The 1088729-nt window shown below is 45.8% G+C and overlaps 1 protein-coding gene across 1 annotated transcript; it reads left to right on the top strand.

Moving 5' to 3' along the window:
- Positions 1 to 157922: 157922 nt before the first annotated feature.
- On the top strand, positions 157923 to 916858 carry PRKCG (protein kinase C gamma). The gene is made up of 18 exons (XM_069200667.1): positions 157923 to 158471; positions 243385 to 243416; positions 491212 to 491294; positions 663943 to 664054; positions 683492 to 683623; positions 777414 to 777570; positions 795956 to 796090; positions 797331 to 797421; positions 799085 to 799114; positions 850185 to 850334; positions 859619 to 859792; positions 866776 to 866867; positions 867697 to 867759; positions 868034 to 868172; positions 879452 to 879532; positions 883137 to 883244; positions 885719 to 885859; positions 912420 to 916858. Exons 1-18 carry the CDS (start codon positions 158302 to 158304, stop codon positions 912606 to 912608), a joined length of 2079 nt encoding a protein of 692 aa, XP_069056768.1. The 5' UTR covers positions 157923 to 158301; the 3' UTR covers positions 912609 to 916858.
- Positions 916859 to 1088729: the final 171871 nt, after the last annotated feature.

Genomic DNA, 1088729 nt, shown 5'->3' with positions numbered 1-1088729 from the left:
GGCGACCCTTCACCTGCCCTAATGACGTTTCATAGACTCCATCCTCTCAGGACAGCTCCTCAGGACACTTAGGGGCTCATTCTGAGCCCGGCGGGCGGCGGGAGCCGCCCGCCTGGAGGGAGCCGCCAAATGGCCGCTCCGCGGTCGAAAGACCGCGAAGGCCATTCTGGCTTTCCCGCTGGGCTGGCGGGCGACCGCCAGAGGGCCGCCCGCCAGCCCAGCGGGAAACCCCTCCCCACGAGGAAGCCGGCTCCGAATGGAGCCGGCGGAGTGGGTATGTGCGACGGGTGCAGTGGCACCCGTCGCGTATTTCAGTGTCTGCACAGCAGACACTGAAATACAAAGTGGGGCCCTCTTACGGGGGCCCCTGCAGTGCCCATGCCATTGGCATGGGCACTGCAGGGGCCCCACGACACCCCTCACCGCCATCCTGTTCCTGGCGGTCGGAGCCGCCAGGAACAGGATGGCGGTGAGGGGGTCGGAATCCCCCATGGCGGCGCAGCAAGCTGCGCCGCCATGGGGGATTCCCAGGGCAGCGGAAAACCGGCGGGAGACCGCCGGTTTTCCTTGTCTGACCGCGGCCAAACCGCCGTGGTCAGAATGCCCTGCTGGGCACCGCCAGCCTGTTGGCGGTGCTCCCGCATCCCCGGTCGGAATGACCCCCTTAGTATAGTTTTATCAGCGGGCATGCTGTGTGTTTCACAGCCTTTCATTTTTGTTCACCAACTAAGAGAGCAGTGGCATTAAATGGACCATGCAAAGGAATCTGTCCTTTCCAAAGCAGGCATGCACCGGAACTGCTCATGACATGCGTGTGAGCACGAGAGCTTTCTGGACACTGTGGCACCAGTCGCTGCACGCTCCATGTCTAATGGAGAGTGTTAGTAGTAAAAGTCAATCAGCCGCCGTGAAGTGGTGCAGGCAAAGGGTGTGTGTAGGAGCTCCCCGTACCTCCCTTTATTGTGTTTTCATTATAGACAAACACGTGTTGTGTATAGCGCTTCATGCCACATTTCTGCACTTTCTAATCAGTGTAAGTAGCCATGCAATAGTACGCAATACGTCAGCAAAGGAAGAATTAAGGACCTGATTTATACTCTTTTGAGCCGCATTAGCGTCATGTTTTGACGCAAAACCGGCGCAAACTTACAAAATACAATTGTATTTTGTAAGTTTACGCCGCTTTTGCATCGAAAAATGATGGCAATGCGGCGCAAAAAAAAGTATAAATCAAGGCCTAAATGCTGAGTTTGCCATTCTGGGAGTTTTGATCTTCTAATCACAACAGCAAGTGTGTAAACTATTGAACTATTTTGCATAGACTCTGTGTATGTTCCTAGAAAGAGGCAACTTGGAGTGTGCTGGTGAAGCCCTTTTTCTGTAGTGTATTGAAATGGCATTTTAACTCTATCTGCAATGTTTTCTTATTAAAGAGGCGGTCACAGTGCTCCAAGACCGCCCTGAACTAGCTTCACCCCATTTGCCACAGAGGAGGTCGCTTCGGCAATGGTGAGGAATACATTCTTACGTTAGAACTGGCTGAGTCAAATAGCACCTAATAGTGGTAAAGAGCCCCGATGGGCAAACACGGGCTGGGCTGCTCTGCTCAGGAAGCAATGTTGTGAACGGATTTCACAGTACAGGTAAGGAGGAGGCAGGTGGAACAGGCTTCCACTAAGGATTTAATAGAGATTTACAGAGTGTAGGTTCTTCTTAGATGTCAAATAGGGGCACCTCCAGGGTAGTAACTGCCTTCACCTTTGGTACCCGAAGCACTGCCCTTGGAAATCCTCTGCTAAGTAGTCATGACTGCAGATGGGGTAATTAGAGAAAGACAGGATGTCTTAGAGTCAGTGGTAGCTCCAACATGGCTGATGCGTTACTATTATGCAGAAAGTATCAGAGTGAGTGCCCACAGTAGGCCATGATTAGACCACTTTTATACAGGGATAGCCTGCATATCAGCAAGAATAACCTTACTATTTCACTGATGGGCCACCATTAATTCAGTGATAGAAAGTGTCGTACCTAGAATGCACAAAATTTGCAGAAGAGGTCTTTTTAACATATGTCTGACTTTTGTTTTACCATGTCTCAATCTTTCCATAACGCACATGGGCATACTCTCATACATGCTCATTCATCGCATGCACACATGCTCAGTCAGTCACACTGTCCCTACAAAACCATAAGTGGTAGCACTGTCGTCATGGCTCTTGGCCCCAGGAATGGTTCCGCCCAATGGCACATGATCACAAGTGCCTTCTGGTGGGTGGTAAAAAGGGTTGCGGTCCTCTAGCATGTAACAGGAGAAGGCCGAGGGGAGGCAGGGATGATTGCAGCACCTCGCTTCTCCAGTCTCCTTCCTCTGGCAGCCCCTCGAAATGGTTGGAGGATGTTTACCTGGTTGCTTGACTTCTTACATCAAAGCTCAGAGAAGCCAGTTGTTCAAGAGCGTTGACCACATAAAAAACTGTGAAAATGAAGGAGGCTATCTTCGGATACCCAATGTCTGCCTTTACGCTGCGCTACAGCACCTCTTTTTCTAGGTAGGCAGCGGGAATGCAATATACCAACACCCGCCTTCACAAATGTTGGATAAACCACTCAAAAGCTCCTATTGTGGAGTTTGCACTGAAAATCATAATTATACCTCCTGAAATCCTTTGTGATGTTTTGTCCTTGATTTAAGTTAATTTACCCTAAAAAACAGAGTTAGATGAATTTCTAAATATGAGTAATCTTTCACACGTCACTCACATACCATAGACATTAGCATTTCATCCAGCTTCCTAAACACCATGTTCTTGACAATTTATAGTCAAGTTATTGTGTGTTACGCCTCCAAAGATGATATCAGTTTCTGCAGCTCAAAGGCGGTCAGCCAGTGTAGGTGGAAAGCTATCAGTGAGGGTCATGTATCTCAGTGTCTCAGTGTAAATTGATAAAGGAGCAAAGAGACCTCTCATTCCCTGCTTTCTATGTGATTAATTTGAACCACAGCAGAATGAGGTAATTTTGGTTCATTGTGTTTTTTAAATGTGCAGATACTGTGAGTTACTAAATGTCTGTATTTCATTAATTCGAAAGGAAGAGTACAACATTTCTCAGTAGCGCGAAGTGCTTAATGGAAGAGTGCTGGCACTTCTCGGTAGTAAACAGGCACTCCGTGATGGTAAGTACCTGCCCTTCTCTATTTCCACTAATGGCTTTCATTCGATCAAATGGCGAGCTATGGAGGACAAAGCATCCCCAAAGGTTAGTGTTGTTTTGTTTCTTGTTGACCGATCAACATACATACAGACAGAATCTGATCTGTGGTTCTCAAGTCCTGCTGCAACTACGGATGTTACTGCCATGCATGGACAATTCTTTGAAATGTTTCTACAGCTGGCATGCAAATATTTCGCCTTCAGCACAGAGCCATGCAATCAAGCGATAATATCCAGGTTTATGACCATCATCTTTCCTAAAAATTGCCTGGAGAAAACCCACTTCTGGAAAAGAGAATCACTCGCAATAAATCGATTTGATTAAATGAGGGCGCAGGAGATTAAGCATTTGGACCCACAGGCACAAAAACTATTAAAATTCAAAATTAAAATCTCACACCAGTCAATGTTATAGTTAATCTGACAAGTTTATGGGACTCAGTTTCGCGGGCTGCCTACTTTTGTATGGCATACCGAGGCATATTTATGAAAAGTTTGTGCTGCAGTTGCACAATTTCTTTTTTACGCAAAAACAGTGCTTACCCAGTGTCATATCTATAAAGTGGCGCTAGACCTGTTTAGTGCCACTTTTCCTTGGCTTGCGTCATTTTTTAAGAGCGTTGCTTTACCTTGCATCGTTAATCAACAAAGATATGCAAGGTCTGAAAAATGACTCACACCTAGGAAAAATGGTGCAAATTCTGATTTGCATCACAATTTTAATGCCTGGTCAGAACAGGCATTAAAATGATGCACAGCCATAAGTATATAGGGAAAACTCACAGAAGGCACTCTGGCAAACAATAGGACAATAATGGACCTACTACTGTTACAACTCGGCACCCAGAGACGACAGCGATGACGCCAAGCGCCACCAGCACCACCGCACCACCCTCAACAACTACACCAACACTGACAAAGGCAGCACAGAAGGCCATCCATCCTTGGCCTCAGGGAACAAAAGGGCATCAGACACTACCGTCTGAAGTGGGAGTCCATAGTATGCCTGCTCCACCACATTGCTCCCGACATCATGGCAATGTCCAACAACCATACCACCCATGCCAAAGCTTCTGTCCGTTCTCCACATGCTGGCCTCTGGCTCATTTCAGACCACTGCAGCATGAGTGGGTAGTGTCTCTCAACCATCCTTTTCTGCCTTCCTCCCTAAGGTACTGGACGCCATCATCTGCCTCACACCCCACCACATCCTGTTCCCCAACACTCAGCAACTGCAGCAGGAGACAAAACAAGGATTCTACCAGATTGCTGTGTTCCCGCATGTGCAGGATGCAATGGATTGTACACATGTCCCACTTGTTCCTCCTGCTGCAACTGAACACCTTTTATAGGAACATGAAGCACACAAACTCTGTAAACGTGCAGGCCATTGTGGACCATCGCAGGATATTCACCAACGTCTTAGCTAAATGTCATGGCAGCGTGCATGATGCTTACATCTTTAGGCACTTAACAATAAACCAACACTTCCAGAATGGACGATATGGCAATGGCCAGCTCGTAGGTAAGCAAGCAGCAACTACATAACACACACAACATACAAAACATATGGGGCAAACAACACACACCACACTCCACACTCATAGACAGGGAAGCATGGATGACTGTTGAGCAACACATATGCAGCATGCATCACTCCACACATCCAATGCACATCACCATCACACACGGCCACATGTACAAGCCCGTTGCACCATCACTTTCAATGATGCTCTGGTGGAGCAATGCCCTCTCTACATTTAAAAGATAGTATCAAGACACTTCTTGTGTTTTAATACTGCCTTGAAAATACGGCCCCTTCACACTTATCACTTAGGTGGTCATTCTGACCCTGGCGGTCTTTGACCGCCAGGGCGGAGGACCGCGGGAGCACCGCCGACAGGCCGGCGGTGCTCCAATGGGGATTCCGACCGCGGCGGTAAAGCCGCGGTCGGACCGGCACCACTGGCGGGGTCCCGCCAGTGTACCGCGGCCCCATTGAATCCTCAGCGGCGGCGCAGCTTGCTGCACCGCCGCGGGGATTCCGACCCCCCCTACCGCCATCCAGATCCCGGCGGTCGGACCGCCGAGATCCGGATGGCGGTAGGGGGGGTCGCGGGGCCCCTGGGGGCCCCTGCAGTGCCCATGCCACTGGCATGGGCATTGCAGGGGCCCCCGTAAGAGGGCCCCTACATGTATTTCACTGTCTGCTGCGCAGACAGTGAAATACGCGACGGGTGCAACTGCACCCGTCGCACAGCTTCCACTCCGCCGGCTCGATTACGAGCCGGCTTCATCGTGGAAGCCTCTTTCCCGCTGGGCTGGCTGGCGGTCTGAAGGCGACCGCCCGCCAGCCCAGCGGGAAAGTCAGAATTACCGCCGCGGTCTTTCGACCGCGGAACGGTAACCTGACGGCGGGACTTTGGCGGGCGGCCTCCGCCGCCCGCGAAGGTCAGAATGAGGGCCTTAGTGTGGAAGTGGTCTGCAATGCAATGCGTTTTGCTGTGGGCATGCCACCGCAACACAGGTTGCATTTTGGCACTGCCTCACATTTATGACAATCTGTAAACCTGAGGCAGCACCAACAAATAATGCCACCCTAGGGGTGGCAGTACCATTGTCCAGTGAACACAAATACTTGATATTCTCATTATGTATACTTCTCCTGTGTGTGGTGCATACTGCAGCACACATAGGAAGAGGAAATTGCCACCATTGATTGGTTATGTGAAGGAAGGGATGCCTTACTGCACAGAAACAATAAACCCCGCAAAGCAGGCATCTTTCTATCTTGCTGCAAGGGTGCCTACAATGAAACACCTCATGCCCTGTCCTGTGCCACTGGGGTTTGTAAAATAGTCACATACATGGCAATGTATCTCAAGCTACTATGCCACACTTAGCATGATGTCTACATACAAACATGCATGCTAGCCAGGAAATATCGATAACAGCTCTGTGTGCAAGGGAGGTGTACCATGTCCGGGGGATGGAGGGTTTACATGCAACACACAAGACACAACACCCATCTCAGGGCACACACCATACAAAATAGGTTCAAACTCACACATGGCCCTTTTGCAGTCATAAGTTCTAGGACAAATGTACAATAATCTGCAACATCACACATATCCCGCATGGGTGAACTATCATGCCACACAATCCATGCCCGAGGCTGCACCCTTGACTGGACAAACAGGAACCCATACAATGCCAGATGCAAGTCTGATTCTCAATTCCATTGACAAATACTGTGCCAGGCCAGTTAGAAAGAAACACAAGTGCAAGTCTGATACTGTCTCTCCTCTTCCATTGCAGCGGAGCAAGGTTACGGCATCCAGCCATGGGTCATGACTCCATATGGAAACCCAGAGAAGGCTTACAATGACGCAGACAAAAGGACCAGAAATGTGGTGGAGAGGACATTCGGCATCCTGAAATCCAGATTCAGGTGCCTTGATGTATCTGGAGGATGACTATTATGTGCACCACCCCTTGTGTGCAAAATAATACTAGTCTGTGCAATTTTGCACAACATCTGTGTTCAACACCAATGTCCCCTGCAAGGGAGAGGTGGAAGTCCATGGGGAGGAGGATGCGGACAACGATGCAAGACAAGAGGTTGGGGAAGTATACAATTCTGCTGCTGGAGCACACAGAAGGAACAATATTGTGCACAACTTCTTCACTTAGAGACTGTACTTTATTCCTCACTGAGTGCTAATTATTAAATTAATCACTTGAACACAGATTTTTCTTGTAGTATTTTTGTCACATTCACATGCCTTATCAACTCACCCACATCTTGGAAAGCATGATTAGGCCACAACAGTTGGAAATCAATTAGAAACACTCTCAGGAAGACCAAACAACTACACACAATGCACATCAATGTGCAGGAGTAATGCATGCATTGCCTGTTGAACATATACTTTACATAGCAACTCACATATCACACATGTATGTCTGGTTGAGATTTGAAAACAGACAAATTGAAAAAACATGTGATGACTGCTGTTCAGATGTCTGGTCTAGGTAGGACAAGAGTAGTCAGTACCTACAACAGTAGGTCAGTGTCTGCTATGTAACAACTGATCTGAATGTCACAATCACCGGTGACAACTTACAAGATACCCACCAGACCTGTAAGTCCCTAGTACATAATGGGGCAAGGCTGACATCAGCAATCTGTAAATCACTAGTAGATAATAGGGCAGTTGTGCAGTTGGATTCCTGCACTTGACTGTGCACTGCAGTGGCATAACAAAACTTGAGGGTGCCTCCCCGCGAAGGCCCCTGAGGGGGCTCCATCCACTCTGTACACAGTCAGGGGCCTGCCGCCTGTGCGCAGTATACTGTCCTGAGAGGGGCCCCTTGAGCTCGGTGCCACACCAGCACCAAGGGGGCTGCGGGGGCGCTTATTATGCCACTGGTGCACTGATGTGCAGCCTGCCATCCCTGTCTGACAGCCATGCAGAGTGTGTGATTACATGGACGTCTTTGCAACACTACATGCAGATAACATATACAGTCAAAATGTATGTGCATAGAAAATTGTTACAAGTTGCAGCCTCGCTGTTCCCCCTATGTCCCTCAGGCTTCATGTGGCCCATAACTCAGAGCATGGAAAAATGCAAAGATGCATCATGGGGAATTACAAATTCATGCAGTACAGATGTATCTACAGAGGGTAACATGTTCCACACTGATATGAGCGGAATATTGGGCAGAAGAAGCACTATGACCCATGAAAGGATACCACAGAATCACACATGAAGAACATATATCACACACTGCATGTCATGGCAAACACATCCATGTTACATAGCTGTCCACCACATCCCAACACTTACCTGCACATGGTACCAGAAGCAACCCATGTTATGTGACAGCCTGATGTATGCCCCTTGGGAAACACATCAAATTGTCACACTAATGAACTGCCATAAGGGTGGAAAATATGGCTACATTCCAGGGAAAGTCATCAGCATCCCTGGTTACATATTTCACACCGGTATCCAGTGTATAAACTTGTTGAGCACATGGGCCAGCTATCCTAAGCTGTGTGGCTATGCAAACTGTTGGATTTTGACACCAGCATAGTGTGAGCCCATAATGCATGTACCTTCACATCTGTGCATTCACAGTAAACATACTGTACACATGGGAAGACAGGAAGGTAACAAATACTGATGCTCCTGCGGTGCTCGTGTTTGTAAATGAAACCCTAAGTATCACAACACTTGCCTGCAACACACATTGTAAGCTCCCCCTCCCGCCCTTGCGTGATAGCCTGCTCTCTGCATATTGGAACGCACCACATATTGTGTGACATATGCACAGTTCTGCATGTGCGGGAGTACAGGCCACATTCCATGACCAGACCATGGCATCCCTGGGGGTAAGTCAAGCAATGCATTGAGATGCCAAAACATAGTTGGCACATGAGGCAATTCTTGTTTCATGATTCATGTGACATTTGGGATATGCATGTTCTTATCCTTGTAAGCCATGCACCATCACCCATGTATACTTACATACATTGGACGCATGTACTGAGAGGAGTATGTGCAATACCAATGTTCACAGGCAACACAACATTTCACATGAAGGCTAACATGTAAAAATGTTTTGCACATGACACTATACATCATCACACATATACCAGCCATTGCATTAAAAATAATTGTTCATTGTCCCAATGCGTCTTTTTAACCCATTGTGTCTGCCAAAAAAGACGCATACCATTCTACTCTTCCAAACTTTTTCATGTTGGGACTGGAAAAAACAACGCATTACTGCCTAGCATCAGAATAAAGGGCGCATAATCAAAAAAGGGGTGCATCACTACATGAAGTGAAGTAGTGGAGCTGCCCTGCTGCACAATAGGAACTACAAAGTTAGTTTAATTTTCTTTTACAGTCACATCCTTTTTGTCTGTCTTAGAGTGAGGTTGTGTGGATTTGGAGTGCTTTTGGAGTGTTCTTTTGTGCTGCCTTTTGTTACTGTAGTGTCCATGGTGTGTATTTTGTCCTGGTGAATTGTGTATTGTATTGTTTTGTCATAGTTTTGTTGGGTGTCTGCCTTTGGGGAAGTTACATGAGTTGGGTTAGTTGGGGTAGTTTTAAGTTATTTCTTTGTTTGGGAGGGTGTTGTGCTTTGGGTTGTGTGTCATGTCTGGGAAGGGAAGGGCCCACCACCTTAGTCTGGAGGAACTGGGAGGGTTCATCTGTCTGGTGAATGAAGCATTTCCTCCCACATATGGTGGCCATGGGGAGGGGGCGAGTAACACAAGGATACGCTACATAGGCATGCAAGCTGTGGTGGGGCAAGGTCCTGTCCCACATGAACATAGTCTACTCAGTGGATCGCACTGCCCGGCAACTAAAGCATCACTGGGAGACATCATTGCACTGGAACAGGACCTCTTGGACTACCTCGGAATCGAGGTCGGCGGAACTGTGGGTGAGTACTCAATCCACGTGGCTGACTCCTGTTATGCAATTGCAAGTACATGTCTGTTGCCCGTAGGCCCTCCTTTACAAAATACAGAGCAGGGGCAGGGCAGTGAGTATAGTGTCTGCGAAAAACAGCATCCATGGCGACAGCAGAAATGTACCATTACTAAGACAATTGGCATATTCCTGTTCTTGACCCCTGTGTATTGTTTGAAAAGCGTGATCTGCACTAATTCCTACACAAATGTGGCATGCATGAAGGGAACATGGTTACCAGGAAGAGGTGTTTATGTCCACTAAGAGCCTGACGACTGTTGTTGGTTGAATAGTCATGTACATGTGTGAAGAAAAGTGATGCAGGAGTAAGAGGAGTCACAGCTGAGTGTGTCCTGTGACTCATGTATGTCTAGATTGCACTTACTATTAGTTATGCTTGCAAAATGTTGCAATAGGAAGTAATCTGCAAAATGTGAACACTGTAGCTGTGACATGTATGTATGGTTCCTGCACATATGTGTACATGTAAACATGGCCTACTGATGCATGTCACAGAGACATGTAAAATGGTCTATTAGAGTATTCACTAACCTAGGTCTCCTCTGAGCATGAGCAAATCATGTGTAATGTGGAATAGTTGTCCATAGTGTTCACTGTTCAACAGTCACAGTGCTATGTCACATTTTATTTCTTACAGGTGGACCCCTGCCTTTCACCATCGGAGAGGTGGCCACGTTTGCAGACCGTGATGCTACCAGTGAGTGCCAATCTGTATGTGTAATGTATGTTGCAGGTATGGTATGTGATGTGGTATGTTGTGTGCAATGCCATGTACCAAGTGTATGTATGCTAGACATGGTTAGGGATTGTATATTTGCAGGTGTGTGTCCCAAGATGGTTACATGGTTTTGCACAACATTGGCTAACCTTGATAGCTTGGCATGTGCAATGTGGAAATGATGGTTGATGAGTAGATGTGTAGATGTGTAGTAACCTTGCCCTTTAAGATGTCATAATGATTTGTAATGGCAAATACGTGACAACTGCAGATGGTGTTTTAATGCATGCCTCTTGTTCATATACCCAAAACACAAATGCCTGACATGTCCCATTCTTGTTGCAGCTGCCAACATGAGCCAATCGCAGAAGCAGAAGTTCATAAAGTGTGCTGAACGCTGCAGACACACCCTGCAAGTAAACAAGGGCTTCAAGAGGATGGGGCGCCTCTATAAGAGTAAAAAAGCATCAGTGACATGGAAGGCCTTTTCTCACAGGTGTCCACCCAAAGACCCATCTGCCTCCAAAATCGACACCACAGCAAGGTCTAAGGACTCAGAGAGGGCAGGATCGTCAGGGGCAAGACCATCTCCAGCACCTGCAGTACCACTAGTTACACCGCCATCTACAAATGCCCCAAGCATTGTCCAGGAGTTAAGAAACGAGCTAGCTGACCAGAAATACAGGATTTCTAGGTTGGAACATCAGAATGGGCAGATCCTACAAATCCTCTGGAAAATTAAGGCGACCATATCAAAACGTTAAGCCTGACAGTGGTCATTATGGACAATACTTCCCTTCCCCTTGTATATAGTTTGTAAAATGTATGTTGTATTTAGATAGTTAGGGTTAGCTTGGCGTAGTGTAGAGTTGTCCTAGTATATAGCACTTATTTTATTAGGGTGGGTGGGTTCATGGGTATCTATTTTGCTTGGGATGGTTGGGTGGTATTTTAGGCATGTGAATTGGAAAAAAAAAAAAAAAATCTATAAAAATGTTAAAAATACAAAAAAATAGAATTGTTTAGGTATATTTTAGTTAGTCAATGTTTAGCTGTAGTGAATGTTGTCTTTGTCTATGGATGTATTGTAATTGGGTCTGGGGTTTGATGTTTATCAAGTGGCGTCTAATGTATAGGAATAGTTCAGATAAGATAAGTTAGTTGTAGGCATAAGCTAAGATAACATAGTGTAGGTTAAGTTAGTGTAGGTTATGTTAGTATAGGTAGGTTAGTTAGGATATTAATTTTTAGGATTTTATTTGTGTTCGTATTAAATCTTGTTTGTCCAACATATATGGACTCCATCATGTTTTACAGTGTAGGTGATAGCCTGTCTGCACAGGTCATGGTAGGCACATGCCTTTGGCTATTTGTGTATCCCCTATGGTCAAGTACCAGTCAGGTTGGCAATGGTGTCACCTCATCAAATCCAGACATTAATCTGCAATGTACATGGCACTCTGTTGTGCATGGACACACATCCCAAAACTATTCATACAGCATTTCTCTGTGTTGTGAAGTACTGTCACTTACATTGTCATTATGTTGTCACTGCACTGCAACTAAATGTAGAAGAGGTTACTGAGACTTTCATGAGTGCCCCTCACAGTCTTACACATGCATTCAATTATTTGTTGCATCTATGTTGTATTGTTGCTACCATCTTTACTTGGTCCAGGCGCTTGTGTAAGGATTGGTGTCAGCTATTGAAATTCATGCCTGCTAACCGTCACATGCCATGCTTGGGAGCCTCAGGTAGTCCATATAACTATTAGCCAACTCAATTGTTGCTATCAATGTGTGTGGCTTTGTGTCTCTCAGTAATCCACACATATCTCATAGGCAGGTACAAAGGGTCATATTAGAAAGCCCCTAGTGCAAACAGAGCGTAATTTTTTGTGAACCTCCAGTGGTGCCCTGTCCTTACCCATCTTTGGAATGTGGCAAGAAGCCACTTTGCATGGCTACAAACCGCATGTTAAATATGGCCCCCATCACCCCCAACTCTGATGTATGCCGCAGAGGTGCGTGCAATGGGGTTTGATGTGGTCATACCCAAACAACACCCATTGAGTTATGACACTGCATCATATTTACAATGACATGTACACCTGAGGCAATGCCAATCACATTGATGCCACCCCAGGGGTGGGGTTTGGCATGGCACAATATGAGGAAATACTTTTATTTCTCCTCGTTGTTGCTTTTTCTATGTGTGCTGCATTCTTCAGCACACATAGAAAGAGCAAAGAGCCATTATTACTTGTTTATGTGCAGGGAGGGACTCCTTCCCACACATAAACATCCATTCCCTGAAACCCAGGCACCATTGCACTATGATGCAAGGGTGCCTGCATTAACACTAGGCAAGTGATACCGCACCAGCATTAGCATAGACACATGGTTGTGCAGTATTATTTTCCAAACAACGCAACCTGTGTTATTGCATAGACACAGCTCAGCACAACAAAATTGCATGCAAAACCGTGCTGCGCCAGTTTGTTGGAACTAGGGACCTGAGTGTATTGCCTTCACACAATACATATGGTTCAAACAGGTACTGCCTCAGACACACATTAGACATGTTATTCTTAGTGAATTCATTTATAAGTGCAATCTTCTGTTTGACCAACTATACAGTACACAGGAGAATGACTCCATGGCAGATCCCAAGCCATTGGATGATCAGACAGAGTTCGGGGGGGGGAGAGGTATGTCATAGGACATGTATAGGAGAGGAGTGCATCAGTGAGGATGTGATCCCATTGCCATTAGATAGGATTGGCCACAATGTCAGTCCCGATGTGTGATTGGTCAACAGTGGGAAAGTGAAAAGGGGGCGTTGATAGATTTAACACTGGCAGGATTTGAAGCACAGAGCAAAAGAGAAACTGTCCATGTGCCACAGACGGTAGCTACCAGGTGTTTTTTTAGGTGAATGATGTACGTAACACATCTTCATCCTCTGATGTGTGCAGTGCCTCCTGTGCCATGGGTGGTGCTGGTGTTGAAAGTGAGGGAGCACACACACATCAGAGGCTGGAGATGTGGATACAAAGGTCCCGGCATCTGTCATCTGTGGAAAGATGAAAGGCATTACCTCAGCAAGGAGGTACTGCTGGTTTCGCAACACATCAGCAAAGTCACGGTGGTAGGCAGCCACGTTGGCACTGAGGGAGCCCAGCATCCGCTGCATGGACTCCAGGACAGTTTGAATAGGCCCCAGCCTGTTGTCAATCATGCTGATTCCACTTTCGGAGTGCATTTATTTGAGCCTCTGCCTCAGGGCACCAGCTGTGTTGATCAGGGACTGCTGGAGTCCATGTAGCAGAGGTGAGTGCCTCTGATGGCAGCAGAGTTGTCCTTATGCAGACTGAAGCACCTATGGACTCCCACTAGGCTGCCTGCCATGGTCTCCTTCCCCTCCCTTACCTGCTGTGTCAGCTCCCGCTGGACTCCTACCGCTGTTTTTTGGAAGATAATGTTTGGTTCCTGGGAGTCCAGGGCTGTGGCTGAGCTGGCCGGTGGTGTGTATTGTCCATTGGGTGAGTCATATGGAGACCCAGCAATGCTTTGTCCCCTCCCTGCGACTAAAGCTGGTGTCCTCATCGCACCCAGGACATCCTGGTGAGTGTTGGCATTGATGGTCTGCAGCTGGTCTTTCACTTAATCAGAGAAATATAGGACAGGCAACTCAGCAGGAGGTAAGGCATCATCCTCTGCAATGAGATAGAGACATGTCACTGTTGGGCTTTAGTAGCTATTCACATAAGTCATCATGTTCTTGACCCTGGTGCCTTAGTTACATGGTGCAGAGTCATACATCAAGGCCCTCATTTATGGGACATTAGTGGCAAACTGAACGTCATTTTTGTAAAACTGTAAACTTCGTACTTGTATAGCACACTACTCACCCGTTAGGGTCTCAAGGCGCTGTACGCATACCACTGTGGAACCCCTCCTGGCTTTTCCCTGTGAGGTGCCCAATCATGGGCAACCTCCAAGGTGAAGCCAGGCATCCCAGCACTGTTGAGGCCATTGTGGAGATTAAGCAAGCTATTGCCCAGAGTTACAGAGTGGGACTCATGAATTAGACTAGGCACCGATGCGAGAATTATCAGGTCAAGTAAATTGAGCCCAAGACCCACCGAGGTAGGAATTGAACCCTGGTCCTAGGCCAGATTTCTGGATCAGGGTCTGCCACTCTAGCCATTGAACCACACTTCTCCACTAACACTCCATTGGCACAATCTGACAGTCCCCATTTCCTTGTCTGTTAAACCAACCTTGCTTGACTTTTCATGGGCTTCTACATGTGTACCCTTTTCATTAATTAGACTGTATGACATTTGCATGCCATAGGTTTTGCTTGGGATTTTCCCACGCAACACCAATGGAAGCATACAGAATCTGTTGCATTGTCAAATCATTTTTTTTAATTAAGTGCCAGCTTTCTCTGCAAGACCACATGTGTTGTAAGAGTGATGGAAGGGGGTGAGCTGCCAACATGCATCCTCCTTGTCGCCTCAGGTCATATGTTCTCCATCCTGCACCATTGTAAGGATCAACCACGTCTTGTGTATGTGTGCATACAGGAATGTGTGCCTTCCTGCACACCAACACTCATCCTTGCAACGCAGGTCTCCTTGCAGCATGGGTGCAAGGATGCCTGCATTTCAGGGCTAAGTGTTGTTGTGCAGGAAGGGCGATCTTCCTGTTTGAACACATACACAAGAGGTGGTTGATCCTTACAATCAGTGGTGCAGGATTCAGAACACATGACTCAAGGAGGCAAGGAGGGTGCATGTGGACAGCTCACCCCCTTGCATCACTCTTAGAATGCACGTGGGGTGGCATAAGAACCTAACACGTGTCCAAACTTGCTCTTGTGTGGATGCATCAGGTTGTTACACCAACTCAGGGGTGGCATAGTAGTGGTCCTACAAAGGACTGGCATTGTTGTGAGCCTAGTTTTTGCATCTTTCAATGTGTGTTGCAATCATCAGCATACATTGTAAGTGGCAGTCAGCATTCCTGTTAGTTGATGTTGCAGGATGTGTCCCTTCCTACACATGTGCATTGTACCTGCAACCGAGGCACCACTAAACCATGCTGAATGTGTGCCTGTGTTGGTGTTGGGCAGCATTTAGTGGCCTATCACCAAGGGTAGTACAGGGATGCATTGCATTTTAGTCAGTACTTAATTTGTAAATAAAAAGGTACAGGTGCCCAAAGCCCTCCTCTTAAACACGCGGCTCCTGCAATTAAATGTGTGAACATGGAATACTGAGGCGGCGTAATCCTGAAGCCATCTCGGCCTCTTCAATCCATATGAAGCCACTCCCTGCCCCTTCAGCTCACTCTTGCAGCTTTCTACTTTCTCCCTTTGTGACACTTTTTCGTTTTTTCCTTCATCCGTCTTTCCCATCTGTGTCTGTTGCTCACAGTAAATGCTTGAGGCCGAAGAATAAGCTCTGGCCCTCAAAAATAAGTGCCGGTGCTCAGCACCGGAAACAATAAGCACAAATTAAGCACTGATTTTAGTGACAACTACACATCCCTGTACATTTGAAATGACGAAGCACAGCACAGCAATCTGGGCACCTGCACTGCACTGCATCATTTCATGATACATGGGTAACTATGTGCCACACTTCTCAGACGCTGACATCATGGTGCCTACCACTGCATCATTTTTACATTACACTCCAGTGGTGCAGTGTCCTAGCTCATATTTACCAAGCCAAGGGAAGGCACCTTGCATGCCTTATCATGGCCTGGTAATTATGTGCCCCTTTCACACCTGACACTGCATGTAGTTGGTATTCCATGTGTATTGCTCAGGATATTCCCATGAAACACATGTGTAACCCACCCAGCTTCTGATGTCTTCCTAACTTTTCACATCTGGATTTGCTTCAGTTTTGTCCAACAACTCAGTGGTGGTGTAGAAGTGACAAGAGGGTGTGTGAGATCTTTGTATGTCCTGGTAATTTACTGTTTCTATGTGTGTTGCATTCACGCATAGGACCATTTCTATAAGAAAATTATGCATCGGTCCCAATGCGCCACTTTTCTTGCACCACCCCCATTGCCCCACCTAATGACACCATGGTAGCTCCATATTTATAATACGGGGCTCCAAGGCAGCTGTTTCCACTTTAACGTAATAACGTCTGGCACTATTGTAGCACTTTCCTGCAGTAGCAACATAACTTATGGTGCTAGTGCAGCAAAGCACAGGGAGGCCCATTGATTATAATGGATGTGACACTTTAACACTTGCCTTTGGCAGGCGTTTAAAATGTACATAAAAAACCGCACAGTAAAATCTTGTAGATTTCACTGCGCCATTTTTGCAGGTCTCCCTGCATGGGAACGCCCACTTGCGTACATTGTGCCTGACACAGGCAGAATGTGGCACAGGGGTTTACAGAGTGGAACAATGCATGCATTGCGCCACTTGTACAGGTGAAGGGGGCCCCTTAAGGTCACATTAGCATAAAAACAAATCACACTAAGGTGGCGCTAAGGCCGGTAGTGAGACAAAAAGACCACTTGTGGCTGATGTTATGCAGGAAGGTATCCCTTTGTGCACAACACCAACCATACACACTACACAGGCACCCTTGCAGCTTGGGCACATGGCAGCAACTTGTGTGAAAGCGCAGATGGTAATAACAGACATGCCCCATATGTTGTGTGTACATAACATTTGTGCCAATTCCCAATGGTGCAGGGAGTCATATACCAGTTCTTGCTCCCCCACCCTGAGCAACAGGGATCCCTTCCCCCGGGATCAAGCACTTTATTTTTAGGGTAGGGGCACATAGCCCCCCCCCCCAAAAGCCTGTAGTTGCCCCATCACCTCATCCCCAGAGCCAAACACTGATGGTCAGATCTAAGAGCCCCGAGCGCCACCGCAGCGTCACTTTTCGTGATGAGCCAGTGGTGCAAAGCACTGCTCCATATTTACACTTTTGTGGCGTTAGACCTCCTTGTAAATATGAACCCCTCTGATGCAGTTTTCTGCGTCAGAGGGGTTTGCCGTGGGTGTTGCAGTGGCCTTTCCAGCACAACACCCTTTGCTTTTGACGCTGCCTCAGATTTACAAGAAACTGTAAATCTGTGGCTGCACCAAAAACTAATGTCACCCCAGGGTGGTGTTAGCAAGGCAAAACGAGGAGGAATGCTTTTATTCTTCCTTGTCTTTTGCTTTGTCTATGTGTGCTGCAAAATGCCATGGATGATTGTTTATGTGCAGGAAGATATCCCTTCCTGTGCATAAACAATCATACCAAAATGATCCTTTGGTACTTCTATGTGTGTTGCATTTTGCAGCACACATAGAAGTGCCAAATCACCATTATAGATTGTTTATGTGCAGGAAGGTGCACCTTCCTGCACATAGCCAATCTATCCCTTCAACCCAGACACCCTTGCACTATGGTGCAAGGATGCCTGCATTGGCGGAGGCAGCTTAATTCAGCACTAGCGCAGGGGGAAACGCAGGTGTGTGCTGTATTCCTGTAAATACGGTGCATCCCTCCATTTCAAAAGTGCTGCAGGCTGCTATTTTTTGTGCAGCAACGTGCATAGGTTGACATAAATCAGGGCCTTAATTTTTAGAGGAGGTGAGTGCAGGGCCCCATTCTCAGGTGCCAAACAATAAGTAGAGGGGAGGGGGGGGATGTGGCCTCCCTTCCCAAACCTTACAAGACCCCGGGACCCCATTCCTCTGGTGCCGACTCTTTAACTGTGTCTTTAGTACAACCTACGTTTTTGTGGATAATCAACACTTGCCTCACAACTCATAATAGTAAACCAACTGCAAGATGAAAAATGGTGCCAGAGCATCAGTGCAAAATAAAATATCGACTACCCTGTAGGTGAATTAAAAGATATATTTACATGACTCTCTGTAGCAAAGTGTCCATTTAGTGTGATATACTTGGCATACACCCCATCAACAAATAAATGAACCAGTTAATTTCTATTTGGCAGTTCTCAGAGTTCTGGCTGTTAAATACGCTTTTGCCAACATTGTCCAGCTTAACATTCGAGAGCAAGTTATCATTCATTGTTCTAACAAAACAAAATCCAAGATCAACTTTTAACATACCACAGTCCTGCAGTGCAAGAAACAAATTACATCGCCAAAAGTGCAGAGAGATTGATTGCTTCCTTTAAAATCCTAAACGTAGACTCTTTTGTTTTTGAACTGGCTATTCTTTCAACCAACCATTTCCAGAACAAATGCAAACAGGAAAAGTAAAACAAAATTGTTATCAAGACATACATTGTACAATAACAGCTTAAGGAGCACATGTAGATATCCTCATTGTGGGTCTAGGATTCATAGCAAAATAGGGTAATATTCAAATGTGAGCGTGAAATCTGTGCCTAGGAGAGCTTCATCAGTGCAGGAAGAAATTACTTCTGAAGAATACAACAGTACCCATGTGCTGTGTGTTTGGGGTGAATGTTTTAAATTGTCTCAGGATATGTGTGCATCTGCTAATACTCCTGGGGAAGAGTGCAGTGTGCAGTCTGTTGTATTCTTCTTTGATAAGGGATTATCTCAAGTATAAGTGTGCTACTCTACGAATAATTCGCAGGAGGATTCCTCGTCTAATGTTTCCTCAAAGTTAGGGGATGTTGAAACTATTTATAGTGAAAGTTACTGCTCTTGAAGTATATTACTCTGATTGATGTGGCTGAAGGTAAACTAGAGGAATGTGATTTGGCTCTGTTAGGTACTGATGATGAAACAGTTAAGCCATGTACCTGTGAGACAGCAGTAGGTGGTAAGAATGTGGATATTACGGTAAATTCTGGTTTCTCTTTCACTGTTTCATTAGATATGTATTTTTTCACCTTTTGACAAATATGAAACTGTAATCTATTGATGTAATAGCATTTGCATATGGCAAAGCAAAAATTGATATGATAGGGTAGGGTATTTTGTTACCAGTAATTGTTTCCAATGAAGGTGCATCATAGGGAAAGAATACATTGCCACCACAGACAAGATGTTTTGGGGTGGTGACATCAATGCAAGAAGGGAATTTCAATAAATACCAATGCTAAAACCCTTGTGTTTTATGTGGCTATACTTACATACTGTTTGATAGTGGAATATGATAATTTGGAAGGTTTGCTATACAAACAAAAGTCTTTCCTTCACAAAGTATTGGGAAAAGTGTGCTTTCCATTCAGTGTAAGGAGAATTCTGTGCCCATTAAACGTACATTCGGACATGTGCCTAATAGTGCAAGGAAAGAGTTGCCAAAATGGCTTCTAGAAATATGTTCAGAAGGCAAGACGGGGGTTGCTCCTTTATGGGTTTTTCATATAGTACTGGCATTAACAAAATGAAGAAATCTGAGATTATGTGTGGACCTAAAATCTGTTAACATTACTGTTTTTTAGGTCACATGCAAAAACATCTGGAGGAGTTTCCGAAAGTTGACCTAGGGATACATTCTGCCAGTTGATTGATATTGGCAAAGAGGACTGCAGATTGACTTCCCCATGGAGCCTGCTCGTTGCCCTTTTCTAGACACTTTGAGATGGCAATTTAGTTCTCCAACTGCACCAAACATTTGTCTTTCTTTCATGAATGAATGCATGAAGCTCCTGCAGAGGTAGAAGGACGAAGGCATACTTAAGCTCAGCTCGTTTTGGGCTTGATTTATTCGAAACTTAATTTATCTTTTACTACCTTGAAAGATAACGATCTGTTGTTACCACTTTATGCTATTTCTTATAACACACACGTCGATTTGGAGGATCTTTCCACACTTTTTTTCTGCATACAAGACTCGGGCTTTTCGTGGCTAGTTTAACTTATACCAGTACCGTGCCTCTTTCATCTTTGTATGAATTCTTGCAGCGATCACCATGGTTTTTGTGGAATGTCAGAAGCAAAACGTAGCACCAAGAGGACATCCACAAAGGTAAAGCCGTTTATAGGTGCTGAAAAGAGGATCCTAATTTGTATAATATTTAGGGTATTTAAATACAGTGACCAGGCGGGGAGAATTCATTGATGTGCATGATGAAACAGTACAAAAAGTCAGAGGATGCGTGCATGGCGTGGCCCAGAGATGCAAGGTCTGCCAAGGAGGCCTAGACAACCCTCCTATCACCCACCCCACAAACAAATCGCGTTCAAATCTTGTCACTACCAAAGGCCCTTCAGCAGCAGCAAACGGGCTGTGAATGTGCCGTATTCAGAACAAGGGTTCCACATCTATTTCCCAGTACTAATCCATCACTAATTCTTGTTGGGTTCCAGAGTAGCATGCTACTCACCGAAAAGCGCTTCAACGCCTCGTCAGGGGTAGTAAGTGATGAAGCAGAAAATGAAAGTTTTGATTTATTAACGCATAAACGTAGTGCTGAAATAATCATGTGTGACTTTAACCGAACTAATAAAGATTGTACGGGGACAAAATGTGCCCTCAGAGTAGTTTGCCAACATTTATATGCGTGCTTTATATAACGTAGTGTATTAGAATTGCACTAATCCGACATAATCATAAACGTGTGCTACGATTTGCTTGTTTGAAATGCGTTAGCTTAGCATTACTTTAGCGGAGGCTTTGGCCTAGTGGCCTGGTCTCACGGCTTAGATGCTCGTATTTTTCCAATGTGCTATTAAACGTGTATTTCTGCTTGAAGCTGTACTTTTCCACAGAAACTGTTCACATGCTTATCTTAAAGTTTCGTGCCAGCATGGCATATTTTCTCTTTAATTCAAGGTCGACTTGCAGGTGCGGACAATGGAGGCTCTGAAAGTGAGCTAATTGGTAGACAATGTTGCGATTTGCGTACCCATCTCCAAGGATAATGTATGCTTAAGTAAAAGCTTGAGAACTGTCGTTTTTGATTGGACAATTTGAAGCTAACCTATGAACCCTCCAATGGAGACCCTACTGGATTCGAACTGTTGTCTATAAAACCCAGGTGCACGAGGAGAAGATAGCTTTTTATCGGCCATTACCCGGACACTACGCCATTTTGTAGACTTCGTAGCTATTATGGCCCACTTTGCTGCGATGCCATTTTGAGAGACTTTGATGCTTTCTCTAGTCAAGAGAAAGAGACTTTAATGATTCTTGCCCTAGAGACTTTAACTTTGATTTGTCCCTTTGTATGAAGTAGTAGTCTTAACTTGCCGCCGTGAGGCGATTGCCCCGTTTACCCTTGCCCCTTTGTCCCGTCCCATGCTGATCGAGAAACGGTACCTGTGAGACGAAGACTTCCTTGTACGCTGATCGTAATTGGTAAATATGAAAGGAAATTGTAAAATTGCATTGTGTTCCTTTTAGGTAACCAACTGCTGATTTTTTGATAAGATCCGTAGCTAGGAGTTTTTTTTCTAAATTAATGTTGCTAAATTGTTTTGCATGAAGTCCCACATGCTGATGCTAATTTGAGGTTAGATGAGTATTCCATATGTTGCACGATGCAATTTGAGATCTTGTTATGCTGACTAAATGTACGCAATTAGTTAATTACAGATTATCGTATTAGTGCTTTGCATTGCTACTATCGAATGCCTTGTGATTCAAATGCTACATAGATTACACTTGTTTCGACGTTATGGACAGCTATTAATGTTCATTTATGTTTATCATTTGGTGTTGAGACACATCTATATTGTGCTAGCTTTGTTAATATAGGGAAATAAATTCACTAACTTTGCAATAAACTGGTGTGGTTATTCCTGACTGAAAGGTCAGGGTTCGCCGAAATGTATTCTGGATTAATCATTAAGTGTTATGTTGATCAAGGTATTGCTTATGTACGTTATTGATTATTGATTTGATGCGATTGATCGATTAAGAGTACAGAGAGTTCCCACTTAGTCAAAAGATTCATCGGCCTAAAGAGCGTCCGAACACAGGTAAATTGTTACCACGGTTCGCTCTATCAGTAGATGGTAGCAGAGGACGGTTTCGTCTTTTGGGACCCTGTACTATTAGAATACATGGTGTTGGATTAACAGTTACGCATTTTGAGGCATCATTCGAGAAGTTGAATTAGATTTTTCTTGGATAAAATAGATTGACAGAATGATGATGGGCTAGGTCCACCGCGACTTTCCCGGGATCTCGGAGCTTGCGAATGGAGAGAACGGAGGTGTGGAATCAGCGTTGGCGGTACTAGTGATGGTATGAGTGAAGTTAGGGTTTTGCGCTTGCACAGCTTATTGCCGCAGGGTGTGTGAAAAGGTTGCGAGGATTTTTTTTTCTTTTAAGGATAGCGGAGGTGCGACTCCGAGTGTAGAAGTAGAGAAGTCGTCGAACTTCATAGAGATATCGGAGGTGCGGCTCCGAGTGTGAGAGTAGGGAAGTCGTCGAACTTCATGTGCGTGTGGCGCTTTGTGCATAAAAAGGTCCACGTGGTTGTTGTTGTTGAGACGGGCCCTGCGAGGTCAAGAGACTCCGGAGTATGTTGATCCATGTTGTGGTCTGGGCGGTTTAGTAGGTTGATCGGGCGTGGTCAACAAGTCGGTACGTGTGTTAGGGAGTGAAAGAAACTTCGACTTCGGGCTTTGACAAGATTCTAAGTGCACTAGAATAGATCATTGACAAGTTGAGAGTAGGTCTGCAGGTCAGATTTGCTTGCGAAAGTGGGGACTGAGAAAGACGGAATAGCGGCCGAGGCTAGTGAAAGGTCCCTAAGGTCCTGAAGCGATTGTGTTACCCTTCCTGTAGTAAACCGACAGATCTGTTTTAGTTTTTGGTAGCTCGCGATACATGCAAGAAGTTGTTACGAGAGGAGCTGAGTGAAGGAGGACTAGCCGCGAGGCTTTGTCAGCCGCAGTGTGTGTGAGTGTGACGTCACTAGGAGCCGCGCTGGGATAGGTTGGTTGGAGAGAAGGGTCGCGCACGGATTGGACGCAGTCCGTGGGGCTCGATTGGAAAGGGAAAGGCAAGTGAAGAGTATTCCGGGAATTAAAGTCACCTATTGATTACAAATTTTGTGGAATAAAAAGTGACCTATTGATTATAAACTTTGTGAAATAAAAGGCGAGAAAATGAAATTCCTTAAAGCATTTAGGAGTGCGATGAAGGGGGAGTCTTACATTAAAGCGAGCGTAGGAGAGGAGACGCCGCCCGAGGGCACACCAGCTTACATTGTAATGGAGGAAAAAGGGGTAGCTCCGTGTCTTTGGCTAAAGCAATGGCACAAACTGACAGAGAAACATGGGAGCGTAGCATTCCCGATACATGGGACATTCAATATAAGGATCCTAGAGAATTTGAGATTCACGATGTATGACATGAAGGTACCTCCAAGGCCAGCACAGTTTGAGGCTCTAGCAATCTGGGAATTAATGGCTAGACAGCAACAGAAGAATAAGTTTGAAACAAGGATGAGGAAGGTAGAAAAGACACTAGCGGATGCTAGGTGGGATAATGCGCAGAAGGTGTGGAGGTCAGATGTATTGCAGGGAATAAAATTGTTTCCCGCAATTACTAAGGAGGAAGAGGAGACAGGTAAGAAAGCTACCTGTAAGACAGACAGGAGGTGTTCCAAGGATAGAGAGGACGAGGAAAAGTTGAGAAGAGAAGAGGAGTTAGAGGATGAGGAGTTGATAATGCAATTGCTGAACGACCGTCCACCACCTTATGCGGAAAATGGACAAGGTCCAAGTACCAGTTCTGCCCCTCCGGCACTGGTACAGAACAGTGAAACCCAGAGTTCAGGAGCGTCATCGGGATCTAAGGACCCGAGTTTACTGTTCACCCCGCAGATACCGCAGGTTAGGAGAATATATCCAGATGTGCCCATAATGAAACCAGCAGAAAATTACCAACCGCAGATGCCAGGGTACTACAGCAGTGACAATAGTGGAGGAATGGTTCTAGAACAAACAGTGAGGGGCGTACAGAATGGTCACAATCCAACAATGACACAGGCTGAATCAACTCAGTTTATGATGCCTCAAAAGCAGATGCAGGGAGGAAACGCATATGGTCAGATGACGGGGAGTCAGATGGGCATGCCGACAATGATGACCCATAATATGGGGATGAACATGCCTCAGAACATGGGAAATGGACAGAACCCAGACGCGATATCACTACCCATTACTGTAGGTCCACCGGTACCTCTGTATAGCCAGCCTAACTTAGGCATGAACAGTCAGGGATCAATGCTACAGAATGGGACAGAGAGGAGGTGTATAGAGAACACTCCAGGGATAACTCCGATAGCGGCTCAGCCAAGTGGATCTGGATCCTTGATGGAGTTTAGTCCCATATGTGCTCAGTCTACACTGGTGAGGTCGAGCCCCCCACTGATAATACCTTTAACATCGAATACTGAAAAGTTGCCGCAACCATCGATGGCAGTCGATGTGAATGCTACACTGATGGGGGTAAATGCGCAACAGCTGACACAGTGGTTCAACAGTCTGAATTCCACACAAAGTTCAGACAGTGGGAAAGGAGAAGATTACCTGAATAGGATGAGGCTGAACATGGAAGCACAAGAATTGGTGGAAGGGACTATGGGTGTGAATAGGTTAGAGTCCTACACGGAAGAAGAGCTGAGATACCTATGTCCAAAGATTACGAAAGAAGTGAACAAGGTACATAAAAGTTTGCAGGAAGTAGCGGACAGAAACGGGATTGACATAGGCAAGACGAAACACTTGAGCAGGAGCTATAGGTTGGATTTTGGGACCACAGATTTTGAACACATGAGGTCAGCAGGCATGAAGGCACACCTTAGAGAATTGTTGCAGAGTGCCCAAGTGTGGAGGTGCTTAGACAAGTGGGAAAGCAGGTGGGTAAAGAGGAAGGATAAGAGGAGGGACAGTGCTACAGAGCACAATGAGAAAAGACCGCAGAGCAGCGAGACAGTAACCATGTTACCAATGAGGGAGACAGCAGGGGGAAAATTAATACATGTACCATGGCACAGAAGCGACATTCAGTCATTTACGGATGATTTTCCCAAACTGAGAGAGAAGCCGATTGAATGGTATCAACAGACTGATAGGTTTGTGAAGCTTGCAAAATGTCTCTGGGAAGACCTGAATACTCTCTTTGAGATCGTGGTTCCGGCAGATTTGTGGGAGGATTGCAAAAGAGCTGTAGGTTGGCCGACAAGTGAACCAGAAAGAGACAGGGAGACGGGTGCACCATCACCTATGGTGATGAGCTTGTACTATAAGGTGATTGAGCATTTGAAGACGAAGGTTGCCGCTAAAAATGTGGATTGGCAGAAGATTGATCGAACTGCCCAAGAGGCTAAAGAATCGATTCATAGTTACTATGAGAGGTTGTTGAAGGCGTTCAAGAATTACAGTGGCACGGAAACAATTGAGGCGAAGGATATGCTTCATTTTGTGTTTAGATTTGTGGAAGGGTTGAGACCAGAGATAAGTCAGATGATAAAGTCGCATTTGATTTGCTGGCAGTCGAAACCGATTGATGAGGTCTTGACTTATGCGAAATATTGTAGCGACGAAATTGAGGTAAAACAGAAAAGGCTGAAAGAGAAGGTGATGATGATGCAGCTTAAAGCAGCTCAGACAGGTCTGCAAGGTTTGCAAGGGATGCAAGGGTTCCAACAGCAGGTACCGCAGCCGCAGCCGCAGTTGCAAGGAAACATGGCGTTTCAGCCACAGGTGAGAGGCAGAGGCAGAGGAGGTTTTGTGAATAATGGTCCGGATTTAAACACTGTTGTAACGGGCGTGCAGGCAATGAAGAAAGTGATGCCGTGTCACGTGTGCGGAATTGTAGGTCATTGGAAACGCGAGTGCCCGATGGTGGTGCAGGAAGGTGCAGGTGTAGGTGTTGGTCAGCAAAACAATGACGTCAATGCATTTCAGACAATGAGGGGACCGAAAATGAGAGGTCCAAATTTTCAGACCGTAAATCAATTGCAGGGATTACAACCTATGCAGCCGCAGCAGATGCAGATGCCCCGTTTGCAGATGACGCAAATGCAGCCGATGCAACAGCAGTTACCCATGGTACCTAATCAGCAAATGCAAATACCTTTGGCACCAATGAGTCAGCAGCAAGTGATGGTTCCTCCACAGGTCTCGGGTCAGGTAATGAGCACAAATGGCACCGTACAACAGTTCCCATTACACAGTGAGAGTGGAATAAACAATGTATGGGAGAGTGAAAGCTCAGAAGAAGAAGGAGATTGTGTGCTTGCAGCATCCTTAGAAGTTGATCAAAAGGGTCCGTACGTAGAGGGAAGAGTAATGGGTCATCGTGTTTCATTCTTGGTGGACACGGGAGCCACACGTTCAACTGTTAAGAGTAGTGAAGTACCAAATTTGCCACTCTCAGGGAGGACAGTTCAAGTGGTGGGAGTAGCAAACAGGCATCTGACGAACCCAATAACAGATCCGGTACCAGTCAGCATCGGTAACTATCAAGGGGTACATCAGTTTGTGATATGTGACTCAAGCCCAATAGCACTGTTAGGGAGAGACCTATTGTGCAAATTGGGATGTTCGATCATGTGTTCGAACGAAGGAATAACAATCCAGACGAGCAGTGATGGGGAAGAAGAGGACAGTGTAGAGGGGGATGAAATGGAAACGGTAGATGAAGAGTATCCTCTGATTTGTCTTTTCCCGATGATAACTGAAGAAGATATTCCAGCAGAATTACGAGAAACAGTTGGAAAGGAAGTGTGGGACATGACAGGGAAAGAGATGGGATTGATGAAAGGAGTGGAACCAGTGAAAGTGACGGTAAAGCCCAATGCGATCTTTCCCCAGACCCCACAATACCACATGCCACAAGATACCCTCATGAAAGTTGCCCAACTCATTGACGAATTTGTGAAGCAGGGAGTACTGAAAGAAGTGTTAAGCAGTCCATGTAATTCACCAATAATGGGACTAATAAAGCCAAGTGGAAAGGTCCGACTCGTGCAGGACTTGAGGAAAATAAATGACATCATAGTCAAATGCTGCCCTGTTGTACCGAATCCAGCTGTGATAATGTTTCAGATCCCTTGCGATGCTGAGTGGTTCTCAGTCATCGATTTGTCACAAGCATTCTTTTCTGTGCCTCTTCATGAGGACAGCCAATTTCTCTTTTGTTTCAAATTCCTAGACAGAGTGTACAGTTGGTGTCGAATTCCTCAAGGGTTTTCTGAGTCACCGTCAATATTCAATCAGATTCTAAAGAAAGACTTGGAAGAGTTAGAGTTGCCATTCGAGTCAACCCTAGTACAGTACATTGACGACTTACTGGTTGCATCAAAGACAGAAAGTGGCTGCACAGCCGATACCATTGCTCTGTTGAACCATTTGGGAAGGAATGGACACAAGGTGTCTCCTTCCAAATTGCAGTTCTGTCAGAAGAAAGTGAAATACTTGGGTCACCAGATAGAGAAAGGGTCACGGAGAATAATGAAGGAAAGGATTACAAGTGTACTTCAAATGAGTCCGCCTAAGACGAGAAAGGAGGTGAGGAAGTTCTTGGGAATGGTGGGCTACTGTTGCCAGTGGATTCCCAACTTCTCCACTCTAGCGAAGCCTTTACTGAAACTGACCCAGAAGGATGCTTTGGATCAAATTGAGCTGAAAGGAGATGAGATGGATGCTTTTGTTGAATTGAAAGAATGCATGTGTAGGGCTCCAGCTTTAGGTATGCCTGATTACACAAAGCCTTTCACATTGTTTTGTCATGAACGTGATGCATGTTCTTTGTCTGTCTTGACTCAAGCCCATGGTGGCGTAAACAGACCAGTAGCGTATTTTTCAGCTACTTTGGATCCGGTCGCAGCAGCACTCCCAGGGTGTTTGCGCGCCGAAGCAGCAGTTGGTATCAGCCTCACTCAGAGTGAAGGAATAGTGATGGGACACCCAGTAACAGTCATGGTCCCTCACTCAGTTGAGATACTTTTGACCCGCTCCCGAACGCAACACATGACTGGAGCAAGACTCACAAGGTATGAAACGATAATTCTGGGCTCACCGAACGTGCAGCTGAAAAGGTGCACTACGTTGAATCCAGCTACCTTGCTTCCTGGAGAAAATGCTGAAATTGAGAACGCTGAAGACGTCGAGCATGACTGCCTTCAGGTGACTGAATTTTGCACAAAACCTCGACCGGACATCAAGGATACTAAGCTTGATGAAAATGACCAAATTCTTTTTGTTGATGGATCATGTCTAAGAGACGGGATGGGGATTTTGAAAGCAGGATATGCTGTATGTACTGTAACAGGGGTCTTGGAAGCGGGATGGCTCCAAGGAGTCTATTCTGCACAAGTAGCAGAACTTGTAGCCCTTACCAGAGCATGTCAACTGTCTGCATTGATGAAAGTCACCATTTACACTGATAGCCAATACGGGTTTGGGATTGTGCATGACTTTGGACAACTATGGTCACAGAGAGGTTTCCTGACTTCTTCAGGATCCCCAGTGAAAAACGGGGAAAGAATAAGGGAATTGTTACATGCCATTCAAGTGCCAGCTGAAGTTGCAGTGGTAAAGTGCAGTGCTCACACGAAGGGACAGGACTATGTTTCGCTGGGAAATGCATATGCGGATCAAGTCGCAAGATTTTGTGCCTTGAACTGTATATTACTGAGAGATGAATGGAACTCAATAAGTGAGCCAGAACTAGAACCAGCTGAAGCATTTGCCTTGAAGGTCGTAGATACAATAGAGGAACTAAAAGCATTACAAAATAATGTCAGGGAGGATGAAAGAGATTCCTGGATCAAATCACAATGTATAAAGAGACAAGACGAGTTATGGGTTTCACATGAGGGAAAATTTGTTTTGCCAAATGGTCTCTTATCACAGCTTGCGCGGTTCTATCATGGGCAAGCTCACCTAGGGAGAGATGCCATGATAAGATTGTTCAAAACTGATTGGTTTAACCCCAGATTTCGTCAAGCTGCAGAAGCAGTTTGCCATCGATGTGTCACTTGCCAGCAGATGAACCCAGGAAAGGGAACAGTTGTGAACGCGAGTCACATTGGTAGGGCAAGCGGGCCTTTTAGTCGTATGCAGATGGACTTCATTGAGATGCCTGTGCATGGGGGTCTGAAATATGTGTTGGTGATTGTGTGCATTTTTAGTCACTGGATTGAGGCATACCCCACACGTAGAAATGACAGCCTTACAGTTGCCAAGCTATTATTGAGAGAGTTGATACCACGTTTCGGATTCCCGATCTCTTTAGAATCAGATAGGGGAAGTCACTTCAATAACGAGGTGATAAAGTTACTTTGCGAAGCGCTGAACATTGAGCAGAAACTGCATTGTAGCTATCGCCCTGAAGCATCAGGACTGGTGGAGCAGATGAATGGTACACTGAAATCAAGAATGGCGAAAATATGTGCATCAACAAATTTGAAATGGCCTGACGCATTGCCCTTAGTGCTAATGTCAATGAGAAACACTCCTGATAGAAAAACTGGATTGTCTCCGCACGAAATTCTCATGGGCAGGGCTATGAGACTTCCTGCAGTTCCCGCAAACGCGCTTTTGAATATTACAGATGATATGGTGTTAGACTACTGCAAAGGACTGGCTGACGTGGTTCGCTCTTTCTCTCACCAGGTGGAAGCGACCACCTTGCCACCGATCCAAGGTCCAGGACACGCACTGAAAGCAGGTGACTGGGTCGTGGTAAAGAAGCACGTGAGAAAGTCGTGTCTGGAACCCCGTTGGAAAGGCGCTTTCCAAGTGATCCTGACGACAACTACCGCTGTGAAGTGTGCGGGGGTTCCCAACTGGATTCACGCCAGTCACACAAAGAAGGTGTTGTGTCCCACAGATGAGGAAGTTGAAGCGCTGAAATTGCCAGTGCCTGATAAAACAGTGCCGAGTGCTGAGACAGGACAAAAGCGAACTGAAAGCGAACAGGCAGAAGCAGGAGAGAAAGAGATATTGTTGGAGGGCGAAGAGTCCGACTCACTTGGGGAAGACCAAGGAGAAAGTTCAGACAGCGACGAAGAAGCTGCAGGTGACAAAGAGCCTGAAGCAGCTGAGGGTAGCAAAAAGCCTGAAGCAGCTGAAGGTGACAAAGAACCTGAAGCAGCTGAAAGTGATACAGAGCCTGACGAAAGTAACGGTGACGAAGGGCTCGAAAAAGGTGAAAAAGCAGGAGAGCCTGATCAGAAGAGGGCTTTCCCAGAAACAGACGATACAGAAAAGGAAAAAGAGAACGTGATCGATTCCCCTGAAGGAGGGGACAAGGCAGAGCAGAACGAAAAAGTTCAAACCTCTACAGAAAAGGTCGCAGGTCCATCAAATGGACACGGTGCAAAGAGGAGACTAAGTATATCACCAGTAAAACAAAGGTCTGGAGAAGGTTTGAACGACGGAGAAAGGCCAAAAGTAAAAGAGAAAAGAAAAGAAGTGTCTGTCGTGGTACCAACCTCGAGTGAAGAAAAAGACTTGACAAAAGAGGAAAGTACCAGCGAGGCAGAATCGAAAAGAGAAGCAAAATTGAAAAGGAAAAGGATACCGAACAGAAGGTATTCTGGTCCTGAATGGGCATATGCGGTCAATGACGATTGGACTGACGAGTTTGTATCTCTAAGCATCGAGAACGAAGAAGAGGAAGAGATACCAATAGAAAAGAAAAGTTTTATGGACAGTGTTGATTGAAAGGGTGATAAATGACATTGCTTGCTACAATCTAACGTGAAATAAACAACCAGCTGAGACATTGCTAAACCGGATGAGACATTTGCTAAACCGATAAAGACTGAGTTATTGCCGAATTGAGACAAATGCTGCTAACCGATAAGTGACTTGGCCTCTTGAAGAAGACGGTGTGAACATTGCGCTCGCTCAGCTTTGTAACTGAATTGCTAAATAGTTTCATTTATAAGTGCTTCTAGCTCTCTGATTCTATACAGATCATGACGCAAAACAATAGAAAGAAATATTGTAAATATGTGTGTATAGGCTTGGTAGTTACATGTGTACTAATAATAATGGCAATTGTTCTTGGAATACATGGAAAGGGTGAAAATGAGAATATTGAGGCTTCTACTATTGCTCCTGTTACTGTCACTGAACTAACCGCATTGAAAAGGCTAGCACTGGATGAGAGACTCTTGCATGAAAGGAAAGAGCTTTCGTATAATGTTTTCTATCGCTTACTAACAGAATATGTTGAGACAATGGATGCGAAAGATTGTTATGTGTGTACCCAGATACCGACATCAGTGAAGGAAGGGGTGACATATCACCACATGCCTCTTACATACGGGATTACATGTAGTATAGTAATGTCTAGATTTTATGGTCAAACTAACATACAGTATTTTTACTCAAATTATGATGTTACCTTTGCTTATGTTCCTATAATAGCGCAGCTAAGCCAGACTGCAAAAGATTGGGATGCTAAAATTATGAGGGAATTTTTCGAGCCAATGCTACCTTTTGAAACGGCTCACGCTCATAGGGAAAATCTTACTTGCTCACTCTCTGCAGTAGAAATAAGCTTTTTAGATCGTACAGATGATAGAAGGGCACAAATGAAGGCGAAATTAGAAAAGGAGTTACATAAGAGGACTTCAGTAGATAATTATGATTTTGCTGCAATAAAAACACAAGGGAAAATTGCTTTAGATGCTTGGCATGTAGGGAAGTTTTGTATATATCGAGGTGAATCTTATTATGACAACATTTTTGTAGGGGCGAGTGAGTGTAAACACACGTTTATCTTTAAGGCCAAATGGACATTCATGATGGACGGACTTGACCCTGTCATTCCAGGGGTATATTACATTTGTGGGTATAATGCCTATTATCGTCTTCCAAAGGGATGGTGGGGAAGATGTTATTTGGGTATAGTGTTCCCAAAGGTTTATCAACTGGATGACCTATCGATGATTCAAAAGACATCTGGATCCCATCGTATCCAGAAAAGAGAGACCGCAGCTGCTGTGGTAGGTGATATATTTGGAGCCATGATTCCTTCATTGGGAGTTGTGCTGAATTCTATCAAAATAAGAAAGTTGTCTACTATAGTGGATAACATGTTGACAAAGTTTTCAGGTGCTATAATCCTGATAGATGCTGAACTTGCAGCGGAAAGAGCTATGACTCTTCAAAATAGGCTTGCTTTAGACATTCTTTTAGCAAAGGATGGAGGTGTTTGCAAAATGCTTGGTGCAAGACACTGTTGTACCTATATACCTGACAATAGTGTGAAAATTAAAACTATGCTTGCTAATCTAACAAAAGAAAGTGCAGATTTGAAGGAACTGAAAGAACCAGGAGTGTGGGAGAAGGTTGGAAAAGGACTTGCTTCAGTGGGACATTGGATTGGGGGAATTTGGAATGGAATATTGCTAAAAATAATAGAGGGAATTTTAATAGTGATAATTTGTGTAATTGGAATTTGGGGAATAAAAAGGGGAATAATAATAATTATGGAAAGAATTAAAAGAAGAAAGGAGGAGAAAATTATGAAAAGAATGGCAGAAGAATACAAAGCACAAACTAGGGGAACTAAAAGGAAAAGGGAACTGACAGAATTTTAATGGAATAAAATTTGTGGGGTTAATTTGTGTGATGACAAGTAGTCATCAGAGGAGGGATTGATGAAGCAGAAAATGAAAGTTTTAATTTATTAACGCATAAACGTAGTGCTGAAATAATCATGTGTGACTTTAACCGAACTAATAAAGATTGTACGGGGACAAAATGTGCCCTCAGAGTAGTTTGCCAACATTTATATGCGTGCTTTATATAACGTAGTGTATTAGAATTGCACTAATCCGACATAATCATAAACGTGTGCTACGATTTGCTTGTTTGAAATGCGTTAGCTTAGCATTACTTTAGCGGAGGCTTTGGCCTAGTGGCCTGGTCTCACGGCTTAGATGCTCGTATTTTTCCAATGTGCTATTAAACGTGTATTTCTGCTTGAAGCTGTACTTTTCCACAGAAACTGTTCACATGCTTATCTTAAAGTTTCGTGCCAGCATGGCATATTTTCTCTTTAATTCAAGGTCGACTTGCAGGTGCGGACAATGGAGGCTCTGAAAGTGAGCTAATTGGTAGACAATGTTGCGATTTGCGTACCCATCTCCAAGGATAATGTATGCTTAAGTAAAAGCTTGAGAACTGTCGTTTTTGATTGGACAATTTGAAGCTAACCTATGAACCCTCCAATGGAGACCCTACTGGATTCGAACTGTTGTCTATAAAACCCAGGTGCACGAGGAGAAGATAGCTTTTTATCGGCCATTACCCGGACACTACGCCATTTTGTAGACTTCGTAGCTATTATGGCCCACTTTGCTGCGATGCCATTTTGAGAGACTTTGATGCTTTCTCTAGTCAAGAGAAAGAGACTTTAATGATTCTTGCCCTAGAGACTTTAACTTTGATTTGTCCCTTTGTATGAAGTAGTAGTCTTAACTTGCCGCCGTGAGGCGATTGCCCCGTTTACCCTTGCCCCTTTGTCCCGTCCCATGCTGATCGAGAAACGGTACCTGTGAGACGAAGACTTCCTTGTACGCTGATCGTAATTGGTAAATATGAAAGGAAATTGTAAAATTGCATTGTGTTCCTTTTAGGTAACCAACTGCTGATTTTTTTATAAGATCCGTAGCTAGGAGTTTTTTTCTAAATTAATGTTGCTAAATTGTTTTGCATGAAGTCCCACATGCTGATGCTAATTTGAGGTTAGATGAGTATTCCATATGTTGCACGATGCAATTTGAGATCTTGTTATGCTGACTAAATGTACGCAATTAGTTAATTACAGATTATCGTATTAGTGCTTTGCATTGCTACTATCGAATGCCTTGTGATTCAAATGCTACATAGATTACACTTGTTTCGACGTTATGGACAGCTATTAATGTTCATTTATGTTTATCATTTGGTGTTGAGACACATCTATATTGTGCTAGCTTTGTTAATATAGGGAAATAAATTCACTAACTTTGCAATAAACTGGTGTGGTTATTCCTGACTGAAAGGTCAGGGTTCGCCGAAATGTATTCTGGATTAATCATTAAGTGTTATGTTGATCAAGGTATTGCTTATGTACGTTATTGATTATTGATTTGATGCGATTGATCGATTAAGAGTACAGAGAGTTCCCACTTAGTCAAAAGATTCATCGGCCTAAAGAGCGTCCGAACACAGGTAAATTGTTACCACGGTTCGCTCTATCATAAGCGCTATATAAATACTATTACAATACAATACAATACATCTGATGTCTTTCAAGGTGAACGGGTGTGTGATTTCACTTGGTGAATTGATGCCCTTGAGTCCCCATTGCGTTTTCTTTTTAGATGGCTGTGTCTTAATAATGGAGAGATGTGTTTACAACACCACACACCTGGTACATAGTAAGTGGCACTCTGCCCCCAAATATGTTGGAAGAAAACACAAAGCACATCAATAGGTCTACAGAGCTGCAGCAGGCTGGCAATGATAAGGGGTGTCACTGCAAAGCCTGCCTGGGAAACCACACCTGTTGGGCTGTTCTAAAACTGCTAAGAATACCGACAACAACAACGATTGGCAAAACCAATTGGACTCACCTACGTGAGATCTATTAGCTTTGCCACTGTTTTTAGCCATGTTCCAACATGGCTGAATGTAAAGAAAAAAAGCTGTATGACACAGCCAGCATTGACCGCGTCATAGTGCTTTTAAAAAAAACTTTCAGTCATGCTTCTCTGAAGCCAGCGCTGCTGTACAAAATGGCTAAAAAAAACATTGACAAAGCCAATGGATTTCGCATGGGTGAGACCTATTGGCTTTGTCAGTGCTTGTGTTTACTCCTTTTGAATTATTTAAAGAAAAGAGGCCTTGATCAGGTTTAAGTCCACTCTGACTACCGGTCCTTTAAAGTTGATATATCTTGTATACTTGTACAAACAAGATATATTGACTCTCTATAACAAACAAGTGCAACGCTAAATTAAAGATGGATATGCAACATTACGCAACACCACTCATAAATTCCATTTTGTGACTTTGTGAAGGTCAGAAAATGCACAATGTGAAGAAAGTAGGATCAACATTTTTTAGACTTGTTAAAATTGTATGTTTAGGCAAACCATCTCTTGTACTACAAACATCTTTTGTATAACTATGATACCCGGTGGAGGTTGTCCAGCCTTGCCAGGTTTAGAAATTATGTTCAAGATTATTCTTCTCTAGTTTGTGACAAACCTGGCAATGCTGACGCAAGTCACGATTCTGTTAACGCTACCGGTTCGACCAAGTGAATATTCTTCTATTTACTAAAGACTAAATCAACTTTATTCATGAATCTACTCCAGGTTTAACTAGTTCAGAGTCAAACCCCAGATGTACAGATTTTTATTTTATTGTTCAAGGTTATTTTGACTTGCCTTTACCTTGACCTGTTGTAGGAAGCAGTTGAATATGTATTCCTTTTCATGTTATATGCAAGAAGCATAGAACCTACTGCTTTGTCATTTGCAGTCTGTGAGTAGAAGGCTTCCTATTCTAGCTCAACGCCCTGCTACATTCTGTATCCCTATATTCTGTGCTGTTCAATTAATGTTTTTGTACTCTAATCGGTTGGTTCCTACTGCCTGCCTACCCAGGGTGCTGAACTTTACATTAACACACTTACCTGCCATTTGTGCATGCCAGCCTGATTACTACATGCACATTAAAGATTAGATGCTGTTTGATCCCATTCATCACTATCACCTTTAAGTGGAGCACCCCTGGATCCATCTGAAACAGTTAATCAACCCAATTTACTTGATCCGAATGCGGAATGGCAAGGTCACTGAAAGATACCTAACAGAGGAACTCCAATCAATGATAAGTTAGAGATAGTGAATGTGGTGCAGAAGTGCAATGCTTTATGGACCCAATTTTCAGAGACATTTTGTTTGTAAAAGTAAATTTATCCCTGCAAAACATTAATAAAAGATGACCTTGCAGGTGTAGATCAATTTTCTCCCACATACTATTATCCAGGTTGAATAATATTACAATTAAGGTGTTGTTTGCCTTGAAAGTTTGTGGACACCCAATAAGACATCAGTTTGTGAGCTTTCACAAAGACCTATCTAACCTTTACCATCCTGGAGATGATAGGAGATTTGCACCATTCAAGGGCTGCAATAATCCCTTTCCATGGTGGGGAGAAGAATAGAACAGCCCTCCCTAAGAGGGAATGTAGGAAAAGGCTATTCCTCATATGCAAAAAAAACGTATTTCCCTTAGGCAAACATAAAAAATGTACAGTAGCACAGCTCTGCCACCTTCCTCATTGCGGAACTGTACAGTGTATACACTGGGGAAATGACAGCTTCCAGGAGTATGTCCAAAAGCTGGTGCAGCCTTCCAGAGATACTACTGGAATGTGTTGTAATTTGCCAAAGTGGTGCACTTCAACCCATATACAGGTCTTAGATGCACGTCTGACTATTTTTGTAAAGGGGGCCACTGAATTGTAACCATGCAGACGTCTGTAACCAGCTGGTCACTTCAGCAATGTTCCAGCAGACATGCTATTACATAATGACACTGACAACCAGTATATAGCGTACATGATAGGTTTGAGTAGGTAAGGATATTCTACAGATTGTACCAGAGAAAGAGTAAAAGTAAGACATGACTCCATACTCCCATCAACCTGCTTCCTCATCTCTTTCCCATCTCTCTATGGCCTGCCACCATCCAGACAATCCTCATAGTTTTCCTGGAAGTACCTGCCTGGGGAGAAGAAAAGGGCAGCATCAGGTCTCTGTGCTCCACCAACAACCTTGCTCCCCCCTGCCTGCCCTGATTACAAAGACTGCTTTCCTGACACCACCTCCCTGATGGATGTCTCTATTCTGGACTGACCACCCTTCTGTTAGTAGTTGGGTCCTCTGGCTCTTCCTCTTATTTAGGGAGCTCGCTCCTACTCAGTTCTGCAAAGAAAACATGGTGGGTGGTATGGACGCCATAAAAGGAGCAAGCACTGGGATTCGACCCGCTTCCGGGGAGGGTCTGCTGACCTTAGAAAGATCTTCAGTTGACATGCGTGTCATCTGACTACATTCAATGCATTTGTTTCTCGACTCCCTTCCTCCCTAATCGCAACGCTCTTCCGCAGTAGTTGATGAGTAGAGTGGCTGTTTAAAACTATATTGCATGCCTGCAGTGGTTTATTAAACACTGTACATCTTTATGGGTGCACAACACCAGACGTTGCTTTGGCAGACTTTGCTTTTCCTCTGACGCACAATGAGAAAAAAAATACACTCAATCAACACACGACAATAATCAATGTGTGCTGGAATGTGTCAAAAATCCAAATTCTAGCAGCATCGAACAGTTCAAATACATTGTAAAGATTGTACATGCAAAATATTTAGCAGGGTGGTACCATGAGAAAAGGACTCATGGGGATAATTTCAACCTGATATAGCAAGAATCATTTAAAGAGGCACCAGAAAAAGCACATCATAGGTCATCGATTCTGTCTCCGCTCCAATCCAGCTACATCCTTGTTGTAAAACCCATTGTTGCACCCGGGTTGGTTGTCTGTTACAACAAATATTAGGGAAGCAAATGTAGTATGGACAGAATATCATGTCAAAATATTGAGGATCATAATATTAAAAAGATAAGTGCAATGAGGCGCGAAAAGATTTACTATTCTTTATTCGACATCTACCTAACTCAAAGATATGTATATCGTCAAGGGACATATATGTGGGGATATGTATAATTAAAGTTTGCTTACCCATAGAAACTTACCTTCACAATATTTTTGACCTCGATATTCTTGATAGGATGTTTTGCCTACACAATATTTGTTCTCTGATATTTTGTGCCAACACCCCAGGATCCTGTCTCGGCCTCTTGCTGTACCCTGGTTAACTCCCAGCCCTTACTCCTCTTTGAAAACCACATTAGTGGCAACAGCAGCCTACTCTCTCACAGCTGTTCATCCATGTTACTGCTCACATCAGCACAGCGCCCTCACAGAATTGTCACCTAACACCGATGAACTCTTTATTTTCAACAGGAGTATCTACTTCTTTCCTGTGCAAGGAGTGCTGATCTCTACTACTTGAGTGGACTCAAACATCTTTTAAATCATTTCCACCGACCAATGCCTCGGTAAGTAGTCAACATTTGCATGCTCAAGTACAGAATCAATATATATGATTCATAGCCCTCCTTGGAACCACATCAGTGACAATACCCAAATCCTTCTAAGGCCAGGCCACACTGCATTCACACGCCTCTAACCATGAATTCATGCCCCAGCCTGCAATAATATAGACAGTATGGAGCGCCAAGGTGACACTCGTCAAACCAGTGTGGTATGCAAATGCCAAATAGCAATAATATTAAAGATAATTTCTGCACCAAAATTCTAGATTTTGCGCATTGTCCCTTAACAAGGATAGAACAATTTGGAGGTGGGTTTGGTGCATCCTAACCCAGATAAGTACCCCATCCACGTTTCACCAGAATATAGACGATAAAACCTCATAGGGTCAAAATATTGATGCCTACATTTATGTAGTTACTTTACAATATTTTTTCTCGCGATAATTAGGTCTTGACTCCATAATATTTTTTCTTCAATATTTTGACATACAACCACTACTCTGTGATCTCTTTTCCTCCACGCAACGTAAACTGACTCCAGTGCAATGTTAGCTGACGGTGCAGGACACTTGTTTAGAGTAGGTCGATGAGATGGCAGTCCTGGAAACATTGCTTCATCCATCAGTGACAAGAGACTTAAAGCATCTCTGGACACAGTGCAATATACATAATGCCTGATATGTCTCCGTTGACAAGGATAAATGGAAATTGACTACAAATATACACCAACACTAGAAACAGAAATGAACTGAAATTACCAATAAACATGCACAATGACAGCACAAAAGAGACTTTAATTGAAAAAAACAAGAAGAAAATAGAAAGATGGATTTATGGAAATTCACAATAAAGATTAATACAAATTGATAAAAATGCTAAATGGAAATTGATAAGACAGTGAAATGGAAACGCATGATAAAGACACATAGACATATATGTAAGTGTAAGACATCAGGTTATTGGTTGAGGTGGGTGGACCACAATCCTTGTCAGTGTGAGCCGTATAAGTCACTCAGTTAACCTGTGCTTAACCCTCTAGTAGCTTGGCACAGAAGTAGTCAGGCTTAAATGAAAGCACTGTGCTAGATATTTGTGCAGCACACAATAGTAACACAGCGAAAACACAACACAATTTAAAACAATAGAGAAAAAAATAATAATCAAGCAATGATACCAGGACAACAAAAATTCAATCACTTTAACCAGAGAAATAAATTTTTAAAGCTTAAAGTAGATATAGTGCCTAGAAGCACAAAGCACTACTCATAGTCACCTAGTCAAGCTAGACCGGGGGAAAGTCACTAGTTCAGAATGACCATGCTGGAGCGAAGGCCAGTTGCACGGGCCAGGATAGTCCCGTTGGAAAAGTTACCTTTTCAAAGTCCAGTGTGCAGAGTCCAGTTCGCAGGGGAGGACGCCGTGAGGAGCAGAGAGTGCAACAAGGATGGTCGTCGCTGTGGCACGAACAGTAGGCCTGGCATTGCAGATGGTTGTTGCTGTAGCACAAAATCTAAAGTCAGGTGTCAGGGTGCTGCTGGAGCTTCATGTTGGTGGTCTCTGTGGGCTGTCGTTGCACAAAGTGCAGATCTTGTGTTGTCACTTGTCACTGGTGGTCTCTGTAGTGTGAAGTCCACTGGAACTTTGCATTGGTGGTCATCTCGGGTCTCAGCGTGAATGGCCTGTTTGCGTTCATGAAGAGCCCAAAACTTCAGGATTTCTCCTTTTTGTTCAGAGGAGTGCACTCTGGTGATAGACAATGGTTGAGGACCAGGGGAGTGACCTTTTGGGGATCAGGGACTCTCTCTAGTAGGGCTCAGGCAGGTCCATTTGTGGGTCCATTTGCAGCAGGTCATGTGGGCAGTTGCAGAGGGGTCTCTGGAGCTTGTTGTGTACCTGTAACTCAGAACAGAAGGTCAGCTAGTTGACTGTTAGAGTCACTCAGGCTAGCTTGGGTTGAAGGGAGCAGGGCCAGTCTTCCTTCTCGGGGAGCAGGACGGACCCAAGTAGCAGGGCAGTCCTCTGTGGAAAAAGGCAGTCTTCCTTTTCTGATTTCCACAGGTCCAAGAGTGTACTGAAAAGAGTTTCTGGAGGTCCAATATTTATACCGGGTGAGAGCCTTTAAAGTGGGGGATACTCTATACTACCCCCACATCTGGTTCTGGAAAGTTCTTCCCTTGAAAACCCAATGTTATCCAACAGGAGAGATAGGTCTTATAGTAGTGAAAAATATATGTAGGAAAGTTTCACTATCAGGACAGGTAAACCTTAAACCCACATGTCCTACTTTTTAAATACAATGCACACTGCCCTATGAGTCTATAGGGCCTATTTTATGGGTGATCTATGTGTACTAAAAAGGAAGGTTTAGGCCTGGCAAATGGTTTATTTTGCCTGGTCATTTAACATGCAGAGATGGTGCCTCTGAAAGGCTGGTCTAATGCCCGGGTCCCAGCTGCAGGCGGAGACAAAGCAGTAGTGTAAAAAAACGTGAGGGGTCCACCCTGCAAAGTACCTGGAGGATGGGCCCTCCACCCTGGCCCACCACCTGCTAGTTTTGCTGAGGGGGGCCCTTGGAGGTCAGGGTACCACAGGGCCTCAAAGGCTTATTCTACACCACTAAGACAAAGAAGGGTGTACGACCTAGATCAGCGGCTAGCCCACATGCGCCACTGCTAGTGCACTCCGTTCCACCCCCTTACTGCAAGGACGCTATGACCCCCAGCTTACACTTCCGGTTCCATAGCTTCGACGCATGTTGTAGGAGTCGCAGGCCATAAGGACAGAGGGAAAGGTGAGCCTGTGGAGGGAAATGTGGACTCAGATCAAGACGGCCCAAATAAACCCTGTCGAACCCAGCTGCGAATTCCGCTTGGAGCAGGCGGGGTGATGAACTGGTTTGGCAACAGGGTGATGCACTGACTAAGCAGCGCCAAGACTCATCAGAATCAATAAAGGGGTAAGAGCTGACACATTTTGAGAGACCTGTCCTGGCTAAACTTTGTCAGGGACGCGGCTCCCCCCCCCATATTACTGAATCATTGGCTTATCAGGCAGTGGTTCTCATCTACTGACTTTTCACTTATTGACATTTGAACTTTCACAGCTTCATGGGCCTTTTAGGAACTGGTTGACAGCAATAAAATTCCAGTGGGGGATGCAAAGCGTCATGAGGTAGAAACAACTGAGGAGCTCTCACACTACCTCCACGCTGTCTGCACAAAGATAACACGCTGTGCAGTGCAGTCATGCACCCTTGGGACTCAAAGAGAAAAGGGTGACAAAAGTATTATTTCTAGGGATAGCCCACCATGTGCCCAGCAAATGGCAGTGATAATGAGCTCTGAGCCTCCCTCCCTCACCAGCCTCGGAGATGCTCTTTCTGGAGTAGGTGGCCTGGAGGCAACATCGGCCACGTCTGCCTGTGACACTCGGCCGCAATTGATGCTGTTTGAACCAGCTGCACAAGAGAAAAGTGTACAGGAGGAAGGGGATGTTGGTGCTGGATATCTCAAGCCTGTTTGCATAGAGGTCTCACCCTGGCAAAAGAAACTCAAGAAACTGGATAAAGGGTCAAGGGATTAGCTGCTTGCTAAATGTTTGAAAACTGAGGGAGATGGGTAGGGGTTCCACACGGACTGTGGGCCTCAAAATTGACACTTGAGTCAGTGCAAGAAATAGATACATACACTTATTTTTCGACGTCACCCGCTTCCAATCAACGCCAATAGCCAGCAGATGGGGTCTTATCTTCGTTGTCAGGTACTTCATCTTTGGGTGAAGTCCAGTCTTTTGGATAGACGGAACAATGTAATACACCATTACAAACAGGAGGGGAGTGCCAGCTGCCTGAGTTCTGCACCATCTCTGTCTGGCCAATCAGCCAAGCCCTTTGGTGTATTCAGGTTTGATCTAACCTCTGTTCGAGACTATCTTAACTGAGATTTGAGAACTCAAAACTTCACATGCTGCCAAAATCTCGACACTTTATTTGAGACTGGACAAGACTGAACAGTTGTTTTCACAAATCCCTGAGCGATTGTTGGCAGTTGAGTGGAGAGTTTCCGATTTGAAGGACTGCTCACTTTTCTGGTGCAAGGAGCTTGCAAGACAGCAAAAACACCCAACGATTTCACAGAATAAAGTTGACGATTTAGAAAATTATGCATGGAGGTCTAATCTACATTTGATTGGAGTCCCGAAGGCATAGAGGACTCGGGGAAATAGGACAGTACTTTGCACTTGGTCGATTCTTTAATAAGAACGCACATTCTCAAAGATGCTCCTCCCGACCTCCCCATTATGAGGGCATACAGGGTACCAAGCCAACACCTCTCCAACTCGAAATATCCTTGTGCCACTATTGTGAATTTTGTTGACTATTGTATCAAGGAAAGAATTCTTACCAAAGCTATTCAGAAGCTAGGTTTTGTATTACCTGATTGGGGGCAACTCCGCATATTTTTGGATATGTCAGCTTCAGCAGCCCCCAGGAGGAGAGACGTTTTGGGATTAATTAGTCAGTTTAATTATTCTCTTGCCCTGGCCTCACTCATTCAGTAATTAAAGTTGAAAGTGTTGTTGAAAGGCACATTTAATGTTTGTACTACTTTGGAAGAAGCACAACCCCTGCTACACAAGGCTGCTGGTTAAAAGATGTATACATAGTGCAGTTGTATGATGGTTTAGGATGCGCTGTATTCTTAAATTTCTAAACTGACTTACTAGGTCACCAGAATACAGGAAAGGCAGGAGGTTGACGAGATGTCAGAAAGGGCAAGGCATTTCTTCTCTCCAAAGTCTTTTTATTGTTAAAGAAGTATGTAGCTATGTGTGTCTGGCAGTCTTTGGGTTGGGGTGGTGGGTGTTTTTGTGGGTGGGGCAAGGCAGGCTTCGGAGCGCAGTAGGGTGCATTCTCAAGGCACCCAATTTGTGCTGGGAGGGGACAGGGAGCAAGATGGGCACTCCTTCCTGTGGGTGTGGGGTCAGGGATGGTGGCTTTGGGAGGGGGAGAGATTTAGGATGGAAGGGGGTACAGGGGTAGTTTGATAATTAAAAATGAGCAAGGGCAGAGTGGCAAATATGAGTCAAGAAAGGTGTTGTGTAAAGTTCTGCAGACTCAGGCAACTACAGCCAGCCATTGTGTGTGTTTAGTGACATTAGAGGGGGATTTTAGTTGGCCCCTAGAGGATTTAGAAGACTATGTAGGGGTGAAGCCTGATCTCTTTGGGTTAAAATGCTGCAGATAAAAATTATTACCTGTAACGGGAATGGCCTCCTGAACAAACAAAAATGTGATGCTTTCTTAAAATGGATTGCTTCATTCAACCCGGAAGTAATTTTTTTGCAGGAGACTCACTTCACTTCACTCCAAGGGTTTTTATTTCTACCAGGTATACACAGGCATTCTATGCATCAGCAGGAATGACGATGTGGGGGGTGGTGATATTGTTCTCTAACACATTCGATTGGGAGATAAAAGAGGTCCATAGGGAAAATAAAGGGAGGTGGATATGGATAGACGCCAGATTAGCTGGAAGGGTCCTGAATCTCTGCAATTATTGTGGTCCAATTATGGATGAGACCGAGGCCTTGGAGCAAATATATAATCTCTCTCTTCAGGCAGAGGGATAATTAGTTCTTGGTGACGACTTTAACTTCATACAAGACTGAATGAAATATAATAAAGAAGTTTGGTGTAAACATTGGACTATTGGTTGATGCCTCAAGATATGAGTGCTGTGATATAAAGTATACGTCCCGTCTGCAAAGCCAGACATCCAAAATATGTGAATACTTATGGAATCACTTTGTGTTTGAAGACCTTACTTGATGTATTAATAAGAGTAGTTCTGTAGACAAACCCCTGTAATGATTTTGATCAGGCGTTGAAGACAAGTGAGTGCCTCCTCTCAGATGGGCATGTGTTGTTTGATTAGGTTGTTTGATTAGGTGCTAAGGCAACTGAACCTAGGGGAGGTGGAGCACCACTGTATATTGTTCTACTTATGGTATAAGTGTAATGAGTAGATAACCATGGTTGCCTGTCTCTGAGAAGTACCTTCAAAAGGGGCACAGAGAAAAAGAAGGACATTGGGAGAAGCAGGGCCCCTTCTTTTCTTCTTTGCTCCTTCTCTCTCAGTGGCTGCTTACTTTCAGTGCCCATTCTTTCACCAGAGAGTCTCCCTGTCACTAAGGTCACCTGCTGCCACCAGCTTCTGATGCAAACACTTTACATATCACAAGATACAAAACCGATGTGATATTTAGTGGTAACCAGTGACAGGGGTTTATGAGGTCTAAAATGCAAAATCACACTAATTTCATTCTCTTCTAAGCCCCTGCATGCCAGGCTCTTTGTTTTACATTTAGGCTTCAGGCTGAGCTCAGCATTACAATAGCTTGTGGTTAAGAGAGAAAAGCATCAAATGCCTTGGGAAAGGCATGTACGAATGATATACAGCTCTCACCTAGTAGGTCAAGCCTTCTGTGGGATCATACTGCCATAATCTGGACAGCTATTTCTGTAGAGTTCTCTTTCTGGAGGTGAGTGGGTAGGTGTGGCTGGTTTTATAAAGTTTTAAGTGTTGCAAGCCTCATAGGGTTCTTGATAGATTGAACTAAAATTCAGATTCTTGCTATGTCCTTTGCATCTCTTCCAGAGGACCAGGAGAAAAGTGCCAACATTAGAGCCAGGGGTGTGGATTTGGTGCAGCAAAAGCAGGGGATGGCTGAGGGTGTTGTAAGTCAGAGTTGAGGTGCAGTGGTATATCTTAATGTGGATCTCATTGCTGGAATAGCAGGGAGCCTGCAGGTCAGGAATGAAGTGCCCTGGCCAGTCTGTGTGAGAATACTTCAGGGGCTGTATCACACATACAGCACATTTTCCTTGTTTGTGCCATATTAGCATGAATACGCTGTCCCAGGGCAGCTGTGGACTCGAGCTGCCCTGGGGGCAGCGCATTTATGTGAAAAACAGAGCGGCTGCTTCAAAGCCGCTCCATGTTTTAATGTGCAGGCAGCAACCTGCCTGCACTTTTAAGGGGAATTAGAGACCTCCTTGCAGGTAGGTGCAGTGAGTGACTGCACCCGCCTGCAAGTAGATGTCTGGGGGGGGGTCCATGGGACCCCTCCCCCCCCTCCAGAGGGCTGCCATCAGGGAGCAAACTGACAGTGCACCTCCTGACAGCTTCTTTGCCTCTACGTCTGTTAGTGCGTCGGTCCTTATTTGGTCTTTTAAATTTGACATGTAAGGGGAAGAGTTAGAACTGAGGTGCATTAGCAGAGCAGGTGAATAGTATTAGGTGCTTCAAAATGGAGAGTGCGATGAGCCTAGGTCACAAATGAGGGCACCAGCAGAACTGTGCCTCAGTGCTGTAATAGCCAGATTGGAGTATATCAGAAGAGCTGTGCATGTCAAGAGGGAAGTGCAGTAGCAAACCTCTCAAATGGTCTTAGCACTGGATGGCATGCTGTAATGGCTGAGGTGCACTGCCAGAGCTGGGTGTGACTTTCAATGCAGGAAAAGCAGGTTCTGCTGTTGAGCTGGAGTGAGCTGCATTTGCAGATTTGTGGGTGAGGCTATGTGCAAGTTTAGTAGGATGTTCTCCAGGCCAGGATTACAGTGCAATGGGAGAACTGTATGCGATTCTCAGGGCAGGTGTAGCAAGGGTGCTCAGGACTGAACTGCACTGGCAGAGCTGAGGGTCTCAGTTCAGTAACAGTAGGGTTAGTAGTGCAGTGGTAGAGCTGCGTACATCTCAATGCAGGATCCACGTAGTACAGAGTTGAGATGCAGCGTCTGTCATACTGCAGGAATAGGAGGGTTTGCTGCAGAACAGGTTTGATGTGCACTTACAGAGCATTGTTTGTCACACTGCAGGAATAGCAGGTGGACTCGAGGTCGGGACTCCGGTGCTCTAGCAGAGCTTTGTGTGTAGGTCCCAGTTTTGAGTAGCTGGTTGTGCTGTAGGTTATCATTGAGGTACATTGGCAGAACTGTCTGGAGTGAGGAAGTATCAGAGGTGTATCAGGTAAGGTTTGAGGTGCATTGGCAGAGCTGTCTTGGAGTCTCTGTGTATGAGTAGCTGGGTGTGCTGCAGAACGTGTTTGAGGTGCACTAGTAAAGCTGTTGGTGAATATCAATCTATGAGCAGCAGATTATATACGATTGAGGTGCATTGACAGAGTTACGTAGTGTCTCAGAGTAGAATTAGCAGGGTTTGCTGTGGGGGAACGTTGAGGCACTGGCAGAGTGTGATTCAGTGAGGGCATGAGGTGCATCCGAAGTGCTGTCTGTGGTGCATTGCAGGGATACCAGAGATGTTGTCTACAGCACTGGTGTTGATCTATGGGTGTTCTAGTTTTGAACAGATGATTTACTGAAGGTCTTGATTTGGGGGCATTGACAATTCTGTGTATTCTGGAGCGCATGAGTTGCAGGCGGTATAGCAGGCAATGTTTGAGATGCATTAGCAAGGGTGTATATTTCTCTCACTGCATGATAAGGAGGGAGGGACGCAGGACAGGATTGAAGTGCACTGCCAGAGCTGTTCCTTCCTCTCTGCTCTAGCACTCCCTTCCCTCTCCAGTATGTCTCTCAATTGTTCCACATTTCTGCTCCCACTCCTTGCCTCTTCCTTATAGCTCCCCTCTCCCATGCCTCCTCTCCTTTTGCCTTCCTCTGCACTACTGCACATTTCTAATTTCCCTCAGCTTCTGATTAAGTGGGTGTGCTGCTGGACAGGGTAGAGCTGCACTGGCAGGGCTGTGTGTGGGTGCCACTCTTGAACATCAGGTGGTTCTGCAGAACAGATGTGAGATGCACTGGCAGGGGGTGAGCCTCTGTGTTAAATCACCAATGACGCCAGGCATGTGCTGTAGATCAACCTCAAAGTTGTTCATAGGTATACCACCTCCCTATCGCTCATAAGTAGGGTTGCCACCTTTTCCAGAGTAAAATACTGGAACTGTGCTCACATTTTACTATTCTGTAATGGTCCAGACATGATACTTTAAACGATCTTAATATAAAATTGTTTATTTTCAGTTTTGAGATGGATTTTCTGCGTTTGTTTACTCTAATTATCAGTCAGGGATCTTTAAGGCAACTCTAGAACACATTTTAAAGTGCTGTCTACTTATCTTTACTTCTCAAAATATGTACTACCAGACAGGACATTAAAATACTGGTCATGCTAGTAACAAATCGTCTAGGTGTAAACCCTACCTACAACAGCTCTCAGGAGCCTCCAACCTGGCAGGAGCAGCTCAAGGCAACCTCTTGCTGCACAACCACTTGCACCCATCAAACGTGTCTCCTGCCTCAGTCCTGTGCTCAAATATTTGCACCAACATTTCTTCCCTGCTCCCATTCTACTTCTTTTCCTTCTCATCACTCCTTTACTCTTTCTCCTCCTCTTCTCTCCTTCACTCATCCTGCCCTTCTGTTCCTCTCACCCCAACCATGCCCTCATCCATTTTTCTTTCCTTCAGTCCTATCTTTCCCAACCTCCTTTACCTGTAGAATGCAATCCTCCCTCTGTCCCTCACTGCTACCCTCTTCCAGCTCTTCCCTCCATCCCTTCTGCCACATCAGATGTAACCCTTTCCTCATGCACTTCCTTTACACCTCGTTCCTTCTTTGTTCTCTTCCTGCTCTCTCAAGCCACTCTCCCTAAGGCCCAAATTTAAGAAAAAGTGGCACATCAGAGCTGATGCGCCACTTTCTTTTTCTGCGCCCTCCTACTGGCACCTAATGACACCATGGTTGCTCCGTATTCAGAATACGGCACAACATGCCGGTCTATTGTGGCGCTTTGTTACACTAGTGTCAAAAACATTTTTTTGCTTGTGTAGCAAAATGCCAGGAGGCCCATAGGTTTCTATGGGAGCATAATTTTAAAGCCTGCTCTGAGCAGGCGTTAAACATGATGTCAAAATTGGCACATTGAAATCTGTTGAATTTCACTGCGTCATTTTTGCGGGCCTCCTAGCACTGGAACGTCCCCCTTGCATACCTTATGCCTGGTGCAGGAATAATGAGGTGCAAGGGTTTACAAGGTGGCACAATACATGCATTGAACCACTTTGTAAATATAGCGCATGGAAAAAGACACTTTAGAGCCGCCTTAGCGTAAAAAAAACATAATTACGCTATGACGGTGCTAAGGTGGCGCTAGGGGCTCTTAAATATGCCTCCAATTGCTCTACTCTCCCTTCTCTTCTAGTACACTTAGCTCTTCCTCACATTTCTCCCAGAGACACACACCTTTTTCTGCTATCCCCTCTACCAGTTCCTCTTGTACTCCCTTCATTTTTTTCCCTTCTTCAACTCCCTTCATCAACCTTTTCTCTTCCCCTTCTGCACTCAATTTTTGCTCCCACTCCTCTACTGTACAACTCTACTATTTTCTGCCTGTTCTTCCTTCTGCTTTTGCCCTGCCCACCTGCACACACCTTATTCTTCTACACTACACTTTTGTTGCACTCCTCTCCTCTCTTGCTACCACTCATTCCTCTTCAAATTCATGTCTCCTTCCCTGATCTCCCTTCGGAACCCTCTCCTGACCTCATACATAGACCTTACCTCTCTCCCACCTGCTCTCATTCCTTTCCTCAGCCCTCCATATTCCCTTCCTGCTCTCCAAAGCCTGGTTCAAATAACAGCAGGTTGCAGGTACAGGTGCTGTGGGATGGTGATGCACTGTAACCGGTCTAGGAAGAATGTATAATACATGGGAATCTGCAATCCCTGTACAAAAGATGTTTCTAATTTCTTTGTAGTTGGTGACTCGTGACCGACTCAGTCACCGATTATAAGGAAATTATATCAGAACCTAATGGTAATAACTTATTATATTTGTGTTCTGATGTCACAATGCCTGCTGCCAAAGCCAGCAGTCAGGGCAAATGCAAATCAAGGGACCGAGAATAATTAACGCAACAGTTTAAAAAAGGAAAATAAAACATGGCTTTACTTTCTTCTGTTCGTTTTCTAGCTGTATAGTCACAAGATGCAAGATTTTAATTGCAACATGTTTATTTTTCACTCCTTTAGTAGTTACAGAAAAGTTACAATCTTTCTGCATGTTGCTACACATATTTTAAAGAACTGGCTCTAATATCATCTTCCAAAAAATATCTCACAGCTTTTTTGATGTGTTTGATTGAACACTAGAAATTCTATTTTTGTTCTTTATATTTACAAACATGCTCTCTCTTTTCTTATGAAAGAACTATGGGGAAGATTTTTTTTTAAAAGTGGCGCTGCACTCAGTGCAGCGCCACTTTTCTTGTGCCCCTTAGTGCCCCCCTACTGCCACCATGTGTGCGCCGTATTTAAAATATGGCGCAGGGTAGGGGGCAATAGCATCAAAAGGTTTGCGTAACCCTGAACCATTCATTTTGGCCCATTCTAACCAATGGTATGCCCCCTTTTAACTCTTGCTCTGAGCAGGCGCCAAAAATGCAGAAAACAATGTTGCAAACAAATCTTTTAGATATCTTTGCGCTATTTCTTCTGCCCCTAAAGAGGGGACGCCCCCCTTCAATACATTATGCCTGGCAGAGGCATAATGTGGCACAAGAAGTTACAAAGTGGCGCAATGCATGCATTCCCCCACTTTCTAAATCTGGCGTGTTGATTTTGGCCTCTTTGGGCCACATTAGCATAAAAAAGAATTACGCTAATGTGACACAAGGAAGCTGTAGGCCCTCTTAAATATGGGTCTATGTGCCAACGATTTAAGTAGTTTATGGGAGAGGTGATGGTGCGACCATGTATTATATAGTATAAGGTACCCCCCTGCTGTACATAAGGATATTGTAAGCCACTTGGGGTTTCATAATTTTATGAAGGAACTTGACCTTCAGCCATGTTACTCTGTATGATTATGGAGCTCCTCTATGACTTGCAGTATACTTTTAATTTACAGCAGCATAGAGGTTTACGGGTCTCCAGGGATCACAGCTGGTTTGCCCCTTGTGACCCTGGCACTGCATTTGCGACCCCTAGCCTCAGAGGTGGTGAAATCAGTGCTAGGAACACAGGGGAGCTCACCATTATGGACATCGTTGGAGCTCCAGTTTCCTTGTTTTTTTCAATGTTTTTATAATGCTAATAGTGAATAATATTCTCTATTATTATTTTTTTTAAATGGAGTCCAATTAACTGGAATGTCACTCTCCTGGCAGCTGAGGTATGTTTTTAAATGTATGTTGCGTGCATATGTGCAGGTGAGAGCGCATTTATGTGAGAGAGAGTGTGTGTATGTGTGATCGTGTATGTATGTGTAAGCATGTGTGTGTGAGTGAACGTAAAGGTCAACTGGCTTGTGATGTTACTTCCGCTACCCCTGGCCTTTTGGTGAATTGAAGTTCATGTACAGCAGGGACTACTTTATCCCATGTATTAATTAGGGGCAATTACTTTAGGGGGGAAGCAGGAAAGTGTGGGATGGCCGGTCTCCATAAGGCCTCCCCGTGACTATGACCATAACAGAGCTCTCACATACACTGATTCCATTTTTTTCTCGTCTTTTCATCATGGAGCTCGCACTGCTGTTTACATCATACGAAATTCATTTTCAGTGGCACTGGCCTGTTGGGAAAGCTCCCAGTTTTATCATAATTTTGTCCAACATTAAAACTGACTTGTAGTTCCTAAAGTGCTCCCATCTCCTCAGCTTAGAGACAAATTTCCAGAATGTGTGCCTGTTAGAAATGGGGTCTCTAGTTGGCAGTCAGTTTGCACCCTGTCCAAGTAGGAATCCTCACTCTAGTCAGGGTAAAGGAGTCACACTCCTAAGATAACCTCTGCTCACCCCCCTGGTAGCTTGGCACAAGCAGTCAGGCTTATCTCAAAGGCAATGTGTTAAGTATTTGTACCCAAACACAGTAAAACAGTGAAAACACTACAAATGGACACCACACCAGTTTAGAAAAATAGTCAATATTTATCTAAGTAAAAAAAAGACCAAAACCACAAAAATCCAACATACACAAGCAAAGAAATGAATTTTTAAAGATGAAATCCTGATAATGCGCTAAGAAACACAATAGTTGCAAATGGTGCTTATCATGGTGCCATGACAGAGTCGTTCTCAACAGTCCGACGCCACTTGCGAGGGAGTGCGGCGCAAGTCAGGGTGTCGCACAGACTTCAGGTACAGTACCTTAGAAATGAGGCAGAGACAAAGATGTAGCATGGAGTCTGGGAGGTGAGGCCTCGCTGGAGCCGGTGCTGCATCCGTTCCTTGCTGCTTCGCAGGAGGTGAGGCATCCGTTCCTTATGGAGGTGAGGCATTGGTTCCTTGCGAATGCAGTGGAGGTCGACGACGGCGAGGCATCAGTTCCTGACAATACGGCGATGTTGATGAGTCTAGTGGGTCAAGGCACGATGAGGCGACATCACAGGGTCATGGTCATATCACAGGGCCGCAGGCCCCGCAGTGCCGTTTTGTGTCACAGACGTCAGTAACACGGCACTCGAGACTCATTATGTTGCAGGACTTCAGAGGCGCTGAGGCAGAGTCGGGCCTGTGGCAGCATTGGGCCAGCAGTGGCGGGCCTGCGGCATCAGTTGTTGCACTTCAGTGGGTACCGCAGCTTTGTGTGCAGGCAGCGGCACGAAGTCGGGCAGCAGAGCCAGTTCTGGAGTCATCTGGAGTTGATGTGCCTGGTTGTTCTTGTTTTTATGCCAGCTTTCACTCCCAAGGGCCCAAGAATTGGAGTAGGCACCATCTCACGTGTCCGGGTCCTCAGCACAAGAACCCAGAGGGTGGAGGTGAAGTCTTTGCTGTTGTCAACATCAGGACAGTGTGCGCTCTACGGGCGACGTAATGCTAAAAGCCAATCCTTATGTCATGTAATATTTCATGCATTATGTGTTAATGCAGTATGTTAACCTTTTGCATTGCAGACATTCATATTGAAACATCATTAATACTGTTTGCAATGCATTGCTCATTTTCAAGACTTTGCTGCAGGATTACAGGGTGTGGTTAGGGTGTGGTCCCTATTCTAAGCCTTTCTAGAATCCTTTCCTGCAGCCTAACTGGGTGTGGCACGTGGGCGGGGCCTGGGTCTATTTAAGGGACCCAGCCCAGCTCCACGTGCTTACTATTCAGAGGTCCCGGTGCAGAGCAGCAGCATTTTCCTGAGCTCCTGTTCCAAAGGCCTACCTAGGATTTCCAGGCCCTGTCTTCATTTCCTTGGTGATCTTCAATCAGGGCGGCAAGGTGGGGGTCAGGTTAGTTCCCCGACTCAGTTTTCAGAAATACTCGAGTGTTGGGTCTTTTGGTTAAATCGCGTATGCAATGGTTTTCTTGGCATTTAACTCTTGCAGTTCGGATCGGCAGTGTGCGTGATCGTATCTTGGCATTTAAACCTTGATGGTTGAATCGGCAACAGTGTGCACAATTCATTCTTGGCATTTAACTCTTACAGTTCAGATCGGCAGTGTGTGCAATCGTATCTTGGCATTTAAACCTTCATGTTGAATCAACAACAGTGTGTATGATTCATTCTTGGCATTTAACTCTTGCAGTTCGGATCGTCAGTGTGCGCGATCGTATCTTGGCATTTAAACCTTGATGGTTAAATCGGCAGCAGTGTGCACGATTCATTCTTGGCATTTAACTCTTGCAGTTCGGATTGGCAGTGTGCTCAATCATATCCTGGCATTGAAAACTTGATGGTTGAATCAGCAGCAGTGTGCACAATTCATTCTTGTCCTTTAACTCTTGCAGTTCAGATCAGCAGTGTGCGCGATCATATCCTGGCATTTAAACCTTGATGGTTGAATGGCCAACAGTGTGCAAGATTCCTTCTTGGCATTTAACTCTCACCGTTCGGATTGGCAGTGTGCGCGATCATATCCTGACATTTAAACCTTGATGGTTGAATCGGCAGCAGAGTGTGCGATTCATTCTTGGCATTTAACGCTTGTAGTTCAGATCAGCAGTGTGTGCGATCACGTTTTGACATTTGAACTTTGATGGTCGAATCGGCATCAGTGTGCTCGATTCATTCTCGGCAATTAAAACTTGCAACTCAGATCGGCAGAGTGCGCAATCGTATTTTGACATTTAAATCCTGATGATTGAATCAATGATAGAGTGCGTGAGTCATTCTTGGCATTTAACCTTGTGTTTCAGATCGGCAGATAGCGCGATCATTTCTAGACATTGAAATCTTGATGCACAGTTTGATATTTAAAGTGTATAATAATTCATAAGCAATAGAATCTTGAGAGCCTAGACAGAGTGTATCCTTGTAGTATCATTCATGAGCTTATCACAGTTTATTCCTGAAAACCAATGTGTTCGTTGATCACTATTATAGTGTATCCTTACAGTATCATTCATGAGTCTAACACAGTTTATTCCTGAAAACTAATGTGTTTATTGATCACTGTTATTAAGTAATTTCTATTCAAAGAAATAACTCAAGTCAGTTCAAGGTTCAGAGCATAAGATTGAATTCTACAAAAACTCTCATGTGAAAACTTGCATAATCCTTATTTATTTTCCAGGTACTCAGAGTTAATAAGGTCATGATATAGAAAAGCTCTTGATCATTCATGTTATCAGTATATATATGTTATGAACAAAGCTTCTGAAAGTCAATGTGAATAATCTGGCTATTGTGTTCTTAACTTTTACTTTCACAGGTCTCCTTCCCCGCAGTTCCCATCCTAAAACCCCATCCCCCACTTGCCCATTCTTTAACTCTGTGCTATAATGGCTAGTAGAGTTTGGAGCTGCCAAGAGGTGGACATATTGGGAACAAGCGCAAACCCCGAGGTTCCGGACTCTCTGACAGCTGTCCCTGAGACTTCTTAACAGGAAGCAAGCTCAGTCCAAGCCCTTCGAGAAACTTCACAAGTAGGATGCACAGCAAACTCCAGTCTTTGTCCTCTCCAAAGCAGAAGCAGAAACTGCAGGCCAACCCAGCAAAGCACACACAGCAAAGGAGCACAGCTCTTCAGCTATTCTCCTTGGCAGAGTCTCCTCTTCATCCAGAAGTGTTCTAAAAGCCTGGGGTTTTGGGTACAATACTTATACGCATTTCTGCCTTTGAAGTAGGCAAACTTCCAAAGAAAGTCTTTGTAGTGCACAAGACCCTGTCTTTTCTGCCCTGGTCCCAGATACACTCTAGGGGGTTGGAGACTACATCATGTAAGGACAGGCACAGCCCTATTCAGGTGCAAGTGTCAGCTCCTCCCACCACTCTAGCCCAGGCAGACCCATCAGGATATGCAGAGCACACCTCAGCTCCCTTTGTGTGATGTCTAGAGTAAATTCACAACCTGCCCAACTGTCATTCTGACCCAGATGTGTATTCCACAGCCAGACAGAGGCACAGAATGGTTAAGCAAGAAAATGCCCACTTTCTAAGACCTTCACTAAAAGTTGTATTTTTAAATTGTGAATTAGGAGACCCCAAAGTCCACATCTCTCTCTGCTCCAAATGGGAAATGACACTTAAAAAATATTTCAAGGCAATCCCCATGGTGACCTATGGGAGGGATAAGCCTTGCAATAGTAAAAGCCGAATTTGGAAGTATTTCATTATCAGGACATGTAAAACACACCAGTACATGTCCTAATTTTTAACTACTCTGCACCCTGCCCATGCGGCTACCTTGGGCCTACCTTAGGGGTGCCTTACATGTACTAAAGGGGGTGGGCCTGGAAAGTCGGTGCACTTGCCAGGTCGACATGGCAGTTTAAAACTACACACACACACACACACACACACACACACTGCAATGTCAGATCTGAGGCATGTTTAAAGGGCTACTTGTGTGGGTGGCACAATCAGTGCTGCAGGCCCACTAGTTGCATATGGTTTATGGGCCCTGGGCACACATAGTGCACTTTACTAGGGACTTACTGGTAAATCAGATTTGCCAATCATGGATAATCCAATCACCAATACAAATTAGACAGGGAGCATAAGCACTTTAGCACTGGTTAGCAGTGATAAAGTGCCCAGAGTCCTAAAGACAACAAAAACAGGTAAATAAATAGGAGGAAAGAGGCAAAAAGTTTGGGGATGACCTTGCAAAAGGGCCAGGCCCAGCAGTATGTATCTAGAGACTTGAGTGTGTGCTAATGTATCTGCTGCAGACATATGCATGTAACATGCAGCTCACAAGATGAAATCTGTGTGGTACCAACATAACCTTCGACCTTTTGATTGTGTTAGTATGTTATTAAAAAGGATTCACCATACATGCACAATGTAGTACAATATTTCCAGGTACAAGTTAAAAACTAGTATTCAATTTATTAACTATGAAGTACACCTATAAAAAACATTTTATTCCAGTTCCTTGCTTGCAAAGTAAATGACTTTCAGCAAAGCACAATTGATCAAGGATCCCATTGCCTTCGAATAAAATTACCTTGATTGGTGGTGCTGTCTGCTAGGCACTTGTAACCACAATCTGATTGTATCTTACCCTTTTATTTTCCACTCTTGCAGCGGTATGTGAACAGAAGTGGCATCTTGATAGAAAACAGCTCATATTTAAAGGAAAGGTACAACATAATGCCAAGGAATGTGATAGTGCTTAGCAGTTTGCAGAATAAGAATTATATTGAACCTTATTGCTACATGCCTCTCTGATAGTCACACTGCCTAAATGTATTCTGCAAAAGACATTTGTAGTATTATTGTGCATATACTTAAATGAATATATTAGTAATCACAAATGCAATTGTATAGGAGTGTTTACTTATGAGAAGAACTGTTGAGCTGTTTTCGACCTTTAATCCATAATGAAAATCTCTATGAACAGTCTTTATGAGGGAAGGTTTTCTATAGAAATGTGCATGGTAAAAAAAGACTACACAAACAATGGACCATCTCGATTGCACCACGCATCCTCTGTTTACATGAATACAAACCTTTGTGACTTTAGAGTGGTTTGTTGGCTCTGGCTGGAGTGCTGAAGAATAGCCAGTATCCTTCATGTGACTATACTGGAAATCCTTTCAACCTCCAATTGCCCATTAAATGGGCATTAAATGGGTAGGATGAGCTGTGCCACAAAGACCAAAGGCTTGGGCCGTAATCACTGTATAAAAAGCGATACCTTTTTACTGGTATAAAATCAATGCACATTTTTTCCAAGCAACCCTCATGGACTCGCTTGACAGATTTTATTCAGGTTAGGAGCGAGGATGCTGTTATTTCACTGACTCTTGTGCGTAGCAGCCAGTAACTATTGAACTTGCGGTTTCACACTTCTACTTATTCATATGTATCTAGGATTCCTTTGTATGTTTGTTGAAATTGTCATTGTGCTGTTTTTAGCACAGTACTTTTGCCTTGTTCATACATGCCAAGTTCCCCTCACACGATGCAAGGCATCAGCAACAATGTGACTCCAGTAAATTCAAGGTAAACGCCTAAGCTCCATTTGTTAGGCCACCCTCAGTCTCCCATCCTACATTTTGCTATGAATGATCTTGGAGCCTTTTGGGGAGTTGTAACTGCAGGTATTGGCATCATACTTTGTGTACCCTCTGTAGGAAATAGGGGTTGGATCAAAGCAAGATGATGTCTAGGTTTGCTTCTGGGTCAACATGAGTAGACCACTATTTAAGGAATAAATTCTCAAGGAGACTTCGCCTGGCTACTGAGCATATTGGTGAGTTATTTCAGATCCTCACTCTAGTTTGCTGCCAGCTTCCCCCCAGTATGCATGGTTATAGTGGTCCTGCAAGTAGCTTCCTTAGACAGGAATCATTGTGCCATTACTGTTGCAACCTAACCCTGACTCTTCCTCCGTCATTTGCTATTGTGAGCCTGGAATCATGAGATTTAGCCTGTTGATTATCTTGTCCCACAGCCATCAAGTGGCAAATGTGTTAGAGTGGAAAGTTTGGTAATGTTTTAGTGGCACAGAAGTCAGCATTAGGTGACTTTATATTCACATTTAAAAGCCTAACTGAGACACACTAGTATGTTTTTTAAAGTGTACATGTTTTGTCTGATGAGGGACATTGTGCCTACCATTAGCAGACATTGTGCTGACCATGGCAAACGTGTCCAACCATGTTTAATAAAATACTAACCTGATTTATAACAATGTTTGAGAATGAGTAATCATTAGAGTGAATTATTATGAGAAGAAAATAATTAAGATTTATGTTGATTTATGTGGCTTATTAGTTTAAAGTTACATGTGTGCAGAAACATTAATGTACATCTCAATCATATTCAGTGCATTTCGATAACAAAGATTGCAATTAATATAGAAATACTTCACATATTTTATGATATATTATTAATGAGATAAATTCAAGAGTTTTCAAATTTTGCATGTTTTATTAATGGTTATATTAATTCATTGAATTTCTTGTGTTACCATAACTTGGCCTGAAGTTTTGCAGTTGCAACAGTAATGAAAAAGCCGAATCACTTATTTCCCTTTAACCTGATTTTTCTCCTTTAGGTTGTTTCACATGTTTAGCAAAGAGTTCTATTGTATCATGTGTAAGTATTTTTCTTCTGACCTTGGAACTGGAGCTGGTTATTTTAACATTAAGACAGATCCCATTTTTAGTCATTCTGTTCTCATGTAAATCGTTGAAACTGTTGTGAACCATGGGAAGATTTTGGAATGTATCAGATAATGTACAGGGTTGCTAGCTATTGCTGGTGTCACACGGAAGGAGAGATGACTTCACTCAGAAACTGACAGAATCTGGAGATGTTGCAAACCTCATGGGCATTCTAAATTTAATTGGGTATTGTCCTTTCATGAAACATGGCCCTACTCAATAGACCCATCAAATGGCACTGGACATTTATATTTAATTCTTCTGGAATGTATAATGGTATTGATGTTGAATAGATTAAACTTGTTTCACAGATTTGGCCAGCCTATGGTTTCATATACTTATGTAACTTAGTTTTACCCTCTATTTACGTGACTTTGGCTTTGTGGTTATAATAAAGCTTTGAGACTTTTCATTGATTGGATTTTTGTTTCCATGGCCAAATTGGTTATGGTGTTTGAATTTTTTCTGTATTGATAGAGATTTGAGTGAAAGTGCTTGCTTTTACCAAACTCTTCACTGTGTACAAAGATCCCATCGACCTCGGTGGAAGCGTTTTTGAATCCTGACCTGGAGGAAAAATGTGCTCTCAGTTCTTGGTAGCAGAGTTATGGTTTTGTCCCATGAGGAAGGGAGAACCAAAAATTAGTATTAAGAGTTGTGACAAAAATTGGCAGTAGAGAGGGACGGCTATGTTCCTTAGGAGGGGCAGTTGTCATTGTATTCACATTGTGATTTGCTCTATGGGTAGTTTGATAGGTTGATGAGATTTCAGCAATCATGTTACAAATGTACAGTACTTGTATGAGTAGGGTTTTGCACTTGCGGTGCTTCTGCCAAAATTGCAGTGAAATGTTATGTTGTGAGGTGTTTGTGGTGCCGTCGTACTCAAAGTGATTGTGGTGCTTTGTGTCCAAAAATGTCCACGGTGGTTGTTGTTGTTTATGGGTCCATTGAGGCCTAAGTCTACAGAGTAACACACAGTTCTATGGAGACACTTGGTTAATTTATTATCTGCAGTGAGGTATTGGTTATGCGGTACCATTGACAATACCAGTAGTTTTCCTTGAGTGAGTGTGAGTTGTTGGTTGGTAGAAGGTGAATCCTGATTACACATGGAGGATATGAATCAACCAGGATGAGATTTGCTGGTCGAGTTTCACCTCTGTAAATGTGAAAGCCACACTCTGAAGTGTAGCCCATACAGCTTTCAAAGCATTTGAGCCCTACTGGTAGTGAGCAGCTGGTTTTTAGTGCTCGCAATATTTTGCATTTAAAGTGTATATGCGTAGTAGTGTAAGAGACAGTTGGGAAGTGACTTGCAGCTGCTGAGTGAAGTGAGTGTGATGTCATTTGGTCTGTGCTGGGATTGGTTGATTAGTGAGAAAGCCACACACGTGTTGGTGGAAAGGACTGCATTGTTGTTGGTTAAGGTCAACTTCGAAAAGGATTGTGGGATTGAAAATGGCTTCCTGGATTTCTAGGAATTCATAATTGTGAATTGAAATTAGTCCAAAAATGAAAAATTTGAAAGCTTTAAGAAGTGCGTTGAGATGAGATGTGTTTTTCCAGTTAGGGAGGGTGAGCCAACACCGCCTGAGGGAAGTCCAGCATATGAAGTGATAGAAGCGAGAGGAGTTTCAGCATGCATCTGGATCAAGAAATGATGTAAAATTACAGAGAAAGAGGGTTCATTGGCTTTTCCGTGATACAGAACATGTAGCTTGAGGATTTTAGAAAATTTGAGGAGAACATTGTGCGAGTTAAAGCCTCCTCCGAGACCCGCACAATTTGAGGCTCTTGCTATTTGGGAACTAGTGGCAAGACAAAAGGTGTTGTGGAGCCATTTTAATGATGTTTGTGGGCATGTTATTTCAGCAACTTGGCCTGCTGCCTGTGCCCATTAGCCTAGTAACATTTAATTTTATTCTTTTATTTTGTGGTGATGTTGTATTTTCCTTTATCTTGCTATTCTTTTGCCTAGGAAAGCATTTACATTCCTTAGCAGACATTCTTTCATTCTGTGCTTTCTTCAAGGCTACAATGAGAAAGGATTGCCGGCACAAGTGGTACACCGTGTCTCTAACATTTCACAGAAACACACATGGGGACACTTTTCTCAGAACATTAGCTGTTTTATTATATAAACATCTCTCTATTCTCTGCACGTGAGAGGGCAGTTCCAGCCAGATGACCGCTATTGCATGCTGTTTGACTTCGTTACAGCTGCTCGCTGAGACTACTGGTTCCCTGGCCTACATGGGGGTGGTGTCTCTATAGGCAACAGGTTTCTCCACTACTGTCATACTTGGGTATGGAGTGATATCTTCCCAGGGGGGTCCTGAAGGGTGGATTAGTGCTTATCCTGCTGCGCTCTAGCATAGAACATTAGTAGTGTAGCTAGGCATCACACATCTTGCATAGTGACAGTATGGTGGGACTTTTCTTGGGTTTCGCTTTTCTTGTCACCATTTTGCATTTAGTATGTTTCATCATCCTAATTATTGCATTTCATGTTATTTTATTTTACAGACACAGCTGATTCAATTAATCTTATTTAACCATTCCCTACTTCTATTTGCCTTTTCCATGTGTGAGACAAATGTAACTGAGAGAAAAGGATGAAATCTGATCCACTACGATTTTCCTGTGAAGTCGCAATGCCATGCGCCCAGTTACCACAGATCCCCCTTGCTCTTGGGCATAGGTGAGGTGCTGCTGACTGGCCGGAAACAGATTAGGCCGACAGTTGTCTCATGGTGTGGGATCAGACTAAGTTACCCACAGTTCAGGTGATGCTGCCACCCAAATCCAGCAGCCTCTTTTGTACAGTGAGAGCCAACGCGACAAAGGAAATATTGAAATATGACAGTAGAATGAGGAGAGCAGAAAAGACATTGGCAGAAGCTAGATGGGATGAAGAGCAGAAAATTTGAAGATTAGACATGCTAGAGGGAGTAAAACTGTTTCCAGCAATAACAGAAGGTGATGGGAGTACAAGACCTAAAATGAAAAAGAAGCAGACACATAAAACAGAGCAGGAAGCAGATGAGAACAGAAAAACAGCTGCACAAGAGAGTGACTCAGAAGATCAGTTTATAGGTCTGCTTTTGATCAATCGTCCCCCGCCACATAATGTGGTTGAAATGACGGCACAAAACGTAGTCCCAAGTGTGCCCACAGCTCCATTTTCACAAAGTCCAGTTTCAGCAGTTCCAGTTGTTAGTACAGCACAGAATATTACAGCCCCAGTTGCGAGCCAGATGACTCAAATGTAATCAACACCATCTGTACAGAATCTTAACCAGAGACAGACCATGCCTATTCTCCAGTTTCAACAACCCCAAATATAGCCCAGAATCAATCAGGGCAGACGTTTTGCACAGGGCACAAAGTGTAGGGATTATAACTCCGCAGAATCAGATGAAGTTGATGGGACCAAAAGCAGTGACAGTTCCCATAACAAGAGGTCCAGTTATCCCACTGTATTCTTCAGGAAATACTGGGAGTATCCTCCAGAACCCAAATCCTGTGTCTGCAGTAGTTTCACCATACTCAACTAATACAGAAATGGAAAGGTTAGCTACATCTATTCAAGCTATGACACCCATGAAAATTACAGGTCCCAAACAGATGTTAGATCGAACAGGTCCAATAATAGATGTGAGATGTTCTTCATGACCCACAGAACCTGAATCAAAGAAACAATATTAATCTGCAAGTATTTTCAGCACAGCAATTGACTGAGTGGTTGGAAAGTCTGAGTGGAGCAACAGGTGTAATGTAATCAACAATAGTGTCAGAACAGAAGAGACCCCAGAGAGAGAGAGGGCAATGAATGTGCCCAGATTCAAATTAGAATTAAATGAATTAATTGAAGGAACACTTGAGCTGGAAAGACTAGATACTTACACTGAAGATGAATTGCGCTTCATGTGCAAGGACCTCAGACAGAAAGCAGGACAGAATTATGAAAAATTAGCCAAGTTAGCAGAGAAATACGAGATTGAATTAGACAAGTCAAAACCTTTCAAGAGGAGTGACAGTTAGAATTCAGATCAAGGGATATTGCAAACATGAGGTCATGTGGCATGAAAATGCACATTAAAGACTTAATCATGACTATTCAAACATGGATAAATGAGAAGGCAGATGACCAAAGAGAAGAGAGCAGAAGAAAGCCAAGCAGAAATTGCCTCCAGTTGGAGCAAATGAAGCTGAGGCAAGTGTAAAGATGATATCAATGAGAGAGATACCAGGTAGCGCTCATGTCCATGTACCTTGGAGCAGAAGTGACACACTGTCATTCACAAATGATTACCCGAGATTGAAGGAGAAGCCAGTAGAATAGTACAAGCAGACAGAAAGGTCTGTGCAACTTTCAAAATGCCTGTGGGAAGATTTGAATTCCTTGATTGACATTGTGGTTCTAGTTGATTTGTGGGTTGAGTGCAAATGCAGTGTTGATTGGACAACTCATGAACCGCCGAGAGATCCAGTAACAGATGTGCCGTCTGAAGAGGTGATGAAAGGGTATTACAAAGTGATTGAATTCCTGAAGAATATAGTTTCCTCTAAATATGTTGATTGTGATTGGCAAAGGATTGACAGAACATCAAAGGAAACAAAGGAATTGATTCATGCTTACTGTGAGAGACTGTTGCAAGCAATTAAACAGCACAGTGGCTCTGAGGTTATTGAGCCAAAAGACATGAGTCATTTTGTGTTAAGATTTGTGCAGGGATTGAAACCTGAAATTAACAATGTGATACAGAGTCAGAATCAGAATCTAAATACTTTATTGGCTATAAATAAGCCATAAACGTTACATCAGAACAATATACAGCATTTCCTAGCAAAATAAAATCATTCAAATCTTTAAATTGTATTTACATGATACAAAGTTTTCAATTAAATAGAACACATTCTTCAAGTGCTTTGGATAAAATTCAAGACTGCATTGATAACATCTTTATTACCCAGGCCCTTAAGGTAGGCAATAGCAGTTATATGGGATCTAAAACCTTCCCGCAATACTGGTCTCAAGAAATTTCTTCTCTCATGTAAATAAAATGTGCAAAATGGGGTGAGGTGGAGAGTAGATTGATCAGCCGGTGCTTCATAATGACAGAGGGGCAAATAGGAAAACCAAGGGCCTCTGTTAGGGAAGGCCAATAGAAAGTGTATTGCATTAAGTCTAAATCTCGTCAGAAGAAACATATGTCTCTCATTTTCTATAACTTGCAAATAAAGTGCCAGATGAGGTGTGATCCCAATTACAGCTCCCCTTTCCTCACAATCAATTTGCAAGCGTGCCCTATACAGCTGCTCTAAGAAAAGCTCTTTAACTTTGCTCATGAGAATGCTTGATAGACTATCCAGATTATGGTGAAACGCTGAGGTCCCCAACCTACCAAAGCTCTTTCTAACATAATTCAACCAAGGAATCTCTAGAGAGTTATCCATATTCATGCAGTCTGTCAAGATAAGTCTACTCAGGTGGGCCTCAGGGTTTTCCCAAATCTGTGTCCATTGTGAAAGCGGTTGTAATTTAATAAAATTCTCTACAAATGTTAGCCCTACCTCGCTATTACAGAATGATGTTGCTGTGGACTGCGGAACTGCCAACAGCCTTCATATAAACTCATTTTGTACAATCTGCAGAGAAATACAATTTGAATAGCTCCAAATGCCCACGCCAAATGTAGCAATTAACATGCCTTTACTCTTCTAAATGCAGAGTAACTCACTTACTGGTTTGTGGCCCAACCTTTTCGCAAACCTGAAGACTGTGGCCCTCATTCCAACCCTGGCGGTCTCTGACCGCCAGGGCGGAGGGCAGCGGAAGCCCCCCCAACAGGCTGGCGGTGCTTCCTGGGCTATTCTGACCGCGGCGGTAAAGCCACGGTCAGAAAAGGGGAACCGGCGGTTTCCCGCCGGTTTTCCCCTGGCCCAGGGAATCCTCCATGGCGGCGCTGCTTGCAGCGCCGCCATGGGGATTCCGACCCCCTTCCCGCCAGCCTGTTTCTGGCGGTTTTCACCGCCAGAACCAGGATGGCGTGAACGGGTGTCGTGGGTGTCATACAGATTTTCACTGTCTACTTTGCAGACAGTGAAAATCGCGACGGGTGCAACTGCACCCGTCGCACCCCTGCAACTCCGCCGGCTCCATTCGGAGCCGGCTTCCTCGTTGCAGGGGCTTTCCCGCTGGGCCGGCGGGCGGCCTTTTGTCGGTCGCCCGCCGGCCCAGCGGGAAAGTTGGAATGGCCGCCGCGGTCTTCTGACCGCGGGGCGGTCATTCGGCGGTAACTGCATGGCGGGCAGCGACCGCCGCCCGCCGCGGTCAGAATGACCGCCTGTGTCTATTGACTTTTGAAATTGCAGGACTTGCACATTCAATAAGAACCTCCAATTGAAATCAATGTCAAAGAGAATACCTAGATACCTAAAATGAGGGTTTGTCATGACTTCTTCATCTCCAAGAAAAAAACATCCTAGTATTAGTCGATTTGGGTCCTCATTTCATTATAAATGACTTAGTGCAGTTAGTTTTTAGGACTACGTTTTCCATAAAATAATTAAAAGCATTTAGCAGAGACTGTAGACCATTGGCTGTCCACACTAAGGGAACAGCATCATCTGCATAAAGTAAAACTGGTATTTACCGTAAACCGATCTTGGGGATGTCATTCGCCGCCCTACCAAATGATCTCTGAGGGCATTATTATTAATTAAAAAAATAAATGGCACCAGGACACAGCCCTGTCTCACCCCAAAGACTGTTGGAAAATCTTCAGTAAGGTCTCCATGTCTAGTGTAGTGGACTCTAGCTGTAGTATGTGCATGCAGTCTATGGAGCAAGGAGATAATTGCACTATCTATACCTAATTGTAGCATTATCCCACACAGCCTGAGACAGTCCACTGAGCGAAAGGCACATGTCAAGTCGATAAAAGCAAGATGGACACTGCCTTTTTTGGCCTTAGTATACTTTTAGACTATGAGAGACAAATTGAGGGCCTGATCAACTGTGCCTAGGCCTGGCAAAACCCAAACTGCAAGTCTGAGAAACCATGGTTCTCAGAGGCCCAACTTTGTAATTTGACCAACATGACCCGCCCCAGAATCTTGACCACAATGTCTTTTGTCTCCCTTTTTAAAAATGGGGACAATCATGATCTCCTCCCATGTTTGGACCAAAGGACCAATAATTGCAGTTCTCAAGACGTTAGTTACTAGAGGTCCCCAAAACGGAGTCTTAGATTTAAAGACATCCATAGGGATTTGGTCCGGACCAGGAGCTTTCTCTGTGGGACAGTTATCAATTGCTAAAATAACATCAGCAACCTTAATAGAACTGCTCAGTTCCACATTGGCAAAATGGTCCATGATACGTTGAGCCTTGTCAACATGCATATGAGGCTGCTCCTTGGGTTAAAAAATAGCTGAAAAATGTGACACCCAGTCCTCATTTGGAACCACACACTCAGCTTTAGGGATGGACTCCCCAAGGAGTGCCTAGGAGTTCACAACTTCCCAAAACGCACATGAATCTTTTCTCTCGCTGGCAATTCTTAGGTCCTCCCAAGCCTTTTCAGCCTTCCTTCTTAGAGTTGCATTTTTAAATGTTTTTCTGGCCTTCACTATACCAAGCCTATCTTGAAGATGCTTCTTCAGTGTCAATTTTAGTGCTTTAAGAGCTTTAGTACAGGCACTATCAACAACCTTGGGCTGGTCCTCAAATTTCTGGGTGTTCTAGTCAATGTATCTGCCATATACTCTTTAAGGGAGGTAAAAGCCTGACTAACATCATGAGGATCCAGTTAACCTCAAATTGCTTATGTGTAAATAAGTTGTTATAAAATGCCTCCTTGTCTATTTTTCCCCAACAGATACTTATGCCTTTCTTCCTTTTAAAGCTAACGGGAAATTGTTGAATTTTCTGAGCAACACTAGATAAAAATACATTTTTAAGCTCTAACGATAAAGGATTATGGTCATTTTACACGAGACCAACGTTTTACAAGCTACCAATGCCATTAGCAACTCCTTAGAAATTAAAATATGGTCTATAAAAGAACCAGACCTCAATCCAGTGAATGACGGAAGCTGATTTGACCCCCATGCCCCATACTCTTGTGGAAATACAAGGTCATTAGCAAGAGGCACACTATTTAATGTTTCACCATAAGGAGTGTGTTTAAAATGTGTACGCGGGTTATCACATTCATCACAGATGCCACATATTATAGAGGAACTATTGCTACAAAGTTCAATACTAAAATCACCAACCCACATAATAAAAACCACCCTGATAAGGTCATTCATAATCTTATGTAGTGGCCAATTCTGGTACTTTATGCACCGCCAAAGATGTAGCAATATATGTCACCAAGCCCCTCCCCCCCTTGGCACGACCTGACTTGGACGGAGTAGCTGGCACATAATAGGTAATAAAGACATCTAGATGCGGGGAGTCCTGTAACCATGTCTCTTAGCAGAAAATTGCTTGATAGCAGCCCACCAAATTCAACAAATCTGGGGCCTCCAATTTCGTGCGCAGACCTGCCATGTTCCAAGAAATTAATTCAAAAGTCCCCTCTCAGGGTAAATCTATCTTCTCTTAAAGGCTGACAGGGTAAAACGTCCTTCAATGACTGCTGAACAATCGGGTGCGAAATATAGTGGTTATCTTTAATCTCTCGTTGTGCCACTGGAGAATGTAGTCAATCCAATTGCTCTAAAGAGGCAAGAGGAGAAAATCTATTGAAAGTGGGGACGATGATATTAGAGTAATTACCAATCATTTCCTATACTGGCCCTTGATGGACATGTTTACTAACATTGGAACAACATTGGAAACCAGCCTCGGAGCTATAGGGGGTAAAAGGAGCCCAACAGAAGGGCTCTAATGCCCCCTATAGTTGTGGAGTTGTCTAAGTGAGTAAAGTAAAGACCGAACTAAACATAACATTCTAAAATTCATATTTATGCATTCACCCTGTAAAGCTTTCTGTGATGGTCCAGTCCAGGAGACCCTTAGTACAAATAATGTCTTCAGAAAAATCATGAACCCAATCAGAGTGCTTCCGTTAGCAATATGAAACCTTATTTACATGTGACTCTGGAGTAACCAAAGACAAGGCTTTGAACGTTTTCAAATATAATAATATCAGGGTGTGCTCTGGGGGAATATGAGGCTGAATGTCATTTTGCTCAGAGCTTGGGGCCTTATTCCCTGGGCCTGTCTCTTTGCTCAATGGGGCTTTATTTGATTACCTTAACCCATGAGGCCTAACCTCGGCTGCACAGATGCAGATGTTAAGAGCTCATTAGGCGTTTGTTGACTAGAGTCTACGTGAACTTTAATATTAGCACTAAAGGCCCTGCCTTTTGCTTCTGACTGGATACTCCCAGAGGGCAGGCTGGCAACACTACTCTGATTAACTAGCGGGGCCTCAATGGCCACTTCCTGAGTTGAGTATGGGGGTCTAATCATAACATCAGAGCTAGCAGAATACAAGTCATGAGGTTGCAAGCCATCCCCCCGAACATGTTTCAATTCACTGAACGTCTTAAGTTCTAACTCAATTAGTCCCAGGTGCTCAAAGAATGGCTTTAGTTTAGAGTCCAAGGCAGCATTTATCACATCTTTTATCATAACTTTCAAAGTATTCTGGGAGAAAACAGGCACTGTTTCATTTCCCTTTGGTGGAGACTTCTGTTTAGAGGCCTGAATAGTATTAACCCCTTGATGTTCGGAATTCTTAGCGGGCTCCTGTCTCTTTCTCCCCCCCCCATGGATTCCTTTCCAAGCGTGGGAGTAACTATCAAAACTTCAGAATCCAAAGGGACAGAAGGATGGGAAACCCATGAGGATTTACTACATTAGAATGCATCTGACCTTGACCTTCTTGTAGGGAGTCTGAAGTGCCTAAAACTTGCGAGTCTGTCCCATTTTTGGGAGGACTGAATGGCACATCATCAGATGAATTTGGGGAGAGACTAAGAGGCGACGTTCTACCAGCTCACTTTCTTTGTTAATGATGCCAACTTCCCATGATAAGAAACATCCATACTTGTTTTCTGGGGCCCTTGTGTGCCACCAAGGGAAGGCTTGCACTTCCCTACTTGAGCCTTTGGCATGATGTAAATACAATAAACTGATAGCACCAGAGATGAGCAATACAATAAAATCAATACCTCTTTGAAGTCAACCTTGCGATAAGTAATTTACCTCTTTGAAAAAAAGGGGGTCAACTTAAAATTGGCCTGAACAGCTATGATGGTCCCACTCTTGGTCTGGTCTTCACCCGGGCGTGTCCCGCACAGCCTAAACCAGTGAGTTGCTCTTCAGCACCTCCGAGCATGTGTGCTGTGGCGGGGCGGCCCCCCTGCCATGAAGACTGCAGGGGAATGAAGTCTAAGGCTCCCCCGGTCCTGTGAACAAGCAATCCAGAGTCAGTTAATTTGCTGGTAGAATAAACTGATTGATGAAGTACTGCAGTATGCTAGTTACTGTAGTGATGAAATTGAATTGAAGCAAAAACAGTTAAAGGAGAAAGCAATGGTGTTACAAATTAAATCTGCCCAAGCATGAACACAGAGGAATGGTGAATATTAGTTGGATGCATGATATGCAACAGCAGGGTAACAATGTGACTCAGATCAGAGGTAGAGGACGTGGTGTTCGAATAGATCAGAGTGGTAATGTGCTTGACATGCAGTCGATGAATAAAATGCTTCCATGTCATGTTTGCAGAAATCTCAGACATTGGAGAAGGAGTGTCCGTGCAATAATGTGAATAATTTGGTGCAGAATGGTGGTGTTGTAAAGATGCGGACAGTGGTCAAGTTCGAATTCAGATAGTCCAAAGACCCCAAATTCAAAATATGGCTGTTCCTACTGGATTGCCACAGATGAAGGTCCAGCAAAAGATGCAGGTGCCTCAACAAATGCAAGTCCCTCAGCAAATGCAGGTTCCACAAGCCCCGATGCAATGGCAACAAGTGATGGTTCCTCAGCCAAATATGAATCAGAAGGCAACTGCAAATGTGAATCAGTTGATCACGTAATATCCGTTGATGGATTTCAGTGATGATGAAGTTTCAGGAACATATAATAGTAATAGCTCAGATGAGGAAGAATGTGTACTGGTTGCAACCCGTAGAAGTGGATCAGCGTGGTCCCTATGAAAATGCCAATGTGATGGGACATGATGTTTTATTCCTGGTTGACACTGAAACAGCACGTTCCACTGTCACAACCACAAAAGTTCCAGGCATGCCTTTGTAGAAAAGTACAGGTAGTAGGAGTAGCAAATTAGCATTTGACAAACCTGATTATAGAACATATTCCAGTTAAAATAGGGCCCTATGAAGATTTGCAACAATTTGTGTTTTGCGATTCAAGTCCTGTGAGTCTGTTAGGATGTGATCTATTATGAAAATTAAACTCTTACATCAGTAGTAGTCACAATGGATAGCAATCCAAACAAACTGTGATGATCCAGTGCCCAGCAAAATTGATGAGTTGTGTCCTCTCATTTAATTATTTCCAGTGATGACAGTACATGATTTGTCTGAAGAATTGCAGGGAACAGTGATGATGAAGGTTTGAGATTTTTCAAGAAAAGATATCGGACTCATCAGAGGTGTTGGGTCAGTGTTTCCCAAGATCCCTCACTATAATATGGCCCCAGAAGTAATTGCAGGAATTACACTTGTAATTGAAAACGTTGTTGAGCAGGGAGTTCTGAAGGCAATCATGGGAAGTCCATGTAATTCTCCTATTATGGGACTGCAGAAGTCCAAGATTTGAGAAAAGTGAACAAGATTGTCGTTTCATGTTGTCCTGTGGTACCGAATCCTGCTGTGATTTTGTTTCAGATCCTTTGTGAATCGGAATAGTTTACTGTCATTGATTTGTGTCAGGCATTATTTTCAGTTTCGCTCCACGAGGAAAGTCAGTTTTTATTCTCACTTAAATTCAGAAGCCTTGTATATTCCTGGTGTAGCACTCCTCAGGGGTATACTGAGTGTCCATCCATTTTCAATCAGGTCTTGAAAAGAATTGAGAGTCCCTGAGCATGCCATTTCATTCAGTCTTAGTTCAATATATTGATGACTTGATGGTTGCATCAACACACATGAAGCGTTTAGGAGAGATTCTATTGCCTAATTGAAACATTTGGGTGAAAATGGGCATTAAGTTTCCCCGCAAAATTACCGTATTGGCAGAAGAAAGTGAAATATTTGGGTCATCACATAGAGAAGGGAGCAAGGAAGGTGTCCTAAGAGAGAGTTGCAACAATCACGCAGATGAATCCACCTGTGAAACAAAGAGATGCTAGACATTCAACGCAGATGCTAGAATGTTCTTGGGAGTGGTTGGTTACTGCTGCCAATGGATTCCGAATTTTTCAATGATTTCCAAGCCCTTACAAAAATTGACACACAAAGAAGATACTGATCGGGTGACATTCGATGAGGTGCTTGAAAGCCTTCAATGATCTGAGAGAAAGCTTGTGCCGAGCCCAAGCCCTGGGAATGTCAGATTACATAAATGTTTTCCATTGTTTTGCCATGAACGTGGTGGTTGTGCACTTTCTGTTTTGACGCACTTGCATGTAGGGGTCAACGGACCAGTGGTTTATTTTTCTGTTACATTGGATTCTGTAGCTGCTGCTTTGCCCGGCTGTTTAAAATCAGTGGCCCCATTGGTGTCAGCATAGGACAGTGCGCAGGCATTGTCATGGGTCATCCTCTGAATGTTTTTTTCCCCATTCAGTAGAGGTTCTTTTGACCAGAACCAAAACCCAACATTTGACCAATGCATGTTTGACCTGTTATGGAACTCTGATATTAGGCTCTCCCAATGTAAACATTAAAAGGTGCACAGCTCTGAAACCAGCAACACTTTTACCAGTGGTCAGCGATAATGTTAATGATGAATATGAAGTGGACCATGACTGTCTCTATGAGATTGAACTATGCACCAAACCTGGACCTGATATTTAAGATACCCCATTGGATGAAAATGACTATATCATCGTTGTTGATGGCTCCTGTTTGAGAGATAATGAAAGAATTCTGAGAGCTGGTTATGCAGTTCATTTCAACCCAAGTAGCCAAATTGGTGGCTCTTACTTGAGCATGTTGTGCCTCTGAACATCTCAAAGTGACAATTTTAGCTGATAGTCAATATGGGTTTGGTGTAGTTTATGACTTTGGACAGTTGTGGTCCCAGAGAGCTTTTATGACCTCTTCGGGATCACCAATTTAGAAATGTTTAAATAATTTATCAAGTGTTGAAAGAATTACAGTTTCCAGTAAAGACTGCAGTTGTGAAATGTGCAGCACATCAAAAGTCAAGTGATTACATCTCATTGGCAATGACTGCACTGACCAAGTAGCCAGATACTGTGTGCTCCATTGCACGTCCCTTAATTAGGAATGGAGTGATAGAAACAGCACAAATGAGACAAACAAAAGTTTTCTGATGACAGCAATTGACACCTGGTAACCTGGTAAGGTTAAGAGATTACAGGAGGAGGTTTCTGAAGAGGAACATACAGGGTGGAGTAGGGCAGGTTGTGTTCAGAAAGATGATGATGACATTTGGGTTTCAAATGAAGGACAAGCAGGGTTGCCAAATAGTTTGCTGCCTTCAATGGTGAGGTTCTATCATGGGCAGGTGCATCTTGGCAGAGATGCAATGATCAGGACATTTAAACAGACATGGTATATCCCCAGATTCAGACTTGTTGCAGAAGCAGTGTGTCACAGATGAGTAACATGTCAGCAGATGAATGTAGGGAAACGCACTGTGGTTACCTTGTGCCAGATAGGTAGATCAGGTGGACCTTTCAACAGAATGCAGCCAGATTTCATTGAGATGCCTGCATGCAATGGATTGAAGTATGTATTGGTGATTGTGTGTGCCTTCTCACATTAGATAGAATCGCATCCAATAGGCAGGAATGATAGCCTCACAGTTGCAAAGTTGTTGTTGAGAGAGGTGATCCTGAGGTTCAGATTCCTGACTTCTTTGGAATAGGACCAAGGATCTCATCTCAATAAGGAGATTGTCAAATTGATGTGTGCAGCATTTCAAACTGAGCAAATATTGCACTGCAGTTAAAGACCAGAGGCATCTGGATTGGTCGAGCAGATGAATGGAACTTTAAAGTCTTGATTTGCAAAGGTGTGTGCTTCTACAACATTGATATGGCCTGATGCATTGGCACTTATTCTGATGAGCATGCATATCACTCCTGAGAGGAAGACAGGATTGTCTCCACATGAGATTCTCATGGGACGAGCTATGAGACTACCAGCCATGTGTGCAAATGCACTTGTGAACATTACAGATGACTTAGTGCTGGATTGTTGCAAAGGAATAGCTTATGTTGTTTGCTCTTTGTCTCACCAGGTAGAGGAAGCAACAGTTCAACCGCCACAGGAACAGTGTCAAGACTTGAGTCCAGGCGATTGGATTCTCATAAAAAGCACATCAGAATGTCATGCTTAGAGCTGCATTGGAAAAGGCAGTATCAGATTATCCTAGTAACTACAACAGCTGTGAAGTGTGATGGTCTTCTGAACTGGGTAATGTGAGCCACACACATAAAGTTCCATGTCCTCTTGGCAATACAGTGCCTGTTCATCTAGGGTCGGAATCAGTGAGTGAAGGGGTCCAGGTTAGCCAAACTGTGAGGACTGGGCAAGTGGCTGCTGCAGAGCCTGCACAAACTGGTGAGCATCTGAGCACATCAAAGACTGTCGGAGGTGCAGGAGAGCCAAGTCAAAGTCAGCCAGCTCCTGCTAGCTCAGGAAACGTTGCGGTACTAGTAGTGCCTGAAACATAAGCTGTAAGAGGAGTCCAGTGGCCCTCAAAAAGTCCGGGACCCAGTTGCAGATCTGCTTCCGACAAATGCTGAAATAGCTGAAGAATCTGATCAAAGTGACTGTGAAAACAATGCAGCACGGAGATCAAAGAAAAAAAGCATGCCAGGCTGCAGGTACTTTGCACCCGAATGGACTTACCTTGCTGCAAATGAATTGGAGAACAAATTTGGTTTGACCATGCATATTCAGCTGAACATTAGGGACCTTGAAATTGCACTACAACTGTATTTTGAAATAACCCCGCCAATTGATGAACTGAGACTCTATTTGCGTGAAGGGCTAATCAGTGATTACCAAATGGTAATTTATTAGAGACATTTCCATTTGAACTCTTTGAGAGCTCTTGTAAGTGAAAATTTGATGAACTTTCTAAAAGAGCAAGAACTGTTGTAAATAAGTGCAAATAAAACTTTGGAATATTTTTGATTTTGCTTTGCTCATGATAAGAGAAAAAAAATGCATTTTAAAATGATTTGATTTGATTTCTTTTTTTCCTTCATCTGTACAGGAAGGAATTACATGCCATAGTCTGCCTTTGATTTATGGTATTAGCTGTAGCTTATTAACATGTTTGTATAATCAAGAGTATATTCAACATTTCTATTCTAATTATGATCTTGTCTTTTCTTTTGTGCCTGTTAATCAGCATTTGACTAGTACTGCTAAGGCAAAGAATATTGACATTGTGGGAGGCTTCTTTGAATCAACACTAACCTTTGCTGCTGCTTACGCTCACAAAAATAACCTTACGTATTCTCACACAAATAGAAAAAGATTTCATAAATCAAGTAGATGACAGGAGACAGGCAATGAAAAACACAATAGAAAAGGGAATAGTTTTACAGGATTGGCCGAAAGATGCTACACATCTTCCAGGTGGTGATACACAAGGGCACTTAGCTTTAGAATGGCTACATGTAGGGAAGCTATGTATATATATATATATATATATATATATAGGGGACTAGTGAATGTAGACATGTGTTTTTTGTTTAAGAGTACTTTGACTTTTATGCTAAAAGGACAAGACCCAGCCATACCAGGTGTTTATTTCATATGTGGCATATGTGGATGAAATGTCTACTACAAACTGCTGAAAGTCTGGTATGCTACACGCTATTTAAGGGTAGTTTTTCTGAAAATCTACCATGTGGAAAAAGTTGACAATTTAATCTGGAAAGGGACATCTAACTCAAGGGCAAAGGGAGGAGCTAATGCAGCAGAGATTACAGGTCATATTTTTGGTGCAGTGATTCCATCTGTTGGTGTGATTCAGAATTATATCAAGAAAAGAAAGTGTCAACTATTGTAGATAAGATGTCACTTGATTATGCAGGTGCTGTGCTTTTAGTGGAAATGGAAAGGGTTGCTATGAGATCAATGGTTTTGCAAAATCGTCTTTCATTAGACATCTTATTAGCAAAGGAAAGTGAAGTCTGCAAAGTTTTACAGGCCCAACATTTCTGTACATTTATCCCTGATAAAAGTAAGGAGATGAGGAGATCCTGAAACATGACCTGAAAGATCTGGAAGAGACAAATGTCTGGGAATCAATAGGTAAAGGATTTTCAAATGTTGGATCATGGTTTGAAGATTTAGGAAAGGGAATTGTGAGAATGATCCTGAAACCTTTATTGATTGTGACTGTGCATTATTGTTGCACTTGGAAGCGATTTGAGAATTTCAGAAGACCAAGGCCCGTATACTATCAAACAACTAGGCTTTGAGTTGTCCTGTTGTAAATGAGAGTGTCCTTTTTGTGACGGCATGAATTGTAGTCAGAGGAGGGATTGTTAGAGTGGAAATTTTGGAAATGCTTTAGTGGCCCAGAAGTCAGCATTAGGTTATTTTAAAGTGTACACGTTTTGTCTGATGATGGACATTGTGCCTACCATTGGTGGACATTGTGCTTACCATGCAGACGTTGTGCCCAACCATGTTTAATAAAATGCTAACCTCATTTATAACAATGTTTGAGAATAATTAATCATTAGAGTGAATTATTATGAGTAGAAAATAATTATGATTTATGTTGATTTATGTGAGTTATTAGTTTAAAGTTACATGTGTGTAGGAAAAAATCAATGAAATAAATTTCTGAGTTTTCATATTTTGCGTGTTTTATTAATGGTTATAGCAATTCATTGAATTTCTTGTGTTAGAATAACTAGGCCTGAAGTTTTTCAGTTGTAGCAGTAATGAAAAAGCTGAATCATTTCTTTCCCTTTAACCTGAATTTTGTCTATTGGGTCGTTTCACATGTTTAGCAAAGAGTTCTATTGTATTATGTGTGAGTCTTTTTCTACCGACCTTGGCACTGGTACATCGAGAGCTGGAGATTTTAACATTAAGACAGACTCCATTGTTCAATCATTCTGGTCTCATGTGAATCGGTGGAGCTGTTGTGAGCCAATCGAAGATTTTAAAATGTATCATCTAATGTACTGAGTTCCTAGTTATTGCCGGTGACATGGAAGAAAAGAGAACTTCACACCTACCCTGAGAGAATCTAGAGATGTTGCAAACGTAATGGGCATACCAAATGTCATTGGATATTGTCCTTTTACGAAACATGGCCCTACTCAATCAACCAATCAAATTGCATTGGACATTTCTACTTATGGAGACACTTTTGCAAGTTTTAGTCAGTTCCCTTTTTGCCGCTCATGCAATTCAGCATGTCCAGTCCTTCAAATTGCCCGTTAAATTTAATTGTCAACTTATCTCATGCGTGTTCCTGATGTGCAGCTCATGTTCTGCACTTTCCCTTAATGATGTTCCTGCTGAATCTGACGTGTTCTGCTGACAAACCTGAATTGTATGCTGGCCCTGGGAGAGGTATAAACAATTGGAATTTTATTTGTCCCCTTATTTTATTAGTTTAGCATGCTGACACCTGTTTATTTCGATTTTTAGTTAGTCTAATTTAACCCAAGATCCGTGATTTTTCCAAATTATTTTTGTCTTCTTTTTCTTTTTGCATTTGGCACAATGTGTTAGCCATTTCCCACACAGTCTTCTCATAATTTGCAATAGTAATAGGGATAACCATCCTTATAACATTTGGTGCTTTGTTCTTTGAGTTTGGATATTGACTGATGTCACCATCTAATGATTTGAATTCTGTTTCTGTTGCACAAATTATAGCAATGCTTGTGTGTGTGTAATTCTTCTACAATGTTTAATGGCATTGATGTTGAGTAGACTAAACTTGTTTCACAGATTTGGCCAGCCTATGGTTTTGATTTACTTATATAACTTAGTTTTAAGCTCTAGTTACATGACTTTGGCTTTGTGGTTATTATAAAGCTTTGAGACTTTTAATTGATTTCAGTTTTGTTTCCATGGCCAAATTAATTATGGTGTTTAAATTTGTTGTTGTATTGATAGAGATTTGAGTGAAGGTGTTTGCTTCCACCACACTCTTCACTGGGTCCAAAGATCCCATCGACCTCGGTGAAAGCATTTTCTAATCCTGACCTGGAGGAGAAAATGAGCTCTCAAGTGTATGTTGTTGTTTTTTTGCCTTGTTAACTTTCTGATTTTATAGTTGTTCAATACATATATATTTATTTATAGTCAGCGAAAAGGGCTTAATCCAAATGGACATTCCAGTGTTTCTTCTTTATCATCTCTCGCCCCCATTTTACCTCAGAACCTGATTATAAGTGCTTGTGGTTATCTGTTATTTTAATAAGTAAGAAGGGTCTTAGGTTTAAAGGAGTCTTGGGCATACCTGTTGAGATACCAGTTATAGCCTTGATTGTGCTAGGTTTCCTGTCCACCCAAAATGGATGCAGCAGGTTGCACTGAAGCCATTCTGATGCAATTCATAAAAGTCATACAGACAGAACTTATAACTGTTAAGTGTGAAAGGGCTGATTTGATAGGCAGATTGAATCACTTTCAGAGTAGGACTGCTCCTGCTACCTCTACAGCAGTGTACAATTGTTTTGGTACCGCTGTACCGCTGTGCCTCCGGCATCACAAAATAATCTTATTGGTGTCTTAAGTAATCCATGTCTAGTATCCACTCTCCCAGGAGTATTAATGGCTTCTCCTGAAAAGTATGGACAAGACCCAAGACTATTCTCATCCTTTTTAAGACAATGTCAATTGTGTTTTATGCAAAGGCTAGTGCAGTTCACCATGGATGTGGTGAAAGCCTCTTTTATGTTATCCTGCTTATCCAAGGATGCCTTAAATTGGCATGATCCATGTTTATCACATTATAAGAACTTTTAAACCAATATTGTGGCGACTTTGAAAGGCGACAAATGAAAGAAGAAGCCCACTTACGATTTTTAACATTATGGCAAGGTTCTCAGGAGCTGATTTAATATATCACCCAGTTGCAAGGATCTTTCTCTGAGACTTCTGGGGAGAATGATGCAGTTGCTGCATCTTTTTATCACTCTGAGAGTGGATCTTTAAGATGCTGTATCCGCAGTCATAAACAACTCCATGCCTATTGTGGCTATTATTGATTTAGTTTTATAAATTAATCAGAGGTAATGAATCACAGAAAAGAAAGAAGACAACAAATGTAACTTTCCCATGTATTCTTCCATTCCTCTACTCTCTGTCTCCGTAAAATATTGCTGGTTCAGTAGAAGACCAATGCATGTGGATATGTTCAAAGAGAAGCTGACAACTAAGGAGAAGAAATATTGAAGGAAGAATCACCTTTGCCTTTGCTGTGGTCAGTTTAGGCATTTTGTGAAATGTCCTCATTGGCAGGAAAACTATGAAACTCGACCTTAAGAAGCAGGTTAACTAATTGTTTCGCCAGAAATACCTGATGAAAAGTCAGATCACTTTTTCTACAGACACTGCACTTTCATTACCTCAGGGATCATTCACTGTTTCTGCATTCCTCGATTCTTGGACTACTCACTTGCACAGCAAGATTGAATTAAGTTGTTAAAGTAAGATGAAGCGGCACCAACACACCCAATAGAGAGAACATCATTAATGTATGGGATGTTACACAAGAAACTGCTCAATTCGTTATGGTTTCTTTAGCAGGACATCCAGACCCTATTTCCATTGATATCATTGCAGCACCTTCATTAAGTATCATTTTAGGCACCACTTGGCTTTGAAGACACAATCCGGTTATTAACCGGTTAAAAGAAACATCTCCTGTCCTAAACGTCAACAACAATCTTTTACCAAGGTGGTGGGATTGACCAACACAGGAACTACTGATGAGAAATATTCTCAGTTATCTCAATTGTGCCAGGAATTGGCACATGTTTTTGTGAAAGTCGCATTTATAAAGTAATAATATTTAATTCCTTTCCAGACTACTAGAATGAAAATGTACTTTCAATAACATATTTTACATTATGTAATTAATCTTGGCTGTGCACAGTTACTTCTCTATTGGTTGAGGCCCTAAATCACAAAATGCATGTGGTCTCTCAGAGCGCCCTATGTTGCAACAAGAACTCACACCTAAAACAGCTCATAATTTGTATAAATAAGTATTTTGGATCTATATTTTGGGGGAAATGTTTCTTTTAGGTATCCATCGTTTTCTCCACATTACTCTTCTATAAATCAATGTTCTAAACCCTGTTACTTCGAAATGTTATTACACATGCTTACAGATTCTATAATGAGGAAATGATAGGTTTGTGTCATGCATTTCACAGCATTGCTCCTTCATCAGGAATGAAGCAATCAGAACATTGTATTTAACATATGCCAATATAGGTTCAACTGTCCCATTAACCAACATTTGATCAAAATCTACACCAATAAAACTACATTAATAAAAAGTAAGAACAAAAGAAGCCCATGCTTAAACGTTATCTCAGCCAGGATCCAACTGAAGGCAACCTTATGTGAGACTATAAGGAATTTGTCTGAAGTACTGAATGAGTGCACTTTTGGTCTAATGATCATAATCATTAAAATACTCACAAAATATTAAAAAGAGTTATATACGGACAATTAAGAAATTAAGCTGAACTTAAACAAGTTATGAAAAATTAGTCTTTTGATAAATATCAGCAGCACAAAAGTATGATGGACGGAGAGTTGAAACTTTTCATACATTCATCCCCGGTCACAGATCTGGGTTTAATCCATTGTTCTTTTGCTCACCATGCCACCCCAGTTTGGACCCAGACATATGAAAATCAGTCTTGAGCCTTTTCCCCCTCCAAACAGTCCAGTCCGAGCTGCCAGACCAGGTCCTCCCTGGACCGGAACCAAGCATCCTGGGACCGGTTTCAGGGTATCACCCTTCATCAGCCAGGGTAGCTTGAATCCAGTGGCACAGTGAGCAAGGGGCCCTTTTGTGTTACTTTTGATAAATATCTACAGCACATTAAAAACAACTCAATACTTACAAAAGACACCTCTGATTATGAAAAACAGAATGGCTTACACTGGGTCAAAAATAGATCATAAACATACATTTTGTTATTTTGCATACAAAAGACCTTTTCACATGACTGAGGCATCAATCATTAAGGTTTTTAACAAACTACCCTATAAATTAAACATTGAACATCTAAATGAGTTTAGAACATAAATAGATTGCATAAAAATTGGCATTATTATAATACTTTAGCATTTGAACAAGAGGAGCTGCAGTGTAGCCATGGCTTATGCTGGCATTTACAATTCGTTTAATCAACAATACAAGATGGGAAATTAAAGCTGTCCATTGGAAATAATACAGAGATGATGCAATAGAAGTCTGGAAAGGAGGCACTGCAGAGTTTAAAAGGTTTTACAAATGTTTGAATAACATCATGCAATAATATATTTGAAAAATACAGGAGGGAGAATGGAAGAACATTTTTGGACATTTCAATTGCATCAAAGCAAGATGGATTTCAAACAAACATTTATTCACAACCGGCTGGCAGGAAAACTTAGAGTTCAGCAGATTTCATTTGGCAAACCAAATCAAATATATACCTCACAGATAAATGCTAAGTGGCAGGAGAATGATTTCAAACCCTGAGCAATATGAACATATGTTACTCCAATTTGGGCATAGTACAGGAGCATTGGATAAGACTCACATGGAAACAGAAGCACTGCTGACAAAAAAAGACCCCAGTCAGAGAGTGACAGAATATCAACTGTGAGCCAGTGCTCTACACTGTCAAATAGTATGAGAACATTCTACCAAAACATTGGCAAATTATTGAACTCAATGATAATCTTGAGGAATCATTGCTGCAAACCAAAGATCACTTAACTGGAGAGATGCATATATTAAACCACAAAAACACCACGACACAATGAAACATAAAACTGCAGAGATTGTACTAAAATTCGTCATATACTGAAAGTAGGCCGCATTTAGAGGGTCATTCCAACCCTGGCGGTCGGTGTTAAAGCGGCGGCCAACCCGCCAACAGGCAGGCGGTAAAAAAAATGGAATTCTGACCCTGGCGGGAACCGCCAACACAGCCCGCCACTTTAACACTCCGACCGCCACGGAGGGACAAACAAACAGCGCGGCGGTCACCGCCAACAGACAGGCGGCAGACAATGTACCGCCCACCCTATCACGACCCACCAATCCGCCACCTTTTCCGGTGCGGGAGCCCCGCCGATAAAAACAAGGTGGAAACAAACTACTAACGGGAAAACGCTCACCTCTATACACTCCACGAGGAATCTGGACAGCATGGAACCCGAATTAAACATCCTACCAGCTATTGTCTACCTGCTCCTCTACCAGGTGCACGAACGCCGGCGCAGACGACAACGGTGAGTACTACACCTACGACACAGGGGAGGGGGGAGGAGAAAAGGTTACGGGCACACACATACGCGACACACCCACCCCTCCACACCCCCCCCCCAAATCCCTACACACCAATGCAGAGCAACAAGTCAGAGTGACACCCTCCAAACCCCCCGGAAGAATGCAAAGACAAAATAAATTGATCATGAAAATTGAAGTATATTATAGCATATTTGAAGTTAAGTGAAATATGAAATATCTAAATAAAATATATTACAACATGAACAATATATACATAGCCCAAAATTCCGGCACATATTGGCTACCTTCCATTGTTCGTGGGCCAATGTGCATAAACACATGGGCAAAGCCCACACACGAGACCCGATTCCATTGGAGAGAACACTGCTGGGGCATCAGCTAATAAAACTACAGGCACCTCAGGGGGAAGGGAAGGGGGGGCACCTCAGCCACATGAGTCCACAACGCCAGATCCACGAGGGGCCTCCATGCCCACTGTACCATCCTGGGGAGTGCAAAGCCACAGTCTCTCAAGTCTCTACAGTGGGTGGATTGCCCACTGTACCATCCTGGGGAGTGCAAAGCCACAGTCTCTCAAGTCTCTACAGTGGGTGGGTTGACCACTGTCACATCCTGGGAAGTGCAAAGCCACAGTCCATCAGGTGGATTACAGACTCCACTGGTTATGGAGGAGGCATGTTGGCCAGAGTGCTTCGTGAAGCCCTGCCCGACACAGATCCGGCCCTGCCAATGGGCCAGCGGTGCTTGAGATGAAGGGCCCAGCGGAGCGGTGCTTGACAGGAAGGGCTCAGCGGAGCAGTTCAGAGACGGCGGTGCCCAGCGGAGCGGTGATTGACAGGAAGGGCCCTGTTCAGCGGTGCTTGTCACGGCGGGGCCCTGTTCAGCAGTTCTTGAGACGGCGGGGCCCTGTTCAGCGGTGCTTGTCACGGCGGGCCCTGTTCAGCGGTGCTTGTCATGGCGGGGCCCTGTTCAGCGGTTCTTGAGACGGCGGGGCCCTGTTCAGCGGTGCTTGTCACGGCGGGGCCCTGTTCAGCGGTGCTTGTCACGGCGGGGCCCTGTTCAGCGGTTCTTGAGACGGCGGGGCCCTGTTCAGCGGTGCTTGTCACGGCGGGGCCCTGTTCAGCGGTTCTTGAGACGGCGGGGCCCTGTTCAGCGGTGCTTGTCACGGCGGGCCCTGTTCAGCGGTGCTTGTCACGGCGGGGCCCTGTTCAGCGGTTCTTGAGACGGCGGGCCCTGTTCAGCAGTGCTTGTCACGGCGGGGCCCTGTTCAGCGGTGCTTGTCACAGCGGGGCCCTGTTCAGCGGTTCTTGAGACGGCGGAGCCCTGTTCAGCGGTGCTTGTCACGGCGGGGCCCTGTTCAGTGGTTCTTGAGACGGCGGGGCCCTGTTCAGCGGTGCTTGTCACGGCGGGGCCCTGTTCAGCGGTGTTGTCACGGCGGGGCCCTGTTCAGTGGTTCTTGAGACGGCGGGGCCCTGTTCAGCGGTGCTTGTCACGGCGGGGCCCTGTTCAGCGGTGCTTGTCACGGCGGGGCCCTGTTCAGCGGTGCTTGTCATGGCGGGCCCTGTTCAGCAGTTCTTGAGACGGCGGGGCCCTGTTCAGCGGTGCTTGTCACGGCGGGGCCCTGTTCAGCGGTTCTTGAGACGGCGGGCCCTGTTCAGCGGTGCTTGTCACGGCGGGGCCCTGTTCAGCGGTTCTTGAGACGGCGGGGCCCTGTTCAGCGGTGCTTGTCACGGCGGGGCCCTGTTCAGCAGTGCTTGTCTTGTGTTCCTGGGGAACCGGATCTGGCCAATAATTCCCGCTCAGTCGCCATCCGACCTTTCGCTAGCGGGGCCCTCCTGTGCTGGAGTCCTGGGCCCGTGGGTGTCCTCCGTCACACCCGAAATGGGGCTGGTGGGGCCCTCCTGGGCAGCTCGCCTGCTGCCGGACTTGTCCGCCCTGCTGCCCTTGCCCTCCTTCGCCAAATCTCTGGGGCCCTTGCCTCCCTTTGGGGATGTGCCAGGTGACGCTGCAAGGGTAGTGTCCTTGGGGGCAGCCGTCTCAGGCCTGTCGCGCCGGCCCTTCCCTTTTTTGGTTCTTTTCCCAGGGGGTGGGCTGGCTGTCCCCTTGCTGCTGGCCGATGTTCCGGCCCTAGGAGCTGGTGGACTCCAATAGCCCTGAACTATGGTCCTAGTAGGTGCAGGGCTTGTGGTGGCTGAGGTGCTGTTTGGACTCTTACGAGATGGAGGGGGTGGGTCAGGTGATGCAAAGAGGTTAATTTTGGAGAGGAAAAACTTTTTAGGAGCAATGGGAAGGGTAGGTGCAGTGGGTATGGGAGTGGAGGAAGAGGATGTGGTTGTAGGAGAGTCAAGTGTGCAGTCTATGGATGCAGGTGCTTGTGACTGAGGCTGTCGTGAGTTGGATGGCTGTTGGGTGGGTTGCTGCCTGCGTTTGTGTGGTTTGGAAGAGGGGGTGACAGACACACTGGGAGAGGACACAGAGGACGTGTAAATGGCAGTGGGGGTGGTGACTGCACATGTGCGGAGTGTTCTGGTGGGTGTGCTGGTGATGGACGTAGTGGCTGATGATGTTGTGCATGCATGTGTGAGTGGAGACGTCACAGGGAGGGAGGGAGGAGGGAGACGACGAGGAGGGGGACACAGAGGAGGCAGTGGCTGTTGGCATGTCTGCATGTGGATGTTGCTTGGGTGAATGCTTGTGTGATCTGTGGTGCTTATGTCTGGATGAGCTGCCCTTGGGTGTTGATGTGTGTGCAGGCTGGTCTGTAGGTGTGTCTGGGATAGGCAGAGGAACAGGGGAGTGGGACTGGGTGGAGGGAGTTGGAGGAGGGAGGCTGGAGACAGGGACAATGGCTGCCGTCAGTGCTGAGGCCAGAGCGTTGAGCGATCGCTGATGGGCAGCCTGACCCGAATGAATGCCCTACAGGTATGCATTGCTCCGATGCACCTCCCTTTCCACCCCCTGGATGGCATTCAAAAGGGTAGACTGCCCAACAATGAGCGTCTGGAGGAGGTCAATGATCTCCGCACTGAGGGCAGCAGGAGTAACTGGGGCAGGGCCTGAGGTGCCTGGGGCGAAGGAGATGCCCGGCTTCCAGAGCGGGCACGGGGCTAATGCTGAGGGGCTGCTGGGAGCTGGGTGGTGGCTGTACCTGTTGTTGCGGTGGGCACGGATGTTGCCGCCACCACAAGGGAGCTCCCTTTCGAGGACGTGTCGGTGTCGCTGACGTCTCCACGGGTCCCCGTTGTGGTGCTCCCCTCGCCCTCCGTCTCACTGGTGAACTCGGAGTCGGTTGCAGGGCCCTCCGGGGCCATGTGAGATGCAGCTCCCTCGTGCGCCGATGCCACTTCTCCTCCGCCTGATGATGCTAATGCACACATGAACAGGAAAACCAAAAAAAAGGGGGGGATAAGAAAGAAAGACATGTTGAGTGCATGCATTGGCAGCACCGTTGGCGGAGAGGACAGACACAGAATCCCCCTGCACTACGCCGCGCACTCGGGGTACACTACTCAATTATTGTCACTTGGCCTACAAGTCTATGGAGGACAACTGCACACATAGGTGAGCCCGGCCCATGGATAGCTGTACTTAGCACCCTACAGAGGTGGGGGGTGGGGGCACAGGGCCATGCCTAATGGAGGGGCCTAGCCTACAGAAACCGCCCTGGCCTAGAGATAGCCACATCCCTCCTCCACCACCCAGACACCTCCACTGTGCGCTGATATAGCAGTATGTGCTGAGACTCACCCCCTTGTGTCTGCTGTGATGTCCTCACGCGCCCATCCAAATCGGGGTAGGCCACCGCCAGGATCCGGGACATCAGGGGGGTCAATTGCCGTGTAGCACCCCTCCTAGGTTGGGAGGCCATCCCCAGCAGAGCCTCGGCGGTCTTTCTGCTCCCGCGGCGGATGTCCTCCCACCTATTGTGGCAGTGGGTGCCCCGTCTGTTGTGGACCCCCAGGGCCCGGACGTCCTTGGCGATGGCACGCCAAATGTCGATCTTCTGATGGGCGCTGACCTATGTGACATGGACAGGGTGGGAAAAGAAATATCATCACTTTTCTGCATGGTCGATGTGAGTGGCCCCCCCTCCCCAACCTTGCCATGTGGCATATGCTCTCATCTGTCGTGCGTTGCATTCCTCATTCGCTCCCCTCCCCACCATCTTACATCCACCCCACTCAACACAGGCATAGCCCATACAACGTGCTCCCTGTGTACTTACCTGTTGGTCTGGAGGACCGTAGAGAAGTGCATACTGTGGGAGGACCCCATCAACAAGTTTCTCCAATTCCTCAGATGTGAAGGCAGGGGCCCTTTCCCCAGTCGCAGCAGCCATTGTCTCTTCCAGACCGAGGTTACAGCAACACTTGCAGTATAGGTCCTCTCCTGTGGATGATCAGGTCTCGAGTGATTAAGCAGATAGAAAATGGCGGTCACGCCCGCGGTGGTGCGTACCGCGTCCGCCGGCGCACATCGTCATTGGCTCCTGAGACCCATAGGGTTCAATGTTAACCAATGCTGCTTTGCGCCGCGGTCTCCGACCGCCTACCGCCACGGTGTTCCACGCCAGCGCATTCACCTCACATCCCATTGTCACACTTCACAGGTCAGGCAGCCGCCATTTCAAGGGCCCACATGGCTTAATTTCTACAGCGTCACACAGGCCTAGGCCTTGCATTGCCAATCATACAAGCCATTCAATGCATAGCGAATCGTGTACTGTGCAAGCTGTGGTTACGTACCTGTGGGTTGCTTGACTCTGTGCTCCATGTTGTCCTTCCTAGGCACCGTCCGCTGGGACTTGCGAGGAGATGGAGGAATCCTCCCGTGTACAGACCGCTGGTGGACCTGTCGACAATGGAAGAAAGACATGTCATACTGACATACAGGCTTGACAGAGCCACTATACAGGAACTGTGTGCCCAGCTGGAGCCAGACCTGATGTCCCCCATTCGCCAACCCACAGGGATTCCCCCTCTGGTGCAGGTTCTGTCAGTACTCCATTTTTTGGCAAGTGGATAATTCCAAACAACAGTGGCCATATCATCAGGGATGTCTCAGCCTATGTTTTCTAAGGTTTTGTCCAGAGTGTTGTCTGCCCTGATGAAATACATGCGGAGCTACATTGTTTTCCCTGAGGTGGGCGATTTGGCTGCAGTGAAGGGTGATTTCTATGCCCTTGGCCATATCCCCAACATCATTGGTGCCATTGATGGGACCCATGTGGCTTTGGTTCCCCCCAGTGAAAGTGAGCTGGTGTACAGGAACAGAAAAAGTTATCATTCGATGAATGTCCAGGTGGTCTGTTTGGCTGACCAGTACATCTCCCATGTAAATGCCAAGTTCCCTGGGTCAGTGCATGACGCGTACATCATGCGAAATAGCAGCATCCCTTATGTGATGGAACAGCTACAGAGACACTGTGTGTGGCTAATAGGTGACTCTGGTTACCCCAACCTGTCGTGGCTACTTACCCCAGTGAGGAATCCCAGGACAAGGGCAGAGGAACGCTACAATGAGGCCCATGGGCGAACTAGGAGGATTATAGAAAGAACCTTCGGCCTCCTGAAGGCCAGGTTTAGGTGCCTGCATATGACAGGTGGATCCCTAATGTACTCACCAAAGAAGGTGTGCCATATCATCGTGGCCTGCTGTATGCTTCACAACCTGGCTTTGCGACGCCAGGTGCCTTTCCTGCAGGAGGATGGTCCAGATGGTGGTGTTGTAGCAGCTGTGGAGCCTGTGGAGAGTGAAGAGGAGGAAGACGACGGGGACGACACAGACAACAGGGACACTGTGATACAACAGTATTTTCAGTAGCACACAGGTACGAATCAACCACGCCATTTTACATTTACTTAAAGTCTCCTGCCTCTCTACTGTCTGAGTTCCCCCCCAGTTCCTGTTAACTGAGTTGTGACTTTCCCTTCCGTTTTCAGAGCTGCGGGCCCCACTGCGTGACCTCTGCTTTGTTTGCCCATGGACTACAGCTGTGTGACAGTGGTATGTTGTCATCACAATGTGACTGAACATTATTGCACTGTTATGTCTAATACATTTGTTCAAAATACAAGCAGACTCCAGATTTTTTAAGTGCAACAAGTGATTTTAATAAAGTGCTACATTTAGGAACATGATTGTAAAACGGTGATGGGTGATGGTGGAGTAATGTCCATGGCAGAGTCCAGTTTTCAGTCTCACAGGTGCATTGTCCATATGCCGGTGGAAGGATGGAGCAGGGGCAGTTCAAGGTTGGACAGGGTGACAATGTGGGACAGTGGGATGACATCAGGGGGTATCCTTTGCTGGCGGGGGTCTTGGCATCCTACTCTGTCTTCTTGTGAGATCTCAGGTGCCGCTTGCAGGGTGGTTCTTCTTCTGCAGGAGGTGGGGTTCTGGTGGCCTGTCGTTGTGTGGGGGCCTCCTGTCCACTAGCGGAGGTGGTAGGCTGTTCCTGGTCCAGGCTAGTGACAGGGGCCCTTTGTGGTGCCACATGGTCCCGCAATGTGGTGACTATCTGGTTAAGGGCCATGACGATGGTCCCCATTGCGGAACTAATGTTCCTCAGTTCCTCTCTGAACCCCATGTACTGTTCCTCCTGCAGCACCTGGATCTCCTGGAACCTGGCCAGTACCGTAGCCATTGTCTCCTGGGAGCGGTGGTATGCTCCCATGATGGAGGAGAGGGCCTCTTGGAGAGTCGGTTCCCTGGGCCTGTCCCCCCCTGTCTCACAGCAGCCCTCCCAGTTCCCCTGTTTCCCTGGGCCTCTGTCCCCTGGACGGTGTGCCCACTACCACTGCCCCCAGGTCCCTGTTGTTGTTGGGGTGGTGGGTCAACCTGGGTGCCCTGTAGTGGTGGACACACCGCTGATTGACGTGTCCTGGAGAAATAGGCATGGGCCTGCTGGGTGGGAGCTGTGCTGGTGTCCCCAGAGGGGGTTAGGTCGGGTGTAGCCTGTCGCTGTCTGTGGGGAACCGACTGTCCAGAGGTCCCCGATGGGCCGGGCTGGTCATCTGTGTGAGAAAGTAGCCTCTTTCTAGCCTTGTTACCCCCACTTTAGGCCTGTTTGTGAGTGTATGTCAGGGTGTTTTCACTGTCTCACTGGGATCCTGCCAGCCAGGGCCCAGTGCTCATAGTGAAAACCCTATGTTTTCAGTATGTTTGTTATGTATCACTGGGACCCTGCTAGTCAGGACCCCAGTGCTCATAAATTTGTGACCTATAGGTATGTGTTCCCTGTGTGATGCCTAACTGTCTCACTGAGGCTCTGCTAACCAGAACCTCAGTGGTTATGCTCTCTCATTTCTTTCCAAATTGTCACTAACAGGCTAGTGACCAATTTTACCAATTTACATTGGCTTACTGGAACACCCTTATAATTCCCTAGTATATGGTACTGAGGTACCCAGGGTATTGGGGTTCCAGGAGATCCCTATGGGCTGCAGCATTTCTTTTGCCACCCATAGGGAGCTCTGACAATTCTTACACAGGCCTGCCACTGCAGCCTGAGTGAAATAACGTCCACGTTATTTCACAGCCATTTTACACTGCACTTAAGTAACTTATAAGTCACCTATATGTCTAACCTTTACCTGGTAAAGGTTAGGTGCAAAGTTACTTAGTGGAGGGCACCCTGGCACTAGCCAAGGTGCCCCCACATTGTTCAGGGCCAATTCCCCGGACTTTGTGAGTGCGGGGACACCATTACACGCGTGCACTACATATAGGTCACTACCTATATGTAGCTTCACAATGGTAACTCCGAATATGGCCATGTAACATGTCTATGATCATGGAATTGCCCCCTCTATACCATCCTGGCATAGTTGGCACAATCCCATGATCCCAGTGATCTGTAGCACAGACCCTGGTACTGCCAAACTGCCCTTCCTGGGGTTTCGCTGCAGCTGCTGCTGCTGCCAACCCCTCAGACAGGCAGCTGCCCTCCTGGGGTCCAGCCAGGCCTGGCCCGGGATGGCAGAACAAAGGACTTCCTCTGAGAGAGGGTGTTACACCCTCTCCCTTTGGAAAATGGTGTGAAGGCAGGGGAGGAGTAGCCTCCCCCAGCCTCTGGAAATGCTTTCTTGGGCACAGATGTGCCCAATTCTGCATAAGCCAGTCTACACCGGTTCAGGGGACCCCTTAGCCCTGCTCTGGCGCGAAACTGGACAAAGGAAAGGGGAGTGACCACTCCCCTGACCTGCACCTCCCCTGGGAGGTGTCCAGAGCTCCTCCAGTGTGCTCCAGACCTCTGCCATCTTGGAAACAGAGGTGCTGCTGGCACACTGGACTGCTCTGAGTGGCCAGTGCCACCAGGTGACGTCAGAGACTCCTTCTGATAGGCTCCTTCAGGTGTTGCTAGCCTATCCTCTCTCCTAGGTAGCCAAACCCTCTTTTCTGGCTATTTAGGGTCTCTGTCTCTGGGGAAACTTTAGATAACGAATGCAAGAGCTCAGCCGAGTTCCTCTGCATCTCTCTCTTCACCTTCTGCCAAGGAATCGACTGCTGACCGCACTGGAAGCCTGCAAACCTGCAACATAGTAGCAAAGACGACTACTGCAACTCTGTAATGCTGATCCTGCCGCCTTCTCAACTGTTTTCCTGGTGGTGCATGCTGTGGGGGTAGTCTGCCTCCTCTCTGCACTAGAAGCTCCGAAGAAATCTCCCGTGGGTCGACGGAATCTTCCCCCTGCAACCGCAGGCACCAAAAAGCTGCATTACCGGTCCCTTGGGTCTCCTCTCAGCACGAAGAGCGAGGTCCCTCGAATCCAGCAACTCTGTCCAAGTGACTCCCACAGTCCAGTGACTCTTCAGTCCAAGTTTGGTGGAGGTAAGTCCTTGCCTCACCTCGCTAGACTGCATTGCTGGGAACCGTGACTTTTGCAGCTACTCCGGCCCCTGTGCACTTCCGGCGGAAATCCTTTGTGCACAGCCAAGCCTGGTCCACGGCACTCTAACCTGCATTGCACGACTTTCTAAGTTGGTCTCCGGCGACGTGGGACTCCTTTGTGTAACTTCGGGTGAGCACCGTTTCACGCATCCTCATAGTGCCTGTTTCTGGCACTTCTCTGAGTGCTACCTGCTGCTAAGAGGGCTCCTTGTCTTGCTCGACATCCCCTCTACCTCCTGGTCCAATTTGCGACCTCCTGGTCCCTCCTGGGCCACAGCAGCATCCAAAAACGCTAACCGCACGATTTGCAGCTAGCAAGGCTTGTTGGCATTCTTTCGGCGGGAAAATACTTCTGCACGACTCTACAAGGCAAGATGGATCCGTCCTCCAAAGGGGAAGTCTCTAGCCCTTTGCGTTCCTGCAGAACCGCAGCTTCTTCTGTCCAGTAGAAGCTTCTTTGCACCCGCAGCTGGCATTTCCTGGGCATCTGCCCATCTCCGACTTGCTTGTGACTTTTGGACTTGGTCCCCTTGTTCCACAGGTACCCCAGATTGGAAATCCAGCGTTGTTGCATTGTTGGTTTGTGTCTTTCCTGCCTTATTCCCCTATCACGACCTCTTTGTCCTTTGGGGAACTTTAGTGCACTTTGCACTCACTTTTCAGGGTCTTGGGGAGGGTTATTTTTCTAACTCTCACTATTTTCTAATAGTCCCAGCGACCCTCTACAAGGTCACATAGGTTTGGGGTCCATTCGTGGTTTGCATTCCACTTTTGGAGTATATGGTTTGTGTTGCCCCTATCCCTATGTGTCCCCATTGCATCCTATTGTAACTATACATTGTTTGCACTGTTTTCTAAGACTATACTGCATATTTTTGCTATTGTGTATATATATCTTGTGTATATTTCCTATCCTCTCACTGAGGGTACACTCTAAGATACTTTGGCATATTGTCATAAAAATAAAGTACCTTTATTTTTAGTATAACTGTGTATTGTGTTTTCTTATGATATTGTGCATATGACACTAAGTGGTACTGTAGTAGCTTCACACGTCTCCTAGTTCAGCCTAAGCTGCTCTGCTAAGCTACCATTATCTATCAGCCTAAGCTGCTAGACACCCTATACACTAATAAGGGATAACTGGGCCTGGTGCAAGGTGCAAGTACCCCTTGGTACTCACTACGAGCCAGTCCAGCCTCCTTCAATCTGGGTCCAGGAAGACAGAGCTGCTATCATCACTGGGGGCCTCTTCTGGGGGTGGGATGGACATCTCTGGACCCTCCGTGGCGGTGTGGTGGCGTTCGGGTCCTGCAGGGGTATAGGAGTATGGTTATTGCTTCTGTGTGTGGCATTTCGTGTAATGGGTGGGTGGCCGTGTACCCCAGTGCTGGCATTCCCTTGTGGGGGCTTTTGTGACGGTGGCTTGTGGGGGTGATGGGTGTGTGCAGTGGGCATGCTTTGGTGATGGGTGTCCATGCTTTGGGGAGGCATGCAGGGCTAGGTTTTGGGATGGGTGGGTTGTGATGGTGAGCCATTTGCAAGGAGTTGGTGTGATGGGGGTGGGGGTGAGGGTGGGGGTATGATTTGGCATGCAGGTGGGGCGGGGGGAATGAAGTAGTGGAGATTTGCCTTACCAGAGTCCATTCCTCCGCCTACTCCTGCGAGGCCCTCAGGATGCAGGATGTGCAAGACTTCCTCCTCCCATGCTGTGAATTCTGGGGGAGTAGGTGGGGGTCCGCCGCCAGTCCGCTGTACCGCGATGTTGTGCCTTGATACCATGAAACGCACCTTCCCCAGTAGGTCGTTCCACCGCTTCCTGATGTCATCCCGATTGCTTGGATGCTGTCCCACAGCGTTGACCCTGTCCACTATTCTGCTCCATAGCTCCATCTTCCTGGCAATGGTGGTGTGCTGCACCTGTGCACCGAAGAGCTGGGGCTCTACACGAACTATTTCCTCCACCATGACCCTGAGTTCTGCGTCAGAGAACCTGGGGTGTCTTTGGGGTGCCATGGGGTGGTGTGGATGAGGTGAGGGGTGGTGTATGTGTTTTAGTGTGTGGTGAGTGTGGTGGTGTATGGTGTTTTGTGCGTGGAAATTGTGTGGGTGATGTTGTGATTTGCCTCTGTGTGATGGTCTACTCTATGCTGTGCTGTCTCTCTCTGTCCTTCAGTCGCAATTGTGGTCGTAAGGGTTTGTGGGTGATGTGGGTGTGTGTTTTATATTTAATTGGGTGTGTGGGAGTGGTGTGTGTATGTGTCTCAGGTGTGTGTATTTTGATTTGTCCAATGTGGTAGTGTTTTGTAAAGGTGTGTGTATTTTGAGCGCGGCGGTGTGTACCGCCAATGGAATACCGCGGTTGAAAGACCGCTGCGGGGATTTGTGGGTCGGAATGGCATGCTAGTATTTCTGTTGGCGTGACGGTGGAGGTTTGGTCATCGCCTGTTTTGCCCTGCCCGTTGGTGTGGCGGACTTTTGTGGATGTCGGGTTTTTGGCGGTTTGCCAGTTGCGGGTCAGAATGACCGTGGCGGTTTACCGCGACCGCAGCGGTGTTATGGCGGTCTTCTGACCGGCGGTAAGCGCCTTTTACCGCTGAGGTCAGAATGACCCCCTTAGTATGTAAAGGTACAATGGTAGAGAACGTCATCTGGCAATGCTCACAAACATGGGAAAGTCAGTGGCATTTACCGCTAGGACTGGTGTAATAAATGGGAGTTTAGCTTAACTAGCAACTAATAAGATGTGTAAAGTGGTAATGTTATTTTTATTTTGGGAATATCTGAAACTGTTAAATATTTAAACAGGATATCATGCAGCATTCTGCAGACAATGATGTTTACATTGGGGTCGCGATTTATATCGATATTATTCTTTCCGGTGCCTCTAGATTTGATAAACAGGAAGAAGAACGGTTCTTGATGAAGGAGTAGTGCTCTGAAATGCAATATACATATATATAATGTAAGCATCCTGCAAACTGTTAAACATGTTTATGAGGAGGTTGATGCAATATAGGTTGGACACTGATTTATTTATAAGAGTACTGCGGAGCAGTAAGTAAAACTTATAAGAAATATTTTAGAGAAAATATTGTCTGGAAAACATATTTCTGCAAATTGTGATAGTTTCAGCCTTAATAGCTTGTTGCAATTTAGGGTGCTCTTTGTGGCCATTTTGACTATTAGTAGTTATCAAGTACAAGTTCTACTGTTAGTGTTGCCTACGAGGTTACTGAAAGAGTGTTTGTAGCTTGTGGCCTGGGCTCGCTTGTGCTAGTTTACATGCAACTGTTTCAATGGTCGCCCAGCTCGACATTAGCCCTTTTCTCTGGGCTGTGTCTCCACCACAGGCACCCCATTTTGTTGAAGTTATATCTAAGCAAATACTATACATTGTGCGCATCTGTGGTGACACACAGACCATTAAAGGTCATATCTGAAATGTCAACAAGTTGAGGGGCAATAATTGAGACACCTTCTCAGTTATTGAGACACATAGGGCCTCATTACGACCCTGGTGGCCGGCGGTAAGCTGGCGGTAACACCGCCAACAGGCTGGCGGTGTTCCGCCAGCTATTATGACCATGGCCAAATAGCCACGGGCATACCGCCAGCCTTCCACTATACCGCCAGGCTTTTGCCTGGCGATCATAATCCCCAGGGCAGAGGTGCAATCACCGCTGCCCTGGGGATTATGAGTCCCCGACCGCCAGCCTGTCCACGGCGGTAAACACCGCCATGGAAAGGCTGGCGGTAAGGGGGACTTGGGGTGCCCCTGGGGTCCCCTGCACTGCCCAAGCACTTGGCATGGGCAGTGCAAGGGCCCCCAGGCATAGCCCCGTCGCGCATTTCACTGCCTGAATTTTGGGCAGTGAAATGCGCAATGGGTGCTACTGCACCTGCTGCACATCAACATTGCTGCCGGCTCTATTATGAGCTGGCAGCAATGTTGATGTGACTTTTCCACTGGGCCAGCGGGCAGTAACACTGTTACCGTCCGCTGGCCCAGCGGAAAAGTCATAATAGGGAGCCAGGAATACCGCAGGCACTGGCGGTATTCTGGCTCCCGCAGCCTCTGTGGTCTTTTTATAAGACCGCCGAGGTTGTAATGAGGGCCATAGTGATCAAATGGTTTGATTACTTGTCTGTGTCTCCACCTTAGTGTCCGGGTCCCTCTATCGGTGGGCGAATGAAGGCAGGATAGAGTCTGGCATAGAAACAACGAGAAAGGGGTGCAGTAAGTGGGGGAAAAAGGGTGCTCAAGGACAAAAATAGGCCGCAAAATCGCTATATGGTGCCTTCACAAGGGACCACACCCATCCCTCAAACTGTTTACAATGTAAACAAAAACACAAAAATTACCTACGTGAGGCACTCAAATGAGTTACAACGAGATCATGTACATGTACCACAAATAGTATAATGAAGTAATTTCAAAATCCAATTTAGGCAATACAGTCAGTCCATAGATATGTGACCACATTTTTCAAAGTTTTCTTGTAGAGAAAAGTTCTCCCAAGGATGAAATCCCAAAGTGTCCAATCATTGAAGCTTCACATAAATGATTTGAAACGCAATCAAGTCTTGAAACACAATCAAGCCAACACATGTTTAGTCACGGGACCATAATCCCAAACGACTTCTTCAGGGCTGTAAATTGCACAAACACAACATTTGAGTAGAGAACAAAACACTCAGGTATTGAAAAGGGTGAAAACAACCACTATTGGTAAGTATGAACAGAACCAGAGAAGGAGGAGAAAATCAAGAATAACAAATAAGTGACAACAACAGAAACACCTGAACACCACAACGATAAAGAGCCAAATATTCCAAATGTGAGCTAAAAAGCCGAATCTAATGAATCACCAAAAAACCCGTTATATAAGACACATTGGCGGTCATTACAACATTGGCAGTAAAAGCTGCTTACCACCGTGCAGAAGACCGCCAACACACCCCCACAGCCGCGGAAATCCGCCACAGCTATTATGACCCACAGCTCGGAATCCGCCAAAATTCAGACACCCAAACAAATCCGCCACACCAAAGGTCAGTGATAAACTGGCGAAAACAAAACATCCTCGTCACGCCAACAGAAATACGCCCACACTATCACGACACACGAATCCACGTGGTGGTCTTTCAACCGTGGTATTCCATTGGCGGTGCACACCGCCGCGCTCAAAATACACATACATTTACAAAACACAACCACATTGGAATTCGAAATACACACACCTGATACACATACACACACCACTCCCACACACCCAATACAATATAAAACACAAACCCACATCACCCACAAACCCCTATGACCAGAATCACAGAGAGAAGGCCAGAGAGAGACACCACAAACAACTACCAAGCATCCACAGGCACACAATACCATCACCCACATAACTTCCACGCACCTCACACAACACACCACTAAATATCACCACACTTATCAGTACACACACCACCCCACACATCACCCACACCACCCCATGGCACGACAAAGACACCCCAGATTCTCTGAGGAGGAGCTCAGAGTCATGGTGGAGGAAATTGTCCGGGTAGAGCCACAGCTATTCGGAGCACAGGTGCAGCACACCTCCATAGCTAGGAAGATGGAGCTATGGCGAAGAATAGTGGGCAGGTTTAATGCAGTGGGACAGCACCCAAGAAATAGGGATGACATCAGGAAGAGGTGGAAAGACCTACGGGGGAAGGTGCGTTCCGTGGTCTCAAGACACCACCTTGCGGTTCAGAGGACTGGTGGCGGACCCCCACCTCCTCCCCCACAACTAACAACATGGGAGGAACAAGTCTTGGTGATTCTGCATCCTGAGGGCCTCGCAGGAGTAGATGGAGGAATGGACTCTGGTAAGTCAAATCTTAACTATTACATCCCCCACCCTACCTGCATGCTATCACATACTCCCACCCTCACCCTCACCCCCATCACTCCAACTCCTCACAATGTCCCAATATCACAAACCACACATCCCAAAACCAAGCCCTGCATGCAATAACAAAGCATGGACACCCATCACCAATGCACGGCCACTGCACATACCCATACACCCCCTATCACACCATCACACAAGGTCCCACACAGGAATGCAAGCACTGGGGTACACAGTCACCCACCTATTGCACACCATAGCACACAGAGATGTAATAAACATCCCTTTATACCCCTGCAGTACCCCTACCCAACCGGACAGGATGGTCCACACATGTCCACACCACCAACAGAAGAGGCCCACAGTGATGACAGCAGCTCTGTCCAACTGGATCTAGATGACCAGCCTGGCCCGTCTGGGACCTCTGGACAGTCGGTTCCCCTCACACAGTCACAGGCCACCACAGAGCTTCCCCCCTCTGGAAACACCAGCACAGCACCCACCCAGCGGGCCCATACCTCTGTCCCCAGGACACGTCAATCAGCAGTGTGTCCACCACCACAGGGAACCCAGGCTAACCCACCACCCAAACAACAACTGGGACCTAGGGCAGTGGTAGTGGGCACACGGTTCAGGGGACAGAGGCCCAGGAACACAGGGGAACTGGGAGGGCTGCTCTGCGACAGTGAGAGGGCAGGCCAAGGGAACCCACTCTCCACGAGGCCCTCTCCAACATCATGGGAGCCTACCACCACTCCCAGGAGACGATGGCGAAGGTACTGGCCAAGTTTCAGGAGACCCAGCAGCTGGAGGAGGAACAGTATTTGGGCTTCAGGGAGGAACTCAGATCCATCAATTCCACCCTGGGCACCATCGTAGGGGTGCTGAAGGAAGTACTCAACACCAGGAGGGACACTGTGGCACAACAAGGGGCCCCTGACACTAGCCTGGACGATGAACTGCCCACCACCTCCGCCAGCGCTAGTGGACAGGACGCCCCACAACAGGACCACCACACCAGCACCCCACCCCCTGCAGAGGGAGAACCACCTCGCAAACGGTCCCTGAGATCCAGGACAAAGAGAGAGAATAATGCCAAGACCCCCGCCAAGAAATGAGACCACCCTGAATGTCATCCTTCTGTCCCACTTTGTCACCCTCTCCATCCTCAAACTGCCCCAGCTCCGCTTCCTGTGCTCATTTGGGCAATGCACCTGTGAAACTAATAGACTGGATTCTGCCATGGACATTCCTCCACCATCACCCCTCACCATTTTACAACCCCCTCCAATATTGAGCACTTAAATAAACACCCTTGAAGCACAAAACAATTTGGAGTCAGTCTGTGATTTTGAAATTGTGCATTAGCAATTACAGTGACAAAATTCTCTTTCAATTGTAATGTGAACATACCTATGTCACACAGCTCTAGTCCATGAGGAAACACAGCAGATATCACACAGTGGGACCCACATCAGTGAAATCGTATGGGAAAGTGACAACTCAGTGACCATACACTGGGTGAAAACGACAGACAGTAGAGAGGTAGTAGGGTTAAAGTACATGTAGTAGGCAGGTTTGTATTCTTACCTGTGTCTCACTGGACGTATTACAGGATCACAGAGGTCCTGTTATCGAAGTCCTCTTCTTCTGCTTCCTCGTCCTCACTGTCCACAGGCTCCACAGCTGCAACAACACCGCCATCTGGACCATCCTCCTGCAGAAAAGGCACCTGTCGTCGCAAAGCTAAGTTGTGAAGCATACAGCAGGCAACGATGATCTGGCACACTTTCTTTGGTGAGTAGAATAGGGATCCACCTGTCATATGGAGGCACCTGAACCAGGCCTTCAGGAGGATGAAGGTCCGCTCTATTATCCCCCGAGTTCGCCCATGGGCCTCATTGTAGCGTTCCTCTGCTCTTGTCCTGGGATTCCTCACTGGGGTCAGTAGCCATGACAGGTTGGGGTAACCAGAGTCACCTGCAAATGGCGAGGGACAACTGTTAGACACACACTAACCTGTAGGGACATCCCCAGACCCAGACAACCATTCCCACTGACTTGCTTCCAGGTGCTCACCTCATAGCCACACACAATGCCTGTGGAGTTGACCCATCACATAAGGGATGCTGCTATTCCGCAGGATGTAAGCGTCATGCACTGAGCCAGGGAATTTGGCATTCATATGGGAGATGTACTGGTCTGCCAAACACACCATCTGCACATTCATGGAATGATAACTCTTCCGGTTTCTGTACACCTGTTCACTCCTGCGGGGGGTACCAAAGCCACATGTGTCCCATTAATGCTACCTATGATGTTGGGGATATTTCCCAGGGCATAGAAGTCACCTTTCACTGTAGGCAAATCCTCCACCTGAGGGAAAACGATGTAGCTCCGCATGTGTTTCAGCAGAGCAGACAACACTCTGGACAACACGTTGGAAAACTTAGGCTGGGACATCCCTGATGCTATGGCCACTGTTGTTTGAAATGACCCACTTGCAAGGAAATGGAGTACTGACAGCACCTGCACTTGAGGGGGGATTCCTTTGGGATGGCGGATAGCTGACATCAGGTCTGGCTCCAACTGGGCACACAGTTCCAGGATTGTGGCACGATCAAGCCTGTAGGTGATGATCACATGTCTTTCCTCCATTGTCGACAGGTCCACCAGCGGTCTGTACACCGGAGGATGCTGCCATCTCCTCACATGTCCCAGCGGACGGTGCCTATGAAGGACAACAGCAACCACAGAGTCAACCAACTCAGAGGTACGTACCCACAGCTTACACAGAACACAAATCATAATCCGAAATTTGGCCTGTATGAGTGTTGAGGCAAGGCCTAGGTATGTGTGACGCAGTTAAAAATTAAGCCATGTGGGCCCCTGAAATGGCGGATACCTGACCTGTAAAGTGGGACAATGGGATGTGATGTAACTGCGCTGGCATTGTACACCGTCACGGTAGGCGGTCCAAGACCGCTGCGCAATTCTGCATTTGTTAACATTGGACTCTAGGGGTCCCAGGAGCCAATGACGATGTACGCCGGGACGTGACCACCATTTTCTATCTGTTCAATCACTCGATACCTGATCTTCGACAGGAGAGGACCTACACTGCAAGTGCTGCTGTGACCTCAGTCTGGAAGAGACAATGGCTCGTGCGTCTGGGGAAAGGGCCCCTGCCTTCACATCGGAGGAGTTGGAGAAACTCGTAGATGGGGTCCTCCTCCAGTACACGCTACTCTATGCTCCTCCTGACAAACAGGTAAGTACACTGGGAGAATGCTGTATGGGCAATGCCTGTGTGGAGTGGGGTGGATGAAAGATGGGGGGTGAGGGAGATTGAGGCGTGCATGAAACGACGGTGAGTGCATGTGCCACATGGCAAGGGTAGGGATGGGGGCCAATGACTGTGACGGTGCAGTTGGTGATAACTTTTCTTTTCCCCCTGTACAATTCATGTAGGTCAGCGCCCACCAGAAAAAGGATATTTGGCGTGCCATCGCCAAGGAAGTCCAGACCCTGGGTTCCACCACAGACGGAGCACCCACTGCCGTGAGAGATGGGAGGACATTCGCCGCTGGAGCAAGAAGACGGCAGAGGACCAGCTGGGGAAGGCCTCCCAACGTGGGAGGGGTGCCCGTCGCACCATGACCCCCCCGATGTTCAGGATTCTGGCGGTGGCGTACCCGGAGTTGGATGGGTGCTTGAGGGCATCACAGCAGCCCCAAGGGGGTGAGTACACTCTCATTCTGCTGATTTTGCGCGCAGTGGAGGTGTCTGGGTGGGGGAGGTGGGCTGTTGGTTTCCCTAGGCCAGGGCGAGTGTGCTAGTTAGGTCAACTTGTTCTGGCAGACCCTGTGGCACCCCACCCCGCCTGTGTACAGTGCCAAGTTCACCTAGTCAGGCTCCTGTGTCATCCATGTGTGCATATGTCGGCCATAGCCTTGTAGGCCATGTCCCAGGGATTGAACAGTGGACCCCAAGTGCGCAGCGTAGTGCAGGGGGCTTCTGTGTCTGTCGTGTCTGCCAACTGTAGCGGTAGTGCATGCACTCAACATGTCTTTCTTCTGTCCCCCCCCTACATTTTGTGGTTTCCCTGTTCTTGTGTGCATTAGCATCATCAGGCGGAGGAGCAGTGGCACCGGAGAAGGAGGGAGCTGCATCCCACATGGCCCTGGAGGGCGACACTACGGACTCGGAGTTCACCAGTGAGACGGAGGGCGAGGGGAGCTCCACGGTGGGGACAGGAGCTGACACCAGTGACACGGACTTATCCTCTGATGGGAGCTCACTTGTGGTGGAGGCAACATCTGTGCCCCCCTCATCTACAGGTACAGCCGCCAGCCCCCCTACCAGCACCGCCCTCCCAGCAGCCCCTCAGCCTTTGCCCTGTGCCCGCTCACCCAGGAGGGTGGGCATCACCTTCGCCCCAGGCACCTCAGGCCCTGCCCCAGTCACTCCTGCTGCCCTCAGTGAGGAGGCCATTGACCTCCTCTGGTCCCTCACTGTTGGGCAGTCTACCGTTTTGAATGCCATCCAGGGTGTAGAAAGGCAGTTGCAACAAACAAATGCATTCCTGGAGGGCATTCATTCTGGTCAGGCGGCCCTTCAGCGAGCTTTTCAGGCTCTGGCCTCAGCACTGATGGCAGCCATTGTCCCTGTCTCTAGCCTCCCCCTCCACTTCCTCCACCCAGACCCAATCCCCTGTACCTCAGCCTATCCCAAGCACACCTTCAGACCAGCATGCACACACCTCAACACACAAGGGAAGCTCAGACAAACATATGCACCACACATCCCGCAGGCAGTCACGCAAGCATCACACACATGCAGACACACCAACATCCACTGCCTCCACTGTGTCCCCCTCCTCGTCTCCCTCCTCCCTCCCTGTCTCGTCTCCACTCACACCTGCATGCACTACATCTACAGCCAATACTTCCATCACCAGCACACACCCCACCACACCCCGCTCACGTGTAGTCACCACCCCCACTACCATTCACACGTCCCCTGTGTCCTCTCCCAGTGTGTCTGTGCCGCCCCCTCCCAAGATACACAAAGGCAGGCACACACCCACCCAATAGCCATCCATCTCACGACAGCCTCCAGCGCATGCACCTTCGCCCAAAGTCACCAAACGAACACCTCCTTCAACCACAACCTCTTCCTCCACTCCCAAACCCCCTCCAGCTACCCGTCCCAGTGTTCCCAAGAAACTTTTCCTGGCCAACCTTGCCTGCAGTCACCGAAATCTGGAGTGCACTGGCCACCAGGGCAGCCAGTGTGGCATGGAGCCACAGCACGGACAGTCCCCCACCTGCCAAGCATCAAAAGTTGGCCAGTGCCCGGCGGGAAAGAGGGAGACTCCAGCCACCAAAGCTGCTCTCAAGGGTACAGGTGGGAGTGTGGAGTCAGCTGCGACACCTTCCAAGGTGGGGAAGGCCCACAAGAAAGTCGACAAGTCTGGGAAGAGCAGCACGGCGGAGAATACCGCCATCATCCCCGCTGCCCAGGAGGCCACCGCTATCATCCCCGCTGCCCAGGAGGCCACCGCCAGCACCAGCCCTGCTGCCCAGGAGGCCACCGCCCGCACCAGCCCCGCTGCCCAGGAGGCCACCGCCAGCACCAGCCCTGCTGCCCAGGAGGCCACTGCCAGCACCAGCCCTGCTGCCCAGGAGGCCACCGCCAGCACCAGCCCATCTGCCCAAGACAGGACCGCCAGCACCAGCCCTGCTGCCCAGGACAGGACCGCCAGCACCAGCCCTGCTGCCCAGGACACTACCACCAGCACCAGCCCCGCTGGGCCATGAAGGACCGCCAGCCCCGCTGGGCCATGAAGGACCGCCAGCACCAGCCCCGCTGGGCCATGAAGGACCGCAAGCACCAGCCCTGCTGGGCCATAAAGGACCGCCAGCACCAGCCCCGCTGGGCCATGAAGGACCGCAAGCACCAGCCCCGCTGGGCCATGAAGGACTTCCAGCACCAGCCCCGCTGGGCCAGACATGACCGCCAGAAGCTGAGTCACTGCAAAGGACCCCTCCATCACAAGCACTGCTGAACAGGGCACCGCCGCCACAAGCACCGCAGAACAGGGCACAGCCGCCACAAGCACCGCTGAACAGGGCACCGTGGCCACAAGCACCGCTGGCCCATGAGCGCCAAGGGCACTGACGCTACTGTGTCCGCCACGAGCAGGATGAAGCACTCTGGGCACAAAGCCCCCTCCAGAACCAGTGGAGACAAACATCCACTACCTCTTTCCTTGGCAGGATGAAGCACTCTGGGTACAAAGCCCCCTCCAGAACCAGTGGAGACTGTTATCCACTTGAGAGACTGTGGCTTTGCACTCCCCAGGATGGAACAGTGGGCAAACCACCCACTGTAGAGACTTGAGAGACTGTGGCTTTGCACTCCCCAGGATTGCACAGTGGGCAAACCACCCACTGTAGAGACTTGAGAGACTGTGGCTTTGCACTTCCCAGGATGGAACAGTGGGCATGTGGCCCCCTCGTGGATTTGGCGTTGTGCACTCAACCGGCTGAGGTGCCCCCCCTTTCGCTTCCCCCTGAGGTGCCTGTTTTATTGCTATCTGATACCCCTGCAGTGTTCTCTCCGTCATTTCGGGGATTGGGTGTGGGCCTCGCCCATACCGTGTGGGCCCAGTGTTCCAAGGACTTCAATGGAGCACTACCTGGACTACTATTCTTGGTGTATATTTTGTTTATAGTGTATATATATATTTTTGCGTACTGTATTTTAATATATTACAATGGTTACACTCATTTCCTTTTGTCCTTGCATTCTTCCTGTGGGGGTTGGGGGTGTAACTGTAATGTATCATGCTGTATTAGTGTGTGTGATGTCGTGGGTGAGGGTGGGGCTGGGGGTGTTGCGTGTGTGTGTCCCTGTTTTTTCCCTCCCCCCTCCCCTGTGTCGTAGGTGCAGTACTCACCGTGGTCTTCGCTGCCGGCGTTCGTGCTTCTGGTAGAGGAGCAAGAAGATAAGGGCTGGCAGGATGTGGAGTTCGGGTTCCATGGCGTCCGGATTCCTCGTGGGGTGTGTAGAGGTGAGCGTTTTCCCTTCAAAGTCCTGTTTTCGCCGTGTTTTTGTTTGCGGTGAATCCGCCCCGGAAAAGGTGGCGGATTGGTAGGTTGTGATACTGTGGGCGGTACATTGTCTTCAGCCTGTCTGTTGGCGGTGACCGCCAAGCTATTTGTTTGTACTGCCGTGGCGGTCGGAGTGTTAAAGTGGCTGTCTTTGTTGGCGGTTTCGGCCACGGTCGTGATTCCAATTTCTTTTCCGTCGGCCTGTTGGCGGTCTTACCGCCGCTTTAACACCGACCGCCAGGGTTGTAATGACACCATTGTCTTGAAACAAGTGGAAATTGTGCACGGCAGTTTGTGGTCCTAAAAGTTAAGTCTATAATTGAACAAACAGAATGCCTCGAGCAAGATCCAGATGAAACTTGCTGATAGAACATGCAGACAATTGTAATCATGCATAGTGTCCAGTGGTGTATTAGTAACATCATTAAGTCAAAGTGGACTATCTGTAACACTCGCATTTACCTCAAATGTAGAAGCATCGTAATGTGACAAAATTCCATCAAAATCAATAGAGTAACAACGTCACAGTCCAGGTCCAACTAAATAAAGTATAAACACGTGTGTTAAGAGTAGCAACCAACATTCTGCAGGTTAATATGATCATTGCCAGGCCCACCATACAAACCATAAGAGTAATTTGTATACCAAATACCTTAATGGAATCCCTCGTGAATATGCCAAAGTGTCCGTATTAGAATCTCCATATATTCGACTTAACCGCACAACTAAATCCTCAAGAAACTGCAAAGAGAATAATCCCAAATAGCTCGTTGAACAAGACACCCTTTACTCAATTGACTCAAAAGTACGCTAGCTGCGGTCGCTGCAACTGGAAGTTTTATGTGGACCGTGCACACAGTAACAACAGAAAGGGGACTAACACCATGGAAATAGAAAGAAGAGAAGTAAACATCTCGCGTGTAACAATGTCTCCTAAAATAACATTGCAACTGGTAAAATGAAAGAAAATCTGCAACGGATCGATGCCACACATTAGTACCCATGTAACAGAGTCCAGAAGTACAGATAGACCCAACCCGAAGTGTGACATATTTAAAGAAGCAGAAAGGAAATAAATGGGAAATATTGAGTCAAAATAGATAAACACAGATAAATAAACTCAAATAAATAAATAAATAACCGTAACAAAGATTACCTTGAAAGTAAGACACAAATGTACAAATTCAAAGGTCCACATATGTGAGTATCATACATCTATGACTATATGAGAGAATTTTGGTTATCACCTCAAATGTTGTAGAAAATAGTAATCAATCGATGTGTCCTAAAGAACTAATGGAATAACATCCCAAATGATATTGTCAATATGCAAAAAATGAATCATAGTTAACAGCTTAGATGCTTAAACAGGAGGATCAAGTGCAAAGTACAAAATGTGATTCAACAAGACATCAACCAACGTATTATGATGAGTACTGGAGTCGTATGTTAGTCCCCCAAGAAATATTCTAGCTCCCTATCAGAGTTGAGTCCAAGCTCCACCGCTCTCAATCTCACAATCCATTTAGCTTCTTTTCTACGTAGGGCCAATTCCCTATTACCTCCTCTCGGATTCTTGGGAACCTGCTCAAAACCAAAGAATTCAAAGCTTTTATGAGTATCCTGTGAATTACAAGTCATAATGCGTGCCACAACAGGATATCTTCCATCACAGTTTTAAGAGCTCTGACATGTTCACCAATTCTGACTTTCAATGAGCGAATAGTACTTCCTATATATATGCGAAGACATTTGCAACATATCATATAGATAACAAATGAAGTGTTACAGTCAATCATAGAGGTAATCTTGTACGTCCGTTGACTATATGTAGAGAATTCATGAGTATTATGGCAGGCCCAATGGCATACGCCACAATGTTCACATTTGAAGAAACCCACCCGTGGTGAAAGCCATGTTCTGATAGGCGTGGTAACTGTGAAGCTGGGGCTCAGAATATTACTCAGAGTTCTACCTCTGTGATAGGACGTGGGTACTTTCATAGGAACCACATTTTTTAAAGATTCATCTTGGAGTAATATGTCCCAATGTTTCAGCATTGAAACATGTGGTTATCTGGTCACGCCGGACCAGGACAATGTCACAAGTTCGGACCAACCATGATGAAGTGTGGGCTGGATGCAGGGACCATGTTAGCTCCGCTGAAGAAGAGTACCTTAAATCAGGTTGTAGAGAGTTGCGAGATCCCATGTCGAGGATGCGTCATGCAGTGGTGGGTGTGAGTTTGCTACAAAGCTGCGATGCAAGGACCCGAATTGGTGATGTGTTATGCTGCGGCTGCGAGGAGATGCATTGTGCTGTGTCGGTTCTGCTCACAAGACCACAGCTAGGCAGGCAGAGCACCGTCAGGCCCACTTCCAAGGGTTCAGGACTGGGGTAGGACCACTTTGGTGGGGAGGCGGGGGGTTGGTAGGACTCACAGCAGACAGAGTCCACATGATTAGTTCAAGATGGTTGGTGCATTTTTTGTCCCGTTAAGCTCTGATCATGAGGCCAGCCAACTAGCGTTTGGAGTCACTCTGGTTCAAGATGCAGACCCAGTCCATTCACTCAGGCACCAGGGCAACAGAATAAGTCTTTCTTGCAGAGCAGCACAGCAGTCCATCTGAGTCTTCCAGAGGTGTACTGAAGAGTTGGGTCAGAGGGTTCAATATTTATACCTAGTGCCAGTTTTGAAGTAGGAGAAGGTTCTGGAGGTTTCCACCCCCAGAGGTTTTTCAAATTTGTTGCTTCCACATCCTAGCCCCAGTTTGTCTGGGGTCACAACAGACTAGTGTGAAGCCCTTTATGAGTGTACCCAGGCAGAGTGTTTGTGTTGAGCAAGTGTGGTAGGTGACAGTTCCTCCCCCTAATCAAGTCAGAGATGGCCCATCCTGTCAACACCTATGCTTCTTTGTTCCACTGTCCGGGAGCAGTACACAAAGAGCAACTGCATGTCCATCTAGTCATGTGACCCAGGTAACAGGCTGCAAGCATAAAATAACTACAAACAAATTCCAACTTTCTAAAAGTAGCATTTTCAAAGTTGTGACATAAAATCTGACTTTACCAATAAAGAAGGTTTTAAATAAATTCCAATTCTTTAGACACCAAACTCTACATTCCAACCTATTCCCAATTGAAAGTTATCATTAAAAGTAATAAGTAATTCCAATATTAACCTATGTGAGAGGTAGGCCTTGTAGTAGTTAAAAACAAATGTAAGAGTTTTTCACTACTAGGGCATGAAAAAGTTAAAGATACACAGTGGTGCTGGAACAATTTTCAGAGTGGGAGTGCTGCTATTAATGTTATATCATTGACATCACAAGGGTTGTGAAAAATCCAAGTGGCACTTAAAAAATAAGAGTGGCAAATGTGTCATGCCCATTCAGCAGGAGAGTGGTAACTGTGTAGTATACAGCCGGTGGTGCAATTCGGAGCACTGGTGAGGTAGTTCACTGTAATTTAGAGCCTGCACATTTTCCACTGAAATAGTACCTAAATTTGCACAGACCTGTATTTTACTGGTATAACTATTTAATGCACAAATGATACTGTGTGGAAATCCAGTTTCAGCAATTTTTCTTCATTTGCGCTTTACCAAGTGCCTTGATTTGTTTTGATCCTATTAAAATCTTTGTTTCCATCACACTTCAGAATTACAAAAAAAGTACTTTAGTTGTTTTCTAACTGCTGATATATTTTGAAATATGTGTACTGTTCATTTACAGGTATTTACATTATTGTGTGTTACAAAATACAAAAAACTGACAGCATACAGCATTTCCTTTCACTTCCTGTTCCCAAGAAAGATCGTCACCCAGGTCACTTTTACAAAATCATCTCACTTTGCAGTCGGAGGAATAAAAGTAAACACCAATTTCTGAATAAGCAACAATGTGTCAAAAGACATAGCCTGATATTTGACCTCTGTTTTTTAATTCATAAGAAATGTGACAAGATAAACACAAAGTTTAAAAGTATCTCTATGTCTCATTCAACTTCTGAACCCCAGCTTGGTTATTTTTTGGATTGCTGCAGCACCTATGCACCCCTGCTTCCAGCGCCTATGATGGTACATGTCCATCTTTTTAAATACACTGCCCCCTGCTCTATGGGCTGTGTAGAGCCTACCCTAGGGTGACTTACATGTATTAAAAAGGAATGTTTAGGCCTGGCTAAAGGTTTATTTTGCCAGGGCAAAGTGGCTGTTTAAAAATGCACACACACAGCATGCAATGGCAGACCTGAGACATATTTCAAATGCTACTTAAGTGGGTGGCAAAATCAGTGCTGCATGCCAACTAGTACCATTCAATTTACAGGCCATGGGTACATATAGTACCATTTTACTAGGGACTTACAAGTAAATTAAATGTGCCAGTTGGGTGTAATCCCACATTACCATGTTTAAAGGATAGAGTACACACACTTTAGCACAGTTTAGCAGTGGTAAAGTGCACAGAGTGCCAAGGTGAACAAAAACAAGCTCAGCAAAAATGGAGGAGTAAGGCAAAAATTTTGTAACGAAGAAAACCCTATGGCTGGCATGTCTAACATCAGACTTTTAGGCCCTCATTACAACCCTGGCGGTCGGTGTTAAAGTGGCGGTAACACCACCAACAGGCCGGGCGGTAAACAAAATGGAATCATGACCACGGCAAAAACCGCCAACACATACAGCCACTTTAACACTCCGACCGCCACGGCGGTAGCAACAAACACTGCGGCGGTTACTACCAACAGCCAGGTGGAAGACAATGTACTGCCCACAGAATTAGAACCTGCCTATCCGCCAGCTTTTCCGGGGCGGTACCAACGCCATCAAAAGCACGGCGGAAACAGTACTCTGAAGGGAAACCACTCACCTCTCGACACTCAAGGAAGAACCAGGACGCCATGGAGCCTGAACTGCAGGTTTTCCCCATGCTGGTGTATCTTGTTATGCACCAGGAGCATGAACGCCGGCGACGACGACCACAGTGAGTACTGCACCTACCACACAAGGGGGGGAGGAGGAAAAAGAGAGTGACACACACACGCAACATGCAACACCCCCAACACCATACACACAATCACATGCTGCAACATTACATATACACCTCGTAACACTCAGGAATAACGCAAGGACAAAAGGAATGGAGTCAAATGAGTGTCATATTAGTAATACTTAGAAATACGTTCATAAAGCAAAAACAGTATGTACAATATATAAAATATATACAAAATGCGGGACAATGCCCACTCAAAAATTGTCCGTGGCCCACTGGTTCAAAGCACATAGGCCAAGCCCACACTTGACTCCTGCCTCGAAAACACACAGGCACCTCAGGGGGACAGGGAATGTGGGGGCACCTCAGCCGAAAGATGGTACAACGCCACTGACCCTGGTTGGGGCTCCATGCCCACTGCTTGGTCCTGGGGAGTGCAAGGCCACAGTCTCTCAAGTAGGTGGTTTGCCCACTGCTTGGTCCTGGGGAGTGCAAAGCCACAGTCTCTCAAGTGGGTGGTTTGCCCACTGCTTGGTCCTGGGAAGTGCAAAGCCACAGTCTCTCAAGTGGGTGGTTTGTCCACTGCCTGGCTCTGGGGAGTGCAAAGCCACAGTCTCTCTAGTGGGTGGTTTGCCCACTGCTTGGTCCCGGGGAGTGCAAGGCCACAGTCTCTCAAGTGGGTGGTTTGCCCACTGCTTGCTCCTCGGAAGTGCAAGGCCACAGTCTCTGTAGTGGGTGGTTTGCCCACTGCTTGGTCATGGGGAGTGCAAGGCCACAGTCTCTCAAGTGGGTGGTTTGCCCAATGCTTGGTCCTGGGGAGTGCAAAGCCACAGTCTCTCTCTAGTGGGTGGTTTGCCCACTGCTTGGTCCTGAGGAGTGCAAGGCCACATTCTCTCAAGTGAGTGGTTTGCCCACTGCATGGTCCTGGGGAGTGCAAGGCCACAGTCTCTCAAGTGGATGCCTTCTTCCATTGGTTCTGAAGGGGGCCTTGTGCCCACTGTGCTTCATCCTGGCAAGGATGGGCTGAGTGGATGCCTTCTTCCATTGGTTCTGGAGGGGGCCTTGTGCCCAGGGTGCTTCATCCTGGCAAGGATGGGCTGAGTGGATGTCTTCTTCCACTGGTTCTGGAGGGGGCCTTGTGCCCGTGTGCTTCATCCTGGCAAGAATGGGTTGAGTGGATGCCTTCTTCCACTGGTTCTGGAGGGGGCCTTGGGCCCAGTGTGCTTCATCCTGGCAAGGAGGGTCTGAGTGGATGCCTTCTTTCACTGGTTTTGGAGGGGGCTTTGCGCCCTGTGATGCAGATGTTTTGGAGTGCAAGGTCACAGTCTCTCACCTGAGTGTCACAACAACAGCTTTTTGCAGGGGCCAGGATGCACTGCAGCCCATGAAGTCACCACTACACACTTCTCTCCGGCGGTGATGGCTGCTCAGTGAATCGCTGTTGCACTGCAGGTGGAGGTGCTGGCAGTGGTGGTGGTAGCCTCCAGGCCTTCACCTGCAGCCTTGGACGGCTGCCCACTGGGGCTGCTGCTGCTAGCAGTGGTGCTGCTTGGGGTGGGGCAGGTGGCAGTGCTGGCCATGGTGCAGGTGGTGGTGATGGCGGTTGTGATGGTGGCCTTCACCTGCAGCCTCGGACGGCTGCCCACTGGGGCTGCTGCTGCTGGCAGTGGTGCTGCTTGCGGCGGGACAGGTGGCGGTGCTGGCCGCGGTGCAGGTGGTGGTGCTACCCGTGGTGCAGGTGGCGTTGCTGGCGGTTGTGGGGGTAGCCTCCAGGCCTTCACCTGCAGCCTCGGACGGCTGCCCACTGGGGCTGCTGCTGCTGGCAGTGGTGCTGCTTGGTGCGGGGCAGGTGGCAGTGCTGGCCGCGGTGCAGGTGGCGGTGCTGGCCGCAGTGCAGGTGGCGGTGCTGGCGGTTGTAGTGGTAGCCCCCAGGCCTTCACCTGCAGCCTCGGACGGCTTCCCACTGGGGCTGCTGCTGCTGGCAGTGGTGCTGCTTGCGGCGGGGCAGGTGGCAGTGCTGGCCGCGGTGCAGGTGGTGGGGCTGGCCGCGGTGCAGGTGGCGGTGATGGCGGTTGTGATGGTGGCCTGCAGCCTCGGACGGCTGCCCACTGGGGCTGCTGCTGCTGGCAGTGGTGCTGCTTGCGGCAGGGGCAGGTGATGGTGCTGGCCGCGGTGCAGGTGTTGGCGCTGCGGGCGGTGCAGGTGGTGGTGCTGGCAGTTGTGGGGGTAGCCTCCAGGCCTTCACCTGCAGCCTCGGATGGCAGAAGTGCCATGGCTGGTGTTCTGTGCCCCTTACAGCCCTTGCCAGATGGCGGTGCCTCCTCGCTTCTGTCAGCTGGGTTCTTTGACTTGGCCTTGCTGGCTGGTTGTGCCTCCTTTCCCTTGATGGCTGCTGTCCCCTTCTTGCCCTTGCCAGGTGGTGGAACCTTCTTGGGCTTGCCACGTGTTGGTGGCACACTGGCTGGGCTGACGGGTGCCTCCTTGGAGCCTCTCACAGCTGCAAAAACCACAGCGGACGTGGACTGGGTGGCTGAGGTGCTGGGCTGGGTTCTGGACACCCTGGCCTGAGGTTAAGGGTGGGGGGAGGAGTAGGGAATAGGTCAAAGGTGGTGAGGAAAAGCTTCTTAGGGACACTGGAGCAGGAAGAGGGTAAAGGTTTGAGAGTGGAAGAAGAAGGAGTGGTTGCAGAAGGTGTCAGTCTGCTGTGTTTTGGTGCAGGTGCATGAGCTGGATGCTGTTGTGAGGTGGATGGCTGTTGGGTGGGTATGTGCTTGCGGTTGTGAACTTTGGGAGGAGGGGTCACAGACACAGTGAGAGAGGACACATGGGACAGGTGCATGGATGTGGGGTTGGTGACTGCCAGTGAGGGGCGTGTAGTGATAGGTGTGCTGGAAGTAGTGGATGAGGATGTAGTGCATGCAGGTGTGAGTGGAGATGCTACTGGGAGGGAGGAGGAAGAGGAGGAGGAGGGGGACACAGTGGAGGCAGTGGATGTTGGTGTGTCTGCATGGGGATGGTGCTTGTGTGAGTGCCTGTGAGATGAAGTGTGGTGCTTGTGTTTGCCTGAGCCACTTCTGTGTGTTGATTTGGGTGATTGCTGGTTTGAAGGTGTGCGTGGGATAGGTTGAGGTTGAGGGGACTGGGACTAGGTAGAGGAAGTTGGAGGGGGGAGGCTGGAGACAGGGACCATGGCTGCCCTCAGTGCAGAGGCCAGAGCCTGGAATGCTCTCTATTGGGCCACCATGCCAGAGTAAATGTCCTCCGGGTATGCATTTGTTTGTTGCAAATGCCTTTTGACACCCTGGATGGCATTCAGTATGGTTGACTGCCCAACAGTGAGGGATCTCAGAAGGTTAATAGCCTCCTCACTGAGGGCAGCAGGGCTGACGGGGGCAGGGCCTGAGGTGCCTTGGGAGAAGGAGATGCCCACCCTCCTGGGTGAAGGGGCATGGGAAACACACTGAGGGGCTGTTAGGAGGGTGGTGCTGGTACGGGGGTGGCAGCTGTACCTGTTGTTGGGGTGGGCAAAGAGGTGTCCGCCACCGAGAGGGAGCTTCCATCGGAGGAGAAGTCGCTATCGGTAGTGTCGCCTCCTATCTCTGTTGTGGTGCTCCCCTCGCCCTCCGTCTCACTGGTGCCCTCACCATCGGTGGATTCGGCCTCCAGGCCCATGTGGGATGCAGCTCCCTCTGTCGCCGGTGCCTCTGCTCCTCTGCCAGATGATGCTAATGCACACAAGGACAGGGTGACAAAACAAAAAGGGGGGGGGAGACAGAGGATACGCTTGGTCAATGCCAGCAACAACACTACGTTGTCATACACAACACACTGGGATCAGCCCTATGCACTAGGCCATGCACTACCAGTTACAATGCTAGTCACCAGCCCATGGGGTACATTGCCTAATGCCATCAGCTGCACACCTGAAATCAACAGGACCCTGCCCAGTAATAGATGGCCACTAACACTATTGGGGTTGGAGTGCTTCAGAGCCTGCTCAACAAGGGACCTACCCTGCCAGTTCACCCTGGCCTACGGGCACCCACAGCCCACATCCCCCACCCAGGTAAAACCTTAACGCGGGCAAAGTCATGATTCTTAATCTGCACTCCCCCGCTTGTGGCTGCTGTGATGCCTTCAAGTGCCCATCCAACTCTAGATAGGCCATCGCCAGGATGTGGAACATCAGGGGGTCAGGGTACGAGGGGCACCCCTTCCTCGTTGGGAGGTCAGCCCAGCTGGGCCTCCGCCGTCTTCCTTGCCCAGCGGCGCAGGTCCTCCCACCGTTTTGCGGCAGTGGGTGCTCTGCCTGTCAAAACCCCCAGGGTCCACACCTCCTTGGCGACGGCACGCCAAATACCCTTTTTCTGATGGGCGCTGACCTGCAGAAAAAATACAGCAGAAAAGGTATTAGTCATACCATCCGGACTGTTACACTCATGGCCCACAATATCCCTCCCATTCCCTTACGAACATACGTTGACCACCAGACATACAGCACTCTGCCCAGGACCCATCAGCCCCCCCCTACACGAGGCTTACACACACAGCAATCCCTACATTCATGGTCCACGCATCATACTCACAGTGTACTCACCTGTTTGTCTGGAGGACCATAGAGTAAAGTGTACTGAGTTAGGACCCCATCCACCAGTCTCTCCAACTCCTCCAAAGTGAAGGCGGGGGCCCTTTCCCCAGACACTTGAGCCATTGTCGCTTCCAGATACAAGTCACAGCAGCACTTGCAGAGTAGGTCCTCTCCTGTTGAAGGTCAGGTAGCAAGTGAGTGAACAGATAGAAAATGGCGGTCACGTCCGCTGCGTTATGTACCGTCACCGCCGGCGTACATCGCCATTGGCTCCTGGAACCCATAGGCCCCTATGATAACCAATACGAAGTTGCGTGGCAGTCATCGACCACCGACCGCAACGGCGCACAACGCCAGCGGAATTACCTCATTTCCACTTGTCTATCCTCACAGGTCAGGCAGCCGCCATTTCAGGGGGGCACAGGCCATGGCACCTAACTGTGTCACAGCAGACATTGGCAAATCAACTTACTCTCAAATTCACATACTGTTTCTGTAAAGGAAGAAATGCATTTTATTTTAACATATGTGTGAATATGACCCTCTGCTCACCTTTTTTCACCCTAGAGTTCAACCGCTGAGGATGAATAGGAGATGGAGACATCCCCCCGTGTGCAGACCCCTGGACCTGGCGACAATGGAGGACAGACACATTATCCTGACCTACAGACTTGATAGGGCCACATTCCAAGAACTGTGTGCCCAATTGGAGCCAGACCTGATTTCAGCCATCTGCCATCCCACAGGTATCCCCCCTCTAGTGCAGGTCCTGTCAGTGCTCCATTTCCTGGCAAGTGGTTCCTTCCAAGCGACAGTGGCCATGGCATCAGGGATGTCTCAGCCAATGTTCTCCAACGTGCTGACCAGGGTGTTGTCTGCCCTGCTGAAACACACGCACACCTACATTGTATTCCCCCAGGTGGATGATTTGGCCGCAGTGAAGGCGGACTTTTATGCCCTGGGACATATCCCCAATATTGGTGCAATTGATGGTACACATATTGCATTGCCCCTCCCCCCCCTCTCAGAGAAACAAACAAGTGTTCAGGAATAGAAAAAGCTTTCACTCTCTGAATGTGCAGATGGTGTGTTTGGCGGCCAGTACAACTCCCAGGTGAATGCCAAGGATCCTGGCTCTGTGCATAATGCCTTTATCTTGAGGAATAGCAGCATTCCATATGTGATGTCTCAACTCCAGAGACACCGGGTGTGGCTAATTGGTGAGCCCATGGTCCCCATCCAGTCGATGTAGGTATATGGGTGTGGGTTTGGCCCTAAGGGTGAGTGTGTGGCTAACAGGTATCCCTCGATATTTACAGGTGACTCTGGTTACCCCAACCTCTCATGGCTACTGACCCCAGTGTGGAATGCCACGACAAGGGGAGACGAAAGTTACAATGAGGCACATGGGCGAACAAGGAGGATAATTGAAAGAACCTTTGGCCTCCTGAAGGCCAGATTCCGGTGCCTCCATCTGACAGGTGGATCCCTGTACTACTCACCCAAGAAGGTGTGCCAGATCATTGTTGCATGTTGCACAACCTGGCCTTGAGACGCCAGGTGCCTTTTCTGCAGGACGATGAGCCTGGAGATGGTCTTGTGGCAGCGGTGGAGCCTGTGGACAGTGACGAAGAAGAGGCAGAGGAAGAAGATGTGGACAACAGGCGCACACTCATTCATCTCTATTTTCAGATATCTGTGCCCCACTCTGGCTCCTGGTGTGTTTACTGCGGCCCACTACAGGTTGCACCTCTGTTAATATTACAGTAGATTAGAAATGCAATGTTTACAGCTTGTTAAACAATTACATATTTCAATCAATTGACTTTTATTTGTTCCAAGGGTGTTTATTTAGGTGCTAATTAGTGGAGGGGGTGTTGCAATGGGCTGGGTTGCTGATGAAGGAAAGTCAAGGTTAGAGTCCAGTCTATTTGTATCACAGGTGCATTGTCCAAGGGGGCATAGGAAGTGGAGCAATGGCAGTTCAAGGTGGCCAGGGTGACAGAGTAGGACAGAAAGGTGACAATCCTGGTGGGGGTCTTGGCAATGTTCTCTGGCTTCCGCCTGGATTGCAGGGACATTTGCGGGGTGATTCTCCTTCTGCAGGGAGTGGGGTGCTGGTGGCCTGTTGGTCCTGTGGCGGGGCCTCCTGTCCATTAGCGCCAGCGGAGGTGGAGGGCTGTTCTTCGGTGTGGCTAGTTTCAGGGGCCCGTTGGTGTGCCACTGCCTCCCACATGGTGTTGGCCATGTCTGCCAGCACCCCTGCAATGGTGACCAGGTTGGTGTGGAGGTGTTTCAGGTCCTCCCTGATCCCGGGGTACTGTTCCTCCAGGAGCTGCTGGGTCTCCTGCAACTTGTACAGTATCTGGCCCATGGTCTCCTGGGAATGGTGGTATGATCCCAGGATCCCTGCAAGTGCCTCGTGGAGAGTGGGTTCCCTGGGCCTGCCCTCCCCCTGTCACACAGCAGTCCTCCCAGCTTCCCTGTTGTCCTGTGCCTCTGTCCCATGAACTGTGTGCCCACTGCCACTGACCCCAGGCCTCTGATTGTCTTGGGTTTGTGGGGTTGTCTAGGGTCCCTGTAGTGGTGGACACACTGCTGATTGACGTGTCCTGGGGACAGAGGTATGGGCCCGCTGGGTGGGTGCTGTGCTGGTGCTTCCCGAGGGGGGAGGCTCTGTGGTGGGTTGGGACTGTGGCAGGGTAACTGACTGTCCAGAGGTCCCTGATGGGCCAGGTTGGTCATCGGGATCCAGACGTGCAGAGCTGCTGTTATCACTGTGGGCCTCTTCTGGGGGGGGGACTGGATGTTGGTGGCACCTCCTTTCGGCTGACGTTGAGAGTGGGTCCTGTGGGGATGTAAATGCCGTGTTATTATATCTGTATGTGCCATCTTGTGCATAGATATTATTTCCCTCTATGGTTGTTATTAGCAAGGCAGCTTTGGCTTGTGTGAGTTGTAATTGGTTTGGCTAAGTGATTGTCACTAGTGTGCATGCTGTGGTGATGGGTGTCCATGCAGGTCTGTGATGGGTGTCCATGCATTGGTGTTGCATGCAGGGCTTGGTAATGGGATGGGTGGGTTGTGATAGTGGGGTATATGTGAGGTGGTGGAGTGACGGGCGTGAGGGTAGGGGTAGGAGTTTGTGATGGCATGCAGGTACGGTGGGGGAGATAGTGGTAAAGATTTGACTTACCAGAGTTCAGTCCTTCTGCTACTCCTGCAAGGCCCTCATGATGCATGATCGCCAAGACTTGCTCCTCCCATGTTGTTAGTTGTGGGGGAGGAGGTGGGGGTCCACCGCCAGTTCTCCGTACAGCTATCTGGTGTCTTGCAACCACGGAATGCACCTTCCCCTGTAGGGGGTCCCTTGTTCTGGGGTGCTGTCCCATGGCATTGACCCTGTCCACGACTCTCAGCCATAACTCCATCTTCCTAGCAATAGACGTCTGCTGCACCTGTGATCAGAATAGCTGAGGCTCTACCCGGATGATTTCCTCAACCATGACTCTTAGCTCCTCCTCAGAGAACCTGGGGTGTCTTTGGGGTGCCATGGGTGTAGTGTGAGTGGTATGTGTGAGGGTGTGTAGGGTGATGTGTTGGAGTTTGTGCTGTGAGGTGCGTGGATGGTGTATGGGTGATGGTGTTCTGTGGCTCTGAATTACTGGGTGCTCGTGGCTTGTTTCTCTCTCAGTTGTCAAATTCTTTGGGTCGTAAAGGGTTGTTGGTAATGTGGGTGTGTGTTTTATAGTGTTGTGGGTGTGTGGTTGTGGTGTGTGTATGTGTGTCAGGTGTTTGTAGTTTGAACTGTCCAATGTGGTGCTGTTTTGTTAGTGTGTGTGTATTATGAGGGCGGCGGTCTGTACTGCCAATGGTTTACCGCAGTTCAATGTCCGCTGCGGTGATTCTTGGGTCATGATGCTGTGGGCGTATTTCTGTTGGCGTAACAGTGTGGGTTTTGGTACCGCTAGTTTATCACTGACCTTTGGGCTGGCAGACTTGTGTGGGTGTCTGTATAGTGGCAGATTTCTCTGTGTGGGTCATAATATCCGTAGCAGTATACCGCCGCGGTCACAGTATGTTGGCGCCCGCCAGCAAGGCGGTAGGTGGCATTTACCACCAATGTTGTAATGAGGGCCCTAGTCTCCTAATGTGTTGTGTTCTATTTTTCACATATTGTTTTAAAAAGTGAAAGGAAAAAAGCCTTTCAAAATACTGGAAGAAAAGCAAGCACATACATTGTAAGTTCAATTGGTTCAATCTTTATAAATGGCATGGTTTATTTTTGGAATATGCTTCACTCAGGTAAATGAACATAATTTTAAAAGAATAAGGAAGTGTCAGAATGTAAAGCGAAACTCCAGCCAAGGACTAATTTACACTCCATAGGATTTAGCCATTTGGGCATCTGTAGTCACCCACCGAAGAGATTTATGGGCTCCCAGGAGAAGTGTCATGCTAAGTACTCCTTCTGCCTCAGATGATAGGTATTCCCTACCCTCAGCACTATAAAAGTCTATGCGTGCAAAATCTTGTGCGTTCATGCAATATATAGAATTCAGGAGATAAAACAAAAATTAACCCTTGAAGTCTGCTCTTCAGCCATACCCTAATCAAAATATACCTGTTGTTGTGCTTTATCAAACATGCTGAGAAGGTTGAGGAGTAACACAGAGCAGAGGGGGTATTTGAGCAAGGGTAGCAGCACTCTAATAGAATGCTGAATGAAAAAGTAAATATTTGTTATCTAAATGTGATCAGCGGAAGCATACAAATCAACCATTCAAAAGGATTGTAAAGAGGCTACTTCCAAGGGAGGGACAACCACAAGAAGAGGAGGGCAAGCCATTGAATAAGAAGCAAGTAAATGAGAGTGACAATAAGCTAACCAATGGTAAGCAATGAAAGGGCTGCAAGACCAGTATATATTCACAATAGGTCTTTTTTTACCAGACAGCTTGCATTGTCAGGTAGGCTCAGCCTAATAACCAGGACTGTTCAGCAAATTTGGGAGGCCCGGGTCACATTCATTTAGTAAAGAAATTACAAAACAATTAGCACCCTCCTAAATAATGCATGCTTTTGTTAAATTTCATCGAAATTTCAATTTTAAATGAGCATACAAGAAAAAATTAAAATGTGTGTATAAACGGCAGCCAAGCACTGATTGCCTCATTAATATTTTTTTTACTCTGATGAGATTTTTCCTCTGGCAGAATCACAAACTGTAGCTCAAATACTGCCATTCACACTTGGCCAAACAATGGTATTTTTTTTTTTAAACTGTGCCTCATTTCCCTTGAATGATCAATTTTGGAACCCAAGACATTATTCTGTTTATCAAGAGCACTGCACAAAAAGTAATCCTTATTCATACATTTAAACAGGGTATGTCTGCTACATGTATGATAATATCATTAACTATTTAACTCGGACACACCGAGTTCAGTCATTGCAACTTTGTAAGGGCATTGTTCTCTAAATGTTTATGACTTTATTTGGAAACTGCGGGTTTTAATAAATGTCACTAAGTTGGTTATTACAACCCTGGCGGTCGGTGTTAAAGCAGCGATAAGACCGCAAACAGGCCGGCGGTAAAAAAATTTAAATTACGACCGTGGCGGAAACCGCCAACAAAGACAGCCACTTTAACACTCCGACCGCCACAGCGGTACAAACAAACAGCACGGCGGTCACCGCCAACAGACAGGCGGAGGACAATGTACCGCCCACAGTATCACAACCTACCAATCCGCCACCTTTTTTCGGGGCGGATTCACCGCGGATAAAAACACTGCGGAAACAGGATTCCGAAGGGAAAATGCTCACCTCTACACACCCCATGAGGAACAAGGACACCATGGACCCGGAACTCCAAATTCTTCCTGCAATAGTCTTCCTGCTCCTCTACCAGGAGCATGAACGCCGGCGGCGAAGACCACGGTGAGTACTGCACCTATGACACAGGGGAGGGGGGACGGAAAAAACAGGGACACGCACACGCAACACCCCCACCCCCACCCTCACCCACTACAACACACACACTAATACATATTTATACATGATAGTTACACCCCCCCATCTCCCCCGGAAGAATGCAAAGACAATAGAAAATTAGTGTAACCATTGTAATATAATAAAATCAAGTAGGCAAAAATATATATATACACCATTAACAAAATATACACCAAGCATAGTAGTCCAGGTACTGCTCCAATTAAGTCTGTGGAACACTGGGCCCACACGGTATGGGCGAGGCCCACACAAGATCCCCAACCATGACGGAGAGAACACTGCAGGGGCATCAGAGAGCAAGAAAACAGGCACCTCAGGGGGAGGGAAAGGGGTGGAACCTCAGCCGCTTGAGTGCACGACGCCAAATCCACGAGGGGGCCACATGCCCAATGTTCAATCCTGGGGAGTGCAAAGCCACAGTCTCTCAAGTCTCTCCAGTGGGTGGGTTGCCCGCTGTTCAATCCTGGGGAGTGGAAGCCACAGTCTCTCAAGTCTCTACAGTGGGTGGTTTGCCCACTGTTCCATCCTGGGGAGTGCAAAGCCACAGTCTCTCAAGTCTCACAAATGGGTGGTCTGCCCACTGCTTTATCCTGGGGAGTGCAAAGCCACAGTCTCTCAAGTCTCTACAGTGGGTGGTTTGCCACTGTTCAATCGTGGGGAGTGCAAAGCCACAGTCTCTCAAGTCTCTACAGTGGGTGGGTTGCCCACTATTCCATCCTGGGGAGTGCAAAGCCACAGTCTCTCAAGTCTCACAAGTGGGTGGTATGCCCACTGCTTTCTCCTGGGGAGTGCAAAGCCACAGTCTCTCAAGTGGATAACAGTCTCCACTGGTTCTGGAGGGGGTCTTGTGCCCGGAGTGCTTCATCCTGCTAAGGACAGAGGTAGGGGATGGATTTCTCCACTGGTTCTGGAGGGGGCATGGTGCCCAGAGTGCTTCATCCTGCTAAGGACAGAGGTAGTGGATGGATCTCTCCACTGGTTCTGGAGGGGGCCTTGTGCCCAGAGTGCTTCATCCTGCTAAGGACAGAGGTAGTGGATGGATCTCTCCACTGGTTCTGGAGGGGGCATGGTGCCCAGAGTGCTTCATTCTGCCCGTGACGGACTCAGTAGCGTCAGTGCACTTGGCGCTCATGGGCCAGCGGTGCTTGATACGGCGGTGCCCTGTTCAGCGGTGCTTGATACGGCGGTGCCCTATTCAGCAGTGCTTGAGACGGCGGTGCCCTGTTCAGCGGTGCTTGAGACGGCGGTGCCCTGTTCAGCAGTGCTTGAGACGGCGGTGCCCTGTTCAGCGGTGCTTAAGACGGCGGTGCCCTGTTCAGCGCTGCTTGGAGCGGCGGGCTCCTTTGCAGTGACTCAGCTGCTGGCGGTCCTTCATGTCCGAGCGGGGCTTGTGCTGGCGGTCCTTCATGGCCCAGCGGGGCCTGTGCTGGCGGTCCTCTCTGTCCCAGCGGGGCTTGTGCTGGCGGTCCTCTCTGTCCCAGCGGGGATGACAGCTGTGGCTTCCAGGGCAGCAGGGCTGGTGCTGGCGGTGGCCTCCTGGGCAGATGGGCTGGTGCTGGCGGTGGCCTACTGGGCAGATGGGCTGGTGCTGGTGGTGGCCTCCTGGGCAGCAGGGCTGGTGCTGGCGGTGGCCTCCTGGGCAGCAGGGCTGGTGCTGGCGGTGGCCTCCTGGGCAGCAGGGCTGGTGCTGGCGGTGGCATCCTGGGCAGCTGGGCTGGTGCTGGCGGTGGCCTCCTGGGCAGCAGGGCTGGTGCTGGCGGTGGCATCCTGGGCAGCTGGGCTGGTGCTGGCGGTGGCCTCCTGGGCAGCAGGGCTGGTGGCGGTGGCCTCCTGGGCAGCAAGGCTGGTGGCGGTGGCCTACTGGGCAGCGGGGATGATGGCGGTCTTCTCCGCCATGCTGCTCTTCCCAGACTTGCTGAGTTTCTTGTGCCCCTTCCCAACCTTGGAAGGTGTCGCAGCTGACTCCACACTCCCACCTGTGCCCCTGGGAGCGGCTTTGGTGGCTGGAGTCTTCCCCCTCTCCCGCCGGGCACTGGCCAACTTCTGATGCTTGACAGGTGGGGTACTCTCTGTGCTGTGGCTCCGTGCCACACTGGCTGCCCTGGTGGCCGGTGCAATCCAGATTCCGGTGACTACAGGCGCCACTGGTCCCGGAGATGTTGTGGCTGAGGTGCTAGTTCGGGACCTAGGAGATGGACGTGGTGGGGGAGGTGTGGGAAAGAGGTCAAGGTTGGACAGGAAAAGTTTTTTGGAGACATTGGGACGGGTAGCTGGAGGGGGTTTGGGAGTGGAGGAAGAGGTGGTGGTTGTATGAGGTGTGCGTTTGCTGACTTTGGGTGAAGGTGCATGCGCTGGAGGCTGTTGTGAGGTGGATGGCTGTTGGCTGGGTGTGTGCCTGCACTTGTGTATCTTGGGAGGGGGTGTCGCAGACACACTGGGAGAGGACACAGGGGACGTGTGAATGGTAGTGGGGGTGGTGACTGCACATGAGCGGGGTGTGGTGGTGGGTGTGCTGGTGATGGTAGTAGTGGCTGTAGAGGTAGTGCATGCAGGTGTGAGTGTAGACGAGACTGGGAGGGAGGAGGGAGACGACAAGGAGGGGGACACAGTGGAGGCAGTGGATGTTGGTGTGTCTGCATGGGTATGATGCTTGCGTGAGTGCCTGTGGGATGTGTGGTGCTTATGTTTGCCTGAGCTTACCTTGTGTGTCGACATGTGTGCATGCTGGTCTAGAGGTGTGCTTGGGATAGGCTGGTGTACAGGGGATTGGTCTGGGTGGAGGAAGTTGGAGGGGGGAGGCTAGACACAAGGACAATGGCTGCCATCAGTGCTGAGGCCAGAGTCTGAAAAGCTCGCTGAAGGGCCACCTGACCAGAATGAATGCCCTCCAGGAATGCATTTGTTTGTTTCACCTGCCTTTCTACACCCTGGATTGCTTTCAAAATGGTAGACTGCCTAACAGTGAGGGACCTGAGGAGGTCAATGGCCTCCTCACTGAGGGCAGCAGGGGTGACTGGGGCAGGGCCTGAGGTGCCTGGGGCGAAGGTGATGCCCACCCTCCCGGGTGAGCGGGAACGGGGCAAAGGCTGAGGGGCTGCTGGGAGGGCGGTGCTGGAAGGGGGGGGTGGCGGCTGTACCTGTAGATGGGGGTGGCACAGATGTTGCCGCCACCACAAGGAGCCCCCATCAAAGGACAAGTCTGTGTCACTGGTCTCAGCTCCTGTCCCCGCCGCGGAGCTCCCCTCGCCCTCCGTCCCACTAGTGAAGTCTGATTCCGTAGTGTGGCCCTCCATGGCCATGTGGGATGCAGCCCCCTCGTGCTCCGGTGCCACTGCTCCTCCGTCTGATGATGTTAATGCACACAAGAACAGGGAGATCACAAAAAGGGGGGGGGGGACGACAGAAGAAAGACATGTTGAGTGCATGCATTACCGCTACCGTTGGCGGACACGACAGACACAGAAGCCCCCTGCACTACGCCGTGCTGTTGGGCTCCACTGTTCAATTCCTGGGAAATGTCCTGCTAGGCTATGGACGACATCTGCACAGATGGATGACACAGGGGCATGACTAGGTGTAGTTGGCACTCTACAGAGGTGCGGTGGGGTGCCACATGGCCTGCCTTACGGAGGGACCTTGCCTACGGAACGCGCCATGGCCTAGGGAAACCCACAGCCCACCTCCCCCACCCAGACCCCTCCACTGCACGCAAAATCAGCAGAATGAGAGTGTACTCACCCCCTTGTGGCTGCTGTGATGCCCTCAAGCGCCCATCCAACTCCGGGTACGCCACCGCCAGGATCCGGAACATCAGGGGGGTCATGGTGCGATGGGCATCCCTCCCACGTTGGGAGGCCATCCCAGGCTGAGCCTCCGCTGTCTTCTTGCTCCAGCGGCGAATGTCCTCCCATCTTTTCTGGCAGTGGGTGCTCCATCTGTGGTAGATCCCCAGGGTCCGGACGTCCTTGGCGATGGCACGCCAAATATATTTTTTCTGGTGGGCGCTGACCTACATGAGTTGTACAGGGGGAAGAGAAACTTATTACCAACTGCACCGTCAAAGTGATTGGCCCCCATCCCTACCCTTGCCATGTGGCACATGCACTCACCGTCGTTTCATGCATGCCGCACTCTCCCCCCTTCCTTCTTCCATGCACCCCTCTCCACACAGGCATGGCCCATACAGCATGCTCCCAGTGTACTTACCTGTTTGTCTGGATGACCGTAGAGTAGCGTGTACTGGGGGAGGACCCCATCCACGAGTTTCTCCAACTCCTCCGATTTGAAGGCAGGGGCCCTTTCCCCAGACACTCTAGCCATTGTCTCTTCCAGACCGAGGTCGCAGCAGCACTTGCAGTGTAGGTCCTCTCTTGTCGAAGATCAGGTATCGAGTGATTAATATAGAAAATGGCGGTCACGTCTGCGGCGGTGCGTGCCGTCACCGCTGGCGTACATCGTCATTGGCTCCTGGGACCCATAGGGTCCAATGTTAACCAATGCAGCACTGCGCCGCGGTCTTCGACCGCCTAGCGCGACGTGTACAACGCCAGCGCAGTTACCTCACATCCCATTGTCCCACTTTAGAGGTCAGGCAGCCGCCATATCAGGGGCCCACATGGCTTCATTTTCAACTGCGTCACACATACCTAGGCCTAGACTCAACACACATACAGGCCACTTTTTAGATTATGATTGGTGTTCTGTGTAACCTGGGGGTACGTACCTCTGAGTAGTTTGACCCTGTGCTCGCTGTTGTCCTTCATGGGCACCGTCTGCTGGGACATGTGAGGAGATGGCGGCATCCTCCGGTGTACCGACCGTTGGTGGACCTGTCGACAATGGAGGAAAGACATGTGATTATCACATACAGGCTTGACCGTGCCACAATCCAGGAACTGTGTACCCAGTTGGAGCCAGACCTGATGTCAGCTATCTGCCATCCCACAGGAATCCCCCCTCAAGTGCAGTTGCTGTCAGTACTCCATTTCCTTGCAAGTGGGTCATTTCAAACAACAGTGGCCATAGCATCAGGGATGTCCCAGCCCATGTTTTCCAACGTGTTGTCCAGAGTGTTGTCTGCCCTGCTGAAACACATGCGGAGCTACATCGTTTTCCCTCAGGTGGAGGATTTGCCTACAGTGAAAGGAGACTTCTATGCCCTGGGACATATCCCCAACATCATAGGTGCCATTGATGGGACCCATGTGGCTTTGGTACCCCCCCACAGGAGTGAACAGGTGTACAGAAACCGGAAGAGTTATCATTCGATTAATGTACAGATGGTATGTTTGGCCGACCAGTACATCTCCCATGTGAATCCCAAGTTCCCTGGCTCAGAGCATGACGCCTACATCCTGCGGAATAGCAGCATCCTTTATGTGATGGGTCAACTCCAGAGGCACTGTGTGTGGCTATTAGGTGAGCACCTGGAAGCTAGTCAGTGTGAATGTTTGTCTGGGCCTGGGGATATCCCTCCAGGTTAGTGTGTGTCTAACAGTTGTCCCTCGGCATTTGCAGGTGACTCTGGTTACCCCAACCTCTCATGGCTACTGACCCCTGTGAGGAATCCTAGGACAAGGGCAGAGGAACGCTGCAATGAGGCCCATGGGCAAACTAAATGGTTAGAGCGGCAGACCCTGAAGCAGAGATCTGGCTCAAGACCAGGGTTCAAGTCCCGCTTCGGCAGGTCTTGGGCTCAATTCCCCTTGACCAGATAATTCTTGCCTCGGTGCCTAATCTAATTCATGGGTCCCACTCTGCAACTCTGGGCAATAGCTTGCTTAATCTCCACAACGGCCCCAACAGCGCTTGGATGCCTGGCTTCACCCTGGGGGTGCTCAGGAGTGGGCGCCTCACAGGGAAAAGCCAGGAGGGGTTCCATAGCGGTATGAGTACAGCGCCTTCAGACCCTAACGGGTGAGTAGTGCGCTATACAAGTGCTAATTTACATTTACATTTACATCTAGTGGACCTTCGGCCTCCTGAAGGCCAGGTTTAGGTGCCTCCATATGACAGGTGGATCCCTATTCTACTCACCAAAGAAGGTGTGCCAGATCATCGTGGCCTGCTGTATGCCTCACAACTTGGCTTTGCGACAACAGGTGCCTTTTCTGCAGGAGGATGGTCCAGATGGCGGTGTTGTTGCAGCTGTGGAGCCTGTGGATAGTGAAGACGAGGAAGCAGAGGAAGAAGACATGGACAACAGGGACTCGGTGATCCAGCAATATTTCCAGTGAAACACAGGTAAGAATACAAACCTGCGTACTACATGTACTTAAACACTACTACCTCTCTACTGTCTGTCGTTTTCACCCAGTGTATGGTCACTGAGTTGTCACTTTCCCTTACGATTTCCCAGATCTGGGTCCCACTGTGTGACATCTGCTTTGATTCCTCATGGACTAGAGCTGTGTGACATAGGTATGTTGACATTACAAATGAAAGAGCTTTTTGCCACAGTAATTGCTAATACGGTATTCCGAAATCACAGACTGACTCCAGATTGTTTTGTGCTTTAAGAGTGTTTATTTTAGTGCTCAAAATTGGAGGGGGTAGCAAAATGGTGAGGGGTGATGGTGGAGGAATGTCCATGGCAGAGTCCAGTCTATTAGTCTCACAGGTGCATTGCCCAAATGGGCATAGGAAGTGGAGCTGGGGCAGTTTAAGGATAGACAGGGTGACAAAGTGGGACAGTAGGATGACAATCAGGGTGGTCTCATTTCTTGGCGGGGGTCTTGGCATCGTTCTCTGTCTTGTTCCTGGATCTCAGGGACCGTTTGCGAGGTGGTTCTCCCTCTGCAGGGGGTGGGGTGCTGGTGTGGTGGTCCTGTGGCGGTGCCACCTGTCCACTAGAGCCGGCGGAGGTGGTGGGCAGTTCATCGTCCAGGCTAGTGTCAGGGTCCCCTTGTAGTGCCACAGTGTCCCTCCTGGTTTTGAGTACTTCCTTCAGCACCCCTACGATGGTGCCCAGGGTGGAATTGATGGTTCTGAGTTCCTCCCTGAAGCCCATATACTGTTCCTCCTGCAGGCGCTGGGTCTCCTGAAACTTGGCCAGTACCGTTGCCATCGTCTCCTGGGAGTGGTGGTAGGCTCCCATGATGGAGGAGAGGGCCTCGTGGAGAGTGGGTTCCCTGGGCCTGTCCGCCCCCTGTCGCACAGCAGCCCTCCCAGTTCCCCTGTGTACCTGGGCCTCCGTCCCCTGGACCGTGTGCCCACTGCCACTGCCCCCAGGTCCCTGTTGTTGTTGGGGTGGTGGGTTAGCCTGGGTTCCCTGTAGTGGTGGACACACTGCTGATTGATGTGTCCTGGGGATGGAGGTATGGGCCCGCTGGGTGGGTGCTGTGCTGGTGTTTCCAGAGGGGGGAAGCTCTGTGGTGGCCTGCGACTGGGTGTGGGGAACCAACTGTACCGAGGTCCCAGATGGGCCGGGCTGGTCATCTAGATCCAGTTGGACAGAGCTGCTGTCATCACTGTGGACCTCTTCTGTTGGTGGTGTGGACATGTGTTGTCCCTCCTGTTCGGTGACGTTGGGTAGGGGTCCTGCAGGGGTATAAAAGGATGTTTATTACATCTGTGTGTGGCATGGTGTGCAATGGGTAGGTGACCGTGTACCCCAGTGCTTGCATTCTTGTGTGGGACCTTGTGTGTTGATGGTTTAGGGGGGTGTATGGGTATGTGCAGTGGGCATGCTTTAGTGATGGGTGTCCATGCTTTGTTGTTGCATGCAGGGCTTGGGGTTAGGATGTGTGGTTTGTGATGTTGGGACATTTGTGAGGAATAGGAGTGATGGGGTGAGGGTGGGGGTATGTGCTGGCATGCAGGTAGGGTGGGGGATATAATAGTTAAGATTTGACTTACCAGAGTCCATTCCTCCACCTACTCCTGCGAGGCCCTCAGGATGCAGAATCGCCAAGACCTGCTTCTCCCATGTTGTTAGTTGTGGGGGAGGAGGTGGGGGTCCGTCGCCAGTCCGCTGAACTGCCAGGTGGTGTCTTGAGACCACGGAACGCACCTTCCCCCGTAGGTCGTTCCACTTCTTCCTGATGTCCTCCCGATTTCTTGGGTGCTGTCCCACTGCGTTGACCCTGTCCACTATTCTTCGCCATAGCTCCATCTTCCTTCCTTGCAATGGAGGTGTGCTGCACCTGTGCTCCGAATAGCTGTGGCTCTACCCGGACGATTTCCTCCACCATGACTCTGAGCTCCTCCTCCGAAAACCTGGGGTGTCTTTGCCGTGCCAAGGGGTGGTGTAGGTGATGTGTGGGGTGGTGTGTGTGGTGATAAGTGTGCTGATATATAGTGGTGTGTAGTGTGAGGTGCGTGGAAGTTATGTGGGTGATGGTGTTGTGTGCCTGTGGATGCTAGTATTGTTGATGGTGGTGTCTCTCTCTGGCCTTCGTTCGTGATTTTTGGTCTTAGGGGTTTGTGGGTGATGTGGGTGTGTGTTATATATTGTTTTGGGTGTGTGGGAGTGGTGTGTGTATGTGTATCAGGTGTGTGTATTTTGAATTGTCCAATGTGGCAGTGTTTTGTAGATGTGTGTGTATTTTGAGCGCGTCGGTGTGTACCGCCAATGGAATACCGCGGTTGAAATACCGCTGCGTGGATTCATCTGTAGTGATAGTGTGGGCGTATTTCTGTTGGCGTGACGGTGGAGGTTTTGTTTTCTCCAGTTTATCACTGACCTTTGGTGTGGCGGACTTGTGTGGGTGTCTGAATTTTGGCGGATTCCGTGCTGGGGGTCATAATGGCTGTGACGGTTTTCCGCGGCCGCGGCGGTGTGTTGGCGGTCTTCTGCACGGCGATAAGCGGCTTTTACTGCCAATGTTTTCATGACCGCCTAAGTGTGGCAATGGAGTCTAAAATATTTCTCTTAAACACAGATAGCAAGGGAATAATTGAGTATCTATCAATTCTAAATAGGCCTGCCTTATTCTGTTTTCTGTTGTAAGATGTAGGTGATAGTTCTTGGGTGTGGCCCTCTCTGCAGCATCATCCCTAAACTTTCTGCCTTCACCCACCTGTTTCCCAAACATGTTTTTGTTGCATTTTAGAACTCTGTGCACTTTACCACTGCGAACCAGTGGTGAATGACTTGTGCTCTCTCTCCCTTAAGCATGGTGAAACTGGCTTACAACCAATTGGCACATTTAATTGTACACCCCTAGTCAAATGTACCCAGGACCTGTTAATTAAATGCTACTAGTGGTCCTGCAGGACTGAGTGTGCCAACCACTTAGGTCGTCTTTTTAAACATGTCTCAGGTCTGCCATTGCAGCCTCTGTGTGCAGTTTTAAGCTGCTATTTCAACATGACAAAATAAACATTTAGCTAATCCTAAACCTTCCTTTTTTAATACAAACAAGTCACCCCTAGTGTGGGTCTTAAACAGCCCATAGGGGAGGCTGAAATGTATTTAAAAAGTTGGGCATGTAGTTTTAGGCTTTACATGTCCTGGTAGTGAAAAACTCTTACATTTGTTTTTCACTACTACAAGGCCTACCTCTCTCATAGGATAAAATTGGGTTATATTATTACAATTAATAAGTGATCACTTTCAATTGGGAGCAAGTAGGAAGCTTGAGTTTGGTGTCTAAAGAATTGTAATTCTAAACCCCCTGTAATGGTAAAGTTGGGTTTTAACTTACAGTTCTAAAAACGCCACTTTTAGAAAGTTGGCATTTTCTTGTCCCGACCATTTGGTGCTTACAGCCTGTATACTGGGTCACATGACTAGGTGCAGCTGGCATCTGGTATTTGAGTATTGCTCCTAGACAGTTGGCCAAAGTGGGATAGGTGTTGGCAGGAGGGATGACTTGAATGGGGGATGAGCTACCACATTTGCACATCACAAAGACTGCCTGGGCCCACTCACAAAGGGTTTCACACTAGTTGTTTGTGCCCCAGACAAGCTGGGAGCAGGGCAGAGAGGCAGGAAACTCCAAACACTTCTGTAGGGGGAGGATTCTGGAGGTTTCTCCCCTTGAAGTGGGCATGACGTATAACTAGTGAACCCTAAGACTCAACCCTTCTGTACACAGCTGGACCTGTTTAATAATCAGAAGAAGGACTGCTGGGCTGCTCTGCTGCAAGAAATACTGCTACTCTGCTGCCCTGCTGCCTGAGTGAGAAGGACTGGACCTGAATTTTGAACCCAGGACCACCAGAATGACTCCACTGGCTAGTTCGTTGGATTTCTGATCAAAGTCTCAGGGACAGAAAAGGCTGCAACTCTCTTGAACTCTGCACCTGGACTCTGCCAGCTGTGAGTCCAAACTCCCAAAGTGGTGCCCCTCTTGTCCAGGACCCATGGAAGTGGAGATATAGGTGCCTTCCCAGCCCCGCTTCAAACAATTTGGTGAGAAGCAAAGCAAAGCCCCGCAAAGCCTAGCTGCAGAGCTACAAGCTTCATGGGAACCAATGCTGAGTGAAGCGTAGCCCTGCAGAGCCTGGCTGCACAGCTGCCAGCCTCAACAGAATCAATGCTAAGTGACACAAAGCTTAGCTAAGCCTCGCCGCCTGAGGAAGCCCATTAGAACTGAATTGATGCAAAGCCTTGCCACATAGCTTCATCAGAACCAATGCAGCGTGATCAACCCGATGCAGACCTCATACCGCTGACCTCGCAGCTCCTCAGAACCAAAGCCGGATGATGCAAAGCCTTGCAAAACAACACCATGCAGACCACACAACAGAATTTAAGTTACTTTGTTCAGTGGGCCTAACTTGGTCCCTGTAGCCTGCCAACGCTCCATCGAGGTAAGCCTAATGTTGTGACTTTGCCCAGATCTTGTGAATTTGTCCCGGTCCGGCATGACCAGATACTCAGAGTTGGCACATAGGGGGTGATTCTAACCCTGGCGGTCGGTGATAAAGCGGCGGCCAACCCGCCAACAGGCCGGCGGTCCAAAAAATGGAATTCTGACCCTGGCGGGAACTGCCAACACAGCCCGCCACATTAACACTCCGACCGCCAGGGCGGGACCGACAAACAGCGCGGCGGTCACCGCCAACAGACAGGCGGCAGACAATGTACCGCCCACACTATTATGACCGGCCAATCCGCCACCTTTTCCGGGGCGGGAGCACCGCCGATAAAAACACGGCGGAAACAGACTACGAACGGGAAAACGCGCACCTCTACGCACTCCACGAGGAAGGAGGACAGCATGAACCCAAATTAAACATCCTACCTGCTCTCGTCTACCTTCTCATCTACCACGAGTACGAACGCCGGCGCAGACGACAACGGTGAGTACTGCACCTACGACACAGGGGAGGGGGGAGGACGAAAGGTTACGTGCACACACATACGCGATACACCCACCCCCCCAAACCATGTACACACCAATGCAGAGCAACAAGTCACAGTGACACCACCCAAACCCCCGTAAAAAAAGCAAGGACATTATTAAATTGTGACTCGAAATTTATGGGAAATAAAAACCACTGATAAGTCATGGTCAAATAGCAATAACAATTAAAAAAAAACAATTCAATATCCAGTGCATACGATAAACCGAGGCAATAAGTCCTGCACATCTAATGATATTCCAAGTGTCCGTGATCCAAAGTGTATCAACACAAGGGCAAAGCCCACACAGGAGACCTGAGTCCTTTGGAGAGAACACTGCAGGGGCATCTGATGTAAAAACTACAGGCACCTCAGGGGGAAGGGAAGGGGGGGGGGCACCACAGCCACATGAGTCCACGACGCCAGATCCACGAAGGGGCCACCATGCCCACTGTGCCATCCTGGGGAGTGCAAAGCCACAGTCTCTCAAGTCTCTACAGTGGGTGGCTTGCCCACTCGGCCATCCTGGGGAGTGCAAAGCCACAGTCTCTCAAGTCTCTACAGTGGGTGGCTTGCCCACTGTGCCATCCTGGGGAGTGCAAAGCCACAGTCCATCAGGTGGATAACAGTCTCCACCGGTCAAGGAGGAGGCATGGTGGGCACAGTGAACCGTGAACAGTAGCTCAAGACAGATCCGGCACTGTCATTGTGCCAGTGGCGCTTGAGACGGCGGGGCCCAGCGGAGCGGTGCTTGAGACGGCGGGGCCCAGCGGAGCGGTGCTTGAGACGGCGGGGCCCAGCGGAGCGGTGCTTGACAGGAAGGGCCCAGCGGAGCGGTGCTTGAGACGGCGGGGCCCAGCGGAGCGGTGCTTGAGACGTCGGGGCCCAGCGGAGCGGTGCTTGAGACGGGGGGTCCAGCGGAGCGCTGCTTGACAGGAAGGGCCCAGCGGAGCGGTGCTTGAGACGGCGGGGCCCAGCGGAGCGGTGCTTGAGACGGTGGGGCCCAGCGGAGCGGTGCTTGACAAGAAGGGCCCAGCGGAGCGGTGCTTGAGACGGCGGGGCCCAGCGGAGCGGCGCTTGACAGGAAGGGCCCAGTTCAGCGGTGCTTGAGACGGCGGGGCCCAGCGGAGCGGTGCTTGAGACGGCGGGGCCCGGCGGGGCCCAGCGGAGCGGTGCTTGAGACGGCGGGGCCCAGTGGAGCGGTGCTTGACAGGAAGGGCCCAGCGGAGCGGTGCTTGAGACGGCGGGGCCCAGCGGAGCGGTGCTTGAGACGGCGGGGCCCAGCGGAGCGGTGTTGACAGGATGGGCCCAGCGGAGCGGTGCTTGAGATGGCGGGGCCCAGCGGAGCGGTGCTTGAGACGGCGGGGCCCAGCGGAGCGGTGCTTGACAGGAAGGGCCCAGCGGAGCGGTGCTTGAGACGGCGGGGCCCAGCGGAGCGGTGCTTGAGACGGCGGGGCCCAGCGGAGCGGTGCTTGACAGGAAGGGCCTAGTTCAGCGGTGCTTGAGACGGCGGGGCCCAGCGGAGCGGTGCTTGAGACGGCGGGGCCCAGCGGAGCGGTGCTTGACAGGAAGGGCCCAGTTCAGCGGTGCTTGAGACGGCGGGGCCCAGCGGAGCGGTGCTTGAGACGGCGGGGCCCAGCGGAGCGGTTCTTGACAGGAAGGGCCCAGTTCAGCGGTGCTTGAGACGGCGGGGCCCAGCGGAGCGGTGCTTGACAGGAAGGGCCCAGTGGAGCGGTGCTTGAGATGGCGGGGCCCAGCGGAGCGGTGCTTGACAGGAAGGGCCCAGTTCAGCGGTGCTTGAGATGGCGGGGCCCAGCGGAGCGGTGCTTGAGACGGCGGGGCCCAGTGGAGCGGTGCTTGACAGGAAGGGCCCAGCGGAGCGGTGCTTGAGATGGCGGGGCCCAGCGGAGCGGTGCTTGACAGGAAGGGCCCAGCGGAGCCGTGCTTGAGACGGCGGGGCCCAGCGGAGCGGTGCTTGAGACGGTGGGGCCCAGCGGAGCGGTGCTTGACAGGAAGGGCCCAGCGGAGCGGTGCTTGAGACGGCGGGGCCCAGCGGAGCGGTGCTTGACAGGAAGGGCCCAGTTCAGCGGTGCTTGAGACGGCGGGGCCCAGCGGAGCGGTGCTTGACAGGAAGGGCCCAGCGGAGCGGTGCTTGAGACGGCGGGGCCCAGCGGAGCGGTGCTTGAGACGGCGGGGCCCAGCGGAGCGGTGCTTGACAGGAAGGGCCCAGCGGAGCGGTGCTTGAGACGGCGGGGCCCAGCGGAGCGGTGCTTGACAGGAAGGGCCCAGCGGAGTGGTGCTTGAGACGGCGGGGCCCAGCAGAGCGGTGCTTGACAGGAAGGGCCCAGCGGAGCGGTGCTTGAGACGGCGGGGCCCAGCGGAGCGGTGCTTGACAGGAAGGGCCCAGCGGAGCGGTGCTTGAGACGGCAGGGCCCAGCGGAGCGGTGCTTGACAGGAAGGGCCCAGTTCAGCGGTGCTTGAGACGGCGGGGCCCAGCGGAGCGGTGCTTGACAGGAAGGGCCCAGCGGAGCGGTGCTTGAGACGGCGGGCCCAGCGGAGCGGTGCTTGAGACGGCGGGGCCCAGCGGAGCGGTGCTTGACAGGAAGGGCCCAGCGGAGCGGTGCTTGAGACGGCGGGGCCCAGCGGAGCGGTGCTTGACAGGAAGGGCCCAGCGGAGCGGTGCTTGAGATGGCAGGGCCCTGTTCAGCGGTGCTCTTCTGCACGGCGGGGCCCTGTTCAGCGGTGCTCTTCTGCACGGCGGGGCCCTGTTCAGCGGTGCTCTTCTGCACGGCGGGGCCCTGTTCAGCGGTGCTCTTCTGCACGGCGGGGCCCTGTTCAGCGGTGCTCCTCTGCACGGCGGGGCCCTGTTCAGCGGTGCTCTTCTGCACGGCGGGGCCCTGTTCAGCGGTGCTCCTCTGCACGGCGGGGCCCTGTTCAGCGGTGCTCCTGTGCACGGCGGGGCCCTGTTCAACGGTGCTCTTCTGCACGGCGGGGCCCTGTTCAGCGGTGCTCCTCTGCACGGCGGGGCCCTGTTCAGCGGTGCTCTTCTGCACAGCGGGGCCCCGTTCAGCGGTGCTCCTCTGCACGGCGGGGCCCTGTTCAGCGGTGCTCTTCTGCACGGCGGGGCCCTGTTCAGCGGTGCTCGTCCAGTAGGTCAAGGGAGCCAGACCTGGCCTGGACTCCCTGCTCAGTCGCCCTCCGACCGTGCTGTTGCTGGACCCTTCGGTGACGGAGTCCTGGGCCCTTTGGTGTTCTTCCTAACACCCGGGATGGGGCTTGTGGGCCCCTCCTGCTCCGCGCTCCTGCTGGCTGACTTTTCCGCCCTGCTGCCCTTTCGCTCCTTAGATGGGGCTCTCGGGCCCTTGCCTCCCCTAGATGTTGTGGCTGGTGAAGTGGGCGAACTTTGCTCCTTGGGGGCAGCCGTGTCAGTTCTCTCACGGCGGCCCTTTAGCTTCCTGGACCTCTTGCCTGGTGGGGGGCTGGCTGTCCCCTTGCTGCTGATTGAAGTGTCACTGCTGGCAAAGGGTGGGCTCCAGAACCCATGCACCACAGTGACACTCAAAGCTGGGCTGGTGGTGGCTGAGGTGCTCTTGGGACTCTTTGCAGATGGAGGGGGTGGGTCAGTGGAGGGAAAGAGGTCAAGATTAGCAAGGAAAACTTTCTTAGGACCAAGGTAAAAGGTAGGAGAAGTGGTGATGGGAGTGGAGGAAGAGGATGTGGTTGTAGGAGAGTCAGGTGTGCTGTCTTTGGGTGCAGGTGCTTGTGCTGGAGGCTGTCGTGAGGTGGATGGCTGTTGGGTGGGTGTCTGCCTGCATTTGTGTGTCTTGGAAGAGGGGGTGACAGACACAGTGGGAGAGGACACAGGGGACGTGTAAATGGTAGTGGGGGTGGTGACTGCACATGTGCGGACTGGACTGGAGGGTGTGCTGGTGATGGAAGCACTGGCTGATGGTGGTGTGCATGCAGGTGTGAGTGTAGACGTCACAGGGAGGGAGGAGGGAGACGAGGAGGAGGGGGACACAGAGGTGGTAGTGACTGTTGGAATGTCTGCATCTGGGTGTTGCTTGCGTGAATGCTTGTGGGTTCTGTGGTGCTTGTGTCTGGATGAGCTGCCCTTGGGTGTTGAGGTGTGTGCAGGCTGGTCTGATGGTGTGGATGGGATAGGCTGAGGAACAGGAGACAGAGACAGGCTGGAGGCAGTCAGAAGAGGGAGGCTGGAAACAGGGACAATGGCTGCCGTCAGTGCTGAGGCCAGAGCATTGAACGATCGTTGATGGGCAGCCTGACCCGAATGAATGCCCTCCAGGTAGGCATTGCTCCGATGCACCTCCCTTTCTACCCCCTGGATGGCATTCAAAAGGGTAGTCTGCCCAACAATGATGGTCCTCAGGAGGTCAATGACCTCCTCACTGAGGGCAGCAGGGGTAACAGGGGCAGGGGCTGAGGTGCCTGGGGTGAAGGAGACGCCCGCCTTCCTGGGCGAGCGGGCACGGAGCGTAGGCTGAGGGGCTGCTGGGAGGGCGGGGCTGGTGCGCTGGGTGGCGGCTGTACCTGTAGAGGCGGGGGGCCCGGATGTTGCCGCCACCGCTAGGGAGCTCCCATCCGAGGACGTGTCGCTGTCGCTGGTGTCACCACCGGTCCCCGTTGTGGTGCTCCCCTCGCCCTCCGGATCACTGGTGCCCTCGGTGTCTGTTACTGGTCCCACCGGGGCCTTGTGACTTGCAGCTCCCTCGTGCTCCGATGCCAATTCTCCTCCGCCTGATGATGCTAATGCACACATGCACAAGAGGATGAAGAAGAAGGGTGGGGGGAGAAAAATCAAGACCAGGTTGAGTGAATGCAATGTCAACACCGTTGGCAGAGAGGACAGACACAGGAGCCTCATGCACTAAGCCGCGCATTCGGGGTACACTACTCAGTACTTCTGACTAGGACAACAGGTCTAGAGACGACAAAGGCGCACATGTGTGATGCTGGACCATCGATAGCTGTACTTGTCACCCTACAGAGGTGGGGGCCGGGAGCACAGGGCCATGCCTAAAGGAGAGGACTACACTACAGAAAGCGCCCTGGCCTAATGTCACCCACAACCCTCCTCCCCCACCCAGATGCCTCCACTGCGCAGAGAGATAGCAGAATGTGCTGATACTCACCCCCTTGTGTCTGCTGTGATGTCCTCAAGCGCCCATCCAAATCAGGGTAGGCCACCGCCAGGATCCGGGACATCAGGGGGGTCAGGGTACGACTGGCACCCCTCCTAGGTTGGGAGGCCATCCCCAGCAGTGACTCGGCGGTCTTCCTGGTCCCGTGGCGGATGTCCTCCCACCTCTTGCGGCAGTGGGTGCCCCGTCTGACGTGGACCCCCAGGGCCCGGACTTCCTTGGCGATGGCACGCCAAATGTCCACTTTCTGATGGGCGCTGACCTATTTGACATGTACAGGGTGGGAAGGAAAAATCATCAATTTTCTGCATGTTAGATGCGATTGGCCCCCCCTCCCCAACCTTGCCATATGGCACATGCTCTCATCTGTCGTGCGTTGCACTCCTCATTCGCACCCCACCCCACCAACTTACATCCACCCCACTCCACACAGGCATAGCCCATTCAATGTGCACCCAGTGTACTTACCTGTTGGTCTGGAGGACCGTAGAGTAACGCATACTGGGGGAGGACCCCATCCACAAGTTTCTCCAACTCCTCAGATGTGAAGGCAGGGGCCCTTTCCCCAGTCGCAGCAGCCATTGTCACTTCCAGACCGAGGTCACAGCAGCACTTGCAGTATAGGTCCTCTCCTGTGGATGATCAGGTCTCGAGTGATTAAGCAGATAGAAAATGGCGGTCACGCCCGCGGCGGTGCGTACCGCGGCGGTGCGTACCGCGACCGCCGGCGCACCTCGTCATTGGCTCCTGAAACCCATAGGCCTCAATGTTAGCCAATGCGGCTTCGTATAGCGGTCTTCGACCGCCTACCGCCACGGTGTGCCACGCCAGCGCATTGACCTCACATCCCATTGTCCCACTTCACAGGTCAGGCAGCCGCCATTTCAAGGGCCCACATGGCATAATTTGTACTGCGTCACACAGGCCTAGGCCTTGCATTGCCACACATACACGCCTTTCAATACATAGATAATCGTGGCTATGCATGCAGTGGTGAACGTACCTGTGATTTGCTTGACTCTGTGCGCCATGTTGTCCTTCCTAGGCACCGTCCGCTGGGACTTGCGAGGAGAAGGATGAATCCTCGCGTGTACCGACCGCTGGTGGACCTGTCGACAATGGAAGAACGCCACATCATACTACGATACCGACTTGACCGAGCCACTATACATGAACTGTGTGCCCAGCTGGAGCCAGCCCTGATGTCCCCCATCCGCCAACCCACAGGAATTCCCCCTCTAGTGCAGGTTCTGTCAGTCCTCCATTTTTTGGCAAGTGGCTCATTTCAGACAACAGTGGCCATGTCATCTGGAATGTCTCAGCCTATGTTTTCAAAAATCTTGTCTAGAGTGTTGTCTGCCCTGACGAAACACATGCGGCGCTACATTGTATTCCCTGAGGAGGTTGATTTGGCCACTGTGAAGGGTGATTTTTATGCCCTTGGACATATCCCCAACATAATTGGTGCCATTGATGGGACCCATGTGGCTTTAGTACCCCCAAAAGACGATGAGCAGGTGTACAGAAACAGGAAAAGTTACCATTCGATGAACGTACAGGTGGTCTGTTTGGCTGACCAGTACATCTCCCATGTGAATGCCATGTTCCCTGGGTCAGTGCATGACGCGTATGTGATGCGAAATAGCAGCATCCCTTATGTGATGGAACAGCTACAGAGACAACGTGTGTGGCTAATTGGTGACTCTGGTTACCCCAACCTGCCTTGGCTATTGACCCCAGTGAGGAATCCCCGGACCAGGGCAGAGGAACGGTACAATGAGGCCCATGGGCGAACTAGGAGGATCATTGAAAGAACCTTTGGCCTCCTGAAGGCCAGGTTTAGGTGCCTGCATATGACAGGGGGATCCCTGATGTACTCACCAAAGAAGGTGTGCCAGATCATAGTGGCCTGCTGTATGCTTCACAATCTGGCATTGCAACGTCAGGTGCCTTTCCTGCAGGAGGATGGTCCAGATGGTGGTGTTGAAGCAGCTGTGGAGCCTGCAGAGAGTGAAGAGGAGGAAGACGAAGAGGACGACCCAGACAACAGGGACAGATTCATCCAACAGTATTTTCAGTAGCACACAGGTAGGAATCACCCACGCCATTTAACATTTACTGAAAGCCCCCTGCATCTTTACTTTGTGTATTTCCCCCCAGTTCTTTTAAACTGATGTTTGATTTTCCCTTCCCTTTTCAGTGCTGTATGACCCACTGCGTGACTTCTGCTTGGTTAGCCCATGGACTAATGCTTATTGACATCGGTATGTTGTCATCACATAAATAACAGAACATTATTGATAAGTAATGTGTTATACATTTGTAAATAATACAGGCTGACTCCAGAATGATTTCAGTGCAATGAGTGATTTATTTTTAGTGCTAGATATTGGTACATGATATTAAAACGGTGATGGGTGAGGGTTGAGTTATGTCCATGGCAGAGTCCAGTTCTCGGTCGCACAGGTGCATTGTCCATATGCCTGTGGAAGGATGGAGCAGGGGCAGTTCAAGGTTGGACAGGGTGACACTGTGGGACAGTGGAATGACATCCGGGGGGATATTAGGCTGGCGGGGGTCTTGGCATCCTACTCTGTCTTCCTTTGAGATCTCAGGTTCCTCTTGCGGGGTGGTTGTTCTTCAGCAGGAGGTGGGGTTCTGGTGGCCCGTCGTTCTGTGGGGGCCTCCTGACCACTAGCGCCGGCGGAGGTGGTAGGCTGTTCCTGGCTAGTGACAGGGGCCCTTTGCGGTGCCACATGGTCCCGCAATGTGGTTTCTATCCGGTTGAGGGCCTGGACTATGGTCCCCATAGCGGTAGCGATGTTCCTGAGTTCATTGCTGAACCCCATGTACCGTTCCTCCTGCTGTGCCTGGATCTCGGTGAACCTGGCCAGTACCGTCGCCATCGTCTCCTGGGAGTGATGATATGCTCCCATGATGGTGGTGAGGGCCTCTTGGAGAGTCGGTTCCCTGGGCCTGTCCTCCCCCCCCTGTCGCACAGCAGCCCTCCCAGTTGCCCTGTTTCCCCGGGCCTCTGTCCCCTGGACGGTGTGCCCACTACCACTGCCCCCAGGTCCCTGTTGTTGTTGGGGTGTTGGGTCAGCCTGGGTGCCCTGTAGTGGCGGACACACCGCTGATTGATGCGTCCGCGAGACAGAGGCATGGGCCCGCTGGGTGGGAGCTGTGCTGGTGTTCCCAGAGGGGTTTGGGTCTGCTGTGGCCTGTGTCTGTGTGCGGGGAACCGACTGTCCAGAGGTCCCCGATGGTCCGGGCTGGTCGTCAGGTTCTAGGTCGACAGAGCTGCTGTCCTCGCTGGGGGCCTGTTCTGGGGGTGGGATGGACAAATCTGGACCCTCCGTGGCGGTGTGTTGGCGATCGGGCCCTGCAGGGGTAAAGGAGTATGGTTATTGTTTCTGTGTGTGCCATGGCGTGCATTTTGAGTGCCCTTGTCCCCCAGTGCTGGCATTCCCTTGTGGGAGGTGTTGTGAGGGTTTGGGGGGGGGGGGTGTATGGGTATGTGCAATGGTCATGCTTTGGTGGTGGCTGTCTATGGTTTGTGTTGGCATTCAGGGGTTGGTGTTGTTTAGGGTGGGTTGTGCTGGTGAGACATTGGCAGGGAGGTTGTGTGCTGGGGGGTTGAGATTGGGGGTGAGGGGGGGTTGGCATGCTGGTGGTTGGGGGGGGTGAAGTAGTTGAGATTCGACTTACCAGAGTCCATTCCTCCGTGTACTCCAGCGAGGCCATCAGGATGCAGGATGTTTACCACCTCTTGCTCCCATGCTGTGAATTGGGGTGGAGTGGGTGGGGGTCCGCCGCCAGTCTTCTGCACAGTGATGTTGTGCCTGGAGATCATCGAGCGCACCTTCCCCTGTAGGTCGTTCCATCGCTTTCTGATATCTTCCCGATTTCTGGGATGCTGTCCCACAACGTTGACCCTGTCTACGATCCTTTGCCATAGCTCAGCCTTCCTTGCTATGGTGGTGTGCTGCACCTGTGTGCCGAAGAGCTGGGGCTCAACGCTCATGATTTCCTCCACCATGACCCGGAGTTCTTGGTCCGAAAACCTTGGGTGTCTTTGGGGTGCCATGGGGTGGTGTGGATGAGGTGTGGGGTGGTGTTTGTGGTGATGTGCGTGGTGATATGTGGTGATGTGTGCGTAGATGTGGTGTGGGTGATGAAGTTGGGTTCCTGTGTGTGTTGGGGTTTTCTACAGTATTGCTGTGCTCGCTCTCTCTATCTCTATCTCTCTCGCTCTCGCCTTCGCTCCGATTTCCAACTAGTGGGGGTTTGTGGGTGATGTGGGTGTGTGTTTTATAGTTGATTGGATGTGTGGGAGTGTTGTTTGTATGTGTCTCAGGTGTGCGTATTTCAAATTGTCCAATGTGGCTGTGTTTTGGAGCTGTGTGTGTATTTTGAGCGCAGCGGTGTGTACCGCCAATGGAATACCGCCGTTGAAAGACCGCCGCGTGGATTCGTGGGTCAGAATGGCATGGGCGTGTTTGTGTTGGCGTGACGGTGGAGGTTTGGTCATCTCCAGTTTTCCGCGGCCCGCGGATGAGGCGGCCTTCCTTGGATGTCGGATTTTTGGCGGTTTCACAGTTGGTGGTCAGAATGACCTTGGCGGTTTACCGCGGCCGCGGCGGTAGAATGGCGGACTTCTGACCGGCGGTAAGGGCCTTTTACCGCCGAGGTCAGAATGACCCCCATAGTGTTTTTATGCACTATTTTCACTTAAAACTATAACATTGCATATCTCCAGTTCTGCTAATTGGATGTTCGCAGTTTTGGTCTCCAATAATATTTTTGATTTTACCCTATTTTCCTAAGTCGGTGTGGGATTTTTGCTTATGTTGTTTTACTTTATCGCTGTTTGTGTGTTGCATAAATGCTTTACAGATTGCCTCTCAGTTAAGCCTGACTGATTTTGTGCCAAGCTACCAGGGGGTTGACAACAGGTTAATTTAGAGTTTTTTTCGTGTTTCACCCTGGCATGAATTATCGTTGCTGCTTGAATGGGGTTTCACCCCCTCAATTAGTAACACAAATTCCTAGAATAATTCGTTCAAAAGCTTGCCTTGAATTTTGGGTTTGGTTCTTCCTGTGAATTATGTGGCTTGCCCACTTCCTCACAATGCCCGCATCACAATATTTTGCACTTCTATTTCCTTGCACCCATGCCTATCTACTGGCTTGCCCAACTCTACAACACATTTTGGGTAAGGGTAATTTGCACAATGCTATTGCATGCTAGCCAGGCACATCAAACTTGCTGTGGTGGGTAAAAGGGAAGTTCAGGGTCCATTTCGATGCCCATGGCCTCCTTGTTGAGTATATTTCTAAAAGAGCCAATTTTTGTGACATCTGTGATTCCTGAATTATGTGGGTATAGCAGGTGCATATTTTGTAAAAAGGTTTTTAAAAAAGCAACATAAGGACTGTTTTCTTAGAAGCCCGATGCCAGCGTTACCAAATGCTGCGTTCACCAAACAACAAGGCTTGCTTCCACCTTATAACTCTTTTTTCCATCACCCATCACATCCTGGCTCTTTACCTCACTCTTACAGGTTTGTTTTCATCGCTGCTCTTTCCAGTTGTCACTGTTTCACTATCTTTCTCTTCCTCCTTCTTTCTCCCTGTAGGAGGCTAGCCTGGCTTGTAGTGGGTACCAAGGGGTACTTACACTCTATACCAGATCCAGTTATCCCTTATTAGTGTAGAAGAGGTGTATCTAGTAGCTTAGGCTGATAGAAGATAGCTATAGCAGAGCAGCTTAGGCTGAACTAGGAGACATGCAAAGCTCCCACCATACCACTGGTGTCATATGCACAATATCATAAGAAAACACAATACACAGATATACTAAAAATAAAGGTACTTTATTTTTATGACAATATGCCAAAAGTATCTCAGTGAGTACCCTCAGTATGAGGATGCCAAATATACACAAGATATATGTACACAATACCAAAAATGTGCAGTAATAGCAAAAGGAAGTAATGCAAGCAGTGTAAAGTTACAATAGATTGCAATAGGAGCACATAGGTCTAGGGGCAACACAAACCATATACTCCAAAAGTGGAATGCGAACCACAAATGGACCCCAAACCTATGTGAGCTTGTAGAGGGTCGCTGGGACTGTAAGAAAACAGTGAGGGTTAGTAAAATAGCCCACCCCAAGACCCTGTAAGGTAGGTGTAAAGTGCACCTATAACCCCCAGAGAGCGCAGAAGTCGTGATAGGGGGATTCTGCAAGGAAAACCAAAACCAGAAAATCAACAACAGTGGATTTCCGGTCCTGAGTACCTGTAAGATAAGGGGACCAAGTCCAAGAGTCACGACAGTGTCGAGAGTGGGCAGATGCCCAGGAAATGCCTGCTGAGGGTGCAAAGGAGCTGCCGCCGGATGGAAGAAGCTTGGTGTTTTGCAAGAACGAAGAGGACCAGGAACTTCCCCATTGGAGGATGGATGTTCCACGTCGTCAAGAAGCTTGCAGAGGTGTTCCCACACAGAAAGACCGCAAACAAGCCTTGCTAGCTGCAAGGGTCGCGGTTAAGGTTTTTGGATGCTGCTGTGGCCCAGGAGGGACCAGGATGTCGTCACTTGAATGAGGAGACAGAGGGGGCGCCCAGCAAGTCAGGGAGCCCCCACAGAAGCAGGCAGCACCCACAGAAGTACTGGAACAGGCACTTAGAAGAGGAGTGAACCGGAGTCCACCTGAAGTCAGAAAAGGGAGTCCCACGACGCTGGAGGACAACTCAGAAGGTTGTGCACTGCAGGTTAGAGTGTTGGGGACCCAGGCTTGGCTGTGCACGAAGGAAATCCTGGAAGAGTGCACAGGAGCCAGAGCAGCTGCAAATCACGCGTTACCCAGCAATGCAGTCTAGCGTGGGGAGGCAAAGACTTACCTCCACCAAACTTGGACTGAAGAGTCACTGGACTGTGGGAGTCACTTGGACAGAGTTGCTGAGTTCCAGGGACCACGCTCGTTGTGCTGAGAGGGGACCCAGAGGACCGGTGATGCAGTCTTTTGTTGCCTGCGGTTGCAGGGGGAATATTCCGTCGACCCACGGGAGATTTCTTCAGAGCTCCTGGTGCATAAAGGAGGCAGGCTACCCGCAGAGCATGCACCACCAGGAAACAGTTGAGAAAGCCGGCAGGATGAAGCGATACAAGGTTGCAGTAGTCGTCTTTGCTACTTTGTTGCGGTTTTACAGGCGTCCTGAGCAGTCAGCGGTCGATCCTTTGGCAGAAGGTGAAGAGGGAGATGCAGAGGAACTCTGGTGAGCTCTTGCATTCGGTATCTGAAGAATTCCCCAAAGCAGAGACCCTAAATAGCCAGAAAAGGAGGTTTGGCTACCTAGGAAGGAGGATAGGCTAGTAACACAGGTAAGAGCCTATCAGAAGGAGTTTCTGACGTCACCTGCTGGCCCTGGCCACTCACAGCAGTCCAGTGTGCCAGCAACACCTCTGTTTCCAAGATGGCAGAGGTCTGGGGCACACTGGAGGAGCTCTGGGCACCTCCCCTGGGAGGTGCAGGTCAGGGGAGTGGTCACTCCCCTTTCCTTTGTCCAGTTTCGCACCAGAGCAGGGCTGGGGGATCCCTAAACCGGTGTAGACTGGCTTATGCACAGATGGGCAGCATCTGTGCCCATCAAAGCATTTCCAGAGGCTGGGGGAGGCTACTCCTCCCCAGCCTTCACACCTATTTCCAAAGGGAGAGGGTGTCACACCCTCTCTCAGAGGAAATCCTTTGTTCTGCATTCCTGGGCCAGGGCTGCCTGGACCCCAGGGGGGCAGAAACCTGTCTGAGGGGTTGGCAGCAGCAGCAGCTGCAGTGGAGACCCCGGAAAGGCAGTTTGGCAGTAACCGGGTTCTGTGCTAGAGACCCGGGGGATCATGGAATTGTCTCCCCAATGCATGATCTTAGACATGTTACATGGCCATGTTCGGAGTTACCATTGTGACGCTATACATAGGTAGCGACCTATGGATAGTGCACACGTGTAATGGTGTCCCCGCACTCACAAAGTCCGGGGAATTTGCCCTGAACGATATGGGGGCACCTTGGCTAGTGCCAGGGTGCCCACACACTAAGTAACTTTGCACCCAACCTTCACCAGGTGAAGGTTAGACATATGGGTGACTTATAAGTTACTTATGTGCAGTGGTAAATGGCTGTGAAATAACGTGGACGTTATTTCACTCAGGCTGCAGTGGCAGGCATGTGTAAGAATTGTCAGAGCTCCCTATGGATGGCAAAAGAAATGCTGCAGCCCATAGGAATCTCCTGGAACCCCAATACCCTGGGTACCTCAGTACCATATACTAGGCAATTATAAGGGTGTTCCAGTATGCCAATGTGAATTGGTAAAATTGGTCACTAGCCTGTTAGTGACAATTTGTAAAGCAGAGAGAGCATAACCACTGAGGTTCTGGTTAGCAGAGCCTCAATGAGACAGTTAGGCATCACACAGGGAACACATACATAGAGGCCACAAACTTATGAGCACTGGGGTCCTGGCTAGCAGGGTCCCAGTGACACATAACAAACATACTGACAACATAGGGTTTTCACTATGAGCACTGGGCCCTGGCTAGCAGGATCCCAGAGACAGTGATAACACCCTGACATATACTCACAAACAGGCCAAAAGTGGGGGTAACAAGGCTAGAAAGAGGCTACTTTCTCACACTCCCTCATCAGAATTTCTCTCTTTTGCTGTTCGCCAAAGTCTGATGAAAAATAGGTCTGGATCCCCAGAAATGAGTGCTGGTGCCCAACATCTGCAACCACCTACACAAATGAAGCATTGAGAAAAACATGAGAAAGAATGTATGTGATTAAATGACAGAGCCAGAGGGAAAGCAGGAAAGATAAATTAATGTCTGGAAGGATATACCAGAAAGCTCTGCCAGGCACAACTTGGCATCTGACACTCCAACTGCACTGCTAGAAAACTGTTGCAAATAAAGAGGAAAAGAGATACAGAAATCTGATTAGTAACAAACTATCTTGTGAACTGTCTTATGAACACTCCTATCACCATTTTAGGATGAATCTGGTCTGGTAGCACAGTAAATTGAAGAACTGCAGACAATTATGTAACATATAACTGGGCCACAGGAAAAATCCAATGTGCAGCTGCAGTATTTTCAGCATAAATATCAATTTGCTGCACTGCCAGCAAAATCTTTCATTTGTGGGCATTATTATACAATGTACAATGCCACATCAGACACTTTTTGAAAGATAACTGGACACCTTCAGAAGCCGATTGCGCTAGTTAAACTAAAATCCGAAAAAATGTTGCTCGTGTAGTGTAAATATCTCTATTTTATAGACCGGGAGAAAGGCTTTCGTTTCCAATAGGGTGAAGAAAATTATTTCTTATTTTTCATGTTTAGTATTAATTTCACTTTTGACACAAATTCATGATTACATTATAGACACAGCCCTTAAAAATCAAAAATATTTTGCAGCTCTTTTCAAGATCATGGGGGTCATTACAACATTGGCGGTAAAAGCCGCTTACCGCCGTGCAGAAGACCGCCAACACACCGCCATGGCCGTGGAATTGCGCCACAGCTATTACGACCCACTGCTCGGAATCCGCCAAAATTGAGACACCCACACAAGTCCGCCACACCAAAGGTCAGTGATAAACTGGCGAAAACAAAACGTCCACCGTCACGCCAACAGAAATACGGTATTCCATTGGCAGTACACACCGCCGCACTCAAAATACACACACATTGACAAAACACTGCCACATTGGACAATTTGAAATACACACACCTGATAAACATACACACACCACTCCCACACACCCATTACAATATAAAACTCACACCCACATCACCCACAAACCCCTACGACCAAAATACCGAAAGAAGGCCAGAGAGAGACACTACAAACTACTACCAAGCATCCACAGGCACACAATACCATCACCCACATAACTTCCACGCACCTCACACAACACACCACTAAATCTCACCCCACTTATCACTACACACACCACCCCACACATCACCCACACCACCCCATGGCACGGCAAAGACACCCCAGGTTTTCTGAGGAGGAGCTCAGGGTCATGGTGGAGGAAATCGTCCGGGTAGAGCCACAGCTATTCGGATCACAGGTGCAACACACCTCCATAGCTAGGAAGATGGAGCTATGGCGAAGAATAGTGGACAGGGTCAACGCAGTGGGATAGCACCCAAGAAATAGAGATGACATCAGGAAGAGGTGGAACGACCTACGGGGGAAGGTGCGTTCCGTGGTCTCAAGACACCACCTTGCGGTTCAGCGGACTGGCGGCGGACCCCACCTCCTCCCCCACAACTGACAACATGGGAGGAGCAAGTCTTGGCGATTCTGCATCCTGAGGGCCTCGCAGGAGTAGATGGAGGAATAGACTCTGGTAAGGCAATGCGTTACTACTATATCCCCCACCCTACCTGCATGCCATCACATACCCACACCCTCGCCCTCACCCCCATTACTCCAACTCCTCACAAATGTCCCAATATCACAAACCACACATCCCAACACCATGCCCTGCATGCAACAACAAAGCATGGACACCCATCACCAAAGCATGGCCACTGCACATACCCATACACCCCCCTAAACCACCATCACACAAGGCCCCACACAGGAATGCAAGCACTGGGGTACACAGTCACCCACCCATTGCACACCATGGCACACACAGATGCAATAAACATCCTTTTATACCCCTGCAGGACCCCTACCCAACGTCACCGGACAGGAGGGTCCACACATGTCCACAACACCAACAGAAGAGGCCCACAGTGATGACAGCAGCTCTGTCCAACTGGATCTAGATAACCAGCCTGGCCCATCTGGGACCTCGGGACAGTCGGTTCCCCTCACACTGACACAGGCCACCACAGAGCTTCCCCCCTCTAGAAACACCAGCACAGCACCCACCCAGCGGGCCCATACCTCTGTCCCCAGGACACGTCAATCAGCAGTGTGTCCACCACTACAGAGAACCCAGGCTAACCAACCACCCCAACAACAACAGGGACCTGGGGGCAGTGGCAGTGGGCACACGGTCCAGGGGACAGAGGCCCAGGAACACAGGGGAACTGGGTGGGCTGCTGTGCGACAGGGGGAGGACAGGACAAGGGAACCCACTCTCCACGAGGCCCTCTCCAACATCGTGGTAGCCTACCACCATTCCCAGGAGACGATGTCAATGGTACTGGCCAAGTTTCAGGAGACCCAGTGGCTGCAGGAGGAACAGTATTTGGGCTTCAGTGAGGAACTCAGATCCATCAATTCCACCCTGGGCACCATCGTAGGGGTGCTGAAGAAAGTCCTCAACACAAGGAGGGACACTGTGGCACTACAAGGGGCCCCTGACACTAGCCTGGACGATGAGCTGCCCACCATCTATCTCCGCCGGCGCTAGTGGACAGGAGGTACCGCCACAGGACCACCACACCAGCACCCCACCCCCTGCAGAGGGAGAACCACCCCGCAAACGGTCCCTGAGATCCAGGACAAAGACAGAGAACGATGCCAAGACCCCGGCCAAGAAATGGGACCACCCTGATTGTCATCTTTCTGTCCCACCTTGTCACCCTGTCCATCCTCAAACTGCCCCAGCTCCACTTCCTATGCCCATTTGGGCACTGCACCTGTGAGACTAATAGACTGGACTCTACCATGGACATTCCTCCATCATCACCCCTCACCATTTTACTACACCCTCCAATATTGAGCACTTAAATAAACACCCTTAAAGCACAAACAAATCTGGAGTCTGTCTGTGATTTCGAAATAGTGTATTAGCAATTACAGTGTCAAAATGCTCTTTCAATTGTAATGTCAACATACCTATGTCACACAGCTCTAGTTCATGAGGAGACAAAGCAGATGTCACACAGTGGGACCCACATCTGTGAAATCGTAAGGGAAAGTGACAACTCAGTGACCATACACTGGGTGAAAACGACAGACAGTAGAGAGGTAGTAGTGTTAAAGTACATGTAGTAGGTAGGATTGTATTCTTACCTGTGTCTCACTGGAAGTATTGCAGGATCACCGAATTCCTGTTGTCGATGTCCTCTTCTTCTGCTTCCTCGTCTTCACTGCCCACAGGCTCCACAGCTGCCACAACACCTCCATCTGGACCATCCTCCTGCAGAAAAGGCACCTGTCGTCGCAAAGCTAAGTTGTGAAGCATACAGCAGGCCATGATGATCTCGCACACCTTCTTTGGTGAGTAGAATAGGGATCCACCTGTCATATGGAGGCACCTGAACCTGGCCTTCAGGAGGCCAAAGGTCCGCTCTATAATCCTCTGAGTTCGCCCATGGACCACATTGTAGTGTTCCTCTGCCCTTGTCCTGGGATTCCTCACTGGGTCAGTAGCCATGACAGGTTGGGGTAACCAGAGTCACCTGCAAATGGCGAGGGACAACTGTTAGACACACACTAACCTATAGGGATATCCCCAGACCCAGACAACCATTCCCACTGACTTGCTTCCAGGTGCTCACCTAATAGCCACACACGGTGCCTCTGGAGTTGCCCCATCACATAAGGGATGTTGCTATTCCGTAGGCTGTAAGCGTCATGCACTGAGCCAGAGAATTTGGCATTCACACAGGAGATGTACTGGTCGGCCAAACACACCATCTGCACATTCATCGAATGATAACTCTTCCGGTTTCTGTACACCTGTTCACTCCTGCGGGGGTACCAAAGCCACATGTGTCCCATCAATGGCACCTATGATGTTGGGGATATGTCCCAGGGCACAGAAATCACCTTTCACTGTAGGCAAATCCTCCACCTGAGGGAAAACGATGTAGCTCCGCATGTGTTTCAGCAGGGCAGACAACACTCTGGACAACACGTTGGAAAACTTAGGCTGGGACATCCCTGATGCTATGGCCACTGTTGTTTGAAATGACCCACTTGCAAGGAAATGGAGTACTGACAGCACCTGCACTAGAGGGGGGATTCCTGTGGGATGGCGGATAGCTGACATCAGGTCTGGCTCCAACTGGGCACACAGTTCCAGGATTGTGGCACGATCAAGTCTGTAGGTGATGATCACATGTCTTTCCTCCATTGTCGACAGGTCCACCAGCGGTCTGTACACTGGAGGATGCCGCCATCTCCTCACATGTCCCAGCGAACGGTGCCTATGAAGGACAACAGCGAGCACAGAGTCAACCAACTCAGAGGTATGTACCCACAGCTTACACAGAACACGATTCATAATCCGAAATTTGCATGTATGAGTGTTGAGGCAAGGCCTAGGTATGTGTGACGCAGTTCAAAATTAAGCCATGTGGGCCCCTGAAATGGCGGCTGACTGACCTGTAAAGTGGGACAATGGGATGTGAGGTCACTGCGCTGGCGTTGTACACCATCGCGGTAGGCGGTCGAAGACCGCCGCACAATTCTGCATTGGTTAACATTGGTCCCAGGAGCCAATGACGATGTACTCCACGGACGTGACCGCCATTTTCTATCTGTTCAATCACTCGATACCTGATCTTCGACTGGAGAGGACCTACACTGCAAGTGCTGCTGTGGCCTCAGTCTGGAAGAGACAATGGCTCGTGCGTCTGGGGAAAGGGCCCCTGCCTTCACATCGGAGGAGTTGGAGAAACTCGTGGATGGGGTCCTCCCCCAGTACACGCTACTCTACGGTCCTCCAGACAAACAGGTAAGTACACTGGAAGCATGCTGTATGGGCTATGGCTGTGTGGAGTGGGGTGGATGAATGATGGGGGGGAGATTGAGGCGTGCATGAAACGACAGTGAGTGCATGTGCCACATGGCAAGGGTAGGGATGGGGGCCAATGACTGTGACCGTGCAGTTGGTAATAACTTTTCTTTTTCCCCTGTACAATTCCTGTAGGTCAGCGCCCACCAGAAGAAGGATGTTTGGCGTGCCATCGCCAAGGACGTCCGGGCCCTGGGGGTCTATCACAGACGGAGCACCCACTGCCGTAAGAGATGGGAGGACATTCGCCGCTGGAGCAAGAAGACGGTGGAGGCCCAACTGGGGATGGCCTCCCAACGTGGGGGGGTGCCCATCGCACCATGACCCCCCTGATGTTCAGGATCCTGGCGGTGGCGTACCCGGAGTTGGATGGGCGCTTGAGGGCATCACAGCAGCCACAACGGGGTGAGTACACTCTCATTCAGCTGATTCTGCGTGCAGTGGAGGTGTCTTGGTGGGGGAGGTGGGCTGTGGGTTCCCCTAGGCCAGGGCGAGTGTGCTAGTTAGGTCCCCTTCTTCTGGCAGACCCTGTGCCACCCCACCCCACCTGTGTACAGTGCCAACTACACCTAGTCAGGCTCCTGTGACATCCATGTGTGCAGATGTCGGCCATAGCCTTGTAGGCCATGTCCCAGGGATTGAACAGTGGACCCCAAGTGCGCGGCGTAGTGCAGGGGGCTTCTGTGTCTGTCGTATCCGCCAATGGTAGCGGTAATGCATGCACTCTACATGTCTTTCTTCTGTTGTCCCCCCTTTTTCTGGTCTCTCTGTTCTTGTGTACATTAGCATCATCAGGCGGAGGAGCAGTGGCACCGGAGCAGGAGGGAGCTGCATCCCACATGGCCCTGGAGGGCAAGACTACGGACTAGGAATTCGCCAGTGGGACGGAGGGCGAGGGAGCTCCATGGCGGGGACAGGAGCTGAGACCAGTGATACGGAGTCGTCCTCTGATGGGAGCTCCCATGTGGTGGCAGCCACATCTGTGCCCACCGCATCTACAGGTACAGCCGCCACCCCACCTACCAGCACCGCCCTCCCAGCAGCCCCTCAGCCTTTGCCCCGTGCCCGCTCACCTGGGATGGTGGGCATCTCCTTCGCCCCAGGCACCTCAGGCCCTGCCCCAGTCACCCCTGCTGCCCTCAGTGAGGAGGCCATTGACCTCCTCCGGTCCCTCACTGTTGGGCAGTCTACCATTTTGAATGCCATCCAGGGTGTAGAGAGGCAGTTGCAACAAACAAATGCATTCCTGGAGGGCATTCATTCTGGTCAGGCAGCCCTTCAGCGAGCTTTTCAGACTCTGGCCTCAGCACTGATGGCAGCTATTGTCCCTGTCTCTAGCCTCCCCCCTCCAACTTCCTCCACCCAGACCCACACCCCTGTACCTCAGCCTACCCCAAGCACACCTTCAGACCAGCATGCACACACCTCAACACACAAGGGAAGCTCTGGCAAACATAAGCACCACACAACCCACAGGCACTCACGCAAGCATCACACACATGCAGACACACCAACATCCACTGCCTCCACTGTGTCCCCCTCCTCCTCGTCTCCCTCCTCCCTCCCAGTCTTGTCTCCACTCACACCTGCATGCACTACATCTACAGCCACTACTTCCATCACCAGCACACACACCACCACACGCCGCTCGCGTGCAGTCACCACCCCACTACCATTCACATGTCCCCTGTGTCCTCTCCCAGTGTGTCTGTGACGCCACCTCCCAAGATACACAAATGCAGGCACACACCGACCCAACAGTCATCCACCTCACGACAGCCTCCAGCGCATGCACCTTTACCCAAAGTCACCAAACGAACACCTCCTACAACCACAACCTCTTCCTCCACTCCCAAACCCCCTCCAGCTACCCGTCCCAGAGTTCCCAAGAAACTTTTCCTTTCCACCCTTGACCTCTTTCCCTCACCTCCCCCACCCAGTCACTCTCCTAGGGCCCGACTCTCCAGGTCCCAACCTAGCACCTCAGCCACAACATCTCCGGGACCAGTGGTGCCAGTAGTCACCGGATTCTGGAGTTCAGTCCCCCACCTGTCAAGCATCAAAAGTTGGCCAGTGCCCGGCGGGAGATGGGGAAGACTCCAGCCACCAAAGCCGCTCCCAGGGGTACAGGTGGGAGTGTGGAGTCAGCTGCAACACCTTCCAAGGTGGGGAAGGGGCACAAGAAACTCAGCAAGTCTGGGAAGAGCAGCACGGAGGAGAAGACCACCATCAGCCCTGATGCCCAGGAGGCCACCGCCATCAGCCCCGCTGGGCCAGAAAGGACCGCCATCAGCCCCGTTGGGCCAGAAAGGACCACCATCAGCCATGCTGGGCCAAAAAGGACCGCCATCAGCCCCGCTGGGCCAGAAAGGACCGCCAGCACCAGCCCGGCTGGGCCAGACAGGACCACCAGCCCCGCTGGGCCAGAAAGGACCGCCAGCACCAGTCCCGCTGGGCCAGATAGGACTGCCAGCACCAGCCCCGCTGGGCCAGAAAGGACCGCCAGCACCAGCCCCGCTGGGTCAGACAGGAGAGCCAGCAGCTGAGTTGCTGCCAAGGACCTCGCCGCAACAAGCACCGCTGAACACGACACCCCCGCCACAAGCACCGCTGAACAGGACACTGCCGCCACAAGCACCACTGCCAGGGGCACGGCCGCCGCAAGCACCGCTGGCCCATGAGCGCCAAGGGCACTGACGCTACTGTGTCCGCCACGAGCAGGATGAAGCACTCTGGGCACCAAGCCCCCTCTAGAACCAGTGGAGATTTACATCCACTACCTCTGTCCTTGGCAGGATGAAGCACTCTGGGCACAAAGCCCCCTCCAGAACCAGTGGAGAAAGGCATCCACTACCTCTGTCCTTGGCAGGATGAAGCACTCTGGGCACAAAGCCCCTCCAGAACCAGTGGAGATTTACATCCACTACCTCAGTCCTTGGCAGGATGAAGCACTCTGGGCACAAAGCCCCCTCCAGAACCTGTGGAGATTTACATCCACTACCTCTGTCCTTGGCAGGATGAATCACTCTGGGCACAAAGCCACCTCCAGAACCAGTGGAGACTGTTATTCACTTGAGAGACTGTGGCTTTGCACTCCCCAGGATTGAACAGTGGGCAAACCACCCACTGTAGAGACTTGAGAGACTGTGGCTTTGCACTCCCCAGGATTGAACAGTGGGCAAACCACCCACTGTAGAGACTTGAGAGACTGTGGCTTTGCACTCCCCAGGATTGAACAGTGGGCATGGGGCCCCCTCGTGGATTTGGCGTCGTGCACTCAACCGGCTGAGGGGCCCCTCCCTTTCCCTTCCCCTGTTTTATTGCTATCTGATGCTCCTGCAGTGTTCTCTCCGTCATGTTCGGGTATTGAGTGTGGGCCTCGCCCATGCTGTGTGGGCCCAGTGTTCCACGGACTTCAATGGAGCAATACCTGGACTACTATTCTTGGTGTATATATTTGTTAATAGTGTATATATATTTTTGCGTACTGGATTTTAATATATTACAATGGTTACACTCATTTCCTTTTGTCTTTGATTTGTTCCAGGGGGTTTGGGGGGTGTAACTGTAATGTATCATGCTGTATTAGTGTGTGTGTTGTAGTGGGTGAGGGTGGGGGTGTTGCATGTGTGTGTCCCTGTTTTTTCCCTCCCCTGTGTCATAGGTGCAGTACTCACCGTGGTCTTCGCCGCCGGCGTTCGTGCTCCTGGTAGAGAAGCAAGAATATAAGGGCAGTGAAAATGTGCAGCTCTGGTTCCATGGGGTCCTGGTTCCTCGTGGGGTGTGTAGAGGTGAGCGTTTTCCCTTCGAAGTCCTGTTTCCGCCGTGTTTTTGTTTGTGGTGAATCCGCCCCGGAAAAGGTGGCGGATTGGTAGATTGTGATACTGTGGGCGGTACATTGTCCTTCGCCTGTCTGTTGGCGGTGACCACCATGCTGTTTGTTTGTACCGCCGGGCGGTCGGAGTGTGAAAGTGGCTGTCTTTGTTGGCGGGTTCCGCCACGGTCGTAATTCCATTTTTTTTTTCGCGGACCTGTTGGCGGTCTTACCGCCGCTTTAACACCGTCCGCCAGGGTTGTAATGACCACCCATGTGTCTTAATTTCCAAGGTACCTTCTAGTGAAACATATAGATAATAAATATGGAATGTAATATACTGTTCGGTTTAGCTGACTTAATGGAAACAGATGCCCCACACTTCACCTTTTTGCTGCATATTTCATCAACCATGCTAATTTGGACATCCACTGCTGTTTAATTCCAGAGACCCAGCATACCGGCCAAAGGCTCTAGTTTAGCAGAGTCAACACAGCCTCTCAAGCATTCAATATCAAATTAAGCAGCAGTGGCCCGTCCGTTAAGGCTGAGGGGCTTCATCCCCCCCCCACCTTTTTCTTGACTTGAAAAGTGTCTGTCGACTGAACAAAAGTCAGCCTGACTGACACTCTCCTGGTTCAGGCCAGGCAGCCAGGAGCTGGACATGCAATAAATGTGCAGACTCCAGGCTGCCTGAGCTGAATTTTGCTGGGCTGAAGAAGTCACAGCTAGTGTGGGCGTGACCTCTTCAGCCTGGCAAAAGTGCCTCCAGGCCCTCCTCCTCATGATGAGGAGAGGTATCACTGGTTACTTCAGACCTGGGCACTTCAGTTTTAAGGCCTGAAGGGCCCAGGGCCAAGACTCAATCAGTGATACCTCATCACAGAGTAGGGTGAGGTCAGCAGTCTCACTGATCCCATCCCACTTCGTGACAAGTTTGGGATTGCTCCCTTCCCTGAGGTCAGCCAATGGGGGAAGGTAGCAATTCCAACCCTCCTGGGACCACCGAGGCTTAGGACTACTGCCTTCCTTCATTGGCTATTCCCAACCCTCCTGGGACCTCCGAGGCTTTCCTTTAATGTTTGGTGTGTGCATGTGTGAATGTATTTGTATTTGTTAGTGAGTGTTGTAAACGGGTGTGTGTGTGAATGAATGGGTGTGGGTGAGGTGCATAGGAAACCTGCCCCTCATACCCCTCCCTTGTAAAATTTCCAGCAGCCACTGAAAATAACAATGAAGATGGATAATCCTAACACCTATTATATGGCCTTGCAGCGTCAATGGAGTGCAGTTCCTTCCCATCCTCACTATGAGGATTCCAAAAGAGGCAAGGCTCTGCTTTTTATAAGGGTTTATAAGTTGTTTTTTCAAGGCATCAGTGTGTTTGGGTTGCATTAGTTTACCATTGAAGTTTTGCTGTTGATAGTTCAATATGCTAGATGTTTTGTTAGTGTAGCAGTATGCTATTTGTGTGTATTAAATGAATGTATAAATGTATGTATGCAATATTTTTATAGCACATAGCGAAAAGTCAGTGAAATGCTGTACAGAATCATAGACAAAAATGCAGTCCGCCAGTGACTGGACTGGAAGATGTTTCTGAGAGTGGAGGTGGACTGTTACTGCATTGTGATGCAGAGTTCTTTAAAGAGGTGTGTTGTCAGCCTTCTTTTAGATGGAAAAAGAGTTGGGACAGTCATGATGGACACTTCGATGATGTTCCAGGTCCGGAAGCTGGGATGTTGTTGCATAACCGGAAAAGGTCTGTTTCCTTGTGCTTTCATTTTTGTACGTCTTTGTCAGCTGTCTGATGGTGCCATGGCTGCAGATATGCCAGAAGCCACTGGAGGTTGTGAGTTTGCCATCCATATGGACCTGAGTGCTGGTTGTGATGGGTTGCAGATAATTAGGGGTGGGCGGAATATTCCGTTATGCCTGCAGAATTGGTTGAATTATGGGGACAATAGTGACCCAGAGTTCCAGGCAAATTCCACCAATTGCAGTGTGGCAGACCTTTTTTTTTTGCACGCAGCTCCAGAGTGGTAAGTTGGGGAGCTCAAGTGAAATTTGGCATCCTCTAACACAATTTTCAGTTGCTAGGAGGACACCTGGGTAGATTTTTGTAATGTGGGCGGTCGCGACCGTTCGCAGTCAGAAGGCTGCCGCTCAAGTGGAAAATCTCTTCAAGCAGCAGCAAAATTAAGTTAAATTAATTTTTTTTTTAAAAACACTTACCTTTCCCGCGGACTCCTGCCGCCTCGCTTGTCGCTCTTCTTCTTGTGGTGTCCCAGCATTCACTGGGACACCAGCACAGGCTCCCCGGCAATTCTGGCGCTGCTTTCATGCTAAACTTAGCATGAAAGCAGTGCCAGAATTGGTCTGAGAGGCTCGGACTCCTGCTCAGACACAGCCCATGGGTCTGTGCAGTTTCTCCAGCCCGGCTATGTTCACGGCGAAGTTGGAGAAACCTAAGTGTGCATGTGTGTTTGGCCAGCCTAAGACGGCCGGCCAAACACACAAGAGCACTTAGGTGCACTTTCTCCTCATCTCCCTCCCACCTCCCATGGCCCAGTCCCACCCCTCCCTGCACTACTGGCTGAGCCAGCAGATGAAAAATAAAGCGATAATAAGCTATTGTTTTATTTTTCATCTCCTGGCTCTTAGCAAGGGGGGCGACGCCACTCTCCCATTGCGCTGGAGAGGTTGTTGCACTCAGCAGGGACCACAGCTTCGGTGCAGGCAGCGGCACGGAGTCAGTGAGCACCGCCGGTTCCAAAGTCGCTCAAGAGTCGATGTGCTTAGTTGCTCACTTCCAAGGGCCCTGGAACTGGATTTGGCACCACTTGGCAAGTCAGGACTCTCAGCAGGAGAGCCCAGACTCTAGCAGATGAAGTCTTTGATGGCCTGAGACTTCTTAACAGAAGGCAAGCTCAGTTCAAGCCCTTGGAGAACAGGATGTAGAAATCAAAGTCCAGCAGTGGTAAAGTGCCCAGCGTCCTAAAGCCAACAAAATCAGGCCAGGAATAGTAGAAGGAAGAAGGCAAAAGGTTTGGTGATAACCCTGCAGAAATGGCCAGGTCCAACAAATTTGGTCATCTTCACTGTAGAGCATGATTTCCAGTGTAGAGTACGGGGTGTCCAAAAAAAATATGATCTCCAGTTTAGAACACTAAATTGAGATAAAAGTACGCTCTTGGGTCTATAGTATAACCTGTACTGTTATGATATGTTATTTTGTGTCTTGTCATGTTAGGTCATGTCATGTTATGTTATGTTATATTATGTTATAGTATGTTTTTTGCATAGTGCACAACTCACCCAGGTGTGTACCCTGGTGCTAAAGCAGGGTCGGGGAAAGGTGAAGAGCCAGGTCTTCAGTTTCTTGCAGAATTCAAGAACTGAGGAGGAGGCTCTGGTATGCAGGAGCAGGTTGTTTCAGGAGCAAAGCAGGAGAAGTAGGAGAAGGCATGACCTTCAGATATGATTCTGCACGGGGTGAGTGCGAGTAGGAGTCTGGCTGAGCTAAGGTGTTTTCTAGGTTTGTGGAAGTTTATGTGGTTGTTAAAGTACGTGTGGGGTCAATGTTGTGTAGGGCTTTGTATGTGTAGTGAGGAGTTTGAAGAGTGCCTATTTGTGGATTGGGAGCCAGTGGAGCTCTTTGGGTTGTGGAGTGATGTGTGTGTGTGATGGGAGATTCAGGGTGTGCCTGGTCAGTGAGTTTTGAACAGTCTGGGGTCCTCAGGTCAATTGAGTGTTGAGTCCAGCACGGAATATGTTGCTGTAGTCCAGCTTGCTGGTGATGAGGGTTTGGGTGACGGTTCTGCGAGTGTTGATAGGGAGACATTTGAAGATCTTCTTGGGCATCTTGAAAGTGTGGAGGCAGTAAACAGAGACTGTGTTTACTTGGCCAATCGTGGTGAGTTGGTTGTCAATTACTATTCATAGGTTCTTTGCGTTGGTTGCCAGGAAAGGTGTGGGTCCGAGTTTGGCAGGCTACCAGGTGGAATTCCAGAGTGAGGTGTCTTTGCAGAAGGTTACTACTTCAGTCTTGTGTGTAGGTGGAGAAATTGGTCTGGGTGTTTTGTGCCTTGTCGGAGAAGGAGGGCATGAGCTGGGTGGCATCAGTATAGGCTATGTTGTTGATTATGTAGGCACGGATGACGCTGGTGAGTAGGGTCATGGAGGCATTGAAGAGTGGCGCTAAATGAGGTCCTGTGGAACTCTGCAGATGAGGTTGATGGCGTCTGAGATAAAGGGGACCAGGCTGGCCGACTCGGTGCACCTTTCAGGAAGGAGCAGATCCAGAGAAGTGTGAGACTTTGAATTGCGGCTTTGTGCAATTGTTGGATAAGGATGCGGTGAAAGACGGTGTTGAGGTCTCTGTTAAGATCCTGTAGGATGAGGACTGTGGTGTCACCTCTGTCCATGATCATCTGCATGTTGTCCGTGGTGGGGATGAGGGCGGTCTCTGTACTATGGATGAGCCTGAATCCAGATTTAGTGTCCAGGAGGTGGTTGTCAAAGAGGTGGGTGGCCAGGCATTTATCATCTTCTCCATGATGTTTGCTAGGTAGGACAGAGGAAGATAGGCCTGTAGTAGGCCATCGTCTTCTGGTCTGCTGAGGGTTTCTTGAAGAGGGAGAGTACTGTGGTTGTGTTTCCACATGTCAGGGTAATTTGAGACAATAAGTGAGGGCTGCACTGATGAGGTCTAGTCCTTTGATGAAGACATGGTGGGGGTAGGGGTCCGAATGTACTCAAGATTGTATGGACTGCATTGTCTTTGCCGTTTCTTGAGTTGTGATGGTGGGCTTGGTGGTCAGCGTGACCCACTGGGTGTTGGTAGAGATGGGCATGACAGCTGCAAGGGTGGAAGGGTTTGGTTGGGGCTTGAAGTTTTAATAGATGCTGGTGATCTTGTTGCTGAAGAATAGGGAGAACTAAGTGATGAGGCCATGAGAGTGGGTTTCGCTGGCCGAGTTTGCTGCCAGAGAGGCGGGGTTTTTAGTCTGTAGCATTATGAGCTCCAATTTTGGGTACGATCTTTAGTGTAGAGAATAATCAATGACGTAGGTGCGGTATACTGTAACTATGAGCTCTAGAGTAGGGTATCATCTATTACATTATACTGGTATTATACTGTCTAGTGTACAGTATAATATCCATAGATTATGAACTGCAGTGTAGCATGTGATCTCCATGATGAGTATAATTTCCATTTTAGAGTATGAACTGTAGTGTAGGAGTAATATCCCCAGTGTTCGGTAGAATATCAATAGAGTAGGGGCTGCAGTGTAGGAGTATGCTCTGCAGTGTACAGTATAATGTCCACTGTAGTGCGCGATCAATATATTCAGTATGGTATGACTTGCAACATATAGTTCAGTTTTCTTTCTGCCATTGGTTAGGAGCCCGAGGCGGAGGTAGATAAGACGCAGCAGGTGAAGTGGCACTGGGGCTCGGGTCAGTGAGGGGTCGTTTGCATCCCAATTATGGCTATTTTTTACCTACCAGGTGTCCAATCTGCATGCTTGCATTTAGGCCCATAGCACCCTTACTACGCCACTTTTGGGGGCAGTCACAGAATATTTGTGCGCCTCTCTCCTCCTCATCTCCCTCTATCTCTCCTTGTGTCTGTCGACTCCCTCTCTCCCACTCTAGGCGCGCAGGAAACCCCGCGCTCCCGTCCCCGGGGGGCCGGCCCGCGCTGCGCGCAGGTGTCTGTCTTGCGCGTCTGTGGAATGCGCGCTGCAGTGTGGAGCGCCGTCTTCTGGAGCCAGCCTCGTTTTCTGAGCTCTCTCCTTCTCCGCTCGCCTCTCCGCGCCTCCTTCTCTCGTTTTCTCTGAATGTCATCGCTCACTCCTTGGTAGAAACCTAAGCTTCGCCTCACTCTCACTAATTCTAGAGCTCCTTTTCTTCAGTTCCGTTCGGGATCTTGGCTGCGCCGTTCTCCGAGGGGGCGATGGCTCAGGTGTGCACGGGCTCCGACGCCGAGACGCCCTTCGTCAAGCCGCTCTTCTGCCGGAAAGGCGCCTTGAGGCAGAAGCTGGTCCACGAGGTGAAAAGCCACAAGTTCACCGCGCGCTTCTTCAAGCAGCCCACCTTCTGCAGCCACTGCACCGACTTTATCTGGTAGGGGCATCCCTGTGGCTTCACGAGTGTTGGAATGTGAAGGGGGAGGGATTGTCCTGGGTTCGACTTCTGATTGTGTGCATGCCAGGGTTACCAGGTGACACCAAGTCACTGTACAACTGTTTGCAGCCATAAATAGTCTTTGCTTCATCAGTGCATCCGTGGGTCTGAAGACTTAATTCGGTTTCATTAACCAGTTGGACCAAAGCAACCGATAGCAACGCACCCCAAAACTGAGTCACGGGTGAAGGCACGGATTCATTCGGTGACCCCTTGTGTAGATGACAGGTTGACGGGGAAGCTAGTTGTACAGTAATGTGGTTGAATTTTTTGACACACGTATGCTATGGTAAGACATTCGGGATGGGTCGGGGGCAGTTATGCATCAACACGCCGCTGTTGTTGTGGAATGTCGGACCTGTGTCGGTGGACCGTACGTGGCACTAGCATGAGAATGGTATACCGCGGGCAGCATCCCCGTACAGTGCCGGTGGGGTGCCTCCGAACGGGAAGATCCCGAAAGTGCTGCCCACGATGCTGCGCGGCATCCCTGCTCTCCTGCAGCATCATTGCCTCGAGCTCACCAGCGCACGCAGACGAATGGCATGATCACTCGGGAAACCTAAACAATTCCATGGGTTACCTCAGCAACAGCTTGCAGCTCATCATGGCATTCCATCGCTCTGTCACGGCGCCTCATGCCTGGCTTGTACAGTCCACTCGCGTAACAGAACTTCTACACAGCTCTTCCAGGGCATCTCCACCCTCGCTTTCCCTATGCCCTGTTAATTTGTGCGTGGAAACTCCACAAAGCTCTACCAGTGCACCTCAATCCCGAGTTTCAGAGTCCCACAGAAGGTACCTCATTCCTGATTGGAAGCAATGCTCGCTATTCCGTAGCCACTTGCTCTCCTGAATCTGACCAGAAACACCCGAAGAGCTCTGCCAAGGTACCTCATTCATGAGTTACAGCAACTCGTGTTATTTCATAATTAACAGTCAAACACACCGCTCACCCAGTGAACCTCTGTCTTGACAAAGTGAAACCCCGCTGAACCTCGGTACTGACACCACCGACAGCTCCGCCAATGCACCTCACAACGGAGATCTGTTCTAATACTGTAATGCACACGGCCGAACCCCGTGCTTCGCCTGTATTTGTTCTTTAAAACATCTGAGATCCGACCCCACGCTCCCACCATTATTTCATTTTGTAAAACAGCACTCGAAATTGAAAGCTGAGGAAAGAGGCCAGAGCTGTGGTCTCCCTTGGAAACAATTAATTGTTGTTCTTTCTTCTTGTTGCAATCAGTAGAAGAAACATTTTGTAACGAGCTGGTGGAATTGGTGGGAGGAAGGAGGGGGCTTGAAGGGACAAGGTACAGTCAATTATTCGAGACAGTTGTTCGTTCCTTGTGTAGCATAAACGTAGCTTCAGACCAACAGGGCTCCTTCTGGGGCTTGCACCTGGGGCACCAAAGTGGCCACTCCTGTGATCTCATAATAGCTCCTTTTAAGTGATCTTTTTTTAAAAGGGTTGTTCAGCCTTTTGTTAAAGGCGTTCGTAGTGGTGAGATGAATGTTTAGTTTAGGGCTGGCCGGAGGATGGTGGGGGTCACCTTAGCCCCCTGACGCTTCTGTGAAATGCTGCGCCTCCTGAGCGTGGTTTGCAGTGCATGTCCCATTATAGCGACCAGCCACACTGACAACTGGTGTGTATAGTTATGGGCTTGACCATAACTAGTTATATTTCCATGTGATTGTCCTTCAAAGGATGCCAACACATGAAAGAATCACTACCTTCGGATGTCATTGCATTAGCATTGCCCACACCACCACAATACCACTGTTGAGAAACTTGGATCTTAAGGTTTGAGCTCCCCAGAAAAGGAATCAGTAATAAAATAGAAGCAAGTATTCTTGTAATCCTGAACACCCAGATTCCAGAAGACAGTGCAAGCTTTGGCGAGCATCACTGTTCTCAATGCTGCCATCTTGAGGGAATCTTTGGTGACCGGTGCATGGCTAAGGACCTTCCCTCCTCGGTGGGGTGGGTTCTAGATCAGGATGAACATAGGATTAGCCTGTGGTGTGTTTGTTTAGTCTGGCTACAACTAGGGGCTGTGTTCACCTGTTTTGTGTTCACTGTCTGGACAGTTAATGTGCCCCAACTGCGACTGAAGAAGCGATCTTATGTGATTCACCAAGGCGAAGGAAAGGGATCCTTGAAGCAGAGTTTCCAGATTTATAATGGATGATTTGTCAGGAAACAAATTGTGGATGAACCAGCAACATGTCTGACACCGTCAACCACACTCACCTTTATCTTTTTCTTCGTGGTACCAACTCAAGAATACCTCAAATCTGGAACCGTTTTTTATGAAGAAGATCAGGCAGGATCTTTGAAGTTGGTAAATGAAACTTTATTGAAAATTCTCTTGTCATCGGCTATCATGGCTCTCAACTAAGTGCCTTCACTGCCACCAAAGCTTTGTCCTGATCAGTCTGGCAACACTCAATTGGAGGTGAAAGCACTTGATGGTCCTTGACAATGATCACAAATGCCACATTAATTCCCAATTAAAAAAACAACTCTGTGTGCACTTCATTTCCATAAAACCCCAGGATAAGCATGTGTGAAGTTGCGTCAAGTGGACACAATGTCTCAGGCAAGGGATTTTGGGTTTAGTATGGCCATACATTTTTGAGGAATGCCCTTGGATGTGTGAGTGAGGATGGTATCTGATTGCTTTTAGTATGTTGACTGTTATGCAAAACGTTGCTTTCCCTGTGTGATGTCATTGGTTTAGAAAACTGACTGAATGTGTAAATAAAGCATTTTTACCAACTGAAATGCCATCAATGAACTTCCAGGCTGAGGGCGATGGGTGAAGTGAGGCTTGTAGGTTTTTTTGGTGATGTGCGAGCAATAGTCTAAATTTATGCTACTTTGTTATATTGTTGGCATTTGTATAGCACACAGGTTGCATGTTGATATTTTGACTACAGAAAGATGGTGCTACAAAAATATCGAGAAGGTATGTGCGTACAGGTAAGTATAGTTTTACTAACCTAAACTCCATATCTACATAACTTGATTATTTTATATATATAATTATGAAATAACATATATGTTGAATTAAGTCCTATAGTTAAATATACATAGTTATCTTACCTTATCGATATTTTGGGCCTGGATATTGTGAGCACAATATTCTGACAGCGTAATATTCTGGAGTCGATATTAAGTTGGGATGTATAGTGCACAATATAGGATAGAAGAGCTAAACCGTGGCATACCCGTACACCTTTTACTATTTCGTTCTGTACTGCAGTGTGCAGTATTGTGGCATGTTAGAACTTTGCCGACCGTATGACGCTACATTGTGTGCTATGTTTTTTCACGCTACGCTGTGCTACTCCTTTATGTTCTACGTGCGCCGCCGGATCGATCATTTAGTGCACTTATGAATAGCAGTACATTTTCAAAAGCACGTTCTAAAGCACCATGCGAACCTGTTCCCCTCTATAAATACCCCGACACCTGTTCTCCGTTTGAGAGAGTATGGGTGTGGCAATACCGCTCTGTCCCAACGTAACCTCGGGGTCACAGGTCAAGCTGCACACAAGGACATCTCCCACCAGGACACTTTGGTACCCTCTTGCATTGCATTTCGCAGTGCCTGCTCCCGCCCACCTCTTTCCTCCGCTCCTGGCTCACGCGCAGCCTCGGGTTACAGGTCAGGCTGCCCTCGGTAATCTTTCGATGGGGGCCCCTCCTCCTTCCTGCCCCCGCCCACCTCTTTCCTCCACTCCTGGCTAGCGTCTCCCCGCACTTCCCAGTTCCCATCTTTCTTTCAGCGCTCCTGGCTCGCGCGCTGCCTCGGCACGCGCCCCGCTGCTCCTTGGGGACGCCCCGTCCCGGGTCCAGCAGGTACTCCCGCGCTTTAGCGCGGTAACTTTTGCTTTAAGTGCACAGCCAGCAGTTTGTGACTGCGCTATTTCTGGCTCTTCCTCCCCCAGTAGGGGAGAGATTGGAGGGAGGATTGCTGGATCTGACACTGTGTAAACCACTTAACACAATCCTCGGCAAACAAGCGGCAATGGGCTTTTAATTACAGCGTCGACACGGTCCTCTCTTTGGGGTATCGTTCAGACGTGTTATTTTAAAATAGAGCATTCCGGGACCTCAGTGAGCACCACTCCCCCCGACCCCAAGCTGCGCATCCTGCCCCTTGCCAGGGGAAAAGACGCTGAGGGGTGGGCTGAAAGCAACCCACAGCCTTTCCTGCTCAGACGTATGAAATATTGAATTATTAATAATGAAAAACATCTTCAGACAAATCCCTACATGAGGTCAGACTTATAAATGAAATAAACCGATTAAGACAACTCTACGGATAAATGCACCTGCTGCAGAGATCTCTGTGGGACATGCAAGTCACGGGTTTGAAACCTATATACGTGTTCCAGTGATCTGGGCAACATTTTCACATACCTCTATATAGCATGTGAATCAAAGGCTAGATTTCACAGTTCTGTAGTTCAGTGGGTCATTAAATCTGCTGCATAGATCTATGTATCCTCGGGGCTATTGGTTCAAATCACAACAAGGCCGCTTAAGACTTTAATTCTTATAAAGGGTCAGCCAATAACATTACATCTTTTTTTTAACAATCGAAAGTTTAATCTGTGAGAGGGCATTTTTCAACTGTATTTAAGCACAGCTAACTTTGCAATACGTCTTCTGTTTTTAGGTCTGACATCTTCGCCAGCCTAATGTGAAAAACAAAACAAGGAATGCATAGAAATATATTTAAACATAAACACAAGGGGTGTTGGGCAGCCATCTACATTCATTGGAGTGCTGAACTATCATTCTTATTGTGGGCCACCCACCATAGAGCATGGAGCAACGGGGAGCCCACTTCATCCAGTGGCTTCCTGATCACGTGCACAGTAATCTACAAAGGAACGCACATCAGTGCAGGGCTAGCGGGTCAATACTTTACATTACCAACACGATTTGCTTTTCATTATTTTGTTAGTCATCTTCGTGTGCTTAAACTACGGCTTTAGGTTACAGTAATTCATTGTCAATAGCGCCCTTTCAGTGTGCAAAAAGGATACATTTTTTCTCTGATATGCATTAAAATGAAAAAAAGGACGATCAGTACTAGCTGTAAACACGTACCTGGAGAAGCATCCAAACTGTTCTATAGCAATAATATGCAATGGATATTTTATTATTGTTATTATTTTTATTATATTTTTGGGAAGCATATGACCAGCATGTGTACATGGCAAAGTATTTTATTTTTTCTTCTTCATTTTGTGGCATATGCCTGCAAGGAAACAAACAAATCACACCATATTTCTAAAGCCAGATCTCTTGGCTTTGCCATTTCTTGTCATGTCTTGTCGAAGGATGACCAGGACACAGACTGCATTCCTGAGCTCTATGGGGGTCTCTACGAGTTGCAGCTTTTGTCCTTAAGCAGCAGGAATGTGCTCTCAGGAAAACACAAAGGAAAGAGGAGAGGAGGACGGAGGAAAGGAAAGCAAATTATAAAGGAGGACAGAGGACCAGAGAAGTGAAAAATACTAAGAGCAAACCGAACAAGCATTTGCAATGCAATAGGTCTCGCATTTGCAAGAGTTAGGGCTATTGGCATTGCAAATGCATAATTTGACTTTTCTTGCCACATAAATTGATTGGTCAACCCTGCCTCATAATTTTGTCTTTTACTGCCACATAATTCCGCTGACCCTGCATATAACGAAAGCACTTCCATTTACCACCTTCTATCTGCTGCAAAAATGAAAATGTTGCCGTTTACCATCCAATTTAAATCTGCCATGCTAATTCCAGTAGAATACTAGTTTCACCACCCCACCATCAGAGTTGCTGGCTGGCTAACACAACTTCCCCCAAATAAAAGATTCAAGACAGCCACAGAGTAGTAACAAGAGAAATAAGAGAATAATAAAATAGAAGGGTCACCCAAACATATTGGTCTGAATCATGGTCATAATTGCAATAAGGAGAGATTAATAAAACATATACAATCATCATGTAAACCCATAAAAACCCATAAACCCATAAAAACGTTCATCAGAAATAAACTTTTGCCATTAGACTGTAATGCTCAAAACATCCCCTAGAGGGCACCACAACAAAACTAGCTGACCCTCCCGCCCTGAGCCCTTCAACCGACCTGCCCTTGAAACTACCCCTTCTCCTCCCCCAGCCTGAGGCCTAAAACTTTGCCCCTTGCTAAAAACCTTACCGGATCCCAGCGCCCCTGCCCTCAGCCCTAAAACTGACCCCAGCCCCCCAGCCTTGATACTACCCCAAACCCCACCCAAAACCACATCCTGAGCCCAAAAACCTTGCCCCCTGTCAAAAACAACAATCTTGGCCCGCACCTACCCTGAGCGCTAAAACCACTCCACCCCTAAAAACTACCCCCTCAACCCAGCCCCACCCCACTGACCTCTCCCAATCCTTCCTTTTCCTTTTCCTCTCTCCACTCTCTGGTCCCTTGTTAAAAACTACCCAGGCCCAACCCCCCACCCTCAGCCCTAAAAATGCACCTTCCCCCCCCCCCACATATGCATGGTTTAGTCATAGACATGTTCAAGGCACATATCCGGAGGCCTTTGGTTCAAGCAAGTGCTGTTAAACGCTTGTGTTGAAATGGCACACATGGCTTAGCCTTGCAAACCACTATGCGGCTAGTTTCTGTGTGCAGCAAATATTGAAGTATCTTGACTGTAATGCTCAGAACAGCCCCTAGAGGGTGTAGTTCATTACACATTTTCAGGCCTACTACAATAATATAACAAACAGGGCCCTTAAAACACAAACTACCCCCAGGTGTAAAACAAAAGTTCCAGCCACGAGAGACCTTAAAAAGACACTGAATGGTGGGAGGGGGTTATTATTTTGGGGTCCCCACTAACCTAGTATAGGGACCCAGAGATGACCTAGACAGAAAGACTGTGTTGTGCTGAACAGTTTGGTGGTGGTCCCATTGTCTCAGAATCACCACAGGCTGAATAATGAGCAAAAATGTTTTGTAAAAGGAATGATCTGCTAAGCATAATGGGGTGAGTTTCCTGAGTGCAATGAATATTGTAGTATTGGCTCTCCTGCTGTGCCGGGAGACTGGCTTTGAAGTTTTCTGTGCTTTTTTTTCTATTGAAACGGCTGCAGCTTGTATATTTTTCAACTGCTAAACCTGTAAAGCATTTAAGAATGGGTTTGCAATTTAAATGACGCAGATTCGGTAACAATGTGATGTAACTGGTGCTTATGCAAAGCACTCCAATACTTCCCATCGAGTTTGTGCTTCCAACTGCCATGGCCGCCATGAAGCGCAAAGGGGAGAGACAAAAGAAAAATGTAAATGATTTGGTAACAGTGTGACCTAGCCGATACCCATGCAAAGCGCTGCAATACCTCCGATCTAGTTCGTGCTAGATGAAAGTTCAAAGCGCCATGGCTGCCATGGAGCACGAAGGGGAGACAAAAGAAAAAATTAGTGCACACACTTAAGTATATGGCAGATCATGCAATAATCCATGTAGCGGTCAGTCTGCAAGGCATAACAAATCAGCCTTAAGGCAGGACAAACATAACACATTTGCCTAGGAAATCAAGGGAATTTTGAAAGGCAGGCCCAGGAACGACTGAAAGTGAAGGGCATGAGAGGGGCGTGGTTAAAGCCCACAGAATAGATTACAGCACGTCGAGAAGAGCAACGCTTGCACGCTGCTAGGCTCGACCTAAAAACAGAAACAGAGAGATAAAGAGATAAAAGAAGCCATAGCAACTCTCTCTGACAAGGAAACAATTGAGGGAGATATGAAATCAGCACAAACTGATAAAAGGGGAAAAAGAATAAAGGATAGATTATAGATAAAAGAAATCAGAGCTTTCACAAAAGGTCAGAGGAGGAGATACCGACGGAAGAAAGACAACAGTAGTCGCTTGCAGCAGTTTACAGTGTAAACTAGATCTCACAAGATACAGTATATATTACAGAGGACTATGTGTAATCTACAGGCCACTGCTTACAATGCTTGTTCAAGGGTGCTGGAACCATAGTCAGACCCTTGGTGGTTCCCCCAACGTTATGCCACCGAAGTCACATAGATAGTCAAAAATCCAAGCGTTACACAAAGAATAAGTGAAGCAAATGAGCAAGACCAATAGAGCAGGAGCGTGGCAGGGGACTAGCATTTGTTCAGTGGTGCATTTTAAAGCATATTGGGTCAGATGTAAAAAAATGCAATTTTCCATTTCTTAAACAGCAACTTCATATAAATCGCTATTTAGGAAATGGAATATGTTATGTACAGAGATACTGATTTCCTAAAAGCGATTTCCAAAAAGTAGGAATCGCTATTAGGAAATCGACATTAAGAAATCCCATTGCATTTTAGTCAATGGGGCTAGTTAGGAAATGCAAAACCAGGGAAGGCAAAGGGCAAAAGACCTCCATTGGTGCACCCCAAAAGTGGGGTGCACCTGTACAGTACACATATGCCTAAGGGGCATGTGTGTGCTCTATTGCAATTAAAAAAAAAAACACCTTGGGGTGCTTTTTTTAAATTGCACCTGGTTACCACCAACTTGAAGTCGGCGGTAATTACATCTCCTAAATGCCCAAGTACCTATTTGCAATTTCCTATTCTGAAAATCGCAAATTGCGATTTCTACAGGGTATAAATCACAATTTGTGATTTCCCAAAGGCCTTTGTACATTAGAAAAGTCCGTTTTTCATTTCTTAACATCCCGAAATGCTGATTCAGGCCGTTAAGAAATGTAAAAGGGCTTTGTACATCTGGCCCATAGTACCAAATATATGACTAAAGCGTAGTGTGGTAGGGTTCTGCGATTTACAAAGAACACATTTTCCATTGTTATGTCCTCTTGAACTGGCCACTGAATTTATAGTTTTACTGCTAAACATATATATGGCTGACAAACAATAATGTGTGAAACTCTGGGTTCAGTTCATATTGATCATTTGTACAATGTCTGTTTTGATCCTATTGAAATCTTTTTTCTATTACAATTCAGTTACAAAAAAACACATACCTCATTTCTACTTTCCCTGCTGCTGATATATTTTAAAATATCTGTAAAGTTCATGTACAACTATTTAAATGTTGTGTGTTTGCCATCCTACAGCCTTTATGTTCACGATCCTGTACCCCAGCAAGATTGTCACTTGGTTCACATAGCAAATTGTTTCACCATGCATTTAGAAAAGGAGAAGTAAACACAACCTCCATGTTAAAAGAACGGGTACAACAAATGGAACAAGATAAAACAATAATTTAAAGGCCTCTTACTTGCTTATTCTCCATCTGACCCACTTCAAGATTATATTGGGGGTGCTGCTGTACCCCCAACCATACTTCCACCATGTGCCTGTACAAAGATCCACATAATGCCTGTCTGGAACAAGTTATAACCCCAGTTAAAAATCTTAGGGCCTGATTACGACCTTGGTGGAGGGGATTACTCCATCCCAAACGTGACAGATATCCCACCCGCCGTTTTACAAGTTCCATAGGCTATAACAGAACGTGTAATACGGCGGGTGGGATATCCGTCACATTTGGGACGGAGTAATCCCCTCTGCCAAACTCGTAATCAGCCCCTTCGTGGGTAAATGCACCTGCTTGCAGATATCTACATGAGTATGATGGTCACTGGTTCTAGTCATAGTTAAATAGCACCTTCTGGAAATTCATCAAAAATTTGAGTTTTTCCTCATTGAAGCATCCAATTAGCAAGCATTGGCTAAGCTATTAGGTCTGGATTTTAGCAATGGGACTATCTGGATGACTTTGTGTGTTTTGGCTCCAGCTGTCCTCGAAAGAATATCCCTTATTGAAGCAACACCTTGGGCTACAATAACATGGCAGCTGGGAGTAGGGCCTCTTTGCTACAAAGACTGCATTAACAGAATTATGCTGTACTCTCAGATAAGAGTGTGATAAAACAGGAGTCAGAATATTCAATTTATGGTACAATTGGTGAACTTAAAAAGCATGTACAGCAAAATAGTAGGTAGTAGATAATTTTGGCTAAGGGACAGTATTTTGTAGCATCTCTAAGGAAGCCAGTGAGCACACACAGCTTTACTTTGCAAACATAAAAAACAGTAAATCCATCACCTTATAATCATGACAGCAAGGTAAATAAATTGACCCCGTGCAAGCAATTAGTGTATAGCACTATCTTTGACAGATTCAGGCATCAAAACAGCACACCTTTCTTAAACAAAAAGCTGTAAATCCACAATTAAATCGTTGTTGAGTCACCAAAGTACATCAAAGAACAGTCACTGTCTTTTAATTTTGAGATTCAAGTCATATTGCACTTGCAGTCCAACAAAACGACTTCTTGATGCTTCATCACCAAAATCTAATTGGAACAAAAATAGGACAATGTAACCATTCTCAAAAGAACAGAAATACTGCAGGAATTGGGAGAAAAACAGTCCTTTTATAGATTACAGAATAACCTTTCATAAAACTACATATACACAAATAATTCACAACCCCTGAAAATTACTATGGTGCCAATGCTGCAGATACTATAATTAGAACAGATATTAACAATGTTCAGTTGCATCAGGATTCATGACCACAGGTTTTGTGTGTATTTTGACCATTGTGCATCTGGGCTGAACACTTTAATATTTATTATGTAGCAGGGTGATTAATCCCAACATGCATCCTTAAGAAAGCGTTGAGCGTACTCGGCAATAACATAGGCAGAAACATGTTGACCAACTGTAGATAATGAGGATCATAATGAACTCCTTTGTTTTTATAACCTTACCGAACTGGAGGCAGTAGTCTACTGTAATAGCCATAATAGTACAATCGAAAAGTGACAGCCCTATTTGTTTCTAAGGGACAAAACATCTGACAAATTCTGCTAATCTGGGTAGGAGTCTGCCTGTGGCCCGTCTTGGATTTGCATCCTTATCGACGAGAAGCCCAGTAACAAAGCATAGCGCTTAGTGCTGGTGAGAGTTCTTGTCCTTTTAGGATAATATATCAAAAAAACAGTTAGTCTGGCTTCCAAGTGGAGGTATTTCCTACAAAGCATTTTGACCTTCAAGATTTGTAGGTAATTTATGTGTGTCTGCCATCGTTAAAACGCCATGATCTTGATCGATATAAGATAGGGGGTGCGGGGTGGGGCGGGGGATGGACATTTGTAGATCAAGTTCTGAAAGGGGGTGACAAAAAAACCTATTCTTTCTGAACTTTTTCCTGTTGAATATTTTTCGAAGAATTAATTACTTGAGGTCTTCCTGATAGCTAAAGCCGTGAGTGTAGCCATAGCAACAAAGGGGGAAAAAAAAAACACATTGCAACATTTACTCCTAAAATATATCAAAGCCTCACTTTAAATCCTGTTTGCCTCAGCCCTCCCTTGCCACACCCAGTCCCACATGCTGCTGACGATATTGATTTCGTTTTCCTTAGCCTTTTACTATCCTGTAGACACTAGAATGTTCCTCCATTTCCTAGGAACACCTTCCCCTGTAATGCTTCCTCAGGGTAGAATGATGCAGTGCTGACTGCGGCAAATTGTGCTGCTGTGTAAAACACGTAGGTAGACGTACGTCTATGTATTCTCTTTATCTTAATCACTTCTATCGAAATGATACTTTTAATTCTACATTTCATAGTTTTTGTTAGATTCTATTGGGTGAAATCACGTAAACCATGTTTTTGCAAACTAGGTACTCAATAAATATTGGATTCCCATTGTTTTGTCTGAATGCTGGGTGAGATTAGTGATGCTGCCCATGGGTGTGTAAAAAAGAAACCTGGGCATTCTATACATTGAGCTCCCAGGGTATAACATGCACTTGAGGCCACTTTTTGCACCCTCCAGGCACTTTGGTATTACAGAAGGGGCAAAGATGCTTGTATAACCCTGTAATATCGATTGTACCGGTGCAGTACCAAAGTGGTGTGCCATCATTTGCACGCAGGCATTGTGCTATGGAAAAGAGAAATCCGTATGTATTTGCTCCAGTACCATATGCAGATGTGGGCGCAGGGGCAGACATGCATACAGGAGGTGTACTGATTATGCACCACATTTGAGGGCCCATAGTGTTAGTGCACCCCCGAGAGCTCATCTTGGGAGGGGTGTTTGGGGTTTCAGGCAGATATATTCACAGCCTGAGACTTACGTGACTCAAATGAAGGAAGGAGCTATGGCTCCTTCTTTTGATAACATGTTCTCTTCAGCACAGGAGTGAACTAGAACAGTTTAGGCCTGTGCTGATTGTTCACTCAATTAGGGGTACCCTAATGAAAAGTGTACCTGATGTTTAATTTGGCCTCTGGGATCCAGTCTCTAATTGCCTCTTTATAAAAATGGTGTGATCTTGGGCTGATTGCTTTCCCTTATTTCCTTTGTTCTCTTAGCTTCCTAAATTCAGAGTGCTGATCAAAGAAGGCGCATGTAAAAACGAAACCTTTTCCCCTAACGTGTATCTTGTCATTCTAAGATCATTAACTTCCTAGTAACAGTTTTCATTTTATGTAAATTCAATCAATACATTGTTGAGGACCAATTGAATGCCAGGAAGATGATTTCCACTGAAGTGCTGGAATGTTTGCTGCTAATGACCTTTCTGATTGGCTCGTAGTCTCTCTTTGTGGATGGTCTGGTGGGTTCTCCGTAGCTGTCACACATAATGAGGGTTGCGCTGTAGGGGGTCTCATTTTATTTCAATTTCAGAATATTGCTTTGTAATAGATTTTTTTTAGGAGAAACGCACATCATTCATTCGTACAGCCAGGGTGCAACTAACACGCTGTGAATTGGCTACACTGGACAATAGGGTGACGAGGAGTCATGATCACTCTTGTAAATTTATATTATCACACACATGTACCATTCTCTTAAACACATCAGACAGACTAAGGATAGCTTTGCTATTTCAACATACTAAGTGTATTTACAAATCTTCTTCAAAATAAATTAGAACTCAAAAGATTTTCAAATCTGTTCAGCAATTCAGTAGACTGGAAATAAGGTACTTTGAAAGAGGTACCTGGTTCTAGGTGCCTACCACTATCTCAATACTACGCAGCTGTCTGGTTGCAAAATACATTTTGTGGACTTACCAAGAACATACAGGGACTAGCAGCCCACCCATTGATTACCATTGGTTGGCTTTAGTGTCACCTGTCCATCTTGTGCCCAGGAGCACTGCCAATGTACTTGTGTCCTTCCATTACTCACTTTTATGGAGCTACATTTTCCTAAACCACTTAACTAGAGTGCATGTTTTCCGGCTGTCTTCCTAGTGTACTTCCCTTTCCTCCTCAGTGCTGCACTTCTGTCCGTGTGATTCCCTCCACCTGCTCTGTAATGCACTCCCCTCCTGTCTTTCTCCCTCACGTTACATTCTTACCCACGTGCTTCTCCCCACTGACTCCATGTTCCTGTCTCTCACCCCTTTGCCTGTCTCAGCCCCTACCATTGCCCTCAGAGTTGCTTTCTCCCAACTGATTTAAAAAACAGAATGATTTCATGCGTTTTTCTATTTTATTTACTGATCCAACTCCGATGGGTAAATAGAAATAAAAAGAGATGCACACATTCTTTTGTAGGTGTGTGCAATGGTACTGTGCATGCCTACAAAATGATGTAGCCTCAGTGTAATAGCGCCCTTTTTAAATTCTTCTTTAGCCATGCCGCACAGTATCGGGGATGATGTACAGCACCACTAGAAGCCATTGGCAAAACCAGTTGGTTCCAAAGATGAGATCTATTAGTTTTGTACTTTTTATGACTCTTTTAGACTTGGTTCTACGGCACTCCATTCCAGAGACGTTTGAAGGCATCTGCAAAGTGGGCTCTGATAGAGCCAGCTCTGTTCTTGCCCCGATGACCTTGAATAATTCTTAAACAGATTGTTTTAGATATCATTTTCCTTTAATTTATTTTTAATGTGGGTGATGTGTGGGAATCTATTACAGTCAATATGCAGAAAATTGTGTTTGTTTCATGCCGGATCCATTAAAAGAATTGCGTAGATCAAAACATAAGTCAAACCATTTCGAACATAATAATATATAGATAATTACATTTTGTATGAGAACACATTCAAGGTGGTTCGGTAAGTTCCTCAATCTACATTCCAATCATTGCACTTTACAAAAGAATTATACTTTTTTTTTGTTCACAGGCAAACTGGGAAAGCAATATTAGTAGTGAAACCACTGCAAACTCAAATCTCGAAAAAGTTTGTGCAGGAAAAAGATTGGCATATTGTACTGAGGAGGCATGCAACCTTAGGTCAGACCTCTGGCAGGCCCTGGTGGGTGAAAGCCCCAGGCCCTAAGTTCTGCTTTCCAGCCCTCTATGTCCCAAACTGCTTGGGAACTGGGCTCAAAGGCCCGGGAATGCCTCCCCTGCCTGCCCGGTTTAAGAAGCTTTGGGACAGATCTCAGGTAAACCTGGAGGTGGAAGCCCCTGGTCCAGGGCTCCTTTCTTTGACCCAGTGTGACCCAAAGTGCCTGGGATGGGTTCCTGCTAGCTCAGAAAAGTCTTCACTTCCTTCCCAGCTTAAGAAGCTTTGACAAGGCCATGGATTGGAGTGCTGGCAGGCCCGTGGGTGAAAGCCACCAACCCTGGTCTCCCTTCTCCAGCTCGCCATGTCCCAAAGTGCCTGGGACGGGGTCCCGCAAGCCCGGGAAGGTATCCTCTGCCTGATCGGGTTAAGAAAATCTGATCGGGCCCTGGAATGGAAACCTAGGGCTCCTTTCCCCAGCCCGCCATGTCCCAAGGTGCCCAGGACAAGGTCCTACCAGCCAGTGAAGTCATCCTCTGCCTGCTTGGGTTAAGAAGCTCTTAGCAGATCCTGGACCTGAGTACTGGTAGGCCTGTGGGTGCCCCAAAGTGCCTGTGCAGGGTCCCATCAGCTCAGGAAGGCTTCCCCAGCCTGCCTGGGTTAGGATGCTCCAACCGGGCCAACAGATCTGAGCTCCAGCGGGGGCTAAGGTATAAGCTGCTGGCTCCCTTCTCTGGCTCGCCATGTCGCAAAGTGCTGGGATAGGGTACTGCAGCCCATGGGCAGCCCTTCCCTACTTTGCTTGTGTGAAAAGGTGTGTCTGGACTCAGGGTATGCGCTATGAGGCCCCACTAGCAGCTCATGCCTGAGGTCCAGCTCAGGCTCTGAAAACCTGGGTCTCAGAATCCCTTTGCCCTCCAAGGGTAAGCAGAATCTCCTTTCATAGGACAAGGACCCAAATCTGGTCACTTGAAACCCTGGACATATGGTTTAGTGCCATATATTCCTAAGGCGTGCCCAGATGGCCGAGCTGTCCTTGAAGTCCTGATGAGGTCTCATTTGACTCTTCTAGCCGAGCCTGAGGCACAGATTAATTTGTTCTAGTGGTCCTCTCTGTCACTCAGTGTGGATGGATTACAAGAATGGAGAGTAGCCTTTTCCATATTAGTAGGCACAGGCTACTCTGGGCCTCCTTGTGGTCTGCTCATTCTCACCAAGGTGCTGACAGGGCTCAGGCCAGCCCACAAAGAGCTCCTTTCTAGGCCTATCCGATGGGCCTTTTCTCCGAGCCTGCATTCCTGGAGAGCCGGTAGGGATGTGAAGCTGACATTCCCGTGCAGGGCGACTTGCTCAGGGACAGTCCAGCCAGCACTGTACTTTGACCTGTTGGGCAGGCTAGGTCCATTTATAGATGGACTGCTTGCTAGCCTCGGCAGTTGTCTCAAGCAAAAAAACGTGTATCCCGCTAGGAACCATCAGACCCGAGGGCCTGCTTTTGTTAAGGCCCTGCCAACCCAGCAGAGCAAAGGCCTAGAAGCCTGCTAGCTTGTGCCACTCCCGAGTGGTTCAACCAGAGTGGAAGGGGTTGGGTGATGCTAGTCCCAGATGCCGTTGCTGCCCTTCTTCGCCCAGTGCATTTCTGCAGCAGATAGAAACGACTGTTCTGTAGGATGTTCCGCCGCTCACAGCTGCCACCCCTGAGTCTCGCTTGAGCTGTCCTTGGACTGCCCTGTCTACCCCATCCCTTAAAGCCCAAGGCAGTGATTACAGCAGCAGGCTCCTGAGGGGTGTGAAGGTCGGTCTAGGGTGGGCACCCAGCTCCTCCTCCTGTTCGGCAGGTGTGGCTACCTGGTTGATCCTGTCAATAATAAATGCTTTTCTGAAAGATTAAGCCATGCATTTGTAATTACACTTTGCTTGCTCCACCTGCTGCTTGGATAACTTTAGTAATTCTAGAGCTAATACATGCAGACAAACACTGATGTTCCAGGATGTGTTCATTTATCAGACCAAGACCAGTCTGGGTTCTCCCTAACACCCTTGTGGCTCTAGATAACCTCTGGCTGATTGCACATCCCAAGTTGATAGGACAGACATTCAGGTGTCTGCCCCATCAGCTTTCAGTGACACTTTCTTTGCTTGCCATGGTGACCACGGATAACGGTAAATCAGGGCTTGATTCTAGAGAGGAAACTTGAGAAGTGGCTACCACATCCAAGGAAGGCAGCAGCTGTGCAAATTACCCACTCTTGACTCCTGTAGGTAACGAGGAAAAAAATTTGAATGAGTACACTTTAAATCCTTGAATGAGGGTTCATTGGAGGGCACGTTTGGTGCCAGCAGCAATGTGGTAATTCTAATTTCAATAGCATATATTAAAAATGCTGTAGTTAAAAAGCTTGTAGTTTGGTATCACCTGTCCCAGCCCTGGCCTCTTAACACATCTTTGATGCTTGTGAGTGACCTGATGCTCCAAAGTATTTACTTTGAAAATATTAGGGTGTTCAAAGAAGGCTGGCCATCTTAATACTTAAGCCAGGAATAAAAGAATAGGAATCCAGTTCTGTTTTGATGGTTTTCAGAACTGGGGCCATGGACAAAGTGCTGGGATGGCTGGGCATTCGTTTTGTGCTGCTATAGGTGAAATTCCTGGACCAGAGCAAAACAAACCAAAGCAAAAGCATTTGCCAAGAATGTTCTCATTTATCAAGAATGAAATACTAGGTTAGAGGATGATCAGACACTGTCATAGTTATGACCATAAACAATACAGACTAGAAATCCAGCAGCATTATACATGTGACCTGCTGAGCAGCTTTCAGAAAAACAAAGTCTTTGGGTTCTGGGTGGAGTATGGTTGCAAAGCTGAAACTTAAAGGAATTGGTGTAAGGGCATCACCAGAAATGGAGCCTGTGGTTTATTTAGACTCAGCATGGAAATTTGACACATTGATAGCTGATTCTCGATTCTTTGTGTGGTGGTGCATGTCCATTCTTATTTTGTGGATCGCTTTATCTGGTTAATTCTGAAAACAAACACAACTCCATGCTAACTAGTTATGTGACCCTCAGCAATCGGAGTTCAAATTCATAAAAGGACATGTGGCATTCAACCACAGGAGATTAAATAATCACATGTCTATGATTACTGTACATGAGCGGAATTGCATGTGTGCTACATTAAACACATCAGCATGTGTCTACCCTTCATCAACAGGAGTTGGTAACCAACTTAACCCCGTTCATGATAAGGATTGGGAATTTGAATTATTTCCCATAAACAAGGAATTCCCAGTAAGTGCTAGTCATAAGCTCATTTCGATTAAGGCTGTGGCCTTTGTACACACCACCCATCATTTCTATTGATTGGTTGATTTAGTGGGATCCTTGGATCAGCCCTGCTAAGGATCAACAATGGCCGTGGTAGAGTGCAGAGATGATGATCAAACTTGACTATGAAGAGCAAATAAAAGTTGTAACTAAGTTTCCATAGGTGAACCTGCAGAAGATTAATTAATGGCAGGGTGGCTTAAGTGACTGATGGCTCCAGCATGAACCCTCATGTGCCTCCCAAATGTAAACGAAGGCACAAAGCCCAGCCCTCCTCTGAGGAATCCTGGTTGGTGGAGCAGTCTGTGGATACCAAGTGCCTACGTGAGGACCAGGCACGGGTTGGTCTCCTCCACTTGCGAGGACCTAACTGAAGCAGGAGGAACTGGGGTGGGCAACCCACACAGACCCCTACAGGGAGGAGCATGATGCGACAGCTCCGGTAAGAGCGTAATGTTACAGATCCGGGAAGAGCATGATGCAAAAGCTGTTTGGTAGCGGATGACTGACATGCTGATGGGTTTACTTTCCCTTTTTGCCAAGTACCTTGTTTTCCTGGTTCATTCTGGCCAGGAATTATGGTTTCAAAAGTCATGTGGTCCCTCCTTGAGTGTCAGGAAGGCTGGTGGAGGAACTGCCTCTAGAGTTGTGGTAGGTGCTTACTCACTTGATTCTCCTGCTCTGGTGGTGGGCTGGGGGTCCCAGACCAGGGGCTTGGAAATTCTCTTTGAATTGTGGGGGCTGACTCCCAAAGGAAAAGTCTGATGGGGGTACCGGGCTGTCTCGCCTTGCAGGCAGTGGACGAGCATCGCTGCCTTTCTTATGCCTCTTGTGCATGCACAGGTAGGTAAACATTGTGAACGTTTTCAGAGACTCTTAGAGGTGGATCAATGAGCTCATTAAATTATTGTGAATTGCATGACATATTGATCATCCACACTTTGAAGACACCTTATGGCCCCAGGTTCCTCCTGTGGCTATACCCATCAGAGGGTAGCCTGAATATCAGTTGCCCTGGGACACCACCAGGGAAAAGCTGTGGCTATTGGAGGGTGCTCAACTCCCTTCGCCCCTGTCTAAGGTCAGACCTCTGATCACCAGTTGCAGGATCCCCTGGTATTGTTGTGGAGTTACACAGGCGGCATGCCTGGTCTTCTACTACCTCAGTGGAGTAGGGTGGTGACAGGACATCTATGACCTAGGCATCAGACGCAGTCACCTGCTGAATTCAAGCATATTATTAACCCACCCACACACCCTCCCTGGTGCGGGTCACGCCCAGTGGCCGACGCCAAGGAGGATTCTTTTTTTAATTCAAAACTCCCTCGGGAGACACAGAAGAGCTTTTGTGTCTCCCCCACACCCACCCCTCTGTGACATCAGCGTGCCAAAATGCACGCTGAGGTCCCAATTTGTTTTTTCCACCAAAGCAGGAAGCAGCAGGTAAGGCCGCTTTCTTCTCCAGTGGGGAAAACAGGCTCGAAAAGGCCAACCCAGCCTTCAGGAAGGCCTCGGTCGAAAGGGGAGATTCTCCCCTTTAAAACAAGACCTTCCTGAAATAGTTTCCTGCCCGTGGATCGCAGCCACGCTGTGATCCACAGCCAGGAAACCCCAGTAGATACCAGGGACAGCATCTGAGGGATAGGACAATGGAGCAGAGTCTGAGAGTGATTTTTCAGTCAAAGGAGCCCCATCCATAACTCTTCTTCCAGGGATTCTGAGGAAGGTGATAAGGACAGGCATGCTGTCCCTTCGCAAGCACAGTCTGTACAGCAGGACAATAGCAGGTTAGCCCAACCCAGAGAGCAGGTGCATGCAGTGGCAAGCACAGAGAGAGTGCTCACTTGGGACCCCCTCAATTTAGTTCATCCCCAAATTACACCGCCCAAATCATATTGTGGAGGGATCAAAATTATCTATCACGAAACAACTTGGTTTTGTAAGGCAGGCACCTGTGTTTTTGGTCCTGGGCTCGGCAGCCATATAGGGAAACCTACCAAACCCAGACATTTCTGGAAACTAGACACCTGGGGGAGTCCACGGAGGTGTGGTTTGTGTGGATTCCCCAAAGTTTTCGTACCAAGAATACCCTGCAAAGGTGAAATGTTGGATAAAAACTCTATTTTTTCTTGCATTTCTGTCACCCAAACTACAGGAATATGCTGGGATCCACAAAATTCCTGCTATCCAGTGTTTCCCCAGCTGTCCTGATAAAAACGCTACCCCACTTGAGTGCCTGTACCTAGTGTCTGCATCAGGAATGGATCACCTCAGGGTCAAAGGTTGCCCTCATGTAAGGACTAACACTAACCGTTGTTTGATCCATTCCTGTCACAACACTAGGCCTACCCACACAAGTGAGGTACTGTTTTTATCAGGAGACTTTGGGGATTGCTGAGTGCTGGGTGAAAGAACTTTCCATCGCTGAAATGTGCAGAAAACGTGTTTTTTAACCAGATTTTGAGGTTTGCAAGGGATTCTGAGTGACAGAACCTGGTGAGAGCTCCACAAGGCACCCCATTCTGGATTCCCCAAGATGTTTACTTTTCATAAATGTATAAGTTTGGTAGGTTTCCCTAAGTGCCGGCTGAGCTAGAGGCCAAAGTACACAGCTAGACACTTTGCAAAAAAAGTGCCCGTTTTCATTAGAAAAATGTGATGTGTCCATGTTGTGTTTTGGGGCATTTCCTGTCACGGGCACTAGGCCTACCCACACAAATGAGGTAGTATTTTTATCGGGAGACTTAAGGGAATGCTGGGTGAAAGGAAGTTTGTGGCTCCCCTCAGATTCCAGAACTTTGCAGTACAGAAATTTGAGGAAAACATGTTTTTTAGGGCAGTTTTGAGGTTTGCAAAGAATTCTGGGTGACAGAACCCAGTGACAGCCCCAAAAGTCACCCCATTCTGGATTCCCATAAGTATCTAGTTTCCAAAAATGTATAGGTTTACTAGGTTTCCTAGGTGCCGGCTGAGCTAGAGGCCAAAATCCACAGCAAGGCACTGTTCTAGAAACACATCCTTTTTCATTGGAAAACTGTGATGCGTTCACATTATGTTTTGGGGATGTCCTGTCATGGGCACTAGGCCTACCCACACAAGTACCCACACTCCATTTTTGTCGGGAGACTTGGAGGATTGCTGGGGGAAGGACGTTTGTGGCTCTCCTCAGATTCCAGAACTTTGCAGCACCAAAATGTGAGAAAAGAGTGTTTTTTTAGCCCAGTTTTGAGGTTTGCAAAGAATTCTGGGTAACAAGTCACCCCATCCTGGATTCTCCTAGGTGTCTTCTTTCCATAAATGTACAGGTTTAGTAGGTTTCCCAAGGTGCCGGCTGAGCAACAGCCCAAAATCCACAGCCAGACACTTTGTAAAAAACACAGCATTTTTCAATAGAAAAATGTGATGTGTCCACGTTGCATTTTGGGACGTTTCCTGTTGCGGACACTAGGCCTACCCACACAAGTGAGGTACCATTGTTATCGGGAGACTTGGAGCAATGCTAGGTGGAAGGAATTATGTGGCACCCCTCAGATTCCAGAACTTTAAAGCACTTAAATATGAGGAAAGCGTGTTTTTAGCCCAATTTCAAGGTTTGCAAAGGATTCTGGGTGGCATTACCCAGTGAGAACCCCACAAGTCACTCCATCCTGGATTCCCCTAGGCGTCTACCTTCCATAAATGTTTAGGTTTTGTAGGTTTCCCTAGGTGCCGGCTGAGCTACAGCCCAAAACCCACATTCTGGGGCATTTCCTGTCGTGGGCACTAGGCCTAACCACACAAGTGAGGTACCATTTTATTGGAAGACTTGGGGGAACACAGAATAGAAGAACACGTTTTATTGCCAATTGTCTTTCTCTACAGTTTTGCCTTCCAAATGTAAGGCAGTTGGCAAGAAAGAAGTAATTTTGAGAAATGTCCTGTAACTTACATGCTTGTATGGGGGCCACTGAATTCAGAGATGTGCAAATGACCACTGTTTCTAAACTCCTTATCTTGTGACAATTTCGGAAATACACAGGTTTTCTTGATACCTATTTTTCACTCTTTATATTTTACCAAATGAATTGCTGTATACCCGGTATACAATAAAACCCATTGCAAGGTGCAGCTCATTTATTGGCTCTGAGTAGCTTGGGTTCCTGACGTACCTACAAGACCTATATATCCCCACACGAAGGGGGGTCCAGCAAACATAACAGTATATTGCTTTAAAAAATCTATCATAGTTATGAAAAGTTACGGAAGAAAACATAGTCAGAAAGGGCTGTGTTTTTCTACTCAATGTCAATATTTTATTTCAACTGTTACTTTCTGTATGAAATTTTGGTTTTCTGATTCAAGTCTGTCTGTTTCTGAAAGCTGGGAAGATTGTGATTTTATCACCGCAAACCCTTCGTAGATTCCATTTGCAGGGAAAAAACAGATACTTTCTTCTGCAGCACATTTTTTCCATGTTTCCCCCAAAAAACAAATTTTAGCCGTATTTTGGGTATTTTCTCAGTCTCCTCCAGGGGAACCCACAAACTCTGGGTACCTTTAGAATCCCCAGGATGTTGGAATAAAGGATGCAAATTTGGTGTGGATTGCTTATGTGGAGAAAAAGTTATGGGGGCCTAAGCATGCACTACCCCAAATAGGCAAAAAAGAGCTCAGCACCCTTGAGGATAGAGGGGAGAGGCAATAGGTTATAGGTAGAAGTGCTAGTCTTTGGGTAGAGTTGGATGTAGGGGTAGAGGTATTATGAGTAGAGACGACAGGAGCAGAACAATGGAAAAGGCAGGTGCAGAGTTTCTAAGGCATAAATGAGGTACCAATACTAGGGTATAACTAGGCATAGAGATAAAGGTGTGCAAAGTTTTTAAACGTTGCCGCCTACGTGAAATATAAAGGTAAACAAACATTGGCAAAATCAATAGACCTCATCTATGAAAGCGTTAGTTTTTTTCAATTATATTTAGTCATGGCTAAAAACAATATGAAAAAAGTGCTATGATGCTGCCCGCAGTAGTTCATGCTGACAACGGAGGGCAGACAGGAGAGGATAGGGCAGGAAGCTGACAATGGATAGTGTAAGGGAGGGAATGGGAAACTAGGATGACAATGGAGGGCAAGTAAAGGCTAGGGCAACAAGCTGATCAGAGCACATGTGGCGGATGGGGCAGAAAGCTGACAATGGAGGGGAGGCAGGAGGCACTGGGGCAGCATGCTAACAATGGAAGGCAGCCAGGAAACACAGGGGCAGCAACTTGACAACAGAGGAAGCACAGGAGGGGATTGGAAAGCAAAATGGCATTGGAGAGTGGGCAGGAGAGACGTGGGCAACAAGCTGACAATGGAGAGTGGTCAGGAGGAGATGGGAAAGTAAGTTGACAATGAAGCATTGGTGGAGGGGAAGTGCACTGACAATGGAGGGTGGGGGTAGGGTCTGGTGTTGCAAGCTGACAATAGGGGCGGGTGGGAGGTAATGGGGAAGCAAGTTGACTCTGCACAGAAAGCTGGAGGGGCTGGTGAAGCGAGTTGGCACCAGAGGGTCGGTGGTAGAGGCTGGGGAAGCAAACGGACAATGGAGGATGGGCAGGAGGGGGTGGGGATGCAATGTGCATGCACTATTTGTTGTGAGACCTAAAAAGAAAGTGGCCAAAATCATTTAGATCACCTTCCAAGGGACTTGGAATGAGATTCCTTGTCGTAAAGCAAACCAGTTATGTCAGAAACAAGGTGGCACAATGCAGTTGACCCATGAACTGTTGCCTTGCTGCACGCTATCCCATATTAGGACACTTACGAGTCCACTCCTGCCCAGGAGACTCTCTTCATCTGATAAGTTAAATGTTTAATGAAGACAGTGAGAATGAAATAACTTCAGGCTGTCGCTGTCCCTTATCACCTTATATCCTTCCCTGGCCATCACCCATTTCAGTGGGATGTGATTCATGTGGATTGTGAAGGTAGTCCCAAATAATTAGGGATGGAACCTGCTCAATGTCCACATCTTGGCTGAAGTCCCTCTTTCGGTCATCTCCCTCATCTTTTCTCTGGGCAGAAGATGACTTATGAAAGCCTCCAGACACTCCTTTCCTATATTAATGTGCTATGCTTGAAATACACAATCTTCCTTACTGAAGAACTAGATATGTATAATTAAGGACCTACCATAGTGTGGTACCTATAGCAAAGTTACCTCGCTCAGAGCTTTCATACGGCTATAAAGTCCGCTTCATCTTTCACAGTCCAAGTAAAAATACAACTCTTCAAATCAATTAATGAATAAGTGATTTATCCATATGAGACAATAGAATTGATTATGTTGTACTTGCACTTTTTTTATAATCCCAGCAGAGGAGGCACAATGGTTGTATATTTCATGTTCCAGAGGTCCAGCGCATCTGCTCAATACGGAGCCAACTCCATTTATATATGTCTTGAGAGAGGGAGGCATTGACAATGGCAAATAGGGGTTAAGAACGCCCCAAAGGGAGTTTTGATGAAGGATGATGGTAAGGCATCATCTTCAGAAGAAGTGGCTTTGAGGGAGTTGATTATGTCAGCGAGATTTGGGCTTTGAAAGCTCATCATTGCAGGATTCTGTGGTAATGGGTGGGTGTAAGAGATGAAGCAGGTTTGGAGTTGTTGACGTACTCTCAGATATTCAGTATTTTTCACTGAAGAAGAGGTTGATGGCATTGCACATTTCATTAGAGTGATGAGTAGGTGAGCCCGGCTGGGGAGTTAACACAGAGTTGTGGGGAATGCATGAAAGCTGCTAACTACACCTGCGCTGACAAAGGCTGGAATATTTGTCCACTGAGCCAAAACATTGTTCCTATCCTTACTGTGTTATTTTAACCTATGCAGACAGTGAAAAGTGCGACGGGTGCAACTGCACCCGTCGCACGGCCGCAACACCGCCAGCTCCATTTTGAGCCGGCTCCCATGTTGCGGCCCACATCCCCGCTGGGCCGGCGGGCGGAAACTTGGTTTCCGCCCGCCGGCCCAGCTGGGATGTCCAAATGGTCACCGGGGGAGTGCGGCCGCCAAAGTTGTAATGACCCCCTATATTTCTGTGCTTGAATTCCTATGGAAATTCATCTAACATAAATATCTTCATATAAATGAGTCAAATTTATTTATCAGCAAACACTGCAATCAACTGACTCTTTTTTGGCAGGTTTTGCATTTCGGTTATAGTCGAATGAAAAGATTTACCAAAAATTGCTCTTGGTTAAGAGAGGAAGTTAGGAGTAAATACAGCTCTTTTTGTCAAATGTCTGCAACTAAACCACCAGATAATATCTCAACTTAGAGTTTTAATACCTCTAAAATAGAGCTTCAGCACACCCTATCAATTATTAATTGAGACCCTACCATGTATTAGAAAGCAGCTTATGCTTATCTTAATCTATCTTAATTTAATTTATATTTTTAGGAGACATGAAGCTGATCTGGGCAGGCTTCAGTGTATACAAATGCAAAAAGTAAGGTTGTTTTTTTAAACAAATCTGGGTACAGTGCAGTACATTAGATTAACAAGACAGATATAAATAAAGTTTAGAGTGTAAATAAGTCTATAAAATGTCAAACAAATATCGTGATATAATGTTTTTCGACGAGGGATGGATATAAGATTAATTAGTAAGGGGAAACATCCTTTATGCGACTTTTTTATAACGAAGTCCTGGTTAACGAAAGCGGAACAACGCTTTCTTTAACCACGACTTCGTTATTTTGTGCCTTAACCACGCATGTCCTGAACAACGAACATGTATGGTTAAGGTACAAACAAGGGAGTCGGCTGAGGAGGACGACGCAGATGACGAGGCGATGACTCAGGTAAGTGGGGTTTTTAGGTTTTGGGGAGGGGGTGGGGGGTCGGGGGTTTTAGGTTTTGGGGTGGGGTTGGGGGGTGGGGCGTTTTTGGTTTTGGGGAGGGGGTGGGGGGTCAGGGTTTTAGGTTTTGGGGTGGGGTTGGGGGGGTGGGGCGTTTTTGGTTTTGGGGAGGGGGTGGGGGGTCGGGGGTTTTAGGTTTTGGGGTGGGGCGTTTTAGGTTTTGGGGAGGGGTTGGGGGGTCGGGGGTTTTAGGTTTTGGGGTGGGGTTGGGGGGGTGGGGCGTTTTTGGTTTTGGGGAGGGGGTGAGGGGTCGGGTTTTAGGTTTTGGGGTGGGGTTGGGGGGGTGGGGTGATGTGAGGCATGCAGGATCAATGGGTGCCTGTTACTAATGACTTTACCAGGAATGCCTTTACAACGAAATATCGTTGTTAAGGCATTCGTGGTAAAGGCATTAGTAGTAACAACGAGGTCGGTATTCCGATCTCGTTGTTTGGGCACCCGTTGTTTTGTCAGTCGGCATTCCGTCGTACAACCATTAGTAAGGTATAACAATATAATGGACAGCATTCAAATATCGAGATCAAAGAATCTTGATGGATGAGAGTTTGATGTCAGTTGTTGTGTTTTTCACCCAAAATATTTTTGGCAGTTTCTTATGTGGGGATAGAGGCCGCCAGTGCTTATTTTGTAATAGAATAAGTACTGGGGTCCAAAGTTTTGTTCTGAAGCCAGAGCCCAGCGCAGTTGAAGGTCAGTGCAAAATACCAATCCTGCATAGTATTAATTCTACCTCATGCACTCTTTAATTCAGTACCACATACTCCCTGCTACTTTATACATCTCTCTAACAGGTTATTTTTCATCTCAGTTTTCTCCTATTGACACTTTTCCCATCTTTATCTCCCTCCTCCTTTCCCCCTTTTGTATTCTTCTCGCTCTTGCTTGGAACCAAAATTTGCTGTGGATAAATTAAGAGCCAGTCCACAAAAATAAGTGCTGGTGTGCCCACCTACAACCACCAGCTCAAAATAAGCACTGGAGGCATCATTTTTTATATGAACAGAGAGCGCATTCCAAATCCTTGGTAAATTGTCAGAGAAGGACTTAGACAGTGTGTCTGATGGGTATCATCCAAAAGTTTGTTTTTGTGTTGAACAATTCAGTAATCTTTATCCTTTGGGTCAGAGATTTTAGAGTACTTGGTTTTAGAGTTGTGTACATTAGGCAGGTTGTTTGTATAAACGCCGTGCCTCAACAAGAACCCATTTGAGAGCAGAAAGCACTAGTGTGGTGAATTATCAGCAATGGGCTGCTGCATGCAGAACGGCTTTTAGTGGAGAAAGCTAGTTTTGGGGAGCCCAGCAAGAAGAGTATATCTCCATTCCAAACTGAGATGAGAAGGGCCACAGAATCTATTTTGAGATCATGTTATGAAAGTATTTGATTGAGGTTTCTGATTCTCTGTAAATTAAATGTTGCTGATTTTTTCTTTAAAGCCAGGTCTCTTTCCTTTTTCTCCTCCATAGCCCCCTAAGGTTAACATACTGGATCCCCTAATTGCTGAATCCAGAACAAAAAACGGTTTGAAAGGTTGAAAGTTTTCAGTAATCATCGTGCACCTAAAATGGGACCTGCAGAGAAACTTACAACAGCCAACAATCTATAACCAGAGCACTCTCCATCTTTCACTCATTCTCACCCATTATACTGATAAGAACTGCCACCCAAAAACGAGTAGGAGCAGTACTCCTGTCATTCAAGCACCACACCAAAACTATTCCCGCATAGGCCCACTAACAAATACAACAAACTTCCAACCAAGCAGTCCACCACGATGTAGCATGCTATCCAGCCAAACGTGCTTTGACGCCTTGCTATGGGGTATGCAGAGCTATAAAAATCTAATTACATTAGAATACAATGGGAGTTTTGAGTGCCTTTCTGAATTCAAGAGACTTATAGGGAATCAATTGCTAGGGGAATGTTGTTTTATGGATTCTGAGTATAGACTAAGAAAACTGGCTTTGGTGTTTGTGTTTCTTGCATTATGGAAGCTTGGCATGGCAATGTTTTGGTCCTAGCATGGGACTGACCTGCAGGAATGGTTAGTTTCTTAATTAGGTAAGTAATGGGTTTAACATCAGAACTTCGGAGGTGATGTTGTTGGTCTTAACGTTGATGCAAGCTTCAAGGCACACTATATCAAGGTTGATTTCAATTAAACAGACACCTCTTATTCCTTCATCAAGCAGGTGGCTTGTATGTGTCTCTTTGAAGCTGTCTTTGTACTGTCAGGGATGCCAGAGATGAGAGATGTTGACTAGATGTGAGAGGTGCTTCTTGAATTGGGACTCAGATGGGGAGTCTTATTCCTGTAGGTCTGACTCTATTTTACCAAGAAAAGAAAGCAGCTTCCATGCAGGCTCGGTCTTTGTTGTGTTGTGCTCCTTGATGTATGGATGGAAGTCGACAGCTGAAGTACTTATCTTAGGCCGCTGGTCTTAGAGATGACAAGAAATTCAGTTTTTGTTCAATATAATGCTGGACATTACTTCGGATGAGAGAGAGGCCGCATTTGAAGCAGCAGCTGTTGCTAATTGACTGAATCTCTGGGTACAGTTGGGCATGACAGACACACTAGTGCCTCCTCTTTGGTAGCCGGGAGGAACGTGAGAGGTTCCATATAGAGCCTCAGGATCACAGAGAGAGGAAGAACCCTCATGAGATTCTGATGGATCGTTAGGAGCTGAGCTGTTCGATGAGGAGAGCCCTCTGTGGACTTGTGTCTGTTGCTTGACAAGTATGCAAACGTGGTCTGGACTTGGTCTTCAGTGCTCCTGGCAGAAGAGGATGTTTATGAGGACATAGTGATAGATGGCGGTGAAGGCTGCTGACAGGTGTGTAGTAACTGGTAAAGGAATACCTTCTGATGTAAGCTATGCCCTGTAATGAAGCAGGACGTACGGCAGAAGATGAGACTGATGAGTGGTTAGACTGTAAGATCAAGTGATATCCAGCAAAGTCGGTCCGTGCTTACCACTGGTGAGGCGCAAGCTCCAAGTCACAAAAGATGTAGTTTGCAGTGTCCTTCGTCCTGATTCAGCTCACTTTCATAAACGCTTGGGCAGCCCCCTTTGGCATGGACCTGCGGCTGCTTGAGTTTCTCGTCATTGACTAGGCTTTTTCTGCCCCAATTTTATTCCATGCCCTGGGCCAGGAGTCTAGACTTTCTGATTACCGGCTTCAAAGCTCAGGAATTCCCGAGGCCACAGAGGAGGAGCTTGAAGGGGATCTTTACTCACTCACACTGTCTAAGACTTGCTTTTTCCGCTTGGGTTCGATATTCTAGTTAGCCTCACTGCTGTGCCCATTTGCTTAATATTATTTACTGTTTGCTCACAAATAACCATTCTCTGTAATTCTACAGCTACCACATAGTTCACTGCATCCAGGGGTGGAGCTTCCATTGTTGCAGCAGGTGCAGTGGCACTGGGACCCAGAGTCCTGAGGTGCCCATTGACCCCTGATAGTTGCTGTATTTACTATCCCAACAACAGTCAAAGGAACCCTTTTCCGTTGCCTGCCCCAGGCCCCATAGCATCCTTTCTACGCTCCTGCCTGAAGCAATGTATCAACGTTTTTTTTTTTTTTTTTTAACTCGAGTTATGCAGTGTCATAACTGTTGGGTGATGCGGTTGCTACAGATATCTATGTATAAATGCCTGAAACTGCAGAGCCGAGTGCTCTGTTGTTTTGAGATCATTAGCACCTGATTGGGGCTCATGGCCTAGTTGCAGTCACATGTTATTCAGTGAGATGTGTTTAATATGTGTTTAATAGCCACAGACACCTTTCCTCTTCTGGTGTTTGGCTTGTAAATGGACCGTTCCCGAGGTCAGGGGAAAGGAGTGCTTTGTAATTGCATTTGTAACTTCTTCATATTCCACTGCGGGGTGCCCAAGTACATTATTGAATGGGTTGCGCGCGACACCGTGGGGGAGTGGCTGGCTGAAAGGTGTTAAATTTGCCATGAGACTATATGGGGGTTGTTTTGGTGTTGTACATGAGTAACCAGAGTGGTGCCGTCATCATGTTGCAGCGCTCACAGGTGTGATGGAGGAAGAATGAAAGAGCGCACTCTCCGGTTTTACAAGCTAGCTGGCTGTTGTAATTTACTCTGCAGGTCCCATAATGAGTTGGTGGTGATTACCAAGGGTTTTCAAAGCTCCTCCTGTGATGTATATTGCAATAAGGACATACACACAGTGAATGTTGTGGTCTACAGAGAAGAGAGATAGGGCAGAGAAAGAGAGGTCAAGGACAGTGATCCAAGTGGATGGTCTGCATTACTGTCACCCCTTATATGAGAAATGTTTCACCGTGTCCACTTTTGACACATTAATGCACATTAAAAATAACATTTACACACATATATTTCAGAGCGAAAAGTACAAGTTCACAAGGTGCTAGGAACATGCAAATAAATCCAACAGGTCATGCAATAAATAATTTGTTGGTAACAAGAAGGGCAATTCTAGTTCAGGAGATGGGCATGATTTTCTTTTTTTCTCATTCTAATGCATCATAATTAGTAAAGAACATGTTTATATAGATATATTCTCGATCAATGAAGTTGGCAACTATCTATTGTTTGTTAAAAAACAAAACAAAAACACACACACTAAACTCTAAAAAGGGTCTTTTAGCCAGTGCATTACTTACCATTGGTTAGCTTCATTGTCAATCTTATTTTATTCTTTTTCATTGGTGTGCGGGTATCAGCGCATGTGGGGTCATTTGTCTCAGTGTGTTGTTTCCTTCCTGGAGCATGGACCAACTTTGCTTGCGATGATCTATTATTAAAAAAAAAAAAAAAAATCAAGGCCTCTAAAAGGAGTTTTTAGACCCCACCTATACTTACCATGGTTGGCGTCACTGTCAATCTTATTTTCTTCCTTTTCTTTGGTGAGCATGTGTCAGCGTGTGTCAGTTTCAATTCACCTCTGTGTGTTTGTTTTCTTCCCTGGAGAAAGGAAAAAGTACTGATTGATTGCTTGATTATTGTTGTTCTGTGCTGTTTGTGCTGGGATTGTGGTACCTTTTTTGCAAGACAACTTGAAACCATCAGAGTTGAGGCTTGCACCCCCCCAAACCACCCTCACCTCCCTTTGCCTCTAACCACCACTAAACTCTCACATCTCCCTCACCTCTCTTTGCCTCTGCCCACCACTGAGCCCCCAAGTCACCTTCACATCTTTGTCCCTTCCCACAATCTTGACCCCTCAAGTCACCCTCACCTCTCTTTACCTCTACTCACCTCAAACCCTCAAATCATCCTCACCTCCCTTTACATATACCCAACCCTGAATTCTGAAGTCATCCTCATCCCCTTTACCTCTACCCACCCCTGAAACCTAAAGTCACTCTGACCTTCCTTTATCTCTACACATCCATAACCCTATAATCAACTTTTTTTTAAATAACATAACAATTAATGTGGTTTAAAAAACATATACTGGTCTGCCTAGTAAAGTACTGTGTGGGAAATGCCCTGCGTGCTAAAAGCTATGTGGTAAAGTTTGTTTCCCCTTAGGCAGTACACATTCCCACCCCTTTCTTAAACATGCTTCTGCCTTCAGCCTAGAGCCCCGAAATATTTTGGGGGCACAGCTGGTTGCTTTATGCATTCAGTATGTTTGGTGGGCACCTTTGCCTCTTTGACAGTTTGCCCCATTCCAGCTCCCCTCTTACTCTATTCTTTATCCACTGTTGCATGTGAGATATTTTGTTTACTTAAAGGGGTTTAAAGCCTGCTCATTGCTTACCATTCGTTGGCTTCATCATCACACTCATTTACGTACTCATCTAGGGTCAGCGAGAGCGGCTTCACTTCCTCTTCATGTGTTTATCCTTACCCTGGAGCATAACATACATACTACTTCCCTTACCCAGTGTCCTTCCACTGCTCTTCGCTTTTAGAGGTTCTTTTTCCCCTTTTTTTTGCACACCCTTTGTTCCCTTTTATTTGCACCCCTTTGTTCCTTCCAACTCCTACATTGCTGCATGCCCTGTCTTTTCCTCTACATTGTTCTTTGTCTGGTCCGCCTGCCCTCCCCTGCCCCGTTGTTACTTGCGCAATCCATCTCCTAATCTCTTCCCCTTTGTTGCTTGCCCCTTCCCATCCCAAAAGCACCAAAAGTCAAGCCAGCGGGTTTCACAATGCTACAAAGATGCAGATGGCACTGCACTCCTTGCTCAGTCTGGCCTTTTTGGTGCTGTCTTCATATAGGGCCAACAGGGCGAGCTTCAGCTCAAACATAAGATAATTACATTTTTTTGTGAACGCAGAGAATGATCCCATACTAAGAAAACAGATCACTGCCCTTGCAGTCAACAGAGGCCCCGCCGTACTGTTTTTTTTTCTAACTTTCAGCCATGCTGCATAGAGCTGTGCTGGTGTAAACACGGCTAAAAGAAATTAACTAAGTCCATAGCTTTCCCATTGCTGAGACATAGTGGCCTTGCCAATGGTTGTTTGTAAGGCTGATGTGACGACATAGCATAGCCCCTGACTTGGTGAAATAGACGTAGTGGCATGAACCCTATTGAAAGCATGGGAAATGGAGCAGATAATAGGGGTGTCGCTATCCCCTCCTACCAATGGGCGACAGTCCCACTGCACCTGCTACACTAATAATAATGAATTCCATCCCCTTAACGTTTCCAGAGTCCTAAGCCTTTTTTGGAGGCATTGGCCCATTATGAAACCTGACACCATGCCAAAGCTCTGAGCCTTCCAAACACCGTGCCCCCGGGGCCTCTAGGAAAGACCCTCGTTTCCATAGATACCACCGTCCCCACCTGGCGCCAAGAAGACCCGCCGGAGACGCCTGGTTATTGTTTCAGTGGAGCAGAGACTTGAAAATACTCACGTACAAGGGAGCACGTCTGCTTGAAAATGTTCAAAATCTATTACACGCCGAACGTTTACATTTTCTGCAGAGAAATCGCATTTAAACGTCGTTTGTCTCAATCTCATTTGAGAGAAGGGACCGTGTCTGCTAACAATCCAGTTCAAATAAACTAGGACGTTTCCGGCACCACCTGCTCCTTTAGACAAATATAGGCCGTCCTATTTTTTGTTTCTACAGTGGCACTGCCAGCCCCGTCCTCGTGGCGACTGAGAGCTCTCAAAGCCGCCAAACTCCGAGCTCTGCATCCGGGTAAGGGTGAGCAGTGATGTACCCAAAATCCATGAGGCCAGGTATCACATTTACAGAACCTAACACTCTGCCGCCGCTGACCTGGTTTCAGAACCATGACTCGCACCCAGAGAGGCCTCTCTGGTGTGGACGGTGGCAACACACTTCTTCCTGTTGTCTGTGGCTCCCCACTATCCCGTAAACCTAGATTCATGATGGAACAATCTTTGGTACTTTGCGAAGTGGAAATAGAGTGTTAGGTGCTGTAAATGTGACAGCTGGCATCGTGGTTTTCGGTTCTTTTTGGTAACACAAGTGGTGAAGGAGATGTTACAAGTGTTGAAGTGCCTTTGGAAATTTGCATAATCAGAGAGCCAGGTGTTCATTCACCAGAGCTAGTCCTAGATTTAGACCAGTCTATTGTACTTTGGTGCATTTTGTTTGGTTGAGCTTGATGTGGTTGCTTGACTTCAATAGATGTGTTAGCACTTTTCAGGGTGGCAGAATTGGAGACTGTAAAGCACTTCTCTTAGTGCACCTGGAGCAGTGTTAGTCACCTATGGATTTTTAAGCTCCGTCTCTTAAACCTGGTCCATAAAATTATACGTCCAATAATATGTGAAACATATTAGGCTGCACAGAAAGGACCAAGAATAATTGAGTTTCTAACTATGAAGGCTTATTAAAGGTTAGTGGTTTACAGAAGAAAAAAGTCAGGTTAACATCAATTATTAATCAAAATGTATAAGCTTCAATTAATATGCAATTCGAATGAATCAAAATCGTATACAGGAGAGGATGAGCAAACATGGGATTGCCTCAGTGGGAAAGTCAAAGTCAAGTGAATTCTCTCTCTGAGAAAATAATCTTATCTATTACTCGCTCTGCTACATACTCATCATCATCTTCTATCTAATCTGAACTGAAGACAAACTTCTCTGCGTCCTTCAAACGTACACTATCCATAATAAAATAAGATACATGAACTAATCTGCATACTGCAGGTGACTTCTTAAATGCACTATTCAGTCAAACATGCCATGCTAATCACAAGGAAAACATTTCTTCACATGTGAAAAAAGGAAAAAGAACATTGTGTTCGACAATTAGACCTCCAGCTCGCCTAGAAATAAAATATTCACTCGTCACAAAGCAAGATTGCAAACATAATTAGCCATTTTCAGATTCAGACCTATATTAGCCATAGTCAAACCAAATGCAAATTAACTTACTTTCTTGCTTCATATAATATATACAGATCTAGGTGTTAATGTTGTGTTAATGCAAAACATTTAATTGAAAAAAACAGAATTTATCCAAAGAAATAGACATAGATATTGGCTTTCAGATGATTCTGAGTATAGTCTGCATGTTGATACATTTTTGACTCTGTGGTTGGGGAAGGGACTTCTGGGAACACCATGTGGATGCTGAACAACTTAAGTCAGAGCAATGATATCTGGTATATGATGCATGTCAATGGGCATGTTTTGTATCTGGCAGATTGATCGCATTTGAAGAGGAAGGACACAGACCAGTTCATTAAGATACTGTTTGACCCCATTTATGTGGAGAGATTGGTTTTCAGGCAGTGGTGATCAATGATGCTAAAGGCAGCTAAAAAGGATTGCTAAAATATACAGCAACACCACGATGAAAGGGCTTTCTGTGGTAGGTGATCGGTAGGGCATTATCTACTGCTTTCAATTATGTGTTTTAGTGCAGCCTCATGACTTGAAGTCATCCTGCACGTAGACAGATGTTCATGATTGGTTCCTAAAGATGCATGACTACTGCTTTCTAATATATTCTCCAGAGGAATGGAAGCTGAGTAATAGATGTGTGGTTGAGCAATGCTATCATGTTTAAAGTTGTCTTTCATCCGGAGTTGAAGAATCTGTTGTAATTCAAGTGGTCGGAAAATATGCCTTGTGAGAGGGAGAACTTACTTTTTCGATTTCGCCTAAGACAGAGAATGTGTAGTCTGCTGCGAGAAGTATTGTTTTCTAAGAGTGGGTTTAGAGGTTGTCCATTGCTTACTATTGGTTGGCTTCATTTTCACTCATTTGCTTACCTCTTAGTGATCAGCTTACCTCTCATTGGTCAGCTTCCTCTTCATCTGTTTTTCTCTCATTTGGAGCATGGCTGCTTACCTGTGCCCTTCCACTGCTCGGTTTTGTAAATTCTACTTTTTTCTTTGTGTTTAAGCATTCTAACAGAGTGCATCTTTTCAGCTGACTTCCCAGTGCACTCCTCTCCTTCTGCTGTCCATCTGCTTGTCCCCTCCCTCATTTCTTCCCTTCATGTTGCCTCCCTTCCCCCTCCCTCTGAGTTACCGCCCACTCTGCAATAAAAATATTTTTTTTAAATACTGTGATGCGGGCAACGCTGGCAGCATCATAGCATTTTTCCAGACCCTTTGGTTTCCATGTTGCTCCTCCCACATACCTTTCCAACGTGTGGCCTCCCACGTCCTCCTCCTCCTCTTCCTCTTCCTACTCCTCCAACAATAGCACAAACCGGTGAAACGAAGAGTGGAGCGTGTTTCTACTTTCAGTCATACAGTCTCTCTTCCTCTGTGTTGTCTCCCGCACTCCCTCTGGCCCTGCCAGCCCAGTGCTTAATTTGTAAATAAAAAACGTGCCGTTGCACACAGCCCTCCCCTTAAACACATGGCTCCTGCAATTAAATGTGTGAACATGGAATACTGAGGCAGCATAATCCTGAAGCCATCTCGGACCTCTTCAATCCATTTAAAGCCACTCCCTGCCCCTTCAGCTCACTCTTTCAGCTTTCTGCTTTCTCCCATTGTGACACTTAATAATTTTTCTCTTCCTTCCTCTTTCCGATATGACTTTTGCTTACATTAAATGCTTGAGGCAGAAAAATAAGTGCCGGCCCTCAAAAATAAGTGCTGGTGCGCCGCACCGGAAACAACAAGCACAAATTAAGCACTGCGCTAGCCCCGCAGTAACAAAAAGCACAGCCTGCCTCTATCTGCAGAAAGTAAGATCTCATTGAAAGAGGAGGGTGGAGATGCAAAACATATGACGTGGCTGCAAAGTATCACCAGCATATTATTACTTAGTCTCTGGGCATTTCATCACACATCATGTGAGTACATGTAAGTCTAGTGCATTAAGCAGAAGTCACTATACAGCAACAATGAATTTCCGAACATAAACTCAATGAACCAATCACAACGCAATTTTACTGTAGATTAACGGCCTTTATAAAGTGGCTTTATTTATCATATGCATACAAGGAAAAGAGGCAAGAGACATCCAACTGAGAGGGCGTCGAAGTCGCTAAGAAATGGCCCCTCTCCTGTTCACCCCTATCACCCCAACCCAGAGTCACTGGAGCTCACACTAGTGGCTGCTGGGACAAGAAGTGTTTTAACACATACACAGTTGACAAAAACACTATACACCACAGAAAATACGAAGTGACAATTGCATTAGGACAAGCGTGACATCTGGGTTTTTTTTGTTTTTGTTTTGTAAATGGTGCCTGCACCGAAGTATGTACACCTGAAGCACTGTAGTAACCCTCCACTTAACAGCACGGTCTCGATTCAATCTTCGAACTAATGGCATAACTCAGCTTGGGCTAAGAGCTCAGCGCAGAGGCAAAGCTGGGCGGAATTTAAAGCTGACGGTACAAAACTCAAGCTTGCAGCATATGTTTCTGGTGCTTTTCAACTCCACCTTAGGAGAAGCGCGCTCCTATCACTCACGGGAGGGTGTGCAGCAGACGAGAGATGATACGCTCGAGGCGCTTTAACTAAACAGCAGTTACTAATTGCTCGTTCTAGGAATGCAATTAGAGTGAATGCGCCCACCCCCCAAAGCTTCTCCCTGAGAGAAAGAGTAAAGGAAATGCAGGGGTAAATGACCCCTCATGTCTCAGATGACTAGAAAAAAAATGTGTAAATCAGTACTGTATGTAATCCCCGCAGGTTTCTCACGGGTCAAAGGTCACAACCCATCCGAGTCCAACTAGTATTTAGCATATTACCTCCAGCTGCGGTTTCATAGTCAGTACCGTGAACCCGAACAGTAGAAATAAACGAACGATGCTGTGAGACGTAAGTTGAGGTTTAGAAAGGAGACTTAACGGCACTCCAAGCTCTAAGGTTGTTTCTCTGCACCCATGATGGTCTAGAACCACTCGCCGTCATCACTCAGACCACCAGAGATGTTGCCATTAGAGACAGCTAATTCCTTCACACTGTGTCGGAGTGAAAGCAGAAAACCGCTCTAGGTAACAAGCATTGGCAAAACCAAGAGGTCTCTCCTGCTAGGAAGCTGTTGGCTTTGTCACTGTTTTTAGACATGTTGTACACAGCAGTGTGGCTTCTGTGCAGCTTGGCTGAAAGTAAAAAAAAAATGTCAGCTGGCCACGTCATAATCCTTTCTTTCGAGCACAGCAACCCTGCTGTTCCATCCTGAAGAAACTCCAAAAACTGGAACAGATCAACCAGGGGCGGCTCCTCTGCTACGGCGGAGGAGCGTAGCCCTGGTGCTGAAAGGCAGAAAAAAAAATAAAGTGATAATACAACTATTGTATTATTTTATTTTTTGCTTCCCCCTCGTAGGGGAGGGAGGGGCGGGGCAAACGCCTTGAGCAGGGGGAGGAGGAGTAGTGCGCACTCTAAGTGCACATGGTTTGGCCGGCCACCCAAGGCCGCCCAAACCAACATGCGCACTTAGACCAAGACATGGAACACCCTCCCCATCCACCTACAGTAGACCAACGACCTACTGACCTTCAGGAGACTCCTCAAGACCTGGCTGTTCGAGCAGTAGCAGTTCCCCCCCTCAAAAGCACCTTGAGACCCTCACGGGTGAGTAGCGCGCTCTACAAATATTATGATTGATTGATTGATTGATTAGAACTCCCCGGTGAAGAACCAGTGCAGGCTCCCAGAGTCTGGATTGGGTGGGGAGAGAAAACGCAGAGAAGCAGCGAGGGACACCGAGGCGGCATGCGGCAGGTAAGTGTTTTTTTATTTTATTTTACTTTTTTTTTTAATTATCCTTACCCCTAATTTGAAAACCTCCCCCTGCTCAACCCCTCCCTTTGGCCCTTTCCCCACTTAGCATTATTAAAAGAAGCCGAACCTGAGATCAACAGAAGTTGGATCCAGGCTTCTTTTCCCACACCAAGCGCTAAAGTCCCCCCATTGCCTAGTGTAAGTCTTAAGGGTAGAGATTCTCCTAGAAACCCGTGGGGTAGCAGGTAACTCATCAGGCCTATGGTATCGTCACTCACAGTTCAGACAGGAGATGTTATCAGACAGCTTGTTTAAATGCATGTTTGGTGTGAGTGACGATAAGGTAGGTACATCTCCTAAAGGCTTGAGAAACCTACTCATAAAATTGGAGAGACTATGCAAAAAGAAGTCACAAAAATGGTGGGATGTTGGCTGTATTCAACATATGATTTTTAAAAATTTATGAATATTACAAATCGGAATAGTTTTTTGATGTCAGATAGCAACTAATTTAGGAAATTAGGCTTCTACGTTTATATATTTTTATAATGGAAGTTTGAATAAAATAAATTACATAATCACTGCTAAATGAAATGTAAACAGCTCCCTACCAATTGTAATTGATTTACTTACCATTTATTGGTCAGGTTGGGTTGCTGACCTACTAGGTGACAGCCAGCCCAGGGCCAGTGTCATCAGAGTACCCAAGCATGTAAAGGTAGCTAGGATGTCATGAGAAAGAGAGCCCTCCACCTGCTCTAATGTACACCGTTTCTGGAGAAATCTAGGGACTGCAGCCCGATGCAGCAGCTTTACATTCATCCAGATCTAGCTCCTTAACTTTTCTATGAAAAAGCATGATCAACACAGATGGCTGCGCATACGGCGGGAACAGCCCCTCCTCATCAGACGGTAAAGGCAGCACACCCAAATTCTTTGTGATATGAGATAAAATGTCTGTCATTCCTTCCCATCTGACATATTTGTCTGATGACGTTTGTCGGAGTTTCTGAACCAGATGGAGACAAATCTGGAGGCGAATCTGAGACAAATATCTTGGAACTCTTGGCCGACCTGGGTTTATGTGTGGATTTGTCAACCATCTCTTTAGCCACATCTTCCTCAATCACTTCCTGAACTTCAGCAGAAGTCATCAGAGCAGGCATGCTCCTGAGGGAGATTGAAGGTCTATCGACCTGCTCGTTCTAGCCAGGATTGGACTCTCATCTTCAGAAGATGAACTCGGTATATAGTCTCCTAAGAGACTCTTTCACCTTCCGTAGTAACCAGCAAAATGGATGCTAAAACCATCTTCCCCAGGTTAAATGCAAGCTGCTAGCTCTGTGAAGACCAATAACTTTACCACAGATACTACCACCAATAGAAAATGAGGATCTTTTTACCAATCCCCTGTCATCAAATTGCATCAAGTGATTATATATAAATAAAAGTTGTAAGATGTGCCTTAAAGGGTGACTTACCCACATAGAGAGCCCCGCTCTGGCTCCTGAGATGCACTGATCCAGCACGTTGCTGCTGTTCCCTGCTCCTGAAGTGCAGCCCTGGCTACCAAGAGCTGGATGGACTCTGTCACAGTCAGTCTAACCAGTAGCGTGGTGGGGCAGCGTGGTAGCACAACAACAGAAAATAAATAAAAGCACTTAATTCCTCGGTGCTCTTCTGCTGCTAATGTACAGGCTCACAGACTCCCTTACGCCAACCCAGACGCTGCTCTCATGTTGCTAATACTATTACCCAGCATGTGAAAAGCGCCAGGATTGGTCTGAGCCGACTGGTTTCGTGCTCCCACAGGGACTGGGATCCTGTGCCTGCTCTTCCCTACCCGGCAACGCTGCTCGTGTTGGAGAGATCTCAGTGCGCATGCCGGTTTGGCGGTCCTAAGACAGCCGGCCAAACCGACATGCTCACTCACAGCAGTGCCCACTACTCCTCCTCCACGCTTGCTTCAGTGCTGTTGTCACGATGACCCGCCCCTAAGACTCGGCTTGTGAAGAAAAATAAAATGATAATAAAGTTGTTCTATTATCACTTTATTTTTCATGTTGTATGTGCTGGCAGGGGGGGGCGACACTGCTCCGCAATAACGGAGGAACCGCCGCTGACTCTAACAGCTTCGAGAATTTGCTGAGTTGCTGTCAGGATATACCTTATTGCCCCGCTGGGCCAACTCAGAGAAATAATGCCCCCAGCGCCTCACAGAACCACAACGATTCTATATCCAAATGAGAAGGAAGCAGCCAGAGCTCAGCCATTGGCCACCCCGTGGTACGTTTGCAAGACAGACAAACATAGGGGAAGTGATGTGGGGGGACTTTTATTCGGATTTCAGGGTGGTGATTGGTGTCTGAAAGAGGCTGGTCTGCCTCAAGATTATGAATTGAAGTGAGAGGGGAGATGAGGGGAGTAATACATTTGTGGTTTCAAGTATGCAAGGATTAGGCTTATGAAAATAGCATGAATTACTGAGTGCTATGACCCATGTTCTTCAACTTCTTTGCCTTCATGAGATATATTCACGATTTTTTTTCCTGTCCGATTTCGATTTTTGTTTACCATTTTATTTTAATCACTTTGACACACCTATGAGTTGGACAAATGTTATATTTAACAAGGGTAAAGGGTGAAGATAATGCATGTTTTCCTTTGAATGAGTGACAGACATTTTGTAGGAAAATCGTTCCATGTCCTGTAAACTTTCCTCTGTTACTGCCTTAGTACAGTAGCCCACTGCATGCTGGCCTCATCCATAATGTACTCTGGTTCACGGTGGCACCACGGTGGTACCACTCCAAGTTTGAGAAGTTATAGACCTACAAGCCAAAAGATTTAGAATTTTTTTCATTTTGGCTTAATGCAGACAGCTGATAATTCCTAGACCTATTTTCTATTTCTGCTAAGTTAGCTTTCTCTTGATGGGCCTGGTCCACGAAACATTTACCATGGGCAAGAGAGACGTGCTCTGAGATACTACGCCTAATAAAGTATACATGTCTAGTGTCTCTAGGTATATTCAAGCAAGTATATTGGTATATACGTATATTGGGCAAGTGGGGATGTTATTTACTCGAATGCAAATTATAAGACATATGCAGGCATTATGCAGTAAGAAATTCTTCACTGATGTGCTGACATGCGAGTGTTGTCTGTGGGGTGCTGCGAAATGACCAAAGGGAAGCAGTGCAATAGATGAGATTAGATGATGTGGAGAAGTGTGGCTCAATGGTTAGAGCGGCAGACCCTGAAGCAGAGATCTGGCTCAAGACCAGGGTTCAAGTCCCGCTTCAGCAGGTCTTGGGCTCAATTCCCCTTGACCAGATAATTCTCGCCTCGGTGCCTAATCTAATTCATGGGTCCCACTCTGCAACTCTGGGCAATAGTTTGCTTAATCTCCACAACGGCCCCAACAGCGCTTGGATGCCTGGCTTCACCCTGGAGGTGCTCAGGAGTGGGTGCCTCACAGGGAAAAGCCAGGAGGGGTTCCATAGCGGTATGAGTACAGTGCCTTGAGACCCTAACGGGTGAGTAGTGCGCTATACAAGTGCTAATTTACATTTACATTTACATGATCACTACGAGAGTAGTAACTTTGTGGTTGTTTACAAAATCTCTGACATACATCACCTCAACCTATCTGAGCACCCAGATTACAACCAACCCAAGCAAGCATGAGTAGTGCAAATGGTGCAGTAAAACACCAACCTATGCAGCGAAACTGATGGTGTGCACGGGAACATAATGTATTATAGTGTGTAAAGATGAAAATGAATTAATGAGTAAGTATTTTATAAACGTAGACATGTCTGCAGGCACAGTTTATACTGTGCACGCATAATTTTACGAAAAAATGCTTTCTTCTCATATCTTTGTGAATATTATAGAGTTACACATCCAGCCCATGCCATACATGCATAATTTACTAAGAGGTCTGAAAGAAATGTCTGTGAATACCAAAGTAGTGGTAAATAATGTACAAGTCCAGGCCTGAGCATGGTTTGTGAAGCTGCTGTGGTGTATTTAAATCTGTGTTGGATAAAAGAAGCTCAGTATTTAATAAGATAAAGATAGCAGCTGTAATCTGCTTTACATTTCAGACCCCTTCCTTTTGTGTTGATAGGGACTTTGTAAACCACCCTCCTCACACCTGTCATGTGGTGGTGGTAGATAACATTCTAATTCGTACCTCTCCATCTGAGCAGAGGTGTAAATTCTGCAGCCTGGAAGGTTGATAAACCTTCGCCCAGGCTCTAAACCAGAATTCCGAAAACGGATCCTTTGACACCACAGGCATTAGCATGTGAAGAGAAAGTATTTCTCTAAACAAAACCTTCCCTCTCCCAAATACACATGTGGGTTCAAGTGAATCAATTCACCTTATCCACCATGCGCATTCTCAGGCGCTTGTCTGTATGTCATTTAGCTCTAAGTAGGGTGCAGCTGCAGGCCAGCGACTGGCGACCATTTAAATTGCAGAATTAAAAATATATATATTTTTGAGCAAGAAGAGCAATGGGGACAGAGAAATATAACGGTTTCTTTCTAAAAATGTAGAATAGTCTTATTAAACCACAGGGATGCTGAAGCAGGTTAATTATGACAAACCATGCAGAAATTAAGAACACTACATCAGAAAATGGTATATATTTATCCCTTTGCAGTACATTTACAAGGGAACATTGACAATACACAAAGCACTAAAAAGTAAAGTGACAAAGGTGGATAGGGATCATAATGAGCTATACGCTAGAGATGGAAGACCGAGAGAAATTTGCAGCAAAGAAAGAAAGTTGATATATATATATATATATATATATATATATATATATATATATATACATATATATATAAAATAATATATGTATTTATTTTATAACCTGCTGGCGGTCACCAGTAGATAGTTCTAGTTAGGACCATGTTTCCATAAGAAAAGAGTTTTTTGACTTGCCTATATCTTTGGTGTCATTTGACAGATCTTCATGAAATTTGGTAATTCTTGTTATACATGGAAAGTTTCGGGGTGATCCATCAAGCAGGGGCCGAGAAAAAGAGGGAGCCAAAAAAAGTGCACTTCCCATGTTAATTCCCGTAGAAGATTTGAACATGACTACAGCCCGAACTGCTGGGCGGAATTACACCAAATTTGTCAGAAAGCTAGTCTTTGTTCCGTATATTGTGCTTTTTGTTATTTGTTGTAAATCTGTTCAGTAGTTGTTGAGACATTTAAGGTAATCCACATTTGTATATCTAGGGCTGCGGATTCTCCCCAACGACTTCCCAAAGAATAACAAGCTTGTGCAGGGAAATGCAGAGCTCTGATGGGCTGCCAGCACTTCAACCAGGAAGTGTTGGAAGCCATCTTGGGACTCGGCTACAGCTGAGACCCACCCAAAAACTTTCAAAAGTGAAAAAAAAGAAAAGTGGTCATGGAGGAATACCCAGACCCCCAAGTCTTGTTCTTGGGGTCACCGGGGGGACCCAACAGGTCAAAAAAGCATTAAAAAAAAAAAATGTTGTTGAAAATTCATGTATTCCTGGCAAAAAAAAAAAATTAAACAAGCGCGGTCTCCCAAACTTGTTTTTAATTAAGGCCCAGGGTGGGCCAGGTCCCGGGGCCATTCCTCCTTTATTAAATTAAAGGAGGGAGGGGAACGTGCGACCCCCTCCATGAGCATTTTTATGCCCCAGGAACCATCACCTTATGGTATGATGAAATTATGGCAGGGGCACGTGGCCCCCCCCCACCTCCCCGGGGCCATAACTTAAATGAATAGGTGGTGCTGTGTGGACCCCGAGCCCTGGGGACCACCACCTCTCTGGAGCTACAATTAACATTAAAGAAAGTGGCCATGCGGCCCCCCTCCTGGAGCCATTATTGTCCATTGGGACTGTCACTCCCCGGGCCGGCTCCTGCTGTGTCCCGGGGTGCCCACCCCTAGGGAATAGCTGTTTGCTCTGACTTGACGTGAGCTTTGACAGCTCCTGTCAAGTCAGACCAAACACAAACTCTGCTCCCAGGAAGCGAGAGCTGTCAAACCACTCTTGCTTGCTGTGAGCAGAGTTTTTATCTGTTTCTCTGCCTGCAGAGATGCGGGCAGGGAAACATATGAAATTATTGCTCTCACACACACAGAGGTTCATGTTTAGCAGCTCCTTGTGTGTGAGAGCAATGCCGGGTCCCGTTGGAGGTCGGGAGCTGGCGGAGACCGAAGGGGCAGTCAGACTCTCCTGCTGTCCCCAACGCTACTGACTGAGTGCCCTGGGGGGCACACAGCAGACATGGCCGTGCCCCGGAGATGGGGTCCCGGGGCCAAAATTATATCAAGAGGGCGGCTGTGTGGGCCCCTTCCTCTATTCAATGAAGACTGCGCCCCGGGCCGGGATCGGCCCGGGGATGGGGCCGCATGCTCCCCCGCACTAAGTTGTAGCCAGACCCTGGGGGATGAGGTCCATGGGGCAGTTCTGGCCATGATGCTCATTGCACAGAAATTAAACCTCACCAGGTAGCACTTACAAATTTAAATTTAGCAGTTGACCCAGTTGAAGCTCCACTTTTGGAAAGGACAAATGATCCTAACTCCTGGCCTTGGCGAAAGCAAAGTAAGTGTCTTTTTTCTTCATGATTCCATAATGATAAACCATCTGAAAGACTTTGTGGAGGTGAATGCATCTTTGATCTATTGGAGCACAATCTGCATGTGACTGTGATGAGTGGGTTCTTTCTGTCCTCTCCTGGTGAGAGTCCATGGTTCTCCCTTTAAATTGCTACGAGTATGCACATGTGCAATTCACCTGGATGTTCTGCCCACTTGGCCCCACACTGTCCACCTTAATAGTATGCAAAGGTCTTCCCCCTTTTGCCAGGATGATGGACACCTTACCAAAGGGCCGCACAGTGCATTTTCCAATGCTTTTGGTGGTGAGTTTTCAAATCCAAGGAATTTGAGGACGTCTTTACAAAACAAGGAATCACTTACATCATATTGAGAACAAGAAGGACGCTGGTTTAGTGGAGATTTATGTTGTTGTAGTCTAGTTAGCCTCTCTATAGAAGGATTCATGTTCTCACATATTTCTGGATAAAGACGTACCAAGAGCAATCATATTGCCAAAATGCACAAAAGGTCACTAGTGATATTTTCTTGTGTTCCATTACACAGCTGTAGTGCAGTATACATAGTGGACATTTAACAAAGGAGGTAGAAAGAACTTCACTTGGGTAGTTATTTTGTGCAATAATATGGACTCTTGTTGGGTAAAAGGGCAGGTGATTTTCCTTTGTGGCCGAGTCACTCACACAGGCACTGACTCACCCACACAGATACTCACACACCCACTTGATGCTGCACTCACTCATGCACACACTCACAGTCCCACTGAGACATTCATGCACCCACTCACAGACACTCTCGGACAGTCATGCTCCCACTCACAGACCCACTCAGGCTCATGCACCCACTCATAGACCCACTCAGAGACTCATGTACCCACTCCCACACATACTCAGATACTCACACACCCACTGAGAGACCCACTTAGACACACACACCCGCTCACAGACCCACTCAGAGGCTCACACACCCACTCACAGACCCACTCAGTGACACATGCACTCACAGACCCACTCAGAGATTCACGTACCCACTCATAGACCCACTCAGAGACTCACATCCATTCACAGACCCACTCAGAGACTCACACATCCACTCACAAACACACGCAGAGACTCATGCACTCACTCAGAGACCCACTTAGACACTTGTGCGCCTACACACAGACCCTCTCAGACATTCATGCACCCATTCACACATTCATTCACCCACTCAAAGACCTACTGAGGCTCATGCACCCTCTCACAGACCCACTCAGACACTCACTCACCAACTCACAGACCTACTTCTACACTCATGCACCTGCTCGCAGACCCACTCAGAGACTCATGCACCCACTCACAGACCTACTCAGACACTCACACACCCACTCACAGACCCACTTAAACACTCTTGCACCCACTCACAGACCTATTGAGACACTTATGCACTCACTGACACACTCACTGTCAAATGTTAGTGGTTACAGTTAGGAAATAAAATTAAAAAAAACTTAGAGGACCCCGCCATGGGTAAAAAGCATTTTTTTAAATAACTGTTGACTAGAGTCTGCTGCAGAATCAATGACATAGTAAAGAAAATTTGAGTGTGAGTTTTTTAGAATGCCAGGTAAAGACACAACATGTCTTCAAATGATGAACAAAAGAACTGTGATATGTCCAAAGATGAAAATCACAATTTAAGCATGACCATTTTTGGCATCATAATCACCTGGTCCCTGTCACTCAATAATCCACCAAACAATGATTTGTATAATCTTGGAGTTATGAACTCTGGTGAAACAGACGGATCAAACATTACAAATCTTCACTGTGGCCATGGGTCACAAGGATGTGAAGCACCAAAGAGGTCTTCTCATGGTCTGCATTGATCTGGATTAGATAAACATTACATTTGAAACCAATGAAGGTGAGACTGCTACCCATCCAAAACACAAAAAAGTGGATTATGAACATCATATCTTTTATTCTGTGTCTACACCCACATGAAATCAGTGACCCACTTAGTCAAACGCATTAAATAAAATGACTTTTAAAGGTTCTGCAGTGAGAAAGTGTTCAAGTCAGATCAGTTGAGACTGTGAGTAGTCCTCTTTCTGCCATAAACGTGAGAAAACTGGGCTGATTGCAGAAGCCTTCTAACTTTTTGCCCCCTTTTTCACTTTTTGCTGGTGTTTTCCTGACTCTGGTGGTGCCCTGGGTACTGCTAACCAGTTCCAGGGCCTGTGCTCTGTGTAAATGTATGCAAATTAGGCTAATTATAATTGGCTCTGTCAACCTACCTATAAGTCCCTAGTATATGGCAGGGCATGTAGTTTTAGGAACCCCAGCATAGGTAGTGTACCCATAGGTGCACCGCTGAGGTGCCTAAGGTCATTTTAAGGGCAGGCCTGCCTTTGCTGGCTGCTTTTAAATTAAAGTTACATGCAAATTCGACTTTGTAATTAACAGTACTTCCAAAGTCTTAAACTACCTTACTTTTACATATAGGTCACCCCTAAGGTGTGCCCTAGGTGTCTCACTAGTTGAGTGCAGGGACACTATAAGCAGGGACCTTATAAAATATGTTTTACAAGCCCTGGTGAGGAAAAATAGCCAAATGTGTTTTTCCATCATTGTAGTGCATAGGCTCCATAGGCTAAAATGGGGAGACTTTATTTTAATTAAGAAAGTCTCCAAATGAGCTAGATAAGGCAAGCTTGGTCTCAAACCCATTATTACAATAACAACTTGCCATTGTTGGATGTAATATAACTAGTTCAGGCAAAGAGGTTTAGAACTCTTCCTAAACGTTGCCAGTTTCAGCTCTGTAGTGATCTTCTCTGATTGGTCAGCCTCTGGCAGCCAGGTCAGGCTGCCTTGATGAGGTGTGAAGTGGCCTGGGCTGAACACAAAGGAAGTCCCTGAGGGAGGGGATCTGCGTCAGCAGATGGTGAAACAGGATGGAGGGAGAGCAGCCAAACTGGTCTTCAAAGGAGCAAAGGACATTTGGAGCACCTCAGGACCTCCCCCATTTCCTGCAAACTCAGACAACCAGGTGCCCTCTTGATTAGATTAGGGGAGGGCAGGAGAGGAGTGTGTTAAGGATTTTTAGCCACACCAGTGGGTGGGCTCAGCCAGACCCAGCCCTCAAAATTCATTTTCTGCCATTTTGGATTTTTAAGGAATGTTGTTCCCTGGCATTGGTTTTTCTCCATACTTCCCAGGAAGTGGTCTTCCAAGAAGGTAATGGCCTGCCTGTGATTGGACAGCTGCCCTCCCCACTTTTCACCCCAGGAGCAAGGATAAATTTGGCAGAGCTGTAGCCACACCTCAGATTTTTACAAGGAACAACATTGGAAGAAGAAGGACTGCCCTGCTGGACCCCCAACCTTTACCTGGACACTGCACTGTGAAGGACTGCACCAGCTGCACACTTGGGCTTCACCACAAGAAGGACGTTTCCTGGCTTCCACTGGTTCAAGAAAGGACTTCCTGTTTGCTACAGGTGCAATTAGCTAACTAGAGTCCCCTGCATCAAATCCTGAAGAAACCGACCAGCTGACCACTGTCCAGTGGCCATTTTGGAGTTTGAACCAGGTGCATTCTGGGAGTTGGAGTCCTAGCCCTCAAGGAGCAACTCAGAGCTTCTGGAACCTTCGGGTGAGCTGTGGACTCCAAAAGGACCTTCAAAGACCTTCTGGAAAAAGATCCAGTAGTTTGGAGAAGATGGGAGAACTTTTGATAAACAGCTCCATAAAGGGACCGACCTGCCGTCGTGAGTCAAGCTGGCTTACGTCAACCGCGACCCAGCCTGACTTGCAGGTTCGTCCCGCTGAAAAGCTCCAGAGCTCCAGACTTCCAGAATTTCACAGGGGGCTCCTGGAAAGGCAATCCAACAACGTTGACTGGAAATCGGCTTGCTGTGGTGGGTCGTACGACGTCAGAGAGAAAAAGCTCCAAAAAGTTACAAAGTCCGAATGTAAAGAGTTGACCGGAACTTCCCGCGCAGTGTATCCTATGAGAGCTCTAGGGACATCGGATCAAGATTCAGCTTAGGCCCAGACGAAGATTTCCCTCCTGATAAAATCATCTAAGTGCGAAGGTAGAATTCTTCACTGAGGTCTCCTGCAACATGTATCTTAAGAGGGCTCCAGGGAGGTCGGATTGGATTGGTGACTTCGTACCGCTGAAGAAAATCTTCAAGAAAAAGAATAAGTCATAAGGTGACCGAGGCCTCCCGCTTGCTGTAGCCGAGCAGGGCTCCATCGCGGTCGGCCTTAAACTTTGACTTCGCCCCGGATGAGGTGCGACAAGATGTCCCGAGTGGCGCATTTAGTTTCTATGCATAGTAAAACATTAATTCTTTAAAAATTCATATCTCCGGTTCCCCGTATCCGATTTTAATCATTTTGGTGTCATTTTAAAGATAAAGATATAATCTATTTCTATATATATATATATATATATATATATATATTTAGTGTTGGATTTTTATTGTATTTTACCTATTTACTCATTTTTGTTTTTTAAATGCTTTACACACCTGTCTCCTAAGTTAAGCCTTGTCGCTAGTTGCCAAGCTACCAAGGGTTCTGAGCATGGATTAATTTATTCAGACCTAAAAGGACCTAGTTGGGGGTTAGTGGCCTATTGCTAAGTGTAGGCACTGCCCTTACCAATACACCACTTTCCAACTAACGTCTACAAAATCTAAAATGCTGAAGGACATCCTAGACATTTCAGTGAATTTTCTTGACAATTCAAAAATGTAAAAGCTAAGACTATTTTGGGAGTCAAAAACGAATCAACAATCAAGTGGCCACAGGAAATGCAGGAACGCAAGACTCGGTATGGCTTCACTGCCGTAAGCTCCTAACAGCCAACTACGATGATTGTGATAATACGATTTAGGGGCCTTACATTCTTATCTCCCGCTCCATAATCTTACAACACTCTACTGTCCTTACTCGGAGGTTTGGGGTGACCCCGTGTGACGTATTTTTCTCTCGGAATGAGGGCTGGACGGCACATGCTGCAACACTCTACACATGCCGACCTTCTTGCCAGAGACAATGGATCTCCTCAGGAGAGGGGTATGACTTCATTTGGCAGGGCCTCCCCAGTCTAGTATAACTGCTGCATTGGCCACCACAATTGATTTCATGAATACCTTTTCATCTTATTGCGATTGTTAGCAGCTTTTCCTCTCATTGAATTTTTTTATTACATTATATGTTTCTCTCTGACTTATTATATTTTGCCTTGGCAAATCTCATTTTTAAAACTTGTTGTAGAATATTTAAGCCACACTATACTTATATTCTCATTAATTTATCAATGTATTCTACACACTATGCAGAGAAAAATGACCAATTATCATTCTAATAAAAGGAATCAAAATCTATACCTCCAGTCAAATTCAAGGTTGTGGAAGCTGCTGAACTTTCATTGAGTGCTAAATAAGAAAAAAATACAAATATTATTGAGCAGATGCCTCTCGCTACTGCTAAATTCATACCAATGAAAAAACTACTCTTGGATTTCAAAAACTGATATAAAGCATACAATTAAAAAAAATTCAATCTACCAGAAAAACATAGGAGGATCGGTTTGTCAATTAATATTGCAAAATATGCTTACCAAACTGCTCAACATAAAATGTATATAAAAATTCAAAATCGACAAACCTGATTGTGTTCTTTCTCACAATAAACCAAACTAAACAAAACATAGGCAAGTTATCTTCAAAGATTTATGGTATATTTATGTGGCTAAGACCTGCCAACTTAATAAAAAAACTCACAGTGTGAGGACGGGGTGAGGCCTTGGAGGAGGCATGGCCTTGTGCCGAGAAGCGCCTGAGAGGCACTTTTGCCCCAACCTGACCCCAAATCCCCTACTCTTAAAAAAAAAAAAAAAAGCTGGTGCCAATGTCCTTACACCCATTAATGGATTTCAGCAGTTAAAAGCCTCCGAAAACGAGCTGAAACCCACTGCTTTCAGTGGTTTTCAGCTAATTTTTCCTGCCACCGTGTGATATTGGCTCCTCACCAGGTGACCGTGTGATGGGAGACAATAAAGTGTGTCACATGGTCACACCATGTGAGTTGACAGCTCTGCTGGTGATGATTAAAAAAGCAGAGAGCTTCCGTCCATAATGTTTAAAGATAACAAAATCAATTTTATCAAGATTTGCGAAGAGTACTTCTACGAAAAGGGAGTTGACAACTCTAAAGTTCAGACTGAAAGAATGTGGTTATAAATATGGGGCCATATTTAGGAAGGGCGAAGGTCCACCTTGCACCACATTAGCAAAATTTTTTGATGCTAATGTTGCGTTGTGTTGGCAAAAACGCAGTGCCATTTTTAGAAAGTGGTACAACGCATGCATTGCGCCACTTTGCAAACCATTGCACCACATTATGCCTGCGCCAGGCATAATGTATGCAAGGGGGGAGTTATGCCGTTAGGAGGCCCTTATAAATTGAGCAGTGGAATCTATGAGATTCCATTTTGCCATTTTTAATGCCTGTCTGAGGCAGGCGTTAAAATTAGGTCCCCATTGTTTTCAATGGGCCTCCTTTCACTTTACAGGATGTGTCAACATTTTTGGCGCTAATCCTGAAAATCACCAAAGCAGCGTCAAAATTTATGATGCTAGTTCCCTAACGTGCGCCATGGTGCGATGTATCATAAATACAGCGAACACAAGGTGTTGTTAGGCGCCACTTTTTCATAAATAGACCCGGTGTTTTTTTTTGAGCCTTCACTATGAGGATCTGGAAAAATGACCTCTTGTAATGTTCCCACAGTCCATCGAATCATATTCATTTTCCAAACCAATTTCAGCCCTTGTCTATGGTGACATGATTCAGAGGCGCTCTGAATAAATTGTTCAATTTAACTTTAGTTATATGGTTTCATAATGCCCTCTTTAAATATGCATCCATTCAAAGTATAGGTGGTTTATACTGCTGCTGTCCTACACGTGTGTACCTCTGCGTATATTACTCCGTTTGAATGGTTACTCTTTGTTTTACTATGTTTATTTGTTTTTTCTTTACTATTTTTAGGAGATCTACTTTTCACATTTCTCTTTTTGTGTTACATCTTTCTCTATGCTGATTTCTACTCTGATAGCTAGTTTATTTTTTACTAACATATGCCTTTTGGCTAATCCATATACTTTAAGAACTGTTTCTTTACATGTTAAAGGATTAAAATATCCTGTCAAATGTCAGAAGATTTACAAATATCTGTCTAGACAGAAAAACAATATTTGCTTGTCACAAAAACACTTATAGAAGACAATATTCTGGGTTAAATGATTAAAGGGTGGGTAGGGGAAATATTCTCTTCTACGTCCATTGTGAAGAAAAATGATGCAGTAATCTTATTTCCTAAGAGGATATACTTGCAGATATTAGCCAAATTATCAAATGGAATTGGTAGATATGTATGCTAAAGTCAAAATTGGTGATTTTAATTTACGCTTAATCAACATCAATGGTACTACAGGAAATGACCTTTCGTTTTGGAAAAACTTTACTACAGAGATGTTGATCTTGGTAATCTTCCTTTGTTTGCTGGAGGGGATTTTATTTGGGTAGGTGATTATATATTAGATGAATTATCTACTGTCAAAGATAGACCTCCAAAATCTATTCAGATGTTTAAAGCCTTTTTTTAAAACATCAAGCTCCTCAGTCATTGGAGATTTCATTTTCTAATACATAGTTTTTACATTTTTTATGATGCTCATCATTCTTATTCCCAAATGAATTATCTTTTCTCATCTAGAAAATGCTGTTCCTCTAATTCAAAACTTACTATAGGCGATGGAGTATCCTTATGGCCACGAATATAGTCTGCCTGCCAAATATATATGTGGGGAGATTTTGGTTAAATCACAGCTGAGACTACTCCATCTCTGCCATGAATAGACCCCTGTGACGGCACTGTCGAGTAAGGACCATCAGAGGCAGACCTGTACTTCCGCCCACCTGATTTAGATGGGCAGAATTACGTCAGTTTTCACCGCCCCTCACCAGCCGGAAAACCCTGGCGACAATGGAAAGTGAAAACTGCTAAATGTTCTCCTTGTCATGGGAGAGGACTCCCATAGCGAGAGGAGCATTTTCTTTCTTTATTTTAGAAAAAGAAAATCCCACTTTGTGACATATTTTTTTTTTTTTAATGAAAAAGAAAACTGAGTGGTGCAAGGCTCCACCATGTTGACAGAGACCTGCACCAAACAGCAAAATGCATTGACTCGAACAGTCTTGATGGCGGTTCCTGACAATGCTTTATAAATGACTGCCAGTATGGCAATCATTTATAAAACTTGCGGGAGGTACCTCGACTGGAGATAGGGAGTGATTACTCTGTCACCCTGTTGGGACAACGGGCTGTCCACCAGGTTATAAGTCATGCTCTAAGATAAAAACAGAGACCATTCACATCATATAGGTATCTGTATTCAAGTTCCTGTCATCCAGAGGAAGTGTGGCTTTCCTCTGACCAGTACAAAACGAGACAAAAATAATTGCCCCATGCTGCAATCAGTAAATTGGCCAGTTGGCTTAGCTCCAATGATTCCAGCCATAATCAAAATCAACCAATCAGGGTGTAGGCACAGGGAAGGTCGGACAGATCGAAACCGCCTTCAGCTCCCGTTCGAACTTGAGATGTTCTTGCTGATGTCTGAGGGCTGTGGTGAGAATATTACAGACATTTTTACTACTTTATCGCTGAATTTTCTTTCTAGCACCCTTCTTTGTCGAATAGGTTGTTTCCGTTATTATTTACCAATCTCAGGTTACAAGGTGGGGTGACGTTGTGGAATTACTAAATCAGGAATTTTGGACCTCAGGGTACCTTGTGCGTAATTCTTAGCATCTTGGACGTAACCTCCTGTTCTGTGGCAGCTATCGTTAGGCTCGAAGTGAAGGAGTGACATGCTCCAACTTTTTCACGCCTAGAATCAGTTTTTCTGCTCGGTTTGTTTTTTTACCAACTCAATCTGATATCATTTCTTCTTCTGGATACCTCAATACATGCTTTATTATAGTCGAGGCATGACTGAATGTGTGGATGAGAAAGATTAACTTTGGTGTTGCTGTACTTGCATATTGAAGTGGATATTTGCTGTTCTCATCACAGAGCAGGCTTGTGGAGTAAATAAGAGTGTGAGGTTCTGAGGGGCCTCTTAGGTTCCTTATTTGTGAACTGGTTTGGGGGAATGGCCATGGAAAGTCGCAAATATGAAGATAAGCACGTCACCACATTAATAATAGAAGATTATGTCAAAATAAATAAATGCAACCCTATTCAATTTACTAAGAATGATATCATCTTAAAATCATTTACTAAAGAGTCAGATTTTCATATTCCTGCTGTTGACTTTCAGAAACCATTCCTGTATCTCTACCTTGTTCACGGGTAATATATGAATGAATTGTCAAAGAAAACTATAACACTGCAAGAAAGTGGGTTATCAGTAGGGCTGGGCGAAATTCATGTAATTGTCTATAGTGTAATTATGTGAAATTGCAGCAAAATTAGAAGTTACGTGATGAGTGTAGCCCTGCGTTTAGCAGTATTTGCTTAGCACAAAGTGAACCAGAGGATGCATTTTGCCCTAAGAAAATATTGCTAAATGCAACACAACAGAAACAGCAGCAGCCAGCAGCTGCTCAATGCTTTTCCTGTGCTTTTGTGTAGGCATTGTTACCGTAAATCACTGGAAGGGGAATAATCACATAATGTTTGCTAATTTCGTGTTACAAGACTAATGCTAAATTTCCAAAATTCTGATTACTCTGGCATAATTAAATAATTAAACTTTTAAAAGACACTATTACGGGGCCACATCGATGTCTTACCATGTTTAGCTGGACATCCCCGAGCCTCATACACCGGCTTCTCTTGCAGAGCACAGCAGTCCACTCCATGGTGCCACTGAACTATTGTAGGGGGCTCAGACGTTTTCCAGGGGTGTGTGATATCTTTCTTTGCCACCATAGCTGCTGCCCCGAGCAGGATCTGATCCACCAGGGTACCTTCTGCACCCTCAAGGGCTCCTAGCAGAAGTACTGAGAGGGACAGGTCCACCACCCAGCCCAACACAATCAAAAGTTCTGCAATCACTGTTTCCCAGTACTGCCATATAATAGATGAGAACCAGACCATGTGGAAAAAATCTTCAGGTTCATGAGAGCAGTGGAGCATTCAGGACGTGTAACGAGACCTGCCTTGACTAGCCGGTCCGGAGTAAGATATGCACAGTGTACGTGATGTATTTGTAATAACCAAAGTTTGGAGGATATTTTAATAGTTCAAAGGCCACAGTGCGTCTCTTCAGTCGTCATTCTCCAAAGGACCCAGCCAGCTATTCCATCTAAGTCTTAGGTGATCCATCGTGTCAGGGGCTTTAATGCTAAGTGTGCGAGAGGTCTCTGAAACTCCCCCTTTCCCAAGAGCGCCCAGTATTGCCTTTGCCTCGAGAGGGCTGAACACTTGGAGGGATGTGCCTTGCAGTATGTGTGTACTCAGCGCATGCCACAGCTGTAAGTATTGGTCGAACTGGGTCGTCAACAGTGCATACATTTCCCGTAGATCTTAGAAGAAGTGGGTGTTCCGGACCACACATCGCCCATTTGCGTAATGCCAATAGCGTCCCAGTGACCAAAGCCCTGCAACGATTCCACCTCCCTCAGCCATCTGCCCTGCCACAATGGAGTTTGATGGGTGAGCATTGTGTTCAACCCTGTGTGACGCAGTGCCACCTTTCAACCTAGAGAAACCATCTGGCTCACCTCCGGCATGGTAATCAGGATGGTGCCAACATAAAGCATATCCATTATTCTTGGAAACACCATCATAGCAAGTTCAACTCTATAGGTTGGGTCAGACCAACCTCCATTAAGCAAGTCATTTATTACAAGAATCTGGGTCACCAGAAAGTACAAATATAGGTTGGTCATGACAAGGCCACCATCATAGGGGGCACGTTGACACTTAGCATAGCCAAAGCGCAGCCTAGAGTTGTGCCACAGGAAGGCAGCAGCTAGGGAGTCCAGCTCATGAAACAGGTGGTGGGATAGCATTAGGGGGATATTTTGTAACAAATATGAGAACCTAGACAATATCATCTTGTTGTAAACAGCTATTCTGCCCATGACATTCAATAAGACTGCCAGCTCTTAAAGTCCGTTTTGACCTGGCAAGACAGGGGGTTAATGGTAAGTGACCAGGTCAGTTCAGGGTGCAGTGCCACTTGAATGCCTAGATAACGAAAACTTAATCAGTGTAGAACAATAGTAGTCTGCCACTCCACACAACAACATGAGGACGATAACGGCACTAGGATTGATTTGGCAGGATTAATATGTAAATCAGAGACCACTGCAAATAATTGTAGAATTTGAAGACAGCAAACACCTCTGGTATGAGGAGTTGAAAGATGCAGGAGGACATCATCAGCGTATAATGCAATACGATCTTCATGGTTGGTATCCCGTTCCCATCTGCAAATCTGTGTATCGCACCGAATGAGACGAGAAAGAGGTTCAATCGCGAGTGCGAATAGCAGGGGTTAGCACTGCCTGGTCCCCCAGAGTATGAGGAACACGTCCAAGACCACTCTTTTGATTTGCACATGGGTTGTGGAGTTAGAATAGAGGATACAGACAAAAGTGAGAAAGCAGGGCTCAAATCCACCCTTCTAGACATGAGGACGGTACCACCATCAACCGTTCCGAAGGCCTTCTCAAAATCAATAAGAAGTAAGGCCAATGGAGGTGGAAGAAGATGGCACTGAGCCAGAGCCACATGGACCTGTTGCAGACATCGTCTCGCGCTCCTAGCAGGCATAAGATAATGGAACTTCTTAGGAGATGATATGCACTTTTAGTGATACATGGACCACACCATGATTGTGTGAAGGATTAAACATGTCACTTTGTGCTGGGGCAGCGTACTAATTTTATACAACATTCTGAGCAATGATACTTAGTAGTTGATGAAGCTTTAATATTATTTACCATTTTGGTGTTTGCCATCAGTGATATAGAGGAGAAAGCTGAAAAAGTTGGGATGTTGTCATGTAGTTAGGCTACTTGGAATGTGGTGGTTTGGTGGCAATGTTTGCTTGATCTAATCCTCCTTATTGACAAATAATAGTAAGTCATCAACCAATGTTTGTGATGGGATGATTTCTATTTCTTTGAAAATTTTGAATAATTCAAATGTTTGATTAGTAGGCTTGCCTTTGATGCACCACTGCTTTTACAGTATCTTCTTGAGTGGATTTTCACATTGTTGTGCAATTCTCTGCACCAGAGTTTTCCCACTGGAATTCTAAAGCTGCTTGCTGACTTTCCATTCTATCTTCAAAATATCTTCTACAAACCAATATACCGCCATGAATCCATTCTGGACCCTGGAGAATTAGAAGGATCTATAAGTGAAATTACTTTATGATTAGGCCATACACTTAGTACTACAACAGAAAAGAGGAATACAATACAACAGAAAGAAAATAAATAGACAATATGCTCCAGAAGGACAGCACTAAACTAGTGTCTTGACCCATACTTTAAGTTCCATCCTTTAAGTGTTCCTAAATGTTTATGTACCTGACCGAGTGTTAAGATGGCAGATCTGAATCTGTATGAGACCCACCACTGTGGCAATATAAAGAGAGGCATATCTTTCGATGCACACAAAACATGCTCTGTTAATTAGACAGAGGCTGCATAATCTCTAAAGCGTGACATGAACAAAGTGTACCACCAACTGAAGCTGCAAAAGTCCCTCAGATACATCAAAACAATTGTCCCACATCTTATAATGCACAGATTCAAATGTCTAGATTCAGGAATTTCCTCAATGGAAGAAGTATATAATGGAGAATTTGGTAGAATAATTGCATAATACCAAACTGCCCAAATTACAGCTATAATATTCTCGAGGTTTGCAAGAGTTGGCCATATCTTGACGAGGCTTTCATCAAATTATTTTGTGCTGCCGCTGAAGTGAACCAAAGCCTCAAGAAAAAATAGTGCTATTTTCAATGTGCCTTGCACAGCAGCTAACTATCCACAGAAAGTAGGTAAGGGCTGTAAGGTTTGTGATTCTGGTGGTTAGGTGAGGGCTTCTTCTTTGTCTTGACCCAGTTTCATGCCTTCTCTAGAGAATAAACATAATAGACATTAAACCTTCAATGGAAATTCTCTTTTGTGGCAAGCTATCTTGCACTGTAATTCTGCAATTCTGCAGCCCCTGTTTTTTTCATAATTATGGATTTGCCTCATTTGCCACATAATCCTTCACCTGCTGCATAATCTGTAGATTTGAAAAAAATGCTATTTCTAACTCAAAGAATCAAAAGTTACTGAAACATGGCAACTGTGTATTTGGGTGTTAACCTGGTACTAATGAGGGGAAATCTTTGCCCAGTCTGTATTACCACGTGAAAAAATGACAAATTCATACTATCCAAAAATGTGCTGTATTATGCTGCATAATTTGCCTTTACTTGTCCCATACTTTAGTGAACCCTGTCACATAATGCGGTGCTCATCTGCCACATAATTCCAGTGCCCCTGCTTATACTGTTTGGAATGCAAGTGACAGGCAGAGACCTCCTAGGACTGAAAATACACAAGTCACTATTCCCTGCTTCACCAAACAGGATTCAATTCTGCAGGCTCAGGTTGCACGCCATGCCCTTTGCCTCAGTGCTCACTGGCCCCGTCCTGACTGCATTCAGAATCACAGTATCCATGCTTTAAAAAAAAAAAAAAAAAAAGTTCATTGTTTTTTTCCATAAGCAGGTACAGTGAAGGCACTGCAGGATGAAGCAGAGAAATTTTGAAAAACAGTTTTTTCGAACAGCATACATTCTCTGTTCTTGATATTCCCTTCCCACAGGTCAGCTCCCACCTTTCACACAACCGTATAATTTGTCAGCTTAAAGTCAAGCATCCAATCCATAGTATTCCCACCATTTGCCCACAAATTTCTTAGGGAAACCCTGGGCTTTACAAATTGGTTCTTCTTGTTTGGCGCACCAGTCCATCCCCGCTCGCCATTGAGCCATCCCCGGTGGATCTGGAGTCTTGCACAGCCTGGCAGTGTCTCTCTTGGCCATCGGAGTTACAATGCCTACAAAGGTTCTATCCCCCCAAAGACCACCCATGCCCCCCATCCATGCCAACAGCACCAGTTTGGCAGGTCAGCTACACCTGGGTGTCCAGAACAGTCAAAACTGTTTGTTCAATTGTGGACCAACATCTGGTTATAGGGGGACATTGCCATACCATGTGGAAGAAGTCAGCTTGGGTGGTCTTGAGCCTCCCACAGTTGGAGACAGGGAGAAGACCAGCCGTCTGAAGGCACCGAGGGGGCAGGTATGTGTGATGGAGATAGTGTAGCTGTACCAGGTGTAGGTGCACTGATATTACCAGTTTGTGTGGGGCCATGCAAGCCTCCCGACAGTCAACCTTGTCAAGTTTCCCAATCCTGTCCTCCCAAGCCTGGCGAAGTTGTTCTACTGTCTCAATAACCATTGTTAATCAAAGTGCGGTATAGCTAAGAGATCCCACCCGCCCCATCCCCCCATCAACAGTTTTGCTTCAAGAGAATTAAACTGCGGCACGCCCCTGAGTCGCGACAAGTAGCAACCCAAGACATGATGCACTTGAAGATATTTGTGAAATTGTGTGTGAGAGGGGGAGAACTGACCTTGAAGGTCAGCAAACAAGCATATGGTCGAACCGCGCCACAAGTCGGCTAGAGTTGTGACTCCTAGTCGATCCCATTTATGAAAGCCCTCCAGTGTCGATACCTGCAGATGCCAGAGACCTCGCTAGAGAGAGGTTTGGCCCGTCAGGCCGTCCTCCCAGCCCTTAAGGATTTTTTAATGCACTTTTTCCACTGTGTAGAATATGTATGTAAAGTCTAAGAAAGCCACTGATACAAGCTTAGGGTGTTCTGCCTTCATTTAACTTCATTATTAACCTTTTTCACATCTTGTTTCAGATTAATATGATCAGTATTTAATTAACATTGTGTACCATTCATTTGACAGAATTGTACAAAAACTGTCCTCTAGTGTTAAAGGGGACTGAGGAAAATAAATGAATCTAGCCAGTTTCTTGATTGCACTAATTGCATTTTGAGATTAGGTGTAATACCGTCGCCCATACCATCTACTCTGCCACATAATATTTTTAGGTATGATGTTTAGTGGAGGGTCAAATGAATCATATGTTTTTGTTCGACTCGTCAAACGTAGCAGAAAGTGAAAAAGTCATGTACCTTAATGTTTCCCAAACTGTTTGGTCTGGGTTTAAAAAAAGTTCGAAACATAATCAAAATGTTGCTGTTGCTTTCTCTTCAAGAACGATTGGGTTGATTTGGGTAGGAGTGATGCCCTCAATACCATGTTCAAGGGCATCAGTTTAGTACTGAACAAAGACATAATGCACCATCCGATGGTAACACACCTAGAGGCAATCACATGCAGAGCACAGTGAATAAATATTGCAGCATATAAAATAGTAAATATAAAGTAGTGGGGTATGGCCTTGCCTCAGATTTGTTGGTAAAATTGACCATTGCAGAAGGAAGGCTGTCAAGAAGGGCTACTTTGTCAAAGTGTGTTGAGTGTATGTGGGGGGAGTGTAGTGACGGCATGAAATGATATGTGTGGTGTGCAGAGGATGAGCGTAGCAGAAAGGAAACAGGGCAGGAGTATAGGGTCAGGCGTCCAAATATGGGAGAGTTCACTGGACATTGGACTCAGTGTGGAATTGTACAGACTGACATATGTTGTGGAGTTGCGAAGGACTGGTAATCAATATTTTGTGTTATTTGCAGGTACACAAGGGGTATATGCAGGTTGAGGACAGCTAACTGAAGAGAAGATCTGCATATACCAAAAAGGGTACAAGGGGAGTGCAATGCCAACAAGGCGTATACTGGTGAGGGCCAGTGGCATAACGAAATTTGACGCGCCCCCCGCAAAGCTCATGGAGGATCCCCCTATCTGACTCACTCCGGAGCTCTCAGGCCAGATCACTGTGCTGAGGGGGGCCCCAGGAGCTCGGGCCCCCCAAAGTGCAGAGGTTGCGGGGGCCTTTGTTACACCCTCGGTGAGGGCATTTGTGCAAAGAACGAAGTGAGAATGATACTGGAAGACATGCGTAAAAGTGTTTGACCAGTTGAGCTCTTTCAATGCCATTCCCTAACTATAATGCAGGAAAGTAGGACGGGAAGAGGACAATGCACGTGAATATTAGTAATTAAATCTGTGCATTTTGTTAGACAACCTCGCAACACCAAGATGGACTGGACCATGGAAAATGCAAATTTCATCTTGTACGCCTTTTTGAAGTCAGCATATCACCAGGCAAACTTCATAAAAGTTTAAAAAGCACAACCACTTTTAAAACAGTGGCAGCTGATACATAAGGGCATGTGTGACTCAAACTACAAATTTCACCCAGCTAGATTATCACTCATTGGACTTTATTTCGAGTGGTCTGGTAAAACTATCTCACCACGTATTACTAATACCATGCAGTATTGCTGCCCCTTATAAAAGGTATTCTGAGCTCAGCATCTGAAATACCTAACACTGTCTCAATGTATTCCTTGTTTCGCAGTGGAATCACATGCACTGCACATGTGTGTTTTGGACATCTTGAGAGCTACCCCAAAGACACGTTGCAGTGCTACTGCACGTAGCTACAGACAAGGGGAAGATTCATTCAATAGAGCAAGAGCTCGGAGCACTTAATTTCCTCTCTTGGAGCACTAGCAAATAAGCTTAGTTTCAGCCGTCTCGTATTAGCACTGCTTTGCTTATGCATGGCCAATAGCAGTGCTTCACACTGCAGCCAATTGCAGTGATGGACAGAAGAACAGGGATGATGATGACACTGTGATTTTGCTGTGGAAGCTAGGGATAAGTAGGACCTAGGCAGACGACAGAATATAGAGCAATCCTGATGATAGAAAAGTGGGGACAAGCGAAAAGAATGGAAGGGTGGGAACTAGTCAGGCATTAGCAGTGGTCTAAGTGCGTTAAAAAAACAGGAACATGTGATGCTGTGAGCAAAGAGGGCGTGGTAAGCGAGGGGTTAAGATCAAAGGCTTGGCTAAAAGTATTTTATACTTTTTTCATACATTTTTTTTAGTCTTTCACCTTTAGGTAACTATGTATAAACCAAGGCACATCTTAAATGAAAAATAAATTCAAGTTAAGGTCACAAGTGTGAAATGTACTATTGTACATTATGAAACCTCTATTAGATAATGCACTGCAGAGATCTGTGTCTGTAACTAGAGAGCCACCGAATTAGATCCTGGTTGGTGCAGTGGAGAACAGTAACTTGTGTATGTTTACGGCTACCAGGTCCTAGTCTGTGACAGAAAGTACTGTGAATATGTAAGTCATTATTTTAAACTTGCATTACACTCAGTAAAAGATAGGCTGCTACAAAATGCACAAAAATGTTTAGGATAAGAAAGTGTTTCCTAATACAAATTTTAGTAATACCGAGAGTGTACATTGTGCAATTTGTTTATAACTGTCATTTAAATACACACTTCACAGCTTAGCTAGTTACTCTTTTGTAATACCACCCAAAAACAATAAATCTGTGTTATCAGGAAGCTACAAGTGATTCCTTGAATTAAGAACCAATACCGGCTTCCAAGCACCCTTTAAGTTTGCACACTAACCGGTTGCCCACATATACATTTCTTTCAGGTAAGCAGACACCCTGGGAAGAAGGTTTGTTCAGTTGTCTGTTCCTCCCTCTGTCTAACCGCACAGGACTATCCTTGCCTTACATGTCAGATAACGCATTTTAGCTGTCAGAATGAATGATTCAGGGAAGGTTGTCTTTTTTAATAAAAAGTAGCGGAACTGTTTTTCTTAAGTTAAAAAAGTAAGGGCATGCTGTGCCCATACGATCCTACTCACTTCAGCCACTAGGAGATAGCGAACTATAGCTTGCTAGGTGGTGGAAAAGTAGGGGCTCGCAGGTTGTGTGAAGGAACTAGCCCAGTGATTCTAGTGTTTGAATTGGCCAGCTGATAGAAGCAGAAGCTTTAAAGTCAACAGAGAGGTGGATGCTAAATCTATAATGAAATGCTGAGAAGCCTGGTGTTAAGAGGTGGGAGCTAGGAAGTTGGTTCAAAGGAGGGAGTTAGTCTGTTGAAGGATAGGTAGGAGCTAGCCCATGATGGAGGGGGAGGGGACAGAGATAGGTAGGTGGCACAGAGGGAGAAGATAGCCTAGTGATATATGGGTGGTGGGTAGCCTGTTGACAGAAATGGTTATGTTAGCCTGGTGAAAGATATGCCTTAGCAAGCTGGGTAATAAGAATGGTATTTAGGATGGCTGCAGTGTCTAATGTTAGCCCCTGTGATTTCTGTGCACGTGGTCCTATCGTGCTTTCCCTTTCCATTACAACCTCTTTTTATCACCATTTGACGCTGAAGTACAACAATAACACTTAAGGCCAACAAGGGACCTGCAGAGCATACTATTACCATGAGCTAATAACAAATATATTTTGTGTACCTGTCTCTCACCTCCTCCTCCATTGCACTGCTAGGTGCGGCACCTCAATATATGAGAGCAACTCCCTAGTCACTAATGCACAGCACCAAAACACTTCCCACATAAGATCACAAATACATCTCTCTGACAGCTACACATGGTTTAGCATTGCTATGTGTCCAAAAATATGCTTTGACAGCCCACAATGGGGTAAGAAGCCCTACATTAATACTACAATACAATAGAATAGTGATGTAGCATGGGAGGGATAGGTGGGAACTAGCCAGGTAAAGGATAATGCTAGGTAATAAGAATAAGGAATAGCTTGGTAGCTGATTGATTAAAAGAACAGCAGGATGTAGCCTGGTGAGGTAGAGAGTGAACACCACCCTTCTCTCAGCACCTGTGTAAACAAACACACTTGGTGTTATTTCAGTTTAAGCAACCTAGTCAAATCAAAGATAAAAAAAGCTTTCTTGGTAGTGACAGAAGGTGTTCAAAAGTGGGAAAATATGCTCATAATCTGTCTTCTCCAGGGGAAACCCATACGGAATAGATGCAGCATGTGCATATGTGCTGCTGAGGGTGTGGTGGTGGAAGTTTTGAGAACAAGAATTGTGGAGGAGGCAGCAGTGAGTTCATATGTTTTAGAACATATGGAATTGTGTCTGTCTGGTTTGGGTGGCCTAGCTACTTGTGAAAAATTGAGATTTCCTCAAAGTGGTATTCTCCAGAATCTGGTAGGCCTGCAAAAGCTAGTGCCACTGAACTTTCAGTACTACCTTCCTAGGGGTCACTCCACCCTGAGCCAGACTGAGGACTCAAAAGTAACCCTAGCAAATATGTTAAATCAGGTCTGCTCTCTTCCTATCTTTTCTCTACCTCTCTCTTTCCATCCATCCATTCTCTCTCTCCTCTTCTGTTTTTCTTCTCTCTTTCTTCACTTTCTCAGATCGCTTTATCTTTACCTTCTCCCTCTCTTTGTCTCCTTCCCTCTCACTTGAAGCCTCCCTGTGCCTTTTACAAGCTTTCAAAATCGACCTCCAAGAGCTCCAACCCATGGGAAATTATCCAGTGAAGTAAAAGGCCTTTTTGGCCTGGACCCTACATAGATGTACTGGCCAATGCGTAATCATCCTTCATGAAATAGGTGGTGATATGAAGCACAATATTGCACAGGTTGAATGATACAATATTTTGCACATAAATTTTGCGCTACAAAAAATCATTGTCGGAACATGAACTGCCAAAATATCCATACACCTGCTCCCACCACGTGTGCACACACACCCACACGCATCACACAACAACAGTCACTCACATGTATGCTCCTCAACACACTCTCACTCAGCAAGCACTCCACCGAGATTTGGAACCCCATTGACTCCAATGCACCAGACCTCCTCTTCCTCACTGAAACCTGGCTCAGCCCCACACCGGGGCTAGACATCACTACAGCCATCCCTACTGCACCAGGACTGACTCCATTTACTAGGAGGAGGACTTGTCAGCATTCACAGACACCATCAATTACATTCACCCAGAATCAACTTTTATGGAACACATACACTTCAAGCTTGAGATAGACAGTAAACCCGGACACCAGCCTGGCCATGAAATCCCAGGTCAACTCCGTGAACTTCTCATTCTTCCATATCCTCTGCCTATTAAGTAAAATCTTGAAGTGGCTCCCACTAGATACCAGATATACCATCATGCAGTCCCTAATTACAAGCAAATTGAACTACGGCAGTGCACTCCAAGCATACCAACCCATCTTACTCATAGACTTCAAACCATACAAAATGCAGCCAGACTCGTCCTTGATCTCCCGTGCCAAAGCCAACCCGCACCACTACACGGAGAACTCCACTGGCTCCCCATCCAGAAGCACTTCCAGTTCAAACTTCTCAAACAGGCATTCTAGTCACTACACAACGGCAGCGCATTCTACGTATACCAACCCATTTTCTTCACAGACTTCAAACTATCCAAAACACTGCCAGACTTGTCCTCGACCTCCCGTACCAAATCCACACCACACCACTACTCGGAGAACTCCACTGGGTCCCCATCCAGAAGCACTTCCAGTTCAAACTTCTCAAACAGTCATTCTAGTCACTACACAACAGCAGTACATTCTATGCATACCAACCCATCTTCTTCACAGACTTCAAACCATCCAAAACGCTGCCAGACTCGTCCTTAACCTTCCGTGCCAGAGCCACACCACATCACTACTCGGAGAACTCCAATGGCTCCCCATCCAGAAGCACTTCCAGTACAAACTTGTCAAACAGGCATTCTAGTCACTACACAACACAGGAACCGCATACCTGAATCACCAGCTTCACTTCTACCAACCCATAAGATAACTTCACTCAACATCCCTCTCACCTGCACAAATACCGCATCCACAGAAGCAGAATGGGAGGTTGATCATTCTCCTACCAAGCCTCCAAATCCTGAAACAACCCTCCCCAACACATCAGGGTTTTCTCCTCACTTGCTGAATTCTGCAAGAAGCTGAAGACCTGGCTTTTCAATTAGTCTTCTTGCATGACCATCAAGACTGCCGGTACTCAGGCCCAGCCTCACCACATGCTTACTGTCACCTATTTGGTGCCTGGATACCGCTCTACTAATTCATCTTACATTACATCATGGAGTATATATAGGCAAGTAAAGACTTACTTTTCTTAAATACTCATAGATGATGTATAAATATAAAAAAATGCAAAAGTGAAATGAAATGAAAATTAAATTTATAAAGCGCTCTACTACCATTTTGTGCCTAGGCGCTGATGCTCCAGGAAACATAAAAAGAATTATAAGAACAAGGTAAAGCATGATCTAACTACTAACGAGCCAGGCTTTAAGAGCTTTCCATAAAGACAGTAGTTTCTTTTTGTTCTTAAGATCAAGGGGCATCGAGTTCCAGAGCTTGGCAGTGTAAGTAAAAACTCTCATGCCATTCCAACTTGATCTTTTGAACTTAGGTACCACTAGGTTTCAAGCTGAGGATGATCTAAGTACTCTACTGGGAGAGTACCATTGGAAACATTGTTTAAAATACTTAGGTCCCACATCATGCATCGCTTTGAAGGCAATGCAGAGAGCTTTGAAGTCTATGCTTTTTTTTAATAGGAAGTCAGCAAAGTTGGGAGAGGCTGTGAGAGACAGTTTGAAATTTGGGAATTCGCAGTAGTAACTGAGCCACAGAGTTCTGTAAAATTTGGAATTTATGTAGGCATCTTTTCCAGATGTTAGTGATTAGAGCATTGCACTAATCAATTTTAGAGATGAAAAGGGTAGAAACTACATTTTTTGTAGATCACAAGCAATAAAGGGAAGAACTTTCCAGAGTGATTTTAACAGGAAGAAGGCTGGCAAAGTGATTGTGTTAATGTTGCAGTCACAAGAAAGATTACTGTCAAAGAGAAACACCTAAGTTCTTGGCTTTGGAGACAGGAGAGGGGAGCACCAAGTAGGAGATCCATAATGACGTGTTCCTACCGAGCAAAATCACTTTTGTTTTACCAGAGCTTAGTTTTAATTAGTTGCAGGCCATCCAGTTCCCGATCTGAAGCATAGTCATGGAATCTGGAGGTGGTATCATCGGGGTTAGTAGCCATTGATACCACTATCTGGGTGACATTGGCATAGGACACCAAAGAGAAACTGAACGATTTGATCAGCTGTGCCAGCGGGTTCACATATAGACTAAAAAGAGTAGGACTCAACGAAGAGCCCTGTGGGACCCCACCTGGTAAGGAGAATGAGGAAGATTTAAATTCGTCCAAGGCAACTAATTGCTCTTGATATGAGAGAAAGGATTTCAGGAGCTGAAGCACCTTGCTCCTGATACCTACCATAAAGAGACAATCTGTTAGCAGGTCATGATTGACTGTGTTGAATGCTGCTGAGAGATCTAATAGAATCAGGGCATCATCGTTACTAGCATCTAGCAATTGTCTGATTTCCTAAGCTGCAGTAATCAGAGCCAGTTCCATACTGTGCAGGCTTCTAAAGCCAAGTTGGGTGTCATCAAGGAGCCCATTGCTGCAGATGAAAGAGGAGAGTTCCAGATAAATGGCCTTCTCCACGATCTTTGCAAGAAAGGAACGGTGCAATATAGCATGGTAGTTGTTAGGATTATTGACATCCAAAGTAGTTTTTTTTAAATAGGGGAAGGATGGAGGCTATTTTCCACTCTTTTGGAAAGTAGCCAGTTATAAATATACTATTGAAAATATCCGTGAGGTGCTTGGTTACAATATGTGAGGTGAAGGATTCTGGGGGAGGGGGGCAAGAGTCAAGTGGACAGCCTGACTTAGGCCCTCATTATGAACACAGCGGTAACCCCCGCCAACAGACGTGTGGTCCGAACTGCCAAATAATGAACCAACTGAAACACAGGCATCCTGAAAACCACTCACCGCCAGCAGAGGAGTGCCGACAACGATAGCAGTGCCCGCCCACAGGCAGACGGAAAGGCCCTACCCGCCCATCAAATAATGAAGCACTAGACTGCCATCAGTTCCGGGGTGGGAACCACCGCCACGCAAAGCCAGGTGGAAACAAACAAATATAAGCACTCGCCGGATGCTCACACAACATGCCGAAGCAGGCATGGAGAGAGAGTTGCAGATCATGCCAGCCCTGCTCCTTGCCATATACCTCCATGACCGAGACCACCGACGAAGACGACGATGGTAAGTACCGCAACCTACTAAACAAGGGAAGAAAGGACACAGTTACATACCCACCCACTCCACCCACCCCGCAACGCGCCTGCAACCCTTCGCAGCAGCACAAGCCATACACCCCACAGCAAGAGGTACTTACTCGACACAAGGCAAATCCAACCTGCCCAAAGTTCATACATGTGCCCCACACCCCCAAACAATGAAACGAGAGACCACGGATCCAGAGTGTGCCTCAAACAACACAGGCCACACATTAACCTTTATTCTGCTCACTGAGCAACAGAAGTGCATAGAAGGCCAATGGCCAGTCCATAGTGCAAGAAGTCCGATGGGCCACAATGGCCCCAACTTGACTCCCACAAGTGCAACGGTACTCCACCTCATAGAGGCAACAATGGGGCATCCAGGGACCTCAGGGAACAGGGGTAGGGGGTTGTGGGGGTGGGGATTTATGACTGGGGGGGCTTAGATTTCCAATTGGAAGGTGGAGGGGGTTTGAGTTTGCCATTAGAAAGTGGGGGAGTGGGCTTGGACCGGGGGGTGGCAGATGGACCTGGTGCGGGATGGGGCTTCTTCCTCTCTGGGGAAGGGGCCCGGGAATGGGAAGGGCGGACAGGGGCGGCTGTGACATGGGAGGAGTGGACAGGGCAAGGAGGTGAGCACGTTTGGGGACGAGACGGGGTGGGCGAGTGGGTTCAAATAGGTCAACATGAGATAGGAAAAGTTTCTTAGGTGCAAGTGGAGTGGACCTGGAGGAAGGCGTGAGAGTGGAGGTAGAGGGACTGGTCGTGACAGGTGTAGGTGTGCGTGACGTGGCTGCAGGTGACTGAACAGTATGCTGAGGTGTTGTGGATGTGTGATGGGTGTGTGTTCTGGTGCGTTTGAGTGTCTTGGGAGGAGGGAGGGGGGAACAGTGGGACAAGACAGGCTGCCAGTGTAAATGGATGTTGTCTGTGTGTCTGCAAGTCTGGTGAGTGTGCTGCATGTGTCAACTAAAGTAGTTGTGGTGAGTGCAGGTGTGGTGTCTGGGGTGCATGAATGGATGTGTGCTATTGTGGTGACTGCAGGAACAGGGTCAGCAACATGGAATGAGGGTGCAGTGCCTGTGGGTGTGCATGTTCAGGGGACAGACAGGGAGGCGGAAGAGGTGGACACACTGGGGAAAGTGGATGTTGGTGTGTGTGCATGTGTATGTTGGCTGTGTGTATGCTTGTGGTGGGAGGTGTGGTGCTTGTGTTTTGAAGTGTGCTTCTTGTGTGTTGAGGTGTGTGCCTGCATGTCAGAATGTGTGCTTTGGACGGGTGAAGGGACTGGGGTGCTGGAAGGGGTAGAGGTGGTTGGAGGGGGGACGGAATGACCAGGGACACTGGCTGCTGTCCAAGAGGAGGCCAGAGCCTGAAAAGATCTCTGTAGGTCAGACATGGCACCGTGAATGCCATCCAGATAGGCACTGGTCTGCTGCACCTTTGATGCTAGCCCCTGGATGGCATTGACGATGGTTGTCTGCCCTACAGAGATGGTTCTCAGGAGGTCAATAGCCTCCTCTGTGAGGGCAGCAGGGCTGACTGGGGCAGGGGAGGAGGTGCCTGGGGCGAAGGAGACACCCACCCTTCTGGTTGAGCGGGCACAGGCAACTCGGTGGGGAGCGACTGGGAGGGAGGTGATGGAATGTGGGTGGCGGAAGATGACACAGTAGGGGTGGGCCCACTAGGGTCCGCCACCGCCAGGGAGCTCCCATCGGAGGAGGTATCGAAGTCACTACCTCCAGTAGTAGTTGCCTTCCCCCTGGGACTCCCCTTGCCCTCCAACCCACTGGTCCCCTTGGTGTCGGACGACTCTGCCTCTGAGGATCAGTGGGCCGCTGCCTCCCCACTCGCCGGTGCCTTAGCTCCCTTGCCAGATCATGCTGATGTACACAGACAAGACAAGAGAACAGGGATGGGGAGACAAAACAGGAGAGACACTTGTAAATAGCTGAATGGAGGTACATTAGTGGTTCACACATACACCCACCCAGAAAACCTTCAACCAGGCAGTACCTACTGCTATACACATGGCTATGCCACTGACTAGTGGCCAGAACCCTGCTCTACAGCCATTCCCCAACTAACTTAAGGAACTGACGTACTGCAGACTTGACCCAAACAACCCTACTCCCCACGGGGGCCATTATGTAGATGGACATCAGTCATAGTCCCTGCCACTAGACAGCATAAATATGAATGCACACACACACACATCCATCAAGGGGCCAAAATATGGTATATGTACTCACCCCCTTGTGACTGCTGTGCAGCCTATAAGCGCCCATCCATGTCCAGGTACGCCACCTCCAGGATGCGTTACATAAGGGGGGGGTCAGTGCCCGTCGGGCACCCCTTCCTCGTTGGGAGGACTTCCCCAGCTGGGCCTCACAGATCTTCCTCGCCCAGCGCCGCAGGTCCTCTCACCTCTTCCTGCAGTGGGTGCCCTGTCGGTTGTAGACCCCCAGGGTCCACACTTCCTTGGTGATGGCATGCCAAAGTCCCCCCTTCTGGTGGGCGCTTACCTATAAGGGACACACAGAAAAGTAACACTGAGGTCAGACACTGGCCAATCATATACAGCTGGCTATACGTCCACTATGGGACAGACATTTCAAACAGCCTAACAGCACACACACACGCAGCATGTCAGGAACCCTGGACCATACAGTGTCACAAGTGCACACATGTATGCAACCAACACCCACCACTACACACATCCATGACCCTCAATCCTCCTACTCACCTGTACCTCTGGCCGACCGTAGAGCTTGGCGTACAGGGGCAGGACCCCGTCCACGAGCTTCTCCACTTCCTCGTTGGTGAAGGCTGGGGCCCTTTCCCCTGCAACACGTGCCATTTCCATGACCAGAGACAGGACACAGCAGTACACTCAGTGGAGTACCTGCATGCACAAGATCAGGGAGTCAAGTGAAGTTGGGGTGACAAGTTTGCGTACGCACCGCAGCAGTGTGCACCGTCACCGCCGGCAGCGATCATGATACGCTAAGAATGCCCATTGACAACCACGTTAACCAATGAATTTGTGCAAGGCGGTAAACACCGCCTTACGCTATTACGTCAACTGCTAGCGGTATGAGATCTCTTCTACCACGACACTTCTGGATTACAGGAGGCAGACATTTTGGCCTTAACTACGCAGTTGTAAAACCCTCATTAGCACAATGCAGGCCCTATTGTCCCCTAAACAACAATAGGCATGTAACAATATACATTACCTCACCTGACCAGTCCTGATATCTCATTGTGGTCATGTTGCTGTAATGTCACACACACTAAGCATTTGTGTCGTCGACAATCATGCCAGCAGTGCTGAATGAAAAACAATGTGTGCAGATTTATGTGTGTTCCTCACACGTGTTTTCCACTCCTCCTAGGTACAGACCCTTGTGGCGAGGAAGGGCCCTATCGGTGTACAGACCACTTGTTGATTTGTGGACCATGGTGGAGCATCACATCATTATCAATTACAGACTCACTTGTGCAACTATTCATGAACTTTGTGCATTACTGGATCCAGCACTGACACCGGCAAATCGTAATCAGCATGCCATCCCTACTGAAGTGCAGGTGCTCTCTGCACTCCATTTCCTGGCCACAGGCTCATTTCAAGTGACAGTGGACATGGGTGCAGGTTTTTAACAGCCAATGTTTAGCATTATACTGTCAAGATTCCTGAATGCATTTGTACGACACCTACAGTCCTATGTGAGGTTTCCCCAAAGTGCTGACCTCCCTGCCATCAAGTCGGACTTCTATGCCTTTGCCAACATACCCCATGTGATAGGTGCCATCGATGGCACCCACATAGCTATCATCCCCCCAAGAGTCAGTGAACAGGTGTACAGAAACAGGTAGAACTTTCATTCCATGAACATTCAATTGGTGTGTACTGCAGACCAGTACATCTCACATGTGAATGCCATGTTCCCTGGTTCAGTCCATGATTCCTTTGTGCTGAGGAACAGTAGTGTGCCACACAAGATGGAACAACTACAAGAGGACAGAGGGTGGATCATAGGTAGGTGTTTCTGACACTTATTGCCACATAGCAGACAGCCAGGCTGTCTGTCTCTGAGGGTTATCAATGACAGTCCTGTTTTACACCTTTTTCTAGATGATTCTGGCTATCCCGACTTGTGTTGGCTCCTGACACCAGTGAGGAATCCTGAAACAGATGCAGAGAGGAATTACAATGAGGCCCATGGACGTAGTGGGAGGGTGATAGAGCGCACAATAGGTCTCCTGAAGGATAGATTTTGTGGCCTACATATCTCTGGCGGTTCCCTGGCCTATGGGCCTGAAAAGGTGTGTAGGATAGTGGTGGCCTGCTGCATGCTGCACAACATGGCTTTGAGAAATTCTATCCCCCTCTTGGAGGAGGAGGGTGCTGTATATCCAGACCAGCTTCCTCAGAGAGGGGATGAGAGTGATGGTGATGATGAGGAGGGGAAAGATGTGAATACCAGGACCGAACTGATACAACTCTACTTCCAGTAACTTTGTGGGACAATTGGATGAGATTGCTGTCTGTGCATCATACTGTCAGTGTGTGCCTTGTCATCTAGGGGGGTGTTGGGTCAATACTCATTGCCACTTTGACCAGGTCTACATAGGACAGGTTACAATATAGTATAATAGTTCAACACATCTGTAGGCACAACACCATGTAATGCGTGTGGTGCATTTCCTGCTACTCAGATAATAATAAAAGAGTTATCATACAGTTGCATCAATACATCACTTTTTTAAACTTAATGACAGGGGACATTGTAACAGGTGAAAAGATGTTTTATTTGGTGCAGGGATTAAATCGTGCAGATTACAGTGATGGGAGTCGGCTACTGGTGGTTGTACAATATGGCAACATGGTTGCAGCATTGTTGGCAGTAGTGGTAGGTCCATCAATGCTTACAAGAGTTTGTTGTAGTTTTCACACGGTTTGGTTGTTGATTCAGTGGGACACTTGGAGGACAGTTCTTGCCAGAGTCACTTCTTTGAGGGGGCCTTGGTCTTGGCATTTCCTCAAAATGATATTGGCAGGTGTTCCTGTGCAATATCTGGGCCTGAGGGTCCGTTTGGGCACCTGGTGTTGGCCGGTACAAGTTGAGATTGATGTCCCCTGTGTGTCCTGAGAGGGTGGTACATGTGCAGTTGATGCTGATGCTGTTGTTGTCCGGTCTGTTTCCTGGCATGTAGTAGGGGCTTCCTGGTCTGTGTGGGCCTCAGGCTGTGTTGGGACAAGGTGCAGCAGTGCACCTGCTATGCTGACCATTGTGGCATTGTGCAGTTTCCACTGCTCCATTGCCTCTTGGTGGTGTGCTAGCTGCATCCTTTGACTGCTCCAGGGTGGATACTATCTGGGCCAGTCTGTCCTGGGTATGGTGATATGCTCCCAGGGCCTCAGAGATCACTTCCTGGGCTGCAGCATCCATCCTGTGGGCTCCCCCCTGGGCCACTGATGCCCTCCTAGTGGGTCTAGCCACTAGGCTAGACTTGTGTTTCACCAGTCTGTGGCCTGGATACACAGGTGTGGGGACGGTTGCCCTGGGCTGATGTTGTTGGCTGGGTGGTAGGAGTGTCAGTCTTATCCTGGGTGGAGCTGCTGGATGGTGACAGTCCAGGACTGTGTGAGGGGCAAGGGTGATCGTCAGTATCCAGAGTTCCATCCCCAGTGTCCTGGGAGGTGCCTCTGTCTCCCTGTGGGGCACTGCCACTCCTTGTCCTGTCCGTCAGGGTGGCATGGGTGGTGGTGCCTGTTGGGGGGAATGGACATGTCTGTTACATTACCATGATCGGATGGGGTGCACAGGACTGGGTGGTTTTGTGCAGGTTTTCACACTTTGGGGCCATGCAGGTTGCTTTCGTGAGGTTAGCATTGCTTTTTGCTTAGGATGTGGAAGTGCATTGTGGGTGCTGTAGGCCATTGTGATTCCTTTCAGGGGTGGGTGGCTGTGCACAGAGGGAGGGATGTGGGCCTGTTAGTGGGTTTGTGGGCATGCAGGTCGACTGGATATAGTGATTGTGGCCTGGGTGGGGTTATGGTCCTGGTGGTAGTTGGAGGGGTGAGGTGGTACATGCATTCCTGGTGTGATGGATATGGGGTAATTGTAGATGACTTACCCGAATCCATTCCACCAGTGAGTCCAATGAGTCCCTCAGGGTGCAGGATGGCCAGTACCTTTTCCTCCCAGTCAGTGTAGTCGGGTGGTGTTGGTGGAGGTCCTCCCCCAGTCTTTTGGACTGCAATGTGGTGCCTGGATGCCATGGACCTGACCTGACCTTCACACGCAGGTCGTTCCATCTCTTGCAGATGTCATCCCTGGTGTGTGGATGGTGTCCCACTGCATTGACCTTGTTGACTATTGTCTGCCATAGCTCCATCTTCCTGGCGATGGGTGTGTGCTGGACCTGTGCCCCGAATAATTGTGGCTCGACCTTTAGGATCTCGTCACCATGGTCCATAGATCCCTTTCTGTGAAGCGTGGGTGTTTGGGGGGTGCCATGGTGAGTGTTGTGAATGGTGTCTTGTGTGGATCTGGGTGAGGGTGCTCTTGTGTGGTTGGGTGTATGTATCGTGGATTGTGGCATTCGGTGTCTGCTTCTGGGGTTCTCTGTATTGGCCTAGTTTTGTTGCAAAGGATTGTGGGGTGCGTCTGTGAGTGTTTTATAGTGTAGTGGATGTGTGTGTGTCAGGTGTGTGGGTATCAAACTTGCCAATGTATGCATTTCTTGCTGTTGGGTCGACTTGCCGCCCGTGGCAGTCTGTACCGCCAATGGTCGTTTGGCTTCCACTGACCGCTACGGTGATTTGTGCTTCATTATTTAGAAGGTGGGGTGTTTGTGTGCTTGGCGGTGATGGGGTGGGAGGTCCAGCATTTCTGCCGGCAAGGTCCTGGCGGTGACTGGTGGCAGGGAGATTTTTGTCGGTTTCTGATTTTTTCATCATTATATGGCGGGTTTCTGTTCACCGCCAGTGGCGGTCTTCTGTTCGCTGTTGCCACGACGGCCGACGGTGTTTACGGCTGTGTTCAAAATGAGGGCCCTAATCAGGCTAAGTAGAGATTGCACAAAAGTAGCAGATAAAGGAGAGAACGAGGTCAAAACTGCATTGTTTGAGGAAGGAGTTCATGTCGTTGAGGTGGAGAGTGGGGAAGAAAGATTGTCTAGCTGGAAAGTGATACTATCTGAGGTAGCTGCATTTGATTTGTTGTCAAAAGGACAAGTGAACATCGAGCCGGGTGAGAAAGAATTGCAAATAACTTCTACCTTTTCCTTGAAAAATGAGGCTAGGGAGTTACAAAGGCCTGACCAATAGTGCAGTTTTTGGAATCGGGAAGCTTTGTCAGTTGTTTCACTATATCACAGAGTTCTTTTGAAGAGTTAATCGAGGATTGAATTTTGGATGTAAAATAGCTGGACTTTACTTTCACAATCATCTCCTTATATGCTGGGATAGCTGATCGATAGGCTTCCATTTCCAGATGATCATAGTTGATGCACCATTTCCTTTCTAGCCTAGGACAGGCTTTTTTGTAACCTAAGTTCATTGTCAAACCAAGGTTCTGACAGTGAAATTCGAGGCTTTTTATATTCATTTACTGGGGCAAGAAGATTCACGGTGGAATTAATCCACAGATGATAACTGCTGGAACCAATGTCGAGGTCTGTACAGGTCATCAATATGGATTGGGCCAAAGTTGTGTTTAGTACTTCAGAGTTATATTTATGCCAGGGGCAGCCTAACAAAGGAGAAGGCTGGTGGCAGGTGCTCGAGTTATTTGCCAATAGCTTTAAGTGAAACATGGCCGCAAAATGGTCAGACCAACTAAGAGGAATAGAGGTCAGTGGAGTTACAAACAGTACTTCTATGCATACATAAATATACTATCTTTCACAATAGTTTGGTGGTTAAGAAAAAAAAACAAAGAGCGCATATTCAAAATGAGTCATTCGATATTCTGGCTACGATATTTTTGCAGAACGATAGTCAGAATCTGATCATCTGAAAAAATGACTAAAACACATTGTGCCTCTTGGCTCCCAATTTCCCAACAGATCAGAAGGCGCACTAAGTGTATCTGACAACGTGGTATACTGCCACAACACTGATAGTTGTGCATTGTAGCAATGCCAGAAAAGTAATATTCTCTTTTATGACACCTGTTTATGCCATTCTACATAATCATCGACTTTAGCTTGAGGCTTATACTGTTAGTGTAAAATGTGCGAATGTGTGTACAGTGTCTGAGGAAGGGTTGCACAGCAATATCCCTGTTATGGCACTTGGGGCCGGCAGCTGTCTTTTTTAGCTTTGGTGTCTGTTGGTTTGGGATTTCCCTAACAGGTGTAGGTGTGTTACCGGAGTGTTGTTTTTGGCTTTTCATCTTCCCCTTTGTCTCTGTGGATTCAGTTTTGTATTCTGGACCCCGAAGTTAATTGGGTAGTGTGTGCACATGTGTGTGCGGGGATGTGCACCTGTACCTGAATGTGGTTGGGCTGCCCTACAGAAGGAGTCCATCAGTAAGTGCTGGTACCTTTACTAATACCCATAAGTGTTTAGGCAGTAAGCCAGGGGCCTAGGTTTCCCTGTGATGAAAAGTCGGTGGGGGGCTGAGTCCTGGGACCTGCCCCTTCACCCAGGTATGTGCAGCCAGCGTGTCGTACGTTTTTGTCATGTGTTAACTTACAGGGGATCCATAGGAAACTTGGGTCACATGACCGTCCTACCACCCACATGTGTGGGCATATGTACATAGGTGTGTAGTTGGGGGTTTCTGTTACGTACGTCTTGTTTTTTTTTTAAATCTCCCTTAAATCTGGTTAGATTCATCCCGATTAGCCTGTGCATTCTCATTCAGACTGACTCAAGGTCTGTTGAATCAAAATTCTTCTTTTCAGCTCCAGTTCTAAATATAGCAACTTTCATCACGAATATTGAGGTCGGGATATGGATGTGTCTTACAGATGAGATGGTGTACCTACCCCAAGCCCAGACTAGACTACGATACCACAGAGTAGAATGTGGAATTCACCAGTCCCTCCCACATGGTTCACCTGTCTCCTCTCCCTCATCCCCCAATTATTCAGACCTTCTTAACAGCTCCAGAAGCCAGAGTCCGTTCTACGTGGGTAATTATTGGACGGGATTGAAGGGGGAGCCATGTGCTCCCGATCACTGCTTCTTCGTGTTGGAGTCAACAGGAAAATTGCACAGTAATTATGGGGGATTGCAGTACAGAGGCGGACTTAATGCATCAGACCGACGCCTCGCAAAACCTGTCGCCAACAAAAGTACTGGTTGTATTGCAGCTTCACAAAAATGTCAACCCTTTGCTGTCCTTGATGTCCTCCTCCCGCTCAGCCACATTGGCAGCGCCTGTGCTGCGTAATATCTACTAGTGCAATAGGAGGATAGTTCCTGGGCTAAAGTGGCAAGGTCAGCTGACCGCTTACGTTTGGTCATCTTCAAGTTACAAAGTGCCTTCAAAGAACTGTACCACACAAGTACCTTACTTCATATATTCATTCGCTGATTTTGGCTGTGTGTCTTCCCATGTGTCCAGATTCCCTGTTAAGTTATGTGGTATTATAAAGTTCACTATCACCCGTGAGGGTAACCTCGAAAGTGAAAATGTTGCCCGTCTCACAGGAGGTCTTTCCTAGGCTACAATGCACATCCATAAAATGAAATCGTCCCAACCATCCTGTCGCAGGTGAGAGCCTACGTTGCCACCTAGGCTCTTAGCTGTAGCAAAACGATGCACGATGAACCTGGGGACCCTAATAGATTTCTCTTTTAGTTAATACTTTTTATTTCGACAGTGATGAGCTTGCGTTTCCTCAAAGTTGACTGTTTGGAGACCTATCATGTGGTCACTGAGACAATGTATACAGTTTACTGGGTGAATCCTCATCGTCATTGCATTTTTGGAAAAGTGTATATGCATGCACTATGGAATGTTACTGATTTTCTTAGCCCAGGCTACTTTATCCAGCCCACTGTCAATGGACAGATACAGATCTCTCATCCTCCTAACAACAAACTTACAGATTGCCTTCAGAACATTTGGTACATGCCTCTTGAAGCCAACTCCATGGGTTCTTTAATGGACATTAATAGGATGTACCATAGTTGCCACCTCATTGAAGGCAGGCCTGCTTTTGTTTTCTTCGTCCCTTTGCCTGCAGCAGATATTTTGAAGCAGAATCAGTAACAGAAGGCAATCGATGACTGAGGTATAGCTCTATACTCACTTTACCCTGCGCCACCCAGAGGTCACACAGATTAATCACTTGAGGGCTCTGTTGGGCATGGTGTGCATTCATTCTGTTCTGCAACTAGGTCCTGTGACTAGCAGCACAGGTGCAGGCCCACAATGCTGAAGTGACACTGTGTTTTGCAACCCTGTGAAAAAATACAGCAGCTCATGCAGTCTACGTTGGCGAACCAGTGGCACCTGTGGCAGCACTGTAGCGCTTTATCAATCTTATTCAAAGCACTGTGCCATGCAGAGAACTACAGTTCCTACAGTCATTGCTAAGTACAGGTGGACGTGCAGGCAAAGGCTGCAAGGGCTATACTTGGCCATCACCCTTAATCAGGTATTCACAGAGATAAGCCAAAGCCTCTTTGAGATGTCCATGTCCTTCCATTCAGGAGCTCCTGCCACGCACAAGAAGCCACTGCAAGTAGGCTGGTAAGTCAACTAAGCAACGTGAAATAAACAGTTCGAAACAGACAAGAGATCAAGAACATATTGACCTAGACCTTTTGAATTTTTGACTACTAAATAATATAGCATTTCCTTTAATTCTAATAATATTTTTAGGAACCTTGTGAAGCTGTCTTGCCTTACCTCAACATTTCATTTTAATTCTTTATGAAGTTCAGCAGGAATGCACGTGTTTATTCTCATCATCTGCTTATAATGTCAATGCTCATTGATTACATATGTTGTACTTAATATGAATTATTATTTTATGTTAATGTCTATATAATGGAAATGGTACTCTAATAAGTCAATAAATGAGCATAAATTGATGTAGTAATTGGAATCAGAATCAATTCTTAGGGCATCCACTACATCAATTCTATCCATACAAACAGTATCTGGTCCCAGGTCTTACCTTCTTTTTGTAAAGAACCCATGGGAAAGGTCTTCGTTAACAATATGTATGCTGGGATCTATTTGGTCACTTATTTATTTTCTGCCTGGCCACTTTGACCCCTACAAGGTGGATGCGTGCCCCTGTGATGGTTGTTCCCTGCAGACATTGAAACATTTGGTGTTGGTTTGTAAATTTTACGATTTCTTACGATGCAAATATTTAAGATCACTTCTAAGATCTAGGAGATTTCGTTAGATCATGTAACAATACTGGCCGTGTTTTCTTACTTGGAAGGGGCTTTATACTGGAATAAGATCCTGAATGGCTAGTATCTGACTGTCAACCTTGTAGGATTGCTCTTGGGAGGGCATCGGATAAAGGGCAATTGTTGTATATTTATCGTTTGAATTTGGGTGAGCGAGGTGTTTGTGTATTTGGGACATTTTATATGTCTGGCACTTGGAGAGAAGGTGGGTGAAGTGCCCTTTAAAATGTATTGTTTGTATTGTAATTATTATCATGTATAGGTAATTCATAATGTGATTTTATATTTTTATCTTTTATGATTAGGATAAATAATCGAATAAAGATGTATTCATTCATTCATTCAATGTAGCAATTATTTTTCTGTAGGGTATATCCAGTTAAAAACCACGATTAATTCTACTGACCCATTAATGTCTATCAGAATAAAAACATGTTCCTGAAAATGTTTGTGTGGGATAAATATGTTAGTGCTCTTGAGCATGAGGGTGGTCTGAGCTTGGGGGGCGAATCCGGAGCAGCCACTGCAACAACGAGTTGGGCCTTATAAAACCACCCAAGAGTGAACATTGGTACAGGATGAGGAGGCCCAGCAATAAAATTGTGCTCCTGGTTGGTCTTCATAAAGTCTCCTCAATCGGTGTTCATGGTTAATGGTTCTTGCAACAACAAAGTTCTTCATTTATGTGGGTGGTGTCAACTGGTGGGCCCCAGCCCTCATTTCTAGAGGGTGGGCTCTATTTTACATCACTAGACTTTGAGACAGTGAGAGAAAATGGCAGAAAAGGGACAATGATTGGAAAACAGTGTCCAAGGGAGAAAACAGGGTTGAAAAATAACCTGCAAGAGTGACGAGAATAGACAAGAAGTGCAGGGTGGTGGAAGAAAGTTCCCTCTGGTAGACCTCCTACCCCATCCATGAAAAGTCTTGCAAACAGGCATTGTACCCCGAAACGATGTCTGTTTCCCTAGCATGACATACACCGAGCAGTGACTGACCTTGTAAAAGCTTTGCCTCATAAGTCACATGTCAAGTGTGGATCGCCATAGTGCAGTTGGCTGTAGCTGATCCAACTCCAACATAGGACTGAAAATGGTAGCAGGCAATCAAATGTTGCAGGTCAGGGACCAGCATCAGGAGGTGCAAGGCCCTCGCTGAGAAATGCCTCAAGCTCTGTGGGCAGAAAATGAAATGAGCGGTAATGCTGACGCCAGACAGTGGTTTAACAAAACCCGAGGGGGGGGGGCTTAAAAATACTTGGAGCCCCCGCCCACCCACGCGCCAGAGTCAGTCAGGAGTTCTCAGGTCAGGGGCCCTCCACCCGTACAGAGTGCCGTATGGGGGCCCACCTAAGCTCGGGGACCCCCGCACCGCGGGGGCTGCAGGAGCTTTTGTTACGCCACTGACGCCAGACCAATTGAATGACACCACACTGAGTCAACTCAACTAGCACATAGTGGGCCAAGCTCCGTCTGGAACCAGCAACAACCCTTATACACCATATTCTAATTGTATACCCTAAAGCAAATAAAACACAAAAACAAAGATCAGGATCATCGCATAAGCACAAGATGGCAAACAACAGATTATTGGCATGTAATATTTAAATGGACACTCCGGGAGAGATAGTGAGTAATTCAGCAGTGCTTAATTTGTGCCTGTGGTTTCCGTTTGGCTGTACTTATTTTTCTGCATCAGGCAAAAGACACATATGAGAGAGACAGGAAGATAAAAACGAAAAAGCGTCACAAACGGAGGAAGCAGAAAGCTGCAAAGGTGAGCTGAAGGGGCAGGGAGAGGCTGTAAATGGATTAAAGAGGCCCGAGATGACTTTAGGATTACTGTACCTCAGTATTCTGTGCGCGCACATTTAATTGCAGCAGCCTCGTGTTTCAGAGGAGAGCTTTGTGCAAAAGCAAGTTTTTATTTGAAAATTAAGCACTGTGGTAAGGTGATGACACCTAGGGGCATATTTATACTCTGTTTGCGCCGAATGTGCGTCAAAAATTTTGACGCACATTTGGCGCAAATCTTGCCCCATATTTAAACAATAACGCCCGACCCCGCTGACGTAAAGAAACCTCCGTGTGCGTCATTTTTTGGATGCGGGAAACCGCCTTGCGTTAATGACGTGCAAGGTAGGTGTTCCCGTCCCAAAAATGAGTTTAAGGCCTGTACGCCTTATTTATACTCCTGCGTCATTTTGACGCACAGGAGGGGGCGGGCCTTAACAAATGGCGCACAGCCTGATGTGCGCCGTTTTTTAACGCCTGGGTGAGGGCAGGCGTTAAGGGACCTGTGGGCTCACTTCCATGGTCTCAGATCATGGAAGCAGTCCAGAGGTGCCCTTCCCTGCCCCCAGGGACACCCCTTGCCACCCCCACCCACCCCTGGAGGACACCCATGGATGGGGGGACCCATCCCAGGTAATTACAGGTAAGTTGAAGTAAGTACTATTTTTTAATTTTTTTAAGTGGCATACTACATGCCACTGTGCCCAATGGCCATGCCCAGGGGACAGAAGTTCCCTGGGCATGGCCATTGGGCAAGGGGGCATGACTCCTGTCTTTGCTAAGACAGGAGTCATTTCAATGGGGGTTGTGCGTCAAAAAATGGCGCAAGTCCGGTTTGAGCCATGAGTTTTGACTCAAACCTGACTTGCACCATTTTTTGACGCACAACTCCCATTTTCCCCTACGCCGGCGCTGCCTGGTTTGAGACTTTTTTTTTACTCTTACCAGCCCGCAGCGCCAGCTAACGTCAATCCTTAAATAAAGCGCCCGCATGGCGCGTAGGAATGTCGTTAGCCGGCAGCAAATTTTTTGACGCAAACCAGCGCCGGCGCTGGTTTGCGGCAAAAAGTATAAATATGGGCCCTAATTCTGTGGTATAGTGTCATATAGCTCGAAACAGGTACATGATTTCCGTTAAGATCACTATCATAAAATTTTACCTTTTGCAGATATTCTCAAAATCTGGCTTCCAGCACTCTAGGACTTAAATCTGGATGCCCCTGCACTAGGCAAAGGGAACCTTACCGGGAGTCACACCTATGCTAATTATAATATGACCTGCGTAATAAGAAGTATCTGAACTGGACACCGTGTTGATTTAATTTAACAACGGTTCCTGAATAACAAATACCTCCTAAGTACGTTTTTGTCGAAAATGGACTGAGTGCCCAACTTTTTGCAGGATAAAACTGTATTGAGTTAGTAAAAAGATGCTTTGTTATTTGTGTCTGGCATCCTAGATGTTAGAACTGTGACCGCACACTTTACCACCAAACCACAAGAAAACATGGGGCCTGGTTAGTGGCCGTATTAAGTGGTCATATTTAGGATTTACTTGAAGCCCACAATTTTAGCGGTGACCGATATTTCCAAGCCTCCCTTTCTTCTCCTTGCTTGCAACGTATCACGGCTAAATGCTATATTACACTCCTTATAGTACAAGCTACACTGCCATATACCACTTGTTGTTCACCTCTCGTAGAAGAGGAAAACATGCTGATAAAAAGGCCTTTACCGCCTTGTGTTAAATGTTATGTTAGGTTAAGAAAATTTCTAAGCGCAGCAGATGCCCAGAGGCGCCTTGGCGCTAAGTAAATTAACTGAAGACTTGAGAATAGTAATTATATGGATTTGAAAAGCCAGGTCTTTAGTGACTTACGAAACTGTAGGAGGTTTGAAGCATTCTTAATTTCCAAAGGTAGTGCATCCCATTCTTTTGCAGCACAGAGAAAGACGATCCTTCCACCCCAGATGGCTCGATGGAATTTAGAGACCACAATGAGTTTGGCATTCAAAGATCTGAGTGGTCATCTATGGGAATACAGTGCCAGACCTTTCTGTAGGAACTCAGTGCCTGGGCCGAGTAAGTAATACACAGAGATTTAAATATGATTCTCTGGCGTAAAGGTAGGCAGTGAAGATGTTTGATAGCCTTAGCCACTGAACAATCTTTGGGAATCTTTAGAAGGATCTGGGTTGCTGCATTCTGAAGCAATAGAAGTTTATTAAGAGTGTATTGGTGAGCATTAGGGTAAAGATTGTTACAGTAATCCAATTTAGCGAGAACTAAGGTGACAATAGGTGTTTGTTGAAGGTGGAAGGGAATATAGGGGAAGATTTTCTTTAGCAATTTCAGCATTGGAAAGACCGAAGAAGCAGTGGCATTGGCTTGTTCTTGATAGCCAAGTTTATAATCTATCATAAAGCCAAAGTTGCTAGCTTTTTTCACTGGTCTAGGGAGGGGACCCATATTTGAGGGCCAACATGTTGATGACCAGATGGATAGATTAGGGCCAAATACAATGACCTCAGTTTTGTCTGAATTCAATTTCGGACTGTTACTCCCCATCCAATGAAAGACCGCTTTCATACAGTCAGAGTCTAGGGCCGAGGCTAGCGTCGTCCTTAGCTAGGGTGACCACAATCTGGGTGTCATCTGCATATGAGGTCAAAGAAAAGTCAAATTAACCCACTAGCTTGGCCAACAAGGTAACATAAACATTAAGGCCCTCATTTTGAGCCAAACTCTTTAGGACGGCAAACTACCACTCCGGTTTTCTGCCCGCTGACCCTATTATGAGTTTCCTGCTGGGCCAGCGGGAAGCAGGCCACAACATTGACACCAGCCTGTAATCGAGCCGGCGGCAATGTTGCGGTCCATCGGGTGCGTGAGCACCCGTCGCACTTTTCACTGCCTGTAATTCAAGCAGTGAAAAGCGTGATGGGGTTGTCCAGGGGGGCCCTGTACTGCCCATGCTAAGTGCAGTGCAGGAGCCCCCATGGGGTCCCCGGCACCCTGTCTCTGCCAGCCTTTACATGGCAGTGGCACCGCCATGCAAAAGCCGCAGAGAGGGGACTCGTAATCCCCAGGGCAGCACAGCTTGCAGCGCTGCCCTGAAGGAATAAGACCGCCGGCACTGCCAGGCTGTTGAACCGTGGCAACCTAGCGGTGCCGGAGGTCGGACCATGGCGACTCTGCCACGGTCATAATGTGGAGGCCGGACCGCTGCTTTGGCAGTGGTCTGACCGCCACCATAATTCTGGTGGTCCCAGGACCACCAGACTCGTAATAAGGGCCTAAACAAGGTAGGGCTGAGTGAAGAGCCTTGTGGAATGCCACACGGCAAAGTAAATGGAGGAGACATTAGATTGCCTAGTCTGACAGTTTGCTTCTGCTGCTCCAGGAAGGATTTGAGCAATTTCAGCACTAGTCAAGCTATCCAATAGCTTGAGATGACAGACAGTATCGAAAGCCGCTGAGAGATCAAAAAGGAGAAGCACAAAGCTCTTCCCTTAATCTTATAAGGCGCGAAGGTCCTCTGTAGCTTTCAAAAGTGCAGCTTCAGTACTGTTTTTTTGTTGACCCTAGGCTCATCTCTGATACTCACACATCACTGTACAAACCATGCATATCATTTAATTCATGTATAAGGATTTCTCGCTTATAGTGCCCATTTTCACCCTTAAACAGCATACCGCTTAATAAATGGGGTTATTGTGTCTTGTGCATCATAGAAGTTCTATGATCTTCATAGTAGATCTATGCTCTCTCTACATAATACTAGTAGTTGAATTGGTAAAACGAGCACCAAATTAAACCCAAATTATAACAACAAAATATAACAGCATTCTCCAGAATGAAGACTGCGATCAAATTAATAAATAAGTTAAATGACGGAACAAGCAACTAACATGGTTCCTTCCCTTCGGTGTGACTCAAACACTGTGACCCTCACAACAGTGGGTTTAACTATAAAGAGCATTTTGTTTAACTTGCAAAAGTGTCTAAATTGAAGTCTTGACTACTTTGTGAACTGAATTACTTTTGCTTCTTGGTACTGACTTTTTTATTTCTTACTTGTTTCAGGGGCATCGGAAAGCAGGGTTTCCAGTGTCAAGGTGAGACCAGCTGCAAGTTGTACTGATTAGTACATCCTACTGTCCATTTATTAAAAGACCTTTGTCTTTACTCCCAGCTAATCTTTTATTTTTGGTTAACTATTCTGTTAATCTACTGTTTGAACCCACTGATTACCTACATTGTTAAGCAATTAGTCCTCTGGCATTACCAAACTATTAAATCCCTAATGAATAGGTTGATCAATTAAAATAACTCTGCCACCAACTTGTGTGATTTCACAATCCAAATACGTTATCAGGTCACCAGTTCTGATTTCCAATAAAAGCATGTATATTCTCTACTCTTAAATTTATGAAGTCAAATTATTGTTTATAAATGTGAAGTAATAATTCTCATTCAGAGCAGGAGAATGTTCCTTTAGTTAGTCTCTGTCATTCTGACTCACCTTATTTCCAAGGACTTTTCTGTGTCTCTCTTGTTTCTGCACCTGATTCTCTTTCTCGCACTGTGCCCTTATTTCACCATCTTCATTCTTACATAATCCTCTCTTTCGGTGTACTTTTCAGTTTCTCTATCTCCCCCCCTAACTGTCTTCAACCTCTACCAGTGGTATGGCTCTTGGCTGCTCTGTTTCATGATAACCCATTAATTATAATGCATCTTGTCCATCAAAGGCACTTAAAACCACTGGGCCTGTATTATGGATGGCCTCATATAAAAAAAAGGATAAGCATGTAGCTCCACTTGAATTTCCCAGACCCTGCTCCATTAACAGTTGGAATATCTCTGGAAAACACATCAGCAGTTTGTGAAAGTTATGTCATGCAGATTTGTAGAGTGCGCTATCACCTGGAAGAGTATTCTGGCACTGAGCAGGTGTGAGTCTAGCCACCCCTAAGGATTCCAAAAGCCAGGTCTTCAGCTTCTTGTGGAATTTAAGAGGTGAGGAAAGATGCTCTTGTGTGTCGTGGCAGGTCATTCCATTCTTTATGAGTCACAAGAAGTTCTGCAGACTTCTGGCGAGTTTTCTGTTGATCCTGGAATAGAGGCTGTTCCTGTAGTCCAGCTTGCTTGTGACCAGGGTGTGCATGACAGTTTTCTAGGTATTGATTGGGAGCCATCTGAAAATCTTCCTCAGAATCTTCATGGTATGGATGCATGAGGAAGTGACCTCGGGCGATGATCCTGAGGTTCTTAAATTAGGTAGTGGGAGTGGATGTCAGTTCTAGCTCTGTTGGTCACCTGGTGGAGTCCCACAGTAATGTGTTGCTCCTGAAGGTCCCAGTTTTGGCCATTGTTGCTCAGGTTTAAACAGTTGGTCTTCATTCAGTGGGTGATTTAAATCATGAAGGCATTGATCTTGATCCAGGTACTGGGTATCTTGTCTGTGCGGGAGAGAATGATTTGCATGTATTCTCTGTAGGAGCGGACATTGATGTCATGAGAGGGAATGCTGCTGAAAAAGGGCTCATGGATGTGCTGAAGAAGTTGTGCACAGGGAGGATCCTTGCGGAACTCCACAGATGAGGTTGTGGGCATCCAATGTGTACGGTGCTAGGCTAACTGACTGGGCCCTTCCAGTAAGGAAGCAGCAGATCCTTTGGAGTGCATGTCGTTGGATTCTGTTGTGTAGACATTGGATGAGGATGGAGTGGAAGACTGTGTCAAATGCTGTGAAGTGGTCTAGGAAGATGAGGTCCGCCATGCCTCTTCTGTCCAGTCATGCAGATGTCAACTGTGGTGACAATAAGGTCAGTTTCTGAGCTGTGTTTGGATTTGAAACCAGGGTGAGTGGCGTAGAAGAGTTGGTGGTCATTGAGGTATTTGGTGATGTGCCCATTAATAATTTCACTAAGTCCTTGGCTGGGAACAAATGCAGGGAGATTGGTCTGTAGTTGGCGAGCATCAAAGGGTCTGCAGGGGGTTTCTTCAGCAATAGGAGGATGGTTGCGTGTTTCCAAGCATTTGGGAAGGTAACAGAAGAGGTGGAGACATTCAGAATGGGTATGAGCATGGTGCTGATGCATAGCAGTCCTGCAGGGTAGGCGTGGTGGTGGCAGGGGTCCGATAGGGCCCCAGAGTGGATGGATATCACAGTGGCAGCAGTTTCTTCTGCGGTGATGACAGGCCATGTGGTTAGCATTGGTTCTTTGGATAAGATCAGGAGGTGTTTGACGAGGTCTGTCGGGCTGGGTTGTGGGCTGCAGTTGCTGTAAATGAGCGTGATTTTGTTGCTGAAGAATTGAGAGAGACTGTTGCAGATGTCCTGCGAGGGGTGATCGAATTGGAGGCTGCCAATGGTGTGGTGAAATATTTCACAATGATGAAGATTTATTTGCTTCTGTTGGTGCTGGCATCAATGTTGCCCACCAGATTGGCACAGTTGATGGTCTGGATCATTTGGTTGTAGCGTATTATGGCAGATTTGAACAAGTTCTTGTCTGTATTGTTGTGGCTTATTCTTCATTTGCACTCCAGTTGTTTGGAGTGGCGTTTCATCAGTCTGAGTTCCTCTGTGTACCAACTGGCCTGTGGTCTGGATCCTATTGTATTGCTTTGTTTGAGGCGGCCAGGGAATTGATGTAGGAGGTGATCCAATTATTGGACTTCTTGATGGCTTCGGGAAGGCTGTTGTGTTTGAGTTGGTGGGTGTTGATAGCTCTGTTCCAGTCCTTGTCAGTTATCCTGTTCCACTATTGGAAGGTTGGTCTGGTGGTGGTGCTTGTGCGTTGGAAAGGGATGGGGATGCTGAATTTGACGAGGGCGTGGTTTGTCCAGGAGACTGGTGTGGACTTGTTAACTCAAATGTTGTTGAAGCTGGTGAAAATAGGGTCCAGGTGGTGTCCAGTAACGAAGGTAGGTCTGTTCATTCTTTGGGAGAGACACAGGCTTCCAAGGTCTTCTGTCAGTTCTCTTGAGTTGAGGTTGGTGCGGTGGTTGCAGGGTTCTTCTAGGTAGAGGGCAAGTGGTGCAACAAAGTCCGTGATGGTGGAAGTGATGTTGGTGCACGGTCACACTGGTCTGTAGATCAGAGTGCCGCTTAGGGTGAAGTTGGCTGTAGAGGCTGAGTAACAGGTGTTCCATGTTGGAGGATGGCATGCCCGCGAATGTGGTGCAGCTGATGGTGTTCTTGTGGATGATGGCAAATCCGCTTCCTGGCTTGTGAAATCTGTCTTGTCTGGCAATCTTGTAGCAGGGTGAGATGGCTATGATGATGTCAGGTGCTAAAGCAGGGTTCATCCAGGTTTCTGTGAAGAAATGTAGGTCAGAGCATTGTTGTGCAACAGGGACCAGATCTCTGTGGTGTGTTTGATGAGTGAGCAGGTGTTGAGGAGCATGTATGATGTGTGGATGACGTGTGGGTGATTTGAGGACTGTGTGAGTGTGAGTGTGAAAGAGTGGGGTTGTGGGTGCTGTTGGATGTGGGTAAGGACATAAAAACTTGTAGGAAGCATAGGCCAATGCTACCTAAGTGTTGTGTGGCGTGGCAAGGCAGCAGCATGTGGAGCAGTGCTGGGTTCAGGGTGCGGAGAGTCGCAGCATGATAGTGGCGGGAATGGGGGGGACCAGGGTTCCTGGTGCTGGACATGGTCCAGGAAAAGATGGGCACAGATAGGCTCGCCTTTGGCATGCCGGCAGCTCCTCCACTGCACACATCTTCTGTGCATTCATGCTGTGGCAACCATCCACACTGTGGCAGCCATTAAGTAGGTTATGGAAGGGGAAGAAGTGATACCGCTTCTTGTTCAGATGGGTGATGTGAAATCTAATTATGGTATTTCCTGTGCAGATAGATGATGTAAAAAGTAGTGGTGGTTTGGTGTGCACTGATACTTGGCAGCAAGCTCACTCCAAAGGAGTGCCCCCTCAATCTGAATGTTCTTCCCTCAAAACATTTCAGATTGAATCCCACCAGTGCAGTGATCAAGATAGAAATATTCACCAGAACTGCATCAAAGAAGATCCTTATTGCTTTATTACGAATCAGTGGCAGCCGGTGGCTTTTATTGAAATATCTGGCAGGCACAGAAATGACAAGATCATGCATTTTTGTTTATTTTTTTATTGCCTTTATTAAAACAGTATAGGCATATAATATGGAAGCAGCAACATATAATTTCCTGGTAAGTTCAAAGTAAAGGTAAGTGTGAAACTAGCAGGCCATATGCTAAAAGGATAATTACCCAGCCATTTCTCATACTAGATCTGAGTATATTTCTCCTATGTATCCATATTTATATCCCATTAAATCTAACGTGGAACAGTTCTTCCTGAAACATATACTTTTTTTCTTTTTTTGTTCTAAAAAAAGTAAGAGACTGTTCGTATTTCCAGTATTGATCTACCATCGTTCTTGCACCCTGAGTGCCAACAGACTATAAAACCAATGCGGTTTCATGCTTTCGTGTCCTCTCCCTGGTCACTAGGTCAAGTTCAACCATAAAACCTATGCTCATGGTCCCTTTCAAAAGTGTGGTAAATAGGGCACCTGTCACTGGAATGATGGAAAGCCTTCGTATTTTTATGGGTGTCCAGGAGTTGATATTTACAGAAATACCGAATTTGTTTCCGATTGGCCCCAAGTAGAGTCTAGTACATTCCCTGACATATTTCCCCAGAGGCTTCTTGTTGCTAGGCAGATATGGGAAATACTCCTGCTGCACACATTGGAAAAGTACCCCCTTGATCTTGTTTCAAAGCATAGCCCCTTGCGAATCACAGCTTCCATCCAGTCCTTTGTGCACTTTCTCCACCAGCTATGCAGCTGCATATATTTAAAAAGAAGCATTTCTAAGGGGGGAAGTAAACTCAGTTTACTGGTCTGAAAATAATTTAAACTCTACTCCATTTGTCAATTATCCCAGGCACACTGTGCATCTTTCAATCCAAGGTTGGCTTGCTACAGCCATGATCGGCTCTGGAATTGCCTTTGAAAGGTAAGCCGTACTCTGCAGAGCACACGTTGTTCTTAACCACCCTCTCCAGGCTAGTCAAATTGCTATTGATTTATTTTAATGCTGCATTCAAACAAGTGAGTTCCTCTTTCAATGCTTGTTATTGTTGGGAACTTGAGCTTAAATTTATCATTATTCATCGCCCATAGAGTATCCTTTTATATCATCTTCAATCTGAATCACTCTTTCATAACACACATTTCTCACCCACCCATTAACATTGCTGCCCTCAGGATCTCGTCAGCTTCTTTACCTTCCGCATCTCAAAGGAACCTAACCACTCCCAGCCACGCTTTGGTCCTTCACCCTCTGAAGATCATCTCCTCCAGTATTACATTAATGTAACCTGCAAGGACTTAACATCGAAGGTCCAATCTCAAAACTAACAATTCTCCCTGACTTCATCCTATCGTCCCAGGAAATGTCAACTAGATTCCAAACAACCTCTCCAAACTTATGAACTAATAACTAATATAATTGACAGGGCGGTGGTGGGCACCATTGCTGGACATCAGGTAAAGAACCTCACAGGACCTCTGCACCTTACATGAAGTTTATTTTAAAGTTTTCATGAATCACTTTTACACTATTTTTAAGCAGGCCGTGCTTGCCATCTTGAACTGTTAGCTTTAACCTTTTTTTGTCTGTTATGTTTAATTTCCTTGTAATACTCACAGTAGTAATGGAGGATGGTTGGGTGGTATTCCCTGTGCACACCATTTTTTCTTGACATCTAACTCTTATCACCTAATTGAAAAGGATCTTCATTGAGAATATATGTGGCAGTCCTTAGAACAGAAACAGAGTAGACATGTGCAGAGGGTGCTTGTCTGGCATACCAAAGCCAAGCTTGTACTCACCCTTCCTCTCTAAGAACTTGTTCGGAGAAATCCGGCTTATCCAGGCCTCTTCCCTCTCCATGCTTGGATTAAAAATTGTTCAGGTTTTATCAATAGCCTTTGGGTGGTGCACTCTTCCCCCAACCCCCCGCTAAGCATGCTGTGAATAATCACAGATTTAGGTCTCTTCATTAAAGAGCCACTGTTTCGCTCAAAGGAGCATGATACGCCCCTTTTTCGTCAGTGTAAGTACTGTGCTAAATTTGGCACTAATAGTAGATAATTAATTTTATTCTAGATAATGTCTAGGCGTGTTTTTGTAATGAAGAGCTGGCTGCATACAGGTTCAGCACCAAATGTATCCATGGCTAATTGTGAAAGTTGATTGACCATCGCACCATGGGAGAAAATCAAAGTTATTCTCCATGAAATTTTGCTATCTGTCTTCATTCCTTGCCTACAACAGCACCGATATAAGTTTTGTTACAGCTTCGCCTTCTGTCAACATCTTATTTTATCATCAAATTGGATTTAAACCCACATGTGCAGATTTGTTCATCAGTACAACCTTTGCAGAATCTGTAAGCCAAGTAGTATTAAGTGGCTTGTAAGACGTTATGGTGACTGTACCTTCTTTCCATTTTGCAAAACATCTGTTAATTCTTGCTACTCTTGTTGGACTGGAGCAAATTTGTATGCATGCAACTATTAAAGCAGGTCATACCAAGGATTTTAAAGTTTGCGTTGCTACCAAAAATGTTCAAGATCAATGGTATGTACTCCAATTTTTTGTCGAATCATATAGCACTTGTAAGAAATTGAATTTTTAGATGGCAAGGATGTGAGTCCTTCCCAATGATTAAACACAATTTAGACAGGAGGAAGAAGGATATAGGAAACAGCGCTCAACAGTCTATCATCAAATACACCAAATATGTCCTTCAAGAAACAAGGTGCTCCTGGCAGGAGGATCTTCCTCTTTCCTCCAATGTTTCCATAGTAAACTAGAAATCAATTTGATAGGTGTCAGGGCACTCATGAATAGTAATCAGTCCACCATAAGTATGAAGAGTTGATGCATCGTCATCTATACTTCGGACCGGGATGTACGGAGAAAGTTTTGTTTACTCTTGAAATATAACATCCATCAGGAAAATAATGATTGCAGTCCACCAACAGTCAAAGTTCTGTTTAATCTCAAAATATCAAATCCATTGGAATTCAAATTTTACAATCCAACCAACAGCCAACACGTGTTTCGTCAAATGAGAAAGTTTGTTCTCAAAGACTTCATCAGGGCTGCAAAACATAATTGTTCACTATAAATAGTATAATGGGACTCCTCCCATATTACATAAAATGTCCCGACACCTGTGACATTCGTGAAAATTTCTAAAACAAATTATGTGATTCAGTGTGACATAAAGAGAACAATAGCAAACTAAATCCAGAAGGTCTCAAATACTAATATTAAAATTTAAGTCAAATGCCATGCAAAACGCACTAGAAATCAAGTGAAGTAAAATTCAAAACAAAACTTTCACATAAAATATTAAATAACACCTTGTAAGTTGTACATGAGCAAGAAAAATTGTTGTACATGAATTAGGCAGACTAGGGTAGTCATGGCACCCATGTGAAAAGTTAATATATATATAGTGTCAATCATAAGAAAGAAAGATCATGCCTCAAGTGGCCGAAGAAACGAAAATGCAAGAGGTTCCTTAGAAGGAGCCATAAGAGTAACTGCACCCACTATAGTGAAATTAATTAAACAACCGGTGAACAAATATTCACCAAAACACACACATACCTTTACATAGGTTGCGTGGAAACAAATGATTGCCTACTTACTTCCCATTTCAAGTAAAATCTAAAATGTGTCTGGAATGAAGGAAAAGGAAAAAAGAACCAAAATAAGCCTTTCTTGAAGCTATAGTATCTGTAAAGTCCAAATCATTATACCTAACTGGAATTTACATACCTCTACAATAAACTTGCAGAATTAGTGACATCATGTTTGATATAACGTATTCTTGGTTCACTGCAAGAGTAAAAAAGGTAGACACAAAATGTAATCTACTCCTACATACATATCCAAACCTAGTTGTTGCTCCTATGAATAAAATGTGACCCCTTGCTTACCTCCAGCTCCAAAGAGCGGAGAAACGCATTCCAAATCTCCACGCTACGCGTATCGGCGTGTATAGCTAAAAGAAACCGGCATCCGAGGATACCCCATTTAAAGCCGGTCTCATCACCGTTACGTGATTGCAAATGAAAATAGAAAAAGGACTGACGTCCTCAACGTGGGCGCCATCTTTAAGAGGAGAATTACACAATGACAACAATTGGCAACTGAAGGCTCACCATAATACTAGTCTCACCCTATGAATATTATAAAGATTCTCAAATACTATGAAAAAGCCACAAATGAGGTAAGACCTCGCTTGAAATCGGCCACCTCCCCAATTCACGGGTGAACAAGTATAAAGACCAGTGTCCTTAAAATGGGCGCCATCTTAACTATGTGGAATTAACTATAACACATCACAGTATCCGATATACAATCATGAGAATATATGTTCTCGATATTAAAACCGGATTTCTCTAAATCTGGAAGGATTATGTAATTAGAATTGAAATATGTAAAATTCCCTAAAACAGGCGTTATATGCTATGAATATGTTGATACTTAATATATAAATAGTCCCACAAATAACCCTACCAACAACTAAGATTGGTGTAAATGGAGGCAAAGAACAGCCCTCCGTCTGATAAAATGGAAGGAAAAAGAGACAGAGTAGCTAATAATGCTGAGGTTAAAGATCTAAGCCGGGCAGAAATTAATAAATTCATAATTTAGAAACAATTTAAAATGAGAACTTTTCACCTGTGCGTCATGACCACACTATACATATCATGATTGGATGAATCTTAAACACATGTGTAACTTTTATCATTGTAATCCTCATAACAATATTACCAATCAATAGATGGTACAGACAAGTCGATAACATATGTGCTTGTGTTGAATGTTAATGAGTAAATATCAAGAATCAAAATCATACATCAATAAGATATATAATTATTTAATTATAATCACCACATGCCCGCTTTAATCTGATCCATGAGTCAATGTGAATTAGTCTTCTTTGTTGGTCCATCAATTAACATATAGTGATTCTAATTAGCTAAGAAAAGTGAATAATAAGTTAATCACCCAGGTAATATTCCATTTCAAAGTTTGTATTAAAACCCCATTCTACCGCTCTCAGTTTAAGAATCAAGTGGCATTCACGCCTTCTAAGGGCCAATTCCCTGTTACCTCCACTGGGATCCCTAGTTACATGATCAAAACCAAAGAATTCAAATACGTTTGTGTGACCTTGTTTGGGACAAATTCTCATGTGACTGACTATAGGATATCGATCATCATCCTGTCTTAACGCCCTAAAATGTTCACTCACTCTAGTCTTTAACTACCTGATGGTACTCCCTACATAGTAACGATCACATTTGCAAACAATCATGTAAATTACAAAACTGCTATCACAGGTGATGTTGTATCTGATAACAAACTGGTCCCCAATGGAGCTCTTAAATGTAGAAATACCTGACTTGGCCAATCTGCACATGCTGCAACGTCCACACTTATAAAAACCTTTATTTCGACTCGTAAGCCAGTTGTCCTGTTGAGATTCTAAACGAAAACTGGGGCATAATGTGTTCTTCAGAGTTTTGCCCCTACGATATGAGAAAGCCGGAGTATCAGAAATCACTTCCTTAAGAGTCGGATCAGCCATTAATAAGTGCCAATGTCTGTTCATGCATTTGCGCAGTAATGCAGATGTTTTAGTGTAATTCACTATACAATGGATGTTGCTGTTACTTGATCTAGATTTTAGAGTGAGTGTATCAGTTCTTTTCAGGCGCAAAACTCTGTCATGTGCCTTATCAACTATATGACGAGGATAACCTCTGGTTTAAATCTAGTTTGCATATCCTCTATACATCGTACAAAGTCCTCATTTAGACTACAATTCCTCCTTGCTCGTACCATTTCACCATATGGTACAGAGTTTATTTGATGCTTCGGGTGTGCACTCTGCGCGTGTAGAATGGAATTACACACCGTACTCTTTCTATAGAGACGACTCTCAACTTTATTTTCATGAATGAAAAGTTCAACATCTAAAAATGCAATGTTGGTTGAACTATATTCAGAGGTGAATTGAACATTAAACGTATTAGTGTTGAGATAAACTATGAAATCATTTAGTTTTTGTATATCACCCGTCCAAATCATGAGACAGTCATCTATGTACCTGCCCCAAAACAATATGTCAGAATTCCATGTGTTACCTTCTTTGCTCCAAATGACAGTTTGTTCAAAGAAACCCATAAAAAGGTTAGCATAAGCTGGTGAAAATCTAGACCCCATAGCCACGCCCTGTTTCTGGCGATACCAATCTTTTTTGAATAAAAAGACATTATTATTCAAAATCAATTCCACTATTTTTAATAACATCTCAGTATAGTCATACAAACTTGCTGGTCTTTTTTGTAGAAAATGGCGTAGAGCTAACAGTCCTAAATCATGACTGATGCACGTATAGAGGGAGGTAACGTCCAATGTTACTAAGATCATTCCTGTTTCCCAAGTAATGTCTGCCAGGATACTTAGGATATGTTTGGTGTCCTTGATGTAAGAAGGTAGATTCGCCACAAATGGTTGTAAGAAGATGTCCACATATTCTGAAAGCCTCTCTGTAGGGCCACCTATACCTGAGACAATAGGCCTACCTGGTGGGGAAATGGGATTCTTATGTATTTTCGGTAGTGTGTAAATACAAGGATTCCTTGGTTTGAGAACTCGAAGGTACATGTATTCCTCCTCTCTAATTAAAGATTGGTTAAAACATACCTGCAGAAATTTGTTAATCATATTTGAAAGTGCAAGGATGGGGTCACCGACAATCTTTTCATAGCATGTGGCATCATCAAGTTGTCTTTGAAGTTCTTGATCATAATCTAAGGTATTCATAATCACAATGTTTCCACCTTTATCAGCCTCTCTAATTGTGATATCTGTTCGTGTCCGTAGCTGCCTTAAGTTACTGCGTTCCTCATGACTAAGATTGTGACAATTGAAATACCGCCAAATATTTTTCTGCGATTCTATATCATTCAGATCCCGCCAAACTAATTCAAAGAATGTATCAATGCAGTTCCCCCTTGAGAGCGTGGGTGTCCACTTAGATTTAGATTTTAAACCACTATATTGTGTATCTAGAGGAACATCCAAATCTGTTAGAATCTGGGAAATAGTGGTAGAATCCTGTTCACAATCTGTAATAGATAATAACGTGGCTGTATCATGAGTGTCCTTAATAGACAAAGATTGATAGTCCATGTTTATATCTGAAAAGACATTTGTTTCCCTATTATCGGTATGTTGAAAAAAATGTTTTTAAAGTTTTAAACGTCTAATGAATTTGAAAAAGTCAATTTTTGTTTTTTGGAAATCACCAAAGTCATCTGGACAGAAACCAAGACCTCTACCAAGTAGTGTTAAATCATGTGTCGTTAAGTTCCAAATTGGAAAGATTAATAATGTTAATTGAACCATTATTACTATTGACTATTTCCCTTTGTTCCATGATCTGGTCTTCATCCCTTTTCTTCCTTCTACGAGTTCCTCCTCTCCTACCCCTCCTGGTTTTCCAGGGTCTATCTTGCGTCGATTTGTTTTCCATTGCCCTTGTCTTATTCTTTGGACCTCCGCTAAAAAAGAGGGAGTATTTTGTTGTAATGTGATATCCTGTCTAGATACATTAGATACCCCACTTAATTCACTGTTACTAGTAGAGGCACTATTTAAAGATGATGTGGAGCCAAGATCCTGAGCCTGTATATGCTCCACCCTTTTAACCAGCTGATCATATTTACGAGAGAATGTAAATATCCTGCCATTTTTGTAGTCTAATTCATCTCGTCTAAGTTTGCATGTTTTTCTTTGAGTGATGTCATTCTGATGTTGTTCTATAATTTCATTTAGAATCTTGTAGTTTTTAGCAGTTGATTCCTCTGAATTCATATTTTTAATTTCTGTTTCTAAAGCAGATGTCTCTGTTTGTAATTTATTGACTTTCCTCTCTGAATTTTCAATCAAAATGTTCATCAGTCTCAGCGAACTCGAAATCAGTTCTTGTTCCCAACTATTTAATAGATCAGGGTCTAAGTCATCAAATGTAGGGAAAATGTGGGATCTAAGTCCCCTGGGGATTCTGTTCAATTTCACATATTGTTTCAATGTGGCGCCATCCCACCACTTGGAGACCTCCTGTTTTTTTAATTTTTCTAGTCTAAAGAATTTGTCCCGTAAGCTTACTGTGGTTTTAGGAACACCAGATGTATGAGATTTCATGCCCTGGTCAGTGCGTTCAAGATTACCAAAAATGTCTGCTGCCAACTTATCCCGATCCATATTTATAAGAACAGAAATAAACTAATTAAATTATACAATAAAGATGTCCGGAGCAGCTATCCTATATAAAAGAAAAAACACAATTTAGACAAGAGGAAGAAGGATATAGGAAACAGCGCTCAACAGTCTATCATCAAATACACCAAATATGTCCTTCAAGAAACAAGGTGCTCATGGCAGGAGGATCTTCCTCTTTCCTCCAATGTTTCCATAGGAAACTAGAAATCAATTTGATAGGTGTCAGGGCACTCATGAATAGTAATCAGTCCACCATAAGTATAAAGAGTTGATGCATCGTCATCTATACTTCGGACCAGGATGTACGGAGAAAGTTTTGTTTACTCTTGAAATATAACATCCATCAGGAAAATAATGATTGCAGTCCACCAACAGTCAAAGTTCTGTTTAATCTCGAAATATCAAATCCATTGGAATTAAAATTTTACAATCCAATCAACAGCCAACACGTGTTTCGTCATATGAGAAAGTTTGTTCTCAAAGACTTCATCAGGGCTGCAAAACATAATTGTTCACTATAATAAGTATAATGGGACTCCTCCCATATTACATAAAATGTCCCGACACCTGTGACATTCGTGAACATTTCTAAAACAAATTATGTGATTCAGTGTGACATAAAGAGAACAATAGCAAACTAAATCCAGAAGGTCTCAAATACTAATATTAAAATTTAAGTCAAATGCCAAGCAAAACGCACAAGAAATCAAGTGAAGTAAAATTCAAAACAAAACTTTCACATAAAATATTAAATAACACCTTGTAAGTTGTACATGAGCAAGAAAAATTGTTGTACATGAATTAGGCAGACTAGGGTAGTTATGGCACCCATGTGAAAAGTTAATATATATATATATAGTGTCAATCATAAGAATGAAAGATCATGCCTCAAGTGGCCGAAGAAACTAAAATGCAAGAGGTTCCTTAGAAGGAGCCATAAGAGTAACTGCACCCACTATAGTGAAATTAATTAAACAACCGGTGAACAAATATTCACCAAAACACACACATACCTTTATATAGGTTGCATGGAAACAAATGATTGCCTACTTACTTCCCATTTCAAGTAAAATCTAAAATGTGTCTGGAATGAAAGAAAAGGAAAAAAGATCCAAAATAAGCCTTTCTTGAAGCTATAGTATCTGTAAAGTCCAAATCATTAGACCTAACTGGAATTTACATACCTCTACAATAAACTTGCAGAATTAGTGACATCATGTTTGATATAACGTATTCTTGGTTCACTGCAAGAGTAAAAAAGGTAGACACAAAATGTAATCTACTCCTACATACATATCCAAACCTAGTTGTTGCTCCTATGCATAAAATGTGACCCCTTGCTTACCTCCAGCTCCAAAGAGCGGAGAAACGCATTCCAAATCTCCACGTCTCCAAGTCTACAAAAAAGACCAGCAAGTTTGTATGACCATACTGAGATGTTATTAAAAATGGTGGAATTGATTTGGAATAATAATGTCTTTTTATTCAAAAAAGATTGGTATCGCCAGAAACAGGGCGTGGCTATGGGGTCTAGATTTTCACCAGCTTATGCTAACCTTTTTATGGGTTTCTTTGAACAAACTGTCATTTGGAGCAAAGAAGGTAACACATGGAATTCTGACATATTGTTTTGGGGCAGGTACATAGATGACTGTCTCATGATTTGGACGGGTGATACACAAAAACTAAATGATTTCATAGTTTATCTCAACACTAATACGTTTAATGTTCAATTCACCTCTGAATATAGTTCAACCAACATTACATTTTTAGATGTTGAACTTTTCATTCGTGAAAATAAAGTTGAGAGTCGTCTCTATAGAAAGAGTACGGCGTGTAATTCCATTCTACACGCGCAGAGTGCACACCCGAAGCATCAAATAAACTCTATACCATATGGTGAAATGGTACGAGCAAGGAGGAACTGTAGTCTAAATGAGGACTTTGTACGATGTATAGAGGATATGCAAACTAGATTTAAAACCAGAGGTTATCCTCGTCATATAGTTGATAAGGCACATGACAGAGTTTTGCGCCTGAAAAGAACTGATACACTCACTCTAAAATCTAGATCAAGTAACAGCAACATCCATTGTATAGTGAATTACACTAAAACATCTGCATTACTGCGCAAATGCATGAACAGACATTGGCACTAATTAATGGCTGATCCGACTCTTAAGGGAGTGATTTCTGATACTCCGGCTTTATCATATCGTAGGGGCAAAACTCTGAAGAACACATTATGCCCCAGTTTTCGTTTAGAATCTCAACAGGACAACTGGCTTACGAGTCGAAATAAAGGTTTTTATAAGTGTGGACGTTGCAGCATGTGCAGATTGGCCAAGTCAGGTATTTCTACATTTAAGAGCTCCATTGGGGACCAGTTTGTTATCAGATACAACATCACCTGTGATAGCAGTTTTGTAATTTACATGATTGTTTGCAAATGTGATCGTTACTATGTAGGGAGTACCATCAGGTCGTTAAAGTCTAGAGTGAGTGAACATTTTAGGGCGTTAAGACAGGATGATGATCGATATCCCATAGTCAGTCACATGAGAATTTGTCCCAAACAAGGTCACACAAACGTATTTGAATTCTTTGGTTTTGATCATGTAACTAGGGATCCCAGTGGAGGTAACAGGGAATTGGCCCTTAGAAGGCGTGAATGCCACTTGATTCTTAAACTGAGAGCGGTAGAATGGGATTTTAATACAAACTTTGAAATGGAATATTACCTGGGTGATTAACTTATTATTCACTTTTCTTAGCTAATTAGAATCACTATATGTTAATTGATGGACCAACAAAGAAGACTAATTCACATTGACTCATGGATCAGATTAAAGCGGGCATGTGGTGATTATAATTAAATAATTATATATCTTATTGATGTATGATTTTGATTCTTGATATTTACTCATTAACATTGAACACAAGCACATAGGTTATCGACTAGTCTGTACCATCTATTGATTGGTAATATTGTTATGAGGATTACAATGATAAATGTTACACATGTGTTTAAGATTCATCCAATCATGATATGTATAGTGTGGTCATGACGCACAGGTGAAAAGTTCTCATTTTAAATTGTTTCTGAATTATGAATTTATTATTTTCTGCCCGGCTTAGATCTTTAACCTCAGCATTATTAGCTACTCTGTCTCTTTTTCCTTCCATTTTATCAGACGGAGGGCTGTTCTTTGCCTCCATTTACACCAATCTTAGTTGTTGGTAGGGTTATTTGTGGGACTATTTATATATTAAGTATCAACATATTCATAGCATATAACGCCTGTTTTAGGGAATTTTACATATTTCAATTCTAATTACATAATCCTTCCAGATTTAGAGAAATCCGGTTTTAATATCGAGAAAATATATTCTCATGATTGTATATCGGATACTGTGATGTGTTATAGTTAATTCCACATACTTAAGATGGCGCCCTTTTTAAGGACACTGGTCTTTATACTTGTTCACCCGTGAATTGGGGAGGTGGCCGATTTCAAGCGAGGTTTTACCTCGTTTGTGGCTTTTTCATAGTATTTGAGAATCTTTATAATATTCATAGGGTGAGACTAGTATTATGGTGAGCCTTCAGTTGCCAATTGTTGTCATTGTGTAATTTTCCTCTTAAAGATGGCGCCCACGTTGAGGACGTCAGTCCTTTTTCTATTTTCATTTGCAATCACGTAACAGTGATGAGACCGGCTTTAAATGGGGTATCCTCGGATGCCGGTTTCTTTTAGCTATACACGCCGATACGCGTAGCGTGGAGATTTGGAATGCGTTTCTCCGCTCTTTGGAGCTGGAGGTAAGCAAGGGGTCACATTTTATTCATAGGAGCAACAACTAGGTTTGGATATGTATGTAGGAGTAGATTACATTTTGTGTCTAAATTTTTTACTCTTGCAGTGAACCAAGAATACGTTATATCAAACATGATGTCACTAATTCTGCAAGTTTATTGTAGAGGTATGTAAATTCCAGTTAGGTCTAATGATTTGGACTTTACAGATACTATAGCTTCAAGAAAGGCTTATTTTGGTTCTTTTTTCCTTTTCCTTCATTCCAGACACATTTTAGATTTTACTTGAAATGAGAAGTAAGTAGGCAATCGTTTGTTTCCATGCAACCTATAGAAAGGTATGTGTGTGTTTTGGTGAATATTTGTTCACCGGTTGTTTAATTAATTTCACTATAGTGGGTGAAGTTACTCTTCTGGCTCCTTCTAAGGAACCTCTTGCATTTTCGTTTCTTCGGCCACTTGAGGTATGATCTTTCTTTCTTATGATTGACACTATATATATATTAACTTTTCACATGGGTGCCATGACTACCCTAGTCTGCCTAATTCATGTACAACATTTTTTCTTGCTCATGTACAACTTACAAGGTGTTATTTAATATTTTATGTGAAAGTTTTATTTTGAATTTTACTTCACTTGATTTCTAGTGCGTTTTGCATGGCATTTGACTTAAATTTTAATATTAGTATTTGAGACCTTCTGGATTTAGTTTGCTATTGTTCTCTTTATGTCACACTGAATCACATAATTTGTTTTAGAAATTTTCACGAATGTCACAGGTGTCGGGACATTTTATGTAATGTGGGAGGAGTCCCATTATACTTATTATAGTGAACAATTATGTTTTGCAGCCCTGATGAAGTCTTTGAGAACAAAATTTCTCATATGACGAAACACGTGTTGGCTGTTGGTTGGATTGTAAAATTTGAATTCCAATGGATTTGATATTTCGAGATTAAACAGAACTTTGACTGTTGGTGGACTGCAATCATTATTTTCCTGATGGATGTTATATTTCAAGAGTAAACAAAACTTTCTCCGTACATCCCGGTCCGAAGTATAGATGACGATGCATCAACTCTTTATACTTATGGTGGACTGATTACTATTCATGAGTGCCCTGACACCTATCAAATTGCTTCCCAGTGATTAAGTCCAAAAGTACTGTTAGGTCTAACACACAAGTTTAATAAATAAATCAAGGCTCAACCCCTAGTAGCTATGACAGAGAGCAAAAAGGATCACATTATGAAAAAGTCTGTAAAATATTTAGCAGCATCAAACAATTAAAAAGCCAGCACACAGCACATTAAAAATTTGACAACCAATTTTTAAGAATAGAGAAACCTTTATAAGAAAAATGACACCAAAATGACCTAAGTCCAATAAAATGAACAGGAGATATGAGCTCTTAAACCTTTAAGGCAAAAAGTGACAAAAAAAGGAAAGTGACAATCAGAAGTCACTGTTTATGGTTGACTGAGAACGAGGCATCATTTCAGGCCAATGATGAATGAAGGGAGTTCAGATACTTCAAGCGGGTAGTCCAGGTCAAAGGGTTTGCCTTGTGACATAGGGCCAGATGTACCAAACTTTTTGCACGTTGCAAACAGCGAATTTCGCTGTTTGCGACGTGCAAAAAGCACATTGCGATGCCCAATCCCCGTTTTGCGAGTCTGTAACCTAGTTACCGACTCGCAAAACAGGACTGCGAGTCGCAATTAGGAAAGGGTGTTCCATTTCCTAATTGCGAGTCGCAGCGCGATGCTGTATTGCTTTGTGACTGCGAACGCGGTTGCAAAGCAATCGCAGTTACCACCAGTGTCACACTGGTGGTAACCCATTCGCAAAATGGAAGGGGCCCCCACGGGACCCCTTCCCCTTTGTGAATGGCATGGAAAACATTTTTTCAGAGTAGGCAGTGGTCCTATTCTGGTCCTATGGACCACTGCCTGATCTGAAAAAATGAAAAAAAAACCTTTCATTTTTTCGTTTTGTAATGCATCTCGTTTTCCTCTAAGGAAAACGGGCTGCATTACAACAACAAAAAACTGCTTTATTGAAAAGCAGTCACAGATATGGTGGTCTGCTGTCTGCCACTCGCAAGGGGGTCGCAAATTGCGATCCACCTCATTAATATTAATGAGGTGGGCCTTTGCGTCCCCCTCGCGAATAGCAGATGGTGTCAGGGACACCATCCTACATTCAGATTTGCGACTCGCAAATTGCGAGTCGCTCTGACTCGCAATTTGCGGGTTCGCAAATCCGAAATTTCGTACATGTGGCCCTTTGGCTCTTGGTGGACGAGAACCAACGAAACCTACTGAAAAAAGCAAAAAATCCAGGGGAACCACTGTGTTGGGTCTAACAATAAGTAAATTGGACTTGTAATAATTATTAAAAACAGTGGTGGAATCATTCCGGTAGTTTCTCCCAAACCAAAGATATCAATCCACGAAAAATGGGGGTGAACATATAAAAGGAGGCACTTCCAGCAATATTTTAAAATTTCTCCACTTAACTGCTCTGAGAAGAGCCATTTGCGCATCACTAGCATCTGTAAAAACCTTTCACCAAGGAACTGGAATTCTAGCTAAAAGCAGGCCTCATGCTGAGATCTGGAGGTTTCGATGTATAAAGCAGCAGTGAATGGTATTGCAGCATAACAAACCTCTTGATAGTGTTGGCAGAGAAGGGAAGATCATAGTTTGGCATTTTTAGTACTTACATAGACATGAACTCGTTGCTCGAGAAGACACTACCCCTGAAAGAATTGTTACTAATCTCTGTCAGAAGACGAGATTTTATCTGCGGATAATTATTATAAAACCTAGTAGGGCTTATGTCTAGCTTATGTCTGGCATGGTCTGTCTCTATAATGAGTGCCCTGTGTCACTGACAACCATTTCTCTTCGAACTCTCTGTACCTCTTGTCAGTCTATCTCTGAGGATTCAGTCAGTCTTTCTTTTCACTTCTCTGAGTGTGATTCAGTTCATTTATATCGATGTTTGTCTATCTCAGGCAATATCAATCTCTTTAAAGGTGACATCCAATGTGTGTCACATTCCCTTTCTTGAAGGCTCCTTGTGCGTGCCACTCTTTCTTTGCTCAGTTTCAACACTTTCCTTGCATATTCCATGATCACACAACACGCAATTCTGATCCCTGTGCATATTCCTATTTACAGAGAGATTGGAATTCAACTCTGAACTCATATCAGGGTTTTTAAGGTATAGAACCCCCCCCCACCCGATAGTGTAACAGATGTGCCATAGGACCTAATGCAAGTGACGAAAATGTGCTCCTATTTAATGGCAGTAAATGGACTCCATTATTGGGGTGCCGTCCCTCACTGGTCTTGGAGCCACTAAACCTGCTGTATTAATGATGCTTTTAGTCTTTCTTTGTTTGGCGTCCTCTGTGGACAGCTCAGTGTTTCTCTCTCCGTCAGTCTTTCTCTTTCTTTCTCTTTTGTAATGGGTGTTTCAGTGGATCTGTAACTCTCTCTCATCCACTTTTTTACCCTGCCCTCTCTCATTTCGTCTTTTTATCACTTTAACTTTCTCACTCTCGTTCATTTTCTAAGTATGTCTATGGCTCTGTGGCTCTCTCACTCTTTCTTTGTCCAAGTACCTTGCAGCATTCATGTATTCACCCAAACACCTCTGTGCCCCAGTGTCCTCTGATGGAGATAGGTGGTGGGCCTGTGGCCGGCCGGCTACGAGCTCACTCTGGAAGTTAGCACGCTCTCACTTTCTCAGGTTCACTGAGGCCCCGGTTGACCTTCAGTGAGGGAACCAGGCACTCTATAGCCGTCTTTTTGCATGTACCACTTTGTTTCAGCCTGTGTGTACTATTCCCCTCTCTAAGCTGTCCTAGCGTGCCCTCTGCCCCAGCAGATTTGTTGTTTACGAGCTCAACAAAAAAAAACAGATGGCCTGCTTAAGGCTAAAATTCCCAACAACATAAATGAAAACAACAACAAAGAGAAAACAGGCACATTTGGATATTTTATACCACAAAAAACACCGAGCTAACACCTATTCTGTAACCCAGTGTTCATAAAATTCATGCTGTGGAATGCCATCTACCCAGATGATCACCCTTTGCTTTTACATGTCCCAGAAATTGATGTTTTTTCAGATGTTTAATGCTGTCCCTGCAAATAACAGAAACACCATCGAATTATTTTTAGGTCGAGGATAGCAGCGTGCAAATGCTGCTCTTCTCGACATGTTGTAATCTATTCAGTGGGCTTTGACCACACCCATCTCACGCCTACCACTTTCATTGGTTCCTGGACCTGCCTTTCAAAAATCCCTTGATGCCATTAGTAAATGCTTTACGTTTGTCGTGCCTTGAGGCTGTTTGTAACCACCTTGGAGACTGACCCTGTTACATGGATTACTGCAGGATTGGCGAAAACCTTAGAGTGGCAAACTATTTTTTTCTTTTGCCTCGCCACTTTGCACTGTGTGGCAGTATGTTGTTTCTTGCTCTTCCTAGTATTCAGCATCTTGCTGTTTCTTTGCGATGTCTGCGGGTTAATTTTTCATTTATTTATTTTTTGCAGTTTTATGTAGTGCAAACTCGAGGCAAAGGTATTGGAGTGCTTTACATAGGCACCGGTTACACTACACAAGAACACTTTCATTTTTGGTACCAAGGGGAGATTAAGGGGGTCATTCTGACCCTGGCGGCCGGTGGCCGCCAGGGCCACCGACCACGGGAGCACCGCCAACAGGCTGGCGGTGCTCCAACGAGCATTCTGACCGCGGCGGTTCAGCCGCGGTCAGAAGCGGAAAGTCAGCGGTCTCCCGCTGACTTTCCGCTGCTCGTTTGAATCCTCCATGGCTGCGGAGCGCGCTCCGCAGCCATGAGGATTCTGACCCCCCCTACCGCCATCCTGTTCATGGCGGGAAAGCCGCCATGAACAGGATGGCGGTAGGGGGGGTCGCGGGGCCCCTGGGGGCCCCTGCCGTGCCAATGGCATGGGCACGACAGGGCCCCCGTAAGAGGGCCCCGCAAAGTATTTCAGTGTCTGCCTTGCAGACACTGAAATACGCGACGGGTGCCACTGCACCCGTCGCACCTTCCCACTCCGCCGGCTCGATTACGAGCCGGCATCCTCGTGGGAAGGGAGTTTTTCCCTGGGCTGGCGGGCGGTCTTTTGGAGACCGCCCGCCAGCCCAGGGAAAAACTCATAATACCCTCCGCGGTCTTCTGACCGCGGAGCGGTATAATGGGGGCGGAATTCTGGCGGGCGGCCTCCGCCGCCCGCCAGAATCAGAATCACCCCCTAAGTGATTTGCCCAGAATCCCAGGATGTTGAGCCAGTGCGGAGACTCAAACTGTGTTCCCCAGCTCCAAGGCCGTCAGCCCTGGGCCTTATGCCACATCCTCTCTCCTAGGGTTCTTTGTCTGGTGTGTGTTGGGGCAGTCTTCGAATAACTCGTTTTTTAAAATATAGCACATGGTAGTACAGGTTCGGCCATTTCATAGCGCTGCAAAGCAGGTGCCATTCTTAACAAAATTGCTCTAATTCATTTGCATTGACCTTGCGGAGATGAAGTGGTGAAAAAGCTATGTCAGGATTGTAATCCATGACATTCTCGTTCCGTCTAGAACTCTGCAGTGGGTGCATTAACCAACTGACTTGAGTAGAGCTTAAAACTAGGCAATATCACGTACTCTTGATAATCTCCGTAGGGTCACCAACCTAGCACATAGGTTAGTTCTAGGCAAGTTGATTGCGAAATGTGTTGTCTCCTAAATGGTGCAAAAGGAGTTGTGACTCCAGACCCAAACACTTTGCGGCCTGCGGATATAAATTGGGCCTCTTCAAATAGAGTTCAGTTAGTAGAGGCAGCCATTTTCCTAACCCTGTTGCGCAAAGAAGCTAACACCAGGGTGCCACAGTGAGATGAGCAGTGTATCATGGGGCAGAAAAGTGAATCAAATTACATCACTTCCTCCTCTCAGAATTCACTGGTGTCATGACTTTTACCATCCCCTCACAGCTACTACAACCTTGCAGATGCCACTTCTGGAAGCGCTGTCTAAAACAGCACTCGGACATCACTGCTTCGTGTCTGAAGAGGCCCCACCTCGAATACCCACCACAGTCGCTGTCACAGACACAGAAGGCTTCCCCATCACCCTCTGGGCTCCTGTGTATAATATCACAGCCAGTCTGTAGGAATGAGGCAAAAACACTCCCAAGATGGCGGCCTTGTTGTGTCCTCTCTTCTGCAGCGACAGTCCTGTAAGGGTTGCTGTGGCACCTGGCATACATCCACTACACTCAAAACCAAAACACATAAGTAAAAGACAGTGGCCCTCATTACAATCCTGGCGGTCTTGGACCGCCAGGGTTGTTGTGGCAGATTTCACCACCAGCAAGCTGGCGGTGAAATCCACAGTATAATGACCGTGGCGAAAGTGCTGAGGTCGCACCACCGGGACCAGCGGTTTCCCTGGGCAGCGCTGCTTGCAGCGCTGCCCAGGGGATTACGAGTCCCCCTACCGCCAGCCTTTTCCTGATGGTTTGAACCACCAGGAAAAGGCTGGGGGTACGGGGAGTCGCGGGGCCCCCTGACACGGCCCCATGCAGCTTTTCACTGTCTGCATAGCAGACAGTGAAAAGCGTGACGGGTGCAACTGCATCCGTCGCACGGCCGCAACACTGCCGGCACCATTTGGAGCCAGCTCCTGTGTTGCGGCCGAGATCCCCGCTGGGCCGGCGGGCGGAAACCAGGTTTCCGCCTGCCGGCCCATCGGGGATCTCCTGATGGCCGCGGCGGGAGTGCGGCCGCATTGGCGGCCGCCCGGTGGTCCGATCTTGGTGGGCGGCTTCAGCCACCCGCCAAGGTTGTAATGAGGGCCATTGTCATTTACAGCGTCAATAGCTCTAACTCTCACAAATGCGAGACCTATTGCACTGCAAATGCTTGTTTTGTCTTTGTCCCTTTCTGTGCATACCAAGACGTCTGTAAATCAGGCTGCACTCCAGGTAGTCTACTGCCCTCGGGCCTTTGCACATCATTGCTCACTCCCAACTCTCTTCATCCTCACTGTACATTGTATTATATAGTGAGGGTGAAGGCCTTTAGCAGTGCACAGTAAAGGTGAAGCCACATTATGGTGTGCAGTGAGGGTATAGTCCCGTGGCAAAGTTGCTTCAACTGATTGGACACCATCAAGGGTTTCACCCTCTCTGTTCATCGCTAAGGCTCTTCACCATCACTGTGCACAGGGAAGCGGCTTCACCTTTGCTGTACAGCATCTGGTGGTATGACCCTCACTGTACACCTCTAAGGGCCTTTACCCTCACAGTACACCACCAAGGCTCTTCATCCTGACTGTAAACAGACAAGGGGCTTTATCATCACGATACACCACTGAGGGCTTTTTCCATCACTGCATACTTTAAGGGCAGATTGCCTCAGTGTATACCACCAAGTGCCTTCTTCTTCGCTATACGCCATCACGGGTTTTCACCCTCACTGTACAGCACCAGGTGGTTTGACCTTCTCTTAACACCTCCAAGGAACTTTACTCTCACTTTACACTACCAAGGGGTTTTACCATCGCTACACACTTTCAAGGGCCTTTACCCTCAAAGTACACCACCAAGTGATTTCCTCCTCACTAAACAGTGTCAAGAGGCTTCACCCTTACTGCACACGCCCACAGCTCTTACCCTCACTGCACTCCACTAAGCGGCTTTACCCTCACAGCACACCGCCAAAGGCTTCACCCTCACTTGTACATTCCCAAGGGCCTTCACCCTCACTGCACTTCGCCAAACTTCTTCACCCTCACTCGTACACCACCACCCAACTTCAGTCTCGGCTCCAGGGTCTTTACTTTTATGCTGTAGTTCAGAATCGTCTCCTTCACGATGCACCACAGCGTTTTTAGGCTCACTCTACTTCTCTGAAGGTGTTTCCTCTTGCTTTTCCCCTTGCTTTTCACCTTGAGGGTATTCTCTCATTCTGTACTCCGGTAAAGGTTTGGAGCCACACTGTCCATCCCCAAGGTCTTCCCATGCATCACCATTTTCTGCCAAGATTAATATCCCTCACAGTACACAGACTGGTACTTCTGGTCACTATAGAGAAGTTCTCCCTCCTCAGTCCCCCTGAAGTCTTCATTCTTCACTGTCTCTGTGCCATAATTGTTGGTTACCACCACATGCACCACTAGAAGTCCCTTCTCTCGGTTGACACCCAAAAGCCACATACTTTGGGACAAAAACGGGCGAAGACCATTAGGGCCTTCCCATTCTAACTTAACTATAAAACAATTGAGAGCACTGAGTGCTAGTTAGCAAGCAGATCTGTTGGAGAGTTTTTTTCAGTGGTCCAGCCTGTTTGGACATTTCTTTGTCTAGTAACGCCTACAGTCAGGGTGAGTGAGTAGGTGTGCTTTCTTCAGGATGCAGAGCACCAGATTGACTCTTTGGTCCTCATTAAAATTGACCCATAATAAACCCTGTTATTCCCCGTCCAGTAATTATCACCCCCGGAGGTCCTGATGAATCTGGGGGCAGAAAAATAATGGCACTTATGATGTTTTTTCTGGTGAATAACATGGAGAAAATTGATGTCACATGCCAGTTTCCGAGTGTTTTTCACCCGTATCCACTCGAGAGACTTAATGAGGGACTTAGAGGTGACCACCTTTAATTGGCAGAGGTTAGTCTTTTTCTGAGGCCTATCAGTGCTATATTCGGATAACTGTTACGTCTTTTGGTTCTCAGTTCGCCGTTGTGGTGGCCACAGTTACATCATGACAGGCTCATAGGTATACTGGTGTATAGGATTAACCCTTTCCCCGCCAAGGACGCAGTGGTTACGTCCGGTGGCGCGGCGATGAGGTGCCACAGACGTAACCACTACGTCCTGGTACAGGTCCTCGGAGGAAGTGCTGTCGCTCCTCCCGAGGGCCTGCCTCCACCCCCCCAGGGCAGGACTGGAAGGGGAATTGCTTCCGCTTCCACTCCGACCCCCCGACTTCCCCAGTGACATCTGATGATGTCAGCACGCAATTGCGTGCTGACCTCATCAGAGGTCACCTCCCATCACGCTGGAAGCATACTTCCAGCGTGATGTGGAAGAAAAATGCTCAGCATTTCTCTTACAGTTGGGAAGAGGGGGCAGGCAGAGGCATGAAAGGAAAGGAAAGGCCTTTCCTTTCCTTTCATGTCTCTGCAAGCATGTAAGTGATGCGATCGGGCAGCAGAAATGCCCACTAGACACCAGGGAATTTGTTTTTTGATACTTACTCATAAGGGGAGCGGCCCCTTGGGCAAGGGGCGCTCCCCAGGGGGCCAAATTATTTTTAGGCCATTTGTGCTCCCCTTGGGGGCAGATCAGCCTATTTTCATTAGTCCAATCTGCCCCCAAGGGGGCAGAAACCACTAGACACCAGGGATTTTTTTTATATACTTACGCATAAGGGGAGTGGCCTTTTCTGCCCACCCTGGGGGAAGATCGGCCTATTATAATTAGGAAGATCTGCCCCCGGGGGGGCAGAAACCTCCAGACACCAGGAATATACATATTTTTTTATTTACTTTATGTTTTTATGTCTGGGGAGCAACCCCTTAGACAAGGGTCGCTCCCCTGGGGGGCAAATTGTATTTAAGCTATTTCTGTCCCCTTTTGGGGCAGATCAGCCTATTTTTATTAGGCCAGTTTGCCCCTAAGGGGGGCAGAAACCACAAGACACCAAGGAATACATTTTTTTACACTTGCGCATAAGGGGAGTGGCCCCTTGGGCAAGGGTCGCTCCCCATGGGGGCACTTTACTGTTGGCCATATCTGCCCCCCCCAAGGGGGGCAGATCGGCCTATTTTTGGAAGGCCCATCTTCCCCCAAGGGGGGCAGAAAGTCCACCAAAGACCAGGGAAGATTTTTTTTTCAAAATAAGAGGGAAGGGGTATGGTCCGACCCCACCGCAAATAAAATGGGCCAAAGTTGTTCTGCCCACCAGTGGGCAGATGGGGCAATTACCCCTGATCCACACCCCGGGGGTGGCAGAAAGTCTTCTAGATGCCAGGGAATTAAAAAACAACAAAAAATAGTGTGGTGGTGGCTACCAACCAGTATGTGCCTGGTTATGCCCCCCCCCAACTGAAGGGGTTAGCAGTCTTTCAGCTCTCCCCGCACACTAAAGCATCTTATCCCACAGCAAGCAAGAGGGCATTCGATTATTTTGGGTTTTGGTTTTACATTTGGGCCATGAGAGCTTGGCTAACTCTCAAAATCGTCCTGCTTGGAATGGTGAGGGCTGCACTTTTTGGACTTTGGGACACTGCCATGTAGAAAAATCCACAAGACCTAGACACATCAGAAAACAAAACATCTGGGTGATTCCAGGGTGGTGTGCTTCACATGCACCCCACACCATTTTCTTACCCACAATGCCCTGCAAACCTCCAACCTTGCTGGAAATCACACATGTTTCCACATTTTTGTGATGGTACTTTCCCGAATCTGCAGGAATCCACAAAATTCCTCTGACCCAGCATTGTCTCATCTATGCCGCTAAAAATTCTGCTGTACTTTTCAGCCAAAAAATGTTTCAAACTGCCCTTTTGGACCCGCTTTGGTTCCCCCTCAATTTCAACATGTTTGTGTCTCTTCCCTGTCACAGGCACTTGGCCCACCTACACAAGTGAGGTATCATTTTTACCGGGAGACTGAGGGGAACGTTGGGTGGTTGTCCCGGTGCAGTGATTCAACAGAGAAATGTGGGGAAAATGTGATTGTTTTAGCTACATATGAGGTTTGCTGAGGATTCTGGGTAAGAAAACATTGGGGGATCCACGCAAGACACACCTCCCTAGACTCCCTTGGGTGTCTAGTTTTCAGAAATGTCTGGGTTTTGTAGGTTTCCCTAGATGGCTGCTGAGCCCAGGACCAAAAACGCAGGTGGCACCTCAACCATCCCACAAAAAAAAGGTAGTTTTGTATTTGATAATTTTGATGTGTCCACGTTGTGTTTTGGGGCATTTCCTTTTGCGGGCACTAGGCCTCCCCCACAAGTGAGGTACCATTTTCATCGAGAGACTTGGGAAGGTGGGAAGGAAATTTGTGGCTCCTCCAGAACTTTCTGTCACCGAAATGTGAGGAAAAAGTATTTTTTTGGCCAAATTTTGAGGTTTGCAAAAGATTCTGGGTAACAGAACCTGGCAGGAGCCCCACAACTCACCCCATCTTGGATTCCCCTAGGTGTCTAGTTTTTTAAAATGTGCAGGTTTGGTAGGTTTCCCTAGGTGCCGTCTGAGCTAGAGGCCAATATCTACAGCTAGGAACTTTGCAAAAAACACAACAAATTTCAATGTTAAAATGTGATGTGTCCATGTTGCGTTTCCTGTTGCGAGAATTTGGCCTACCCACGCAAATGAGGTACCATTTGTATCGGGAGTCTTGGGGGGAAAACAGAATAGCAAAACAAATGGTATTGCCCATTGTCTTTCTCTACATTTTTTTCTTCCAAATGTAAGCCAGTGTGTAAAAAAAGAAGTCTATTTGTGAAATGCCCTGTAATTCACATGCTAGTATGGACACCTTGGAATTCAGAGCTGTGGAAATAACCACTGCTTCTCAACACCTTATTTTGTGCCCATTTGGGAAATACAAAGGTTTTCTTGATACCTATTTTTCACTCTTTAAATTTCAGCAAATGAATTGCTGTATACCCAGTATAGAATGAAAACCCATTGTAAAGTGCAGCTCATTTATTGACTCTGGGTACCAATGGCGGCCGGCAGCTTTAGAAGGGAGGTGGGCGGGCGGGAAGCACACACTCACACACACACACTCATTATTTCACACACAGACACACACGCACGCACATCCATTAACAACATTCATACCATTCAAACATGCACGCACGCACCAAACATTCATTTTAAAACTTCACACACACTCATTCTTTCACATACGCACACACATCCATTAACACTCATAACATTCAAACATGCACGCATGCACCAAACATTCATTTTAAAAGATCACACACACTCATTCTTTCACAGGCACGCACATCCATTAACAACACTCATAACACTCAAACATGCACGCACGCACCAAACATTCAATTTCAAACATCACACACATACACACACACTTACCTTCAGCCTCCAGGTCCCAGGAGGGTTGGGACTGCTGCCTTCCCTCATTGGTTGACCTTGGGTCAGCCAATGAGGGAAGGCAGCAGTCCCAGCCTTGTCACAGAGAGGGATGGGGTCAGTGATACTGCTGACCCCACCCCACTCTGTGACGAAGTGTCACTGATTGACACTCGTCCTGGGCGCTTCAGGGCTTAAACCTGAAGCGCCCAGGGCCAGTGTCAATGGGTGACGCTTTCCTCGTCACCCAGGGGACGGCCTCGAGGCACCTTTGCTGAGCCAAGGAGGTCACGCCCATAGGAGCTGTGACCTCCTCAGCCCAGCAAAGTTCAGCTCAGGCAGCCAGGAGTCTGCGCAAATCGCGCATGGCTCACTCCTGGCTGTCTGAGCTGAAAATGAAGAGTGTCTGTCAGGCTGGCCTTTGTTCAGCCTGACAGACACTCTTCATGAGGGGCAAAAGGTGGGGGGGGCGTGGCCCCTCCGCCCTAAAGGACGGGCCGCCAATGCTGGGTACCTAGGGTTCTTGATGAACCTACAAGCCCTATATATCCCCACAACCAGAAGAGTCCAGCAGACGTAATGGTATATTGCTTTAAAAAATCTGTCTTCGCAGGAAAAAGTTACAGAATAAAACGTGGCGAAACATGGCTGGTTTTTTTCATCTCAATTTCAGTATTTTTTTATTTCAGCTTTTATTTTCTGTAGGAAACCCTTGTAGGATCTACACAAATTACCCCTTGCCGAATTCAAAATTTTGTCTACATTCCAGAAATGTTTAGCTTTCTGGGTTCCAGCATTGGCTTCACACCCATGGGTACCTCTAGAATTCCTAGGATGTTGGAAAAAAAGGACGCAAATTTGGCGTGGGTAGCTTATGTGGACGAGAAGTTATGAAGGCCTAAGCGCGAACTGCCCCAAACAGCCAAAAAAAGGCTTGGGCCCTGAGGGGGAAAAGGCCTGAGAGCGAAGGGGTTAAATGGCTGAGCTAATCTGTTAAATGCTGTGTGTATTTTTCGTATCCTTCAGAAACCTAATTTTCTCCTTGCTGAGCAGCAATCCTCTTCAGGGTCTTATGAATTCTACGCAGGGCCTGCTGTCATGTCATTTTCAGGTGCCCAGGCTTTGTGGGATTTGAATTAAACATTTTCACAAGGTGCCCCACTCCCCACCAAAGCGCGGCTACAAGTTTGCTGCGCCATGATGGAAGCCCCACCCCCACCCAGAGGTCTCTGACCACGCCAGAACTCCTCCCACATAGTGTCAGGACCACTGGAATTGTACAATTCTACGGCCGGGCTTTTTCCGCATAATGATGGATATATAATCCATCTTCTGCTGCATTATCAGCAGATTTTTTTAAATGTTGTTATCAGCTCAAACGGATGAACACCCATGGTACATAGCAGAATCTAAATCTGCTTAGTATTTATTTTGGCACATGCACATCACTATAAACCAACCTATTCAAATAAAGATAAAAAGAGTCCACTCATGTGGATGTCCTGCTTACCTAAAAGTGGTTCAAGTGCAAATTTAGCAGCAGTTCAAGCATGTGCAACTGCTCAACTTTGGTAATTTGATGAAGCATCCCGATACTAAAAACATGCCACAATCTATTGTTAAGTGATGGTCTATAGCGTCACGTGGCGCCATCACTGGCGAAAAGCGATGGACAAGTGGTGCAGTTTGGAGAAAATGTGTCATTTCTGAACAAAAGACACATTAGCAGGCACAGATGTGTTTTTAAACGAACGTTTGTATTGTTATATTGTGTATTTTATATACATGCATTATGATCAAGGTTATAATTCCTCATGACATGTGATACTGTGCTAAACTGGCAAAGCCCCAGAGCTGTGGGATTGCAGTTGAGTGATTTGCACCCCCCGTCCCTTCCACAGCTTGGAAGAACAGCCTGGCTTTCACTGCCCTTACAGAAAGAAACCGAAGTTGAGCTCCCATCATCCTTGAGAGAGCCCATTCCACAGGTACTGCAGCTTTTCAGGCAGCTGGATCTGTACATGGGAACCGCGGCTGGATTCTTCCCCGATAATCTCAATTGGCTTCTGTGTGTCTATCACAATAACTTTCACATCTGATCCCTTATAGAGCCTTTTGCCTCATGTCCAGTACTTCTAATTGATGTCCCTCCTTTTCTGCATCCGACTTAGCACATATCAGGTGAGCCACCACATATTGGAGTATCTCAATTATCCATTTTTGTTGATAAAATAATAATCCCTTACTCTTGTAGCTCCATTACGGTCATCCTTTCTAAATCCACTGAACCAAAAGAACCTGAAGAAAAGAACAATTTTTGCAGATTTAAATATGATCTGTCCAATTCATTATTTCCCTGGGCTGTTCTGGTTCTTTATCCATTATTTCCACATGTAGAGAGGAGATGTGCTGTAGTGGCCTGGGTTCCAATCCCGACTTTCTCACTTAGCTAACAATTGTGTGATTCTGAGCAGTTTATTAATTCTCCCTGTCCCAAAAGCTGTAAACGTGTGTGTGTGAATTGTGAAACGCAAGGTAGTTGTGCAGTTCCCCCGTTGATGTGTATGAACTTCAGTCGTTTCTCAGCACCCCCATTAATGTATTGTTTAGCCTGTATTATGATGAACTTTGTCGTGAATCAGAGACAGGGGATCGTGATGAGACACAATAGTATAAAGGTAAGACAAGTCCATGTATTGTGAGGTCAATTTAACAATGTAGCTTATGGTTCAATCAATCATGTATTGTTTGAGCGCACTACTCACTCATATGGTCTCTAGGTGCTGAGAGGGGTGTCCTCAAAGATCAGTTGAAGAGCTAGGTGTCAAGGTCATTCCTGAACTGAGGCAGCGATGGCGACTGTCAGAGGAGAGGAAGTAAGGTGTTCCAATCTTTTGCTGGCAGGTATGAAAAAGATCTCCTGCCGAGGACTGCTTTATGCAGGGTACGTTTTGCGAGCGACTGCTGGGGCGAGTGGAGGGGTCTGGAAGGGGCGTACCAGGTGATGCAGTGGGTGAGGTAGCTAGGTCCGCTGTCGTGGAGGACTCTGTAGGTTTGTATGAGGAGTTTGAAGTTGATCCTTTTCTTGACCGTGAAGAAGTGGAGGTTTTTCAGGTGTTCTGTGATGTGTTTTCAGCGAGGGATGTATAGGGCGAGTTTGGCAGTGGCGTTCGGAATTTGTTGCAGCTTGTTCAGGTTCTTCTTGGAAGTTTCAGCATAGAGGGCATTGCCATAGTCTAGTCTGCTTGTGATTGGTGCGTGTGTCACGGTTTTCTGTCCGTTGGTTGGTATCTATCTGAAGATCTTCTGTAGGAGTTGGAGGGTGTGGAAGCAGGCAGAGGCGATGAAGTTGATCTGTCTAGTCATGGTGAACATTGAGTCGAGGATGACGCTGAGGTTTTGTGTGTGGTTAGGAGGGGTGGGGTGCCTGCCGAGTGTTGAGGGCCACCAGTAGTCATCCCAAGCTAATGGGGAGGGTCCCAGGATGAGAATCTCAGTTTTGTCAGAGTTCAGCTTGAGGCAGCTCTCCCTCATCCAGGTGGCAACTGCTTCCATCCCATCCCTGAAATTCTTCTTGGCTGCTGAGGGGTTCTCTGTCAGGAAGATGATCAGTTGGGTATCATCAGCGTAGGAGACGATATCCATACCATAGTTCCTGATGATGAGGGCGAGTGGGATCATGTAGATGTTGAACAGCGTGGGGCTCAGTGATGATCCTAGGGGTACTCCACAGCTGATGTAGGTGGGTTCGGACAGGTGTGGTGGGAGCCTGATTTTCTACGTTATTCTGGTCAGGAAGTAGTTCATCCATCGAAGGGCCTTACTGTGTATGTCAGCTTCGTGGAGTCTGATGCAGAGTGTGTGGTGAGAGGAGGGGCGTGGCCAGCGGCCGATGCAGTAGGACACAAATCGCCAAGCTCCCACCCAGTAACCCCACATCCCTAGCAGTCTGGGACAAACGGAGACCCTAATGAGATCAAGCTCTCTAGTATTACCTCTATAATCAGCCATAGTCCCCGCTGCAAATCCCGAAAATGGCGCGAGTGAACAAAGGATTCCGTTTTAGTCCCCATTCCTTGAGGCCCCGGGCAACTACGAGGGGCCGAGACAAAATGGTGGCACCCAGTGCTGAGGGATAAGGGGACTCCTGCAGAGCAGTGGAAGACTTGCAGGCTGGAACGAAGAACCTGAGAGAACCCAGCTGTCCTGACTGACTGCCCACCGGACTGCCTGGTGGAAGAGGAAACGGAAGAAAACCGAGGCGGTTGCAGAGGCTACTCAACAGACCGCACTCCCGCAGAACAGCAGCAGAAACGAAGGTCAGAGGTGAGGAGGCTGGATCGTTTGGGAGTTTAGGAGGGCAATCACTGTGAAAGCACAGGAGGCAGCAGAGGACCTTCAGCCGATAGACATGCTGCAGATCTAAGAGGGTGCCCTGAAGACAAACAGTAAAGAAATGCAACAGGGAGACAAGCAGCAATACAGTGACTTAGAAGCCTTTGGGGAGGCTGGCCCTGCGCACCCCCAGGCCTAAAACATTGCAGAGCCAGGGCCAAGGTGACCAGAGGTGAATGCAGAAAAATAGCACAAACCCGGTACAAGAACCCCTCATTGAGAGGAGCACACAGCCTAGCTCGACATCGTGGGCTATCGCCCAGAGCATCATGAGGATCTGAAAAGAACAAGGAGAGGGAAGGGTGCTCAACCCCACCGAAGTAGTGCCAGGTGAATTCCCTTGGAGCCCTCAGATAGAGGGGGTTAGGGCGCAAGAAGACAAGAAGTCCTTCCTCAGAACAGAAGTGACTGACTGGAGTAGTGCCTTAGAGGCTACTTGCCCCTAATTGCCATAATGGGAAAGGTGAATAAAAAAATAACAAATCAGGGGGAGCAGCAGAGAGCAGTGGGACACCTTCAACAAGACTGAATATCACAACAGAAGAACCCCAGCAAGACCCCACGCTGATGGACATCCTGCAAGCCATCACAACCATGAGAGAATCATTAGAAACCAAGATAGATGCACTGGGAGTAGACCTTGGCATTCTTAAGGACGACCATCGGCGATTGCCGAAAGAGTAACCGCGGCTGAGAAAACACTAACAGAACTTAACCCTGAGGCAGTCTCCTTGCAGACCAGGCTAACTACGATGGAGGCGAAGGTGCGCACCCTAGTACTCCGAGCGGAGGACAGTGAGAATAGGTCCCGGAGGAATAATATCCACATTGTAGGTATGCCCGAAAGAGTGGAAGGGGGAAATGCATTATCTTACCTGGAGAGATGGCTGTGAGAGGAGATAGTACCAGAAGGATTCTCCGCCTTCTACGTGCTGGAGAGGGCGCATAGGGTAACTGCAAAGCCACCGCAACCTGGAATGCCTCCAAGGCCTATTGTAGCTCGTCTCTTGCAATACAGAGATCACGACCACATCCTGACAAGGGCGCGAGCAAAACATGAGATAATTGTGGAAAATCATAAAGTGATGATCTTCCCGGACTTTATTAAGGCCATACAAAAACAAAGAGCGACGCTCACTGAAGCAAAGGCGAGACTAAGCCATCTAAATGTGAAGTATGCCACGATGTTTCCTGCCCGTCTTAGAGCCTCCATGGCTGAGAGGATGCATTTCTTTCAAGCACCCAAGGAGGTATGGGACTGGCTGGACCACCAAGAGCAACCTGGGCCTAGCTGTTCACATCTGGTAGACGAAAGCGTATGGAAGAAGAAAATTAAAAAGAGAGTACTGAGCCCAAACGGAGGCACACCAACTGAGACGGAGACACGAAAAGGACAGCAAAGAGCGATAGAAACAGTAGCTGAGATGAGCAGGAACAGACGAGAAGGCACCAGCCCGACGGCGACGAAAACAAATAGCGAGGCCTCCATATCTAGCGAAGAGGGTTCCTCGAACCATTCGGAAGATGAGATGCCCAAGATCACCCCCAACACGGCAGATGAATGCTTCTGAGACTGACTGATAAGTACTACGAATAGCCTAACACCTGACGGTGTTTGTAGGATATTCCCTATTACTATCTACCCAAGAGGGGCAATGGTATGAGGGAACTAACTATATAGCTGTTGGGTATGGAGGACCATGTCTTGAGGTGACCGATTGATGTGATATCAGCAATGGATACCTGAACTAACTTGGTCAGAGGCTATAGAACAAAGCCGGGGAACAGCTATAAGATGACAATGCTGGTGGTGGGGGGAAGTTGGGTGGGATGTAAGCTGTTGAATGCAACCACCGCCTCGAAGTTGGTTGATGGACATCTCCACCAATATTAAACTAAGTGTTATAGTTTGGATGAGGAGGGGGGACCCACTTGTCCTGGGGATGGGGAGTTTTGGGGTTTGTTCACAGTTAGCCTGTTTTAGGGAATGGGAAGTCCAGAGTCACATCACCGCACAAATAATACTAATGGAGAGCCAAGAGCTCCCGGAAGGGCACTCGGCACAGGCTGGCAGAACTGAGATAAGGAGAGATAAGATTACACATGGCAGATATCACAACATATAAGATAATTACTTGGAATATTAAATGGATGCATACCATGGCTAAGCGATACAAAGTCTACTCATATCTGCAGCGTAGAGGGGTGAAAATTACCCTCCTACAAGACTGACAGCCAAGGAAAGGCTAGCATTACAGCGCAGATGGAGAGGCCAACCATATTACACCACATACTCTGCATGTGGGCAAGGGGCACTTATCTGGATCCAGGCGGTGGTACTGTTTCAGTTTTCGAGCCAAGTGATAGACCCGAAAGGTCGATATATGGTAATTAAGGATCAATTGGATGGCCGAGATGTAGTGCTGGGTAGCATATATAGCCCGAATGTGGACCAACCACAGTTCTTTGCTGACATATCCAGAGCCTTGGCCCCTCTTCTAATAGGTCCAATAATACTGGGAGGAGATTACAATTGTGTAGTGGATCCCACACTGGGTAGATCACACTCACCCCTTCCAAGCATGCAGACTGAGAGAGTATCCCGAGCCTTTTCAAAGTGGCAACTAGAATGAGGAGTGATAGACTCTTGGAGAAGGCATTGTCCCACGGATAGAGATTATTCATACAATTCCATCATATATGATCTGCACGTCCGATTAGATGCTATATTATGCTCCCCAGAAATACATACTCAGGTGCATACAACAGAATATCTGACTCGCACCCTATCAGATCACAGCCCTCCTTTGCTCTTCCTTAGATGGGGAGAAGAGCGCCCCACCATACCGACGTGGTGATTGCACCCAGGAACCCTGGAGTATCCAGTATTCTGAACTGCAATAGGCAAGGCTATTACTCAATATTTTGAAGAAAACACAGGTACTGACTGTCCCTTAGCAGAATGGGATGCATTTAAAACAGTAATAAGAGGAAGATGTGTCTCAGAAGTGGTAGGAGTCAGGAGAACTTTACTCCAAGAGGTCTTAGCGGTGGAGACATTGCTCCAGGAGAGTGAAAAAAAACACCCCGGCCATCTGGAGCTACACTAAGAGCTCCTCGCTGCAAAGGAAACTGTGGCAGTTACTGTTGAAAAATTATGGGCCTGATTCTAAGCTTGGCGGGCGGCGGGAGCCGCCCGCCAAGCGGGAACCGACAGAAGACCGTTCCACGGTCAAAAGACCGCGGCGGTCATTCTGGGTTTCCCACTGGGCTGGCGGGCGACCGCCAAAAGTCCACCCACCAGCCCAGTGGGAAACACCCTTCCCACGAGGAAGCCGGCTCCGAATGGAGCCGGCGGAGTGGGAAGGTGCGACGGGTGCAGTTGCACCCGTCGCGAATTTCAGTGTCTGCAAAGCAGACACTGAAATTCTTTGTGGGGCCCTCTTACGGGGGACCCTGCAGTGCCCATGCCATTGGCATGGGCACTGCAGGGCCCCACAGGGGCCCCACGACACCCCATACCGCCATCCTGTTCCTGGCGGCCGACCCGCCAGGAACAGGATGGCGGTATGGGGTGTCAGAATCCCCATGGCGCCGCCATGGCGGATTCCCATGGGCAGCGGAAAGTCGGCGGTACACCGCCGGCTTTCCGCTTCTGGCCGCGGCTGTACCGCCGCGGTCAGAATGCCCGGCGGAGCACCGCCAGCCTGTTGGCGGTGCTACCGCCAACCCCCACCCTATGTTCTTTTGATTATCAAAACTATATGATGTGGGCCCACGCTGAAAGAGACCCTACGGGAACACTATTAGTATGGTTGGCGAATCCCAACAAGCGAGGATCACAGAGGATGGCTCGAAACAATGCAGACAAAAAAAGATTAACACAATATTTCTAGAATACTTTGCGCAGCTCTCTAGGGCGATTAAAATCACGGCCCGAAATAAGACGCCGGATACAGATGGAATCCCTAAGTTTTATGGCACCTATAGAGAAACCTTAGCTCCTAGACTGACAGATATGCTCAGTATAGCCAAGACCATTGGTATATCACCACAATCTACCAGAGATGCCCTAATTGTTCCTTTGATAAAGAACCCCATGACAAACGTGCTTTTAGGCTGCTCTCGTTGTTAAATATGGATTATAAAATATGAAGCAGAATCTTAGCAACGCGCCTGCTGCCTCATATGCCTCAATTGATCCACGTAGATCAATAAGGATTTATCCCAGGGAGAAGCACAGCTCATAACATACGGCATCTCTGAGCAGTTCTGAGGGCCACTGCATCCGTTAGACAGACTGCGGCAGTTCTAGCAGTAGACGTAGAGAAGGCCTTTGCCAGCCTGGAATGGCCCTTTCTATATGGAGTGATGAAACGTTTGGGGTTAGGGGAGGCATTTATTTCCTGGGCCCGTTTACTTTATATGGACCCAACGGCTAGAGTCCGAACAGGACAATAGATATCTCAGGATTACAGGGTGGAGAGGGGCACTAGGCAGGGGTGCCCCCTTTCACTTCTGTTATTTGCCTTAGCCCTAGAGCCATTGGCATGTTGGGCCCGAGGAGGGATGATGTATGGGAGATTGGAGGTGGATAATAGAGAGCAATATATTGCACTATATGCAGATGATATGCTCCTTTACCTCCAGAATGTCCAGAGGGATCTCCCAGGAGTTCGAAATATGCAGAAGTAATATGGCTTATTATCAGGACTCCAGGTAAATTGGAACAAATCCTGTCTGTTTCCAGTACAGGCAGATGGAATACCCCCGGATGAGCTAGGACCTCTGCCCTGGCAATCTTGTTCCCTTACTTATCTAGGGGTCCACATTTCACATCGCACAGATGATCTGCAAGATGGCAATCTGGGTAGGGCCATGAGAGACCTTAGGACGAGTATCTCATTCTGGTCCACACTACCGATCTCCGTAGCAGGGAGAGTGGCTCTTCTAAAAATGGTGGCACTCCCCAGGTTGCTATACTATTTTACAACATTGCCCCTATGGGTTCCTAGGGCATACTTTAGGGAAATCAATAAGATAATCACAGGATTCCTATGGCGTTCTGGCCACCTCCGAGTAGCCCAGACCACACTGTAGAGACCGACAATGGAGGGAGGTATAGCAGTCCCAAAGTTTGAGGCTTACTATCTGGCAGCCCAGCTGCATGGCTTACACAGTGGGTAGCAGGAAGCAGAACACTGGGAGGATCACTTCCCATATCGGTTCCTAACCTAACAACTTTGTGTAGAGCGATTCTATGGCTCCCAGATACTGCTAGCGGAAACAAACCTGAATTCCAAGTTACACAATGGTGCTGGGCAAGACACCTCCGAAAAATACCCACAAAGATACCATATTCTACAGACATCCCAATAGAATTTTTGGAGGAACTTCCTCACAGAGGATCTTGGAGAGGGTTGAGGTCATGGAAGGAAGCAGGGGCGACCGAGATGAGAGCACTCTATGATAACGGGGTGCTCCTCCGGTTCGAGGAATTTATGGCCCAGTATGGGCTGCCAAGAGGTCACTTTCTTTTATATTGAGCAGTTACGGAAGCTATTAAACAACATTGGAAGGCTTAGATAGAGGAACCACGCCAATCAATTAGTTGTCAATATCTAGTGATGGCATCAGGGAGGGTCAAAGCAGTGACCTGCATATTTGAGAGATTCAGAAGGGAAGTTATGATGCCACTGGAGGGCCTAAATGATAAATGGGAAGCAGACCTTGGTAAGACGATTGGGGACAAGGACTGGGAAAACAGACAGTTTAATACAATGAAGGCCACAAGAAATGCCCGGTTTAAGCTAATTAACTTCTATAGCTTACATAGAGCATACCTTACACAAGAGAAAATTAATAAGATGTATCACATAAATACAGCTAAATGCGCTTGTTGTAATGAAGTAAGCGCCACATTTTTCACATGCTCTGGGAATGCCCTAGGCTGAGGGGTTTTTGGAGGGGAATCACGAAAATAGTCTTGACTTTTAAAGAAAAAGAGGTCTCATGTTCGACGGACCAATGCTTACTGAGCTGGTCCCCTCACACATCTAAGAATAAGGTCACTAGCTGATTCCAAGACTTAGCCTATGTGCTTGGAAAAAGAGAAATAACCAGAAACTGGAAGAGTGGAGGGGGTCCCCGCATAGCCACTTGGAAGATAGAATTCACCAAATGAGCAGGATACGAATCAAATGTTAAACTCCAAGACTTCACTCGAATGAGCACATGCATGGGAGTCCTTAGCAGATGCCCTCAGAGATTAGAAGATCTGAGGAGAAGAGATCTCTTCTGGGTGGAGTAAGAGATGGACCACAACAGAAAGGATGTTGGGGCCCATCTACGGAGTGAGGAGCATCCCGTAAATAAAGGACAAAGAATTGCCAGAACAGCATGCCACCTACAAATACCACAGATAGCGGAAATCCCTATGCCCTAATGCCAAGAATCAAGTAGAATGGGATGCATGAATGGTGATGTGACTAGAACACTCTCAAAGAAGGGGTGGGGGGAAGGACATGGTTTAACTGTTATGAAGTTTGAGAAATAGGATGCCAACTACAAGATGGAACTATGTAAGGAATCAGGAAGGAGTGATTGCACTATATTGTAGATTAGGCTTATAGGGGGTATCCAGATATAATGGAAGCCATTCTAGAGCCGCTGCTGTTTCTCTGTGGTCGAGGAGGGAGCGGATGTCATCTATTGTGGTGAGCAGGGCGATTTCTGTACTGTGGGTAATTCTGAATCCTGATTAGGAGACGTCCAGGATGTTATTGTACTCGATGTGCTGGCGTAGCTGAGTGTTGAATGCTTTCTCTGCGACCTTGGCTGGGAAGGGCAGCAGCGAGATGGGGCTGTAGTTCTTGCGGTCCATTGTGTCAGCTGCGGGTTTTTTCAGAAGTGGGCAGACCTCGGCATGCTTCCAGTCATCGGGGTAGGTTGCTGATTCTAGGGAGCAGTTGATGGTCTTGCAGAATTTGGGCGCAATCGACGTGCTGGCCTTGTTGAAGACGCAATGTGGGCAGGGGTCAATCGGGGCTCCAGAGTGAATGCTGCTCATGATGGAGACGGTCTTATCCGTCGCAGGGGGGTCCAGGCGTGCATGAGTAGTGGGAGTTTGGTGGATCCTGGTAGGGGTGTTGTTGATGAGCTCAGATCGTCTTGGGGTCCGAAACTGTCGTAGATGTCTTTGATCTTCCATTGGAAGAAGGTGGCCAGTCTGTCCCAGAGCTCCTGAGATGGAGGGATGTTGGTGGTCTCGGCTTGTGGTTTGGCAAATTCTTTGATGACATTGAAAACTTCTTTTGTGTTGTGTATGGTGTAGTTGATGTGGTCTGCAGGGAGGATTTCCTGGTGGTCCTGATGAGGCTGTGGTGGGATCTTGTGGTGGATTTGAAGGTTGCAAGGTCTTGCAGGGATTTGCTGTTTCTCCACTTCTTCTCCAACTTCCTGCATGAACACTTTGATTTCTTGGAGGAGTGTGTCCCTGTGGTCGTCTGAAGAGGGGCTTGGGTGTCAGCGCAGTCAATGATCTATTTGTGGAGGTTGCGAGCGGAGGTCTTGGCATCTGTGTTATCGGGGTGTGGCAAGTTACTGAGGGTGTTTATGAGTTGCTCCTCGGAGGTCTGGTTCTATTTCCTGTAGGCGGGGCGCATTGAGTGAGTGTGCGCTGAGGGAGTGAAGATGGAAAAATTGATGCAGTGGTGGTCGGTCCAGTGTAGCGGGGTCGAGTTGACTATGGTGACGTTGTTGCTGGCAGAGAAGATTGGGTTGAGAGTGTGTCCAGAGGTGTGCGTTGGTGAGGTGACCAGTTGCTTGAGCCCAATAGTGTCCAGGTTCTCGAGTAGTGTTGAAGTGTTGTGGTCACTTAGGGCCAGATGTAGCATTTTCCGATTTTGCGAATCGGAAATTGCGAGTCGGTGCGATTCGCAAAATCGGATGCAGTACGGTGTCTCAGACACCGACTGCGAGTCGCTATGGGGTCGCAAAGACCCACCTCATTATTATTAATGAGGTGGGTCGCATTTTGCGACCCCATAGCGAGTCCCTGCACTCACAGGGATGGTGGCCTGCTGAAGTCAGCAGACCTCCATGTCTGTGACTGCTTTTTAAATAAAGCAGTTTTTTATTTTTATTTTGCAGCCCGTTTTCCTTAAAGGTAAACGAGTTGCAAAATAAAAAAAATAAGGAAACCATTTGGTCCACTGCCTGCTCTGAAAAACCCTTTTTGGCAACATTCACAAAGGGGAAGGGGTCCCCTGGGGACCCCTTCCCTTTTGCGAATGGGTTACCACCAGTGTGACGCTGGTGGTAACTGTGAATTGCTTTGTGACCGCATTCGCCGTCACAAAGCAATTTAGCATAGCGATGCGAGTCGCAAATAGGAAGGGGACACCCCTTCCTATTTGCGAGTCGCATTCACAATTTGCGAGTCGGTACCGACATCTGGCCCTAAGATCTTTGAAATGGAAATTTAGGTCAGTGAGGCGAATGTAGTTGCAGGAGGTGAGTGCGTTGGGGGGCTATGAAGTCGATAATGGCTTTGCTGGATGCTGGGCGTGGGCCAGGTAGTCTGTATATGAGGGCAGCACGGGTGGTGGCCTTATTGGTGGTGTGCACTTCTAAGTGAAGGCGCTCCATGACAGGGGTGAATTCCTGCATGTTTATCATCTGTCAGAGGGTGGTCTTGTGGGCGATGGCTATCCTGCCTCCTGGTCTGAATGGATGGTCCTTGTGTAGTCTCTGGGGATGGCAATGGCCATGTCCGGTCTGCATGTTGTGTTAGTCCATATCTCAGTGAAAAAAGCGATGTCCAGGCGAGTGGTGTCTATCAGGTCCCAAATCTACAGGGTGTGTTTGTACAGGGAGCAAACGTTAAGGAGGATGCACTTGAGGTGGTCTGGAAGTGGTTCTGGCACTGTGAGGTGAGGCGTTTGGTGTGCAGAGAAGGTGAGGTGGCGGCAGGAGAAATGTCCGTGGATGTTCTTGGGGGAAGCCGGGTGACAGGTGCTCTGGCGTCCAGGGTTCAGAGCATGGAGGGTCCTGGCGTCGTACCGGTGGGTGGTGGGAGATCTAGGGTCCGTGACACTGGGTGCAGTCCAACCGCGGACAGGCGCGCATGGGCTTGCCTTTGGCTGCCATTGGCGCGCCCACTGCGCGGCCACCCAACGGCCACCCTTAAGAAGGGGAGGGGGGAATTGGTCAGCTGGGAGGCAGAAGGGCGGGAAGCGATATGAGGGCAGACTGCAGGGGCAACAGCGGCAGGGAGCGGGGAAAGCTCAGGAGCAGAAAGAGGGTGAAAGGAGAGAGAAAGAGACAAAAAAGGCAAACCTACAGAAAAAAAGAATGAAAAGAGATAAAAGGGAGACAGACTTGACAGATGCAGACTGCCAATAGGCCACCAGGGATGAGGTGCAGGCGGGTGCCTGCAGGTGGTGACAGGCCTCAAACACAGAGCCAGCAGACTCTGTGAGGAGACAAGCAGCAGCAGCAGCAGTGGCCACGCAGGAGGGAACGACAGACGCTCTCTAAAAGGTCAGTGAAAGTCACCCCTCACTGAGCAGCGGCCACCCTTCAGAAGGGGAGGGTGTGGTGGGAATTGGCAAGTTATGTATACGGACACGTTGATGACTGCAAATCAAAGAGGGCAACATTCCCTCATCAACACATACAGAAGAATGCACATTCTATGGAACTTTAAATTTGCACCAACGCTCAGTTGAAAGACTTGCTAACTGTGCACAAACTCAGTTGTTTGAGAACCTGCAGGAGCTAGACAGCTACTGTCTCTTTAAGGGATGCATGTTTCGTATAGATACAAAAAGGTGAAAGCATGTTTGCTTTCTGAGACTGTGTGAGTTTTGCTTGCTTACAGGTGCAATACCATAGGCAATGCAATGCCTACAAACCAGGTGAATGTATGTATTTGCTATTTGTATAGTGCAAATCTAGCCAAAAAGGTCAGCGGAGTGCTGTACAGAGCCAAAGATAGGCATACAATCAATGAGTGATCGGAGCGGTATATGGTATTGGATTGTTATTGCAGTATGATGTAGTGTTAATTAGAGAGGTGAGTGTTTAACTCTTTCCTTGAACGGACCTGGAACAGCGATGGGGGCGGCCCTGATGAATAAGGGGATGTTGTTGCATAGATGGGAAATATCTGCTGCCTTGTTTCTTTTTACACTTATTTTTCTTCATTCTGATGTGGCCAGCCTGCTGGTGTGCAAAAAGCAACAACTGATGGTGAGCCTGTCTGCAGGATAAGCCAGTGTGATGGTCTTGATGACTTTGTAAATGTTGCAGGTGATTTTGAAGATGATGTGAGCTGGTAAGGGGATCCAACAAAGTTCCATCTCAATGGGGGTCATGTGATGTTATTTCACCTGGCCCTGGATAAGACATGCTGTATCAAGTAGGAATTCCTTAGGGGTGTCAGTATGGAGTCTGGGAGGCCATGGAGCATAGCCTCCAAGATTCCTCCACCTACTATTATCCAGATGTAAGAGTACAAGGGCTTGTTATGTTAAGTTATATTGTGTTATATTGATTTGTATAATGCACTAATCACCCAAGAGTGTATTCAGGTACTTGGGCATGTATGTAGGTGTGTGGTCCCGAAGGTCCTTATACGACGAGCCAGGTCTTCAGCTTCTTGCAGAACTAAAAAAGTGTGTCGGAGGCTCTGATTTGTTAAGGGAGGTTGTTCCATGTCTTGGGTGCGACGTAGGACAATGAGCGACCTCCAGTTTTGCTTTTGTAGATGCAGGGAGTGTGTGCGAGTGAGGCAGAGCATAGGTGTCTTGTGGGTTGGCAAAAGTGTATGTGGCTGTTCAGGTATTCTGGACCTGTGCTGGGTACAGCTTTGTATGTGGACATAGAAAGTTTGAATTGGCTGTGCTTGTGAACGGGGAACCATTGAAACTTCCTGAGGTGCGGTGTGATGTGAGTGCATCATGGAAGGTTGAGTGTGAGTCTTGCAACGGTGTTCTGGATAGTCTGGAGTCTTGTTTGGCGATTTCAGCACAGAGAGTGTTGCTGTAGTCTAGCCTGCTGGTGATGAGCGCTAGGGTGACGGTCCATCTGGTGTTCTGAGGCAACCATTTGAAGATCATTTGCAGCGTGCATAGGATGTGGAAGCAGGGTGTGCACACTGTGTTGACTTGAGCTGTCATGTTGAGCTTGTCTTCTAGGATGATACCAAGATTTATTGATTGGGCTGTGGGTGTTGGTCCTAGCTCCAATGGCCACTGGGTGGAGTCCCATGGGGAGGTCGTGTAGCCTAAAGCCAGTACTTCTCTCTTGTCAGAGTTGAACTTCAGGCATTTGGTTTGCATCTAGTCTGTTGCCCTGGTCATGCAGTTGGTGAAGTTGGTTCTGGTGGTAGTTGTCTTGCCCATCAGAGAGGGATTGGTTGGGTGTCATTTCCGTAGGAGATAACAGTGATGTCTTGTGATTGGATGATGTGGATGAGTGGTGTTGAAAAGGGTGAGGCTGAGGGAGGATCCCTGCGGGACTCCGCTTATCAGTTTCTGGTGAAGGGTGGCAATCTGACCCTGTAAGTTCTTCCCAAAGATCCATTTGAGAGTGTATCCTTGTATGCCATTCTCATGGAGTCTTTTGATGAACGTCATTAGTGGCCATGATGAGTGATGTTTCAGTGCTTTTGTTGTTTCTGAATCCTGATTGAGTATTGTGTAAAAGATGGTGAAGTTCGAGGTGGGTTGTGAGTTGCTGCTTGTTGATTGCCTTTTCAATCACTTTGTCTGGGTAGGGGAGCAGGGAGATAGGTCAGCAGTTACTCAGTTGTTTAGGGTTAGCTATGGTCTTCTTGAGGAGGGTATTGATTTCTGCAAGTTTCTATTCATCTGGGAAAGTAGCAGTCGTGATGTAGGTGTTGATGATGTGGGTAAGGCTGGTGTTGATTGGTGATATTCTGAGGTTGTAGATGTGGTGGAGGGATGAGCCAGTTGAGTTCCCTGAGTGAATGATACTCATGACTGCCGCTGTGTTTCTTCTGGTGAGGGTTGTTAATTCGGTCAGGTGATAGGTTAGCAATAAATTCTCTGGAGTTGAGTTGGTATGCAAAGTTGCTGTAGATGTATGTGATTTTGCTGTAGAAGAAGTCTGATAAGTTGTTGCAGAGTTGTTGGGAGTAAGTGTTGTTGACAGTGGCTGAGGGTGAGGTGAAATGCTTGATGATCAAGAAGATCTCAGTGGCTGTTGGAGCTTCCTTGATGCGGACCACTAGTGCTTTTTTGTTTGTGTCTCTTATTTGATGGTGATCGCATTTGAGTGCAGCCTTGTATGTAGTTCTGTCAGTGGTGTCATGGCTGGCTCTCCATTTAATTTGTAGCTGTTTACAGCGTTGTTTGGTGTCCCTGAGGTCTTTTGTGCACCAACTGGCCTGCTTGTTTGACCTACTAAGCTTTTTGGGTTTGATGGGTGTTAGGAATAGGGTTTCTGGTTGATTAGGGTATGTACCTAAGCCAGGCAGAACCCACAACTCTAGTCAGGGCAAGTCAGATACACAAACTAAATTAACCTGTGCTCACCCTCTGGTAGCTTGGCACAGAATAGGCAGGCTTAACTTACAAGGTCTCGTGTAAAGTATTTGTTCAATCCCCACACTCAGTAACCCAATATAACCCCCACAAAAAAGACTCCACACAATGTTAGAAAAAAAATAGATAGCCTTTTTTAGGTTTAAAAAAGATCGATATGATAATCATCTAATTATCAGGGCTTAAAATACAGGCCCTCATTCTAAGTCTGGCGGGCGGCGGAGGCCGCCCGCCAGACTTCCTCCCTCCAGAATACCGCACCGCGGTCGTTAGACCGCTGCGGCTATTCTTAGTTTTACACTGGGCTGGCGGGCGACCGCCAAAAGGCCGCCCGCCAGCCCAGTGTAAAACCCCCTTCCCACGAGGAAGCCGGCGGAGTGGGAAGGTGCGACGGGTGCAGTGGCACCCGTCGCGTATTTCAGTGTCTGCAATGCAGACACTGAAATACAAAGTGGGGCCCTCTTACGGGGGCCCCTGCAGTGCCCATGCCATTGGCATGGGCACTGCAGGGGCCCCCAGGGGCCCCACGACAACCCATACCGCCATCCTGTTCCTGGCGGGAGAACCGCCAGGAACAGGATGGCGGTATGGGCTGTCAGAATCCCCCGTGGCGGCGCAGCAAGCTGCGCTGCCACGGGGGATTCCCAGGGCAGTGGAAAACCAGCGGGAGACCGCCGGTTTTCCGCATCTGACCGCGGCCAAACCACCGCGGTCAGAATGCCCTGCGGGGCACCGCCAGCCTGTTGGCGGTGCTCCCGCCGACCCTGGCCCCGGCGGTCAAGGACCGCCGGGGTCAGAATCACCCCCACAGAGTTTTGTAATGTTACCATAAGCAGAGTGCTTTCAGCACAGCCACGTGGTTTGAAATATGTGGAGGCGCTTTGCCTCAGGTTAATATGGTAGTTTCCCGGTCGTGCTCTCCTCAATCGAGCTGCCAGGAATGGTGTCTGTAAAGGGGCTCAACTTCCTTCCCTGCGGGAAGAAATGCTGGTACGGGTGTTGATGCGGGGAGAAGGGAACAGATGAAGGGCTCCTTTGGTTGAGCCTAGTCCTCAGACTCGCAGGACCAGGTAAGTGACCGTCGATGAGGGGGATCACTGCTGCGGAGTCAGCCTACCGATGAGGACGGGGCAGCTTCCTCGATGTAGGCGGCCTCCCAGGGCACCAAGCTGTTGGATTGGGGCGCAAGCTCTGAGAGCTTTTCCACCAGCGGGAGTTGATTTTGTGTGTGGCGCTTGCAGGTTCTAGGACATGGCTGCTACTCTGGTAGCCACTGCCGGGCTTGCGTCGTTGTCCCTGTAGTCTCCTGGCAGCAGGAACCAGACACAGCGGGCCAGAGGGGATGATCTCCTGCAGCAACCTCATCCACAGAATGGTGGGGTGCAAAGCAGAGAGGGTTTTCCACAGAGAGTGATGGCTCTTTGGGCGGGGAAAACAGTGAAAAATGCCAAGTATGCTGATCGAAGGCGAATCTCAGCGGTTCCTGACGCCAGGCGGTTCCTGACGCCAGCCGGTCACAGTCCTTGGGAAAACAGAGCATGCCGGGAAGTCAGGGCATGTCAGCAAGGCCCTGGAGACACTCTGGTGTTGGGTTGGTAGTTAAATATGCGAGGCAGAGGTCAGGAGGCAACAGGACAACTCAGCACGACAGGGCAGCGATTTTGGGAACAGTGAGAACAGAGCACTGGCAATCCTTTTGGCGCAGCAGTATTTACTCCAGGTAGAGTTCCTTCTGAGTCCAGTAGCGATCTGAAGAGTGGATCAAGAGACCCTCTACTTATACAGGAAAGTGCCTTTGCCCGGGGGATGACTGCAAAATAACTCTTATGAAGTGCATAGGTCCCTCTTTCAAGTCAGTCTTGGCTCCAGACAACCAGTGGGAGGTAACCAGCCCCCTTGGTATGAACCCCAGCCCTTACCGTTTGAGATGTAAGTGTGAGCTGAGAAGCCTTTATTGTGTGTGTCTGAAGGGAATGTACAAGTGGAACCATCAACCAACCTAAACCAGACGTGTGTAGGAGAGAGGTTGTGCGTTCATAGGGCAGTGAGTAGAGAGAAATGGCCACTTTCTAAAAGTGGCACATCCAAAATAGTAGTAATAAATCGGACCTTACTAGTATTGAGGGTTTATTGTTACCATTCCAATGGTATTAAACATGACTCAGCCACCTCTCTCAGATCAGGAATTACAACTTAAAGGCATTATAAGGAATTCCTAATGCTGGCTATGAGAGGAGTAGACTCCACAGTGATGAAAAACTACTTGAGGGTTTTTTCATTACCAGGACACGAAAACTGGAAAGTATATGTCCTGCTTTTTTACTTACTTGGCACCCTGCCCTATGGGTTCTCTGGGGCCTACCTGAGGGGTGACTTATATGAAAGAAAAGGGGAGTGGAGTGCTTGGCAATAGGTTTGAAATGCGAGTCGGGTGGCAGTGGAACTGTACACACAGGCTCTGCAGTGGCAGGCCTAAGGCGTGTTTACAGGGCTATTTAAGTGAGTGGCACAATCAGTGCTGCAGACCCACTAGTAGCATTTAATATACAGGCATGGGCATATGACATACCACTCTGCAAGGGACTTATAGGTAAATTAAATATGCCAATTGTGGATACACCAATGTTACTATGTTTTTATGGGAGAAGCCCATGCATGTCAGCACTGGTTAGCAGTGGTAAGGTGTTCAGAGTCCTAAGGCCAACAAGAAGGTACAGCAACACAACAGGAGGCAAAGGCAAAAAGTCTGGGGTAAGACCACCCTAAGGATGCCAAGCCTAATAATGGGTATAAGGGAGTTTGTGCATTTGTTGAGGTTGTTGCGATCGTTGTTGATATTGCCTGTGGGAATTGGCTGATCCATGCCGAGAGTGCTGACCCAGTCTGCTTATGTAATTTTACCCCAGCTGTGGCTTGGAATGCTGGACCTGGTAGGGGTGTTGACTTGAGGTGTGTTGATTTGGAAGTGAATGATAGAGTGGTCGGTCCATATAGGCGTCGTGGTGGAGATGTATTTGATGCTGTTGCTTGTGGTGAAGATTGAGATCTGTGCTGGTTCTGGGTTTGAACATAATTTCTGAAGTTGCTTACTGGAAGCCATAGGTTCTGATGATGTACTTCCTGAATGAGCCCCATAAAATGAAAATGGAATCAAAGTTCTGTGCTTCGCAATGTGGATTCTTACTGTCAGCTTGCAGAGCTGCTCTTGTCACTAGAGTCTAGCTGACCTATTATAGTGCATCTACTGAAGAGCATATTTCTTAAAGAACTGCTTTCTGACATTGCAATCTGGGAGTGATAGGAGAGGTGATCGGATAGGTCAATGCATGGGCCGCTTTTTATTTGCTTGTGGGCCTTTTTTCTGGTCGACTGGGCTAGTTTTGCTGTTGATTTCCATGGCATTACCACAAAAATTGACTGCAACAAGTATAAATGCATGCAGTTTCCCATACCTTGCAGACACCTCTACAGTGTCTCATTACAAGTTCAAAACTGCTAACATTTTTAGCTATCTGATTAGCTAATGGAGGCCACTTTTATTCCCAGGCCTATTTTCTGTCCAAGTACGACCCTCCTTCCTGGGAAGCTGAGGTACCATATTATTGGTTCAGGATTATGTGACTAGCGGCTTCCATTCAATCAAATGCTACAAAGACAAGGCCTTTTTGAAAATTGTTGCACCTGTTGTAGTGATATTTCTTTTTGATTCAACATACTCCATTTGTGTCTTATCAAACTTTGGGACATTGGGACATTTAGAGACTATACCTCAGATGTTGCCTCCAGTTCTAGATGGCCTAACTGGAGATTTGCATCAAATGCCTGATATTTTCTCTGGAGTATTGTGTCCTCTTCTGCATGATCTAGAACATCACAACTACTTGTATCAAACCTAGATGTGGTCTCCTTCCAATTTCTGAGGCCAAATTAAGTGTTTGGTGTGTGGTTCAGGTAGCCACTTGTGGTATATTGTGTCTAGTTCTGATGGCCACATCTGTAGTTTCACATCCAAATCAGGGGGCCACCTCTAGCATACTGTGCTGAGTTCTGGAGGTGTAATTCATAGTAGTTCGTTCATTTGACATCTTTTGGGTAGTTTTTGCTTTTTCAAATACTATCTGTAGTTCAATCGGTTCTGAAAGCCAGCTCTAACAGAGTGTGCCAGGTTCTATAGCCATCTTTTAGAGTAGATGTGTTTTCACATCTGTAAGCCACATTATGGTGTTGCGTCCAGTTCTGGAGGCCTCATCTAGAGTCTTTTGGTATCTTCACTTAAATTATAATAATAATTATAATAAATAGGAATCACTATTATCATCATAATAACTTGCTTCTGCATAGCTCTTCAAACTGCACTTCTGCCACTTCTCAGCAATGTAAATGTCAATTTTATTTAATTTAATGATATTCAGTTTACGAGCCTTGGAACTATAGAGAGGAAGGTTGAGTCTGACTTGCTGAGATCCTTAAATCACTGAAGATAGTAGAGACTCTCAGATGCCCGGCTGGCTTGGAGTAAAGTGTCCACGTCTGAAGGCCTCAATTGTAGCATTGCATCTCATACTGGTGCTCACTTCTTGATATTATCCAGTTCTGGAGCCCCCCCAATTCTTGTCCAGTTCTAGAGGCACACTATAATGCACATTCTCAGTTTGTGTGAGGGGCATACTAAGATATGTTCTAGAAGCTCACAGTATGCATACTTTATACAGTTCTGGCATACTCTCTTTGGCATACCTTATACACTTTTGTAGACTGCATTAATAACCCTAGTACAGTTCTGAAGGAAATATCCATTTTATTGTGTCCAATTCTTGAGACGACATCAAGAATCCTGTTGTGGAGTCCCCATCTTGAGATTTTGTGACCAGGTCTGTGTGCCATCCTCTAAACTAATGTGCTTACCTCTGTAGCTCTCTTCTGGATTATGTCCACTTCTGGAACTCTCTTAGTTATTTTGTTCAATTCTGGACATCTTATTTGAACTATGGTGCCAGCTCTGGAACACTCATCTGTAGTATTGTCAATAACCTGAGCCTTGGCTGGAGTTCTATATGTAGTTCAAGATGTTTTGCCTGGTGTATTGCTACAAATATCAACAGACATCTTTGTCATATTGTGGCCAGCTCTGTAGGACATATAAAGCATGTTAACTGGAATCTGGAGGCCACATAGCATATTGGGCCCTATTCACAAACCCAGGTTTGGTCCTAAACATAAGTTTATAACCAAATGTACCTTTTAACGTCTGGCAGGAATTCAATAAGTATTCCCGACAGGCAAAATCCCACTTAAGTTTCAGGAGATTTCCACCATTAGTGCGGAGCTCTATGTAACTGTAAATCCCACTCAAGGGGTTGGAATATGGACATTTAGGGCATTCCAAGACATGGCTAGATGTGGAGGTTTGGGACCACCCACAAACAATTATGTTTATGGTGATTACAAACTTGTCTTACTCTTCTTTAGCGCTGGAAACTGTTGGATATTTACTCGAGCACAGTGTTGGCATAAATTGCTTTCTTTGGGGTGAGAAGAAGGAGTCACCCACAGCTTAGGCGAGGGTGTAGGGAAAGGGGTTTCTCCATTGGGAAATTTTTTCCCAGTAAAGAAAAAAAAAACGAAATGTGCATTTGATTAGGGTATCATATCCCACTGTGTGGAGATCTCAGCTATGGAGAATTCTGCTTGGTGGAAATTGGATCCTTGATGGCACTGTCATAAGACTTTTCCAGGAATCTCCATGGAAAACTGCGCCTGGCACAGCTTTCCGTGTGGATTCTTGGGTGTTCATGGGAATTTTTGTGATTCCAAGAAATTAGAAAATCTACACAAAAATGTAAATCTGAGTGTATATTGACTACTTTCATTTTGAATTGAGCTCAATGTTTTTAGTTCCTGAGCCCTCAATCGATTATCATGTCTAGTTTTGGAGGCTTCTTCTGGAGTTTGTATCCAGTTCTGGTGCTTTGAGTTGTAGCATTTTATCTAGTTCTGAAAGATTCATGTGGGGTGTTGTATCAAGTTCTGGAAGCCTTCTCTTTACATTGTATTGAGGTATGAGGGCCTAATTTGGACTATTGTGGTCAATTTTAATTCTAGAGGTCATACATTAAATAGTTTCTATTTCTGTAGTACCAATGTTGGGATGTAAAAAACCTTTGCATGGTGATGGACCTGCACCCCGGCACAAAATGCCCCAACTTTAAGGATGTCTGAATCTCTGTTGCTGATATTAGTTGTCATCGGTAAACACGAATCATGCATGTACACCATGACATATGCCCGTCTCATAAGTTGCAGTCTTCTTAGACTGGAAGGGGTGCCCAAAGTGCACTCCTTAAGTGGTGAAAGGCTTCTACCTTTCCCTTGAGATAAGCAGCACAAGTGAGTGGTGGCAGCATACCATGTGGTGTTCAGTGGGAGTTAACAGGTCCTTTTTACCTATGTCATAGGCTCACTTATTTAAAGTTATGCTGCTGTATGCTTAACTCACCCTTGGCCTACATTGGGTTTGTTTGTAGTGCTGTGCAGTACATGTGTAGTATGGATGTGCAGGGTGTATGTGTGCCTGTGAATGGTACAATACAGGGATAATGCAGTTCTGTGCAATGAGTGTATATAATATGTGTCTATGATGTGTGCCTACAAATGGTACAATAAATAAAGGATGTAGTGCTGTGCAGCGTATGAATACAATGTGCATGTGCTGGGTGTATGTGTGCCTGTGAATAGTACAATTCATGGAAGACTCTAGGTTCCATTTTGGGAGACCCAGGGCAGAATGGAGAAACATGGGGACGGGAGGTAGAGGAATCCCCCAGACAGATTTCAGTATTGCTGCATTTCGGTAAGCTGAGTGTAGCACACTGGAGAAAGGGAGAACCAGGCTCTTCAGTACAATTCAGAGGGAGCTTTTTGATGTAGAGAAAGAGGTCACTGGAAAGGGGCGTGAACATATCTCAGTAAGTAGTTGGGTCTGATATGAGAATCATGAAGAGTAGGGCTAAAGCTCTGGGGTAACCTTTTGATACACATAACAGTGTGGCTGACATCCAGGTGTGAACCTTTTGTCACTTCCATGGCCTGTGTCATGGAGTATCAGATTTGGAGTCACTCCTGCTTTGACCAACTGCTTTCAGGACGAAAGGAGAAATGAGGAGAGGCACTCAGAGGTCTGCTACTCTCCCTTCTGAGTTGGGGGATATCACCCAGGGAATCCAAAAACACCTTCCCTTGGAGCTTGGAGCACTGTGCCCTGCTTGCTTGCTTGCTAAGACAAGTGTGCCAAGTGGACCCCCTAGCAAGGTGTGACGAGATAGCTCCTGCACCTATCGGGTCATTAGTCGTATGCTTAGAAAAGTCAGCGGCACCCGTATGCCAGAACAGGGTCACTGTGAAGTGAGCATTGACTGTTGCTGCACCGAATGGGCCATCGCCTATGTGGAGACATCAAGAGGAAAATGCCTCAAGCTGTGCAGTTGAGCCTAGTAGCTCCTGATTACCCTGTGACCCTCTGAATCGGGTTCCAACACCATGTTTGAAATGTTTTGTGTATTTCTGAAAGACACATCTGGATTTTTTTTTAAGTAGCTGTTTATTTACAAATGTGTGTGTGTTCGTGTGCTTGCATGGATCAGTACACCAGGGGATGTGTGAATGAGTGTGTAAGTGGATGGGAAAGTGTGATTGAGTATATGGGAGAGTATGGAAGTGCATATAGGTGAAGAGATTTGTGAGCTGGAGGTTGGATGGAGAGATAGATAGATGGGTGAGTGAGCAAAAAGATTCGTGAGTTAGTGCATGAGGTCAATGGATAAATAGATTTGCAACATATTGAGTGAACCATTCAATGAGTAATCGGATTTTTGCCTAATGGGTGAATCTGTGTGTGTGTTTATGTAGGTAGATATATGGGTGAATGGATGGCTATCAATTAATTGGGTGGATGAATGAGTACACTGGATGGATGAAGCGTGATAGATATATTGGTAGACACATGAGTGAGAGTAAGGGTAATTAAATGGCCTTTATGATTTATTGGAAGACAAAGTGGACAGAAAAGCAGAAAGGTGAACGTGGATGGTAAATGCAGTGGTAAAGTGGTAGATGCCTGCATAAGTGGGAAAATAAAATGTGGATAGATGGATTAATGATTGAGTAGGTGGAGTATTGGGTAAATGGGTGGTTTAAAGGGTCAGTGAATGGATAGGTTTTAGTCTGTTTCCAATTAGAGGAGTGGACTAAAGATCAAATGTGCTGCGGCAGCAGCAGCAGACAGCTATGCTCTGAAATAAAACAGGATCTTCAAGGACAATGAAGCAAATTGGCATGTCAAACCCCTGACACACTGTTGTCTCAATCTATAAATATTTTGTCAGTTTTCTCTTGTTAAGGATTCTTATTCTCAAATATGCTAATTCATTCTAACTGTGGTTTCTGTGTTTTGCCGTTGCGAATCCTATGCTGCACATGGTGGCTGCTGTGAAAGTGGGAGGCAGTCTGTAATCTGCACACAACTGAAGAGAAGCTTGCACATCAAAGGGCACACGTTCAGCTGCCTTGCTCCCAGGCATGACATGCAGGGAGGAAAATCTCTGAGCTACAACCAGCTGTCTACTGCTCACTGCCACAACCCCAGTTGTGTAAGTGTAGCAGTCCATTGCCTCCATTTCTCTGGTGGTACCAGCTGCGCAGAGCAGCACTAAGTCCTGCAGCACCGTCAGCACGCGTGGGCTCCCAGGAGATCCAGTCCGAGCTAGAGCACCAAGTCCTCCAGCACTGTGAGCACGCACAAACTCCCAGCAAATCCAGTGCGACTTAGAGCCCTAAGTCCTGCAGTACCATCAGCAGCATGAGTCCTGCAGCACTGTCAGAAGGCACAAGCGCCCAGATCATGAGTTCCCAGAAGATCAGGTGCGAGTTAGACCAAGTCCCACAATACCATCACATGAGAGCTCCCAACAGATCCAGTGCAAGTTAGACCACCAAGTCCCACAATACCATCACACGAGAGCTCCCAACAGATCCAGTGCAAGTTAGACCACCAAGTCCCGCAGCACCGTCAGCAGGCACAAGCTCCAAGATCATGAGTTCCCAGAAGATCCAGTGCGAGTTAGACCACCAAGTCCCACAATACCATCACACGAGAGCTCCCAACAGATCCAGTGCAAGTTAGACCACCAAGTCCCGCAGCACCGTCAGCAGGCACAAGCTCCAAGATCATGAGTTCCCAGAAGATCCAGTGCGAGTTAGACCACCAAGTCCCACACTACCATCACACGAGAGCTCCCAACAGATCCAGTGCAAGTTAGACCACCAAGTCCCGCAGCACCGTCAGCAGGCACAAGCTCCAAGATCATGAGTTCCCAGAAGATCCAGTGCGAGTTAGAGCACCAAGTCCTGCAGCACTGTCAGCACGCACGAGCTCCCAGCAGATCCAGTGTGAGTTAGAGCACCAAGTCCCCCACACTGCCAGCACGCACAAACTCCCAGCAGATCAAGTGCGACTTAGAGCCCTAAGTCCTGCAGAACCATCATCAGCATGAGCCCTCAGCATCTCCTGTGCTGTTGCCCAATATGCGCACCAAACTTTTCCAGCTACTACCTATTCCTACGGAAAGAACACTAACAAGCATACATGGACATGTACGCAGCATTGGGTGTTTCAGTGGCATGAGAAGGTCGAATCCCTGTAGATGTGTGGAACACTCACACACTGCGATTTCAGGCGGGCCCATTCTTCGCATCAGTGTGCTCCTGACGGTTAAGTTCCGTCCTGGATTCATGAACCAAAACAGCCAACTGCGGGGACTGTGAAATTGACTTAAATCTCTGGAAAAGGGAGCCAGCGATCACGACTCAACAGAAAGCAGAGAAATTGCAATGGAAATGCTGGCGAATAGACCAGGAGACTGTGACATCAGTTGATTTGCACAGAAAGCCCAATAAAGTTTCTCTTGGGGAAATGAATGTAAAGTGAAATTAGTCATTAAACTGTTGAATTCCCTATGTCAAAGGAAAAGTAATGTATGCGTTGCGTTCATTTGTTTTACATATGTTCTGTAGTCCTAGGATTAAGCAAATTGATGTATGGTTCTGATCTAAAAGAATCATTCTACATGGGCCCCGTGAGTATATTGCGCAATAGCCACTGAGATGTACAAAAATTATCTGTATCCATTTTTCCCATGCCTCTGGAAATGGGTCGCTAGGTGTCTGTGTTTGATCTCTCTACAGTTTCTTTGAACAAATCCAAAAGGCCTTAACTGAGCTTCTGCAAACATATCAGCCTCCTCCTTAATGCTTCGGTAAACAAAGGGAAAGGTCTTTCTAACGACCCATAAGCACAGGTTCCTTGTATCTTCAGCAATGCTGCCCATGAGCGTTTCTGTTATAATCATGTCTCATTTTCCTAAAGCTTCTACAAACATTATCCATGAACTTTCTTGTAGCTTTATGACAGAAGTAATCGATCATCCATGACAACGTTTTGTCAGCAATTCTGTTAAAAAGTATACAAGAGGCCTCCCCACTTTTGTAAAAGACGACCCCTGACACTGCAAATAGGAATTTGTATCTGCAACACTGTTAGCACTAATTGTTAACATTAAATGAAGGTTTCCTCTAAGTGGTTTCAAATTTAAGTTAAAAGAGCTCTAACTTTGGAGACGTGCGGCTTACTCAGCACTACATTTATTATTCAAACGCTTCTGCTGATCCTCTTTACACATAACAGAGATACTCTTAGCAATTATAGCTTATTTAGAGTATTTCTGATTTTACTCCATCCCATCATGTCACCACAAGATGTACTCCCCTGTCCCGGGGGGGATACAACCTGCCACATTTCGAGCTCTGGTGCACTGGTAGTTTTTCCAGCACGTGGCTTTAATCCGATTCCCAATTAGTTGCCACCAAGCTTGCCCCTGACAGACCAAAACAGGACGGAAAATGATGTCAGAACCACTGCCCACAATGTGACCGATGGTACAGTGTCATGCGGATTGTGGGGGGAAGCTTTCCAATGGTGGAGCAAGTGGAGGCTCTGTCACTGGAAACATGGCAGCTCCTCTAACTTTAAATAGTGTGGGGGAACAGGGTGTCTGGGTGACAGGGTGTTCCATCACATTTGTGGTGGACCCCATCTGCCAAATTCTCAACGAGCTCCTTGGACTGTAAACGTGTATCGCTTTTTTTTCCTTAGCACACCTATTAAGTATTTGTTTTCTGATCCCTGATAGGAATCTTAACTCTGAGATGTGTTCCAAGTACTGCACCCTGCTGTTCCCCTTGAAAGATGTTGGCAATTCAGACCTGACCAGTTTATTTTGGAAAAGGTTTTAAAATAAGCAGACATTAAGAATGCTGATTCTGCATAATATGCCCAATTTGCAAGTATAAAAACTTAAAAGGTATTTACCACATCCCCAAGGGTTACTGTATTTTAACACGTGAGTTAAATATCTCACCCTATTCGGCACACTGGTAAGCAGGGCCTTTGTCATTTTCTTCTAGCTTTGTAAACATATTAGACCTTTCCCAGCAATACTCTAAATATATATAGCTGAGGTCTACTTAACATTCCTGTAAGCGTACATGGCCTCTACTCTATTTCAGTGCAGTTGTTTGCCTCTTGCAGGGAAATTGGTGCAATCTGCAGGACGGAGTTTCCTCTCCTTCCATCGTTAGTTCATATTTTCAATGTGAACAAGTCTGCTTTAGTTCTCGAGGAGTGACATCTGCTCTCTGCTCTTTGTCGAGTAAGGACTGTATGAAAGATTCATTAAACGTGCTAGCGGCTTGTGCGCCAGTATATCTCATAGCAAGAGGCAGTGTCTTCTCATGGGGCACACAACTGAGCAGACTCCTCCGGAAGTCTTTTCATATCAGAGGATTTTAGTGCTTCTTTAAATCCCCATTTCTTGAGAATATCGCCTTATTTTAACGCGGCCTCTCCTCGGAGAATTCAATAGACACATCACACGTTTCCATAGCCACATAGAAGTATATATTAGATGTTGCTTTGGAGCCTGGACAAACATGATCTATTTATTTCCTTGATGCTCGTACTCACATATACCACGTTCTTTCCGAAAGTATCATTCAGTTTGCACCAAATTTTATTTCTATATTCAAATGTACTTTGCGTAGGATAGACTAACCTTGAAACTGTCAGTAACCATTCCGAGTCTCACAGTCACAATTAAAGCAAAGGGGTGAACAATACAAATTGAAAAGAAAGTGATTTAAATATATCAGCCTTCATTGGATAAGAGGGTTGGCCGACATTTCTAAAGACAAACATGGAAAGCTTTATTGCTATGCAGAATATTTAAAAGTACAAAGTGGGTTTCTCTTTTTCTTGGTCTTTGCCTTTGACTGAGCTGGTCATCTAGGCACTATGCTAGTGCGTGCAATATGGTGACAGCAGCACGGAACAATAATCCCCAATGGCCATATATTAATCAATGCTTTGTTATTAGCGACCACAAGGAATTTACTCAATCTGTTCTTATTTTATTTTTAGGTTATTTGCATCTTACTTATAGTAATAGCACCATCGCAAACACATATGTGACATAACTATTACACAGTTTAGGAAAACAACATAGAAAGAAATCTATGATGTATTTACATATATATATATAGTAGTTAGGGTTACCAGAGACAGAAATTCCTCAGATTTTTCACCATTATTAACTTTGGCCCATTTGACGAATCTCCATGAATTTTGTAGACTTAGGGCCTCATTACGACGCCAGGGTCGTGGTGGCGGTCTGACCGCCACAAAAGCGGTGGTCCTACTGCCACATTATGACCATGGCGGTTGCACCATGGTCGGACCACCAGCACTGCCAATTTACCTCCACAGGAGGGACTGGCTGTGCTGGCAGTCCTAATTCTCCAGGACAGAGCTGCAAGCAGCGCCACCCTGAGGATTACAACCCCCCTCTCCGCCAGCTTTTACATGGCGATAACATTGCATGTAAAGGCTGGTGGAGACAGGGTGCAGGGGGCAGACAGTGAACACCGCGATGGGTGCTTGTGCACCCTACGCACCCTAGCATTGCCACCGGCTCAATTATGAGTTGGCGTCAATGTTGTGGGATTATCCAGCTGGGCCAGCGGTCAGAAACTCTGTCTCCGCCCGTGGACCCAGCAGGAAACTCTTAATGGGGCCCGCGGAAAGTCACCCACACTGGCGGCCATCTGACTGCGGGAATTGGCGGATGGCCTTTTCCGTAAGCCAAACTCATAATGACCCCCAAAGTCTTCCTTCTACCTTGGCGGGTGATGCTAATAATCACGATGATTGGTCAAAGGGGTGCAATGCTGAAAGGGTGCTCCCAAAACGTGTTTTCCCACCAGTGCATTTCCCATAGTTCTTTGTATCTCCGTATAGCGCACAAACGACTGAATGTATTTACATGGAATTTGGCAGGATTAGACATTATGGTGCACAGATGATCCTTTTGAGTACTCAGGTAAGTATTTATTTTAATTGTAAGGCATTTTAACTTAGTGATATAAGAGGCTGTGTTTTTTCCCCATGTTTTGGGGTATATCACAGAGGTACCACAGAACATAGCGAAAAGTCATTATGTGACTGGCTAATGACTACTATAGTAAAAGTTAAAGACAGTCATGTTTTTTTTTAGGTACTTTGCCTGTGTTCTGAGGTTCGCCCTTAGATGCAGGTTAGTATTAGGTCTGATATTTTCCCTTACCTATTACCACTATTACTTTAGTAGTATTAGGTCTGATATTTTCCCCTACCTATTACCACTATTACTTTATTAAAGTGGTAATACATTACATATTTCTAAGTTTCTATATAGTTTTTAAAAAATTATAAAATAAATTAAAAAAATGTTAAACTTAAAAATATACTGTAGTACCCTATATTTTACAAATTTAGGGCCAGATGTATCAAAAAAGCCTTTTGCGATTCGGTAATAGCGATTTTTAAGTAATCGCTATTTCTGAATCGCAAAATGCTATGTATCATATTTGCGATTCGGTAATAGCGATTTCTTAAAAATCTCAAATGCTATTACCGAATCGCAAATTGCGATACCGGCCCCATTCGCACCTATGGGCCTTTAGGCCCATATTTGCAAATTTCTTTCATTTCCCAAATTGCAAATTACTAACTGGAATTCGCAAATTTGGGAAATGCAAAACCCAGGGTGCCTGCTTCACCCCAAGAATGTTTTTAAGGACATGTAAGGCACACACATGCCAAAGGGGCATGTGTGCGTTACATGTCAATTTTAAAAATGCATTTTAAAAATTTTCACATGGTTACCACCAAGTTCAACTTAGTGATAATAGCGATTCCTTAATGCCCAATTCGCATTAAGGAATTGCTTGTTACATGTGGTTTAGAAATCGCAAATAAGGATTCCTTATTTGCGATTTCTTATCTAGAGAATCGCAATTTGCGATTCTCTATATGAGCTCGCAATTTTAAGCAATCGCTATTTTAGCGATTCCTTAAATTTGCATTGCGAATGCCTTTTTCCTAAATACTGAAAGGCATTTTTGCATTTGCAAATGGCCATTTGCACCGTTTGCGAATGCAAAAATGGATGATACATCTGGCCCATAGTGTTTTGCAGTGTATTTTCCATGTTTAACATATTTAAATCTTCAGTAAAATGGTTACTGAGTAGTGCGATAATTCCTACAAATTACTGCACTACTCAACATTTGAAAAAAAAAAAAACAATATGGTTGCCTTTTAATTTTGTAGGGCGAAATATTGGTTAGCCCACACTTGGTCTGTGTTCTGGATTTTCATTGGAAATATAGTGTAGTACACTATTTTTAATTTTGCAGATCTTTATATATTTTTTTAATTTCTGTACATGTCGCAGTACTTTCTAGGTAGTACTGCGGTACTCCGCAAACGTTTTAAAAATATATCAAGTAAAAAAAATACTTTTACCTTCCTTTACATATTTACAGGAAATGACTCATCCCATCCTGTCCACTTATGAAACAGTAGTACACTATATTTACACTTAAAACTCAGAATGCAGGCTAAGGACCTGATTTAGATCTTGGTGGTAACAGTCCAGCCGTCGACTTTTTGACTGGAAACCTCTCTGCCGCTGTGATAGTCTGCTTGCTGTACTTCAGTGTTACCGGTCCTATAGAAGAAATCCCACAGACAAACCACCGTCTCTGCCAAGAAATACTGCTTACTTTGGGGGTGGGAGAGGGAAAAGGGGATGCTGGAAGGAACCCAGACACCCTTCCCACCGTGCATATTTAGGTTGCCTTACCACCAACATGCCTGAGTTGGACTGGGGAGAGAAGGGGTGAAAACTCACCTTTTTCCCCATTCCACTCCCATGTTAGACTACACACGACTGGACAACACCTACCGTCCCTGCTGCCACCTACCCGCAGAGAAAACATGTCCCCAGTTGCTGAATTCGAAGGTAGGGACTCCGCATTGCCAGGGTACGTTGGTTGGATGGGGACTGCACGGGAGTTCGGGACCGCAGCAGGCATATACATGCAACAGTAATTTTTTTAAATCACTGTGACATGCATATGTCGGGGACATGGGTGGGTCAGACACAGATGGGGACACACTGGTACACAACACATATTACACACATACACAAGTGTCATTATGGTGCCAGTATTCATTGCACATTGCCAGGGGACCTGTACTTGTCATGTTGTGCTGCAAGTTGTGTGCGTGAGTCAGTACATATATGTGTGTATGTGATTGGATGGGTGAAGGGTAGGGAGCTGAAGTGGGTGATGTAGTTGTGTCTGTATGTGTATCACTTGCATATGAGGCTGATTTTTTGTGTATATTGTGTTGCCATGTGACACATTAAGGTGAGCGTGGTTGTTGTGGGGCAAATGTTGTTGTGATTTGTGTAGATATGGGGGTGTATGTGTTTGTGTAGCTGAGTGTGTAATTGTGTTGGTTGTGTCATGTGTGGGTGCACTGTCAATGTATGTGAATGTTGTGTCGTAGATGCATGCCAATGTGTGTTTTTGGCATGCACGTGTTGTGTTGCATCAGAATGGCAATGTGTTATTGTGTGAAGGTGGTGTGTTGTGTAGTGTGTAGTGGCTGTACACATATGGCTAAGGTAGAGTGAGTGTGTGTGCGTGACACTTATGTCTCTTCCATAGCCCCTGCCATTGTTCGAAGTCCATTGGGTCCTGCCTCCGTCTCCCTCCGTCAGCAATCCGTCGCTAGTCAATCTGCTTCCAGAGCTGTAACATCTAAATACGGCAGACGGAAGACCATCGACTTGATGTTCTTCTTGGGTCCGCTGTCACCACGGCTTGGTGGTGCGACTGCCAAGATCTATATCAGCCCCTAAGTGTGGTCTAAACTGTATGGATGCTTTTTAATTTGATATAGGTGAAATATTGCTTAGACCACACTTAATCTGCATTCTGGATTTTCAGGATAAATACAGTGTAGTACACTATGGGGGTCATTATGACCCTGGCGGTTGGTGCTAATGTGGCGGTAGTACCGCCAACAGGCTGGTGGTACTTACCTCCACATTATGACAGCCAACCCACCAATGTATCACTCTGACCGCCATGGCGGTAGCAGCCGCCGGGCTGGAGATAAGAATCTCCAGCCTGGCAGCCGCCATTGTGCCGCCAACGGTATTATGTCCCTGCCTACTGCCAGAAACCATGGCGGTAGGCCCTATCAGTGACAGGGAATTCCTTCCCTGTCACTGATAGGAGGCCCCCATCCCCCCAAACCTCCCCAGACACCCCCTCTACATCCACACCCCACCAAAACACACTCCCACGCATGGAGACACACACTCATCCACACATACATACATGCATGCATACATTCATTCACACACACATCCGCACACACATCATAACATACACGCCAACACATTACCATACGTACACGCACTCACGCACATTCATCCACGCACTCACACACATTCATTCATGCACTCACACACATTCATCCACGCATGCAAACAACACTAAGCACACACTTGCATTCACACACACACGCACACATACATGCACACACACACACAACACCCCCCACCCTCCTGTCGGAGACCCGACTTACCTCGATCCAGGGGGTCTTCCAGCAGGGGATGGGACGGGGCGCTGCTACCGCCAGCAGCGCCCGCCAGCAGAACACCGCCAGGTCATATTATTTGTAATAATACCGCTGGCGGCAGTCTACTGGCGTGGTGCTGCTAGTGGTAGCAGCGCCACCTTACCGCCATCTGCCAGTATGGCCATAGCCGGATTTCTGCCCTTCTTGTTGCGGAAATCCAGCTGTGGCCATGTTATGGTGGACGGATGGTAGCCGCGACAACAGTCTTTTGGTGGACGTCGCTGCGGCGGTAGGCAGTTTTTACTGCCAATGTCTAAATGAGGGCCTCTGTTTTTAATTTTGTGCATCTTTCATTTTTTAAATTTTGTTATGTACTGTGGTATTTTCTAAGTAGTACCACTGTACTCCGCAAACTTTTTTCTAAAATAAATAAAGTAATACAACTGCTTTTACCTACTTTTACCCACTTATATAATTTGACTCATCCCTTCCTATCCATTTATAAAACAGTATTATGCTATATTTACACTTAAAATCCAGAATGCAAACTGAGGCCCTGATTTCGATCTCGGTGGATGGGTTAATCCCTCACAAACATGACAGATATCCTGTTCGCCATATTACAAGTTCCATGATAGATTATGGAACTTGTAGTACGGCGGACAGGATATCCGTCACGTTTGTGACTGAGTATCCAATCCGCCAAGATCGTAATCAGACCCTAACTGTAGTCTAAACAATATGGCTACCTTTTAATTTTGTACAGGATTGCATTACCCAATCATATACTGTTTTATTATCGTGTTGTAGCATGGTACACATCTAAGTTACTGTGGTGTACTGTGACACAATATATTACTCAGTTTTTGTGCATTATGGGCCTGATTCACAAAGGTAAACTTACACTTTTGTGTAAGTTTACTATTTTTGATATTCACAAATTAATTTTACTGCAGTATTTTTACGACTGCTGGGTCTGCACACATAAATGATAGGACTGTCCTTTCTTTTATGTGAGGAGACTCCACAGTCGTAAAGATAGTGCTCGTGAAATACCTTTGTGAATGCAAAAAACTTGCACAAATGTGTAAGATTACTTTTGTGAAACAGGCCCTATAACTTTAAAACTACTGACCAATTCAAATCTATTACAAAAAAGGACCCATTACACCCCATAATCTCCTGCACAGTTTCAGTTAAATGCGTTCAGCCATTTTACCACTCCCTGTTTAAGCAGCACTCTACGATACACCACTCCACTCCGTGAAATTTCAATCCTCTGTACCACACATCACTTCACTCAGTGACATGCCACTCCACACTGCCACTCCACTCTAGCACACTCCACTCCATTCTGACATACCATTCTACAACATGCCACTCCACTCTTCGACATCCCACTTAATTCTAAGCCACTCCATTCTACGCCTTCCACTGTAAGACACTGCACCACAAGCCACTCTATCACTTTGACATGACACATAACTCTACTGTACACATGGCACTCCACTCTAAGCCACTCCTCTCTTCTCTCCCACATGCCATTCCACTCTGTCACTCTACTCTATGCTATTGCACTCTTATTCCACTCTAAACACTCTGCTTGACATCACTCCACTCTATACCATTCCACTTTACACCCGTCAACTCTAAGCCACTCCACTGTATGCTATTCAGTTCTACCCCACTCCACTCTACTCTACACCATTCCACTCGATTCCACTAAACTGTACTCAAAAACACCCACTCCACTGTATTCCACTCAACTGTAAGCTATTACACTCTACTGCATTCTATGAAAGTTTCCACACTCTACGTCGTTCCACTCTACCAAACTGTACTCCACTCTACAGCACACCACTGTGTAACACCCTACTCCACTGTGATACTCTACAAAACCCAATGTATGCCGCTCCACCACAATTTGCTCCATTCTACTCTGAAACACTACTCCACTAATCCACTCTATGCCACTTCACTCTAAGCCACTCCACTCCACCCCACCCCACTCTATGCCACTCCACTCTACTCTATGACCCTTTCTGACACTGTACAACTCGCCACACCACTTTGACACTTTACTCCACTCTATGGCACTTTACTCCACTCTGTGCTATGCCACTCCACTGTAAACCACTGCATGCCACTCTACTGTGCAACACACCACAGTTGACACCACTCCACTCTGACACTTTACTCCACTCTATGCTACCGCATTCCACTTGACTCCACTGCACTCTACTCCACTTTACAACAGTTTATCCCACTCCACTCCACTATATGCTGCTCCACTCTGACACTGTACTCCACTTTATTGCACTCTCTGGCCACACTACTCCACTAAGTTACTCTGACACTCTACTCTAACTTACCCCACTCTACTCCACTCCTGCCCATTGTTTGCCAACACACTGTACACCAAGAAACTCTACAAAATAATATTATTCCTACCACTTCACTCAACCCTATTTCAATTTACGCCCCTGCACTGTAATGACACACCACTCTGACATGACTCTACACCACTCTACTCTACACCAGTCCACTTTATGCCACTTGACTTTACTGAACAACACTCCACTCTACTCTTTGCCACTCCATTGTACTCCACTCAACTGTACACTATTCCACTCTGACACTCTGCTATTTGACACTGCACTCTACTCCACTGTACAACAGTTCACTCCACTCTACGAAAAAACACTGAATGCCACTCCGCTGTATGGCACTCTACTGTACTCTACTCTACAATGCTCTACTAAACTCTATGACACTGTTCTCCACTCTGTTCCCCTACACTCTACTGTAGAATACTCTACTCCACGACAGGCTTTGCAACTCCCAGTATGCAACTCTACACCAATTTACTCCACTGACACACTACTCAACTGCTCCACCCTACACGATCCCATCTTTGCTACTCTATGCCACACTATGGCCCTCATTCTAACCCTGGCGGTGTAACACCGCCAGGGCAGAGGGCAGAGGAAGCACCGCCAACAGGCTGGCGGTGCTTCCTGGGCCATTCTGACCGCGGCGGTAACACCGCGGTCAGAAAAGGGGAACCAGCGGTTTCCCGCCGGTTTTCCCCTGGCCCAGGGCATCCTCCATGGCGGCGCTGCTTGCAGCGCCGCCATGGGGATTCTGACCCCCTTACCGCCAGCCTGTTCCTGGCGGTTTTCACCGCCAGGAATAGGCTGGCGGTAACGGGTGTCGTGGGGCCCCTGGGGGCCCCTGCACTGCCCATGCCACAGGCATGGGCAGTGCAGGGGCCCCCTAACAGGGCCCCACCATGATTTTCACTGTCTGCTGAGCAGACAGTGAAAATCGCGACGGGTGCCACTGCACCCGTCGCACCCCTGCAACTCCGCCGGCTCCATTCGGAGCCGGCATCCTCGTTGCAGGAGCATTTCCGCTGGGCCGGCGGGCGCTCTTTTGGAGAGCGCCCACCGGCCCAGCGGAAATGTAAGAATGGCCGCCGCAGTCTTTTGACCGCGGTGCGGTCATTTGTCGGCGGGACTTTGGCGGGCGGCCTCGGCCGCCCGCCAAAGTCTGAATTAGGCCCTATGTCACTTAAGTCTACCACATTCTAGTCTACTGTACGCCACTCTACAATACTCTAGTCCACTGTATTCTATTTTATCACACTTTTCAACCACTTTTCAACCACCTTTAACACACAACACGACTCCACGGTACCACACATCACTCCCCCCTGACACTTTACTCCACATCATGCTGCTTTATTTCACTCCATATTGTGCCACTCAACTCTGCTCTGCTGAACACCACTCTACTGTCCAACATACCACTTTGATACTTTGCTCCACTCTATACTATGGTACTCCATTCAACTCTTTTGCAGTCTATTCCATTTTACGACACTTTAACCCACTCTACACATGCCCCTCCACTCTACGATACTCTACTCCACTCTATGCAACTCCAGTCTACCACACTCTGCTACACTGTAGGCCACTTTATGACACTGCTCCATTCTGTGTCAATCTTTGACACTCTACTCCATGACACTCTAATCAATTTCCTTTATGCCACTCCACCTCACTTTTTTCTATTCTACTCTGACATACTACTCCACTGTACTTCATGCTACTCCAGTACTCCACTCTATGCCACTCCACTGTACGCCATTCTATGCCACTTAACTCTACAAAACTTTATGCCATTCCACTACACCACTCTACAACACTCTAGTGCACTGTATGTTACTATGACATACCACCCCATTCATCTCTACAAAATGCCACACCATTGTTTAACATGACACTCCACTCTGACACTCTCATCTACTCTGTTCTGACACTCTTATCCCCTCTACTCTAACAGTCCACTTGACAACACTTCACTTCACAACATTCTACTCTACCCTACTCCAGTGTATGCTACTCCACTCTGTGCCACTCTACTCCACTCTGCCATTCTACAACACTCCACTCGACAACACTCTACTCAACAGCACTTGACTCAACAACACTCTACTCAGCAACACTCCACTGTACAACACTCCTCTCTACGACACTCAAGTCTGTGACACTCCATTCCACTGTGACACTCCACCGTACTCCACGACAAACCACTTTACTCTGCACCATTCCACTTTGCAAGACTCTACTCCACTGTATGCTCCTTTACTGCATGCCACTCTACCACACTCCACTGTATGGCACTACACTGTACGACTCTCTATCCACTCTACTGTACAATACCCCTCTCAACAACACTCAACTCTGACACTGTACTCCGCTGTACTCCACTTTTTGCCACTCCTCTCTATGCCACTCCACTCTAAACAGTCTAAGGTACTCTACGAGTCTGTGCTTGATGACACTCTACTCAATGACACTCCAGTCCATAACACTCCATTCTACAATACTCTACTCTATGACACTCCACTTGATGCCACTCCACTGTACTCTTTGCCACTCTGAAATACTCCACGGCACTCAACTCTAGAATACTCCACTCCACTGTATGCCCCTCCACTCTACTCCACTGTAATCCACTCAACTACACTGTGCAACACTAAACAACACTCCACTGTACAGCACTCCACTCTATGCCACCCTACTTTATGTCCCTTCACTGTGGCTCACTCTTGGCCACTGTACTCCACTGTCTGAGACTCTGCACAACTACCTCTATGCCACTGCACACTACTTTGCTCCACTGTACTATGTGATGAACTACCCTACTACTCCACTCTATGCCACTCCACTGTAACACAGTGTACAACATGGCACTCTGAGACTCCACTCTGCTTCACTCTATGCCACTCCACTCTACAACACTCTACTCCACTCTAAGGCCCTCCACTCTACACCAATCTACTCCGTATACAACACTGTATGACACTCTACTCTGACACGCCACTCCAATCTACTGTACAACACTCCATTCTACACCACTGCACACTACAACACTCTACTCCATTGTATGCCCTTACCCTACCCTCCATGCCACTGCACTTCACTGTATGACACTGTACAAGATGCCCCTGCACTCCATTCTGCGACACTCCACTCTACAACACTCTATGCAACTCTACTCAACGGCATGCTACTACAGTGTATGCCCTTCCACTCTGCACCCCTCCATTCTAAGATCCTCCTTGACATGCCACTCTGGCATGCCACTTCACTCCCCTCCGACACACCACTCCACTCAATTACACCTAGCTATAACTCTACATTAACTATAACTCACCACTCTACCATGCAAAAAGCTCTCACAAATAATGTAATTTGACATGTCATAAGTGTTGTTATAAATATAATCATTTCACATGATACAAGCAATGTAATATAAAAAGCTCTAAGCAGTGTTATTGTAAAGGTGCCAGTTATAGTTAATGTAGTGTGGCTAGCAAGATGGCAACACTGTGTAAGGAGGTATGTGAGTTATAGTAATTTGAATGTGGTACGTAAATGATAAATTTAACTATAGCTTTAGAATTTCAAATGTTTCTGTAGTTTGTTTGGTTTGTATAGAAAGAATAAATAAAGTTTTCCTTCCTATCTATAAATAAGCTTTAACTTTTTTGTTTTATTTAGATATATATTCACCTAAAAAAACTATAACTCGCACCCCTGCCATGCACAGTTTTTTCCTCAATAGTTTTACTGCAAATATAGCATTCATATCATCAATGATGTTTTATGAAAGATGTTGCAACATGTGGGGTAATAAGCAGTGCACGGCGAGGGTGCAAGTTATAGTTACCGTAGGGCACAAGTTATAGTTACTTGAAATAAATCTTACTATAACTGCTGAATTTCTATGGTTTTGTATGTTTTAAAATGTGAGCCTAACTATAACGTCCCTTTAACCTTTGATTTTTTTAAGTGAATTTCTATGTTTTTTTAATTCTACTTCCTAACTATAACATCCCTGTAACTTTTTTTTGTTTCAGTGTATTTCTATTTTTTTTATGTAAAACAACTTTGATTATTATACGTTAATCCAACCACAGGCTTGCATGGCATTTAACCTCAACTCAAACCAGCACACGTGCACGGTGGGGGTTGTCCTACCCCCTATAACCACCCAACCCCGCACCACACATGTCCTTCGCCCCTGCTTGGCAGCGTTGTACTCAGGGCCTGGCCTGTGGCCAGGCCTTGTAGCCAACCCCTTATAACCACCCAACCCTGTGTCACGCATGGCCCATGGCCATGCGCAACAGGAGTTGGCCGCAGGGCCTGTGGTCAACTTCCTTTAACCACCCAACCCCAAGTCGCTGACGAGTCTCAGCAGCACTTGACAAGAAAGAACTCACTCATCACAATCACTACATGAGACATCACACTCGTAAAAGGCAAGGTTTCCAACACATCCACCATGGATTACAAGTAACTTTTCAAGGATGTAATGCAGAGAAAACACCCTTGCTTTGCCCTGGCCATGTGCACAAAGTTAGAATGATTAGTAGTTTACAGAAGTGGAGCTTCAACATGGACACCTGCTTTCTTGATATCTGTAAGTGCTTCCTATTGAGGTTTAATTACTGTGAAATGACCATTATGCCAGAGAGATTCCTGCGCTGCATATTTTTCCAAGATGAGGCCAGCGTTTCATGCAAAATGTCTACCCAGCTGGAGTACTTTCTACTGGCTAATTAGTAAGTTCTACCTCATTGGGTAATTGTGTAGTGCATGTCCTGCACTACAGCTTCATGAAGGATGTCAAGGAAGTGTCTACGGTGACCTTGTGTGTCTGTAACTTTACCAATGTGATTGTTCCTCGAGTGTCTCCATCAGATCATTTTCAAGGTGAAACTACATATCTGCAGTTCCACCATGAAAATTATTTATTTTTTATTTTAGATTTTTGGCGACTGAAGGTGGAGCCTTAAGGCCCCCAGGGTCCCAACCTGTGGGAGCCAGCATTGCTCTGGCAAGCAGGGAGCTGCTTTAAATAATTTGCATGCAGGGAGAGAGATGAAAACTCAACTTTCAGCAAGCGGGAGCTGTTGGACAGCTCACATTGGCTAAAAGTGGCGTTATGTTTGCTTTTGCTTGGTGGGAGCGAAGAGATCCTACCAAGCGAAAGCAAACTGTTACCTCCCAAGAGTGGGCACTTCGGGAGGTAGCATGAGCCAGCCCTGGAGGGTGGTGGGCCCCAGGGCCATCTATGACTCCACGAGGATGCCACATGGCCCCCCCTCCAGCATGTATTTTAGCCCCAGGAAGGTGGGGTTCCCCAGGGCTGGGGGTCCCCAACAGACCCCCTTCATTATTTTATTTGAGACCCAGGGAAGTAGCAGTCCCCAGAGACGCAGGGAGACTGCACGCCACCCCCATATATTGCATGAATTGCCACAGGAGGTCTCAGTCACTGGGGTGCGGGAGGGCCGTGCGCCCCCCATACATTATACTGATTGCCCCGGGGAGAAGGCAATCCCCGGAGCTGCAGGGAGGCCACACTGCCCATCATTGAGTATATTCATTTCTCCAGGGAGGTGTCAGTCCCCAGGGAGAGGCATTGTGTGCACCCTGCATATTTTAACAACTGTTTGCCTTGGGGAGGTGGTGTTCCCTGGTCTCAGGGGTTGGGGGGGAGGTCATAGGACCTCCCCTATTCTTTATTTATATATGTTGCCCTGGGGAGGTGGTAGTCTCAGGGGCATGGGGTGGGGAGGGGTCATGTGGCACCTCAACTTTATTTGTACTAAAAGCCTCTGGGAGATGGTGGTCCCAGGGGACCCCCCATTATTTAATATTTAGCAAGCCCGGAGAGGTGGTAGTCCCTAGGGCTGCCCCCCAATTGTCAATATTAATGGCCCCAGAGAGGTGGTAGTCCCAGGGCACAGGGATCCCTATTGATTGTATTTTTGCCCTAGGGAGGTGGTGGTCCCTGGGGCTGCGGGGGGTCACATGCACCCTTGCACATTTTAAAACACATGTGGCCCTTGGAGGTGGCAGTCCCTGGAGCTTCATAAAACCTTAAGAGGAGGGCATTGTGTGTCCCCCTTCTTTTATTTCTAATACCCTAATGCCTCTGGAACCTGGCTCGTCCGGGGACCAAATAAATTTACAGTGCAGGAGAGAGCGCTTGTATTTTTTTTTTTTTTAAAGCATGGAAAAATCTGCAGATCCATCTGCATACTTTTCCAAGATTTTTTTTTTTTTAACAAAATGCTTTTTACCCCTGGCGGGCTCCCTGGGAGACCTCTGCACCAAGGCTAAAAGCTCAGGGTATCCCTACCCTGGCCCCTTTTCATTTCTTTAGTTTTTTTCTTTGGGACTCAGCTGAAGCAGGCTCACAAAATAGCTGCCAACACTTCCTGGTTGAAGTGTTGGCAGCCAATCAGATATTAGCATGGGGCCAGTTAGTTGGATCCGCAGAGTATCCGCGTCCCTAGATATCTATATTTATTTTTTCTTTAATATCTTAAAAACTACTGAATGGATTTACACCAAATCACAAAAAACACGCTTTCTGGACAAAGAGCTAGCTTTTTGCCAAATGTGGTGTAGTTCCATCCAGCGGTTCAGGCTGTAGTCATGTTAAAAAACGTATGAGAAAATGCATTTTGGGCCCCCCCGCCCCTTTTCCTCGTCCCCTACTTGATGGATCAGCCCCTGAAACATTCAAGAGAGCAACTGAACTGACTGTTGTGTTTGATTTTGAAAATTTCATGAAGATATGTCAAGCAGTGCCAAAGTTATTGCAAAACAAAAAAAGCTCTTTCTATGGAAACTAGTTTCTAACTATAACTACCTACTGGAGAACGGCAGTGGGTAATATGTGTGATATATATATATTTATTTATTAATTCAAGCAATGCTTCTAGATCAGTATCTTAAAATTCAGGAGTAGTCTTGCTCTAGAAAGATCTCTTTTTGTTATTTGGTGTGATATTTAAAGAAAAAAATATAGATGTCTAGGGACATGGATCCTCCACGGATCCAACAGTCCCATGCTGTTATCCAATTGGCTACCAACACTTCAACCAGGTGTTGGCAGGCATTTTGGGGCTCAAACTCTGCTGAGTCCTAAAACAAAAAGTAAAAAGAAGAGAAGGAAGCATGCTGGGAAAACCCTGAACCCCTAGACCTGTTGGTGGGGTCCCCAAGGACCCAATTAGGGGCAAAAACCATTTTGTTTTTAATTTTTGCTGCTAAAATCACAGCGGATTTGCAATACACAGCAAAAGTAAAAGATTTTTAAGAAACAGGGTCTGTCTCCTGCGCTTTTTTACCCATCAGCCCCTGGGTGAGTCAGGTCCCAGGACAAAACATTATATTTATGTTGAGGAGAGGGATATATGCGGCCATCTTCCCAAGGCCATTTACAGACCCAGGGACAGCCACTCCCCCGTGAGGGGGGCTGTGTGGACCCCCTCCTCAGCCAATTAGGGCCCTGGGGACCACCACCTCCCTTGGGCTTAGCCATATTTACAATGGGGAAGCAGGCACCACTCCTGGGCCGTTTATAGCACCAAGGACCACCACTCCCTCAGGGCACATGGGCCCATCCTACAGCCACTAATGGCCCTGGGGACTGCCACCCTCCAGGGCCGGCTCTCTATGTCCTGAGGTGCCCACCTTTGGGTTCCCAGTGCCAAAATCAGCCCAGGGAGGAGGCCATGTAACCCTCCCCTCTTACACAAATTGGCTGGGTCCTGGGTGATGGGGTCCCCAAAATTGGCCCACAGAGGTCCCTCTTACTAATTAGCCAGGCCTCTGGAGATGGGGTCTCTGGGGGCAAAATTGGCCAAGGTAAGAGGGCCACGGTGCTGCGCCCTGGGGGATGGGGTCCCTAGAGCCACAATCATCCGGGGGGGGGTGCTGCGTGCCCCTACTCTCATTTCAGTAATAGGCTAGGCCCTGGGGCCGAAATCAGCCTGGGGAGAGGCACTGTGCCGCCCCCTCCTCTTTTATTAATTGGGCGGCCCCAGGGGATGGGGTCCTGGAGCTGTAATTGGCCCAGGAAGGGGAGCTGCTTGCCCCCTCCTGGGTTGCCTATATACGGGGGGAGTGGGCCAAAGGCCATTCATGGTGTGGGGAGGGTTTCTGTGGGGGATTGGCTCAAGGGCCTTGAATGGGGTTCGGTGCCTACGGGGTTTGGCCGCAGGTCAGAGTTCTGCCAAATCCGCCACGCATGGCCAATGGTGAAGAAGCGAGTTATAGTTACCTTAGGGCACGAGTTATAGTTACAACTGCTGAATTTCTGTGGTTTTCTATGAGTAAATTCAGAACCAAACTATAAAGTCCCTTTAACCTTTGTTTTTTTCAGTGAATTTCTATGGTTTTTTAACATAAAGTAATTTTAATTCAGCCAAGCCCTTATAAAACCCAACCCCGTGCATGGACTTTACCCGTGTGCAGGGGGGGTTGACCACAAGCCCTGTCCGTCACTGGATCTGTGAGTAGGTGTGTGAGTGTCTGAGTGAGTGCATTAGTATTTGAGTGGGTGTGTGAGTGGGTGAATGAGTCTCTGAGTGCATGTATGAATGAATGAATTAGTGTATGAATGAGTGTGAATGTTCTTTTAAAAAAGGTTTTCTTGCATAATCCTGAATATTTGAGGATTTTCTTGAATATCCTTGAATTTTCGAGGATGTTCAAGGATACTCAAGGATGTTCATGAATATTGTGCATGGTGAAGAAAAATCATTTTGAACCCATCATTTGACCCTTAAACACACTTACATCATACCCCTGGGTTCCTCCACCCTGACCCCTTATACCACTTATCATTTCTATTTTGAGCCCCAGGGGCCCTCTTCCATAACATAAAATGGAGGCCGCAACTTTCTAGTCAGGTTGTGGCTAGTCAATTACAGTACTTCTATTCATGCACGAATTTGGGAAAATCCACAAATATTTGCAGATTATTCACAGTCGGAGATATACTAATTTGGATTTTCCTTAATTTCTCGTAAATTACTGAATAGATTTAACCAAAAGCACAATCTACAAAAGCTAGCATTCTGCCAAATTTGGTGTAATTCTGTCCAATGGTTTGAGCTGTATTCATGTCTAAAGGTCCTATGGGAATTAACATGGGAAATGCAACTTTTTTGACCCCTCCCACCTTTTTATCTCCCCTTTCTCCCCATTGACTGATCCCCCCGAATCTTTCCATGTGCAACAAGAATCACTGGGGCACCTCTCTGGGAAACATTTTGGGAAGATTTGTAAAATGGTGCCAAAGATATAGGCAAGTCAAAAGCGCTTCGGGCTGGAGTCATGTTCAAGACCTCTATGGGAATTAACATGGGAAATGCACTTTTTTTGGCCCCCTCTTTTTCTCGGCCCCTGCTTGATGGACCACCCCGAAACTTTCCATGTATAACAAGAATTACCAAATTTCGTGAAGATCTGTCATACGAAACTAAAGATATAGGCAAGTCAAAAAACGCTTTTCTCATGGAAGCATGGTCCTAACTATAACTACCTGATGGCGACCGCCAGTAGGTTATTTATATATATATAAATATATATATATATATATCTGTATATATATATGTATACCCAGTCATTGTTGGCATATGTATATCTTTCTAGTTTGTTTTCATAAACTGTGTATTGTGTAACTCCTATGTTTTATATATAAATGTAAAATGGCGCCATTATTATAAGTAGGTCAAATAACAATAAAAAATACGATGTAGGAACTCATTGAATACATTTTGTGTGTTTGCTAATAACATAGAACTGATTAATTATGGCCAGTGCGGGTAGTTATTCTGTCCTTATATAATTGATTTCTCTCCTATGGTCATTAACTGTAGTATTGTGTCAGAAAAATGCAAACCCATTTCTTCTTACCCTTCAGTGTTTTGTCGATATATAACAGGAGATGCAGGTCTCTTTCACTCTTACCAATTGCCTGAGACTATGATGACCTGAATCCTTTGAGACCTCCGAAAGGTGATAACATGATTGTGGCAAGTAACCCCTGGATATAAGCAATATTTTATACTTTATAATTTTGTAATTTTAATAGTGTTCTGCCTCCACTTTGCCAACGTCAAGTACAGTTTTAACATTTAGGGGCTGAGTATGAGTTTGGCAGGCGGAAACATCCATCCAGCAAAAACCTGACAGGGAGGTCGGCACAGTCCTGCAACCTCGCCGTGGGCCCCATTCCGACTTTCCCACTGGTCTGACTGGCAGACCAAGGTTTCTGCCGGTCAACCCAGTGGGAAAGGTGTGGCAGCATTTCCGCCGGCTCAAAATAGAGCCAGCAGCAATGCTGCTGCATGCTGGGAGCGCCGGCACACTTGAAATGCGCAGTGTCTGCACAGCAGACACTGCGCATTTCAAGGGTGCTGGGCATGGGGACACCTGCACTGCCCATGGCATGGGCAGTGCAGCCCCCCTCCCCCGCTACCCCCTGCACTTGTTCTCCACCAGCCTTTTCATGACAGTGGAACTGCCATGAAAAGGCTGGCTGCGAATAAGGTTGTAATCAGCAGGGCAGTACTGAGTTCATCGCCACCCTGGCTGATTACAACCAGCCCTGCCATCAGCTTGTCATGATTTAGGATCCTGGTTGGGACGGCGGTAGGTTGGCAGGTCTGCCCGCCAACCTTGTAAAGCGGCGGTCCAACCGCGAGTCTGGCAGTTCAAGGACTTGTAATAAGGCCCTTAGTTCTTATAATCTCTGTGTGGGCAGCAATATCATCACAACTAAATTGTAAAATGCACAGTACTGGCAAGGTAAACCATTGTTCACACCATGTCCTTGAGCGCGATGTCCTTTTGTTTTTTAAGGTTAATGTGGGAACTGGACCTTTTCTGGCCACAGAACCGTGCAATGCTCCAGCTATATTTATATAAACAGTGTCTCGTGGAAACTGTACTGTACAAGTGTCACTATCACACACTTAATTTATGTTTGGCCATTTCGTGATCTCTGTGGAAACTGAGCTCCCACAGCTACCTCCTGTAAGGTTTTGTGTTTATTTGTCAGTGTCAAGGTGAGAACTGATTATATTGATCATTTCCCTTTACCTTTTATAGTGTTACTGCTGTGGTGACCCTGTGCATGAGCTCCTTAATCCTCAAGTTTTCCCACCAGCGCCCTTTATTTTACTTCAAACACTCCCAACACCGTTCTTACACCTACAATAGTCACTCATCTAGCAATCACAGAGTGATCTCTGGCGGTTCATACAAACTGCTAATTAGCTCAGGGTGCTTATTTCATCTGCAACTCTCAGTACTAAAGAAAGGAGATTAGTTCACAGAAACACTTGGGTTGGAAGAACCTGGGGCCAGAGGCTCAGTAGATTAAAAAAAGATGTAACCTAGGAGGCATCCTGTCCAAAGTGTTTTGCTCAGGTTACCTGTGGCTCCTGGCACTCGCCTCTTCCAGTCTATACCTGAACATGTCTCTCCTGCACCTTGGTTTCAACAATCTCTGGATAACATAACAGAAACTAAGCACAACCACAATTATGCTAATAATTCGAAATACAGACAAACATGCAGCAGAAATGCAGGAAATCCCTGATTTGGGAAACGTCCAGTGCTACATAAAGGATGTGTCACTGACAAAACAGTGTAAAAGTACTTTATGCACCAGCAGTACCCCAGTGCTGTCCTGCCAGTGCATATTCGTAATAGTTTATTCTGCTGAAAAATAAAAAATCTATAAATTCACATGAAGACTATTGTTTTTAGATAACGTACGCACACGATATAAACATCCGAATGAACTCTTTGCTTTCTGACACATGCAGCCACCCAGTCATACATATTTTTTTTAATTCTGCTTCCAAAATAAACATAACTGTCTGCACCTCGCAGGTCCAGCCATCGCTCACCCAAACACACTGCAATGCTACTGCTGAAGAATACACTACAGCTCTTTCGCTGAGCATCTGATGCATTTCTGACCCTCAAATGTAGTGTGGGTTTGGTCTTTCGATTAACTCTTTTCTCCTTTATTAGTAGAGATATCCATGCCTTACTTTTATGTGCAAACCCATTTTTGTGACTCACAAACTTCAGTTTACACTCGTAAATTATGCAATATGTGCACCCAAATGTCAATTAGATGCTGAATTGAGCTGAATATTATAAATTGTTATTTTTCCATTTACTGTACAGATTTGTTTCTGTAAAATATATAAAAATGGGGACGTGCACCTCTGTCCCTAGACTGTGATTATGGTTTCATTCTAGGTTATTGTTAGGTGGAGTCGATAGGTCCTGCTGTGATGAATAGCTCTTCCATATGTTTCTTATGTAAGTCTTTTTTAGGTCAAGCGCGCAAGTGCTTTGACCTGTTGTATGTATCTATGTATGTATGAACTGCTCGTTCATGGGCTGGCTTTTCAAAAATCCTTTGTTATCGTTGGTAAATGCTTTACGTTTGACCCTCCTTTGGGCGGTTTTGTTACTGCCCTGCAGACTGCCCCTGTTACATGGATATTTGCATGACTGCCGACACGGCGTCCATGTCGCTTTGAATCGGCTCGCGTATGTTTTACTTTTTATTTTCAATTTAAGTGGCCAGAAAAGTCCAGTTAGGTTAGGAATTTACAACACTAATAGCTCTAACACGAGCAAATGCGAGACCCACTGCATTGCAAATGTTATTAATACCACTTAACCTAGTACTTGTGTTCAATGTGACATGTTCTCAGCAATCTTGGCTCTACTTAGAACAGCCTCCAAAATTAACATGTGCTTTTTGTACATGCAGTTTGATGCTAACTGGTCTGGTATATCATAATTTAAAAAAACTATTTGTCATTTTTAACATAGCATTCCAAATTGAGCACATGTATGAACAAACTGGTGAAAAAATATCGGCATCAAATGTCCCCAAATTAAATGTACACATAAAAACCATACAGCTGTTATCAAGTACGAAGTGTTTTATATTGTCTCTCTGCCGTGATAGACTACAATAGAACCTGCGTGCAGTGCCTGGCAGTGTGCCTTGTCCTGTGCCCAGTATCAGGTAACCCCACACTGTAATGCTGAGGCCGTGCACTGTATGTTCTTGGTACAGAGGTGACCTTTCCCCACACCAAATGCCATATACATAGGATGTTGGGCATGGTCTATGGCCATGCCAAATGGGCTCTTGACAGGTACAATAGCCTTCAGACGTGCCCTTCCCCTTGTTTCCATTGAGCCTTAATCTGTGTTCGGTGGGCTTTGGGTGTGGTGCACAGCATTCGGCCATTGGCTATGCTCTTTGTCCAGTCGCCCAGAGAACATTTGCTTCAGCCACGCCTAGTGACCTCTGTGTGCATGACACATGCTTTCACCACATTCTGTGGCTTGTCATCCGTCCCAGAGCCCAGAAGCTGTACCCATATCCAGTGGGCTGTAGGTGCAGCTTGTGGGATTTTGGCTGTACCCTGCACCTGGCACTCCTCCTCTTTCCACGGATCTATGTAAAACGTTTTAGCTGTTAGCAGGTGGTCTTTGCCTAGGTCGTTGTCTTTGGCTGCACTCTTAACCCATTTTTCCACCAAGTACACCCAGGGTGCCGGGTAAAGCTTTGAGTACATCTGTGCACGACCTCCCTACTGGTATTCCCTTTGCCTTTGCCAGTTGGATGCTGGGAATAGTACCTGAGGCAGTGGCGTAACGAAACATGAGAGGGGCCCCCTTCCGACTTCACTCCGAGGCTCTCAGGCCAGGTTACTGTGTTGAGGAGGCCCCGTGGAGCTCGGGGGTTCATCCCGCACGGTGGGGTCTGCTGGGGTATTTGTTACACTCCTGACCTGAGCTTCAGCTATGCTCTAAACCATTGATACTCAAAGTACAGCCCGGGGGCCGCATGCGGCCCTCCTGACCTTTACATGTGGTCCCCCGGTCAGCAGTAGCACTGTACTGTTAATTTCTCGACTCAGCACAAACACTAAAAAGATGTTAAATAAACAGGCCAACTTTTATTTAAAGACGAATTGTGCAATTCACCCACTAGATGTATATGCTTCACTTACCCTACATCCACCTTAATGGCAAATGCCCCCGCCCGACTGCCACCGTTGGCATCAATGCGGCCCTCGGACACATCACAGACCAAACCTTTTGGCCCGGGGGAACTTTTTCTGAGTACCCACGCTCTAAACCCATTTGGGTTTTGAAGACATTGGGCCTCATTACGAGGCCGGCAGTCATGTGACCGCCAGCCTCGCCGTGGCGGTCCTACCATCACGGAGCCAGCGGTAAGAACCGCCACATTAAGAGTTGTGGGGCTTGGCAGATGCCTAGCCTCCACAAACTTGCCTGGCCCACTGATGCAGTCGCACCACCGTGGCCGGTGGGGAGCACCTCCAACCTGGCGGCAGGCCTCAGTCTGCCAGCCGAATTATGAGACTGCAGACCGCCAAGCTTTTTGTGGCAGTCACCCCGCCACGAAAACCCTGGCAGTCACGCACTGGTCGACAGGAATCTCCATTCCTGTCGCCCGCACACACATGCAAACATGGCCCCACACATGCACACACCCGCCCCACCCATCCACACACTCACAGACACCCTTCACGCACGCATGCATTCACAAACACACGCATACAGCATACGCATACATGCACGCAGACACCCCCACTCACTCACATTCATCAACACAGACACCCCCACTCACTCACATTCATCCACACAGGCACCCCCAAACACGTGCACATACACGCACACACACATCACATTCATTCACATGCAAACACGCATTCACCACCTCTCCTCCCCCCTTTGCAGACACGCAACATACACCCACACACACGGGCATCCTCCCCCCCTTTCAGACACCCACTTACCTTCTCTGTTGAGGAGGAAATCCGGGAGGGGATGGGCCCTGGTGGTCTTGCATCGCCAGCACCACCACGCTAGCAGGACTCCTCCAAGCCGTTTTACGGCTTGTAATGTAGCGGGCGGAGTCCTGCTGCCGTGGCAGTGCTGGGGATGCACCCACCTCTGCACCGCAGATCACCAGCACGAATACGGGTGACTTTCCACCACAAAGATGGCGAACGGCTGTCAGCACTCATAGTATGGTGGTTTGCAGACCACCAGCACTGGCGGTCTGGTGGTGGGTTTGGCTTTGGCAGTCAGGGAAATTGACTGCCAAAGACAAAATGAGAGCCATTGTTTGACCTAGACCACACCTGATGTGGTTGCCTTGGGCCATGCCTATACCTGGTGCACAAGCCTCCAGTGCCCACTGGGCAGAGTCTTTGGCAATTCTCAGTGGTCACAGTCTGTTTTTTAAGCCATTGTCTGACAGCTATAGCCATGTGGTGTGCCATTAGGCCGCACTCTGCAGTCATTCACTCACCCCCACAATTTTTTTTTTTAATTTGCCATGTGCAATACAAACTGGTATTAGTGCGGGCCTGGATTTTAGGCAGTAATGGGGTCAACGTTATAGCATAGAAAACTTTAATCTCGGTGAATGGTAAGGAAGCGTTCATTATCAGTTGGTGCAACTTGTGCTCTTGTGCTGGTATTTCTGTGCATTCCTGGACCCCTATTTGTGGATGATGCCCTTCTTCAGAAGGAAGAAGCTGGTCTCTTTAGGAGGGCTTGAAATGCTGCTTGTATTTCATCAGACCAGTAGAACTACAAAGCTTGCAGGTGCATCCCGAAAAAAGTGTACCTTGTCCCTCATATTATACAGCCATGTTCCCATTTTCATCTGAAGGAAATGTTTTATACCTATCTGAAGATCACTCTATCACTCTAAAGGACTAGATTTTACCACATTGCTTCCCTCACCCACAAAAATCCCAGAAACGTTTTGTATCTAGAAGAAAATTCACAGTAATTCCTTTACAGCAGCAAAATGTTCAGCTCCAAACAACTAATCTGGGTTCACATTCATTTTGATTCTTTCTCCAGGAGTGTAAAGCGGCACCTTCTGGTAACCCAAATTTTCGAAACTATTGACAGCATATTGAACAAAAACATGATTATTCTGAATGAAGTTCTGCCAAGCTCGGTGTAATTTGTCCAGTTATTTGTTACTGCAGTAGAAAGCAAAAATTCCCATCTGACTTCAGAATGGCGAAGGGCAGGGTGGATTTTCTTCGTTGACTATTCGACATCAAACCTAAAATGAAGGCCTCGAGTTGGCAAACCAAATTGCGGCGGCATTTCAAGCCACTTTGGCAAAACGATCCACCGTTATTTACAAAAACAAATGGTACATTTCATTTTTGAAACACTAGCTTGCTCAGCTTATTTCAACCCTGTAAAATAAAAGTACATTTATGTCCATATACGCGTGTGTATGTACTTAAATAGCTGTAGATATATTCACGGAAAAAACACAACAGTTAAAGTGACATTATAGTTATGTGCTGATATGAGACATCACCTAATGTTCAAAAAATCCAAACCATTGAAATATACCATCTATCATTTAGTGAACTAATTATAACTTGCAATCCCATCATGCACTGCTTCTGACTCTCCAGAATTCCTTAAATGAGTAGAACACCACCAATAAATGATTTTATATTGTGGCTAAAATCTGTTATCAACCTATATATGTACTCCTTTTTCTGACCCTCGAAATCTAGCATTAACTGCGATCCATTTCACTGGGGACCAAGGCCCAAAGTCCTGTGATGGCTGCCACAACATGTTGTGGCCAGCCAATCAAGATGTGGTCACTTTGGGACCCCCTCCCTCCACATGCTCTTTGGGGTCAGTAGTTGCTCACCCTGCCTCCTTATATTCTTTTTTATTCATTTTCAGGGCGCAGGGACCATGTCCAGAGACCCGTAATGGCTGCCACAACATACATTACAGCTAATCCGGTTTGACTAGTCCCCTGTAAATTGGCCAGTCAGAACATATCTGGACACAGCGCTCCAGATATAACTAACCTTTTTAACCCTTTTGTGTCCAACCCAAGACCCTCTTTTAACACTATTGTTTTTAAAAAAAAGGCTCATTGGGTTTACACTAAATCACAAAAAGCACACTTTCCGAGTGGAGGTCTAGTTTTTTGTCAAATATTGTTTAATTCTGTTCAGCCATTTTTTCTGTATCGGAGAGCAAAGTTTCCTGTGGGAATGTACATAGGAAATCACACTTTTGGGATCCCACCCTTTTTCTTGACCCCCACTAAGTGGATCAGCTCAAAACGTTCCATTAAGAATGCCAAGATTAATTAACTGTTTTTCTGAAAGGTTTGGGTAGATTAGTCAAATGTCACCAAAGCTATTAGCAAAAAAAACCTCTTCCTATGGAAACTTTTACCTAACTATATCTACACACACATGTATATATATGTACTGTGTAACATATGTCTTACCCAGTGGTGGTCACCACTGGGTAGCTATAGCTGGGACCACATTTTCATAGGAAATTTTTTTTGGGTTTACACATAACTTTGGTGCCATTTGACAAATCTTCACAAAACTTTAAAAAAAAGTCTCAACCTCCTGAGCTTCTTCCTGGGAAGTTTTGGGATGATCTGTTGGGGACTGCGAAAAACAGAGGGGGGGGGGCAAAATGCATTTCCCCCTTTCATTTTTCCATAGGAAAATTGAACAACTGTACCACAAATCAGGAGAATCTGAAGAGCCGACAAATCTAGAAATATGCATTGATTGGCTGCCACCTCATCAACAAACATACGGAGGCAGCCATTTTAGTACTTATGGACTCAGTCAGCTCTCTTACAAAAAAGGTTAAGAAAAGATATAGGAGGGCAGGGCCGGGATAGCCTGCCTCCCTAGGCCTAGTGGGGTGGGGTCCTAGAGGGGCCACCCTTGGGGCCAAAAACAATTTATTTATTTTTTACCACAAGTTTGTGGTGGATGCACAAATCTGCTGTAAAATTTGAAACTAAAGCACAGACTCCAAGCCATTAAAACTACAAACCCTGAGGCCAATACCCCACCATGCACTGTCAAAAGCTGTGCGTGGCAGGGGGTTGGTTTTACGTATGACAATAAAATATTATTTTAAGTAAAAAAAACATAGAAACTCACTGAAAAAACGAAGGTTAAAGTTAGGTTATAGTTAGGTGGAAATGTTCAGTAAGAATGTAACATTTTAAACTAAATCCTTAGAAATCCACCTGTCACCCGCCATGGACTGCTAATTACTCCACAAATTACATCACTCATGACATCTTCAATGATGTCATTGATAACATCACAGAAATATTTGCAATAAAGTTATTGGTGAGGAAACTGTGCATGGCGGAGCATGAGTTATAGTTACCCAGGTCATGAGTTATAGTTACTTGAGATAATTTTAACTATAACTGGCAAATTACTGTGTTTTTATCGTTTAAAACTCTACATTGTTATATTTATATATATATATATCTATACACACACACACATATTACCTAGTGGCAGTCGCCATTAGGTAGTTATAGGTAGGACCATGTTGCTATACAAAAAGCGTTTTTTACTTGCCTATATCTTTGGCACCGCTTGACTAATCTTGACAAAACTTTCCAACATTTTTTGGCAGTTCTGTCAGCTGCTGTCTGGAAAGTTTTGGGGTGACCTGTCTTGGGGGGGGGGGGTCCAAGAAAAAAGGGGGGTCCCAAAACACATTTTTTCCCCATTATTTTTTCCATAGGGACTTTGAACAGTGATAGCACAAAAACTACCAGACGGAATTACAGCAAATTTGGCAGGAGGGTAGGTCCTGGTCCAGAAAGAGTGCTTTATAATTCCATTCAGTAGTTTTGGAGAAATTAAGGGGAAACATATTTTTATATCTAGGGATGCGAAGGACTCGCGACCCCTAACGATCTTCTTCTGAGATCTGATTGGCTGATAACACTTCAACAACAGAAGCTGTTGAAGTGTTGTCCGCCATCTTGGGACTCAGCTTCAGCCGAGTCCAAAAAAAAAAGTAAAAAAAAAAAAAAGGGGCTAGGGTACGAACACTCTTACCCCTTAGCTCTGGTGGTGGGGTCCTAAAAGGACAACCCAGGGCTAAAAAGCATTTTTAGTTTTTAGTTTACAAGCGGAGACACGATGGATCAGCGAATCTGCACGTAACATTAAGAAAAAACACCAAAGCTTGGGCTCCTGCGCTTCATTTTTCTAATACCCCCGGGTGGGCCAAGTGCTGGGGGCTTTTTATTAAAAAAGTGGGGTGCCCTCCTGGCCCCCTACCGCTGCCCCAGGGACCACCACCTCCCAAGGGCTTTATTGTAATATGTAGAAGGGGGCCTCCTGGCCCCCTACAGCTGCCCCTGGGGATCACCACCCACCAGAGCAAGACAGTAGTTGGAGCGGGAAGACCACATGGCCCTCTGCGCCCCAGGGACCACCACCCCCTGGGGCAAATGTTTTTTTTTTTAAGTGGGGTCCCTATGGGACCTCCGGGGACAACCGAACCCCGGGGCTAAGATCTCATTGGCCTTGAGGAGCCTCAGATGGCCCTGATGACCACCACCCCGAAGGCCGGCTCCTGCTATGTCCCGGCATGCCCATCCCTGGGAGATAGCTGTTTGCTGCGGCTTGGCTGCAGCGCTGCTTGGCTACATCACTGATGACATCATCCACACAAACAGTCATACACAATCTCAATTGCGTATACAAACTCTTGTGTACCCACACACACACTTATTCAGAGATGCATAAAAGTAGTGATATACAGACATTCATTCAAACGGCCACTGACACAACCATTCACTCACCCATACACTACTAACTGAGCTATTCACAGAATCATATTGTTACTTACACACATACTCATACACCCACTGACAAAACCACTCACACTCACGCAGCCCAATAATAGATCACTATTCTAGTGACACATCCAGTTAATCAACTGTAGAAACATTGACACAGCCACACACTCACCCATACATTCACTGACACAGTCACTGACTCATTATTACAGTCACTTACACACGCAATCACTCAACTATACAACTATTCGCACACCAACTCACTCACATGAACAGGGACTTACATGCCCACTCAGTTACCCATACAGCCATTCACACAGCCACTCACTGACCAACACAAGTTCTCACACATCCATTCACTATCCTACATAAAAACTGACTCACCAAATCAGTTTACGATACAGCTACTCATATACCCACTGACTCTCGCATATAGTCACTGACACAGCTTCTCAGTTATACTTATAGCCATACAGTAAGTGACTCACCAAGTCACTCACCAAAACAGTGACACCCATTCACATACCCAGACAACCACTCTGACACCCACTCACACATTCAGTCACCCACAGACCCACTCACTAAATGAAAGGCAGCTGCTCACACAGTCACTTGCTCACCTATACAGCAACGTGCACATCCATTCAGTCTCCCATACAGTAAATGATTCACCCATTCATTCACCCTTAGACACACTCACACATCGATACAGTCACTTACACTCACTCGATGATGTCATCAATGATGTCATATGAGATGTCATCTGTGATGCAACTGACCATGTCATGAGTGATGTAATATGTGAGGTCATAAGCAGTGCATTATGGGAGTGGCAGTTATAGTTAGCTCAGGTAACTGTAACTGCTGAATTTCTACGGTTTTGTACGAGTAAATTCAGAACCTAACTATAATGTTCGTGTAACCTTTGTTTTTTTCAGTGGATTTCCAAGGTTTTTTAATGCTTTTTTTTTCAGCTATAACATCCCTGTAATCTTCGTTTTTTTCAGTTAATATATTTGTATATGTATATATATCTCGCTCAGGTATAGATGTACATGTATAAGTTCACACATGCAGTACATATATGTGCAAACGTGGCTATTTGGTTAGTTTCTTTCACAAAAAAGCAGTGAATTTTTTACCATTATTACAGAACTCCTTTAATTTATAGTTGACCTTCTGTAATAATCAATAATTGCTGTCAGTCTGCCTTCCCTTCTTCGCCATTCAGTGAGTCCCCTTTTTCCCCAGTTTTTAGGGTTGAGCCTGCAAGAGCATGCGCTAGCACATGCGTCTCACTTGCAAGACACTTACGTTAACAAAAAAGGGCTTGGAGCCTGCCCATTGCTTACCATTTGTGGGCTTGCCAGGCACTCTTCTTTATAGCCTTGTAATTCGTCACTGCAGGCCTGGCATATTTTTTTTTTCCTCTCTGTGGAGCAGGGACCAAACACTGATTGAGTCAACTTAATCGGTGCCAATCCATTGTTCCTGACGTGACTGAGGTACTATTTTCTTCTTTTTAACTTCTAGTACCCTGCAAACCGTAGGTGTGTAATTGGCAAAAATGTGCCCAGCAAGACAAACAGAATTGTAGTTTTATATTCTATAGTTAACTTTCTTTTATTTTGACAAGTCTTCTTTTCTCACTTTGCGCTCCGGTTTTGTTTTTTTGCTTATGGGCACTGTTCCCAAATGATGGTGATTACCTTGTTCTAAATATTGCACAACTACATTATTTCTTTGTTATTTGTAATTTCCGAGATTAGGTTTTAATACATAGGGCCTGATTTATACTTTTTTAGCGCTGCATTTGCGTAATTTTTTTATGCAAAATCGCCACAAACTTACAAAATATAGTTACATTTTGTAAGTTTGCACCGCTTTTGCATAAAAAAGCGGCGCATATGCGGCGCTAAAAAGTATAAATATGGGCCATAATCGTGAAATAGACCCCAATCCACCCACTCCAATCAGCGCCAATTCACCACACCTCACCCCACAACAATCAACCCCAGTCAATCCAAGCTTCCTCAGTCCAATCTAATTCACCCCACCCCACTTCAACCCAAACCACTCTATGCAATCCATGCCACTCTAATCCGCCCACCCCACCCCACTCCAATCTGCCCCATTTCAGTTAAAAAACATCTGCCCCGCTCTAATCCAAAACAATCTGCCCCACTCCAATCCAAAACAATCTACCCCACTCCAGTCTGCCACACTCCAAACCAGAACAATCTGCCCCACTCCAATACAAAACAATCTGCCAGCTCCAATCCAAAACAATCCACCCCACTCCAATCCAAAACAGTCAGCCCCACTCCAATCAAAAACAGTCTACTCCACTCCAGTCTGCCCCACTCCAATCCAAAACAACCTGCCCCACTCCAATCCAAAACAATCTGCCTCACTCCAATCTGCCCCACTCCAAATCAAAATGATTGGCCCCACTCCAGTATGCCTCACTCCAATCCAAAACAATCTGTCCCACTCCTATTTATCCCACCCCAATCCAAAACAATCTGCCCCACTCCAATCTAAAACAGTATGCCCCACTCCAGTCTGCCATACTCCAAACCAGAACAATCCACCCCACTCCAATCCACCCCATCCACTCCTACCCGAACCTCAATTCAATCATCCCCATCCCACTAAATCCAAGCTGCCCAGCCCACCCTACTCCAATACCCACCCCTAGTCCAATCCACCCCACTCAAACTAATCCATTCCATTCCACTCCAAACTATTCCACCCCACCCCACCCCACTCCAATCCACCCCACTCCAGTCCAATCCACCCCACCCAGTCCAATCCTCCCCACTGCAGTCCACTCCACCGCAGTCCAGTCCAATCCACACCACTCCAATCCACCGAACTCCAATCCAGTCCTCCCGCTCCGGTCCAATCCAATACATCACACTCCAGTCCACCCCACTCCAGTCCATCCACCACATTCCAGTCCAATCCACCCCACTCCAATCCAGTCCTCCCCCTCTAGTCCAACCCAATTGATCACACTTCAGTCCAGTCCACCCCACTCCACCTATTCCAAACCTGCCCACTCTAATCCAATTCACCCCAATCCAATACACCCCCCAGTTCTATCACTGCAATCCAGCCACTCACCCCAGTCTAATCTAATCCACCACACTCCAATCTACCTCACTCCAGTCAACCTCCATCCAATCCACCTCACCCCTTTTCAAACCACCCCACTTGAATCCAATTCACCTCATCCAGTCTACCTCCTCCAACCCACCCCACTCAATCCACCCCACTCTATCCACTCCACTCTACCCCAATCCAGTCCACCCCTCTATACTCCAATCCAATCCAGTCCATTCCAATCCACCCCACTACACTATACGCCACTCCACTCCACTCAACAACACTGCAGTATGCCACACTCCTTGCCACTGAACCACTAACCTCTACTCCCCCTACTCCACTCTATGACACTCTTCACCAACAAAGCCACTCTAAGACACTGCACTCTACAACACTCCATGCCACCAACTTTTAGCCATGCTGAACAGCAACCACACTGGTGTACAACATGGCAAAAGACATTGGCAGAACCAATAGCACTTGTATAGACATGACCTATTGGCTTTGCCAATACTTGTTCATTTTGGTAAAGAAGCAATAAACTGCACATTCAGTTCAAAATTCTCCCTCTTTTCCATTCTACTCACATTATTTGTGGAAACCATTGACTTCTGCAAGCAAAGAATGCCTTCTATAGCACATTTTAATTGTACAAAGAAAATCTCTTCGCAAAAAATGTCATAGCAACTACACTTGACACAAAGTAATTGTCTTTCTATCCACGTAGCATAGTTCTTCTTGCAGTTCAGTAAAGTCTGAAATGGGGCAATACTTTTTTTTATGGCGAGATTGCTCTATAAACAATAACTGATTAATTCATCCGGTTTACAGTCTGTAATGCCATTTCTGGGTTTTGGTCACTCGATCTTTGGTCTGGTGGCCAATGATTTCAACCGATAACCAGTGAAATATATGCTCTTAAATCGGAGCATCTCGTCATTTGTTTTGTCTGTGTATAAAAACCTAAATGCAGAATTTGACTTAGAATCAGTACCACAACTTGGCACGAGGCTGTGACACCACAGGAAAACCTGGAATCTGCCCTGAAATCCATCGCTGCCTTTTCATTCATCTGCAGGGAAGTGGTGATGGAGCTGTTTGTATTGCATGAACTGGTGCCAGCCTGTAATAGTCCTGTGTGTGACTGACGGGTGTGCATCAGCATGTTATGACACCTTCTCAGCACTCACACTAATTTCGGATTTTGGGGCAGAGCGAGGGAGGAGAGAGGACCCTGGTGATCAGGAAAGTGGGCATGCCCCTCCTTCCCCTGCCCTCCCCCACACCCCTCTCCTTAGCTGCACAGGCTAGGGATATTTGGGGAATCGGTCGCCATGGAGACGTACAGCAGCTTCTGAAAGTGCTGGGAAGGCTGCAGCTTCTATTTCTCGCCTACTTCCCACAATTGAAGGGTTGGGGTGAGGGGAAGCGGGCAGCGAGAGTGGGGACAGCGGTACTAAAAATAAATCAGTCAGGTGGCATCAGATGTGTTGTGTGTTTATTGTTGTTTCCACTGAATATGAGGTTAAATTAATAACAAATGAGGGTAGTGCCCCTAAAAATACCCATGCATCGAATTGAAACTTGACAGCGTTACTTGTAACAAAATGTAAAACTGGCAATTAAAAGGAAATTAATCTTCATTTTTCATGGTCCCAATTACTATGCTGCTAATTAAGTGCTTGGGCATTCATTGTGCTTTTGATTGCCTATATTTATTTGTTTTTAAAGAGGGACCAATATCCAGTTTTAATTTATTTCCCCAGGTCCTAGTTATAAGTTTTGGGTGTTCTGTTCGCGTTGCACACATGCATCAAAATGGCCACTTAGTAAGCAACAATGCGTTGGCGCCAAAGGGACCATATAGAGAGCCATGGAGCTCCCCCAAGGTTGACTCAGCACTGTTCCTGGAGTGTCGATTCTCTCTTATTAGTCCATGTACCCGCAACCTTCTGCACATGTGGGGATTTAATTCTGCTCTATTTGCAGCTCTTCATCAGTAATTGCACTGAAAAGCATTCACTCTAATGATGTGTGTGCTTCATGCTCCATAATACACAAATTTGCGGTGTCCAGCATACATGCACAAAGTTTTAATCCATGCAAGAGTTTCTGACTTCATGAATGATTTCCTTTAAGATTCATTGTGTAAATTTACCCTACTTGCATATTATGGAAGTCTGACAGGGATCTGACCGTCCTGGAACTATGCTTTACAGCCCTAAAGTCAACAACTTGGCGTTGCCAGCCAGCTTTCATTAAGATAATTGCAGATCACATTCTGGAACAATACATTCATTTCAAATCTATTCATAGCTTTATATTAAATTAGGTGTGGTTTGACAGTGCAGCTGTTTGCAAGACGAACTGTCACCAACATTTTAAAGTAAACATACAATGGACTTATGCTTCACCCAGAGAAGTGTTTTTTTTCACCGCAGGTTATCGTCTGTTTGGTGTATCATTCCACCTTCTATGATGTGCTTGCCTTGCAATGCATGAGGTACTATTTCACATCAAAAAAGTACTCTGAATATTGGGAGTGAGCTGGCTGTGTCTGAGCATACACCTATATTGATAATGTTCTTGAACAAATTGCCCTTAAGTGTTAACGTAAGGGCATTGTGACCACTATCTGATCTGGGCAAGATTTCAAAATCTAACTCAATATGCCAGAGATCAGTGTCCAAAATAAGATAATCTATTCTACTCTGGCTACCACCTCTTTTCAATATAGGAGTTGGGGATCTGTCTGATTTAAATATCCCATTGCAGGCTTGCAAGAAATGAATCAATGTGATAGACAATAACTGAATTGCGGAGGCTGCCCTGGATTGAAGAGGCTTAGCCTCCAGCTTCATTAAACCAGTACCTGCCTTCAAACTCTACATGGACACAAATTTACCACCTCAGCCCATGCATTGTTCATTAAATTCAGGGTGGATACACTGCAGGATAATACGTATAACTGTAAGTGGGGTTTAACTAAATCAAATCTCTACAGAGTATACTCTCTAACAATTCAATTGAGGGTGTAGAATAATTTTTTTCTTGCCCCGTGTTTGTAAGATCAAGGTGGACCTGAATCAAGATAATTTGTATTGCTTTGGGCATGAGACATTTTAAAGTGACTTACCGAATTTTTCAGACTGACAGCAACCATTTTATAGTTCTTGGTGTTAGCCATTATTTGTAGGCAGTTTGGCTAATAAGAAAGTCATTGGATATTCTGCCATAGTTTCAGAATCAACTGCTGTTTACTGTAATGTTCTTTTTAAACTGCTGTTTAATTTTTTTCTGACTTTATGTGGTAGGGTGCACAATAGTATGGAATTATATCAAATGAATTTAATGTGCACTCCATTATATGGATATCTTCTATAAATTACTTGTCCTACGTATTACTCAGAATGTGATTCTAGCTGTTAGGTTGTAATATATCCTAGTGCTTTTTAATCAAATTTTGTTTGATGAAAATATCTTATCAAAATTGTTTTAGAAACTGTTTTATGTATTTTATTTGTGATTTTTCTTGTCTTGAAGTTTGACGTTTCATGGGCTAGTTCCCAAAATAAACCTAAACCTAAACATAAACATATTCTGAATATTTACACAATAAGGGCCAGATGTACGAAGCCATTTAGTGGTTGCAAACCCCACAATCAACTAAATCACATGTTTTGCATCTGCTAAGTGGCTTATTAGCATCTTCTAAACCCATTTAGCAATTCGGTAATATGTTTTTGAATCTCTAAATGGGTTTGGGAATGCATTATGGATTGTTATTTGGAAGAGACGTGTTTAGAAGATCCCTTCCAAATAGCGTTTTGTAATGCAGTGTATCATTGTTTTGCAACCGAAATCCGGTTGCTAAACATTGAAAAGTTATCAACTCCCAAGGTGGGGTGGTAACCCATTTGCAAAGAGGAAGAGTTCCCCTTGGAGTCTCTGACCCTTTGAGAATGTAAAAAATAAGTTTGTGAGTGGGCAATGTTCCAGGGTAGCACGGTGCACTCTAAAATGAACTTTTTTTTTAAAGTAATTTTCTTTTCTTAAACGCAGACTCCGTTTCATTAAGGAAAATGTGCTACAGTTAAAATTTATTTTATTGAAATGCAATCACAGACATAGCGGTCTGCTTACCCCAGAAGACTGCCATCTTTGTGATGGCACCCAGACATAGTAATAAAGTATACTAAAAAAGCGATGGATAAAGTGCTTGAATTAATCTCAGCCACATTCATAGCCACATCCCAGCCCACTGTTATTTTGCACCCTATGCCACCTCAATATGGACAGGGTCATATGAAAATCAGGCTGATACTGTTCCAATCGGCACAGTCCAGCCTAAACTACCAGGCCATGTCCCGTTGTAGTGAGTAGCAATTTACCATCTACTTCATGTGTATTGATGAATGTGGTCAGATTCCGACCTACTATGATTCAGAGTTTTGTGAACTTATCTATTAGTATACAGGTGGGTTTGCAAAATTCCACATTAGACACAATAATGCTGGTCCTAAATTATTATCTCATACTCGCATTATACATAGAACGCAATCCATTTTTTATTTGCTCTTTCGCTGTAGCAAGCTTTTCTGAATATTTATCAGGACTTGTGTGCATGTTTTCTCACTCTGTCTTCACCAATTTTTCTTTTTCCTCCTTCTTTCCTATTGACATTTCAATGTGCCTGTATTTCCAGTTATTTTTTACCTGCATGAACTTTTATACTTTTTTATCCATTTGACTCTTATACATTGTACTTGCTGATCTGTTTTCATTTTTTTTTAAAAACGTAAGCAAAGCCAATAGGCATGTCATAAATGAGCGAAGACATGCAAATACAGGCACACACTAATTATGTTGCAATGTTTTAGTACAATAAATAAACCCAGACCCATAGGCTTTCCCAATGTTGTTTTAATATAGTTCTCTTTTGGACTGCTCAGCTTACCCAAGATGTTGTCATCACTGAATGTCTGGACCTGAGGATTATACTACGTAGTTGCACACAGTTACAGATTGCTACGTATATGGGATGTTCAAAGTTTGAATAGTGATGAGTAAAATTAAATTGCCCAGGTATTTATTGTTAAAATGCTTGCTCAAAATTTGCTTTGCTGTAAATTGAGATGTAGCCCCACTGCATCCTATATATTTGCCCAGAGAAAAGAGCAAAGAGGAATCTTGAATCGGAATTCTCCACAAAAACACAATAATAGCAATTCTGGACTTCAGATTTGGAAAATAAATGTCCCTTATCCGCCTCGTGATAGAACAGCAACTTGGTCAAATTCTTTACTATAGTTAGAAATTAATTCTTGGTTCTGCTTCAGTGGCCCTTCTGCATCAAAGGTATAGGTGAGTGGACCTTGCCAGAAAGGTGGTAGTTGCAGCACCTTATCCTTAGGAAGATTCAAAAGATAATCTACAGTTTCCTATGCAACAGGCACACTAGCTCATTTCAGTGGCCTGCCTCAACATTGAAAAATTGCCACTTCAAAATTCATCACTTTGAAAGTGACAGAATTCATATTGTTTCAAAATAGTTAAATAAAACTACCTAATTTCTCTTTTCTTGACACATAGGCTCTCATTACCACCCTGGCGGTTGGCTATAAAGCGGCGGTAATACCGCCAACAGGCCGGCGGTAATAAATATGAAATTATGACCACGGCGGAAGCCGCTCAGACAGACACCCTCTTAAACACACTGACCGCCAGGGCGAAATCAACAGGCACCACGGCGGTAACCGCCTACAGCCAGGCGGAAGACAATGTTCCGCCCCTTGAATTATGAGACACAAATCCGCCACCTTTTCCGGGGCGGTACCAACGACATCAAAAGGCTGGCGGAAACAGATTTCAGAAGTCAAAGGACTCACCTGTGGAAACTCATGGAAGAACCACGCCGCCATGGAGCTTGATTTGCATGTGTTCCCCATGATCTTCTACCTTCTGCTCCATTACGAACACCAACGCCAGCGAAGATGACCACGGTGAGTACTACTGCCTAGCACACGGGGGGAGCGGAGGAAAAAGAAAGTGACACACACATGCAACACCCCCACCCCCAACACCATACACATAAGCAGATGCAATAACATTACATATACACCCGTACCCCTCAGGAATAATGCAAGGACAAAAGGAATTGATTAAAGTGAGTGTAATAAGATAAAATACTATAAATACATGTATCAAAATCAACAAGTATATACATATTTACAAATGTAGGGACACTGCCCATTCCTCAATGTCCGTGGGCCACATCACATAGTCGAAGGCTCCACCTTACTCCTGCAACAACACGGAGAGAACACTGCAGGGGCATCAGGTCGAAAATAGACAGGCACCTCAGGAGGACGGGGGATGGGGGGGCACCTCAGCCGAAAGATGGTACAGTGCCACTGGTCCTGGAGGGGCCAACATGCCCTGTGCTTGGTCCTGGGGAGTGCAAGGCTACAGTCTCTCAAGTGGATGATTTGCCCACTGCCTGGTCCTGGGGAGTGCAAGGCCACAGTCTCTCAAGTGGGTGATTTACCCACTGCCTGGTCCTGGGGAGTGCAAGGCCACAGTCTCCCAAGTGGGTGATTTGCCCACTGCCTGGTCCTGGGGAGTGCAAGGCCACAGTATTTCAAGTGGGTGATTTGCCCACTGCTTGGTCCCTGGGAGTGCAAGGCCACAGTCTCTCAAGTGCGTGACTTCTTCCATTAGTTCTGGAGGGGGCATTGTGCCCAGTGAGCTTCATTCTGTGGAGGATGGGGTGAGTGGATGGCTTTTTCCATTGGTTCTGGAGGGGATATTGTGCACAGTGAGCTACTTCCTGTGGAGCATGGGGTGAGTGGATGGCTTCTCCACTGGTTCTGGAGGGGGCATTGTGCCCAGTGAGCTTCTTCCTGTGGAGGATGGGGTGAGTGGTTGGATTCTTCCACTGGTTCTGGAGGGGGCATTGTGCCCAGTGAGCTACTTCCTGTGGAGGATGGGGTGAGTGGATGGCTTCTCCACTGGTTCTGGAGGGGGCATTGTGCCCTGTGATGCAGGTCTTGGGGAGTGCAAGGTCACAGTCTCACACCTGGGTGTCAGACCCACAGGATTTGCTGGGGCCAGGCCGCACAACAGACCATGGAGTCAGGACTGCACACTGTCTTGCGACGTTGACGGCTGCTCAGTGGTGGTAGTGGTGGTGCTGCTGGTGGACCTGGCAGTGCTGGGGGAGGCTCCAGCCCTTCCCCTGCAGCCTCGGACGGCTGCCCACTGGGGCTGCTGCTGCTGGCAGTGGTGCTGGTGGCGGGTGCTGGTGGTGGTGCAGGTGGCGGTGCTGGTGGTAGTGCTGGCAGTGGTGGGGGGAGGCTCCAGCCCAACCCCTGCAGCCTCGGATGGCTGCCCACTGGGGCTGCTGTTGTTGGCAGTGGTGCTGGTGGCGGTGTTGGCAGTGGTGGGGGGAAGCTCCAGCCCTTCCCCTGCAGCCTTGGACGGCTGCCCACTGGGGCTGCTGCTGCTGCCAGTGGTGCTTGTGGCGGTGCTGGTGGTGGTGCAGGTGGCGATGCTGGTGGCGGTGCTGGCAGTGGTGGGGGGAGGCTCCAGCCCTTCCCCTGAAGCCTCCATGGTTGGTGGTGGGGGCTCAGACTGAGTCCCAGCACCAGGCCTCTTGTCCTTTCTGCCTGCTGGTGCAGGCCCCTTGCCCTTCTTTTCAGCAGCCAGGGATTGCTCCTTGCCCTTTCGTTTAGCAGCTGGGGCTGCCTCCTTGCCCTTCCATTTAGCAGCTGGGGGTGCCTCCTTACTCTTCCTTTCAGCAGTTGGGGGTGCCTCCTTGCCCTTCCTTTCAGCAGCTGGGGGTGCCTCCTTACCCTTCCTTTTAGCAGCTCGGGGTGCCTCCTTGCCCTTCCTTGCAGCACTTGGTGCAGGCACCCTTTCCGTGTGGCTTCCTGGTGGTCGGGATCCTCTTCCACTTGGAGTAGCTGTGGACGCTACTGTGCCCGTGGAGTGGGTGGCTGAGGTGCTTGCCTGGGTTTTGACCGCCCTGGCCTGACGTGAGGGATGGGGTAGGGGAGGGGTAGGGAAGAGGTCAATGGTGGAGAGGAAAAGCTTCTTAGGGACATTGGGGCGGGAAGAGGGTGATGGTTTGGGAGTGGAGGAAGTGGGAGTGGTGGTAGGAGGTGTCAGTCTGCTGTGTTTGGGTGCAGGTGCATGGGCTGGATGCTGTTGTGAGGTGGGCGGCTGTTGGGTGTCTGAGTGCTTGCGTTTGTGTACTTTGGGAGGAGGGGGCACAGACACAGGGGGAGAGGACACAAGGGACGTGTGCATTGAAGTTGGGGTGGTGACTGCCAGTGAGGGGCATGTGCTGTTAGGTGAGCTGGTGATGGGGGTAGTGGATGAGGATGTAGTGCATGCAGGTGTGAGTGGAGATGAAACTGGGAGGGAGGTGGACGACGAGGAGGAGGGGGCCACAGTGGAGGCAGTGGATGTTGGTTTGTCTGATTCTGGATGGTGTTTGTGTGAGTGCCTGTGGGATAAAGTGTGGTGATTGTGTTTGCCATGTCCACTCTCATGTGTTGTCCTGGGTACATGCTCGTCTGACTGTGTGCTAGGGATAGGTTGGGGTTGAGGGGAATGGGATTGGGTAGAGGAAGTTGGAGGGGGGAGGCTAGAAACAGGGACAATGGCTGCCATCAGAGAAGAGGTCAGAACCTGGATTGATCTATGTTGGGCCGCCATGCCAGTGTGAATGCCCTCCAGGAATGCATTTGTCTGTTGCATTTGGGCTGCCAGCCCCTGGATGGCATTCACAATGGTTGACTGCCCAACAGAGATAGATCGCAGGAGGTCAATAGCCTCCTCACTCAGGGCAGCAGGGCTAACTGGGGCAGGGCCTGAGGTGCCTGGGGCGAAAGAGATGCCCACCCTCCATGGAAAACTTGTTGAGAGGCTGCTGGGAGGGCTGTGCTGGTACGGGTGGTGGCTGTACCTGTAGATGGGGTGGGCACAGAGGTGTCCGTCACCACCAGGGAGCCTCCATCGGAGGAGGAATCCGTGTCCGAACTGTCCCCTCCTGTCTCCACCGCCGTGCTCCCCTCTCCCTCCATCCCACTGGTGCCCTCACCGTTGGTGGATTCTGCATCCTGGGTCCTGTGGGATGCAGCTCCCTCCATCGCCGGTGCCTCTGCTCCTCCAACAGATTATGCTAATGCACATAAGGACAGGGTGACAAAACAAAAAGGGAGGGGAGACACAAAGGATACACTTGGTCAATGGCGCCAACAACACCACCGTTGGCGTACAAAACATACTCACACACAGGGAACAGCCCTACGCACTAGGCAATGCACTACCAGTCACAATGCTAGTCACCAGGCCATGGATAGGGACACTTAGGGGGTCATTATGACCCTGCCAGGGCCAAAACGACGGGAGCACCGCCAACAGGGTGGCGGTGCCTCCTGGCGTATTTGGACCACGGTATACCGCCATTTCAGCCCCGGCGGTGATAATCCGCCAGGGCAGCGCTGCCCTGGGGATTATGACTCCCCTACCACCAGCCTGTTTCTAGCGGTGTGCACCGCCAGGAAGAGGCTGGCGGTAAGGGGACTCAGGGGGCCCCTGGGGGCCCCTGCACTGCCCATGCACTTGGCATGGGCAGTACAGGGGCCCACAGGCAGAGCCCTGTCGCGCATTTCACTGCCCGAATTTCAGGCAGTGAAATGCGCGACGGGTGCTACTGCACCCGCTGCACATCAGCATTGCCGCCGGCTCAATTACGAGCCGGCGGCAATGTTGATGTGACTTTTCCGCTGGGCCAGCGGACGGTAACTCTGTTACCGTCCGCTGGCCCAGCGGAAAAGTCAAAATAGGGAGCCAGCCATACTGCCAGCAATGGCGGTATTCTGGTGCCCGCAACCTCGGCGGTCTGCATGTAATGACCCCCTTAATGCCAATTGCAGCATACCTGAGACCCACAGACCCCTGCCCAGTAGTGGATGCCTACTACCTTAGTTGGAGTACCTGCTGGCCCTGCATGGGACCAACCCTGCTATAGCAGGCCTGGCCTAGGGGCGCCCACAGGACCCACACCCCTCACCTGGATCCCACCCCACCTTGCAAAAGTTGTATATTGGGGCATTGTACTCACCCCCTTGTGGCTGCTGTGATGCCCCCAAGTGCCCATCCAGCTCCGGATTGGCCACCGCCAGTATGTGGGCCATCAGGGGGTCAGGGTTCGATGGGCACCCCTTCCTCTTTGGGAGGCCATACCCAGCTGGGCCTCCGCGGTCTTCCGTGCCCAGCATCTCAGGTCCTCCCACTGTTTCCGACAGTGGGTGCTCCGCCTGCCGTAGACCCCCAGGTTCCACATGTCCTTGGAGATGGCACGCCATATACCCTTCTTTTGATGGGCGCTGACCTGCAGGGAAATGGACACAGGGAAAGGTATTAGTCCGACCGTCCTGCCTGTTACACTCATGGCCCACCATGCCCCTTCCCATCCCCAGTAGCACAGACATGGCCCACCATATATGCTGCACGCTGCCCAGGGCCCATCCACCACCCACCCCCTACATGAGGCCTTCACACACAGCACTCCATGCATTCATGCACCATGTATCCTACTCACGGTGTACTCACCTGTTGGTCTGAAGGCTCATACAGCATTCAGTACTGGGGTAGGACCCCATCCACCAGTCTCTCCAACTCTGCTGAGGTGAAGGCAGGGGCCCTTTTCCCAGTCACATGAGCCATGGTCAGTTCCAGACACAGGTCACAGCAGTGCTTGCAGTGTAGGTCCTCTCCTGTTGAAGGTCAGGTAGCAAGTGAGGGAACAGATAGAAAATTGCGGTGACATCCTTGGCGGTGCATACCGTCACCGCCGGCGTACATCACCATTGGCCACTGTACCCCATAGGGCCCAATGTTAACCAATGAGGAGTTGCACGGCTGTTTTCAACCGCCTCCCGCAACGGCGCACAACGTTAGCGGAATTACCTCATATCCAGCTGTCCCTCCATACAGGACAGGCGAACGCCATTTCAGGGAGGGGCAGGCCATGGATCCTAACTGCGTCATAGTACACAAATGCACCATTTGGACATCTCGAACAAATTAACGTTACAATCACAACATGCATTGAACTGTGGTGGTTGGAATTAAGAGATAATGACCAGCTGCTCACCATTTTGCCCCCTAGATTGCAAACGCTGCGGATCAATAGGAGAAGGAGACATCCCCCCATGTACAGACCCCTGGTGGACTTGGCAACAATGGAGGACAGGCACATTATCCTCACCTATAGACTGGACAGGGCCACAATCACAGAGCTGTGTGCCCAATTGGAGCCTGACCTAATCTCTGCTATCCGTCACCCCACCGGGATCCCCCCCTCTTGTGCAAGTGCTACCAGAGCTCCATTTCCTGGCAACGGGCTCCTTCCAAGTGACAGTGGGCTTGGCAGCAGGAATGTCTCAGCCAATGTTCTCAAACGTGCTGACCAGAGTGTTGTCTGCCCTGATTAAACACAAGTGCAGCTACATCGTTTTCCCCCAGGTGGAGGATTTGGCCACAGTGAAAGCTGATTTCTATGCAATGGGACATATCCCCAACATTATTGGGACATATGATGGAACACATATTGCATTTGTTCCCCCTGGCAGAATAAACAGGTGTTCAGAAATCGAAAGAGCTTTCACTCCATGAATGTGCAGATGGTGTGCCTGGCGGACCAGTACATCTCCCACGTCAATGCTAAAAATCTTGGGTCTGTGCATGATGCCTTTATCCTGAGGAATAGCAACATCCCAAACGTGATGTCTCAACTCCAGAGGCACAGGGTGTGGCTAATAGGTGAGCCCTGGTTCCCACCCAGTATGTGTTGGTGTATGGGTATGGTGTGGGCCCTAAGGGTTAGTGTGTGGCTAACAGTTGTCCTTCGATATTTGCAGGTGACTCTGGTTACCCCAACCTCTCATGGCTCCTGACCCCTGTGAGGAATCCCAGGACAAGGGCAGAGGAACATTATAATGAGGCACATGGGCGAACAAGAAGAATTGTAGAGAGGACCTTTGGCCTCCTGAAGTCCAGGTTTCGTTGCCTCCATCTAACAGGTGGAACCCTGTGCTACTCACCCAAGAAGGTCTGCCAGATCATCGTGGCATGCTGTATGTTGCACAACCTTGCCTTGCATCACCAGGTGCCTTTTCTGCAGGAGGAGGAGGCTGGAGATGGCCGTGTGGCAGCAGTGGACCCTGTGGACAGTGAAGGTGAGGAGGCAGAGGATGAGGATGAGGACAACAGAAGTGCAATAATTTGTCAATACTTCCAATGACACACAGGTAAGGCAGTGTAAATTCACATTTAATTGATAGTTTTGTGTTTGACATTGTCACTGGCAGTCTGTTTTTCTCACTTCTATGGCCACTCACTGTACCCTTTGGCATCTCTATTTGCAGATATTTGTGCCCCACTATCGCTCCTGGTGTGTTGACTGCAGCCAACTACAGGTCTTTCCTATGTATACCTTACTGTACAGTTGAATTGCAATGTTTAAACCTTGTTAAACAAATCCATACTTAAATCATTTGACATAATCCATACTTGTATTTTTTCAAAGGGTGTTTATTTAAGTGCTAAGAAGTAGAGAGGGTAGTGGAATTGGCTGGGTTGATGATGGAGGAAAGTCTAGGGTAGAGTCCAGTCTATTTGTATCACAGGTGCATTGTCCAAGGGGGCATAGGCAGGGGAGCAATGGCAGTTCAAGGTGGACAGGGTGACAGAGTGGGACACAAGGGTGACAATCAGGAGAGTCTTATTTCATGGCGGGGGTCTTGGCAATAGTCTCTGGCTTCTGCCTGGATCGCAGGGAACGTTTGCGGGGTGGTTCTCCTTCTGCAGGGGGAGGGGTGCTGGTAGCCTGTTGGTCCTGTGGCGGGGCGTCCTGTCCACTAGCCGCAGCAGAGGTGGAGGGCTGTTCATCGGTTTGTCTAGTGTCAGGGGCCCGGTGGTGTGCCACTGCCTCCCTCATAATTTTGGCCATGTCTGCCAGCACCCCTGCAATGGAGACCAGGGTGGTGTTGATGTCCTTCAAGTCCTCCCTGATCCCCAGGTACTGTCCCTCCTGCAGCCGCATGTTCTCCTGCAACTTGTCCAGTATCTGGCCCAGCATATCCTGGGAATGTTGGTATGCTCCCAGGATCGCGATGAGTGTCTCCTGGAGAGTCGGTTCCCTGGGCCTGTCCTCCCCCTGTAGCACAACAGTCCTCTCAGCTTCCCTTTTGTCCTGTGCCCCTGTCCCCTGAACTGTGTGCCCACTGCCACTGACCCCAGGTCCCTGATCGTCCTGTGTTTGTGGGGTGGCCTGGGGTCCCTGTGGAGGTGGACACACTGCTGATTGGCGTGTCCTGGGGACAGAGGTATGGGCCCGCTGGATGGGTGCTGTGGTGGTGTTTCCTGAGGGGGGAGGCTCTGTGGTGGTGTGTGACTGTGCCTGGGTAACCGACTGTTCAGAAATCCCTGATGGGCCAGTTGGTCATCCAGATCCAGGCGAGCAGAGCTGCTGTCATCCCTGTGGGCCTCTTTTGGAGGGGGGGAATGGATGTTGCTGGCACCTCTTCTCCGGGGACATTGGCTGGGATACCTGCGGGATGTGAATGCAGTGTTATTGTTTCTGCATGTGACATATTGTGCATGGGTGTGTTGTCCTCTATGGTTGTTGTTGCCCTGGCAGATTTGCCTTTGTGTGTTATTTGGTGGGCTAGGTGATTCTCTCCAGTGTGCATGCAGTGGTGATATGTGTCCATGCAGGTCTGTGAGGGGTGTCCATGCATTGGTGTTGCATGCAGGGCTTGGTATTGGGATGAGTGGGTTGTGATGGTGGGGTATGTGGGAGGTGGTGAAGTGATGGGAGTGAGGGTGGGGGTTTGTGATGGCATGCAGGTAAGGGGGGTGATAGTAATAGAGATTGGACTTACCAGAGTCCCGTCCTCCTTCTACTCCTGCCAGGCCCTCAGGATGCATGATTGCTAAGACTTGCTCCTCCCATGTCGTTAGTTGTGGGGGAGGAGGTGGGGGTCCACCACCAGTCCTCTGTACAGCTAGTTGGTGTCTTGCTGCCACGGAACGCACCTTCCCCGTAGGTCTTTCCACCTCTTCCTGATGTCATCCATAGTTCTGGGGTGCTGTTCCACAGTGTTGAGCCTGTCCACGATTCTCCTCCATAGCTCCATCTTCCTAGCAATGCATGTCTTCTGCACCTGTTATCCAAATAGCTGTGGCTCTACCCGGATGATTTCCTCCACCATGACCCTTAGCTCCTCCTCAGAGAACCTGGGGTGTTGTTGTGGTGGCATGGGTGTAGTGTGAGTGGTGTGGGTGAGGGTGTGTGGGGTGTGATGTGTTGGGGTGTGTGATTTAAGGTGGTGGATGGTGTATAGGTGATGATGTTATGTGGCTCTGGTTGTGTGGGTGCTCTTGCTGTATGTCTCTCTGGTGGCAATTCTTTCTAGTCGTGAAGGGTTGTGGGTAATGTGGGTGTGTGTTTTATAGTGGTGTGGGTGTGTGGGTGTGGTGTGTGTATGTGTGTCAGGTGTGTGTAGTTTGAATTGTCCAATGTGGTGTAGTTTTGTTTGAGTGTGTGTATTTTGAGTGCGGCGGTATGTACCGCCAATGGTTTACCGCCATTGAATGTCCGCTGCGGTCATTCGTGGGTCATAATGTTGTGGGCGTAGTTCTGTTGGCTTAACGGTGTGAGTTTAGATACTGTCAGTTTATCACTGACCTTTGTGCTGGTGGACTTGTGTGTGTGGCTGTATAGTGACGGATTGGTATGTGTGTGTCATAATATGCTTGGCGGTTATCCGCGGCGGCGGCATTATGTTGGCGGCAGTCAGTATGGCGGTAAGTGGGATTTACCGCCAATGTCATAATGAGGGCCATAATTCCATTAAGACTGTTACATATTTTTCCCCTCCAGTGCTGCATTATCCAGTGGCCATGACAAAATAAGCATAATTTAAACACATGCATTTTAAATCCAGTAAGAAGCATCAACTTATTTATATACATGCAGACTTGTAGGGTTCTTAAAAATGCTGCAAGGCTTTTTTCTTCAATATTCTACAAAGCCTAGAAGGCATGGTTGGGTGGTGTCTCCATCCCATCACAAGAGAACATGTGCACGTCTTTCTATACTAAATCACAAAAACAACATTTTCTGGCGAGAAGATGCTTGCACCATCTGCCTTTTATGTCTAATTGGGAAAATAGGTTAAGCCTCATCTGCATCAGATGCTTTCTATCATTCTAATAATTAAGCTGGCCATGTACTGCAAGTGAGAGTGTCTTTTTAGTAATGAACACTATTTCTTACATTTTTTTGGTAGATATACAGCTCAGGTCGAATTGATGAGCATATATTTTAGTATGACTGTTAATTGTTAGCTTTAATAATGAGCTGGACAATTTTTCCTGACAAAAGCCAGTCTCAAACCTAAATTTCAAACAAATGCCAACACGTTGGCAGTGCCGGAATGGGAACCAAAAGCAGCCCTGGGAAAAATGTTCAGCCCAGCCCCCCTCCCTTCCTGCTCTCTCGTCTCCCTCACTGCTTTTGCCTTTAATCCCTCTCTCTCTCTTTTGTCTCGACTAAAGAACCTGCCATGCCAGATGCAGTTAACCTTGGGGATTTAGAAACTAGCAGAGTTGACAGCAATGGCCCTCTGCTTTCAAAAACAGGTGTCCAAATACTCCGACCCACTGGGGGAATGCCCAACCCAAAAAACTGGCCAATCCGGCGCTACAAACAGGTATACATCAACTATATAAAAACGAATTATCACAGGATGATTCATTGTGAATCTAGTTCACAAGTGGCTCTGTAAGCGATGGACTAATACTAGTTAATGGCCATTGCACAAATCTACTCTTAGTGAAGGTTAGGGAAGGTTAGTGAGGGTTACTCCCCTAAGGTACAAAAGGGTGAAGGACTCGAGGAATCTTAATTGACACGCAGCTTTAAAATTTACAACATATATATTCAAGTTAAAAAAAATAGGGGCGTAAAAAATAAAATTTGAAGTTAAAACTTTTTAATTTGTGGGGTAGATTCTATTTTGCTAGAAAATCTATGACACCTTCACTGTCTCTGCCACATCATAAACCACATAACCTTTCAGGTTATTTCAGTGGCTTGTGACCATCGTAATGGTTTTGTACTTTTGACATGAGGTGAAGAAGGTATGATCTAGTTGTGAAACCGGGATGCCTGGATTCTATCGCTCACCTTTCCTGTTGCTCACTATGAATAATCTTGGGCAAATTATTTCATCAGCTTGTTGTTCGGTTCCTCAACCTGCCAACACTGGGAGGTCGAAGGCACTGGCTAACTACAAATATCACACAGTAAATACAAATTTGATAAGTGACCACATTTACACTAAGCCGTTGAAGACTCGTTCACCACCAGGCAGCTCAGCAGGTTGTTGTGTTTTTTTTTTTTTTTTTTTAATTTCTTTAATTGTCTTTTCTCTTATTTGTTCTGTCTGTCACTTGCATGCCATTAAAGAAAGCCCTAGTTAGGAGATTAAGGGCCAGATGTATGACATTTTGTTTTGTGATTTGCTATTGTCGATCCTTTTGGGAAGTGCAAATTGCGAGTCGCAAAACAAAATGTGCAACAGCGTAAAGCACACTATTTGCGATTCCCAATGGGGTCGCAAATGGCCTACCTCATTAATATTCATGAGGCAGGTAGCAATTTGCGACCCCTTTGGGAATAGCTGCACTCACGGGGATGGGTGGCCTGCTGGGGACTGCAGACCACCATGTCTGTGACTGCTTTTTTTTTAAAAACTGTTTTTTCTTTTTGAAATGCAGCCCGTTTTCCTTAAGGGAAAACAGGATGCATTTCAAAAAGAAACCTGCAAACTTTTCATTTCATTTCATTTTTTGTGAGTAGGCAGTGGTCCACCTGCTCTTAAAGAAATGTTTGCACCCCCATTTACCAAGGGGAAGGGATCCCTTGAAGTTTGTGGTAATTGAGAATGTTTTGCAACCTCATTCACGGTTGCAAAACATTCTTACATGGCCCTGCGACTCGCTATTAGGAAGGACACAATTGGCACGCCCCTTCCTAATAGTGACTCGCAATCCCTATTTTGTGAGTCGGTAACAAGTTACTGACTTGCAAAATAGGGATGGCGCATGGCCTTTTACCAGTCGCAAACGGCCTGATGGGCCATTTGCGACTGGCAAAACTGCTCCATACATCTGGCCCTAAGGCTCATAGGTCATCCTGTGTATAGAGCCACATGTTTCCAAAGGCAGTTGTAATGTGATTTTGGAATAGGAAGAGTAAATATAAACAAAACAAAACTGTAATTGATAACAGGAAGCATATTTACAGCAGGAATTAAGAAGAAAATATTGGAAAGGAAGCCTTGTTATAATTAGTGCCCTGGAACCTGTGAATGTGGCCTGCTTTTCTTTCTATAAATCTTCCTAGCACCAAGAGCCCTCTGATTGTGTATAAGCCATTTACCAAAGCTTTGTTAAATAAGAATCCCTTTGTGAAAAAAGGCGAGTAGAGGTGCACGTGTACTAATGCTTTACTCTAAGCAGGTACCTCCTCAAAGTAGCCTGAGGTCTCTTTGATGGTAGTCTTTGTCACAGAGACAAGATGTCTAATCTTATCTACCCGTAAACTGTCCCAAAATCAAGACCATCTTGTCTGGGTTAGATGACCTGGGCTGCCAATCATCATCTCAGAGTCATTCTCCACCTGTTTTACATCTGACACAGTATCAGTCCAGCAGTCACAGGTACCTCCACACTGCTGTCAAGAAGGAAAAACGGGGCAACTCTTTAATAAAACATTATGGGCCTGATTTAGATCTTGGCGGTAACGGTCCCACTTTTGGTCTTCTGACTTAAAACATGTCTCCTGTCACAAGGGTCTGCTGCTGGATTTAGATGCTGGAGGTCCTATAGGAGAGAGACACATTTGACCCACCATCTCTGCCAAGAAACTTCACCCGTTAATAGGGCTCATAGGGAAAAGTGGCTGCGGGCAGGACTCCAGCCATCATTACCACCATATCAATTTGGATGTGTCCTACCCCCAAGCAAAGGGTGGCAGTTCAATCTCCATACTTGAGTTGGTGGAATGGGGGACAAATGGCACAAAAATGTACCTTTTCTACCGATTTCACTTCTGTTTTCGACTGGAGATGACTCCACAAGACCTGCAGTCACTGCTGCCACTGACCCACAGAGAAAACACGACCCCACCTCCTGTTGCGGGACTCGAAGGTAGGGGCACCGCATGGCCAGGGTATGTTGGGTGGGCACTGCACATGAGTTCAGGACCACTGCAGGTATTTACTGGTCAACTGTGTCCATGATCGTCTAGTGGGAAGCCAGACCCTATGAACCGGAGACCACAAACCACTTGAACAGAACCTCCACGTTTTCATTGCACTCACACAAGTGCACACTGACGCACTCCTACACGCACACATACATAGACACACACCTACTCACCACCATACACACACATGCACACACACACACATGAATACACAAACACTCAGAGACAGATACAGAAATACACACAGAAACATGCCCACATTAATACACAGACACCTACACACAGACGCACCCCCGTTCCCCCACACACACACACAGATAAACATAGACGCAGACACACAAGCACTTCAGAGCTAGACACTGGTAGATATTACTGTATAGAGCTACCTGAAAAGGAAGCTCCCTGTGAAACCCCATGGGCTGCACTCCCAGTCACTCATCTTAGCATTTTAAAAACACAGGCCAGTCTCAGAAATGGACAGGTAGGTAATTAAGGTGCACAGAATCTAACGCTTTATGATTCTCGTTCAAATGTGATCAACATTTATTTAGATAGAGGCCTTGCATCTCATCTGGTGGATATTTCTATCCCGCCTGCGTGTGCTCTTTCCTTGCAGAGTGATTTGTGAGAGCGAGCTATAAATAGCATCCCTGCAAACACCTCTGGAGCAGACTGGGGCTTGTTACACAGATTTCCTGGAATCTTTATAAAGCACTTGTTTCCAGTTGATCATAGGGAAGAGTAGGCCGCTTCATAATCTGCACTCTATAAACATTGGCATGACCTGTGTTGTCCAGTGTTGCACCCCAACTTTTTCAGTACATTTTTGTCTTGATTCAATTTGACAATGGCCATAAATACTTAACACTTGTAATTTTTGGAGCTGCTGGGAAGAGTATGTGGGGTGTCAGTAGCCACAAAGTGTATTGCGGTGTACCGTACCATGGACTGAGTCGTCCTGTTTACACTTAAAAGCAACCAGTGCCAGTAGTGGCCAATGTCAGGGAAAAGTGGTGGCGTGACAATAACAATACAAAAAGAAAGGAAAAGAACGTACCAGCCTCTCAACGCCTAGCGGCTCTTCTGCTCCTCTGGCTCCACTGCAGCACAGGTTCCCAGACTACCCTACGGCCAATCCAAACGCTGCTCTCATGCATTTGGCAGCATGAGAGATGCACCGGGATTGGTCTGAGGGGGATGGATTTGCGCTACCAAGGGGAATGGGAGCTTGTGCCTGCTGCCTCCAACCCGGCAACACAGCTGGGTTGGAAACATCTCAGTGCACTTCCTGGTTTGACCGTCCTAAGATGACCGGCTAAACCCACATGCTCACTAGCAGCAGTGTCCTCCATGCCTCTCATCAGGATGATGAACCTGCCTCCAAGACTTGGCCTGGTGAAGAAAAATAAAGTGATAATAAAACAGGTTTATTATTATTTTATTTTTCAAATTTTGCCTCTGCTGTTGGGGGGGGCGACGCTGCTTCACCTTAACAGAGGAGCCGCCGCTGCCCAGTGCTCATTCCTTTCTCTGATCGATTGTTAGGTTGTTGGGAGGAGACTGAGGCTAGTTCTCATGTTGATCACTTTGTAACCCCATTACTTGGGTTCTAACAAATTCTTCTTGAGATTCTGGACATATCAAATCATTTCCCAGTGCTTCGTGGTGCAAATATGTCTAGAACAAAACAACAAAACATGTATTTGTAAAATGCACATTAAATTTTTGGGGGCATCTTCGTGATGAATGCCATTATTGTTACCCAACTCAAACGACTTCGGAAGGATGAAAGGTTGACTGGTCTCAATGGGGTTCGAACCTGTGACCATGAGGTCAAACGGATATCTCTGTAAGTGTGCAGAAACTATGCACCGTGAAAATTTCACAAAATGCAGTTGTAGAGCATACTGCTTGGTATTGTTTCAGTTACTGTTCTTTGGGCCAGATGTACGTAGCACTGATCGTGAAATACTAATTACAACGGTCGCAGTTTGTGATCAGTATTTCTATGACCAGTTTGATAATTTGCGAATCGACCTATGCACTTACCGATTCCTAGTGGGTTGCAATCCGACCCACCTCATAAATATTAGAGTTACATCACAAATTGTGATCCAGTAAGAATCTCAGCCATCACAGGGATGGTGGCCTGCTGGGTTTGCTTCTTAGTACAGCATTTTTTGAAACACAATCCTTTTTCCTTAAATGAAAACGGGATGCCTTTAAAAAATATGAAAATTTTAATTTTAATTTTTTAAGAGTAGCCGTTGGTCCATGGGACCACTGCCTACTCTTAAAAATGTTGTTGTCAACATTCACAAAGAGGAAAGGGCCCGTTTGTGACTGATATACAACCTCCTTTAAGGACCGGAATTCAGGTTGAAAAACATTAATACATACTAACGCAAATCGATATTTGGAAGGAATGCCCTAAACACCCCACTTCGAAATACTGATTTGGACTTTGGCCGCAAACCCTAATTGAGATTTGGTAACATGTTACTAAATGACAATTTTTGCTTTGTACCTACAGACAATCCTTTTTGCACTCCCAAATGGCCTGATTATATGAATCAGATCTTTCACAGTCAAAAATGGCCTGATTCTGTCGTTCAGACCTTTCAAGACTATCAAAAGGTTACGAACCTCTGACCCTTAATTCATATTCCTCCTTACTCTTGTTTGCTATTTTCTATACTTTAGACCCCTTTGTAGCTCGCACACAATATTCTTCCACGTACAGCACCTGAAGCCGATAATGCAATGCTATAAAAATATTCAGTTTAAAGCCCTAAGGTGGTCTTTGGATCTAGGACTGCGCTTCATTAAGTACCTACAATGATTATTAATGTCTGAGCGCATCATTGTTAGCGTTCAGGATATAGTTGGAGATGTGGTTTCTGCAGTCTTTCTTCCGTCTTCGTTATGCTTCTTCCTGTTTCCACTTGGGGAAGATCAAAGACAGCAGCTATATGGAATGAAAATCTGTCAAAGCCTGTCCGTGAAATCACCACAGGACATTTAATATCCTCCAGCTTGCACCCAGGGGTAAATTGCCTTGCGGCTATAGGAGGATGCGGGAGAAAAAGGCACAAAACATTAGTAGCCATGCTCCTTCATCGATGGTTTTTTATATAGCACTGTATATGAGCACTTTTGGCTTCCACAGTGTGCTTCAGACCCTGGGTCTGTTCAGGGTTTATGTGTTCTCCAGCGGGTAGACTAGATTTGTGTGCAGATGGACTTCTTTTTGATGACCTGGAGTGGAGCCGTGGTTGAATCCCACAGGTTAGATTACAACAGTTTGAAAAGAACAGCACTTACACGCTGCTATGCTTGACCTAAAAAGGCCTCTGGCTAAGCAAAGATGCCCATGAGAGGTGGACATGCTTTACCACAGGGGCTGCATTGCCCGGTGTTCGACCCCTGTTTTGTTAGTGAGCTTTGTCTTAAATACTTTGAAATTGCTTCTACCATGATTCATCTAAGATTGTGTGGTGAAAATGAAGGTGGGATCCCTGGTTCTTGGAGACTTAGATTGGAAGCTTGTTTCTGGAAGTACATTAGGCCTTTCTCCAAAAGGGCATATGCTTTTTACACAGAAGTTTGAGGTCAATTGTCTTTTTCATCGAGAGACACTGGAGAGTTTTAAGAACTTGTGATGCCTAGGTTTGCCATGCTCATTTCTAGCACTGAAAGCCTTCAGATAAGCTTCAAAGACCTTCAGAGATAATGTTACCGTGGTCCAGTTGAGGGCGCATCAGAGATCCTGATGGGAAAGATGCATTGGTATAAATGAATTGACAGATGTATTTTTCTAAGCAGGTTTAGCTGGTGGCAATCCCGAGAAAAGGATAGTTTAGCATCAGAAGGATAAAAATCAGAAAGAGTCTAAAAAGATTTCCAGCACATAGTGGTAATGCAAATGGAAGGAGGGGGCATTTCGATGACAACTAGCAGGAATCACTCTTAAACTTGGGAAAATATTAGAAACTCCATTCCAAAATATTTTTGTCAGGCAAAACATGACAATTGGCTTGCTACCGCTCTCGATTTTTCAACACTGGATATCTTTACTTACATTCAATGAAGACATTGCCTAGGAAATCAAGACAGAAAGTTCCAGGTGTGCCTTGTGAAAGAGTGAAACCTTATTTTTCCTGAAGCCAACTTCAGAACATGAGTGCAAGCTCTGTACCTTTACCGCCCGCCCCCTGTGGATGGAGGCAGCACTCTGACACCACTCAAACACTGCTTTGACACCTCTCAAGTGCATCCTACATACACTGTGGTGTGCTGCATCAAAGGTTGGGAGAAGGTCAACCACATCACCACAATGTTCGGAGACTTCACTCCAGGCCTGTATCATCTTCAAGACCAGCTACATCACCTACCTGAGCATTAGTAACAGAACTCTGAACCATATGGTCAAGAAGCGAACCGGGTCTAGCAGACAGGCCATCACCATACTGGAGACTAGGGGGTAAACAACACACAGAATGGAGGCCTGTTCTGCCCACAGAGAGGGTCTGGATCAACATCCACATTAACACGGAAGCTTCTCCCACATTCCTGCAAATTAGGAAGATGCTGAGGACGAATATTTCACAGAGCATTACTCCCACGCCTAAAGTAAGGCTCACCTTTTACCTGCTTATTGTAAAGAATCTGAATCCAGGCTCTCGCCCATTACTGAGCACTCCGGTTCCGCCCAGCTCGGTTTGTGCTCTACCTCTATTACATATATTTACACTTCTAAGAGGTACTCCTACCCAGCCCTGGTAACTGTGGCGTAAGGAATAGGTAATTCCCCAGAATAAAGAGAGTTAGGTTCTTGCAGTACTAACAATTTTAAAATCAGGAAAACACCACAATAACATTTCCAAACCAATTAAGGAAGACAGAAATACATTACGTGACGAATAGAACATCCAAATCATGTGAATGGGATATGTGGAGTGAGAAATATGACTTTTTTTTTAAAGTTTTGAGGCAGAATGCGCTGGCCAACAAATAATCTCCAATGAAAAGTATAAGTTAGTGGTTGACCAAGACCTAGGCACAATTTCAAGTCTACCACAGTGGAGCAGAGATTGGTTTCTGTACATAGTACTCTATGAGATAAAGAACATGCATTGCAGCGCAAGCTTTGAGCAGTAGGTGGAATGAGATACCAAGCTGCCAAAGGAAGAGATGAGAAAAAAAACCTCCTCTGTACGGTGGCAAAGTCCACTCTACCTATATTTTAAGGAATTGGTAATACGAGGTCTTCTGCTAATAAATCAGATGTAAAAAGGTAAAGTGCCTCCACTTAGGTTTTACAGGGATACACAGAAAAACCTTTAAGTGATATACTACGACGACATGTGGAGGGAACCCCACTGTGCTGTAAATCACAACGTCTGGCGACTGGAAATATATATATAGTAATCAGAACAGCATGAAAAATAACCATGCACACTTAGAGAGCTGCCACTGAAAGGGGGAAAGGGAACAGCAAGCAAAACTCTGAAAGCATTTACTTGACATTATGCAAGATAGACCATGGAGATTATGGCAAGGGTCCAGCCCGTCCCATCTCTCCGTCAGGCTACAGCAGATATTATTCAGAGGTATGCAAGGGGCCTACAGTTATTCTGAGGGTCCTGTTGCCAGTGCTGTTGAATTTTGAGGTTGCTGAATACCAATGCTGCATGTTTTGATTTCATCTCATGCCTCTTTCTTACACCACCTTACACTTCTGGCTCCTTATTTCGCGCTCACTGCTTCTATCTCATTGCTGATTTCTTCCCTTTTCACTGATTCCCTGTCTTTGTTTTTCCTTCTTAATTTTCTGTCTATTTCTCGCTCTGGGTCAATTTCTGATGATGAAAATATGTAACTAAAAAGACTGTCAGTGCCCGCCCCTTCAACACCGGTGCAAATTTAGGGCTCCAGATAGGTTGTGAGCAGCTCTTGCACTGCAGGTGAGTAAGATGTAGCTGCAGCTGGAGGGGTGAAACACAGGGATTCTGCAGAGACCTAAGATAGTGTAAAACATAGTAACTATAAATTCATAGGTGTAGCTATCGGTATTATTGCAGGTGCAGTACCACCACGGCCTGTAGGGGCCACTGCACCCCAGTTATGGTTGTACTTAACTACCAAAATGGGCCTTAAGGGTTTATTTTCTTTGTCTGCATTAGTGCACAAGAACCCCTTGCTGCACCTCTGTCTAAACTACCTAATATTTCCAACAGGTATTAGACTGCACTGGTTTATAAACACCAGTTCTTAACAGGCCCTGTGGAAATAAACCACACTGGAGCGTTTTAGAAGCAATTAACTTCAGTTTCCCTCAGTTCCTCATTTAGTAGAATCCACTTAAAAGGGCTGGCGAGAGAAACAAGGGGATTACTATTACTTTAAATACTCACCCAAAGTTCTTCTGGTTTTTCAAGTGTTTGATCTTCAGTGAAAAGAAGGCTTGTGCTCCTGTGTGCTCCGAGGGGCGCCCAGAGTCACATTTACACAACCGCGGTCATACTAGGCAGCCAAAAGCAGCCCTGGCAAAAATGCTCAAACCAGCCTGCACGCTTTGTCTCCCCGCATACCCCACTATCGACTGCTTTAAATTCAGATTTCAACCCAGAGAATGTTTTTCTAGGTCTAATGGGTCCTCAAATGTTAAAGTTGTTGCACTTGAGCGCAACACAGAGTATGAGACTAATGAATGTATATGATTCACCTGTAGATTGTTTCATTCACACATTAAAATATATAATTTTGCCCACTTATAGGAAAAAAAATCCTAATTGACGAACTTCCAGAAGGGTTTTTATCTGCACAGGAGGAGAAACATTAAATGCAAAAATGTAATAAATACCGCCTGGAACATGTGGGTCCCTCTTATTTTTGAAAAAAAAACTGTTTCAACTAGCACATTCTTAATGGAAAGACTCACTTCCGGAGGTACTGTAAATACATTGTAAACTAAAAACTGAAGACAAGTTCTAGAACATAAATTGAATGCACCAAGTAAAAGAGCCACGCTTTATATCACAAGTCGTGCACATGCCTGGGCGTGTACTCTGCAAAGGTCAATGTTCTGTGTGTTTTATACAGTATTTTTCCTTAGGGTAATAGAATAACTGCCTTGTAAGTTAGTGTTCCTACGCAAGACAACATTATAAATTGATGTCAAATATTATTTTAAATAGGATCTGCTGAATGTGTGTAGATGTCTTCCTTAAAAAATCTGTGTTTTTATATCTCATACAAGACAGCACATGGACTGTCTGTTTCGAGCCTAATTCCACTCGGTTTAGAGTCTGCCTATTGCTTACCATTGATTGCTTCAATGTAATTCTCATTTGCTTCCTTCTTATTTATACCTGTATGGGCTTTCCTTCCTCTTATTGTGTTTATCCCTCCCCTGGAGCATGGACGCATTTCTCATGTCATTCCTCTACTCATTTTACTGTTGCTACGTTTTTTCTTTTTGTTATGGCACTCAATGAGAGTGCATGTGGTGTTCAACTGTCCCTCTAATGTGCTTCTGTGTCCCCATCTGCGCTCCATGTTGCGCTCTCTCGCTTGCCCTTGTGTTTCTCTTCTGCCCACTCCCATTGCCCTCTCGCCTGTTTACTATTACGCCCTCTCCCCTCCATGTTGCTTTCTCCTCCCGAGTTTGGTTCCCTCCCTGCGCCATTTGTATTACTTCCCCCACCAGCTCACCCATTTTTCAGTTGCGGCTCGCTTCACTCAAAAGAAGCCGGGTGGGTGCAGGGGAAGGGGGGGTCTAAAATGTAATAAAATTACATAAAAAAAAAAAACACTTACCTTTTCCACACCGTCCCGTGCTCCTCTTCCCTGCTGGCTACACGCAGGCACAGGCTCCCAGCCTGTCCTGCGGCCAATCCTGATGCTGCTCAAAGCAGCGTCAGGATTGGCTGGGAGCACCATGGCTGGGCGCTCCCAGGCAGACTGGGAGCCTGTGCAGGCTCTCTCCAGCCCGGCAACACTGTTGCCGGGCTGGGGAGAGCCTACCACTCAAGTGTGTTTGGCCGGCCAAACATACATGCACAGTGAAGGGGAGTACTGAGCACTCCCCCTCACTGCTCCTCATCCCGGATGCCCCGCCCCTTTTCACAACAAGGGGATAATAATAAACTGTGTTTATTATCCCCTTGTTGTGAAAGTTGAGCAGCTTCTGCTGTTGGCGGGGAGCGGTGCTCCTCCGCCCTAATAGAGGACCCACCCCTGCCGGTCTTGTTTCCCCCTGCGCTGCTGTTGCACCCCCACACTCCTGTCCACTATGATTCATTCCTCACACTCTTCATTGCTGTATCTCACCCTTATTGTTCCTTTTGTGCTTGACAACCAGAGAGGATAGTTTGATCTGCCACACCAGGGAGCAAATGACATGCACAACGTTTGGATCAACTTCGCTGGGGACTTGTAAAGGAGTGCGGTAACACAGGGATGCCCTGAACCTACAATTGCAGCCTGGGATGTCACATTGGAGGAGGTCAAGCCCTCAGCTTTTTTTCCTGACGTGCACAACCCCCCTCTCGCCCACTAGCTGTGCCCTCACAGAGAAGCCACAAAGGTCACTCCTCCTTTCTGCTCCACAAGCTTTAGATTAGAGTGAAAGGACTCCACAGTGTTACATCACCACAATTTTCAGTTCTCCATGAGACAGACTTTAGCTGTAGGCAAAATCCCGTTGTGGGCCACAGTGCTTTAAGTGGGATGAAAAAGGCTCATGGTGGCTGCCTCTAAAAGGGGCATGGTCTAAGTGATTCAGGAGTGGCTGAACACATATGAACTACAGTCCTGTATTTTGCACAGCATGCTGACTAACCAGCATTTAGGTGCTTTTTGTGAGTTTTCCGCTAATAGAACCAGATATATCACACAACAACCTCCATATGTTTGAAACAAGCTAGACCTAATAGCTTTGTGAATGCTTGTTAACAGTATAATATAGATGGATAACAATGATTAGATGCAAATAATTACAAATGGTGCATATATGACTGTTACTATGTATTCCAATCATTGGATGAGCATGTAATCTGAACACTGTTATGGCTTTCTGACTCACCTTGCCTTCAGCCTGCTCAAGAGCTTTCAGTCATGCCCTACTATGAACACCCTCCACAACCAGAACTCACCTGGAAACCTAAATGCGATTCAGCTCACATGTGGCATTCAAGAATTGGAAAATCCATTAGATTAGCCTTTTAGAGCCAAGACCTCTTGACTTTGCCAGTACATAATCAAGTAAATTACAATGTTACCAAATTCAAAGTGTTTACTTACCTAAAATATGCAATGGATATGCGATAACATATTGCAAAAAACATTTGGCAAAGCCAATAGCTCCCAAAGGAAAGACCTGTAGGCTTTTTATTAGAGTGTCAGTCAAGGCTTGGCTTTTTTCAATCACACTGTTTAACCGAATCCCTATTGATTAATATTCTCTTTTTCTCTGTTTTCCTTCTTGAGGTCTCTACTGATGCTTCCGTTGCATTTTTCCACTCACTCACGACAATGCAGTTGAATACCTTGCTTAATTTGTCCTTAATTGTTTTATGTAGTCATCCCTGCCACACAATTTGATCGACTTTTCCCATAGAATTCCAGTGGCTCTGCCTATGCCCATAAAATGTATGTTACATTTTTTTTCTCTCTCGCATCTGATTTGTATGGGGTTTATTGCAGGGTAGCACTCCCTCATCAAGCGTTTGGATAATATTTTTTGACACAGTTCCTGAATGTCAGTTGCAGTTCGTGCAGTTAACAGTGGGGGTTGCAGTACTCTAACCCCTATTGACCTATGTCCACTCACAGGGCAGAGTCCGTCCGGGCACACATTTCCATAGTTCTGCTTAGAAATCTCTTATTAGATTTTTAATGGCTGTATTCTATTGGAGAATGGTCATAAGGCTTCCTGTTGTGAAACCAGTAACTACAAAGTCCATATTGATTAAAATATGAATGAAGGCATCCCATCACACACAAATATTTGTAAGTATGTATAGCCCATGTTCTCTCATCAATATTGTATGGTAGTGACTGCGCCTCATAGTAGCTCTAGCATTTTGGGATGTAGCCACTGAAACTGGATCAACGGTATGAATTTGGGGTGATTGGGGTTCGAATTTTCAGTGTTGTGCATGTGTTCCCATTCTAATCTATTTTAGCCAACTTTGCAATGCTTATGTGTAATTAACATGTGTTACTGATGTCACTTCCTATGGCACCACTTCACATGCTATATTTTATCAAGATAGCCTATCAATAGCGATATGTTTCACCTGCAGTGACTCAGAAGGACAGTATTCCCCTTTTTAAGGCTATGTAGTGTTCTTATCTGAGGTAAGAGGTCCCCAAGTCCTAGAAGTAAAGGGAAAATTCTTTCAATTCACCTGACTGTGGTTACTGGCACCCTTCTTTTCCACTGAAGCCATGCTGCAAGAACTAACAATCTTACTTTGACGTGCACCATTTAATCACTTAGTGTATGTGTTATGAACTCCATGCTCCCATAGAATGCTTCACCTGGAGTGTGACCGACTCACCTAGACACGCATATGAGTTAGAGATGTGGACTCCTTGTTTGTATGGATAGGTTCTGACATCTCTCAGAAAAATGAGCTACTTAGGTCTTCATTTCAAGTAGGACGGTGGTGTTAAAGGAGCAGTAAGTGGATTTTCATGCATTTAACACGAGTTTGCTGTTTACTGTGAAGCGGAAATGACTGCATCACTAATGGGTTCAGACCACTTCACTGCCCTGGCTATCTGTACCCTTTAGTACCAGCAAAAATCTCTTGCTAAATATGTACCTTGCAGAAAAAAAACAAGAAAAACCACAGTGTCAGTGTTGAATTCCACATGTAATGGTAAACAAATTTAAAGCAATGCAATGATTACCGATTGTGGGAATGCAGTTACTAAATTCTGATACCACAGTGAAGAGGCAACAATCTCTAAATGGGTACCTTAGCTAAAGCTCTAAGGTGCCAGGATAGGGGACCCCATTTGTTCACTTCTGTGTATATAAAATAGTAGGATTATGTGGGGGTAACGAGTGTCGGAATTGTCGCTTCTAGCAGGTATCTCTGCACCTAAATCTAGCCTTAAAGTTATTTTGCCCAGGATAGTGAATAACCTGCAGACACGGTCGTATAGGCCAAAGGCGAATGTGCATTCAGTGTGGAATAACAAACATGTATCTACTCCTGTTCTCCGCCTCCTGTAGTCAGGTTGTAAATGAGAAGGGACTACTCCGAGTTAGGGGAGGGTGGCTAAAGTGGGGAGAGTATGTGGTTGCAGAGAAGGCTGATGGAGAAGAGAAGGGCTCCCTGCCCCCCAGCCCTCGCCTAAAGTGTGAGAGTCGGGGGGAGGGTACAGCAGTGTTTTATAGTTTCCCTCATTCTAATCAGGGGTCAGAACCAGCCAATCATTGGTCGGATGCCAAGCGTCGTCTGCCTTTCTGGGCGCTGTTCTAGACCCATGTCTGTGTACCACGCGCCGCCTACCTCGTGGACAACGCAGCTCCAGACTGCAAATATCTGAACACGTTACAGGTCCCAGAAGCCTCCTCTTACACTAACACTCTATTTGGATGCAAGCCCCCATAGTAGGTAACAGAGCAGACATAACGAATGGAGCGAAAAATTGCACGTGTTTAGTGCTTTTGCCAGGCTCTACAAGCTGCAAACATTTGTCCTACAACCATAAAAATTACAAAATCTATCTTTCAAGTTGATTGGACAGCACAGAGACTGATAGAGAGCTAATGAAGTGCTCTTGTTTTAGTTTAATCCCAGGGTTGCAAGTCAGTCGTGTTATAATCGAGACATACTTTTCACTGTGTTTCTATGGTTATAATGATCTGAATTATTCCCCTGCTAGAGTAATTAGGACTTTCTTGTGAAGGTCAGGCAACTGAAGGCATAGACATGCTACATCAGGTGTTATCTAATAACTATTTATTATGTCTGAGCTGAACCAATTAGGCACCCTGACAAAGTACAAGCTAAATTGCATTTAGAGAAGAAAGGTGAAAATGTCCTCCCTCGCCTGATTGTGAAAGCGAATGCCCTCAAGAAGAGACGGCAGAAACTAGGATACTGCACAACATCATGAAAGCATGTGTCTGATTGGTGGAGGGCGAGTAGACTGGTGGTTTCACACTGGAGGAACGTGTAAGACTCCTTGAATACCCATTGAAATGAAAGGAAAAAAGAATTTCTAAAGCACCCTAAACCCAAGGGTCTTCAAAAGCTCAAAGCGAATCAAGGACCTGCGCCAGCTATGAAGGCAGATTCTCATAGATTCAGATAACTAAGGAGAGAAAAGCCAGGTTTTGAGATGTTTATGGAAAGCAGGTGAAGTCTAGATTTCAGTAATGTGAGCCGGTAGGGTTTTCCATAATTTTGCAGCAGCAAAGTAAAAAGATTATCCACCCCATCTGGCTTTTCATAACTTCGGAGGAACCACCTTCCTGCTAGATGCCAATCTGAGTGGCCTGTTTGGTACGTACCACTGAAAAGGTGATTGGCTGAGCGTTGGTCCCTTTTGGTGTAGTGCCAAGAAAACTGTAAAAAAGTGCTTTAAAGATCACTAGCCTCCTACTTGCTTCCGAACTGGGAGTCACTGAAGGGCTTGAAGGCCTCATCTGACAAAAAGATGTTTAGGAGTATTTAGGATAAAACGTGCTGTGGCAGACCTGAAGCTTGTTCAGCGAAGTTATTAATGTTCAAATAGAGTGCATTGCAGTTGTCTAAGAGAGCAGTGTTCAGAGCAAGGGCCAACGATTTGCAAAGATCTGAAGGAATAAACAGAACTAATGTCGAAACAGATACTAGTCATACAGTTGACCTGCAGATTAAAATTCAAGGAGTTCTCAGAAAGGACCCCAAGGTTTTTGGCTGACTCCACTGGGGTGGGTGATGGGACACATGCTTCGGGCCATCATAGTTTAGCCCAGATGGACTGCTGAGCCCCAACAACCAGAACCTCGATTTTGTCTGCATTCAACTCTAGAAAATTGCTTTTTATCCAGTTACTAATACCTGTCATGCAGTGCTTCAATTTATCAGCCACCAAAGGTATGCTGTCAGTAACAGATATAATAATTTGTATTGCAACAGCATTTGAGAAAATCTAGAATCCGAAAGAACAGCGCAGCTGGGTGCTGGGTGGGGTGGGAGGTAACGCAGAGATTAGAAAGGCTGGGGCTAAATGAGGAGCCCTGAAGCACAGCACAACTAAATGCCCTGGCCCTACGCTGTACGATAACTCGTACCCTGTCTGTGAGAAAAGAATTAAGAAGATTAAGGGCTTTGGAATCCACACCCAGGTGCTGTAAGCGGTGGACCATGTGCGTGGGCAAAATCGTATCAAAGGCTGCCGATAAGTCCAGCATAACCAGAATAGTGGTTCCGCCTTGGTCTATCTGCCTCTGATACAGTCTGCTGCTTCTGCTACAAGCATAGTCTCTGTACTATGCCCACTCCTTAACCCAGTCTGAGAAGGTTCAAGAAGATTGTAGAAATCCATGAACTTCATCAGTTCCTGATTGATGTATTTCTCCAAAATTCCGCAGAAGAAGGCAACAAAGGAATAGGACAAAAAATGTTAAAGTCCTGGAAACCTATGTTAGGTTTCTTCGTTGGAGGAATGATAATGGCTTCTTTCTAAAGCCTAGGAAAGATCCCTGTATCCAGAACCTGATTAAAGATCTTCACCAAATATTCAGCAAGTGACCCAGAAGCAAGTTGCAGAATTGTGAGGGGGGCAGGGATCTACAGGGGTGCCAGATTTAATACCCATCAGAGGTTCCTTAACTTTAAGAACAGAGATCATGGAAAGGCAGCTAACATAGGACGATGTGTTGAAGAAGCTAGACGAGGGAGCCTAATATTGTCCTCATCAGCACTGGAGTGATCAAACTCTGAATATATATTTAAAGTTTCGTCTCTCACGAAATTCGCTAGTTCATCACAGAAAGCTAGTTAGGTATTCACAAGTTGCTTAGAGGGTGGGTTAGAAAGACACTTAACTTCAAATAGTTAATCAGGAGTTTTTGACTGATATTATTTTATTTGTCTAAAAAATACATTTGGCCTCGAAAATGGAGCGCTTATTTGTTGAAAGTAATGCTTTATATTTGTTTTTTTGGGCTGGATCCTTAATTTGTGAACCATTTGTGCTTCTGTCGGTGCACCGCTGCCTAAACTCTTTACGTTTCTCCGAGAACGGAGGAGCAGAAACTTTGTTTCTAGTAATGTTTTTAACTTTCACGAGGACAACAGTATCTGTAGCTGCCTCCATCCAGCCTGCAACATCTTCCACTGGGCAGCCAATGAAAAGGTCTGTGGGTGATGCTGTGTTGTTTGGAGCACTCAGCATAGCTTCCTGTGTGATCTTACTCCAGTTTCTACAAAATTGAAGCCTCCTAGGTGCACTGTCTGTGCTGTTCAAAGGGTGAGAGGAGGTGACACCAAAAGTCACTGCCCGGTGATCGGACCAGCTGAGGGGGATTATGTCCCTAATACAAATCTCATTAAGGTTGGTGAAGATCTCATCCAAGGTATGACCAGCAATATGAATAGAGGTTTGAAGTAGTTGTGAAAAGTCTAGATTAGACATAAGCTCGGAAAAAGAAGTTGAGACTCGATAAGAGGAGCCCCCTAAATAAAAATAAAAATCCCCAAGGATGGTAAAATTGGGTTGAAATTAAAAACAGTTCAAAGGCGTGTTTCAAGGAGGCTAAAAACATTGCCATGTGAGCCAGGTGGAAAGTAGTCCAGAAAAAAGTAGATTTAGAATGAACTTTCAATCTAAAGGATGACACTTCGCATACAGCATGCGAAACAGTAGCTAATGGTTCAAGTATGCAGTTAAACGAGTCCCTAAAAATTATTGCTAATCCTCTGCCCATCCTAGAGGGGTGATCCAGTTTAGTAATCAAATGCCCTGTTGGGACTGCTTCACCAGGAGCTGGCCCTGAGGCATCTTTTGGCCATGTCTCTGTAATAAAGAGACTATCTAATGCCCTGGATTGAAACAGGCCCGTCACTTCATAAATATGTTTAATAAGAGTATGAGCATTTGTTAAGGCACTTTCAGTCATAATTTTGCTACCTGGTTCATTTGTCTTAACCCTTGAACTGACCTTCCCAGGGAGAGCAGGAAAAGCTGTACAGCCCATAGGGTTAATGTGAAAAGCACAGTTAGAGCAAAGAATCTCTGTCACTTCGTCTAAGGTAACAGGATGACACCATTACGTCTTACCTTTAGGGTGAAACTCCAATAACTGAGCTGCAGAGTACGTCAAAGATAATGGGGCCTTTGGTTCTGACCCATGACTGGCAGCATCCCCGGTAGCTGGCGCAGTCCAGGGTTGGACAGGTGCAGATGGGCTTGCCTTCAGCATGCTGAGTATGTAGCCTGAGGTTTAAAGGGGGCGTGTCCAAAAAGCAGCGCATGCATCATGCAAGGAAAACAAAGACAAAACAATACACCAGCTTAGCTTGAAGTAGAGAGAATTGTGAGTTGAAGTTCCAACCCAACAGGGCTGCTCCTCGAGGTTTAGGTAGCTGGTAAAGTGCCCCATTGCCATTCATTACTACCTCCACCGCTAGAAGGACATTTAGTTAAAGCGCTAAGTGTATTTGTGCTGAAAATGTTTTTAGATTTTAGTACCTTGACGCCCAATCCAAGACTTGTGAAGGTGGTGTTACTCTATAGACAGACATATTCGGTTTGGAGAAGACCTGAACAGGCCCAATCAAAATGATTTGCAGATAATACGTTTCTGTGGACAAATGAAAAGCTGCACTGATTTCACCAGAACGCTGGACGGTTCTGGTGAAATGGGGTAAGTAAGGGACTTTAGGCTGGGGGACATTGTGTATTGGAGGTCTCCTCCATCAGCTTTTCCCGTGGGAAATCTGGAGTTTAGTATGATTAATTGGGTGCTAGGTGTAGTTAGAGTAGCGTCCAAATAGTATTTGCTGTCAGTTTATGCTCACACTTTAGCACCTGATTCTAACTAGTGGGGAGTGCGAATGCAAATCAGAAAAATTGAAACTTACGCTTCCCAATGGGGGAACAACTATAATTTTAGCATGTAGTCCCCATTCTTGGTGTTCGTGTGCAGATAACACTCAAAAACCTGGAGAGCATTCAGCACAAATCATCAAAGTCTTGCATTGCAGAAAGGAGCTTCACGGGGACCCTATCCTAGGATGAAAGGCTAAGCCAAAGCAGCCAGTGTGGGCTCTGGGCTCTGGCCAAGCGCGTGTGCCAACTGACCTATCTTACTGCTTTATGTACGTGAGGGTGAAAGTGCCACTCTCAGTGAGCACCGCAGCTCAGTTTTTTGCCTGAAGGGTTAACTAGTAATTCCATCATACTGGGCTATCTTCTCCTGTCTCCACGTCTCTCATTGTCATAAGCAGTGAAGATGGAGAGGGGCCCGCATAGGCTTGAGGCCTAAGTCACCATAATGAACGCCCTTGGGCACGCGTGAGCTGGGTGGGTGACACGGACACCAGCCACTGCTTTTGTTTCCATTTGGTTTTCCAGCTGTGACTGACGATCTCCCAATCTTCTTTATCTTTCCATGTCTCCACTCTCTTATCCGTTATGCTCTGTTGGTCAGAGAGGTGCAATGGTAGACACTGATGAAAGACTTTGGCTGGGCTCACCCTGTAGTGTCCTGCTGGACACGTTCTAGTGTTTGGCCAGCCTCTCTGCTGAGGGCTGGCCTCCCATATGCACCCCACACCCACCCAACACAGGCGTCACCGGTCAGGTGACCCTGGCAATAAAAAGGGCCGGGCGCACGTGCCCAGGGCCAATTACACCCACCAAGAAACCGTGTCAGTATCGTCTCATTTTAGTAGCATGGGGGCCTAGGGCTACATTGGCGACGAGGATGTCTGCCCCACGCGTGAGCTGGCTGCAGCTGTTGCGCTGCGAGGAGGGAAATGCATGAAGTGTTCCCTTAGCTTACATCTGTAAAGCACCTCACTGCAGCACCCACCTGCCACAAATCCCGAAAGGCAGAACGCAGCCGAGAACACCGCCGACACCCTGCCTGGCATGAGGTGAGCCCTGTGGATGCCAGTGTGGCACCACCACGGCGGGAGAAATCTGAAAGGGGGTAAAGACTGCTGCGCGCTGTCCCCGCTCTCCCGCAGGGATAAGGGAGACTGAGCAGCAGAGTGAAAAGGAACGTAGCTCTTAGGCTACCGCCATAAAGTCACAGCACGGTGGACCGCAGCACTGCCAAGACGGCTGCGGCCATGAAAAGAGGAGCGTGACGGTGCTGACATGCACCAGCCAAGTGAAGCGCCTAGAGCTGCCCCCCAGCAACACGGGTCGCAGCATCAGGGAAGGCTGCCGCGGCCGGGACCAAGTGCCGGGATGGTGCTGTTGCGCACCGAAAGCACACTGGAAAATGCCCAAGGCCCACGCCCCATCCCTTCCCAGTAACACGGCCCGCAGCGTTAAGGGAGGCTGCTGAGGCCACGGAAGGCAAAGGTGCTGCTGCGCACCCAGAAAACCCATAAAACAATAGCCGGGACCGGCCGCCCCTGCCCCCACCCCCAAGAAGGTAATGCAGCCTGCTAAAAGTAAAAAGAAGTGCCCAGGGCCCCATCCCCCTTCACAGAGCAGCGTGCAATTTTGCCTGCCTCTGCCCACGAGGCTAATGTTTGCTCAAAGAAAGAAGCAAAGTGCCCAGAGCCACCCTCCTGCTGCCGCGTGGTCAAAGAGCACATCGGTGCACACACGCACCGAAAACAGATTGAAATACAAGGTGCAGACACGCACCAAGGGCAAGGAAAATTGCCCAGGGCTGCGCCCCCACCTCATAGAAAGGAACAAAGAATTGAGGTGCTGACACGCACCTAGAGAAAACAGTGCCCGGGGCCCCCAAACCACCCACATAAACTTCGAGCTGCCTGCCTCTCTCAACGAGGCTGTGCAAGAAAAAAAAAAAACTTTTACAAAAAAAAAGAAGACATAATGGTGGAAAAGAAAGAAAAGACACTTACCTGCAGCCTCTGCAGCCCCCTCCAGAGCCCCCTCCAGCCTGGTTCCTCTTCCTGTCTGTCTCAACAAAGGAGGCACAAGAGGAAGAAAGAGTGTCTTTCAAGCATGAAAGAAGTACACTAGTGGCATCCAGTGGCCAAAGTCGGTACTGCACCCTATTTCTATTTGAAAGGGGACAAACCAGCTTTGTTAAAAGAAAGTCTGCAGCACCACCCCAGAGAGTGACTGCACAAGACCAAGATCGCGCCCCTTGACGGAAACGGCGCAGAAGAAGGAAACGGCGAGGAAGAAGGACGCAACGCGAACGACGCTGCAAAAGGGAAGGCGAAGACTGCAGCTGTTCCAGCCCACCTGCAACAGTGAGGAATGGACGTAAGTGCCACGTGAGGTATCGAAGAGAGCGCGCATGGTCGGCGCAGCCACTGGAGGCCATCCACTCCCATCACCGAAAGAACGCCACGTCTCAGCAGTGATGGAAATCACCGCAGGACAAGAAAAAGGACATGCCAGGCGCTAACAAAACGCCCAGAAAAAGAGACTATGTCACATGCGCAGAGAGCTGCGCCAGAGAACGTGACGACTAAGACAACGCCCGCAAAATTGGAGAGAGCACCCGAGAGCGTGACGTAACGCATGGGACAAGAGGCCGTGCCAGCCGGCCTTTCAGCAACACAAGATGGCCACCGTTAGCCCATCACACAGAAGGTCATCAGAAGCGACCAACCCTGCAAAGCACACGCAGGTTCAAGCAAGACCCAGTGCCAAGAAAGCACTGCCTTGAGGCGCAAGCACTGCGCCCTCAAGTGAAGAGGAAGCGGAAAAGAAAGTGACCCTATGTCACTGCCCTGCAACGGGCCAGTGACTCAGCAAGGAGTGTCCTCCCCCACACTGCCTCAAGACAGAGTCGGCAGAGACTCGCAACAGGCAAGAGGAGAGTCGCACAAGGAGTGTCCTCCCCCACACTGCCTCAAGACTGAGTCGGCAGTGACTCACAACAGGCAAGAGGAGAGTTGCACACCCTGAGTGGCACGACGCCACCACTGCAACACGGGGATGAGCCCCTAGTCCTTCGGCAGGACAGGACCTTCGAAAGGTCCACACAAAAGGAAGACAAGTGGCCAGACGCCACAACAAAGGAGAAGAAAGCGTGGCGTAGCACCACGCTATGAAGGAGGAAGAAAGGAGACTGTGTGACATCACCTGTCACACTGCAACACCTGACAACCACAGAAGAACAAGAATGGAAGATCAACAGGGTGGAGAGATGGAGGACTCCCACAACAAAGGAAGAGTGCACACACAGACAAGACAGCCACCGGGGTGCGATGACGTCACTGGAGACAGCTCGGCGGGAGTGCCAAATGTAAGACGCCATGCGCGAACCGCGTACTTACCCCACACGTCAAAGGTGACCATCCAAGCCACCTGTCATCGGCTGCTTGAAGCAGATGGCACCACTGCTAGCTAGCATCTGCACATGAGCAAAAGAAAGACTGCACTCGCTGTGACGAAGTTACTCCAATCACCCTTACTCCAGCAACATCACTTGTCGTCCAGGTCTCCCAAACGGCAAACATCATCATTGCCATGTGCATCACGGTATTCATCAAAGGAGCAATTAAACAACCAGACTGGAGTCCTACACCTCTGCTTTAATGCTCTGAAGAACCAGTCAACCAATGACCAACTCCTCGCCCTGTCTGTATCCTGCTCTCGGTGGCAAGAGCAAAGTTGTGACCTAGACCCATCTATCCCTGTAATTGCATGCGACTGGGCAGTGGCTCCTAGGAGGTCATGCAGCTGCCCTATGTGGCACACAAGCAGCCCCAGCGCAGACCACAAGCAGTCCTGTGACAACCCAGACAAGGGGCCTCTCAAGATTGAGAGAGGACTGGACATTGCCCCACCGATGAAGTCAAAGAGACAAACAGGGCTGTGCAATGGAGACTCCAACAGGTCACAGCACACCAAGACTGTATTCAGTGAATTAACATGACACCAACTAGACTCCCTCCTGGCAACGTGATAGACAATTGCCCTGAGACCGTCCGAGAGCCCACATGCACCTGATCCATGTCGGCAAGCGCCCTGACCACGGAACATCCACCCTTGTGGTTGCACAAATGATTTGACCATGGCTCCTGTCGGAGAGCCTGCAGCGGCCGGCAGATGGCCCACACGCAGCCCAACACAGTCCATGCTAATCCTGTGGCAAACCCATCGAAAAGGCCTTGAGGAAGTTCCATAGTGAAGAATCCAAAACCAAGAGGTGGTCTGGAAGCAGCTCTGCCATCAGAGGGTCAGAACATACAAAGGGTTCAGAGGAGGACCTCACGCCATCACAGATGTCATCCGTCTTCAAGGGATTGGCCTTCGTGAAGCCAGGATGTCTCGGCAAGCAGATTCACAGTGGACTCCACCAATGCTCGTGATGCACCCAATTCGAATGATACGCCCTATTCGAAAAATTGAACTGTAAACACCACCAGCCTTGCCACGAGTGCCCACAGGACTGAACCACAGCGCATCAGTGGACACTTAACCAATCATCTGACTGTCAGAGTCTGGACTTCTTCCACACAGTGTTCGTGCCCGGCTGTGACTGGTTAAATCATGAACTCGTGCAGAAGGATCCGTGTGCTCCCAGCTCCACCTGCCCACTGCAATCCTGTGGCCTGCCTTCTCGAGGCCGAGAGACTGATGGTGGTGTTTTTGTTACTGTGTTTTTCTCTTCCAGGTTGGACTTTGTTTTTGTTCCTCAAAGTTTTGGAGGAATGTAGTGTCCTGCTGGACACGTTCTAGTGTTTGGCCAGCCTCTCTGCTTAGGGCTGGCCTCCCATATGCACCCCACACCCACCCAACACAGGCGTCACCGGTCAGGTGACCCTGGCAATAAAAAGGGCCGGGCGCATGTGCCCAGGGCCAATTACACCCACCAAGAAACCGTGTCAGTATCGTCTCATTTTAGTAGCATGGGGGCCTAGGGCCCCAACACTACACACCCGACAATTATACTTTTAAGTCTGGCTAAGCTTATGTGATGGACAAAAAAGATGAAAACATACATATAGATGGATGTGAAGTATTTCCTCTTTACTGTCATGCAGTTTTTCCGTTTACTATTAGGCATACTTTCTGCTGCCTTAAGAATGCTTCCATTACAGTGCCTGGGCTGTGAAGCATCCATGCACTGCAATCAAGGGGCATTATTTTTAGTTACGCGCTCGTGGCAGCTAATGCATTCTTTCTGTCAAGCCTTGGAAGAGATGTCTGATGCAAACCTAGTCCAACCCAGTACCCTTCATGGCACCACTCTCCTGTGATCTAAGAGCACAGTCACCACACATTCAACTCTCACAGCTATTCTACTAAGAGTTCTCCACAAATTCCCTCACTTCCAATCTCCAATAGTGCCCCTCGCCTCTCAATAGCCCCCCTCTGACATACATTTCATTTTATTTAAAGCGCAACTCATAGTACACTCACACAGTTTTGTGATCTGCGTTCTTTGCAGCAGGCACATTATCCCTCTGTGCAACTTTATGATGAGTAATAACTACCACTAGACACAATTCTGCTCTTTCACCAGCAGTAACATTAATTACCAGAATTATCTTGACATTTTGTTGCCTGAAAACTGCTGGACACACAAGGGAGTTCAAGTACTTTTAAACCCATGTTATTTTTCAATTCAGTGCACTACACCAAACGGCGCCAGGTGCGGCTGCACCGGTCGCACCACCCTAAAGCCTGCCCTGTACTGCTCAGACGGACCCAGCCCGCTAGGAACAGAGCTGCACCGCTCCTCCGAGTGATGGGCCATTGCACACTGCAAATTCCGACTCAAGAGTAGAGACCCTTGCTCTGCAGCGGCATGTGTCACATCCCTGCTGCCAGTAGCATCGGAGAAAAAAGGCGGAGGGAAGCAGGATGGAAGCTTTAAGTCAATCAGGAATACAATCTTCGAGGGAAAGGTGGACCTCCGGGTGCGATATAAAAAAACATGATTTATGGTTCATTGCGGAGATTCTGTGGCAGGAGCGCCAGAGGCGTGAGTACTGACGGTGCAGAGTATTTCTCCCTCAACCTGTTTCAGCATTTGGTGGCACGATGCAAGATGATTGAGTGAGGCCAGTCCTTGGCAGCTCATCACGTGATGTGCAGGGAACTGTTTGGAGAGGTAAGCCCGGGCTCTGCCAGGCAAAGATTTGTGAAACTGGCACAGGCAGGGGCGTTGCTTGATCAGTAAGGTTAGGGGGTGTCAGGTTTTCCAACAATCATGCTGGCATCTCCAGGTTTTTAAGCCAATCATGAAAAGGACAACATTTTGCACTCTTTGTTGCTTGCCTTATGAATTGGCTGTGAGAGTAGCCACTACTTGATACGATCACTGCTTTCACAAGGGCGTTGGAGTGCTCAAAGGTCCTACAGTAAAAAAAACCATTTTTTTTGTTATGGAATTAATCTGCACAGCAATCATAATTCAGTGCGAAGATATCTCCCAGACTTTACAGACAGTTTATCGAGATGAGAAAAATAACTGTCCATAGAGAGAAAGAGAGGCCATGTTGCTGTTAGGGTTTCCTGTTTAATGGGGCCCAGGAGTAGAAACTTAGATTTTGTTCCATTAAAGCAGAGCAAATTTTCTGTCATCATTTTTTCGAATGTGCTTGAGCAATCCTGTTCATTGCTTCTGTGTTCGGGATCTTAATATTAATCTGATTATCATTGGCATGTATATGATAGCTGACATTATGGGGATCACTGCACGGGGATCCATGCACATGTTAAAAGAGGCAGGTAAGAATCCTCTTCCGATGAAGTGCACAGTGCTTCACATGAGGGATTTTAGAGTGGGAAAACGGCAGTTCTACCTGATGGGTATGGTTTACAGGAAATATCTGAACCTTTGCAGAATAGCCATCCCAAATGTGAACTCCAGCCCAGAAAGGAGGATGGTTTGATGAACTATGTCAAATTTGGAAGACAAAACTATAAAAGGATTAAAGGCCTTTTATCCCTAGCAAAGAGCAGTTCTTCCATAATTTTCAATTAGGCGGTTACACCAACCTTCTTAGGCTTAAATCCCAAAATGGATGGGAAGTAGCAGAAGAGGTTGCTGTTTCCCAGATAGACAGTGATCTAAGTAAAGACTTTTGCATCCCAGATTTTGGTGTTGGTAGGTAGGTAGACGATCAGTCTGGTTTCTGTGACAGTGGTGTTATGATGGAGTGTCTCAGTTTGTGGAACAACTCTTATCAGCAGCAGGAAGAAATTCATCAATTTGGTGAGGATTGCTACAAAGTTGGATTGATTTGGTGATTTTTGGATTGCAGGAATTTAAAGATCTGGCAACAGGTGTGAGATTGTTGATCGTCTTGTTGATTATGTTTTCAGTTGTAAGGATAAACAAATCCAAGGAAAAGCAGGGAAGTGTAGAGTTGTTGGTGTTCTGAAAGAAAGATTGCATTTTAGCTTAAAGTTTGATGGTTTTGTACTTGGAGACAAAAGTAGGTCAATCTCTTTTGAACAATGTACTTGAGGGTTACTTGAGGGTATTGTGAGGCTGGAAGTAGGCTTTCTTGCTCTGGGAATGACTACTTTACAATCTCTGCCATGGATGCAAAAGTCTTTTGTAAGAACTTGGGTTACTGGTTGAGGGGAGTGAAACCCTTCTCAAGCAGCAACCACAATTTTTCTCCAAGTGAAATCATAAGCAAATACTAAATTAACCTGTGCTCAACACTCTGGTACCTTGACACAGATCAGTCAGGCTTAGCTCAGAGGCAATGTTTAAAGTATTTGTGCCACACTTCAAAGAGTAAGACAGAAAAAACACACCACAAAAGGAGCCCAGAACAGTGTTTGCAAACTAGAGTGACTTTTAATAAATAAAACAAGACCACAACAACAAAAATCCAATTAGAGAAATTGAATTTTAACATTTTAGGAAAATTATGCAAAGAGGTGTAAAGTGCCAAATTGTGGACATCTGGTCGCGCCGGACCAGGACAAAGTCACAAGATCAGGATGACAATGAAGGAGCATGAGCTGACTACAGGGACCCAGATATGCCAGCTGAAACAAGGTACCTTAAATCCTGGTTTGCGGGCGTTGTGTGGATTTGCATCGAAGATGCGTCCCGCAGCAGAAGCAATGCGTCGGTTCTGAGATGAGGTGAGGCTGCGGCACTAGATCCTTTCGCATCAACATCAAGGATCCCATTGACGAGGGCTTGCAGTGCAAAGTCCAGAGTCAGGGATGTGCCGTGCATTCGGGCAATGTGTTGGTTCAGAGGAGCTGCGAGGTTGCGATGTAACGTCGTTGTCGAGGCTGCCATCAACAAGAGATGCGAGGACCTGTGCAGAGGATGTGTCATGCAGTGGCGGTTCCGAAGGCGATGCGGGCTGCAGCAGTGATGCTAGTCTTTGCTATGGGTCCAATCCACGCATCAGCAGAGATGCGTCGGTTCTGCTGAATCCACAGAGACTGGCAAAGCAGCTTAAGCCCACTATCAAGGGTCCAGGATTGGTTTGACAACAGTTGGCAGAGTAGACTCACAGATGCATAGTCCAGGTGCTGATTCATCCCTGAGGCTTCAGATCAGGAGACCAGCTGACTAGCCCTTGGAGTCACTCTGTGTTCTTGGTTCAAGAGATTGAGGTCCAGTCCTTCTCACCCAGGGAAGAGAGCAGCAGACAGAAAGTTAGCAAAGCAGGAGCCCAGCAGAGTGCAGTCCAGCAGAGTGGCAGTTGTTCAACAGCACAGTAGTCCTTTTTCCTGGCAGAGTATCCACAGGTCCAGAAGTGTACTGAAGTGGTGGTGTCTGAGGTCCAGTATTTCTACCCAGTTGTGCCTTTGAAGTGGGGAAGAAGTGTCTAGAACTTTCTCTGTGAAATTCCCAGGCATCCTGCCTGTCCTGTCCTGGCTCCAGACTAACTACAGGGGGTATGCAGCCCTTTGTTGGCGGCAGGACACAGCATCCAGGTGTAAGTGGGGCTGTGCCCAGCTCCTCCCTCCCATTCTGCCCTGTTGGCCCATCTAGGCACGCCTAAGCTCCCTATTCTGTGTGGCTGTCTAGGAGGAATACACAGAGCCCAGATATCAGCTACACACAGGCATTTGCCCAGAGGAAGGCTACATGCACTCAATGGCTAAAGAACGAAAATGGAAACATTCTAAAAGTGGCATTTTCAACAATGCAATTCAAAATCGGACTTCACTGTAAGCTGGGATTTTAAATTGTGATTCCAGAGGCATCAGACATGAACTTATGATCCCTTCCCATTTATAAATTACACATATAAAATGTAATAAGGCACCTCCAATGTTATCCAATGGGAGAGATAGGCCTTGTTATAGTGAAAAATGAGTTTGAGAGTTTTTCACTACCAGGACAAGTAAAACTTAAAACTACACGTCCTACCTTTTAAATACATTGCATCCTGCCCTCAGGAGATCCAGGCCTCCCAAGGGTGACTTACATGTATTAAAAAGGAAGATTTGGATCCGGCAACATGCTTATTTTTCCAGGTCAAATGGCAGTTTACACCTGCGCACATACTCTACAGTGGAAGACCTCAGACATATTTAAGTGCTACTTAAGTGGGTGGCACAACCAGTGCTGCCAGCTCACTAGTAGCATTTAATTTACAGCCCCTTGGTACATGTTGTATGACATTACTACAGACTTATATGTAAATTAAATATGTGAATTGAGGATAAGCCAATATTACCATGTTTAAAGGGGGAAGCACACCCACTTTAGCACTTGTTAGCAGCGGTAAAGTGTAAAGAATCAACAACAAAGTCAGAAAAATGGAGGAGGAAGGCAAACATTTGGGAGTAAGCCCGACCTGAGGCTGATAGGTCTAACAGATGTATTATCAGAGAGGAAAGAAGACATTTTTAATCTGCTTCCTGCCTTTTCATTTTAAAAGTTGTGGATCTCCAAGGAATCATTTATTTTGCATAGCTGTAAGAAATTTGATTGATTGATTTCTGATCGAGGGAGTGAAAATCCTTCTCAAGCAACACCCATAATGATTGTCAGGGTGAATCACAAAAGGCACAACATTAACCTGTGCTTAACCATCTGTTAGGGTGGCACAAAAGCAGCCAGGCGTAATGTAGAGGCACTGTGTTGAGTATGTATGCAGCACACAAACAGTAATAAAGTGAAAACATGGCCCAAAAAAATCCCACACCAATTAGAAAAATATTACAAATTGTAATAAATAAAACAAAACCAAAATAACAAAATTCCAATCACTAGTACCGGAGATGTGCAATTTTGAAAGTTTAAGACAAAATAGAGCCAAGATGTAGAAAGTGCTAACTGTGCGTATCTGGTTGCACTAGTCAGGAGAAAAGTTACAAGTTCAGACCAGCAACAATAGAATGCAGGCCAGATAGAAGGACCAGGTTAGTCTCGCTGAAAAAGTTACCTTCTCAAATTCCGACGTGCAGAGTTCCAAGGTTCAGGACTTCACAGGAGAAGCTCATGTGATGCCAGTCAATGCTCCAGGGCCTGGGGAGGAATGTCTTGGGGTTGAGGAGCTCACTTCAGCAAAGGCCAACTGAGCTCATGCAGGTCCAATTGCAGGTCCCGGCAGGGCCTGTTGCAGGAGGTCAGTTGCACAGTTGTAGGGAGGTCTCTGGAGCCTATTGTGTCCCTTAGCTCAGAGCAAGAGTTCAGCCAACTGACCCTTGGAGTTACTCTGTAGTCCTGGGATCAACCAGCAAGGCAGGTCTCAAGCAGCAGGACAGTCCTCTGGCAGCAGCAGTGCAGTCTTCTGAGATACAAAGCAGGCCTCTGGCAGCATGGTAGTCCTCCGAAGTACATGGACGTTCTTCTTGGAGTCTTTTGCTGGTCCAGGATTGAACTGATGAGTGGCCCAGGAGGTCCACTATTTATACCTGGTGCCACCCTTTGAAGTCGGGGAACCTTCTAGTTCACCGCCACATCTGGTTCTGTAAAGTAACTCCCTTCCCCTGCCCAGGCCCCAAGACGTCTAGGGTGACAGGCTGTGTCAAGTTCCTTCATGAGTGTGCTGGAGGCAGCCCTTTCAAATGTAAGTGGGGCAGGCAATGGCTATACACTCCTATCCCGCAGGATGGACCTCTTCTAGCTACACCCAAGTCCTATTGTTCACTGTCTCAGCCCGATACGGAATTCTGATGGGGAGAAATTAATAGGCCCATGGACATGGAAACTCATAGAAGGCCTCAGAAAGTTTAGGGCAGAAAAATACCAACTTCCTCAAAGTGGCATTTTAAAAATTGTAATCTAAAATCCAACTTTACTATTATTGAGGATTTTAAATTTCAATCATTTGAGTTTAAACATGACATTTCCACCTGTTCCCAGTCAAAGGTTAGCACTTATTCAATGTAATAAGGTGACCCAATGTTATCCTATGGGAGAGGTAGACCTCACAGCAGTGAAAAAGAAAATTGGGAGTTTTTACTACCAGGAAATATAAAACTTCAAAGTACATGTCCAAAATTTTAAATACACTGCACCCTGCCCTATGGGCTGCTAAGTGCCTATCTTAGGGTGGCATATTAATTAAAAAGGGAGGTTTAGGCTTGGCAAAAGGTTTATTTTATTTTGCCCTGCCAAATTGGCAGGCCTGAGACATGTTTTGAAGGGCTACTTAGATGGGTGGCCCAATAGGTGCTTCAGGCTCAGTAGTAATGTTTAATTTACAGGATCTAGGTACATGGAATGCCACTTTACTAGGGACTTATAGGTAATTTACATGAGCCAATCGGGTGTAGGCCAATTTTACCATGTTTAAAGGGAGGAGCACAAGCACGTTCACATTGGTTAATAGTGGTAAAATGCACAGGGTCCTAATGCCCCCCAAAAAAATGAATTTCAGAAAACAGGAGGGGAGAAGTCTAAATGTTTGGGGGTGACACTGCATAGAGAGAGCCAAGTCCAACAGTTACTTTGAGGGATTTGAACCCTATTTTGATGCAAGGGGTAAGCACATCTGTTGTAACTAGTTATGTGGAAGAGGTGATCAGATATGTGAGAGCGGTCTTCTAGAATGGCACAACTCTTATCAGCCAGAGTGTTGAGGAAATTGATGGCTTGCAAGTTATTTTGGTTTCTTTTACAAGATGGTGGAAATGTGAGGCTCTCTAACCTTCGTATGGTGTAAATCTTCTTGCAAGGTAAAGTAGATGAGAAAACAGTCATACCAGAATAATGGTTCATAGGTACTGATGGTGAGATTGAAGGCTTTTTATAAGTAGTGATGGTGAGATTGAAAACCGTTGCAAGCAAATAGAACCAAGAAGTGAGACTTCATGTGTGGAAGAGTCATTCAGTTTGGTGAACTTTAGATTTTCTGCATTACCCACAATTCTATATGGGTAGGAATCTTGTGGATTGTCAGCCCAAATGTTGAATCATTCTTGAACAGAATACCTGCTTGTTTTGTTAAAATGATAAAGCACTGCAATACAGGGAATAGTATTGACCAATTTCCCCACTTTGCCTCAATTATAAGATCTCTGTTCAGTTACTGGTGCAGAAGATCACTAAGCTGATCACTACTATGTTGACGCCTTGGCAACACGTGTTCATGCCAGGGAACGATGTAATTGGTCATACCTCTCTAGCTGTGGCATTAATAGACTAGGCTGAAAATAGCAAACACTCCCTGTCCTTAATAACTTTGGATGCTGAGAAGGCACTTGATTGGGTGTAGTGGTCTTTTCTCTAGATAGCCCTGTAGCATTGCAGGTTTTCAGAGCAAGTAACCAAATAGATATAAGACATACAGCTGAAATGGTTACTATTAATAGCCACTCATCAAGTAACACCTATGACACTTGAAAGGGCCTCTTTCTCCATGCGTGTATGTTTTATATATAGAACCCTTTTTAGCACAGCTTCTCAGGCACCCAAATATTTCCCTATTAGTACTACCTGGGGCAGAATTTAAAGTCGTAGGCCCTAATACTGAGTTTGTCCAAATCAAGGTGCTATTTATTGCACCTCATAGATAACAATAACCCATGGTACGTTATTTATCAGGTGTGATAAATAGTGCTTGATCTGAATTTTTGGGGAATAACGCGGCATTTGATGCTTACTACACCAAAATCCACTTGGAACGGTATGCACTTTTCCGCTGTTATGTTTCAACAGGATTGAGTTTCCGAAGCGTAATGACGAGTGAGGTATTTAACACACCCCAGTTAGTACATTAAGGGCCATGTGTACGAACACATTTTCCCATAGACACAGAATGGGCAAAACTGCTTGATACATCTGGCCCTAAATGCATTAAATAACACCCAACTGGAACAAGCAGGCGCTTGCACAGGGGTTGGAAAACACAGACCCACCCATAATCAGGGCGGTGAAGTATGCGGATGATGTACCTGTAGCAGTCCTAATTAGGGGACTGGGCTACATGCTCTGAAAATGCAGCAACTGTGTTTGGGTCGGCATCAGGCTGCCAACTAAATAGAGACAAAACCCAGATGTAGGCCAAAGAGCATCGCATTAACTCTATGAGGAAATTTCAGCAGTTCACATAGTCATTCTATTCTGATGGTTTGGCTGCCAGAACATTAACATTTGTATACATTTTTGGGTTAGGTTAATTCTTTCCAGGTGTCATTTGGAGCTAGAGAGCAGTCCGTTTTCCTAATAATTTCAGTCATATGGAAGTGAGTGTACCATTGGGTGCAAGAAAGGAAGAGGTGCGCTTTAGTCAGTCAGACATGTAAATGGGATGTTGGCACACCCACAATCCTTTTTTACCATTTCGTCCTTCCTTTCTACAATGTAGTACAGAAAGTACAATTATACCATAAAAATACGCCTTCATTTTCCTAGCCTTGTGAAACAAACATTCAAATTTCACTAAAATCACATCATATATTAATAATGTTACTTATTACTTTAGATAACTTGCAGGGCACAGTGACTCCATCGTGGTAGCTATATGAATACTATATCTTAGTGCAGTAAGCTCCTCCCCTTTTCACAAATCCCATCGTTAAGCTAACTCCACTAAGATATAGTATTCATGAAGCTACCACGATGGAATTTGTGAAAGGGGAGAAGGGTAATATTCTGTTTGGTAGTTCAATTGAAGTTTGTTTTTTAGGTGTCGACTACTGATATTACCGATTGTCTGTTGGCAAAGGCGTATCATATCCTATATAGACTTACAGTGGGCTTTATGTCCTCTTCTTGCTCATGATTTAATGGTGGTCTTGTGTATTCACTTTCCTGCTCCTGATTTGATGATGGCTTTCCTCCTTGTATTTTTGTCTGTCCCGTCCACTGAACATTTTGGTTTCACCACGTTTTCATAACATGTATTCTTTCATTGCCGATTTCGCACCTTTTTGGTGCATGAGGCAGTATTTTTTGCCTGTCACTTCCTGCCCCTATGTTTATTACCCCTTCCCCTTTATTACAAATTTAGTGCCCCCAGTAGACTTTAGGCACCTACGCGCCATCATGCTATATGTGCACTGCCTGCCTCTGTATTTTTTGGCGTCCATTATAAAATGATTTTTAAACCATTCCAAGTTGGCCACTTCTGCTTGTGCATTCAGGCACAGTGGTCATCTTTAAGTATTTTTGAATGCATAAGAAAAACATTCCAAAACGGCAGATGTGCATACCTGGTGGAAATGCTGCAAGACTTTTTCCTGGCTGTAAGAAAAATTATTCCCAGATGCCGACCACGCCTGAATATGCAAGGGTGGCACCCTTCTGATTGAAAATAAAATACAAATACTGGCAAAGCCAATATGTGTCAGGAGCAAGATCTGCTGGCTTTGCTAATGCCTGTTCTGTACAAGCATGATATGGTTCATGGTTGTGAACAACTTATTTGTTTTTTAATTTTTAAGTAGAAGATGAACACCCAGGCTTTATTTAGATGCTGGTGGGACTCTTGGTATTCATCAGTTGGCTGGCAGCAGCACTGCAGGATTTGGGCTCCATTGTAACCTCCTTTGAAGAAACCTGTGAGGATATATGTCTCTTCGTAGTTTCCTGAGAAGATGTGTTGCCTGTTTAGTGCAACTGCAGTCTTCACACTCCATTGTACTCTCCTGCAAAGACAGTTGTTGCTTATCAGTGAACACTAACCATTCTATTCAACGACTGCTTTAGCTGTCTGCCAGAGGAATCTGGTGAACCTTTAGCATTGGCAAAGCTAGTAGGTATGGCTTATAACTGAACATGCATCTTTAGTGATTGCTGAATTTGGGCGTGTTGTATTGCAGATGGTAAATGTTAATACAGAGTCAATGGTTTATTGAATGGATGCTTTCATCCATGCATTCATCCCCTCACGCCACCCAGTCACTCATCTTCCATGATTTTAGTCACACATCAATTCGCTCAGGCATCCATTTAGGGAGGAAAGTAAGTCAGGAGGCCACAGAAGCTGATTAAGTTTGAGAAAAATCAATGTACAAACACAGTACGAAGGGAAGTAAGATGTGCCTAATGCTTGCCCTAGGTAAATTGAGCCATGTCCACTTGGTAAAAACAAATCGTAGGATTTGAGGGCTAGGTTGCTATCTTAGAGACAGTGGTCTGAGGAAGGGCAGCAGTAGAAGCTATGTGCTTCTCAGGGCATCGACCTGGCTGAAGGACATGGAACATTGATCAAGCAGAGCGGAGATGGAAAGAGTCTAGGTCTTGCCTACTGGAGCCTAAGGCTGGGCCGATGTGGAGACGTGAAGGGTGCAGGTGGGTGCCCAGAAATACTGAGCAATGACATCAGAGAGAAAGCCTGGTGGGTCCAAAGTCGAAATGAGGCCACATCAACAAGAGGCCTGCCAGGGAGATTTCGGTCAGTAGAAAATAACAGAGAGCTTCATATAAAATCAAAAATTACAAATATAAAAAATGCATGGGAGGGACGGACATTCTGAAAAGTGCAGGGATACAGACACACACAAATACACACACACACTGTCATACTTGCAGATGCGAGGACCAGCCATTGACCGTAATAGTGTGTGTATTTTACACTCCATCCAAGTCTTGACACTGGGGTTAGGTTATACAGTGGACCTAGGCAAATACAACATATTTTTTAGTTTTTGATGCATGTGCTCGAAAATACCTAAGCACACTAAGGGGACTGGTGCCTGTATGTGATAGCCACTGCAGAGATGGTGTTTGTCTGGTATTGTCAGGGTTCATCAATGCTATGAAGGCTGTGAAAGGTAGGAGTTAAATATCCACATAAGTTACCCCTTCGTGGGCAAACTCGAGAGTCAGAAAAATACTCATCAGAGGGGTCCACTTCAACACACAAAGGGTTAAAAATAGAACAGATAGGCAGGTATGTAATGGCAAAAGGAACATGTGCCACCACAGTAATTCAAAAATAGTGCCTAATTAGTATCAAAACTAAAATGCATACATAATTCTTCACAGAATCTTCAACAATTAACACCTGCCTCTACAGCAAACTCAAAATAACAGGTAACTGCTTCCACAAATTCTAAAATAGCATATTTCTGCACTAAAGAGGTTACGGAGTCACCTACCTCGCGACTTGGCACGTTTAATTTTAGATTCTGCATGCACATCGGTATTAAAAAGGGGCCAGGTAGTGTAGCGGATCTTTCTTGCTGCTGCGTAGGGCCAGGAGAGGCAGCTCTTACCTGATTGGGTCTTACCAGACAGCACAAGTTGTTTGTATGAGAAAAGACCTGTTGTCAGCTTACAATGGGCTTAGAACCCCTCTAGTTGCTTACGGTTGGTTGGCTTAATTGTCACTATCATTTGCTTCCTTTCTGTTTATCAGCTTGTGTGGGCTATACATCCTCTTTCGGTGTTTGTCAATCTCCTGGAGTGTGGAAGCATTTCTTGCGTCCTTTTACTGCTCACTTTAGAAGTACTATTTTTTAGTTTAGGCATTCTATGAGAGTGTATGTGTTTTCCAGCTGCCTCCCTCGTATACTGCTCTTCCACCTTCAACTGTGCTTCTTGTTGCTGCCTTTTGCCTGTGTGGATCTCCACCACCCCTTTGTGTTGTACTTGCCCTTGTGGGTTTCTCTTTACCGCATTGCTTTGTTGCCAGTGCGCTTCCCGCCAGCAGCTTCACATTCCTCTCTCTAGCCTGTGTGCTTCTCTCGCCCATTCCTCTCTCTCACTTGTGTTGCTCATTTTTGGCCTCCTTGTTACTTCCCTCACCTGCCTCCTCTGCGTTGCTTCCGCTCACCCTCCATGGCTCTTTAGCCGATGTGCTGCTCATATCCTCCTTTGCTCCGCATTCCTCTCTCCTGCCCTTTTGCTTCTCATTGCTATTCTAATTACTTCCCCCACCTTCACCCTCCTTGTGTCTTCACCTCCCTGTATTGCTTCCTTTCGCACCTGCACCCACTGTGTTGTTTTCCCTCACCCACATCTTCAAAAAAGGGAAAAATGCTTTTTGTCTACTTGTTTCTATTTTGCATTTACTGAACGTACTCTGGTCCATAAATAAAAAATAAAGAAAACACACCTCTACAGCATCATTTTGTAGGCATGTGCATGCGTGTTGCACACACCTACAAAATGAGGGGGGCGTACACGTCATAGCAACTTTTTTTGTTTACTCCTTAGCCATGCTGTACAGCTACATAATATCAATCACATCAGTCTACGTTTTAGGGTGTTGTTCTATGTAAGGAATAAGGATAATAGAATTGCATAAACAAACAAAAGAACAATGGAAACTCAAATGTGATTGAAAATATGTTCATCAAGATTTTTTTTTTAAATAAATGAATCACAAAAGGGAATGAGTAAACATGACACTTTATCAAAAACAGTCATGATTAATGTGAGATTCGTATAATCAGGAACACAGAATAACATGTTGACATATATCTGAAGAAAAAGTTACGTCAAAACAGACGAATACTCCAGCAAAACCCTTTCAGGTACTGAATAGTACTGGGGGGGGAGACACCATCCAAGGGAAGGTATGGTGCTGATTCATCACTAGAAGCACTGGCGTCTCGTGGGAGGGAAAAGGGGTGGGGCGGTGCGCCACATGGCGGGGGGGACAACAAAAAAATTAATACAATAATTTTAAAAAATAACTTATCTTACGTGCCGCACTAGTGATTTGCTCCGCTCTGCTCCTCTACTGCAGGCACAGGTTCCCAGACTGCCATGCATCCAATCCGAAAGCTGCTAGTTTTATAGTAAAAGTTTTGCAGCTGCTGCTGATGATGGGGGGTGATGCTCCTTCAAGGAAAACAGGATGAATTTCAAAATAAGAAAAACTCTTTTATTTAAAAAGCAGTCACAGACATGGTGGTCTGCTGGGGAGTGGTGGCCATTCCCAATGGGGTCACAAATTGTGGCCTACCTCACAGCGGGCATTTGGTAATTATGTTCTGCATGAATGGAGATAAACTCCTGCGCAACGACTGTGAGAGGAAGACGGACAAGGAGGTAATATGTGTTTTTCAAAAGTACTAAACCCATACAGCGATTCGTTAACATGTTACAAATTGCTAAATGTGTTTAGGAAATCAAAAGGAATCGTTATTTGGAAGGGGCATGTTTAAGGCGTATTTTCCAAATAGCGATTCCTTGTGGTATGTAAAATGTGGTTGCAAAACAATAGTATTTTACTGACACCTAAAAGGAGGTGGTAACTCATTTTCCAACCGGAAGGGGTCTCCTGGGTACCCCTTCCCACATGGCCAAAAAAACATTTTTGTTGAGTAGGAAATGGTTCATAGGATCACTGCTTGCTCTCAAAAAAATATTTTACAATTTATTTTCTTTTTTGTGTGTAAATGCATCCTGTTTTCCTTTAAGGCATTAAAAAAAGATTAATAATTTTAATGCAAACACAGACAGTGCTGAGCCCAGCAAGCCAACATCCCTGTGATGGCAGCGAATATGTGTGGGTCGCAATTTATGACCGCTCTCAGTATTCCTGAGAGAGGTCGAATTGTGACCCACTGCAATTTGGTATTTTTCAAAATATAGTTTAAAAGTCAGTGTACAAATTGCAACACTTTTATCAAATCCAATGTGCCTACATCTGCCCCTTAGCCCTTTACTTAGGGAAGTTCTTTCCAGATGTTAAGGGCAAAAATTCTGAAAGCTTGTCTTACATGTTTTCCCTCTCTTTTCCTTGTGTTTCTCCAGTTTCATCAGCTTTGTGATGCACATGGGGTGGATGCATCTAGAGAAGAGATATTTTTGAGATAGCAAAATCCACTTTGATGGTATAGATGGCCCTATAAGGGTTGTAAACTGATTTGAACATATGCATGGCAGAAGGGGGAGTTAGTGAAGATCCAAGACGGTGGTGTGATGTGACCCTTCATGTGTGTACTGAAAGGTGGATGGACTTCGGCGATATGAAGATGAAGTCCAGTAGGCCACTAAGCAGAGTGCCTCCATCTATGACGTATTTGAAAGAGCAAAAGGGCTTCTACTGTTGATTGGTGGTAGAGGTATTAGGCAATAGGGTCTGAAACGTCATAGGAAGCTTAACCGATTCCAAGTGCCTTGCTCTTTTCCTTCTAGTCTACTTTGCATTAATAAGCATTGGCATTGTCAATGCTTGGTTTGTAATGTGCGGCACCCTGCATTCTCACAAGCACACTACTCAGTGACTGCCAATTAGAGGTCCAGGTCCCAGGATGATTCCCTAGAATTAACACATATGTTTATCTGCATGCAACTTTTGAAAGATTAATGATCAACAAACGGGACTGAAGCAAGACAATACCAAAGTTAAAGATGAAAACAGCGTTACCACCACAATGGCATATCGGGAATTATATGTCAACAGTGTAGCTAAAAAGGTAAGGCTGAAATAACTAATTAAAGCAACTACGTAGCTACTTAATGTTAACAAAATGCATAAAATACACCTAATTCTTATATTTCTTAATAAATCAATATCCAGTGTTTTACTTTAAAAGAAAAGAGTAATTTAACACATAGCTAAATATTAATATTAAGCATAATAATACAAATGTACACAGTGAAAACAAGAGTTCGCCACTTGAACTAGATGTCTTTGACAGAAGTTCTCCTAGTGTTAAACAATGTCTAGCCCCAGAATTCACAAAGGGACTCTCTCCCTATAGCAGTTGTCACAGAATTCTCATTCTAAAACTTTTCTTCTTGCATTTGTTTGGGTCTGCAATTAAAATCTCCCTTCATAGTGCATTTGTCAAATAATTCATAATGTAAAACCTGTTTCTCACAGTTCGCGGCAGAGCAGTCCAAGGCTGATTCAGAATGTATGTCGGGGGCTAGAAACACAAAGCTGAGTAACACAGAAAAACTTCACACAATAAATCAATGGCCATTGCATGGTTTTCACTTACAAAAGTAAACTACAAAGCACACACAACTAAATACTACACTCGCACAACGTGGGCGGAAGGAGGCGACAGGAGCCGGCAACCATTCCCTTAGGGCAGGAGCCCTTTAAAACTTTAGCAGCGCTCCCGCTTTGCGGGACGCGCACAACGTGGGCGGAAGGAGGCGGCAGGAGCCGGCAACCATTCCCTTAGGGCAGGAGCCCTTTAAAACTTTAGCAGCGCTCCCGCCTCGCGGGACGCGCGCGGGTGGCGCCCGGGCCAAGCCCGGGCCAAGGGCGGGCCCGTCCTGTGCCCGTCATTGTCTGAAAGAGGCTGGGCTGGGCCACCCCTCTTTCATTTACAGTAAGGAGTGATTGCTCAAATCTATTTTTAATTCCTGGTACATAATTGGAGTCTCTCTTTGTTTTTTAGTGGACTTTTAAAAGCCTATTTAGTACTATCTTGTTTGTTGCCACGCTGCTGCATTGTTCTCAGTATTGCTAATATGGGCAGGAAAAAAGGAGCCCTATCTGGGCCTCAGGGGGGGGTGGTGGCAGTAGCAGACAGGGTTATGGCGCCACCACATTAGACTCCTTTCTTGCAAGATCCGTTGGGGTTGTTACAAAAGAAATTGATTTGGCAGAGAGGAGGTTGTTCATGGAATTGGAAGATTGGCACCAGGCCCGAACAGAAAATGGCCCTTGTGAGGTTGCGGATGTGGAGGTGGATTATCTGGGGATGGGGCAAGGTGCTGGTATGGATGATGCTGACCCTGTCCAGACTGAGCCAATAGAGTCAACAGAGGATCCTGGGGGCCATGGCCCCTCTAGAAGAAGTAAAAGACTTTTATTGTCTTCTCCCCCGGCCTGTCCTGCTGAAAATTGTAGCCCTCCCCCGAGGAAAAAAAAAGCCTTAAAAAAACTGATACCAAAGACTAAAACACCTCTCCTGGAGCTCCCAAAGGGTGCGAGCAGTGATTTTTTTTTACCTTGTCAGCTCTTGGGGCACGATACAACTAATATACTGATTACATTTCGGGAGATTATTCAGGAGCTTCTGTCTCCCGTGGTGGCGAAACTATCTGCCATAGAAAAAACAGTATCCCTGATTTGTGCGCAAGGAGGTCATGGAAGCCAGGGTGTAGGTAGAAGTGTGGCTTCGACGAGGCATCCCTGCGCCAGTAAGGAGTTGTCCTTCCCAGAAGTAGCCGCAGGACCCTCGGGCCCGTGGAAAAATCATCGTACCTTTTGGTGAATCCTGTAAATACTGAGGGTCAGGCTGCCGGTGCTGAAACTGCTCCGACTGCACCAACCTCTTCATTGAGGACAGAGAGGTCAGCCAATATGTTTAGCTGCAGTAGGCAGCCTGATATGAATTCTATGGCAGCTGGGGGGGTGGCCAACTGCTGTCTGGAAATGACAAGATGAACCAGCCAATGGCCAGGCCTTCCCCGGCTTGTTTGGATCTCCCCTCTGCGTGTGCCCCTTATGTGGTTGTGCTGACGAATGTGCCTTCTCTTGTTTATGGGGCAACTGAGTCTACAAATCAACTCATAAATAAGGTTGGACATTGGCTGAGCAAAAATTGCGATTTTTCATGTAAGGACCTCAAGGATATCCTGTTTGCCAGAAGAATTGGGTGGGTCGGTCATAAAAATAAGATGGGGAAGGACGACTGTATTATTATAAATGTCAGATATCCCGCCCTGACTAAAAGGCTTCTCTCTAGCCATCGCTCTCCTATCCCTAGTGCAGGTTCTATGGGTATGGTTCCCTTGGGCTATTTTTATGATCACATGCGAGTGTGTACTGGGGACTCTTCTGGATCTGGTAGGAATCTCCCCATGGGACAATTCAGCCTGCATGCATATAGTAGAAGAACCAATAGCAACCTATCCCTGGAAGGGGTGGATTGACAATGCGCCAAGGCACTGGCTATACAAGAAGAGGTGCCCCCACAGTGTAATCTTATCTCGTGGGATATTGCGGGCTATGACGCTAAGCTATCTGATCAAGCATGGGTTGGGTGTGTGGCTAACTATGATGTTATCATGCTTCAGGAAACTTGGTCGGCGGGACTGGCTGTGTGGGATGGGTATGACAGATATGCAATTCCAGCTGTACAGTCTCTTGGGGGTCGCTCGAAAGGTGGCCTGGTTACTCTAATTCACCTATCTAAGATAGTGGGTGCTTTCCAAATTAACTGTAACCATCAAGGTATATTGCTGGCATGGGTACTCTTCTCCAATCATTTTAATGTATTATTGGTCAACTTTTATAATGCTGTGTGGGGTATGGGGTGCCAAATTGGGGCCCTGTTCTCCATTCTTAAGATTATGAAAGATAGAATGGAGAAGGTGGGATTGGAATTTCGTGCCATCATCGCCGGGGACTTTAATGCCAAGTTGGGCCGGTCCAGTACTGTGGTTAATCCCTTCATCCGGGACTGCGAGGTCTTTTCAGCGCAGGGTCCGCAGGACTCCAGAGGTAGAGAGCTACTAAAGGAACTCGGGGAGATGGGCCTCTTGAATTTCTATGATATTGAAGCAGTAGGCACTCACCATCTTCCAACCTATGTTGGAAGAGGGTCTGGATCCACCATTGACTATATTTTTGTGTCCCCTCCTATGAGAAACTTGGTGATTGGGGGTAAAGTGTTAGGCGAGTGCTTTAGCGATCATAATCCCCTTATATTGTCCTTTAAACTCCCTGGGGCCATACGCTTACTAGGACAAGGCAGGCCTGTAATGGTGGTGACAAAGGATCAGGGTAGGCGGCTTGGGTGGAAGCAAGTAGACCCCCAAAAAGTTGTGGGAAGGGTTGTGGGGGATAACTTACATCTATTTATGGAAATACTCCTGACGGAAGCACCAAATCCCACGACTGTTATAGATGCGATAGCAGTAGTATATGCAGCAGTCAGAGACTGTCTCTTTGTAGTAGGCAACCACCCTAATAAACGTAAATGTGGTTGGTACGACAAAGCCTGCTATGATGCAAGGGCAAATTTAAAGATGGCCACCAAGATTCACCCTAGAGATTGGGTTCTTGTAAAAGAAGCCAGAATAAGGTATAAAAGGACCCTGAGGGATAGTAAGCTAAAATATAAAGATAAAGCCTGGGAGAGTTATAGCGTGCTACAGCTTTGAAAGACCCCGGCCTGTTTTGGAAGGTGGTGAATAGAGGTTCCTTTGAAACAGAAACCTCTGAGGGCCTTGGATGTAATATAGCCCCAGAGGCCTGGGTAACTCATTTCTGTAGAATATTTGAGGGTACCCCCTTAAGAACTATGCAGGAGAGTGTGTATGATGAGGCTCCTAACCTAGCAATCAGATTCTCACTACAGGAGGTTATTGATGCGATACAGAGTTGTGCGCATAATATAGCTCCGGGCCCGGACTCAATCCCGATGGATCTGTATAAAGCTAACCCTCAGTTATGGGCACCCATTCTCTAAAATGTTCTCAATGCAGCCGTTACTGTGGGCATTCCTGCCTCTTGGAGATTGGCATGTATAGTCCCAGTGTTTAAAAAGGGTGATCGAAATGATCCTAAGTCTTATCGCCCTATTTCACTGCTGGATTCCTCTGTGAAGATTCTGGGACGGATTATCCTAGGTCGTCTGGAGGCCTGGATGATGGGAAATTATATTTTAAGTCAGGAACAGTATGGCTTCAGGGAAGGCCTCGGCACGCAAGAACAGTGTCTTAATTTACTGATGATAATCAACAAATACACGCAGGCCAGGAAAGGTACCCTTTATCTTGCTTTTATGGACCTTAGCTGTGCTTTTGATAAAGTAAACCGGTCTTTATAATGGGAGAGGCTAATTCAGTCAGGGTTGGACCCTAATATTGTAGAGCTTCTCCGATATCTCCATTCAGGGACAGTTGCAAACGTGAGAGTGGGCCCAAATGGGGAATGCTCGGAGGCTTTCAAGCTTTCAAGGGGTGTGCGCCAGGGGTGTGTCTTGGCCCCTACCTTGTTCCTTCTATACACAAATGGACTGTCAGATTTTCTGATGGAACACTGCAGGGATGTCCCAAAGGTGAAGGGTATTGATATCCCTGTGCTGACGTATGCGGATGACGTGGTCCTTATGGCCCGCACGATGAATGGTCTCCGAGAATTAGTTAGAGCATATGTTGTCTTTATGTCAGCTTTGGGACTGGAGGTCAATTTTAAGAAGTCGCACTTTATGGTTTGTGGTAAACCTATGAGTAGGGTGGGGGAGCTAAGGGTGGAGGATCAAGTTATTAGCAGAGTCCATGAGTTCCCATACTTAGGGGTCATTTTTGATGAGAAAGGATCTTGGAAACCCTGTATTGCTAGAAGGATTGTGCTTTTTCATGCAACAGTTGGTGCAACCTTTGACTTTGCAGCTAGGGTAGGTAGCAAACCTATCAAACCCCTGCTTGAAATCTTTAGGCGGAAATGCCTACCTGTCCTTCTGTATGGTTCAGCACTTTGGGGTTTTAGGGATACCCGAGCCCTTATGGTGGAAAAAAATCGTTTCTGTAGAAGGCTTCTGGGTGTTGGACAAAATATTCCTGGATTTTGCCTTCACCTGGAACTGGACCTTGAGTATGTACAGGACACTACCCAGCTGGCTCCCCTTTTGTTATGGATTTCAGTTTGGAGTAACGAACATGCCTCTCTTAACAGGGTTATCCTAAGGGATTGTTTGGCCTGCGACAATGTAAAGCATATTCCCTGGCTGTCGCACATAAGGAAGATGGCACATGACCTGGGGCGGCCTGAATTGTTTGATTATCCCGAGGACCTGACTAGCTATGATAAGAAATGGGTTAAGGATAACTTTCAGAGATTCCATGAGAACAAGAGGGAGGGGGAGGCTCTAAGGAAAAAATCGATCAGGGAATTTACTATGCTAAAGATGTGGGTGGGTCCTGAGCGTTATCTCTCAGAAATCAAGGATGTGAGGGAAAGGTCTCTCATAACTCGATTTCGCTTGGGGATCATTAGAAGTAATTTGTACTTCCCCCTAGGTCAGTATGGGGAGAAAGGTATTAGACCCTGCCCCTGTGATGGGGTGTCCCATCAGACCTTGATCCATTTTACACTGTTTTGTGTCTTTTATGCACCATTTAGAACCCGATTTCTACTACCGCTCCTTAGGCCCAAGGGTTTTGTGCAATACCATCCTGCTTTCATGTGGCTGCAAATGGCCTCAGATGTACTGGTATGGAAGGGCCTGGGATCATTCCTGAAGGGAGCTACTACTTGGCGCAAAAATGTAGAATTTTTAGAATGATTTTATTTATTTGTTTTCAGTTTTTATGAATGAGGTTTTTATCTTTGTCTGTTTTTTATTTTTATATATATATGTCTATATATATATATTTATATGTACATGTTTTTATGATGGGTGCTTTTATTATACATGGTTTTTATTGGTATTTTTATAATGTTTTGGTGATTATGTGTTGTAATGGATGAATTTTTTCATACCGAATAAAGCTTCTTCTTCTTCTTCTTCTAGTCAAATACTACACTCAAAATGACAACTATTTACAAGATTTCAGGTGGAATAACTAAGCTGGACCTTTGATTTAGAGGCTTTGCTAATTAACCTGAGTGCAAACCACATACCCTAAAGACATATGGCGAAATTGCCCTGGAAATATATTCTGCTACCATTTTCTTTCATGTACCATGTGGGAATTTGCTCTTTAATCCTAAAATCCAGCAAGTGTTCCTATATGGACCCAATAGAAAATATAAGGATTTTCACTAACAAAAAGGTTAGGCTTTGCCAAGTTGTTTACAATTTAAAATGAGAGGGATGTTGTCTTTGTGACCACATTGATTAATCAATAAAGCAAAATCAAATATGCTGGCTGTAATGCAAAAATAAATACACATGAATATGTGGCCTTTGCTGAAGAGACCCATCAAACATTTTAGTTAGACACGCAGTATACATTGACTTAAATATTAATATCCTTCTGGAAATAGCAACCATTTTCCAGTCCCTGACCAAGCAGTGCTTAATTTGTGCTTGTTGTTTCTGGTGCGGAGCACCTGCACTTATTTATGAGGGCCGGCGCTTATTCTTCTGACTCAAGCATTTGCTGCGAGCAAAAGACACATATGGGAAACACAGATGAAGTGAAAAACTAAAAAGCGTCACAATTGGAGAAAGCAGAAAGCTGCAAGAGTGAGCTGAAGGTGCAGTGAGTGTCTTTAAATGGATTGAGAAGGCCCGAGATGGCTTCAGGATTACGCTGCCTTAGTATTCTGTGTCCGCACATTTAATTACAGCATCCGCGTGTTTCATAGGAGTTCTTTGGCACTGGCACGTTTTTATTTACAAATTAAGCACTATGACCAAGCAATAGATGCATTAAATCCATTTCTATTGCATATGCAAAAGAATTCACAATGTAAATCCCATTCCTGTTATATCTGTCAGATAGTTAAAAATGTAAAACCCTTTCTTCTGGTGTTTGTCCTGGAGTTTACAATGTAAATCATCTTCCTAGTTTATTTGCCAAAGTCCATCATGTAATAACTCTTTCTGTTGTATTTGTGAGTTCCCAATGTATCAAAAGTTTCTTCTGTATTTATCAGAATTCAATGTAAAATCCCTATCGAAGTTGGGAGAGAGTTAACATCGTAAAACTGCTTCCTATTTTATTTGAAAGAGTGGATAATCCCCTCCTTATTCCATTTGTCACAGAACTCACAATATAAACCTCCTTTCTCTGGTGTTTGGCAACATAAAATTACTCCCTATTGTATTTATCAGAGTGTTCTCAGGAAACCGGTTCGGGATGTTCCAAGGTAGTCAGTAGTTACTGGGCTCCAATTGTGTCAGTGAGGGTCTTTCACCTTCGTGCCCTAGAGCTTCTGAACCTTGGTCCCTCAAATTGGGGATCAATTGCCCCTTTTAGCATTTCATTCTCAGGGAAAACAGGCAATGTTGTCTGAGGATGACTCAGGGAGATGATGTGATCTAGAAAATCAAACCTCAGCAGCTCACAAAAACAACAATAATTCAATGTCCATCAAATTCTTCTTTCAAAATAAAAGTACTGCAATGAACATACAACTAAATACCTCGTACAAGAAAACAAATATTTACAAGATTTCACTGGGAATTGCCCCTTGAAACCTCTAAAAGGCCTTGCAGAACTGTAGAGTGAAGTACCCAACAGAGTAGGTGTATGTGGGGGGGGGGGATTAACCATGTCCTATAGTTCTTTCCCATTATCTGTTGGTGTCAAATTGATATCAGGCAACAATTTGAACATCATCAGGCTCTTGTCCTGAAAAACAGAAATGCCTTTATTAGCCTGTTGCAACACAGAAAGCTTTTCACGATCAGCAAGGTTAGGCCTACAGACTTTGTCAAGTCATTCACTATGTAACATGAGAATGCTACAGCCTTTATTATCCAGTTTAAAAATCAATTAGTGAGGCTATTGACTCTACTATGAATGGGGAACCCAAAGCAGCCATGGCACAAATGATCAAATCACACGGTTTCCTTTGTCTCCACTTGCAGTCACTCTTTCCATCCTTCCGTTCTCTCCCTCTCCCTTTCTGTTCTCTCTCTCTCTCTTCTTCCTCTGTGATTGTTTTCTCTCTACCTTCCCTTGCTTACTCTCCTATAGCTTCCCCATACCTGCTTCAAATTATCCTCAGTGAGCTGGGAAAAGAAACAGAGGCTCCATGAGTGGCATTGGGTTTTCACAACAGGCCACTAAGGGTTCCTGCCTACTGGGGAAATATCTTGTGGAATAAAAGGCCTGTCTAGCCATAAATATGAACATAAATATGACCACTTGATCTCTGATTAGCGAGACCCATGAAACACTTTAGGCAGAGTGTACATCTACATGAACATAAAATCTTATTCCAGAGACACCAATCATTGTCAGACCTAAAAAGGAATCTATATACTAACTCCTTCTTAATGCGTTTGTTGGAGGCTGCATGTTCTGGTTGGCTGAGGCGAGGCCCTAGTCAGGAAGAACCTACAACTCCCATCAGGGGTGGATGATTACACTCACTGTATAGCCTGCACTCACCCTTGGGTAGCTTGTCACAGAGCAGTCAGGTTTATCACAGGGGCAATGTGTAAAGCATTGGCACAGCATTCCCACACAACAATGAACCTCACAAAAGAGACTTCACAAGAGGTGTATGTAAATAAAGTTTATATTTAACGCACACATTATTTAACACAACATGGACATCATCTAATTCTGGGCCTCAATCACATTTAGAAATATAACGAGCAGTACTAGGCCCAAATGTGTTAATACAACATTAGCAGTATGTACACGTGAGAAAAAAATAATACGTTCCCTCCCAGCACCCTCATGCGGTGAACTACATTGGCAGTGCGAGGCTCACCACAGAAATCACCCCAATTCAATATCAAACAGTTATAGGATGGATCCTGGTTCTTAAACATAGCAGCAATGTGTACATACAGAGAATCTCAGCCCTTTTAAGATAGCTCCATGGTCTAGGTTGCACAGGTAAACTTCAATGTCAACCGCAATAGTATACAACGTGCACCCCACCGTGCGGTGTAGTCAATCTGAGGTAATCACACCCACACACTCACTCCGCACTGCTACACTGTGCTGCAGATATCAGGCAGGCTAGCATACACGTACTCACACACACTCCGGCACCCTAATGCAGTGCTCTGATATTTGGCCGGTGAGTTGTCAATGTGTTTGCAGACCCCTCATGGACCCAAACCATCCTCCACCCTCCAACCAACTCCCACTCCCAAGAGCTAGAGATGAAGTAACCTTTCCCTGGATACTAGGCCACTCTCAGCCAGTGGTTACACTTATTCCGGATCTTGGGGCATAGGAGGGTAGAGGAGAGAGAATGGTTGATCAGGCAACAGTCAACAAATTAAGGTTTGGCCACAACTTGGGAAGCTCATTTAGGGGTCTCCCTCTGGCCTTCTGGTGCATGCCCTGGTCTGCAAAGCACGGGGGGGTTGCCTTGGGACACAAGCTGTTCACAGTGGTGCACAGCCAATCCAGATACTCCAATCCACAAATAGTTACCAATTCCACGCCTCCCAGAAATGGAGGCACCATGTCTGGGGCATGATGACATGGGCCGCCCCAGGTGTCCTAGTTGCCAAAGAGTTACCAAATCTGCACCTCCCTGAAAGGAAGCACATCTTTGGATGCACGATGACGTGACATGAACACAGTACACAATGAGCATGCAGTGGGTGTCACACGAAAGAAATATGGCATGCTTGATGAAAGCGGGCTATGTGGGGTCCCACAACAGTTGAGTCCGCTCACTACCAACCAGACGCTTATGTGTATTGTGACCCCACAATGAAGGGCCACGCTCCTTGAATGCGGACAGTACTTTGAAGGCTCCGCACCAGGCAAATCCAGTCTCCAGGTGCAATACTTAGTTCTACTCTCACACCGCTGCTACCCAGTGGAATCCAGCAGATGACTCAGACATGTAGAAGTGCACCGTTCTCCAAATGACACAGCTAGAAGGTGCAGGTCCCTCAGAGGAGTTCTGTGATGTCTCTGAGACATCCACAAAGAACAGGGGTCAAGCCAGCAAGCCTTGGATAGCACACTTCAGAATGCCATGTTGCAGCAAACCGTTTGCCCAGATCAGCCACGATGCAAGAAGGGTGCGTGGTCCCATCCCAGGGCAGTAAATACTCATGTGCACAACAGATTCCTCTGGCAGTGTGCACCACACAGTACAGGGTCTCTGTCCCACATTCCTGCAAGTATGTCTCTGAGTTGCTTAAGTGTGGTACCCCTAGTTATACTGAAGTTGGAGGTGGTTCAAAGGGTTCCCTAACAGTGTTTGTCAGAGAGTTCAAAATGTAAAACACCTTTCCATTGTATACGACAAACAGTTCACAATGACAATACTTGGGTTTTCTTTTTTATGAAGCGTTCACAATATAAATACTCATCCTATTACATTTGCCAGAGATTTCCACAATGCAAAGCCCCTTCCTACGATATTTGGCAAGGAGTTAATGATATAAAGTGCCTTCAAATTGTATTTGAGAAATCTGGTTGAGGAGGTCCCAAGACATTTGGCTATTCATAGCCATAATTGTGTCAACGAGGATTTTCACCTCTGGTTTTCTGGGGTCTCTTTACCTCATATCCACAAACTGCAGACCAACAATCAATTTTAGTGCATGCTTCAAAGGGTAACAAGCTGACACATGGAAGTGCTCTGGGCTTGAAACTCAAAACACAGCTTTAATCTCAATACATAAATGTTCAGAGAGTGCTTTCCATTAAAATAGGAAAGTACTTTAAAGCACACAAACTAAATACTGTAATCAAACTGGCACCTATTAACAAAGTTACCAGTGGAATTACAAATGAGAACCTTTCTTACGGGGGCTTTGCAGTTTAAACAGTGTGCCAATCATGTACCCTAAAGAAATATCACAGAGGATAACTAACCCTGTAAATATAGGGGGTCATTCCGACCCTGGTGGTCCATGACCGCCAGGGCGGAGGGCAGCGGAAGCACCGCCAACAGGCTGGCGGTGCTTCCTGGGCGATTCTGACCGCGGCGGTAAAGCCGCCGTCAGAAAGGGGAGCCGGCGGTTTCCCGACGGTTTCCCGCTGGCCCAGGGAATCCGCCATGGCGGCGCTGCTTGCAGCACCGCCATGGGGATTCCGACCCCCTTCCCGCCAGCCTGTTTCTGGCGGTGTCCACCGCCAGAACCAGGATGGCGGGAACGGGTGCCATGGGGCCCCTGGGGCCCCCTGCACTGCCCATGCCACTGGCATGGGAAGTGCAGGGGCCCCCTAACAGGGCCCCACAAAGATTTTCACTGTCTGCTTTGCAGACAGTGAAAATCGCGACGGGTGCCACTGCACCCGTCGCACCCCTGCAACTCCGCCGGCTCCATTCGGAGCCGGCTTCATTGTTGAAGGGGCTTTCCCGCTGGGCCAGCCGGCGGTCTTCTGGCGGTCGCCCGCCGGCCCAGTGGGAAAGCCGGAATGGCCGCCGCAGTCTTTTGACCGCGGAGCGGTCTTTCGGCGGGAACCGCTTGGCGGGCGGTGACCGCCGACCGCCGCGGTCAGAATGACCGCCATAGTCTTCTCTCATCTCATTAACTGTGATGTACTGTGTGAAAATGTATGCACCAAAAAGCTCCAATCCTAAAAACCATCAATGCCCCGATAACCATTGTATATACTGTTTTTTGTAAAAGAAAAAAGATGGAGTGACACTATGGGGGTTATTACAACTTTGGAGGAGGTGTTAATCCGTCCCAAAAGTGATGGTAAAGTGACGATATACCACCAGCCGTATTACGAGTTCCATAGGATATAATGGACTCGTAATACGGCTGGTGGTATATCCGTCACTTTACCGTCACTTTTGGGACGGATTAACACCTCCTCCAAAGTTGTAATAACCCCCGATATGTGTTGGACAGCTACAGGAAGAATCTGGAAGAAGGTATTTAAGAAAAGTTACTTGGCTTGGATGCTCCGTGTCTATTAATGAACACCTGATCATCACCAAAAGAATTTTACTGATGGATTGTTTATTATTTTAAACAATACATGCAATAACTAATTATTTGGGTGCCTTCCTTTCAATGGATTATGTATCACTGTGTTGCAGAGGGTCTGGTGGCAGCCATACCTCTGGTACTGTGCACCCGATTTTCAAATTATAAATGATATGACCTGTGCAGTTAAGTAGAGCCACAACTTCTGCATTTGTATCATAAGGCAAACATTTTAGGTAAATCTGAAGTATACTTTGACATGAATGCTGTCATCCCCTCAATTCACAAAGCACTTACTGCAGCCAGACCTACATTTGTCAGAGTGTTGTCAATGGCAAACAGTTCAATATACAATTCCTTCCTGCATTATTTGTCAAAGATACCTTTCCTAAATTATTGGTCATTGGGTTACACCATGAAATCAATCTTCCTACTTTATTTGACCTTATGTCTGTGTCAACAATGTCCCTACCAGTTATGAGCATTCCTCAGGCATACTAACAGAACAATTTTTCAGTCATAGGCTTCTAGAGTAGATCAGCATGTGGGCGGAGCCATAGACCCTCTCTTAGTACCACTTCTTAAAGCTGTTTTACTGGTAATCACAGTATGCCTTTCCATTAAACAACAGGGTTCGACAGAGGGGGAAACCTAAACTCCTGCATACTACCATAAACTGCAGCAATCCTTGTATGGTAATATGTCTCTACAGGCCTTAACACAGTGTAATAACAATCCAAACATCATGGCCCATATGCTTTTCAAAATAAGTAATTCAGACCTACTGCCTTTTCCATACCTGGATGAGGGTGGGTGTTTCTCCTCTGTCAAAGATGGGCCGGATATCATCAATGGCTGTGAGAGCTGTTTCTGTATTGTGGTTCTCTCTGAAGCCTGATTGTTTGTTGTCCAGTGAGCACTAGGGCTCGAGGTGGTTAATGAGTTGTTTGTTATTGGCCTTTTAAGATTCTTTCAGTGGCAAGGGAAGCAAGGAGATAGGTAGGAAGGTGGCCAGTTATCATGGGTCAGCTGAAGGTTTGTTAAGGAAGACGTTGACTGCTGCATGTGTCAAATTCCACCCTTCCCTTACTGCTCTTGTCTTATGGAACTGGGGTGCGACCCTTTCTGGTAGTCACAGTGCTGCTGAGAAGGTAGATGCCAAGGCAGTCTGTGCACTCCAGAAGTAGTCCCAGAGGAAAAACCCCTAAATGGAAAAAACTCTTATGCAGGAAATCTGAGAAGCAGGATAGAGAGAGCGTCAGTATACCAGGACATCAAGGACTGGAACAACAGGAAGCTATAGGAGAAACAAGCAGGAAATACTCCACAGGAATGGCATGCAGGAGCGAGGACCACCACCAACAGGAAGTGTTGCAACGCAAGGAAGAAAAGAACCCGGGCTACTTATATACTGATGAACAGGAAGTGACAAACAGGAAAAAAGATAAACACCATCTTGGATTGGAAACATACCATAGAGAAAACTGGAAAGGACATCAATTTGAAAGAGGAAAGAGAAAATATACCAGTGCATGCTGGGAGGTGAATGGCATTCTGGGAAGACAAAATATGGCCCTAATGTCCAGAAGGAAGAAAACAAGAACAAGGCCCCAAGTATTCCAACAGAAGGTGAGTATTAAAGGAGCGCCGTGGGGGACACCTGCACCACAATACCATGCCACGTGTTGACCACGGCGAGTTCCGCAGCCCGCAGTGGATCCGGTGGCCCGAGAAGCGGACCAAGGACCTCACAGCTTGTTGGGAATGTGTTGTCGCAGGATTAGAGACCACCCACGGCCTAACAGCATGTTTCCACGCTTCTGGGAAGGTGGCGGAGGTGGTGGAGGTGTTCAGGGTGTGGGTGAGTGCTCTACTGATCGTGATGCACTGATGTTAAAGATGTGATGGCGCCAGGGGTCCAATGGGACCCCAGAGTGTATGGTCCACATGATTGTGGCTCTTTCTTCACTAGTGATTGTTTTCCATCTGATAAGATGGTTGTCTTGATTTGGCAAGTTGCTGATGAGTTTACTGGGATCTGGTTGGTGTGTGGAGTTACTGTAGATGTTTGTGATTTTGCTGTGGAAGAAGCTGGATAGGTTGTTGCAGAGTTCTTGAGAAGGGGTGATGCTGTTGGTGGAGGCTGGGTGTTGTGAAATCTTTAATGATTGAGAAGAGTTCTTTGCTGCTGATGGAGCTGATGTCATTGCATTCCTATAGTGCTTTTTCTTGGTTTCTCTTAGTAGCTGGTGGTATTGTCAGAGGACAGTTTTGAAGGTGGTTCTGCTGGTGTCTTTGTGGCTGACTCTCAACTTTTTCTGTAGCTGTTTGCAGTGTCTTTTGGTGTCACAGAAATCCTTTTTGTATCAACTGAATTGCTTGTTGGGTCTTCTCTGTTTGTTGAGTTTGATGGCTCTAAGGGAGTCTATGCAGTTCTTGATCCAATTGTTAAAGTTGTTGTCCACGTTGATGTTGTCTGTATGGTTAGGTAGGTCCGTGTGGAGGGCGTTGAGGCATTCTGATTTTGAGATCGTGCTCCAGCTGTCGCTAGACAAGCTAATGTTGGTGGGAGAGTTGGTGTGGAAGTGGATTAAGGAACGGTTGGTCCATGTGAGGGGAGTTTGAGTTGAACTTGATGTTGTGGAAGGTGGTAAAGATGGTTCTATGACAAGCTGGGTTAGTCTGATGTTGTTTAGGCTTTCTAAGAGTTTTGTTGAGCAAGGGTCTTTTGAGTGTTCTAGGTAGAAGTAAAGATCTCTGAGGCGCACAAAGGCTTTTCAGAACTGACCCCGTCATATTGCTCTTTTTCTTTACTTTCAGCCATGCCGCAAAGCAGAAACACTGATGCACAACATGGCTAAAACACATTGACATAGCCAGTAGCTCACACAAAGGCAAGAGGTATTGGCTTTGCCAATGCCTGTTTAGGAGCAGGCAGTGGCTCATGGACAATGCCTACCCCTAAAAAATATTTTTATCAACATTCACAAAGGGGAAGAGGTCCCTTGGGAACCCCTTTCTGTTAGCAAGTGGGTAACCAAGCAAATGGGTAATCACCTTCTTTAAGTAGGTGGAAAAAAAATAATGACTGAAGACTGGATTTTGGTTGCAAAACATTAATACATACCATAAGGAATAAGTATTTGGAAGGGATGCCCTAAAAATGCCTTTTCCAAATACTGGTCGCTAATTATTTTCTAAACACATTTAACAATTCAGAAAACCTTTACTGAAACGTTAATTTGGTTTAGTACATTTCAAACCAGTCACAAACCCTCAGCTTTGTTAAATCTGAGAGTCTGGGGCCACTAAAACATTTTGCTTGTGATGCCCTATGCTATGAAATATCATGAGTGCTAGTTATTTTTTTATTTAGTCCATGGTATTGGATCGTGGTTATGATGCGGTAGATACGATGGCTTTGCTGCTTTCAAGATGCAGGTTCGGCACTTTAGGCCTTTGATATTTCACAGTTTTTGTTTTTCTCACAGTTACTCTTTATTAAGGTTTTACACATAATGGACACTGGTAGGTCCTTTATGTCCACTTAATCATTGTTCTGACCCTGACAGTTTCAAGAAATCCATTTTATTGAGGCATGGGGGCTAGCTTAAGAAAGATGTGGCTGGAGCCGCCGTAGGGTACCTTGAGAGAAATGTGGTCTGCGATGGCTGAGCACCACCACCACTTCAGCTACAGTAGTAGATTTCTTTCCATCATGAGATACCTCAGATAGAACCTTCCCTCATTCCTGGTCCCTTTCCTAATGAAACATGAGCCTCTTGCTGGCCATAGCAGTGATCTATCACTGTGATGGTGTGCTGGACGAAGGCCCACCTTCATTCTATGATATGACGGAAGGTACTGCTTCTTCGTTCATGCTTCATCCTCTTCCGCGGTGGACTACTCCAAAGCACAAGAGTCTGCTCGCATCTCACGCACTATCACAAGCACCTCTCTATTTCTTCCTTGAGGTAGTGGTTAGGTACCAACACTGCCTGAAAGTTATTAGCAGTGAGTCCAATGCGACATGGAGAGCCTAGTATTCTTGCACCAGGATCCTTCCTGCTCCACCCTACTCTGTCCATTGTAGCTGCATTCATGATCTCTTCTTCACACCAGCGGGCGCAATATTTACATCGCTGCGGTCAGGGAATTCAACCATTATGAACCAGCAAGCCAGTGATGCTACTCCAGATGACAACCACTGACTGAACAGGTCTTCAAACAGTGCACCCTACTATACATGCCCCTCACTTATTCCACCACCGACCAACGTCACATTCCACCCACAGACCAGTCACAAGAGAAGCAGAGGCTTCCCTACACCACATGCCAGCGTGAACCTCTCGGGCAGGGGAATGGGAGAGAATTATCCAGTTCGGTTCAGTCTTCTGATATTTAATCATGATAAATATAGCCAGATAATTTATATATTTGCTGTTTTATATAGGGTGAACAAGACCCAGGGTAACAGAGCGTTTTGGTGTAAACACTCGGAGGCAACAAGTGAAATGAATTCAATAAACATCAATACAACAGCAACAAACCAAGATCAAATTTACAAAGCAATGATAAAATGAAAAGAGATGATACATAGTAAAAAATAAATTAACTTGTATAATGCGTGAACATAAATTTCATGGTATCTTTTAAATAGATCACCATTTGGGCCACAAACTGAACAGCTGACAAATCACTTGATTTAATAAATCATATTTTGCAGCAGACTAGGAATAATCCTTCAACACTAGTCATGCGGCAGTACATGAAGAGTAAAAAGAAACACCTACATTGTGCCTTTAGCACATGGCAGTGTTTACTTTGTAGAAGAATAAGGGCCGGTGCCCAAAGCTCTGCTCAGAAGCTCTTGGCCAGCACCGATCGCCGAATACCAAGATTGCATAGTCTTGAGTCCATCTCATGCCTCGTTAATCAACTACCAGACACTCCCTGACCCTTTATTTCACTCTTGCATGCTCCTCCTTTCTCCCTTGGCAATGGTTTTTCCTCAATTCTTTTTCTTTCGTCTTCTTCCCCCTTTGGGCGTTATCCTCCTTCTTCACTTCCTCTCAGGAAATGTTTGGATCCATGGCCTCAAATTACGCACTGGCTCACGGGTACTGATGTTCTGACCATGAACGAGTGAATCGGCTAGTCCTTGGTTTGCCATCCTCAAATGAATCATTTGAGATGAATAAAAAACAGAACAACAGCACACATCATCTAAAATGGATTAATTTTAGGGGAACAAGCTAATGTCTTAGGGCTACCAGTGCCAGGGACTAAAGAATCACAGACAATTTGGAGCTGGGTTGGCACACCAGCTAGTTTCTTTAAGTCACCCAACAAGTACTGATTAGCTTCTCGCAACAGATCATCCAAACTTAAGTCATTGTAGAAATTATTGAATCTTGGATCCCTCTGTGTCCATCAAGATGCACCCACCAAGGGACAATGGTTCTCGGTAATATGACATCTGGCACTGCTTGTGCTGTCCTGCTTACAAGCACTTTGCAGGTCCCTGGCACCTTTTTAAATGGATTCTCTTGAACTCTCTTTGAAGTTATTTTTCTACATAGCACATTTCAACTACGTTTTACTTGCATTTCAACTACGTTTTACTTGTTTTATTATGACATCTACCAGTGCCTTGGACCAGTAACATGAACACTAGTCCTATGAATTATATTATGTTTGTTGAGTTATGTTAGGTTGTGTTATGTCATCAATACTTGTAAAGAGCACTGTCATCAGTGGTTTCGTGGCTTTGAATAGAGCTAGTGGGGATAGAGGTGATTTAGTCTGTGAAAGCATTAGTGAAGAGCCAAGCTTAAACTTGAACCAGAAATGGCAGAAGATAGCAGAAGTGGCTGAAGATAGCAATAGCTCATAGCCTGTCTGATAAATAATGCCATAGGTTAACAAAGCAAGAAGCTGCAGCCGCCCTGTCTTGCCTTGTTAGATTTTAGGATAGTTAGCAGATTTGGTGAACTGATCACAATGTCTTTCATGACCTATCTGACCATGTCTACTGCTTATGAATGCAGGGGGCTTTCCATGGCGGAAACTATGTAAGACACATAGGCCCAGATTTATCAAATAGTCGCGTAGTGCAGCAGCACAAAAATGCTGCGCTGCATGACAAGAAGGGAGCACGAAAGCGCCAGATCTACAGAGATGCACAGTGCAGCACACATGTAAAGTCAGAAAAGAAAGGAGAAATGAAATTATTTTTCCTTTTAACACCTGCTTTCAAAAGGTGTTAACTTTTGGCACAAAACCCAGTGTACTTTTGTTTGTAGATAGAGTTTTGCATCAAATGGCATTGGTGGTTGCATGGGAACACCCATGTACCACACATGTAACGCCCCCTTGGCGCTAAGTAACGCAAAGCAGTGCTTCGGACTGCTTTGTGTTACTTTTAGGGTACTTTTCAGCGCAAAACAAGTGTTGCACTGGAAAGTAAATTAGGTTAAAAAACATTTTGTGCTGGGTAGTGTCACATTTGTGAGGCCAACCCAGCGTCAAATGTTTGTAAATCTCCTCCATAGTGCATTGAATTGGATTCATTCATTTATAAAGCTTCAGTGCAATTGGGAAAGAAGGTACTGTGCATGGGTGAATCTAGGGTCTCCCAATATCAGGGGTTTTGAATGTCTTGAAGCACCTGGAGCTTGTAAGCCTTGAGCTCCAACATAAAAGGAGATACCAGAATCTAGAGGAGATCCACAAATGGCAGCTACTATCCATTTTTTAGCATCACTGGTTACAAATGTGATCCCTTTTGTAGAAAGCTTTAAATAAAAACATGCATGTAGATGCGACTGAGGAAGTCTGTACGCTCATCATTAGCTTAGCATCAATGATGACTTTTAAGAAATTTGCTGTGGGCAAAGATGAGTGGAGAATACCTATTTCCACAGGCCAGTATTTTGAGTCCATAGGTTTTTACTGCCATTAATTACAAGCACTTCTGTTTTGTCAGCATTTAACTTTAGCCATTTGTTGCCCTTCCAATTACAGATAAAATTCATGCATTTTTCACAGGTGATACTTGATCTCAGGGATCCTCCCAGCTGGCCGAATAATTCATATCATCTGCATACATGTATACATTTAGATCCCTTGTTTGTGGGTCCTTAGTAAGGGACCTATTTTACACGTTTAAAAATGGGGTGAGAGCACCAATCCTTGGGGTGCTGTGCTTTAACATATGGCTTCAAGTCATAAATTATATTAGTCTGAGAGATTGAATCTTTCTGTTAGGAAGGAATTACACCATATTAAGACAGTTCCCTCTATACCAGCTGCCTTGATGTGGTCAAATAGGAGAGACTAATCGGATGTATTGAAAACGAATGATAGGTCCATTAAAGGCTCGAGCCAGATGTTGGGTTTGGGCAAGCCCAAGGTACTCTAGCACCTCAGACCAAAGCTGAGCTGTGGGTTTTTCACATTTTGACTATGGGGTACAGATAATGTAGAAAGCCTATAGCACTAGCTAAACCCTCTCTCCTGCATCCATGGTGACCCCCAGTGCAGTGGCTTCTTTCAACCTTTGGAAGGCTATGGGCCTTATTATGACCTTGGTAGAGGGGATTGCTCTGTCACAAACGTGACGGATATTCCGTCCACCATATTACAAGTTCCATAGGACATAATGTAACTTGTAATATGGCTGGCGGAATATCTGTCACATATGTGACTGAGTAATCCCCTCCGCCAAGGTCGTAATCAGGCCCTACGTCTCGCACAGGAAGAAAGAATACCAGGCCTATTTTGATTCTCCTTTGGAGACAAGGCCATTGTGGTGTTGCCACGCTAACGTCTGTAGCCACAACAGGAATAGTTTCTGTTTTTTATTACATCTGACTGATTTGCAGGGAGAAGGACAGGAAAGAAACGAGAGGAGAGAGAGGAAAGAGAGTAGGACCTAGAGTGAGAAATGAGAGAGAGAAAGAGCAGGAAAGAGAGAGACTGAGTAATCAAAATTGATACCTAGCGCAGCAGAGCCTAAAAAAAGGTAGATGGAGGTGAAACAATGAGAGCAAGATAGAAATAGTGAGATAGGAAATTACAGAAAGGTCAACACAAAGTGTGAGTGACTGTGTGAGAGAGAGTAAGAGAGAGAGAATGTCTGAGGATGAGAGTATGGAGGTAAATATGTGGAGGGGTTAAGTGAGTGGGGATGTGAGTAAAAACCAATCTTACAGCAAGACTAGGATAATAGTCTTACGTCATGGAAAATGTTCGCTGTTTTTTTCGGATCAACTCATTTTTTTTACTCTTTTGGCCACTTTGACTTGCCCACCTCTATGCCCAATAGGACCAGGTTGCAGATCTTGGGGCTCAGATTATGATGGACCGCTAGAAGAACTGTCTCTGTAATTTGGGCTGGTCTGATGTCAGCCTGGGTAGTTCTGAGGAGAATGGTCAAACTGAGGCGTGAGCATTATTGATTTGCAATGTGATTGTCAAGTAGTTTGGCTGTTGCAGGTATTAAGGAGATTGGCCTGTAAGTTTTCATTCATTGGGTTCAGCTCCGAGTTTAATTAGTATGGTGGTTACAGTGACCGATTTAAAGGCCTGTGTTTTTTTTCTAGTGAGAAATTAAGAAGTGTTTTTAGTAGGCATATGAGATTTGTCTGTCTTTGCTTCGGGAGATGTAAATGGTATGGATGCGAGGGAGTTTCAGAGATAAACTGCAAATTTGCTATGGTGAGGTCTACTGATAAAATATGGGTAAAATGTGAAAGAGAGGGCATGCTGGGGCAGCTTCTCTTGTGCTCCTTCTCAGTTTCCACTCTAAGTAGGTTGCTCTTCAATACCCTTAAATACAAATTGCGATGGGCTCTTTGGGGTATTGATTTTAATAGATTAGCACTGTTGTTTAATCTCTTTATTAACGGATTTATAATTTTTCATCGTTTATTTAAATTCATGTTTTACATTATCTGTATAAATGTGCTTCCATTTGTGCTCAGCCAGAGGTAGGCTGGTTTTGGCCATTTTAGTGTGTTGATTAAACCAAAGAATCAACATATGATGCTGGATTTAATTGTAAGCAGGCAGGCTGAGATTAAATTCAGTCATGGAACGCCTTACTTTGTCCCTCCAATAATACGTCACTAGGGCATAAGGTATTATTATCTAGTACTTCTATAAGTTTGTTGGGGTGTATTTTATTCCTTTGAAGACTATATATATACATGTGTGTATATATATATATATATATATATATATATATAGTCAATTTTTGTGGCGATCCTTGGTGTCACTGTTTGAATGGTAAATTTTAAGACAAGGATTCAAAAACGTATTTTGCATTCTACTTGGATGTGTCTTTGTCCCACATTTTTTGCATCATTCTTGTATTGCGATAGTTGTAATTTGGCACCTTAAATACATTTTTGCTCTACTTTGGAATTACATAATTTCAACTGGATGCATTTCCCCGCTTTCATCCTGTCAGGACATTATTTATTCTCAGTCTAAGTAGGTCTAGTTTATACATAGTCTGTGCGCACAAATACACAGAGGTGGAAACCAAAATCATTTGGTTGTGGTAAAAACCTTGTTTGACCATTGAGGCCCACACAGCTCTGATGGTAGCCACCTAGCCTTTGGTCCACTAGGGAAAGGCTAGAGTGGAAGAATAGCCTGTCCCACCCCAGCAGCTACATTATCGCTTGCCAGAGAGGGACCTTGGAAGTGGACCCAGACCTCTGAGTGCAGACTAGGACCTGGTCTGCATTATTGATGCACTGTTGGACAGTCTTAATATTTTAGGAATTTCCATAACCTGGACATTACTTGCTTTGACTCCCGAAAGATGTAAGTTGAATATTGTATTCCACATCCTAGCACTGGGTTACATCAGAAGGGCAGTTTGGTGTTCCAGCTGTGAAACAAAGGTAGAAATGTCTTTTTTTCATCCTTAGTTTAGCAGTACAAGCCCAATGTTGTGCGGCCTTTACATGCTCACTCACACTCTCTCTCCCACATCTATGCCAGGTTCCTCGCTATAGATTTTTCTGCAATAGCATCCTAAACCTGAGGCTAAATTATACCTGTTATTTCTACCATCCTGCAGAATTGCTGCCGCGGCCTAGGTGGAGAAACCTGCTGTGACAAATTGTATGGGGCACCAGCAAGACACCATTTCTAATATCAGACAGGTCTACACCCGTGTAGCCTATTTCGCTAATACTCAGGGTGAGATGACACCTCCTTGATGGTAACAGACACAGCTCGTGGTAGTTCCTAACTAATAACCGCGGTGAGGCGACACTTCTTTATCACAAGAGACATGGCACGCAGTACTGCCTAGCTAATGACCAACCTGAAATGGCAGCTCTCAGATCACAGGGGACATCATGCCCATGATCTTCTCACTAGGTGATGGTGCAAGATGACCTCTCCCTCTTTCATACGAGACATCACTCGCCACCTATTAGCGGGAGCCCCCAGGAGATGGCAACCCATATTTCGTAATAGATGAAGCTTGCATCTATATGTGAAAGATGATCAAATATGTACCGAGGGAAGGCAGAGGGGAGGAGAGAGGTGAGGTGGTGAGAAATTTTCGTTTCTGCTTGCCTCAGGGTAGGCCGGTGACTGAAGCTGGAGACGCACCTGGCTTTGACCCATGCAGTGATGCTCTTTTATGTTATTCTCTTTTAGCAGTGCTAGAAGAGAAACTAGCCCCACTGCACAGCATTTTACATTTATTATGCAGCTTTCTGACTGAAAGGGGACTTGGTTGCTGCCCGTCATCCATCTTGGAAACAGTAGCTCGGACGGTTGTTCCGCTTTGGTAGTTTTCATACTCAAGGATGAGTAAATATTACAAAGCTCTTTACTGGTTTGGTCTCTAAATATGGCGCATAATATTTGCTGAGCGTTTCATCCACACTGCGTTCAGAGTGAGTCTACAAGAGAAAGCAGATAATATATTCATCTTGGTATTTTTTTTCTAGAAACTGCTCTATATATAAGTGTATCTGAAATGTTAGAAATACTCGAAATCCTGAGTTTCAAAAGTGAATTCAGAAACAATTATGGACTGGCGCTCTTACAGTTCCTTGATGATAAGTCATGCAGTGCTTGGTGCAAACATCTTTTAGCGCCGTATAATATAAACGCATTTCTGGAAGTTGTAATGAGTGACAAGAAAGTTTGTGCTTATTTTTTGTGCTCGAAGTTGTTGTGGTTGCAAAATTTTGTGCTGTTTTATGCCGTTGCGTTTGTGCTGCATACTTGTGCCGTTGTGTTGAAATTTCGTGTGTTTTTTTTAAAATGTTTTAACAGTTTTGAACGCAACCCTTCTGTGTGCTTATGAATCTAGGCTTTTGAAATATTCCATTCTTTCCTTGGACACGAGGAAGACCCTTTCTTCTCGGTCCTTACGGGTCCTCTTTAGCTTCACTTTTGTTCTACTTTGTTGTATATATATATATATATATTTTTATTTTTTCTTCTCCAAAACAACCGGCTCCACTCATATATGTACATATATATCTATATTTGTTGACACATCTTTAGTTTGTGCCGCTTATTGTAGTGAGATTGGCACTTCCTTTGCCACCCTTGGGAATTACCACTTGACAAGTAAAAACTAGATTCTCATGTGAGCAGATGTCTGTTTACTCCGCTGTCCTCCAGAGATGTTTCTACCATCACTCTATGGTACTCGGAAAAATACTAGATGTGGTATATTCTGCCTGCATGTTCCATTTTCCAAGGCCATGCATCTGTGTTAATCTGTTTCTTAAGAAATGTCATATAACTCTAGTATGCTCATCCACTCCATAGTAACTGACGAGACTGCTTTCTGCTACATTATTTCTAAATAAATTATGTAGCTATTTCCTGCGAAAGTTGTGTCTTGAGAGGTCATGGCCCAGAGACTCACCTTCAGCTCATGGTCACTGTTTGTGGCCAGGCCATTTTCAAGGAGCTGATCATTTGATTTTTTTAGGCTACTCTTAGTTCTCAGGAGTATCTCCAGAGAAAATCCCACTTGATCTGTATCTTCAGAGGGGAGCAGGTGATGTACATCAGGATATCTGCCCAGCACGGGCGAAAAAGGTTGTTTTGTTAGATGTTGTTTTTATGGTGTATTTCACTTGGTTTCTTAATGCAGTCTTCTTCAATGACTGCAATCAGGGAAGAGAAGCACCTTTTTCCAGAATTGACCCTGGGTGACATTTTGAAGAATTGGTCTGCTTGCAAACCACGTAAAGTTCTACCATAGCACAGCATCATGGAACCCGCTCTTGCTATGAATAACTGGTTAACTTGTGTGGACATCTGTGGCCCATATTTGTTGGCAAAACATACCTTACTAGCTACCAGAGCATAAGATGCCTTTAGCATCAATTTTGCCTATATTTTCAAAATTGCTACTAAGGTCATTATAGAATTGCTTGGTTTAGATTACCACATTAATTGAGAAAGACATGAAGAGGATTGTGGCCAAAGTTGCTCTCTGCATGCTTCTCCCACCATACTCAATATGTTCTCTCCCTTGTGTGCCGCTTTTCCTCACCTCACTACACCTGGCTTTATGTTTACTTTATCGCCTGCCCACTCCACACTGTTTTACCCATCAACTTCCCCACCGACTCCTCCATTCCATCTGCAGTCCTTTTTTTCATTTTTTTTTTAGGTTGTGCTAGTTAATTGCTACTGGCCCCTGTCCCTTACAAAAAAGTGCTTTCATGCCTCTCAAGTTTTTTGTTTTCAATTCACCTCAGTAAATAAAAAAGAAATGCTCCTGTATAATTTCGTAGGCACACTCATGTGAGGTGACCATGTGCCTGCTTGTATGCTGATACATACATGTGCATAAATTATCATACATGAGCACGCTTCAGAAATGATTGGACCTCTAGCAACGGCTGCAGCATTGCACCTTTTTTCTTTTGGCTGCAGCTGCCCGGCATTGGCAAAAGTGCTTTCTACCGGTGCTGTACAGCATCACCAGGGGCATAGCTTGGTCAGTATGATTGAGAGGGATGTGAGCTTCAGATTTCGCAACAATCATGCTGGAACCTCTTGTAAAACAGTTTATATGAGAAGCAGGACATGAGGGAGTTGTGAATGGTAGTGGAAAGTGACAGGGGTATAGATTGTTAGGGGTACTTAAAACACAATATTCTTCAAACTAATCAACTTTTCTCACTCCAACCCAAAACAATCTGCCCTACTCCAATCCGCTGTACTCTAATTTATAGCAATCTGACCCACTCCAATCTTCCCCTCTTCAATCCAAAACTATCTGCCCCACTCCAATTCAAAACAATCTGCCCCACTCCAATTCGCCTCACTCCAATCTGCCCTACTTTAATCCAAAACAATCTGCCCCACTACAATCCAAAACAATCTGACCCAGTTGAACACAGACAAGAGACAGTGTGTGTTTTTCTCAGTGTGGGCATGCAAAAATCCCAGGAGAAATCCCACAGACACTTCACTTTACTCAACTAAAAGCACTTGTATTCAACTATTCACGACAAAATAATTTTTTTTAAGGGGAGGTGTAACACCCGAAATATCCCCCTTGGAGCTACGCCCCTGCATCTCCAAGCCCGTTGGCAAAGCCAATAGATCCCAATGGCAAGACCTATTGGCTTTGCCAATGCTTGATTTTTATATTAGTCATTGGTACACAGCTATACTCCTATTCTCTTTGAAGGTTGCTAGATTGAGTAACACACACAGGCCTTGATTATGAGTACCCCGGTAGTTAACAAACCCAAACAAACACCTGTTTGCCCAGAGCTAAGAATTAAAAGCATTTCAGAGTTTACCACACCTGCAAATTACTAGGTGCAGTAAAGTCTGCAACGTCTGGATACAGGATAAACCTGCTGGACTTCAACCAGGTAAAATGCCCAATGGATATCCGAGCATGTGGACTTTGGCAAGAAAAGCATACAAAAATCTGGATGTTATTCTGCAGTATAAAGGGAAAACTTAAAATAGGTGCTGCTGTTTTTATCGTACCCATTATATTCCGAACAATGGGTTATCAGATTTTAACAGACACAATACATCTTACCTACTCATCAGGGACACCTGTAATTGAGGCATATTAAGATTCAGAGAGCGTACAGAAATGGCAATGCTCGCACAAAGACATTTTCGTGCAGGGCTAACAAATACAAGCAAGTCTAAGTTTTCCTCACCTGCCAAGTGTGATAAAGTCTAGGGCCCATGAATATGTTTTAGCAGATCAGACCTACAGGCATCTAACCAGGGAAAATGTCCAGTAAAAACCCAGACGTGGATTTCGGTGTGGAAAGCCCCTATAATCTACATGTTAACCCTTCTTTAGAAGGGGAAAATGTGTAATCGTTGCTATTCTATTTTTTGCACTAATTAAGTTCCTAATCTTGGAATACCGGATTTTAAGAGGTGTGATAAATATCGTCTACACCTCTGGGGTACTCGTAACTGAGGCATATTCCTTACCAACATACTGAAGATCATAATTTCTCTAATATTTAGGACGGGTTACAAATTGGCATTAAATAACCACTTTATAAAAACATTTGAATACAGAGTTTCTTTTCATCAACCTTAATTGAGGTATGATTTGAACATGTATAAATACTTTTTTTTAGCAGTATACAACTGCTCTGCTTCCATCTTCCGCATAACTAGTTCTTTGGGGCAACCTTAACAGTAATCTAGGCCAAATCATAACCTGCTTCATAAAGGCCACCCTGTTATTAAGGTGCCAATATGACCATTGCTCACGTGGTAACATCGGATTTTCTCAGCTTCTCAGAACTAACTTCTTAATTGACCTCCTAAATTTCTTCAAATTCCAAATACGGTACTATGTCTCATGACCATGCTTACACTCAATCATTTGCTTTTACTGTACTCTATATTGACTATTCTTGGAGCAGGCTGGTATAAATGTAACACCTCCTACAAGATGGCCACCATACTTTCAAATCTGTAGTATGGCCACTTTCCATGATACCAATATGGTCACCTTCCACGTGGCAAGATTGAATTTTTCAGCCTCCCAGAATAAGCCTTTTTGTTCATCATGTTCCTTTTTAGGTTTGAGCCTGCGAGTGCATTCTCTAGCATATGCGTCTCGCTTGCGAGACTATTGTGTACAGCAAAGGGCTTGGAGCCCGGCTGTAGCTAATCATTTGTTGGCTTGTGTGGCACTCTGCTTAACAGCCTCCTAATTCGTCACTACACCCCTGACATCATGTCCGTTCCTCTGTGTGGAGCAGGGACCAAGCTCTGATTCATTTTACTTGATCATTGCCCGTCCGCCACTCAGACGTGATTGAGGTGCTATTTTGTTCTTTTTAACTGCTAGTACCCTGCAAAAAGAAGGTGCGTGACTATCAAAAACGTGCCCAGCAGGACAAACAAAATTGCTAAGTTTTATTTTTTATAGCTAACTTTCTTTGATTTTGCCAAGTTATCTTTTCTCACTTTGCACTCATGTTTTCTTTTGTTTTTGCTCGTGGGTGCTGTTTTCAAAACATGACAATTTTCTTGTTCTAAATATTGCAAAGCAACATTGTTTCTTTATGTGTAATTTCGGAAATTATGCTTTAACACATAGGGCCTCATTCCCGGAGGAAGCACCGCCAACAGGCTGGCGGTGCTTCATGGGCAATTCCGACCGTGGCGGTAAAGCCGCGGTCAGAAAAGGGCAACCGGCGGTTTCCCGCTGGTTTACCCCTGCCCCAAAGAATCCTCCATGGCGGCGCTGCTCGCAGCACCGCCATGGGGATTCCGACCCCCTTCCCGCCATCCTGGTCCTGGTGGTAAAAACCACCAGGAACAGGATGGCGGGAACGGGTGTCGTGGGGCCCCTGGGGGCCCCTGCACTGCCCATGCCACAAGCATGGGCAGTGCAGGGGTCCCCTAACAGGGCCCCATAATGATTTTCAGTGTCTGCCTAGCAGACACTGAAAATCGTGACGGGTGCCACTGCACCCGTCGCACCCCTTCAACTCCGCCGGCTCCATTCGGAGCCGGCTTCATTGTTGAAGGGGCTTTCCCGCTGGGCCGGCGGGCGGCCTTCTGGCGGTCGCCCGCCGGCCCAGCGGGAAAGTCAGAATGACCGCCGCGGTCATTTGACCGCGGTATGGTCTTCTGGCGGTTGCCCGCCAGGTGGGCGGCTTCCGCCGCCCACCGGGGTCGGAATGACCCCCATAATCATGCCATACACTCCAATCCTCCCCTCTACAATCCACCCACTATAATCCACCCTACCTCACCCTACACCAATCCACCCCACCCTAATCCAATCAACTTCAACTCACCCCACTCCAGTCCAATCCAGTCCAAATGCATCCACCCTACTCCAGTTCACCCCTGACCACTTCATCCACCCCTATCCAAGCCAATCCACCCCACTCCAATCAATCCAACCCACTCCAGTCCAATCCACCCCAGTCCACTCCACCCAAATCCACTCCAATCCACCCCACCCCACTGAATCCACCCCAGCGCTATCAATCCACCACACTCAATACACCTCACCACACTCAATCCACCTCACCCCACCCTAATCCACCCCACTCAATTCAATCTACCCCACCCCAATCACATTATCTCAATCTACCCCACCCCATCCCAGTTCAGTCCACCCCATTCAAATCCAATCTATTCACCCCACCTCATCCCTCAAAGCAATCCACACCACACCACTCCAGTCCACTCCACTCTAATCCAATTCACCCGATGCCACCCCAATCCAATCCACCCCGCCCCAATCCACCCCATTTCAATCCACCTTATTCTACTCCAATCCACCCCACCCCTCTGCACTCTAAACCTATCCATCCAGCCTACCCCACTGAAATCCACCCCACTTCAATCCAATCCACGCCACAGCAGTTCATCCCACCCCAGCACACCCCAATCCAGTCCACCCCATCCCACCCCATTTCAATCCACCCCACTCAAATCCACCAGCTCTAATCCATGCCAATCCAATCCAACACAACCCAGCTACAATCCAGTCCACTCCAGCTCACTGCAATCAAATCCATCCCACTGCAGCCCAACCAACCCCACACATTTTTAATCCACCCACCCCAATCCACCAATTCAATCAACCCCATCCTACCCCACCCCATCCCACCCAAATCCATCCCACCCCAATCCACCCCACTCACTCCAATCCACCACACTCTACTTCAATCCACCACACTCTATGCCAGCCCAATCCACCCTACCCCAGTTCACTCCACCCCACTCCAATCTATCCGGCCCTCCCCACTCCATTCCAACCCACTCCAATCCAATCAACCCCACGCCAATCCAGTCCACCCCATTCCAATCCAATCCACAACACTTCAATCCAGTGAATCCAATCCACTCCATTCCAGTCTAATCCACCCACTCTAATCCACCCCAATCCTATCACTCCTATCCAATCTAATCCACCCCACTTGAATCGACCCCAGTTAAATCCACCTCACCCCATTTGAATCCACCCCACCCAACACCAATCAACCTGACTCCATCCAACCCACTCAACTCAATCCACCCTACTCTACTCCAATCCACCCCACTACCTCAGTCTACTTTAACGCACTCCACCCTATTTCACCCCACTCTTTGAAACTATCTACCACTGAGCTCTACTCCCCTCTATTCAACTTTGCAACACTGTACTTCCCCTACTGCACTTTACAGCACCCCAACAGATCCACTCTATAACACTCTACTCCCCTACTTCACTCTGACACACCACACAACTAACTTTTAGCCATGCTGGACAGCAGCCATACGGGTGTACAACGTGGCAAACCACATTACCAAGCCAGGGTTGGATTGGGATGAAAAATGGGCCCGGGCACCCTATTAAAAAAGTGGCCCACAATTGCAGATTATGCCTTTTCGCATAGCACTGCTTCAGTGTTTGAAGTAGTAACAAAGTAAGGAGGGGTGTTCTCTGAAAGAGACATGTCCTAAAAAACAGAAACAGAATGATCTGTCTAGCTGTCAAGATCTATGAGTATAACTTTTGTTTTCTTAGCTCCACTGAGACTTAAAAAAAAAAAAAAAAGCAAACATTGCCAGCTCTCCTTGTGCAAGGATTAGTTCACACTAGTGAACCCCAGTTGAATATCAGTGAGGTCATTTTCTGTTCAGGCCCCTGCTCAATCTACATACATTAATGTGCCTGTAGCTGGCCCAAGTTAGCTTTTTGTATCAATGTGCCGGCCCAGCGGTGGGGCTGGGATTGATGACTCCTGTCCTGTTGGTGAAGGGGAGGTAACAAGGCCTCCAGAAAGGCCCTTACACCCCCACTGGGCCGTTGGTGGCATCTGAACAGGCACAGATCGATCTCAAATCGGCCACCACTCTCCCTAAATAGAAGCTCACGGCTGCATCTAAGACACTGGCCCATCGGCCATTGCCCGAGTGCCCGCATTACCAATCCGACCCTGCCAAGCCAACAGCTCTTTGCCAATGCTTGTTCCATGTTCCAGTTTCCAAACCTGGTATTTTGCTTTCTAATTCAGAGTAAACTTCCTTATGCCCTTGGTTGGCAGAGAATACGCGTTTGATGCATTTCATCCTGCATGCCTATAGTCCGTCACCCCTCTTCCAAGAAAACGCCTCCGTGCTTGACCACTGGAGAGGGTCTATAGCGTGTTGTGCAGACTCTCAGCTCTAGGATGTAGGGTCTTGTTCCGTTCTCTTACACTTGAACCGTACCAGGGAGATTAGAGGGGATGTATATGTGATCTGTGAAGGCCATCGAGTGCCTTTGTTGTGGTTCCCTGACTGCAGGTGTTTCCCGACTGCCCAGACCTTATTCTACTGATTAATGGTGAAGCGATTTTACAGCATTTCTTTAAGCCAGCACCTTCTGATAGAATCGAGCTATTGTGCTTGGTGTAGCGCCGCCCTCTAAATGAGGGCCTCTACTTAAGCGCTCACTTGCCTGGTTTCTCTTTACTGGGTCTCAATAAAAAGTAATGGTGTATATCCTAACACCCATCAGTCTGCAGGGGCAATCCTTCACTGAGGTGGCTCTTCGCCATCACTTTCTTTGTGCGCTCCTCGACAGCACAATATCCTCCCATCAAGGCTGCTGCCGGCGCGCGCGTCCTTTTGTTTGAAGAGAAGTTGACCGCGATGCGTGATAGACAGATTGCAAAAATAATATAAAAATCCAGGAAACAGGGGGGCAGATGGCTAGGGACAGAAAGCCAGCCTCCTGTCAGAAAAGACGGAGAGCTGGCAGCCCCTGTGGGAGGAGGCATCCCCTGGGCCGACAGAGGCTGTCAGCTCCGGACAGGCGCCGAGCGTCAGGCCGCACTCAAGCGGATACAGACGGGAGTATTCAAGCGGAAAATATGAAAGAATATTAATGTCTCTTTCCTAAAGTCAACTAGCGGCCTTTGGCCAAGTCTGGCCCGGCTTCTTCTGTGGATCGCTCAGCAGTACAATAAAAATTCAGATAGCCACGTGACGTCGTTCATAGGTTTGAAAAAAATGGAGCGCTTCCCCCAAAATAGGCGGCTCCTTAGAAAGGCAGATGGGGTGGGTCAGCGTTAGTTGCGTATGATAGACACCCACGTCTAAACCTCCCTACCTTTGGGAGGCACCAGTTTGTCAGATAATCTCCAAAATTACCCATAGATCCGTCACTCCAGAGTTTTAGAAAAGTTTGAAAATTAGTCCCTGGCCCGAGCTTCCTGTCTGTAGTTCCTTGTGCACATCTTTCTTCCTCACTCACTCACTTGTGTCAGCCGTGACCTAGCTGAAAAGGACACCAGTGCAGGAAAATGGCATGGTAATTAATCTTCGGGGTTGGAAGACAGCCAGCTATAATTAGGCCTTGGTGCTGCTTACTGCTTAATTTGTAAAATAATGAGTACCGGTGCCCAAAGCACTGCTGAGAAACCCCGGACCTACATGTCAGCGCGCCAACAGCCAAGGCTGTGTAGTCGTGAGTCCACCTCGGGCCTCTTAAATCCACTTGCAGGCTCTTCCTACCCCTTATCTAACTGGTGGACGTTCATGCTTTCTCCATTTGTGCATGTTTTCGTTTTTTTCTCCCTTTTCGTTTCCCATTTATGTGTTTTACCCCTTTTGCTCTGAAGAAGTGTCTGATGAGGAAAAAAAGTGTTGGCCCCGAAAGGTTAGTGCAGGTGGCAAATACAAACCCAAATAAAGAACTGGTGCTACTGCACCTGCTGCACCTGTACACTCTTTTATGCCAATCAAGACACAGCCTGGTGCTCTCTCCTTTGCGGAATTTGAGACCTGACATATCATTTACCAACTACCTGGGACAGGGGATCCTCTATAGCAACAAGAAGTCTGTCCCCGCTCTCCTGGCAGTACTCAAAATACTTAACATTGTTCCAGACTTAGACAATGTTGATCAGAGAGATATGGGTTAATTTTAGAGAGCAGCTCATGAACACCTAAACTACTGTTCAGTCCATAATAAGTATACTCAAACATTCCAGATGTGAAATGCTCAGTGTCTTGTCTCATGAACTCCATCCACTCGGGAGCACCCTCGGATCCGTGCCGTCATCACATCTTCAACCTGGCCAGCGCCACCATAGCACCTGAGCTCTGCCGAACTATCAACCAATCCTTCGAGAACGCAACCTTTCCATCAGTCTGGAAACACGCCGAGATCAACCAGCTGCTCAAGAAACCCACCGCCGACCAAAGGGGGCTGAAAAACTACAGACCCATCTCTCTGCTCCCTTTCCCAGCCAAAGTAGCGTAAAAGGCCGTCAACCAGCAACTCACTGAATTCCTTGAGATACAACAAATCCTAGACCCATCCCAGTCCGGATTCAAAAGCACCCTCAGCACTGAAACAGCACTCCTAGCAGCCACCTATAACATACATGCAAACCTAGACCACGGAGGCATGGCCACACATCCTCCTTGACCTCTCTGCTCCATTTGACACCGTCTCCCACTCCTCCCTCAGCACAAGTCTACATGACGCCGGCATCCGAGATAAAGCACTGGAATGGATCAGATCCTTCTTCACCAGAACACAGAGTGTCATACTACCGCTGTTCATGTCAGGACCCAAAGACACATGCTGCGGAGTGCCCCAAGTTTTATCACTTAGCCTGAGGCTTTTCAACATCTACATGGGCCCGCTAGCCAAGATCATCAAACAACACAAGCTAAACATAGTCTCCTACGCCGAAGATATCCAACTGATCCTTTCCCTGTCGGATGATCCTGTAAATGGCAAGAGAAATTTCCACATAATCCAGTCACCACCTGGATGGAAGCCAACTGCCTCAAACTCAACTTGAACAAGACACAGATCCTCGTAATTGGCTCCACCACTTCTGCCTGTAACGACTCCTGGTGGCCCACGGCACTGGGAAAAGCCCCCACTCCCATGGACCATGCACACAATCTGGGCATCATCCTGGGCTCCTCTCTATTCATGACCCGCTAAGTCAACGCTGTCTCATCAGCATGCTTCCACACCCACCAACTTCTTCAAAAGATTTTCAAGAGTATCCCCTCCGATATGAGGACGACAGTCACCCATGCACTCATCGCTAGCAAACTGGACTATGCCAGCATCATCAAGAAACTACAATCAAGACTACAAAGAATCCGTAATACAGCAGCCAGACTCATCCTGGACATCCCCTGACACAACCACGTTTCCTCCCACCTCAGATACCTACACTGGCTCCCAGTCAACAAACGCATCACATACCTACAAGGCACTACAACAACATAGGACCAGCATACCTCAACCACAGTCTCGCCTTTTACGTACCCAACAGACAACTCCATTCTTCCCAGCTAGCAGCCATTCCCAAGATCCAGAAAACCACAGCAGGAGGAAGATCCTTCTCCTACCTCTCAGTCCGGACAGCCACCTCTCAAACTCAGGCAGACAGCATCTCTGAAGCACTTCAGGAAAGACCTCAAGACCTGGCTCTTCGATTGAGCAGCACACCCGCAAACAGCAGCTTGAGACCATAAGGGTGATTAGCCGTGTTTTAGAAATCACTGATTAATTAATTGATTGATACTCAAACATAGGTACAGTGAAATGCTGTACATTACAATTGATACGTAAGCCCAAAAGTGCAATTAACAAGGCAGTTAAATAAAAAGCCTCAATTGAATTAAACAAGTAGAGTGAACTTCTAAGAAGAATACTTCTTCTGCTGATGGCTTAAGATGGACATTCCAAGGCAGAAAGGGCATGAACGTTGGCCAGCACACACAGAACCATATTCGTAACTAGCTTCATCATCTGTAAAGCCATAGCACCCCGGCCTGTTTGGCTGACAAGCTAACCCTCTCGAGTGGTTCTTGGCACACCTCCAGCCAGGACATCAAGAGACTAGAGGAAGAAATGCCAAAACAATGCAAAACACCTTCTCTATTTATGTAACCAGGCTCTGTAATTACGTCCCTGTATCCATCTATTCCACCCTAGCCCTGCTCCAAATTAGGAAAGAACGGAAAACCGATCTCTTTAAAGAACACTAACTCATCAACAGTCCACTCTCAAAACCCAGCCACCATCGAGTCACTTGCTGGTTGCATCCTTGTCTTTGAACTTTGACACTGCTCTCCTGTCTTTTGGTTAGGATTGTGCTAAACATTTACCAAACGCATGCATGAATAAATGTTTGCTATCATCCACATATCATGCACGATGATCTGTGATGTACACCTATCAACTCAGGAATAAATCCATATCCAGGGTAGAAATAAAAAGGGAACACCCTCAATAGTACTTATTGGGGTTTGTGTGCTGTTTATATTATTTCCTTTGATACTAAATCAAAACTATAAAATGCTTATTTTTCTCCACGTTTTGTCTGTACTGATGAGCCATGTTAATGTGAAGAAATGGGTGAATAATGTAGGCAGTGTTTCCCAAACTCAGGAGTGGCTGGTACCCTTTGAAAGTGGTGGGGTGAGTAAAGTGCCCCATCACTGCCCAAAAAAAGAAAGCACCTCCTCCCTCCAAAACTGCAAAGTAAACCACCTCTCCCTCCAAAAGTTCAAAATAAAATACCCACTCCCTCCAAAAGCCCAAATGAATAAAACAGCACTTAGCCAAAGGCAGCGCGTCCTCCTTGTGTTCTTCTGCTGTTTCTACTGTAGAGGAAGAGTTCCCCTAACCAATTCAGACACTGCTCTCATGTTGTTAACCAGCATGAGAGAAGCACCTAGATTGGATGGAGAAGGCTGGCTCGACGCTCCTTGAGGCCCTGGAGGCCTATGCTTGGTCTCCATCCAGCTGTCTTAAGACAGCTGAGTGGAAAGCTTCAAAGTGCGTATGTCACTTTGGCCCGCGAAAAACATCTGGCCAGAGTGACATGCGCACCTTGGAGCATCCAGTCAGCCCTGCTTCTATCCTCTGCTGCCAATGGGCAGGAAACGACACGCCCAGCATGTCCCTGGGTCGGGGCTGGCGCTGCTGTAGGACGCACCATGCCAGTAAAAATAAAATGGCAATGGAATCTTTTCATTGTCATTTTATTTTTGTTTGCGTGGCTCTCAGTGGGCGGGGGCACAATGCTCCTCCATCCTCAAGAAGAAACCGCCACTGCCCGAACACTAGGTCAGTCAATATGATTTTTGCTTGGTTGGGAAACTCTGAACAATCAATAAAGATGCCTTAAAATTCTGTTTATCTTGTCACATTTGGTGTTTACTTTTCTTTCTCTGACAAGCAAAGTTAGAGGAGTTTTTCAAGTGTATTATGTGACAATCTTCCTGGGGTACAGGGTATGTGAAAGGAAAGACTGTATGTAGGAAGGTGTTTTTTGCTGCGCACAACAAAACGTAAATACCTGTAAATAAACTGTGTGTATTCAGGAGTAAGGAAAGGCAAAAATGAAGCACATTTGTGCTTTAAACAGAAATTTTAATAACTTCAAAAGAAATCAAGACTCTTTAGTTGGTGAGGCACATATAATATTCCATATATCCAGGCATCATTTGTGTGCTATATAGGCTTATCAGTAAAACTGTATGTCTGTATAAAGTAAGTGGATATTTCAATGGAAAATATGCTGTCTGTCAATGACAGTGCATCACTGCTCGATACTTTAGTTACATTCAAAAATCCCCCCTCCTCATGTTCTTTAAAGTTATCTTGATCACAAACGTTTGTCTGTGTAAAAAGTGGGTCATTGTTCTAAAAAGTTTGGAAACAACTGCCATGGGTCATATTGCTGTTCTGTTCCAATTGACAAAGATTCCACATCAGTATTGCAGTGTACTTAAGTTTTCAAGGCCCATGTGTGAGTAGCTCATCCAGTACAGGATTTTGGTTTGCTTTCTGAGACTTATAGTCCTGGTCTGTGATGGAACAAACAGAACTATAAACCTTAGAATGCAAAAAAAAATCCCAGACTGGACATGCCACTCATGCAGGGTCCTGGAAGTCCTGAGGGCTTTGATATTGGTCCAAGGACGAGTGAATCGCCTTTCCTAACGATAATGTAATGGGAAGCGCTCATCATCCCACATGCCCCGCCCCTTTAACAAGGAAAGGATAATAAACTTGGTTTGTTATCCTTTCCTTGTTAAAGAATTTGCAGGGGTTGCTGCTGGCGGGGGGCAACGCTCCTCTGCCATAGCAGAGGAGCCACCACTGTTGACATTACTCACAGATGTTGTACAAGGTAGAGCATGCTCTAGTCGAGGACACATTTGGCCTGATTCTAACTTTGGAGGACGGTGTTAAACCGTCCCAAAAGTGGCGGATATACCACCTACCGTATTACGAGTTCCATAGGATATAATGGACTCGTAATACGGTAGGTGGTATATCCGCCACTTTTGGGAAGGTTTAACACCGTCCTCCAAAGTTAGAATCAGGCCCATTGTGTTGGAGATGGGACATGAGGTGGATGTACCCTTATGCTTTTGGCATAATGCAGAAGAGGTGACATGTAGGGTGGGGCATTCTCTGGAACACAGCAGAGAGCAAGTGGATGTACAGCTATGGTTTTAGAACAGTCCTGAAAGAATGACATACCGGACTGTGCATACACCAGTTCTTGACACAATCTATAGGATATGAGTTGTGAGGTGGCTGTACCCTTAGGTCCTTGGCACAGTGCAGACGTGGGATGATTTTCGAGGTGGAGCTAACTCCAGACCTTGACACAGTGTAGAGGAGGAGATGGTGCATGAGGTGGAACATTCTTATGTCTTGGGCACCTGGCACATGAGTTGGCACAGATCCAAGACAACATTCTCTTTGTGCTGTAAATCAGAGAAGGTGGGTTCCAATAGGATCACCCTGCAGTTTTTAGCAAGCTTCAAAGTCTCTACTACATGCTGTTCACAATCATCTTGTGCCGGTACTCTGTTGCACCGTATGTGTACAGTGTTGTTCCCCCTTCTCTTTCTCAAACTTTGCCTGTTGACCTGTTTGGCACGTGGAGGGAGCTACATGTTTTCGGGAGTAAAGGGCAAAGATTTAAGGTGGTGTTATTGATCATGTGCTTGTTCCTAACCTATTGCAAAGGGCGGATAATGGAGAGGGATCCTCCACAAGGATCCTCCATATCCAAGACTTCAGGAGCCTTACGCTTAGAGTCCTTGCTGACCACAGCTCTAGAACACCATTCCAAAAATGCTTTCCATAGTAGAAGAAGATGGGTGCACTTCTCCCTATGGGGGCAGTGAACTCAAAAAGAATTCTGGAAAACCCCAAACCGTACATGCTTGGGAATCCCACCTAGTGAGGGAAGTAATAATTTCTCACACTCATTTCATTGGAAAGCACTGTATATGAACAAGATGCTGCAGCAATCACTTCATGGGGCTTCATCTTTCTTTTCCTTCAAATCAGAGCCCTTTTTTCTTGGACCTCTTCATCAAAACAACATTCCTTGTTTTTACCTTTCCATTAAAATGTGTTTCATCTATTTTTGAGTCACAAACGTTGCTGGTCACCTCAAAAGTTAAATCAACGGTTGCCCTTCTCTGGGTGCCAGGATGGGGCTAGTAAAGACACCAATAGAAAAGTGAAAGTCATGCGCTTTCCTTGTCCCTACTCTTGTTAGTATAGTTGAAGCAACTATATAACTTACAGCAGTATGATGTACCATGCCAAGCATATGTCACTGTCCCCATCGCCTCATGATTTCCCTCAACCAGTCTCAATTGGAACCTTCATTCTGTACTCTCTCGCAGCAGCTCGTGTTAGGGCTACCCCTGGCAATAATAGTGACTTTTTAAAAGTCCGGCACACTGACAGCTTTAGCTGTCGAGTCAGCCTCATTGAACTATTATAATAATAAGAAAATCATACATAAATAAGCATTGGCAAAGCTAATAGATTGGGCCTTGGCAGGCTCAAACCATGGATATTTCTTTTTCTTTTTTATTGTAAGCATATGCAATAAAAGAAAAGCCACCACTTAAACATGGCTGCCATATGTGTGCAATAAACAAAACAAAAATACGAGATGCAGCCGTTTTACTAATGATGATTTTTAAACAACATGCCATTCAGTTGCTCTATGCATTTATTATTATTTCTGAAGGAGAGAGGAATAAATCAACACCTAACCGAGCACCCATTTCACAACCTGCTGCAATGTTATAAAGTCACTTTATAACATAAACTGTAAAAAGGAATGTAGGCAAAACCAATAGCTGGCATTTAAAGGTTATAAAAATTTACAATTTGAATCACCTTTTCCAGTGAAAAGAAAGAAACAACTTTTATGGGGATGTGAACAGGGTGCATAAGCTTTGTGCAGTAACTCAAAGTGAAGTGATCCAATGGATAAAGTGGCCTGCCCCAAGCTGTATGCTATGGTGGGTGGAAGACAATCCTGAATGACAATTTAACAGACCAATGGATGATGCCCACTGACTCTCCATTCAGCTTTTTGTATAGTATTTATCTTGAAAAAACAGCCTGGGAAGACAGCTAAAGCTGCCTCAAAGGACCCTTCCAAATCCGTATTCCGCAGCAACCACAACACCGAAACCGCCCTCATCGCTGCCACCGACAACATCAGAACCATACTGGACAGTGGCAAAACCGCGGCCCTCATCCTCCTGGACCTCTCGGCCACATTCAGAACCGTCCGCCACCACACCCTACGTTCACGCCTCATCAATGCTGGAATCCACGACAGAGTCCTGGACTGGGTCACCTCCTTTCTCACCTGCAGAACCCAGAGAGTCCACCTCCCTCCATTCCGCTCGGAGGCCACCGAAATCACCTGCAGCGTACCCCAGCCTTTTTTGTTTCATTCTTTATGCTTTTTATGTAACCTTTTTGGTCTACAATGTGTATTTGAAATGTCTTGAGGTTACAGTAATTCCAAGGCAACACTACTTCATTTTTGTACAAAAATAATTATATAATGTGAATTGAAAATAAAAAGGGTTTCTTTGTGCTAAGCAAACCTGTCTGCTAGGATCTGTCTATCCATACTGTTCTATCAAAATCATGTGCAATGTCTATTTAAAAAAAAATGCACATGTTTGGCTTCTAGATTTAGAAGGTGTCACATTTTCTGTTTTTTATCCATTTTAGTTTTTTGGTATATGCTTGGAATAAAACATTCCACCCTATCAAATACCTGTAATTAAATAAAACGAAGTACTGTGTATTAAATATGTTTGTGCACTTATATTTTGTGCATCATCAACAACATGCATAATGTAGTTTTCCTCTTGATTATACATTTATACATGTATGCACTGATATTGCGCTATTGTCTTTGAAACAAACGTCCTATAACCTGTAGAAGTTTGTTTTTTCCGATTCATGTTAATACAGCCTCAATTTGGGCGTGGTAGTCATCATTTTCAACATGGATGTCTTACCCCTCCAATTTTACTCTTCAGTATTTCTCCAAAATACAGTCAATCAGTCATGTTTGTTTATTTCCGTTGATGCTTTTCTTGCTGTTCTACATGAAATCTTTCTAATAGGATCCTAATTGGGGGAGGGTAGATCTCACAGAGTTACAGAAAAGCTCTGCGAGACACCGCAGTATTCTGCCAAAGGACTGCAAATGTGCAGCTTGCGCTGCAGTTTAGTGCCATAGCGTGAGCAGTGACAAAAATCAGCACAAATGGCACCAGGCGTTGCACAGCAGCGTACAGCTATTCAAATTGATTGTGCTACATCTCAAGTAAAAAAATCTACTCGTCTGCCAGCAAATCTACTCGATAGGCAACATCTTGACTGCGACCGCCTGTGTTTTAATATTACTTGAGGGGACGCCAAATCACAGTTGCACTCGACAGCTTGCATACTCTGGCAAAAGTTGGCCAAAACTCTGTGTTAAAGAGTAACGCAGAGTGGTCAAATTTCCACCAGTTCCGCCACCGGAACAGAATATGTTGTGCATTCCTAATCCTAATACAGTATCCTTTTCCAAGGATCTCCCAATTGTGCTCTACTCATTCATCATAATTTGTTGTTGTTCATGTAACAAGTTTGTCCTGACATCTCCAGATGACATTGGCATAGAGTGGGTAGAATCAATATTCAAGTAGTGAAATAGTGCTTGGAACCTAAGGCAATATGACGTTTATTATAAATGTGTTTTGATTTGCTAGAAATTTGATGTATGTGCTCACACGTTGATGAATCTGCACTTTCTGCTCTGTTCCACGAGATGATTGCCTATAGAAACCCCAGATTTTGTGGGGACACTCAAATTCAACTAGAGATGCTGTCCGTTTCTCTTTTGATTTTGCTGCTCATTTGGGATTTTAATTATTTTCATTTTGCACTTATTCTGTACGCTTTATTTGCCGAGAGCCTTCGTGACAATGACCTTATGCTGACTCTGTATTGCAAGCCTGTTGAATTTTTGTAATAAAACTCTTAAATGTATTCCACTGATTTAGAACTCATTTGTTAAGTGGACCCTTACTTAATTAACTGTATTATGATGTCGTGGGAGGTTCCTTAGCTTTGGGACACATTGCTTCATGAAACTGAGGTTCAACACCATCTGCAATCCATCATCAACTTATGGTCGTTCAGTTCAGGTAAAGTTTTGGGGTTACATTTTTGGGGATTCTTCTCACCCACATGTGCACTTTAAAACTTTCCATTGGTGTCAGTGCTTCTACTTAAATGTACCGGGGTGTCTAAAAGCCGGGCAGGAATTTTCAAACCATTGAGAGAGCGTAGCTTATATAATCTATATTAACATGAAATGTTTATGAACTAATGTATATTAATGCTGTGTAGGAATTGTATTAACATGTTTTGTTAAAACGTGCACTTGAAATGTGACCACGGGGAGTGGCCGCCAATGTATACGGGGACTAATGAAACTGACTAATAATGGTGAAATGTTTTATTAAATTGTTATTTTACATTAATGTTGAAAGGCTAAATGTATTAGATTCTTGCTAATGAAGCAGTAGGCCTTTGTTAGCATGAGTCGAGGCCTAGCTGCCTGACTCTCATATTAAATGTATTCTTCTAACGTGCAGTGTGCTGACTTGCTAAAGGAAATGAACTCTTGTTTTTTCCAAAAGTTAGAAGTTGAATGTAACTGTAGTAGATCCGTTCTCATGAAATTCACCCTGCCTATAGTAACATTTTTAGCTAAATGCAACAGTGTAGATTACCATGATGTACAAGGTCGCCTAAACCCGTACGGACAATGGAGCCACTGACCGAAGATGTGCAAAGGACCACAAGACGATGAAATCCTACCGGACATTCCACCCGTTAAAGACGTCAATCATAAGCACCAATAAAATACGTGAGAACTGTTATGGGGTAACAAATTTGATGAGCTAATGTGTTTTTAATTGGTCAAAGATTGTTGGGTGCAACCCCTTGTCCAATTAGATTTTAGGGGAATGTACCACGAAAAGGGGATAAAAACCCTTGTCACCAGGAAGTGAATTAGAATTAGGGAGCAGGAGACTAGGAGAGGGGGAGATGCTGATGTTATTTGCTATGACCCAGACACTTTGTCACTCTGCATAGAGACTTTGCTGTTTGGTTCTTAAAACCATTCTGTCCTTAGATTGTCCATTTACACTTTACCTCCTTATGAGGGAAGTGCCCCTTTTTCCCTTTTGCTGGAGCTGAATCTCTTTTTATGGCGAATCAACTGATGTCCTGAAGACGAAGACAGAACCTGAGTGCTGACCAAACTTGGAGGGTAACTATATGACAATGAAATTGTGATTGTCTGTTTGCTTTTTCTTTCTAGGTACCAACTGCTTTTCTTTTGACAGGAGCTATAGCTAGATATTTTCCAAATTGGTGTTACGAAATTGTTTTGCATGAAGCCCAACATGCCAATGCTAATTTGAGGTTAGGTGAGGGGTTCACTGAATTGATGCAAATAGACAAATGACTGAATCTATGTTTTGTTGAACAATGCGCTAATATACTCTGCTTAGAATAATCTATGCTGACGGTATGTTATATTCTAATGTTTGTGATTCTAGCTTGATGAAATCTTATCAGAGTTGCCATATTGTGACTATGCTATTGTGTTTCTTGGTTTTGAGACTAATAAACTTGCTAGTAGTATTGTAACCAATAGGGAATAAACATCACTAAATTCATACTAAACTGGTGTAGTTATTCATGACTGCAAGGTCATGGTGGTGTCTTGAGTTTGATTAATGTCTCTGACTAAAGTGAAATGCATTGTTGTGATATACATTGATGATATTATTGACGTATTGATTGACATGTTGATTAGCTAGCTTGTCCTAAGGTGTCTCTCAACAGAGTCAAAAGATTCATTGGCCTAAAACGAGTCCCAATGTGTAATAATTTATCATAAAGGGACGCGTTAACACCATCATAAAGCAATTTTATTCACTAAAATAAAATATAAAACTACAGATCATTGGCTGTTGGAGATACTGATGCTTATCCTTCTTTTTTTGGCTATGTGGGTGTGCAAAGTTTTAGTATGCAAGTCTAGTCTGGTGACGATCCCTATTGTTGGTGCACATAGTGCAGTGCAGCATTTTGGGGTTTATAATTTTGTGGAAAATAATAATCGTGAATAATTATTTTTATGTGAGATCCAATACACAAAGGGTGAATTAATATAATTGCAGCTGAAGCAAGTTTAAAACGACGTATAGAAGTGTGTTTCTTGGCATAATTTAGTTGTGCCACATTTTTATGTGAAACTCCGTCTTAAATCAAATGGATGCTGGTCTGATGCTGTTTTCATTACTGTATTCACCTCCTCCCATCTGGTCCTGTGCATCTTTTCTCCCCACCACTCTTCAAAATGATGACAAGTTGGTGTAATTATCCTGTAGTGCTCTGAATACACTTTCTACTGTTCCGAACTATAACGTTTTTCCAAGGCCCTTCTGCTGCAGTTTCATTGCAGACCCTAGTCTTACTCACCAGTGTAAAGGTTCATTGTCTGAATATTTAATAATAATTCTAAACCTCTCTGGATAGCAATAACATGGAAGATGTTGGAAGCTTACTTATAAGTGAGAGATTGTAGACTTTTCTGATTTGCAGAGAATGTTGTGACTTGAAGTCATGCCACAATGAGTTTTACTAATTTGTTATGCAAGACTTGTGTATTATAACCATTTGATTTGGGGGTGAGCGAGAAGACTTTTCCTTACTACTAGAGATGCTGTTCAATATCCTTGTAATTCTGAAAGAGAAGTTCTAGGAGACTTTTGATTTTCTTATTAAGGATGCTGTTCATTTCTTTTTAATTGCTGAGTTGGGACTTAGAATTATTTATGATTTGGCCACTCTGTATAGCTCTGCATTTGAGTCTTCATGACATTTGTTTCTGCACTGCTTGATTTTGAGAATTTTGTCATAAAGCTGTTTAACTTTTCTCTGATCTAGAACTCAGTAACTGAGTGGCCCCACAGATTTATTTTGCTGCTCTGCTAAACTGATGTTGGGGAGGTTGCCTTATTAAGCAAGATCAATCAGTAGCAAAGCCGCCTGAGGTATTTTTGGGGTAATCTGAATTTTGGAGTGTCCTAAATATTGGGGCACAGTATTCTTCTTCCACAATAGTTTACTGAGTGTATGACTTTTACCATACCTACAAATTCATATAATCTAATAATGTAATGTTTCTAGAGAGTATTTTATATATAAGTGCATACTTTGCTTTTCCCGGTGACTCAACTAAATTTAAGCTTGCATATAAAATAGCAGTGAAGACCAGATTTTCATTGAAAATCGTAACTCACGTGCAACTTCATGTCCTTCACAGGTCTTTCGTATTTTGTTTTCGAACAGTAGCTAAGGGGATGTCTAGGATGAGTCTGGTGGCAGTGTTTATGAAGGTCTGGAGTCTTTGGTTGAGTCGGTTGGAGATACCAGTGTAGAGTGTGTTGCCATAATAGAGTCTGCTGCTTATGAGGGCCTGGGTAACTGCACGACTTGGGAGAAAATTTCTTCGCATAAAACAGTTTTGTTGCCTAGCTGCTTATGTGCACCTTGGGTAATACGCACAGTAATGAAGTGACCCTGGAAATGTATTGATCTGAAAAGGGGCCCACAGATGCTGCAGAGGATCAGTGAGTTAATCAAGTGCCTTTAACATTGTGATCTGAAGGTCGTTAGTGAAAATCCCACAAGGTTCGGAAATAGAATTCCATTAAATAACTTGGGTAATTTAACAGTGACATCTGTTGAACAGAAATAACAAACGTGCAATTTGAACAGCTATATAAAAATTAAGTTATTTTTAATCCAACCCTATCAGAAAGAGGAGTCCTGCTGAAACATGTTACTTTCCCAGCATGAAGTGAAAAAGGGAAACCTGCAGTATGTTTTCCAATCTGGTCCCTTTATAAAAATATATGCTGCAAGAAAATGAAGACTTGTATTGAGTTCTTAAGAAGGGCACAACACAGGGCCCCGTATCACCTCTTGTTGTGGGTTGATGGTGGTGGGGGATCGGGGTTGAGACTGGTATCTGATTTTGCTGACCTCAGCCACCTTCACCTTGTCCTGTCTACTTTTATTTTAAAAAGCCACCTAGCACCTACTACTTTTCCCGTTAGCAATGCCTGCCTTGATATGGGTCCTAGTCTAGCCTCCTCCACTTACTTTCAAAACCCCCCAGGTTCTTACTAGTGCCTTTGTGATATATTGAACCCCTTTATTTCCCACTCAATCAGTGCTGCCATGCGTCTCAGAGTATAAGTTCTCCTCAGATGACCAAGCAGTGAAGACTAGGATTAGTGGAATCCCTTTACAGAGTAGGTTTCCAGGTCGTGTGTGGAAGCTCCACACTGTTGTTATCCTGGGAAGATTTTACAACCTACTTAGGATATGGAAGATTGCACGAGATGTTTGTGCTGTTGGTTAGAGTGCCTTTGGCTGAAGATCTCCGCAGGTAGAGATAACCCTCCAATGCCCGGCCTCCTCTCCAGAGCCCCATCCATTTAAAGGCCCAGGCTCGTCCTCCTCTGTATGATCACACACTGTAAATCATTTCAAGGTCAGAAGGTCTGTGAACTGCATGATTTGTGGGTCTGGTGTATTTTCCATGCAGTAGCTGACATCATGAACTCACAGTCTTACTGCCCTGTATAACAATCAGGCAGTGCTTGAAGGGGTGGTCTGAAAGGACAGTTTGTAGGCGATTTTTGGGCTGTTTGTGGGCCTGTTTTATGCTTTGGTGGGTCTGGTTTTGCTGTTGGTTTCCCTGATATTTCCACAAACATTGCCTGCTGCAAGTGCAAATACATGCAATCTCACATACATTGCAAAACACTGATACAGAGTCTACATTTTCAAAACTGCTGTGATTTGCAAATTCGGGCCACTTATTTAGCTCTGATTCGCTAGTGCAGCTTATTTTGGGTCCTAGCCTGACCCTGCAGGATATTATGTTATATTAAGTCAATTTGTAATCTGCAGCTTATCACCCATGAGGGTATCCGGGTGCTGGAGCAGTAAACGTAGGCCGGGGGTGCTCATGGTTGAACAACCAGGTCTTCAGTTTCTTGTAAAAATTTAGAAGTGAAGTAGCAGTCCTGAAGTGTTGAGGAAGATCATTCCAGTTCTTGGTGGTGATGTAAGAGATGGTACACCCTCCAGAGTTGCTTCTGTGTATGCGTGAGACCCATGCGGGGGAGACAGAGATGGAGCGTAGCTTTATGGAAGGTTGGTAGAGTTGAAGTCGGTCATTGAGATATGTTGATCTGGTGTTGAGGAGGGCTTTGTAGGCATGGATGAGCAGCTTGAATTGGAAGCATTTCTGAATGGGTAGCCAGGGTAGTTCAGTGAGGTAGGAAGTGATGTGAGCGTTTCTGGGGATGTGTAGGATGAGTCAGACGGCAGTGTTTATGATGATCTGGAGTCTTTGGGTGAGCTGGTTGGAGATGCCAACCTAGAGTGTGCTGCTGTAGTAGAGTCTGCTGGTTATGAGGGCCTTGGTAGCTGTGCGTCCTGTGTGTGGAGGGAGTCATTTGAAAATCTTGCAAAGAATTCTGAATCCAAACACATCATTGTCCTGTGTGTTCATTGTGAGTTGAGTTCATATCCAAACACAAGGACTATTTGTGGAGAGTGGTTGAACAAGACAGAGTTACTTTTAAATGCATTACTTTGTCGGAAACTTTATAGCAGTACACTAAGAGGGTCATTATGACCCTGGCGGAAAGCGGAGCAGAGGCGGTAAGACCGCCAACAGGCTGGCGGTCTTTCCTCTGTGTATTATGACCATGGCGGTTACCGCCATGGTCATCCGCCGGTTCTCTGTTCCGCCCGCTGGGCTGGAGACCAGGGTCTCCAGCCCGGCGGCCGTCACTATACTGCCGGCGGTATTTGGACCCAGCTGACCGCCATGTATTTCATGCGGTTTGAAACCGCCATGAAATCCATGGCGGTAAGCACTATCAGTGCCAGGGAATTCCTTCCCTGGCACTGATAGGGGTCTCCCCCGCCCCCACCCCGACTCCCTCACCTACCCCTCCACCCCCCCTTCCACCCCCCAAAGGTGTCAGGACCCACCTCCCCACCCCGGGCCCCAACATAACATCACTCATACACACACGACACGCACGCAGGCACCACCAACACACATACACGCACACACACCGACATACATGCCAACATCCACACACAAAGTCAGACACGCACACCCACATTCAAACATACATGCAAACATCCATACAGACATACACACACTCATTCCCATACACACAACACCCCTGCAAGCATACACGCACTCACACACTCCCTCTACATACACACACACACCCCCCCATGCACGCACACAACAATCAAGACCCCCCCACCCCACTCACGGACGATCGACTTACCTGGTCCGACGATCCTCCGGGAGGGGACGGGAGCGATGGGGGCTGCTCCGCCGACACCACACCGCCAACAGAACACCGCCACATCACAGGACGTGATTCGCTGGGCGGTGTTCTGTTGGCGTGGCGGTGGAGGTGGAGCAACCTCCACTTCCCCGCCGCCCGCCAGTATGGCTGTTGGCGGCTCTCCGTCTGTAAAAGGACGGAGAGCTGCCAACGGTCATAATAGGCCGAGCGGCAAACCGCCACCACTGGCGGTCTTCCACACGGCGGTCCCTCGGTGGTCTTGAAAAAAGACCGCCGAGGTCAAAATGACCCCCTAAGTCTTGAATCATCTGTTGGCACAGTTTTGGGAGACACTGAGGACGAAGGAAAAGGGTGGAGAGGGGGAACAGTGAGAATATGCAATGCCTGGTCAGGGGTCATAAATGCTATATGAATCCAAATCAAATAACTAGCAGCATCGATTAATAAAGATGAGATAAGTAAGTGCCATGTATTGCAAGGGCAAGAGTGGCAAATGCGAGCAGGGAACACAGGTCTCTAGTGTGGGGGTATGTTAGCCTGTATATTCACAGGATTATTGGGGCATCCATGTCCTATGACGCGACTCGATACCCATGACTGTCGATCCATAATGATCCAGGAAGAACCTCACGCCCCAAACCACTGAACTTTGCGCCAACGAACTAACGTAGTTATCCGATCTATATCGACATTCCTACATTTTTTCTTCTTTCACTACTTTCTTTCCATCTCAAGAATCCTTAACTTGCTTTTTCTCTAGTTTTCTTTTTACCCTCTTCATGCACACATGCTCTGTCACCTCCTTTCTCGCTCCTGTTCTTCTCTCATTCCTCCTCCTATCCTCTCCTACTCTTCACCTTATATTCCTATAAAATCACCCTAGTGGCTGCCTTTGTCGTTCCTTCATGCTCGTTCCTTTCCCTTCCCTTTCTCCATTTTCATTCCTCTCTGCTTTTTGTTTTATCCTTCTCGCTCTTGCTCTCCTTCTCCCTCAATTGGCTTTTATTCTCCCTTTCCCTGTCTCCCCCCCTTCAGTTACGTCTCCCACTCTCCCACTACAGACAACACCACCGCCATGTATTTGCCTCTTTTGTTCTGCCAGACAGTTTAATGTGCGTGGTGGTGGAACAGCTGGCTTCTTACACTCCCCCCTGTCAGCTCCAGAGCAGTGATCTAGCTTGTTAACGCGGACGGTCCAGTAAGAGGCTGGCTCACACATAGTAAATTCAGGAGGGTGTGGCTGGCAGTAACTCTCATTTCAGCTAACGTCCAGTGCACTCAAAAGAAAGCTCAGGCTGTAGATTTGTGAGCTGTGTTTGTCGTTGTGGGGGAGACAGGCGCACTCATTATCACGTTGCGTCTGGTGCATTGTGTTGACTTACAGTAAATTAATGCGTTTATTTCTATAGGATACACTGAAGAGCAAAGTGGTTTGCCCAGGATCGGAGGATTTGATGAAGTACAACATTTGGGATTCAAACCCACGTCTTGTTATTTTACTGTTTGCTTTGTCAGGTTCACAGGGCGGGATTCACAGTCTGAGGCTTCGATTTATTTTGTGTGTCTGTTGCTTTCCTGTTGCTATTCATGTGAAGCACGGTAGTTATAAATATTTAACTAACGAGCCTTGTAATATTGATAATAGCTCACATATAGCACGTGCTATAGTTCAGCAGGAAATTTTCACCTAAAGACGTATTTTCATACTTAGTCCCTTTATTGTAGGTGATTAGTTGTGTTTTTGCTTTTTACAACTAGGTCTTGGGGTATGTTACTTGCGTCTTTGTCTTGTGGATATATCCCTCCATCTATAAATTGTTTCTCTCCACTCTTAGCACATAGCTGGGATGACCAAAGTAACTGTCATTGAGTGGAATTTAAAGAAGAATATCGGACACATCACTTTACATAAAAGAACCATCTAGACTGAACAGCAAGTAGCTTATTGTTTCTTAAAACATGAAAAAGAGTGGCCTCGCAGCATGGGTTAGTGAAACGCAAGGGGCTACTGCATCTTCTCTTTGGAGCAAAAGTACTTCTACCTCAGAATACAGACCATCTCCCGAACCTTTTTACGTTTTGATGGTTCCGGTGTCCCAGGCATAGTTTCATAAAATGAAAGGTGAATCCTTCCTTGTTAACCCTGGCCTGCTCCACAGGCGGGGGCCTGACTCTCGGGGCGCACACACGCTGGCTCCTAGTAGAACCCGTATAGACTAGAGGGTGGTCCAAGCCTCCTTCTTTTTCTTACTTAGGGTCATGCTAGACAAGCTGAGTAATTGAGGGGGGCATTTAATATCTGGCACTTGAGCCTAAGGAAGAGAGAGTTTTCTTTGTCGGTTTTTTGTGCCTGGATCACCATATCTCACATGGTGGACCTACAAAACTGAGGCTCAGCCTTGAGAAACCCGCAGGTTCTTCTAGCTCTAAATGAGGAGAAATTTCTCCAAATTTTAAATGAGGTCTTCATTTACTATATAATGCTCTCCAACCTCAAGCGACAAGTGTCCCTTCACTTATCCCTGCTGTGCCCCTGGAAAATGCATATCGCATCCCTATTCTCAGGCTTCTATTATCTCTCCTTAGATTGTAATTGTAATTGTATTTATATAGTGCTTACCATCCCTGATGAGGCATCGAAGCACTTTTCGGCGAGTAGCAGGCTAACCCGAAACCCAAGAGGAATTAGTGGTGGATTTGTAGAGGGAAATATGAGCACAGTTTTAGTATTAGTAAGAGTTAATTTAAGCAGAGGATATGTGAGTTTGTTAGTTGGACTGACTAGAGTATTAGAGGGATAGAGGAGGGAAGAATCCAGAAGTTTTAATTGGGAGTTTATAGTAATAGAATGAGGCTTGGGATAAGTAAAGGAGAGATGTAGGAGAGAAGAGTCTGCGGAAAGGGGTTAGGGAAATCATAGTAGCAGAAGGGGTTTTGGATGAGTCAAAGGTGAGATAAATGAAGGAGAATTTAGTAGGACTGTTTGGGAGATCATAGTGGTAAACTGAGGTTTGGGTGAGGTAGATGTGGTAGAGGAGGGAAGAGCTTAGGCAGGGTTATTTTGGAGATCAAAGTAGTAGAATGGGTGTGGCATGTGTCAGAGTGGGGATGGAGGATAGATTGATAGAAACATAGGGTGATGGGCAGACAGAGTAAAGCTTACGAGAGAGTACATTTTGTATTTAATTTTTTATTTTTATTTAATTTTTTTTTATTTTTTTTATTGATTTTAATTTATTTTTTCTCTAATACAGTAGGTCTAGAGTAATAAATAAATGGATATGTAAATACATAGTAAGGGAATATATGTGTAAAGAGTATATAATTGGTATCATAATATGAGAAATAAAGTTGTATTGTATATTCACAGACTTTCAAGATTTGTAATATTTGATGTTAATTATTAGGTGTACTTTTCTAACATTCATTTATCTTTCTTCAATTTTTCAATAGCGAAATGCTTGCTGTTAAATAGTTAAGATAACATTTGCTCATTGTGATATAACACAGAAAGCAGGGATTCATAAGTATCTAATATAACAACTTATCTTGGAGCTATGCAATGACCTATGTACATGTTAAGCATAGAATTATACACACACACACATATACATATACACACATGCATACATATATACATCCAACTGTGAGGATCTATACATTTGTTAAACAGACTGAAAGAGTTTTATTATGAAAGAGTAACAAACCATATTACTTAAAGAAACTAAATATATCTAGAGTATACACATAATCAGATTATAAATATTTAACAACACAGGCATATGCAGTCAATTGCTGTTTGAATATGGTGGTTATGAAGGAAAGAGGCAACTCTTGAGTAGTCTTCCACAGGCAAGATAGTTATCCATGTATCTTATATTTGGGGGTAATGAATTCCATAGTTTGGCTGCTTGAACAGAGAAGGATGTACCACCTCTTGTCTTTTCCTTGTATGGTGGTTTTTTAAGGCGGGGTGCCAATCTTGCACGTGGGTTTCTTTGTTGAATGCATTTGGTGATTTTGTTTCTGATGAAAAGCGGTCCTGTTCCATGTATAGCTTTGTGGGTGATACAAAGTAGCTTGAAGGTGTATCTTCTGCCAACCAGTAACCAGTGTAGTGCTCTCAAGGCAGGGAGATGAGGGCTTGCGGTTTTACATGGAATAGTAGCGTGGCAGCTGAGTTCTGAATACGTTGTAGTTTTTTCATCATAGGTAGAGATGATCCGGGGTAGAGGCCATTGGCATAATCCAGTTTAGATAGTACAAGACAGACAGTAGCCTGCACCTTGTGTGGAAATCTGAAGCAGGGGGAGATGCGTTGCAGAGTCTTCAAGGTGAAGATGGTATATTTCGGGGATTTTTCCCAACTGATTTATGTTTCTGGTCTGTAGGGACAAACAAATAGATCAGCACCAATGAAATACAATCTCACTGTTTCAAAGATGAGGAAAGAAGCAGATGAAGGATGCCTTTGATTAAATAGAGAACAAACTACAAGGTCACATGCAGTGAACTTATCCTTAAGTGAACATGAAATCTCGAAGTACTACATCAAAAGCTTTAGATGGTTTCTAACTGGTCAGTATTATGATACAAATACCAAATATGGGTTTCACTAACTGTTACATTTTTGATGTTTGACACTATGTTCAAGATGACACATGGCAGAGTGCTTTCCAAGAAGACGTACATAGGGAACAGAAGGAAAATGTGGGCTGAAAAAGTAGCTTGGAAACAACCTATCAATAGGCAGACAATGCAAAAGCAACATAAGAAATAACATGTCTGTTTGAAAAGGCCTGATACAGAATAAACAATCCAATGCAAATTTGAAACGACTATTGCAACATGAACAATTGAGTAACCATAACAGTTTTAGTGTCAAACTAGGTCCTTCCTTTTCTCGATGCTTGGTGTGTCAATGTTTCTCATATTTCTAGGTTACTTTATCTCGCTTACACTTGGGAGATTGGGAATGTGAGCTGGGACCGATAGCATTAATGAAGTCAAGACACGTTCAGCCCAGTATTCTTGGTGAGGGGAACAAGCTTTTAATGTGTCCTTTTTCAATGTAATAAGACCGAGGATGCCACCTTTTTCTGAGTACAGATACTGGAGTATTGGGTAAGGACGTGGTTAATAAAGATGACATTTGGTCAGTGAAAGAGGAACAATCCTGTGTTACACATGGGTCACCCTTTAAAAAAAAAGAGATTAAGGAAGACAGAAAATCAAGAGGATGTGCTCAGTGTTTCCATGGCGATCTTCAATAGACTTCTTATCCTATTAATAATTTAGCATGCTCATGTTTTATTCAACCTGGATGCTTAACTTCCCTAACACCAAGGAGGCAATGTTCCCCATGGGCCACTTCCTCTAGACTGCGAACCAACCCCTCAACCAGTCAGCAGTGCTTGCGCCAGCCTTGCCCTTTTAGCTTCTCCGTCACAGTCATGTGATTGCTTGGATACTGTCTCTACTCCAGTTTATTGGTGCTTAAAGTGTGCTTGCTAATATTCCCATCTGCTTTATTCATGAGTACCAAACCTTGTGCTCTAAGCAGTGACACACTTATTTAATGTGTCTTCTTCCTCCATCACTGACCTAAACTATTACTAAAGTGAGCATTACAAATATTAGGTGTAGGAGAGCGAGGGTGTTAAGTGTATGGTGGTGGAGTGTAACTGTACCATCCACTGCTGTACAGGGGGCTATTATACTCCCCCGCCAAGTGTCTTGATTTAGACAAGTTCATTACCTATATTTAACTTCTCTCAGGGAACAGGGAAACTTGTGCCGTTACAAAGATCTGCACAGATTGCTGTTACATCTCTTGTCGCAAACTATAGCGTCTAGTGTGTGATCAGATGCTACCCTTCCCAGCAACTTGGAACTGGTGGGTGCCTGTGCACCTCTTTATGGCCTCGTACACCACGGCCTCTATTTGTGCAAGAGATGTGCACCAGAGAACTCATGGAATAAGTGCATGTGCTTTAGTAGTTTCAAGGTACAAGGCTTTGACTCTGGAGGCCTTCAAGACTCACCTCAAGTTTATGGTGTAGTGCCCCACTGCACAGATGCTGTCAATGTAGGGTATCCTGCAAGAGCATCAGTCTTCCTTTGAAGTGGGTGCAAGCATTCCCCAAACAGAAGGGCACTGCTATAACCTTAATGCTCTCTTTTAAGAGCGGTCCCCATGGGGCTCTGTCACCTCTCACACAGTTGTGCTATGGTGATGATTGTATTGCATTGTATTGTCTTGTATTTATATAGTGCTTCATGCACCTGATGATGTGCCAGCACCTTCTTGCAGATTGGTAGAACCCTACGCCATGGGAGTGCTTTGACTGGAGGTGTGTGTCATGTGGTTTATACAAGTAGTGTTTCAATGTCTGGCGTGAGGTCCAGAGTTGTGCTTTGATCCTGTTTTTTGCTGTTATGTTGATACATGAATTTGAAATGAAATAGAATGTGACCCTGGGCGCTTACTGAGTGGGTGCTAGTCTATGGATAGATAGAATTGTGCTTGTCCATTGATGCCAATGTGGGTAGTGGTTTGGTGCCTTGTGTGTATCGCAGAGACTGCCCTATCCATGTCATATCAAGCTTGTATCTGTGCATACACAAGGTTGTAGATGAGGAGTAAGGATAGGCATGCTCATGCAAACCTACCCTCTTTGGAATGGCCTGCATCATAACACTTGCACCGCAAATCAACTTTGTGTCTCGCTTAATAATGGACAGTGCACAGCCAGCCGTAGTATATGGTGTGTAGGGTTTATCCATGGGTGGCAGTGAAGCAGCCCACATGAATGGGTATTAAACAGTCACCCCTTATGAACTGAACAACAAGACATTGTGTATGCTTTAGGAGTCCACCCAGGAGCAGCAGAGGAGCCACTTATGGGAAGAAGCATGATACATCCAGTACGTAGCCATATGTGAGACACAACAACCCATAGTGAATGCCGACGACATCCACCCAGGAGTATGTTACAGCAACCCAGAGACATAGGTGGCATTGTCCGACGACATCCACTCAGGAGTATGTTATTGCAACCCACAGACATTGGTGGCATTGGCCGATGACATCCACCCAGGAGTATGTTATGCAACCCACAGACATAGGTGGCATTGACATTACTTAATCTGCATTCAGCCACATTCACTGCAGATGAGGGAACAACATCTGTAGATTTCTTGTGTACTGACTGTGCTTGTGCAAGGTCTGCCCAAACATCTGTGGCCTCATCATAATATCAAAATGCCCAGGGAGTGCTAAACATGTGCGACTACCCTTGTTTGCTTCCAGATCCCTTGACAAAGAAACCCAAGAATCCCTCACCAGGATTTGCACGATGGCTCAGATCTCCAGAATAACAGTCCCATAACATTATCATTATCCCAGTCAATAGGAACTGGGAGGAGGTAGCAGCCAGGTTTCACAAATGCATGAAAGAGATCAATAAATGGATGAGCCAAAACTGGCTGAAAATGAACAGAGAGAAAACTGAAATCCTGATTGTTGGACCTGGCTTTTTGACAGGGTCATCCCCAAACTTTTTGCCTCCTTCCTCCTATTTGTTCTGACCTTTTGTTGTTGGCTTTTGACCTCTGGGCACTTTACCACTGCTAACCAGTGCTAAAGTGCATATGCTCTGTGTGTAAATGGTACTATTGATTGGTTTATCCATGATTGGCTATTTAATTTACTTATAAGTCCCTAGTAGAGTGCACTATATGTGCCTAGGGCCTGTAGATTAAATTCTGCTAGTGGGCCTGCAGCACTGGTTGTGCCACCCACTTCAGTAGCCCCTTAACCCTGTCTCAGGCCTGCCATTGCAAGGCCTGTGTGTGCAGTTTCACTGCCACTTCGACTTGGCATTTAAAAGTACTTGCCAAGCCTAGAACTCCCCTTTTTCTACATATAAGTCATCCCTAATGTGTGCCCTAGGTAACCCCTAGAGCAGGGTGCTGTGTAGGTAAAAGGCAGGACATGTACCTGTGTAGTTATATGTCCTGGTAGTGTAAAACTCCTAAATTCGTTTTTACACTACTGTGAGGCCTGCTCCCTTCATAGGATAACATTGGGGCTGCCCTCATACACCGTTGAAGTGGCAGCTGCTGATCTGAAAGGAGCAGGAAGGTCATATTTAGTATGGCCAGAATGATAATATAAAGTCCTGCTGACTGGTGAAGTCGGATTTAATATTACTATTCTAGAAATGCCACCTTTAGAAAGTGAGCATTTCTTTGCACTAAAATCTTGTTGTGCCCTTCAATCCACGTCTGGCTAGGTTTAGTTGACAGCTCCTTGTGCATTCACTCAGACACACCCCAAACACAGGGTACTCAGCCTCACTTGCATACATCTGCATTTTGAATGGGTCTTCCTGGGCTGGGAGGGTGGAGGGCCTGCCCTCACACAAAGGACTGCCACACCCCCTACTGGTACTCTGGCAGACAGGATTGAACTGAAAGGGGGCTTGGTACATTTCTTAGACACTCTTTGAAGTCACCCCCACTTCAAAGGCACAACTTAGTATAAAACAGGGCCTCTGCCCTACCTCATCAGACACTTGCTGGAGAAGAAACCTGAACCAGAAACTACATCCTGCAAAGAAGAACTGCCTGGCTGCTCAAAGGACTCACCTGTCTGCTTTTCTACAAAGGACTGCTGCCTTGCTGTTGGCCTGCTGCCTTGCTGAACTCTTGTCTGGCTGTAAAAGTGCTCTCCAAGGGCTTGGATAGAGCTTGCCTCCTGTTCCCTGAAGTCTCAGGACCAAAAAGACTTCTCTCTTCCTCTTGGACGCTCCTTGCGCCGAAATTTTCGACGCACAGCTTGTTCCGCGGCAAGAAAAACGCCGCACACCGATGCTGATCGACGCGACGCCTTCGGGACGACCGAAACTTTGACGCACGGCCTCGCAAGGACAACGCCGCCCGACTTCCCAGGAGAAATCGACGCGACGCCTGCCGTGAGATCGAAACTTTGACGCACGGCCTCGCAAGGACAACGCCGCCCGACTTCCCAGGAGAAATCGACGCGACACCTGCCGTGAGATCAAAACTTTGACGCACGGCCTCGCAAGGACAACGCCGCCCGACTCCCCAGGAGAAATCGACGCAACGCCTGCCGTGAGATCGAAACTTAGACTCGCAGCCCTGCAGAACGACACGCAGCCGGAAAACAAGCAGGACAATCCACGCACAGACCCGGGACATCTGGTACTCCCCGCGAACCACAGAAAGAGACTGTCCGCGCGCCTGAAAACGACGCACGACTCCCCGCGTGGAAAATAACGACGCAAGTCCGTGTGTGCTGAGGAGAAATCGACGCACACACCAGTTTTCCACGTACCTCTTCTCCTGTGGCCCTTTGAGGAGATTTTCCACCAGAGACCAGGTACTTTGTGTTTGAAAGAGACTTTGTTTACTTTCTAAAGACTTAAAACACTTTATATCACTTTTCAGTGATATCTTTACAAATTTATATTGCAACTTTGATCGTTTTGACCTGAAGATACCCAGATAAATATTATATATTTTTCTAAACACTGTGTAGTGTATTTTTGTGGTGTTATGCTATGGTGTTGTATGATTTATTGCACAAATGCTTTACACATTGCCTTCTAAGTTAAGCCTGACTGCTCGTGCCAAGCTACCAGAGGGTGGGCACAGGCTGATTTTGGATTGTGTGTGACTTACCCTGACTAGAGTGAGGGTTCTTGCTTGGACAGAGGGCAACCTGACTGCCAACCAAAAAACCCATTTCTAACATTGGTGATCAGCGGTGAGGATAGGACTTGTGTTTGTGCAGTGACATACAGTAGCTAAGTATTTCACTACCTACCCACAATCGAAGGTCAACTTGATTTTTCATCTTTTTTGGCTTTTGATTCTCTGATGTCCTCCTGGATATACTATCGATATTTTGGACTTTGGATTTTGGTTTTTGCTGGTAAGATCTTATCAGAATGAGATAGCTTACCTACTCATTCTTTGTTCGTACTGACCACCTCACTAAGGCTGACCTAAGGAAGCTTTGCAGAAAATGGGGCCTTCCTGTAGCAAGGAGATCTACTAAGGCGGAGATGCTACGTAACTACATAGTCTGGGGGGAGGAAAGATGGGCAGAGAGAGAGGCAGCAAGAAACCAAATGACTAAGTACCCCTCAGATGAGGAGGAGGACTACGCACATGAGGAGGAAGACTGCTCACATGAGGAGGAAGACTACTCACATGAGGAAAGAGACCCAGAGATAGATGAATGGCTCCGAGGTCAAAGGCGACAGGAGCAACAATTAGAGGAGTATCTTGCAAGGGTTGAGGCAAAAAGACTCTTAGCCCTGGAAGAAAAAAAGATTGCAGCTCAAGAGCTGAGCTGTAAAGAGCTGAAACTGGAGGCCGGAAGGGCTGAGTCCAGTTCAGATGGTGGCAGCAAAAATCTTGCATCCGGTACTGCTGAAGAAGGGCACAAGCCCAGAGATGTGGTGCCCAACTTGAAGAAGGGAGTTGACACACCACAGGTGGTTCAAGAGTATGAGATAGTTCCCGTTATGCAAAGGGTCCCTGAGAAGGATTGGGGAACTGGCACAGGGAGTCATATTCCTACTGGGGGGAGGGACACTTTACTGACTCTAGCAGAGAGTGACAGAGAAAAGGGTTCCCCCCTGGTGGACGTCCTGGATATAGAGTGTAGAGACATCCCAGAAGAGTAAGGGTTGAGTGTCAGAGACAGGCAGATACTGTCTCACCAGTCTCAGGAGGGTGATGTAGAGTGCTTTTCCAAGGCTGAGTTACTGGATGGTTGGGTGAAGGGTACTGTGGTTAATACATGTGAAGGGCAGAATGATGTAATTGCTGGAGAGCATATGTCTGGTCCTTATTTTCCAGAGCTACGCCAACACCAGGTGGAGTGTGAGTTCTCTGACCCCAGGGAACTTACAATGGAGGCAGACTTCTGGGTGAGTACCAGAGAGTCTGAAGAGGCATTTGGGGGTGCTCCTGAAGGGAGTGGTCTAGGTGGTTCCCAACCGAGTGAGGTGGGAAAGGATTGTAGTGTCCCAGGTAGGTCCCAGGTCCTAGAGGGTTCCATGAGGGAACACCAGGAGGGAAGCCTAGACTGTACCGTAGGGCCACCTTTTGAGGGAAGCCCCGCAGTGTCAGAAGAACTTGGGGGGGTGACTGTAGCCAGCATCCCAACAGTTCTGGTGTCTGGCAGTACCCCTCCTAGTGAGGGGGTGCAGAAGTCCAGACATAGGGTTGCGAGGGGGTTGCAGACCCCAGTGGAGGACCTTGAGAGTCAGGAGTCAGCTCTGAGCGCAGAGCCCCCCAGGAATGACCCAGGTGAAACCGTTTCTGGTTTGGGGGAAACACAGACTCTGCCGGATGGGCAGAGGTCGGGAGACCTGCGCCAACCAGACTCTTGTGTGGCCCTTGGGGACGGTGTGTCCCTTGTGGGGGGTGAGAGTGCCCCCCAGGAAGTCCTGGCATGCCAGGCAAAGATTCAACCTCAGGGTGGTGACTCTGGGTTGGATACCCAGGTTCAGAGGTTAAACTCTGAACTGGTGGGAGGTAGGTGTGCCTCTCAAGAAGTCCTGCTGTGCCAGGCAATTGTCCAACCTCCGGGTGTTGACTCTGGGTTGGATGACCAGGTTCAGAGGTTAAACTCTGACCTGGTGGGGGGTAGGTGTGCCCCCCAGAAAGTCCTGGCGTGCCAGGCAATTGCGCAACCTCAGGGTGGTCACCCTGGGTTGAGGAACCAGGCTCAGAGGTTAAACTCTGACCTGGTGGGAGGTAGGTGTGCCTCCCTGGAAGTCCTGGCCTGCCAGGCAATGGTTCAACCTCAGGGTGGTGACTCTGGGTTGGCTAACCAGGCTCAGGGGATAAACTCTGACCTGTTGGGGGGTAGGTGTGCCCCCCAGAAAGTCCTGGTATGCCAGGCAATGGTTCAACCTCAGGGTGGTGACTCGGGGTTGGATACCCAGGTTCAGAGGTTAACCTCTGACCTGGTGGGAGGTAGGTGTGCCTCCCAGGAAGTCCTGCTATGCCAGGCAGTTGGCCAACCTCAGGGTGTTGACTCTGGGTTGGATAACCGGGTTCAGAGGTTAAACTCTGACCTGGTGGGGGGTACTAGTGCCCCCCAGAAAGTCCTGGTGTACCAGGCAGTTGTCCAACCTCAGGGTGCTGACTCTGGGTTGGATAACCAGGTTCAGTGGTTAAACTCTGACCTGGTGGGGGGTAGGTGTGCCCCCCAGAAAGTCCTGGCGTGCCAGGCAATTGTTCTACCTCAGGGTGGTGACCCTGGGTTGGAGAACCAGGTTCAGAGGTTAACCTCTGACCTGGTGGGAGGTAGGTGTGCCTCCCAGAAAGTCCTGGTGTGCCAGGCAGTTGCCCAACCTCAGGGTGGTGACCCTAGGTTGGAGAACCAGGTTCAAAGGTTAAACTCTGACCTGGTGGAGGGTCAGTGTGCCCTCCAGGAAGTCCTGGCGTGCCAGGCAATTGTTCAACTTCAGGGTGGTGACTCTGAGTTGAATGGCCAAGTTCAGAGGTTAAACTCTGACCTGGTGGAGGGTCAGTGTGCCCTCCAGGAAGTCCTGGCGTGCCAGGCAATTGTTCAACTTCAGGTGGGTGACTCTGAGTTGAATGGTCAGGTGCAGAGGTTAAACTCTGACCTGGTGGGGGGTAGGTGTGCCTCCCAGAAAGTCCTGGTTTGCCAGGCAGTGATCCAGTCTGAGGGTACAGACCCTGGGCTGGAAGACCAGGTTCAGGGTGTCCCCCCGGACCTGGAGGGAGGGGCTACTGATAACAGTGCCCCTACCATGTTGTCTTCTGAGGAGGCCACTCCTAGTTGGAGGGTGCTGGACCCCAGAAGGGAGGGCAGGGGGAGGGAAGCCTCACCCCGGGCCCTAGTCCAACCTGAAGGTACAGACCCCAGGTTGGAGGGCCAGTTGCAGGTTAACAGCCCTGCACTGGTGGAGGAATGGTACAGGGCGACTTCTATAAGCACCCTGACCATGTTGGACTCTGGGGGTACCGCTCCAGGAGGGAGGGTACAGAGCCCCAGAGGGGAGGACCAGGTTCAGGCTGTCATCCCTGACCTGGTGGAAGGTAGAGTGGTTAAAGGGTGCCCAGCACCTGGGGCTACCGCCCCCCACTCTCCACAGCCACAGTGGTGGGAGAGCTTTGAGAGGCCTGGGGCCTGGCTCTCATCCCTGGCAGCTGTCAGTAATCACTGTGGCTTGCTGTCCGGGTGGACAGAGTTATCCCTGGGGAGGGGACAAGTGTCACACCCCGGGGGTAGAGTGGGCAAAACCACTGTGTTGGTCATGGCGGTACTATCCTGCTCCTGGGATACATCTGTGAGCAAAGTAAGGTTAGGTGCTGCACAGATGGGATCCGCAGGTAAGGAGAAAGGTTCCCCATGGGTTGGCTTAGTGGGCCCTGAGAGTATGGACAGAGGGATCCAATTGGAGTCAGGAAGGCGAAGAACTGGAGCATGCCCCTGCTGTTGTGGGCCTGGGTCCTTGTTCTGTCGCCTCAAACAGGGAAGTACATCAGGATAGTGATTGTTCTCCCCTGGCTTTAGGCTGGTAGGGGGTCATGTTGGACCTGGCTTTTTGACAGGGTCATCCCCAAACTTTTTGCCTCCTTCCTCCTATTTTTTCTGACCTGTTGTTGTTGGCTTTTGACCTCTGGGCACTTTACCACTGCTAACCAGTGCTAAAGTGCATATGCTCTGTGTGTAAATGGTACTATTGATTGGTTTTTCCATAATTGGCTATTTAATTTACTTATAAGTCCCTAGTAGAGTGCACTATATGTGCCTAGGGCCTGTAGATTAAATGCTGCTAGTGGGCCTGCAGCACTGGTTGTGCCACCTACTTCAGTAGCCCCTTAACCCTGTCTCAGGCCTGCCATTGCAAGGCCTGTGTGTGCAGTTTCACTGCCACTTCGACTTGGCATTTAAAAGTACTTGCCAAGCCTAGAACTCCCCTTTTTCTACATATAAGTCATCCCTAATGTGTGCCCTAGGTAACCCCTAGAGCAGGGTGCTGTGTAGGTAAAAGGCAGGACATGTACCTGTGTAGTTATATGTCCTGGTAGTGTAAAACTCCTAAATTCGTTTTTACACTACTGTGAGGCCTGCTCCCTTCATAGGATAACATTGGGGCTGCCCTCATACACTGTTGAAGTGGCAGCTGCTGATCTGAAAGGAGCAGGAAGGTCATATTTAGTATGGCCAGAATGATAATATAAAGTCCTGCTGACTGGTGAAGTCGGATTTAATATTACTATTCTAGAAATGCCACCTTTAGAAAGTGAGCATTTCTTTGCACTAAAATCTTGTTGTGCCCTTCAATCCACGTCTGGCTAGGTTTAGTTGACAGCTCCTTGTGCATTCACTCAGACACACCCCAAACACAGGGTACTCAGCCTCACTTGCATACATCTGCATTTTGAATGAGTCTTCCTGGGCTGGGAGGGTGGAGGGCCTGCCCTCACACAAAGGACTGCCACACCCCCTACTGGGACTCTGGCAGACAGGATTGAACTGAAAGGGGGCTTGGTACATTTCTTAGACACTCTTTGAAGTCACCCCCACTTCAAAGGCACAACTTAGTATAAAACAGGGCCTCTGCCCTACCTCATCAGACACTTGTTGGAGAAGAAACCTGAACCAGAAACTACATCCTGCCAAGAAGAACTGCCTGGCTGCTCAAAGGACTCACCTGTCTGCTTTTCTACAAAGGACTGCTGCCTTGCTGTTGGCCTGCTGCCTTGCTGAACTCTTGTCTGGCTGTAAAAGTGCTCTCCAAGGGCTTGGATAGAGCTTGCCTCCTGTTCCCTGAAGTCTCAGGACCAAAAAGACTTCTCTCTTCCTCTTGGACGCTCCGTGCGCCGAAATTTTCGACGCACAGCTTGTTCCGCGGCAAGAAAAACGCGGCACACCGACGCTGATCGACGCGACGCCTTCGGGACGACCGAAACTTTGACGCACGGCCTCGCAAGGACAACGCTGCCCGACTTCCCGGGAGAAATCGACGCGACGCCTGCCGTGAGATCGAAACTTTGACGCACGGCCTCGCAAGGACAACATCGCCCGAGTTCCCAGGAGAAATCGACGCGACGCCTGCCGTGAGATCAAAACTTTGACGCACGGCCTCGCAAGGACAACGCCGCCTGACTCCCCAGGAGAAATCGACACAACGCCTGCCGTGAGATCGAAACTTCGACGCGCAGCCCCGCAGAATGACGCGCAGCCGGAAAACAAGCAGGAAAATCCACGCACAGACCCGGGACATCTGGTACTCCCCGCGAACCACAGAAAGAGACTGTCCGCGTGCCGGAAAACGACGCACGACTCCCCGTGTGGAAAATAACGACGCAAGTCCGTGTGTGCTGAGGAGAAATCGACGCACACACCAGTTTTCCACGTACCTCTTCTCCTGTGGCCCTTTGAGGAGATTTTCCACCAGAAACCAGGTACTTTGTGTTTGAAATAGACTTTGTTTACTTTCTAAAGACTTAAGACACTTTATATCACTTTTCAGTGATATCTTTACAAATTCATATTGCAACTTTGATCGTTTTGACCTGAAGATACCCAGATAAATATTATATATTTTTCTAAACACTGTGTGGTGTATTTTTGTGGTGTTATGCTATGGTGTTGTATGATTTATTGCACAATGCTTTACACATTGCCTTCTAAGTTAAGCCTGACTGCTCGTGCCAAGCTACCAGAGGGTGGGCACAGGCTGATTTTAGATTGTGTGTGACTTACCCTGACTAGAGTGAGAGTTCTTGCTTGGACAGAGGGCAACCTGACTGCCAACCAAAAACCCCATTTCTAACACTGATCTTCTGAGCAAACAGCTCTTTATGGAGCTCTCGCTGGTGACTGCAATCTTGTGGAGACCTGCCTGCACCCATACCAGTGGCAAGAAATTTAGGGATCTTATTTGACAATGCTATGTCTTTTGACCTACAGGTTAATCATACTATTAAAACCAATTACTGGGTGATCAAAACCCTCCAGAAAATTCTACCCTTCTTACAGAAGAATCTTGCTGATTTTTACTCTAGTCATTTCTAAACTGGACTACTGCAATGCTTTGATGCTAAACACCAACAAAGGCTCTCTCCACAAGCTGCAACTTATACAGAACACCGCAGCCCGCCTGGTATCGGATCTTCCGAGGGCGGCGTCAGTCAGTGGTGCCTGAGGCAGCTACATTGGTTACCTGTGGAGAAGCGCATTTTCTTTAAAGTTCTCTGCCTCATAGATAAGGCTCTCCATTCTGAAGGGTCCAAATACCTTTGCACAACTGAGATGGTATGTACCTAATCACCATCTTAGGTCCACAAGTCTTTACCTGGCCATCAGTCCTCTGTAGCCGGAAATTCAAATGGGGTGACCGAGCTTTTTCGTGGCAGCAGCTAATCTTTGGAACACTCTCCTGCTCAGTATCATGAAAGAGGAAATGTTCATTTCTTTTCGAACACAGCTAAAAACGTGGCTCTTTTCCCTCCTTGTAAGCTTCTGCTACTCTCATCTTCTTTTGTACTCACTGCACTTCTTTCCGCTCAGCGCTTCGATGCTACGGCCGGAACGTGCTTTACAAACACAATTGCAATTTCTTTGTTCTGGGGGAGTGGAATTGTGCCCCAGCATTTGCAAGAAGAGATCGAAAATGTAATTTCTGTACAGGTTTGTCAGTGCAAGCGCCCCTGGTGGATGGTTTAAATGTTCCAGAATTGCATTGCAGTTTACAAGTACTGAAGTTTAACAGTAGCAATAAAAGAAGAGCAAGACAAATGCCCCCCCTCCCCGCACCCAGGAGAAGATTGATCCCTGAGGGAGATGGTGACACCATTAGATAGAGAAGCCTGCCTCCCCTGGGGTCTGTCTGTCTCCACTGGCAGTGACCGTGAGAAACGAAGCTAAATAGACGTTTTTGTAAGGTGTGCATCGAGCGAGAAGGCACGGTGTAACTCTGTGTTGTCGATCTGTAGTACTGGGAGGCTGTCCAGTGCGACCAGTGCATTAGCTGTAAGGTTGCCTGGAGAGGACTCGCCCTCCTTCGTACTGTGGTGCTATGGCTTGCACTTCGCCCTCTCCCTTTACCCTGAAAACCAGTTAAAACGCTTTCCCCGTTTAGCATTCGCTGGCTGCACCTGCTGCACTACAAACCTGGTTTACAACCAGTGCTGATCACTAGTAAGAACTTTCTGACCTGCTTACCGGAGGGCACATGAGAAACCCCCTTATCCATGGTTCTGATTGACCTCAGACCCCAGAGAGAACAGAAAACGTTGGCTTTTTCATCAAGCATTGTTTAGAGATCATTGCTTTTCGGACTCGTGTGCTGCATTTATTTATTCCTGAACTCTGATCTGCTGCCAGAATCCCTCTTGCCTTTGATTTGTTGTAAGTGTAATATATATTATATTGTCTGGCTGGAGTTGAGAGCAGCTGTGTCCTGCATGTGCCACTGCCAGTCCATGTTCTATCTTCTAGCAATCACAGAGTTCTGAACCCTCACTCAGCTCTCATCCAGCATGAGTTTGGGAACTCTGTCCGGTGGCCCAGTTCTCTGCCCCCAGTGCCACCACTGCGAGGCAGCAGAAGCTCTTGTGATCCCTCTTGCGCCAGCTGAGCAGAAGCTCTTGGCGCGATTCGAGCTGTGAAAGGGAACCACAGAGCACAGTGATGGACTGGCGAGTGCCCTAATCCACTTCAGGGTTCACTTGCTCTACATTTGGTCTGGCTGGTCACTTCTCACTCTTTAGAGAGTTGACTTACCAGAATTACAGACGTTTTACGGTTCTTCCTCTGGTAGCTGTGGCATTGCCTGGGCTCCGCTGAAGTTACAGAAATACATCGATTGCCTTACTTAAAGCAGAGGCGGCACACTGTTATGGTTTACATTGTAAGTTATGTTTATAGAATCTTTAATGTAATAGAGAATTCTGCCAACTGTGTGTTCTTGTGGATGGCAGTTGACCTGAGCGTTCATGAAAGCTACATACTGCGGATGGTGGCGCTACAATAAATGTCTTCCTAAAATTCTACTTCTGGGTCTATTTGTAACACACACCTTCGCCTTAAAGTTCAATACAGTGGCCTTCACCAAACGAACATAGAATTGGTCGGCGTGCACCTCGGGCTATCTGCCTTCCAGTGTAGTACCAAAATGTTACGTTTTTAATACCAAACTGCACATATTTCGACTCCACAATATCAAGGAGCACTGCATCATCCAGGGAAGTAGATGTGGAGTTAGATGAGTAAATCTTTTCGTCCTTATGAATGCCAACTTTGATGATATATTGATAGTTGATATATTTGAGTCACTATATATGTAGTTGGATATTTGTGTCCTTGATATTTTGGTATACCTTGATCTGTCCTTACACAGCTTTTGCTGAAATGCAGTTCATACACACGCCCGCAAGCAATCATCATGAGTGCCAACTGACCAATAGAAACCCATTGTCCATGGTAGGGTGACAAGCCCAGACTTATCCCAGCACAGTTTCACTGAGGCTAGTCCACCTAAATATGCTACATAAGCAGATGCTGGGTGCTCCTTTCACTCCTGATACGGATTTTGTTGCCCCTGCCATACCCCTACCAATGACTGTCTCCATGCTAGGGTACAAGGCTGTGACTGAGCCATTAAACAATAATGCCACAGACCTTTTCATCAGAATGCACTTGCATCAACACAATATATAAGTCAAAGGAGAAGCCTCACCTGAATATTGTTAGTTCATCTTCAAAGTGATAAATACGGATGGACCTGTTTTAGAGCACTGTTTCGCACCAAAAATGCTGTGTATCTGTATTGCCTCGGGAACAAATGAAGAAGACTTTAGATACATATAGCCACGTTCAATTATACTTGCATGTGTAAAGTATATCAACATACTAACTGGAAATGAAGCGAGAAACCGCTCTTCATGCCTTGGCTATTGGTTTTGTAAAGATGGGCGACTGAAGAGAATTAAGGTGTTATAACGCAACAAAGACAAACTGGATGAGGGACCAGCCATGGTGATTGTAACACCATTCTGACAACTTTAGCAGTAAAAACCTAAGAACTAATCCCCTGAACAATAATCAAACTCAACTCACACCTGATGACACTAATAAAATATACACTGAGTGTACAGAGGAAGACCTGCCGGTAGATTAGGGCAGTACATAGATGACAATGAAAAACCAGTAATAGGACAAAACTACAGGGAGTGCAGAATTATTAGGCAAATGAGTATTTTGACCACATCATCCTCTTTATGCATGTTGTCTTACTCCAAGCTGTATAGGCTCGAAAGCCTACTACCAATTAAGCATATTAGGTGATGTGCATCTCTGTAATGAGAAGGGGTGTGGTCTAATGACATCAACACCCTATATCAGGTGTGCATAATTATTAGGCAACTTCCTTTCCTTTGGCAAAATGGGTCAAAAGAAGGACTTGACAGGCTCAGAAAAGTCAAAAATAGTGAGATATCTTGCAGAGGGATGCAGCACTCTTAAAATTGCAAAGCTTCTGAAGCGTGATCATCGAACAATCAAGCGTTTCATTCAAAATAGTCAACAGGGTCGCAAGAAGCGTGTGGAAAAACCAAGGCGCAAAATAACTGCCCATGAACTGAGAAAAGTCAAGCGTGCAGCTGCCACAATGCCACTTGCCACCAGTTTGGCCATATTTCAGAGCTGCAACATCACTGGAGTGCCCAAAAGCACAAGGTGTGCAATACTCAGAGACATGGCCAAGGTAAGAAAGGCTGAAAGACGACCACCACTGAACAAGACACACAAGCTGAAACGTCAAGACTGGGCCAAGAAATATCTCAAGACTGATTTTTCTAAGGTTTTATGGACTGATGAAATGAGAGTGAGTCTTGATGGGCCAGATGGATGGGCCCGTGGCTGGATTGGTAAAGGGCAGAGAGCTCCAGTCCGACTCAGACGCCAGCAAGGTGGAGGTGGAGTACTGGTTTGGGCTGGTATCATCAAAGATTAGCTTGTGGGGCCTTTTCGGGTTGAGGATGGAGTCAAGCTCAACTCCCAGTCCTACTGCCAGTTCCTGGAAGACACCTTCTTCAAGCAGTGGTACAGGAAGAAGTCTGCATCCTTCAAGAAAAACATGATTTTCATGCAGGACAATGCTCCATCACACGCGTCCAAGTACTCCACAGCGTGGCTGGCAAAAAAGGGTATAAAAGAAGGAAATCTAATGACATGGCCTCCTTGTTCACCTGATCTGAACCCCATTGAGAACCTGTGGTCCATCATCAAATGTGAGATTTACAAGGAGGGAAAACAGTACACCTCTCTGAACAGTGTCTGGGAGGCTGTGGTTGCTGCTGCATGCAATGTTGATGGTGAACAGATCAAAACACTGACAGAATCCATGGATGGCAGGCTTTTGAGTGTCCTTGCAAAGAAAGGTGGCTATATTGGTCACTGATTTGTTTTTGTTTTGTTTTTGAATGTCAGAAATGTATATTTGTGAATGTTGAGATGTTATATTGGTTTCACTGGTAATAATAAATAATTGAAATGGGTATATATATTTTTTTGTTAAGTTGCCTAATAATTATGCACAGTAATAGTCACCTGCACACACAGATATCCCCCTAACATAGCTAAAACTAATAACAAACTAAAAACTACTTCCAAAAATATTCAGCTTTGATATTAATGAGTTTTTTGGGTTCATTGAGAACATGGTTGTTGTTCAATAATAAAATTCATCCTCAAAAATACAACTTGCCTAATAATTCTGCACTCCCTGTAGTCACAACAGCTGGAAATGGGGAGAAGCCATACTAAATGTTATAGAGCAATAGGACGCCTCCAGATGAATGACCTAGGGATAGATTTGTCTTCACACCAGTTACGTAACACAGCTAAACGAATGCTAGAACAGACTGGGTAAAACCTGTGTTTATTGGTGTTCAAGTTACAATATGTTAATTTTAATATTGTGAAGAAACTGCTTATGCTACCACCGCTGGTCTCCTGAAGAAACAGAACCAGGAACCATCGATGCAAACATGAGTCATAATGATTTTAAAAATATAAAAACTAATAAATAGTCATTTAAAAAAGTACATCAACATATTCAAGTGAATAGTCTATATTAAAGTCTACAAGTCAGGGTTATATGACTGGAGGCTCAAAAGAAGAACATAAGACATTCATAGAAAAGAGGGAACTCACGGTGCTGAGAAAATCATGGTGCTAGAATTGAGAGACACCTGAGGTAAAGGAAGAAGGAGAACTAAAGTGTGGGACCAAAGACATACCCTGATGGAAAGTTACTATGTTTAATTTGTTGGTTATCAGATGGCATTTGGCCATGTGTATCTCTGTGTCCAGAGGGCCAAACTGGAATCAAAGGGTAAAGATAACGGCCTCCTAACCTTGAGCTGATACCGGTACATAAACACATTGGTCAACACATGAGTCAAAGTTAAGGCTGGACAACAGTGGACTTTACACCAAGTACATTGACATTAAAATGGTCTCAAGAAAGGGGACGTTTTAGAGTACTCTTGTTGTTTAGCCTTCCTATGAGATCTTCCCCAAGTGCTAACTAATGTTTATGGTAATATCACCTGAATCAGGTAGGCTAGTACTACATGCACTTACTTATGACAATAATACGGCCGTGCTGCTGCAAAAGCAGAGAGGGGCACAACAAACTATATATGGTTTGGTTAACTGTTTCAAAAGGAAATGCTTAAAATATACTTGTCAAAAGCCAGATGTTTGGGGTGCTTGATCTTTTCGAAGATGCTATATGAGTAAAGCTGAATTAAAATGCATGTGAGAAATGTGTTAGAATTAAAATGTATCCCCGATCAATTATGAAGAACATTTAATCATACATGCCATCCCTATCACTACAGGCCTTCTTAAGTTTTTCCAATCGTTATTTATGAAGCAGAGTCTCAGATCATCTTCTATCAAAACTGGGAACCACTTAAAGGTATAGGGCCTCATGCAGAGTGTGGCAGAATAGGAATGCCACTGTATATGAGCGGATGTCCTTTTCTGCAATAGTCACAGTTTCACCACCTCACTCAGAGGCGAGAGAACCTCCTAGTTTCCTATGGCAAAGCTTGGCTATCTCTGTCCTCTGAAACGTTTAGGGCCTGATTTATACTTTTTTAGCGCCTCATTTGCGGTGTTTTTTTATGCCAAAGCGGTGCAAACGTACAAAATATAATTGAATTTTGTACGTTTGCCCCGCTTTTGCATCAAAAAATTACGCAAATGCGGCACTAAAAAAGTATAAATCAGGCCCTTAGTTAGTGGCCCATCCGCTGTAGTGCAGTTGGTCTTCGAATGTAAGAACTCCTACCCTGTTTAAGGTAATTTTTCCAAAATTCCTTTTTTCTAGTTCATGATCACAATGTAAACCAAGACGCCTGGGAGAAAACCTACAGCATGTTGGGGTACTGTTTTACTGCTTTGAACAAAGAAATCCTGTTTAGGAGTTTGTTTCTGCAAAACAAAAAATATTCCATCCCGGACCCTAAAGCTGGCATCCTATGAGCACTACATTTTTTTCTGAAAATGCTGTCTCGGGGATGGGGGCAGCAGTGCGTGACAGCCCAAGATGTTGGTTGCTAATTGTTAATGATCTGAGCTGAATCGACAAAAACTTGCAACACCTTAGTTGTCACTATAATCGTAAGCAGCTTTGATTGCCATAGTGACCGCCATGAAGATACTGAACTCAGCAATAGTTTCTCTGCCTCTGACAGGATTTCATTGTAGCTGAGGCTGGGATGGTGCATTGGGATGGGGCTGAGCTCCTGATAGAGTGCAGGCTGTAGCAGGAACTAGAGTTCTCTGCAACCTGCTTCTTCACCAGATGAAGAACGGTGGAGTAGATGCCAGGTTGCTGGGTAATTTGGAGGCCACCACAAGTATCTTGACACAATGGGCCAAGTGAGCAGGGCTGCCTGGAAAGATCGGTCCCCATGAATGGTGGTGCTGCCCAAGCATGCTTCTCTCTCCCTCCCTCCGTACAAGAGACAGAAGCTGCATCTCTGAAAATGCCACAGGGTCCATGGAGCTGCAGTCATCCTGAAATAGACATTAAAGAGGGGTTAGACCTTGCACTCAAGCCTATAGTTAAACACCTGTAAATCTCCCAAGACTTGAAGGCCAATGGAGGGTTGCATTGGAGTTGCCAGGCAGTATAGGACACTGCAGTCTCCGGAGGTGGTTCAGGTGTGTTCGCGGATAGAGAATTTGAGGCATTGTTTTGCTGGGAACAGCTTAACATTGGAACCAGCATCTGGACCCCATAGCAAGTGGTGATCTCCTTCTAACAGGGACACAGACATATTGCACTTCCGCCCTGTGGACAGGAAGATTGGAAAGAGAGAGAGGGAGGCTGATAGGCACTGTGGCCCTCTACATTCTGAAGACATAACAAGTAAAGAAGGAATCATGATGGTCAAAGACAAGGGCCCCCCAGTCTAGGGACAATTGACATTCATTAGCCAAACCAGGTGCTGGGGTTTGAGGGAGGAGGCGGGAGACCCTGCAGTCCACTCAGACAAGACAACCTCCCTAGCTATAATCCTGCAATCAATCAGGGAAATGAAACTTGTAGTTTACAACAAGGGTCAGAGTTAAGGTCTCTTTTCTTCAACAGGATCTCCAAAATCTGTCAGACTGCACCAAAACAGCAGAGACTTGCATCTCTACAGTGGAAGATGAAGTGCAGTCTCTCAAGAAAGATCTAAAATCCATAGAAAATGTCTCAGCCTTGCTACAACTGAGGACTGAAGATGTGGAAGGGGTGTCCAGGAGGAATAGCCTGAGGTTAGTGGGTATTCTAGAGAGGACAGAGGGATTTGGACCCAAACAATATCTTACCACATGATTTAAATGGTGAATCCTGGAAACAGACTTGTCTCCATGCTTTGTGCTGGAAAGGACACATAAGTCTTGACTCCAGTGTTCCTCTCCAGGTGCCCGCCATCCCATCCCATAATTGTCAGAATGCTAAACTATGTGCACCAAGACACCATTTATAGTGCCAGGCAACAGATGCAATATGTTTATTGCAATAAGTTTTAAAAAAAATAGGCCCCCAATATTCTTCTCTTACAAGAGACCCATCTCCTGGGGACTAGATGCAGTTACTTTGGTTGGTATGGTTACACTAGGGTATATCACCTAGATTCACTAAGGGGTCAAGTTATTGCATACGTCCTTCTACCTTAGCTGATGTTGAGGTCCATCATGGTACCCTTAGACAGTGGGCTATGATTTCCAGAGTGATGGAAGCTAGATCCTTGAAGGTGGTTTGCATCCTCTATGTCGCAGTCCACTCCACAATAATTGATGATACCTTGAAGGCACTAACGAACCTGCAGATGAAAGCCCTGTTTGGGAGGACAATAGTAACAGGTGATGTCAATACTCTAATGAATCCCAATTCCGCTGGAGTTTGAGGCCTGGCCAGAGTCTTGACACTCCCCACGTGTAAGCCATCACTGGGGTTTAGTGATGTATGGTGAACAAGACACCTTGTGGATAGGCAGTTTACTTATTATTCATATCTGAGCAGATCACAGTCCAAACTGGTCTATTTTTGTACCTTAAGGAGAACGTACAAGAATTGATGGTCACACATCCTATCAAGATACCTTTCATATCACTCTTCCACAGAGATGACACTGAGTTGCCCCATTTGAGGTAAAAGCAATTAGTGGAGATGAAACACCTGGTGGTTATTGCACAAGAAGTTGGGTATTAGTTTTGCACAGTATACATATAGTGTTCCTCTGAGATCATGGCATGGGAAATGCTTAAAACTATGATTAGGAGTAAGGTAATCTCTTATCTAGTGGAAAAGAAGAGGGAGGGGAGATTACATTCTTGGAACAACATATCACTATTCCGGAAGGAAAATTCAAGTTCTTTGATGAGGACCTTCCACAAATTAAAAGCAGTGCGTGCGAGGAGTGCTCGAAACACTGTTAACAGACTCAGTAACACTGTTTGATTCTGTCAACTTTCCTTTCCTATATCAGATTGTGGGGAAAATTAACTTAGGTCCCCTCTTTAGAAGATCGGTGAGGCTGCTGCATGTGTCATCATGGGCACAACTATGTGTAAATGGGATGCTGTCTGAACCCTTACAAATAGAGAGGCAAACAAAACAGGGGTGCCCACCTTTGGCCCTTGTCTTGGCCCTGGCTATGGAGACTTTGGCAGAATGAGTGATGGAAGATGCACAAGTATGGGGCATTAAATGTCCTGAGTTGTATGAAAATCTCATTGCGCTTTCTGTGAATGACATCTATTGAATGTCCAAGAACAGGGCGATATAGCCCACATCTGCTGCACATGCTAAGAATGTATGCAGAGGTCGATAGACTTAAACTGGAGCAAGTCCACACTGGTCCTGTTGAGGGGGTGGAGCAACTGGGAGCCTAGGATAGTAAGAAACTCTGTTGTGTAAGCACACACTTCAAATAACTAGGTATCTAAATATCTAGGGATCTGCAAGTGTGTTGCGACCTATAGATTGCCCCACTGCTACTATTAAGGTGAATATTGGGAGTGGGGGGAGAGAAACTACCCTTGTTGATAATGAAGAGAAGGGCGCTCTCTAAAATTATTGCTTTATCTTAGCCGCTGTATGTACTTCACAATTTTCTCTAGATGCTCCCTATTAATTTTGGTATTACATTACAGATGTCCATATCATGTTACCCGTGGGATGGAGGGCCTTTGGGAGTCACCTTCAATAAATGTGTAAAAGCGCCATTCAACAGCAGTCTAGGGATAGATGGTGTTACTTTGTATTACTGGGTGGCCCGACCACTTCCCGTAAACAACTGTGTTTTCATGGACCAAACAGACACCACATTAAGGCTAGAAACTGACATTACAGATATTCATATTCATAATATAGATGCCTGGCAAGAAACTGACCGTCGTACTGTCTCCAGATATGAGAGTGCCATTGGTATGCTGACACAGGGCTTTACAAAATGTTGGTTTGCATGAGAGACTCGCAAAAGAAACTTACCCATAGGAAGGTACATGGTTACCAACAGTGGTCCAATTGGCAGACTTTCACACCTGTGACACTCTACAGATCTCCAGAGTTGTGGACATCTGGGGCTCCTGAGTTCAACCCACTAAAATCAAAAAGAGCCATCAAGAAAATCTAAGGGAAAGGCCCCTTCAATCAATGAATAATTTAGAGGTATGGATTTCTGTACCATGCACAAGAAACAATTTATAAAGTCCATGGTGGGATATCTTTCCATCAGTACTATCTAAAATGTCATTATGTTTGGTAGATGCTGAGGAAGAGCCTGATATGCAATAATATGTGTTTCATGAAATGCTGTGCATTAAATTAATATCGCTGAAATAATTGTATATTAAATTTCGTTGAGCTGCAATATTTGATTCTGGGTGAAAGAAAATGCCGCCCCATGCTTTCAGAAATACGTTTGGGAAAAGGAACCCTGCTAAGCCATCAGTAATCTCTAAATATGCCACTCAGTTCACTGCTGGCGCTGATGGGCCACCTCTCGTAGTCTAATTGATCCTGGAACATTATGAGGATTCTTTTAGCAGAACATCTTGGTACCCCTGTTTCCGTTTTGATACAGAGGCCTTTATCAGTTGCTTTATTCTTTAAGCGCCATAATAAAACTGCCTGTGAGATCTGTCAAAGGACAGACACTGCTGAGTAACTTTCTCCATTTCATTCAAAGGGGAAAATATTAAACAGGTTGTGTTAAGAAATAAAAAAAATCTCAATTAATGACATGTTAAATTAGAAAACAAATAAAACAAAGATAATAAAAAAAATCAATAAGCATCTGAAATAAACGTATAATCACGTACCAGGCCGAAATAAATACAACCAAAATGAATTATTCAAAATAAAGGTCATTCGAAATAATGATCAAAATAAGCAGAGATTGTGCACTTACTTGTACCTATTGTGATTCTTCAGATCTCACACAATTATTTGAGATAGAAAGAACACTGACTGGAATTCCCTAGGAACTGCATGTAGATTGATTATTTGACTATTAGACTGAATGCAAATAGCACAATTATGTTGAATTCCTTTATTTTTTTGTTCATTTGAATTTTTCAAAAACATATTTTAAAGCCTAAAATTTGTATTAGTAATGGGTCATATATGCGTCTGACCAACCCCTTTAAAAATTACTTCTGTTATGCTTAGGTTCAGCTTTGAAACTACTTTCTGCAACCAAATGGTACTTTGGTTTAACAATTAAGTGCTTATTGTGTATATGGCATGCTTTCCTGTGTTTTATTTATACCTTCATAGTGCAAAGTATGTATTATTTAAATGGATGTACCTATAAAGTTATTTTGTAGGTTTTATCGAAAACCACTTACTACAATCAGGACAGTGGAAAACCGTGCACCGATAGCCCTAATGTGCTATGAGTATCAACGAATGTATGTGAAGGCACACAGTACAATGCTATGACCCAATCGCATTACCGACACAGGGAAGAAATGGTCAAAATGATATTGGCAATATCAATGTTATTATTAGATATATTTCCAAAATCACATCACAAAGTGAATATGATTTTATTAATCAGCATTTTATTATTTTAGATAATTTATTTAGCAAAGACATAGCTCTGCGGAGTAATGCAGTGCTTAACAGAGAAACATTTTCTTCTCACCTGAGTATCTCGTACATGAGGTGCTGCACACTGAACAGCGTGGTGTGTGCATCCAGATGAGTAGGGTTTACAGAAACTAGGCAGGTTTGCATTTAGCAGCTCACTTGCAGAAATATAGTCGTAAATCACACCTAAGCCTGGAGTAAATCACACCTAAGCCTGGAGTAAGCTGTAAACATTACTTACGACAGCACTGTAGATTACACTGTACAGTTAGATTTCATTACATATGTTCACTTGCACATTTTTACACTGTACACATTTTGAATTTCAGCCAAAGGGAATTGATGTAATTTGTCGAAAAGGACAATGACTCGATTTTTTGGTTACATGTTAAAAGTCTTGATTAGAAACCTGGTTCAAAGGTCAGTCGCTTCGTCACTAGCCTACATCTGTCTGTACACTTTTTTGATTGAGTACCTCACAATTTTTCATGTTTTAGAAACGGAAGAACTGATGTAATTAAAATGTAAATTAATCAAAAAGCACAGATGATATTCTGAAAGATTTAAATAAAATGTTGCTCTCAGCTACAACTACAGTTTGGCGAGTCGAGAGTTTAATTTATGCTCCTCGGAGATTTATGGCTCCGTGATTTAAGCTGTTTAATAAATATTGTTTTTTTCATCATTGCATTACTGCAAGAGACATGACCGATCCATGACATGTTTGTCAATTACTTCCCAGTTTATCAAAAAGCAGCATGGCAAGGGCATCACAGAAGCTGGCCATTTTCATCAATGCACGCACTCTGATCTAAGCACTTTTAGTAATCCTTGGAAGAAAGATTGAGAACTTTTCCCTGAAATGTAGGAGTAAGTGACACCATCGCCACCAGTCTTGACCACAGGATAAATGTTCTCTGGAATGATCTGCTTGTAGGTTATGACGTCTGATAATAGCATCACAGTTTCACCTCTATAAATTGTTAGCATTTTCCACGCTCCATTCAACATGAATTGTATGCACTTTAAGGAATTGTTTGTTTGAGTAGTGTGTGTTGTTCATTGAGAGGGTTCTATGTGTCATTCCATAATTTGGTGAGCGGCACCTTTGCAGGTTTTTAATCCTATTTGTTACGGCATTAAAGAGCATTAAAATACCCTAAACTGCATTTCATTATATTAGTTATTGACCGAAGAAGAGTAGGAGGTGTACCAGCCTGCAAACCAGGCTCCATTAGGATAAGGATAAGGCAATAACAATAAACTTTCTATGGCTCTACCTCCACATTCTATACTCCAATCCATAGTGTAATATTTATAAGGTATGTTTTTAAGAAACAATGATTGGTGAAATAATTGATGGTCTGGTGTACAGTCACCCACAGTATGACTACATTGTGATAATAAAATGGAAGTTTTTTATGAGGTGCAGTTATTATTTTTGTGTATTTTGTTGTAGCATTAAAGCATGAGATACTGTTATCGAGATAACTATATTATATGTTTTTTATGCATGGCGTGTGACCAGGCATATGTAGAATGGATAGAATCTATCCTGTGTATTGATCTCTGCCTGGTGTAAATATATTGCATTATTTTATTTTTAGTGTAGACAGCCCCTAAACTCATCATATCATGAGACACTCTTCCACTATTACTTCCTAGTAACATATGGTTTATTGGTGGTGTTAAAACTCCGTGGTAATTGCCGTTAGATTTTCCTCTTTTAAAACTACCACATTACCTCTGACAGAATGAATACATATTAGCTCTGAGTGACAAGGTGGGTACATATGATTTTTCTAATTAGAACGAGGGCTTGCCTTGTCTTTGACATATGCTTTCATAGGCATCTCTTCTTTCTCCATCCACTCAAACCCAATCCCCAAGCTTTGTGTCCTGTAATCTTCAAGAACCTGTTGAATAGGAAGCGTACCCCTCCTACTTAGTAGGTTCTGTAAGAATCAATTAATGTCTCCCCCACTCTTGAACCACTGTAGGACTTTGGATCTGAATTGGATGCATTTGTGCTGAGCTGTGGGTGGAGAACACAGTCCACCAGGTTTGATATAGGATGAAGTAGTATTCTAGCAGCAAAAGATCTGGCAGTAAAGTTTGAGGCTGTACTTACAAGACTCCACAGGGTAGTGGAGTTAATCGTAGTGTATCTGCATCTTCAGGTTCCAGGTTTGCCAACTGAGCTGCTTGTGTGGCACCAGGGGAAAAGATCAGATCCTGCAATTGTGATCTTGTAGTTTCCTCACACTAGATGGTGACTTATTGCCACCTAGGGACAAGTGGCTCTTTGTGAATTTTGGGGATGACTGTCTTCAAGGTGTGCAAGCACAAAGGCTGGGTGTAAGACTGCCATTCTTCCACAAACACATGCATACAACCCATGCTGTATGGATTGGTGGCTTGGTAGCAAGATCTCCCAGCACCCATATGGCAGTTACCAGAGAAAGAAACTATAATAGTACCCATCCCCAGGGATTAGTCAGACTGTTGCAGAAAACATTCCCAGCGGGAGAGTTCATCTATTTTTACTCATTTTTGTAGCCATTTCCTGCACTCTTGTTTTGTTGGCATAGCCTCATCTTATACACTGGTATGGTTTGCCAGAAAAGCTAAAATATCTAAATTTTTTGAACACTTATACGTTTCCCCCCCACTTCTTCTGTATTCCATTGGGTTCTACTATATCAAGTATGTTCTCATTTTTCATCTACATATGTGCAGGTAATGATGTCTTTAGAATGTGTTCTGTACCTTACCCTTTACATTTTCCTATTCTGATTTACCATATGTCTACGTTTGTGAAAGTATGTTACTCACCACAACCTGACTAAATCAAGGTGAAATCTTCTGGAAATTGAACAAAGGAGTTTTACAGAGGCAAGTTTCATCTAAAACTACTGCATAGTCACTTCTAATTTTTTTAATTTAGAAAAGCACACAAAATATCACAGTTACCATAATTTAGCATCACAAGACTATTAAACGTAGAGGGGGAGAGTGCACAGAATCCAAAATCTACAGAAATGGATAGGGCAAAAATGCTTCTTTGCGTCCCAACTGGACTACTTTCTTCTTTCTAAGTTGTGACCGAGTACAGGGCTTCTCTTCCGAACAGAGAAAGAGCAGCGATAAGACTAGCACAGTTTAAACACAGTTAAAAGTACAAAATGGAATGCCGTGAGTATACATTAAAAATAAGTAGGTTGAAATCAGGGTTAGACGAAGTAGTGAGGAATGTTCTTTTTTAATGCTCTTGGTCAGTAAATGAAGCCTTCTGATTGGCCCTTGGGCCTCAGCAGATAGTGCCCGTGCTTGCTGTCCAAAAGGTTTTTTCTTGTAATGAACTACCTAATATCTGGGATGAGTTCTAGTCAAGTTGCATTAACGGATCGACTGTAGTTCTCCTACATGCCAATAAAACCAATTCAGACATGAGACTCCCAATTTTTTAAGCAAAAAAAAATAGCTTTATTTTTGCTGCCTCCCATCTGAAATTGCCTCTTCTTCAATAGAAGTCAATGGGTGAAGTACATTCTCCCGATTGTGTTTTTTTACAAACTCCCCAATTCCCTCTTCTAAAAGGTTGACATATATGGGCCCTTACACCTCATCTCGTAGCCTTGCACACCACAGAGGCCATCTAGCTCCCAATCAGGACTGATGTGGGCCACAAATCACCATTACAGGTAATTGTAAATATAAAGAACTTTACCAATCCCAGGGGGGACGCGGAGAAGTCAGCGTCCAATGAGCTGAGTTCTGTCGATGTGCCAAAGAAGCCGGGGCTCGTATGTCATTTAGAACCAGCGAAGGGGGCTGCAAAGTCTTGTTCTGTGCTGCTTTGGCGCAGACGAAAGCTCCGGGATCCACATTCATTCTGACTCAGGCATGCTGATGTCTATAGTTCTGTAACGCTACCCTCTGCGAGGCCCGCGGACAAGTGTGTGGAGCAGATCTGGTCTTTCTGGCCAGCTCCCAGCAGTGCAACAACAGAAAGATTTTCTTAGAGGTGTGAAGAGGGGAGGCCTGCTTTCCAATGTGTCGAACCCCTAATTTCGCTGCAGGCAAAGATACACGGCAAGCAGCACTTGATTGTTGTCAATCAAATCCATTGCGTGAATCCGCCCAGCAATGCAAACCAGTGGTGAGAAAAACAATGAGAGAGAAGTGTGCGGCGGCGGCCACAGAAAGTTAAGTACTGCAGCAGTTCGTGGACAGCGTTTTTTAGCAATAGCCCAGGGGTAGAAACTGCCGCAACTACCCCAAACGTTATATATTTTTTGCAAAATAGAGAGACGGAGAGTGAAAACTGCCGTGAAGAGCCGCTTTTGTGCATGTGCACATGGGTCAAAGATATGCCAAAGCGAAATAAATGTTCTGGGGCCGTCAGTGACGAGAATTTGGTTTCTCGTAGTTACTGTTCCAGTAGGTATAGAAATGCATTTAGCTCACCCCCGTGGATGGAAGTCGGCCATTATCCACAAAAGAGGTCAGTGGGGATGACGCTGGTGTTTATTTGACATGTGAGTTCCCGTGCTCTGTTCTACGGGGACCGCGTTAGCGCCTTCTGCCAACACTGGACTGAAGAAGATCAAGAGACGGTAAACAAGCAGCCAAATGAAGCCCAGTGCCAGGGCACAATGAATGCTTACAACTGTTAGTCAAACAGTACATTGGACATAATCCCACGGCAACCTGTCCAAGGGTCATCCTGAGATATCAGCGGCGGGTGTTCATGTGGTACAATCAGTGCTGCTTGTGTCCTTCCAGTTCTCACTGGTGGGGTTATTTATGATGGGGCGGGGTTAGAAATTACTTATGTCCCCATCATTTTCCAGTTCTAATGGTCAGGTGCTGCCACCAGAAAGTGCACATTTTAGAGTCCTGATTAATGTGCAACTTCTCCCAAAAGTAAATGCTGTAGAGATCGGTGTGCAACCTGGAGTCCAAAGATTAGAATTCATTTTGGTACAACCTTCCATTGGGTTCATTACATGCCCCAAATGCATAAGTAACAAGGGGCACTGCTTTATAGCATGCTTCACATAGGGGTGAGCGAAGAGCGGAGTTCGTGAAGTTTTCCCCACTCAGCACTGAGTTTTTTCTCTTGCTCGCACACGTTAGGTTGGTGAGTGCGAGCGAGAGAAATCGCTTTGTTGGCAAGCGAGATTTCTGAACGCGAGTGGTAGGCCACACCCGCTCGCTAAGAGAAAGCTGCTGCTCGCATTGAGGAAGCTGCAGCTTGAGTAGAAAGTCTACTCGATTGGCAAAAAGAAGTTAGCACCCTCAGTCGCTCCATGTGATGCAGTTTGCACTGATTTTACAGAGCGGGAGAAACTCCTGCACTGAAAATTTGTGCTAACAGCGCACCTTACCCAAATTCCGCCGCTCGCTGAACCCCTCGTCGCACGGAGGAGTTTTTTTGTCACTTCGTGGAATTCCGCGTAGCAGAACTCCGCAAACTCCACCCAGGCCTAATTCCACATGAATGCTGTATTTTGTGGCCAACCATCTTTGGCCCCGTCAACATGGCATCCTTGCCTCCTGCTGTTCCATGGCTACCTCATAGCCAGGAATTATCAATCAAATAAGTAATTATCGTTGATATCACACCATATGCCACCGAAAGACCACAGAGTACTGACTAAGGAGTTAATGCAGCAAATGATCACACCTTTTCCAACAAAGTACAATGAGACTGAACTCAAATCGTTCACTGCTCTACTATATAAGTGGTGAGGTCAAGGAGGAAGAACGGTGTTTGATAAGGCGTTTGGTTAATGATTGGTGATATCCAGCCTCCTAATACTAATGGAGAGAGGTGTACACCGAGGATGTATGGTGCTGCCCAGTATGTTGAGAAGTCTAATAAAATAACTGTCTTCTTTAAGACCCAGAGCGTGATATGATTGTTTACTTCTGGGAAGCTGGCGCATCCTTAGAATACATTTTCTACTGCCAGCTAGTAGCCACTTGGGTTAAAGTCAAGGCTGTAGTAATTATGCTTAAAATGCGCTGGTCAGCCTCAACAAAATACTTGGCAAACAGGAGATGGAATACGGTCTCCAATAATTTCAAGATCTCCTTCTTGAAAGAAAGGTAGAGTGCCGGTCTTCACCATGATGATGCTTAACGATGAGTGGGTGAAAATTCATGGTCTTGGGATCCACGATCTGGAACACGATATCTGAGAAATTACAAGAGTAAAAACGTCTACTGAATTGTAGGCAATTTCTGAGGAATGCAGTCTACCCTGGTGTTGGTAGAAAGTGCTTGAATAGCTTATGGTCAGCGCTGTTCGAGGAATCAAGCTGAAACGAATGGAAAAAAAGAGAATGTAATTTGATGGTATACTATAGAATATAACAGAAAACAAGAGAATACACTGAATAGGACATAAAGAAATGTGGTGTGAAACTGATTAGCATTAAAGTGTAACAACACGCAAGAACTATATGTACATAATATAAAGGGCTTGAAAGAAATGGAATTACATGGAACAGAATGTAGATAATACTAATAGAAATGAGTGCAGTAGAACAGAACTGAATTAAATAGACTATAATGGAATATAAAGGAAAATAATAAAAAGGATGGAAACGAACGGAATGGTAGTGAACGGAGTGACATTCCTATAGTGATGTGTAGGATGTCATCTAATTGCATTATGATGGTGATGCAAAACTCCTCGGCCCTGTGTACATATACAGGACACAGACCGCGTTAAACACAAGCTTGTGTCTCAGGGGTAACTTGGCGAAGCACAAACAGGTTGTCGCTCGGTGGAACCATCATTATGTATTCTGTAGCAGCATCCCTATGCGCACGTCAGAGTCTCACTTGATTGTCTGGTCGTCTCCCATTTCTGCTCCTTCTCAAGTCCTCTCTCTCCACCCCACCTTTCTCCTGCCCTCCTCCCCCTCCTTTCTTCTGTGTTCCTAAGAAGTAAGAGACAGAGGATACTTGAATTATGAGTTGCTATGGAGACCAGCAGCAGATTCCAAAAGTGCTGGGAAAAGGGCTGTCACCTCGCACCATGGCTCAGATGCCAGTGAGCCGGGCGGAGGTGGGGGTGACTAATGGGAGATATAGTGGGAATTAAGGAAGTGAGCTGTGAAACATAGCAAAGATGGGATGGCAAAGATCAGAGAGGACGTACGACATGATAAGAAACCTGACAGCAAAGGAGGCGCCTTCTTATTACCTGTACGAAGGCAAAAGGTTAATCTGGAAGCCTACAACGACAGACGATTGTTTTTAATTGTTCTAATTTAATTTAGCACACATTTCACTGTTGTTAAAAGTACAAACAGTCCAGTGGACAGAGTTCATGCTGCAGTGGAAACATATTTCACCGGCCAAGTTAAATCATTCATAGTGAGATCAATAAATTGAGTACTGTTGAGGGAAACATCTGTTAAAATAAAACGTGAGCATGCCCCCGGCCAGAAAAAAACAGACACAATAGACCACAAAACTTATACAGGGTTCACAAAACCTTCTAAAACCTATTGCACTTGCCCACTCATTGATTAGACTAGAACCTTATTGTTTTTGTAATAGAATGTATATGGCGCTTACCTCCACTACGCCCTCCACGTTTCTGCTGTACAACATCTAATTGCACCACTTCGGGGAACTCTCTGAGGCCCTCTAGAGTTTTCAGAATCCAATAAAATAAATCCTGTAAATTGGCCCCTTAGGTTCCCCAGTGGGACTGATGTGGGAGATGCAAAGACCACAGCATGATTACATCAATCTAAATTCAGCGCGGGTCTCCTCTACCCTCCATCGAGGGTCATGTTCTGTGGGGTTGATGATCCGCTGATATCTTGACAGCTGCCCCAAGCATCCCTGGAGCCCAGGGGACCAATTTGGAGGCACTCTAAACATTTTTTCGTGCTCATTTACCACATGCCATTGGCAACAGTAACACAGTGGGACAAATTCATACAAAACGAAAAAGTAAGGCGGAGATTTCAATTTCCGATTAAACATACTTTTGTTTTTTTTTGCAATTCACAAACATTCCCAGAACTGTGCCTGGAAAGCTGTGCCAAGCACGTTTGAAGACATACTACCGGAAATGCCATGTGACATATCCCAGCTTACTCTGTTTTGAAATCTACATAGAGCATAGCTGCCAAGTTTTGCTCGTCCATATGTGATGAGCTGCTTCAGTCCATAGTTCAGATCATTTCCTTTGAATTCTGTGACTTGTAGTTCTATTCTATAATGGAATTAAAAAGTCTATAAATCACAGAATTCAGAGAAGAAACCTGGGCTGAAGCAGCACATCATGCATGGATATGGGACCCTTGGCAGGTCTGATAGTGTAGGTTTCAGCACAGAGGGAATGAGCCATCTGTGCAACAGATATTTTTTGTCTGCGTGTGGAATGCATTTTTCCTTTTGAGAAGGTCCTTCACCTATACCCCACCAAATGTAGAGTGATCGTTTTCCCTTGTCATCCTGGTAGGGGAGTTACTTTAGCTGTTAGAATGCCAACATCACACCCCTTGCCTTGGATTTACTGCTGCACTCATGCTGGAGAAATCTGCAGTAGTAAAACAATCTATGCTTCTTAAAACCTTTTTGTCAATTACTGACAACCGTAAATGGAGGCATTTTCAGCTATAAATATATGTTTACAGTCACAAATGCCTTGTGAATCAGGCCCACTTTGTAAAGTAATCCCAATTGAGTGCACATCACTCTGAACTAAACTCTACTGCCAAGCTGAGCTCATGGTTAAGTTAACATTCAGTTTTGAATTTCAAACACTGAAGAACAAAAATTTGCAATCACAGTGACTTTGTTGTTAATTAATGCATCACAGGTTCATATTCATTTTGCATTTAGTGTCAAAGTGTATGTTTGGCATATTCTTTACTGAACCAGAGGCCCAAAAGTGGGGCAGTGATCAACCAAACAGAAAGTAGCTCACCTAAAAAGCAAAACAGGTTCCAGTACATATTCCTGTGTGGTTTAGAGTGGCAGTATTTCTTAGTTCTGGTTTAAATTCAGGTTGACCAGTTGCAAAGGATTTCTACTGCATCCAGTTGTTGAAATAAATGATTTTCATCTAAGAAACCTCTATTTACATAAAACCCTTTTGAGTTAATTTGTGTCTTAAAACTGGTTATTTGTGTATTTTTTTGTGTATTGGTCTCAGTGTTTAATTTTTCCTAGTTGACTTGACATCTATTTTGCTATTTGCTTTTGGTCTTAACACATTATATGTTATGTTATTGATATTTATAAAGTCCACAGTCTACACTTTTTGTTGGTGCTAAATAACCTAGCACAGTGGTCCCCAACCTTTTGACTTGTGTGGACCTCCATTTTATCATTACTGCACCCTGGGGACCCCCACTGAATCATCATTGAAATCTGGGGACCCCCTTACTGAGTTATTATTGAAAAGGTGGTAACCTAATCTGTTAATATTATTTAATTTTCTAAGCAGTTGTGGATCCCTTGAGGAAGCTTTGCGGATCCCCAGGGGTCCCTGGATCACAGGTTGGGAACCACTGACGTAGCCCATAACCAGACTGTTACTAGCCAGTTAGGGAAATGGAAATGTTTTCAGATGTCTTCTGAACTGTATGAGAGCAGGCTCAGAGTGAAGGGATGTAGGGAATGAGTTCCAAAGTCTAGATGCAGCCACAGGTTATGTTCAGTCACAGAAAGTGACTATTTTGGTTTTAGAGACCTTCTGAAAAAACTGGCAGAGAGAGGACTTGTACCATTGAAATTTGACAGTCATAAATTCTGGAACTTGTTCATGAACTGCATGAGGTAGAGTGACCGTTCCTTTTTTAGGTTATACTTTGCTGGAGAGGAAGCCAATACAGTTGTTTCAGCAACCAATGAGATGTGTTGATGTTCAGGTATGTTGCTCATTTAACAAGCAGGCCATGCTTTGGATTAGTTCATGCTGTTCTAAAGATCTCAAGGGCTGACAGCAGGGTAGCGTTCCAGTAGTCAATATGGAACTGAATAAGGCATTCATGGTAGGACATGATAGCTGCTGTCAAGAAAAGGGGAAATGCTCCGAATTGTTCCAAGAATTAAGAACCAAATGCTTGCAGTCTTAGAAACATGAGAACTGAAAGTGAGATTAGCATTCAGAGAGATACCAGGATCACAAATTGTGTTCGAAAGAGGCGGGGGAAAGGCATCATGATAACGTCTTCATCAATTTTGGTGTGGCAAAAAAAGGGTTGCAAGATCTCCATGGCTACCTTGGGTCTTTTGGGTAAAGGCTTTCCCTAGTGTAGAGTGAGTCTGGCTTGTCTACACCTGGTCATGTTCAGACTCACTCTAATAAAGGGATGGTGGACAGCTAGTCTAAATGTGGGTGGCATTCTTTTGTGACATTTGCAGGACTTCCACCTGGGCTAAAACATTCACCTTCCTTTCCCTGTAAAGGCTTGATGTGACGCAGGAGCGAGACTTGACTACAGGACTAATGTCTAATTTGCTGGCAGTGGGTCCTAATTGATGGATTCATTTATATTTGTTCCTATGGTGGTAATGCAATAAATGGTCTGTTGCCGCCTTACTACTGTCTAATGGTGTATCTTTTCTCGGATCTGGGGATTGCGATAAAGAACAGCCATCTAGTACATTCTCAAAGAGTTAGCAATGGGATGGGAAAAGGGATAAGGTAATCAGTGGACTACATATCAGTAATCTTTATTTCTCTGATTGTCCTTTCCCTATCCTAGTACTTCCTTCAAGATCCTCCTGCCTGGGGGGCTGTTCATTTGAGACCCCGGGATGTTGGCTTTGTATTGTTAGAATGTGATGTGGGCACATGAAAGAAAAAATATACTTGGATAAGGGGTGGAGGACTAGGGTATAATGGTGCCTCCTCAGTGAATAAATAATGGGAAGATGAAGAAGGAACCAGGTTTAGGAAGATTACCAGAAAGTAACACATCTATTTAGAGTTACTGAGTTTCCTTGACCTCCAAAGGATGAAAAGATGAGTCTAGCATGCCGGGCTGTTAGCATGCTAACTCCCTTGTTAACTAACTTTACATTTGTGAATTCAGTTTATCAGAGCCGTCGGTGTATTTCATCTGGTAGAGGAACCCCGTCTTCTCATCCTTGCAGTCGTTATTGCTTGTGAAGGGAGGGCATGAAAAGAGCTGCTTGAATGGAATATTAGGGAGGCTGCGATTGGCTTGATGCACAGGCTAGGCGAGCCAGAGACTGCATTTCTCGAGAGGCAAATGAGTTGTCAATCAGAGCATACGGAAATGTAAATGTTAGAATTTTTAATTCATGTTTTCTGCACAGGAGAAAAACAAAAAAGCGATGCGTAGCATGCTTAATTAATCTCAGCCTCTGGTAATTGCTCTGGATCGCATTTCAGTCTGTTTTTTGCTCACTGGACCGCTACAGAGACTCAGTTGGTTACCAATGGTCAAGCTAGTTTCTATCAAACACATCAATCTGGTAAATCAAGCTTTTCACCACCTAAGCCATTTTTAATAAATCCAGAAAATATATAAGTACAGGCCACCTTCAATACACGAATTGACCCACACGACTATCTGCTGGATTCAGTTGAGAAAATGGATCCTTTGGGGAGGGGGAAGGAGCCAAGATGGTCGGTTGAATGGATGCATCTCCACGTTGATCTCAGCTACCGCAGTCTAACCCCCTCGGCTGTAGTTCGCAAATCCCCATGCAGCAGTCGCCGGAGACTGTAGGGGTGCTGGGGGTTTAGCTGCGCAGTTCCCCCCCTGTTCCACATTAACAAGGACAACGGCTGCTCTCAATTGAACGATCGGTGCAGGCTGGGGCATGGTCCTCCTGGAGGCAGCTGGCTGCCCTGCGACGAGGCAGTCAGCCGTTGCCCTGGCCTTACATTTGCTGAGAGGCCGAAGAGGAGCAACGATGGTGGGCACAATCCGCATCATACGAGGTGCCGCTCCTTATTGGGACGGCATGAGTGCCACAGGAAAAGCCCTGGTTGGAGCTCTGCTGAGACGGCGCTGGTTGCTGCTGTGGCTGGAGGACAAATGGGCGATGGCCGAGGAGAGAAGTTGGTGAACTGGCCTACCTTGGGTGCGCAGTATACCCTGTGGCTGCTAAACTCTGCTGGGCTCAATGGGGCTTTTGGAGTGTGCAGCGCCATGTGGCTTTGTGGCCAGGCCCAGCAGCCCGCTTGCCTCTATGCACTGATGTGGAACCTGGAGCGATTTGGAGGGGTGCTGGGTCCCATGCTGACACCATGAGTGGCTGCGATTTCACTGATCTGAGACTCCTGAGAGTGACATGGGCTGCAGAGAAGGGAAGGGGGCCCATTAGGAGTGGTTGAGCACATATGCCACAGCGTGGTAAGAGTGCTGCACAGCCGAAACCGCCACATGCCAAAAGCCCCATTGAGGACAGTTTTGCTAAAATGTCCCAAAACAAACACACACAGCTGCCTGTGGGGGAAGAGCTGGCCATTCCCGCCCCTCCCTGCAGCCCACCACGGCAGTCATGAAACCACTGATACTCGAGAACAATCCGGCCATAAAGGAAAAGATTGATAGGGTCTCATCATTGGTGGCAGTGCTGAGGCAGGATATGGACAACCTCTAGGAGCCGACAGCAACTGCTGAACACCATGGTGTATGGTTACTCAGAGCGCCTGTGAGAGGTGGAACTGCAACTTAAGTCCTAGGAGGGCAAATTCACTGATCTGCAAGACAGATCTTGTAGGAATAACATCAGCATCTCAGATGATCTGAAGGGGATAAATTCTCATCCCCTGGAGGCATATCTGGATTCTGAAGGACCAGGCAGTGACTGAGGTGGACCAGGTGCACAGGACCTCGGGCAGGAGGTCCCCCTGGAGTACCACCCAGGATGATCATGACTGGAATACAAAGATATCATGACAAGATGCGCATCCTCATGGAGGCAGGGAAACAAGGAACTGTTGAGCACAGTGGGAACCAGATCTCCTTTTACCCTGATTATGAATTGGCAATGAAAAAAAAGTGACACAACCTGTCAGACTACATATCAATGTACAGGGCAAGCAACACTTTTTTAAAAGACCTGAAGAAGCAATGCAATACATCGAAAAAATGAATATGCCCAAGTAGTTTATGTATGCTTGGGGTTGGGTCGATGGAGTGGGCGGGTGGTTGAGATCTGATTTGCAAATTTATGTAGGCCTGAGCACAGGGGACACATATATACCTGACCCTAGTATGGATGGCACAAGCTAGTTATGATACCCAATGAAAGAGTGGCATCAGAGGTTGAGATGCATCAATTAGGGACAACTTTTAGTAATGTACCCTGGAGTCCCCTACAGGAACAAGGGCAAATCACCCACATCTTGGGTTGGTGGGTTGTTCGAGAGTGGACAGGTACGACAGGTACTGAGTGTGTAGGCTGAGGTGGGAAGGGAACATGGGTGGGGGGTTACCTTGGAAACACAGTGGATTGGGCACTCACTACCACAGAACACAGGAGGTAACACACCACAAATCACCAGATGCCAGAACATAACATGGCATGCTCCAGACTGGGGTTAAAGGCTCTATCGTTAATTGTCAAAGGCATTAACAATCCCATAACAAGACATCTGATCTGGTCCCACTTGAAGCGTCAACAGGCCCAAATAATCATGCTTCAAGAAACTCATATGACCCCTAGTGAGCTTTCCAAATTGGACACCACGTTGGTGGGGGCACAATATGCAAGCTTTTCGAAATCAGCTTGAGGTGTATTGATGTGGATGGCAGCCTTGGTCCCCTTTAGAACTTTAAAAACCCTCATTGATCTCAATGGTAAGTATGTAGAAGCGTTAGGAGATCTCTGGGGATTCCCTGTTGCTATTAAACACTTATGCTCCCAACACAGACCCCCCCCCCAACGTTTTTGAGTACATTATAACTTTATTGACCCCTTGCTGACAGCAAAAAACTATGGATGGGGGACTTCAATTGAAAACTGGATAGACATTTAGGTGCATAACGACCCCTGAGCTGATCATTCTATACAAAGTTATGCAGGTGGTTGACTAGACTGAGGTATAGCACTCTAAACACAGGGACAGGAGGTGGTAATCCTTCTGCTCCTGCCACACAACACATTATCCTGCATTGATTTTGCTACGGGAACCACACGGCAGGCGTAAGCTGTGCTCAATCTTTAGATGACTCTGTGTCATGCACCACTGTTGTAGAATTTGCAGGTGAGATGTTCACCCTCCCTAGATATCACTGGAAATTTCTGATGGTGGCTCTGCAGGACGCCCTATACAGGGAAAGAATCAGGGCTGCAATACAGGATTATTTTCAAGTCAATAAAGGATCTGCAACATCGACAGGGGCTTTGTTGGTGTTTAAAGCTACTATATGAGGGGGGTGTAGGTTTAACATATGGAGTCATAAAATCACTGAAAATCATTGATGGGCACAGTTTGTGTGCTGGGTCAACAGGTTGCAAGCAGGAATGCAGACTGAGATGAACAAAATGAGGAACTAAACATCTTGAAGATGCTAGGGAATGCCTAAGCAAGCATGACTATAAAACTCGTGAACCTCAGTATGAACAGTGGGGTTAGTCTGGAAGATTATTGGCATGTTTGGTTAATTGAGAGAAAGGAAATAGGGCAGTTGCAGCTATACATAATCAGGATGACTGGGTGACCTCAGATCAGGAGTCTAGACTCCAATTCTTTGAGGGCTTTTACTCCTCCCTCTATGATGATCAATTGAGGGAAGACTTTAGGGCCATCAAATGTCTTCTTACTGAGGCCTATCTACTGCAACTAACCCCTGGCCTAAGGGAGATTTTAGAATTACCTCTCACAGGGCGCGTTGGTTGGTCCATTAGGAATTTCGGTACAGGGAAGGCCCCTGCGAGTGATGGGTTTCCCACAGAATTGTACTGAGAATTTATGGATCTGCTGGCCGACACACTCCTGGATATGCTTAATTAAACAAAAACAGTGGGGATACTTCAAGCTATGCTACCTGAGGCACATATAATTGTACTCCCAAAAGCTGGGAAGCACCCACTGTCAGTTAGTCATATAGACCACTCTCAATGATAAATGCAGATGTGAAAATTCTGGGGAAAATCCTAGTGTGCAGACTGGCTAAACAAGTGGAGACCCTGATATACTCTGACCAGGCAGGAGTCGGTGGGTGGGTGAACGACCACAACCAACATACGTAAAGCCCTACTGATCATGGAACACGTCACTCACACATGAGAAAAGTGTGCAATGGCCAGTTTGGATGCACACAAAGCCATCAATATGGTTAATTGGGCATATATGAAATGGTGAATCTACTGGTATGACTTGGGGGTGGGGTCCTACAATGGGCTTTTCTCCTATACCAGGAGATTACATGGATAACAGTGGGTCGCCAGCTGTCTTTCGGCTGGAGTATCTGCAGGGGAACCCAACAAGGATGTCCCCTGTTGCCTCTGACTTTCATGTTGACTATTGAACTTTTGGCACAATGGATGCGGCACAGACATATGAATGATGAGGTCTCTCTAGGGGGGCTGGTGTAACATAATGATGCTCTATGCAGATGACATTCTGTTGAGCATGCGGGATCCTCAGTAGTTATGGCTCGCCATAGTACACACTCTGAAGGAGGTGGGGAAGCTGTCTGGATTTAGGTTCAACAAGACTAAAACTATCCTCTGTCCGCTGAATGGTTCAGAGGAGGGTGATACCTCCATGATACTGCTGCAATTGGTAATGGTACCAATTCATTACCTGCTCATCAAGCATATAATGTAGAAACATTATTACAAAACCTGTAGTCTTCCATCTCCACATTGTTATCATTTTCCAGGTCTCTCGTGGGTGGCATTGAGCAAGATGATAATCCTACCAAGGTTTTTTTTATGTGCTGGCCCATATTCCCATGCTGATCGTGGAGCAGTGCTTGAGATTATTATACTGGGGAAACAGTAGGACAAAGATAGCACAGGAGATGCTTAAACTCCCATGGGAGAGAGGGGGAATGCTGGCTCCTAACTTCAGAGCATATTATTATAAAACACAATTGGAATATGTAGTCCCCTGACTAGTCCAGGAGAGGAGGGATCCAGTGTGTGACACACTTGACATACTGTTGGCATCTGTTGTCTACTCTACTCTGTTAAGAGAAAACACTTAAAACCACACCATCACACATTCAGACACTGGTTACAGTGTGGAACAGGTCGACCAAGACAAAGGATCATAAATGTATGTATTTACCTCGGCTAGTGCCTTGGAGAACAATGCTCTGTCAGAACTTACCTCGATGTATGGGAGAGGTAATGCAGTGGGGTATGCCAATACCACTGGGAGGTCTATATGAGAAGGGGAGATTCACTGGATTTCCCTGCTTCTGCGAGAAAAGGGAGTTGCCAGCCACAGCCTTCTTATTTTATACCAGTCTGGCAGCCACAGTACAAACAACATGGCACAAGTTTTCCGGGAAGCTGAAACATATAGGGTAAATCAAGTGCTGGCAATTCTGGTAGAGGGAGGGAGGCTAGTTTCCACTCTGTAGAAGGTATTACTTCTACAGGAGGACAAGCATATGCTGCATCTAAAAGCAATGTGGCAGGGGGACCTGGGGCAGGAATTACAAGACACACAGTGGTGCAAAGTTCTTGATAATTGCAAATCGATCAAAGATAATGCACACTTGAAACCTATACACTACAAGCAAATACATTAAACATGTCTGCTAGACCTGGCATCTTTTGGCGAGTTTCCTCTAACTTTTTGCCTTCTGACCTTCTGTTTTTATGGTATACTGTACTTTGTTTTGGCTGGCTTATTGTCTCTGTGCACTTTACCAGTGCTAAAGTGCAAGTGCTCCCTGTGTAAATTGTATTGGTGATTGTAGCTTAACCCTGATTGGTATATTTGATTTTCTAGTAAGTCCGTAGTAAAGTGCACCATATGTGCCCAGGGCCTGTAAATCAAATGCTAGTAGTGGGCCTTCAGCACTGATTGTGCCACCCACATGAGTAGCCTGTAACCATGTCTCAGACTGTCACTGCAGTGTCTGTGTGTGCAGTTTTAAACTGCCAATTCGACCTGACAAGTGCACCCACTTGCCAGGCCCACACATCCCTTTTTACTACTTGTAAGTCACCCCTAAGTAGGCCCTAGGTAGCCCTATGGGTTGGGTGCAGTGTATCTAAGAGGTAGGACATGTACTGGTGTGTTTTACATATCCTGATAGTGAAATACTGCCAAATTCATTTTCCTCTAGTGCAAGGCCTATCTCTCCCATAGGTTAACATGAGGACTGCCTTTTAATAATCTCTTAAGTGCTGTTCCCATTGGGAGCAGATAGATATATGGAGTTTGGGATCTCTGAACTCACAATGTAAAAATACATCTTTTGGTAGAGTTGTTTTTTAGATTGTCTGTTTGAAAATGCCACTTTTAGAAAGTGGGCATTTTCTTGCTTAACCATTCTGTGCCTCTGCCTGCCTGTGGAATCCACGTCTGAGTCAGACTGACAGTTGGGCTGTTTGTGAATTCCCTCTAGACAGTGACACAAAGGGAGCCGATGTGTGTTCCGCATATCCTGATCTTTCTGGGCTAGAGTGGGGAGGGAGGAGCTGACACCTGCTCCTGCACCTGAAAGGCCTGTGCCTGTCCTCACACAATGCAGTCTCCAACCCTTTGGGGTGTGTCTGGGGCCAGGCCTGGGCAAGGCAGGATCTTGTGAACAACAGAAACTTTCCTTTGAAGTTTGCCTACTTCAAAGGCAGAAATGAGTATAAGTAGTGGACCCAAAACCCCAGACTTTTAGAACACTTCTGGATCAAGAGGAACCTCTTTCAAGGAGAAGAGCTGGAAGAGGAGTACTGCACCTTTGCTGTGTGCACTTTGCTGAGTTGGCCTGCAGTTGCTGCTTCTGCCCTAAAGAGGACAAAGACTTAACTTTGCTGTGTATCCTGCTTAGTAAGTTTCTCCACAGCCCTGAAGTAGAGCTTGCCTCCTGTTGAAAGCCTCAGGGATATCAAATGCTACAGGTTCATCTGCCTACAACATTGGGAACTGTGTGTTTTGTGCTGCAGCAGAAGAAAAACCACCATGATGCTGTCAACAACGCCGCTGCCTGCACCGTGACCTGACACCACCACCCGGAGCTGTGCCCCACTTCACACCACAACCCTGGTCGTACCAACGCTGCCACCTGACACTGTCACCGAGCTGTTGCCTGCACTATGACCAGTGGGCCCTGCACTCCGCATCACCTTGCTCACACCACAGCCCTGGTATCCCCGTCGACGATGCACTACGCTGACACTGACGCTGCTACCTGCCCGGTGGCCTGAGGACACCGCTCATGAGGTACATGAAACACCATCCCATCCCACACCGCAGCCCAGGTCCACTGATGCCTGCGCCATTGGCTCTAGCATTGTCAGATGCCCCTGCCTACACCGCGACCCGTGGGCATTGCGCAGAGCCGCCCTGTGTTTTACTGCCACCTTGGGCCTGCTGACGACATTGCTTCAGCCACGATGAGTCCACTGCTTGTGACCTGGAGACACCGCACATTGCATCACCCTGCTTCACAACGCAGCCATGTGCTCATCTACGCCACCGGGTGCCATCAACCAGCCATTGCCTACACTGTGACCTGTGGGCACTGCACGTCACACTGTCCTACTTCGCACTGCAGCCCCGACACCCTCAACACCAGTGGTCCTGACTTCGTCATCAGCCTGGAGTTCCATCTGCAATGCATGACTTCAAGGGCCCGACGACACCCTGCAGCAATCTCCGGAACTGATGCCCGCCAGCGATGCCACGCTCCGGATCTCATCGCGAGGATCACGAAGCCCTAGATTTCCAAGGTATTGTTTGTGGGTCTTCCCGACATTGTAGCTGGCCTGCGACCTGCAGTCAGCCTGAACTGTTGGATTTGTTTTCATGACGACATGATAGCCCCAGATGAAGCTATCGACTTCAAGGAACTATATTTGTAAGTTAATTCTTGCAAAATTCATATTTTTAATACTGTATGTTGGATTTTATCTCATTTTTATCTTGTTTTACACAGATAAATATTGGCTTTTTTTCGAAAACTGGTGTGGTGTCTTTTTATGGTGTTTTCACTACACTGTGTGTTATGTGCAAATGCTTTAGACATTGATTCTGAGATAAGCCTAACTGCAGGGGTTATCTGAGCTGGTTATCTCCCTTATCCCGACTAGAGTGAAAGTCCCAACTTAGAAAGAGTGTAAACTGACTGCCAACTAGAGACCTCATTTCTAACAAAGTCACTCCAGTACTACTGCACAAAATAAGCTCAGATAATTCTTAGACGTGCCCCAGATATAAAACATTAACAAGCATGTATGCACACATGTGGTGGGAATGTGCCATAGTGCAACAGTTTTGGTGAGATATGACCACAAAGCTGGGGGCTCTGAACAGCATTCCTGTGCGATGTGAGCTGTATGTGCTTGTTAGGTTAGCTCACTAAGACGAAAACGAATAAGCGGTCTGTTAAAATAATAACACTGGGGCTGATTGTTGCGAAAAAGTGTATGGCGGTTAGATGGAAATGGGTGGTGCCCCTGATGATGAAACAATGGGAGAAAAAGATGCTGAATCACAGTGGAGTGTGGGGTTCACAGGAAACTGCAGCAGGGCAGAATGGACAACCATGAGGGCTTGCTTGAATTGGACTTGATAGAGATCGAATTAGAACAAGCTCAGCAGTACACAAGTATATCAGACAGACGTATCCATGGAGGTGTAAGGTGATTAAATGTTTTGCACACAAATACATGGTTAATAAATGGTGGAATGAAGCCTAACCACAAGGAGGGATCAAGTGGGGTGGGATATGTCTGTTGTCTTCCAGTTTGTGGATGTTGTTATTCTTATTGATTGAAACTCAAAAGAAACATAGATGTTATTCTTATTGCTTGAAACTCATTAAAACAGATGTAAAAACAAGAAAAGGGATATGTTGGAAATGACCCTTTCTGCAGGGTTATCCCCAAACTTTTTGCATTTCTCCTTCTATTTTTCTGACCCTCCTTTTGTTGGCTTTCGTACTCTGGGGATTTCACCACTGCTAATCAGTGTTAAAGTGCATGTGCTCTCTCCCTTAAAACTTGGTATAGTTGGCTTACACATGTTTGGCTTATTTAATTTACCTCGAAGTCCTTTGTAAAGTGGTATACCATATACTCAGGGCCTGTAAATTAAATTCTACTAGTGGGCCTGCAGCGCTGATTGCACCACCCACAGGTCTGCCACTGCAGTGCCTGTGTGTGCATTTTACTGCCACCTTGACTTGGCAAGTCAAACTACTTGCCAAGGCCTAAGATCATTTTTACTACACCTAAGTCACCCCTAAGGTAGGCCCTAGATAGCCCTCTGGGCGGCAGAATGCCGTGTTTGTAAAAGGTAGGACATATATTTTTGTGTACTACATGTCCTAGTAGTGACAAACAGCCTATTTCATTTTTCACTACTGTGAGTTCTGCTCCTCTCATTAGTTTGCATTGGGAATTGGCTTATATTTGTCTAAGTGGCAATTTCTAATCTGTACGGAGTAGTGTGGGCATGTTTGGTATGTTTGGAATGGTAGTGAGAAATCCTGCTTACTGGTGTAGATAGATTTTACATTACTATTTTAGAAATGCCACTTTTAGAAAGTGGGCATTTCTCTGTGTTTATAACTCTAGTGCATTCCAGACTGACTCCAATCCATGTCTGGGGCAGAGTGATAGTTCCACTTGGTGCATACTTTCCAGACAGCCATCAAACAGGAGGGGCTGTGTGTAACAGAAGAGACATCTGCATACTGATAGTCTTCCTGGGCTGGGGAGAGGGAGGTTGTTCACACCTTACATGTGAATAGGTTGTGTCCTGCCCTCACACAATGGGCTGATTACCCTCTACCTATGTCTAGAGACAGGGCTGGGTGAAAAGGTGTTGTGCTTCACTTAAAATGGTTCTTTAGAAGATACCCCTCCAGACAAAGGCATTTTTGGAGTATAAATACCAGGGATCTCACCCCATGATTTTCAAAGTACTTTTGGAACTGGGACCGAACCTCTGTCCGAAGGACTGCTGGATTGCTGGACTGCTCTTCCTATAGTTGCCCTGCCACCTGTTGCTGCTGGGGGGCATAAAGTACACCCTGGATTGCTTTTCTGCTGGTTGCCCTGATGCCAGCCTGCTCTCTGACTCTGAACTACCTAGGCACTGTTGGACTGCCAGGAGGAACTGCCATCAATGGCCTTATTGTGCTGGCCTACTTGCCCACTGCTGTTCCCTCCTGTGTTCTCCCAGCAGTAGGGTGACCAGATTTTGAGGAGCAAAAACCGGGACAGGTCAGACATAAAAGATGGACTAAAGACTCTACACTCAATTTTATATCTGGCATGTTCCGTTTTTTGGCGTAGCTTTGTGAATGTGTGCCTATATATGTGTGTGCATATATATATATATATATATATATATATATATATATATATATATATATATATTTACACACACACTCATTTACAAGACTACACATATAAAAATAGCTATGGCTTGACCTCCCACCCTGCACCCCCAACCCGCCCCACCCACCTCTCTCTGCTCCCAACTCCCTCTCTCTGCTGGGAGCAGACCTGGGGATTTTGTTGCCTGAGAGTAACAGATAAATTACTTTAATTATTGCATACTTTGGGTCCCTTAAAGGAGAACTTACCTTTAACTTACTTCCCTAGATAATCTGACCTTTGTCCCAAAAACCGGGACATTTGTTTAAAATTAAGGGAAGCGTCGGGACTGGGACAGTCCTCTAAAAAACGGGACTGTCCAGGGAAATCCGGGACATCTAGTCACCCTACCCAGGGGCCAGCGTAAGATCACTGGTATTGAACTGCTACCCCTGGCCCTGCAAATATAGCATCCGGGGAGCACTATATTGTCTGCATGTGCTTGAAAGTAGCGCATGGAGAGAGCTTCATCTGGTTGTACATTTTTAGAGCCACACTAGCGCTTCATGAGGGCTTTATACGTTTACCCCCTGTTTTTAAGAACTAAGCACATGGTGAGTGCTTTTATCCCTACCCCAGCGCGCGGAGAGTGTTTTGCCCTGGTGCGGCAGGACCCCGAGTGACGATCGTGCCCCGCCTTTCCTCACGAGGAGAAAGTCGCCGCAGGTCCTAGAGGAATCCCAGGAGGAAGCGTGAAATCAGAGCAGAGGAACTCCGTTGTCATCAGCCAGCTGGCGGGGCTTGGCAGCCCAAGGAAGACGCCACTAGCCGCCGCTTGTCCCCGAGCCCCTCCGTGCATCAGAGGACATTACGCCTGGGCCAGAAGAGACCTCAGGGCACCCACAAAGGTACTGGATTGGGCAGTTGCACCACGTGGTCGCGGACAGCTGCTGTCAGGATTTGAGCGCAGAGACTGACTAAGGTCTCCATGTTGTGGCCCCCCTTGGTCTGCACATACCTTGGGGGGCATTCATTGATCTTCGCCTTACAGGGTGAGATCTTGACGGTTGCCACAGTTTCGTGCCTGGAGGAAATCCCTTCTACTTTTCATATTACGCGTGATAAACACGCAGGAGCCTCTGAACCCCTTCTTGTATTTTAATTACGCTACTGCTGATAGTGGGTGCACCGGCCTTCTGTGCCCCCCACGTTTCCTTACCTAATTACCGACTAAATCCTAATAGAAGCACAGTAGCGCGGTGCTTTCTTTTTTGTAAGGTGACACTCAGTGATTTATTTGTTTTAGTTAAGTATGGTGATTCCTGTGCGCTCCTGCCAATAACCAAATGGTTGCATTTCATGCCCTGGCGTTCAAATATATGATATGTTGATTCTTACAGTGTCATGAAAATGAGCATTCTTTCAGGGTGGCATAATATGCACTGTGTCATTGATTCATGCACATCTTCACAACCTACTACATTTCTTGGCCTGAGGTTATGATGTATGTTATTGTGGTCCTTGCATTGTCAGGATAATGCATACGTATTTGCATAAGACGCCCAGTAGTTCTAACGATTGATGTTTTTGTTTATGTTAAAATATACACAATATACTATGTTTCTATATATGCTCCTGTGTGGAGTCTCTTTTTTGGTGTATTTATTGTGGCACTGGTGTGAGTTTGTTGCGCAAACCCTATACACATTACCTCTGGGGATAAGCCTGACCACTCTGTGCCAAGCTACCGGGGGTGAGCACAAGTCTTTGGTGGGTACCTGACTTTTCCTGACCAGAGTGGTCGTTTCTACCTGGCTGAGGTGCCCACCCTACCCGGCCAGAAACACATTTCTAACAGGATCGCTGGTGGATTTAAGCATTCACAGTGCAAGCTAACAACCGATGCCTAATTTGTGTCTGTGGGGACAGGTGGTGGGCGCTGGCAATCGTTTGTGGGGACTCAGATCTATTTTGCATCAACAGATTTTGACCTGGAGCACAACAGAGAAAGGTACAAAAGAAAAAAATAAGGATGAAGAGAAAAATACAAAAAACAGTGTCAAAGGGATAAAGCTAAGATTAAAAACAACCTGCAAGCATTAGGTAAAGAGATAGGGAATCTAGTATGGTGGATGAAAGAGACATGAGTTTGGATAAGACAAGGTAGCCGCAGCATTCACGACTCCGGCATTTGGCAGCAGCGGTGGCTCTTAAGTAAATCTGAAGGGGTCTCTGTACTAAATTTTATTCTTATAAATTAAGCACTGATAATAATATCAACTAGCATGTTCTTGAAACACAGCTATTCTGATATGTGCTGGTTTATAGCTGGGTCATCCATGCACTTCCACCACCTATTATGTAATGTTATCTGGTGTTGGTATACAAGGCAACTGTCAGTGTTGTGGCATCAGACCTCTTTTATCTAGTCTGTCGCGAATCAGACGTAAAGTTGAGTCTGCATGTGTGGTGGATGAGATTCATGGGTAGAGGGACATTCAACGTGGGAAGAGTGGAGTGGCAGAAATGTGAATGAAACTAGTGTGCCTGTGCCACAGAAAGGAGTATTATTTTGCTTTTAGCTGCTTTTCTTCCCACGCCTAGTGAGGTTTCCACAAGTCCACGTTTGGGAATGAGGACTCTTCTGTGAAATGGATTTAGAGTAAAGAACTGAGTGGGTCAGCGCTGCAGAAGGGCAGAAGCCTTCATGTAAGAGCTCTCCAAAAAGTGAGGCGGACCTGTAATTTCATGAAACAAACCCAGGAAGGGCCCAATGGCTAGAGGTGACTGTGCACATTATAGATCAAAGCAACATAACACAAGGTGTCTTCCATTTAACAAAGTACTTGATGACTTGACAAGCATGCCGAAATCTCACACTTTGTAAGAAATTACCTCTTTTGAAATGTTTTGTGTACTTGAATTATGAAAATGGCCTCTGATTTTCCTGTCAGATCAGGACGTAAGGCAGGCCCCTGTGGTGCAACGGGGCCCAACCCTTTAGGGGCCCTTCAACCCTAAGATGGGCTCCATTTAGCCTAAGACCAATATCTGTGAGATAGGGGGCTAAGGAGCACCTCTTCACATTTTGCAGGGAGCTACCGTCATTTTGCGTTAAGACACTGGCTCAAATGTATGCACATAGCCATCCTCTGCGTGAGCTATTCAAAAATACAATAGAGGGAAGTAGACCTGCCAGATCACTTTCAAGCTAACAAGAGGAGCATAAGCCACCCCTTCTTAAATAAACAGTACACACACAACAAGCAATTATATCGTTTGGGGCTTTTTACACCCTAACCTAGTGCAGAAAATATGGAGTAGCATTGTCATAGTTGTAATACAGACACTAGCAAAGCTGAAAGAAATCAAACAAAGTTTAAAAACTCCAAACTTTATTGTTCACTAGTGAGAATCCTAGCATACATTTGATCTCAGATATGCACAGTTATGTAAAACGTTCCCTGTGCACCTTGGTGCAGCCTACATCATTGGGCCTCTGGCAGAAAATATCCTTGGTACAGGCATTGATCACAGGCATGTAGATGGTCCGCTTCTTCCTTCCTTCTGCAAGTGAAAATGTTGTATATTTCTATGTCTGGTTATCGTGGTTACCTGACAAGAATGGCATGGAAACCACTCCTCCCATGGATTTCTAATAAGAACGCAGGCCCTCATTACGAGGCTGGCGGTCATGAGACCGCCAGCCTTGCCGTGGCAATCCCACCACCTCGGAGCCGGTGGTATGGACCGCCACATTACAAGCAGTGGGGCTTGGCAGATGCCAAGCCTCCACAACCCCTCCTGGCCCGCTGGTGCGGTTGCACTGCCACGGCCGGCGGGGAGCACCTCCAACCCGGCGGCAGGCCTCAGCCTGCCATCCGGATTACGAGGTTGCACACCGCCAGGCTTTCCGTGGTGGTCACCCCGCCACGTAAAGCCTGGCGGTCACGCACCCGGCGACAGGAATCTTCATTCCTGTCGCCACCACACACACACAAACACACACGTCCTCACACATGCACACATCCCTTCCTCCTGTCCACACAGGCACCCTCCACCCCTTCACGCACCTGTGCATTCACATACTCACCCATTCAGCATACGCATACATGCACGCAGACGCCCCCACTCACCCACATTCATCCATACAGGCACCCGCATACACACACACATACACCCTCACAGACATACACATACACACGCACGCATTCAGCACCCCCTCCTCAAACATGCACACATGCACCCATTGGAAAGGACGCTAACAGGGCGGGGGAGGTGTAGGGGAAACCAGGGCTTGTGTGCCAAATTATGGCGCTACACTGTTCAGAGGCAGAAAAACTGCCTCTAAGCAATGTAGCGCCATTTTCTGGCACACAAGCCCCGTGGACATGGCTCCTGTCTTAGCAAAGACAGAAGCCATGCCCACCACCCCAATGGCCATGCCCAGGGGACAAATGTCCCCTGGGCATGGCCATTGGGGCCAGCGCCATGCAGGTGGCACCAAGTCAGGGCCCCCGAGAGGGGGAAAAAAAAGTATACGCACCGGGACTTACCTGGGAAGGGTCCCCTCTCCTTAGATGTCCTCCTGGTGTGGGTGGGGGTGTCCCTGGGGCCAGGGAAGGTCACCTATGGGCACTTTCCATGGTTTCTGACCAAGAAATATGCCTACAGGTCCCCTTACGCCTGCCCATACCCAGGCGTTAAATAATGGCGCTAAGCAAGCTTAGAGCCATTATTTAGGGCCCCCATCCCCCTGTGCGGGATTTTAGTACGGGGGGATAAATATGGCGCAAAGACCATATCATCCTTTTCTGGACGGGAACACCTACCTTGCATCTCATTGACGCAAGGTAGGTGTGCACGTCCAGAAAACAACGTTAACTCCATAACTCTGGCGCAAGACGTGTCTAGCGCCAAAGTATAAATATGGAGTTAGGTTTGCGCTAAATTAACGTTAAAAAAAATGACGCTAATTCAGCGCAAACCGAGTGTAAATATGGGCCTTAGTCTTTGAATTGCCCAGGGTAAGATTGTGGCTTATGATTTCCTGTTTCTTTCCACAGGTTTACTTCCTGCTTTGGGCTATAAAAAAGAGACTAGACTCAAGTGTTTGGGCTATAAAAGGAGACTAGACTCACGTGGCAATAGTGCTTGCTTGCCTGGAGCTTGCTCGATTCACTCTCCAGCTTCCCTGCTTATCCTGCTTGTTTCTACAAGCTTCCTTCCTCTGCTCATCCTATTGATCGGCCTGACTTGGTCGAAGGTTGTTTTACTGTATCCTGTTTTTTCCTTCCATTGTGCTGCACTTCTAGTCACATCTCTTGACTATCTGTAACAATTCTAGAGCATGAAGTTGCTTCAGGAAGTGTTCAGCCCTTTCTTCTTCTCAAGAGGCTTCAGCTGTCGTCTAAGAGACCTGCCCTTGACAGTAAGGCAGTTAGTAGGGGTAGTTAATGAGGCACTCTACCATAGTTAGTAAGGGCCTCTATCCTACATCATTGATGCAATCAGTGATTTCTTGGGCGAATCACTTCTCGTGGGTGGAGGGAGAGAAATCCGCACCACAAAAGTATAAGCTCCATTTAGACTTCTAGTAGTTGAACCCTCTCACATTTCGAAAGGGAGTGATGTTTGCAGATGAGATGGCATAGTGGAAGGAATTCTTCTGCTGGAGTCTTCTCTGGATTGCCACTTCGTCCAGACAACAAGGAGTTTGGCATTACCGGGCACCTCTGTGAACTTTTTACTATCAAATGGCCCATCATTCACTCCAATTTTTTCAGATGTTCGTTACTTATCCAGCTATATGTGCAGGCAGATCACACAAATGACATGTACATGCATCATGACAAGTCTACCGCTTTATGCCTGATATGGGACTGACCATGTCAAAGCACTGTTAGTTTCTCAGTCACTTAATTTGCCTTGACAGTGTCATTTCCCAATTCGTCTTTTCCAAATCAGCTAGAGCATCTCACTGCCTTTTGGTCTCCAGCACTATTTCACCTCAGTACAGGCTGAAGCTATCCTATATTAGAATGCTTTCCTTTCAAAAGATGCAGCCTAGAAGTTACCCTCGCGTCCTCTTCAAGAGGCAATAAAGCGCAGAAACAAAGGAAAGACTATGGAGCAGGTGGAGGCATTCAAGCCAATCAGAAATCTTAGGAGAGATAGAGTACATTTTTACGATAAAAGGTTTTTAAGGTGAAACCACCACAGCATCAAAATTCATGCGTTTACATATGCAATTGACTAGAAAATGTACCGCGGCGATCATTTACAGTGTGGTGCGCTGTCTGTAGTGTGACTGGGGTGATCCTACATCTAAAAACAAAGCTTCCATGTGGCAGAGAGACAAATGTTAACCACAGACAAATGATTCCAGGATATCGATTAAGAAAATAAACAGACTTCGCAGCTATGAAATATTTACTTCTTAAGGGAGTGCTCGTGCTCATGTGTTCATATAATGCAAGGATGTAAAAATAAAATACAGTGCTATCTTAGAAAACGGCAATAGAGCAAAGGCGATTGCATAGTTAATTGCACTGAGCATACATAGTTTCTAGAACAATAAGCCCATAAATCCGGGAAATTTCAACTTGCCGGTGTTTGTTGACTGGATTTTAGAGTTATATGTTTGCTGGGTCATCATCAGAACTAGAGATATTTGCCAATGCAGGAGCTATAAGCATGATTCAGTAAAGGCAGAGTAAATGTCCAGACTGATTCTAAAACGACGCGGCTCAGGTGAATTGATCTCTTGCTGAATGTCCTCCTTAATAGCCAGTAAATTGGCGTCTAGTGTGCATTCTCGAACTGACAACAGAAGCGGCCAAAGACATGTACCGCCATCTCAAGGACTGGACACAGATAATGCCATCGCCTCCAAAAGGCCAGCTGCTGCCATCCCACCATGACTATAGTGTGACACAAGGGTTAGCATTTTCTTTGACCCTGAAGTGGTTCTGACCTCATGGCAGGGGCACATTTGGAAAACAATCACAGCCACAGTGATGACCTGTCTGACCCTAAGTTGGAGGACTTACCTTAGAAAAAAATGTCTCGCCCTAGGAATTCCGTTCTAGCATATAAGGGACATTTGAGCATTTGCTTACTGTGCATGCTGGTTTCAGACAGTAACAAACATTTGCAATGCAATGGGTATCACGTTTCCTCGAGTTAGGGCTGTTAGCGTTGTAAACTTCTAAATAGAACTTTCTTGCCACACAAACTGAAAACAAAAAGTAAAACTGTTGACTTAAGCGAGCTGGTTCAAAGTGCCGCCGTGAGCGCAAAGAGAGAGACAAAAGGACAAAGAAGTTCGCTCGCAGTCAAAGTTATCGGCAAAAGTGCAATTATCCATATAACAGGGTCGATGGCCAAGGCGGTAACAAAACCGCCCTAAGGAGGGCCAAACAGTTACCAACGAACACAAAGGATTTTTGAACGGCAAGCCCATGAACGAGTGACCATGATGGGCGTGCAGTGGGCGTGGTTAAAAGCCCAGACACATAAAACACATCAGAAAAGCAGCTCTTGCACGCTGCTATGCTCGACCTAAAAATGCATGTATGGAACATAGTGAAAGAGGGTCCTACATATAAGCTCTTCTGGGACAAGAAACACTGAGGGGTAAATCACTGCTGAGAAAGCCGGCATTCCCTGTATCGAAACGAATGGGGGTCAGGGGAGGCAAGTCGACAGGACAGCGACAATTTTGGCAGCTGTTCCATTCTTGCCCACCTCTAAATCAGGCCGTAGTTATTTGTAATTATGCTTGAAAGTTTAAATGCCCCTGTGTATTTTTTCTACCTTATGAGTTTAGGAAGACAGACAATTAAATCTCCCATCAGTGCACCAAAGATAAATTTCCTTGCACTCATTCAAATTTTAAATGCATTTTTAGCGTTAGCATGTTAGATGGATAAAGCTGTATTTAGATACCACAACACCTGTTTTTATTATCCCTAGCCCCAAATGAGAGTATGTGTTTTACCACCTTTTTAATTTTTAGAAAATAGCTATTTCTGGGTATGCCAACTAAAACCTTAGAAACATCTTATAAACGACGAATGTACGTTTGAAACAAGTAAACTTTGTTACAAGAGGAAAGGAATACATAACAAAGGCCAGCATTTTAATTGAAAAGAGATTATGTGGAAGACAGATTTTGGGATTGGTGTATTCCTTGACAGAGTGAGTGGTTGGTTGCTAGGAATACCCTGCAGGGAATAAAGATGTTGGGGGTTAGTAATTTTAAAAATGTGCTGCTGTATAGGGAAAGGTGGCTCCATATGTACTGTCTGCTTTGTAATTCTGTGTTTCTCACATGTGCTCTTTTCAGCATTAATTCACATTAGCAGTAGGCAGAATTCCTAGTACTGTGGGGTCCTAGTCGCTGGCTATATACAAGTGCCAGAAAATCAGGTAATTTCTTTTTGTCTTCCCAAAGTATGGCCGCTGTGTGAGACGTTAAGGCATAGGCAAAGTAGGCAATTGCATAGGATCCCCACCTTCCAAGTGGTCCCCTGGGAAAGTAAACAATCTATGTATCTAGCTTACTTCTGAATATTTCCTTATCTCAGCCTTTCTACCCTCTGCATCTGAGACTCAGGATTTTGGGGGCTATGGAAGTACGTTTTTATATGTTTTTGTGTGAGCCCAGGTATGAACGTTTTTGATGGCATCATTCTGGCTTCAGTTAGCAGAAAATGGGCAGTAAACCTATGAACACGGAGTCCCAACATAGATCTTGCCCGGGCCCCAAAGCTCCTTAAGGCGAGACTGTCACTATTTCTAGGTGCTACACTGGATTTTGGTTTCATGGTCTGAATCTGGTTTGGAACATAAGGTAATATATAAGGGAATAGCAGTAGGGAATGGAAAACATTTAAAAACTAGGAAGAAAGTGTTACATTGAAACAAATAGTAGGGACAATTCTTTCAAAGTCAGAAGAAGTGGCAAATCAAAGTCTTGCTGACTCACACAAGCAGCATATTCCAATTTGTTTAGCATATGCCTACGAGTGGTCATAATTTACAACTATCTGGCAAAATCACAGCATCCTCTCACTTAGTCTTATCGTTTCTCTACACAAACTATGTAAAAGAGTGGTATGGTGCCCCTTTCTAGACGTTCTACACCTTACACCTATAACATTCAGATGCACAGTAGATGCACCAATAAGCCTACAACTACGCATTGAGAAGAAATGTGTAATTTATGTATCCCGTGTGTGACCAACGTACATATAGCTCACCTTAGATGTGCACCTGGATCCCACTACCTGCATGCCAGCTGTGAGTAAGGTATGGCATATAGGTCATACCAGACTACCTTCTCGCCAAATGAAATTTCTAAATGCATAAGTAAAGATGGCATGCTGTTGACTATAACAAACTCTGCGTGGCTGAAAGCCACATGTATTTTTTATGTCGGATCTGTTGATAATTGGGTCATCCTTTGCTTCTTGCATATTTTATGTGTGGCTAACAGTCTGACGCTTCCTTTTCTAGTGTGCAGCTTTGTGGTTCACAAGCGGTGCCATGAATTCGTCACATTTGAATGTCCCGGCGCTGGGAAAGGCCCTCAGGCAGATGTAAGTACCTCTCCGTGATGCAGAGTTCTGGTGTCAGAGATTAATGGATGCATTGTAAGGTATGGAAAAGGCTCAAGGTCTAAATCGGGCCTCTACACTTCACTGGATTGTTGAATCCTCGGAGAATCACTAATCTACCCATATCATATGTCCCTATATTAATCCACCACTAATTCCTTTTGGGTTCCAGAGTAGCGTGCTACTCACCGAAAAGCGCTTCAACGCCTCGTCAGGGGTAGCAAGTGCTATATAAATACTATTACAATACAATACAATATCTTGGCTCCCTGCCCTTTTGTTCCTTAAGGGGTAGCTGGTATTTCCATTCTGTTTGTTTATTGTTTGTATAGCACACTGAACGATCTGATTGATTCTAGGCACTTGAGACTCTTCCATCCTGGCTATTCCATTTGTACACTGGTCCCCTTAAATAAGTACAAATTAAAACACCTTTGTCCTGAAGACTGACTCTATAGATTTTATTGACAGAACAGCTGTTGGGAGAAGCAGAATGGTGCATTTAGCATATGTGACATCATGACATGTGCTATTGTTATAACTGTGCCACTCTACCAGGAGAAAGAAAAAGCTATATTTATTTCACAACTATTTCAGATGTAGTTACAAACACACAAAATGCATTGTTTTAATAACGTGGGTGGAGGGTGGGGTAGACCATTAACATATTTTATGGACAAGTCAATGACGTTTTGCTTATCTAATGACCAAAGTACCAGTGGCGACCCCGCACTCTGGAACAAATCTCTTTGTATGAACTGTTTTTGATCAGGGACCAGGATAGTAGTTACATTCACTCGATTTGATTTAGTTTCATAACAGTATAACTGATTATGGGCCACATGTAGCAACTTTCAGATTTGCGACCCGCAAATTGTGAGTCAGAGCGACTCGCAATTTGCGAGTCGCAAATCCGAATGTTGGATGGTATTCCTGACACCATCTGTGATTCGCAAGGGGGTCGCAAATGCCCACCTCATGAATAATCATGGGGTGGGTCGCAATTTCCGACCCCCATGCGAATGGTGGCCCTCACAGGGATGGTGGCCTGCTGCGGACAGCAGTCCATCATGTCTGTGACTGCTTTTCAATAAAAGCTGTTTTTTTTTTGTAATGCAGCCCATTTTCCTTAAAGGAAAACGAGATGCATTACAAAAACAAAAAATGAAACGTTTTCGTTTCATTTTACCACTGCCTGCTCTGAAAAAATGTTTACAGTGACATTCACAACGGGGAAGGTGTCCCGTAGGGACCCCTTCCCTTTTGCGAATGGGTTACCACCCATTTGAAATGGGTGCAAAATGCGTTTGGTTTGCGACCGCGTTCGCAGTCACAAACCAATCCTACATTGCACTGCGACTAGCAATTAGAAACACCCCTTCCTACTTGCGAGTCGCAAACCCGTTTTGCGATTCGGTAACCAGGTTCCTGAATCGCAAAACGGGGTTTGTGCATTGCGATGTGCTTTTTGCACGTCGCAAACAGCAAAATATGCTGTTTACGACGAGCAAAAAGATAGCTAATGTTTCCCTGTATACTTTGTAATTGAGAAAAGAGTGCAATATTATATTCCTATATTTTTCCTTGCACACATTTTTGAAAGACCAGCCTACATATTTGCTAACCATACTACAAAAATAACTTTAGCAATTAAGAGAGAAATCTCTTCTGCAACATGGTTGTAATCACATAAAACAGTCTGGATCAAACACGATTTGTTGATGGGCAGAGGGCCGTTGCTAGAATATGGCTGCATTCATTTCGCAGTGTTTGACGCTGTTTGCTGGCTATGATTTGTCTTACACATAACCAGCTTTGCTGAGCCTAGCTAAGTGTGCCCTGCTGCCTGGCGGTTGGGGGCTCGGGCGGGACGGGGGGGCAGAGGAGGGAGGTGAAGGAGACTATGCCAGTCACATGACATCTGCCATTTTGAGAGCATGTTAGGGCAAGGCCTTTAGCTAATTTTTTAGCATTTATCTGGTGCACATGTATTCAATGTACACACCCTCCCTAGGGGTTCGGTGTACAGCTAACCACTGAGTAATGAAGTCATGCTCAAGTAGTGATCTTCTCAGTACTCCTGTATAAGGCTCTACTGTGCTACTTAGGTATTGATTTTTGTGCGTGAGTACAACAAACTTTTTTCTTTTTCATTGTACTCTAGCCTCTTGATGTTATTGTCCTTAGAGTAAGCTGAAGCACACTTTGAAGCAGCAAAAAATGATGGTGAAATGGTTAAATTAATCACAGTCACTGGTAATTACTCTGGCCACGTGTCAGTTCCTTTTTTGCCCACAATGCCACTCCAGACAGAGACTAGCCAAATGTAGGTCTTCAAACCAGACTTGGTCCCCATCATATGCTAAGAGTCCAGCCAGGACTGCCAGGCTATGTCCCTTCTAGATGAGACCACAAGCAACCCCAGACTGGAAGGAAGTTTAGTCAAATCACCTTCTTGAGGAGAGTTGTTGATAGAATAATGTCACTCTGTGAAAAGAGGGGTCTTTACAATTCTTTGGTGTGTGTGACAGATGGAGGAACACAAGTAGCTTGCTTCGGTGAAAACAGATCAGCACAGTAGCACGCCCTACTTCCATGGCCTTGCATGAAAGCTTCCATCTCTCTCTGTGGACCTCACTTTCAAGGGCAAATCCCTGCACCACATATTCCCTCATGTGGCTATCTTCATCTAACAGGGATCCATCCCTCCTGTGGGCATCTCTAGATATCCGGTTTCTGAGGTGAGGCATTCATTACAGGTTTTCTGATAATCCTAAATCGGGTGGAAACAGACGTTACAATTTAATAAAAGTTGGTGTAATGTATGGAAAGATATGCAGAATGAAGGGAACACCTGCAGAAAGATGTGCACAAATACTGTTTTATAAAGTTATTCTTCATTTAAATAGTTAAACCTGTCATAGTACTGGATTATTGCTCCCAGTAATTGGCGCACCCCATGATATAGGCAGGGCCACTGGAATTATGCAGCGTGGGAGTAAATTATGCATCATGAAAAGGCAAATTATGCAGCGTAATGCAGCACATTTTGTGATAGTAGTCTTCATTATTTTGACATGTTTATATTTTGTAACACTGGGCATTGTTTGCACCTCACTTTAACAACCACATATAGAAATAAGCAACAGAAAAGTGACCAGTCAACCTTTTCAAATGACCCTTCTTCTGCCGGGCATCACATGTCTCTGCATTTTTAGTAACTTTTAAACCGTTTGAGCTAGAAACATTATTTTTGTTAAAGACTGTATGTAGCAGATGATGGATTACGTGGCAAATGCGGCAAATCTATTTTATGCGGAAAATGACACAGCCGATTTAGGCAATTCCAAATAAAGGATTACTGTATCATTTGTTTTCTCTATGCCTTGTAACGAGGTCCTCATTGTTTAAACTGGGTTCATATTCTGGAGCTAGGGACTCTAAAATAACATTCTGCAGTGGCATAAGATAAGAAGAAACTCCTTTTTGCCTCCCTCTGCCGGCCGCATGGCTTCCTGCGCTCTGGCTCTTGTGAACATGGCCTATCTCTGTGAAAGCAGTTGTGGGACAAGTAGGCCATTTTCACAGAACTAACACCATGATGGATGCCACCGAATAATAAAGGCTTGCCGCTACTGAAGCTACATGTACCAAGTATGGGCTTAGGTGTGTGGTGGGAATGGGTGGGTGAAGATTTTATGTTGGCAAGTTCTCGTGGGAAACGTTTTTGCCGCGAACTTCACCTGCAGGTGGCAAAGTTATGTGATTGAGACACACTCTATACCATCATGAAGTGCCTAAACTGTGAACTTTGCACAAAAGTACTGGTGAAAATGTAAAGGTGGTCAACCCACAAATTACCAGGGAGAGTCGAGCCAGAGCAAAAGGTGTGGCTTGGCTCTTAAAACCCATGCACAGGCTGGGCCATGAACGTATTTGGCATGTAAATCATGCAACAAACATCAAGTAAACTGTATTTCTTTAACAAAGGAAGGCATTTCAACTGAGTACAGATTATATCACTGCATTGAGAGGCCTTTGTTAAGTGATCGTTTTTAAACATGAACTCCTGGCCCTATGGCCTGAGGACAAGGCTATTTGTCAACTAAGAGACAAGTTACCATTTGTGTGGCCTAAATTCCTGTCATATATGGAGTACCTTTATATCTTATTAAATCAAACAGAAGAGATTTTTGTACAGCAAACGTGATAAAGAAAAAAGAAAGCTCAGAGAAGTAAATTATTACCCTAGGATCACGCAATTTGGACAGGCGGATACCCTGAGATTGACCTCAGGTTTTCTGGTTTCACTTTGTACAATTCAGCCATTATATGGGGGTATCTCTCTCTTGTTTTATATTAAAAGTCACTTTTATGTCTTTAGTTATTGGTGCATGAAGTTAGAGCTTTTGTGGCAGGCAGGAGCCACCTGAGGAATCTGAGAGCTGGTATCTGGCTCGAGCATTCAATGGCTTGCCCATCTCTATGAGACTGTAATATGTAAGACCGTTGGTGATCAATGGCAGGTTACAGGTTTGTGGTCCGTCACCTGTAAGTGGTTTTGCTTTTTTGCATCTTAAACATAGTTAGAGAAACATAGTGCTAACTTTCCAAGTTCAACCAGCCAGCACAGAAAAATAAATTCTCCTACAAATAAAGATTGTAGGAAGCTGGCTATCTATGTTGTGTACCAATGTAAGGGACACAATGCTGATAGACCAGGTGACCCTTGTTGGTTTACAGGGGTTACAAATATAAGACTAAGTGCTCTTTTTTGTGGTAGTGTGGACGAGCAATTAGGTTCATCAGAAGGTGGTGCTAAGCATTTGTTGAACACACAGAACCGATAAATGAGAGACACACTCAAGAAGAAACACATGAACAATGTTTAGAAAAGTATAGATACTTTTTTATAGAATGTTTCAACACCAGAAACACTTCAAAGAAGGTAAGTACTGTTGCAGTGTATCAACTTTTGCAAGTAACAATTTTACTCAGATGCGCTTTTACGCGGTAAAGACTGAAAAGTACTTTTACGGCTATGGGGTACTACCAGTCGGTTCTGGGGGGTGCCATGTAGATCATTGGAGGTTACGGGGCGCAAGGTCACTAAAAACACAAGCAGTACAGTTTTACCTGCCCTGGGGCATCTGGCTGCAGTGATGCTGGTCGAGTCGGTGCCTTGCTCACTGCACGATTGGTGAAGAGGGATGAACCACCTAGAAATATACTGCAGAGGAGGACTTGGGGACAAGTCAGGGAACTCCAAATGGATGGCTTGGTCAGTAGGGGTCCTGAGAGTAGGGCACACTGTCAGTTGTTGTGAACCCAGGCCATGGAGCATGAGTACAGTGGGCTTTGGCCATCGGGTGCTCCTGCGTCAAGGTGCCCACTACTCTTGAGAGGACCTGCAAGAAGGAGACAAAAGAGGGCAGCTGGATCACTTTGGGTGCTGTCCTCTGCGATGCCGATGTTCCTTGATGGTTGGTCTCTGTTTGTGGCATTGGAGCCCGGACTGGACTTCAAACAAGCGTTGGTTGTTGCAAGGGGTCTGGTGCCCCAGGTGTTGATGCAAGATGGCTTCAGTGGGCCCTAGGCATCTTTTCACTTTGTGAGGAGGTGACCTCCACCTGGGTGACTGCGGAGTCCGTGAGCCTGGTGCTCAGCAGAACGGTGAGCCAGACGCTGCGGTTGGTGCCTGCAGGCTTCGGGGAAGTGGCTTCTCCACTTCAAGGGAGATGCTGATGGCTTGGTGAAGTGCTGGAGGCTCTCTGAGCCTTTTGGAGGATGCACAGCTGCAGGAAGAGTTGGGTTGTCATCATTGTCGGGACAGGAAGACAGGCAGGGTTTTGTGCCAAAGTCCACCAGCAGGCTGCAGTTCTCACTTCTTTGACTCTTCTTGGTCCTTCTTTTTTTGTAAGATGAATCTGTTCTTCTGGTGTCAGCGGGGCACCTAAATACTCAATTTAGGGGTATATAGGGGAGTGTAGGGTAGTTGCCAATGGGCAACTTACCTATGGGGTGACTACACCCCCTATATGACCACTTCCTGTGGGGAATAGGCATAACCCTGTCCAAGAATGCCTAATTCAACCAAAAACAGCATGGTGGAACTCGACTTCCTTTGTGACATCAGGCTGCCCACCTTAGGGGTGTGACTAGCCTGGTAGTGCAACACTCCTACTTGCAAAGCTAATTTCTCACCTTCCCTGGTGCCAAATGGGCCTCAGGGCAGGGGGTGGCAACTCCAAGGTCTGACGGAAGCTAGGGTTGCATATCAAAGACAGCCGGGACATTGAAGATTCACTGTCCATCCTGCTGGAGGAGGTGATAACACCTTCCTCCAGAGCAGGCATTGTTTCTGGCCTCTGAAAGTGTGGGCTCTGACCTCCAGGGGGTCAGAAACGTGTCTGTGGTGGCATGTGGTCAATACCAGTCAGTCAGCACACTAAGGGTCTGGTAGGTTTCAGGGGCATCTCTAAGCTGCCCTCTGGGTGCATGTCATAATAAATCCAGGACTGGCATCAGTATGGATTTATTAAGATGAGGTATTTGATACAAAACACCATATGTTTTAGTGAAGCCATTATGTAGCTGGGTTGACTTGTAATGACCATTGCTAGTGCATATCGGCTTCCCTGTTCACTTGCAATATCTAGTCATGGAACTAGACATCACAGGGGTACATCTGCTCATGCAGATATGCCCTCACATGTATTATAATGCACCATGCTGTAGGGCCCTTAAGGCCTGCTGTAGGGGTGACTTACAGATAAGACATGCAGTGACTTTGACATGGCACACATTGAGGGTGCCATGTTGTGTTTTCCCTCATGGCTAGCAGAATGACACGCAGTCTGCGATGGCAGGCTATATACATTTATATGAGGGTCCCTTAGGGTGGCACAATACATGCTGCAGCCCTTAGGGGCCCTCTTTAGTACCCATGCCCCATTTACTAGGGACTTACAGGGGTGCTAAAGTCCTGCCAATTGTTTTACAATAGAGTAGGCTGTTTTTAAGGGAAAGAACACTAGCTCTGGAGCCTGTTTAACGGGCTTCAGTGCACTGTTAGAGTCAAAAACCAGCATCCAGCAGTTCAAATGGGGGCAAAAAGTAGGGGGGCATCTCCAAAGAAGTCCAGTTTCCTGCAAAGATGCCTTATGATTGTGGTGGAAAGATTAGATTTGCAGGTGGAATCAAATATAGGATTCTCTGCAGCTATTGGTTGTTTTATCTTGAAATGGGGAATGATTTGATACATGTTTTTTCATGTGCTGTATTGTGTTTGGGAGCTTCCTTCTCTGGCTTGGATACCTGTAGGATTTCGTTTGCGGAATACTGGTACTGTCATGGAGGCAGCTACAAGTGAGCAGCAGATCAGGGGAGCCCTCCTGCTACTTCTGTAAGTGAATGTAACATGTAACATATGTGAAACTGAAGCAAAGTAAACATGTACCTGCCGTATTTTGTCATTAGTAAAAAATTACAGCTGGGGTATCTTCAGTATGCTCTAACCATCAATCTATTATTTTCCCAGCTGTATAGGGGAATTAGGCATTTCTCTTTGATAAGACATCCCCTACACTTCCCTCCATTCTCTTCCCTCTCCAGGGGCATAGGTTAGTCAGTGAGATTCAAGGGGTGTGAATCTCAAATTTACCAGCGAAAAAAGCAGTGGGCTGCAAGGTGGGGGGCTGAGATGACCAATGTTTGGACGGCCTGTTTCCAGTGGCAGTACTGATTTGTGTTAGGTGGGCCTATGTCTAGAGTGGCACAGTGGGTAAAAAACGATGTGCTGGAATGCTACCCAGAGGAATTGCCACTGGTTAGACTATTTGTAAGTAGTCAACCCATCAGCTTTTGGGTGTTTGATTGCAGGTAGTATGCCTAAAAGGTTGAGACTGGTACAGCTTTCTAAGCTTACTACTGCCAATTCGAAACGTAGTGAATTTGCACCCATTCAAGGAGTACTTCTATAGATGCAGATTATTCTTTCATAAACCACTCACTATGTATATTTAGGATCCTGATCCAAAAAAATGGAACAAGTTAGAACCTCGTAGTAAAATGGGAACAAGAAAAAATGCCACAGACATAGCAGACCCGACTCAGGGTCCACAGGCCCAACTACGTAAACTAGAATATATTTGAGGTGTATCACACCCTAAACTCCCCTGTTGAAGCTATGCCCCTGCCCACTGGGACTGATTGTTCTCAATGGGAACTCATGACTATGGATATATACAACACAATGACCTGGAGTCCAATGCCGTGGGGGTCACTTATTTTAAATGCATTTTCATTGCATGTACTCTTCTTCGTGTTTTGCTACAAGAAGTTTTGATGGCAGAGTTGGAAAATCAGTGCATGAAGGCATGGTTCCATGTTTCTAGTCCTCGCACGTTACAAATCATTTCATCAAGTGACTGACAGCCCCATGTACTAAGCCCAGTTGTAAACAGAGGAGGCTGAACAGGCAAATGAATAGGGCAGGCAGAACCAGAGCTAAGACATGGATCTGGCTCGGCTCCAAGAGTCTGAGCATCAGCCGAGCCATGAAAATGTTTGGCATGTATATCACGCAACAACCATAATGTAAAAATATGATACATTCTCTTCAAATTTAAAAAAGAGTATTTCTTCAACATGCAGTACCTCAGATTATATCACTGCTTTGATAGGTATTTATTAAAAGTGACAGTTTCAGAAACATTCATGGCTTATGACAATGCCATCAATGAACTAAGAGGAATGTCAGTAGTCATATAAAACCTAAACATATCCTGGATTCTCATTTTAGATGGAGCAAACTTAAAGTCTATTAAATCAAATATAAGAGTCACTTATACAGTGTACATCCTGAACTCAAGTATTTAAAAGTGTGCTCATGTGTGATTACAAAGAAAAAGTAGGCTCTGTGAAATACTGTATTTGCCCAGGATCCAATTAATTGTATAAACAGGCAAACTGGTATTGATTCAACACGCACACAACATACATTTAAAAGCATTTTTGCTTACCTCAGCTGCCAAGGAAGAGCATATTCACATTTCTATTACACTAATAGTGAATATATAGGGGGTCATTCTGACCCCGGCTGGCGGCGGAAGCCGCCGGCCTGGCTGGAACCGCCAGAATACCGCTGCGCGGTCAAAAGACCGCCGCGGGTATTCTGGATTTCCCGCTGGGCTGGCGGGCGACCCTTCCATGAGGATGCCGGCTCCGAATGGAGCCGGCGGAATGGAAGGGGTGCGACGGGTGCAGTTGCACCCGTCGCGATTTTCAGTGTCTGCATGGCAGGGGCCCCACGACACCCCATACCGCCATCCTGTGCCTGGCGGCCAAAACCGTTTCTGCTGTACCGCCGCGGTCAGAATGCCCAAGGGAGCACCACCAGCCTGTTGGCGGTGCTCCCGCGGTCGTTGGCCCTCGCGGATTTTACCGCCAGGGTCAGAATGACCCCCATAGTGTAATAAAAATTGACAGAAAATAAAAAGAGAGCGGAGCCTTAACTGATGTCCATAAGGACAAGATGCCACTGTGTTCCTGGCACTGAATTTGCCATCTCTGAAGCCAGGGGTCGCTAAGGCAGTGTCAGGGGTCGCACAGGGCAAGTCAGGGGTCGCTGACCCCTAAATGACATCCATGCAGATGGGTACCTCTCTGTCTCTCTCTCTCACTCTCTCTCTCTCTCTCTTTTTCTCTCTCTCTCTCTCTCTCATTTACATCAAAGGTCGCTGTTTTGTCATCATTCTAGGCACACAAAGAGATAAACTGACATATAGATAGCAGACCGGACTAAAAAAAAGTGCCCCCGTGATTCTTGTTGCACACTAAAAGTTTTGGAGTGATCTGTCAAGCGGGAGCCGACAAAAAAATGGGGGTCAAAAAGTTGCGTTTCTCATGTTAATTTCCTTAGGACTTTGAACATGACTACAGCCTGAACCACTGGACGGAATTACACCAAATTTGGCAGAAAACTATTTTTTGGTACTCAGCTTGTGCTTTAGCTTATATGGTGTGAATCCATTCAGTAGTTTTTGAGAAATTTAAGTAAATCCAAATTTGTATATCTCAGACTGCAACGACTTTGCGAATAATGACAAGCTGGTGGAGTACACTTCAATCAGGTAGTTTTGGCAGCTATCTTGGGACTCAACTTTAGCTGGGTCCCTCAAAAAAATGTGAAAAAAAGAAAAGGGGCCAGGGTAGGGACACCCTGACCCCTTAGCTCTGGTGCTGGGGCCCCAGAGGGACCACACCAAGGCAAAAAAAGCATTTTTTTAAAATAATGTCGCAAAATTTGTTTTAAAAATGTTTTTAAATGAAAGTGCCGGCTCCTGTGCTTGTTTTTTTTAAAGCCCCTTGGGGGGCAAGGTCCCGGGAGTGAAGTGAAAAAATAAGGAGGGGTGGCAAACAGGGTTCCCCTCCTGGGCTTTTAAATGCTCCGCAGACTGCCACCACCCTGGGGCTTATTTTTCATTTAATGCGGGGAAGGGGCGAATCACATCCCTGAGGCTTTCTTCTATTTGAATGTGGGGGGGCTGCATGCCCCCCACCCTGCAGCTCCGATGACCGCCACCTCCCCGGGGATTCCTTTTATTTAAATGCAGGGGGACTGAACGGCCCCACCTGCAGACCCGGGGACCGCCACCTCCCTGGAGCAAATATGAAAAAAAAGGAAAGGGAGTTTGTTTAGGACCCCTGCAGCCCCGGGGACCGCCACCACCCCGGGGCTATATTCGCAGTTGGAGGGGGGTCGTGCGGTCCCCCTTGAGGAACCAATGATGGCCGTGGGGACCACCACCCCCAGGGCCGGCTCCTGCTATGTCCTGGGGTGCCCACCATCAGGACGTAGCTGTTTGCTTTCGCTTGGTGGAAGCTTACTGCTTCCACCAAGCAAAAGCAAACATATCTCATTCTAAATAAATAATTTATCAAAGCCTAAAAACTCTCCATCTCTATTCCTCTTTCTCTCTTTCTCTCAATTACTTTCCTTCAATCTCATTCTCCCACTCACACATCTGCTCAGACCCTCACGTACCCACTCACTGACCCACTCAGACACTGATGCACCCACTCACAGATACATTCAGACCATCACACATCCACTCAGAGACCCACTCAGACCCTCACGCACCACTCAGAGACCCACTCAGATACTCATGTACCCACTCACAGACCCACTCATACCCTCACTTACCCACTTACAGACCCACTCAGATACTCATGCACCCCTCAGAGACTCACTCAGACCCTCATGCATCCACTCACAGAACCACTCAGACACTGACGCACCCACTCATTGACCCACTCAGACACATGCGCACCCACTCATTGACCCACTCAGACACTGACACACCCAATCACAGACCCACTCATCTCACACATCCACTCAGGGAACCAATCAGACCTTCATGAACCCACTCTCACAGCCAGACAGACACTCTCACGTTCAGAGACACCCTCTCACACCAAGAGACAGACCGTGCGCCCCGCAGAGTTGGGTGGTTATAGGGGGTTGGCCGCAGGGCCTGTCCATAGGTCAGTCCCTGCTGCCAACCCCCACCGCACACGGCAGTGGAAAAAACCCCATAGAAATTCACTGTAAAAAACAAAGGTTACAGGGACGTTATAGTTAGGAAATAGAATTTAAAAAAACATAGAAATTTACTGAAAAAAACAAATGTTACAGGGACGTTATAGTTACGTTCTGAAGTTACTCGTAAAAAAACATAGAAATTCAGCAGCTATAATTAGTTATTTCAAGTAACTATAACTCGCGCCCTAAGGTAAGTATAACTCGCGCCCTCACCATGCACTGCTAATTACCCCAGATATTACAGCACTCATGACAACTTCTACAACGTCATTAAAAATATAAATGAAGCATTAGCAGTCAAATTATTGAAGAAAAAACTGTATGGAGTGGGCGCAACTTATAGTTACTTTAGGGCGCTAGTTATAGTTACTTCAAATAACTATAATTACTGAATTTCTATGGTTTTGTGCGAGTAAATTCAGACCCTAACTATAATGTCCCTGTAATCTTTGATTTTACAGTTCATATATAAATATAGATATATATATATATCTATATCTGCCCACATATATATCTTGCTCTGCATTCAGAGTGTGAAGCTATTTGTATTGCACACCTGTCTCAGCTGACATTGAAAGCTGCTTAGCATATGATGCAGGTGTGGAAACTCTTGATGTGCCTATTTCAGCTGTCGTGGCTCGGCATACACTGCCGCGTGCAGGAGGTGGAGAACAGGTCACCCAGCAGAGCCTCTGTATGCCTATCATGTTCAGGGGGTTACAAGCAGCAGCCATCTAGGGAATCTACTGGATAATCTATTGCAGGAAGTGAAGTCTGCATGTAGTACCGGCTTGTCCGTTATTGAGCCGTTCAACTCGAATCCTGTCTGAAAAGATCAATTTTCCCACTAATTAGTTCACTGTTTTCTTCCTTTGGTCCTCGTGCCGAAGCCTGAGGGGGGGCGCCGTCACACCCAGACAGAATTTCAGGGTGAGAGTGGCAAGTGTCTGAGGGAGCCTACCTGGACCACGTGCCATGGTGTCCCCTTCAATGCAGGGGATGCGGGGTCCTTTGTTATGTCCCTGTCCTCAGTCTGTGCCCTTTCCTCTTTTTGTATCCAAAAGGGTGCTTCTTTCTTTCCTGACATCAAACAAAGCAAGAGATAACGCAATTATCTTCCTCCACTGGGAAAGTTGGTGCCTGAAGTGGTTTGTGTTATCCAAATGGAGCAGAGACGCTGGATAAATTCAACCCATAAGTGCTCGCTCATGGTCAAAAACCTGCAGAGCAGCATGATACCTATCCACAGAAGTGCTTTGATGTCTTGCCATGAATAGGGAGCTCTATTTAAAAGCAAAAGCAAAGCAATCCCTTCTACGTCTCCGACTGTTCCTCACATCCACTTCCCTGTAAGTTCCCCCTCGAAACTTACTGCTCTGTGGTCCAAGAAGTGGACGGTGACCATGGAGCTCTGCCCAGGCTTTACCGTTGGGGAGGTGAAGAGGAAGTCGATCCATGAACGCACAGACTCGTCCAGCTTACTCCAGGAATAATTCCTGGCATTTGGCCCCATACTTCCGATGACATTCCACAGAGATGCCTCACCTGTCATCTCCACCAACAGCCTGGACATCACGTCCATCCCCGAAGAGTCTGACCCAGTATGTCCATCCAACTCAGTTGAAATCACCACCCATCAGGACGGTCCTGGAGGTCACGAGCTGCATCCTGTTGCTGCAAGTGACAGGTTCTTTCCCTGACAGCCAGGTCACCTTTCACTTGCTGTAGGTGAGACCTTTTTTCCTTACAGTATTAGGGTGCGAAAGGGGAAAAATAGTAAAATAAAACTGCTTCAATATGTGCTGTATTATGCTGCAAAATTAGCCTTTTCATGCTACATAATTTAGTCGACCCTGTCACATAAGTTGGTCCCCCACTGGTGCATAGTTGCAGTAACCCTGCTTTAGTATTCTACATTAAGCCATTTCATTGGTTGGCGTGCTGTCTACAGATTGGCTGCTCCTTCCGTTGCTCTTCTCACACTAGGAAAAGCAGCCAAGAAATCTTTGGACTTAAAACACCTCCAAGGGCTCCCTGGTGCCTCAGTGATGCCCTAAGCCTCCCCATCCAGTGGAGCTATGCAGCTGCCCAATGCTGCAGCACAGAAACCCCCTCACAGAACTGTCTTCAGCCCTGCATGACCATCCACTTCCAGCAGGAAATCAGGGCCAAGCTTAGTCTCCAGGAGAGGCTGGCTCTGCAACCTTTACTGGGATTGAACTCTCCTCTGCTGCACCTTTAAAGCTCGCCAGAGCTCCTGTGTCTATCATGTGGGGCTAACCCTTATTTTGTAATACCTGGGAGCCTCAATCCGTACAAAAAAGCCCTTCTATAATTTCCACATTACAGATGACTTTCTGTAGTAGCCTGTACCAATGAAATTAAGTAGCTACTCAACCGTAATACCCTATTACAGTTGAGTTGTGATGTCGCAATTCCTGCTGCTGGAGCCAGTAGCCAAAGGGAAGGCAGGGCAAGGTGCAAAATTTCATCGCAGTTTAAACAACGCATAAACACGAACACTGGCTTGTCATTCTTATAATCTGTTTTTCTCAAACAGTGATGAGCTGAAAGAGTATTCCTTGCAGCGTTCATTTTTTGCACACTGAAGGTCATTAAAGCCCAAAAAAAGGTACAAACGTTCACTCATTTGTGCTGCTGCAATGACTTGGTGGTTATTTGGTAGGCACATCTACAGATGTTGGAGGAACAGATCAGGCATCATATTAACAATTAAGAACACCCTTTGACCTCTCTACCGGTTTAGTCTCTCTCCCAATCCCTTCTCTCCAGTGCTCTGAAGCAAACTTAAACATAAAATAAATACACTATAATATGCATGCTATCTTATATCATATGATACATATAATATGTACATTTAATGCCATGGCTTAGGTTGCAATACAGCAACCTCTATCACTGGTATTCGAATCTAGGGATTTTACGTTGCTCATACTACATTTGTAGGTACTTAAAATTTGAGTTAAAAGTGTGACCGGCAGCGTTTGCAAAGTTTCACTGAAGTTTGTGTCTTCCATTTCTCTCGGTTCTGTTACAAGCATGTTACAGATCACTGTACTCTAGATCTGCCTTCATAGAGCCCTAAACGTGCTGATCACAATGGTAACTGAACTTGACCTTCAGTAACCTCTGCACGAACAGTATGATCATTAACCTATTAAAAACCTCAAGAGCTATATTTGCTGGCCAAGTGTGCCAGCTAGTAAGGCATGTGCATGTGCTTCAGAGATCCGTGCATGTCCAGCATGTCTCAGGTTCCAGTACCAGTAGAGCAGCTCGGGTGGTTAGAGTGCTTACTGCAGTGTATTGCATGTGATCTTCAGGCCAGAGGGTTGAATCCTAAAGGGCTGCTCAGTAAGTTCATCCAAATATCAGTATGTGGCCAGCAGGCCACAGGCTCTGTTCTTTGTAAAATATCTCAGTATGTGATGCACACAGTGCAAGCACACATTTAATGCACAAGACATAAGTTCAGTCACTGCAAGCCTGACTTGACCTTTCATTCTTGAGGGCTATAAAATATCTCTAATTTGAATAGTAAGTTGCACCTTTTATTAAGTGTAATGTTTTCCTTGTGTGTTACAAGTAGTCATTATTGGTATAGTCATTCACCTAGGCTCACATTATATTATATACAAATATTTTTATGTGGATGAAAGTCTTAATACATTTTGACAACCACTATCTCTAAATATTTTTGCAGACCGATGAAGACTGTGTTCATATACGTTTGTACATATATGTTTGTAAATAAGTGTGATGTAAGTCTATCTGTATATTATCCATATGATGTATATCTGTCATTTTGGTTTTATGTCCAAAATAATGTGGAGAATAATTTTGTTGTAATTAAAGTACACTACCAATGACCAATTTAGAAGTTCATTGTGAGTAATTCAACATTTGAATCTGTCCCTACTATTGTACCACTTATGTCCATGGATTACATTTATTCTACCCAGGTATAGTAGCCTTATTAGGGTAGACCCCTTGTATTTCTTTACCTAACTCCAGGGGATTCGGCAAGACGTGCCCACTTTGGCCTCCGTTTAGTTGTTGCTTTCTGCACCAAATCTATTGGATCACCCCACAACTCCACCAAGCTGAGGAGGCAGTGACTATCGGCTCTGATGGCCCCCACCCCATTTCCTTAACCCAGTGGTTCCCAACCTTTTAACTCTTGAGGACCCCCACTGAATCGATACTGGAAGTCGGGAACCCCCAAGCACTTTGTACAATTTTAATTTCAAACATTAAAACAGTAATTCCCCCCAAAAATACACAAATAAGTACACTCCAAACAAATACTCGAATTACTAAAGATATAATTATTTTGAAAAAATATGCAAAAATCTAAAACTTTTAATTGGAAGGTTGGTACTGCATCTCGTCAACTAACTTTTTAATGTTTGGTTTTATTTAGGAAAGCTGAATCCTGTGGTCGGATTCTACATTCCCAAGAGATTTCTGTTTTTTATTTTTTGAGGTACATAAGATCTGAGAAAGCTTTTTCACTTAAATATGTGATGGGGAAAGGAAGTAAAACTCATATCTCCATAGTCTCTCTCTCACATGTAATTGTTTTATAGCGTCTCTTATAACAGTGAAGGGTGTAGGAGCACTTTACAGGGGACTACAAGGTATAGGATTCACATGTCTTCCACACTTGTAGGCATTTTCTAAGAGTGTTTGGTCTGGAAAAACACAAACTCAGGATTCAAAACACAGCACAGTGGTTAGTGTTTATTTTAATAATAGGAACGTATTTCTATGCAAGCAAACCTCTTTTTAGCAGCATAAGGAATAATGAAAGACTTGGGAAAAAAACTAATTTTCTAATTTATGCAATGCAGTTTGCATGCAGCTCTTTGGTTGCAGTTCATACCTCACTGTGCTAGATTATGATGATAATGTATTAACTACACAGAAACACAAGAATCTCTCTGATTTTATTACCATTTTATTTTTTGCTCTCTGCCGAACAGCATGTGGGGGCAGGGCCTGTGCGACAATGCTGCTGATTGGCAGCAATGGGTAGTGTCCCCTTTGTTTGAAGTGTGCATGTAGGGTTGGCCGACTACCTGGCTACGGCCAAAGCGACATGCACAATTGAAACCTCTCAACCCAGCTTTATAAAATAGCTGGGTTGGAGAGCAGGCACAGGGTTCCAGTGCCTTTAGGAGCACTGGACCAGCCTGCTACAGCCAATCCAGACGCTTCACTCTTGCTGCTTAACAGCATGAGACAGTGTCTAGGTGGAAAAAGGTAGTTGGCTTTATGATGTCACCTGGTGCTCGGAGGAATCTGGACCCCGGGACTGGAGAGCATCGAGGAGGACATGCGGCAGGAAAAGGTAAGTGAAAGTTTATTTTTCTCTTTTTTCATTGTTTATTGTGATGTGTTTTGTGTAATGTATGTATGTAAATGTATGTAGCGCCCCACCCTTTTTTAATACCACCAACTGCCCTGCCTACGACAGAGCTTGACGCAAGCCAGCCGAGAGGGGGAAGTGTGGTGTCAGGTATATAAATCCCTCCCCTCTGCACACCACTCCCGGGAGTGACCTCAGGAGCCTCACACCTAACCCTGCTGCCCTAAGAAGCTCCCTCCACCAAAGTATGTTGTTGGGGGAAGGGTTGGGTGTATGGGGGGGGGCAGGGAAATGCTGGGCTAAGTAAGGCCTGCTTGCTTAGCGGTCGCACTACACTCAACACGCTCAGGCACATTCTTGTCTCACATACCTATTGCCCTGTGTCTCCCCTCTCTCTCTCCACCACCTCTCTTTATTATCTAACTCTCCTCCTTTAGTCCTTCCATCTCCCCCAACCTCTCTCTTCTCCGTTTTTCTCTCCTGTGTTCTTCGGCTCAGTCTTCCCTTGTCCCCACCCCTTGCTGCCCATCTCTTTCTTCTCCTCTCCCTTTCATCTCATCTGCTTTTTACGCTCTTTTCCTCCCTTTTGATCTCTGTTACACGCACTTCCTCCCGTCCCCCCCATAACCTCTTCCCACCCCCCTTCCCCTCCATGGCTTTCCATTTATATTACTAAAACCTGTTAGCTGTAGAAGGCTCCTCAGAGACATTTTTAACAATTACGGTGGATAATTAGCCATATCCCTTCAGAAGAAGCCCCAGGGGCTCGTCTGAAGATGTTCTACATCTGAAAGACTTACAAAACGAGCCTACACGCAGGGCATATGTACCAAATCTGCTGCACGGGCAGAACATTCAGTTCACCTTTTTTCTGCAGATTTTTAGTTTTAATCTCAAAGAACTCTAATGAGATGGCGAGTAGAAAACGGGGAACAGCCACTATTGGAATGCACTTTTTACTTAATATTGTGTATTGAGGTAGGGTGGGGACCGAGGGTAGTGTCGGCCGGAGGGTCACAGCTGAAGCGATGCTTCCCTATTTTTCTTTTGTGTTTCAATTATTTTATTGGCCTAAATTGAGTACCAAAAAAATAAATATCAGCAAATTTAATAACATGCAAGTCCAGCATAAATCCATGGAAAGATATAAATGCTGTTTGCAGAACGTGCATCAATACCGAACGTTGCTAAAATAGAAGTACGGAAAGAAAAAAGATGGATAGGAGTGAGAAAATAAGCTAAAGATCGAGCGAAGAAAAGAAAGGAAAAAGAACAGGAGTTAAAAGAAGAGAGGGAAGTCGAAATTACAGAGCAGGGGAAAGAGGGCAGGGAGATGGATCATTCAAGCGAAGCCCAAGCATGCTAATGCTGGGGAGGGGTGCAATGACGCGATAGAATCAAGAGTTATGGCAAACGGCGGGCATTCCGCACAGAGAGCACGTGAGAAGAAAAATAGCTGCTTTATCCATTAAGTAGTAAATGACCTTTTCATAGGGCTGGGCTGAAATCAGTATCTAAAAGTCACTTACCAGTCACCTTTTGAGGTGCACTCCTGCATGCCATATAAACACTAGTGACCCGATTCATAAAGCTGTTTGCTGACTTAATTGCGGAATTAACAAGTGCAAATTCACGTTTGTGAAATCCAAAAAAGGTCAGATTGCACGAATTCATGGATTTACTCACACTGAAAATTACACGAGTATACCAGAATTTTACGTATGAGTAATCTCACAAATTTACAATTTGAAAGTTGTGAGAGTTTTAGGTAGTGAACACCACCAAAGGATGGTGAACAGTACACAAAGAGTCTTGCAAGTTTATGGGTTTTCACAAGCGTTTTTCAAGCTGTCTTCGATCCTAAAAACAACTTTAGATTCACTCCTATTAATGGCAGGTATAGATCAGGTATCATGGTGGGAAAGAGTAGGATAGACTCACAAAACTGGTAGGGTTTTCTCTGTGGAGAGAATAATTCCATATGTGGAAGGGGGATTATAGGCAGAAATGCAGTTGCATGTCCTGTGTAATCATACACTGATATTCTACTGCTAGATTTACACAAGCCTACATGGATATGCATGTGTTAATGTGGAATTCACAAGACCTACTTCTGTGAATCTGCAGCTGTATTATTAGATGTAGACATCCACACATACAGCTCAGCCACCAACCTGCAGGTGTACATTTCAGTGGTTTTGGAGTTTTACCTCTACTGTCCATTATTTCTCAAAGAGTCCATGTACCCACAATGGCATGTATTGGTATAGATAGGCTTACGAGCAATTGGATTGAATGTTACCTAGGGTAAATCTCAGTGGTTCAGAAGTGTTAGCTCAAATCTTTCCATCTATAACTTTCTGCTTTCTACTGGACAGTCACATAAAACCTGGATATTACACAGGTAACTTTCCTATTTGGGGTTCTCTCTAAGCCATGTTTAATTTATGGACACCATGGATTAGAAGAAGAAATAAAAAAATACATTTTGAATTAGGCAGGTTAAATTTAAATCTTTTATTCATTATTTATGATTGTTATGTGCATTCCAAACCCACTAATTTAGATGTACAGCACAGGTTAAAGCTGGGCAATCTCGTAGGCATAACTCGGGCTACCAATCACTACTCACATATGGTTGATTGTAGCTCTGTTGGCCTACTTTCCATCAATGTGACTTGAACAATTGGATTAATCCTCGGAATTATTACCAATTTCTTTCCCGGCACTTCAGCAGTGGCACACCCGTTGAATGGCTGTGGGTTAGGCAGGAGTCACAGTCATGGGATATGGGATTGTTTACGTCTACTGTCCCAGTGTCCACCCTACACCTCTTTCAGCACTTGACTCTCTGTGGTAGCAATGATGATCAGCCACAAGCTACTCAGGGAGGATAGTGTGGGGGTATATAGGCTAGGCCCTCAACACCACACCCAACAGAGCAATAAGATAATTGCCCATCCCAGTGCTTCTCTTTTGAAAAGACAAATACAATATAACACAGTACAGTAATCTACAATATTGTACTGGATACCTCACACTAGGGAGTGGGAAGCATGTGCTTCAAGCCGGTGCTCCTGCTGGGCGCTCAACCCCCCTTCTCCCTCCACTCTACGGGCTTCGGGCTCCGGTGGGGTAGCATCTAGCTCAGGTGAAGAGTATCATTACATCTCTTACCCCACAGTCACGTTTGGGGGCTAGACAGGCCATCTGGTCTCTCACTCGTTCCCTCTATGTTGTGACATCAAGCTGCAGTGCGCCTTCCACTTTACCATTGTGAGCAAGACCAAGAGCATATCAGTCCTGCTCAGGGAGGGAGGCTGCATTTTCTTCAGACACCTCCGACAATGGTGAAGGACTTTCAATACATGTGCTGTACTTGTCCAGTACGGCGCAGGGGGTCATCAGCACCTCTGTTGGCAGATGCTAGTTCTGGACTGAGAGTCTTGAGGTGATGGCCTTAATCTTCAGAGTAGCATAGGCCATTTGGCCCCCTTGACAGTCAGCTGCAGGTTAGCCTTGTTGGGCACTGCAGGTTTACAGTCTTTCCTCTTGGAATAGTTTCAGCCGAGAGGGACACAGATCATTCTGCTGTGGGCACACCGTCCAGGATTGCAGTTGCACAGTGGCTGCCACAGATCAAGTGTTGATCCCGGCTTTAGTCAAGCCAGCTATTCAGACACATCCTCAAATGTAACAGCATTGATGGGAATGACACAGAGAGCCACTCAAGCATGCTCTAAAGTGCCATGGTCCCCTGAGGTTATTTGCGGCTAGTCTGTAATATCCATCATGTCAGTCACAGTCAGCGAGTCTTTGGTGCATGGACCTTTACATGAGGGTCAAGTGCTTCTAGCACCTTCCAGCGGGCAGCGCCTCCTGCAGGGTGGACTTGCTCCTTCCTTCAAGCAGGACTCCTTAGATTTCCAGGACCAGTTAGTGTTTCCTACAGATTGGACTACTGGGTGATGTTCTCTCACCTCTGTGAAGCTGACTGTGGGGCAGGGCAGAAGTCACTCTGGTTAAGCAGTAAGTAATCTGTGTCATACTTACCCCTTAGAGAGAATTTTGAATTGGAACAACAAGAGGGTCAGCAGCTCACACTTTTATACAGAGAATGTGGATTCTCTGTCTGCCTTTTCAGAACCAGTTTGGGCAGTTTCCTTTTCATGTGTCCTTCTCAGGGTATTCTCTAGACTCAGCCTTTCTCCTAAGCGATGCTCTTCACAGCAGGATCATCTCTGGGTTAGAGCACTCACATCAGAGGTACAAAGAGATGTGAGTCGTCTGCACCTGACTACCAATAGCCAACCCTGATAGTGGTTAGGAAGAAAAACAAAGGGTTGCTCCACTTCTGAGGGACACTTCATACCCTGACACAGAAACTGCAGTTGTGCCCCATTTTGTTCACCAAATGGCAATCTCAGCAAGACTAATCAGCAACTGTCAAAGAGGACCTAATTGAATTTCCAGAGGAAAACCTGTCTCCTATTTCCCCACTTTAGTGTTTGGGTTATCACCTTCCAAGGTAATAAATATTAGAAACTTCCGCTCGATCTTGTGTACAGTGACAGGCCAGGGCTTCCAAAATAAATCCATAGGCCTGAGTTATTCGTTTTTACTCGGGCCCTCATTCGATGCATACCAAGCATCACTAGCCAGTTTTGCATTTGGTGTAGTTGTGCCTAACTTTCCCAAAATTGTGCGTAATTACACAGATGCAAATTACACAGTTTTCACACACCCTTACCAATAACACAAGCCCCGGAAAAGGAAGTCACTTTAAATATAGAAGTTTCCTCAGCTTCCATACAGTGCATTGCTATCTAGTCTGTCTGTCAGCGTTCACCCTAGCCCATGTGGCAGTCATGTTGCAAGTATATCAGATACAGTTCTACCTGTATTAAGAAATCATTGGACGGCACCGGAAGGCCACTGAACTGTCAACCATTCATCATTGCATGAAACGCAAAGAGCTCAATATCTGCATTTGGCACATGAAGGGTCAGACTAGTTCGCCATCAGCAGTACATTCCTCTTCAAAGAGAAGTCATTAGCTGATTATTTGCTTGGTGAGGGCTGAAGGAATACAGAGGTCTGCCAATTGGCTAGCTTTGAAAAACCACTTGCTGCAACAAATATACTTTGCAAAAGAACTGTTGTGCAGTCCACCCTCCTAGCTCTCACTGATAGTGTTGGATATTGATGATCTTTATTGGTGTCAAGGGCCTTTTGGTGGATGCATTGACTTTCAAGGGCTCAACATCTTTCTGTGGCATCTTATTAAAAGAACCCCTTGCCATCAATTGGCTTGGTTATAATCTACAACACCCTGCTGATGATTTGAACATTCCTCCAACAGCACTTCTGAATCTCTGCAGTTTTGAGAAGGGAGCTACTACCAACTTAAGGATGACTTCCACCTACCCCTTCCCCTTGTAAGTTCCCAGTCACTAATTATGTGGCTTTACAACGAATTAAGTTTTCATATTATTACTCAATGGAACCAAACAACACATCCACTGCATTTCAAAAAGGTGGAAAGGCTTGCAGCCTAGTCAAGAAATGATAAAACCCTCACCTTGTTGGCTTATTGGCCTTGTCAATTTTAGGAAATCAGCCTTTTCTCCAGGAACATCAGCAAATTTTCACCTTTAGCTAGACTCTTTAACATTGTTGTTTTTGAAACTCTACAGACCGGGGCAATGTTGTCCAGGAATCAGAGCGTATGCTCTGATCCCTAAAACATGTAGAAATCGGTTAATCCCTGATGACATTTTAAACTTTACTACAAAGTCATAGTATATTGTGCAAAAATATACCCACTGCATGAACAGTTTAACTATATTACATCTGTGTTCTGGTCCTTAGCAACCACTGATTATCATTTGAGCTTTCTGCTTTTTGGCACTATTTTTATTTAAAACTTTTGAAATGCATATCTCTGCTTCCCCTTATTGGATTTCTGTCAGTTTTATGTAATTTTCTTCATGCCTCTGTGTCAGCTATCAAACAGTTTCACTCGCTGCCTCAGGCTATTGCTGGACCTGTAGTAGGTCAGCATTTTGTATTATATACAATAGATTTGTATTCGTTCTTAGTATAATAAAAACAGGCCAGACAATTGTGGAGGACGAAGCCTCGGAGCCCATAAAGAATGTTGGAGATGATAGCAGTGAGAACAGGACAACCTGTTGGAGGGAAGGACCACTTTGTTGTAAAAGTGACAGCCTATTTGCTCCTAGGGTATTCTGAATGAGTAGGCATATGAGTAGTGTAGGGAGGGTGCATTGGGCCCTAGCGCAAGCAGGGGAAATAGTCGTCCATGCTTTTCATTTGTCGGGTTAAAAACAGTCATACTAGGCATTCAGGTGGACTCTAATACCTCTGGGCCATGCTGCCATTGTGCCTGCTGCACTTCTGATACCTCTGCCCCTAGACAGCCAGGCAGGTCAAGCCAAAGACTAGATAGGAGTTCCTGATGCAGCAACAGTTGAAGAAATTAGCAAATCAGAGGGCTCTTTCTACAATGGTGCAAACTAGGAGTGGAGCAAAGAACACCGTGCACCTTAGCACTCTGGGGGTCATTCTGACCCTGGCGGTAAAATCCGCCAGGGCCAACGACCGCGGGAGCACCGCCAACAGGCTGGCGGTGCTCCCTTGGGCATTCTGACCGCGGCGGTACAGCCGCGGTCAGAAACGGAAAACCGTCGGTGTACCGCCGGTTTTCCGCTGCCCTGGGGAATCCTCCATGGCGGCGCAGCTTGCTGCGCCGCCATGGGGATTCCGACCCCCATACCGCCATCCTGTTCCTGGCGGTTTTGGCCGCCAGGAACAGGATGGCGGTATGGGGTGTCGTGGGGCCCCTGCAGTGCCCAGTGCCCATGCCAATGGCATGGGCACTGTAGGGGCCCCCGTAACAGGGCCCCACCAAGATTTTCAGTGTCTGCCATGCAGACACTGAAAATCGTGACGGGTGCAACTGCACCCGTCGCACCCCTTCCACTCCGCCGGCTCCATTCGGAGCCGGCATCCTCATGGAAGGGTGTTTCCCGCTGGGCTGGCGGGCGGCCTTCTGGCGGTCGCCCGCCAGCCCAGCGGGAAACCCAGAATACCCGCGGCGGTCTTTTGACCGCGCAGCGGTATTCTGGCGGTTCCAGCCAGGCCGGCGGCTTCCGCCGCCGGCCGGGGTCAGAATGACCCCCTCTGTCTGTTACAGCTGTATATAGCTTCTTAATTATGTTTTTTATATGTTGCAGTGTTAATGTTTCTAAGAATTCTGATGTGTCTGAAAGGTACGATGTTGGGGCTATGTCCAAAAACAAGTCTGCTTCTTCCAATCTTTAGGTTAATTCTCCACACTTTCACCCTCTTTCTCCTTTTTTTTCCCCATCTACACTCCTGCCCATTAGATGTTCTCCCCATAAAAATAGGGCATGTCGTGGAATTTGAGGGTTTCAGCTCCACTATCCATAATTCGACTAATTCCCCTTTTCAATTTCAGAAGGGTATACCTACAAAACGTTTTCATAGGAAAAATCCAAAGATGTTGTCTTTATTTCACCCAGTAGTTACAAAGTATGATGATGGTTGCACCAGTTGTAATTGCAATACCTGTGCAAACAGGTATTTGTGTAGGAATCAAAAATTAACAAGGCACCGGTAGTAAAGGCCTTAACATGGATCTCAATTTGTATTGCCTTCAGTGCTGTGACTTAATGACTTTCTTGCTGGATGTACTTTGTTTTAGATTGCCCTTAATCTCATAAACAGAGAGATCTGTCTGGCTGTCTCTGGGGGACTGAAAGTAGATTCCCAGAACAGTAAAAGTAGCAGCCATTTGTAGAATGCTTATAACAAACAACAAGAAAATGCCTCTTGCCACTTAAATAACGTTCATTATTGTCCAACTCATTTGGACTCATTTTATCACAATAGAAAACTATGAAAAGCAGAGTTCATCCAATCCAGATTCAAATTCTGTACTGCTAAGTTCACACACAAAGCTCTACAGGAGGTGCTCAGCCCTGTAGGCTACCTAAATACTTAAGTATTGCACATCTTGCCCTTTCCCTGCCCAGAGTATGCTCTGAATCTGAAAAATCTTAAAGTGAATTCCAAAAAGAAGCTAGGATAATTTTCTAGCAGGAATAGTTATTGTTTTATATGAAAAACTAATACAACTCGTGTGCAACTGAAGCTAAACATAATACAGTAGATTCTAAATAGAACTGTAATGGCGCTGATAGGCAGCTAGATAGATTACTGTACCCGAGGCTAGAAGCCATGCCTCTAACCTATCCCTATGCTGAGCAGCCACAAGCAGACTCCATGTTAACACGTGCCAGCAGACTTCTTCGCCAACTTGGAGCTGGTCCTCTGTGCTTGCTACAGTTGAGCTGCTTTGTAACTGGATGATCGACGGTGTAATCATCCAATTATAAAGCATCTTGTGTAATAACAAGCAGGTGCCTGCCCTGCTGTAGAGTACAGAGCTTCTGGAATCATAGCTTCTGCAATCAGCGCTCCACTCTGCTGCCTGATTGGACCTTTCTGTTGCTTTCCTTTCTATGCAACCTCCCTACTTCCCCCCACCCCCTTTCACAACTGGAAACAGAGGCTGCAGGCAGGAACTGAAAAAGAAATTAAAAGGAAAGCTAAATAAATAAGAAAAAAGATGGGACCTGGTGGCTATTAAAATATCTGCTGCTGATGCAGGGCAGGGCAGGCTGGGCCTCCTAGCTCCCCTAGGTCCCGGGATATTGCACCGGCTACTCCACTGGAACCTACGCCCCTGAGATGTACCTTCAATATGGTGCCGATGATATTGGGCTGACACAGGCAAAATAAGTAGTCTAGATGATAGTGGAAGTCCTCTTAGCATATGGCTGCCTCCCCTACCAAGTCACAAGATCCCCCGGACTCTGGCATCCTAAGGGGAGACGAGATGGCCAACGAATCGGGGCACAATGGCAGGAAGAACGGATATGGAGTAATCCGCAGCCTGTGCTGAGGGTGCTGCAAACATGGCAGCAAAGCGAGGCAGCATGTCCAGTGCTCATGCACCTGGTAAAATGGGACAGTCTGTAACCATGACTAGCATTGAAGCCAAGAAACTGACCAAACTGCCACAACACTGTAAGACTGCAAGCACATGGTTGACTCTACCCTTAGCAGGCTCTGCATGCCACATCCATTGACCATGGGTGCCACCAGTGTCAGAGTGTGCAAGACTGCTAGGAGGGAACTCCAAGGTCTCCAGGAGCATTAGGAGGCCCCAAGTCCCTCTTTGGAAGCTGATGAGGCTCCCGATGCAGGCCAAGTGCAGAAGGGTGGTGGGCAGCAGCATGAGCATGGGGGTGGTGGGCATGACTCCATTCAGTCTCACGCGCACCATGTTTTACCCCATGCTCTTGAAAGTACACCTCGAGGCACCAGCAGTATTAGTTGTATTTTAAAACATAATTCTGGAGACATTATTACACAGTGCTAATGTGTCACTGATTTCTGCTTTGAGCCTATACAACACCAGAGCTCCTGCTGCTGGAGGTTGTGTCTTGTCTCACCACTCTAATTGACAAAAACAGATCCAATTAAAATGTAATTGTTTCTCTTTATTTCAAGTTCTAAAAGTAGCTGAATATTCTGAGTGGGCAGTTGTCTCCATGCTGTGTTTAGCGCTGCCTTTTTTGACTCAACCACTTTGCATAACCTCAACACTGATCTTTGGGAACAATGCCACCCTGTGGAACCACACCTGGTGGCCTGCCAAACTCTGACCTTTTCCCAGACAGACAGACTACGCCCGCAACCTTGGCATCATCCCAGTCAACAAACTCACCAGTCTCTGCCGCCTGCTTCCACACTCTCCACATGCTCAGAAGAATCTTCAAATGGGTCTCCATCGGCACAAGGAAAACTGTTATGCAAGCCCTGATTACCAGCTGGCTGCCTACGGCAACGCACTGCACGCTGGAACCACCATCCAACTCATGAAGAGACTCCAGATGAAAATACCCTTCTTGAAAATTGCAACTGGATAAAAAGCTACAACTGGCTGAAGGGGTCACATTAGTTATGGGGCCACCTGACAGCTCTAAATACAAAAGATGCCTACCCGAAGGTCTTACTGCTTGCTGAACATTTCTTGTGAGTTGTTTGAGCCACTGAAGACCTGAGCCTAATGCCTGTTTCTATTCGAAGTGATGGTCACCTATACCCCAGTTATGGCTGTTTTACTATTCTTCCTTACTTGCGTTAGGGACCGATGAACCCTTGCTGTGCCAGTGTTGCTTTGGTCCTTGGATCAATGGCGCAAGGCAAGGGAACATTGAAGCAGAGGGAACACCTTAGCTGGGCCTCTGAGAGATGCCAGCATGAGGCATAAACCAAGATGGGGATCCTTGTTTTAAACAAAGGGTAGAAGAGACTGCCCACTTTGCAAGGCAGTACACTATATATATGGCAACACAAAACCTGACTAAGACCGCACACTCCCCTATAAATACAAATTGTACTAGATGGTGCTCAAACACAGGAAAACATATTTGTTGCCTAATATGTATACTGAAATAAGAATCAACTTACATCAGTAAATGCACACATATGAGAACCTCATGTGGATCACTCAAAAAAACACTTACAATTTATTTTGAGTGATCCACAGGAGGTTCTCATATGTGTGCAATTTGCAAGGCAGTAGTTATCATTTATAAAGTAGGTGAGGTAACACATAGGCCCAGCATGTGAGAAGCCCACTGCATCATAGTTATGACTGCCTTACTTTACAAAAGGGACATGGGGGTCTCATTTTCAATGCTAGTATTAGGGCAGAGGTCATCCGTGCTGTAAAGAGAGGGCAACACAAGGGTGCTAATTTTTCTGAATGGGATACAGAATCTGGTTCATGGTTGGTGTGATAGCTAGGTATAGTGATGAAGGGGTGAAAGAGCCAGAGACGACAGCCTGCTACTCAGGGTTGCAGATATTATTAGTGTAGAAGGTGCAGTTGGACTGTGGTCCTTGGAAGTGATTGGCTCACAACACCCCAAAGATGGGGAGTAGTGTCTTTTGTTCAATTTCTTTCTTTTTTGATATTTTCTTCCTTTTATAGATGCATTTAGTGTGGTTTATGAGCTACAGAAAAGGCCCCCTGCGATTATCTCATAGGCCCCACCCCTTGCATTCAGCTTTGCCTCTCCTGCTCTATCAATTCTAGCCATAGCATTTCGAGGGGACAAAACTTTAAAACGTTTTACATAGGGGGAGCTCAGAGCAAAAACATTTGAACACCTCTGCTTTAGATGTGGTGGCTTGTGCAAGTGTAGGGGGTGAAAAGTGAAGCATAATGTGGCCGGGAGGATCTGAAAACGTACCTTGAGGCTTTTCACTTTTGCTACCGGCAGACACCACCACATGGTTATCATTCTGCTACATTATAGCCCTTTCAGAAGTCAGGATAGAAAAAGGGTTCCCCCTTTTAGCCGCTGTGCTAACCTCTCTTCTAACAGGACATTGGGTGACAGTGATGAAAACTAATCGCCACTTGATCAGGGTCCTATCTTCAGACATGCTGTGTGGCACGGGGCATGCACAGCATGTCTAAGGCTTATGAATGTGTGACAGGGGCTTAAATGAAAAGCATATTTTGCGCAGGAACAATCTACGGAGCCCTGCTAATGCCCACTCATTTGTGCTGCTGACATGTACACTTTGCACTGTCAGCAGCTCAGGCCTCAGTAATGAAAATAGACTAGGTGACAGAACTTTTCTTTTATTCATTCACATTACTGCCACTCAGATCTGTACGGCACAGCTTCTCCTTCTGTGCCTGATGGTATCAGTGGCCCGCCTCCTTACCCCCCCATGCACCTGCCAACCCTGCAGACACCTCAACTGAACAACATACTTACAGGATTCAAAGATCTCCTACTTCCCCCAGCCACATGATAGAGGGTTCACAGAGGCAAGCAGGACCAGTGTCAACTTGTAACTAGCTGACTGTAAAATTCCCAGTTCATATTGGTTCCCTGGAATTCTTCACAGCATGCACAGTTTGCTCTAACCTTGGGGTGTTCTCCTCCCTCCGCAGGAGGAAATATCTATAGGGACAATCAGACCTCACTGAAAGGACCTGAACTCTTGGCGCTTAAGGGGGTGGACAAGAGACGTGTGCCACTACTGTAGAATGCAACAATGTATGAGTTTACTTAAACTAAATACATTAAAAAAGTCAAATCCCTTTGATCAGTCTGAAAGGTTATTGTGGCAGAAAGACATAGGTTCTGGGCTATACGTGGTATGATGTCACTCTACTCTACAGCTATGATTTTGGGAAAATTACGCAACTGGAGTATGGGAGTGTGCATTAGGTTTTACCTCATTAACTATGTCAATCACATTAAGTAAGCACCCAAAGATTCAAAGTCTTTCACCTACCTAAGTGATAGACTTAATACCATTGTGTTGGGTTAGAATAATACTTGCCATTCAGAATAGGTGATCCACTTCATAAAGTGTAAAAATAATGATGATAATAAAAATAATAATAATGATAATAATAATAATAATAATAATAATAATAATAATAATACTAATAATAATAATAATAACAATAACAATAATAATAACAGAAATCATCCTCATCCTCATCTGTTCTCTTTATCCAGGCCTGCATTTCTAAAAATCCCCAACAATTAGAATTCTAGAATGTTGCCTTGTTTAATGACGCCTGGTTGGGTTTTGAGATGTATTTTGAATCATTCAGAGGATGACCCCTTTGACTGATTTTTCTAAAATACTTGCTTGATTAGGGAGGAGAGAAATTGGTTTGTACCATTTATTATCTGAAGGTTCCCCAATAGGTTTTGTAAGTAGTGGAACAGCCATGACTTTTTTTAGTGAAGGTGACATTTATGGCAGTCATTAAAGCACAATTAAGATTGGGTAGCTCTCAGTAGCCAGAACTGAGAAGTCTATCCTGGGTTGGCGTGAAGGCACGTATACTCAAATCGGCCAGGTGAGGACTTTTAAGTGGCCCAGTGCTGAAGAACAATGTCAGGCCACAGAACGGTTAAACTAGTGGGCGTAGATGTGCTACACCAGTGATTGGGCACAGAAGCCAGAATATTCCAATGGTTTCGACTTTCAAATGGAAGAAATAAGATGTTTTCATTTCTCTTTGTAAGGAGAAATATTTGATTCTATACAAATAGTTTCAAGCCGCTCATGAGTGCGATCATCATTTTTGAACAAATGATGCTCCAACCTTTTTTTAAACTGATCACTTGATAGAACGATCAAGAGACATCATCAGGAACTCATTTGAAAGTGGTGTGTTTCTTACGTAGGTCATCATTGTTGGCACATGCGGTCATAAGATTGTGAAATGGTTGTGTTAGGGTCATACACATGGTGGGCAGAGCATTACCCAGGTTGGTGCAAAGATTTGTGAGCAAGACTTTTAACCAAGGTCTAAATAGTGTGCTCTACGAAGGGGAAAGACTGAGAGGTGGATAAAAGTGTAGGAAAATGAGTCCATGTTACACAGTCCAGTGTAGGTGGACGAGTGACGATAAGGTCCACATTTTGACCTCCCGTGCCCGTCAACAATGGTATAGTTGAGTTTATACTCCCATGATTCCAATGACTAAATTCATGTGCATTCCATGAAAAGATTTTGAAGGCACCAGTAATAATCATTTTTAGTGGCAATAACCAAGGAAACTCGGTATTTGCTGAACTTGGATGATAAAGTAGGAGATGTTGCGTGAAAAAGTAGAAGACTCAATAAGTCAGTGAGTAGAGGGCTGTACAAAAATTGTAGTAATTTCCACCAGTATTAAGGAAGGCAGTTACCTACATGAGACTTTAGAGTTATCACAGAAGAAGCACCACCACCAGAATGTGAAGGAGCTTTTATATAGAAGGAGTGGCCAGAGCAATGTCAGGGGCACAGCAGCCGTAGGCTAAGACTTACTATTTTTCACACAACACAGTGCAGCAGCCAAATTTGCTGTGCTGTAATGCGAGCTGAAATCACAGTGCAAAGCCAAATCTGCTAGGTTTGGCCTGCTGATATCATTTGATTCACTGGCACTTCAACAAGCTGCCTAGTGCAGAGGTGAGTGTGTGGAGTCATCTTTTTTCTGTACCAAGGTATCTAATAGTATGATACGCTTATCTCATTTGATGGCATTGCACAGCTTTTTGGTGTTTGAGGGTGAGCCCCACTTTTGTAAATCTTAAAGACTTCTATGGTATGGTTATTAGAGTTGACAATTTGATTATGAAAATAATCAGCTTTGCTTTTTTTAGACTGCAATAGATAAATCTGTTGTATTTGGCTAATTTATGGGGTTATGTTTTTTCTTCAGGCTCTTTCTAATCTTCTGTGCACCCGTTTGGCTGCGTGAAGATCCTCAGTGTATCAAGGAGCTAATGACTTACTTAGATTTTTTGCAACCAGTTTTGCAGGGATTAGGCAATCAAGGGAGAACGTGATCCAATCATTCATCCTCAACGTTCCATTTCCTTGGCTAGAGGACCAAGCCCAGAGGAAGTGCTGTACAAAAGAGAATCCTACTGCTCTATTTTTAATTTCACACAGGCTCTAGTTTGTCTATATGCCTTAGCCCCTATTTCTCCTGTAGTATCAAGTGGAGCGATTGCGATTAGAATACATTTGTGATCTGTCCACGGTCAATGGGCTGGGGTTGGCTGAAGCTAAAGCCAAGAGTGTGGTGATTTATATGTGCCCCCCATATTTAAAATAGATAAATCCAAAGCCAAGAGCGAGTCACCTAGATTTTTAGCTTCCTTGCCCTGCATATCATCAGTATGCAAATTGAAGACTTGCAGGATCATTAGTCATTCAGTGTTAAGAAAACATGTGGTTTCTGCTTATAACAATGAGTTGGTAAAATTAATTAATGGAGCAGGTGGTCAATAAATGAGAATGCATTTGATTGCAATTGAGTGTGATGGCACGAGCATAATAGCCTGATATTCTGCTTTCTTGATGGATGGGGCACTGTAGTCGGCTATCCTAAGACATTCTTTAAATATACAATCCCACCTTTTCCTTTTTTCTGGGCAATCTAGATACTTAATGTGATATCCCGCTGGAGTGGGTATTTCTGGCATGGAATCCTTTCCTACCCATGTTTCGGTAATAAAAAGACAGTCCCGGTCAAATTCTAAGGTAAGCCGGCTATTTCCGCACTGTGCTTGGCGAGGGAGCTAACATTTAAAAGGGTGCAAGCTAACTTGGAATTCTGCTGGGCGTGCATTTTAATCTTTGAAAGCCTCATTGATCTTACTTTTTATTAATAAAGTGAGGATTTAAAAATGAAGAGTTTTTTAAACCTTCTGTAAGCAAACTGGTAGAGCGCAGAAAGGCTAGGAGAAATACAAAGAGACAATATTGTCTTTACTGACCCCCGGTGAGTGCTATATAAGGGTTCTGGCCCTGGGACCAGTCCACGAGTGGCGTGGAGGGGCTTGGCTTTGATGCACTTTGGCGCTCATCATCATTTAAATGTATGCTCTTGGTCATGTAGAAGGACAGCAAACAATACAGTTAGCAGGGGCTCTTACCTAAGATGGTGGCCAAGTCGGCGTAAAAGAAGAAGGACTATCAAATGCCCGGTGACTGGTGGGGCTCGGGAAAAAAAATGCCTGACCGATCCTGTCAGCACATGGCAGAAGAGCAAAGCAAATAAGCATTTATGCCAGCCCTCCTGATTCAGGCGGGATATTACCTATTTCAAGACCAGCCTCCTGCCTCTCGACTCCTGCTTGGAACAACAAGATTCCTCAGTGGGATTCAGCTGACAGGGACTGGTCGTGTGTGACACAGAGTATGCATTGCCAGTTACATGCTCCTGCATGCCAGTTCACAACATTTTGGTCACTCTCCCTCTGCCTGCCATAGTGCTTTCTCCGTGCTCCTGACAGGTAAAGAAAAAACGTACATTTGCATTTCGGATATCCGATCATGCAGCAGCACATTTGCAAGTCCTATAAATTCCAATAGACTGGATTCAGGACCCAAGAGATGTCAATGGGTGAAACATATTCTACTTATTTTTCTAAATCTCCAACTTCCCTCTTCTAAAATGTTGGCATGTGTGAATAAGCTGTAAAAAGTACAGCCAAAAGCAATTTATTTCAGTTTAAAATAAAAACAAAAAAACTTAACATGTTTTTTAATATCAAACCAAATGCATCTAGCTCACATAGCATTGGATTAATGCCGTTCAGCCTACCAGTGTTGTGGCAAAAGGGGGCATAAACATATCCAACCGGCTGCATTTTCATTTAAATAGTTTTCTTTAGTCATGAAGAAGGACCGCAGACAGAAAAGTTAGCATGAGTCCTTCACCTAAGGTGGGAGCAGAATTGGAGTAAGAAAAGAAAGACTGTCAAGTGTCCGGTGCCTAGCGGTGCCGGCCGACTCTTCCAGGTGGGGGAGCAGAGAAATAGGCAGTAAATAAAGTGCAGAGCAAAAGTGTCTGCTGTCTAGTGTAGAATATGTACTGGAAGCATACTGTTTCAGTACCAGTTCCTATGCATAGACAGAAGTCAGAAGCCCACTCATTGAGTGTGTGCTTATTTTACTGCAGCACAATGCCGTGCACAGGGGCAGTTCCTTCGCTATTGCAAAGGAGTGTCACCCCTCTGGCTGAGCAAGCAGTAGAAATATAAAACGATAGTTCACTATTGTTTTCTATTTTTCTGATGCTGACTCAGCCAGCAGTGCAGGGAGGGGCGTGGCTGGGCCACAGGAGGTGGAAAGGGGGAGAGGAGAGAGTGCACCTAAGTGCGGATGTGTGTTTGGCCGGCTGTCTCAGGCCAGCCAAACACAAATACGCTTAGGTTTCTCCAGCCTAGCTGTGTTCAATAGCCTAACTTATGAAGCCGCACAGAACCCAGGGCTGTGTCTGAGCAGCAGTCCGAGCTAATCAGACCATTCCTGACACTGATTTCATGCTAGGTTTAGCATGAAAGCAGCACCAGGATTGCTGGGGAGTCTGTGCTGGTGTTCCAGTGAATGCTGGGACACCCCATCGAGGAAAGAGGAGTGAAGCAGCGGGAGACGGCCCTAGATTATAGTCAATATTGTCATGTATCAAAGTGTTGCACTTGAAGAAAAAAATGAGGTATCATTAAGGCGCTGAGCGAATAAGAAGCGTTGTTTACTCGGGAGAGGAACCCCATTAGGGACCTTCTTGAGAGAAGGATTGATCCCTAAAAGGTAAAAAGGTAATCCCTGCTGTATGAAATGCAGCCAGAGGGTCAGGATAGTATCAAACAATTCCAGTTATAAACTAGGCTTTAATCAATAGTCAATAAACCACATTTTGATTAAAAAAAATACTTATAGACCCTAAACAGTAAAGTGTTTTGAATACTTGATATATAATTGAGATAAAGAACTAGTGTCCACATTTTTTTGCAGCTTTTGGGCGACAGTCAGGAGCTGTCTGTTCGAATGAAATGTCATAATTGTAAGCATGAAACAATAATATCGAGCGAAGCTATCGGAAGACATGCTTGGGAAGTAGGCGGGGAAGGAAGGAAGCGGTGTATGAACAGGGAACCTTTATGTCTGTTCATGTGCATTAACAGAACATGTGCACTTGCGTTAGCAGAGAAGCCTAAAGACTCTTCTAGCAGTGAGACATCACATGTCACCTCTCACTGAATCATCGACAGCCTCGATTTCCTTGCAGTCGATACTTAACTGTCAATCCATTTGCATTGTGTTAAACACGCTGAAAGGCATTTCATTTTCCCTTAGTGAATTGGTAGTTAGGGTCATTTAAAGTTTACAAAATAAGTATTTCAGTGTTCAATGCATGCTGCGCTGTGTAGTTTTAGATTTCAGCGCATGAGGTTTATGCAAAACTAGAATAGATTTCCCTTGAGTTCACTAGCATTTTTAGATACGACACGGACCAAAGACACTCTTTATTTGAGCAGGGTGAATACACATTGCAAAATAAATAAGGATGGACCAGGGATGTAGCCCAGAGTAATTACCAGTGGCTGAGATGAGTTCAGGCATTCTCTCAGTCACTTTTTTGTACACTTTACTGCGGCACTATAACTGTAATCTATGCACGCCGTGGTTCGTGTCGCCGTGCCACTGGAGTAAAGCTTCACCCAACTGACGAGACCCCATCAGGGCGAAACTAGTCTTGGATTTTTTTTATGTTCTGGTTCAGGGAGCACCGAATGCGGCGTAGGTGCTTACCTGCAGCTCAGATTAATTCAAGCATTCCGTCCATCAATTGTTTTTCTATATTTCACTCCATTAACTGGCTTGTATTTATAATTATATCTTTTTTTAACAGTGATTCATTTTTAATTGACTTTCTGCGCTTAGAAGTTTTTGCTGGCAACTCGGTTTGTTTGCAAATTTCTTGTTTTACAAACGTTATCTTTAGTTCAATAACTTTAATTTAGTGCTCTCTTTACATATATTTTCAGAAGAGAAATTGGCATTTTTCAAGAAAATATGGTAAACAAAACATCCAGAAGTCACTGAATGGGAAAGGCATCTGAAGATTCAATTGAGGTATTCTCAAAGAAGTTGGCTGGAGCATGATTATGGAAAAATAAGCTGCTACAGGGATATCCATCCATGATGTGTTGAAGCACCTTGACTTCACTTATACTTCAAAGCCACCTTTAGTTAGCAGACCTGTTCCACTCTTCCCCCATGCGCCCTTCCATCTGATACATAAAGAGAGAGTGCCATCCGGATATTCACCCTGATGAGGTTTAAACCCTCCTCGTTATCTGTTGTTACTAGGAGCCTCTGTAGAAATTAAGTTGCTTCGACATCACCAACCGGGGGATCTGTTTGAAAGGCAAAAACGTTCATGTTACATTGGTCATCGTTGGTCATGCCTCTATCAATTCAGGCATCATATTACCATCAAGATGCATGTGCTTCGTATCATAGTGCAAAGAAAGAAATATTTCTAATGACTATTGTAACCCCCTTATGAATGGACACTTAATGATGTCTCACCTAAATATGCTATAAGCCCTTTGCTTTGGCCGAATCTCTAATTATGGGTTTCTTAGAGCACCTTTAAAGCTACTGCAAAGAATCAGTTAACCCTGGTTCTATTTATTATAGAACTCTGATTATCACTCTAAGTAAAACTTTAAGATGCCTATTCATTTTTCTTTTTTAAGGTAACGCAGTTTTATTTAGGAATAACAATAATAAAGCATTTTGTGTCAATCACAACAATATGGTCAAAGAACAAATTAAGCATACAACATCTGACTAAAAAGAGAAGGCTGCTTAACATTTTCTGAGAATGTGAGGAAATAAATGAGAGGGAAGGGGAGGGGAAAGTATAACAAAGAGATGACCAGTGCACACCATCATTATTCAATATGTGATAAGAATTAACATTAGTAATAAAGACATTAAGAGTTGAATATCAACATTGTAGCACAGTGGCAAAGAAACAAAACATCCTATGGCGGTTTAAAATTTTCAGATGAAATACATTTAGTAGAATCAAAAGTAACTGTGTCCAAAAAGGAAGTTAATGGTAACCAATACAAATCTCTATTAACAGAAGGAGAGTACTATGACGCAAAGGTAGTGTCCAGTCTATGATTATGACAAATATTATACCACCAGACTCCATAGGAAATATTGGATGAACATTTTCAATTAAGGGTAATTTGTTGGGAGGCAAGAGCTGACATAAGGTCTAACAACTTCAAAGGATCAAAGTCTGAATTAATGTTTTCAGATAAACTACCTATAAAACGTTTTAAGGGAGATATTTCAGTATGAAAATGAAGGATTGAAGTGATTTGAAGCCAAACCTTTTTTTAAAAAAAGAACCAGGAGGGCAGTGGAATAGTAGATGCAGAAGATCCCCAGTAGGATAATCGCATGACCAACATGTCGTAGCTGAAGCACTAGAACATTTTGCAATGGTATAGGGGGTTAAATAAAGTCTATGATATATAATGAACAGGGATTTTGAAGTTGAGGCTGTTCTGGAAATCTTGCGTATCCTATCCTATATCTTGTTCCAGAAGAGAATAGTCCGGGTGCATCCCAAATCTGATAAACAGATCCATTATTTGATTACAATCTCCTCCTAAAATAAAAAAGCCATCATCATATTACAAACATTTTTGGTAATGGCAGGCCAGAATGAATAGTCCCATTGAGTAGGTCCATAAATGTTGCCAACCACTAAGGAAATGTCATTAACAATTAACTTGACAAATAACCATCTGCCTTCAGAGTCAGATGGCCAGGAAATAATACCCAACCTCAGTTTCTTATGACAGAGAGGTATTACACCATTTGTCTTTGCAGATGCAGGAGACCCAAAAATGGAGCCCACCCATCCAGGTTTAAGTTTTAGAGCTTCAGGTTCAGCTAGGTGGGTCTGTTGTAGGAGGACGAAATCAGGATTATATTTAGATAAGTGAGACAGGATTCTCTACTTTCCATGAAAAAACTCTGAATGGTACAATAAACAACCATATATACAGAGGAAAGGTCTTCTAAAAAAACTAGCTCTACATAAATGTGGAAATTAAGGAAGTAAGAGAAAATAAGAATGGAAAGTAGATCAGATTAAAGGAAAAAGGAAGGAAACAATGAAGAAAGAAGATCAGGAAAGAAGAGACAGTGCATGTCAAAAACATTGACAACTGTAAAGACATACCTGATGAGGATGGACAACTGGACAATATGATGGGGTTGATGACAGCATAGGATAAAGACAGCACAGCAAGGGATCAGAACATATCAATGGACGAATGATCCAAAAAAATGTAGCAACACATTAAACAACAGGAACCTGTAAAAAAGAAAGAGGTTAATCAGCAGATGCAAAAAGTCAAGGCAATCATATTACAATATCATAAAAAAGATTATGTAGAATAGACGCATAACTAAAAGACTGTGTGAAATTTGTTTAGGAAAAATATGCGATGCAATGATCTTGTAGTAGGATTAGAAGTATCCATAGAGCTGTTGGGTTGGAGACAAAGAAAGTCTTGAAGATCTGCGGGAGATGTATAAGAAGAAGTTTTGTTCAGAAAAATCACTTTGAGAACACAAGAATGAAACAATTCAAAGCAAGCTCCTAAAGAATGAAGTTGTGGTCAAAGATCCAAGAATTATTTTCGTTTAGTTGCCGTGGCCATTGAAAGATCCTGCGAAACGAACATCTTGTTTCCCGGCCAGAGAATTTGCTTATTTGACTTTGCTGCATTGAGGACTTTTAGTAAATCAGCATATTCACTGAAGAAAATAATGCCTCCTTTAGGTTTAGAGGAGGTAGAAGGAAGTTTAGGACGTTGGCCCAATCTATAGGCTCCCTGAATATTTAAGGCTGTGGATGGCTGCGAGCCCACTAACTGGGGAAAGAAAGAAGCAAAAAAGGAGACTGGGTCATTACCTTCAAAACCTTTTGTTAAACCCTAAAGGTGGAGTATATTCTGTCTGTTTCTATTTTCTGATTCTTCAGAATGTGCCTTCAAAATTGCTACTTCTCCAAAGCTCAAATTGTATTCGCCTCATCCAGCACATCACTAATACTTTGCTCCAGAGCTGAAACCCTGGTTTCCATTTGGGACCATTTGTCTTCCAAGTTTTGCATTAGAGTATTAGTCTCTTCAACAAAAGGACAGACCACACGTATTTTGTCAAGTACAAGTTCAAGGGAAATTGGTGAGGATGGTTTGGCAGGAGTGTCCTGTTTGATCTTTTTATGTGTAGGCATAGTCAAAGCCTGAGAGGTTTTGGAAGGGGATAAAGATGAGGATGACATCTTTAATGCAGAATGGGTGAAGTAATGGGGTAATTGTGTGGTTTAAAAAAGTGTGACTTTTTTTTTTGTTGAGAATATCGATTGAGGAGGAGTTTTGTTTTTCTGTAGTCTGCCTCTGGAATGCACAGTATCACATGAGAAATGAGCACAGTAGAAGGAAACCACTCAATACGATATTACCAGTATATCACCAGAGTACCTGAGGAGCTGCAAAGACGACACCCAAAGCTGCAGAAGATGAACTTCCAGGAGGTGTAGACCACAATATGTTTGAGGAGGAAATTCCTTTCAAAGTAATCCAAAATTTCAAGTAATTGCAGTAAAACGTCACATAACGCATAAACTTAGAGCATGTAATGTTGAAGAAATGCAACAAAGTCAAATGTCCCTTCCAATAATGACAGGCATAACAACAGCCTTTGTAAATTGCCCCCAAAAGGTCAGATAAAATATAAACAAAACCTCTTTGGGAGATGAAGCTACAAATTAGTATGAGAGCGAGGGCTTCACTGGAAGCGCTTGTTTAAACTGTGTGAGGTGCACATTTATACTAAAATGGCCGGCGCCATGAGGCAAAGATGAACTGGCATGCTGACAGCCTTGTTATGAGGTAGAAGTAGCACTCACCCAGAAGTCTGGCCTCAGGTTCAGAAGCACATTTTGACCAGGATTGAGGAAAAAGAGTCCCTCTGTCAGAAATCCATCCGCCATGCGGAGCTCCCATACTAGGTGGCCATCTTGGCCGGTGGTCAAGCTCCTCCCCTCCCATTCATTTTTCTGAGAAGGACAGAGATGTCCCTTTTTTTCCTTATTGAGTACCTGATTTTTATGAACAATTGGTGTCTTTATTGTAGCATCAGACAATAGGAAGAAGGACAGTTTTCCACTACAACTCTGAAATTAAACAGACTTATAATTAAACTGTACCTTCTTACCCAGGTTTTTCATTTGAAGTAGTCCTGACAAGAGTTACTCAACTGAAGGCTCTTCTGGAGTGAATACTACCTTTCAGTGTAGCCCTCATTATTGGTTGAGGCCCATAAATGCTCATCAAATAGTTCTTTTATTCACACTTCACCCCTGCTAAAATGTCTAAACAGACTTAGTGGGTTGGCTAAATAAAAAGCCTTTTAGTCGGGATTGTATTGCACTAATGCAATAACACCTACATGAGGTTATTAGAGTTCAATCTCAAGAGGGGGGAAGTCCACTTTTAGCTTCTTTTCAATTTTATTTCCCCTACCACCCTTTTCAGTGACTATTCCAGTGCGACTTTCCAAGGAATCAGCCACTTAGTCCACTATGTGTCCCACATCCCTTAACTTTTCTCATTGTTTGCTAATGCCTTTGAGCTTTGATGCTTTCTATCTTTTTTGACATACATGATCAACTCTAAATGCACACACTTCATCATCATTACCTCCACTCAATCCAGAGGGTCATTTAGAATTTAGCAGAATGGTGCATACATCATAAAATGGCGGAAGAACCAATCCCCTAACCTGATTGAGAGCTGAGGGAACCACAGAGATTGCAAGGGTGGGGTCTCAGCCAGTTCCACTATCGGAAACCTCCAACCTAATGACCTGACCACCACATAGCCATTGACTATTCCATACCAGGTCCGCAGGGCCACAGTCAAACGCCCGTCCTATTAAAGGAAGGGTTGCTGCCACTTGTTTTCTTTAACCAGGCCCTACAGACGTGGTATGGCAAGCCCAGGAATGGGACATCACACAGTGTTTCCTCCATGCAGACATTGTTATTTTGTACTAATTTAGCAGTTTGTTCTTGTGGCACAAACTACTTTGCTAAGCAGATATATCAGACTTGGCACCTGCTTGGCAAAGTTCGCTGCCTGCAGTGGAGACATAACACAGGCAGCTATACTGCCTACCTCAAGAGGGTTTCTAAATTCATTCCTCCACTTGGGGTTAGAATCTAGGGCCTCTTCTGACTATGGTGGCCTGCCTACCAAGGTATAAGTAAGGCCTCCAGTATCATCTGTGCAGGAAGCTAAAATGGACTAAATTTGGACCTACTGACCAGTTGTTCCTGCTAAGCATTCGTGTAGATCCCTCATTTTTCCTAAAGAAAATAATTGTTGAAATAAAAGGAATGAAAATAAGTAAAATAAGTAAGGAAATTAAAGCTACGTGAAATTTTAATCTGTAATTAGTTTGCCCTGATGCTCAACTTACAAAAGTAATATACTGTTATGTCAATGAGTCCCTTCTGATCACATGGGTTTAGAGTGTTTATTGTTTGGCCCCAAACATGCAAAAACTGAGCTGAAGCTTATTATAATCTTTCATAATGTACCGACCATGCATCATTTCATATAGTAAAATCTAATCAATGAATATTGGTATGAGTGAAACCTATCCATTTTTTCCATATGACCATGGCACTAAGTTTATAAATAATGGTTAGTTGTAAAACTAGGAATTTAGGGTTACCCATTGTTAGAAATTGGGTTTCTAGTTGTAAGAGGTTTGCATTCTGCGTAGGGACCACAATCCTAGTCAGGGTAAATAAGATACACACTACATATATATCTGTGCTCACCCTCTGGTAGGTTGGCACAGAGCAGTCAGGATAAACTAAAGAGGCAATGTGTAAAGCATTTGTGCACGCACACAGTAACACAGTGAGAACACCACAAAACTACTCCACACCAGTTTAGAAACAATAGCCAACATTTATCTGAGTAAAGCAAGACCACAATGACAAAAATCCAACATACACAATCCAAGTTATGAATTTTCAAAGATTAAATCAAAATGCAGTGCATAGAAGTCAGTAGCTCTAACCGTTGCGACCTGGCCACACTGGACCAGGGCAAATCCAAAAGTTCAGTCTGGCCACGATGGAGCGCAGGCCGGGTATAGGAGTTACGCAGACCCGCTGGCAGTACCTTGGTTCCGTTGATACTCGGGGATGATGCATTGATCCAAGGGAGAGGATGTGCTGCTATTCCAGGTGTTGCGTTGTTTCCTGACTGGGCAATGTCATTGATGCATTGATGTCCAGAAGTGATGTGGGCCAGTTACGATGCATTGGTGCTATTGGCCAAGTTGGGACTGCATTGAAAGTCGGGGTCATTGCGTCGCACAGTCGGCGAGCAGTGTCCACGACTTTGGTGCAAGCAGCGACAAGGTGTCATTTCTGCAGCTGGATGTGCCAGTTCCAGTTGACGCACTGGTGTAAATACGTCAGTTTCTTGTGTTGCAGCACCCCACTCACCTCCAGGGGCTCAGGACTGGATTTGGCACCTCTTGCCAGAGCAGGACTCACAGCAGAGGTATCCAGGTGCTGGTAGCAAAATGCTCGTGAAGTATTTGATGTCCCTGAGACTTCAGAAACAGGATGCAAGCACAGTCAGGCCCTTAGAGAAACTTTAGATTGAAGGATGCAGAGTTAAGTCCAGTCCTCTCACTCCCAGGCAAGAAGCAGCAGGCAACAGGCCAACACAGCAAAGTGGCAGTCCCTTCTGGCAGCATACCAGTCCTTCTTCCTGGTACAATGTTCTCGGTCCAGGTGTGTTCTGAGTCTATAGTGTCAGAGTCCCAGAACCTATACCCAAAAAGGCCTTTGATGTAGGGTAACTTCAAAAGAATTCTCTGAAGTGCACAAGGATCCCTTTCAACCCAGCCCTGGCTCCGGACTACCAGTAGGGGATAATCAGCCCTTTGTGTGAGGGCAGGACACAACCTATTCAGATGTAAGTGTGAACTACCTCTCCCTGCCCAGGACGACTATCATTATTCAGATGAATGCAGATGTATCTCCTGCCACAGCCAGCCCTTCCTGTTTGTGGCTGTCTCGAAAGAATGCACAAATGTAGCTGCCAACTAAACCCAGGCATGTATTCAGAAACAGGCTGAGACACAGAACGGTTACATTAAGAAAATCCCTTCTTTCTAAAGTGGCATTTTCAGACATGCAATTTAAAAAACACCTGTACCAAAATATGTATTTAATGGTGAGTTCAGAGACACCAAACTCCAAATTTTTATCTTTTCCCAAATGGAAATTACACTTAAATGATGTTTTATGGCACCCCAATGTTAGCCTGTAGGAAAGATGGTCCTTGCAATAGTGAAAAGCTAATTTAAGAGTTTTTCACTCTCTGGACATGTTAAACTTAAAAGTACATGTCTAACTTTTCAAATACACTGTACTCTGCCCTTGGGGCTACCTAGGGCCTTCCTTAGGGGTGACTTACACATAGTAAAAAGGAAGGTTTAGGCTTTGCAAGTGGGTATGCTTGCCAGATCGAGATGGCAATTCAAAACTGCACACACAGGCTCTGCAGTGGCAGGCCTGAGACACGTTTGAAAGGCTACTGTAGTGTAGTCTAGTGGGTGCAGTACGGGTTGGGTGGCACAATCAGTGCTGCAGGCCCACTAATAGCAGTTGATTTACAGGCCCTCTGCACACGTAGTGCACTTTACTGGGGACTTATCAGTTAATCAAATACGCCAAATCATGGAGAAGCCAATTTTACCAGTCCTAAAACCAGCAGAAACAACGTTCAGCACAAAGTCAAAAGAGTATATCAGAAAGCAAAAAGTCAGGGGAAACCATGCCAAAAGATGCCATGTCTAACATCCATAGTCTTGTGTGATTCAGAAGGCATTTTGCTAAATGTTTTTCTTACACACTGACTTACATTTGAAAGGAAGATCTGCAAATAAATGTAATTGATATTAACAAATATTTGTCTATTTTATGTTCTGACACTTATCACAATAATAATGGTACATTACTTGTGTGGCTGAGCCTATAGGCCATGACAGTAAACACACCAAAATACCCAGAATAAAACAACAAGCACCATGAACACAAACTAAATCACTACAGTGACATACATTACACTAAGATCTAAAATAAATAAGATAAAATTAAATAGTACTTACCCATGGGTTGAGAGTTCTCCTCTGTGTTTTTCTGAAGTCTGTGGAACGAGTCGAAGAGCTCCCCTTACCAATCCAGACAAGGCTCTCATGCTATTAACCAGCATGAAAGAAGTGCCAGGATTGGATGGAGTGGGTTGGCTGGATGCTCCTTCACGACCTGGAGGCCTGTGTTTGCTCTTCACTAAACTGTCTAAGACAGCTCGGGTTGGAGAACTTCAAAGTGCCCATGTCAGGCTGGCCCTCAAAAGAGAGCTAGCCAAACTGACATGAGCTCTTTGAAGTGTCTTGCCAGCCGCTGCTCCAGTCCTCCATGCTGCCAATCAGCAGCACAAGACACGCCCCGCATTTCTCTCGGCTTGGGGCTGGCTGCGGCGTGCATCGGTAAAAGATAAAATGGCAATTAAATCATTTCATTGCCATTTCATTATTCACATTGGCTATGCGCGGCTTGGAGCGGGAAGGGGGCAACATTCCACCGCCATCATGAAGAAAATCTGCCGGCCCAATCCCGCTGGCCAACAGCCAGAAAGGCTGAATTTAATTTTTTATGTTTTTTGGAGGAGCATTTGCCGTGCCTGGGGGCGCTGCTCTCTCTTCCCTGGTGTGTAGTGAGAGGATCCCTACTTGGGAATCCCCTTCTTGTGCTTTGTAAGGATCCACTAGGAGAGGACTAGGGGTGTGTAAAATTTGCAGAATTTGCTTTTGCATACTTACACAAAATTACGGTACAATTTTGCAAAATTACATGAAATTATGCATACTTATATGAAATACTAATCCCTCATGTTGCACTATCATTGAGCACGAAATGCATCCTAGCATCAAGATTTGACACAAGCATTTAAATAATCAGCCGCTCAAGTTCTGTTGTCCCTGTGCATTTACTGTAAATTTTTACCATGAATAGTGTGTTGGTTGTACATTTTTACCATGAATGGCACATAAATTCTGAAAGTGGTGTATTAGCCCAATTTTGGGAATTTCACGTAACAATCATAAAGTAAAAGAAATCATGAAATAACGAAAATTATGCTGCCATAATTTAATTTTTGCCAAGGGCTAGGGAGAATCCATTAGAAAAGATACATTATCTCTTTTCCCTGGCGCTCGGGGGTCTGCGATGTGCCACCTGAGAACCGATCCAAGTGAAAGCAGCTGGTGCCTAATGCCTTTTGCGATCTCAGAGAGTGACATGCAGTCGCTGTGGATGCTGCTTGTAATAGCACGCAAAAAACAAAAAGAAATCTGGGAAGGTGTGGGAAGCGCTTGCCTCGAATTTCGGGATTCTTTTAAAAAAAGGAAAATCCATATTGTGGTTGGACCACAAGGATGCTCTGTTTTGATTGGCAATCAGCGGGCTCTGATGTATCCCCCTGAGCACCAATCAAAGTGAAAGCAAGCAGCGGTTAATAGCTTTCACCATCACACTGTGTGACATCAGTGCACTGTTCATGCTGCTCGTCAAGATATGTGAAAAAATAATATGGGGATGTGACCTCTTCCCTTGAATCTGGAGATTTAAAAAAAAAAGTCCATCTAGTATTCGCACTAGAAGGATTTTTTCTACATGTGTGGAAAACAAGAATGTCATGTCCTTTGCACTGCAGGGGTAAAGAACAGGTTGTGAGCAGCTTGTACTCTGTAGTCAAACAGTTAAATTACAGCATCCCGTAGGACTCTCCAGTACAACCTACCTATTGCTTGAAGTATACCTCAATATCATTCATTACCTCATTGCAATAGGATTAGGATTTAAATATTATATTAGTCTTGAAGCTTGTCTTGCACACATAAAGTGATTTTAATCCATTCGTTTTGAAGATGCCTGCTATGTGCGTCTCAGTTCGTCTTCACAAGGGTTGCTGCAGCCCCTGTGGCTAAGATTAGCATATCTAATAATTTTAAGTGTTTGAAATGTCAGAATACAGATGGGGATGTCCCATTTAATGAAAAAGTCAAACTTGTTAATTTGAAGTGTGCCTTATCCATCAAGTGTTGCCTCTTGAATATCTAAGGGCATTCAAATTCCTTTTATCTACTGCGCCCTACTCAAATATTCCTCCGTACACTACATGGAGGAACTAATAAAGACTTTTAGATCATTGTCCAAGCTTGTGTGGATGTTTTGGTGGTATGTGATATGGCTGGCCCACCCTTTAGAGCAAATAGGAGAGTGTTGGTACAATGGTCTCTGTAATTCAGAGTTAAGTAATATATGTATTGCTTAATTATTAAAACCATTACAATGTAATACTTCAGATAATAAATTACATTATAAAACACATAAAACATACACAGCAATCCAACAGCATAGTAGGTGTAGCAGAGTGTATCTCATATCAGTGTTTTCTGGACAGTGCTTAAAACAACTTAAGTCCTGAGTTGAATGCGTGCTCACAAGAATCCAGGGTGAGGTTGCTGCTGTTTGCAAAAGTTTTGTTTCTACTAAATAAAATTGATGATAGGAAAACTGCAGCCCTTTGCTGCCAGGAGTTAATTTGTAAGCTAGTCTATGTAGGTAGATTTCATATTACTAAGTTCTGTTCTGAAATCTGCAGGAAGGGTAGACATGAAAAAACACTTTTATCCTTTGCATGGTAACAATCAAAGAATATATATTGTTGTCTTGATTAGAAATGGATGCTGGATGTACATAGGTGAGAAATAAGTGATTTATTTATAATTAATTATTATAATAATTATTTATAATGAAAAACGCGCCCCCTTCACCTCAGGCCGATCTGTGCTCCGGGGACCTCATCCCACGGCCCGTCCTAAAAATTAGATTTTTGAGGGGGGAGAGGCACACAGGGCCCCCAATCCCAGGCTGATCTCGGCCCTGGGGACCCCTTCCCCTGGGGCACGGCCTAATTATTATTTTCTTTTTTGGGGAGTGGGGCAGTGTGCCCCCCTCCCCACGGCTCATCTCACGTAGTCACAGCAAGCAACAATGCCCGGGGGTGGGCATCCTGGGACATAGCTAGAGCCGGCTCTGGGGGGTGGCGGTCCACAAGGCCATCAGTGGCTTCTGATGGAATAGCCCCGGGAAGGTGGCGGTCCTTGAGGCTGCAGGGTGCCTGGCGGCCCCCCTGCATTTCATTAAACACATTCTTCTCCAGTGAGGTGGTGGTCCTTTGGGCTGCGGGAGGGGGCAGGTGGCCCCTACATTTCTTTACAAACATTCTACCCCGGAGAGGTGGTGGTCCCTGGGGCTGCAAGGGGGCCACCCATCCCCTGCTTTTCTTTAAAAACATTCTGCCCTGGGGAGATGGTGGTCCAATCTCAGCCCCAGGGACCCCATTCCCAGGGGCCCAGCCATGTGTCCTGGGTGCTCGCAAGGGGACCCAGCCACAAAGTTGAGGACCGCAGAGGTAGCCTGAAGGCCCTCTCACGGTCTCAGCCAGCTCCCAACCTCCTGTGGGAGTCTGTATTGCTGTCACAGGGAGGGAGCTGCTCTCTGTGACAGCAATGTTTTCTCTGTTTCCCTGCCTGCATCTCCACGGGCAGGGAAACAGAGGAAACCTCCGCTCGCTGCAATTGGAGTGTTTCCTTTGAATTGGTGGGAGCTGTCAAATCTCCCACCAAGTCACTGCAAACAGCTTTGTCCTGTGGTGGGCACCCTGGGACACAGCAGAACTGGCCCTAGGGCGTGGCAGTCCACAGGGTCATTAGAAGCTCCTTGAGGGGGGGATGCAGTCCCCCTGCATTTCTTTAAACACATGCTGCCCTCGGGTGGTAGCGGTCCCCAGGGCTGCGTGGCTCCCCTCACCAGGCCCAGTCTTAGCGCTTCAATCAGGAAGTGTTGGCAGCTATCATGGGACTCGACTTCATCTGAGTCCCACAAATAAATGGAAAATAAAGAAAAGGGAGCAGGGCAGGAATACCCTCCTTGGTCTTGGGATCCCAGAGGGAACTCAGCAGGGCCAAAAAGCAGTGTGCTGCAAATTTGCAAAATTTGTGGCAAAAACTAAAAAAACACAACTGTGAACTCCTGCGCCTGTTTTAATTATAGTCCCTGGGTCAGCCAGATCCCAGAGGCATTGTTTAAAACAAAGGAGAGGGGAGCACGGGTCCCCCCTCCTGAGGATCTTGGAGCACCAGGGATTACCTCCTCCCTGAGTCTTTATTTATAAAAAAAAAAGGAGGGGGGTGCACAGGTCCCACCTCCTGAGGCTCTCTAAGCCCCAGGGATCATAACCTCCCCAGGACCAAAAACATTTATTGGAAGACCCTGTGGACCCCCCCTGGCTCTGGGGACCACCACCTCCCCAGGGCTGAATACTTTTAAAACAATGGGAGGGGGGCTACATGGCCCCCCTTCTGGCCACATATGGCCCCGGTGACCACCACCTCCTCAGTGCTAGTCCTGAAAAGTAAAGGAGCCAACACCCAGGGCTGGCTTCTGGGCACCCTGGGACATAGCTGTATGATTTTGCACTGCTTGAACTTTGACAGCTCCCACCAAGCAAACGCAAACACCCCGGTTCCAGCAGGCGGGAACTGTCAAAGTGCTCCTGCCTGCTGGAAGTGGAGGTTTCATCTCTTTCCCTCCCCGCTGACATGCGGGCTGGGAAAGAGATGAAATGATTGATTTTGCACACAGCAGCTGCATTTCCCACAGCTCCCTGTGTGCAGTAGCAATTCTGGCTCCCACAGGAGGCTGGGACCGCGGGGGCCTTGAGTCTCCCCCGCGCTCCTGATCCCAGACAAAGGGCATCCAGGAAACATGGCCAGACCCAGGGGGATGGGGCCCCTTGGGCTAAAATTGGCCCGGTGGGGGGTCCTGTGTCCCTCCTCTCCCATTAAGTGTGTTTTCTCTGTGATTCCATATTGAAAAATGATCTGAAATCCTTTGTGGAGGTGAATACATTGTTGATCTATTGAAGTGCAATCTGTATGTATCTGTGACAAGTGGGTTCTTTCCTGTCCTCTCCTGCTGAGAGCAGGGCCCATTGTTCTCCCCTTAAATTGCTACAAGTATGCAAGTGTGCAAACCACCTGGAAGCTCCGCCCACTCAACCCTGCACCGTCCACCTTAGTAGTATGCAAGGGTGTTCCCGCCTTTTGCCAGGATGATGGACAGCTTATCAAAGGGCCCCCAAGTGCGTTTCCCACTGATTTTGGTGGTACATTCTTAAATCCGAGGAATATGAGGACATCTACGCAAAACAAAGGAGCATTTATGTCTCATAAATAACAGGAAGGACCCTTGTTTGTGGGAGATTTAAATTTTTGTAGTCTCGTTGGCCGCTCTACAGGAGGATTCATGTTATCACATATTTCTGGATAAAGAGGCACCTGGAACAATCATATTGCCAAAACGCACACAAGGTCACTGGTGACATTTCCTTGTGCTCCATTATGTAGCTGAAGTGTAGAATACGTACAGGACATTTATCCAGGGAGGTAGAAACAACTCCATTTGGGTACATATTGTGTGCAAATCTGTGGAATCTTGTTGGATAAAAGGGCAGGTGAGATTTCTTTATAGCCAAATCACTCGCACAGCTACTGACGCACCCACACAGGCACTCAAAGGCACACTCAGACACTGAATCAGACACTCATGCATCCACTCACACTCCCACACAGACATTTACGCACCCACTCACAGACCCACTTAGACTCATGCACCCACCCACTCACAGACCCACATACTCTCACACAGCCACTCACAGACCCACTCAGGCTCTCACACACCCACTCACAGACCCTCACACACCAACTTGTAGACATTCTCACACCTACTCTCACACACACACTCACACCCACTCACACCCACACCCATATAGACCCTCTCATACCCTACTCCACACCCAGAGAGGCAGACCCTGTGACCAACCACCCTCACGCATGGCTGAGGGCTGTGTATGGTGTGTGGTAGGGTGGTTATAGGGGGGCCGTTACATAGGCAGGATACTTGTAGCTTAGAATAAACTCAAACTTTTTACCTCTCTTTTAAGGCCGTATGTTGTGAATGTTATATGGCCTCCTAAGGATATTCTGCATTATACATATATAACACATGGAATTCTGTAATCCCTCTATAAATGCACCTCTCTAGTTTATAATCGATGACTAGTACTACAGTCAATTGCCGATAATAAAGAAAAGAGTCAGAGCTCAGCTATTATAAGTTATTACAGTCAAGTTTTGACATCACAATGCCTGCTGCCAGAGCCAGCAGCTGATTTGAAAGGCAGGTCAGGTCATGGAGAATAACTGAAGCAGCTGTTTAAAGCAACAAAACCAGAATGTTGCCTTTCTTTCTTCTGATCTATTTTAATAGCTTACAATGACAAGCAGAACAAACATTTTTATTTTCCGCACTGCTTAGGTAGAGGAAACCTAAAATCTTTCTGCATGTCTCTACACATCCCGAGCTACTGCAGTTTTTTTTTTTTAACCTGAGTTGTATTGGACCGTTTCTAATATCTGTTTGCAAGAAATACCTAACAGGTTTTTGATGTGTTTAGTTTTGCACTAGAGGTTTTATTTTTATTTTTCATGTTTGCAAACATACTCACTCTTTCATATGAAAGAGTTATGCACCCAGGTTTTAAGTGCTTTGTTGAAAAGGTGATGGTGTGACAATGTACTATATGAGCTAAAGTACATGTAGGATTTCCATACCCTCATAAAGGAACTCAGCCTTCGGCATTGTACCTCTATATGGCTATGAAACTCCTCGGTGACTTGCAATATTTTTATAATGTACAGAAGGGTGTACTTTATCCTATATATAATGTATAATATTGTTGTGCAGAGCAGCTTGCTTTACCTCTCTTTTAAGGCCTTATGTCTTGAATGTTACAGAGCCTCCTATGGAGAAGCAAAGTCATACATATATAATATACAATACTGTTGTGCGTGCAGCTTTTTAACTGGAACCAAGCCCTTTCAGGGGGCTCCTAGACTTAAAACAGGGTAGGTACACTTAAAGCTGCCCATCAGTTCTAAAACACATGGGATGCACTGGTTTCAAATGCACACCTTTCTTATCAAGTCTGCACATGTAGTCTAGTTCTGTGTTGAATGCATTTTTTTGTATGTTTTGTATCAACTATTTTACTCTGGGAGTTAGTAAGTGCAGTGTGAATGAGATGGGGTTTCTGTGCATATTTGCAAGAGAAAATCATTAGTGAAATTTTTATAACAATGTGAATGTGATCTTCTGAATGTGTATAGTTTTCATTTCAAATAATCATTTTGTACGGCATTGGGACATATTTTTCATCAATATGTGTAAAAATAGCATGACTCAGAATACCACAGAATGTGCTGCATTAAGCATTGTATTTGCCTCATAATTAGGCAAACTTGCACATAATTTGATCATGCATTGCTGCCACTACTGGAATTGGAAAACATGTACTCAGGGACTTGGTCGCCCCACTCACTGCTGCCGCTCCTGCCTGCCTTTGCCGCCTCCTGCCTGCAGATTCCTTCGCTCGCTCGCTGCTCCTGGGATTTCCCGCCGCTGCCTCCCTGCGGCCCCGCCCCCCTGTGATTCCATTCGCCGGACCGCTCCCGCCACCCAGCTGCTCCTCCCTCCCGGCTCCTTACTTATGACGCCCCCAGAGCGACCGCGCAGCGGACGCGCGCAGCGGGAGCTCCGACTGAGCGCCGAAGGTGCGCCAAAGGTAAGCCCGTCTGCGCCCGTCCGCGCCTGGACCGCGCCCAGCGCCAGACCCCCTGGTCCTCGCCCTCACCAGCACACCCTGCACAGCTACGATGCCAGAACCCTCCACGCACTCAACGCCGGCCGAAACACCGCCTGCTACCGAGCCACCCCGAGACGCACCCACGGACCCTTCACCTGCCTGACCTGCCGCTTCACCAGCCTACGACCCGACACTGCACCCACTAAACCGAGCCCCAGCAACAAACACCTGATGTGCATCCTGCTCAACACCCGCTCCGTTCACAGGCATGCCGTCGAACTCTGGAACCTCCTCGACTCGACAGCACCAGACATCGCCTTCCTGACAGAAACCTGGATGAACGCCTCCTCAGCACCCGACGTCGCCATCGCCGTCCCAGAAGGCTACAAAATCACCAGGAGGGACCGCGTCAACCAGACAGGAGGAGGCATCGCCATCATCCACAAGAACACCATCCGCATCACGACCAACTCTGATGACACCTTCACCTCCGCCGAACACCTCCACTTCCAGATACACACCAACCCCAAGACCACGCTCAGAGGCACCCTCATCTACAGACCACCGGGACCACGCACACAGTTCAGCGAAGACATCACAGACTTCGTCAGCCCCCACGCCATCAATTCCACCGACTACATCCTCCTGGGGGACCTCAACTTCCACCTGGAGGACGACAAGGACCGCAACACCACTGCTCTACTGGACAACCTGGCCAACCTCGGACTCAAGCAACTGGTAACCACCCCTACACACCACGCCGGCCACACGCTTGACCCAGTCTTCTCATCCAGCAAATATGTCACCTTCAGCCACTCCACCAATCTCCAGTGGACTGACCACAGCTGCGTCCACTTCAGCTTCAGTAAAACGACGACCCACCACACCCTCAACAAACCCCCCGCAGGAGCTGGAACAAGATCACCGGCGACCAGCTCACCACCTTCCTCAGCCAGAACCCCCCCACCAGCTCAACGGACCCCAACGAAGCCGCCAACAACCTCACACAGTGGATCACCAACTGCGCAGACGCCCTCGCACCACTGAAGAAGAACCCCCCCAGCAGACGCAGCAGCAAAAAAGCCTCCTGGTTCACCGACGAGCTCATCACCTCCAAGAAGAACTGCCGCTCCCTGGAGAACACCTGGCGCACCAACCAGACCACAGACAACATGACGGCCCTCAAACACGCCACGCGCAAACACCACCAACTGATCCGCGCCACAAAGAAGACAGCCTTCAAGGAACGACTGGACAACAACACCCACAACAGCAAGGAACTCTTCAGCATCGTCAAAGAGCTCTCCAACCCCGACGCCGGAAACAATGACATCACTCCCTCGCAAGACCTCTGCGACTCCCTCGCAGCCTTCTTCCACGACAAGATCGCCAACATTCACAACAGCTTCGGCCCACCAACCACAAACCCCACCACCGAACCGATGCCCCCCACCGCCACCCTCCGCACCTGGACCCCAGTCAGCACCGAAGACACAACACGCACAATGAACACCATCCACTCCGGATCCCCTACGGACCCCTGCCCACACCACATCTTCAACACGGCTGACCACATCATCGCACCCCACCTCCGTGACATCGTCAACGCCTCCTTCAACACCGCCACCTTCCCGGAGTGCTGGAAACACGCCGAGATCAGTGCCCTGCTGAAGAAACCAACTGCAGACCCCTCCGACCTCAAGAACTACCGCCCCATCTCGCTCCTCCCGTTTCCTGCCAAAGTCATCGAGAAGACCGTCAACAGACAGCTAGCTGCCTTCCTCGAGACCAACGGATCCCTCGACCACTCGCAATCCGGCTTCCGAGCCAACCACAGCACGGAGACCGCCCTCATCGCAGCCACAGACGACATCAGATCCCTAATGGACAATGGGGAAACTGCGGCCCTCATCCTCCTGGACCTCTCCGCAGCGTTCGACACTGTCTGCCACCGCACCCTGGTACAGCGCCTGAACAACACCGGCATCCAGGGGAAGGCCCTGGAGTGGATCGCCTCATTCCTCGCCGGAAGAACCCAGAGAGTCCGCCTCCCCCCGTTCCGGTCAGCGGCCACCGAAGTCATCTGCGGAGTTCCACAAGGGTCATCGCTCAGCCCCACCCTCTTCAACGTCTATATGAGCCCCCTCGCAACCATCGCACGTCAACACAACCTCAAGATCATCACCTACGCCGACGACACCCAGCTGATCCTCTCCCTCACCAGCGACCCGGACGCCGCCAGAGCCAGCCTACACGAAGGGATGAAAGACGTCGCCGAATGGATGAAGAACAGCCGCCTGAAACTGAACTCAGACAAGACGGAGGTCCTCATCCTGGGATCATCACCATCCGCCTGGGACGACTCCTGGTGGCCCCCCGCCCTGGGAGCCACCCCCAAGCCAACGGACCACGCTCGCAACCTAGGCTTCATCCTGGACTCCTCCCTCTCGATGACCAGACAAGTCAACGCCGTCTCATCTTCATGCTTCAACACCCTGCGCATGCTTCGAAAGATCTTCCGGTGGATCCCCACCGAGACCAGGAAGACGGTCACCCAGGCCCTCGTCACCAGTCGACTGGACTACGGGAACGCCCTCTACGCCGGCACCGCCGCCAAACTCCAGAAGAAACTCCAACGGATCCAGAACGCCTCAGCACGACTCATCCTGGACATCCCCCGACACAGCCACATCTCCGAACACCTGAGAGACCTGCACTGGCTCCCCGTCAACAAAAGAATCACGTTCCGACTCCTCACCCATGCACACAAGGCCCTCCACGACCTGGGCCCCAAGTTCCTCAACAGCCGCCTGACCTTCCACAAGCCCACCCGCCAGCTCCGCTCCGCCAGCCTCGCTCTCGCCACCGTCCCCCGCATCCGCAGAGCCACCGCCGGAGGAAGATCCTTCTCCTACCTGGCAGCCAAGACATGGAACTCCCTCCCCATCCACCTCCGGACAACGCAAGACCATCTCGCCTTCAGGAAGCAACTCAAGACCTGGCTGTTCGAGCAGTAGCGTTTCCCCCCCCCCCCCAGCGCCTTGAGACCCTCCGGGTGAGCAGTGCGCTATACAAATGCCTTTGATTGATTGATTGATAGGGACCCTATCAATTGGATGTCAAGGTTTGGCTGAGGAAAGCAGGGTAGAATCACAAGGGGGCAAACTCATGAAAAGCAGAGACTGACAGCTATTGTATACATTTATTGTTCTGTGGCAGACAGTGCAGGAATAGGATAAAAACTGATACAAGGAACCCATAATATGGCGATCAAGGTGTGGCAGAGGAAAGGAGGTGGAGTCATGAAGGGTGGAGCTTGAAAAGCAGTACCTGACAATAAACCTATGCATTTACTTTTTAAACAATTTGCTGGAAATGAATTTGCAACAAGGACATATGTAACAATAAATATGGTCACAAAGAGGCTGTATTGTAAACATCATACATGGTTAAGACTCCTGCTACAGAGGTCCTTGTGTGCCCAGCAAGTTTGAGAGGATTATAATATTGATAAGACAACTTTAGTGGTTAATAGGCCTGTGAGAGTTCTGTTTTTTGATTGATGCAGCGGAAACTGAGTAAGCCTTCTTCCTGTCTCAGGTTCAGAAACCTCAGTTCCACGGGTGAGACACAATCAACACCAACGTCTCACCCCTCAAGGTCGAATGAATCTTTGGACTCTGTGAAGGAGGTAGTAGTCAGAAATATTCAATCACAAATCAATGACAATTTACCATAAACAATATTAGACACCATGCATAATTCAACACTAAATCAAACTCTAAACAGAATAAAGTTTCAGAGTTTTATTACAATCCCAAAATCAATATCACATAAATAGGGCACAGAGCTAAGTTATAATCATACATGAAAACCATAGGCTGATCAAAACATCTGAAATGATTCAACCTGCTAAATATCAATACTGGTAGACACTCCAAAAGAATTATGTAGATTAGCAACAACGCAATATGAACATTATTATTAGAATTCAAAGCAGATGATGGTGACATCAGTAAATAATCAAAATACGGTTTTAACAATCAATTTCGGAGCTGGGCCATTCCTAATGCAAACCAGAATTGAGATCTGCATGTGTGGGCACAGCTAACACATGCGGGCAAAAGCAAAAATAAAAGAAAGGCAAAAATAATTTGGAAAACAACTAACTAGGGCAACTAGCTATAACAAAATATGCCGGTGTAAGTGACTAAGCTAGAAAAACCATCCACTGGATGATAGGTGCTATGAAAAAAATATAGAACACATAAAATAGTAAGTGCCATCTAAAACGTTCTTTGTGTAATTAAGCATGCATAGGGATACAACTGGTGTTCTTTACAGTGCACTCACATCTTTTACAAGGGGGGCTTGGATATTGGATATTAGGAAAACGATGCCTCCAAGTCATAGTTTCTTTAAATACAGTACTTGTGAAGTGATTAAAGGAATTGTTTCCTTACATTGTATTGGCCTCTCGGTTTTAGGGTCCAAAGGACTCCCAGCCACGATGATGCTTGAACAGAAGAAGGGCCTATTGCCCTTTAAATCAAGCCTTTGCTTAAGATCCAAGTTGAAGAGAAAATAATAAAGCCCTCTATACGCCTGTATATTAGGGTGCAGCTGAATTGTGCCCAGTGTCTGAAAATTACACCAGCACGAATTCAGCAAACTTCACTGGGTACTGACAAGCCTACTGGAATTATTCTGTTATCAGTGCAGGAAATTAGTGGGATTCCGCTGGATACCAGTTCTGGCCAGTGTTACTGAACTGGTTCTTCCCCAGAAATAATCATCTTTCAAAGGCTGACGCAGAATGCCCCGGTTTCTCAGTCTGGTAACTCCTCCGGCCATGTAAAATGCCCGTAGATAAAATGACACTATTAATAAACTGTTGTCTTACAGAGCAGCCCCGATTATGGGCTCGCGTCATATTTATGGTGAAAATGCTGTAATGTGGGTGGACATCGTTGGACTACATCACATATTTTGCAAGGTGGGTTGACGTTAACTTCGAACACCGTCTAGCCCTTCTCAAAATCCCTGCTCGTCAAGAAGAAATACCCCTGGAGTAGCACGGAGCAGCTCGGGCCCTTCTTGACTCCGTGTTCCTGCAGCAGCTGGAGAGGGGGTGCCTCTGCTCCACAGTGTTGGAGAGCTGCTTCCTTTCTTGCATAACAAGCTGCACGTGACTGTGCATGTATTCATTTGTGGGCTTCAGAGTCAGATCTGGTTTGCTTTCTTGGTTGTAAGTGCTTGTTGTCGCGGGAGTCCAAAGTCTGGCGCAGCCATTCTCCGCTTCCACGTTCTCGCGCCTGGCTCGAGGCCTCACCCTCCTCGTGCAGTCGAGTATTATCTTCACGATCCATTGGTAGGCATGACAGTCCACTTGCACTTTAATAATGCCTGTACTGCATCTGTTTTATGATAAACAAAGCATTCCCTCAGATCGAATCCTCCACTGCCCCGTGACATCCAAGAACCGCAAACCTTCATTTTTAAAGAAAACTCTGTCGAGGTGCAGGTTAGAGCCAATGGCAGGAGTATAATTTGCTTACTTCAAAAACACAGTGGTAATACACGAAAGAGTTAATGGCAACACAGAACTTAAATCGCTAAGCAAAAAGCAATACACCAATGATTAAGCCTTCAGTCATGAAAAAGCGTGATACTTACCATGAAGCGCTTCCATGTCTTATCAGGACCAGTAAGCACTATTGCGGCTGCCATCTCTAGTGACTCTCTGCCTCTAAAGTGCCCAACATGCTGGCTGGCCTGACTTGAGGGTAATTAATTAGGAGGTGGATGGGCTGCTCCAGATAACAATGTCCCAATATAGCACCAAGAGCCCTGTAACATCTAACAGTGGAAGAACACACGTCTAGCAGTTTCAAAATGACATGAATGTTTTTTGCTTCTTTTGTTTTACGAGTAAATAGTAATTTTCACCTTGATATCATCTATGCATTGTCTTAAATCTTAAGCCACGTCCTTGGCATGCACAACTGACATCAAAAGCAAGTCTCTTTTACCTAACTGTGGGGCCCAGATTTTTCTCCTGTTTGTAAATGTATCATTCAACACCGCCCTAGTGATAGAATAAGAAAGGGAGCTATTGTTTGAAAGTGTGTGTCTGATAAACTGAGGGACCAGATGAGAAACAGGAGAGGAGAAAAATAAATAGAATATGCATGATAGAGAGAAGGCAGAGTTTGAGGGAGTTTATGGCCGCAGAGAGTCAGGAGGAATAGGGTGAAACAGAAGGGTTTATGAGATAAAGTTGGATTTAAGAGAGAGTTGGTTGTGTTTTAGGGAGAGCAGTGCTTAATTTGTGCTTGTTGTTTCGGTGGGGGGCACCAGCACATATTTTTGCGGGCCAGCACTTGTTTTTCTGCCTCAAGCATTTACTGCAAGCAAAAGAAACATATGGGAAAGGCGGAGGAAGAGAAAGAGAAAAACAAAAAAGCGTCACAAAGGAGAAAAGCAGAAAGCTACAAGAGTGAGCTGAAGGGGCAGAGAGTGGCTTTAAATGGATTGAAGAGGCTCAAGATTGCTTTAGAATTACAGTGCTGCATTCCGTGCTCACACATTTAATTGCAGCAGACGTGTGCTTAAGAGGAGGGCTTTGGGCACTAGCACGTTTTTATTTACAAATTAAGCACTGAGCGAGAGGCAGGTTGGCATGTCATTGTAAGAGTGTGTGAGACAGACAGCACTTTGATAAGAGAACATGTGGTTAAAGGAGAACAAAGAAGCCAATGAAAAGCAGTAATCGAAGATGCAGAAAATTAATTTTGAGAACGTTTTGAAAGAGGTCTGAAGGTGACTAGAGTAAGGAAGAGAATGAGGCATGTATTCAGTGAAGAGGAGGAAGGAAGATCGCTGTTGTCAGAAAATGGAAAAAGATGGGGTTGTGCGAGGAAAAAACTAGATGGAAGAGTAAGTGGAGAACAGGCAAGACAGAGAAATGGGTGGGAAAGGTGAGAGCGTGGTGAGCCCGTTTAAGGAAGAGGGAGAATAAATGCAGCTGGAGAGGAGGTGTGGGAGGAGAGAGGATGATGTGTGAGAAAGAGGAAAGTAATGAAACATTTTTTTGGGGAAAGGGAAAATAGGTTGATGCCTACAGTCTTCTTTAAGGGGATAACATACTATTATTGCACAATTGACTGTGTGGAAGTAGTTGAGCTGTACACAGTGCACAACGTCACCCATGATGCACCTTAATGCCACCCACAATCCACTTTGCACATGTAAAATGACAGCCATCTGTCCTGCGTGCACTGGACAGATGGAAGTGAGCTCAGCCTGCCGGTGTAACACCATCATGGCGGTAGGCAGTCTAAACCACTGTGTAACTCCTCATTGGTTAACATGGATTCGTATGGGAGACAGGAGCCAATGGTGATCGCCGCCGGCGTTGACGGTGATGTCCGCGGCAGCCGTGACCACCATTTCATGTGCTCATGCTCACTTGACTCCTGACAGTTGTGTACAGAAGACCTCCACTGCATGTGCTGCTGTGTTCTGACTCTGGTAGCCAAGATGCCATGTCCTGCAGGAGATAGGGCCCCAGCCTTCACCCAGGAGGAAATGGAGAATCTCGTTGAGGTGGTCGACCCCTGTATGGACAGTTATATGGGACACCCGAGAAGCAGATGAGGCCAATGTGACTGTCCTGTCTGTGAGTGGTGCGTATGGGGATGAGGGACTTGGGACGAGGCAGTGTGACTGGAGAATGGACATGGGTGAGGATGAGCCTACGTGGATTGATGAAGTGAGTGTGGTCGTGAGACATGTGCTGTCCATTGCTGTCCCTGTGATGCCACTGTATATGACATTTCCCTTCTGTCTATCATCCATGCAGGACATCTCCCATCAGAAGAAGGGGATATGGTGTGCCATTGCCAAGCAAGTGAGGACCCTGGGAGTCCATGCCAGGGGGAGCACCCACTGCGGAAAGAGGTGGGAGGACCTGAGATGCTGGGCCTGGAAGACTGCAGAGGGCCAGCTGGGGATGTCCTCTCAACGTGGGAGGGGTGCCCGTTGGACCCTGACCCCCCTGATGGCCCACATTTTGGCGGTGGCCTATGCTGAGGTGGCTGGGCACCTGAGGGCAGCATAGCAGCCATGAGGGGGTGAGTACACACTCTCACTTCCGATCTGTTTTGTCCTTGTGGCTCTGGGTGAGCACCATTGGGAAGCTGTAGCGTGGGCACTAGGTGGATTCATGTCCACTATGGGTATTTGACACCCGGGAAGGATTGGCTTCATAAATGTGTGGCCATGCATTCAGTGAATAGAGGGGCAGTTGGTGCCAATGTGGTATCTGTGTTATCACATACTCCCAAGATGTGCCAGGCAACACATGCCAACTGGATCACAGCATCTGTGGTGTCAGGCCATTGAAATCTGTTGATGCTAACCACTGTGCCAGGGGAGAATGCTGGGTCCTCAATTTGCTGCCAGGTACTGCATGTGTGGTGAGGCCAGGTGGGCCAAGATGCCACTGTGCACATTGACTACGGCCTAGTTGGCATGCCAACTAGCCATGCTGAATTCTGGCGGTTCAGTAGTCCAGAAGTAGTGTCTCTCTACAAACGTGATGAGGGCAGGTCCTGGGCAGGGGTGGCAGGTATGCCTCTCATCATGTACACGATTGCATTTGTACCAGCTTCAGCGGTATACATGTGCATTGCTGAGATGTCGCCCATGGTGTTCCATTGTCATAGCATGTGTGGGGGAGGGCATGGTGTGTCATGGCATCAAAAGATGAAGTCATTTCTCTGTGTGACTGTTGTGCTGGGATTGACCGATTGCACCCTGTATCTCTCTCTTCCTCCCTCCTGCCCTGTCCTCCTCTGCCTTTTTGTGCATCAATATCAACTGGCGAAGGCAAAGGGGCACTGGCGAGTGGGGATGCTGCAGCCCACGGGACCCTGGAGGCTGATACCAGCGGAGCCAACGGGACCAGTGGGACTGAGGGCGAGAGGAGTGCCATGGGGAGACAGGATCGACGACAACATCTTCGGATTCCTCCTCCGATGGATGCTCCCTGGTGGTGGTGGACCCATCTGGGACCATCCCAGCACCATCCTTGTCTGCCACCCCCCTTACCAGCACTGCCCTTCCTTTAGTTCCTCACCCAGTTGCCCGTGCCCGCTCACCCAGGAGGGTGGGCGTCTCCTTCACCACAGGCACCTCTGCCCCTGCCCCAGTAAGCCCTGCTACCCTCAGTGAGCAGGCAATTGACCTCCTGAGGTCCATCCCTGTGGGGCAGACAACCATTGTGAATGCCATCCAGGGGCTGTCATCCCAGATGCAGCAGACCAATACGTTCCTGGAATGCATTCACAGTCCCCTGTCTGGCCTGCAGAGTTCGTTTCAGGCTCTGGCCTCCTCCTCAACGGCAGCCAGTGTCCCTTCTTCTTCTGTCCCCCTCAGGCTACCTGTGCCTAAACTCACACCTCTTCCCCTCACCCATCCAAGGCACACTTACTGACCCACATACATCCACATCCGCAGAGGCGGCATGCAAGAAGAGACACAAGCACCACAGACGCCACCACCACCATGCACACAAACCACATTCAGATGCAGGCATGCCAACATCCCCTCCCATCACCGACTCTCTCACCACTGCCCTCTGACAGTCACGCCACTCACACCTGCAGTCAGCACCTCATCAGTCCCAGATTCTGCCACATGTGCCGTCACTGCCACCATCACCACAATATCAGACCCCCCATACATGCACCCCATACACCACATTGCACACACCACGACTATCAACACCCCCACGTGCAGCACATCCACCGTACCTGCAGACACCACCCCAACATTCACTCACTCATCCCCACTGCCATTTTCCCTGCATCTCCTCCCCCTCCTCCTCCCAGTACACCAAAATGCACACATTCACCCACCCAACAGTCACCCAGCACACACATGGCATCCACCCACGCACCTGCACCCAAGCCTCCTCCACACCTCACAACCATGCCCTCTCCCTCCACTTCCAAATGTCCTTCCCATGACCCACCTTGTGCCCCTAAGAAACGTTTCCTGATTGAGTTTTCCCTGTTCCCCACCACTGTCCCAGTCACTGTTCCCCCCGAGCGCCCTGCTACCCTTCCCAGACCCCTGCCTTCCAACTCCCAGTCCTCCCCTGGTACTCGCCATGCCCCTCCTCCACCTAAGACTTCCACCCCCACCAAGTCCACAGTTGCCTCTCCCAAACCCAAACCCACTCCCTCCACTTCCAAGGCCAAGCCCAAACCCCCCATCCCGGCTAAACCAGCACCATCCAGGGCACCATGCACACAAACCACATTCAGATGCAGGCATGCCAACATCCCCTCCCATCACCGACTCCCTCACCACTGCCCTCTGACAGTCACGCCACTCACACCTGCAGTCAGCACCTCATCAGTCCCAGATTCTGCCACATGTGCCGTCACTGCCACCATCACCACAATATCAGACCCCCCATACATGCACCCCATACACCACATTGCACACACCACGACTATCAACACCCCCACGTGCAGCACATCCACCGTACCTGCAGACACCACCCCAACATTCACTCACTCATCCCCACTGCCATTTCCCTGCATCTCCTCCCCCTCCTCCTCCCAGTACACCAAAATGCACACATTCACCCACCCAACAGTCACCCAGCACACACATGGCATCCACCCAAGCACCTGCACCCAAGCCTCCTCCACACCTCACAACCATGCCCTCTCCCTCCACTCCCAAATGTCCTTCCCATGACCAACCTTGTGCACCTAAGAAACGTTTCCTGATTGAGTTTTCCCTGTTCCCCACCACTGTCCCAGTCCCTGTTCCCCCCGAGCGCCCTGCTACCCTTCCCAGACCCCTGCCTTCCAACTCCCAGTCCTCCCCTGGTACTCGCCATGCCCTCCTCCACCTAAGACTTCCACCCCCACCAAGTCCACAGTTGCCTCTCCCAAACCTAAACCCACTCCCTCCACTTCCAAGGCCAAGCCCAAATCCCCCATCCCGGCTAAACCAGCACCATCCAGGGCCAAACAGAAAGAGCCCCCCTACAAGCCCAAATCTCCTCTCCTCCCAATCGTGAGGTGCCTGCATGCCCCATTGATGCCCCTGCTCTGTGGAGGCCAGCACCTTGCAGTCAGATGTCAAGTTGGGATGTGCTACTCTGCCCTGTGTGCTCCGGTCACTCAAGGGTATTGGGACTGGCCCTTGGGGCCTTTTGTACATAGATTTTGTTATGTTTTTAATTTAATAATATATATGCACCACTGCACCGTTGGTGTCAATGGTAACCTCCTTGTCATGGCTTTCGTTCAATGTGTATGTGTGGTGATTGTGCGATTTTGCATGTGTGTGTTGTGTGTGTGTACTAATGTCCTTCCCTTCAGTGTGTGCTAGGCTAGTATACTTACGGTTGGAGTCTTGGTCGGCGTCACTAGTACTGGAGGTCAATAGCCAGCAGGAGCATTCCAAAGACTTGTAGTTTGTGTGCAATGGCACCTGCAGACTTGCCTGTGTTCCTGAAGGTGAGTGTTCCCTTTTATGTTGTTCATTTCTGCCATGCTTTTCGTGGTGGGGAGACCGCCCCATAAATCCTGGCGGTGTGCAACCACGTAATATGGTATTGGGAAAATGCCTGACCGCTGGGCTGGAGATGCCTGCCGCCGACTGCGGCGGTCCGTCCACACTGCAGTTCGGACAGAAACCTGGCTGTGTTCTGCAGCTGCCTTCCCCCTACTATTAATGTGGCGGTCTTCACTGCCACACCCGTGACTGTGTGTCTGCCACCTCCACCGTGGCGGTCCACAGACCACCATACTTGTAATGAGGGCCTGAGTATGTAAAGGTATGTAAAGGTATGACAAAGACTCCATGCTGTCAAAGGTTCTTTGCAGAATGTGCATTTTTATGAATTTCTATCACCAGAATAGTTGGGGCTTAGTACTTTTGACTGATAGTGTCACCATAGATTGGGGCTGAGGTACCTAGACAAATGTACCTGTAAAATTTGGTACTGACATGCCAGACGAAGGGCATCCTTTAGTCAATATTCTTCTTTTCTAACCTCCAAACGAACTTCTATTCTTGTAGTGAGACAGCCACAGGCTTGACCTACATCCCTGTAGTGTTGTGACCCCATCAGTTTATGAGCTAAAGTTGGGATTGCCACTAGTCCTGATGGGCTGCTAAGCTGAACCACCTCAAAATGTTGACTAGACTTTATGGCCCTCTTCTGCCTGCATGACTCCTGATAAAAAGGTCATCAATAACACTGCACTGAAATTCAGATAGTGTTTGAGTTCAGGGTGGGAGGTCAAGCTCTGCCAAGTGCAATGCCAGCAAAAGGGTGAATATTGAAGAAAAACGAAGTGAGGAGGGAGACAATTAGAATCAATGTGGAGTTAGGGAGAGAAAAAGAAGAAAAGGAAGGAAATGTGAAAAAAGGAAGGGGAAGAAAGAAGAAACAAAGGGTGAAAGGAAAAAGGGAAGGGTGAAAGAAAGATATGTGGAGAAAGGAAAGAATGAAGGGTGGAAAGAAGTTATGGTGGAGGAAAGAAGGAAGGGTGGAAGAAGGTACGGTGGAGAGAGCAAGGAAAGGTGGAAGCAAGAAGGGTATGGTGGGGAAAGGAAAGAGGGAATGGTGGATGGAATGGATGGTGAAGAGAGGAAAGAAGGAAGGGTGGAAAAAAAGAACGGTGGAGATAGGAAAGAAGGAAGGGTGTAAATGAGTTATGGTGGAGGGAGGAAATCGACAAGGAAAGAAAGAGGGTGGAAGGAAGGTAAGGTGGAGAGAGGAAAGGAGAAGGGAGGAAGGAAGGTATTGTTGGTGGTGGAAAGTAAAATGGGTGAAAGACACCAGATGAAAGTGGCTGCAGCACTCACATTCACTCACACATCTACACACACATATGCTCATCTTAGTCCTAAAAGCACCTGCTTCATACATCTATATGTAACCTTCATGAAAGAGATCCCTGAGCAGGACATTTTCTGTGATCAGTGGAAGCTTGCACTACTGATGCTGTGCGGGATCTCTCCTGCAGTGAACTGAACCATGCACTGTAGATGCCGTCTGTGAGAGAGAAAAATGTGTTTTGCTGCTCTCATGCAGTACCTTTTCGGTGAGGAAAATGTTTACACCTACTGTCCTATTTATTGCTGCTCGGTGTGCGAGGGAAGCTTGTACTGCTGCTTCCAAGTTATGTATGCTCTAGAGCAGGGATACTCAAAGTACGGCCCGCGGGCCTAATGCACCCCCTCTGACCTTTACATGCAGCCCCTGCGGCAGCACTGGGCAGCTGTTTGCTCGACTCCGCACTAACAAAAATATTAAATACACCCACAATCATTTATTTCAAACTTAATTGGTGCTAAAGAAAGGAAGTAACTAGGGACTCCTGCACTTAACTTTGAAACCCCTTTATTTTTATAGACATCTTGCAGCATAAGTGTAAAACTAAGACAGTCTGTTCAAAATTAATTGTGTATTTAGTTAACATGCAGAACCTTTTCCCCTTAGTACAATTTATTTTATCAGTGCATTGAGAGGTATTCCTCTTAAAGTGATAGTTTTCAAACATAAATTTGGAAACATTAATTATTTCCCTTACCCTGAGAACACCACCAATAGTAAATTAAAGAGGCAAGTCACTTGGTATGTGCACTTTATGGGTTGCCTGGGTTCCTATCATACATAAACAACATTATAGTTTATTAAATCAAACATAGAAGCAGGGAGAAGCACACACACCATGAATCATGTATTTCTTAAATGTGATAATGCAGAAAAAAGAGGGAAAGTGACACTTAACAATTGCCTAGTATCACACAATTTGGAAAAGTGGGTAAGCCGGGTTTAATTCCAGGTTTTCTGGTTTCCCATTGTTTATTTCAGCCACTAGATGTATATCCTTTGCTTCCCCTACACCTACCTTGCCATCAATCCCCCTAGTCATCTCACCGCCCCCGCCCTGGCATCAATGCGGCCCCCAGGCACCTCACAGACCAAACTTTTTGGCCCCTGGGAAAATGTTTGCGAGTACCCATGTTCTAGAGGGAGGGACGCCTGCACTACTACTACTTCAGTGTTCCTTATCTGTGAGGGCGGAATCTTTGAACTGTTGCTGCACTGTTGTATCTGTTTTACCGACAACAAAACAGAGACTTAAAATGTACGATTGTCTCCTTTCCTTTTTTCTTTGGTTGACCCTCTCCTTACCTTACATCATCTTCACACCTCCTCTGTCTGATTACAGTGTATTCTAAGTCATTTTCATGTTTGCCTCAGTCTAGATTTTTGTATTTCTGCACATTTACCACACCTCATCTCAAAGATCACAACCTATCCTTCATTGAAAGTTATACCATGCAACCTAGAAATATAATAACTAATCTTTTGCTCATCTACTATTCCCACCTATCATCTGCATGAACTCAGATACCCGAACCCATCCACCAGTGATCACACCAAACTCCTAATTTAATCCACTACACATACACTGCAATAAATGCAAGGAGTGGTAGGCTCGAGAGCACAAGACTAAGTCCAGTAACCAACAATAAACACTGATTCAACCAGAAACCTTGGGTTCCGGAGCAGGGTGCTGCACAGCGTAAAGCACTTCTATGCCTTGTTAAAGAGAGGAAGCACTATATAAATGCAGTTACAATGCACTGTTGCTGTCCAATGTGTACCTGTTTTGTTGGGGAGAGAAGCTTGTTCCACTGATGCTTAAATTGTACTTCTTCTGTGAAGGAGATACCCTTGTACTCTTTCTATGTTGTTCCTGTTCTCTTTAATGGAATCTTGTACTTACCACTCTTTGTGCCGACACCTGCTATGTACCATTGTTTGTATTATAAAAGCTTGGACTGCTGCGTGCCATGCACTTTCTATATTGTGTGTTAATGAAGCTTGATATAAAGTTTTCCATTACATGAGGGTAACATGATTGGTATTTTCAATACTTGTTTTATTACAAGATGTAGAGACTGAACACTTACAAAGGGTGCACAAAGTTTGCTTTTCCATATCGAACAAGCAGAAATAGCTTTCAAAATGGATTTGAGCATCTTGTAAAATGTTTTGCCAAGGGAACGCATGGAATTTGTGAAAGCTTCAACCAGAACTGACTTTTGAGTCAGCATCACTCAGCGTGGCAACATTTTGAGGCCATGGTGGAAACTTGAAAATGCAGCAGGGTGGCGTGTGAAAAGTCTAGAGAAGCTGGCTTAGAGCCACTTGGCTACAGTAATCAAATCATAATAAAATGGGATTGTTAAATGTGTGCCTATTTTATTCCCCCACCCCGCAACTGTAATTCACACATTGTAAGTTGATATTTTTTACATCTTGCTATGAAATGTGAAAGTAGTTATGATTACAACTCAGTGGTTGCCTTGCCTGTACCCATTGCCCTAAGATAACAGTCTGACCCCTGCATTAGGAAGACTCAAAGGGCCATATTTATACTTTTCGACGAACAACTGCTCCAACGCAGTTGTGCGTCAAAAAATTTAACGCCGGCTAACGCCATTCTGAAGCACCATGCGGGCGCCGTATTTATTCAATGACGTTAGCCGGCGTTATAGGGGAAAAAGGAGCTTGGGCGTCAAAAAATGGGGCAAGTCAGGCTGAGGCAAAATTATCGCCTCAACCCGATTTGCGCCATTTTATTTCGACGCCCAGACGCCATTAACATGACTCCTGTCTTAGCAAAGACAGGAGTCAAGCCCCCTTGCCCAATGGCCATGCCCAGGGGACTTTTGTCCCCTGGGCATGGTCATTGGGCATAGTGGCATGTAGGGGGGCCCAAATCAGGCCCCCCTATGCCACAAAAAAAAAAAAAATACTTACCAGCACTTACCTTAATGTCCCTCCATCCTTGGGCGTCCTCCTGGGGTGGGCAAGGGTGGCAGGGGGTGTCCCTGGGGGCATGGGAGGGCACCTGTGGGCTCCTTCCGAGCCCACAGGTCCCTTAACGCCTGCCCTGAGCAGGCGTTAAAAAATTACGCTAACGCGGGTAGACGTCATTTTTTTTTACCTGCCCACTCCCGGGCGTCATTTTTGCCCGGGAGTGTAAATACGGCGCACATGCCTCGGAGTCATTTTTTAGAAGGGAACGCCTACCTTGCATATCATTAACGCAAGGTAGGTGTTCACGCTAAAAAATGACGCAAACTCCATGAACTTTGGCGCTAGACGCGTCTAACGCCAGAGTATAAATATGGAGTTCGTTTTGCGTCGAATTTGCGTTAAAAAAACGACGCAAATCCGGCGCAAACAGAGTATAAATATGGGCCAAATAGTTTTGAAAAGCGAGTGAACATTCATCACTAAAAGGGGAGCAGGGGGGTATGGATGTTTAGGAAGTCCTATTTCCCCAGATAATGTGAGCCTGCAGGGATCTGGACAGTGGGTATAGCCCCAAACCCTCCGGTGATACGGCTGTCTGAAAATACATTAGAAATTAGAAGCTAAAATAAATGTGCATCTCTGCTTCCGGAACTGCCAGAGTGCAGTTCGCTGTTTACAATCAAAGAGACACTGCCGAACCCTGCTCTGCCTCTGGCTAGGTGGGACGCTGTCGCCTCTATAAAATTAGTGGGATACTCAGCCCACCTCTTGCACCCCAGACTTGTGCCATACTCGTCTCCATCCAGGAGCTGTCTGACGATCTCTCTCCTCCCACAAACCCTGCTTCTGCCTGTACAGTCGGTGTTATCTGGGGCCTTCACTCCTCGAATTCTTCCGTATTCTTCCTGCCTCGTTGATAGCGGGAGAACAGGCTATTCACTTATGCATCAATGTTCCGTATGCAAAATTAATAGCAGAAATATGGCCATGAAAGCCACCCTGGGTTTAATTATTCAAATAATCCTCAACTCCTAGCCTTCCTGTGCCTCTCATTCTCTCTCTCGCATCTCCTCTCTCACCAACGGGTGATAGGGTACCCTGTGTCACCAGTGCAGGCCGCCGCTCTGAGACGTCTTCCCGCACAGGGGCGGGAAGCCCCCGATGGAAAGAAGATGGCGGTGCGGTGGAGGAGGCTGCCAGCCGCAGCCGGGGGAGCCTGTGACTGTCAGGCGATGAGCGTGCTGGGTATTCAATACCACGCACTATAAACAAGGCAATCAGTTGTGGTAAAAACAATAGTTGTTGTCATTGAGACGCCACGCACTGGGACACAAGGGTGCCGACAAGTGTCACAACAGCGCTGCGGGGACTGCCAGGGAGTCGTACTATGTGTGAACCTGGGCGTAAGTGTTGGGGATACGAATGCACATCTGTGCCAGACAGGACAACTTGTGTATTGTGCTGCCAGAAACCTGATATTGGAGGGTCGTCGCTGCCAATTATTATATATTCCATTCCCAGGCTGCAGCTGTGCAATAAGGCTGTCATTTATTATTAAATATATTGTATTGCAGCATTTATTTAGCGTTTACTACCCGATGTTGGGTGCTGAAGCGCTTGCCTACATGAGCAGCGTGCTACACCATGTAAGGTGTGGGGTTGGAAGGATGTTGTTTTTGTTTTGATCCTACGTGGAAGTGTTTCCATGTCATGAGTGATGACCACCAAAGAACAGTTACCATGCTATGGGATGCTTCGCTTAGAAGTGTGTTGGATGATGAAGTGTAAGAGGCAAACAGTTTAATGGTTTTCTCTATGCTGTTAGCTTTGAACAGCTCTACAGGTCCCTTAATGGTATTTCAAATAATGTAGTCATACCTTAGCTGGTCACTGCACTGGCTTGTTCAGTCTGAGCTTTGTGATTACCTGGTCACGCTAGCCCGGGCCCAACTCAAAAGTTAAGGCTGACTGCAAGCTCCTGCTGTTTGGGTACAGGGATCAGGTTGTCCAGGTGGAAAGTTTACCGTCTGACATAGAACATTTTCTGGAGAAAAGTCCTCGTAGACAAGTCGTTAGCTTGTCAGGCTGTAGGCTGGATCAGAAGGAGGGTTCAACAGAAGCAGCCTGGTGAAGCGCAGGTACTCGGTGTGAGCCTTGGCTCCCACAGGTAACTTGGAGTGGTCGGCAATGACGGTGGTAATCCTCCTTGCGAGCAAAATCCAGAATCTCTATGCAGGAAGGTTTCCTTATCTGTTTAGCATCAGCCTCAGTGAATTCCCCCTACCTTTGAACTTAGAAACTTTTCTGGACATTGAAATCCTTTCAAGTTAAGTTAAGTCGACAAGCAATTTGACTTCAGTGGCTACAACTTCGGCCTCAGTCCAGTCTTTGCTGGTTCTCTGAAGAAAAAGTTCTGAAAAAGTTTCCGAGTGTCCAGTTGTACAGGTTTTAAGATTTGAGGAGTACCACTTGAGCACCAGCCATAGGTCCAGGATTTTGTGGGCAAACGTGGGGGTGAGGACTCTCCTAGAAGCCACCAGCAGGGTCCTGGGCAAATTCATTTGGAAACGGTCAGCTGGGCTCTTGGAAAGTGTGTGCCTCTTGTAGCTTTTGTGGGCCTGTAGCTTAACATGAGGTCAGCCAACTGACCCTTGGAGTCCACTTCTTTGTTTTCGAAACAAATGTGAGAAGGTACATCTCTTGAGTTCTTTCTTCACAGGTTCAACAGCAGGTGCAGTCTCTCCTCTGTCTTCCACAGGTCCAGATGTGTTGTGAAGAAAGTATCCTGGGATGCCACATTTGTGCCTGGCACCAGCTTGTGGGGGTGGGAGAGGAACTCACTGACCAATAGGGAAAAAGTTCCCAGGAACAACCAGGCCCACTTTGACATAATTTCCTTGGGGTTTGGCCCTAAATAACCTCACAATACACTCTGCCACAATTCAACATGGCAGAACATTTCTTCCCCACGGCAGTGTTCTGGGTAGACCCCGGAGGTGTGTTTAGGTAAATTAGAAAATCTCCTTGCAAACCGGTTCTGAAACAGAGCCACTCCCTCCCGTGCTGGGATTGGTGCTATCCTGACTACTTAGCGAATGGATAGGAAAGGCCGGGGTTTAAGTTACATCTGCCTGTGAGAGGGAATGCCACCTTTGAAGCTTGTGCTGTTAGTTTGGCGCATCTCGCATAACATCCCATCAGGAAGCATTTGTTTTTCCTTTCCTGGGAGCAATTCACACTTTCTTGCAGGGGACAGATAACAGTTGGAGATTAACTCTGAAAAGGTTACCAGAGGTTTCAGTGAAAAATAGTGAATTTCTAAAGTCACCATTACTGAAATAGACAAGAGTCAACTTTGTCATTAGGATGGATTTTAACTATAAAAATTAGTATTTGAATTATTTTCCTAGCGAGCGCCAATCTTAGATTAGGTTTACTAAGGGTAGTAAAGTAACATGGTGTTTTCTGTGGTACAGCCAGCCTTGCTTCAGTGGAAAATGTGATTGGGGCCTTTTTCACTGTAAGGAGATGTAAAAACATTACGTTCATATGTCCTACTTTTAATTATCATGCATCCTACCTTGGGGCTGGTAGGCGTACTTTAGAGATGAATTATTAGTATTTAAAAGAAAGGTTTAGGCCTGTAAAATAGGGTGATTTTAACAGGTTGAAATGGGTGTTTTAAAAGTGCCCAACCAGGCTGCTGTGGCAGGCGTGGAGTCATGTTTTACATAGTCACTTTAGTGGTGGCACGATAAGTGCAGCAGTCCAGTAGTAACATGTAACGTACAGGCTCTGGGTACACAGGGTGCTATATACTAGGGACTATATGTAAGTTAAATATGCCAGTCAGGATTTTAACCAATTCAACACATTTTTAGGGTTCAGAGCGCAGACCCTGGGCACATAGTATACAATATACTAGGGATTATATGTAAGTTAAGTATTCCAATCAGGATTTTAACTAACTCATCAAGTTTTTAGCGGTCAGAGCACAGGCACTTGGCTCTGGTTAGTGGGATCTCTGTGTAAAGAGTCCAAAAACCAACAACATCAGTTAAAAAAAAAGAAGGCGATCAGACATTTCCTTACCATTTGATTGTTACTTGGTCGCATGCGGAATCACTAACCTATGCGACCCTGATCTGGATGGTCAATGAAGCCGTTACCTCAGTATTTATGTGCCTGGCTGATAAAACTGTGGAATTAATGTTATTTTGTGTTAGATGTGGACCCATTTTATAGGTCCCATACAATAACATTGGGTTACCTTTTTGCATTTAATTAGTGCTAACCTTTGATTAAGGACAGATAGGTGTTTCATGTGTGGTATCTATGAATTTGTTATTAAAAATGCTCTTTAATGGTAAAATCAGATTTTAAATTACCATTTTCAAAATGCCACTTTTAGAAAGTTGCCATTTTCCTGCCCTTTGCCGTAAGGTGCCTGGAGCCTGTCCGAAGTCACGTGATTGGGTTTAGTTGGCAGTTAGACTTTGTGAATTCCTCCCCGGCAGTCACACAATAAAGGGATTAGATGTGCCTGAATGGGCCATCTGCTAGCAGGATGAGGGGGCAGAGCTGGGCACAACCCCACTTGCAACTGAATAGACAGTGCTCTGCCTTCACACAAAGGGCTTGTCACCACTGCATTGGTCCTACAGCCAAACTGGAGCCAGAGCAGAGGAGTCAGGAATTCAAAAACTTGAAAGAGAAACCTCTAGAAGGCACAATGTATAAAAAGGGACCGTCGGACCCACTCTTCAGTTCACTTTCTGGACCTGTAGAAGGACTCTAAGAGGACTGCCTGCTGCTGTGGCCTTCTGTCTACTCCAGAAGACTGTTTTGCTGCACCTGGAAAGACTGTTTTGCTGCCTGGAGCCTGTCCTGCATGCACCCGCAGAGGCCTGCCCTTCTGCCTGAGCCCTGCTCAAAGGCTAGTTTCAAGGGCTAGTCTGCTGGCCGCCTCCTGTTCAGAACCACAGGGACATAACAGACACCCACCATCTTGAACCCACACCTGGACCCAGCCTAAGTGTGTCTTATCCTCCCAAGTGGTGTCCCTCCTGTCCTGGACCCATGGTGATGCTAAAGGTGCCCAGATAACCAAAATCCAAAACATGGAACATAAGAAAGTTTTGGCTAAAAACTGCTCTGAGAATTCAGAGAGGACTAGGACCAACCTGCTTGTCTATCTGGCCAAGGAGCATCGCCGGTCTGACTTCACAGCAGCTCCAGCTACACTCTGCAGCAGAAAATCCTATTCAGTGGTCCTTCACCAATGGGGTAACCAGCCTCCTTGTTGACTACAGCCTCCTGCCTCATTCTGCTGGAGATTTTCAACTTCCAAAAAAGTGACTAAGTCTGAATGTAGCAATATTCACCATGACTCCCTCCTTCAGCCTTGCCCCGCTGAACTTTACATTCTGAGAATGCTTTCCTCAATATTTCTTTTAAGTCTGGGAGTAAGCGCTGACATGGCCAAATCCACTCTTTGTATCTGCCCCATGCTCAACCTTGGTCAGTCATATTTCTTGACTTCGACCCAGTTTCAGGCAAAGATATACCCAGTTGGTGCTTTGATCTTTTAGATGCAAAAAAGTTTGAACATTTATAACTCCGATTATCCTGATTGGATTTGTGTAATTTTGACATCAAATAATTTCTTAGAATTTACTCTCTTTTTTTAAATAGGTGTCTAATTTTTTGATTTGCGTTTTCACTTTATTGCTGTTTGTATGCAGCATAAAAACTTTACAAATTCCCTCTAAGTTACGCCTGCCTACCCTTTGTTCCATACTACCCAGGACACATGTTATTTTAGTGACTTTTACTGGTTCACCCCACCAGGGATTGTGGCTGTTGCTTGACTAGGGCTCACACCCTAGTCAACCAACAACCCAATTTCTCACACTGCGCTTTTGAACCACCACTACTACAGGTCTCTCTTTACGGGAGATCGATTTGGAATGACAATTTATCACTATTGTGAAAATAATCGTTAATGATGTAGAAGTATGTATCAGTACAACCAACTGAATGTAATTGCACATGATCAACCTATACTAGACAGAGGCCCATGTACGTGTCTCCTATTTATGTGATGATTTATAATTGTTACTATTGAACCTTGCTCCACAGTGAATACTCGTTTTAGGTTTTGCATGAAACAGAGAACATGCGCTGTCAGTAAAAATCCATTGTTAAGAAAAAATACTTAAAAATGAGTTTGGAGACAGCCCATTGCTTACCATTAATTACCATTGGTTGGCTTCCACATCACTCTTGTTTCAATGAATCAGCGCCTCCTGCTTCTTCCTGCTTTCTCCGGGCGCTTCCTTTGTTGGTCCCTTGGAGAGTGGACCTAGTACAGCTTCCTGTCTGCAGCCAGTGTCCTTCCACTGTCTGTGCGTTCCTGTGCATGCATGTTTTTGGACATCCACTCTCGAAGAGTGTATGTCCATAGTCCAACTCCCGTCCCTCCCTCCTGTTGCTTGTCCCCCATCCTCCTGCTGTCCCTTGTGTTGCTGCTTCCTTCTCCACACCACCCTCGTGCTGCTTCCCCCTACCCGCTGTCCACTGTTGCCTCTCCCACTCTCTACCCTTCCCCTCTCTGGAGTTGCTTTGGTTTGTTTTGTTTGTGTTTTTTCCAGTTTTATATAGTGCAAACTCAGCCTGAAGGAATTGGAGCGCTTCACACGATCACCAGATACATTAAACAAGGACATGTTCATTTTTTAGGTGCTGGAAGATAAAGTGTTGCCCCCTCGCCATTGCTGCTGCTCCCACACTCCTCCCCCACACCTCCCTTGAATAGCTTCCCCCACCCACTGTCCATTCTTGCTGCTCCTGCTTTCTGCGCACCTCCTTACTGAGTATAGTTCCCCCTCGTGCTTAGTTTCTATTTAAAAAAAAAAAGCACTATGACATGGTAAATGCTGGCCACATCATAGCACTTTTGTTCGCTACTTTAAGCTATGTTGCACAGCAGCACTCTGCTGTGCAGCATGTCAAAGAAAACACTGACAAAGCCTATAGATCTCCCATAGATGAAACTTATTGGCTTTGCCAATGCTTATTAATGTACCCCTTTTCTTTTTCCCAACCCCACCATGCCCCTCCCCTTGCTCCCCTTCCTGCACCACACAATGGTGTCTGAGGACTGACAAAGACACGGGTGAAATGATGGAGGATGGGGAATGACTTCCAACTTACCATGGGCCAGATGTAGCAAAATGACATTTTGCGAATTGCAAATTGCGAGTACTAGCGACTCGCAATTTGCAAGTCGCAAAATGTCATGCAGAAAGGTGTCTCAGACACCTTCTGCGAGTCGGTATGGGGTCGCAAAGACCCACCTCATTAATATCAATGAGGTGGGTCGCAAATTGCGGCCCCATACCGACTATGGGCACTCGCTAACATGGAGGCCTGCTGTAGCCAGCAGGCCTCCATGTTAGCGACCTGCTTTTAAATAAAGCAGTTTTTTTTTTTTTTTAAATGTAGCCCGTTTTCCCTAAGGGAAAACGAGCTGCATTTAAAAAAATCAGAAACCTTTTGTTTCGGTTTTTTCAGGGCAGGGAGTGGTCCCTTGGACCACTCCCTGCCCTGAAAAAATGTTTTGGGGTCCATTCACAAAGGGGAAGGGGTCCCATGGGGACCCCTTCCCGTTTGCGAATGGGTTACCATCCACTTCAAGTGGATGGTAACTGCGACTCCATTTGCGACCGCATACGCGGTCACAAATGGAATTGCATACCATTGCGAATCGCAAATAGGAAGGGAACACCCCTTCCTATTTGCGATTCGGAAATGCATTTTGCGAGTCGGATCCGACTCGCAAAATGCATTTCAACATAGCAAAGTGGCTTTTGCGAGTCGCAAATGGCGTTTTTCGCCGTTTGCGACTCGCAAAACCCTTGCTACATCTGGCCCCATATCCTTTAACACTAGGTCTCTGAGCTACCCTGGAATCTCTGGCGTTTGACTGCTGCTATTCCCACCATTTAGCTGTTACTCACGTGGATGCCCTGGATGAGCCTTGACCTCTTCTTTTCTAGTGAACACTCTCCTTGCAGCATCCCCAGGATGGCCCGTTCACACCACATATAGCCAGCAATCATCAGAGAGCTCAAAATAATCTAAGGATGCAGGCGTTCAAGACTGACAGGAGAATGAAGGAGCCACTTACACACAATGTGGGGGCACCAAATGGCAAATCTCAAGATCCAAGAGGTGGGAGCACATCCCACTTGACTCTTTGTGTGGTGCATTTTAGGTAACAGTGTTCAGGACAAGATTGAGTCCAGGCCTTATGACCTTGTACTGCACTCCAAGCACATGCAGTAGTGCCTGCCCATTTCTATGTGCAGTGTCAGGCTGGCTAGCAACCTGTATCAGCCTACTTGGGCAAAGACGCAACAGAAGTGATGAAGAATAGATGGAAACTCTGTTATATGTGTGTATTGTGTGTATGGGAGCTTTCCTGCTCTACAATAAAATGTAGAATGGGATGGTGTTCTGTGCAGAACAAAGTTTCTTTGGGAGACATTTTAAAGTCATGGTAGGAGATTGACTAGCTAGAGTTCCAGTAGCTGTGGATAGGGTTTGTATGATGGAGCCAACTTGTCCCTTAAATGTGCTTCTTAAAGACATGTTAAATGATCATTGAATTTGGAATGGCATTGCTAGCAACCTCTTGAATTTAACCGTGCCTTAAGTATCCAAACAATCATCTTCAGGTCGGGGGGCAGCAAGCATGAACTGTGATGAGGAGGAGGGGTAGGAATAATGGCAATTACAGTTATCTAATCAGGGACTATTCCTAGATAACACTCTACTCAACTCTAGGCCACTTGAGTCTATGAAACTCTACTTTACACCCTCCACTCTGACACTCTTCCCAACTGTATGCCACTCAATTCTATGTCAACCCGCTGTGCACCGAGAGGTTAGGTGCAGGGCATCAGCCATGCACAGTGGGGTTTGGGTGCACCGCCTCACTGCTCATAGTCTTGGCCACACACAGCAGGAGGTTTGTGGCTGGTGGTAAGGTTGGGTTCCTGTAGGAAACTGGCTCTCTATATAGCGCACTAAATTGAAGTACACTGTGCAGAGAGACCAGTTGATCCCCAATTGGCATTGCAGAGGCAAAAGTAGATAGGACTAATGCTCTATTTGTGATAGTGCTGGCAAGCAGTTAGGCTTAGTAGTGCTAAGCATTTGTTGTACTCACAGAGGCAATAAATGGGATACACACTCAAAGAATAAATCAGAGGCCAATTTAGAACAGTAACAATTCTTTTTATATATGTTTCAAACCCAGTGATGCACTGCTTTGCAAACTATGTAATCAGGTAAGTAGACTTTCAAACATAAATATTTACTAGTTTAAAAAATAAACAGTGCAGTTTTCAAAGTTCTTTCAATGTTATTGTATGGAGGAAAAACAATGTTTCACAATCACTGGGATAACAATGAATTTTGAAGTCAAATTCAGGGAGTTAAGTTAAATACTGGGCACTGATCAGAACCACATCAATAGGTCACACCGGGCGGCACTGGGATGGCTGTGTGCAAAGACGCTGTGATGCAACGGGTGCCTAATGCTTGCCAGGGGAGAATGACCCTGTGACAACAGGGTGCAGGCTCTGGCTGTAAAGCCAGTCAGGGAGAGCAACAGGTAAGTAGTTGACCTTGGGTGCTTGGGGACGTAGGTTCACCTTTGGTCCTCTTCTCCTGTGCCAAGGAGTGATGGATGCAGGGGTGTCTTATGGTGTCAGGTTTTCTCATCCAGGAGCTCTTGCGGTCAGAGGGTCCTGTGAGCTGAAGCTGCAGGCGTCGTGGGGGAGTCCAGCAGGAGTGGACCAAGGGTGGACTCGAACTCTCAGGAGCCAGTGGAAACCGTAGGCATCAATAACCCACCTCAGCTAGTGTCAGGGGACACGGTTACAGTGGTTGTTATAGGTGTCAGGTTTTATCTCACCAACAGGCCGGGGGAGAGCGGGCCTGCATGCAGGGACTGCAGATGACTTGGATGAGTCCAGGAGAGGTGACACTCGGGTGGACTCGAGGTCAGGACAGCTGGAAAGCTGGTTGGCTTCTCACCAGGTCGAAGTTGTTGGGTGTAGAGGTCACATCAGTTGTCATGTTTCCAGGCTGCAGAGTCCTCTTTGGACACTTTTTTTTTGTTATATATTTTATTGATAGCATAACAACAACTACAATAAACAGCTTGAGGTGCAGTCAATAGTTACAAGTTGATTTTCAACACATTGTACACTTCCATCTAAATACAATAAGTTACAATACATCCACTTAGGACCCCTTGGTTGCCCATATCGATAGATATTGTTGTTAATTGGTGGCATGGTTGAGCGCCAAGGTTCTGTACGGCTTACTGTACTAGACCCGGTTTGTAATCAGGGCATTATAAGATTGTTCTAATTAAATGTGTTATGGCAGGAACTGAACTGGTGCGCGGTGGTAACGTGCTTGCATTTAGCCCGCTGTCTTTGATGAGGTGGTAGACAACTTAGTTATGGGAGAGATTTGAGTGTAAAGGTAAGAGCAGAATGGGCCCCATATGTTCCTAGGTCGGGAGCTTGGTGGTAACGGTTCACCATTTTCATTTAGTTGTCTAGTTGACAGTATGTGACATCTTCTACCCAGGGAGCTACGGTGGGGGGTTGGGGGGCGGGCGCCTACCCCAGTGTATGGCCACTCTCCTTTTTGCTAACAGATGTAGCATGGCTGTTAGGTGCCTACACGCTGCAGTTATCTGTGTAACATAGACTAATAATGTCACTAACATCGTTCTCAATGGGGTGTGTCCGGTTATTATCTGTATGGTATTGAAGATCGCCTCCCAGAATGCCAATATCAGCAGGCTTATCCACGCTAAATGTAGGAAGGTGGCCTGGACCTCACTGCATCTGGTACATTTCTCCTCTGGGACTAAGCCTATTTTAAAGAGTTGTAGAGGGCTTCGGTAGAGATGGTGAAAGTATTTAAAATGTATGAGACGTAGTTTGCGGTTAGGGGAAAGATGTTCTAGTTGGCCACAGCAGTAGTCCCATTGTTCGTCTGATAGTATTGAGGAGAGGTCTGCATGCCACCTTGCACGGGCACCTGATGTGAAAGGTGGGATGGAAGCCTGGGTGGAGTTATAAAAGCGGGTGATCAGACGCCGAGGGGATGGGGATGAAACAATGATTTCTAATGGTGGTAATGTGGGTGGCGCAGCAGGGAAGGTGGGGTGTAAGGCACAGCATGTTGCCCAAAGTTGATAGCACAACAGTACATCTAACGGTGTGTGATAGGCACCTTCTGTCTTGGGTAGTTGTGTGATAAATTGGCCAGAATATCCATGAATTCAAAGATTTTAAGTTTGAGAGCCCGTGTCCTAACACCGTGTTTCTGTAGGGACGGAATCATAGGGTTCTCAAATAGCAAAATGGATGGTGCATATAACACGGGTAGTCCAGCTTTTTTACGTAGCCACTCCCATGCCCAACAAACGCAGGTGATCGTGTTTATTTTAGCTATGGGTGTCTTGTAAGGGTTGAACAGTGCCGTCTTGAGGTGGGGATGGTGCTGCTCTATCCGCCGCTATGGCGGTATGAGGTTTTAAAAGGGGTTGGGTGCACCCAAAAGAGGAGATATTGCGCTTGTGCACAGTTAGCATAAAGTGTCATGCCCGGCACCCCCAGTCCGCCCTTCATCGGCGGTAGAGTGAGAAACTCCCAGGACACTCTGGGCTACTTCCCCGCCCAGACCAGGGTGCACAGATTAGATTTTAAACATTTGAGTAAGCTAATAGTCAGGGGAGGGAGGGGAATATTGAGGAACAGATAGAGGAACTTGGGAATGACCACCATCTTTTCTAGAGATGCGCCCTCTGAGGGATAAAGGAAGGCGAGACCATATTGATATCCTGTCCTCCAGCCAGGTCATCACCTTACCATAGTTTGCTTGCCACAGAGTATTGATATCTTGAATGAGCCAGATGCCTAGGTAGCGGACTGGCTCCTCCGCCCATTGAAGGGGAAATTCAAGGGGAAAGGCAGAGTCTCATCTGTAAGAGGGAGGAGCACCGATTTCCCCCAGTTTATCTGCACACCTGATTTTTCTCTGAAACGGATCACCTCTTGTATCATTGTTGTCAGGTTGGTACGTGGGTCATGAGTATAAAGCACAATGTCATCAGCATACATTGAAATCACCAGGGCCCTGGAGGTTAGGCCAATACCCCTGTTTGCGTGGTGTTGTCGGAGATGTGCCACTAGTGGTTCCATCGCAATGGCAAATAGCAAAGGTGACAGCGGGTAGCCCTGTCGTGTTCCTTGAGTAATCTGGAAAGGTTCTGAAACAGTTCCATTTATGTGCACTCTTCTCATAGGGAGGGTGTATAAAAGACAGATCTGTTTTATAAATCTAGGACTAAGTCCAATTCTCGCCAGAAGGGGGAAGAGGTATGCCCATTCTAGTGTGTCAAAGAACAGTGTCTAATAAGGCCGCCTTAGCTGAATATGTGGGGCCAGGTGGTGCATAATGGAGATTATGGGGTGTGGACCTGCCCGGTATAAAACCAGCTTGATCTGGACGGATAATTTTTGGTAGGAGTGGTAGTAACCGATTGGCCAGCACATTAGCATATATTTTATTATCGACATTGATGAGAGAGAACGGCCTATAGGAGTCTCTGCGCGATGCTGGCTTGTCCAGTTTGAGTAGAGTAAGTATCATAGCCTCTCATAGGGAGGCAGGGAGGCTTCCCGTATCTAATGAGTCCTGGTGCCGGGCCAGGAGGTGGCGGGCTAGCAATGAGGCATATTCCTTATAGAAAGAGGTGGTAAGCCCATCTGCACCCGGGGCTTTGTCACCAGGGAGCTCAACGATCACCATCATTATTTTTCTCTCTTGTAATAGGGGTCTCAAGGTAGGTGCAATGAGCTTGATCCAACCATACCAATTGTATCGTAAAGTATGTGATGCATTCCAGTTTGCCCGTCACCGTGGTTGCGTGATATAATTTTGCATAGAATGTGGAGACTACTTGTGCTATCTCTGGTGTAGTGGTAACTAAATTGTTAGTGGGGTCTATGATTCCAGCGATCTCCCTCGCCATATCTGTGCGCCTGAGTTTCTTTATGTAGATACTGAGTTTCACAGTTGGCCTAATTTCTGATCTCTGTTAATTTAGAGTCAATGTCCGCTAGTAAGTCGACTTCCTTCAAGTGGAAAAAGCGAGTCTCAAGGACACAAATCTCACCCTCAATGTCCAGCTAGTGATGTGCGGATGGATTTTAAAACCCCAGCCTGCTTTGCAATACATGCTCTGCTCTTCTTATTACCACTTTAAAGGCCTTCCACAGTGTTGAAGCCGACTTAACTGAGTTTATGTTGTTGGAAAAACATTCGAAAATCTACTTTCAGACCTCATTGCGGAATACAGTGTTGCCCAGCGCGCTAGGTGCCATGAGAAAGGACATGGCATGGTATGGGGAAGCTGGAGCTCCAATAAGACTGGTGCATGGTCTGATAGAGTGTGGGGAAGATGTGTAACGTTATCTGCCAGTATCGTACCTCTGGTGACACTATCCAGAAGTCAATGCGAGACCATGACCCATGGTATATCGCTATACAGGTGCCATTGAGGCTGTGTGGATGGGAGAGTCTCAAAATGTCTATTAGCGAGTTATCAGTCATTATCGTGCGTAACATTTTAGAGGCGTGTGGGTGGAGTTCCCAGGATCCCCCCAATCTGTCCAGTTTATCATCCAGTACAGCATTGAAATTGCCCCCCCCCAGATGATAGTTCGCTGGCCTTGGCTCTGTATCTTTGACCACAAGGTGGAGAAAACGTTTGGATCATTCACATTTGGGCCGTACATGGCCATCAATATTACTGACTGTCTTCACAAGGAACCTGTCAAGAGTACATATCTGCCTTCAGGGTTGAGTATTGTTTGTGTTGTTTGCCAGGCTAGGCCTCTAGGTAATAATATTGTGACCCCCCCGGTATAACTTGAGTATACAGAGGAGAGTTGGGGTCAGCTAGGTGTGTTTCTTGCAAGAAACAACTGTTGATATTATGTCTGTTCATGTAAGAGTACATCAGTCGGGCTTTTCTAGCATCATTCAGGCCACGTATATATTCCAGGTTAGGCATTGCAGATTGGCCATGTCAATGTAATGTGTATTATCTTGTGGGCCCAGCGTCCCATATATGGTTTTTGGGATGTGCGGGTGAAGTTTGTGTATAGAATGTGTAACATGCCGTACCTCTGTGGTGCAAACTTAGACAAACAGTTATGTGTCATAACAAAACAACAAACCTCCCATCCCACCCACACCAACCCCCAAACTTGGTTGTGAAATGGTTCCCTTCTCCCTCCCCAGCATACCCAACTAAAGAGAACAGTTATGGGAGACATCCCTCGGGATGAAGTGATTCCAGGCATGTCCCAGGCTGCTGACTGGGTGGTCGGCTGCTGGATTTGAGGACCTCGTATGGTGTAGCGCAGCAGTGACATTGCCTCAGTGTATCCGGTTAGCCTTCAGTGTCAGAGATCCTTAGTGATTAGTTATTGTCACTTAAATCAGCATTTCCGGCAGCCCCCATCAAGCCACCCTTCAGGACGCTTTTCCTGGAGGCACATTTGGCGAGCATTAAGGCTGCCTTAGCGTCTGTGAAAAAATTAGCTTTTCCATCAGCTGAAATTCTGAGCTTGGAGGGGTACAGTAATGCATATGGTATTTCAGATTTCTGTAGGAGTTTCTTTGCAGGAAGGAATTCTCGGCGGGGAGACTGTACAGCTGGTGTGAAGTCAGGATGTAGAGAAATTACATTTCGATGGTGTTGCAGTGGGCTTTTTTCACGAGCTAAGCTTAGAACCGTATCTCTGTCCCGGTAGTTTAGGAGTTTGGCAGTTATTGGCCTGGCGGGCACCCCGGGGGAGGCCAGGGGCTAAGAGACCTGTGGGCTCGTTCCACTATAAATACTGGGGATAGGTTCTCGCCTTACAGACTTTGCAGCATATTTTCAACATAGTCTTCCATTTTTGATATAGCAATAGATTCTGGCACACCTGCAATGTGGAAATTACTGCGATGGGACCTTGCCTCCAAATCTTCATTTTAAGCTTTTATAATGTCCAAAATCCTGTCCATTTTTAGGAGTTTCTCTTTTGATTCAGTTTGCTGATCATCTATTTTGGAGATTCGAGTTCCCAGATTGTCCAGCTTCGAGCGTGTCCGTGCGTTGTTTAACTTGGTCGAGGCAAGCAGTGAGGAGGTCCAGCTTACCATCAATAGTTTTTAAACTAGTTTTCACATCAAGTAATATTTCTTTAAGATCAAGCTCATCAGAATCCTCCTCAGGTGGGGAGTTTGAAATTGCGCCATGGGTTTTCTCACTTTCTCCATGGCATATGCGTTTTTATCCTTCGAATGAAAGATTAGTCTGTTTGGCGTCTGTTTTGCCCATTGTTGTAGCTGACACAGGGTGTTCGGGCAGATAGGAGAGACTTCCCGATTCAAGGTTCAGTATGCAGCGTGGGGTGGGGGCCACAATCAGCTGCCTTGGGTGTTGCCTCCTCGAGGGCCCACCACTCCCTGCCATCTCCCAGACCTCAGCAGGGGGCACGAGCAGGCTCTAGAAGCTGTCATAGGAAGAGTTGTGTCCTGGGGGGAGCTCCCCACCTGGCGCGTGGTGTATCTGCAGTCATGTGCCAAGCAGACCATGGGCCCTTCACTTATGGTCCATGGTGGGGGGGGGATTGCAGAAATCCCAGGGCTTCTCCCTTTCAGCCCCCCTCCCCCACTTATCGGGCTCTCTTGCGCACCACTGCAGGTCCGCCCAGCACTCCAGCATTCGGCCTTAGGTTGAGTTGTGGGCCTCAGGCCTTGCACCAGGCCACAGGCCTGATCTGGACCGAGTGTGCCATCGTAGGCCCTACCATCGGCCGTTGGTCCGATTATGCACTTCCAGGCAGACTTCCTGGGTTTCTTGAAGCCGCAGGACAAGTCTTTTCGTTTAGAGTCCAGTGAGGTTAGCAGACAGTTCGGAAGGGCTGCTACCTGGTCAAATGCTTCTTCTTTCTCATCTTCTGTGGGGTCGACTCTTCTTTGTCTTTCTTCTTAGTAGGTAGTCAGGATCTGAGTTCTGGGTTTCTGGGGTGCCACCCAAATACTCAATTTAACAGCATTACAGGGAGTGCCAGGGAGATTGACCCCATGACAACAGGGTGCAGGCTGACCAACTTTAGGGTGACTACACTCTTCTTATGACCACTTCCTCTAGGAAGTGGGCATAACCTTAACCCTAGTGGCCTAATTCCTTCCAAGCAAGATGGAGGAATTTGAAAAGTAGTGTCCATTTCAGCTCATCCACCCTAGGGGTGGGACTGGGATGAAGTGGGCACTCCTTCTAATTCAACAAATTTTCTACCTACGCTACTGCCAAAAGTGGGGTCAGTACAAGGGGGTCGTTCATCTCCGCCCTGGAATGTCCATCCTGCTCTGGATGAAGTGTTATCACCTCCGCCCAGAGCAGGCCTTTGCTTTGAGCCTCAGATAGCATTGACGCGCACCTCAGGGGGCTAGAACTCAGTCTATGGGGCTGCACGGGTTTGTACCTATCAGCAAACACAACAGTAGCTGGGTACGTTTTCAGGGGGCACCTTTATGGTTACCTCTGTGTGCATTTATTAATGCATCCATCACTAGGGTTAGTAAGGTTTTATTATCCTGAGATATCTAACCAAACATTCCAGGATTCAGCAGGCCACCATCTAGCTGGGGAACTTGTTATGACCAGTGCCAGTACATGCATTTAAATGGCTTCCTTATGCACTTACTATGTCTCAGAATCAACAGGGACAGAGAACAGGCATATCAGCTCATGCATATATGCCCTCACATGTGCCTGAATGCAGCCAGCTTCAGGGGTGACTTACATCTGGCACATCCAGTGATGGGGGCCTGGCACAAAGGAGTGTGTGACAGATTGTGTTTTCAATTTAGCCTGCATCAACACACGCAGTCTGCAATGGCAGCACTGTGTGGATTAGGTGAGGGGTCCCTAAGTGCGGCACAATTGGTGCTACAGCCCTTAGAGACCTTCCTTAGTGCCCAGGCCCTAGGTACTATTTACTAGGGACTTACAGTGGTAGCTAACGACTTTGCCAATTGTGCAAAACAACTTTGCAGGTTTGGGGAAAGTGATCTGTTACTGGGGACATGTTTAGCAGGGACCCAGTGCACTAACAGTCAAAGCCACATCAGAAACCAAGAAAAGTGGGGGCTAACCATGCCAAAAAGGGTGCTTTCCTACAGTTCTGCTGTGGCCAACCCCGCTGTGCTTGGCCTCAGCTGTGAGCATTGATTGGTTGGCTGCCCACTCAGGAATGGGCACAAGCAACCCCGGGTTAGTTAGCTCCATTTGATTAAAACACCCCAAAAATTCACTGAAAAAACACAAAAGATAAAATGACTCTATAGTTAAGATTTTAAACAAAAAATAAAACTAATTCTTAGAAACCAAAACAAAAATTAAAATTCACTATTCATAGTTCACTGAGATACCTAGAATTATAAGTCAGTGATGTCATCAATGATGTCATATAACATGTCACAAGTGATGTAGGTGTGGTCATAAGCATTACATGATGGGGCACAAATTATAGTTAGCTCTGTAAATTATAATTGGCCAATTTGTGTTTTTTTTAGATATTATTTTGTATTTCATTTCAAAACTATAAAATCACTTTAACATTTATTTTTTTCAGTAAATATATATCTTGAATTTATAAATTATGGGTCACTGTGTCATATGGTCAAATATTGCCATCTAGGGGCTCTCATGACATCATAAACCACACGCGTTAGATCTGCCATCCTTGGCATGGTTTCCCTGTCTTTTTCCCTTTGCCTCCTGTATTTTTGTCTATGTGTTGGATTTAATTTTTTGCTGGTTTTGGTACTCTGGGCAATCTCCCACTGCTGATCAGTACTAAAATGCAAGTGCTCCCTGTGGAAATAGTTATTATGATTGGTTAGCCATGATTGGCATATTTGATTTACTAGTAAGTCCCTAGTATAGTGCACCATGTGTGCCCAGGGCCTGTAAATCAAATGCTACTAGTGAGCCTGCAGCACTGATTGTGCCACCCACATGAGTAGCCCTGTAAACATATCTCAGGCCTGCCATTTCAGTGTATATGTGTGTAGTTTTAAAGTGCCATGTTGACCTAGCAAGTGCACCACTTGCTAGGCCCAAACCTTCCCTTATAGTACATGTAAGGCACCCCTAAGGTAGGCCCAAGGTAGCCCGATGGGCAGGATTCAGGGTACACAAAAGGTAGGACACTTACATATCCTGATAGTGAAATACTGCTAAATTTAATTTTCACTATTGCAAGGCATATCTTTTCCATAGGTTAACATGGGTATTGCCTTGACATATCTTTTAAGTGTAATTTCCCATTGAGAACAGATAGAGTTATGGAGTTTGGGATATCTGAACTCACAATTTAAAAATACATCTTTTGGTGAAGTTGTTATTTTAGATTGTTAGTTTGAAAATGGCACTTTTAGAAAGTGGGCATTTTCTTGCTTAACCATTATGTGCCTCTGCCTGTCTGCTGGAATACATGTCTGGGTCAGGATGACAGTTGGGCTGTTTGTGATTTCACTCTAGACAGTAACACAAAGAGAGCTGAGGTGCGCCCTGCATATCCTGGGCTAAAGTGGTGGGAGGAACTAACACTTGCAGCTGAATAGGGCTGTGCCCATCCTTACACAATGCAGTCTCCAACACCCTAGAGTGTGTCTGGGACCAGGGCAGGAAAGGCAGGGTCTTGTGTACTACAAAGACTTTCCTTTGAAGTTTGCCTACTTCAAAGGTAGGAATGAGTATAAGTATTGGACTGCTGACCCCACAGCTTCAGGACACTTCTGGATCAAGAGGAGACTCTGCCAAGGAGAAGAGCTGTGAGGAGGAGTATTGCCCCTTTGCTGTGTGTGCTTTGCTGGGTTGGCCTGCAGTTGTTGCTTCATCTTTGGAGAGGACAGACTGGACGTTGCTGTGTACGCTGCTTGTGAAGTTTCTCCAAGGGCTTGGACTGAGCGTACCTTCTTTTAAGAAGTCTCAGGGACATGGAAGGCTTCATTTGCCAGCCCCTGGGTTTTCTTGCTGATGACCTTTACTTGCCAAGAGGTGTTCACTCCAGTTCCAGGGCCCTTGGGAGTGAAATCTGGCATAAAACCACTTCCTCTGGGAAATGGGCATAACTTTAACTCTAGTGGCACACTGACCCCAGACAACTCCAGAACAGGCGCCTCTGCCCAACTCCGCCATGCTGCCTGCACCCAAAACCATGGTCCCTGCTGAAGTGCGACGACCTTGACCGACACTGCAGTGCTGCTGAAGTGATGTGAGTCCTGAGTGCCGTGTCACCAATGTCGTTGACATCCGACTACGCAGTCACCCTGTGGCCCGGTGGTGTGACAGCAACCCCGAGAGATTACCCCATTGCATCTTGACCCGCTGGATTCATCAACCCCCCGGATCGTAATGAACCAAATCCTCACTGCTGGTGCCACCTCACCTCTGTTGTGACCTGTGAAATAGCACAGAACTGATGCCGCACTGGCTCCAGCAACCCCTCACCTTTCCAACTCAGTGCCACGTCCTTGACTGTGCCTCATTTCTAAGGTACTGTACTGGGAGTCCGTGCGACTCCGTGACTGACTCCGCACTCGCTCATGAGTGGCGTCGGACTGTTGGGAACAACTCCATCACGACACCATGATATCACCAGTTGGAGCTATTGTGTTTCTAAGCCCTTTGTTGGGATTTCATCTTTATAAATTAATTTCTCTGTGTTGGATTTTTGTCGTTTTGGTCTTGTTTTATTTAGATAAACTGGTGTTGTGGCCCTTTGTAGTATTTTCACTGTGTTACAGTGTGTGGGTACAAATACTTTACACATTGCCTCTGAGATAATCCTGACTGCTTGTGCCAAGCTAACAAGGGGGTGAGCAGGGGTTATTTTAGGAGTGTGACTTCATTACCCTGACTAGAGTGAGGGTCCCTACTTGGACAGGGTGCAAACTGATTGCCCATTAGAAATCCTATTTCTAACAACAAGGCTAAATGCCATGTGGTTTGTATATGTCACCACGACCCCTAGATGGCATTTACTCTTCTTTTTTGTTTATTTCTTTTATGGGTGTCATGGTCCCACTCAGGACACTTACACTTTATATTAACTTTCTGGCTATGGAGGTAGTCCCAAGGCCCTAGTGGCCCATGCCAGTTCCCTAAACCAACACCCATACATATTTTACAGTGGATGCCCTGATGCTCACACAGCGTGCCTACATCATACCCATCACTGGGGATAATGGGTGGAAAACCAAAGCACTCATCCGGCATGCATCAGGAGCTCCCTCTTTCACTTTCTTCCTACCTAGGTGGGAGAAGCTTTTTTTCTCTCCTCTGCTAACCCCGGGCAAGAGCAAGGCTATGCTTCCTGCCCAGGAGAATGTAGCCAGGAAATTAAATGTATATTCCCTGCCTGCACTCTCCCGGGCAGGGAACAAGAGTGACCCATGGGATAGGGTACCTGAGGCACTGCTTCCTTTGGGCCACAAGGGATGGGGTTCCCAGGGCATTTTGTGGCTTAGGGAAGGGCACCCAACACTCTCAAACTATAAAAATAGTGCCCCCCTGCCCCAGGGGATTGGATTCCCCGGACAACCCTGAGGCTTGTGGAGAGGTGCCTCCCTGAATACAATAATTCAGCCCCAAAGGATGGGGTCCCTGGGGCCTTACAATGGTTTGGGGAGGGGAGCCACATGCCTCTCTCATCAAAATAAGTTAATTTGCCCCAGGGGTTGGCATCCGTGGAGCCTGGAAAAGACTCAAGTAAAGGAGTTGTATGCCACTTGCCCTAAGATTATTAATACACTGACTTCCCAGGCCCTGGCCCACCTTAGGGTGCAAAAAATTCAGAAAGGTGGTTCTGCTGATCCACTTTACCGATAAGAAAAATATTTTTTTGGTTCCAGGGGGCAGGATATTGTACTTTTTGTAGGACTGTGGACAACAGAGTCTTAAAATGACTGATGCCACATCTTTGTTGTTGTGGTGGTAGCCAATTAGATTTTATCATTTGATCTGTTGAGTCAGTAAACCCGTCTCTCTCTCTCTCTCTCTCTCTCTCTCTCTCTCTCTCTCTCTCTCTCTCTCTCTATATATATATATATATATATATATATATATTTATATATATATATATATATATATATATATATATATATACACACACACACTCATACATTTTGAACCTTAATACCTCAAAAACTACTGAATGGATCTACACCAAATCATGAACAGGATCTTATTTACTGGCAAATTTGATGTCATTCCATTCATCTGTTTTTGCAGTATCGCTGTTCAATTATCATATGGAAAATTGCAGGGGGAAAACGTGTTTTGGGACCCCTCCTTTTTCTTGGACCTTGCTTGACGGATCACCCTGAAACTCTCTAGGAGGAAGCTAGAATGGATTCTTTTTTTTGTGGAACGATTTGTGAAGATTCATCATCAAACAGTGCCAAAGTTATGAGCAAACCAAAAAATCAATTTTCTATGAAAATGTCCAAAATTTAATTTCCTAGCGAAGACCATCACTGAATTTTATATGGATGGCGTCGCCAATTGGTAGTTTTAGTTAGGACCTAGTTTGTGTATATATATTTTTTTTTACTGGAACGTTTCGGGGTGATCTCTCTTGGGGGGGGGGGGGGCGCAAAACATATTTCCCCATTCATTTTTTCATAGAGATTTGGAACAGGGACAGGGCCAAAACTAGTGGATGGAATTACATCATGTTTGGAAGAAAGGTAGATCCTGGTCCAGAAAGCAACCTTTTTTGTTTTGGTGTAAATTTGTTTAGTAGTTTTTGAGAGATTAAGGGGAAAACAAATTTGTATGTATAGGAACGCAAAGGATTTGCGACCCCTCCCGATTTTGTGCTGAGACCTGATTGTCTGAAACATTTCAACAAGGAAGCCTTTGAAGTGTTTTCAGCAATGTAGGGACTTGGCTTCAGCCGAGTCCCAGAAGAAAGGTAAAAAATAAAGAAAAGGGGCCAGGGTACAAACACCCTTACCCCTTAGCTCTGGTGCTGGGGTCCTAAAGGGACCCCCCACTGGGCTACAAAGCATTGTTTTTAAGAAATGCTGTTGTGGAGTCACGATGGGGTCGCAAATCCGTAGCAAAATGTTTTTAAAAAACTAAGCGCAGGCTCCTGCGCTTCGTCATTCTAAAGCCCCCGGGTGGGCCAAGTCCTGGGGGCATGTGCAGAATAATGCAAGGGGGCACCTGGCCCTCTCATGCTGCCCCGGTGATCGGCACCTCCCCAGGGCTTATAAATAATATGTGGGGCAGCAAGCCCACCTCACCCCGGGGATCACCACCTCCCAGGGGCAAATAGTTAAGAATTGGGATTCCTTTGAGACCCCTATGACCCAGGGATCACTGCCTCCCTTGGGCTTCTAACACATTGGAGAGGGGCCTCATGGCGCCACTGATGGCCCTTGGGACCTTCACCCCCCAGGGCCAGCTCCTACTATGTTCCCGGGACATAGCGGTTAGCTATGGCTTGGCTGCAGCAAACAACTTGCCCAGTAGCATAATGAAACATGAGGGCTTCCCCTGCAAGGTATTGAGCCCACTCCACCAAACAATCACCTTACTCAAGTTGTGCTCAAGAACTTCCCTCTTGCAACCCACAACTGAGATATCATCAAGAGGCTTAGTGACATATGCCTGTGGTGACAGCAGACCATATAGAATGTCATTTACAACACGAATTGTGACTTGTAAATGTCATTGTCCTCACAAATACATAAATCAATGTAGCCCTTTAGAATAAGGTTTTTCAGGGAGCTTTTGTGAGGGATGTGCAGATTTTAATAAAATTCTTTCAAATATTCATGAAGACTAAACTGTCACCATCGTTTATTTCACCCCTGGATTTAACAGCAAGTTTCCTTTTTTCCTCGTGTGCAGTTCTACATTGTATTTTTCTGTACAACAGTAGTCTACCTGGTGTGGTGTCATCCATGTGCCATTGGTAAATAAATACTTTTTGGACGAGGTGTTACCTGGTACTTTTAGGATCTAAGAGATCTCTGCTTGAATCCAGACTGCCCATTCTCCAGCTAATCTAGACTTGGGCATTCTTGCACCTTGGTTTACTTCTTTAACCCCTAGCGGCTGGGCCCTTCCCGGCCCCCAGTGCTGAGCCCTTTTTTGGCTATTTGGGATAGTTTGCACTTAGGCCTTCATAACGTTTTGTCCCCATAAGCTATCCACACCAAATTTGTGTCCTTTTTTTCCAAAATCCTAGGGATTCTAAAGGTACCCAGAGTTTGTGGGTTCTCCTGCAGGAGAACAAGAAATTAGCCAAAATACAGCAAAAATGTTGTTTTTTCCAGACATATTGGAAAAAAGGGCTGCAGAAGAAAGCATGTGTTGTTATTTCCCTGAAAATGGCACCAACAAAGGGTTTGCAGTACCAAAATCACCAGCTTCCCAGCTTTCAGGAACAGGCACACTTGAATCAGAAAACCACATTTTTCAACACAATTTTGGCATTTTACTGGGACATACCCCATTTTTACAATTTTGTGTACTTTTAGCCTCCTTCCAGTTAGTAACAGAAATGGGTATGAAACCAATGCTGGATCTCAGACAGCTAATCATTTCTGAAAAGTAGACAACATTCTGAATTCAGCAAGGGGTCATTTGTGTAGATCCTACAATGTTTTCCTACAGAAAGTAACAGCTGAAAAAAAACATATTGAAATTGAGGTGAAAAGAACCAGCCATTTCTCTCCATGTTTTACACTGTAACTTTTTCCTGCGATGTCAGATTTTCAAAAGCAATATACGGTTACATATGCTGGACTCTTCTGGTTGCGGGGATATATAGGGCTTGTAGGTTCATCAAGAACCCTAGGTACCCAAAGCCAATAAATGAGCTGCACCTTGCAATGGGTTTTCATTGTATACCGGGTATACAGCAATTCATTTGGTGAAATATAAAGAGTCAAAAATAGGTATTCAAGGAAACTTTTGAATTTCCAAAATGGGCACAAGAGAAGGTGTTGAAAAGCAGTGGTTATTTGCACATCTCTGAATTAGGGGGTCCCCATACTAGCATGTGAATTACAGTGCATTATTAAAAAAACACTTCTTTATTATACACTGTCTTACATTTGGAAGGAGAAAATGTAGAGAAAGACAATGGGCAGTAACACTTGTTCTTCTATTCTGTGCTTCCCCAGGTCTACCGATAAAAATGGTACCACACTTGTGTGGGTAGGCCTAGTGCCCGCAACAGGAAACGCAACATGGACACATCACATTTTTACATTGAAATCTGATGTGTTTTTTGGAAAGTGCCTAGCTGTGGATTTTGGCCTCTAGCTCAGCTGGCACCTAGGGAAACCTACCAAACCTGTGCATTTTTCAAAACTAGACACCATGGGAAATCCAGGATGGGATGGCTTGTGGGGCTCTCACCAGGTTCTGTTACCCAGAATCCTTTGCAAACCTCAGAATTTGGCAAATAAAACACCTTTCCCTTAGATTTAAGTGATAGAAAGTTATGGAATCTGAGAGCCAAACAACGTTTTTAGTGCATGAGTGCCGAGGGTGACAGAAATCTAGCCACAAACTTCCTTCCACCCCCAATTACCCTAAGCCTCCTGATAAAAATGGTACCTCACTTGTGTGGGTAGGCCTACTGCCCGCAAAAGGAAATGCCCCAAAACACAATGTGGACACCTCATATATAACCAAAGAAATCTGACCTGATTTTTTGCAAAGTGCCTAGCTGTGGACTTTGGCCTCCTCAGGAAACCTAGTAAACCCATACATTTTTTTTAAACTATACACCTAGGGGAATTCAGAATGGGGTGACTTGTGGGGCTCTCACCAGGTTCTGTTACCCAGAATCCTTTGCAAACCTCAAAAGTTGGCAAAAAAACCACTTTTTCCTCACATTTCGGTGATCGAAAGTTCAGGAATCTGAGAAGAGCCACAAATGTCCTTCCCCCCAGAATTCCCCCCAGTCTCCCGATAAAAATGGTACCTCACTTGTGTTGTTAGGCCTAGTGCCTGCTATAGGAAATACCCCAAAACACAACATGGACACATCACATTTTTCCAGTGAAAACAGATGTTTTTTTTGCAAAGTTCCTAGCTGTGGATTTTGGCCTCTAGTTCAGCTGGCACCTCGGGAAACCTAGCAAACCTATACATTTTTTTAAACTATACACCTAGGGGAATTCAGAATGGGGTGATGTGGGGCCATCACCAGGTTCTGGCACCCAGAATCCTTTGCAAACCTCAAAATTTGGCAAAATAAATACTTTTGCCTCACATTTCGGCGATGGACAGTTCTGAAATCTGAGGGAAGCCACAAACTTCCATCCACCCTGCATTCCCATACTTCTCCCGATAAAAATTTTACCTCACTTGTATGGGTAGGCCTAGTGCCCACAACAGAAAATGCCCCTAAATGCAACATGGACACATCACATTTTTACATTGAAAATTGATGTGTTTTTTGGAAAGTGCCTACCTGTGGATTTTGGGCTGTAGCTCAGCAGGCACTTAGGGAAGCCTACCAAACCCACACATTTTTCAAAACTAGACACCTAGGGAAACCCAAGGTGGGGTGACTTGTGGGGCTCTCACCAGTTTATGAAGCCCTGAATCCTTTGCAAACCTCAAAATTTGGCCAAAAAACACTTTTTACTCACATTTCGGTGATGGAAAGTTCTGGAGTCTGAGGGGAGCCACAAACTTCCTTCGACCCAGCATTCCCCCCAGTCTCCCGATAAAAATGGTACCTTACTTGTTTGGTTAGGCTAGTCCTCACGACAGGAATGGATCACACAAGGGTCAATGGTAGTCCTTGCATGAGGGCTACTGTTAACCCGGGAGTGATCCATTCCTGACGCAGGCACTAGGCACAGGCACACAAGTGGGGTTGTGTTTTTATCAGGAAAAGTGGGGAAACACTGGGTGGTAAGAATTTTGTGGATCCCTACACATTTCTGTAGTTTCTGGGATGAAAAAGCAAGGAAAAATAGTGTTTTTAATCAACGTTTCACTTTTGCAGGGTATTCTGCGTAGGAAAACTTGGTGAAATCCAACCATGCCACACCTCTGTGGACTGCGTGGGGTGTCTAGATTCCAGAAATGTCTGGGTTTGGTAGGTTTCCCTATATGGCCGCCGACCCCAGGACCAAATACTCAGGTGACTATCTTACAAAACCAGGCCATTTTGGGTACTTCCCTGTTACGGTCTCTTGCCTACCCACTAAAGTGAGTCAATGATTTTCTCCGGAGGCTTAGTGGAATGCTGTGTGGTAGAAAATTTGTGGCTGCCTGCAGATTCCAGGACTTCCCCTCACTGAAATGCAAGGCAAAGGTGTTTTTTAAGCAAAGTCTGTGATTTCAAGGGGATTCTGGGCGAAGGAAAACTGGTGAGAGTCACGCAAGTCCTGCACCTCTGGGCTCCCCTGGTACTCGTATGTTGAAGTTAATCCACCACTCACACTGGTTGGTTTTAGCACCTCCAGAAATGATGGTTTCAAAGCATAAATAGTTATCAAAGTATCTAAATATTGAAACAAATCCTTCTGAAGGTGGGACATAAAGCCACATCCAGGCACCAACGTCTTTATGGTCCATTCACACGCCATCCATGCACCACAAACAATGATTTGATACCGCCGGCCACGGGCCCAATCCAACCAATAATTGCACTCACATTAACTTGCAGCTGCCAGACAAGGGCCCATCACATTCATACGCCACAGGACGGAATAAGTTTGACTGCATTTTACCACCTGTCAAGTAACCGCCTTCTTCAGGAACATTACCAAAGGCATGCGTAGCAAACCTTTACTAGTGACTCCCATAACAGTCACCCGAGGCCCAAGAAGACATGTTTTTCATGCGCCTTTGGTGCACTCACTGTGCTAAATCCAACTCCTTCCGGTTTGTGATTGCAAAATGGTGTTGTCTGAGTATGCCGTAAAAAGCGATTCCTTGAAATGAGTGAGCATATCTACCTTTGAAACTAAGGCAGACATGCTGGGGAATTCTTGTGATGTTCTCTAATGAGAAGGTTATAGGCTATGAAAAAGGGTAGTGTTTGGCACACAGGGTAGTCAGTGAAAATGTTGCATATGTCCCAGCCAACATTATGTGCAGTGCTGTGACTATAATGCATGTATCATACAGCAAATTGAACATCTACTAAGTTCTGATGGAGGATGAACATGAAAAGCAGATCAAACGCTGACCCATGTCATTGTCCTTCAGTGCCGGAATGGCACCAATGGGTTTGAATCCATAGGTGTAAATGATGTACATCTGTACTACCTTTACTATCTGCCTTCTACCTGTGCAATATCCCTGTGGAGCCACACCTACCATAAGTTTTCATTACTCATTCATGTCTCTGTCCTCATCAGAGTTCTGACTAATACTGTATAATTGCCAAGTGAACTCATACTAGTTTGTGGATGCAAGTTGGGGGTGTCCGAGTATGCCTTGGAAGGCCTATTCCTCGAACTGAGTGTGAGCATATCTACAGTTGAAAATAAGGCACACATGCTGGTGAAGAAATCCTAAGGTCTGTAAAGTAAAAAGTCAAACAAATATCTGATGGGACTCATTCACCAACACTTTCACTTTTGCTTTGAAAGTGAAGCTACAAATTGAGTTTGCACACTTTCAAACAAGTAGAAATGTTGGTGAATATGTCCGATAGGACATTTGGTTGACTTATTACACTTACTCTGATTCTTGTTGGCAATAATGGTGGTCCTGGTGTAGCATACATAAGTTCCCTAACAAGCACTCATGCCTTTAACATTTTGCCACACAGGGTACTCCGTAACAATGTGTCATATGTTCTGTCCACTAGTATGTGCAGTATGGGGACCATACTGCACGTTAATTGAACTGAATACCTACCACGTTCTGATGGTGGATATAGGTCTAAAGCAGGCCATAAGGAAGTCCATGATTTCCCAAAGTAGATGAATTAAAATTCTATGGGGGCCAGGGTCAGCGGGAGCACCGCCGACAGACCGGCGGTGCCCCGCAGGGCATTCTGACCGCGGCGGTTCGGCCGCGGTCAGATGCGGGAAACCGGCGGTCTCCCGCCGGTTTCCCGCTGCCCTGCAGAATCCTCCATGGCGGCGGAGCGCGCTCCGCCGCCATGGGGATTCTGACACCCCCTACCGCCATCCTGTTCCTGCCGGGTCTCCCGCCAGGAACAGGATGGCGGTAGGGGGTGCCGCGGGGCCCCTGGGGGCCCCTGCAGTGCCCATGCCAATGGCATGGGCACTGCAGGGGCCCCCGTAAGAGGGCCCCACAAAGTATTTCAGTGTCTGCTTTGCAGACACTGAAATATGCGACGGGTGCCACTGCACCCGTCGCACCTTCCCACTACGCCGGCTCAATTCTGAGCCTGCGTCCTCGTGGGAAGGTTGATTTGCCCTGGGCTGGCGGGCGGACTTTTGGCGGCCGCCCGCCAGCCCAGGGCAAATCCCAAAATACCCTCAGCGGTCTTTCGACCGCGGAGCGGTATTTTGGTGGGGGAAGTCTGGCGGGCGGCCTCCGCCGCCCGCCGGACTTAGAATCACCCCCTATGTCTGCTTGCCAAACGAAGCCTAACGAAGCAGTGGCCCTTGGACGTTTGGTATCCATGCACAGCCATCGAAAGGATTACCCAACGGCAGCTCCACCTCAGTCGATTTCCCAAAACTTTGCTTTAGTATGATACAACATAAAGCAAGTAGGGACACAGAGGCCTGGTTGAGATGGGCACTGGGGACAGTAATACCGACTCGCCTGCCGCTTTACATGCTTTGAGCACACTTTACAGCGCCGACATGGACGATTCTTTTTAGGTGTTTTAGGAATGCGATCAGAAAAGTGTCGCTTCTGCAGCCTTGCCACATCCTCCAGTACATATGAGGTGGAGGATGCTGCTGCTTCTGTAACAGCAGTGAGGCTTTCAATTACAGACAACTGGAAGTCAAGGAAAGTCATGAGTCTTCCTGTCGTTGTCTGACGGTAAACAACATATGCATTGTATGTTGCCATCTGGATCAGGTGGGTAAACAGTTTCTTGTACCAAGTGCGAGTTTTACGACACGCATTGTGTGGTATGAAGACCCTGGTCATTCTTGTCCACTCTGCCCATGTACTTATTGTAATCAAGTATACAGATGGGCTTGTGGACTTTGGCCATCTGACCCCACACCGTGATGGAGGCAGTGCTCTCATCATGAATTGTAGTGAGCACGTATACATCACGTCTATCCAAGAACCTGACTGCAAGCAGTTTGTTGGAACGCAAAGCAGTACTCTGGGATTTTTTTAGAGCTTCTTGCAAACAAGCTCCTGCGGTAAACCTTTGCGGTTACAACGAACTGTACCGCAGGCCACAGTGCCAGCTTTGTAGAGCTCAGTGAACAGCTCTACTCCTGTATAGAATTTTTCCACATATATTTTATAACCTTTATCAAGGAGTGGCTGGACAAGTTCCCATACAATCTTACCTGTGACCCCTAACGCGGGAGGGCAATCTACAGAGTTTAGGGTAGAGTCCTTCCCTGTATACACTCTCAAGATGTACACATTGCCAGAATTGCTCTCACACAGCATGTACAGCTTTACGCCATAGCAAGCTCTTTTACTCACAATCTACTGCCTGAAGAGCAGCTGTCCTTTGTACAGGATCAAGGACTCATCGACTGCTATATTCTTTTCAGGAGTATAGTTTTCTGGAAACCTAGCAGACAAATGTTCCACGACAGGCCGAATTTTGAACAACCTGTCATCGTCTGGATGGTCCCGGGGCAATGCAGCAGAATTATTATTGAAATGCAACATGCTCTGCAGTTGAAAAAAACGATCTATGTCCATGTATGGTGCGAAGATGGGGATTACCCAAACTGTGCAAGTCGTCCAGTAAGACTGCAAGGTGGGTTTCTGCACTAACCCCATTTTGAGCGTAAGGCCCAAAAATATCTTCAACTCCTCCATCGAAGTGGGAGTCCACTAGTGTGCCCTAGAACAGGGCCCTAGAGTGCCTCCATGCTCCCTCAGAAATTGGTCTGCACGCAAATTTGATTGCTGTACAATTTCCTGAAGGAAATCCAAAAATAGATGGACGTAGTAGACTAGCAAAAAATTGGCCATATCGACTTTACATTCAGCTTCACCAGTAAAAGGTGGAATTTGGGGCTGAACTAAACAGGGGGCTGCCAAGACTGCACACTCTCTGTGCTTGCAGCCGCACACACCTGCTCTCTGGGTTCAGCTACCCCGATGTTGTCCCACTGCACGACTGTCATCATCATCTCCTTCAGAATCACTGGAAGAGGTGTCCTCGGATGGGAATCCACAGACTGAAAAATCACTCCCAGATTCTGCTGATTCTGCCCCATTGTTCTCTTCCTCAGATGCTATCTCAGTATCTGCTGTCTCAGTCTCTGATCCTGCCTCAGAGCTATCCTCCATAACCTGAGTTAGGACTTGAGCAGCAGTCATCCAATGAGACGCCATCTCTGCTATTAGATAGACTGTCCCTCTAAAGTACTAGCCTACGTAGAAGGCAGATAGAGCCACAAAATTGCTCGTGGGTGTGTGTGATGTGTCCAATAGTAAATGTAATCACCTTACCTTCGCTTCTTCTCCAATTCAGCAGATTCTCAAAGACACTGAAAAAAACGAAAAAGACACACTATTACTTCACCTTCCCACATACCCATCATCACAGCCTTTAGCGCCGGTGGCACCCAGTGCGACAGTCATTTTTGGTGCTCTGCCTCCTATGACCTTCTCTTCTAATTCTCTCAGTACCACCCAGCAAAAGTGCCCCTCATATCGCCATAGCCCCCGCCACATATATTTCATTTGTTTTAAATTGCAGGTAATGCCTGGCTTTACTAATCCACTCAGCTAAATACATGTACCTTTGCAGCAGGCATATAAACCATCTGCGCTACTTTATGGCGTCAAAACTGCCACTAGACAAATGACAGATCTATTTCTACCTCTCTCTATATATACATATGTATATATAGATATCACTTTTATATATGTATGGTATCCCTGGGGGCAGATTGTGGCTCCCGGAAAACAACACATGTAAAAACAATTATATATATATGTGTATATATATACACATACATATTTATTGAGAGATTTGTCTTTTTAAATTTCTATTTCGCTATCTCTCTCTATATATATATATATATATATATATATATATATATATGTATATATATCGATCGCTATATATGTATATCTTATGTATGTCTATATAAATATATATATATATATATATATATATATATATATATATATATATATATATAAAGAGAGACTGACTCTCTACATCAGTTCTCTTCTTTTTTTTATATACATGTGTGCTTTCCCTGGGGCCGATCATGACCCCATGGCAAAATTACTCCCAGGGGTCGGCCCATGTAGGAAGGGCTGACCTCGCCATTTTCTTTTCAAATAAACATTAATTTCATGATCTGGGGGGCACGATTACCCCCCAGAAGAACCCCAATATTTTTTATAATTTTGTGCCCCTCAAGGGGGGACAGCCTACTTACACCCCCCAAACAAGATCCCTGGTGCCTAGGGGCGTTTCCTAACCATGGATTGCAGGCTGGGATCCATGACCAGGAAACGGTGCCAGGAAGGCATCGATGGAAAGGGGAGACTCTCCCCTTTCCATTAATGCCTCCCTGGCATCTGGGGAGGCTGTTTTGGCCTTTTTTTCCCCACTGGAGTGGGGAGAGGACGTTCACCTGCTCCTCGATCCTCCAGTGGGGAAAAAATGTGACGTCAGCGCGATTCACAGCATGCTGATGTTACAGAGGGGCGGGTGGGGGTTCGGAAGGGCAGGGAGAGACGTGGAAGTTGTTCTGCGTCTCCCAGGGTAAAAATTCAAAATTAAAAAAATCCTCCAGTGCATAGCACTGGAGGATTTTTTAACCCCCTCCCTGGTGTCGCCCACTGGTCTTGACCCGCACCAGGGAGGTAGTGCGGGCGTTGGCCAGTGGCTGATGCCCGCATCAATGGGGTTAACATAACTAGAAGTACACAGGCATGATTCAGTGTGCATCTGAGCTCAGTGCTTAATTTGCAAAAAGAAGTGATAGGGCCCCTGCAAGGAGACCCCTGCAGCTTGCACCACCCATTGCCTCTGACAGCACTGCCAGTGGGAACCACTACCCATCACACTGTTAAAAGAGTGACAATTCAGACTGTTCGGAGTCTCCAAAACTATAAGAATGGCTTGAGAGCCAGCTATTAGTCATTCTTAATGTATTTTGAAGTAATAAACAGCAGTGTTGTGCTCATCTTTAAATTACACAAATAGCGCCACCATGTGGCAGCTGTCACAACTACTGGTGTTGACATTGAAGTGCCGGTGCTGAGCACTGGAAACCACTAGTTCAAATTAAGCATTGTCTAAGAAACTTCACATAGTCATGCTAACTACCACATTGCCAAAGTGTGCATAACCTGGATGGATCAAAGCAATGGTGGAGGACCACATTTGAAGACCTTACAGGTTGACTCACAACAGAGCTTCAAAGAGTTAATGTATAAACATGTGACTCCCATTTACATGTACACTCTGGTTCACGCTTTCCTCACGCAGAAAAATATACAACATAAATGCAGCTTGGACAGTTGTGAAAAACATTCTCATGGAGACGGGTACGGCACGATGAGCTGCATTCTAAGCTTTCATAACAAACAGACAGCATGAGCGGAATCTTTGCAAGACCCTTTAGTACAAAACATGAAAAGTGCTGGCAAGCAGCTGCCGAAGTCTTCTCCACATGTGAGGTACAGCTCAGAAAGCATGGAGCAGTGAAAGCCTCCCTTACAATACAAGAATAGCACGAGCAGCATCTGTGCAAGCTTCCCTCATAAAACAGATGGAGCACAGGGAGCAATGAGCAATGCAATCCTCTGAGAGCAAGCAGAAAAAATGAGCAGCTGTCACGAAACATGAAGCAGCATAGGATCCAGGGCGGAGTGCAGGCCTTGTCACAAAAGGAGAGTCCATACTACCTGTCCTAATGGACCTTCATTGGCTCCCCGTAGCTAGAAGATCTACCTTCAAGATGCTCTGCATTACACATAGGGCAATAGACAGAAAGGGAACAGTTTTCATCCTGTCTAGCTTAAGACACTCTCCCGGAAAAGAAGAATACATTAGAGATTAGTGCCCCGACTAATAATGCCACTTTACAAAAAGAAATCCATGGGTGGTACCTCTTTCTCATACCAAACTGCCAACCTGTGGCACTGAGTCCCAGCAAGGATGCGAGCCACAGATTCTCGTGGAATTTTGGGAGAATCGTGAAGATTTGACTTTATTGTGACCTGAACCAAATGAAAAAGGAGTAAAGCAGAACTAGCCTACTAATTCAAAGGGTGGTCACCGAGCCACTGGATCCAACTAGCCAGAAGTAGTATCCCAAGTAGTCCCAAAATTCTGAATGACTGCTGAATACCTCCCAAAGGAGAGAACGAGGAAGCTACAATGAGAGGTATCACAAAAACAGAACCAATCACAATAGAAAACGTATGTCAGCATGGAGGCAAATAATATGAGCTAGGAGATAACAAATCTTCACTTTTCAAAAGGCAAAGCATGATATAGGCAACTGTATAAGTGTGGATCTTTACCAGATTAGGCCTCACCTTGCACGACCCTGTAAGACTGATGTACAGAAGTGAATCCCAGCATGACCATGACTTAGCATGATGCATAAATGAATTCATAGTGCTCTATACCTCCATACATAAAACATTAACACAAAGTTACACCACATCACAAGTAATGTCTCCAACCAGTTGAAGGTTGTCACTGTTGTATGGCATTTGAGTAGCTTACACTCTATCCAAAAGCACTGTGCAGACTGGGATTTCTTATCCCCAAAACTACAAGCTCCAGAATGCACAGCAGTGCTGGCCAATAAAACAAGTAAAACAAAACAAAAAAACAGAGTACACGCTCCGCAATGCACAGCAGAGCTGGATATAAAGCTATGGCTGGCTTTATTGTCAGAGATGATGCAGGGTCTCTTGACAGCCGCGTGTAGCAAAGCACTTTCCAGAAGGGATTTTTAACTCCCAAGACTACAAGTCGCACAGTCCACAACAATACTTGCCGAAGGGGAACCATATAACAAGTTAAATACAAAACTACAAGTCTCAGAAGGCACAGCAATGTTGACTAAAAAAATTAAGACTGGCTTTCGGTGTCCCTTATTACATGGGGTTATTTGACAGCCACGTGTATGCGTATATTACAACAAAGTACGAGGCACCAATTGCCAAATGGAATATTTAAATTGCCACAACACCCTCGGTTGATCTCAGAGCTGTATCAAGTCCATTGTGACGACGTGTGCAGTAGTCATCGTATTGCAGGATGCTTTTCAAATGAATATGGCGGTCATGTGCTGTTTTTATTGTAGTGCATTTTAAATTAGGGTACATAAAAATCTTTCATTTAGAGGGAATGACCATTTCCTTGGTTAAGTATTATGTCTCAACTCTCCTTGACACTGTGTGGCAACCTCGGAATTCGGTAGAGACTGGAAAACCTTAGGGTCCCTGCACTTGCTTTTTGTGCAAGTTAAGCACTGCCAACCCTCTTGGGATGGACACATCCTTCAAGTGTCTACGGTTGTTCTGAACGCCTTTTTCCAGGTTTGCCACGCAAATTATATCACTGTTGATATATCTTTCATATAGTGAAAGTGCATGGCCTCTAGACACTAAGCGCTAGCTTGAGTGGTGGTAATGCTTCTGCAACGCACTGCAAACTCAGACCGGGTGGAAGCTACTATCATGACAACTGTGCCAGGTAGCTCACTGAGGTGAGCGTTTGCCAAGGCTGACTCGATCTTTGCACCAAATCCAACGTCATTAAATTGAGTACCACTGATAGTGATATATACATATTTTACTAACCATCCCATTGTCTTTTGAATGATCACGTACCCCATTTAAATGCCATTTACAATAGCTGTCATGTTTATGGCTCTGTCCTTGCAACCTTTGAAAAACGTTAGTTAAATTGGCCAAGAAGTATTTCCAATTGTATTTACTAATTGTTCATGTCTCTTTATACCTTCTTTTGAGATGCTGTCTGTTTTTTTTTTTCAGTTCCTCACACACTAAACGTGTATTGCTCTCTTTGTATCATTAAACGTACTGGAATAAGGCGCTACAGACCTTCGTGAACCCCGTCTCATCTTTAAATCAACCCCCTGTTCATCATCATCCAAAACATCTCACTCAGGAGCACGGTGGTCGTTCACTGTGACAAACACCCAGCGCAGACCCCCAACGTCACAGACCACTTTAATTAGAAAAACGGTTAACAAGCCAGCTGATTTATTTCTGCAAAATGAAGATTGCCTTTCCCCTCCGCACACATGCAAGTGGGAGGCAACTAGTGAGCATTACTTTCTGAGTCAATGTTATGCCAGCTCCCGTTCGGTTACAGGCTGGCCTGTGTGATTACAGAGCACACACAATAACATTTCTGAGCCCATCGTCCTTCGTTTTGATGCAGTGTTTTGCTGAATGGCGTTGTTTTGATTTTTGCGCACTGATGGCTTCCCGTGACCACGCAATATGTTCCCATGGTCAGTAGGATGCTTGCTTCTTGTTGCCACGGTGATGGTACAGACTATATAAAGAAATGGGTACCACCAGCTGTTAATGAGGCTGTCAGGGACAGACGTGTTCTCTGATGTTCCAGACAAATAAATTGCAGAATCCTTCAACTGTTCCAGGCTTCCATACCCTTCACAATATATATTGTTTAATATTATCAAGCTGTCTCTTGCTCGCTTTCATCCTCATACACAGCCTCCCTCTCCCTTCGTGCCACACTGTCATTCACTCCACCCATCCTCCTCAATATCTTCCTACTTATCAGTGTACTTGGTAAATACCTCCACCTCCTTCCTGTTTCCATCCCTGCCGTCTCCCTCCTTCTCAGGGTGTCTGTCCTCTGCCTCCATGTTCCGCTTTGCTTGTTCCCTCACTCTCTCCCTCCTACTTCATCGCCTGCTTCTTCCACTTTTAATCCAGCCACAGGATTGTGTCCTTCTTCCTGTTTTTATCTTCCTCATGGTCTTCCTCTTTCACTGTCGCCTGCTTTATCTTGTACTTCCTTGCTGTTGCTTTCTTGCTCTTCTAAGCTATTTCCCCCTCCCTCGTGGTCTCTTTATTGCTCCCCATCTCTCTCCTCCTCGCTGTCTCGCACGTATTGTCTTTCTGTGGCATTATTTTTCACTTTCTCTGGTCTACCTCTGTCTGCTTCTTTTTCAGTGTCTTCTATGTCCTTACGATATCACTTCCTTTAGCTGAGGTTCCCCAAGAGGCTATATAGGTAATGATACAAACTGGGATCCATGCAGTCTGGCACCATAGAGTAACAGGCTGCAAAACTGTCTCCCACCACGACAGGGACTTGAGTTCTTTAGCGATAATGTTTAGGTCTGGGGAAACCATGGCAGTAAACGGGGGTCTTGACTCCTAACACGCTCGAATAAGCTTCTATACACGTGCAACCCCCATTGGGGGGCTCTGAAAGATTGATTTTGCGCTCGTTAAGATATCCTTTCATAATTATTTTTCCTGTGACTTACGAGTGGGCGGTGTTTGGAGCTTGGATGTTACAGGCTGGAGAAGGCCCTTTAGGTTTTTGAAGACCCACAAACCTACATGTATGTGAGCATTCAAAAAGTTGTGGCTGACCCCAAAAGGGAAAGGATGTAGCTTTCAAGCAGTGCTTTAAATGGGCAGGTACTGTCCGGTAATGAGTACCTGCACTTCTATAATTTGGAAGGGACAGTACCTGCACTCCTCAGCACTGCTGCAATACATTTAATGGGAGAGCATGGACGGTTCTCAAGAGCAAATAGGTGCTCGGACGACTGAGTACCTGCACTTCAACATTTCCGTTTAAAGCACCGCTTTCAAGGAAGTGGAGGAAGCATCTCGCAGAAATAGTGCTGTGTAAATGAAGGAGTTTCTCCATTGGGAAAAGTATTGTCCCTTTGGCGAAACAAATGAGCAAGTGCATTTACACCTGTGCGCTTTTTTACAATGCAAAAAAAAAAAAAAAAATCAAATTTTTCTAGTGCTACCACTGGAATCTTGTGACTGTAGCCGATTTCTCGATAAGCTAAATTGCGATCGACACAATGTGTCCACCTCATGATAAATGTCCCTATATTTGCTGTATTGAGCATACCTCTTACTGTATAGCATAGTTCCGGTGTTTGCAGATTTCTTATCTGTCTCCACCAATAAAGTGTCAAGAAATCAGTCGCCTCAAAATGGTCAGCTCTTCACATAGGGGGTCATTACAACATTGGCGGTAAAAGCTGCTTACCGCCGTGCAGAAGACCGCCAACACACCGCCGCGGCCGTGGAATTCCGCCACAGCTATTATGACCCACAGCTCCGAATCTGCCAAAATCTAGACACCCACACAAGTCCGCCACACCAAAGGTCAGTGACAAACTGGCGATAACAAAACCTCCACCTTCACGCCAACAGGAATACGCCCACACTATCACGACCCACGAATCCACGCGGCGGTCTTTCAACCGCGGTATTCCATTGGCGGAACACACCGCTGCGCTCAAAATACACACACATTTACAAAACACGACCACATTGGACAATTCGAAATACACACACCTGGTACACATACACACACCACTCCCACACACCCAATACAATATAAAACACACACCCACAAACCCCTATGACAACAATTGTGACAGAAGGCCAGAGAGAGACACCACCAGAAACAACACTAGCATCCACAGGCACTCAACACCATCACGCACACAACATCCACGCACCTCACACAACACACCTCTAAATATCACCCCACACATCATAACACACACCACCCCACACATCACCCACACCACTCCATGGCACCGCAAAGACACCCCAGGTTTTCTGAGGAGGAGCTCAGGGTCATGGTGGAATAAATAATCCGGGTAGAACCACAGCTGTTCGGATCACAGGTGCAGCACACCACCATAGCTAGGAAGATGGAGCTATGATGCAGAATTGTGGACAGGGTCAACGCAGTGGGACAGCACCCAAGAACTAGGGATGACATCAGAAAGAGGTGGAACGACCTACAGGGGAAGGTGCGTTCCGTGGTCTCAAGACACCAGATTGCGGTTCAGAGGACTGGCGGCGGACCCCCACCTCCTCCCCCAGAACTAACAACATGGGAGGAGCAGGTCTTGGCTATACTGCATCCTGAGGGCCTCACAGGAGTAGCTGGAGGAATGGACTCTGGTAAGTCAAACCTTTAACTACCATATCCCCCACCCTACCTGCATGCTATCACATACCCCCACCCTCGCCTTCACCCCCATCACTCCAACTCCTCACACATGTTCCACTATCACAAACCACACATCCCAAGCCCTGCATGCAACACCAAAGCATGGACACCCATCACCAAAGCATGTCCACTGCACGTACCCATACACCCCCCTAAAACATTATCACAGAAGGTCCCACACAAGAATGGAAGCACTGGGGTACAGGGTGACCAACCCATTGCACACCATGGCATACACAGATGCAATAATCATGCCTTTACACCCCTGCCGGACCCCTACCCAACGTCACCGGACAGGAGGGTCCAGACATGTCCACTCCACCCACAGAAGAGGCCCACAGTGATGACAGCAGCCCTGTCCAACTGGATCAAGATGACCAGCCCGGCCCATATGGGACCTCGGGACAGTCGGTTCCCTTCACACTGGCACAGGCCACTACAGAGCTTCCCCCCTCTGGAAACACCAGCACAGCACCCACCCAGCGGGCCCATCCCTCTGTCCCCAGGACACGTCAAGCAGCAGTGTGTCCACCACTACAGGGAACCCAGGCTAACCCACCACCCCAACAACACCAGGGACCTGGGGCCAGTGGTAGTGGGCACACGGTTCAGGGGACAGAGGCCCAGGAACGCAGGGGAACTGGGAGGGCTGCTGTGCGACAGGGAGAGGACAGGCCCAGGGAACCCACTCTCCACGAGGCCCTCTCCAACATCATGGGAGCCTACCACCATTCCCAGGAGACGATGGCAACAGTACTGGCCAAGTTTCAGGAGACCCAGTGGCTGCAGGAGGAACAGTATTTGGGGTTCAGGGAGGAACTCAAATCCATCAATTCCACCCTGGGCACCATTGTAGGGGTGCTGAAGGAACTCGTCAAAACCAGTAGGGACACTGTGGCACAACAAGGGGCCCCTGACACCAGCACCCCACCCCCTGCAGATGGAGAACCCCCCGCAAATGGTCCCTGAGATCCAGGACAAAGACAGAGAACAATGCCAAGACCCCCGCCAAGAAATAGGACCACCCTGATTGTCATCCTTCTGTCCCACTTTGTCACCCTGTCCATACTTAAACTGCCCTAGCTCCACTTCCTATGCCCCTTTGGACAATGCATCTGTGAGACTAATAGACTGGACTCTGCCATGGACATTCCTCCACCATCACCCCTGACCATTTTATAACCCCCTCCACTATTTAGCACTTAAATAAACACCCTTAAATCACAATACAATCTGGAGTCAGTCTGTGCTTTTTTTGAAAATGTGTATTTGCAATAACTGTGGAAAAATGCTATATCCAATGTAATGTCAACATACCTATGTCACACAGCTCTAGTCCATGCGGAAACAAAGCAGAGGTCACACAGTGGGACCCACATCTGTGAAATCAAAAGGGAAGGTGACAACTCAGTGTCCATACACTGGGTGAAAATGACAGACAGATGAGAGGTAGAAGAATTAAATCAAATGTAGCAGGCAGTGTTGTCTTCTTACATGTGTCTCACTGGAAGTATTGCTGGATCACCGTGTTCCTGTTGTCTATGTCCTCTTCTTCTGCTTCCTCGTCTTCACTGTCCACAGGCTCCACAGCTGCCACAACACCTCCATCTGGACCATCCTCCTGCAGAAAAGGCACCTGTCGTCGCAAAGCCAAGTTGTGAAGCATACAGCAGGCCACGATGATCTGGCACACCTTCTTTGGTGAGTAGAATAGGGAACCACCTGTCTTATGGAGGCACCGGAACCTGGCCTTCAGGAGGCTGAAGGTCCTCTCTATAATCCTCCTAGTTCGCCCATGGACGTCATTGTAGCGTTCCTGTGCCCTTGTCCTGGGATTCCTCACTGGGGTCAGTAGCCATTACAGGTTGGGGTAACCAGAGTCACCTGCAAATGGCGAGGGACAACTGTTAGACACACACTAACTCTTAGGGACATCCCCAGACCCAGACACCTCGTCACACTGTATTGGGTCCATGTCCTCACCTAATAGCCACACACAGTGCCTCTGGAGTTGCCCCATCACATATGGGATGCTGCTATTCCGCAGAATGTAAGCGTCATGCACTGAGCCAGGAAACTTGGCATTTACATGGGAGATGTACTGGTCGGCCAAACACACCATCTGCACATTCATAGAATGGTAACTCTTCCGGTTTCTGTACACCTGTTCACTCCTGCGGGGGGGGCAAGGCCACATGTGTCCCATCAATGGCACCTCTGATGTTGGGGATATGTCCCAGGGCATAGAAGTCACCTTTCACTGTAGGCAAATCCTCCACCTGAGGGAAAAGGATGTAGCTGCACATGTGTTTCAGCAGGGCAGACAACACTCTGGACAACACATTGGAGAACATAGGCTGGACATCCCTGATGTAATGGCCACTTTTGTTTGAAAAGACCCACTTGCTAGGAAATGGAGTACTGACAGGACCTGCACTAGAGGGGGGATTCCTGTGGGTTGGCGGATAGCTGACATCAGGTCTGGCTCCAACTGGGCACACAGTTCCAGGATTGGGGTACGATCAAGTCTGTATGTGACAATTACATGTTGCTCCTCCATTGTCGACAGGTCCACCAGCGGTCTGTACACCGGAGGATGCCACCATCTCCTCACCTGCCCCAGCGGACGTGCTCTATGGAGGAGAACAGCGAGCAGAGAGTCAACCAACACTGAGGCACGTAAACACAACTTTATAGCAAAATGTTTGAAAATCGATATATGGCTGTATTAGTGTTTAAGCAAGGCCTAGATATGTGTGACGCAGTCAAAATTAATGCCATGTGGCCCCTGAAATGGTGGCTGCCTGACCTGTAATGTGGGACAAGGAGATATGAGGTAACTGCGCTGGCGTTGTACACCGTTGTCGAAGACCGCGGCGCAATCCTGCATTGGTTAACATTGGACCCTATGGGTCCCAGGAGCCAATGACGATGTACGCCGGCGGTGACGGTACACACCGCCGCGGACATCACCGCAATTTTCTCTCTGTTCAATCACTTGATACCTGATCTTCGACAGGAGAGGACCTACACTGCGAGTGCTGCTGTGACCTCAGTCTGGAAGAGACAATGGCTCATGTGTCTGGGGAAAGGACCCTTGCCTTCAGCACGGAGGAGTTGGAGAAACTAGTGGATGGGGTCTTCCCTAGTACACGCTACTCTAAGGTCCTCCAGACAAACAGTTAAGTACACTGTGAGCATGCCGAATGGGCAATGCCTGTGTGGAGTGGTGTTGATGAAAGATAGGGGGGGGAGAATGAGGCGTGCATGATACGACGCTGAGTGCATGTGCGTCATGGCAAGGGTAGGGATGCGGGCCAATGACTGTGAAGGTGCGGACGGTTATATTTTCTCCTTTTCCCCCTGTACTATTCCTGTAGGTCAGCACCCACCAGAAGAAGGATAGTTTGCGTGCCATCGCCAAGGAAGTCCGGACCCTGGGAGTCCACCACAGACGGAGCACCCACTGCCGTAAAAGATGGGAGGACATTCGCCGCTGGGCCAAGAAGACAGCGGAGGCCCACCTGGGGAGGGCCTCCCAACGTGGGAGTGGTGCCCGTCGCACCATGACCCCCTGATGTTCTGGATCCTGGCGGTGGCCTATCCGGAGTTGGATGGGCGCTTTAGGGCATCACAGCAGCCACAAGGGGGTGAGTACACTCTCATTCTGCTGGTTCAGCGCGCATTGTAGGTATCTGGGTGGGGGAGGTGGGCTGTGGGTTCCCCTAGGCCAGGGCGAGTTTAGAAGGCAAGGTCCCTTCTTAAGGCAGGCCCTGTGGCACCCCACCCCACATGTGTTCAGAGCAAACTACACCTAGTCAGGCTCCTGTGACTTCCATGTGTGCAGCAATCGGGCATAGGCCTTGTAACCCATGTCCCTGTAATTAATTAGGGAACTATAAGTGCACGGCGTAGTGCAGGGGGCTTCTGTGTCTGTAGTGTCCGCCAACGGTAGCGGTATTGCATGCACTCACCAATTCTTTCTTCTGTCTCCCCCCCACTTTTTGTGGTCTCCCTGTTCTTGTGTGCTTTAGCATCATCAGGCAGAGGAGCAGTGACCTATGGTAATGAGAGATAACTCTTCCCTCACTTCCGTTCTTTAGGAGTAAAAGTGACATTATTCCCTGGATACTCCTACCTGTTTTTAATATTGGCCCGACCCTTTTTTTCAAGGATTAAATTAAATCACTAGGTGTTCAGAGCTAATTTTAGATTTTCTTTCTCTCTCCTCTGTCAGTACGATCTGCGGATTGAATTTGAGCCGCAGAGTCCTCCCCCGGTAGAAGAGCCACCACCTCTGGTGGGGGCCCGTCAGATATTGCAGTGCCGTCTGACGAGGAGTTAAACCCGATGATGATGCCTAGCATCCGACTGTGATGCTTGAGGGTACTCCTACAACGCTGGCTTCACAGTCTCTCTCCCTTTTTTTTTTTTTCCCCCTTCTTTTCCTCTTTCGCCCTCTTCTAAATTCCTTCAGGAACAGTGTGCACATTTGTTTTACATGTATACACAGGGAGTAAGCACACTGGACCTAGTATAAAACTCCCAGTCCTCCCTTTGTAGTGAATTTAGAGGAGCAGTGCCACCGGACCAGGAGGGAGCTGCATCCCACATGGCCCTGGAGGGCGACACAACAGAGTCAGAAGCCATCAGTGGGACGGAGGGCGAGGGGAGCTCCACGGCGGGGACAGGAGCTGAGACCAGCGACACAGACTCCTCCTCTGATGGGAGCTCCCTTGTGGTGGCGGGCCCCTCTGTGCCCACCACATCTACAGGTACAGCCGCCACCCCCCTACCAGCACCGCCCTCCCAGCAGCCCCTCAGCGTGTGCCCTGTGGCAGCTCACCCAGGAGGGTGGGCATCTCCTTCGCCCGAGGCACCTCAGGCCCTGCCCCAGTCAGCCCTGCTGCCCTCAGTGAGGAGGCCATTGACTTCCTCAGGTCCCTCACTGTTGGGCAGTCTACCATTTTGAATGCCACCCAGGGTGTAGAGAGGCAGTTGCAACAGACCAATGCATACCTGGAGGGTATTCATTCTGGTCAGGCAGCCCAACAGCAAGCTTTTCAGACTCTGGCCTCAGCACTGATGGCAGCCATTGTCCATGTTTCTAGCCTCCCCCCACCAACTTCCTCCACCCAGACCCAAACCCCTGTACCTCAGACTATCCCAAGCACACCATCAGACCAGCATGCACACAAGTCAACACACAAGGGAAGCTCAGGCAAACATAAGCACCACACATCCCACAGGCACTCACGCAAGCATCATACACATGCAGACATACCAACATTCACTGCCTCCACTGTGTCCCCCTCCTCCTCGTCTCCCTCCTCCCTCTCAGTCTCGTCTCCACTCACACCTGCATGCACTACATCTTCAGCCACTACCTCCATCACCAGCACACCCACCACCACACCACGCTCACGTGCAGTCACAACCCCCACTACCATTGACACATCCCCTGTGTCCTCTCCCAGTGTGTCTGCGAGCCCACCTCCCAAGGTACACAAACGCAGCCACACACCCACCCAACAGCCATCCACCTCACGACAGCCTCCAGCCCATGCACCTTCACCCAAAGTCAACATACACCTCCTACAACCACTACCTCTTCCTCCACTCCCAAATCCCCTCCATCTACCCGTCCCAGTGTGTCCCAAAAACTTTCCTGTCCAACCTTGACCTCTTCCTCTCACCTTCCCCACCCCTTCAGTCTCCTACAGCCCGCCTTTCCAGGTCCCAACCCAGCACCTCAGCCACAGCATCTGCGGGAACAGTGGTGCCAGTAATAACTGGCTTCTGGAGTGCGCCAAACAGCAGGGCAGCCAGTGTGCCAAGGAGCCAGACCACGGACAGTCCCCCACCTCAAAAGCACAAAAAGTTGGCCAGTGCCCGGCGGGAGAGAGGCAAAACATCTACCACCAAAGCCTTTCCCAGGGGTACAGTTGGGTGTGGGAAGACAGCTGCGCCACCATCCAAGGTGGGGAAGGGGCACAGAAAAACAGGCAAGTCGGCGAAAACCTGCACGGCGGACAAGACCGCCACCAGCACCGCTGCCAAGGACACCGCCACCACCAGCACCGCTGAACAGGACACTGCCGCCACCAGCACCGCTGAACAGGACACCGCCGCCACCAGCACTGCTGCCAAGGACACTGCCGCCACCAGCACCGCCGCCAAGGACACCGCCGCGAAGGACACCGCCGCCACAAGTACCGCTGCCAAGGACACCGCCGCCACAAGCACCGCTGAACAGGACACCGCTGCCACCAGCACCTGCTGCCAAGGACACCGCTGCCACCAGCACGGCTGAACAGGACACCACCGCCACCAGCACCGCTGCCAAGGACACCGCCGCCACCAGCACAGCTGAACAGGACACCACCGCCACCAGCACCGCTGCCAAGGACACCGCCGCCACCAGCACCGCTGCCAAGGACACCACCGCCACCAGCACTGCTGAACAGGACACTGCCGCCACCAGCACCGCAAGCCAAAGAGCGCCAAAGCTACCGACGCTACTGAGGCCGCCACGAGCAGGATGAATCACTCTGGGCATAAGGCCCCCTCCAGAACCAGTGGAGATTTACATCCACTACCTCTGTCCTTGGCAGGATGAAGCAATCTGGGCACAAAGCCCCCTCCAGAACCAGTGGAGTATCATATCCACTACCTCTGTCCTTGGCAGGATGAAGCACTCTGGGCACAAAGCCCCCTCCAGAACCAGTGGAGTAAGGCATCCACTACCTCAGTCCTTGGCAGGATGAAGCACTCTGGGCACAAAGCCCCCTCCAGAACCAGTGGAGTAAGGCATCCACTACCTCAGTCCTTGGCAGGATGAAGCACTCTGGGCACAAAGCCCCCTCCAGAACCAGTGGAGATTTACATCCACTACCTCTGTCCTTGGCAGGATGAAGCACTCTGGACACCAGGCCCCCTCCTGAACCAGTGGAGTAAGGCATCCACTACCTCAGACCTTGGCAGGATAAAGCACTCTGGGCACAAAGCCCCCTCCAGAACCAGTGGAGTAAGGCATCCACTACCTCAGTCCTTGGCAGGATGAAGCACTCTGGGCACAAAGCCCCCTCCAGAACCAGTGGAGTAAGGCATCCACTACCTCAGTCCATGGCAGGATGAAGCACTCTGGGCACAAAGCCCCCTCCAGATCCAGTGGAGATTTACATCCACTACCTCTGTCCTTGGCAGGATGAAGCACTCTGGGCACAAGGCCCCCTCCAGAACCAGTGGAGTAAGGCATCCACCTGAGAGACTGTGGCTTGGCACTCCCCAGGATGCAGCAGTGGGCAACCCACCCACTGGAAAGACTTGTGAGACTGTGGCTTTGCACTCCCCAGGATGCAGCAGTGGGCAACCCACTCACTGTAAAAACTTGTGAGACTGTGGCTTTGCACTCCCCAGGATACAGCAGTGGGCATGGAGCCCCCTCGTGGATCTGGCGTCGTGCACTCATCTGGCTGAGGTGCCCCCTTCCCTTCCCCCTGAGGTGCCTGTTGTATTTCTATCTGATGCCCCAGCAGTGTTCTCTCCGTTTTGATCGGGTATTGAGTGTGGGCCTCGCCCATGCATTTTGGGCCCAGTGGTCCACGGACTATGATGGTGGAATACATTGGACTTGTATTCTTGGTGTATATATTTGTTTATAGTGTAAATATCTATATATATTTTTTTGATTACTGTATTTTAATAGATTACAAACGTTCGACTCATTTCCTTTTGTCCTTGCATTCTTCCAGGGGGGGTTGTAAATGTAATGTATCTACATGTACTTGTGTGTGTGTTGTAGTGGGTGAGGGTGGGGGTGGGAGTGTTGCGTGTTTGTGTCATTCTTTTTTCCCTCCCCCTCCCCTGTGTCGTAGGTGCAGTACTCACTGTGGTCTTCACCGCCGTCTTTGTTGTTCCTGGTAGAGGAGCAGGAAGATAAAGGCTGGGAGTATCTGGAGCGTAGGTTCCATGGCGTCCTGGTTCCTCGCGGGGTGTGTAGAGGTGAGCGTTTTCCCTTCCAAGTCCTGTTTCCGCCGTGTTTTTGTTCGCGGTGAATCCGCCCCGGAAAAGGTGGCGGATTGGTGCCTTGTAATACAGTGGCCGGAACCTTGTCTTCCGCCTGTCTGTTGGCGGTTACCGCCGCGGTGTTTGTTTGTTCCGCCGTGGCGGTCGGAGTGTTAAAGTGGCTGTCTATGTTGGCGGTTTCCACCACGGTTGTGATTCCATTTTTTTTACTGCCGGCCTGTTGGTGGCTTTACTGCTGCTTTAACACCAACCGCCAGGGTTGTAATGACCCCCATAATGCATACATGTAAAGTATCAGTTTTTTTACTTTCCATTCAGTCAGCCAATAACGTTTATCGAGCTGTAGTAATGTTGTCCAGTAACAGTAACCAAACAATTCAGCCATTTCACAGGTACGTGGATGGGGTCTGTAATTGTGGTCCCGGAAAAAAAGGACACTTTTCAAAACCGGTTACTCTTAAGGCCATTTGTTTGAACTGCTCATACTAGGAAAGTTCCTGAAAGGCTAAAATACATCATTTCACAATGATTGAAAACACAGGTGGGTTGCAGGAGCAAGAGCTAAGAGGCATAAAAGTAACTTGTTACTCTGCCTACTGGAGCTAGTAATCTAACTAACATGCATAGTTTAAACTGGGCAGGATATTCTAAAGCCAGTCCTGACTGTGAGGTTGTGGACTACCAATTTGAGGAGAGAGTGCCACAAATTCATAATCTTGCTAGGCTAATGCAGAGATTCAAATGGGAAAATCTGTTTAATGCCTGGTAACAATGTCACAAACCAGCAAGCTTTTCCACAAATAAATTAGGGCACCCAAACAATATTAAGGTCAAATAACAAACCAATAAGATTTTGAACCCAATATAAACATTCATTTGCAATGCAATAGGTCTTGCATTTGCTTGAGTTAGAACTATTGGCTTTGTAAATGCATAACTGAGCTTTTCTTGCCACATAAATTGGTCAACCCTGCTGCATAATTTGGTCCTCTCTGCCACATAATTTAAGTGGCTTTGCATATAACTAAAGCACTTCCATTTACCTTCTTCCTCTATCTGCAGCAAAAAATGAAAATATTGCCATTAATTCATTTTTTTATATGATTCTTTTTTAGTTCCACAGTATCTTGACTGTAATGCTCAGAGCAGTCCCAAGAGAGGCACCACTATAAAAAATAACACTTGTAAGAAACATGGTCATGTAACCATATAGTGAGCCTAGAGAGCATCACCACATGAAAACAGAATGACAGAACGTTAGTGTAACCATATATGTAGCCCCTAGAAAATGTGGTGCATTACACATTTTCAGGCCTAGCAGGCCTACTACAATAATGTTGCAAACAAGGCCCTTAAAACACAAACCACTCCCAGCTGTAAAACAAAAGTTCCAGCCATGAGAGAACTTAAAAAGAGACTGACTGGTGGGAGGGGTTATTATTTTGCGCCCCCCCCAACCTACTGTGGGGTCCCATAGATGCCCTAGACAGAAAAGGTGTATTGTGCTGAACATTTGATGGTGGTCCCTTTGTCCTAGGAAAACCACACGATGAGTTACAGGCAAAACATGTTTTGTAAAAGGAATGCCTCTCAAAGCGCTATGGGGCAAGTTTCCAATGATTGTAATGCTCAGAACAGCCCCTAGAGGGCACTATAATAAAAATAAAATTTGTAAGAAAAATGGTGATGTAACCATATAGGTAGCCCCTAGAGAGGATAATGACATGAAAACAGAACAGCAGTAAGTAATGCAGTGTAACCATATATGTAGCCCCTAGAGAGTGTAGTGCCTTTCACATTTTCAGGCCTAACAGGCCTACTGCAATACTTTTATAAACAATGCCCTTAAAACACAAACTACTCCTAGCTGTAAAACAAACATTTCAGCCATAAGAGAGCTTAAAAAGATATTAAATAATGGGAGATATTACTGTTTTGGGTTCCCCTAACCTAGTGTGGGGACCCAGAGGTGACCCAGACAGAAAGAGTGTGTCGTGCTATATGTTTTGATGGTGGTCCCATTGTTCTAGGACCACCACACAATGAGTTATAGTCAAAAATGTTTTGAAAAAGAAATGCCCCAAAAAGCATTATGGGGTGAGTTTCCCAAGTGCAGTGAATATTGTAGTATCGGCTGCCCCGCTGTGCCAGGAGAGCTGCTTTGAGGATTTCTGTGGTTTTTTTCTGTGTTAATTGCTCCAGTTTGCATATTTTTCAAATGCAAAACTTTTTAAGTGGTACTTAGGTAAATCGCTCCTCAGATCGAGGTTGTGCTATATGAAACTTCACGTGGTCATGTAAAGCACTCTTCCGATCAAGTTTGCTCTATATGAACCTTTTAAAAAAAAATAATGAATACATTAAAAGGAACCTCCCTACAGCTTGCAGCCCTGGGCTTATCTTTAATCTTGAGATGTGAAGAATTCCAAGATTTATAGATTTCCAAGAATACCAAGAGTGAAACTTCCACCCCAGGAGGCATTGCTGATAGTAGCATCCTATATGGAGTGTATCATTTAAAACAGTTCTTCAAAAAAAGCGGGGCCTAAACTATGCAACACTTTATAAATAATGCATAGGGCTTTAAACATTATTCTTTGTTTTATAGGGAGCCAGTGCAGTTTCCTTAATGCCTTAGAGGCTGACTGGAACTTGGGAATCTTCAGAAGGAGACGTGCCGCTGCCTTCTGCACTGTTTGCAATTTGTTCGTTAGTTGTTGTTGCATCTTTAAGTATAGACTGTTGCAGTAGTCTAATTTAGCAAGAATGAGAGATGTAACCACCAGTTTCTGTAGTTCAGAATGAATGTAGGGGAGTATTTTCTTTATAGTTTTTAAAACGTAGAAAGTATCGGGGGTAACTGAGTTGACCTGGTCAGAGTATGACAGTTTATCGTCTAATACAAGTCCTAGATTCCGTGCTTTCCTGACCTGGTGGCGGGAGTGTGCCTAACTCTTGTGGCCACCAAGAAGGGGACAACAAGGAGGTTTGAGTACTAAAAAACAAAACCTGTGTCTTCCCAGAGTTCTGTTTCAGACAATTGTTTTTCATCCAACCACTGATCGCTAACATTCAATCATGGAATCTAAGTCCCGTATTGCTATCATTATTGGCCAGGGAGATAACAATTTGAGTGTCTGCATAGAATGTAAGAGAGAAGCCGAAGGACTGTTTCAGGTTGGCCAAGGGGTAGCATAAATATCAAACAGGGTGGGACTCAGTGAAGATCCTTGAGGGACCCCACATGGGAGTGAGAAGGAATGTAATACAAAATCACCCAAGGCCACAGATTGTTCCCAGCCATGGAGGAAGGAGCTTAGCAGATCCAAGGCAGCCATGGAGGAAGGAGCTTAGCAGATCCAGGGCAGTGCCTCCGATTCCTAAATGGGAAAGGCAGTCCAGCAACAGCTGATGATTGACCGTATCAAATGCTGCTAAATCAAGTAGAAGAAGCCCCGCTCTCCCTCCTTGGTTCAGTGATAGTCTTATTTTCTCCATGGCTTTAATTAGTGCTGTCTCCGTACTGTGCCCAGATCTAAATCCAAACGGTGTTGGATCAAGCAGGCCGTTGCTTTCAATAAATTCCATTAACTGTTTGTTCATAATCTCTTCCACAATTTTAGGGGGCGTAGGTAGTCTCGATATGGGCCAATAGCTGTTGTGGCCCAAGGCATTGAGGGTAGATTTTTTTCATTAGGGGCAGCAGAGAAAATATTGAACATGCGTGATAATATTTCAGTTAATCTGGCCGCAACTGAGTCCGGGGCTATGTTGACCATCCTAGGTGAGCAAAGATCATAGGGGGATCCAGACTTAGTAGATTTAATTAGACCTACTACTTTCTCCATTGAAGGAAGTAACAACTCAGCCAGGGGGTTCAAACTAACCTGGTTAGAGGTGGCTGACTCTTCACTGACTAGAGGAGAGGTAATAGTGGAAAATCTATTGTAAACTTGCTCTACCTTACTTTAAAAGAAATCTACTAGAGTATTGCAGAAGTCTTGAGTCGTGCCAGCCAGTTTGTCAATCGGCTGTGCTGACAAATTAACAATTGTCTTGCCTCAAGGTGGAAATTGAAGTCCCCCAATACTGTATAGTCATTAGAAAGAATGTTTGCTTGCAGAAGATGACTGAACTTCTGAGCGAACATCAATCTTGGGTGGGGGATGATGTACTGTTTATTGTATAGCTCAACGGAAAACGCCAAGGCTTCAAATCGTGCTGTGTGCACTGGCTGGAAAGGAATCCTTGTAAATAATGGCCAGTCCACCTCCCACTTGGCATGTCTATCTAATCTGCTGATTTTATACCACTCAGGAGTGGCATTAACCAGGTCGGGCTGGTTGTAGGAACAGCCCATGTCTCTACTATGAAACCTAGAGCGGGTTTGTATGTTTCTACAAACAAGGCACACTCCAAACAATGTTTAACAAGTAGCCTAGCATTGACTAGAGTGCAGCAAATACTATTCAAGTGTACGATGGCTTGAGACAATGCCCCATGTACAGTGTTAGATGTGTCACACAAATTCGAAACAGTGTTCCCTAACTGTTCCCCCCATTCTCTGAAGGAAATAATGGGACTTACCTCTAGTAGGGTCTAGTTTGGTGCTACCTTCACTCTTGCCTCCCCCATTGAGGGCTCAAAGTTCTTCCCTGGAAAAGATTTTCCTTTCAGAGATCAGGGGGTCGAAACGAGCAGTGGGACAGGCCTGATGCATGATCTGGGCACAAAAGGACTTGCTTTTGACACGCCCACTATGCAGATGTATTCTGATGTTGATTAAGTAGCCCGACATAGATGGGGGCATGCCAGGGGGTGTGGCTAATGCACAGTGAGGCACAATCAGCGAAAAAAACAATTTGAAATAATCAAACCAGGATCCAGCAACCCCGGATTCCTGTTTCAGGCTACCCTGAAAGACAAGAATCTACTGGTAAATGAATGTAGAGTTCAAATAAATGTGTGAAAACGAACCATAAAACAATAAAAAATGGACAAACGCTCTTTAAATATGTTGCAGAACGAGTGAAGTAGGAGCCAGACACCTCCCAAACAATGGAAATGAGACCCTCATACCTCTGATGGCTTCACAGGGCAAATTTACTGAGTTATTCGTAGGCTTAAAGGAACAACAGCAATAAAATAAGCATGCACTAGTTTTGTATCCTGCATTTTGCTCCGCCTTATGTATGCTAATGTTCATTGTGCATATCTGAGGGTTTGTCTTCTCAAATGTTGAAATTTTGGGATGCACACAGTGTTCTATGACTATGGGCCTGATTACGACTTTGGCGGTCTTTCTAGAAGACTGCTGCAGTGGCGGCTGCCAAAAGTCCGCCAAGTTGGCGGTAATCTGACTGCCGTACTGTCACACTGTGAATACTGCCAAAAAACAGCCAACATTCCAACACCGCCAGCACACTGGAGGGCAGGAAAGAGGCGGCCCCACCACCAGCACTGCCAGCCTGACAAAATTCTACCCACCAGAATACAAGCCACAAATCACCACAGCAGTTCTTTCATGGCAGAAAACCATTGGTGGTACGAACCACTGCGGTCAAAACTCTTTACTGTCAGAACACAACACCACATTGGATAGTTTGAATACCCCACACCTGACACACATCCACATACCCAACACACCTACTCACTGCAATATAGAACACACCCCTACACAACCCACAATCCTTTGCAACAAAAATGCTGTTCACATACACTGAGAGCAGGAAAAATTTGAGAGAAAGCACCTTTACACAATAGGCACACATACACTTCTCACACACACCACACAACTGCACAACCAACACAATACACACATCACTAGCACACACAACCCACAGCAACCGTCTCACCCTCACAATGCAGCACCTACAGCTCACCAAGTACACAGCACTGCACCTTATTACTCACAACACCCCCACACACAGCCTACACAACCGATACCATGTCCCCACAAAAACACCCATGATTCACTGATGACAAGTTGAGGGTCATGGTGGATGAAATTGCCATAACTATTTGGAGCACAGGTCCAACAAACATCCATTGCCAGGAAAATGGAGTTGCGGCAAAGGATAGTCAACGGGGTCAATTCAGTGGGAAGCCATCCACGCACAAGGGAGGACATCAGGAAGAGGTGGAATGACCTACGGGGGAACGTGCATTCCATGGCATCAAGCCACCAAATTGCTGTACAGAAGACTGACGGTGGGCCCCTGCCTCCTCCCCCACAGTTCACATCTTGGGAGGAGATGGTCTTGAATATACTGCATCCGGAGGGCCTGACTAGAATATGTAATCTAATCATTACTGGTCCAATGGCTTTGTTTCAGTGGAGGTAAGTGAATAGGCAGTCCAACCCATAGACATAGTGCAAAGTCCATGCAATATTTGCCAATGCCCTACCAATACTAGTGCATCATGTGGTAATATCTGCCTCTGTCATGTCACAGTGGTTACTTGGGGTCAGATATTGTGGAGTGGGACAATCCTTGTTGCCCCTTGCCTAGCTGATGTGGACAGGTTGGACAGGACATGATGTGAGGTCCCGTCTTAATACGAGATGTCATTGTTTGGCTGTAGTACTATTTGTTATACAGGTGTTGTAGTTGTGGCATATGTTGTAAGTGCAATGGCAGTCGTGTGGGTCCATGTGTGTGCGTCATGTGTATATGTGTTCTCAGTGGGATATGTGTGTTGTGTGGACTTATGGTAGTAGTATTCACATGTGGGGATTGGTATGAGTGATGTGGGTTTACTCAGGTTGACATGTGGTGGTTCTGTATATGCATGTCAGGTGAAAAATGAGTTAGCCTAATAGGTTTTAGTTGGCTGTCCTATGTTTAGTTGTGGTTACAGTGCCCTCTGTGATTGTCAGTGGGTGTATCATGTGTGCTAGGTAGGCCACTGTTGCCGTGCATGCACGTATGGTATAATGTGGAGTATCTGTGTATGGAGACTACATCTAGGCCTCTAGGTTTAGATACATGTAGTGATATAGCTGGTCTCCATACATGTATTGTCAGATTCAGATGGCACCTGACTGGGACTGCCACATGTTGTGTCTTCATCATGTATTGTATCCATAGTGTAAGATATGTACAGAGGGTTCAGCTAGGCATGTGATAGCAATGGCAGGAGCTGTGTAGTTAGTCAATTGAGGTTTTTTTTTACCATCCTGGTACATTCCATATAGACATGTACATGTCAGGAGTTGAATGTGAACATGCATGATATAGTGTTATCTGTCAAATGCTGTTCCTTATGGTGATAGGGGATATATAACCTGGATGAGGACAGTTGTTCAGCTTTAGCAAGGGCATGATGTGCATGCTGACATAGGTTTACAGGTGAATAGATGGAAGGGTCCTGTGGTGGTAACTCACATGGATCATGATAACGGTGAGAGATATGACATGAAGGGGTGGGTAGCAGTGACATTTTGTGACATGAAGTAGGACTGTGGTATTCCATATGGGCTTCCCTGGCCAGGTGATGTCTACCTACAGTTGTGCATGTTGTTATGTGTGTATGTGAAGAATGTGATGACTCTGTCTCTCCCTCTCTCTCTGTCTCCCTCCCTCCATCTCTCTCTGTTAGTGTGCATCTGCAATGGCATTTGAAGGAGGCGGGACACAGGTGAGTGGGGAAGCTGCCGGCCACGGGACCTGAAGTGCTGAGACCACTGACAGTGAGGGACCCAGTGTCCCGGAGGGTGAGGGGAGTGCCACGGGGGAGACCGGTACATCATCATCATCTTCAGAATCCTCTTCCAGTGGACGCTCCCTGGCAGAGGCGGACCATTCTGGGACCACCCCAGCAAATTCCCATGCCTCATACCCGCCAAGAAGTCAACCTTCCCCTAAGCCTCGATCAAAGCCCCCCCAAGCCCAAGCCCAAGGATCCCCCTCCCAAACCTAAGCCCAACCCCCTAACCCTCCCAACCCCCCAATCCCTGAGGTGCCTGTCTGCACCTATGATGCCCCAACCAGTGGAGGTTACATGGCAGTCAGGAGTCAAATTGGGGCACAAACATGTGCATTTTGTGTACTTAGCATTTGGACATTTTGGACTGGCCTATGGCCTTTGTACACACACACACACACACACACACACACATATATACTTGTTGGTTCAAAGGTAACATCTTTGTCCTGCATTTCTTTTCTTAAGGCAGTTTTGCTATTGGCTGATATTGTTTGTGTGTAAGCATTTGTGTGTGAGTGGTTGTGCTACCAGTTGTGTCTGGCCTGCATGTGTGGTTGTGTGCATGGCATTTGTCCCCCAGTGATGGGTGTGTTGTGTGATGGGCATGTGTATGTTGGGGACATGTAATTGTGTTAGTATTGTGTGGTGTTTCTGCTGCCATGTCTAATTTGCGGTGGTGTGAGCAGTTGCATGGTTGTACTGTGTGTGTGTGGGGATTAGTATGTGTGAACTGTTGTGATGTGTTTGTGGGGTATGTGTTTTGGCTTATTGTTTGGATGTCTGATTGTGTGTACTTGTCTCTGGAGTTGTAACAGTATTTTGTATAATTGAACTGTGACGTGGAGGTGTGTATTGTGTGTTCTTAAGGGTACTTTTGTGTTGTTGCGGTAGTGTTGTGTCATTTAGTGGTGTTGTGTGTGAGTGTGCTGCTGTGTATCTGGGTGTTGTGTGTTTTTGCTTGTGTGTGTGTATATGTGTGTGATGGGCATAGTGTGTGTAGTTGTATGTGCATGTGTGTATAAGGCAGTGTGTGAGTGTGCATGTCAGTGGGAGGTAACATGTGTGTCGCCCTCGCCAGCATTCCCAAGTGTGTATCTTGTGTGTGCGTACTTTGAGATTTTAGAACAGTGATGTGATAAGTGTGTGTACTCACGGTTGGTGTTGTCGTCCTTGTCGCTAGTTCCAAAGTCATTGGGTGAGCAGGAACAGCGGGAAGATGTGTAGTTCTGGTTCCATGGCGGCTCGGGACGAGTATGTGTTCCTGGAGGTGAGTGTCTCCTTTTATAGAGTTGGTTTCCACCATGGTTTCTGTGGTGGTGTGGAAATCTTGGGTGTGTGCAGCCTCATAATCTGCCCTGTGGAAACATGGTCTCCGCCGGTCTGAAGGTGGCTACCATCGTCCGTGGCGGCTTGACCGCTCTGGCGGTGCCGGCGATAGATTGGCTGTATTCTGTTGGTAAGATCGCCATGGTCATAATTTGGGGGTCTTCTCCACCAACCTGTTGGCGGTACGACCGCCATTGCCAACATGGCTGCCCTGAGACCGCCAAATTCGTAATGAGCCCCTATGTGTTGGATTTGACCCTGTCGGCAGGGTCATTCCCAAAATCTTTACCTTCACCCTCCTATTTTCTGAACCCATTTCTGTTGGCTGTTAGGACACTGCAAGATTTACCACTGCTAACTAGTGCTAAAGTGCTTGTGCTCTCTCCCTTCGACATGGTGAAGTTGGTGTAAACCCACTTAGCACATTTAATTAAATTGCAAGTCTCTAGGAAAGTGGTACTATATGTATCCGGAGCCTGTAAATTAAATGTTGCTAGTGGGCTTCCAGCACTGATTGTGCCCAGTCGCGGCTCGCGGTGCAGAAAAGTGGCGGTACATGTCAGGAGAGGGAGCAACGACAAACAGAAAAAAAAAAAAAAAAAAGTACCTGACTCCCCACCGCTGCACCACTGTTCTGTATCCACTGCAGGCACAGGCTCCCGGCCTGCCATGCGGCCAATCCAAAGGCTGCTCTCATGCAACATCATTAGGATTCAATAGAGCTCCCTGGCTCGGCGCTCCCTGGCAGACTGAGAGCCTCTGCCTACTCTCTCCATCTGGGCAACACAGTGCCGGGTTGGAGAGAGCACAGTGCACGTGTTTGTCGGCGCAAGATGGCCGCCCAAACACACATGCTCATTGAGGGGAGTGCTGTACACTCCTCCTCCTTGCTCGTCATTACCATTGCCCGCCCTTTAAAAATAAAAGGATAATAAACATAGTTTATAATCCTTTTATTTTTAAAGTTTTGCAGTTGCTGATGGTGGTGGTGTGGAGGGGTTCTCCGCTATAGTGAAGGAGCCACCGCTGATTGTGCCACCCACTTAAGCAGGCTTTTATCCATTTCTGTGGTCTGCCATTGCCGCTTGTGTGTGCAGTTTAAACTGCCATTTCAACCTTACCAAATAGAATTTTTGCCAGGCCTGAGCCTTGCTTTTTAATACATATCAGTCACCCCTAGGGTAGGCCCTTAACAGCCCATAGGGCAGGCTGCAGTGTATTTAAAACTTTGGGCATGTGCTTTTAAGTTTTACATGTCTTGTGAGTGAAAAACTCACGATTCACTACTGCAAGGCCTACATATCCCGTAGGATAACATTGAGTTAGATTATTACATTTAATAAGTGATAACTTTCAACTAGGAACAAGTAGGAAAGTTGAGTTTGGTCTACAGAGAATTGTAATTTAAAATCCTAATTAATGGTAAAGTTAGATTTTAAATGTCACTTTCAGAAAGTTGGCATTTTCTAGCCCCAGCTATTTGGTACCTGCAGCCTGTATCCTGGGTCACATGACTAGATGTAGCTGGCAGGTGGTCTTTGTCTGAGACAAAGAGGGATTAGCTGTTGGCCGGATGGGCCGTCTCTGTCTTGATAGGGGGAAAAACAGTCACCTAACACGCACAAAATAAAGGCTCTGCCTTAGCACACACGGAAAGGGTTTCACACTAATCTTTTGTACACCCAGACAAGCTGAGGCCTGCTACGGAGGATGGTAGTTCCAAACACCTCTGAAGGTGGACACTCTCGAAATTTCTCCTACTTTAGAGCTGGCACCAAGCATAAATAAAGGACCCTCGGACCCAACTCTTCAGTACGCCTCTGGACTACTGTGCTGCTCTACTGTAAGAAGGACTGTTACTCTGCTATCCTGCTGCCTGAGTAAGAAGAACTGGACCTGCATCTTGAATCTAGGACCACCAGAATGACTCCAAGAGCTAGCTGGCTGGCCTCCTGATCAGAGCTTCAGGGACAGAAAAGGTTCCAACCACCTTGAATCCTGCACCTGGACTCTGCCTGCTGTGAATCTTGCCTCCTAGTAGTGACACTCCAGTCCTGGACCCTTAGAAGGGAGCCTAAAGGTGCTGGTCCAGTTGTGCACTTGAGCAGAAGCGACACAGATTGACGCATCTCTTCTCAGCTTTGCACCACTGCTGTGCAATGCATCTCCACAGGTTAATTTGGGGTTTACTGGTATTTCACCCTGACAAAAATTATAGTTTCTGCTTTAGTAGGGTTTCACACCCCTCAACCTACAGCTCAGTTTCCTACACTGTGTACTTTATGGCACAGAAATGTTGGTCAGTGGCTCCTATGGGCTGATCAGGGAATTCATCATTGATGCTGGTGGGTGTGCACATAGATGTAATGGAGTTCGTTTTTTGAAGATACTACATCTACCATGATGCAATGGGGCAGATTAATTGCTGGGATGTCAGGCAGGTGCGCTCCTAACTGTTTGTGCACATAGATGTAACCAATGGAATAACGTAAAAGGAGTCAACTGTGTATGATTTAAACATCCCCCATCCTGTGTTCTACTGAAGTTTAGTAAAGCAGGGTGCTTCAGTAGCAAGCAGGATTAAAGTTTGGAAAACAAGTATCGTGCAGGAGAAGCAACAAATGCTTTCTGTCATCAGGCAGGCCAGGGGCAATGTGAAGAGCTGGTGCCGTGCAGTTAGAGGAGTCTCTTTCCAGGCCACCAGTTCCAAAATGTGAAGTTGCCCAGCCTCAAATGCATTAATTTGTCATGTGATGTTAGCTAGATTTCTAGCGCACCCACTCACCCTAAGAAGGCCATGGAAGCTAGACAGCACCGACAAGTAAACAGGGCACAGAATCGCCAGGTTTTGAGCTTCTTTTTGAAAGTAGAGAAGGATCTAGTGAAACGCTGTTCAAGTAGGCGTTGTCTCCAACTTGGTTTCTGCTTAAGTTGCTGCCCCATCTTCACTCTGACGTTTTGTTTTTGTGTGTTCTTTGTCTGAGTATAGGTTTGGTTTTTTGTTCCAGTTAGTGCCGCATTATTTGCTATTGTTTTCATTGTTCACTGAAAATAGGGTTCTGGTGGGGCGTGCGCAGTAACATTATAATTGCAAGCGAGAAACAAGGGAATACACTGCATACACCTATAAATCTCTTGCCATCCTGTAATTTGTCAAAGCTATATTTGGTTGCAAGTTCCAGTGCGGATTATGGTTCTTTGCATTCAAAATATCTATTGTGAAGAAGTCATTGGACATACTGGGTCTGCTTCACTCCACGCTTGAAAATATAAATGAACACTAAAAGTCTCCTACTTTTGGAAAACCTAATTTTTCCAGAAAAATGTTTCTGTGTCTCAACGACACCTCGCTATGCAGAAGAAAAGAAAGAGTGCCTTTAGGTGGTCATTTCTTGTATTGCAGTTGTTAAACCTGCATAAACTAAACCTTTTCTAAGTTTTCACGAGTGGAAAATACATTGACAAACTGAATACAAAGGAATGTCATAATTTATTTTGCTTGATTATTCTTCTACTAAAATTTTATGGTTACTATTCTTATTTATAGGAACTTTTACCCAGCTCTCTTGGTCCATTGTTTTTATTGTCTTTTTCACATTTTCTCCCACCCACTACAAAAGAATACATCATGCGGCTATTGGTCAGCACATTTCAGCCATTGGCTAACTTCATTGTGAGTGACAACATTCTGCCCATTGACAAAACATATTTACAAAAAAAGTATTTACCTTGAGTGTCAGGTCGTACAATGGCAACGTGTGCTTTTTAAAACCCCCCAAATATTCTTGATTTTTGCCATTTTAGATTCACAAGGGCCCAGCAGCTTCCCCAATTACGTATTTGTGCAAAAACATGAGAAAACTAAATACGCATAGCAGGCAGCCAATGCCAGACTTATTGGCTTCGCCAATGCTTATTGATTATTGCCTGTAGCCTAGATACCCCCCTGTTGACTATGGGAACGTGTGCCATCCCTAGTACAGACCATTGTGCTGATAAAGGGCATATTTGGATATTCAGATTGACTTCTCAATACTATTTCTGCTGCTATATCTTCTATTTGTACTGGTAATTCTAATAGCCTGCTTCATAGACATTGCTTGCACTGACCTGGTGTCATGCTGCAAAAGTACTTTGAAGGTAAAATCATCTTGCTCACAGTGGCGGCTGGCATTGAAGGAGAGGGGTGGGAGAGCAAAAGAGTGGTGGGAAGCATTAGTGGCATGCACGATTGCACTGCAAGCAAAATAAAGAAAATACCCTTACCTGACACGCAAGACACATCCTCCTCCTCGCTGCACATCCTCTTCCTCTGCAATCATGTGTTCAGTGCAGGCCAAGCCAATTCCTATAACCAATCCTGGCACTGCTCTCATGCTGTTAACCAGGATGAGAGAAGCATGTGTATTAGAGGGAGCGGCCTCTCTCGGCACTCCTGAGGGCACTGGAGGCCTGTGCTTGCTCTAACCCAGCTTTCTTAAGACCACCCTCCTCCCTGCTGCTGCAACTCATCAGGCACCACCCCACCGTGACACTTGGTACATGACGGGCTGATGAAAAATAAAATGGTCTTAAATTAACTTCATTTAGAGACATTTATTAGGTGGGGCAATGCTTCTCTGCTCTAATGGAGGAGCTCCCCCCTGCTTGCTTACCCCTTTGAAATACAGCAATGCATTTTACATTTAAATATCAACCTTTGGGAACAAATCAGAGGATTATTCTGAGTTCAGAGGTTGTCTCCCTTTTTAAATTTTCATAACATGGGATAAAAGTGTCATAATTGAGGAAAAAAAGAGACGGGAATAGTAGATAAAAAAAACTACTCCATCTAATAAAACTTGCTTCTGCACAGCTTGCATCCTCAGCATGGCCTCACAAATCTCTCTGGGGTCTTAGCTCATCACGCATGGCACTTTGATTTATGGATTTCTCTTTTCTTCATCTGCAAACTGAAAACAGGGTAATAAGACATGTAAAAACAATATTTTCATCGCACATCCATATTCTCAAATTACTGATACCTACCTCAGTTCACTAAAAAGTTACTCAGATATTTCAGCTTGGGAAAGGACATTGTCAGTACTACCCTTGACTATTAACCACAAGAATCCCAGGTGGTCGGGAGCTCGAAACCTTCTGTAATGCTCATGATACCCCCTCTATTAAACATCTATAGTAACACAAGATAATGATACAAGCAAACCAATCTCTGGACCTTGAACCTGAACAAATCTATTTATTTAACAACAGTAACATAGCAGCATTGAAGGTACGTGGACAATGTATTGTTGTTGATGTATTTACATTAATACATATCAGTTTAGGTTTGTATGATTTGGCTATTATATGAATATGACTAGTGTATGAATATCGTATGAATATGACGTGTAGTACGGTGCACTATCTCGTGCTGGAGGAATATGTACACCTTGGGAAGGTATCATCATATTAATGCCATTAGAGTTTCACAAGATGTTTTCAGCAAGGGTTTTCAACCTTTTGAAGAGAATGTGTGCATGAATATCATTTGTTAGAGAGTTTTAGTTTAGGGTGCGTCTGAACCCGAAGAGCCAAAACTTAGAAGTTGCAGAAACTGGCCGAGCTGTGGCTAGATCTGTTTGTTTAATGGGATGGTAGTGAATACTTGCACTTCTTTAATTTGAAAGGGAGTACTTCCCAGCAGGGGTACAATACTTATGAGAGGGCACTGGCACTTAGCAAACAGGTGCTCTGCGATAGTGCCTACACATATATACTCAAGTCAAGCACAGGGCTAGATAGTTGAGGGAGGTGGTTCTTGGCTGAGGGGTTATGTGCTAGGCTGTTGGAGAGATCGGTAGGTGCTAAATCATATACAGCATTGAATAGTAATGTTAGCATTTTGTATATGGCCCTGTTCTTGACCGTGAGCCACAGGTGAAATGAGGTATGCAGGGGTAAGTTGTAAAAAGTTCTGGTAACAAAGTTAAGAACCTAGTAAAGCGGCATGAAGAAGCGATTGCGGAGGCTACCAGAAGACTATTACAATGATCAAATCTAATGAATAGTAGAGAATTGATGAGCTTTATGGCCATCTAAAATTGAATGGTTGAGGATATCCTGAGAGTGTTCAACAAATGAAATCATGTTGTACTGAAAGACTTCATTTTCTTGCAAAAGCTGAAGGGAACTCGTGGTTATGGTCAAAGGACCATTTTTCAGGGCGTTTGGGGGAAAGAAGACAGAAGTTGGTAAGAGGGGTGGGTGCATTAGATGACTGTAACTGGTGGTCGGATTTAAAAGTTGAGAAGAGGAGGATTTGGTTATGACAGACATAGATGTGGTATGAGAAGCCAAAAGACAGTATGCCACCAGGGAGGTGGTGCAAAGTAAGACCTGAAGAGGACTGAGGGCATAGCCTTGAGAACTGTCCGTTTGGGTAAGGTAATCATTGATATATTTGAGTCCAAGATGACTTGGAGAGGTAAAAGATGAACACGTTGTGTGTTGGCCATTGATGGATAATGGGTTTATAAGGTAAAATAAGATGACATTGAGATACTGAGCAGAGTTTTAAGCTTTCTCTTAAAAATCTGTGCCTTTCCTCCATGAGCACTTCACTCTCCTCCCGTTCTTCACCTTTTTTTCCAAGCTTCACCTGTCTGCCCCATTAGCTCTACTGATGATTTCATATTATTACCCTTCTCTGCAAACATCTTATTAGTACCCTCATTGGTGTGAAATTGTAGTTAGAATGTCTGACTTTCTCTACCTCATCCCAGATATTGGCGTCTACTTCCTGTCCATTCCTGAACTTGTGCCAGTCTTAGTTAATCACCTTCCTTCTTACATTATCATGACTAGTACATATTATCATGACTAAAGTCCCCATGGGGATGAGACAGGGCTGCCTTAAAACCTTCTCAGCCAATTTTCTCTCAAGGAGATTTAGGGGGTCATTCCGACCTCGGCGGTCTTTTCAATAGACCGCCGAGGGACCGCCGTATGGAAGACCGCCAGTGCTGCCGTTCTTCCGCACGGGCCATTCTGACTGTTGGCAGCGCTCCGCCCGTTTCCGGATGAAGAGCCGCCAACAGCCATAATGGCGGCAGGCGGGGAAGTGGAGGTAGCTCCACCTCCACCGCCACGCCAACAGAACACCGCCCAGCGAATCACGACCTGTGATTCGCTGTGGCGGTGTTCTGTTGGCGTGGCGGTGTCGGAGGAGCTGCCCGTTCCCTCCCGGAGGATCACCAGGAACAGGTAAGGTGATCGTCCGCTAGGGAAGGGGGGTGGGGGGGTGTTGTGAGTTGTGTGCGTGCATGGGGGTGTGCGTGTGTGTATGTTGAGGGGGCGTGTGAATGCGTGCATGAATGCGGGGGGGTGTGTGTATGTGCATGAATGCGTGCGTGCATGTGTGTATGTGTGTGTATATGTTTGGGATTGGGGTGGGGGATGGGGGTCCTGCAACCTTTTGGGGGTGGCAGGGGTGGTGGGGGGGTTAGGGGAGGGAGTCGGGGTGTCGTTTGGGGGTGGGGGAGACTCCTATCAGTGCCAGGGAAGGGATTCCCTGGCACTGACAGTGCTTACCGCCATGGATTTCATGGCGGTCCCAAACCGCATGAAATCCATGGCGGTAAGCCGGGGTCAGGCGGGTTGGAATACCGCCGGCGGTATGTGATGACCGCCGGGCTGGAGACCCAGGTCTCCAGCCCGGCGGTCGTTACCGCCGTGGCGGTCGGAACGGTGAAGCGGCGGCTGGCCATGGCGGTAACCGCCATGGTCAGAATACATGAAAAAAGACCGCCAGCCTGTTGGCGGTCTTACCGCCGCTTCACCGCCGACCGCCACGGTCGGAATGACCACCTTAATGCCCATCCGATGGCTCATCCAAGTACATTTTTGGGTCACAAGCCCAAACACCTCAATTGTATGTGCCTTTATTTACCACCCAGCCAAGAACTGCATCCATTCCTTCCTTACTTTTCCTTATATTATTTTAACCATCTCTGAGCTTGCTTTCTTGGTGATCTGAACATCTGAGCAAATGACCCACCAGTTGCCTAAAGCAACTGCACAATTAAAGATACCAAGTCCCATCCTTTACCCAAATGTACCAAAAAAGCAATTAATGGATTAAGACATAGTCTGACCTACTCTTCTCTTTGAATTCTGAGCAACAGCTCTTCTGAACTGTTCACTATTAAATGGAATTGAATATTAATAATGATTAGCCCCAGGAAAAAATTGACCCAAGAACACCTTCCATGCTAAAATATAATGCTAAATGATGGATTCATTTTTGAGTTATTTACGTGCAATTTGTAGAATTTCCCTAAATTTCATCTAGTTATACAAAAACAAATCGTGTGAATTTCACACACCTTAATAGCAGTCTAAAGACCCAATCTAATGATTCCCCCAACATTGGCCACCTTTCATTACAGAGAAGTTTGAACAAAATAGAGCCCAAAGCATTCATCCAACTTTTTCTTGAAGTGCCTGATCCTCTAAAGGAATTTCCTTTTGCTATTTTTAATCATCAAAAATCCAAACTAAGTTAGGCTTTAGTTACTGTGGCTTCCCTATTCCTCCATAAAATGTGCCACTTGGAGTCCAATAAACAGTACACTGGTACTGCCATTCAATGGCAATGTCAAGGATGGCTCTGGAAATATAAAATATAAACAATTTACGGTCTGATCGGTCCTGCCTGGCACACTCCAGAGGCTACAGGGCAGGTCAAAAACAGATTAATGCTAAACATTAATAGATAATTCACAAAACCTGACAAAAGCAATGGTCTGTACCTGTGAGACTGTGGTGTCACCCCGCTTGTTACTAAGCATGTCAGCCCCATCAACAGGCCAGGTTAACATTCTTCTGTCATTCTTTAGAAACAAAATCAAAATCTTCCCATAGGCCGGGGAGTCTTGCCTGTGCCCTCCTATTCTTGTGTGTGCAACCTCATTCTGGGAGTTTGCCATTGAAAACCACATTAGTAATATCCTATATGTTTCAAAAAGTCCTCACCTTAGGATATTTGCAATCGTAAAGTGTTTCAAAGGTGCTTGAAACTGTTGCCACACCGCAATTATCCTCAAGCCGTGGGATGATTCCCCCAACATTGGCCACCTTTCATTACAGAGAAGTTTGAACAAAATAGAGCCCAAAGCATTCATCCAACTTTTTCTTGAAGTGCCTGATCCTCTAAAGGAATTTCCTTGTGCTATTTTTAATCATCAAAAATCCAAACTAAGTTAGGCTTTAGTTACTGTGGCTTCCCTATTCCTCCATAAAATGTGCCACTTGGAGTCCAATAAACAGTACACTGGTACTGCCATTCAATGGCAATGTCAAGGATGGCTCTGGAAATATAAAATATAAACAATTTACGGTCTGATCGGTCCTGCCTGGCACACTCCAGAGGCTACAGGGCAGGTCAAAAACAGATTAATGCTAAACATTAATAGATAATTCACAAAACCTGACAAAAGCAATGGTCTGTACCTGTGAGACTGTGGTGTCACCCCGCTTGTTACTAAGCATGTCAGCCCCATCAACAGGCCAGTTTAACATTCTTCTGTCATTCTTTAGAAACAAAATCAAAATCTTCCCATAGGCCGGGGAGTCTTGCCTGTGCCCTCCTATTCTTGTGTGTGCAACCTCATTCTGGGAGTTTGCCATTGAAAACCACATTAGTAATATCCTATATGTTTCAAAAAGTCCTCACCTTAGGATATTTGCAATCGTAAAGTGTTTCAAAGGTGCTTGAAACTGTTGCCACACCGCAATTATCCTCAAGCCGTGGGTCATACGTCCTTTTACATGTTTTTCAACTTGGCTTCAAATTCCATTATGGCACAGGGTTGCACTCTACTAAACACTGAAGAAGAACTATCCAACTCCCTCAACCATGATCACCTGTGGAGATTGATTTTGTTGGACCATTCACTTATATTTTACTCCACTAAGCATCAATTTCTAATTGAAAGATTGCCCACTTCAGCCTTCATCCGAGGAATTTTGCTGACATGGTTTGGCTAATTCTACAGAAGTGCTCCCATGAAGTCAACTTGGGTTAATTTGTCTGCAGAATAGCCTGCTTCAAAGGTGGAGTTGTTTAGGGCTCTACCTTGTTATCAACACTACTCAACATTTACATGGCTTCACTTGCTGACAACTTATGGTTTTACAAGATTGGCTTTCACATGAATGCGGGTGATGCAAAGTTCAAGCTCAAGCTTGATGGTGACCTTCACAGCCACCATTACTTTCTCTGCTTTTCTGGATTGGCTCAGCTTCGGATGCAGCACAATTGTCTCTGGCTGAATTTTCAAAAACTGAAATTCTTCTTATGGGACTTGACAATCCTACCCGTTATATTGGCCAAAGGAATTTGGTTCTCCGATAACAATACTGATGGAGCTTACAACTTGATGGTGATCTATCATTTACCTATTAACAGATGTGGTGCAGCTATGTTTGATAGAAAGGGCTCTGCCATTGCTTCCCTCCTCCCAGTACATCATTCTAATCCTCTCCATACTCCTGTCTCTGTTGAGTTACTGAAGCAGCCAGTACAAACACTATCATACCATACCTACCTCAGAATTCCAGAGAGTTCAAATCTAATTAGCTCGAATGGTGTTTTGTTTGAAATGACATGGCCACACCACAAAAGACCCTAAAAAGCAATCTTTAAATCTCCATTCCCTATACATTGATCTTTTCTGGTTCTTCTCCAAAATACATTGTGAAACGGGTTCGTACCAACTAGATGCTCCCAAGTCTGGCAACAGTTGTCTTTTTAACTACCCTCTTTATCAGATACAAGAGGTTTTGTGACTGATCTTTCCACCTACAGGATTCCTCTTTGGGAGTCCATTCGACTGCATTTGAGATTAAAAAATAGTTCCTTCAAATTCAGAAGATCCTCTTGCCTCTAGCATTTGGATAATTCAGCCTTTCCCATGACATTTCTCCCTAGTTAGGCCTCAAAGTTGGTCAGACAACACTGTTGTGTCTTCTTTCTCTTCAGTGTTTAGAACTTATTCTTCTTTAAATGATGTCATCTTCTGGGGCATAATAAATGGCGGTTGTCCTTAACACTTCCCAGCATTTCCTAACGGACTACTAGTACTCCAATTGAAAAGCCGCAACCTGCTTTTCTTTTTATGAACTGACACCCAAAGCACAATGAAGCTACCACAGGATGGTCAGTAGCACTATTAAAAAAAAAAAACAATAAAATAAAAAGAACTCACCACAGGGAGTGCTCGTGCCATAGTATGAACCAGCATTTGAACAGGTTAATGGTGAAGTTTTAAAGTTTGCACTCAAGTTGAATAATGTTAGAAAACTTTGCATTTTAAATTGTTTCCTTAGTTTCGAAGCATTGGGTGGAGAGGAAAATAAAACATTTCTACTTTTAGGACAGGTTTTTACCCAGTATTTGCTTTTTTCTTCTTCTAGACTTTCATGAAGATTGTAAAGCTTCTGAGAAGATTCCCAATTTTGCATCCATCATTGCAAACAGAGAGCACGATTGGGCTAGCATCATGCAACCTTGAGAATGCTTCCAGTAGGCTGGGGGGCAAAGGAGGTTCTCAGAAAGGGCTGCGAAATCAAGAGCCTTGAGTTATTGAATGCTGCTCACCAGATTCATACCTAGAGAACAGTTTGTTTCTCAGTGCCAGTAAAGTGGTGATCTCTGTGGAGTAGGGTCATCTAGACCATAACAGTATTTGCCTGTGGTGCGTCTGATGGATTAATCACAGGAAGTGATGGTTAATGTGAATTTTAAGATCAAGCGTCTGTACCTTTCATGCGTAATGAGACTGAGTGAAGCAGATTAAATAGCTGTTGGTTTTGGAGTCCTACATTCTAATCTGAAAATCATTTATTAATAACATGGCTTCTAAATGTACTGTTTTGCTGGCTATGGATGGTTGGAAAGCTGATCTTCTGCCAGGATGGTAGCCTATAACCTCCTGGACACATACAGATCAAGGTTAGATACAATGCTGTTTTACTGATATTAGAATCCGTTACCCGCAGACTACAGATACATTAATTACCCGGAACCACTTTCCCTCACCAGATGCCCTCTAGAGATTGGATGCTGTTTTCTTCATCTTAAGCATATCTTTATGTAGAGACATTAACAGCCTCAAGTATTTTACAGAATTGGGACCTCGTGAGCTGGAGGATACACAGAGGTTTCTACCACAATTGCATTATTCCGACATGACTAGTTTCCCTTTACAGTGTCCCGTAACCCACAGGTTACACATGGGTCTCTGCAGGAGATGCTTTAACTCCTAGTGCTGCATTCATCGTCACCTGTAGATTACATACAGACACCTACTGTGAACGCCATTACCGGTCTACGGCATGCTTCCTGTTCTGGGATGTCAGTACTAGGTTGCATGGTCAGACTCCATGAATGTCTCAGTACTGCACTATGAGTGCATGATGCAGGACCGAATTAGAAGTATATTGTGAGAGGTCTTACTGCCTAATGTCTCAGAAGTTAGCTCTGTGCCAAGCTACCAGAGGGTAAGCACAGGTAAACTTTTAGTGTGTATCTTACATACCCTGACTAGGATTGTGGTCCCTACGTGGATGGAGTGCAAACCCCTGCCAAGTAGAGACCCAATTTCTAACAAGAAGTAATCTGCCCGTTTTGTCTCACCCCATCATATATAGGGTAGCACTCCGAATAGCATTTTATGCATGACACAGATCACATGCATTAGAAGCCTTAGGGGGTATGTTTGGTTTGTGAACAAACCCCCTGCTCTTCACTGACCTTTCTCCATTGAGGGGCAGGGGGTGAAATCTATCACTTTAAAAGGCTGCAACTGTTGCTTTTTGTAACATTTGTTTTCTTGCACGTTGAGGGGTATGCAAGATTCCAAGGCTCTACTGTATCATCAAATGTGTTTGCTGGGCCCTTCGGTAACTCTCTACTTTGGTGAAAATGTGCAACAATAGACCATCTCCTTGCCTTTAAAAGGTTACATAAGTCTGCCCTTGCCTCTATCTGGATAACTGAGTATAACTGGATTTCACTCATTTGCTGTAAACATGTAGAGTGTTCCAACTAGGTTAGTCTACCAAGATGCCTATAAATAAATTAGAAATCTTAGACTTGCTACTGAAGGGAAATAAATAAGATGGCCCAGATTGCAATAAATAACTCTACAATGACTGTTTGCTGCAAGCTGAAGGAAAGATGATTCCTGCTGGCTCCCTTGGACTGGAACTGCTCTCCAAGGATTAAGTGTTTGAACCTCTATTGCTTCTACGGGGACACAAATGTCGCAAGGACATCCTGACATGAAAAAGGTCCAGCTGACCAATGAACACTGTAACCTGACAAGTAGGCTCACTTATTGAAACCCCATGTAGAGAACTACTTAGCCAATTTTTATTACTCACTTCTCCTAACTCACTCACTGCCACACACCAATGTATACAATAAATCCTACACTCATACTTCACATACAGTTTTGGAAAAAAGATTTCCAATAAAGAGCCCCCTTGTGAGTGCCCGTCGAGCACTGCAGCACCAGCCTGACGAAGGGCAGACCCTATGACACGCATTTGTGTGTGTGAGGGATCCTTTTTGTAAGGGAACAGATTCTCTTCCACTCCTGTGGTGTTGTCCACCCTCCTACCTTCTCTTTCCCTCCCTTCTCCTGCCTGGAAGGAACTGCATACTTTAGTTATACACAATTGATTGCATTGGAGCACATATGTTGGACCTGTAAGCAGTCCTGGTCCCCCCACTTTTTTTGTGAGACAATGTGAACTGTACCCTGGAGAACCCAGACTGTAGAGAGATCTGGTGCCTAAAGTCCTGTCCTGAGAACCTAAAGGCTACAAGCGTGACCAGGAGGACATTTACCACCAATAAAATCTTTGTGGGTCTTAGTCACCTTTGCAATCTGTGGAGGACTTAAATAAGGTGCTCAGACTTTCCCAGGAAAGGTGCATACTGTCCTGCTGGGAGCTATTTGCCACAACAAAAATGTTTTAGTGGGCCACCTTGATGAACACATGTGGCCTTATGGTGCAATGCTGAGCTACAATTACTAGCCTTCTTCTACTGTAGAATAGTGACTTGGGCACACATGGTACACTACACTAAGGATGTACTAAGGATGTACTGGTAAATCAAATATGCCAATCATGGTTTGGCAGCAAGCCTACGGCGATAACGAAGAGGAGCTGCTCCTGCTGCAGCCCCCCAGGATGGGGAACACGCACCCCAGGAGCCACGGGCATGTCGCCGTGAAGCGGACCTCTGCCGAGAAGCACACGCTGTGGGCAGTTGACAAGGAAGATGCTTTTCTAGCGAGCATCAGAGCATAAGATGGCCACGTGAAAGGATGCGTCTCACCAAGCTCCTGAGGGACGGGATCGCTATCTGTGAAAATCCCGGGTTTCTTGTAGGCATCCTCTGCATCAACAGGTCAACAAGAAAAACTACTATCAAGATTTTCATTCTGCCGAAGCGACAGTGAACATAATTGGTTTACGAGGAGGGACGAGGGATCCACCGAAGAAAGGGCCATTCAGACTCACCCGAGTCCCCCATTCGTCATCGGCCGCGTGCCTGCTGCCCAGCTGAGGTGGCACCCCAGATCCGGAGTCCTGCTCACGAGGTGAGAGCTTCCCCACCCTCGGTGCAGAGCTGAGGGGCAGCCGATCTCGCTCTGCTCCAGCGGTTGCCTTCCGTCCGTCTTCCTCGCAGGCTTCCTAGCCTCCCGGGGAGCCCACTCTCCTCCGCACACCTTCATTGGAGGCTGCTTCCCCCCAGGTGAGAAGTTCAGATTGCTGACAGAGTGGCCGGGGGCAGAGGATCTCGCCCTGCTCCTGCCCGCCACTCGCTATCCGCCGCAGGCTTCCTGGCCACCCGGGTAGCTCGCCCTCCTCCGTGCACCTTCATCAGAGGATGCTCTCCCACAGGGGAATAATGCCGGATTGCCTCGTCTTGCCCCCAAAGCTTGGTGGCCTCCTCGCGTGGCTCCGGTTGAGTGGATCCTGAGCCCCCGGATGAATCAGTGTGTGTGCAGGAGCCGATTGCTTCATGTGGTCGGAGTGACGCTACCACAGTTGCGACGGTGGACACTGTTGCGCCCCATTCCGTGTCGGGCCCTGACCTGCCCAGGTGCTCCCCAGGCCCTCCAGATAGACAAGGGCTCACCTCCCATCCCCCCCCCAAGGCAAGGCAGGCAGTTTTTCGAGCTCAGTTGGAACACATGATCATTCCCTTTCGGAGTGATCATCTTGAGGGCAAAATAGGCCCTGGAACGTTTGTCCCTTCTGGGAAGAGCCCTCTTTGCACTCACATTGAGCCCCCCTGCCCTGGGGGACCCAGGCCCACCATTTAGCACTCTTTTTGGACCCTTGCTGGCCCCAGTCTGAGTCAGAGCTGGCACTGTCACAAAGGTAGGACCAACAACAATCGGTAGCTGGCAACAACAGAAAAGTAGGACCAACCAATTATCCTGAGCTAACAACAACATTAAGGTAGGACCAATCATAGCCCGAGCATCATCCCCACCCTCCCCCACTAGCACTAGAAACTAATAGAGGACTCTCTAACCCCAACAACACAAAAGTAAAACCAACCAATCATCCTGAGCCAACAACAACACTAAAGTAGGACTAATCAAAGCCCGAGCATCATCCCAAACCTCCCCCACTAGCACTAGAAACTCATAGAGTTATATATATAGAAAAATGTGAAATGCACCCTAATTCTGATCTTTTTATCACCTCAATCGGGCGTCCACCACCTCTGGCCCTCCCCTCTCTTTCTCCCCACCCCCAGCAGATCCCCCCACCTCCCAATATTTTTTATACCGCTCCCACAGTGAGGAATAATCCCTCCCTTTTTACTGAACGGAGAATACCCCTTTGATCCCCTACCCAACCCCCTCCAGCCCACACCTGTAGAAACTGCAAATTCATCCAGCCTGCCCTCTACTAATAACCTCCACTCCCAATTATAGATCCTAGGATGATGACCCCCACAGAACCCGCTAACCCATCTATATCCCCCCTCCTGGAAACCCGCGGTCCTAACTCCTCCTCCATATGCCTCCCCACCAACCTCTCCCCCACAGCGTCCAAAAACCTCAAACACAAACTGGTCAGGCAACACCCTGAGTTGCTTATTGCCGACACCTACTTCAACGCCTCTAAAGTTCCAGAAAGGACTGATCTCATTTTCTTCACCAAACGCCCAGCTACGTGGAACACATTCCTTACCAACTACCTCCAGAACTCCAAATCCACCAACATCCCATATGGCTGAAAACTCACGATCCCCAGCTCGCCCTCCTTCCACGGTAATGCCAACATTTCCATTTTCAGAAATGGAACCATCATGATACAAGCCAATGATACTAACCTTTGCTCTTTCGAATCCATATTCCCTATGCTAAAATCAGCCATGTCACAACCTCAACCCCCCCCCCACCCTTCAAGCCCTCCTCTCGGATCCCTAACCACATAGAATTACCCTTGAGTCCCACCACATGCCCCTCCCCCGACACAACTCTCAGCACCTTTAACCCTGCAAATGACAAACCCAACAACCCGGGCTACTCGCTCATCTTCACCAACCCCGGTCCCCCTGATTCAAGTCCCAGCACCCTAAACCCTGCAAACAACAATCCAAACAACCTGAGGTGCTCACAAACCTACACCACTACAACTCACTTGCACAAGACCGCCCCTCTCCCAAAAACTAAATAGGAATCTCTCAGAATGGCACACACTCTCAACCCTCCCACTTCCCACAAATAGACTAAAGTCAACAAACCGAAGAGACTCCCAAGATTACCACAACATTGACATTGCCTTCATCACAGAAACTTGGCTGACTGAATAATCACAACCGATCATGGATACCCTAGTTCCGCCACGGTTCTCAATTACCAACAAAGATAGGAAAGACCGCCACTGGGGAGGCATTGCTATCATTCACAAGAATAACATCAATGTAGAGATAAAAGACACTTTCAGCTACAACTCATTTGAACATCTCAACGCTTCCATTAGAATGAGTGACAACTCCAAAGTAACTTTCCACCTACTCTACCACCTCCCTTGCAACACCCTCCCTTTTGGGGAACACCTAGCTGACCTAATAATGCACTGCTCACTCTTATGCACCAATTTCATCATCTTGGGAGACCTCAACCTCCAATGGAATGACAATAGTAATACTCTAATCCAATCCTTAAATGGCCTTCTACATAGCAAAGACCTCGCCCAGCACTGCAAGGGTCGAACCCACAACAAAGGTGCTACACTGGATGCTATTATAGCTCATAAAGATTCACTCACGATTGATGATATTCTCTCTGTCGACTGGTCAGATCATCACATTATTCTATTCCATCTTAATAAAACTCCCCAACACACAAACCACACGCAAAAGTCACTCCAATGGAAAAGAAACATTAATCAAATTAATTAGCAACCCTAGAAGAAAGAATCAGCTCACTTCTACCTCCCCCATCTGCCAACCTCTCAACTACCGAGCTAACCACCCAGTACAACACAACTATTACCTGCATACTAGACCAGTTAGCCCCTATGAAACTGAAAATAGTGAGAAACACACCTTCTAGAGCCTGGTTTAATAATGATCTTAATTCAGAAAGAAGACAACTGAGAGCAGCTGAAAGACTTTGGAGATCTGACCCATCCACAGCTCACCTCAAACAACTCAGAAGAGAACGCAGGAACTACAAAAACACACAATGAATGAAAAAAACACATTCTTTCGCAATGCACTAGATAGAGCCAAAAACCGCCCAAAGGAGCTTTTCAACATCATCAAACAACAAACATCCAAAACCTCCCACTAACAACCAAAGACTGCTGTGACAACTTTGCTAACTTCTTCAACAAAAAAATCACCAAGATTGAGCTCTCCCTAGAAACGGATACTCTACCAACTACGGAGATTATATCTCCCAGTAAAGACAACAATAATCACTGCTTACTCCCCTTTAACTCCCCGGCTCCCAACCCGCCAATAAGAATTGATGGGCATCATCCTACCCACAAACGTCAACACCTATAAGCTGGGAGACCTTCAACCCACTCCTGGAGACGGGTATTTCCAAACTACTGTCCACCTCCAAAACATCCTCTCACCTGGCAGACCCCCTCCCAACTTTCCTGGCTAAAAAACTCAACCAGACCCTTACCCCCATCTGGACCAAGATCATCAACAGTTCCCTCTAAACCGGTGTGATACCTCAAGCTGGGTCAAATCACACCTTTACTAAAGAAACCAGGAGCAGACCCAAACAACCTCAACAACTACAGACCAGTCTCCAACCTACACTTCCTTGCCTGAACTCCAGAGAGATCTGTTCTCTATCAAGTAATCCAACACATAGATAACAACAATCTTCTTAACCCTCTTCAATCTGGGTTCAGAAAAGGTTGTAGCACAGAAACAGCTATTCTAAACGTAGTAGATGACCGTCGCAACTCCCTTGACTCTGACCAATGCTGCCTGCTGATTCTCCTAGACCTATCGGTGGCCTTCGACACTGTAGACCACAAGCTGCTACTGGAGTCCCTCCAGAAGAGAATTGGCATGGAAGGTGCAGTCCTACGCTGGTTCTCTTTCTTCCTACAGAACCGAACGCAATAAGTAAAAATAAATAACAGGACCTCGGCCACTTCGATAATCACCAGAGGGGTTCCCCAAGGATCTGTCCTCTCACCCACACTCTTCAACATCTACATGGACCTGCTCACCACCATTCTCAACCGAGCCAACATCCCCTTCCACCTGTACGCCGACGACACTCAACTTTACATGGAAATATCCTCTATAGAGGACAAAGTCCGACTGAATGCCACCCTTAAAGAAGTTCAATTTTGGCTATCCCACAACCACCTAAAGCTCAACCAGGGTAAGAAGGAAATACTTCTCATATCAAAAACGAATCAGCTCCCCCAATGGAAGAATGGCTCAAATCCATTGATGCTCTCAAAAGCAATCTTAGCCCTACAAACACGGTCAAGTCGCTTGGAATCACTTTGGACACCAACTTACCATGCAGGACCTTATCAGGAATAACACAAATAATGCTTTTCACAGCCTAAAACTGCTGAACAAAATCAAACCATTCATACTCCCAGATGACCTAAAACAGGCCACACAAGCAATTGTGCTCTCCAGACTAGACTACGGGATCTCCATCCTCACCGGCATGGCTAAATCCCAGCTTGCCCCCATGAGATCCACCCTCCATGCAGCTGCCAGAATGGTGACTGGAATTAAAAAATATGACCACATCTCCCCTGCCTTGAAAAGACTAAAATGGCTCCCAATCGCAGCACGCTGCAATTTCAGAACTGCCTCTCTAATTCACAAAGATCTTCACACTGGGAAACCAGAATACCTCGCCACTAAACTTGTGAAAGCAGGTCAGACAAGAACACTAAGAAGTTCAAACACCTTTCTCCTCATCCCGCCCAAAACCAAGAAAGAAAAAACCCGGACATGCTCCTTTTCTAGCAACGCCCCCAAAATCTGGAACTCTATACCATTCCACATTAGATCTAACCCCTCCCTCCAGATCTTCAAGAAGCAACTAAAATAATTCCTCCTCAACCAAACAACATCTCAGAAAAGATTCATTGTTCACTCTAATTGCCACCACCCCCCACCACTGCCTGCACTTCATCTTCTATGTCCATGTGGAATCTACCTGTATATTTTGTTTATTCTTTGAACATGTTCTTTTGATTGCCTGTACTGTTGTAAAGCGCTCTGATACCCTAAGGTCTTGCCAGCGCTATAGAAAACTCTCTAAATAAAATAAATAAAATGGATAAACCAATCACCAATACTATTTATACAGAGAGCACTTGAACCTTAGTACTGGTAAAGTGCCCAGAGTCCTAAAGCCAGCACAAACGAAATTCAACACAGGATCAAAACAGGAGGTCAGAAGCAAACGGTTTGGGGATGGCCCTGCAAAAAGGGCCATTTCCAACAGATAGCTGCATAGAATGTAGGGAGTCAGGAACAAATGGTCCTGGACCCCTACGGAATTTCTTTTAACAATGGAGGGAAATAACACAAAACTGCTTCTGCCTGAACTGAGAAGTCTCCATGGCAACCTTGACCACAATAAAATCCTAACAGGGAAGGATGCCTTTGCAGAGTGATAAACTACCTCCCTTAATATACACATACACCAGCTAGTCAAACACACAGACCGATGATTTACAGGACTTATTCAAACACAGACTCGCTCTCCTCAGACACCGTAGGTGATTGGGAAACGGGGTACCTCATTCGAGGATTGTTAACCTTAATACAATAGCGTACAAAGAGTGCAGTACAGTTTACAGAGCAACATATCTTATTACAATTGTTAAAGCACTGCGGTAACATACTTTCCCTCTGGGAAGCTTGGAAATTTAGTTTCCTCTTTCATTTAGTCGCAGAAATCAATCTGCCATATCAGCTCTTTTTAGAAGATGATGAACAATCTCACTAGTTTATTTAAACTCACAGTTCAGTAAAAAACATTATTTTTTCTTCCTGTTTTGAAGACCAAACGACACATTAGGCTGTGGCCCTTTTCCTCATGGCAGCTTTTAATCAATGTTATTTGCTTTACAAATCAAAAAGATAAATCAGTTAAACAGTCTGAAGCCTCTCTCCTCTTTTTCCCCAATCGCTGGAAAGCAGGGTGCCTCGTTGCACATGCAAGAGAGTACTCTACTTGTCAAACTCATGGTCCATCTACCTCAATTAGAGAAGCTTTCGTTCTGTGGAGCCCTTATTGGCTTCATCAGTGGAATGCTTCCTCTGATGACCCGCGGTAGCAGTGCCATTGGAGGACGGGCATTACACCACCTTCCCTGTTTGGAGTGGATGGTGTGATGTTCTTTTTTATGTCCATCACTGCAATGTAAGGCACAGAAATAAAATAATAACCTCTACACAGGGAAAAAATGTTTTGGGTGTGGTGACATTATTTGCTATATAATGATAAACTCCTACTTTGTTAAAGTCTGGTGAATGGGTTTTGAAAACCAATGGCAGCCATCCATCAAAGGGGTTGTACCTTGACAGGAATTGCAAAGATGTTGGTTCTTATCAAGGTATAGAGATCACTGCTGGGCAAGCAGTGATCTCTAAATTTGGGTGACGGTAGTTCATCAGATGTGAACCTAATGTCCTTCCCGCCCTGATGGATTGTACTCCATCAGACAAATGTTAAATCTGTCTCTTAATCATTACCATTGCCCCAATTTCTTTTACTCACTCCTTCTACTTGGTGCTCATTACCTGGGAAATATATTTTTTAATTTAAATATGTCCAAAAGTACTGAATTGCACAAAGGTTTCACAGGTCTGGCATAATATAACGAACAAGGAAGCGATCATTTGTTGTTTGCTGTGTTAAAGGTCAGGGAAGGACACTTATCCAGAGTAATCCTTTACCTTGACCTAAACAGGAGCGGTAGTAGGGAAAGGATGATGCTGTGTATTTGGCAGGGGTTCTTAATGTTCAGAGAATATGTACATTGGTGCTATTGATACAGTAAGGGTGGGAGAAATAATAAAGTTATTTTTTAAACATTGACATTTCTTGAAAGTCACCCGTTTTTTCCATCTGTATAGCTTAACCAGTGTTGCTCCACAGGTTGGAAAAAGAAAGCCCAACAGAGATGCTTTTAGAAGCACTCTCAATGGCATTGTACTTGCCTTAGTGATTATTCCATTAAGTTCCATATATTTTTTGATCATTGAGAGTTCTCTTGAAAACAGCTTCCCTGATAGGGAAGCAGCATTAAAGGGTCCTCCTGGTGCTTTAAAGCGCAGGTATCAGGGGGCAGACAGTGTAATTAACTAAATGCAATTTTCACTAAAATAGTTACATTGTTCAGCCTGATCGTGGTTCGAGATTTTCTCGGTCCATGCGTTACTCAATGGATGCAACAGGAAATCGCTGTGCTGCAGGGCATTCCGCTTGCATGTTTCCTTTTCAAATTCAGAATAGCTGGATAAAAAATAAAAATAAAAAAACAGGAGGAGTAGTGGAAATGCCTGAAGTTTTGCACCTGCTTTTACCCTGCATTGGAATTTACCCAACTCTAGAAGCGACCACTCAAGGCTGGTGGTAGGAAGGAGGCAAAGATATTGTCTCAGAGGCTGTGTGGTGATGACCAAAGGTGAACAATAACATTAAAGACTGATCCAGTATTTATAAGGATTCATTACTTGCAACTGTGAGGACAATGCCTCGGACCATGGAGTAGTAAATTCTTCCATCCCTGCTCTTCTGGTGGTTGTTGAAGCAAGGGAAGATGTTCATTTATTGTAAACAAACACTGTCTATCGTTACAATCTTTTCTGGTAATCTATTATATTTTTGCTGTGTTTAGTCTGTTCTATTATGTTAAGGTAGGCGCATTTGTAGAGCACATTTCTAGCATTTATATGGTGATCTGTTGCTTTAGAAATTATGGCGCCGTTTAGTGTCCTGAGAGTATATTTGACTGGAGGGAATCTGATTTCTTGATATTATATATGGTTCAGTTTCTATTTCTTATCATGCAAACTATTATGTATAGTTCTGGCCTATATGTAGTCTGTGGGAGCTCCTGTTCTGTCATTCTTTAGGCGTCATGGCCTCCCAAAAACTGGTTCTGTAGTCTTTATCCGAAGTGTGTATCTATGTGTGTGTGTATATATATATATATTTATTTATTTATATATATACATAATGCATTGGAATGTATCAGCGCTAAAAACGAATCTAAGCCTACTAAGGTATTTAGGACTCAGTTAAAATCTGGCTGAGAGGGAAGACCCATATGAATCAAACTGGATAGTCCTGTTCAGTTTGTAAATGTCCCCAGAACCCCCAGATGACAAATTTACTACTTGTGCTACCCATTAGGTATTTTGTATATTTCACGTTTACTATAGTCCAGTTGGCATGCAAATAATGTTTCTTTTTCAAATAGTGAAAGGTTTGTTGAAAACAGCAAGTGAAATTCTGGACTATATTTTTATTACCTCCAAGAAAAAAGAAGAGAAATCTAATTATATAGGTAAGAATGCAAGGTTTCAGTTATGACAGGCCTCATTTCCTTTAAAAACACCTTCTAACTATAAATACCAGCGTTTTTTAAGCTGATTCTAGCAAGGCAGTTGTAAGTACCATGACTGCAATCAGAATGTTCAGCTTTTATGAATAGATGTCAGAATAAACAACAGACAGTGGTTATGCTCAGTGATTGGCAGAGCTACTGTCAGCAAGACAGAACTAATAATGGGCCCTGATTGCATTTAGAATGTTGCTGGTTTCTTGTCTTTCACAAAGGAACTGATAAGTAAACAATAAGCAGTGGTTGAGATAAGAGTTGTTTGAAGCTTCTCATGCACTGTTCATCTATCAATGGGCCCTGATTGCAATTTGAATGTTTTTTGCTTTAGTTTTCATTAATGGATTTATTAGTTTAACAACTGGCAATGGTGACACTACGCAGAAGCTATTGTGATTATGGTGTTTCCATGAATAATAGTAAATATTTCATGTATCCCTGAAAAATATGGATTTTTATGAGCTTAAGCTTTGTTCAAGAAAAGGACCCAAACATGTAACATATTTGTTGTTATGTATGAAGATTGAAAGGTGTTATTAGTTATTACCATTGTTGAGTGTACAGAGGTGATGATTTTCGAGAGGCGAAGTGCATACTATGGGCCTATATTGCCATGGCGACATTTACCAACTACGAGGTAAAAGGCGGAGTGGTTTATTAATGTCACCTGAAACCTGAGGTGGCAATAAAGGACTGTATTTCATATGCTACTCTTTAAGTATTATGTATATTATGTAACATTATTACATTATTAATTTATTTTCGTGCTCTTTAGAAAGATTTAGAGCAATTGAGTGTCACCATTTACTATTCATTGTTTGCCTGAGACTGCAGATATGTCTGTCAATATTTTCAATTTTGTCAATATTTTCATTTAGCCAATCAATCAGGATTTATAAAGCATGGCTAATCAAACAAAAGGGTATCCAGGCGCTTGCAGTTCCCAGAGGCTTATTTCGACCAGCCAGGTCTTGAGGGCCATTTGGAATGCCGAAAGTGAGGTGATGGTCCGGAGTTGCATGGGGAGGCTGTTCCAAGTCTTTAATGTGGGAGAAAGAGCGTCCTCCACTTCTGCTTCAGTATATGTGGGGATTATGGGCAAGAGAAAGGGAGGTGGAGCGTAGTTTTCTCGATGGTTGGTGGGAGTTCTGGCAGTGGTTAATGATGGTGGGCCCTTGGTTGTGTAGAGCCTCGTGTGCATGGGTCAGCAGCTTGAATTGGCATCTCTTCTGTACTAGGAGCCAGTGGAGGTGCATGAGGTGGGGAGTGCTGTGGGTTCATCGGGGAAGGCCGAGGATGAGTCTGGCTGCAGCATTTAGTATGGTCTGAAGTCTCTGTAGGAGGTGTGTGGTGATTCCTATGCAGAGGTCGTTGCCGTAGTGCAGTCGAATGGTGATGAGGACCTGTGTCACGTGTATAGTGGTAGCCACTTGAAGATCTTATGTAGCATATGTAGAGTGAAGAAGCAGGTGGGGGAGACAGGGTTGATCTGTGAATTCATGGTGAGCTTGTTGTCAGTGATGATTCTGAGGTTTTTGGCATGGTCGGAGGGAATGGGTGTGGGTCCTAGGTCTGATGGCCACCAAGACTCATTCCATGTATTTTCTCCTTCTGCCGAAGATCAGTACTTCCATCTTGTCTGTGTTCAGCTGCAGGCTTTTGTTCTTCATCCAGTCGGCGATGCTAATCATGCATCTGTGGAAGTTGGTTCTGGTAGTCGGTGAGTAAGAGAATGGTTTAGGTGGCATCTGCACAGGAAATTATGAGACCGTGGGATCTGATGATGTAGGGTCATATGTGTATTGAAGAGCCTGGGGAAGAGGGATGAGCCCTGATGGACACCGCAGGTGATCTCTTTGAGTTTGGAGGTGAAAGGTGGGAGGCGTATCCTTTTGGTTCTTCCAGTGAGATACAACGTGATGCATCTGAGAGCATCCCTTTGGATGACAATGTGGTGTAGCCTTTTGATGAGCAAGTGGTGTGGTATGGTGTTGAAGGCTGCCGAGAGCTCGAGGAAGATTAGAGCTACTGTTTTTTCCTCACTCAATGAAGGTTCCGATGTCATCCGTAGCTTTCAGGGTGGCTTTGGTGCTGTGATTGCTGCGGAAGCTGGACTGAGAGGCGTTGAGTAGCTGGTTTTGCTCTAGGTGTGTCATGAGTTGCTTGTTGATCTTTTCCAGTACTTTCCCTAGGAATAAGAGCAGGGAGATTGGCTGGTAGTTTTTGGGTTCCCTGGGGTTGGCGGAAGGTTTTTTGAGTAGTGGTCTTACTTCGGCGTGTTTTCATGCTTCAGGAAGTTTTGCTGTAGTTACAGAGGTGTTGAGCAGTGTGGTGAGTTCCTGGCTGATCCTTTGGATACAAGGTTGAAGAAGTGGTGTGGGCATGGGTCTGTGGGAGCTCCTGAGTGGTTGGATTCCATGGTGGAGGTTATGTCCTGGGTGGAGAGGAGGCTCCAAATGGTCAGTTTGTGGTTTGTGTCCATTGTGATGGTGGTCTATCTGTTGAGGAAGTCATTAGGTGTGGGTTACAGTTTGAAGTTTCGGTATAAGGTTGCAATCTTGTCATGGAAGAAGTCTGTGAGGTTGTAACAAAGCTCCTGTGAGCATGTGATGTTCTTTACGCTGGCAGCCTGTTGGAGAATCCCTTAATGATGTTGAAAAGTTCCTTGGTGTGTTGGCCGTGGTTTCAGTGTGTGCATATAGAGTTGTGTTCTTTGTTGTTCCCAGCAGGTGGAGGTAGAGGTTGAGAGAGGTCTTGTTGGCTGTCCTGTCAGCGATGTCCTTGCTGGCGCACCATCTTCTCTCCAGCTGGATGCTGTCTCAGTTAACTGTTCTGAGTTCATGGGTGTACCAACTGGCCTTTTTGGCGGATTTACTCTGGATGTTGCACTTGATGTAGACTATGCTATTGGTGCAATTGGTGATTGAGGCATTGAAGTTCTTCACTACCTGTTCGAGGTTGGTGGCAGTAGCGGAGTTGGAGGTGTTGAGGGAGTCTGTCCAGCTGGTATCTAAGATTTTGTCCCACCTCTGGTGAGGGGTGCTGTTCATCATGTGGGTGGCAATGCAGGGGCTGGAGATGCTATAGTGGACGATGGAGTGATGGGTCCTTGTGAGTTCTGTGATGTGGCTATATTTGAAGCAGTTGCTGGAGGTGAAAATGAGGTCCACCGTGTGTCCTGCGGTGTGTACAGGGTAGTAGATGATATGGGCTAATCTGAGGCTGCTCATACTGTCGCGGAGATGTGCAGTGTTATTGTCGGGTGCATAGATGGAAATACCTGAACAACAAGGTTATGAGATTGGATTATTGAGGGCTACTTTTTAGGTACAGTCGGGTGCAATTCACACATTTCTGGCAGAGTGGGTGGGGCATGTCTGCCATAAAATCACTAGAGAGTAACCTGCCCCAGTAATTTATGCTGCTGTATCCACTGTTGGACCCATGTTTCATGCCTTACGTTTCCCGTAGTATTGGCCTCCTTGATGGACTTTTAACATTGGACATTGCTTATCCTGAAAATGTTCTACTGGTAATTGTTGCAATAAGATACCGGGTGAATAGATTGACTTGCTGATTTACAAGCCACCTTGTTTAGTTGTTATTTCTGTTTGGAGGAGTCTCTAGGTGTGTCTGGACTCACTTCCTGTGGTGTACTCTACCTTCTGCAGGCATCAGGAGTGATTACTGTCATCTCTCCTTGAAACTGCAGTCTGTGAAACAGAAACTTAAATCCATTCCCTGAAGAAGGGTTGAATTGTGACCCCACTACTTGTACCAATCAGGTGGATTTTATCTAAGTGTATAATTGTTAACTTTTGTATTTTATTAAAAGGAATAAAATTCTCTTCTACGTCTGGACAAAGATTACCTTGACCTTGGCTATGCTGTAGAATAGCCTCTTACATATGGAGTGTGATTCGAACTAGGAAAAGTTATTCTAGCTAATCGTAGACTAAAACCTAAAGACTCCCTCATACACCCTACTCATTTTAGAATGGGCATTTTGAATATGTTAAGACAATAAACCATTTTTAATGAAAAGGATACAAGTAACTAAATGAATTGACCATTACAATGGGAATGCCCTTGATAAAAAATGTCTTACAATTGTGGCTGATTGTACCACAAGACATTGTAAATGTTTTTGTAATATTGATCAGCAATTTTCTAGTCTCCATAAAGTCCACAAAAGCGTCCATCAGTCTCTGCAGCTCGTCCGCATACAGGAACACAGGAACAGAATGCGCACTGACTTTTAACAAACTGGCCTGTAAAGCCTGCAGGGGCACGATCTATTGCATTGATAGAAAGGGAAAAAAGAGAAGAGGCCAGGACGCAACCCTATCTAACTCCCAAAAAAGCATCTATCAGTCTCTGCAGCCCGACGGTGGTCCTAGACATTAGGACCGCATCTTCTGCACACAGGAGTACAGGGCCGAACAGCCACCGACTATGGGCAAATCGGCCTGTAAAGCCTGCAAGACACCATCCACTCCATTGATAAAAAGGGAAAAAAGAAAAGGGGCCAGGAAGCAAACCTATCTAACTCCTGCAAAAGCATCCATCAGTCTCTGTGGCCCGACAACGGTCTTAGAGATCAGGACCACATCCTGGGCGCACAGGACTACAGGAACTGAACGTTCACCTACCATTGGCAAATCAGCCTTTAAAGCCTGCAAGGCACCCTCCACTCCATTGATAAAAAGGGAAAAAAGGAAAGGGGCAAGGACGTAACCCTGTCTAACTCCCCTCCTGATTTTAAACGTGGGAGAGAATTCTTCATTGGGACCATCATGAACTTTAGCAGATAAAGAAAACAATATTCTTGGGGGCCCCAGGAGAGAGCAATGTGAGCCACGGAATTGAATGAGCCACCAGATCAAAGGGACTACTAAGGTCAGCAAAACACAAATGGAGGGAATCAGAATTAGCCTTAGTATATTTACCAATAAGCAAATCAAAATTCACTCACTGCTCCACTGTCCTCACCCCCCTCCTGAAGCCATACTGGGCCTCTGAAAGGATAGAGTTGTCAGCGACCCACTTCTCCAGTCTCTGCAAAAGTACCTGCCCAACAGCTTTGCACAGGAGTCCAGGAGAGAGATGGGGTGATAGCACTTTGGATAGGATCTGTCCCCCTCTTGAAAGATTCACACTATAATAGAGTTGACCCAGCTAGATGGTATCTTGTCCTCGGCCACCACACTAAACACTCTGGTCAAAATAGGGGCCCAAAACTCGACTAGAGCTCAACATACATCAACCACCACCTCATCAGGCCATGGGGCTTCGTCCGCAGTGCTCTTTCTAAAGCTAAAAGAACCTCATCAAGCGTGAGTGCAAGGAACCTTCTACTAATTTGGGGAGTGGTCTTACATTTGTGCACTAATACCAGTTGGCCATTCTCGAAATTAATGTGAAATCTTGGAAAAATGGTCAACCCATGCTTGGGGAGAGACAAATGAAGTTAATTCCAGGGATGAATCATTTTTTTAAAAAGGTGTGTTAACCATGCTCCAAAACAAAGAAGCATGATTGGTCTCTGCTGCTTGGGACAGATTGAACCAAGTCTTTTCCTAAAAAGCTCTTTTCCTAGAGAAGAGAACCTTGTTATACTCCTTTCTTAGGAGTTTGATGGCAGAAAAGTCCCTTGAAGAGTGATGCACGGCTGTCCATAGCAACTTAGCTGCAGCCGTGCATGAATGGTCAAACCAGCCTTGTCTTTTGGAATTCCTGAGTGTAAAAGGCCATGCCAGTAGATAGTTAATTGCCCTAGCAATTGTTTTGAAGGCATAAATCAACCCATATTGATCCACCTCATTACCCAAACAGTAATTGAACTCATTACATTTGTAATTAACAGCTCTTGTGTTATGCACAATGGGTCGACCCCAGTCCATTTAACGTGGACTCCACGTGGTCTAACTGGAGCAACATTTTCTGCATAGCCTGTAGCTGTGCAGCCTTCAGCTTGAAAGAATAATGAAGCATCTAACGGTTTGTGGTCACTCACAGCATTTTGGGTTACATCGAAATTAAGGACAAGGTTGATGTGCCGAAGAAGTAACTAGAATATGGTAAATTATGGTATTTACGCCTCTTCCGATAAAAGTTATTCTGTTCTCTACTTGAGGTATTAGGATTCTCCAACAGCAAAAGGTTGAGTTTGAACATTAAGGAATTTAAGGACTTTCCATAAGCATATGGAAAGTGTGAAACACCCTCACGTAGGGGATTAGTAATGCCACACACACATCTCACCAGAAGGGGATATTCTTGGATGTTAAAATCTTCAGTCCAAAAGATGGGCCGTTGGAATCGGTTAGATTAAAAAAAAAATCTAAATCTACATTAAGGGCAGAGACGAAATCACAACAGGTGGACTCAAACACATTGATGTGGAAAAGAATTATCATTAGATCCAACCCACCTTTAAAAGACAATAACACAAACTGATAATATGGCGAGACATTTGCAAATTTTCTAATAATAGCAGGCAACAAATTACAAATTGATGTCAGTAGGCCGCCGCTGGCGCGGCGGGATAGAGATGGGGTAGCAGCAGTAAATATGGAGGAGAAACCTTCAACGTGTGATGGTTCTATGCACCAGGTTTCCTGGAGACAAATTATTTGTGAGGTTTCAGTTATGTAGAGCCGGTCTGCGGGCATTAAATTACACATCCCATCATAGCCAGGGTTTGACAGTGAAGAGGCTATGTCAGGGGGGCAGGTGGCATTAACTGGTCCCTCGTAATAGCCTGGAGGGGAGTTAAAGGGGCAGGGACAGTAGGGTCAACCTTAGGCTCATGGCTATGGCAAGGAGAGGGGAGAATGTTATCTATAGGGCCATCCAAATGGGTTGGCTGAGTGGTACCCCAACTGTTGTATTGCCATTCAACCGCTTGCAAGTCTCTCAAGGCCGCAAACCTATTACAAAGGAGAAGTTGAAAGAAACAGTTACAGGTAGAAAGTTGACGGGGAACAAACTATCAGGCACGGGTTGCGGGTGGTACAAGTGGCAATAGAAAAAAAACATTGACAAAACCTCACCGCAGACCTAGCATGTTTAAAGTTGATAACTACACAGTCACTCCTAGAGGACATCCTTGATGGACGAATCCTTCCAACCCTTCGAGGCAACAAGCTCACCCTTGGTATGGTGCTGGTCTTAGCATAGGGGTGATAATGCATGGGATATTGTGAACTTGCAGAGGATCATACTGTCCGTCTTGGTATGATACGCGTCCTGGCATAATATTGTTAATTACTGACATCTTGTGTGTATCAATGACATAATAAGTCAGACTTCCAATACAGTGCGTGCTGGGCATAATATGGCAATTCTTGGCATGTAACTGATAATCTTGGCATGAGGGTTCTTAACCTTTGTGTATTTTCCACCATAGCATAATTGTGGAAGTTCCTGTCATATTGTGGCTACCCATCATGATGACAATGGCCCTTCTTGTTACTGCCATCCTAGCACTGCAATAATAATTCGTGGCATATTGTGGGCAAGAATTGCGCTATGTCCAATTCAGATATAATACAAGCACTGGCATACTGTTGGTAAATGAAAGGAAGTGATATGTAGATTGTATGAAAAATCATGCTGCATAAAATGATGCATTTTCTGAAACGCCCTTGTCACTTGTCGTGTTTAACATTTCAAATGGTAATTAAGCTAAAAAAATGACAATGTTGGCCCCAAGGGCTTTCTTGGGATAGGAGAATATCCAACATCACAGTGGGAGGTCAGGCATACTTGGAATCAATTACTGAAATCTTTCATGAGCGCCTTTTCAGAGCCTATGATAATTTAGCTAATTTATTTGCAAAATTAACAGATAAATGCCTAATTTGGCTCTTTTGTTGAAAACAAAAATCCCCAGAGGGAGAATCCTACTCACTCCTGCTGGAAGAGCCAAGCTCACTTGCTGCAACCTCAAAGATCAGTAGGTGTCACTGGGTAAGTGATAAGGGAGGCCTCTACTCATGCTGTATTCTGAAGGCAACCTTTGCTGCCTTCCCATCATGTAAGTGCAGGAAGCTTTGATTACTGGGGCTGCACATCATTATAAGAGCAAACGTTGGCTTACCGCAGGCCCTCCGAGGGCGCTGCTTGACCCACCTGACCTGCATCTCCTACATGAGGAGGGTATTGAAAGGAAAGAGTGCGGAGGCGATAGCAGTAAATAATAAAATAAGGCTGTGTTCTGTTTCCAGACTTGATTATAGTGCTTTGAAAATGCAAATGTCGAAGATGTTCTACAAGGGAATAATATAGGAGTCAGGAACAAGAAAGGTGGTGGGAGCACTGTACTGAGTACAGCGTGAGGGGATTACTAGATACAGATGAAAACATGAACAGGAAGGAGGACATGATAATAACTCCTGTTTTATTTAGCACTTAATAGCATGGCCCTGCAGACTAATCACACTGTAAATAGCAGGTGTTACGAATACCCCGCTCAATGATACCTAGTGTATTAACTTCAGAAGGAAGCTAGAGTAAATCACTAAACACCATGTGATTCCAGCAACTGCATATTGGAAAGAATTCATTCTTTGTGCTACATTCCCAGGGTGAAGGGTGAGCTTAGTTTAGCCTTAACTATGAACAAGCATTGCCAAAGCCAAGAGAACAGACTTATTGAAAATGCCTCTTTATTATTGAATGCCAGTTTTTGCTTTTGTGTGTTCCTGTGTCGGCTTGATATTGTGAACAGGTGAATGTAAGGATGAGTAAATGGACGGGTTTTTGAAAACTTTTATTCATTCAACAAATTCAGTCCTCATCCTCAGTCACTAACTGTTGAGGGCATGCATCCATTCATCCACCAACAGACTCATGCTTGCATTTATCCTCTTGCCCATCCAGGATGCCACACACAAGCACATTAATCAAAGATTGGTGTTGCTAATGCTTTTCTACAAGTAATGTTGTCTCACTAGATTCCCCCTCTTGGCAAACAAAAACCTGACAGATATGTTTATCTTCCACGAATTTACTGTTGTGAGTCACTATTACGTTTCGAATGATGTAGATGAACTGATCTCAATGTTTGAGGAGACTGACTGCTTGACAGATAAACCCAGAAAAATGGTGACGAATCTATAGGAGATACCTGTTCCAATGCTTGAAGGAAACTGTCAACTACGTGTTTATTGACTCATTAAGTGGTTGATGATTACAGGATAAACGATGAAAAGGGAAACAGGGGTGTGACCCACTTACAATAGGCAAGATTTATTATGGCACATCTGAGCGTGAGAGTAACATAGCTCTCTGTCATCATTTAGTATGCCGACGATGTGATAGGGTTCAATGCACATGCCTGTAAAGAACTCATCCTTCATTATGGGTCCAAGAGTTTTGTCCAAATGTGACCGAGGCCAGAGATGCTGGTTCTGAAGTATCCCCGAAGAATGGCAAAACTGGAGGAAATAATCAGAATGATGACCAGAATTCCGAGCTGGAGAAGACTGAAGTCTAGAACTCCAAATCGAGGAACACTTCCAGAAGGAACTCAATACTGTGAGGCAAAAATGGAGAGAAAGTAGTAGAAGAGCGGGAATAGCAGGGAATCGAAGTGCCGGAAGCACTGAATTCAAGCAAGGAATGGAAGGACAGAGGAACTACAGGCATGAGTAACCAGGAAAATGCAAAGGAAACATCAGGTTAGAAATGAGGGGCCTTCAGTACAGTCGTGAAGCAAGGATGACTGCTTAATCCTTCCTTTTATAGCTGCAGAACACAGCTCCTGCATAGTGACGGCCTGAATGGAAGCCACTACTCTTCCAATCATTCCCTCGTTAAGTGTGCCTTCTCAAGCATGCTCAGTAGTGATTCACAATTCTCCAGGACTTGGTCATATTCACTTCCTTGAAGAGGGCATCTTCTGACTGTGGCTGTCATGATGTCCTTTTTGGCGTCTTGAATTGGAGGTGTCATGGGTCACAAATTTGCAGGTGGGTGATAGTCCTCAAGATCTTGGCAATTACATTATTTCAGGTTCTTCTATGGCCTGGTTCTGAGCACAGATTAAACACTCCCGCTGGCATCCTCCCTCTCCTTCACCATGCCATATTGGAGCAGAGCAAGCAGGATTGCTTCATAATAATAGGGATACCTGTAACCTCTGTGCAATGTGCCTCTTGTGGATTGTAGGCATGGAATTACAGCCAGGGAGTTATAGGTAAGTGACACGTATGTGGCATTGGACAGAATGCCTGTGATTTAACTTGTTTTAAGACTTTGATCTTTCAGGAGCTCTTTTTGAGATGATGCAGCCAAGATGCTAATTGATAAACTTCGGATCCTTAGGAGCTTAGTCCACATAAAAGCTTTCCTATTGTTTCATCTTGAGCAAAACAATTTCTGGGTATAGGCTATGAAACAGTATTTTGCCTTTGGTTAAAACAATATGTGTTTACACAGAACTACTGATATAAAACATTTGTTATGGAGAAGAGTCTGATTCCAAATATATTTTGCCAAGAGTACTGTCTTGGTTTGCTTTGCTAAAAGCCGCCCATGCCTGTTTGTGTTGAATATGTTAATTGGTATAAACATCCAAAAAGTATGAAAGCTCTAATCAAGGGTCACATTTTTCAGTGCAAACACAGTTTCTATTAGCCAGCTGTGTCATACTCATAGAATTAGTTTTATATTTATAAGTGAGTACAGGAAAAGTAAGCACAAATCTACTACCTTCCAGCTAAGGTAGCAATTTACAAATACCACACACATACACAGCACATGAATGGAAACACGACGAGTAGACAATGGAGCAGTGTACATAAACAACACATATTTTCATAAACATGCTAATTTACTGTGAGTATCCTGTACATCAGGGAAAGTGTGGTTCAACTTCATTTAAATATTTGATTTGTGTGTGGGGGCAGCAGCCTTCACTAAACCCCCTCCATTAATAGCGTTTGAAAGAGTTTTTGTTTTCACATAAACATTGTAGGTACCTCTGCTAACAGCTCATTTGAGGAAAAGTTGCTTAGTTGCAGGTTGGCTTTCTTTGAATGCAGGTAATTTCTCTCCTGTGCGGCTGTCCAGCAACTTTAAGAATTAATTGGAAGCAGTATCACTTCTTCTCTGTGACCTGCAGTCCTCGATGAACTGTTACTACAGGACCAGAATCAGTAGTTGGTGAAAAACGTAGACTTGCATGTGGCCCCAAGCAATTGCCACTGGCTGAGAATAATGCTAAGGGTGTGAGAAACTCGTGGAGTTTTCCACTCCACGGAATTTTGTGGACTTTTATGAACAATCTGCAGGATTCCGCAGAGTTCTGCCAATGGGTAGAAATAAGCATGTTGTGCTGCTCGTGCTGCAATTTAGTACCAGTAGAGCATTAACCAACTGGCTGACACCTATGAAACAAGCTCAAAGCACATGCGAGTCAAAGCACAATTCCACAAAATTATAAAGGTTTAGGCGTTCCTTTGGTTCCTTTATTCCGTATCTCTCTTTATTAGCGGTGTCACAGTGCACCAATAGAAATATCCCAGAAACTTATCAGGGCTGGAATAGAACAATAACGTAACTAACTATCCAAATGCTAAAATTTTACACTTTTATCACCACGTGGCAAGTCAAATTCAGATCTAAAAGTGAATTGGACAGACTGTATTGATGGTGGAAACCCATGCATCATAGTCAAACATCTATTCAAAACAGTAAAGTAATTTTAGAATAACATGAAACCATTTCTCACGTAATGAGTGCAGATACACAAATACCACACCTGCGTCACACGTTGGTTGCCCCTCCATCACAGAGGAATTCTTAGTGTGAACCACACAAATCAATATTACACCCGAAATGTGGAGCTCATGAACTAAAAACCAGATATTCCTACTAAAATCCATATGTAAATACTTAATAAGGTCCAAGTGCATTTCTGAAAGAATATAAACATAATAACTAATCAATATCCATATCCAGGTTCACTATCCATCACCAATCACTCTTAATGTGTGGAAAACACCTGCTTTGTATCCGCTAAAGCTGAAACAGAACAGAGTCTCAATCAGCTACCACTGAACCAGCCGTTATTACTTATGTTAGTGATATAATTCGACGATGATGCATACCTTCAACCAAGGATGCTGCTCGCGCCTGGCTGTCTTCCAATAATTCTGATAACGTCTTCTGAACACTAATGAATCATTCCAGTATCTTAACGAGACATGGTACAGTCACCCCCTCATGTGCTATGGCATTAATTTCCTAAGGGAAATGAATAAACCCATGGTTATTTCTGTCCATCAACAGAATTAACCCCCCCAAAATTTGTCCACAGCATATAACTATTACTAACCCATCAAACAATTTCTACATTTCACTGACATTGTCTGTCAAGAGTACCTCTAAAGTCCCATTAAGGCCTCAGGGCATATCCCTGTAACAACTAGCATATTCTCACTACATTACGCCCTATTGTACCGTTCCCTGTGGCATCCCGTAACTTCTCTCACCTCAGTGACAACACTTCTCTAATGTTAACTCCAACTTGTACACCCAAAGTGACCACGTTCTAAACGCGTGACAACTTTCCAACATATAACTATTAGTATACCATTGACCGTTTGAAATTTCCTAACAGTGGTCTGTCAAACATACATATCAAATTGCTTTAAAGCCTCTTAGCCTATCCCCGTAACAACTAGCTCATTGTCCGTACTTTACGCCCTTCTACGCGGTCCTCGCAACAGCCCGTAACACTACTCATATGCATTTCTCCTTTTTAATCATCATCAGAAGGACTGCCTATGTTGATAGTTTAGGCACCAAGATACGATGGAAGAAAGCAAAGATGAGACCCTGCTAGGTAAAATACTGGATCACATCCAACAAAATTGTCCCATCAGTCAACTCATTTCCACACAGATAAATATAGTAGAGGTTTCCAGGAAAATCAGATTAATGATTTTATTAAAAGTTTGATAGAATAGATCTGACAAAACATGACCGATATTGCGACAACCATATTACAAGTGCCACAGGCTATACTACACCTGTATAAGTATGATCCGAAGTGCTTGTTTTCACAACTAGAAGGACAAGGGGAGCGAAAATGTTATGGGACTTAAGAAAAAGTGTGGATTCGCCCGAAACTCTCTCACCATACCACCACTATTGAAGACTTTTGAAAAGACGGTTCTTTTGGTCATAGACAATTTGGAATCAAGAAGTAAATATATCAAACCAAATGTCACCAGGGAGCCATCTAATTCATTGACTCCTCTCAAATACAACAATAAATGAATTAGCAAGCACACAGATAAGGGCTGAATCTTAGTTATCATCACAAAAGAACATTACAGAAAGCTAAACTACAAACCCACGGCAGAACTCCAATCCAAAATCAAAACAATATTGACAAAATAATTAGAGACAGGTTGGTTAAGCCAAACCGATTTAAATACCTCATAGTTTTACAACATGGATCCATATACACCAAACACCAATCTGTTATCTGCTTCCTAGGGTTCATAAAAATTCAACAAAACTGCCAGGAGGAGCAATCGTCGTAGGGTGTGACTCTTGGATCTAAATAAATAAATATAGTTCTTTATCATTTGATATGGCACAAGATCCTAAGTTCATGTTCAAGTCATGATTGACATCATCAGTTAGGTAGAAAGTCTCGGATTCAATCAAACCGTAGAGATTTTGGTCACCCTAGATGGGGCAGCTCTATACACCAATGTCTCATTGGACAAAACATGAGAGATCCTTGAACTCTCCCTGGGGAAAAAAGACTTAGACTACATCAAGTCCCTACAAAATTTATATGGAGATTTACTAAATTGGCATTGAAAGTTTTTTTTGCATATTCCAAAAATTCCTGACTACAAATAAAAGGGATCATCATGTGTTGTTCATGCACACTGGAGCTGGCAGTTTTCTACATGGCAGAATATGAGAAGAGATGGATATAAAAGAGCAACCCATACCAAGGAGGAATCCATAGATTTACAGAGCTGTTATAATGTAATGTCCTTTGTCTCTGGTGAGGATCAGTTATTCACAATGGATTTTAAAGACACTCTCCTGGGATGAGTTATAGTACACTAAGGCACTATCAATAAAAACTGGTGTGCTTCAGGGAACAAGAAGCACTATTGTCACCACAATGTACACAAACAAACAGATTGGGGCAGCCTTCTCCAATGAAAATGTTTACACCCCACAAACAGTAGTATAATTTCTCATTTTGGCCTTTTGTATGTGCGAGAAGAAATTGCACTAACAAGGAAGACTGCTTTCAATATTCCAACAATCTTATTACCAAAATCAAAGGAGGAAAGTATCCAAAAACACTTCTTTTAAAGAATGTGCAGGAGAGCATAGTATGCCCCACAGGAAAACTACTAAATCAAAAACATAAATGACCGGAAGTTCCCAGTGTTTGTGTAGCAAAGTTCAGGTTTCAACTCAAGAATCAATGAATTAAAAAAACACCTCCACACATTGGTGCAACAATAGACTGTGCTATACAAATAACATTGCTCTAAACACACCCTGGGAAAGGTTGAAGTTTAACTCTTTAAGGGACGGTGTAAATCATTTTGTAAGGTCAGAAGAGAAGACTCCAAAAGGTCAATGTAAAGAAAGGAGTTACTTGACGTGAGGAGTCTAAGGATAAAAAGGTTAGAAACAGCAACTTCTTCACTTTTTCACATGCAATACAATTTGCGTCTGTGTTCATGCATGTGAAAATGGAGTTTGCAAAAGATTTCCTGCGACTGTGGATGGGTGCCACTGCCAGGCATTACTGGGAAAATATTTTCTATGAAGTCTGAATTCTACTCTTGTTGCAACTTTGTTAACCTGCCAGTACAAATGTCTGACCTTTTATGAGAATTAAGTCATGCGTATTTTACCATTGGAAACGTGTGGGCACAACAAAAATACCGATTTGGGTAGACTGAGCCAATCACATGTTTACAAGAATAGTGGTAAATGCCAGGCAAATCTTAGGAGCAACTCTATTCAGAGTGTGCACTGAATAACGGGTTAAGGCTGGAGAAATGTGTAAAACAAATGCAGTTCAATGTAAACCTGTTTTATTTACTCTGTTAGAGGTGTAAAATATTAAACATGTGCATGTTTATTCTAGGGGTAGGCGGTGAACTCTGCTCGCAGAGTTTGCAGAATTTTTCCTGCTCCCCGTAGAGTGCGGAGTTCCGAAAAACTCCCCGTAGCAGACGTTTTTTCTTGTTGGCGCTCGCTAATGCTAAGTTGGCAAGCGTGAGTGAGGAGAATCACCACCTCCCAGAGAGATTTCTCAGCAGGGGCAGTTGCGGATGGTTGCTACTGCCCAGGTTAAGAAATCTTCCGTTCACGTTGAGGAAGTTGCTGCTTGAATAGAAAATCTACTCAGGCAGCAGAAAAGAAGCAGCGCCCTCTAGTGCTGGCAGTGCTGCTTGCACTGATTTTTCAGTATGGGACAAACACCCAGCGGTAAAAATCCACACGAACGGCTTGGCTGATTTTTGGGGTCATGTTGCTTTGTTCTGCTTAGTGGAACTCCACCGCGACCTAGTTTATTCTTAGCCAGATCAAAGGCCAGCTGAATAGACAGGTCGCACATGGTGGTCATACATCGAGCACCAACCTTTTGCAACCTGTATGTAAATTGTGATGTCACCCAATTACTAATTTGTATTGTCCCCAGTCACAGAAGGTTTCAGAATGACTTTCCTAATGAATATTCATTAGACAGATTTCTGTTTGCAACCCCCTTGAGAATTGCTACAAACACAACAGTAGCGACTTGCAAGGAATAGCAGCCTACCATTCCTGTGCTCCGATTTCTAAACTACAAACATCATTTTTAAAGTAAAGCAGTGGTGTTCCTTAATGGAACCAAACATCTTTTTAAAGCAGCACGTTACTGAAAAGAACCGGTGCTCCTTTAAACAACAAAATAAAACATTTCTGAACCCATTGGGGGAAGCAGGCATTGGTCCCTTGGATAATTCCTTAGGGGAATCTGTCCAACAAGGCCAACATTTTCCAAATGGGTTACCACCTCCCATGTGGGGTCTGCAAATTACCCCTGGTTTGGCAACTGCAGTTGCAATCACCTACCATTAATATATAGCACTACATCTTTAATTTTCCTTCCTAATTGTGTTTGGTAATTGGTAAATTGTGATTGGTAAATCCTTTTCTATGATTCAAAAAGGGCTTTCCGAATCACAAAGGGTGATTAATACATTGTGAAAAGTAATTTTGTGAATCACAGAGTCTGCAGCCACAAAATCATTTTTTACATTTGCCCCCAGTTTTGGAATTAGGAACCATGGTCATGTGTAGCTATCAGTCCTGCCCTTGAGCAACACTTATCCTTTGGATGTAAAGAGAATCATTTTGTAAGCAGACATGAGAACATGGAAGGGATGAGTGACATGCATTCCACCAACCTCTAGTGGTAATTATCTTCCGTACTGGGCAACAAACCTTAGGGATCAAAACACGCCATGGGTATCTCAGCATTTTGACCTTCCAAAATCAATGAAGTATGTTGCTGTCATATGTTTCCAGAATCCTCTATTGAAATTTTTTGGGAGTGTGAACCATGCCAACCCAGAATTGGGAGAAAGTGTAACTGGTTCTGCTTAAAGTCCGCTGAAATGTACAGGCAGATTAAATGGCTCTGCTTAGGTGGTGCTAACTTGTGTCCTTCTGAGATGTTAGCGAAGTATCGCTGCTCTGAAGATCACCACTTTGTAATTGCAGCACAAGCATGAAGAACCAACCTGAAGTTCATAGGTTTGCAATACTGAAGTCCATACTTTTTCATAACTGAAAATCTCAAGGAGACATAACGTCATTGTCCAAACCATGAGCCCATCCTGAAGATACCATTCTTAATCAGTCATGGCTTCACTGCTTGATGGTGTCTTCCCAGCCATTCTGTGTCACAGTTTGCTACAATGAGGCACTCTGGAAGTTCCAGGGCAAAGATTGTGAGCAGAATCTTTCCCCAAGCTGGCAAAAAAGGTTGAATGACACTACCTGCCAGGTCATCGGGTCTGGAGGAGCATTTCACCCAAATTGCAACTCTGCAGCTGGTTCAGTTGTCCCTCCCAAATGACACCATGTAGGAGGTTCTCCAAGCCCAGGATAGTTTGTGGTGGGTGAGTGGACAGAGCTAAGAAGTGGTCCTTCAATGAGTTGGGAGTTTTTAATAATCTGAGGATCCAATGCCTTAAAAGCACAGATGTCTGCTCAGATACCCATCATAATGCTGCAGAATCTAAGTACCAACATATTTTTTCAGTGTGACCCAGAGATGCATCTCATCCGATGAACACTGCCCTGGCCATAGTCCTCCATGAATAATAAGAACCAGGACTTGGACTTAATACTAGGAACTAAACAAAGCCGTAGTTCACTGATTGATGGGAAAGGACCCTATGACTGAAAAGGGTCAGTGGAGCAAGGCACTGTTGTTCTGTGGTGCCTTGGAACTTTCCCACTTAAGTCACCCATGCATGGCATCCAGATGGAAAGACTCCATTATGGGTATTAGTAGACATTGCCCAGAGTTTATAGGAAAGACTGGATTCGTTATCAGGAAGATACCAGTAAAAGATAGGAGGGATGCATATGGTCTAGGGACTAAGCTGCCTACTTTGAAATTTGGGGTTCCTGGCTTTGAACCAAGGCCACATCACTTGGATAAAAATTCCATGATTTTGGACACATCTCGTAATCTCCATATATCTTAGAATGGAAATATGTGAACGGTAACATAATTGTGTAATTCAGACATGTAAATTCCCAATAAATGTACACTATCTTGTATCAAATGCACACACACACCCCCTTTACTGTAGAATGCTCTGGTGCTCAGCAGCAAGGTTGGCGTTTATATAAATGCAAGTACATACACACCAAGGAGCAGTGGTAGGGTGGAGTCAAGCGTAGTGTCTTGTGGTCCAGCAACCAGTGCTGGACTCCATAGCAGGCGCTCACCCAGCTTCTCTGGAGCTGTAGGCAGTGAGAGTTGTGCGCAGTTGAAACCAGCCTCTTGCAGAGACAGCATTTATTTTACCGTAATACATATGTTTCCTTACATGGCTAAAAGTAAAAGATCAAAATACCAGGAGTTTGGCAAAGGCTTAATCCCTTGCATAAAAGGTACTTTGCGATTTTCTTTTAGGATGATTTGGGGCCAGATGTAGGAAGCGTTTTGCATGGCGCTAACTGCGAAAATCGCAGTTTGCGCCATGCAAAACGTGCATCGTGATGCACATTCCCATTTTGCGAGTCGGTACCGACTCGCAAAATGGGAATGCGACTCGCAAATAGGAAGGGGTGTTCCCTTCCTATTTGCGACTCGCACCGCGATGCAAATTTGCTTTGTGACCGCGAACGCGGTCGCAAAGCAATTCGCAGTTGCCACCAGTGTCACACTAGTGGTAACCCATTCGCAAAAGGGAAGGGGTCCCCAGGGGACCCCTTCCCCTTTGTGAATGTCGCCATTAATGTTTTTTCGGAGTCCAGTGGACCACTGCCTACTCTGAAAAACCGAAACCAAATGGTTTCGTTATTTTTTTGTATTGCAACTCGTTTTCCTTTAAGGAAAACGGGCTGCAATACAAAACAAAAAAAACTGCTTTATTAAAAAAACAGTCAAAGACATGGAGGTCTGCTGTCTCCAGCAGGCCACCATACCTGTGAGTCCAGGGAATCTCAATGGGGTCGCAAAATGCGACCCACCTCATTAATATTAATGAGGTGGATCTTTGCAACCCCATTGAGATTCGCAGACGGTGTCTGAGACACCGTTCTGCATCCGATTTTGCGAATCGGAAATTGCGAGTCCCACCAACTCGCAATTTCCGATTCGCAAAATCGGATTTTACTACATCTGGCCCTTCATTACATTTTGCAGGCATATACCACATACATACTCTTACCAAGACAGCATTTCATTGCTTAGAAACCGGTAATCCATAGCAGCCTAGTGGGACCATGTCATGTTTGACACCTTAAGTCAGCCTTAGTTTTTAAACCGTATGTTTTACTCTGACAGATTGTAACAGAGAAAGTTTGGGCTTAGAAATCCCAGCATACGAAGTAGTTTGGCTACAAAGCCAGGGTTGGATCAGGTTGTCAAACATGAAACTGAGCCACATGACAGCTATAGAAGAAGCGGGTTGAGAGATGATATGCAGGTGGCCTCGGAGTTCTGTAACTTTTTGTCTGTGGGCTTGTGTCCTTTACAGACACAGCACTCCTATTGTAGTGTTCAGTGTCCGTGTAGTATAATGCTGAGGGTTCTTTATCTCATGTGTATTCTTGAATAAAAAATACTTTTGATTATACGTGTAATGAGATATATGTATGTATGTGTGGTACCTATGTAGCATTGACATAGAAGTATTTGAATAATTATATTTGTGTAGACCAATAGAAGAGTCAATGAAGCCATAGGAGCCTATTGAGATCATAGCTGTCATCCTTCTGCCCATCTGACAGTCAAACACTGAATATGCCCTTTTGTGTCCATCACAGTGAACCTTATAAGCACTAAATAATGACAAAATACAAAACAACACAATACTACATCAGAATACAATAATATGACATAATATCACACCACCAGAATACAATAATATGACATAATATCACACCACCATACCATTATACAATAAAATAGACTTTCCTATTTGTGGAATTAATTTTGTCTGTAATATAATATAATATAATAATTATGATATGATATGATATAATATAATATAATATAATATAATATATTACAAATGGATTAATACCAAAGAACAAACCACAACATAGCATAACAATAATATAACATTCCCTGTTTTTTGGAACTTTTTATGATTATTTCGACTTCTAAAAATCTCCATGAAGGGTCTGCTTCAAGCGCTCCACCAGGAAGCAGAATGGATGGTTGCCTTAAGCGTGCATTATGAACAAAATCCTTTGTGTGTGTGGAAGGGGGGTAATTGATAATCATGAAGTGAATGAAAAATATGAATGCAAACTTTAGCATTGAGCACAAAACTGCAGCAAAGTAACAGACTACTTAATTGACACTGTTCCAGGCAAGCTATATGGGGGGAGTATGGGTCTTTTTTGGACCTTATGCCGAAGGATTGGCTTAAACTCAAACTGTGAAGTAGTAGGTGCTATAAGGCTAGTGGAGCCGGACACATCAGTATTTTTCATTCAAAAAAATATCAGAGCCTGTAAAGAGTGATTCTCGGTGCAGAGACCCTCGACAGCCATGTCTGAAGCAACCTGTTAGCCTTTCTGCCTCCTGTTCTTCTGAAATGAGAAAGAACAGATCATACCAGTTCCTGTATTCTAGCTGTTTATTGAAACTGCATTGCAAACAACTGTCTGCTTATTGGTATGATTCTAATGAGGAATGTATATGGGATCTTTGGACCCCGGACAATGTTCTCCATGAATGTGTCCAAAAAGTAAACGTTCTTTACCATCAGTTTGGAGACGGTGGATCGACCCTCACCCCCTTTGAGCACTGATCCTCCACCCATTGCCTACATGGTTAAGTAATCTGATTTGATGTCAACCTGCCCCAATGTAAATACTGGCGGAGACAGGGTGCAGGGGGCCCCTTGGGGGCTCCTGCACTGCCCATACACTTGGCCCATGCACTTGGCAGACAGTGAAAAGTGTGACGGGTGCTGGTGCACCCTACGCATCGCAACATTGCCGCTGGCTCAATTATGACCCGGTGTCAATGTTGTGGGCTGTTTCCCGATGGGCTAGCGGGAACCTCGTAATAGGGGACACAGGGAGGTCACCACAATGCAGGACTTTGGCGGACAGGCTTTTCCAACCGCTGAAGTCAAAATGAGGGGCTGAATGTTAAATTAAATCAAACATTGGTAAAGCTAATGAGTCTGAACCTTATGTGGTGTATGCAAACAAGGACCCCATTTTCTGGCATCTACATGTGCACAGAAACTCTATTGCATCCAAATGCTCACACACTGTATGCCATTGCTGTCATGCAGCTGCATAATAAATCACATACAGCTAACAATAAATAGACACCAATCAACATACATTCAGAAACAAATGCAGACAGGCCAATGAACATATGGAAAAAGGCACCTTAGATAACTCATAAAATCAGTTGCATTGCTCATATTGACGCACAGGCGCCAATACACAGAAAAAAGCACCAACATGGAGCCAAATGCACACAGGTACGCACACACATATTTGATATTGTATTGAATTGTAATAGTATTTATAGAGCGCTTACTGCCCCTGACAAGGTGTTGGAGTGCTTTTTGGCGAGTAGCACGCTACTCTGGAACCCAAGAGGAATTAGTGGTGGACTAGTATAGGGAAATATGAGTACAGTTTTAGTATTATTGTGAGTTAATTTGAGCAGAGGATATGTGAGTTTGTTAGTTGGACTGACTAGAGTAATGGAGGGATAGAGGAGATTAGAATCCAGAAGCGTTAATTGGACGTTTATAGTAATAGGATGAGGCTTGGGATGAGTAAAGGAGAGATGGAGGAGGGAAGAGTCTGTGGAAAGGGTTAGGGAGATCATAGTAGCAGGAGGGGTTTTGGATGAGTCAAAGGTGAGATAAATGAGGGATAATTTATTAGGGTTGTTTGGGAGATCATGGCAGTAAACTGAGGTTTGGGTGAGCTAGATGTGGAAGAGGAGGGAAGAGCTTAGGCATGGTTATTTTGGAGATGAAAGTAGTAGAATGGGTTTGGGATGAGTCAGAGTGGGGATGGAGGATAGATTGATAGAGACATGACATATGGTGATAGGTAGACAAAGTAAAGCTTACAAGAGAGTAAATGTATATTATTTTTATTTATTTATATTTTTATATATATGTTTTTATCATTATTTTTCTTTTTCTTTAGTTTATTATTATAATTTTTTTTACTTTAATGTACCTATTTATAATTTGAATTTTATTTATAGATTTTATTTTATTTACTTGTGTTTAATTTTTCTTTAGTATAGTCGGACTAGAGTAATAAATAAATAAATAAATATGTAAATACATAGTAAGGGAAAATATGTTCATGAAATATAATAATGGGTATAATATAGGAAGAAAAATAGTATTGTATAAGCACAGACTTTCAAGATTTGTAATATTTGAAGTTAATTAATAAGTGTACTTTTCTAACATTTATTTTTCTTTCCTCAATTTTTGAATAACAAAATGCTTATGCTAATAAAACATTTGATCAGTATGATATAAAACGAAAGCAGGTATTCATAAGTATGTAATATAACAGCTTATCTAGGAGCTATGCAATAACCTATGAACACGTTCTGCATAGAATAACATACACACATATATATATGCATATAAACACACACACATACATGCAGACATGCATACACATACATACACACACAGACACACATATATTTATATATATGTATATATAAATATATATATATATATATATATATATACACATATATATATATACATACATATACATATAACCGTGAGTAAATATACATTGTTAAACAGGTTTAAAGAGTATGTGTGCAATTTATTGTTATTACATAGTAACAATACATATTTCTTAAAGAAATATCAAAAATATAAACATAATCAGATTTAAAATATTTATCAACACAGGCATATGCACTCCATTGCTGTTTGAATATGGTGGTTATAAAGGAAAGAGACAACTCTTGAGTAGTCTTCTGAAGACAAGATAGTTATCTGTGGATCTTAATTTTGGGGGTAATGAATTCCATAATACAAGCATTATATAGAAGGGAAAACACACAATAAACATGCTTGCAGATATCACAGACCACATGTCCAGAGGTAGATATAATGACCACACAGGCGGGTAGGTAAAGGGTGACTGTGGCTGAGTTTGGATTGCAATAAATACTTAGGCCACACACATACATTCCTGCCACCAGTAGACACATCTTTGGGTGAAAAAGGCATGTCCTGGAACTGCAAAAGGAAGTGTGGAATTGTACACAAAACTTCCTGGGCTGGTCAAATGGTGTCAGCGTGTGATAGCAATGAATGTGAGAGTGATGGTGCCAGTGCGGTTGCTGTGTAGCGGTGTGAGTGCAATAGTATGATTCTAGACATGTAAGGTAATGTGGTGAGTCCAATGTGGTACTTCTATTGGGGTAGGTGAAATGCAGTGAGTGTGCAAAGTGTCTGATTGCACATGTGTTTTTTTAAGACATTAAAAAATAGCTCAGGTAATCTGTTCATCTTAATCAGTTCGGCAACTCCTTCTAATTTATTACCTCTAAAGTATGTTTTGTTTGTGATACTGAAATGAAGGCAGTATTGTGTGTGATTATTTTGTCGATGTCATTTGCCCCTTTAAAACACAAGTTTTTTTTTGTCCTTCAGTTAAATTAAATTCCCTCCAGTGTATCATCTGTAAATGTAATTTTCTCGTGTGCCTGCTGTACCACGGTAGATGACAAGCACAGCCTTCATTCCACAGAACACTCGGACCACAGAGTGGCTGTTTCTTCTGGTGGCCCTATCCCTTCTTATGCGGGCCTAGAAGTTAGGTGATAAAATACCATCACTCACACTTTCCGACACTCCAAACGCCGAACGCTTGGGGGTGAGCTGATATAAATTATGAATGGCACTGGTAATAGAGCTAATGGCTGAAGGGAGGGTGCCATATTGTCTCAATCTATGTATTCTAGTTGTGGGCTGATACAGGGTGCGACGGACATGCCTACAAAGCAATTGGCTGAAAGTTGGTGACCCTTAGAGCCTCTATGTATCTATTATACGTTATTATATTCGTAAATACATTTTTACATTTTCAAGAAGCCTAATAGACAACTAAAGTTGTATTTGAGTCATACCTACTGGTGGTACAGCATAAGCATTGCCCAGTTGGCATCTGGGTGACAAGCAGGACGAGGGGACAGAGCGTCAGGGAAACTTGTGAATTCAAAATGAAGCAACATTTTAGGGATTGGCAACAGAATGAAACAAAGATGGAGAAATATTTCTTGGTTATTCATCCAGAAACACCTTTCTCTACGCTGTCCATGCACATCTCACAACCCACATAACGTATGTGTGCTCATATCCATGGGTCTACCAACCCGGTCTTCGTCCCAAGATCAATGCAAATGTGTCTATCCCCACATAGCTTAACCATTATATGCTGCACGTGCTTCGTACTACCATTTCAGTGCAAGAGGTACCATGTCAATAGTATATTAAAAACCGGATCTACTATTTACTGACCTTTTTTTGCAAATAAATTCTCCTTTACCAGATGCCAACACCACTCCCAAATGACACTTTACATGTTTTCTATATTAAAAGAATTAAATATTGCTGCTGTTCTTTCTTTGTACCCAACTACCGAATGTAGTTATGCCTTTTTCCCCGATCATTAGAATATCTCGTGCTGGTGCATAATAACTACTGAAGAACGTTCTCATGTGGCCTACAAAAATATATTTTAGCCTAACAACAGGTTTGTCATTGGAAGATGGTTATTGTCCTTTCTGCTCTTTAAAGTACTAACTGCACATGACATCTGTGAATAATTTACAATAAGTACACATGCACACACACACATGTATACACACACACAGCATGATTCCCAAATCTATTTTCACATCGAGATTCAACTTAAACACTGTGGGACGGATTTAGATGTGGCGGTAATGGTCCTGCGGTTGACTTTTTGACTGAAAATTCGTCTGCCACAACGATGGACCGCCTGCCGTTTTTAGATGTTGGCTGTCTCATAGACAAAACCCCACATTTGAACCATTTTCTTTGCCAAAAAAGACCACCTGCGTCAATGGTGTAATAGGAAAAAGTTTTGACGGCAGAACCCCAGACACTATTCCTGCTATGCAGATTTGGATGTACCTTACTACTAAGAATAAAAGTGGTGGTCCAATCTCCATGTTTGAATTGGCAGATTGGGGAGGCAAAGGGGGTGAAAACTCACCTTTGTCCACATTCCACCCCTGTCTTCCACTGGTCATGACTGGACAACACCTGCCAGTTCTGCTGCCACCAACCGACAGAGAAAACACCCCCTCCCTTCCCGTCGCCGTACTCCACAATAGGGGTGCTGCATTGCCAGGGTATTTTGGGTTGGTACTGCATTGGAGGTCGGCCCCACTGCAGACATAAACATGTCACAGTAATTTTTTTAATCACTGTAACATGCATATGTCGGAGACATGAGTGGGTAAGACATGGGTGGGAACACACTGGTACACAACAAATATTACACACATACACAACTGTCATTATGGTGTCAGTATTCATTGGGAAATGAAAACTGGAATCACAATGATGGAACATACACACCCGTCAACTGTATCCATGCGTGCACATTGCCAGGGAACCTTTACCTGTCACGTTGTGCTGCAAGTTGTGTGTGTAAGTCAGTATGTGTGTGTGTGTATTGGCTGGTTGAAGTGGAGGGAGTGGGAGCGGGAGTGGAAGACGTGGTTGTGCTTGTATTTGTGTCACTAACATAGAGACCCTTGTTGTTGAGTATGTTTTGTTGCAGTGTGTAACATTCAGGTGCCATTATACGAAGTCCATTGAGTCCTGCCGCCGTCTCACTCCATCAGCAATCTGTTGCCAGTCAATCCGCTTGCAGAGCTGTAACATCTAAATACTGTGGGTGGAAGACCATTGACTTGACTGTCTTCTTAGGTCTGCAGCTGACACGACTTGGCAGTGTGATCGCCCTGATCTAAATCAGGCACGGTATCTGATATATGAGCACAAACATTCAATTAAAAATGTGAATGTGAATTTGCACTCCAATATTTATTTACTCACACATAATGTTGCACCAGTAGGCTGGAGAACTAAATGGGAAGAGAAGGCTCAAGGGTGAGATGCTATGGAAATTTGGTGAACACCCAAAAACACAGGTTTCTGGAAATCCACAACATTATTCAGGGCATATTCCAATCCTAGACATGGTCAGAGATTTACTTATGTTAAGGGTACGTGTAAGTCTCTATCCTGGTTTGAAATGGATACGTAACATTCCTGAAGTAGGTTGATGTTTGGGTAAAATAGGGATTCTCCACAGGGAAAAATATTTTCCCTCAGGCAAAACAACACAAAAACAGCACATGCAAATTATTTTTTTAAAGCATTTACTCGCATAATGTTTTACTATGTAAAACTATTCATGTCTTAGTACTTACATGTGATTATTCTTGGATAGATGCAACGTTCACTGATTCCCAAGATCACTACTCTATGCCTTTGCGAATTCCCCCCCAAAAAATGTAAGCCTACTCCATATGTGGTTGTAAATATATAGGTGTAGATTTAAAGATTTAATTGTGAATTGTGCCCAGATGAAAAATGAGAAGATGCTGAATACGCCAAGGACCAAGACTTGCCACCAAAGACAACCTTTATTAGTAGAAATCTTAGACGAAGGAAAGTGTAAAGATGTGGCGAGTATCTCCTGTATGGAGTATAACTGATTTCTACTCCTCTTTTTATTCCCAGGACCCTCGGAGCAGGCACAAGTTCAAGGTGCACAGCTACAGCAGCCCCACCTTCTGTGATCACTGTGGATCCCTACTCTACGGTCTGGTCCATCAAGGGATGAAATGCTCCTGTAAGTGTTATAATGTTCTGGAAGAAGGGGAGTAGGCAAACAGACCAGGCGTGAGGACGAACATGTTATATTGTTAATTGGCATGGCAATGGCAGCACTCAATGATAATGTGATTACCGGTTTTAGTATGTTTATGTTTCTCTGAAAAGTCTGTTGTTTTGTCGATTAATCTTTTTTTGAGTTGTGTTCGAGCTTCTTCAAATAGCTGGTAACTTTTATGCAACTACAAACTTTTCAACTCCCTTAGGATAGATATAGTGCATGGCTAAGTAGTGTAATGGGGAGATGGCCAACAGGAAATAAAATAAAAACGGAATTATGAATTTTTAAAAAAAAGGTATTTCTTAGTCAAATTGGCAACGAAATGTTAATGACGCAGTAGTTGGTTACATGGGGTTTGTTAAAATTCCCTTTTCTTAGAAGAGCTGTTCCTCGGAGGACTTTCAATATCATATGTTTACTTCTGTTGGTCAACAAAGGGCCACAATTCAGGGCAGTCGAGAAAAAGAGCTTGTAATTTATTTGTATTAGCTCACAGTATGCAATATCACTTGAATCATTAGTATTTACGCAATGCAAAATTATTATTTTTCCAAGAGAGACATTACATTTACCATCTTTACCTCAGTCGTTAAAGTTGACACCTCTCTCCATAGAAAAGGCCATCTTTGTGTCTCAATAAGTGTTCTCCCCCTTAACCAATTTGTACCAAACTTGTGGGACACAACACTTGGAAACCTGAAGTGTGGCAAGTGAGGTGCAGATTGGTCAAACAGTACAAACACGTTAAAAGGGGTAATCCTAAAGATTGTCACTTTTTAATTTAACATGTTTTCCTTAGCAAATTTCTGCTCTGCACATGACCAAAAACGCTGAATGAAAGTCTACTAAATTGTAATGGCGCAGCTGTCCTTCAATTATTCGGTGCATTTTCTTGGTATGGGGAATTTGCATTCAGCCTTTTAGAGACATAAAGCAAAATAAGTATTGTGTGTGCACCAGTGTTTTGTACACATCGGATTGTCCAGAACCATGGGGAAAACACTGTTTGATATACATGATCTTCAGGCATGTTCTGCAGTATCCTGCTACATATTTAAACCACTTTATCAACCTTTGAAAAAATGACTTTAATAAAGTAATATGCATCTGAAGCGTACATACAACTTAAAATTCCAACATACATCTGACTGAAAAGGGTAGAATAAGGTGCAATTAAGTTAGTTATGAAATATCTGAACAATGCACCCTAAAAAACTGAATACCTGCCTGCTGTACTGCGTCTAGTCTCATGCTCTCCACAACTCCTAATGCTCATGCACAGTAAAACCTCAAGGCACTACACTCATATCATGCCACAAACCTCACAGTCTTAACCCATCAACCTATATTAAACAACAGCTAATCTCAAAGAGCGCTCTGGAACCAAACACAAGCACTTCACAACCTGATCAGAAGTATCAGACACTTTATAAGTGTTTCAAATGGAGTAGCTACTCACTTTTTAAAATATAAGTACTTTGGGACTAACAAAGGGTAGGAAAATGCTGTATAAATATCAATCCAATAGAACTATCTAAACGTTTTAATACTAATTTATGAATTCTTTTTCTAATAACATTGCCACTTAAGTCATTTTTAAACTTAACATCGATTTATGTACTCCATTAATTGTACAAGCCCTATTAGATCTTAAAAATAGTTGCAGTTAATCCCTCTCTACTATGCAGATATTTTGTGAAAGCGAAGAGTTTATACAAAGGTTTATCATGATCACATCACTTCTGTAGTGATGGAAGTGCATTGGCTCCCCTTGCCAGCCAGCATCAGCTTCAAAACCAGCTGCATCATTTACAAAGCCATCATGACCTGCACCTTCCACTTATCTTGCAGTCAAGTTCTCAACACACCTGCAGCCAGGACACCATCGGACAACATCCTCATATCCATCAGAACCACCCCAACACTGCTCCAATTTAGGAACAAGTTGAAGACTCACCTCTTTAAAGAATACTGCATTACAATGTATAAACTGTCCACAATCGAAGTTCCTCCCTTATTGATTGCTGAATTTAAGCTTGCCTTTGACCATGTTCAGCACACAGCTGCCTTTTGCCTAGGTGTGCACAATAGAAGTACCACACACATACACACCTGCTCTTATTGCATTCTGTTATTAACAGACAGGGCTCTCCATTTAGTATGATTATTCTTCAAGGGAATACCAAGCCATATCATTAGTAGCAGACACTGAAACTGATATTAGGTACTGACTAGTTGCTAAGAAAATCATATTGCAAAAGAGTAGATGCAGGCTGTAGGCTCTTTGACAAAAGAGAAGGCACCGGGAGTAGTACGTTTTTTAAATTTATTAATCGGTACAAGATAATACTTTAAATCCAGCTTTGTTGTTTCTTATAGTCTCTTTAGGCAGTACAGTAGTTGACCTTACAATGATCATGTTGGACCTTGCCCTTTTTGCAGGGTATCCCCAAACATTTTACCTTCTTCCTCCTATTTTTCTGACCTATTTTTGTTGTCTTTAGGACTCTGGGCACTTTACCACTGCTGACCAGTGCTAGAGTGCAAGGGCTCCCTGTTTAAATTATATTGGTGATTAGTTTATCAATGATTGGCATATTTGATTTACTAGTAAGTCCATAGTATAGTGCCCAGGTGGTCCTGTAAATCAAATGCTACTAGTAGGTCTGCAGCACTGATTATGCCACCCACATGAGTAGCCCTGCAAACATGTCTCAGGCGGCCTGCCATTGCAGTGTTTGTGTGTGCAGTTTTAAACTGCCATGGTGAACTGGCAAGTGCACCCACTTTCCAGGTCCTAACCTTCCCTTTTATTACCTGTACGTCACCCCTAAGGTAGGCCGAAGGCAGTCCCATGGGCCGAGTGCAGTGTAGGTAAAAGGTAGGATAAGTACTGATGTATTTTACATGTCCTGATAGTGAAATACTGCTAATTTCGTTTTTCACTATTGCAATGCCTATCCCTCCCATAGAGTAACATGGGAATTGCCTTGAAATATCTTTTAAGTGTAATTTCCCATTCAGAGGAGATATGGAAATGGTGTTTAGGGTCTCTGAACTCGGAATTTAAAAATACATCTTTTGGTGATGTTGGTTTTTCAATTGTGAGTTTGAAAATGGCAATTTTAGAAAGTGGGCATTTTATTGCTTAACCATTCTGTGCCTTTGCCTGTCTGCCGAATACATGTCTGGATCAGGATGACAGTTGGGCTGTTTGTGCATTCTCTCTAGACAGTCACATAAAGGGATCTGAGGTCTGCCCTGCATATCCTGATGGCCCATCACTAGGTTGATGGGGCAGTGGTGGAAAGAGTTGACACTTGCACCTGAATAGGGCTGTGCCTGTCCTTACGTAAAGCAGTCTCCAACCCCCATGAGTATTTGGGGCCAGGACAGGGAAAGACAGGGTCTTGTGCACTACAAAGGCAACTCTTTGAAGTGCCCACTACAAAAACACAAATGGATACAAGTACTGAACCTCTAACACCACCTAGTTAGAACACTGCTGGACTGAGGACATTCTGCCAGGAAGAAGGTCTAGATTCGGTAGGAGGAACTGCCACTTTGCCTGTTGCTTTGTTGTAATGGCCTGCTCCTTGCTGCTTCTATCCTGGGAGTGAAAGGACTGGATTTTTCTTTCTACATCCTTCTTTCCAAAGTTCTCCAAGGGCTTGAACTGAGCTTGCCTTGTGTTAAGAAGTCTCAGAGCCATCAAAGACTTCATCTGCCAGCACCTGGGCTCTCTTGCTGAGAGTCCTGACTTGCCAAGTGGTGCCAAATCCAGTTCCTGGGCCCTCAGGAGTAACTTCTGGTGCAACCAGGAAGAAACTGGTACATACTCTTCCAGGGCAACTTCGGAACTGGTGCTTCTCCCTGACCCAGCGCTGCTGCCTGCACCAGAGCCGTGGTCCCTGCTGAGGGCAACAACTGCTATCTTCAATACAGGCCCTGACGGCATGCCTCTGAAGTCCCGCCAAAGCATGAGTCCAGAGTGTTGTGTCACTGATGTCCGCTGCAGCACCTGTGGTCCGTGGTGTAATCATGACACCGTAAAGTCGACACCTTGCATCTTGCCCTGCTGGTTCATTGACCCTGCTTTGTCATAAGGGATCGCCACCTCGCCTCCAACGCTGCCTGCAATGTTAAGGAACCAACGCCTCACCTCCCCTACCTAACAGTAAGGAACCAATGCCTCACCTGCCGGTGGCAGTAAGGAACTGACGCTGCACCGATTCTAGCGACGCCTCACCTTCCCGACACTATGCAAATTGTTTGTTTATGCATTGTTTTCCAAGGAACTGAACCGGGCTCTATACGACCCCGAAGCCGGCCCGCGGTCCCTCGCGGGTGGTGCTGGACTGTTGGAAGGGTCTCCAGCAAGCCGTTTTGATATCCCTAGTTGGAGCTATTGTTTTTATAAGCGCTGTACTACATTTAATCTTTGAAAATTCGTATCTTTACTGGTGTATTTTGATTTTTTTTTGTTGTGGTCTTGTTTTACTCCGATAAATATTGCCTCTTTTTCTAAACCGGTGTGGAGTCCCTTTGTAGAGTTTTCACTGTGTTACTCTGTGTGTATGTGTATGTGTGTGTGTGTGTGTGTGTGTGTGTACCCATACTTTACACATTGCCTCTGTGAGAAGCCAGACTGCTCATGCCAAGCTACCAAGGCGGTGCTGAGCACTGGTTATCTTAGCTGTCTGACTTCCTTACCTGACTAGAGTGATGGACCCTACTTTAACAGGGTGCAAACTGCTGCCAGAGCCCCCATTTATAGCAGGTCTCATTTCTCGCAATGCAGCCTTTCCTCCCCAATAGGTTTGCCTAGCAAATATGACATCAGTAGACTCTTTCAGTAGTCATATATAAATTGTTCTCCTGGGGATCTAACCCTGGAAGGTAGAGAAGACTATCATCAGAACAGGATCTTGTGAGTCCACTGCATCACACTAAAGTCTCCTTCTCTCTTTTTATATACCTTTATGTGTTTTGCCTGTCCTGCCCACAGGGCGGTGTCAGGTGAGTGATAGGTAGGATCACTAGGACCCCCACCTCCACTTGCTGTTGTTTTTCAGCTAGAGAAACTGAATTTTAATTACAGTGTTGGTGGATAACCATACAATGTCACTGCAGCCACCTTACTCCAGTATGCTTGGGCCACTGGAATGATACGATTGTGCGACCATGGCATTTTGTGCATAATTATGGGTTTGCTGCATTTGCCACATATGCCACATAATCCGTCTTCTGCTGCATAATCTCCAGATTTTAACAAATCTGTGTTTCTAGCTCAAGCAGATCAAAAGTTACCAAAAAGATGGAAAGCCCCTAGCAAAAATTGACTGATCATCTTTAAACTGCTTACTGCTGTATGTGTGTGTTAAATTGATAGTAACAGGGTGAAAGCTTTGTCCAGGCAGTGTTACAATGTGTAAAAATGACAAAATAATAAAGTAATGCTATCACAAAATGTGCCACATTATGTTGCATAATTTAGTCAGTCTCGCCAAAATAATTTGGTCTTCCTCTGTTGCAGAATTCCAGTAGCCCTTAGTATACTGCAGTAAGAGGATGTATCACATATCTTTCATACATCCTGTTGAAAATTAGAAGTGTATAAGCATGGTCAACACTAAACTGCTTCATACCATTTGCCTACCAGCCAACCCAGACAGCTATTAAAAGAGGATGTCCAGTTAGATGTACTGCTCAACCACTGACAAGTTTACATTACATAACTTCATATAGATTACTGGCACTGCCTTTATGTACTTAAATGCTAACTAAGGGATCTAGCTGGTGCTGTAAACAAACTGGTGTTTAGTCAATAACTAAGTCGTCTGCAGGTATCAGTGCATTAGCATGGTTTGTTAAAATATTTGGTGGAAAACTTATTGCACAGGAAGGTAACTTGGTAAATCTAGTGAAGGGTAAATAGCAAAAACACTATGTACCCCTCGTTCTTACCATTGTCAAGTGAATATTCACCTTTTCAGAGTTGATTAATTTGGGGAGATATTTGATCTAGCTTTGTTGACCTCAGCCACTCCTCATCTCAGTGCTATTGAAACGTATACTGTGTTGATAATAGCTAACCATAGTAAAGGAAGCAAATGTCTTATCTGCTGAACCAGATAAATTCATTACGTATTAAATGGTATGTGGCTATATACTCATGTGTTACCCTAACTGTGATGATTTAGAAATCACCAGGGGGCAGTGATGAAGTTTATAATCATTGATGCTTATGAGTGCCCCATTGACATTGTACTAAACTTCAGTGCATCAAGTTGAATTACCTTCTTTAAATGTGATAAACGTTTAATTGAACAGAAGGAATGTGAAGCGCAGACAACGTGACCAATAGAAAAGAGACAAAACCTTAAATGAAAGGACATGCAAAAAATTGGCAGTTTCCTGCTTCTATACGATCATGCCACTATACTGCCTTCAACCTGTATCCTGTGCAGTACATTAGCTCAATAATCTTTATAGCAGTTGCAGGGGTGGACAGGATAGTCCCTTTGTTGGGTGGCCAATCAACAGTCTGTAGGAAGAGGCTTAAAGTTATCACAGTATCATGCGCCTCAGGGTGTGTTTAACTGATGTGTGTGAATTAATGGAAAACTAAAACTGAGAAACCCCATTGGAGGAAGCCAAATCATTAGAAAAAACTATTTCAAGGAAAGACAATTAAAAGGAAACACAAAAAATAAAAAATTAAAGGAAGCATTTTAATGGAAAGGTAATTTTAAGGACAAATTCAAAATCACATTAAGCTTGGGTGGAGTTTAGGGCTACTATGGGATTTTTGGATCCGGGGTCGGTAAAGTTTAGGGTGATGAGGGGCTTTTAGGAGTCAGGAGTAATTGGAGTTCAGTCATAGAAAGAGGTTTTTGAAGTTTAGAGATGGGTAGATTGCAGGGTGGTAAAGTGCGTTTTAGGGTTCATGGCTGAGTGATGTTTTGTGTTAGGTGTTTTTAGGTTTCAGGGATGTGCGAGTTTAGAGCTGGTGAGGGTTTCTCAGTTTCAGTTTTGAGTAGCGGCTAGGGCAGTTTTGAGTAGCATCTAGTGTGTTGAAAAGTTTTTAGGGTTCAGGATGGGGTGAAGTTCAGAGTGGTAAGGTGTTTTAAGGATTCAGGAATGGGTGAAGTTTAGATGTATAAAGAGGTTTTTAGGACTGAGGGATGAGTAGGTTAGGGTGATGAGGAGTTCTGGGTCATATATGGTTGGTCTTTAAAAGTGGTGAGGGTTTTTTAGTATTCAGGGATGGGTGGACTTTGAATGTGCTGAGGTGTTTCGGGATGGGTGGGGTTTAGACATAGAAACTTTTTGTTAGGGTTCAGGGATGGGTGGGGTTTGGGATAGTGTTTGATTTTATGGTTCAAGAATGGTGTTTTTGTTGGTGTGTAAAGGAGTTTTAGAATTCAGGGATGATTGTAGTTTACGTGTGGTGACGGGTTTTAAGGGGGTAGGGATTGATGGTGTTTACAAGTGGTGAAGATTTAGCAAACTAAAAGTATCCAAGTAATTGGGAGTGTAAAAGATATCAATATGAAATAATGTCCTCTGAGGTAAAGCACTGAAATAAATATCTCAGAAACAACTGTTTCTTAAAGCAAGACCTGCAACCAATGTACTTACACTTAATAAGACTTCAAAGTTAATTTTGACCAAAAAGATGCTCTATGAATTGGTTTCCACAAAATGATAAATTCCATTAATTCTGAAAATTTCCATTAGAAAGTTTAGTTGACATGGTTTCTTAGTAATGGTATTTCATAAAATCGTTTTTCCATGAAATCGCATACAGCCGTGTTCAACCCCAATATGCTTGTAAGACAAAAGTGACAAAGTGCAAGAAAGTGTTACCACAGCAAAGTATAGGCATCTTCCCCAGACCTCGAAGCTTTGAAGAGGAGAGTAGAACAGCCTGAATGAGCCATTTTTTAGGTGGACAATCAGGAGCAGAAGAGGCAGGCTTGAAGTGAGACAGAGTCTCTCAGTGCATTGGGAACCAGCTTCCAAACCTACCATTATTCCCAAATTAAGTGAAAATTTGCAAAAATGTAGCAGCAGAAAAGAGTGGTGGCATCCTTATCAGCCTACAAAATTGTGTTGTAAAGTGAGGAGGGCTGCTGGAAAGAGCCAATTGACAGTCAATTGAACATGTGGCCTTAGATGGCGAGTATGAAATTGAGATAGAGTACGCCCCATCCCTTCAGGTGCACCAGTGCTCACCCTCATATTATTTCTCAAAAGTTAAAATGACAAAGTGCAACAAGGTAATTTTCAGTTTCATAGTGTGTGCTTTATCTCTAGGGGTAGTCATACCGGACATGTAGGTGGCTTGATATGCAGTAGTTATGTGTGGCATTCTTTCAAGTCCTTCGGTAGTATAGCTGAGCTTTACTAATGGTGGATGGAGGTCAGTAAACCAGCCAAATCTAACAGCATCTACAAATAGCACAGCGGGGTTAAGGAAAAGATACCTTGCTCATGATGCTGTATCTTCTAATATCCTACACATTGGATGCATTCCAATTTTAAACCTTTTCCCCAAATGGTTAATTCAAAGGGGGAAGATGACTTATGAGAGCCAGATGGCTGAATGGGTATTATTGTCAGTATAATTTGAAAGCCGGCCAATTTGTAACTGGGTTATAGAATAGGGTCACAAAATATATTAAAGAAGGTTAATAAGTAAGGAATTCAATTTTGAATATGGGGCTTGAGTTGAGACCATCTCTAAATATTGCCGTTTATTACCAAGTGACTCCTGAGGTGACAGTTCAGTATAAGCCTGACGTTCTCACTTACCTGGCCTGTGGCGGCTGAAGGAATCTTCCACAAGTCACTAGACTGACAAAATATATTACACCCTATTAATGTAAGTGCTTTGAGTGCTATCTTCTATAGTGAAAGTGTGACACATTCGCAAATGTGACTTCAGTATTTTATCCAGACAGCAAGCAGACTGCAAAATATATATCAGGGTTGTTCCCTCTCATGAGAAACTAAGGGACCTTCACATTTATGTGATCAGAATGCACTCTGTGCCCCATCCAGTTATTTAGGGTGGGAATTGGTCAAAGATGAGAAGCCAGCTATATAAAATGCAGTACAACTCCAGAGATATTACCTGTTTTTCTCATTGACTTGATTTTAAAGATTTTAGACTTCACTGTTTACTTTTTTGATGCGTGAGGGACAAATATTAAAATCACACGTGGAGAAGCAAATCTCCAGTGTCAAACATTTAGGTAGGAATCCACCTGTGCACTGATGTCTGCTTCTAACAAGTATCCCCTACTTCTGATCACTTGCCTTTGCTGCAAAGCTCTGAAGTCAGCATTCAAGTTAACTAAGACTTTAGACTTTTTGTAGCCTGTTGTCTGCTTGTCTGCTCACGTCTTGGCTTTACATCAGAAAGCTGTTAGAAATTGGGTCTCTAGTTCGCAGAAGTATGCACTCTGTCCAATTAGGGACCACAATCCTAGCCAGGGTAAGTCAGATACACACCCTAAATTAACCTGTGCTCACCCTCTAGTAGCTTGACCACAGAACAGTCAGGCTTAACTTAAGAGGCAATGTGTACAGTATTACACACACACAGTAACACAATGAAACCATCACAAAAAGACTCCTCACAGATTGTGGAAACATAGAGAATATTTATGTGAGTAAAACAAGACCAAAACTTCAAAACTCCAATCAGTTGAAGTCAAAATATGAATTTTTAAAGCTTGTACTAAAAATAGTGCTTAAAAGTTGCTACCGATCAAAAGTTACATGAGATCATGAGGGACCGGAGGCAAACCAAAATTCAGACCGACCACGATCCAGGGTAGGCCGGCTACAGAACCCACGAAGGGTCTGCTGAAGAAGCACCTTGTATGGAGCAAGCCTCAACGTTGTGGAACAAATGCGAAGGTGATGCAATGATATTTTCCATGCAGTCCAGTCCAGCGTCGTCGTCGTGCTCTGTAGAGATGAATGTAATGCATCATCATCGAGCTGCTCAGTCTCTTGCTGGGCCGTGCAGGCTGTGAATCTGTTGCCATTGATTAGCCTCTACATCAACGTCAAAGGGGTGACAGTGCGTCTGTTTATAGCAGCTGCAAAATACACTTCTGAGGCCCAGGACTGGAGGGGCACCTCAGGCAAGGGTAGGACTCATAGATGACAGAGTCCAGTAGCACCAGGAGAGTTGCAGAAAGTCTTCAATGTCCATAAGACTTCAGGTGAACAGGGGGCATGCCAGTGTGCCCTTGGAGTCACTATGGGTTCAAGTGAGATGGGTCCAGTTCTTGTCCTCAGCAAGGCAAAGATCAGCAGGCAGCAAGGCAGCTCAGCAAAACAGAGAAGCAGTTGCTCAGAACTGTCAGTCCAGGCAGAGTGGCAATCCTTACAGCAAAGCAGTCTTTAATCAAGCAGAGTTCTTCCCATGTCCAGTAGTGTACTGATTTGATAGGGTCAGAGCCCCAGTACTTATACCCAAATGTTACTTTTCAATTGGTGGTGACTTCAAAGCAACTCACTGAAGTGATCAGGTCCCCCTTTTGCCCCAGCCCTAGCTCCAGACTATCAATAATGGGTAATCGGTCCTTTGGATGGGGATAGGCATTTCCCTATTCAAGTGTAAGTGTCAGCTCCCCACCACCCTTTCTGGCCAGGAAGGCCCAACAGAATGCAGATGAATGTAGATGGGCCCTTTGTCACACCCACCCTTCCTGTGTTTGTGGCTGTCTAGAGAGAATGCCCAACGTATAGCTGTTACCTAGCCCAGACATGTATTGGAGACTGGCTGTAAGGCACACAGAGCAGTAGGAACAGAGAAATGTCCTTTTTCTAAAAGTGGCATTTTTAAAATAGTGATGTTAAATCTGACTTTACCATTGAAGAGAACTGATCATTAACATCCCAAAAGATATGAAACATGACCAAGCTTTCTGATCAGGAATTAAAGCTTAAAAGTGTATTAAGGGTTTCCCAACACTGGCCTATGAGAGGAGTAAGCCTCATAGTACTGAAAAACGACTTTGGGAGTTTTTCACTACCAGGACATGTAAAACTTAAAAGTACATGTCCTACCTTTTACTTACATAGCACCATGTCCTTTGGGTGACCTAGGGCCTTCCTTAGGGGTGCTTACAAGCCCTGCAATGGCAGCCTGAGACAAGTTTAGAAGCCTACAGTTTGTGGGTGGCACAATCTGTGATAAAGGCCTTCTAGTAGCATTTACAGGCCCTGGGTATATGGCATACCACTTTACAAGGGACTTACAAGTAAATTAAATACACCAATTGTGTACACAACAATGTTACCATGCTTTAGGGCAGAAGCACATGCACTTTAGCACTGGTCAGCAGTGGTAAAGTGCTCAGAGTCCTATGACCAACAAAAAGATACAGCTAAAATGTGAGGCAAAGAGGCAAAAAGATTGGGGGAAGACCACCCTAAGGTTGTCAGGTATAACACCAGCCATAGCAAAAATATAGGACATTTTGTTTGACCAAGCACCTCATACACCAAGTATCCTCATGGCATGCATCACATACACATAACTCTTCAGTAAGCAAAAATGATAAAAAGTCAGCGGTTGTATTATGTTTACCCAAAGTATACATTCAAATTGAAACTCCAAAAATTCTGTTAACTATTGTACTGTCTGACATAGTTCTCTCAGCTACTTTAGTTGTCAATAAATGCAGCAAATGTGGCTTGTGGTCTCACCTAATCAGGTTTGGAATGTCCCCTGGGTACAATCTAAACTCCAGAAGCCCACCATTAAGGCATTGTTTCCCCCTTTATAACTTAATACCTTTTAGCAGCAGTCAGCTCTTGAGAAGTCTAACTGGTAGCTACAAATGAATCACCTGGGTCAGAATCAGTGTTACCTCAGTGGGGAACTAGCCATACTGGACACATGGAATACCCTGATAGGCTGAAGGCCACAGAGGCTACATTTAGGAGTGAGTGGACAGAGGGATTATCAGCTATCCAGCCCGGTAAACTGTTGTCTCTCTTAAGAGACTCAACATGAATCTGACACTCTGTAGAGCACACAAAATTTACCGCGAAGAAAGTCAGCTTTGTCTGCAGATTTGGGAATGAGATCAGCATAGTACTCCACTGTTGCACCTGGCCCTCTCTGAAGAGTCACTCCAAACATTTTGCCTTAACTCACTTTCTTTGCGGAGCCTGTTTCTGTTGGTTTTTACAGCTTTGTACACTTTACCACTGCTTACCAGTGCTAAAGTGCTTGTACTTGGCCCCTAAATCATGGTACAATTGGCTTACACCTGATTGATGCATTTAGTTTACTTTTAAGTCCTTATTAAATGATTACACATGTACCTAGGGCCTGTAAATTAAACACAGCCAGTGGGCCTGAATGCTCATCGTGCCACTCACTAAAGTAGCCTTTGAAAACATGTCTCAGGCCTGCCATTGCAGTCTGTGGTGCAGTTTTGCCATTTTGACAGGCAAAATACACCTTTTACCAGTCCTAAAACTTATGGTTTTAATGCTTATAAGTCATCTCTAAAGTAGGCACTAAAGGGCCATAGGACAATGTGCATTGCATTTAAAAAGTAGTACATGTGTACTTTATTTTTACTTGTCCCAGTAGTGAAAAACTCCTAATGTTGTTTTTCACTACTGCAAACCCCACATCTCCCATTGACTAATACTGAGTTACTTTATTAATTTAGTAAGTACTAATTTTAGGTTGGGAGCAGATAGAGATACGCTTTTTAGGCTCAAATGATTTGTAATTTCAAATAGGAATTAGGTCAGAATTTTGAAAATGCTACTTTTAGAAAGTTGCTGCCACTGTTCTGGATCACATGACTGTGAATGGCTCAGCTCTTTGGGTTTGTGTATTCCTTCCAGACAGTGACACAAAGGTGATTAGGTGTGGGCAAGATGGGCCATCTACCCGGACAGCTGGGGTGGAGCTGAGGCCTGCCCCACTTGCACTTCGAAGGGCCTGCCTCCAGCACACCCAAAGGAAACTGGCACCAGCCTTTTGTTACCCCAGACATCTTGGAGCCTTGACGGGGGGTCAGATGTGGGGGTAGGACAGGGTGCCTCCTCACACACAAAAGCTGTAACCAGGTGTAAATATTGGACCTCCAGAGCCACTCTTCAGAACACTCCTGGGCCTGTGGACATTATAGAAAAAGGACACCCTCCTTCCAGAGGACTGCCCATCTGCTGAGGACTGCCTTTCTATCTGAGAAGGAAGACTGGACCTGTTTACCCTCATCCCAGGCTAAACAGAGTGGCTCAGAGGGTCAGTTTGATAGCCTGTGTGAGCTACCGGGGACATAACAAGCTCCATAGGCCTCCCTGCAACTGCCCAGCTGAACCTGCTGCACTAGACCATGCATTGGACCTGCCTGAGCCCTGCTGGTCTCTGTTCCAGTGAGTTCATGATTCCTTAGAGGTGTCCTCAAGGTCCTGGACACCTGGCAGGCATCAGTTTGAGCATCTCCAAAGAAGGTAAGGTGGTATGCTGAAGTTTGGGCTCTTCATGAACGGATCCCTTCATGCCGAGACTCAATCGCCTGCAAAAACTGCCAACGCAAAGCTCTGGTGAGACCTGGTCTTCATGCTATGTGGCGATCTGTGACTACTGGCAATGTGAGATCTGCAATCCATGCTTCAGGAATGACAGCCCACGATGACTGCCATCGCACTCCAACAATTACCGTCTGCAATGCCCAACTGGCTCTTTGAGTTACAGTGATGATAGCCCACAACAACCGGCCTGCTCTTCGTGCTATGGTGACGATCATCTGTAATGATCTCCCTGCTTCTTGCGGCCTCCATGACTGTGAACAGAACTCTTTACACCAGACTCGGAAGGTAATTAACTCTTTACTCTATGAGATTTGTAGAGGGCACTATCACCTGGGAAGGGTATCTTGTGGTCCTGAGCAGGTGTGAGTCTGGACAAACATAGGGCCTAGTGGGACTACAGGAAAAGCCTGATCTTCAGCTTCTTGCAGAGTTCAAGAAGTGCAGAGGAGGCTCTTTTTATAGAGGCAGGTTGTTCCATGCTTTAGAATCTATGTAGGAGAAGGCCCTACCACCAGATCTGGTTTTTCCATTTGTGTGGGATTTGTGCAAGTAGGAGTCTGAACGAGGGGAGGTGTCTGGAACTCAATGTCTATACCCAACCCTCTCTCCATTGCGGTCTGCCTGAACTTGTGACTGTCCCCTCATATAGCGCTACGAGATTACTGCCAGAGGCGCTTTATGCTTTTAAGCTCTATTTTCACTTTAAAATGTAATCTCTTCAGATCTACAGATTGGTTATTCAGTATCCCTTTATTTGTTAAATTTTACTCAGTGTTTCTAAATTTGCCTGGGATTTTTCTTGAGTTGTGTTTTCATTTTATTACCATTTGTGTTCTGCATAAATACTTTACACATTGCCTGTACGTTAAGCCTGCCTGCCGTTGTGCCAGGCTACCAGAGGGTTCAGCACAAGTTAATTTAGTCACTTTTGTGGGTCACCCCCCAACCAATAACCCAGTTTTTTACATCCACTATACCTAAAAACATTCACAATTTGTCGCAATTGCATCATTCTAATGGTGGCGAACATCAAAAGTATGCTGATAATTCGAAAGATGCTCCCAGAGTCACATGTGGGAAGTATTTGAACAAGAGAGAGCAGCGGGTTCCAAGAAGGAATCCAGATTAATTGCGCATACCAACATTCCTGTGGACGTGTAGTCACTCACCATGGATTGATTCTGTTTCTTCTCACACCCAGCATATAAATGCACACCTCGAGCCGTGACTGTTCTGCTAGCTCTCCTTCTGGTGTGTGGTGAAATATGCCAATTATCTACAAGTAAGTGGAGTGTTTCCTGAACGAAAGATTAGGGAACACTTTTAGATTTTGATCCCTGCAATCCACCCTGCTGAGATAACCTCTCGGTTCTGCGCTGCCAGTGCCTTAAAAGATACAGCAGGTGCAGGAGAAAAGAAGTCGATCTCTGTTGTGCTCAGCGCCAGACTGGCCACTCTGGCATTTTCTCAGCGAGTGGCAGGCTAGAGGACTGCTTTAAAAACAGGCTGGCCTGCCATCGCCCAACTATGATAGTTTGGATTTTTTTATTTACCAGAGCTTAATTTAGAATCAAGCCTGGCCCTGGTTGAGCTCGAGAATGCAAAGAAAGTGTGCTAGCACTGATCTTGGTTTTTTGACCTTAGTGCTTGGTTTCTCTATTTAGTTGGCCAAATCTCACTTAAAATCTAAAAAAACTTACCAATTCGTTTACAAAATGGGGGGGAGGGGGATATCTTTCTGTTTATCCTTCTCTGAAAAAGGGCTGAGCTGTTATTCTGTAGAGCCTTAATGTGAAGGGACTAAGTTATACTTTAGGTTCAGTGATTTTTTTTTAAATCTTGTTGACTACAACTGTGTCTAAGCATTTAGCAATCACAAACAGGATAATCTTCTAGACCTGCCAAATAGTCAAATGTATTCTTTACAACTGGAATATCTGAAGCTTTTAAAACTGGCAATAAAAATAATTTTGGAGCCTTAATCAAGGAGAGGACATAATACCAGCATATGCTGCAGTGTATCCTTTGTACACACCCTCCAGCTCAAAAAATGCATTGATCACGCCATCAATAAAGCTAAAACAGTCCATTGTTGAAAAATGTATTGTGGATAATTCTTACGTACTCCTTTGGGTCAGTCCATAGCTTATCATTGGCTGGGTTTCTTGTCAGTCTCATTTGCTTCCTTCTTATTTGGTAGCTTTTCTTCCTCTTCTTGCGTTTATCCGCCTTGGAAGTGCATGTGTTACTCATATGTGGTGACTGGAAAAGTTATGACCCTCTGTGCATCTGGCCTGACGATCTCGGACCACCTCCTCAATTATCCAAGGAAGTTAAAAACCTAGGAATCACCATGGATTCCAAATTAACTATGAATGCCCAAGTAGACAAATTAGCACGCACAAGCTTCATCACCTTAAAGACTTTACGATGCATCTTCCCCCACCTTGGATTTCCACACAAGGTGCAAGCTACCATCTCACTTGTATTATCCAAACTGGATTATGCCAATAGCCTCTACCATTGATCATCTCTATCTGTTATGAAAAAACTACAACGTATCCAGAATTCCACAGCCAGGCTACTACTGCATATAAAGCCGCAAGCCCACATCTCCCCTGCCTTGAGAGCACTACACTGGTTACCCGTTGCCAGAAGATGCACTTTCAAGCTGCTTTGTATCACCCACAAAGCTATACATGCAACAGGACCGCTTTTTTATCAGAAAGAAAATGACCAAATACATCCAACAAAGAACCCTCTGCTCAAGACTGGCACCCCGCCTTAGAACACCACCATACAAGAAAAAGACTATAGGTGGTACATCCTTCTCCGTCCAAGCAGCCAAACTATGGAATTAATTACCCCCAACTATAAGAGCCACAGATAACTTTCTTGTCTTCAGAAAACTACTCAAGAGTTGTCTCTTTCCTTCATAACCACCTTTTTCAAACAACTATGAACTGCATATGCCTATGTGGATAAATATTTTTTTCAGATTATATGTATATTTCTATTTATTTATAGTTTCTTTGGAAAATATGTATTGCTACTATGTCATAACAATAAAATACACACACACTCTTTAAACCTGTCTGACTAAGTATTTTTTTACCCATGATTCTAATTATGTATTGTATGTGCATATGTGTGTGTGTGTGTATATATATATATATATGTATATATATATATGTATGTGTATGTGTATATGTTGTTTCTGTGCTTGGCTTGTTCGTGGATCATTGCATGGCTCCTGTTTTTTTTTTGGGTTGTTATACTAGATATCTATGAATTCCTGCTCTCATCTTATCACACTTATCTACTCATAACTCTTATGTCATGTCTCTATCAAACTATCCTCCATTCTCACTCTGACTCATCCCAAATCCCTTCTACCACTTTCATCTCCTAAATATCTCTGCTTAAGCTCTTCCCTCCACATCTAACTCACCAAACCTCACTCTACCTCTGTGACCTCCCACACAACCCTACTAAATTCTCCTGTATTCATCTCACCCTGCTACTATGCTCTCCCTAACCCTTCCACATACTCTTCCCCCTTACCCCCCTTTACTCATCCCAAGCCTTTGGGTTGAGTAAATGAAGGATATACTCCCAATTAACACCTCTGGATGTATTTCCTCCTCCACCCCTCCATTACTCCAGTCTAACTAACAAACTCTCATATCCGCGGCTCAAATTAACTCATCATAGTACTAAAACTGTACTAATTATTTAACGATACTAATCCATCACTAATTCTTGTTGGGTTCCGGAGTAGCGTGCTACTCATCGAAAAGCGCTTCGACGCCTCGTCAGGGGTAGTAAGCGCTATATAAATACGATTACAATTACAATTCTCTAGCACTTCCCTGCATGCTGCTTCCACATCCCCACTGCACACCCTCTGTGCTTGGTATTGCTCTCCCACCCCTGAGATCGCCCATTACTCCCCTCTTCATACCATTTGTTATTTATTTATTCAACTCTAGAAGGCCCCACAGATACAGTTTGGTACTGGGCAATTCCTTTCCCAAACATGATTTTGCACACCTTTAGGTGTATTTTTTTATTTTCTTTAATTTACCACTCCAAGTGCATCCACCGTTTTGGAAATGGTAAATAAAAAAAATTGAAGCTTTATTACGATAACACATATGCAAGGATACATCATCACTCTGGGACCGCAGTAGCACATCATGGCACATTTGTGCACATGCATGATGACATATGCATTTCATTACAACATAGTGCTGAACTTCTTTTTTGCCCATGGTGAAAAGCAATGATAAAAAGCATTGCTAAAACCAAAAAAAACATGCCATATTGGCTTGTTTTCTAAGTTACAGTGTACAACACATTTTGGCAAGAATCTTCTACATTCAAAATCTGGGACAATAGTCAAAAACTAGTCCTGGTTCTTAGATAAATGATGTATACCAAACAGGATACAGAGGATTCTGTTCTTCTACTTCTTGTCACTGGTAGCAGACGGCCAGTAAATAAAGGGCAATTTTTAGAGTTTAGTCAACAGGATACTCTGTCACAAACATGGTGGATGTCCTCTCAGCTATGTTACAAGTGCTTTACAGCCTGTGGCCCTTGTAATGCCCAAGAAAGATATCTGTAACCTTTTGAGTAATTACTGTTGACTTGGGGGAAGGGGCTTCTTGCAACAGATGTGGATTTTTATAGGTTTAATGAAAATAAAGAAAAGAGCAAGTATGCTAATGCAGACCCTTGTTTGAAGAGGCTTGAAGTTGAAATCTTTGTGGTCAAGTGACTTTGCTGACCAAATCTTGGTCTGGGTGTTTATACACATTTTTGGACCACAAATAGTTATAGCCATAGATGGGTAGATTTGGCCGTGTTCTAGGAAGCATGAAAGTCCACAAAACATACAAAAGGCTGACCTTAGTTTCTTTTTGTGAATTCTGTGCCTGCTTCATAATGCAAAAGCATGAAGTAGTTTGCCCATCCCATAGTAGAAAAGTACTTTGCTGCATGGGAATAAGCTTGGCTTTGGAAGCCCGTGTTTCAAGGTGTAGTATCAGGAAGTGTGAAAATATTTTGACGCTGAACTCTTAAGAGATAATAGCTTAAATTGTGGAGGATTCTTTCTGCTTCCTTTCTTAAGTATGGGTTTTAGGTCTTGAAGGGTCCTGGTGCCGTATTACAGAAAGTGTCCTGGGGGCGCAACAAACATGTGTGCCCTCTTTGCACACCCCCTAGGGCTCCTTGGTATTACAGAAGGGGCTGCAGATGCTTTTGCGGCCCCTTCTATAATAAAGATCGCACAGGTGCACATTTAGCACCAGTGCTATCTCAGGAAGGCATTCCCTCCTTTGCATAGAGGTGTAGCCCCATGCAAATGAGGGAATCACTTTGCCTCTGCACCCACGCTGTATTCTGTATGTGGGGGCAAACTCAAAGAAGCTGTTAGGAGGCACACTGAAAGTGCACCACAAAAAGCTGACATTGTCAGTGCGCCCCATGATGCCAGCCCTCTGAAGGGGGATGGTGTACCAATGATCCCCTAGACGTCCCCCTGCAGGTGGGTGCAGTCACTCACTGAACCCACCTGCAAGCGGGTGTCTCTCCCATCTGTGTAAATAAACATAGGGCGCCACAATTCTGCCCATCTGAAGTGGTCACCTTTTAATTGCAGTGCCGACAAACCTATTGTCGCTCTGTAGTAGATTGGTTTTAGTTACGGGAGCTTCTTTCTGAAAACTTCTGTTTGAAAGTTTTTATGAATACCAATAACAATAAATTAACAGTTCTTCTCCCTTTACCCCTCCACAGGCTGTGAAATGAACGTGCACAAGCGCTGTGTGCAGAGTGTGCCCAGTCTCTGTGGTGTTGACCACACAGAGCGGCGTGGGAGACTGCACATCAAGGTGGAGGCTCTGAACGAGGAAGAGGTGCAGGTCACAGGTAGGTTGAACCAGGAAGAGGTTCAAATCACTGGTAAGCTAGGAAAGGAGACGTTGAGATCTCAGGTAGACTGAGCTAGGAAGATGGGCAGGTCGTAGGCTAAAACAGGAAGAGGTTCCGTTTGCAGGTAGTGTGAGGGAGAAGAAGTGCAGTCCAAATAGATAATAGGCGATGGGAAGGAGCACACAGGTTGAAAACCGGAGGGAAGCAGGTCAGAAGCAAACTAGAGGAGAACAGATTGAAATCACATGTAGGCTGGGGAAGGCAAAGGTTCAAGTCATAGTTGATCAGGGCCGGGAGGGAATCAAGTCACATGTAGCCTGGGAGAAGGAGAGAGGCCCATAAGTCATAGGAAGACTTGAGGAGGAAGACGGGCAAGCCACATTGAAGATGGTGGCATGAGAAAAGTGGTTTTACAACGACTGATTGGCTCCACGTGAAAACATAGACTATAAAAACAGCTTTTATGAAAAGAAAAAGAAAACCAGAATATAGACTAAAAATATCTCAACCTCACATTAATACCTAGCTACCAACCATTTATTCTGCACTAAATTCCTAAATCCACCCAAACTCACTTCCCATATAAAATGATTGAAATGTTTTTTCTAACCAATAATTTGGGGCCATATATTTTAAAGGAGGATGAAGAGAAAATGAACCTTTTTAGGGCGGTATTTATGTGTGGTCTGTATTTTGGAGTAGTTATTTTTGCAAAGTATACTGTATTATTGCAGCCTCTTTTCGGTGTCAGGTGTGTGAACGGGAGGCCAATTGTATGCAAGTTAAGGAAGAGGTGCATGTGCCTGGAGAGGTCCTCTGCAAGTGCTGTGTGTATACTTATCATTGATTTGCCTTGCGTGTGCTTGGGGGGGTGTGTGTGGGCGGGAGGAGCCTGCCACAAGGTGGCGCTACTGAGACCACTGTGACCCATAAACCCATGTACAGTCACATGTCCTGACTGACCCTTCTGCTAGAAATACACTCGGCCTCCCCTGACCACGACCGACATTTCATACTCCAGAGACAGAGCAGTAGCGAGACCCACAAGGAGTAGTTGTACTCTGCCCCTCCCCCAGGCCACAATAAGTGCCAGTCAGTAGCTGCTAGCCAAGGAGAATATGTAATCCTTAGTGTTTACAGTTTGAACCTGGCATACATCTACTGTGTGTTTGAGCCAGACGTTGTTCATTATATATTATGTGGCAACGTGGTTAGTGTGGTTACCTTCCGTTTTTGGGACAGCCTCCCTCGGGGTAGCATCAATGAGTCCACCCCAACACTATAGGCCTATGCGGACACATAGGGGGTCATTCTGACCCCCGCGGGCGGCGGGAGCCGCCCGCCTGGAGGGAGCCGCCATATGGCCGCTCCGCGGTCGAAAGACCGCGGAGGCCATTCTGGCTTTCCCGCTGGGCTGGCGGGCGACCTCCAGAAGGCCGCCCGCCAGCCCAGCGGGAAACCCCTCCCCAAGAGGAAGCCGGCTCCGAATGGAGCCGGCGGAGTGGGTATGTGCGACGGGTGCAGTGGCACCCGTCGCATATTTCAGTGTCTGCAAAGCAGACACTGAAATACAAAGTGGGGCCCTCTTACGGGGGCCCCTGCAGTGCCCATGCCATTGGCATGGGCACTGCAGGGGCCCCCAGGGGCCCCACAACATCCCATACCGTCATCCTGTTCCTGGCGGGCGACCCCATGGCGGCGCAGCTGGATCCTGCAGGACAGCGTAAAACCGGCGGGAGACCGCCGGTTTTCCTGTTCTGACCGCGGCTGAACCGCCGCGGTCAGAATGTCCTGAGGAGCACCGCCAGCCTGTTGGCGGTGCTCCTGCATCCCCGGCCCCGGCGGTCCTTGACCGCCGGGGTAGGAATGACCCCCATAATCTTGTCCTTCCTCCTTGACCCCCACTCTTGCTATTCTATGAGATCTATTACACTTACTTAACCTCACCTTTCAGGGTTTCCAGGTGAATGGTGAAGTGGCTAAGGGTGTCTTTCCTTGGACTCTTCCCTGTTAAGTCATTTTAGGACCTAAAAAAAGCCGAGGCCTAAAGTTGTGCACTTCAAGTCCCTCAAACTCCCTTAACAGTCTTACTCTATACTGAGGTATATTGAGATGTGTGAGGAACATGTCACTGTTGAGAGACAGCGAGAGGTGCTTCACTCAAGTAGTCTTGGAAAGAGATATATACCTCAGGTCCCTAGTAGACTGGCGAGAGGAACGTGCAGGGTTTACAAAGGAATGGCAGGGGGTGAAGGGAGCATGGCACAGGCAGGCAAGTTGAGGAAAAGCCTCAGTTGGCATGGGGGCAGTGCAGCAGAGAGAGCTGCAAGACATTTGTGGGAGAGGCGTCAGAGAAGTGTGCGTAATATCATGGTGGGAAAGAACTCCAGATTGGGCAAAGGCAGTGCTTAACTTGAGCCGCTGGTTACAGGTGGGCTCCACCGGTACTAAATTTTGGGGATATGACTTATTTTCATCATCAGGCTTTGATCCAGACCAAGAGATAAAAAGGTAGAAAGGAGAAAAAGAAGGAAGTAAAAGACGTAAAGGAAATGGCAAATGGAGAAAGCAGGTGTGAAAAAGACCTGCAAAAGAGAGATAAAGGGTCGGTGAGTGTATGGTGGTGAATGTGCCCGTACAGTATGGGGCAATGCACTGCCAGCCAGGGCTGGCGAGGCTGCAGAAAAAGACCCCTCTAGCTCAATAAAACCAAGTGGCACTTCCGGGGACGGAACAAACAGAAACCGTAACTAGGAATTTCAAACAGCATCCACAAAGAGCCATCGGCCGTGGTCTGACTTTTTCACCATTCCAACTTTTTGCAAATAAAAACTTTACCTTTGAACCGAGGTATACCTACTTTTCTGTTAAATGATTGATTTTGTTCAGACGAAAAATATTTATGTCTGGCGTTAACTAAGACCTTTTGATTTTGTTAAAAATACATGTAGAATATACTTACTAGAAGGGGCTTTCAGGCAGCCTTCCTCATTCTTTGGTCGGTTCTTCTGTCGTTCACATTTGTCTTTGCTCACTACAGCATATAGTATGCAGCAGTGCGTTCGCCACTTCAACTGTTGTGTCACTGTCAGTGATAGCAATCTACCATTTTACTAGCATTTCAACCACACTATTTCCCTTCAGTGCCAGGGACTACAATGGCAATGTATGCTTTTTGAGACCAAATATTTTACTTTTAGACAATGTATTTTTTAGATTGATGAGAGCCCAGCAGCTTCCCCACACATTTTGCAAAAGCAAATGAGTAAAACAGGCACTTGCAAAGCTCAAAGGCTGGTAGTCAACACCAAACGTGTTGGCTTTGCCAATGCTGCGATCTGTAAAGTTTAGATTTCAGTATAGCATTAACCTCTTACTTGCTCCTACCTATCGGTGCATTCGTGGGACAGACTATGTAATGGCTTTCCAAGGAGGAGGCTGTCTTCTGGTAACGCAGTGTGGACCCCCATTCTTCATGCAAGCAAAAGTGATGTATGCATTAAACCTCTTCATGTTAATTTATATTTGGTGCAAAAGTGTTAAATATATAGCCTTATGTGTCTTGGTATTAAGTTGCAAACCATTCGCTAACTATAAAATGCATGGAACATTGTGCTAACAGGAGGAAAAAATAAGTTTTTTGTTTTTTTACGATCAAGCCTGCAGTAGCATGTGCTAGAGCATGTGTATCGCCTGCAAGATGCTGTTGTATTTAAAAAAACGGCTTGGAGACCGCACATTGCTTAACATTAGTTTGCTTGGACGGCACTCTTCTTTACAGCCTCTTAATTGGTTATGGCTAACATATCTTCATTTCTGTTCCTCTCTGTGGAGCAGGGACCAACCACTGATTGATTCAACTTAATCAGTGCCTGAACGCTGCTCCTGACGTGATTAGGTACTACGTTGTCCTTTTTAATTTCTAGTGCCCTGCAAACAACAGGCATGTGACTGGCAAAAACGTGCCAACAGGACAAACAAAATTGCAAAGTTGTATTTTCTACAGTTAACTTTTTTTATTTTGCCAAGTCTTCTTTCCTCACTTTGCGCTCATGTTTGTTTTGTTTTTGCTTTTGGGCGCGGTTCTCAAAAGATGACTATTATCTTGCTCTGCGTATTGCAAAGCAACATTGTTTCTTTCGTATGTGAAATTTTTGAAATTATGTTCTAACACATAATTGTGCCGTATGACCCAATCCACCCTACTCCACTCCAGTCCAATACGTTCCACTCCAGTTCAAACCATTCACCTTAACCCACTCCAATCCACCACACTCCAATCCTCCCAACCCACCCCACTCCAATGTAAAACAGTGTGTCCCACTCCAATACAAAAAACCTACCCCAATCCAAGACAACAATCCAAAACAAGCTGCCCCCCACCAATCCAAAACAATCTGCCCCACTCCAATCCAAAGCAAGCTGCCCCACTTTAGTCTGCCCCACTCAGTCCAAAACAATCTGCCCCACTCGAATCCAGAACGATCAGCCCCTCTCCTGTCCAACCTGCCACACCCCATCTAGTCCAATTCAGTGCATCCCAATCCACCACACTCGAATACTCCCAATCCACCCCACTTCAATCTGCCCCACACCAATCCACAACAATCTGCCTCACCTCAACCGAAACAATTTGCCCCACCTCAATCCAAAACAATTTGCCCCACTGTAATCCAAAACAATTTGCCCTACACCAATCCAAAACAATATGCCCCATTGTATTCCAAAACAATCTGCCCCACTCTAACCTGCCCCGTCTCTAATCCGAAACAATCTCCCCCACTCCAGTCCACCCCAACCCAGTCCAAAAAATCTACCCCACTCCAGTCTGACCCACCCTAATCCAAAGCAATCTGCCACACTCCAATCTGCCCCATTTGAATCTAAAACAATCTGCTCACTCCAATCTAAAATAATCTGCCCCACTCAATCCAAAACAATCTGCCCCATTCCATTCCAAACCAATCTGCCCTACTCCAACGTGCCCCACTCCAATCAAAAAAGTCTTCCCCATTCCAATCCAAAACAACCTGCCCCAATCCAATCTAAAACAATCTGCCCCACTCAAATCTAATCTGCTCAACTCCAATCAAATCCATCCCACTCCAATACATTCAACCTCACCCTGATCCACCCCAATCTGCCACACACCGATCTGCCCCACTCCAATCCAAAACAATATGCTCTACTCCAATCTGCCCCAGTCCAGTACAAAACAATCTTCACCACTCCAATCCAAAGCAATCTGCCCCACTCCTGAACAATCTGCCCCACTTCAATCTAAAACTATCTGCTCCACTCCAGTCCAGAACAATCTGCTCCACTATAATCCAAAGCAATCTACCTCACTCTAATCTGCCCCTCTCCAGTCCAAAACCATCAGTCTCACTCCAATCCAAAACAATCTGCCCACTCCAGTCCAAAGCAATGTGCCTACTCCAGTCCACTCCAGTCTGTCCCAGTACAAACCAAAACAATCTGCCCACTCCAGTCCAAAGCAATGTGCCTACCCTCCAAGAGCAAAGCGTGAGCCAGGCCCAGCGCTGGACTGGGGAAGCAGAAGCACCCCTGGCAATAATGCTGAAACCAGCCCCTTTCCTCTGGCTGGTTGTGCTGTCTCTTTTCCATCCACCCATTCTCCCTCCCTTCGCTCGTCTGCCTTTCTTATCACTGTCTCTCTACCTCTTCCTCCCTTTCTCTCACTTGAAACTTCCCCGTGAATTCCGCAATTAATCTGTTACCTCAGGAGAAAGGGACAGAGGCACCAAGAGGGCCCGGGACTTTCAAACCCGGACTCCAGCCCACTGGCGAAATGCTCAGTAAAAGAAAAGGCCTGTCCGGCCCTGTAGCAATCACAGTATTGCCGGAGGTGGCTCTGCCTTCAGAAAAATAGTACTTGCCTGCATTTCCAAATGTGGTGCATCGACTGGGAGCTGGGCGGAGGAGTTTTCCACCAGGTTTTGGGCGATGTGCCACCACCACCGTGCTGTGGCTGATGAGCGGAGTCCTTGGCAGTCCCTGGCATCTTTCTTGAGTTTGTGAGGAAGGGAGAGAGTTTGAGGATACTTGGTATGAGCAGTGGCATCCTCATATCTGCAGGGGCACTGTGACGTTACTAGGTGTGCAGCAGGCCAGCGTGCTGGCAAGCTGAGCTAGGGACCACTATCAACACAACAGACTTACTGCCACACTAGGCCCGGGACCAATAGTCATAGTGTAAATCGCAGCCTGCTGTTTATAAAATTATCCAGAAACCGTGATTATAAAGAAATGTACGAACAACTGCGCTACCATGGTTGTCCTAACATATTTGTTTCAGAATGCAAATACAAAAAGGGTAAAACCAAATTGTAGTGACACTGTTTTTAGCGACACAGTGGCTTGACGTCCCAGTTTCATTACGTTAACAGGTTGAATAAATTACGACCCTTGTGGTACTTAAATGCAAGTTTGTTCTTGCCACTGTATTCGGAGGACACCCCACTCGGTTCCAGAACGTTGCGATCTTTCAATAACGTGTTCGACCTTTCTTTGCCTTACCGCCTCTCTAATGTGGGTGCTAAAGGCTTTTTCATCCTGGTCGTATAGGTGTGAAATTCATTTGGAGCCTTCCCTAACCAAATCTAGATCTGGCCTAAAAGGTCAATTTTGCACATATTTCCTTCCTGCTAAGGCGGTCTTAAGTAATAGTGCTTATAGCGCCTAGAGATATACTAATGCCCTACTTACATGTTGGCATCATCATCGCCAGAGAGACAGCTGTTTACGCAACTAAGGTGTCGGACTGTGCTTTTGTTTTAATATAAATAGTTGTAGCTTTTTCTCTGTCATGGATTCAGATCGGAATTGAAAAACAACACAGGGTCGATCGATGGCAAGTGAAGCCGGCTCTTAAGCTTTGGCTGTTTTCAACCCAATATATAGTGCGAAAGCGCTGTGTACGTGGAAAGGGGAAATGTGTTGGATTTTCATTCTTTGTGGATTTAACATTCGGTATTTAATTGTTTTGCCTATTTTTCTTCTGCCTGGTGTTGTAGCTCCATCTAGTGGAAACAAAATAATAATCTATTTACCTTCGGCCCCATTGCTCTGAATCAATCGCCTTTCCGCCACAAGTTGAGGGTGTAATAACGTTTGTTGATCCAATGCAGAGCCTTCACCAAAGGAGCTTTCAATGCCTTCCTCTATCTATCTGATAGAGACTTCTAGTTTCAGATTCCTTACCTTAGAATTTCCCCCAAGCGTCAGACTGGATCCGGAGATTTGTCTTTGAGCAATACCCTTGCGCGTCGGTAGGTGGCGTCTGTTGACTCCGCTGGTGTCGTTAGCATCGTAGTCACCATGATGACGTCGGAACTAGTACATAGACACCCGCCTCAGCGCAGTGAAGTCAGTTCTTTTCTTTCTGCACCACGTGCTGATCCGGTGACAACTATCCTGGTCTCTTTTTGACCGACTTCGACCCTTTTCTCGAGTTTTCTGTGAGTTTTTTGGTGCGTCGAGGATGTCCCCGAAGACAGGTTTCAAGCCGTGCAAGGACTGACACCGCATGATGTCAGTGATAGATCCGCATTGGGTTTGTTTGTGGTGCCTCGAACGCAACCACGACCCGGAGTCGTGCTCAGAGTGCCGGGCCATGCACCCGAAGACCTTGAGGGAGTGTTCTCTGAAGCTCATGGCGGCCCGGCGCTCGACTCAGCGTAGCTCCCAGTCTCGCTTGGGAGGAAGGTCTCAAGACTGTTCGCGGAGCCACCACCATTCGTCTTCCTCCAAATCTTGGGGCACAGGTAGGAAGAAGAAGTCGAAGTGTCCCGTTGCCCTTTGACTTCGCCCCGTCGCCCAGCTGATGCAAAGCAGGAGGAGCGTCGACGCTCAAGGCTTCCATCTTCGGAGCCTGCTTCTGGGTCTGCTCTGCGCTTCCCTGAATTTCCGGAAACCGGAGCAACCCCCTCCCAACTTAAAGAGTTCTATGCAGCCATGCGCCTCATTTTTGGGCGGACCGAGCCCGATACGGTGCCTTCGGGGCCAAGGGGTTTGGTCGAGGGGCCTTTGGGTTCCACACCGGCAGCTTCGGCTCCGGCCACCGAGATCCCCCCCGGATATGCTCGTGGATCCACACCGACGCCGGTCGTACCACTGAGACCTTCACCGGCGAAGGTTCGATTGTTGATGCTCCCCACGTCGGTAGAGCCCACTATCGACATCGACCCAATCCTTATCCCCGACGACTCGGAGTCAGAGCGGTATCATCCAACGCCTCCTATGTCTTCGATGGGGCCTACTCATCCCAGGTCGGATTTGGACCCTTTTCCCTATGGGTACAAATACGGGGAAGGATTGGAGGGGTCCCTGGATGACCCATCTTTGGACTGGGCACAGGAATTGGACGTGCTCAATGGAATGGGCACCTCTCCAGATACTGGCATGCTGTCTCCTCCTACCGTGGCTACGGCGGAGGGAGCGACTTATGCTGTGGTGGTCAGTAGGGCGGTTGAGGCCCTTGGCTTTGAGCTACATACTGTAGTAGAGGTCAGGTGCAATCTCTTGACGGAGGTGCTTCCACCAGGGGTTCCCACATCTGAACACCTTTTGCCATTCAATGAAGCTCTCACCGATGTCCTTTTGGGTACTTAGATCTAACCCAACACAGGGGCTCCTGTGAATAGGACTATCGCACACCGCCATCGGTCCGCCCCGAATGACCCTAAATTCATGTCCCAACACCCCACGTCTGAGAATCTTGTCATCCAGGCTTCCTCTTCCTCAGGCACATTCCTGTCCGCACCACAGGTTAGGGAATCAAAAAGGCTGGAACAATTTGGGAAGAAGATGTTTTCTTCCTCCAGTCTCGCGCTGCAGTTCGTGAGCACCTCATGCCTTTTCGACCGCTGTACCCACTCTCTGTGATACGGTCGCGCAAGTTCTGCCGCGGATACTGGAGGAGGCCTGTGCTATACTCTCCCAAGCTGTCAATGATGGGAGAGATGCGGAAAAGTTCACGATCTGTTGTGGGCTGAACACGACCGACTCTCTGGGCAGATCGGTTGCTACGACGGTGGCCTTGACGCCTGGTTGCGTACTTCTGGTTTCTTGGGGGATGTCCAACAGTCTCTCATGGACATGCCCTTTAATGGCTCCTGTTGGAAGGTGGGTCATTAGTTGTGTGGCCTGCACAAGTAACGAATCCGCACACGACCGCCACTGGGAACCAAACACCCCATTGTAGCACTTGACTCTCATAGGGTAGCGTTGCAGAGCAGTCCAAGGCTTACTCAAGGGAGGTGGTGTGGGATAGTAATCCCCATTCACGAGCACACAAGCATGACTCTCAATAAATGAATGTCCAGTCTGTGCTTTTTCTTTTGATAAAGTAAAAGTACATTTATTATTCACACACACTACTCAATACTATGCAACAATCTACAAATATATACAAAGTGATAGAATCACTCTGGGCAAACATTATGTAATCTCTCAGGTCTCCTCAAGGGAGAGTATAATCCAATAATCCACATGGCAAAATAATCCCAGTGCCCCCCTTGCCACATTTGAACATTTGACAGTATTTAACATTTTGACAGTACAGTGCAATGATGACACCTATATTTGTGATTAAATACTTCCATCTTGCCAAGAGATGGCTGTCAGTATCATTATTCAAATTAGCATACTCAGGGTACATATGGGACCAAATTCTAGCACTATAACCCCCAGTATTACATTTAGATTACTCCTAATTGACCCTAAAATAAGAGTACAATACATGGGGCAATACCAGCCTACACCTATGGTAGGCACCCTTACACAAGCAGAAACAAAAGTTCACTGAAGCTTGTGCTTCATATACCAGTCCAACCCTTGAGGGGTTATCTCTCATGTGTCCTACCCTACCTAGGGTGGGGACACCAACCGATGTTGGGGGGAGGCTGCGCTGCTCCTGCAGCTCCCCCTGTCTCCTGGTACTCCTTTGGTGGTGGCCCCATCTCCCTGGGACCACCACAGCTGTTTTTGGGGCTCAAATTGCGGCCCCTGCCCCGCAAAGCATGCTGGGGCAGCCGCATACATGATGAGCGGCTCTCCCACTGAGCTGGGGAGAGCCGCTGTGCCTTGCTCTGTGCTATTTCTTTTCGGGGGTGCCGGTCCCACCCGGACACCCCCACACCAAACATGGAGTCCCTCATTGGAGGGCGGCCCAGGGAGCCCACCACTGGCCACCCCCGCCGGCTCCCCTCACGGCCAGCACCTCCGGGTGCTACCGCGGGAGCCGGCCTGTTGCTTTGCGGTCTGCCTGCTCCAGCAGGCAGACACAGGAATACTCGTGGCCGGACGGGCCGCGCGGGGGAGTGCAGCGGCACTCCCTCCTTCCTCCAGGCATCTTCGGGGCCCTGGGATGGGGTCCGGGCCCATCCTCCTTGTGGCGGGGAGTGCGACGGCGATTTCCGAGGTCGTCTTCTTGTCAGTGCCCCGGGATGGGGTCCGGGGCCCCTCCTCTCTTTGGCGGTGAGCGTGACGGCGCTTCCCAGAGGCCCTCCTCTGCTGCATGGGGCCCCGGATGGGGTCTGGGGCCCCTGTTGGCCACCTTCACGGGGAGCGCGACAGCGCTCCCCGGCTTCCTCTTCGGCTGGGGGTGGGCGACGGCGCGCCCCCACACCTGCCTCTTCATGGGGCCTTGGGATGGGGTCCGGGGCCCCTTTTGGCCATCTTCACGGGGAGCGCAACGGCGCTCCCCGACTTCCCTTCTGCTGGGGAGTACACAACGGCGCCCCCCCCCCATTCCTCACTTCTTCGTGGGAAGCGCAACGGTGCTCCCCGGCTTGTCTTCGCCGCCGGGGGCCCCGGGATGGGGTCCGGGGCCCCTTCCCACAGCAGCAGGGGGGTGCGCGACGCCCCCCCCAGCTGATGACAACCAATGAACCAGGCCCCCCTTAATCTTCAGAGAGGGGGAGCGACGGCACTCCCCTTTACTCCTCTTCATCCTGGGCAGCCCCCAGGCCCTGGCCCACCCTGGGGGCACAGTTTCAAGCAGCTGCGGAGCTCCACTCGCTTCATAGCTGCTTTCTTAAAGGTCAAAGTTCGCCATCCTTTGTCCTGTGATATCTCGGGCCCCCAAGGGCCGATTTTCATCATTCTTGTGTTGTTCCGCTCCTGGTAACAAGCCCTTGCCACCAGGAGCACTCTCCTTAGGCCTCCTGACCTGGAAGGGTCCCAGATCCTCGGGGAGCCAGTCCCACTGACTCCCTGCGCCAGCCTTTCCTCTGGGTTCCCTCTTTTCCTTCTGGGCAGCGCGCTCTCCTTGTGCTAGCCCAGTCCTTCCCCCAACTAGTCCTCTGGTGGGTTAAGGGGGCCAGCTTGCCTGGCCTTGCATTCGCCTCGCTGGCCTGGAATCCTTCAGGGGCAGAGTCCCTGCCCCAAGGGCAGTCAGGAGGTTCTTCCTTCCAGTTGTCCATGACGCCCGTCTGCAGTCCCGGTGTCCAGCAGTGAAGCACAGCCAAGAGAGAGCTCTCCCCTGTGCAGGACCTTTTAAGTGGGGGCGGAAGTGTCCAGCAGGTCTGCACCTCTGACCAATCCAGATTTGCCACATCACTTCCTTGCCCCTGTCTCCTCCTTCTTGCACAGTCTTCTGTGATAGCTCAGAATGGAATCCTCCAGGAGTTAGTTGCCACATGTGCTCTGAAAGTCTCAACCCCTCCTCCCTGACATTCCTCGCAGGGCTTCTCCAGCCTGCTCCTGGCACGGAATGACAGATGGCTGATTGATGCAAGGCCCTGACCAGCAACTGGGCAGAGCAGTAATTGGCCCTAATCCTGAGCTGAGTCAGAGAAAGATGACATCCCTGGATGACACATAAGTTGTACAACTATGCTCTTGTAACCTACAGCATCATTCTTTTCTTACCGGTTACAGTGTACTTTGGTGTGACTCTGGTCTCAGTGGACCCAAGAGAACTGGAGTTGCACCCTAGGCCCTCCTTTCCCATTGACATTCAATGGAGTATCCCCCACAATGCAAATAACTTAAGCACACTGACCTTGGCATTGAACTGGGTGTCCCTACAGTGAAAAGACAGTAAGCACACTGACTCTCCCTCACATGTATACACCCCTCTCATGAGACCTACTCCAGGTCACCACCCACTCTGCATAGTTCCTCCTGCACCAGGACTACCTAAGCGCAGTTCTTGGGCTGCGCACACCAGGAATCCTCCTCCCACAGCCCTCACATGGGTGCACATCCATGTGCACACATGATCACATGTAACCTGCCCGGGGCCTCCTGCCCTTGCTGCGCCACAGCAGCCTTTCCTTAGCACGGCGGCACCGGTGGTAAACACGCGCTGTCCATTTCACCATGTGTTTACTGTGCGTGAGTCACCTCATAGGAGGCTTCCTCACAGTAAACAGTCAAAAACCAGGTGGTCAAAAATCGAAAAATCAGGGCAGACCTGATGGTCAGAACCATCCTCTAACAGCTCCCGTCTCTTTGGAGACATGGCGGACTCGGCCTTGGAGAGACTCAAGTATTCCCGGGCTACTGCTCGGACCCTTAGTCCTTCCGCTGCCCCTCGCCCCAGCAGTCAGCTTTTCGCCCTTTTCGTGGCCACGGAAGGGGCTCCCTGTTGCATCCCCCACCCAGCCACCGTGCCACCCATGCTTTTCAGCTGCTGCGTGGCCGGGGACGCAGAATTCCCACGTGGGCGTGGGACAGGGAACCAGAGGTCTGCCCAGTCCACCCCTGCCGCAGCCTCCAAACCCTCCTAGTCTGTCCCCTCATTCCGATCCAGTTCGCAGCAGGATTGGCCATCACCTGTCCCAGTGGGAATCCATCACTACGGACAGGTAGGCTTTGCAGATAGTTCGAAAGGGCTATTCCCTCCCTTTTGAATCTGCCCCACCGGCCATGCCTCCATCACCCAGCCAACTTCCGGAGGATCATTTGGCACTTCTCCGCCAGGAAGTTGTGGCTCTTTTGGCCAAGGGAGCTATAGAGAAGGTCCCTGTGTCAGAAGTAGTTGTTGTTATTCCTTCTACTTTCTGGTGCTGAAAAAGGACAAGGGCTTACGTCTTATCCTAGACCTTCAGGACCTCAACAAGGAGAAATTCAAAATGCTCACCCTGGCTCAGGTTCTGTCTGCCTTAGACCCAGGAGACTGGATGGTAGCTTTGGACTTGCAGGATGCTTATTTCCACATCCCCATCCTTCCTGCCCACAGACGTTACCTACAATTCGTGGTAGGTCACGAGTACTATCAGTTTACCATGCTCCCCTTCGGCCTTACCAGTGCCTCTCGGGTGTTCACGAAAGTGATGGCGGTGGTTGCAGCTCATCTGCGCAGGTTAGGGGTCTCAGGCTTTCCCTACCTCGACGATTGGCTGTTGAAGGCTGACTCACCCCAGAAAGTCATCTCCCACCTTCAGACTATGGCGAGCGTCCTGCACACGCTGGGATTCACTATCAACGTGCCGAAGTCACACCTGACTCCCGCTCAGACGCTCTCTTTCATAGGAGCTGTTCTGGATACAGTACAATTTCTGGATTATCCTCCCAAAAAGTGAGTCCAAGATATTCAGGCTATGATTCCAATCTTTCAGCCTCTGTCTTGGGTTTCGGTGAGACTGACTCTGAGGCTGCTGGGCCTCATGGCCTCCTGCATCCTGTTAGTGACACATGCCAGATGGCATATCTGGTAGAGACATATTCTAGTTGCAGATTTCTTATCAACCTAGCCATCCTCCCCGCTTGCGAACTGATTTCTAGGAACAGGGATTCCTCTGTCAGGTCCTTAGCTCTGGCACACAAATCTCAATGTTCTTAGTGGCTCAGCGCTTTGGCGTGGAAAGTCATTAAAAGAAACTGACTTCACTGCGCTGAGGGGGTGCCTATGTACTACTCCCGATGTCATCACGGCGACTACGATGCCAACGATGCCCGCGGAGTCGATCAACAACACCTACCAAAGCGCAAGGGTATTGCTCGAAGAAAAATCTCCGGATCCAGTCGGATGCCTGGGGGAAATTCTAAGGCGAGGAATCTGCAACTAGAATAAGTCTCTACCAGATATTTCGCTATCGAAGGTAAGTAACTTGTACTTCACTTATGCTCCTGTTACCGTGCTGGGGCCGCAAAGAATTTCTCCCTGGTCCGGGTTCAATAACCACCAATGCGCAGGTGAGACACCATCACTATTCTCACCTATTGAGGTGGACTGAATCTTTGGAGTTGGTGAAAAGTGTTGTAGTCAGAATCATTCAATCACAAATGAATGACATTATACCATAAACAATTTTAAACACCATGAACAATTTAATACTAAATCAAACTTCACACGGAATAAAGTTTCAAAGCTTCATTACATTCCCAAAATAAATGTCACATATATTGTGCGCAAAACTAAGTTATAAACATACATGAAAACCATAAGCTGACCAAAGCATCTAAAAAGATTTAACCTACTAAACAACAATATTGTTAGACACTCCAAAAGAACAATATAAATTAACAACACCACAATATACACATTATTGTTAGATTTTGAAGCAAATGATGGTGACATCAGTAAATCATCAAAATACAGTTTTCACAATCAATTACAGATTTCAGGTTTCAGAGCTGGGCCATTTCTGTCACTAACACAAATTTAGACTTGCATGTGTGGGAACGGGCTAACATGTGGGCAAAAGCAAAAATAAAAGAAAGACAAAAATAATTTAAGACAACATCTAACTAGGGCAACTTACTATAAAAATTACCCTGGTGTAAATGCTTAACTGGAAACAAGAAACCACATTTAGGTATACCTCTTCTGATGGGACAGCATACAGCAATGACTCATCAAGCAGGAGGGTCATCTTCTTCCTGCACCAGTTGACAGCAGCATCCGGACAGTGCAGAACACGGGCTGCACATTGGACAGATCAGCAGTTCAGGATTAGTTGGGCTTATTAGTACTGAACCACATAACTGAATAGGGCAGTTAAGACTAAGATTAGAATACTCATCTGGGGACTTAAAGAAACAGAGTGTGACAACTGACTCAAACAGGGTTCTGAGCAGATTCGAGGCAGGAGAAGACTAGCTAGGACAGACATGAACAAAAACTAACAAGAACTAACTCTCTATTTCAAAAATTCCTCACAATTTAGAAATATGCATGATCCATTCGATTTGTCCTTTAGCGGGACACACTTCGACGTCAGATTCAGCATCCATGTTGATGGCACCATCGAATTTGCAACTATCCCAAATCTTCTCAGCAAAAATGCATTGTCATCTGAATGATTTAACACAATTCCGACAAAATATTACATTCTCTAATTATTTGTTAATTGAAAGTTTTCTCTCACAAAACTAAACCTGTTTTAAATAGGAATCATGAGTTTCCTGTTCTGTTCGACAGCTAGAAAAAATAATGCAACATTGTTAATTATGAAAAATGTTTCCTGCCTTCATTACAATAGGACATTCAACATCACATTAACAGCCTAGGAACAAAGTTAGGTCAGAGGGAACGGAATAAATAAGTGATTTCCCGTTACTGCTGCAAAATGAATCTTTCTGGCATAGTCAAGCCAAGAAGCCTTAATACATTCAATACATTAATAAACCTATTGCACACCTTACATTTCATATCAAATATGCAAAGCAAATTATTTACTTGCAAACATCATGTTAAAACTAATTTAAATGTGCATTTATTTTTCTGTCCACATGTAACTTGCATTAATAGGCTCCATTTAATTTAATATAAGTAAGATTAATTTATGGTAATTTAATATTTTCAATAACACTTTTATTATGAATTCACATTAGTACTTCATTTATATAAATGCAAAACTCTCATGTTAAAATGTAGTGTTTTAATACAAATGGTGGCCACATGGTTCATCATATTGTAAACGTGTACATTTTACAACTTGTGTTATTTTTTCCGTTAGGCTTTTAAATTTAGATTAATTAATCACATATGCTAACTTCTATGCCACTCATATATTTGTAAATCTTGATCCCTCTAAGGCCCTCCTCTGACAGCAATCTATGCCATCACAAAAGAACCTTTCTCATTTACAATGAGATAAAATCAAAATCTTGTAGATTGATAATGCATAGATCTAGGTTTGCGAGCATTGTCAATTCTCTTCATTGTCTGATAATACCTGTTTCTCATATTCTCCATCTCCATTTCTTGACTCTTCTGTTTATTCTTTACTCTTTGTTTTCTCTAGAAATTGTAAGCTTTGTAAAATCCAAGTGCACAAATCATGCACCCTGTCACAATCAATAAAGGTTTCAGGATCAGTTTCACAAAACCATTTCCCAAGTTTCCAAACCAAGATCCTACTTTAGAGAATCCTTCACCTATTGTTTCCCAAACATTTGTCCCTTTAAGGTCATTTAAGTCATTTTCCAGGCTTGTCAAATTAGATAAGTATCTCCTTAGGGAGTGCTGTTATCAGAAATGTAAGTGCAGCAGTGTTGTGACTTTAAAACTCAACAGACTCTGCCCTCTTTTGCTAAAAGAATGTCTAACGCAAGGTGATTCTGAAGAATCATAGACCTTGCCACAACGATTTCTGTGTCCATTAGGAGCATTGTATCTGAAAAATCAGTGGACATCTTATCTACAATCGTTGATAACTTCCTCATCTTTATGTCATTCAAGATCACACCCACTGATGGACTAAAAGCTCCAAAAATATCAACTGTAATCTCTAAACTACTTGCTCTTCTTTTAAATCTCATTTTAGGTCTCTCAATCCCTTCTGGATTGTCAATGTCGTTTTCAGGAAACCACTCCTAAATAGCATGTACCATAGCAGCCTTTTGGCAACTTGTAATAAGCGTTCTTACCACAAATGTAATAAACAGCAGGTAAAGCGGGGTCTTGTCCATTTAGCATAAAATCCCATGCACTCTTGAACAGGAACACAGGTCTGCATTCACTTGTTCCTACAAACTTGTTGTCAGCTTTTGTTTGCGGCGTGTATATACAAAGCTTCCCTACATGTTGCAAATCTAAAGCTAAGTGTCCTTGTGCATTAGGTGTGTTGTGAACTGTTTTCTTCTTGCTAACTATACCCTTATCTATCCATTCTTTCATTGCTTTTCTTCTATCATCTACTTGATTAATGAACTACTTTTCTACCTGTCTAAGAAGACATGCTAAATTATTTTGATGTGCATATGCTGTGCTAAAAGTCAGTGTAAGCTCAAGGAATCCTCCTACTATGTCTATGTTCCTAGCCTTTGCAATGCTGCTCAAATACTGATTAATGGGAACAAAAAAACAACTAAAACATAGTTAGAATAGAAGTACTGAATGTACTCTTGATTATACAAATGTGTTAATAGTAAAATACAACTAATGCCATATGTTGGTGATAAATTATGATATGTGAGCCCTTCTTATAGAGACAAATGAATTTGTGTACACATATATCAATCATGCACATTCATTATGTCCACTTACCCATACAGCAAAGTATAATAAACATTGGAAGATAAGTCTCCCTTTGTGTCATCTAAACGAAGCAATCCCTCATCCTTATAGAACTTATCCTGCTTGGATGTTGCCATTCTCCGCCCTGGAGTTGTTGTACTTTGCACCTCACCTTTCAATGGAGCACTCATCTCCACAATCAATAAAATACATGCAATCACACATGCTATTATTAAACCAATAGATACATATTTACATTTACTGTGTTTGCCCTGACCAGGGTTCATGGCTTCTGTAGAATCAGAGGAGAAAAGAAAAATATAAAGTCAAAAATGGACAGAAATCAAAAACAAAGCGGCTTTTTAAAGCCTTTTCACTATTCACAGCAGTTCTCGATCTTCAAAAATGTTCTTCAAGATTCATCTAAAAGCTCTAAAAATAATTTGAATGTTTGTTTTCAATAGAACACAGTCTGATGATCACTTACTGTCACTTCCAGAGTGTAATGTCTTTGTTGATCAATTGGCAAGGTTATTTAAAAACCCAATTCAAAGGCGATGACAAGTTCCAGAATGTTCAACTGAACTCTCACGCTAAAAAAAAAAGGTCATAAACTTGTATTCATTTGTGACAAGATAGATCCATTCAGGTGAAGAATATCTGAGACTTGGCATTCTTTTCCTTTTCGTTTTCCTTACAGCACCATCTTTATCTTCACTCTGATTTGACTCTTCCACTGCTTCTGTTATTGATGGACGTTTATCAGCAACCAGTGATATAAATTAACAACAACACAATATGCAGATTATTGTTAGATTTCAAAACAGATGATGGTGACATCAGTAAATCATCAAAATACAGTTTTCACAATCAAGTTCAGCTTTTAGGTTACAGGGCTGGGCCATTTCTGTCACTAATGCGAATTTAGACTTGCATGTGTGAGAACGGGCTAACACATGCCGGAAAAGGCAAAATTAAAAGAAAGACAAAAATAATTTAAGAAAACATCTAACTAGGGTAACTTACTATAAAAATTACGCTGGTGTAAGTGCCTAATTGGAAAGGAAGCAAGAAACCTAATTTGGTTATACCTCTCCTCATGGGACAGCCTTCAGCGATGATTCATAAAGCAGGACAGTCACCTTCTTCCGGCATCAGTCGACAGCAGCATCCTGACAGTGAAGAACAGGGACTGCACATAGGAAAGATCAGCAGATCAGGGTTAGTTGAGCTTATAAGTACTAAACCATATAACTGAATAGGGCGGTTAAAATTGTGTGACAACGGACTCAAACAGGGTTCTGAACACCTTCAAGGCAGGCGAAGACTAACTCGGACAGATCTCAGCAAGAATTAACAAGAACTAACTCTCTATTTCCAAAGATCCTCCTAAATTAGATATATGCACAATCCATTTGATTGGTCCTTCAGGTGGGTGCACTTCAGATGTCAGATTCAGCATCCAATCACTGTTGATGGCACCATCAAATTTGCAACTATTACAAATATTCTCAACAAAAATTAATTGTCATCTGAATGATTTCACACAATTCCAACAAAATATTACATTCTCTAGTTATTTGTTACTTAAAAGTTTTCTCTCACGAAACTAAACCTGTTTCCTGTCCTGTTCGACAGCTAGAACAAATAATGCAAAATTGTTAATTGTAAAACATCTTTCTTGCCTTCAATACACTAGGGCATTCAACAGCACATTAACAGCCTAGTAAAACAATTCAGATCAGTAGAAACAGAAAAACAAGTGATTTTCCGTTACTTTTGCAAAATGAATCTTTCAGGGCTAGTTGTGCTAAGAAGCCTTAATACATTCAATACATTAATAAACCTATTGCTCCCCATACAATTCATATCAGATATGCAAAGCAAATTATTTAATTGCAAACATTATTTGTAACATGTTAAAACTAATTTAAACTTGCATTTATTTTTCTGCACACATGCAACTTGCATTAATAGAATCAATTTAATTCAATATAAGTATGATTAATTCATATTCATTTAATATTTTCAATAACAATTTTAATATTAATTCACATTAGTACTTCATGTAATATGAATACAAAACTCTCATGTTAAAATTAATTGTTTTAATACGAATAAAGGCTTCATGGATCACCATAATTCAAACGTGCACATTTTACAACTCGTGTTATTTTCTGTTAGTCTTTTAAATGTGTGTTAATTAATCACCATATGCTGACTTCTATGCCATTAATGTATTAGTAAATCTTGATGTCTCTTACTCTCTTTTCCCCTCTGTCCTTCTTGCCCCCCCCCACCTCCCTCTGCTGGGAGAAAGGCAGCTGCATGCATGAGCAGTCCTGTGCACTGGCTGTTTTATGCAAAGTAGCTTTGAACCAAGGAATTTCCATCCACTTAAGCATAACCACTGCCTTTTGCCTAATCCGAAGACTGGGAACAGTGACATTGTCTCTCACCATAACCCCTCTTCTACTCAAAAATGCTGAAAAGGTTAATGCTGAAAACAAATAATTATTACACTGCCTTCATCGTTGCTGAAAATAAGCATTATAATTACCTTTCTTTGTGATATTTGTTTTAATCCAGTCTTTATTTCCTAATTTTCACATACTAACAGGCAGCCTTAAACACACACACATCCTTGTGTAAAGGACACCATCACACCTTGTCCCCAGACTAAGCAGACCATAAGTGAAAGGGAAGATACACTCTGCCTGCAAGTTAGACAAAAGATAAACGATTTTAGGCCATGAAAAAATTAAAAGGATTTGTTTTAAATATGTGTGCTTGGATTATAGAAGAACAAGTAGATGCTGCAGCAATCGCTTCCTGCAGTGTGTTGCATTTTATTTCCTATATTGACAAGAAAAGGCTAGTAACACAGACTATATGTAATGCAATGCATCACATCAGCAGGATTTTATGCAAAGGCTGACCATTTATGTAACCAACAATACATCCTGAGTTATTTTGGCATTAACAGTAGGTGTCAATTACTACCCAACTCAGTGTCACTCATCTTAACCCACGAAGAATGAACAATTGAGTTAGTCATGAAAAGATTCAGATTAATGTCTTGCTGACTGCATGCAGATGATTTCAGCAGCCTCCTACCCTCAGATAGCTATTTGCCAGGAGAGGAGTTAATGACATGCAGATTACATCAGGATATACACAAAAACAAGAATTAGAACTTGCTGTGCTGCCTTAATAGAATTCACCTATGTGAGCTATAGAGTGTATGTAGTGCAGTCCAGCCGGCACATTAACCTTATCAGGTCATTTACTAATATTACAATCTGTGGCACACAGGGCAGTCTACGTCCAGAGACGCTTACATGACTGCCAGTGCACAGTGTTTCCTAGCATTATACTAGGATTCCTGTTGACAAAGTGTAATACTCTCTTTCCTTTGTCTGAAAGACCTCTGTTCTGGCAGCCATTTGCAGGGCAAACTGTTAGGCACACCTGCAAGTCTGTGCACACCCAGCATTTCTCACAACCAGCCCTGCCCTTTTTGAGGCCAGCAGACTGGTTGCTGTGGTTATCTCCTACTCCTTTTCTCATGCAACAATGCAGATGGTCGTAACACAAACAACACTACACACTGCAGTGAGGAAAGTTCAGCAAGCAGTCCTGAGCCCAGACAGTGCAATACAATGTCAGCCCTGACCAGTGCTTTAAATGGGGAGGTACTGTCTGGTACAGAGTACCTGTACTTCTTTAATTTGAAGGGGAGCGCACCTGCACTTCTCAGCACTGCTGCAATACATTTAATTGGAGAGTACTGGCATTTCTCAGGAGCAAACAGGGACTCTGGGCCTGATTCTAACTTTGGAGGACGGTGTTAAACCGTCCCAAAAGTGGCGGATATACCACCTACCGTATTACGAGTTCCATAGGATATAATGGACTCGTAATACGGTAGGTGGTATATCCGCCACTTTTGGGACGGTTTAACACAGTCCTCCAAAGTTAGAATCAGGCCCTCTGTGTAGTAAGTACCTGCACTTCTCTACATTTAAAGCAGTGTCTGATCCCATACAGCAATGTGCAATGGCTGCCTTTTGCAATGGGATCCATGCTAGGACCCTGATTGCAAGCAGCCATGTGCACTGACATCCTCGCAGAAAGCAGTGAGCGCTGGCTGTCCTGGCTGGTACTGGACTGTGAGAGCCCTGTTCTGGTGCTAGCACTGGACAATAAGAAACCTGGAGGCAGCACACACACACACACACACACACACACTGTCTTTCTCTCTCTTCCTCTCTCTCTCATATATATGGCTTTTGGGCTTTTCAGACAAGTTAAGTGGTTGGCGCTTGAAAGTAGTGACACAAGTGGTGGGGGTGATGGGTGCTTCCACTTCCAAGCCTTAACCCCATGTAGCCTCTTATTATTGTAGCCCAGTTAGGTCTTTTGTGCATGTTCCTTTGTTTCAGAGTAGTGTTAATGTCTGTCTGTAAGAAATTGAGGGGGTGAAACCCTACTTGAGCAGTAATCACAATCTGTGTCAGGGTGAAACGTAAGCATACCCCAAATTATCCTGTGGCTCAACCTGCTGGTAGCTTTGCACAAAAACTGTCAAGCTTAACGTGGAGGAAATGTGTATAGTATTTATGCAGCCATTTAAACAATAATAAAGTGAATATACAATACAAGAAAATTCCAAAACCAATTTAGAAAGATAGAGCAAAATGTAATCAATTATTTGAGAATAAAACAACAAAAATCTAATCAGTAGAGCTGGAGAAATGCAATGTTAAAGCTTTCAATAAAAATGAGTGCCTAGAAGCACAAAGACCCAACTGTGGTTATCTGGGTGCACTAGACTAGTACAAAGTCAGAAGTTCAGGCCAACCGTGATGGAGTGGGGGCCTGGTCAAAGGGCCAAGTTAGGTCCACTGAACAAAGTACTTTAAATTCTCTTTTGCTAGCAATGCAAGATCCCACGACGAGGATGCGTCACGCAGCTGCAGTTCCTAGGAAGCTGCAGGGCTCAAATGCAGAGTCCTACTTAGTCTTTAACTATGCTGTCGGCAAGAGGCTTGCATTGTGGTGTCATGCATCTGGGATGCGTTGTGCAGTGGCGGTTCTGAAGCAGAGGTGCAAGGAAATGTGTTGCACTGCATCTGTTCTGCCCACAGGAACTGCTGGACTGGCAGAACAACTTCAGCCCACTTTCAAGGATCCAGGACTGGGATAGCACCACTTGGGTGTAGGTCTCACAGCCGACAGAGTCCAGGTGCTGGGTTCAAGGATGTTAGAGCCAGTTCTGCCCCTGAGACTCTGAACAGGAAGCCAGCCAACTAGCCCTTGCAGTCCTTCTTGTGGTCCTATGCTCAAGATGCAGGTCTAGTACTTCTCACTCAGGCAGCAGGGACACATTACTAGAGACTTATAAGTAAATTAAATGTGCTGATTGGGTGTAAGCCAATGTTAACATGTTTAAAGGAGAGAACACAAGCACTTTAAACCTGGTTAGCAGTGGTTAAATGTGCAGAGTCCTGAAGCCAGCAAAAATGAAGTCCCAGGAGGGTGGGAGGCAAAACGTTGGTAAACATTGGAGGAAACCAAGCCAATAATGTCAGGTCCAACACTGTCCAGAGGCAGTCACATCTGCATTTGAAAATATATTGCTGCCCTTTACACCACTGGACTGCTTAATCCTTGTACTGCCTCCAAGAAAAAAAGGCAAACATCAAAAACTGAGTGTTATTTTGTTTTTAACATGGCTGCCAAGTTGCTGGATAAATTGTGCCAACTGTAGCCCGTCCTTAGTGGCGTAACACAATGATGACCCCCATTTAACATGGCTGCCAAGTTGCTGGATAAATTGTGCCAACTGTAGCCCGTCCTTAGTGGCGTAACACAATGATGACCCCCATTTAACATGGCTGCCAAGTTGCTGGATAAATTGTGCCAACTGTAGCCCGTCCTTAGTGGCGTAACACAATGATGACCCCTCACCCCCCCTGCAGAACGTGATGAGGGGCCCATGGTACTCCAATATCTCACAAATATTCATTGGCCTTGGACTGAATGTGGGCCCCCTTGGAGGGATGGGTTCCTCCCTGCACCGCATGGGCCTGCATTACTCCCCTGCCAGTTCTGAGTTTTCAGTTTCATCACATTGCTTTCTGGATCTTTTAGTTTAGTTTTTAACACTGTCAACGCAGGCTCAAAAACCCCTCCATGCAAAATAGTATTGGCTAACAAGCCAGTATAGGTGGCAGGTGTCCTAAGTAATGTAATAATGTGACAGTTATGTTTTAAGGTTTTATAAAGTGAGAGGGCTAATTTTCAATTGCAAAGAAAAGGAAAACATTGATCACATATTTTGTAAAAGTTTTTCCTTTCATTTGTATCATGTATTTACAGGAACATTGACAATAACAATAATTTTGGACTTGTTTTTTATGGTAAAAAGGATTATAACAATCTGCATTAGTAAACAATGTAAGTACAGCATGGGCCACAGTAGTACTCCTGTCCTCTCCTCTGCCTCATAAAGTGTCCTCTCACACACACCTTCCTTCTTAAATGTGTACTAATCTCATCTTTCTCTTACTGTGCATGCCCCATCTCTCTTCATCCTCTGACACCCTGCTCTTTCTCCCACACTCTCTCTCTCTGTTCCCTAACTGACCATAGTCCCACACACACACTACTATATCCCTAGTATCCCACTATCCTCTCACAGTGCTTCCTGTCACGTATCCCGTAGTTTCAGCTTCCTTTCACATCCTTCACTCTAGGATACTCCTCATGGTCCCACATACTCCTCTTATTAAACCACGCTCACACATGCACTATAACACACGGCTCTGTCAAGGAAATTCTCCCAGCACACGCAAATTTCTGGGCCTCAGTGGCATTTCACCTCCTGCACCATTGATTGACAGGTGTGAGATGGATTTAGAGAACTATGTAATGATTTTTGATCAACTTTTTTTTTAATCCTACCTATCCATATTCAAGTCTGGCTTGACAACACAGCTCTAGGCAGACATTATGTGATCAATAAAAAATATATTTCAGAGTACTACTGAGAGAGGGGCTTAGGCTCCACCCACATTGTGGGTCTCTGAGAAAAGGATTTGATTGGGCCTAAGTTGTGTACTTCCACTGAAAACTGTGCTGTATTGCACTTTTTGGCTTGTGGTAAAGCTTATTCTCAATACAGCAGGACTGATTTGGTTATGATGGCAAGCCATTGATAGTGCCTCTAGGTCTTGTATGTTGATTATGAAATGTTATAATAAATGCATGATGCATTCAGTGTGAAAAGCATATGTTAACATCAATCAATTTAAGAATGTTTTGTTACTAACCTTTGTGATTTTATATCTGTGTGCCTGATGGTAGCTTGTTAAAGCTTACACTATTTATAAATAGCCTGGGTTGTCTATGTGATAAGCTATAGGCCTGATTGGTGTACGGAAAAAAGTTTTGTCTGATGCCTTAGATCTGATCCACTTATTATGAAAAGTTATAACAAAGGCAGTAGGCCTAGCTTTTTTTATTGTGAAAAACATTTATTAAGCCAGTAGGCCTGTAACAGTGAGTTATCACCACATTATATTACAGAGTATTGACAGGTATTTGGTAATGATTATTGTTAGGCCCTGTGGAGAGTGGTTGTATATTGTTTGGCAAACTCTATTTCTCTACGTACTTATAAATGTATGCATGATACTTTCCATTTCATGCACACTTTAATAGGCCTGTGATGCTTATTGAGTCAAGCCAATGGTAAAGGCAATAGGCCTTGTTGGTTCATGAAGAAAAGTTATGCCAGATTTCATAGGGTTAATCTGTTTATTATCAGATGTTATCGTGACTTTCATGTGATAAAGGCAATAGGATTTTAAGGATGGATTATTATTACACCATGCTAAAGCCCCCAGGCAGGTATTTTGTTACATGGAATGTCACCGATTACCATAGCAGGCAAGTGTTTTGGTGTTGTGAACCACTCAAACAAATCGTGGGGATAGAAGATCTGCACTATGATAGTCTTTTATTGGGCTTTCTTAGGAAGGATTGTATATTGTTTAGACAACTGTAATTTTGTGCATATTTGTAATTCTGACATGCATACACATGATGGTTGCTTTGTGGGAAAGCTTATTCCCAACACAGCAGGTCTGAGTTGATTATGGCGACAAGCTAATAATAAAAGAAATAAGCCTTTGTTTGAGAAAATAAAGCCAATAGACAACTATTTTGTTAGATGGACTATCACAAATTACTGTAGTAGGTATGAGTTTTGCAATTTGTTACCCTTTCTCACTGTCGGGCAACAGAAGATTTGAACTAAAGCCCTATTCAGAGATATTGTATTTTGCGTTGCCAACTGTAATTTTGTATACTTTTATACTTTTATAACTGCATGCTGATGGTTGTCTTGTTAAACGCTTTAAGCTCAGTATAGGAGGCCTGTGTTGGTTATAGTGATAAACCAGCAGCTATTGGCTGAAAAAGCATTCAGATGCCTTAGGTGTGATCCGATTATTGTGAACATTTACAACAAAGGCAGTAGACCATTATTCGATAAATAACACTTATTTTAAAGTCAATAGGCCTTTATGGGTGTGTCGTTTGTGAACTATATTAAAACACCCAGTCAGGTACTTTGTTACTTCAAATCTTACAGAATACCTTTATAGGGAAGGATTTTGGTGTTCGATACCCTCTTTGACAACTCCTAGGGGCAGAACATTTGATGTGTAATAATTCTTGCCAAAATCTCTTCGGGAGGTTTGAAAGGTTTAGTTCTCTCCCAGGATCTTGTAATCAAAAACAAAAATCCTTAACTAATGCATACAGCCATTTACATAAATATGTACATGTAGATATGTAGAGGGATTTTGGGTCATGCTCTCTTCAGCAACTGGTCTGCTTTCATCCATGACAGCTTACTACATGGGGTACCGGTGCAGCCTACATCAGTCACTGACACTCTGAGAATGATGGATTTTTCTGATCACATGTGCATGTACACCTGGAATGTTTCAGGGCTGGTTGGCCAAACAACTAGTTTTCAATTTTCCCTTTCATGACTTTGCTTCTCTTTTCATGTTTGCTTAAAAGCATACTACAGCTCGACAGCAGTGCTGTTGGGCTGCTTGCTTGCTGCTCATTATATCTGTAGTGCTCCGCATCCTGTGTGATCACTTCTTGTAAACCAGACAGCCGTTATAGAATGTTATTGCCAAAATTAATAACTTGTATTACCATTCTGAGAGGTTCAGTTGCAAATGTAGTGGCTATGCTGAAACTTAACTATGACTATGTAGAAAACCACAGCAAGATGGACACCCACTGCATGTTTAGTTTCATCATGGCGTGGATAATCCTCCTGTATTTAGCAGCATGTTTTCTTGTTTCTACTGTATTTTAAAAAAAAATCATGCATGATGTTGAGTTTCTGTGTGTTTTATTGTGCTTGTATCGGAGGGTGAATGCAGGAATGTGGCAGTAGGTGGATGAATGGTGGCACAAACGCCTAGGTTAATGACAGAGTGCATGTATGATGACCTATTTAGTGCCTAAAGTCATCAATTATACATTAGTCACTTTCATTCATACGCCAGGCTTTTTTGGCATTATTATGCTTGTTTTCTGCTGGAAATGTGACTAGGTGGAGCGCTTTCTCTTTTGTAGTGGCGAGGCACCATCTAGTGGAGAAATAGTTTTCATTTGTTAACTGCGGCAACCGTGGCTGAGCCTGTGTGATAGCGACCTTAGAGGCACTTTTGTCACACATAATGTTCCACTCTTTTGTTCTTTCTCTCCTTTTCTCTATCTCTCACACACAATCGAGTGCGCTCGAAACTGTGCTTTCACATATCACCCCTGGGCATCGCCAGCCTGTCAGAAATCGCAGTTCTTTCAACAACATTCTTTAGTAACAATTTCACCATGCAGGTCCTCCTGGCCTGCTCCCCCCTCGACATCCGGCTGCCTCCGTCTAGCGCCCTGAGCTCTGGCATAGCCCGGCAGTATACCTACTGAAAGTGCTACTGACTAACATAGCGCATAGCGGCAGCCCTCCCAAAGCAGTTGTTCACCGTGCTAGTAGCTCTTTGGCCATTTTGCTGTTTCTGCTGTTTTACTCCTGTATGCCGCTGTCTGTTGCCTGTGCCTGATGTCCTGTTGCCCCACTCCTGTAGTTAATGGTTTCCTCTGTCTCTGTGTCCTGTATCCTTGTGGCTACGTCCTCATCAGCCCCGTGTTGCCCAATGTTTTCCCACCCTGACGGTAGCCCAACCACTGTCACCTAGCGCCTCTCCCTCCTCAGGACCTACTTAATATTGGCTGCAGTGCAGCAGCTCAGTGGGCGTATGCAGTGGGCACGCCACTGGCACGCTGAAGGTGGCGCCAAAGGCAAGCCCAAATGCACTCATCCATGCCTAGACCACACCCAACACCAGGAACCCTGTCTTTCCTACCATCCGCAGATACACAGCCTCCGAACTCCGTCCGCAGATACACAGCCTCCGAACATCAACCACAGATACACAGCCTCCTAACTCCATCCGCAGATACACAGCCTCCGAACTCCAACCACAGATACACAGCCTCCGAACTCCATCCGCAGCTACACAGCCTCCGAACTCCAACCACAGATACACAGCCTCCTAACTCCATCCGCAGATACACAGCCTCCGAACTCCATCCACAGATACACAGCCTCCGAACTCCATCCGCAGATACACAGCCTCCGAACTCCAACCGCAGATACACAGCCTCCGAACTCCATCCGCAGATACACAGCCTCCGAACTCCAGTACCAGGCCACCCAGGAATCGAGGAGACAACTACTGCAGTGCGTCCCCCCAGATCATGGTAGGACTGTTTGCCTGCCACTGATTTCAACATCAAAGCCACCGCCGGCCGCACACAAACATCCGCCCATCCTGAGGAACAACTCCTATGCTTAATGCGCAATGCCAGATCCCTTGCAAACACGCCACGGAAATATAGGACACCATGTCCACCCTCAAACCAGACCTGATGTTCATCACCGAGACATGACTCTCCTCCGCATCAGCTCCTGACATCAGCTGTGCAACCCCTCAAAGCTACAAACTGATTTACAGAGACCACCACAACCAGCATGGAGAAGGCATCACCATCAACCACAAGGATAACCTTCTATTCACCACCGTCAAGGATGACATATCCCCCATAATGTAACACCTTAACTTCCTAATTCTGATGCCAAAACCACCATCAGAGGAACCCTCACTTACGAGCCCCTAGGTCCCTGCCCCACATTCTGCAAAGCTATCACAGAGTTCATCTACCCCTTGGCCATCGACTCCAGGCACTACGTTTTCCTGGGGGACCTTCATTTCCACCCCGACAACCACAATGACGGCAACTTCACCAACTTCCAGGACAACTGAGGCAACATCGGACTGAAACAACTAGTCATCAGCCCCACTCACAAAGCATGACATACCCTGGACCCCATTTTTACAACCAGCAACAGGATCAAATTTTTCCACACGATGGAGATAACATGGATCCGACCACCACCTCTTACACTTTTACATAACAAGCACATCAGAAGCCTCAACCACACCACCTGCCACCCTCTCCAGAGGTGGGGAAAAACCATTGACACCCAATGGACCACTGCTCTCAACTCCAGCAGACCCAACCCCTCCAGCAGTCTCGAGCAAAATGCCAGCAAATTCACACCAACCACAGCACCGGACTGCCCTGATTACTGCAACAGATGACATCAGAATCCTCCACAACTACAGAGAAAAAGTAGCCCTAATCCTCCTCAACCTCTCAGCGACGTTCTGACACGTCTCCTATCACAACTTCATCACCAGACTGCACCACATTGGTATCAGAAACAATGCCCTCAAGTGGATCCACTCCTTCCTAGGAGGGCGCAACCAGAGAATCTGCCTACCTCCTTTTACCTCAGAGCCAAAGAACATCATCTACAGCATCCCCTGTGGTCCTCACTAAGGCCCAACCTCTCCAACACCTACATGACACGATTAGCTGAGATTATCCACACCCACGGACTCAACATCGTTTCATACACTGACAACATGCAACTCATCCGAGGACCACGCCACCCCCAAAGAAAATTTCAGCAATGCCATGACCAACGTTGCCAAGTGCATGAGATCCAACTGCTGCTGAACCTGAACACGTACAAGACAGAAGTGATCCATGTCAGAACCAATATCTCCCCCTGGGATGACACCTGGTGACCCACTGCGCTCGGGCAAGCCCCTGCCCCGACAGACCACGCAAGCAACCTCAGCATTATCATCAACAGCCAACACACCTTCATGTGACAGATCAATACAGTTGCTCCCGCCTGTTTCTTCAGCTTTCGTATTTTACGCAGGTTTTTCAGATGGGTTCCCGTCAATGCCAGAAAAATGATAACACAAGCCCTTGTCACCAGCAGATTAGAATATAGAAATGCTCTCTGCATTGGAGTCACCACCCAGCTCCTCAGCCGCCTTCAAGCTATTCAGAACTCTGTAGCTATACTCATCCTAGACCTCCCCAAACGGACCTGCATCACCGCTCACCTTCGTAACCTCCACTGGTGACCCGTGCACAAAAGTGCAAGTTCAAGATTCTGACTCTTGTGTATAAATCCCTTCACAACATCACACCCAAACACATCAACCACCGGCTCTCCTTCCAACAATCCGTCAGAGAACTCAATCAACATCCCTTGCACCCATCCCAGGTGTCCACCGAAGCCACTGTGGGGTTGTTCCTTCTCCTACCTCTCCGCCAAGGCTTGGAATGCCCTCCGCCTCCAACTGCAAACAGCACACACCATGCCAGACTTCAGAAAAAAACTCAGGACCTGGCTCTTCGACAAAAGGTCTCCGGCACCCAGCGTCAACCCTCAGCTCCGGGATACCCCCCGGGTGACATGCCGCGCTCTACAAATACCAAATATTTGATTGATTGATTGAACAAGATGCTGCTGTTTCTGGGTGAAAAGTAACCATCTAGGGAACAGAAACAGTATACAGTGAATCGAGGGCCCCCTCAGTGAGAGCCCTGTTGTCACAGAATCTAATATATCCGCAGCCCATAGATAGAGCTGAGTACAATTTGTGCAACCAGACCAGCAGTTTTGCTCAGCATACACAGTGACATTTAAAGAGTGACATTATTACCTCGTCTCTATGAGCGTGCCACTCACATTGCAAACGTCTTCATACAAAACTGTTACAATTTTTGATGGACCGAGAATGACTATTTAACTTGGCTAGGGAAGCTAGGACTAATTCAGAGCTAGAATTGTGTTCATACAGCCTATGAACCTACGTTTCCCACTCGTTCATGTCCCTTTGTACATGCGTGGAGGTTTGTAATGTACACAACAGGTTGTGTGTGACACGGCAGAGAAATGAGTTGAGACAAATCTGGTGTTTGCGCCAGAGGACTGATGCGGTTGAGTGTTGTATAGTTAGCTACACTTTTGTCATTGCAGCATGAGGGTAAACATACTGTACTATGCTAGTTACTTCAAGAAAGGGTGTTCCTAAAAAAGCGGCATCTCTGCCAGACTGTTGGCATAGGTGAACTCGTCAACTTTCATCTCATTATTGAAGCATTCAACAGCTAAAGTGGTAATAATGATGAAAAGTTTGACTCGACATTATTGATGCTGCAAAAGCGGCATGTATTGTAATACAGTCAGAATTTTCTTTAAAATTGTTTGGTCAAGGAAATTCGGACACAAATAAAAAAAATCAATACTAGTTGTTGCATTTATATGCCCTATTGTTGTAGAACCACATCATTCAAAAACAAGGTGCCAAAATAATCAGATGTTTGATTGCTCAGTGGGAAGACCCCCAAAGTTTTAGTGGTATTACTGTGAAGCAGTATTTTAGGTTACTTAACACAAGAACACCTAGGGCCAGATTTACAAGGCACAAGCACCTCTTAGCGCCACCCTAGCATAATTTGTTTACGCTAATATGGCGTTAAGGAGGCAATCCTCCTTACAAAGTGGTGCAAGGCTTGCATTGCCCCACTTTACGCCCGCTTGCGCCACATTATGCCTGCACCAGGCATAACGTATGCAAGAGGGAATTCCCCAGCAGTGAGGCTTATAAAAGTGGTGCCGTAAAATTTACAATATTTCACTGTGCCATTTATAGCGTCATTTTTCTTGGCTGCTTAGTGCAGGCATTAAAATGAATTGCCCATTACTTTCAAAGGGCCTCCCTTTACTTTGCAGGATTAGCGTCACAATTTATTGCGCTAATCCTGCAAAGTACCATAATAGCATCATAAATTGTGAAGCTATTGTCCTAATGTGTGCCGTATTGTAAATATGGCACACACATGGTGTCGTTAGGGAGGTGAGGGGGCACAAGAAAAGTGGCACATCACAGCTGATGTGCCACTTTCTTGCAAATCTGGCCCCTAGTGTATAAGGTGGCAGCTTGTAAGATCTCCCTACATGAGAAACACAGTTGGCCTTGTTTCACCTTAAGTGATCATGCTTTGTCAGAGCATCACTACTTAATTGAGGTACATAAAAACATCTCCCATGATGTAAAACTCCTGATAGGGAGGTGCATCCGATTAGGTCGTCTCGTAGTTGAATGGAAACCCCTGGAGTTCTGGAATCAGTCCATATGGAAAAGTGTCTCCTAAAAAGGCAAATTGTCTTGTAAAGGAGGATCATGCATCCAACTTGGTTCTTGTAAGTGGTTGTTAAAATGGCTCTTTTTGCACAGGCTCCAGTGACCTTGGACCATCAGGTGAGGCAGTCTTTTTGACTGTGGACTCAAGGCTGGTTCTAAAACTCTAGTGGGCCATATGTGGCTGCTCCTAGGACAATTACTTAAACGATTGTATAGTTTCTTCACCTATCTTACCTAGAGGTTATCGGAGAGTGGCTTCTGATACAAAAAATACTTTGGATCCCACAGCAGGCAAACTCCAACATGGCTGTTGTCTAACCACTTTGGCTGAGTCCTCTTTAAAGCTACAACAGAACCAACTGGTACCACTCCAGCAGGCTCTTCACAGACCAAGGAACAAGTGGTTGGAAAGAGCTAGTGCCAGGAGAGATATTCATAAGTAAATGGAGAACTCAGCCAGCTGATGCCAGCTCTTTCCATCAGTCTCATGTCTAATCACCCTGCAGCCTGAGCTGAGTCACATGGTTATTTACATGTATGAGCGGACAGCTTTGTAGCCTTGTATATAGAATTACTGCCTCTTTAAAAAGAATAATATTTATATTATCTCATCTCTTAAAAAATAAACTGTCAAAATCTACCTTTGAATTAGTGGGTTGTATGTATGCCATATACCCTTTGAAAGTTGACACCATTAGCTACCCCTTGGCCAGTTTAAGGAAAAAATAGAAGTGAATAGGCCAGACGCCCAGTTCTCTTGATAAATCTCCGTAGGTCCACAAGGCACTTTCAGGTGTGGGGAAAAAGTATACTAATTTACCCCATAACTTACACACATGCAACTGGTCTGAGATAAATAATACAAATCACTTTTTATATGTTACTTTTTAATATTTGGCACATCCCACTGTTAGCATTAGTCAAGTTAGTAATTAAGCCTCTAATTTCTTTACTATTATCAGAGATATACGAACAACAAAGCCTAGAATTAATCATTCTACAGACTCCACTATCCTTCGCTAAAAGAATGTCTAAAGAAAGACGATTTTGAAGAGTCATTGTTCAATCAGCAGCTAAATCAGTATCTATCAGGAGTATGGCTCCTGAAAAATTTGTCAGCATGTTATCCACAAAAGTAGACAACTTTCAAATCTTTAGCGAATTCAGAATGACTCCTACTGAAGGAATCACTGCTCCAAATATATCCCCCACTATACCAGAAGAGGACTCCCTCCTCTGTCTCATACGATGTTATTCAGTCACTTTCGGAAACTTTTTCAAATCATCCATTTGATAAATCTTTGGGAAAACTATCACCAAATACCATGTCCCATACCATCCTCTTGGAAGACGGTAATAAGCATTAAGACCACAAATATAGTAAATTCCGGGAATTGACGGGTCCTGTCCATTCAACACAAACGTCCATTTACTTTGAAACAAAAACACATGATTACATTCACTCGTTCCCACAAATAAAGTGTCAGTGCGTGATTTAGGTCTATAAATACAAAGTTTCCCTACATGGTGCGCATCTAAAGCTAATTTCCCTTGCATTTTAATTTCACTTTAAGCATAATCATTCCTGTAAGTCCTTTTCTCTAAGCCTTTTCCTAATTTCTCCTTTACTGCCTTTCTCCTGTCGTCTGTGTGATCTAAGAAGCTTTTCTCTAAAGGTATAAGCAAGCATGTCAGGCTATTTCTATGTGCATAAGCTGTGCCAAACATCAATGTAGGTTCAAAGAACCCTCTAACTATTACTATATCATTATCCTTAGCTACTCTACTCCAATACCTAATTATAGGAACAAATAAAAACACAACATCATAACTCGAGTAAAAGTACTGTATATACTCCTGGTTATAAAATCTTGTAAGTAGCAGACTACAACTTATTCCGTAAGTTAGTGGCAAAATATGGTAGGTAACTTCTTCCTTGACTGATGAAGGAATGTGCATACACACATAACAATTCCTCGCATCCATTGTCTCAACATAATTACTCAGCAAGCGATAGAAGACATTAGAAGAAAGTTCTCCCTGTGCATTAGTATCTCCATGCAAATATTTCTCATCTAACCTAAACTTTTCTATTGCCATTAGTGCAGTAGTCATCTGTTGACTAATGTTACTCATGATCTGTAAAGAATCAGAAAACAGAAGAAAATTTAGAAAAACTTGCAGCAAAATCAAAAATAGGCAATTCTTCTTTCAGCCGTTATTTACTGCTCTCAGCCTAACTTTCAGGATCCCTCGGCAAAATCGGTTAGCAGCTTTGTCAAAATCAGGTTTCAAAAGTCAAATCAGGTTATCAATGTCTCTTCCGGCTACTTTCAACAGTCTCTTTCTCAAAAACATCTCTCAGATTGTTTCAACAGTTCAGTCCATCAGCTTCCTTCAAGTGCCAAAATACTGACCTAGAATTTCTCTATCAAAACAACAAGACAAAAACTCTTGTTGCCATTCACTTGTAGTTGCCTACGCCCATCCAGGACCTGCGTACCTCCAACTTGCTATTCTCTTTCTTTTCAATTTTCGATCACCATTCAGTTCTCCTTCACTTAGATCTTCTCTCCTTGTGGTATCTACTTCTTCCTTGATTGTTGTCTCAGTAACCACTTATTTTCCCCTTTCTATCTGCGACTCTGGCCACTTATCTCCTTTCAGTGGACCTTTTGTCAATGTTCTCTTCAGAGTCAAACTTGAATCTTCTTCTTGTTCTGCGGTGTTTTCTCTTGACGGACCTGCAATCGGTGCAGAAGGAGTTAAATCACAGTGACTTTGATCCACCTCAACTCCTTTCCCCTCTGGGTTTGGCAATTGCCCTGTTTGTCTCTCAAGATCGTCTGCTTCTGGGAAAGCCCTCCTCCAACTAGGCTCTCCTGCTGCCTCAATTGAGATAGGCTCTCTGTCACCCTCCTGGAGATCTTCTCCTTCGTCTCTCCCAGGAGTGACTGAACCGTCCTCAATGGGCTCAGATCCGGTCTCAGTTCCCCTTTGTTCTCTTTCCGGCCCTGAGACTTGTCTCGCTGTTGTTGGTACTCTCAACAACTCTTCTTCTTCATGATCCATTGGACATGCCACTTTCTTCGTGTGACTTGCATAAATCCAGTTTGGAATTCCAGCACACTTCACAGCCGTAGTAGTTGTCAGAATAACCTGATAAGGTCCCTTCCAACGAGGCTCCAAACATGTTTTCCTCACGTGTTTCCGGACCACAACTCAGTCTCCAGCTCTCAGGTTGTGCCCTGGGTCATGGTTTGATGGCAGTGTGGTGGCTTCCACCTGCTGTGAGAAAGAGCAAACTACATCCGCCTGACCATTGCAGTAGTCCAAAACTATATTATTATCTTTTATGTTGACAAGTGCATTTGCAGGCACCGCTGGCAACCTCATTGCTCTGCCCATGAGGATCTCATGTGGTGACAATCCTGTCTTTCTGTCAGATGTGTTTCTCATTGACATCAACACTAATGGCAATGCGTCAGGCCATTTCAAATTCGTGGACGCACACATCTTTGCAACTCTTGACTTCAAGGTACCATTCCTCTGTTACACTAGTTCTGATGCTTCAGGGTGGTAACTACAATGCAACTTCTGCTTAATGTTCAATGCTGCACACAGTAATTTAATTACTTCATTGTTAAAGTGACTTCCCCTATCTGATTCAAAAGAGATCAGAAACCCGAAACACAGTATCAGTTCCCTAAGCAGTAGTTTTGTTACTGTGAGACTATCATTCCTTCGTGTAGGGTAAGCTTCAATCCAGTGACTAAAGATACAAACAATCACCAACACATATCTCAAGCCTCCACACACAGGCATCTCAATAAAATCCATCTGCAATCTGCTGAATGGACCTCCCGCTCTTCCAATGTGGCTCAAATTAACCACTGTCCCTTTTCCTGCATTTAGTTGTTGGCAAATGACACAACAATGTCAAACTGCTTCAGCAACTAGTCTAAACTTTGGGTTGAACCAATCATGGTTGAACAATCAAATCATTGCATCCCTCTCAATATGTGCTTGACCATGATAGTACCTCGCCATTTGAAACAACAGGCTATTTTGGCAAAACCAATTTACCCTCTTCTGAAACCCACAGTTCATCTTGTCTTTGTACACACTTCATTTTGCTCCATGACCAATTTTCCTCCCTGTCAGCATTATTCTGCAACATTTTCAATCACTTCAAGGGGTCAATTACTTTCAATGCATAGCTTGTACATGTTTCATCTTCTTCAGATAACAGTTCCCATTTGTCTTTGAATGATAGACACTTCAATGTGCAAAACCTTGCGACTTGATCCACATATCCATTTCCCAATGACACAAAGTCCTGCGGCTTCAGATGTGCACTGCATTTCACCACGGCAAACTTTTCAGGCATTTGAATAGCATGTAACAAATCTTTAATTCACTCACCATTTCTCACTGTTGAACCAGAAGAGGTCATGAAACCTCTCTAAGACCATAACTGGCCAAATCATGGCCTATTCCAAATCTATACTGGCTATTCGTATAGATTGTAACTTTCAGCTGAGCAGAAACATGGCATGCTCTAGTAAGGACTACCAGTAGTTGTGCACACAGCATATCCTGCTCTCAGTGTCCCTGCATTATCTCTCAGACAAGAACCATCAACAAAGATAATTTGATAATTTTTTTCCAATCGAGTATCTCTAAAGACAGATCTCGGTTTTGTACACAAGTCAGTTACTTCAAGACAATCATGCTCAACATCTTCTACTTGCTCAATTTTGACATTTTCATTTGGAAGTAAGGTTGCCGGCTTCAGCACTGTACATCTTTTCAATGACTCATTTGGTGACCCTAGAATACTCGTTTCATATCTGGTCAACCTTGCACCAGTCAAATATTGGGTTTTCCTCCTTGTAAGTAGAATCTCAATAGAGTGAGGGACCATTGCAGTCAGGTGATGTCTCATCACAATGCCTTCACACTGTGTAAGGCTCTGACCAACTGCTGTAACTGCATGCAAATAACCCGGTAAGGCTGCTGCAACTGGGACCAAAATAGCTGAAAAATATGCTACTGGGCGATTTGCACCTCCATGGGCCTGTGTCAAGAAAGACAAAGAACATGCATCACGCTCATGACAAAACAATGAGAAAGGTTTTGTGTAATCGGGCATACCAAACACTGGAGGCTTGCACAGACTCTCTCTCAGTTCAGTGAATGCTTTCATTCCAGCCTGGTCTAACACTATGGGATCAGTGACTTCCTTATGAGTCAGTTTCTGCAATGGTCTTGAAAAGACTGAAAAATTTGGAATCCATTGGCGACAATAGCCTACCATCCCTGAAAACATCCTGACATCTCTCTGTGTGGTTGGGGGATTTATCTGCAATATGGTTGTAATCCTCTCTCTGGATATCTTTCTTGAACCCTTCTCAATCTGATGACCCAAATATTTCACTACTTTCTGACAGTACTGCAATTTCAGCGGAGACACTTTGTGACCATTCTTTCCCAAATGGCTAAACAGGGCAATGGTATCATACTTGCACTCGTCCCTTGTTTTGGGCGCAATCAGTAAGTCATCAATGTACTGCACCAAGGTCAATTGGAAAGGCAATCCCAACGACTCCAACTTATTTTTCAAGATCTGATTAAATATGGAAGGTGACTCTGAAAATCCTTGAGGAATTCTGCACCAGCAATAAACTCGATCTAGAAATTTGAAACAAAAGAGAAATCGACTATCCTCATGAAGAGGAACTTTGTGAACATTCTTTCCCATATGGCTCAACAGGGCAATGGTATCATACTTGCACTCGTCCCTTGTTTTGGACACAATCAGCAAGTCATCAATGTACTGCACCAAGGTCGATTAGAAGGGCAATCCCAACGACTCCAAATTATTTTTCAAGATCTGATTAAATATGGAAGGTGACTCTGAAAGTCCTTGAGGAATTCTGCACCAGCAATAAACTTGATCCAGAAATTTGAAACAAAAGAGAAATTGACTATCTTCATGAAGAGGCACAGAAAAGAATGCTTGTGACAAATCAATGACAGTGAACCACTCAGCATCGCTTGGAATCTGAAACATTATCACAGCTGGATTTGGCACCACGGGACAACATTTGACTGCAATCTCATTTACTTTTCTCAAATCCTGAACAATTCGAACTTTCCCGCAGGGCTTTTGCAAACCCATTATTGGTGAATTACATGGACTGCTCAATACGTCTTTCAGAACCCCTTGCTTTACAAACTCTGCAATTATCTGGGCAACTGTCATAAGAACATTTTGTGGCATGTGGTACTGCAGAAGTTCAGGGAAAACTGCATTCGGCTTCACAGAAACTTTAACTGGCTCAGCTCCCTTTATCAAACCTACTTCTTTTCCTTTCAAGTCCCACACTTTCTCCTTTACCGTTCCCTGCAAATCAGGAACCTCGTTCACTGTGAACATTGGGAAGAATTCAATCAGCGGGTACTCCTCACTTGCAGTTTCACCCTCTACCCGGGGGGCTTGGTCACCTTCATCATCACTATTCGTCTGTATTTCAATTCCCTCATTTGAACAAGTAATCGAACACTTTGTTTTACACAGCAAGTCTCTTCCCAGTAGGGATACCGGACTTGAATTGCAGACTACAAATTTGTGCAATCCCTGAAAGTTGCCAATCTCAACTTGAACTGGATCTGTAATCGGGTTTGTCAAATACTGGTTTGCTACTCCCACAACCTGAACTGTTGTACCTGAAAGGGGCAAATTTGGAACTTCTGCACTTCTCACAGTAGAGTGTGTAGCTCCTGTGTCAACCAAGAATGAAACTCTGTGACCCATAACCTTACCCTTCACATAGGGACTTCTTTGATCTACTTCTAAGGAAGTTGCAAGCACACATGGCTCCTCATCTGAACTGTCACTCATCCAATCATCATTTATTCCATTCTCACAGTGTAACAGGAATTGGTCCACTGTGTTACTATTAAGCCTCTGACCTGTGACCTGTTGAGAAAGCATCATCTGTTGCTATTCCATCGGGGCTTGAGGTATTTGAATTTGCTGTCTAGGTACCATGGGAACCTGCTGTTGCATCGGCTGCAATTGTGACATTTGTACACGTGGCATTTGCACCTGCTGCATGGGTTGGAAAGTCTGCATTTGTTTCACATTATTCTGAAAATGTGGATTAGGAACACTCACTCTCGGTCCTCTCACATTCTGGGATGAATTGATCTCATTACTCTGCTGAACGACACCTTCCTGCACCATCATCGGACACCCTCGTTTCCAATGTCCAATGGCTCTGCAAATGTGACATTGCAATAACTTCTTCATTCCCTGCACATCATTCTGAATCAGTACCGTACATAAGTCTGGACCACAAGTCATATTTCCTCCATGACCTCTACCTCTCATTTGGGGCTGAAACATCATGTTCCCCTGCTGCTGCTGTGGTAGCTGCTGTGGAAAATTCCCTTGCACCCCTGTTTGAGCCGTTTTAATCTGTATCACCATCGCCTTCTCTTTCAACTTTTTCTGCTTCAATGCAATTTCATCACTGCAGTATTTTGCATACTGCAACACCTCATCAATCGACTTTGCTTGCAAGCAAATCAAATTACTCTTAATCTTCTAGCTAATTCCAGGTCTCAATCCTTCCACAAATCTGAACACAAAATGGAACATGTCTTTCACCTCAATTGTTTCTGTACCCCAGTAATGCTTAAATGCTTGCAACAATCTCTCATAATATGCATGTATCGACTCCTTTGCTTCCTAGAGCTGTCTGTACCTCGGTGGCTGGCTTGCCTGTAGCTGAACTCTCGGGTAGTGGCACGAGTCCTCCATCTCTTCACCCTGTGATCTTTCGCTCTTCCGCATCTGTGGTCACCAGGTCTTTCAGTGTGACAGGTCTGTCACACAATCTTCTCTCGTATCCCTTTCCTTCCTACTTTATGGCATGGCATCATGCCATGCTCACATTTAACCTCCTTTCTGCCTTCTCTTTGCTCGAGGGTTCAGTGCTTGTGCCTCAAGGCTGTGCCGTCGCGACACTAGGTCCATGCGGGCTTGGCAGGATTGGTCACTCCTTGTGACATTCTCCTTAATGGACTAATGGTGGCCATTCAGTGCTGGGGTTGTGTCTCACTGGCTGGCTTGTACACCCAATGTAGTGCCTTAAGTGTACTTGTCCCCCTTGGTGGGTTATCTCTCCACCTGCGTGGCAGTGGGACAGACGGGGACCTCAGTTGGTGTAGAGCTAGCCAAATGAGCACTGTGCCCATGGACATGCGGGGTGCCCAGTCATACAGTAGAGTCCACATCTTAGTTCTTTCAAGTGCTTCCCCCCAAATTATATGTGTGCTGCTGTGGGGCAGTGGGAGTTCCAAGCAAACTCTGCCCCAAGTTTATAACAGTGCTGTGGATTTGTGCTTTGGTACCATTTGGTGTGGTTGCTTGTAGCTCTATAGGTCTATTGGACTGGTGAAGGAGAATGGTACAGCTCTCGCTGGGTTAGTCTTATCTGTCTTTGTCTGCCCTGCCTTTCCTGGTGCGGTGCCGTCGTCCTTGCACTGCCCACACATTTCCTCTCTCATGCTGAGTCACGGGGCACCGCAGATGCAGCGTGGTTGTTGCTTGAGGCAACAGGGATTGGAGCCAGAGGATGGCCTCTATGCTGTAGACAATCTACGGAGAGGGGAGGGTCCTTCATCTACCCATCCATGGTTCCCATTGCCTGCATTAAGGGGGCACGCAGGTGCAGTGCTGGCTATTTGTAGGTGTTGCAGGGGTGTGCTCAGGGTAGGTGCAGCCTCACTCTTCTTTCCTTCTGGTGGGCCCAAGAAAAGACAGGCAGCTCTGTGTGGTGGCCTCAGGAGGCAAAATCTAATTTCCTCCCGCGGTGGCAGCAGACCGTCTCCAGGGGGCGCATGGCACTCTAGGCACTTGTTACTAATGCTGAGCAGCCAGGGCAGCTTGTTGCCTGAATATATTTTTTCTCTGTCAGGGCCTCTCCACTTGAGAGCCACTTCATCCCTCGAGCCAGGGCCGAGGTGCGGTGCAGGAAGCTACCATTAGGTGGCACTGCAGCTACTCTTTTTGATGCTACTGCAGCATTCTCCGAAAGGCGGACCACATGGGGCAGCAGATGCCAATGTGGGCTTGAACTGTCACTTGTACGGCGTCGGCACTGGGGTGTTTTGGACACTAACTTTTCACTGGCTAAGCCTTCTTGTAGTCTGATGACGGCCTAATGGTGCGTGTTCTGTGGTTTATTGCTGTGGCTCCACACTTCCTTCCATTAGTCCTCTGCTGCTGCTAAGCATGCAGGGACAACCATCTTAGTCACCATTGTAGAGGTGAAGACCCTAGGCCCGCATACCAGATAAGTGAATACACAGACAGTGTGGGCATAGTTACTAGAACTGGCCACGAGCATGTGCACTTGGACTCTTTTATTGGCAGGGTCACCTGACCGGTGACAACTGTGTTGGATGGGTGTGGGGCGAGTGTAAAGGCCAGCTCTCAGGGAGTGGCTGGCAAACTACTATGTGCAGAAGGGCACATGTGTGTCCAGCAAGACCTAACAGGTGCAGTGCTGTGGACTTTTGCAGAGTTGTGTGATGGTGTTTATTGAGCTCCACACAAAGCGACTGACCAGAGCCTGCTATGCCTATGCTCTGCGTCCCAACCGAGGAAACCTTGAGGCCTGCATTGTACCTGAAGGAGAAACAGCAACCCATGGATCAGGCCTCAGCCTCCCTGACCCAGCTGCCTTTCATGTGGCAAGCCCCTCCCTGGCCCCTTGAGTACTCTTACAGTGAGCGGCATCTCCAAATGAGCTCTGGATCTTTCTGCATTGATTCTCGACTCCGCTGGAGCTTACCTGAGCAATCCCTGACTTCTGTGTGACTCTTGGCTGGAGCACTGTTGGGCCTGAATTGGCGGAATTGTTGCTCCGACTGGCATTTCTGTGACTCTCCTTTATCACGGTAATTCCCTCAGTGGAGGGGGGAGTGAAGGGCCCATCCTACGGAATGCATGGGTGGCTTGGCAGTCCCAGGCCTGGGATTTCTTTTTACCTATGCATTGGAGATTGAATTGTGGGACAGGACTACAAGTCGGAGAGGGCCCTACTGCCTGTCAAAGATTCTGCTGGGTGTCTGGGACCTATTGACAGCATCCTATACTACTCTTGGTCCATGCAGCCCTGGTGCATGGAGGGGCTCACTTTCTACCTTGCCTACCACCCTTTGTGACTTCTCTGTGCGACCCCATGGCATTGGTAGCAAGCTTCTCCTGCCCAAACCCTTTACTATTCAAACTCCTCTCTGACATCAAAAGGGAAACCTATTCAGCAACTTTTTTTTACGGACATGGTGGCTGGCAAATCAACACCCAAAAAGTCTACCATGGCAGATGTTAATTTGGAGACTATAATGTGGGAACTCACAAACATTAAATCCACAATGGATTTGATGCATACAGATACTGAGTCTACGACTGCCGATCTTAAATCCCTCATGATGGACTTCAGTGCTCTACATACACTACTCAACTATACGGTTCGTAGGATGGAGGGAACGCAGGATTGCTCCACTATCTTAGACTCTAACCATGCAGTCAGCAGTATAGTGTGGCACTTTCAGAGGAAGCTGACAGAAGTAGAGGACCATAGGTGCAGGAGTAACGTCTGGTTCCTTTGTGTTCTGGATGAACTGGAAGCAAAGGAGATGGATGGCTTCCTGCCTTCCTTTGTCTCTGAACTCACTGGCCTAATGTTTGTACCCCTGTTGGAATACCAAAGAGTGCATACAATCAGGACCAGGAGAGACATGCGGCGGAACAGCCCTTCTGCAGATTATCACATGTTTCCTTCACCGTCAACAGACCTGACATTATTTTGGCTAGGGGCATGCTGGTCCCTTCCTCTATAATGGTGCCACCATCTATGTGGTGGCTAACTTCTGTCATGACTTTGTGATATGGCAGAAGAAATTCCTGGCACTTAGGACAACTCTCCAAAAGCTCAGCATCCACCATGGCCTCCTGAAAAATGGCCACCGTCGCATATTCAGGAATGTAAGTTCTGCCAAAATTCAGAAACCCCAACAATGACTGGAGCTTCCGAACCGTATTAGGAGGCTGCAATAAAGCACATTTCTCCAAAAAATGTGGCGCTAGGCTCTTGCCCTCACTCGACAACTCATATCCCAGGAAAATGACGCTGAGGAAGGCAATCTTTGATTTCTTAAAATTAAACTTATAGCCAATATCAGCAAACCCCACAACAATGCGCGAAACGCCTCAGATGTTGCAGAATCTCATCATCTGTCAGATATATGTCATCAACAGATGATAATGCTTCAGGGTCGAACTCATGCAGCATTTCAGTTACACGAGCCGAAAACAGTCCTGGGCTATTCTTATACCCCTGAGGCAAACGGCAAAAATGTTTCTGAGAGCCAAACGCACTGAAACAGGTATAGTCCCGACTCTCGGGCGCTATATTCTGGCAGAAAAATCCATTCGAGATATCCAATGCTGCATCATTATGCCCACAGGCACATGCAAAAGTCTGCTCTATGCAGACAATATAGTGCTGACACTGCAAGACCCAATCTCCTGTATCCTGTATTTCATGTCACTAATTGAAGCCTTCTCGGGCATCTCTAGGTATAAAATAAATTGGACTAAAAGTGAAGTGCTACTGCTGACAGACCTGGGTCGGTGAACCAGTCTGAGTACCTTTGGCTTTATATGGAAGACCTCAGGCTTAAACTACCTAGGCATATTGGTCAATAGGGGTTTGAGTGATATGGTTTCCGATAACATACAATCTCTACTGCATAAAATGGATCAGAACTTCATGCGATGGTCCACCCTACAGTTCTCTTTGTGGGGCAGAATCCATATGATCAAGATGGTGATGGCCCTTAAGCTTAATTGTGTCTTTGGCATGTCACCCCTTGGGATCCTCACACATATGCGTAGCACTATCAATAAGCGCATCAGGCTGTTTGTGTTGGCAGGGAGAAAGCCTTGTCTAACACCCTCTTAGCTACAAGTGGACCCTATAGCTGGAGGACTATGACTCCCTGATATGTTCTTATCTATCTAGCTCACCATCTTTGAAAGCTAACTAACTTGCTGGTACCCACAGGTGAACAACCACTCAGAGAAGCATACAACAACGCAAGCACCCAGGCTTGGGGCCCTTATATGACATTCATGCCTCAAAGTCTGCAGCATGTCCACTGACTTTTCGGGCTAAGTGTGTTATGGGCTATGTGGGTAGAAGATTGCATCTTGGGCATAGGTAAAGCCAGCCGTAAGGAGGCTACTCTCTGGCCCAATGAAGGAATCACAATAGGAGGGTAGCCAGTTAAATGATCGTCAATAGAGGCCAGGAAGATTAAGACGAGTGGAAATGTCCTTACTGGTTACTTTTTCCGTTCCTTTGAGATGCCTAAATCAGAGTGGGATCTACCCAAGTCTCAGTTATGGAGGTATTGGCACTTACAACACTGTCCACGGGGTAGACTGGGGTGTAACCCAAATTATCTCTTGGTGTTGCCTGTCCTACCTTAGGCATGTGGGCTGTCCATGGGTAAGGTTTCCAACTTCTACCAAATACTCATTGACACCATCCTAATGTGGAGGTGAGTGATCCGACAGGTACTTTCATAACACACAAACAGAAACCCACAGTTACTGGCAGGACACACTGGGAATAGAGTGCTCGGAGGACGACTGGAAGGAGGCCTTGGAAAGTCATGATTATCCCCTCCAAGAGGCACCTGAAACACGCATACTTGAAGATCTTGCATAAATGGTATTGGTCCACCTACAAGTTGCAAAGGGCCCATCTCATTTTGAATGATGCATGCTGGTGCTTTCTAGCAGACAAGTGTGACTTATATCATATACTGCGGTCATGCCCAACTTTAACCTCCTATTGACACTCAGTATCGGAGACGCTTCATTCTACCAGTTGTAAACCCTTTTGAGATACCTCCAAATTGATCTTCCTTCATGACTTCACCAATATCGAGAATGCAGTTTCCCACTGGAGGAGATGGATGTTGATATCTCTTATAGTAGCCAAAATATGCATTTTACAGCACTGGCACACTTCACAGGTACCCACGTGCCCGGAATGGCTTGTAGAGCTCTGGCGTCTTGCCACAAAAAGAACTACACATTTACAAGATCGAGGCTCAGATGCATCTCTTCTATAACATTTGGGGTACCTTTCGCAGCCTTCAAGAGCCTTAACTTCGAAGGTTCCACGGCCTCCTACTTCCCCTGCTTCCCTGGCTCGTGGGCTGAGTAATCATGGGCAACGCTCGGATGCATGTTGGAGGATGGGGGGGACGGAAGGGCACCTATTGAGTGGGGTATTTGGGAATATACACTTACTCTATTGACAGTCCTGGTAGTTGCTGTTTCTAGACATGCTTGAAGGAGAGGATTAGGGTTGGCGATGGGTCGAAGTGCATATGCAGGGACAGATATAGTAAGTGGGTCAGCATCAATGGTTATTATTATTATTACAGCAAAAACAACAAGTGATGGACGGAATGCTGAACATTGTCAAACACTCACCTCTTTTGCTCACCATGCCACTCCAGTTTGGACCCAGCCATATGCAAATCAGTCTTGACCCGGTTCCTCATGGGAACAGTCCAGACCGAACTGCCAAGCCAGGTCCTGGGAAGCACGGGACCCACGTCTGGGCATACCCTTCCCACTTAGGGCAACAAAGAAAAACAACAAGTGATGGACGGAATGCTGAACATTGTCAAACACTCACCCCCAGTCATAGATCTGGGTTTAATCCATCGTTCTTTTGCTCACCATGCCACCCCAGTTTGGACCCAGCCATATGCAAATCAGTCTTGACCCTGTTCCTCATGGGAACAGTCCAGACCAAACTGCCAAGCCAGGTCCTCACTGGACCGGAAACAAGCATCCTGGGACCGGTTTCGGTGTTTCACCCCTCATCAGCCAGGCTAACTTGAATCCAGTGGCATGGGAAGCACGGGACCCACGTCTGGGCATACCCTTCCCACTTAGGGCGACAAAGCAAAAACAACAAGTGATGGACGGAATGCTGAACATTGTCAAACACTCACCCCCAGTCATAGATCTGGGTTTAATCCATCGTTCTTTTGCTCACCATGCCACCCCAGTTTGGACCCAGCCATATGCAAATCAGTCTTGACCCTGTTCCTCATGGGAACAGTCCAGACCGAACTGCCAAGCCAGGTACTCACTGGACCGGAAACAAGCATCCTGGGACCGGTTTCGGGGTTTCACCCCTCATCAGCCAGGCTAGCTTGAATCCAGTGGCATGGGAAGCACGGGACCCACGTCTGGGCATACCCTTCCCACTTAGGGCGACAAAGCAAAAACAACAAGTGATGGACAGAATGCTGAACATTGTCAAACACTCACCCCCAGTCATAGATCTGGGTTTAATCTATCGTTCTTTTGCTATTATTATTACTCCAATAGTACATACCTCTGTTAGAATGTGGGAGTTGGCTACTGGACTTGATATGTTCTTACTGCAAACGTTGGCTCCTTTTCTTCTTTTGGTTTGGTTTATTCCTTTTCTTGAGTTTGTGTTTATGTATACGAGGTACTGACGTGATGTGGATGTTATGAAAATCTCAGTAAAGAAATGATCCACACAAAAAAATCAGTGACTTCATTCCTTGTTGGCCTCCATTTCCCACATGTTCTGTTTTCAGAGGAGACAAGTGGTGGCGTTTTTAAATGCAGTCTGTAAATGTGTGTGTTTCCCAAAGCGACATAACTGTAGATTGACAATCTTGACAAAGTTGCAAGGAAAGTCTGAGACGGGTGCAATCAATGTCCCTCAATTAATTAACATGTTGTCACATATCTTGTTTACCAATTGTTGGGTGGAAATATTATGAGAACTACTGCGTGCCTTTGAAAAAATCTCACCTTGAAAACCAATTTTCCTTAATGTATATACATTGCATTGTCTCCAGTTTAACCTACTTCGTCATCACTCACAGTTCAATATGTCCTTAGCCGTTGGTCAAAGGTTAAAGTTTAAAGTCTGCCTGTAAGTTCCTTTCTGGAGCAATTGTCTAACAATCTGTTTAAAAGCTGTATTTCACCTAATGGCAGTATTTTCTAGGAATGCAATGTTTTTTTTTAAGTGTACAGCTATGCCTAGGTTCCTTAAACACGTTCTTACCCAATTCAAAAATGGACCTTTAAATGCCGTGCACTATGACTTTTCTCATGGAAGTGGGCCCCGCTCAGTCCATTGACGTTTGTGGTAAAATCAGTGTTTAGTTTGCTGGCATTAGCTGATCGCTTTGTGGAACAGATCGCATACTTGACCACATTTCTCAGACAGTAATGTATGCATTTCCTGGTGATTTTTCATAGGAGATGTCTGCAGATTAGTTTCGCCAGCTGGATTGAAAGGCACTAGTCTTCTGTGCTGGGAGGGAGGGGCAGACAGATAAGAAAATGCCTTCTTGCCATGGTGTCTCCTTCCCTAAAGAAATGCAAATGTGGACAACTGGTAAATCTGCAAATGCAAAGGGGCTTGAAAACCTGCATTGACTTTAACCAAAGGAGTCACTTGAAGCTTTCTGATGGAAAACATATTTTCTTTTAGAGAAGTATTGTAATGGTGTTCCAAGGTGAGCTGTGAAGTGTTTGGTTTTAATGGAGTGTTATAAAAAATGTTAGTACTAGGTATAAACTGTATATTATTCAAATCTGTATTTGAGAAGCGCTTCTTTTATGTAACCGAAATGTATTTGCGCATTTTGTAGCAGCCTATATTATGATGTAATTGTATTTATATAGCACTTAATGCCTCTGACGAGCCATCGAATGCATGTTTAAAATAAGGACATACACATTCACAGTTCTTTCAGGGGCCTCGTACCTCATAGTACTAACAAAGATTGGCAAATCCAATAGGTCTTATCTACGCAAGAGTTATTGGCTTTGTTAATGTGTTTTAGCGATGTTATACACCAGAGTGGCTACTGTTCAGCATGGCTAAAAGTTAGTGGCATAGTGGTGTGGAGTGGAGTAAAGTGGCATAGGAGTAGTGGCGTAGAGCCCAGTGGTGCAGAGTACAATACAGTGCAGTGGGGTACAGGTTAGTTGTTTAGAGTGCATTGGCATAGTGTGCAGTGGTTCAGAGTGCAGAGGCATGGAGTGGCATGGGACAGAGTAGAGTGGCATAGAGTGCAGTGGAGTAGAGTGGCATACAATAGAGTGGCAGAGAGTGCAGTAGTGCAGAGTGGTGCAGTGGCATAGAGTGCAGAGTAGACTCGCTTGGCAGAGAGTGCAGTGACGTAGTGTAGAGTGGTGCAGTGCAGAGTAGAGTATAGTTCTGCAGAGTGCAGTAGAGTGGAGTGATGCAGAGTGGAGTGGCATAGAGTGCAGTGGTGTAGAATGCAGTAGTACATAGTAGATTGGTGTACAGTACAATGGCGAAGTGCAATGTTGCAGAGTAGAGTGTCAGTGCAGAGATGTAGAGTGGAGTAGAGTGGCACAGAGAGCAGTGGCGTAGAGTACAGTGGTGCAGAGTAGAGGGCAGTGGTGTACAGTGCAGTTGTTTCGAGTGCATTGGAACAGAGTGCAGTGACGTAGAACGGCATGGGGTAGTGTAGCATAGAGTGCAGTGGAGTAGAGTGGCATACAATAGAGTGGGAGAGAGTGCAGTAATGCAGAGTGGTGTAGTGTCATAGAGTGTAGAGTAGACTCATATGGCATAGAGTGCAGTGGCATAGAGTGGTGCAGAGTGGAGTATTATAGAGTGGTGCAGTGCAGAGTAGACTATAGTGCCTAAAGTGCAGTGGCATAGAGTGAGGTGATGAACAGTGCAGTGGCATAGAATGCAGTGGCATTGAATGCAGTAGTACAGAGTAGAGTGCAGTGTTGCAGAGTAGAGTGTCAGTGCAGTGGTGTAGAGTGGTACAGAGAACAGTGGAATAGAGAACAGTGGTGGAGAGTAAGGTGCAGTGGTATACAGTGCAGTTGTTTAGGGTGCACTGGTGTAGAGTGCAGTGGCATAGAGTGGCATGGGGCAGAGAAGAGTGGCATAGAGTGCAGTTGAATAGAGAATAGTGCAAAATGTAGTAGTACAGAGTAGAGTGGTGTAGAGTATAGTGGCGGCCAGTGCAGTGTTGAAGAGCAGAGTGTCAGAGTGCAGTGGTGTAGAGTGCATTGAACTAGAGTGCAGTGGGCAGAGTGGCATAGAATGCAGTGGCGTAGAATAGATTGTTTCAGAGTAGAGTGCAGTTGCATATAGTGGAGAGGTGCAGGGTAAAGTGCAGTGGCATAGAGTGCAGTGGCACAGAGTGCAGTGTTTCACAGTAGATTGTTTCACAGTAGAGTGAAGTGGCCTAGAGTGGAGAGGTGCAGGGTAGAGTGGAGTTGCATAGAGTGGCATAGAGTGTGATGGCATAGAGTAAAGTGGTGTAGAGTGCCGTTGCATAGAGTGAAGAGGTGCAGAGTAGATTAGAGTGATGTACAGTGTATTGATGTAGAGTGTAGGGGTATAGAGTTGAGTGCTACAGAGTACAGTGCACTAGCATAAAGTTTATTAGCAGTGGCGTACAGTGCAGTGTTGCTGAGTGGCATAGAGTGGAGTTGTGCGGACTAGATTGGTGTTGCCTAGACTGGAGTGGTATAGCGTGCAGAGGAGCAGAGCACAGTGGTGTAGAGAGGCGAAAAGTGCATTAGCATAGAGTAGAGTGGTACAGAGTAGAATAGAGAGACATAGGCGGTCATTCTGACCGCGGCGGGCGGCGGTTGCCGCCCGCCATGCGGTCACCGCCAAAAGACCGTACCGCGGTCAAATGACCGCGGCGGTCATTCTGACTTTCCCGCTGGGCCGGCGGGCGACCGCCAGAAGGCCGCCCGCCGGCCCAGCGGGAAAGCCCCTTCAACAATGAAGCCGGCTCCGAATGGAGCGGGCGGAGTTGAAGGGGTGCGACGGGTGCAGTGGCACCCGTCCCGATTTTCTGTGTCTGCACAGCAGACACTGAAAATCTTTATGGGGCCCTGTTAGGGGGCCCCGCGACACCCGTTCCCGCCATCCTGTTCCTGGCGGTATTTACCGCCAGGACCAGGATGGCGGGAAGGGGGTCGGAATCCCCATGGCGGTGCTGCAAGCAGCGCCGCCATGGCGGTTTCCTTGGGCCAGGGGTAAACCGGCGGGACACCGCCGGTTGCCCTTTTCTGACCGCGGCTTTACCGCCGCGGTCAGAATGGCCCTGGAAACACCGCCAGCCTGTTGGCGGTGCTTCCGCGGTCCCCGGCCCTGGCGGTCATGGACCGCCAGGGTCGGAATGACCCCCATAGTGTGAAGTAACATAGAGTGCAGTGGCATAATGTGGAGTGGTTCAGAATGAAGAAGAGTGCAGTGCAGTGGCATGGAGTGGCGTAAAGTGGAGTGATACAGAGTAGGGTGCAGTGGTGTGGAGTGGTGCAGAGCTGAGTAGAGTGGAGTATGTAAGGTGTGGTAACACACTGCCATTACAGACAACACATTTTTGATTGAAATGACTATTACATTTGCACAGATATACAGTTTCAAACTATTCTTTGCACAGACAATGATGTGTGGAAATTGCATACCTAATGCAATGATTCGTTTTAATCATATAAAGGTATTTGTTTCCAGCACAGTTCAGAATTAACAAAAATGTGCTTCATTTGTTCTCCTAATTCTGATTTTATTTTGAAATATTTAAATGTTGTCATGTGATAGAAAAAACTCTTTCCTAACCCCAGTATCCAGCAAGATTGTCGCTTAAATCCTCTCACTTTGAAGTCAGAGAAAGAAAAGTAAACAGTAAGGGGGTCATTGGCTGGCGGTGCTTCCTGTGCCATTCTGACCGCGGCGGTAAAGCCGCGGTCAGAAAAGGGGAACCGGCGGTTTCCCGCCGGTTTTCCCCTGGCCCAGGGAATCCTCCGTGGCGGCGCTGCTTGCAGCGCCGCCATGGGGATTCCAACCCCCTTCCCGCCACTCTGTTCCTGGCGGTTGGTACTGCCAGGAACAGGATGGCGGGAACGGGTGTCGTGGGGCCCCTGGGGGCCCCTGCACTGCCCATGCCACTGGCATGGGCAGTGCAGGGGCCCCCTAACAGGGCCACATAAAGATTTTCACTGTCTGCTTTGCAGACACTGAAAATCGCGACCGGTGCCACTGCATCCGTCGCACCCCAGCAACTCCGCCGGCTCCATTCGGAGCCGGCTTCATCGTTGCTGGGTCTTTCCCGCTGGGCCGGCGGGCGGCCTTTTGGCGGTCGGAATGACCCCCTAAGTTCCACCCAAAGACAGAGCCTGACATTTGACTTTGTTCTTTGAATGCACAGCAATTGTGATGAGATAACAACAAGATTTACAGGCCTGTTTACAGAAAGGGAGCACTCGGAAGTATACTGTAAATAAGGTTTTGGTAAGGGAAGGGCCAAACTCAAGCTGTATAGCTTAAAACAAATAAAGCCAGCAAATTGAAAGCAACAAAATGTGAGTTACAAACCACAAGGCTGATTGCAAGCAACGGGCAGAATGCATTCACAAGGAAGCACTATGAATGTACTTAAAGTGACATCCGTGGGATACTTTGTGGGGAAGGTCCAGTATTTTAGTCCAGTCCATATCTTGCAGAGGTTTGGCCACATCAATCACCCAGGTTGTATGATGAACAGACGTGGAGTGGTTTCCATGTTGCAGGAAAGGTCTGTACACCCATTCTATCAGTTTGCCACCAGTTCCTATGGTGAAGAGCTTCTGGCACACCTCTTGTAGGGTTAGTGCTAGGTGGCAGACATGAAATAGGGCATTTAATGATTATTTAAGGCGGTTGTAAGTAAGGAGTTGACCGGGGTGAAGATGGTAGTCTGCCACAAGGGTTTGGAAATTTAGTAGCTCACCGTCCAGAAATTTTAAGATACCTGTAGCATGCCACTGATGGAGTTGCTCTGAGCACAGCCGTCCTGTGCAAGTGGTAAGGCTTAGCAAAGGTAGTGTAGGAGCGCAGGGTTTCTTCATGTCAGTGAGTTTATAGGTTCTAGCAAGACAAGAGAAATTTGTGCATGATAACTACAGATGGTGATCCATAGAATGGTCAGTAGGAAACAATGAGCAGTGCATTAAGCCTTCCTTAAAAGTCTTTACTGGTAAAACCCATCTCATGCAGGGAGGTGGGCAGGAAGCCAGCGAGCCACCCATTGGACCTGTGCAGCTGAATAATAGCTTTTCTAAGTCCGGGAGGCCTAATCCACACACAGTCACGGGTAGCTTTAGAGTGGAAAGAGCTACCTGACGGTGCCGCAGCAACCAAATAAGATGTGTGGCATGTCTGAAGAAGGAATGAAGGACGAACAGGGGAAGGTTTGCAAAATAATACTATCATTGAGTTAGCACACCATCTTTACTAGTGCTATGTTGCCCACAACAGAAAGCAGAAGAGAAGACCAAAAAGCAAACTGGGCTTGGAGGAACCGTGACGCTCTGCTGAGATTTCCATCCTGTAAATCAGTGGGAGAATGGGAGATATTAATAACTAGGTATCAAAAGGTAACTGGTTCCCAGTTCAATCTGATATCTAATTGTATATAAAGGGGGAACATTTTGTTTGTGCAATTTACATCCCAATATTTGAAGATTCTATGTGTACTTGACACTTAGGGATAACCCAGATCACTAGTTTGGCTTTTGATCAATTTCAAAACCGTTTAACGACATGGACAAAGCAGGCAATTGCCTTGCACAACCTTGCAAGGGGTCTGGCCCCTGCTCACCCTTCACAAGCACGAACAGCGGACCATTGCACCAGAAGAGTTTGTCAAGGTGGATGGGTGTTGCTTGTTCAACCACTTTACAGTGCCTCTTCTGTTTCTCTCCTGTGTGCAGAGACAACTCCCCAGGTGCCCAGTACCTTCTGATAGCCTTGGTGGACCCATCTTGTTTGATTTTAGGAATTGTCCCACCTTGTTCTTCTCTTTCTTATTTATGCAGTTCTTAGCAACCACCCTTTTAATCACTTACCGTGGATCTCCCATTTGATCTCGATTTCATCCTCCTCTTTTATTATCTTTGATTGGTATTCTGGGCTCCCATTTCTGAGATAAATGTAGAGTCCCAGATATACACTCTAGTGATGTGAGAACACAGACAAGTTGTGGGTACCTCACATCCTGACATTAGGTGTCACTGTCACCCACACCATCTGCCCTGCTTCTTTAAATTTCTTTTAGGTTGAAAGTCCATGGGCGGTTGGGGTAAGCCAGATGTTTTTGTCCAATTTGTTTAAACTAGCATAAGGTTAATCACCTGAATGTTTCCCAAACTGTTTGCCTGGGGTTTTAAAATGTTCAGAAACATAATCAAAATGTTGCAGTTACTTTCTCTTCAAGAAAGATTGGGTAGATTTGGGTAGGGGTGATGGCCTTGCCGCAGTCCTGAAGGGCATTCATTTACTACTGAACAAGGACGTAATGTCACCCCTGAATGTAGCATACCGGGAGGCAATCACAAAAAGACCACAGTGAATAAATAGTGCTATGTTAAAAAAGATAAATAAATGCACTGAAAACATAGTGAGGAATGGCCTCTCTAGCGTATGTCTGTAAAACTGATGTTTGTTCTTCAATTTTTGTACTGAATTTTGACCCTTTGTCCTGAATTTTTGTCCTGAATTTTTACCCTTTGTCCTACATTTTTTACAGTCCTGTCCAGAACTTGCCTAAATGGCAGGTGGTCACCCTATTTTGACTGCAGGTCGGAGGCCACTAAGCATAGGGTGGATGGTGCCGTCTCATTTTACAGACAGTTCATTTCAGTAATATCATGCTGTTTAGTTTCATTTTTGATTGTCTTATTCACTCAATAATAACTGTTAAGTATAATAGGCAATCATTTGGGCAAACATATTAACTATCCTTAGGACTAGAAAGAATTTGAGAATTTCCTTTTTTTCCAGTGTTCAGGTCATTTCCCCTGGGAGGGTGATTGTTTATATTACACGTTTAACAAATATGTAATGTATGCATGAAAGTCGTCTTGCATAAGTAGGTTACAGGAGAAAGAGGAATACATTATGCAACTGAAAATGGAGAAATTCTTCACATTCCTTAGAGAACAAGACTAACCCATTAACCAACAAAATCAATGACAATAATAACCTTTGGATCAACCACTAACCTTGGGCTATGAAGTAGCCTGGTTCCCTCCATAAAGTGTTTTAATGCCCCATCAGATGTAGTAAACACTATGGGTCTGATTCACAAAGTTAAACTTACAGTTTTGTGTAAATTAACATTTTTTTAGTTTTTTACAAACCACAGTTTAAGAGTACCTTTATGCAGTGCTTAATTTGTAAATAAAAAGGTGCCAGTGCCCAAAGCCCTCCACTTCAATCAATCAATCAGGAATTTGTGAAGCGCACTACTCACCTGTGAGGGTCTCAAGGCTCTTAAACATGTGACTCTTAAACACACGGCTACTGAAAATTAAATGTGCGAGCACAGAATACTGAGGCAGCGTAATCCTGAAGCCACCTCGGGCCTCTTTAATCCAGGTAATTAGACTTGCATAAGTATATTACAGGAGAAAGAAGAATAAATTATGAATTTGAAAACTGAGAAATTCTTAAATTTCCTTAGAGCAGAAGACTAACTCATTAACCACCCAATCTATGCCTATTATTGATAGCCTCTGAATTAACCGCTATCTTTGGGCTATGGAGTAGCACGCTAACCACCATAAAGCGCTTCAGTACTACATCAAGGGTAGGAGGATTGTCCTATCTTTATATGTTTGGTGTTCTCTGCCCTGACTGTGAAATCTTTATAGTGATGAAGTTACTATTAAATCATAGTTTGTGAATACCCAAAAAAAGAATAAACGTACACAAAGTGTAACTTTACCTTTGTGACTCAGACCCTATATAATGCAATTTGAACAAACTCTAAGTTAGATTAAAAAGTGAATGTCCCTAGTAGAGTGCCAGAAGACTGCTCTTGAACATGTACCCAGAAAGTAACAACTTTTAGGATAGACACACACATTTAGATGTACCCTTTTCACACTTATCTGAACACTTATATAATAATAACATGGAGTGGCAAAATATGACCTATCCATGACTGAGATGCACATCATATACACTTTGTGCATATGGAATCCCAGGCTTAATTTTAAAAAATCTGGATGCACGTGATTTTCAAGGAGAATTTCAAAATACAAAGTTTCACCTGAGTAGCGGAGTTTCTATAATTGAAATTTAATAAGTTGAAATTTAATAAGAGAATCAGATGTGTGGGCTTTCTTACTGAATTCATCATTAGATGTGAGCGAGCACTCACAGACTTTAATTGGGGTGTAGGTAAAAGGGACAATCAAAATGAAAAGTGTAAATGTCCTAATGCACATTTATGCCAAATGTGTTTCTGCAGAATGAGTTATGTGGCACAAATTAATTCTATTCACATTGTATGTGTGTGGGTACAGTGGAAAAATACAATAACCGTGCTTTCACATGTATATTTGTGGAATTTATTCAAATTCGATTCAAGTCTGAAATGATCTCCAAATGTTGGTGTACTCCTACAAACACATTATGTTTAAATTTTACATTGCTTTTTTTAATGTCCCACTCCATTCTAATACATTTTATGCAATGGGTACAACATAGGGTTAGGAAAATAGGTATATATCACTATGGGGGTCATTCTGACCTTGGCGGTCTTTTCGCAAGACCGCCGAGTTACCGCCGTGGTGAAGACCGCCGACCGCGGCGGTATGCCGCTGTGTGCATTCCGACCACTGGGAGCGTTCCGCCGGAAAACCGCCAGCAGCCACACTGGCGGTCGGCGGGAAGGTGAAGACTGGTCAACCTCCACCGCCACGCCAGCAGAACACCGCCCACAGAATTACGACCCACATTTCTGTGTGGCGGTCTTCTGTTGGCGGTCTTCTGTTGGCGGTCACCTCCCCATGGCTCCTGTCGCCTCCCGGAGGACCAACGCACAAGGTAAGTTGATCGTCCGTGAGGGGAGGGGGTGGGGGGGTGTTGTGTGATGTGTGCGTGCATGGGGGTGTGCGTGTGAGTGTGTAGAGGGGGTGTGTGAGTGCGTGCATGCGGGCGGGGAGTGCTGCTGTGCCTATGGGCAATGTGTGTAGTTCGGCGGGTGCGCATGTCGGCATGTATGTGTGCGGGTATGTGTCCCCGTTGTGTATGTGTGTGTGTAGGGGGTGTGTATATGTGCATGTTGGGGGTGTGTGCATGTCGGGGTGCGTGTATGTGCATGTCGGGGTGGGGGTGGGGAGGGGGTTCGTACCACCTCTGGGGGGTTGCAGGGGGGGTGGAGGGTGTCGGGGGAGGACTCGGGGGGGCAGTGGGGGGTGGGGGAGACCCCTATCAGTGCCAGGGAAGGAATTCCCTGGCCCCGATAGTGCCTACCGCCATGGTTCGCATGGCGGTTCCCGACCGCCAGAAACCGCGGCGGTAAGCAGGGTCATGATACCGTTGGCGGTCTTGGGTCGACCGCCGGACCGGAGTGCGCAGACTCCAGCCCGTCGGTCATGACCGCCGTGGCTGTCGGAGTGGGGAAGTGGCGGTCGATCGCGGCGGTGACCGCCGCGGTCAGAATGCCATTTTTTTGACCGCCGGTCTGTTCGCGGTCCGACCGCCGCCTCTCCGCCGACCGCCAAGGTCAGAATGAGGGCCTATGTATGTTAGTGTGGTACAAATGCACACATATTTTCAAAGGGTTTGTATTTCCACAGACGTTACAAAGGAATCTGTATGACTATCCCCCCAGTCTGCACTATGTGAATGCATAAGCAGAAATGAAGCACTTTTGAGTTACACATCTAAAACTGATCATTATCAAGAGTTCCTCTTTCTGTCATCTTTTTAATATCGACATAAAGTGATAGATAACATCCTACATATTATAAAATGTCACCATTTTATGTGACCAAATATTTTCAACTTTAACACATTTAATTCAGTAACTGTATTTTAATAACTTTTGATTGTGATTGATTGATTGTGTAGGTGTGTGTCACATCACAAATCACTTTATTTGTTTTGTGTTTTGCATGTTTTATTATATCAATTTATTTTTGTGTGCTTTAGCTTTTGTGAGGATTTACTTCTATATACATTTATCCAAGAAGGAGGGATCTATTCTATCTGATATTCTATAAATCATAATCGAGATATCCTCAATAAGAAAATGATGGGCCATTTTTATTTTCTCCAACTATCCTTTTGCTATACTGTTGCATCATGCATCACCAAATGTATGAGGTAAACCTCACAGAAATAGTTTTGTAAAAATGTCAGAAATATATCTGGTCATACCCGTTTTGATAACACAGGGAATGAGTAAATTAACATGAAAATGGACATTTTACTGCAGCTCATTCTGGTCCATTCTTCACTTACACATTGCATTAATCATCCTTTGTATATTAGGTTTGCACTGGCATGATTGTATTCTACTAGCTTCCCCTTCCTAATAATTATTTTCCATATATTTCAGAGCATATATTAACGTATGTGTATAAACCTGTCTGTTGGTATTACAGTACAAATCAACTGAAATAAACTGACCCATGCACCAACATTTTACCTGCTACTTACAAGAAATAGAAGTATTTTAAAGAAGTACAATCTGCATTTTCAAATGGCAGCTGATAGTAGACATTTAAACTGACTATCAAAGATGCCATTTAAGCCATCTGCTAAAAATGTGGGTTCTTGTATAAAGGCCAATCAGTAAGGAGTAACCTGGCATTCAGTTGATCTGCAGTCAGAGTAATTACTGCATAATTAAAGGTCTGTTGCATAATTAATCAAATTGCAGTTCTTCTTTGCTAAGGCTACATAACTACTTGTATCCATTTATCCACCCTCTGGTGCCCTGGTCATCTATCATATAGTTAAAGGTTTTTTTTTCCTAGAGCAGTTGCTAATTTGCAGCTATCAACATTTATTGGAATGTGTTACTAACTACTGAAGAACACAGAGCTCCGTGAATTAGCATAATGTTAGAAGTATAGAACGAAAATTTTATTTTTAGATGTCGTTAAAAAATGTTGTGATAACTCTTATTGTGCCCATTGCGGAAAGACTGAATCAGATATAATTCACATGTTTGCCTTCTGTCAGGCATTGAAGTCATGCTGCGACAGAATATTCGGACAGGATTCAGCTACATCCATGCTTCCTCCTCACTTGGATGGAGTGGCCAGTGGCCGATTAGGTATAGCCACTGAATGGCTTAGCCCCGAATCACATCTATTCCAGAAATGGCTAAGCAGATACTTATCATATAGAACAGACTCTCTACTGTTGCAAGGGGATCAAGTCTAAAGAGCGGGGTCACCTAATATGGGAACCTATGAGAGAATGGTTTGAGGGGCAGTGTCAAAATGCAGTTTAAACCATGACCTTTTATATATATTATGTGAAATTTGCATGAATTTTTGTCCATTTAATATGTGATGCCCCTGTTTATGTGATGCTCATTTGATATAATCTAATGAGTTTTTGAGGTTAATGTATGACTAAGGCCCTCATTATGAACTCGGCAGGAAAACCCGCCGAGTTCGGCCCTGGCAGTCAACAGAAGACCGCCAGCATGCAGAATCCCCGCCTGCCACATAACGAACATTCAGCTGGGCCGGCGGGCGGAAACAGGGTTGAACATTGACGCCGGCTCCAAATGGAGCTGGTGGCAATGTAGCAGTGTGGTGGGTGCAGCAGCACCCGACGCGCATTTAACTTCCAGTAAATCGAGCAGTGAAATGCGTGACGGGCTGTGCATGGGGGTCCCGAGTCACTAATTCTGCCAGCCTTTCCCTGGCGATGTAAACCGCCAGGTAAAGGCTGGTGGAACCTGACTCATTATCCGGCGGACAGCGCTGCTGCCCTATCGGATATTAAACTCAGCCACCGGCAGGCTGCCTGGTGGCGGAAGCATGGCAGTGGCGGAATTTCAAAAATGGCAGTTCTACACATTTATTATATGGCGGTCTGGGTCCAGACCGCCATGTTCGTGATGACCTCCTACATGTTTATGAATTTTGTTTTTTTTAATTCCATCAGCCTCAATAAAAATAAAAAATAAATGTCCTTAATGGTAATGATAGGGAATGCTGCTTTTTTTTTTTAAATTGACTCTTCATGTCACAAACATTACCATTCATTCTGTCTTTTATGCATCATCAAAAACAATTCAGCACTTCAGTTTGACAGTGCTTTCACAACCTTACTGTATGCTTGTTCCCTTTGATTGTGCAAGTCTGGTTATTGGTAGAACTTCGGAATGTTTCTGGTTTTAAAATGAACACTTAGATTACATATAATTTGAAGTTGTCCCAAACTTGATGACATACGTTTTTCATTATGCCTAGTATTTGGGATATACATTTTCTGATTGTTTTGTATTAGTCATTCTCACTTTTATGAAATATTTATGTTACGAGGGAGTGTGAATGCACTTTTCTCCCTATTATGTCTGTTATTTGGAAATAAGCTTAAAGTATGTGTATTATGTTGTAACAGGTTAGGTTTTGTCTTGTGTGATTTTTAGAATTATATTCATGTTCCCAATTGATAATGTCAGAGTAGTTTTTCATTTTTGGTGATGTCACCAAGGGTCTTTTGTTTATTTAGTCTTTTCACAGTGTTTATTATGCACTGGGGATTGGTTTGAACTATAAAAATTTTGGGAGGAATTTGCCATGGCAACCTGAGAAAAGCTACGTAGTTGAAACGCATCTTTGGCATCTTAATAAACCCGTTTTTTTACTAGGAGGTGTGCCCTGGTTTCTCATCATTTTTTTGTTTAAATCTCATCACGGGCACCTCATCCTGAACTGAGGCACCAGCATGCTTGTGGTTGTAACCGGTGAATGCAAAGACTGCTCTCTTTCATAAATTCAAAAAATTTAAGCTGAGTTCCAAAATGGCTGCCAACACTTCTAGTTTGAAGTGTCCGCAGCTGATCAGATCTCAGCAGGAGATCTCTCTGGATCCGCACACCCAAATATACAAATTTAATTTCCCTTTATTACCTCAAAAACTACTGAATGGATATATACCAAATAAAAAGGATGCTCTGGGGAACATGAGGTACCTTTTTGCCAAATTAGGTGTAATTCCACCCAGTGGTTCAGTCTGCAGGCGTGTCTAGAGAGTCTATGGTTATTAAGATGGGAAACCCACTTTTTTTTAACCACCATTTTTCTCGGCCCCTGCTAAATGGATCATCCTGAAACTATCCATGCACAACAAGATCCTAGAGGGCACTTTTTTGGGAACATTTTGTGAAGAATCATCAAATGGTGCCAGAGATATAGGCAAGTCAATATTTGCTAGGTCCTTACTATGAATATATATATGTATATATATTCCCAGCCCCTGATATTCCTCCTTAAAAAAACTGTTGTCCACAGATTTTCATTTTTGATTTGTTTTTCTTTATCATTAGATAAGTAATTTAGCTTGGGTAGACATTGCTGATCCGGGCAGAATTTTTCTGGATGACATTTTTAAAAATGGCAGATGTGTTGCAGTGATTATGTAATATTTCAGGAACCATAAGACATACATACTTCATTCTGGTGTCAAAACATAGATTTTTGGGGTGAAATAGTCTTATAGATGCAGAGAGTAACTCCTCGGAGCCACTCTTCTGCCATTTTCCGAAACAGTAGCTATAATAGAGGAAGAAGACACATATATAGAAATGAAACAAATAATAATGGTTTTTAATGCTTTTATGTATACACCAAACAATGTTTATAACCTGAATATGAATATGTTTATCATTACTGTTTTCAACACATTTTCATAGTTCACTTTATTTGTTTCGGCAATCGCTTGTGGTGCACTTGCAGAATGTTGAATATTTAGGAAAAGTTTATTGAGAGGGACATCTTTTTGTAGCACAAGTTTTGAAAGTACATGTATGTGTAAGTTCTATCGTTAGAGGCTTTACAAATGTCATAGGTTTTAGCACCGCATCAATATCTTCCCAACCAATTTCACACAGATCTTTTGCTATATATGCATGATCCAAAATATTTACACATCTTCTGATCAAGAAGAACGCTCTTGTAATGTGTCCAGGCGCAGAATATGCCATTGGTGGAAGGTCACATAGTGGGACTGATCTCTTGAACTCACTTTACCGAAGATCATCAAATGTGTGACAGTCAGAACTCGATTTCCACACAAGCGCATGGTATTTTTCTATATCTTTAAAGTCACATTCGTCTTCTGTCCCAGTAAATCTTTTTAGAAACTTCACAGGTTCAGCAGTTAAAGCTCCAAGGTTTGTTTCAATGTTGCTCAAAGTGTCATCACCTGTAAGAATATGTGCCTGGATAAGAACACTGGGCATCTCTGAGTCAAGTTTCTTTTAAATAATATGAAGCGTGATTAAGTGTATTTTCTCTAGTCCCCATACATTAGGCCAGTTGCATCAGTCAATACCCACACATTGCTTCTGTTGCATGGTACATTACAACTTGTTGCGCTTTTCGTAAGCCCAAAATCAGTCATGCAACACTTTGGGGGCAGATGCACTCTCCTTCCCACAGATGCGTCAGAATTTCTGACGCACCTTGGGAGCATGCAAAATGGTGCACCATACCATAGAGCGTAGGTTATATAATCTATATTAACATGAAATGTTTATGAACTAATGTATAGTAATGCCGCATAAAAACTTAATTAATATGCTTTGCTGAAAACGTGCACTAAAATGTGCCCACGGGGAGTGGCCGCCAATGTACATGGGGACTAATGAAAATGACTAATGTTTACGAATTCTTGTATTAAACATGGTTTTATACTGATTATTAATGATTATGTTATTAATGTTTTGCTAATAAATCTTGTAGGCCTTAGTTAGCATGAGTCGAGGCCTAGCTGCCTGGCTCTCATATTAAATGTGTTTTCCTAACATGCAGTGTGCTGACTCACAAAAGGACATGAACTCTTGTTTTTCCTTCAAAACTAGAAGCTGAATGTAACTATGGTAGACCCGTTCGCATGAAATTCATCTTGCTTGTAGAAATTTATTAGCAAAAAGGCAACAGTGTAGATTAATATAATGTACAAGGTCACTCAAACCGGTACAGACAATGGAGCTACTGACCGAAGATGTGCAAAGAATTACAGAAGGATGAAATCATACCGGACGTTCTACCTCTGAAGACGTCAATCATATGGACCCATAAAAGTCTGAGAACTAATGTAGGGTGAAAGATTTAATGACATAATCTGTTTCTAATTGGCTAACGATAGTAGGGTGAAACTTTTGTCCAATCAAGTTTTAGTGGAATGTACAACCAAAAGGGGATAAAAACCCCTGTCACCAGGAAGGAAAGGAGAACTGAGGGGTATGAGAGACTAGAGAGAATTAGGGAGCAGGAGATTAGATAGGGAAATGCTATTGACCCAGAAACTTTGTCACTCTGTTTGGTGACTTATTGGTTTTACTAAAACCATCCTCTTCCTTAGATTGCCCATTTACATTTTACCTCCTTATGAGGAAAGTGCCTCTTTTTTCCCCGAGAGCTGAGTTCCTGACTGATGGCGAATCAACTGATGTCCTGAAGACGAAGACCCAACCTGAGTGCTGACCCAAACCTAGAAGGGTAACTATGACAAAGGAATTGTAATTGTCTGTTTGCTTTTCCTTTCTAGGTACCAACTGCTTATTTTTGACAGAGACCATAGCTAGATGTTTTCCAAATTGGTGTTCTAAATTGTTTTGCATGAAGCCCAACATGCCAATGCTAATCAGTGGTTAGGACAGGGGTTCACTAAACTGACACAAATAGACAAAATGACTGAATCTATGCTTTGTTGAACTGACGCGTTAATGACACTCTGCTAAAGTTGATCTATATTGACGCTGTGTTATGTTCTAATAATTGCGTTCCTTGCTTTGATGAAGTCTTATTCGAGTTGCCAAATTATGACAATGTTATTGAGTGTTTTACTTTTGAGATTAACACACTTGCTATTAGAATTGTTAACAAAAGGGAATAAACCTCATAAAATTCTACTAAACTGGTGTGGTTATTCATGACTGCAAGGTTATGGTGGTGTCTTGAGTTAATTAATGTCTTTGACTAAAGTGAAATGTATTGTTGTAATAAATATTGATGACATTATTGACGTATTGATTGACATGTTGATTAGCTATCTCGTCCTAAGGTGTCTCTCAACTGGGTCAAAAGATTCATTGGCCTAAAACGAGTCCTGAAGTGTAATAAATTATCATAGAGGGACGCGTTATCAGTTCTGGTAGCAGAGCGACGGTTTGGCCCTTTGGGGCCCTGGGACGGAGGATTATTGTTTAGATTGTTTTTCTGAGATAATGCAAATTGGAGATATGATGTGTTTCTAAATGCCCCATGACTTTCCCGGGATCTCGGAGCCTGCCTAAGTGAGTTGGGAATGTTCTCGGCGTCTTAGCATGTGTGGTATAGAATTTGCGCTTGCTCAGCTTATGCACGTTGCAGGTGTTTGTGAAGTTTGTGTGTTTTTAGGTCAGGTAATGTTGTGTTAGTAGGAGTGGGCGTACTCCGCAGTATGAGAGTAGGGAAGTCGGCATACTTCATATGAGTGTGGCGCTTTGTGCTAAAAAATTATCCACATGGTTGGTTGGTAATGTACGGACCCGTCGTGGTCTAAGACTCCGGAGTATACTGACAAGTGTAGGAGACACTTAGGTTTATGTTGTAATTTGTGCCGTTTAATAGGTCAATCGGGCGTGTTTGACAAGTCGAGTTTGAGTCAAGTGTATGAGTGAAACCTTCGATGGAGATTTGGCAAGTTCTATAGTGCACTAGGACGAACCATTGACAAGTCGAGAGTAGGATTTGCGGGTCGAATTCTGCTTGCGTATGCGGGAACTGAGAAGGAGAGAGTAGCGGCCGAGGCTTCAAGTGAAATCTCTGTAAAGTTCTGAAGCGGTTGTGTACCCTTCCTGTAGTAAACCGGCAAATTTGAGTTGTTGTTGTTGTTAAAGGTGCTCGCAATATATTGCATTAGTTTGGTGTGAACCTAGTGTGAGGAGGACAAGCCGCAAGACTTTGTCAGCTGCAGTGTGTGTGAAGTGTGATGTCAGTGGTGTCACGCTGGGATAGGTTAGTTGCCGAGAGGGATCGCGCATGGATTGACAGCTGTCCGTGAGAGGCAATAGGTTGAGAAAGGTGGGTGAAGAGTGTCCTGGGAATTAAAGTCACTTCCTGAATAGTTTAAAACAAAACAAAAAGACGCAAAATGAACTTCTTCAAGGCTTTAAAGAGCGCTCTGAAAGGAGACGCATACATTATGGCGAGTGAGGGGGAGCCTACACCACCTGAGGGTACTCCAGCTTACATAGTAATGGAGGAAAAGGGAGTCACGCCTTGCTTATGGATGAAACAGTGGCACAAATTGACAGAGAAGGAGGGATGTTTAGCATTTCCGGAGCACGGAACGTTTAATACGAGAATTTTAGAAAATTTGAGGTGGATGTTAAGTGTACAAAAGCCACCTCCGAGGCCAGCTCAGTATGAGGCATTAGCAGTCTGGGATTTAATGGCCATACAACAAAGACAGCAGAAATTTGAGAGGAGAATGAAAAGGGCAGAGAAGACTTTAGCTGAGGCTAGATGGAACAACGAGAGCAAAATGTGGAGAAGGGGAATAGTTGATGGACTCAAATTGTTCCCAGCAATAACACAAGAGGACGAGACACAGGGAAAGAAAGCCACTTGTAAGACAGATAAAGGCTCTAGCAAGCCAAAGGAGACTAAGAGGTCTTGGATAGAAGAAGACGATTCAGACGATGAAGAGTTTCTCAATCAGTTGTTGCATGATCGCCCGCCATCTTATGCAATAGATGACAATGCCCCGATCACTAGTGCGGGTCCTGGGAACCAGACGCAGAGCAAGGAAGTTACAAGTACAGTACAGACTAGTGATACGGGTTTGATACAGAATGATGTCAGTGTACCCAATCCGCCAGACATGCAGATACAGTTGCAACCTCCACCGCAGATACAGAGGATCTATCCAGACATCCCAGTATTAGAGACTACTACGAATCTGATGGTGCCGCCTGATCCGATATATACAAAATCGAGGCTAGTGCACATAGAGCCAACTCCGCAATTGCTTCCGCAGCAACAGCTGATTCCGGGTTATAGTCCAGCAGCAGGACCTCCGTTTGTACCTGCACCAGCCACAGTGAGCCAAGCTTTGGGAGTTACTGCTCCACTGGGTTTGGGACCAGGTCAGACACCAGCTGCCATATCATTACCAATTACTGTTGGTCCACATGTACCACTGTATGGGTAGGGTAAACCTAGCACGTGTGATAAAAGGTTGGGGACCCAAGAAATAATGAGGGAAGGATTCACAGGAACCAAGAGCGCAAACAGCCGAAAACCTCAGATCTCTGTTAGACCTCAGTCCGATTGGGGCTCCTTTGGAGGCAATGAGACAAGTAGGGTCAAGTGTGTTAGCCCCACAGACAATGAGTACGGATACATCACAGACACCATTGATGCAGTCAGGAAATATCTCGTTGCAAGGTTTTTCCGTGCAACAACAAAATGAGTGGTTGGGGAATAACAAAACTTCACAACCTGCTACAGTGACCGCAGAGAGATCAGAGAGAGATGATTACTTAAACTTTGTAAGACTGGGTGTGGAAGCTGATGAACTAGTGGAAGGAACAATAGGGGTAAACAGATTAGAATCATACACAGAAGCAGAATTAAGGTATCTGTGCCCCAAAATCACTAAAGAAGTGGGCAAGGTGCATCAGAGGCTGGCGAACCTGGCAGACAAATACAATATTGATATTGAGAATACTAAACATTTGAAAAGAAGCTACAGACTAGACTTCGACTCTAAAGATTTTGATCACATGAGGTCGGACGGAATAAAAGTGCATCTTAAAGAAATACTGCAAAGTGCGCAAATCTGGGGAGCTTTAGAAAAGTGGGAAGGCAGATGGGCAAAGAAAAGAGATAAAGAGAAAAGTGACAGTCGGGAATCAAATCAGACTAGAGCTTCACCGGACACTGGGACAGTGAAAATGTTACCAATGAGAGAAACAGCTGGAGGGGTTCTAGTACATGTACCATGGTCTAGAGGAGACATTCTGTCATTCACAAATGATTATCCCAGGTTGAGGGAAAAACCAATAGAATGGTACCAGCAGACAGACAGGTTTGTGAAGCTTGCGAAGTGTCTCTGGGAGGACTTGAATACCTTGTTTGAGATCATTGTTCCACCTGACTTATGGCTTGAGTGCAAGAGAGGTGTGGACTGGCCGACACAGGAACCGGCAAGGGATAAGGTGACTGGAGCACCATCTGAGGAGGTGATGAAGTACTATCATAAAGTGATTGAGTTTTTGAAACAGAAAGTGTCGCCGAAAGTGGCTGATTGGCAGAAAATCGACCGGACATCACAGGAGTTTAAAGAGTCAATCCATGCTTATTATGAGAGGCTGTTGAAAGCGTTTAAGCATTACAGTGGTACTGAGACTATTGAGCCGAAAGACATGAACTATCTTGTGTTCAGATTTGTTGAAGGGCTGAGACCAGAGGTTAGTCAGATGATTAAGAATCATTTCATCTGTTGGCAAGCGAAGCCGATTGATGAGGTGTTGCAGTATGTGAAGTACTGTAGTGATGAGATTGAGCTGAAGCAGAGAAAGTTGAAGGAGAAAGTGATGGTGATGCAGATTAAGGCAGCACAGGCAGGTATGCAGGGAAACGGAATCCAACAGATGGTACAGCAGCAACCGCAAGGGAATGGCATGTTTCAGGCACAACCGAGAGGTCGAGGTTGAGGTTTTGTGAATCGCGGTCCAGATTTGAATACTGTGGTGGTTCAAAATGATGCGCAGCGGATGAAGAAGATGTCACCATGTCACACGTGCGGGGGCGTGGGGCATTGGAAGCGGGAATGGCCAAATGTAGTGCATGATGGTGTAGTTCAACAAAGCACTGATGTCGGTACATTTCAAAATGTGAGGGGTCCAAACTTGAGAGGTCAAAATCAGAACTTCCAGAATAACATGGTTCAGATGCAGGGGTTACAGCCCATGCAGCAGATACAAATGCCGCGTGTTCAACCAGCACAAATGCAGCAAGTACAACAACAGGTTCCCATGGTACCTAGACAGCAAATGCAATTACCATTAGCTCCAATGGGACAGCAACAGGTGATGCTTCCTCAGCAGGTCACGGGCCAAATGAGGAGTCAAAATAACACAGTGCAGCCGTTCCCATTGCCTGGTGAGGATGCAATAAACAATGAATGGTCGGATGATAGTTCAGACAGTGAGGAGTGCAGCTTGCAGCGTCCCTAGAAGTAGATCAGAGGGGACCCTATGTAGAGGGAAGGTGATGGGTCATAAGGTTTCATTCTTGGTTGACACAGGAGCTATACGCTCTACAGTCAGAAGTGCAGAGGTTCCGAAATTACCACTTTCAGGGCATTCTATAAGAGTGGTAGGAGTAGCAAACCAGTACTTGACAAATCCGATTACTGATCCAGTTCAAGTTGACATTGGCAACTTCCAGGGACTGCATAAGTTTGTAGTCTGTGATTCGAGTCCCGTATCCCTACTGGGAAGAGACTTATTGTGCAAGACGAAATGTTCAATTACCTGTTCTAATGAAGGGATTGAAGTGCAAACAAACAGTGATGATGGACAGTTTTCAGAATAAGAGTCAGAGACTGCAAATGAGGAATACCCTCTAATAACCCTATTCCCGATGCTTTACAGTGACTGACTTACCAGCTGAGTTGCAAGGAACAGTGACAGAGAAAGTGTGGGACCTGTCAGGAAAGGAAGTGAGACTGATAAAAGGAGTAGAACCGGTTAAAGTACAGGTAAAGCCAAATGCAGTGTTTCCTCAGGTGCCGCAGTACCACATGACACACGATGTCCTCATTCAGGTGTCACAGATAATTGCAGACTTTGTAAAGCAAGGAGTTCTGAAGGAAGTATTGAGCAGCCCATGTAATTCACCAATAATGGGTCTGAAAAAGCCTTGTAGGAAGGTTCGAATTGTTCAGGATTTGAGAAAGATAAACAAGAGTGTGGTAAAATGTTGCCCCATAGTGCCGAATGCAGCAGTAATCATGTTTCAGGTTCCGTGTGATGCAGAGTGGTTCACAGTTGTGGATCTATCACAAGCGTTCTTTTGGGTGTCTCTACATGAGGACAGCCAATTACTATTCAGTTTTAAATTCCTGGACAAGGTGTACAGTTGGTGCAGAATTCCTCAAGGGTTTACTGAGTCACCTTCCATTTTCAATCAGATATTGAAAAAGGACTTGGAGTCGTTAGAACTGCCTTTCAGTTCAACTCTGGTACAGTACATTGATGACTTGTTGATTGTGTCCAGAACGAAAGACGACTGTAGGTATGACACAATTGCTTTACTGAACTATTTGGGAAAAAACGGACAGAAAGTTTCCCCAAAGAAGCTGCAGTACTGTCAGAAAAAGGTGAAATACTTAGGACACTTGATTGAGAAAGGGTCCAGGAGAATATCAAAAGAAAGGGTGACGGCTATACTGCAGATGAACCCCCGACAACAAAGAGAGATGTCAGAATGTTTTTGGGAATGGTGGGCTACTGTCATCAGTGGATTCCCAACTTTTCGATTATCTCTAAACCATTGATAAAACTGACAGGCAAGGAAGCTAAGGTTGACCCGTATACCATAATTTTGTCCAAGGAAGAGCTTGAGTCATTCATGGAACTGAGGGAGTGCATGTGTAGGGCACCAGCCTTAGGTATGCCTGATTACACAAAGCCTTTTCTACTGTTTTGTCATGAACGTGATGCTTGTTCTTTGTGTGTCTTAACACAGGTCCACGGAGGTGCAAACCGCCCTGTAGCATATTTTTCAGCTACTTTGGACCCAGTCGCAGCAGCCTTACCGGATTGTTTGCGCACAGTTGCAGCAGTTGGTCAGAGCCTCACACAACGTGAAGGCATAGTGATGGGACATCCCCTTACAGTAATGGTTCCACATTCAGTTGAAATCCTGTTGACCCAAACTAAAACTCAGCATATGACAAATGCCCGCCTTACCTGATATGTGACAATTATTCTGGGATCACCTAATGTTTCCTTGAAGAGATGTACTGTATTGAACCTGGCAACTCTACTTCCTGTTGAAAATACTGAGATTAATAATACAGAGGAAGTGGAACACGACTGTCTTTGGGTAACAGAATTATGCACCAAACCCAGACCTGACATTAAAGATACACAGTTAGAAGAAAATGATTACATTATGTTTGTTGATGGTTCATGCTTGAGAGACTCAGTCGGACTACTGAGAGCCGGTTATGCTGTGTACAATCACCGGTATTATAGAAGCATCCTGGCTCGAAAGAGTGTATTCCGCACAAGTGGCTGAATTAATTGCCCTTACTAAGGCATGTCACGCAGCTGAAAACTTGAAAGTCACTATTTATACTGACAGCAGGTATGGATTTGGAATTGTATATGATTTTGCCCAATTATGGTCACAAAGGGGTTTCATGACCTCTTCTGGCTCACCAGTGAAAAATGGCGAAAAGATTAAGGACTTGTTGCATGCGATTCAGTTACCTCTTGAAATTGCCGTGGTGAAATGTAACGCTCATGTTAAGTCACAAGACTTTGGGGGTCATTCTGACCCCGGCGGTCTCAGACCGCCGGGGCCAGGGTCGGCGGGAGCACCGCCGACAGACCGGCAGTGCCCCGCAGGGCATTCTGACCGCGGCGGTTCGGCCGCGGTCAGACTAGGAAAACCGGCGGTCTCCCGCCGGTTTTCCGCTGCCCTACAGAATCCTCCGCCACCATGGGGATTCTGACACCCCCTACCATCCTGTTCCTGGCTGGTCTCCCGCCAGGAACAGGATGGCGGTAGGGGGTGCCGCGGGGCCCCTGGGGGCCCCTGCAGTGCCCATGCCAATGGCATGGGCACTGCAGGGGCCCCCGTAAGAGGGCCCCACTGTGTATTTCAGTGTCTGCTTTGCAGACACTGAAATACGCGACGGGTGCCACTGCACCCGTCGCACCTTCCCACTACGCCAGCTCAATTCTGAGCCGGCGTCCTCGTGGGAAGGTTGATTTGCCCTGGGCTGGCGGGCGGCCTTTTGGCGGTCGCCCGCCAGCCCAGGGCAAATCCCAAAATACCCTCAGCAGTCTTTCGACCGCGGAGCGGTATTTTGGTGGGGGAAGTCTGGCGGGCGGCCTCCGCCGCCCGCCGGACTTAGAATGACCCCCTTTGTCTCAATGGGAAACGGCTATGCAGATCAAGTCACAAGGTTTTATTCATTGAACTGTATATCGTTCAAGGATCAGTGGGAATTGTTACCGCAAACTGAAAATGAGACATGTTTGAACTTCGCATAAAGGTTGGTCAATACAGTAGATGAGTTAAAATCACTGCAGGGCCATGCTAGCAGAGAGGAAAAATGTTCCTGGCAAAGAATGCAATGTGTACAAAGAGCAGATGACTTGTGGATCTCAGAGGAGGGGAGGTTGGTTTTGCCAAACAGTCTTTTGTCACAGTTTGCAAGGCTTTACCATGGGCAGGCACATCTTGGGAGAGACGCAATGATCAGATTGTTCAAAATTGATTGGTTCAATCCGAAATTCAGACAAGCTGCAGAAGTTACCTGTCACAGGTGCATCATCTGTCAACAGATGAATGCAGGCAAAGGGACTGTGGTGACTTTGAGCCACATAGGGAGAGCTGGAGGTCCGTTTAGCAAGATGCAGATGGATTTCATTGAGATGCCCGTGTGTGGATGCTTGAGGTACATGTTGGTTATTGTGTGTGTTTTCAGTCACTGGATTGAAGCTTACCCTACATGTAGGAATGACAGTCTCACAGTAGCAAAGCTGTTGTTTAGAGAGTTAATACCACGGCTCAGATTTCCGGTCTCTTTAGAATCAGATAGGGGCAAACACTTCGACAAAGAGGTGATAAAGCTCTTGTGTGCTACATTAGACATTGAACAGAAGCTGCATTGTAGCTACCGCCCCGAAGCATCAGGACTAGTGGAACAGAAGAATGGTCCCTTGAAGTCGAGAATGGCAAAAATGTGCGCAGCTACCAATATGAAGTGGCCAGATGCATTGCCCTTAGTGCTGATGTCAATGAGAAACACACCTGTTAAGAAGACAGGACTATCTCCCTATGAGATACTCATGGGCAGAGCTATGAGGTTGCCCGCAGGACCTGCAAATGCTCTTGTGAATATCACGGATGATATGGTGTTGGACTACTGCAAGGGTCTGGCTGATGTGGTCCGCTCTTTTTCCCACCAGGTGGAGGCTAACACGTTGCCACCAATCAGTGATCCAGGTCACACCCTGAAAGCCGGTGACTGGGTGGTTGTCAAGAAACACGTAAGGAAGTCGTGCTTGGAGCCGCGTTGGAAGGGGCCATATCAAGTAATATTGACAACAACCACTGGTGTGAAATGTGCAGGCGTACCAAACTGGATACATGGCAGTCACACAAAGAAGATGACGTGTCCGACTGATGAGGAGCTTGAAGTGTCCGAAACAACAACTCCAGAGAAGGAAGTCTCAGGGCCGGAGAGTATTCAAAGGGAAACTGAGATTGCAGGAGAGCCCACTGAGGACGGCCTGGTCCCTCAAACAGTAAACGAGTTCGAGAGAGGTGACGGTGAGCCTATCTCAGTAGAGGCAGCAGGAGAACCAAGACAAGAAGAGGTTTCTCCCAGAAGTAGACGGATACAGGTTAGAGCTTGAGCCCATTACAGACCCAGAAGACGAGGGGGAAAGTACAGAGGGAGGTCAAAGCACACCAACACCTCCTGAGCAAATTGCAGGTCCGTCAAGAGAAAACACCATAGCACAAGAGGAGGGTGCTGTTCAGCGTCCTGAAAGGCCAAGCAGGAAGAAAACGCATAAAGGTGATAACTGGCCAAAGAAACAATCTACAAGAGAGAAAGTTGTCCCTTGTGAGACAATAGAGGAAGAAGTCGATAACACCAGAAGGGAGGTTCTTAGTGAAGGAGAGTTGCAAAGCGAACGCAGATTGAAAAGAAAGAGAGTCGCCAATAGAAGGTATGCAGGTCCTGAATGGGCATATGCAACGATATCTGAATGGTAGCAAGAATTCTTAGTGTTCTGTTTTGATCAATAGGTACCAGGCCAATACTACAGTATCTGAATTCAAACAAAGAAAGAGACTGTGTTAAAATTGAAATTGAAAATTGAAAGCTGAAAACTGAAGAAAAGAGACTGATAAAATTACCGGATGTGACAATTAAAACCTGAATTGACTCTGAAAACCGATTATGACATGTTGCTAACCTGATTTGACAAAAGGGTCCTGGGGTGAGTGAAACGCTGTAAATACACGCAGAGAGAAAGAGTGACTTTGCATTAAGAAAACAAAAACAAAAACAAAAAAAAGAGCTTTTAAATCGTCCTCAAGTTGATTGTTTGTTTTGAGTTTTCTGCTATCTGATTCTTTACAGATCATCGCTAACACTAGAGGTAGTAGCAAAAGGGTAAAGTGTGTGGTCGGTTAAGTATTATCTTAGGTATTGTGTGTGCAATAATAATCGTAGGTGTGATTGTGGGAATGCCATGGTTGGATAAGAAAGTGACTAACAATGCTTCAAAACCTGAGACTGCTACACTAACACAGTGGGAAAAGTTTGAGAAGGATGCAAAATACTTACATGCAGGGACTAACTCAAAGGGGGAACTTTCTACTAATGTTTTCTATCGCTTACTGAATGAGTATGTTGACACAATGGATGCGAAAAACTGTTATGTGTGCACAAAGATTCTTTCATCAGTACAAGAGAGGGTCCCCTATCATAGTTTGCCTCTCACTTACGGGATAAGCTGTAGTCTGCTACTAACAAGATTCTATGACCAGGAACATGTGCAATATTTTTATTCTAATTTGGATGTAGTGTTTTCCTTTGTGCCTGTGATTGAGTTTCTGAACAAGTTAGCTAAGGAGCATAGTATAAAATTTGTTAGAGGTTTCTTTGAGCCAACACTAACATTTGGGACAGCTAATGCGCACCGCAACAATCTGACCTGCTTATTAACACCTGTAGAGAAAAGCTTTTTAGATCACACTGATGATAGACGCAAAGCACTGAAAGAAAGATTAGAAAAGGAATTAGAAAAACGCACATATGCAAATGATTATGCTTACACCGCAATAAAGACGCAGGGCAAATTAGCTATAGATGCATTACATGTAGGTAGGCTTTGTATATATAGGCCAAAATCTGAACATGACACTTTATTTGTGGGAACGAGTGAATGCAGGCATATGTTCTTGTTTCAGAGTAAATGGACATTCATGTTAAATGGACAGGATCCAGCGATCCCTGGGATCTATTATATTTGTGGACTTAATGCTTATTACCATCTCCCTAAGGGATGGTATGGGACATGTTATTTGGGGATAGTTTTCCCAAAGATTTACCAGATTGATGACTTAAAGCAAATACCTAAAATGCCTGAATTACAACATGCTAGACAAAAACGGGAGACAGCGGCTGCTGTCGTTGGTGACATATTTGGAGCCATAATTCCTTCAGTAGGGGTTATCCTAAAATCCATAAAGATTTGAAAATTGTCTACTATTGTGGATAACATGCTGACAAACTTCACAGGGGCTATACTCCTGATGGATACTGAACTTGCTGCGGAAAGAGCTATGACTCTTCAAAATCGGCTTGCTTTAGACATTCTTTTAGCAAAGAGCGGTGGAGTCTGTAAGATGCTTAACGAGCGACACTGCTGCTCATTCATTCCTGATAATAGTAAAAAGATTAGAGGTATGCTTACTAACCTAACCAGAGATAGTGCACATTTGAAAGTCTTGAAGGCACCTGGAGTTTGGGAGAAAGTTGGGAAAGGAATTGCCAGAGTAGGGAGTTGGTTTATTAATATTTGGAACGGGGTTCTTGCAAAAATATTAGGAGTTCTATTAATTGTCCTGATTTGTTTATTGGGTTTGTGGGGAGCATGCAAAATTAATGAAAGAATTAAAAGAAATTGGACAAAACGAAGTAAAAGAAATGAGGAAAATGAGAGGGAGAAAATGTTTAATGAAATTTAAGAGAGTTCACATAAGGGGCAAGATGTTGAAAGGTGCATTATGCGCAAAGTGAAAAATTAAAAGGTGAAAAATTTAAAGTGAAAGGTTGAAAGGGAAAGGTTTGTGTGATGACGAACGTCATCAGAGGAGGGACTGAGAGAGCGTAGCTTATAAAATCTATATTAACATGAAATGTTTATGAACTAATGTATAGTAATGCCGCATAGAAACTGAATTAATATGCTTTGCTGAAAACGTGCACTAAAATGTGCCCACAGGGAGTGGCCGCCAATGTACATGGGACTAATGAAAATGACTAATGTTTATGAATTCTTGTATTAAACATGGTTTTATAGTAATTATTAATGATTATGTTTTTAAAGTTTTGCTAATAAATCTTGTAGGCCTTAGTTAGCATGAGTCGAGGCCTAGCTGCCTGGCTCTCATATTAAATGTGTTTTCCTAACATGCAGTTTGCTGACTCACAAAAGGACATGAACTCTTGTTTTTCCTTCAAAACTAGAAGCTGAATGTAACTATGGGAGATCCGTTCTCATGAAATTCATCTTGCTTGTAGAAATGTATTAGCAAAAAGGCAACAGTGTAGATTAATATAATGTACAAGGTCGCTCAAATCGGTACAGACAATGGAGCTACTGACCGAAGATGTGCAAAGAATTACAGAAGGATGAAATCATACCGGACGTTCTACCTCTGAAGACGTCAATCATATGGACCAATAAAAGTCTGAGAACTAATGTGGGGTGAAAGATTTAATGACATAATCTGTTTCTAATTGGCTAAAGATAGTAGGGTGAAACTTTTGTCCAATCAAGTTTTAGGGGAATGTACGACCAAAAGGGGATAAAAACCCCTGTCACCAGGAAGTAAAGGAGAACTGAGGGGTATGAGAGACTAGAGAGAATTAGGGAGCAGGAGATTAGATAGGGAAATGCTATTGACCCAGAAACTTTGTCACTCTGTTTGGTGACTTATTGGTTTTACTAAAACCATCCTCTTCCTTAGATTGCCCATTTACACTTTACCTCCTTATGAGGGAAGTGCCTCTTTTTTCCAGAGAGCTGAGTTCCTGACTGATGGCGAATCAACTGATGTCCTGAAGGTGAAGACTGAACCTGAGTGCTGACCCAAACCTTGGAGGGTAACTATGACAAAGGAATTGTCTGTTTGCTTTTCCTTTCTAGGTACCAACTGCTTATTTTTTACAGAGACCATAGCTAGATGTTTTCCAAATTGGTGTTCTAAATTGTTTTGCATGATGCCCAACATGCCAATGCTAATCAGTGGTTAGGACAGGGGTTCACTAAACTGATGCAAATAGACAAAATGACTGAATCTATGCTTTGTTGAACTGACGCGTTAATGACACTCTGCTAAAGTTGATCTATGTTGACGCTGTGTTATGTTCTAATAATTGCGTTCCTTGCTTTGATGAAGTCTTATTCGAGTTGCTAAATTATGACAATGTTATTGAGTGTTTTACTTTTGAGATTAACACACTTGCTATAAGAATTGTAAACAATAGGGAATAAACCTCATAAAATTCTACTAAACTGGTGTGGTTATTAATGACTGCAAGGTCATGGTGGTGTCTTGAGTTGATTAATGTCTTTGACTAAAGTGAAATGTATTGTTGTAATAAATACTGATGACATTATTGACGTATTGATTGACCTGTTGATTAGCTATCTCATCCTAGGGTGTCTCTCAACTGGGTCAAAAGATTCATTGGCCTAAAACGAGTCCTGATGTGTAATAAATTATCATAGAGGGACGCGTTAACAAATATGTGCCTGGATAAGAACACTGGGGGGCATATTTATACTCTGTTTGCGCCGGAATTGCGTCATTTTTTTTTACGCAATTCCAACGCAAAACTAACTCCATATTTATACTTTGGCGTTAGACGTGTCTAGCGCCAAAGTCCATGGAGTTTGCGTCATTTTTTAGCGTGGACACCTACTTTGCGTTAATGAGATGCAAGGTAGGCGTTCCCGTCTAAAAAATTGACTCCGAGGCATGTGCGCCGTATTTACACTCCAGGGCAAAATTCACGCCCGGGAGTGGGCGGGTCAAAAAAAATGACGTACGCCGCTTTTGCGCCGTTTTTTAGCGCCTGGAAAAGGCAGGCGTTAAGGGACCTGTGGGCTCTGAAGGAGCCCAGAGGTGCCCTCCCATGCCCCCAGGGACACCCCCTGTCACCCTTGCCCACCCAAGGAGGACACCCAAGGATGGAGGGACCCATCCCAGGGACATTAAGGTAAGTTCAGGTAGGTATTTGTGCCCCCCTACATGCCACTATGCCCATTGACCATGCCCAGGGGACAGAAGTCCCCTGGGCATGGCCATTGGGTAAGGGGGCATGACTCCTGTCTTTGCTAAGACAGGAGTCATTTCAATGGGGGTTGGGAGTGAAAAAAAATGGCGCAAATCGGGTTGAGGCGAAAAATTTGCCTCAGCCTGACTTGCCCCATTTTTTGGCACCCAAGCTCCATATCCCCCTACGCCGGCGCTGCCTGGTGTATGTCGTTTTTTTCCACGCACACCAGGCAGCGCCGGCGGCTAACGCCGGCTAACGTCATTGATTAAATACGGCGCCCGCATGGCGCTTCAGAATGGCGTTAGCCGGCGCTAATTTTTTTGACGCAAAACTGCGTTAGTGCAGTTTTGCGTCAAAAAGTATAAATATGGGCCTGGGCATCTCTGAGTCAAGTTTCTTGTACATAATATGAAGCGTGATTAAGTGTATTTTCTCTAGTCCCCATACATTAGGCCAGTTGCATCAGTCAATACCCACACATTGCTTCTGTTGCATGGTACATTACAACTTGTTGCGCTATTGTAAGCCCAAAATCAGTCATGCAACACTTTGGGGGCAGATGCACTATCCTTCCCACAGATGCGTCAGAATTTCTGATGCACCTTGGGAGCATGCAACATGGTGCACCATACCAGAGAAATGATCCATCTATGTCACTGTATTCTATCATAGCGCAGCACAACTTTTTCTGACATGTTGCTGTGGCAACACAGAAATGTGTCAGTTCTAATAAATCTGCCCCTTGAGTACTGTAATTTGCCCGTGCGCCATGCACTGCTTATGACCTCACCTATTACATCATTCAAGGCATGTCCTTCACCATCATTGATAACCTCACTGATGGCATCTCAAATTACATTTATGACAACAGTCTGCATTGCGGGAGCACAAGTTATGGTATTTATGTTTTTAGAGTTTAACATTACTCTTCACCTAACTATAATCCACTTTAACCTTTAATATATACATTACCTAGTTGTGGTCGTCACTAGTTAGTCATGGTTAAGACCGAGTTTCTGTGAGAAAAGCTGTTTTTTGCTTTGGCGCCAGTTTGTTATTTGGCGCCGCTTGATGAATCTTCACAAAAATTTCCAAACATTTCCAAAAAAGTGTGAAAGTTACATGAGCTGCTGTCTGGAAAGTTTCAGGGTGATCCGTGAAACAGGGGCCGAGATAAAGGGGGGGGGTGAAATATAGATTGTTTCCAATGTTAATTCCCATAGGAAAAATTGAACAGCGATAGCTCCAAAACCACTGGACAGAATTACACCAAATTTGGCAGAAAGGTAGCTTGATCCAGAAAGAACCCTTTTTAGGTCGAGTATAAGTGGTCAACCTCGTGTATACTTTCCCTATACTTCTAATGGCTTACAGTGATTTCACTTGTTGGTTGCAGTGTCCTTTAAAAATTCTTGCTCACAGTGGTCAGTTCTGCCTTTTTCTCCCTCCCTTTTCTGTTTCAGAGCAGTGACCATCTACTGCATTATTCCACTTTGGTTTCTTTATCTGTTGCTGTGCCGGACTATTTTTGTTATTTCTTTGGTGCTCCGGTTTCACTGTGGGTGTTTTAGGCTGGTAGCTGCCTGCGTTTTTTTGCAGCATTCTGTTCCTCCCATGTCGCTGACATTTATTTTGGCTTCATTCCAGTGCTGTCCTTTTTTACCTCTGGATCCTAAAATATGCTTATTTTACAAAACAAACACCCAGTCGTTTGGCTCACTGCTCAGGAAAGCCACTATATGCCCTTTCTGGTAGAATGTAGCTAAACCTAGAAGCAATGATGTGAAACTTGCTTAGCCTCGCATCTCATTTTGAGTCTCTCTCCAGGTCCCCTCCCTGCCACCACTCATAACATAGCACACAGGGCTTTGCTTATCTCCTTTATTGTGGCCATAAATCTTTTCAGGCGGCTCAGCTCCTTGAAATGCAAGGCAAGAATGCTTGCAAGACTTTTCATTCTGTTAAAATAAAAATAAAATACTTTTCTAGTCTTATTTTCCAATTTCTGTTCAGACATTTACACAACGCGAGGTAGTGCAGTCATCTCGTCTTTCCTCAAGGGCTTGTGATACTCTATCTGCCATTTATAGCACCGTTTTGCAAATTTAGCAAAACACTACAGACATTTAATGTGGTTGATTCTGCATCAGTATGTTCCAAATTATATTTATGGTGCCTTATTGCTAACTGGCACTCTGTGCACATGTGGTGCCCCATTTTTTATTCCTAAGCTCAGATTGATTGTAGTATTAAACACACACTTGCACATATAGCATTGTTTTTAGATGGGATTTATATGATTTATGTGCTTTAAAATGTATGTGCATTACTGGCTATTCAGTAATAGCATATTCTTATATATAACTGGCAGAAGTACTATACCCCTTATATTTCACTCATTTTGACTTGCTTTACTGGCCCTTGTCAAACGCAACACCACACAATTCAACGCTACGCAATTCCACACCGCTCAACATAATTCCAGTCCACACAGTTCCACTCCACACCACATAATTCCACACAAACCACATATTTCCACTCCACAACACACAATTCCACTACACACCACATACATCCAATACACACCACAAAATTCCACATAATGCTATATAATTCAATGCCATGCCACATAAATACCCTTCATGCAACTCCACAACAAATACCACTCCGTATAATTACGTTCCATGATACACAATCCCACTCAACATTATTCCAGTACACACAATACCGCATAATTCCTATCTGCATAATTCCAATACACATAGCTCCACTCAACGCCACACAATTCAAGCACACAGAATTCAATGCCAAGCAATTCCATGCCACACAATTCCACTCAAACCCACATAATTCCACTCCACACCACATAATTACAATCCACACAATATAATTCAACATCATTACACACAGTTCCAATCCAAGCCACTCTGCATAAATCCATACCATACAACATAATTACACTCAGGCGCTAATAATTGTCAATGCTCCGAATATCAAGGTTGCGTACTCTTGAATCCTCCCCTTGCTTCTTTAATCCACTGCCAGACACTCTGTGCCCCTTTAGCTCTTTTTCTCAGGAGTTCCTGCTTTCTTCCTTTGGGAGTTTTTCATCATTCACATCCTCAGTCTTTCCCCTTTGTGTGTTTTTCCCTTTCTTGCTTGCAGAAAATGTCTGCCCACAGGCAACCACCGGGTTCAAATTATCACTGGGTGCTGCCCCTTGTTCACCAGTAGTTTGTGTTTTAAGGGCCTTGTTTGTAATAGTATTGCAGTGGGCCTGTTAGGCCTGAAAATGTGTGAGGCACTGCTCCCACTCGGGGTTACATATGGTTACACTGCATTACTTTCTGCCATTCTGTTTTCATGTCATTATGGCGTCTACGGGCTAACTATATGGTTACATGACCATGTTTCTTACAAATGCTATTTCCACTATGGTGTCCCCTATGGGCTGTTCCGAGCATTATAGTCAATATTTTACAATATTTGCTGCACTTGGAAATTTTCCCCATAATGCTTTGTGGGGCATTTCTTTTACACATTTTTTTTGCCCATAACTCACCATGTGGTGGCCCTAGGAAAACATTTTCAGCACAACACACTCTGTCCAGGGCATCTCTGGGTCCCTACGCTAGGTTGGGGGGAATGGCAAAATAATAACCCCTCCCACCAGTCAGTGTCGCTTTAAGTTCTCTCATGGCTGGGACTTTTGATTTACAGCTGGACATAGTTTGTGTTTTAAGGTCCTTGTTTGTAATGTTATTCTAGTAGGCCTGCTAGGCCTGAAAATGTGTAATGCACTACACCCTCTAGGGGCTAAATATATGGTTACACCGCATTACGTTCTGCCATTCTGTTTTTGTGTGATTATGCCCTGGGGGGCTGACTATATGGTTACATGACGATGTTTCTTACAAATGTTATTTTTATAGTTGTACCCTCTAGTGGCTGTTCTGAGAATTACAGTCATGATACTACAATATTCGCTGCACTTGGAAAATCCTGCTTTGTGAGGCATTCCATTTACAAAACATTTTTGCCCATACCTCACCTCACAATGTGCTCTTTCTGTCTAGGTCATCTCGGGGCCCCCACACTAGATTGTGGGACCCCAAAATAATAATAGAAAAAATAGAAAAAAAAAAATAATGGTAATATTTTCATTTGCTGAAGATAGAGGAAGAAGGTAAATAGAAGTGCTTTAGTTATATGCAGTGCCACTGGTATTATGTGGCAGAGAGGACCAAAGTATGCGGCAGGGTTGACCAATTTATGTAGCAAGAAGAGTCCAGTTATGCATTTACAACGCCATTTACAACGCCAATAGCTCTAACTCAAGCAAATGTGAGACCTATTGCATTGCACATGCTTGTTGTCATTTGGTGTAAATCTGTCGAGTAGTTTTTGAGAAATTGTAGAAATTCAAAATTTGTATATCTAGGGATACGAAGGATTCGCGACCCCTTCCGATCTCGTGCTAAGATCTGATTGACTGCCAACACGTCAAACCAGGAAGTTTTGGCAGCCGAGTCCCAGACAAAAATGTAAAAAAAAAGAAAAGGGACCAGGGTACACACACCTTGACCCCTTAGCTCTGGTCCTCGGGTCTCACAGGAAACCCGCAGAGCAAAAAAAATATATTTTTTTTAAATGTTGCTGCGATTTGTGGCACATCCACAGATCCAGTGATTTTGTTTTTTTTAAATGTAGTGTGGGCTCCAGCGCTTTTTCTTTTTCAAGCCCCCGGTTGGACCAAATCCCACGGGCAATGCTTATCAAAGTGCAGAGAGGATGTCCGACCCCCCCCTCCGCAGCCCCAGGGGGTGTCCCCACCCCAGGGCTTATTTCAATTTAAATATAGGGGTGAGCGCCACCTCCCCGGGGCATTAATTTAAATTAATGCGGGGCTGCTAGCCCCCCCTGCAGACCCGGGGACCACCACCTCCCCAGGGCAAATTGAAAAAAATAGAAATGGGGTCAGTTTCGGACCACCTGCAGTCCAGGGGACCACCACGTCCCTGGGGCTCTTCTTTTCTTGAGAGTGGCCATGCAGCCTGCCTTGAGGGTCCACTGATGGCCTTGGGCACCGTCATCCCCAGGGCTTGCTCATGCTATGTCCCGGGAGATTTTCAGAAATATCTCATCCTTAATATATCACACATCAAAGCCTAAAAATCTTTCTATCTCTCTCTTGCTCACTCTCTTTTTCTCTCTCTTTCAATCTCTTTCTCCCACTCACACACCCACTTATACCCTTAGGCACCCACTCACAGACCCACTCAGACCGTTGTGCACCCACTCACAACCCCACTCAGATCCTCATGCACCCACTCACAGACCCACTCAGACAGTAACGCACCCACTCACACACCCACTCAGACTGTCACACACCCATTGACAGACCCACTCACACCCTCATGCACCCACTCACAGACCTGCGCTGACACTTATGCAATAACTAAAACACTGATGCACGCACTGTCACACCCAGACGGAGACACACAGCTACTCTCATCCCGAGATACACCCTCTTGCACCTATTCTCACACCAAGAGAAGCAGGCTGCGGCCAACGCCTACCGTGCACAGCCAAAGGGCTGTGCGCAGTATAGGGTTGGGTGGTTGGTGTTGGGGTCTGGCTGCAGGCGAGTTATTGCATGCAACCCCTGCAGCGCATGGGCGAAGGCCGTGCACGGTGCAAGGTTGGGTGCTTACAGGGGGCTGACCTCAGCCAATCCCGCCATGCACAGAAAATCAGTATACGTTAAAAAAAACACACTGAAAAAATCAAAGGTTACAGGGACGTTATAGTTAGGAAACAGAATTTAAAAAAACATAGAGATTCACTTTAAAAGCCCAAGCTTACAGGGACGTTATAGTTAGGCTCACATTATAAACGTACAAAACCATAGAAATTCACCAGTTAGAGTTATTTCAAGTAACTATTACTCGTTTCCTAAGGTAATTATAACTCGCACCCTCACCGTGCACTGCTAATTACCCCCCAAATTACAGCACTTATAACATCTTTAGTGACATCATTGATAATATCACTGTAATATTTGCAGTAAAACCTGGAGAGTTTCTGTGGTTTAGTATGTTTAAAATGTGATATCTTTTAGGATTTAGTGCACATTTTCCCTGCTAATCAGTGGTATGGAACTTGTGCTCTCCCTTGAAAACATGGTAAAGTTGGTCTAAACTTAATTGGTACATTTAATGTAGTTGTAAGTCCCTAGTAAATGTATTGCTTGTACCAAGGGCCTGTAAGTTAAGTGCTACTAGTGAGAATCAGCACTCGTGCCACCCACTAAAGTCAAACTGTAAAACATGCCTCAGGCTTGCCACTGCGGCCAGTAGTGTTGTTTTAAAATATCCTTTCTGCATGGCACAATAAACCTTTTGCCAAGCCTAAACCTTCCTATATAATACTCACAAGTCACTCCTAAGGTAGGCCAACCACTCCTAGGGCAGGGTGCATGATTTTTAAAAGGTAATACATGTGGGTTTAGGTTTTACATTTTCTGGCAATGAAAAACTCCTAAAGTCATTCCTAAAGTTGTAATGCTATCTCTCCCATATTCTAACACTGAGTAACTATATTACACTTAATAAGTGATAGCCTCTATTTCAGACCAGAAAACGAAATGCTGTTTCCACTCAGATGAATTGTGTATTTTAAATTTGTCTTTATTGGTAATGGGAGGTTTTAAGTCACTACTCTGAAAGTGCCACTTTTAGAAAGTTGTCATTTTCCTGCCTAAATCAATATATGCATTTCTGCCAGTGTCCAGGGTTGGATGACTGTGAATAGCTCTCCTGTAGTGTTTTGTATATTCATTCCAGACATGGAGACAAAAGGTCCTTGGGTTGGGGCTGGATGTTCACCTCCTTAGCAGCCTGTCCTGGGGGTTGTACACAGCCTTTCTGAGCTTTAAGGTTAACTTCAGGGCTTGCCCATCCCTTTCTTGACTTCTAAGGGCAGCCTGCCCTGCCACTGACCAATGCAGCTCACACCTAGGCCTGCCTGCCCTTTGTTACCCTAGACAGCTTGGATTTGAACCCTTGGAAAGAGGGAAGATTAGACAAAGGTGGCATCCTTCTTCACATGCTGACACTGAGGATAAAAGTTGCACCTTCCGATCCTCTTGCCAGAACACTCCTGGACCTGTGAAAGATTCAGCCTGCTGTTTGAAGAAGAAAGACTGGACCTGCTTGCTATGAATTCAGGCCTTCCAGAAGTGACTCCAAGTGTCAATTGGCTGACCTCCTGTTTGAGCAACAGGAACCCAACAAACTTCCAGAGGAAACCCCTTCAACTGCTCAGCTGACCAACACCAACTGGGCCTACCTGGACCTGCTTGAGCCCTGCTGCTGGCCTCTGCTGTAGTGAGTCCTGATCCCAAGCCCCGGACCCTTGGTTAGCATCAGAATGTACTGTTCATGAACTCAAGAGGATAATGCAGACGTTCTGGGCTCCATGCGACCGCAAAGTGCTTCTTTGTGGCAAGAAATTACCGCCAAAGCTAAACTCCAGCCAGACCTGCACCTCGCTCCAACAGTGACCATCTGCAATTATTACCAATATGATTCTCCAGGAATGACTGGCTCTTTGCACTCATCTGACTTGCTCTTCCTGCCAAAATCGAATTCCTCATAGAACTCGGCAATATTAATGGCACCTCCTTGCGAAGACTTGAGAAGGTAACTTGATTCCCTGAGCCTGTTTTTGTTAAGTGCAATAGTGCAACTTTTTTGCACTAATTGTGAATGTGCTAAGTAGAACTACTTTGTATGTAGTTGGTAAAATCTAGTTTTCAGTAGTAATTATGGTACTCTGTGTTGCTCATGACAAGTTTAATGCAATTTTCATGCATTATCTTCATTTTAGTATAGTGCATTGGTGATACTTGTGTGCTCGTGCATTTGTTATTTGTGTCAGGCTAACATCTGCATTTTTTACCCATGCCTTGTGCTAGTGCTATCTCCGGGTAGGTCTAGTGCTGCAATTGATAAAACAAGACACTGCAATGCTTAAAATTGTAGTCACAAGTTTCTGCTGAGTTGTGTAGAGAGCCAGATTACTATCCTTTACCTAGATATCTGTTTATTTCCATCTCTGTTACAAGGAATCAGCAGAAGTGTTCAGGGTTTTTAACTGGATTCTGTGTATATTTAGTAGCCTCTATAGGCCTAAAATAGTTTATTAAAGTTTGCATTTGTTCTTTTTAATTGCGTGGGGACCAAGTGAACTGTATGTGTGCAAAATTCATTTGAGTAAAGGGTTGACAAAATGAGCGTAGCCAGGTGCATCTTTTATTCACACAGAAATGTGCTGAGCTATTCTCCCACCTCGACTCCTTTTTCATTACACAGCAGACACCATAATTCTTAAATCATGAAAAAACAATAGTACACTGTTCCAACATGCAAAAGAAGTATACAGGCAGTTCTATCAAAAGAGGGAGGAGCCCTCACACATCTTATTAGATGTGATGCTTCATCATGGGGCTCACTCCTCGTCAGACTGGCGCTGCAATATCTGACGTGCCCCACAGGGGGGTTCTTGGCCAGATATCTTGACTGATAGTGTGTGCCAAAGGAAAGCATGTAGGAATGAATTTCAACCTACTAGTAAAGACCAAGAAGAAAGCAGGAGAGAAAAAAAGGGAAAGTTAAAATTGACTAGGGAACCTCCAAACCCTACTTTATTGAATGTGGCAGGGTCCCGGTCAAGGTTAAAAACATTGTAGAGTGAAGAGGAAATAATGTTCCAGGACTCTACTTAGAAAATGGGGAAGGAATTAACTTCAACCATGAAATAAGGTCAACATGTTTTGCGCCTCATAACAGTCCAATCGGATCATATGGTGCTTCTTAAGGACCAAAATGAAAAAAAACTTCTCCTGAACTAAAATGTTAACTATATGCATCCAATACCTGTAAGTGACAAGGCAAATAAAAACAAATGAGTTGACTTACTCTATGGAGTGCAAATATACTGGAAATGTATAAGGGAAAGTTTGTAAACAAAAAAAGGCAACATAAGAATCACATTGGTTTATAAATGTACTAGCGAAAAGCATAACAAAAAAACAAAATGTGGAAATTTGGGGTGACATTGCACTCAGTGTAAATACTTTGCTTCACTAAATAATTAAGTGAACAAGAAAAAGACAAAAGATAAGAAAAAATAAATAAAATGATGTACCAATGCTTACCATCCTCAATTGGGGACGGAACCTCAAGGGAAAAAGCAGACCTCTAGACTGGCAAGGTATCTGTACAAGCGGAAAAGGTATAAGAGACTTCGTAGTATCATAAGTTAGATCCGCAGAGATATGAAATACATGTAGGCGGGAAATGTAATTCTAATCAACAAACTTGTAACAGATGTGGTTAGTAGGATACCTCTATAGGGAAAAACGATCGTAGATCCATGTTACTATACTGATCTATATGCTAGTCAGAAAAGGAAAAAGAAACTACATGTATAGATAGCAAAGTAGTTGGCACGTCTTTAATTTGGCAAAAGAGCCCAAGGTAAAAAAAAAAAAAGCAAGAAAAAGCGGAGAGAAATACATTATCAAAAACCTAACTCAATGGGCGGCATGGCTTTAACCCCTTCGCTGCCAGGCCTTTTCCCCCTCCTGTGCCGAGCCTTTTTTTGGCTATTTGGGGCAGTTCGCGCTTAGGCCCTCATAACTTTTTGTCCACATAAGCTAGCCAAGCCAAATGTGCGTCCTTTTTTTCCAACATCCTAGGGATTCTAGAGGTACCCAGACTTTGTGGGTTCCCCAGAAGGAGGCAAAGAAATTAGCCAAAATACAGTGAAAATTTCGTTTTTTTTTTTAAAAATGGGAAAAAGGGGCTGCAGAAGAAGGCTTGTGGTTTTTTCCCTGAAAAGGGCATCAACAAAGGGTTTGCGGTGCTAAAATCACCAGCTTCCCAGCTTTCAGGTACATGCAGACTTGAATCAGAAAACCCAATTTTTCAACACAATTTTGGCATTTTACTGGGACATACCCCATTTTTACGATTTTTTGTGCTTTCAGCCTCCTTCCAGTCAGTGACAGAAATGGGCATGAAACTAACGCTGGATCCCAGAAACCGCAACATTTATGAAAAGTAGACAGAATTCTGAATTCAGCAAGGGATAATTTGTGTAGACCCTACAAGGGTTTCCTACAGAAAATAACAACTGAAAAAGAAAAATATTGAAATTGAGGTGAAAAAAACATCAATTTTTCTCTACGTTTTACTCTGTAACTTTTTCCTGCAATGTCAGATTTTCGAAAGCAATATACCGTTACGTCTGCTGGACTCTTCTGGTTGCGGGGATATATAGGGCTTGTAGGTTCATCAAGAACTCTAAGTACCCAGAGCCAATAAATGACCTGCACCCTGCTGTGGGTGTTCATTCTATACCGGGTATACAGCAATTCATTTACTGAAATATAAAGAGTAAAAAATAGCTATCAAGAAAACCTTTGTATTTCCAAAATGGGCACAAGATAAGGTGTTGAGAAGCAGTGGTTATTAGCACATCTCTGAATTCCGGGGTGCCCATACTAGCATGTGAATTACAGGGCATTTCTCAAATAGACGTCTTTTTTACACACTCTCTTACATTTGGAAGGGAAAAATGTAGAGAAAGACAATGGACTTGTTTTGCTATTCTATGTTCCCCCAAGTCTCCCGATAAATTGATACCTCACTTGTGTGGGTAGACCTAGCACCCGCGACAGGATATGCCCCAAAACACAACGTGGACACATCACAGAAAACAGAGCTGTTTTTTGCAAAGTGCCTACCTGTAGATTTTGGCCTCTAGCTCAGCCGGCACCTAGGGAAACCTACCAAACCTGTGCATTTTTTAAAACTAGAGACCTAGGGGAATCCAAGATAGGGTGACTTGTGGGGCTCTGACCAGGTTCTGTTACCCAGAATCCTTTGCAAACCTCAAAATGTGGCTAAAAAAACATATTTTCCTCACATTTCGGTGACAGAAAGTTCTGGAATCTGAGAGGAGCCACAAATTCCCTTCCACCCAGTGCTCCCCCAAGTCTCCCGATAAAAATGGTACCTCACTTGTGTGGGTAGGCCTAGCGCCCAGGACAGGATATGCCCCAAAACACAACGTGGACACATCACAGAAAACAGAGCTGTTTTTTGCAAAGTGCCTACCTGTAGGTTTTGGCCTCTAGCTCAGCTGGCACCTAGGGAAACCTACCAAACCTGTGCATTTTTGAAAACTAGAGACCTAGAGGAATCCAAGATGGGGTGACTTGTGGGGCTCTGACCAGGTTCTGTTACCCAGAATCCTTTGCAAACCTCAAAATTTGGCTAAAAAAACACATTTTCCTCACATTTCGGTGACGGAAAGTTCTGGAATCTGAGAGGAGCCACAAATTTCCTTCCACCCAGCGTTCCCCCAAGTCTCCCGATAAAAATGATACCTCACTTGTGTGGGTAGGCCTAGCGGCTGCGACAGGAGACGCCCCAAAACACAACGTGGACACATCCCATTTTTTGAAAGAAAACAGAGCTGTTTTGTGCAAAGTGCCTACCTGTAGATTTTGGCCTCTAGCTCAGCCGGCACCTATGGAAACCTACCAAACCTGTGCAGTTTTAAAAACTAGAGACCTAGGGGAATCCAATATGGGGTGACTTGTGGGGCTCTGGCCAGGTTCTGTTACCCAGAATCCTTTGCAAACCTCAAATTTTGGCTAAAAAAACACATTTTCCTCACATTTCGGTGACAGAAAGTTCTGGAATCTGAGAGGAGCCACAAATTTCCTTCCACCCAGCGTTCCCCCTAGTCTCCCGATAAAAATTATACCTCACTTGTGTGGGTAGGGCTAGCGGCCGCAACAGGAGACGCCCCAAAACACAACGTGGACACATCCCATTTTTTGAAAGAAAACAGAGCTGTTTTTTGCAAAGTGCCTACCTGTAGATTTTGGCCTCTAGCTCAGCCGGCACCTAGGGAAACCTACCAAACCTGTGCATTTCTGAAAACTAGAGACCTAGGGGAATCCAAGATGGGGTGACTTGTGGGGCTCTGACCAGGTTCTGTTACCCAGAATCCTTTGCAAACCTCAGATTCTGGCTAACAAAACACATTTTCCTCACATTTCGGTGACAGAAAGTTCTGGAATCTGAGAGGAGCCACAAATTTCCTTCCACCTAGCGTTCCCCCAAGTCTCCCGATAAAAATGATACCTCACTTGTGTGGGTAGGCCTAGCGCCCGCAACAGGAAATGGCCCAACACACAACGTGGACACATCACATTGTTTCATTGAAAACAGTGCCTACCTGTGGATTTTGGCCTCTAGCTCAGCCGGCACCTGGGGAAACCTAGCAAACCAGCGCATTTTTGAAAACTAGAAACCCAGGGGAATCCAAGATGGGGTGAATTGTGGGGCTCTGACCAGGTTCTGTTACCCAGAATCCTTTGCAAACCTTCAAATTTGGCTAAAAAAACACGTTTTCCTCACATTTCGGTGACAGAAAGTTCTGGAATCTGAGAGGAGCCACAAATTTCCTTCCACCTAGCGTTCCCCCAAGTCTCCCGATAAAAGTGATACCTCGCTTGTGTGGGTAGGCCTAGCGCCCGCGACAGGAAATGGCCCAAAACACAACGTGGACACATCACATTTTTTCATAGAAAACAGTGCCTACATGTGGATTTTGGCCTCTAGCTCAGCCGGCCCCAGGGGGGGCAGAAATGGCCTAAAATAAATTTGTCCCCCACCCCCCCGGGAGCGACCCTTGCCTATGGCGCCATATGACATTGGCGCCAAAAAATAAAATCCCTGGTGCCTAGTGGTTTCTGCCCCCTTGGGGGCAGATTGACCTACAATCGCCCAATCTGCCCCCAAGGGGGGCAGAAATGGTCTAAATACAATTTGCCCCCCAGGGGAGCGACCCTTGCCTAAGGGGACGCTCCCCATCTGTAAAACACAACAACAAAATAAATCCCTGGTGCCTAGTGGTTTCTGCCCCCCGTGGGGGCAGATCGGCCTAATAAAAATAGGCCAATCTGCCCCCAAGGGGGGCAGAAATGGCCTAAATATAATTTGCCCCCTAGGGGAGTGACCCTTGCCTAAGGGGTCGCTCCCCACCTCAAAAAACAAAAACTGAACAAAAAACAAAAACACAAAAAAATGTATCCCTGGTGCCTAGAGGTTTCTGCCCCCTGCCCCTGGGGGGGCAGAAAAGGCCTTAAAAAAAAATACCCCCCCTGGGAGCGACCCTTGCCCAAGGGGTCGCTCCCTTTTGTCTGTTTCATAAATGAAAAAGACATCCCTGGTGTCTAGTGGGCGTTTTGACAGCCGGATTGCTTTACAATTCGGCTGCCAAAACGCAAAGAGAGACTTCAAAGGGAAGGAAATAACTGGGATGAGGCCCTGTCACAAACAGCGCGCGCTTGCGCGCTGACGTCACAGGGGGGGGGGGTCGGGGGTGGAAGGGGAAGGGCTTCCCCTTCCGTCCCTGACTTTGGCGGGTGGGGGGGAACCCTTCAGAGGGAGCGCTAGCGCTCCCTCTGGGCTGGGTGCCCAGGACGTAATGGTTACGTCCTGGGCACAGCAGCACTGTGCTGCAGGACGTAACCATTATGTCCTCGGCACAGAAGGGGTTAATAGTCGTACAAATAAATATACTCAAAATAAGGTAGCAGCGAATACGGCGATGCACCAACAGGCACAGAAGTGTCCAAAGTTAAGGTCAAATCCATATAGAGACTAGAGTCATATCTTACTCACGAATATCGATGTCAGTCTCTGTCCTACCCCTGGGCCACTCCTAGTGCATGGACGTGGCTTCCCGGTTACAAAGGGAGGTCGAGGTCATCAACGACCAATAAACGGGAGGCCTGCAATCTAGGAGATGGTGCATGTGAGGAAATGGAAAAGGGGCAATAATCAAATGTAAAAAAGAAGAGGACACAAACGACGGACTACCGTTGCATCACTCAGAGGGAATGGAAATGAACAGGCATCCAAAGTTATTTCAGAGTCAGAGTGGAAGTCAAGATAAGGATGATACATATCACGAGTTTTACCTCTTATGTCTTTGGATAAAGGGGCGTCCTGTAGATTATTAGTTGTTTTGGCGCATCTTTCATCTGATTGTTATCCTTGTTTGGTCTAGTCACAATTAGGGATGCTTACCCCATATATTTCTGTTTATTTCATATGTCAGTTTGGTTCTTGTTCTTTCTGAAAAGTTATTTTTATTTTTATTCTTTTTTTATATGAAGTGTCATCTTTTTAAACCCTTTAATCCTATGATACGAGGGCGCACACTTGTGATGTTTTTCATCATTATCTTGACTTCCGCTCTGAAATAACTTTGGATGCCTCCTCATTTCCATTCCCTCTGAGTGAAGCAACAGTAGTCCATCGTTTGGGTCCTCTTCTTCTTTTTTACCCTTGATTATTGCCCCTTATCCATTTCTATTATTCTCACATGCACCGCCTCCTAGATTGCAGGCCTCCTGTTTATTGGTCATTGTTGACCTCGACCTCCCTTTGTAACTGGAAAGCCGCGTCCGTGCACTAGGAGTCGGGAACACGGTCCCGGGGTAGGTCTCCGGACAGAGACTGACATTGATATACGTGAGTAAGATATGACTCTAGTCTCTATATGGATTTGACATTAACTTTGGACACCTCTGTGCCCGTTGGTGCATTGGTGTATTCTCCGCTACCTTCTTTTGAGTATTTTTATTTGTACGACTATTAAAGCCATGCCGCCCATCAAGTTAGGTTTTTAATAATGTATTTCTCTCCGCTTGTTTTTTTTTTTTTAACTTGGGCTCTTTTGCCCAATTGAAGACGTGCCAACTACTTTGCTATCTATACATTTAGTTTCTTTTTCCGTTTCTGACTAGCATATAGGTCAGTATAGCAACATGGATCTACAATTGTTTTTCCCTATAGTGGTATCCTACTAATCACATCGGTAACGAGTTTGTTGATTAGAATTGCATTTCCCGCATACATGTATTTTATATTTCTGCAGATCTAACTTATGAAACTTCGAAGTCTCCTATCCCTTTTCTGCTTGTACAGATACCTTGCCAGTCTAGAGGTCTGCTTTGTCCCTTGAGGTTCCGTCCCCAATTGAGGATGGTAAGCATTGGTACATAATTTTATTTATTTTTTTCTTTTCTTTTTTCTTTTTCTTGTTCACTTAATTGTTTAGTGAAGCACCATATTTACACTGAGTGCAATGCCACCCCAAATATCCCCACTTTGTTTTTTTGTTATGCTTTTCGCTAGTACATTCATAAATCAATGTGGTTCTTATGTTGTCTGTTTTTGTTTACAGGCTTTCCCTTATACATTTCTAGTATATTTGCACCCAATAGAGTAAGTCAACTCATTTGTTTTGATTTGCCTTGTCACTTAACAGGTATTGAATGCATATAGTTTGCATTTCAGTTCAGGAGAAGTTTTTTTTTTTTCGGTCCTGAAGAAGAGCCATATGATCCGCTTCGACTGTTATAAGGCGCGAAAAATGTTGACCTTATTTCATGGTTGAAGTTAATTCCTTCCACCATTTTCTAAGTAGAGTCCTGGAACATTATTTCCTCTTCACTCTACAATGTTTTTAACCTTGACTGGGACCCTGCCACATTCAATAAAGTATGGTTTGAAGGTGCCCTAGTCAATTTTAACTTTCCCTTTTTTTCTCTCCTGCTTTCTTCTTGGTCTTTACTAGTAGGTTGAAATTCATTCCTACGTGCTTTCCTTTGGCACACACTATCAGTCAAGATCTCTGGCCAGGAGCCCTCCTGTGGGGCACGTCAGATATTGCAGCGCCAGTCTGACCAGGAGTGAGCCCCATGATGAAGCATGACATCTAATAAGATGTGTGAGGGCTCCTCCCTCTTTTGATAGAACTGCCTGTATACTTTTTTTGCATGTTGGAACAGTGTACTATTGTTTTTTCATGATTACTACCAGGGAGAGTGTACACTGGACCATTGAATCTCCCTTGTCCGCCTTTTTTAGTGTAATTCTTAAATCAGACAGCTATCAGCAACGTGACATTGCATTTCAAATAGGAGTGTGCAAAACTTTCCTAATGACCTTCATGTATTTCTCCAGACGATGATGAAAAAAATATAGGAACGTCAGAAAGTTTACATGGGCTTTCATGTGACAATCTATGACCATTTTATACAGCAGTATAATTTAACTTACCTTTCTCTCACAAATGAAGAGCTACCCACGAAGGAAAGCTAAGCATCTTTTTCCTTTACATGCAAAAATCTCACACCTTACTGGTGCAACGCATTTTTTAAGCATTCGTGAAAGACGACAGCGTCCATTTTCAGTGCTGTGAGATTATGTTTTATTAACTGAGACATGGGTACATAACATTATGGCTATAGTAGAAGGGTCATCTTCTGTAATTATAAAAATACAGTAATGCAGGCGTGATACAGGAGGCTCATAGAAGGGGTGCCGGCGAGTATCGGTACACATATGAACAGAAATGCACTTCCCCGGTGCACCTAATTATTATACGAAATATATCACTTTTTAAATTCGGCAAATTCGGCAAATCCAACGTTTTTCATGCCTGCAATACATACAATTAGCCTCAACGTAGCGCAATTGTTCCATCCATGCAAAGATGTGATGCTGAAAGTTTCTGTAGCTGTTTCACTCATAGCATTATGTTTTCAGTAGCCAAGTGTTATCATTAGCGATATGCCGAGGCCTGCAACTCGTTAGCATGGCCACAGACAGCTACATCTGAATGTAGCCAGGCGTTAAACATGAATTGTTGGTGTTCAAACAATGCCCTGCAATCTTGGCTCACCTATATTTAAGGAAGCGTGACTTGCCTCGGAATCCTCAAACCTGACAATTCGTGTGAATTTGAGATTTAAGATAGTAGCTGGCCTGTGTCTAAATTCATGTCCTCAGCCTTTGATGAATAGACTCAAGGAGGATGGGGAAGGAGCTAGTTTTGTTTGAGACCCAACAAGCAGTGTTATTAGTAGCATAGAGTGGGGATGCTGCAGGTTCAGCAGTGGTAGGCTCGGGCCAGCACAGGCCTGCTGTTTAAAGGTAAAGCATGCCTATTCTTAAATTCCATAAATCAGGCTGATGCTCATTCTGCTTTCCTCTTACAATTCCATTTCACAGTGGGAGAAGCTCGCAACCTTATTCCCATGGATCCAAATGGACTGTCTGACCCATATGTGAAGCTGAAGCTAATTCCAGACCCCAAGAATCTGACCAAGCAGAAGACCAGGACTGTTAAGTCAACCCTCAACCCAATCTGGAATGAGTCCTTCATATTGTAAGTAGAGTGCAGACAGGCCAGTCTTGCAACAGTACAGTGTTATCAGGATCATTTAATACCACGATGTTCAGATTCTGTGAAGTGCTCTTATCTGGTAATCTCTGAAATGTATATTCGTGTATATCTAAGATATCTAAAGGTTTTTGTTAACTGGTAATTCTTCATTCGCTGACTTCTTTTCACGGATCATATAAAACATGCCTGTGCACTATTTTCATCGTGAATGTCTTTATTTTGTTGCAAGGTGGTGCATATACCAATGAAAGAAATAGATTTCTCCTTTTGGGAGTAGAAATGCATTTCATGGACGGTGGAGCACAGGGTCTGCAGTGCACATAGGGAATAGTCATCACTTTTGCCTGCAGCAGACTGTTCAGGACTGCCACTGGAAAGAGCAGGTGTTTCAGGAGTTGATGCAACCCGCCCCTATCAAGAATTTGATATGCCTAGATATCCGAGGCTGCCATACTCCCTGACACACCTTCAAGGTCGGATGATGCCTAATCAGATTAGAATAGCATATATGTATTCCGTATAATACAACCCTAGTAGCTTCCCCTCAAAGAGGAGTTCTATCCCTGTCTGACGTTTACTCAGCCTTCCATCCTTCCAAGGTGGTACAATGAGTACTGATTTTAGGAACACTATTTTGCCTATCTAAAATAATTTTTCATTCTTTTGGTGCGTTGTTAAAAATGGACAATAAGAAATTACAAGTGCCCATTATGTTTCCCCAGATCAAGATTTTGCCCTCTACTGTGATCTCAGGATTTCATATTCATAGCTTAGGTCACTACTAGAGTTTGAGAGGGGCATGCTAATACAAAACACACATCCACAAAAAAAGTAAGACCATCGTTATTCACAAAATGTTCTTTTAAACTGACTACAGCGCTAAAACTATCAAACCCAGCCTTGGAGTCAAGCACTAAACGTGGCCAATTAATAGTACTGCAACACTCTCCTGTAGAAAAGAATGGAGACAGCAAATAAACATAAATACCTTAGGTACTAATTAAAAATTAACATGTATAAGTGATTACATATTTTGTAAAAAAAAAAGTGAGTGTTCATAAATTCCTTTTAAAGTATTGTTTAAAAAGCAGTATTTATCCATTAGGATAATATGTTTAAAATATGTTAATATTTAATACACATTTTTTGGATGGTTTATGTGCTGTAGCATTTTAATTTACTGAGTCCAGGTTAATTTTGAATATTTAAAATGATTTGACATATATGTTGTACATTAAATGCTTTTAAACATGTTTTAATAAAGAATACACTTTGTTAATACACTTTGTTACATTCCCTATAATTTCCTATAGGGAGATCTTCACCAGCAGGTAAACAGTTATTAGTATTAACTTTACACTTTTAATTCTGTTGTAGGAGGCTCCGCTCTCTCCTAGAAGAGGGTGGAGGCAAGAGGAAACTAGTCCCAGGTGCTCATCTCCACTCAACATGATGAATAGTAAAATTGCAGGGAGTTACACCTAGGTGGAGAGGTAAAACTCCACATGAGTAAATATACACACGTATATTTACCTTTGTGAATTAGCCTCACTGTCAGTGACTATTACTAACTCAGGGAATGCAGCCCTTGAACACATCCAGTTTACTGCAAGTGAAAAATTGTAATTGCATTACGCAAGACTGCCCTCACGTGAAATGAAACTTCAAGAAGCTTTACTTTTAACAATGGACTGGACTGACAACTGTGACAGTAACTAAGCTGCCACTTGAAGGTATTCATCATTCATTAATGACCACTTGTCTAATTGCTAACCTAGGTGGATATAGGTAGGATTATGGTCTTTGTGTGTGTTAGAAATTAGGTTTCTGGTTGGCTATGTTATGCACCTAAGCCAGGCAGAACCCACCACTCTATTCAGGGCAAGTAAGTTACACACCAAAGATAACCTGTGCTCACCCCTGGTAGCCTGGCGCATAGCAGTCAGGCTTATTGCCAGAGGTCATGTGTAAAGCATTTGCACAACACACTCTTACCAGTGATGCAATAAATACACAACAAAAGACACTCCACACAGGACTGTATAAAAATATCCTTCTTATATTGTGTGAGCATGTGTGTATGTGTATATATATAATATATATATATATATATATATATATATATATATATACAGTATATATAAGATCCAAAAGTTTCATGCATAATAAACATTGTGCACATTACGCAATTACTGAACTGTTACTCATTATCCTGACAATGCAATGCACAACAGCATATACTAGAGCATCATGATATGGAATGCAATAAGTCATGCACAAATACACATCTCATCATATCAGGGTGAGTACCATACCCTGATTTAAATGCACAATACCCCAGACCCCAGGTATCATCATAGTAGTCCCATAAGCCCATATTAGGCCTGAATATAACCCCCTGTGCATGATGCCAATGAGGGGAGGAACACAACATACACAACCACCATATAATGAGGTCATGGAAGCATTGGGGCTCCTATTATACTAGTTACAGTAATTTTTTGGTCGTTTGCTTTAGAAATAGGCCAGCTAAGTAGAGCGCTAAAGCACCAGTGCTCCTATTGTGATTATTGCAGCACTTCTGAAATGGTCCCCACCAGAACAGGGCCAAATGGCGACGGGAACCCTGTGGCTACACAGAACAAGGATTGGCGCATCCTCCAGGTACGTCATGCCCTGCAGGTCGCTCTCAGGAAAATGGGGGGGGGAGGGGCACCACTGATGCACCCCACGGGGAGACCTTGCCCTGTCCCTCCCGCATTTGGAATGACCAGGTTCAGCCTTTTCTCCTCAGGCAGGGCCGCTTGCGGGGGATGCGTAGGACAGAGACTCCTTCTTTATGGGCCTCAGACACGGGCCCACGTCAACAAATCCTTGTAGTCCCTGTGAGCGGGGACAAAATAGTGCAAAAGCCAACAGCCTGAGCAATGCATCAGGAGCAGGCTGGGGCTCTGGGTTCAGCCCACATGGCCGGCTGGCTATAGGGACACATCATGTCTTGGGGCAGCCCTCGCTCCTTCTTCACTATAGATCCTCGGTTCGAAGGGTGCGTCGTGCTGGGTCGCTCCTCTACATACAATGCGGCATCCAGCATGCTGGTCCAGCTGATGGGGCCCCTTGGAGAGAGTCATTGTGGTGCGGCCAGCGATAGGCAATTTGCTTGTCATGGATGCAGAGACAAGGTGCAGCGCTCACCAAGCTCCACTTTGCTCCAGGGGAAAAAAGCGCTTCCCCCAATCTCCTCATTACAGGCAGTACAGCACTCGCCATGCTGCCCTTGGCAAGTGTTCCCCCTGGCCATTACAGCCAAAGCAGAAGCTCGCAGCGTACGCTAATGTTTGGGGAATGAAGTAAAAGGGCAAAAGCGCACACCAATGTGCTGATTGAACAAGGACATAAAAGTTTGAAGTGCTCACTTGCGCTAGTGTGAGGCAGACAAGGGGCGAAAAACACTGCCCTCCCTGTGCTGGTGCCCCTTGGAGAACACTTGGGCACAAAGCAGGGCAGACAGCAGGCCAGCACATAAGATAGATGCAGTGTAGCAGTCCTTCTAGGAGAACCAATAGGTACCAGGGCAGCCCAGTGAGGCAAGTAACTCCAATGGCGGTATAGCCGGCAAGTCCAGCAGTGACTGGTGGGACAAAAGTCAGGGAGCAGCTGGCAGCAGGGCAACAAGCAGAAAAGCAATCCAGTGAGTCCTTAAGGCCGCCCAACCAATAGCAGGGAGCAGGGAAATGGCAGAAGAGTAGTTCAGATGGGTCCTTTGTGCAGCGCAGCAGTCCTTCTAACGGAGGTTCAGTCCCACTTCCAAAAGTGCTCTGAAAACATGGGGTCAGAGCCCCAATACTCATATCCAAAAACGTCTTTGTTCAAGGGGTGACTTCAAAGAAGCCCTTTCAAGTGTAACACAACCCAGTGTAACCCAGCCCTGGCTCCAGATATCAGTAGGGGGTAAAACGTCCTTTGTGTGAGCGAAGGACACAGCCTATTGACATGTAAGGTGTGAACGACCCCCCCCCCCCCCCCAGCCTAGGATGACTATCAGTATGCAGATAGATGCAGATGCCTCTTCTGTCACACACAGCCCCTCCTGTGTTGTGTATTGTCGGGAAAGTATGCACCAAGTGAAGCTGTCACTATGTTCTAGATGTTGATTGGAATCAGGCTGCAAAACACAAGCTAAAAGCACAGAGAAATGCCCATTATTTAAAGTGGCATTTCTAAAATGTAGTAATGTGCACCAGTAAGCAGTATTTCCCACCATTTCAAATATACCAAACATGTCAACGCTAGCTCTTTCAGATCAGAAGTTACCAATTTAAAATATGTAAGGGAATTCCCAATGCTAATCTATGGGAGTAGCAGCCCTAACAGAAGTGCAAAACGAAATAGGCTGTTTGTCACTACTAGGATATGCAAAACATAAGAGTACATGTCCTACCTTTTACATACAAAGCACTCTGCACATAGGGCTAACTATGGCCTACCTTAGGGGTGGCTTAGGTGTAGAAAAAGGATGTTTAGGCTTTGGGTAGTATTTTGAAATGCCAAGTCAATGTGGCAGTAAACTGTGCAAACAGGCCCTGCAATGGCAGGCCTTGAGGCAGGTTTGAAAGGCTATTTATGTGGGTGATGCAATCTGTGCTGCAGGCCCATTGGTAGCATTCAATTCACGGGCCCTATGGTATGTGGTATACCACTTTACAAGGGACTTACAGTTAAATTAAATATGCCAAACAGGTGGAAGCCATTCATTCCAAACTTTAGGGGAAAGAGCACATGCACTTTAGCACTGATTAGCAGTGGATAAAGTGCTCAAAGTCCTAAAGCCAATAAAAGGAAGGTAAGAAAAATAGGAGGAGGAAGGCAAAATGTTTGGGGATAACACTGCAGAAAGGGCCATTTCCAACAATGTGCCACACAGAAATCTGATAAGCCAGTGCCTGTCATTTATATTTTCTGAATTTGATTTTGGCTTCCACTATTAAGACTCAAGGTGTCCACGTACATCCAGAAACATACTTTCTATTATTTTGCCAGGAGCTCAGTAGTGTGTTTTTAGTGGAAGATGGATGAATTAGTAACCAAGAAGTTGTTCCATCAGAGATGTGATTTTACAAGCAACCTTCCCCTTGTATTTTGAAAGATGTACTCTTTATTATTTCTAAAACTTTTATGCCACAGACCTCAGGTGATGGAATATCCTGCAAGAAAACTGAAGCACAACATGATCAAACCCTTCAGGCTTGTTTAATAGTAAAAAGACATGACAGTCTCACTTTAGAAGGCATGCTAAGTCTGTAAAGAAAGACGATAGAAAAGTGTTTTTCTGCCACAACAAGATGGAGGACGCACCTTAGCTTTGCACAGCTGGGGGACCCGTAATCCAGACCCATCTGGACAGAGGCTCTGAGTGGGGACTTTCACCCCATGCTGATGAACAGTGGGGAGCTGCCAGTGGAGTCGGGTGAGGAGAGAGGAGACAGCAGCACTTCCAATTGTGAGGGCAAAGTCTTGGGCCTATATGGCCTATGGTCTGCAGAGCACCCCACCAGGGTGGACTGAGCAACCATGCTTGGAACAAGGGCCAGCCCACCTCTGCTGGCAGAGGAGCAGACAGGGAGTGTGGCACTGAAGACCAGAGCTGAACTGGTGACCACGGAGAACATCGGGAGAGCAAGGTCACTGCAGTGCTGACAGCCCGAAGTTCCGGGCGGGGACAATGTGGACCTGGAGCCCCTGCCCCATCTTGTAATGGACAGAGAGGACACATGGAGATAAGTTCATAGAGTTGGGCACAGTGGGAGTAAATCACGGTGCCACTGACCACGGAATCCCCTGGGTCAGCTGCTTGGTTGCTAACTGGGGTGTGAACTGGGCTGTTTCAATTGCTGGAGGGGTGGACGGGGTGCGTGTACCACAGGCCTGGGCAGTACCGATGGCCACGGTTAGTGGAGTGAGAACCTGGCTGCTCTGTGGCAACACTGCCTTCCCTGGCAGACGTGACCCCTTCAGCGCAGAGTAAGGCACAGGAGAAGAGGCACAGGCAGCATTGGAATGGCTCCTTACCCCTCATTGTTGACAACAGGTCTGTACTTGTACCTGCAGTTGCAGGCGTGGTGAAACAGCACTGGCATGGCATATAGTGGGACCCCACATGCTACATTAGGTGACACAGAAGATTCATCCTTTGAAACAGCCCCTCCTCTCCCTTCATTGAGACTGCTTGTGCTCCACCTGGACTGGGGGTGACTTGCTTCCCCAGGGTCTGGGGGTAAGGTGGGTCCCAGAGGGCGGTAGCACTCCCCTGATGTCTGGACTGTTCATGGCTCCCAGGACCATTCTGCACACCTGGTGGTTTAAGGGAATGGCAGGTCATAGTACACTGCGACTGTGACGTACAATAGTGGGGAGAGGCCCCTACCGTTCTCCTAAGATCAACTCCTCTATCACAGAGGAGGAGGAATGTATCTAGTGCACGGAATAGTGGGTGGCTGGTAGGGCATGTTCACCCTTACCGGGTGACTGAGCATGGGGCATAGTGGAGGACATTGAGTGCTGTCCCTATATGCTATGGAGTCGAGTAGAACAACAGTAAAGACACTGGACTTTGCCGATGCCAAGCTTGACAAAATTCTCACAGCCAGCAATGACACCCGACAGGATTTGGGTGGCAGAGTAGACGCAATGGCAGTTGAACTGAGTCTACTGCATGATGACCAATGGAAACTCACTGCAACAGTAGACGCAAATTGGAACTGCCCTGCAAACACTACAACTTGCCATGGGAGAACTTGAAGGAAAGGTCAAAGACCTTGCCGTCAGAGTTCACACACTGGAAAGCAGGGCAGAAGATGCTAAGGGAAAATCATGCCAAAATAACTGACTCATCATTGGCTTTCAGGAAAGTATGAAGGGGGCAGATCCCATTGCCTTCTTTTATGTTAGACCTGACAGCCTTAGGGTGATCACCCCTAACTTTTGCCTGCCTCCCTCCACTTTTTGGACACTGTTTGTGATGGTTTTTAGACTCTGCGCACTTTACCACTGCTGACCAGTGCTAAAGTGCATATGCTCTCTCCCCTTAAACATGGTAACATGGGATCATACCCAATTGGACTATTTAATTTACTTATAAGTCACTAGTACTGTGCACTATATGTGCCCAGGGCCTGTAGATTAAATGCTACTAGTGGGCCTGCAGCACTGGTTGTGCCACCCACTTAAGTAGCCCCTTAACCTTGTCTCAGGCCTGCCATTGTAAGGCCTGTGTGTGCAGTTTCACTGCCAATTCGACTTGGCATTTAAAAGTACTTGCCAAGCCTAAAACACCCCTTTTTCTACATATAAGACACCCCTAAGGTATGCCCTAGGTAACCCATAGTGCAGGGTGCTATGTAGGCAAAAGGCAGGACATGTACCTATGTAGTTTACATGTCCTGGTAGTGTAAAACTCCCAAATTCGTTTTACACTGCTGTGAGGCCTGCTCCCTTCATAGGCTAACATTGGGGCTGTCCTCATATATTGTTTGAGTGGTAGCTGCTGATCTGAAAGGAGTTGGAAGGTCATATTTAGTATGGCCAGACTGGTGATATAAAATCCTGCTGACTGGTGAAGTTGGATTTAATATTACTATTTTAGAAATGTCACTTTTAGAAAGTGAGCATTTCTCTGCACTTAAATCTTTCTGTGCCTTACAATCCACGTCTGGCTGAGTTTAGTTGACAGCTCCTTGTGCATTCACTCAGACACACCCCAAGCACAGGATACTCAGCCTCACTTGCATACATCTGCATTTTGAATGGGTCTTCCTGGGCTGGGAGGGTGGAGGGCCTGCTCTCACACAAAGAACTGACACATCTCCTACTGGGACTCTGGCAGACAGGATTGAACTGAAATGGGACCTGGTGCACTTCTAAGCCACTCTTTGAAGTCTCCCCCACTTCAAAGGCACATTTGGGTATATAAACAGGGCCTCTGCCCCTTCCAACTCCGACACTTCCTGGAGAAGAAACTTGTAACCAGAACCTGCATTCTGCCAAGAAGAACTGCCTGTCTGCCCAAAGGACTCACCTGACTGCTTTCTGTGAAGGACTGCTGCCTTGCTCTTGCCCTGCTGCCTTGCTGCTCCCTGGCTGTGGTGAAGAAGTGCTCTCCAAGGGCTTGGATAGAGCTTTACACCTGTTCCCTGAAGTCTAAGGACCTCTCTTGCAACTGGATTCCTTGTGCAGCGAAAATTTGACGCACGGCTTGCTAAAAAACGACCCACAGCCTGCCTCGTTGTGAAAAATTCACTGCACACCGAACCGGAACGACGCAGTTCTGGTGGCTTCGCTCCACAAGCCCAGGATTCCACACACAGACCCCAGGGAGTCAGAAAACCCCGCAACCCGAAGAGGATCCACGACCGAGCACCGGAAATCTACACACAGCCATCCCTGCGTGGAAACTAAACAAAGCATCACCATGTGTGGCCCGAGAAATCAATGCACACCTCCTATGTTTCCCCGCTTCTCCTCCTCTGCGGCCCATTGCGGAGATGTTTCACGCGAACCAGGTACTTTGTGCTAAAAAGAGACTTTGTTTGCTTTAAAAAGACTTAAGACACTTCATATCACTTTTCAGTGATATCTCTACATTTACTTATTGAATTTTTTATCGTTTTGACCTGCAAATATTGTATGATTTATTGCACAAATACTTTACACATTGCCTTCTAAGTTAAGCCTGACTGCTCAGTGCCAAGCTACCAGAGGGTGGGCACAGGATAATTTGGATTGTGTGTGATTTACCCTGACTAGAGTGAGGGTCCTTGCTTGGACAGGGGGTAACCTGACTGCCAACCAAAGACCCCATTTCTAACATTTTAAAATTGGCTATCTTCTGTAGTTCACTTGCGGGGCTGTCCTCCTTTTTTCAGTATACCAGACCCACTGTGTATCTGCTAGATGGCTTCCACATTGTGCGCCCCAGTGGCCAGTTGTGGCTAAACTAATGAACTTTAGGGACAAAGAAGCCATCCTGTAAGTAGCACGACATACAGCGCCCATGAACTATGACAGCGTCTGATTACTTCTGTTCCAGGATTACACCCTGGCAGTCCAGCACCACAGAGCCTCTTTTCTGGGAGTAAAAAGCTGATATCTGTAGGCCTCACCTACTCCTTGTTATTCCCGGTGAAATTGAAAATCATAGCAAACCCGACCACCTATTTCTTCACAGAGCCCATAGATGCCTAGGCGTGGGTGGAACAACACTGTCAATCTTCAGAGACCGGAAGGCCCGGGCTTCACCACCATTATGCTGCCCCCTGACCCAGGTGTGGCCAGTGCCATCACTAGGAAAGAGGCAGGTGGCCAACAAGGGCACAAACCCCATGTTTACCGTTATTGGTGAGCCACACAACATGCACACGTGTAGTTGGGCCCTCAACCAGAGTGCTCAGAGGTCACCGCCTAACACCCACCACGTACCCTGCAGAAATGTCCTGTCACCACCAGATGGATAAACTCTGGTTCCTAACATGGTATGTCTCAGTGATGGGCACAGTCAAAAAACACCACACAGTACATCAAATGTTGGGAGAAACAAGTGCTTTATAATCAATCAATCAATCAATCACAACATTTATAAAGCGCGCTATGTACCCGTCAGGGTTTCGAGGCGCTGGGGGGGGGGGGGGGGCGTGGAGCGCTGCTGTTTAGCGGTCGAAGAGCCAGGTCTTGAGGAGCCTTCTGAAAGCGAGGAGGTCCTGGGTCTGGCGTAGAGGTGTGGGGAGAGAGTTCCAGGTCTTGGCGGCGAGGAAGGAGAAGGATCTGCCGCCAGAGGTCTTGCGCTGGATTTGGGGTACGATGGCGAGGGCGAGGTTGGCGGATCGGAGTTGACGTGTTGGAGTGTAGAAGTTAAGTCTGGTGTTGAGGTAGGAGGGTCCGGTGTTGTGAAGCGCCTTGTGAGCGTGGGTGAGGAGTTTGAAGGTGATCCTCTTGTCTACCGGGAGCCAGTGGAGTTCCTTCAGGTGAGGGGAGATGTGACATTGGCGGGGTATGTCGAGAATCAGTCGGGCGGAGGCATTTTGGATACGTTGGAGTCGTTTGATGTCTTTGGTTGGGATGCCTGTGTAGAGTGCGTTGCCGTAGTCAAGTATGCTGCTGACGAGGGCCTGGGTCACCGTCTTTCTGGTTTCTGTTGGAATCCACTTGAAGATTCTGCGGAGCATTCGAAGGATGTTGAAACAGGAGGAGGAGACGGCGCTGACCTGTTTGGACATGGTGAGGGCGGAGTCCAGGATGAAGCCGAGGTTTCTTGCGTGGTTGGCAGGGGTGGGCGGGGGTCCGAGGTCGGAGGGCCACCATGAGTCGTTCCAGGCCGAGGGAGTGCGCCCGAGGATGAGGACTTCCGTCTTGTCGGAGTTGAGTTTCAGGCGACTGTTGTTCATCCAATCGGCGATGGCTTTTAGTCCCTCGTGGAGGTTTGTTTTGGCGGTGAGCGGGTCTTTGGTCAGGGAGAGGACAAGCTGGGTGTCGTCGGCGTAGGAGATGATGCTGAGATGATGATGGCGGGCCAGTTTAGCGAGGGGGGCCATGTAGACGTTGAACAACGTAGGGCTGAGGGAGGATCCTTGGGGGACGCCGCAGATGAGGTTGGTCGCTTTGGAGCGGAAAGGGGGGAGACGGACTCTCTGAGTTCTGTCGGAGAGGAAGGATGAGATCCAGTGGAGGGCTTTATCTTGGATGCCGGCTTCCTGGAGGCGGGTCAGTAGGGTGCGGTGGCAGACTGTGTCAAAGGCGGCTGATAGGTCGAGGAGGATGAGGGCTGAGGTTTCGCCGTTGTCCATTTGATGTCTGATGTCATCTGTGGCGGCGAGGAGAGCAGTCTCAGTGCTGTGGTTTCGTCTGAATCCGGATTGTGAGGGGTCCAGGATGGAGTTGTCTTCGAGGAAGTGGGTGAGCTGAGTGTTGACGATCTTCTCGATGACTTTAGCTGGAAAAGGGAGGAGAGAGATCGGACGGAAGTTTTTGAGATCGTTGGGGTCGGCTTTGGGTTTCTTGAGGAGGGGTTGGATTTCTGCGTGTTTCCAGCTGTCCGGGAAAGTGGCGGAGGTGAAGGAGAGGTTGATGATCTTGCGGAGTTCGGGGGCGATGGTGGCGTTGGCTGAGTTGAATACGTGATGAGGGCAAGGGTCCGTAGGGGAGCCTGAGTGGATGGTGTTCATGGTTGTTATGGTTTCTGCATCGTCCACGTGGGTCCAGGCGGTGAGGCGGCAGTCGTGGGAGGAGACGTCGGGGGTGGGGTCTGGCGGTGGACCGGTGTTGAAGCTGTCGTGGATGGTGGCGATTTTCTGGTGGAAGAAGGTGGAGAGGTCGTCGCAGAGTTTCTGGGAGGGCGGGATGTCGTTGGAGTTGGCTTTTGGGTTGGAGAGTTACTTCACGATGCCGAAGAGTTCTTTGCAGTCGTGGGCGTTGTTGTTGATGCGTTCGGTGAAGTGGGCGCGCTTGGCGAGGCGGATCCGTTGGTGGTGTTCACGGTTGGCGTTTTTGAGGGTGGCGAGGTTGTCGGGAGTGCGTTCTTGGATCCATTTCTTTTTGAGCTTCTGGCAGATGCTTTTGGAGGTGGTTAGATCGTCTGTGAACCATGCTGGTTTTTTCTTTCCTTGGATTGCAGTGGGTTTCTTGAGTGGGGCAAGGGTGTTGGCGCAGTCGAGGATCCATTGATGGAGATTGATGGCGGCTGTGCTCGGGTCGGTTGCGTCGGGTGGAGGGTTGTTGATGAGGGTGCTGGTCAGTTGGTCTTGGGTGACTTTGCCCCAGCGGCGGTGAGGAGGTAGCTGGATGCGGTGTTGCTCTGTGATTTTCTTATAGGTGAAATGGACGCAGTGATGGTCGGTCCAGTGGAGTTCGGAGGTGTGGCTGAAAGAGATGTGGTTGCTTCAGGTGAAGAGGGGGTCAAGGGTGTATCCGGCGATGTGGGTGGGAGTGTTGACTAGCTGGTGGAGTCCGAGGTTGAGGAGGTTGGAGGTCAGTGATGCGGTGTTGGCGTCGTTGGCGTTTTCCAGATGGTAGTTTAGATCTCCCAGGAGGATGTAATCAGTGGAGGCGAGGGCGTGGGTGCTTGCGAGGTCGGCGATGGTGTCGCTGAAGGGGGCTCTTGGTCCTGGAGGGCGGTATATGAGGGTTCCTCTGAGGGTCGTGTTGGGGTCCGTGTGGATCCGGAAGTGGAGGTGTTCGGCTGTCTTGAGGGTGTCGTCCGAGTGGGTGTGGATTTTGAGGGTAGCTTTGTGAGCGATGGCTATTCCGCCTCCAATTCCGTTGGTTCGATCTCTTCTGATGATTTTGTAGCCGTCCGGTAGTCATTCCACCAGGTTTCGGTCAGGAAAGCCACGTCAGGTGCAGTGGTGTCGAGCAAATCCCAGAGCTCGATGGCGTGTTTTCGTGCGGAGCGGGTGTTGATGAGGATGCAGTTCAGGTGGTTGGGGTTGAATATTTTAGTAGTTGGATTAGTCGTTCTGATGCAGGAGAAGTTGCAGGTGCAGCAGGAAAAAGGTCCTTTAGTGTGCTTCGGGGACGCCCGGAAGCATTCAGTGGAGGGGCCGGGGTTGAGAGCGCGGAGTTTGTTGGATGTGTAGCGGATGCGGGGGGCGTGGGGGCCAGGGGGGGTGGCGCTGGGCGCGGTCCAGGCGCGGACGGGCGCAGACGGGCTTGCCTCTGGCGCGCCAGCGGCGCGCCCGCTGCGCGGATGCGCAGTGCCAGCCATTAAGAAGGGAGGGGGGGGGAGGAGCAGCTGGGAGGTGGGAGGGAGCGGCAAATGGGGGCGCGAGGGGGGCGGGGCCACAGGGAGGCAGCGGCAGGGAACGGGGAGCGCACAAGGGGCAGAAACACTGAAAACGAGCAAAATACAAGCAGTTACAATAAGAAAAGCACACAATCAGAAATACAATAATGGCACAATACACGATCGGGGAGACAGCAATTCAGGGGGGCACAAAGGGGGCAGAAGCGCCGGCGGCGAGGCGCTGAAAAAGCCAAAAAGCCAAAAAACAACTTACAGGACGGCGGAAGCGGCACACGGGTCAAGTGAGCCCACTAGCCACCAGGGATGAGGCGCAGGAGGATGCCTGCGGGTGGAGGAGGGCCTCGAACACGCAAACAGCAGCGTTCTCGTGGGACAGAGGCAGAGGGCAGCAGGTTGGTGCTGCGGTCGTGGGGGGCGAGCTCAGGACCTGAAACAGGTCAGAGTTCGCTCACTCGCGACGCGCAGCGCCAGCCATTAAGAAGGGAGGGGGGCGGGAGGAGCAGCTGGGAGGCGGGAGGCGGGAGGGAGCGGCAAATGGGGGCGCGAGGGGGGCGGGGCCGCAGGGAGGCAGCGGCAGGGAATGGGGAGCGCACAAGGGGCAGAAACACTGAAAACGAGCAAAATACAAGCAGTTACAATAAGAAAAGCACACAATCAGAAATACAATAATGGCACAATACACGATCGGGGAGACAGCAATTCAGGGGGGCACAAAGGGGGCAGAAGCGCCGGCGGCGAGGCGCTGAAAAAGCCAAAAAACAACTTACAGGACGGCGGAAGCGGCACACGGGTCAAGTGAGCCGACTAGCCACCAGGGATGAGGCGCAGGAGGATGCCTGCGGGTGGAGGAGGGCCTCGAACACGCAAACGGCAGCGTGCTCGTGGGACAGAGGCAGAGGGCAGCAGGTTGGTGCTGCGGTCGTGGGGGGCGAGCTCAGGACCTGAAATAGGTCAGAGTTCGCTCACTCGCGACGCGCAGCGCCAGCCATTAAGAAGGGAGGGGGGCGGGAGGAGCAGCTGGGAGGCGGGAGGCGGGAGGGAGCGGCAAATGGGGGCGCGAGGGGGGCGGGGCCGCAGGGAGGCAGCGGCAGGGAATGGGGAGCGCACAAGGGGCAGAAACACTGAAAACGAGCAAAATACAAGCAGTTACAATAAGAAAAGCACACAATCAGAAATACAATAATGGCACAATACACGATCGGGGAGACAGCAATTCAGGGGGGCACAAAGGGGGCAGAAGCGCCGGCGGCGAGGCGCTGAAAAAGCCAAAAAACAACTTACAGGACGGCGGAAGCGGCACACGGGTCAAGTGAGCCGACTAGCCACCAGGGATGAGGCGCAGGAGGATGCCAGCGGGTGGAGGAGGGCCTCGAACACGCAAACGGCAGCGTGCTCGTGGGACAGAGGCAGAGGGCAGCAGGTTGGTGCTGCGGTCGTGGGGGGCGACCCTGAAACAGACCCTGAGGGGTGATACGTATTTGTGGAGGGTCACAGCTGAATGGGAAGAATGTGCTGCTGTGGAGCATTTGTGCCCTGAATATAGCATGACAACATTTTCTGGTACGCCTCTCATCACTGCTGGACAGAAGTTCCCAGCTACTTTTGATCCTTGGTGGGGATTTTAACTGCGTATTAGACTCCCAACTCTATTGTTAACACTCCCCCACCCAATTCTCCCACAGTGAGAGCAGGTTCCTATCTGCCCAAATGTCTCGTACATTGTTCCTTAGCAGATAGCTGGGGAACAATACACTGAGACACTAAGGAATACACCTACTATTCACCACCTCACAACTTACATGAGCACTTAGACTGCTTCATTTGCCACTGCTCAACACAAATGAATATCGTAATGACCCAATACTTGGTGAAGACCCTATTGAACCATATCCCATTCATCCTTCATGTCACCTGAGGAGAACCCCTTCCACCGTTGCCAACCTGGCGCTTACAGACCACGACACTAGAAGACCTTGCATTCCGAGAATCAACTAGAGCTACCATGAACAACTATATAGCTAACAACTGTAGATCAAATATCACACACTTGGTGGGCCAAAAAACTGTCATATCAGGGCATTTTATCCATACAGTAGTGGGTGCATGATGCACCCTTCACCGTGAGGTAACGCAGGTCGAAACTGCCATAGGATCCCTTGAATGGACTGCATGGGAGGAGTCGCATCTCTGCTGGGGGCTGTAGCTTGGAAAAGGCCGCTCTGTACTTGCCCTTGTTCCACATATCAGAGAGGGTGGGGGGTTATGTGCCCCAAATTTGAACATTTGAGGAACAGGCCAGCTGTGGTGGCCTATCCATTAGCTGACAGGAACATATCTAGTGGAAATAGGGCTGGTCCCTGAGAAGAGAGCAATTCAACTAGTGCAAACCCTATTTCTCCCAAATGCAACACTATTGCTTTCTTGAATGGCCTTTTGCAAGTGGCCATTGGGCAAGTGCCATGGGATCTACAGAAGAGCACTGCAGGCCATACCAGAGATGCCTCAATACGGACCAGGGATCCCTCTACTATCCATAAGGGTGCTTCTGAAAAAAATTATATGAGAAGGGATGGAACTTTGGGAATTGGCTGGAGTGAGAATGCTAGGGGACCTGTTCAAGGATGATGTCCTCATGTCCTTTGACCAGCTTATACATCGTACAGAACTCCCGGTGGGTGAAATCCTAGCATATAGACGGCTGGCGGGAAAAATTGAGAGGCTATGGGGTAGAGTAGACACAGAACTTGACCCACACCTTTTTAAGCAAATGCTGCACTTATTGGGCACCGGCTTAACAAAATCCTTTCACCTACTATCCAGGATCCACTTGGGAGGATGATACAGGTCACAAATTGACCTAGAAGGAATGGGATGGAACAGTGTTACATCCTCAGTAGGTATCTTGCAACAGCCGCTTCTAATACATACAGCATAACAGCTTGCATAAGACATACTAGACCTTGCTAGACTTCATAGGATCTACCCCGAGGCATCCTCTGTACGCTTGAGTGTTGTACTATCAAAGTGGACATAATACATATGCTCGGGGACTGCCTGGTAGCCCACACATTTTGGACAGAGGACAAAGAAACCCTCACCTGAATCATAGGCAGCACAGACATCAACTGTATGGCCAGCTGCTTGTTGGGCCTTCACAAACATTGAAGGTCCATAGGAGCTACCACTGACTTCTTAGACCTAGCACTGCTGCTGAGACAGAGGCAGATTGTAATGCCCTGGAAGGCAAATACACTGCTGGGCATGGCAAGCTTGCAGGCAGCAATGCCTCAGTGGGGCAGAGCTGAAGCTGTTGCGCTCCAATGCGAAGCGTGCGGACTGCAGAAACACTCCATAGTACACTTGTGGGATGCCCTGCTCTTGGATCTCCAGGCCTCCTCTTCAGACTGACCATACAAATCATATGGTAACCAACTGGGTGATATTCTGCAGTGCAGGTCCCTCTTCCTCTCCTATCACTGGCCCCCACTATAATGCTGAGACCCAGGGCAACACCTGGCACTATGCACCAGTGCGGATACATGATCTCCAACAGGGCGAAGCAATCTGAGGGCAGATAGTTCTTATTACCTACTACAAGACACTTAGATATTTTTTCTGTTTCTTTTTTCAGGCCCATAGTTTGATGTATTATGTTTTTTGAACAAGTACTGCCAACCCATTATGCATTAACGTCTGTAACTGACAGAACATATTGTACCAGATTGGTAAGAACTTTGTTTTAACATCTGCATGGAATGCTATGCCCACTGTAGCATACAACATAAAATACCAACAAAGATAGGTTTAAAAAACAGATTTCAAATACATTCCCCATGCGTTGGCCTAATCAGTCCCACTGCATAACGTGGGCTGCCTGGTATCAAATAGAGAGCAGCACGTGGAGTCAGTCTCCTCTGCTGTCTAGATCCAGTCACGATTTCTTTGGGTGGTTGGTGCCACAGGGCAGGCCAAAACACCAAAGACTTTAGTGAGAAAAGTGATGACCCAGAAGCGGACTGAGGACGTAGGTGATAATTTACTACAATGCTGGGATACCGCTGCCCAGGTTAACAATGACACCTCCCCATCCAGCTGGCATCACACTGTTCAGTATGATTGCTTCAGCTGCTGGATCACTGGATAAAAAAAAATCCCGAGCCAAAAAGTACTTCCTGGTTCAAGAAGGCCGGGGAGAGGTCAGACAGTATGCAGATGGTTAAAAAGCAGATGAGCGAAGCTACGCAGAGAGGGCAGTAGAACTGCGTGTTTAAGGGTACAGTTGGGTCTTCATACAATAATGCATTGAACAAAAAAAAGAAACTTCCTTGGCCAGATATATAAAATATTTAAAAACATGAGTATAGCTAATATGTAATTAGCACTTACGACCTTAACGTTGAAGGTGAAGAAAGGCCAACTTCTCAAGCAGAAAATAGTTGAACCTTGCACTTGTCTTTGAAGGTTACAGGGGTACAATCTTTCCCATACTGTGGATATTGACTCCTTTCAGATATATTGTCTGAACTATTGTGCCAAAGAAGCTATTAGGGTATTTGATTGTGAAATTGGACCATTGCATAACCTCTTTAGATCCACGTCTGTCTACTGTCTGTGGCCTGACATTTCCCTTGACTTTTGTTGTCAATTGGATTTTGGACCTTGTGGGAGGCGCCCTTAATTTTTAAGTTAGCTTCAATGACTTCTTTCTTTCAAAAAGACAAGTAGATGATCTCTTCAGCAACTGGCTCCATCTCAAACCCTGCTATTGATTTCACTGCTCTTAAATCCTGATTCACTGCCTGGATTGGTAGTGAATTAACACAGTGTTTAGCTGCTTCCCCACTCGCGATTCTCAAAGCACATTTGCCTAAATGTTGAAGTAAAACGATCGTTTAATATCCAGGATTGCAGTAATAATGACAATGTCCTTTGCTGGATTTCTCTGGATTTCTGATACGCCTTGTAGCACTCTTGTAATTTTGAAGATTCTCGAATGACTGGATGACTGAACATGTGTGTGGTGGGGTGGGTGAGCAGGGTCTATTCCATATCCTTCTTCCAGACTGTCTTGCTATCCAGGCTATGAATGTTCTCACACGTTTCTCTATTGATTAGTATTATCAATGTATTATGTTTCCATTGTAGTCCATATTAACTATATTACAAGATGTCCACATTAACAACAGGATTGGTTTGCAAAAATGTTTCTTCTTCTTATGTGATTAGCCACAGCTAAATGCCTTGTTGGCCTTTCCAACAAACATCTGCAACATGCAAATGATGTGCAGGTGCACGGACTAAAGTCGAAATCCGCCAGGACCTCTAACCAATTTTAAAAGTATATTATTTTTAATTGTGTGTTCGTTTATGTTGTTAGGTGTTAGTATTCTAAAGTGTTCTATTTGGGTTACTGTATTTATTGTCAGAATTGCAATTTCATTGATGCCTTCTACTGTTTTATGAAGCTTCTTTTAATCTCAGACTAAGAAATGTTTGTCTCTATTACAACTTTCTAGCCCTGAGTTCCATGAAGTCTAAAATTGTGTTTCTTCTTGTTGTGGTTGAACTATTGTCTAGCGCCCTGAAACCAGGAGACATCGATCGACGGCTGTCAATAGAGGTCTGGGACTGGGATCGCACTACCCGAAATGACTTTATGGGATCGATCTCTTTTGGGATCTCAGAGATTCTGAAGAATAACGTCAATGGCTGGTGAGAGTTTGGCCCTCATTTGACTTCTGCTGGCTTGAGGGGATGGCCAATCGAGGAATGGGTCCTGAGTGATCAGGGTTAACTTTTTTTCAAAATGACCACCAACACATGTAATAAAAAGGAATTTGCTAATTATTGTTGCAGTATGAGTGGAGTAAGCTACACATTGTCCATGTAAGCTGGGGTAAGCTGTGTCAAGTGCTTAGTCGCCCATAAAGGGGTTTAACTTGTTTTGTGCAAATATTGGTGTTGGTGGTGGGGAGTAAGCATATTTATTAGTAAGGAAAATTAACAATTCTTTGTGTAAACATTACAGTTCTTCCAAAGACCCACGTGCTTATCTCTCACTTGCTAGGACACTTAAATAAGCAATATACTTTCCCTGGAGTTATAAATTAATATTTCTAAAGTGACATTACATTGGCCACGCAATGGTGTGCATAAGAGCAATGCTACTGACTGTAAATTACCAGCTGCAGGTGCTCAAACTCACACAGGTGCAAATGTGTAACTTTCTCCAATTCCAAGTATTACCTTGAAAGCTGGAGGCAAAATACCTTCTTTCATTCATTTCCTGAAGTCGCATCGGAATTCTTTTGTTTTAGAAAGGGAACTATCGGGATCAATCCACTGTACTGAGTTTTACTTTTTGTTGTCGTGCTGGTGCCTTCTGGTGTATCATCCATTAGAAGAGCTACTCAACTGAGTAACACGTGGCGGCAGAGACTAGTCATCCCTCAGGTGCCCTTTCTGACATGTAGGCAGGGAGTTTGCTGTGCAGGGATCTTTCCCAAATGGCTCAGTGTTAAACACAAACTTGTGAGCAAATCTTTTGAAGGAAGATTCCTTATTTTCACTCTTTCTTTTTCTGCTTTCCTATCTGTTTGGGTTTTTGTGTTTGCTCATTTTCCCCATTTGTCTATGGTATTTTGTTCCTTCTCTGTATGTTTTGTCACTCATTCTGTTATTTTTCTTTCCACATTTTCTGTCCCTCCATTGGCCTACATGTTCTCTTGGTTCGTGTCTCATGCTCTCATCTCTCTATGTTGGTCTTTTCTCACTTATTTCCCTCACAATATGTTATTTTATTCTCCTCATCCACCATCACTTATCTTTGTTTGTTCTGGTTATTCCACAACGCACTCTTGTTGTCTGGCTACCCATTCTCGGCTATCTGTCTCTCCTCCACACTCGAACTCCCCCTGCACTGTCTCGTCTGTCGCCCCTATGTTCCTCTCAGGTACAAGTTACTGAATCAAGAAGAAGGCGAGTATTACAATGTTCCAGTAGCCGATGATGCTGATGACCTTGGACTGCGGCAGAAGTTTGAGGTACAAGTCCTTGCGGTACCGTGCAGTTATATTCGGAACATCCCTGGCACTCACTCTGCGCCCTGACATAGGCCCAGTGTGCAGTCTTCTTCGGGTTGTAAAAACTCATGTCTGCATTGCTTTCCGCGTATTCTCTTTGCGTGGAAGGATGTGGGTGCTGCTGGAACATTGTGGGATCGTCTGTTTAGCTTCTTCTTCAGCCAGGAGGGCTTGGTGTGTGCTTGCCCAATGTTTAGAGGTTGAACTGGTGTAAAGATGAAGGAAGGACTGTTGAAGCTGCATTGCTGGTAGTACAAATCTAGTTGGTAATGCAAGTCGGCCTGTTTGGAAATGTGTTTTTTCCGTTATTCGAATTATTTCTGAAGAGTTTTTGGCAGACATTCAGGACTTGTTGTACCTGAGCGTATACAGGAAGAGATTTTGAAAAAAAAGATCCCAAGGAAAACATTTATTGCTCTCTGAAGTTTATGGTAGGCTATCTTTTCCAAGGATTCCAGCGCTCCTCGACAATGCCCTACCCATGTTTTGCTGCTGTTCCAGGATGAACACTGCAAAACAGTCTACTTAAGGAGAGAACTTTCTGTGAACAGATCACTTGACTACATTAATGCTTTACATTTTCTCTTCCTCTTTTCTTGTCCATTTTCTGCTTCTGCAACCACACACACACCAGCACTTTTCCTTCATGACCTCCATTCTAACTACTCCCAGTGCGCATCGCCACTCTCGGGTCACCTCTTCTCCCTTATGCTGTATAAACCACTCTTCCTTTCATCCTTCCTCTTAAAATTTCCCTGATTTTTCTTTCCTTATTTTGTTCCCCACTTTCTTAATTACTGTTTTTCTTTATGGGGTTGACAATTCTTGTTTATATTTTGCTTCCCACAAACCCTTCATTTTTAGTCTCCCTTCGTATTGTTCCCTGGTGTTCTTGATTTCCTACTCGTTCTTATTATTGCTGTATTTTTTCTATTGCCTGCTTTCTTTCTTGTCTCTATCCCCCTCCCTGTTTATGTCTATATTAATGCTCTTTGTTCCTTTCATCCTTTCTCTGTGCCAGCTGGTCCAGCCTCTCAATCACTAACTCCCTTACCTTCTCTGTCTGCTAGTTTTTCATTTTCTCTGTCTTCCTTATTCTCTCTGTCTTACTTGCTCTCAACACTAACCATCTCCCTTTCTCTCTCACTCTTTGTCTCTGCATAAGTACATTTTATCTTGCATTGTCTCATCCTGTCTCAACCTAATTCTTTCTTTCTGTATCTCTCTGTATTCTCTCCTTCTCTGTCTCCAGTCTGACAGGTGCTTCTCTCTTCAGCACCAGTTTTGTTTTGTTTTGTTTTTATGCCTATCCCCCTGTCGTTCTGTGCTTTCTCTATTTCTCTCTCACTCTCTTCTCTTTTGCTTCCCTTTACCCTATTTTCTCTGCTTGTTCCATCCACCTCACTAGCCCTCCTCTTTTTTTTGACCATTTCTCTGCTACTTTCTGTCCCAACCTACTGTCCCTTCTTATGACACTCACTCTTCTTCAAACTCTTCTTCCGTGTACTTCTTTACACCTTATTCTCTGTCTGACCACCTCTTAAAAGCTTCTCACTGGCAACGTCGATGTGGTTCTTTCGGTTCAACTAATTTACCCTAAATTGTTCCTTTTCATTTCTCTTAGGCATGCAACTTCCCCCTGGAACTCTATGAGGTAATGTTTCCTTATTCTACTTGGAGGGAGGGAGGCGGGAGGGAAGAAGAGATGACACTAAGGGGGTTATTCTAACTTTGGAGGAGTGTTAATCCGTCCCAAAAGTGACGGTAAAGTGACGGATATACCACCAGCCGTATTACGAGTTCCATAGGATATAATGGACTCGTAATACGGCTGGTGGTAAATCCGTCACTTTTCCTTCACTTTTGGGACGGATTAACACCTCCTCCAAAGTTAGAATAACCCCCTAACTGTGCAATTTGAAGTGTTACAGCTTGAGGTTCTAAATGCCATCATCAATGGGATTTAAGTAAACAAAACAGTTTTGTTCAAGTCATTGAGTGTTTATATGTTGTTTCTGTTGCTAGCGATTTCCACTTATTGATTTCTTTGTTGGATGCACTTAAGGTAGCATAGGAGGTGATGAGTAGCCATGTATCTATGCTAATGTTGTCTGGAGAAGCTAGAACAAACTAGATACATGAACAACAGCGTGTTATATGAATGAATCGGGCACAGTGATCTAGTGGAAAAGACTTTGAAGAAATAGTTTTAGTTTCATGATTGAGCCGAGGAAGTTCATTAAAGTCATTAGGAACAGCAATTGAATAAACAAATAATAATAGTCTGCTTGACTACATGCAGCAGAAAGAACGGCTGTGAGATGTGCAGGGGGAGAGACATGAATGACAAGGGTGACTTCCATTTTGGAGAAGATGGCGTTTATACCTAAATTAGGGTCTAGTCAACAAGGATCAGAAAAAAGCACTTTTACACATCATAGAGGATTTGTTTAAAAAGTAACAGTACTATAACAATCTGTACACAGTAATCAAGCGTGAACATAGATTCTGCAAATTGCTAATAATGCACAAAAATATTAATGCATACAAAACTGTAACATCAGCAACCCTACCATTATTTTATGTGTGTTTGCTTAATGTAGGACAACACCTGGCTGAGCTGTCAGAGGCATAAGAAAGCTGAGCCAACTACCAATTCTATATGGTTCTCAAAACAGAGGCCAGAATCCCACAGTAACCAGTGGGATTTTGTACTTGGCCGCTCAAACAGTTCTTGAGGGTGGCCTAAGGTACAAAGTTTGTGGGCAGACCCAAAAAAAAGGAAGCTCAGTTTATATTTTGGAAAAATCATCATCTGGGCCATTTACTCAAAAGCAGAAATTGCGGTTTTTCAACACAGGATTGGAACTTTAAGTCTTCAGCCCTTCTGATCAAAAATAAAGGTTAATAAGTGTGTTAAACCATGTAGGGGTAACAGTGATGAGCCCTGCAGCACTCCACATTTAGCCAAAGAAAGCACCAATCCCACCTCATTATATGCAGCCCTCCAGGAAGGATTAGAACAGCTTCGGACCCAAACGTGGAAAGCAAAAAATGGAAGTTCAGTATGTGAAATACTGTTGAGAAAAATCAAAAGAACAAGGAGGGTCAGATTCCCGTCAACTGTTGCTTTCAGTACATCATCTAATAGTACTGTGGACACGGATTCAGCGCCAGTGCCATTTGCATGGTATAGACCCAGACGGATGTGAATCTAGTGGTTACTGATCCTCCAGAACATTGTGCACCTGTGAGGTACCTGTGAACATCTTTGTCATCCGGCAATAGGTCAGTAGTTCTGGAGGATATCTTAGTCAAGGGATGCTTCTTTGATTAGTGGGACTGAACAGTTTGCTTTCGATTGTCAGGAATCCTTCCTTGTGACAGGGACGGAGACTTCATTTTTGTAACTCATGGCGCATAGTAAGCATCATTATTTTGACCACTAGCCATCGGTAAAGCATTATAGTCCTTGCATGTAGTTTGATTTTCTTCAGAAGGTTTTTAATAATTGAGTTCTATCCCTTCCGAAAATGAAACTGGGTGAGATGTCTATTCCCCCAAATGCTCTCAGCTGGTCTGGATAGGTTGTTCTCTTGTGGTGACTTATCACCTAACAGTGGTTATCTATTGCTCTCTGAAAGCCTCTCCAGTATCTAAGGATGTACCCAGCTGAGAGGCTTTTAGGATTAATGAAAAACTTTAACACCTGCACATTTTCTTTCCGTTTGTAGCTAGCACTTTCAATCCTGCTGATAAAACAACAATTCTCCTTTCAAATATGGCCTTTATTGTATTTTTTAAGTTCTCCTTTAAATATATGTGGTCGCCTCATATAACGTTAACTTTGGCACTAATCTCTGTGGCTTTTAGATTGGGATGGAAGAGGAGTAATACTTTCTAATTTACAAAGACTGTAAAATAGGTTTTGTGTTACATGATCAGCCTGTGCTTTCCCCCCAAGTAAGTCATTCTCGTAAGAGGCACACATTTTACTTTCCTAATTGTGGGGAACACTTTCATTCAAAGGTGTGGAAGGGTACCATGTAGGATTTTAGTCCTAACTTAGCCCCGCATTTCAATAAACATTACCTAAGCCTCATACACACTATGCTTTAGCCTACTACGATGTGTCCGTCTCACCCCCTCCTTTAGACCATTCTCTGAGACCGCATGTTAGACCTGGCATCTTTGGCATGGTTTCCCCTTGTCTTGTCCCCTCTGCTTGCTATATTTTTGACTTTGTGCTGGATTTCGTTTTTGCTGGTTTTGGTACTCTGGGCACTTAATCACTGCTGACCAGTGCTAAAGTGCAAGTGCTCTCTATCTAAATTGTGATTGATTTGTTATCCCTGATTGGCATATTTGATTTTCTAGTAAGTCCCTCGTAAAGTGCACTAGAGGTGCCCAGGGCCTGTAAATCAAATGATACTATTGGGCCTGCAGCACTGATTGTACCATCCATATGAGTAGCCATGTAAACACATCTCAGACCTGCCACTGCAGTGTCTGTGTGTGCAGTTTTGAACTGCTGGTTTGACCCTGCAAGTCCAAACCTTCCCTTTTTCTATTTGTAAGTCACCCATCAGGTAGGCCCAAAGCAGCCCTATGGGCAGGGTGTGGTGTATTTAAAAGGTAGAAAATGTACAGATCTGTTTTACATGTTCTGGTAGTGAAATACTGCCATATTCGTTTTTCACTAATGTAAGGTCTATCCCTCCCATTGGTTAACATGGAGATTGCCTATAACTACATTTTAAGTGTAATGTCCCATTGGGAGCAGATAGAGATCTGAAGTGTGGGGTCTCTGAACTCACAATTTAAAAATACATCTTTTGGTAAAGTTGGTTTTCAGATTGTCTGTTTGAAAATGCCACTTCTAGAAAGTGTACATTTGCTTGCTTAACCATTCTGTGCTTCTGCTTGGCTGCTGAATCCACATCTGGGTCAGATTGACAGTTGAGCTGTTTGTGAATTCACTCTAGACAGTGACACAAAGGGGGCTGAGGTGTGTCCTGCATATCCCGAAGGGTCTTCCTGGGCTAGAGTGGGAGGTAGTTGCTGACACCTGCACTTGCAAGAGCTGTGCCTGACCTCACACAATACAGTCTCCAACCACTTAGAGTGTGGCTGGGGCAGGGCAAGGAAGAGACAGGGCCTTGTGCACTACAAAGACTTTCCTTTGAAGCTTGCCTACTTCAAAGGCAGAAATGTGTATATGTAGAGGACCCAAGACCCCAGACATTTAGAACACTTCTGGATCAAGAGAAACCTCTGCCAAGGAGAAGAGCTGAAGAGTTGTGAGGGGGAGTACTGCCCCTTTGCTGTGCATGCTTTGCTGGGTTGTCATGCAGTTGCTCCTTCTGTCTTAGAGAGAACAAAGATTGGACTTTGCTGTGTATCCTGCTTGTGAAGTTTCTCCAAGGGCTTGGACTGAGCTTGCCTCCTGTTAAGTCTCAGGGACAAAAAAGCGATTGCTGTGCCGGTGAAATTGACGCATCACCATCTCAGCGCAGATTCATTGTTGCCATGCATTTGGATTTTCCACGCATTGTTCCTCTGCATCAAATCTTCAACATCACTGCATGGACCCAAGGTTCCTCATCCGGACATTTGATGCATCCCCTCCCCATGAGGAAAGAATCAATGCATCGCTTATCCTGTGGGGAAAGAATCGATGCAGGGCCTCACTTGCAAGTAAGGAATCAGTGCATCACTTGCTTTTCTGAGGCACCCTCGCCCCTGCGGCTTTATTTTTGACGCATACCAGGTACTTTGTTCCAAAGCAACGCATCCATTGATTCTTATCGATTAAGACTCTTTTTACATTCAAATTTGATATCTTTACTTGTGTATGTTGGATTTTTGTTGTTTTGGTCTTGTTTGATTTAGATAAATATTGGCTATTTTTCTAAATTGGTGTGGAGTCCTTTTGTGGTGTTTTCACTGCGTTACTCTGTGTGGTTGTACAAATACCTTAAGCATTGCCTCTGAGATAAGCCTGACTGCTTATGCCAAGCTACCAATGGGGTGAGCTGGGTTATCAGGCCTTACCCTGACTAGAGTCAGGGTCCCTACTTGGACAAGATGCAAACTGACTGCCAACTTGAGACCTCATTTCTAACACCATCTATTGACTGGATAACCCATCAAACTCCACTGCTAGCATTGTGTTGTTAACAGCATGTTCATGATAGGCTAGACTCCATCCATGTATCATGCTTAGTGTATATTGAACAGACAGGGTGTGTTGGAGGAACCTCATGATTCATCATAGTTCCTATTGTCTTGATTGGAATGGAGCTTGACTACAATCATAGGTCCGAAATATGTTGTAAAAAAATATTTAAATTATGTCAGAGAATCACCCTCAAGCCCTGTTATTGTAGAGATCCTCTAGCAAGAGATGAGGGAGCATCATGTCAAAAGCTACAAACAGGCCAATGAGCACAAGAGTCAAACACTGACCTGTATCCATAATGGTGACACTACCTTTGAGCAGGGATTTGTTGATCAGTTCTCAAATCCTCTCTGTAGAGCTCTAAAAAACATTAGGGCAGTATCGATTCATAAAGCATTACAGTGGACATCTGACCTGGCTTGGGGTCTATTTATTTTCTGACAGGCTGGTCTTTCAAATAAATTGGGCTGGGGTGGGGTCAGCTATAAGTCAGACTGAACATCTCATAGGCACTGTATGGTTTCATGAGATAAATGGTATGTGAATTACTACAGTCCTTACACAGCTGTCATTCAACAATAGATGAAAGTCCCAATCCACCTTCTGTTAATAGTTCACATTAAAAGGGACTTTTGCTAATTTCTTGTATTGCTTGCTCCTATAGTACGGCTATTAAGCATAAATGCATTGAACCATATGATTGGAATAATCAGTGAAACTGAAAAAAAGATTAAAGCGATAACAAAACTAAAGTGTTGAAATTAATAATTGAGTAATAAGGCTCAACATCAGAAGCTAGTTTTTTATTAATTATTTTGTAAATTAGGTAGATCAGTTGGCCATATTACCGGTGCCATTTTTTACATACTTGTAAACCCCACAGCACCTTAAAACAGTTTTTTACCAACTGTGTCTAATCTTTTGAGTATTATAGCTGTATACTGGATACAGTACTAATGTATGCCCTTTATTCAGGATCTCTTATTTGAGTCATTTGAGTTAAGCTGCAGGCATTTTCCTCATCTTTCATCTCTACATTAGAAATCATAATCTTCATATAAGGTGATCTGGTCAAAGAGCATTGTAATGGTGTGCTCTTCACTCTGTTATCAACCATATTTTGCATTTTCCTTGAGGTTTAAACAGTGTATGGAGACAACTCCTTAGTAAAACTTCCACAGCTCCTTGTTTGATTCCTTCTGGCTGCCTGAGCAATCCTGTGTTGATTCAATTTCTTCTACTCTAAATATCCATGCTTTCTAGGTCTCTGTATGTGTTGACACTGAATTTTCAACGTTCACCATTTCTTGTTCTGTTTCTTTTCAGTTTCTCCATTTCTACTTGAACGAGGGCTTTATTCCTCTCCACTTTCAAATATCATACTTTTAATTGGTTCCGTCATCTTCGTCTTGGAAGGCCCAGACAGTGTCTTGGCTAGGTTGCAGTATATAATTGAGCTTGCCTTTTTATGTATTTACAAGGATAGCTGGGATCAGTTGGATTTTATCAGTTGCAGTCTTCTTGTTCAGTCTGCCCATGCACTTTACACTTTCCCACACTCTTTGGTCCCTGTCCGCATCCTTCCCCAATTCCTTATCCCAAAGATGGCACTATGGCTGATTACTACAATTGACAAGTTTGCTCACTGCCCTCCATCTTTGATCTTTACACTTGTCCTGCATCTGACACTTCCTCATCAGAACTGGCAAAACACCTCATCTTCCTACAAACCCCCTTCTGGCTTCTAACCAAAGTATCAATACACTGTTCTAACCCTCCTGCTGAAGGTTTTGGCAGGGTGTTTGCTGTGCCATTCTTTTTTATTATTACCATTTGAAGAGGAGTATTAGCTTTTTGACTCACCTAAAGTAGTGCAGAAAGTAATTTGCCTGTTGCAAAGAACAGAACTGAATTTTATGTGGATAGGTGAGTGGATTTGTAATAGATCTGGCCCATTGATATACCTCTGTCAAAAAAATGGTGGCCAGAGATTTTCATATTTGATTTGTGTTTTTGTATCATTAGAGAGGTAATTTAGCTTGGGTAGATATTGTTAATCCAGCCGATTTGTTTTCTGGACAACATTTTTAAAAATGGCCTATGTGTTGGAGTGATGATGTAATATTACAGGATCCATGAGGCCTACATACTTAATTTTGGTGTCAATACATAGGTTTTGTGGGTCAAGTAGTCTTAGAGAGACAGAAAATAATTCCACAGAGCACCCCTTCCGCCATGTTGCCAAAATGGTGGCTCTAGAATGGTGTGCTTTAGCCATCATATTGGCAATTTATTTTGTTATTGTTTTTGTTTCAGGCTTTCCATTGAGCAGGTGGTAGCAGAGAATCTTTACCTTCTGACATAGTGTTGCTAACTACGAAATCTGAGGACTCCCTCAACAAAGAAAAATGTGTCATATGCCAAACTAAGCTGAAAGAAAAGCTAACATCAACTGCAGCTGGACAGAAGAGAGATGCTGCAGAAACACGGCAAGACGAAGTTCACAAAAGATTGAAACTGATGGGTGAAGAGGATCAAATATTTTAGTATTGTAGCAGCAAATGCTACAAGTCATGTACGATAGGAAAAAGCCTGGAAAAAATGTGTCAAAAAAAGAAGAAACCAGTGAGTCACAACAAGAATCCGAGTCTTCTGAGAAAGCTATGACAACCATGCTCAATGGGCATCCACTTAGTAAATCAGTGGCTACGCCTTCTCCACTTCCAACAATGGTCTCAAAGCGGAGGATCTTCAATATGTTATCTGTGGTTTAGCCAGAACAAGGGCCAAATGGATTGACGAAAGAACAAAGTAGAGAGTATGTGAACCTCAAATGGCAAACATGTTTTTATCAGCAGCTAATTTCTTTCAAGATGAAGTTTTCAGCCGAGTAGCTGATCTAAACAGTGAGGTGAATGTATTTGAAGTGGATTTATATGCCCATCTGAGGTGCATGTGTGTATGCATTTGAAAATATGAATGTACAATGAGCTCCCAGCAGCAACATAACCTCCAGCCTCCAGTTAAGGTTGCACGCTTTGAAAAAAGCAAATGAAGTTTTAATGCCGCTCTTGAGTGCTGGCTACGGGTTCACACTCAGTGAGGTCAGAGAAATAATGGTCAACATTAATGAAACTGTATTGAGCCATAATAGTGAAATAAGTGTTTTCTGATGAGAATGTTGCTCTAACAAAATGAATGCACCACTTATGATGTTCACAGCTGATTTGACTCCTGAAGTTCTTGCTGTCAAAATAAGATCACATTATGAAGTGAAATCAGCAGGAACCATTTTAGGAATTGTGCTGAAAGATTTAGATTTTGGACTTAATGACAAATTTTGTGATACCCCAGAGGTCCGCAAATCATGGAAGTCAACAAGAATGCCTGATGTTGTCTTAACATTTTTTTTATGTCAATGTTTAATATCAGCAAAGGAAAACTGTTACAAACTAAAGTTCTTGAGTTCGGAACAGAAGCTAACAACATTGATGATGGCTTTGAAGATATAAGCGAAGAAGTGGAAGACGATCCCATAAACCGACAGGCTTATGCTGTGCAAACGTACTGTCTTTTCCAAATCATGTTTTATGAATTACATCATGGCAAAAATAAAACTACACTACACATGATGACTTCCCAGGCAATCTACGGCAAGAGCAAAAGTTGATAGCTAATCACTTCAATGAATAGGATTGGTGTATCAACAAGTTATAATGGCTTTGTATGGAGCAGGAACTTGTTAGGAGCTCATGCTGTAAAATCATGTCAATTTGACAGCACACCACTTCCAAGTCATTTTACCAGGAAAGGATTTACAGTTGCTGTTCTTGATAATTTGGATTTAGGAGACAGCTCTTCTTTGTCTGGAACATCCAGCACACATGGTACTGACATGGTGCTTTTTCAACACTGTACCAGTGAAGTAGCTTCTGGAAAACCAGCTGTGTCAGCTGTAGGCATAAACAAATGAAGTTACAAACTTAAGACCCAACTGCCTTGCCTACGTGTGCAAATTCACCACAAGCCATCAACACCTCCCAGTCTTCCAGAAAGTTTCAAATTGGCTGAGGACATAGATCTTCTACCTGATGCTGTGGTCTGCAAAGATGATTTAAGTGAATTTATCATATCGCTTATTCAGTGCTGACTGAAGAATGAAGAAAAGCCAGTTCGTCTGTGGGCTGGAATCCATGCTTTGATCTCCCAGAATACTGTCCCACTGAAGAAGGTTGGGTTTTAAACAGTAATAAGATCTCCAGTCACAAACTACTCAACAGTATACACAGCTGTAAAAAAAAATCTAAAATGTGCATGCTCAGCTTGTAGACCAGCCTATCCTGCCAATTTTCTGCAACAAAGGTGTTTTCCGTATTGTAGCTGAGATTTTTATGAGCAATCCAGTAGAATTTGATGATTTTTATCCAATGATGGACATTTCCATATGACAAAAGTCCTGTTGCAGTGTGCAGGAAGTCATCTCACTTGGTGTGGCATAGACAATGCACTTATTGAGGCTAAAATCTTTGAAAGCAAAACTGTCTAGTCAGTATTGAGCAGAGCTCATTATGTTCGTTCATTACAAGGTATGCTCATCATATCTGAGACTATAGAAACATTGCATTGGAATGCTTTCCGGAACAAGAATGACAAATTAGGTTTTGCATATCTTATCGCAGAAGTGCACCTTATTCAAAAGACAAAATGCAAAGACAGGCAATGTTCAATACGCTCAGTTCAAAATCAGAAAACTTGAAAAACAAGTTTGCAGAGTGTGTCAAAGAATGTGTAGAAAGATCAGAACTTTTCAAGTACTGGAGAAATGATGGCTCTAGTGAAAAACTTTGGGGCATATTTACAAGAAAGTGGCGTATCGGTCCTGATGCGCCACTTTTCTTGCATCCTCCCTGCCCCACCTAACAACACCATGGTTGCACCATATCTACAATACAGCTCACCACGGCAGTCATTAGGATAATAGTGTCAAATTTTTTGACACTATTGTGCAGCTTTGCTGCACTAGCGTCAAAGATTTTGGTGCTAGTGCAACAAAGCACAGGGAGGTCCATTGATTAAAATGGGTGCATCATTTTAACACCTGCTTTTAACAGGTGGAAAAAATGGTGCAGTGAAATGTTGTAAATTTCACTGCACAATTTTTTTTGGACCTCCCTGTGTCGGAATGGCCCCCCTTGCTTACATTATGCCTGGCGGGGAGATAATGTGGCGCAAGGGTTTACAAGGTGGAGCAATGCAGGCATTGCGCCACTTAGTAAATACGGCACAGAAGAAAGGTCTCCTTAATGCCACCTTTGGTTTAAAAATATGATGCTAGGGCGGAGAAAGATGGTGCTAGGGGCTTGTAAATATGCCCATGGTACATTCTGATTGAGAAGGTGATTGGGAGCTGCATATGAAGACTATGGAGTCACGGATCACTGTGTTTTGCAAATTTGATTGCATAACCTACCTGAGGTATGGGTTCTGGTATTTGGAGAGTATACCACTACACACCTCTACAGAAAATGAATCCAAAGACATTTTGTGGTGAAAGTCGGGGAGGCAAGGGTCAATGCTGTGGCTCCAGATATGAAACTGAAACAGACGATCCAAATATCACAGAAAAGCTGCAAGGGAATTGTTTGTCAGACACGTAAAAATAAATATGTTGCTCAATGGCAGCTAGTTTACCATGAAGTCCTTTCTATTTGCAATGTTTTCAGAGAGATGACAAATTCAAAATTAATGGACTATTGCAGAACTGTTCCTCACCACGAACTTGTGGGAAAGAGAGGGAAATATTTAAATAAACACGTTGACAGCCTTCTTCATTTCATGCAGCCGCAAGGAAACCCCTTCGAAATGACTGAGCTTGTGCGACTACACAACTTGTGGACTGAAGCTCTATGCAGAAGTGAAGTAAGAGAGATTTGTACTGAAAGAGAAAAAGCTGTTTGACATAAGCACTAAAGCTAAACTTCCATGCTTTAATTGCCATAGTAAGAGTTTTGTCCAACCAGCAACTACAAAAAAGATTACAAAAAAACAACTTTTGCAAGCACATAGAGGCACATTTACAAGCCCCTAGCGCCACCGGAGTGTCACTTTTTGCAACACTCCGGTGGCACTGTGCACTGCGCCATATTTACAAGGCAGTGCTGAGCCACTTTTGTGGCTTAACATAGCCTTCAAAATATGGGGCCCTCTAACGCAGTTTTCTGTGGGCGTTCCACCACAGCACCCATTGCTTTTGATGCTGACACATACTTACAAGGAATCGTAAATCTGAAACAGCGCTAAAAACTAATGCCACCCCAGGGGTGGCATTAGCACGGCACAATAAGGAGAAAATACTATTATTTCTCCTCGTTTTTGCTTTTTCTATATGGGCTGCATTCTGCAGCACACATAGAAAGAGCAAAAGGCCATGAATGATTGTTTATGTGCAGGCAGGTGTCCCTTCCTGCACATAAACAATCATTCAATAATGACATTTCAGCAGCACACATGGAAGTGCCAAATCGCCATTGTAGATTGTTTAGGTACAGGAAGGGACACCTTCCTGCACATAAAGAATCCTTTCCTTCAACCAGACACCATTGCACTATGGTCAAGGATGCCTGCATTGGCGCTGGCAGCTAAATTTAGCACCAGTGGTAAGGTAAACACAGGTGTGCACTGTGTTTTTGTTAATACGGCACACCCCTGTGTTTCAGAACTGATGCAGTGCAGCGCTGCCATTTTTGGCGCTGTGCTGTGGGGTTGCAGTTCCTTGTAAATATTCCCCATAGACAGATGGATGTATCAAAAGAAAGGGGTGAATTTATCAAGGACATTCTGTCACATGATCTTCCAACAAACACATTATTTGGTGGAGATGCTCTACAAGTGGAACAATTGACCTTGCCTGCATAAAAAATTTGACACCTATACCTGTGCAACTTGATAAATTCTGGTCATCAAAATTGAACAAAATGAACTTGGAGATGTTAACTCTCCAAAACATTGCTGATGCTTCAGTGAATGCTGAATGTCCAATTATTGCAAGTGGAATGATTGTCAAGGAGGAAGTGGCACCTGCAGAGGTATATTCAAAGCTACGGGCCAAATTTTTTAAGAACTTAACAGCAAATTTGAGGAAGCTGACCTTCACGATATGCCACATGTTGAGTGAGCTGTTCAAAATGGTCCCAATCGAGTCATTGTACTGTCAAATGACGCAGATGTTATAAATATACTAATTAGATTTGTTGCAATGTTCATAAGTCAAGGACTGTCAAAGTTATGGATACGTTATAGAACAGACAAGAAAAGACACTAAATCACGCTTCATATTCTGTACAAGAAACTTGACCCAGAGATGCTCAGTGTTTTTATCAAGGCACATACTCTTTCGGGTGATGACACTATGAGCAAAAGAGAAACAAAGATTGGAGCTTTAACTGCTGAACTTGTGAAGTTTCGAAAAAGATTTGCTGAGACAGAAGAAAAATGTGACTTTAAAGATATAGAAAAATACCTTGTGCATGTGTGGAAAACAAGTTTGTTCTGACTTTCACACATTTGACAATCTTTGGTACAGTGAGTTCACGATATCAGTTCCGCTAAGTGACCGTCCACCGACGCCTTGTTCTGTGCGTGGACAAATTAAAAAAACATTCTACTTGATTAAAAGATGTGTAAATCTTTTGGATCATACATATGTAGAGAACAATCTGTGTGAACTTGGTTGGGAAGTTATTGATGGTGTGCTAAAACCTCCAAAATTTCTAAAGCCTCTACCCACAGAACTTACACATACATATACTTTCCATACCTGTGCTACAAAAAGATGTCCCTGCCAATATGCTCTTCTCAAATGTTCAACATTCTACAAATGTACTACGAGCGATTGCCGAAATAAAAAATAAAGTGAACTATGAAAATGTGTCTAACACAAAAGTGATAAGCCTTATTTTTTCACATTGTTTGATGTATACATAAAAAACATTATTATTAGTTTTGTTTCTATATATATCTCTTCTTCCTCCATTATAGCTGCCATTTTGGAAAATGGTGGAAGAGTTGCTCTCAGGGGTTGTCTCTATAAGACTACTTGACCCCTAAAGCCTATGTTTTGACACCAAAATAAAGTATACAGTATAGGTCTCATAGTTCCAGAAATATTACATCATCACTGCAACACACCCCCATTTTTAAAAATGTCGTCCAGAAAAATTCGGCCTAGATCAATAATGTTAACCCAAGCTAAATTACTTCTCTAATGGTCCAAAAACACAAATGAAAAATGAAAATCTTTGGACAACAATTTTTTATAGAGGTATATCAAGAGGAGGGGTGGATTTTAAAGCTTGCCTTTGCTAACGCTTTAAAACAAATGTGAGAGAGGGGCTACGGAAAGGTGAGGGGCACTTTTGCCAGGTGGTAGGGAGGAAATCCAAGGAGGAGGTAATTGGGAAGGAGACGTCAAAAAAGATTGTCGCACTGGGCGCACCGAACGGCACCAGCGCTAGAGCCAGCCCTGATGAGAAGACCCCTTTCCACTCACTGAGACAGTTGTGAAAACCTTGTCCAGTTATTGTCATGCAGGAGGCCTGGGAAAGCTTAAGAACAAAGGTTCAGTTATGCGCAATACCCGTGCTTACCAGGTAGTTTTGCACATGGTTGCCCTGATTTTGTGGACTTTTCTGCTCCCATCAATGCCTGCTCTGATCTAGGAGCAGGTATGAAAGGCGCGAAGCAATGCAGATTAGCAAGGTGTCAAAGGCAGGGCAGGCTCAGGGGCTGCTTTGAAATGTTGTACCCCTGTACTGTAGGAGGGGAAGGGCGGGGACCAGGGTACGACTGTGCCCTCCCATTGCCCCAGTGGTTTTACTTTGTGTGTTTCTGCATCTGGTAAAACCCACCCCAGTGTTTCTGCACCCAGTAATTCTGGGTCTGGGAACACCAAGCTATTAGAATTGGCCAAAGCAGAATTCCCCTAGTGATAGCTCTCACGCCAACTCCTAATAAAGGCCTTACTGGGCTGCTACCACACCTTCAATCTCATGGGGTGCATTGTGTTGCACACCAGTAGTACTTTACTACGCAGTTCACTAGAGATGTCTCTATCCACTTTTAAGTAAACATCTGGAAACATTCTTAGATACATTGTGATACTTATTTTGGTGCAAACTGTAGTTTCACTAAAATCAGTTTAACAAGTAATCCAGTCGGTTTGCATGTGATATTACTGAACCTCTCAATAAATGCATTAAGGTTATTGCACAATTTTTTATCCGTCAGAAAATACGTTACTACACCTTAATATGTGTTTATTCGTTTGGGCACCCTAATTTTAAGAAGGCTTGTCCTCATTCTCCATTAAACGCACACTGTTCTTTCTAATATATATATATATATATATATATATATATATATATATATCAAATAAAAAGGAATTAAACCCCTTCCCTAAATCTGCACTTTAAACTCTATCGTTTCTTGTTTTTTTTAACTATAGACTCCTGGGTTTTAACTTGTGATTGTTTTTCTATCAAGTTCCCTTTTTTTGTACCGTTTGATGGGTGCATTGTTTTTGTACTTATTGTAAATGATAACACGGTACAGTTTATGTATTTTCTTGAACGTCACACTGCCTACTGGCGAACGTCGCCCTTCCTAATTACGTAAAGTACATGCTATGTGGTCGTGTTCATCACTGTTGGGAAAATCCTACATTTTTTTAATAGTACTTGAAGTTTTTTTAATCAATACATTTTCTCATGGATTCCTGAAAGCAAATTAATGAAGATTCCACTTCTGACCAGGAGATGGCAGCATTGATTCACTCACATGTTTAATATAGCTTCTTTAACAAGCACCATCGGAATGAAGTGCTGCAGTATCACAGGAAACAAGAATTGCTTTTTAATGTGTGTATAATGGTAAAATTGCCAGGAAATTACATTTATCGCCTTCCCAGAAATTACCCTTGCAGGTACTGATACTTATGTGAGATTTAAAATGTATAGCCACCCTGGTTATACCGTAAGAATCAATGTCGAAAAATATGCAGATGTTAGGAGCACAAAAAATACCACAGAGGCAAAATTGCACAATCAGTATAAACAACAGGAACTGCGGTCAGGCACAGCCCTTTCAAGTGCAGGTGTCTGCTCCTACCTCCAACTCTAGCCCAGGAAGACCCTTCAGGAGATGCAGGACACACCTCAGCCCCCTTTGTATCACAGTCACAGACAGCTCAACTGTCAATCTGACCCAGCTGTGTATTCAGCAGCCAAGCAGAGGCACACAATGGTTAAGCAAGAAAATGCACTCTTTCTAGAAGTGCTATTTTCAAACAGGCAATCTAAAAACCAACTTTGCCAATATAAGTATTTTTAAATTGCGAATTCAGAGACCCCACACTCCACATCTCTATCTGCTCTCAGTGGGAAATTACACTTAAAAGATATTTAAAGGCAATCTCCATGTTAACCTATGGGAGGGATAGGCCTTGCATTAGTGAAAACCGAACTTGCCAGTATTTCACTACCAGAACATGTAAAACACATCTGTACATCTGTACATGTACTTTTAAATACACTGCACCCCGCCCATGGTGCTGCCTTGGGCTTACCTTAGGAGTGTGTAACATGCACTAAAATGGAAGGTGAGGGCCTGGCAAGTGGGTGCACTTGCTGGCTGGGGCAGGGCAAGGAAGGGACAGGGTCTTGTGCACTACAAAGAATTTCCTTTGACGTTTGCCTACTTCAAAGGCAGAAGTGAGTATAAGTAGTGGACCCAAAACCCCAGACCTTTAGAACACTTCTGGATCAAGAGGAGCCTCTGCCAAGGAGAAGAGCTGAAGAGCTGTGAGGAGGAGTACTGCCCCTGTGCTGTGTGTGATTTGCTGGTTTGGCCTGCAGTTGGTGCTTCTGCCTTAGAGAGGACAAAGACTTTACTTTGCGTTGTAACCTGCTTGTGAAGTTGCAGTACTGGTCCTAGACTCACAGCATGTAATAAAAAAATCTCATTAAAATGTAAACCATGGAGATAGAAGGGTCGATATTGCATTCATCCGGAGGGGAGGACACTGTACGCATAATGAAAGAATGTTCCATCTGTTTATTGTAGTATATGCAAAATTAATAAAATAATTCAGCCAAAGAAGTGATGCTATCATGCCTAGTATGGTTCTGGAGAGCCAGCATCAGGCTGGAGTTAGTGAATGTGTACAGAGTGATGTGATAGTGCTCACAGATATTAGAGACAGGTACTGAACCTATTGAGAGCAGAGACTGAGGCTGGATTCTGATCATAGTCCCTGTGGCAGCATAAACTGGGGATAGAGTACTAGGTACAGAGTCGGTAATAGCTGTGATTATAGCACTAATCTGTTCTAATTGGACAGATTGGATATGGCCAACTTTCAGACCTCCAGGTGTCTCTTTTGAATGCCTTACTTTCATCTTCCTTAGATTTCCTTCCTCCCCCATTTCTCCTTTTACTTAGTCATATAAACAGTTTTACACTGCTGGGCCAAATGGTAACTCTTAAGATTACCATCCCAGCATGACCCTTATGAAAGGAGAATTCAGGGGGTTTCCTCTTTGCTACACAATGCCTGTGTGGTACTGTCGAGGGAATACCCATGGTTTCCCCTTTACTGGAAGTGCTTCCACTCCCCTACTAGAACAATAGAAGGGATTACCAATGCTTATTGGGGTGTGGGTGACAATGTGAGCCACATATGCCCCCTGTACAAATACAATGCAACATTGATGCAAATTTTTTTTTTTTAAATAGCACAAAAAGTGAAAACTCTTATTAAAATGCTTTGACAACCCTAGAAATTAATGGAAAGAGCTCTCCAGAATTAGCTACAAAGAGAAATTGGAAACAGAAGTTCCCACAAATGCAGTACTGTAGGAAAGTTCCCCTTTTTGACATGATCACCCTCAGTTTTTGCCTGGCATTTGATGCAATTTTGACTGAAAGTGCACTGGGTTCCTGCTAACCAGGTCCCCATTGCCAGATCTTTTTCCCTGAAACTCTGCAATTGTTCCCCAGTTGGCAATACATTTCGCACCCCTGTAAGTCCTTAGTAGATGGTACCCCCCGGAACCTCGTGCATGGGTACCATAGAGGGACCCCAAGGGCTACAGCATGTACTGTGCCACCTTTAGGGACCCCTCACCCAACACATTGCAGGCTGTGTGTCTTGGTGCAGTTAAAAGTGAAAACATGACATGGCACACAACCTGCATGCCATGTCCCCTAACACTGCATGCAAAATATATAAGTTGTCCCTATAGCAGGCCTTACATCCGTTGTCGATTCTTAGACATAGTGAGTGAACGGGGAAGCCATTTTAAGAACATGTGCTGGACACTAGTCAATACTAGTTTCCCTGCTACATGATGGCTTCACTGAAAATAGGGAAGTTTGGTATCAAAAATCTTGTATTAATAAACCCTCACTGATGCCAGTGATGGATTTATTTAGACATGCACCCAGAGGGCACCTTTGTGGTGCCACCTGGAAAACCTACTATTTACCCATGTCTAACTAGCCTCCCAACAGCAGACAGGTTTCTGACCCCCAAGGGTGAGAGCCTTTGCTTTCGGGCAGACAGGAACAAAGCAGCTCTGGCAGGGGTGTTAACATACCCCTCCCAACAGAATGACCTGCACATCTGCATTCTAAGGCTGGGGGCTTCAAAGAAGGTCACCAACCTTGGTATGCAGATCTGGCTTTCCTTGAAAGGAGAGGGTGCTGCCCCCCCAGCTCCAGGGCCCATTTGGCTCCTGGAAAGCTGGGGAAATTAGTAGCTGGAGAGGCGTGTCCACCTTTCAGGTTAGTCCCACCTCTAAGGTGAGTTGCCTGATGTGGACACAACTTTTGAATGTCTACCATCTTGATGATGACAGAACTGTAAATAGTGTGATCCCCACTTCCTACAGCAAGTGGTCATATAGTGGGCCTAGTGACCCCAGAGGTAAGTAGCCCATTGGCTACTACCCTACACTCCCCTAAAATGCCCCTAAATTCAGTATTTAGGGGAGCCGTTGCCACCAGAAAATCAGATTCCTGTAGACTTACGAAGAAGGACACTCAAGAGCTGCGAAAGCAAAGACAGATGAAAAAGCAACTGACTTGGCACCAGCCCTGCCAGCCTGTCTCCTTTTCCCGCAAATTGCGCCAAAGTCGTCTTGTCCTGCCGGCTGTCATGCCTCCAAAAGCCTGAGAGGAATGGCTTCTTCAACAAATACCCAGGAATTCCTGTGGATCAGTGGAGCTGCTTTCCCGCATCCTGCAGATAATCCAAGATACCTGAGAGGACTCTAGGCTACCAAAAACCTGACACAGGAAAGCACCACTGCCTAGCCAGAGCTGAAGTGGGCCAATGGTGCCAATATGGCCCCTCATCCCTCCAGAAACAAAGCATATCTTAGACTTACCCACTGTGGACACACCAACGCCACCTGCAGCCTCTGTTTGCAGTCCTCCTCGACCATGAGTGTTCCTGGTGATGAAAACCTGACACCTCAAGACACCTCTGCACTTGTTGCCCCTGGCCCGTGGAAAAGAGGACCTAAGGTGTCCCTACATCCCGAGCATCATGAGAGCTGAGTCCAATTGCTGGTTCAGCTCGACTGGCCTTCCAGTTCAACCCTGCAGCCTCTTTTTAACCAGACCGATTCCCAAAGACTAACATTCGGCACCTGATGCTGAAAAGCACCTCTGAACTCGGCCGCATCATTGCCCCCTGATGTGACCTGTTGGTGCTGCCTTGGACCTCGCCCCATACATACCTTAAGTCCAGGAGGTTGGTCCCGTAAGTCACTGTACTATACCTATATGCAGTATGTGTTTTTCCTTCATAGGATAACATTGCCTCCTCTGAAAAATGCACTGTGTTGACTTTTGAAACCTGAAAGAATTTCTCTTGCAAAATGTATTTACCTGATCATATTGATTCTGGTGCTTAAATATATATAAAGATACTTGTTATTTTTGTACATTGGCGTGGATCTCCTTATTGAGTTGTGAGTGTCACATATGGGTTGTGTGCCTATGGTAAATGTCTAGCAGTCCTTTCTGATAAGCCTAAGGCTGCTGAACCATACTACTCCATGCAAGAGCACCTTGGGACTGCTAGAGCAAACCTCTCCCCACTAGTAATGGAACCCCTGGACTCTCTGCACAATATACCTCATTTTGGTATACCATATAAAGAGCCAGCTTCCTACAACTATCTCTTACAGTCATGTAATATTTCAGAAGTGATAAGTGCAAAATGTCTCTTCTCACATAGAATTCTCACAAATTATACACAAAACACATCTCTATATTCAACACAACGAGGGCATCATGGTGAGTAATGTGGGTGCAATAGAGAGTTTATGTTTGAGTCAGGATTACTACTGTTATGGCAATACCATACTTTTCCCCTGGACACAGTTTGCCAGATTAAACTTGACTCACTGTGTAGAGAGATAGACCACAGATTTCAAGTACTGCACCTCAGAATGGAGCAAAACCTCTGATATTACCACACTATTCCCCTTTCCAAGGTGCTGAACTCAGTAAAAACTAACCCAGGCAGTACCAGTATTATGTAGAGGCGGCATTAGCACCCAAAACAATAGGCATCTCATGATGAGCACAAAAGTGTTTCTCATACAGAAATAAATCATGTTTACTCGAACAATCCCTATTTTCCTTAATTCTACTGAATAGTTCAAAATGTTGCTGCTATTGATTCAGCAAAAGTTCTGTTTTCAGCATGTGTTCTTCTGCAGCACTGTTTTTATTCCTACACACTATATCTCAGGGATGTGTTCATTTGTTAAGAACAGGTTAAACATTCCCTATAGATTGAGGAACCCATGAAGAACTGTTTTCCAGAAACTTATCTAGGCTGTGGCACTAAGGGCCTGATTTATATACTAGAGAAGTTACTCTGGTGCAACAGCAACTCAGTTCCCTCCCTGCAAATATAGTAGCCCGCCCGCCGCATTTACATGTGGGTGGACCTTACGATTAATCACAGCTAAGACTACTCAGTTTCCATTATGATTAATCTCCTCCTACAGCTCTCCGGTGTAAGGGTCTTCGAAGAAATGACTACGTGTCCGCCCACCCAATTTGGATGGGCGGACATGCAGTAATTTTTTACTGTTTCTTACCACCAGTTATAACCTGGAGGCAAGGAACAGTACAACCATTATATTGCTCCCCCTGCCATGGGAGAAGACTTCCCTGATGAGGGAAGCATTATATTTTTTCTTTTCGAAAACAAAATCCCATTTTGGGATTTTCGTTTTGAAAAGAAAAAAGAAAAACTCTGTGCTAGAGGGCTGCACCCTGGCGTCCCTGGCACTGCTTTTATAAATGACCGCCTGTCTGGAGGTCATTTATAAATCTGGCAGGTGGTCCTTCCACACAGTCAACAAAGTAATTGAGGGCTCGGTTTATATATTGGTGGAGAGGGTACTCTGCAGCAATGGTGACAGAGTTCCCTCCCCACCAATATAGTGGTTCGCTCGCTAAATTTAATTGCGGGTGGACCTTAACTTTGGCCATGGTGGAGACTACTCTGTCTACGCTGTGGACAAACTTCTCCAACAGCCCCGGGGAGTAAGGGCTGTCGGAGGAAATGCCCGCCCACCCAATTTAAATGGGAGGACATGTATTTCTTTTTGAAAACTTGGCAGTAAGGAACAGTAAACTTGTTATAATGTTCCCCCTGCCATTGGAGAAGACTTGCATGATGAGGGAAGCATTATATTTTTTCTTTTCAAAAAGAAAATCTAATTTCAAGATTTTCTATTTGAAGAGACAAATGAAATACTCAGTTCTACAGGGCTCCTGCTGATGCAGCCCCATAAAAGAGAGTAAAATGCATCGACAGCAACTGCCGTCATGGTGGTTCCTGGCAATGCTTTTATTAATGACTGCCTACTTGGCAGTCATTAATAAAACTGGCGGGTGGTCCTTCCACCAGGGAAATGGAGCAATTTACTCCGTTGCCCTGGCTGACCCATGGCCACTCACCAGAATTTATATTCGGCCTTTACTCCGTTGCTCTGGCGGACCCACGGCCGTCTACCAGGATCTCAGTCGAGCCCTAAGTTATTAGTTTCCAACAGTCATCATTGATGTCTTGCATTCAGTTGTGCTCATTTTCTATTCTTTATCTGTCAAGGTCAGTATTTATAGACTATCTGATCCTCTTGGATTAAATTTCCTTTTAAAGATGCTAAAACATCTGGTCAGATGCTACGATTATGGATTTCGAGTTCTAACGTAGTTGTATTTGAATAGGTTTAGTCCACGTGTACTAAATATTTGTGCTCAGAATTGCTTTCTCTGTTTTACATTTTCTTTCATGTTCCTGCCCTTTTTAAACAAAAGCAGTGGCATGTTTTCTAGTTGTGATCGGTAGCAGCACGTAGACCATTGGCGGTTTCTTTATGTTACTGCTAGTTTGCCTACTTTTCTTCTCTACAGTTTGCGGTGGCAATCGTGCATCTTTTGTATGCTTGTGATTTCTCTTCTATAGAGTTTTAGCTCCTTTGAACATTGAAACAATTTGCTAATTGGCTATCAGGGATGGTTTTCTTCTCTGCTTTTCTTTGCCTGCGCCACCAATCTGACTAGATGGGAAAGCGAGGAACCTCGGCAAGCAGCTGGGCAGTATAATTGCCTCAACACTTTCATCAATTTTTCATTCGGTTTCTGCGAACATTAAGGTTTGCTTCTTTAATCAATTCTGGCTGCTAAGCAACGACTTCTACAAAAACGGAACCACCCTGGAGTTTCTTCCAACTCCTCTGAAAAGATGGGACTAAAGGCTAATTTCTTTGGAAGAGAAAAGCATTGCCACTGAAAGCTCTAATACCAAAGATGTACTGTAGTTTAAGGGAATTAGAAGATTCCTTGACAGGCCAAGGCTGCCAATTCAGCAGAAAAACCAATTATATGCCATGCACAGCCATATAGGATAATGTTGAACTCAACAGATGTTCTTGTGCAAGGTTTATAGCGCCTTGATTTTGAGACCTTCATCAAGGATATTAGGGAATGTGTTGTTCCCAAAAGTCTCTTCTGTTCAAATAATATACTGCCTCGATTTTTGAGGCTTGCCTCATGGACTTCAATTCACCATCATACTAGGGGCAGTGGAAGTAACATCACGCCCATTGACCCAGTGTTAGCCCTCAGCTGCCTCTTACTTCCTGTTGAGGAGCGAGGAGACGTTCAAGATGTGGACACAAAGTACAAGGTACTGAAAGTAAATAGGACTCTTTGGGGCTTGTTTGCGAGTCCCCGAGCCGCAGGGCGGTGCAGCAAGTGTCTTGCTGCTCCACCCTGCACCTCTGGAAAAGAGCAGAAATGCACAGTATCTACAAGATAAGATTAGCTGCCTAGCGCCAATGCAAGCACCCTTGCACCGGAGTGCAAGGGTGCATGCATTGCAGAGAATGATTGTTTATGTGCAGGAAGGTTTCCCTTCCTGCACATAAACAATCATTAATGCTGATTTGTTACTTCTATGTGTGCTGCACAATACAGCACACCTAGAAGTGGCAAATCTTCCTTATCTAATGATTGCACATAAACAATGATTAATGCTGATTTGTTACTTCTATGTGTGCTGCACAATGCAGCACACATAGAAGTGGCAAATCTTCCTTATCTAATGATTGCACATAAACAATCATTAATGCCATTTTGCTCTTTTTATGTGTGCTGTTCTGCAGCACACATAGAAAAAGCATAAACAAGGAGAAATAAAAGTATTTCTCCTCATTGCACCACTGTTAGTTTTAGGCACTGCCTCAGATTTACGATTTGTCGTACATCTGGGGCAGTGTCAAAAGCAAAGGGTGTTGCGTGGAAACGCTCACAACAACACCCATTACACGCCCCTCTGACGCAGAAAACTGCGTTGGGGAGGCCCATATTTACAAGGTGACGTTAAGCCACGCAGAGTGGCTTAGCGCTGCCTTGTAAATGTGGAAATGGGCACAGCGCCACGTAGCGTCACTAAAAATGACGCCCGGGTGGTGATAGGACCTTATAAATAAGCCCCCTTGAGCCCTATTCACTCCTTGTTTCCACCCCTGCCTTCAGAACCGTGTAACAAGGGGAGAAATGGCAGTGTTAGAGCAAAGGCTAAGCCGGGGTGATAACAGTAATGCCTGTCTACCCGGCCTATATGTGACCTCAATATCCTGGCTTCACAATGAACAGCGAATGATATTTAAGCTCATCAGACATAGTTGAGTGATTTCAGAGAGTAATACCTTTTATTGATCACATAATCTTTTGAACTATAAAGAATAAAGAAACATAATAATAAGGATGAAGGAAAAAACAACATTAACATGTAAAACAAGTCGGAACGTATTGAAAAGAAAAACTTCACATTAAGAAGGTGGTTACACCAAAATAAAATATCTGGGTGGAGAGTAAAGTGACTGCCACCTACAGCCACGTTCAAGCACATTCAAATGGATAGAAAATGGCTGTTCCTTGCAAACACCTTCAGTTAGAAAACAAAATGCTTTTCTCCAGATGTAAATGTCGAACAGTAAAGCATGGATATGACCTCCACTTTTGACAATGTGAGGGGGTATCTCCCCAGTACAGGGGTGGACTGCTATCACTCTGCAATGTTCCTAGTAGGCTGCAACCTAAAGAGCTCCTTTCAGAGACAGATTGGCTGCCATGACCCAAATATCAAAGCCCAGTCAACCCAGTGCAGTTGCGGTCTCCTGTGGGATGGGGCTGGTCAGGACATTTTTGCTGTGGCCTTTTGACTTTCAAGTGCGGCCCTGCCCTAATAGCATAGACTTCCAGCCAGAAACAGAAAGGGACAATGCACAAGTCAGAATGCATCCTGCATGGTTGTATCCACACGTGCTCCTTTTTCCCTAATAAGGAAGCATGTTTTACCAATGCAGTCTTTTTCTGGCAAGGTGCCATATGATTCCCCCTAAACTCCCACTCTGATGGTGACTGTGCCACGTCCTGCTACTTCTGGTGTTTTCGCTGGTGGTTGTCAGTTGCCTCATTCCAGGAGCAACTGTGCTCTCATCTTTCCGGCCTCACCTCAAGTAACGCTGTGACCAATGGGGACCCTCTGACCGAGTTGCTGAGGAAAAGAAGGTAGCCATGTAGATCTCCTTTACTCAGTGGGAATAAAGTAAGTAAATAAGAAATTGTTATTTTTAAAGTTAATAAGACCATTGCAAAATATAAAGTACAGTAAAGTAGATGCAAGTTAGTTACGCCACCGGTCTTCTGTGTAATTTCACACTTCATTAATGGCGCCACAATGTCAGATCAGTAGCTCTCGATGTTCATATCTTTTGAACCAGTCCCTCAATACACATGAGAATATCAGCATTCAACTGCTTGCTTCCCTGCTGAAGCTGTGAATAAATGCTTGTGCCCTGACCAAAGCTTGCTTTTTACAAAGTCTGGCTTAAGCAGCTTCAGCGGGGTTCAAGCAGGCTTGGACTCAGTCCTATTAAGTGGGTCAAGTCTTCTTTTCTGACAAACCATCAACAACACTGTCATGGAAAGTACACCCCGGCCCACCTTTCTCTGACCTTCCAGGGTACTACAGTATCTAAGAAGGTCAAAGAAGCTGTACCTTTTTCTTACATGTTTGTGTACCTTTCTGAGAGGCAATGATTACATATATGCAAGAAAGGACAGTTGTGAAAACTTTCAATATTTTTCTTTGGGGTTGAACACTTACAGAGAAGTAATTCGAACCTGCCGTCAATGCAAATCTAGAAATCAAAATATTTAAGGTCAGTAGAGCCAGGGTCAACATACTTGGATTACTTAGATTTATGTATATATTATTTGTAAAGCATCCAAACAAGCCTAAAGGTGAGAGAGGGAGGCACAGGGTGAAAAGGAGTGCTACAGCCAATTAGTGAATGGAGGAGTAGCTCGATTTTGAGAGTTCAAGCAGACTGTTACTGCTATGTGATGTAGAATTCTAAAAAATGTAAATTGGAGCAGGGTTGGGGCACTCCTTAGGGATATGGGTCTGTTGTTTCAGGCTCTTGGTGAATGAAGGGGGAGGCCCGTTTCCTTGTTTGTTCCTTTTTTAAGCTTATTTGTCTTCATTCTAAGGGTGCCCTGACTGTAGGTATACTCAGACTCACTGCAGATCATGAGCAGGGAGGCCACTCATGTTGGCTTTGTAGATGATGCAGTTGGTTTTGAAGATGGTCTGGGTTATGAAAGAGAGTTAATGGAGTTTCCTCAGAGTGGAGATGAGGTTTGCTGCAGTGTGTAAAATGCCATTAAACATACAGGGCAATGTGGGGGTATAGTAAACTTGCATACTTCTAGTAGAATGAGGAGTAGGCCTAGTTCTTGTAGCCCCCTTGCTAGTTTGGCACTGTACTTTTCTGAATGTCTAAATGTGTTATCGCCAGGCTCTGCCCACCAAATGCTTTGTCTATGATTTCTGTAATTTCAGGGATATCTTGTGGGTACACTGAGTATATAATTCCATCACTTGGTTGTTGACATTATCTACTTCCAGTGCTGATAAAGGGGAACCACTGTAGCAGTAACAGGATCTTGTTTCAATAGTTTCTTTTGCATTAGTCTAGCAAATTTGCACTTCCATAAAGGCCTCAAATCCAAACCACAAAGGCTATGAGGCTGAACACGTTCACCTGCATAATATGGTAGAATAGATGGGAAATGTTGTTTCTATTCTTCCTAACCAATGTGTTTGGACCATCTTCACCCTAACAAAAGCTGCCTTCATGTGAGAGGTCCATAAGAGATCTTTTGATCTCCAAAACCTAGGCATGAGAAGAATTACAGTTCCTTGAAAGTATAAGGGGTGGGATTTAGGTTTTGTTTTTCTATAGCACCTTTGTGCATGTAATAGACCTGGTAGCACTTCCTGTGTGCAACCAATGCAGATGGCATTGGCCCTCTATACTGAGAGACTCTGGAGAGCCCTCTAAGCCAGGGACACTTTGTGCACCCCACACCCCCAGAGTATCATCCATGTTTGTGACCTACAGGGAAAGTAACGGCATTACGGGTGCCACTCAACTGACTACTGGGAATTCCTTCTTGGTAGCTTCTCGCCTGTGATGCAGTGTTGGAATACCTCTTCTGTGCTCTCTAGTATTTTTCTATACAGTTGCCAATGTTCAATTTTGTCCAAAGAATCACAGTATCTGGAGATCCATTTAAAGCCAGAAAGTCGAAGTATGCCACAGTGGTATTCGTTTTGATTCCAATATTAATCATTAATGTGGAAGAACTTCAAGGTATGCTCAAGGCTTGAGACGCCTGGCAAAACCCATGGGTGTTACTCAGGATTTACCTTCTTTTCCTGTAAGTCTTCCACAGCAATTGGAATCATTTTCCTGAAATGTTTGAAGTAATTATATATAATACTAATGTTACTGTACACCACTGGTGAGGACAATAGTGTTTTTAAAAGGACCACAATACTGATAGTCTATGAACCTAGGATCTAACAAATTCCAGTTAAATGTAGGCCAAAAGAAGGGATCACCATTCGGCAAAGAACTTGTCTGGCTCCAGGGGCATTCTATTCCATCTTTGTGCCTTGTTTTCCTTCAACCGTTACTGTGCTTTTTAACCTGTTCTTCAACGCGCAACTCCTTCTGACCAAAGTTGCCATTGCTAATTGCTAAGGTCTGATTCACTTCTGGACAGTCCTCTTCCCTGCTTCACAGCAGACTTATGGGCTTTGAAGTCCTGTCCTATTTCCTTTCTGTACCTTGTTGTCAAATTGAGGTGCTTGGTTGCACATACTTTGTCTACTCTTACTACTAAACACTGTGAGTAACACCAACTTTTATTCCTTACATGAGCTTTGAGTCACACTTTTATTTTAATTTGTTTTATATTCTTTATTAATTACTGCCTTTAAGGAAGCTTAACAGCTCTAACTGAAGGGACTGGACTTGGGTTAAGAATTTCTATCCGCCCCTTTTAACACCTGTTATTATTTGTGCTTCAGCGTATATCAGGCAACAACCCTATCCTCTTATGACAGCCTATTTCTTCAGTACTGGTGCAGGTCTGTTCACTGGTTGCACTTGTGGTTCACTGAAGACCCACCATAGGCAAGCCTGTCTGTTCCCGTCCCACCCTGAGGTACACACAGCACCACAAACCCTGGTCTCTCACATCACTGCACCCATTTCATATTACTCCAGTGAACTGCATGCTCTCAGTTCAACAGGTAAGACTTGTGCTAACAGTCGTATTTCTCCAGTCCCATTAGGGAACTTTATTTCATGCTGATCGTACCACCTCTCCAGTCTCACTGTTACTAACCCCTCCTCACTCAGGCCTAACCTCACCCTGTCTTCAGTTACTGTTGTGAGACAGCAGTCACCTGACCAACACCCCAGTCTTCTCTTGATTGCTTTGTAATTAATGTTAAATCCTTGCCAATCACCACCTTGATGTGTTTGATTGCATACCATCTTCTCAGCCTGTTGCTGTATTCCTGACAGAACCATAGCTATATGACTCATTCCTGATGGCTACTCGGTGCTACACCAAATCCCCTACAACAAACTTGGTGGTGGCTTTGTTATAATCTTCTGCTCCTCCTTTACGTGCACCACACTTGATTCCCCTACTCTCTCCCTTGGGGTAGCAATGTTTTTTACACTCAATGTCAACTCTATAACCTCCTTCTCTGGAGTTGTAAATTACCTCCCCCCAGATCTCAAATCTATCTTTGCACCTCCTTGACTGAATCTTTGGCCCCTCTTCTATTGAAATCACCCACTTTACAATTCTCAATTTTCATATTCATGATCCTGCCAACATAGATGCATCTAAGAATGTGGAATTTTAGGTGCCCTTGATCTTTTCCTAATTACTAAGAGTCCTCAAGCATAGGGCAGGCTATTAGCTGGATCCAATTTTTATGAATCACAGTGATATTAGAATGTCCATGCCCCTCCCACTGATCCACTCAGACTATTTTGCCGTTCCCTTTCTAACCCCTTTCTCTACAAGGAAGGACACGTTAGGAACCAGATTAAGCTTTCCGTAACCAGACCATGCTTTAAGTCACCACTAATAATCTAACCCATACCTCTGGACCTTGTTTTCCCACTCAAACTCCACTTTTCCTTCCTGACTCTTGCCTCCACTCCCTGGTACACTGCGGAGCTAAGAGTTGCTAGATCACTAATCTATGTATAAAGCGGTTATAAAACAATACCAACGTATGATTTTGTGACACACATCACATATCCTTACTCCCACTGCCTGAAGCAAACCAAACCTGCATTCACAGGAGCTGTGCAGCAATCCATCATCCTCCTTTCACAACAAAATCACCACAATAGAGATAGCTTTCTCCAAACAATTATCCTTGGATTCATTGCAGTGCTGAACCAACTTGCAGAATTACTCTGTTCAACTTCAATCACTTCTGTATCGATGAGGTATTGAGTTATCTTTCTATTAAATCAGGATTCCCACTTTGTCCTTGCACTAATAACATAGTGACACCTGCCACCAGTGTTATCTGCCCAGACTTAACATAGCTTTTGAAATCAGTCTTGTCCAATCCAATCAGTCCACCCTGAACTTTTAGGTCAGGTCCTTCCTGAACCATAACACAAACAACTCAAGACTGGTTTCACCCGATTTGTGGCTCTTCAGTTGGGTGTAGCCTGGTTCCAGTGGCACAGTGAGCATGGTACCCCTGTCTGAGCCTACCGTTGGACACTTAGGATGTTACATCAATCACACAAAAGGAGATAGAAGGAATGCTTGCAATAAGTCTAAGCAATGACAGTCGCTCGAAGTAGCATTCCAACCCATCATTCTTTTGCTCAACATGCCACCTCAGTTTGGACCCAGCCACATGCAAGTCAGTCTCAACCCTGGTGCAATATGAACAGTCCAGCCTGAACTGCCAGGCCAGGTCCTCCCAGAACTGGAATACAAGCAACCCAAGACCGGTTTTGCCCTGACTTGGGCTCTTCAGCTGGGTGCAGGTTGATTCTACAGTGAGCATGGGACTCATGTCTGGACATACCATTAGCCGCCTAAATCAAACACATAAAGGGTGATGGACAATGGAGGGGGGGCAGATGGGGCTGGATAACCACACAGACAATGGCTTCTGAAGAAGCATACAGACAACAGAGAGAAATGGGAAGGGAAGGAGAAGCAGACGGACCACAAAGGGGCGGGCCAGCCTGGGGTAGCACACAAATAATAGTAGGTGGGAGGGGATGGGGAAACACATGGACAACTGAGGGTGGGTGAGAATTCTAGGGAAACAGACAATTGAGGGAGGGTAGGGGGTGCTGGGAGAGCAAACGTACAAGGTGGTGGTGGATAAGCAAGAATGGCAAGTGAAGGTGGATGGAGCGGATGATAGTACAGCAACAGAGGGAAGGGAGAGAAAGAGTAACATGGAGGGGAAACGTACACAGAGAAGATGGCTGGAAAACTCCTGCAGTCTTTTAGAGTGCCGAAACAAAAAGAAAAAAATAACATCTGAAAAATGGGAGAGACAAGCACAAGAAGAGAAATTAAAGCCTACCGAAGCTGACAATAACAAGAAAGTAAATGAGAGTGACAATGAAGCCAATCAATGGTAAGCAAAGGTGAGACCTAAAAAAAGAAATAAAAAGGATTTAAAGGGTAGTAGCTCTTCTTCAAAATAGTTGCTCATGAATAAATGTACACCGGAGCCACAAATGCATTCTCATAAGAGTAAATCAAAATTTCCTAAACAAATTATCAAACCACTCTTGGAAAACACTGAACGTTTAGATTCTCAAGAGTGCTCCTGGGAACCATTGTCAATTCCAAAGATATATAAGTCTATTCCAAGCGCTGACATAAAAATATAGTAGTAAATTTAAATCTTAAAAAAAAAAAAAAACAGTCAAGCTCATGGTGTTTATGAAAGAGCTTCATTAATCTAGTCTCACTGCAATATCAGAATTGGTGTTGTCCAATTCAGTAGACTCATACCTTTGACACCTGCCCTCGGTGGATCTTGCATTAGCTCACCTGCCAGCCTTGCTTCAAAGTTCATACTTCAGATACAGAACAGAAGTAACTCTGAACAATGTATCACATCATGTGCTATAAATAACAGATGTTACTACTACTGAATTTGTAGCACTGAACTCAGCGGCGGCTCCTTTGCCATGGTGGAGGAGTGTTGCCTCGCTGGCTCAGAACTAACATCAGAAAAATAAAATGATATTTCACTATCGTTTTATTTTTCTGCTGCTGGCTGAGCCAGCCTGTGCAGGAAGGGGTGGGGCTGGGCAATAGGAGAGGGGAGGGAAGAGGGGGAAGTGGAGTGTGCCCTTAACTGTGCATGTCTGTTTGGCCGGACGTTCTAGGCCGGCCAAACAGACATGCGCAGTTAGGCTTCTCCAACCCAGCTGCATTTGACAGCTTGGTTGGAGAAACTACACAGACTCCCTGTGCCTGAGTCCGCTCTGGCCAATCCCCACGTGGCTCTCATTCTAGGTAACAGCATGAGAGCAGAGCAGGGATTGCACATGGAGTCTTTGATGCTGGGGCCAAGAAGCAGAGGATCACGAGGCGGCGGCAGAACCAGGTAAATGTTATTTTTTATTAACCCGCCACGCTCCCCCCTCGTGCTGTCCGTCCCCCCATATCGTCCATGCTCCCCCTCTGCCCCTCCACCTGCCCCACCACTTTTAATTTATGACAGTCGCCGCTGACTGAATTTAGATGGCTTGCTGGGACTCCCTACCTGCAAATCACCACATTGTTCAGGTGATAAACATTTAACCCTTGCCCAGTCCCTCCACCAGACTGAAAGAAAGTTTCACCTCTGAGATAAGTGTATCAGGAGAGAGCGCATGTGTATAAATCATATGTTTATAATTATTACAACTTTTTCAAGTATGCCAGCACACTTGAATCAATGTTTATGATACAGCGTCGTAGTTGAATTTAGAGGCAGGATGGTGATAATATTTAGCAGCCAATGTTTCACTTCTCTTCAGTGATGCCGGGTGAAGTATTACAGTTCTGCACGGCTTCATTGGTGCAGTTTACTCTCCTAGAGGCCTGGGCCCTAGCTATCAGTGATGCAGCCTATGCAGTTTCCCAGCAAGCTTGCAGTCACTGCAGTTTATACAATGGCCGGCTCGAGTGCCTGCCTGGAGGGATCTGTTTATCCTTTCCCATATGGGTTAAGAGGTGGGAGGTTTGTCGGTAGAGCGAGACGAGCCCAGCCACAGGCAGGCCCTGACGCTCCCAGACTAGGGGTTGAGTGTTTAGGGGGGACTTCTGCTTGCAGTGAGGGGCACAGATTTATAATTGGATGACTGAGGTGTCAGTCATCCAGCTAGACAGCAGCTCTGCCAGACCCGGCACGAGCATGGACATTGGAAACACTGCCATCTGTGCGAGTTCTCAAGATGTCGGACTACCTCTCGTGCAACAAATCTCCATTAAAACTACCCCAGTGTTCTCTACACCACCAAGCAATCCAGGCTCATTCACCATATGCTTCGAGTACGCTAGCAATATCGGCAAAACACAGCCCCCATTTGTAGGACTGGCCCAACATCTGCCATTAGACTGCATGTATACTAGCATTAAACTGATTAGTGTTATTTTACTCTTCTGTTGACTGGGCAGAGAGCCTGGTGCCCCCGACTTTTTTGGGTGGTTCAGGCACACCAGTACTTAATTTATAAAAAAAAGTTTTTGAAAAAGCGACAGGGTCCTCACTCAGCTTGCACCACCCACTGCTCCTGCCAGTGCTGCCACTGACAGCCATTAACCACCACATTAACCACCACACTGCTACAAGTGTGACAATTAGGCTATTCCAGGCTCCTGAAGTTGTAAGAACGGCTCGAGTGGCATGTATAAGTCATTTTAATGTATATAGAATTAATAAACAACTGTTGTTGTGCTCATCTCATAAATCAGACAGACATCGCCACCATGTGGCAGTCTGGCATAAGTGCCAGTGCTGACAATTAAATGCAGGTGCCAAGCACTGGAAACCACCGGCTCAAATTAAGTCCTGAGGTACGTTTGAGAAAGCAAGTGTCAAGCTGGAGACCCAGTAGAGTTGGCAGTGTCAGGACTAGACAATGGGGAAAGTGAACAGGGTCTTTATTGGCCTTAAAACCATATGTCTTAACTATTTAGTTCCTATGTGACCTAGATTTCTCACAGATTTATGTCTAACAGTAGTGTTGTTAGACATAAAACATACCTGCAAAATATTAATCCCCCTGCCCGACCCAGTCTGCTGGTTTACTTCGCAGCTGTAACCAAAAGACGCTACCTGTTACTCTACGGATGGTCCACTGATTCTGTGTCACACCGTCGTGAATTATCTTCGTGTTTTCACTCCTGGTGAGCATATGTCTTGTGCATTCACCTTCCTGGTCCTTCTCCACACTCTAGCATTATAACAGTATCACTAGGTATTTATAGAGTGCACCTTTCATCCGAGATGTGTTTCTTGTAAGGCTACAATGGATACCTAATGCTTGAATAACTCTTCTAATGAAAACTGCTTGCCTTTTGTATGTGATTTCTCCCTTTAGATAAGAAGAAGGAGTGGGGGAGGAGGGTAGACAGAGCAAAAATAGCCTGGGGAGGAGTGAGGGACATATTGGAAAATGGTGCAGTGGGAAATTAATGATAAGAGAGAAATAACATTAGGGTGAAGTGTAGACAAAAAAAGCAGACTGGAGTAAGCAAGAGATAAACTAGGAGGGAGACGATAGAGGGGAGAGATAAGGTAAGAAACAGTAGAGATGAGGGCAATAAAAAGGAGAAGAAATAAGTGGAGAAAAGAAAGGGAAGTCGTCAGTGAAAAAAAGATGATTACAAGAAAAGGAAAGCAAAAAAAGGAGGAAGGAGATTAGTTTGGAAGAGAGAAAGAGGATGGGGCCCAGGGTGATCATAGAGAAGATAGGTCAGATAAAAAACAAGCAAAGAAAAAGAAGGGAAATTGTTAGGAGAGTGAGAAAATGTTTGAAGGGGATATAAAGGAGAGAGCATGACAGAAGAGAGTAAGATGTAAGGATGTGAAACAAAGGTAGGGCATGAGAGTAGAAGAAACAAGATGGGGAAAATGGAGGAAAGAGAGGTGGGGAGAGAAAGAGGGAAAATAAGATATGAAGGTGAAATAAAGACAGTTGGGGGGATTAAGTGCAGAGAAAGAAAGGAAGGGCTGAAGGTCGGAGGGGGTATAGAGAAAGGAAGACAGGAGAGGAATCAAAAAGAGGAAAGAAAATGTGAAAGGAGGCTAAGGGAGGACTGGGGACCACAGTAAAAATCGGGAGGTAAAGAAGATGCTGAAATGTAGCAAGCAAAGGAACACGTGAAGGAAAGTGGCTGGAGATTAAAACAATAAGCAAAAGAGGATAGGGATGAGATGGAGAACAGGTCAGAAATATATGTCAGAGAAGGGGGAAGGAGATGAAAAAGAGAAGCAAAGACAAAATACATTTGAAGGAAAAGGGAGAAGGGGGTAGAGGGCACGGAGATTAAATGACAGTGTTGAGAGAAAATAGAAAATGTAAATAGAAGAGCAAAGAGAGAGGATGATTGGGAAGCGTGAGCGAGAGCCAAGGGTGAAATAAAAAATAGATGGTAAAGGGAAGCAAGGATCGGAGAAAGGGAGGTGGAAGATAAATGCTGAGAGGGAGAGGGGGGCAGAGAGATGCAGAGCGAAAGAGAATAGGGAGGAGAAAGTGAAAGGGAGGAACGAGATGAGGAGAGCGGCATAGAGATGCTGAGGAGAGTAGAAAGGCAAATGTGGATTTCAGAGACCCATGAGCACAGGGCAGCCATTATTAGTGCAGCAAGTGCATTAACAGTGGTGCCCGGGGGTGCGATGGGCCTCTGAACCCTAGTTATGGCCACAGAGGGCAAGAGGCCAGTTTTCTTTGTTTGTATTAGGACCCATGACACTCTTACTACGCCACTGTGCAGACCTACATAAGTGGGCTCTTTCTAGTGATGAAGCTGAAACGAAGGTTTTACATTTATTAGTGCTTAAACGTAGTACTGCAATAATCGAGTGTGACTTTAACCGAACTAATAAAGATTGTACGGGGACAAATGTGCCCTCAGAGTAGTTTGCCAACATTTATAAGCGTGCTTCATATAACGTGATGTATTAGAATCGTGCTAATTTGACATAACCGTAAGCGTGTGCCATGATTTGCTTATTAGAAATGTTTTAGCTTAGCATGACTTTAATGGAGGCTTTGGCCTAGTTGCCGCGTCTCACGATTTAGATGCTCGTATTTTTCCACTGTGCTAATAAACGTGTATTTTTGCTTGAAGCTGTACTTTTCCAGTGAGACCGTTCACATACTTATCTTAAGGTTTCGTGCCAGCCTGGCATCTTTCTTCTTCACTCCAAGGTCAATCTGCAGGTGCAGACAATGGACGCTCGGAAAATGAGTTAATTGGTATAAAATGTTGCAACTTGCGTACCCGTCTCCAAGGATAATGTATGCTTAAGTAAAAGCTTGAGAACTGTTGTTTTTGATTGGACAATTTGAAGCTAACCTATGAACCCTCCAATGGAAGACCCTACTGGATTTGGACTGTTGTCTATTTAAACCAGGTGCACGAGAGGAAAGTAGCCATTACCAGCCATTATAGCCATTACCTGCCATCGCACCCAGCAGCCATTCGTCATCTTTGATGTGTGACGCCATTTTGAGAGACTTTGATGCTTTCTCTAATCGAGAGAAAGAGACTTTAAGTAATTCTCGCCCTAGAGACTTTAACTTTGATTTGCCCCTTGCATGAAGTAATAGTTGTCCTTTTATCTTGCCGCCGTGAGGCAATTGCCCCGTCCACCCTGCCCCTTTGCCCCGTCCCATGCTGATCGGAAACCGGTACCTGTGAGACGAAGGCTTCCTTGAATGCTGATTGAATTTGGTAAATATGAAAGGAAATTGTACAATTGCATTGTGTTCTCTTTTTAGGTAACCAACTGCTGATTTTGGATAAGAGCCCTAGTTAGGAGTTTTCCAAATTAATGTTGCTAAATCGTTTTTGCATGAAGACCCACATGCTGATGCTAATTTGAGGTTAGATGAGGATTCATTTGATGCACGATGCAATTTGAGACCTTGTTATGCTGACTAAATGTATGCAATTAGCCCATTACAGATTGTAGTTTTAGTGGTCTGCGTTGCCATCATAGAAGGCATTGTTATTCAAATGCTGCATAGATTGCATCTGTTTCGCCGTTATGGACAGCTATTAATGTTCATTTACATATATCATTTGGTGTTGAGACACATCTACATTGTGCTAGCTTTGTTAATATAGGGAAATAAATTCATTAACTTTGCATAAACTGGTGTGGTTATTCATGACCGAAAGGTTATGGTTTCGCCGAAATGTATTCTGGATTAATTGTGAAGTGTTATGTTGGTCAAGGTATTGCTTATGTTCGTTATTGATTATCGATTATTGATTTGATTGATTACTTCCGGGTAAGAAGAGTCCCACTTGGTCAAAAGATTCATCGACCTAAGAGCGTTCAGATACAGGTAATTTATTAGGTACTCAACGCTCTATCAGTTGATGGTAGCAGAGGACGGTTTCGCCCTTTGGGACCCATTAGTCTTAAAGTACATGGTGTTGAATTAACGGTTACGCCCTTTGAGACCCCATTCGAGAAGTTGAATTAGATTTTTCTTGGGTGAAATAGATTGACAGAATGATGATGGGCTAGGTCCACCGCGACTTTCCCGGGATCTCGGAGCTTGCGAATGGAGAGAACGGAGGTGTGGAATCGGCGTTGGCGGTACTAGTGATGGTATGAGTGAAGTTAGAATTTTGCGCTTGCTCAGCTTATTGCCGCAGATTGTGTGAAAAGGTTGCGAGGATTTTAGAGAATAGCGGAGGTGCGACTCCGAGTGTAGGAGTAGAGAAGTCGTCGAACTTCATAGAAAATAGCGGAGGTGCGACTCCGAGTGTGAGAGTAGGGAAGTCGTCGAACTTCATGTGCGTGTGGCGCTTTGTGCAGAAAAAAGGTCTACGTGGTTGTTGTTGTTGAGACGGGCCCTGCGAGGTCAAGAGACTCCGGAGTATGTTGTTTTATGTTGTGGTCTGGGCGGTTTAGTAGGTTGATCGGGCGTGGTCAACGAGTCGGTACGTGTGTCAAGGGAGTGAAAGAAACTTCGACTTCGGGCTTTGACAAATTCTAAGTGCACTAGAATAGATCATTGACAAGTTGAGAGTAGGTCTGCGGGTCAGATTTGCTTGCGAAAGTGGGGACCGAGAAAGATGGAATAACTGCCGAGGCTAGTGAAAAATCCCTAAGGTCCTGAAGCGATTGTGTTACCCTTCCTGTAGTAAACCAACAGATCTGTTTTATTATTATTTTGGTTGCTCGCGATACATGCTAGAAGTCGTCACGAGAGGAGCTGAGTGAAGGAGGATAAGCCGCAAGGCTTTGTCAGCCGCAGTGTGTGTGAGTGTGACGTCACTAGGAGCCGGGCTGGGATAGGTTGGTTGGTGAGAAGGGTCGCGCACGGATTGGACGCAGTCCGTGGGATTCGATTGGAAGGGGAAAGGCAAGCGAAGAGTATTCCGGGAATTAAAGTCACCTATTGATTACATACTTTGTGAAATAAAAGATGAGAAAATGAAATTTTTTAAAGCATTCAAGAGTGCGATGAAGGGGGAGTCTTACATTAAAGCGAGCGTAGGAGAGGAGACGCCACCCGAAGGTACACCAGCTTACATTGCAATGGAGGAAAAAGAGGTAGCCCGTGCCTTTGGCTAAAGCAATGGCACAAGTTGACAGAGAAACATGGGAGCGTAGCGTTCCCGATTCATGGGACATTCAATATAAGGATCCTAGAGAATTTGAGATTCGCGATGTACGACATGAAGGTGCCTCCAAGGCCAGCACAGTTTGAGGCTCTAGCGATTTGGGAACTAATGGCTAGACAGCAACAGCAAAAGAAGTTCGAGACCAGGATGAGAAAGGTAGAAAAGACACTAGCGGACGCTAGGTGGGATAATGCACAGAAGGTGTGGAGGTCAGATGTATTGCAGGGGATAAAATTGTTTCCAGCGATTGCTAAGGAAAAAGAGGAGGAGACAGGCAAGAAAGCTACCTGTAAGACAACCGGGAGGTGTTCCAAAGATAGGGAAGAAGAGTCAGATGATGAGGAGTTCATCATGCAATTGCTGAACGACCGTCCACCGCCTTATGCAGAGAGTGGACAAGGTCCAAGTACCAGTTCTGCCCCTCCGGCACCGGTACAGAATAATGAAACTCAGAGTTCAGAAACGTCATCGGGATCTAAGGACCCGAGTCTACTGTTCACCCCGCAGATACCGCAGGTTAGGAGAATATATCCAGATGTGCCTATATTGAAGCCAGCAGAAAATTATCAGCAGCAGGTCCCAAGGTACTACAGTAGTGACAACAGTGCAGGAATGATTCTAGATCCAACCGTGATGGGAGTACAGAATGGTCACAACCCAACATTGGCACAAGCTGAATCAACTCAGTTTTTGATGCCTCAAAAGCAGATGCAGGGGGAGACCGCACATGCTCAGATGACGGGGAGTCAGATGGGCATGCCGGCAATGATGACCCATGGTGTGGGAATGAACATGCCTCAGAACCTGGGGAATGGACAGAACCCAGATGCGATAACCCTACCCATTACTGTAGGTCCACCGGTACCTTTGTATACCCAGCCTAACTTAGGTATGAGCAGTCAAGGATCAATGCTGCAGAATGGGACGGAGAGGAGGTGCATAGAAAACACTCCCGAGGTAACTCCGATAGCGGCTCAGCCAACTGGATCTGGGTCCTTGATGGAGTTTAGTCCAATATGTGCTTAGTCAACAGTGGTGAGGTCGAGTCCCCCATTGATAATACCTCTAACGTCGAACACTGAAAAGTTGCCGCAACCATCGATGGCAGTTGATGTGAATGCTACACTAATGGGGCTGAATGCGCAACAGCTAACACAGTGGTTCAACAGTCTGAATTCCACACAAAGCTCAACAAGTGGGAAGGGAGAAGACTACCTGAATAGGGTAAGATTGGGCATGGAAGCAGAAGAGTTGGTGGAAGGGACTATGGGTGTGAATAGGTTAGAGTCCTACACAGAAGAAGAGCTGAGGTATTTATGTCCAAGGATTACGAGAGAAGTGAACAAGGTACATAAAAGGTTGCAAGAAATAGCTGACAAAAATGGGGTGGAGATAGACAAGACAAAGCACTTGAGCAGGAGCTATAGATTGGATTTTGGGACCACAGACTTTGAACACATGAGGTCAGCAGGCATGAAGACGCACCTTAGAGAATTGCTGCAGAGTGCACAAGTGTGGAGGTGCTTAGACAAATGGGAAAGCAGGTGGGCGAAGAAAAAGGAAAAGAAGAAAGACAGTGTCCCAGAGCACAAGGAGAAAAGACCACAAAGTAGTGATGCGGTAACCATGTTACCAATGAGGGAGACAGCAGGGGGAAAATTAGTACATGTACCGTGGCACAGAAGTGACATTCAGTCTTTTACGGATGATTTTCCCAAACTGAGAGAGAAACCGATTGAATGGTATCAACAGACTGATAGGTTTGTGAAGCTTGCAAAATGTCTTTGGGAAGACCTGAACACCCTCTTTGAGATTGTGGTTCCGGCAGATTTGTGGGAAGAATGCAAAAGAGCTGTAGGTTGGCCGACAAGTGAACCAGAGAGAGACAGGGATACGGGTGCACCATCACCTATGGTGATGAGCTTGTACCACAAGGTGATTGAGCACTTGAAGACGAAGGTCGCCGCGAAAAATGTGGATTGGCAGAAGATTGATCGAACTGCCCAAGAGGCTAAAGAGTCGATTCATGGTTACTATGAGAGGTTGTTGAAGGCGTTCAAGAACTACAGTGGCACGGAAACAATAGAGGCGAAGGACATGCTTCATTTTGTGTTCAGATTTATGGAAGGGCTGAGACCAGAGATAAGTCAGATGATAAAGACGCACTTGATTTGTTGGCAGTCGAAACCGATTGATGAGGTGTTGAATTATGCGAAATACTGTAGTGACGAGATTGAGGTGAAACAGAAAAGGTTGAAAGAGAAGGTGATGATGATGCAGCTTAAAGCAGCTCAGACAGGTTTGCAAGGGTTGCAAGGGTTCCAACAGCAGATACTGCAACTGCAGCCGCAGCCGCAGGGAAATATGGTGTTTCAGCCACAGGCGAGAGGCAGAGGCAGAGGAGGTTTTGTAAATAATGGTCCGGATTTGAACACTGTTGTGACTCCGAATGGTATGCAGGCAATGAAAAGGGTGATGCAGTGTCACGCGTGCGGAATCGTCGGACATTGGAAACGCGAGTGCCCGATGATGGTGCAGGAAGGTGCAGGTGTTGGTCAGCAAAACAATGATGTCAATGCATTTCAGACGATGAGGGGACCGAAAATGAGAGGTCCAAACCCAAATTTTCAGACCATAAATCAGCTGCAAGGATTACAGCCTATGCAGCCGCAGCAGATGCAAATGCCCCGTATGCAGATGACACAAATGCAGCCGATGCAGCAGCAGTTACCCATGGTACCTAATCAGCAAATGCAAATACCTTTGGCACCAATGAATCAGCCGCAAGTGATGGTTCGTCCACAGGTCTCGAGTCAGGTGATGAATACAAATGGCACAGTACAACAGTTCCCATTACACAGTGAGAGTGGAATAAACAATGTATGGGAGAGTGAAAGTTCAGATGAGGAGGGAAATTGTGTGCTTGCAGCATCCTTGGAAGTTGATCAAAAGGGTCCATATGTAGAGGGAAAAGTTATGGGTCATCGTGTTTCATTCTTGGTGGACACAGGAGCCACACGTTCAACTGTTAGGAGCATTGAAGTCCCAAATTTGCCACTCTCAGGGAGAACAGTTCAAGTGGTGGGAGTAGCAAACAGGTACCTGACGAACCCAATCACAGATCCAGTGCCAATCAGCATTGGTAACTACCAAGGGTTACATAATTTTGTGGTATGTGACTCAAGCCCGATAGCACTGTTAGGGAGAGACCTATTGTGCAAATTGGGATGTTCGATTATGTGCTCGTACGATGGAATCAGAATTCAGACAAGCAGTGATGGGGAAGACGAGGACAGTGTAGAAGGGGACGAGATGGAAGTTGTCGATGAAAAATATCCTCTGATTAACCTTCTTCCGATGATAACTGAAGAAGATATTCCAGCTGAATTACGGGAAACAGTCGGAAAGGAAGTGTGGGATATGACAGGAAAAGAGGTGGGATTGGTGAAAGGAGTGGAACCAGTGAAAGTGACAGTAAAGCCCAATGTAACCTTTCCTCAGACCCCACAATACCACATGGCACAAGACACCCTCATGAAAGTCGCCCAACTAATTGACGAATTCGTTAAACAGGGAGTACTGAAAGAAGTGTTGAGCAGCCCATGTAATTCACCAATCATGGGACTAATAAAGCCGAGTGGAAAGGTCCGAATAGTGCAGGACTTGAGGAAAATAAATGACATCATAGTCAAATGCTGCCCTGTAGTACCGAATCCAGCTGTGATAATGTTCCAAGTCCCTTGCGATGCCGAGTGGTTCTCAGTCATCGACTTGTCACAAGCATTCTTTTCAGTGCCTCTTCATGAGGACAGCCAATTTCTCTTTTGTTTCAAATTCTTAGACAGAGTTTACAGTTGGTGTCGAACTCCTCAAGGGTTTTCTGAGTCACCGTCCATTTTCAATCAGATACTAAAGAAAGACTTGGAAGCGTTAGAATTGCCATTCGAGTCAGTCCTAGTACAGTACATTGATGACTTACTGATTGCAGCTAAGACAGAAAGTGGCTGCACAGCCGATACCATTGCCCTACTGAATCATTTGGGAAAGAATGGACACAAGGTGTCTCCTTCAAAGTTGCAGTTCTGTCAGAAGAAAGTGAAATACTTGGGTCACCAAATAGAGAAAGGGTCACGGAGAATAATGAAGGAAAGAATAACAAGTGTACTTCAAATGAGTCCACCAAAGACAAGGAGGGAGGTGAGGAAGTTTTTGGGGATGGTGAGCTACTGTCGCCAGTGGATTCCCAACTTTTCGACTCTAGCAAAGCCTTTGCTGAAATTGACCCAGAATGATGCCTTGGATGAAATTGAGCTGAAAGGAGATGAGATGGATGCTTTTGTCGAATTGAAAGAATGCATGTGCAGGGCTCCAGCTTTAGGTATGCCTGATTACACAAAGCCTTTCACATTGTTTTGTCATGAACGTGATGCATGTTCTCTGTCTGTCTTGACCCAAGCCCATGGTGGCGTAAACAGACCAGTAGCGTATTTTTCAGCTACTTTGGATCCGGTCGCAGCAGCACTCCCAGGGTGTTTGCGCGCCGTAGCAGCAGTTGGTATCAGCCTCACTCAGAGTGAAGGAATAGTGATGGGACATCCATTAACAGTCATGGTCCCTCACTCAGTTGAGATACTTTTGACCCGCTCCCGAACACAACACATGACTGGAGCAAGACTCACAAGGTATGAAACAATAATTCTGGGCTCACCGAATGTGCAGCTGAAAAGGTGCACTACGTTGAATCCAGCAACCTTGCTTCCCGGTGAAAATGCTGAAATTGAGAACGCTGAAGACGTCGAGCATGACTGCCTTCAGGTGACTGAATTTTGCACAAAACCCCGACCTGACATCAAAGATACTAAGCTTGATGAAAATGACCAAATTATTTTTGTTGATGGGTCATGCTTAAGAGATGCATTGGGAATATTGAAAGCAGGATATGCTGTATGTACTGTAACAGGTGTCCTGGAAGCGTCCTGGCTTCAAGGAGTCTATTCTGCACAAGTAGCAGAACTTGTAGCCCTTACAAGAGCATGTCAACTGTCTGCACTGATGAAGGTTACCATTTACACTGATAGTCAGTATGGGTTTGGAATCGTGCACGACTTTGGGCAACTATGGTCACAGAGAGGTTTTCTGACTTCTTCAGGGTCGCCAGTGAAAAACGGGGAAAGAATAAGGGAATTGTTACACGCCATTCAAATGCCAGCCGAAATTGCAGTGGTAAAGTGTAGTGCTCATACAAAAGGACAGGACTATGTTTCCTTGGGGAACGCATATGCAGATCAAGTCGCAAGATTTTGTGCCTTGAACTGTATATTGCTTAGGGATGAATGGAATTCAATAAGTGAGCCAGAGCTCGAACCAGCTGAAGCATTTGCTTTGAAGGTCGTGGATACAATAGATGAATTAAAAGAATTACAGAATAGCGTCAGGGAGGATGAAAAAGATTCCTGGATTAAGTCACAATGCACAAAGAGACCAGATGACGTATGGGTTTCAATTGAGGGAAAATTAGTCTTACCAAATTGTCTCTTATCGCAGCTAGCGCGGTTCTATCATGGGCAAGCTCACCTAGGGAGAGATGCCATGATAAGATTGTTCAAAACTGATTGGTTTAACCCCAGATTTCGTCAAGCTGCAGAAGCAGTTTGCCATCGATGTGTCATATGTCAGCAGATGAACCCAGGGAAGGGAACGGTTGTGAACGCGAGCCACATTGGCAGGGCCAGTGGCCCGTTTAGTAGGATGCAGATGGACTTCATTGAGATGCCTGTGCATGGAGGTCTAAAGTATGTGTTGGTGATTGTGTGCATTTTTAGTCACTGGATTGAAGCATACCCCACACGTAGAAATGACAGCCTTACAGTTGCAAAACTATTGTTGAGAGAGTTAATACCACGTTTCGGATTCCCGATCTCTTTAGAATCAGATAGGGGAAGTCACTTCAATAACGAGGTGATAAAGTTACTCTGCGACGCGCTGAACATTGAGCAAAAACTGCATTGTAGCTATCGCCCTGAAGCATCAGGACTGGTGGAGCAAATGAATGGTACACTGAAATCGAGAATGGCGAAAATATATGCATCGACAAATTTGAAATGGCCTGACGCATTGCCTTTGGTGTTAATGTCAATGAGAAACACCCCCGACAGAAAGACTGGATTGTCCCCGCACGAAATTCTCATGGGCAGGGCCATGAGACTGCCTGCAGTTCCCGCAAACGCGCTTTTGAATATTACAGATGATATGGTGTTAGACTACTGCAAAGGTCTGGCTGACGTGGTTCGCTCTTTCTCTCACCAGGTGGAAGCAACCACCTTGCCACCGATCCAAGGTCCAGGACACACACTGAAAGCAGGTGACTGGGTCGTGATAAAGAAGAACGTGAGGAAGTCGTGTCTGGAACCCCGTTGGAAAGGCCCTTTCCAAGTGATCCTGACAACCACTATCGCTGTGAAGTGTGCGGGGGTTCCCAACTGGATTCACGCCAGTCACACAAAGAAAGTGTTGTGTCCCACAGATGAGGAAGTTGAAGCGCTGAAACTGCCAGTTCCTGATAATAAGGTACCGAGCGCTGAGACAGAGCCAAACAGAACTGAAAGTGAACAGGCAGAAATAGTCGAGAGAGAAATATTCTCTGAAGACGAAGTAACAGACTCACTTGGGGAAGACCAAGGAGAAACCTCAGACAGCGACGAAGAAGCTGAAGGCAACAAAGAGCCTGAAGCAGCTGAAGGAAACCAAGAGCCTGAAGCAGCTGAAAGTGACAAAGAGCCTGACGAAAGCAACGGTGACGAAGGGCTCGAAAGAGGTGAAAAAGCAGGAGAGCCTGATCAGAGGAGGGCTTTCCCAGAAGCAGACGGTACAGATAAAGAAAAGGAAAACGTGATTGACTCCTCAGGAGGAGGGGACAAAACAGAACAGAACCAAACTATTCAAACTTCTTCAGAAGAGATCGCAGGTCCATCAAATGGACACAGTGCAAAGAAAAGACAAAGTAGATCGCCAGTAAAATTAGGAACTGGAGAAAAACTGAATGACGAAGGGCCAAGAGTGAAAGAGAAAAGAAAAGAAGTGTCTGTCGTGGTACCAACCTCAAGTGAAGGGAAAGACTTGACCAAAGAGGAAAGTACCAGTGAGGCAGAGTTAAAGAGAGAGGCAAAATTGAAAAGGAAAAGGATACCGAACAGGAGATATTCCGGTCCAGAATGGGCATATGTAGTCCATGACGATTGGACTGACGAATTTGTATCTCTTAGTCTCGAGAACGAAGAAGAAGAGATACCAATAGAAAAGAAAAGTTTTATGGACACTGTAGATTGAAAAGCTGGTAAATGACATTGCTTGCTATAATATAACGTGATACAACCAGCTGAGACATTGCTAAACCGGATGAGACATTTGCTAATTTGATAAAACTTTGAAAACCTGATTGACTCTTAAACACGATTTGAGACAACGTGCCACCTGAAAGAAAAAAAAAAAAAAAAAAAAAAGAGAGAGTGAGTTATTGAAATTTGAAAAAAAAAAAAAAAAAAAAAAAGGACTGAGTTATTGCCGAATTGAGACAAATGCTGCTAACCGATAAGTGACTTGGCTCCAGAAGAAGACTGTGTGAACATTGCGCTCGTTCAGCTTTGTAACTGAATTGCTAAAATCGTTTCTTTTATAGGTGCTTCTAGCTTTCTGATTCTATACAGATCATGACGCAAAACAGTAGAAAGAAATATTGTAAATATGCGTGTATAGGCTTGGTAATTGCATGTGTACTAATAATAATGGTGATAGTGCTTGGAATGCATGGTAAGGGTGAGAATGAGAAAATTGATGCTTCTACTTTTGCTCCTGTTACTGTCACTGAACTAACTGCATTGAAAAGACTAGAATTAGATGAGAGACACTTGCATGATAAAAAGGAGCTTTCGTATAATGTTTTCTATCGCTTGCTAACAGAATATGTTGAGACTATGGATGCGAAAGATTGTTATGTGTGTACACAGATACCGACATCGGTAACGGAAGGAGTGACTTATCACCACATGCCTCTTACATATGGGATTACATGTAGTATAGTGACTTCTAGATTTTATGGTCAGACTAACATACAGTACTTTTACTCAAATTATGATGTTACTTTTGCATATGTTCCTATAATCATGCAGCTTAGCCAGATTGCTAAAGATTGGGATGCTAAAATAATGAGGGAATTTTTCGAGCCAATGCTACCTTTTGAAACGGCTCACGCTCATAGGGAGAATCTTACCTGCTCGCTATCTGCAGTAGAAATAAGCTTTTTAGATCGCACAGATGATAGAAGGGCACACATGAATGCGAAATTAGAAAAGGAGTTACATAAGAGGACTTCAGTAGATAATTATGATTTTGCAGCAATAAAGACACAAGGGAGAATAGCTTTAGATGCTTGGCATGTAGGGAAATTTTGTATATATCGAGGTGAATCTTATTATGACAACATTTTTGTAGGAGCGAGTGAATGTAAACATACGTTTATCTTTAAAGCCAAATGGACATTCATGCTGAACGGACTTGACCCTGTCATACCAGGTGTGTATTACATTTGTGGGCATAATGCCTATTATCGTCTTCCAAAAGGATGGTGGGGGAGATGTTATTTGGGTATAGTGTTCCCAAAGGTTTATCAACTGGATGACCTATCGATGATTCCAAAGACATCTGGATCCCATCGTATCCAGAAAAGAGAGACCGCAGCTGCTGTGGTAGGAGATATATTTGGAGCCATGATTCCTTCATTGGGAGTTGTGTTGAATTCCATCAAAATAAGAAAGTTGTCTACTATAGTGAATAACATGTTGACAAAGTTTTCAGGTGCTATAATCCTGATAGATGCTGAACTTGCAGCGGAAAGAGCTATGACTCTTCAAAACAGGCTTGCCTTAGACATCCTTTTAGCAAAGGATGGCGGCGTTTGCAAAATGCTTGGTGCACGACACTGTTGCACGTATATTCCAGATAATAGTGTGAAGATTAAAACAATGCTTGCTAACCTAACAAAAGAGAGTGCAGATTTGAAGGAATTGAAAGAACCAGGAGTGTGGGAGAAAGTTGGAAAGGGAATTGCGTCAGTGGGAAGTTGGCTTGGTGGCATTTGGAATGGAACCTTGCTAAAAATAATACAGGGAATTCTAATAGTTCTAATATGCATATTTGGAATTTGGGGAATAAAAAGGGGAATAATAATGATTATGGAAAGAATTAAAAGAAGGAAGGAAGAGAAAATGATGAAAAGAATGGCAGAAGAATACAAAGCAAGAACAAGGGGAACTAAAAGGCAGAGAGAACTGACAGAATTTTAATGGAATAAAATTTGTGGGCATGGTTTTGTGTGATGACAAGTAGTCATCAGAGGAGGGATTGATGAAGCTGAAACGAAGGTTTTACATTTATTAGTGCTTAAACGTAGTACTGCAATAATCGAGTGTGACTTTAACCGAACTAATAAAGATTGTACGGGGACAAATGTGCCCTCAGAGTAGTTTGCCAACATTTATAAGCGTGCTTCATATAACGTGATGTATTAGAATCGTGCTAATTTGACATAACCGTAAGCGTGTGCCATGATTTGCTTGTTAGAAATGTTTTAGTTTAGCATGACTTTAATGGAGGCTTTGGCCTAGTTGCCGCGTCTCACGATTTAGATGCTCGTATTTTTCCACTGTGCTAATAAACGTGTATTTTTGCTTGAAGCTGTACTTTTCCAGTGAGACCGTTCACATGCTTATCTTAAGGTTTCCTGCCAGCCTGGCATCTTTCTTCTTCACTCCAAGGTCAATCTGCAGGTGCAGACAATGGACGCTCGGAAAATGAGTTAATTGGTATAAAATGTTTCAACTTGCGTACCCGTCTCCAAGGATAATGTATGCCTAAGTAAAAGCTTGAGAACTGTTGTTTTTGATTGGACAATTTGAAGCTAACCTATGAACCCTCCAATGGAAGACCCTACTGGATTTGGACTGTTGTCTATTTAAACCAGGTGCACGAGAGGAAAGTAGCCATTACCAGCCATTATAGCCATTACCTGCCATCGCACCCAGCAGCCATTCGTCATCTTTGATGTGTGACGCCATTTTGAGAGACTTTGATGCTTTCTCTAATCGAGAGAAAGAGACTTTAAGTAATTCTCGCCCTAGAGACTTTAACTTTGATTTGCCCCTTGCATGAAGTAATAGTTGTCCTTTTATCTTGCCGCCGTGAGGCAATTGCCCCGTCCACCCTGCCCCTTTGCCCCGTCCCATGCTGATCGGAAACCGATACCTGTGAGACGAAGGCTTCCTTGAATGCTGATTGAATTTGGTAAATATGAAAGGAAATTGTACAATTGCATTGTGTTCTCTTTTTAGGTAACCAACTGCTGATTTTGGATAAGAGCCCTAGTTAGGAGTTTTCCAAATTAATGTTGCTAAATCGTTTTCGCATGAAGACCCACATGCTGATGCTAATTTGAGGTTAGATGAGGATTCATTTGATGCACGATGCAATTTGAGACCTTGTTATGCTGACTAAATGTATGCAATTAGCCCATTACAGATTGTAGTTTTAGTGGTCTGCGTTGCCATCATAGAAGGCATTGTTATTCAAATGCTGCATAGATTGCATCTGTTTCGCCGTTATGGACAGCTATTAATGTTCATTTACATATATCATTTGGTGTTGAGACACATCTACATTGTGCTAGCTTTGTTAATATAGGGAAATAAATTCATTAACTTTGCATAAACTGGTGTGGTTATTCATGACCGAAAGGTTATGGTTTCGCCGAAATGTATTCTGGATTAATTGTGAAGTGTTATGTTGGTCAAGGTATTGCTTATGTTCGTTATTGATTATCGATTATTGATTTGATTGATTACTTCCGGGTAAGAAGAGTCCCACTTGGTCAAAAGATTCATCGTCCTAAGAGCGTTCAGATACAGGTAATTTATTAGGTACTCAACGCTCTATCACTAGTTGCAGGATGACTCCCCCAGAAGGGCAGGACTTTCTGTACTAGAGTACAGGTGCATGAAGGAAATTTTCAAGGGAAGGGACTGGTGTTCTTCTCCTGAGTGGGGTTGGGGGTTTGGCAGGTGCACATGTTGCTTTAAGACAGTGCCAGTGAGTTGGGAGTGGGCTGCCCCATGCAGATTTGGGGACTATACCTGAAGACAGGGAAAAGCACAATGGGTGGGTGTAGGAAAGTATCCTCTTTCTAGCTTGGTTACTCCCACTTTTGGCCTGTTTGTTGGTGTGTGTTTGACTGTATCTGCTGGAATCCTGCTAATCAGGACCCCTGTAGTTATGCTTTCTCCCTTAAATTTGGTTGTTGGTTACTTTTATCACAGTATTTCACCCACAATTGGCACACTGGTGACCCCTTATAAGTCCCTAATATATGGTACCTAGGCACCCAGGGTATTGGGGTTCCAGGGGATCCCTATGGGCTGCAGCATATGTTTTGAAACACATAGGGAGCCCATGCAAAGGCTTCTGCAGGACTGCCATTGCAGCCTGCGTGAAAAGGTGCACGCACCCTTTCACTGCCATTTTTCACTACACCAGGTCACTTATAAGTCACACCTATGGTAGGCCCTCTAGCCCAGAGGGCAGGGTGCAAGGTACCTGTTTGTGAGGGCACCCCTGCACCAGTAGAGGTGTCCCCACAAACTCCAGGCCCATTTTCACAGACTTCGTGAGTGCGGGGACGCCATTTTATGCGTGTACTGGACATAGGTCAATACCGATGTGCAGCTACCTAATGGTAATTCCGAACATAGGCATGTTTGTTATCAAACATGTTGGAATCATACCCCAAGGCTGTTGCAAGCATTGGTTGTATGATTCAATGCACTCTGGGAGCTTAGAAGAACCCCAGTATCGTCATTTCATCCTTCTGAGGGTTTCCAGGCAGGCCAAGTTACTGCCACCTTCCAGACAGGTTTCTGCCCTCCTGTTGCTTGAGAAGCTCAATCCCAGGAAGGCAGAACAAAGGATTTCCTTTGGGAGATGGGTGTTACACCCTCTCCCTTTGGAAATAGGTGTTACATGCTGGGGAGGGGTGGCCTCCCCAAGCCACTGGCAATGCTTTGAAGGGCACATTTGGTGCCCACCTTGCACAGACCAGTCTACACCGGTTCAGGGACCCCCAGTCCCTGCTCTGGCATGAAACTGGACAAAGGAATGGGGAGTGACCACTCCCCTGTCTATCACCACCCCAGGGGTGGTGCTCAGAGCTCCTCCAGAGGGTCACCAGGTTTTGCCATCTTGGATTCAAGGTTGGCAGGGAACTCTGGGAGCATCTGAGTGGCTAGTGCCAGCAGGTGACATCCGAGCCCTTCCCTGATAGGTGCTTACCTGGTTAGGTGACCGATCCCTCTTTTCAGGGCCATTTAGGGTCTCTTCTTTGGGTGGTTCCACAGATTCGGATTGCAAGACTCCAGCAGGAATCCTCTGCACTCTTCACTTCAACTTCTCACTGAAGCAACTACATCTGGACTCTTCAGGACCCTACAAGTTGCAACAAAGAAGCACCAAGCGTCCTGCAACATTGTATCTCTGGCTCCTGCCAGCAACTGCAACAGTTACCCGGTCGTACATCCGCTGGAGACAGCCCGTCTTCAGCCTGCATCCGAAGGAAGAAGGAATCTCCCTTGGAGGTAGAGTCACCCCCCTGCTTGTGCAGGCACCAACTGCAACGATGACTCGCTACATGGATCCCCTCTCCTGCTGAGCTGTGTGGATCCTGCATCACGGGTGGTAGACTGAAGTGGGCACGATGGTCCTCTCTTCCAGCTGTCCAACTTTGGTAGAGGTAGGACCTTACCTTCCCATGCAAGACAGTACCCCCATGCACTGTATCATTTGCAGCTGCCAAGGCTTGTTGCCATCCTTCCTCCAAGTTCTTCATGCAACTTGAAGCTCTGGTCCCCAGCACTCCATCCTGCGATGCACAGCTTCCTGAGTGGTTCCACGGCAGCGTGGGAGCCTTTGTCATAGTGCTGCATGGGCCTCTTTTGCAACTCATTTGTCCCCATCCTGTGGGACTCCTGTGTGCGCTGCCTGGTCTTCTTTGGGCTTCCTGTACTGCTGAGGGCCCCCTTTGACTCCCCCTCCTGGGTAGAGTTGACCAGGTCCTTCCTGGGCCCCGGCAGCTCCATTTTCCGCTAACCGCGAGCTTTGCATGGGCCAAGGCTTGTTGCGGATTCTGACGACACAAACCTGACTTCAGTCCTCCCTCCAGCATGGGCCATCACCTGCATCTTCCAGGAACCCGACTCTATCTTCTTGGCTGCAGTGCTGACTCTTCTTCCTCATCCGTGGTTCACTTCTTGCACCTTCCTCCTGGTGGGTTGGGGCTCCTGCTCTTCATGGACTCTCCTGTGCTTCTTGGACTTGGTCCCCTCTTTCCACAGGTCCTCTGCTCCAAGAATCCACTGTTGGTGTCTTGCAGTCTCTTCTGGGTTTTGCAATATTCTTCTGTTCTTCTTTCTGTGTGTTCTAGGAAACTTACTTTGATTTACTCCTGCTTTCCTGGCCACTGGGGTGGGTTCTGGTACTTAACTTTGGGCTTTCTAAGTACTCCCAGCTCCACTCTACATACCTGCCTAGGTCGGAGACCGACTTTAGCATTCCACTTTCTCAGTAAATGGTTTGTGCTTCCCCTAGGCCCATTTCTAACTATTGTGATTTTTACTAATAGCACTGTTTTTTAACTGTTATTATGCTTATTTCTGCATACAAGTGTACATAATTTGTGTATTAGTTACCTCCTAAGGGAGTATAGCCTCTATGGTATTTTTGCTATTTGTGTCACCAAAATAAAGTACCTTTAGGCCCTTATTTATACTTTTTTTAGCGCCGCGTTTGCGCCGCTTTTTGACGCAAAAACAGCGCAAACCTGTAAGCTTGCGCCGTTTTTGCGTCAAAAAGCGCCGCAAATGCGGCGCTAAAAAAGTATAAATATGGGCCTTAGTTTTTTAACACTGAGTGTTTTCTTTCATGTGTGTGAGTACTGTGTGACTACAGTGGTATTGCATGAGCTTTGCAGGTCTCCTACAAAAGCCTTGGCTGCTCATCCACAGCTACATTTAGAGAGACTGGCTTCTAGACACTTCCTACACTACACTAATAAGGGATAACTGGACCTGGTATAGGTACCCACTACACTCCAGGCTAGCCTCCTACAGTGGGGCAGAAGAGGCATTACAGATTGGAACTCTTAGGCAAGACTGCTCCTATGTGATGGTAGTGCACCCACAGCCCCCTCTGGAAATGGTGTCTTGATGTGGAAAAGGGACGTCAAAACTGCACCTGTTTGAAATAAATAAATAAAGCCATGAATACATACATACATACATACATAAATAAATAAATAAATAAATAAATAAAAGCTTTGCGCATTCCACACTCCCTGAAGCCGACAAAGATTGCGGAAAAAGCCTCCCTATACGTTCACTGTGTGCAGATTGTCTGGGTGTTAGTAAAATATGTGTCAATCTATTCAAAAATGTACTTTGTGCCAATCTATTTTCCCTAACCCTGCACAAAGCAGTATTGCACAGTTAGTTGTGAATACTATGCTTTGAGGATCTTCTGAGCATTCACTGATATCTGATGTATTTGTTTTTGTTTCTTACAGAAAGTGAGGAGGGGTCCTATTCACAGCCACAGCCCGAGTCCGAGCCCCAGCCCCACCGATTCAAAACGAGTGAGCTTCTTTGGCACCAGCCGCTTCCACATCTCAGACTTCAACTTCCTCATGGTGCTCGGAAAAGGCAGCTTTGGAAAAGTAAGGAATGCTGGGATTGGCAGGAAACACCGTGTGCCACATCTATAGCATTACAGGAAGTGCATGCATGCAACAGCGCACAACATTCAGAACGTTGCCACCAGCCACTGCAGTGTTGCAGGTCATAACATTAGGCAGGGAATGAGACACTATTCTGTGCCAGATCTACATCACCACCTTTGGCATAGGTCATTGCGTGGTGTCAACTTAATAACGGTATCATAGTAACACTGTGTGGTCAGACACATCATCAGCATCATTGTAATATACGTATAACATGGTACACTAGAAGTGACCAGTGTAACAGGGCTCTAGAGCCTGCCTACTGCCAAGTCATGGGTTTACCACAGGAAGAATGCGCTGTAATGCGCCATCTCATAGATTTAACCCGGGATTGCTGCACTCGTCTGTGGCAAATCCCAGAAATGCTGAACACACACTGCGCTCCTTGACATTGATAGTAGAAATGGAACATTAAGCGTGGCACTTTCTGACTTATAATGTTCGAGAAAACAACCTTATTATAAGAATACAGCATCCTCATCAAGGTGTGCCAACACACAGAATTACTCTGGAACACCACTCTTGAGATTGCCTAGACTTAGAATTGCCATGTAACACTGCACTCTGGCTTGCCAAGTCATTGAATTACCATAGAAACACCACTCTGTAGACAGGACCACTGGAAAACTCACTTCTGCATCAGCTGTTTTTCCTGTGTAACTGTCGCCTCACCACAATAAGGACATAACATGTTTTCTGGTGCATACTTTGCACATTTCAACAAAAACAATAGTTTCTAGATGAAAATTATCAAACAGTATTACAATTTCTTCACATACGTGGAACACTGCACCCAAGACCCAAATGATTTCAGTGCTGGTTATTGTCCAGGACAATTTGACAGCTGGGCAAGCGCACTTCAAAGATGCTTAGGCCCATATTTATACTTTTTAGCGCCGCATTTGTGTCATTTTTTGTGTATTTTTTTTTACGCAAAAGTGGCGCAAACTTACAAAATACCATTGTATTTTGTAAGTTTGCGCCGCTTTTGCGTCAAAATTTTTTTCCAATGCGGCGCTAAAAAAGCATAAATATGGGCCTTAGTGTGTCTACCTGGCCTGTCCAACCTTAATCCTCCAGCTGTCAGACAGTCTTCCTGTCTCTACATCTTTATCTTCCTACCTTTATAGACCACACCTATGTACCTTTGCCCTCTCTTTTTCAACTCTCTCTACCTCTTCTGTTTCCATATGTCTCTCACTCCTCCACCTCTCTACATCTCCCTTGGCCTTCTCTCGTCCACATCACTTTCTCCCCATCATTTCTGTCCTTCACATCCCAACACTACGTCACTTCTTGCTACCCCACCTCTCTCTCCCTCTCTCTAACGTCTCAGTTTATCTCACCATTCACTCATTCTCATTTCTCTCACTCTACTCGTTCCTTCTACTCCACCTGTCTCACTACGATACTCCTTTCTTGCTGCATCTTACTCTCCCTCTTTTTCTTTCTCATTGTCTCCTCTTTCTCTCTCGGCACCTCCTTCTCTATTTCAACTCATCCTCCCTCCCTCACTCCTTACTCGACCCCTCTTTTCATACATATCCGTAGTTCACCTTTGTTTCTACATTTCCCCTTCAATCCCCTCTTTTTTTGCCTTATATTCATCTCTTTCTAAACCCCACCTTTATCTCTCTACTTCACCTCTTTTCTTTATACACCACATCTCACCCACCTTTCCCTCCCTCTCTCTCTCTTTCTCTAAAGCTGTATTTACAGCAGTACCTTTATTCCTCTACTTACCTCCTACTGCTCCTACCTCTCTGTGTTTTTGCCTTTGGCTATCTAACCTTGCTTTCTTTAATTTGTGTGTCTCCCTACCTTTTTCTATCTCCCTTTCATCTCACTACGTTCAGCTCCTTACCTCTCTGTCCTCACCCTTTTCATTTTCCTCACTCAGCCAATTTGGAGGTCACTGTCAAGCCAGAGAACTGTGACTATAGAAATGGAGGGCAGTTTCACCCCATGGAATAGTGAAAACCCTCCAATGAGTGCTCTGATAATCAATGCTGCTGGGACAATGCAAGTTGTGAATCGAGATTTATTTCTGAATAATAATATGGAACAATCAAAGCGACTCTTTTAGGTGTTATGTGCATATATCGTATCTTAATATTATACACTGATCTGTTACACATGCGCCAATACACCCTACCATGTCTTTCCTACAATGAGAGGAGCAGGCTGATTAAGCACTGAAAATCTTGAAAAATAAATAGTTCCTGTTAACCTCTTAACCAAAGTTAACAGAGCACATTCCACTGCTGTTTCGTTTCATTTTTCATTTCATTTCACTGCTCTATTCAAGCATTTAAATGTGACAATTATTTGAAGATAGTATAAACATTCACCTCCAAATGATGGACTGGGGAAGAGCTTTCAGTTGCCTAAGGAAGAAAATATTAAAGTGCTTGAAAGTAGTTTAAACTGGACATATAGAGGTTTGTTTTCAACAGTAGGCGACATTGTCGTTGTTGTTTCAATGCGTGTTAATTTAGAAGAATAATGATATAATGCTGCAGAATGTGCAGATATTTTATCTTTACTCTCATGACATGCAGCATATGTAACATTTTCTTATCACATAACTTGCCATGAGCACAACATTTTTACAGGAAAAATATGTAGCAAATGAACCACCAACACTGCTTCAATCCAAATATTTAGTACCTTGAACAGCAGTGATTTATGTTGAAGGAATAGTTGGGAAAGTGCTCAGAGGGGCTGCTGCTTACCTTTCGTAAGGTCTCTCCTCTAACGAGACTGCTGGATTTGGGATGGCAGGACCTCTGCTTGTAGGTGACTGTCACTCCCACACCAGTTGGCAGCTGTCGGCCCAACCCTCCCAGCCCTCTAGCAGCACCTCACACAAACCCAAACGGTAAAGGTGATTTGTGGCAGCCTAGTGCATGGAACTCTGAAAAAACCTCAGGCAAATCGCGTGAACCAGCCTTACCCTTTACACACACATAGGCAAGAAACAAGATGCTGGATAGTTTTCAATACATTTATTGAAAAGACTGTAGTCTACGACAAAAGGCATGAGCTGCAATGATTAGGATTATTTGGAATAACAAAATTAGGACTGTAAAAATCAGAGATGTAAATATAACCACCCCAACATAATCTGTTGAATCAATACATTATGCTTACAAATATTCTGCGATATCGTTAATACCCTTGAATGCAACCTGCAGGTCCAACCCTCGTCCCCTCCCACCATGATCAATGTTCCATTGCTTTCCAGCTGGATCTGTGCCTCTGCAAATACCAACACATCCAGCCATCCATCCTGTGAGACTACTGCACAAAACTGTTCCAAAGATTAGCATTACCAGAGGAATAGTGCACTGCCATGGAAATATTTCCCTATGGCAAAATATACAATGTAGCAATATCCACTGCAGGGTGCCAAATCATAGCAGAGCCATTCACATATCCCACCACAGTATGCCACACCCAGAAGATGATCAGGAGACTATTTGACTATGGTAGACTTTACAATCCCTGAAGCAATATCCACAGCAGGGTGCCACATCATAGCATTGCCATTTACACATGGCACCACAGTATGCCACACCCAGAAGATTAGCATGAGACTATTTCACTACAGCAGACCATACAATCACTGAAGCAATATCCACAGCAGGGTGGCCAACCATAGCAGCACCATTCGCTCATGGCCCCACCGTGTGCCACGCCCAGAGCATTATCATGAGAATATTTCACAATGGCAGACCATACAATCACTGAAGCAATATCCACAGCAGGTGCCACATCATAGCAGTGCCATTCACACATGGCACTGCAGAGTGGCAACCCATGGTAATTCATATTTACCTGTTAAACTACAAAGTAGCATGTCATCCGGCTGCCACCGATGCACTGCAGGACAGTGACCCATGTGATTGCACCCCCCCGTCCCCCCGTGAATACTGCCCTTCATGCCCACTGCCTGTGGAGAGGCTGCGTCCTCATGAGGAGCTGTCTGGGGTGAGACCTTTATCAGCCCTTAGTGCATCCCTGCATGGGTTAATGAAGTGCCGCTGTGAGCTCCTTCTCTGTTAATTCCTCTCACCCCAGCGTTGTCAGTTTTTCTCTCCCAGGCCCGGTCTTTAGCTCAGCAGGCTGCGGCTGTGCGTTGTACCTGACGCTGAGAGTCCAGCAGCCATCTCTAGCTTGCCTAATTGCTTTTCAGCAGAGACACGATTTGTAATTTCAGCCTGCAACTTCTCACGCGCCCCCCTCATCTAGCTGTTCCTTCCTAGCATTACGGCGGCACTTCTCTGCTTTCTGAAATGGAAATTGATGGTTTTGGCAAGTGGATGTTTAAAATGCCTGTTCCTGTGTCCTGGTATTAACTCTGAGATGAGGGCTGTATAAAGGACCAGGAAGTGTAGGTAGGAAAATATTTCTCTTTCTTCTGTTTTCCATCTTATGTTCCACCTTTCGATGGCGCTGGGTGTGGCTGCTTTTCTTCCTACATGTTCTTGGTTCTATGTTCTGTGCCTTCATGCTGGCAAATTTCGAGTTGTTATTTTCCCCTTTGTGTCTATTCCCAATAGACAAGTACACTATTTATTTCCTTTCTTCCTTCTTGTGCTCATTCCCCTTCCTTGTTTCTATCCCTTTCTCTTATTCTTTCTCTTCCCGCAACCCATTCTCGTTTTCCTTGGCTTTCCCTCTTGCCCTTGTATTTTCCCTCTTCCTCTCTCGGCCTCTCCATTTCCTATTCCATTTCTACTTCTCTCCTACAGGTTCTCTTCCCCTTCTGTCATCTTCCTTCCTCAGCTTCCTTTCTTCTTTCATTACTTTTCTTCCGCTCTTGGTCTCTTCCTACCTGGCCTTCACACTATACCCCCCACCAGCTCGGGGTGTGAAACGTGATTGCATTTTTAGATCCTCTGTGGGAAGGCAAGGCTGAGCTTTGGCCTGCATGGCTGGGCCCAGAGGGGTGCATGGTGCTGTGGGTATTCAGATCATGCAGCAGTCTCCTTCCAAGCTGGCTGTCTGACTCCAAAGAAAATTACCTTTAGTTATTGTTTCTAAGTCACCTGTGTTTATCCTCTCTGTAAGTCTCTTCCTTCTTTCTCCACCTCGCATTTCTCAACACTCTTCACAAGGTTAAGATGGACCATGCAAAATGCACTGACTCACACCCTAGGACATTTAAGGAGATGAAGAGTGGGTGCAAGAATCTGCAGGGAAGGCTGTTGAGATTTATAATGAGAAAAGAATGAACATTTCTAACATGGTTAAAATGTCATCTAGAACCTAACACCCTTGTATCTACTTCTGTGTGCTACATTATAAGAGCACGAAAGGCAAAGCAACTTGCAGTCTAGAGTTTCTTAGCAAGCAAAGATGCACTGCATACCAACGTGACCTCAAAGGCTCTTTTTATTAGCAAAGTTATGAATACAGTGTTCCTTCCAAAGGGCAAACACATGCTGCCGTCTTCCTCTGGGGTTCAGCCGGACTCTGCTTTATCAGCTTCAGGCAAGTATAGTATCTGGGAAGTAGGAAGGGAAGTGGGGTGGCAGTAGGTGGGTCTGTCTCTTCAGAATCCCGTGCGATAATCTGAGGAAGGACCCCCTCCTGACAAGTGGTCAAGGGGCGGTCCTTATATGCTAAATCTTATCAGAAATTGGCATTTCTGACGTAAGTTTAAGAATGCCTGACATAGATCATGTGCATCAAGGTGTGTGTCCCATGTATTTACTTTTGAACATATATTGTAAAAGGGCCTCAATTCAGACTACGCTATTTCAACTTTATTGTGGTATTTGTTTTTACTTAACCTTGACATGGTGAAGAGTAAACATTTAACCTAGATGAATGTTGCATCAGGTGTTGCATCTATGTCATTAGTCAAATGACTTGACTCTGATAGTTCTTAGAAAGATACGGTCACACAACATCTGCATCAAATGGCAGACATGACAATTATTCTACACAAATGTGTGTAAGATTTAGAAGATGGTGAATTCCATTATCCAAGATGGAGTCGGGATCTACTTAAAATGGAGTTGGACCTTAGGGAGCTTTATGTCACAATAAGCATCTGAGAAAAAGGCCATTATAAATGAGCCAGTGCCTTCAAATGTGGCACCTGGTAGGAGCTCACCTGTGGGCGATTTAGGTGAGCTGGCTGGGGACCAGGGTGTAAAGTCACTGTGGGTGGAGTATTCCTTCGTGGAGTGCTATTTTGGCATAGGGCAAACCTGTGGGTTGTTCCCACTTAAAACCACAGCTGTAGTTAACATTTTACTGCATTTTGATCACCATCTTCTTCTATCTCTGCAGCATTTCCTCCATGTCACACTAGATGTTTGTGAAATTCGCGTACATTTTATTCATGAAATTACATAACATTTCAGGAAGGTTACATGAAATTACTGTTAATTATGTAAAATGCAAATCAGCCATCTGTGGGTGCTGTTGTATAGGATGTAATACGAATACTGCTATAGAAACACATATTTATGGTTCATTCTGTCACTTCTAAGATGTATGATTGTATAATGGGGAAAAGAAGAGAGCAAAAATGTTGTATCTTTATCTGCACAACTTCTTGGCAAGACTTGTGTTTTTGATATTTTAGCATTCCAAATAAATGCTCCTTCACTCAGATAAGCGATTCATTTCTTCATAATGGAGGCTCCTGAAATTGTAATACTTGTTTAAAACACATTCCATAACATAGGGGGTTGAACGTGGGTTAATGCACCTAGGTTTACACCCTAATGTTGAAAATCCTGCCACGTAGGGGTGAGGCTGGATATCTCCTGTGAGAGCACAGCTTTACCTCTCCCATACTTTTGGTCAGCTGCACGTAGCTCAGTCCTGGCCTGTAGGACAGAAGGGAGAGTGGAGCAGAGCTGGTATTCTCCCTTGGAGTGGGCTGCAGATGCTAAAGAAGGATGCTGTGCGTCAGAGCCTGGACTGCAGTACACGACCCACTGCGAAGACTAGAGGATGCGAGGTAGAGATGGGCAAGCGGGACAGTTTGTGGGGCTAGCTGAGCCATATCCGAGCCACGGGACTGGTTTGACTCCAAGAGCCTAAGCACAAGGTGACCTTCCACTTTGTCTACCTAGTACCACTAATAATGCTCTAATATTACCACCTTGCTGCCTTTTGCTCACCCTGCACATTTTATTCTATTCTCCGCCCTCTCCCACCAAGGACCCATGCAATGTTAATAAAAAATAATAGAAAAGCATTTCCATAGTGTAGGTGTCCTAGCTACAGACTTTAGCATTCCAGAGCAAAGTAGGTAATTCTGGCAAGGACTCCTGCAGGGGCTGATGATGCCACGATAAAACATATAAACCAATAAGGCGACTCTCCAATTTTTCCAAAACATATATTCATCTTCCATGGTGTTAGGTTTGGCTGTGACGTTTTGTGTGGAGTCGTTCATTTTAAACCAATCCCAGTCTCCATTAATGATATTCAAGAAAGATTATTTGTTATCATTTTATTAATTGACAAACTATTTTAATCTTCAATAATTTATCAAAACCGACACACAATTTCAATATAGAACCATTATCAATACAGGAAATCCTGAAGGAAGTGATCCAACTACAAATCTTCCATCGTGTACAACAGATCAAACATGACAGGCAAGAACATTCTGTGACGTTCATTCACATGATCCTGTGTTATTTTCTGTACATTTAAAGTCCACTGACACCAATATAGCCAACACGTAGTATATGGCGTGAAGCGCTTCTTCAGAGCAAAGCAGATAATATGGGTAGTAATTCTTGAGGATAGCGCCCAGATCTCCAGTTGCCCGTTCACTGCTCTCTCAACCTTCACTTCATAAAGGGCTGCGGTTACCCATTCAAATACCTCGAATCATCGTCAAACTTTCGGACATACGGTAGTCTCCAATTTTGTTCCAGGTGCAAGTCACAATCTTGAAGAGAAAACTCCAGTAGTCTTTCTCTCCAAATAGTTCCATTCTTTTACCACAAAGCGTCACCTATTCTTTTAGGTTGGTATAGGAACGGTACCCGTGCTGATGGTAAACGGAAGGTGTGAGGGTAGCCTGTAGAATACCATAAAACACCCGAGAGGAACAGGAGGAGGCATAGGAGCTGCACAAAAGCTCGGCTCTTTTTTGGCCCAAGAGTGCCTGAGGAGCTCATATTGCTCCTGCATACCTGGCTCGGGGTGTTGGTGTCTCGCGCACCGGTAGCGAGAGGGAGTTGAAAACTATTATAGGCCCGGTCTGTAAAGAACCATTCACAAATGCCAAAGTCGGTTTTTATCAGGTGAGCTGAACCATCTTCCACCCGGGCTTATTACACCGCTCTGTGCAGTAATAGTCTGAGGCATATTGTCCAGCTTTTTTGGTTTACTGAACGGATGAAAAAAATAATCTTCAACCAGGGCAACATTTCCCAGAGTGAGCGCAAGCCATATAGAATTATAACTTGGAGTAATAGGGGTTGCATTGGGCCAAAGTGCAAGCAAGAGAAATGTGCCCCACTGCCTCTGCCTGTATAAAAAGGAGGCATTAATTTGGGTACATCGTGCCCCTCAAAATCCTGCACCCTGTTGCCACAGCAACTGCTGCATCAATGCGTCTGACTCCTCATTTGAGAACTCTCGGTCTTCCGGGTCCCCTCCCCACTCCGTGCGTCTTTAATTTGCAATTACTGCCTTGTGTGTGCATCTTCTCCCCTTTTCACACTTTCGTTTTACTTCTGTTCCGTCCTTTCACCCTCTGCTCTCCTTCCAACCATGTTGCACAAGGCTTTTTCAGTGTTACAAGGAGGGCTCTCAGGGCGCATTCCTGGGCCCAGCAGAGAAGGGTCTGCACGGCGCCGTAGGCTTTTTTTCGCATTTCATTACGTCCATAAACTAAACAGAAGTTCGTTGCCACTGGGTACACTTGCGGATGCGGCTGTGGGGAGGTGCTAACCAATGCCTCGAACTTTATGCTGTCTGTTAAAGTAAATGCTAACAGCTCGCGGCACTGGCGAGACCCTCGTTTGCTGCACCCACGGTCTTGTAAGATAATAAGAGAACGGGAGGTGAGGCAGGGAGCCTACAGCTAGGTTCGGCTCGTTTTTGGCCCGTAAGTCCAGTTGTATCTCGGGCTGAGACGGAGCCTGATCTCTGGCTCAAGCCAGACTTGCACGGTTAGCGGTTCCCTCTCATGGCTCACCTAACCTCTCCGTGTATTTTCCCTTCTTACCCAGGTGATGCTGGCGGAACGCAGGGGCTCTGATGAACTTTACGCAGTCAAGATCCTGAAGAAAGACGTCATCATACAGGATGACGACGTCGAGTGCACCATGGTGGAGAAAAGGGTCCTGGCCTTGACTGATCGTCCTCACTTCCTGACCCAGCTGCATTCCACATTTCAGACCGCAGTGAGTACAGACAGTAACTCTCTAACCGCGACGACGCAGCATATCCATGAAACAGAACAACAGACTACAGCACACATCGAGGAAGGCAAAGGTGGAAAAGATATGAGGGATCAAGTGACGCATTCTAATTCTGATGCGGGGGGTAGTGAAGTGCCTCCTAATTGTGGAAGACCCTGTGGCCTAGTCTAGAATGTCTCCTGGCTTCCATGATGGCAAATTCCCTTTGTGAGAAGCTTTTCACTGGAGTATAAACTTGCTATTTTGTAAAGGGCTGGGCCATATGGCCCAGCATGAAGGCAAAATTTGCACTCACCATATTTTGTGCATTATAGGAGCGCTGTGAATGGGCATGGCTCATCGGCATCAAATTATATTTCGTTCATGCCTGCATTATAATACATGGTGGTCTTGGTGGTCTAAAACTGTGGGTTCAGGAAGCAGTCTTCCGCAGTCGTGTATTGCATGTCTTCCAAGAGGCCTCTGACTCTTATTGTGAAAGGACAGAGGTCTTGCTGCAAGAGAGCTGTGCACAGGCGTGCTGCTTTCGAGCAGTGTGCTTCCCCACAATGCCTTCCCGCGACATACATCCCGAGGGAGCATGCTGGCCACGTGCACGCGGCCTTCTATTTAAGGCCCCACAATACTGGGCAATAAGAGCGTAGAACATAGGTTTATGCCCCTAGTGTAAAAATAATATTCATAGTTTGTGTAAGGGGATCCCAGGTACCCCAATCACAGACCCACCGCCACTATCTTTTTGTGCCATGTGTCAGCAGACTAACTCAGTACGTTCAGAGACACTCAACATCATTTTTAGGGTCGAGCCTGCGTTGCATGCGCTCGCCCATGCGTATCGCAGCGAGACTCTTTAGTTATTAGAAAAGGGCTCGGAGCCCTGTTGACATCACGTCAGTGTTTTTTATTGGGTCGTGGGCTTGCCTATTAAAATCCACTTGCTTTCATTAGTTGAAGGCATGCACATGTCATGCCTTTTCCGGTGGCTAGCCCTCCTCGACCGCATCGACCAAGTACAGAAAACATGCGAGGCTTGCTGTTTTCTGTCCGGCTCGTGGACTACTTTTTTCTCTATTTTACTAGCGCGATTTCGCTTGGCAGAAGTCGAGCGCTTTACACAGTTAATTGCACTTTTTCGGTTACGTACATAAATACACTTTTGCCAATAGGTGAAAAGTCGGGTTAGGAGTTTACAACGCTATCAGCTCTAACATGAGCAAACGCGAGACCCGTTGCATTGCAAATGCTTGTTTGTTTTTGTATGCAAAGTGAAATTGAGTTCCCTTAATGTTTCTTTCACATCAGCTAAATGTGTTTTTCCTTTCAAGCCTGACAGTCCAACTGCAGCCAAAGCAGATAGTTAACAAAAGTCATTAGCAGTTAAGTGGCCATCTGGGAGTTTAATGCGAAGTAGAACTGAACACCACGTGGCACAGAACGTACCAAATGGAAACAGTAGTCTGTCGTGTAGCCACTGAGAGAAAAGCCGGAAGGCACACCAGCGAATGCACAAAGCAGCATTAACCCCTAACACAGCAGCGACACAACATAGCAACAAGAGGCATAGAACAATGTAACATATTTATTCATTAGGAGGCTTTTTTTTTAGAGCACTACTTATCACTTCATGGTTACTTCAAGGTGCTATAGATGTGTGAGAGACTGTACATTATGATGAAGCAATGGTTTGTCCCCTTCCTGATATTTTCTATTTATTAAGAATAGCAGAATTTTGGTGATGGCAGGGGTACAAACATACACCATGCTATTGAAGATTGCCAAGACATGTTGGGGCTACTATATCTTTACCGACGTAGAGACTTACCTGTACTCCCCGGTCCTGTCCTTCTTGGCCTTGCCCCAGACTTGACCTTTTAAAGTCAAACATTGAACTGGTAAGTGGAATGTCGCAGGGGTGGAGAGGTGAGAAGATTTAGTTGAGGACGGGAGAGTATGGCCTTTCAACAACATGAGAAACACATAGGGGTTGTCCCAGGGGAAATTCTTGTTGCATGGGACCTTGTCCACTGTGGCGAAGCAGACATGGGGAGCCGATAACCAGGCACCTAGACATGGCTTTAACCACACTACTGACACAAGGGCACCAAAGTAAAGCAGTTCCATTAATTTATCGGGCTCTACAGCAACACCTGAAATACCTGGCAGAACAACTGAAAACATGGTGGGAGTATACACTGGCACTGTAATTTACACCAGCTGAGTGGAGACACTGCCACAGGTCAGTTAAAGCGGTTTCAATGAATGCCAGCCTGCGGTACACACAATTTAATGCAATGCATCACACATACCTAGCACCATAAGGGTGTGGTGGATGCTCCCCGGTGCATCTACTACACCACACGCTGTGGGGAACTATCTGCAAACTTCTTCCACATGGTGTGGCAATGCCCAGTGATAACCCAAGTGCTCTACCATTTGGGGGACATAATAATAGCCTCATCCCATTTGACCCCATTCAGAACTTCTTGGACCTCCAACCTGCCCCTAAAAAGCACAAACACTCCCATAGATTTGTGAGTCTGACACTAGTTTTGGCTAAGCGTGGGATCACCATAGCCTGGAAGTTCGTGTCCAATCATGAACTGTCCACATGGTGTTCCGACCTATTGAAATGCTCGAAAGCTGAGATAACTGCAAGAGCAGAGATGTGTGGGAGGCAGGGAAGTGACAGGATGCATGACAAACGGTATAGATTTATTGAAAAATTGGAGGGCAAATCAGATCTCTTACCTCCATGAGAGGAGGTGCAGATAAAGGTGATATCACATAACCATGGGGGATTTTGGGTCAACATGGGATCCATAATGGAGGGCCACTTGGTGCATTCCCCCCTCCTGCTTCTTCTCTTGACTTATAGCATCTAGGTGATGCCTCTGTCCCCCTTCCTTCCCTTTTCTGCGTAAGATAGACACACTAATGGACACTACACCTCCATATAGTCTTATGTTTGAGTGACCAGTGTTGTAGGGCCCATCTGTACCTGATACTCCCCTGCTGGTAAGACTGAGTGTACATCATCACATGAGAACATTGCTGTGATTAGCAAGTCTCGTGCATGTGTGGTATGCATTCACAAAATCCTCAGTTCAGTCTGTAGAATCTCACTGGCACTAGGGGAGACTAATATGTGTCACTGTCAACTTGCTCTCTTTTTCTTTTCTTTCGTTAACAAGTTTAATGTGCAAAATCAATAACAACATGTGAAAATAACCACAAAAAAAGAATAGCAGAACAGTTGTGGTCAAGTGAATATAGTAAGGTCTGAACCAGGGCCAGTATTACCTACAATTTTGGACCCTGAGGCTTTAGCCTCCCTACTTCATGTTTGATCTGTTTGAATGATGAATGAGTAATTAGTGGACTGTCATCAAACAGAGCATTCTTGGTTCTTTGTCACAAGAGATCTTAAGAACAATTGAAAGAACTTTGAACTTCACGCTCATGTCCAGCTTATGCAATGGTACTTTCTAGTCTGGCTTTATGTGGTCACACATCCTCAGGTGTAAGCACAGCATGGTGACTGGTCTTGGAGTCCTTGCAACCCCCTTAGGAGCTTCTAAGGAAGAAATCTGTATCTGATGTTGCAATAATCTAAATTGGCCAACATCAGAGCTCTAGTTAGCTGCAGCTGGTGGTAGCTTTGGAAAAATCTAAGGATTCCCCAGAGAGGGTAAATCTGCAAGTTGCTGCCCATGACTGCTGCATTGACCTGGAATCTGAAGGCTAGTTCAAAGTTGAATGGTGTTGCACATTATTCAATGCGTTTTCTTGCTGTATTTTCTCTGGCATATTGTATGTAGATAGGCAATCAGACTGGTGCGTGCAGTGATTTGGGCCATTTTCTCGATAAATCTGTAACTTATCTGTAGATTGGCAGATTGCTTACTAATGACAGTTTCAAATGGACAAATGTTAGGAAATAGTATTTTTGCTGTTGTATCTGATGAATTTTATTGTACTAAGGGTAATTTTATGGCAATGGTTTTAATTAACTATGCAAATACACTTTTTTACTTACTTACCGGCCAACTGTATGGCTGTTGGTCTTCTTTTGGTACATTATGTGCCATGCCATGTTCATTAAAAACGTTGAACTCTTTGTCAGATACAGCCCACATGCGTTCCTCAGAAGAACTCGCTTTTTCAAGGCACCTGGAAAAATAGCAGTGATGCCAAGTGACATGGCTGTGTTAATTGCAAGTTAATTGAGGAACATGTTCCGGTAATGAAGTGTGCGAAAAGTTCCTGAGAAGGCCTTTTGAATGCCATAAAGATATTTTTTCAAGTGTTTAACGATTAGCATCAGTGGACTCTAATGTCTTCGAGGCACATCTAGTAACCTTGGCCAGTCAACGATCTACCTTGAACATTGTTTTTAGAATTTTATTAACACACAAACATCAGCCTACATGATAAATATATCGTGCTCACCAACACACAGTGGCGTGCGACACTCGGCAGACATTGCACACACCATGTCAACAAACAAGCTAGGTCATCTCTTTATTACAGAAACCTGACTCAATACCAAAAGGCATACCTCGAACTCCTAGATTCATCTGGCCTTGCAGTCACGAGCACTGGAGGGAAAATTAAATTACACTGCCGTAATGTGCATAATTCTGGGAATTTCTCATTGCACGTGTTATGTCAAATTCCCAAAATTATGCAATTAAGTCACCATGTGTAGCTATGCACCATTCAAGGTACACATTTACTGCAAATGCGCCTTTGTGTTAAAAATGTACTCCAAATGCATGAAAACAGCAAAACACATACTTCTTGTGTTTGTGTTGCCTTTGTTTTTTGCACAATTTTGTTTAGCATAAAATTCCTTCTTGTGTTAAAAACTAGCATGAGGTCTCATTTCATCCTAAAATATAACATGAAATGACAGATTTGTATTAGGCATACTTACACTTGATTGCACATAATTATTCTGAAATTTCAGAAATTTATGAAAAAGCACATTTTGTAAACCCCTAGCAGTCAGCAATTTGTCTACAAGCCTGTGCACTTTCCAGGAATAGTCTTTTCCAAGCACTTACTTGTCACTTTCCATTATATGCAGAGGCAGTTATATTCCACCTCATCTACAATCTATAAAGGTACTAGTTCTGTCATCAGTACTGAACGTTTTGTTCTCATCATGTTTGTCTCAATATAGCACTCAGGTAACACATCTCACCCCCACCAATATCAAAGGCTACATTCTCAACCGAATCCTCGCCACCATCCTCACCATTACCTGTCATCCACTTCTAAAACTGCTGTACAGACGAAACTGCCTCTCACTCCCTCAGAACTCCCAACTTGCTTATTTTTGGCAAACATATTGTGAGCAGAATTCTGTACATCAGTTCTGCTTATGCCAAGGCTGCGCCTCTATAACTCTGCAGTAAGACTGGATCACAACTGCCATTTCATCAGTCAGATCCAAGGATGTTTACTTCCAGCTCAGTATACTTAACCACACGTTCAATGCCCATGTTTTCGTAAATGTCCACTCTCAAAGACCACACACTCACCATTATGGTTCACCTCAGAGACTATAGACACCAAATGTGGCACCTGAAGGCAGGAGAAGACTCGGTGAAGGTCAGAGCTCCAGAAAAATCTCAAGATTCTGATAACCCAAATTCTACATGCCCAAAAACCATCACTAAAGCCAAAGCAACCTACTGCACTGACACCTTCAACACATCTGGAAACAGAGGCAGCATTTTCTTCAAAGTCTTCAAGCATTGTTTCAGTCCCGTGACAAATCTTCCAATAGACCTTTCCACAGACAAGTGCAGTGCAATCAGCCGTGCATTGCACCTAAATAAGAACGCTTCCCACCTCAACATTGAGGACATGACTGCCCTTCTCAACACCCTTAAGCATACCATATCCCACAAAGAAACACTTCAGTAATTTCTAGACATTGTCAATGCCTCCCTCACTCATAGAATGCATTTCCCTGACTCCCTCAAAACTAAACATGTCCTTCCTCTGCAGAAGCAAACCTTCCCAACTACTGCCAAATTACTGCACTCTATTTCCACTCACCACTACAGCTGCAGTTCAAGATGAATGTCCTTATCAATGACTGCTAGCAGGGTTCAGACCACTGTGTATCATAGAGACCTTCACCACTCAGATGGAAGCTGACACCTTCCAAGCATAAATCACCTGCAATGACTAAAGGGGGCTCACACAATCAAGCCACAAGTATAAGGTGGCTGACCCAAAAACATTTTTATGTATCTTATTTTGTATATCATTGAAGGTATATTTAATGGTTGCAAACCATTATGCAAATGGTTTTACATTTCTTAAATCTTTTCACAATACACACTTTATTCTGAATATGTGGGTTTTGTCCTGCAGTTTTTCTCTCCAGAACTCAACCTCTCCATCCTCTAAAACACCTACCATTCGGCCCTGTTGAGGCGTCAAAGATCACATCATTTACAAAACCACAGGAATAGAAGTGTGTCTTTGCAGTGTGGTACCCGAATATCTTGACCAAAATATTGTCTAATAGAAATATTGTGTCCTAAATATTGTTTACAAAAATATCGCCTGACTAGTGTTAATAAAAAATCTACACCCAATGGGAGGTTATTTTTGTAAATTATATTTAGGACACAATATTTCTGACAGACAATTGTTTTGCGAACAATATTCCAACATACAACCTTCTGTGGCTACAGAAGCTAACACCCAATCAGAGATGATGGAGAAAGTTCAGGGGATATAAGGGCACATTCCATGAATATTAGGGAGGTATTTCCCACTTAACCCCTCACTGGAAGTGCCAGTATTTCCTTTTGAAATCTTATTGAATAAATGTCCAAATGGCCAGCAGACCTGGAGACCAATAATTGGGAGGCAGCTAGGTGTGTGCTCTACTTTGACCACAAGGTGATCATTGAATATATGACCCTTCTTGTCTCCTGTAGGACCGGCTTTACTTTGTCATGGAGTATGTGAATGGAGGGGACCTCATGTATCACATTCAACATCTGGGCAAATTCAAGGAACCCCATGCCATGTAAGTACACTTCAGTAAGCTGTGCCACCTGCCGCTTTGTATAACTTTTCATTTGGCCTACTGCATAATTTGCATAAGCTTCTGTGCTGCCTGGCAGATGGAACCAAGCACAACATTGATGTGTAAAAGAATCTTAGTCCTGTATTACTCCAGCTCACGGTCAGGGCATGCACTAGGGCCCGAGGTCTGAAATGTGCTGAAATGTCTTTTCGTTTTGTTTCTTCTGCCTCATTTGCTTTACATGCATCTCTTTAGTGATTCTTCTCCATACACCCTTGTCTTTCCAGGCATCTCCTTTCCATTCATCATTCTGTTCCTCTTTGACCCATGTATTTCTATAACTGCGCTCTTACTACTTTGGGATCACATCACTCACTCTCTTTTATCTCTTTCCCTACAACTCACGGCTCATTATCACTCACATTTCCTCCCTTCGAGTCTCCGCATTCTCCCTTTTTAATTTCTGTTCTCTGGGTATGTTCTCATGGATTCCTATTAATTACACTCTGGTCTCTCCACACCCCTTTCCTCTTTACCCTGCGGCGCTGCATATTTTTCTTTACTTCCTCCCTGCATCTCTCATGTTTATTTGTTTACTACTTTCTCCTTATAAATCTCTCAACATCTTTCTCTCCTCTCCCTTGCACTCCTCCCCTCTCTCACTTCCTGACCTTCCCTCACCTTCCTCTCTCATTTTTAATTTCCCCTGTCCTACCCCATCTACTTCTTCCTTCCTACCCTTTCTTTCATGTACATGTTCTCTCTCTCTCTTCTTCTTTCTCTCCTTCTGCTCTTTTTCTTGCTATACTGAATGTTTCCACTGTTGTAGGTTCTATGGAGCTGAGATTGCAATTGGTCTCTTCTTTCTTCACAACAAAGGCATCATCTACAGGTAAGCTGGCCTGCCTTGGCATCCACCCTTCCATCTGATCAGTTGCTCGTCTATACTTTCATTTACACCGTGTCATAAAATAACATTTTATTTATTTTGGACCAGAGGTAGCCATAACCATTATAATGCAGCACTCTCATACATTACTTGTCCTCATTATCAAAATGCATACTAAGCACAATTGATGGAATTGGCCTATGTCAAGATATGTCTAATCTTCCATCCATCCATCCATCCATCCATCTTTGTTCACATCTCCCTCTTGCCCTTACAGGGATCTGAAGCTGGACAATGTAATGCTGGATGCAGAAGGGCACATCAAGATCACTGATTTTGGAATGTGCAAAGAGAATATCTATTCCGGAGTGACAACAAGGACATTCTGTGGTACCCCGGACTACATTGCCCCGGAGGTAAGTATTAAACCATCTTCTACATAGTTTTAAGCTAAAAGTTCTCTAACAGAGAGATTATCTTGGTCTGTTCACTTGTCAAATTATTTCCTATAATTAAGCAAGCACTTTCCACAGTCAAAATGATGGAAACATTCTCTGACATTGGATAGCCATCTCATCCTCCCCTGTCTGGAGTGGACACTTAGTCAATACATTCACAGCTCAACTGAGACAGCAAATTCATACATGTCCTGTGTTTGACAGTTTCAAGGAGTAACAGGGACAAAGATAGATGCTAGAAGCACTATTTTTTAAATTTAGGCTAATCAATACCTTAAGGCGGCCTACATATTATATAAGAATTCAGGTCCCAAAATGACATAACTTCTACACTCTTCCTTACACCAACTATCCCTTTTCTATTGCCACCTTCCCTACGTTAGTTTGATATTCTGTTGCCCCAAAGCCATATGAACCTGCATTACCTCAGCACACATGACACAAGAACCCAACATGACATGAGGGCAAATTGTCGCCATATTGGTCAATAAACCAGTGGCCAGAAGCCAGTGCGACTCATCAGTAAAATTTATTGCATTTATTGGATATGTAAACTTATCTGGTAAACATAAAAATAAGAATCAATGACCCTTTGCCCTAAAGAACTGTTATATGCAATTATGAAAGAGCATTCTATGCACAATTGGATTTGTGAGAGGCTTCATTGTATTTACAGAGCTTGGGGAAGAGTGTTTGCTTCACACAAGTAATACTTTATTGGGAATTAATTTTGATTTAAATGCAAATATTATAGAACTATGAAAAAGACACATAAGGTGTGCAGATTTGTGAATCAGCCTTCCCCTGCAACTAAGGGATTTTTTTATTTACATTTCCATACCATTTAAAGTTCTTAGGTGTTAAATGCTAAATGCCCTGAATAAACCTCAGCTAAATGAATGAATTAGAGTTTTTATAAAGCACACTATAACTCCCAAAGGAGCATCTTAGCGCTAAATGGAGCAACCATATAGCTACAAAACTGCTAAAAATTTCCTAGCTGGAGTTTACAAAATCAATGAATAGCAGAGAGCAAGATCCAAGTTTTCAATTGTCTTCTGAACATTTCTTCGGAGTTTACAGATAGCAAATCAGTGAGAAGATTATTCCAGGCTTTAGCACCCAGGACAGCAAAAGACTGTCCTCCTTTTGATTCTTAAAGCAGGAATCTTGATTAGATTGGCTTTTGGTGACCTCAGAAGATGGGAAGTGGTGTAATGGATACCTCTCCCAATTAAATATTTAGGCCTCTAGTCTCTATAAGCTCTAAACATTAATGAAAGGGTTGCAAACAAAATCCTTTTATGGATAGGCAACCAGTGCAAAGCTCATAGGGCAGCTAATGCTGAAGACCGGAAGGGCGGGTTCAAGACCAGTCTGGCCACAGAAGGTTTGGTCTGTCTGTAGCTTATGGATGGCTCATTTAGATGACCTGAATAAAGACTGTTACAATAATCTATTCTTGATGTTATTATGGCCACAGCAACTGTTTTCCTGGCCTCCAAGGGCAGAAGATCAAGAAACTTTTCAAACATTTTATGTGACAAAAACATGTACCTGCCACTGTGGATGTTTGTGGATGAGAAGACAAAGCAGTGTCAAATTTGACTCCGAGGTTTCTGGCAACCTGAACTGCCGGCGGAGGCATGGGTGTGGAGGTAGGCCACCATTACAAAGGGTCAAAGGCATTAGACCTCCCAAAGCGCATAACTTATGTCTTATCTTAGCTTAGCTTTCATCCACCGAATGACCTCTGTCAGGCAATTTTAGAAATTAAGTTCAGAACCCAAAGAGTCTTTGTCCAGTGACAACATCACTTGCGTATCATCGGCATAAGAGGTAACCTCAATGCCAAAGGAAGAAGTCAGAGTAATCAGAGGGGCCATGTATATATTAAATAATGCCGGGCTGAGTGAAGAGCCCCGCGGCACTCCTATACTGACTGACTTTTCAGGGGAGAAAAAGGGGCCTAACAACACTGTTTGTCTCCGATCAAATAAGAAAGATTTAATCCATGCCCAGGCTTGGTGGGCGAGACCACTATCATTGACACATTGCAAAAGAATGTCATATGAGATGGTGTCAAATGCTGCAGATAGATCTAATACCATACATCAATACTGAATTTCCCCGCATCCAGTGTCATTTTAAGCGTATCTGAAACCTCTAGCAGTACGGTTTCTGTCAAGTATCTTGGATGAAAGCCTGATTGTCTTGGATGTAAGATATAGGCCTCTTCCACAAATGCCATTAGTTGAGCATTTACTAGCTTCTCCAAAATTTTGCTAAGGCTGGAAGTAGTGAGATGGGCCGGAGGTTAGATAGCAAGTATAGAAGTAAAAGTATGATGATAGATGAAAACTGTCTGCCAAAACAATGGAGGTGTAGAAGTTTCTCTTAAAACCTTTTTTAGAAACTTCTCTTGCAAGGATCTTTGCATCAATTGACTGTTCTCTGTATGTACTACAAAACACTACTAGGTGGGCTAGTAACTCATCTTTAAACAGATGACCAAATCATATAAAATATAAACACTTTCCACCTTCTTTTAAAACCCTGCCTTTCCAGTCCTCTTAGAATGGTAATGTTGGAAAGTGGGTTTTAGAAAGTGGTAGTTGGTAAACAGGTGGTCATAGGAGGTTCCTTAGACATTATGGATGGACTTTGGTCTAAATCTTGCCTCAGGCATATTCTACATGCACATGGATCTATCTGATTGAGTCAGAATCCAATTTTTGAAATTCTAAAGAATATTGAAATCATTGCGGCGTCTGCTGTGGATTATGATGATTTGGATACTGAGATCGGAATGTATTAAATTATAAAATAATATATCAATCTATGTGTGCCTATCTTATATACTCTTACTAAGATACATATTATCATATTATGAAGGGAATCATCATTGAAACCTATTGTCTCAGGGAATGATTCAGTCTTTGTGCTGATAGTTTCATTCATTGACTATTACTTACAAAATTTGATGAAGATTTATCCCTCATTTACCTATTGCACACATATTTGTTATTGAAATTTCAAGAGATGACATTGGAAGTTGATGATGCAGTCTTTACTTGTAAAGTAACGAGTTTACAGGGGAGTATTCCCTACAAAGAGAATGTAGACTGAGTGTCACTATTGTTGATCGAAGTGCATTGTGAAGAATTGGATCTAGAATTAATGCTGACACTCTTTCATAATATTGTAGCCTCTACAATAATACTTTTTATAAACTATGAGGTTTGTTATTGGCAGCAATTTTGCCCCATCCTTTGTAAATATTTAAATGTATATTTGTGAAAGAAAATACATTTTTGAAAATGATCAATAGAGACAATTCATAAGCTGTTGGCAGTTCATAGAGATGAAAGGGCATTGTTGGAATGGATAGAGGATCTTTAACATGAGTCTGAGATTGAGATATTGCGGCCTCAATAAGTTATGTTATCACAGGCTCAGATGCAGCAGTTGATTTAAACTGTTCTTGTATCTTAATGATACTGTGCATCACCTTGAAGGTTTAGGGAGCCAACTTAAAAAAGTGTTTTCATATGGGGTGATGAAATTAGGAGCCTAAAAGTAGTAGCACCTCATGAATCCTGGAAATCCTACTTAACAATCATGTGCCAAATCCAATAAAAATTGTTTCAAGCAAGAATTTCAAAAATTCTCCAGATCTACTTTTACATATGGGGATACCTAAGGTATGATTACATAGTTTTCTAGGTCAGTCTGAGCAGGGGTTAGATGACCCATTTATGCAATGTACAATAAGCAGCAAATGTACCCCAATGTTGTGAATTTCAACTTTTCAATCAGCACAGTAGCTTGTCTCATTTACTGCCAGGAGTCATTTCTTCTTTAAGAGGAATTCACTCTGGTTTAAAATCTTCCTTGTAGTAATGGTAATGTTTCAAAGTCATCATCATCATCAAAAATCTTTATTTGCAATATCCGCTATAAATGTATATAATTAAAATTCAATAAAACCAGTAAAATACAATAACTAGAGAAAATATATAAAATGTATTCTGTAGCAGATCCGAAAACAAGCAAGACTCAAACAAATACCATGATCAGAGAGGGACAACTGCAGCAATAAAAACTCACATCACGTTAGTAGCTCACAGGTCAAACACGAAAACTAGCTCAGGGTGACACCCTACTAGGGGCTAGCTTTATTTGGCTGAGTCTCCACATGCTCAGAAAATATCGAGAAACGGCAAATACAATGGGTTGGCTGGTATTGCTTTTCAGGATCCTAATCGCTGACTAATCCCTAATCCCCCCGTTGCAGCATAAATGTGAAATACACTTCCTCCTACAACCATGGTAATAAGGACAGAAAATAGCAACATGGTCAATGGGTTCTAACACCTGGGAACAAAAGGGATTGTATGTGTCCTACTCAATAGGGGTGAATTACCACTTTCCCATAATTGAATGAAGTGGGAGGATCCTAAACCTGAATTTTGTATGGAGTGCTTTGGTGAGAGGGGGTTCTATCTCGTCCAGATAACTTTCCAAGATGTAATCATCCTCAAACTCAAAGCAGCAGTAAGGGAACCCACCCTACCATTCCCAGAGTTCAGGGCATCTGTATAATGCAGATCCATAATGATGGATTTCAAAATCACACCAACTGTCTCAGGATTATACCAAAGATTCTCATGGCCCATGTGAGTTAGCTGGTGGTTAATAAACATGAACCACGGGATTCTAGACATAGCAGTGAATGCAGGCAGGGAAAACAGCCTTTGAAGTAATCCGTGCTGCGGACTGCTGCCAGTGCCTTAGAGCATGTGCCATTGACTCCCATCCCTTCCTGGGTGCAAGGAAAGTTGGGTGATGAAGTCCCACCCCAGCAGTCAGAGTGGTGAATGTGGGCAGGGAAACCGCCTTTGAAGTCTTTGAATTTTAATAACATTTGGAATGAATTTCCAGAATCTGGGGCAAGTGGTGGAACGCGGATTGATTGGGCACCCCTGCACTATATGATGAGGGGCCCATTAGTCTCCAATATCTCAAGAATAGTTATTGGCCTCGGGGTGAATAGGGGCCCACAGAAAGGAATTGCGCCCTGCACCGCAAGCGCTGCGAGGGCCTCTCTTACGCACCGATGTAGGGCAAAGGGACCAATGACTGTAGGAGGCTGGCCTGGCTTATAGTGGGTACCTTGTGGTACTTACACCCTGTGCCAGGTCCAGTTATCCCTTATTAGTAGAATAGAGGTGTTTCTAGCAGCTTAGGCTGATAGAAGGTAGCTATGGCAAAGCAAAACTTAGGCTGAACTAGGAGACATGCAAAGCTCCTACTATACCACTTATATAATATAGCACAATATCATAAGAAAACACAATACTCAGAGTTACTAAAAATAAAGGTACTTTATTTTTATGACAATATGCCAAAAGTATCTCAGTGAGTACCCTCAGGTAGAACGTAAGTAATATACACAAGTTATATGTACACAAACCCAAAACAGGTAAGTAATAGTAAGAAAAGTAATACAAACAGTGTAGAATTACAATAGGGTGCAATAGGTGAACGTAGGTCTAGGGGCAACACAAACCATATACTCCAAAAGTGGAATGCGAATCACGAATGGACCCCAGACCTATGGCAGCTTGTAGAGGATCGCTGGGACTGTAAGGAAACAGTCAGGGTGTCCAAGATACCCCACCCCAAGACCCTGAAAAGTAGGAGTAAAGTACCCCTACTTCCCCAGTAGGACACAATAGTCGTGATAGGGGGATTCTGCAAGAACTATAAACACCAGCAAAGCACTGAAGATGGATTCCTGGACCTGAGGACCTGCAAGGCAAGGGGACCAAGTCCAAGAGTCGCGATAGTGTCCAGGGGGGGGCAGGAGCCCAGGAAACCCCGGATGAAGGTGCAAGAAGGCTGCCTCTGGGTGGAAGAAGCCAAGGATTCTGCAACAACAAAAAGGGCTAGGAACATCTCCTTTGGACAGAAGATGTCCCACGGCGTGCTGGAGGTTGCAGAAGTGTTTCCACGCATAAATACCACAAACAAGCCTTGCTAGCTGAAAGGGTCGCAGTAGAGGTTTTTGGGTGCTGCTGGGGATCAGGTAGGACCAGGATGTTGCCCCTTGGAGGAGGAGACAGAGGGGGCATTCAGCAACTCAGAGAGCCCCCACAGAAGCAGGCAGCACCCGCAGAAGTACCAGATCAGGCACTTAGAAGATTTGTGAACCGGAGTCCATGCAGAGTCACAAAGGAGGGTCCCACAACGTCGGAGTTCAACTCAGAGGATTGAGCACTGCAGGACGGAGTGCTGGGGACCCACTCTAGGCTGTGCACAAAGGAATCCTTGGAGAAGTGCACAGAAGCCGGAGCAGCTGCAAATCACGCAGTATACAGGTTTGCAGTCTAGCGTGGGGAGGCAAGGACTTACCTGCACCAAACTTGGACTGTAGGATCACTGGACTGTGGGGTCACTTGGATATAGCTCCTGTGTTCCAGGGACCATGCTTGTCGACATGAGAGGGAAACCAGAGGACTGGTGATGCAGAAGTTTGGTGCCTGTGTTAGCAGGGGGAAGACTCAGTCAACCCACGGGAGAGTTCTTCGGGATTTCCAGTGCAGGGTGAAGGCAGACAGCCCTCAGAGCATGCACCACCAGGAAACAGTCGAGAAAGCCGGCAGGATTAGGTGCTACAAGGTAGCTGGCAGTCGTCTTGCTACTTTGTTGCGGTTTTGCAGGCGTCCTGGAGCAGTCAGCGGTTGATCCTTGGCAGAAGTCGAAGAGGGAAGTGCAGAGGAACTCTGGTGAGCTCTTGCATTCGTTATCTGAAGAATACCCCAGAGGAGAGACCCTAAGTAGCCAGAAAAGGAGGTTTGGCTACCAAGAAAGGAGGATTGGCTACCAAGAAAGGTAAGAGCCTATCAGAGGGGGTCTCTGACGTCACCTGCTGAACTGGCCACTCAGAGCAGTCCTGTGTGCCCCCAACACCTCTGTTTTCTAAGATGGCAGAGGTCTGGGACACACTGGAGGAGCTCTGGGCACCTCCCCTGGGAGGTACTGGTCAGGGGAGTGGTCACTCCCCTTTCCTTTGTCCAGTTTCATGCCAGAGCAGGTCTGGGGGATCCCTGAACCGGTGTAGACTGGTTTATGCAGAGATGGGCACCATCTGTGCCCATCAAAGCATTTCCAGAGGCTGGGGGAGGCTACTCCTCCCCAGCCCTTCACACCTTTTTTCCAAAGGGAGAGGGTGTAACACCCTCTCTCAGAGGAAATCCTTTGTTCTGCCTTCCTGAGACGGGGCTGCCCAGACCCCAGAAGGGCAGAATCCTGTCTGAGGGGTTGGCAGCAGCAGCAGCTGTAGTGGAAACCCGGGAAAGGCAGTTTGGCAGTACCCGGGTTCTGTGCTAGAGACTCGGGGGATCATGGAATTGTCCCCCCAATACCAGAATGGTATTGGGGTGACAATTCCATGATCTTAGACATGTTCCATGACCATGTTCGAAGTTACCATTGTGACGCTATACATAGGTAGTGACCTATGTATAGTGCACATGTGTAATGGTGTCCCCGCACTCACAAAGTTCGGGGAATTTGCCCTGAACGATGTGGGGGCACCTTGGCTAGTGCCAGGGTGCCCACACACTAAGTAACTTGGCACCCAACCTTCACCAAGTGAGGGTTAGACATATAGGTGACTTATAAGTTACTTATGTGCAGTGAAAAATGGCTGTGAAATAAAGTGGACGTTATTTCACTCAGGCTGCAGTGGCAGGCCTGTGTAAGAATTGCCTGAGCTCCCTATGGGTGGCAAAATAAATGCTGCAGCCCATAGGGATCTCCTGGAACCCCAATACCCTGGGTACCTAAGTACCATATACAAGGGAATTATTTGGGTGTACCAGTGTGCCAATGAGAATTGGTAAATTTAGTCACTAGCCTGCAGTGACAAATTTAGAAAGCAGAGAGAGCATAAACACTGAGGTTCTGGTTAGCAGAGCCTCGGTGATACAGTTAGGCATCACACAGGGAACACATACAGGGCACATGCTATGAGCACTGGGGTCCTGCCTAGCAGGATCCCAGTGACACAAGGGCTAAAACAAACATACATACAGTGAAAATGGGGGTAACATGCCAGGCAAGACAGTACTTTCCTACAATGACCCTTTTCAACCCTTTTGCCAACGGTTTGTTATGCCCATGGGAGACCGGTTGATCAGCAACTTTAAAGCAATAATGTTGTATGTTTTCTTTTATTTCAGCTCAATGGAAAAAAAAGTCTTCCACTAGTAGTTGCTTTTCAAGCCATAGCAGGTGCTAAGGGGGCGCCACTTGGAGGACGAAGCATAGCCCCCCCACACCATGGGGGCTGCGGCACCCTACGTTAGGCCGCTGCTTGGGGCACTTACTGAAAAGGATTGTTTCAATACTATAAATGTTGTATTGCATTCCATTACAAAGGTTTACAGTTTCAGACGAAAGGAGATAAAATCACATGATTTTGTTGGTCAACTGGGTTGTGAACCCTGGAGCTAAGATCTGCAGCTTACCCAGAAGACCACATTTGTATATTGTCCACCCAACATATAGAATTTGTGGTGCTTAATAATCACTGCTACTCTTGAACCTAAAAAGTTTACATTCCCAATGGATCGCTTTGCCACAATTACATCCTTAGACCAGCAAAGTGTTTACTCAAAGAGGTATCTCACTATTGTAAGCATTTAGGCACCCAACTTTGCTCTCTCCATAGTCCCCACAAAGACATGACTTGCTGCTTTCCAAAACGCTCTAGCACAGATGGAAATAAAAAGATAAATTCTGTACATCAGGCTCTGCATGTTCTCTTGGAATGCATTGTTTCGGGAGCTTGTACTTTTTATTGAGTGGGGACCTAATAATCATCTTTCGGTGTCTTTCCTGCTGCAAAGCACCACAGAGCATCCTCGATCAATATCCACACACAATAGTAACAATAATGAGAAGCTGTATGGGGGGAGGTGGAGGTTTTCACAGGAGACAGTGGGGTTCAGTGTCTCCATGCTTGTCATATCGAAGACCTAAAGATAGAGTAGCATATCTTTACCTGCTTACTCTATAGCTTGTATCATCATCAACGCTGTCATTCACAGGTCGGTAACTAAAACCTGCCTAAGAGAAAACACTAGCCTGAGAGAAAGCTCTTGTTATTTTGGGAGGCTACAAGGAAGCTTGAGACTCATCTTCTCAAGGAGTACACAGGCACAAACTTGTTCCCTCTTGTCACCACTTGGTCATGGTCTTAAATCGTCCTTCCCTTGTACAGCTCTTTGGTGCTTACTACTTAGTTTTGAAATATATAAACAAAATACATACTGTTATACATGCATACTTATAGCTTCACCTCCCAATATGGCCGTCTCTGCCTGTTTCCCAGCACTATCTTATACTCCGTCTAATTAGTGGGTCATCTCATACCTGGGTGCTCCTAGCAAAGATCAACAGACTACATGCCTGACTGCATTACATTGTGTGCTCTCCAACACATATGTAAACTCTCTAAGATAGCACATGAGTGAGAGCGAGCACAGATTTTATCATGGGCATAGAAACTTCAAGGATGGAGGGGTAAGTGGATTTATCCTCCCCAGATTTTGGAGTAAGGGTGCGCAGCAAACAGTATCCCCTCCCCCCACCCCAGATTTTAAAGTGCAGACTGAAGATGAAACAGCATGCCTTTCTGGTGCATGGATCTACGAAGTTACCACACATTGAATACAACATGTTGACCTTTACAATGCGTTGTGTTACATAGTGGGTGTTCACCACACATCTTTATGCTATTTTATATATTTAGTAGTGGTCGCCACTGGGTAGTTATAGTTGGGTTGCATTTCCATAGAAAATGCGCTTTTTGGTGTGCTAATACATTTGGCACCGTTTGACGAATGTTCATGAAACTTTCCAAAAAAGTGCTCTTTTTAATGAGTTTCATAATGGAAAGTTTCGGGGTGATCTATTCAATGATGGCCGAGAAAAACAAGGGTCCCAAAATGCAAAATCTCCATGCATTTTTTACAGATTTTGTTGAACAGCGCTACCTCAAGAACTGCTGAATGAAATTACACCAAATATGAAAAGAAGCTAGATTTTGTTTCAGAAAGTGGTCTTTTTGTGATTTGGTGTAAATATGTCCAAAAGTTTTTTAGAATTTAAGGGTCAAAAATATTTGTGTATCTGCACAGTTGCTATTGACAGACTCTCGAACCTAATTTAAAAAAAATAGATCGTTCTGATGTGGGTTTTTTTTCTTGGACCAACTTCCTCCCACAGGAGCAAGGTTCCTTTCGAAGCGAGTGCTTTGGTTGGTGGCCAGCAACATGAGGAAAAATGTTCCAGGCAGCTATTACATGACTCAGGGTCTTAGTCCCCTGTCCTGAGTTTGTTAATAAAAGCAGATATAAGGGTGCAGGGTAGGAAAACCCTGCCCCCCCAGCACTTGTGGGGTGATGGGTCTCAGAGAGACTCCCCTCTCCCCCGTGGCCATAAGGAAAATGTTCTTTACTGCAATCCTGCAGTAATCCTGTGGGACCACTTCGGCCTACATGACAGTTTTTGTTCCCAACCCCACACTGTTCAAGGCAGAATGCTGCACACAGTGGTTGGCAGGGTGCTTGCATGTGTTAGGTGCAGGGCCTGGCCATGCGCAACATAGGATTACCGGCCTGTGAGGGGCTGGATGCCGGACCTGGCAACAGGCTAAGCCCTGCAGCCAACCCGACACCTCGCAAGGTGAAAGAGGGTTTGAAAACCCACAGGGAGGGGTTTGGATGGATGCAAGCCCTCTGTGGTGGGAGTTTGCCTTCCCACAGCACCCTGCCGTTGGAAGTTGTCATAGCTGTTAGCAGGCCCTACGTCTCAAGGCTGATATTCTACCCTCTTGACCTAAAAGTTGATGTCATTTCCTAGTGTAACTTATAGATCAATAGTTTTTTTTTAAGAACATACAAGTAAAAGAGTGTTTGCCACCAGTTTTGGCCAAAACTTTACCCTATTTACCTTGCACTATGTATTTATAAGGTGGGACTCTGAGGTAGAAGGATTGCATTTAGGTGATTATAGCCACTATCCCCACCAGAGGGCGAAGTAGTAGAGGGGCATATCTCAGTTCATTATTCATTTTGCTCTCAGGCCAAAGTCCATTCAAGATGAGTGCCCTGCTTCTTGACTTCCGGTGCTTGTACTGATGAAATATCTCTCTATTTCTGCAGATCATTGCCTATCAGTCCTATGGCAAGTCAGTGGACTGGTGGTCCTTTGGAGTCTTACTCTATGAAATGTTGGCTGGACAGGTAAGCAGTGTCACCATGCATTCCTCATTTCTATGCTCCTGTACCGGTTAGTATTTATAAGGAGTGTAACCATGGCATTTGCAAACACATGCTACATTAAACCGTACATAAATAAATTGTTTGATAATGCTAATGTTGTTTCAGCACTCTGTGAAGGGCCTCAACATCTTCAAACCTTCTGGAAACCTATACATAGTAGGCTAATGTACATTTGCCTAGTTAATCTTTAGAGCCTACTTCAAAACCTTTTGGAATAATGAATGATGAATAGACAAAGAATTTAAAAAAATCATAATTACATAACAGACTCATGTATTACACTTTGGACTGAGTAGTCAAGCTGGTTTTGATGATTGAGTGTGTGCCTTTGAAGGTTGCCACTAGTAAACTATATCGGAATTCTTGCCACATGCTGGTAGCAGTCACTGTGAAGTATGTTTACGGTGAGTCACAGAGGATTATAATGGTAGCTGTAGATTTGAAGTAAGTCATTAGCTCACTTTAGTGAAGGTGTTTTGTGGTTATTGTGAATCCTGACACTCAGACAGTCTAGAATGGATCCTCTCAATAGTGCAATATAATATGATTTCATTCATTGTTTGTGATTGTTAATCATGTCACTAACGCACTAAAGCACTGTTGGCTTTGTTGTGGTACCTGTAAATATAAATCATCACACTAGTGAATTGTTGTGCAAATGGGTACAGAAATGTTGGAAGATTAAGGTGGCAGGATGAAAGCGAGCCAGCGCACCATGAAGAGACTGGAATGTTGCACGCAGCCCTCAACAAAACCCCTTAATAAATGAAGAGACAATAGTGAAGGGGAGCTTTGGCATGGTGGTGATTATGATTTGTGGTTTTATTGCTGGAATGCACGTGGGTTAGGGGATCACCTATGATATTTCCCTGATGAAGTTTCATAGTGAGATGAAATTCATTGGCTGAGGTGCTGAGATTTGTTTTCAATCGACTTGTGATGAAGAATAAAGCCTGGAAAGTGTTTTAATATACAACATCTTTGTCTCCTTGTTGGATGCCACAAGACTGGACATGTTACCTTTCCGGGAGAAACATTGGAATAACTTTATTTAAAGCATCTAGAATGGTCTCCAAATTATATAGAACTTGATTAGTGCTTCTCCTTTGTGGGATTTCCTGCATTGTTGCGTTTTCCCCAATACTGTTGTGCAATAGTGTGGTTCTTCGTATTAGTTCACTGCAGTATGATACATCACAGAGATTCATGCACTGTAGTGTGACTCCTAACATTAGTACACTGTAGTGTGGTTCCTGAAACTGTAGTGTAGATCCTGATATGAATGCCCTGGAGTGTGGTAGCTGACACTAATGCACTGTAGTGTGGATCCAGGGTAATGCGAAATGGTTTACCGATAGGCCAACCTATGCACACTAGTGCCATGAATCCTTAAGGCCAGAAATACGCATTCAAATCTACAGTTGTAGCCATAGCCATGGATGCGCATGGAAGCGAATGGTGTTCTCCACTTCACAGATCTCTCAGTGTACTGGGAGGCAAAGGAGTTAGTAATGGATCCACACTTTAAAATTTGTGAAGCCTATTTGTCCACACAAGGAGGACCCGGAATCAGAATTGAAGTTTTTTTTAATGACTAATTTTACTGAGTTTGGGATAAAATTGAAGTTTAGTAGATTTATTACAATTTAACAATCTTTCCAATATATGATTAAATCAAAATCAAATTTTAAAGGTACAGAATTAGAACCAGCAAGCCAAAACACAGAAATAGGTTCAATCTCAATAGCATAAGACATACAGAAATTACACTCACAGCAATACCGATATTAAGGACCAAAAGTGACTTTCCCCAAAGGAATTTGTATTGATCCGTCTCTGTAAAACCAGAATTAAAGACATCAAGTTAAGTTGTAGGCTAAGAAGGACTTTGGGGATACAGCAAATAGGTTTCAGCATCGTAAAGACTCCAGTAGTAGTCTTTGAAAGAAAGGAACTAGTGTTAGCATGAAGCTGTGCACTATAAGGGCAAAAAAGGTGCTAAGAGGTCTGTACCTTTCCAAGACTAAGGGAATCTGCTGTAAATGTAACAAAGGGAACACTAAATTAAAGTGGAAAGATCCAGCAGTATGAGTATCACCCAACACATCACCAGAAACACAATTAGGGCCAGATGTAGAAAGCCTTTTGCACGTCGCAAACTGCGAAAAACGCCGTTTGCGACATGCAAAAGGCCTAACGCGATGCACAACCTCAAATTGCGAGTTGGTACCGACTCGCAATTTGAGGCTGCAACTTGCAAATAAGAAGGGGTGTTCCCTTCCTATTTGCGACCGCATCGCCATGCTGAGTTGCTTTGTGACCGCGAATGCGGTCGCAAACCAACTCGCAGTTACCACCCACTTGAAGTGGGTGGTAACTCATTCGCAAAAGGGAAGGGGTCCCCATGGGACCCCTTCCCCTTTGTGAATGACGAAATAAATGTTTTTTCAGAGTAGGCAGTGGTCCTATGGACCACTGCCTACTCTGAAAAAACCGAAACCAAATGGTTTCGGAAGTTTTTCTTTTTGCAATTCGTTTTCCTTTAAGGAAAACGGGCTGCAAAAAGAAAAAGAAAACTGCTTTATTAAAAAAAGCAGTCACAGACATGGAGGTCTGCTGTCTCCAGCAGGCCACCATCCCTGTGAGTGCATGGACTCGCTATGGGGTCGCAAAATGCGACCCACCTCATCAATATTCATGAGGTTGGTCTTTGCGACCCCATAGCGAGTCGCAGAAGGTGTCTGAGACACCTTTCTGCATGCACTTTTGCGAGTTGCAATTTGTGAGTCGGTATGGCTCGCAAATTGCAAGTCGCAAAATTTTACCTACTTACATCTGGCCCTTATTTCTCTTTCTCATGGGGCACACCTACAACATCGGATGAATCTCCCATCCCACAGAACCCCAAAGACCAGATTAACCTTGAATGGTTTCATTCTAGATATGTGATGAATAAGAGGCTTCTTTTGCTCATATCGTCCATGCCAAGATTTCTCTTCTCAAGCCTCTCTATCTTTAAGACACAATACTCCTTTCTCTAGCTAAGAATTCACAAATGGCAACTGCAAAAGAAAAACATGCAGAGCATGGAAAAATACATCTCATGCTAAAACGTAGGGCCTAGTTGGGCCAACTTTAGTATGCATTGTCAGTATGCACTTTTAATACACTATTACGGTGCATGCATCATGTCAGAATAAATTCAAAATGTGAAAAATTTATTTTTGAATACATATCCAATGTGTTTTTCAATAAATGAAACATTTCAAAACACAAGTGTGAATGAGAAAGACAAATCTTCATGTTAAGGGTAAACATTAGAACACATTTGCATATTTGAAAACCCTAATTTCTGAAGTGAATGCACCTTAAAGAATATGTTTTGATACTTTACTTTACATTAATAATGTTAAGGCACACAGGATATATGATGTTGGTTACAATTTTTTATTTTACTTCTGTAATGTGTAGGGGTGCAGCCACAATCACGCTGATGCAGAACATTGCTGTTTTACAGCTAATTTCAGATTTTTATTTCCATTTTGTTTCATCTTGTTTGGGGCAGCCTCCTTTTGATGGCGAGGATGAGGATGAACTTTTCCAGTCAATCATGGAGCACACAGTGTCGTATCCCAAGTCGCTGTCCAGGGAAGCTGTCTCCATCTGCAAAGGGGTAGGTCGGGCTTTTTTTTGTATATCATCATTCCTGATCTCTTCTATGATTTTGTGTTTTAGTGCCACTACCCAAAAACTATTGGTGTGCATCCTTAAAAATTTGGTCTACTCCCCACATAGTAACTACCTCTTTGATATATCCTTGTACTGGCAAGAGTGCAGGTCTGTGTTGCTTATCGCGTTACTCAATGCAGACAAATCTTCTCAAATGACTATTTAGCCAATATATAGTGGTACCCTATCTCAGAGAAGGAGCTGAAGCTATGACTCAATTTTTGTTGAGTAAGAAAATGCCCACTTAGGGAGACAGTCTGTGACTTGTGCAGCAGGAATATTGTTGGAAAGTCGACTCCGTACTAAGGAAGGATTTCCTCCCCTTTGTTGTCACTAGCTGAGACCTTCCTTCCTTGGATCCCATTTCTCACTTGACCAAGGCCTCTCTCTGCCAGCCTCTGTATGGTTTGACAATCCCATAATCCCACCAGCCCCCCTTCCCTCTCTTGTCCTACTCCTTTGGTAACTCACATAATTACTCCACTGTCCAGAGCACCCCAACATTCACCATCGTGCGTGCTTTGGTTTTGAGTGAAAAACAATTTCTGAGGCAAGGAGAACCAACAGCTTGAGTGGTGATAGACACAGATGCTGCTCAAGTCAGGTTTGTAATTTGGGTGGGTGTTATGTATTCCTTAGAACTTCCCTCCATGCCTCTCGTAGCAAATTCCTGCTACACACTATAGGCTTTCAGCCATCTAAAGTAGGCTGTTGTTTTCCTGTTGGTCCTTGACCGTACCTAATCTCCCCTCTTGCATCCTTTCTGTACCTTCCCTACTTACCCTTAGAATGCCTCCTGCTTCATGATCGGCTGCTGCCTCCAAACCGGCCCAAGGCCAGCCTCCCAAAACTCCATGTATAATTTAATTTTGGTTAAACTTACTTCCCTGAGATTGGTCCATTTTCAATTTACCAACAGTACATATGTTACTTAATATGTTGACTTTTAAATGTTCATTGATTACTAAGAATGGCCATTTTATATATTTTATGTATACTACTCATACTCAATCGATTACTCTTCATTTTTCTATATTTTAGGATAAATGTACAAGTGTGTCATCACACCACACTCTGCTATTGTGTATGGTTGACTTGTTTCGTACATGGTGTAAACATTTTGTGAAATAGCTGGCCATGCCTTCTCCTTTTGAAGGGAGCTTGAACGGTTGCTGCAGGTTCATCACCCGTGCTATCAGCAAGGTGCATAGCTGCTGTTATGCTTTATATGTTCTGTGAAGAAGCTTGCAGTTCTGTTGTCTATGCTTTACCTGTTCTGTGAGTGAAGGGAGTGATGCTTTTGTTGCAGCAGCTATATTGTCCATTCCCTGCAATGGAGAGGAGTTTGATATTTGCCTTTTATACTTTACCTGTTCTTTAGATGGTCTGTCATGGAAGGAAGCGTAAGCTACTAATGTCTGTGTTGTACCTGTTACATATGGACGAGAAGACTGCAGTGCTGCTGTCATGCAGTACTTATTCAGTGAGGAAATGAAGCTTGCACTGCTAATGCCCATTGGGTAACTGTTCCCTGTGTCTTACTGAAGCCTGAGAATACTTATCCGTATGCTAAGATCAAAACTGTTTGCACTGTTAATGCTTGTTCAGGCTTGTGAGAGGAAGATTGTGGGGAGAGGTTTCAGAAAGATTTATAAAAGTTCAGGCCCTGTAAAAGTCACCCAAATGCATTTCATATGACGCGCTATGCCCCAGACCATCAGCCAATTGAAGGAGCTGTCCTATTGCCCAATCCAGTGTGCCTCATGCTTATCCTCTATACCGCTCAGGTTGTCAGTATCATGATTCTCTCATGGCTCCTCTGTTGCACTTCTCCTATTCCTTGACTAAGACTTAAGCTCAGCTCTGCCAGGGCACCCCAGTAGTGACCACAGCAGACATGTTGTTTCATTATCAACTCTCTCAATTTGCTTCATATACACCTCAATACAGACATAATTTCTGATGTTCCAGTCCTGAGACTAATCCACAGCACAGTGAGTGCACCTCATTCTTGCCATTTAGCACCTGCTTCCGTTGAGTTTCTTGTGTAGTTTACTGCTTTGCCAGTGTAACACAATCCAGAGATGCAGCATTTTATTTTATAATGGCTTTGTGTACTTCAGGTAATCTAAGTGGAGGGACTGTTGATTCTGATTAGAAACTGTTGAATTGGCTAGAATCCCTATACCAGTTTTTGAGTTGACTACAGATTCTCATTAGCATTATTTAAATTGGCTACAGTCTGCCTTTACAGTTGTAAATGGCTCTACAGTAGTTTAGAATTCTTGCCCTTGTGATGCATTTGCTGTAAATTATGTGAGGTAACCGTGATGCATACAGTAGGCTCTGTTTTTTACATCTTTCCCTCTTGTCTCCTCTGCCTCCCCTCTGCTCTCCTACACTTGCCCATCATTACAGCTCCTCACCAAGCACCCACTGAAGCGCCTTGGATCAGGCTGTGAGGGAGAAAGAGATATCCGCGACCATGCTTTCTTCCGCTGGATTGAGTGGGATCGTCTAGAGCGCTTGGAAATCCAACCGCCTTTCAAACCACGCCCGGTGAGTTTCAAACTAGATGTTCCTCTCCTTCAGTCATATGCCTGAGAGGAAACTGGGGAACATGTGGCACTGATGGTGAGGTCTTTGTGTCCAAAGAGGCAACAGACACACTCTTCAAAAAGCTGATCAGAGACAAGGATTGGCATACACGTTTGTAAATTTTCCATATTTTGTTTTTTCTTTTGCAGTAATGCACATGGTTTTCGAAAATCCATTTGTTTTGTGACTTTTATATTTTAGATTTTTTTTCTGTTATGTTATGCTAATTTGTAAAGTGCACAATTACCCAGGAGGGTATCCTGGTGCTGAGCAGGTGTGGGTCTAGCCACAACTAGGACCTGCTGTGACCACTCAAAGATCTAGGTCTTCACTTTCATGCTGAATTCAAGAAGTGAAGCAGCCCTTATGTGTAGTGGAAGGTTGTTCCATGCTTTAGGAGCAATGTAGAAGGCTTGACCACTTGATCTGGTTTTCCATATGCATGGGATGGCTGAAAGTTGGAGTCCAGATGAGCTTTATGAAAGCAGATGGAATTGTTGAGATATAATGGGTCTGTGTTATATAGAGCCTTGAAAGTGTGGTGAGGGATTTGAATTGTTCAGCCTGGAAGAGTGACAGTGATTCTGACCACTGGGTTCTGAATGGTCTGCAGCCTTGTAATGAGTTTTTGCTGATCCTGGCATAAATTGTGTCCCCATAGTCCAGCTTCCTTGTGACTAGGGTATGAGTGACCATTTTTCTGGTGCTGATTGAGAGCCATTTGAAAATCGTCACCAGTATATTCAAGGTATGGAAGCAAGTGGCAGTGATGGCATTAACTTTGGTGGTCATGTCAAGACTGCTGTTGATAACAATTCCGAGGTTCTTGGTGTGGGTGGTGGGATTGCTAGTTGTACATCTGTTGCCCTCCAGGTGGAATCTCATTGTGAAGAGTTCTTCAAGAAGATCATGATTTTGGTTTTGTTGAAGGTGGCTAGAGGGATCATGTATGTGTTGAATAAGGTCGGATTTAGGGAGGGTCCTTGCATATCTCAGCATATGAAGCTGTGTCATTCAGGGTGTACAGTGCAAGGCTGACCGACCCGGCCATTTTAGTCAGGAAGGAGCAGATTAATTGGAATGCTTGTCCTTGGATGCTAATGTCAAGTAGAAATTGGATAGTGTGAAACTGTGTCAGGCACTACAGAGAGGTCTGGAAGGATGAGGGCTGCCATGTCTCCTCCATCCTGAGTCATGCAGATGCCGTCCGTGGTGGGGATAAGGGCAGTTTCCATGCTGTGCTGTGATTTGATCTGAAACCAGACTGATTGGTGTCAAGGAGTTAGCGGTCACTGAGGTATTTGGTGGGGAGGCTGTTGAGAATGTTATCAAAGACTTTGGTGGGGAATGGTAGCTGGGAGATTGGTTTGTAGTTGGCAAGCCTTGAAGTGTCAGCTGAGGATTTCTGCAAAAAAACGTCTTTTGAGTTTGATTTATTAAACTGTATTATTGTCCATTTATTATAGTAACCCAGGCCACCCAGAGGCACACATAAGACCTAACATGAATCTTAGTTCACTATTGACATCGTTGTTATGGTAGGAGGGAACAATGAATGTCTCTTAATTCCTGTTTGAACTTATCCCTTTAAAAAGCATTCTTCTCCATGCACTGATATAATAAGATGTACTAATGCGAGGCATTTCTGTATGTTACACTTGAGTTTTGAAGAGAATTTATAATGTTTTTGCACATTTGTGGCAAGATGTCTTTAAAAATGAAAGTGTTCTTAAATTTAAGTGGTGCAGGTCACCTTAGTCACTTCCTTTCTTTAAGTTCAGGTAAATTGTAAGTAGATGTTTTACCATTTATTTAACATCTTTCTGAATGCTAATTCCAAGTCAATTAAACAGCCTTGCAGTGCTCCTATTGACGAGGGGGGGCGCACGTAAAGGCCAAGAGGGCTGCAAGCACCCCTGGGCTGTACTTTGAGTACCTATGTATACGGTGTAATGGGTGAAAGAAGAATGTGAATGACACAATGACAGGCCATATGGCTGATGAAGAGGGCTGTCAGAAAGCCCCTATAAGGAAGTACATTATTCATATAATTTTGATACAGGTAAAAGATCTTGCCTAACCCCAGATCTAACAAGAGGATTCTGCATTGTTCTATTCCCAGAAAGTGTCTCTCCTTGTAATGTGATGTGGGCATTCATATTGCAATATTGAATCATGTCGAAAAATGCAAGCATAAGGGCTCCCAAGGCTTTTTAAGTACTTTGATGCCAGTAGCTATAACTCCCTACAGTGCAGCCTGAAGCAATATTTTAATTCACTCTTCTAAAAATGTGGTCAGCTAAGTAATGGCTAGTGCAGTGTATCAGAACACATCATAACTGTTTCAGTCAATGTTGTTTATTTAGAAAAGACCTTTTACCAGTATGGTGGGAGGGGTCTTTCAGGCTGAGTAAATAATCATAAAGACAATAATACAATTAGTAAAACAGGAGTTATGAATTTTCAAATGTGTAGGTGAAAAATAGCACCAAAAAGCACAAAGCACCACTACTATCTGGTTGCACTGAAGCAGGTCAAAGTCACAAGATCTGGCCAACTTCGATGGGTGCAGGTCAGATACAGGGGCCAAGTTTGCCCTGGTGTAGAGTTTACCTTCTTACAGGCCGCAGCTGGAGTTTTTTATTGGCGGGTGCCAAAAGAAGTTAATTGTCAGCGCGAGTAGCAGGTCAGTGCTGGAGCTTTGAGTTGACGGTGGAAGCGGGCAGTTGATCTTTGGTGTGACAAGCCTGTCATTGCTGGAGATGTGGCGGTCATTGCTGATACGGATGGTTCTAGCTCGCATGAAGAACAGGTCTTCACTGTAGATTGGCGGTGGCAGGTATAGCAGACAGTAATTTCTTGATGAAAAGAGTGTGCTCACAGTCGTGAAGAGCCCAAAACCTCTGTATTTTCACCTGGAGTTTTGTCTTGCATTAGGAAGAGTACAAGGGCCCATGACCTGAGGGGCAGCTCTTGGGGATCAGGGCACACACCAACAGAGGACAGCAGCAGTGCTCAGGCAGCTCCTATTGGTGCTGGTCAGCTGGGCAGTTGCAGAGAAAAAATCTGGAAGTTTGTTGTGTCCCTTTTGTGTCAAATAGGAGGCCAGCCAACTGACCCTTGGAGTCAGTTCTTGAGCTCCTGACTCAAGGCAAGGAGGTCAAGACTTCCCCCTTCAAACAACAGGTCGGTCCTTCTTCTGAATCTTCTACAAGTCCAGGTGTGTTCTCAAGAGAGGTTCTGAAGGTGCCACATTTATACCTAGTGCCAGCCTTTGTGTAGGGGAAGCCTTGGCATACTCCAAAACTGGTTCTCATCAGTTCTTCCCCTTTCCCTGGATTTGGCTGAAAACTGCCTAGGGTGACAAAGGCAAGGGCAGGCCTGGTGTCCATTTCCTTTGAGTGTGCTGCAGGCAGGGTCCTATAAAGTTTAATTAACCCCTTCGCTGCCAGGCCTTTTCCCCCTCCTGTGCCGGGCCTTTTTTTGCCTATTTGGGGCAGTTCGCGCTTAGGCCCTCATAACTTTTTGTCCACATAAGCTAACCAAGCCAAATTTGCGTCCTTTTTTTCCAACATCCTAGGGATTCTAGAGGTACCCAGACTTTGTGGGTTCCCTTGAAGGAGGCCAAGAAATTGACCAAAATACAGTGAAAATTTCGTTTTTTTCAAAAAAATTGGAAAAAGTGGCTGCAGAAGAAGGCTTGTGGTTTTTCCCCTGAAAATGGCATCAACAAAGGGTTTGCGGTGCTAAACTCAGCAGCTTCCCAGCTTTCAGGAACAGGCAGACTTGAATCAGAAAACCCAATTTTTCAACACAATTTTGGCATTTTACTGGGGCATACCCCATTTGTGCAATTTTTTGTGCTTTCAGCCTCCTTCCAGTCAGTGACAGGAATGGTCATGAAACCAATGCTGGATCCCAGAAACCTAAACATTTCTGAAAAGTAGACAAAATTCTGAATTCAGCAAGGGGTCATTTGTGTAGATCCTACAAGGGTTTCCTACAGAAAATAACAGCTGAAAAAGAAAAATATTGAAATTGAGGTGAAAAAACCATCAATTTTTCTCTACGTTTTACTCTGTAACTTTTCCCTGCAATGTCAGATTATCGAAAGCAATATACCGTTACGTCTGCTGGACTCCTCTGGTTGCGGGGATATATAGGGCTTGTAGGTTCATCAAGAACCCGAGGAACCCAGAGCCAATAAATGAGCTGCACCCTGCAGTGCGTTTTCATTCTATACCGGGTATACAGCAATTCATTTGCTGAAATATAAGGAGTAAAAAATTGCTATCAAGAAAACCTTTGCATTTCCAAAAAGGGCACAAGATAAGGTGTTGAGGAGCAGTGGTTATTTGCACATCTCTGAATTCCGGGGTGACCATAGTAGCACGTGAATTACAGGGAATTTCTCAAATAGATGTCTTTTTTTACACACACTCCTATATTTGGAAGGAAAAAATGGAGAGAAAGACAAGGGGCAATAGTACTTGTTTTGCTAATCTATGTTCCCCCAAGTCTCCCGATAAAAATGATACCTCACTTGTGTGGGTAGGCCTAGCGCCCGCGACAGGATATGCCCCAAAACACAACGTGGACATATCACAGAAAACAGAGCTGTTTTTAGCAAAGTGACTACCTGTAGATTTTGGCCTCTAGCTCAGCCGCCACCTAGGGAAACCTACCAAACCTGTGCATTTCTGAAAACTAGAGACCTAGGGGAATCCAAGGAGGGGTGACTTGCGGGGCTCGGACCAGGTTCTGTTACCCAGAATCCTTTGCAAATCTCAACATTTGGCTAAAAAAACACATGTTCCTCACATTTCTGTGGCAGAAAGTTCTGGAATCTGAGAGGAGCCACAAATTTCCTTCCACCCAGCGTTCCCCCACGTCTCCCGATAAAAATGATACCTCACTTGTGTGGGTAGGCCTAGCGCCCGCGACAGGATATGCCCCAAAACACAACGTGGACATATCACAGAAAACAGAGCTGTTTTTAGCAAAGTGACTACCTGTAGATTTTGGCCTCTAGCTCAGCCGGCACCTAGGGAAACCTACCAAACCTGTACATTTCTGAAAACTAGAGACCTAGGGGAATCCAAGGAGGGGTGACTTGTGTGGGTCGGACCAGGTTCTGTTACCCAGAATCCTTTGCAAACCTCAAAATTTGGCTAAAAAAACACATGTCCCTCACATTTCTGTGGCAGAAAGTTCTGGAATCTGAGAGGAGCCACAAATTTCCTTCCACCCAGCGTTCCCCCACGTCTCCCGATAAAAATGGTACCTCACTTGTGTGGGTAGGCCTAGCGCCCGCGACAGGATATGCCCCAAAACACAACGTGGACACATCACAGAAAACAGAGCTGTTTTTAGCAAAGTGACTACCTGGAGATTTTGGCCTCTAGCTCAGCCGCCACCTAGGGAAACCTACCAAACCTGTACATTTCTGAAAACTAGAGACCTAGGGGAATCCAAGGAGGGGTGACTTGTGTGGCTCGGACCAGGTTCTGTTACCCAGAATCCTTTGCAAACCTCAAAATTTGGCTAAAAAAACACATGTCCCTCACATTTCTGTGGCAGAAAGTTCTGGAATCTGAGAGGAGCTACAAATTTCCTTCCACCCAGCGTTCCCCCAAGTCTCCCGATAAAAATGATACCTCACTTGCGTGGGTAGGCCTAGCGCCGGCGACAGGAAACACCCCAAAGCGCAACGTGGACACATCCTAAATTTTGGAAAAAAACAGAGGTGTTTTTTGCAAAGTGCCTGCCTGTAGATTTTGGCCTCTAGCTCAGCCGGCACCTAGGGAAACCTACCAAACCTGTGCATTTCTGAAAACTAGAGACCTAGGGGAATCCAACGAGGGGTGACTTGCGGGGCTCGGACCAGGTTCTGTTACCCAGAATCCTTTGCAAACCTCAAAATTTGGCTAAAAATACACATGTTACTCACATTTCTGTGGCAGAAAGTTCTGGAATCTGAGAGGAGCCACAAATTTCCTTCGACCCAGCGTTCCCCCAAGTCTCCCGATAAAAATGATACCTCACTTGCGTGGGTAGGCCTAGCGCCGGCGACAGGAAACACCCCAAAGCGCAACGTGGACACATCCTAAATTTTGGAAAAAAACAGAGGTGTTTTTTGCGAAGTGCCTACCTGTAGATTTTGGCCTCTAGCTCAGCCGGCACCTAGGGAAACCTACCAAACCTGTGCATTTCTGAAAACTAGAGACCTAGGGGAATCCAAGGAGGGGTGACTTGCGGGGCTCGGACCAGGTTCTGTTACCCAGAATCCTTTGCAAACCTCAAAATTTGGCTAAAAAAACACATGTCCCTCACATTTCTGTGGCAGAAAGTTCTGGAATCTGAGAGGAGCTACAAATTTCCTTCCACCCAGCGTTCCCCCAAGTCTCCCGATAAAAATGATACCTCACTTGCGTGGGTAGGCCTAGCGCCGGCGACAGGAAACACCCCAAAGCGCAACGTGGACACATCCTAAATTTTGGAAAAAAACAGAGGTGTTTTTTGCGAAGTGCCTACCTGTAGATTTTGGCCTCTAGCTCAGCCGGCACCTAGGGAAACCTACCAAACCTGTGCATTTCTGAAAACTAGAGACCTAGGGGAATCCAAGGAGGGGTGACTTGCGGGGCTCGGACCAGGTTCTGTTACCCAGAATCCTTTGCAAACCTCAAAATTTGGCTAAAAAAACACATGTCCCTCATATTTCTGTGGCAGAAAGTTCTGGAATCTGAGAGGAGCTACAAATTTCCTTCCACCCAGCGTTCCCCCAAGTCTCCCGATAAAAATGATACCTCACTTGTGTGGGTACGACTAGCGCCCCCGAAAGGAAAGGGCCCAAAACACAACGTGGACACATCACATTTTTTTATAAAAAGCAGTGCCTACCTGTGGATTTTGGCCTGTAGCTCAGCCGACACCTGAGGAAACCTAGCAAACCAGTGCATTTTTGAAAACTAGAAACCCAGGGGAATCCAAGATGGGGTGACTTGCGGGGCTCTGACCAGGTTATGTTACCCAGAATCCTTTGCAAACATCAAAATTTGGCCCAAAAAACACTTTTTCCTCTCATTTCGGTGACAGAAAGTTCTGGAATCTGAGAGGAGCTACAAATTTCCTTCCACCCAGTGTTCCCCCAAGTCTCCCGATAAAAATGATACCTCACTTGCGTGGGTAGGCATAGCGCCGGCGACAGGAAACACCCCAAAGCGCAACATGGACACATCCTAAATGTTGGAAAAAAACAGAGGTGTTTTTTGCGAAGTGCCTACCTGTAGATTTTGGCCTCTAGCTCAGCCGGCACCTAGGGAAACCTACCAAACCTGTGCATTTCTGAAAACTAGAGACCTAGGGGAATCCAAGGAGGGGTGACTTGCGGGGCTCGGACCAGGTTCTGTTACCCAGAATCCTTTGCAAATCTCAACATTTGGCTAAAAAAACACATGTTCCTCACATTTCTGTGGCAGAAAGTTCTGGAATCTGAGAGGAGCCACAAATTTCCTTCCACCCAGCGTTCCCCCACGTCTCCCGATAAAAATGATACCTCACTTGTGTGGGTAGGCCTAGCGCCCGCGACAGGATATGCCCCAAAACACAACGTGGACATATCACAGAAAACAGAGCTGTTTTTAGCAAAGTGACTACCTGTAGATTTTGGCCTCTAGCTCAGCCGGCACCTAGGGAAACCTACCAAACCTGTGCATTTCTGAAAACTAGAGACCTAGGGGAATCCAAGGAGGGGTGACTTGCGGGGCTCGGACCAGGTTCTGTTACCCAGAATCCTTTGCAAACCTCAAAATTTGGCTAAAAATACACATGTTACTCACATTTCTGTGGCAGAAAGTTCTGGAATCTGAGAGGAGCCACAAATTTCCTTCTACCCAGCGTTCCCCCAAGTCTCCCGATAAAAATGATACCTCACTTGTGTGGGTAGGCCTAGCGCCCACAAAAGGAAATGGCCCAAAACACAACGTGGACACAACATATTTTTTCACAGAAAACAGAGGTGTTTTTTGCAAGGTGCCTACCTGTGGTGTTTGGCCTGTAGCTCAGCCGGCCCCAGGGGGGGGGGCAGAAATGCCCTAAAATAAATTTGCCCCCCCAACCCCCACCCTCCCCCGCCGGGAGCGACCCTTACCTACGGGGTCGCTCCCCCTGCGTGACATTGGCACCAAAAAACAAATCCCCGGTGCCTAGTGGTTTCTGCCCCCTTGGGGGCAGGTTGACCTAAACTCAGCCAATCTGCCCCCAAGGGGGGCAGAAATGGCCTAAATACAATTTGTCCCCCAGGGGAGCGACTTTTGCCTGATGGGTCGCTCCCCATCTCTAAAAAAAAAAAACAAAGAAAAAAAAAAAACACAAAAAAAAAATTGCCCTGGTGCCTAGAGTGTTCTGCCCCCCCCCCCCCCGGGGCAGTTCGGCCTAATAATAGGCCGATCTGTCCCCCGGGGGGGCAGAAATGGCCTAAAATAAATTTGCCCCCCCAACCCCCATCCCCCCCCCGGGAGCGACCCTTGCCTACGGGGTCGCTCCCCCTGCGTGACATTGGCGCCAAAAAACAAATCCCCGGTGCCTAGTGGTTTCTGCCCCCTTGGGGGCAGATTGACCTAAAATTGGCCAATCTGCCCCCAGGGGGGCAGAAATGGTCTAAATACAATTTTCCCCCCCAGGGGAGCGACCCTTGCCTGATGGGTCGCTCCCCATCTCTAAAAAAAGAAACAACAAAAAAAAAAACACACAAAAAAAAAATTGCCCTGGTGCCTAGAGTGTTCTGCCCCCCCGGGGGGCAGTTCGGCCTAATAATAGGCCGATCTGTCCCCCGGGGGGGCAGAAATGGCCTAAAATAAATTTGCCCCCCCAACCCCCATCCCCCCCCCCCGGGAGCGACCCTTGCCTACGGGGTCGCTCCCCCTGCGTGACATTGGCGCCAAAAAACAAATCCCCGGTGCCTAGTGGTTTCTGCCCCCTTGGGGGCAGATTGACCTAAAATTGGCCAATCTGCCCCCAGGGGGGCAGAAATGGTCTAAATACAATTTGCCCCCCCAGGGGAGCGACCCTTGCCTGATGGGTCGCTCCCCATCTCTAAAAAAAGAAACAACAAAAAAAAACCACACAAAAAAAATTTTGCCCTGGTGCCTAGAGTGTTCTGCCCCCCCCGGGGGGCAGTTCGGCCTAATAATAGGCCGATCTGTCCCCCGGGGGGGCAGAAATGGCCTAAAATAAATTTGCCCCCCCAACACCCATCCCCCCCCCCCGGGAGCGACCCTTGCCTACGGGGTCGCTCCCCCTGCGTGACATTGGCGCCAAAAAACAAATCCCCGGTGCCTAGTGGTTTCTGCCCCCTTGGGTGCAGATTGACCTAAAATTGGCCAATCTGCCCCCAGGGGGGCAGAAATGGTCTAAATACAATTTGCCCCCCCCAGGGGAGCGACCCTTGCCTGATGGGTCGCTCCCCATCTCTAAAAAAAGAAACAACAACAAAAAAAACACACAAAAAAAAAATTGCCCTGGTGCCTAGAGTGTTCTGCCCCCCCCCGGGGGGCAGTTCGGCCTAATAATAGGCCGATCTGTCCCCCGGGGGGGCAGAAATGGCCTAAAATAAATTTGCCCCCCCCAACCTCCACCCCCCCCCCCCGGAGCAACCCTTGCCTACGGGGTCGCTCCCCCTGCGTGACATTGGCGCTAAAAAACAAATCCCCGGTGCCTAGTGGTTTCTGCCCCCTTGGGGGCAGATTGACCTAAAATTGGCCAATCTGCCCCCAGGGGGGCAGAAATGGTCTAAATACAATTTGCCCCCCCAGGGGAGCGACCCTTGCCTGATGGGTCGCTCCCCATCTCTAAAAAAAGAAACAACAAAAAAAAAACACACAAAAAAAAAATTGCCCTGGTGCCTAGAGTGTTCTGCCCCCCCCCCGGGGGGCAGTTCGGCCTAATAATAGGCCGATCTGTCCCCCGGGGGGGCAGAAATGGCCTAAAATAAATTTGCCCCCCCCAACCTCCACCCCCCCCCCCGGAGCGACCCTTGCCTACGGGGTCGCTCCCCCTGCGTGACATTGGCGCTAAAAAACAAATCCCCGGTGCCTAGTGGTTTCTGCCCCCTTGGGGGCAGATTGACCTAAAATTGGCCAATCTGCCCCCAGGGGGGCAGAAATGGTGTAAATACAATTTGCCCCCCCAGGGGAGCGACCCTTGCCTGATGGGTCGCTCCCCATCTCTAAAAAAAGAAACAACAAAAAAAAAACACACAAAAAAAAAATTGCCCTGGCGCCTAGAGTGTTCTGCCCCCCCCCCCCCCGGGGGCAGTTCGGCCTAATAATAGGCCGATCTGTCCCCCGGGGGGCAGAAATGGCCTAAAATAAATTTGCCCCCCCAACCCCCACCCCCCCCCCCCGGGAGCGACCCTTGCCTACGGGGTCGCTCCCCCTGCGTGACATTGGCGCCAAAAAACAAATCCCCGGTGCCTAGTGGTTTCTGCCCCCTTGGGGGCAGATTGACCTAAAATCGGCCAATCTGCCCCCAGGGGGGCAGAAATGGTCTAAATACAATTTGCCCCCCAGGGGAGCGACCCTTGCCTGATGGGTCGCTCCCCATCTCTAAAAAAAAAAAAAGAACAAAAAAAAAAAAACACAAAAAAAAAAATTGCCCTGGCGCCTAGAGGTTTCTTCCCCCCCTGGGGGCAGATCGGCCTAATAATAGGCCGATCTGCCCCCAGGGGGGGCAGAAAAGGCCTTCCCAAAAAATTGCCCCCCCTGGGAGCGACCCTTGCCAAAGGGGTCGCTTTGTTGCGTGACATTCGCGCGCAAAAACAAACTCCCTGGTGTCTAATGGTTTCTGCCCCCTTGGGGGCAGATTGGCCTTATCAAAATAGGCCAATCTGCCCCCAAGGGGGGCAGAAATGGCCTAAATATATATTGCCCCGTAGGGGAGCGACCCTTGCCTAAGGGATCGCTCCCCACCTAAAAAAAGAAGAATTCATCACAAAAAAAAAAAAAAAAAAAAAATGGTCCCTGGTGCCTAGAGGTTTCTGCCCCCCCTGGGGGCAGATCGGCCTAATAATAGGCCAATCTGCCCCCAGGGGGGGCAGAAAAGGCCTTCCTAAAAAAATGCCCCCCTGGGAGCGACCCTTGCCCAAGGGGTCGCTCCCTTTTGCCAATTTCAAGAAAAAAAAAAAAAATCCCTGGTGTCTAGTGGGGTTTCAAAAGCCGGATTGCAAGCAATCCGGCTTTTGAAACCTGTGAGAGACTTCAAAGGGAAGGAAATACATTTCCTTCCCTTTGAAGCCTCTCGGGGCCTCCCCCATGGGATTGAAAAAGAAATGCAAAAGCATTTCTTTTTCAATCGCGCTGGAAGCTCTGCTTCAAGCGCGATGGGGGAGACCCTGTGACTAATCAGCGCGCGCTCGCGCGCTGACGTCACAGGGGGGGTTGGGGGGGGTCGGGGGTGGGAGGGGAAGGGCTTCCCCTTCCATCCCTGACTTGGGGGGGTGGGGGGGAACCCCACAGAGGGAGCGAGAGCGCTCCCTCTGGGCTCTGTGCACAGGACGTAATGGTTACGTCCTGGGCACAGCAGCACTGTGCCTCAGGACGTAACCATTACGTCCTGGGCACAGAAGGGGTTAAGACAGGGTACAACTCCTCCCCAGCCAAACTGTCAGGAAGATCTGCACCCTGTACACCCAGGAGCCTTTTGTCCCAGTGTCTAGAAGAAATGCACAGCACACCTCAGGAGAACCATTATAATTCATGTTTCACTGCAGAAAGGCACATTTGGTTTAGGCAGAAAAATGCAAACGTTTTAACTGTTGCATTTCCAGAATAGTAACTTAAAATCCTACTTTACCATTAAAGAGGAGTTTAAATCATAGTTCAGATGAATGAAAGAGGCATTTCCCAATCTGATCCCAAACTCCAGTTATCACTTATTAAATGTAATAAGGTAATCCACTGTTGGTCTATGGGAGAGATAGCCTTTCCATACTGAAAAACGTCTTTAGGAGTTTTTCACTGCCATGGACATGCAAAACTCGAGTACACATGTCCTACTTTTTAAATACCATGTAACCCGACCTCTGAGTCTTTAGGGACTACCTTAAAGGTGAATTATAAGTATTAAAAAAGAAGGTTTATGCCTGGTAAAAGGTTTATTTGCCCAGTTTGAAGTACAAGTTTAGAACTGCACTACAGTCTACAATGGTAGACCTGAGATATTTCACTGTGCTACTTTACTGGATTGCACAATGAGTGCTGCAGCCCATTGGAAGCATGTCATTTACTGGCCCAGGCTAGATGTAGTGCCATTTACAAAGGACTTTTATAAGGAAATTAAAGGTATATACCAATTTAACCAAGTTTAAAAGGGACAGGTCATATACTTCATCAATGGTTAGCAGTAGTGAAATGTACAGAGGCCTAAAAACCAATGAAAAAGGTTCAGCACAAGAAGGAAGAAATCTAGGATGACCATTATATAAACCCTACGTAGTCTCCCTCTATTACGGTGTTTATTATTCATCACGCTGCAAAAGACATTTGTGTTGAGTCTCTCATGAGGAAAAGATACACAGGGTATTCATTCATCTATAAAATGCTTGCGAGTTGCAACACAGCCTAATGGTACTCATGAGAAAAGGTTAAACAAGATATGCATGCACTTGCTTAAAAATGATTGAGATTCAAAAGGAAAACAAGACTTCGGAGAGTTCACAGGAAAAAGCTAAGCAAGCTATGAACTCACATATAAAATGCTCACAAATTACCAGACACAGTGATGTGTTGTGAGGTAACCCAGTGTGCCTCAGATCCTGGTTTTGTTAAACTGTACAAACAATAATGATTCTGTCAGATCTATTCTAAAGTTCAAATCAATGTTTTAGCAAGGCCTTCACTGTCTTCCCACAGTAATCTACCACTTAGAAGACATGCAACCTACTTCTTAATTTTTAGGTCGTTTTCATTGAATAATGCACTTTAATATCACAGGTATAAAAAGACTCTATATAAAAGTGTGAAACAGCGTAGTGCTTTTGAATAATGACAGTAGCAAAGGTGAGGGAGCTCAAAAGATGTGTCTGGCTGCATAATTAAAATGCTTACAAAGGGCAATTGTAAACATACATATCTGCTGAATCATGCCATGTGTAGCTTGTATAGTACACTTTCAACCCATAGAATGAACTGTTTGTGTTACCGGGACTTAATCAGGACACAAACAAGGGTGCGTCCTCCATTTAGTGGAAAGAAGGCCACTTCACTTGTTTCAATCACAGAAACAGCATAAATATTCACCCCACAGGACTAATGAAATGTTCGGGTCAAAAGATCCCCAAGTGATCACTGTTCTTGAAAAATGTTCGGGTCCAACGATCCCCACAGCAAACCAACACTTGCTTTATTCAATACAACACTCCGGCTGCTGGGAAGATTCTAGGGTCTAGACAACTATTCAGCCTGGGAGACATGCTCAAACACCCACTCCCGCCATGGATGCTCCACAGTGCTCAGTACCAGCTGTTCTGCCAGGTTTTCAAGCATGAGGTCCTTCTTCATCCTTTTATCTGCCTAAGCTATAGGGGGATGGCCGCCCTGGATCTTGAGTGCACTTGCAGAGCTGGGCGAAAAAAGAAGGCATTTCCAGACCTCAGTTCTTCCACGCAGACTTATCAGCAGGTTTTCTCTCTTCTATTCTTCTCCAGTTCAGTTGTGTTCCAAGAAAGTGGTGATAGCCAACTTTTCTTTGAGACCACACTAACCAGCGATTGGTGATAATTGTGTTCCAAGTCCCTTGTCCTAAAAGTGTTTCTTGTTGATTTCTAGTAAATAATCTCATGAAACCTTGCTCGGGGGGTCTGACAAAGTGCAAGCCCAGTGCCAGTGTGTAGGGCATAAAGTCCCACTCAAGGATTATTTTATCACAATGAGGAAACTCCCCTTGAAAAACATTTTTGGATGGTCCCGAGGCCACGTTCCTTCATGATGTTTGTGGTCAGTCGTTGGCTGGGAACAGAGCACAATTAAAGTTCTCCTGCATTCCATGACAAGTGGCAGTGGATGAGCTGTAATTATCTTCTCACCGTTTCATGTCAGAGAAGCAAGCATACTGTGCTGTACCTGCAAGGGATTTTTCACATCACATCAAAGTTAATCACTGTAACTGGAGAAGGGAGAGAAAAGTCTAAAACAAATTCTGGGCTTTGAGGCAGAGAAAAGCCAAGTTTTAATACTATAATCGTTGCAGTCTGTTTAACAAAAGTATATATATTTACCACGGAAACAAAGTTTCGTTAGTCATTACAACGCTTTGTGAATTTCGTATTAGCATTTTCCTTAATGGAGTTGCAATGAACGCAACTTAGTCACGAGAACACTTCCATCGCAGGAAAAAACTGTTTTAACCTTTTCAATGGGGATGCCTTTTTGTATAATGTCACAATAGAGACATACTAGTTCAAACATTAGTCATGTCACAGTTGCACAGTATGCACCTAGACCATGCGTCATTCAAGGCACCTGCAGGCCTTATAACCTTACATTCAGAAAGGTTTAATGCTAGTATTTCAGCACAGGAAGTCTCTGATTGGTCGCTCTGGCTGTCCCAGTCCCATTACCCTACTGCACCAACACTTGATGGCAATCCTTAACCTCGGTATGATGTACCTGCCATTGATGCCCCTTGGCACCACCTGAATCGCTGCTTTAATCCATGTGTTAAAAGTTAATTGTTGTTCACTGCACGTCCAATTTATATGTTGCAGTTAGCAAAAACCGACATATGTAACAAAAAACAAAGCGATCCCAATTAAACACAAAACGCAACAACATAAAATTAAAAGCACAAGACCATGCAGACCATCACAATACAAAAATAGCACAATAAAAATACAGCAACATACAGGTACAGACAGTACAGCTTAAGTAGACAAAAGCGATGAGTTGCAAATCTGCAATGGAACGACCTCACTGCAAAGAAGATAGTAGCTAGACCGAAGCATTGCATTACTAAACCCCGTAGAAACCCCACCAACAAAAAACATAGCAACAAACAAAACACAAAGACCCGTGCACGACACCAAAACACAGTGAGGCAGTGCTGGGCACTAATCACTCAACAGTTCAAACCAATATCCACGTGCTACCTCGGAGCAATGCTCTGAGCCTGCACTGTTTGTATAGAGCTGGTGCCTAAGGCTTTCAGGCCCTCATTACAAGTGGTAGCATTCCCTCTGGAACCTTAACTCCAAGGGGATACCGCCCAAGGCAACTTGCAGCCTGGCATCTGTGAGTCTGGTAATTCTAGGTCTGCAAGGAACAGACTCGGTAGTAAGCATGGAGGGACCCAGCTTCGTTATTCTGGTGCGGCTGTGCACCCTGGGAAACACTGCAAGGACAGGAGAATGGGCTCCAGACGGAGCACAGTTCAGATTTATTTATGTATTTATTCATTTTTCAACTTTTATATAGCGCAAACTCGAACCTAAGATATTGGAGCACTTTGCACGAGCACCAGTTACATTACACAAGGGGACTGAGGCATGAAGATTCCCATTGAGAAGTCGTAAATTTCATAAAATAGTGATTTTCAATTTGGATCTACGAAATGCATTTGGTAGAAGTGGGTGCAATTTGCACTGTGACGTCTACCGAATGCATTGGTATTTTCTGAACGAACCTATGTATTTGTAGGTTGGTTCAGAAAATATTGATTTGTAAAGGGTTGAAATTTGACCTATATCATTAATATGCATGAGGTAGGTCGCAAATTGGGAGCCTGTTAGATTGGTTAAAGTCACAGGCATGGTGGCCTGTTGGGGGCAAACCACCACTCCTGCGATTGCTTTTAAATAAAGCATTTTTAATGCAGTCTGTTGTTCTAAAAGGAAATTGATTTAAAAAAGACAATGAATATTTTAAAAACATTTTTTTCCGAGAAGGCAGTGGTCCCAAGCACCACTGCCTGCTCATAAAAAATATTTTTGTTATGTTCAGAAAGGGGAAAGTGCCACTTGGGGGCCCTTTACTGTTTGCTAATACTTGCCACTACTTTAGATTTGATGGTAAACAATAATGTCTTGAAACCGGATTCTGATTGCAAAGCATTAATGTTAGACCTGACAGCCTTAGGGTAGTCACCCCTAACTTTTTGCCTGCCTCCCTCCACTTTGTGGACACTGTTTTTGTTGGTTTTTAGACTCTGCGCACTTTACCACTGCTAACCAGTGCTAAAGTGCACATGCCTTCTCCCTTAAAACATGGTAACCTTGAATCATACCTGATTGGACTATTAATTTACTTATAAGTCCCTAGTAAGGTGCACTTTATGTGCATAGGGCTGGTAAATTAAATGCTACTAGTGGGCCTGCAGCACTGGTTGTGCCACCCACTTAAGTAGCCCCTTTTCCTTGTCTCAGGCCTGCCATTGCAAGGCCTGTGTGTGCAGTTTCACTGCCACCTCGACTTGCCATTTAAAAGTACTTGCCAAGCCTAGAACTCCCCTTTTTCTACATATAAGTCACCCTTAATGTGTGCCCTAGGTAACCCCTAGAGCAGGGTGCTGTGTAGGTAAAAGGCAGGACATGTACATGTGTAGTTATATGTCCTGGTAGTGTAAAACTCCTAAATTCGTTTTTACACTACTGTGAGGCCTGCTCCCTTCATAGGCTAACATTGGGGCTGCCCTCATACCCTGTTGAAGTGGCAGCTGCTGATCTGAAAGGACCAGGAAGGTCATATTTAGTATGGCCAGAATGGTAATACAAAGTCCTGCTGACTGGTGAAGTCGGATTTAATATTACTATTCTAGAAATGCCACTTTTAGAAAGTGAGCATTTCTTTGCACTTAAATCCTTCTGTGCCTTACAATCCACGTCTGGCTGGGCTTGGTTGACAGCTCCTTGTGCATACACGCAGACACACCCCAAACACAGGGTACTCAGCCTCACTTGCATACATCTGCATTTTGAATGGGTCTTCCTGGGCTGGGAGGGTGGAGGGCCTGCTCTCACACAAAGGACTGCCACACCCCCTACTGGGACCCTGGCAGACAGGATTGAACTGAAAGGGGACCTGGTGCACTTCTTAGCCACTCTTTGAAGTCTCCCCCACTTCAAAGGCACATTTGGGTATAAAACAGGGCCTCTGCCCTACCTTATCAGACACTTGCTGGATAAGAAACCTGAACCAGAAACTACATCCTGCCAAGAAGAACTGCCTGGCTGCTCAAAGGACTCACCTGTCTGCTTTCTACAAAGGACTGCTGCCTTGCTGTTGGCCTGCTGCCTTGCTGAACTCTTGTCTGGCTGTGAAAGTGCTCTCCCAGGGCTTGGATAGAGCTTGCCTCCTGTTCCCTGAAGTCTCAGGACCAAAAAGACTTCTCTCTTTCACTTGGACGCTCCGTGCACCGAAACTTTTGACGCACAGCTTGTTCCGCGGCGAGAAAAACGCCGCACACTGACGCTGATCGACGCAATGCTCTTGGGATGACCGAAAATCCGACGCACGGCTTCTAGAGGAGAAATCGACGCGACGCCTGCCGTGAGATCGTAATTTCGACGCGCAGCCCCGCAGAACGACGCGCAGCCAGAAAACAAGCAGGAAAATCCACGCACAGACCCGGGACATCTGGTAATCCCCGCGATCCACGAAAAGAGACTGTCCGCGCGCCGGAAAACGACGCACGACTTCCCCGCGTGGAAAATAACAACGCAAGTCCGTGTGTGCTGGGGAGAAATCGACGCACACACCCTTTTTCCACGCACCTCTTCTTTTGTGGCCCTCTGAGGAGATTTTTCCACTCCAAACCAGGTACTTGTGCTTGAAAGATACTTTGTTTATATTATAAAGACTTAAGACACTGTATATCACTTTTCAGTGATATCCCTACAATTTCCCATTGCAAACTTTATTCTTTTTGACCTACAATTATCCAGATAAATATTATATATTTTTCTAAACACTGTGTGGTGTATTTTTGTGGTGCTATATGGTGGTATTGTATGATTTATTGCACAAATACTTTACACATTGCCTTCTAAGTTAAGCCTGGCTGCTCATGCCAAGCTACCAGAGGGTGGGCACAGGATAATCTTGGATTGTGTGTGACTTACCCTGACTAGAGTGAGGGCTTTTGCTTGGACAGGGGGTAACCTGACTGCCAACCAAAAACCCAATTTCTAACATTGGTGATCAGCGGTGAGGATAGGACTTGTATTTGTGCAGTGACATACAGTAGCTAAGTATTTCACTACCTACCCACAGTTGAAGGTCAACTTGGTTTTTATCTCTTTTTGCAAATCCGTTTTTTTTTCCTGACAATTTTCAAAAACTAAATCCTCACTCAACATGTCTCTGACTGGGTCTCAGACAGGGGACTTTGACCTAGTCCAGTTGGATACATATACGGTCAAACAACTAAGAGGATTCTGCAGGGCATTGAGGGTACCCACCCAAGGGGCCTCCAGAAAGGAGGACTTTCAAGTGGCGCTGAGGGCCTGGGCAGAAGCCCATTTAGAGGATGATGAGGAAGAGGAGCCAGAAAATGGCCCCTCAGAGGAATTTTCACTATCTGTGGATGGTGTTACCACTGCAATTGTGCCCCCTTCCAGACCAGAGAGCAGTGTCTCTGTGCAAAGCCTGACCGCAGAGGAAAGGAGAGAAGAAAGGGAGTTTCAATTGCAAATGGCAAAACTGAAAATTGAGGCTCAACAGGAGGAGAGAAGGGCAGAAAAAGAAGCCAAGCAAGCTGAGGCTGAAAGAGCAGCCAAACAAATTGAAGCCGAAAGAGAAACCAAACAGGTGGAGGCTGAGAGAGCTTTGGCTGAAAAGAAACTATTGTTGGCTCATGAACTGAGTCTCAAGGAGCTGGAGATCAAGGCAAGACAGTCTGAATCCAGCAATAATGGTGGCAGCATACTGACAGGACCTGCTGGAGAAAAGAAGGTTTGTATACCCAAAAATGTGGTGCCCAGTTTTGTGGTGGGAGATGACATAGATAAATGGTTAGCTGCTTATGAAGTTGCACTAAGGGCTCATGAGGTTCCTGAAGGGCAATGGGGGGTAGCTATGTGGGGTTATGTACCGCCATTGGGGAGGGATACACTCCTCACATTGGATCAACCTGATCAAAACACATACCCACTTCAGAAAGCCACTTTACTTGCCAAGTTTGGGCTGACCCCTGAGGGATACCGTCAGAGGTTCAGGGACAGCACCAAACAAACCACACAAACATGGGTAGATTTCTTTGAGTTTCCAGTAAGGCACTGAATGGATGGGTGCGGGCAACAAAGTAGCTGATTATAAAGGTTTATATGACTTGATTCTAAGAGAGCATATGCTTAATACTACTTATACAGAGTTGCGCCAGCACTTAGTGGATAGCAAGCTGACTGATCCCAGGAAGCTTGCTGAGGAGGCGCACCTCTGGGTTAGCACCAGAGTGTCCAAGAAGGTACCTGGGGGGGACTCCCACAAAGGTGGTCAGGGTTCCCAACAGAAGAAAGAGGGGGGATATAAACTTGCAGATAAGGAACTCTCCAAAGGCCCCCAAAAGAATTCCCAGGGAGGGGGTGGCAACCCTTCCTTTTCCAAATTTGGGAAAAAGCCAGGGACATATGACAGGTCAGGGAAACCTAACCCCAAATGCATGGAGTGTTACCAGTATGGTCACTATAAAGGCGATCCCCAGTGCCCCAAGAGGGCACCGTCCACTACCAGACAGGCACCTGGGTTGACTAGTGTAGCGCTTGGGGGGGAGATGGACCCAGATAGCTTTGGGGAACAGGTAGAGATTTCCTTAGTGTCCCTGGGAGAAAGAGAAATGGTGCCCAAGGTCCACATGCCCAAAAATACTTCCAAGTACCGGCAGTGGGTCACCATTGATGGGCAGAAGGTGGAGGCTCTGCGTGACACAGGAGCCAGTATGACTACTATCAAGAGTCAGCTGGTGTCAACAGAGCAGATAGTACCTAATACATTCCACCAGGTCATAGTCGCTGACAATCGCGAGAGTCACCTACCGGTGGCTCTGGTTCCCTTTGAGTGGGGGGGGACCTCTGGTACTCTGAAAGTAGCTGTGAGTCCTGCCATGCCTGTAGATTGTCTGTTAGGCAATGATCTTGAGCATACTGCTTGGAAAGAAGTGGAGCTGAAGTCTCACCTGGAGATGTTAGGGTTACCTGAGTGGGTCTGCATGACCACACGGTCCATGGCTGACCGAGAGGGAAGTCAAGGGCGTCTGGAGCCTGGAACGATGGCCAAGAGAGCTGCCAAGAGGAAGGACCAGGGGCACGGGAAACCGGCCCCAGAAGTTCCCGCAGTGGCTGACGGGGCTCCTGAGGAGGAGGCTCCCGAGCCAACTGGGGAAGACATTGCCACCCTAGGTGACTTACCTGAGCTTACTGGCTGGCAAGTTGAGGGTGGACCCCCCAGGGAGGAATTCTGCAAGGCGCAGAAAGAATGTCCCACTCTAGAAGGTCTGAGGAAACAAGCCTCAAGCCAGGCGGCAGGTGACACCTCTGGCGATCACCACCTATATTGGGAGAATGATCTCCTCTACAGTGAGCTTAAGGTTCCGGCCTTTGGGGCAGCACGTACGCTGGTGGTCCCCCAATGTTACCGAACCTTCCTACTGGGTCTGGCTCACGACATTCCCCTGGCAGGACATTTGGGGCAAGGCAAGACCTTTGACAGGCTTGTCACCCACTTTTATTGGCCCAAAATGAGGACACACTCAGATAAATTCTGCAGATCTTGTCCTACCTGCCAGGCCAGTGGTAAAGCAGGAAAAAGGGTTAAAAGCCCCCTGATTCCACTTCATGTCGTTGGCACCCCCTTTGAAAGGGTGGGCATTGACATTGTTGTTCCCTTGGACCCCAAAACTGCCTTAGGCAACAGGTTCATGCTGGTTTTGGTGGACCATGCCACCCGTTACCCAGAGGCAATCCCTCTGAGGACTGTAACTGCACCGGTGGTGACCAGAACTCTGATGGGGATATTTACCCATGTGGGATTCCCCAAGGAGATAGTGTCTGACAGAGGCACTAACTTCATGTCTGCATACATGAAGTCTCTGTGGGATGCGTGTGGTGTAACCTACAAGTTCACCACACCCTATCACCCCCAGTCTAATGGTCTTGTGAAGAGATTCAACAAGACCCTGAAAGGCATGATTGGTGGCCTCCCTGAGGCCATGAGGCGTAAGTGGGACGTCCTCTTACCATGCCTTCTCTTTGCTTACAGACAGGTCCCCCAGAGGGGGGTAGGGTTCAGTCCCTTTGAGCTTCTCTATGGGTACCCTGTCAGGGGACCCTTAAGCATTGTCAAGGAGGGATTGGAGAAAGCTCCAAATGCACCCCCTCAGGACATGGTCAGCTACATGTTGGCCCTCCGCAACCAGATGACCCGATTCTGGAAAGAGGCCCAAAGTGACCTTGAGGCCAGTCAAGAGGTAATGAAACACTGGTATGACCAGAAGGCCACCCTGGTAGAGTTTCAACCTGGAGACAAAGTGTGGGTAATGGAGCCAGTAGAGCCTAGAGCTCTCCAGGACTGCTGGTCTGGCCCATTTGAAATCAAGGAGCGGAAAGGGGAGGCCACTTACCTAGTGGACCTCCAAACCCCTAGGAATCCCCTAAGGGTGCTCCATGTGAACCGACTAAAGGCTCATTTTGAGAGGTCGGAGATCAACATGCTTCTGGTCACAGATGAAGGAATGGAAGAGGAGAGTGAACCTCTCCCCGACCTCCTCTCTGCCCAAGAAGGTGATGGGTCAGTAAGCGGGGTCATTCTTTCTGACTCCCTGACTCTAAACCAGAAAGGAGACTGCTATGAGCTGTTGGAGCAGTTCTCCCCCCTGTTCTCCCTTACTCCTGGACTGACCCACCTCTGTGTTCATGATATTGACACCGGTGACAGTCTCCCTGTGAAGAACAAAATTTACAGGTTGTCGGATAAGGTGAAGGCCAGCATCAAGGAGGAGGTCTCCAAGATGTTGACTCTAGGGGTTATCGTGAAATCCAGTAGTCCCTGGGCCAGCCCAGTGGTGTTGGTCCCTAAGGCTACTGCCCCAGGTGCGAAGCCAGAACTCCGGTTCTGTGTGGACTACCGGGGTCTCAACTCAGTGACACGGACTGATGCTCACCCCATCCCCCGAGCTGATGAGCTCGTTGACAGGCTGGGCGCTGCCAAGTTCCTGAGTACGTTTGATCTTACTTCAGGGTACTGGCAGATCGCCCTGACTGAGGGGGCTAAGGAAAGATCCGCATTTTCAACCCCTGATGGCCATTACCAGTTCCGTGTGATGCCGTTTGGATTGAAAAATGCCCCCGCTACCTTCCAACGGTTGGTTAACGGGGTCCTAGCTGGCAAGGATGCCTTCTGTGCAGCCTACCTGGATGACATGGCTGTCTACAGTTCCAGCTGGGAGGAACACCTGCTTCACCTCAAGGAGGTGCTTCAGGCCCTGCAACAGGCAGGCCTGACCATCAAGGCTAGTAAGTGCCAGATTGGGCAGGGTTCCGTGGTGTACTTGGGCCACCTAGTGGGTGGTGGCAAGGTGCAGCCACTCCAGGCCAAGATTGAAACTATCAAGGCCTGGCAACCAACCCGAACGCAGACTGAGGTGAGAGCCTTTTTAGGCCTCACAGGATACTACTGCAGATTTGTCAAGGGCTATGGTACCATTGTATCACCCTTGACAGAACTCACTTTCAAGAAACAACCTAGGTTGGTGAATTGGACAGAGGCTTGTCAGAAAGCCTTTGACGCCCTGAAGGAAACCATGTGCACGGCCCCCGTGCTCAAGGCCCCTGACTACTCCCAGGAATTTATCGTGCAGACAGACGCTTCAGAGCATGGCATAGGGGCAGTCCTAGCACAGCTAAATGAGGAGGGCCGAGATCAACCGGTAGTCTTTATTAGCAGAAGGCTATTACCACGGGAACAGAGGTGGAGTGCTATTGAGAGAGAAGCTTTTGCTGTGGTCTGGGCACTGAAGAAGCTAAGACCCTACCTGTTTGGGACTCACTTCCGGGTTCAGACAGACCACAGGCCCCTCAGATGGCTCATGCAGATGAGGGGTGAGAATCCAAAACTCTTGAGGTGGTCCATTTCCCTACAGGGGATGGACTTTACGGTGGAACATCGCCCAGGGGTTGACCACGCCAATGCTGATGGTCTCTCCAGGTACTTCCGCCTTAGCGATGAGAGCTCCCAGGAGGTCGGGTAGCTCTCCCCACTTTCAGCTGGGGGGGACACATGTTAGACCTGACAGCCTTAGGGTAGTCACCCCTAACTTTTTGCCTGCCTCCCTCCACTTTGTGGACACTGTTTTTGCTGGTTTTTAGACTCTGCGCACTTTACCACTGCTAACCAGTGCTAAAGTGCATATGCCTTCTCCCTTAAAACATGGTAACCTTGAATCATACCTGATTGGACTATTAATTTACTTATAAGTCCCTAGTAAGGTGCACTTTATATGCATAGGGCTGGTAAATTAAATGCTACTAGTGGGCCAGCAGCACTGGTTGTGCCACCCACTTAAGTAGCCCCTTTTCCTTGTCTCAGGCCTGCCATTGCAAGGCCTGTGTGTGCAGTTTCACTGCCACTTCGACTTGGCATTTAAAAGTACTTGACAAGCCTAGAACTCCCCTTTTTCTACATATAAGTCACCCTTAATGTGTGCCCTAGGTAACCCCTAGAGCAGGGTGCTGTGTAGGTAAAAGGCAGGACATGTACCTGTGTAGTTATATGTCCTGGTAGTGTAAAACTCCTAAATTCGTTTTTACACTACTGTGAGGCCTGCTCCCTTCATAGGCTAACATTGGGGCTGCCCTCATACCCTGTTGAAGTGGCAGCTGCTGATCTGAAAGGAGCAGGAAGGTCATATTTAGTATGGCCAGAATGGTAATACAAAGTCCTGCTGACTGGTGAAGTCGGATTTAATATTACTATTCTAGAAATGCCACTTTTAGAAAGTGAGCATTTCTTTGCACTTAAATCCTTCTGTGCCTTACAATCCACGTCTGGCTGGGCTTGGTTGACAGCTCCTTGTGCATTCACTCAGACACACCCCAAACACAGGGTACTCAGCCTCACTTGCATACATCTGCATTTTGAATGGGTCTTCCTGGGCTGGGAGGGTGGAGGGCCTGCTCTCACACAAAGGACTGTCACACCCCCTACTGGGACCCTGGCAGACAGGATTGAACTGAAAGGGGACCTGGTGCACTTCTTAACCACTCTTTGAAGTCTCCCCCACTTCAAAGGCACATTTGGGTATAAAACAGGGCCTCTGCCCTACCTCATCAGACACTTGCTGGAGAAGAAACCTGAATCAGAAACTACATCCTGCCAAGAAGAACTGCCTGGCTGCTCAAAGGACTCACCTGTCTGCTTTCTACAAAGGACTGCTGCCTTGCTGTTGGCCTGCTGCCTTGCTGAACTCTTGTCTGGCTGTGAAAGTGCTCTCCAAGGGCTTGGATAGAGCTTGCCTCCTGTTCCCTGAAGTCTCAGGACCAAAAAGACTTCTCTCTTTCACTTGGACGCTCCGTGCGCTGAAAATTTTGACGCACAGCTTGTTCCGCGGTGAGAAAAACGCCGCACACCGACGCTGATCGACGCGACGCTCTTGGGATGACCGAAAATCCGACACACGGCTTCGCAAGGACAAGGCCGCCCGACCTCTAGAGGAGAAATCGACGCGACGCCTGCTGTGAGATCGTAATTTCGACGCGCAGCCCCGCAGAACGACGCGCAGCCGGAAAACAAGCAGGAAAATCCCCGCACAGACCCGGGACATCTGGTAATCCCCGCGATCCACAAAAAGAGACTGTCTGCGTGCCGGAAAACGACGCACGACTTCCCCGCGTGGAAAATAACGACGCAAGTCCGTGTGTGCTGGGGAGAAATCGACGCACACACCCTTTTTCCACGCAGCTCTTCTTTTGTGGCCCTCTGAGGAGATTTTTCCACTCCAAACCAGGTACTTGTGCTTGAAAGAGACTTTGTTTATATTATAAAGACTTAAGACACTGTATATCACTTTTCAGTGATATCCCTACAATTTCCTATTGCAAACTTTATTCTTTTTGACCTACAATTATCCAGATAAATATTATATATTTTTCTAAACACTGTGTGGTGTATTTTTGTGGTGCTATATGGTGGTATTGTATGATTTATTGCACAAATACTTTACACATTGCCTTCTAAGTTAAGCCTGACTGCTCGTGCCAAGCTACCAGAGGGTGGGCACAGGATAATCTTGGATTGTGTGCGACTTACCCTGACTAGAGTGAGGTCTTTTGCTTGGACAGGGGGTAACCTGACTGCCAACCAAAAACCCCATTTCTAACAATTAATATCTAAGCTAAAGAATCTATTTGGAAGGGACGCCCCTCCAAATACTGATTCTGTGTTTATTCTAAATCCAGATTGTGATTTAGCAAAGTGTTACAGAATTTCTATCCGCAACATTTTAAAATGCCATTTTTGGATGGCAAAGGCCTAAATTTGACTTTTGCAACCATAAATCCACTTGATTCATCGGGTCCAAGATCACTTTAATTTTTTTAGACAAAGGAAGATTGAGTGATTTGCCCAGAATCACAGGAAACAGAGCCGATGCTGAGACTCAAACTTGGTTTCCCAGTTCCAAAGTTGACAGCTCTAATTGTAATACCACTTTTTTCCACCTGACCTGTGCAGCACCACATGTGCTCCCCCTAAGGATCTCTTCCCAGCCCATTAGCTCCCCCTCCTCACTCCTCCAAAGAAGCCAGGTCGGATGTGCATGCATATCTGGCCTCATCCAGACCCAGAGGCCAGAAGCTAGTGTCTATTTTCTGGAGGGCCTTCACTGCGTCAAGACCTGTATGGGGAGCATGTTATGAAAAGTAGGCATCTTGTATCAGTAGTCTCAGTTCCCTCTACCCATCCCACAGCTGCAATGCTGAGTGCAAGTCCTCCCCATTAAAAGTAGGAACATCCAAGCTGTTTGTAGAGTCCTGGGTAGTGGCCCAATCATCCCTGTGTCCTCACCTGCCCAGATCAAACCATGACGGTGCATACAATGCTCCTGTGGACTGAACCTACCCTGCCTTGACCCTCGAACAAATGACTATCCTCAAAGACCCTCTGGCTGACATGTTCTACCTGAAATGGCTGATGGGAAATGTTAATTTGTCCTTAGAACAGAGGGAAACAATACAGGGAAAGTATCTGTCATTTCTGGGTCAGCTGGGGACAAGTCTTGTATTTGCAGGATTTTGGTGTGGGGATAACAGAGTCAGAGATTCCACCTCTACCATCTCCCCCTCCCCAAGGGTATCTCCTGAACCAAAATCCTGCAAACTCAAAATGAGGGACTCACTGCTTATTAAATGAGTGTTGTCATGGTGGTTGTGGGGTGTGAGAGGATCACTTTATAAGACTGTTCTCCTGTCAAAATCCAGGATCAGAAGAAGTTACTTTGTCCTGTTTCTCTTCCACTCCCTTACTATCTGTTTTTGTCTCTACAGTGTGGCAGGAGTGGGGAGAATTTTGACAAGTTCTTCACTAGAGCTGTGCCCATGCTAACTCCACCGGATCAGATGGTACTGGCAGGCATCGACCAGAGCGAATTCCAGGGCTTCACTTTCATCAACCCGGAATTCATTCACCCTTCCCTGCACAGCCCGCACAGCCCGGTTCCTGTCTCTGTGGTGTGAATGTAAGGGCATCCCTGGTGAAGGGAGGAAGTGAAGAACTCTGCTTGTGTCCTAACCCCCACCCAAGCATCAATGTCTCCACTCGCCCCCATTGGCCAGCATGGCATACTACGTGGCAATATCTTCTGATGCCTCCACCCCCCCACGCCCACCGCTTCCATTGTATAGATTGGTGAAAGCCTACCAATGTCTGTCCCCAAGTTTTTGCCTGCCATGCAAATTTAATGATCCCAGGTTCTGAGCTGACAGCACCGAGTGGTAAAGGTTAATGATGACTGCTGATGTCTTCCCTGTTGGAATAATTTAGAACTCCTGCATACTTGAGCAGTGGAGAACCGAGAGCTCAATTATGGGAGTGGATCTTAATTACATTGACAGAAGATAAGTTCAAGATGGTGTCTCCTGCCCACCAGTATTGAGTTTCTGGCTGCACTATCTGGGTGGAAACAAACTGAAAACCCAACAGTGAAGATTTGTAGGTTAGCTTCATATGAAACGATCTAATGAGAGTTATGTGCCAATGACAGAGGAATGTGCACTTGATCTTGCCTAACTCTGTCGAACACTAAATGTGTGTGAAAAAGGCCTATGGGCACTTGTTGTTAAAAGGGAAGACCTTCAAATGGATTCCTTTGAGAACCTGCAGTTAATGCTAGAAGGTGCATTATCAAAGGAAGTGCTTGTGTTGATCTCTGTGCACCAAAAGAAGGTTACTCAAGGACAGCCAGGGTTAATGGATGTGTGTCCACTCACAGTGACATCATAACAGTCACGCATGGAGGTGGAAAAAGCTGCATCTTTGTCTACCTGTAGGGCAATGTAACACGATTTTAATGAAGAACTGCTGAAATTGAATTGATTTGTGCAGAGAGAGACATTTCTGGGAAATCTGCCAAAAGTAACATGTTACAGTCTATGGTTTACAGAGGTCTTCCACGAGGGGAAGAACCTATGCTGGATCTATTTCTGCAAGTACAATGAACATACATAAGTATTATAGATATTACATTGGAATCTCTTTGGACGCTTTCTACATAATCCATATTCTTTGCAGATTTGTGCCATATTTGAAACGGATTTGGTCAATCATCGAGTGACAAGAAAAAGACAACTGTTTTGATTTGCAGCTACACAGGATGAATTGTATGTTTCCTCCTATGGTTTCAGGCTTCCATCAACCCAGCTATGCACCCCCTATTGAGTGGTGTAGTACATGTGAAATGTTGATATCCATACACATTTTGTGGTCCCTTACAAGTACTCGGGATATCAAAATGCTTCTACCTTCAGCCCTTATTTTGGTGCATTGACTGCTTGCTCAGATCCACTCATTTAGCTTGCTATGTGGCTGCTTCCGGCATGGCTTTCCAGTAGTCAAGTTACGCTTTGTTTTCTGTTGTGCAGGTTTTTCAGTCTGCATGATTCTCAGTAGAATATTAGTAATATACCCATCTTCATGGACGTAATACAACTTCCTCAGTACACATCCTTTACCACTGACACCTGGCCTCTAGGTCTTCACTGCAGAGGTGCCTGTTAATATGAGGTTCCCCTCCTCCTATCCAGTTAACAAAGAACCCTATATTGTAGATATCGTATTTCATTTTGTTGTGGGTTTGCTAGCCCTTCTTGTTTCCATCGAATGTGTTATGATTCCACTATCCATCAGGCCTAAGGACAATAACGCACAGAGCATGTCCATCTATTACTTCAGTGAGGTGGAATGGTTGTTGAGTAGACATCAACATTGTGTTTGGAGGTTGTGATCTGTGGGATAGAGGGTGTGTCCCACATGTATGTATGCACAACAGACTAATAGATTGTTGGGTAGAAACAGTTGTGACCTAACTCTGCTGTGCAAGAAGATGATGTAGATTATCAGTAGGATGGAAATAATGTTGAGATACTTTTTCAAGTTGAAGAGTTTCCACATAATATTAGAATGAGGATAAATCAGTTGGGAAATTGGTAGTAAATGCTACTCAATTAAAGGTATGTTAAATTCATACCTGAAAGAAAAGCAGCTGGGTGACACTTGAGCAGTGGACAAATCCTGAGAAAAAAATCTTATTTTGTATCCTTTCGTTTTGAGCTCTGCATCCATCAAGGCACCCACCAGCATCTACTCTGAGTGCAGGCCTTTGGGGACACAGTGGAAGCTGGGGGTATAGTTCGTCTCACCGGTTTTACTTGAAAGTCTAGTTTGCCATTGCTCTTGGGCCAGCTATTTCTACAGTTGTGCTCCTACACCTTCCAGAGGGTAGTCCATGTGGAAATATACAACTTCAAAAGTAGGAACTTGATGGTGTCCTCTGGATGTAGCCAACTGTGGGACCTGAAGACCTAGGTCCAGGTCCCTACTGCTCTACAGACTGTGACCTATGGGACAGTGACTTACCTCTCTGTGTTTCAGTCTTCTTATAAGTAAATTTTGGGTGTTTGAATGTCGGAAACTCATGAACAAGGAGTCTAATCAAAACTAATCTGTAAATGTGTACATTTCTTGCACAATGTCTGAAAATGTGTGCGGCCTGTATTTGGTCTGAATTATACCTTATACCGCCTGAACAGTAGCAGCATGACCTAATTAAGTGTGTGTGTTTGTGCGTATTAAACAAACGTCCAATTAATTGTGTTATAGAAAAACCTGAATTTACGTGTATAGGAAATACTGTATTAGACGATTTAGCAAATAATGTCCCAAAAAAGCAATATCGCAGTCCACCTCATCTGTAGGAAAAAAAGTGGACGTGCCATGTTTTTTTCTTTAATCTCTAACAAAATTGTTATGTATTCTTTGTTAAAAATGTGAAGGCAGCTTTATTTTCTGGATTCATTTTTGAGTTTCCTGATTGCTATACCAGTTTGTGTTTGGTTGGACGCATTTCAGATTATTTCTGGAACATGGCTTGTCTGTTTTTGTAATTTGTTTCAAAGTAGATTAACCAACAAACAATCTATTTGAAACATGCTTGCATTTTAACGCTGGAATATGATCTGTGGACAAGACACCTGTTCAGACAGAAGTGATTTAAAATACACTATTTATTTCTTCGTGATTAAAACTGTTTAGTGAGTAACCCGCATACCCATTTACAGACTATTTCTAAAAATGAAACCCACTGCTAAGGAACAGACCAGAAATGCATGGTAAACGAAGCAGAGTAGTTCTTATTGGTGATAATTCATTTTGATAACTTCTTTCGGCATTTGATTCTCTAAAATGCATCAACCTCAACCTGTGTCCTTCCTACATTTTAGATGTATTTGCTTTTTTTGTGGACGCATTTTCAAGAGATCTTCTAACAACTACCAGAAATGTATTCGTTGTTTTTTTGGTAGCGCCTCATGGATTAGGAGAGCTGTAAAATGCTTCATGTTGGAAGTTTACCTCTGCATTACTGACTTTAAGGTGATAAATTAATTTCTATTGCAATCATACTGAACAGCGTGCCACCTACTGCTTTTGGTAGATGCTCTCGGGATGTAAGAGCCATCACCTGGAGGGACTGATTCAGGAAGCTTTTAGCAGGCTAAAATCACTTTCATGCTTGAAAGCAGTCCGAATGTACGCATGTGTACAATGCACATGATCGACAAAATTATCCATATATATATATAATTTACCCCGAATTACCTTGCCTCGCATAAAGTTTGCCATAAAGTTCCCCAATTAATGCAGTTTTTTAAATGTACGTAGGATAGAGTGATGTATACGAGAAAAAAATAATTGCCATTTTGAAAGAAATGTAAAGTGAACATAAATTGTGAGTTAGTAAATTGTGTATAAAACACAATCCTGGTTTAAGAAAAAAAGGAAGTGAATCCTGCTTGTATACCTTACTGTTCGACAATAAATACATTTTGCATGAGTCACAAATAAATGTATTTGAATTTCCAAAAAATAGTAACTTATACATGTTGCATTAGCATTAGTTTAAAAAGAAATGCTCTTTTTTCTCTGCAGCCCTGTAGAAACTTTACTACAATGTTCTAATCGCGAATACTTTTTCTCTTGTTGTATTCTCGATTTTGCCGTTGTCCTTTCTTATTTTGAATTTCTCTAGTTTCTCTTCACCATAGAACTTTGATTTCATCATGATGTATCCTAAGCTTCAGTGTATCCAGGCCTGACGTTTCATAAAATTATTTCTCGATGTCAGGAGTTCTCTCATTTGATGGTTATAAATACGCTCTTAATCTAAAATCGAATCTATATGAATTTAATAAACACAAATAATATTATTGTTATTAGTAGAAATAATAATACTAATATTCAGCTACATAGACATCTTAAACTAGAGTGCATGACTGATGTTTGATGAATGCATGGACTTCTCTAAAACAATGTATTCTGTAGAAGCTTGTGTCAGAGTTGCAGTAGTATGTGTAAAGCTGGAGTCAATGTGAGGAGGTTTTGTGTTCCAGGACTAGGCAGTAAAATAGAGGAGCGGAGTCATCCTCAAATATTTCGAGTCCATGTAAGTCAGGATGAAAGTGTTATTTTTTTTTTTGCATAACAGAAATTTTAATGTAGCTGGAATGCAGAGAATATCACTTTGCAATAACAAAGGAAACAGAGCAAATAAACATTTGCATCTGTCCATTTGCAATAATAAAAAATATTAAAAGCAATGTAAGTTAGAAATTAGTTTCTTAGTAAAAGTTAACCATTTTGGTTGGAAGGAACGGTATACATATAGAAAAAATGAAACATAAGTAACTGGAATTTGAAATTTGGTTATAAAATAATTTAGCTGCAAAAAGTAGGAATATTGACTTGGAAAGTAAGCAATATATCTTCTGGCTAGCATTTGTTCTTGGATAGTTATGGAATAGAGGAGCCAAAGAAAATTGTTGTTCCAAGTGTTTGTCAGTTACTGAATCTTCTGTTGGGATTGCTGGAAGAAGTTCGTGACACTTGAAAGCAGCCACACTAATGTCACATGAATGCAGTCTACTCTTTTTAATCCAGTTAGTAAAAGGATAGAAGCTTTTCCTGAAGAAAGTCCATTTTATTGTTATGTTTTTGATTAGAACTTGCACTGCTCACTTACACTCGCACTACTCAATCCAGTCTCTGGAATTTATATTCTCTATTAATTGTTTTTAACAAATTAGAAAGTAGCAGACCAGATCTCCTTGCCATTGCAATATGCCCACACCACTTTCTTGAGTGACCCCACCTTCCCAGACAACATAAGCCCAAAGATAGAACATAAAGAGACACCCTTTTCAGCCTCATTGATACACTCAAATAGGTACCATATGTCACACAACCAATATAATCTAAAGGGCACATTTGCAACCTTTTCTTCTCAAAATCACCAATAAACCAATTTTAACCACCCATGCCCCTGGACTGTACGGACCACTTTGCCATCTCTGTCTCACTGCTGAGCCTCATGCCAACAAACCAAGATGAATACAAGAATGAAGACCAGTCTTCAGATCCTTTAAAGACTTCTCCATAGACCAATTCTTGAACTTTCACAATATCAACTCCACATCCTTTGCCAACACTCTTCTAAACAACTTCAACAATTTTTGGGAAGCTATGTGGACATCTACATCCCAATTACAAAATTACAAAATGCAAGTGGAAGCCAAAGCCTTTGGTGCTCTGGGACTTACAATAGCTCGTGGACACTAACCTATCCATCTTCAGGCAGGAAAGAAAATGAAAGAAAAACAGAACTCCTGATGACCTTCGAACACTGGCGTCCATCTGTGCAAAAACTGACATCTTATCTCGTTAGCCTTAGCAAGTTACTATACCAACTCTATCAATGAAGCTACCAACTGAAGCAGAACACTGTTCAAGTCAATCAGGCACTATAACAACCTCTTGCTGAACCTGAATATTCCACATAAGTTCAATGCCATCAACCTCTTCTTCAGTGAAAAAAATACAGAAGGTACAACAGCACATGAAGCCTGCTTTATTTCTTTCCTGTAGAATCCCACAATGGTCAGCCCCCACAGCTATATCTCAATGCCTTTCTCATTCAAGGCATCTTCCTAGGAGCTCTCTTGACAGCCCAGTTCCATCCATTCTTAAAGTAAACTACACTGCTAGAACATAATGGCCTCACCACCTCCCAGCCCATCACTTCCACACTATTCATGGGCAAAATCATTGAAAAAGCAGTCTATTTTTAACTCTGCAATCACATCAGTGCTAACCATCGCTTGCACGACTACCAGTCTGGATTAAGATAATACTGCGACACAGAGATTGCTACCTTGCTCATCATAGATGATGCCCTCTTGTCTACAGATAAAGATGACACTGCCTTCTGATGATGTTGGACCCTTCAGCTGCCTTTACACAGTTAACCATTCCACCCTCATTTGCACTCTGCAATATTGATTGGGATTCACCGGCGATGCCCTTCACTAATTCCCCTTCTAACAGTCCATCTGATACAGGTTTGTTCACCTGGGCACCTTCAGGTCACAAAAGATCCCTATGAAGTTCCATACTGTTTCCTTCCATCTTCAACCTTTACATGAAGCCGCTTGGTACTCTGTCCAAGATTCAACAATCTGCTGATGGTACACAACTCTATTCGGAAGTCTCCTCCTCTTCCCACATGCAGTGCCTCAAATACTGCACACCATCCAGATCTAGATGCCCATCATTTACCTGAAGCTCAACCCAACCAAGACAGATTATCTTTTATTTAAAAAACAAAAATCAGCAAAATCTTCCTCAACAACATGGACCTTGACAGCTTGGAACCCCAACCTTCACCAAAAGCCAAGTCACTTGGATTCACCCTGGACACCAACCTCACCCTCAAGCAACACATTGCCAAAAAACACAAAGAAGTTGGCTTGGTCCCAGTCAGTCTTCTAAAGAAACTCACACTGCTACTTCCCAAAAGTGACTGCAGAACTTTTATTCAAACCCTCATAGCCTCACATCCTCACATCTGGATTGTGGTAATGCCCTACTTCATAGGCTCCCAAACTCCACACTGGCACCCCTTAAGGGTGTTGTACATGCTGCAGCATGACTCATCAAGGGCCTGAAGAAATAAGATCACATCACCCTTGTTAGAAATGGGGTTTCTGGTTGGCTAGCTTATGCACCTAAGCCAGGCAGAAGCAACCTACTCTAGTCAGGGCAAGGGAGTTACACGTCCAAGATAACCCCTGCTAACCCCTTGGTAGCTTGGCACGAGCAATCAGGCCTAACCCGGAGGCAATGTGTAAAGTGTTTGCACAACACACAAAACACACGTGACACACTATCCCCACCACAAAGGAAACACAACACCAAGTTATATGAAAATAAACTGTATTGTACACAATGCAGGTATTAGACCAAACATCACATATCAATAATATCGTGCTACCTTAGCAGTTGTCAGAACATTACACATTAGATACTCTGCAAAAGTAGCAGTAGTCACATATAACACACAGGTTATTTAGTATTCTGCAACATAAGCAGTAGTCAGGAAACACGTTATTACACCAAATCACTTGTCATAAGAATATCATAATGTAAAGAACATTATAAAACGTTAGGCAAGTCAGAAAAACATATTAGCATGTTATGCCCATAAAAAAAAGAAACATTTGCATACACATATGAAACATAAGTAACAGGTAGGGAACATATAAATCACTAAAGTCTCTAAAAAGAACTTAGGCCATATATATTGTTTTGTAGTGGTACCTGCTTTCGATGAGGGCACCTCCAGTGCCATTGGAATAAAAATGGGGTCCCCGGCGCTCCTCTGCACCAAACGGGGAAATCCCAAGAGTTCTGGGTTTGAGGGGGGCGGCACGCACCCCCTCTCTATTAATGACGGGCCCCTCCTGGGGCCTGCAATCACTGGGGGCCTCTGGGCCTCAACCGGCACTGACGAGGGGGGCCAAAGTCAGTAAACCGATTTAGGACAGGAGGGGGACGCCATGCACCCCCTCTGATTTGTACCAGGCCCCTTCTCGGACCTGCGATCTCTAGGGTCCCCCCTGGCCGTCTCCAACACGGGGGCCACAGCAATGCCCCCAAAGAATAATACTGGGGCCTGGCGGCGCGGGGAACCTCCGATGAGGTTTCCACCCCGCCCGCCTTTGAGCTGCACACGATGAGGAGGAGGGGGGCCCAGCGAGCGTCAGTCCCCCTCCAACTAGATTATCCAGGTCACGCTCCTCCGGCAGCAGGCGAATTCGCCTTGTCCCTGGGCTGCGGCGGTGAATGGCCCTAAGTCAGGGCCTTCTGGTGCCCTTGGGGCACTCCACGAAGTGAATCTCACCCTTGCTCTGTTTTTTTGCAGATGGGCTTTCTTCGGGCCCCAGGAGCACTGTAAAGTGCGATTCACTCGCGCTTTGGCCATACAGCCTCCCCTGGCTGCGGCGGTGAACACAGGACACAGCGACATTCTTTCCCAAAAGCGCTTAGGGCATCATATTAAGCATGGGTCGTGGCGGTGAATTTCCTATGGCACAATAAGCGCTCTCAAGCGCTGAAGAAATAAAGGTGAATCGCTTTTCCAAAGCGCTAGTTCTTTAAGAAAAAGAGGAGAGCACTCTCCTGGAACTTCTGGTTCAAGTACTGAAGCACTCCTCGTGCTTCCCATGGTTACAGGACTCAGGGGCCACAGAACCCTGCCCATGGGGTACAAAGCTCAGGAAAAAGGCCCACAGGGGAAAGGGCCCAGCAAAAGGCCAGCGCAAAGAGGATGCAAGCAAGTGGCAGTTCCTTACAGTGACCAAGCAGGTCACAGGTCAGCACAGCAGCTGCAGTCAAAGGCAGTTCCTGGTGAGTCCTTCCAACCTTCTGTATCCAGTTCCAAAATGTCTCCAAAGTGTGGAGAAAACTCACCTGTACTTATACTCAGTTTTTACAGTGTTTTACAAGGGAAGGGGAGAGGAGGTTAGAACCAGTTACAACTGGTTTTTGATGTGCCCCTTCTCTCCCCCAGCACAGGCTCCAAACATCAGTTGGGGGTAAACTACCCTATTGTGTGAGGCCAGGGCACAGCCTTTACAAATGTAGGTGTGCCCCGCCTCTCCCTTCTTTCAGCCCAGGAAGGCTATTCAGTATGCAGATGCAACTCTGTGACACCCCCACCCTCCCTGTGTACAGGCTGTCTGAAAAGTATGCACAAAGCCCAACTGTCACTCTGCCCAGACGTGGATTGGAGTCAAGCTGTAAAACACCAGAGTCATAAGCACAGAGAAATGCTCACTTTCTAGAAGTGGCATTTTTGTAATAGTAATAAAAAATACACCTACACGATTACAACCATACCAAATATGCCTACGCTACCCCTCTTAAATCAGACAATACCCCATACATACGCAGCAGGGCATTTCTAATGCAATCCTATAAGAAGGAAGCACTCACAGCAGTGAGACACCAAGTTAGGCTGTTTGTCACTATCAGGACAGGCCACTCATCCTGGCACATGTCCTGCCTTCTACATACATAGCACCCTGCCCATAGGACCAGCTAGGGCCTACCTTAGGGGTGACTTACATGTAGTAAAAGGGGAGTTCTGGACCTGGCAAGTAAATTTAGATGCCAGGTCCCCTGGCAGAAAACTGTGCACACAGGCCCTGCGCTAGCAAGCCTGAGACAGGTTTGAAGGCTACTTCAGTGGGTGGCGCAAGCAGCACTGCTGGCCCACTAGTAGCATTTAACTCACAGGCCCTGGGTATAGAGATACCACTGTACACAGGACTTATAGTTAAATTAAATATGCCTATTAGGTATAAGCCAATTATACCAACTTTAGATGGGAAAGCACCTGCACTTTAGCACTGAGCAGCAGTGATAAAGTGCTCAGAGTCCTAGAGCCCACAGCGAGAGGTCAGAAAAAATAGGAGGAATTAGGCAAAAAGTCAGGGGGTGAACCCACCACAAGGGCCAGGTCCAACAACCCCCAACCTGATTGAACTCCTTTCGCTCCCCCTGTAGGCCTGCACCATGTTCAAAAGCAGATGCATCATTTACAAAGTCCTCATGACCAGCACAGTTGCTTAGTGGCCAAACAACCTTCCCATCAATAAAGGTTCTCAGGATACCCGCTGCCAGGACACTGTCAGACTGCAGACTAAGTGTAACAGGAAACAAGACAGCAGGCCGTTTCCATCTATGCAACCGTGATCTGGAACAACATCTCCATTTCCATCTGGACCACCCCAATGCTGCTCTTATTTAGGAAAGAGATGATGACTCATTTCTTCGAAAAACACTATATAGCAATGCATTAACCGTCCACAACCCAGCTCCTCTGCTATTACTTGTTGAATTTATGCTTGTCTTTATGTACATTACTCTGCAGCATTTTGGCTAGATTTGCACTATAGAATACCACATAATACATTCACATTTATTTTTCTTGAATTAATAGGAAAAGAGCTGCAGCTGGATCTTGGTGAGACATGTAATGGTCAAGAGTCCATCAAGACACTAAGACGTTGTGATTGCTTAAAGTTCCCCTGCTAGGTGAACAGATGGGGAATGGTGAAGCAGGTGGCAGAGGAAGCCAAGCTTATTGTGCCCTTCTTTCCAAGCCCCTATCTTTCTACTGATTGTGGTCCACTCAACATTTTGTCCTCTGGGCGATATCCCTACGGGTATCAGTGATGGGGTATGGGATCCTCCAGTACCTTCAGCTGTGACTCCTCTTTCACCCCAAAATGGAAACCTTTGTCGCTATATGGGCCCTCCTCAACTGAGCCCTGCAGGGGTTACTATACTCTGTAGCACTTCTTCTTTAGACATTTGTTCAAGAGTTGGAGGAGTTTACTACTGTGGCTCGATTGTTGAAATGGTCCACAAAGGTTACATCGCAGATGTTCTCTGTGTTCCTCTGGATTCAAGAATATGACTAACATCTTGGTTGATTGGTTCTCTCAAGGAAGCAGCTGTGTTGAAGGAAATTTCATAGGTACCATTAAAAAGGTGATCATTGCAGTACTCCTGGTGAGTAGGGCCCAAAATGTAGTCAGAACTCATTCTAGCTTCTAAGCATGGAGGTTCATTTCACCCAAGAGTGAAATCTTTCAAGAGGAATCCTATGTTTCAGATGGTGTCTTTAAAGGTGATCATACCTGTCCCTGCACCAGGTGATTTCTGACTTTCATTGTTCAGGAGGAGTTTCATTTCCATGTGTCAACCCAACAAAAGGCCTGAGAGATTCCTGAGAATTTCAATTTCTTTTAGGTAATTCTGCATGGAGTTCTAAAAAGAGGTGTTATTTCCTTTCATGCATCTTCTGCATGTGGGACAAGCTTAGGAATGTTTGTTCATGGACAGTGGGTGGTTCGAGTTACTTCCCTTCCCTTGGCTGTCTCACATAGCTATGATCTGCTGTGTGTTTCAGGTTTTGGCTAGATTATGAAGTCAAAGAAGTCCAACCTGGTTCTTTGACATGATAGGGAAATCATTGGAACTGTGTTTGAGCTCTCTGCTGGTCCCATATTGCTTTCAACTGGCAGGGATGTCAAGCAACACATTCACCTGAGGACTCTTCTGGGTCCATTAATGGCTGTGCTCTCAGGAGAATATAGCAGCATGAATCATTGCTTTGACTTGGGCCAGTTTGCACCTAAAGCTGAAGGTCTGACTGGTGTCAGGACTATGATCTAATCCTCTTGTCACTCCTTCCTTGAGGATGCCTCTCCTATGGAGATGTAGGCTCATCTCTACTGGGCCTTTTTCCTCAACTTCCCCTGGTCCTGATGACAGACAAAAGCAGCACTGGGGACTGATATGGTGAGGGAGACTGATAGTCTTCAATTTGTAGGGAACTGGAGGAAGTTTAGATAGTAGTAAAGTCTATTTCTACGCAGTTCCAATGGAAAAACCTGTTGGGTCAGACAGAAAACCAGTTGGCAAAGTCATACATCAACAAACATAGGCACTCATTACAACCCTGGCGGTAAATGCTGCCTACCGCCGTGCTGATGGCCGCCAACATAACGTGACTGCGGCGGTATTCCGCCACGGGTATTATGACCCACACTGAGAATTCCGCCACTATACAGACACCCACACAAGTCCGCCACACCAAAGGTCAGTGATAAACTGGCGATAGCAAAACCCACACCGTTACGCCAACAGGAATACGCCCACGTATCACGACCCACGAATCCCCGCAGCAGTCTTTCAATTGCGGTAAACCATTGGCAGTACACACCGCCGCGCTCAAGATACACACACACTTACAAAACCACACCACATTGGACAATTCAAACTACACACACCTGACACACATACACATACCACACCCACACACTCACACCGCTATAAAACACACACCCACATTACCCATAACCCCTTACAGCGAAAAAATAGACATCAGGCAGAGACAGACAAGCCAGGAGCACCAACTCAATCAGAGCCACAGAACACCATCACCCATACACTATTCACGCACATCACAGCATACACCCCAATACATCACCCCACACGTCCTCACACATATCATGCACACCACATCCATGGCACCCCAAAGACACCCCAGGTTTTCTGAGGAGAAGCTAAGGGTCATGGTGGAGGAACTCATCCGGGTAGAGCCACAGCTATTCGGACAGCAGGTGCAGCAAGGAAGGAAGATGGAGCTATGACATGACAGAGAATTGTGGATAGGGTTAACGCCGTGGGACAGCACCCAAGAACCAGGGATGACATCAGGAAGAGGTGGAATGACCTACGCGGGAAGGTGCGTTCTGTGGTTGCAAGACACCAGGTAGCAGTACAGAGGACTGGCGGTGGACCCCTACCTCCTCCCCCACAACTAACAACATGGGAGAAGCAAGTCTTGGCGCTCATGCATCCTGAGGGCCTCGCAGGAGTAGCAGGAGGACTAAATTCTTGTAAGTCAAATCTTAACTACTTTATCCCCTCACCCTACCTGCATGCCATCACAAACTCCTACCCCTACCCTCACCCCATCACTCCACCGCCTCACATATACTCCACTAACACAACCCGCCCATTCCAATACCAAGCCCTGCATGCAACAACAATGCATGGACACCCATCACAGACCTGTATGGACACCCATCACCCCAGCATTCTCAGTAGAGAGACTTACCCAGCCCACAAAATCACCACTCACACAAGGCCAAATTGACAGGGAAATCATAATCATACAGGGAAAGACACCCATGCACAATATGGCGCATGCAGACACATTAACAATCCATTTGAGTTCCCACAGGACCCATACTCCACGTCACCGGGGAGGAGGTGCCAGCCACATCCAGTTACCCACCTGAAGAGGCCCACAGTGACCACAGCAGCGCTACACACCTGGATCAGGATAACCAACCTGGCCCATATGGAACCTCCGGACAGTCGGTTCCCCTGCCACAGTCCCAACCCACCACAGAGCCTCCCCCCTCAGGTAACACCAGCACAGCACCCACCCAGCGGGCCCATGCCACTGTCCCCAGGACACGTCAATCAGCAGTGTGTCCACCACTACAAGGACCCCAGGCAACCCCACAAACCAAAGACAATCAGGGACCTGGGGTCAGTGGCAGTGGGCACGCGGTTCAGGGGACAGAGGCACAGGACAACAGGGAAGCTGGGTGGACTGCTGTGCAACAGGGGAAGGACAGGCCCAGGGAACCGACTCTCCACGAGGCACTCTCCAACATCCTGGGGGCATACCCAGATGATGGGCCAGATACTGGCCAAGTTGCAGGAGACACAGCGGATGCAGGTGGGACAGTACCTGGGGATGAGGGAGGACCAAACAAAAATATACACCATCCTGGTCACCATTGCAGGGGTGCTGGCTGACATGGGCAAGGCCATGAGGATGCAGTGGCACAACAACGGGTGCCTGACACTAGCCAAACCGAGGAACAGCCTTCCACCTCCGCCGGCGCTAGTGGACAGGAGGCCCCACCAGAGGACCAACAGCCCACTAGCGCCACACCCCCTGCAGAAGGAGAACCACCCCGCAAACGGTCCCTGCGATCCAGGCAGAAGCCAGAGAACATTGCCAAGACCCCTGCCAGGAAATAAGACTCTCCTGATTGTCACCCTTGTATCCCACTCTGTTACCCTGTCCACCTTGAACTGCCATTGCTCCACTTCCTATGCCCCCTTGGACAATGCACCTGTGATACCAAGAGACTGTACTCTACCCTGGAATTTCCTCCACCATCACCACAGCCCCTTGCACATCCCCCTATACTTATGAACACCTAAATAAACATCCTTGTAACAAATACCAATCTGGAGTCTGTCTAATGATTCACAAATTATTAGTACAGCATTATCAAAGCATTGCAACTCAAATGTACAGTGAAATATACTTTAGGATGACCTTTGGTGGGCAGCAGTACACAAGGCAGGATCCAGATTGGGGCACAGACATCTGAAAATAGAGATTCCAAAGGGAACATTCAGTGGCCATAGACATAGGGAAAGAGGCTGCCTTGTATAATGTCCAACAGTTAACTGAAATGTAAAGTGGAGTTACAGTGTCTTACCTGTGTGTCAGTGGAAGAACTGCTGTATTATATTGGTTCTGTTGTCCACATCTTCTTCCTCTGCCTCCTCTTCCTCACTGTCCACAGGCTCCACCGCTGCCACAAGACCATCTCCAGGCACATCCTCCTGCAGAAAAGGCACTTGGCGTCTCAAGGCCAGGTTGTGCAACATGCAACGATGATCTGGCACACCTTCTTGGGTGAACAGTGCAGGGAGCCACCTGCCAGATGGAGGCACCGGAACCTGGCCTTCTGGAGGCCGAAGTTCCTTTCAATGATCCTCCTTGTACGCCCATGTGCCTCATTGTAACGTTCCTCTGCCCTTGTCCTGGCATTTCTCACTGGGGTCAGTAGCTATGAGAGGTTGGGGTAACCACAGTCACCTGCAAATATCAAGGGATACCTGTTAACCACACACTCACCCTTAGGGACAACCCCATACCCCATTTCATACTGGGTGGGGACCTTTGGCTCACCTATCAGCCACACCCGGTGCCTCTGGAGTTGGCCCATCACATATGGGATGCTGCTATGCCTCAAGATAAAGGCATCATGCACAGAGCCAGGGTATTTGGCATTCACATGGGAGATGTACTGGCCCGCCAAACACACCATCTGCACATTCATCGAGTGATAGCTTTTTCTATTCCTGTTAACCTGTTCATTTCTCATGGGGGGACAAATGCCACATATGTACCATCAATGGCACCAATGATGTTGGGGTTATGTCCCAGGGCATACAAGTCAGCTTTCACTGTGGACAATTCTTCGACCTGGGGGAACACGATGTAGCTGTGCATGTGTTTCAGCAGGGTAGACAACACTCTGGTCAATACATTAGAGAACATTGGCTGAGACATCCCTGATGCCATGGCCACTGTTGTTTGGAAGGAACCACTTGCCAGGAAATGGAGCACTGACAGGACCTGCACTAGAGGGGGGATTCCTGTGGGCTGGCGATAGCTGACATCAGGTCTGGCTCCAATTGGACACACAGTTCTTGGACTGTGGCACAATCAAGTCTGTAGGTAATGATAATGTGTCTGTCCTCCATAGTCACAAGGTCTGCCAGGGGTCTGTACACTGGAGGATGCCGCCATCTCATATTCTGCCTCAGCGGTTGAAGCCTATGGTAAAGAACGGTGAGCAGAGGATCATATTCCAACATCTATTGCACTAATGTTGATTTATTTACTTTACATAAAAAGTATGTGAACTCAAGAGTCAGTTGATGTGCCAATGTCTGCTGTGATGCAGTTAGGTGCCATGCCCTGTGCCCCCCTGAAATGGTGGCTGCCTGACCTGTGAGGAGGGACAAGTGGAAATTAGGTTATTGCGCTGGCTTTGTGCGCCGTCGCGGTAGCCGGTCGATGACTGCGGCGCAACTTCGCATCGGGTATCATTGGGCCCTGTGGGTTCCAGGAGCCAATGGCAGTGTACGCCGGCGGTGACGGTACGCACCGCCGCGGGCGTGACCGCCATTTTCTATCTGTTCACTCACTTGCTACCTGACCTTCAACAGGAGAGGACCTACACTGTGAACATGATGCATGGGCCATGAATGTATGGAGTGCTGTGTATGTAAGCCACATGTTGGGGGTGCCTAGGTGTGCTGGCCAGAGTGCAGCATGTAAGGTGGTCAATGTATGTGCATCAGGGGGTGGGTGGGAACTGGTGGGCAATGAGTCTGATGGTCCGGATGGGTGAATAATTCCTTTTTCTGCTGTCTTTTCCCTCCAGGTCAGCGCCCACCAGAAGGAGGGTATTTGGCATGCCGTCGCCAAGGAGGTGCAGACCCTGGGGGTATTTGACAGTGGGAGTACCCACTGCCGCAAGAGATGGGAGGACCTGCGCCTCTGGGCAAAGAAGATGGTGGGGCCCAGCTGGGGCTGGCCTCCCAACGAGGAAGGGGTGCCCGTCGCACCATGACCCCCCTGATGTTCCGCATCCTGGCGGTGGCCTATCCAGAGTTGGATGGGCGCTTGAAGGCATCACACCAGCCACGAGGGGGTGAGTACAGATTCTGAAAGCTGACTTTGCGCGCATTAGGAGAGACCTGGGTGGGGGATGTGGGCTGTAGGTGCCCCTAGGCCAGGGCGAACATGGCAGGGTAGGTCCCTTGTTTGGCAGGCTCTGGAGCACTCCTAACCCAATAGTGTAAGTGGGCATCTACTACCTGGCAGGGTCCTGTGGGTTTCTGGTGTGCAGATACTGGCGTTAGGCATTGTACCCCATGGGCTGGTGACTGTCTTAGTAAATGGTTGGGCATGGCCTAGTGCATAGGGCTACTCCCTGTGTGTTGTGTACACCAACGATAGTGGTGTTGCTGGCCTTGACCAAGTGTTTCTCTGTCTCTTCCCCCCCTTTTTGTTTTGTCAACTTGTCCTTATGTGCATTAGCATCATCTGGCGGTGGAGCAGAGGCACAAGCGACAGAGGGAGCTGCATCACACATGGGCCTGGAGGCCGAATCCACTGAGGGTGAGTGCACCAGTGGGACAGAGGGCAAGGGGAGCACCACGACGGGGACAGGAGGGGAGACCACAGACAGCGACTCCTCCTCTGATGGAAGCTCCATGGCGGTGGCGGACACCTCTGTGCCCACCCCGACAACAGGTACAGCCGCCACGCCACTTCCAGCACCGCCCTCCCAGCAGCCCCTCAGCGTGATTCCCGTGCCTGCTCACCCAGGAGGGTAGGCATCACCTTCGCCCCAGGCACCTCAGGCCCTGCCCCAGTCAGCCCTGCTGCCCTCAGTGAGGAGGCTATTGACCTCCCGAGATCGCTCACTGCTGGGCAGTCAACAATACTGAATGCCATCTAGGTTGTCGAGAGGCGTTTGCAACAAACAAATACATACCTGGAGGGCATTCACTCTGGCGTGGCAGCCCAACAGAGAGCATTTCAGGCTCTGGCCTCAGCAGTGATGGCAGCAATTGTCCCTGTGTCTAGCCTCCCCCCTCCAATTTCCTCTACCCAAACCCAATCCCCTCAACCCCAGCCTATCCCAAGCACAACTTCAGACCAGCATTCACCCAAATACCACACAAAAGTGGCTCAGGCAAACATAAGCACCACACTTCATCTCTCAGGCACTCACACAAGCACCATACCCATGCAAACAAACCAACATCCACCACCTCCACTGTGTCCCCCTCCTCCTCTTCGTCCACCTCCCTACCAGTAGCGTCTACACTCACACCTGCATGCACTACATCTTCATCCACTACCTCCATCAACAGCATGCCCATTACAACTCGCCCCTCATGAGTAGTCACCACCCCCACAACCATGCACACATCCCCTGTGTCCTCTCCCATTGTGTCTGTGACCCCTCCTCCCAAAGTACAAAAACGCAAGCACCCACCCACCCAACAGCCATTCACCTCACGACAGCATCCAGCCCATGCACCTTCACCCAAACTCAGCAGACAGACACCTCCTACACTCCCAAATCCTCTCATTCTTCCCGTCCCAGTGTGTCTAAAAATATTTTCCTGCCAAACATTGACCTGTTCCCTACCCTCCCCCGTCCTTTCCCTCAGGCCAGGGTGTCCAGATCCCAGGCCAGCACCTCAGCCACCAAGTCGGCATCCGCTGTGGTACCTGCAACTCCCAGAGGATCAAAGGGGGCACCCGTCAGGCCATGCAGTGTGCCACCAACCCCTGCAAAGGACCAAACCATTCCACCACCTGCCAAGGTGAAGAAGGGGACAGCATGCAGCAAGGGCAAGGAGCACGACCCACCCAGCAAGGCCTCCTCCAAAACTCCAGCTGCCAGAGCCAAGGTCCGAGCAGCACTTGCCAAGGTGAGGAAGGGGCAGAAAAGCCAAGCCAAGGCACTTCAGGCCTCGGAGGCTCCAGGTGAGGGCCTAGTGGCCACCATCAGAACCGACAGCCCCACCACCTGTAGCTTGGCCAGCACCACCAGCATGCCCACCGCAAGCACCGCCACCTGCACCGCCGCTGCCACCACTACTGTCAGCAGCAGCATCCCCTGTAGAGAGCCATCCGAGGCTGCAGGATATGGGCTGGTCCCTCCTTCCACCACTGGCAGCACCGGCATCTGCACCACGGGCAGCACCGCCAGCATCCCCGCCGCAAGCACTGCCATCTGCACCGCTGACAGTAGGACCACTAGCAGCAGCAGCAGTAGCAGCAGCAGCCCCAGTGTGCGTCCGTCCGAGGCTGCTGGAGCCTCCCACCACCACCGGAAGCACCCCGACCAGCACTGGCAATACCATCAGGAGGCAATAGCCTCCTCACTGAGGGCAGCAGGGCTGACTGGGGCAGGGCCTGAGGTGCCTGACCCACAGGATGGAGACTGGCCCTGCCTCCATGAAGTATCATCCTACCTCGTCCCTGCAAATCTTGTGCCTCAGACACCCAGGTGAGGGAATGTGAACTGCCACACCCCAAGTGCTGCATCACTGGGCACAAAGCCCCCTCCAGAACAAGCGGAGATATGCATCCTCTCACCCTATCCTTTGCTGGATGAAGCACACTGGGCACAAAGCCCCCTCCAGAACCAGTGGAGATATGCATCCACTCACCCTATCTTTGGCAGGCTGAAGCATGCTGGGCACAAAGCCCCCTCCAGAACCAGTGGAGAAGCCATCCACTTGAGAGAGTGTGGCTTTGCACTCTCCAGGACCTAGCAGTGGGCATGGAGCCCCCTCGAGGAGCAGTGGCGTTGTTCCATCTTCCGACTGAGATGCCCCACCCCCTTTCCCATCCCCCTGAGGTGCCTGTGTGTTTTCGACCTGATGCCCCTGCAGTGTTATCTCTGTATTGAGGCAGGAGTCAAGTGTGGGATTGGCCCATTATTTTTGGCCCAGTGGGCCACGGACATTTGCAAAGGACAATGTACGGCCTTCTGTACATATTGTAAATATTTGTGTATTCTGTTTTTCTATTTGTTACGTGTATCTGCCCATTTCTAATATATCACTGATTTCACTCAATTCCTTTTGTCGTTGCGTTCTTCCAGGTGGTTACAGGGTGTAAGTGTAATGTTGTTGCATGTGTTTGTGTGTATGGTGTTGTGGGGGTGGGGGTGTTGCGTGTTGCGTGTGTGTCACACTCTTTTTCCTTTCCCCCCTCCCCTGTGTGATAGGTGCAGTACTCACTGTGGTCGTCGCCACCGCCTTTGATGTTCCTCGTGTATGAGGAGGTAGACCATCATGTGCAGGACCTGTAACTCAGCTCTATGGTGTCCTGATTCTTCGTTGAGTGTCGTGAGGTGAGTGGTTTCCCTTCTGTGTTCTGTTTCTGCTGTGCTTTTGATGGCGTTGGTAGCGCCCCGGAAAAGCTGGCGGATTGGCGGGTTGTAATGGGGTGGGTGGTACATTGACTTCCGCCTGTCTGTTGGCGGTGACCGCCGTGGTGTTTGTTGCCACTGCCGTGGCGGTCGGAGTGTTAAAGTGGCTGTCTGTGTTGGCGGTTTCTGCCGTGGTCGTGATCCAATTTTTATTTACCGGCGGCCTGTTGGCGGTATTACTGCCGCTTTAACACCAACCGCCAGGCTTGTAATGAGGGCCAAAGTCTCCCTCGCTGACTTTCTGCTGCCAAATTCTCTGCTTTTTTAGCTATTTTTAAAGTTGTGGTTTCATATCAGAATGCATCATAATAACAGTACAATAGGAAAGAAGACTTGAAATGCCTATTCATCATTAATCATTCAGTTTACCAAATTCTTAAGAACAGCTTTAGATTTAGTTAATAAAATAGCCTCTAGGTATGGTTATACTAAAAATAGTACCTCGATTCAAGCTTCTTACTTTCTGAGCTGAGGAAATATGTCGGCTGATGAGTCATTTTCCATCTGCGATGGACCACTCGAGGGCTGTAAGTTTTTCCGGGGCTCAAGAGACAATTGCAAGTTCAATGGATAGACATGTTTGCCTCCAGCCAAGACTTTTTGCTCCTGGCCTTTTGCATGAGGGCGAATGGGACTTGGGCTTGAGGGGTTGATACGTTATTCTTTCTGTACATGACATTTGACATTTGCCTTTCCCCATTTTCATATCCTTCCCACGTTGTACACAACAGAAGGGAATTGTTCTCTGTCATTCTGTAGCTACTTTCTAGCCTTGCAGCTCTTGATTTGTTCTTCTTTGGCTGATGGCAGTCGCGCATTAAGGGCAACTTACTCTGTCCACATTGCCACTCCAGTGGCCTGTCTAGTCCATTACTCAGTTTTTCTGATTGTGGCTGACAGTCTGAACAGGAAACTGACCTTTAGGCCTGTAGAAATGGGATTTGACGATGGAGGTGGAAAGGGCAGGTATCTTGGCTACCTTCTACAATGCAGGCACATATGCAAAACTGAAAGGCTTTATGCTCTTGGTGTGAGGCTGACAGACTTTCTTCCTTTGATTGTGGCACTTAATGCATATTGAATTGTATTAGTGATGGGTTTGAGTTGGGTGTGGCCATATCTTCACTGTGTGCCCAGCTGGCTCTCATCAGGTTGTTTAGAGAGCCTTGGGGATCTTATCTATGAAGAGCTTCATGTGTACTGAGCTAGCCTACCACAATGTTACTGGAAACTTACTCTGGTACTTTGGGGTTGGATGAATGCTCCTTTTGAACTCTTGGAAGAGGGTAATCATAGTTCTTTTTTTAATGGTACGGTGACCTTTCTGGTTGCCAATACTTCAATTCAAAGCCCTTAGAGCTCAAGGCTGTTATTTGTTAGGAGCCATGATTACATTTTTTCCACAGTGGTTGGTGCTGGGACCTTCTCCAATGTCCTGGTGTGAGGTAACGTCCTGTTCTCAACTTTCACAGGATGTAATTTTCCCCAAAATGGCTAGTGAGTATCCTGGCATCTGTGGCAGTACTTTCCTTTCATGGATGTGAGTCAAGTAGTGAGTGTATTGGGCTCGTACAGAAGCATTCCATGAGACGGATAGTAACTTGTGTTCTGTGAGCTAGATCGCATGGGCGAATATGTTTCTGATATGTGGCTCGATACAACATTTTCTAGCTTTGAGTTAAGAATTTTAGATTCTATAAAGGACACGGAGGTGAGGATTATGCTTCTCAGTCTTTACTACTCAAAAAAACAGCAGCCAATAAAAAAACAATAAACACTTAGGCCCATATTTATACTTTTTTAGTGCAGCATTTGCACCGCTTTTGGACGCAAAAGCAGCACAAACTTACAAAATACAACTGTATTTTGTAAGTTTGCACCGCTTTCGCATCTAAAAATGACACAAATGCAGCTCTAAAAAAGTATAAATATGGGCCTTAATGAGGCTTTGAACCCTGCCTCCCATAACCATCAACCACCAATAGCAGTCCAACATAGTCTATAAACTGGAGAGGCACCATCTGACTTCCTCTTTCTTTGAATACAAGCTATACAATTCAGTGCCCAAGTCCAGAAACAGTCTCCTGACCGAAAAGAACATCAACCAAAGATTCATGCTTGCCAAAACGGAAAAACGGATGAACCACCAAAACTTCACCCTTGTTTGGAATCAGATTCTGAAAGAAAAAACAATATATGAGACTCAAGTATATTACAAGGGTGTGGAAAATACTTACTTCACAATGCAAATTGTGTAAATAACATTTTATTTTATTTTATTTACTGGGTGGGATAATCCTCGCCTCCATGTCCATAATAGAATCTAAAACTCTTAACGCAAAGCTAGAAAATGTTGTATTCTATGTCAAGACCGGAGGCTCCAGTTATGCTGGCTCAAAGCTGATCCACCACCAAATTAGAAACATGCACTACTGGTTTACAATAAAACATTTTAAACATGGAGTCACTGGACCAGTTGGCAGCTCTAACAATATTTTCTAACCTATAACCCAAAAGAAAAGCTTTTGACGCCATGGCATCTCTGGTGGAATGGGCCCCATATAAAGACATGTCAATGCCTGCTTCTGACATCACCCAACGAACCCAGCAGGCCAAAGTAGCCGCTGACACCGGTCTGAAATGTTTTTGAATGAATATAAGAAGAGGACCCAGCAGATCCGCTCTGCAACTCGCAGTGCGTTCTTCATAAACTTTTAAAAACTTGACCACACTAAGATTCACATTATGAGGAAAACCTGGATAATCCACAGAAGCAGACATGCATTTTGTACGTTTACAAATAAGAAACAAAACTCCAGAAGGAAAAAACAGTCTTCCTGCTAGATCTAAAGCATTCACATTAGAAACCCTGCGACATGATATTAAACAGAGCAACATGGTCAATTTTGCTGATAATTGTTTCATGGATAACAAATGATTATCAGGCCAATTATTCAAAAAAGATAATACAACATTCACATCCCACAGTTGTGAATAACGTTGTTTGGGTGGATTCACCACCCTAATACCTTTATGCAATTTACATACCAAGGGATGTTGACCAACAGGGTTATTGTTTATCCATGAGTGTCTGGCCAAAATAGCCGATCTAAAGTTATTTACCGACCTGTAAAACATTCCTGTTTCAGCACATTCAGACAGAAAATTTATAATGTCTTTGACCTCGGATCCCACAGGATCCACTTCCCTTCGAAGTCACCAACCCACCCACTTTTCCCATGCCAAAGAGTATCTTTTGTGGGTGGACGGAGACCAAGCTTGTCATATAAATGAGGAAGCCGAAGACGAAAGGCCTTGCACTTGAGAATGTCTCCTGATATCTTCCAGGCCGTAAGAGACAGTTCCCCCGATAGTAGAAGAGGATGAGGTGATCCTTCTGGATCCAGAAGGAGCTGAGGAAAAATCGGTAGCTGCAGAGGGAGAGCAATCGAGAGTTCCAGCAGGGATGGGAACCATGGTGGACTCCTCCAAAACGGGCTGATGAGAATTGCAGACGCTGCTTGAGGATGCAAGAGCGTCGCTACCCGTGGGATCATGGCAAACGGGGGAAAAACATAATTCATCTGAGTTGACCAATGCTGAAGAAAAGCGTCCATCGCAAGAGCCAACGAATCCGGTCTCCAGCTGAAACATTTTTTAATCTGAAAATTGAGACGAGATGCAAACATGTCCACCTGACATGGGTCCATGAAAACCATGAACTTCTGAAACACAGAGGGAATAATTTTCCAATCGCTGGAATCCTTCTAAATCTGCCAATTTTGGAGTTCCGATCTGCCACTAGGTTGTTTTTGCCTGGGAGGAATTCCGCTATCACCATGATCTTTCGATCCAGACACGGATTCCAAACCTCCCTGGCAATATTCGCTAACAGGTGAGACCTGGGACCCCCCAAGAGGTTGATTTATCTCACTGCAGACACATTGTCCATTTTCAGGAGAATGCAACAATTGCTCCTGAGAGGGAGAGCTATCTGATGGCAAAAGAACCCGCTAAGAGTTCCAGACAATTGATGTGGAGTCACAGTTCCTCTGAGGATCAACGACCTCCTGCTGAAAAAGGACCAAATCTCGCTTCCCAGCCCCAACGACTTGCATCAGACTCTATCACCACCTCGGATGATTCTCCAAAAAAGGCTCTGCCGTTCCAGGCCGCAATGTGAGAGAGCCACCATTGAAGTTCTTCTCGGGCTTCTACTGAGAGCGGAACCAGATGGTCGTACGAGAAACCCTGTTGCAGGAAGTAGATTTTTAGGCTCTGCAAGGCCCTGTAATGAAGAGGGCCCGGGAAGACAGCCTGAATTGATGAAGCCAAAAGGCCAACAATCCGTGCCATGGACCTCAAAGATACCATCTGTTTCGATAATGACATTCTCAACTTCCTCTTGATCGACTTCATTTTCTGAGAAGAAGGTAACAGTTGAGCTTTTACTGAATCCACCTGAAAAACTAAGAATTCCATTTTCTGAGACAGAATCATGGAAGATTCCTTGTGATTGATCACAAAGCCCAGTTCCTGGAGAAGAGAAACCACCCAATGTAAGTGAGTCAGTAACAGGGATTGATCCTGTCCCATGATTAGAATGTCATCTATATAGATTATCAGGCGAATGCCTCTCCTGCAAAGGTATACCACCACTGGTTTCAATAGTTTGGTGAACACCCAAGGAGCTGAAGACAGACCGAAGGGGAGCATCAGATATTTGTACCAACTGTCTCTCCATCGAAATTGAAGAAATCGTCAGTGAGAAGGAGCTATGGGAACCAATAAGTAAGCGTCTTTGAGATCCAGACGAACCATCCAGTCTTCCTCTTGAAGAAGACCTCACAACAGATGAATGCTCTCCATCTTGAAATGGCAGTAGACTACAAATGAGTTGAAATTTCTGAGGTTGAGGACTAACCTCTGCCCACCACCTTTATTTGCACCAAAAAGATGTTGCTGCAAAAACGCCTCGGTGATGGGAAGTTAAAGTAATAGCTTTCTTTGCTAGCAACTCCTGAATTTCGCCATCTATAAAGGTTTTGTCTAGTTTGGAAAAAAGGATACGAAGAGGAAGGGCTTGTTGGCGAGGGACGGCTGAAAGTTCTATGGAATACCCTTGTTCTGTATTTAGAACCCATGTGTCTGAAGAAATGGATGCCCATTTTTGAAAGAAATATTTCAGTCTGCCTCCTAAAGGAATAGAAGGAAAAGGAACGATTATTACCTGTGGGGGTGTTATGGCTCTGTAACCTCTTCCAGCCCCTGTATTGCTGTGGTTGCGTGCTCCTCTATATCTGGAGGGATAGAAGCCTGCTTGTGAAGAGTCTTGGGTATAACCCCTGCGTCATGAAAAATGTCCTCTTGCAGGACCTTGCTGGAAGCCTCGGACGGTCGAGCGGCCTCGAAATCATCTGGCCCTTCCAAAAAGGGGATTGAACATTCCATTAAGAGAGGACTGAGATTTGTCTAAGGACGTGAAGTTGTTGCCGAATTTTGCAATGTCTTTCACAAATTTGTCCCCAAAAATCTGTCCCTCTGCTAGAGGACCTGCTTCAGTCGAAGCCAGATCTGCCAATTGTGGATCAATGTATAATAAGACAGACTTTCTTCACTCTGGCGCTAAAGCACAATTCGCGTTTCCCAAAAAACAAATGGCTCGCTGAGTCCACCCAGCCAGAACCTCCGGATGGATAGCTGCCCCAGTCTTCTGAGCCTGGAGAGCTAGTTCCAGGATTTTTGCAAGGGGTCCTGAAACATCTAGCAGTTTGTCTTTACAAGCCTTGAGGGCCCTGTCTATTCCTTTCTTTGGATCCTTATTATATTTCTTAAGGAAAGTCACCATCGTATTATCGATCTTGGGGGTGACTGCAGTTGTATGGGGCAGATCTAGGCAAGGGCACTCAGATCTCAGTCTGGACCTCACCTCCTTTTCAAACCCTTTCAGAATATGTAACTGCATATAGTCTGCCACAGAAGGGGCTGGAGCCCAATCTGAAGATCTGGGGTGAATAATATCAGAAGGCTCAAAAGTAAAAGGAGAAAAGGAAGAGGAAAGTTTACACTTCTTGTTGCGTTTTTTAGTTTGTAAGGACTCGTGTGAAGAAGAAGAATCAGAGTCAGAAGCCGCAGTAGGCAAAGCTATAGGAGTATGAGGGTCTGAAGGAGAAGGTAGGGAAATGTTGGCCAACTTGCTCATGTGAGGCCAAAGTTGTTCAGTAGAAGGGACAGACGGAGATGCGGTATCTCCAGAAGGAAGAGAAGAAGAAGGACCAGCCAAGTCATCAATTCTTTTAGACAAGGGTTGTAGGGCAGAGGTAATCACTTTATCTATGGATTTCTGTATTGAAGAGTCAATAACTTGTTCAAAACAGGAGTCAAAATAGTAATCTTCATCCTCATATGGGCCATACATCTCCAAGCCCTGCTCATAATACTCTTCATCAAACATGAACTTATCACTGCTTTAACTTCACAAAAGTGAATTGACCTCAATTGCATAAACAGCAAAAATTCTGCAATTATTACAGCCCCAGCCAACTCTGGTCAAGGTCGTCTGAGAATAATTGTCAGCTGCACCAGTAATTGATTGCCACAAAACACGATCCCCGGAGCAGGATCGATGTTTTTTTTGAGAAACTGAGGCAATTTTGGGCTTAATTGATCACTGGCCCCATTATTACTGCCTGGGGCTGGTGTCCGTCATCCTACGAGAAAGGAAGTTGACAAAGACGTCACTTCCCTTCTCCTTGGATGTGCGCGTGCGTGTATAGCCCAATTGGACTATCATGCGCGTTTTCTGGTGCACAGTAGACAAAACCCGTAAGTAAGGCAATACTTTGCCCGACCCACCGGTCGTGGGCCTTCAAAGGAGCACCTTGACAGGCGCTAAATCACCAACGAGGCGGTGGCAATCACGGACCAACTTTGTAAGCAAAAGAAAAAACTACAGACGCATTTATTGAAGCGCGTCTGACAGGCGCAAAAACCGCCAACGAAGAGGCGGCAACAATACAACAAGTTTGCCTGAAAAGAAAAATACGAGTGCCACACACACCCTGGCACGCGGCGGAGCAAAAACGAGCACGCGATAGGCAGAAAGAAAAAACACCATAGTATTTTAATTAAAAACACATTTTATAGATATTAATACATTGAAAAGGGGAGGCACTTACCTGACTGCGGAGCAGCAAAGAAAGAGGAAGCCAGATGGTGCCTCTCCAGTTAGTTTATAGACTATGTTGGACTGCTATTGGTGGTTATGGGAGGCAGGGTTCAAAGCCTCATTAAGTGTTTACTGTTTTTTTATTGGCTGCTGTTTTTTTGAGTAGTAAATATTGAGAAGCATGATCGGAGCCTCAGGTCCTGACATAGAATTTATTCTGCAATAACCTCATCTTTAGCTTCGACACTTTCTCCTCCCTTTTTGTTCACTGGCGTTCTACCAGAAGCTTGGCAGCTCCCGCGCTGACTGTAAAGGAGAGACTATGTCCAACATCTGCATGGCAGCCACATGGGCATCCGTACCTACCTGTGTTTCAAATTACATGGATGAATCTGGCGTTTCCTTTAGGGTGGCTGTGCTTATTGTGGCTCTCACTTACTCTGCTTACAATGTTCCTTATTCCAGGTGGCTATGGCTCTGAGATTATTCTTTCAGGCATGTTAAAGAATATTTTTGATTACAGGCATGTGTACTGCTTTTCTGATCGTGTCTAGGTGTTATGGAATTGGGACTGAGATGAGGGAAAGTAGGTCTCGGTGTAATGGTCAGTTGTAGACAGATGCTGACTCAATGAGAAATACTATTGCACAGCTGGGAGTTTAAAATAGATTTAAATCAGAGAGAGGAAAGGGTAGATAAGGCATTGCAGATTAAGTCAGAAAGACAGCAGACTGACGTAGGGGATTTAATAGCAGCAGTGTGTGTTTTGTGCACATGGGGATTTTAAATTGGTTGGCGGGCTTTGCGACAGATAAGCTTTGCTCTGTTTCCATGAACTTGTTGGGTGACTTCATCCGGCTGGGCCGCACCGGCTTCCAGATAAAGAAGGCATTTTCCTGACAATAGAGTTTAAGGAGCTTTACCCAATTAGGTGTTTTGTTCCTCTGATTAGAACAAAAAGCAGTAAACGAGGATGGTTTGTTCTGCAAGCGCATCCCATCAATACTGGAGCAGATGCTTTGATTAGTTCTTGTATGCGAAGACGCAATTTCCTCTGTAAAACAATAGATGTCGCTGTTGCGGCAGGTTCCTTTTCATCTGCGCAATAGGGCGCAGAGATTACAAATTCCGATTTCTCCCAGCAGTTAAAAAAAAAAAAAACATAAGGAACCCAAGGTATTACACTTCATAGAATCTGTAACCCCTACGTGATATTGTGCAGATGCATTTGAACTGTGATAGCCTATTTAGGGCCCTTGAACACTGTCAATTGGAGTGGTACCTTGCAACCAGTCTTTATGCACATTTCTGTGCCTTCTCAGTCAGATGCGCTCTGCCAGACAGGTACATAGTCGTTATTCGGTCTCACTAAGTTTTCCATGATTTATGTATTCCCCTCCACAGACCCCCTAAGAATTTTCCTCTTTAAACATCGCTATACATATTGCTATATGAACCTGTCTATGCGGGCTATTATATAATGTATACCTATAAGGTAACAATTTCCTTGTGCGTAAACTCCCTGCGGATCGGTGATGCTATAGGAAAATCCGATAAAAAATAAGACGCGAATAAACAGTTCCTGCAGCCAAAGAGTTTCTAGATGGTTGATGGCCAAGCGGTTGACCAAATCATTTGCTTCCAGCACATTTGTGCTTGTTGTTTCCGGTGCTGAGCTCCGGCACTTATTTTTGAGGGCGGGCGCCTACTCTTCTGCCTCAAGCTTTTTCTGCAGCAAAAGACACATATGGGAAAGATGGAAGAAGGGAAAAACGAAAAAGCGTCACAAAGGGAGAAAGTAGAAAGCTGCTAGAGTGAGCTGAAGGGCCAGGTAGTGGCTTTGTATGGATTAAAGAGGCCCGAGATGGCTTCAGGATTACGCCGCCTCAGTATTCTGTGCTTGTACATTTAACTGCCGCAGCCGCGTGTTTAAGAGAAGGGCTTTGGGGATCAGCACGTTTTTATTTACAAATTAAGCACTGGCTTCCAGGTGTATGGAGTGGTTCTGGTGGGGATGAACTGAGACAAATAAGCCAGCTGTGGCCCATTGTAGAGTCCATTCTTCTGTAATGTTGCTAACCTTGCCTTGGGTGCCTACGAGGCGCAGCACAATTTTGCCCTGCGCTCATGGTCCTTTTTTACTGTATACTAAATAGATGCTACCTTTCAGCTTGCATCGAGCCACCTGAGGGCTCAGGCAAAACTTCACAAAATAAAGCACTACTTTGTAAAGCCGTAGTACAGCATACAAGCACAAGCCTGTCCCACCAGTAAGGTGCAGAGGAGACCATCCTTAGACAACGTTTTGAGTGGGGGAGCTATATCTCAATTTGACAGGATCAGTCTATTTTTAATTAAGACATTAGTCGATTATTCCATGATACTAATCATATGGCTGCAAACGGAACAATTGATGGACAAACATTCACACCTGCTAACGCGTTTTCTCCTCTGGTCAGGATTCGAAAACGCTTTGCTCCTGGGTTGATGGATCTTTGGACCCAGTGAGGAGTGTGGTTAACCATATATAATCATTCCAATCTCAATCACTACAACCACAAATTTAAACACCACCACCAATAAGGACACTGAAACAAAATTCCGATCTGTGAAATCTTTCAAAACCTTATTATAACCATAAAGTCAAAGTAACATAAATTGTGTGCAAGATTAAAATATACAAATAAAGGGGTGGTCCGACCGCCATATTATGACCAATAGCCACGGTCCAGCTGGCAGTTTACCGCCAGCCGATGGCCTGGTGGTGCCGGTGGTCTCAATCTGCCTCCGGATTACGACCCACCTTTCCACCAGCCTTTGCATGGCAGTTCCACCACCATGCAAAGGCTTGCAGAATGGGGTGCCGGGGGCCCCATGAGGGCCCCTGCACTGCCTGTGCACTTAGCATGTGCCTCCATGGACAGCCCTGTCGCACTTTTCACTGCCCGAATTATGGGCAGTGAAAAGCGCAATGGGTGCTGTTGCACTCGACACACTGCAACATTGCCGCGACTCTATTGCCGGCATCAATGTTGTGGTGTGTTTCCCACTGGACCGGGTGGGGGAAACACTGTTTCCACCCGCAGGCCCAGCAGGAAACTTGTAATAGGTAACGCGGAGGGACGTCTGCATTTGTGGTCATCCCGACGCAGGACTTTGGCGGCCAGCCTCTGCCTCCTGACAAAGTCCTACCTTTTGTCTCCTAAGTTAATCGTTGTTGGTCATTGCCAAGCAAGCTAGTGGGGGATAGTGGCCTATTGCTAAGTGTACGTACTTACCGGCCCTTACCAATAATCCACTTTCCAACAATAACAAAGATGTGAATTTATTTTTCTGCACACATGTAACTTTAAACTAATAAATCAAAAATCAACATAAATCTTATTCATTTCTACTCATAAAAATCATTCTAATGGTTAATATATTTCAACTTAATTAAATCAGGTTAGCATTTTGTCTGGTTCTGGTAGGCACAATGTCCACCACATTTAAGATGTGTACACTTTTAAAATATGTTAGTACAGCTATTTAAGTTGAGCTTTTCAGTGTGAATATAAAAGTCGCCTAGTAATGACTTCTGTGCTATTAAAGCATTACTAAAATTTTTGCTTCAACAATTCCTCCTCTGACAGCAAATTATGCTGTCAAAAAGGACATTCTCATTTACAATGAGACATGTTAAAGCCTAGTTGTTTGATAACGTAAGAACCTTGGTCTACTGCAACTCTCAATTCTCTTTGGATTCTTGTAATAACTGCTCCTCATTTTCTCCATTTCAGTCTCCTCCCTCCTCTGTTTACTCTTTGCTCTTTGTATCTTCCAGTAATTGCACAACTTGAGAAATCCGAGTGCAACTATAACACGCACAGTCACAATCAACAAAGGTCTCAGAATCATTCTCACAATTCCCTTTCCCAATTCTCCAAACTGTGATCCAACATTCAAAAATCCTTTGCCTATTGTTTCCCAGATACTTGTCTCTTTCAGATCTTTCAGGTCATTTTTCGGATTTATCATGTTTGATATAAACCTCCTTATCTCCTTACTGTTATCTGGAATGTACGTGAAAGAATGTTTCAACTTTAAAACTTTGCATACTCCGCCTTCCTTCTCCGATAGGATGACTAACACAAGAAAATTTAGCAAAACCATTAATCTCAGAATAATCATTTCCGTGTCCACTAAAGAAATAACACCTGCATAATCAGTTGACAACTTATCTACAATAGTTGGCAATCTTTCTGTCAACCCTGTACAACTATTCCCTTTTCTGTTTTGGTTTTCATTGCCTTTCTCCTGTCATCCACTGGATTAATTAAATATTCCTACACTTGTGTGAGAATGCAGGTTAAGTTATTCTTGTGTGCATAAGCAGTGGCAAAGGTTAGTGTTAGTTTGAAGAAACCTCCCACTGTGTCATTGTTTTTAGCTATAGCAATGCTATTCAATTACTGGTTAATAGGGACAAAGGAAAAGACAAGGTCAAAATCAGACTAAAAATACTGAATATACTCTTGATTATATAGATGTGTTAATAACAAACTGCAACTAATACCATAAGTCAACAGCAGACTATGGTATGTAATTCCTTACTATGCAGATGAAGGAATCTGTGCACACACATAACAATCGCGCAAATCCATTGTTACAATGTATTCACACACTAATCTATACTATATATTAGAAGACAAATTTCCCTTTGAGTCGTCAAGATGGAGAAATCTTGCATCCTCATACAATTTTGATCTTGTTTTGTATGCATCTCTTTATGCACCAATGTAACTGTGCTCTCTAAATTATCCTTCACTGACATACTCAATCTGTCAATCACCAAAATGGTCACAATCACAGACAGAATTGCTAACTCAATACACACATATTTACATTTATTCCGTTTACCTTGATCTTGATTAATGACTTGTACAGAATCAGACCAAAAATACCAAATTAAAAAAAAAATCAAAAACAAAATCAAAAATGTAAAGTGGAATTTAAAATGTTTTTTGTTCTTCTCAACATCAGCAAAGCAAAAACAAAATCAAAATGCCTCAAAATCTTTTTGCACTTATTTACAACAGTTCTTGATCTTCTAGAAAGTTCATCAAGTTTATACTAACAAGTTCTCAAAGTACAAAAGGAAAAAGTCTTTAATAAATTACTGTTTGGTAATCACTGATTAGCACTTCCAGCATGTAGTGTCTCTGTTCATCAACTGGCAAGGTTATTTCAAAGTTAAATTCAAATGCATTTTTGTTCCAGAGAATTCAGCTGAATCTGCACAGTCAAAACAAAATGCAATAAATTCCTTCTTCCTTTCATTTGCAGCAAAGTAAGTCCATTCGGGTGCAGAATATCTGTGGCTTGGCACCCTTTTTCTTTTTGATCTCCTTGCTGTACTGTTTTCACCGTCACTTTGGTCAGACTCTTAAGCTACTTGAGCAGTTGGTGGAAGCGCCTCTGCGACTAGGTCTGGACATTCTTTAGGGCCACTGGTCTCCTCTCACAGTTTTCATTGCAGACACAACTGATATTGCAATGTTGACTGAACTAGCAGGAGTCGATTGACTTTGATTTGACTCTCCTGCACCTCCCACAGTCTTTGGCATGCTCAGACTCCCACCATTTTGTGCAAGATCTGCGACAGACACTTGTCCAGTTCTCACAGTTTGGCTAACCTGGACCCCTTCATTCACCAATTCAGACCCAGGAGGAACAGGTAACGTAACTTCGTGTGTATGGCTGGCATGAACCCAGTTTGGCAGACCAGCACACTTCACAGCTGTTGTAGTTACTAGAACAATCTGATACAGCCCTTTCCAATGCGGCTCTAAACATGTCTTTCTAACATGCTTCTTCACCAGAACCCATTCACCAGTACTCAAGTCATGACACTCTTCCTGTGACGGTTGAGCTGTTGCTTCTTTGACCTGATCACACAAAGAGTGAACCACATCAGCTAGTCCTTTGCAATAATCCAGCACTAAGTCATCTGTAATATTCACAAGTGCACTTGCAGGCACAGCTGGCATTCTCATGGCGCGTCTCATGGGAATCTTCTGCGGGGACAGTCCTCTCTTCCTGTCAGTAGTGCTACACATAAACATCAGAACAAGTGGCAATGCATCAGACCATTTCAACATTGTGGAAGCACACACTTTTGCCAATCGAGACTTTAAAGTTCCATTCATTGTTCTGCTCCAAAGAAGTCAGGAATCCAAACCTTGGTATTAGTTCCCTTAAAATGAGCTTTGCAACAGTGAGACTATAATTTCTGCGAGTTGGGTAAGCCTCTATCCAATTTAAAAAGACACACACTATCACCAATACATACTTCAGTCCATTACATGCAGACATCTAGAAGATATCTAGTTGCATCCTGTTGAAAGGACCTCCTGATCTACCTATGAGGCTCAGGTTAGCCACTGTGTGTTTCCCAACATTAATCTGCTGACATGCTACACATCTGTGACACATTGCTTCTGCAGCTAGTCTGAATCTGGGGTTGTACCATGCCTGTTTGAATGTCCTGATCATAGTGTCCCTGCCAAGGTGTACCTGACCATGATAATACCTTACCATTGAATCAACAAACTGTTTTACAACAGTGCTTTTTCTTCATTTGAAACCCAAACATCATCCTCAGCCCTCTGCACGCAACCTGCTCTATTCCAACCTCAGCATTCCTCCTCAGTACCTTATTTCTGTAAATCTCCTAACCTCTTCCCTGGTGTCAATTGCTGTCATCAAGAAATGTTGGTTTATTTGATTGGTGCTACTTTCATCACTCCATTCCTCATTAAAGGACGTGCAGTGGAGCGCACAGTATCTGGCCACTTGGTCAATACAGACATTGCCCAACGAGATATAATCATTTGACTTTTGATGTGCTGCACATTTCACAACTGCAGTTTTTACTAGTAATTGTAATGCTTTTAATAACTGATATATTTTTTCCACAATTTTGGATTGGTGATCCTGAAGACGTCATTTAGCCACTCTGGGACCATAACTGTCTGAAGTCGTGAACCACACCAAACCTGTACTGACTATCAGTGAAAATGGTCACTTTGAGCTGTTCAGAAGCACAGCATGCTCTAGTAAGAGACATCAATATGAATACTTGGGCTGAAATGACTCCTTGAAACCAAGAAGGTTCTATCACTCATGAGACTGTGTAAACCTCATAACCAGCTCTCAGAGTTCCTTCACTCTCTCTCAAACAAGAGCCATCAACGAACATGACATAGTAATTTTTGTCTAATGGGTATCTTAAATTTAATCTCTAGGTTTGGAGCATAGTTCAGTCACATCGAGACAGTCATGTTCCACTTCATCTTCATCATTAACATTGTCAACTTTCACAGGAAAAAGCATTGCAGGATTCAGCGTAGTACATCATTTAAAATTGACATTTGGTGAGCCAAGAATTGCTAACTCATAATGGGTTAAATGAGCATTGGTCAAATATTGGGTTTTAGTTCGGGTGAACAGGACATCAGAATGAGGCACGTAGACATTCTGCTGGTAACTCATGACAATGCCTTCTCACTGTCCAATGTTAACACCAGCCGGAGCCACAGCTTTTAAACAGCTGAGCAAAGCAGCAGCTACAGGAGCCAGTGTAGCAGAAAAATAAGCCACTGTTCTGTTGATTCCTCCATGTAACTGTGTCAAAACAGAAAGTGTACCACCATCGCGTTCATGGCATAACAATGAAAAACTGGGGCTCGGCACAGGCTTTCTTTCAGCTCATAAAAGCTTTCAGTCATGTGTAGTCAAATGGTACCGGATCAGACACCCCCTCGTTTGTCAATTTTTGCAATGGCTCAGAAATCATGGAAAAATTTGGGATCCACTGGTGGCAGTAGCTGACCATTCCCAGAAATATTCTGACATCTCTCTGTGTCACTGGTGGATTAATTTACATGATTGTTGTGATTCTTTCTTGGGACACCTTCCTTGCTCCTTTTTCTATGTGTTCACCCAAATATTTTACTTCTCTCTGACAATACTTTATTTTTCTTGGGGAAACTTTATGGCAATTCTCACCATGGTGGTTCAACAAGGCAATGGTATCTCTGTTACAGACTTCACATGTGTTTGATGCAACCAACAAATTATGAATATACCTGACTAAGACTGAATGAAATGGCATGTTCAGGGGCTCCAAATTCTTTTTTCAAAATCTGGAAAAAAATGGATGATGACTCTGTATACCCCTGAGGAGTACGACAGCAGGAATATATACGGCTTCCAAACTTAAGCAAAACTAAAAGCTTTCTCTCTTCATGGAGTGGAACTGAAAAGAATGCCTGGCACAAATCAATAACAGAGAACCATTCTGCTTCACAAAGGATCTGAAACTAAATCACAGCAGGATTCGTACCACAGGACAACAGGGAATGACAATCTTGTTCACTTTTCTCAAATCTTGAACTTTGCAGTATTTTCCATTGGGCTTCTGCAGTCCCATAATCGGAGACTTACATGGGCTTCCCATGACTTCCTTCAGGACTCCCTGCTCAACAAAACTGTCAATTACTGGTGTAATTCCTGTTCTCATTTCTGGGACCATGTTATACTGGGTAATCTTGGGAAACACTGCATTTGGCTTTATTGTTAATTTAACTGACTCAACACCCCTGATGAGTCCAAACTCCTTTCCTGAAAGGTCCCAAGCCTTCACCATCACTGTTGCTAGCAAACTCTTTGGGCAAATCATTAACTGTCATCACTGGGAATAATGAATGAGAGGATAAATGTCATCAATTTTGCTGGACATCTCATCATCACTATTTGTCTGAATTTCTATCCCATTGTGGCTACAACTAATGGAACAATTTAATTTGCACCATAGGCCACATCCTAATAGATTCAGAGGACTTGAATCACAAGCCACAAATTGATGCAAATTCTCTAATGACTCTATGTTAAGTGAGATAGACTCTGTAATCGGGCTTGTCAAATAAAAATTCTGCTTTGCTACTCCTACCACCTGTACTTTTCTTCCTGATAAGGGCATGTTAGGCACTTCTGCAGTTATGACAGTAGAACACGTTGCTCCAGTGTCAACCAGGAATGAAACATCATGTCCCATAACATTGTCATTTACATGGGGACCAGGCTGCTCCACCTCTAAGGATGCAGCCAATACAGGTTCTTATTCATCTAAACTGTCACTGTTGTAGGTCTCTGAAATGTCATCATCACTGAAGTCAATTAACGGGTATTGTGTGATTAACTGATTCACATTTGCATTTGCTCTCTGATTCATGTTTTGCTGAGGAACCATCACTTGTTGCTGTTGCATCGGGGCTTGAGAAATCTGAATTTGCTGAGGAACTTGAACCTGTTGAAGAACCTGCCTCTGTTGTAATCCAATAGGAACAGTCACATTTTGGACTCTGGGTGTTTGAATTCTCTGAATCTGAACTTGACAATTGTCCATAGGTTGTGTAACACCACCATTCTGCACCAAATTGTTTCCATTGCTATATGGACACTTCCGGTTCTAATGCCTGAAACTACCGCAGCCAGGACATGGGCTCAACTTCTTCATTGACTGAACATCAACTGCAATACCACTCTGATCTATCCAAAGATCACGTTCTCTACCTCTAAACTGAGACACGTTGTTACCCTGCTATTGCATATCTTGCATCCTACTAGTGTTCACCATCCCTTGCAGACTCTGAGTTCCTGCCTGGGCAGACTTAATTTGCATCACCATTGGTTTCTCCTTCAGCTTTTTCCACTTCAATTCAAATTCATCACTACAGTATGTAGCATACTGCAGCACTTCATCAATCGGTTTATTCTTCCAACAAACCAAATGACTGGATCATGCTGCTATTTTCAGGTTTCAATCCTTGCACAAATCTGAACACAAAATGACTCATGTGTTTCGGCTGAATAACTTCAGAACCACTATGCTGTTTGAATGCTTGCAACAGTCTCTCATAGTATGCATGACTCAACTCCTTTGTTTCCTGTGCTGTCCTATCAATCCTTTGCCAATTAACATATTTAGGGGAAACTCTGTTTTTCAGTTCAATCACTTTGTAATACCCTTTCATCACCTCTTCAGATTGCACACCTGTTTCTAGATCTCTCGGTGGTACACGAGTTGGCCAATCAGCACTCCGCTTGGATTCAACCCACAAATCAACTGGAACCACAGTGTCAAATAAGGTGTTCAAATGTTCCCACAGGCATTTTGAAAGTTTCACAAACCTCTTTGTTCACCTGCGCCACTCTATGGTTTTCTCTCTCAATCTCAGGTAATTATTTTTTGAATGACAGTATGTCACTTCTGCTTCATGGGACAGTTACATAACCTCCACCTGGTATCTCTCTAATGGGTAGCATTTTTACTCTCTCATCAGCTTGATTTGCTCCAGCTGGAGGCAAATTCTGCTTTGCTTTCTTCTCATCTCTTTTCTTTGCCCATCTGCCTTCGCATTTATCTAATGCTCCCCACATTCAAATGCTCAGGATCAATTCTTTAATGTGTATTCTCATGCCGGGTGACTTCATATTTACAATATTTTTGGAACTAAATTCTAATCTGTGGCTCTTGCGTAAGGGTTTTGATTTGTCTAATTCCGCTTCATATTTCTCTGCCAATTTTCCTAATTTTTCATAAGTCAATCTTGCATGGTTTGTGATATACTTGCACATAAAGTGAATTCTTCTTCATTTTATGTATCCAATCTATCCTATATGATCTAGCATTTGGTTGGAACCTGCAGTTTGCATGGGTTTTATAGCTGGAACGGATGCAGCTAACCTTTCCATTTATGGATTAGTCAAGTATGTTGAAACTGCTGCAGACACCGGATTTGGGGTCTGGAGACTACTCCCAATATTACCTTGAGCATACAGTGGGATAACTGGACCTATGGTTATGGAGACTGTCAATGCTTCTGGTCCTGTCAGATTTGTCTGATTCTGGAGAATCATTATCCCTGCACTTTGACCTGCTATTACTGTACTGTAAGTTTGTACTGATTAATTCAGGACAAAATTTGGGGTTGTCCTTATTGGAGAATACATGGGCTTTGTCTGTATCTGATTAAAATTTTGCACAGGTGCTGTGACATTAGGCATTGATTCCATCTGAATCACTTTTGTAGTTGGCATTACCTGATTCATAACTGGGCTTGTAATTTGCTGTGCTGTACTAACAACTGGAACTGCTGGATAAATAGCAGGCACTTATGTCACTAAACTGAAAGAGGTACTTAGGACTATCTGAACCAGACTCTGTGAAACTGGAGCTGTGGGCAAGTTGAGACTATGTTCTGAACTACTCTTTCAACTGTATGATATGGTGGGGGACGATTCATTAAAAGCTGATTTATAAACTCGCCTTCTGAATCACTGTCATGTGCAGGTATCTTTTTACCCTCATCTGCTGCTGTTTCTATCTTGTCTGTCTGCTTCTTTTTTGTTTTAATTTTCGTACTACCATCCCCTTCTGTTAAAGCTGGGTACATTTTTACTCCCTCTAGCATATCAAATTTTCTGTTCCTCATCCTATCTAGCTTCTGCCAGTGTTTATTCTGCCATCCTCATTCTGTTCTCAAATCTCAGTGTTTCTTTTAGTCTTGCAACTAATTTCCAAGTAACAAGTGTTTTCAAATTGTGTGGGTCTTGGAAGAGGCTTTAAGTCGCACAATATTTTCTCAAAATTTCTAAAATCCTCAAATTAAAGGTTGTATAACATGGGAAAGCTAATGAACCTTACTTCTATGTAAGTCTACACCACTGTTTAATCTAAATTCATGCTGAAACTCCCCTTGCTTCTATCACCTCATAGGTTTGTGTTCCCTTGGGCGGTGTTGGTTCACCCTCCTTAACTGGAATAAACACCTCTCAGAACACTTCTGAAAGCTTTGAATAATTTAATTTTTACACAATTTGAATCCACAAATATGAATTCTAAAGACACTAAAAAGCAATTTTGATCCCACAATCCTGTTTGAAAGCTGTCTTCAACCAATAACAATGCAGTATTGTCCACCAATACTTGCGTGGTTTTCTCACTAAGGCCCTCATTACAACCAGTGCTGGCGGTATTTCTGGCTCCCTATTTTGACTTTTCCGCTGGGCCAGCAGATGGTAACAGTGTTACCGTCCACTGGCGGAAAAGTCACATCCACATTGCTGCCGGCTCGTAATTGATCTGGCAGCAATACTGATGTGCAGCGGATGCAGTAGCACCCATCTTGCATTTCACTGCCTGAAATTCGGGCAGTGAAATGCGCGATGGGGCTATGTCTCGGGGCCCCTGCACTGCCCATGCCAAGTGCATGGGCAGTGCAGGGGTCCCAGGGGCACCCCAAGTTCCCCTTACCACCAGCCTTTCCATGGGAGTGTTTACCGCTGTGGAGAGGCTGGCGGTCGGGGACTCATAATCCCCAGGGCAGCGGTGCTTACACTACTGCCCTGGGGGTTATGACCGCCAAGCAAAAGCCTGGTGGTATAGTGGATGGGCCGGTGGTATGGCCATGGCTATTGCACCACGGTCATAATAGCTGGTGGAAAACCGCCAGCCTGTTGGCGGTGTTACCGCCAGCTTACCGCCGGCCGCCAGGGTCGTAATGAGGCCCTAAATGTCCAATCCCAGGGTGGACCAAATGATGTCACATTCACTTTGCTCAGCAGCTGCAGATTGCTTCACAACTGTCTCTAACATAACTCACACATACACTAAATGTATGCGAGCACTAGAAAAAACAAAAAACCTGTCTGCTCAGTTTGGGTAGGACTCAAACGCTTTGACAGCTGTACGGCTTGCACCTTCGACTGTGGCTTTCACACTTACACAAGTGAAACTTGACCAGCAAATCTCACCCTGGTTGATACGCATCCTCCACATGCACTCAGGATTCACCTAATGCCACTCAATAACTCTCACTCACTCAAGGATAACTACTAGCATTGTCAATGGATCATCATGACCAGTACCTCACTGCAGACAATAAATTAACCAAGTGTTGGAAATGGGGTCTTTGGTTGACAGTCAGGTTATCCGCTGTTCAAGCAAGGACCCTCACTCTAGTTAGGGTAAAAGAGAATCACCCTCAGCTAACCCCTGCATACCCGCTTGGTAGCTTGGCAGAGCAGTAGGCTTAACTTCAGAATGCTAGGTGTAAAGTATTTGTACCAACACACACAGTAACTTAATGAAAACACTACAAAATGACCCAACACAGGTTTAGAAAAATAGGAAATATTTATTTAAACAAAACAAGACCAGAACGACAAAAATCCACAATACAAAAGTCAAATTAGCAATAAAAATGCAAAAAGAGTCTTTAAGTAGTTTTAAACACACACTAACACTGTTAGCATGAAAAAGTACCTCGGGTGTGTCAAAACTAACCCCGCACGAGCGAGTGTGCCTCAAAAAGGGCTTGCGATGTGTTGTTTCCACTCACGAGCGGGACCTTTCTTCGTTTCTCCTTTCATCAGGTCGGGCGCATCGTTCCTTCTCTCTGAAGGAGGGCGATGCGTCGATCAGGTCAGCACTCTTGGGTCCAGGCAGGCCTTGCATTGTTTTACACGCCCAGCGGTACTTGCGTCGGAAATCCAGCTGCACGATGATTCAAAAACCATGCAGCGCAGGTTTCGATCTCCGAGTCTCTGTCAGCGATGCCGCGCATCGTTTCTCCTGCTCCGTGCGTCGATTCTTCGGTCGTGTTTCCGGCAAGCGTCGATTTTCAGCCACGGAGCTGGCGGCGCGTCGTTTCTACAGCCGCAGATCAGAGTCACATCAATCTTCTCCCCGCATGACGCTCTTTGTGTGGATTTCCTTTTCTTTAGGCCATCAGCTTCTCCTTTCAGGGTCCCAGGAACTGGATGGGCACCACAGGGCAGAGTAGGAGCCTCTCCAGAGACTCCAGGTGCTGGCAGAGAGAAGTCTTTGCTGTCCCTGAGACTTCAAACAACAGGAGGCAATCTCTAAATCAAGCCCTTGGAAAGTTCTTCTCAAGATGGAAGGCACACAAAGTCCAGTCTTTGCCCTCTTACCCTGGCTTAAACAGCAACTGCAGGATAGCTCCACAAAGCACAGTTACAGACAAGGCAGCTCTTCTTCCTCAGCTCTTCAGCTCTTCTCCAGACAGAGGTTCCTCTTGTTTTCAGAAGTGTTTCTAAAGTCTGTGGTTTTGGGTGCCCTTCTTATACCCAATTTCTCGTTTGAAGTAGGCCTACCTCAAAGTAAAGTCTCTTTTGAATGTGAAATCCTGCCTTGCCTAGGCCAGGCCCCAGACACTCACCAGGGGGTTGGAGACTGCATTGTGTGATGGCAGGCACAGCCCTTTCAGGTGTGAGTGACCACTACTCCCCTCCCTCACAAAAATGGTATAAACAAGAAAATGCTCACTTTCTACAAGTGGCATTTTCAAACACACAATCTTAAAATCAACTTTACTAAAAGAAGTATTTTTAAATTGTGAGCTCAGAGACCCCAAACTCCATATGTCCATCCGCTCCCAAAGGGAATCTACACTTTAATCAGATTTAAAGGTAGCCCCCATGTTACCCTATGAGAGGGACAGGCCTTGCAACAGTGAAAAATGAATTTAGTAATACTTAACTGTCAGGACATATAAAACACATTACAACCCTGGCGGTTGTTGTTAAAGCGGCAGTAATACCGCCAACAGGCCGGCGGCAAAAAAAATGGGATCACGACCACGGCGGAAACTGCCAACACAGCCAGCCACTTTAACACTCCGACCGCCACAGTGGTAGCAACAAACACCGCGGCGGTAACCGCCAACAGCTAGGTGGAAGACAATGTACCGCCCAGCCCATCACAACCCACCAATCCGCCAGCTTTTCCGGGGAGGTAACAACGCCATTAAAAGCACGGGGGAAACAGGACTTGGAAGGGAAAGCACTCACCTCTCGACACCCAACCAAGAACCAGGACGCAATGGAGCCCGAGCTGCAGGTCCTGCCCATGCTGGTCTACCTCCTCATCTACCAGGAATACGAAAGGCGCGGCGACAACCACGTGAGTCCTGCACCTAGTACACAGGGGGTGAGGGGAGGAAAAAGAGAGTGATACACACGCAACACACAACACCCCCACCCCCACCCTCATCCACAACACAATACACACAAACACATGCATCAACATTACATTTATAGAATGCAAGGACAAAAGGACTTGATTTAAACAGTGATATTTTAGAAATAGGTAGATATACGTAATAAAGAGAAAAACAGTATTTACAAAAATATACAATATGCACATAAGACGGTACATTGTCCATTCCGAATGTCTGTGGGCCACTGGTCCAAAAATCATGGCCCAAGCCCACACTTGACTCCTGCCTCAATACGGAGAGAACACTGCAGGGGCATCAGGTTGAAAACACATAGGCACCTCAGCCGGAAGATGGAATAATGCCACTGCTCCTCGAGGGGGCTCCATGCCCACTGCTTGGTCCTGGGGAGTGCAAGGCCACTGTCTCGCAAGTGGGTGGTTTGCCCAATGCTTAGTCCTGGGGTGTGCAAAGCCACAGTCTCACAAGTCTCTCAAGTGGGTGGTTTGCCCACTGCTTGGTCCTGGGGAGTGCCAAGTCACAGTCTCATAAGTCTCTCAAGTGGGTGGTTTGCCCACTGATTGGTCCTGGGGAGTGTAAAGCCACAATCTTACAAGTCTCTCAAGTGAGTGGTTTGCCCACTGTTTGGTCCTGGGGAGTGCAAAGCCACAGTTTTCCAAGGGGAAGGCTTCTTTCACTGGTCCTGGAGTGGGCCTTGTGCCCAGTGTGCTGCATCCTGCCAAGGATAGGGTGAGTGGATGCATGTCTCCACTGGTTCTGGAGGGGGCGTTGTACCCAGTGTGCTTCATCCTGCCAAGGAGGGGGTGAGTGGATGCCTTCTTCCACTGGTTCTGGAGGGGGCTTTGTGCCCAGTCTGCTTCATCCTGCCAAGGATAAGGTGAGTGGATGCATATCTCCACTGGTTCTGGACTGGGCCTTGTGCCCAGTGTGCTTCATCCTGCCAAGGATAGGGTGAGTGGGTGCATATCTCCACTGGTTCTGGAGGGGGCTTTGTGCCCAGTGTGCTTTATCCTGCCAAGGAGGGGATGAGTGGATGCCTTCTTCCACTAGTTCTGGAGGGGGCTTTGTGCCCAGTCTGCTTCATCCTGCCAAGGAGGGGGTGAGTGGATGCCTTCTTCCACTGGTTCTGGACGGGGCTTTGTGCCCAGTGTGCTTCATCCTGCCAAGGAAGGGGTGAGTAGATGCCTTCTTCCACTGGTTCTGTAGGGGCTTTGTGCCCAGTCTGCTTGTTCCTGGATGGTGCAAGGTCACAGTCTCTCACCTGGGTGTCTGAGGCACGAGATTTTCAGATAACAGGTTGCATGATAGTCCATGGAGGCAGGGCTAGACTCCATCCTGCGGCTAAGGCTGCAAACTGGTGGTATTGCCAGTGCTGGTGGGGGTGCTGCCAGTGGTGGTTGGAGGCTCCAGCCCATCTCCTGCAGCCTCGGACAGCTGCCCACTGGGGCTGCTGCTCCTGGTAGTGGTCCTACTGTCAGCGATGCAGGTGGCGGTGCTTGTGGTGGGCCCTGTGGCAATGCTAGCGGCAGTGCAGGTGGCGGTGCTGGCCGTGGTGCCGGTGCTGCCAGTGGTGGAGGGAGGCTCCAGCCCTTCTCCTGCAGCCTCGGACGGCTGCCCACTGGGGCTGCTGCTGCTGCCAGTAGTGGTGAAGGTGGCAGTGCAGGTGGTGGTGCTAGCAGCAGGGCTGCTGGCAGTGCTGGCCGTGGTGCAGGTGGCGGGACTGGAGGTTGTGCTGGTAACCACCAGGCCTTCACCTGCAGCCTCCAGTGGCTGAATTGCCTTGCCTGGTGTTTTCTGCCCCTTCCTCACCTTGGCAGATGGTGGTGTGACCTTGGGTCTGGCAGCTGGAGTTTTTGAGGAGGCCATTCTGGGTGGTTCGTGCTCCTTGCCCTTGCTGCATGCTGTCCCACTCTTCACCTTGGCAGGTGGCGGAATGGTTTTTTACCTTTGCAGGAGTTGGTGGCACACTGGCTGGGCTGACAGTTGCCCCCTTTGAGCCTCTGTGAGTTGCAGGTACCACAGCGGACGACGACTTGGTGGCTGAGGTGCTGGCCTGGGTTCTGGACACCATGGCCCGAGGGGAAGGACGGAGAGGAGGGGTAGGGAAGAGGTCAATGTTTGCCAGGAAAAGCTTCTTGGAGACACTGGGGTGGGAGGAGGGAGAGGGTTCGGGAGTGGAGGAAGAGGGAGTGGTTGTAGGAGGTGTCTGTCTGCTGAGTTTGGGTGCAGGTGCATGGGCTGGATGTTGTTGTGAGGTGGGTGGGTGGGTGCTTGCGTTTGTGTACTTTGGGAGGAGGGGTCACAGACACACTGGGAGAGGACACAGGGGACGTGTGCATGGATGTGGGGGTGGTGACTGCCCGTGAGGGGCGTGTTGTGATGGGCGTGCTGGTGATGGAGGTAGTGGATGAGGATGTAGTGCATGCAGGTGTGAGTGGAGATGCTACTGGGAGGGAGGTGGATGATGAGGAGGAGGGGGACACAGTGGAAGCAGTGGATGTTGGTGTGTCTGCATGGGGATGGTGCTTGTGTGAGTGCCTGTGAGATGAAGTGTGGTGCTTGTGTTTGCCTGAGCCACTTCTGGGTGTTGATTTGGGTGAATGCAGGTCTGAAGGTGTGCTTGGGATAGGCTTGGGTTGAGGAGATTGGGTCTGGGTAGAGGAAGTTGGAGGGGGGAGGCTAGAGACAGGTACAAGGGCTGCCATCAGTGCTGAGGCCAGAGCCTGAAATGCTCTCTGTTGGGCCACCACGCCAGAGTGAATGCCCTCCAGGCATGCATGTGTTTGTTGCAAATGCCTCTCAACACCCTGGATGGCATTCAGTATGGTTGACTGCCCAACAGTGAGGGATCTCAGGAGGTCAATAGCCTCCTCACTGAGGACAGCAGGGCTGACTGGGGCAGGGCCTGAGGTGCCTGGGGCGAAGGAGATGCCCACCCTCCTGGGTGAGCGGGCACGGGAAACACACTGAGGGACTGCTGGGAGGGTGGTGCTGGTAGGAGCGGGTAGCGGTTGTGCCCGTTGTTGGGGTGGGCACAGAGGTGTCTGCCACCGCCCGGGAGCTTTCATCCGCTGTCTGTGGTCTCCTCTCCTGTCCCAATCGTGGTGCTCCCCTTTCCCTCCGTCCCACTGTTGACCTCACCCTCAGTGGATTCGGCCTCCAGGCCCATGTGGGATGCAGCTCCCTCCATCGCTGGTGCCTCTGCTCCTCCGCCAGATGATGCCAATGCACACAAGGAGCAGTGTGACAAAACAAAAAGGGGGTGGGAGACACAGAGGATACACTTGGTCAATGCCAGCAACACCACTACTGTTGGCGTACACAACACACAGGGACCAGCCCTGTGCACTAGGCCATGCACTACCTGTTACTAAGATAGTCACCAGCCCCTGGGGTACAATGCCTACCGCCATTAGCTGCACACCTGAAACCCACAGGACACTGCCCGGTAGTAGATGCCCACTAACACTATTGGGGTAGGAGTGCTTCATCGCCTGCCGAACAAAGGAGCTACCCTGCCATCTTCGCCCTGGCCTAGGGGCACCCACAGCCCACATCCCCCACCCGGGTAACTCTTAATGTGCGCAAAGTCATAATTCTGAATCTGTACTCACCCCCTTGTGGCTGCTGTGATGCCTTCAAGCACCCATCCAACTCCGGATAGGCCACCGCCAGGATGAGGAACATCAGGGGGTTATGGTGCAACGGGCACCCCTTCCACATTGGGAGGCCAGCCCCAGCTGGGCCTCCGCCGTCTTCTTTGCCCAGCGATGCAGGTCCTCCCACCTTCTGCGGCAGTGGGTGCTCCGGCTGTCAAAGAACCCCAGGTCCGCACCTCCTTGGCGATGGCATGCCAAATACCCTTTTTCTGATGGGCACTGACCTGCAGGGAAAAAAAAAGCAGTAAAAGAATTAGTCATACCATCCGTACTGTCATCTTCATGGCCCACCGTATCCCTCCCATCCCCTTACGCACATATATTGACCACCATACATTCAGCACTCTGCCCAGGACCCCTCAGCCCCCCCACATGTGGCTTACACACACAGCACTCCATCCATTCGTGGCCCACACATCATGCTCACAGTGTACTCACCTGTTTGTCTGGAGGACCGTAGAGTCCCCATCCACCAGTTTCTCCAACTCCTCCGCAGTGAAGGCAGGGGCCCTTTCCCCAGAAACATGAGCCATTGTCGCTTCCAGACACAGGTCACGCCATCACTTGCAGTGTAGGTCCTCTCCTGTTGAAGGTCAGGTAGCAAGTGAGTGAACAGATAGAAAATGGCAGTCACGTCCGGAGCGGTGCGTACCGTCACCACCGACGTACATCGCCATTGGCTCGTGGAACCCATAGGGCCCAATGATAACCAATGCGAAGTTGCGTGATGGTCTTTGACCGCCTACTGCGACGGCACACAACGCCAGCGGAATTACCTCATCCCCACTTGTCCCTCCTCACAGGTCAGACAGCCGCCATTTCAGGGGGGCACAATGCATGGCACCTAAGTGTGTCACAGCAGACACTGGCACAGTATTTGACTGTTGGATTCACATACTGGTTATGTAAAGGAAAAAAAAATCATCATTAGTGCAATAGATGTGTGCATATAACCCTCTGCTCACCATTTTCTTCCATAGGCTTCAACCGCTGAGGCTGAATATGAGATGGCAACATCTTCCGGTGTACAGACCCCTGGTGAACCGCGACAATGGAGGACAGACACATTATCCTAACATACAGACTTGATCAGGCCACAATCCAAGAACTGTGTGCCCAATTGGAGCCAGACCTGATGTCAGCTATCCGCCAGCCCACAGGTATCCCCCCTCTAGTGCAGGTCCTGTCAGTGCTCCATTTCCTGGCAAGTGGTTCCTTCCAAACAACAGTGGCTATGGCATCAGGGATGTCTCAGCCAATGTTCTTTAACGTGTTGCCCTGCTGAAACACATGCTCATCTACATCGTATTCCCCCAGGTGGATGATATGGCCACAGTGAAAGCTGACCTTCATGCCCTGGGACATATCCCCAATATGATTGGTGCCATTGATGGTACACATGTGGCATTTGTCCCCCCCCCCGGCGAAATGAACAAGTTTACAGGAATAGAAAAACCTATCACTCTATGAATGTGCAGATGGTGTGTTTGGTGGACCAGTACATCCCCCATGTGAATGCCAAATATCCTGGCTCTGTGCATGACGCCTTTATCTTGAGGAATAGCAGCATCCCATATGTGATGGGCCAACTCCAGAGGCACCGGGTGTGGCTAATAGGTGAGCCCAAGGTCCCTACACAGTATAAGTAGTGTCTGGGTATGGGGTTGTCCCCAAGGGTTAGTGTGTGTCTAACATGTATCCCTCGATATTTACAGGTGACTCTGGTTACCCCAACCTCTCATGGCTGTTGACCCCAGTGAGGAATGCCAGGACAAGGGCAGAGGAGCATTACAATGAGGCACATGGGCGTACAAGGAGGATTATTGAAAGGACCTTCGGCCTCCTGAAGGCCAGGTTCCGGTGCATCCATCTGACAGGTGGGTCCCTGATCTACTCACCCAAGAAGGTGTGCCAGATCATCATTGCATGTTGCATGTTGCACAACCTGGCCTTGAGACACCAGTTGCCTTTTCTGCAGGAAGATGAGCCTGAAGTCTTGTGGCAGCAGTGGAGCCTGTGAACAGTGAGGAAGAGGAGGCAGAGGAAGAAGTTGTTGACAACAGAAGAAATATAATACAGCAGTACTTCCAGTGACACACAGATAAGACACTGTAACTTCACTTAACTTTTCAGTTTTCTGTTGGACAGTGTACATGGCAGCTTGATTTCCCTATGTCTATGGCCTCTTTGAAGTGGTTGGAAATCTATACCCCAATGGAGAGTTTGTTTTCTTTTAAAGAAGCTCAGGATACGTTTGGTCTGGGTCCTGGGCATTTTTTACAATATGCAACAATGGAGAATGTGGCTTGTGAGATTTAGTGTTGTTTTCCAATGGCCCCACAGGCCTCGTCGGTGCTGAATGGACTGATTAATTGGGGTGAAGGTACACATCTGATCACCCGGTTCTACAAAGCCCTTCGGGATGATCACCCAAACGCGATGAGTGTGGCACATAGGGCGTGGGAGCCTGAATTGGGTGACTGCATGGAGGACGCTGATTGGGATCTGGCGTTATCACTGGTGTGCATGGTTTCGTGTAATAATAGATTTAAGTAGTTGCATTTCAACTTCGTGCACAGGACATACCTCACACCTAGCCGACTAAACAGGATTGACCCGGGACGCAGGGCGGGATGTCCTAGGTGTGGCACTTTTGGTACTTCCTTCCTACATTTGGCTTGGACCTGCAGGGTCGTATTTAAATTCTGGGAGGAAGTGCTAGGGAGAGTTGAGGAGGTCACAGGATTGGGTATGGAGGCGACGCCACTAATATGTCACCTGGGGGTAGGGCAGAAACCACGGGGCCGGAGTATCCCATACAAGCTTGCGCAGTTGGCGTTGGTGTTGACCAGGTGCAGGGTAGCTATTGGTTGGATGAGTGCCCGGAGTCCTTCAATCCCCTGTTGGCTGCGAGATTTAATGGAATGGGGCGCTGCGGAGGAACAGCATATGCGCCTGACACGCAGGGATGAGGGGGCTTTAGCAGATGTGGTGGCCTGGTGCGCATTGTTGGAACGGTTCGCTGGAGTGGAGAACCCAAATTCAGCAGGAAGTACGGAGGATGAGGGGGGTGAAAGTAGACCTTGATCCAATTGGATGTTTGATGGCCAACTATGGTGAGGACATGTATCCACTGTATATAATCTAATGATTGTACCATTTGGAATCTCTATTTTCAGATCTCTGTGTCCCACTCTGGCTCCTGCCAGAGTATATTTAACTGTACATACGACTTGCAATGCTTTGATGATGTTGAACTACTACATTTTTCAATCATTTGACAGATTCAAGATTTGTATTTGTTCCAAGGGTGTTTATTTAAGTGCTTATAAGTAGAGGGGGATGTGCAATGGGCTGGGGTGATGGTGATGGTGGAGGAAAGTCCAGGGTAAAGTCCAGTCTCTTGGTATCACAGGTGCATTGTTCATTGTTGGTGCATGGGTCTCCTGCAACTTGTACAGTATCTGGCCCATAGTCTACTGGGAATAGTGGTATGCTCCCAGGATGTTGGAGAGTGCTTCCTGGAGAGTGGGTTCCCTGGGACTGTTCTCCCCCTGTCGTACAGCAGTCCTCCCAGCTTCCCTCTTGACCTGTGCCTCTGTCCCCTGAACCGTGTGCCCACTGCCACTGACCCCAGGTCCCTGATCGGCCTCGGTTTGTGGGTTTGCCTGGGGTCCCTGTAGTGGTGGACACACTGCTGATTGACGTGTCCTGGGGACAGTGGCATGGGTCCGCTGGGTCGGTTTGTGGAAGTGTTTCCTGAGGGAGGAGGCTCTGTGGTGGATTGGGACTGTGGCAGGGTAACCGACTGTCCAGGGGTCTCTGATGGGCCAGGTTGGTCATCCTGATCCAGGCATGCAGAGCTGCTGTCGTCACTGTGGGCCTCGTCTGGGGGGGACTGGATGTGGCTGGCACCTCCTCTCCAGTTTCGTTGAGTAGGGATCCTGTGGGGATGCAAAAGCAGTGTTATTGTTTCTGTGTGTGCCATCTTGTGCATGGGTGTGTTTCCCTGTATGATTGTGATTTTCCTGTCAGCTTTGCCTTGTGTGCGTGGTGATTTTGTGGGCTGGTGAGTCTCTCTACTGGGCATGCTGTGGTGATGGGTGTCCATGCAGGTCTGTGCTGGGGGTCCATGCATTGGTCCATGCATTGGTGTTACATGCAGGGCTTGGTATTGGGATGGGTGGGTTGTGATAGTGGTGTATGTGTGAGGTGGTGGAGTGATGGGAGTGAGGGTAGGGGTAGGAGTTTGTGATGGCATGCAGGTAGGGTGGGGGGGATAAAGTAGTAAAAATTTGACTTAACAGAGTCCAGTCCTCCTCCTACTCCTGCGAGGCTGTCAGGATGCATTATTGCCAAGACTTGCTCCTCCCATGTTGTTAGTTGTGGGTCCACTGCCAGTCCTCTGTATGGCTACCTGGTGTCTTGCAACCACAGAACATACCTTTCCCCATAGGCCGTTCCACCTCTTCCTGATGTCATCCCTAGTTCTGAGGTGCGGTCCCACGACGTTGACCCTGTCCACGATCCTCCGCCATTGGTTCATCTTCCTTGCACCTGTGATCCGAATAGCTGTGGCTCTACCCGGATGATTTCCTCCACCATGACCCTTAGCTCCTCCTCTGAAAACCTGGGGTGTCTTTGGGGTGCCAATGATGTGGTGTAAGTGGTATGTGTGAGGATGTGTGGGGTGATCTTTTTCTCCTGCAGACAGGAGGCCAGGAAGAGGCTCGCTCTCCTTCTCCACCCCATCATCTGTTGCAAGGAGCATTGACAGCTCAGTCCGCTCAAAGTGTGGCTTGAGGCGGTTGACATGCAGGACCCTTAAAAGGTTCCTTGGAGACGGCAAGTCCACCAGGTAGGTGACTTCACTCTTGCACTCCACCACCTCATATGGCCCAGTCCACTTATCCTGGAGTGTCCTAGGCTCCACTGGAGCCATCACCCACACTTTTTGTCCATTTTGAAACTCAACCAGAGTGGCATTCTGGTCATACCATCGTTTCATGTCCATCCTGGCTGCTTCCAGGTTCTCCTGAGCGAGACTCCTGAAGCGGGCAGTCTGGTTTCTCAAAACCAGCATGTAAACGAATACATCCTGAGGGGGTTTACTAGGAGCTTTCTCCAAAGCTTCCTTAATGAGACTCAAAGTTCCCCTCACAGGGTGGCCATAAATCAGCTCAAAGGGACTAAACCCAAGTCCCTTTAGAGGCACCTCCCTGTAGGCGAACAAAAGCCATGGCAAGAGGACGTCCCACTTCTGCCTCAAGGGCTCTGACAGGCCCAGGATCATGCCTTTCAAGGTGCGGTTGAATCTCTCAACCAGACCATTACTTTGGGGGTGGTAAGGGGTGGTGAACTTGTAGGTTACCCCACACTCCCTCCACAGACACTTCATATAAGTGGATATGAAGTTGGTACCCCTATCAGATCCCACTTCCTTGGGGAACGCCATGCAGGTAAAAACACCCATCAAAGCACAACCCACCACAGGGGAAGTGATTGATCTCAAAGGAATGGCTTCTGGGTACCGGGTGGCATGGTCCACCAAGACTAGGATAAACCTATTGCCCATGCGTGGATGTCTTGGGATCCAGAGGCCCCACAATGTCAATGCCTACCCTCTCAAAGGGAGTATTGACAACAGGCAAACGCTGGAGGAGAGCTTTACATTTCCTCCCACTCTTGCCATTGCCTGACAAGTCTGACAAGTCTGACAAGACCTGCAATGAGCATCTGAGTGCCTGCGCATTAGGGGCCAGTAAAACTGGGTGACAAGCCTCTCAAAAGTCTTGTCCTGCCCCAAATGTCCGGCTAAAGGCACATCATGAGCCAACCCCAGTAGGGAGGCCCTGAAGCACTGGGGTACCACCAGCACACGGGCTGACCCAGGCTCAGGAACCTTAGGCTCGCTATACAGGAGGTCATCCTCCCAATAGATCAGGTGTGATCCTAGCTTCTTGCCAGATGCCTGGTCTGCAGCCTGCTGCTGCTGCAAACCCTCCAAAGTAGGTCATGTCTTCTGTGCTGCACAGAATGCTTCCCTGGTGGGCCCCCCTTCCTGCTGCCACTGCGACAGCTCAGAGACCTCCCCCAGTTCAGCCACCTGTTCCCCTGTAGGCTCCGGGGCGTCACCCTCAGGCTCCACCTCCTTCCGGACCGTGGGAACTTCTGGGGCTGGTTTCCCACACCCCCTGCCCTTCCTCTTCTTGGCGATCCCCTTGGCCACCGTTTCAGGCTCCAGGGGCTCTCGATTACCCTGACGGGCTGCCATTGACCGGGTGGATATGCATACCCACCCAGGCAGACCCAACATCTCCAAGTGAGACCTGTGTTCCACCTCCTTCCAAGGGGAATCCTCCAGGTCATTGCCTATCAAACAATCAACTGGCATGGTTGTACTTACAGCTACCTTCAAGGAACCTGAGACCCCCCCCCCCCATTCAGCACAGGCGCTCTGAGTTGTCCACTGCAACTACTCTGTGAAGTACCCGGGGATATATCTGCTCTTCAGGTACCAGGTGACTCCTCACTGTAGTCATGCTGGCTCCTGTGTCTCTCAGAGCCTCCACCCTCTGTCCATTAATGGTCACCCACTGCCTGTACTTCTTAGTGTTTTCAGGCACTAGGGTTCTCTGGACCATCTCACTGTACCCTAGTGAGACAAGGGTCATCTCAGCTGGTTCCCACCCACCTGAAACCAACTCCTCCCCAAGCGCTACACTGACCAAACTTTGGGATGGCGCACCAGTGGGTCACGGTGTACTTTTGGGGCATTTGGGGTCCCCCCTCAAATGACCCACCTGCTCACATGCATAGCACTTACATGGGGGACCACCTGCCACTGGCTTCCTTTTGGAGAACCATGGCTTCTTTTCACTGGGGGGTTGGAAATCCTTACCCTGGGAATCAGTTTAGGGCCCTTTAGAGAACTCCCCCTGTTTACCCTTACCCCCACTTTCTTCTGAGAGGGACCCTGCCTACCCTAGGCGTGGTCTCTTCCATACCTCTTTAGGACCCTGGTGCTCTCCCAGCGGTCCGCTTCCTGTGCAAGCTTTCTGGGGTCAGTCAGCTTGCTGTCAATCAGGTGCTGGCACAGCTCTGGAAAACATAAACTGTACAAGTGCTCCCAAGCAATCAGATTGTAAAGCCCCTCATACGTAGTTACCTTACTGCCCTTCACCCAACCATCCAGTGACCCGCAATAAGAATCAACACATTCCAACCATGTTTGGGATTTCATCTTCTTGTAGGACCTAAACTTATCCTTGTACTGCTCAGGGGTAAGACCATACCTTGTAAGCAAGGCATCCTTCATGCTAGAGTAGGTGAGATTCTGAGCATCCCCTAAGGCTGTCAGTGTATCCCTCCCCTCTCCCTCAAAGTGCTTCTATAGACCAGCCCCCCCAATGAGCTTCAGGGACCAGATTCATATGGAGAGCAGACTCATACCCCTTAAACCACAAGTATATGTTGTCCTCCCTTTTATAATCCTTCACAAGATCTTTAAGAATGTGTACCCTTCTTTCAGGCTGCACTGTGATGTGGCTGCCACCATCCCTACTACACTGGCTCCTCTGATCCAGCTCCCTCAAGCTGAGCTCATGAGCCAACAGCAACCATTTCTCTTCAATGACCATCCTAATTTTCTCCAACTCCCTCTGCCTGTCTGTCCTGCAATTCTTCAGGGGTCAGACCCTTAGATGAGACACTGCTACCTGCCCTGGAGACCCTCTCCCTGGACATAACAGGCCCACCCACAATCCCATTGTGTATGGACTGCACTTCCTCCTCATCTTCCTCACCCTCTGTGTGCCCTTCAATGCTCTTGGCTGTCACCCTGGCCCTCAGCGCCTTTTGCAGCTCCTCCTTCTTGGATGGGACAGTCAAAGCTTTTGCAGAGCTCTTTGAACTGAGCCTTGATATAGCTATCCAAGTTCTCTAGGTCAAACGTAGCTCTAACTGATGCATCTCCAGATTGGGACATGATGAAAAGTCAACAAAAGTGCAAAGTTCCAAAAAGCAGAAAAGTTCCCTAATGAAGTTCAGAAATCAATCAAAGATTACCACAAAAATGGATGTAGGGAAAAATCCAAGCAAAAGAGAAAAATCAAAGCTCACCAAACAAGTAGTATGTGGTCACGTAGTGGTCTGCACTCAAAACAGTAGTGTACACTTAATCACTGTATGTCAAGTACAAATACAAGTCCAAATCCCAACCGCTGATCAAAGTTAGAAATGGGGTCTTTGGTTGACAGTCAGGTTACCTCCTGTTCAAGCAAGGACCCTCACTCTTGTCAGGGTGAAAGATAATCATCCACAGCTAACCCATGCTTACCCCCTTGGCAGCTTGGCAGAGCAGTAGGCTTAACTTCAGAGTGCTAGGTGTAAAGTATTTTTACCAACACACACAGTAACTTATTGAAAACACTACAAAATGACACAACACAGGTTTAGAAAAATAGGAAATATTTATCTAAACAAAACAAGACCAGAACAACAAAAATCCACAATCCACAAGTCAAGTTAGCAATAAAAATGCAAAAAGAGTATTTAAGTAGTTTTAAACACACACTAAGGTGGTCATTCTGACCTCGGCGGTAAAAGGCGCCTACCGCCGGTCAGAAATCCTCCATAATCCCGCCGCGGTCGCGGAAACCCGCCACGGTCATTCTGACCCGCAGAAGGCAAACCTCCGAAAACCGACCGCCACAACAGACCGCCAGACCAGCGGTCGGCGGAAAAGTGGAGGTGACAAAACCTCCACCGTCACGCCAACAGAAATACGCCCATGCCATTACGACCCACGAATCCACGCGGCGGTCATTCAAACGCGGTATTCCATTGGCGGGACACACCGCCGCGGTCAGAATACACACAAACGAACAAAACTCAGCCACATTGGACGATTTGAATCCCACACACCTGATACACATACACACACCACTCCCACACACACAATACAATATAAAACACCCACCCACATCACCCACAAACCCCTACGCTAAAAAATTCTTAAAGAAGGCAAGAGCGAGACACCAGCATCCAAAAAATAACAGGCACAGCCACTCAACACCATCACCCACACACTATCCACACACAAAACAACACACACCACCACACTCAACTCACTTAAATACACATACTCCACCCCACACATCATACACACCACCCCATGGCACCCCAAAGACAACCCCGCTTCACAGACGAAGAACTCAGGGTCATGGTGGAGGAAATCGTTCGGGTAGAGCCCCAGCTGTTCGGCACACAGATACAATACACCAGCATTGCCCGGAGGACGGAGCTATGGCAGAGGATTGTCGACAGGGTGAACGCAGTGGGACAGCACCCCAGAAATCGGGAAGACATCAGGAAGCGATGGAACGACCTACGGGGGAAGGTGCGTTCCATGGTATCCAGGCACAACATCGCCGTGCAGAAGACTGGCGGAGGACCCCCACCTCAACCCCCACAATTCACATCATGGGAGGAGGAAGTCTTGAACATCCTGCATCCTGACGGCCTCGCAGGAGTCGGCGGAGGAATGGATACTGGTAAGTTAAAGCTTCAATACTGCTTCCCCCCCACCTGCATGCCAAATCATACCCCAACCCTCACCCCCATCCTCGAACCCCAACCTCACCCCCACCCCCATCCTCACCCCCACCCTCACCCCCACCACCATCCTCACCCCCACCACCATCCTCACCCCCACCCCCAGCACACCTATTCCCCGCCAATGTCTCACCATCACAACCCACACATCCCAAAACCTAGGCCTGCATGCGTCCACTAAGCATGGACACCCATCACCAAAGCATGCCCAATGCATATACACATCCCCCCCACAAGCCACCCTCACCAAAGCCCCCACACACGAATGCCAGCACTTGGGGACACAAGAACCCATAGATACACCCATATGCCACACATTGAAACTATAACCATACCTCTATACCCCTGCAGGACCCGACCGTCAACACACCGCGGCGGAGGGGCCAGAATTCTCCACACCCCCCACCCAAGAGGCCGTCAGCGATGACAGCAGCTCTGTCGACCTGGACACCGATGACCAGCCCGGACCATCGGGGACCTCTGGACAGTCGGTTCCCCTCACACAGGCACAGGCCACTACAGACCCAAACCCCTCTGGGAACACCAGCACAGCTCCCACCCAGCGGGCCCATGCCTCTGTCTCCAGGGCGCGTCAATCTGCGGTGTGTCTACCACTACAGGGCACCCAGGATAACCCACCACCCCAACAACAACAGGGACCTGGGGGCAGTGGTAGTGGGCACACGGGCCAGGGGGCAGAGGCCCAGGGAAACAGGCCAACTCGGAGGGCAGCTGTGCGACAGGGGGGGGAGGAGAGGCCCAGGGAACCCACTCTCCACGAGGTCCTCACCACCATCATGGGAGCATACAACCGCTCCCAGGAGACGATGGCGACGGTACTGGCCCGGTTCCAGGAGATCCAGGTACTGCAGGAGGAACACTATCGGGGGTACAGGGAGGACATCAGAGCCATCAACACCACCCTGGTTACCATGGTAGGGCTGCTGCAGGACCTCGTCAACACCAGGGCGGACACTCAACAACACCCAAGGGCCCCTGCCACTAGCCTGGACCAAGAACAGCCAACCACCTCCGCCGGCGCTAGTGGACAGGAGGCCCCCGCAGAGCAGCAGCCCACCAGACCCCCACCTCCTGCAGGAGAAGAACCACCCCGCAAGAGGGCCCTGAGATCTCGCAAGAAGACAGAGTAGGATGTCAAGACCCCCGCCAGCAATGGATACCACCTGATGTCATCCCACTGTCCCACATTGTCACCCTGTCCATCCTTGAACTGCCCATGCTCCATCTCTCCACAGGCCTCTGGACAATGCACCTGTGTGACTGTTACTCTGGACTCTGCCATGGACATTCCTTCACCATAGCCCCCACCCACTTGAAACCACCCATCCCATTTTGAGCACTTAAATAAACACCTATTTTGCACCAAAATATCTGGAGTCTGGCTGTGATTTCAATATATTGTAATTGACATGACAGTGCAAATATGTCCTTGTACATGGTGAAGTCAACAAACAGCTGCCACAAAGCTGTAGTCCATGGGGAAACGAAGCACAGGACTCGTAGTGGGGACCCCAGATCTGAAATAGGGAGGGAAAAGCCAAAACTCAGTCATCATACACTGGGGCAAATAGACAGGCAGCAGAGATGCAGGAGAGTAGTTAACATTTACTAAATTATCTTTGAAATGTTACCTGTGTCCTATTGGAAGTACTGTTCAATGATTCTGTCCCTGTTGTCTGTTTCAGCCCCGTCGTCTTCCTCCTCGTCACTCTCCTCAGGTTCCACCGCTGCCACAACACCACCATCTCGACCATCCTCCTGCAGGAAAGGCACCTGGCGGCGCAAAGCCAGGTTGTGAAGCATGCAGCAGGCCACGATGATGTGACACACCTTCTTAGGTGAGTACATTAGGGATCCACCTGTCATATGCAGGCACCGAAACCTGGCCTTTAGGAGGCCAAAGGTGCATTCGATCACCCTCCTAGTACGCCCATGGGCCTCATTGTACCGTTCCTCTGCCCTGGTCCGGGGATTCCTTACTGGGGTCAGTAGCCACGACAGGTTGGGGTACCCAGAGTCCCCCACTAGCCATACACGGTGTCTCTGTAGCTGTTCCATCACGTAAGGGATGCTGCTATTCCTGAGGATGTAGGCGTCATGCACTGACCCTGGGAATTTGGCATTTACATGCGAGATGTACTGGTCAGCCAAACACACCACCTGGATGTTCATTGAATGGTAATTTTTTCTGTTCCTGTACACCTGCTCCCTGTCTCTTGGGGGAACCAAAGCCACATGGGTCCCATCAATGGCACCAATTACGTTGGGAATATGTCCAAGGGCGTAGAAATCACCCTTCACTGTAGCCAATTCGCCCACCTCAGGGAAAATGATGTAGCTCCTCACGGATTTCATCAGGGCAGACAACACTCTGGATAACACCTTCGAAAACATGGGCTGAGACATCCCAGAAGCAATTCCCACGGTTGTCTGAAATGACCCACTTGCCAAGAAATGGAGTACTGACATGACCTGCACCAGAGGGGGAATCCCTGTGGGTTGGCGGATGGGGGACATCAGGTCGGGCTCCAGCTGGGCACACAGTTCATGGATAGTGGCACGGTTAAGACGGTAGGTCAGGATAATGTGGCGTTCTTCCATTGTCGACAGGTCCACCAGCGGTCGGTACACGGGAGGATTCATCCGTCTCCTCGCCCAACCCAGTGGACGGTGCCTAGGAAGGACAACATGGAGCACACAGTCAAGCAACCCACAGGTACGTACTCACAGCTAGCACAGTAAACGATTCTCTATGCAGTGAATGGCGTGTCTGAGTGGCTATGCAAGGCCTAGGCCTGTGTGACGCAGTTGAAATTGAGCCATGTGGGCCCTGGAAATGGCGGCTGCCTGACCTGTGAAGTGTGACAATGGGATGTGAGGTCAATGCGCTGGCGTGGCACACCGCGGCGGGCGGCGGGCGAAGACCGCGGTGCGAAGCCGCATTGGTTAAAATTGAAGCCTATGGGTTTCAGGAGCCAATGGCGAAGGGCGCCGGCGGTGGCGGGACGCACCGCCGCGGTACGCACCGCCGCGGACGTGACCGCCATTTTCTATCTACTTATCCACTTGCGACTTGAACTTTCACAGGAGAGGACCTATACTGCAAGTGTTGCTGTGACCTCGGTCTGGAAGGGACAATGGCTGCTGCACCTGTGGAAAGGGCCCCTGCCTTCACTGGAGAGGAGTTGGAGAAACTTGTGGATGGGGTCCTCCCCCAGTATGCGCTACTCTACGGTCCTCCAGACCAACAAGTGAGTTTAATTCAATCTGGATTTGGGGCCACTGGCTGGCTTGGGGGCCTGGCGGGGGGCCTGGCGGGGATGGGGGGCATGTTGGGCCTGGCGGGGGGCATGGCGGGGATGGGGGGCATGTTGGGCCTGGCGGGGGCATGGCGGGGATGGGGGGCATGTTGGGCCTGGCGGGGGGCATGGCGGGGATGGGGGGCATGTTGGGCCTGGCGGGGGGCCTGGTGGGGATGGGGGGCATGTTGGGCCTGGCGGGGGGCATGGCGGGGGGCCTGGCGGGGATGGGGGGCATGTTGGGCCTGGCGGGGTGCATGGCGGGGGGCCTGGCGGGGATGGGGGGCATGTTGGGCCTGGCGGGGGGCATGGCGGGGGGCCTGGCGGGGATGGGGGGCATGTTGGGCCTGGCGGGGGGCATGGCGGGGGGCCTGGCGGGGATGGGGGGCATGTTGGGCATGGCGGGGGGCATGGCGGGGGGCCTGGCGGGGATGGGGGGCGTTGGGCCACTGGCAAGGAAAATGCTGACAAACTTGAACGTGGTATTTCTCCCTCCCTGTACGTGTCACATAGGTCCGCGCCCATGAGAAGATCGGGATTTGGCGTGCCATCGCCAAGGAAGTCCGGACCCTGGGGGTCCACCATCGACGGGGCACCCACTGCCGCAAGAGGTGGGAGGACATCCGCCGCGGGACCAAGAAGACCGCCGAGTCTCTGCTGGGGATGGCCTCCCAACGTAGGCGGGGTGCCTGCCGTCAACTGAGCCCCCTGATGTTCCGGATCCTGGCGGTGGCCTACCCTGATTTGGATGGGCGCGTGAGGGCAGCACAGCAGACACAAGGGGGTGAGTCCAAGCATTATCTACTCTGTTGTCGCGCAGTGGAGGTGTCTGGGTGGGGGAGGAGGGCTGTGGGTCCCCCTAGGCCAGGGCAATATCTGTAGGCTGGGCACCCCCGTAAGCCCCTGTGTCCCCAGCCACCACCCTCAGTAGTTTGTCAGTACAGCCATCCCTGGGCCGTGTCATCCATGGGTGCAGTTGTCAACTCTAGGCGTGTAGGGCATGTTCCACGGAATGCGTAGCGGACCCCAAGTGCGCAACTTAGTGCAGGGGGCATCTGTGTCTGTCATGTCCGCTAACTGTGCCGGAGATCCATGTAATCAATATCCCTTTATTTCTCTCTCCCCCCCCCTTTTTGTTTGTCTTTCTGTGCTTGTGTGCATCAGCATCATCAGGCGGAGGAGAAGTGGCATCGGGGCAGGAGGGAGCTGCATCTCACATGGCCCAGGAGGGCCATGCCACAGAGTCAGACTGGACCAGTGAGACGGAGGGCGAGGGGAGCTCCACGACGGGGACGACTGGACCCTGCAGCGACACGGACACGTCCTCGGAAGGGGGCTCCCTTGCGGGGGTGGCACCATCCGTGCCCCCCGCCATTACAGGTACAGCCGCCACCCAGCGCACCATCTCCGCCCTCCCAGCAGCCCCTCAGCGTTCGCCCCGTGCCCGCTCTGCCAGGAAGCCGGGCATCTCCTTCGCCCCAGGCACCTCAGGCCCTGCCCCTGTTACCCCCGCTGCCCTCAGTGAGGAGGTCATTGACCTCCTCCGAACGCTCATTGTTGGGCAGACTACCCTTTTGAATGCCATCCAGGGGGTGGAGAGGGAGGTTCATCGCAGCAATGCGTACCTGGAGGGCATTCATTCGGGTCAGGCTGCCCATCAGCGATCGTTCCAGGCTCTGGCCTCAGCACTGACGGCAGCCATTGTCCCTGTCTCCTGCCTGCCTCTACTAACTCCCTCCTCCCAGTCTCCTGTTCCTCTGCCTGTCCCACCCACACCATCAGACCAGCCTGCACACACCTCAACACCCAAGAGAAGCTCATCCAAACATAAGCACCACAGATCACGCAGACATTCACACACGCAACATTCCGATGCAGACATGCCAACAGTCACTACCACCTCTGTGACCCCCACCTCCTCGTCTCCCTCCTCCCTCCCTGTGACGTCTACACTCACACCTCCATTCACCTCACCATCAGCCAGTGTTTCCATCACCAGCACACCCTCCACTCCAGTCTGCACACGTGCAGTCACCACCCCCACTGCCATTTACACGTCCCCTGTGTCCTCTCCCACTGTGTCTGTCACCCCCTCTTCCACACCACACAAACGCAGCCACCCACCCACCCAACAGCCATCCACCTCACGACAGCCTATCCCTCCTGCACCTGCACCCAAAGACAGCAAACGTGACTCACCTACAACCACATCCTCTCCCTCCACTCCCATTCCCACTGTACCTACCACTCTCCATTGTCCCAAGAAGCTTTTCTTCGCCACTACTAACTTCTTTCCTGACCCTGAGCCCCCCCCTCCTTCTCGTCGGGGTAAGAAGAGCACCTCAGCCACCACCAGCCCTGCAGCCCCCTTGACAAGGGTGCAGGGGTATTGGAGCCCGCCAGCCCGCATGTCTGGATCTTCGCCCAGCAGCAAGGGGACAGCCAGCCCACCCCCTGGGAAGAGGAGCAGAAGGCGGAAGGGGCTGCAGGAGCCCGCCTTCTACATCCCCCCCGGACACCACCCAGAGACAGTCACCAGCCACAGCTCCAAAGGGAGGAAAGGGCCACAGGCCCACGACTAAGGAGGGCAAGGGCAGCAAGTCGGAGAGGTCAGGCAGCAGGCCTGCTGCCCAGGAGGAGCCCACAACCCCCATAGCCGCTGCCCCGGGAGGAACCGGCACAGCTGCCCCGGGAGAGCCCACCACCCCCATAGCCGCTGCCCAGGGAGGACCCAGCCCAGCTGGCCAGGAGGGCCCCACCACCCACAGCCCAGGTGGGCATTGAAGGAGCACCATCCCCGCTGCCCAGGAGGGCACCACCAGGCAATTAGCAGTTGGCCATAGACCGGCCGCCGTCTCAAGAACTGCTGAACTGGGCCCTTCAAGGCAAGGAGCGCTGAACTGGGCCCCGCCGTCTCAAGAACCGCTGAACTGGGCCCCGCCGTCTCAAGAACCGCTCCGCTGGGCCCCGCCGTCTCAAGAACCGCTGAACTGGGCCCTTCAAGGCAAGAACCGCTGAACTGGGCCCCGCCGTCTCAAGAACCGCTCCGCTGGGCCCCGCCGTCTCAAGAACCGCTGAACTGGGCCCTTCAAGGCAAGGAGCGCTGAACTGGGCCCCGCCGTCTCAAGAACCGCTCCGCTGGGCCCCGCCGTCTCAAGAACCGCTGAACTGGGCCCTTCAAGGCAAGAACCGCTGAACTGGGCCCCGCCGTCTCAAGAACCGCTGAACTGGGCCCTTCAAGGCAAGGAGCGCTGAACTGGGCCCCGCCGTCTCAAGAACCGCTGAACTGGGCCCTTCAAGGCAAGAACCGCTGAACTGGGCCCCGCCGTCTCAAGAACCGCTGAACTGGGCCCTTCAAGGCAAGGAGCGCTGAACTGGGCCCCGCCGTCTCAAGAACCGCTGAACTGGGCCCTTCAAGGCAAGAACCGCTGAACTGGGCCCTTCAAGGCAAGAACCGCTGGCCCTTTGGCAGACGTGGCAGGGCAGGATCTATCTCGGGCAGGGCTGCAGGATGTCCTCTGGCCAACTTGCCTCCTCCAGTGGCAGTGGGGTCTGTTATGGACTGTATGGACTGTGGCTTTGCTCTCCCCAGGATGGCCCAGTGGGCAGGCCACCCACTGTATGGACTGTTTGGACTGTGGCTTTGCTCTCCCCAGGATGGCCCAGTGGGCAGGCCACCCACTGTATGGACTGTATGGACTGTGGCTTAGCTCTCCCCAGGATGGGCCAGTGGGCAGGCCACCCACTGTATGGACTGTTTGGACTGTGGCTTTGCACTCCCCAGGATGGCCCAGTGGGCAGGCCACCCACTGTATGGACTGTATGGACTGTGGCTTTGCTCTCCCCAGGATGGGCCAGTGGGCAGGCCACCCACTGTATGGACTGTTTGGACTGTGGCTTTGCTCTCCCCAGGAGGGCCCAGTGGGCAGGCCACCCACTGTATGGACTGTATGGACTGTGGCTTTGCTCTCCCCAGGATGGGCCAGTGGGCAGGCCACCCACTGTATGGACTGTTTGGACTGTGGCTTTGCTCTCCCCAGGATGGGCCAGTGGTCATGGAGTCCCCTCGTGGATCTGGCGTCGTGTACTCAAGTGGCTGAGGTGCCCCCCCTTCCCTTCCCCCTGAGGTGCCTGTCCTATTTTCTTTGTGATGCCCCTGCAGTGTTCTCTCCGTGGAGTTCTTGTCGTGGGACTGGGCCTTGCCCCTTTGCACAGGACCCCTGTGATCCACGGACAGTGGTTGGACTACATTTAGTAGCTGTATATATTTTGTACATAGTTTATTTATTTATTGGGATTACTGGTGTACATATTTCAATATATCTGCCCGTTTATGATCTCTTCTTTTGGTCTTTGCATTATTTCGGTGGGGGGTGGTTTGTGGGTTGTGACAGTGATCTGTGGGAATGCATTGATGTGTGTGTTGTAGTGGGTGTGGGGGGTGGGTGTGTGCCGGTAATCTTTTCCCTCCCCTGTGTCGTAGGTGCAGTACTCACCGATGTCTTCCGCGCCGCCGGGCCTGCTCCTGGTATATGAGCAGTTATAGGAGTGTGGGGATGACCTGCAACTCTGGTTCCATACTGCCGGAATCTCGCGTGGAGTGCGTAGAGGTGAGCGTTTTCCCGTTCGTAGTCTGTTTCCGCCGTGTTCTTATCGGTGGTGCTCCCGCCCCGGAAAAGGTGGCGGATTGGTGGGTCGTAATAGGGTGGGCGGTACATTGTCTGCCGCCTGGCTGTTGGCGGGAACCGCCGCGCTGTTTGTTTGTACCGCCGTGGCGGGCGGAGTGTTAATACGGCGGGCTGTGTTGGCGGTTCCCGCCAGGGTCAGAATTGCATATTTTAGACCGCCGGCCTGTTGGCGGCTTGGCCGCCGCTTTATCACCGACCGCCAGGGTCAGAATGAGGGCCTAACACTGTTAGCGTGAAAAAGTACTTCAGGTGCGTCAAAAATAACCCTGCACGAGCGGGTGTGCGTCAAAAAGGGCTTGCGATGCGTTGTTTCCACTCACGAGCGGGACCTTGCATCTTTTCTCCTTTCGTTTCTCCTCTCTGCAGGAGAGCGATGCGTCAATCTGGTCAGCACTCTCGGGTCCGGGCAGGCCTTGAGTTGTCTTTACACGCCCAGCGCTACTTGCGTCGGAAATTCAGCCGCACGATGACTCAAAAACCACGCAGGGCGGATTTCAATCTCCGAGTCTCTGTCAGCGATGCTGCACGTTGTTTCTCCTGCTCCGTGTGCCGATTCTTCAGTCGCGTTTCCGGCGAGCGTAAATTTTCAGCCGCGGAGCTCGCGGCGTGTCGTTTCTTCAGCCACAGATTGGAGTTGCGTCAATCTTTTCCCCGCATGGCGCTCTGTGTGTGGATTTCCTTTTCCTTAGGCTACCAGCTTCTCCTTTCAGGGTCCCAGGAACTGGATGGGCACCACCGGGCAGAGTAGAGAGAAGTCTTTGCTGTCCCCTAGACTTCAAACAACAGAAGGCAAGCTCTAAAACAAGCCCTTGGAGAGTTCTTCTCAAGATGGAAGACACACAAAGTCCAGTCTTTGCCCTCTTAATCTGGCAGAAGCAGTAACTGCAGGATAGCTCCACAAAGCACAGTCACAGACAGGGCAGCTTTTCTTCCTCAGCTCTTCAGCTCTTCTCAAGGCAGAGGTTCCTCTTGTTTCCAGAAGTGTTTCTAAAGTCTGTGGTTTTGGGTGCCCTTCTTATACCCAATTTCTCCTTTGAAGTAGGCCTACTTCAAAGTAAAGTCTCTTTTGAATGTGAAATCCTGCCTTGCCCAGGCCAGGCCCCAGACACTCACCAGGGGGTTGGAGACTGCATTGTGTGAGGTCACAGATGGCACATCAGGATATGCAGGCTACACCCCAGCTCCCTTTATGTCACTGTCTAGTGTGAGGTGCAACCAGCCCAACTGTCAAACTGACCCAGACAGGGCATCCACAAACAGGCAGAGTCACAAAAATGGTATAAGTAAGAAAATGCTCACTTTCTAAAAGTGGCATTTTCAAACACACAATCTTAAAATCAACTTTACTAAAAGAAGTATTTTTAAATTGTGAGCTCAGAGACCCCAAACTCCACATGTCAATCCGCTCCCAAAGGGAATCTACACTTTAATCAGATTTAAAGGTAGCCCCTATGTCAACCTATTAGAGGGACAGGCCTTGCAACAGTGAAAAACGAATGTAGAAATATTTCACTGTCAGGACATATAAAACACATTACTATGGGGGTCATTCCGACCCCGGCGGTCAAGGACCGCCGGGGCCGGCGGGAGCACCGCCAACAGGCTGGCGGTGCCCCGCAGGGCATTCTGACCGCGGCGGTTTGGCCGCGGTCAGAAGAGGAAAACCGGCGGTGTCCCGCCGGTTTTCCGCTGCCCTGGGAATCCCCCATGGCGGCGCAGCTTGCTGCGCCGCCATGGGGGATTCCGACCCCCTCACCTCACCGGTTCCGACCGCCAGGAACAGGATGGCGGTGAGGGGTGTCGTGGGGCCCCTGGGGGCCCCTGCAGTGCCCATGCCAATGGCATGGGCACTGCAGGGGCCCCCGTAAGAGGGCCCCACTTTGTATTTCAGTGTCTGCTTTGCAGACACTGAAATACGCGACGGGTGCCACTGCACCCGTCGCACATCCTCCACTCCGCCGGCTCCATTCGGAGCCGGCATCCTCATGGAGGGGTGTTTCCCACTGGGCTGGCGGGCGGCCTTTTGGCGGTCGCCCGCCAGCCCAGTGGGAAACCCAGAATACCCGCGGCGGTCTTTTGACCGCGCAGCGGTATTCTGGCGGTTCCCTCCAGGCGGGCGGCTCCCACCGCCCGCCGGGGTCAGAATGACCCCCTATATGTCCTACCATAACCATACACTGCACCCTGCCCTTGGGGCTACCAAAGGCCTACCTTAGAGGTATCTGACATGTAAGAAAAGGGAAGGTTTAGGCCTGGCAAGTGGGTACACTTGCAAAGTCGAATTTACAGTTAAAACTGCACACACAGACACTGCAGTGGCAGGTCTGAGACATGATTACACAGCTACTTATGTGGGTGGCACAACCAGTGCTGCAGGCCCACTAGTAGCATTTGTTTTACAGGCCCTGGCATCTCCAGTGCACTTTACTAGGGACTTACTAGTAAACCAAATATGCCAATCATGGATAAACCAATGACATACATATTTTGTAAAGGAGCATTTGCACTTTAGCACTGGTTAGCAGTGGTAAAGTGCCCAGAGTAACAAAAACAGTCAAATCTGGGTCCAGCACACATCAACAACCTAGGGAACAGAGGCAAAAAGTTAAGGGAGACCACGCCAAGGATGAAAAGTCTAACACCAAGTATCTACATACACTTGTGCATTACCCCAGGGTCTTAGGCCTCAATGGACCCCTCAACAACAACTGTGGACATTTTTTAGCACAAAGTGCCACGATCACGTCAAGTATGATGCCTCCACAACCACCTCACAACATCACACTTCACCACAATTTTAGCAAAAGCACTGCAAGCACAAAACCCTAATCATGCATATAACGTAATACTTGTAACACAATGCTGGAACTTATTCAACCTCTCAACCATAGAACAATTCACAATGTGGGCAGAATCTTTAAGCATAACCAATCATCAATCCAGTCAACAAATTGTTAAATCCTAATGCGGAACAAAATCACGGTTAACCCTCTAAAGGGACATAACTGTCACTCTGCTACCAGAAATTTGCTAATGCTTTTTCTCCTCCGGGCAGGATTTGAAAACGCTTTACTGTGAGGTCAATGGGATCTTTGGACCCAGTGAGGAGCATGGTTAACTGTATATACTCATTCCAATCCCTAAAATAACAAATTTAAACACCACAACCAACGTGGCCACAGAAACAAAAATCCAATCTGTGAAAAGTTTCAAAGCTTTTTTATAACCATATGGCCAAAGTAACATAAATTGTGTGCAAGAATAAATTATACAAATGAACGAAAACCATATGCTGACAAAATCTACGAAACAAGTTTAATCTGCTCATATCAGTGGAATTAAGCATTCCAAAAGGAATTAAATATGCTAGCAAAGAAACAATTTGCACAACAGATTTCAAATTATTTGTTGAGGACATTAGTCAAGCAAATTTTACACATCAATGTATCAAATTAGATGGACAAGATGTACGGCAACCTACCACTATTGCAAATTAGAACAAGCATGTGTGGAGACAGGCTAACACATGCAGACAAAAGCAAAAAGAAAAAGAAGGCAAAAATAATTGGGAAAAGTCATCTATCTTGGGCTAAGTTAGTCTAACTATAAAAATAGGCAGGTATCAACATACTAACTCAAAAGAGGACAAGGGGAACACTTAACACTGCAGATAAATATACATCTCCTAGGATCAGCATACAATTCAGATTCTTCGACAAAACAGTGAATCTTCGGCAAAATTCATAAAATGCACCATCAAGGGGAAAGTGCAGAACACGGGCTGCACATAGGAAACAGAAAAAGTCCAAGGGGACAAGTTAACAGTTCAAGAGCAAAGTGGGAATAATACATAATGAGAATCAAGAGAGAACTGACTGAAACTTAGAGTTTCCTTCAATATTCTAAAATAAGAAAAATAATTTGATTGGTCAATTTGATGGGTCCATATTATGCAAAAAGGGCAATATCCAATGAAAATTAAAACACAAAATTATTTTGCAACAACAATGAAGATTCCCATGTCTGGGCGAAGTTGTCTTTCCTTCCGTGCGACTCCGGCAATAACTAGTAACTCTGTACATTACTTGATACATTCCAACATCTTCCCATGGCTCACAACAGTTCCAATGATTTTCTCATGAGACCAGATGATTAAACAATAGGGTCTGTCTTAATTCCAAATCTCCAGCTAAAGACGTACCATGTTCATGGTCAATGGGGGAAAACGTACATATAATACAACAGGACTCTTTACTATTTATGTGAAATTACCTAATGAAAAAATTCATGTTAGAAAAAAGATGACTCGACTTTTGATGTTGCTGCAATATGAAAATGTCAAGAGTAATTATGGTAACGCAAGAAATTAAATGCATTAATATTGACATTAATAAAACATATATAATATGAAAACTTATAAATTCATCATTAATTATATATCATGAAATAAGCAAAGGCATTTCAATGTTAATTGCAAACTTTGTTAACACATTACATTAAATATAACAAAGAGGTGAACACATGTAACTTTAAACTAATAAATCAACATAAAGCATATTCATTTCGACTCATACATTTTTTTTCTAAAGATTCTAATGTATTTCACCATTATTAAATCAGGTTAGCATTTTGTCAGGTTCTGGCAGGCACAACATCTGCCATTGTAGGAACAATTTCCACCACCATTAAAACATTTACACTTTTAAAATACATGTTAGTGCAGCTATGTAATTTGAGCTATTAAATGTGAATATAAAGGTCTCCTAGTGCTGACTTCTGTGCTATTAAAGCATCACTAACATTTACACTACGACACCCAGGGGGTCATTCTGACCCTGGCGGCCGGTGGCCGCCAGGGCCACCGACCACGGGAGCACCGCCAACAGGCTGGCGGTGCTCCAACGAGCATTCTGACCGCGGCGGTTCAGCCGCGGTCAGAAGCGGAAAGTCAGCGGTCTCCCGCCGACTTTCCGCTGCTCGTTTGAATCCTCCATGGCTGCGGAGCGCGCTCCGCAGCCATGAGGATTCTGACCCCCCCTACCGCCATCCTGTTCATGGCGGGAAAGCCGCCATGAACAGGATGGCGGTAGGGGGGGGTCGCGGGGCCCCTGGGGGCCCCTGCCGTGCCCATGCCAATGGCATGGGCACGGCAGGGGCCCCCGTAAGAGGGCCCCGCAAGGTATTTCAGTGTCTGCCTTGCAGACACTGAAATACGCGACGGGTGCTACTGCACCCGTCGCACCTTCCCACTCCGCCGGCTCGATTACGAGCCGGCATCCTCGTGGGAAGGGAGTTTTTCCCTGGGCTGGCGGGCGGTCTTTTGGAGACCGCCCGCCAGCCCAGGGAAAAACTCATAATACCCTCCGCGGTCTTCTGACCGCGGAGCGGTATTATGGGGGCGGAATTCTGGCGGGCGGCCTCCGCCGCCCGCCAGAATTAGAATCACCCCCCCAGTCTCAGATATGGGCTTAAATCCATTGTTTTATTGGTCACCATGCCATTCCAGTTTGGACCCAGCCATATGCAGGTCAGTCTTGACCCTGCTCCCAATGGGAACAGTTCAGCGTGAACTGCCAGGCCATCACCTTGTTGTTTTTGTATTTGCTGCCCTAAGTGCGCTGGGTATGCCCAGACTTGGGTCCTCGGCTCATTGTGCCACTGGAACCAAGCTGTACCTGAATGAAGAGCCCTACCTTGGGCAAAACTGGTCTCAGGATGCTTGTTTATGGTCCAGGGAGGATATGACCTGGCAGTTTGGGCTGGACTGTTCTCATGAGGAGAAGGGTCTAGACTGATTTGCCTATGTCTGGGTCCAAACTGAGGTGGCATGGTGGGTAAAAAAAAAAGATGGATTGGGATGTGGCCAGAGAAATCCCCAGTGAAGGAGATTAATTCAAAAAATTATATCCATCACCTTGTTTTTTAGGCACTAGTCATGTGGTGATAGAAAGCAATTTTTATAATCCAGTTCCAGTTCAGAGTCCCAAGAGGAGTTTAATGTTTGAAATTACAGTTATTTATATTTTAATTTTTGGGGACATTTTGCAAAGCATAATGCAACCCTTTCAATCACTAATGACTCTAGACTGTAGACTATTTGAAGTGCAAAACCTCCATCTGGGAACAATATGTGGGTGAAGTCCAACACAATGTGGGGCTTTGAGCCCCCTTATTTGGTACTCGTCACTTGCCGAATATCCATGAGTTGTTCAGCCCTTAGGAGTTTTCTGAACGACAATTGGATAGGTTGAGCCTTCAGGCAGGGGTACAATATGTTCCTTATTTTAGCATCTTGACCACATAGAACTCTGCCTTCATGTTTCTCCCATCTGGATGTCTGCTGAGGAAAAGGTGAAGGTTTGGCGATTGTTGGTTCCTGGACAGTGCAATCTAAGCCAGAATTTAGAGAGCCAAGTCCTTTTTTCAATATCCTTATTTACTAAGCCATCGTAACAAGCATCTTGCCTGGCTCTCTGCTCACCCATACCTAGACAAGAGGGAAATAATTGTAAAAAGAAAAAAAATAAGCATCAGGCCTTCTCCATCTATGCATCCGTGACATCGAACAACATTCCTGTACCCACCTCACTGCTGCTCCAATTAAGGAATGAGCACATCTTTAAAGAACACTACACCAAGTTGCAGTAACAGTTCATTTTTGCTGTTGAACCAAATGGCCTCTCCAATCACTCATTGACTGTATCTTCTGTATCTATGCTGTGGACCTATATGGTGTGCAACAATTTTTGACTAGGTTTGCACCATGCAAAAACTGCATAGACACATATGTACATACATAATAAAATAGAACTTGTGAATAGTAGAGAGAATTTTGAATCTAGATTCCGTTGCAGTCAGTGGAGAGATTTCAATGCTCATTCACGAAAATATAGTCTTGATATTCTATGAAATTTATCTGGCTCCATGACACGTTAGGTGGTCAGATGTTGATTTGAGTGTTGTTAGCATGACTTTGGAAGTAAAACTTAAGGAGTTCCACTGCATACGCCAATATGAGCATATAAATGTTGAACAAAGAGGGGCAGAAAATAAATTGTTGAGCATAGCACCTTTCGAGGTAATGATTCTTTTGATTTAATGTGCTCTTGATGACTTTTCTTGTAGATAAAGAAGTGAATCTACTTAAATCCACTTAAATGCCATAATAGGCAACCCAACCAAAGTGTTGTATCTCTTCAGTAGAACTTCCCTGTCCATGGCATTAAAGGCTGTCCAAAGAGCGAAGCGTATTAGAGCTATGTGCTTGCCTTTATCTAGCTTGATACAACCTTTTCCCCTGTTGTTCATAAGTGCATTTGATGTTTCTTACATGGGCCAAAAACTGGATTGACGATCATGTAAGAGATGGTTTTGCTCCACATAGTCTTAATATTAGGCAACAATACCTTTCTCAGGTTTTTTTTGTTAGACCTGGCATCCTTGGAGTAGTCCCCCCTGTCTTTTTGCCTCTGCTTCCCATGTTTTGACTGTGTGCTGGACTCTGTTTTTGCTGTTTTGGTACTCTGGGCACTGTACCATTGTTGACCAGTGCTAAAGTGCAAGTGCTCCTGTGTAAAATGTATGTATAATTGGCTTTTCCATGATTGGCACATTTAATGTACTAGTACATCCCTAGTAAAGTGCACTAGAGGTGCCCAGGGCCTGTAAATCAAATGCTACTAGTGGGCCTGCAGCACTGGTTGTGCCACCCACCTAAGTAGCCCTTTAAACACGGCTCAGACCTGCTACTGCAGTGTCTGTGTGTGCAGTTTTAAACTGCCAATTTGGCAAGTCTACCCACTTGCCAGGCCTAAACCTTCCCTTTTTATACATGAAAGGCACCCCCATGGTAGGCCCTAGGTAGTCCCATGGGCAGGGTGCAGTGTATGTTAGAGGTGGGACATGTACTGATGTGTTTTACATGTCCTAACAGTGAAATACTGCCAAATTTGGTTTCCACTGTTGCAAGGCCTATCTCTCTCATAGATTAAGATAGGGGCTGCCCTTTAAATATCCTTAGAGTGCAGTTTCCATTTGAGAGCAGATAGGAAAATGGAGTTTGGGGGTCTCTGAACTCACAATTTAAAAATACAGCTGTTAGTGAAGTTGTTTTTTTAGATTGTTAGTTTGAAAATGCCACTTTTAGAAAGTACGCATTTTCTCGATTAAACCATTCTGTGACTATGCCTGTTTGTGGATTCCCTGTCTGGGTCAGACTGACAGTTGGGCTGTTTGTGAATCTCCTCTAGACAGTAACACAAAGGGAGCTGGGGTGTAGCCTGCATATCCTGATGCGCCAGCTGAACTGGAGTGGAGGGAGGAAGTGTCACTTACAACTGAATGGGCTGTGCCTGCCCTCACACAATGCACTCTCCAACCCCCTGTTGTGTGTCTGGGGCCTGGCCTGGGCAAGGCATGATCGTGTGAACAACAGAGACTTTCCTTTGAAGTTTGCCTAAATTCAAAGGCAGAAAGGGGCATAACTGTATTAATGTGTGTGTTGGTACAAATACTTTACACATTGCTTCTGAGATGAGCCTGACTGCTTGTGCCATGCTACCAAGGGGGTAAGCAGGGGTTATCTAAGTGTGTTTCTCCATTGCCCTGACTAGAGTGAGGGTGCCTGCTTGGACAGAGTGTAAACTGACTGCCAACCAGAGGCCCCATTTCTAACGTACATCATATTAGAAACTATTTAGTAGCTAGCTTGGGTCAGTACATTTGACCTCATTGTTTGACTATGGTGCTGATCATTGCATGTTTCATATGCCTAGGGCCACACTTTCCTCTCAGTTTATCATACTTGTGATGTTGGCTGGAAGTGCTGTGAATTGTTGTTTCATGCGATGCGCAGAGGATAGCTCCCCCCCCACGTCAGATATTTTGAGCTATTGTTGTCACCTAGTTTGTCCTCACTGTTTTGAATGTAGAGCAAGAGAAACACCTGGCTGGGTGAAATGTGATGATAGTATACAACGTCGGATTGTGAATATGCAATAATGAAGTATTGTAATTTTGTCCTCACAATGCTGATGTGAATACTAATGTGCCTACAGTCTTTATGGCCTCTGAACTGGTGATTTTGTGGTAGATGCTTAACATTTCTGTATATGATTTGGAGACTTGTAGATGGGTTTAGTAATGAAGTATTTTGTGTCCTATTGATAGCCTGTGATAGTCTCTTCTACATTTCTTACATTGTGCCTTACTCTCCAAGGTCATTGACTAAAGAGGTGAAATAGCTAAGCAAGGAACTCATCAAGTTGATCCTTGGGCAGAGGAACAGATGGTGCATGATTTGTTTTGGAGAAGAGGTGGCATGAAGTGTGCATCAGAACATTCATTCCTAACACATATTGATACCCATGTACTGTTCTTCACTTTATTTCTTACAAAGAATTAACCCTTTGGATAATTGCTACAGGGTTTGGCTCACCTCCTGCAATATGGTGCAGAGGTTTGCAGATATAGAGCTTTCAAGTTGCTACAGGGGGACTAATCTTTCTTGGCAGCACCTGAAATGTTGTATCAAACAGGTGTGAGTCTATGGAGCACAAATAAGAATGTTTTTTTTTACTTTTATGATTGCTCATACCTTGGCCCCTTATAGATCATGCATGAACCAGAGATGAGAGTTCCTAAGTGATCAATTTGAACTATTTTTATAAGCGGTAAGGAATCTAGACCTCTACTTCTTTCTCCGTTAGTGTTGTGAGTAGGGATTGACTTATGTTTCCATGGATACATCTTTCACTATAAATTCTAAATCAGTGCAATGGAATGACCAGTTTCCCGCGATAGACCTCTATAAGTATCCACCAACATAAAGCTGACTGGCTGGCGGTGCAAAAAAGAGACCCAGACAAAATCCTGAACCTTGTTGTTACAGTCTAGTCACATTCTTGCGTGCATCTTCATTCCTGTGCAGCCTCTAACATTGCTGCTTTTCCAAATCCTCCACTCAATCAATATCCACATATCTTATGTATTCAATCCTGTTTGCCTTCACTTTCAATCTTGGCACCGCTTCCTGTAGAAGCTTTTTTTTATCTTCACAGTGGGGGGGCTGAGGGGGGGGAAATTACCAGTTCTTAATTGTACCAGTAGTAGCAGAAGGAAGGAGCAAGCTCCTATTTTTGGAGATGGAGCAGAAGCGGAAGCAAAACAGTGGGAGAAATTAAGGGTGAAAAAAAACACATAAGGGTGAGGTAAAGATATGGGAATCTGATGGAGCTGGAAGGAGGCATGAAATGGATTAAAGAAGATAAAATTACAAGTAGGTCCAGGCCCAAATTTCCAAAAAGCGTGCTCTTTTTGCATAATTTTATTAGTTCATTTTACGATCTGTAAGTACATTTTCAAAATTATGTGCCATTGAGGGCAAACGTTTAGCACACGTGAACAACTGGAACTTGAGTGTCTGCTGTTTGAAGAGTTTGTGTTTTTCACTCTTTTTTAAACATGAAATTAGTTCTTTCTTCTAAATTGGACATGAGGACATATTTTGTGTTAAAATATAGCACCAAATGCCAGTTTTGCATTTAATTTCACACAATTTTGTGCAACGTTTGTGAAATTCTGTTTAAATATGCAAAAGTAAAGTGGGAAAATTTTGCACACACCCAAATTAGAAGTTAGACAGAGTGTAATTAGTGCATGGAATTCTGCTCCATCTGATTATAAGCTGGTTTTATTGGGTGTCGGAAAACCACATCTGATTTTTCCATCCAACTTGCATGAGTCTTTGGATGAAGCAGCAGCCAAAGCTGATAGAAATGACCTTTCCTCCCCTATTACAATCAGAAATTAAATCTAGTCGGGTGGTGAGATCTGATCGCTAAAAATTACTATATACTGTGCTTTGATGTAGTGTTCATTAAAGAGGTCTGTCTTCAGCTCTTACCTAACTTTAAGAAGGATAGGGGTGCTCTTGAGGGATACAGGAATTCTGCTCCAAGTCCCAGGTGCGTGGATGGAGAAGGCCTGTTGCCTGGTTTTTTAGGTGAAGAAAAAGAGTACAGCCTTTTGTATACATTTGGTATACTTAACTTTTAGTATACTTACTTCTGTGGGCTTAAAGCCATTTCATTTGTTCATTTCAGTGTAATTTAAAAAATCTTACTTGCTTGTGGTCAGTCATGCCTCTTTCTCCCTCCTTTTTTATTCGGGAGTAGGAACTAACTGCTGTATAATTACGCTTTGTTGCGTTTATCTGTTCTTTGAGGGACTTGTTTTCCTTGATTTCCTGCTCCTGTAAGTCGATGTGCTTACAATTCTGAGCTCGGGGGTGTTGTCCATGCACCCTACTGCGTCATCCATAGCGCTTAAATCGCACTCTCCCTCACCGTATTCTTGCTTGTCCCACCACCCAATCACCCTCCTCCCGCTTGTTAACTCCTGTGCCTCTTGCTCCAAACCCCCTTGTTTTCTTTTGCCTTGCCGCTTCACGCTCATGGCTGTATGTTGTTACATCCTCTTCCTTGTTTTCGGGGATCTTGCTGCTTCTTTGCGATGTCTGCGGGGTCTTTTTCATTTAGTTATTTTTATGCAGTTTTATGTAGTGCGAACCGACCTCGACATAAAGGTATGGGAGTGCATTTTTTTTTTTTGCAGTTTTATGTAGTGCAAAGTTGATACAGCGGTATTGCAGCACTTTACGTAACCACCAGTTACATTACACAAGAACACATTCATTTTTGGTAGCAAGGGGAGATTAAGGCCCTCATTATGACATTGGCGGTAAATGCCACTTACCGCTGCGATGACGGCCGCCAACATACTGCTGTGGTGGTGGATATCCGTTCACCATATTATGACACACACACACACACCAATCCGACAGAATACTGCCACATACACAAATCCGCCAGCCCAAAGGTCAGTGATAAAGTGGCGTACTGTTATGCCTACAAAACAACACCCACCACATTATGACCTACGAATCACCACGGCGGACATTTAACTGCAGTAAACCATTGGTGGTACATACCGGAGCGCTCAGAAAGGACACCCAAATACAAAACAACACTGCATTGGCCAAAACCTAAATCCCACACCTGACACTCATACACACACTACACACACCCACCCACAGCACCATACAACACACACCTAGATTACCCAGAACCCTTTAAGAACACCAGTTATTGCCACCAGACTGAAACCAAGACCACTGAGACAACTACACACACACACACCACAAACACACACACATCTGTCACGCACCCCACATCCCACACCCCACCACATTACTCAACACCCTCCCACCAACACACACCACACAACACCCATGTCCTCACTAAGGCAACCCCGTTTCACTGATGAGGAGTTGCGGGTCATGGTGGAGGAAATAGTCAGGGTAGAGCCACAGCTGTTTGGAGCACAGGTACAGCAAATATCCATTGCCAGGAAGATGGAGCTATGGTGGAGAATCGTGGACAGGGTGAATGCCGTGGGACATCATTCAAGAACAAGGGATGACATCAGGAAGAGGTGGAACGACCTACAGGGGAAGGTACGTTGTGTATCAGCAAGGCACCAGCTTGTCATACAGAGGACTGGCGGTGGACCCCCACCTCCTCTCCCACAGCACAGGAGGAGCAAGCCTTGCCAATACTGCATCTTGAGGGACTCACTGGAGTTGCTGGAGGACTGGACACTGGTGAGTCAATATTTACTACTTATCACCCCCATACCTGCATGCCATCACCCTCACTCCCATCACTCCACTACATCCCACACACTGTACCTACACATATGACTAACCCCAATGCCTAGCCCTGCATGCTATACCAATGCATGGACAGCCCTCCCAGCCCTGAATGGACACCCCTAACAAAAGCATGCACAGCATGGAGAACTAACAAGCCCACAATACATCACCCTACACAAACAAAGGCGGCAGGGCAACGATAGAGGGAAAGCCATGGATGTACAATTTGTCACAGACATGAGACATAATACATCACTTACATCACCACAGGTGCACCAGCCAATCTCAGCGGAGATGAGGTGCTACGTCTAACCAGTCCCCCAACAGAAGATGCCCCCAGTGATGACAGTAACTCTGGACTTCAGGATCTGGATGAACTACCTGACCAATCAGGGACCACTGGTCAGTCGGACACCCCAGCCCACTCACAGTCCACCACAGAGCCTCCCCCCTCAGTATCTAACATAACAGCACCCACCCAACATCTCTGTCCCCAGGACACATCAATCAACAGTGTGCCCACCTGTACACGGACCCCAGTCCATACCTCACACCCAAGACAATCAGGGTCCTGGGGTGAATTGCAGTGGGCACACCATTCAGGGGACAGAGGCACAGGGCTACATGGACACTGGGAGGACTGCTGTGCACCAGGGGGAGGGCAGGCCCTGGGAAATGACTCTCCACGAGGCACTCACTAATGTCCTGGGGGCTTACCAACAATCCCAGGACAAGATGGGCCAGATCCTTACCAACATGCAGGAGAACAAGCGGCTGCAGGAGGAACACCATCAGGAGATCAGGGAGGATTTGCAGGCCCAGAACACCACCATGCTCTCCATAACAGGGGTGCTGGCAGACATGGCCAACATCATGAGGGAATGGACAGCACAACAGCGGGCCCCTACCACTAGCCAGCATACAGACCAGCCCACCACATCTGCTGCAGCTAGTGGACAGGAGGCCCTGCCACAGGACCCACAGGCCACCAGCACTCTTCCCCCTGCAGAAGGTGAACCACCCTACAAACCTTCCCTGCGACTCCGACAGAAGCCAGAGACACTTGCCAAGACCAAGCCCACCGCCAGGAAATAAGACCCTCCTGAATGTCCCCCTTGTGTCCCACCCTGTCACCTTGTCCACTTTGAACTGCCTTTGCTCCCCTTCCTATGGCCATTGGATGCTGGACCTATGCTACAAACAGAATGGAACCATACCCTAGACTTTCCTCTACCATCACCCTATTCCATTGCACTTTCCCGTCAATTATTTGCACTACAATAAACACCCTTGACCACTACTTGACTGATAGTGTTTATTGTGATGAAAATTTGCATTTATTGAAACAGTCACATCATGTGCAAATGATCTTAAAACTGTGATAGCATACAATTAATGACCCATAGCTGTCTTTAGTCATCACATCAGTACACTGTTGTAATATCATCAACATCTGCAAAATGAGAAGCCATTGGTGACAGTAAGTAGAGATGCAAAGGAAGTGAATGCCATCCTGCTACAGCCAGACAGATAAAACAATAGTCAGACGAATGGTCAGTTACACTGTCTCACCTCTGTGTCATTGGAAGTATAGAGGTATAACTGATGTTCTGTTTTCCGCATCCTCATTCTCTGCCACTTCATCCTCACTGTCCTCAGGGTCCACTGCTGCCACAGGGGCATTTCCAGTCTCCTCTTCCTGCAGATAAGGCACATGTCGTCTGAGGGTCAGGTTGTGCAACATGCAGCCTGCCACTACTATCTGGCATTCCTATTTGGGTGGATAGCACAGGGATCCACCTATCAGATGCAGGCATCTGTACCTGGCCTTCAGGAGGCCGAAAGTCTTTTCAATGATTCTCCTGGTTCGCCCATGTGCATTATCATAACGATTATCAGCCCATGTCCTGCCATTCTTCACAAGGGTCAGGAGCCACAATAGGTTTGGGTAGCCTAAGTCACCTGCAAGTATTGAGGGACAAACATTAGACTTACATAATGGTATGGGGTTAACAGCAGAAGGCATACACTGACATACATTGGGTGGGCACTCAGGCACACCTATTAGCCACACGCTGTGCCTCTGTAGTGGCATCATCTGTGGGATGCTGCTATTCCTTAGAACAAAGGCATCATGCACCGACCCAGGATAATTGGCAGTGACGTGGGAGAAGTAGTGGTCCGCCAGGCACACCATTTGTACATTGAGTGAGTGGAAACTCTTCTGATTCCTGAACACCTGTTCATTCTGGCGGGGGGGACAAATGCTATATGTGTTCTGTCAGTTTCCCCAACAATATTTGTTATATGTCCCATTGAATACAATCCTGCCTTCACAGTGGCCAAATCTTTCACCTGGGGGAAAGCGATGTAGCTGCACATGTGTTTGACCAAGGCAGACAGAGCCCTTGCCAGCTCGATTGAGAACATTGGCTGTGACTTTCCTGCTGCCAAGCCCACTGTCACTTGGAAAGAACCAGTTGCCAGGAAATGGAGCACTGATAGGACTTGCACAAAAGTGGGGATCCCAGTGGGATAACGGATAGCTGATATCAGATCAGGCTCCAATTGAGCACACAGCTCTGTGATTGTGGCCCTGTCCAGTCTATAGATGAGTATTATGTGCCTCTCCTCCAGTGTAGCCAAGTCCACAAGGGGTCTGTACACGGTGGCTTGTCTCCTCCTACTATTCATCCGCAATGGTAGGTATCTAAGGGACACAAGAGTGAGTAGGCTGGCACAATTTGTACAATGGAACAACCACCTCAGTGTATATAGAGCATTAATGTAATGGGACATTGGGAATGGCAGTGTACATGCAATCATCAGCAATGAGCAGTTATGGATTATCTGAATGTTGTCCACCAACATTAAATGGCGACCGTCAACATTAAATGGCGACCGTCTGTTCTGTATGTAGGGACAGGTGGAAGTGAGGTAACTCTGCCGGTGTTGGGCGTCGTGGAGGAAGGTGGTCTCTAATCGCTGTGCAATTCCTCATTGGCTAATATGGGGCTCTATGGCATGCAGTGGCCAATGGGGATCAGCGGCAGTGGTGACGATGTACATCACCACGGACGTGACCGCCATTTTCTATCTAAATCTTCACTTCATTCCTGACTTTCCACAGGACAACACCTACACTGCGTGTGCTGCTGTGACCTGTGTCTGGAACCTACCATAGCCCGTGTGACCAGGGAAAGGGCCCCTGACTTCACTTCGGTGGAGTTGGAGCATTTGGTGGAAGGGGTCCTACCCCAGTATGAACTGCTGTATGGGCCTTCAGACCAACAGGTGAGTACACTTTGGGCACCAGACATGTGCCAAGGTTGCATGGAGATGTGTGTGTGCAAGCATCGTCTCATTTGGAGGGTGGTATGTCTGTTGCCAGTGTTCATGGTGGGCGCCAGGTGATGTGTGTGCCAATGGAGATGGAAATGGGATTTGAGGGCCATATGTGTGACAGGCTGGATTGTATGTGTAATGGTGTCCTTCCATCTCTATTACCTCTGCAGGTCAATGCCCATCAGAAGAAGAGATTGAGGCTTGCCATCGCCAAGGACGTGCGGACCCTGGGGGTCTACAGCAGGCGGAGCACCCACTGTCAGAAAAGGTGGAAGGACCTGAGACGCTGGGCATAGAAGACCGTGGAGGCACAGCTGGGTATGGCCTCCCAATGAGGAAGGTGCGCCCGTCGGAACCTGACCCCCCTGATGGCCCACATATTGGTAGTGGCCTACCCAGAGCTGGATGGGCACTTGAGGGCATCACAGCAGCCACAAGGGGGTGAATACAGTGGGTGTAACTACATTCATTGGTCGGTGGCATGGGATCTGGGTAGAGTTGGTGGGTGCCCCTTAATGCCAGGTCAGGCATTGCAGAGTGACCCAGCTCAAGGGTAATGGGTGTATAGCAAATTAAGGAAACCTAGCTAGGTTGTATTCTATGTCAGACAGGGCTTAGTAGGTCCCAGGAGGGGTGCAGTTGGCAGTGTTTGGCTCTCATCTTGCTGTGGCACCTAGCCAATCGATTGCCAGTGTGGTACATAGTGCTAAATCCTGAACCCTGTGTGTGATGTTAATGTGTATGCCAACTGCGGTGTTGGTGCTGTAATTGACCCAGTGTTCCCTTTCTCTCTCTCCCCCTTTTTTCTTCTGTCATCCTGTCCCTGTGTGCATTAGCATCTTCTGGTGGAGGACCAGGGGCACAGGCGACTGTGGGAGCTGCATCCCACAGGACCCAGGAGGCAGAGTCCACCAATGCTGAGGGAACCAGTGGGACAGAGGGCGAGGGAGCACCATGGCGGAGACAGGAGGTGACAACACTGACTCTGCTTCCTCCTCAGATGGGAGCTCCCTGCTGGTGGTGGACACCTCTGGGACCACCCCAGCTCAACGTACAGCCGCCACCCCTGTACAAGCACCGCCCTCCCAGTAGCCCCTCACCGATTTGCCTGTGCCCGCTCACCCAGGAGGGTGGGCATCTCCTTCGCCCCAGGCACCTCAGGCCCTGCCCAGTGAGCCCTGCTGCCCTGAATGAGGAGGCTATTGACCTCCTGAGAACCATCTCTGTAGGGCAGTCAACCATAGTGAATGCCATCCATGAGCTGGCATCCCAGATGCAGCAATGCAATGCATTCCTGGAGGGCATCCACGGTGGATTGGTGGCCCAACAGAGATGGTTCCAGGCTCTGGCCTCCTGTCTGATGGCAGCCATTGTCCCTGTTCCTACAGTCCCCCTTCCAACTACCACTTCCCAGTCCCAGTCTCCTCAACCCCAACCCATCCCATGCACACATAGAGACAAGCATGCACACAAAACATCACACAAGGGTAGCACAGTTAAACACAGGCAGCACACTTCAGGCCACAAGCATGCACACACCAACATCCACTGCCTCCACTGACTCCCCCTCCTCCTCCTGCTCCCTCACAGTCACATCTGCACTCACACCTGCATGCACTGCTTCAATAGCCAGCACCACCATCACCACACCAAGCAGCACACATACATCACTAGCAGACACCTCCACAACATCCATCCATGTGTCCTCTGTGTCCTCTCGCACCTTGTCTGTCCCCTCCTCCTAAGGGACACAAATGCAGGCACTCAGACACCAAACAGTCATCCACCTCACATCAGCACACTGCACATGCACCTGCACTCAAGTCCAGCAGATGTACTCCTCCAACAACCACTCCCTCAACTTCCACTCCCATCCCTCCTCCCTCATCCCGCTCCACCATCCTCAAGAAACTTTTCCTTGTACAACTTGGGCTTTTCCCTCCCCCTCCGACCCCCGTCCTGCCCATAAGAGCAGGGTCCTAACGACAAAGCCCAGCACCTCAGCCAAACAGTTCATGGGGACAGAGGAGGCACCTCCTAGTCGTGGAGGCAAGAAAGTGAAGGATCCCACTCCACCAGCCAGGAAAGGGAAGGATCCCACTCCACCAGCCAGGAAAGGGAAGGATCCCATTCCACCAGCCAGGAAGGGTAAGGTTCCCACTCAACAACCAATGACAGCAGCGGTTCCCACTCAACCACCAATGAGAGCAGCGGTTCCCACTCAACCACCAATGACAGAAGAGGTTCCCACTCAACCACCAATGAAAGGCAAGAAGCCCCCACCTCCAGCTGAGACACAGCTGCCCTCACCTTCAGCAGAAGCTTCCCTGGAGACACCTCCCCCAGCTGACACAATGCGGCCCTCCCCTCCAGCAGAGGCTGCCCAGGAGACACCTCCCCCAGTAGAGACAATGCAGCCCTCATCCCCAGCAGAGGGCATGTAGGCCACCCTCCAGGGACTGTTGGACAAGAAGCCCTTCCACAAGCAGTGGCTAAGTTCCCCTCTTCGGAGACTGTGACCTTGCACTCCCCAACATTGAGAAATGGGCATGAAGCCCCCTCTAGAACCAGGGGGCGAGTTCCCCACTTCAACTGAGGTGCCCCCCACCCTCCTTCCCCCTGAGGTGCCTGCCCACTTCCAACATGTTGGCTTCACAGTTTGGTGCTGTGAATGTCAGGATCAAGTTGGGGCATGGACGCTGCCCTGTGGCCATGTGGGCCTTTTGTACTTTGGGCAGGGCATTGTCCCTTTCTAGACAATGGTTCATGTATAATATTTGTCACCTTGGTACTAATGGTGGTTGTTGTCATGCGAATACACTTTCAATTCTGTCTTATTGTTGTCCTTGTATTTTTATGATGTGTGTCCTGTGACATTGTTTTTCATCTACAGCTGGTTGTGTGTATGGGGTGTGTGTGAATGGTGCGTGTTGTGCGTGTCTGTGTCACTCTCCTTTTCCTCCCTACCTCCCTGTAGGAGGCTGGCCTGGCTTGTAGTGGGTACCAGAGGTACTTACACCTTGTGCCAGGTCCGGTTATCCCTTATTAGTGTAGAAGAGGTGTTTCTAGCAGCTTAGGCTGATAGAAGGTAGCTATGGCAAAGCAGCTAAGGCTGAACTAGGAGACATGTAAAGCTCCTACTATACCACTGGTATCATATGCACAATATCATAAGAAAACACAATACACAGAAGTACTAAAAATAAAGGTACTTTATTTTTATGACAATATGCCAAAAGTATCTCAGTGAGTACCCTCAGTATGAGGATAAGATATATACACAAGATATATGTACACAAACCAAAATTAGGTAAGTAATAGAAGGAAAAGTAATGCAAGCAGTGTAAAATTACAGTAGATTGCAATAGGAGCACATAGGTATAGGGGCAACACAAACCATATACTCCAAAAGTGGAATGTGAACCACGAATGGACCCCAAACCTATGTGAGCTTGTAGAAGGTCGCTGGGACTGTAAGAAAACAGTGAGGGTTAGAAAGATAGCCCACCCCAAGACCCTGAAAGGTAGGTGTACACCTACTACACCCAGAGAGCACAGAAGTCGTGATAGGGGGATTCTGCAGGAAGAACAAACACCAGCAATGCAACAACAGTGGATTTACGGACCTGAGTACCTGTAAGACAAGGGGACCAAGTCCAATAGTCGCGACAGTGTCGAGAGTGGGCAGGAGCTCAGGAAATGCCAGCTGAGGGTGCAAGGAATCTGCCACCTGTTGGAAGAAGCTTGGAGTTCTGCAAGAAAGAAGAGGACTAGGAACTTCTCTTTTGGAGGATGGATGTCCCACGCCGCGGTGAAGCTTGCAGAGGTATTCCCACACAGAAAGACCGCAAACAAGCCTTGCTAACTGCAAGGGTTGCAGTAGAGGTTTTTGGGTGCTGCTGTGGCCCAGGAGGGACCAGGATGTCGTCACTTGGAGGAGGAGACAGAGGGGGCACCCAGCAACTCAGGGAGCCCTCACAGAAGCAGGCAGCACCTGCAGAAGTACCTAAACAGGCACTTGGAAGAAAAGTGAACCGGAGTCCACCCAAAGTCACAAAAGAGAGTCTCCCGACGTCAGAGGACAACTCAGAAGGTTGTGCACTGCAGGAAGGAGTGTCGGGACCCAGGCTTGGCTGTGCATGAAGGAAATCCTGGAAGAGTGCACAGGAGCCAGAGCAGCTGCAAATCACCCGGTACCCAGCAATGCAGTCTAGCATGGGGAGGCAAGGACTTACCTCTACCAAAATTGGGACTGAAGAGTCACTGGACTGCGGGAGTCACTTGGACAGAGTTGCTGAGTTCCAGGAACCACGCTTGTCATGCTGAGAGGGGACCCAGAAGACCAGTGATGCAGTCTTTTGGTGCCTGCGGTTGCAGGGGGAAGATTCCGTCGACCCACGGGAGATTTCTTCAGAGCTCCTGGTGCAGGGAGGAGGCAGGCTACCCCCAGAGCATGCACCACCTGGAAACAGTTGAGAAAGCCGGCAGGATGAAGCGATACAAGGTTGCTAGTAGTCGTCTTGCTACTTTGTTGCGGTTTTGCAGGCGTCCTGAGCAGTCAGCGGTCGATCCTTTGGCAGAAGGTGAAGAGGGGGATGCAGAGGAACTCTGATGAGCTCTTGCATTCGTTATCTGGTGAGATCCCCAAAGCAGAGACCATAAATAGCCAGAAAAGGAGGTTTGGCTACCTAGGAAGGAGGATTGGCTACCAAGAGAGGTAAGAGCCTATCAGAAGGAGCCTCTGATGTCACCTGCTGGCACTGCCCACTCAGAGCAGTCCAGTGTGCCACAGACACCTCTGTTTCCAAGATGGCAGAGGTCTGGGACACACTGGAGGAGCTCTGGGCACCTCCCCTGGGAGGTGCAGGTCAGGGGAGTGGTCACTCCCCTTTCCTTTGTCCAGTTTTGCGCCAGAGCAGGGCTGGGGGATCCCTGAACCGGTGTAGACTGGCTTATGCAGAGATGGGCACCATCTGTGCCCATCAAAGCATTTCCAGAGGCTGGGGGAGGCTACTCCTCCCCAGCCTTCACACCTATTTCCAAAGGGAGAGGGTGTTACACCCTCTCTCAGAGGAAGTCCTTTGTTCTGCCTTCCTGGGCCAGGGCTACCTGGACCCCAGGAGGGCAGAAACCTGTCTGAGGGGTTGGCAGCAGCAGCAACTGCAGTGGAGACCCCAGAAAGGCAGTTTGGCAGTACCTAGGTTCTGTGCTAGAGGCCCGGGGGATCATGGAATCGTCCCCCCAATGCCAGAATGGAATTCCATGATCTTAGACATGTTACATGGCCATGTTCGGAGTTACCATTGTGACGCTGTACATAGGTAGTGACCTATGTACAGTGCACGCGTGTAATGGTGTCCCCGCACTCACAAAGTACGGGGAATTTGCCCTGAATGATGTGGGGGCACCTTGGCTAGTGCCAGGGTGCCCACACACTAAGTAACTTTGCACCCAACCTTCACCAGGTGAAGGTTAGACATATAGGTGACTTATAAGTTACTCAAGTGCAGTGGTAAATGGCTGTGAAATAACGTGGACATTATTTCACGCAGGCTGCAGTGGCAGGCCTGTGTAAGAATTGTCAGAGCTCCCTATGGGTGGCAAAAGAAATGCTGCAGTCCATAGGGATCTCCTGGAACCCCAATACCCTGGGTACCTCAGTACAATATACTAGGGGATCATATGGGTGTACCACTATGCCAATGTGAATTGGTAAATTTAGTCACTAGCCTGTTAGTGACAACTTTGGAAAGCAGAGAGAGCATAACCACTGAGGTTCTTGTTAGCAGAGCCTCAGTGAGACAGTTAGGCATCACACAGGGAACACAAACAGGGCACATACTTATGAGCACTGGGGCCCTGCTTGGCAGGGTCCCGGTGACACATAGACTAAAACAACATATATACAGTGAAATATGGGGGTAACATGCCAGGCAAGATGGTACTTTCCTACACTCCCTCCCTTGTGTGCTAGACGGCTGTACCCACCGTTGTCGTCTTCCCGGCTCTGGTGTTCTAGGTGGAGCATGGCATAGAAAATCATCAGGAAGACTTGCAGTTCCGGTTCCATGGCGGCGTTGATCTTCTCTGTGTCTCTAATGGTGAGTCTTCGGTCTTCTGTGTTTGTTTCTGCCAGGCTTTTAATGGCGTTGGTACCGCACCGGAAATCGTGGCATTGTGCTGTGTTATAATATGGTGGGCGATACCTTGTCTTCCGTCTGGCTGTTGATGGCTACTGCCGTGGTCAGTGGTGTTAACACCCTGGCGGTTGGTGTGGTACATTGGCTGCCTATGGGAGTTGTCACCGCCATGTTCATAATTTGGCAGTAATTACTGTCAGCCTGTTGGAGTATTACCGCTACTTGGTCACTCAAGGCCAATGTCATAGTGACCACTTAAGCGATTTGCACAGAATCACAGAATGCTGAGTCGGCGTGGAGACTCAAATCGTGTTCCCCAGCTCCAAAGTCAACAGCTCTCACCATTACGCCACATCCTCCCCTAGAGTTATTAGTCTGGTGCATGTTGGGGAAGTCTGGGAATAACTTCCTTCTTTTATATAGCACTTGGTAACTCAGCTTCTGCCATTTCATGACGCTGCAATACAGGTGCCATTCTTCACAAAATCACTATAATTCATTTGCATTGACCTTGCAGAGATGAAGAGGTTAAAAGGTATGTCAGGATTGTAATCTGTGACATTCTCATTCTATCAAGACCTCTCAGTGGGTGTATTAACCAACTGACTTGACTAGAGTTTACCACTAGGTAATAGCATGTGCTCTTGATAACCTCTGGAGGCTCACCAAGTAAGCACATAGGTTAGTTCTAGGCATGAAGATGGTGAAAGGTGTTGTCTCCAAAATGGTGGAATAGGAGCCATGACTCCAGACCTAAGCACTTCACGGTCTCAAGCTTGACAACAAAAAACATCTAGCCTTTGGATGTAAATTGGTCCTCTTAAAATAGAGTTCAGGTAGTAGAGGCAGCCATTTTCCTAACCCTGTAGCGCAAAGAAGCTAACACAAGGGAGCCACAGTGAGAGGAGCAGCATATCATAGGGCATAAAATTGGAGCAATCTCCATCACTTCCTCCTCTCAGAATTCACTGGTGTCATGGCTTTGATGACAGTCCCCTCACACCTCCTGCAACCTTGCAGATGCCACTTCTGGAAGTGTTGGAATAACACTGCTTTCTGTTTGAAGAGGCATCACCTCAAATACCCCCAACAGTCACTGTCATAGGCGCAGAGCGCTTCCCCATCACCCTCTGAAGACCTATGTATAATCCAAGCCTCATCTGTCAAAGTCCAGTTATGTTTAACCTGCTGTCCTCTCTTCCAGCCCCAGGCTTCATGTAACCACTCCACTATGTTCCGATGCATCATTTGATGTGAACTCTAAGCATTATTTCTGATTGTCGTGGTTACCAAGTACATGGAAAATCAATGTCAAGAAAATATCTTTCTGACCCTATCAAGTGGTCCTTTTCTCTCTCCTACAGTATTTCTACTGGTGTTCCTCTCAGTGCTTCGCCACACCTCTCCATGTTTATACGAATATATGTGTGTTTGTTTATATGTGTACACACCCCAAGAACTACATCTCAGTCAATCCTACACAATAGCAGTAAAGGCTCCATGGACAGGAGATGTTTTAGACAGGAGAACTGCTGTTTCACAAATTTTGGACACCAGGACCAGCCACTGCTTGTAATATGTAACCCAAATGTGTTCTCGTGACTGAAGTCTTTTTTTGTATAAGACAACAAACAGGCAGGATCTGTGCCAGGCTTGCAGGGTAACCATTGTGTAAAAAAGTTCATATAAATTATTTTTATGAACTTTATTTTATGTGGGTATCAAGAAACTCTGACATTGTTCTGGACCTTTCTTGGATTCCCAAAAAACATACATTTTAATCATTTTCATAGCCCGAAAAAATGCCACTGAACCAGCCCTGTAGAAGCTTCACTGGGCACCACTGGTCTCGGTGAAAAAACATTCTTTATCGTCCAAATCCAGGCTTGCCGCTATACTCTGAGTGGTCCTGATGGCAGGGTCAAGACTTCTAATTTTGTGTAGCTACCTCAACAAAAATAATTCGGACTTTAAAACCATCAGTCAGTGCACAAATGTATGCACTGAAAAGGCACCGTCAAGGCCCAGGTAATTCAGGTACACACATCTGTTCTACAGTTCCCAATCCTGAGCCGAGGGCTGTCATAAGACTATTAAGCTAAGGCAGTGCTTTAAATGAATGAATACAGAGTACCACCCCTTCTATATTTCCATTTAAAACACTGACACAGGGTCACAGACATCGCACCGCTGGAACCTATCCTGACGGCCCATATACCACTGAAGCGATGTTTCACCAATCTGCACACATTGGAAGCCTCCTGTTTAGGTAAGCTGTCTCTTCTGTTATTCTCAATGTTTTTAAAAGTGAGGCTGACATTGACAATGTAGAGGAATAATTCCTTTACAAGTTTAACACAGAAATATATGTCTGACACCTTCTCTTTTCTCCTAACTCATTTAACCCCCTCATTCTCCAGGTTAAATACCATGAAGGTGCCCCTTTGTGTCTTGTTTGATGCTATAAATGTTTAGGTAAGCATGCTAGAAAGGGCTGCATCTCTAGAGCATCACAGTCAGTCTGTAGGAATGAGGCAAAAACATACCTGAGATGGCAACCTTGTTGTGTCCTCTCTCCTGCAGTGACAGGCCTGGGAGGGTTGCTGTGGCACCTGGCACACATCCTCTACATTCCAAACCAATGAAGGGGCCCGCGGAGAGAGAGACGCAGTCTAGTCTCTCCGCAGGTGTATTCGGGACGGGGGAAGTGGCGCGGAAGGCGCCTCATTGGTTTTTGCAGTGACCACCCACCCACCCAGCATAGGAAGGCAGGGGGGAGGAGAGGATATTTAGGTAGGAATGTAGGCAGGTAGGGGTGGTTAACAGTCATTTAGGACAGGTGATTTGAGAGAGGTAGCAGGAGATGGGGAGGGTGAAGAGCCAGATGCAGGCTTGTCCACCCTTCCAGGGGGAAAAACAAGGAGGTGAAGGATCAGAGCGGGGAGGGGTAGGCTACAAGCAGGGAAGGCATGGGAGGAATAGGGGAGCATATATACAGTAGGAGAATTGAAGGGAGATATTTGAGGAAGGAATGAAGGCAAAGGAATTGTAAAAGTAAAGATCTGCTTTGAAAGAAGATATACAGTTAAAAGTTTAAGTAATGTTTGTGTTTTAAACCCTGTTCTAAAATAAATGACCTTTTACACCAAAAAGAGTGTCACGTATGTATGTCCCGAAACACATGGGTAAAAACCATTGTCATTTGCGATGTCAATAGCTGTAACTCTCTCAAATGCGAGACCTATTGCATTGCAAATATATATATAATTTTTTTTATTTTTGCTAATCTGATAGTGTTCTGGATGCAGCTGTGTGAGATTTTACTAGTCAGATATGTGGCGGTGAGAGTCTTGATGGTGGCGGTGAGAGTCCTGATGGCGGTGCCCGTGATCATGTATTGCTTATTTCCGAGCCTGTGCCCTTGACCAAAAACAAAAGTCCTTGTTTTATTAACCCAAGAAGAATGAAATGCTATCGCGGTCCTATCGGACTAGAGCTTCTTTGTGAACTGCTGGTTGTACAGAAACCTCTTGAGCAACAACACAAGCGAGCTGAGCAACGGTAGTGCCTTTACATGTTTAACCTGGTCCTTGTGCCCTGTAGATGCTCAGACTCCAGTCCCGTGTGCAGTGATTGGCTATCTGGAGGGGCGTGTATGCTGTCATCTGGCAGTTACTGTCCGGGAGCACGAGACAGCGTGATACAATTTACGTCACTAACAGAAGTGGGTCACCTTTCATAAAGACAGTGATGCCCCGGCTCTTCACGCGCCCACACCAAAAAGAGAATGCATGAAGGAGACATGTTAATAAGTCTGCGTTCATTTGTCAAGAAGGCAGAGGTGAGACGGCAGCAGCTCTGTGGTGACGTTTCGCTGCCCCATTACTTCAGCCTCTATGTGTTCACCTATCAGGCCTGTACGGAAGAGGGCAACAGAACGCCCGCAGCAGGGTGGGCGGGATGATGGTAAAAGGCGCGCCGCTGTGGCATATCACTCCAGTCACTAATCACGTTTAAGGGGGACAAAAAACACTTTACTAAGTAATGCCCCTTTTATTTTAGGATTTAGTACTGGTTTCAGCACAGGCAGCTCTCAAGAACCAACTTAAAATTGCCCAACCCAAACTCACGTAGGCAGCAACGGTTTATTCTACATCCCTTTAGTGATTGTGCGCAGTGGCAAAGCCCCGAGGTCCTCCTACTAGTTGCAACCTTCTGCAATTTGGGGCTGGTTTTAGCATTTCGCCCCGCGGATTTTAGCGTCCAGTACCGCCTGACGAAAGGGCGTGACCACAGCAGCCTCTCAATTTGTCACCTCGGATTTTATTCTGTTGGCCAGTCAGTTACTGACCAGGCGAACTACTATTAACCAGTGCTTAATTTGTAAATAAACAGCCCTCCTCTTAAACACGCGGCTGCCGCAATTAAATGTGCGAACACGGAATACTGAAGGAGCGTAATCCTGAAGTTATCTCGGGCCTCTTCAATCCATTTTAACGTACTCCCTGCTCCCTCAGCTCACTCTTGCAGCTTTCTGCTTTCTCCCATTGTGACTCTCTCGTTTTTCTCTTCCTCCGTTTTTCTCATATGTGTCTTTTGCTCGCAGTGAGTGCTTGAGGCAGAAAGATAAGCGCCGGACCACAAAAATAAGTGCCGTTGCTCAGCACCAGAAACAATAAACACAAATTAAGCACTGCTATTAACCCCCAACACAATAGTTGCAACATATGCTTCACTCACGGACAATGTATCAGCCACCTCTATTTTGGGGTCCACAGATGGCTACACAGTTCTAGGGCCCTGAAGAGTAAATGATAGTTTGAGAGAGTTTGCTGGAAGATAGGTTCCAGAGGTAAGTGGAAAGGAAGACTGGGTTAGGGTGACCGCCTCACTTCTGTCCTGAATCTTTCACTTACAAATCATTGACTACAAATCTGTTAGTCTAATTTGTTCAGTGGAAGCAAAACACGACTGCAACTCCCAGAAAGCTTTGTTCAGTTCTGGAAACAGAGAAGCAGAGAATTGTGCTGTTGCGGACGCTTTATGGCAGCCCCTAAATTGTTTTCTTGTTTCTTGACTTTGGCCAAAAGAAGCATTATGCAGACAACAGTGTTTCTTTTAAGCAGAAAACATTTATTCAATTTTACAAAGGTAACAGAACTTAACTGCAATGTTTAAATACGTCTAGACATATTTAAACATTGCAAACTTAGTAGAATGATTGTGAAAAATTCTGAGGGGGGTGCACTTATTTTTTTTCCCATGGGGAGGGGGCGCAGCATTAAAACGTTTGAAAACCACTGCCATAGACTATAATGGGATCGTAATAATGCGGGCGGGCTACCTGTCACGTTTGGGACGGAGGAAACCCCTCCCCCTGGATCTAAATCAGTCCCTTAGTCTCTCTCTGCAGCATCAAGCAACATATGAGGCCCTTTTATTTCTCAATTTTCTCTTCAGCAAACCCGAATTCATGACTTGGGAGGGATGATAAGATTAAAGCATTGTGATAACCGGCAGTGAGATGTGTTTTTTACTATGTTTATTAGGGCTAAACTAGGAAAGCTTTTGATGATTGTCCCTGTTGTATTACTGGGAACTGCATACAATGCACCAAGAATTTCATCAGGGAGACCACATGTGCTACAACTGGTCAGGCATACGTAACATGCATGTTGTGCCTTTTAAAGGCATCTCTTTTAGAAAATTAAAATAGTGGTGAGCGGAATGGTTGCATTAATTTCAGTTCCTGATATTTAGTCGGGCCCACATTCCAGTCCATGGTTTCTTTCTCACTATAGATTCTAGACAGAGGCCAACCATACAGTAGAGGATGAAAACAGGCAATACCAGGGCACTCCTAGTAATGAGCCCACAGTGAAGGAAAATCCAGAAATATTTATTTCCTTATGTTGAGAAACATAAACATATCAATGTTGAGAGACAGCCAACACGTGTTTCGTCCAGCAGGACTTTTTCAAGGCTGAAACAAGGGAAAGATAGTATCTCTTACATACAATAAAAAACGCATACATAATAAAAGACATACATAGAACACAAAAATGGTTTGTTGAAAGCAAAACTATATGAAATACATTCCAAGGATGCAAAACCGTGGAGAGCTCGAAGAACTCGGGAAATGAGATACTCTCATTCTGGGTGTGAGATAAAAAACTACTAAGGATTACCCCAAAAAGTGTAGGTAGAAAGTCAGAGAAAAGTGAAATAGTTAATAAGAACCTAAGGATAGCCAGATGTATAACAGTTATGTGGGGAAGAGAAAAGAATAGACATTAAATACGTTAACGCCAAGAATATAATATGTTATTAAGAAGACTTAGAATACTGAGTATAAAGAAACTACGACGACCCGACCATAACACCAGGGAGGCACCGAAAAAACACCATACAAAGAATATGTGTGCAGGAAGTTGATAACAGACTAAAAACATAGTCCCCCAACAATTAAACGAACAGAGATCCCACAGTGTATCTCAGGCATGTTGTACAAACACACCAAACAGATTGTGCAAAGGCAGAAAAACTGTCCCAGGCATACCATATGACTGGGTATATTACTATGTCCAAATGATGTCTCTTTAATGAACTGGAAGCGTGGGTCCTATATGATGAGAAGACTGTATATGTCAACCATCTGAAGTCTTAAGGATGGTATGTGGCGGGCCCTGATAAGCCCGAACACCTGTAGGACAAAACAGTAATGAAACAAAACCACCATGAACGGAACCCACCATAGACCGAACACAAGAAACAACCACACGAGAGGGAAGAATATCTAGCACAAAAATACAAAAATACAGTATAAAAGTATACATGCAATTAAGGGAAAAGGATTTAAATTCCAATCCATTCTATGGTACACAATATTGGTGCACCCCCAAAAAAGAACGATATCAATACGTCAAAAAAATCTCCTATATCGTAGATACACTTTATATACACTTATAGTTCTAAAAAAAACTAACCCATCAGAGGGTCCCCAAAACGCTATGTAGCCCAAGGGCTACCAGAATACGAAAACATGATGATCATAAGATAAATTGGGCTTGAAGATATCACTGAATTCTATCAACGCCTGAATAACATCACATACGGTGACATAAAAATTAATTAAATAGCATACTAGCGTGTCTGTATGCCAAATCGGGTGAGCCACACCAAACAAGAAATGCTCCCATAAGTTTAGAAGGTATACGCAAATAACCTCCCCAGCCCGTAGGTTATGGGCAAGTGAAAACGGGCCATCGAGACAAAAACCAAGTCAGAGGAGCCCCTTACCTGCCCTCTCTCGGTACCGAGAGTCAGGAAAAACCAAAATGCGGCGTGCGCGCGGTGTGTAAGAAGAATAACACAGCGCCACGTCGAGTTCCTACGTATATGGGAGAAGACCAAAAATAGAAAACTGACTAAGTTGTAGAAAGGAAAGAAGGTGACTGGAGCCTTGAAGGCAACTGTGGGTGCCATTTTGGGTAAACTACCCGATGCTGTTAGATCAATGCATTACAAAGATTGTATAGTACAAAGTGCCATTTAGGACAATACGTTTACAGAGTAAAGAAAATAAATAGCTAGAAAAAGATTTTTACTCTATCAGCAGACACAAAACAACGCATTCCTATATAGACCTAAATGTGGAAATGTACCAGTATTGTTTCATACGGGGAAAGTCATACATTGACATAACATAAGGACATGGCAAAGTGTAAAATGAATTATAAATAGAAACCACGTGTAAAGTGAATAAAGCCCAAAGAAAAATGGAAATATACAGTAAAGAGAAGACAGAAAGGAATGCAAATAAGCATAGGCACATAGTTACAGCAGAAAACTTATGGGATCAGGGTACATCCATATATATGCAGAAACAGCTTGTATTTTCTTCATCTTTGTACCATATGGTATGTCATTGCCAGCCCAAGTAGCCAGCCTTATTTATGCATGATTTATAGCAGAAATATACATAGATGCAAGCCAACAAAGCCCCTAAGAATCCTATGTGTTATATAAAAAAAATACAAGGTATAACTACTCCAATATTTATAAATGTCAATTTACAAATTATCCGCATGAACGCTAAGTTCAATAAGTGTACGACTAAAATAAGCCAAGAATGTAGGGAAACAGAAAACAAACACTAAAGGAACATATGTAAGTCCTTATGGATGTTCAAGCCCTTTTCCACAGCCCGTAGTTTGATAATCCACCTGCTCTCAAGGTGTCTCAAGGCCAACGTCCTATTACCCCCTCTTGGTGCTTTATTTAGGGAGTCAATTCCATGAATAACAATATCCAAGACTTCTCTTTGTCCATGTAGCTCATTGTGATGTGTCGCAAAAGGGTAATTAATATTGGATGATCGGATGACTCTCAGATGTTCCTGTATTCTCTCTTTCAACGGCTGGATAGTACTTCCAACATAGATAAGCCCACAGGTACAGACAATACAATACACAACAAAATTCGTATTACAATTAATGAAATGCTTGATTTTGTGTGTGACATGTGTGTTGTATTGGAAACACACTGTTTTATCCTTGATGTAACCACAAATATTGCAGTGGCCACACCTGTATGTTCCTGGTGGGGGTTTGGGCAACCAGGTGTCTTTGTTAGCAGGTGGAATGAAGCTATGGCATAGATGGTCACGTAAGGTTAGTACTCTCTTATAAATGATACTTGGTCTTGTTGTCAAACCGCTCCTCAGTATGTTATCTGTTAATAGTAATGATCAATGTTTGCGTATAGTTTCGAAAATCTGGGAACTTAATGCACTATGGTTTATAATAAGAGAGAGTTGTTTGTCTGTCTTGTCTTTTTTGGAACTAATAAGGAGGTCAGGGCGTTTGATTTTCTTAATCATATTACTAGCCATTTTCAAAGTATGTGGGTGATAACCCCTATGGCTAAATCGTAGTTCCATGTTATGCAATTCCTCCTGGAAAACCCGGTCTTCACTACAATTTCGACGAATCCTAGTGCTTTCCCCATAGGGGATAGATTTTATCTGAGACTTAGGGTGTGAGCTTGTGGCATGTAAGATCGCATTACATGCTGTGGGTTTCCTGAATACTTTAGTGCACATCTTGCCATGGTCAATATAGAGTGTAAGATCAAGGAAATTTATAGAAGACTGGCTGGCTTCATGTGTAAAACTAATGTTAAAAGTATTCGCGTTGAGATGTTGAATGAAGAGCACCAATGAGTGTGCATCTCCCGACCAGAAAACCAAGATATCATCAATATATCTTCCCCAATACAAAATGTGTTGTGTCAAAATGGGAGGACAGAATTGCCACACATGAGTTTTTTTTTTTTTACAGTAGCGGATGCTAGCATGCAGGGCTGGTGGGACAGCACACAGACGGGAGACGGGGGTAGTTCTAAGAGCGCATGTCAGATGGACGGCCAAAGTGACATGCACACTTAGAGTGCACCACTACTCCGCCTCCCTTCTGACACAGAGGATGCTAGCCCCAGCCCACCCTAGACAGCAGGAAAATAAAATGATAATAGTATATTATCATTGTATTTTTCTCCTGCCTTATTAGCAGTGGGGCAACACTCCTCCGCCATAGCAGAGGGGCCGCACCCTGCAGCCATATGCAAATCAGTGTTGGTCCAGCTCCAACAGGAACTATCCAGCCCGAACTAGAGACTACGTCCACTCCAGCTGGGGACGCATGCAGTTACAGACCCCAGTTAGTATTTTTGTCCACACATGTGAGGCGCAGTTTCACTCTAATTGCACAGTAAGCATAGTACCCATATATCGACATGCCTGTCTCATTTAAGAAAATAAAAAATGTGGTTGGTAGAATACTTGAAATGATCTCAAACACTGGTAAATATTGAGATCATGTTCCAGTATGTTATCTTCTGAAGGCTACATGGTTGACAGTGAACCAAACTGTGGAATTCTAAGCAAAGTTCTTGACTTTTCAGTGCCTCAGTTCAGTAAAATGCAAAGCATGAGAGTTCCAAGTAATACTAATTCCTATAATTAGTAGGCTCTATAAAGCAGGACCTCCACTGAGAAAAATATTCACATTAATACCAATTTGTTCTGCAGTGCACTGCAGGCACTGCACTTTGGCATTCATGCATTACAACTCCAATAATGTGCTATATCAACAACTAAATTGCTAGTCATATTAAAATGCAGTAGAAAATAAAATGTTCCTCTGAAGCTAATCACCGATAGGGAAAGTTGTTTCACTGCCTGCCAGCTGTTAGGTTTTTGCATTTGTCAGCAAAAGTATTACTTGTATACTAAGCTGCAAAAATGTAAACACAAAGTAGAACATTAGCATTGCAATTTTCAGAACAGGATCTGAAATTTCTTAGAACTGTGAGTTTTGCTTATTTGTCAGAGTCAGGTTTAAAAAAAAGGTGAGGATAGGCCCCTGATGGGCTGATGCCTCTGAATACTGATAGGGATAGGTCAGATGCAGCTATGAGTTAAGCAAGGCCAGATCTCGTGTCACGATCAGGGCGCACTTTCCATGTTTGCGTCCCGTGCCCCTTAAAACAGGTGCGCAGTGTGAAAACAGGGAAAGTGTTCTCTGTTATGATGAACGCACTATCTTTAGGGCAGCTGCAAACTTACTCTGCCATGAGAGCAGTGTATTCAAGTTAAAATACAGCGTGGCTGCTTCAAAATTGCTCCATGTTTCACAATGCAGGCGCACCCGCCTGCACACTCAAGAAGAATTAGAGATCCCCTTACAGGCAGGTGCAGTGAGTGATGGCACCCACCTCCAAGGGCATGTATGGGGGGGCACCATGGTACCCCAATTCCTCCCTCTAGAGGACTGCCTACAGGTGGTGCACTAAAAGTGTGCCACTTTTTTGCAGCACACTTTCAGTAGGCCTCTTAAAGGCATGTTTGCCTTTGCTTCCGCATCCACAATATTACACAGAAAACAATTGATCGCCTCATTTGCACGGGGCCATGCCTCCATGTTAATGAGTGAACACCCTCTTTAGATAGCACAAGTGCTACATATGCGCACAAACATCTGCAGCCCCTGCTGTAATATCAAATTGCCCCAGAGGCACCCATGTCTTTGCACTGGCCTCCTGGGGGCCATGTGATACACAGAGTGCACTTTCCCTGTTTGCCCTATGATGCACCTTCCAAAAGGGAAAGTGCACCCTATTATGCAGAATGCGCTGTCCTCTGGGCAACTGCAAACACGTGCTGCTCCCAGAGCAGCGCATTCAAGTGAAATCAGGAGTGGCTGTTTCAAAGTTGCTCTTTGTTTCACAGAGCAGGTGGCCTGCCGCCGGCACTTTCAAAAGGGGAGAGAGATCCCCATGTAGGAAAGTGCACTGAGTGACTGCACCCACCTGCAGGCAGATGTCTGGGAGGGGTCCATAGTACACCCGTTCTCCCACCCCACACGGCTGCTTTGGGAGGAGTACTGAAAGTCCACCATCTTTTTGTAGCATACTGAAAGTGCCCCTCCTAAAGGTATGTTTGCCTCTGCGCCCATGTCCAGAACACAGTGTGGGTGCAGAGGCATGAGGCCATGCCCCAATTCAAATGAGGGAACACCATCTCATGATAGCGCTGGCAGTATATCTGTGTCAGCGCTATCTGTATTACAGATAGGGATGCACAAGCGCCTGCTACCCTTCTGTAATACCATTGTGCCCCATGGGCACCCAAAGTGGGCACACATGCCCTTTGCGCCCTCTCTATGCTCATGGGTCACAATGTGTAATATGGCCCCTGGTGTCCAATGTAGGGTGAGTAAGAATGTAATCTCTACCAGATTTTCAGGCTAACCACTGTCCACGTAAATGTATTAAATTAAAAATCATTATATGTAAATCTATATGTGGATAGCCTAAATATCTGGCCTAAATCTGACACTCTTATGTCTGCCTTGGTTGATCACAAACTAAGGTACAAGAACTGGACCCCCATTGTCCAACTTGACAAAAAGATGTTGTTAGAAATGGGGTCTCTAGTTGGCAGCGGTCTGCACCCTGTCCAAGTAGGAACCCTCACTACCTTAGAAAACGATGAGGAAACAAAGATGCTGCATGGAGTTGCAGAGGTGAGGCATAGTTGAAGACAGTACTGCATCAGTTCCTTACTGCTACCGGGGAGGTGAGGTGTTGGTTCCTTACTGCTAGGCAGGGAAGGTGAGGCTTGTTCGTACAGTTGCAGGGGAGGTGATGCAGCATCTGTGGCGAGGCATCAGTAAGGGTGGGCAGTGAGCTCCGCTCAGCTGGCAGAGTTAACAGAGTTTTTGGCACTCCGCTTGTAGCATGGACTTCTGCCAAAAACTGCCCTAGCCCCGACAGCGGAGCGGAGCTCACCGGCGTGTCTGTTCACTAGTCTGCAGCCCGGTTATGGGCCACACAACACAAGCGCCAACAGTCTGCACTTGTGCTGTGTGGCCCATATCTGGGCTGCACTTTATTCTGCCGATTGGCGTGGAACTGCTGCAAGCTGCTGCTGAGGGGCTTCACTGGCACCAGCTCTGGATCTAGGCCTCCCTTCTTTCACTGTCCTCAGCAGCCCAGGAGCAGGGGGGAGAGGGAGGCCAAAAGCCAGGCCGCTGGCCACGGGGCCTTCCTGGATGCTGGCTGGGCCCAGGTAAGGCCCTCATGTAACATTTTCTTCTATGTGCACACGGGGACCGGCACGGGACATGAACAGTATTTGTATATGACGGGGCTTGGAAAAAAGGAAATGTGCAGTCACAGCTCCACTTGAAAAGAACCAGTCACCTGAGAGTCCCTGGGAAAGGAAGTGGTGTTATGGGGTGCAGTGCTGAGGCCAGCAGGGAGAGCTGGAGACACAGCGAGCATCAGCTCCTGAGTGGTAGTCTGGCAGCCCCCGCCACATAGAGATGTGTGTAGCCTGAGAGAGTGCCTTAGAGCCCAGACTAGACACTGTGAAAATACCAGGTTGCTGCTATGGTGCAAGGGTGCCTGCATTGGCACTAGACAGGACATAGTACACCAGTGTGTTGCTCAAATGTGAGTTTATCTTAAAAAGCAGAAGACAAGAGGAATTTGGCAAAGCAGGAACAGTTAGTTTAATTAAACATTACAACCTGGAGAGCAGTTACAGAACTGGGGTCCTAGGACTGTCTCTCAATTTACATCAGTTTAGAGTGGTAATTTATATGTTTTTCTGAGTACCATAAAATAATTTAAAACATTCCTTCCTTGGTTAAGAATGTGAACAGTTGTCATGGAGTTGGTAATAAGGACCTGATAACAAATGCATGTTGGCCTCGCCATTGCATGGACACAATATGGGCCAGTGAGTTATGTGTCCAGATGTCTGGCCTGAGGGGTGCTTGGTCGCTGCATGTGCTGGGTGTGCTGTGTTCTGATTGGCTAAGTGTTCCTAACTACATGTAGCATCTAACATTATGGTGTTTTGGGGAATGCACGTGTGCTTTATTGGGACCATTCTCCTATGACCATTGTGGTGTTGCTGTGCTTATCTGTGGGATCTGATAAAAGTTTCCTGTTTGCAGATTTGTCTGCCGACTATGTGTCACCCCACCTGTGACCTGTCAGTCAGTACCCACAGGCCTAGGTTTCAGAGCCTGCCTGACCACATATCTTCGTGCCAGGGTTGACGAAGAGTTCACGACAGGGGAATCTAATGAGGGTGATGCAACTGTGAGTATAAGAATGTACTATTGTGTCCATTAGGTCTGGCTAGAGTTCTGCTAAGCAGAACTCTGCAAAGTGGCAAAAGAATTCCACTGCGCTACGCGGAGTACTGCTAGCGGGGGAGTTCAGGTACATCCAGCTGTTCACACTGATCTTCAGCACTTGGAATTTCTCCTGCACTGTAAAAACAGTGCAAACGATATAATGTGGAGCGAAAGAGGGTGCCAACTTCTTTCTGCTGCTCAAGTTGATTTCTACTTGATCGGCAGCTTTGTAATGCAAGCGGCAGCTTTCTCTTTGCTAGCAGTTGCGGCCTACCACGACTACATGCGTTAAGAAATCTTGCTCGTGCATGCCAACTTAGCAATATCTTGTGCTCAGCAACTTAATGTTGGCGAGCGCAAGTGAGAGAAAAAACTCAGCTCCGCGTCACTTCGCTGAGTTTTTCAGAACTCCGTGCTTTGCGAGAAGCGTGGAGTGGGGAAAACTATGCAAACTCCACCGGCAGAGCGGAATTCTTTGCCCCCTAGTGTGCATCAACATTAATTAGTCCAATATTAACATTCCCCCCTCTAGTTGAATTTTCATCTACACCATCAAACCTATCCATCATGACAGTACATTGTTGGGAGCTTGTTTTCTCACTTCCCTTGCTATTTGCATTCTACCCAGCTTGAGGACCGCATTTTTATAGCAAGAAATCCCCCCTTGCAGGAACCCACACAAAAACAGCAATACAATGAAGACAGGCAACAGTGACATGCACAGACTGGTCAGCCACCAGGGGAGCCAGGAGAACCAGTTTGTAAACCACTCCTGCTCAGGGGTCCTCCCTCTTCATGAATATCTTTTTGTAGTCAGTGAAGTGCTTGGATGGCAAGAGTCAGAGTCCTATTGCCCATATTATTGCCAGGTATGAATGTGCAGCAAGATGCACCGATCTTCATGCATACTCCACCCTCCATTGCGGTCATCAAATCCAACTGGGTACTGATGTTGCATCACCATGAGGTGGATGGCTCTCAGCTCTTCCATGATTGCATGAAGGCTGAGCTCAGTGCTGTTTATCATTTTGAGCATTTCCCACCTGGTAATTTGCAACCAACGGATGTTCGCCTTTGTCTGCAAAATGAAGAAGGATATGAACCATCCCACTCATACTTGTGAGTCATTGGACAGTTTGAATTTCTCTGGAATGTCCTTGTACTGAGCCCAGCCACAGTAATCAGCAGTTATTTTCTCTTGAGCCTGATGCAACAGAGTTGTTTTCTTCCTTTTCGGATGTTGGCACATTTTAGTCAGATCTTCTCCGGGGATAAGCAAGGTTGGGGTGTGTATAGTGACGAAGGAGCAGAGGCCATGCCACCAGGGATGAGCTAAGTGTATGCAAACTTCCAATAAGTGTCCATCAGTGTGGAAGTGCCCCTTTGTTTGTCCGGAATGTGTAGGGTAATGCCACAGTTTTTGTTCATACCCAGCGGTATTGTTCCTTTGCCTCTGAAACATAAAGAATAAAACACAAGTTTCCATACAATTGGGGTTTCCCCTTCCCTTCTATCCACTTATAGCTATCTATCTCATTGTCCCAGATCGCCTGACATGGGGTATCTACGCTGTTATTCAACCCTCCCCACGAGACCTATTTCACTTCATATCATTGAGATGGATGGCCCTGCATTGAAACTCCATGTCTGAGTTCCATTTGTTGTTAACAAAGACAGCCCCAGATATGCCACCCTGGGACCATAGATGGAGTCAGGAGCGGATGTGCTTGTTCACTGTTTAGGTGATTTTGCTACCTCAGAGAATCTCTTCTTTGGAAAGTCTTGGGGCCAAGCAGTATACTCCCCTACAGTACCCTTTCTGCGTATCCTATCTAGTTACCTTTGGATAGTGCTAGGTTCGTGAGAAGGTACAGGCTGTGTGATTGGTCTCGTAGTGGGTCCGATTTACTACTATTCTATGGGGCTGTACTCTATTAGGTTGCATTTAGGCCCTAATCCTATATAGGTATAGATCGAGAAGGCATTTTGCTTTTTCAGCGGCTACCTCTTGGGAGAAGTAAAGCCTATCTGCACCTAGTGCACCTAGTGCATGTGGTATCAGCAAACAGAAGTAACATGACCCGGTAATATCTTGGAACACATGATGGTCATGTGCTGATTCCACGTGTTGCGTAAATGAGCTCTGTGTAGTGCATGGGGAATGCTAGTGTTGGTTATGGTGTAATTATAGGTGACATTGGAGAGATCCCTACTCAAGCCCGGTGACATGTTCTGAATGAACTCCAGTAGACTAGGCTGTTCTTTAGAAATGCATTGATGCAGTAGCACCCACAGTAAACAGAAGGTGTATAAATGTATAAAAACGCTTTAACTTGTAGAACATTGTAGGTCTTGAGACAATGCTGTTGGAGATGTTCGTAGTCCGCTGGTGATGGGACTTTCTTGGATGTAAACAGATTGGAAAAAGTCTATGGAGCAGTGTGCAGTTTGGGATCCCCTTGTGTGTGTAGATGTGGAAAGTTCTTGGAGCGGGTTGTAGCTCTTGATCTTGTTGGGGGTATTGGTGCAGAAAGATCTTAGAGCAGTTTGTGGCTCTCAATCCTGTGAGGGGTACTGGTGTGGCTGCTGCAAAAGTAATGGTCCGCTGTACAGGTTGTTCCCTTAGCGGCTCAACTGCAGACCTATTGTGTAAGAGCAAAGTTTGGTTGTTATTAAATAAAAAACATTACATGCTGGCATGTTGCCAATTATTTCTTAGGAATTCCTGTGTTTCATGTGTTTATTTTCATGGTTTTAGTAAGGCACCCAAAGGTGGCCCCACTCCGGGTACCTGGTTTGGAAAAAATTGGTTATTTTAAATTAACATATTTAATTTTTATGGGATACTTCTAATTATTAACTACCACTCTGTCGGCCTCGCCAGCCTCCAGTACCATAGTGTGAATGATGGTGCCATCAGTGTGGGCAGTGTTTTTGACCTACTTGTGCATGGGGATGTATAAAGAGGAGGGGTGTCACACTGAACATTGGTCAGCGATTGCAACAAGCCCTGAGGTCACGTGTGCACCGCTCTAGTCCCAGCATGTGGTGTGCAACATGACCCTCCCAAGTGGTGCCAGGTGTGTTGACTATGCCCTTTCCTAGGAGCTTCCTTTGGGCTAGATTTCGACTTCTTTTTATTGGTCTTTGGGCGGTTCCCTAGACCTTCGCATGATCAGTTATTTTAATTGTCCTGACTCAGAGGGAGTTGGACAGTTGCTCTGCTGCTCCCACATGCCTCTGATTTGGAGACTTTTAATATCACCTGTCGCTAGGTTTATTTCCGCAGTGTTCTTCTCAAAGCAGCAGATCCATTTTCCTGCCTCATCCAACAACAGCAGCAATTTGGCTCTTAGCCCTTCCTTATCCATCTAAGCTCATGGCACAAAGATGATCCCTGATGTGCCCTTCAGCAGTAGCTGGCATATTCTTGTTTTGGACAGCTCCACTGTTTTCTCCCCAACATAGCATTCCCATCTCCTTAGACAATCGTGCATGCAAGGGAAGCTCCATTTGGGATTACCCCCTCTGCCGGATGCAGTCTTCCACCACAGCTATGTCCTCTGATTCGTAGGATCCCTCCTGGCAGTCAGTATGTACTCTGTCCAAGCAGGGACCCTCACTCTTGTCAGGGTAAGGGAGATACACACCTAGGATAACCCCTGCTCACCCCCTTGGTAACTTGGCACAAGCAGTCAGGCTTATTTCAGAGGCAATGTGTAAAGTATTTGTACCAACACACACAGTAATGCAGTGAAAACACTAAAAAATGGACACCACACCAATTTGGAAAAATAGCCAATATTTACCTAAATCAAACAACACCAAAACAACAAAAATCCAGCATACACAAGTAAAGTTATGATTTTTTAGATAGAAAACAATGGATGCATCGATGTTACATAAAGTACCTGGTTTGCATCAAAAATAAAGCCACACAGGCGAGCGTGCATCAGAAAAGTCAGCAATGCGTAGATTCCTTACTCGCAATGAAACCGTGCACCATTTCTTCTCCGGTCGGGTTAGCAATACATTGTTTTTCTCTCCAGCAAGAGAGCGTTGTGTTGATTTCCGGACGGGCACAATCTGTGTCATGTCCAGCAGTCCATGCAAACACACCTCTCACATCTTTCAGATATTAACAGTGTTAAGAAATCAATAGCATTGAAATAACTTTTTTAGCCTAATAGGATTGAGGTGTGGGCCCTATATCACACCCAGAGCCTATGCATACCATGTGTTATGCCCTGAGGTCCAACTGAAAGGCACCTCGTAAAACAGAGGTGCTAACCCTACATCACACCCAGGGCCTATACCTACCATCTGTGTCACGCCCAGCTGTCCAAGCAATCAGCAACCAAAACAATATTCAAAACGATTCAAACAATATTCACCTTTCCTAGCGCTATCGAAAGAAGGTGACTTCAGCAGATTATGCTTTTTCCTAGTTTGCCTACTCCAAATGCTATGGCTAAGGTTCTGGTGTAGTCTCTTACCCTTCTGATGGCAGCTTCCACTCAATTGTGGAGTTTGCTCACCTTTCTTGTTGTGCACATGTGAATTGATCCAAATGCTGTCCCCTTCCTTCAGTTTCAGTCGGGTTCGAGCAACCAATCAGCTCATATCTGGCTCGCAAAATTGTTGCTCGAATGTGAATGTAACTTAAAAAACTGAAGACAAGAGGCGATGGGCAAAACAAGAACAGTTTGTTTAATTAAACATTACGGCTGGGAGAACAATTACAGAACCGGTTTCTGAGGACTGTATCTCAATGGACATCAGTTTGGAGTGGTGTTTCATAGATTTCTCTGAGTATCATTAAATAATTAAAAAGATTCCTTTCTTTGTTAAGAATGCGAGGAGTTGTCATGGAGTCATAAATAAGGTCCTAATAACAAATTCAGGTGGCCTGCGACCTTGCGTGGACACAATGTGGGCCAACAAGGACATGTCCAGTTGTCCGACCTGATAGGTGCATTGTTGCTGTGTGTGCTCTGTTCTGATTGGCTAATTGTTCCTAACTACATGTGGCATCCAACTTTATGGTATTTTTGGGAATGCATGGACCCCTCTTGCCAGGGGTGTTTTACTGGGGCTAGTTTCTTGGGACCATTGTGGTGTCACTGTGCTTATCCCTGGGATCTGATCTAAGTTTCCTGTTTGCGCATTTCTCTGCTGGCTACGTGTCACCCCACCTGTGACTTGTCAGTCAGCAGCCTCAGGCCTAGATCTGAGAGCCTACCTGACTACATATCTTTGTGCTGGGACTGACGGAGACTTCATGCCAGGGAATCTAATGATGGTGATGTGAATTCATTTGTGAATATGAATGTATCATTGTGTGCATGCACATTGATTTTTTTTCAATCTTTATTAATGTTTTTCAAATATACATGACTCAATTAACCGTTGTTATATTTTTCCAGCGACATCTCATTGGAAAATAAATTCAAGACACACTCCTCACCCAGCAGTGACAGTTAACATTGTATAATACTAGACAATTAGCTTGGAATACAGCAGTGCAAGCAACATATGCAATTTGCTACCCCTGAGAGTCAGTCATAGGGATGTTACAATGCATTTCCTTGTAATTTCACATCATAGTCCATGACAAAGGGAACCCTCAATTCAACAGATTAGTCGTGATAAGGCCTATAGCCCTTAATAGCTTAGTAGGAGAGGGATGGCTGTTGGTGGTATCAGCCAATTTAAAACCAGTAATAATATAATGTAAAAAATATGATTGGTAAGTCTAACTGTAACCATAACTACTTAAGCGCCTGCATGAATAATTAGTGGTCTGGGATTTGGCAATATCATTCAGGTCCATCTGTGATCCCAGGGTTCGTCGGGGTTGAATAAAGTGGCACTGTGGGTTGTCTGAGGCCCGTGGGCTAAGGAGTATATGGCTTGTACCCCAGTGAGAATGCGTCTTGGTTGTCAACCCAACTTAATGTTGTGTCTTCACCGCGGTGTCTCCTGCATAGCTCCCCCTGGATGGTCCACCGCCATTGGCAGGGCTCCTTGGTCTTGTCCCTCTTCACTACCAGAGTCAGTATTGCTTTCAGGGAGCAACTACGATGCAAGCACTTCTGTCCAAGGTGTGTAATGAGGCGTCTCCTAATACCTTTGTTATCTTCCTCCTTAAGCGCCCTCCTCTCTGCCTCTGCCCAGTTTGTAACCTCTTTTTCCTATACATCTACTCTGGGAGCCTGGGGCAATCTCCAGGCCATTGCGATGCTTCTCCTCGCTAGACCCAAGGCAAGATTTACGAATCAGGATCCAACTTTGCATTTACGGGGCCTATGGAAACCCCTCACTAGGCAGGTCTCAGCCGTGAGTGGCAATCTGCGTCACACAGTTGACGAGTACCACCCCCCAGAAAACCCTTATTAAAGAACACTCCCACGTCATGTGGCAGGAGTCTGCTTCCAATTAACCACAACGAAGGCAGCAATGGGCGTCCCCTCCATATGTGAAGTCTATGTGGTGTCAAATAGGTCATATGCAGATACTTAAATTGAATATATAGAAGTCTAGTGTTGTGGGAGACCCTTCTGTGTAGGCCAGCATTTTACTCCATCCCTTATCTGTTATTTCTTTTCCCAGGACACCCTCCCATTTGCCCTTTAATGTCACCAAGAATGGAATACAGATTGTATTGAGTGCTTTATTTAACCATGTAATTATTCACCTGGAAAGGTCCAGATACAGCAGCTGAAGTATAGCATGTGTAGGAGGTTCTAATCCACCATAATGCCACAAATCCCTGAAGGATCTCACAACTGCTTGATCAGTCAGAAATTGTCGACCAGGCAATCTGCGTGTATCCATAAGGTCTCTCCTCAGAATGAGCCCACCCTCTTGAAAACAATCTCCCATTGTTAACAGTCCAGCCGCCGTCCAGTCGGAGAGTCCTGCCACCGTAAAATAAGTGATTGGGTCACCTTGAGGGAGGCCCACGAGGGGCAAACCAGGGACATACATAGTCTCATTTTCTGTCCTCACCTGGCATCTCTTCCAGGTAGTAAGGGCCACCCTCAGTAACACTGGCGGATGTGTCAGCACCCTCCTTCCGGAACAGAGCAGCCAGGGTTTCCATGGCTAAGACAAACAGCAGAGATGACAACGGGCATCCCTACCTAGTCCCTCTACGGATATCACATACAGAGGAGACTATAGTTCTGGTCTGCAGCCTGCCAGTCATCTCCATGTACAGCAGGGACACCCAACCAATCGAACCATCTCCCAGGCCTATTCTTTGCATAACGTTGTACAGGAAATCCCAATGTAAAGAGTTGAATTTTTTTCTAGATCTACTGAAATAAGGGTGGAGTCTGCAGTAGATTGTATGGCTGGGTGGTGCAGGACATGAAAGAGCCTACGCAAGTTAAGTAAGGCAGTCTGAGATGGAATTAACCCATTTTGATCTTCATGTATTAATGCTTGCATAGGAGAGAATTCTGTTGGTCAGGACCTTACTCCGTAATTTAAAGTCCATATTTAACATGGACAATGGGCGAAATGCAGAGACAGGTGCCCCCAGTTCCGAAGTCTTAGGGAGCGGAATCATCACTGCACTCCCAGTGGACTCCGGCAGACCTCCCCTGACCAGGGAGGCAGCATAGAGGCCATATGTCCACGAGGGCCCTGTGCCGCATCCAATCCCCAAGTCCCTTCACCAGCCTCTGAGCAGGGGCCCCTCACAGGGGAGAACATTTTTAACACAATTAAAGTCACCCCTTAATAAAAGGTCTCCCCTTAACACTGATCCCATCTTGGCTGATAACATCTGTAGGAACCCAAGCTCGTCCTGATCAGGTGCATAGACACTACCCAAAGTAATGTCCTTTGCCAGTAACCTGCAACCAAGCAGTACTTATTGGCCCTCCCTATTGGCTGACTCCTGCAGAGGTTCAAAATGGACTCCTGACCTGATCCAAATCAGGGTCCCCCGGGCATAGGCAAAGTAAGAGGTGGTGTGGAGTCTGCCCCGCCATCTACCCTGCAGCTGAGTGATCTCTGCCCCCATAATGTGTGTCTCTTGTAACAATGCAATGTGGGCACCTCTATGGGGCAAGTATTGGTATATTTTATAATGTTTTATTACAGATCGCAGCCCCTGAACATTCCAGGTCATGCATAATATGCTCTGTGGAACATTGGCCATAATGAAGGATAGCATAGTCTTTGCCATGGAGAAATCTCTAGTCCCCTCCCCAAATCTAGGGTCCATGTGAACCAAATGCTAACATGCTCGAGTCGCCTAAAAAACAACCAAACCCCAAAATTGAAATCTCCAACCCCAGGGTCAAACTGCAACGGCTTACCACCCAAACAAATTAAAAACCATAAAGAAACCAGTGTTCATTGAGTATTCCAGCTCACTCCCATAAATGGAAGCATGGGAATGGGGGGGAGATCCTCAGCAAATCTAAGGTCAGCAAAAGTACGCCTGCTCATCAGTTAAAGCACCAGTGTTCCACGGGGTTAATCTAAATGGCAAGAGTGGCTCGGGCTTCCCATCACGGTTCGAGGACACAGAATACATTGTGCTGTAGACATGTAGCCGACCCTAGGCCTCCCTCCGGGCAGCAGGGTACAGAAAGCCTCCAATTCATTTTCGCAGGCCCCTAAGCCACCCCTAGACTGGTCACTAGACAGATGCACAGCCCATTTCCATCAAGAGTGGGCTAAAGTTCAACACTTGTATGGGGAAATTTAAACAATTTCATCTACTGACTTTGGGATTATCACTGGGAGCACCTCCCTCTCTGGGATGGAGTGGCTTGTTTCTGAGTCAGTTCCAGAGCCCTCTGCGTCCAATCCAGACCTCTGGTCTGAGGCACGTGGGCCAGGGTCACTGCTGCTTGAGTGCTGCTTCACGGTCTCGAACTGTTTGAGTTTCCATCGGGTGGCGCAGTTCAAAAGTATGTCTCTATCACGGAAGTGCAATAGTTTAGCCACCTCTGTATGCGGCTGCCTGCCCAGGGCAGAAGGGCGGGTGGGCACCCGTTGCGCTCGTTCCATTGCAAAAAAGGGAGTAATCTGGTCTGTAGCCACCTCCGTTCTGATCCACAACTCTACGTATGCTACCAAATCCCTTCCCTGCGTCCTCTCAGGCAAGCCTACTATGCGGATGTTATTTACTCAGTTGCGACCCTCAGCATCATCCGCACAATATTCCAAACTTTGTCAGTGAGCGTCGCCACTTGACGTGCAAGACCTTCTTGGGCAGAGTGCAAGTCCTCCAGTCTTTCTCTGCCTCCTGCACCCTTAATACTTATTTCCGATGTTCAGCCCATGGGAGTCCCAGACCAACCGCCACCGCTCCAATATCTTGTAGAAGGGCAATCTTGGTGTTGACAATGGCTGCCAATACATTATCAAACTGCAATTGCATTGGTGCCAGCATACTATCTGGTTCCTCCAACTGGACAGGGAGTGTCCTCTGTGATGCTGGCATTTCTGGGGCAGTCTGCAATGGGCGTACCTTTGTTTCCCCATCTGCATCAGTTAGTTGCTCAAATCCGCTAGGAGGTCCTCAGAGGCTCAGGTCATTCAGATATGCCATTTTGTTGCCTCCTACCCTTTCAGTGACCAAGACGGATGGACCTTCTCTGAGATATCAGAATGGCAGGGGGTGTGGGCATCAGTAGTCTGCTCCCAGCGTCTCAGACACTAGTGTACTACCCTTAGGGCAAGTAGGGTGGCAGTAGCAGGCCCTCTTCCCTGCATGTGGCTCCCTCTGTAGGGAGGGAAGCCTGCGCTCAGCAGTACTCCAGCCAGTAGAGGCCTAGGTTAGCAAGAGCACAACCAGCAGTCTCAAAGTCTCACTCAAAGAGTTTCTGGGCAGGCATACCAAGCACAGCTTGGCAATGTCCGACTTCCTGTCGACGGCTAATATGGCATGTTACCTGGAGGGTCCTGACCCAATGCTCCTCCCAAGGCCTTGCAACTCCGCCATATGCTATTTTCACCTATGACAGCCCATCTCCCTCAGGCTCCAGCGCAGGCCTGAACTGGTCTTTGTTGCCAACTTCCTCCGTCACTCCACTCCGAGCCGCACACCAACCATTTGGGTCAAAAGATCCCAATTGCACTTCCAGTCTGCTCCTGAATCTCCTGCTGGGATCGGTCCATTCCGGTTCTAGGCAGCTCCACTCACCCACAAACAGCAACCCAGTGCTTGTCACCAAGGCCCCCGAGTTCTTCACAGAACTCCTATCGGGCCAGCGGGCGTGCAGACCAGTTCCCACTACACAGGTCAGGTGGGTGATGCCCCTTCAGCAGCTCCTGCAGGTGCCAATCTGACTCTTACCTCCTCTCCGTGAGGGGGCTCAGGGCGACCGCTGATGAAGCAGAAAATGAAGGTTTTGATTTATTAACGCATAAACGTAGTGCTGAAATAATCATGTGTGACATTAACCGAATTAATTAAGATTGTACGGGGACAAAATGTGCCCTCAGAGTAGTTTGCCATCATTTATATGCGTGCTTCATATAACGTGGTGTATTAGAATTGTACTAATCCAACATAATTATAAACGTGTGCTACGATTTGCTTATTTGAAATGCCTTAGCTTAGCATTACTTTAGCGGAGGCTTTGGCCTAGTTGCCTGGTCTCACGGTTTAAATGTTCGTATTTTTCCACTGTGCTATTAAACGTGTATTTCTGCTTGAAGCTGTACTTTTCCACAGAGACTGTTCACATGCTTATCTTAAAGTTGGTGCCAGCATGGCATATTTTTCTCTTAAATTCAAGGTCGGCTTGCAGGTGTGGACAATGGAGCCTCTGAGAGTAAGCTAATGGAGAAACAATGTTGCAAATTGCGTACCCATCTCCAAGGATAATGTATGCTTAAGTAAAAGCTTGAGAACTGTCGTTTTTGATTGGTCAATTTGAAGCTAACCTATGAACCCACCAATGGAGACCCTACTGGACTTGAACTGTTGTCTATAAAACCCAGGTGCACGAGAGGAAAGCTCTCTCTATCTTCGGACATCCCGCCATTTTGACTTCGTAGCTATTATGACCCATTTTGCTGCGACGCCATTTTGAGAGACTTTGATGCTTTCTCTAATCGAGAGAAAGAGACTTTAATGATTCTTGCCCTAGAGACTTTAACTTTGATTTGCCCCTTTACATGAAGTAATAGCCTTATTTTGCCGCCGTGAGGCAATTGCCCCGTTCACCCCTGCCCCTTTGTCCCGACCCATGCTGATTGAGAAACGGTACCTGTGAGACGAAGACTTCATTGATTGCTGATCGGAATTGGTAATTATGAAAGGAAATTGTAAAATTGCATTGTGTTTCTTTTAGGTAACCAACTGCTGATTTTGATAAGGACCCTAGCTAGGAGTTTTTCTAAATTGATGTTGCCAAATCGTTTTTGCATGAAGTCCCACATGCTGATGCTAATTTGAGGTTAGACGAGGATTCCATATGTCGCACGATGCAATTTGAGGTCTTGTTATGCTGACTAAATGTACGCAATTAGCCCATTGCAGATTATCGTATTAGTGCTTTGCATTGCCACTATCGAATGCCTTGTGATTCAAATGCTACATAGATTACACTTGTTCCGACGATATGGACAGCTATTAATGTTCATTTATGTTTATCATTTGGTGTTGAGACACATCTATATCGTGCTAGCTTTGTTAATATAGGGAAATAAACTCATTAACTTTGCAATGAACTGGTGTGGTCATTCCTGGCTGAAAGGTCAGGGTTCGCCGAAATGTATTCTGGATTAATTGTTAAGTGTTATGTCGTTCAAGGTGTTGCTTATGTTCGCTATTGATTATCGATTTGATGAGATGGACTGATTAAGAGTACAGAGAGTTCCCACTTAGTCAAAAGATTCATCGACCTAAAGAGCGTCCGAACGCAGGTAAATTGTTACCACGTTCAGCTCTATCACCGCGTCCAGTCAGGGCCCTCCAGCCCTACCACTGCCGTTGTCCAGCAACTCCACCACCCGGAGTTGGGAATGCACCGGTCCAGTCCAGCAGCCGGGAGCACACCTGCACTCCGTGATCGGGCGCAGCCATGCTTGGTGTCCCCCGTGTCGGACACGTCCCAGTAGAGGCTAGCAGATGGGCCCCACAGATAGGAGCAGCTGCTGTGATCACACACTGCCACTTGAGCGCCTCCACCTGGTAGCCAGCCGAGTACGCTCAGCCCCTTTGTTTGTCCTGGGAAGGGGATTGCTGCGGCTGGGTATCCCGCGCACTGTTAGAATCCGGAGAAAAGCACAGGCTCGAGCGGAGCTCTACGACCACACGTCCGCCATTGCTGGCTGCTTGGCCATACCCCCAAATCTACATTGATTAAACCATTATTACCAAACCCTAGAAGAAGACAGGAATGTGCCATATAATGTTAAAAAAGGCACATTCCTACCCTCTCTCTGCCATGCAATACAGCGTAGCAGGGTGTCTTGCTGCGCTGCATGACATTTTGATAAATCTTCCCCCCAATCTCAAGTGCAAGTGTAAAATGTAACCTCTGGATAACTGACACAGATAAAGTGTGTGGCTTATTTATTTAAGGAGTTTTATAAAGCACTTACACATAAACAGCATGAAAGGAAGAAATTAGAAGAAATAAAAAGGAGGGTCAAAGGGAAAGGCGACTCTCAAAGTCATGAAGACTAGATAAGGTAGGGAGATGAAGTTCAATAGGCTCTATAAGCAGTTTGAAAGCAGGGTATGGTGATAGTATCAACAGCTCTAAACAGGGTGAAAGAAAAAGCATTTGTGAGTGAGAAGGTTTACAAATCTTTCTGAACTGGTGAAAGCCTCTTGCTATCGCAGTGTGGGTTGATTTCTCAGCGTGGGTAAGAAGTCTAATACATCACAAAGGTGGATATTAACAGTGAGACAATGCTTAAAACATACGCCGTCTGTTCAAATATTATTTGTTCATGGGTGTTTTTGCATCTCATATTTGCACTTTGATGAATGACACCATTAGTATTCACAGGTAACGCAGTATAAAAAAAAACCAGAGTATTAGCCATCAAGGCACTTTGTCCATAAAGGAGGATGGTCATAGCAATCCCAATTTACCCCCAGAGTACCCTCCTCCTCAAATCAGTAATCATCATGATAACTTTAGTTTTGTGCATTTTGTAACGCATGTTTCTACCATTTGTTTTCAAAGTCTCTCCTCTTCAATGGTTTTTCCAAAAGTCATAAAAACCTTAAGCAGACTTTTTTCTTTATGACTGATTTACATGTACAAGTGCTCTCCCTGGTGTCCAGTCTCCTCCACCAGTCAGGACCTGATGCATGACTCCTGCAGTGATGGGGCAATGGCAAACAGGGGACAGATATGTCTCTCTTCACAGTTTGTACCATGTAGACCAACAGAGGCATGGCATGAACATAACAGAAAATAGGTTAGAGGTAGCGATGAAATCAGTTCCACATCCTTGGACCCTTCAAAGCCCATTTGATGAGATGAGAAGTTACTTCTCAACATGAAGATAACTGTATTGGTTACTTGCTGACATAAGCAGCCTCTGCCACTCATGGGAGCCAAAACGTTTCAAAGAAGCAGGGGCTCACCTGCTCGTTTAATGTGCGTGGAGGGTATGCTCTGCTGCGTTTGTGCTGATACCTCAGGCCTCCTAGAGAGGGGTCCCATTTGTGATTCTACTCATCACAAGTGCATGTATACTCGGATAAATCCAGTCTTGGTATGAAGGAGTCCGTACTGCATTGAGTATTCTACAGAACTAGTGAGGGACTCCAAATGCTGTTGGAAACAACCACCAATGTCTCTTTGGCCTCCATTGACCTGAGGGGTCATGCACGTAGATTGTACTCTGGAATTTTGAGTACAAGAATTTTGTGCCACGTTAATATAGTGAGTAGAGCATAGAGAGCCAAATATCGAAAGGTAGGCGCTAGCCACAGTGACCTCAAAATCTACGGACCGATCTCCCTCCTCCCCTTCCTGGCAAAAGTGCTTGAGAAAGCCATCAACCAACAGCTCACCGACTACCTCGAATTAAACCATCTTCTCGACTTATCACAATCAGGATTCCAGGCCAACTACAGCATGGTGACTGCACTGATTGCTCCAACAGATGACGTCAGGACCCTGCTCAATGAAGGAGAGTCAGCAGCTCTGATCCTTCTGGACCTCTCCACAGCAGTCGATATATTCTCCCACTACACTCTCCTCAAGGTACTCCACAATATATGAATTCAACAAAACGCCCTTAAGTGGGCCGCCTCTTACCTTTCAAGCTGCACACAGAGCATCCGTCTTTCTCCCTTCATTTCTACACCCAAGAACATCACCTGCGGCATACCCCAAGGACCCTCCGTCAGCCCAGCCCTGTTCAACATCTACATGACCCCCCTCACAGACATCCTCAGATCCTACGGATTCAATATAGTCTCCTACACTGACGACACTCAACTAACCCTCTTACTCACTGAAGACACCCACAAAGTCAAAGCCACCTTCCACAATGCCATGGCCAATGTATTGTAGTGTGGTCAGTTTTACGTATATTTTGCGCATTAGCTTCAGGCCTTAGGCCTCTGTGCACTTTGCCCTAAATATATTTTATTCATTTGCTAACAGCTTAGAGCCTCTGTGCACTTTGCTCTAAATGCTTTCTATTAGGCTTCGTACTGTTATTTTACAGAATAGCCAGTTCTACGGTGTTGTTTTTTATTCATATCACACTGTTTTGCCTACTTCAGCACTGGAGTTCTTCATAACATATTCACTCTGTGCTTTAGTCAAGGATACAGTCTGGTACATTGCCGATAGACGTGGTAGGAGTCTAGACTTGCCATTCCTGCGTAGGAACATTTTGTGATCACGATGACATGTTAGTTATAAAATCACTTCCTTGTCCCAATACATGCGAGAGGGAGATTCCGACCAGGGAACCACAACTAGACGCTGACTGCCTCGTTGCAGATGCTCAACCAGATCACAGGCCTTTGCTCAGGTATGAGTGTGTCCGTCTCCCTAGTGATACAGAAAGGCAAGCTGAAAGCTTAACATGCTGTGCTCTAAATAGAACAAGCAGAGGGAGAGTAGAAACGGTTAGGAATTATGATAGCTTTATTTCTATGTTTTACTCTCCTGGTTACTATATCAATCCTACTATGTTGTATTGTTCTGGTTATTGCGGCTCACGCCTTAATATCTAAAATACAGTCGTTTTATTAAAACATTATATAAAACTTATACTGTCTTTGTCATTTGTATATGAGACCATATAGTGAATGAGAGAGTTGGTTTGGATCTGAGTGACCACGACTTCCCTGAGAAGTTCCAAAGATGTCATGCGCTCGGCTGCCCAATCATTTCTTCCCCGTGGGAGAAATGAGGCACTGCTAGTTAGCCGGAGCAACAACCGGATTTAGGGTGACAGAGTTCCTTACACGTGGGTCAGACTCAGTCCCCCACACCGTTATCGATCCTGCTGCCTAGAAATCCAGTAGTCTCATTTAGGATAATGAGAGCCCACGCGACATGGCGCCGCCAACGTTTGGTCTGGCTCTAATGTTTGGGTCCGACTGACTCTCTTGGTCTTGTATATATTTTTGACTCCTCGGTTCCGTATGCGGAGACGTCCGTGGGGCTGAGGGTTTCCGCCACCACAGGTTGGGTACATCCTATTACTTAGTGGTTGGTTGTTCAAGCTTGAACTTTGAAAGGAAATACCCCGATATTGGTGTGCCTTCTCTGTCCTAGAGCTATTATTGTTATACTAATGGCGAATCCACTTGTAGTAGATATACCGCTTAATATGCGATTTCCGCTCACGGGTCATCTGATAGCACATGGACTGACGGTCCAGGGGGGTCCGGTCACTTTTGTGGTGGACGCCCATGCAGCCTATAGATCAGAACTTTTTTATTCTTGGGTCGTATTTCCAGCAGCTGATGGGGGTACAAATACTTTTCACGAATATACTGTTGCGAATGTCCCTGGACAATACAGGGCTTATGCATACTTAGAAATACCTTTATCTTATCAAGAACACCATAATTGGCTTGATGGCGCCCTCCCACATTCAGTAACACCAGTACGGTTAGGTCCGTTGAGTAATGATGGTCCGACCTGGCCTTTATTGGCTACATATACACCATATCCTGGAGTGGCAAATGTGGCAGTGGCTGAGGTGCGTCGTTTATATGTGGAATTAACTGCAACGTACAGACGATTAGTTCAGTTTGTGATGCAGACATTAAATACTAATGCAGCGCGTGCTGCTCCAGCTCATCCACATGCGGTGGTGCCGGGAATAAATCCGGCCACTGTACACTCTGTAATGGACAAGGTACCGGCTAAACGTGAGGAGACTCCATTTTGGCTGGCGCAAAAAATTAATACGCTGGAAGCAGTATTTCCCCATACGGGACCTCAGGATAAGCATAGAATTTTGACGATGTGTTTGCCGTATGGGATGGTTCCTACGGTGGATCTTTGTAATACTTGGGGCACGGTGTTTGCCGCTCTCTATACTACAGTACACGGTACACCGACTTTGGCTAATTTGCCGGAGGTGCTTAAACAAATTCAGGATGAATATGGGGCTGCCCCTGCCTTGGATTTAGGCATGCAATTGATGGGTAATTTTGACGCGGTTTCTTCTATTATTTTGAGTAATCTCAAGGGGGAGGCTGTAGCACTAGCAGTGCGAATGCGTCTTCGGGACGTTCCGCAGATTAATCAGGAGCGGGAACTTCCGAGAATAATAGCTGAAACATATTCTAGTATTGGTCGTGATAGACTAGGGACTCGACCGCAGAAACCACAATTGCAGGGTAAAAATAATAAGGATAATTCTAAGCAACAGCAACCTGAGGGTGCGAAAAAGCGCTGGGATAAGAAACAGCAAACACCTAAGAAAGATGGTGGGCAGTCTCCGCAACCGGAGACCCCACAAAATAAGTATAATCTCAGGAATAGGGATACTTTGAAGACGCCTGATAGATATCAATATACTGATTCGCGCCAATCTCGTTCCTTTCAGGACTCCTCGGAGAAAAGAAGTGAGAGAGGTGGGCGGTCAGAGCGGAGGACGGAGTACGTGAAACCGAGACAGGATTCACAACGCTCAGCGGAGGTTTCTATTAAACAGGAAGAGAAACCGCTGCAACAAAAACAGCAGTTTAAAAAGAAGAAAGTGGCAGCAGTCTCAGTTAGACATGCCGCTCAAGAAGAGAGTTCTCTTGACGAACAAGACATGGGCGTTAGCGCTGTTAGACAGCGCGGCAGAGGTCACAATAGTTCGCCGGAGTCTTCTAGAGCATCTGGAGGCGAAAGCAACTGATGACTTCATACAAGTCGAGACGGCGGATATGCGAGTCTCTGATCCTGATCAAGTATATCTTGTGACTCTACGATTAGAAGGGGACATTGACCGCGTTGTACACGCCATCTTTTGGGACCATATGGTGAAATCATATGATGTCCTGTTGGCCGAACAAGATTGGCCACCTGACTTTGTTCGCGACTGTCCAGTTGGGGAGGAGGTTATTGCGCCTTCCTTTTCACCACTTGTTCCGAGAGAACTAGCGGAGTCATATGGTAAATCATGGGCTCTAGCACAAGCCCCCGCCCTATATAGAAATAATGTGGGGTGGGATAAACAATCACCTTATCATGTAATTCCCATTAAAGGAGAACCTCAGCCACAGCCGCAATATCCTATTAAATTTGAAGCAAGGGCATCGGTTCGGAAAATTCTTACACAATTGGAGTACCAAGGTGTGATTGAGCCTTGTGTCTCGCCGATGAATAATCCCTTATTTCCGGTTGCTAAACCGGACCATTCCTATAGGATAGTGGTGGATTACAGACATTTGAATAGTCATACACGCACATATGCTATACAGAATTCACATAGCGCTGCGCTTATGAATAATATAGTGCGTAAAAAATACAAAACAACCTTGGATATCTCGAATGGATTTTTCTGCCAGAATATAGCACCCGAAAGTCGGGACTATACCGGTTTCAGTGCGTTTGGCTCTCAGAAAAGGTTTTGTCGTTTACCTCAGGGGTATAAGAATAGCCCAGGACTGTTCTCGGCTCGTGTGACTGAACTTCTGCACGAGTTGGACCCTGAGGCGTTATCATATGTTGATGACATTTATTTGACGGACGATGAGATTCTACAACATCTCAGTCGCGTATCGCGCATTGTTGTGGGTTTTGCTGATATTGGTTATAAGTTTAATTTTACGAAATCGAAGATTGCCTTCCTCAGTGTTATTTTCCTGGGATATGAGTTATCGAGTGAGGGCAAGAGCCTGGCGCCACATTTTTTGGAGAAATGTGCTTTACTGCAGCCTCCTAATACGGTTCGGAAGCTCCAGTCTTTGTTGGGGTTTCTGAATTTTGGCAGAACTTACATTCCTGATTATGCTACACGTATAAAACCCTTATATGAACTGATTCGCCCGAATTTTTCAAGTAGATTTTGGACGATTGAGCATACACACATACTGCGAGAGCTGCAGAATGATCTCTTAGCAGTTAAACATTTACACACGCGGGACAATAAAACTCATTTGGTCATCAGGGTGATTCCTGGGGCTCTTGGATTTACGTATGTCACCTTTAATGAAGGGGAGACAGTCCCGATAGCATACAAGTCCCACTTGTATTCTGCTGCAGAACAACGTTTTGCACAGACTGAGAAAATTCTCACTGCAGTACAGATGGCTGTGATCAAAGAAAGACTGCTAGCCCAGGGCCAACGCATTATTGTCGTTTCCCCAATTCCAGCCTTGGAGGCTGTTACAAAAGCGAGTGTTCCTAATTCGAAAGCTTTACACCCGCGGTGGATACAATGGGCTACGTCTTTGACGGCCACTGATGTGGATTACATATTTGACCCTAAGCTGCAGACTCAAGAATTTCTTCAATATGAAATAGAGTACCCAGTTCCTGCTGGCACATTGCCTATTGACCAATATGAAGTGGTCATGTATACCGATGGCTCTGCGCAACCGGCGGTTGGGACTAAACAACAGTATTCTGCTGCATGTGCGGTGGTGAGCGGGACTATGGAGGGGGAAGTCTTCTGCCCCCGACATACTTATACTAAAACCTTGGGAGATTGCACGGCGCAGCTGGCTGAGCTCAAAGCTCTTTTGTTAGCGTTGGAGCATGCAGAGCCGGCGATATTGACCTTGCTGGTCTGTGACTCCTGCTACTGTGTGCAATCCTTCAATGAATATCTGCATTATTGGAAAATGAATGGGTTCAGAGATTCTAAAGGCAACACCATTAAACATAAATTGTTGTGGGGTAAGGTTGCGGGTCTGAAAGAGACGCTTCCTAAAGTCCATGTTGTACATACACTTGGACACCAGCGCGTTGGAATGCACGTTGCTGGGAATACTTTGGCTGATGAGGCTGCAAAGTCGGCAGTGGCTATCGCCACTGTAGCCGCGGTAACTCGTTCGAGTTCAAAACCAGACATAGAGATTTCGGCTGCCATAAAAGCTACGGCTGATGGCACGCCATTTCCTAAAGGATTTCCTTCTAAATATAGTTACTGCTTGAGTGGTGCACTAAATGCTGTTGTTAATATTCCAGGCGTTGGTGTACGTGAGTTACCGAATAAGATTGAGAGACCTCGATTCATTTCTGCAGCGCATGAAGGGGTGGCATCTGCGCATGCTGGTGTGGCTGCCACGATTTCGCTTTTACAGGCCCGTTATTGGTGGCCTGGTCTCTATAAGGAGACAAAGCAGTATGTCCTTTGTTGTGACGTCTGTCAACAAATTGAAGCATCGTCGGCTAGACGCCCGCAGCAGACTCCTCTTCTGATATCAAATAGACCATTACAGTGTGTGTACTTGGACCATTGTGGTCCACTGACACCAGATAGTGCATACAAATACATATTGGTTGCTGTAGATTCGTGCTCCAGATTTGTGTGGGTCTGGCCACAGCGCTCGGCTGACGCTCGGACTGTTATTAAAGATTTGCGTATCTTTGTCGATACATTTGCAGTTGCGACTTTTCATTCGGACCAGGGCCCTGCTTTTGCCTCTAAGGCATTCAGGGACACCATGGCTTCGTTGGGGGTCCAACTCCAATTCTCGTCTCCATTTCATCCCGAGGGAAATTCTGTCGTGGAGCGTTTAAATCATGATTTAAAGCAATCCTTAACAGCCAGGGTTATAGGTACGGGTCATAGTTGGCTAGCCCACCTGTATGGAGTACAGAGAGCACTTAATAACTTGCCTAGAAGGTCACTGGGGGGTCGTACTTCATATGAGTGCCTGTTCGGAACACAAATGTATGTTCCTGATCTGGATGGTCCTGGTGTGGAGGCGGCAGATACGCCCTTTGACATAAATGATCGTGTCACTGTTTTGCAGGATTTACAACAATTCCGTGAAGATAACTCTTCTGCAAGTGCTGCCTCCTCTGGAATTAAGGATGAGCCAGTAACACCTACTGGTTGGATACCCAGGATTGGGGATCTAGTGCGTGAAAAGGTCGCAGTAAAGAAAGAATTTGGTCCTTCTTATCGAGCACCTGTCCCGGTGTTGGGGGTAAGCGGCACGAGAACTGTGATTTTGCCGCCGCTGCAAGGGGCCAAAGGAAATCGTTTTGTTTCCATTGATAATGTCAAGTTACAACATGTGGCCGATTCTGCACAGCAGACCAAGAGGGACACCCAGTAGTTCCGGCATCCCTCTCACTACTGGGGAAGAAGTCCCGCTGCAGGTGATTTGCACCGACCCTGTTTCCTCTCCGAGCTTGGGGAGGGTGGAAGATGATCTTGCGATTGTTCCACAGTCAACGATTGATATTGATTCTTTTTCTCAAGTTGCTGTACGTTCAACTGATGTTTCTGAACATGTGATTTATAGCGTACCTAGGAGAGAACCTCCATCAGCTTCCTTGTTCACAGTTGCGCCTTTTGCAAGAACTGCCTCTGGCTGCTTCAACGACGCGGATGCGGCTGTATCCAGCTCTTGGTCTTCGCTGTCTTCAATCCGAGGTCCACGTAAGCTACTAAGTTGGCTTAAACGTACATATTTTGTTGTTCCTTGGAACTATTTGTGGCTTTTTATGGCTGAACTGACTATTTTTTTATGGTTGGGATTTGTGGTTACCTTTTTTCTGGTAATACATGGTCATTTTCTTCCTGATCGGTCAGACATTGAGCACGTGGAGACTGTGTTGAGACCACATTTTTCGTCTCATATGGTTCGAAGAGACTTATCCAATGTGAACATTTCTGCAATACCAATTCCAGATGGAATTGTGTGGGATAAAGTAATGTTTGATATATATGGTCCCATTGATTCAAATACCGTATGTTCTTAAGTTATCAATGAATGATATTGTTATTCCAGGCATTGTTTCTGATGATTGGGATGTGAAGACAGTTGATGCTATGCTAAAAGATTTGCAATATTATACTGTCTATGACGATGAAGATGCTTACCAATTTAAAGATAATCATGGTGATATGTTTTGCTACACCTATTATGGACACCACTTTATTCACAAAGAATAGCCAGTTCTACGGTGTTGTTTTTTATTCATATCACACTGTTTTGCCTACTTCAGCACTGGAGTTCTTCATAACATATTCACTCTGTGCTTTAGTCAAGGATACAGTCTGGTACATTGCCGATAGACGTGGTAGGAGTCTAGACTTGCCATTCCTGCGTAGGAACATTTTGTGATCACGATGACATGTTAGTTATAAAATCACTTCCTTGTCCCAATACATGCGAGAGGGAGATTCCGACCAGGGAACCACAACTAGACGCTGACTGCCTCGTTGCAGATGCTGAACCAGATCACAGGCCTTTGCTCAGGTATGAGTGTGTCCGTCTCCCTAGTGATACAGAAAGGCAAGCTGAAAGCTTAACATGCTGTGCTCTAAATAGAACAAGCAGAGGGAGAGTAGAAACGGTTAGGAATTATGATAGCTTTATTTCTATGTTTTACTCTCCTGGTTACTATATCAATCCTACTATGTTGTATTGTTCTGGTTATTGCGGCTCACGCCTTAATATCTAAAATACAGTCGTTTTATTAAAACATTATATAAAACTTATACTGTCTTTGTCATTTGTATATGAGACCATATAGTGAATGAGAGAGTTGGTTTGGATCTGAGTGACCACGACTTCCCTGAGAAGTTCCAAAGATGTCATGCGCTCGGCTGCCCAATCATTTCTTCCCCGTGGGAGAAATGAGGCACTGCTAGTTAGCCGGAGCAACAACCGGATTTAGGGTGACAGAGTTCCTTGCACGTGGGTCAGACTCAGTCCCCCACACCGTTATCGATCCTGCTGCCTAGAAATCCAGTAGTCTCATTTAGGATAATGAGAGCCCACGCGACAGTATCAACATGGATAAAAAACAGATGCCTCAAACTAAACACTGACAAACCATAAATCCTGATCTTTGGGAAGAACACCTCTGTATGGGACCACAGCTGGTGGCCAATGGAACTCGGACCAACGCCTTCTTCATCAGACCATGCTTGAAACCTCTGCATCATCCTCGACTGCCAACTATCCATGAATCGAAAAGGAAACTCAGTCACCTCCTCCTGCTTCTACATCCTTGGTATGCACGAGTCTTCAAATGGATCCCTACTAACACCAGAAAAACAGTCATGTCCGCCCTGGTCACCAGCCACCTCGACTATGGCAATGCTCTTTACGCCAGAGTGTCCTCCCAGCTACTTAATAGACCCCAGACTCTACAGAACAGAGCAGTCAGACTCATCCTCAACCTCCCCAAGCACTGAAGCATCACCCCACACCTCATGAACCTCCGCTGGCTCCCCGTCCAAAAGAGATGCCAATTCAAAATTCTCACACTCACATACAAGGCTCTCCACAACCTAGGGCCATCCTACATCAAACACCGATGAAGATTCTGCTTCCCAACAAGAAAACAACGCTCTGCCTCTCTAAACCTCACACACACACACACACCCCACATCCATCACAGTCACAGCCGAGGCCATTTCTTCTCCTACACAGCAGCCAACTCCTGGAACAGACTGCCCCTCCACCTCCAAACAGCTTCCTCCCTGGCGTACTTCGGAAGGAGACTCAAGAGGTGGCTTTTCAATGGAGACACAGCACCCTCAGCGCCCAGATACCCTTGGGGATGAGAATTCTGCACTTTATAAATGCTACTTGATTGATTGATTGATATGTAGAGGTGTAGATTTACTATTCTTAATATATCATCAAGGTACACAGATGTGGAGTTAGATATAGAAAACCTATGCATACTTATCTTCTGATATTTCGTCCCTAGATATTTTGTCCATATTAGTGTCCTACAATACTCTATAGGTGATATTCAGGATCCACTCCACACATGTAGACTTCACAGAACAATGTGATTGTATACTTCAGGCTCTGACTTTATACCACACATTGGTCCTTAATACCAAGTTCTCAGCTTTTACCGACACAACATTGAGAACAAACTCAAACTCTTCAGTCCCAAAATTTCATTCGCAATAGCATGAAAGACAACGGATTGAATCTCTGTGGTGATCTTTAGACTACTCTTTCGTATATATTTTCTTTTAATTTTTCCAAACAGATTGAAGGTTTATGATCATGATTTTTACAACCTTCCACATTACTGATTCCATAACCAGCAAAGTTTTTGCAAGTTTTCCTTTATGTCTCTCTTGTTTGATTATATTTCCATTTTGCTTCCTTCTTTTCATCTAATTGTCTTTTGCAAACTCATGATTAGTGTGTCAAAATGGGCCTCAACATATTATTTTACACTAGAGTACTCCTTTAAGCAGAAACAAAGGTGAAAACAGTATTAAACATATGCCCATTTCTAGGCAGGTATTACTTCGATAGATAGACCAGATGTACCATTTCTCATTCTTAATACTGTTCCTCCACACTCCTGCCCCAATTCATCTTAAACCAGTGATGACCAATGAACATCGAGAGGTTTCAGAGATAACCACTGTCAAAGTAAATGAGTTCTGTGTAGATAAGTTGTATGTAAATGCTTCTTTTTGGATATCCTAAAATATCTGGAATGGATCCAGACTCCCTGGACCTTCATCAGACATCCCTGCCATAGTCTCGATTTGTACTACTAGACCAAAATATATGCTTTTCTTTTGCAGCCACCCTTCACCCTTCACCATGAATGAATAATACTATAATACTACTAACACAAATTCATTGCTCACCTTTTTGTGTTGAGTCTAAAATTGCCATCTCTGTGCTACACAAAATCGTGCAGGACTGAGAGGAACCCCTTTTCACTTCTGTGCATGTTGGAATATGGGGAGATATGCAGTATGTTTTCCTCCTAGATTTATTACCTCTAGTGTTTTGAACAGAGATTAGAAGAGAGATAGGTGTTGGACACTCAAGGCTCCACAGATCCTTAGGAAGTGAATACATGTATCTGGGAGTGATAGTTATATGAGTTATGCCCAGCATTTTAAGACACAGGGAACACAATATTATATAAATACAAGGTGAGATAGATGTAGTGTAATTGAGTTACCATTTTCCCTCTACACCAGAACTACAGTTCTGTATTTTCCTTCTGAGGCTCATCATCTCTAATGTAATGCAGCAATAAATCTTAGGATCCACTGTGCATTTGTTGGAGTGGCCTTTTTAATGGATTAAACCTAAAGTCTACCTTTACAAGCTGTAAAGTTTGACTTTTGGTCTAAGTTTAGAATGCTGGTCTAAGTTTAGACCAAAAGAAGTAGTAAAATTAGACTTTTGGTGTAAATTGAGACTTTTGGTCTAAGTTTGCCCTTGTGGATTGGGCCCAATATAAACAAATGCACAGAAAATGGAGATTTAGGCCCTCATTATAACTTTGGCGGTCTTTGAGCGAGACCGCGAAAGCCACAGGTGCGAGAAGACCGCCAGTGCTGGGCGGATATCTGCCAGTAGCCATGCTGGCGGGCGGTGGCGCTCTGGCGTTGCTACCACCTGCACCACCCCACCAGTAGGACGCCGCCAGCTGTATTATGACCATTAAGACGGCCTGGCGGTGTCCTGCTGGTGGGGCGCTGCGGGCGGTGGCAGTGCCCCTTCCCGTTCCCTGCCAGTTGACCTCCTCACCGGACAAGGTAAGTCGGGCATCCAACAGGGTAGAGGGGTGCGAGGGTAAGGGGTGTGTGTGTGAGTGTGTGGTGTCTGCATGTGTGTATGAATGTGTGTGTGTGCATGTGTGAGTGCGACTGTGAGTGTTGTGGTGTATGCATGGTTGTATGCATGTGAGTGAATGCGTGTATGAATGTTGAAGTGAGTGCATGTCTGCATGTCAGTGTGTATGCATGTTTGGATGTTTATGTGTATGTGTGTTTGGATGTTTGTGTGTATGTGTGTGAGTATATGTGTTTGGATGTTTGTGTGTATGCGTGTATGGATGCATGTGAGTATGTGTGAGTGAATGTGTGTATGGATGCATGTGAGTATGTGTGAGTGAATGCGTGTATGGATGAGTGTGAGTAAATGCATGTCTAGAAGTGTAGTTGAATGGGTATATGTGTGGTGTGTGCGGGTGTCTGTGTGCATGTATGTGGGGAAGGGGTGGGGGGTGCTATGTGAGTAGTGGGGTGGAGGGTGAGGGGCGCTATGTGAGTCGGGTGGGGGTGCTATATGCGTAGGGGCGTGGGGGGCACTATGTGAGTAGGGGGTGGGGGATGCTGTGACTGTAGGGGGATTGGGGGTCAGGTGTTTGCTGGGGAGCCGTAAACTGGTGACAGGTAAGGAATTCCCTGTCACTGGTAGCCCTACTGCCATGGTTTTCGTGGCGGTGCTACCGCCACGGAAACCATGGTGGTAGGCCGGCTCATAATACTGCCAGCGGTCCTCTGAGGACCCCCGGGTCGGAGATGAACATCTCCAGCCCTGCGGTTCACACCGCCATGGCGGTATGGGTGGAGATGTAGAGGCCAACCCGCCACACTCATAATGTGGCAGTCTTCACCGCCAGCCTGTTGGCCATGATACCACCACATTGACCATGGCGGTCAGAAGACTGTCAGGGTCATAATGACCACCTTAGTTTGGTTACTGTTTTTTTAGCAAAGCAATATCATGGTAATAAGAGCCCCTACTATCACAGGTATAACATGAAGGATCTACATTCTTTTTTACACTATGCATATCCCCAGCAAATGTCCATAACTGCTCTTTCAGATCCTCTTCTTGCATTCAAAACTTTCCAAGGGCATTATTTTGTGTAGCACAATTAATCTTTGAAAAATGTGTTTGTGGAGTAGAGATTGAACAGGAATATAATTGATCAAATATGTGACATTTCAATTAGCGTGTTTGAATGGTTTAATGTTTTTTGTGGTTGAAGAGTAATAATTCTAGTCATGGGTCAAAGTGGCTAAAGATTGAGGGGCATACATATGTAATTTTGGTGCACAGCAGCAAGTCACCTTGCTGCGCTTCATCACAGGGAAAGAGCAGGAATGCACTGTATTTAAGGCAATACGGAATAGGCACCTTTCTGCACAAAAACAATTTTGAGAGGCTTTTGAGAGACAGAATGCAGCACACATAGAAGGAGGAAACAAAAGAGAAATAACGATACTTCTCCTCGTTATGCTTCACCTGGGGTGGCATAGGTTTCTGGAGCATTCCCAGGGCTACTACTTCTGGTAAATCTGGAATGCATCAAAATCTATGGATGTTGTGTGGGAACACAAGCAACACCCATGGAAACGCCTTTCTGGCGCAGAGTAATGCAACACAGCAATTTGTGTTTCATTACTTGAGATTTATGAAGCTACTCAGGGCCAGGCAAGGTGACCTTGTGTGGCTTTATAAATCTCACATAAGGTTTGCATTGCATATGTACCACATTGTGTGGTGCAAACACAATGCCAACTGAGTCATAAATATGAATGTGTAAAGGACATGAAACAAGACCTCTGCCCAAAGATAGCCATGTCGTGATTGTTTAGGAAGTCAAACAGGGTAAAATCTACATGAAAATCATGCTGCATTTGATTGGGAAGTGTATGTGTCAAATAAAGTCTGCACTCTATGTTAGTGATGTTGTGATTGGTGGGAAAACATGTGTCAAAGCATCCACCGTACATAAGTGATGCTGTGCATCTGTGGGAATTGGTTGTCAAATGAAGCATCTACAGCATGAAAACAATACTATAATTGGTTAGAAAGTAGGTGTCAAGCAAAATGTCTACCCACTGGAAGCACCATTGCCATTCTTTAGAAGGTAGGTGATAAACAGGTCATCTTCCACAAGAAAGCTATTCTCTGATTCATGGAGGAATGCGTCCTCTCGAAAAGTAGATAAAAATGTATTATAATTGATCAAAAGCAATTTATGCTGCAACCAGTAGCGACCGGAGACAGGGAAAGGTAGTGGGGTGAGGTGGACTGGGGAAGGGGGTCAGGGGGCGCAATAAGTAAAGAAAAAAACAATAATGTACCTGCCTCTCATCATTTGCAGCAGGCCACATGCCACATGCCGCTCTTCTGATGTGTGTGCACAGGCTGAGGTTCCCAGACTCCCATATGGCCAATCCAGACGTCGCTCTCATGCAGGTAATACCCATGAGAGCCACGTCGGAATTGGATAGAGCAGGTTGGTTTTGCACTCCCAGGGGGACTGGGAGCCTGTACCTGTTTTTGTTCTCCACCCAGCAATGAAGCTGGGTTGGAGAGATGTCAATGGGAATGTTGGTCTAGCCCTCCTAATACGGCCGGCCACATGCGCACTGAAAGTAGTGCTCACCATTCTTCCTGGTCTTCCACCATTTTCTTAATGGCCCGGCCCCAAGACTTGACTCCTAACAAAAAGTGAAATTACAATAAACATGTTATTATCATTTCATTTTTCGTTTGCTTCTGCTGGCAGGGGGCTATGTCCACCACTGGCAGTTAAATCGGCCCACCGATTCTTCTGTAAATGGTAGGCAGATATTGGTTGATCAATATACTAGTTACTTGCATGCAGTGCTGGAAAGTGATTGATTAGGAGATCAAGAACCATAGAGGTAGGTTAGTTGCCCAACAGTGATAAAAAGGAGAAAGAAAAATATCCAATAATCCCCAATTTATTAGGCACCCACTTAATACATCCTAGAATTGTTGATAAATGTTTTGCATAGTATGAATCCTCGGAACCATGGGATGTGCTCTCTATGTGCTGTTATTTGTATGGTAAGAAACACTGCTGCAAGCAACTATTTTTTCATGAAGGGGTGTGTGGATGGTGTCTTGCTTTTCCAGAAAGAATACAAAGTTCTACACAGCTGCTGCTGCCTTTGAATGCCTCATTGTCAAAATCCGGAATTGGCTCAAATCAATCACAGAATTTTCCAATAAGTCATCTAAACTTACCACCTTCTTTTTTTTATAACCAAATTTGTATTGATTTTAATGATTTTAGAAACAGTATACACACATTGTGCTCCGACAATACCAATAGCCGAAATTACATAGCAGTTTTCACATTTGATTACTGGTCCGCCAACATTAAGTGTTACATTATAGTCCACCACTTCACCCAGATTTTATCATGTTTTTCCGGGCACCCCCGAGCAGCATAGAACGTTTTTTCTTGGTATGCACTCCAGTCCACCCCCACCATCCATCCTGCCAACAATGGACTTCTGGGTTGCCTCCACATGCGGGCTATATCCCTTTTGGCTACGAGGCATGCCACTCCTACAAATGTCCAATCTGCTCCGGGGCCACCCAAATCCTCCTGTAGCCCCAACGCAACTTTGGGACTCAAGTCTATGAGGCACCCTAGGATCTCCGCTATTTCCTTGCCAACCCCCTCCCAGAAGGACCGTAACTGAGGACAACTCCAAATCATATGGAAAAAATCTCCCTCGGGGAGACCACACCTGGCACAGGTGGACAGTGTCCTGACGGATATTCTTGAGAGTCTTGCTGGGGTCAAGTAAGTTGCGTGAAAGGAATTAAATTGTATCATCCACAGCCTAGCCGGAGATGGCTAGTTCCCAGGGGGCCAGTGATGCCTCCCGCCAGTCATTGTCATCCAGCTCCTCGACCCAGTGTGCCAACTTCTGTCGCAGTTGGTCAAACCCATCCGGGGCCTTCATGAGTAGTGACTTATAAATTTGGGATTCTGTTTTCTTCCCCAAATTCCCAGTTAATGATTTTGCCTCAAGCGGGTTATAGTCAGGGAGTTGGGTGTCTAAAGGAATGTGAACCCCCAAAGCGTGGCGCAGCTGCAGGTATCAAAAGAACTGTGTCTTGTGCAGCCTGTATTGTTCTCTCAGGTCCCCGAATGGCAGAAAGCTACCCACTGTGTACACGTCCGCCCACGTAGGTGATCCCAATTGAGTCCCAGTGATGAAATACCTTAAGTGTAGTAAGTTGGTGCAGCCATTCCCCATTCCACAGTAGGGTCATTTGAGTAAGGCGCCGGTCCCATTTAAATAATCTTAGGGCCACCTTACAGCAACCCACGGCCACCTGGGTACATGAAGCTGTTTGGTCAGTAATCTTGCCTCCATAAAGCATACCCAACAGGCCACCAAAGCCCACCTTGTGGATCTCAAGCCAGTATGCCGGGCCATTCCAGCCCCCGCAAACCAATCGTTTATAGATACCACCTGAGCTGCAAAGTAATTTAGACGTGAGTGCTCTGAACCACTCCCTTGGTATCTGATAGGGATGGTTCGTGAGGGCATACAGGTATTGGGGGAGCCACGCGATTTTAAGAAGGGCAGTACGCCCAGTTGGGTTTAAGGGGAGGTCTTTCTTGCACTGCAGGTCCCTCACAAAGTGTGTTGATAGGCCCCTCAAGTTTAGTACCCAAGCTAATTCAGGCTTAAGGGAGAGGTGAATGTCTAGGTATTCAAACAATCAATCGATCAGTAATTGTAAAGCGTAACTACTCACCCATTAGGATCTCAAGGTGGTTTAAACGAATTCCTCCGCACTGAAAATTGGGGACACCACTGTCGAACCCCCACATCCGCCATTACCTCCACCAGTGTAGATGTTTTACTGTTAACCAGAAGCCCAGATACCTCCCCAAACCTCTCCAATAATTCCACACATCTGGGGCCCGAAGGGGGTGGATCCCCCAGGAATATCAGGATATCCTCTACGTACATCGCCAATCTATCCTCCATCCCTTCCCCCCATCTCCAGCCCCACATCAGAGGGTCGCTGCGCAACAGGCTTGTCAGGGGTTCAATAGCCAGTGCGAAAAGTAGTGGGGATAAAGGACATTCCTGACACGTTCCCCGACGAATAGGAAATGTGGGGGAGAGCACACTGTTCACCCAGACCTCGGCCGTGTGATGCTGATACAAGATACGGATCATTTGGCAGAGCAGCTGCCACAACCCCATACGGAGTAGGATTACCTCCATCTATTCCCATGAGATCATGTCAAATGCCTTGCAAAAATTGATAAGAAGTAGGGCCAGGAGACCACTGGACTGTGAGCCACAAGATAAGGCCACTTGAACTCGGCGGATGCAGTGCTACGTACTCCTGCCTGGCATAAAGCCGCACTGATCCGGATGAATGAGATGGGCCAGCGTGCAGGTGAGACGTGTTGCCAGTATTTTGGCATTTCATCTTTATGTCAGCATTGATAAGGGAGATTGGCTTATAGTTGGCGCAATCTAGTTCAGGGGGAAAAGCTCCCTTCGACAGCACCTCTGCATAAAAGTTTAGGCGATGAGGCACCAGCAGTGAATGGAACCTTTTGTAGTACTCTATTGGGTACCACCATTTCCCCCCCGTTAAGCTCAGAGATTTCAACGTCTATCTTTTCTGCTGTCAATGGTTGATCTAAGTCTTGGATAAGATTAAACGGGATAGTCAGTACCAGAAAGTCCCAAACTATAGACCCCTCCTCTGCCAGATGAGATAGGGAGTTTCTAACATAGAGGTCTTGGAGGTAGGTAGCTAAGTCCTGGGCTATCGCTGCAAATTTCACTTGATTGTTTCCCTCCCTATTGCCTATGGCGGGCATGACCCTGGCTGCTGCCCCGCGCATTGCCAGCCAATAGAGCAACTTGCTTGGCTTGTCACCCATCCCATACACTCTGCTGGTCGACACCTGCCAGCATTGCTTAGCCTTCTCAAGGGATATTTGGCGTAATTCAGGCCACGCCAAGGCCAGTTGACGTTGCATCACCTGTGTTTCAAAGTGTCTGATCTGTCCCTCCAACTCTAGTATCTTGGCCTCAAGCTGAACTCATTTCGCCCTCTGGCGCCTTTCCTGCCCACGGATGCAGCTTTTAATAAGGCCCTGCATTGTCAATTTACATGCTGCCCACAGCGTTGCCTTCAAGTCCACTGAGCCCTCATAGTGGCAGAAGAAAGCCTTAAGTTCCCCCTCAACAAAGCTGGCACACTGTGGGGACTTCAAGTACCAAGCGTTGAGTCTCCAGGTCAGCTGCTGTGCCTGGTGCCTGGTGCCCAGCACCCCAATCTGCCAACACTGGCACATGATCGGATATACGCCTGGGGAGGATCTGAACAGCCCTCAAATTCATTACATCCGTTGCTGGGACCCACACAAGGTCAATCCGGGCCTCGGTGTGATGGGCAGCAGATTGGTGGGGGTAGACCCGCTCATGCGGATGCAAGACCCACCATGCATCACAAAGACCCCACGAGTCTCTCCAGGCTTTAAGGCACGCAGATCGGAGGCGTCTGGTAGAACTGGGTTCCGCAGAGACATCCACGAGTGGGTCAAGCACCACAATAAATTCTCCCCCAACCAGCATAAAGCCAGCCGGGAGAGGCGCCAACAGCGATCCAATTGCCTCACAGTTAGGTTGCAAAAGATGTGGGGGAATATAGCAGGACACTAAGTTGGACTGCTTGTCCTCTATCTGATCCTCTACGCCAATGTACCTCCCCAATGTGTCTTTGTAATCCTTTGTCACTGTCATTGGTAGTGACTTGTGTAATGGCAGGGCCACTCCCCGGGACCCACGCATGAAACCAGAGTGGTAGACCCTGACGTATCCAAAATGCCACAAAAAGGAGCAGCGAGTTCCCAGTAAATGTGTCTCCTGCAGTAGGACCACCCCTGGGGCATGCCTCTTGATGTATCTAAGTACTGCAGTTTTTTTATGTGGTCTAGGAGCCCATTAATGTTCCATGAAATTACTGAGATCATGTTGAGTGTAGGAATGGATGTGTGCAGCACATGAGGCACCCGATGGACAAGGGGTGACCCCTGGGGGTGCCGGACCATAAAGGCAGAGGCCTTTAAAACCAACACTTATTCTGCATCAACGTCCCAGAGCATGAGTGTGATGAGCATCAGTGTTACACGTATTCTTCATTTGAGCTTGAAGACAGCATTCAGTAATAACTACTATACTAGAAAAAAAACAATTCCCTTTCCCCCAAGTCCCCACTACCCCACACTTCCTCCCTAGAAGCATCTGTCACCCCCATAAACATTTAAAAACTGTGGTAACTCATGGATGTGCTCAGCAACCCACATCTGGTTACCTCCCGCCCATGTACAGATGATCCGCCTGACAACTACATTCACTTTAGCAATAGACAATAAGGGGGGTAAATGCCTAGCACCATCAATCTCGCCCTGTAGAGTCAACACTTCCACCACCACAAGCCCTCCCAGGTTAGAAATGACTCACCACCGCAATCAATCCTCATCAGACATATAACAGTGCATAGTAAGTGGAAAGCATCAGTTTCTTGGCTCCAGGGCACCAGTCAAGGAGGGCCTCCATCAGAATTAAAGATGGCCGGTGTGTCAGATAGACAGGAGACCTGGGGCTCCGTCCGTGACCAATTCACTCCTGGAGTCGGTCTCTCGGAGGCCCCTCCTCCACCCTTATGCTGAGGGCACCTCCTCTTAGACCTCCAATTGCACTCATGGGCTTCTCTGGCTGACCTCGGCTGTAGAGCATCAGAACCGTTCACGATGCCCCCAACTGATCCACTCCAAGGACGCAGTTTCCGCTGCTCCATTGCTTATTCCCTTGCCTGCTGCGGTGTTTCAAAAAAGAGGGTAGAAGCTCCATAGATAACCTTCAACTTGGCTGCGAATAGGAGCATGTAGCGCACTTTCAGTGCCTGCAGTTTCTGCTTAACTTCCTCATATGATCTTCAACGTTGTTGAACAGCTCGAGTGTAGTCCGGGAAGATCAGAATTTTTGTATTGGAGTACCGTTCCTCTGCCTGGGATCTGGCCTCCTGCAGAATGGTCTCTGTAGTTGAGGAGCTGGAAGCCACTGGCCGGGGAGGAGCCCAAGGCGGGGGCCTCTTGGCTAGCACTCGTGTGATCATTACACCCCAAAGCACCTTCATACCCTGTCCTCAGGGATCCGGGAGCAGAACCGGGTCTCCATAAGCTCCTCCATCTTGCCTCCTGCTATCTTCTCTGGCAAACCCACCAGGCGAAGATTGTTTCTGCGAGATCAGTTCTCGGAATCTTTGGCCCTCTCCTCTAGGCTGGCCACCTTTGAGGTAAGGTGAGAGACTCTTGTCTAGAGGGTGGTCACTGCATCCTCTGCTGTGGAAATTCTAGTCTCTGTCTCCGTCCTCCTCTCGGCCACTCGCCTTAGTCCTGATGCACCAAGGAGAGGTCCACACAGACACCATCCACCTTGGACTCTACTGCCTCTCTTAATTCCTGGATCGCCTTTAAAAGCGTCACCATGTCCGGTGGATGGGAGGTCTCCACTGCCTCTTTTGCTGTGCCTGGCACCGAGCCCGGGCCCGGAACCTGGGTGCGGTGTTTGGATCCATTTTTATCTGTGCCACCTTGGCAGGGGGGGGCTTGTCATGCCCCAGGCCCCCAGGTTCTCAACCGAGCGGCCGGCACCTATAAGGAGAGCGTGCCATCAAGGACAGTATATAACTACTTCCAGGGCTGCTAACTGCACGGACACTCAGTTTATTAGTCACCACGCACCAAGGCTGCAGCATGACACCCCCGGCCGGTAGGGCCCCCAGCAGTCTTCTCCAAGCATATCAACTAAGATTGCCGGCTTTGGCAGGATATTTGCCTGTGGATCTGCCTGTGGTGTGCCAAAGTCTGCCCGAACCCAGGTCTCCAAGGCCATGCCCAGCAACGTTGTGCGTTGAAAGATTAATCCTGGCCAGCCGCAAGTAAATCTTCAGTTCTCAAGTGCAGGTAAGAAAGGCAGCATGCGCAGGCCCCAGGGGGGCAGGCATTAGGGGGCCAACCGCCGCTCCCCCGGGTGAGGAACAGAACAAAGGCAGCCAGGCAACGGCCCTAAAATGTCTCTGCTGCTGCGGCCATGTATCATCAGTCAATCTGGCAGCCCCAGCAAGCTGAATCCATAGTGTGACTCCGGCCGCAGACTGTATGCGGTGAGGAAGGGGGGACCAGGAAGCCCACAAGATTGTGCCTCACGGCCCCAGGCCTCGAGTGCAAGGACAAATCCTGCCCCACTCTCTGTAACTCTCAATTCCCACTCTGCCTCTCCCCTCCTTGGACGATGCCAACTGACGGCCCAAAGAAGACCTCACGTTGCCGCAGTACCAGGCCTTGCTGTAGTTACTGGCTTAGGTCGCCCACGATCTCCAGGGCGGCCACGTGGTGCAATCCTCTGCCCGGCCGGAACCGGCCGCCACAGCCAGGGGTCCCCAATGACTACCGCCGGAGCAGCACCGCTATCTCCTCCATTGGCCACCAAGCGACAGGACCGTCACCGCCTGGGCCCACCTCTGGGCTCCTGCCACCCACAGTTCGCCCAGCTGGGCACCGCCAGCCCCGACTGCACCACCTCCTTCCCGGCAGCAGTACCGTCACCTGCTGCGCCAACGAGGCAACCAGCATGCTTCGAGCCGGAGCCCTCCTCTGGGCCCCGGCCACTTCAGCCCATTGGTAATAGGCCTGAGAGGGCCAGCTCAGTCCTTGCCTCGTCCGCAGCCTGCGGGCGGTCCTCCCTTGCTCCACCGATGGCCCCAGCAGGCTCCTCCCGTCACAGAGTGTCTCCCCACCTGTGTTGGCTGGTGGGGATGGTCCACTATCAGGCAGGATTGTTTAGCGGATCGGAGGAGCGGGAGCTCCTTCAAAATGCAGCCGCCATGATGGCTCGCTTGGCCACCCCCCAACTTACCACCTTCTTAAAAGCAGCCCGAATAGATGTGTAATTTCTAAAATGTTTTCAATTAGCTTTATCTGTCATGATTTGGATACAGTTGACAGACAATGTTTAGTATCCCTTGTTCTTGGTTGCTCTACTCAAACGGGTGCTTGGTTGAGGGTTCTACTTTGTGTATTTCGGAGTATATTGTGGTCGGATTTATTTTGTGACTGTTTCACCAGCTTTGGATAGACAAGTGATCTTTCCTTCCCTAATTCTCATTTTCTTGAAATACCTTCTAGTGCATGGGCAATAAGGATCAAGCATGCATTTCTGTCTGCTATGATGTCAATGTATTCTCTAGTGACAGCAGCTTCCAGCACTAGCACTGATCCAGCAAACAAGCAGAAAGATGGCAAGGGGTGAAATACTACTATACTACTATTCTGGCATACAATTGTTGTCCTCAAAAGAGACATATAGGCAGAGAAACATCCCAGAAGACACTCTGGGATACCCTAAACTGTGGAGAATTCAAATTTTAATAATGATGCTGATCACTGGAGGTGCCAGGTGCCAGAATTTAAAATGGAAGGCCATATTAGGATGATACATCTCAGCTCTCACATGCTGACTGCATGTGTCACATGTGTGTATTCGCTCCCACTGCAGGCCAGCTTCAGTGGTCTCATGGATCGCTATGGGGTCATACACGTTGAAACTGTAATCGTCATATTAAAATATTCCATTTTGTTACACAAATCTGTACTCCCACGCCCGCTGTCACATGCAATCTTTGAAGGCCCTGAATCTTCTTTACAAGAACATCTCTATTACTTCTGAACTAAACAGTGTAAAAGACTGAGAATAGTATAGACAACTAGTTTGTCTGGACTTTTTGTGTTTTCCACTCGAGCAAAAGAATAACGATCCAGCCTTCTGAAGAAAATATATATTTTTTACATTTTAGTGTGAAGAAATTGTGTTAAGTAAGCCTGCCATACTTCAGACATTTCATGTGGGCTTCCTGTAAAAAACATTCAAGTTTTTCTGATAGAAATACTTAACATATAGCAGATTTAACAAATTTATGTTGGACTTTCAGAATCTTGCCAGGAAACTTTCAATTTCGCCTGCCTCAGGCAGTCCAGGAAACTTGGAATATGTCAATTGGCAGAGAAAATATGTTTGATTGTTTTAGCAACAGTACAGAAAAAGTGATCAACCCTCTAGTTAGAAATTGCAATGCCATTGTTCAAGAACAATCGTCTGCCATAGCTCCATCTTCCTGGCAAACCGCAAAATTTGTATTTAATATGATCTTAGTTTGGAACATTGTTGCTCACTTTCTTAATACAGAAGGAGAGGAGCACAATGTAAAAATGTATCTTCTTTTTTGCTGTTGAATAACTGCTGTATTTAATATGAACACGCTGGTTTGAAGTAGCTCGTGTAATGTTCTTAAAAAGCTCTCTAGAAGAAAGTACAGAAATTGCCATTTCTGTCTGGAAGCGTTTATTGGTGGACATGCTTCAGTTAACTGTGATTAGGCTTTCTCAAATTATTTACACTGATGCTTTCAGTTCAAGAATCACTTTTAGCTAAAGTTCTTGAAATTAGAAGAGCATGAACAAATTATCAATGTCAAATAAAAAAATGCATCGAAATGTGCAAGAATGAAACGCCAACATATACATCTCTTTAGAGCCCTTCAGAAATGTGATGGACCTGCCATAAACAGTTTGAAAAAATAAATTTACAATAAGCAGCCCTCATACAAAAAATGTTTTTTTTTTTTTTAACAATTAGCAATATTTAGTAAAGACAGGTATTTTCGTCTGCTATGAATGATATCAGCAGCAACAACAAGGTGGATTGGCTTGCCATAGAATAAAGCTACCTACCCATTACACAATTCCCAGTGGAGGTTGGTGGAAAAATCTCAATGAAGAACTGCTGCAGTTGAGAATCTGTGTCAGTAGCTGTTCGTTTGCTGGGCAGGATGCTGTGGTCAAGTTCACATTAGGGAACCCCTATGCAAATAAAGTAGTGCCCCCATATAGCCTTTGTGGCCCTCCATACCATGTGGTGATGAAACAAGTGCAGCCCTTTTGCTGGTTTAAATGTGGATGGTGTTTGCAGGACAACAGAGGGTCACCTCAAAACTACTGGGATCTTGAGTGGATCCATGCACCCTTAGAGAAGGGGGTCACAGTTGTCTTCTACTGAGGTAATGACATACAGTTCTCACCTTCCCAGAAAGGAGCTTTGTGCTCAGTCTCAGGCAGAACTGGGCCTACATAGTCAGAAAGGTTGGAAAATCATCTCAGTTGGCACATTTCCTACACACACAGTCGGAGACAGAGAGGAATTACATTTTTGAATCCCTTTCTTCCCAGGCATCGATGCCCAACAAGTGCAGACACCATTGTTCCATTGTAATGTGGCCAATGAGGTTTGAATAGAACTCTAGTGAATGTGCCCGTGTTTTGCATATGGTTTCTACTGAAGCTGGTTGTGGTATGCATGTTTTTAACAATGGACTTTAGGAGACATAGGGGGTTATTACAACTTTGGAGGAGGTGTTAATCCGTCCCAAGAGTGACGGTAAAGTGACGGATATACCACCAGCCGTATTACGAGTCCATTATATCCTATGGAACTCGTAATACGGCTGGTGGTATATCCGTCACATTTGGGACGGATTAACAGCTCCTCCAAAGTTGTAATAACCCCCATAGTTATGAGGTGGTTTGGATTGTGTTTGCACCATGCAATGTGATACATGCATGACACAAACCGCAAATGCGATTTATGAAGCCACACAAAGACAAATTGTGTGGCCCTGAGTGGCTCCATAAATCTGGAGCAAAGCAATTTCTCACAAATCACTGTGTTGCCTTACTCAAGGCAGTGGGAGGTGTTCCATGTGCATTGTGTGGGTGCTCCCAAGCAACTCCCATGGATTTTGACACATTCACAGTTTTACCAGAACTGGTAAACCTGGGAGTGCGCCAAAATGCTACATTTTCCTAGGGGAGGCGTAACAAGGAGCAATATCTTTATTTCTCCTTGGTACTTCCTCATTTTATGTGTTTTGTGCAGGAAGGTACACAAAACGAATCCTACAAGCAATGGAGGCACCCTTGCACCATGACCTGCACCATGGCCTGCGATGGTGCTAGGCTGCCAAAAGGGCGTCTGCGCACGGGAAAAGTGCCGCCCCCAACGATATATCTGTTTGCAATTACATCTCCCGCCAAGTCAGAGCAAACACTCAAACAGCTCAGTAGCGGAGGTTTCCTCTGTTTCTTGTCTGCAGAGATGTGGGCAATGAAAAAGTAGGAATGATTTCTCTCACAGACAAGGAGCTGTTTGTTTAGCAGCTCCCTGCTCCTACAGGAGACAGGGTGTTGGCTGGAACCATGGGGCCTTGAGGTTCCCTCCACGATCCCATTGCACACTGGGAGACCTGGAGGGCACCCAGGAGAGATGGCCAGGCCCCAGAGAATGAATATAAATATATTCAATAACATTATAGTAAGGTTCTTTAATTGCTTGCACAAAAGCAATAGAAATTCAGCTGTTAGAGTTATTTTAAGTACCTATAACTTGTGCCCAAAGGGTACTATATCTTGCACTCTCGCCATGCACAGTTTCCTCATCAATAATTTTAATGAAAGTGTTGTAATTATCAATTATGTTGTATATGATGTTATGAGTGATGTAATATTTGGGCTTAGTTAGGAGTGCTGGTGGGGCGGGAGTTATAGTTACCTTGGGGCAAAAGTTATAGTTACTTGAAATAATAATCAGAACCTAGGTATAACGTCCCTGTAACCTTTGTATTTTCTGTGAATTTTTATGTGTTTTTTTTCTATTTCCTAACTATACCGCCCCTGTAACCTTTTATTTTTTTCAGTGAATCTGTATGTTTTTTTTTAGGTAAAGTAATTTATTTTACTTCACGTTAATCCAACCAACTCCGTGCATTGCCTTTGCCTGTGTGTGGCGGAGGTTGGCTGACAACTCTCTATAACCACTCAACCCCGCGGCATGTACAGCCCTTAGCATGCGTACTGGAGATTGTCCACAGGGTCTGGCCTGTGGCCAGGCCCAGCATCCTACCCCATATTACCATCCAACCCTGCCCCATGGCCTTCGCCATGCGTGGCAGATATTGTCAGCAGGGCCTGCGGCCTACCCCCTATAACCAGCTGTTAGAAATGGAGTCTTTGGTTGGCAGTCAGGTTACCCCCTATCCAAGCAAGGACCCTCACTCCAGTCAGGGCAAAGGAGAAACACACCTGGTTAATCCCCTTTGCCCCCTTAGTAGCTTGGCATGAGCAGGTAGGCTTAACACAGAAGCAATGTGGAAAGTATTTGTACCAACACACACAGTAATACAATGAAAACACTACAAAATGGACACCTCATCAGTTTAGAAAAATAGGTAATATTTATCTAAATCAAACAAGATGAAAATTACAACAATCCAACATACACAAGTTAAAATATGAATTTTCAAAAGAATAAGAATCTTGCTCCATAGAAAACAATGGAAGCGATAATTTTGCACAGAGTAACTGGCTAGTGTAAAAAATAAAGCCACACAGGCAAGTGTGCGTCGGAAAAGGCAGCAATGCGTCGATTCCATCCTCGCAATGGAGGCTGTGTGTTGTTTCTTCTCCGGTCGGGTCGGCGATGTGTTGTTTTTCTCCCTCGCAAGGGAGCGATGTGGCGATTTCCGGGCAGGGCACCTTGATCTGCACAGAGCGAGGATGACTTTAACGCCCATAGACAATGTGTGAAAAATCCGGTCACACGGTGTTAGAAAACCACGCTGCATAGGGGTTGCATCATTATCAGCAGCCACAAGCAGTGTTGTACATTATTTTTCTACCTGTGATGCATCGATCTCCCAGAAGGGATGTAGGTGGATCATCGGTTTTTGCCGCGAACCCTGCGCTGCATCGTTTATCAGCCATTTTGCAGATGGTGCGTCAAAAATTTCCCCAGATGGCATTCTGTGCGTGGATTTCCAGCTCTTGTTCTACCAACTTCACCTTTCAAGGACCCAGGGACTGGATAGGGCACTGCTTGGCAGGGCAGGAGTCTCAGCAGGGAGTCCAGGTACTGGAAGAGGAAGTCTTTGATGGCCTGAGACTTCAAAACAGGAGGCAAGCTCAGTTCAAGCCCCTGGAGATTCTTCACAGCAGGAATATACCACAAAGTCCAGTCTTTGTCCCCTTTCACAGGCAGAAGCAGCAACTGCAGGATAGCCCCGCAAAGCACAGTCATAGGCAGGGGCAGCACTTCTCAGCTCTTCAGCTCTTCTCTTTGGCAGAGGTCCCAGGAGTGATCTTGAAGAAATCTAAAGTCTGGGGTTTTGGGTCCAATACGTATAGCCCTTTCTGCCTTTGAAATAGGCATACTTCAAAGGAAAGTCTCTGTTGTTCACAAGATCCTGCCTTGCCCAGGCTAGGCCCCAGACACACACCAGGGAGCTGGATACTGCATGTTGTGAGAGGGCAGGCACAGCTCATTCGGGTGTAAGTGACCACTCCTTCCTCCACTCTATCACAGATGGCTTATCAGGGTATGTAGGCTACACCCCAGCTCCCTCTGGCTCACTGTCTAGAGGGGACTCACAAACAGCGCAACTGTCAAACTGACCCGAACAGTGAATTCACAAACAGGAAGAGTCACAGAATGGTTTAAGCAAGAAAATGCCTTTCTAAAAGTGGCATTTTCAAACTAACAATCTAAAAACCAACTTCAATAAAAGATGTATTTTTAAAGTGTGAGTTCAGAGACCCCAAACTCCAAATTACTATCGGCTCTCAAAGAACAACACCTTAATAATATTTAAAGGCAGCCCCCGTGTTAACCTATGAGAAAGATAGGGCGTGCAACAGTGAAAACAGAATTTAGCAGTATTTCACTGTTAGGACATGCAAAGCACACCAGTTCATATCCCACCTTGAACATACACTGCACCCTGCCCATGTGGCTTCCTAGGGCCTACCTTGGGGGTGCCTTACATGTATAAAAAGGGAATCTTTGGGCCTGGCGAGTGGGCACCCTTTCCTGGTCGAATTGGAAGTTTAAAACTGCACACACAGACACTGCAGTGGCTGGTCTGAGCCATGTTTACAGAGCTACCCATGTGGGTGGCACAACCAGTGCTGCAGGCCAGCTAGTAGCATTTGATTTACAGTCCCTGGGCACCTCTAGTGTACTTTACTAGGGTCTTAGTAGTAAATCAAATGTGCCAATCATGGAAAAGCCAATTACACATACATTTTACACAGGGAGCTCTTGCACTTTAGCACTGGTCATCAGTGGTAAAGTGCCCAGAGTACCAAAAACAGCAAAAACAGAGTCAAGCACACAGTCAAAAAATGGGAAGCAGAGGCAAAAAAGATAGGGGAGATCACACCAAGGATGTCAGGTCTAACATGTGTCCCAAACCCCCCACTGAAAGCGGGGAGAATACTGAACCTCATGGGAGTTCTCATCACTTAGGCGGAAGAATCTGGACAGACCATCAACATTTGTGTGTTCTGTTCCACCATAAAGTCCATTCCCTGGAGGGAGATGGACCATCTCAACAGTTTTGCGTTCTCACTCCTCATCTACATAAACAATCTGAGGGGCATGTGGTCTGTCTGAACCCGGAAGTAAGTCCCAAACAAGTATGGTCTTAGCTTCTTCAGCGCCCAGACCACAGCAAATGCTTCATGCTCAATTGCACTCCACCTACATTCCCTGGGAAGTAACCTCCTACTAATGAAGACTACAGGTTTAGCTAGGCCCTCTTCATTTAGATGTGACAACACTGCTCCTACACCATGCTCTGAAGCATCAGTCTGCACAACAAGTTCTTTAGAGAAGTCAGACGCCTTCAGCATGGATGCTGTGCACATGGCTGCCTTCAGGGCATCAAAAGCTGTCTGGCAAGACTCAGTCCAGATCGCTTTCTTTGGTTGCTTTTTGGAAGTTAACTCAGTCAAGGAAGCAACAATAGTGCCATACGCCTTCACAAACCTCCTATAGTATCCTGTGAGACTTAAAACGTCTCTCACCTCAGTCTGGGTCTTAGGAGCTTCCAAACCGGAATAGTATCAATCTTTAGCTGCAGGGTACCACCTGGCCACTCCCCACCTGGTGTCCCAAGTACTCCACCGAATCCTGCCCTATTTGGCACTTACTTGCCTTAATGGTGAGGCCCGCATTTTGCAGGGCTTATAGCACTTTGCAGAGGTGCTGCAGGTGTTCCTCCCAGGTGGAGCTAAACAAAGCAATGTCATCCAGGTAGGCTGCACTGAAATCATCCAATCCAGCAAGCACACCTGGTTAATCAACCTCTGAAAGGTGGCAGGGGCATTTTTCATCTTAAAGTGTATCACCCAAAACTGGTAGTGTCCATCTGTGGTAAAAATGCAGACCTCTCCTTGGCCCCCCTCAGTCAGAGCAATCTGCTAATATCCAGACGTAAGTCAAATGTGCTGAGATATTTGGCAGCCCCTAACAGATCATTGAGCTCATCAGCTCAGGGGTGTGCGTCAGTCTTAGTGACTCAGTTTAGTCCCCCAGTAATCCACACAGAACCTGAGTTCTGGAGTGGCACCAGGAACAGCAGCTTTTGGGACCAAGACCACAGGACTGGCCTAAGGGCTACTGGAGAACTCAATAACCCCAAGAGCTAACATTTTGGATACCTCATCCTTATTGTTGGCACTAACCTTCTCAGGCACCCTGTAAACTTTATGTTTTACAAGTGGACTGTCCCCAGTGTCCACTTCATGTGTACACAAATGAGTGACTCCTGGGATCAAGGAAAACAATGAGGCAAACTGTCCTCACACCTGGCAACAGTCCCTCTGTTGCTCTGGGGTCAGTGAGGGGGAGAGGTTCACACCCTCCACAGACCCCTCTATCTCCTTAGCAGACAGGAGTTCAGGCTCACTCTCTTCCTCCATCCCATCATCTGCTGCTCGGAGCATTGTTGCCTATGTCCTCTCAAAGTGAGGCTGGAGGCGGTTCACATGTAGGACCCTCAAAGGGTTTCTAGGAGTCTTCAAGTTCACCAGATAGGTGACATCACACTTGCGCTCCACCACCTAAAAGGGCCCAGTCCACTTGTACTGGAGAGCTTGAGGTTCCACTGGGGCCATCATCCACACTTTCTGGCCAGGCTGAAACTCCATCAGAGTGGCATTTTGGTTATACCAGTGTTTCATGTCCTCCTGGCTTGCTTCCAGGTTCTCTTGAACGAGCTTCCTGAAACATGCTGTCTGATTTATAAAAGCCAGCATGTAACTGAATACATCCTGGGAGGGGGGGCTTACTGGAGGCTTCCTGCAAGCCTTCCCTAACCAGACTCAATGGTCCTTTGACAAGGTGGCCCTACAGTAAGTCAAAAGGGCTAAATCTAAAACCCTTTTGTGGCACCTCCCTGTAGGTGTACAGAAGGCATGGCAAGAGGATGTCCCACTTACACCTCAAAGGCTCTGACAGGCCCATGATCATGCCTTTCAAGGTTTGGTTGAATCTCTCAACCATACCGTTTCATTGGGGGCGGTAAGGAGTGGTAAACCTGTAGGTTACCCCACACGTCTTCCACAGAGACTTCATATAGGTAGATATGAAGTTGGAACCCCTGTCAGATACCACCTCCTTGGGGAACCTCATGAGGGTCAAAACTCCCTTCAATGCACGCCCCACCACAGGGTCTTTGATTGATCTTAGAGGAATGGCTTTTGGGTCCTTGGTGGCATGGTCCACCAAGACCCAGGTAAACCTGTTGCTCATGGCTGTCTTGGGATCCAGATGGCCACAATGTCAATATCAACCCTTTCAAAGGGGGTGCTGACCACAGGAAAAGGTTGGAGGGGAGCCTACATTTCCCCCCACTCTTGCCACTTGCCTGACAAGTTTGGTAAGACCTACAGTGTGCATCTGAGTGCCTGTGCATTTGGGGCCAGTAAAAGAGGATGACAAGCCTGTCAAAGGTCTTGTCCTCCCTGAAATGTCCAGCTAAAGGCACATCATGAGCCACACCAAGTAAGAAGGCTCTGAAGCACTGGGGTACCACCAGCACACGGGTTGCTCCAGGCTCTGCAACCTAGGGCTCGCTATATAGGAGGCCATCCTCCCAATAAATCAGATGTGAACCAGAGTCCTTGCCAGACGCCTGGTCCTCAGCCTGCCGCCACAAACCCTCCAGAGTAGGGCAGACTTTCTGTGCCTCACAGAATGCTTCCCTGGTGAGTCTCCCTTCCTGCTGCCACGGAGTCAGCTCTGGGACCTCCCCCAGTTCAGCCACCTTTTCCCATGTAGGCTCTGGGGCCTCCCCTGAGGTTCAGCCTCCTCCCGCACAGTGGGAACTTCTGGGGCAGGTTTCCTGCGCCCCTTGCCCTTCCTCCTTCTGGCAGACATCTGGGCCACTCTTTCAGTCTCCGGGTTCTCCTGATTATCCTGATGGGCTGCCATTAATTGAGTGGACACACACACCCACTCAGGCAGACCATCATCTCCAAGTGAGACCTGTGTTCCACTGCCTTCCAAGGAGAATCCTCCAGTTCATTCCTAAGCAGACAATCTACAGCATGTTGGACACTCAGCTAATCTCAAGGCACCTGAGACCCCCCCATCAAAGGGAACCTGTGCCACTCTGCACAGGCGCTCTGAGTTGTCTACCGCAACTACTTGGTGAAATACATGGGGATAAACTTCTCTTTAGACACAGGTCACTTCTCACAGTAGTCACAATGGCTCCTGTGTCTCTCAGAGTCTCCACCTTCTGTCCATTGATAGTCACCCACTGCCTGTACTTTTTACTGTTTTCAGGCACTAGGGATCTCTGGACCATCTCCCTGTCACATAGTGAGACATCTCAGCTGGCACCCACCCACCTGGAACCAACTCCTCATCAAGCGCTACACTGGCCAAGCTCTGTGACTGAGCACCACTGGGTGCCGGTGTCCACTTGAGAAATTTAGGAACCCCCCTCACATGACCTGGTCACATGCATAACATTTGCAGGTTTCACTGTAGAGATCCATGGCTTATTTTCAACAGGGGCTGGGAATCCTTACCCTGGGAACTAGGTCATGGTCCCTTTAGAGAACTCCCCCTGCTTACTCTTACCCCACTACTTTTCCCATGGGGACCCTGCCCACCTTTGGCGTGGTCCCCACCATGCCTCCTCTGGACCCTTGTGCTCTCCCAGTGGTCCACTTCCTGAGCAAGCTTTCTGGGGTCAGTCTGCTTGCTATCAATTAAGTGCTGGTGCAGCTCTGGAAAACAAAGACTGTACAAGTGTTTCAAAGGTATTACGTTATAAAGCCCTGTTGTATACAAACTAGGCCTGCCATTGTGCACATTAGCCCAGTTACATTTTATTCAGCATTGCTTTATTTGTTTTTAACAATAGCCACATTTGCAGTGTTGTTTTATTTTTCTTTATCTAATTGTTCTTTCACCTAGGAAAGCATTACGTTCTCAGTAGGACATTTATTTCACTTTGTGCTTTCTTCAAGGCTACAGTTAGATAGGTTGCTGGTAAAAGTGGTACGCTGTGTCTCCAACATTCACAGAAACATACACACTCATACGTGGGGACCATTTCCTAGAATTTCAACTGTTTTATTATAAAAACACTCCTTTGTCCCATACATGTTAGAGGGAGATTCCATCCAGATGACCAAGACTGCATGCTGATTGCTGATTGCCTCACTGCAGCTGCTTGCTTAGACAGCCAAACCCATGATGGGATGGTGTCTTTCTAGACTACGGGCTTCCTCTCTAAGGTAGGAGGGATGATGTGTTCCCAAAGGGAAACCTGAAGGGCAGATTAGGCTTATTATGCTCTGCTCGAACATAGCATAGGAAGGAGAACTATACCGTACTCATAGTAACAGTATGGTGAGACTGTTTTTGTGTTTCACTCTCCTTGTCAACCTTTTGCTTTTATTGTGTTTTATGATCCTAGTTATTGTAATACATGCCATTTTATCTAAGATGCAGTTACTTCAAGAAACCCTTATTAAACTATATTCTGCCTCTGTTGTCTTTTCCTGTGTGACACCAATGTAACTGAGAGAAAGGGATGGGATCTGATCGACCACGATTCGCCTGAGGACTCTTCTTTGTCATGCGCCAGGTTGCCACAATCATCCCTGCTCTTGGAAAGAGATGAGGCGCTGCTAGTTAGCCAGAAAACCCAGATTAGGCCAACAGGTGTCACATTGTGTGGGATTGTACTTAGTACCCCCACAATCCAAGCTATTCTGCTGCCCAAATCCAGTAGCCTCATTAGCATAATGAGAACCTACGCGACAGCCCTCATCAGTTGTTACCTTACTGTCCTTCACCCAACCATCCAGTGATCTGCAGAAAGAGTCAACATATTTTAGCCAAGTTTGTAAGACCTAAACTTGTCCTTGTACTACTCAGGGGTGAGACCATACCTGGTGAGTAGGGCATCCTTCATGATAGAGTAAGTGAGTGCCTGAGGACCCACTAAGGATGTCAGAGTATCCCTCCCCTCTACCTCAAAGTGCTTCCACAGATCCCCCCCAATGTGCTCCAGGGATCATGTTCATGTGGAGAGCAGACTCATACCCCTTAACCCCTTCGCTGCCAGGCCTTTTCCCCCTCCTGTGCCAGGCCCTTTTTTGCCTATTTGGGGCAGTTCGCGCTTAGGCCCTCATAACTTTTTGTCCACATAAGCTAACCAAGCCAAATTTGCGTCCTTTTTTTCCAACATCCTAGGGATTCTAAAGGTACCCAGACTTTGTGGGTTCCCCTGAACGAGGCCAAGAAATTGGCCAAAATACAGTGAAAATTTCGTTTTTTTCAAAAAAATTGGAAAAAGGGGCTGCAGAAGAAGGCTTGTGGTTTTTCCCCTGAAAATGGCATCAACAAAGGGTCTGCGGTGCTAAACTCAGCAGCTTCCCAGCTTTCAGGAACAGGCAGACTTGAATCCGAAAACCCAATTTTTCAACACAATTTTGGCATTTTACTGGGGCATACCCCATTTGTGCACTTTTTTGTGCTTTCAGCCTCCTTCCAGTCAGTGACAGGAATGGGTGTGAAACCAATGCTGGATCCCAGAAACCTAAACATTTCTGAAAAGTAGACAAAATTCTGAATTCAGCAAGGGGTCATTTGTGTAGATCCTACAAGGGTTTCCTACAGAAAATAACAGCTGAAAAAGAAAAATATTGAAATTGAGGTGAAAAAAACATCAATTTTTCTCTACGTTTTACTCTGTAACTTTTCCCTGCAATGTTAGATTATCGAAAGCAATATACCGTTACGTCTGCTGGACTCCCCTGGTTGCGGGGATATATAGGGTTTGTAGGTTCATCAAGAACCCGAGGAACCCAGAGCCAATAAATGAGCTGCACCCTGCAGTGCGTTTTCATTCTATACCGGGTATACAGCAATTCATTTGCTGAAATATAAGGAGTAAAAAATTGCTATCAAGAAAACCTTTGCATTTCCAAAAAGGGCACAAGATAAGGTGTTGAGGAGCAGTGGTTATTTGCACATCTCTGAATTCCGGGGTGACCATAGTAGCACGTGAATTACAGGGAATTTCTCAAATAGATGTCTTTTTTACACACACTCCTATATTTGGAAGGAAAAAATGTAGAGAAAGACAAGGGGCAATAGTACTTGTTTTGCTAATCTATGTTCCCCCAAGTCTCCCGATAAAAATGGTACCTCACTTGTGTGGGTAGGCCTAGCACCCGCGACAGGATATGCCCCAAAACACAACGTGGACACATCACAGAAAACAGAGCTGTTTTTAGCAAAGTGACTACCTGTAGATTTTGGCCTCTAGCTCAGCCGCCACCTAGGGAAACCTACCAAACCTGTGCATTTCTGAAAACTAGAGACCTAGGGGAATCCAAGGAGGGGTGACTTGTGTGGCTCGGACCAGGTTCTGTTACCCAGAATCCTTTGCAAACCTCAAAATTTGGCTAAAAAAACACATGTTCCTCACACTTCTGTGGCAGAAAGTTCTGGAATCTGAGAGGAGCCACAAATTTCCTTCCACCCAGCGTTCCCCCACGTCTCCCGATAAAAATGATACCTCACTTGTGTGGGTAGGCCTAGCACCCGCGACAGGATATGCCCCAAAACACAACGTGGACACATCACAGAAAACAGAGCTGTTTTTAGCAAAGTGACTACCTGTAGATTTTGGCCTCTAGCTCAGCCGCCACCTAGGGAAACCTACCAAACCTGTACATTTCTGAAAACTAGAGACCTAGGGGAATCCAAGGAGGGGTGACTTGTGTGGCTCGGACCAGGTTCTGTTACCCAGAATCCTTTGCAAACCTCAAAATTTGGCTAAAAAAACACATGTTCCTCATATTTCTGTGGCAGAAAGTTCTGGAATCTGAGAGGAGCCACAAATTTCCTTCCACCCAGCGTTCCCCCACGTCTCCCGATAAAAATGATACCTCACTTGCGTGGGTAGGCCTAGCGCCGGCGACAGGAAACACCCCAAAGCGCAACGTGGACACATCCTAAATTTTGGAAAAAAACAGAGGTGTTTTTTGCGAAGTGCCTACCTGTAGATTTTGGCCTCTAGCTCAGCCGGCACCTAGGGAAACCTACCAAACCTGTGCATTTCTGAAAACTAGAGACCTAGGGGAATCCAAGGAGGGGTGACTTGCGGGGCTCGGACCAGGTTCTGTTACCCAGAATCCTTTGCAAACCTCAAAATTTGGCTAAAAAAACACATGTCCCTCACATTTCTGTGGCAGAAAGTTCTGGAATCTGAGAGGAGCCACAAATTTCCTTCCACCCAGCGTTCCCCCACGTCTCCCGATAAAAATGATACCTCACTTGTGTGGGTAGGCCTAGCGCCCGCGACAGGATATGCCCCAAAACACAACGTGGACATATCACAGAAAACAGAGCTGTTTTTAGCAAAGTGACTACCTGTAGATTTTGGCCTCTAGCTCAGCCGCCACCTAGGGAAACCTACCAAACCTGTGCATTTCTGAAAACTAGAGACCTAGGGGAATCCAAGGAGGGGTGACTTGCGGGGCTCGGACCAGGTTCTGTTACCCAGAATCCTTTGCAAACCTCAAAATTTGGCTAAAAAAACACATGTTCCTCACATTTCTGTGGCAGAAAGTTCTGGAATCTGAGAGGAGCCACAAATTTCCTTCCACCCAGCGTTCCCCCACGTCTCCCGATAAAAATGATACCTCACTTGTGTGGGTAGGCCTAGCGCCCGCGACAGGATATGCCCCAAAACACAACGTGGACATATCACAGAAAACAGAGCTGTTTTTAGCAAAGTGACTACCTGTAGATTTTGGCCTCTAGCTCAGCCGCCACCTAGGGAAACCTACCAAACCTGTGCATTTCTGAAAACTAGAGACCTAGGGGAATCCAAGGAGGGGTGACTTGCGGGGCTCAGACCAGGTTCTGTTACCCAGAATCCTTTGCAAATCTCAAAATTTGGCTAAAAAAACACATGTTCCTCACATTTCTGTGGCAGAAAGTTCTGGAATCTGAGAGGAGCCACAAATTTCCTTCCACCCAGCGTTCCCCCACGTCTCCCGATAAAAATGATACCTCACTTGTGTGGGTAGGCCTAGCGTCCGCGACAGGATATGCCCCAAAACACAACGTGGACATATCACAGAAAACAGAGCTGTTTTTAGCAAAGTGACTACCTGTAGATTTTGGCCTCTAGCTCAGCCGCCACCTAGGGAAACCTACCAAACCTGTGCATTTCTGAAAACTAGAGACCTAGGGGAATCCAAGGAGGGGTGACTTGTGTGGCTCGGACCAGGTTCTGTTACCCAGAATCCTTTGCAAACCTCAAAATTTGGCTAAAAAAACACATGTCCCTCACATTTCTGTGGCAGAAAGTTCTGGAATCTGAGAGGAGCTACAAATTTCCTTCCACCCAGCGTTCCCCCAAGTCTCCCGATAAAAATGATACCTCACTTGCGTGGGTAGGCCTAGCGCCGGCGACAGGAAACACCCCAAAGCGCAACGTGGACACATCCTAAATTTTGGAAAAAAACAGAGGTGTTTTTTGCAAAGTGCCTACCTGTAGATTTTGGCCTCTAGCTCAGCCGGCACCTAGGGAAACCTACCAAACCTGTGCATTTCTGAAAACTAGAGACCTAGGGGAATCCAAGGAGGGGTGACTTGCGGGGCTCGGACCAGGTTCTGTTACCCAGAATCCTTTGCAAACCTCAAAATTTGGCTAAAAAAACACATGTCCCTCACATTTCTGTGGCAGAAAGTTCTGGAATCTGAGAGGAGCTACAAATTTCCTTCCACCCAGCGTTCCCCCAAGTCTCCCGATAAAAATGATACCTCACTTGCGTGGGTAGGCCTAGCGCCGGCGACAGGAAACACCCCAAAGCGCAACGTGGACACATCCTAAATTTTGGAAAAAAACAGAGGTGTTTTTTGCAAAGTGCCTACCTGTAGATTTTGGCCTCTAGCTCAGCCGGCACCTAGGGAAACCTACCAAACCTGTGCATTTCTGAAAACTAGAGACCTAGGGGAATCCAAGGAGGGGTGACTTGCGGGGCTCGGACCAGGTTCTGTTACCCAGAATCCTTTGCAAACCTCAAAATTTGGCTAAAAATACACATGTTACTCACATTTCTGTGGCAGAAAGTTCTAGAATCTGAGAGGAGCCACAAATTTCCTTCTACCCAGCGTTCCCCCAAGTCTCCCGATAAAAATGATACCTCACTTGTGTGGGTAGGACTAGCGCCCACGAAAGGAAAGGGCCCAAAACACAACGTGGACACATCACATTTTTTTATAAAAAGCAGTGCCTACCTGTGGATTTTGGCCTGTAGCTCAGCCGACACCTGAGGAAACCTAGCAAACCAGTGCATTTTTGAAAACTAGAAACCCAGGGGAATCCAAGATGGGGTGACTTGCGGGGCTCTGACCAGGTTATGTTACCCAGAATCCTTTGCAAACATCAAAATTTGGCCCAAAAAACACTTTTTCCTCTCATTTCGGTGACAGAAAGTTCTGGAATCTGAGAGGAGCCACAAATTTCCTTCCACCCAGCGTTCCCCTAAGTCTCTCGATAAAAATGGTACATCACTTCTGTGGGTAGGCCTAGCGCCCACAAAAGGAAATAGCCCAAAACACAACGTGGAAACAACATATTTTTTCGCAGAAAACAGAGGTGTTTTTTGCAAGGTGCCTACCTGTGGTGTTTGGCCTGTAGCTCAGCCGGCCCCAGGGGGTGGGGGGGGCAGAAATGCCCTAAAATAAATTTGCCCCCCAACCCCCACCCTCCCCCGCCGGGAGCGACCCTTGCCTACGGGGTCGCTCCCCCTGCGTGACATTGGCACCAAAAAACAAATCCCCGGTGCCTAGTGGTTTCTGCCCCCTTGGGGGCAGGTTGACCTAAACTCAGCTAATCTGCCCCCAAGGTGGACAGAAATGGCCTAAATACAATTTGTCCCCCAGGGGAGCGACTTTTGCCTGATGGGTCGCTCCCCATCTCTAAAAAAAAAAAACAAAGAAAAAAAAAAAGAAAAAAAAGAAAAATTCCCCTGGCGCCTAGAGGTTTCTGCCCCCCCCCGGGGGCAGATCGGCCTAATGATAGGCCGATCTGCCCCCCGGGGGGGCAGAAATGGCCTAAAATAAATTTGCCCCCCCAACCCCCATCCCCCCCCCGGGAGCGACCCTTGCCTACGGGGTCGCTCCCCCTGCGTGACATTGGCGCCAAAAAACAAATCCCCGGTGCCTAGTGGTTTCTGCCCCCTTGGGGGCAGATTGACCTAAAATTGGGCAATCTGCCCCCAGGGGGGCAGAAATGGTCTAAATACAATTTGCCCCCCCAGGGGAGCGACCCTTGCCTGATGGGTCGCTCCCCATCTCTAAAAAAAGAAACAACAAAAAAAAAACACACACAAAAAAAATTGCCCTGGCGCCTAGAGTGTTCTGCCCACCCCCCGGGGGCAGTTCGGCCTAATAATAGGCCGATCTGTCCCCCGGGGGGGCAGAAATGGCCTAAAATAAATTTGCCCCCCCAACCCCCACCCCCCCCCCCCCGGGAGCGACCCTTGCCTACGGGGTCGCTCCCCCTGCGTGACATTGGCGCCAATAAACAAATCCCCGGTGCCTAGTGATTTCTGCCCCCTTGGGGGCAGATTGACCTAAAATTGGCCAATCTGCCCCCAGGGGGGCAGAAATGGTCTAAATACAATTTGCCCCCCCAGGGGAGTGACCCTTGCCTGATGGGTCGCTCCCCATCTCTAAAAAAAGAAACAACAAAAAAAAAAAAAAAATTGCCCTGGCGCCTAGAGTGTTCTGCCCCCCCCCCCCGGGGGCAGTTCGGCCTAATAATAGGCCGATCTGTCCCCCGGGGGGGCAGAAATGGCCTAAAATAAATTTGCACCCCTAACCCCCACCCCCCCCCCCCCGGGAGCGACCCTTGCCTACGGGGTCGCTCCCCCTGCGTGACATTGGCGCCAAAAAACAAATCCCCGGTGCCTAGTGGTTTCTGCCCCCTTGGGGGCAGATTGACCTAAAATTGGCCAATCTGCCCCCAGGGGGGCAGAAATGGTCTAAATACAATTTGCCCCCCCCAGGGGAGCGACCCTTGCCTGATGGGTCGCTCCCCATCTCTAAAAAAAGAAACAACAAAAAAAAAACACACACAAAAAAAATTGCCCTGGCGCCTAGAGTGTTCTGCCCCCCCCCGGGGGCAGTTCGGCCTAATAATAGGCCGATCTGTCCCCCGGGGGGGCATAAATGGCCTAAAATAAATTTGCCCCCCCCAACCCCCAACCCCCCCCCCCCCCCGGGAGCGACCCTTGCCTACGGGGTCGCTCCCCCTGCGTGACATTGGCGCCAAAAAACAAATCCCCGGTGCCTAGTGGTTTCTGCCCCCTTGGGGGCAGATTGACCTAAAATCGGCCAATCTGCCCCCAGGGGGGCAGAAATGGTCTAAATACAATTTGCCCCCCAGGGGAGCGACCCTTGCCTGATGGGTCGCTCCCCATCTCTAAAAAAAGAAACAACAAAAAAAAAACACACACAAAAAAAATTGCCCTGGCGCCTAGAGTGTTCTGCCCCCCCCCGGGGGCAGTTCGGCCTAATAATAGGCCGATCTGTCCCCCGGGGGGGCATAAATGGCCTAAAATAAATTTGCCCCCCCCAACCCCCAACCCCCCCCCCCCCCCCGGGAGCGACCCTTGCCTACGGGGTCGCTCCCCCTGCGTGACATTGGCGCCAAAAAACAAATCCCCGGTGCCTAGTGGTTTCTGCCCCCTTGGGGGCAGATTGACCTAAAATCGGCCAATCTGCCCCCAGGGGGGCAGAAATGGTCTAAATACAATTTGCCCCCCAGGGGAGCGACCCTTGCCTGATGGGTCGCTCCCCATCTCTAAAAAAAAAAAAAAGAACAAAAAATAAAAACACAAAAAAAAAATTTGCCCTGGCGCCTAGAGGTTTCTTCCCCCCCTGGGGGCAGATCGGCCTAATAATAGGCCGATCTGCCCCCAGGGGGGGCAGAAATGGCCTAAAATAAATTCCCCTCCCCCCCAGGGAGCGCCCCTTGACTAAGTGGTCGCTCCCTTTGCGTGAAATTCACGCAAAGAAAAAACTCCCTGGTGTCTAGTGGTTTCTACCCCCCTTGGGGGCAGATTGGCCTCATCAAAATAGGCCAATCTGCCCCCAAGGGGGGCAGAAATGGGCAAAATATAATTTTCCCCCAAGGGGAGCGACCCTTGCCTAAGGGGTCGCTCCCCACCAAAAAAAAAAAAAATGAAACAAAAAAAATAAAAATGGTCCCTGGTGCCTAGAGGTTTCTGCCCCCCCTGGGGGCAGATCGGCCTAATAGTAGGCCGATCTGCCCCCAGGGGGGGCAGAAAAGGCCTTCCCGAAAATATGCCCCCCTGGGAGCGACCCTTGCCCAAGGGGTCGCTCCCTTTTGTCAATAACAATAAAAAATAAAAAAAATCCCTGGTGTCTAGTGGTTTCTACCCCCCTTGGGGGCAGATTGGCCTCATCAAAATAGGCCAATCTGCCCCCAAGGGGGGCAGAAATGGCCAAAATATAATTTTCCCCCAAGGGGAACGACCCTTGCCTAAGGGGTCGCTCCCCACCTCAATAAAAAAAAAATGAAAAAAAAAAAAAAAAAAAAAAAAAAAATGGTCCCTGGTGCCTAGAGGTTTCTGCCCCCCCTGGGGGCAGATCGGCCTAATAAGGCCGATCTGCCCCCAGGGGGGGCAGAAAAGGCCTTTTCAAAAAAATGCCCCCCCTGGGAGCGACCCTTGCCCAAGGGGTCGCTCCCTTTTGTCAATTTCTACGAAAAAAAAAAAAATCCCTGGTGTCTAGTGGGGTTTCAAAAACCGGATTGCAAGCAATCCGGCTTTTGAAACCCTCGGAGGGACTTCAAAGGGAAGGAAATACTTTTCCTTCCCTTTGAAGCCCCTCCGGGCCTCCCAAGTGATTGAAAAAGAAATGCATTTGCATTTCTTTTTCAATCGCGCTGGAAGCAGAGCTTCCAGCGCGACGAGGGAGGCCCCTGTGACACATCAGCGCGCGCGCGTGCGCTGACGTCACAGGGGGGGGTGGGGGGGGTCGGGGGTGGAAGGGGAAGGTCTTCCCCTTCCATCCCCGACTTGGGGGGGGAAGGGGGGTGCACGGGGTTCCCCCAAGTTCCCCTGTGCCATGGACGAGATGATCTCGTCCAAGGCACAGGGGAACTGTAGCCTTGGACGAGATGATCTCGTCCAAGGCACAGAAGAGGTTAAACCACAAGTAGATATCATCCTCCTTCTTATAATCATTCACTAGGTCTTTAGGAATGTGCAGCCTCCTCTCAGGCTGCACTGTGGTACTGCTGCCACCATCTCCACTAGACTGGATCCTCTGATCTAGTTCCCTCAAATTAAGCTCATGAGCCAGGAGCATCTTCTTCTCTTCAATGGCCAGCCTACTCTCCTCCATCTCCATGTTGGCAAGTCAACAGTGCAAAGTCCCAAGGCAGAACAAAGAGTTCCAATGAGACGTTCAAAAATCACAAAAAATGGAAGCAGAAAAAGTAAAAAAAAAGAGAAAAAGCAAAATAAGTAGTATGTAGTCATGTAATGGCCTGCACTGAAAACAGTAGTGTACATTTAATCACTGTATGTCAAGTACATTCTATTCTGACTGCTGGTCACCAATGTTAGAAATGGGGTCTCTGATTGGCAGTCAGTTTGCACTCAGTCTAATCAGGGCCAGGGAGATTCATACTTAGATAACCCCTGCTCACGCCTTGGTAGTTTGGCACAAGCAAAAATAATAAGCAGCACGGGTCAGCGTGTGTCGGAAAGTCAGTGATGCGTTGATTCCTTACTCGCAAGTCAGGCCGTGTGTCGTTTCTTATCTGGCCGTGTAGGCGCTGCGTTGTTTTTCTCTCAGGCAAGAGAGATGTGTCAATTTCCAGACAGGACACCTCAGATCCACGCAGGTTCACGAGGACTTTGATGCCCAGCGACGATGGATGAGGAATTCAGTCGCCTGGTGTTGGAAAACCACGCTGCTTGGGGTTTGCGTCATTATCAGCTTCAGCAAGTGGGTGTTGTATCGTTGCGCCAGTCGCAATGCATCAATCTCCCAGCACGTTGTTTTTCAGCTGTGTTGCAGGTGGTGCATTGAAATTTTTCCTGCATGGCTTCCTGTGCATGTATTTCCAACCTTGTTCTACCAGCTTCACCTTTCAAGGGCCCAGCGACTGGATGGGGCATCACTTGGCAGGGCTGGACTCTCAGCAGAGAGTCCCGGTGCTGGCAGAGGAAGTGTTTGATGGCCTGCCTTGCCCGGCTCCAAACTCGCACCAGGGGGTTGGAGACTGCATTGTGTGAGGGCAGGCACAGCCCTTTCAGATGTAAGTGATCTCTTGTCCCTCCACTCTAGCCCAGATGGCTCATCAGGAAATGCAGGCTATACCCCAGCTCTCCCTGTGTCACTGTCTAGAGGGGATTCACAAACAGCCCAACTGTTAGTCTGACCAAGACAGGGAATACACAAGCAGGGAGAGTCACAGAATGTTTTAAGCAAGCAAATACTACTTTCTAAAAGTGGCATTTTCAACCTGATAATCTAAGAGACCACAAACTCCATATGTCTATCTGCTGTCAAGGGGAAACTGCACTTAAGGACATTTAAAGGCAGCCCCCGTGTTTACCTATGAGAGGGATAGGCCTTGCACAGTGAAAACTGAATTTGGCAGTTTTCCACTGTTAGGGCATGTAAAACACATCAGTACATGTCACACAATTAATATACACTGCACTTTTATATGTGTATAAAAAGGGAAGGTTTGGGCCCACTAGTAGCATTGGATTTACAGGCCTTAGGCACCTCTAGTGCACTTTACTAGAGACTTAATAGTAAATCAAATGTGCCAATCATAGAAAAGCCAAATACACATACATTTTACGCAGGAAGCACTTGCACTTTTGCACTGGTCATCAGTGGCAAAGTGCCCAGAGTGCCAAAACAGCAAAAACAGAGTCCAGCACAGTCAAAAAATGGGAAGCAGAGGCAAAAAAGATAGGGGAGACCATGCCAAGGATGCCAAGTCTAACAAGGGCTCAGGGTGGGGAGTCCCTGAGCCCTTAGGTCTGGTGTTAGGGTCCCAGAGGAACCTCAGCCAGACCAAAAATCACTTTTTTGAAAAAAACTATTTTGCCACAAATTTGCAATATTTGGAAATTTGCAGCACAAAAATAAAAAAACAGCGCTTCTTCTTTTTAAAGTTCCCGGGTGGGCCAGGTCCTGGGAGAATTTATAATTTTGAATGTGGGGAGGGGTCTCTCAGCCCCCCACAGCCCTGGGGACCACCACCTTCCCAGGTCAAAATGCTTTTTATTATCCATCACAGCTGGGGGGGTAATATTTGCGTAACATTTGTGACTAAAAAACTGTGTATGGTGGGGCCATAAGTTATAGTTACCTTATGGCATGAGTTATAGTTAATTGAGATAACTCTATCTATAACAGGTGAATTTCTATGGTGTTGTACGTTTAAAATGTGAGCCGAACTATAACGTCCCTTGGCCAAAACCTATCTAGTATATGTATATATATATATATATATATATATATATATATATATATAGAGAGAGAGAGCGAGTGAGATATCATAATAGATAATGGCCCTCATTACAACATTGGCGGTATTGACCGCCTACAGCCACAGCGACGGCAGCCAACATACCGTTACCGTGGCTACCAGTTGCCCACCCACATTATGACCGTAGACGGAATTCCGCCAGAAGGCTGGCGGAATACCGTCGCCAGTCATGGCGGCGGACGGCAGTAAGTTGGCGCTGCAGTCAGCAGCAGTGCCATTCCAGCAAAACGCCGCCAACCGTGTCATGAGCAATGATACAGCCTGGTGGATTTTTGCTGGCGGACGCTGCTGCTGGCAGCAGCGCCGTGTCCCGTCTCCTGACGGAGGACCCCCTGCAAGCAGGTAATTTGGGTTCTCTGACAGGAGAGGGGGTGGAGGGTGGTGTGTGCGTGGAGGTGTTGTGTTTGTGTGTGTGGGGGTGTGTGTGTCTGTTTTTGTAAGCATGCATGTGAGTGTGAGTCACATTGAATGAGTGCGTGAATGACTGACTGTGAGTGTACGTGTATGTTGTGTGTTGTGAATGCGTATGTGCAACAATGCATGTTGGTGTGTGTTGCAGTGTCTGGGTATGTATGTGTGCATGCATGGGTGGATGTGGGTATGTGTGTGTGTATGAGTGTGTATGTGTGCGCATGTGGGTGTGTAAATGTGTGGGAGGTCGGGAGAGGGAGAGGGAGGGTGGGGGAGGAATCCGGGGAGGAGGAGGGGGCAGAGAGACCCCTATCAATGTCAGGGTAGGAATGACACGCTTGCCACGAAAACCATGGCGGTGGGCGAGGTCATAATTCCAAAGGTGGGATTGTGACGGCCGCCTGGCGGGAGACCGAAGTCTATAGCCTAGCGGCTGTTACCACCCTGCCGGACGGAGCCGTACATTGGCAGTTTGGCTTGTCATCAAACAAAGTCACTGAAATTCACCAGCTACTGTTATCTTAGGTAACTGTAACTCATGCCCTAAATTAACTATAACTCGCAACCCCATCATGCACAGTGTTGTCATCAATTATGTCATTTTAGATGTTGCATTAGACCAGTATTATGATGGGTGATGATGGGAGCTGACAATTACTGTGTGCTCAGTAGGGAGCAACGTTCTGAGTCCCCCATACACTGCTTGGCCAGGCTCTGGGGGTTAGGGTTTGCAAGCTGGTCTACAGCTCAGCTCAGGGAGGGGGCCTTGATGCCCCCTTCCCAAAAATCAACCACAGGACTCTTCTATGGCTAAAGGAGGGGCCTCCTGCCCCTACCCTTTATCTAAAATACAGCCCCAGGGGGTGAGTTCCCTGGTTCTCTCAGAGGCTCTGAGAAGTGGGCCACATGCCCCTCTCCCCCAAATAAAGGGTCTGTCGCCCCCAGCCCGGACCTGGCATATCCCAGGGGGAGGAGATTTAATAAAAGGCAGGAGACTGCCATTTTCTAATTCGAGCTGAGGATCCGCAGATCCTCTGCGGATCTATGGTGCCAATAAAAAAAAATTCTATTTTTGGTCCAAGGGATACGCCAACCATCAGGCCTAGTGGGACACTGTGGTGGTCATTACAACCCTGGCAGTCGGTGTTAAAGCGGCGGTAAAACCGCCACCAGGCCAGCGGTAAAAAAAATGGAATCACGACCGTGGCGGAAACCTCCAACATAGACAGCCACTTTAACACTCTGACCGCCACAGCGGTACAAATACTGCGGCGGTAACCGCCAACAGACAGGTGAAACACAATGTACCGCCCATAGTATTACAACAGTCCAATCTGCCACCTTTTCCGGGGCTGATTCACCGCAAACAAAAACACGGCGGAAACAGGACTTGGAAGGGAAAACGCTCACCTCTACACAGATACTCCCTGCCTTTGTCTTCCTGCTCCTCTACCAGGAGCACGAACGCCGGCGGCGAAGACCACGGTGAGTACTGCACCTACGACACAGTGGAGGGGGGAGGGAAAAGAGAGAGACACACACGTGCAACACCCCCACCCTCACCCACTACAACACACACACTAATACATCATGATATATTACACCCCCCAACACCCCCGGAAGAATGCAAAGACAAAAGGAAATTATTTGAACGTTTGTAATCTGTTAAAGTCCAGTACTCAAAAAATATATATACACTATAAACAAATATATACTCCAAGAATACAAGTCCAAGGTATTGCACCATAAAAGTCTGTGGACCACTGGGCCCAAAATGCATGGGCGAGGCCCAGACAATCAAAACGGAGAGAACACTGCAGGAGCATCAGATAGAAATACAACAGGCACCTCAGGGGGAAGGGAAGGAGGGGCACCTCAGCCGGATGTGTGCACGACGCCAAATCCACGAGGGAGCTCCATTCCCACTGCTGTATCCTGGGGAATGCAAAGCCACAGTCTCACAAGTCTCTCCAGTGGGTGGTTTGCCACTGCTTTATCCTGGGGAGTGCAAAGCCATAGTCTCAAAAGTCTCTCCAGTGGGTGGATTGCCCACTAATTTTTCCTGGGGAGTGCAAAGCCACAGTCTCACAAGTCTCTCTAGTTGGTGGTTTGCCTACTGATTTATCCTGGGGAGTGCAAAACCACAGTCTCACAAGTCTCTCCAGTGGGTGGTTTGCCCACTGCTTTATCCTGGGGAGTGCAAAACCACAGTCTCTCTAGTGGATAGCAGTTTCCACTGGTTCTGGAGGGGGCTTTGTGCCCAGAGTGCTTCATCCTGCCAAGGACAGAGGTAGTGGATGTGAATCTCCACTGGTTCTGGAGGGGCTTTGTGCCCAGAGTGCTTCTTCCTGCTCGTGGTGGCCTCAGTAGCGTCGGAGCTGTCGGCGCTCATTGGCCTGCGGTGCTGGTGGTGGCGGTGTCTTTGGCAGCAGTGCTGGTGGTGGCGGTGTCCTGTGAGGCGGTGCTTGTAGTGGCGGTGTCCTTGGCAGTGGTGCTGGTGGCGGCGGTGTCCTGTGAAGCGGTGCTGGTGGCGGTGGTGTCCTTGGCAGCGGTGCTGGTGGCGGCGGTGTCCTTGGCAGCGGTGCTAGTGGTGGCGGTGTCCTTGGCAGCGGTGCTGGTGGTGGCGGAGTCCTTGGCAGTGGTGCTGGTGGCGGCGGTGTACTGTGAAGTGGTGCTGGTGGCGGCGGTGTCCTTGGCAGCGATGCTGGTGGCGGCGGTGTCCTTGGCAGTGGTGCTGGTGGCGGTCGTGTCCGCTGGGCAGGTTTTCGGCGACTTGCCTGTCTTTCTGTTCCCCTTCCCCACCTTGCTTGGATGGTGGCGCAGCTGTCTTCCCACTCCCAACTGTACTCCTGGGAGAGTCTTTGGTGGTAGATGTTTTGCATTTCTCCTGCCGGGCAGTAGACAACTTTTTATGCTTCTGAGATGGGGGACTGTCCGTGGTCTGGCTCCTTGGCACACTGGCTGCCCTGCTGCTTGGCGCACTCCAGAAGCCGGTTACTGCTGCCACCACTGTTCCCGCTGATGTTGTGGCTGAGGTGCTGGGTTGGGACCTGGAAAGGCGGGCCCTAGGGGACTGAAGGGGTGGGGGAGGTGAGGGGACGAGGTCAAGGTTGGACAGGAAAAGTTTTTTGGACACACTGGGATGGATAGATGGAGGGGGTTTGGGAGTGGAGGAAGAGGTAGTGGTTGTAGGAGGTGTACGTTTGCTGACTTTGGGTGAAGGTGCATGGGCTGGAGGCTGTCGTGAGGTGGATGGCTGTTGGGTGGGTGTGTGGCTGCGTTTGTGTACCTTGGGAGGTGGGCTCACAGACACACTGGGAGAGGACACAGGGGATGTGTGAATGGTAGTGGGGGTGGTGAGTGCAAGTGAGCGGGGTGTGGTGATGGGTGTGCTGGTGATGGACGTAGCGGCTGAAGATGTAGTGCATGCACGTGTGAGTGGAGATGAGACAGGGAGGGAGGAGGGAGACGAGGAGGAGGGGGACACGGTAGAGGCAGTGGATGTTGGTATGTGTGCATGGGTATGATGCTTGTGTGAGTGCCTGTGGGATGTGTGGTGCTTATGTTTGCCAGAGCTTCCCTTGTGTGTTGAGGTGGGTGCATGCTGGTCTGATGGTGTGCTTGGGATAGGCTAAGGTACAAGTGTTTGGGTCTGGGTGGAGGAAGTTGGAGGGGGGAGGCTGGACACAGGTACAATGGCTGCCATCAGTGCTGAGGCCAGAGTCTGAAAAGCTCGCTGTTGGGCTGCCTGACCAGAATAAATGCCCTCCAGGTATACATTGGTCTGTTGCAATTGCCTCTCTACACCCTGGGTGGCATTCAAAATGGTAGACTGCCCAACAGTGAGGGACCTGAGGAGGTCAATGGCCTCCTCACTGAGGGCAGCAGGGCTGACAGGGGCAGGGGCTGAGGTGCCTGGGGCGAAGGAGATGCCCACCCTTCTGGGTGAGCGGCCACGGGGCACACGCTGAGGGGCTGCTGGGAGGGTGGTGCTGGTAGGGGGTTGGCGGCTATACCTGTAGATGAGGTGGGCACAGAGGGGCCCACCACCGCAAGGGAGCTCCCATCAGAGTAGGAGTCCGTGTCGCTGGTCTCAGCTCCTGTCCCCGCCGTGGAGCTCCCCTCGCCCTCTGTCCCACTGGTGGCTTCAGACTCCGTTGTGTCGCCCTCTAGGGCCATGTGGGATGCAGCTCCCTCCTTCTCCGGTGCAACTGCTCCTCTGCCTGATGATGCTAATGCACACAAGAACAGGGAGACCACAAAAACGGGGGGGAGATAGAAGAAAGACATGTTGAGTGCATGCAATTCCGCTACCGTTGGACACTACAGACACAGAAACCCCCTGCACTACGCCGTGCACTTTGAGTTCCCTAATTAATCACAGGGACATGGGGTACAAGGCCTATGCCCGATTGCTGCACACATGTAAGTCACAGGAGCCTGACTAGGTGTAGTTGGCTCTGAACACAGGTGGGGTGGGGTGCCACATGATCTGCCTTACGAAGGGACCTTGCCTACTAAACTAGGGGAACCCACAGCCCACCTCCCCCACCCGGGCACCTCCAATGTGCGCTGAATCAGCTGAATGAGAGTGTACTCACCCCCTTGTACCTGCTGTGATGCCTTCAAGCGCCCATCCAACTCCGGATAGGCCACCGCCAGGATCCGGAACATCAGGGGGGGTCATGGTGCAACAGGCACCCCTCCCACATTGGGAGGCCTTTCCCAGCTGCGCCTCCGCCGTCTTCTTGCTCCAGCGGTGAATGTCCTCCCATCTTTTCCAGCAGTGGGTGCTCCGTCTGTGGTGGACCCCCAGGGTCCAGACTTCCTTGGCGATGGAACGCCAAATATCCTTCTTCTGGTGGGCGCCGACCTACAGGAATAGTACAGGGGAAAAGTAGAAGATATAAGCGTCCGCACCGTCACAGTCATTGGCCCGCATCCTTACCTTTGGCATGACGCACATGCACTCACCGTCGTTTCATGCACGCCTCATTACCCCCCCCCCATCTTTCATCCACACCACTCCACACAGGCATTGCCCATTCAGCATGCTCACAGTGTACTTACCTGTTTGTCTGGAGGACCGTAGAATAGCGTGTACTGGGGGAGAACCCCATCCACTAGTTTCTCCAACTCCTCTGTGGTGAAGGCAGGGGCCCTTTCCCCAGACACACGAGCCATTGTCTCTTCCAGACTGAGGTCACAGCAGCACTTGCAGTGTAGGTCCTCTCCTGTCGAAGATCAGGTATCAAGTGAGTGAACAGACAGAAAATGGCGGTGACGTCCGCGGCCGTGCGTACCGTAACCGCCGGCCTACATCGCCATTGCCTCCTGGGACCCATAGGGTCCAATGTTAACCAATGCAGAATTGCGCTGCGGTCTTTGACCGCCTACCGCGACGGTGTACAACGCCAGCGCAGTTACCTCATATCCCCTGGTCCCACATTACAGGTCAGGCAGCCGCCATTTCAGGGGGCCACATGGCATTAATTTTAAATGTGTCACACATATCTAGGCCTTACATACACACTAATACAGGCACATAGCGGATTAAAAAAATTGTGGAATAAAGTTGTGTTTTCGTACCTCAGTGTTAGCTGACTCTCTGCTCGCTGTTCTCCTCCATAGAGCACGTCAGCTGGGGCAGGTGAGGAGATGGAGGCATCCTCCGGTGTACAGACCGCTGGTGGACCTGGTGACAATGGGGGAGCGACATGTAATTGTCACCTACAGACTGGACCGTGCTACAATCCTGGAACTGTGTGCCCAGTTGGAGCCAGACCTGATGTCAGCTATCCGCCATCCCACAGGGATCCCCCCTCTAGTGCAGGTCCTGACAAGTGGGTATTTTCAAACAACAGTGGCCATAGCATCAGGGATGTCCCAGCCTATGTTCTCAAACGTGTTGTCCAGAGTGTTGTCTGCCCTGCTGAAACACATGCGCAGCTACATCGTTTTCCCTCAGGTGGAGGATTTGCTTACAGTGAAAGTTGACTTCTATGCCCTGGGACATATCCCCAACATCATAGGTGCCATTGATGGGACACATGTGGCCTTGGTCTCCCCCGCAGTAGTGAACAGGTGTACAGAAACCGGAAGAGTTACCATTCTATGAATGTGCAGATGGTGTGTTTGGCAGACCAGTACATCTCCCATGTGAATGCCAAGTTTCCTGGCTCAATGCATGATGCTTACATTCTGAGGAATAGCAGCATCCCTTATGTGATGGGGCAACTCCAGAGGCACTGTGTGTGGCTATTAAGTGAGGACATGGACCCTATGCAGTGTGACTAGGTGTCTGGGTCTGGGGATGTCCCTAAGAGTTAGTGTGTGTCTAACAGTTGTCCCTCGACATTTGCAGGTGACTCTGGTTACCCCAACCTGTCATGGCTACTGACCCCAGTGATGAATACCAGGACAAGGGCAGAGGAACGCTACAATGAGGCCCATGGGCGAACTAGGAGGGTTATAGAGAGGACCTTCGGCCTCCTGAAGGCCAGGTTCTGGTGCCTCCATATGACAGGTGGTTCCCTATTCTACTCACCAAAGAAGGCGTGCCAGATCATTGTGGCCTGCTGTATGCTTCACAACTTGGCTTTGCAACAACAGGTGCCTTTTCTGCAGGAGGATGGTCCAGATGGAGGTGTTGTGGCAGCTGTGGAGTCTGTGGACAGTGAAGACGAGAAAGCAGGAGAAGTGGATATTGACAACAGAAACACGGTGATTCATCAATACTTCCAGTGAGACACAGGTAAGAGGACATCACTTCCTGCTACATCTGATACACTTGTTCTACCTCTCATCTGTCTGTCACTTTTACCCAGTGTATGGACCCTGAGTTGTCACTTTCCCTTTCAATTTCACAGATGTGGGTCCCACTGTGTGACATCTGCTTTGTTTCCGCATGGACTAGAGCTGTATGACATAGGTATGTTGACAATACAATGGATATGGCAGTTTTCCACAGTTATTGCAAATACACATTTTCGAAAGCACAGACTGACTCCAGATTGTTTTGTGCTTTAAGGGTGTTTATATAAGTGCTAAATATTGGAGGGTGGTGTATAATGGTCAGGGGGATGGTGGAGGAATGTCCATGGCAGAGTCCAGTCTATTAGTCTCACAAGTGCATTGTCCAGAGGGGCATAGGAAGTGGAGCTGGGGCAGTTAATGGATGGACAGGGTAACAAAGTGGGACAGAGGGATGACAATCAGGGTGGTCTAAGTTTTTGGTGGGCGTCTTGGCATTGTTCTCTGTCTTTGTCCTGGATCTCAGGGACCGTTTGGGGGTGGTTCTCCATCTGCAGGGGGTGGGATGCTGGTGTCGTGGTCCCGTGGCGGTGCCTTCTGTCCACTAGCGCCGGCGGAGGTGGTGGGCAGTTCATCGTCCAGGCTAGTGTCAGGGGCCCCTTGTTGTGCCACAGTGTCCCTCCTGGTGTTGACGAGTTCCTTCAGCACCCCTGCAATGGTGCCCAGGGTGGAATTGATGGATTTGAGTTCCTCCCTGAACCCCAAATACTGTTCCTCCTGCAGCCGCTGGGTTTCCTGAAACTTGGCTAGTACCGTTGCCACTGTCTCCTGGGAATGGTGGTAGGCTCCCAGGATATCAGAGAGGGCCTCGTGGAGAGTGGGTTCCCTTGGCCTGTCCTCCCCCTGTCGCACAGCAGCCCGCCCAGTTCCCCTGTGTTTCTGGGCCTCTGTCCGCTGAACGGTGTGCCCACTGCCACTGCCCACAGGGCCCTGGTGTTGTTGGGGTGGTGGGTTAGCCTGGGTTCCATGTAGTGGTGGACACACTGCTGCTTGATGTGTCCTGGGGACAGAGGTATGGGCCCGCTGGTGGTGTTTCCAGAGGGGGAGGCTCTGTTGTGGCTTGTGCCAGTGTGAGGGGAACCGACTGTCCCGAGGTCACAGATGGGCCGGGCTGGTCATCCAAAATCCGGTTGGACAGAGCTGCTGTCATCACTGTGGGCCTCTTATGTGGGGGGAGTGGACATGTCTGGAACCTCCTGTCCGGTGACGTTGGGTAGGGGTCCTGCAGGGGTGTAAAGGCATGATTATTGCATCTGTGTGTGCCATGGTGTGCAATGGGTGGGTGACCCTGTACCCCAGTGCTAGCATTCTTGGGTAGGACCTTGTGTGCTAAATGTTTAGGGGTGTGTGTGGGTATGTGCAGTGGCCATGCATTGGTGATGGGTGTCCATGCTTTGGTGTTGCATGCAGGGCTTGGTGTTGGGATGGGTGGGTTGGGATAGAGGGACATATGTGAGGTGTTGGAGAGATGGGGGTGAGGGTGGGGGTATGTGATAGCATGCAGGTAGGGTGGGGGATGAAGTAGTGAAATATTTGCCTTACCAGAGTCCATTCATCCAGCTACTCCTGCGAGGCCCTCAGGATACAGTATAGCCAAGACCTGCTCCTCCCATGTTGTTAGTTGTGGTGGAGAACGTGAGGGTCCAGTACTCTGAACCGCAATGTGGTGTCTTGAGACCACGGAACGCACCTTCCCCCGTAGGTGGTTCCACCTCCACTTGTGTGGGTGTCCAAATGTTGGCAGATTCCGAGCTGTGGGTCGTAATAGCTGTAGCAGAATTCCACGGCCGTGGCGGTGTGTTGGCGGTCTTCTGCACAGCGGTAAGCGGCATTTACCACCAATGTTGTAATGATCCCCAGTATCTCTACCCTGCCTCCCCACATCACCCCTAAATTACCAGAAAGGAGCTGAGTTGAGTAAGTCTTTTGTTAAGAAAGATTCATGAAGAGCTGCCAAACGGTGCCAAAGTTATTACAAAAACAAGAATGCTTTTCCTATGGTAACGTGGTCCTAACTATAGGTAAACAATAATGACCATCACTAGGCAATATACAAATATTATTTAAAAGCTTAAGGACTTTGCTATAAAAATGGGAAAAAGCTCTGACACTTTTTGCTTGGCAGAGATGTCACTGTCCTAATCCCATGCCTAAAAACTCTGCTAGAAAAACAGACATTTGAGGTGAACAGAATCCGGGTGTCGATGGTGTTGCAGGGTGCTCCATATAAAGGAGCTGTTCTTCAACTAAAACTTGGGAACTATTGAGAGTACATAATTTGTGTGGCACTACAAACCTAAAAGGGAAATGTTTTAACGTATACTGTGCTCCCTTGTTTCTGAACAAAACTATACTTCTCCGAAGAGCTCTAACAAGAGCAAAATACATGTGGCAGGGGTTGGTTTTATTCATACCAGGTTGACTTGGATGGTATTTTACCAACCCAAAGCTGTAAAACTGTGCTTGTAGTGTTAAAAGTCTTTTGTAATTTTTCAGCCCAGCATGGATGACAATAGCTAATCCTATGCTAAAAGACTTTGCTGTAAAACTGATAAAAGGCTTTGCCACTTTCTACACACACAGCACAAACACACACACACACACACATATGTATGTATATATATATATATATATATATATATATATATATATATATATATATATATTATATATATATAGAGAGAGAGATAGAGAGAGTGAGATAGATAGATAGATAGATAGATAGATAGATAGATAGATAGATAGATAGATAGATAGATAGAACATTATGGCCCTCATTTCGACCTCAGTGGTGTTTTTTAAAGACCTCCGAGGTACCACCCTGCTGAAGACCACCAGTGCAGGCAGTTTTCCGCGCAGCGTATTATGACTGCTGGCAGCCCTCCGTCCTTTTTTGGATGGAGAGCCGCAAGCAGCCATACTGGCCCATGATTCGGTGTGGTGGAGTTCTGGAGACGGGGAGCTGGCGGCGGAGCCGCCCCCATGGATCCCGTCCCCTCCCGGAGGACCAACGGACAAGGTAAGTTGATCGTCCGTTAGGGGAGGGGGCGGGGGGGGTGTTGTGTGTTGTGTGCGTGCATGGGGGTGTGCGTGTGAGTATGTAGAGGAGGTGTGTCAATGCGTGAATGCATGCGGGGTGTGTTGTGTGTATGGGAAATGTGTGCGGGTCGGTCTGTGTGCATGTCTGTTTGTATGTGTGCGGGTATGTGTTGTAGTGTATGTGTGCATGTAGGGGTGTGTGTATGTGCATGTTGGGGGTGGGGGTGGGGAGGGGGTATGTGTATGTGCATGTTGGGGGTGGGGAGGGGTTCCTGCCACGTTTGGGGGGTGACAGGGGAGTGTGGGGAGAGGACTCGGGGTGGGGGAGACCCCCTCAGTGCCAGGGAAGGAATACCCTGGCACTGATGGTGCCTACCTCCATGGATTTCGTGGCGGTTCCAAACTACCCAAAATCCATGGCGGTCTGCAGGATCCTTATACCGCCGGCGGTCTGGTGACGGCCGCTGGGCTGGAGACCGAAGTCTCCAGCCCAGCGGTCAGAGTGGAGAAGTGGCGGATGACCATGGCGGTTACCGCCATGGTCATAATTCCATTTTTTTTTCCGCCGGAGACCCCTATCAGTGCCAGGGAAGGAATACCCTGGCACTGATAGTGCCTACCGCCATGGATTTCGTGGCAGTTCCAAACCACCCAAAATCCATGGCCGTCTGCAGGATTCTGATACCGCTGGCGGTCTGTTGACGGCCGCCGGGCTGGAGACCGAAGTCTCCAGCCCAGTGGTCGGAGTGTAGAAGTGGCGTATGACCATGGTGGTAACCGCCATGGTCATAATTCAATTTTTTTCCGCCGGCCTGTTGACGGTTTTACCGCCACTTCTCCCCCGTCCCCCAGGGTTGTAATGAGGGCCTACATGTTTACTAAAAAATCAAAGGTTACTGGGACGTTATGGTGAGGTTCAGATTTCCACACACAAATCCCTGAAAATGTTGCAGGGATATTGTCAATGATGTGATAGAAGACATCACGAGTGATGTAGTATGTGAGGTAAATAGCAATGCACGGTGGGGCGTGAGTTATAGTTATCTTAGGGCACAAGTTATAGTTTTTTGAGATAGTATAACTATAATTGCTGAACTTGGACAGTTTGGTGTGTGTAAAATATGAATTTAAATATAACGTTCTTGTAACCTTCGTTTTTTAGTAAATTTCTAAGTTGTTTTTATTTTATTTTCTAACTATAACGTCCCTGTAACCTTTGGGTTTTTTTCAGCGAACTTCTAGGGTTTTTTAACATATAGTACTTTTTTAATTACCAAATTTTAATCCAGCACTCACATGCAGACAACATGACAGATGTGCACAGTGGGAGGGTTGGCCACTAAGCCTGGCCTGTGGCCTAGCCCACTTTGGGTCTGTGAGTGGGTGTGTGAGTGGCTGTATGTGAGTGTGACAGGTTGTGTGGGTGTATAAGTGGGTGTGTAAGTGTATGAGTGGGTGGGTGTAGGAATGGCTATGTTGGTCTGTGAGTGTCTGTAAGGGTGTGTGAGAGGGTATGTGACTGTGTAAGTGGGTGTGTGAGTGGTTCTGTGGGTGTGTGAGTGGTTTTGTGGGTGTGTGAGTGGTTGTGTGAGCAGTTGTGAGTGGGTGTGTGAGCAATTTTGTGGGTCTGTGAGTGTCTGTATGGGTGTGTGAATGGTCGTGTGGGTGTGTAAGTGGGTGTATGCATAGCTGTGTGGCTCTGTGAGTGTCTGTATGGGTGTGTTAGTGGGTGTGTGAGTTGTTGTGTGGGTGTGCCAGTGTGTGAGTGGGCATGTGTGTGAGTGTATGAGTGGCTGTGTGGGTCTGCGAATGGGTTTGTTAGTGGCTTTATGGGTCTGTGAGTGGATGTTTGAGTGGGTGTGTGAGTGGTTGTGTGGGTGTGTAAGTGGTTGTGTAGGTGTGTGAGTGGCTGTGTGGGTATGTGACGGAGTATGGTAGTGTTTTTTGTAGTGTCTTCTCCAGATTGGGTACTAGCCAATGACTACACTGCACACAGAGCTGTAAATTATACGTCTTTATTCATCTGCATGTAACCACAAACTCAGCATTTTGTTGTGGGTCCATTTTAGCTCATTGCCTGAGTATAGATTTGGCATAGCTTAGGCTTGCTGCCTGTGCCCCTTCACCCACATAACATGGTCTGTTTTAATTTGTTCAATTTTATTTATTTTAGCACGGCTTGTTTTAGTGATGATGTTTTGTTTTCATAATCAGTTGCAAATCTGCAAGAGGATCTCTATCACTGTTATGCATGACATGTTGCCATCATGTTCTTTTGCCTCGAGTTGACAAGAACATAGCGCGAAGAACACAGGATAATATTTTGGTATTGCCACCACAAGACTCCGTAAACAGACTAGCACTTAGGTACATACCCTTGTCAGGTTTATTTTGCAAGAACAAAAGATGTCCCTTATATAAACACCTTGTAAGACAAAGGGCATTAGAGGGGGTTCCAGTCAGAATTTTCCATCTACACTGCATGTCAGTCTGCAGCTGACCTCAGCCTTTGTGTCTTTATGGAGGCTTATCTGGAGACTGGAGGCCCAACCTTGTACTAAGGTAATGGTGAAGGGGTGTGCTTCTCTTGGACACTGCGCGGACAGATTTGGCTTACACTGCCATGCTCTCCCTAGAGGTTGAAGAATAGGCTTTCGGTAGGAATTATATATTCATGTTTATTGTAATATGTTGGGGTTATTCATCTTTACATTTCTGATCTTCACAATCCTGATTTTGTTATTCCTCATTATCCTAGTTATTGCAGCTCATGCACTTTATCATATATTGTAGTCTTTTCAATAAATGCATTGAAAACTATCCTGCATCTCCTTCCTCGTATGTGTGTGCGTAAGAGACTTGTATTTTGGAGAGAAAAAGGTAAGGCTTGTTCTCCACAATTTCCCTGAGGGGTCTCCAGAGTTCCATGCACTAGGCTGCCACAAATCACCTTTACCATTTGGGTTTGGGTGAGATGCTGCTGGAGAGCTGGGAGAGTTTGGCTGACAGCTGCCAACTGGTGTGGGAGTGACTCAGTTGCCTACAAGCAGAGGTGCTGCTGCCCCAATTCCAGCAGTCTCGTTGAGATATGAGAGTTCATGCAACAATTCCAAACCGACATTCACTTCACCACGCTCCGACACTTATGTCACAGTTCCACCGAGTCCATCAAGAGTCAAAAGGGTTCCGCCCCTAATAACTCACACAACACTACATATCCCCCTCTGTTAAATTGAAAATTACCTTTTGTTACAAATATATATATATATATAATAATCACAGTTCTTCAATGAGCATTCACAGTGCTCTCATTACACATCCCGATTGTGAAACTGGGAACCGGCAATATAAGTGTCCACAATCTATGTCGGCGATGAATGAGCAACAGCAGTCAGGCATTTTTCAATTGCCTTTCAGAATCAGTCTCTACGTTGAAATTATCTGAAGAGTGCTGAGCTACATGTTGGAAATACGAGGAATCTAACGTAATGGATTTCCTAAGATGCTGCGCAGTCACCGTGTGTTCCTTGCTGGTTATGACATGGAATTGCTCAGCATCGAATGGAGCATCAGTCTTACATTTTCTAGACTAACCTACAAGCACTCCATTTCGACTAGTGAAAACAGTAACTTTTGCATGTTGTCCCTTGTCTGCAAAGGTTTTCATTTCCCTTTTACGATCCAGGTCTCTAGTACGTGTTTCTTCCTCCGTGCTTGATCATCTTTTGGCCCATTGGTTGACACTGCTCTTCCGAACTTCAAAGTTGCAGGACTTTCACCTATGGCTGAATAAGGGGTCGAACGATAAGCTTGCAGCGTAGAATTGAAGTCAGGTTTAAGGGCAAGCTTCTCCAATACAGCAGAAATATTTGACGAAGCCATTGGCCTACAACCAAAGAGGTTTACTCTTCTGATGCTTCACATTAAGATCACTGACACATTCTTTGAATTCCTGGCTGCTGAAAGGTGGGCCATTGTCAGATTTTAAGATCAAAGAATCTCCCCATGTCGCAAAGATGCTGCCTTATCTCTTAATGACTCTCTCTTGAATGGTACATGCAAGATCTTCTATCAATGGAAAACGGGAGTATTCATCAACAATCACCATATGGTGATGTCCATTGTCAAAAGGACTGAAAAAGTCAACAGAAATACTTTCCCATACATGCTTTGGCAACACTGACATGCTTAAGGTCTGTTGAGTGGTTTTTTATGAAAGTAAGTTGCATAGATTACAGGCCTTCAACTCTCTTTCAACTCTCTCACCAAAATGAGGAATCCAGACTCGGTATCGGAGAACTAGCTTTGTGCAATGATTCCACATGGGCCACTTCAATTACCTGTTGTCACAGACTCTCCAGAATAACAATTATTGAACCCCTCAGGATAATATCTTCTTGAATCACAGACAGTTCACCTTTGACATTTGTAAACTTCTGGTGTTCACTGTCACTGGCAAGAGGTTGAGTGTGCTGGTTCCAAGACTGCTGTGTAATAATGTCTTTCAATTTTAAAATGTCACTATCTTGACTCATGGCCGTTACAACTGGCTCCAATGAAATGGCAGCTGCTGTGTTTGATTTCACCATGAAATGTATTTAGGCTTCAGCTGTTTTTGAAGGGGTATCATGACACTGTATAGGCACTCTAGAGAAGTAGTCGACAGGGTTTTGATCTTCCCTGGACGGTGCACGATTGTGTTGTTGTATTCTTGTTATCGTAGACGCCAACGTTCAATGCAAGGAGGCATCTATCTTGGCCTTTGGATTGCCAAAAGTGGTCAACAATACTTGATGATCTGTCAAACGCATAAAAGGCTTTCCTTATAAGAACACGTTCACAAGACTACACCGTGCTAAACTTTATTTCTCAGGTCGTGAATAAGCATGTTCATTTTGGGAAAAACGGTTGCTTGCATATGCCACAATATGTCTTCAAGCATTTGGGTGTCCACTGTGTTGTGCAAGGATTGCACCTAACCTAACTGGGCTAGTATCAACAACAACTTATTTATGAAGCTTTAGATTAAAATATGCCATTTCAGTAGCGTTCTCAATAGCTTGCTTGATTCTGTTAAAGCTTTAATTGCATTCATGTGACTAATGAAATGAAGCATTCTTTTTAATCAAGTCTCTCAATGGAGCACTCGTCGTGGCAAAGTCTTATATGTCTCTGGAACAGTGACTGGCCGTGCCAAGGAATGAACATAACATGGAAACATCTTGTGGGGAACTTGCAGTTGACAGCGCTTGCACTTTAGCTGGCTCAGGTGTCATGCCAAATCACAAATGAGAGTACGGGGTTCTTGTAACGTAAGTAGGTCAATAGTGTATCAATTGTGACACTAAACCACTCGTATACCTCGACTAGAGGTGAAAAGTGGGTGAGTTGTGAAGTGGTGTATGGTCTGAGGGGGGGATTTCCTTTACGGACTAGGTGGTCTCACACACTATATAGTGTCATGCTTCATCATATGACCACCTAGCCCCACCCGGGTAGGACAGTGCCACCTGGGCGGACTCAACCTCACTGTTAAAGGAACAGGAGGGAGTGCGTAAATTAGTTTAATTTCTGGAAAATGGGATCCAGCTATGCTAGGGAAATAAAAACACCTACTCAGATACCCGGGTAAGTTTAATAGAGGATTCTGTGTGGTGTGATTAAAAAGGAATGGGGAACCGGTGTGAGAGCAATGACTCACAAGGTCACCTATCTAAAAGGAGTAGCCAACATGTTTCTGCCCTTGTAATTGAGCTATGGAGGGTCTCTGGGCATTCATCAGGGCGTTGGATCCCTGTTGCATGTGCTTCTTAAGCGCTGCAGAAATAATCACATTTGAAAAGGGGAAGGGATTACCTGGGGAGGACCTATAGTAAATGGGATAAAAACAGACCAAAAATAGATAGTGAAAAGATAAAACACAGCAAACCACTACACACGTGACATAATTCATGCAGGCCGCAGGAGTACTGGTTGCAAATTACAAATCGCCGTTGCATCAATGTTAGCTATGCAAGGCGCACAATAGGTAGGGGAAGACAATTTCTTACCCTAACACTTGAGGCTAGTGGCCTCTGGTATCCTGGAGAGGGAGCGTCCCCTTGTAGTCAGACTCTAGGGTTCGAGGGAAAAGGCAGAAGGGAAGAATAACAATGAAAGTAGTTGGAGAAATACAGAGGAGGAGAAAAGGGGGAACTCAAGTGAGTGGAATGGAACGGGAGGGAAATAAGAGGGAGAAAACATGCTGGGGGGAGGAAAAGGTAGAAAACAAGAAGAAAAAAGGGGGGGTTAAAATAACAGAAATCAGAAAACAGAAAAGGAGGTGAAGATAAGTCAAGATAGTGGGGGAAGTAGTGGGAAAAATGGGAAAGAGGGGAAAAAAGGGGGGGGAAAGGGAGAGAAGGAAGAAAAGGAAGAAGAAAGAAAAAGAAAGAGAAAAAGAAAAAGAAGGCAAGGGGAAAATAGAGAGATAAATAGAGAACAAAATGGGAGAGCATAGGTCTCTTATCTGTGAATCCAACGTTGGCTGACTCACTGCATCAAAGGTGGGCGCTCTCTGTGCGCCTATACCGACCTCTCCTTCAGGACTGCTTGAATGAAGTGGCCTGATTGCGAGTGGTAGATATAGTGGACTTAATTAGGATAAGATACAGCTGCTGATAATCACCGTCGCGGCCCGGGCTGGGCGGAAACGGAAGTGCTGCGTGCTCCCTTCGTTTGAAGTTATTGGCCCGAAGTGGATCGGCCAAAGCCCGGTAATGCCGGGGGCCGGAAGTAGCAATGAGCGTTAGGGGAGTGCCATGAAGACACGCTGCCCCAGCGTTATGGTCCAGAGGGTCTCGGCTTGACCGCCGCGCTGGGCGGCCAAGACTCAAGGAGACCCCTTGTGCCTGGCGGTGACATGCCCCCATCAGAAAAGATACGGCCAAAGAACTTTAGCTTTCTCTCGTGGAATTCACATTTCTCAGCATTCAAAGTTAAGCCTGTATCATAAGTAAACAACACATTTGCTTGGGAGATTTATCGTGCTCCTCTTGTGTAGCTCTGAAAATAAAAATTTCATCATTGTAGTTGAAAGCAATCGTGACAGGTTTTATGATACGTCGAATGACATCTTGAAAAAGCTCTGCAGCTAATGACACACCCAAACTCAATCTTTTATACTGAAATAGACCGATATGTATAGAAAGGTTAAAATGTATCTGAAAATCTCCTCAACTTCCAACTGATGATAACCTTTATTATATCAAGACGAGAGAAGACCTTTGCACCATTTAATTGTGTCATCATGTCAGCAATGTGCGGACCTGGATGTCATTCTGTTTCAAGTGTCTTCTTCGCTTGACACATATCCACGCAAATGTGTGCAGCTCCTTCACTGTGCTTTTTGGGTACTACCACTTTGGGAGAAATCCATGGCATTGGATAATTAGAACGATCAATGAAATCATTTTAAGTAATGATTTCTGTTCCTTTTCAACAGCTTCTTGTAAATGAAATGCAATTCGTCAGTGTCTTTGAGCAACAGAATGGGTGTCCTGATTAATATGCAATCGTACTTTTATTGTCTTATGTTTTGCTAACCTATGGAACAACAAAGGGAACTGACTTATTATTTTATGATGAGCATTCAAGTTGTAGTTCACTGAGATCAGATCGATAGCAGCAGCTGTGCTGAAACTGAGTAAATAGGCACTTGATGCTGTACCTTGAGTGACATTAATGGGCGTGTCACTATGAATGAACCTTGACTTTTCACTGGCTTTGATGCCGTACATGTATATACTTTAGTTTTCAATAGCGTTCATCATAGTTATTTAATCCTCTAGCAACTTGCGAAAAAGTATAACCCAACAAGTTTTAGCATTAGACCACCTTGGTGATCAAGAAACGCTTCGAATATAGTTTTTCACATGCTGGCACCAGATGAAATCACTATGAGGAAAAACATATACTATTGGATTTTTTCACCGGATTGCATGCTTCCTCACTTTGCAGTGTTGGAAAGTGTGATTATATATATATATATATATATATATATATATTCTTGTTTTTTTTTTTTCATTGAATCACTGAAAAAAAAACAAAGGTTACAGGGACGTTACAGTTTGAAAATAGATTTTTTTAAAACGATAGAAATTCACTGAAAAAACAAAGGTTAGAGGGATGTTATAGTTAGGCTCACATTTCAAGCGTACAAAACCATAGAAATTCAGCAGTTCTAGTTAGAGTTATCTCAAGTAACCATAACTCGTCCCCTAAGGTAACTGGTGATCAAGGAACGCTTCAAATATAATTTTTCGCATGTTGGCACCAAATGAAATCATTATGATGAAAAACAAATACTATTGGATTTTTTTTCACCGGATTACACACTAACTGACATTGCAGTGTTGGAAAGTGTGATTATTTGTATATATACATATATATATATATATTTTTTTTTTCACTGAAAAAAACTAAGGTTACTGCATGCGTCTTCAAACTGGGGGGCAAGCCCACCTAGGGGGGCCTCAAGTGATCCCAGGGGGACACAAGGCTCTGGCCAAAAGAAGCATTATATCAATAACAGTGCTTTTTTTAAGCCGAAACATATTACTGCATTTTTAAAAAGGTAACAGTACATAAATGCAAAGCTTAAGTAAGTTTAGACATATTTAAACATTGCCATCTTTATACAATAAATGTGAAAAATTCTGAGGGGGGCCAATGATTTTTATTTTTCATCTGGGGGGGTGACAACAAAACATTTGAAGACCACTGGGTTAGAGGGATGTTATAGTTAGGCTCACATTTCAAGCGCACAAAACCATAGAAATTCAGCAGTTATAGTGAGAGTTACCTCAAGTAACTATAACTCGTGACCTAAGGTAACTATAACTTGTGCCCTCACCATGCACAGTTTTTTCCTAAAACATTTTACTGGAAATATTACACTGATATTATCAAGCATGTTCTCAAAGACCTCATGGGTGCCGTACCTTGTGGGGTAATTAGCAGTGCAGTGCTTGAAATGTTAGCCTAACTATAACGTCCCTCTAACCTTTGTTTTTTTCAGTGAGTTTGTATGTTTTTTTAAATTCTATTTCCTAACTAGAACGTCCCTGTAACCTTTGTTTTTTTCTGTGAATTTCTATGTTTTTTTAACGTATAGTAATTGTTATTACTATACGTTAATCCAACCACCGCCCTGCACGGCCTTTGGACGTGCGTGGTGGTGGTTGACCACAGGGCCAGGCATCCGGCCAGGCCCTGTGGTCAAACCCACTATAAGCACCCAGACCTGAATCGTGCACGGCCTTCACCGATGTGCGTGGGAGGTTGCCCATAAAACCTGGCATACAGCCAGACCCTGCAGCCAACTCCCCTTAG

Source organism: Pleurodeles waltl, chromosome 7 (assembly GCF_031143425.1).
Source record: "Pleurodeles waltl isolate 20211129_DDA chromosome 7, aPleWal1.hap1.20221129, whole genome shotgun sequence".
In the NCBI taxonomy this organism is placed as follows: Eukaryota; Metazoa; Chordata; class Amphibia; order Caudata; family Salamandridae; genus Pleurodeles; species Pleurodeles waltl.
The sequence above is the reverse complement of the archived record's forward strand: the minus strand, read 5'-3'. Positions and strand labels throughout refer to the sequence as shown.

Excerpts from the sequence above, each read along its gene's own strand:
- PRKCG (XM_069200667.1), top strand. The coding sequence starts at position 158,302 with ATGGCTCAGGTGTGCACGGGCTCCGACGCCGAGACGCCCTTCGTCAAG. Across the intron at positions 868,173-879,451 it reads CGGACTACATTGCCCCGGAG|ATCATTGCCTATCAGTCCTA; the intron begins GTAAGTATTAAA and ends CTATTTCTGCAG. Across the intron at positions 879,533-883,136 it reads ATGAAATGTTGGCTGGACAG|CCTCCTTTTGATGGCGAGGA; the intron begins GTAAGCAGTGTC and ends TGTTTGGGGCAG.